At 43.3% G+C, this 1,047,325-nt stretch overlaps 15 protein-coding genes and 4 long non-coding RNA genes across 64 annotated transcripts; 10 read left to right on the top strand and 9 right to left on the bottom strand.

Annotated features, from left to right (window-relative positions):
* Positions 1-14,281: 14,281 nt before the first annotated feature.
* Positions 14,282-134,315, top strand: CACNA2D4 (calcium voltage-gated channel auxiliary subunit alpha2delta 4). The gene is made up of 39 exons (XM_040562681.1): positions 14,282-14,431; positions 19,151-19,232; positions 24,851-24,967; positions 26,439-26,498; positions 28,212-28,374; positions 30,546-30,677; positions 31,173-31,233; positions 31,838-31,988; positions 33,543-33,617; positions 34,783-34,872; positions 44,018-44,131; positions 45,185-45,263; positions 47,153-47,286; positions 49,918-49,995; positions 51,093-51,173; positions 53,292-53,366; positions 54,771-54,857; positions 58,175-58,246; positions 62,201-62,262; positions 62,901-62,968; positions 63,104-63,149; positions 64,629-64,726; positions 66,575-66,668; positions 67,541-67,636; positions 69,347-69,474; positions 72,410-72,490; positions 113,909-113,970; positions 115,083-115,097; positions 116,447-116,491; positions 117,370-117,432; positions 120,685-120,755; positions 121,444-121,519; positions 123,335-123,387; positions 124,417-124,472; positions 125,761-125,781; positions 130,262-130,379; positions 132,438-132,550; positions 132,985-133,067; positions 133,449-134,315. Exons 1-39 carry the CDS (start codon positions 14,325-14,327, stop codon positions 133,533-133,535), a joined length of 3,294 nt encoding a protein of 1,097 aa, XP_040418615.1. The 5' UTR covers positions 14,282-14,324; the 3' UTR covers positions 133,536-134,315.
* On the bottom strand, positions 90,228-109,653 carry LRTM2 (leucine rich repeats and transmembrane domains 2). 2 transcript variants are annotated; one of them, XM_040562657.1, is made up of 5 exons: positions 109,006-109,653; positions 98,642-98,772; positions 97,040-97,202; positions 92,780-93,370; positions 90,228-90,929 (listed from the first exon to the last, which is right to left on the bottom strand). In XM_040562657.1, exons 3-5 carry the CDS (start codon positions 97,104-97,106, stop codon positions 90,475-90,477), a joined length of 1,113 nt encoding a protein of 370 aa, XP_040418591.1. In that variant the 5' UTR covers positions 97,107-97,202; positions 98,642-98,772; positions 109,006-109,653; the 3' UTR covers positions 90,228-90,474. The 2 variants fall into 2 exon arrangements, with proteins under 2 accessions (XP_040418591.1, XP_040418599.1); XM_040562665.1 differs by lacking the exon at positions 98,642-98,772.
* A 3,488-nt stretch (positions 134,316-137,803) lies between the features above and the next one.
* On the bottom strand, positions 137,804-183,361 carry ADIPOR2 (adiponectin receptor 2). 8 transcript variants are annotated; one of them, XM_040562572.1, is made up of 8 exons: positions 183,296-183,357; positions 160,997-161,232; positions 147,505-147,624; positions 145,497-145,668; positions 144,672-144,858; positions 143,412-143,599; positions 142,000-142,193; positions 137,804-140,531 (listed from the first exon to the last, which is right to left on the bottom strand). In XM_040562572.1, the coding sequence occupies exons 2-8, from the start codon at positions 161,162-161,164 to the stop codon at positions 140,400-140,402; spliced, it is 1,161 nt and encodes a 386-aa protein (XP_040418506.1). In that variant the 5' UTR covers positions 161,165-161,232; positions 183,296-183,357; the 3' UTR covers positions 137,804-140,399. The 8 variants fall into 8 exon arrangements, with proteins under 8 accessions (XP_040418506.1, XP_040418533.1, XP_040418554.1 ...); XM_040562599.1 differs by lacking the exon at positions 183,296-183,357 and adding an exon at positions 183,029-183,160; XM_040562620.1 differs by lacking the exon at positions 183,296-183,357 and adding an exon at positions 182,287-182,337.
* An 8,664-nt stretch (positions 183,362-192,025) lies between these two features.
* On the bottom strand, positions 192,026-262,532 carry WNT5B (Wnt family member 5B). The gene is made up of 5 exons (XM_040562546.1): positions 262,512-262,532; positions 207,726-207,874; positions 206,832-207,079; positions 200,625-200,917; positions 192,026-192,594 (listed from the first exon to the last, which is right to left on the bottom strand). Exons 1-5 carry the CDS (start codon positions 262,515-262,517, stop codon positions 192,136-192,138), a joined length of 1,155 nt encoding a protein of 384 aa, XP_040418480.1. The 5' UTR covers positions 262,518-262,532; the 3' UTR covers positions 192,026-192,135.
* Positions 226,950-230,575, top strand: FBXL14 (F-box and leucine rich repeat protein 14). The gene has a single exon (XM_040562537.1). The coding sequence runs from the start codon at positions 227,006-227,008 to the stop codon at positions 228,206-228,208; it is 1,203 nt and encodes a 400-aa protein (XP_040418471.1). The 5' UTR covers positions 226,950-227,005; the 3' UTR covers positions 228,209-230,575.
* Positions 262,533-267,727: 5,195 nt separating the features above from the next.
* On the bottom strand, positions 267,728-273,280 carry LOC121072684. 2 transcript variants are annotated; one of them, XR_005821368.1, is made up of 3 exons: positions 272,958-273,280; positions 272,620-272,666; positions 267,728-272,009 (listed from the first exon to the last, which is right to left on the bottom strand). It is a non-coding gene; the product is annotated as an uncharacterized LOC121072684 (long non-coding RNA). The 2 variants fall into 2 exon arrangements; XR_005821367.1 differs by lacking the exon at positions 272,620-272,666.
* Positions 273,281-277,251: 3,971 nt separating this feature from the next.
* On the bottom strand, positions 277,252-584,327 carry ERC1 (ELKS/RAB6-interacting/CAST family member 1). 13 transcript variants are annotated; one of them, XM_040562338.1, is made up of 20 exons: positions 584,232-584,313; positions 573,755-574,588; positions 517,857-518,273; positions 503,647-503,721; positions 501,607-501,762; positions 499,737-499,820; positions 496,535-496,702; positions 488,058-488,225; positions 468,862-468,999; positions 467,380-467,520; positions 466,092-466,232; positions 452,615-452,808; positions 439,911-439,922; positions 422,487-422,622; positions 402,915-403,046; positions 388,540-388,700; positions 340,403-340,547; positions 312,880-312,981; positions 296,194-296,382; positions 277,252-284,285 (listed from the first exon to the last, which is right to left on the bottom strand). In XM_040562338.1, the coding sequence occupies exons 2-20, from the start codon at positions 574,421-574,423 to the stop codon at positions 284,148-284,150; spliced, it is 3,366 nt and encodes a 1,121-aa protein (XP_040418272.1). In that variant the 5' UTR covers positions 574,424-574,588; positions 584,232-584,313; the 3' UTR covers positions 277,252-284,147. The 13 variants fall into 13 exon arrangements, with proteins under 13 accessions (XP_040418272.1, XP_040418265.1, XP_040418281.1 ...); XM_040562331.1 differs by lacking the exon at positions 584,232-584,313 and adding an exon at positions 584,021-584,109 and having other exon boundaries at positions 499,728-499,820; XM_040562347.1 differs by lacking the exon at positions 584,232-584,313 and adding an exon at positions 584,021-584,109.
* LOC121072658 lies at positions 564,419-569,792 on the bottom strand. The gene is made up of 2 exons (XR_005821358.1): positions 569,463-569,792; positions 564,419-564,767 (listed from the first exon to the last, which is right to left on the bottom strand). It is a non-coding gene; the product is annotated as an uncharacterized LOC121072658 (long non-coding RNA).
* A 6-nt stretch (positions 584,328-584,333) lies between the features above and the next one.
* On the top strand, positions 584,334-602,812 carry RAD52 (RAD52 homolog, DNA repair protein). 3 transcript variants are annotated; one of them, XM_040562480.1, is made up of 13 exons: positions 584,334-584,463; positions 586,413-586,540; positions 589,826-589,914; positions 591,202-591,303; positions 591,861-591,954; positions 593,284-593,351; positions 593,635-593,753; positions 593,834-593,909; positions 596,814-597,010; positions 597,215-597,357; positions 597,983-598,063; positions 598,621-598,866; positions 599,161-602,812. In XM_040562480.1, exons 3-13 carry the CDS (start codon positions 589,828-589,830, stop codon positions 599,214-599,216), a joined length of 1,269 nt encoding a protein of 422 aa, XP_040418414.1. In that variant the 5' UTR covers positions 584,334-584,463; positions 586,413-586,540; positions 589,826-589,827; the 3' UTR covers positions 599,217-602,812. The 3 variants fall into 3 exon arrangements, with proteins under 3 accessions (XP_040418414.1, XP_040418408.1, XP_040418398.1); XM_040562474.1 differs by having other exon boundaries at positions 599,158-602,812; XM_040562464.1 differs by having other exon boundaries at positions 598,621-602,812.
* Positions 601,936-707,965, bottom strand: WNK1 (WNK lysine deficient protein kinase 1). 18 transcript variants are annotated; one of them, XM_040562188.1, is made up of 33 exons: positions 706,883-707,965; positions 674,054-674,226; positions 669,390-669,610; positions 667,237-667,394; positions 649,189-649,277; positions 647,588-647,807; positions 647,063-647,399; positions 645,794-645,981; positions 642,536-642,793; positions 640,354-640,782; positions 637,073-637,144; positions 636,349-636,498; positions 634,814-635,287; positions 633,503-633,784; positions 633,312-633,365; positions 632,730-632,821; positions 632,016-632,178; positions 631,336-631,452; positions 628,969-629,142; positions 628,127-628,178; positions 627,824-627,964; positions 626,041-627,467; positions 621,945-622,028; positions 618,204-618,290; positions 617,442-617,511; positions 615,880-615,959; positions 614,709-615,367; positions 613,585-613,787; positions 612,352-612,546; positions 611,008-611,100; positions 608,677-608,718; positions 605,318-605,505; positions 601,936-605,014 (listed from the first exon to the last, which is right to left on the bottom strand). In XM_040562188.1, the coding sequence occupies exons 1-33, from the start codon at positions 707,663-707,665 to the stop codon at positions 604,700-604,702; spliced, it is 8,070 nt and encodes a 2,689-aa protein (XP_040418122.1). In that variant the 5' UTR covers positions 707,666-707,965; the 3' UTR covers positions 601,936-604,699. The 18 variants fall into 18 exon arrangements, with proteins under 18 accessions (XP_040418122.1, XP_040418129.1, XP_040418149.1 ...); XM_040562195.1 differs by having other exon boundaries at positions 611,029-611,100; XM_040562215.1 differs by lacking the exon at positions 621,945-622,028.
* A 28,432-nt stretch (positions 707,966-736,397) lies between these two features.
* NINJ2 (ninjurin 2) lies at positions 736,398-783,535 on the top strand. 5 transcript variants are annotated; one of them, XM_040562502.1, is made up of 5 exons: positions 736,398-736,807; positions 768,657-768,746; positions 780,490-780,721; positions 781,455-781,639; positions 782,525-783,535. In XM_040562502.1, the coding sequence occupies exons 3-4, from the start codon at positions 780,511-780,513 to the stop codon at positions 781,616-781,618; spliced, it is 375 nt and encodes a 124-aa protein (XP_040418436.1). In that variant the 5' UTR covers positions 736,398-736,807; positions 768,657-768,746; positions 780,490-780,510; the 3' UTR covers positions 781,619-781,639; positions 782,525-783,535. The 5 variants fall into 5 exon arrangements, with proteins under 5 accessions (XP_040418436.1, XP_040418416.1, XP_040418451.1 ...); XM_040562482.1 differs by lacking the exon at positions 768,657-768,746 and having other exon boundaries at positions 736,405-736,807; positions 782,525-783,534; XM_040562517.1 differs by lacking the exons at positions 736,398-736,807; positions 768,657-768,746 and adding an exon at positions 778,294-778,479.
* Positions 783,536-785,131: 1,596 nt separating this feature from the next.
* Positions 785,132-845,522, bottom strand: B4GALNT3 (beta-1,4-N-acetyl-galactosaminyltransferase 3). Its single transcript, XM_040562176.1, has 20 exons — positions 845,366-845,522; positions 810,421-810,524; positions 809,674-809,751; positions 803,591-803,686; positions 802,989-803,079; positions 802,035-802,135; positions 801,610-801,677; positions 800,977-801,055; positions 800,456-800,522; positions 798,555-798,698; positions 798,032-798,141; positions 797,017-797,117; positions 795,649-795,725; positions 794,186-795,185; positions 792,309-792,607; positions 791,921-792,074; positions 791,119-791,191; positions 790,498-790,651; positions 789,852-789,978; positions 785,132-789,051 (listed from the first exon to the last, which is right to left on the bottom strand). Exons 1-20 carry the CDS (start codon positions 845,505-845,507, stop codon positions 788,943-788,945), a joined length of 3,174 nt encoding a protein of 1,057 aa, XP_040418110.1. The 5' UTR covers positions 845,508-845,522; the 3' UTR covers positions 785,132-788,942.
* A 127-nt stretch (positions 845,523-845,649) lies between these two features.
* LOC121072525 lies at positions 845,650-863,512 on the top strand. The gene is made up of 3 exons (XR_005821285.1): positions 845,650-846,111; positions 846,199-846,509; positions 863,330-863,512. It is a non-coding gene; the product is annotated as an uncharacterized LOC121072525 (long non-coding RNA).
* On the bottom strand, positions 851,292-865,097 carry CCDC77 (coiled-coil domain containing 77). Of its 2 annotated transcripts, XR_005821283.1 has the most exons (12): positions 864,853-865,096; positions 863,297-863,513; positions 861,860-862,002; positions 860,800-860,896; positions 859,410-859,476; positions 858,542-858,636; positions 857,098-857,246; positions 856,512-856,752; positions 855,507-855,632; positions 855,271-855,423; positions 853,189-853,468; positions 851,292-853,158 (listed from the first exon to the last, which is right to left on the bottom strand). XR_005821283.1 is itself a non-coding variant. In XM_040562142.1 (11 exons), the coding sequence occupies exons 1-11, from the start codon at positions 864,897-864,899 to the stop codon at positions 853,322-853,324; spliced, it is 1,482 nt and encodes a 493-aa protein (XP_040418076.1). In that variant the 5' UTR covers positions 864,900-865,097; the 3' UTR covers positions 851,292-853,321. The 2 variants fall into 2 exon arrangements, 1 of the variants encoding a protein (XP_040418076.1); XM_040562142.1 differs by having other exon boundaries at positions 851,292-853,468; positions 864,853-865,097.
* LOC121072524 lies at positions 865,056-866,973 on the top strand. Its single transcript, XR_005821284.1, has 3 exons — positions 865,056-865,354; positions 865,423-865,488; positions 865,895-866,973. It is a non-coding gene; the product is annotated as an uncharacterized LOC121072524 (long non-coding RNA).
* Positions 866,974-867,793: 820 nt separating this feature from the next.
* KDM5A (lysine demethylase 5A) lies at positions 867,794-916,848 on the top strand. The gene is made up of 28 exons (XM_040562132.1): positions 867,794-868,199; positions 870,010-870,087; positions 871,147-871,269; positions 872,131-872,301; positions 873,153-873,287; positions 878,734-878,839; positions 879,377-879,465; positions 882,455-882,613; positions 884,178-884,297; positions 885,426-885,584; positions 887,116-887,297; positions 888,917-889,079; positions 889,875-889,994; positions 891,182-891,376; positions 891,494-891,675; positions 891,941-892,065; positions 892,316-892,466; positions 896,545-896,662; positions 899,935-900,290; positions 900,806-900,944; positions 901,897-902,076; positions 902,361-902,522; positions 903,737-904,288; positions 905,081-905,224; positions 908,550-908,709; positions 909,013-909,233; positions 911,301-911,711; positions 913,782-916,848. Exons 1-28 carry the CDS (start codon positions 868,032-868,034, stop codon positions 913,992-913,994), a joined length of 5,082 nt encoding a protein of 1,693 aa, XP_040418066.1. The 5' UTR covers positions 867,794-868,031; the 3' UTR covers positions 913,995-916,848.
* Positions 916,849-927,377: 10,529 nt separating this feature from the next.
* Positions 927,378-954,474, top strand: LOC121072502 (sodium- and chloride-dependent GABA transporter 2). Its single transcript, XM_040562123.1, has 15 exons — positions 927,378-927,440; positions 928,555-928,770; positions 931,766-931,900; positions 933,047-933,187; positions 933,652-933,736; positions 936,440-936,572; positions 939,855-939,989; positions 947,830-947,933; positions 950,066-950,190; positions 950,652-950,764; positions 950,886-951,023; positions 952,024-952,126; positions 952,789-952,889; positions 953,298-953,468; positions 953,965-954,474. Exons 2-15 carry the CDS (start codon positions 928,560-928,562, stop codon positions 954,082-954,084), a joined length of 1,815 nt encoding a protein of 604 aa, XP_040418057.1. The 5' UTR covers positions 927,378-927,440; positions 928,555-928,559; the 3' UTR covers positions 954,085-954,474.
* Positions 954,475-960,725: 6,251 nt separating this feature from the next.
* On the top strand, positions 960,726-994,301 carry SLC6A12 (solute carrier family 6 member 12). The gene is made up of 15 exons (XM_040562109.1): positions 960,726-960,835; positions 968,820-969,016; positions 972,610-972,744; positions 973,576-973,716; positions 975,405-975,492; positions 976,374-976,506; positions 978,738-978,872; positions 980,378-980,481; positions 981,474-981,598; positions 982,017-982,129; positions 982,990-983,127; positions 984,397-984,499; positions 989,637-989,737; positions 990,809-990,979; positions 993,499-994,301. Exons 2-15 carry the CDS (start codon positions 968,824-968,826, stop codon positions 993,640-993,642), a joined length of 1,824 nt encoding a protein of 607 aa, XP_040418043.1. The 5' UTR covers positions 960,726-960,835; positions 968,820-968,823; the 3' UTR covers positions 993,643-994,301.
* A 20,274-nt stretch (positions 994,302-1,014,575) lies between these two features.
* Positions 1,014,576-1,035,583, top strand: LOC121064054 (sodium- and chloride-dependent GABA transporter 1-like). The gene is made up of 14 exons (XM_040545251.1): positions 1,014,576-1,014,813; positions 1,018,875-1,019,006; positions 1,019,665-1,019,765; positions 1,021,896-1,022,005; positions 1,022,356-1,022,488; positions 1,023,681-1,023,815; positions 1,024,457-1,024,560; positions 1,024,838-1,024,962; positions 1,026,024-1,026,136; positions 1,030,518-1,030,649; positions 1,031,373-1,031,475; positions 1,031,898-1,031,998; positions 1,032,786-1,032,953; positions 1,035,345-1,035,583. Exons 1-14 carry the CDS (start codon positions 1,014,576-1,014,578, stop codon positions 1,035,447-1,035,449), a joined length of 1,800 nt encoding a protein of 599 aa, XP_040401185.1. The 3' UTR covers positions 1,035,450-1,035,583.
* Positions 1,035,584-1,047,325: the final 11,742 nt, after the last annotated feature.

Genomic DNA, 1,047,325 nt, shown 5'->3' with positions numbered 1-1,047,325 from the left:
CAAATCTGCATCTTCAGAGGCATTTGGGAACTGGATTCATACCAGTGTGACCTTTATCACCTTTATACATTAATCCCAGTCTCAGCATCAAGGTTTTCAGTGTATTTCCACTTAACTACTGCCCACTTCCTTACAAAATTCCATACCTATTGAACTAGAGAGAGAAGATGAGGAGTAGAGAGTCAATGAAATGCTGGAACATAATCTCTAATTCTGTCGGTGTTTATCATGGAAATCCGTAATGTTCAGTGAAAGCATCCAAACCTTTCCTCAGGCCCTTCTCACAGAAAAATCAAATCCTTAATTTGATTTTTATTCATTAGCTCTCTATTGCTCCTCTCTCTTCTCTTCCTTGTTGTTGTTGCAAAGGGGATAATTAAAATTGCACAGCAAAATAATTTTTTTCCAGGAGCAGGATGCAGCTGAATAAGCAGGGTGCTCCGTCTCCTCTGACAGCCTATTTACGTTGTGTTGAGCTTTGAATTTCAGTCACAAGTGCAGTGGGTATTCTAGATATCTTTGTCCCTCTAGGATATTAAAACAATAGTTTAATATTTTAGCAAACTTGGAGAAATTTGCCACAGAAAAGACAAAAGAGATTTTTCAGCAAACATTTGAGGCTCTAATGTTGCAAATGTTATGAGAAGGCAGCAGCTTTACCCAGAGGGATTCCTGAAACCTAGAGAAAAGGCAAAATTCTAGTCATTGAAGTGAATAATACACTAAAAAATTGATTCTCAGTCAACATACAAATAACTTTACTGCTAATCCTGACTAAGGACTTTTAAGAGACTTGAGAGTGCCAGCCTTTTCCAAACTGTTATGGCTATCTCCAACAGGTTTGTTCTGACCTCTGGGCGTAAATCTGCATGGAGTGGAGTTGGGAGTACAGAAGGGAATTTGATATGTGCAAACAGGAGCAAAATGCAGTCCTGCAAGACACTGAAGAAACAAAGGCTGTAGTTTTATAAACACTTTAAGCTGGCAGTGCTGTTGAAGAGGCATCACATCCCAGCCACCCACTCTTGGCTGCTTACTCCTGCTCCCACACTGGTCTTTCCTTCCATTTTCCATTATTTTTCTCCTTTTTTGTTTTGATTAAGGCAGCTACGTGGTAGAATGTGTTGCAGCAGAATGAGTTGAGGTTAAGACTCCCTGTGTTCAGAGGTTGGTTTAAACATAGATGGATTTAGTGGGCAGCAGCACAGGCACCTGCACTGGTCTGAGGATGTGGGTGTGAGGCATGTGGATAAACGAGTGGGATCTGCAGGGAAGAAAGTGAGGCAGGAAGGTTGAGCTGCTCTGTTGCCTTAAACTGATTTGAATTTCTGTGAAACTGATCTAAACGCTGTTTGCCTCTTCATGTAGTACTCAGAAGATGCCACAAAGATCGAAACGTGACTTCTTGCGCCCTACCTTGGCTGTTTGTGGAAGTCCATGAAAGCATTTGCAGATACCTCCACAAAGGTTAAGTATTGTTTGTGAGCCTAAGCTCTCTAGGCTCTGCATAGAGGCAGTGCAAGGACAGGATCCTCTTGAGGGCAAGCCTGAGTACAAATCTAATTTAGCCAGGGAGATTAGATTGAGTGGGCTAAAGTTAGCCTCTGCAAGCACCTTCCACAGCACCACCACTGTCTTGTACTGAAACTACTGACAGCTGAGCCAGCCCCTACTTCTCCTCACAATACAGCAGCTTTTTGGGTGAATTTTCCCTTGTTATTTTTGTTGTTGTTGTTGTTTAATTTAATGGAGACTACCATCAAGCCTCAACAGACTGTTCAGATACAAATCTTCCTGGTATGGAAGTGAATGAGAAACGCAAGAAACAGATTGTTTTTGTGTGTATGGCCGAGAAAACTACTGAAACGAGCAGGAAATGAGCAGTGGTAACATACAGGGGGGAAGGGGAAAAAGTATATATATTTTAGGTCATTTTAAAGAACACGTTTTTGAGAAAAAGTGTGTCCTGTATATGATCACCTTTACATTTTAGCTCATGGAAAGAATTCTAGTTGTAAGTAATCTACATTCTTACTTTTAAAGCTGAGTAACACCATGAAGGCTTCCAAAGAATGAATTTAGAATAAGCATCTGGTATACACAATAGGAAGTCATTACATGGGTTTTGGGAGCAGCAACCTCAGTCACACATAATAAATAAATAATTGAAACTATTTGGGTCATGCATTGATTAAAATCCTTCTTATATTAGGGCACAAATTCTACAAAAAGCAAAGTAAGTTCTGAGTTCATGACAATGTGTGTGCACTAACAATATTTTCAATAGAGACAGGAAAAAAAACACCTCACATTGTGTGGTAGCTAACCAAAAGTCAAGCAATTGAAAGTATCACAATTTCCCTTACTATCAGTAAGATAGCAGCCTGCTTTCAAGCCCTGAGGGAACTAGGGGAAACGATGACAACGTCCTGCAGCTGCTACCCTGTACACGGCTGGATGCTAAACCTGTGGCTAGATCCTACATAATTATTAACTCTTCTCTTTCCCAGGTATCACCACCCTGCATTTTAGGCCCATCAGTTGAGTGCAGAGCTCCTGTGCTTTGGCTTGAACTCTGCTGGTGTGCATCTCTCTTACTGCAAATAGCTTTGGGTACGGCTATCAGTGCCGTATTTCTTCACCTGGTACCTGAAATCTACTTACAAAACCTACTGAAATAGAGATGGATACTATTATTATGTCACTTCAAAACCTACCCCGTGTGTTTTTCTCCAGCACTTGCCTGTAAACACGGCATGTAGCAGGCAGGCAGGATGGAACATGCAGGCTCTTGGCAGCACTCCCAGTGTAGGGCTACTCGGGCTGGGAGCAAAAGCTCTGCTTTCCTTCATTTTTACTGCTGCTTAGCTGTCTGGCTCACTGACGGTCTCCTTCTTTCCACTTAGAGCAGTAGCCCCAGACCTACCGCTTAGTAAAAGTGTCTGTGGTTCTCATTCCTCTAGAATTTTTATTATTTATTTGTTATGCCTGAGATCTCCCCTTGGGTTCTTACCAGGCAAATCCTGCACTCCCTGGCCTCTCCCACTGATGCAGCGAGCTGTCGCTGAGAGTTTGAAGAGAGTTTGAATTAGAGGATGAGTCAGGGTGTAGTATCATAGCCTAAGTCTGGAATCCCATGCTTAGTGCTTACTGTTTGGCAATAGAGGTAGCAGTTGCCACCTCTTTTCAGAGCTGTGTTTATATGCACAATTCACCGTTTGTTCCCACTGTCTTTTCCTCTTATGATAGCCTTTTCCCTTCCTGCTTCCACACCTGAGACACTAAGCTAATCCCTGGCTGCAGGGGGCTGTTAAATCCAGCAATCGAAAGTTCTTCAGTGTAAAGTCCCCTGAACCAGCCAGATGACCAAAGATGAAGAGAGTAAGCACTTACTTCTGAGCCATCAGCAGGCAGTCAAAGCAGAGCAGGCTTTGCAAAGAAGGGCACTTTGCAAGTGCTGCTGTGCATACCTTGAAGAAATCAGCTACCAAAATGAGAAGATTTCAGAGAGAAAACACCAGTTTAGGAGGTAATAGAAAGAGAAAAGTTGGGATTTCTTCTTGTCACACCACACACAACAACATGTTTCATTACACTGGTGCTTGGGGAGCAGGTCTCAGTACAGAGCTGGTGGGATGAGGAAGATTGGCAGGGTCAGGTACTGGATGGAGGGACACCAAAGTTGTGGTCAATATTTAACCCACAGTGGTCTGCTCATTTTCAGGAGGATGACAGAAGTGGTGATTTCATAATCCACTTAAACATCTTGGGATGAGAGCTCTTGGATGATTTTAAAGGATTTCTGTTTCTTATGTACATTTTGTTTGTCTTCAGCATTGCTCTAAGAGTGCTCTTCTAAAAATAGCCAGATGACACAAAGTGCTTTTTATACAAATTATCCTTGCAAAGAAGAGAGAAAGAAGTATTATCTCCACCTAAAATTGCGGTGATGAGTGGTTACAATGGATTTATGGTGGTCACAGAAGAAGTCAAGAGGCACAGCCAGAGACTCAGCTGCACACCACTGGGGGCTTGCTCCTTTCTGCATCCCATAATTGTTGTTTGTGACAAACAGAGATCTCTCAGTCCAGCCCAAACACCTCTCTTTCCCAGGAGCAGCTCTTCATGAGGGATCAGCAGGTTGTGTGGGCAGGGAAAGCTGGAAACAGCAAGGAACAGATAGAGGCAGCAGCACAGTAGCCAAAACTGAGCCCCAAGGCATGTGGGGGTTCAGGTGTTACATTTTCCCCTTCCCCTTCCCTGCAGCATCCCTCAGGCTGGGCAGGTTGTGCTGCTGAGGTGGCCTCCTGTAGGGCAGAACTGATGCAACCAGCAGGAGTGAACCAAGCAGCGACGGCGTTTCCACATGCAGTTCCTGCATTGATCAAAAAATGAATTACCGCTGCTCCGAGATGTACTCTCCCAGCTGCACGGCAGAGCCTGCGCCAGAGGCCACCCAGAGCAGGGCTCCCGTTGTCCTTCCCGGCCCACTGGCGTCAGCTCCTCGCTCGGCTCTTGTCTCGGAGCCTCCGCTGTGATTTGTGAGGTGCTGCTGCGCTTCCTCCCTGTAAATGTTTTTCTTCTGCCAAATGGCTGCAGCAGCGCGATGGGAGTCCTAAAGGCTTTCTGATGGCCTGCCAGAGGTGAGCGATTGCTGCTGGCATTCCAGAAAAGAGCAGGGTTAACAGAAAGTCCATTTTCAGGGGGAGAGGAAAAGCGAAAAGCATCCCCTCTGTCAGCTGCTCCCCTGCAAACACAACTTTGCCAGAACAGGTGGGACTGTCGGGCTGTCGAGATCTGTTGCTGACCCTTTCCTTGGCCAGCACAGCCTTCAGAGAAGCCTGGCAGCCCCATACAGCACTGGTCAGCAGTGCTGGAAACCCCTGTGAGTGACAAAATGTCCTCCCGGCTCCTGAAGACAGCATCCGTTCACCTTGTCTGCACAGAGCTGCGGCACAAAGACTGGCCTGGCTGCGTGCTCTCCAGCACAGTGTCTGTGTTCGTTTCCACAGCTTATTGGCCCTGAACAGCCATCTGCACAACCTGCAATTTTCTAGTGCTAATAACAATTTTCTACTTGGTTAGTGTGTGCAGCACCATACTAAACCCAGCTGATCGCTGTTGTCCCTGCCAAAAAGCAGGGAAAGGGCTCCGCGGCTACTCCACCCCATCAGCTTTCCTCACCGTCCTACACAATTAATCCCAGGGAATTCTTAGTTGCATCAACCTAAAATACTTCCTCTATTTCCATCTTATTCCGTACTGGATGCGTGAGGTTATTTTTTATGTTTTAGCCCGAACCTGAGCAGCAGTGTGTAGTACTTCAGAGCGCGCTGGCCTCCTCTCAGCGTTTTAGGAAGCATGTGAAAGCAGTGAGCTCTGTCCTGTGCTGAGCACCCTCGGCATATGTGTGTCAGCAAGAGGAGGAAGAGCAGCAGCCTGCCGCTTGCTGCTGGAGACATCCTCAGAGGGAAGGCTTTGGAAGTGAAGTGAATAACCTCCACGTTTTCTGTTGCTGCCTGGGCAAACAAGGAGAAAGCAGCTGCTGGCAGATGTGAAGCCAGACATTAGCACACGGAAAAAAAAAAAAAAAAAAAAAAAAAAAAAAAAAAAAAAACAGCACAACTCTGGAAAACCTCTAGATGACAAGTGAAAGTTTACGGCACTTTAAAGACAGGACAAAGCTGACCAGAAACTGAAGACTTGCAAATAGCAGGGTTTGGAGTTGCCCCTTGCTGAGTCCCAGGCACTGTGTCCATCTCAAGGGGGTGATGAGGGGCACCAGGGCTCCAGCTTTGGTGCTGACAGAGCCACTGCCAGCCTCAGCATTGCAGCTCCTGAACGTCCTGGGGCTTGCAGGCTTGGGGTATGAGCTGTGTAAGGGGAATGTGAGGTGTCCTGGTGAGGTGTCCAGGTGAGGTGTCCTGGGGGTCCCGGTTAGGTGCAGCAACTAGCACAGCTCTCACATACCCTGTGAGAGCCTCCTTGGGGACCTGCCCCTTCAGACCAGCAGTCACTGGTGTGCCCGGGCTGGCTCTGCTGGCTCCATCCATCATGGCTGTGGTCTTCATCCCTCGCAATGCTGTGCTTTGAAAATGGGCAAAGACCTTGTGGTCTAGTACCTCTTCAGGGCAGAAGTGCTCCATCACCATTACCGGTGGCAAGCTGTAACATCACACGTGTTTCACTGCTGCCTGCTATGACATTTTGGCCCTTACACAGACATGAAGTAGCTCAGTGGCTGTCAGAGCGTAATGCTGCACAGCGGAGTACAAGAGGAGACAGGAAATGCTTCTTCTTTCCAGTGGATTTATAGACCTGGCAAGCAGAGCAGACCTAGGTTTAAAGTGCAGCTAGGAAAGGGAATCACTCCAAACCAGGAACACCAATTAACTCCGTCATCACTCGGACAAATTAAGCTGGGGGTAGAGCTGCAGCAAGCAGCCATTGCTAACGAGATTTCAGCAGGGGTCTGCCTACTTGCTGCACATCAGATTTCCCATGCAGGAATCCCCAGGGCATGACTATGCCTGGCTTTGGTCTGAAAACTGGGAGCCTCTGGCTCAGAAAGATGTTAGCTTCAGCCTTCGTGCTGTGCTAACCAGAAGGCAGGCAGTTGGAGCGTGTCTTTAGGAAACAGCGAATGACTTTAGACAGACATCAAGGCTTGGAATAAGGATTTTCTTTTTTGTTCCTTATGCATGCATTATCTATTTATCGATAGCTCTGGTAAACCTAAAATCCATTTTTTGTCACGTGAAATGAATGCATTTCTCAAACTCATCTCAAGCGTGCTGCAGACTGCCCTGTCCCCAGTCCAACTAAACGGTTTGCCGCGTTGCCACTCTTTCTGTCGAGTGTCACATGTGCTGCCCAGCTGCCAACAACAGCAGGAAGAAGCGGAATAAGCGAAGCTGCTAGAAATTGATTGTTTCAGACATGGATTTTGCACGTTGTTACATGTTCTGGCAGGAGGAGAGAGGTGATTTGCTCTCGTAACATATGTGTCTGTGTCCTGGTGAGTCACTCTTCCTTCTTGCACATGTTTTCCTGCCTGCCCAGCACCGCTGTGGGCACAGACCTCAGTGGGGGTCCCATGCTGTCAGACAGTGCTCAAGGGGTTAAAAAAGCAACAAAAACTGCTAGCGAGGAGTGCACTGGGTTGCTTCCTCAGCTAATTTGAGCTCCTTGAAGGAAATCAGGGGAGGCATTTAATGATTCTTCTGCGCTCAGCGTGATTTGTATCTTCATCCTCTCAGGGCAGACTCGCAGCATTAAATCCTCTGGAGTGGAGGGGAAAATCTCTTTGAAAGACTCTCGCTGAGCGAGATGCTGTCAGGCAGTGAGGGAAGGAAGGGTGAGTGTGTGCTACGAGAGCTGGCAGGTGACTGAGCTAATTACGGGCTCGGAGGCAATTTAGGGTGACAGGAAGTGACTGGAGTTGTCACCGGGGGTTCAGAGAAGCCCCCGTCCCACGGGCTGAAGGCCATTCCCCCAGGTCATGTCAGCAGTCGTGAATCAGGGAAACACCTTCCACTCACTGCAGGGGAACAGCGGAGCAAAACGCAGGCTCCTTTGAAATGGTACTAATCCGATGCAGAAAGCTTCTCCCAGCCTTTCTCTTCCTCAAGACTGTCAGGATATTTTTAATAACAATTGATGGCTGCCTAAACTCACAAACATGTTTTCATTAATATTCATGAAAGAATGGACTGTTTTTATCTACACTTACATCAGTGTGTGGTAAAATGTATCCAAAGCCCAGCTTTTATCTTTAATCGCACCAAAACTTGATTGCCTGTGATTTTTATGGGGGAAAAAAAATAGTCCTGTTTTCAAAGGGAAAAAGCATGAAATGTTTTAATTTGTGACCTAGAATTTTGGCAAAGCTGCTCCCTTGTGTGAAATCAAAATGAAAGGAAAAAAAAAAAAAAAAAAGTAATCAAGCTTTTAAGATTTTTAATTGAGTTCTGAATATTCCAGCCATGCTGATGTACATTGTCTGCAATAGCTCCTGTCCGGACACTCAGTATCAGAAGCAAAAGAAAATAAATTAAAATTGCCAGAAAACTTTAAAAGATTAAAAAACAGTTAAAGGAGGCTTTCTTCATAGTCATTGCCCCTTATTTGTGCTATGGTCGCATGCTGCAGCTCTCTGGGGATCAGGCAAGGAAGCCGTATTTACTGTGCAAACCCACAGCCTCAGAGCCCGCTGTCATTATATGCTACACGGGGGGCAGCCCGCTCCTGTTTATTGATGCTATTTTCCCAGACAGGCTGGTGCTGATGCCCAAATTGCTACAGAGGTCTGCAGAGCCCTGCACCCAGCTCTGCTGCTCCGAGCCCAACCCGCTGCCATTGCTGGAGCAGGGACACCACTGCCCAGGGCTCCAGCTGACAACGCGGGCCAAATAAATCAGGGAGGGACACAAAACACGGTGGATTGCTAGCTGTGCCCACAGATCACCTGCTGAGTGAGGAGGCAGCCCCCAGCCCTGCAAGAGCACAGAGAATCAGTGAGCATCCTGCACTCCCAAAGCAGCCTGCAGCCGTTCTCATAAATCCTCATCAGGATTTCAGAAAATAGGTGAGGTGGTAACATCAGACCACAAGGGCAGGTAACTCATCTCTGCCCCCAACATCTGCTGACCCTGACAGGGACACAGGAAAGGAGAGGAAGGATCTTCCTTTCTTCTAGCCCAGCCAGCCTGGAGCAACCCTAATTTAGCCCAAACACCGCCATGCTGTTAACCTTGCAAAATCCCAAATCCTCATTGACACACTGAGTGGGGAGAAGGAGGTATTTGTAGCATGTCCTCTGAGCAGGGTCATTGCATCATGCATTTAATACAAAGGATTTGGCAACACGAAGGATGTTGTGAGACGCGCCCTGAGTCAAGTGTTTTTGCGGCTGTGGTGATTAGCAGATTAAGTGGCATCATTTGGTTAGCTGCTTGATGCACCGCAGTTCCTGGGGCTCCCCGGAAAGCGAAGCCTCCTCCCTCGAAAAAGCTGTTCTAGCGCAGTCGCTTTACCACGAGAGGCTTTAAACCCTTTTAAAATGGGGTTTCCCTTCCTCCTAATCAAGTTCTTTCAGGTCATGTGGATTCGAAATGGAGAAGATTAAGTTTAACCCTTTGGTAGAAGAGGGAGAAAGATAAAGCTGACTCACTATGGCTACCTTTGTGACAGGACCCTGGAAAGATGCTGTCTGCTCACAGCTCTTCCCAAACTGAGCATCTGCTTTCACTTAATACTTCTTTTTTTTTTTTTTTCCCCTTTTCCTTTCTTCTTCTTCCTTATTTTTTCTTGCCTTGCTCTGCCTTCAGAGATGGTGGGAGATGCTTCAGTGCTCCTTTTCTCCAGATTTCTCTCCCTTGGTGTCTCCCTGAGTGCCCTGAATGTCCCGCTGCTCTGAACACTGAGGCTGCACAGAGTTGTTTTTTTTGTTGTTGTTGTTGTTGTTTTAAATCTAGTTTCGTCTTGGGGTATTTAAACAAGTCTAAATTTAGAAAAGAGCTGTGGAAAAAAAAAAAAAAAAAAGGAAAAGGAAAAGTAACCAGCCAAAGGCATTAATTAATATGACACCTACATGGCTGCTTCTATAAACAACAGGGAGAGCATGCAGCCTGCTGATGAACAATCTCCAGGCAGATATTTACAGAGCAGCCGGGTGGAATGGAGGTCTAAAGGGCCGCGTTTGGCCAGACATCTGATGGTGCTCTGTAGGCCTGATGTTCATCCATTATTCGCTACTCCACGAAATGCAGAAAGTCAGGTACAATACCTGCCTGTACAGCCCCGGCGTTACACCAGGGGTGAATCTGTCCTGCTCTGCAAAGGGCTCAGTGAGGTATCAGTGCACCTGCTCTGTGGAGGGACATCAGGGTCCCCTTGTGACCACTGTCACTCGTCAGCCTGGTCTCCAACAGCAGAGGAACCCTTCCCTGCACCACATCAGAGGGTATTCAGCATCCCCCCTGCAGCCAGATGGTACTAAAAGCAGCTAGTTTAACCCAGAACACACCCGGGAGTGAGGGGGTTGCCATTTTCCCATCAAGAGCAGTGAGAAAGGGGCAGTCAGCAAGACGGCTCAGCCAGCACCACCCAGAGCTGCACAGCTTCCAGCTCTCCAGCTCCCAAACCGCCCAGGTAGGCCGCCAGCTGGGCAGACGCCAGAGCCCCACATCCACCACCCCACTGCGCTGACCTCCCCGGGGCTCAGCTGGCCCTGGCATGGTCTGGCCAAGAGGCAGGGCAGCACACAGAGGGGACGGGGATGGGGGCAGAGATGCTTCTCCAGATCCCAGCCTGGGGGCCTGCCTCAAGTCTGCAGCCCTTTTCGCCCACTGAATCCACACCTCCACAAACTCGGCTCACGAGTGCTAACCCTCCACAGCTCTGAAACCTGATCAGAAGAGATTTGCATGGCCAGCCAGTAAAACCACAAAAAAAAAAGTGCTTTTCCTCCACTGGCTCTGGCGAGGGCCCCCTCCTCCTGGCTGCTGATGGGACAGGCAGATCAGATTCTCTGCTACTGGCAAAACACCGCACGGCTGCTTTCCAAACCACTCCAAGGAACAGTTAAACCCACTCAGGCAGGCCAGAGACATCGTCCTCATATCTCACAAACAGGATACAGGCTTCAGCACAGCTGAGGGAGCAGTTTCACAAGCACAATTTTTGAGCAGGGTAGAAAGGAGCTTTTGTACACAGATACTTAGCTAAGGGGTCCTGCCATGAGACAGAGAGAGGCACGAGGTTATGATCTCAGATAAATGCATCTGCTGTGAACAAGATCACATAGTTTATTCCCATCAGTCCTTGTTTTAAGTTTTAGAAAATGAAAACAAACAATTATTATTAAGCAATGATGCTGCTTTATGTTCAGGATAATGATGGAGTAAAGACTTGCTTTGAGGCATGAGGTGGTGGCAAGCACGCAGCAAGATCCCAGTGTCTCCAGAATGAAAATCAACTCAGCACACACATCCTACACCCTCTTCCCTGTCCTAATATCTAGAAAAGGTCCCTGATGCTTGCTCCCTGTGGGCCCCAAGGGACTTCTGCAGAGTGCCCAGAGGATGGGGGCTCATCCCTGCCTCACCACATGGGCCACCTGGGAGGTGCACAGGGGAAAGAAGTGTCTGGTGACCAGCTCCTGTCAGACAAAGCTGGCAACACAAGCACCAGCACATGGGCTTCATGCCCAAGGAGGCTGAGACAGTGCCCCAGCTGCTCTTCATCTCCACGAAGCTGCATACTCTTCCCTTGTCTGTGTTCAGGGCTGCTGCCGTGTCCCCTGTTGCAGCTGACTTTCCAGCAGAGACACTTGGTGATACAAAATGTGCCCTGGCAACCTGTACTGCATGGATAGAGGTTGCCTCAAGAGGTAGTGCCATGCCTGGCAGTTTTTCTGGTCAGCTTTTTCTGGTGCTCCGTGTAGTTTCCCTTTCTTCATTTTACCCCGTTCTCCGTATATTTATCCTGCAGTAAGACTGCACTTCAATCTGCTCTGGCATTCCCAGTTTAGTGTCATCACATGAATGCATTAAACAAATGAGGGTTCCTGGTGTCTTTAATAAACTGTCCTCATGCACCGCTTACACCACAGTTTTGACCGTATTTGTTCTTTCGCTGGTCCTGACATTTGCCAGCACCTTCTCATAACAAGATAATCCAAACTGGGCTCAGTCAAATCAGAAATGAACAGAGCTGGTAAATCTTCCCTGTGCCTGTGAATACAGCACAAAATCACACTGGCACTTTTTATTGCCCTGTGGTTTTGCAAATTTAGCTCTAATTTTCTCTACTGTCTCACCCCATATCTCTTGCAACCTTCCTCAGATCCCCACACCTCGTTACATATTTGCTCTCATTCTTTTTCACAGGATTCATTTTCTTCCTTCCCAGGGTGACCCTGCCTTCGCTTATATCCTTCCTATGCTCCAGCTGTGCTCATGTTGCAGTGCCTGAGCTCTGCAGAAGCATCTCGACAGACACTAATCCCATTAAGGGCTCTCGGTCACCTGGTGTCTTCTAGCTTTCCGTGCTATTTTCATTTCACCTTCAAATCCCATTCCCTTGCAACTTTAGATCATTAAGGAGTTAAGTGAGATACATCCATTAACTGATATCCATTAAACGAGATCAATCCAAATAAAAGAATTTGGGTCTCCCACTTCAGCGTGTTGCTGCATCTCCTTGGTTTTCCAAACACAGAGCAGGGCTCTTGCCAGAACCCATCTGGATTAAACTGGGTCCCGGCTGCAAATAGCACAAAATGACTGGAAGGGTTAGCAAAAAGATGCTGCAAAAATCACTCAGAATAACTATTTGTTTAGCTCCTTGCAAAGTGGAGAGAAAATGCCATCTGAAATGTGGATTCTCCTGCCTTCAGATCTCTCTCTTTTTTTTTTTTTTTTTTTCCAGCATGTGAATTTTTATCATGTCCTCCCTGAAGTATCCAGACAAATATCCTGTTAGGCCTGGACTCTACCCCTCATTTTTAATCTTGGTAAATGAGAAATGAGACCTTGAGGGTTCGGTCTTCATAGCCCCTCCTAGAAAAAACTTCTTTTCTTTTCAAGATGTAGAGAGAGGAGAAAGAGAAGGAGGAGGAAGAGGAGGAGGAGAAGGCAAAGAAGCCTGGTCCTGTGGCCCCCAGTGCCAGCAGCATGATCACAGTCCAGGGAAGAGCAACCAGCTCCTTCCATTCTCACATGCCTTCACGCCCCTTGTCTGCAATGACTATTTATGGGAGGAAGATGTTTCTCCATCTTCAGGGTCCTCTTGGGTAGTCTGTGTCTGTGCTGGCCCCTGTTCACTGCAGGGCGCCCACAGCGCATTTTGGACATTTGAGAAATGCGTTGGTAAGATCCAGACCTGTCTGTCTATTACCTTCGTCTGCTAACGATGCCATTTGCTGTACAGCCACATGGTACCCTGAAGGCACTGTCTATAGAGTGTGAGTTTATGTGTGTAGAAAATGATTTTTTGTAGATTTTAAGGTCTAAAAGAGCCATTTCAGCCTTCCCATGTAACCCTTTGCACAGCACAGATTTAAGACCATCATCTGGAAATTTCAGCCCTTCGGGCCCACAATATGTGCTTGAACAAGATTGTAACTTAAAAGACACTCAGTCTGGAGTAGATTGCAATAAATGCAGAAAACATACTATCCTGGGGTGAGTCAGCCTTGTAATTATTTAATTGCTCACCCTGGGCTTTCAAGCCTCTACATCATACAATTTAACCTCGATTCCATGTATCACCATTTTATTCCCTTCTCTGTATTTTCTCTGCTACTTCTATTGTCCCATTTAATGTGTGGCACCAAAGCTGCACTCAGTAGCACATCTATAATAGGGGTCTTGGTTTTACTTCAGTAGTTTGACAGGCAGCTAACCCATTCAAGTTCTTACCAGAAACTTGACAATCTATTATGGCTTTGCATTTTATATAAAACAAACCATTTTTAAAGGTGCAAAAGGTGATTGGAAGATATTCTAACAAACGGGTGAAAACAGCCACCGGCTGTTCAACAGATCGCTCTCATCATTTATAATCTTTCCACTGCTGTATCTATAGTTATTTATAATTCATACTCCCCGTGATGATAATGAGCTTTTGAAGCGTGCCCCTCATCTGAGCGTGCACTTTGCTGCTCTCTGTTGTTCATCAAGTTCAGCCGTCGGCCTCCTTTAATTCATTGGTCCCCAGACACAGATCAGGGGATAGCAATCTCAATTGAGTGTTGCCCAAATGGAGAGGTTCGGCTATTAATAAATAATCGCTCACATTAGGAGGTGATTAATGGGCAGAGTCCTTCCTTGCTGCCCAATTCCTCTCACCTCTGCTGGCCTGAATGAGGCCTCCAGACACCATGAGATGACGAACCAGTCTTGGGTGTGTGTTGGACACTGCCAAGGTGCCCGAGCAGGGCACTCAGCACCCCGTTGCATGGGAAGGAGAGATCAAAGGTCGGGGGGGGCGTTCAGGAGTGTGGATGCAACCCCTTTAAACCAGGCCACCCTGACCTCCGGCTGGAGAAGCCGAGACCCGTCTTCAGGAATCAGAGTAATCCCGGGTGATTTTATCCCACTCCACTTCCCTAAATCTGCGGCTGCTGCTGCTCGGCCAGGGGATTAAGGGGCTGGCGGGGGATTACGTAGATGCTGCGGCTCCGGGCACGGAGCTGCCTCCTGGTGCGGCCATTCCTCAGGGTGCCGGGCCTGCAGCATGGCGGGGGCCACGCGGGGACCCCCCTGGGGTGGCAGGAAGAGCAGGGACCCCCCGTGTCCTGCTGGCTGGTCCCCTCACTGATGGTTGGCGCATGGAGGATGGGGCGCAGGGCCGTCCTGACGCTGCTGCTCTGCCTCTTCTGCCTCCTGCCCTTCACCCGGCCCCAGACCAAGATACCGCTGGAGACGTGAGTGCTTCCCTCGCATTTCGGCGTGGGGTGGGAGGGGGCTGGCATTTCCCCGAGGCATTGTGAAAGGTGGCAGTGATGACCCCTGGAGAGGACACGGGCACAGGAGCCATGGATTTGGTTCCCAGCTCCAGTGCTGACACCGAAGCCTCATTTTCCCTACTCGCCAAGCAGGCCAGTGACACCCATCTGCTTTAGATGAGCACTTGGACATCTTTTAATGCTCCACTTGCTGCATTGGGCGGTGGAAGGCAAAGTCAGAGCACAGGCACATTCACAAGCCCCCAGCCCAGGTAATTCGGCCATGGAGGCAAACACAGGCAGCCTCAGAACCTGAGCTGAGGGCTGCTCCCGCGGGTGCTGGCGTGCAGCCTGTGGGGACACAGCGCTGGCCAGGGTACGGCCTGGGGAGCCATAGGTGTGGCGTGTTAGGATGATGACCCTTCTCTTCAACCTTTGAGCCAGATTGTGCAGAGCAAGGTCTGCAGCTCTTTTTACTGTTATATATCACTGGTACTGATCCCTGTGCTAGCCTGCTGCGCTGGGGGCTGAAAAAAGCAAGGGTTCACGCGGCCTGCGTGATACACACTTGTATTTATTTGTGTGTTCTAATTCATGTCAGTGGATGCTAAAGGGGGAGGCTGAATAGAGGGCAGGGACTACGGCACCTTGTCTTGCCACTCTGCTCCACCTCAGTGCCCGCCACCAGGCTAGCAGGGCCCAGCAAGCTGAGCTTGTGGAAACCTCACCTTGTTAAGCTGATTTAGGCAAGTTAAATCCTGTAAGGATTAAAAACGTCAGCAAGGTGGTTGGTAAAAGTGCTTGGGGGGCATCTTCTCTAGGGCTGGGATGGGTTGGTCTGCACAGGGAAGGGGGATAGCGCAGGGAGGAGACAATGCTGCCATCGAGTTTCAGAAAGAGCTATGTCCTCTAGACCAACCCAAGTCCTCCGGAGCCAAAGTCAACACTTTGAGAAAGCATTTTATGTTCAAAAAGTACCAGTAAGACCCTTGCAGGTGTGCTCACCAACATGGCCCACATGATTACCAAGCGCTGCACCAAGGGTCTCTCAGGTCACTTTGCCACCACCTTCATTTTGGCTGCCCTTACCAAACCCTGCCTCAGCAAAATTCTTCTCATTTGGGTTTCGCAGAAGGGATGCCCAGGTTGTGCAGAGCGGTGCCCAACCCACCCCACACCTCCACCTCTCTGTGCACCCAGGGACGACGGCCTTCAAACTGCAGCAGTGTCCCTGTGCTCTTCAACGGGGCCTGGAGACAGGACCTTGAGATCCATATATTCCTCTCTCTCTTTGCTTCATAGAATAAAATCCAGCCTCTATTGTAGAATAAAATTAAAATACTACCTCAGCTGTAGAATAAAATTCAATCTCTAATAATTTCAGACTGTGGGGAAAAAAAAAAAAAAAAAAAAAGACTTTCTGTGCCCAGAGTAAATGCTGCATGGAAATACCTTCTGGCCTTGAAATCTGTGGCATTAAGAAGACAGCCTGTCCTTTCTGCTGTTTTTGCCACTGAATACAAGTGCAGGGATTACAGGCAGGCAATCTCTGACCAAATCCTTTTCTGATGTGTTTGGTTATAATGTGATAGCCCTTTGCTACTGAGAAAACAGTTGCGTCACTTTGCACAATCTGGAACTTACTCATGTAAAAGAATAAAGAATAAACAATGGAAAAAGAGCTTTTCTCCCCTGGTACTGAAACCAGACCAAGAGCTGAATTAATCCCTGGTGTTTCAAATCCACTCATGAATTTGACTGCAACACAAAAGTTGCCCTTTTCAAATGAAATTTCAGGAGAAGTGCACGTTGGCCAGAGGAGCAAAGGGAGTAAATCAGCAGAAAACAGACCTGCTTCATAGATTGCACAAGGACATTCTGAAGACATAAAACTAAAAGCTTTTAAGCACCATCTGAGTCTAATCGCTGTAAAGTGACACAAAGCTAACTCAGCCTCTTCTGCTCCTAAGTCACGCCTGGCTTTGTGGCACCGCACTCGGTTCATCAACAACTTCATTCATGTCTTTGCAAAGATCTCTTGGCTTTAACTCCAGGGGTGCAAAATTCTGCTGGGTCAATTGCCAGCAATGCTTCTGGGGTGCAAGTTCGCCATACAAATCACCTCCTCTTGTCTTCCAGACACCGCTTTTTTTATAAGCTGGCCATGGCATGGGCTTGCTTGCAGTCGTGAGGATGGTTTGGACTGGATGCTCAGCCTGTGCCTGCTGGGCACATCAGGAAATGCTGGTGGGAGAGGTGAACATCAGTGTGGTTTGGCCTCTTGAGGCTGCCCCAACCACCTCTATCCATTTGCTCCTGAGCTCATGGAGTCAGCGGAATTGTAGACTGACCTTTTCTCTCACTTATTTATGTTAAAAAAAAAAAAAAAAGTCACAAACAGGAGACACTGTTGAGTTGAATGCTCGGGCTAGCACTTAATGCTTTGGAGACTGGCTTAGACATTGTGCCAATCCTGAACTCTTCCTTTTTTTTCTTTCCCTTGAATTCTGCTGTTACCGCGTGTTTCAACATTCACGTGTTTAGGCTTCTTTTGACATAGCCTCAAAGGCTAAAACGCAACCCCCCCTTTCCTGTTTTTATGAAAGCTGAGAATCCCATGTAATTGCATGGCACCAGGACTTGACGACTTTACAGCCAAGCAGTTCTCTGAGCAGTGGGGCTTGGTTTTCCATGAAGCTGTGCCTTGTGCTTGGCTTCTCTACTGATTACTAATTGCTAAGCTCATATTGCAAAACTTTTGCCTCAATAACTGCGTCGTTCTGCTGCAGCTGCCCAACTACACCCACTAGTCAGAACCTAATATCTCTGAGTCTTCCACCCTGTGGAGTAGAAAAATTACTAGGGGTAGTAGGAAGAGGGTCACATGCATGGCCACAGATGCAGTACAAAACAAAAAAGGGCATGACCACATACCCCTGATTTTTTATTTTTAATTTTGAAAACAGGTAAAAATAAATCTCCCTGATAAAATTACTATCCCAAACTTCATGTTTAGGTTCTCTCTTTCTGCAGTAGAAGGTGAAGAGATCTGGAGAATATTAGTTAATATCAGCACAAAATATCTCATATATAAAAGCTGTAAAACCAGCTGCTGGTGGGGCATCAAGTTAATGTTGGCTCATACATCCTCAGGCAATAAGACAGTTACTACAACAGTCAGGAGAGCATCCCATGGGGTGTCTTTTTGTGTTATCCTCTTCTTTTTTTCTGGGTATGGTAGAATAAGTCTGATAAGCAGCAATAAATCCTGGTCTCCTACCAAATGCTTGTACTCCTTTTGCTCTAAGAATGAAATGAAGAGATAAAAGCTCTGGCTGTCAAAGTAAGATACATCCCACAATGTCCAAACGATGGAGTTGTACTTATTGGCTTTAGCTGGTGCTCGTTCACACTCAGCAGCTGGAAATGAACACCTTGTTGCCAATTAAGGAATAGTTACAAAGGGCACCTACTTGCATTGTGGTCCCTTTGTAGACAGTGAAGAGAAGGGCTATTAAGAGAAGCCTTACAGAGGCTCTAAATCTCAACCCATGGCTGCCCATCAACCTGCATTTGCAACTGAGGACCCTAAGCAGACAGACTTCCCTAGGCTAAGGCTAGCTGTTGTGGTTATTCCACCACTGCTGTGCTGGCTTTGCTCTGGAGCTCATCTTTATATCTGTGTATTATTCTGCCATAAAAATGGTGTGATGTGCTGGGCCATCAGGCCCTGGGGTTAAAGCCTGCTGGGAGCCAGGAGGCATCCACTTAGAGCCTTAGGTAAGACTCTGCAGCCCATAAATAAGTGGTGTTTTCTGGTAAGTGGAGAAGGCCATTTATTCCATTAAATAAATCTCTCCTAAGTGAATCCTTGCTGAAGGAACTGCATGTAGGTGGAACTGCCTAATGTGAATCATGTAACAGATTTCTGATGAAGTGCTCTGTCAATTATGAGAGCCATCTATTTTCATTTGGATGGCTGAGTGTTCAGGCTGCTCTTCAGCATCCTTATGTTCTCCATGTGGTATTGCTATCATCAGTTATTTACAGGATGGCACAAATGTGAGTAGTGTTTTACAATGAGGAGGTGCATAATCTCCTCTGGCATTATGAAGCTGTAGTATCTCCTCTGAGAGCAGTGAATTCATCTGGCTCGTTAGCCTCTGCCCCACACAGCTCTAGCAACTGAATCCAGGGCTGAGTCCTGACAACTTCCTTCAGCACTGATGCTTATTTCTGTTCAGCTGGCTTGACGTTTGGTGTCTGCCCCTTCATTCTAGGTTCTGCCTGTAATCAGAGAAGACAAGTGTCTCCAGAGAGCTATTTATTTTGCTTTACTTACAACAGAGGAGACCAGATGATATCTAAGACTAAATGTGCAACTTTAACACCTCTAAAGTTAAGTGAGACAGATTCCACTCTGAGTCAACAGGCAGTGGCCAAGACCAGCAGATCTCCCTGCTGCTACTTGCTGGCCAGTGTCTTAAGGCTGAATATTCAAGACCACCATCTCTTGCTTCTATTACTGCTTGTCTCACAAGCAGGTTGGAGAAAGTGTTATCATTCTCACTGTAGAGACTCAGAGAAATATGGGAAGCTTCATACTTAGGAAGATGGAATTGTCACTGTCTGAAGAAGTAAGCAGTCCTCTTGCCTTTGAATTATTAATACTGATTTTCCCTTTTTTCGTCTTTTTAGGGTGAAGTTTTGGGCGGATGCCTTTGGTGGGGAGCTGTACTCCATTGTGACCAAGTATTCAGGATCTCTCCTGCTGCAGAAGGTAGGCAATAGCTGTGAGGATTCCTCTGGCCTTGCTGCTTCTCCCCATGTAGCCTTCCAACCTAATTCCCTCCATAGAAAATCTGGGGTGGAGGAAGACAAGCACGCAGTTCTCTAGCTAACTTTTAAAACCACGTGGGTTCATATCCATGATAAGAGATGTCCCATAGCTATGCTGAACTGCAGAGAGGGTGATCTACTTCATGCCTTTCCTGACTTCACTAGCTATGGACAAATGCCACCCAAATTGTCCAATTGTTTAAATAAAAAAATAAATAAAAATATATATAAAAAACCACACCACCTTTTTAACAGTACTTGTCAAGTTTTCCCTGTGATCACTTCACTCCCTCTCATACTGGCCTTTCAGTCCTCCCTTCCTAACTGCACATCAGTCCCTCTCTGCCTGCTCATCACTCATCTGCTCGTCATCAACCCATGTCCCCTCCTCTATCTCTCCAGCTGATACTCTTGTTTATTTCTGCTTCCTCTTCTGTCTCCCTCCAGTGACTCATCAAGGCACTTTCCTCTCTTTGAATTGTCTTTAAAACTACCCTTTGGACAGGGTCTCTGAGGCACGTGTCCTGAAAAACACACTGCTGCGCTAAACTCCCAGGGCTGAGGGTTGCGACTCCAGGGACTTTAAATTTTCCTGTTTGCACCCATAGAGAATCTGCCCTGTAGCCTTTGATTCCTTAAGTCAGAGGTGAATGGCTGCTCCTCTTTTCATCTTTGTGATCTCCGCCCAAAGCTGCGGCAGGCTGTATTAATCAACAAAGACACCCAAATTAGGGTTATCTGATAGTCAGATATCTGTGCCTGGTGCTGGATCAGTATTTGCTGTCCAGCGAAGTCTGCAGATTCCAGATTTTTTTCTGGAAGGTGTCAGGGGTGCTACCTTATAGTGTGAAGAAACACTGCCATCACTGTCTTCTCCTTGCTGCTTCAATACAGCTAGCCTGCACTATTTCTGTGGGTACTGTTCTTAACAGATTAAGAGTTTGCATTCTTTAAGGTCCAAAAGTCAGTGGGGATGTGGAGAACAGGTTATAGCTTGAAAATGCTGGCATCATTGAAAGTTAATTGTGGAGGCCAAGGATGGCAGCCATGGCACAGAGAGGTGGGCGTTGAGATAGATAACTGTGCTGCACTGGCCCTCTGGAGATGTTGCACTGGGTCCTTTTACCTCCCTCTGACCACACTGCATGCTTTGTTTCTTGGGATCTTGATCTTTTTTGGAGGTAGGGGTTGCAGGAGGCCTGTAGAGGTTGGTACAGAACCACTAGGAGTGACAGTCATGGCAACCAGATCTTGGAGAAAAAAATATAATAATAATCATAACTATCAGCTTTTGGTGTAATTCACTGAAAGAGAAGAAAACTGATGAAAAAAGTCTGAATCTAGCCAAATCCAATCTAGCATTCCTCCTGAGGGGAGTTGAGGCAGAGCTATTTTTCCCTGGTGACCTGACAGATCTTTTGGCCTTATAAAATGACATGTGCCTGCCCTAGTCCAGGTTCCTTCTCGTAGATTTGAAGGTGTCTGAATTGCAAGAGCATATCTTGGGGCCTGGATGCAGCACAGACAAATAGTGGTGTCCAGAGGCTGTGCAAAGCACAGAGCGGGACAGTGTCACCCATGACTCAGAGGGAAAATGTCCTCCAGTGAGTCACTGTCACCACTTCCAGCAGGGGGGACAGATGAGCTTGATCCAGCCTAGCTCTGTCTACACTCCAGCAGAGTCATCTCCCAAATGCACATCCTGCCCTACGCTGGCCGAAGCAGTTCAGAGTGGTCAAGTTTACCTTTCACCCTTCAAGTCCCCCTCCTTAAGCTTTCATTTCCCCCTGTTTTCATGGGATAATGGAGAAGAGGGGAGGAACACTAGACACCCATGTCTTCAATCCTTCTACCAGCCTCAGCAAGCACTGAGTTGGACACCTCACAAATCAGCTTCTCAGACCAGGGACTGTCCTGAAGGGCTCCCTCTGAGCCCCTGACACCATTCTGCAGACTGACCTCTTACTAACAGGCAATTTTTTCCATGCCTCATGCTTCTCACAGATGAACTTTTGCAGACCCCAAATGTCTTAATGGAGATCACTGCCCTGGTGCACAGACTACAGACAAGTCCAGCCAGGGGAGCCAAATGCACCCTGGAAATTCAAATGGTTTTTCTCCCCAAATGCCTTTCTCATTTTTGGGCCATTGCCTCTTGCTCACATGAAATATTTCTTTGTGTGTTAGTATGTGCAGGCCAGCACAGGGGTGGGGAATGCAGTGCAGAGTGCCAGACAGCTCTTTCCTTGGGGCTTGTTTAAATCAATGGGTATTTTCTCTTTGAGAAAACACAAACAAACAGTACCTTTCAAATTTTACTTCATGTTTCCCTCGTGCCTGATAGGTATGAAGTAACTAGTTTATTGTTCTGAGAGTCGTAATTCCTCAGTTACCTGAATGTTTTGCATGTAAACCTTCTCTTAATTTAGCATAAATTTCCTGCTGTGGTTTACACAGTTTGTTTCGATTCCTATGGGGGTTTTGTGTTATTTTTTTTTTTCCTTCAGAAGAAACTAAATGTCACATTGCAAACCCAAACACTCAGTTTCCTGCCAGGTTTTATTGCTCACAGAGTCCTGGTGAGCCAGCAGCTGCCTTTGAATCTACAAGGGTGGGTTCTCACACTGGGCCAGGGAGTTTTGAGAAAGCCCCCCGGTGGCTCTCAGTCCCAAGCAGACAAGATATCAGCAAATTAAACCTCACAGAGGTAGCAAAAGCCTAAGAGTTGCTTTGACTTGATGGCTGAAGCATTTGTTGCATTCTCTTGACCACTGTGCAGCAGGGATCAAGACAAGCTTGTACACCTGTCTGGCATATCAGCCTGCCTTGCTGATCATGGATGTGTGCCAAAATGTTGGATGGGTTCTAGGACAGCAGAGGGCAACACAGCTGGAGTGAAGCAGAGCCTGAACCCGTGGCTTGTTAGGTCTGCTCACCTCTGTCCTGCTGCTGCTGTTGGCTGCCAGTCACCAAAGACCTGGGGCCACCAACTGCAGCCACACAAGGAGGTCCCCATGGTGGTTCTCCTCTTCTCCCCAGGGCTTGGCTTGACTCTGAGTGAAACAAACACCACTTGACCTCGGCGGGCCCCAAAGTTAATTTTTCCCCTGCTATGTTAATGATGTATTATAAATGTTTCTGAGAATTAACTCCTGCTTCCTTCTGAGGCTGAAGTGCCAATTGCTTTCCCTGGTGGATAGGGCTGAGAAAGGACAGTAGGGCTTTGCTCCAGCTGTGTAATTACTAGAAAGCACTACAAATAACTACATGGCAAAGAACAGACAAATAAGTACAGTCAAGACATTTTTCTGGGTAAAGATGAAAGGAATGTCTTTCACACTCTTAATATAGTTTCACTAGCAGTGAGTAATGCAACACTACATACTTCAATGGGCTTAATTTCATGGAGGTGGGAACGAGAAAATATATTTGGTGACATCTCAGTTCACAGATAAAACTTTGGATTCTGAATTCTGGATCTTCCGCTTTTAAATTGCCACCCCCACGGAAGGAGAAGCGTAATGAATTGTCCTCCTTCTTTTAAGGGAGTAAAGCGCTAGATGTATGTGAGAAGATCTGTTATTTCAGTTGCATGTTTGGTCCCTTCTTAACATCAGATCTCTTCAGCTGGTTCTCCCTAGCCTGTGGCTGATTCCCATACCATAAAATACAGTGATCTGATAACCAGAGCCCTAAACTTGGGCTGTGCTTGGTTGTCTACAAGCGCCAGTGTTGATGCTCACCATCTTTCTGCCATGGCATCTGGTGACAGTGCTGAAATAACAGGTATCCTGTTGCCTACCTCTAGGAACTCTTGCAATAAATACTCATTAATAGCAGGAGACTTTAGTGGCAGTAATACAGATACAAAATAGCTTGCTGGATCATCCGTAGGAAAAAAGCTCAAAGGGGATCTGAGCCCAAACCTGGTTTATCCCTCACAATAGCCAACTGAAATTTTGCAGGGAAAATTTCTTTTGCCACATTTTCCCAGCACTAGCTAGTTCCCAGGGCTGAGATGTGTATGATATTAGCAGGCTGTTCATGCTTGCTTGTGATTGCTTTTTCCTTGTTAACCTCTACTTGTCAATGTGTCAAAAGCACATTAAAAATAATTGAGGGGCAAGAGCTTTGCTTCTTTTAATTCAAGACATGACCCAAGGTAAATGATGGCAGGTCACTTTGTAAAGCGTGTAGTGGTGCAGCTTCCCCTTCACCAGCTCACCCAGGAGAGATTACTCTCCTCCCCCCGAGGAGGGCCCGATTAAAGCGTGGCATGGCAGGGATCACCTCCCTCCCAATGAAACCGTGACACGGAGCTAAGTGGGACAGGCACCAGCTGGGATGTGTGCTGCGGTCTCGTCATCAGCCAGGGCCCTCGCTCAGGGGGCTGTTGCACATCCATCTTTCAGCAGCGTGGTTGGGCTAACCTTTGTGCTCATCCTGACCTCTTCCTCCTCATCCCCTGCTGTCCCAGCTGCAGCAGAGGGGATGTGAGGCCTGGCATTTTTAATCCAGTAAAACCCTCGCTGTTAATCACACCAGGCAGAGCTAGCAGCTCTGCCATGCATGCTGCAGGCTGGATGCTGCTGCTATTTCTGTCTGACCTCCTCAGCCTGCCCCATCCTCAAGGCGTTCTTCACTTTGCTTCTCAGCTGCCTTCCCTGGTAGTCAACGAGATGCTTGAACAAAAGGAGCTCTGCATGCTCATCCTCAAGACATGCAAAGTCCTTCCCCCCACACTTCTAAATTGAAAAGTGCTGCTAAAGCCCCAGGCATCCCCTCACTCTTTTCACCTCCTCATTTTGTACCAGCACAAGAAGCGCAGCCCTGGCTGAGATTGCTGCTAATGCAACATGGAGATGGAGGGGATGTGTACGTACTGCAGAGAAGTGATGATGAGGGACCAGGGAAATCCAGTCATTTGCCTCTACCTTTCCACTGAACAGTTTCATTGCCGGGGAGACAAGGCTCTGTCTTTTTTTTTTTTTTTTTTTTTTTTAGTGTTATTCAAATAGTGTCCATTGCAGGTTTTTTGCCCCCTTCTTTCTGCTTATCCCTGTTAGCCTTAGGACTTTTTTGAAAAGAAGAAATAAAGATCATTGTATGCAGGCTTAGGGAAGTAAATTACAATTATCCAGTTTAGGAGTACTCTCAGGTTTTTTATGCCTACATTGTACAAAACATGGCCAGAAGAAACTGTTCGGTTCTGAAATTATCAGATCCAGGTCGTCCTCCGTATGGTGTCTTTCCCAGTGGAGACAGCATGAAGTAGCCATGCTCATAATTCCTAGGTACGCCACTTTTTCAAAAGCCACGAGCTCATAATTGGATCAGTTGCTTTTAATTAGAATGCTTCACGTTCTGGTCAATGATCTGCATGCTCCCAAATTACAGCGTATAAAGGAGGAAATGCAAGGATGGGAGAAGGTGGTAAATCAGGCTGGACCCTTCAAGGCACCTTTCTTTACCCATGACAATACCCAGCTTACAATAACAGTCTCACCCTCTCCTTATGGGCCTCCTGCTCAGCAGGATTTTCTGCTTTCCCTTGGGTAGAAGTACAAAGACGTGGAGCCGACTCTGAAGATCAAAGAGGTGGACGGCTTGGAGCTGGTGAAGAAGTTCTCGGAGCAGATGGAAAGCATGCTCCGCAGGAAGGTTGAAGCTGTTGAGGTACGACCACGGGGGCTGCGGGAAGGAAGTCCCCTCGTGGTGGCCCCACAGCAGTCACCCCCTCCTGCCTGCACCAGGAGTGTGTGGGCGCAGAGGTAGCACGAGGACTTCCTCGCCCAAGCAAGTGCCTGCTGGTGCAGCTGGCTCCTTCTGAGCTTTAAGTAGACACTGGTGGGAGGGCGTGGGCGTTCAGACAAGGGAATGCTGGCTTCTCCGTCAGTCCAGAGTAAGAAATAAGATAAAAACAAAGTCTAGGAATGAATATGAGGGAACAAACGCTCTTAGGAGAAAAGATGTTTAATTCTGTAGCTGTTTAAAGAGCGGGGGAAAACAAGCCTATTGCAAGTGGGAATAAAGTTCATCCTTGCCCTATGGCCATTGAAGACTGGTAGCTTGTTTCGGCTGTGTGTGTGGCTCAGGGGAAATTCCTGCAGCCCCTGAACACGATCTGCAAGGAAGGTGCTTGGATTTCCAGCTGCATACAGGGGGAAACACGGAGAAGGTGGCAAGTGGACTTAGGATGTTGCTGTGTTGGAGGCCAGAGCAGGTAATCATTACGGCCCCTCTTACTTCTTGCATCTAAGGATCTATCATATTCCCTTGTATTTACCCACTGTAAAAAGCCTATTTCTGTAGTCACAGAGCCTTGACTGTTTAAGGCATCTAATGTGGAAAAGCCATCCAGAAACACATCATTTAACTCTCAAAGTGAAATGTGGGCATATTTAGAGTCAGGGCTTTGGCCCATAACATTAAATTCACAGCCAGGCCTTTCCAGCGTTTGGATTGCCTTACCCTTTGTGAAGGAACAAAAAGTAGCTTTGCTGAGACCGTCACTAATTGTGCATGTGCATGTTTAGCTGGATTCCTCCCCAGTCTGTGCGAAGTGAGAATTGGTGCCCTGAAGTATCATACTGGAGAATACTAGTGCTTGTATTGGCACCCATAGATGGTAAAAGCTTATAATGGCCCTAGCATCGCTGAGCCCTCTATGAAATCAAGTCATGGTGTTTCAGTAACAAAAGCAGGCTGAGACTCCCACAAGGCGTTTTCCTTTGACAAGATACTGACATCAGGCTGGGTCTGGGATGCCTTTCCCATGGCTTTTTGGAAAGGCTCATGGAAAATGAGATATGTCTGTTGTTTGTCTAATTGGACATGTTTCTGTTTGTGTGTACATGTCCTGTGATGCCTGAGATTGCTTGGGACCTATTAGGGACTCCAGGGTAAGCAGGTGTTAATACACTCAGCCATAAATAGTTGTGAATATACCTTCCAAGTTGTAAAACTGTGGCACAGGATGACAGGTCAGCAGGAAAGGAAGTAGAAAAGAGGGTTTTTAGCCCCATGACTGTGTTGTAGTGAAGGGAGGTGGTCACGTCTTCTCACCATGTGAATTCCTGGTAGTGGTGAAAAAGTTTCTGGGGACTTCCCACAGCAACCCTCCTCTTTCTTTATCTGTTTGCATTAGCGATTGGTGGAAGCAGCAGAGGATGCAGATCTGAACCATGAGTACAACTCCTCACTGGAGGTAAGTTTATCCCTGTCAGTGACAAAATATGGCTCATATCCTCAGAGGGACCAGTCAAAAGACTGGCCTAGAAGCACCCTCTCACCTCTAATACTTGGCATAGCATGCTTAACCTCTGTCTAGGAGCCAGGGTAGGGGTTTCTTTGTCTTCAGGACATTCTGCTTGTCTAGAAACCAGTGCAACTCCCCTGGCAGATCCCAAGGCTAGCAACACCTAGGAGGTTAGTCCCTTTGGCTCAGGAATGGGAAGGATTTGGGAAGACACTGGGTTGCACGATGTTATTGGCGTTACCTTTATTGCACACCAGCATTGTTATTACATGACACATTAGTGCAAATTAGCTGGTGTCTCCTGAGTTACTTCCCTGGAGAATGAGCTAAAAATCAAGGGTGTATGAGCAATGAGGACGGTGCTGTTGCAAAGGCCATAATGTTACAAATACCCATAGCAAACCGTGAATCCCAGTGAGAAGAATTTCTCACCAGTTCCAATCATCTTTTCTCTACCCTGCAGACATGCGTGCATCAGGACTTCCTATTGGATGACAGTTCGGTGCTGTCCATGCAATTAAGATAATTGGCTCTCTCTTAATAACTGTTTGTGACTAAGCTAAGGGATTATTGCTTGTGAAGGAAATTGGAGTGAAAACTCTGATTAATGAAGTCCATTATCCATACTACAAACGCTCAGTGTGTAGCAGAAGTACAAGCTACCCCTCCAAGTACAGCTGTCAATGTTGGAAAAGGCAGGGAATGAAAATCCTTCTTGAAACCAAGCTACCTATCAGTTTTGCCTCGTTTACCTCTTTGTTTAAGAATCACATTATAGTCATACCACTTGGGTCAGCTGTGTTCACAGTAAGGGTTTTGTGTGAGTCAAGGCACATGGCCCTGTTCACACACCATTCACTCCCCTGAGTACTGTTACTGCTTGAATATCCTTAAATATACTTTCTCTCAGGTAAACTGAATAAAACACTTTAAAACTCAGCTGTTATCCGTACAGTGGTAGGTAAATCCTACCATCCATCCATAGGTGGTAAATCCCCACTGGGACTTCACAGGGGAGAACAGTGTTGTCTTTGAGCACTTTCTGCTCTGTCCTTTGCTCTGGATGTCCTCCTGTTGCTTGGAGTGACAGTGAGGGGATACCCCTGGCTGGACATGCGTCAGGATTTAACTCCAGTAAATGACAACAGTAGAGACAGGGCAACTAGAATCAGCATAGGCATGCCCTGTAGCAAACCTAGGAGACGGATACAACGAGAATCATAGAATATCCTGAGTTGGAAGGGACCCATAAGGATCATCAAGTCCAACTCCACCTCTCCAGCTAGAAATTCAAATAGTGCTGAGGGACCATGGGAGTCTGTCACTGTGTCCCTTTGCTCTTAGGTGGCTCTTCGGATGCTGGCTATGACCATGCCTGCAAGTAACATGGGTACCTGACTATAAGAAATTGGGCAGAAACCATCATTTGGGCAGCTTTACACTTTTCCTTTGGTAATGGCTATCATTTGTTGCTCATCTTGATCCTATTCAAAGCCCAAATTCTCCAGATGTCCCATTTTTATTGTTTAAAGTGTTCTTTTGTTTTTTGTGTTGTTGGTGTGTTTTGGTTTTTGTTTTTGTTTTTTTTTCCAGGTAATACTGATAATAATGTATGTTATTCTCTCTCATTGCCTTTCCCTTTCCCATTGTTTTCATCAACAGTTTGATTACTACAACTCCCTCCTGATTAATGAGAAGGATGAAAATGACAATTACGTGGAGCTTGGAGATGAATTCATTCTGGAGCCAAATGAGCATTTCAATAACCTGCTGGTGAACACAACATATAGTGATATCCAGCTCCCCACCAATGTCTACAACAAAGGTAATAGACCACTGGCCTTTACTTTCACACTGCTAATATGTTGCTGTGGAAACTACCAGGGAGTAATAACACCAAAATGAAGGATGGGAAGGATAAAAGACAACTGAGTGAAGGCGGGGGGGGGGGGGGGGGGCGGGGGGGAACATGCAGATCTGGAAATGTATTGTTTCAAGGCATGATCATGTCTGTGTTGCAGTCTATCACTGTGACAGGGCTTAGGTATAACTTGCTCTTGGGAGACCTCTAATGATGGACAGTCCTCTGTTTTAGGCAGGCAACATAGTCTGTTAGGGTCCATCCACTCAAACAAAGGAGCTGTGAAATGAACTGTGATGTGAATTTATTGGAAATTGCTATTCTGTATGAAGGGTCGGATCTATCAAGGTCTTTAGGTGTTAATGATAAAACTGATTTCAGCTGAGAAATAAACATTTGTGTTCTGAGGCCCTAACACCTCATGGGAACACTCTAAGCTCCAAGTGATTGTATTCACAAGGGGATGCAACTCACAACTGCTGCTGGGACACGACTGTTCTGGGATATCTTCTTATCTCAACAAGTCTTTGGCACTCTGGCAGCTGCAGGAGCCTGGGAGGCACTCACTTGTACACAGTCTGTCCTCTCCCCCTTGTACATTCACACTACTCCAGCCACATACCAGAAACTGACCCCTCTTTCAGCTGGTGGGCGCACTGCATAAGCTGCAGGTTGAGGCATCAGTTACAACTGCTCTAAGTTTACTGCTCTTTACTGCCAAAAAAAAAAAAACACGCTATTATTTGTTTCATAGATGGAGCTCATTTATAAGCCTCAGGACCAGACGGGGCAGGCGCTGTTGACTGATCTCACAACTGGTACATTATTTAGAGGGACAATAGAGGGAGCATTATTTCTTGCCAGATTTTAGATTAATTTTATCTGGTCTGAGAACCCCAGACACTAAAACCCTGTGCGCAACAGAGCTGGCTGTGGCTGAACGAGGTAGGCTGCTGCCTGCAGTGACACACAGAAAGGTGGCCAAATGGCTGCTGTCAGAGACAGCAGGGACGCAGTGCCCTGCTATCTGATTTCTTGTCTGTATGGCTAGACACAAACAGTCCAGCTGCTCTTGCTATGGCTGGAGGGCAAACAGGAGAGGGAGGAAGCAGCAGAGGCTGCGTATGTGCCAGGGCTCCTCCTGGGAGCAGGTCTGGCAGTGCAGGGCCATGGGAGCAGCAAGCTTTGCTCTCAGCAGCTCTTTTGGCTCCATTCCTGTGTGAGTTACTTTGGCCTCGTCGCTGGGGAGCCACAGTTCAGTTTTGCCCTTCCTTTGACCAAAACTGCATTTACTGAAGTGACTAAGCAGGAAGTGGTGGGTCAAAGCCCCATCCCGTTTGACATTAATACAGTTAATCCTGTGATGACCACTTTCCTATAATTCCCTTCTCTATTGCTGCTGCTGTTTTTGGCCCCCTGAGGCAATGAGTCAAAACAGACGCTGCATGTACACTGCCTCCTACAAGCTCATGCAAGTCTGCAGCTGTATATTGGTTTGGAAGAGACCGGGGCAAGGGAGGACAGCTCAAGCTTAGTGAAGGAGAGGGCAGACAGAGAAGAAACATGAGGAAAAAGAGGAGAAACAGAAACAGCATGTGAAGCCTAGGGCTCCTCTGTCTTTGGTAATTGCATCATGGGCACTAGCACACATTTAAGCACCATACAAAGGCCGTTCCACTTAGTGGTGCGTCAGGCAGCTGCCTTCCAGCAGCTCAGACCTCCCTGCATAGTGCACCAGCTGTACTCAGTGCTTGCTGGTCATCCTGAGTCTCTCAGAACCTTCTTCTACCTGGATGTAAGAGTATTGGGCATATTGATGTGTGACCAAACTGGGACCACCTGTAGCTACCAGGCATGATCTGCCCTCCGAGGTCTACTTGAACCATGCATTCAGTTCCCTCCACAGCTTCTTCTGGAAAGCTGCTGCTGAGGGGACAGGAGTCATTGTGAAGGGAGGCACTATGATGAAGGGATGCACCTTTGTGCAGGACAGGAGGAAACACCTCCACAGAAGGCTGTACTCCTACCTGGGCTTTCTTTGTTCCTGTTCCCCCCACCATCTTGGAGGGGTTTGGGGGGTGTCTTCCCCTCTTTTGCATTCTTTTTTGCCCATTTTCTCTCCTTTTCCCCCAAAGACCCTGACATCCTGAACGGCGTTTATATGTCAGAAGCCTTGAATCCTATTTTCGTGGACAACTTTGAAAGGGATCCCACACTGACCTGGCAGTACTTCGGCAGCTCCACAGGCTTCTTCAGGCTCTACCCGGGTAAGAGAGCAGCCATCAGCCTCGCTCCTTCAGCGCAAAGCAGGACGGGCTGAGCCGTGCCAAAGCCCAGCTTGGGAAGCCTGGGGATCTTCCACAGCTGCCGTGTGGCCTGGTGGCCCCTCTGTCAGATGGCTGAGGTCCTTAGCTCTGTGACCTGCCACGTGCTGTGGAAGGGAACATGGGGACGACTGAGCAGGGAACGTGAGGCACGTCCCTCTCTCTGCATTGGCCTCCTTATGCTCTCAGATGTCCTTAGGGAGAGAAAAAATTGGGGGAACTACAGAACGTTTATAGTAAGTTCAACTGCTCCCCAAACTCTACCAGATTATACTGAGACACCAGCCAGCACTGAGGTATATTCTTTAACAGAAATTGAATAAAGCTTGCTGAGAACTGTCAACAGCCATGCAGCTCTGTTTGTGCTTTGAATACATCAGCAGGGAGCCGATGCCTGTTTGTGCCTGTGCTGATTGCTCCCTTTGCTGCTCCCCTCAGGAATAAAGTGGCTACCAGATGAGAACGGGGTCATCTCCTTCGACTGCAGGAATCGCGGCTGGTAAGCATACTGGAGGGACGTGGCCAAAGCACCTGTCTGTCTTCCCCTCTCCCTCTTTTCCAAGGTGACACTTGCTGAGCTGCTAGCCAGCAGTCACTGCCTCAGGCTGCTCCTGTGACAGGAAAGGGGTACATAAGCAAAGGCAATACCCAGTTAGCGAACCTGCCTTGCCACCGGCCAGTGCCAGCTTTCCAAAAGGCATCTGATGTGCCACATGGAAAACACCACCCGTGCATCCTCCCCCTGTCCTATCCATCCAAATTCTGCAGCCAGAGGGATGAGGTTGTTCAAACAGAAATTCAGGGCTTTTGTTCAGTCTGTTCTGCACAGCTAAATGATGCGTTAACAATCGTCACTCTTGGCTGATCCTTGAAGCACGTCTGCAGCTGTCCCAGCTCTTGTCCATGTGGGAAAAGAGAGGCTGGGGCCAGCAGGAGAGGCAGGTGGGTGGGAAGGACCCCATCAAGTGCCCAGCTGGACCCTGTGGGACAGCTGTGCTCACAGCATGTGTTATGCTGGGGCTTGCATCATGTTACAGCAGTACACCCAGAGATCCTCCACTTCATACACTCACTGTGCTTCCTCACATTCCTCTTTTATAAAGGTACATCCAAGCAGCCACCTCTCCCAAGGACATCGTCATCATTGTGGACGTCAGTGGGAGCATGAAGGGCCTGCGGATGACCATTGCCAAACACACCATCATCACCATTTTAGATACTCTGGGGGAAAACGATTTTGTGAACATCATTGCAGTAAGTATGTCCTATTCCCAGTGCAGAGCTGTCTTCCTTGTGCGTCGTATTGATCCCTCAGTCCACTTAGCAAGCTGCAGGCATTACGGTGGCATGACAATGCATAATACCCATGTTGGATGGCGGATTAAAACCAATTACCCCTTGGAAGTCAGCTTTGTGTGGTCAGCAAGGTGACTGTCAAGTCATCTCACCCCCCTGTGGAAGGTGTCAGCTGCATCTTTTGGCTTGCTTAGGCATGTGACTGCAGCAGATAACGAAGTGCTATAGAGAGACACGAGATAACAGGGACCTGAGCCAATAAATTCACCTAGCAGAGAATACCAGAACACTGTGCTTGGATCCAGTAGGAGTGCAATCCTCAGGATAATATTTCCAGGTTAGAAAATCACTGCCATATGACTTTTTGTGCCCCAGCATCCTATAAGGCTGCAATCCAGTTCAGTCAGTCTGCAAAGGTCTTGGGTCAGGGTCTTGGTGTTACTCTGTCCCTTTTCTCAACCCTGCCAGGATGAGGATGGGTTGGTTGCCCATACAGAGCTAGTACCACTGACCACAGAAAGCAAAACTTTCCTGTGTGTATGCTGGCCTCCTTAAAACGAATTCTTGCACCACCTCTTTCTCAGGCCCTTCCATATAAGTTTGCAAGGGCACAATCACCAAGATACAAAGCTTATTTTTTCTTCGTAACTTCCCATTGTGTGAGATGGTCAGAAATTCTAGCGGTGACAGCTCTGGCTTCATATGTCTGGATGAATGGAGGAGTGAACTGGGTTGGCAGAGAAAGGAAGGGAAGTCATTAAGGAGTTGTAAATATGGTCTGTTTTAAAAAAAAAAAAAATCACAGAAAGATCAGGCAAGCAATATACACTCTGTTGTTACACCAAGAGCCTTCTGGCTTAGACATGTTATAGCCTGACCTAAGCTCCTATTGATCAGCTGAGCCTCGGTAACCATCAGTACCCTCTTAGCCCATGGCAAAACATGTTCATCTGAACCTTAGAGGAAAAGGTTTACAATGACATCTCTTACTTCGGGTACGTATGAGGCTGGAAGCATAGACACCACTGATTATCACAGGTCAGTGGATGTGGGGTAACTTTATATGTTATTATTCAGCTGTGTGCCAGAGGCATCCGATATCAGGCTACAAAACCATTTACAAGGTTCAGCTGATGACCAGGGATTCAAAGTCTCCAGAAGTCAAAAAATAAATAAACAAAAAATGTGCAAACAGTATAAGAAGCAAGGCTAGGGGCACAAGCTTGTAGAGTGTGGAGATTTCTGGAGTGTCTGAATGGAAAAAAATAATTTTGTATGTGTGGATATGCCCAAATAGAAGTCAGTAAATGCTATAATTAACACAATACTTAAACAAATATGGGATTTATCAAAAATATAATTTAATAAAATATAACTACAAACAATTCTAAAGGGAAACATTTATAAAAATCAATAACGCTTGATACTGTTCTTAACGTCCACCTAGGACATGAACCCACTTTGTGAATTTTCTCCTATTACAACACCTTTCTTTTCACTTTGTATTTGCAGTACAATGATTATGTTCATTTTATTGAACCCTGTTTTAAGGGTATCCTGGTGCAAGCAGACAGAGATAACAGAGAGGTGAGTAACAGGCTCCTGCTGATGTATATCCAGTCTGCTCCCTTAATGTGATAAATATGTGGGTTTAAGATGCTGCAACATGAAACTCTAGGGACAAGAAACAGCTGTCTCCTAGAGGTATGTGGGTCTGCATTTCAGAAACAAGCACCACCAGTTCAGTCGTGTGCTGGCTCCTTGGTTCATCTTTGGTTACACAAAGCTGTCATGACATAAGGGTTAGCTGGTGGCTATGTGCTGCATCATCACTGCTCGAGCACGAGTGGACTGGGCTCAGCGCACAGAGGGCAAAGGCTCTCCACCTTTGAAACCCTGCATCCTCAGCCTTCTCCCAATGAATGTCTTCTCAGCCCAGCCTGACCCTTCTCCAGGGTGTGTTTCCAGCAAACAGCCTCTGATTAGGGGGCTTTGCTGCTCTGGCCCAGCAGGGCTCAGCAGCTGCAGCCCAGAGGTGGTCAGCCTGCATCTGACTGCTCCACCACCCACTGGGCCAAACAGTATTTTTAGCTCTTCCTACTCTTTGTTTTTTTCTTCATTGTCATCTTTGTATTAATACCACAGAGGTAACACATCCCTCTGCATCTTCAAAACCCAGCTTTTTCTCCAAATTTTTCCCAGCCTAGCTCTGGGTCATGGAGCATGACTTCAGAGGATGACATCTCCTGCAGTGTTTCCCAGAGGATCCACAAACCTTTTGGACACTGTCTGTCTTGTGGAGTGTGCTCTCTCAGTGTTTTATTTGCAACCAGATCAAAGCCACTTATAATTTGAGTGCTTGTTTTCCTCTTTCCCCATCCTGTTGCTCTCACGTGCGCAAGAATATGCTTTGTTGGTTTTTGTTTGTTTGTTTGTTTGTTTGTTTTCCTGAAGGGGTGGAAAAGGGAAAGTCTGTTTTCTAATAGTTTTGTCCCTTGCGTGATATTTCATGGACCACTAATGGCTCACTGCCCACAGGCTGAGAAATGCAGTCCTGTGGCTGCGTGCAACACGATGGCACTGCCAAGAGAGCAGCCACTTGATCTTTCCCCATCTCCATCCATCGCAGTGCAGCAGATCAGTGCAGGATGGGCAGCCCATGTGTCGGGCTCTCCAGGTCACTCTTTTTTCCCCGCTCCAAGGACAATCCCTGCCTGCAGCTCACTGCTGCCTTTCTGTCTTCTCGCTACAGCACTTCAAGCAGCTGGTGGACGAATTGCAGGCAAAAGGAGTGGGGACGGTGAACAAGGCCCTGACGGAGTCATTCAAAATCCTGAGGGAGGTAAGAGGCTCGGTGCCAACACCCACATTGGGCACATGTGTCCCTGCCCACCCCTGCTTTCCCCCTTCTGGCTTAGCACAGCCACAGGAGGGACATCAGTGGTATTCATGGGTCTCAAACCTGTGGCAAGCAGTGTGCAAGAGTGACCAGGCGTCAAGGAGGTATTGGCTTGTGCACGATGCCCTGGAGCTGCTGAACCTGCCCAGGATGGCAGTGCTTCTGGGTGCAGGGACCCCATCAATGGGTGCCACTGTGGTGGTCCCATCTGGCCCCAAGCGATCAGCCTCTCCTCACCATCATTGCTGCATTGTGCCAGCTTGTCGTGGGCCAGGAGGATTTTGGCTGTGATAAGATTTGAAAATAATTAATTGCTGTATGTGAACAATTTCGACTGCTGCCTGGAGGTAGATATGTGACTTAACTCTGTTTCTGAAAGAATGTTAACAAAAAAGGTCTGAGAGTCGCTGGATGCCCCCACCTCCTCGATCACCCATCTGTAGTGGTGTAGGCGTAAAGATGTCCATGTCTTGGATGCTGGAAAAAATATGTGTGCGGTACGATGTTAGTGGCCATAATGATTGGGATGATGTTAGAGTTGCTGTAATAGAGGACTTGGCATCCTGGGAAAATTTCTCCACTTTCACTCATTTTACAGACTATAAGTTTAATTGACTATAGTGATGGTGTTCCAAATCCATACAAGGGCAAGCATGATCAGAGTTGAAGCCAGCAGTGGTGGTGGCTGAGCTGACTTGTCGGTGGTAACAGAAGCATAATGGATTTAATGGCAACCTGAGAAGAGTAATGTAGCATTGGCACTGCAGTCATAGGGTGGCAGCTTGCATAGCAGTAATGGTTTGACATCTTTGGGGGAAGATAATTGCTTAGATGACCACAGAATTTCTGCTAGATTAATCTAAATGTATCCTTGCATTTTATGGCACAATTCATTTTATCTTCAAAACCAAAGATGCAGAGCCAATGCGGGCCTGAGTAGTGTAAGTCAGAATATTAAAACAGTTGTTCCACCAGAGGAAAACTGGTTTCTTAATGTCTAACATGCCACTGGTTATGTAGAGTGACAAAAGATTAAAGAATTTTAATGCAGTTCAACTGCTGGCTCTCTCAACCAGCACAGCTGTGAAGATCTCAGTGGAGAAGGATGGAGCATAGCCCCAAAGGAAGCCCGCTTGCCTCAACTGAAATAGCAACTGGTACAGGCACTGGTCGGGTCCCAGTAATGAGGAGAATTCATGCCTCCTTCCTGGCCTGTATGGCTCACCCACTAGTGCAGGCAATCCTCAAGCCTGCAGAAGGCAGAACCATTACAAAACCCATCACAGTCTGAGCCAGGCGTGCCCCTGGGAAGTAAAAGGTACATACAAGGAAAGCTAAGACTGAGAAAAAACAGTCCTCTGCTGACATAAATAGCACAAAAATACGTCAGAGAGAGTCGTGTCCATGCAGCTCAGTGGATCAACACAATTCCATGGTGGTAACAGAGAAGAAACTCACTGGCAGGTAGAGAAGGATTTCCTCTCTATTCAGCATCAAAAATGCAGTCAACAATTTAGGTAGCCATCACTTATCTTGATCCTTGTTGATTCTTCCTCAGCTAATGAGGTCAAAATTTCTCTTAGACTGTACAGCACCCAAAGGTGATTAAAAACAAAACAAAACACCACCGTCTGATGTCTATTACTCAGAAAGTGAGGTGCTGCCTCTTGTTACGACTTGAATTAAAGTGACTAAAGAATTTGACACTGTCATGCAGGCAGGACTGCAGAAGCTCCTCAGCAAGCAGAGGGGTGCTGTTGCCCATTTTGTGGCAGCATGAATGTCCATGAAATAGGGGTTCAGATGAATTTGTTGTCAAAGAAAGATGTGAAACAGGGCTATGCATCTCCGCTGCCCAGTTTTCCTTTCTCAGTAACACTGGTTGCAGCCTTCTCACAGTGTGACAGAAGGGAGCTAATTCACTAGCATGGACCACGGCTGCCTCCTCTTAAGCAAACAGGGGGTTAAATCCACAGCCACAGAAGCCATCAGCTGGGAGCCCTGTCTTCAACCAGCTGTGGAAGAGCTGCACATGCAGCAGAAGGTCTGCAGGACCTCCTGCAGCCACTTTCAGCTTCATCCCAGGATTTCTGTCTCCCTTAATAACATTCAGAAGAGGCAGAGATCATGTCTCAGTGCACACACAGCAGCCCTAGAGGCAGTGTGCACCGAGGATGCCGGGGTGGAAGCACCCCTGCTGTCCTGCAGCATCCTTCACAAACTGTGAGTGTCCTAGTAAGGGCTCATCACAGAGGGCTGGGGGACCCCAGGCTATGCAAGTACCTCAGCTGGCCTCCTTGAGGCAGAAGAGCACCCTTTGCAAGTGCATGCATGCTTTAAGGACTCTCTGAAATCTTCTCCTAGAGCCTGTTAGATCCCTATCAGTAATAGGGGAGAAAAAGGGGTTGCATCAGTGTGTCCTGCAACAACCCCGTGATCCTGCTGCAGCCATGCAGGTAAGGCCCACGGCAGTGGGGCTGGAGGGCAGTGGGGAGAAGGAATCAGCCACCCCCTTCCCATCAGACAAAATTCACATTCTCAGCCTGTAATCGTAGCTGTTCCTCACAGACTGTCCTGTTGCTGTTCACGGGAGCGTACACAAGTGAATGAAAATTGCTACATCACACTGATGAAACAGGCTTTACTGATTACAAGAGACAACCAATAATAATATCTGTAATGAAAGTGACTGCAAAATTTCCCTGGTAATTTTCCTTAGTCCAATTGCTCGTAGAATTAATAGCCCAGCAGAGACCTATTCAGCGAGGTATGAGCAGCAGAAAGGAGCTGACGAAGAGCGCGACATCTCACTGTCTTTGTTTTCCTCCATTATGCTCCGGGATAGGCAGGGTGTATTTTCATCTCTGACGCAATCTGTGTGACAGCTCCAGGAGCACAGCTAGCCAGCTTCCCCTGCCTCTCTCTGCCATGCTCCGTAAGCCACTTGCACACTTTTTCAATTTAGTCACACACCGAGTAGTTTTGATGAAATATGCATCGCAGGGAAATGATGGCGATGAGCATACATTCACAAAGCACTTCCAAATTCTCGAGTGCCAAGTGCAGTCTTTCAAGATTTCTAGTTTATCAAGTTTTAGTCTATCTCGCTGCTGCCCTCTCTTCTTTGTTCCCCCATGCTGGGCACGTCTTGTCCTCTCACTCTTTTCTGGCAGGATTTATACCCCTTTGTTCTGGCCACTGCTCTGCTCCGCCTTTCCTCAAATGCTGTGCTCCCAACAGTACTGAGTGCTGCAGCTGAGAGCTATCAAGTGCTAAGCAGAGCAGAATAATTACTTTCCTTGTCTTACACTCCACAGTCTTCTTAATACAACATAAGACAACAGTTACCTCACCTCAGACACTGTCACATTGTTAATTCATGTCCAGCTGATCTGCCTCTGTGGTATTCCTCTCCAGCCAGTGCTCAGCCTCCTCTTCCTTATTTCAGCCTCTGATTATTCTTTCCAATGTAAACAAATTGTAAATATATTTTTATAGACATGCCATATATACACGTGTGTACACACATACCTATACAAACACATACCCCTAATTCTAGATGGGAGAGTCATTCATATATTCATTATATATGAACTTCTTAGGGTAAGGCAGTACAAAATCTGCAACTCTCATGGGTCCTTCTTTCTCATGGCCAACTCAGTAAGCAGATGATTTGAAAGCTGATGTTTTTCTGACCCTGTGGAGGAAAAGAAACCCCAGGTTTTGCTCTCTGAAACCACCATGGAATGATTTCTGCTCTCAACACCAGGTTGTTTTAATGGTACTTTGACTTGCTGCTGCACTCAGACGTGACATAAATTGTGAGGTTAATAATGACTAGGTCAATCCAAAATAGCTATAGGTGGAAAAAAAAAAAAGGTGAAACTGTTGACAAACTGGCTTTTGGTGAGATGTAAAGATTTGCATAACATGAGCAGAACTGATGTCACAGAAAGAATAAACCTGTCCGATGTAAGAAATCAAAGGAGTTTTTAGCCTCTTATGTTCAAACTGTGTGGGACATTCCCTCTGTGCATGCATGAGAGGACAGTCTTAGTCATTCTTCTAGCACTGCATAGATGCTCAATGAGAGTTTACCCATCTAGTTTATTCCCTTCTTGTAAAATGTACTTTCTGTTGATTTCTTGTTTTCCTTTGGGATCTCATAGAGTCCCAATCAAGTCCCAGCCCACAAGACAGGTAGTCCAGCAACACCTCCTGCCATTCTTTTCCCTTCCTGCTGAGCACAGATTATCTGAATGCTTTCAACTAACTTTCTTTAACCCTACTAGTTTGTGATCCTTCATGTAATCCTTTCTTTTCTCTGTTTCTCATCATTTCAGGCTGTACCCAGTCACTACAATATCGTCCTTTTGATGAGGAAGCATGGAGGCTGTAAAGCATCTCTGCCTGGCAGTTTCCCTGTGCTTTTTTATCATCTGCCAATGTGCCCTTTTTACCCACTTTATTGCTTTTTATCTGAATGTTTATAAGTCTTTTCTTGATTCCACTGACATCTTTCTGGATGTGGATTCTGCAGCATATCTATCAGGATATGGAAAGTGCAGAATTTCCTATATACCAGCTTATGCCATTTTGCCTAAAGTCATCTCTCATTTCTTCTTCAATGGTTTTCCATTTCTTTCTCTACTGCTAACTTTCTCATAGGGGGGATCTTTGTCTCTAAGTTTGAACTTCTCAAAATTCTGGAGGTAAGTCTGTGTGAATGAGGCAAAAGGAAATGGAGGGGGGCCACTCGGTCCTCTGGACAGATGTGTGCATCATCACTCAGTGTGTGAGTATCATAGAATCATAGAACAGCTTGGGTTGGAAGGGACCTTAAAGATCATCTAGTTCCAAGCCCCCTGCTGTGGGCAGGGGTGCCACCCACTAGATCAGGTTGCCCAAGGGCCTTATCCAACCTGGCCTTGAACACCTCCAGAGATGGAGCATCATCCACAGCTTCTCTGGGCAACGTGTTTCAGTGCCTCTCCACCCTCTGAGTGAAGAATTTCCTCCTAACCTCTAATTTAAATCTCCCCTCTTTTAGTTTGAAACCATTCCCCCTTGTCCTGTCATTATTTGCCTGAGCAAAAAGTTGCTCTCCATCTTTTTTATAAGCACCCTTTAAGGATTGAAAAGCTGCAATGAGGTCTCCCCAGAGCCTAGTCTTCTCCAGGCTGAACAACCCCAACTCCTCAGCCTATCTTCACAGGAGAGATGCACCAGCCCTCTGATTATCTTCGTGGCCTCCTCTGGACCCGCTCCAACAGCCCCACATCCTTCTTGTGCTGGGGACCCCAAACCTGTATGCAGTACTCCAAGTGGGGCCTCACAAGAGCAGAGCAGAGGGACACAATCACCTCCCTCCCCTGCTGGCCACCCCTCTGTTGGTGCAGCCCAGGACACAGTTGGCCTCCTGGGCTGCAAGCACACACTGCTGGCTCATGTTGAGCTTTTTGTCCACCAGAAGCCCAAGTCCTTCTCTGCAGGGCTGCTCCCAATGAGCTCTTTTCCCAGTCTGTACTCCCTGGTCCAGTTGCAGCATCTTGCACTTGGCTTTGTTGAACCTCATTAGGTTTATGTGGGCCCACTTCTCAAGCAGGTCCCTTTGGATGGCATCCCTTCCTTCTGGTGTATTGACTGCACCACTCAGCTTGGTATCACCTGCAGACTTGATGAGGCTGCTCTCAATCCCACTGTCAATGTTGTTGATAAAGATATTAAACGATACCAGTCCCAAGACAGACCCGAGGTACACCACTCATCACCAGCCTCCACCTGGACATCGAGCCATTGACCACCACTCTCTGGGTGCATCCTTCAAGCCAATTCCTTATCCACCGAATGGTCCACCCTTCAAATCCACCTCTTTCCAATTTGGAGATCAGGATGTCTTGTGGGACCGTGTCAAAGGCCTTACAGAAATCCAGGTAGATGACATCAGCTGGTCTTCCCTCGTTGACTGATGCAGTCACTCCATCATGGAAGGCCGCCAGATTGGTCAGGCAAGATTTGCCCTTGGTGAAGCCATGCTGACTGTCTCAGATCACCTCTTTGTCTTGCACGTGCCTTGACATTGCTTCCAGGAGGATCTGTTCCATGATCTTCCCAGGCACAGAGGTGAGGTTCACTGGTCTGTAGTTTCCCAGGTCCTCCTTTCTATCCTTTTTAAAAATGGGAGTGATGTTTCCCTTTTTCCAGTCATCAAAGACTTCACCTGACTGCCAGAACTTTTCAAATATGATGGAAAAAGGCTTGGCAACTCCATCAGCCCGTTCCCTCAGGACTCTGACAGGTACAGGATGCATATATGCCAGAGCTATGCTGACGTTTGTATCTCTCCACCGTTGCTTTTGCCAGGCTAAAACTGCAATGTAAATGACAATGAGCAAACCAGGGAGCACAAGAGACTATGACCCTGAATGAATTAGATCATGTCTGTTACTCCTGGCAACACGACTGAAGCTATACAGGAGAATACGCAGCTCCCTGCCTCCTCCGCCAACCGCAGCTCTAGCCCACACCTCTTCAGACATCTGGTCTGTGGGCATCTTGTTCCTCATCGTGCTCTTCTTTCATGCTCCTGAGACTTCAATCAGAGCAGAGAATTATTCTCAGAGCTTCATGTGAGTGCTGCCAGATCATTTGCTACAGCTGCAGCCAGCCACAAAAGGACCTAAAAATCAGGGATTACCTCTTGTTCATTTGTTTTCTCAATCTGTCTTTTTAATCTCTATTTCTATGACACTGATGATCTCATTTTCCCTGTTGAAAATATCATCTACTCCTGTAATTAGGAGATTGCTGGTTCTGATACAGCATCTAATTTCCAGTATCTCAGTATTATGAGATCTAAAGCAAGCTACATGAAGAGATGTCTTAAGTAGTTTGATAAAATGGTGGGTGACCTTAATTAAGCATTAACTTAATAATCACCTAAACAAAGCATGTTGTAGATTGCAACAGCCTGTTGTTTCTGTTATGAAAACAGCTGGTTTTGTAATTTCAAGGTTTGCGTATCTGTGATTTGAACCTCATTCTGACAGCACCTCCTGCACCACCATAACTCTACGCCTCTGTGATGGAAGCTCATGCTAGCTAGGCTGTCCTCTCTGCTAATCTGGACACAGCTGATATGTGCCCTGGAATAGCTCACCTGAGACTCCTTGTCATCTTCCTATCTGGTGGTCTGTAGCACAATCCCACGTGGCTGTCAACAGCTTTTCCCCTTTCCTTTGCGCCTAAGGACATCCTATGCTTGTTCCTGTTCCGCACCCCCAGCCTCTGCCTTGAATCTCCTTGCTGAGCAGGGGACACTTCTGCTCTGACCCCTCCTGGGGTACCAGCTACCCTGTAGCTGGCACTTTTTGTTTGTTTGTTTGTTTTGTTTTGTTTTCAATGGTACAAGGTATAGAAGCTTTCTGTACCACTGGAAATATCAGACTTTGGGGGCTATGTACAGAAAGACATGGAAATGACCACATTGCATCACTCTTTTCTCTCACAATCATCTGTCCTAACTCTGGTCAGTGATACAAATAATGGATTATACAACAGGGAAGGATGGGATCATACATGTGAACTAATACTGGGTGTACAGAAACTGTTGAATCCATAATCATTGGAGTAGAGTAACAAGTACTTCACTGACATTAAGTGTAATGTTGAAGAAGGCAGGACTGCTGACATAAATGGCAGTGGATGGGGACATTGTGGTGACATTAACACTGAACCTGGTATTTTATAAAGAGGAATAAACATAGAGGTAATGATAGGAGTGGTGAAATGACTGGGGAAATTTGGACTTGCAGTAGGCTTCCAGGTATCAGTGGTTATGATGTTGATCTGCAGATGAACCACAGTGCCATCCATGTTGGCAATCACACTTGCCTTCTGTCCTAACAGCATTACAAAACCAGATGAGATTTGTGAATTGAAACCTGAAACACCTAACAAGTCCCAGCTCACACCCTGCATGCTGTTCTGTCCAGTTCTTGCTTTCATTTTATGCAATTGGTCTTGCCACTTGAAAGCCTTTTGCTAATTTATAAGATACGTCTACGCTCTCCCCATAAAATTGCGGCAGTTTGATGTAAACCTAGTCACCCTTCAATTAGTCTCCCATATGCTCTCCATCTCATTCCCTTGCTCACGGAAACAGTGAGGCTCTGCGCAAGGGAAAGGAGCGCAGGCTGACACAGAGCTAGGAGCCACAACAAAGTCCTCACTTTTGTTCCTTGATGCCCTCTGCTACCTCCTCTGGTGGCTGCTAATTCAACACCTGTGCTGGTGCTGCATGAGGCTCTCAGATCTCCACAGCCAGTATACCCGAGGGCACGAGAGGCACAGGCTCTGAGTTTGGGAGCTGTAGATAAGCAGCAGCCAAAGGCTGTTTTTCCCAGCTAACCAGGCTGGTTCTGGCTTGCGCTTAAGAGCGCACTCAATCAACTTCCCCTTGCATCTTTGGAAACAGAGCACTGGTGTTTGCACCAGAGTCCTACCATACCTCTACCTTAAATGCCACTTATGCACAGATAACGTCCTCTCTTATTACAGCGTGTGGTCTTTCTGTCTGATACATTCATAACCTACTTCGGTGCTGATGGCAGCAGCCTTCTTTTTTCATGTTTTCCTGCTTTTCCCTGCTCTTTTTGACAGATTGATGGATTTACCCTGAAATAGAGTCTGATTCCCCCCTCCTCTCGCATTTTCTGCCATAAAAAATGACAGTTATTGCTGTCAAATCAGAATGGCAGTGTTTACGGTCAGTCTACAGCCATTTTGCATAAATGAATGTGACTGCACAAGCTGTGAGGCAGCAGGGAATCGAACCCTTCCTCCACAGCTCTTTTTTTCTTATTTTATTTTTGTAAAGCCTCCTGTGTCCACATGTGCTAGGAAGGGCTGTAGAAATAATAATAAAAAATAATATATGCAGCATCGAAACACTGTCCTTTTTCAAGCAGAGCTCTTTCTGAGCACAGTGTGAGACTTTCAAGATGAAATCAGGATCTGGCCCATCATGAATAAATGTGTTGCAGTGACACAGAAAGGGCCTGATAACTAATGCTCTTCCACTCTGCAGTTCAGAGACGCCGGTCAAGGAGGCTTGTGTAACCAAGCCATCATGCTGATCACAGACGGAGCCGTGGAGGATTATGAAGCTGTGTTTGAAAAGTACAACTGGCCAGATCGGAAGGTTTGTCTGGGAAGTGACAAATAGAAAGGGCGAGGAAAGATGCTACCCTGCTATGCTGGGAGTAGAAGAGGGTGAGCCAGGATGCTGGGCAGAGCTGAGCATCCAGCACCTGCATGCGTCCTGCTGTAAACAAAATAAAAAGCAGCCAGGCGGGAGCCTGCTGCGGTGATTTTAGTGGTGCTGGGATCACAAATGGGTATCTGTAGGGCAGGGCAGATTGTTTTTCATACGCATCATTTGCCACAGGTGTGGGCAAGCAAAGCGTTCTCCTGATAAGATTATAAAAACTGAACTGAGTATTTTAAAACAAAACCAAAGCACTTCTGCAAAGAATTTTAATCCCATCCAGGACTGTGTGTAATTGGTCCTGTCTGGGAAAGGTTTGGCTATTACCAGTCCTTATGGTGGGCAGGGGAATGCCACAGAATCTCTCAAGGTACCTTCCAGCCCTATTTGCTTTGAGGTCTGCAATTACATGCTTGTATTAACAGAGCAGACTGTGAAAGTGGGATAGACCGGGCTCATCCTAAGCCTTCCTGATTTATTTGTTTACTTCATCCTAGCTAACAGCAATGCACAAAGGGAGAGAAGCAACCTGCTGAAAGACCAGAGTGCACGCCCATTAGAGCTGTTTATTTCAGGATTCACTCCTTTGTTGTTGGTCAAACATGAGAAATGGTGAAGCTTGCTTTAAACGATTCACGTGGCCAGCTGTTCCCCTGGGTGAAGGATTTGTGTGAGCTATAAACCTCTCTGCATGTGGTTGCTGAGTGCCTGGCAGAGCTGCTATCATAAAATAAAACAGAATTTGCAGTTCTGGCTTATTATGCAGATGATCCTGGGTGCTACTTGGCTTTCCGAGCTTATTGTAATTGGAAATGAAGTTCCAGCCCAGAAAATGCAAAACAAATGGAGCAAGAAGCTTCCATCTCTGTGTGAAGGCAGAGCTCTTGCCCTGCACCACCAGTGCATGGCAGGGAGTCAAACCTCAGCCGCTAGGATTTGGTAGCACGTGACGGCCTGCTGAGGCTACCTTTGCATTCTTGTTCCCAGGTCCGGGTTTTTACTTACCTCATCGGACGGGAGGTCACTTTTGCCCCCAACGTGAAATGGATTGCCTGCAACAACAAAGGTGCAGTATTGGCATCAGCCCCAATCACTCGCGTCACGTGTGGACCGCAGCCACAGGGCCCTGGGCCCCTCCAAGGCTTCCCCACCATAACTGGGGCCCGTTTCTGCATAGCTTCCCTCAGCTGGAAGATGTCTTAGGGAAAAAGCAGGCCCTGCTAGTCTGCATGGAGTGTGCCTGTGTCCAACTAACACAAGTCCTTAGTGCTGAGCCACCACATTTTCCTGTCTTGGTGCCAAGGGACACTGTGACTGAGATCCATGCTGGCTGTAGTCCACCTAAGACCCTGTGCTTATTGTGTCCTGGTTGCTGGCTTTTGACAAGCTGTCTAAACCTCTGTCAGCAAGCCTGATGTCTTTTGGCTGAGATGTAAAACAAACATCTTTTTTAAGGGTTTTACAGCATTTTTCACAATGTCTGTGGGTTAACCCCTGTACCCCTGCCAAATTCTTTTTGTGCCAGTGGTTTCACCGAGGTACCAGGACAGCTTGTTAATCCTGCCCCAAAACCAATATCCTCTGTAGCTGGCATGAATGGGAAAGTCCATTCAGAGTAGGTGAATCATCCCTATGCATTTGGGGCCAGTTTAAAAGTCCAGTTAGCCCTATCGGAGTCCACAAGTGTGAAAGAAGAGGGGGATAAAAGAGTCTTCCCTGTTTGGGCATGACTTCGCCTTGGTGCTTCTGTAGATGGCCAGCGACCTGCAATGCTTCCTATGTCAGTATCCTTCTTCAACGGGGAAAGGCAAGGCAAGGCAAGGGAGACAGAAGTTGGGGGCTGATTAGCTAGGGATATCAGCTCTCTGTCTCAGCAGTGTCTCCAGCAGACTATGAAAGGCATTGGCGCATTTGCTACTGAAAATATTTGACAGACAAGAATTGCTGGCCTGTGTGTACATGAGCTGCGGATGTCCAAGGTTCATCTGTTAGTGCTATGAATCACATGTAACTTTTTTATTTTTTATTAGATGAAACAAGAACTTGGATTTCAGATAGCATATGCAGCTGTAACATTTGTGACAGGGATTTCATGGTGCTGTTGTTTCACCATAAAATGTGAGAATGGATTCTCCTTGAGAACAAAAAATATGCTCTTAGCACTTGAATTCTCACTTAGCAAACTTGATCTCCAAGGAAGGCTCACTGATTTTGGCTCTTCTGTTTCAACACATTTTATAGCTCTTGTAGTCCTCATTTTCAAGCACACAAAATGTTTCCACATCACAAGGCTTATCAAATCATGAGTCTTTTCACATGGCAGTGATTTCCTAGTGATAACATCATTTTTCCATATATCTGGCATACTCGGTGCTACAAGTGCAACCAATCAGATCCATCTGGTGAGAAGCAGGACAAGAGTCCTTGGGACATTGCATTGTTTTAACATTTCTTACCAGTTAAGCAGCTATTGTTGACTGCCTTTTGATAACTCGAAGACATTCTTCCATTGTACTCCTTGTTGTACGTTGGACTGTTAACTCCGGAAGAGAAGTTGGACAGGGTAAGCAGGCAGCCTGGTAGAATACTTTGCATATGTTTGGATTTTGGGACCACAGGCAGCCTGGTTAGTGGATATTTTTGCCTAAGACCTAAACCAGCCTTTTACATCTGTGTGTCATGATTGTGATTATATCGAGACTCTGGTCTTGAGCATTGGTCCAGTGTGCTGAGAAGAACAGAGACAGAGTTTCGAAACTCTAGATTTCCACAGAAAGTTGTATCCATAGAAAAGTGTGGATACAAAGCATATCAAGGCACTTTTTGTAGAGCAGACTAAACTGTCTGGGCAGATACAGGCTTTGGCACCCAATTTTCTGACTTTGTGTGGACACTTATTTATAAATATGGGAGATATATCAGAAGAGTGACTCACAGTTCTGTTTCTCCGTGAAGGCTACTACACTCAGATCTCCACGCTGGCAGACGTCCAGGAGAACGTGATGGAGTACCTGCACGTGCTCAGCCGTCCCATGGTCATCAACCATGACCATGACATTATTTGGACTGAGGCCTACATGGACAGTGCGGTAAGAACTGACAGCACAAGTCTTTAGTCAGCAAACAGGAGGGCCTATGAGCCAAACTGGCAAAGGTGTTAGGCATTCAGCTAGTATGTTAGGCACATAACTTAGTCCAGCTTCCCCTCTAAATGTCTTATGTGTGTCAGAACCTAAATGAAATCCTGAAATGTATGTAAAACCAGGAGCTGTTTGATTGATAGAAATTACTGGTCTCTGGCTGTGCTGAGACAGGCAATATTTATTTTCTGCTTGCTCCTGGAGTTGAGATGTATATGTAGACTCAGGTCTGGACCTGAAGTGACCCAGGAGCTCAGGACTAATCACACAGACACAGTATGACATAAGCAGTACTCCTGCGAAAGGAGGCTAACCTTCTAAAGGATTATTCACAGGAAAGACTATTTACAGCTCAGGATATGGGTCACAGAGATTTATGTCCCCCAGTCCAGTAGCTAACTGAACTGTGCCAGTCAGAAATACGGGTCTCAGTTTGTCACTCCCTCATTCCTTGGGCTAGCAAGACGCAAGGTCACCCAGGGCAGAGCCCCTGTGTAAAGGGCACATCTCGCTTCCTGGGAGGGAAACGGAACCAGGAAGTCAGGGCTCCCAATGCCCCTTGCCTGGCCTAAGGGAAGACTTCAGGCCTTAGGACCACAAACTGGTGCCATCGTGGTGTTATATTGCCAAGGCAGCTTTGAAATCCAAAGGAACAAGGGGAAGGACAAAGGAGATCATTACTGAAGGTGCTTTCCCCTGCACTTCCCCAGATAGAAGGTGCTCCTCAATCTCCATCTCCATCCCTTTTTACATTGCAGAAATGTATGCTGGCATCTTCACCACAGAGAGGTTTCCGCGTAATTGTGACAGAGCTGACCAGAAGTCAGGTTCCACTATTCCAGAAACAAACCTTGACACTTTGTATGCTTTCCTAGGGGGGGGTGGAAATATTTTCAGGAGACTCTGGTGGGAAGAGGCTGTCCCAAAACTCTGTGCTGTGGCTGACCATTGCAGCTGCAGTCATGGCACACTGGCTCTGTGAGGGTGATGTGAGGTTGCCTTCTGCTGCAGGGGTGGTCCCAAGCAAGAGGTGGAACTTGGTACCTGAGTGTGCTAAGCAAAACCTCCAGAAATGCTGCCAGCTACCCAGCAAGTTTACTCTAGTAGTAAACGTGCCATCCCTGGCACTGGTGTGGGGTGCCACACTTACCAAGGCAGCAGCAGGGATTTGTTTTTTGCGCTTTTTTTGCTGCATTTCTTCTTGGCTTGGCTTGCCATTCTCTTCCTCCACTCCAACCTCCCCATTTTTGTTTCATTCCTCCATTCATGTACTCATTCATCTGTTCATCCATGTCTCTCACTAGCTGCCACAGTCCGAGGAGGTAACTGCTCCCCTGTGTTTTGTGAGCGTGCCATTCCCCTTGTGCCAGTTGGTGTGTCGGTGCAAGCACTCACAGCCACAGCTGGCCTGTACATCTGGGGGCAGGGGGCTGCAGCTCTTGAGGAGCCCTCTTACACCAGCAAGAGGAGAGGCAATGCTGGATGTACTGGAGAGCTGTGCTGTGGGTCCAAAGTAGGGGTGTCCGTGTTGTGCAGTAGCTTAGATCACTGGATTTCTTCTTCTATGTGTCTGGCAAATGCTGGACACAGGTACTTGGTGTGTGTTAGCAAGAGTGTTGCTGTGAATGGGAATTTTCTACTTAGAAGCATCCAGACCAATAACTCAAGATACCAGGCTCAAATCTCCATCAGGCAACTGCACAGATCATTGGCTGGCTGCTTTATGGCTCCTAGCATGCACACTAGTGGAGACAGTAGGTCAGTTCTGGCCTCGCTACTTACTTGACCAAAGGAGAAATGGAAGGGAGATGCTACTGGCATTGAGGGAATAAGCCCTTTTTAGTGCTAGGCAGATCTGGGAGATTTCTGTGCATGTGTCTTGCCTGTTTTACCTCCTTTCTTGTGTGTTTTTAGAGCATCTGCAGTACTGGGAGCCTCTGCTACCCCAATGCATGTGCATGTCTTGTGTCTGCTGTAGAGACAGCTCACTGTGTTGTACCTGTTTGTATCATGATTTTGCCTCCGTCTTTCCTATGCTTAGATGCCTGAGTGACAAGTTTATATAAGCAGGCTGTGTGTGTATTTGTGCCCTCTAAATATTTGCCTGTGCTGTTTCTCATTCGTGCTATTCATGTGTCTGCAATATAGAATATGTTGTTTGTGATTTTGCTCATATTTGTGTTGTTTTTCTTCATTCTGTGCTCTATGTGTTGGTGGTTTTTACACTTGTTGCATAAGCGCCCATGTCTACACACCCATTACTGTCTCCTCCTCAAAACAGCTCTTTAATGTCTCCTGCTCATGGTGGGTATACATGGTGCCACCATTTCTACAGGTTCTCAACACATTTCACTGGCTTTCAGCCCATCCTCATCACCCCACATGAGCAAGCATCCATCCTACGAGCCTCTTGGATACAGAGTACTGAAAAGTGCTGCCATCTGTTTTCGGAGGGGCGTGGGAGGCGAGGAGGTGTCTGATTGTACCCAACATCTGGGCTCCCTGGGAATTCCAGCGCCTTTCATTCGGGTTATCTGTGGTATTGCACCTGCTAACACACGGCTCGTTGTTCTGTGGCAGCTCTTTGCATCTCAGGCTCAAAGTCTGTTGCTCATGACAACGGTGGCTATGCCAGTCTTCAGCAAGAAGAACGAGACGGTGAGTGCAACGTGGGCTTTGCTCTGCCTCCCGCCAGCAGAGGTGGAAGGCTGCAGCAGACCTTTGTGGGGTTTTAGAGCCAGCGCACCTCTGACAGACCGCCTGGCCATCAGGGACCATGGCAGACTTTGGACAGGATGTGCAGATGATAATTTGTCTGTTGAAATGATAGCCTGCCATTTCCTCTGAATGCTATTTCTTCCAAATACCGCTTAAATATGACACTTCTCCCTGTTTTTATCCCTTCCATTTTCAAACCCAGCCTAATTCACAGACCCATAAAGTTTCAGACTGGAAGCGATCATTACCTTGTCTGGTCTGTGCATTTTATTGCGGACCTCTACATTTCATATAGACAGTCCTTCATGAGCCCAATAACCTGTGTTTGGCAAAAGTGTCATTGAAGAAAGGCATCCAGCCTTGAGCTCTCCATTGTGGTTTCTCACTCCCTGTTAAAAACTGGTGTCCAAATTCCACTTCGAGTCTGTCTGGCTTCACTTTCCCATCATAATGACTTTCTCTGATGGATTAAAAACCCTGTAGCCCTTGGTATTTTCTCCCGGGAAGTATCTTCTGCACTTCAATAAAGTCAAACCTGTCTTTCTTTTGATAAGATAAAAAGGTTGAAAATTTTCGGTGTCTTTGATAAGGGCATTTTCTCTGGATTTTGAAACCATTTAGACAGTCTTCTCTGTACCATTTCTAGCTTCTCAGCATCATTTTAAAATGGCATCTGGTACCTCACCATTGCTGTATGAGGAATGAAGTCTTCATCTAGGTCCTGTGAGCAATTGCTTGCTAAATTTCTTTGCATGCTTGCCTTGTCCTTTTTGTTATTTACACACACTGAATGCAGATTTTTGCCCTCAAATCTTGTTGCCAGTCATTTTATATTACTTCTGAATCATTATCAAAAATGCAGACTAGTATTGGATAGAAATACTTCTCTCCATAAACAGTATGTTATTTGGCTTTGAATGAATGTACATAAACTTAAAGAGAACACAAGAAAGGTCAGTAGGAAGGTAACAGCCTGTGTTCAGGCAGAACACTACTGAAGTTTTGCTTCTGAAAATGGGTTTTCCTTTGTTTTCAAGAGATCTCACGGCATACTGCTGGGTGTGGTGGGCTCTGACGTGCCCCTGAGGGAGTTGTTAAAACTTGCTCCACGGTATAAGGTAAGACTGAAATAAGGCAATTTTATTTTACACTGCAAAGTCACTAGTCATTCTTCCATGGGCATGATTCTGAAAAATCATTCCTCTTCCTGTAGGAAGAAGTATGAGCATAAAGCAAGGGCAGTCAGATGTGGTGATGCATATAATACATGCAAAATCATTCACCACTAGAAACACTTAGGCTGCTTCAGAAACACAAGGACTGGATGATCCAGTGGATTCACAACTGGTCATAGAGTCTTTGCACCTTTGTGGTCACCAGCTTAGATCCTTCAGAGATGAGATGGATCTGATAGCCTGTCTCAGAAGAATTAATGTTTTATAGCCAGTTCCCAGTGGACAACAGCTGCCATACCAGCTGGCAAAAAATAAACAAGCTTCACTGTCAGCATTCTTGGCAGAAAAACTGAGGACTAAATTCATTTCAGAGACTGAACTGTTCTGCCTTGTCTGAAAGTCTTTTTCTCCACATCAGCGTGAAGACTTCTTGGCAGGACAGTGTACAGGAGGTTGGCTCTTACCCATTGATGTTGTACCTACGGAGTGTATTTGCCCTCCAGAATGTACTGTTACAGTTACTTCTAGCTCTCTAATCAATATATCTAAAAAAAAAAAAACAAAAAATGTCCATGTTCATCCATAGGAAAACACCCCAGAGATGCACTGTTTAGTTTGGTTTCTGCTGCGAATTGTGTGCAGTGACCTTTTGTTCAATCACTCTCCATACCAGGCGACATCAAGCACATCTGAGGATTGCCAAAGTTATCAGGCAGTTTGAGCCATCATTTCAAGTTTTCAGTTTCTCTTAAATAACTATTAAACAACAACTACCAGTTAGGCAGTTTTCCAAAATCTGATCACTAGAGACCTGCAGGACTGGAAGTGCTGTCAGAAGCTATGCATCTCTGCAGTGCTTCCAGATCTGGATGCAGGATTGGCAGACCGTTGGCATGTAGCTGCTGAAAATGGCCCTTCAGGCAACCCAGGAACCAAGAGCATCAGGGTGCAAGTGCTCAGCAGGCAAAAGCTAGCTGGTTTACGTTTGGGGGAGTCTTGTCTAGGAGCTTCCATTCTTATACATGTTTATTTTGTGTAAAATACTAATAATACCTTTTCATCTTCCTTCCCCCGTGTCACTCAAAAGCCATATGTCACAACAATCTTTCTTCTGAGCCAAGAAGGGACACTGTCCTTTCCTTCAAGTAGTGTCATGGAAGAAGAGAAAATTATTTGAAGGATTTATTTACATCAGAGGCAGGACATGACTTCCCAGAAGTTCTTTCAGTTCCAAACCGGTTCATAAACCTCATATTCTCAGCTTGAATCCTTTGGCATATGTGCTGCAAAGGACCAGCTCCAAAGCCCTTGAGAGCTCATACATTTATGATCACACTTATTGGGCTGGGAAATTTCATCTTTAATAGGCCAACAAGGAAGTTTGTCATAGTCCTGATCCAACGCCTTGGATTCACTCTGCCACGCTGAGCTGAGCTCTATGTGATTGCAAAAAAAAATGTTTTGTATAAAGTCCAGAGTTTTGATCTGGGATATGTGTGATAAGTAATTCATTCCCTCCAAAAAGGTGCAGGTGGACTGTGAAAGACTTACCTCTCTGCTTCCCTGTTGTTATCCCTCCAGGATTGACTCTATAGGAGTATAAAGTTGCTACGTTTTTTTGAAGATAGAAAACTTAGCCATTCTTGGTTTCCATGAGACACCTCATATTTTGGCAAGCACAGGCTATCTATGAGTTTTCAGCAACTCAGGCTTTAGCTGGAATTTGTATTATGTATGGGCTTGATCTGAGCAATTGCTCTCGTGGAAATTTCTTGCTGGTATTTGCTAGCAAGGCTGATCAGGCTCTAAGAGGGTGTCTTTCCCTGCTTGTGTGCAGAGACGGACTACCTGCCCATCCCTGTGTGCACCCAAGCACAGCCAGTCTTTTCTGAGCAGCCAGAAATGCAGGGTTAAAAGGGTTGGGATGGAGCCTATTTTCTGCTGGTCAATACCTTTAAAAAAGAAAATACTTCTGAATATTGACGGGGCCAGGGTATCAGCAGCACCCACTACACAGCGGTGTTTCTAGCTAAAGCAGAGCTAATTATTCTGTTTCTCCAGCTGGGTGTCCACGGATATGCCTTTCTGAACACCAACAACGGCTACATCCTTTCTCACCCAGACCTCCGTCCTCTGGTACGTATAGCTGTGGAGATCCTTGCTGACTTGGGAACACTGGCTTTTAGGGATGATCCTGATTTCTCATGTTTTATTGATATACGGGCCCTGGGAACATGAGGGACAGAGAAATCAATGTCACACCCATAGGTGCATATATGTATACATGTGTATGAAGCGGGAGGTAACCTGCCTGTCTTCTCTGTAAGAATGCGTGTGGGTGCTGTATTTCTGTGCACTTGCTGTACTCTGGGCACACATGTATGCTGCTGCTTGTGAGGCTCCACTGGAGAACCAAATCCCCTCACTCGGGCACATCTCCTACATGAAGATTCAGCATGGGTATCTCCCCAGTAATAGCTGCCCAGCAGCTGTAGTGTTTTTGGGGAATTTGAGGATAGCAAGGTGGAGTAACACAAATCCTGGTAACATGGGATGTCAGAAACAAGTTAGGGACCAGTGTGCTGCAAATACTTGAGGGTCAGAGTGGACACAAGGACGTTTCTCCTTCATGGTGCCACCTGGAACTCCAGACTGCACATATCTGCAAACACACTATGGGCTTTCTTACCCGGGCATGCAATACATTTTCTGTTTCACACACGTGTCTGTCTGCACAAATCTCCATGTGCACGGCTTATAGGTGTTAATGTAGTTACTGGCAAGAGGAATTGCCACCACAGGGCTTCGCACCAGCTGTCTTCATAAAGGCAGCTTTGCACAGAGACCTCAGACACGGGTAGTTACTTCACTATGTGAGGAGAAGGATCACATCATGTTGCCAGGATGAGGCAAAGCAAAGCTAGGCAAGGTCGTTGCTTTATCCTCCACCTGAAATTGGCCTCTCTTAGTCTACTTCGCACTTTTTTCTTCACCAGTAAGATTAGAGGGAAATAGCTCTCTTCCATCAGTTAACCTGAGGTGAAAAGCCTACTTTTTCGTCAGTGAAGCCAAAGCTTAATTCCCATCAGGAAAGATCTCCTGCTGGTATTATAGTGTTAATGGGATTACACTCTTAGCTGTGGGGAAAAAAAAAAAAATATTTCCTGGAGGTAAGCATAGTGTACTGATCTATTTAGCTGAATATTCTCGCAAACCAGGCTGTAGCTTTTACCTGCAAGTTCACCTGTGTTCCTGCTTGTCCCTTGCTCCTGGAACAACCTTTCCCGCTTGAACTCTCTCATCTTCACACCGCTCACATAAAGAAATATGTGGCACGGGACTGAGAAATTATCTGCACCCAAAAACTGCCTTCCAAGTCAGAGAATAAATGAGACTGAAAAATGCTTATTTTTCAAATTAGAAATTAATACTAAATTCTTAAAGGGTTAGTTTAAAAAGTTATCTAGCCACTTACTGGGGTGTTTTTTTCTCTTTTTCCTATTTTATCTTTTTTTTTTTTTTTTTTTAAATAAATGTCAGTATAAAGAAGGAAAGAAACTGAAGCCTAAGCCAAACTACAACAGCGTAGATCTCTCGGAAGTGGAATGGGAAGACCAGGACGAAATAGTGAGTATCAGAAAGTGAATTTAGGCTTTTGTAGCCCCTTCCTTCTATTACTAAGTGTGCCTTCATGGAATGAGGGGGAGGGAAGGGGCAATCCTGTTTTTTCTGTGCAGATCTGGCCCTGACTAAGAGAGACTGGTATTCTACAAGTGGACAAGACCGATGCTCACCTGCTTGCCTTCCTTCTCTGTACAAGTTTTCCTTCCCATGGAACAGGGAGAGAAAGTGCTGGCAGGAGGAAGGAAGCAGTCAGAGGATGCTCCAGGGAGCTGGTTTGTCTGTACCTGACCCACATGCTGGTGGTAGCAGATGCACCTCTGGACACAGCTTAACACAAAGCCAAAATAGCTCAGTAGTATGGAGGCATCCCATGATGTTGCCCATATGTGTAGTATGTGAGATACAGCTGAAACCACTCGACTAATGAGATCTGCAACAAGAAAGAAAGTGCAATTCCAAAGAGACTAAGCTTTGCAGTCATTTCTGATAATAGACAAAGAGCATAAGGAACTTAGACACTCAATAAAAGCAGTTTTCCAGGAAACACCTTATTGCACATCTTTGGAAGCACTGAAAACAATAGCTGACAAAGGGAAATGACTAGAAAATCCCCTTTTTACTCTCTCAAGCGAAACTATTAAAAAGTGGTAAGCAAGAAACAGTGTGTACCTCAACGACTGCATGTTGCAGTGTTTCAGAACTGGGTGCCCAGATACAACGAGAAGGCAGAGAGGTTCCTCTGTAGCTGGCTTTCTTTTACTCAGAAGAATTAGGAGAGAATAGCTACTTAAGATGCTAAGGTAAGAAAATAATTTGGAGTAAGATAGAATTAGCTGTGGGATGCATGCTTCTGGATTACAGGGGAGACCGCGGAGATAAAGGGATCTGATGCTATAGATATCACATAAACAGGTGGGACAAACGAAGTGCCCAGCAAGAAGATTACAGCAGCTACTGCCGCAAGCACAGGGCAAGCAGAAAAGGTCGTGCCAGCAGAACTCAGCAAGTGGAAGGGTGGCAGACTGAGAAAGAAAGCACAGCAGGACTGTGTGTGAGATGTGGAAAGTAAGACAAAAATATGAGATTTTACATGCAGTGGACTTGACAGGTTATCTATGGCTTTATCTGGGTTTACTAATGTCTTCTAGCAGCTCTGCCACTGAAGACACTTTTAGAGATACTCCTCTCTACAGTTTGCTATTTTACAACAATTTTTTTTTAAAAAGCATTGATACCTGAATGTATATATGATGCAGTGTAAGGTTTCTGCCCTTAGGCAATCAGAATAAAACTATCCAGAGTGAAATATATACATATATCAAAAGAGGCATACAAAAAAAAAGCCACTTTGTGTTCCTGTACTGCATCTTCCAGAAGAAAGAAAGGTTGCAGTCACTGATAGTGTGACTTCAGCAAGTTGAGAGTCTCTCAAGATACACCCACTGCAGCAGAAAGATGCCAACGTTTCAACACTCAGATTTGCAGCTATGGTATTAGATCAATGACAGACTCAACATCAGTTGCAGTATAATCTCAGCAACACTGATAACCAGCAAAATCAGACTGGAAAAATATGCCCAAGTGCTAATGATGTGTAATACAGCCAGCTGCTGAAAAGAAAAAGGGAGGGAACACGGCACTGTCTGCAAAATAGAAATTCATGTACAACAGTGCTATTTGCAGCTGGGCAGCAAGGAAGTTTGAGGTTGCTTTTAAAGTTACACAGGGTTATTCTCAGTGTGAGGGGAACAGGGGTTGCGGGGTCCTGCCCAGCAGTCTGGGAGCTGACACCTGAACAAGTTTCTTCAGCCTTGACAGAGCATCTGAAGAAGAAATTAGCTTGCAAGGAAGTTGGGACTGAGTGGCCAAACACCTAGATGTTATGAGAGCCCCCAGGTAAACCGTATGTCTGTGTTGGTTTGAAACCACACGAGTGGATGGGGAAAAGGAGTCAGCAGCAGACAACTCCTCCATCCAGACTTCGTTAGGCATTTGTCAAAGTGAAGGCCATCTGCTGCCAGCAGTGTCCAGCGTAATGAGGACTGAGCATTACAGGGACTCCCAGACACCAGGACTGTGGCTGATTGAGTTCTCCATGCAGGAGAAGCTGTCAAGGAAGAAGCAGCAAGCTTGGGCTGTGGCACTGATCTACAGACACTGTCACCTCAGCGCTGGGCACAGGCCTGGAGCTGGAGCTGAGGAGATCCAAAGAGATCTCATATCCACTGGTTTACTTCTCCACTGCCTCATGGGGCAAGGAAAGACAGCTGGCATTCGAGAAGATATGGACGAAACAGCAATAACCGAACTAAACCCAGAACCCAGAGAAATTGCTGCAGGCCGTCAGACCAGAACAGAGCATGCCGTGGCTTTGGCAGGAGGTCAAACTCTCTTAGCAAGAAAGGAGTTAAAGAACTAGTCAGTGTTTTGATTTCCAAGACATGGGCCTTGGAAAACACAAGCTTTATATTCTAGGTCTGTAAATAACCCACATCAAACAGCCATAAAAAATAGAGCTATGGCCTTGTAAAGCAACTGCAGTTGAGTCTGGCCAGCACCTGAATGGGAGCTTGTCTCTGGAAGTACGGAAGCAATTTGTGTGAATGAATAAGCTACTTCCCACCTTTTTTTTCTATCCAGGCTGAAGCAATAGGTTGATATGCTCTGGCAGGCTGGACCTGAAGTCAAACCCTCTCCACTTATGGAAAAATTCCCTGGCTCTTTCTTGCAAGAGGCTGGGAGTCACTGTGAAAACTACACTTTGCCTTTGGAACCTGAATTGAACGAAGTGGTCTTCTCACTGCCTCCCTGGCTATCACACAGCCTTGCTTTGCTGTGTTAAACAGCTGCTTTGCTGAACTCAGAAGTGGTGCTGAATGCAGCCTATAATTTATAAATCAGTTTTAAAAGATGCCAAAGAGCTTTGTACTCAGTCTGGGGGAGCCAGCGGGTTTCTCAGGTGTCTCTTCTTTCAGGCTCTCAGAGCACAGTGCTAATGACTTTCTGGCTGCCAAATGGTGAGGTCTGAAATGTGGACTGTCAATTTCATAGCTTCCAGGTCCTTTCCTTTAGCTCAAAAGACATATCAACAAGCTTTCAGTATAAGCCATTATTATTCCATGTTACTGATTGAACAAGGATCCTGACCACTGAGAACAGGTTTTCAGTTTAAAAGAAGCAAGAAAGAGCTGTGAAGAGAAAAAAAAAATGACAGCCACTCTTTCCTGTCACAGCCCCTGTATATTAATGTCAAGCAGCTCTATTAATTCCTGTCCTGCTCTGCCCAGAGATGCTAATGTTGATCTCGTTCACCTCTGCAGCTGAGAACTGCCATGATCAATGGGGAAACAGGCTACCTCTCCATGGATGTGAAGGTCCCTGTGGATAAAGGGGTAAGGAATTATCAGGCTTGGGTCACATGGAGGGATGGGAGGGGAAATGGATGCTGAAGAACCATGAAGGATGTGGTTTTAATGCTCAGCATTTCAGAGTGTGAGGATTTTATTGTTTCACCGCATATATAACACATGTGCTAAAGGCATAAAATAGAACGTCATTAGAAGTGCTCTGTATAACTACCGGCATTCCGTGTGTGCAAAGGTGCTGGAAATGTCTCACAGCTCCCTACTCTGTCCAGACAAAGCCAAAAAGCATGTTGTTCGTTGTTTATAGGGCTGTGAAGTGAATCTGAGATCTTCAAGAGTTTAGAGCAGGGGAAGACATGTTGAGCTGATCTAGACAGAAAGGTTTGGAGGCTTTTTTTTGTCTCCCTTTCCTTACCCAAAAGCACTCAAGAAAACTGTCCTTCACTCTGTCAGAATGATTTTCTTTATCCAAGTTCGGGATTAAGTTTCTATGCAAATATTTACAAGCATCTTATGAAAACTCCTAGTGAAATGGAGACTTCTGAAGGTTCCCTACCAGCTCTAATGTAGGGTTATACATCTTCCCTTGGAATCAGTGCAAAATGGACTTGTACATTTAGGTTCACTGGTACTTTTTCATTCGGGTTTATTTAATTCTCCCAAAGAGTTTGGCTTCCATCATTTCCTCTTAGGAAGTATTCCAGAGTCCTGCAAGTTTAACTGCCCAGAAGTCTTCCAAATTTGAGGAAAATTTTCCATCTTTTGTAGACAGGTTTTTTTCAGCCATGAGGCTGGCTGAGCTGCTCCCATGCTAAGCCACAGTCAGCACCAATTCCAATAAAGCAAGCACTCAGCCACTGTTGAGATTATGCTCTTTCCCAGTGAAGATACCCCTCTGTTTCCCCTGGATGGTTGTATTGCTAGACTTTAAATTATCTGTCTCTATTTTTGCTGTTTACAACTATTAAATGTCAATGGATTTGCCCTTCCCCAACATCTGCAATTGAAATACTTGCACACGTTTCAGTCCAATCAGTTCAGCAATTATTTCTATTCCCTCTGTCTCTTGTATCATTTCTTTTACACAAGTACCAGAGCTTCACTGAATTATTTGAGCACAGTTTCCCTGTTGCTCTGTAGAGAGCTTCTTTTCTCTGCAGTTGGTTATTTCTGAACAGGAAGCCCCAAACTTCATTTCTGCCGTCCCTTCAAATTTTTCTCCATCACACAGTTGACCCAGAATTACTGCCTATGTTTCACAGAATCACAGAATGGCTTGGTTGGAAGGGATCTTAAAGATCATCTAGTTCCGACCCTCCTTCACCTAGTTCCAACCCCCCATTTTCCATGTTTCTTACCTGTTTTTTAGGTTTCCATGTTTCTTAGCTATTTTTTCCAGTTGCCTTTTTTTTTTTTTTAACCTGAATCTCACTTCTTTTTGTCCCATCTTTCTAATTTTTAGAGCTGTTGGAACTTTTTCTCAGTATACAGAGAAACAGTGATTTATTTTATCTTACATATCACTGTACAAAATGGCTCCTAAGATACAGTCTGTCTGTTTCTCTCAATAGATCTTTTTCTCCTGATGCACCGTTGTTTACTGCTTCTTTCTGGTTTCAATACTGCAGTTGTTTCACTTCATATCTTATTTAAGCCCACATTAATTAAGTCTTTAGAATAAAATTTCATGAAAAGCTGTTTTAAGTGCTTTATATAAACCCAGATACATTTCATGTCCTTTATTCCCTTCATCCATTATCTTTGTTATTCTGTCAGAAAAGCAAGATCTATTCATTGTAAGTCTAGATTGCTTATTTCTCTAACTTAACCTCTTTTCTCACCTTTTCTCTGTGCACTCGCAATAACATACCTTCTGAGTCATCCAAAGATGGCTTTTTAGTTCAGTATTTTAGGGATATCTTTCTGTTCCCCTACCCAGGAAAAAAAAAGACAACAAAAAGTGGCCTTGGTAAGAGATATTACCTGTTTTATTCTGCAACTCTGCAAGCTTTATGAAGCATAATAGCAGACTGAAGCTGAGCAAGTCACAATTTTACTATTATCTGAATACATGCGGAGCAGGGACAAGAAGCGAAACTTAGCAATTCCCACTAGTACTGTGGTAGCTGATGAAGCAGAGCAGGAGCCGAAACAAAGAAATTGCTGACAGAGCCTGGAAACAGAGAGCATGAGGCAGTCAGCAGAGAGAAGGGCTGAGTGAAGCAGATAGGAATTATTCTGTCAGCCACTTAGAAGAAATTCCACAAGTTGATCTCAGGGAGGTATTGAGAGCAGAGTGAGATAGAGAAGGAAAAATAAAGTCCAAAGACAAAGGGCAGTCATTAGAGAAATCTGGTGGCAAAACCTGCTTTTGCTTTCAGCTAGGGGACAAATGGGTAGGCCTGTGGCAAACCAGTGATAAGACCATTAGTCAGGAGTGGCTGCCTAGAACAGCTGCAATACCAACACTTGACCTACATGTGTTCCCAGACCGCCGGTGCTGGTACTGAGCCACCCTGCGTGCCCATGTCCTCTTCTTCTCCCTCGCTCTGTGCTATGTGGCACAGTCCTGCCTGGCTGTCCTCAGCCCTCCTTGGCTCCAGGGTGCTCTGCTGCTCCCCCTTCCCATGGATGAGTGGCGATGCCTACAGCTGTCTTGGGGAGGCTGTGCATTTTCCCATCCTGCAGAAAGAGAGCTCTGCCTGCCTCCCACAAGCACCAGTGCTGAGTGGCTGCATGCACAGAAGAGGGGCAGTGTGTGCGGAGCAAAGGAAGAACAGAGCGAGCCCTGCTGAAGCCCTCCTTCTTCACCCTGCCTTCCCCCCCAGCAGATCACTCTGGAAACAAGGAAATGGAGGCTCAGTACCCCTTGTACCTTCCCCACAGCCACCAAAACAGCACCATGCCATATTGCTTGGGGGTGCCATGGCAATGCTGGTACATCTCAGCTGAGCAAAAGACTCAGCCCCTGCTGCTCCAGTTGTGTTGCAGTACACATTTGCCATGCAGGGAAAAAGAGCGTAGAGAAGGAGCTGAGCTGCCTGCCACCTTCTCACCAAACAATAACCCCATCTCCATCTCCCATCTGCCATGTGCACTAACTCGGAGCACACTGCGGAGCTGGTGCTGGCTTTGCCCTTTGTGCATCGTGCCTCTTCTGCAGCTGCACAGCTCAAGCAGGTTAGAGCAGGCATGGCTTTCCCCAGGGAACAGTGAGCTTTCTGTATTCACTCCGTCTCCCACACACATCCTCTCACCTCGTTTTCAGGCTGGGGCTGGGATTTTAAACATATTAGGGTTCATATACTGCCATAAGGGTTGAATAAAAATTTTCCAACAACTTTTCTCCTTTGGAAAAGATTTCCACTGAAATCAACACTTTCCTACAGGAAAAGGCCAGTCTGGCAAGCAGCTGAAGTTCTGAAGCAGCTTTCAAAAATCTGAAATGTCTTGAGTTGAAATGTCAGGCTGAAACAAATATTTTCATGTGAATCAAAATGTCTTGGATTTGAATCAGCACTTTTTTCATTTGAAAATGTAAATTGTTTCTTTCTTTTTTTTTTTTAACAAAATTGGAATATGTTAATGTTTTGTCCCCATTTGGCATGAAAGGAAGTGTCAGGAATCTCAGCATTTCCCACAGGAGTGGTGAGAGCTGTCCCCAGCTGCCCACTCATGCAGTGGGTAGGGTGTCCATCCTGCCTCTCCTCCCACCTACCTCTAGAGAAACGAAAGGCTTAACCGAAGACCTAGATGGAAAGACAGGGTGGCTGCATGGACCCTGAAAGTCACGAGTTGCTGAATATGCTGAATTCCACATATTCATTCCTGTCTCTGGACAGTCCTAGATGAGTGCAAAGTGTTGGTGATGATCACCCGCTTCTGCTTATCCCTGGGGATGTAGATCCCAGGTCGCCATCACTGCTATGGCCTTGATCTGTCAGACAGTCTCTCACTCTCTTATTCCTGCTCTCATTCCAGAAACGAGTTCTCTTCCTCACCAATGATTATTTCTTCACGGACATCAGTGGCACACCCTTCAGGTGAGCATGGGCTCACACGTCACCAATACAATGCATCTGAAGTCTGCCATCAGGGGTGGGAAAATGGTCTTTAAAATGGTCATAAAACATGACTCATGAGTAGAGCAGTGTGAATAACTGATTTCTTTGTTCCCATAATCATTAAAAAATTATTTATCTGAAGTTCAGAGTCCAAAAGCAACACCTTAGGTGAAGCACATCATTTCATTTCAGAGAAATGAGATATCTTCAGTTTTCATTTCCATTGAATGCTTGATATGCTGGTATTGGTTCTAAACAGAACATTATTGTAAACTGAAAATGCTAAAACATCGCATAAAAAAATCAAGCTAAACTTTTTTGTGTTTTTTTCCACATCCAAAATGTTTTGAAATTGTCATAGATTTGATACATGTTATTGTTGATTTGAACCTTACAACTTTGGCCAAAAATGTTGTCACCAAAAACATCTCACAGCTCTACAGACAGGTCCCTCCTGTGCTGCAATCAGATCTCACTTAATCCTCTTTCGATGATGTTCTTTTCTTTAATAGCTGTGGAGGGAATTAACATCTTTAAGGGTTGTCACTACAGTGTCGTGTTTTGGGATTACACCCCACCCTTGCTGACAAACCCTCTGTTTTCCCTCCTGCGTGCAGCCTGGGGGTTGTGCTGTCCAGGGGACACGGGGAGTACATTCTGCTGGGGAACACTTCTGTGGAGGAAGGTAGGTGAATCTGGAACAGCCCCACTGTCCCAAAGGTCAAGGTAGCTGCTCTGAAACTTACTGCTTTACTTCTTCACAGCCTGTATCTGTCTGTCTGCTACCTAATTTAATACTCAGTGTATTATCTGGTTTCAGGTTTGCACGACCTGCTCCAGCCAGACTTGTCTTTAGCGAATGAATGGTAAGTGGAGGAAATCTTGTCAAAGGCGCTGGACTTTGTCATGAGCTTTTGGCAAAGTTCCCAGCAGCTCTGCTCGAGTTCACCACCCTCAGTGGCCCAGAGGAAAAGCAGTGCTGTTCAGGGACTGCACCTGGAAAGAGCTGATGGCCTTAGGGTACGATAGTGGTACCTCCAGAACTCAGTTCCATCTCTTCCTTTGTGAGATCCCACCAAGGCCTGGGACATCCCCCGGTAGGAAACATCTCCTGAGATTTATTCTCAGTCTTCTGTACTCAAACTCATTTTGTTCTTCCTCGTGTTGCTCTGAATTGTGCTACAAAACCCACAGTATGTCAGACCTGTCAGTGAATTTTGTAGCAAGGTTAGAGAGACACTGAAACATGTTTTAAAATCCTAGCTTATTTTTGGTTGGCATTCCTCTGAACTGAGCCTAGACCTAATTTCTAGTGAACATGGGGGTGATTTATGACCGCTGTTTCAAGAGCATGCATAATTTATGGTTTTGCTTGGTTTGGATATGAAACAGGGGAAAGCATGGCACTTTCCATTTATTGCTGTGAGGTTTGGGATTTTCATGAACCCAACATTCAGTTACACTCAGGCCCATGAACCCAGCCTGTATCAAAGCCAAAATAACTATATTCAAGAAGCCCCACAGCCCTTCACACCTCTCATTACACTGTCAAGTTTCATAGGCAGAGCATTTGAGACACATGCAGTGACTTCTCCTTCTTCTACTCCTAACTTGGGGTGTCAGCTTACCACATTTTACATATTCATTACTCTTAGGCCTTGCTCATAAATCATTCCTTTCAGTCCCTTAATGAGATGTAATTCTCTCTCATAACCCCTTCCTCTCCCTTGTCCTGACAGTGAAGCAGTCAAAATTGAAGCAGGATTAGAAGACTGGTTTATTTTATCATACAGAGACCCACACTTGAAAAACGTTCTCCCATTTCTCCCCAAACTGTGTCCTACAGCTGTGTCCCCTTGGGAAAGTTTTTGCTGACACCGTATCATACTGCAAGCTCATTCCTCACCTCACATTGCTTCTCTGTCTCCTTTTTTCCACTCCCAAACCAATGTTACTCGCATTGCATGTGGCCCCCTGCTTTTCAGGTCTCTCCATCACGTTGTTATTGTGTAGAGATACACAGGTACACACACTACTCAGTGTATAATATAGATAACCTTGCAGAAAGGATTTGGGAATGCTAACTACGTTGCATTGTGAACTTAAGCTTGAGAACATACCAGCAGCCCTACTAAGTGCAGCAGTTAGATTAATTAATGTTTGGTTTTATTGGTAGGGCTTGACTTAGAGCCACATTCTAGGATTTGTGTGGCCATGGCATGCAGCAACAGCAAAACCTTTGCAGCCCAAGCTTTCTCACTGTATTTTTGTTTGCAGTTGTTATTGTCATGGAGCATTTGACTGTGATTCTTTTTGCCCTTTTGGGCTTCTTCTCCCCCCACCAGGATTTACTGCATCACGGACATCGATCCCGACCACCGGAAGCTCAGCCAGCTGGAGGCTGTGATCCGTTTCCTCACGGGAGAGGAACCTGACCTGGAATGTGAGTGCTGGCCATCAGAAGGGCCCTGCTGGGGTTTTCTGTAACCTCACGGGCGAGCGGGGACTGTGAGAAACTGATTGGTGTCAGACTGAGCTCCCGTGGCAACTGCTCCCACAGGCAGGGCTGAACTCAAGCCCAGCTTAATTCACAGGTGGAAATGAGCTGAGGATCCACTTCCTTGTCTCCAGCAGAGGATTTTTTTTTTCAATTTCAAAGCTGTCACATAACTTAACTTCACTGAAGGTCTCAGCACAGAAAATAGCGAAGGACAAAAGGCTTGAATGGGGTGTGGTGGGGGCTGCACACCATGCTTAAGACAGACCAACCAGCTGGGCTAGAGGATGGCAGGAGGAGGCAGAAAGCTGCCGTCACTATTCTGCTCCCCAGGGCCCCAGCTAGCATCCTCCGTGGGCTGTACTGTGCCGTGTAGACAGATGGATTCTTTCACAAAAAGGTTATTAATTCTGTTTTCCAAAGACAATCAGTAATTGATTTTTTTTTTTTTTTTGGGGGGGGGGGGGGAAATGCTACAGAATGATTATCCTCCCTACTCGCCCCTTGCAGCAGGTCCCGCTCTCCAGGTGAAGTGTAGGCATACAAGCAGCTGATGCAGCACCACTACAGAGCGGGACCTCTGTTGAGGGGCAGAGGTGGGCAGCTGTGCATGGGAACTCCCTGCAGGAATTTAGCTTTAGGATGTCCTTAGGTTCACCTCACCCTCCATGGCTTCAGCCTTCTTAGCTGTGCCAAGTGCTGAATCAAGATTTTGTGTATAATGCTTCAGAAACCTCTGACACAAGGATTTGGATCTCTTAAAACTAAAAACAAATGTAATCCGATAATTGCTTCTTTATTATACCATGTGAACAGACCACTCCTGGCTGAGTTTTGAAAAGGCTGAAAAGAGATGTAGCAGTTGAAGAAGACAGGAAGGAGAAAGAAAGTTTTGGAAGAGCTGACTAGGAGAACCATGCAGATTTTAAGGGCTGTGGAGGAAAAAGAAATATAATTAGGACACATCCTAGGCATACAGGGCCTGAGGAAGGAAAGATCTGCTGGTGACCTCTGGTTCTGAGTTCTGAATGATAGCAAGGATGGAGAAAGGGATCCTGCCAGCTGTGACAAATAAAGGCAAAAGGAAGTTGGGATTAGGTGATACCTGGGGCCTCAACCCAGAAACCAGGGCCAGAAACACTGAAACAGATGGGATGGCTCTGCCTAGACCAGCACTGAAAGGGCCTGCAACATGCATTAATCCCTATCTGCAGTATGACAGCCACTGCATTCTCACAGCATGAGACAAACGGAAACAGGGTGGTATAGAAATGAAGCAGGTTGAGTAAGGGGGATTTTTGAGTATGCCATTTAGCACAGGATGGTATCTCGAGAAAGGTAAACAGAGTAGAGGCCATCAAGAAGTCACTAGGGGCTTTGAAGAAAGCTCCTTGAGTGGAATGGGGTAGCTGGTATCCTCACTATGGCGCACCCAGAATAAAGGTCAAGGGAGGGATCTGAGGCAATGGCTATAGATAGACTGTTCAATCAAGAAGGCTGGAGCAAAAGTCTGATGAGTAACTTCATTTGAAAGCCTCTCATTTGCTGACACTTTCAAACCTAAGTCCTTCCACTAAGCTTACAGGGGAACCATTGTTGCGATCTTAGCTGTTACATCTCTTCCTCTGCTCTCCTCCATCCAGGATGGCAGGTCATGTTCTCGACCCTGCAAGGGGAGGTCTCTCTTTGTGCCATGTAGCCCCAGTGCCCTGGTCCAGGCAGATGCTCAGTATCTAAGACATCTAGTGGGACATATGTATTTCTCTCCTGATTCTTGTTCTCCTTCCTCCTTAGGTGATGAGGAGTTGGTCCAGGAAGTGCTGTTTGATGCCGTGGTCACTGCACCCATGGAAGCCTACTGGACAACACTAGCCCTCAATATGTCCATGTAAGTGTATGAGAAGCAAGTATGGGTAAAACACCACTGAAGCTGCATTTCCAGATGCTATGGGCTTACGTAACAGCTGAAAAAGTCCTGGATTCTTTCAAAGTATATAAGAAACTTCAGAAATAGATCAGAAGTCTGTTAGAAATAGCTAAATAGCTTTATGGATAGCTCAAAAAGTGTCTCTCAGGAGTGGACTCCAGCAGGTTGGGCCTCCTCAGGTAAGCCTTTAGTTTGGTGAGGGTTTTTTTTGGTAATAGAATATTAATGCCATCCATGTTTGAATTCCACTGGAGGTCAGCAGTGATTCGGTGAACAAAGATCTTCTTTCAGCAGACAACCTGCAACTTTCACAGATGTGTGTCTGTGGGAATCCTGTCCCTGTTTCAGTTACCAGTATCCCTACTACTAATGGAGCTTGAGCCAGGAGCAATCATGCTAGGACACCCAAATACCAGTGCACACACCCTTAAACAGCCAACACCAACACACACCTCTTACTTTAAGGTTGTGCCATACCACCACGCTGCAGCAGACTCTCTACCATGTAGCTCTCCCACCTGTGCCCTTAGTAACTCCAGCAAGGCACATCCAAATCAATCTACAGAGTCAGTCTGTTACCCTGCCCATCCTGTGCTTGCCTGAGACAGATATTCTCCCTGCAGTCCCTCTCCCTCGCTTCAGCCTACATGCAGGCAGCCTAGAGCAGGGCTAGCAGGAGGAGAACAGCTCACATCCTCCTTCCAAAAGAAAGCAATGAGCAAATTTCAAAGGTGTCAGTCTAGGCACAGGTCTAAGCCTAAGGTCCTCACTCAGGCAGAAGGATGGCTCTTCTAAGAACTGTTTGCTTCTGCTCATATATTTCTGTTCCACAGGGAGACAGAGGCAGGGGTCGAGATGGCATTTCTGGGCACTCGAGCTGGACTCATGAGGAGTGCCCTGTATGTGGGCTCTGAGAAACTTTCCAACAGGTAAGTCCCTAATCCACATTAAGGGATTTCTCTCAGTGTCTCTGAAGGGGCAGCATGAAATCACCACCAGGCTTAGCAATGTATTTGGGGATGCAGAAACAGAAAGGAAAGGAGCAAGACCTTGGTGGGATGGGTGCTGATTTATGCAGGCAGGGAAGGGGCCCTTTGTGTTGCTCTGGTCCTCTTGAATTTTTCCTGAAATACTGTCCCAAAGTGCATTAATTTCACTGTAAAATGAAGAACTTTGATTATGGCCCGAATTCAGTCAGCTAAGAGAGGAAATGTCCACAATTACTCTATATCCCCAGGACCATTTTGCAGTGTAAAGGCTCTGCACTCCAGTGCCCCAGCGACGTTCCAGCTTGGCTAGGTTTGATCTTTCTGTCTCACCTCCTCTCTCCCAGTTTTATTCTGTTCTGACTCTTACATTGCTCCCATCATAGTATCCCAGTGCCTTCCAGTGATGCATTAAGCGATGTGACTGACATCTGTCACATATGATTCATTCTCTTGTCCTCTCCCTAAAGGCATAAGTACATATTCAGAGGAGGTTTTTGACATGGAAAGGGCACAGTTTTCATTTTAGTTGAGTTTTGAACATGCAGGCTGGTCCAAGCTTCTGTAAAAAAGGACAGGCTGCAAAGGCACCACCAGCAGATGGAACAAAACAGGATGGTGGTGGTCCTCAGCTTTTTGGCAGGTGTTTCGCTGTCTCCCAGTTCTCCAAATACAAATTGCATATTCAAGGCAGAGAGCTCCATTGTGCCTGACGTGCACACCCTGACAGCCACAGTCTTCATGTTTCTGAGGAAGTCTTGGATAACTCAGCACAGTCAGGATCTGGTGACAAGGAAGAAAAAAACACGTGCTAAAGGAAGCTAATATGATGATTCCCTACCCCACACAGTGTTGTTCAGTGCTTTTGAATGGTTGCAGTCACTACATTTCAATGACAGATCCCTGCTTATCACAGGAGAGGCACTTTCGGAATCTCCTGAAAGGAAGGAACTGCATAAATGAGTAATTATTGTTATGTCGAAACATATAGCAAAAGGAGAGCCTGAAAACAAAGGGGGTGTGTCAGCCACGAAGGCTGCCCATGCCGGTAGCGTCTCCTTCTTCACCCCCAGCCCTGCCCGGTGCCCTCGCAGCATAACCCGTGGGTGCACCCCGGAGGAGAGAGCGACGGGGGGGGGGACACCTCTTCCCGTGCCTCGGGGCCCCCGGACGCCCTCCGCAGCCACCAAGCCCGGGGGCTGTGGGGCTCCCCGCGGGGGGCTGTGGGGCTCCCCGCGGGGCCCCGACCTCCCCTCGCCCGGCCTCGGGGCCGCCGTGGAGGCGGTGGCGGCGGCGGCGCCGCCGAGGGCCTCGGCCTGGGCAACAGCGGCACCTGGCGGGCAGCCGGCGGCGGAGCGGCGGCCGCGGTGGCCCCGGGGCGGCGGGGGTGCTAACAGAAAATGGCGGCTCAGGGGAGGGGGTTCTCCCTCGCTGTCAATTGCCTTCGGGGAGGCTGAGGCGCCCCAGCGGTTAGCAGCGGGAAACTTGGCTCCTGCCTCTGTGGGTTAGATGTGGCCCGGAGGTCTCCCAGCAGGGGAAGCGGCAGGTGCTGAGGTGCCTCCAGGGGGTGTCCAGCCCGGGGGGGCTGCCTGCAGCGTAGCCCCGAGGAGAGCTGCCCTGTGCAAAAAGCTGCTCTCTGCTTTCTTCTGGCAGGAAATTCCTGACTCGGAAGGACAAGGAGAGTATCTTCACCATGGACCACTTCCCTCTGTGGTATCGCCGGGCAGCTGAGCATCCCCCCGGGAGCTTCATCTACAGCATAGTTTCAGAAGATGATTCAGGTAACCTCAGCCTGAACACGAAAGGAGAGAAGAGAAAGTTTTTCATGTATAGCTTCCAATGCCACGCTTATCCCAATCCCTTTATTGCCACTCCTGCACAGTGGGAATTACTGAGGTCCAGCCTCATGGCATTTGGTATACCCTGCGTAAAGGCAGAGGGACAGAACCATCAGGCTCACAGTCAGGTCTGATGAGGAGTCAGCAGGGACTCAGGAAGAAGTGACTTTAGAGGATGTCATTTTTTTCCATCACTGCTTTCCATTACAGGAAAGGATGGGTTTGTTAGGGAAACAGGAGGAGTGTTTATCCGTAGTTTTCTCTTGGTGAGGGTGTCTCATTGGTGCCCTATGTTCTTTCCGTCACACTACTAAAATATGGCATTTCCTCCTTAGCAAAGGAGCTCAAACACAAGAGAAAAAGCAAAGATTGGCTTTTCAGTGTCTCTTGCTTAGGGTGTTGGTTCCTGTGAGCTTGCAGAGCCAGCCAGGACTTCCTCAAAGGCTGGAAGAGAGCAGAAGAGCCTAGAAAGAAAAAAAAATCAAAACAAGACCCTGTTGTGAGACTCCTACACAGAAGGCGAAATCCCCTCTGTGCCCTCCCTGGCCCCTAGCACTCAGTCTCTGTCACAGAGCTCCGCACTTTAGCTGGTAAAGCTTTTTGTGGCACAGTGGTGGGAGGCTGGTGGGTGGGAAAGCAAGTAGCAAAGAGAAAACCAGACTGGGAGGCTGGAGATGAACCAGGATGTAAAGAGAGAGGGATGGGAAGAGAAAGTACTTGAAACCTTCCACCAAAGCCTCTCTCTCTGCACAGCACCCTTACGTCTCCCTCAAATGGCAAGTGAAGAAAGAGGAGGAGGAGGAGGCATGGCAGGAGAGACCTTTTACTCCCCTGCACGCAACAGCATTTGCTCTTTGGAATACAGTTTAGAAAAACAGGCAGGAACACCCTGTGGGACTCCCTAGGATAGCTGTTATCCAGGCCCTAGTAGTCACTGCTGGCTAAACATTGGGATTGTGGCTTGATGTGGCTTTATTTGCAGTTGCAGGTAGTTTTGCATAGATAAAGGCAGAATAAAAGCTGCCTATGTTTTTTGTGTGGCATTGCTATTGGTCAGGAACTTCAATCAAGTCCAGGACCCCATTTGCCCGGAAACCCTCCAGGCACTGTATAAGAAGTAATGCCTGCCTCAGAAGACCTTATTCTCTAAAATGTACAGGAGATTATTAGTCTCTTTAGGTGTGAGCAGCTGGGCTTAGTGAGACTGATTCATGAGATCATACAAGATGGCTGTGAAGTGCCTGGAAATAATATTCAGTTCCTCTGAGCCACTGTGCTCCACTGTCAGAGCAGACACTGAGCCCTTCACTTGACATCCTTAGAAGCAGAGGTGCCTCACCTTTTAGTCAGAACAGGCCACCCAGTTTCTTAAGAAGTTCTTGCTGATTAGATGCCAAAGTACCCCTTCCATGCTTTCCGCATGAGCCAGTGTATGCCCATGGTGTGACAGGGGGGTTCATTGCTGATGCTCTTCTTGTCACATAAGAGGGAAGAGCCCAAAGACCTCGCTGCTGGTGAGGAGTCCAGCAGGGAATGGCTGCAGGTCATCAGAAAAATTTATCCAGAGTACCTCCATCCAGTGTCCAAAAGTCCCGGAGAGAAGACAACAGAAGGGAAAGCTCTGCAGTCCAGATGTGTCATGTGATGTTTGTTGTTTTTTTTGTGTGTGTGCTGGGTTTGTTTGTTCCTTTGTTTTTCTAAGGGACAATATGTGCATTTTGCTTATTTGTCCCATCCTAGGGGAGAGCAAGAAATTTGGGGTTCACCATAAAGGCAGGATCAGGCTCAAGACGTGAGCATAAGTTGGCTGGGTATTTGTTTCACAAGGGCTTTACTAGTTCTGACATCCTTGAGCAAGCTAATCTGGCTTCAGTCCAAAAAAAAAAGAAAAAAAGAGAGAGACTCCAGGCTAAACTGCAGTAGCCACTGAATCATGCTCAGGACATGCTGGGTACCAAAAAGAGTGATGACGGCAGAAGTGGAAAACAGTAACAAAATGCTGTAGCTCTGGGAGAGGAAAGAATCCCTGATCCATCCGTCTGAGCAAGAGTTTTCCATACAGCATGGAAGCAAGGAGTCAGTTGTAGGCTAAATTGATTGTGCTGACCTTCAAACTGTCCCCTGGCAGTTTCAAAAGAGGTGCTCCAGCTGAAGCTAATCTAATCACTTTCCATTTCTGTATTATTATTATTTAATGTAACATGGGCAATTGCAGGCTGAAACAACTGCACTAGCAAAGACAGCAAGTGGGGTTCAGTTGCTTAAATCTATCCAGTTGTGCTGTTTTAAATGCCTTGTTGGATCCGAAAGATCTGTGTGGGGCTGGCAAATGTGACACAGGACCTACAGGGACACTTGAAGCAGCAGCTAAATGATAAAAGGGATGCCCTTGGGCATAACAAAGTTTAGGTAGCTGAATCTATCCCAGAAGACTTTGTTTTTAAAATGGAATGCACTCTGGAAGTACCCGTGAGTATCGTGTCTGTCTCCAGTTTGTAGTGGTAGCCTGACTTGGGCAACAGAGCTGGGTATAAGCCTGGCCTTTGCTGTGCAAGGGTCAATGCCAGAATTCCCTGTCTTGCTTCTCTGCCTACAGAGCTTAGCTGGTGTGTGAAGCAAAGCAATCTTCCAGCCTAAGAGGAGTTCTACCTGCCCAAAACACAGGAGGCCAGTCCTCTATGTTTTATGCCAAGGATGCTACTTTCATTGTGAGAGAAACAAGTCTACTCATTAGCCTTTTAGGTTGCTTATTGGTTTGAAAGATGCAGTCCTCCAAATTCTTGGATCCTTCAGGGCTGAGGCATAAGTATGCACTGATCTGGATGTGAATCCTGCTGCATGTAAACTAACCAAGCCTGCTGGTTTTGTGTCTTGACAGAGGGAGGAGGCCTTCCAAAAGTGGTGACAGTGAGCACAGCAGTGGCTGTATCTGTGGATGGGAAGATGGGTATTGCTGCAGGTAGGAAATTCTGGTTTTTCTTTTATCTTGAATGAAATGGTAGCGTCTAATATTGAGAGTGGGAGTTGAGAGCTGTTAGATTGTCATTCAAAGAAGGTGATGGGAGCCACAATAGATTGTCATGTTGAAAAATAGGCAAAACAGAGAACAGTGGAAAAGGTACTAAATGGCTGACATGCCTTTGTAAGGGAAATGGGCTGTTTGAATGCAAGCTTTCCATCTTCAGCACCAGTGATTTCTGTGGATTGAGACTGCCTATTTCCCTGGAGCATGAGTTGGTTAAGAAGTCAATGCAGGTTTTGAACCACTTTCAGGATGCACTTTTGGTTTTGGAAGAACAGCATCTCTATTGTTTTCTCCACTGAAAAATAACTTTTGCTGGTGAAGTGGGTTTGCTGCTGGATTTCCAACTCGTACATACAGATTTCTAAACTTCTCTTTGCATCTGAGCTTTGAACCCTGTTTAACAGACCTTCACCAGACTCTGCATCTACTTTTGGAATACTCGTAGAGGACATTGTTTCCCTCAGAACCTCAAAGCTTTTGAAACTTTACCATTTTCTGTAGCAATTGCTTCAGGCTTTACAACAGTACAATAAACTCAGAAGTGAATCAGAGTACCCATTTAACAAAACAAAGCAACTTTAATCAATAGTGTTGGCTTCATACCCAAACTAAAATCACTGTGTAAGAGTACTGGTGTGAACAAAAATGTAGCTAAATGTGAGTGGATTTTGGTTTTTAGATGTGGAAACAGTAAGGGAATAGGTTGGCAGAACAGGTAATGGAGCAGTTATTAGCAGAAACATGCAGAGATGCAAAGCTACCTGTGAAGGAATGGTTGGTGTTAATGGAGTCCCATCCGGTGGAAGGAATGACTGCATACAGCAGATGCTGAACAACAACTTTGAATTTCCAGTTATGTGGGAATCTGTCTTTTAATTCTTAACGGTAAAATCATTTCCAGACTTTTCTTCTATACTGAGTAGCATTACAATAGATGTTCTCTAAAGAAAAATTGTGCAATGTTTATCTCAGCATGAGGTTATGCCAATTGCTAAAGAAATACCCAGTAGAGAGAAGGTCATATTGCAGATACCTTCATATCACAGAGTCAGCTGCTGCTTTTACCTAGGCTAGGTAGGACGCAATGGATGGTCTTCAATCTACTGTTCAGTTAAACTACAGCAATTTAACTTCATCTGATGAACCATTCTTTAATTTCCAGGCTTTCAATAAGTTCCAGTTGAGAGTGGTGCTACATATCACCTGGGGATGGAGAGAGTACTTACAAACTGAGGGAGTGGTGATATAAAATAGTGCTTTTAACTGCTATAACACCATTTCAAATCCAAACAGATTTATTGTGAAGTGAAGCCTGTCCGGAGACCCGTGTGAAATAGAAGAGGTTTCTGTACAGTTCATTTAAAGTAGGTGCTTGGGTCACAGAAACTGCCCCCAAAACTGATACTAGCTGGCACTGTTATGAGAACGAAATAGCATTGAAACTATGCAGCACTGGGGCATTTTTCTGGGCATTGATTTGGGAGGAGAAACAAACACTTTTTTAAAAAAATATCATTTTTCATGTTTCTTTTTTTTTCCTTTCCTGAGCTGTGAGTTAGGGCAGAGGCACACAAACAGTTGATTTGGCACCCAGCATAAATACAAGGAAGGAAACTTCTGTGTGGAAGAGCTGGAGCAAGAACAAGTGACAGGAGGAGCTGCCCCTGACGGAGCTATTTTTCTTCTGTCAGCAGCACTTTTCAAAACCCCTGTGGAGATTTCCACCCTCTCAGTTATGCTGAATGTGGAATAGACTCTGTGTGGACATGCTGTGAAGGGGCAGAATCCTCTGCTGTAGGAAGATGAGGGTGGGAAAAGCAGCAGAGGATAGGGAAAAATCCTGTGAAAACAGTGGTATTAAGGTAAAGTTTCTGTCATTTGTGGAAATTATATAGAACAAACCAGTTTGCTCACACGTAACCACAGAAGCTGAGAGAAATGAATTCTCAATTGCTTTCATTCCTTAGAGGTACCATGGCCCCTGTTGCTAGTCGGCATGCTAGGTGACCTGACCATAAGCATCTTCTGCTTATTTCCACACGTGGTACATTCAACTGGGTGTTCTCCATTCTCTGTTTCTTATGTGTTGATGAAAAATACTCATGTTTCATCCAAAGTATGGGCTGCATGACAACACTAAGAGAAGTAATTTCTCCCAAAGGGTCCAAAATCCTTCAAGGCCCCAGCTGTAGCCCCTCTTGACTTCAGTGGGAGTGGAAGGGTTTGCTGAGGTACATCCCATCTGCTAGATTGGGATGTACATTTACAACTTGGTTTTGGGGCATCAGGGAGCAAAGTGGTTCTGTATCTATATTACCATTTGCATTTTTTTAGTAGTGACTTTTTAGTAGTGACAAGGTTCATCATCTGAATCTTTCATAATACCAGTAGTCATTAAAAAAAATATTGTGTTCATGCTACCTATTGCAATACTATTTGATGTTGAGGGTAACAACTATGAGAGGAAGGATAAAGGCCTCTCTTCATCCCCCTCACACTAACATAATCATGGTGAGTAGCTAGGACCTGGTTCTAGGGGACTTTACCCACTGGTAGAGGCTGCAGCGCAAATGATGGTGGGCAGTGCTGCAATACCATCCTACCCCCATGCTGGGTACAGGAGAGAGGCAAAGGAAGGGGAGTGAATGGAGACACAGCAAGAGGCAATCAGAGCAGAATGGGATGCAGATTGTTATTATTATTGTTATTTGGATGGCATCAGCCCTCAGAGGGCATGATAATCGTGTTCATTTAGAGTCAGGATACTACCAGAAATCAGCTTGATTCCCAGCACAGGTTCCCAGGAAGCCAAATACCTGGATAGGCTTGCAGTTTCTGGATAAATGCTGTCACAGTTCTGTAAAGGGGGGACAGCAGAAGGCTTTTTAAGTGCCCCTATAAAAGTGTAATTTGTATGAACTGGCCTGTCATTCTGCCACTGATTGTTACTGTCAGTTGCTTGACTTGGTGGTGCTTGGGGGGAATTTGTAAGCACTCTGAAATGTTCGCTATGCATGCAGTGAAGAATTAAGCTCTAGGATTTACAGCTCTGCCCATGGGGAGGGGGCACCCCCCGTGCCCCTGCCAGGAGGACGCTGGTGACAGGGCCCCTTTCATTCTGGCAGCTGAATGGCAGTCCCCGGCCAAGGCGGAGAAAGGCAAGCTCCAAAAACCAAGCGGCCAGGAGGATGACATAGGCCTGGGCTCTGTCAGAGAGCAAGGGAGATGTCAGCTGGGATTAGAGAGCAGCCGGCCTGGAGGGCTGAGGGCAGCAATAGAGGGGGGGCACGGGGGCCTCCGTCATGGAGGCATGGCCCAGCCTAAGCCCCTGCAGCCGGGGCATCGTGCAGACTTTTGGAGGGTTGGAGGAACCCCCAGAGGACACCACGGAGCTGCTTGTGCATGCTGAGTTGGGGTGCTCGCAGAGCTGCTGGGACTTTGGGGAAGCCACGCAGGCAAATCTGATGCTATAGCTGTTACTTTGAGTTAATATTATCTACCTGCTATATTGTGCTTTGGCAGTTCAAAGCACTATGCAAACATTAAGTAATGCCTGGATGATTAATTATAATTAATTAGCAGGCAGCTATTCTCCTGGGATGTCAGTCCGGTGCCTTTCTCTAGCGCTAACTTCGTCGGAAATGAAAAATAAGGAATTGCAATGGCACTCTCCCCAAGCCAAGTCCTGCCCCAGATAGCACTGTCATCTGCTCCCTCCACTGAGTCAGTAGCCTGGGGCTTTATGGTCCTCAGGGGGTGCGCTGCAGAAATCACATGTAGTTGCTGACAGAAGCTTTTGGTGATTTAAGGCCCCAGTGAAACTGCTGGAATTTGCACGGGAGTTTAGCTGTCTCTTTGGGCAGGGTATGACGTCTCTTTTATTGCCTGACCTTCTCCCTGTTGGAGTTATGTGGTAGCTGGCTGGCTGCTGGTCAGACCAGGGACAGGTAGGGGGTTCTTTCTGGGAGGTTCCTTGCCACTGCTGCTGTGTCTCAGGGACAGGAGATGGCCGATACCAGCAAACCACGGGGCATGGCGTGCACAGGCTCCACCGTGCCTGATAAAACAGATAAGTCATCCAAACAGGCACTTGGGAGATCCAGGTTTATTTTATACAATACCACTCTCTTCTGTTTATATTCAAAGTTAATTTTACTTCTTATTTACAATGATTGTACCACACCGAAATTGTTACCCCATGATGACAGCAGTATATACAGATGTGTATGGGGAGAGCCTAAGACAAGCCCAAAGAAGGGTGAAAGAAGAGAAGTATCTTTCCTACTGTACAGATAGGGCTTGGGGACATTGAGTAAGGACAGTATTAAGGTCAGTATTTTCAGAAGAACTCTGTACTCACAGCAGGAGCAGATTTTCAAAAAAGCTTAGACTTTTTTTTCAGAAGTATTTGAAATCAGCCAATCTGAAAATGGATAATGGAAAGTAATTTTGCCATTAGACTGCTGGTTAAAATCCAGCCTTTGTCAGTCTGACGGAAGCTCCTCATTTGAAAACTGTTTACTGGCCAGCTTGACGTCTCTCCATCCTCTTCCTTGGTCCCCAGTTTTGGCTACCTGCTGTCTGTTACCAGCAAGCAGAGAGAAGAGATGCAGGTGTCTTTTTCAGCAGTTCTGTTGCTGTGGCATCTTTTCAAACTAATCTACACACAATTCTGTATTCCTACGGTTTTGTTGTTTGGGTGGATAAAACATTTCAACCTCCTCTTTATTCCTCTCCAGAAAGTGACAGTTGCACCTGTAAAAGCAATGTAAAATGCATGGAAATAAGCTGAAATAACATGAGCACCTTTTACACTGGAATAGTTGCATCCAAGCTAGAGAATTAAATTTATTTTACTACACTGGCTTGAAAGCCAGCATGATATTGCCTATACAAAATCTGAGAGCAGCTGATCTCTTGAGGGTGTGCTGCCATATACAGAAGGAACGCTGTCCCTCTTTTAATGCTGGATGTTGTGCCAACATCCTCCCAATGCAGGAACTTTGCAAGAAACTTCTGCAAGCTCCCAGGGCATCACCTGGGTGCCTTTATGGAAGGGGCATGATCTCCCCTGCATCCAGTGGTAGAATGGGTAGAAAGAAGGAAGACCTAGCTCATTTTCAGCCCGTTACCTGCTACTTCTGGTTGCTGCCTAATGTCATTCCCTCCTGGCAATCCCTGAAGCCCAAGCAGTTGCTCAGGCATCCCTTTGATCTAACAAACCAAGAGACATCTGAGGGGGCAGTACCTTGCAGCCCAGTCATAAAAAGTGTCAGAGGCACTCAGGCAGAAACACTCAGGTTTTTGGTACTACCAGCAGCCGTGCCTTCTCCACCTGTCAGGACATCCATCTGTAGGCTGTGAGTACACACTTGACTGGTCTAAGAGTTGATCCAGTCCTCTGCAGGCCAGGTTATGAACCTCACACAGTGCCACTGGTGTGCCAAAACAAGTCTCTCTCCATTCACACTACTTCCTTGCCTTTGTGCAAAGAGACCTGTAAGCAAAAAGGCTGGGGTCTCAATGTTCCTGGGGCAGACCCCAGCTACTCTATGAGCCAGACAAAAGTAAGGTGATTGCCTTATTTTTCATGGGAACTGTTCTTACAAAGTCAGCTTTTTGCCAAGGTTTGGAATCGGTGCTGGAACCACATAGTTCCCTGCTCAGAGCTAGTTATCTTCCAGCCAGATCAGTGAACAGGCAGAAAGAGAAGCATCTGCCTACAAAATTCCACATCTCCGCACATAAACAGTATACCAGTGGGGCCAAATATCTTTATTTTATCCTCAGAAGAATGCAAAAAATAGTAATGTGGGACATTTTCCATAGCATTCTGCCTACTCTGGCTGGGCATCCATCAGCAATTTCCTTTTCCTCTATGCTGTATATGTTCTCTGCATAGATTTTGAGATCTTCAGTGCAGGGATTGTGCCTCCCGGTGTGTGTGGACATTGCCTGTTGCCTTGGGAATAAGCCCTTCTGGGACATCCAGCCCTCAAACGTCCCCAGCTTTGGAGCCTGTTCCAGGCTGGAGCTCCAGCCCGGGAGCCTGTTCTTGCCTGTGTGTAGCAGAAATCTTCTAGCCTAAGGTTATCCATCACCCCCGCCTCTGTAGCTCCTCTGATTGCCATGGTTGTCACGCTTGAAGGGAAGAGAGCCCTTGACACTGACTCAGGAGAGGCTTGCATATAGCTGGATTTATAGATTGGCACCCGGTGCCTTCGCCGTGTTCCCTTTGCTTGCAAATTATTTGATATCATTTTAATTCTGAGCCGAATTAGAGCAGTGCGAGAGTTGCCATAGCAACCATTTCCTTGTGCCTTTTGGTCTGACTCATTGCAGACAATTACTCTCGCGCTCCAGGATTCACAGATGTGATAGGAGAAGAATCATGTGCTGGGTTTTCAACTTTTTTTTTTTTTTTTTTTTTGCTTTTAATTTCTTTCCCATCCTCTCGTGCATTAACTCCTACCTAGCCAGGATCATCAGGGACCTATATCTCTGCCCAGGGCCATGTGAGCCTGTGGGAGCATCTTGCACGTAGAATATGTGGAGATGCGCAATGTGCGAGGGAATTTGTGCATATGTGTGTGGTTTTGCATATGCAAACAGTTTCTCTGCAGCGTGTTGTGTGGTTGTTATACCTGTCTGCACATATAGCTATGAGCATGCACAGATGCTTATATTCATGGAGTGATTTGCATATATTCTTGCCTGTGGTGGGGCTATGTACTTGCACATGTTTTCTGCGTGTACACAGAGGTATGTACATCAGTAATCCATGTGGATGTGGAAGTGTACCTGGTGTGTAGTAGATGCAGGTGTGCAGAGATGGGTGGCAGCAGTCCGTCGGGTCATGGATGGGCCAGGGCCTCCCATTCAGAGCTGTGTGAAGATGCAGAGGCTACCAAGCAAGGGACGTTAACACCTCTGACCAAGCAGGGTGCAAACCGAAATCTCTGTGTGAGTGCAAGGCCAGGGCTTTGCCTCACTCACCCCTATCCCCCCACAACAACCCATGTCTGCACATCTAATGTGCTTGGAGTGAAGTGGTGTTACCCATGCAAGGATCATAGCTTTGGCACATTCATGACTTGATGCCATGAGCTGTGTTAGGGCCTGTAGTTCAGCAGAGGAGCACAGTTGTGTGAGAAGATGCTAAAAGGGTCACAGAAGCGGTCTGCGAATGTGGGGAATGAGGGTGGTAAATACAGCACAGCAGGTTATAGGAAATACTTTGTGAGGTGATTTGGCTTAATTTCAGCCAAGGCACAAGCAAACAAGCATTGTGGGTTGATAAACATGGAAACTTAGCAGGTCTGAGGCATTTCCAGTCTATTCCTAAGATGTATGACTTTTACCACCAAACTCAGCCTATTTCCTTCCTAAGTTCCTTTTCTGCTGTGCCACCCCCTTAAGGCACAAATCTCCCCATCACAAGGCTATGTAATGAGACTCCCGCTGCCAGGCCTTTTCCCTCATAAGACCTTTTTATTCCGTTTATCTCACTGGGATACAGAAGTCCCATTTTCAGGATCATAGGATACTTCAGGCTGGAAGGCACCTCAGGAGGTCTCTGGTCAACCTCCTGCTCAAAGCAGGGTCAACTAGGAGGCCAGACTGATTTGCTTAGGGCTTCATCGCAGGAATATTCCTGATAACATTCCCAAAAATATTCCTCGTTCCTCCCTAATGCAGTTACACTGCAGTCTCAGTCTGTAGAGAGGCTTTACTGGCAGCAATTCTCTTTTTCTCTGCCTGTCCTTGCCCCGTACAAGGGCTCACTAGGGGCGGTGGAGGTGCTGAATGCAGTGGGTACGGGCCCAGCATTGCGTGGTGTGGCCTGGAGGGTGTGAGAGGAAAGGAGAGAGTCTGCAGGAGAGCTTGGGTAGGAGCTCTTCTCTGGAGGCCCTGGGAAGGGCCTGGCCTTCCTGAGGCAGCAGGGAGGCAGAGGAGGGCGGTGGGGTGGGCAGGAGATAGGCCGGCTGTAGACAACCTCTCCCGGAGGGTGAGGAGGGGTGGTCTGCCCCTGGCTCCTGGCACTGCTACAACAGGCAGCAGTGCAATGTCTGGGGTGCGGGGAGGGAGCTGGCCTGCTTTCTGGGACACTGTGGAGCCCACGTCTCTGGGAAGAGTCAGCAAATGGCAGCGCTTGGTTCTGCTGCCCTCCATCTGTCTGCCACCACAGGCAACTGCTTAGGCGGCTTAAGCTGGCTCTGCAGAAGGGCCTGTGTGGAATGGAAAAAAGAAGAGACAGCAAAGAAAGCTGTGTCTAAGAGGTCGGGAAATGTAGGGATAAAGTGAAGATTGCTTACAAATCAAGCTGAGTTAGACCTTGCAAAGCAGATTAAAACAAACAGCAAAAGATTCTTCAGCTATTTAAAGAAAAAGAGAGTAAGAAGTGGGGCCGCTTCTGGGTGATCAAGGAGACTATAGATTGAGCCAAAACCCAAAAGGGCTCTGCACCCGAGTTGTTGATAAGGACAGCAGTATCGTCCTTGGGGAAAGAAGCAGTCTGACTGCTGGAAACAAGCCGCTCAAGCTGCTTAGTGCTCTCAGTGCTGGGGCCTGGATGCTCTCCCTCCCTGGTAGAACTGGCATATGGAAACACAGGCTTATAGCAAGGGTGATTTTTTTCAACTCTGTCCACAGTTGTGACTCCATGTCGGCTGGAAAAGTGAAAATTCAGCAGTCAGGATTAAGGAAGGGGGAGAAGTAAGTTTGTCAGTCTCAGACCTGTAAGTGTGACCTCTGTAATGTTTGTAGTGCTTGAGAGGAAATCTGGAAGGAAAGTGCAATTATTATCATGTGGTTAGGGGAAAAGGGAGTCAGGCAATATGTGTTCAACAATGCTAGCTCATGCCAGACTAACCCATTAGCTTCCTTTCAGATGATTGTTTTCCTGGAAGGCATAAGAAATTTTGAAGGTCTTATCTTTGTGTATCAGTAAGGCACTTGATATGGTGCCCCATAAGAAAGAATTTGTTAAACTAGAGAAGATAAGGAAAGGCAGAGGAGCTGTAAGGGACAGAGAGGTAGAATTGAGTCTGGAATGATGGCAACAGCAAGATCACCTGTCCATCTAGCACAAGATTACTTGTAGCACTCCCCCGTGTTCAGCCATGGTATTAGTCTTTGCCAGCATTAACCTGAGACCCTGACGCTAATAGGAGTAGGTAGTGAGGAAGTGTCCCAATGACTCAACACTAGAAGGCATTGCTAGTACAGGGAAGGACCAGGATATCATAGAGAAAGCCTTATTTGACCTTGGCAGGAGTACCAGAAACAGAATGAATTTCAGTAGTACGACAGACAAGGTCATATGCTTGAGAACTAGTATTAGAAATCCATGATCTGGGAACTCTCTAAGATCTGGCAGAGAGCACAGCAAGCAGGACTAGAGGCAGCCCTTGTCTTCTGGGAACTGCTGGGTCCATTTTGACAGGTCTCAGTAAGGATCCTCAGTTTAGGCTGTGTTTGCCCCCTGATACCCACAAAAAAAATTAGGGAACCTTTGCCTACCACAAGATCTGAGATCCTTGCCGAAAGGCAACCAGGCAGACTTGGTGGCTCCCAGCAGCTTTAGCCAGGGCTCAGCAATGTCCTGCTGTTCTCAACCCTGTTCATCACCAACCTTTGGCTCTCAAAAGTTCGTGTTCTGAGGATCTGTCTTCCAAATTGAGGATTTTTAAAAAAAAAACAAACAACTCTTCAGGAAAGAGTTGGTAAATATGTCCTTAGAAAGCTGAAAGGAAAAATGCTGAGAACTTTATTAGCTGATGGTAGGATGATGGCAAGTGATGGTGTGATGCAGTTGTGGAAGAAGGAAAGGTTATCCTAGAATGCACCTGGTGAGTTATTTCCAATGGGAAGTAACTCAAGTATTAGTGCTACTGCCCAAAGCCCTGTGAGACCTCTCTGGTTTGTGTTATAATTCGGCCAGAGGAGTACAGGCTCAGACAGGTACAGACAGAAGGAGAGGAAAGGGAAGCCTGTCGTCATGAGAGTGGCCTGTGACAGCCCAGCTTGTTTAACCAAGTGGAACCAGGGCTTCAGCAAATAGGCTTGCTGTAGTAAATGCATCCTGGAGGAAACATTTAAACTAAAGGGCACTGCTAGTATGAAAACAGTGTAGTATAGATAGGCCATGAAATTATTTAGGGTGGAAAACTCGAGGAGGGTTTCTAGCCATTAGGATAATATAGCTTTAGAACAGCTTTCCAGACAGAATCTGAGGTAAAAAGCCACATGGGTTTAATGTGAAGCTTGAAAAGTCTGTAAGAGGGTGATGGTGCTTATAATGGAGAGGTGAGACTACGTTAGCTTGCAGCCCCTTCTCTGTCACTGAAGACCAGCTGAAGTCCTTGGTCTCACCATTCAGCAACACAGACACAAGCAAGTATGCAAGCCACGGGACAGTCACTCGTGGTACTCCCCGTTCACCACAGCCCTCCCTTCAGGTACCAGGCTGGGCTTTTTTGCCATACAATTCACGTATTCCATGATTTTGATCATGATTGAATAAAAATACTCCTGCTAATGCAGCTGGAGGCCACAGCGCAGTGCCAGGAAGGCCGCAGGTTGGACGGGGCTGACCTAAAACCCTCCCTCAGCCTTTGACAGCGTGATGGCTTCTCTTGATTGATTTGGGTTTTGCAGGGTAAAGAGGAGGGAGCGGAGAAGCCCCAGCTTATGATAACAAGCCTTTAAAAAGCAGATGGGGATGTGGGGGTTGGCGTGTGTGTGGCAGCTGAGAAGTGACAGTTGAGGAGATCAGAGAAGGGTGAATCTGAAAAGCAGCTGGTCAGAGGCAGTCGCTGAAAGGGGATGATCAGTCACAAGAGAGTGAAAATCAGCGGGAGGGAGGAGGAGTAACCGGGGGATCAAAGACATTTGTGTCCAGTGGGAGAGATCTGAAAGGTATCATATGCGACCAGGAGTGAATGAGAAAGTGGGGACTGCTGGAGGGGGACCATAGGTTTAGATAAAAAGCTAGGTCTTCCTCTTGCCAAGAATCGTAGAAATCTGGAGAGTTTTGTGAATCTATGCTACAATAAAGGTGGTTACGAGTGGGATCAGAACCAGTTTACAATTAACCAGTTCCCTCAAAATGACTTACAGGGTTTTGCAGTAGCTTTTCCTTCTGCTGGCATCTTTAAAGTAGGAATAATGCTCACACAGCCTAGCAAGTGTGTTGTGAGACATGGCTGGTGGGTAGGTGTAGAGAAAGGTGATATTTACTATTGTGTGGCAATAGCTATGTATTATCTACAATACAGGTCACAGATTTTAATGGGTGAGGAGCGTACTTTTAAAAGGAGGAAAAATTGGAAACAGTGCAACACAGGGCTACGGTATTGTTCCAGAGCTGAGGAAGTGCTTTATAGTGAAAATGAACTTAATGAAAATCTGCTTATCCTACCAAAAAGAAGATTGGAAGGTGATTTGATTAGTGTATAAAGTACCTTCACAGGGAGAGGTGCTGGTTATAAACATATGTTTTTTAATCTACCAGAGAGAAGCATAACAAAAACCTATGACAGGAAACTGAAACCAAGCAGATTCAAGTGAGATATTCAGCATGAATGCTAACAATGAGCATGAGTAGTTACTGTAGTAAGGTACCAAAGGAAGAGGGCTTTATTTTTTCATCTCTTGAGTGTTTTCAAATCAAATGTAGATGCCTTTCTGGAAAATTCGACTTAGCTGCATGTAAACACACACTGTTGGACTTTATACAGGATAACTTCTCTATTTTCTGTTTCATAAGCTAAGCAAATTGAGCTCTTTAAGCCTTTCACAGCAAGGCATTTTCTGCCACCCTCAAATAACGTTTGTGGTTCTTTTCTGCACACTTTCCCAGTAGCGTGCAATACACAGAAGGTCAGACTGGATGATCTAAAGTCCCTTCTGGCCTTTATACTCTCTGAATCTCTGCCTCTGTGAACTCATACAATGTTTGCAAGCTCCCAGAGAGCTGCCAAAGGCAAGCACTATAGAAATGCAAAGCATTGTTGTTACTCTGGGTATTTCCCTTGAGCTTTATGCAGAGCTGGGTGAATATCTCAGTGTATCGTCTGTGCATTTTTTCTCAAATGAAATACCTACATTTGTCGCTCTTTCTGTGCCCTTTACATGTTGACTTTCTGCAGATGTTCTAGCAAACAAGTTTATTCCCAAGTTAGAGCACAGAAAAAACAAATGTTGAAGGGCCAGATCTCGACCTAGCGCCCCGAGCAAGGAGTTGCACGTTGTCCTGGCTCAGAAGCTCCGTGCAAGACAGGTTGTTATTCTTAGCATCACTCTTTGCTTTCTCCTTGGCTCCAGGTGCCCTGCAAGTGGCTTCTGCCTGGCAGCGTCACCGTGCCACCGTGGGAAGGAGAGGTCTATCCCTTTGGTTTCTTCTCTCTCACCTTCTAAAGGGAGAAAAGCTGAGAGGATGCTGCCTTGTCCCTGTCTTTCTAGGGCTGCTACTGTTGTGGGAAGCTCCCCAAAAATGACACAGGAAATTTTTTATTTACTTCAACTATGTTCTGTAACTCTAATCATCAGGGGATGCTTATCCTTTGTCTGCATTACACAGTGTTCTCCGAGGGAAAGCTTTTCGGTCTTCAGAAATCCCATGCTAGGACTTGCCCTTATCTAATCAGTGGATAGAAACTGACCCTCTGACCTGTGCTCCCAATCAGTGCTAGCAAGCGCTGTGCAAGCCTCCAGATCAAGCTGCCAATGATCAAGATACTGAGGAGGAATTCTATTTTATATATTTTCCATGTATTTTATATATGCATATACATAATTGCATGTTTATCTATATGAAATTATATGTGTGTGTGAGTAGATATGTATAGGGGGCAAATAGATTTGCCAAATGAAAGACAATCAAATTGCAGAAAATCATAGGCTGCTCCCAGATGATCTGTGAACCAAAAAAGCCTGGAGTCATCAGATGAGTATGTTGGCTTTGCCTTTTCAGCTCTACATTTCTGGTATTATATGAACTGCTTAGTGGTATCTGTGTGCGCTCCTGTACCTGCACGGTAAAATTAGATTAAACTATGCGTCATAGACACCATACTGTTAAACAACAGCGGTGATTCTCTCATGGCACATACCTTTTCAGCAGGAGAGATGCCTCAGCTGCTACCAGATGAGGAGTATCGGGGTTCTGTTCCCAGTTTCTCTCTGAAGATCAGGCTGAGCACAGCAATGTGACTGAATATAACAGCACGAATATGGTGGCACAAGGGTTTGCTTGCGGTGGGGTTTAACATCTTTTGTGACTCCACGTGCCTCAGGATGAGCTTTTTCTCGCAGGAATAGTATGTGATGAATTGTGTGTGGATAACACCGGGAGTGGACGAGTAGGGAATTTAAACATCTTAGCTGCGTGTGATAAACCTAGCTAGTGAACAGCTGGTGGAGAGACTCATTTAGCTCTAGGGGTGACAGCTTGTGTACTTGGGCGTGCAATAAGATTAGATAGAGATTTCCACTCATTTTAAAATAACCTTGCTCAGGAGGGTAAGAAATCTGGAGAGGTAGGAACCCATCACTCACTATTTGTTACAGCAAGTTTTATTGAACATTATGCTCTAATTAAAAAAATAATAAAAAAAAGCTTTTGGAATCAAATATGACCTGAATATAACTCCATTGGCTTCCGCATTCTTACACTAGGGATTAATTTGGCCCTTTCTACTTTTATGTAATGAGCTGATTGCCACAGTATCTTATCCTTGTTACACAATCGCCCTTGCCTGGCTGTGTCCCTGGAGCCGTGCCTGTGTGTTTCTAGATCCAGGGTCTCACCTTGACTGACTGCATATTCAGTCCTCCAGCCTCACCCTGACTACGGGCAGATGCTTGCCTGGCACTTACACACACATGCGAATGCTGTCAGTGTATGTGCATGTTCACTCTACGTTCAGGCACTATGTATAGGCAAGCATAGGCATATGGGGAAATTCAGAATTTTTTCATTTAGCTGGCTGTATCCCTGTGGTGTTTGCTTTAGCTGGGAGCAGGGGAGAGGGAAAGTTACTAGCAGAGATCTCATTTAAACAAGAAGGAGCATAGGAAAATACATTCTTTATTATTCTTCTGTAACAACAAGCCAGAAATATAATATACCTTTAAAAATGATCTGTCTCATGCCAAAGAAACCTCCATTCAGTCATTTTAGAAAATCTTGCTGCTCTTCCTCAAACAGTAACAAAAAGAAAAAGAAATTACAAGTGCCATCTGTTCCCTGCAAGAAATGTGCCTGCCTGTGCCACAGGTGGGTGTGTGGGGCCGGGGGGTGGCGGGGAGCAGAAGGGGTGTTTCTGGTGGGCTTGCCAGCCCCTAAGGGACACATGGCCCTGACCTGTTGGTTGGACCTGCCTGCTCCAGAAGACCGTTTCCTGAGGGCAGGTACCTCCTCTTGGCATCGGTATCCCTGCCTGTGGCAAAGGGTGGTTTTACTGGGGGTTCCCCCATGCCTAGCCATGCCTGCAGGGGCACTGGGAGCCCCTGTCCCACATGCCGGAGGGGAACCCGTTGCCTGGGCGTTCAGGGAGTGCTAGGGCTCGTTCTGTATCTGGCATCCTGCAGGAAACACTCATTTCTGCCCACGTCAGGCGTCGTGTTCCTGATGTGCATGCTGACAGGGTGACAGCTTCCCAGGTGTGCTAGGAAAGAGAGTAAGAGCCTGTTTGCCAGCAGTGGTACAAAAAGGGCATTTCCCCGTGAACCCTGTTACTCTGCTCTGCATGAAAGAGGACAGGTCCTTGTCCTTCCACTTGCTTTCCAGTGGGACTCCCCGTAGCAACCAGCCTTCATGTTTCTCAGCAACTCTTTTCTCCCCTTCCCTGTCTTATTCTTTCCTGGGTGGGTTTCTAAACATAGCAGTCCCTTGTCTAGGGTTGAGATGAATCCAGACTTTCTGCCTTAGAAATGAAAACAAATAGGAAAGGATGGGCGAGGTCGTCATCAGCCCCACAACACAAGATATAGAAAATATTATTAGCAACAAAGAAAAATTGGTCAGGACAGGAGGTCGTCACAGGGAAGGTGCAGATTCAGGAGGATTTCCCCCTTCCCCAACCCCTGCATTGTCCCCTGCCTCCCTCCTACTCATTTTACCTCTAGTCTATCTCCTTAAAAACAATCTCTCTCACTCTCTCTCTTGCTCACTCACACACACACACACACACACACACACATATAGATCCCATTGGTTTTGTGCAATGTTTCACCATTATTTGATGCAAGTAAAATATAGATCTATAAATATACCGCTCTGACTCAAGTCCCATTTCAAGTATGATTGCGGAGTCCAGTATGGTAAAGGGAGAAGTTCCCCTGAGAGGGAGGTTGTGGGGGGATTTGGATCCAGCAGGCAGTCTAGTCCCAGCTTGCTGGGAATGTGGAGCAGCAGTAACACACGTAAGGAGGCTGCAGTGCACCAGTTCTGCCCTTCAGAGCGGGCTATGGTTGCAGCAGATGGGATGGTTTGAGTGCCTATACAGTGCATGGGGGAAGAGTCCTTCCTCCTCACATCTTGCCAGCCCCCCTCCTCCTCCTCTTCCCCACAAGTGGTGTGCTGGGAGAGGGGGATGCGGTGTGTGCACGCACTCGTGGGTGGACTGCTTCTCCCAGCCCTTCTTCCAGGGCAGCCTGGTCTTCTGCTTCCTGAAGAACATCCTCCTCTGTCCCGTGCAGCCCTGCGTCAAATGGAAGTCACGCTAAAACAGTCCAGAGCATCCTGTCTCTTTGCCTCTGGTGGCCCTGGGAGGGCCATGAGGGATTTTACCAGGCCAGGCTTTGATTAAAGACTTGGCACGGCATGTCCATGGGTCAGTACAACAACCTGTCCGGGACCAGAAGGGGTGAGGAGCCAGCGTGTATCACTTCCACAGGGGTCCAGCAGCAGCGAGCAGGAGGGCCATGAGGTGTCCGAAGGCTTCGGGATCCAGCTGGAGCAGGAGGAAGAGGTGGCGTGCCCTGGCAGGGTCCACCTGCAGTGCCTGCTGGCCTCTGAGCACAGGTGACTCGCAAAGCACCCTGCAAAGCCGGGCTCGCTGCCAGCCTGTTTCCTGACGGCAAGCATCACACCATCCCCAGGCACCGCGGATGCACGACCTCCAGTGTCATCTTCCTAGCCCAGGAATACCCACTGTGACGGGTTAGAGCAGGTTACCATGGCAATGTGCGCTCTCCCCTGGAGACAGCATTTTATCCCACTTCCAGTGATACAAAATGAGTCCTTATGTTGGGTTCCTTTCATTTTTTCCCCTCTCACTTCTTTTTTTTTTTTTTTCCTTTCCTGTCAGGTTGAAAAGAGCTGAGACTAATAGGAGGCACTGCAGTCTGAGGGCTTTAAAATCTGTTTTGGGGAAAGTCACCCTGCATCACAGCATCAGTGTGCACAGTCATGTGCATGGGCACACTCGTGCAGCTGTGGATGGCAGTGAGCACAGCGGTGGTGAGGTGAGCGTATGTGGGCTGTGCTGCGTACCGTGTCAGCCCCATTGTGGGCTCTCTCACCTGTGCCACGCTGTGGTCCAGGTTTCAGCCTTCACTTCAAGACCCTCTAGAAGTCACCCCAGCTGCATTACCCTACTCTGTGCACCATGCTTGCCCCTCTGCCAGCAATGCTGGCTCTCAGGCTGTGTTTCTTCTTCTCCTGCCACCTCCCCCTGGGCCCACGCTACCCCTCAGCAGCGCTCACACTAGCTAGGCTGGTGAGCCATGTTCTCCTCTGTGTCTTTCCTGATGGCCTACATCTGCTGTGCCTATCAAACATTTCCAAATGGAGGCTTCATATCTTTACCTTCTCTTTTTATCGCAGAAAACATAAAAAAGATAACAAAAATGCCATTTTTTTCATGCTGTGTAGTCATTTCCACTGACTCATGCTCTAACCTTAATAACTCTGCCTCTCTCTGTCCTCTCCTGCCCATTTCCACTGGCTCTGCGCTATGGTGAGATGTTTGTGTTAGCTCCTCAGTGGCAGAGTTCATGTATTTCATCTGAAGCAGAAGGTACTGTGCAGTGTTATGATAAGAGTAAGGTACAGTGGCTAAATGTGTTCATGGTTGCATGCACAGGGCAGATCAGCATGTGCACATGTGGCTCTGCACGCACAGATGAGGTGTCTGGATGTGTGGAGCTGAGGCCGTGTGTGTGCATTAGGATCAGAATGAGTCAGGAAGCGTGTACAGGAGGATGGCTCTGTGTCTGTGCACCTGTAATGGATGATGTGGCCGCTGGCAGATTTGGAGTTGGCCAGGAGCAACAAGAGGGACGCTGTGCTCTCTGGCAGCGTGTTAGTGATGTACGTATCTCCACCTTTAAAAGTGCAAAGGAAAATCTCCCTCTGCCTGTTGTCACCCCCAAGGGACCTTCCCTCCCTTCCGATGTGCTCTTAGCCATACTGTGGGTAGCAAGTTACCATCACACAGCAGCAGTTACCCTAAACGATGAGGCATGGACACTTTTGGTGTCCTGCTCCTCACGCAAGCTTTCACAGAGTTGCTCTCTCTGTTTGCAGACAGCTCTTGGCAGGATACAGGACAACTCAAGACTGAAGCTGAGAGGATGACACAGGTTCCCAGAAGGTGCCAGCTGCCTCCACAGCAGGCATGTGAGGGAAGCTCTGTGCGAGAGCATGAGGCACAGCAAGCACTCGAGGTCTGACTCTACTTTATTTGTCTGGGCCCAAGGGTGAAAGGGCACAAAATGGGCCTGGGGCAGAGGAACAGAGATTAGAGTCAGGTGCCCTGACCCCCCAGAAGCATGTTGCACTGCTTGGGTGAGTGGAGCAATAGCACAGTCTGTCTTTTTGTCTGGGAAGATGTATTTTGGGAGGACCCCATGCTTGACTGCTCTCAGGTACCTTTGTTCATTGCTGTCCCTTCCTTCCTAGAAGAGTTTCATGCCACAGAAGAGATTTGTTTTTGCTCTTCATGTTCCCCCTCTGTGTCACCCATCAGCGGCTGCCTCTTCTTCAGCTCCCGGTGATACTTGGCCATGAGGGAGGCATAGATGCAACCGTAAGCAGCTGCCACCACCATCATGATGCAAACAATGCCACAAACCACCCCTGCGATGATCACAGTGCCAATAGCCCGGCGCACGCTCACAGGCCTATATCTCTGTTTCTGAGGGCATCCCACACTGGGCTCCACTTCTGGTTCTGGGCCTGATTTAGATTTGGAAGGAGTTGGGCTTCCTTTTGTGCAGGGTGGGCCAGTATTGTCCAGCACAGTAGAGCTGTTCTCATCATCCAGCTGTGAGCAGTAGTTAAACATCTCCATGGGCACCATTCGCATATCCTTCCCTTTCAGCTCCTTGGGCAGGGTACATGCCAGCTGGTCGATTTTCCCACCTGTCCCAACAGAGATAACAGGAGTGAACCAAGCTTCATCCTGATGCAGTGCTATGGTAAAGCATTTAAAGACAACAGAGCTAGATCCTCAGGTGAGAAAAGTTCCTATGACTCCATTCGTACCTGGCAAGGATTTGCTTTGCACAAGCCAGGCACAGCAGCATTACGATTTTCAAGTGGGGAACTGCTTTGTTATAGCCGTGGAGCCATAAATCCAGTGCCTCATGTGTGAATGCATTATTGAGTAAAAAGAGTATTCAGAGAGCTTCTCCCTCCCCCAAAAGGCAGCCATGACCTAGCACAGGGTGTTTCTAGAGTTCAGGCGTAAGAATGAAGTCAAGAAGTGCTGCAGACCTCCATGTGTTGCCAGATCCACAGTGCTTGTGAAAGGTGGAGGGAGGGAGGAATGGCTGCACTTCCATGCACCAGACAGAAAGAGCACGTGGTGTCCTTTAAAATGATTGTTTTGCCTGATTTAGAGACATTTTGCATGCCTTAGTCCTCCATTACTGGAATGGCTTGAACCATGGCAGCTGGCTGGGATGCTTCTACCTAGGTGGGACTTGACAGTAGAGCTCATGGTTCATGATACCTGTGTAGACGTCTTTCAGGCAAGACCTGAAAGCCCTCTGAAACCATCTATTAAGTCAGCCTAATGCTATTTACTGAATTACATAAGTGTCAGCAGAATCACTTTAGAAAAGGAGAAATTAAAGCAAAAAGGTAGGACCGAGCTCTATCTTCTCAAAATAACAACGGACACACAGCACCATCTTCTAACAACTAATCCACTCTCCCCCCGGTGGAAATAGTGACAGATGTTGAAACAAATGCTTGAGTGAGTTTGGGCAATTTCTTTTGAAAGGGGAAAAAAAATTAACTCTATGCTTTTTATGGATTGTGGGATATGAGAGTCAAAAAAACAAAAAAAAAGAGAAAAGTGGCACTCGTATGCTTGTTTGATTCTGCTCTCACACATGCATATTTCAGACTGCAGTCTAGCCATAGGCGTAGATAATCTCTTTTCAGCATGGCTGTGATCAGCAGGGATGTGACAGCTGACTGCTGCTATCCACATGATTTGAGACCCTTTCCTACTCATTGGTGCAGTGACGGACGGTCAGGCCTTCAATCGTCATTCCTGCAAAATGTGCTATTTTGCTTTGAGTTGCAGGTCCTGAAATTGTGTCAGTCCGTCAGAATTCCTGCACCATGATAGGTACCTTCCTAGCCTTCAGGGGAAAGCTGGAAATACAAACTTGTCAAAATATGCTTGTTTTGAAATAAGGATTTTATAGCCAGTCTGACCTAGGGACTGACTTGTTAATTTGAGTGTTTGGGTTTGCCAATATTAGTTGTAATATTTTCCCAAGTGGCACTGTTTCCTGTGGTCCTTTTGCTGAAAGCAAACGTGATGCTTTGCAGCCAAATCCAGCTTTTATTTCCCCCAGCGCAAGGAAGAGAACCGGACAGTTGTTTCCAAGCTTGAAAAACATTTCTTCTCTTTAGGCATAAAGGGTGAGGGGACCTTATACTTCTAAATTTTGAAGTTATTTGAGGAAAGTTCTTTCCCCTCAAAAAAAAAAAAATTAAAAAGAGTGGTCTTTGGGATTAGAAACAAAGCAAGGAGGCGGGGAGTCTGAGGCTGCAGAGGGCTTCTCGGGCCTGGCAGCGTTACTGTATGAAGTGCAGCAGCACTGCACTGTCTCTTAGCCTTATAGTACTGTCCTCCTCGGCTAGGGTCTGGAATTCAGGTCAGCCTGATCTGCTGGACGTGTCAGCCCGTGTTTCTTCCCTTTCCATGAACAACTAGCACTTGCCAGCTCCGCTCCCACTGCGTGAGCACCTACCTCGGTAGGAGAACCACTCCATCCAGTGCTTGAAGTCTCGGAGATTGCAGTCGCATTCCCAGGGGTTATCCCCAACTTGGAGCTGCTGCAGGCTGGTCAGTGGCTCAAAGGTCACCCTGTCCAGGCTCTGCAGGCGGTTCGACCTGAGGGAGAGGGAGCGGAGAGCGGGCAGGTCATCAAAGAGGCCCGAGGGTATCTGGGCCAAGCCGTTGATAGAGAGATCCAGCTGGCGCAGCAGGGCCGTGTGCTGTAGCAGGTCCTTGTCCAAGGCCCGGATGCTGTTGTTCCTCAGCTGCAGCTCCGTCAGGTTCCCCAGGTCGCTGAAGATGTTCTGAGGGAGCTGGTCCAAGAAGTTGTTGGATAGGTCTAGCCTCTGCAGGGCAGAGAGGTTGGAAAACACCGGTCCCGGCAGGATGCTGAGTTTGTTGTTGAGAAAGAGGAAGGTCCTGGTGTTTGGGGGGATGTCTGAGGGGATGGAGGAGAGGCCCAAGCCACTACAGTCCACTTCCAGGTTACCGCTGTTACACTTGCAGGAGGAAGGGCAAGCAAAGAAGGACTCTGCAGCACACAGCGACAGCCAGCAGCCAAGCACTGGTAGGTGAAAAGCAGGGGAGAGGGAGAGAGAGCGCACGTGTTAGAGCAGTGCTTTCCCATCCTCACCCATCACCTCTTTGCACACAGCTGTGGCTACAACATGACCCTCACAGGAGGACTCTTCGCCACAGTGCCCCGAGTGAAATAAGCTTCCTCACAGACAGATCCTTTTACTGCCAGCCTGCACCCTGAGAGCACAAGTTTCCTGTGAGCCTTTTTTTATGAGCAAGTAAATAAATATCCTCTTAGTTTCACATAGAGGTAAGGACAGTGTATCCCAGATGACTTTGCTGCCAGAGCTGGAGCGTTGGATCCTGTCAGAAGAGGATGGAGCAGAGAGCAGTGGGAGATGTCACCTCTGATAAAGGACAGCTACTTCTAAAAAGTCAGAGTCAAGAGACAAGTCACTAGTATGTGTTTAAGAAGCTCTATTATTTTTTTTAAGAAATAAACATGAATGAAAAACTTTTAAGAAAAATCAAAACTAAGCAACCAACATCTCAGTTTTAGTCCTGTGGCTTGGATCACAATCTTTGTAATGTCAAATTCAAGTCTAAGTTAGCCACTAAATCATTTGCTCTCCATATCTACAACATCTTATGTGGGTCTTGTGGCAAAAGACTTTTTTATTTTTTTATGAATTAGATTACATTACAAAGGTATGACCAAGAAAGCTATTAGGAAGTAACAATGAGATCCTAAGCCACCAAACACTTTGCACTTGCCATTGCTCTCAAAGTAGTTTCTGAGTCCCACAGCAGTAGCCCCACGACCATCTCTCTGCCCAAAATTACCCATAGCAAGGGAGAAATGATGAAAACATTGCAGGCTTGTAATTGAAGAAAGGGGTGTTTGGAAAAGGGTTAGCGTACATCCCCTTTCTCCTATAGTGCCTCAAATGTGAGGTCAGACAACCCACAAGACAGCATTTTTCAGAGCTGTTCTGGATCACCATTCCAGACATGGGTTCGGGTCCTGTGAGCAGTGTCAGGGCTCTAATTGTCAACCCTCCTTGGGAGCCAGCAGCTTTTAAAACTTTCCTTTCTGTGACAAGGAAACATCAGCAACAAGAAAGCAAGCTTTGTGCCTCCTGTCATTAGAGGAGTGGGAGTTCTGTTTAAGCAGACTATGTAAAACATTTGCATCCTTCATCCTAATTCCTTTTGTGGAATTGAGATTAATTGCTTCAATGTGGGAAGCAAATTCAGCTCCCTTGTGCTTTTTAAGATGACAAGTTTGAATATTTGACTAAAACTGAAGTAGGCTTGTCTCTGCTTCACGCCCTATCACTCCTCTTCAGAGAAGGCAGTCATTTGGTCTTGGTAATCTTTAGGGGTGAATCGTGGCTAAAATAGATGCATTTATTGTCTTGCTGTTCCTTCTTGGACTGGAAACTAGATTCCTCTGCCCTGCCTGCATTCCTGCTTTTTTTCCCCAAGAAACAATAAACAAGTGTTTCATTTCTTGACCCAAGGAGAATTCTGAAAAGACTGTCGTAGGAGAGAGGTGTAGGTGGAGACCCGTGTTGTGGAGAAGCTCTGGCTGGAACAGCTCTGCAGTTAGTCGTGGTTCTTCTCTCTTCCCTCATGCCACTGTCTCTGGAGTTTAGTCTGCCTCAAGACCTGTCATCCTATGTCAGTTCTTTTTGTGTTCCCAGTGATCCTTGTGAGAATTGGCAGATTTTTGGACTGGTAGCCTAAGGAGAGCTACACAGTTTGGATCCTGAGATATATGACTTTATTAAGGGCCAAGGGATAAGTGCTCAGAGAGAATGTCTCTGCCTTTTTTTTTTTTCATCCATCTTTCACAGTTCCTTCAAGAGATTTTTCTGGCCTACAGTTGAGATTTCAGGTGTACATCAGCCCAGGCCATGCCAATCTGTTCCTTAAATGATAATTATAGATCGTTGCAGTGAAATATAAGACAGATCCCTATCCTGGGCACCTCTGTGCTTTCTTGTCACGCAAAAGTTGGGGTTAACAGCAAAGATTTCCATGAAAGCAGATGATAGCCTGTGAACTGGTGCAGTGTAGGTACTGGCTGGCTGGGCGATATTTAATTCCATTCAGAATACATCACTCTCTTGTTGTAGGAAAAGAATTAAAAGAATGAGAGCTAGAGTGGGGAGGGGAGAGAGAGAGACATGAGTCACTCGAGTGACCCCATCTTTTCCTGGATGCTTAACAAAAGTACAGTATTAATAATAGATTGACAGCTGTGATGATGAGATAACACTTAGCTTCTTTGTTTACTGAGAAAGGCAAGAGCAGACTGTGTAATGCGATACAGGTGGCATTCTGTTCAGGGCTTATCTCTCAAAATACCTACCTGCCACTGGCCCCCGGCTGCGTGGCTGTGGGGTGCCACCAGTGGCGGGTAGGAACAAAGTCTCAGGCATCTGGCTGTGGTTATGTTCAGGAACTGGACTTAGGCCAAGTTTCTGCAGCCATAAAGGATGTGCCAAAAATTGTCTTGTTGTTACCCATATACTGCTCTGTGCTCTTGAAAATATTGTACTAAAATCACAGAGAGGAGAATGTTTGATTTTGTTTTAGGTCCCTGTGAGAGATGCATCCTCTGGAATATGAGCTGAGACCAAGAAATTCATTGCACTGGTGAGGATTCAGCTTTACAAGGAAGAGAGGGAAGCAATAGGCAGAACTTGAAGCTCTCTTCCAGCCCTGCAGAAGGATGAGTAGTGTCTGTTTTTGTGTTAGGAGAAGATGAAGTTACTTCGTGTGGTGTTTGGTGACTCTAGTAGGTGGCAGAAAGCTGATCCAGGAATATCAGATTAAGTCAGGACTCAATAGCATTCATTGTAAATAATTCATACAGCAGCCCAGTCTGTGAGGATGGATTACAGAAATGCCTGTTTTCTGGAGAAGGAAATAATTCACCCAGCTTCTTACAGTGGCAGCCCCAAATTTGATGGGATTGCAGGAAAAAGGGAAACCACAGGTCTGCTCAGCTGCCTGGCCATGCAGAAGTGATGTGCACTCTCCAAGTGCTCCCTTTCCCCTGCTGTAGTACCCAGGTGCTTCTCTGAAATGCAGGTACATCCCCTGAAGGCCCTTATCACCCTAGCAGTTCTGCTCTGCACTCAGGAATGCTGTAGCAGATGCCCTGGTCCACTGGGAAGAGGCTGAAGGTTTACAATGTAATTTGAAGCGTATCTTCTTAATTTACTCTTTGATTTTCACTACAAGTGGCAGTGCCTAGTAGGAGAATTCTGCATTTGCATCCTGTATTCCCTTCTAAAATCTGTCATGACTTCTTCTGCCATGGAGAGCTGGGAGCCTTGCTCAGCAGCCTACATGCAAAGCCCTAGCACAGAGAGGAGGCTGCAGCTTACGTGATGCCGATCTGAGAAACGCTCAGGGTAGATCTTTGTGCGGTGGTATCTGTCTCACTGTTTCTCACCTGTCAGGCCCACTGGAATTCAGAAGTAATCATCACTCACTGTCCCACTTTAAGCCCATCTTCAGCTTTAAAGTCTCGCTCTCCCTCCCAGCTAGCCTGGCCTCTAAAGGAATCAGGAATTAGTTCAAACATCTCCATTCTTAGCTGTCCCTCTCCCCTATTCTTAACCCTGGTGCGACCTATTTTCTTCCCACTCCCTTGACAAAGAGGATCATTGTACTTAGTACCCGAGTAGACGTTACTTACGGCAAGCCTCCTGCCACCTCATGAGGAACCTGCTCCTCCACCGGTGGCCGGCAGTTGCAGGCAGCATTGTTGTCTTCTCCAGCGTGTCTTCACATCCACCAGCCAGCCTGGCGCACGGCCCCACAGAGCGGAGGAGTGAACCTAGTAGCCTGCCTGCCTGGTCCTGGAGGGGAGAGCAGAGCAGAATGGGTGGGATCCAGTTCCCTGCCCACAGGATCCAGGGCTGGACTCGGTGCTCTCCTTTCCCCTCCGCAGCTAGCTTTGCCTTTAAGGCCTAATCTCCATTTGGGAGGAGAGCTGGAGGATGATGCAGGAGGCGCGGCATGATGAAGGCACAACACGAATTCACTTCTACCCTCGCAGTACGGAAGTAAGGCCTAATTCTCATATGTGCCGAAGAGACAAGCCTGTGCTTGAACAGCCTGCTGCGGTAGCTCGGTGAGCCTGATGCTCAAGGTCAGCCTGACGAGCGGCTGAGGTGACCCTGCCGGGGCTGCCATCTCCAGCTCGCTCCCTCTCGCTGCCACGCGGGCTGGTGCCACCTGTGCACCCCGCGCCCTGACGCACGCTCGGGCTCACGAGGTCTGGCTACCACCGGCTGCCAAGCCGCCTCTCCCCCCCCCGTATTTCCCACCAGCGCTCCCTCTCTGTTTCCAGGTAAAATGGATGTGGTGCCTAGAGCAGGGCTGAGCAGAGCACAGCTTCAGCTGGGGGATCTCGCACTGCAGCAACTGCAGGAGCTGAGGAGCGAGCGAGCCTCCGAGGAGAAGGGAGGACCTGGGGCGGGGGAGACTGAGTGGGAGTGTTGAAAAGAGAGGAATTACATCTTAATTAGAAAAAGGAAAAATGCTCAGTCTAATTAGAAACCCAAAGACCATAAACTCTCCCCTGACAATAAGTGACTGACAACAGGTCCCTCCTACCCTCCCGCTTCCCTTTTGGATACAGGCAGGCAGGAAAAGGGGAAACACCACAGACCCTCCTGACCCACGGGCACTCTCTGACATGCCACCCACCCTCACAGCAGCAGCTGGATGGACACGTTTCAACCAGGGCACAGAAATAAACCATCCTCCATCCCCTCTGAGGGGCTCTGGCAGCATCCGTAGCCATTATGTTAGATGGGCACTGCACTCCCACCGGGATGCTCTCCCCACACACGTGCCAGCTGCTCCCCTCCCCCAGGCTCCTGTGACTGATTTATTTGGTAAACTACCAGGAGATTTTTAAATTAGCATCTCGGTGAGACAGATGAGCAGGTTCGGTGCCTGGACTAGTACATTTTGCGAGGCTATTCAGATCATTTACCCAAATGCCAGTGCACCAGATAGATTCATGCCTCTCGCGGCACCAAATCCGATCCACCCCTCACGCACTGCAGCTCCCCGCTCCCAAAACTGAGCTGGGTGCCCTCCTGCAGCCCCTGCTGAAGGAGAAGCCTCAACAAATAGCTGTCCCCATTCAGTGCTTGTGCTCGCACAGGCTGCGAACGAGACTTCCAGCCTCCCCCGTACCGATGGCTCTGCCCTGAATGCCACCCTGAAGTCTCCTCTCTCCAGCTGCCGGTATCAACAAGGGCAAAGAAAAGCCGCGAGCACTTACCTGGAGGGGCTCTGCCCACTGCCACTTCCACCCGGCTCCCCGGGCACTGCACAGTTACTGCCTCTTCCTTCTCTCTCCCTGCGTGACTTTCACTGCCGGCAGCAGGCTTTCCGTGTGCTCTATTTAACTCCCTACAGCACAGGAATAAACGGCAGAGTTAAGCTGACAGCCACGGAGCCTTATCTGGCTGCTGGATAGCGGGAGTCGCTCACTTCCAAATCCTGTTGCCGAACCATCACGTCCTGGCTTTCAGCATCAGGGGCCGCCTGCCACGCTCTGTCTTTCCCTCTTCCCCACCTTCGCTCCATCTAACTTTGTCTGGGTTATAGATAGCTCTGTTCCTCGCGCTCTTGCCTTTTGGCTCTGTTTTGTAACACCCCATCTGTATCAGCTGGCTGAGCTCCAAGCAGGGGGGCTAAGCTTTTGAAAAAAATATATATATAAAAACAGCTTCCTTTGGGTGCTTCGTGACACCGCTTCCCTCTGCGATCCCCCCTCACTCAGCCCAGGCCCCCGCTCGGTCCCGGGGCTGGTGTTTTCCCCCCGCTTGCTGCTGCTCTGCGCGATTCTGCCACGCCATACCCAGGGGACCAAGGGCAGCACCCGCGTACCCAGGCACGAGGATGCTGAAGGAGTCAGGGTTTGTGCCCCTGCTCCCTTCTGCTCTGGCAGGCAGAGTCCAGCTCCCGCGCTCATCCCTGGTACCTCGCAGGCGCCTCTTCCTACGAAGCAGTGCCAGGGCTCAAGCACCGAGTGCAGGGTGGGAGGAACAGACGTGTATAAATAAGCCCTTTCCCTATGTTTAGAATTTATTACAGTGCATAGTGATTAACACCTGTTCAGGCTTTAATGCTGTCTCCTGCGCTGCAACATGCACAAAGATGGAGGCGCCTTGATAAGCCCATGATTATTTTAAAAGCGTGTCACACAAACACAGCGCTCCCTGCCCCACAGATAGCATCCACGCATTTGTGCACTCAAACACGCTTCTAAGGCTCAAAACCATGTAGCGTCATATACATATGCAGATAGGGTTGCTAATCTAGCTTACATTTACAAATACGTCTGCAGAGTTGGGCTAGCACACATGCTTTAGACTTTTGTGACCCATATTTATGGAGATCCATGTCTTGCACAGAACTGCCTGCTTCTCCAAGCTTAGCATATGCTCAGGTGGAAGGGCATTAGCGCTGGAATAGGTAGAGGTTCTGGAACGCTGAATTGAAAGGGCCAGCGAGCTTCTGCATTTTTACCTTGAAGTAGAAAGGTTTTCTCTAATTTGTCTTGAATTCTGACTTAATTAGCTGTTGTCAGGTGGTCCAAGAGATGCTTTCTGGTCTGCAGAGCACCAGCCAGATGCAAATGCAGCACTGGGAACCTCACAGCCCTTTGGCCAACCAGCACCTGCCCACAACCCAAAGCTTTCCAGAGCATCACCAAAGCTGCCTGGCTGCTTTCAGACTTAGAGCTGGGGACATTTCCAGCAGTGGGGACTGTGCCAGACCTAGGAGTGCCCCAGCCCAAGGGGAGAGGCACCATGCCATCCATTCTGAACTAGTGTGGGATTGATGTGTTTGGGAGCTTAATGCCAACATGCAGGGCTGGAGCTCCAAATGCTCTGAATTCTCCCAGGGGCTCTACAAACCCAGCGTTAATCTTTCTTCTGGGCTTATTGGATGGTTCCTTCTCCCTGGAACAACTTCTCAGCTGAATGCCCTATGATCTGTGGGACATGGAGTCCAGAGCTTTCTTCCACATGCTTGGAGTTGAATCTCTCTTCCAGATTCTGGAGAAATGAACAGAGTACCCCGTGGGGCTGGTGATGGCCTTTTCTTCTTGCCATTTGGTGTAGGACAGTAAAGCACAACTTTTTTAGTTTCAGCTCAGAGCAGCAGAATGAAATCATCCATTTCTTGCCGTTGGCTCCAGTGGCCAAAAATACTCTGAGCTGAAGTGCCACTTGGACATTTGGCCTGCTGTCAGACTTCTCAGAGGACTCTAATGAGGATTCCCCTAATTAGCTTAAACAGGGAACTTTACTGGGGGGGATGCTGGGAAGATTGTAATGACTCTACAGCACTTGCCAGGGCATAAAAGGTACAGCAGGAACTATCAGTGTCGTGTTCTTCCCTTCTCCCTGCCCAGACACCAGTAATGTTTGTGGTATCACTCTAAAGCCTTAGCTTTCGTAAGTAGGGTCCCAAGGAGCATGCTGAGAGGATGGGGAGGGTTTACTGTTTACTGCATCCACATACTGCTTTAGTAACACTTCCAAATTCTGTGACACCTTCTATCCAAAGCTTTCCATCTGCTTTACAAATGGCTTTTACCATGGTTGTAGGTGTTGCTGCTGTTATTTTGTATTTAATGACCCCCAGAAGTAAAGCTGCGGTGGTAGCCAGTAGTGCCTCTGCTCTAGGCAGGTGGACAAAATTATCCCATTTTCCCAGCAGGGACACTGGGGTATGGAGCCAGGTGACTGTCCCAGTGTGTCACTAGGATAAGCCACAGTCACAAGCAGGGCTCTGTCAGCAACCAGCCGGCAACCTCTGTCTCTGATTCTCCCTCCCAGTCCTTTGCACTAACGCTTGGATCACGGCTTGTGGATCAGACTCCTTTAACAGTCTGGCTTACTAGCATCGGCAGGGCATGTGGGTGACCTATATTATAAAAGGGTAGGTAACAGAGGCTGCAACAGATGCCAGTGATAAATTATGAGAGAGTACACGCAGACGTTCATCCCTCCCCCGTGCTCTCCCTGATGACTGATGGTAAAGTCCCTTTCCAGTGCTGAATTGCTCTAGCCTTTATCAGAAAACCGCCAGTGCAAGGGAGGGCATGGAGGACATTTAACGGAGATTATTCTTTTCCCCCCTTTTCTTGTTGCTTCTAGGATTCCTGTTTTATTGCCGTGGGAGGCAATATTATGGAGGGGGACAGCAGTACCCCAGAGCCCAGTGATTAAAGTATGTTGTTGTATGTCTGTTCTTCCATCAGTGCTCGGAGGGCAAGAGTCTGTACACAGAGGGAAGGGAGATGCATCAGCCATGTCATCTGATTACAGCAACTGGAAGTTTGTTAAGTAACTTGGCTGATGAATCCTAGCAGGGAGTTGTGCTCTTCTGCAGTACCACACAAGGGTTTAGATGGCGTGTAAAAGATATAAGCAGCACTGTAGAAACATACAGTGTGTGTCACTGCCCCAAGTGAGCCTGGAAGCTAAATAGCTGGGGGCTTCATTTCCAATGCTTGCTGATTTATTAACGCGTGTGTTCAGGATTATTAGTGTTGTGCTGTCACAATCAATGGAAAGCACATTTTAAATTCACACCAGAAACCCAGCTGCACAAGAAACGGTGCCATCTGACTTGCAGCGATCGATCACAGCAAAGCAAAACACCTCATACAGAAAGCTGTAAAGTACAAAGCATGCAAAACCCACTCAGTGTTGTAAGGGAATCTGCCACATTCCTGACTCGGTGTGAATAAACCTCACCCTATTCTCTGGGATGTGAAGGGGTCAAAAAAGCTTCTGATCTTTGAAATGACAATGTGTAAGCACCTCTAAAATGCAAATGTGGTTGGTGTTAAAAAAAAACATTCCCTCCCCAAACGCTGCCAAGAAAGGTCAACTTTATCCCCATTTCTTGTAGGGGTAAACTATGTTAGAGGTAAAAATGACTGCTGAATTTGGCTGTCTGAAATATCAGCTGCCCAGCCCTTGATACTTCATCGTGGGCTCACATCAGTTCCCAGCTCAAGATTTTCAAAGCTGCCAAGTGCAGTGCTTGCACAGAATCACATGAGCTTGAGAATGCTCTCCTATCCTGCAGAAATTTGTAAGGCTTAGCAAAGTTACACAAAATAAAGGAGTTTTGGCAGGGCTTCCCCAAAGCTGCCTGACTGGGCTGCACCGGAATCGGGAGAGGAGCCAGGTGTCTTGATTCCTCATCCCATACCTTAACCAGGAAACATTATTTGCATCCCCAGTCTCCCTGACCAACATACAATAACAAGACTGGGAAAGGTCAGAGGGGCTGGAAATCCCAAGGGCATCCGTCCTCCTGGAAGCCTCTGAGAAAGCACAGAGCATCCCAGGGGGTAGCACTGGTGGAAAAGACCCAGATTGCTGTGGAGAAGTGGGATTCCTTGGGAGGCTGTGGAAGCAGGTGGGGAGACCGGGATATCCAACGCGAGAGTGACAGGAAAGTCCCAGCACAGCGAGAGCGCGGCATATGGAGGAGGCCCAGAGCAGCAGCAGGAGGAGAGCTGAGGGGGCAGTTGACAGGAAGAAATCCAGCCATGTGTGTGCCAGCATCTTCTCTGAGTATTACTGAACGCGACAGACCACGTGCCTGCTTCCTTCAGCAAAACGGAGGCAGATGAGAAGGGAAGCGGGTGAGGGAGTGGGAGGGGGCCGCAGAGGAGAGACACGTGAGCTGGCTACCCAGTTTCCTCCTCTTTTTTTCTTCCATTTTTTTTTCTTTTTTTTTCTTTTTTTTGCCACAGAGTGATGTTTTTGTTCTTCTCACGCTGTTGGCAAAAATTGATAACCAAGTGAGATGTGGAGGGGGGTTCTGCATGAAGACTGAGATAACATTTTCTGATCCAGCCGGGAACAGTTGGCTGTGGGTGGTGGCTTGTCACCAGCTCTGCCAATTCTAATCCAGATCCCAGTTTTTCTCTCAGCTGCGAAGAGCCTTCTCTACAACTTTAATTTCCTACAGGGGTTAATCCCGTGGCCAGCAGTAGCTCAGACCCTTAATCCTTCCACACAGCCCTTGGCAGAAGTACTGCGGCCACTCCCAGCTCAGCACATCCGAGGGAGGCACAGTTCGGCTCCCGGTCCCTCTCCTACACCCCACGAGCGTCCTTCAGCTTGTAGGCATTTAAAATGCTGCTCCCCCCTTCCTGCCAAGCCTCCCCTGTGGCTGGGTGCTGGGTGGGTGGCGTACCCCAGGGACAGGCTGCGGGAGAGAAGGCGGCTCGGTGGGAGAATCCCAGCTCGGTGGTACTCATCTCCCTCCCCACCCCACACGCAGATCCTTTTCACACTTCTTAGTTGGGTGGTGCTCTGGAACCAAAATTAATCTCTTTCTTGTGTGGATTCTTTTTTTTTTCGGCTTGTGTTCAAGAAGAAGAGTATGGGCCCATGTTTGCGAAGGGTTCTCTGAGGGCTCAGGAATCTTGAGATGACCCAGTGCTCTCCTTGGATCCCTTATTAGGGTCAAAGGGTGCAGCAGATCCTAACAGGGAAGGTACCAGCCTGTCTGAGATGAGAGATACATTTACATGCTCAGAGTAGTAAATGGAGGTGCGCCAATTTAACAGCCAGATACGAAAATATAAGTTTCATTATCAAGTGCTGAGTAGCTCTCCATTCACAGTTGTGTCCTTGGAGAGACAGACATCTGTCAAACAGTACAGCCAAAGTGCCAAATCAGAGGTCTTCCAGATCAATGCCAAGACACCTGTTAAGTCTTATTTGGACCAAAGTGCTTCAAACATAGGGCTTTCTCCCTGTTCCTCCTAGATCCTACAGTCAAGTGAGGTTCTGCAAGCCTACGTGGTGCCATGCATGTGAAGTGTCCCACACCTATTTATCTGCTACCATTCCTGTATGCAGTAGCCCAGGAGCTGGTTTTGCCTTTTTTCATAGCCTGTCTTCTGAAATGTGTCAGGCCCCCAAGCACTAGCCTTCCTAGTGCTTGACTCTTGTTACTTTTGCTTCTGGGAGCTGATACAGTGCCTGGTGGAGAAGCCAACGTGATGCAGGATTGCTGCCACCTAAGCTGCTGAGCGAGAGCATCCCTCCCACTCTTCCTGACCCAGCACCTTGGCTGCCCATCCCTGGCTGCTGGTTCCTCAGAATCAGACCATCGGCTGCAAGGGTAGCAGCCTCCCACCTTGGCAGTTGGAGCAGGAGGGAGAGGAGGTAGAAAACACTGGGATGAGGGAAGTTCACTGCCATCTCACTCCACGAGCCTGTGCCCCTGGCGTGTTCACGGGGGCTGGGGTCATTTGTGCGTGTGCAGTGGTGGGGCAGAGCACGGGACGCCAGCAGTAAAAATCCTCTCTGCTCTTACCGTAAGGGGATCAGTGACCCAGCACACACACGGCTCCTGGCAAACCTCCCAAGGAAAGGCTGACTCTCATTGTTCACACATGATGCATTTATACTGAACTCTGAATGAGACCTTTCGCTGATTTCTTTTTCTGCCCTAGTGAGTTGCATAGATCTGTTTCACTTGATTGCCACTGTGGCCTGAGTACCATGGTGCTGCCTGTCAGAGAGAGCCGGGAGCTCCTCTCCCTCTACCCCATCATCCCCCATCACCTTCTCAGAGCATCCAAGAGGGGCATCCCTGAAAAGTCCATGCAATCTGCACAGGGTCCAGTCTGCTGCCTGCAGCTCCAAGGGTGCCTGAGGCTCGCTGGGACATGCTTACGCTCTGTACAAGCTGGGAACACTGCCCACAGCTCAACGAGATGTGGTGACAGCTATCACAGCCCAGAGCTCCAGCCAGGATCCTCAGATGCATCTGGGCCAGCACACACGTCACAGCCCCATGCTACAGGGCTTGCTGAGCCTGGGGAATGTCTTCAGATCTGAGGGGACTTTAGGTTTTCTGGGGGGTTGCAGCCGCAGAGGTGATACAGGCATGGCAACATTCACATCCCATCAAAATCACTGGTTGCAGAGCAGGGCCCACTGCAGACCCTCTGTCCTTACAGAGGCTCCTCTCCACAAAATCTCAGCAGCAGCAGCAGCACACCCTACTTTGGGGAGCACTCAGAGGCAGCACCCCTGCCTCCTCCGAGTGAGGAGGAGTGTGATACCAGGGCGTGACGTCAGGGTGGCAGCCTTCACCCACAGCCCGTCGTGGAGCTCAGACCTGTATGGCCCTGACGTAAATTTAGGTCTCATCCTTCCCGTGGTGGCTGTGAAGTGTCGCAATGTATAAATATCAGAAAGTATCTTGTTTTCCCATTCATAAAGAAGCAAGAAATTATTATTTTCATTTTTAAAAAGATGGCTACCTGAAAGAATATGCCACTAGGTTTGCAAGGGCAGGTACCTAAAAGTGAGGCAATACCTGCACAGCCTTAATTCATGCGTTACAGCAGAGCCTTTGCTTACCCGAGCAGGTACTGCTCAGGGCCCTGTGCCATCCTCAGAGCAAACGACACATGATACTCAGGCTAACAATGAAGATGTTGTAACAAACAAGGCTATTTTTATATGGTCAGCATAAGATACTAAACCACAGCATTGGCAGCTGGCCACAGTCTGTACATTCCTAATTTTGCGGGTGCCCAACACGAGACCCTAGGGGCCATTTTCCAGAACTGCTGAGTACTCACAGCTGTTTTCCAAAATGCTGGCAACCTAGCCAGTAAACTGGTACGGTCTGAAGGAATTAGTGGCACTGAGAGCCAAGAGGCCCCAAGCTCGAGTCCTGCACCTGCTGCTCCTTCACTGGCTGGCGAAGGGAGAAGTCTCTCTCCCCTTCAGCAGCGAGGAAAACAACCACCCTCTCTTGCCTCATCAGGAGCACAAATTCTCTATCATCTGTGAGGCAACTATAGCAGCAAATGTCTTCAGAACACCACAAGACGATGCACGCTGATGTATTGCCCGCGGGGCTGGGATGACAGGCAGTAAACAAATAGAAGAGGCACGCGCTTCAGTACCAAAAAAATAACAGCCCCCCTGCTTCACTCGCTGAGCACCGTGGATCTGGTGCCCTGAATGAGGCAGCCTCACGAAAATAAAGAGAGATCAAACCAGTCAGGACTGCAACCCAGCACAAGCGGCATGGTGCCCTGAATCCTGACATTTCCTAACTTTCAAGTGCTTGTTTTTTCAGTGGGAATAAAACCATATTTTACGTAAACCCACACCTCACAGGTAAAAGAAGCAACTTTCCCTTCGGTCTATCCAGCCTGCATTTGAAATGGTATAGAGAAAGAAATGCTACTTCTTGGTATTAGGGTCTCCGGAGCCACACAAAGCATTTTTGTGAGCCAGTAAAGCCACGGCAGGAATCAGGTATGCATTACGAAATGTTTTCATGCTGGAGAGCCTGCAGCAGGGACAGAAACAGCCCAGGGTGCTGACTCCAGCTCCTTCCCACTGTGAACTGGCGCACGTGTCGTGGTGCAGCACTCTGAGCGTTACCCAGCTGCCGGGAGCATCCGAGTATGGTCATCTGAATTACTGCTTGAGCCACCCAGGACTGGGACAGATGTCAAGCACTGTAAGCAGCTGCTTGTAACCAAACATGGCAAGTGAGGGAAGCTGCTTGGTCTCTCTTTTAAGTCAGCAACAGGCAAGTGTGGAAGAGTCACTGAAGACCTGCCCAGAAATACCCTGCCATGGGCTTGAGCCTTTCCCCAGCTGTCCCTTGCTCAGCTCCAGCCTCTGCCATTCTCTGAGAGAATACATTCAATTGCCTTCGTGACCCTGTGCTGCTGCTGAATCTCCCCTCCTTGCCATGCTGGGGGTCGCACTTCTGCCTCCAGCAGGCTCCTCTGCTTCTGGAGAGCTTAGAAAACCCTTCCTGTGTCAGGGTTAGAAAAGCCGTGGGATGGGCAGGGAGCTTGATGGAGATACCCAAGCTGTGAGTACACCTTGCTAGCATGTGGCATTTGCTTCGCTAGAGGCAAGGGTGAAGCTATGATCCGGTATAAAACTTACATAAGAGGGCTTCCCCCCTTTCTCCCTGCAAACCGCCCCTCTGCTGAGATTTGCCATAATTCCTCCGAGAGGACAAGTTGCACCAAGAGAGGCAGCACTGATGGCTGATGGGGAGACAACTCCCTCAAGCCTTTTGCTCATGTGGAATAATTCCCTTGAAAATGTTGTTTGCCCTGAGCGGTTAGAGGAAGATCCTCCCTCCGAAAAAGACCCAAGTGACAAAGCTCAGAAGAAAAATGGTCTGTGATCACGGCAAGGCACCCCCTCCTCACCGCTGCTAGAAACATCCCCTGCTTCGTGACAAGTCCCTCTGTGCCTCTCAGAGAGCCCCTGTCTTTCGGGGTTTCCTTCCTAGCATGGTGCGATAGCATGCTGGAGAGCAGCTGCCCCAGCTTCTGTCAAAACGAGGTCTTCGTTTCTCTCGCCATCCTTCACTGGCAGATCAGGCACCGGCGCAGAGCGATGCTGCGCCCTGCTACCTGCAGCTCGCAGCAGGGATGCGCTGGGGTTGGCACGTTCGGTCTACCTGATGATGCACATTGTGGTCCTGGGGCCTGGCTCCTCAGCCGTGACCTGGTTGTAGTGACAACACCAAGCATCCTCTCTGCCCGGCCCAGGAGAGGTCTGATTTTACACGTCTCTCTCAATTAGAATGAGATGCGGTGGCAGCAATGAGCTGGGCAGGCAGCGGGAGGAGGGGGGCAGGATGCCCCATGCAGTATGGATGTGTGCACGTGTCTGTGCACGCGTACATATGCAGGCACATACACACATCCTAACACTCGCATATATGCTCCCCGCCTCAGCTGAAATCCGTAGGAGGCTTCACGTCAGCTCCTTCGGGATGTATGCAGTTCTCCCTCTTTTCTCCCAGGCAGATCTGCCCTCTGTGGCAACATTGGGAAAGGCTGTGAAGTTTCCCTGTGCTGTATTTTCCCCCTTCCTCCTAAAAGTTCAGAAATCACACGCTCAGCCTGCGGGGATTCTGGAAACAGCTTGGGGACTTATTTTTGGCTCCACTTGTGATAGGGCATCCTTCGCTTCATGTCCTGTGGTGATGTCCGTGAGCTTTGTCTGTGAAATTGTACATGCATACACACACACAGGCACTCTCACACATATACACACCCCCTCATCCTGAAGCCTGTTTACTGAATGCTGGACCAGTCACCTATGCAGTTTTGGTCCTCATTCCCTTCTCCATTTTAGGTTGCTCTTACTGAGACAGCTGAGACCTAAATGATACTCAGCCAAGCCACCGCAGCTTGGGTGAGCGGCACCTCATGTGCTGGACCCACAGCACCAAGGGGGGACACAAAAAACAGGGCTCACCAGGACCTGCCCGGTACCTGGTGACCGCAGCACATCGTATGTAGCCCGCAGGCTGCACCCGAGCTGTCAGAGCCACGGCGAGGGATGCCGGTGCCATTCACAACTGGGAGAAGTTGCTTCCAGCTGCCCACCCTGAAACTGGACTGGAACCAGTACCGTCAGCCTCCGCGGCAGGACGGTCGCTCTGCCTCATCGGGGGGTTCGCTGCCCTTCAGCCTTGCACTGAGGACCTCGCGGTCCTCCCCAGGGAGGCTGCTGGTTCCCCGCGGGCAGCCCCCCTGCTCTCACTTGGGTTGGGGTGGAAACACGGCGGGGAGACGGCTCTACTTACCGTGCTCGGGCTGGGATGGACCCTCCTGTGAGACGGGCAGCTCTTCCAGTGAACCCTGTACAATCCCAAAGCCAAATCCAGCAGAAAGTCCCTCCGTCACCTGGCGAGCTCTCGGAGGACTCTAGTTGGCATGAGCTCGCTGGCTCGCTGGCCAGCCGGCCGGCCCACGCAGGGGGCCGAGGAGCTGCGTGCTTAGGTGGCGGCGTGGGCAAGGGGCCGTAATCCCCCGTAAATAATAAATAGGGGGAGAGGGGTGGCGAGCGAGAGGCGGGAGCGGCTGAGCGCAGGGCAGCGATGGCTGGGGGGACATCTGCGACGGCAGCGGTGCACGCACAGGAACGCGCACCCACGGTGCCGAGGCATCACCCCGCCAGGCGGGCAGGGTCCGATCCGGAGCGGCCAGGGGAAGGGGCTCGGGAGATCTTCATCTCTCTCACCCCATCCTGGGGAAGGAGCAGTCGCTTGCCTTCAGCCTCTCCATCTCCCTCCTTCCCCCCTTGCTCCCTTCCCTCTCCCGCTGAACGAGGGTCGAGGGGATCGAGGGGGGCGAGGAGGTGCTGGGGTGGGGGGAGCTGCCCCAGCCCCTCGCCAGGCAGCTTGGTCCTAGGCGCTGAGGCTGGAGAGGAGCCGCCGAGCCGGACTGCCTCCTCCCCGCCTCCCTCCTGATGCGATGGCTGATCACAATGAGCCCGGAGAGAAAGGCGGGCGAAGAGATGCGCCGCTGTGTCTGCCGCGTTTCCTATAGGGACGAGGAACCCTTCAGGGGAGAAAGCGTGGGGCTTGGGAGCGGGACCCCCTTCCCATCCGTGCTCCAGAGACGGAGCAGGAGGCAGGGCAGGTCACACGGGGACCTCACCCCACCGGGCTGGATGCACCCTGCCCCGGCTGCCGTAGCACCTCCGTGCGTGGATGGAGCACATCCCGGCCTCCGCTCCCCTGGGGATTCAGGGAGAACTTGAGGGATGCTGGCAGGGAGCAGGGAATAGTGGTAGTGAGGGGAACAGGTGAGAGAGGGGAGCGTTTACACCTGCGCTTTACTCCCCTGGGCTTGGTGAGCGGTGGGCAGAGCGTGCTCAGCCAGGATGTGCAGGGTGTCGCACGCTCTTTCCCCTCACCGCAGTGGCAGGGGCAACCCCTGCCCGCCGTGACACTGCCCGCTGGTGAAGGGGTGCAGGAGGGACCCCAGTGCAAGCCACTGCCTCTGCGAGGGAGGCGTCCCTGCTCTCCTTCAGGCTCCCACAGCCTGCCCTGACGAACTCAAACCCCTCGCTTGCCTTTCTCCTGCTTGCTGAGGACCTCGGTAGCTAACATTTGCAAGAATTACCACTTTGCTGAGCCACTTCAGCTGCCTCTTCTGCGTGGCTCAGTAGCATAGGCAGGCTGCCTCGGATTTCAGCTCTTTGTTATTTTTAATGTGTCTCAAAGTTATTTTTTAAGTAACATTTTCAGCGGGCTTCTTAGACTGAGAGGGGTAGCCCCACTGCTGGCTTGAGCAGGAAAATGGGAATATTTCAGAGACAGGGAGCAGGGAATGCAAACGACAAGTACCGGCGGGGTTGTGCTGCTGCTCTGGCACGTTCTTTCATTGGAACCGCAGTTTTTATTTAAACATCAGAGCGGCCACCGTGAAAACAGGTTTTGAATGGCAAGGTACATCTTGATAAGCAGGCCACAGGATGTAATCTTGCAACTCTTTGTTACGCCTTTGTGTGATGCGGCAGGCCAGAGAATTAAATCTTGAGAAAAGCTCCTTATGAGAACAGCATATGGATAATCAAAGAGACTAGCCAGGGAAGGCAGACAGAACGAGAGACAAGCAGAGGACGAGCTAATGAGGCAGACATGCTCAACGGAGGCATGAACAGGTGGAGGGGAAGGCTATTATCTCCGTGCTGAATGGCAGCGGGCGACGCCGGAGAAAGCCGGCTGCGGCAGTGCAGCGGGTGCCACTTGCTGGGAAGCCGTGCACGGGTCTGGGTAGCTTGTCTGCATGGTGTAGCAACAGATCTATATGCAAGGCACGCAGCATTGCTTGGCCTGGTGTTTTATTTCCTTGCTGGGGAAGTACGGTCGCACAGGTTATTTGCACATTAGTGGGAATAAAACAATTAGCCGTGGTCTCCTCGAGGACTTTATGGTTGTTGCTGTGCGGCACACTGGGGCCACTCATAATTTCATGGACCTTGGTCTCTCTTGCAGCACACACTTTGCCACGGGAGCAAAAAGGCCCATGAACAGTCAGTTGTACTTTGGAGGAGCTGAGGGGGATTATTCCAGTTTTCTCCCTTCTCATCTAAGCTGTGCAATCGTTCTTTTCCTCAAACTGAATCGTTGCTGTCCTCCTTTTTCCCCATCCTCACCAGAAGCCCAAAGGCACCCAACCATTTGTGACTAGCACCAGGAGGCTGCTCATGGCCTGTTTCTCCTGAGCTCATGTGTCTTCCTCAGGTCGACTGAATGCACGGAAGACTGTGAGTCCTTACCCCCTGAATGGCGAGGAGCCGTGGTGTCAGGCAGGAGCATGGGGCAATCCTTCTGCCACGGTTCCCTCTGACGGGTGTTGTCCAGGCAAACTTGACTGCAAGTCAGAACAGCCCCAAGATTTGCTTTCAAGGACCCCTTCAGACAGGGCAATGACACAAGGAGCATGGTGCTCGCAGCCTCCTGAGGAGCAGCCAGAACTGCACGCAGGACCGCTGCAAAGGAAGGAAAGGGCTGGTGCACAAGCCCTGCAGAGAGGTTAGAGCTGCAGAGATGGCATCCAAAGGACAAGGCTTGCTGGCGGGTGGCACAGAAGGGTTAGACGTGGCTGTGGGTGACGTGGATAGAGGAAGGAGAGAACTGGGGACTCTGCTTTCTATCCCTGCCACTGGCCACCAGTGCAAGCCCCAGCTACTCTCCCTTCTCGTGCTGCGGGCAGCTCTGCCCAAGTTAAGCAAATGCTACTCGTGCCTGCTGGGCAGAGGCAAGGACTGACAAGCAGGGGCTGAGATCCCTTTGAGGATCAATTTAATGATAGGTGTTCCCTCGGGCAAAAACATGAGCCACTCGGTTACTCTCTGCTTTGCAAGGTTAGTTATCTAGGTGTCAGCTCCTCTTCAGGTCTCATAAAAACTATATGGCCTGGGTAATGCTCAGTCCCACTGATGTGATCTGCTGTGATAACGGGAATAGCTCTTTCTTAAGATGTTGGAAAGGATAATGGTGAATTTATTTAAAGCTAAGTACCAAATCAGATGGTCTCAGCAGCATCAGCACCATTTGCCTTCTGTCATGGACTGCTGCTTTGTCTGTGAGAGCACCATGCCAAGCTGTGATAGCCTGTGATAGCCCCACTGGAGATGATGAATCTTCACCAGGGCTGGACTTTCTCCTTTCTTTAGGTTCCTGGAAACAGATACAGATGAATCTCAAGTGAGCGTTGTGTCTCGTCCAGTTTGTGCTCTGTGAGGCTTAGGGCAAGGCAGCAGTACAAAATAACTCCTTTCCCCCACTCACAGGCAGTCAGATCCATCCTACAGCAGGGAGGGCTGGATAAGAAACATGCCAGCGATTGGGATTTCATAAGACATGCCAGCGATGGGAATGTGACAGGAAGGACACCGACACCGGTACAAAAGGCAGGGCTGCTGTACCATGGCTGTGATCCCAGCTGGTGCCAGGCTCTCTGTGCGTGCGGCACGGAAGTACACCACTGCATACTTCGGTTTTAATTCACATCCATCTGAATGAGAGCATCAGATCAGACTGCTGACTTAAAAGCACCCACACAGTGTGTAGTGTGGTTCAGGTTTAAAAGCTCCTTAGCTAGCTTCCGTCCCCGCTTTGAAGCTAATTCAGAGGAAACCTGCAGCAACCAGCAACGCTTCACCCGCCCAGCATTGGTGGCTGTGAAAAAGAGCTCAAACCTCCCCTCTCTGTACTTCCTCTTCTCCCTCACTGCCACTGCATTTTCTATTTCGAGGTCCTGCTTGAGGCTGTAATTCCTGCAAAGCTCTTTGATTCAACTGGTTGACACGCAGCCCCGTTGTTCCCCATCACAGCACTGGGATGCGCACGACTGCACTGGTTATTATCTGTGCTTGTAGGCAACCGACCCAGGGAATAGCTGTGTTATTCGGCCAGGGAGACCCTGCACGGCTTCTGCTGGTGTGGAGCTGTGTCTTGCTTCAAGAACGCGATGCTGGGAATAGAAGAGAAATTAAGCTGAGAAATTAGGACACACTTCATTAAGAAACACATGCACTTTTTCTTAGAGGAGCGTGCATGAGGCTGGATGGGGTACCTGAGCAGTTCTAGCCTACGTGCTCCCATCAAGGGGCATTGATATTTTTGTGCTTTTGGGGTGGTTTAAAAGCAGCCTAAATCACTGCGGTCTCCCCTTGAGACAAGTGGGTTTTCGAATCCCTTCCTCACACTGCCCTACTTTTGTCTGATTGATACCGGGTTGGGTAGATGAGCCTGGGATGATCCGAAAAGTCAGTTCTGGCCGGACAAATCCACAAAATACAAAGATGAAAGCTCACATGCTCTCTCTTTTGTTGTGTGTTTTTTTGGGTTTGGGTTTTTTTTGGTAAATTTTTTTTGGGGGGAGGGTGCGGGGGTGTTGCTGTTGCTGTTAATGTGTTTGTAGCTCCGTAGTGTTCAGTGGGAGGGAGGTGTCAGCACCTTGGTACAGTCGGTGCCCGCTTCCTCCCTGCCTTGTCAAACCTCTGACTCTCACTTGGCAGCCTGACTCAGTGCTGGCCCGGCACTGCATTTGCACTCAGAAGCAGGTCGCAATCGCAGCTCCGTCCCATTACTTCGAGCAAATATTTACCCCTCCTTTCCTAACTTGTGTTTGTCTTTCTCTCTCTCTCTTGCACATTCCTCTGTTCATCCTCGCCCCTTTCATTTCCCGTAGCGGTGGGTGTGCAAATTAAGCTGGAGTTACTCCAACGCAAGTTTTGGATGGCCATGCAACAGGTAGGAGCACCAGCGATCACGCAGAGACAATTTAATGCTCTTTGTCAGCGAGGTTGATGCTACATTACATCATGTGTGGTGCCATTTTGGTGAGGGCTTTAGTGAAATTCATATTAAAAGATTTCTCAAGTAGATTAGCCGGAAGTCACACATTTCTCTAATCCTTCGATGGCACTAATACCGTGTGAGCTGTGAGTCTGCTCCACAAATGGTGTGTTGACAGTGTCAGCATCCTGGCCTGGCATTAGCTCCGCTGCATACGACGCATTTAATTGTGGAAATATGTTTGTGCTCGGTCAGCCTTTCAGAAACCTCATGGAAATCTGAAATTTTGGGCACATGGGGAAAAAAAAATCTACTGCCTTCTTTTATCATCTTGGTAATGGTAATGAAATGCTACTAGCTTGCCAAAATAAAAACGATTTGCTCCGGGGATAAACTTTCAGTGCTGTGCTAATTTTGAATGCTTGCTGGCCCACGAGAAGTGGAATAATTAAAGCAGCCCCCTGGTCTGAGAGGCAGGAAAGGTGAAACACTGCCCTGTTACCACCCGGGGGCTTTCCCGAGAGGTTTTGCTTTTGGGTGGGAGTAAGCACACAGCAGAAGCAGCTCTCAGCGGTCAGGAGAGGGAACTGCCAGCGGATGGGGGCTGTGCAGACAGGGGACCAGGAGGATGCTCGCAGGGGCAGAGCACGTGTGAGGAGCAGGGGCATCCAGCGTGGTGGCAGGAGGAGGCAGCCTGGCAGGAAGGAGGCAGAGGGACCTCACATAAACACCGCCTGTGCTAAAAGACTTCCTTTTTAGCTTAAATATAAAAATCCCCTGAGGGCCGTGCCCAGGCAGTTCTCACACAAACACACGCGCAGGCTTGTTTCAGGTGTTAATTGAAACTGGGGATGCTTATTACAGAAGCTGAAAGGAGGCTTGTGTGCCAAGTGCCTGTACACCGCGGTCCTGAGAGGTACTCGTATGAAAAAAATCCCTTGCCTGGCTTCCTAGGACGTGACCGCAGCCTGACGGGGGGTGACTAACAGATTTTCTTTCTTCTCTCCTGCTGCCACACGTACTGTGCCGTGCCACTCTGGATGTCAACGCTGCTGCCCCGTCCCCAGCCCAATGACACCGATGTAAGTAGGCACAAGCTGGGACAGGGGGCATCGTGGTGTGCCTCGCCACAGCTCTGCTTTGTGGTTGTGTGGTGTGTGTGCCAGCATGGTGCAGGCACTGTCCCTTGATTACATTCACTGGAGACAGCCCAAGCCTGCTGTAGCCTGTACATGTGACCCCCCCCAGGCAGTAATGCTGCCTCATTACGGCCATGTTTCTCTGCTCGCTGAAGAAATGATCCCAGTGGGGATGAAGTCCAGAGCCACCGCTATGCGTATGCCCAGGGAGACACAACCCAACACTGTTTTGTGGAGAGGCGGGGGAGAGGCTGTGCTTGCATCTGTGGGCAAAGGGATGTGTTTTAACATCATCCCTCGAGCCTCAAAGGGCAAGCTGGAGTGTGAGCGATACTGCAAACAGACTTGACCATCTTTGACCCTCCTTTGAAATCGAGCAGTGGGATGGAAACCTGAAAATACTGAGTTTGTTCTGCAAAACTTAAAGTGAGAAGCAAAGCCTAACTTAGAGTAATGGCTCTGTTGTGGTTTGAAATGGCAAATTCACCTCTTCATATTCAGAATCATCCAGAAGGGGGGCCGGGACTTCTGCATGAGGGTTTTGCAGAAAGAAAGGACATTTGTGGGAGAGCAGGCAGGCTGTGCCACACGTCAGCATCCTCCCCTGACCCTGGAAAACCTCTGGCAGGAAGGGGACCCCATGTACAGAAACGGCACCACCGTGTCAGCTTCCTTTCCTCAGCTGCCAGGGGAAATAGTATTGAGAAATAACACAAAGAGACAGACACACGCAGCCACCGCAAACCCAGAACAATTATGAAATCAATAAGCACCTGAAGGGCTTTGTTACTCACCACTTAACCCCTCGTGTCCCCACCCGCTTCAGTGTTGTGAAACAGATGTCAAATCCAGTACCCAAATCCTAAATGAAACAAATGGACGGTGCCTGGGGCTACACAAGCACCATTCACATCCTATTTTATCATTAGCTGTCCGGAGAATAAAGAAACCAACAGCAACAACAACAAAAAATCACCGCCTGAGAGTAATCCTGATCTAAAATACCATGCCATGTACTCAGACCAGATACTACCAGATGCTGAAATGTATGCTGTTTTCTTGCCAGTGCACAATAACTTCTGTTAGCACAGCCGGAGAGCTGGATGCTGCCCCCTTCCCAAGCACAGACACTGTGCACAGGCACTGACTGGCCGACCTGGGGCTGCTTCTTGTCTTGTTCAAGATGCCAGTGAATTTGCAGGGCTTTATGAGGTGCTTTTCCTTAGCAGTCCCAAGGGGGAGCGTGTAAGATGAGAGCATGCTGTGATTCAATTCCTGCTTTTTCTTTCCAGTGCAGTGCCTTGGATGGTGCCTGTCCACTGAGCTGTCAGGATGACGTAAGTTTCCCAGATGTCTTCTCCATATCTGTGATGGAATGACTGACCACCTGCTTGGTGGAGGTCTTTGTCTCCCCAGACATCAGGTGTTGCCCCTCATCTCTCAAAACGTTGCACTGCTAGGGTAGGACCTTGTGCTGTTGAGACAAACCTGCAGCTTAGGTCTTCCCCTAGAAGCGGTGTCAACTGTGAGATGTCAGCTGAGCCCAGCAGGGACGTGTGGACTCCAACCAGCGACTCTAAGGAGAGTCCATCTCTTCTAAGGCTGTCCCACCAGTGTTCTGGTCTGCCAAAGAGAGTGGCTGGCAGTTTGACACGTGTATTTACGCCACTGCTCTGTATGTCTCAGGCATAGTCAGGACACGAGATGCTGTGTCCTGGATGGTGCGATCCCCAGAGAATTATCCTCCTGTGTTCATCTAGGATCCTGATTTTTCCTTGTGAGGCCTGAAGATTTTCATCTAAATTCTGTGCCTCCTTTTCCTGCTCCAAAAAATATATAAATAAAAAATGATAACACCAGAGGTGAGGGTTATTTCATAAGTGTTTATAAAACTCTGAAATCTGAAGGTGGAAAATAGTTGATAACTTATTATTAAAGAGGGGTGCTCTCCAAATATCCTGTCACTGCCTGCAGGATGTCTCCCTAAATATGGTTTGCAGTTTGCTAGAGACCATCTCTGTCACAAACAGCTAAATACCTCAAAATGGAGGCAGAGAGGGAAAAATCAATGGTCCAAAGCCTGCGTTAGCTGAGTGATGGGGTGAGGCGTGGCAGTGCCGGGGCCGAGGCCCCGTGCTTCACCCTGCAGACAGCAGCGCACAGCAGAAGCCACCACTATGCCATCTCTGATGTCGCTTCTCTTTCATCTCCACAGGTTCTGAATTGCTTCCTCATTGATAATAATGGCTTTATACTCATTTCCAAAAGACCTGCAGAGGTAAGAGAGCATAGGAGAAGAAGGGGAGGGTGCTTTGCATGTGCCTGAATAACACACCAGAGCTGGTGAAAACCAGTGAAGTCCAATTGTGTGACAAAGGTGGCCAGAGTATGATGATACTCAGCTGTGTGGTGAGGGGACGCCTCCAGGCACGGTGACAGCATATCCTAGGTAAGGAAGGAGTTTGCGATGATAAGGAAGGAACTAGTCATACTATCTTTTTTATCAGAAGTGAGGAAATTAAAATCCGCTCCCTCACTGCAGATGCTACTGAAGATGATCTGAGGCAGCCCCAGGAGGCAAGCATGATCTGAAAGGGACAGGGAGCGAAGTGGCACTTCTGAGCCCCAGCGAAGATGAAACAGTCATTCTGCAGCAAAGGAAGCGGAGGGGATGGTAACAGTGAAATGCCAAAGGCAAAAGTGAAAATGGCATCATTTAAGCAAATTGGAAACAGGAGTACACCTAAAGAATTGGGGCATTTAGTGGACTCGTGGAGGTAAAATGAGTAAGGAAAATTACTCAGAATATTAATAAAAATATGAGCAACAGAAGTTGCTTCCTTTTTTCCTGCTGCCAGTGCGTCCATGAGCAGTTCTGGAGTGCTCAAGGGGTGCTGCTTTGTGATGAGACATCCTGTTCACCTTGGGCAAAATCAACAACACCGGTCACTGCATGGTTTAGCTATACTTTTCTGCTCTCTGGTAAATGCACCACAAACCTGTTCATTTCAAAGTAATGAAATTCCATGGATTTGGATGTCAAAAAGTGACATGTGAGAACAGTCTCATAAATTACAAAGCAGTATGTCAATGGCAATAATGAGCTTACAGAACAAATGGAAAATGAAGCATTTTGTTCCTAACGGAAGTGTGAATTTCAGTGAAATTGTGTAGTACTGGAGTTAACAAATACAGTGTGCATATTTCTAAAAGGCAGTACATCTGATTCTAGAAATTACCTACTTCAGGATGAAACAAACAAGTTGAAATGGTAATTAAAAATAAAATAATAAAACACCTGGTGGATTTGATTGGGACGAGCAGTGCAGCTTCTATAAAGGTAGAAAATCTGTCTTATCAGCTGTAGTTCTTTGAAAGTGTCGGCAAAAAATGATAACAGAGAATGAATGGCCTACTATATCTCAGTTTTTCAAAAAACCAGTAGCAAGGTCCCTCACAAGAGGCTATTCAAGAGGTTGTAGTTAAGAGTGGAACATGAAGTAGCATCATTGATCTCAAAGCAGCTGGGACAGAAAAGAAAGAAGAGGAATAAAACAGGATTTTTAGAATGAAAATCTGCGAGTCCCATAGTCTCACATCTGAATTTATCTTGGTTAGCATACCCATAACAGGCCGGCAAAAGAAACAAGTGAGACTGTGAATCCTGCAGACACTACACAATAAGTTCAGAGAGGCCAAAATGGGCACTGCTGAGGCTCACAAAACAAAGTGAATCTGCACCACGGTAGCAGCAAGGTGATACAGACGTATAAAGGGGGCAGGTAGCAAGGAATAACCAGTCTCTTTTCTGTCAGGATGGTGACCTGCCTGGCACAGTGAATATTTCAGTAAAGGTTCCTGGTCAACAACTTGTTGTGCCAAAAAAAAGCAAATAAAACTTGAAAAGTAAGGGAGGAAAATACTGCAAATATGTATTGGCTCCCTACTCTGGGAGGCCAGGTCCCGCTGTGTGTTCAGTATGGGTTAGTAGTCACTGTTTTGTCCACTGACTTCCATGGCATTTTCAAAGGTGCTTTACTGAGCCCTATCACGTGTCCATAGATAAAGGCAACTGCACCCTTTAGGTACCACAACTACTGTTCGTCCTCAGCATCGCCCTCCTGGGTTCTATTTTTCCTGCATCTTATGAAAAATGGGTTTTTCAAAAAGCTCAGCTCTGAAAGATCTGACAGGCAGAAACATGGCATTATAGTGGATTTGGGTAAATTACAAACATTATCCACATGCCCCTGAGATCAGACATTTGGGCAGGCACCAGCACTGTCATCTTCTCCAGCTGTTACCTCCCCTGACCTTGGAGAGTTCACCACTGCTTTTCTTCCCAAATGACTTCTTTATCTTGATCCAATTACTGATTTTATTTCCCAGTGGCACCACTAGTGTCCAGACTCTTAAACCCTGTAGGGAATTCGAGACAGCAGCAGCATTAAATCAGTAGCCTGTGTTCCATAGCCTTGAAAGCTGAATGATGCTGCATGGGGCTAATTGCCACTCCCTGCCTGCTGGGGACCCTTTGGGATGGGGAACTGGCTCCTGAAAAGCTTCAGGACTGCTGCCTTCTCCCTGGGGCATCTTACAGGGTTTTTCTACAAGCTCTGCTCTGGTGGGACTCCAGGGACAAGGGGCGGGGTGGCAGCTAGAAGACCAAGATCCCACCGAGCCGAGTGGAGGTTGTGGAAAATCAAGTGCTGACTTTGTCTGAGGGGTCAGAAAAGCTAGTGCTTGCTCAGATCCCTTCAGCTATGTCTGGGATGATTAAAATCCAAATGTTCAAAGGGGAGTTGGTGTTATGTACTGATTTATATAGTGGAATACCTTCTAAGGCCTGTTAGAAGAGGCTCCTAACCATGCCAGGCTACTGGTAGATGATTACCATATGATCTTAGGTAAACTTGCCTAATTTTTGTTCTTTGGTTTTGGGCTTTTTTTTAGTGGAAATGCCCCGCTCCAAAAAATGAAGTCCTCCGACATCTGCTAATGCATGCTAGATGACTGGGGACCTATCTGTGGAACAGTAAAACGTCCCCACAGACTGCATGGGTGGTTCTGTCACATATGGGAGCTATTTGCTGTGAACCAGGAAGAGACAGAGGGCAGCTCATATCTTAATTTTTATTATTCATGAGTATTTTATTTAATTGCTTGTAAACTAAGCAGTGGAGTTAGCAGATTCTGAGAAATTCTGTAATGGATTTGTCATAATTTAGTAATCAGGAAAGCCAGAACTCTCATTTGTTTGAAGAAGTCTCTAAAGCAGTGGTTCCTGGATCTAGGGTTGGGACTATATTTGAGGTTATTGACTCGAAAGACAAATGGGTCCAGAGGGCCACAGACTCCACTTTTAATCCAGGCATGTAAGTAGAATTTGGGGTGTGTATTAGGCCTCTAGACAGACTGGATCAGCTGGAGCAGGAGAGAAATTTTACTCTAGACTTGGAAATTTTACACCTGACAGCTTTTTTGTTTGTTTGCTTTTTTTTTTTTTCTTTTTCTTTTCTTGTGTTTGCAGACTGGAAAATTTCTTGGTGCAGTGGATGGCTCAGTAATGACCCAGCTGTTGAACATGGGCATGTTCAAGAAGTACGTGGGTGTCCCTGCTCTGTGCTTCTCCTTTCTCAGCTCGTGTGTGGGGCAGAGCATGTCAGGCTCCTTCTGTAAGCAGGGCAGGATGAGTGAGCGGACACATGTGGCTCTTACTTTGCATCCAGAGCGCCTTTAGCTGCCCCCCGTCTCCCCTGATGTGCTTGGCCATCATCACCCCACATCCTGTTTTTTTCCCACCTGGAAAGCCTTTCCAAGAGAGGCCGCCTGAGAGGCCTCCAGAGCTGCCATTGCAGTTGGCTGAGAACATTTCTCTCTCTCCTAAAATACCTCCGGTCACCCCACTCCACTCCCCCAGCGCATGTCAAAAGACAGTTCAGATTTTTGATGGCTTGAAATTAGGAACTAGAGGGACTTGAGGTAGATACAATTATAATTCTTCAGCTTCAGACCCTGCTTTACTCATGACCTGTAATTAGGGACATATTTCCTCCTGTACTTACCCAGTTACATTAATCCAAGGCCTGTATTTCTTGCTTTTCACAGTCCAGCCCTGGCCAAACAGCCAAGACACATTTAAGCAGGCCACTGCTTTAGTTCTTCCACACAGAATTTTTTTTGTACAATTGGGCCCAAGTAGGAAAAAGCAGTGCAGGCTGGCGTAGTTGCCCCATAGGTGGTTGCATTGCTCAATTTTGACTGCTTGCTTGTCTTGTTTTGATCCTAGGGTGACCATGTATGACTATCAAGCGATGTGTAAGATACCCTACCACCACCACAGCGGTGCCCGGCCGCTGCTCAGTGTACGTATCTCTCTGCACACAGCCTTCTCTGCTGTGACTGTCGGTGGAGACTTTCTTTTAGGACATCCCCAACACTGTGGTGTAGCATACTCCCCCCAAAAACTTCATAGCTGTTTGCCTTCAAATGCTGGGAAAGTCCAGACTCGTCTGAGGCAGGTTTCTGAGGCAGTGGTGGCCACTGACAGAGGTTTCCAATTTGGGTCTCTATTGGCGTGTAGGATCTTAATGAAAATTGGAAGGACCAGGGGGAGGACAGGAACCATACTATGCCAGGCTTCTTCTGCTATAAGCTGTGACACCAGCTAGCAGCTGAAATCAGCAGAAATACTTTCACAGGGCATGGTTTTTCTCAGCAGCCTGAGAGGGAGAGTTGACCTGAAAGTGAACAGAGCATCTGGGAGAAAGTTGTCATCCTCTGAGGGAAGCGTGAGTGGGCTGGGAGTAACAGAAAGAGGGGTCAAAGCTGCTGAGAAGAGCTGGTAGCCCAGAGAACAAACTGTCAGAGGGGAAGGCTTGCCAGCACCCAAACACAACCTCTCTTTATTCTGATACAAACTGATAATCTAATCCCACTCTACCTTCCTAACCTCACCTCAAGCAGGCAGACCTAAGTAATTAATCAAAACTCAGCTCAATTCAAACTAGTTAAAGTAACCCTGAACAGAGATCTGTTTCTTATTGTTACGATCATTTTTTTGTGTTGTGCTGAAAGCACATCTTATGGCATGACATCATCATTTTTTCTAGCAAAAGAATTTTCAAGCAAATATTCCTTTTCAATAATGTTTCACATTTTTTAACAATATGTCAGTTTTGGGAATGGCTATACTGAATCTGGATAGATAAAATAATGTGATATTAATTAAAATATTTGCTTGATCATATCCTTGAGAATTTTCGTTAAAAAAAAAAAAGTCAAAAAATATGAGCTACCAAAACCAGGTGAACAGGGAAGAGAATAAAAGGGTGAACCTCCAAACTTCACCTCTCTCCTCACCCTCTTAGCAAAATCTTCAAAAAGGAAGAAGTCCATTTTTACATATACATTGTTGAAAGGAAAAATCAGTCACATCCCCAACCATTTTACTATTTGCTGACTTATTTTGGTTGAAGATAAGCCAGTTAGCAGTAATTGAACATTCTCTTGTGACTGATGCATGTGTTTTGGGTTCGAGGACATGGTAGTGATTTGTGAGAGGGAGAGATGAAACTCAGCCATGGTTACCAAGAGAAGAACCAGCAGGATCCTCTGCTGAGTAACTGGCCCTGGGACTATGCTGGATTTCCAATTTGTAGGTGAAAAGAAGAAAAATGATAGAAGTCATGCCATCTTGAGGAAAAGCTGGATGAAAGCACAGTTAAGCATAATCGATCAATAGCAGATAACACTAACTCCTGGACAATGCTGTAGCTTGTCCCAGAAACACCACTTGCAATTGGAATATAAAAGCATCCTACACTGGTAGTGTCCCATTTAGCTGTATTTCTCTCCTGCTCTGAGCTCTCAAGGTCATCCATACTGGAGAGAACTCATCAAGCAATTACATCTTCAAAGTCCTTCACGCATTTGTCATAAACTCCCTGACCCTGACTGGGAGGGGTGAGAAAATATTATTAGCAGCAAGGCAGCTCCGCTGGCTTTTGATGTATTTTGAGCATTTTCCAGTGATGCCCAGACCTTGAATTTCCAGCCTGTCTTTAGGAGAGCTCTGAGTAGCAGAGGGAATTTGTCTGAAACGCGGGGTCCTGCCTAATAATTATAAAGTTTCTGACCAGGTCCTTATGGTGTTTCTCATTTCTTCTTTTGTTCTCCAGCCAATTTATGCCTTTCTAACTGCAGTGAAATGGCTGATAAGTGATTTCCTCATGTGAGTACAAAAAGATATGGGTATTTGGGAGGCTCAGACCAGCCGGGGTGAGAGCCGAGAAGGCCATGAGCAGAGGCCCCCACATAGGACATTGCTGTCAGCCTTTTTGTGACATTCAGCCCGGTGCCTTGCTCCCGGGAGGCAGAAAGCTATTACTATTCCCATTTCACAAACACAGAGGCAGAGGCCCTGAGCGGGTCTGGGACTTACCTGAAGTCACTCAGTACAAAGCAGCAGAGTCAGAAATAGGACTTGGGTCTCTGGAGGCCCCGTGCAGGTCCTCGATGCTGCGTCCTCCTCCCTGTCTCATTCGCCCACGGTATGTGAATCCTCCGCAGGGGCGAGGGCTGCCAGGAGGAAGCCAGGAAGCTCAGATCTGAGTGGCAGGCAAGGGAGAAGAGAGGGGAGGAGAGGGAATGCTTTGTATCGAGCTCTGGATTCAGGCTCACCTCAAACTGGGGGGGTGGGAATAAGAGTTAGAGCTCAAATTAGGACCAAGCTCAAATTGGGACCAAAGCTGCTTAGCTTGCTGGGCCCAGGCTGAAACCCTGACCCTGAGCATCTCAGCCTGAGAGGCTGAAAAGACCCAGATCCTGGGCCTTGAGCTTATTGGCACAGCATAATTCAGCGTGGTTTGCAGCTAGTGCCAGCTCCCTGCAAGCCGCCTGTGCCCACTCAGATGTGTCTACAACGACTGGATCCAGCTTCAGCCTCCAGGGCTGCCACGTTCATCCCTTCACTGGCGAGGTACCCAGACAGTGTGCCCTTCATGAAAAGCCCACTCAGTTATTCCATAATATAGATCCCATGATACGGAGACATACTGTGTCACGTTGAGCAACCAAAAACAAAAACAAACAAACAAAAAACAAACAAACTGGGAAAAAAATAATCTCAGGCTTCCACTGCCTGAAAATCCACAATAAACATTTTAGAGCTGATATTTGCCAGGCCACGGAGGCATCTCACTGCCACCTGCACCCTTCCAGGCTGCTGAAAAAGCATCCTCTGTTCTTGCTCTTTTGACAGTTTCCTTTTGGAGTTTAACATGAGTAGCTTCTGGCACTCAGACAACTTGGCAGACGGTGAGTACACGGGAGTCCAGCCACCCCTTAGCACGTGAGTGTCACAGCTGCTGGTGGCAGCAGAAACTGTATGGGGAAGCCGAACCTCGTGCAAGAAGCTGCCATCCCATCACATCTCTCTGTGGACACTGGAAGCCAGCTTCCAAGTCCCAACACCACCTGTCTCCCTCCCAACCCCATTTCAAGCTGCCCAAGCACCAGGGCCATCAGGGGGAAGCCTGTGCAGCTCAGAGTGTGCTTTCCTCAGCGTAACTGCGGTAACATGAGGAGGTTTTTCTTTCCGAGCACCCCACCCTGTGCGTCCATCAGCCGCAAAGCCCTTTGGTTGGAAAGACTTCCAGTCTTTCGTGATGATGGCCCGAGGGACAGGACAGAGCAGGGCTGGAGCAGCAGGCTCTGGAGAGCTAGCCAGAAAGCCTGTAAGGTTCAGCTGAGAACACCTTCCTTGCATCCTTTTCTTCAGCCATCCCACTGAGTTGTGCTGGATGGCTCAAAAAACACATTGAGGGCCTTTACTTTCCCACTGGACTCTCTCTGGAAGGCAGGAGGTGGTGGCACATGCTCCTACAGGCGAGGGACATCAATGGCCCTGAGGTGACTGTAAGGGACAGGTGAAGAGTGCACATCTGCGTAGCAGTGTAGACGCAATTATTGCTTCCTCACTAACTATTCAGCATTAATGGTACTTTGAGTGGGTGGACACAGAGGAACCTTCCCTGCTAACAGTGGGGTTGAGTCCTCTGCCTTAAGTTCTCCTGGTGTAACAGGGAACCGCTTGTTTTCAGAGAGCAAGAAGTCCTTGTAGTCAGAGAGCCAGCGCAGTGTCTGGGTGCTGTCCATCCTACTTACCTCCTCCAAAGAGGCTCTCCAGACATGGCACTAGAAGCTGCAGATCTCCTCTGTGTGGCCCTGGATGCTGCTTTAACTTGTATCAGGATGAAGGGAGTGTCCCCATGCAGAAATCAGTGAGGAAGAGATAGATGAGCAAGTACAGCTCTTCTATAGTGCAGGAGGGAGACAGACAGGCGTGGTGTTCCTGTAGAGAGCTGTTAAGGATGCTAGATGGCTGCAATTTGATTTGATTTTTGCTAGAGGAGATGTGAGGGAAAAGGGAGGGGGTTCTTGCTTCTACACTGCTCATCACCATTTCCTTTTGTGCTTTCCTCATCATTCTTGCATCACCTCCATGCCTGCTGCGTGCCAATCCATCTCTTCGCTGTGCTGCCATCATGTGAAACTGTCATGTGGCTCCATCTTCATTGTGTGTGTGTGCATACTGCTCCTCCAGCCAAGGCTGTCTTCCATCACTGTAAGTAGAACCACCATGTAGCCAAAAGAGGAGGGTCTAGCTAGAAATCCCAGGCTAGGAGTGACAATTTTCCACCTTTTGGACAGTGGGGAACTTGGAGAAGGGTGTCATGGTTGCATGGCAGTGCCTGGCTCTATTTCCCTGCACTGCAGGGAATCAGGAGGTGCTGTTGCTGGTTTAGTTCGCTGAGCTGGTGATGTTAAAGGTCTGTCACTGAGAGGCCAACACAAGAAGGGACACACCAGCCTCCTTAGTGACCGCAGGCCCAAACAAGACCATCACTTGTGGCTATAGCACAGATGGGCTGTTAGCCACCCTAACGTGGTTCTTCCTTCACTCTGGCTCCCTGCTGCCCCCATCTTTTCAGGCATTACACCAAAACCAAAAGCAACTTGTGCCTTCTTGCAGAAAAATCTGTTTGGGTCTTGTTGTCTTCAGATATTCAGAGGCAATTTAAGTCTTCTTTTCCACACCCCATGGCTTAGCCCCTCTGATGAATACCAGCCCAGCTCCAGGATAATGCAGAATTACTTTCAAGCAGTTTAACTGATAAGTATGTGCTGTAGCTCATAAATCCACTCTTGCAGGCAAGCTAGAAATCCCTCCAGACAGAGTCCAGACTGTGGCTGTGTTTGTATCTCACTGCTTCCATATCTAGCTCGTGTTCACTGGTTTGCTCTCTGCCCAGCAAGACGTATGTGTGAGACAGAGATAGAGAAATAGACAGTTGGAATGTGCCTTGCTGTGTGAAGAAGAGGAAGACGAGGAGAGTGTGGCTGTAGATGAAGAAACAAGGGTCCATGCGTGGGGGAGGGAGTGGCAGGGTGGAAGGAAACCATTGGGGCTGGAGGGAATGGGTTGCACGTGTTGTTAAGAACAGGCTGAAGATTTTTGCCAGGGATATTAACATTTTCTTGACTGCCTGCCAAGGCTGGCGAATGCAAAACGTATGGAGAGGAGACATTTTCTGGGAGAGAAACTAAGTATATGTTTATTTGAGGTTATGTACAGAGGAATTAACAGTTGGGGATCTAATGTTCACCCCTGCTGTGTGCACCTCCGGCTCTGCAGCACTGGTCCTATTTCTGCTTCCCAAATTCTCGTGCTTTCTGGAAATGTGAGGCTTGCCACTGGAGTATGGGCATGATTGATTCAGATTGCACTCCTCATGCAAATCTGCTTCTCAGAGATGGTGAGAAGACGTTTGCTGCCACAGATTTTTCACTGCTCTCAGCATCTCTTTCCCCTCTGTGGTTGTAAGGGCTTCTGCTTTTATGGACATCACCACAGATTTGAAGGCCTTTAATTAAGCCAGAAACACTTCCAGCCAAGGCACGCAGCCTAGAAAGGAATATTTCTAGAATTCTGGAGCTCAGAAAAGTTTCTTTCTGACTGCATGGTAAAGCGCACAGAGGATAGTCATATGAAATCTCCATTTTGTATTTGTCAGTGGCAGATTTTGTCTCATTCGTACCTGAGTAAATCCATTGACTCGGTGCAGATATTCATGATTTATGGTGGTGGGAAAGAGTTCACAATCTGGGCTGCACTGTGTGCAGCAAGGAGCAGCGGCTGCCTTTGCTACTCAGAAGGATTGGTTGCCAACTGTCTGACAAAGTCTTTCTGGAAGTGCAGATGGTAGCAATGACAGCCAGGAATTAACTCACACTTTGCTATAAAGTTTGCAATTTGTTATCAGCTTCTCAGACTGTTTACTAATCCCTGACCACCAGACTCTCAGAGCTGCTGATAAGGTTTTGATGTCCAGCCTGTGTGCACAGAGGCTCAGCCCCAGCGAGCTGCTGATGGTGTGCATGCTGCCGGGCTCCTCTGAGCTCCTGAATACTGCTGCAGCTGCATTGCCTCCAGGCAAATTAAGTGGCAGTGGGCTTAAGCATAATCTCTGTCTCAGGTTTTGTCTCCGTGCAGAAGTCAGGGATTTTAAAGTGGCTTATTTTCATTTAGCCTGTGCCAAGAAACTGATTTAAGATGGTCTGTGCAGGGGACGTGTGCCAGTTTAACCGCGTAGTGCATGTGATGAGGTTAACCCAGAGCCAGTCTAATTGCTGGCGTCTGTGAAAGGCTGCAGAGAAACGCAGCTCCTGTTAGGGACTCAGCCCACACTGCCGGGGGCTGAAGAGCCCCTACAGGGTCCAGCCCCAGTGCACTTCCCGTCTCTTACCTCCCTGGTCCTGTGCGGTAGCTGAAGCAGGGCTGGTGTAGGTTGGGCCTGTGAGCGGGGCTGGGCTTGCCGAGGCTCCAGATGTGCCCTGGTGGTTGGGCATCTTCTTCACTTGCCTTCTCATTAAGACCCCCCTTCTCAGGTCACCTTTGTGGTCATCACAGCTGTTCTTCTGAGAAAGAAACATCACAGCCTGCCTCAAAAGATGTCTGCTGCTGTGACAGCCCTGGTCAACACCACCATGAGAGTCCAGAGGTTGACACAGCGGGACCGTGATAGCTCATGGCTCAAGGACGGATGTGGGGTCCTGCCACACGCATGTCCCTAAGACGGGCTGTGCCCGTGGTAGTCTGGCTGCAGGTTACGGAGTTAAAGCATTGTTTTCCCACTAGTACAGCAAATTAAGGCTGAAGGAAAGGGCTCCCATCCCATTCTTCAACCGCCTTTAGTCCTTCAGGAACTTCGCTGGCCAGTTTATGGTCATCCAGTAGCTGCTCTGAGCTGGAGAGCACTGGTAGCTTTTGTCATCAGAGCATGAATGAAGGTAGTGTGAGGAGTGCTGAATCTTGATGCTGAAATCAAGCCCTCTGTGCTTTTGGATTGGTGAACAATGAACTAAAACATGGTGCTGAAAGGTGGTTCCTACAGCGCGAAAGGATTTAAATAGGAGGCTGCCTCGTGGGGGATGTTTTCAGAAAGGTCAGGAGATGAGCACAAGGCACAGCCACAGGGGCTCTGTGCTGCAGGGAGGTGTTTAAATCCCCTTCACATCCACCCGGGGAGGGCACTAGACGGGAGGCTGGGCTGCAGCCCCTGGCTTCTGATGAATGCCTTATGTCTCTGGATTGCCAAGGCAGAGAGAAGAACCAGGGAAAATCATCCTGCCTTTGTCTCTCACGTAGTCCCCATTGTGCAGACAGCGAGCTCCGTGGGGTGTGCCTTCCTCTTCCTGTGCACTTCAGCACTGTGAGGGGAGAGGCGTCCGTAGCGCTTGGTGAGGCCTTGACCTTACCCCTCAGGACCACGGACGCCCTCTCGATGCCTTCTTACCATACACTGACTGATCAAAACCTCTGTGGCTGCATTTTTCTACCAATATTCCCTGCAGCAGCTGCAAGGGACGAACTGGTGGTCCCCAGGTCAGGGGGGCTGCAGCCCCTGGGTCTGGGGGCCGTGAGGTGAGGCCTTTGTGCCCAGCGCCTGCAGCTGGTGTGGAAACAGTCCTCATGCTTCTTGTCTGCGCTGCAGCCGCTTCTCCCCTAGCAACAAAGCCTCACATTTCGATCGGAGACGTTCCCCTGTGTGCCACGGAGGCAGGAGCTGCCTTTGCTACCTCCGACTGCAGAAAATAATTGCCGGCTGGCCCGATCAAGCGAGGCAAGGAGGACTTTGCTGAACGCCTAGAAATGATGCCCTTGCTTCTCCAGGGAGGCTCAGCGAGGCAGTTCAGCTCACCCTCACCCCAAAATTAGTGTGGGAGCCCCACAGAGTGTGACTGGGGAGCAGCAAGGCAGTGGCTCTGCCTTGGCAGAGGATCCTTCCCTGCCACAGCCAGCCCCGCGCGCTCGCCAAGGCTCGGCCAGGCCCTCACAGCCACCTTCTGTTCCCCTGTGGGCGCATGCCAGCCCTGTCTGCTGGCAGTGTTTTCTTTTTAAAGATGCGACACGCTTTCAGCCCATCCGTTTGCCTGCCATGGGATCTCTCTGAAGCGTCAGAGGACTCCGAAAAGGTCGGAGGCTGACAGAGAAGTGGGAACGCGTGAGGTTGCATTAATTTGCAGACCTGTTTTAGACAGGCTGGCAGGCCTCACCGGCGAGAGGGGGCACCCTCATTGGTAGTGTCTGGGAAGGATTTTCCGTGTGCCCTCTGAACACAGGGCGTCCCCACCAGTGCAGATCTCCAAGCACAGGCACCGAGGACCAGCCTGTGCGTGGACCTGACGTGTACAAAAATACATGACCCAGTGCCAGCGCAGGCAGGAGGGACTCAGGAGGGACTCTGAAAGGCAGCAGGTGTGGTAGGCCCCCCCCCCCCCCAGCGGCCCCACACCCCGGTTTCTGCAGGGAGAAGGGATGGGGAGTAGCAGGAGCATTCCTCGCACAGCCTGGTTTTCCCACACCACCTAGTGGGAGCCAGCATCACTACAGCGCTCCGTGGTGCTGCTCCTTGCTCCTCTGAGCCCTGGTAAGCACCTGCCCCTGTTCGAGCCCCTCTGTCACCACTGCTAAAGTCCCGTGTCTCAGGGCAGATGTCCCCGTTATGGTCCTCTCACCCTGCCTGTTCTTGTCCCTGCCGCAGCTCACAAGCACAAGAAGCACGACACCCTGCAGCCCTGTGACACAGAGTACCCCGTCTTTGTGTACGAGCCGGCCATCAAGGAGACCAACGGGCTGATCGAGTGCGGAGATTGCCAAAAGTAAGAATTACAGCTTCCCTTTCATTCAGGCACCAGGCCACGCCGGCACCACAGCCCAAGAAGAGTCACCTGCTGCTGTGCCTCCCGTGTCCTGGGCTGGGGGCAGCACAAAGGGAGAACAACCACGTTACGGCTTCTCGATAGAGAAGGAAGAATTAAAGCCATCTGTTAATAAGCAGAGGTGGCTGCAGGAGGAGGGAGAGAGTGTTTAAAAAAAGAAAGTCTCTTTTCCATTCCGCAGATTTCAGAAAGGAGCTGTTTCTGTTTTTTCACGTTTCTGGCAAAAGTTTTCTCCTTAGAAAACTTTCCTTTTTGCAATGCTTTCAGCTTTCCTTTCCCCTTTTTATTTTCCCCCTTTTCTGTTTTTCTACAGAAAAAAAAGGAGGGATTAGGGGAAAAAAAGAAGTGTTAAACCAAAAGAAAGCAAAACAAGGGGAACCTTTTTTACTTTCCGTTTTCATTTTAAGAGAATGAGCAGTCAAAACTAACAGAAAAGTCATTGTGAAAAGAGGCCATTTTCAGCAGTTGCATAGCACCATCAGTAATCATGCGTGGAAGGGTGAAAGGAGGATGAAATTTCCACTGGTCCAGCTTTTCCTAACGTGCTGTTACGTAGACCCGCACAGAGGAGGCCAAACAGATCTGATTGGAATCCCTCATAAAGAAAAGCCTTACCTGCCTTGGGTCTTGGACCGACTGCCGGAAAGAATTAAAGGTCAAGAAAACAGCCTGTGCTAGTCAGCACTGCTTTATGAAAAATGGGCCTTGCTGTGCGTTGTCAGAGAGCAGAGAGCGGGTTTGGTGACAAAGGGAGCTGTGTCGGTGCTGTAACCTCTGGGAAGAGCCAGAGCAGTCGCCTGCCCCAGGCAGACCTGTTTGTGCCTTACACTGTCACTGCACAAACCAGCGGCTCACCTTGCCTTGCTGTGGGGCACAGGTCGGTGCCTTGCCCCAGCGGACACATGGCCTGATTCATATTCACCTCTAGTGAATACAAAGAGCCCTGGAAGCTAGAAGGAGAGGCTGGACAGTGAGCACCCAGGGAAACAGGGCAGTTCTCCAGAGTGGTTGGGGTGGTTAGGGCAGCCTCACAAACCTCTATGGCCACAGCCTGATCCAGAAGCCCTCTTCCTTGGCTGAGAGCAGGAACAGGAGAGACACAAATGAGTCATCAGGCAGGGGGTGACACAGGACAATGAGTGCGACCACGTGGCCACGGGCACAGCAGCCTCCTGTGTGCAGAGCCGCACCTGAGCTGCCCACTCACGCACACGTGCGTGCACACTCATGCACAAAGCTGCACACGTGGCCAAAACACGTGGCTGCCCTTCTGCCCTGCCCACAGGAGCCCTCCAGCTCCCACACAGCCTGCAGCCCCTCGTGCAGGCCCTCACATGGATGCCCTCGGGCAAATGCTTGCATCCAGGAACATCCTCGCCTGCACATGCCCATCACCAGGACTTTCTGTTTGTCTCATGGGGAGGGGAAGGGAAAGACAAACTGTTGGCTGCAAACTGAAGCTTTACAGGGAGACTAAGCACCAGGTAGCCAGTGCTGTCACGCAGGTGTAATGCGTGATGTTACTGAGCTCCTCCATTTGTCTCTCACTTAACATGAAATTTAGCAGAACTCTGCCCCCTGAGGATCACAGCGTGCACACAGCCTCACGTTCTGCACGCACATGTGTACATACACATTGGCCGGGCACTGGCACACCTCCACGTGAAGCCAGGCCTTCTCACACATGATCCTCTGAGACGTGCTGCCCCACTCCGGTGTGCCTGGGGAGGGCCTCTACAGGGTTTTGCTTGTTTTTTTGGTTGGTTGGGTTTTTGGTTCCGATTTTGGCTTTTCTGCTGTGCAGAGTTGTACTGAGCCAGCTGGGCGCTTCCTGAGGACAGGAAGGTGTGCACTGCTCCTCTCCTGCCTTCTGCTGATACCCCCTTCCAAGCTTCTCTGTTTCCTTTGGCCTTATTTGCTAGGGTGAACAGGGCCAGGCAATGCCAGGGCCATGCCGGGGAGGGCTGCGATTTCTCTGGTGCGCTCTTTTTTCCACAGGATGTTTGTGGCACAGCAGATTGCCAGCAGCAACCTGCTGCTCCTTGTCACAGATGCTGCTTGCGACTGCAACATCTTCCCACCTGTCCTGCTGGATGCGAAAGAAGTCAAATATATCCTTCTGCTTGCCCTGGGGCTCTGGGTTTGCTAGTGTGGAAAGCGTGTGGTAATTCCCACAGGGAAAGGGGTGGAGGGCATAGCCTGGCTTGTGGGCCAGCCAGGAGGCAGGGGAATGGAGCCAGTGTGAGGGAGAGGAGGCAACAGTCCTGCTGCTGGAGCCCAGCCTCCCACCACGGGGCAGCCCCCAGCTCCGTGCTATTTTGCCATTTGTAGCTGCCGGCCATTCCTTGCCTTTCTCTAGCACTTAGCGGCATCCCCAGCCCATGTACCTGCAGCACCGCAGCTGGGAGGTGGCTGCCCGGCCCCGGTCCTCCCCTGTCCCCAAAGCTGTCCATTTCCCCAGGGGAAATGCCCCAGGGCCCCATCTCTGTGTGCGGCACTCGTGCCCTTTCCTTCTCACCTGCCCGTGTCCTTAACTGCCCCGCACATAACGCCTCCGTGAAGTGCGACCGGATGCGCTCCCAGAAGCTGAGGCGGCGCCCGGACACGTGCCACGCGTTTCACCCCGAGGTGCGGCCACAGGGCATCGTGGCAGGCGGGAGAACACAGGGGCTGGGCTTCCCCCGACCCTGGGCACCGTGGCTGTGCACACACGTCCCCTCTTCCTGCATGCATTGTGCCTATTTTGTGCCCATCCCAAGATGCAGCCTGGTGGATCCCCAAGGGGCTTCCTCACAGGAGGACATCACACTAGTGACACCTGGGCAGGGCTTGAGCTCCAGCGGTGGTGGGCTTTTGGGTTTCCTCAAACCATCCCTCAGCACGCCTTCCTTCAGGCTGTGCTACATAGCTTCTGCAGCCCCTGCTCTCCCTCCCAAAAGCGAGGGGCACACTCCCACCATGCCACCATGGCAGCACGCACGCTGATACCTTGTCTTCTCTGTCCCCCAGGAAAACGCCCAGGACTGCGGCGGCGCTGCCAAGCTCTCCGTCTCTCTGACGCTGCTCCTCCTGCCCCTGGCACTGCTCCCGCGGTGACACTGCCCGTGGCAGGGACACGGCGAGGGACAGGGCTGTGGGAGGAAAGGAGACAGGGCCGCCTTTGGGGACGCCCTGTGTGACTCCCTCCAGCTCCAGGGACAGCAGGGGTGGCCAGCACGGCTCAGACACGTGTCGCACGTCCCCGTGGCCCTGCCTGTCTCATGGCCATGGTGGAGCAGTGTGCCCTGCGAGGCAGAGGGCTCTGCCGGGCAGCTCTTGCCTTAGGAGAGCAGGTGGGCAGGAGACCCTGGCTGCTGCTGCTCATAAGAGCTGCCAGGATTTTTGAGCACCCAGCTGTCGGGGCCAACATCTCCTGGTCTTGGGGTGTTCATCAACCAGGACCCCAGGCTCAGGACATGGCTCCAGCCCCGAGCTGCACTAACTGCACCCACAGTGGACCACAGGGGATGGCATGGCTGGCCTGGAGCTGCAGTTCTGCCGAGGGGAACACTGCACTCACAGCATCCAGATATATCTCCAGGCATGGGCTTGCCTTGAGAAAGGGGCTGTGTGTGACCTGCTGAAGCAGCAGGAGGTCCCCCCTGCCTGCTGGTTTCACGGCAGGAGCAGCTCGGGTATGGGCACTGTTCCCTCGGAGCAGCGCTGCCCTGCCTGGGGAGGCTGCCTGTGGTTGTCTGGGGGTGAGCAGCCCCTGCCCTGAGCCTGGCATTCCCGGCTGGGGGGGCACAGGCCGTTTGTCACAGAGCTTTATGAACAAGGGGTGGGGAGCACCCATTTTTCTTCTCTTTTTGTATGAGCTGCTCTGTACCACCTCATTAAAAAAAAAAAATAAAAAAAAATGTATTTTATATAGATACTGAAGTTTCATCACGTCAGGTTTGGTGCTAAATGCAGCCCTACATCCCAGGAACCCCTCTCCCTGCCAAACTTATGGGAATGAGGTGCAGGTGGAGGGAGCTGCATGGACAGGAACCCCCAGACGCACCCCCAGGTGTGCTGGGGCCATGGGACGCTGCCCCTCCTACCAGTGGCTCCTAGCAGTGGGTGGCTGGCTTTGCTTTCCCAGAGGCGGTGTCACAGCAAAGAAGAGAGGAGCGACTGCAGTACTGGGAGTGAATCAGGCTCTGGAGGGAGATTTGATTTCCATCCTGCAGCTCCAGTGACCTTATCAGAGTAAGACGCAGCCGAAGAAGATGAAGATGGCGCGGGAGGAGAAGGGGCTCTGTCAAACCCAAGTTGTTCAGAGCTCAGGCTCAGCTCCCCGCTGGCAGGACCAGCTACCCAGGGCTCGGTGCTGCTGCCCTTGGCGAGGGTGACCTCGCTGTCAGAAGGGATAACAGCCCCAGCTCCACACAGCTTAACGAATTTGTGTCAGCACACATTGCCCTGCCGTGGTTGATTTCAGGTGCATTAATCCACAGCAAACACGGTCCCATGAACAGAGCTGCGCTGGGAGGGTAAAGGTGTTAATCATACCCAGCTCGGTTTCTTCAGACAGTGCATGGGTTTTAACTGGAGGGAAGAGGACAGAGGTGAGAACCCCATCATTTCTTAAACTAATAACTAAGGGTGGAGGCTTGCCTTTAAGACCTGACCTTAAACCCAAGGCGGCACTGGGAGATGGGAGAAACGTCCCATCGAGTGCCCCCAGCCACATCTGGGTGCTGCCACCTGCCATGAGAGACGCTGTGAGCATCAGCACGCGCTCCCCACTTCGAGTCACGCTACCAAGCTCGTGACAGAGCGAAGGAGGTGACTGGACCTTCAGGTATGACCAGACACGGGTGACTTCATGCTACAGAAAATCATTTACATCAGCTGTTTGCAGCTGGGAGAGGGCAGAGAAGCAGCAGCTTTCCAGCAAGCTGGCCTGAGTCAGCTTGTATGTAGCAAGGGCCAGGCAGATCCCAGACTGGGGGCAGCGAGGGGCGGTATGTGCCAGAAGGGCAGGCGAAGGACCCATCTGACAGCCCTGCTCGGTTTTACACACACTGCTTAGGCCAGAGCCGCAGGATATTTTCCAGGATGCTTTTTCCAGGGGAGCCCAGCTCCAACCAGCTGCAAGGCAAAGCTCAAACGAGCACAGGTCCAGCATGGCTGGAGTCAAACACAAAAGGTACCTATAACAATTTGCCTCTGTCAGGGAAACACATCATTGCTCTGGGAACACAGCCAGGCATATGATTTTTCTCATCTCGTTTACAACTGGAGCAGTTCAGTTTTTACGCCAGCTGTGAGCAGCCTCTGTGCCCAGTTGTTATGTGCCAGCGCTGAAGCTGCTAAAAAATGAGATCAGCTTGAATCTCCAGGGCAAACACCTCCGGGCTCGGAAGCAGCAATAGCTCTGGTGTTCAAACATGAGCATTACAGGAGGGGAGAAAGGCAAAAGCGAAGTTCTGAGCTAGTTCTGGAATCACCAGAGTTAAGGCTGAGCAGGCGAAGTCCTCTTGTGTGCACACAGGAATGCCAGGGTAACTGCTCACTCACAAACAGCCCCCGTCCCCAAGGCCTCCCTTCCTGGGGTGAACAGGATGGTCCACACCGAGGAACCGGCCCCACAAGGCTGCCCAGATGATGCTGGGCAGAGGAGATCCTGCTGCGCCTTTCCTATCTGCCCTTTGCTGAAATACTCGAGGATGACCACACGTGGTGCTGTCGTGAGATCAAGGCTGGTATTCCTTCATCTGTAGCAATTCCAGTCTAGGGATCTCCTCCAAGGAGCTGATTTTTTTTTTTTTTTAAGGAACTTTATTCAAAGCACATCAGCTGGTGCTCAGCACTTCTGGAAATCAGCCTTGAGAACTGGGACTTGAGCACTAAAGACAAATATAGAAGTACTGACCAGCAGGAGAGATTGGCTCGAACAGATTGCTTGATGGCACACAGCAGGCATGGGAATAAAATAATAAAAGGAAAAAAAAAAATAACTTGGTTTTGCAGGGAAGCCTCTAACAGCTTCAGCTAAAACAAACTCAGCTCCTTCGTCCTGATCATGCATTTAACTTAATTTCCAGATCCTTTTAAAAAGTTAGGCAATGGCCTTAGATGTTCACCTTGATTGCAGGGCTTCAGTCCATGCTCAGGACAAGTTCACCCTTTGCAGTGAATGAAGCAAGTGATTCCAGGGAGAGGGCAACGCATGGCCACAACTACACACAGAAGAGGTAGGGCATAAAATTTAGGACTACCTATGCAACTTTTAAGTATTGTTCCAATTTTTGAAAACAAAATAAACCCAATTCATCCTCAAATGCGGTAGCTTTTTTTAGTGCAACTCATGTAATCTGATGCTGAAGTTCTCCATGCTCCTTGAATTTGCTTTTATATAAAAAATCTATCCTGAGATGTCAAGCTGACACAGGTTATTTACTGGAGCTGGCTCTCATACAAGCCTCTGCAAAACATGTATCTCGCATCAAGTAACTGATAAACAGCCCAGCTGTAGATGCCCAGACTCAGTGTGAACCACCACAAGAGGAGGATTAGGCATATCTTGTTGAGGCAGTTCGCAGATGTTTGCTGACAGCTGAGGAAGGGAGATGCAGGAGCACCAGGAGGAGCACGAGGCTCTGCTCCAGGCACAGGGCTGTTGGTCAGCCTCACTCCATCCCCAGCCAGACACAGCTCCTTCCCACATCTGCGTGCCAGGAGGAGACAATCAGTCCCTTACATGGGTACAGGCTGGGAGACATTTCCTCTGCACCACTAATTCCAGCCCAGCCTTCCAGGAGAGCTCTTCCCAAGCTCAACTGACCTAAAAGCCCACACCAACTGAAGTCACCAGCACCTGTCCTCCTCCCTACCCGCTCTTGTTCTTCTGTCCCTCCACCCACCCCCCCCCCAAATCTTCCTCCTCACAAGCTCTCAGGTGCTCACATGAGAAATGTTGCCCCAGGCTATTTCCCTTGGGAAGTTCATAATAGCTGTGTGCCAGGGGATATCTTATGACAAGCAGCTTGATGAAATGGTGGCACCAGGCACACCAAATAACACCTCCCTCCCCCGTGCCACTGCCAGTACTGTACTATAGCTGGCGACTCCAGAGAGCACAAAATGAGAGTCTAAACTAGAAAAAAATCATGCTTCTCTGCCAATTAGCACTGTAACTAAAAGGCAGCACGGTCCACGGACATCTTTGTCAGGCGTGATGGCACACAGCGAGCAGCAGTTCAGCACTATGTGAACACGCCCTTAGGCATCAGTTTGGTTTCTGGACTTCTACCTGTAAACAGTGGGAGGGCAGAAAGCCAGCACAACTCTTTCAAGCTTCACACAGAGCAAAGACAGACCCAAGCTAGACAATATTCCATTTGGTTCTTTTATTAGCGAAGTTAAGAATACAGCAAGTAATAAGATCCCATCTTACATGGAACCATCACCGGAGTCCCCAACCATCAAAACCCCAGAATGTGCTTCATTGCTTTCAACAGTAAGCAATTTTTAAAAAGAAATATACTGAACAAGGCCACTATTTAATGGGGAAGGAAAGAAGCTGTAGGTCCTAACTATTCTATGGCAATAACCTGCACACAGAGCAAGCAAGCCTCTGACTGCTGAGAGTAAGGCATTCAGGTGCCAACCTGGGAAGAGTTCTCAGCAAGAGCTACAGAAAAGTGCACAGCTAGGTTGCTTTTATTGGAACACACAAACTTCTTGAAGGGAGAGACTGACTGGGTTAAGAATAGCAGGTGGAGTACTGTGTTTCTGTAGTAGTTCTGTGCTGTGTAGGACCAGGTTACAATCACCCTTCAAGGAGTGAACGTGGGATGATCCAGGATGGAGACTGCCGCTTCTGCTGGTACTGTTACAGAGGTATCCCAAAGCGCCGTACGGACAGGTCTGATTCGGATATGCTTCCATACCGTGCTTCCCTCAGGCACCAGACTGCTTCCTGCCAGGAAACTCTACACCTTTGTCAGGGACGCCAGTGCTGCTAGCCCTTACATCCAGCTAATACTGCTCTTTATTTCATCTTAGTACCACACAGACCTGTGATAAGCTGTTTCTGGCCCTACCGGCATCCAGCGTAGTGATCCTACTGAGAACACGTCCCTCTAAGCTCACAGACTCTGCTGCAGCACCTCTTTCTGCAGCCGACCTTGCTCTCAGAGGCTTTACAACGACTCCAGTCGAGCGGTGAAGCCTTAATATCCACCAGTCAACTTTACGAAGGCATTCTGCTTCTATTTGACTCCATTAGGCAAAGTAACTCCCCGAAACACTCAGTAATACCCAGCATACTAGAAGATCTTCACAATCTACATTTTTTCCCCTTGAAGGACAAAAAAAATCAAATTTGTATTTTATTAAAAAAAAAAAAAAACCTTTTACCTCCCTTCTTTGTGAACTACAGCATTTTATGAGCTGTTTAACTCATCACGAGATGTAATTGCTCTGAATTTCCAACTAAACGCTCCAAGCAATACCTGTGCCATAACAAACAAAACGTTCAAGTTTCATCTTACAACTCCAAAGATTCTCCTTCAGTCTGGCTTCTGACTAGGCTCCAAAGATCAAGCTACATCAATTAAGCAAGAGAAGGGTATATACCTCCCCTTATACAGGAGGTGTGTCTGCTCCACAGCAATCCAACTGAACTCTTAGTTTCAGGTTTAAGAAATACCAGCAGTCCCATTGCTAAAGCACAGATGGGAAGCAGACCTAAGGAAAAAAAATGGTACTGCATTGGGCTGATTGTGGATTTTTCCTCCTAAGAAGAAAAACCTGCAAAAACTTCCTTGGCATATGGAGCCTGACACATGAGAAGGTAATGTGCTTGAGGTCTGCAGTAACTGTTAACTCCAAGCCTTGGAGCACACAGCTTCCTCTTTCCAGTCAATCTTAACCCCATCTCTGTTTCCCCTCACATGCTCAACTATCTTTTGACAAGTGCATTACCATCATTTGTTCAGACAAAATAGGGCAGGACTCAGACGGCAGCCATCTACTCAACAGGGGTCTTTGGGTATAGGCAGGCACTGATGGAGTCGGACCTTTTGCCATTTCACGTGCAGTTATCCCATCATGCTCCGATTCATATGATGAGAACCAAAACAACTTACTGTAAGATCCAAAACTATATTGGCCAAGCAAGCTTGGAAGGCAGTTGTCCCACACAGTTAAGCAGAGCATAGATGGATCTTTCAAGTTACTTGAGTAAAATTGGCTAACACTGTGACCCAAATGACAACGTGATTAATCCAGCCTTCACAACCCTTGTGTACATATACTGAGCCTACTCCAAGTGCTGGCCAGGACCCCACACTGCCCAGGGGCATGCCCAGGGCATGCTGGCAAAAACGCAGGGCCAACATGCTTCACTCCTGGGAATTTTACCTGGTCCTCCTGCAATCATTCATTTTGTGCAAAATTGAAACAGTGTGTGGTACTTGCATGTTGCATTCTTTACAAAAACCCTTTTCCCCCCACCCATTGTTTAAAACATTTATATAAATTTATTTAAACAGAAAGTTAGAAATCTTATTTACAATTTGCTTTTCTCCCAAAAGAGCATCTAAAATCAACTCCCAAACCCTCCAAGAGGATATAAATTTAACCTCAATTTTTTTTAAAAAAAAAAAAAGGAAACTGCTAAGCTATCCCTCCCCACTTCTACAAATAAATATGGCATTGAACAGAAGCCGATTTGGAAAGGGTCCTCTGTAGCTCAATCTGTAGATCCCAAGAATAAATTAGGGTTTCAGAATTTCCTGGTCTTCAAATTGATTCATTCCATTGCTTGAGGTATAGAATTTATCTTGATTAGTCAGAATCCCCATGAAGCTCCGTGCTCCATCAGCTGAAACTTGGATTCTTCTTAGGTATTCATTTCACTAGCCTGTATGCTTCAACCGCGCTTGCGGTGCTGTTTTGGTTATGACCTTGGGCTGAAGCCTAGTTTTACTGCATCCCCTCTTCTTCTGTGCAGCCTCCTCCGACCGTGAAACGGAACTCCTGGAGGTTCGAAACCCCATGGAAATGCACAAAAGCGCCAGCCACTACAAAGACGTGGAACAGCTGATGGGAGTGGAACTGTGGAAGACAAAACACTTGTGTTCAGCCAGGGTACTTTGAGTACTAGGGGCTACCCTGTCTCCAAAAAAGCCATACATTCAGCTGAAGTATACAGTAACACGTAGCAGTACCTCAAACCACAAGCTGCAGAAGTAAGCTGTGTGTTAAGCCCGTCCCTCTCCTACCATTAGCAAAAGGATCAAATTCTCCACACGCACATCCCCACACCCTTTTCCTTCAGTCATCTGAATCAGCTGATCAATCAACATATACACTACGTAAATGTTATAGCGTATCTTTGTTAAGGGACAGGAATAACTTCAAAGTTTTGGGCAAAAGTCTTAAAAATAATACTATTTTTTTTAATTAGCTCCTCAACAACACTGGTTGGTTGTTGATAAAAAGGGCTACCTCATACAGCTAACGCGTACAAACTCTGCTCTGGTCACAGGTATAAGTTTTACCAACTAGATTTTCAGAACATTATTTTACTTCTCTGCCACAAAGAAACAGAGCAGAAAAAAACGGTATTATGTGAAAACAGAAACAACCAGATGTTCTCAATGAATGCCCAGGATGCTATTGATTATAATACAGCAAAATGAAAACCATGAAGGGGCTACATGACAAAGCACAGCCTTGTTCTAGGGAAGCCATACCGATATGGATAATGCTCCAAAAATTTCCATAAACATGTATTTGTAGGCTCCATGGGAAGCTTGGAAAAGAGCTGGTGGTACACCAGTGCTCCTGGATCATATCTTACTATTGTAACAAGGTTTAGTTTGGCCATTTAAATTATACGTCACCGATGTTTACACCTAGCAAACTGGGGCCATGCAAAAGTTACTAACAACCCAGGCCTTACTCTCACTTCTAATCTTCTTTAAGGGCCTTAAACTATTTTAATGGAAGCACAATTACCTGACATCTCTTCCCAAAGGTCCGCCTCCCTCTCATCTCTACTCATGCTCCACTCAATTTTTTTCTTCGCATCTTTCCCAGAGATCTCTATGACAGTCTTCATGACCCTAGCCCTCCTCCCAAGTTTTACTCCCTACCCACTTGCCCACACCACCTTTCTTTCTTCTGGGCCAGAGATCCCTCCAAAGTTTTATCGGTTCTATCCAGTGTTTCCCCTGGCCTCACAAAACGAGAAGCCAGACATGGTGAAGATATGGAAGAAACAAAAAAGTTTGCAAAGTTTCTTAACCACCTATTAAAGCTATCTAGCACATGTGCTGGGCTGAACTTGTATAGCAGCAGTTAACTCAGACCAGCTAGCCTGTGATAACTCTACACGAGAGGCACTAGGTAAGCTGGGCTCAGAGCGCCCACAGTTGTTTGGCCCCTTAAGATCTGTATGTCTGGTGCAGTGGTTTAGTACTTGCAATAATAAAAAAACACCACTGATACAACATCCTCCAGCCTCAAGGGGAACCAGCTTTCACATTGGTCTCCTCATCCAGTCATTCCGTAGACTCACCCAGATGTCACACTTGCCAGGGAAGAATCTCTCCGGGATGCGGGCAGCATAGAGTGCAGCACCAGTGATGTACAGGCATGCCATGAGTGCCAGCCAGCCTATCTGCCCCATAGTGGCTGCTTTCAGGAGCCCCTCAGAGATGACAAAGTGCAGGGTGGGAATAACCCCACTAAGACCCAGACCTAGAAATACTCCTGGGAGGTAAAGAAAATGTGGGAGAGTCAGCTTTGAACACACTGGCAGTGAAGGGAGACAAAAAAAAGGCAGTGGAAGGAAAACTCAGTATTCGCCAAAGCAGAAGAAAGGTGACAACTCTTGAAGCTGGAGGTCCCTGAGGTAGCTTTAACAGAGGGAAGTTAAAGAACGCACAGATTTCTTTCATATACCAGAAGCTACTTAATTAAATGTTCCAGCAGATATTAAAATTTTTCATTTAATGATAGTGTCTGCCAGCTTTAACGTATATTACACCAGTTACACAGCTGGGACTGTAGAGGGCACTGAGACTACATGAATTATGTCACACTTTACCAAATCAAGAGCAGGACAACAAGGAGAAAACAAAGACATTATTTATCATATTCTGTGCAATGATCCCAGTAAACAGAAAAACATCGTATGAGCCTCGCCTGTCATATATGAGAATGTTGTTTACTCAGATTTCATCAGCAAGTATAGAAATCTTGGTGAAAAAAGGTTGGGAGGGGGAATAGGGGGGAAAATAATCATGACCCATCATCCACTGATTATTTTAAGTATAGAAGGCTGAACTCTCTGAAGGTACACCAACAGCTTGTCCAAGAAAACTGGATTTACTGACGCTCAGATTAAGCAACAAGAAATATTACTATTCAAACCAGCTGTATTCATATTGTATAACTGCCCATGACAGCTTTCTCTCACTCCCTACCCCAGAATAGGAAAACAAATTTGTTTTCATTCCTTCAATCCTGTGACAAGAAAAACTAGGCTTTTGGTCTTAAATAAGTATTTTACCTAGGCAAATCATTCAGATTAATAAAAATCATTGAATGATTTACTAGTGTGAGAGCTTGGTGTTAAAGAAAAAAAACAAATAGCAGAAGGAATATACACATACACACACCAAGCAGTCAACCATTTTTTGAGAGCAAAGTTGCAAGGTATAGCTAGAAATGTTTCGTACTACCTTTCTCACTGCGTGTGTTACTGTCCATTTCAGGAATGCACTTCCAGGACTCGCACCAGCCCTTATCTGTGCATCCAGCTGACTATAAGCAACACTGAAAAAACCCATCAAGTTCCCAATCAGAAAATACTATCTCTCTCTAAAATTAAGCTCTAAGTCTTCAGAAGACTGTTTTTTGAAGTGACAAGTAAAAAGCAAGGAAGGCAGGCAGACAAGAAGCAAAACAATTAACTTCAGGTCTTACCTGCCCTTACACCCCGGTACTGAGGGGTCGCAAACATGTCCCATTGTGAGACAATTATGGCTGCGATGCCCAGGACACAAATCACAATCAAGTAGATGAAGCAAGGCTGCGGGTTGCAGTAGAAGGAGTAATACAGCCATGGTACAAAGCTGCCCATTATGAGAAGTGCAATGCCAGAATAGTCCAGCCTAGAAGGAAACAAAAATCAGTTTGACAGGAAACGTAAGCCTTTCGAAGTTCCCGTACTAACACTCTTTCTAGCAGACCAACAGACAACTACTCACCACGAAAGCAAGTTTTTCTCACTAATGCAAACTAACTTCCTGACTGCAGCTCCTCCACCAGTGCCCTCCTACAGCAATGTATCATCTTGAGAGCACGTAAGGTCAGTTTTGAACAGTCATCAGAAATGTATACAGCAGCCTTTAGATCAAGGCCTTTTGAAGGAAACTCAAAATTTAAGCTTTGGGTGAGGAAAAAAAGCAGCACAAAGTGCTCTGAACACAAAGAAGGGCACAGTATGTTGTGAGAGCACAGCCAACACAAACTCTAAGAATCTGACAAGGGAGAGTTTGTTAGGCATCAGTTTAAGTGACCGCTGGGGAATAATGTCACAATTTTTCAACCAAGCTGTTTTTCTAGACACCAATGAACAAAGGAATTCCCACAGCCACTGCTTATTACCACACCCTGATAAAATGCTCATACAAGAGAAGATTGAGTTAATTCTCTAGTATGGGATTATAATTGCTGGGTTACTTTACAGGTGGTCCTGCAGATTACATAATCCCATGTTGAGTAATCTTAAGAGATATTTAGCAGCTAGTCAATAGACGAATGTGTAGTAAAACCAAAAGACCAAGATATCTTAATACATATCACAGCTGTCTTACATAAGAAAGTTTAAGATTCAGAGATACCCAGAATAATTGAAGTGACAAGCAGTGACAGTTGCATTAAAAATTCAAAGTCCTACAACTAAGCTCCGGGTGTATTACTTACAGCAGCAAGATGCATGTGCACACCTGCTGAACAGTAGAAAAGGAAACAGTTTTAAGACTAAAGAGACAGCATAAAAACCCCATGCTGAAACAAAGAATGATTAGAAGAAACTGCAGTGAATCTCTGCTCAATTCTGTTCCAAAATTTTCACAGCAGTCATGCAGTGAACCACTCCTACACTGGGGAGCCAGGCATAAATTCCAGTCCTGTTTTCCCAACTGTTTCCTATTTGGCTTGCTCTGTCCTCTAGGCACTTACTTGGAGAAGAGCCGGGAAACACCTTCTGAGTGGCAATAAACTGTGTGGAAGAGCCATGAGAAGGAGAGGCAGAGTATGGCTCCCAAGAAGAACAATCCAACAACCACTTTCTCCTGCACGGGTGCTACAAAGGACATGTTTGGCCGGAACATGTAGAATATTCCCAGACACAGGAAGAACACACATCCTGAAAAAACATAAGGCAGAAAGGTGTCAAGTTTGTGCATACCGAAAGCTTTTCTGTCAAAAATAATGACTTCAACAACAGGAGTGTGAAGCAGGGGAACTACATGACAACCAGTAGCACGCATGCAGAATAAAGTTCTTCCATACTTCAGTTGTACATTCCAACCACATCTGTCTCAAACTGAACCCATACAGACTTGCATGGACTATGTATTTTCATTCATTTTGCAAGATGCCTGACAACTAGTTGCACATTCTCAAACAATGAAAAAAATCTGCTGCAGAAAGAGAATGGTATAGTTTGAAGAAATCCTTTCCCTTCAAAGCTGTTTGCAAGCTGAAAACCACTCATACAAGCTGCAACTTAGGTGTGTTCTTGTGGCAAGGAGGATCTCAGTTAACACTTACACACTTGGAAATAAAGAACATCTACTGGTAATTTTTTAGTGATCAGGAAATTCCTTAATTATGGCATTCAGTACAATTGAATGCATTAACAAACCCCATCCAGCCTTGGTGGAAGAAAATAAGGAGAGGGACACCAAGCTGATTTAACAGGTTCCTAAAGGAATGATAATGCTGACCACCCCACACCCCCTTCTATCTTGCTCTCAAAGCATTAAGGCAAATTGAAAATACCTAGAAGATGTGTCCAGATGTTACCAGTCTCTGTATGTATTCTGAAGATACTCTTGAAACAAGCCCGGAAGGAAGGCATGGGTGGTCTGTGTCCATGCAAAAGGTAGTCGTTGTCCTTCAACCAGTCAGGTAGAACATCATGGGGAATGACTCTCCATCGGCCCTCCCATACCTAGAGGATAGGTTTTGATTAAATGCAGGAAACTGAGTTCAAATAAGGCATGGCAAAAGTCAGAAAACCCATATTAGTAGAAGTGTTAGAGTTAATGTAGGAATTCAATAAACTGAAAAGGGTTTGATGGGATGTCTCTGGGGAAAAGGCTTTACTCTTGAAACATAACGGTTAAGTCACACTTCCCTATTCAAAACAGTAAGTTGAGCTGCACCACCAGAAAGAGAAGCACTGCAGTACTTCAGGAAACAAATCTATTGGGCTTTTTTTTTTTTTTACTGCTAATGAAGGGAAAGCATTTAATTCATTTCCATGTTCAGTTATGAAGCAGATTTTCACATATCAACCTCTCCATTTAATTACAGAAGCCTACACCTAGCTCTCTCCAAAAAATAAATACAAGTGAAAACGTGTCCTGTGAACCACAAGACGACCTATGTATCTGCTAGCATTTGGGGGTAGTCTAGTAAAAAGGCTATCCATCAACACTAATATAGGACAGAACACACGAAGTGGCAAGAGCCTAGCAAGAAATGTCCAAACCCCTGTCCAAGTTGGAAAAAAAGTTCTCCCACACTCCCAGAACAAAGTGACAGGTGAGTTAGGGCAACAGATCCATGACTCTCAATTCCATCAGATTTCTTCTTTAAAGGAAGAGAGAATGTAAATGCACATGTCTATTCTTGTAGCTGGTAAGTGTGCATGGCTGTTAGCGCTGCTTCAGTGACTTAAGATACATGTAGTCTTCAGTCTGGCTTCAGAAGCAGCACCACCAAGCAGAGGGGTATCGGGGAAGTGCTTTATGTACCGGGGTTGTTTCTGCAGTGTTCGTTGGATTTGGCGTCTGGCTAGTAATACAGGTGCGGGCCTGAAGAATCCTGCAACACTAAGTTTAAAAAACTACATTCTTATTTCAGTTTCAACATCAAGAGCCTAGAGTTTTTAAATCCATTCTCCTCACTCCTTCACAAAAAGAAGACTAAAATACTTAGAATAACCATCCCAGTTAAAGACTAGGCGCTTAAATACATTCAGCAAGAAAAAAATAACTTTTACTTTATGAAACAAGGATTTCAATTGAGGTAGGAACAGCAGGAGGGAATTAATTTTACGCAATCCACCCTACAAAGCATCTAAAAAGGAAAAGGGATGCATAGCAGACAAAAACACACCACGAGTAATTTGGGTCCCTCTGTAAAAATATTAAAGTATTTCATAAAACCAGTAGGAATAAGTATATAAAGGGATAGCACCTCCTTTACCAAGAAAGGAGGTCCAGGGATTGATACAGACCACACCCCGTGGCTTTAAAAAGTAACAAAAATTGAGCCAAGGTCAGTAATTACAAAATCTACAATGGATTGACTTATATATAGTTTTAATACATCCTCATTTTCTATTCGAGTCAGGGACAAAGCTTATTCTACAATGGATGCAAATGGTACCAGGAAAGCAAAATATTTGCAAGTCTAAAGAAGCCTGGAAAAAAATGACCTTGTAAATGAAAGTGCCTTGAACCAGAAACAGTGGAAGCAGAAGGCTTTTATTCTGCTTTGCACTCACAGGTGTTTCTCAAGAGAGGCTCCTCAGTTGCATGATCAGCTTTAGAGTCTCTTTTATAATCCCTATTGCTCCATGCTTTACAATTTATTCATTCATGATAGACTGAGATCACGTGAAGTTGTAATGCTACTAGTTATAACAAGAGATGCCCATTCAGGGATGGTGTGTACCTGCTCTCTCACATTAGCAGTACTGTTGCTGCACGCATAGTCTGTTGTCCACTGGAAGTTCCTGAACAAGGAAGTTACCTTGGCAGTTTCCACATGCCCTTACCTTACACACGAATTCTTCCATTCTCTCCATAGCATGATGGGCTTGTAGAAGAGGTGACATACCCATAAATCCTTCTTCTTCTTGAGGTGACTCATCATTGTGGTTATTATCCTCAGAACTCTGGGGAGAAAAAAAAAGAAAAATGCTTTTGGGAAAACGAACAGAGAAAGGTGTTGTTTTCCATACAAAACTATGATTACTAAAGGTGTTGGCAAATAAAGAAGTTTTGTTTCCTTGTCCTCCACTGAGGAAGGAATTCAAAATAACCAGCCAAAAAAACAAGATTGCTTTTTCATATATCTGAAAACAACTCACATGCCTGATCCATTTTATACTGCTTTCTTCCAAACCTGGTGAAAGTATATGTTCCTCTAAGTTATGCTTCATTAAAGCCCAGATACGGAGCCTGAGGCTTGCCGTCTACCCACCCCTAGGGAAGGATTACTACCTATTTTATGTTTCAATGCTGCTACATCTGCCTTAATACCACTATAACATATCTGGCATTTTAAGACAATAAAAGCAAGGCAAGGAAAGGAATCCATTTACCTTGCTATAAATGCTTTTACTTCAATTTTTAATTTGAATCTGAAGATCGATTCTGTTTAACTGAAACTTCTGTTCAGCTCATAATCCAGCAAAGGACATTTACTCATTTGTCTGAAATTCAAGGTATTCTAGAAACTACTAAGCTACTTCCGCCAGTTAGGCAAAGGCAAGTTATCAAATAAATGCAATAACAGACATTGAAGTTTTAAGCAAAATTAAAGAGAAATACCCAACATCCGTATCACAGAACAGTTGAGGTTGAAGGGACCTCTGGAGATCATCTGATCCAACCCCCCTGCTCAAGCAGGGTCACCTAGCACACGTTGCACAGGATCATGCCCAGGTGGGTTTTGAGTACCTCCAGAAAATGAGGCTTCACAATCTCCCTGGGCAACCTGTGCCAGTGCTCTGTCGCCCTCACAGTAAAGAAGTTTTTCCTCATAATCAGAAGGACCTTCCTGTGTTTCAGTTTGTTTTCAGTTTGTGCCCACTGCCTCTTGTCCTGTTGCTCGGCTCCACTGAAAAGAGTCCAGCCCCATTCTCTTGACACCCTCCCTTCAAATATTTGCATACATTGGTAACATCCCCTCTCAGCCTTCTTTTTCTCCAAGCTAAACAGGCCCAGCTCTCTCAACCTTTCCTCCTAAGAGAGATGCTCCAGACTGCTAATCCTCTTCATAGTCCTCCACCAGACTCTCTCCAGGAGCTCCAGGTCTCTCTTGTACTGGGGAACACAGAGCTGGATGCAGGACTCCAGAGGTGGCCTCACCAGGGCTGAGTGGAGGGGGAGGACAACCCCTCTCAACCTGCTGGCAACACTCTTCCTAATGCACCCCAGGATACCATCAGCCTTCCTGCCCACAAGGGCACATCGATGGCTCATGGAATATCCCGAAGGCATACCAAGAGATTTGTGAAAACAAACAAAACCACCGAGCCTGGATAGTCAGTTGATACACGTTACTAATAACTATATAGGAAAGAGTGATTTAGTATAGTAATTTTCTACCCTACGTTGATTTATCACAACATCCGATGCACTACAGTTTTCTTTTTTTTTGGGTGGGGATGGAATAGTCCTACACTCTTGTTTGCTCATCAATGCTCACAGCCCATCAAAGATTCCATTCAACGCTCCAGCTTCCAAGGTAAACAAGAAAAGCCAGAAAAGAGAGAATGAGCCTTTTGTACACTTCAGGCTTGACGTAGAAAGCCACCACATCTTATGATCAAGCCAAAAAGGCCCCACAGCCCCTATGGAGACTGGCCTCTCCTATACCACAAGCTAAACACTTATTTTCCCTCCTATTCCCATATCAAGATAAACATTTCGTTATCAATAATGCAATCTAAAGTGACTGGGAATCTAGTATATAACCTCACACAACCAATGAATTATTACCAGTAACACTAAAGTCAGCATCCTGAGTTTTGAGTGAAGAGATCTTGGTGTGCATTTGTCACACATTACACTTAGAGTAAGGCATTCTTAACTATTTCCATCAAGCAAACTGAATAAGTCTCCTAAAATTTTATTTTTTTAATAAATAAGACTTCTTTAAATCTTCAGAAAGCTATCTAGAGTCTTCAATTTTCTCTCTCCCCCACCCCCAGAGGGAGGAATAACGTGCTATTACTTGCTCATATCCCCACCAGCATGGGGTATTGGGACACGAGCAACGCAGCAGCCATTGAAGCTTCATCTTTCAAAGAGGTCCCCTGAACACATCATTCTTAACACAGTTTTGTTTATCCAGAACACAGATCTCTACTACATAATATGTAGTGTACATCCTTTGTATGCTGTGTACGACTTCCTGTTTGTCCACATTAGAACAACTCAATTGACTAAATGAATCTTTGCACATAAAACCATGTCACTTTTACTGTCTATTTACCTTCATTTATCATTCCAGCCAATAACACCTCTGAGCAAGTCTGGACAATTTTATATCATATGATTCTTATCTTATACCAAATGATTGATATAAATATTGATCAGCTTTAGGCAAATCCTACAGCAGTATAAAGCAGCAGTAGATATACTCCCACTGCCTAGATTATCCCATTAATTCTAGTGAGAAAGCCATCAGGCAATATGGATGCAATTACATTTAATACCCTTCTAAAATAGGCACAAGTCCTGTTGGGCTAGATAGCGTATTATTAAAAAACAAATTTGGTTTCATTCTGACTCAAAGACGTATTTCCCACACTGCCAGTTCTACTGGCCTTCTCGGCTGATGGAGCTCTTCTGTTAGGGTTCTCAGTTTCAATATCATAAATAATTTACTCAAGGTCTGGATTAGATGTTCGTTATGATAACCTGTGTAATCTTACAAATCAAAGAAATCTTCATGTTCCAAGAAAATCCCTTATAGAAAAGGGAGACTGGTATCCACGGCCCAATGCACTTGATACAAGAAGCACTGGTATGGCTTCAGCTGCCCTAAAAGTCTCTCCCCCAGCACCACACACAATGACCAGCTGAAACGGAGTGATCAAGCTAGTAATCCTCAACTTACAAAACCGGGTGGACTAAAGGAAAAAAAGATCCATTCCCTTACTGAATCAAAGCCTGTATTCATTGCAGTCTGTCCAGTGACTCAAAGCCAAAAAAATGTTCATTTCCCCCTCTCCACATACTCACATTTCTAGAATGATGGGAAGGTTTAATTTGAACAGACTGTAAAGCTCGAAGAGCACAGCTATTTATGAACTAGTCCAAAATCTTTGCATTTTGGCAACATGCCTACAAACAAATCATTAGTGAGCTTTTTAGTGATAAAAAGAATTCATATCATATATATACAGTCCAGATTACTGCCAGAAAATGGAATTGATTTTACTATCTCCTTCCTGCCATTAAGCTGCAAAATTAGCATTCAAGGAAAAAGCTAAAGCTCAGCTTCTTAGTCCTTTTCTTGGTAAGGAAGAAAAATGAGGTCTGTTCTGGAACATCTGTCCTCTCTCAACTCCTTCCCCCCCATGTGCCATTAGGAAGAACAGCAAACTGCACTTTTTGGAAGCTGGAAATGTATAGTTGGAGCGCAACACCAACGCCAGTTTTCATCTGGAAATCTGAAGGAGTCTATTGACTTTTCATTCTTCAGACAGCAACTTAAGAAAACAATACGATTTCTCTGTTCAGAGGGCTTATTGTCCCGTTGGAAACCTTGCAACGAGCTCCTTTGTATCTTATGATTTCCATGTTTTCTCTCCTTTGGCTGACCGTATCAGAAATGCAAAAATAATTTTAGACCATATCAGAAATTCAAAAATACTTCTAGAACATAACATAAGCAAGCATATGCTTTAGGACCCATTTTCAACTACTACTAAATTCTGCCCACCGAATCACTATTTTAAAACTGGAGAAAACAATGGGCAAATAATTCCACTTGCCTGACACCTTACATTAAACAAGAACCCAGAACAAAAACTTTCTTAATGCAGTATGGTATAACCTGAAGCAAGTACTTGTAGAATCATTTTTGCCTTTGTACCTTCCAGGTTGTTGCTTAGGAGGATTTCTAGTTGGGTAACATTTCAGATGCTTTTTTGCATTGTCTAACTTAGTCAAAAGTTAAGAATGCTCTTAAAAGAAGCAAGCCTTTAAGTAAGTAATTCTGTGAAGTTTTTAGAGCATTTGGAAATATTTGATTTTGAAACAAAACCCCTCAATCTCTTGCAATGAGTAATTATCAGCTGTCATTCTTCTGCCACACATGCACGGCAATGCTTAGAATCAGTCTTTCACACAAATCTGAAATCATGGCTTCCGTATACTTATACTTGAGAGGGCCCAGACACTTACTTCTATGGAAATACTAAGCAATCCTTCCAATTTTAAACCGACCACCTTTGCAAATTCATAGTGTTAAACCTACCAACATTGTACAGATACCTAATGATACATAAATTATGTAACAGAAGTATAAATGCATCCTGAGCTGAATAAATTGAGCCAGAAAATAAACTAAAACTGAAGGATGAGTGACAATGGTTGGAAGAAAAAGGTTTTACTGATTTATCCATACGCGCTTTATTTTGGAAAGCTTTCCAGATTCTTTTTGTGATAGCAGTGATGGACAAGAAGGCAAAAGGAAGGTGGAAATTAGATTTGATTATACTGCTTTGTCCAGAAGCCGAGGCAGCACACTTCCAGAGACAGATCATCTTTTAAACAAGAATTTCAAAGTACTTTGCTAGGGATGGAAAAGGCTTAGTGCCAAAAACAAGACTTACAGCAGTGGAGCAAACAAGAGCAAGAAACCTCACTAAGAGCTCAAATGCACAGTGCCTACCCTGAAGTAAGTTTATTTTAACATCAAAATCTTATTCTTCTGTAGCACTAGCACAAAGTTGCTTGCTTGTTTTTTAAAAGAAGTTTACATTAAGGACAAGAATCTGTTGCCTGAACACCTTCCAAAAGGCGGTTCACATAGCCAAAGATCTTGTTACAGACAGAGAAACATAGTAAAACCTGCTCTGGTAAAATCAATATACTTCTTGTCTACTACAACAGCTTATCCTTCTCACACAGATTAACATTTTCTGTACTATCCCCTTCATAACTGTTACCAGATACTTTGTTTATTAATACACTCACTACAGGAAAGCCTGTCAGAAGTCAAGCTGCAATGGTAGAAGATTTCAGAAACCCCTTACCTACTTTTGAGAAAGTTGTGTTCTCCGGACTTCAAGTGGTAGAAGTATAGCTTACTGAGGTCTGTAGTTTCTTAACGTCAGTTTAAAGATTTACTGAAAGTTTGAGAATTTACATGTCTACTACCTCGCACAAGTGACAAGAAAGCTCTTATTCACCACTTTAGACTTAATTTTGCTAGAAAAACCTCAATCTGTTCATTAGAGTGTGCAAACTGAAACAAGTCAGACTTAAAGCAAGCAAAAAAGCTTATTCTATCAAAAGTGATGATCCCCCTCACCTCCATCTCCCATTACACTGCTTCTGGCACTCCTCCGACCCTTGGGTTGATTTGCTGATCCAATATTAATCTGGCAGAAATTGCTCACGTTTTTTCTAGGTGAGCTTCTCATTAGATAATTAAGTTGGTCCAGATAACCAAGAGATTTAAGGAGTTCAAGCTAGTGCAGCAACAACATTTTGCCAAGATCCACTACAGAATACCTTCTGTTGAATATATTCATGGCCATATTTCAGTTCAATACATATTAGTTGGATTCCAGATGATTTCCACTCCCTCCTGTACTGTTAACCAGTTTAGAAAGAAGCATAAAAACCTAGGTAAGCATGGATTACGGAACGTTAAACTAATAAACACTTCCACAGGCTGTTATACTCTCAAAACTTCCAGCAGCTTTTATGACTGCACTTTGAGAAAATTGATGGCTTTAATTGTTTTTTTGTTTGTTTATTAAGCAGCAATACTAATAATTGCAATACTAGTCACCAAGACCCTGGAAAGGGCTGGACTCTGCTGTGACAGGTTCCTCTTCAGAGAAAGTCACCCCTCAGCTACTTGAGGGCTGCACACATACCTTAATGTGCAGGTATTAAGGTCTGGAGCTAACGAAAACCCATGTCTCAAAGCTCAATTGTTTGTGATGCCAGTTCATTATCGAGATGTCACTGGTGCCCTGAAACTACTATCACAGGAATTTCCAAGGCACAATGCTGTCTGAATCTGTTTTAGAGTTCTTGTTGCTTCGTTCAACAGCTGATAGATGGTCCCCTGCACTCTTCTTGATCTGTGTCCAGCCAGAACCCTGCCTCAGTATGAACACACCGTTGTATCATGAGCAAGACAATTAAAAAAAAAGCAAACGTCTTGAGTAACACTCAGTCATGGGACATTATACAACTCAGTACTTGTATACAATTCTCTTCTTAAAATAAAGTTAGAAAACATACATTGCCTCATTTACAATACCACTGTTATCTCCTATATTAAACTGAAGTCACAAAGTCTAGACATGAACTTGGAGATCTCGCTCTTGTTTATCTTGATCTCATCAGATGAATGATTAATAGTGTTTAACATGACATCCAAGTCATTTAATGTTTCTTGGGGCAACATGCCAGATTCAGTAACTCGAGAGCATTGAGCATAATGGCCAAGATATGTTGAAGGCTATAATAAAAAAAAGCTATTTTTTTCTGATCGCAGCCCTGTAACATTTTTTTTCAGTTACCCAGACTGCTTTCTTCAGCAACTCCTGTGTGCCTGTCCTGCCAGCTGACATTTTACCAACTGGCCTTTTGAAAGGGGAAAGCAGTGATAGGCAGTGCCACGCAATTTCTCCTAAAAAAGCTGCTGCACATTTTTCAGAGTTTTGTCAGCTTATGTTCTTTGGATTATAAGTAATTAACTGGAAAAGCACAGCACTTTTCCCTGACTTCCCTTAGCTTTTGTACCTACCAGGTTATTCTAAAACTCCTTTGTCATTTAGAGTTTGCATCTCTCTTTATCTGGCAGGGTTGTAAACATCCACACACCAAAGTTTCCAAAAAGGCTAACCACCATCATCCTCTAAGCTGTTTTTTCTGTCACAGAACCAAAAAAAAAGTCATTCATTAGCTCTGTGCCAAAGACCCTTGCAGACTACTGGTCAAAATATTAAGTTGGAGGTTCCTGTAGTTTGGTATTTTTCCTTTGTGGGTCACCTTCCTATAAAAGCTACACTCCATTTAATATAGCACTTGGAAACAGTTTTATACAATTGGTCATGGGTGACTGCTTGCTGGCACCTATTAAAAACAAGCACCAACATTTAACACTTGTTTAGCAAACAGGACAAAGTCACGTTGGCTTCAGCGAGCACACCCTTATTCGAACTAGCTCCCTCATTAAATATCTTCAGGTGAATAGGATTTGTTGAATGCATAAGCTCTAGCAACTACTGATTTTATATCAACGCTCAGTACTTGACATGGACCAAAGACCTCAGTGCCCACACGTCCTCATCAGTATGCTTCACAAAAAAGCCTGCAAAAATTGCATCTACTGCAGAGGATTCTTGTGTGCCATTTTCTGCTCCTTTATCATGTTAATCCTGACAGCAGAAAAAAAAAAAACAAGTGTGCTGGGCTTACCAGGAAAAAAAACACGGGAAAAAAAAACAACTGAAAGTGTATTGCTGAACTTAACAGAAAAGTCAAGCAATTTAAAACACTTGTCAGGTTTTAAGATGCAGGTTTTAAGCCACCAGTACAATACTATTTTCTCTTCTATCACTCTGAAGGGCTGCCACTTCCCCCACTACTGCCCAAATCAGGCAGATACAATCTCCCTGAGAACAAAGGGAAAAACTGTGGAATCTAACCTTTGTCCAGGAAAGCAGCTCTACCACTGAATTATAAATAAAACCACTCCCTCCCTCCCTCTCCTAGTTTCAACACAGGACACAGCAAGCAATGGTTCCAATCCCAGCTGACAGGCAGCAAACTCAGCAGAGCACCAATACTCCCCCTCTCAAAGAGCTAAGGCTCCCCAGACTAGGAGGAGACAGTTGAACCCAGCTAGCATAACCTACTGCAACCTTCTCGGCAACTCACGAGAGTTTTCTAGAAGACAGGGCAGGCACACGGTCAAGGCTCTTTCCCGTGTTACCAGCCTTCTGGGCAGAAACCTGTCTACTCATGGTTGACTAAGTCAACATTTCTATTTTTTTTTTCCCCCTGCCGACATTGAAGCTCTAAAAGCCTGTTAATAAACCAGGCCCATTAGTAACTCTCAGTGAAAGATACATCAGCATCCAACCAATTCAAGCCTGTGGTGCCTGGAAACCACCTCCATAGATGCATCTCATGTCTTCACACTGTTCAAACAGGGATACTCGGAGATACTCCGCTCTGTATATCCAGAAGTGTTTTGCTGTACAAAAAAGGGCATATTTGTAGGGACAGATACTAGATTCAAGTACTTGCTTCAGCGACTAGCAGTCTGCGCAAAATATGCATTACTTCCAGTGCTTAGAACAGCAACTGAAGGAGAATTCAGACGTTAAGATCTTTTGACCTGAAATAAAATGCCAATTCACGTGCTTTCAAATAGCAGCATTCCTTCCCAAGAGCTGCAAAAATGGACGTATATGAGAAGTCAAAGAAATCTGCAGAATGAGAAGTTTTGAGTATGATCTGCTTTGAAAGGAACATTTTGGTAGGACCTCAAATTCTATTATGCCAGGCCTCTCCCATACACACTCAAAATACAATCTCTAACAACAAAACCTGTAGCACAATGCAGGAAGAAAGCAAAGGCAGAAGCAGCAGCCAAGTTTTTAATCACAACTCCAAGTAACAACAGTAAATGCTAGATGGAAAATAAAGTGGTTTCAAACTGAGCATACTTGCAAGCAAGTCTATAAAGGAAAAAAAAAGTTAAGACAGTCAGAATTTATGAATGTAAGTTCCAGAAAGACTACTCTTAAGACTAGCTTTGGCCTGCAAGACTATCTGAATCATTTTCACTCAACTAGCATCCACCATAAAGACAAGTTAACAATTCCATGAATATGCATGCATGGTTTTGTCACTAACCGAAACTATTTTTGTAGTCTATTTTCGTAGATAATACACTTCTTTAACAGAAAAGGCTCTGAGTAAGTTCTGCAATTCAAGTTAAACCCCCAACTTATTTGCTCACCTTCCAATTATTCTAAACCTTTTCTTTTATACCTGGAAAATCTGGTATATCCTTCTGTCTTCCTCCTTCACATCACTTCAGTCTTTACACCCTGGAAAGGCTCTTGTAGCCACATGCTGGTACCGTGAATTTGTCAGGGGTCAAACAAGTTCCACTTGAAGTCAAAACCCATGCTCCCTGAGAAGCAATACAGACGAGTATTTTCCCAAGTTTCTTCTGCCCATTTAGATGATTTGAGAGCTATGCATACCTCCTCCCAAACCCTTACTGTTTGTTATCAAACACTTCAGGGCATTGTGTCTCAACTTCAAGAGCACATTTCTGTGCTGCACAGCACAACTGCACAACACAGCCCAACTGCCTGGAAGGGAGCAACGTTCAGGAACGTGAAAGCCTGACGGACGGAATAAAGAAAGAGAAAATGGTTCTTCTGTTCACCTCCTGTCACTGACAGATTATAGTAGAAAAGAAGAAAGTCAAGCACAGGTTTCTAGGGCTGCATAAAGAGCCCATTCATCAGGTTATAAAAAGTCACCCATATTTGATTACATCAGCGTAACAAAGCCACAGTAAGAGGGATTTCTTTAGGAACTATCACTGCTGGAATTACGCAGGCAGTTGAGACACACTAGGAAAGGAGAAAGGATGCTGTCAGGAAGGCTAGGCAACCCAGCACGCGACAAGAGGGAAGCACCTGCTGAAAAATGCTTTAGTTGCACACATACACAGCACATGCAAAAAGTTTACATTGCTGAAAGGAAGAGAAGACTTATTGCAGCTTGCCTGATCCTCTTCTCACCACCAAATCCTTCACATTCAGATACAGTCACTATTTTTCAAAGGTACAGAGCATACACCACTCATCTGCACTATACTAATTGCATGTTTAAACAAGTTAGTGAGAAGTTTACCTCCCTTTCAAGTATCTGTTTCAAATAATAGATAATCTATGAACATATAAGCACTCTAGGAGAGAACAGAACTATGGATGAAGGAGACTAAGAGGTTCTTGTGTAAAGAATATTAATTTTATATGATCCACATCTTCTTGTAAGCATCACTATAAAACTGGCAGATTTACAGCACTGGTAAAAGGATGCAGCTGTTTTACCATTATTTTGGGTAGGCATGCTCAGTACAGTGATAAATCTTTGCTACATGTTCTCAGTGAATGCCACGATTTACAGGAAGCAGGATCTTTAGTACTATTTCAGTTCACAGCCACGCAGCCACCCAGGTACATCTGCCGGTACCAAGGCCTCAAGAAAAGCTTTTAAGACTATGTCAGAATTCGCAAGACCACCTATATTTTTTTCCATAAAGATGCTTCATTCTAAAGAAGACCAATATTTTGGACCATCAAAATTATAAAGAGACAGACACTGCAAGCCGTGGAGGAGGTAGAGAAGTAATTCTGCACAAAATACACGACATGCATCCATAAACCTCCTTTTCTAAGGAAAGACTACTAAAATAATTCATTAAAAGCAATTACTACCTCTTATGAGCTCAGATAGTTTCCTCCTACGAGTGGAGTACAAAGTGAATATGCAAGTAGGCAGAAGAAATGGAATCCTGTAGGAGAGTTTGTGGCGGATTTAACATAAATAACGGAGCTGCAGTGAAATAAATAGGCTAACAGGATCAACAGTTAGCATGCAAGCAACAGAAAAAAGGAAACAATATAATTTTAATCACAGGACAAAAATACAAGTATTTTACATTAGTGCCTCAAGCTTTATGCCCAGTAAATTTTAAGGAAATATCATAACGGTTAATATACACCTGCAAGGCAGTATTAAAGAAAGCCAGTATCATTAGCTTGTCATAAGTAGATACATTTAAAAGCCCAGTAAAATACAATGGATGTTCTGATGAATACGCTACATAGCTCTCATCCACTCTCCCTCAACAGCATAGGAATTCCTAGATTGCTGCAACCACATCGAAGCAGAAAGTATTTGGCAATTAAAATACTAACATATTGGGCACCACTTGAGTCCCTTTATAAGGCTGTATTTAGCTTATGTGCCTGTAACCCTTACGGGTTACTATTCCATCTAAAGCAGAGCAGTAACCTTACAGTTCTGTTCTCTAAACTAGAGCCTCTTTAAAACCAGAGGAAAATCATCTTTTTGAAGTCCTCTCTAAAAGAGTTTCACATAGGCAGAATGTACAGTAGAGTGGAAAAAGTAAATCCTAGCTTGTACATCAGTGCTTCTGAGTAACAGCTGTGTTGAACAACAGCTTTTGAAGACAGAGGAAGATACATAGCACAATGCATTTTCCAGATTTAGAACACTGCAGTATGTCACATAATAAAGGCCATTTGGCAAGCTAACATTGGTACATTTGACAGCAGAGAGTTTTGGGATGCTCCATCTGAAGCATCAAGTATACAGTTTTTTAAAAGGAAAAAAAAGTCTAAAAGACACCAGAGTTCTAAAAGCAAGAAGTCACAAAGAACAGGAATACAGCTTTAAGCTGAAAAAAAGTATATTTATATATATAAAAATAAAATTTAGGCCATACAGGGCAGAGAAAGTGTTGCAGTTCAAGACAGAACAGCCAGGTCCAAGACGCAAAAACAGATTTCTGTGGCATCATTTTAAGAGACTGGGAAAGAGGGAAGACAGCAAACAAGAAAGCTAAATATTCCTAGTGAACTAAAACAAAAGCAGCATATACTTTTGTCATAAGGACAAAATCATGCTAAGAATGCCTGAAAAAGTAGAGGAGAGAATGAAATTACTTCAACCATTTTACTTCAAATTCTAAAAAAAATGAATACTTACTCATTGAAACACTTTCTATTTAGCTAAGCAAATGTACTGAATGAATTGCAGACTGCACTTTTACATTTGTCTATTCCATCTCCAGGTAACTCATATTATTCAATCAGGAAAGTCAGAGATAAGAATGAAAACAGGCTTCACGAAGGATGATACCGAACACTTCGTAAGAGAAATGTACATCTGTTCAAGATACCTGCTAGCACAGCTCAACTTTTCCTTTCTAACCTTAGCAAATTCAACTACTAACACTTTGCATATTATACATTTTATGACTTTCCACATAATACAAAGAAAAAGACTGTTTATTTCCTTTTATCATGATACTGAGAATGGTCTGTAGAAGTTATTGCACTGCACAACCATTGACTCAGCTTCTTGGCCATGAATACCTGACTTTCATTACACAGACACCTTAAGTTCAATTCAGTAAGGGCTCTTAGACTACTAACGTTGAGAGAGCCTAATACAGACTTACCATGTCAACTAAACCATGATTGCGGTCCATGCACACAAACAGAATCTGTGGCAAATGCAATTACAGCAACAGCCCGACTATTCTGCCTTGAAGACTGTTACGTAGCATCAGCATGTTTTTGCTGCTGGCTAAACAACACACAGTTGCTGTAACTAAACCGATACTGTCAGCTCATTAAGCCACGATAAGTGTAATAGTAAGCCTAAGATGAATGCCTCTTCTACTTAACTGACCCGATATTCATCTGTATATATCCTGGGAGAAGCACTAATTACAGTTCTGAAACTCTCTAACCAGAAGGTACTTCTGTCCAACACTCGGACATTACGTTCCTACAACATTTAATTAAGCTGTGGAATGCCTTTCCACAGGATGCTGTGGCTGCTAAGATTTCCAAAGGCTCACGCACCGAAAATTCAAAAACGTTGCCACTGGCTCAGAAAATCTGCGAACATCCTATTGCTAAAAGTTGGGAGAGCGTCCTTGGGGAGTAACACTGCATGCTTCTCCATCCTTGTACTCTCCATAGAAGTCTGTTAATGGCTACTATCGGAGACAGGATAGTAAGCACTTTGGAGTTTTGGTCTAATCCAGTACAGTCATTCCTCCAACGAGATCGCTTGCAAGCAGATTTTTCTGCCCTAATCCCCAAGAGGATAGCAATTAGTCAAGGTTCAGATTATATTCAGCTAGAGTCAATATTATCTTCGCCTTTCACTTGCGATTAACTGGCAATTGCAGAACAAAAATCTGTTGATATAAGCAGCGTCTCATCAGAGAGCAAACTAATATGACCTCCGTTCTTTGAGGCAAGAGTAAGCAACACAAAGCTGCTAAACTTACACTTATGCCCAGGCTTGTCACCTAAATTCTCATGCGTTCAGCTGAGTATTTCTGGCATCCTTCTGGTTTTACTACAGTTATTTAACAGGCATAAAGTGGTTGTAAACTCTCTGTTCACAGTCCTGCAACTTAAAGCAATGAAGCACTTGTATCAAAACTCATTTATCTCAGCAAACCTAACGGACAGTCACATAACTTACATTTTCCTGGTCAGAAGACAAAGGTGGCTCCACTAAAAGAAGCCTCTGCTCAGAGCTGTCATCTTCAAAGGCTGCCTGGGTTGTTGTCGAGTCAGACATGTGTCCCTTTCTGAGCCGTAGAACCGGCTCTGGAGAACCAGCATTATCGAGTTCCGTTAGTTCATTCATGAGATGCTGGGAGCCGTCTCAAATATTCCGCCTCCTCTTGATTCGGTTCGGCTGATGATGTGTTGATGCTGAAAGACAAACAGTTCGTATAACTAAACTGAAGTTACAATGGAGATCATAAAAACTGGCTGGAAGAAGAGCATGCCGAAAAGCTGATAGACAGCTACGACGATTGCATTTACGTGTGCCCAAATCCCCACAAAACCATCTACCTAGACTTTTACGCTGCTATAAAGTGAATTCTCATCTTGTGACCACTAACACTTCAGTATCCTAACACAAATTAAGCACACCTTTGAAAGATGACAGAGTGAGCTCCAGAGATTCACAGTAAATTCACAAAAGCACAATAGTGTTTTTACAAATTATTTTTATTTTTACTAACTTGCAAACACTGGACTGTTGATACTATTTATAAATAAATTACTTGTCACAGGCATTCTAGAGCCATCAGCTTTTCGTGGCTATGAGACTCATTTCAAATCATCTGAGCTAGGTTTCACTAAAATCAGGACATTTAAGTACTGGTATAGCTGCGTGGTTGGTAGCAAGCAAGCAGAGCTCAAGGAACAACTAGCTATAGCCAGACTGAAAGGAGGGCAGTAGTACACACAGTGGATATGTTGTTCCCATTGCTTAAACTAACATGTTCACAGTTACTGCAAGGAGTGGGTCTGTACCTTTACCTGTACAAGGAATTACGCCAGAAAGCTTTAGACACCGTTCATCTCATCCCACCTATTGGAAACCGATAAATTCCCCCAGAAAACCACGACCCATACTATCTACTCAGAAAAAAACCCTATATTTTACATTTATAAAACCGCCAAAAGAATATGGGTTAAGTTTAACTCAAGGTGCCAAAGATTAATTAAAATTGCAGAAAATTACCTGATACCAGCCTGTTAATCTGAGCCCTTGTCTAAGGGTATTATTGGTTACCTATTTATCTGGTACATCACTGCACGGTAGTCACTTCAGCAGCCAGCCAAAAGTGACGCTGGCTGTCTTGAGAGGCACAGCAGCCAGGGCACTTTGCAATCAGAATGCCAGAAACCAGCAGGATGAGTTAGTGCTCCGCTGAGACTGCAGAGTCACTTTGAATCAGAAACTATTTGTTTTGTACTAATACTCACTTGGTATCATTCTATTATTGTAGCATTTAAGTACTTAGATGTGACTAACGTAACATTAAGATAACCCATCTAACAAGCTCTACCTTGCCAGAGTGCATAATTAGACTGGAATTTTGGCATTCAATAAAAGATGCTGAACTTTGTCAGAATGGAGAACAAATTAAAAAGATAAGCTGGGGGGTTGATACTGGCTGTCTTGTAGTAAAATGTCACCTCCAAAAAGCCAATAAACCAAGTACCCCCTTCCTCTAAGGGATCAATCTCATTTACATACGACCACGGCAAGATAATTCTCAGCTCTGTCAAACGTGCTATAGTTAATTTTGCTGTAGCACTTTGTAACCTTACATCCCTGCAGCCGCCTGGCAGTCTCCAGGGGAGAGAGCTGCTAATGAGCAGGTAACAGCCTGCAGAGCCGCAGCACAGCTCAGCTGTCGGAGGGCAGCAAACATGGCATGCTGCCTTCGTCACCCAGGAAGGGGAGCTCACAGGGTGCCAGCAGAGCAGATGGCGTGCCCACCTTTCTGCTAGCTCCGCTACAGGGTCTGTAACCTCCATCGGAGAGCTAACACCTAAAATGGTCACATCTGTTTGCTTGGTAAACTCGAGAGCCACGGGATTTCTCAACCCATGAGAATTAAGCCAAGGCTTTAACAATGTTATACAGGAAGCCCTACGAAGAATTTGAGCATGTGGATTTTAAGAACAAGAACAAATATTTAGCCAGCTACAGAACAACTGAAATCTTTTGTGAAGCTTCAAGCAGCCAATTCACAATTCTATTTTTATGGAAGAAACACGGGGACATCATCACACTGCAGTTTGCCAAAACTGATCTAGGGGAGAAAGAGAGAAGAGTATGCAATAAGAGCTACATTTTAAAAATGAAATTTACTGGGTAACTAAATTTAAAAGGTAAAAGATTAATTTCAGTACAGTACTCTGTACCACTGAAGCCATAGCTAAAGCAAAAAAGTGTACAAAAGCAAGTGGCCATCTGCAAACAAACGGGCACACGCACCCCTGTCTGAGTTCCACACAGCACTTCAAACAGGTAGGCCACAGCTGGTTTCAAACTATTCAATTTGCATTAGCCATTTAACCAGCAAGTTATACTAGTTTTTCCTTCTACCAGCTTTAAGCAACAGAGCCACCAGCGTGCTGCATTACCTGCTATATTGCCTAAGAGCATGTCCTTACTTTGCCTACACCTCTATGACATTGCGGGAGCAACGCTCAAAGCACACCTGTCAACACAGCAGGCTTAGCCACGCTTGGCCAACGTACTTATGAAAGGTTCTTCTAATACAAAACGATGCAAGAATGCCAAGAGACTGCTTAACTCAGGCCTTGACGACTTACTTAACCAGCACTTGCTGCCAAGCGATCACTAGGGTTAAAAATAAAAGATGCGTTTCACCTCCTGCCAGGGAGATTTGCATTCAGCAGGAGGGATGAACTCTAGAGCTTCATGTGAATAGAAGTCATCGTGTCTCGGCATTACAGTGGACTTGCTCAGTCCAATTAAGCTGCTTCCACATTGCCCTTGATGCAGTGTCGTTTCAGTGCTGCATATGCTTGGCCTTACTGGGTATGCAGGGCAAGCTACTCAAACAGTAGTCCAAACCCATCACTGCTAGTTTTTAGTCCCTTCAGAACTTGTACTACAAAAAACAAAAACAAGTACCTGAGTGCAACATGGAATTGCAAACAGAAGAGTGCTAACAGCCAAAAACTATTGGTTTACAGGTGAAGGAAGGCAAGCTGAGATTATGAACAAGAAAGGCATAAGCAGTCTTTAATTTCTGTTGGCGTTTCTATGACTCCATGGCTCAGTGAAGGGTTTGAATGCCTGGGATGACTTTTTCCTTAAGAAAAATAGGAAGTCTAAGCATGAAGTCTGAGTGGGGTCAGCAGCACCCAGCCAGAAAATGACAGGTAGAACACTGTGAATGAATGAAGGCAGCATGCTGTTCCATTCTGCCTCTCAGACTGGGCAGTTCATAAAAAGAAAATCGAAAAAAAAAAGACAAAACTATAGAATACTCAAGGTGTTGGAAGAGGTTGTTTTGTGTTTGAGATCTTAAGTCTCAAATATAAGGCCTTCAACTTTTTTGCAGCATGCAACAACTTAAAAATATTCATTAAAATTAGCTCCTATTTAAAAAGGAAGTTTAGCTCCTATTTAAAAAGGAAGTTGCCAGGTACAATTAAAACTACTTAATGACTGCATATATAATAAGCATGATATCAGCATCTAGATCAATTAGTGAGTTCCTGCTGCGTTTCAGATCAGCTGAGAAAAGCATCTACAGAGTTTGGTGTGTACATATATTACTTCCTTTAAAATATACAAGACTTCTAAAGGCAAAGTCAGCTTTTAGAAAGGACTTACGACTTTAATACTACCCTAAGCTCTAAAGCAAAACGCAGCACTCCACTAGTCCGTTGCCTCAGTACGCTGCTGCTGCCACCACCAAGCCATAATAGCCCAAGTGGTTATCACTCCCAGCTGCTCACTCCTCCCCAGCTCAAAAGAGGTCAACCCTACAGCGACAACAGTCAGCACCAGTTTCAGGCTGAAGACAGAAACTTGTCATCTTTCTGGAAACAAATTCAGAAGGCAAATCTATTGCAGCAGCTCACCGCAGTTGTGCAATGGCAGAGTCGTCAACATCCAGAGCTACAGAGCATATTGAGGACACTGCTTTACTCCTCAAGATGACAAGGAAAGAGTAGTTACACAAGCCTGAGTGCCACAGGATGATGATGCTGTTCTTTGTAAGCCCTTCCTGGATATTCCCAAGAGAAAAGCCTGTGACAGCTTACTAACCTTCCCCAAGATAAGTCATACAGCCCTTATAAGCTCCCATACTTCGCCTGGCACAAGGACTGGCTTTTTACCTAAGCTAAACACCACCACATGGTAGCAAGCGAACATTCTAAGGGCAGTTTTGTAGTTAAATGTTATCACAAGGAGTTACAGATCTCTTAAACAGTCCCCAGATGGTCACATTACCTCCCACTACCCAGGCAAAGCAACCTCTCCAACATGCAGCTCCTCCCAGCATGTTCCTCCTATAAACAGCACAGAAACCCCTTACAAGCCATTTCATTCTGTCTATAGCCAGTATTTGAAGGAAGAAAAATGTCATCTCTCTCCATTCCTCTCTCATTGATCAAGAGCCTGATAGAAGCCTTCCTGTTTGGGAAGGCGGTGACATCCACTCTATGTTCTTTCCTTGCTCATCCTCTTCCAGCCAACCCTTAGACTAGCATGAGCAACGTTTAATGAGCAACACAGGACTAATCTTCATAATATTAGTTCATTATCCCCAACAGAGCTTAGTTATTAAAAGAATGAAAGGTCACCATGAAATCTCAGGCTACACCGCTTCTCACAACATCAATTAATTTTTAAAGAAGGGCTTAAGTGCATGAAAAGTCTCATACAAGGTGCTATTTCAACTACAAACTTGGCCTCGCCTGCGTCCCTGTACCGTCACGGCTAGAAGAACATCGCTACTTGGTTAGCTACATCCACAGCAAACCATCTATGGGCTGACTAACCTTACAAATCCTGGATTGTTCAGTCTAGGCCCTGACAACAAAATAGGTCCAAGCCCACTTCCAGAACTGGTAGCACAGATACAAAAGGCAAAGTACTTCCAGTACAACCTATGGGCAGACTGTGCTAACAACACAGCTTACAAGGGGAACGGAGGGGATTTCTGCCTATAATATAGCTGATTCTGGCTATTTTAACTGCAATATGGTACACTAAATAAAACACAGTATAAATGCAGTATGTCAAGAAAGCTATAACCTGCTAGAGAGGTTCTGACAGGAGTAGCCCCTCCCAAAGGATACAGCAACACCAACAGCACTCAGTAGCATCACACAATGGCTTCAATTACTCTCAGGTGACACTGGCATCATCCTATCAGCCAAGTCATACAGCAGGTTCCCTCACTTCCCAGCACCAGCGCTCAGCTGGGTTTATCAACAGCGAACTGCTGGCATGTTTTTTGTTTAGGGTTGTAGGATTTTTCGGTTGGTTGTGCATGGGTTTTTCTTTTGGTGGAGGTGAAAGCACTCAATCTAGGAAAGGGGGAGAGGGAGAGGAAGTCAGAAAAGATCTGTCTCACATGAATTGCTGTTGTTGAGCTTCACCCATGTGTGTGGCCTAGCAAACCCACGCTGGGTCACTTACTAACTGTACGGGGTATCCACTGGTTGGCTGCTTTCTTTGTCATGGATAGAGCAAAGCAGAAGAGATACAAATTCCATACATTTTAAGCAGATTTGTGAATTGCCCCTTGGAAGACCGAGACTAGAAAGTTTACGAGCAGTAATATTGAAAGATCCGAGAGTATAACCTGAAATAAAGGACTTTTTTTAATTCCCATCCCTTCCTTTAAAAAAATAAAAAGCCTTTTGACGATGAGCCATGTCTTTTTCAATTAAGGAGTAAAGATCGGCAGCCTTCCAGATATTCTCCTGAAATACAGGGTTTAAAATAAACCAAACAAAGGCGCATATGAATGAGAGGAATGAAGAAAAATCACAGGAAACCTTGTTTTCTTAACGTACCCTGAAAGAAATGTAAGAATCAGGCTGTAAAAGTTCTTTGGGGGTCATCTTCAAAAGTGACGAACAATGAGGAGGCAATTCAACTCCTCTTCTCTTAGATGCAACTTCCCTAGATAAAGGGGCATCTACAACACAAAGATTAGACTCCCGCCGAGGGTCAGTGGCCAAAAAGCTGTCTTTGTGACTTGTAAACTGTCACTGGACACTGCAGCCTAAGCTATTTCACAGCAGGCTGCAGAGGCAAACAATCAAGCACATTCTGATGCATTTGGATCCAAAGAAAGGGAACAAGCCAAGAGCCTGCCTACGTTAACTAAACGCATCCATTTCAGCGGATCCTATTACAACCTTACAACGTTTGCCCAATTTGTACTGCAAATTGGGCCCCGGTTTTGTAACTGGGTTCAAGTGTTATGTCAGAGGTTGGCCCACCCCCAGCGCACAGGGTCCAGTTGTTACAGACAGGGATGGCTGCTGTAAATTTGACTCTTCAATAAACCAAAGCCAAGAAAATTGTCACAAAAGCTCCATAAAATGAGGAACAGAAGTTCAAGTTCTTTTCACATTGCATTCCACAAAAAGCCACAGCCCAGGCCTGGAAAAATCGCTTTTGGTTCATTTTCTGTTAAATGGTTTAGTTTCTCCAAGGGAAAAAACATTCAGTCTTTGTGCCCTTTTATGATTTTATTCTGAAGACATCTTACAAACACACACCAACTTGCTTCACAGTTGCCCACAGTAAAAAGATGCACTTGGTTTTCGTTAGTAACACTTTGGATCGCAGGCTGTCTACAGGTGGAAGACTGAAATTAGACACAACTTTTCATCTTCGGCAAAGATCTAGACTACAGCCTTTGAACTCCTGCATCACGGACACTCAATTCACAGAAAAGCTGTTGGGTGACTATGAAAAAAGTGTCTTTGGAGCAGGCACTAGAATCCACAGCTATAGTAGCAGTAAGCTTAAGTGACATTCATTTCTCCCCTCTACAGAGGGGATGTTGTTACATGAGAACGTAAATGGCCCAGATCAGCAGCAGCAATCCTGAGAGCAAACACTCCTCCACCCTGCCAGGTATAACGCTCTCCTCCCAGCACGCGTGGGTTTCAATCTCCAGAAATTGAACTGAGATCCTTCACAACTCGAGCAAACACTCTAACGCCTGGAGCAACTGTACAAAACCAAACACTACCACCTTGCTTTTACAAAGCAAGAGGAATACACGTGTTTCAGGCTGCACACTCCAAGCAGGACGCATTTAAGACCAGGCACCAAGGATGTTAAATCTGTGTTTTATAGGCAGCTGTCAGTCTGTAACTGATTAGGAAAACGCTACCTGTTGACCAAACCATTTAATTGTCATATACACACAAACCACAATCTTTACTATAACCTGTTGGCCAGCTGCACAGCAAACCAGACACTTGACCAAGGCTACCCATTTTAATATATTGGTCAGGACCTCAAAAGCTGATTTGCAAAATGCTGACCACCACTCTTCCCAGTTCTTGGAAGCAGCTGCTCTCCAGTTTTGCTGACCACCTCGATAGGCTTTCTCATGGTGTTGTGAGCTTGCTCATTGGTGTTTTGTTTTGAAGTTGACTGCTTTGGTCTACAAAACATGTTCGCATTCCTGGATTTTAAAAAAAATATGAAAAACCTTACTTATTTGCTTATGTTCAACAATGGCATTTCTTCAGCTGAAAACAGCACGTACTCATCACCCTTTAAAAATATAATGTAGTTTTGCAACAAGTAGAACAATGCTAAAAATCTGCTACTTTTCCACAGCAAAAATGTTAGAAGAACATTGCAGGAATAACCAGCCTCCTTACCCACAGAACCAAATCAGTCTAAGATCAAAAAAGCAGCACACCATTTTTTGCAGACACTTTCTTAACAACCAAGAACCCAAGAAAAAAAAATAGATCTACTGTAACTAGACTGCACCTAATTTGCATCAATTAGAAGCAGACTTAGTCAAATGGGCAAAGTTCTAGCCAAGACCAGGTGAAGTTACTCATTAATTATGTACCTTAATGTACTTAATGCAACAGACAGAACACAGCCTGTTTTCTGAGAAGATCATCACAGCTGAGAGTTAAGAAATAAGCTTTAGTGAACCTTCAGTACACTCTATTATCTAGTAGCACTCGTAAGATTATTACCAGGAAAGAAATGCAGGACATCATCTCAAATTTCGAAACAAGACCAGGGACACTAATATCCCAATACACCACTGATATAATTCAAAAGCAGAAAGGTTAAGTTAATCATTTATTACTTTCTACTGTCCTATAACTAAGGAGAGAGAGAGCAAAAGACCACAGTTTACTTATGATACTCCATGAGATTACTGCTAAAACTCTAAGAATCAAAATTATTATTTGAATATGTGCAAGGCCTTAAAGTAGAGATGGAGCTTGAACTCAAAACACATTGTCAGGATCTAAACTAATGCAGTCTCACAAAACCTCATCTTGCTGTGGTTTGTTTTACCATCTTGGCGTAAGAATTTTAGCTGGTATAACTGTATTCCCCATAGAGGTTTTTGCTAGTACAGCTGTGGTCTGCAGTCTAATCAGCAGAGCTACACTAATATAAATTTTAAGTTTGAAACCATGAACATGCTCTAAGCTAATTTTCAGGTAAGCAGGAAGCACTGGGGAGTAGGCACATTAGATGTGACGTAACATCACTTATTGATACATCGCGACAGCCATACGGGGCAGGAAAAAAAATCCAAGTCTCTTTCAACTCACAAAAGAAAAAGTGCTGCTGGTAAGCTGTGGTGATATGGAGTGCTTCATATCTATATACTGAAAAATACACGGTCCACACATCAGAGTAGGTAATTGCAAACCACCCTTTCACAGAGCTCCGTTACTTGTTTAGTAAGATGAATAACATTGCATGGATGACAATCAGCACCATTAAAGCAAAATAAAGAAAATTTTGTTCTGTCAAATCTACCTACAGTAGACACCTCCCTGTTGTCACTGAATCTGTATCTTCTGTTGTGAGGTTAAGAAAAAAAAATCTCAGAGGAAGTAGCTAGTATTTACAGTAATAAAAATGTATTACTTTAAAATAAAAATGAAATAAATTTCACATAAAACAGAAGTTGGAGTTAAGACAACCAGGCTGTCCTTGCTGCGGACAGAACATGGCATTACTGTAATTGCAACTCACAAAACTATTACCTGAAGCACCTCACGCTAAGTAACGAGGTCTATAAATCACAGTAAAGTGCTACGGGCCGCCCTCAGACCAACACCGGTCTTCACAAGGCAAGAGACAATGGAAAACAGACTGCCTCCATGACCCCTTACCAGGCCCCGACCGGGAGCCCTGTGGCACAGGAGGGCATGCAGTGCCCTGGCGGGATGTGTGAGCAATAGACAGCGGCCTGAGGACATCAGAAGGGGGGACGTGTGGCTGTGCAGCTTAGCCCTAAGCCTACCTGTCCTGCCTCATAGCTTCGTTTTACTTGGTGTAGCTGGGACAGCAAGTTCACTAACTGACTAAGGCTAGTACATGTTCCTTTTGCTCATCTTTGTGTGAAAAAACACAGTTTTTAACTGATAGCAGTAACAAGCAGTTATTGTCTGTAGAGTTATTTACACGGACGTACAGAAATGCTGGACAAGCACGACAGCAGAGGCTGTGAGCAGGACAGACAGGATGCGGTGTAGAGGAACACAGGCACAGGATAAGAGGGCACAGGCTTGCCACCGAAGACCCCCAGCTATAAACAACTCTCTAAAGGTCAGTTGAAAAAGGCAGACCTGAAGCTGCACAAAACCAACTTTAGGGGCTACAAAGAAACAGGAACTAACACACAGAAAGGGCACCATATACAGTAAATTTAGATGCAACTGAGAGACGCAGGCCAGTGAAGAAAAAGGTGTAAAACCATGGTAGCAAACATACAGAAAATAACCCCAAGTGGATCTTAGAGGTAGGAAGAAAAACAGGCAACGTCATAGTCCTCCCAGCAGAGGACTCCGTAAGCTGAAAACTTCGTGGTATCCTCTCCAGCAGCCCAGAGCTGCAGGCTCAGGGGAGCAGTGCAAGGGTGAGCATAACAGAGAAGTGGCAGAAACCAGAGAAGGAAAAAAAAAATAGCCACGTTTCCACATTTGACAACTTTTTCCTGTAGCTAAGTATTCTAACTTCACTATTCTTCCTTCTTTAAGAAATCTATCTAGACTAATGAATCTTAAGTCAGACTGTAAAGATTATTTCCATTAAACTACTAACAAATTCTTGGCTTTACGTACACACACACACGCAGCTTCCTCTTTGCCCATAAACAAGGATGTACCAATGAGGGTGGAGTCCTCCATTCCTTCTCCCATTTTGCAATTCTGCAGAGCATTAGTTGTCTTTAAAGCACTACAGGAGAACTACAATATAATAAAGTCCGAAAGAGCTCCAGGAAAAGCACCCAACTGGGCCATCTGAAACTGTAATACCCTACCCCCCAGAGGGAAATCCTTGTACCAGGGTGACCCAGGCAATGTTGTTTTGTACCAAAGGCCCTTCCACGCATTTGTGTATATTCCAATGACAGCACCTAAACACAAAAAACAGTGAGCTAAGCAGTCACTGACTATCTGCACTTTCTAATTTTAGAAAGAAGTTCTAGACGACACAGCAGACACCCAATTTCTTTAAGAAACCCTATGAAAAGGAAGGAAATGTGGCCAAGTTGACAAGCAAACAAGCTCTTAAGAATACGAAGGGTAGGAATTTGGGTTGATTTTCTGGACAAGGTCCAGAAAGGAGGAACACAAGCAGAGAGCAAGAACTGGGTCAGCAAACTACTGAATAGTTATTTGTCCTAGTTTTCCAATACCCACTGAAGGTACTCTTAATCTAGCCCAACTGCATCTGTTCGGGGTATTAATACACGTGGAACTATTCAGATAAACTGTTTTGGAAAGAGGTGCAAGTACTGGATACTGGCTCAACACCTAAAAGAGGGATCCCATTCCAGTATAAGCTTGGTATCTTTCCAAAAGAGAAATAAGCCATTTAATATAATTTTGATGCAAAGACTAACTACAGCATCCACAGCTGCGACTGAAAGGCAATACAGGCAGCCAGCCATCATCAATACCGAGAGAACACAGACCAAGCTTCTCACTAGAGGCTGAGTGCTACACAGAGGATCCAAACGCTAGTCAGCGTGCCAGAGACGTACATGGAAACCCAGCCAAGAACTCCATATAGGGGGGTCAGGTATGAAAAAGAAGATAAACACTGCCTCATCCACTTCTAAAGTCTCCAGGGATACTGTTAGGAAAGGTATGACGGGTTCTTATCATATCAACAGCATTGACAGTAGTTGTATGGATGCTTTCAGGGAAAAAGTAGGCACTGAGAGACGTGCAAATCCTAAGAGAGTCAGCAAACCACGTTGTGAATTTAGTAATATCAGAACAGAAGTAAAATCCTGGATGACAACCGACCTGCCCTGATGAACAGTCATGCTCTGACCCACATAGACAAGCAAGCAGTTGTAGCTAGGGAAACAGGAGTAAGAAGTGACACAAGCCTTGCACGTACGAAATACAAAATCTGAAATCTATTTTTATCATGTCCTAGCTAACCAGCAATAGTTCAAATGTTTTTGCATCACATTTTATACATTTGGTAAACACTTTGGGAGAGGACTTGCTTTGCAATAGCACGGAAAGTTTTATCTTAAAACCAGTGCTGACCACTCAAAAGCACAGTAAGATTGCAACACAGCATAAGCTTTCTCAATCTTCACGTCTACAACACCACCACACCATCCAAAACACCAAGTATTTTCTGTAGACAAGCAAAGGTCACAGAGTTAGCAGATGGCAACCTCAAACACAGAAAGCTGTTCTCGGTGCAGCAAATGGGTAAACCTTTGAAATCCTTGCTCCAGAATTGGATTCATCAGGAGACTGGTCAAATCCATCAAGGGGGTGTTAAGCACGTGAAGTCGCCACTAGCTCCAAAAGTCCCTCGATGTCAGTGCATGTTTTCTAAGCACTGTTTTTATACTCATGTTTAGAAGCAATTTTCTTTTTTTGGGAATGGGCATGCTTACTAAAACCTTAGAGCTCTCCCTGTGAAAGAACAGGAAGGGGCCTAATTTAAAACAAAAACCAAACAACAATAACAAAACCACCACCACACACAACAACAAAATAGGAAGAAATCAAATGATTACAAAACAGGAAATTAAAAACCCCACTGAAGAAAGGACGAGGGTCAAACAGGAAATTTCTCAGGGACACCAGGCAGAGCACCCTACCAATGCCAATAGCTCCCCAAAGGCATCCAAGGAACCAGTAGGCACTATCCTACGATGTTCCGGCCGGAGATGTTACGAGGACAAAGGAACAGAAAAACCCTATAGCTGCCAGAATCTCATTTGCCAAATTTCCTCCTTCACCCCTAAGTGGTCAGCTTGGCTGGGACCAGGAGGCGATCCTACGACTTGGCTGGGCTTCAGACACAAAAGGTATAAATGAAAAGGTTAGGGACAAAGCGCAGTCAAACCCTCAGTAAGAGGCAGGCTTGCCAGGACTTCTTACTGCAGCAGGGAGGTGCACCAAGTGAACCGTACCACAAACACACCCGTAGCACCACCCGCACACCACCACCAACTCATCTCCAGTGAAGGTGAGAACCTGCTGCGCACAAGCCAGCCCAAAGTTTCTTGTCTCCCCCCTGCAAGCAGGAGGTCTTGTCGCTTTGGGCATGGGTGGGACACGAGTGCAAGAAAACCAAGCAAGCAGAGCATGAGCTTGCCGAGATGTTTCTGCAGCACAGGTTAGAGGCAGGCTTAGGCTACATGCAAGCGGGTGGGAGGAGAGGCTCACAGTTGAGAAGCTTAAGCAGCAGCTCCGCAGGCAAGGTAGGATCCTGAGGCAGAGGGATTTCTGGTTTGACCCAGCCTGGCTTACATTATAGCTATTCTGGAACTCCAAGTTTCATTGGAATGACTCACCTTCTTCCAGAGACTCGAATCAAAACGCTCAACGTGCCCCGATTTTGATTCTTTTATGCAGATTAGACAGTCAGTCAGCTAATTGTGATTTTTAACTTCAATGAATAGTGTGCACACTGTCACTCAGCAATTTCATGTCACCGATTTCCATGGCCACTCGAAGTGAGAGCAAAGGTTTAAGGTAAAAGAAAACAAAAATACAAGAACTCAACACCCCACCAAGTATCTGACACATCGCTGCAGTTTCCCTCCTGAAATGGAAAAGAGTGGCTAATTCAAGACCTCTGACGGGTTTATACTCTCATACACATACCTAGCATTCACCTCTGCTACCAACTCCACATTACAAGCCAAGCTCGTTCTATTAGAAGTCACCTCGTTTCAGAACAGGTACACATTTCTTGCAAGCCTCAGTCCTGAGAAATACAACTTAAAACAATGAAACAAGAAGATCTGACACCTTTGGTGTGGGGTAACACACAGCAGTCATTTCAACCACTAAAACACACTTCCTCAAAACACGAGTGTAGCACCCAGTATTCCTAATCTCAAATTTGTTGCTGCTGTCTGACAAACAGCTGTGCTACCTATGAGGAAGCATAGATCAGTTTCTCTCACCTCAGATTTGTCACTGGCTCTTGGCCTTTGTATTCAAGCTGGGGTGGCTTAGTCAGAAATTCCTACAAGAAGGATGTGAAAGCAACATGAAGGCTGTCTCTCCAAGTTAGCTTAAACCTAAATAAGTTTACACTTAAGAAAAAATCCTTAGGTTGTGTGTGCTGCAGAGCAGCTATCAAACATTTACACTGGATAATGAAACACATGCATTCTGTTTACATTAAAATCCTTTCTTTTTTGTAGGCTTGCCAACCACAATAACAACTTTGACTTAAATAACATTGTCTGTAGTTACAGCTAAATAAGTATACATGCATCAGCACAAAACCAAGGAAAGCAAGAAATTTTTCACCATCTCAGATACAGCATTCTCCATAAAATGTTCAGTGTAACTATCATTTTATCCAAACTTTTCGCTAAACTAGTACTTGTTAAAACTGATTTATTACTGTCAATTACATTAAACCACACGTCAGCCTGTTTCAGGTCACAAAATGAGACAGAAAGGAGTTTTACCAAACCATATACAGCACTGCTTTTAGCACGCATGGGAGTTTGAAATCATAGCTTGGGAGAGATCTATGACAAATGCTGCAGCATGAAAACAGCGAGGAATGCACAAGGCTTTTCCTGTAATTCACTTCCATTCTTCTCTGCTTTGTCTGATGGCATGCTGTTAGAGCCTAAAAACATCACTAAATGAAGTCTGAGTTTATCTTAGCATCTTGTGTCACTGGAGTTGTAAAGCACACAGCACTCCCAAGCCAGCTTCAAACTGACAGTCATTGCGCTCCAGCAGAGGAGGGAATGTTTATGAGTTAATCCAACCTACTTCACCCATCCTTCACATCGTACACAGAACAGACAAGCTGGCCCAAACATTACACTTATTACAGTATGTTCAGTAAGTGCTGGTCCTACGCCTGCACAAAGTTTAATCCCCAGCAGCTTGTTTGAAGCCTTCACATCGCATGGCTTCCTTCAATATTTCACACGGAAAGCAGAATTGGTTTCACTACAGACCACTCGCCTCCTAGTGCAATCAACTCTCTAGACCACTTACGATACGATCCAAGGTCTTCAGCACGATCCAACCAGAAGTTCAGAGGCAGAGAGCGCTGGACAGTCACTGACGAGAGGCAGCTTTAGTGAACACATCCTGCATGTCAGCTTAGCGCCTGGGTGGCCAGCCACACCACGTGCTGACACAGCTCCTCTATTATCTGTCACATCCCCTGAAGAAGCAGCCTCACAAATGCAAGCAGCAGTAATGCATATCTTCTGCACCTTTCCTTTTTATGGCTGCCTAGAAATTAATTTTAAGTGCCAGTAATTTGCAATTACGCCATCACTGGTATGACTAAATGTCATTCTACAACAGGAATTACGCAGCTATGTTTTGGTCAACCCCAAATACCACCACTGTCACCTGTGACTTTGAGTGCTGTAACAATATGCTTCAGTGTTCATTTATAACAAAAGCATAGCTTAAATTACTACCTAATTCAGGAGTCCCTTTGGCTTGAAATGAGAAAGCATTCAATACATCCTGCTAGCTCAGACCAGCACCTACAAGAAGGGAGTACCGAGTTTGAAGGGAGTTTCAATCCCTCCGTAGAATAAAGCCTCCCAAAAGGTAGCTCTTTTAGTGCCACCTGAAATCTCACTACTGCACACACAGCACGGACTGCTAAAGGCACAGGAATGCGGAATTGTACCTTTTCAAGGATGACCTTAGCCTGCACAAAACATTCATATGAGTCTTGCAGGCACACAAGCCCTCAGGCACTTACATAATAATGAACTACTGAAACAGAGCCAAGACATTAGTTTTCAGAGGAAAACAGTCATGAGTTCTGTGATCATGCTTTGTTTTTCACAATGACTTTACTGTGATGTGTAACAAGGGGCTGCTTTGAACCGCTTAACCAGTACAGAAAAAGTCAGCTGGAAAGGGCCTACACTGAAGAATGAGAAACCAGCATCCTTCTGAGAGCGTCTTGTACCACCCGTCCCACAGCACTTCAAGACTCTGCTGCTCAAAATCCAAAGCAGACCTGGTTACTTACAGCCACGCAGGGCAGTACTTTTACATCAGCCCTGACCTTACCTGAGTTTTTTTAGGTTTGTTTTTCAGTATCACCTCAGGCAGTCTTGTGTCATCTCCTTTCCCCCACGCTGACCCGCACGCTGGAGTCCTTCCAAATCAGTTGACATAACTGGCATTTTCAACAGCATCACGCGCTGCTTAGATATTTTGGACAGAAACATTTCTGCAAGTGCTGTGAAACTTGGCCAGCCCCTCTTGCTCTCCGTCAAGGATCAGCTCAACCTGAAATTCTGAGTTTGCCTTTATGGCAGGGCACAGGGAACACCCTGCCTTTAAACTTCAGAGTATAGGACCAAGTCCAAATTAGAAGAGAGGCGTGTTTTTTTTTTTCTCTCAGTTATTTTAGCACTACATCTTTGCTTACTGAATCAACCATTACACCCTTCTGGTTACAAAAATCTAACGTTTAATTATCGATCTTCCCTCTTTATGGTCCCAGTTGATACAAGAACGCCAAGGCAGCTATGAAAAAAATCCTAATAAATATCTTACAAAATCAAATCTAAGCGACCCAGCAATTTCCTTCGCTGCATTAGTGAAGTCCACAAAAAGGAACAGATTTTTATAACCCATTCATTATTGAACTATTTCTATAACACTGCAGAATTACTATGGTTTCCATTTATTAAAAAGGTCACAGAGCAGGAAGTCAAAGAGCCGTTAATCTTCATGTCCATGCTTAAGTGCATGAGGACACAAGCCTTTTTCAGCATTTTCCTCTTAGCTCCGACCACATAAAGGTCAGAAAGCCACTATGTAAAGCTTTTGTTGACTTTGTTATGTTTTTCCTCAACTCTCAGCACATCCTCCTCGGAAAACAATCCATTTTGTTCCCCACTGAAGGTACAGCAGGCAGAAAGCCAACAGTTGGCACTTCATCACATAGCTACTTCAATGATAATTATGAATAGGCCCTTCTTTTTATTTCTACAGCCACATTCCGTTAAAAACTGCCTAAAAGATTAATACCGAGAACAGCACGATATTGCTGTTATCGACCTTGCAAAGCTATAATGTTGTTCTCCAGAATATATAAGGAGACATAAACAATCGCTTAAACGAAAGCGAATAAAACCACTGCTTGCAAAACACACTGTTCTGTCACATCCCCAAATGCCAGGAAGCACCAGGCTCCACCACCACTACCTTACCCCACAGCTCTAGCACTTGCCTACATAATACATGCCCACAAATTCCATCAGCTGAGGAGGATGAGACAAAGCATTAGAGGAGAGAGGTCGGGGGACACAGAGAGAAGAACATCCTTCTTCACTTTACGCAGACAAGGGCAACCAGTGGGTGTCACAGAGCAGCCCGCTAGGAAACACAGCGAGGTATTCTTCACAACAAGAGCATGCCTCAACTGCCTGCTGAGAGAAGCTGGAGTGTGCGTTCAGTGGCACTTCAGCTTAAGTCCTACTAGGTATCCACCTCCTTGATCCAAAAGCGAAATCACTTCCCCTGAAGGTACAAGCTTGCCAATGCTCTCAAGACTGCTAACTGGCATTGGCTGTACTGAACTCTGCATCGCGTGGCTTTTTAGAGCAGCTCCCACTGCAGACTGGGAGGCAGGTATCAGTACATCTAGTGGTGGCAGGAGTTTTATCACTCAGATGAAATCTAAGAAGCCAGAGGTGCATTCGCCCTCAGAAGACTGCTTTTACTGCCCGAGTTTGATTATTCCATTTTCATCACAAGTTCTCCATTTTTCAAAAACTTGGGAACAGCTTATAGACACGTTGGCTTGAGGTCCTGTTATGGCAATAGGTCCCAGAACAGTATCACCCACCAAGCAGTTTGTACGAGAAATCAAAGTTTACACAAGTACATCAAGAAAAAGTTTCATACAGCATGAAGGTTTGTGGTACGTTCCCTCCAAAAAGCTTGACTGTTTATTCAAATATCCATAAACATCCCATTTACTGAATCTCACACAGCAACATTTTGAGGAAATTGTACTCGTCAAGCACCAGGCATATCCACAAGCAAGGAGCTAGAACAGCAACCTCACCAGAGTGCCGTCATTGAAACGGAGAAGCCCACAAAAGACTCCCACCAGCAAAATGACCCTTAACTAAAAACTGCACCAGACCTGCTCAACGTATCCAGAGACCACCTAACTGAATCTATAGCATAAAAGCTGCTATCTTCTAGACCTAAACAGGGCAGCACAACTGACCTTGCCTTCAAACAATGAACAGCAGTCTCTGCAATCCCCTAATCAAATGGAACTGAACAGGCTGGGGAAAATAGCACTTAATTTCGTTAAGAGAGGGGGGTGAACTGAGTGAAAATGTATTAAAAACAGCTTTCACGTACTTGTAAGTCAATCTAACCGCGCCTTTGACTATATGCAAATGATCAGGGCTGCATTCAGCAAAACAACAATTCACATTGCAAAGACAACAACCGTAGGCAATGCTGTAACATTACAACACTTGTATCGAGCGTATGTTCAGCTTTCAACATCACATGAAGCACCATGAGCGCTAACTGCTTTGAGATAAAACCCTGCCAGGAAGGAGAGAGTAAGGAAGGGCAAAAAAAGGAAGTAGCCTTCCCCACAGCAGCACCCCGCGGAGGCTCGCTCGTAGGGTGCTTAGGTCTACCCCTCGAACGCTGCAATACCCACTTCAGGTATTCAGAACGGACTTCCAGCCCACTCTGCAAGTAAATTGTCTGCCGTCTTGCTTACTGCTATCTAAAGGTATCTGAGAGCTGATGATTACAGCACTGCCTATTCCAACACTTTCTTCCTGTTAATAGTGTCTATTTTCTGTTCTCACAAGAACTTAATTAGTCCTGTTCAGAGCAACAGCAGCTGGCACACCCCAGCAGACTCCATTGCATTTTCCCAGCTAATGAAATCCAGCTGAACCATGCTGCAAGTTTTCTACACTGACAATTACATGTCCTGTGAACCTTATTCCTACCTACACCTTTGAAGACATCTTTCTGCAAGCAAGCCTGCAGCAAGGAAGTCCTGAAGCAGCATGGCAGGAATACATTTCACGTAAGGCCAAAGAGAGCTGAGGCCAGGAAAAGAGACCCCCCTCCTCCACTAACAGGGCAGCAGAGGTCTGTGACACTGGAATACAAGAGTAATCGTGACTACATGTAACAAATCAAATATTAATTTATACCTGTCACCCCTACGACATATTTCATCTGCTCAAGAGATCTTTAATATGCACACACACTGAAAAGGCTACAAAATACTTCCTACCCTGACCACATCACGACTCAAACAGATGCCACTTAAAAAAAAAAAACAGCAAGGGACAGGTAGTTCCATACGGGGGTGAAAATTCAAAAGAAGTTATAACTGAAATCATATTAAACCAGATGACAAGCTGGTATTAAACATATATTTCCTCTTCCAATAGCAACCTCCTTGCTTCGAGTTATTTGCTACTTCTCCAACAAAGCACAGCGGTGTAAGCTGCGGTGTAAGCTCCTTCTCCAGGAGAGGCTGCCTGCTTATCGCCACCCCAACTGCCAGCCTGCGAAGGGGAGAGCAGCTGCTTGCATTCAAAGAGACTGTCACTGAGCCATGAAAGGAAACCTTGACATTTGTCTTCAAACTGGGCTAAGACGAGTATTTTTACATCAAAACAATCAGACAAACTTTCCAGAAAGCATACGTACTCACTGGGCAAGATGAAGTCCGGCTCGGGTTTACAATTACCTAATGGTACAAGTCTGAAGCTTATACGCCAAGCCATTGCCACACACAGAAGGTTATTTTTTTCAAAGTACTGCAACAGGAACTATGTGGAAATAACTTCTGCTTTTTATTATTTTACATCTTGACCTGCAGCATCCTACTTCTAAGAATAAGAAAAAAAAAAGTGTTCTGGAAGTCGGAACATACTCAAATAAACAAGCAGAAGTTAAAAATGTTTTCAGAAGCCTGTTTTCTGCAGAAGCAAAACTAGTGCTAACTTTGTCACCGGATTCCTGCTTTTTACAAACCAATTTCTTTGTTGGACTTCTCTTGACAAATGTATTACTTTAAAAAGCAAAGGCAGCCAGTCACTACGCTCCGTGCAACCAGTGAAACACAACGTCTTGCAGAAAGGATGGGCGCTTGTTAAAAACAAGATTTATCAGAAGATGATACAATTCAAAGTAATAGCCTTCCCTGTAAACTCTGTCCTAAGTACTTTTTTGCAATCACTACCATTATCTTGTGTAAGAACATCTTAAAATCTACCAACACTGTCTGCCAGAAAATTCACTGAATGACTCAGACACAGACACTTTCAGACCATAAATACTCAGAATTGCTATTTCCATTTCAGAACTACTGCTATTTAAGCATTTGAATTGACGATGGCATAACAGCATAATAATCCAACAACCGCCTGAAGTTTCCTTATCAAGATTTTCCTCATGCACAGACAACATCTCCACTGACGAAAGCAAGCCTGGTTTCTTTGCACAGCATCTCGGACAATACAGTTACACAACCAGAAACCTGTAAAACTTGCAAAATTTTAACTGCCTCACATTGAGCATCTTTGTACGGGAAAGCTTGACACAGCTCCTTGAACCTTCAACTGAAAGCATAAGATGGCAACAGAGATCCAAGCGTTAACATCACTGGCATTACACGCCCTGCCAATTCCCATTAATTTTCCTTCATGACAAATCAACAGAACTGCTCGCCTAGAGCGAGCACAGGCTTTTCAAAGCCCAGCCTTTCCATCCTGCATCCAGGAGTCAGGCTTCAAGTCTGAACCTCACCCACAGCTGCCCAAACCACGGCTCACAAGGCACTTGGGCAGACTTGCAGTGAGGCCACCAGTTCAACGGCATCGACACCACTCCATCGGTGCAAAGACAGGGGTGGGGAGAGCGCTTTGTTTGGCTCAGTTAAAGACCTGACAGAGTATAAGCTCCTATACTCGTCACATTTTACATTTGTTATTGAGAACATACGCATCATAAATAAAAATCTGTTGAAGGAATATTCACCATGAAAGGCTTTGTTAAGAACTACGCCAAAATATACTCTTTTCCTTCATGCTAGATTATGTTTTCATATCTGATACATACACAGAAAGCATGATTTTGAAAACTTGGGCAGAGTCTGGAAGCAGCTTTTAACTCTGCCATCACCAGCTCTGATTCAGTTTCTGCATTAGTGACTGTTCTCACAAGTTTTCACTATGAAGCTGCCAACAGCCTTATCCACAGGCTTTTTAACAATATTCAGTTGTCAGCTCAGACAAGGGAGTCGCTTCCATATAATCACCTAACGTTACACTTCCAGCACAACAACAAACTTCAAGTTGTCTGCTAACCCCCACTCGCAGTCCTCACACAGGATGAGGTGTCACGGTACAGCTGAAGTTTGCATACATAACAGGTTTCTCTGTGAAGCAAGAACCACAGCCTAACATCATCATAAATGGAACTGGCTGGTACCCCTACAGGAAAAGAAAAAAACAAACCCAAAATACGATCACTTCCCTTTCTGCATAAAGAATAACAGTTCCGAGCTGAAGATAAGAAAAGAAAACAGGCTGTGCTTTATGACCGCGCTGCACCCTAATTCCGTGACACAACACCTAGCTCTGTCAGTCACAAAGATATTTTCCTCTGCTGCAGCAGCTACCACCCAAATTTGAAGTAGTCTCGTTAAAAAAGACGGTGTCTCACTTCTGAAACGCCACAGAACGGCCCCTGGAAGCCGACGGATCTCACAACAGAACTCCAAAGAGGGGGGTGGTTGGGTGGCGCAGTTCTGCGACCTCCAGGAGAGGCGAGGAGCACAGCCAGCACACGGCCTGGAACTTAACACTCCCTGACATCAACTACAGCAAGGGAGGGAAAGCGAGAGTTTAAATTACACGTTGGGACCTCAACTCTTGGAAACCAGATTACACCCAGAACACATACCCAGAGGACCTGTCCGACTTTATAAAACCTGGCCTGTTTTAAGAAATAAACGAAATATTTATGGTCTATGAGACAGTTCAACCACCTGAAGAGCTTCCACGCAGCGCTAGGACTGAAAAGTATCTCTAGATAAGGAATATCTACAAGTTTTTCTGCTGTGTGACAGGTGCATGTTACCTTACGCTGAGTTACAATGCCCATATGTCAAAGATGTTGAAGTTTAATATTAAGGGTTTTCTCACACATACACCAACACAGCCACCCACTAAAGGCACTAAACCAACCGCCTAAGGTTTTAATTAGGAGTAAAACAGACACAAGAAGAAACCAACACGCCGCCCACGAAGCTCGCCACGAACAGCAGCTGTCCCATCTTATTGCCTCCCGGTTGCCTCCCATACCCTCCAACACCCTCGTTTGTCCCGAACACACTGGGGACGAGCGCCCCATCGCCTCCTGGAGCGAAAAAACTTGCGAAAAACTTTATTTAACCCGCTCTCACCCGGGATCCGCGCTCGGGCTGGCCTCTAGGGCTTATATCACTGCGCAGGCAGGGCGAGCCCCCCGCACCCCTACCGGGCCCGCAGCCCTCCCGCGGCCTCAGACCCGCCTCACCGAGCGGCCCCGGCCGGGGGGGGGACCGAGAAGGGACCGAAAGGGGACTGACGGGGGACTGAGGGAGACCGAGGGGGGACCGAGGGGGAACTGAGGGGGTCCCGGGGCCCAGCCACCGCCCCCCGGGCCCGTCCCGTGCCCCCCCGCCGCTCACCTGGCAACGGCCGGCGCCCGCCCGCGGCCCCCGCTGCCGCCGCCGCCCCCCGGCCCCGGCCCGGCCCCGGCCCCGGCCCCGCCGCCTCCTCCCGGCCCTACGGCGTCAGCATCGCACGAGGCCGCCACCGCCAATGCGGGACGCGCCCCGCGCGCCGGAAGGACCGGAGGGGGGGGGGGAGCTTGGACCGGCCGCGGGGCATGCCGGGGAATGTAGGCGCTCGGCGGAGGGGCGGCGGAGGGACGCGGCTCTGATTGGCGGCAGGGAGGCGGTGACGTCGCGGCGGGGTTTTGTCCGCCGCTCGCGCCGTTGCTATGGCAGGGCGGTTGGGGCGGTTGGGCGGGGCGGGGGGGCTGCCTCCTGTCACAGCTTCCTCGGCGGCTTTGCCACAGAAATCCCCCGGCCACGCAGCCCTTCCCCGTGGTGGGGCAGAAAGGGGCCTGCGATGGGTCCCACCAGGCGCTGAGAAAGTTAAAAGAGAGGCGTGGTGGGAGCGTTTCTGGGGCACCTTCCTCCAAGGGAGCCCAGGCTAGGTGTGGGTTCAGTGCTGAACAAGTGCCACCACGGCACCGTGTGCACCCACAGCCGTTAGCGCACCAACACACAACTAAACCTGATGCTGGTTTCTGGAGGCTTCTGGAAAGCCTGGCTGTTGTGGTGCCGCTGGCATGCCTGACACGGGGTGTCTTTGTTAGGTGATGGGAAGTATAGGCGGAATAGCAGGAAAACCCATGTTAAGGTAACTGCTTAGTTCTTGGGGAAAATAGTGGAAACCCTAAGCCTGAATGTTTTACATCCAGACTGGTCAAAACACTAGGGAAACGGCCTGCCAGAGGATGATCTTGCGTTGTCAAAGAGAACAATTGGATGATCTGGCAGGACTCCTCTAGCTCTAATTTCTGTGGCTTCACTTGCTTCAGTGATCCTCAGAGGCATGCTCCTATAAACTCCGATCCACACCCAGAAATTTAATCGCAAACAATTGAGTGTAAACAAGATAGTTAATGGAAGCAAAATTATCCCCATAAATTAGTATTTGAAACACTTTGGCCCCAAATGCCTTCCAACATAAAATAAATCGTCCATTCCTTAAAACCTTGTTTACAAAAACATGATTCCCTATTGCCTCCTTTAAAATATTTCCCAACTCACACATTCATTAAAATCTTGAGGGATTGTAAGTCATCTGGGCAGTTACTGAGCACCAAAATGGCACTATTGCATGTATTTAGAGTTTCTATCATCAATCAGAATGTATTTTGACAGCCCTAGGGCTGCACAACAGCAAGCAGCAGCTGCAGAGCCTGCTCCTGGCTCCACCCTTGCCTGTCAGATGAAGCATTTCCTGCCCCATGTTCATCTGTAAAATGGCGCTAATGATTTTAAAATATTTTGAGCTCCAGTGAATAAAAATCTATGTAAAAACTACATGTCATTTTCATCTGTCATTTCCTGTCAGCATAACTTAATGCGTACTCAGCCAGTTAAGAGGGAAATTGAGATAGGAACACTGCTTCATTAAATATTAAATAAACTGAATTAAAGTGGTTTATTCTGGTTCAAAAGCCTGTAAATCAAAAAGCAAAGCTGTGCTCTGCCATACAGGGCAAACTACTCGTTTGGAAAGACACATTTTTAAAAATTGAGTTATGCACTTCTTGGGCATTTATAGATAATTCCTAGAACTCACAGCATTAATATAAAATGTTCACCACCTTAATTCCTCCTCTGACTATTTTAGTCCTAACTACACAGTCTCGCACTTTGTGAAAGTTGGCAGGTCATTAGTTAACTCTGTTATTGTTCTTGAGCAAGAGGGAACAAATTTGCCTGTGGTAAATGAAACTCAGACTGGCCAGAATAACCACGGTGAATTGCAGAGCGGCTGCCGCTCTAAAACCCTCACCTAGGTGTTTTCTCAGCCGGAGAAAGGTACCGGCTATTTGGGCAGCTCCTGCAGGCTGTGAGCCAGGCAGGGGCTACGGTCAGCTCTAGCACAGTGCCTGTGACATTCAGTAAGTGACACTGGGTCCACCCCACCTCTGTTGCTTTGGTTTGGTTTTGCTTCTGTTTTCCCCTGAAAGGCATAACTGCGATGGGCCCTTGCATGGTGATGCCCCACCCTGCTCATCCTGCCCTGATCACGATGCTCCGGCAGTCATGCAGGAGACTGACACAACTATGTGGCACTCTAGGAACAGCCGAAGACAAATCGTGATTCAGAGTAAAACTGCCCTAGGGTGCGGAAGAGCCTGCACATTTTTTTTTTACAGGATATGCCTTATTTCTGCAAGCCTTTAAACTGCTTCATCTATTGGCAAACATATTTGAGAGGCTGCTGTCTGAATTCCCCAGGCGGGCTGCATCCGTGTGACACCGGCGTGGGGCAGCGCTAATGGGGACAACAAGGCCCAGGGTGGGGGGCAGGTGTCACAATCTCCCCATCCCCCAGTGAAGCTGTGCCTGCTCATTCTCTTTGCATTTCCTTACAACAATTAATTAGCTATCAGATCTTCCTTCCCCTCTCAAAGCACGAGGGCATGCTCATTGCATGCTGTGGCACTGTGCCGAAGGGTGGTGCTTGCTGCAGGAGCCAAGTTCAAAACAGCCAGCATGATGGCTGTTGGCAGCACCACGGGACCATCAGACCTGGATACCTTTGGGCACACAGCATGGAGAGGTAACTGTGACATTTTTGTGGCCAGCCTGAGTGTCATGCTTCTCCCTCCAGGTTAACAGGGCCCCTGAATCACCACTGGGCCATCTCAGGTGGGGTAGCCTGCTGTCTGAGCATGGTCTAAATCCAGCCCACCATTCCCAACCCATGCAAGGAGAACAATTTTAAAAATGAAATGCAAAGAAGAGACAGATGGATTCTGGCCCAAGTCATAAAATCCCTCAGTGAGGAGAGAAGCAAGAGTGGTGAAGCAGGAGTGAGGGTAAAAGAAGGTGGCAGCAGTGACGCCTTCCTAAAAAGTCCAAAGAGCCACTGTTGCAGCCAGTAATGGTACTCTACCAAGAAAAAAAAAAAAAAAAAAGAGAGAGAGAGAAAACTGATGTCTTAGAGGTTTCCCAGCGCCTTCCTAAGCACTGTTGAGACCTCCCAACATGTACTCTCTATTGGGAAGGAAAAATTAAAGCGGGTCTCTCTCTTAAATGTAAAAAACAAGCTCCTTAACATAAGCCTATCGGTGGTGTTCTTCCAAAATGAAGTTATAAAACCGTGGAAATAAATCAAAGAAAAAAAATGTGCTACGGGGATGCCTTGATGTAGGTGTGCCAGTGGGCAGCCCTGCTCTCTGCTGGTGCGGTACAGAACTGCTGGCATCACTAGCCCCAGGAGTACCTTCAGGTGAACCCCCGGGGTGCCCAAGGTGTCCAGGGCAGATGCCTCGCTGGCCAGGTCCAAGTGACTCTGGTATCACCAGCTGGAACTGCATCTGTGACAATTTGGCCTCCTATCACGTCACATCACATCAAAAGAGGGCTGCAGGCACTCTCTCACTGCGCTCCTTGAGGCTGAGGCAGCGCTCAGAGATCAGTACTTCACTGGGGAGCATTTCTTCTAGGGATGCTCGTGATGGAGAGACATGGCTGCAGAGTGTTACACCTGCTCGGAGGGAAAAAAAAAAAAAAAAAAAGGCCTAAAAAATTATTTTGGCTTTCCATTTTGCAAGGAAATTCTGACTCTTTGTAGAGGACAGGTGGCAAAGTCCAACTAGACAAACAGATCCTTTAAATCTTTTAGGTCTTATAGAAAGCTCAAATGCTCTGGAGAGGGCTGGTTTACCCTAGCACAGGGCAGTATCTACTACTCCATTTCATGGCTGCCCACCAGCATGGGGAAAAAATAGAGAAACAGCTTCTCCCATCTCACAGAGGCAGGAGAACTCCTGACCCTACTGTTTGTTCCCTTGTTCTTTCTTTGAGGAAATTCTATGAGTAGGTCGTGCCCTTTTGTATCCTAATGCAAAAATAGATTTCAACTGTCATTTAAACAGAGCTAAGAAAGAAGAGGGAATAGTAACAGCTTCAGGCGCTGCAGAAGATTGACAATGGGGAATTCGGCAGGAAGGCGTGAGCATACTGTGATCATTGTATTACGCTGTGGGCTTTTATTATTGTTATTTTGGGATTTACAACGGCTGATCATGATTCCTTTTGTCCCTTCTGGTATGTGTCCTGTTGGCCACAGAAATCTGTTTTGCTTATCTTTGAGGCTGGTTATATTTACACTTCAGAGCTGGTATGCTCACGAAACGGCCCCGTCCCTAATCCACCAGCTATCCGTGCTGGAGCTGGGACAGGCTACATGCTCAATGGTCTGTGCATCCATCAGTCTTTGTGCACGAGGCATAGGTGCCCACACGGCCCTGGCAAGGAGGGCACGGCCAGGATACACATCTGGACCAAGGAGGTTCATGCACCCCTGGGACCCATAGTTCTGATATAGCTAGAGTCTACCTTTGATGAGAAGTGTTCCCTTTGATGGGAACAATATTATGTTCACATCTGCCCCGTCTGTTACACGACAGGTCCTTCAGAGCCTGCCATTCGGTGAACTTTATTTCCTAGAATACCTTCTAGAAACTATTTAAGCTGAATGTAGTTAATGTAGTTAAACAAAAGCTAAACAAATGACAATGAATGCCCATATAGGCAGCTGGTTCTGGACAACCTTGTGACAGACACTTGAGAAATGCCCTTTAGCTGCTGGAAGGTATTTCCCAAGGCCTCCTTGGGATGTTCTGTGTATGTGTCAGCTGATGAAAATACTGTCTGTATTTCTGCAGCCACAGGTGATTAGGAACTGCTCCCACAGCGTAATTCAAACCTACTAGGCTTCTCCCCGGACAGGGTCAAGTGAGCAGAGAGAAACCCTTGCATGTTTGATTGTATGAGTGACCAAGATCTGCTTCGTTTGTGCTTTGTCAGGGCTATAAAGCTTGGGTCCATATAGGCAGCACGAGGTACACTTAAATGACACGTCTGGGTTCAACATTGCTGTTTCCTGATCTGCAAAGGCAGCAGTCTCTCTGTTCGACATCTTGGAGGCAAAGAATAGGAACTTCCAAACAATGCAAACAACCTCGACCCTAGTGGTGTTAAAAGGTGCATTTAAATTTTCTCACAGCCCTGCCATTACCTTTTTGCTATAATTACTATCAAATGAAAGTTTCCGTTTGTTCTGGGGTCAGCTATTGCTTAGCTTACCTTGCAGCAGAGTATACTAAGGCCTCATTCATTCACTTTATAACTTATATATTACTAACCAGTTGGAAAATGATGACAGATTTGCATCCTGTTCTGCTCCGTTTAGGAGCTGATGTGCACTGACTTGCAATAACCGTATATTTGCATAGTGCCTTTAACTCCAAAATATTTTAGTTTTACATGACTTACGGGTGGTCATTTCTATCAGCCTTGAAGTGCAGTGACTTCGGGGTTGGAATGTGGCAGTCAGTAACCAGCACACGCTATAAAATAGCATATTGTTCGAATGTCTTATCCATATGAAACTGCAAATAGAATTTAAGTAGACAGGTATTTGATTCAGAAACCAGGCTGCCTTCCTGAAGCCTTACTCTTACTACAGGACATTCAATAGCTGTAAATAAATAAGTCCTGATTTTTTTCACCTCTCTTTTGTGAAACTGTGCCTTTCCTCTCTGGGGGTCCCACTGAGCCCCCCAACAATCACCTCTGCACATCGACCTTCTGGGTGCCGCCGAGCCTCGTCGTCCAGGACTGACCGTATCACTTCACCGTGGAGACGTACTGACTGCCAGAGTTAGTGAGTGTATGGAGTAGGCCTTCAATTACCTTTATTCATCTGTATTTTTCAAAGAGTTTTACAGAAAAAGGAGGTGTTCCGCTCCTGTTTTTATATAGGAGGAGGCTGGAGACTAAAATGCAAATAAATTAAGTAACGTGTTGAAGATTACAGAGCAGGCAATTGGCAGAGCTCACAATCAAGCTTAGCTCCCCATCCCCACATCCCCCTACCGCTTTGTGTATCTAACAATACACAGCTTCAAACCCACCACTTTTTAACTTTCATGGTAAAGCAGCAGTTTTGCCAGTCTTCTCTTTGACTTTCTTTGGCTTTGCATCAAACCCAACTGGCCGTGCTCTGACTTATTTTATACTTACTGCCACCCTAAGGAGGTTCTCGGATGTGTGGGTGCCATACAAATCAAGGTTTAAGCTAGAGCATAGTGCAATCACATTTTTTGATACAAAACAGACAGAAAGTTGAGAAGACTGAAAGCTAGATCTTGTAAAAAAAAAATAAAAAAATAAAAATAAAGTGTGTGGGAGAGAGGAATTGATAGTCACTTCTCCTGTATTGATATAGCTCCTGTCCAGTAGGAGCTACTGGCTCCAGGCAGGCTGCAAGAGATCCAGAGTTCTGGGACAAATAGCCAAAATCATCTTTTTTTCTATCCAGACAAAATTTTAGGTGGAAAAAGAAGGACATGTCCAGGGACACCCCGATGAATAGCAGCCTTAACAATGCCAACTTTTCCGCTCCCAAAGTTGTTTACACCCACAAAATTAATTGTGGTGCCAAACTGCAAGGAGATTTGGGACTCCCTTAAACGTGTGGTCTTTATTGGGAAGGCCAAATGAAATCATTTTGAATTATTAGACACATTAACAATGCCTAAGGGTGCCATATACAAATAGCTGACACCTTTAAGGACTGATGCAATGAGGATGGACAAGAACATGAGGTGAGGGTGGTGGGAGGAAAGGTCCTTTTAGATGTATCCAAGGTAGAGCAAGTTTTATTACCGGGCTAGAAACGTATAGTATCCCAGGAGTGAATAGCTCACACATTTGATCTGATCTTGGGCTCAGTCCAGCTCCCACTGAAGTTTAATGGGAGTTGGATCAGGCCATTTCACTCACATTTTTTCCATGCATGGAAAACTATTTCCGTTACTTTGAATTACAATACCACTGGCTTTGGATTTTATATAATAAAATAAATCTAAGCCACTGTTTATATTCCAAGAAACTGCATTCTGGGATGCCAGCAAATATATTGCCTGTTGGAGTAAAAAAAATAAAATAAAAACTGGACACATTGGTTTAAAAAAACAACAGCTCCTAATTATTAAACATAATTTTTCTTCCTTGTGCTTTTCTGGAGTCCTCAAATATTTGAAGTATGAAAGGTACATATAAATTCTTCTCTGGTGGTTGAAATGGTGGAATCTGTAAAACTGCAATGCTTTATAAGAAACAGAGGTTTAATATAAAAATAATAATCTTCATGACTGCCTCTTTGCTTATTGGCATATTTTGTGCATTTTAAAATTTACAGTTAAAAAAAACCACCTTGGAATGTCAGTAAGAAAGAGGGTGTACATTAGCAAACTCTTGTATTTTTGGGACTGGCTTCTCTTGATTGTTCTCTGACTGCAAATGAACTCTGCAGATGCTGAGAGGCACAGGAAACGTCTTGTGCTAGGAACAGCATTTGTTCCCTGCTTTATGAATTGGATTCTGCTGAAATTCCAAAGTGGTAACACTGATTAGCAGGCTTTGGTGATGGCTTCTGCCCTACTATGATTTTATTATACCCTCACACTACCAACGAAAAGCACAGAAAAGACTCCCGTTGGCGGCCATATGCCCACGTTCTGGGAACATACTTAACTGCGGATAGTTTATACTGTGGAAGAGCATGGCCTCCAGACTCTGAAATACAAAGCAGCAAAATAAAAGACTCCCCAAAAGAATAAAACAAAAATACACATATACACAAGCAACAGAGGGAAAGGAATCTCATGGAGGGGTGTTTAATGTTAAAGAAAAACTATACATCTGGGACGGTGGTGAGGAGGATTTAACAGAACTGAACAAGGTGAGCACCGCATCCACTTCAAAGAGGAAGGACGGCAGCAGCACAAGGCGTGCTTATGCAGTCATGCGCGTGAAAAACTTTTGACCACTGAAAAAATACGAAGTATATTTCCTTCACAAATGTCCCTGGGCACCAGCAGCTTCTCCTCTACAATGACAAGTTAAGTTTCAGCATGGGATTAAAGGAGAAAATGTTCTCCCTCTTGTATATAGCCATGTAGACTGAGCTGGACAGATTTCCCCTTTGTCCAGGCGGCACCAAGGAGCTAGGGGATGGCTTCAGGTGGACTCCCAGGCTGTGCACCAGCCAGCCACAGATCACACCATCCTTCCTCACAGCAGCATGCAAACCTTCCACCACCACGTTGCTGGCTGTCCAGCGTCCAGGAATGGTTTACAAGACTCTGCATTTTAAGCTGTATTCTTGTGCATGAGCCTTGGCTAACTTTCCCTCTCATGTGACAAAGCCCTTTAGAGGATCAAGAATTGTTTCCAAAATCCCCAGTGGGTTTAGTGGGGCAGCAGGGCTTGAAACTCAGATTACCAGGTCTGCCATGCCTGGCTGTAATCTAAGATGTCCAGTAACAACACAAAATACTGAGATGTAATGCCCAGATAGCAGAGAGCACCCACCCTTCTCCTTCCTGCTGATTTTGTGTCTGTAATGAAATGGTGGCGGTATGTGTGTGTGTGCACATGTGTGTGCAGGGGGCGTTTCATTTGTCAGCACCTCCTTAGCCTCTTTGCCCCGCCTGAAGCCTCCAAGGGGAGATGCACTGAAAGACAAACTCCCCAGCAGAATGGGAGGGATGGCAAACCTGCCGGCCTGAGGGGGGAAATTTCAAAACCAAAATGTCTCTTAAATAAGCTTCTTTAATTATTATCATCATCTGTTTATTTATACAAATATAAAATATATCTATATAGATTTATATAATATAGATTTGTTGCTTTGGTGGCTCTTTTCATTTACAGACGTACTGGTCAACGATCTCTGTGCACTTTTTACACTTGACGTAACAGCACCAATGGAACTTGCAGTGGCAGCGCTCCACCTGGACGCTCTTGAACTGGTCGTAGCCCCGTCCGCAGCACATCAGCTCGCACCCATCCATGCCCTCCGAGGTCTTGTTGCACAGGCGGCCCTGAGTGCCCAGCGAGCCGGTGGTCTCGTTGCGCAGGCAATAGTCCGGGCTGGGGTCGACGTAGACCAGGTCCTCCTGCGTAGGCATGTTGAAGCGGTTGTTCACCAGCTCCAGTTTGCCCTTGCGACTGATCCGCATGGCGGCGGCGCTGTCGTACTTCTCCTTCAGCAGGTCGCCCACCTTGCGGAAGTCGGCCAGCTGCAGCCAGCAGGTCTTGAGGCTGCAGGAGCCTGACACGCCGTGGCACTTGCAGGCCACGTCCGCCAGCTTGTACACTGCCTGCGGGGAAAGGAGCGCGGTCAGGCAACGCTGCATTCATTCGCGCTACGCCGGCAGCTGGCATTCATTATAATGAATTCATCAGCACATTTTCATAACTGCTTTGATTATCCCCCCGTTTCTGTTGTTTCGCCCTTCAGAACAGACAAAAGTCTCCTCTTCCTCCTGCTGCGATCCCGTTCGCTAAATATTTCTGTGTGTGGTCACATTGCCTCTAACCAGAACTCCCCCACCCCACCTTTTCCTTTGGCAGATTGCTAGCTTGATGGCACGGCCAGGAACAGGAAAGCCCTATACTTGTGTTTCTGGAAATTCCCCACATCTCATGGACCACCACACTGCATGTTTTTCCCCTCATAGCTGATACAAGGGAACACCTGGGAACCTGTTCATTTCCCGTCAGCTAAAACAGGAACTGATGCTATCGCTCTAGAAATACATCTGCATCCTTTTGAAACAAATCCATGGAGCCTTTCCCCCTCTCTCTGCCGAGGATCTTTCCTCCTGCGGTTCCCAGAGGAGTCCTTGTTTTTCAAAGAGCAAGGAGCAGAGATGGTAGTGGAGGTGTGAGAGATGAACGCCTTCACACGGACACAGGGACACTCACAGCTCTTCAGTCCCTCTGCTTGAGGAGCAAGCCCTGGCTGCAAATCTGCGCCATCTCGTGTCCAGATACTCCACTACACTACAACCACCAGCGCTACACAGGAGGACATACAGTCCAAAAAGCAAACACAACCTTTCACTGCCGTCTTTTTCTGAGATACTTTAAGCTCCGTTTTCAGAGGTTTATGGGAGCTGTAGATGCATCATACCCCTGAAAAGGCAGCATCTCGTGCAGCAAGGCAGAAAACCAAAATTAACAAAGAGTCTCAAGAATTTAGGCCAGTGAGTGTTAAACCCTCAGTAGAGCAAGTATGCAACGTAAAGGAAAACAGTCCTTCCTCTCGCACTAGCTGGTAGGAGAGAGAGAAAATAAAAAAACATTTTAGAATAACAAAGCTCAAAACCTACGAAAACAAACTGAAGTGCAAGTCAGGTTTGTTCTTTCCATTAATTTCAGATACAGGTTCCACACTACAGACTATGTGAGATCCTGTCAGCACCAACAGGAACTTACAGAGTTTACAAAGTGAAGAGCTGGCATCCACATTCAATCAGAGCTACCAAGTGTTACAGCATTTGACTTCCAGAGCTCTTTACACTTTACGTATGAGGCTCACATCTGCTCTCCCATGGCCATCCTGCCTCTTGCACGTTTGCAGGGCAGCGCCTCTGCCAGATCCCACATGCCAAACAGAGCTATTTGGCATCGGCTGCAAAATTAGCGCCAGCTGTATCTGGGGTGGGGTGATCAAGAAACATGAGAAAAATAAGGATGTTTTGAAGGAGACGGCAATACACCTTCTAGCAGGCTTTCTGCTGAAAAAAAGCAGCCAAAGACAGAAGCTTCTTTTCTGTCTCACTCATTGACACCGAAGAAGGTTTCCCAGCTCTCTGCATTCACTTGCCAAGGAATGGGTGATTAAGGCAATCCTACAAACAAAACCTTCTGCGTATGACTGCATTCTGGACCAGCAGGGAGAGGTCAGAGTTCTCCTGAAACAACTGGTTGCTCCCGGTCTAACAAACACCTAGTGCTTTTGACAGCTAGTGAAGATTCAATTGGGCTTAATGGCTAAATCACATGGAGGCCAACCCAGCTCCCAAGGAAGTCAATGGGCTGAGTCCTTAAAACAGAGAAGCTTTAGTTCTGCTCCTTGGAGCTCAATTTACTGAGGCAATGCCTCACAGCACAGTGTAACAGCTACGGGCTGGGAGTTAAGCGCTCGCCTTGGACTGAACAGTAATTGCAGAGGACCAACCACGCCGTTACTTAAGGACTCCTGCTGTACTACCACCAGACAGAGCTACAGCTGAATTTCCCGAGGCCCAGACACTTACTATATCCTCGCTGCATTGCCAGCCTGCTCGTTATAAGCTTGTGTTAGCACTTTTCGGTTATGGTTCTGTCAAATCCCAGGCCACTCATGCCTCTCTTGCCCTTGCATATGTTTTTATAAAGTATTATGGTTCTTCCTAATCCTGGGCTTTGTTCCTTTAGAAAAACACTGCAACTTGATCCCTCTCAGCTAATGTCATGGGACTGAGTTCACTCTGGCTTGGCTTTAAGCAACTGATGCTCAAAACATCTGGCCCATGTGGGTAATAGCCGTGCAGGGGAACGCGAGCCCTACCAGTTATCACAGGTAAGCATGGTGCCGCTCAGCCCCCCACAGCTCCCACTATCAACGTCCCGCGGAGGTAACCGCAGCTTTACCCTCTAAATGGCTCTCCCCCTTGGCTGCCTGGATGGGGAGAAAGCGGAGGAAACCGGAGAACTCCTTTCTGACTGGGCGAGGGTCAAGGTAAAGAATAACAGACCCCACGTGTAGTTCTGAAGGCAGGGCCTGATCGATGGCCGTGCCACTTAAGCAGGTTGAAAATGCCTCTAATGGAAAGGCTTAAAGCCCTTTCCCATAAGCCCAAGTTCTCTTCCAATTCTTTTCTCGCAAGAATGGGAACGGGAAGAGAATTAATGGGGAATTCCTATGTGGTCAATTAGCCAGACCCCCTTCCAGGCTTTTCTGGCACTGGGCTGAGTGACTGATGACTGAGGCCTGCCATATGCTGACTGGGTAAATAGCGCGGAAGGACTGACCGCCACAGCCCGCCAGACAAGGGCAACAGATAAGGAACGCGGGGGAAAGAAGAGAGGGTAATGCAGCCCAACTGGAAAAAAAGAGACAGATGGAAGGAAAGAGCGTATTGAGATAACAGCCAAGGTAAATAAACAAGGGCAATAAAGCCAGGAGCACTACTACAAGGACTGCGACGTGGAGTGAAAGGGTGATGGGGTCAGGAGTGCCTGAAAGCTACAACGGCTCAGCTTCCTTCCCAGCCCTGTCGGCTCCTTCCAAGAAGCACTGAGAGCAGGGACAATCTTCTCTCCTGCCATCAAAGCTCCTCAGGGTTCAAGGAGAACCATCTCACCTAGATGAAACCGAGTGGGGGCACCTGCCAAAAATCAGAAGACATCATCAACTCAAACATTGGCCAAGAAGTCAGGGCAAGGCTGCATGAGGGACAGCAGCTGGCAGTCACTTAGCAAATGCTCACTGCTGTGTCTCCTTCCCTCACCCCTTTCTTGCAGCACCGGTTTCAGGAATATGGAGTTACACATGCATCTTCCTACTCCCAAAACCAGAATCTCAGAAGTGAAAACTTAACATTTAGGAATGTAGGACTAGACAGGGCCTTCTTGGTTACTAAGTACGATCTCTTGCTATTGTAGGCACCACTTCAAGTAACGTTTTCCTTAAAAGTATTGAGTGCCCTTTTAAAAGCAATTTGGTTTTCAGGCACCATTATTCTGATCACTGTTTCAATGATAAAGTATCTTTTTCTAATTCCCAGCCTAAATGTATTCACTTTATGCCCATTTGCCATTGAGCCAAATTGGCCTTTTGCTTAAAAAGTACTTTTCCTTCCCTACTATTTCTCTCACTAACATAGACATCAGTCACATCCTCTCTCAGCTTTCACTTTGCTAGGCTAAACATGGCAAGCTATTCTAGCCTGCTTTCTTAGGAAAAGATTCCTATCCCTTGGGTCAACCATAACAACCCTTTTCTAGTCTGAGGTCATTTTGCTTGGGAATATGAGAGCACACAATATTTTGGGGCCTTACGAGATCTTAATACAATGGCATTAATATTCCCCTATGTCTTTCAAAAAGACTTTCCCTAGTACATTCCAGGATATTTGCCACCTTACGAGCCACATTACATCTGCAGCTGGCTGCTGCATCCCACTCTTTTCTACTTATTTCCTAATGACTAAAAACGTTTTGCATACAAGACCTTGAAATGACGGTCTTAATGTTGTTTTATTGGATGTCACTAGGCGCTGTACAAAATTTAGATTCTCCTCTATATTCATAATACCTGCCACCTCTGCACCATCAGCAGCAAATTTCATCGGCCCATTCCAACTCTTGTGTCAAGGCCAAGAAACAAAAATATTAGGCATTGGCCTTCAAGCAAGTCCTTGAAGAATTCTGCTAATTAAGCTCTGTCAAGATCAATATGCATCCTTTCACACAACGTACTGACATCTTCCCTTAAACCAGTTTCTCATTCATGCCACAGTTGCTGTATTTTTCCTTATCTTTTCCAATTTAACCATGTGTTTCCACGTGGGAAATACATGAATTGTCTCACAGAAGTTCATCTAAACGAGACCTACTGGATCTGTTTTGCCTTTCAGGAAATCAGTGATGTTCTAAATGACCAAGTGATCAACCTTTGAGAAATTCTTGTCAGATTGTTTCCCTTTTTGCCTGAAATGTCCTTTCCCCCACGTCCTCCTGTAAACGCTGCCAAGGTCACACTGCCTGTGCTGCCAGGTGCCAGCTCTTTCAGAGCACCAGCGAAAAAAAATGGGCACTCCCTGTGACTTGGGGGCTTCAAGCTTCCTGATTTTTGCTTCCATCTTGGTGGCAATAATTTCAATTTCCCTTCACTGCCATGTCAACACATTTTTAAGAGACAAGAGCAAAGGCTGCCCTGTACTGGCCAAATATGATCCTGACCAGACAGCCCTGGAACCTGTAGCAATGCCATCTCAGAGCTGCCTCAGGCCAGGTCGATTCATATTCATCTCCTTTGCTGATCCCAGCATCTCCATTTCTCACTACCCCCAATTCCTCATCCACTCAATCCACCCCAAAGCCACTGTCCCACTTACTCCAGAGCCCTCCATTCTTCCAAACCTTTGCTGCCACCATTTGACTCCCACCTGAATCATTCAATCCAATCCTAAACACCTCTCTGTCAGCAGCCCCCTGCACAGTCCCACCCATCCCAGGTCTCCTGGCCCCAAACTTCAGTACTCGCTGCTCAGCTCCTCTTTCTCTACCTGTCTGAACACAGCAGCTGCCTCCTCAAGCCTTCCTCACCTCCACAGGATACCAGCATCATCAGCCATTGCCTGCCCCCAGAGCACCGTGCCTGGCTTTCCCCAAAAATACAGGCCCAGGGGGATTTACAAATCTACACCGCAACCATTGACTCCCCTAGGCAGGAGTGCTGAGGACAGAAGAAGACATCTCCGCTGTGCAGCAGACATATGGCACAAGCAACACCCCATTCTGCCTTGAAGCCCCAGGTAAAGCACTCCTTTACTTCAGGGACCATAACTACTCTGTCTTTAAACTCAGCCCCATTCTCAGTGAATAGCAGTCTCTTCTCTTCCCATCTTTTCCAATTCACTAAGTTAAAAAAAACTTTTGCTATTTCTGTTACTACCCTTTGCAAGGTCTGACTCAGCTTGCTTTTTACTGTTCTCACTTCATCTTTACGCTTCTTGAACTCTAAGACAGAGCGTTTTGTTATTTATTTGCTATCGGTTCTTTTTTTTCCCATTCTTAGTAAGCTCTCAGTCTATTCCTAATAGCTTCTCTGTGGTAGTTATTCATTCAGTGAGGTCTGGATATTCTTCCTACAAGCTTTTTCCTCTTGCTTGGCATGCAGAATTGTAATGGCTTTAGCATCTTTGACTTGAAAAAGTTCCAGACCTCCTCCACATTGAGCTCCTCTGCTGAGTTTACTAACCGGCTCCCTTAGTTTATCAGAGTTTGTTAATCCACAAGCTTAATTACACACTGGTTTATAGTTCCATTCAATTTAATCTAAAATGACTTCTGTTCACCTAATCTAAGGTTATTTTCTATGGCCATCTGTTCTCAGTGTCTACCAAAACCAACCTTGAAATAACATTGTCTTTTGCTGGGCCCTTAGGAAAGCTTTTGTTCAGGTCCTGCACGAACTGCAGACAAAGAAATCACCTTGAGGGTCTCGTCTGCAGAGCCCAGAGAAGCATGTGCACTGTAGCACTCCAAGCACAGCTTATTCAACTTTCTGCACTGTCGTAAAGGCAGGATAAAACTGGTTTTAGCTGCATCCCTAAAAAAGGACAAAGCTTTCTTCCATCTAAAACCATGCCATAGTTAGAAATCACAGCTCGGTTTCTTCCCCGTATAACAAGAATAACACGACATGGTGATGTTTTAGCCATGCTGCAGAGCAAGTATCTTCTAACTTGATCTTCTAATTAAGACGTTGCTACAGTTCAGCCGTCCATCAAACTATTGGTCATTTTCTGTCTGTGGTTCTCTCAAGGCCATGGGGCCAGCTGATAAAAATGCTGGTAACACATTCGCTTCCTATTTTACACAGGACTTGGATTTGTAGTAATCCAAGTTCATGACTCCAGATACACAAGATGTTCAAAGTATGTAATGTGGCGAAGAATATCCCATTTAGGCTACTGCTCCATGGAGGGACGGTCATCCTTTCTAAGCAAACGCTGACCCTCTGCCCTCCCAAGCCTAAATAAATAAATACATAAATACCCTAACCAAAAACCACTGAGTTCCAGAGCTTTCAAGTCCACCATTTTCCACCTCCTGCAAGTTTACCTCAGTTTGAGTTTGCAAAAGGAGTATGGAGTATGTGCAGAGCCTCAACCTGACACATCAATTCCACAATCAAAAACCAGAGCAAACATATTTGGTGGCAAAAGGAAGCTGAAATTATATGCAGAAAAGCAACACATGAATGGGAAAGGGGAAGATAATTCAGTAACAATTAGAAGTTTGAAAAGGCATAAAATTGCTAAGGAAACTAAGGATATTAGTTAAGAACATGTAAAAGAGCAAGGCTAAGTACGTCTAATAGGATTTTTTAATATGGATTAGAAACAAAATTAACTTTAGAAAAGCTTGCTACTAGAGAGGAATGGATAAAATTCTTAAACATTCTGTGGAGAAAGCAAAAACATTCAGGCATTTCTTCCTACATTTGGAAAGAAGCAGGGTTATAGAGTTGTACAGCATATGAATGATGCTACACCTTCCAGGCTATTAATCACCAAAGGAGGAATTGCATGAAAAGCAGATGCACAGACACTGAATGCATTACAAGGGGGCAACTTCACCTATGTTTACAGCATCAGTGAGACCAATACCAGAACTCGACAGGTAATTTTAGTACCTGAATTTTAAGGGATATGGGAACTGGAAAGGGTACGTTGAAGTGACGCAAAAATGATCTGATGACTGTTGAAAACATCTGCAAGTGAGAAACACTTAAGTTCTCAACTTAGTTTGTCAAAACAAGGAGTGGTGAATAAACCACAGTAGATAAATATTTCTAAGGAGAGGAGATTCTGTTTACTAAGGGGTTTTTCAATCTATCTGTAAAAGTCAGAAAACGAACCAACTGGAAGCTGATGCTGGATAAATTTAAATTACAATGATGCACAGTGTTGAAAGAGTGAGGGTGATTAATGACAGTAGCATACTGCAAAAGGAGGTGATGGATTCTCCATCTCTAGAGGTCTGCAGATCAAAACCATGCATCTTCTCAGAAAAGGTCTGTTGCCTTGGTGCAAATTATTTATTTTGCCCAATATCAAGTTGTCTAAGCAAGGTGTAAGTTTAAGAGACAGCCAGGCAGCTTGATTCAATGTTTGCTTCTGGCCTTATATTCCCCAAAATCTTAATGATGGCAGTAGAAAAAAACTCCACATGCCAACAGACTGTCCTCTTTACCATCACCCTGTCCTTTTGGCAGCTCTGGGAAGCACATTTCTGAGACTTAGACCTGGAAAGTGGGCTGTTAGAGCACCTGGTTTATTTAGTAAGGGCTTACAGGTCTGCACACGTGCCATCCAGTATCTCAGAAGACCCCAAACTCACTGGCTTTAGCTGTCAATGGAAGCCAGCCTTTAGAGCTGGAACATCATATTGTGCGTTGTCTGTGCTATCCGTAAAAATAGAGGAAATGAGACCATACACTGTTTCAAGGGAGTTACTGGGGCACGTCTGGACTGTCCCTCACCAAACCTCCAAGGAACGTGACATCCAGCTACCTCACAATCTCTGCATCTGCCCCTCAGAAACAGGGAAGGGTCAGCGTTCGTCTTACCCTGCGACCAGCCTCGTTGTTCTGCAAGTTCATCAGCATGCGCGCCTGCTCCTCTGAGCCTCTCACGTAGTTCTTCTCCCGCTCCTTGGCATCCACAAACTCCTTGGCGAAGCGGTACCCGTACTCCACGTTATCCCCGCAGCCGCCCCACAGCCAGTCTCGGGGCAAGTCCTTGGGCCGGGCAGTCCGGCTGCAGCCACAGCTGGAGAGCTCTCCTTCGCGGCAAGCCCGGCTGATGGCGTTCACCACCCCGGCAGCACTAACGGCGTAGGTGAAAGCAGTCTCTCGGCTACCTGCAAGAGGACGTGAGGAGGAAATTAATAACAGGCGAATCCCTTCTAGCAAACAAAACGCGCATTAAGATGCAACCAAGCAGGCTCAGGACAGTGGGAAGTGCTGTTCCCTGAGAAAGTGCATTAAAACTAACTGGGTGGCCAAGCACAGGAGAACCACCCTGATCTGGTAGAGGGGGAACTGCCGTAACACATCCCTCTTTTGTTTTCATTCCACAGTAACAGCCCCAGGCAATTGCCTGCCCAGTGCTGGCAGTTTGTGTGTGACCAAGATCAAAACCAAAACCAATTCTGACACACACCAGGGAAGGGGCTGAGATTCCTGATATGGCCTGGAGAAGTATCCTTGGGAAGAACATGTTCTCCATGAATTTTTAGGTGCTGCTCCTCAAAGGTTATTATTTTTTTTAATTTTATGTTTGTCCATTTAAGAGCCTTGGAAGCCCCAAGCCTTGCCCAAAAGAAACAGCACCACCATTGGCAAGGACTGCTCATCCTCTTTCCCTTTCCTGCCTCAGGTCAATCCTTCAGCATGCTCCGATTTTAACCCGGAGGAACCTCTCAAGCAACAAGAGGGTTATTCATTTGCTGAAAATACAACTGCTGCCACTGAACCTGCCAAAAATCGTCGAGAACAACTGGTAAGTTTGGAGCAGTGCAAGGGGAGCGTTCCCCGCCAGCCAGATACCTCTCTATAACTGTTTCAATCCAACTGGGACAAGTGCTTTTTATGGGCACCTCACCTTCAACTAGTTTCACTTGGGTTAAATATGTCCAGCTGAGACTTGATTCAAGATAAACTGAAGGAAACCATTTTTACACTAAAACACCAAGGCAGAGGCTCTCCCGACACCTACAGAACCGCAGTGCTGGAAGGAGTAAAACTTTCCCATGTAGCCAATAATAAATGAAAAGACTTTCCGCTTGCACATGTATGAGAGGCTGCCCTGCTTGGAGGCCAAGCCGAGCAGCTGGAGCGGGTCTCCTGCTCCGTTCCTGGTTCAGCCCCAGCCTGATCGGGGCACCAGCTTAGCCAAGAACACGGCACGAGGCCAAGCATGCAGCACAGTGCCCCGGTTGGAGAGGGGAGAGGCAATCCACACCTGCACTATCACCACATGCTGTAATAAATATCTAAACCAACACCTCCAGAGTCATCGTGTGCGTCACCACACTTGCAGGTGATAAAGGAAACAACTGCCAAAGCTTCACTGGAATAAGCAGCCCAATCCTGAAGAGCTACGAACACCAAATCCCAGCAAGAGGTGACCTTTGGATGCTCTTGAGCAAATTAGGCTGACTTCAGAGGGCAGATGCCCCAAGAACAGTTTGTCACCAGTGCTCAATGCCAGCTCCCCCAGCAGGACCCAGCTGATGCTTTTGGTATGCTCCTGCTCCAATTTGCATGTGCCAACAACCTGCAATTATTAGCAGCTTATCACCAGCTTAGCGGTAATGACCCAAGACGAAGGCAAGGCTGTGAATGGCATCCACCTTGCAGAACAACTTGTGGTTTATTTATTTTTCCCTAAATGAGGGCTGTATGCTAAGGGCTTCTGCCATGTGCACGAGGACTGATAAAATGCTAGGGGACACACGGCGTAGAAGGGAGGGCCTCACTAGCAGGTCATAAGGAAGAGGACTATGCCCCCAGAACCTTCCTGGTCCAAGAAGTAAAGAGGAGTGACTCCTAGTCAAGATAATTCAGCTCAGAGGGGACGTGTGGTCCTTCTGCAGCAACCAGTGTCGAGTTTTTGCACATTACATGCAGTGTTAAGGTAACACCCGATGTGCACTTTACCACTACCGGCCTGTGCCCATGTGGCGGGAGCCCTGTGGCTGTACCAGCCTTCATACTGACTTGACCTGAATCACACAGAGGAGCTCCCAGGGTTGCACTTTGTTCAGAGAGACTGCACGACTCCAGGTGCTTAGGATCCTCACAGCTTGCTTGCACTTCCTGTACCAGACGTGGAGGCTGGATCTGCACTTTCACTGCCCGTGCTTTAACCATCTCTGTGTTTCAGATGCAGCAGCACCACAACCCAGCCTGCAGTCCCTGGGTCTGCGTAAGGAGTTCAGGCTGGTGGTGGGAGAGGCTGAAACGAGCAGCAGTGGTTTTCCTTCCTCGCTGCACTCGAAGCGGAACAAACCACGGTGCTCCGCTGATGTACTTCTGGTTTGGGAGGCAGGATCGGATGTGTGTATGGAATCCCATGCTAATACAAAGCAAATTTGTAGCTGGCAACTGTGGGCTGATACATCCTAGCTTTCGGTTAGATCCCTCACTGTCTTGTCGCTGCTCTCCCACCACACATCCAGCCTTGAAAAAGTGTTAGGATGTTAGCTCATCTTCTCAAAACTCACCCCACTTCCACACCGCTACGCTGTCATCTCAGTGCTGTGTTTTTCCCTAACCTTGCGGTCACAGCGAAGGTCTCCTGTGCGGTGGGTGCCCTGGGGGGGGGGGTGATGCCCCGGGGGGGCTGCAGCCCTGGTGCTGCCAGGTGTGGGAGGCTGGCGGTGGGGCTGAGCGCGGGGCTCTGCTGCCCTCCTCCGCCTGCCGCCGGCCGGGCATCCACCCAGCCACTCGACCTTCCGGAGCTGGAAGAAGGAAAGGGGAGGAGGACTGACCCCAGAGAGGAGACCGAAGTGAAAGAGATAAAAATGTGTTGCTCTTTTTTTTCAATGGAAAAAACATAGTTTCAAATTATTATTTTTTTTAATTCCCTAAAGTTTTCCTGTCTGGAGGAAAAGTATTTCTCTTTGTTCTCATCTTTTAAGACTCCTTTTCTCCTTTTTGCATTTGAAAAGGCAGAAGAGATAAAAATCTGTGGCTCCAGAAAGGACTGGACTAACCTGGAAACCCCAGTCTTGCACTTAGGATTGTGCTGAAGGAAATTACAGGCTGTATATTCTCTTCTCCCCCAAGAAAATACTAACACTACCTTTTTGGATGCTCTGTCTTCTCCCACGTAAGCATAGAATTTAGGACTGTATCTGTATGTAACTTACAGATGTATATATACACACATACTCGGTCTAAAATCCGTATTGACAGGGCAAGAAGCAACTTCAGAAGGATAATTTTTGTACACCAGCAGGTATTGTTATTGAATAAGGCAGAGGGCATGTCCAAAAGCTAAGGGCAATTCTCACGATGATACAAACACTAGGAAATATCTGTTAAAAAGAAGCTGACTTCTGTGCTACAGATGCCCCTGCAAAATTTTTCTATCATTGGCCTGCCTCACCTCTATAAAACGCACAAAATGAAGGTGTAATGATTAAACACAGACCAAGCAGGTCTCCCGTTTCCGAGCTGAGCCAAGCTCTGTGAGGTGGAAAGGAAACGAATCACCTAGGTTTCTGAGAGAACACTCTCCCGAATTTCTCCCAGGCTTTGGACTTGGCCAGGGCAGGTTCTCCTCCCCTCCCATAATCTAGAGCAGCTCAAGAAATCACGTAACATATGCCATGCCTGCATCAGTGGGTGGGCAGCCTAAGGTTGTTGGCACACTACACACCTTCTGGGTCCTTATCTCCTTCCCCCCCCCCTTCACGTCTCTCTCGCATGCCTTTGCACTCTCGCAGATATTCTGGTCTCCAGACCCTTCTCGTGCCGCTGGCACAGCGTACAGCAAGAGGGCTGTGGTCCAGAACTGGGGCTTAGGGGTTGAAAACAAGAGACAGGCACACGGTGTGAATGAACCCAGGGAAGAATGACTTTATAGCTGACACGACCTGAGAGACTGAGAGGGTTTTTCTTCTCTAGCATGGAAAACGGACTTGCTGAAGTGATGACCAGTGCCCCATTACAAACTCAGAAAAAGTAAAACTGGGGGTGGCATCCCCCTTTGCAGCGACTTATCGCCGACTTACACAACAGTGGTGAATCTTCATAAGCCCTGTAACACTCCAGGCCACCTTTGGTGACAATTTTCTTGCACTAGAGAACAAACATCACCTTCTGAATGCGCTCTGACTGATCAAAGTAGGGGGTCTAGAGGAGCAAGATTGAAAAGTCCTTGCTAGGATAGGTTTTTGAACGGGGGCAACCACAGGCCATCGCCTCACAGACACCACCATCAGCAGATCCCTACCAGAGGTCCAACAGTACTCCTAACAGGCATGTACACACACAAGCCAAACAGCAGGACTACTGGACACAACCACCACATAACCACAACGCCTCTTTCCCCATCCAACCCCAAATCTACTCTCAATTTAAGCTAACGGCATCAAATTAGTTTTAAAAAGGAAGTATCATCTGTCTTCCAATATCCATGCTCTTCCCTTCTTCTCATACACCCGCTGATCCTTCCTGGCTGCTTTTCATCCTCCAGCTCTGATCTTTATTTTCCCTTCAGATCACACTTTTTTTTTTTTTTTTTTCCAGGTTTGGACTTAACCACTTGACCGAGCTGGGGCTGCAGGAAGGTACTTAAGAAGAGGATGAGGTTTGCTCTTTTCATGCATCCTTGTGGGGTCACTAGGATCTCTTTGGGAATCTGAATTGTGCCCCATTCTTTGGGATGTTAAGTTACATGGGAGGGAGGGAGGGACGCCAGAAGGGAGAGATGGAGGGGTATTTGCTGTCCTTTTCCTTTGGTGGCTGAAATTCCAGTGTTTGTACCCTGAAGCATGAGTTTTAACAGCCTGGGATTGCACAGAGCCTCATCTGGCCACCACCCTTGGTATCGGACAGCAAGAGATCAAGGATGCGCAGATGCCTTGGATGTGCGTCAGCAGCTGAAAGTATGTGTCAGGAAACAGCACTTCCCAAGGGAGCATCCCAGAGAGGCAGGGATTTGTTGGGGTGTGAGCTGGACAGATGGGCAGAAAGGGAGGAATTGAATGGCTCTGATGGGCTGGATTAGGGATTCTGAGAGACAGAGCAGCACGTGCAGAAAAGTCCCTGAAATTCTCCAGGATGATGCCACATAATTTCAGGAGTGAATGGAAGTGATCACAGGACTCAGTTACCCCAGTGCCCTATTGCCTTGACACCCCAGAGGCATTAAAGATGCATCTCCTGGTGTTCTGCTCCCCATGCAGCATTTTGAGAGTGAGGCCAAAAAGGTGTAAGCAACGCTGGGGGCAGCTGGGGCCGCAGGAGGTCTTTTTCCATCCCCTATTAAGTGTTTTCCCTGACCTTACAAATGAGGCATAGTGCTGGCCCTGGGTTCTTCATTGAGAGCTTTGTGGGTGGGAACAAAACCCCACCACACAAAGGCTGGTGCGTGTGCGTGTGTGTGTGTGTAAGCGGCTGTTTTAACACCTTTTCTTTATTGTCCTGGCTGTCGGACACATCAAACCGAGCCCGGATTTCTCAGTTTCTTGCCATCAGATGATTGCATTTCAAAAGGAGCCGGGACAATGCAGCTAGGTCACACCTCAATTCAAGTGCAGCAATGGCCTGTCAATGCGCCTCTTTTGGCCAGCAGGGCAGGAATTATAAAAATCCCTTCGGTTTACACAGAAAACAGAAGAAAAGGGAGGAGGGGGGAGATCCCAAGCCAGGGAGTCCATATTTCCCACATCTCAGGGCTGCATTCCCTGTCCAAGGGCACTCCAGATGCTGGGAACGATAACATGGGTCCATTGTTCCTGGCTCCAGCTTCTTCCCTCCCTACCTCTAAGCAAGCACACGGAACAAAAGCAGCCCCCTCGTCCTGACCTCCCCACGGCCCCCCCAGGGGAGATGCCCCCTGCCCCAGCTGCGGTTCAGGTGCGCTGCTGCCTCCACTCAGGTGCGGGCAGCACCAGAGGATGGAAAAGCTCATTAAAGGGAGTTTTAGGAGCAGTGCTAACAGGGCTTGGCTCCCAAACACACATTTGAAGGAAGGCAGAAAGCCACAGGGGGACACCCAGCGTGCCCCCACCACTGCTGCCCCACGCTGGGTGCTCCTACCTATCTTCATGACCCGCCCAAAGACGGAGGTGTTGTCCACTGTACTGCAGTTCCACCTGCGCTGCCGAAACTGGTACTGGCACTCCTTGATGGCGCTGCGGGCCCCCTCGCCGATGAACACCATGTGCTCCTGGTAGAGCTGGCACAGCTTGCGCTGCCCGGGGGAGAGCCCCGGCAGCTGGCTGCAGACGGGCTGAGCGCCGATGATGTACATCTCGGGCCTCTGGATGGGGTTCATGGCCAAAGACCTGCGAGGAGAGAAGAGCATCCAACAGGGGCTGCCGGGGGAGGCCCGAGCACCTTTCCCTGGCCTCGCTCCCGAAGGCCGGCCGCGTTTCGCCTCTCAGCTGCCTCCCTCCCTCTGTGCTCGGCCAGACACGAGCCCCTGCCAGGGCTCGGGCGGGAGGAACGGGGCTCCTTCGAAACCCGAATTTAACCACCCGGGATGGGGAGGGGGAGCAGAGGGAAAGCTCGGCTCTTTCTCCGCAGGAGGAGAAAGCGGGCTGCTGCTTCGTGCGGGACCGCCGATGGGCGATGCCTCCAGCACGGGGAGGTTCCCGCTGTTTAGGGGAAGGGGCTCCGCGGCCGCTTTTGGCAGCGGATCGGAAACCTTACCCAGCCTCTCCTTACGCCTCCCCCCTCACCCAGAGCCCCGCACAAAGCCCCCCTCGAAACTCCTGCGGGAGAGGGGCCGCGTCCCACCTCCCCAAAAACCAGGGAAGGGGCAGGAGAGGGAGGGGGGGACCTCGCAAGAAGCGAGCAGCAGCGAAAGAAGCCCGGGACGGAGCAAGCAGCCAACTTCCCCAGCGAAGCCCCCTCCCCGGACCGGTCCCCTCACCGGCCCCCAGCCCGGGACAAAGGCTTTTCGGGGCTGCCCGGCGCCCCAAAACTCACCACCAGGAGCTGGCGTCGGCCACCGGCGAGGTGCAGCTGCAGAGGAGCGCGGCGGCGAGCGCCAGCCTCGGCCCCGTCATGGTGGGCTGCGGGGGGCTCCGGCGGCTCTGGGGCAGCCCCCGCGGAGCCTGCCGCCGGGACGGGGCGCCCTGCGGAGGGAGAGGAGCCGAGGAGAAGCCCTGCAGCGGGCCCTGCTTGCGGCGGGGGCGCGGCGAGCACGGCCCCCTGCCGCCGGCGGCCGCCCCCCGGCCCGCCCCGCCGCCCCCTCCCCCGGCCGCGCCCCCGCGACGGCAGCCCCCGAGGAGCCGGGGACGTGCGGGGGGGCGGGAGATGTGTGGTGTTTGGGGTTATTTTTTTTTTTTGGGGGGGGGGGTGGGGTGGCCGGCTTTGATGTGCCTCCCCCCCCCCCCCGTGCCCTTCGGCGGCAGGTGTGCGGGGAGCCGTCGGGGCGCATCAAAGCGGCCCCGCCGCCTTTGTAATGCAGGGGGCGGCTCGGAAATGTCGCCCCCCTACACACACACACACACACACGGCGCCCCGAAGTGGCCTTCAAAAGCAGCCCACCCTCAGCCCTGCGCCCCCGGGCAGGGGGGGTCCGCAGCCGGGGGCTGGCAGCTCCACCTGATGGCTAAAGGGGCTGGGGAGGTGGGCGAGAGGAAGGCTTCAGAGGCTCCCCTCGCCCCGACGCCCCTCTCCACTCATCCCACTGGGGACCTCGAGGGACGCAGCTGCACCCACTCCATCCTCATGCGGCCTCCCCCCGCCGTGGTGACCCCACAGGCAGGCTGGACGCGGGGGTCCCCGGGGGTCCCCTCCTGCGTGGCCCGAGAGCGGCGAGCAGCGCCCAGCCCTTTCCTTCATTTCGCCTCATAAACACCGCCCGAGACGTGAATCACCAGACTCGGCAGCTCAGGCCGCCGAAGTATATTTTCTATCGAATTCCTCGCGCCCGCCACGGTGAAATCGCGGTGTTTGTTTGCAGCACGCTCCGCTGCCTGCCCCGTCCAGATGTGCTGTACCTGCAGCTGGTGGCCGCCTCACCTGGCAGGCAGATGTGCGGCCGCGAGCGCCAGAATGAGCCGCAGGACAAAAAAAGCCTTGTGTGACCCGCTGCCTCCACGGGAGGGGAGCTTTGCTGCTCGGGCACAGCAGGATCCACGTCTGAGGAAAACAGGGTGACTTTATTCACATCTTCGGTAGCCTCCCTCTCCCTCCTCCCACAGCCCTGAGCGTGACGGAGGGATGGCGAGGTGTGTGTGCGCATGGCCACGCATACGCGTTTGGGGTCTGTTTCTATAGGGAATAGGCAGAATGGAAAGTTTATCTCTGGGAGTCTGGGGAGGAAGGAAGTTGTGTATGGATGAATGGCTTTTCCATGACAAACAATGAGTCTGCACAGACATGGCGTGATGTCACCTAAAGAATTTCCAAGCCAGCGTCAGATACAGAAAATCTTTTTGCTGGCAGAGAAGAGCGCGTGCCACCTTTCCATTTCAACACAGCCAGAAGGAAGGATTAGGGTGAAAAACAAAACAAAACAAAACAACAGAAAAAGACCTCACTATCTCACACACATATACAAGGCACACACCATGTAAATAAATGACATGATGGGAGAGGCGTACCTCCGAGCTTCGCCCTCACCACATCTCCTCATGGGTACTGAGAAAGGAGTGAGGAGCAGCAAGGCGTCACGTGCCCCTGCCGGGCAGGAATGCCACATGGCACCTGCCGACGTGCTTCCCGATCCTCACGGAGCACAACATGGATGTGCCACCAGCTGCCGCGGTCAGCCCATGGCACCAAGGTGACATGGAACTAGAAACCCTTCCCTTCAGTAAAGCCTGTGAGATGCTCACGTGGAGCCTGGTCTAGAAACACAAGGCATTAAATAAATATCTCAGTTATTAATATTCACAGGCAGCTGATGATTAATGACAGCTAAACGCTGTGAATACTACTAGCAGTGCCCTGACCACCAACAAGCACAAGCAAGGCATGTTTCCGTCTTATCTTGAAACACGAGACACAAAAATTGCTGTACTGGATAAGATCACTTATCCAGCCAAGCTAATATCCTGTCAAAGGCGGCAACTGAAGGAGATGCTTCAGTGGAAAATGTCTGAAACTGAATTCCAGCTCAAGTCTGCCGCTGGCGAGAGTGGCTGTGGATTACGGAAGTGAGTCGTCTTCAAGGTCCTGGAAATAATTTCTTCACTGACTGTGTTTATGACTCCAGATAAAGTGGTAATAGCAGGTGAGGTGTTGTTGCAGGCGTTTTGCCTCAGCCGGCAACTTCCAAACCAAAACCAAAAGCTGAAAAGTATTCGGCTGGTGGTCTGAAGAATGCCACTGATCCCCCTACCTCACGGCTTTTTGTTTCTACCCGCCCTGCAAGCCTTTAAAATGAGATTTCGGTTTTATAAATAAAAGGCCTGAGTTACTTTTCAAGCCCCAAAGCAGGGCTGATTCAAACAGCTTTGGCAAGGGTGTTTGCCAAAGCAAGGCTGGGTGGGAGACGTCGGTGAAATTTTGCGCAGAAGAGGGCTGAGGGGCAGGGGGCTGCTGGAGGGCTGAGATGGAGGTCAGCGAGGTGCTGGCCAGGAGAGGGAGGTGATCCTCCATGACTGCCTGGGGTGCTGGGAGGGCCAGCAGGACTCGGGGGTTCAGGGGAAGGAGGCTACGACTCCAAAACCACCGGCTGCTATTACTTCTGCTGGAAAAGGCCTCATCCCACCCCTTCGGGGGGAGGTGGGGGGCTGGCACACTCAAAGGTGGTGGCGAACCCACTCTGCGTCTGGTGCTTGCACCCAGAGCACTGAGGATCATCAAACAGGGAGCTGTCACCCGCAGAGGGGACATGAACCTCAGCCCTCAGGATAAAGGTCTGATGATCCCCTCTCAGAGCAAGCAGCAGCGGCATCAAGCCTGCATCTCAGCAAAGCCTTGGCACCCTGCAGCATTCAAGCCCCTGCTGCCCTAGGCAACTGTCTCCTGTGCTGCCGAAAATTAGTGCCCCAGTTTTCAGAGGTGACAACCGTGTGTGAAGTTTGCACATCGAGTTTTGAAAGTCACGCTGACGCGGCTGGAGAACGATTGCCACTTTCCCAACGCGGTTCATGCCGCGTGCGCCGGAGCGAAGCTGCAAGGCTCCAGGAAAGAAGGGGAGGTCGTGTCCATGAGATCATTCCCAAAGATTTGGCAGACTGTGAAAAAGTTGAACCCTGGCTGGAAGACAGCCCCGATAAATTGGAAACGGAGAGTTATTCACGCAAACTCCTTGTCCTATACTTACTGTTTTTTAAACGTTTGGGATGTCCCCAAGTGCGACGCAGACCTTTACTGAGTGCCGTAAGGAGAGCTGAAGGAAAATGTAAGTCTCTTTCCATGCAACTTAAACGCTCACCATTTCTGCATCTGGTCCAGTTTCTCCCAGACTGGGGAGAACTGGACATGCATTCTTCCTGTTATGATCAAGAGCCTCTTTCAAGTTCCTGTTTATTTTTGCAACTTGACTGTGGTTCAATGCCTGTTTCTCATGCCTTGCAACATCCAGTGCATCCAGAAACATTTACTGCTCTCTCCCTCTAGACTGACATAAGGCACTTACTCAAGATGGGAAAAATATTCACTTAAGTAGAGTCTCCTCTACTTGAGGAGCCAGTAGAGATGCGTAGGGAACCATTCCCACGAAGGAGGGTTTACATGTGTCAGTCCCTGCCCTCTGTTTCCGTGCCGGGGACTCGCGCATTGACAGCACTGAGAGATGCACCGTACTGCCCTACCACACGCCTGCTTCTGGCAGCCAGGCTTGGTTTTAACCACAGTTCTTACTAAGACTTCAGGAATCTCATTAATGTCACACACCTGCCCATTCAGCTCAACCAGTTTTAGAGGGAGTGTAGATTTTTTTTTTTTAAATAAATCCCTTGAAGCTAAATTGCAGCCTTCACCCAGAAGCCCACACCATCTTTTATGCCCCATCCCACGCTTGTTTGGGATTGTGCTGCTCCCCTGCTGCTGACCCTTAGCACTGTGCCACCATGCTGATTTTTTCCACATTTCCTGACCTAAATGTGCTATTTCATTTGTATCACGATTATTACTAAAACCAGAAGTTAGAGTCACCTCCGCAGGCCCAGGCCCAGCTGGGGCGTTACAGGTGGTGTGATAAAACCTCCTCAAAGCATCCCAGCCCATCAGTCCTTCAGGCCTGCCTCTTTGTCTTGACATTGACTTGTCGCACACTGTCTGTCTCCGCTGGAAGGGCAGATTATTCCTGTCTGTGTCCCGCTTGTTTCTTTTGGTACTTATGAGCTCAGTTTTATCTTCTGATGTGCTCATGTGCTACCTTCTTCTGCATCTCATCACCTGTCACCCTTGCTGACAGATCCAGATTTCCTTTCACCGCTACCTTGCTCTTTCATTTTTCCATTCCTCCCCTGGCCAATGACATTCGGTCTCACTGCCACCGCGCCGTGTAGAGCACAAATGCCAAGATATACCTGCCAGTCTCAGCAGCCCCGGCGACAGCCGTCCCTGAAGGGCCGGACCAAGGAGAGCAAGAAGGGGGGAAGGCAGCAAGAAAAGCAGAAGTACTAAAAACAACAAAAGAGGCCAGATGTTAAATCTTTCTACCATTTGAAACCATATTTAAAAGGATGGTGATTCTACAAATAAAACAGCTTCTCATTAGCAAAATAGACAGAGCATATGTAAATCCTTATGAATGCTGCTGCTCACCCCACAATACTTCACACACCAGGCAACGAGCTCACCTGGAGCAAGACCATCACACCTGCTACAAAAAAGGGGCAAAATCCAAGGATAAGCTGGGACATGAATGTCCTGTCTCTCAAGGTGGTTCTGTACTCTTAGAGAGGCGAAGTCCCCATGCTGAGCCAGCCTGGCTGCTGGAGACCTGCACCCGGTGGTCCACAGGAAGGTGCAGGAGACTCAGCCACAACCTGTGGAGCACCCGCAGCAGCTGCCTGTGCTGAAGCAAGATCAGCTTCACTCTGCTGTAATACCTCGTGCCTGAGACTGGGTTTGGCCCAAATTTTGCCCTTTTTGTTCCCATGACTATTACAATCCCAGGGTGTATAGTGCTGCAGCCTTTGATCTCAAACCAAAACCTTTCTACTGTCATTTATTTACATGGATGAGCCTGTATGAAATTAGACAAGCTCCACTACACGTAGCCATAATCTTACAAATGCATGTATTTAAATAAAGTAGAGCAAGCATTATCTGATGGCTGTTCCATGGCTTATTTACCATGCACGCGATGTCACTGTTTACTTGCCAGACAGACACCCCATCTCAGCTCCTTAATTCGTACAAATATATAATTTCTCCTTCAGAGCTCCCCAGGCTCCTCGGAGCAGACCCAGGAGGCCAGGGTGAGGATGCCCAGGCAGGGTGAGGAAGCTCACACTGGTGCTCTCCAGCTCTGTAGGCTTCTAGGAATGAAGGAGTTCAACCTTTGAGGCAATCCAGCCAACAACACCTTCCACAAGTGTTCAATTTATGTGGATCATGAGCCATGATGGAAGAAGACATGAGGCAAGCAAAGAGAGAAAAGTGCATCCCTCCTTTATTTGTTTGTCAGGGGCCAGCTCGGGGAGCTGGTGATGGCTGCAGGATCTGCAAGAGAGCGGAGAGGTCTGGGCTCAGATTATGGTACCCACAAACAGGTATGTTGGTCCTTCTTGAAAGTCAGGCAGGACAACAGGACAAAGTTCTCCATCAGGATGAGCAACATAGCAGTGAATGGCAAGACAAGTCAAAGCCACCTCCCTGCAGAGGTTTCAGAACAGGCCAGGGGAAGGCGACAGCTGGGTGACTTTAAGTATTTTCCTCCTCACCCTGACCTTGCGAAGCACAGAGCACCCTTCACCCTCCCCAAGGCGGTGTGTAGCTCCCCCAGTCCCTCCCAAAAGGATCTATGTCTCTGCATCCCACAGGTCTGGACCTCATTTTTGCTCCGAGTATATTTTCCTTTTCAGTTTGTCCCACGCTCTGGAATAATTACATTAACTGGCAAAGGCAGTCGAGAATTTAAAACACAGATCAGCTGCTGCTGCAGTGGTTCTTAGCTGCCTGGGAGTGAAAGGCCAGGGGAAAACACAGTTACTGCTCGGCCCTGGACCTCAACATAGGTCACAGGGACCGGATCCATCCAACTTGGATCAACAGCCTCCTTTCAGCCCCTTTTATTAAATCGTTACCAGTAAAGCTTGATATACACCTTTCCAAAGGAAACAGTAAGCCATGGAATAAATTCTAATCAGATTTAATTTCTCTCTCCTTCCTATTCATCTTCAAAGATGTTCTTATAAAGTCCAGTCTAATGAGACTAATATTAATGATCAGCTCTTCCTCCACTCTAGAACTGCCAGGCACCATATATTAGACCCCACAGCACTAGCAGACACTATTTTTTCCCTTAGCTTATATGAGGGGCAAAAGAGGTGCAGGAAGGGCTGGCTAAGAGGTTCGAACCAGTCTGTCTGGTGCAGACTTATCTCCATTCAGCAAAGCTTTAAACCAGGCGCTTAGAGGTGAGCACACACCTACCCCTTCTGCTGAATCAGGGGCAACATTAAAATATACTTTCTTTTTCCATTCCTCAGACCACCAGATACTTCTGCCCTCAATTAAACATTGTTCCTGCTCAAGTGCAGTGCATTCAAAGCCACAAGTAATAAACAAAACATTTTGGGAATAATGTCCCAGTGAACTGAATCATCTACATAGTTATCGCTGTTTCCAAAACAAAGAAAAAAACATTTTCCAAGCATGCTTATTAAGTTTGAGTATTAAAAAAAAATGCAGAAAATGCTGAAACTATATACAAAGCACTATCTATATCAGAAGATTACACCAATTTAACCAATTTCAGAACGTATCTATCTTCTCTACATCACATTTCCACCCAGGGTATCCTGTTAATTCTGGATGCAACAGATTTAAGCTAAACCTGCTCAAACTGTCTCAGAAATAGACTAGACTGCATATACATTTGTATGGAAAAGATCATTTTATATCTCACCCTTAGTTTAGCACCAGTCACACATGTACAATTCTAACTGCAGGAAAAAAAAAAAGTGTTGTGTCTAAGACTGTTTCTAAAATACTATTGTAACATCATTACCTTCTTAAAGAAAGAGTTTGAAGATAAAAACGCTCAGCAAAATGTGCATTCATGCAAACTTAATCTGAAAGAGTTGTATCAGTACATCAATGTTGTGTAGGTTAGTTACCCTTTAAACTAAAAGCAAAGCCTTCAAAAGTAAGATCTGCACTGATTTAATTAAACTGTTGAGCTAAATCACTACTTTTTTTTTTTTTACTTTTTTTTTTTCCACTTTAAGTGGATATTAGGAACAAGGAGCTGTGCCTCTTTTTGGGAATACATTGTGTGATCCCATAATACAAGCTTTTTGAGCATCCTGAAAGCTGCTTGTTTTATGTGGGGTCCCTGTCTGCAATCTCACCATGCAAAAAAGCTGTGACTCCTTCTCCAATTTCCAGTCTGCATGTATTCACGGTCAGCTCACACCCATTTGTTCGTGTGCCAGCTCGTCCCTTCAAGCTCAGTACGCCAAGACTGAGGCTGCAGCCTGACAATATGGTCCTGCTGGCGGCATTACCGGGGCAATAAATACCTCTCTCCCACCTCCGGGAGTTCATCCCAGCCCTGTGCCGCAGGACACTGCTCTTCCAAGGAGATGGCATAAGCAGATAGAAGCAGATCTGCAGTTATATACACAGATCTACATCGGCACTAGTTCCAGGCTCCCGTCTGCCTGCCCCCGTTCCTGTACTGGTACTGATTTTCATCTGCCCCACAGTGAGCAAGGGCAGGGCATTAAAAAGGTTCAGAACTGAACTTACAGAAAGAAAACACTGTTTTTTACTTCATTTAATTGCCTTGGCTGGTTGACAGAGTGGGGCAGGAATGTGTGGCTGGGGGCCTGAACGGTGACAGTGCCACTGTCACCCGATGTAAACTCACATGGAGCCGTGCTGGCACTGCAAGGACAGTTGTATTTCTTGGCGGTTTGGGGATTGTGGCTCCAATCCCTGACCAATTTCACAGCACACAGCCAGGCTGAGGCACAACCGAGTGCCTTTGGAAAGGGCACTGCAGAGAGGCTGAGCACCAGCATCTTGGACGGGAGCTACTTAGCCCAATATTGCTACCAAAGCCCTTGTGGTATCTGTCCTAGGCCTGATGTGCAAGAACATGATAGTAAACACCACCAACAAAAAGTAATTAAATATAAATCTTAAAAAAATAGTAACAAAGCATTCAATTGGAAGGCGCTGCTGTAAAATCACCTACTTGGAACAGACGAGGTTTCCAGTGTAGCAACTAGCATTTGCTGCTTTGTAAATCCTTTCCTGAGCAAGAAAGAGAACAGAACTGGAAAAGTAACCAAAACCACTGGTGCACTTTACTCGAGTTTATTCCTTTTCAATGACTTTGAATTTGACTCAGTTTTCAAAGCATATTATATAGATATTTTAACTGCCAAAGCTATCCAAAAGCTTTCCAAAAAAAGCTATGTGTTTTTTTTTTTCTTTCTGCTTCTCTCCTCAGCATGAACTGCAATGTGACATTTTTGCTGCTGGTACAGACACTAGAGCAGAACCGGTCTTCTCCTCCCACAGCACTGCTGGCCCAGCAGGGCTATCAAAAGCAAAAACTTGCTTTGTATCAACAAAGAAGCCACCATGAGTTGCCACCAGGCTGGCTCTCCACCCATCCTGAGTGTTTCTGAGCACAGCGCTATGCTTTGCACATCCTGCACTCCACTGGTGGGGGCTTTATCCTCCCAAAAGCTCAGCTTCAAAATGAGGAATCCGATTTCAGAAGTGCCTGTGGAAAACTGAGCCTTCCCTTTCCTGCTTTTGACACAAAAAAAATGCCATAAACCACCAGAACCAAAACTCCAAGGGTTAAATCCTCTGGAAAACGTGGGTGCTTATCTAACACCTCACCTACTCAGAAAGTGCTGTGCAGGATGTACCCCGGCGAATTTGACCCTAGGCTGCTCTGAGCATCTAGTCCGCAGCACCCACATTTAGCAGTCCCTGACATCCTGAACTCCCAGTCACCCTTCCTGCAGCAGCTGTGGCTGGGCTGGAGAAGGACGCCCTGCCTGGATGGCTGTGATCCTGCAAACTTAAGAAAGGCACCTGGATCTTTCACTTGTACCACCAACTGGCTTTCCAACACAGTTTGCTATCAAGAGTTGAAGGAGGGCAGGACTGCTTCTTTCGATGCAATGTGGGTCGATGTCATCTGTGAATGACCACACCACTAGAGCGTCAGATGGCACGTGGCTGTCACCAGCTCTTGGGATCATACTGGTAGAAGGCAACAAGCTACTACTGAATGATTATCATTCACAGTGAAAATCCACGTGTTTACATGATTATGTGCCGATTTATCAGAGGGAAGGGGGGCCTTCCTTTGTCAGGGTCTTCAGAAGCAGACCAAGCTTGGAAGGAGGAGGCTGAAGTCCTCTCCCGCAGCCATCGGGCCGGGTCCCTTGGGACAGCCTGCCTCCCCTCCCGGTCACATCAAGGCTGCGTCACACCCGTACGCTAATGGTGCTTGTGACCGCCTAATGTGCGGCACTGAACTGGAAAGCAGTGGCATTTCCAGCAGGGAGCACGTACAGAGCCCACACTTTGGCACGAGCAGCCCTCACCGTGGTGGCTCCGTCTGGAGCTCGGCTGGGCTGGAGAGGTGGGGCCCAGGCCCTGAGTCTGGTGCCCACAGCACGGGGCCAGGTTGGGACCTCGTCCTCCCAGCTCTGCTGCTGACCTGCTCAGCCACCCCGTTTCGGTTCTAACTAACTGCAACTCCGAAATGTGCTCTCCTCATTGACCAAGGGGAGGTAGATTTCTTTCAGACCAGTATCGTGATATTGCCTGTGGATGCTGTGATACACTACAGGCTCTAGTAGCTTTAAAGATCCTTCAGCGACACCATGTAAACACAGTTATTATCGACCCCATATTCACAGAGACACCCCACGCAGAACTTTCCAAATGCAAGAGAACAGTCTATAGGCGACAGCTTTTTCCAACGAAAGGAATGTGCTTGCTCTTCCCTTCAAGCTAAAAGAAAAGCATGTACCCAACAGGGGAAATTAAGTGGGTTTAGGCCTTCCAATTGCCACTCAGAGAAAACTAAAACCACCTCTTTTATCCTACCATACAAAAGGACATTCACAGTACTGTAGGTGGAACGGCTTTCATCAGGAATGCAATCTTGCTTTTGTTGGACAAATACGATGTCCTTGCAGTGCGTTCTGCAAAAAAACGGAGCATTGGCAGAGAAGGTAAGGGCTGCTTGTCCTGCGGGTGAGGAGAGCACGCTGCATTGCACAGGAGGCTGATGTGATGTGTGTGCTGTCTTGTATGCTCGTTGGCAGGCGTGGGCCACAGAAAGCTGGTGAATGAGGACATATGCACCCACCCCTACAGTGGGCAGGGCGTAGGAGGAGAAAAGGAATTGCCTGAGTCTCTATATTGCAAGGAAAGCAAGAAATCCTATTAAGGATTTATGCTGTTGCAGCAAAATAACTTCCTCACTTCCAGCAGAAGCCAGCTTTCTGATTGTCTTTACTTCACTCGTGCTGACAGGGTGTAGTTCTTCGGTCAAGCTCAGTGCCGTGTTTGTACGGAGAGATTTATCACTATCAGATGGGCTACCAGCATCCCCAGCTCCTCTGCCACTGGCCCTGCTTTTCCAAAGAGCTCACAGCCTTTGAAATGGATTTCAATGGCTCTGAGTGAGTGGCCCTTATATTGCTAAACACTTATACATCGAAAGCAGAGTTATTTAGTATGTGAATGTGTCTGAAAATATAGTGATGTGCACGTTCACAAATATGTTCAAGAGAAAACATGCATGGGAGATGTTTGAAAAGAAATTTGTGTGTGGTGCATAGCAATTATAATATGTTTTCATTTACGCAGTGTCTCCTCCACGCACAAGGGAACAGAACAAAAAAAAAACCAACCCGCATATCCTTGCAAATAAAGGGAGAACTAGCATTTCATACAAAGGTTAAACAAAAAAATCTGTTTAATGTCACTTTGGGGATTAGAGGAACTGGAGTAAAACAAACATGCAGAACAAACTTTGAGGGGTTGCTTCAGGAAAAGCACGTGTGTGAGTGTGTGCCATCACATCTGCATATTCAATACGTCTTGCTGGGACAGCTAGGGGAAAATAGGAAGCTGGAAATTTTCAGTGTGGGAATTAGATGGAAGAATGTGAACCATTCGAAACAAAACACGGCGAGGCTGCCAGCTGACTTGCTAAAATGCCAGCGCTCTCTAGGATCCACTGAAACCCAGCAAAGGACCAGCCCTGCAGCTCGGTGCTGGGTCAGCAGCCAGCAGATCTGGGCTGGAGCCCTGGTCCTGCGAGGAGCAAAGCACGTGAAGCTGGGGCCTGGATTTCCAAAACCTGATCTCGTGCCTGTAATTCTGGGCACCTAACGCCAGGCAGCGCGAGCCCAAACACCCAGCACCCAAGCAGGCAGGTACGCACCTCCCATCCACGTGGAGATACCTTTGGGGCCTCCGTTTCACCGCAGATGCAACGGGACTGGCTCAGAGCAGCCAGAAACACAACGAAACTCAAGGTACTAAGCGCTTACATAGAGCTCCGAGCCTGCCAAACGAAAGGCACTGTGGATATGCAAAGGAGTATTATTTAGTTACCTGCTGCTTCCCACGTCCTGGCAACCATTGCCATTCTATAAATATTTTCACAGGTTTCAATATATCTAAAGATTTTTTTTTTGTTTATGTTTCCTGCTTCAGGGCATTAAGGAATAATCTTCAGACGAAAAGATTCCCTGTTCCAAGAGGAACGTAAAGAATACAGCCTGGGTTTGCTGGCAAAAAGCATGGAACAACAACACCAACAAGACTAGGAAAATAGTAGATCTCAGGGGTGAAATAGTGGAAAGAAAGCTGCTTTTCCACATAATTCAGTCCACTTGTATGCTGGAAAAAAAAAAGGACTAAAAGCAGTATTTCTAACTTGTGTTCTCCTGTGCACGCACTTTTTTTTTTTTTTTTAATGGGGAACCATCTGGATTAAGGAAAGTTGTGTTCTCACTGTATATGACAGAGTCTGGCTACACAGACGATTAATTAATACAGAATGAATATATGGTAGGCCAAGGATTCTGGTGTTTTTCTGAATGGTACAGAAACAAGTTGGAAGAACAGGTAAAAAACAACAGACTTCGTTTTACCCATTGATTTTCCACCTCCAACAACATGAACTCCATACGTGCCCCCCAACCTGCTCATGTCTCCCCTTAATTTCACCCCCACACTTTTGCAAAGACGATTTTCAAGATTTTTTGTCATGCACTGCTAGATAATGCATTTTGGTAATCGTAGTGGCTTGAATGAGGTTTTAGAGTGTCTGCACATACCCAGGGGTGGAAGCGAGAGTGAATGCAGGTTCTGAAAGGCACCTCCTTTTGCTACCACTTCTCTATGTATCTACTGGGGTTGCAGAAAAAAAAAAAAAAGACTTTCTGAAAATCAGGCAAATTTAGCACCAACAGTTTCTGCACTGTTACTTCTAGGAACATGATATTAAAGTAACTTTCCTTTGGCCAGGACTAATATGAATCCTTCATTCTGTATAAAACATTATTTTTCACCCTTCTCCTGCATTCCATACGAAATTTTATTTTGTAACTCTCACCTGCAGTTTCTCTTCTATGCGGGGCTGAAATTGTGACTCTGATTTTCACAGAATTTTTCCAAAACAGTACTACCCTATTTTTCAGTTTTCCTCCAAAACCTTACTTCAGAGCCAATGCTTGTAGGGCAGGTGACATAACTTTGTCCAATTCTAGTGAACTGCCAATTTTAGAAGACTATTTACTACCTGAAAATGTGCTGGTGGCCGCAGTCCAGAGAGGGAGGAGTTAACAGTTAAAATCAACACTGCAGTAATCCCTGGGTACAGAAATAACGTGTTTTAAGAACCGTACAGCTACAACCGTACCTTCCCCGGGCTGAGCTTACCTTCTTGTGAGGTTACCTCTAAGTCTGTCGCAAGAACATACATTACTCTTCCCTGGACCTTGCTCCCAGGTGCCCCTGGAGAGGGCCCAGCCCAGGTATCGATGCCTTCCCTTCCTTGGAGCTTTTGATGGGGGGAACCAGCTCCCAGCCTCCCTGATGGCCACATAACCCTTTCTTACAAGCTGGCTAGTGCTGCTGCCTCTGCCCTGGCTGTGTGCAAACCTGTTGCACCCACTTTTCTCCCATTTCTGCCAGCAGCCAGAGCATTTCCTCCGTCCCAGGCTACGTGTGCTGGATGTCAGCAGAGTCACACAGCACTCGGCCTTCTCTGCTGGGTTTTGGACAAAAGGGCTGTCAGGGGGAGGCTTCACAAGCGCGCTGCTGTAACAGGTACAGTGCAGCACATTGGATGTGCACGTCTGCGCTGTGGCTGCGGGGGCTGCCGGCTTAGCTCCAGTTGTAGAGGTCTCAGAGTTCAATCCCCAGGAATGGCTTACGAAAGCAAGTACTACCTGAAAGGCCTCTTTGTTTTTCTGCCACTGCTTTTAATAATAATGATCACATCGGATACTTTCTGCCATCTTGATCGTCTTTGGTACTGCTAATAAAAGGACGGCAAAGCCCAGCACTTGCAACAGCACCTAGTGCAAGGAACTGGAAGTGTTGAGGTTTGAGATTTTACATCCTGCCCTCCCAGAGCACTTTCCCTTTGATGATTTAACCGCCGTGTACTGAGGTGCGTAGCAGCTACTCAGGGTGTGACATGCGTGGCGGAGCTGTGGCCAGGGCCCCAGCCGCTTCCTCCAACCACCAGGCAGTCCTGTCACACGAGGGCAGATGAGACGTGCACGACAGGTACATGACATTCGAGTGCAACTGCCTGGACCATAATTATTTTGCTTCTTCAAGCAATCCTTTCATTTATACTTTAATGAAAAACTGGGAATATAATCCAGAAATCCCATGCTTTACATCCTCTGAGCGTTCCTCCCCATATGAGCACAGTTATATTCTTGTTGGCTACTGGCTGACAAGTAAAATCAAAACGTAAATAATAATAATAAAAAAAAAACTAATCCCATAGGCTCAAATTCACAGCTGGTGTGTGCACTAAGACAACTTTGAATTTTGCCCTGGCACCTAACCACATATTGACAGCACACTGTATTTTGGTGTAGCCATCCCCGACACCAGAAAATACATGGTAGAGCAGAATTACCCTGTGCAGGAGGAACCATGTAATCCTAAAACGCAGACTCATATAGCACCTCACCATATCAGAGACACGATAATTGTACAGTAAAAACATTGTTTTAAAATTGTTTTTAAGGAAAGCTTCATTATGACCCAAGCTTCACAAAAAAACCCTGCAATGCAAGCGGATCCTAATGCTACAAGTTCTACATAACCCCTTAACTAGTTACACTTTCTTTATCCCAAAGGGAATCCATTCACTAACAGCCCCATCCTGATTTATAAACGTGTGTATGAGTACAGTAATATATTTATATATACTTATGTATCTCAAATGTGCACATTACACGTGTTCTGCCTACATTTAAATGTGCAAGTCTTAATAGAGATCTTTGTCACGTAATTACTGGTTATATCACAGGAGAGTTCTAGGGGATCGTTTTTGCTTCACGTTCAAGAAAGGAAAGGAACCTCTAAGTCACCCCACCTACTTTTCTGACGCTTTGCTAAGTGCAGAAGGGCTCTGTAGCAGCAACCAGCCCGACTCGGTGTGTAACACTGACAGCAGCATGTTCTCTCCACAGCGACCTGGCACCCTCGTTTTGCTGAGCCAGAGTATCATGGTTTAGTTATCAGCAGTGCAAAAGGATGGGTTTGATCTTATCCTTGTAACAAAGCCATTTTCCAAATTAACTCTGAAGAAGTTCCACTAGATCAACTTTAACCCAGTTTAAGACAACGGGCTGTTCCAGGCTTAGTTGATTTTTGTGGACACACTTCAAATCTGAAGAAGTATTGGAAACCAACTTGTGAAGGACAACTGCAGCCACCTGGACATTTGACAGTGAACTGGTGACATTGGAACTTGAACCGGTCCCAAACCAGCGTCAGCTGAACTACTTGTTAAGCCAGGTACAAATTTTTTTTGGAAAGAAGAAATTTCCCCCCTGTACCTTGGGCTGTGGAGAAACTCTTTAAACTGAGAAGTAGTGTAGCGGTGGGCTGGACAAAAAGACTGAAAAACCCAGCGCTTGCCAGTCACAGGAAATTAGCTAACGGATTTTATCAGGCTACACCCCAAACAGCACAAGCCTGCAACTTCTGCAACAAAACGATAGAGGCTGAGGCCATCCATGCCTTGTTTTGTTTCAAGGATGGGAAGTAAAGCACCGCCATTTTAAATGACAGCCTAGATCTCCAAAGCCACCAGCATGAATAAAGGACACCTTGGGGCTCCTACTTGCCTTGAATCACCTTGGAGCTCCTACCTGCTAGCCCCGGAGAAGGGCTAGCAGACCCTGGGCCTTACTGTTTAAGCAGTTTTGTGCCATTTCTCTCCTGCAAACCCAGTGGCCAGCACTGATTGGTAAGGAAAAGCCAAATGCCACGAGATTCCTGTGAATAAATTCACAAGTTTTCCATTCTGTGGATGAAGTCGTAAAAATGCACAAAGCGTGTGGAATAGGGTGGCAGAAGAAAAAGAAGGAGAGAGAAGGAATATGTATTTGTTGTCTCTTAAATGATCAATTTGAGCTAGGTGCGGAACAGAAAAAAAAATGCCATCCTGCAAACTGGGAAGCAAAAGAAACAAGTAGAGAGACACTGAGATGGGAACTGCAGAAAGACCTGGCGGACGTTATCCCCAACCATGCAATCAAAGATAGGGGACAGACGATGGTGCAGCTTTATCGGCACCGATTGCTCCCAGTCATTGAAGCCACAAGTGAGTTACGCAGATCCTCCTGAACCAACGCCAAGGAAAACTGTCCAGCCTCCACTGAACACCGGTGTAATTGGGGAAAAAAAGAATGAAACATTTATCTGGCAAGTGCTTTCAAAAAGAGAAAGCGGCTGCTGGGAGCTGCTCAAGGGGCTGGAATGTCAGACATGGTTCCAGCGGGACAGATTAGCTGTCAGAGCGCGTATGAGGCAGGCAGAGATTTTTAATAAAATGCAGTTTATCACATGGTGGTTACCACCTCCTATTTGTACCATGAGATCACGATAAACATGGCACTTATTTCTTTACTCCTGGAAATGCAAAATCAACTGAACAATCATATGATAAATTGCCCCTTTTCATGTACTTTTACTTTTCTTTCTATGCTTCTGTTTCCAAACATCTGTCACTTAGAGAAAGAATACAAAAATCTACTAGAAAAATATTTTGTCTTCCTTCCCCCCCAAAAAATGTAGATTAGGATTAGGAATCCAAATTCCAGGGCAATTCCATTTAACACATAAATCTTAACTGCTCACAAGGAGGCACAGGCACTTGAAGTATAAAGTGAGAAAGGGAACTTCAGGGTCTCCAAAAAACGCGTCATCTATTTCTAACCCTTGCTGGTTACGCACAACAGGCACTTAAAGACACAACACAGTAAGATATAAAGAAAAAAGTACTTTGTGTTAACTTTTATGCCTTACAGTATGCCCTTCCCCGCTTCCCCCAAATGTGGTTTCAAAGTAAAAGGTTAAGAGATGGGAAATACAGCATTACCTCCATGGTAAGATTCTGTAACCAAATTCGGGATAATACGGTAAAAGACTTCATTAGCACTCTCTCGGAATGACTTGTATAACTTGCTTGTAGCTTTGCCAGTTATGAGTAATGCACCAATCACTGAGAGATACCAACACCACCTTTGTGCTGCTTTCTTTTCACATGTTGCTTGATCTCCACAGACTCATCCTTCTTGCAAGCAATCCCCATCTTCAGCTGAATGACTCTCCCCGTGTCAGCCCCACGCAGCCCATGAGGTGCAGCACATGCCGCACCTCTCGCCTGCTCCTCACTTTACCTAAATTTTCCCTTTTGGGATGCAAAAATTCCCTTTTAATGTTTGAGATTTACCGTCCTCCTGCTCAGCAATACTCACCTAATCATTTTCATATTAACCCCGTGGTTAACCACCACCCTTGACAGTGCAAAAATATATAAATAACACCACGAAGATAAATTCCTATCAGGTGATACCTGGTGCAGTGTCTGTGTGGAGCCGTGTCCCCGTGATCATTAAAACCAGACCTACACTTCGCTGGATCACCCAGGAGTACAAATTTGATCGGGATCAGGCCAAGGCACATGATCACACTTCTGCTGAACGAGCCAGAGCACACGATATGGAGCCAGTGCCAATTTTATGCTGGCTTTATGCCAGCTGCAGGGGTGCAGACGATACCTGATCTGGCTGGAGTTGTGTACAGCGATACCTGATCCGGCATAAAGTCTGCTAGTAAAATGTTAACCTGTCAAAAACTTTGTGAACTGACTTGAGCAGGCAGAGTGAATGAGTACCAGGTCAGCACTTCGCATCATGTGGCCAGAGTGTCTTTGAGCCAATACTCGGAGTTCTGCCGCTGGATCGCGTGCGTTGCCAAACCACAGCCTAATGTCAGTGGCGATGCTTATACGCACTGGGATCTCGCTGCCGGATCACGGCCTAGCCGTCCTTCAACTCTTGTGGCCTCCAACTTAAAGCAGAAAGGAAAGAAGGCAGAATGAAAACAAAGCAGTTAACCTCTAGGTGGTCAACAGAGTCTACTAATGTGGGATCTGTGTGAAGATGGAGCCGCAGGTGTTTCTGTGGCAGACAGATTTAGATGACGAGCATGTTCTTTCAGGTTAGTCAAAGTCTTGGTAGAGAAAACATGCTGGTAACTAGGGTGATTTGAGTATTTTGGTAATCCAAACATTATTAAAGATGCAACCTGCAGTGTTGAACAAATACAAACTTTATTTTTTTCTTTACTGTTCTTTGGCATGGAAGTTCTTTGGCATAGCACCGCTCCTCCTAATACTGTCCTTTAAAGCCTTACCCGGTCTGTAGCAGCACTTGACCCACATTTTACGCTCCTGTGGCGGTGCCCAGGGCCGGGCACACGGGGCTGCCACCACACGAGGCTACAGGTTCAGACACTTCTCCCCTGACACTGCTGCAACTCCCCGAAGTCGCCCCGTTTACGCGAGCCCTTCAACCGCTTCCAGCCGCAGCAGACCGTCACCCGACAGCCATTTTCGCAAGCTTTCCCATTTCCGCGGAGGCCGCAGCAGCCGGGCCACCAACCCTCCCCCCCCCCCCCCCAAGCTCCCCCGGTCCCCTCACAGCCACACGCCCCTGGGGGGCGGGGAGGGGGGGGGGGGGGCGCCTCCATTTTGTGCGCCGGGCGGCGCCGCAACGGTTAACGGCGGGGGGGGGCGCAGCGGCCGGGCCGCGCTGTTGCCAGGGCGACGGCTCGGAGTGTTCCGGACCGTACCATTGCGCAAGGGGCGCGGGGAGCGCCGGCTCCTCCTCCTCCTCCTCCTCCTCCTCCTCCTCCTCCCCCCTCCCTCCCGGCCGGAGCGCGGCGCCGGGGCCCAGCAGCGATCGGCGGAGCGCGGCGCGGCGCAGCGGAGCAGGCGGCGGCGGCGGCCGGGCCCGGAGCGGCGGAGTCGGTACCGGAGCGGCGGGGCGGGGCCGTGCCGGGCCGTGCCGAGCCGTGCCGCAGCCCAGCCTCTCTCCTCCTCTCCCCGCCTCGCTGCCTCCTCCGCGGGATGCGGGCGGCCCGGGGCCGCGGGCTGTGAGCGGCGGCAGCGCGGAGACAAAGGGAGGCGGCGGGGCTCGGCGGCCGGCGCCGGGGACGGAGCGCGGGGGCCCGCCCGCCGGGAGGCGGCACGATGCGGCACGGCGCGGCGCGGCGGCACCAGCAGCAGCAGCAGCAGCAGCGCGGCGGCAGCAGCGGCAGCAGCAGCGGCAGCAGCAGCGGCAGCGCGGCCCGCCCGGCGCGGCGGTAGAGGCGGCCGCAGCGCGCAGGGCCGGGCCGGGCCGCGCAGCAGCGTCTCCCGCGGGCCGGGCCGCGCCGCCCGGGCCGGCGATGTGAGGGCGGCGGCGGCGGCGAGGAGGAGGAGGAGGAGGAGAGCGGAGCGCAGCGGAAGGCGGGCGGGCCCCGAGCGGAAGCGGGCCGGGCCCGGCGGCGGAGCGCGGCGCCGGCGGGGGCGGCCGGGCGGGCGCGGGCGGGCGATGGAAACGCACATCTCGTGCCTGTTCCCCGAGCTGCTGGCCATGATCTTCGGGTACCTGGAGGTGCGCGACAAGGGCCGCGCGGCGCAGGTGTGCACGGCCTGGCGGGACGCCGCCTACCACCGCTCCGTGTGGCGGGGCGTGGAGGCCAAGCTGCACCTGCGCCGCGCCAACCCGTCGCTCTTCCCCAGCCTGGCGGCGCGGGGCATCCGGCGGGTGCAGATCCTGTCGCTGCGGCGCAGCCTGAGCTACGTGATCCAGGGCATGGCCGACATCGAGAGCCTCAACCTCAGCGGCTGCTACAACCTCACCGACAACGGGCTGGGCCACGCCTTCGTGGCGGAGATCAGCTCCCTGCGCTCGCTCAACCTGAGCCTCTGCAAGCAGATCACGGACAGCAGCCTGGGCCGCATCGCCCAGTACCTGAAGGGGCTGGAGGTGCTGGAGCTGGGGGGCTGCAGCAACATCACCAACACCGGGCTGCTCCTCATCGCCTGGGGGCTGCAGCGCCTCAAGAGCCTCAACCTGCGCTCCTGCCGGCACCTCTCCGACGTGGGCATCGGGCACCTGGCGGGCATGACGCGCAGCGCGGCCGAGGGCTGCCTGGGCCTGGAGCAGCTCACGCTGCAGGACTGCCAGAAGCTCAGCGACCTCTCGCTCAAGCACCTGGCCCGCGGGCTGGGCCGCCTCCGCCAGCTCAACCTCAGCTTCTGCGGCGGCATCTCGGACGCGGGGCTGCTGCACCTGTCGCACATGAGCAGCCTGCGCAGCCTCAACCTGCGCTCCTGCGACAACATCAGCGACACGGGCATCATGCACCTGGCCATGGGCAGCCTGCGGCTGTCCGGCCTCGACGTCTCCTTCTGCGACAAGGTGGGGGACCAGAGCCTGGCCTACATCGCACAGGGCCTGGACGGCCTGCGCTCCCTCTCCCTCTGCTCCTGCCACATCAGCGACGAGGGCATCAACCGCATGGTGCGACAGATGCACGGGCTCCGCACCCTCAACATCGGCCAGTGCGTCCGCATCACCGACAAGGGCCTGGAGCTCATCGCCGAACACCTCAGCCAGCTGACGGGCATCGATCTCTACGGCTGCACCCGCATCACCAAGCGGGGCTTGGAGCGCATCACCCAGCTGCCCTGCCTCAAGGTGCTCAACCTGGGACTTTGGGAAATGACTGAGAGCGAGAAGGTCAGGTGAGAGGAGGGGGGTGCCCCGAGACCTCCGTCTCCTCTGGAGGGACTCACGGACAGACTGACTGACTGACTGCTGCAATGGAGGAGAGAAAGAGAGAGAGGGGCACGCACAGAGCCATGCTACCCACGCACCCTGGCACTGGAGGGAGGAACACGGAGAAAGAGTATATGTCCTTGACCCTTCTCTGCTGCCTAACGACCCTTGCTCTGGAGGAGGAGGAAGGGGGGGCAGGAGGAAAGAGAGAGCACCCCTCCTTTTTCCAGGTCGTGCCTCCAGCTCCACAGTGGGGAAACAGAGCTCCCCCACCCCCACCCCCCAGCATCCTCTCCTACAGAAGAGGTAGAAGCCCACACTTATGCACTGGGGCTAGAGACACCCCTCTTTATCCCCACTCCCTGATTCCATCCCCTCGTGCACTAAGGATGGATAAAGATCGAGACCCTTGTTCTGCCATGTATTGAGAATAGCTTATTTTTGGTTTATGTAAAGGAGAGTGGGAATGGAGATGGGAACAAACAACAGCAGAAAAGGCTTCCTAGCTACACTAACGTACCCGGCCACCCAGTCGTCCTGCACTGGGCACAGACACGGCTTTTGCTTTTGGTTCTGTTTTATAAAAGGAAAAAAAAAAAGCTAAAATCCCCACAAAAAAAAACCAACAACCATTCCACCTCTGCGCTTGCCCCTCCCCCATCAACTGGGAATTGTGACAGAAATACTGCTCCCTAGGTACATTGATTTTTTTTTTTTTGGTCTGTTTTTAATCTCCAGTTCCGTGTTATTCTCTGCTGTGGGTGGATACAGTTTCCCACTACTCCAGTTCTCCACTGCACTGAGAATAGGGATAGCTACAACCTCTCCTTTTGTATGTTTCCATGTCATCCTGCACTGTGGTGAAAGGAGAAGCCTAGGCACTCTGTTCTTTCTCCCCATCTCTCTGTACTGGAGAGGAAGATACCATTTCCTCCTACTCCTGTTTCTGTAGGGACTGGACACAGACCCCGGTTCTCTTAGACCTTCCCATGTACTGGGGGACACTGAGAGTTACCGAGAGACTCGTCTTCCCTTTCATCATTCTCTCTCTCTTTCTCCCCTCCTTCTTCTTGGCAACAGGGATAGACATATCCAGCTACATATCCATTCCTCTTCTTCGACTGGGGGCGAGTGGGTGGAAGGGGTGGCTAGCTGCCCTCGGACCAGGGGACTTAAGGAAGAATCTCCAGCTTCATTTCTGCTTCATTTGAGATACTGTGACCTGTTTTTATTTTGAAATGCATAAAAAAAATTACTGCTACAAAAACAGCCTCTTACTCTCCCATCTATCCCTTGCTTATATCCTGTAACTGATCCCAGTTTTCCTCATTCATTCTCCTCTTTACAGTATTCGTTTTCTCACATGGTTTTATTTTTAAAGACATTTGAAGTTGCTGTTCTTGTGGATTTTTAAGTACATTTTTTTTCTGCTGAATATATTCTATATATATAAATATATATATGATGTCTGGCTACCTCGTTTTAATTTGTTACTTTTTTTTTCTCCTCAAAAACCCTGGAATTCTTACAGGAAAGAGATTTTGAGACTGAAACATTTTTGTGCCTAGACTGGAATAATGCCCCTTGGGTTTGTTCTTTTTCTCTCCCCCCCTTTTTTTTTTTAATTTTTGTTTGCTTTTAAGCTTACCCTGCTGTGTCCCACCCTCACATTCTGGTTGTGCCTCTCCGTCCCTCTTCACTGGGGATTGGGGACCCAAACTGTGCTTCTGCATTTTTTACTCTTCTAGCACAAACATGTAACGTGAGAATCCATGCTGAGGATTGGGCTACTGTTAACGGAAATGTGTAAAAATGCAAGTTGGTTTTAAAAAAAATTTATATATATAGATATATGCAAATATTTCCCCCTCCCCTCCCAAATCACCTACAAAAGGTCACTATGTGAGGCTTCCTGTTTGTGAGTGGAGAGAGGAGCAGAGCAGGCCTGCAGGCCCCGAGGCTGTAATGTGAAGGGGAGGAGACTGAAGTTCATCTGTCTTATCTCTGTTCTGTCAATAAAATGGAGCTGGTTCTTTAGATTTTTTTTTTATTATTATTATTATTTTAAAGAGGAAGAGTAAGTTTTTTTTGTTTTATTTTTTTTTAAGAAAAATATCTTGGCTTTTTTTTTTTCTTGTGTGTTCAAAATCTCAAATCCTCCACAGTAACAGGCCAGACCACGGAGTTAACGCAAACCCAGAGACCCCTATGGATTAATTGTACTGTTTGTGAATTTGTATAAAAATAACAAAGATCCTCTTAAAACATTTTATATTCTTACAGTAAAAGGTTAAACTGATATTTATATAATAAAAGAGGAAATATGAAGTATGTTTTTGAAAAAAAAAAGCCGTATCTGTGTTGTCTGTGCTTTTTGAAGAGGTATCGACCTGTCTTGGTTTCGGTAAGCGTGCTGTGCAGCTTGTGCAGAGGGGTTGGGGCTGCTCTCAGTTCAATGAGTGACCGCTGAGGGAAAGGAAGTGGAGAGTCTGGTCCCTCCTGTGCAGGATGTTGAGTAACATCATAATTAAAAGTTTCTAGGGAAGGGTTTTGGTAGGACCAGCGCTGTCTGCAGGAGCGTTCAGCATCTAGAGAGAAACCGAGTAGGACTGCTCGGTGTGAGGCGTCTGCTCCGTCTGAGGTCAGACAAGCTGCACGTGCTGAAGTTTGCTGTCAAGCGAATTAAATATTTTGTGGTAGGGGAAGCCTGACATTTGGAAGGGGGAGCAGAAGGACTAGGTTTGTTAATTCTTTAAAGCTCCAGGAAGATGGCAGAGGTTTTTTGTGCCTAAATTGAGGCCCACCCTCGCCATCCCCTGTGGAAGAGCCATCAATAAAAACACTTCCCAGCGATGACAATCACCTAAAACTGTGCTCTCACAAGCGCACGAGAACCTGGGAAATCTGAAATGGCTAGGTTGGTTTCCATTGCCCAAGCAAAGATGAAAGTAAAGAGAAAGTAAAGTGGGGATGTTAAAAGAAAAAAAAATCTAAGGTATCCTTTGTACTATACCATAATCTTTCTCTTTAATGTATGACTTTTAACCTGACAGGGTCCCTTTTAGACTTCCACGATGTGGGTTTTTTATTGTTGTTTGAGATGGAGCTTAAGCGGTGTTTATAGGGCATGAAACAAAGCTTTTCTCCCTCTGAGTCCTGCAGCAGGGCTTTCTCTCCCCCGCTGCCCCCTTCCTTTCTTAAAGGAGGAGTTGGGGTAGACAGAATGCGAAATGGTGGAAGAAGCTGGAGCCATTGTTCAGGAAAGTTAAAAGAGGAGCTGTCCTTGCTTGCTTGTTCAGTCATGCATACTGAATCTTGCCGTGTGAGGGTCCCTATGGAAAGGAGGAGGGTGATTCTTCCCCTCTTTTTAACATTCCTCTCCAGGCCTGGCTGTATTTAAGCTGCTTTCCTCTATGCCGAGGAGGGAGGGGGATGGTCTGAAGTTCCTGTACATTTGCATTTTAAGCACTTCCAGCACTGAGCAGGCCACTTTGTTCCCTCTGCGCTATCCCGCTCGCTCCGGCAGCCCGGGCGCATCGGGTGCTGCTCCAGGTGGGTCGGCCGCCCCACCAGAGGAGGTCCCCTGCGCCTCCAGGGCCGGCCTGGCCTCCATGCCAACCTCCTCGTCCGCAGACACTTTTGGCTGAGGCTGGACTATACGCACTTCTTTGTCTCCAGCTCTAGCCACCTCTCTCTCCCCTCGAGTGCCGGTGCCTCATTTCAAAGGGGAAAATCATTTCTTTTTAAGCGGGCCACAGCTGTGCACTGCCTCCTCCCCACCATGAGAAGGGCCGACACCTAGGCTATCTTGAGATTTGGGCTTTGGGGGGGATGTTGTTGTTGTTTCCCCCCCCCAACTTCCAAGCTTTCTGCTGGGAGTTCATCACAAAAGCTGCATTGTTCGCTGTAGGGAAAGCCACCACAATTGGATCTAATTGAGCCTGACACTATATCCATCTTCCTTCACTTGCAGGGAGGTGTGGGGTCTTTCTTTCCTGCGTTAAGAAAAAAAAAGTCTACAGTAACTTCTTGACTGAAAAAGAGGATGTACGAGCACTATAAACAACAGGAATTCAAGATCAGGTTCCCACTACCTCTGAAATTTAAATTCTAATAGGGGAAGTCAGCAGTTCTATCGAGGGATGGAGAATGATAGAGCTCTCACGACAGATCCCCTATATGGTTTGTTTCTGCTGGATTTGACTGAAAACGCTATCTCCTTATTAAGGACCATGTTCACATGGGTTGGATATCCGTGTCAAAAATGCCTAATAATTGAGTTCTGTAATCAGAAATAGGACAGTTTGTTTTTTTCCTTCCCTAAAAACAAAACAAACAAGAAACAACCAAACTTCCTTTCCCCACTTAAAAAAAAAAAGAAAAAAAAAAAAAAACAAACAGCCCAAAACATTGCCCACATGGCTCAGTATGCTATTTAAACGGAAGCCAAGCCTAAGGACACTGCTGAAACCGAAGCCTCCCTGAGGCCCCGCGCTGAGACACCACGGGCTGTTCCCACAGAAGGAGCAAGTGCTCCTCATGGACTGCCGTGCTCTGGTGCCCGGGAATGACACTTCCTTGGGCACAGATGCAGGCCTTACTGTCTGGCGAGGCCAGAGCTGGAAGAATGCATGTGTTTACTAGTGAAGAGAAGGGTTTCTTAAAATAAATAATCCATTGCCAACAACCATAGACCAATTACCATATGACTCCTCAGGGTAACAAGGAAACTTAATTCTCACTCTCCAGCCACTCTTGAAGTTTTGAACACGACTCAGTTGGCAACCGGGGTAGAAAGCCATAAAAACACTATTTGGAAGCGAGCTGGAAGTCTCCCGTCTGTGTCGCCGTGCTCACAGTGCCCCCACACTCCTCAGAGCCCCACCGGCTTTGCCCTGCCTGCCCCAACCCTTCAGCCCCTGCTGCGATGCTGAGCCCAGCGAAAGCGCTGCCAGCGCAGCCAGCCTCGCTGGTTGAGGCGGCCGGCCCTGCCCTGGAGCACCTACAGCTGTGCAAGCTGGGCGTTGAAACGGGGCCAGCCTGCTCCGAGCACCACGGCTCCAGCGAGCAGAGGAGCCACGCTTGCAAGGTGGTGGCAGGAAGTGGAGCAGGCGTGACATGGAGGGGAGATGGGCACAGGCTGGCAGCAGAGGATGCTGGCTCATGAGCTGCAGCGAAGCGCTGGTGTTCGTGGGGTCTCTGCTGCAGCAGCTGCGCCCCTGGCCAGAGCCTGTGGCTGGCTCCTCTCCTGTCCATCCTCCAAGGCCACATGTGGGGAGGGGGAGATGCGGAGGAAAAGGAGGCTCCACCTGGGTCCTACTGCCCTTGGACTAGCATATGGGAGGCCTGCGTGTGGAAGATTTATACGTTTTACGCCCTCCTGCCCCACACCACAGTTTCGGCTGAATCCATTTGTTGCGGTGATTCTGGGGTCCTTTGTTTCCCCGTTAATAAATCATAGGGGACTGGGGACAGGTGTAACGCAAACTGCCTGGGGTCTGTGCTAGGATGAGAGGTTGTCTCCATGCAAATATAGCTACTGAACCTGCCCTTGGACTGTCAGGGAAGAGTTAAACTGAGAGCTGGGTGATCGAGACACCCAAAGTTTTTGGAACCAAAGCTAGAAGTTCACAGAGGCTTCCATTAACAGCTCAAAGGTAAGCGTTCCCCGAGTCTGCCAGCATCTCTACATATGTGCATGGGTTGCTTCTAGCAAAGCAGACTCTTTGTCTTCTCTCTCTTGATCCTCTCTCTACCTTAAATCCCAGTATTTCAGCCAGCAGCAATTTAACAGCGCCTTCTGTGGAGAACAGATAATCGATAAACCCAACTGGGTGGCTCTGGCTGTGTTCGAGGACCCCTAAGGACATCAGCGAGGCACCATGCCAGAGCTGCTGGTCGGGTTGCATAATGCTCCCTGCTGCGGCCAGCCAGAAAGGCCGTCCCACTGAATTCCCCAGCCCTAAGCTGCACGAAATAAAGAGCTGGAGAGGGTTTGTCGGACTCCTATGCCAGAACTTAGATTCCAGCCACGTTTGGCAGTGACACAAGGGCTTCTCCCCCTCTTTAATTAAATCTACCAAATTCATTAGCTAAATGCCAGTCCAACTTGAAACAGCACTGCAAAGATTTCAGAAGATCTGAGTCCGATCTGTCCTTGCGACAGAACGATGAACGGAAATGGGATTTTCCTAAAAGACTTCCTCAAATCTTGGGTGTGTTTTGGAAGGGGTGTCAGAAGTTTAATATCAGGGACATGTGCTCCAAGCACGTATTTCCGTAAGAGGGTTTCTGAGACATAAACCAAGCTCCTGTTCTGCTATAGAAACGAAGGCGGTCAGATCTAGAAATGGCAATTCCTTGTCATTTTCCTCCCCTTGATTCTTGTGTCTCCAGGATTTGAAGATGAAACGATTCCCCCTGCCCCCTCCAAGCTTAAAAAATAAATAAACAAACAACAACAAAACCCTATAAATAAAATCTTTCTATCCGAGGTTCACCCTCTTCCTCCCCTTTTCCCCAAGCGCCCAAACTTTACAACCCCCAGGTAACTTAGGCGGTCTGGCAGGTTGGCACCAAAGGAATACAGACAGCACTACGAGGCCACACCGATCACAGCTATGTAGCCAGCGGCCTCTCTTCTTGTTCAGTGAACTAAAACGCCAAGCACTCAGCAGCAATAAAAACCTGCCATTATCTCCTTTCATGACAGCTACAGTTGCGCTCCCGGCGCCCCAGCTTCAGAGTAAAGCACATGCATCCTTCAGCGCTATAAATTCCCCCTGCCACATGTCAAAGGGAAGTCCCGTAAGGCTGCTCGTGCCACCGGGGAGCTGGCTTCCTCCTCTCCTCCGGGCTTGTGGCGGCGTCCGAGACGTGACGCCTGCTGCTCAGGAAAGCCCGCTCCGGCAAATCTTCGGCAATTTGCCCACGGCGCCCTACGTGCCACCGATCCCTAGGCGCGGTGGCAGCGATGGCGCCGCTCCCCTGGCAAACACCCAGTAAAGCAGATGGGATGAAACGATAATCCAGAAAACTAAAGGCAGCCCATGCTACAGACATGCTTTTCTCCAGAGCTTTGGGACAAGCCCCTCCAGGCCCTAGCCTCTTCTCAGATGCCCTGCCAGGTGGCCATGCGCTGTCCCCACCTCAGCACAACCCTCCCTGCGCAGCGAGCCCCTCAGCGCGGGGACACGCCGCGGACACCCGTGCCTCGGTCACCTGGGGCAGCCAGGCGGCCCTGGGGGGCTGCCCCCACCGAGGCAGCTCTCGGCCGGCTCAGGCAGCAGGGCAGGGCCCCAGCTCGGGGCTCAAACACGCCGCCGCCTCACGGCCACCCCCGGCCGCCACCGGCTGCAGGCGCGGCGCCGCCCCGCCAGGCGGCAGCATTGCCCGCCGAGTGCCGCCCTCCTCGGCCCGCCCGGCCGCCCCTCGGCTCGTGGCCGCGCAGGCGAGTCCCCGCGGCTCCCCGTGCCTCGCAGCTTAATTAATTAATTAACTAACTAGCACACGCTGGCGAAGCCGCTCCCCAGCGCGGGTGAGGTGCCAAGCGCGGACAAAGCCCGCGCGTGACCGCGGCAGGCTGAAGGTGTCAGGGACGCGTCGTCCCCTCTGAGGGGACGCCTGCCACCTGGGAGCCACCTGCGGCTCCCAACGGGCTGAGGGTGCCCGCTGGACAGCCCGGTAGCCGTGTGGGCATGACCGGTGCTGTGGGTGAGACGGCCGCCATCAGGGCGCCACTCTGCCACGAAACGGAGTTTGTCATCGTTGTCACCAACCCTTGATTTCCCTGGGGTTCATTCCAGCGAGAGCTGCGGCGTGCGCCTCCAGCAGATGAGGCTGCTGTGGGTTTACACCTTAAACCAAATGGGAAGCCGCAGCTCCTGTAGAGACAGCCGCCAGGTCAACCACCAGCACACCTTGCCCCTGTGTGAGTCCTGTGTGTCCGGGCCCGGGTTGGCTGCTGCTGGAAAAAAAAAACTAATTTCCACAGCAAAAGCCCCACCTGGTTCAGAACCAGCACCACCTCGCCCCATCCCAGCCAGGCTGGAGGCTCTGCCACAGCACAAGCCACCAGCGAGCCTCCTCACTGGCTCCAGGTCTAGTGTAGCACTGTCTAAAGCACCATCCAGGACAGTCTGCATCTCTTAACCTCTATAGCTTCACACTAAGAAAATTATGATTATTTTTATAAAGTGTGCAAGTATGGGAATACGAACAGATTAGGATCAAAATAATGGTTGGATTATTTTAGTTCAGTGCAGGGCTTGGTTATGTTGTTGGCAGTTGCTCAGTGGCTTACCTCCTTAGTGATTAAAGTATCAAGGGCTGTATGCACATGACCTTTTTAGGACCTAAACTGCTTTTTTTTTTTTCACCCTCCCACTTCTAACACTGCTGCTACAGGTAGAGTTATGGTGTCTTTTTCAGAAACAGCTGTAGCCAATAATTTACTAGAATTAGTAACTAGCTTCTTCATGGCTCACACCATGCACAGACATCAGAAAAGGAAGTATAGTCACTAATGGGGAAGGAGGGGTGGAAGCAACTTGAGTAAGGTAATGTCCCAAATCAGCGAGTGGCCAAACAACGTCTGGTGTCCACTCTCTGCCTCCAGTTCTGCTCGCTCCTGGCACTTGGAGAAGCAAAGCCTGAAATGAGCTTTCCAGCCTAACGTAGCCCTGGAGAGGGAGAATGAGGACAGAAAAACACTACGTGCACATGGCATGTGCATCTTTCTAATGTTCTCATAACAGGGTCTGCCACCCAGAGTCCCAGAAGTGCCGATGTATGAACGTAGGTTGTAGAAGAGCTCCCAGCAACAGGAACTACTCCAGCAAAATATCCCTCTCTTCAGATTCTTCAGCCATTGCAGCTTTTATTTCAGGCTCGGCTCACAAAACAAAGACAGAGCTGACAAGAAGCGGTGCCTTGACAGTCCTGAGGGCAGATGTCTAGTCACAACAACAGGTACAGCTCGGATTGCAGCGGTACCAGCTGCTCTATCTACATCTTCACCACAACTGTCTCTGCAGTGACTCAGAGGGACCACCCATGCAGATCAAAGGCACAGGCAGGACATGGTCCTTAAGGCTGCAAATGGTATTGCCCATCACGATTTTCCATCCCTAGGGGCACCTGTCCATTAGCACACTTGCACAGACCACACCAAAGACTGATCAAATGGCAGCAGCTTTTGGTTTAGAGACCTAGACCACACTGCGCGAGAACTTGCGTTTGGGCTGTTGGCTCCCTTCCCCTTGTCTCCGTCCATTTGGACGCGGCGTGCCGGGATGACATCTCCCTCACACACCTGCCAGGAGCTCAGACAGACAGGGGGAGGCTGCATGTGAGCGGCTGGGTGTAACTTCCACCCTGTCCCTAGTGCCAAAAACAAGCATGTTAAAGCTAATCTACCCCTGTCTCAGCTCAACTGCTTTTCTGTGACTAAGCCCCTTATAATGGTTTTACTAAAATCCCCTTTTGATGGAAAAAATCCCAGCTGGAAGTTTCGGGCAGCGGCACAATGTGCAAGTCTGCGTGTCCCTTTCCCCAGCTTCACAAAAGCCTCTAATCGAGTGGAAAATTTGCTGGAGGCCAGAGGTTTAGGCCTGCAATTATTTTTTAAGGGATTATCAGGAGAGAATGGGGGGACTTACGACCCTCCCTCTCTTTGTGTTTTGGTCTGTGCCGCTTTCAGACAGACTCAGCCAGAAACCAAACCACTGCAGCTGGATCCAGAGAAACCACCACCGCTCATATCAGCGGCAAGCCTCCTCCCAGTCCTACAGCCAGACCCCAGGCTCAGAGTCCTGCTCCTGCACTGTGCACCTAACAGAAATTCTTTTTCACAGAAGCAACACTGCACACAAAAAGTTTCTTTTTTTTTTTTTTTAAACAGCTCAAGGAAAAGCAACCGATTTCAGTTCTGCGAGCCTCGCTGAACTGAAAAAAACAAACAAACAAAAAGAAAAAAACAACAAAGAGCAGGCAGTGATATGGTCCTCCGGACAGGCTGTAAAGGCTAGGCGTTGGCTCTGCAAACCCATTATGCAGGAGGTCTTGCACAAGTTACTTAAGACAAGTTCCAAAAAAGACTTGGCACTGAAGATGCATGCACTGCAACACCCAGCCTTCCAGAGCCTTGTTCCAAGGGTGGGACCCAGGGTTTAGGGTCTTTGGTGCTTTCACAGCTGACACACAAGTCAGACACTTCAGAGGCTCCAAAACAACTTCTTGCTGGGCACTGAGCCACTTGTCAGCACACTCAGCGTGGGGCAGCCAGAGGAGAAGCGCTGCCGGCTCTCCTGCCTGAGGAGCAATGTACCTTCCCCGGTAGCTCTGAGCAAGTGCCTTCGCTCACACGTGATCCAAACCAATGCAATTAGGTGCTTCTCCTCTACTGTCAAATTGTTGCGCTCACACCTGTGTACAAACAAACAAAACAAACCCGGAGGAAGCAGCAGTGCGCCCTGCTTTTAAACAATAGCCTAAGGAAGCAGGAGACCTGCTTTAATTCCTTCCTCTGTCTGTGGCACTCCAAACCTACACCTCCCAGGGAAGGTACTAAGCACTGGCCCTCAGGCAAGGGCCAGGAGAAAGGGCCACTCTTTATCTTTCCCCTCTAAGCCACGTTGTGGTACAGATGGTCATTTGGGATTCGTGGCAAGAAGAGTACACAAGGAAAGGAATGGCTGCAGACCATGAACATTTACTCTCAGTCTGTCCTTGTGGAAACCTTTCTGGGTGTTGTGTAAGGCAGCTGTTGAGTGAAACAGAAGCAGGTTCTGATCCCTGAGCCTTCCAACCATTTGGTTGGTACATAAGATGTTTCAGTACAAAGCTGCAGCCGCCACTGTCTCAGATCTTATCACATCCATGTGTGCTAGGTGTGCTCTGAAAATGCCTGGGGAGGCTGAGGGGCCAGGGTGTTCTCCTCCTGGATCATGATCAGACCCAAGCAGTTTTGGGCAGGCACGTAAGTACAACACTCTCAGCACCCGAGGGGCGTTAAAATAAAAAACAGACAGACAAACAAACACAGAGGAAAAGTCAAATGAGGCATTTGTGGAATTTAGATGCCCCCAGGAGCTAGGTGGTGCCTAAGCTGGGGATTTTGATTTTGCAATTTTGAATACTGCCTAAATGTCATTTGTTTTGCCTTTCTATTTTTTTTTCTTGGATGAGGTCTCTCACCTCCCTCTTGTTCTCTCTATCCACACAGATACTGTTTTTGTGAAGAGTTTCAAGATGGTAAGATAAAGAAAAAGGCTAATGGCCTAGCATTTTCAAAATTGCTCATTAAGGCTGATGTGCTTCAAGATAGTCCATACGTGTCTAACTTTCAGAAGACAGATGAATCCACTCTTCAAGACAGCTTGACAGCTTCAACATCCAAAGATAAGGAATCCAGAATCACCAGTAGCTACTAGTATAGTATGTGACCTGTATGATTCAGTAGGGTTACTAGAAAAGTAAGGTCAGGTAAGGAATCAGCTCTGGTTGCATCTTCTTACCCCAATGAATTGAACGCCAGGCATAACGCCACAAGACAGCCATCTTCTACTACTCCCTAAAAAGTGAATCTTTCACCCAGCCTGCTGCTCTAAGCACCACAGGCAAGCCTTCCTCCTGGAGTTCCCAGTCTATTTATACACAGCCCGTTGTCCACAGATAACCTTGAAAAGCCCTCCTTACAGTGTCACTGACACACAGGGGACTTCCAGAGATCACTGTCCAACATCCTGCGCGGAGGCAGGATCAAGTATACTTGGATCATTCCTAAGAAAGTTTATCTCACCTGTTCCTGAAACTCTGCTGTCGAGGCACAGCCTGCAGCCCTCTACCTAACCACTTCCAGTTTCCTTCTAATAATTCTTCTCCAAGCCCACCTTAAGTCTTTCATTCTTCCTGCAGATTAAGCTCTATTTATTTATTTTTAAATGCTTTCCACAATTGACAACAGAAAAGACTTTACCACTCTTCTTCTGTTTAGGGAAGCCTCTTACGGTCTTGCACACTACTCCCTTCCCTTCTCAGCTGTCTGCTGATGCACTTCAAATGCAACATGCTTCACCTCTGTGCTGGGTCTGCCTTGCAAAGAGCCTAATTATTGTGTTACGTTACACAGGTAGATCTTTAGATATATGATAAACATGTCTGGAAACTATTACAGTCTTCCCAAATGTTTGTGGCATGCAAGACTTGAATCCAGAATCCCAACAATGTAAAGCGACTTCCTCACAGGGATGTTGCAAAGATTTCATATATTACTATATTATTATATAAAGATGTTATAAAGACACGTTTTGCCATTACAAATTGTTAAAGATTCCTACTACATGTTGGTAACTCTGTATTCCCCCTCCATCCCAGCATTCCTACTACCTTCTCTTACAGATTCCTGCAAGCCTTGCTCCTTTATCTTTCTTTTCGGTGATCTCTCACACCGCTCCCCACTAATCTAACTGCGGCGGTCTCCACAAGAATCACCAGAGACAGTATTTCTGTCCCCTGCCCAGGGGCTGCTAGTGGTTACGAGATGATGTGCTCAGTTCAGTAAAAACTGAAGATAACCAGCATGTCACATACAGCTGTTTAAAGTTCAAGGAACTTCTTTTCCTAGGGTAGCTCTATAACGTAAATGAATAGAGAAGACTGATGGGCCATGATGACTAAAACCACTGGAGTTGTACACAGCACCAAAACTGTCTTACCACGAGCATTACAGACTTTGAGCTTTACAGGCTCTTGCCGATTCTCTTACCATTATAGGATGTCCTGCAGTCCTAAAGAATTTTTTTCTCCCTTCCTTTCCAGCTCTCAGCAGCGAGGATGTGCTGACTATCACCATGCTCTAAGGAGGTACAGCACACAGACTGGTACCTGTTTGCTGCTTGTGCTATCACCACTATTTTCAAGACACAATTGCATCTCCAGTCTCATCGCTAGTGCAGCAGAACAGAGGTACTGGGCTACCATACAGTACAGTACATACCATACAGAAGTGTTGTTGCTTACCCAGGAACTTACAACTGCACGTCTTGAACTGTGTATTGCCCTCTCATGTAGCTATGGAATGCACTAGGCATCAGCAGCAGTGGAGTGAGGTAAGTGAAGGGGCTTATGGCTTGAATTTTTCAAAGTCTAAGTGTTCAGAGATGCTAGAGTGCCACAGGAGCGTCTGGTGACTTGCACCTCTGAGGAAAAATAAGACTGTAGATTCTGCTCCAAGCTCACTGCCTGACTCCAGGGAAGTCTTGCCACCTGGCTGCACCTCAGCTGCTTCGTGCATAGATTGAGAGTACCACCATGTATCTATGAGAACTGTAAAGTTAATCTATGGAAGTTCAAAAAAAGAAAAAAAATTACTTCAGATCTCTGCAAGGAAGCCATCAGAGACAACTCAAATATAATCACCGATATCCCCGTGCCCAGGACACAACTTCAGAAAGTTGTCAGAACCTCCCAACAACCCTAGAGGAGGTCCTGGGGCATGTTCATTTCTGTTCCCCTTCCACACCATTTCCCTGAAGAATGGTCCTTGTAGAAATAAGTATTTCAAAACACAGCTTGAGTGCTGTAACTGCAGACAAATTGTGTCAGACGGGGCTTCTGTGTTGAAAGAACTGTCTATATATTCAGCTGCGTATTGTTACAAACATTTGAAGAAGCTGCTTTACCCGAAAAGGAAGGACAAGTTCTTACTATTATGAAAACTGGGGGGCTTCCAGTGTTGCTAGTATGCCAGCAAGTGATCTGGGGCCAGAATAGATAATCACGGTAGAAATGATAGGAAAATCTCCAGGCATCTGAGGACCACCTACGCAACATCTGCACATGTCTCACAAACCAGGTGTTGCTCCCTGGAGCACATAATTTGGGCACGCATTCAGTGTGCCACTCCTACCACCTCCTGCCTCAGACAGGATGTCGCTCCCACCAGAACAATGTCACGCACTGCCTACAGCTACGTGCAAACCGAGGGGTGCTAACCCCAGCTCAGAGAAATCTGTCATTTACACAAGAATATGTTGTGTCAGTATAAAACTAGCCCACAGCTGGGAATCAGCAGGAACATATTTGAGGTATAACACTCACAGAGGAGGAACAGAAAGCTGCGTTGCCCACAACTGCCCAAAAGCAACCGTGGCAGTTCAAGTCAAAGACCTAAAGGAAGGCACGCAGCTGCGAGGGATCAGCCTCCACAAGAGACACAGATTTGTACTCCAGAAAACAGGCTGCAAAATACTAAATGCAAGCAGGAGTTTATCCCAGCGGCAAGCTTCACACTGCGTACAGACATGCTTTCTTTGCAAAGGCAAATGCATCATCTCCATGCATCCAGCATTCACTGCAGCCCTGTGGATCCCACCATGCTTCAAGGATGGGAGAATTTCTCTCCACCACACACCAGCTGTTCTCAGGAGCCAAGGCTGAAATCCAGGCAATAGTTCCCCACTCTTGTTAAAAACAAAACAAGAAAAAACAAAACCCAATTCCTACTCAGGAGCCTGCTTCCACCACAGAATGAAAAAAAAAAAAAGTGCTTACTTTTCTTCAGGAAGAGATTACATTTCTTGTATCAGATTGAAGGTGGTTGTGAAATGGGGTTCAGCACATGGATGTAGTTCTACAGGATTTTGTTTTAATAAATAAGCATAATTCTGAGGGAAACCTCTGTCAATACAGACCCTATGGAAAATATTGCTCCTGTAGACAGAAGAGAATAGTGCTGTTTGTGTATTCAGGCACTGTATACATGAAGATATTTCAGAGGCCTCTATACTTAGCCATTGTGGTTTTCATCTTTCCCAGGCCAGAGGTAGCTGTGTAAGCATATAGTCAGCATTGGCTAAACAAGTACTTTTAAAACCATACTATTATTACCAAGTTAGTTAGAGAAGGCTTTTTTTTTTTTTTTTTAAATGATTTCATCTTGAATTACAGATCTTACCAAAAAAAAGGGGAAGGGGGATGACACCAACAGCCTTCTAGCCCTTAAAACGAGCTGTGCTTTTTTTCAACATCTCTTTCCGTTTAACTGCAGCCAGACCACTTCAGGTCACGAGCTCATCTCACCAGGACGGCAGTGCTGGGTCTCGCCGATACTCCCAGGAAAACCCAGGGTCCCTCAGGAAGCAATGCTGGTGACTTAGTCAGTGTAACTCTTTCCTCTGAGTCAACACTGCCCCAGTGTTTCAGCATAATGCCAGAGGGCGCTGACCTGCTCGGCGTGTTGTCTTTCAGAGGAAATAAATGGGTGCCTGACCACACTTGCGGTTATTAAAGACAACATGTCGCTTTACACAAACATTGGCATTTGGCTACGTGACCGCTCCTATGTGCATAATTGCATTTCTGCCTCCCTCCACTTTCTGTCCCAAATTGTTTCAATGGCTGCTGTGTTTCACCCAGACCGAAAGGCACTTCAGCGGTTGGAGAAGCAGTTCCAACAGAGCACAGAACTAAGAACCTGAAATTTTATTGCAGACCCCACCTTTGGTTGGCCACATAACCTTGAACACATCCCTTCTACCTTGCCCTTCTACCTGGGTTTCCCCACTTATAAAACAGGCATTGTGAGAAGAATCTCTTCTGTTAAGTGTTTTGAGAGCTACTGATGGAAAACTCCATGTAAGAGAGATTAAGGATGAGTTATGCAAGATGGTACTGTTAATTAGGTACGTTTATTAAATATTCTGGGATTTTTTCCAGTAGAAAAGGCGTTAGGGAAAATAAGAGATTTCTAAAGACAGTAATGAAGTTTTCTGCATTTGATATAATTGTGACCTATGATCTTTGTATAATGCAAGAGTGTGCTGGATTACAGACCAGACTGGTATTACACCCTTTGATGTACAGGACTTCAGGGATGCCTGCACTACAAGGCAAGTAAGTACTCTAAAGGTGCTGAGCATTAGCAGCATTTTTGTCCACAGGCAACTCAGCTGCCTATAATTACCTGAAGAAAAATTCTTCCTCTTCTTCCCTAATCCCAGTGCCCCGATCACATACTACGTTTGCTCTGTGGACTAAATTTCAGAGCCACGTGACATTTACAACACACAGTCCTAAAAGCACATGAAAAATACACCTGGTTTGGGGATTTGGCACAAACTCAGCCCAGGTTCACTGAAAGGTTTGTGACCCTTCTGAGCACAGCTGGGACCAAGTTACAGTTTTGCATAATACCTTGTGGCTTGAACAGCAAGATCTGATCAAACTTGGAAGCTTTGACTGAGATGCACTTGGAGAGTTTGAGTTCAGTTCAGGCATAAACTTGGTTCAAAAACTCAGGGGCTGCAGACTGCACTGAATGGAGATCAGATGGAGTATCTGCAGTCACCTGCATTTCAAAAAGGGTCAGCCTGACGCTGGAGGTAGGGACTCCATAGCAGACCTGACCTCTACCAACAGTGAGACAGCCACGAGCATGCCAGTAGCCTAGTTCAAACCAGGATTCACTTCCTAATTAAGTCCTCCATCATTCCCACTACCCATGTGTTGATCTGCAACTTGGAGCAGCCTTCGAGCTGGCAAACTGGATTCCCTTCAGATCAAACTGAACTGGCAAACATGCTCAAGGAGGACACCGTCTCACACACCTCTTCCATACCCATGGGACCAGAACAGAGCCAGACCAAAACAGGAGCCCCTCACTCCACTGTGCTGCTGTGCAGTTGCCAGGTCTTTGGCACCAACCATTTCACTCTGCAGCCCTGCTCCCACTGGCCCACTCCACCTGGTAGCCTGGATGCACCCACCCAAAACTGGGGCTCAGATGCAGGAGAACCAGTGTGCAGAGGTACCCGATTGCTCAGGCTGTTTATCAGCACCCTCTGCTGGATGTTACAAAGCTTTCTTCCCTCCAGGCCAGCCATGCCAGCAGGCTACTTGGGCTAAACCAGCAAAAGGTCGGGGCGTGGAAGCAGGAGCCTACCCCGAGTGTCCCCCTGTACACAGTGCCCCGTGCAGCCGCACTGCGGGGACTACTCTGCACCGGTATATCTGCAGCAGTATAAGTCACTGTGCATCAGACACAGAGCCCAAAGACATAACAACAAAAAGGTAAACCCGGGGAGAGCCTTCGCTACCTGATTAAGTTGCTTACAGCTCGTTTCAGTCTGAATGAAACAGCTTGCTGACAAAAGGTGCTGATGGAACACCTGAAATGCATCATCCCCCAAGAGGAGGGGAACGCATAGGTTCTGCTGTCATCAAGTTTTCTGCTGCGCCTCAGACCTGCAGAGGTCACCTATCCCCTGCAGCACTGGGATGGATGACAGGCAAAAAGGTAGCGGAGCCAAGTGAGTTGGTGGTTTGACATGGTGGATAATTATCATCTCAAATCTATGGTCTGGGAAAAACAACATCCTCATGTGCTGCATATCAGCCTTCAGGTGATTAGAAACTTGTGGTCACCTCTGATTCCAGCCACATTTATAGTGACCGTTTGATGCAGAGATGCTCGGGAATGCAAGGCTCTGAACTAGCGTCCACTGTCAGACAAAGGAAGGTACAACACACGATGGAGCCAGTTAAACCAACTACAGCTGGAAGACTGTCCAGGAACAGGAAGCATGATACCTTCTGAAACAGCTAGAGTAAAATTCATAAACTGTAAGAGTCTTATCCATATAAACGTCTAATCCTTTCCGAATTCTACTAAATTCTTGCTCTCAATTATTTATGTGCTGCAAGAAAAAAGTAAGTTTCACCTATGTCAGATGTTTTGTTTCAACTGAAAACCTTGTACTACGTAAAAGTACACACAGGAATGCCTGGTTTACTTCTCTGTACTTTTAAGTTTATATACCTCTGTCATGTTGCTTTTTATTACCCTTCACTCTAACTACAGATGCATAATCTTTTCAGTCTCTCCACAGCTCTAAGCATTTTCATCACCTTTTTCTGCTAAATATTTGTAGCAGAGTGACCGGAAACGAACATATGATATTTTATTTTAAAACCAAAGGCCAGGCCAGCAGAGAATCACACGTCTTGCACCCACAGAGAGCCAGCACATCCCCATGCTCAGCAGCCTTCTAGTCGCCTAGAGCCAGGGGAGCGATGGAGGAAGCAACGCCTATTACATCAGACCCTTTCACGCTGCAAAATTCACGACTGCTGGAGAGGTTCTATACTCCAGCACCATGGCAGCCAATGTCAGCTGTGGTAATGCAAACGAAAAGGCATTAAACCCTGTTCCCCACTAGAGAACAAAGTCTCCCACTCATTCCTTCAAAAAATTTAAAGGTACTCATTTCTGAGGGACTTGTGGGGTGGGCAGATATGTTCACGGCGGTTCTCCAAAGATAGCTCAGAAATAACCTGGGAGGATCCCAGATGAAGGCTGGGTGTCTTCTTACATCTGTCTGGTTTGGGAGATGGAGTGTAAACAGTGGCACATTAGCTTAGATTAATTACAGACTGCCGGTATTTTCCTTTCATGTAGTGAACTCTGGGAACATAACACCGCTGATAATTAAATAGCGCCTTCCATCAAAAGGCTCCAAACCACCCAGCAAACCAGTCAAGCCGTTAAGGTAGGACTGCTGGAGCAGGACACACGAACACAGCACACCAGTTCAGGAAACAAACAAAAAAAAAATTGACTGAAGCTACAGAAGGAATTATTATATGTTTTGCATTACGTGCACCACAGCAAGACCTGGGCAGGATTAGCAGGAGTGCCAGGAGACCTTCATTGGTCGCACACAAAGTTTTATATCCCCTAAATAAGACTTTCTCCCATGACACAACACCCATTTTTTTTTTCCATTTTCCTGGAACACTGGTTCAGTACTGATGAAGGAAATATAAAATATCTCCTGCTCTGCCTTCTGCAGCTATAGGGTTTCTTTGCAGCTTTAGTAAACAGAATATGAGCAAAGCCCTGTTTTAGTTAAAGAGATGACAGCCCTCAGGTAAGTATGGGTGAGAAAATACAGAACAGGAGGTAGGTGACAACTGAGAAGAGCTCATAGCGGTGGGGTTAACCATCTGTCTTATCTCATTCCCTCCTTCCCCACACAAGAACTGCCTGTTGGTTACATGGGACTTCACACTGGGGTCACCACCACAGCCTGCCAGTGTGATGTAGGTACGTGGAGATGGATGACCAAACCTGCACCCTTCCCATGTGCCACATCCCAGGTGGGTTACCACCTCCCCTCTCCCTGTTCTTTTCCTCCTCTGTCCCTGCTCTTTCCAGCCCAAGACTGCTTTTCCTTCCTTCACCCCCCTCCTCATCCCCTGGCACTAAATGTCTGCAAACTGAGGAGAAGCTCATGCTTACTCCCACTGGCACAGCCGAATGAAATTGCTGCTTTAAAGCCAGACCGCTCCCAAAAACTGCAACCCCGACTTGTCAGATGTTCTTTCAAAGGCACGGAAACACAAGAGCCATGCAGAAGGCAAAGGGAGAGCCAGGCTGCCAGCATCTACCCCGCTGTTTTACATTCACACTCACAATGGGCAGTGGAACTGGCGGATAGGAGCAGATGTGAGTTTCTCCTGCCCACCACATCCTTTGGCACACCGGGACCATGCAGTTTGGGAACTCAAAATCTCCAGACTGGCTGCCCTTCGCAGGATGTTTCTTGCCCCTGTGGCAGCACTGATATACCAAAGCACCAACCAAAACCCTTCAGTGCTCCAAGAGCCACCCTCAGTCTCTCCTGCTGGAGCATCAGCAGATTTTCTGTCAGGACACAACACCCTGCCCTCGGAGCACAGCGTTATCTCTCTGTGTGCTCACACACCCTGCCCTCCACACAGGCATGCCAGCGGATTCAGCCGATGCTGCTGTCCACAGGCAGGATTCAGGGCAAAGCCACGGCTGCCTCTTCACAAACCAGACACCGAGGCCTTGGCCTGCCCACCGCTACTAGATAGCGGGTGCACACAGGCAGTTGTTGTCCTGAAGGGTTACAAGGGTAGGGAGAAGGGCTTAAGGGGGAAAGAGGGAAGGAGGCAAGCTTCATACAGGAGCAGTGCTTATTTCTGAAGGGTTAATTACACGTTATTATGGCTTAGTTAATAACCTGAGGTGGACTAGAGAGACGCAGACACCATCCAACCGGTACCTCCTCACCAAATAAACGTACCTCTCTGACACACTGCGCAGACAGGCTTACTTTCCACATAACCATTGAACAAAAACCATGAGTATTCAGCCCACACCACAGCCCGTGGTGCAGCAGGTGGAGCACACGGCCACAGGACAGCTGCTTGTGACTTCCCCCCGCCACCGCCAGGAAACCCTCTTCCCCCAGGCCTGCCATTCCCTGATACAGTAAGGCCTCAGAAGCCATGCAGATTTGAACAAAGCGCAAGAGATCTGAAGAGACATAAAGCTGTCAGATATCTACCATAATATCTGCTAGGACTGTTCATTTACCTACCTCCTTCCTAGGGAGCATTGGGCAGCCAAAAAAAGCAGGACAGATGCAGAACCTACAACAAAACCTGAAGAGAAATATTTCTCAACTGTTCTCCCAGCACTCCTCTGTTACAGAGAGGATAAACTACACCTGGGCAGGCTCGGGTGGTAGTGGTAATCCTCTGCCCTCCCTGCTGCTCACAGCCATTAGTGCCAGGTGAAGCCCATGAAGGAAAAGAGGCACTCCATCTTAGCAGAAGTCACAGAGCCAGGGACATACCCCAGAAATCCTAGCCCTCATCCTCACAACTGAATCCTCCCAGAGAAATCAGGAAGATTTTATTGTCATTAGCATGAAATGCACATCAGGGAGATGGGGTATCCCTCGCTGCAGGTCAGGACCCCAGCATGCTCGGTGCCCTACATAGGTAGAGCTGAATGGCCTTGGGCTTCAAAGCACAGCTCACACTGTAGGAATGTCCAGAGGCCCCAGTGTGCCAGGCACTATAAAGCACAAGACAAGAGTTACTTCATCATTATCCTGCTGGATAAATATAAAACCTTATACTGAACAGTCTACTTATCTCCTATTTTAGTAAGACAGCCGTATACAGACACTGACTTTCCTCTCATTTATAACAGCATAGGCAAGAGAGAGAAAAATATATACGTCAGCCAGAGATTGATTGCCATGTGTTACACATAACAGGCAGGAGCTCCTGGCTAGCTCTGGACAGACAGTGAGGGTTTCCACCTTCCTATTTGCCTGGGCAAGTCCCCAAGAGTCCCCAGCAGATTTGTGTCACCAGTGCTACGTTTGCCTTGCTGAGGGCAAATGCACCAAAGCTAGTTCAGGTGCTGGACCTGCACCTTGGTGTTTCCACACTCTGGAAGCATGGAAGAAAGACAAGCCAAAAGTCAGAACTAGAAATTGCAAATCTGAACCTTCTTTAGATGCCAAGTTGCATCTGTTCATCATGTATTTTCTTGTAGGTATGTATTTCTGACCCAACATCATCAAAAGCTCAAGACTTCACTTGTCGGTGTGCTGCCAGAGCTGGAGTCCTTCCTGATATATTTAGAGGGTTCAGCATTACACCAACTCCTCTACTCAATAAACTATGATATTTGAGCTATGATTTTTTTGTTTGTTTTAATGTGACCTATCCAAAGAAACTCTTGGATCTTAAATCTGGTTGCTGAACAAGAAAAATACGGTTGCTCCAATGTTATTTTGTTGCTGCAATTAGCGTGTTTTTTTATTTAGAGAGCTGGGTCTGTGTCTCTTTTTCAAGGACAAGCTCCTGATCGAGACTAAAATTCTGGGTGAGACAACTGACCAATGCATCTGACCCAAGGCTGAAAATAAAAGCTGGCTTCCCACCTTAGTTTCCAAGTAAACTCCACCAAATGACGCAGTGCCCCATACTGCATTTCACAGGCAGCGTGGATATATTTAGCGTGGGATGCCCCTCCCAAAGCGCAGCTTGGGGCACAACTGGCCGAGCAGAACCCAGGCAGGAAGAAAGGCAAATGAACTGCGCAAGCCATCCTCTGCACTCAGTAGCATGACTTTTGTTTATTTGCTTTGCTAAAACAAAATAAAACAACTTTGGAAGAGGCGTTTTATTTTCAGGTCAGGCAGCAAACCCAAGAAGTGTAATTAGGCCCTGGAAATTAGCAGTTGAATTTATTTGTGCGGTTGAACGTTCTTTGTGTTTCCCACAAGAAGAGAGAACACGGGACAAGACCACCATCTACACTTGCTTCTCAAGCTTGCTGCAGGAGAAAAGGGAGTAAGGACCACATGGGCGTCACAGAAGCAGCATGCTGGGACTCCCCTTTCATAGATGTGAAACCAAGGGACAATAAACCACTGTAACAGTGATATTTAGGTGCCTGAAGAAGCACACTGGTTGCTTTGGAACCTACAGAACTGTCTGAGGAAGATGGATTTCAGCGGTGTATAGCTGGCTAACTTGCAAGTGACTCTGCATTTCAGCAGACACCTCCCTGGAGAGATGCTTCTGGGGGTGACCACAGGGCTGTGGTGGTCTCTCCTTCTGTGGTCACAAAGACAGCTTAGCTCTAGGAAGCCCACTTTTGCCCTGAGGACCCCAAGAGGTGATCTCCTTGGGCAAATCAGGTAGCCACTAAAACATGTGAAGGTGGTCAGAGCGATAAAAGGCAGTGGCTACTCATAAGCATCCACCAACCACTGGGATTTGGCAACAACACGTTATATATGGTGACCCCCTCCAGCCCTATGAGCTATAGGGACAGCTCTTTGCCCTCTCAAGAAGGGCTCCCAGCTGCAGTGCAGTAGCCCATGGTGTCTTCTTGACTTCTACGCTGGTAAATCTCTTGGCCTCAAACTAATCTGACACCAAATCAGACAAAATCAGACACCAAAACCTTAGCTGTAAAGGACTTTCTTTTCAAATCAGGACAATAATCTATTATTACATATTAGAAATTAAACAAGAAATTAGGCCAAAACTTCACCCCAAGTTTGCGTAGACAGGAGAACCCAGTCAAGACCCTTACCCTGCAGCTTTCCCTAACATGGGTGGTTTTTCTGTAAGCCTTTGAGAACCTTTTTTTGTTTAAAGAGGGACTTTCAGTTCAGGGTTGGACTAAGCAGAGCGTGATTCATTAGGGAGACCTCAGTGCAAAACACAAAGCCATTTATCTTATTTTCTTCAGCCCCAGATGGGAGCTGGATAGGGCCAGGGAATGTTCATGGCCATGAAAAGTCTTAAATGTCTGAATGACACCACAAAGACAAAAAGATTTTTCAGAGTTGAACTGCTTCATCCTCTCCTGTGACAACTTAAGAGGTTGAGTAGAGTAGCTGTCTCCTAGATTTCCCAGTCTTTCTTTCCTTTCCCTTAAACAGTGCTCTGTTGGGGGCTCCTTCCCATGGCCTTCCTTCAGTCAACAATGGCTGAACATAGCTTTTTGCTCCTAGGACATGTTATCTCTGCCCCAGGCCAGCCTGCAAAGAAAGAAGACTGTTATTTAAAGAGGTTCAGAGAGGAACTGGGATGTGATCTTAATCACTGACCCTTGGGTATCCTAGAGCAAAGGACCACAATATGCTGAGACATGAATACCTGTCCTCTGGCAGGAAAAGTTGGGCACTCGCACTATACATGACAACGATCCAAGAGTTAACCAGGTTTAGAAATCCTTCCACATCGGTGTCCTGTTTCACAGTCGTGCAACTGAAGAGAGGAACAGTAGTTTGAAACACACAACTTGAGGAAACTTCTTTTTCTTCCCAGATTTTTAAGAAGCAGTACAAGTTTTTTTTCTCTAATTTGAGATAAACACTTGTTTATGAGAACTCTTGCAAGTAATTTTTTCCCATAGATTGTTTGTGTGCACACTGCTGAGACTTTCTGATAACTGAATACACCAGAAAAACAGACGTGGATTCCTATCCCAGAATGGATGAGTGCCATTCCTAGAATCAAATTTCAGATGCAAACATTTCAAGTTAAGATATCAAAAGTTAGGTCCCTTCAGTAACATTTGCTTTAGCATGTTAACGTGGTATCTATGAGCATTTCCGTTATTAAATTCCTCCGTTAAAATATTCTCAAAGGGCACGGAAGAGTCTTCAAACACAATCAAACACCCCTGTAAATACTGGCCAAGATCACAAGAAAAGTTTAAATGTTCACCTAGCTCATCATTGTTCCAGTGATGTAATGTTTGTAGCAGGCCCGCCAAGGCAATACACAGGGGAAGCTGCTGTGAGAACCGCTCTTTTCTCCTTCAGGAATACGTCTCCTGCTCGTTTAGACTAATTGATTTCACACACAGTTGTTTATGTGTGTGGCCTCCCCTGATTTTCTGAGCTCTCTTTGCTCCAAACAAAACAGCTTAGGGATGTAGATGGAGCCAATTGCATTTTGGAAGAGTGGAGATAACACCTCAAAGCCAAACAGAAAAAAAAAAAAACATTTCTTGGTTCAGAGGCTCTCTCTGGATTATGCTTTGAGGCAACTTTACAAAAGCATGCTTCTGAGGAACACCATAAAACTGCTTCAGAGACACAGCGCGCAGAGCCCCGCAGGGAAACGTTCCCCACAGTGGTGGGAAGGGGAAAAAGTAACTTCTGAGCAGAAAGATATATGGCAGCTTGCAAGATTGCAAACAATAGACAACCAAGAAGCTGTCTCAAATTTTAAAACATCCTGATTTCATAGAGCTCGTAGCTGCACTGAGAGAGCATCAGAGTCCTACTTTGTGCATGGATTGTGTATCAGGAAACTGCACTGATCTACCAAACACTGGTTAGAAAGGAAAATTTATCTTGGGCAAGAAATCTGGATATTAATTTGAAAGCACAAAACAGAGCAAGGAAGATTAACTGCCCTCAGCCTCTCCAGACCAGCCATGTGGACGCACTGCAGATTCAATCTGCAGTGAATTACAAGTCATCACACACAAAGTATTGAAGTAGCCAGCCAGCAAAACCAGTGGAAATACACTTTTGTGGATCTGGTCAGAGAATGGAATCTCTGTTCCCCAAGAAGGCCTGGGATTTCAACATTTGCCTTCATCCCAAAAAGAGATGAAAGGTCAAAATATTATAATATTTCATGCCATGAACAATTCCAAATGCTTTTGAATTGAAAATGCGGGGGAAAAACACAACACGTTATTGATAGAAACAAAACATTCAACATGAAACGTTGATCCAAAACAAGAGATTTCAGTGTGTTGACCTGAAATTTAAACTCTTGTTTCAGGTTTCAACTTAAATATCATTTTAAGTCTGAACGTCAATTGGAAACAGAAATCATTACGTTTTGAAACATCACTATGGAAAAACATGTTTTTCTTCTGGAAATTTTATTTTATACCAAAGCATGTTTTCTAATGAAAGTTTCTTTACTTTGCCTGCTCCATATTTGTTTGTGTTGCTGCCTGGGGACTGGGCATTTGCTCCATGCATATGGAGGTCCCAGTGGGCATATTCACTCTGGGGACACACCAGGAACCAGAGGTACCTCTCAGAAGCTCAGGAAATGGCACACCTTCATCCAGACTTGTTTAGGAACATTATACTCCAAAATATTACAGAGTAATTGCAGATTTTGATTTCAAGGAAAAGGTCCATGGTGTTGGATGGGCACTGGACAAACAGAAACCCACTTCTACACACAGACAATGGGTAGGGTCTGAGGATACTCCTAGATGCCCTACAGAGCTCCACTTCTTATTCAGCATACTGGATTACAGACCACTTTCCAATGGTCCGCACTGTGAAACTTTGGAAAGGAAAAGGCAAATGGGACTCCAGAAATTACCTCTAATCATTTGTTATTTATTTAATATTAATTCTTTGCATAGAAACACAAGGAAAAGCTCTAAAAATCCAGAACGTTTCTGATGTGTTCATTCTGTCTGAAGACATCTCTAAGCATGCATACAACCAACAGTGATTTCTGCCCCATGCAGAAATAATCAACCATTGTTTTCTGTGGAAATTGGGACAATAAGAGAAAGCAGTGTATCACCAACAGGGGGTTGTGAAGTTTGACCAGAAAGGCACCCACACCACTAATGTCTGCTGCTTCTGACAAATGGGATGATGGGCATGAACACCAAGTCTGTACTGCGTAAAAGCCACACAGAGAGTCAATTCACAGCAACCAGTCACAGACACAGGATTTCAAATTACGTGGGATCAAGACAGTCTGGAAGTGCAGCTAGAATGATGCAGAGGTGTATTGAGAGAAAGCACTACCAAGGAAAGAGTGAGAGGATCAAGTGATGAATTTAACACAGTTGGCAGTAAAAGCCAAAGGCTCCTGCCCACTTGGGCAGAGGAGCTGACAGGATAAGCAAGGCTCAGTTAGCAGGAGGTCGACAGTGCTCAGCACGGCAGCAGCATCTGCCTGAGACCAAACAGGGAATGGTGACTGCCTGAGACCAAACATGTGAAGGTGACTCTGTGGCTTTCAACATCAGACCAGCATCTGTTATGTTGATGGACCTTCTGGATGACAATCCATGACTTGGGAACGGGCACTGGCTCTGAGCTCTTGCAATCCCACAGGAATATATTCTCCTCCTGGGACTTCTCCATCCCTGGCCCAACTCCAGCATGCCCCGAAGGCAGGCATAAAAATGTCCTCTTGCACACAGGTTCAATGGATAACCCGAACAGGGGTTGGGGCCCACTGAAGATCACCACCTTTTACCAGGTGGGAGAATGAGTTACTAGACCGGCTGGGAAATAAGAGGATCATCTTCCCTGTTACATCATGGAGGTGCAGGAGCTTGTACAGGTGCCAGGCAACGGTGTTTATCCCTCCATCCTGTGATGGTGAGCGGCACCTTCAATTTGTCCATCTCAGGAAGGATTGCATGAACCACAAGGTTCACCAGCCCAGATCTCAAGAAGGTTTACCAAAAGTGGCAAGGAACTGACAGAGCCTTATCTCTAACACATTTAAAATACAATTCCTACTTTGGCCTTGTCCATAAGCCAAAGTTAGGCTTAACTAACAAACTAACTTTGTCTAAACATACATAACCACTTTCTTATTGCTCATAGCTGCATTTTATGCTCGACTTAAAGCGTCACCTAGCATCTATACTATGGCCTGGTCCAGAGTATCAAGTTTACCCCATAAAACTTCATTAGGTCATGAAGGAAGAAGAAAAAAAAGTCCCATGCCTCTCTACACCCCAGTTAACACCATTATTCTGACAGAGATCCCAGCAAGGCCACAGCAGGAGGTGTTGTTTCTCCCATGTCACCAGTGCTGGTGCTGCTCTGCTGTGGACGGGACCTAACAAAAGCAGTCAAACTCAGACAGAGGCTGATCGGAGTCTATTGTTCCATCTAGGCAGGTCTGACCTAAAATGGTGCTATTTTCTTAGAAAATACAGAAGTTTTACATGTCTTGTAGTAAAAAAAAAAAAAAAAAAGTGGCTATTATGTGCAGCGGGTTACGATGATGTTGGAGTGCAACTGTAGTTATGCAGAAACGCAGACTCGTAGATCATCTCAGCGTGATGTGGAGAAGACAGCCAGCTCTCGAGTCTTTCAGGATTGTGCAGACTCCTTGGAAAGCACCAGAGATGCTGAAAGAGCCCGAGCAGCTCCAGTAAAAACTGCACATAAACAGCGCTGCACTCACCGAGCTCACCCAGCTGAAAACTTTCTTGCCATTAATAAAGAATTATTAGAAGTTCATTTTGTCCTTTGGCAAAACTCCCAAACAGCTTGTTAAGAATGGGTGGAAATGGGGAATAGTTAGAAAAACAGAGGAGAAGTCATGACAGGCAATTGGTCATAATTCACGCGAGCACTAACGCGGCGCTACCTGCGTGGCGGGCAGCGAAGTCTCCGCAGGTGGAACAACAGCTGCAGTCACACACAGGGCTGCAGATGTCAGGGAGAAACCTGGTCTGTACGCACCCTGCGCTTGAACAGAAGCAACGCTCTGGTTCAAACCCTGAAGCCTCCACTACAGCAAGCAGGGTGATGGGGCTACCCCATGAATATCGCCTCGATGCACGACAGTAGGATTCCAGCTAGTTTTTTAGCATCCAGAGATGGGCAGAATCAACGGTGATGACGGTCACAGGATACTCAAACCCTCCCAATTGTGGCACAGAAATGATAATGGCAACTTCTTTACTAAACAAAACCCTGGCATTCTGCCAGCTCTGATATTTACAATAATTATAGCAAATCTGGACCACAGAATATAATCAGGAAACTTCTACACTGCTCAATCTGTAAAAAGCAAAACAAAACAAAACCACCTTAACACCTTCATTTTCTTTTGCACAGTATCAATTTTTTCTTACTACAGCCAACTCTGGAGTACTTAGGAACACCTCAGAGACTAGTGAACCTGACAGCCACAAAACAACGTTTTCCGAAAAACATTCTGTTAATGAAGACATATTTGGGCTCACATGTTTTTCTTGACATTCTTTGATGTGTAGCAAAGCTCAGAGAGGTTGTAACAGCTAAGCGAGGGATATTCTCAGTTTATTTGCTTTCAAACTGACTCGCACATAATAGAGGTGCTACAATGCTTTGGGACTCAGTGAAACAATGATGCTGAAACAGCCAAGAAACTGAACAGAGAACAATTGGAAGATAAATTTAGGGAGACCACTGAAATACCAGTATTGGTATGACTTTTGTTAACCCTCTGCCCTTAATGACTAAAATAAACCCCAAACACATGCTCCACCCAACCACATCCAATTGAGATCATCCACAGTCTCCACATCCAATTGAGATGGGAGAAGACTTAGAGAAAGCACATTATATCTCCCCAAATCCTTCAAATAAATTAAAACTTAAACTGTATATATATTAATATTATATATATATAAATATACATATATACATATACACACACAAAGATACAATGCTGTCTCCTTTTCTTTCCCACAGAGAAAAACTATCAAACCCTTCGTATGACCTACTGAAAGCCAAAGATTACACCCAGAACTCTTTTTTCAAGTCTCTGTATGCAACTGTGCCACAAGCTCTCTGACCATGAACTGCTGCTCACTCTGGGATGATTTACCCCACCTGTGTATCCCTGCTAGTCACCTAAAGAGTTATCTTATCTAATTTTGTTTTTCTTAAAGCCACTCTAGAACCCGAGACAAAGCTTTGCAAAACTGACTCGCCACTTTGAGCAATCAATCCCTGACTCCTTAAGCATGCCCAAGCATCAGAAACAGCTGAGCCTTGGAAAAAAAATCGGGACCTTTGACAGCATTTCAAGTCGGATACCCCAAATCACTAGTCACTGCTGGAAACCTTGGCCTTCAATACCTTTCTTCTAAATACAAGAGCATTAAACAGAAGGCCACCGGGTTAGCTCAAAGAGTGACAGAGGAGGCCAGGATTCAAACCATCTCTCTCATGTGGTAGACCACAGCATTAACTGCACGACAACCAGGCATGCCTGGAAAAGCAGAGATCAATTAGGGGTCTCTTGCAGGGTTATGCAGGACACTAATGGTCTGATCCTGCCGTTTTCATTTAGATGAATAAGGCTGCCAGGTCAGGCCATATTTACTGTACCAAGCTCTGAAACTCTACAGAAAGTTAATTCTGCCCAGCCTGACAGAAATAGGAACGCTTCCTCTCCTCGGCTTTGCCCTCTTGCCAGCTCCTTTGAAGCAGAGGTGCACATCAGTAGGTTCCCAAACAAACTGGGACCAACGCCAGCCCAGGGAAGCCCAGTTCTGTACCAAGCAAAATAAGGGAGATGCATCCACCAGGAAGGACTGAACAACCACCCGTCTCGGTCCCGATGGGGGCCAAAAGAGGCACTGTCGTTCTAGAGATGGCCACGGAGCCCTTCAGCATGCCGGGTCTCTGTTTGGGAACAACCACAGCTAGAATGAAAATGGCTGTGGGCGGCAATGGGACAAGGGGAGATTTCCCAAAGCCCACTGCAGCATCAACAGAGCAGGAAAAAGCATCTAGATATGACAGAGCAAGAGACCCTCCAGCCCCGAGGGCTCTGAGGTGCTTTCTGCACAGCCAGAATTAAAAATAAAACCAGGAGCGGGGAGGACTGGCTTGCCCAGGACCTCGAGAGAACCAGCGTCTGCTGGAGAGAGGGACTGAGCAGCAAACCGCCAGCCTGAGGCCGCCAGGAAACGCTGCAGCACGAGCCAGACCCACAGCTCAGCCACAAGAGAACAGGTCGGCTTAGGAGGGATGCAGCCGGCTGGGGAGTTAAATTTAGACAGGTAAACAGACCAAGGGGAAGAGGCAGGGTTCATCACACAGCTCCTACTGCCTGTCTTTGCCTGGCCCCAGGGAGGACACCCCAATAACCCTGCTGGGGGGCTGCAACCACAGACGGGGGCTCCTCCACATGGGCTGCCTGGACGTGCCAGTGTAGGAGCACTGCTGGCACGGATGCTGTTTCCGCAGGGAAGGTGGGCAGCCGTGCTGGGACGCGTGCACAATTGCAGCCTGAGCTGTGGAGCCACAGCCCCACAAGCTGGGTACCGACGGAGGAGAGCTGGGGCTGCACACACAGGGAAGGCACCAGAGAACACCCAAGGAGAAGCCAGGAGGCCACAGGGCTGGTGTAGTCATCCAGGTGCCAGAGCCCTGCCAAGCTACCTTTCTGAGGGAAAAAGGCATGACAGAAGAGGCTTGGCAATTGCTTGCGACACTTAATGAAAGAAGAAGGAGTTAAAGTCTTGCAAACTCAGCCAAATTTTAACTTGAGTCTTCCCGGCCTGGAGGGCTCGAGGGGATACACAGCACTGCCTTCCCCAGGCTGTCTGCAGCCTCGCTGCAAGCCATCAGGCTTCACGGCATGTTTTACAGCGTCCAAGGACAAGTGAAGGATCCCCACAGAAGGGCAGGCTGCGCCGTACAATGGTCTCAGCTTGCAAAGTGCTTCTGCGAAGAAAGGCTGCGTAATTACAAGGGACACGGGAGCATCCCTACTTTGCGAAGCAGCTGTGCTGCAAAGCGGCAATCTGCTTTCAATGACCCTGTTGCTCTACCTCCCTCACAGCGGAGGAAGATTTGCGTAAGCCTCGTTGATTTGCAAGCCAAGGCTTGGAAGGGGCAGCGGATCGCAGGGCCCGGTGCCGCCCGTGGCTCTGTACGTGTGTTTCATCCAGTTATCTCTGCAGCCAGCCCCACAACTCACACGCGAGTGAAGCGTGTTTTCCAAAGAGACGGTCGGTCCTTATCTGAGGGTTTTAAGAGCTGGAGAAGCTAACGCTTCCTTTGGTAGTTTGTTCCAATGGCTGATCACCCCGCTGTTAAAAACGTTGCCTACTGCTAACGCGAACGTATATTGCTTAAATGCCAGCAACATGCTGGTTTTGTGCTGTTCTCTTCTTGAATCGAAAGCGCTCTCCAAGTACCAGCTACCTCCCACCACTGAAAGCACCCAGGTATCGCACCAAGCCACCGCTCGGCTCTTTCTGAAACGCTTCCTAGGCCCATATTCCTTAAGTCTGCCATTAGAAAGGATTGTTTCCTGCCCAGGAACAATTCCCGTGACTCCCGTCTGCACTGCCTTCAACTTTAATGGACCTGCGTTCCTTTTTCCATCAAGCTAACACCCCTTTCTCTGTAAAAATGGAAGCAAATCATGGACTGTGCGGTCTTACATGACAACATGCCTTGGCTATCCGCATCCTGATTTTAAAAGTACTGTGCTTAAAAGTCTCTCTGAAACACTCATTGTGTGTGTGTCCAATTAATTTTGAAATGATGAAATGCTTTTCACTTGAACTTTGATCAGCCATTAGGAAAAAGATCTTATGAATAGAAACAATTTATATTCATTTAGATGAGCAATCATGCAGTCTTCAGAAAAGACTGGATTCCCTGCACGCCTTGAAACCCAAGCCCAACAACTTCAGGACAAAAGACTCGATATCTGAAGCAGTCCAGAAACACAGAGGCCCACTGGGCTAGAGAAAAGGACAAATAGCATTAAAGGTGACTGCACTGATTTATTTGTTGTGTAAATTTCACAACATTTGGTTGCTCGCTAAGAGCCCAAACTCCTGGAAACTTCAGTACACGAGAATTTCCATTTTTTCTTAAACAGTTATGTTTCTGGCCTTTGTAGAAAAAGCCTTGAAAAGACTTTTCAAGAGAGGTATGTCCTCTTGAAAAGGGGCATACCTTACTCCCTAAAAGCAATAAATCAAGAAAACCCAACTTTTCAGACCCAGCTCTTTCAAGACTTCAATTTTTTTTCAACTGCTCTCACGAGTTCTTGCAGACTGGGAGGGAAGGGGCTGAGAAAGAAGACTTCTTAGTGCTGGGATCCCACAGCAACAATTTCAGCTTCAACACGCCCCGAACAGAGGTGTGTTAGTTTTACGTACAATAGAGACAGAGGAAAGGACAAAAGGGCTGCTTAAAGCTACCAGGAGGAGAGGTGAAACATTCCCCAAGTCACCGAATGAGCTAGGGAGGGACTCGTTTCCAAAAAGGAGGAATCTCTCGCCGACACTCCTGGGCACAGAAACGCGAGTGAGGGATGGAGCCTGGGAGCACAGGAAATCCATGGCTGGGCCGCGGCCAGCTCTCCTGTCCAACTCTGCCTCCTACCCTCAGCTGGCAGTTGAGCCTCATGCTTTTCCCTTCATATACTTGGCTAATTTCTTTCAAGAAGGGAAAAAAGAGTGCTCGGGCTGGCTTTGCTGCCACACGTGGTAACTTATTCCATACGGCATACACTAGGAGTAAAAAAAATTCCACCTGAACTCCTTCAGCGCCCAAGCTTCACCTACAAATCCGTGTGCCCATGGATGGGACATTGGTTTAAGAGGAGTCTGTCCCTCGTGTGAAGAGGAGAATCCTCTTCTTTCTCTCTTGGGAAGAAGAGCGTGTACCAAATTTTGTTCTGCTTTTAAAACACGGTGCATGCGACACAAGACAGGAGCGCACCTGTGTGTTAAAACTGCCACCACGGGAAAAAGAGCTTGCTTCAGACCGCGTGCCGATGCGCCGTGGTGAATGTGGGAAGGAAGGGCAATGTGGGAAGGAAGGGCAACGCCAGGCTCAGGTGTGAGTGCTGGTGCCCCCCTGCAGACCGGAGGCCTGGGGAGAAGGATGGGGAAGACCCTCGTAACATGCACATACCAGATGGGGTAAAGGGCGCAGAACAGGCAGACACAAAGAAGATGAGTGTAAAGGAAGGAGATACCTGAGCCCAAATAAAGAGCACAGGGAAAGAGCACTTGATGTGTAGTCAGCAGAGGAGGCATTGGTGTAAAAAGGCAGTCCCCACGTGCTGGTGAAGTGTGGTAGAGCAGATTATGAGAAACGTGCAAACCACGAACGTGATGTGTGTGCACCAGTTTCTGGCTACGAAGAAAATGAAGCAAGAACACAGATGCTGGCACATGGGTGAGCAACAGCACTGCTCTGTCATGAAAAAAAGATGAACAGGTGAGTATGTGTGTGCAGAAAGCAGAGCAAGAGTGGCGATGAACACACGCTGGAGAGTGCATGCAGGAAAGCATTAAGAGGGAGGAAAAAGTTGGATAGAGAGACGGACAGGGATGCTCAACTGGTGGCAGAGGGAAAACACGAGGTAACAAAGCGTGTCACAGCACACGACAATATGTTTGGGGAAGTTCTTCTGCCGGTACCGCTAAGGGAAGTATTGCGCCATAATTCCCAGAAAATAAAAAAAAAAGAAAACAAGTTTCACGAAACACGATGTTTGTTACGGGTACAGCGGGGATGCTCACGCCCCGGTACCTTGGGACCAGGCAGGCCGTCGCTGCTCGCCTGTGTCTCTGGGTGCACGAGCACCTTCTGCCGTGCCAGCACCCGTGCGGGTGCCACACAGCAGGTTTGGGGCGAGACCGACAGCACGGGCAGGGGGCTCGGGGGCTCGCAGGGCAGCTGGTGCCCACCCCGGGGAGAGAGCGGACCCTCATCCGCCAGCAAGGTCCGTCTTACCGGGGCAGCATCTGCCTTGCCAGAGCCTCTCCTCTCACGTCAGAGGACCACCCGCCCTAGCACGGCCGCGGCTGCCACGCCGAGGAGCATCCCTCACGCCACAGCAGCCTCCCTCGCGCCAGGGCGAGGCCCGGAGCTCCCCCCACCGCCGCACCAGCCCCGTCCCACCACGGGAACCCCTCAGAGCTCCCCGAGCACCTTCTCCCGACCCTCCAGGCCGAGCCGAGGGGCTCCCGGAGCCCCACCAGCGCCCCCGACCCGCTCCCCGCTCTCCCCTCGGCGCCCCCCGACGGCCCCGTCCCCTTCACCGGGCGCTGCGCGGAGCCGCGGCGGGGGTCGCGGGGACCACCGTGCCGGGCCCTCCTCGGAGCCCCCCGCCGCCCCCCGCCGGCCGGCCGGGGCCGCCCCCTCCCTACCTGCATGTCCCCGGGCGGCGGCGGCAGGTGGGCACGGGGCTCGGCGCCCCCCGGACACCGCGAGGGGACGCACCTGCCCCGGGGGCCGCGGCCCCGCGCCGCGCTGAGCCCCCCGCCGGCGGCTGCGGGAGGGGAGCGGGGAAGGAAGGAAGGAAGGAGGCGGAGGTGGCGGTTTCGGGAAGGGCAGGCTCCCGGTGCTGGGCTGCCGCGGCTCCGAGGGCGCCTCCCGGCCGAAGTTGGCGGCGGCGCCGAGTGCCGGGCCCGGGAGGTGCCGGCGGATCCCGGGGGCTCCGGCCGCCTCCGCTCCGCCTCCCCCCCGCCCCGCGCCCGCCCCCCGCGCCCTGCTCCCGCCCCGCCGCCGGGAGGGGGCTCGCCGGGGCCGGCCCGGGGGGCTGCTGCCGTCGGGGGGCTCCGGAGGGGTCGTTGGAGGGGGGTCGCCAAAGGGAGAGGGGACGAGGGGAGGTGGCTCGCTGCTGCTGCTGCTGCTGCTGCTTCCCCGAGGGTCGGCGCGGGTGGGGAAGGGGGCGAGGAGGAGCCCGGGTGCTGGTGGAGAGGCCGCTGGAGGCAGGAGGAGAGCGGATTTCGGGGGGGTCTCGGTGGGGCTGGCTCCCCACCAGCGGGTTACACCACCGGGAATCGCGGCGGGGGCTCTGCCTCCCCCTGAGCCCGTAAAACTCGGTGGGTTCACAGCCGGGTCCTGCTCCCGCTTCTCCTGGAGGAGAGAAGCAGGGAGAAGCCGCAAGGGCACGGGCAGGATGGGTGCACACTGACACTGGTGGGGGAGAGCGGTGCCCAGCCCTCGGGACGGCCTGGGGAGCAGCACACGCACACGGGCAGGGTTTACGTGAGCTGGGTGGCAGCTCCGCAGCCGTGCACGGAGCCACCATTTGCACTTGTTGCATTGGGGTCCCCATCTCTGGTCCCCACGGCGTCTGCAACCCGAGGTCTGGAGCTGCGGGGCCTGGTGCAAAGTGTGAGGAGCAGCCAGCCCCCGCCTCGCTGCTCCTCCGCAGGCGTACAGAGGGACGGGTGTCGGGGGTACATCTGGGAGGCAGCTGGCCCACTGGAAATGCTCTAATTTGGGCCAGGCTGCAACAGTCAGTGCAGCTCGAGGCGCGTACCCATAGGTGAGCATCTCTTTGCAGCCAGCTCTGAGCATCCCTTGGTGTTCGGAGTGGAAACGCTGCGTGAGCGTGTTTAGAGGAGCAGGTGAGGGTTTGACTCCAGGATGCACGGTGCAACTAATTGAAGGCTCTCAGTGTCTTAATTTACAACCTGCTATTGCAGTGTTTCCCACCACGGTAGTCATTAGTGATACTTCCCTTTAATGTGAGCAGTGGATAGAGGAGGTACAGCTGGAGGTAAATAGCAACCTGGTGTTTGTGGTAGGAAATAAGGAACCATTGTCCCCAGCACTACGTAACCAGGAAGATAATAGTTGGTATAGCAAATACCAACTAATTAGAGGAGAAATGCCATCCCGAAATTGCAGCTGGCTGCAGGAAATTTTAGGTGCCAGCTTTTCTCCCTCCAAGGTAAAGCTGCTTTGTGATGCTTGTCTGCTGAGCTTTTAGCTTGCATGTTCGGGCTTTGCAGAGCAGGTGCAGGGTGCTCCTGCGGGGAACCAGCAAACACCAGGGTCCTCTTTTGGGCACCTGGAGGCACGAGGGGGAGCATCACGACACGGGGCTTGGTGACACACTGTCGAGTGATGTACTTTTCCGGTTTTGGCCTTACAAGGGACAGCTAGCCACAGTGGGTTAGCAGGCCTGAGCTCCTCATCGGCACCTTCTGGTACAAGGCCACGGGAATCCTGGGGCTGGCACTGCTTCACACCCAGAGATGCCTCAGGGTCACAAGTGGCAGAGGGGGAAGGCAGAGCTGCTGCAGGACCAGTGGCAGAGACGGACAGGCAGGACTGGATAGATGTGCTCCTTGAAACCTGCAGCTAGGAGCTATGTGGGTTATTCAGAAAGATCTTGATTTATTGCAAGACCATGCTGATTTCAGTCCAGTCCATGAGGAGAATGGGACTTCTTGCAGCTTTACTCCATCCTCACTGTCTCCACGCCTGCTTTGGTGGGACGAGAAGAGCAGGAGGGCACGTAGGCATGTGGCAGCCTGGTGGCGGTGCTGGGTGCCAGGAAGGGCAGCAGGGACAGCTGGGGGTGTGTGCCAAAAGCTGTGTGGCTCAAAAGCAGGCCCCTGGCTGGCTACGTGAAGGGCTGGAAGAGAGGAAAGAGGTCCCCAGCCAGCAGCAATGAGGTGTGTGGCCTGTCTTGGGGGGCTCAGAAAGGGGGGGGGGACCTGGCATCCCTCCCTGCCAGGGCTGAGGGCAAAAATCATGGATGAGTTGGTCACAGCTCCCTGTGGGGCTGGGTGAGGACAGCAGGTCACTTACTGCTTTACCTCACATTGTCTTCTCTGCTGAAATCACTCTGCTAATTTTATTTCCAGGAGAACAGATAGTTGTCTATTTTTCATCTGTTTTTCCCCAAAAGTCTTCTTTATCCTCCACAAAAACATGAACCCTTGAATATCTAATCATAGTTTATCCTAGGAGGATAGAAGAGGAAAGAGGCACTTGTTCCTGGCCAGAGCTGATCCTCACGAGGTACCGGGGGCAATAGCTGCCGGTAGGAGGGGCCCCTGTCTAGCCTCAGTTGCTGAAGATGTCGTCCAGATGTTCTCTGCAAGATGTCCTGATATGATTAAGCCTCACTGATTTAATAATGAGCTGTGTCCACAACTGGAGCTGGTTGCGGTTTGGACTTTATGACCAGAGTCTCAGATGTGACTAATATTGGTGGGAGACGGTGTCACAGCACGCCCAGGGAAGCTCTTACATCTGAGCATTTGCGAAAAGTACCTTAACCCACGCAGCTCCCTGGACACCACAAGTGCTGCTACGGCTCCAGTCACCCTCACAACACCCTTTCTCTTCTCCTACAGCAGTGGGTGTCGTGTCTCTCACCTGGCTGACCTCTGCTGTTGGTGAGCAGGAGGAGGGCAAGGAAGGTGCTGGAACAGCTTGAGATGTGGAAATCCTCAGCTCGGTTGGCAGAGGAGAAGAGTGATTTAAAATGCACGTAGGTCCCTCTCTGTTAATGGCACAGCCCTGCAGAATGAGTGCAATTCAGAAGCTGGAGACCTTATCACCAGAAAATAAGCAACATGGCTCCAACTTTCTTTTGATGTAGATGTAGTCTAGCATTTGTGGTGCTCATAAGCCCTTATCCCTTGGGAAGTTTCTTCTGTCCCTGTTGCCTCTGCACAACCAGCTTCCCCCCAGGCAGAAGGTCCCGTGTCCTCTCTGCAGGCAGGACAGAGTGGAGACCAAGCTGATGCCCATCCTGTGACACCTTCCAAGGAGTAGCTGCTTCTCCTTGCTATGCTTCTTTCATTGGGATGGACTGGACACTTTCTGCCCTTTAATTAACATTCGCCCCACTCTCCTGTGGTAGCATCAGTGGAAGCAGTAGGAGCAAGTCAAAGGAGGTGAATTTGTTCAGAGGAGCTGAACAAGTTTCCTGCAGTGAGATTTTTATGAGTCAAGGTGGAATTCATGGAATAGAAATCTGGAAACAGAAAAAAAAAAATATCTCCAGCTCCTGCCAAAGGAGGGCTTATTCCAGATGAGTTACCTGATCTGACCTGCCTCGCAGGTGTGAAAACCTTCATTGACCCACCCCATGTTCTCTACCTGCCCCTACAAACCCCGAAGAAAACCACCACCTTATTCCCAGCCACTGCCCTCATGGGAAGCAGCCAGTTTCCCGGAGGCATAAAGCTCACGACCTGAGAATTTGTGGCAGTCCACAAAAGGAAATATAGGCTAAACTTCTGAAACATTTCCTTATGTTGACGTCTTTCAAGCTGCGGAATCGTCCCCCCAGGGACACGTGGATGCTCTGGAGGCTCCTTGAGTCAGTGAGACAGGACCGGACAAGGCACAGGGGGACACATTGTTGGGAACGTTACTGCCCCCGTCCCTGGGAGAGACAATGAGGGGGGAGAGAGGAAATAAATTAGATGACTTGAATCATTTCCAGCTCTAATTGCTATGATCGTGCAGTAGTTTTCCCAGCCTCAAGTATAACATTAACCATCAAAGCACGATTTCACCCACGGTCAATTAAACCAGGATTCATCTGGCCTGACATCACCAAGTAAAATCCATCCTGGACTCAGGGACACACAGCTGAGAAGAGGTGGGAGCCGAACGGGGGCTCTGCAGGATGGACAGCAGCTGCTGCCTTCGGAGGTGGACGCTCAGCGTGCTCTTCCCCTCCACCAGCACAGGGCACAAAGGGTAATGCAGCAACTGCTGCAAATTTGCCTTTCCTCACCTCAGCAGTGTGATATTGAGGTCCTGGGGAGTCCTCCAACACACATCACGGTGCGCCCCTCAGGTGTCCACAATGTCTCTGAGCGTCCAAAGCTGCGTTTTGCAACGTCGAGCTCCACAGGCTGGAGGAGAAGTCAGGGCATCAGGGCTTTCTCCTACAGCTGCAGCCCTTCTCCTTTTGGCTCCTTTCTCTCCTTCCCCTGGTCCCTGGACGAAGGGGTGAACTGAGACGTTTATTAGGTCTTAAATACCTAGAAATCAAATAGTGAGACACCCTCTGCCAAACACAAGGATTTAAAGGATGCGGTCATAACCAGCTGGACCTGGCGGCTGCAGCGAAGGCCTGACTTGCCTGGCTCCACGTAACCCAGCAGCAAGGCTGGGGAGAGCACGCAGAGTTCATGCCTCCTCGTTTAGCGCTTTAATCATTAGACAGGCGCTCCCGACAGCGGGCTCCGTGGGCTCAGCAAGTTAAAGTGTAACTGCCCCCCTCGGCAGCTCCCGGCCAGGAGCCCTGGCTCGTGTGACCGCGGGCGCCAGCTCCCACTGCCTGCTCAGGCAGGGATGTGGGGCAGGCCCCAGCTGTGGGATGGCACACGGGGGGTGGCAGGTGCCCCCAGGGCCAGCATGGGGCACAGAGCCCATGCTGGGGGTCTGGGGCTACGTGGTTAGTAGAGGCGTGAGGCCATGGCCACGGCCATAGCCAGACAGTGAGGTAATCTGCCCCCGGCCCCCTCCTCTCAGACCAAGTCTCTCAGTCTCTTCTACTTGGCTTAGACCCCGAGGCGAAGAGTTGTGCATCCTTTCCAAAATTTTTATCGGCATGAATTATGACAACTCTGGATATTCTTGTTGTCTGTTCGAATGGCCAATCCCTTCCTCAAGTCTTACTTAATTCTTGGCCTCGGCTGCTTCCTGTGGTAACAAGCTCCGCAGCATAATTAAACGTGGTCTGTGACAGCAACCACACCAATGGCTTCAGCAGGGGCAGCAGTGCATGTGTGTGCACGTACACGTGTCCATGCACATGGGTGTGCACACATGCGTGTGCAGACCAGGGCATGCAGGAGGTGCAGGGGGAGCAAGCGTCACTTTGCCACAACAGCAGCAACCCCAGGGAGTGGCCACCCCACCAGGCCCTCCATCCAGATCAGTGCCACAATGCTGATGTCCCATGGATGTGGCAAGATGTCCCCAAACAGCTGAGCATTCACTGCCAGCTTGGGGGAAAGGACACGTGGGGCCCTGTCAGAGGCAACGGAGGGGCTCACATCAGCGGGTAGTGGCAGAGATTGGGGCTAACAGGGGCAGCCCCTTCTCCCTGCCCAGGCCCCAAGCCTCGTGTCACAGCTCATAGCAGCTGTACCCAGCCCTGGGTCTATCTATCCCTGGGTCTACCTATCATGGGTCTGATGCCCCATGGAGGTTTCCTTTCCTCAGAGACCTCCCCATTGCTTCAGCTGTGTGTATACAAGGTCGGCGGGCATCCTCATCCTCCCCTTCACCTTGCTGAGAGCCTCTCCACGCCACTGCTGGCGTGGGGTGATGCAAGCTGGCTTTTGGGGCAGGCAACACGCTCCTGGCTGGGCAGGTGACCAGGAATGTGCTGACAGAATCAAGCCAGGAGGGTGCGACTGGTGCCACTGGGGTGCTGGGGAAGCAGGCAGTGCCTGCTTGGGGTGGGAAGCATCACCGTGCGGGAGGGTAACATGGGGTGGTGGTGCAGGGGGTGGCTGCTAGAGACATGATGTGTCTCTCCTGGGTGCACAACTGCCCATGGGTAGAGCTCATGCAGCCTCAGGACAAGTGCTACTTAGAGCCAGCAAAACCACAGCACCCTTCCTGCTTTTATTTCTGGGTCCCACAAAGCCCTGAGATGAGCTGAAGAGCGTAAGCGAGGCTTGGGATGATCTCCATAGCTGCTGGTTTGGCTGCTTGCAAACCAAACAAATGACAATAAAGCTTTTTCGTGAAAATCATTGCATTCTGTTGGCTCCAGAGCGCCCTTTGATGACAAATGCCTTTGGTTAATAGTCTCACCTTCACAGCTCAGCCCAAGGGGAACATAAAGACAATTCTTAGACACAGTGGTTTTTAAACAAGTATGCATAGCATTGGTAATATTGGGCTTACACAAACATCAGCATTAAAGTTTCCTTGTCTATTTTGCGTGATATAACAACTGAAGCAGCAACGCAGCCACAAGATACAAGGAGAAGAAACCACGTGGCAGAAGATGGTTCTCTTCATAGGCACTCAGATGTTATGTTGACTATGGTCTGAGGTTCCAGGCACTAGACAAAGGGCTGCACACAGATACTGGTGCTCCCTGGCACATTTCAAGGGCTCAGTCAGAAAAATAGTGCTCATGGTGTATATTTATGCACTCAATGAACTAAAGACATAAGACAACAAGTTCCAGCTCAGATTGCAGTCATTTATGCTTGTAAGGGTAAAATTAAAGACAGAGTTGCCCCATGTAGTTTAATTGTTTTTGTGTTCTACATTTTCTCTGGTCAACTTCCTCAAGAAAGTCATGAATGAATTTGCAGCTTGAGGCACTGATCTTCCAGGATGCACAGAACACCTACTGGCTAACACAAGTCATGGCATCTGAAGTTGAGCCAAAATCACTAAATACTTCAACAGATCCTGGGACTGTAATTATATACACCTGCCAAAAGAGGAAAAAAAAGAAAATCTTGTGATTCATGCCCCAAAACATGATGCTTGCTCACATGCACAAGATCTTGTTTTCACTTGGGAGGCTTCTTGTTTGGTGGATTTGATTCTTGTTTCTGAGGCTTTCAAGTTCACAAGCTCCATTTTTCTTTGCCTCTCTCCAGCAATGAGAGCTGGAATTTTTCTTTAATTTTTTGGTACATGCAGATGGGGACGTTCTTTCCCTTGCAGGGCACTGGGGCTGTGTTTTGAAGAACCAAGCATCATGAAAGATCATCACATCACGTTCAACACTTTCAACTTTTGGCTGGTATATCATCCATTTTATAGAAGCATGAATAACCTGTACACAAAGACCTATAAAGAGTGAATGGGCTTTTGGGTAGTGCAGAGGGCCCAGATCCATCTCTGTTGATATTTAATGAATGTATAAAATTGGGCTGTAGGGGTGACTGCATCACTCATTTTCAGAGAGTTACAGGAACCTTTCCAAGCACGTGGAAGAGATACTCCAATGATCAGTCACCTTTTCATTGCCTGACTTGCAGATGGTATGTGTGCACAGAACCCTAGCAAAGGCAAGGAGGAAAAGTGACCTTCAAGTTCTTCTTCTGTTGATTTGCCCTCTATCCTCTTCAATTTCCTTGGCTCTTCCTTACTGAGAAGATGCTGGCAGTTAGTGGTGTCAGCATTTTGGTGAGGATGTGCTTTGAGACACCTGAGAGGCAGGAACCTGGTCATGCCTGGCTCTAAGCTGGGCACAAAGCAATTGCTGCTCCCCTTACTCTTCACACAGTGAGGTTCCCAGATGATCCCTTACAGCCTCGCTGCACAGTGCCAGGCTGCAACACGCCACGCAGCTCAAAGGTCTCCATCGCGTCTGAACTTGCTGAGATATCATCTTAAGATTGCACACGTAATGATGAGCACAAGCGATATTGTTGTGCTGAACAAGGTCTCTTACCAGAAAAACAAAAACAGGGAAAGTTGGCGTCATCGTCTCTAACCCCTGTCGCTACTCAGCTGTGAGCGAGTGCAAAGAAAAGCTCTGGGTCAGCATTAGCTGGGATGACTTTGCTGTGTGGATCTAAGACTGATTTCCCAATGAAGTCACGCTCCAGTCTGTCACCTCACACAAAGGAAGCCTCTGGGTCATCCGTGGTGATATTTGTCTGCAGCTCTGTAGATAGCTTTGATCTACTCTTCTGACAGATGGACATAAATAATTGTGCTGCCACTGTTGTTTTCAGGAGTCATCACTTCATGCACAATGGGATCAAATTAAAGCCTCCAACCGTAAGGGCGCGGATCAGCCTTTCACTGCCACCTTGAAGTCATTACGCCCCATTTGGGTCACTCACAGGCCAGGGAAGGTTGCAGGGGCTGATGTGGCACCAGGAGCTCCATGTCTGACACCGACTGCGTGGCAAAACACTCGGTCCTGCCACTGGTGCTCCTCTGCCTCTCCTGGGCTCACAGGCTGGGTGGTGAAGAGCTGTGGGTGTACAAACAGGTGGCAGGGGTCTGAAGGCACAGGGTTGGTGGCGGATGCGGATTCCCCGTGGAAGCTATGAACTTGTTGTGTTTTGCTGACAAGCCCCTGTTTTCTTGGGCTGACTCCAAGCTGCTGCACCCCAGTCCAGCAAGGGACCTGCTCTGGGCTCGAGGTGTTACTGCCAAACTAACACAGGAGGACCCTTTGGAAGGCACTGATAGGAAGTTTGTGGTGCACAACATCATCACCGTGATGGAGGACTTCAAAGGCCAGTTTCTTTTATGTCTGCTCAGAACAATGCCTCACACCTCTAAAATCATTGGAAAAAATAGGGGCCTTACAGCACTATGTAACTTAAAAAAGGTCACAGAAGAGTTTGCAGAAACCAGAGAGGGCTGAGCAGTTTGGTTCCTGTTTTCACTTCAACCACCAGCAGTACCATTTGCTGGGGGGCAGCAGCTCCTCCATTTGTCATGCCCATCCGATACCTTTGAAAGTAACCGGCAAACCCCTCCATTTTAAAATTCAAAACTGTTAGACTTAAGATAAAAAATAAGTGCTGTTTTCTGAGACACACCAAGAGCTGACAGTACTGAAGAGTTGGAAGCCACTGCCTTAGAGCATTTTGCTAGCCTGTCATCTGAGCAGACAATGCAAGCAGTTGAGTTACTGCCCCTTCACAAATTGCTGCAAGTTAGCTGAGCTTTAGTAATTGGCAGAATGCATGCTCTTACCCCAGTGCTAATCTAAGTCAAGTACGTCAGCCTGAACAGTAGCTGCCAGCTACCATTGTCCTCTCCTCACTTGCTGAGTAGCAGAAAGACCTTGCCACGGTCATATATCATTCTCAGTGGAGATTTGTTTGTCCATACAATCCTCTGTTGTAGGACCTACTCGTATACAGAGAATCAAGGTAACAGCATGACTTCCCGCTTATCCCGGTTCATTTTACATCTCTGGGAGCCCTGAGACTCTGCAAAAACACCAGCACTCACCGGTCACGCCAAACACAGTGAATAGGACATCTTGGGAACAGAGCCAAGCCCCACACAAGCCCATTAATATCTCTGTAGCATAATGCAGCTGAGGTGGCAGCAAAGTATTTAAAAAAACAAAACCAAAAAAAACCCCACCCCACTTAACAACAACAAAAAAGAAGAAGCTAAAGGAGGGCCAAGCAATCTCACTCCTGTCTTCAGTAAAAATTCCTGTCCTCTACTGAGCACTGAACTTTAATGAAGCCAGTCTTCTCTGGGTGTGCTCTGCCCAGGACAGGCAAAACCAGCCACTAACTGCACTCTCTGGCCAGAGCTTTGGATCAATCCCCACCCACAATAACCCAACACAATGCGATGTTTCCTAAGAGGAGAAGAGAGCAATGATTTTTACATTCTGGTAAAAATTGTGGTGTTTTCTGCTACAGCTGGAAGTGTCTACTATTAAATATCAAGCAACTGCTGATAACACTCAGGTTGCAGGCTGCCTGGTCCAGGTGGAGTGGCAGTTTTATTGTGCTTTCACATTTGATCTTATCCACAGTAAGCAATGCACAAAGCACCTTCCCTGTGAACAGCCAAGCATACCTTGGCTCCGGTGGGTGCCACAGATGGGTGCTGCTGAGCCCCAGTGCCTGTGAAAACAGCCTCACACAGCTGCTGCTTGGACTGGGAAAACATCCCTGAAGCTGAAGTGTGCTGCTTTACAGCACTCAAAGGTATCAGCACAACATACTCCTGATTTCAACGTAGCAATAATTCAAAGTAACCTTGGTAGCCACACTTTGCTTGCTCAAACTTTAATGATTATCACCACTAAAATACTAATAGAAACTATTAATGGTAAATTAATCCAAACCACAGTGGCTTGAATTGCAGACTGAAGTCAAACAAGGACCAAAAAATAAGATGCTGGAATCACTTACCTCCTTCTGCACTCCACACTCAGGCTTTAAGTCACACATGCATGTATTTCACGTGTCCTCCAAGTCATTAAACACCTGATAGAGCATACCACTGCTCCTACCGGCAGCAGTGTAGAAACAGATGCAAAAGTTTTTCCCTCCTGTAGGACAGTGGTCACTCCAGCAGGCAGAGCCTCACATATCTTATGCAGGATTCTGTAGGAAGATGGAGTAACCTGGAAAAGCCTGGCTGAGAAAGGCAATGGATTTAAAAGCCAGTAAGGAAAACTAGAGAAAGCACATCACTATCACCACACTAACATCAAATCAACTCTCCCTCTAAGTCTTTGCCTCCCTAGCAAGCCTCAAACAGCAGATCTGCTAGAGGAGGATTTCAGTTACCAGACCCATTGGAAACAGGTGGAGGCAATTCACTCTCAAAGACCCATCAGGTGGGGAGGTGCCCATGCGTGGAGGCAGAATCAGGGCTGCTCACAAGCACTGCTGAGTTGTGGAGGGCTTTGCAGCCTTGCACATCCCTGCTAGGTGTTTGGTGGAGAAGGGTCAGACACCTCTGCCAAGAGGAGGAGATAAGCACTGAAGCACAGTGAAGGCTTGAGCATGTGCAGGGGTATGGCTGAAGGGAATTAGATTGCATTTTTACACCTGCAAAACTAAGCTGAGACAAACACCCAAATAAGCGCTTGATATACATATCCCCCAAATAAAAAGATTTTTCTCATTGGCCTGAACAAAGGAACACAAGCACAGAGAGAAGAGATGATCCCAAATTTAGCTCTGGATCTGGATGATATATATGTGCTTGCTGTGCCAGACTAAATCTCCTGTTCCAGGCACTTGTGAGCTGTGGAATTTGAAGTCTGGGTCTTCCCAAATGTCAGGATCTGGTTCATTTTAGAGTCAAGTCAAAGCAGATTTGAGTTCACATCTCCTGAAAAGTATGGAAGGACTTTGAGGCAATTCCTTCTTTATAGGAACAGCCTACTTGGTGTCTAGGAGGTCACTGATGTGAGGGACAATTTACAGAATCAAAGCAGTGAGAGGCTTGCAATGCAGAACTGGTGGCCTTGGAAAAAAGCACAGATGACAGGAATGCTAGGGCTTATGTAATTACTGATTTGAAGAAATCATTGCATCCTGCACACTTAATGAAGGAAAGGTTCAGCAAGAGAACAGTTGTGTAAATACATCACTGAAAATTGCATCATGGACCCATCAAGCATGGAGTCATGTAGACTTTCTAATTTCCAGACCTTTGGCATTGCAAGCTTAGCATTCTTTAAACACGTTTTTCTGTATGCAGCCGTGTATATATATATATATATATATATATATATATACACACTATCATACAGATGTACACAGATACACAGAGATGCATGCAGACATGCACGTCAATGCATTGAGCTACAGATGACATGCTGTTTAAAGCTAAAAACAGTTTCTATGTGTTATATAACTGAGTTTAAGTGCGTTCATATACATTCCAAGACTTGTGGTTCTCCAAATGGTGCGCCGTTACAGAAAATGAAGGGTTTACTCAAGCTGAACAAAAATCCTTTTAGGAGGGGCTCTGGGCTAGGGCAGCAACCCTTCCTTTTTCCCAACGCAGAAAGAAACCGAGTGACTTAACTTGCCTTGTCACAAGGTTTGCGTTCATAGATGTTCCAGGAGCTGAATTCCCATGAAAAGAGCAACACGCAAAGGGGCTGTGGATCCTGGGCCTAAATATTTAACTTCTTGGTGACTCATCCAGAACAGTCCCAATGTTTGCAATTGTAACCCTTTGGTAAATGTGACTGGTCACGGATTTAAAAACACGTGGATTTAAAGCCCACACCCACAGAATCACTTGCTATAACCCTACTGCTACACCCTTCCTGGTCCTGACTGGCCCACACTGACATGACAGATCACCAGTACATTCAGGAATGGAGTCTACCAACAGAAGATATTTGGCTCTGTTTGCTTGACAAGGAATTGTTGTTCACAGTTATTTTTATTATATGCAGCTAAAATGTATCTGGTTTTCTGGAGCATGCTCCCTTTCTTCAGTTTGAGGGCCTTCAGAGACGGTTAAGGGAGGATTTTGGCCATTTGCTGAAAATTTCCAAACACCCTGAAGCCCAGTGAGAAGAGCAGCTACTTGATATCTCAAAGCCCTGCTCTAAAGGTCACTTGCCATATGCAGATCACCTCATTAGCGCAGGCAATTAGTTTGCAATTACTGTTTTGGGTAATCCTGCACACGCGCAGTCCAGCTGATGTGTCCCTACAGCATCAATCTGCAGCAGCAAAAAGCATCTACACAGCACAACTGCAGCTGACCCCATCGGAAACAGGAGATCCTAAATACATTGCTCTTCCCAGCTGCTCACTGCTGTGGCTTCAGCAGTTTCCCTGAGCAGTGTATATTTAGAAATGAGATGGGGCAAGTGTCACACTCGCCAGGAAGACGCATGCATGGGGATGTGAGAGGCCGGTCAGCAAGGAGGGGAGCCCTTCCTTCCCTGTAACCCACCTTTACAATGCCCACCAAGCAAGAGAGGAAAACATTGCAAACTTCTGTGTGTTTGATCACAGGGCTGACCATTTTCCGTCTTCACTGCAGCCTTGCCTGTTTTTTGTCACAGTGACAGCAGTCAACACGGACAATTTTATTCAGATGCCTCGTTGCGTTTTACTGCAGAATACATGAACTGTAACCTGATAACGCACAAAAGGGATTTGGCATCTTCGCTTTGTAGTGTGAACAAAGTTATTGTTACGGGCCATCCAAGATATGAGTCAGCCTGTGGGGATATGGTGGTGTGGCCCATGGAGCAGCCCGGGCCCTGCAAGTCCTGCCTTGGGCCTGCTCTCCGCTGCTGGTGGCACCACCCTCACCTTTTGCTTGTCCTCCTGCTGGATGGGAGGAGCCCCTCAGAAACAGCACCAGGAGCGCTTGCAGGCTTGCCAGCTCTCCCACTGTACAGCAATCGGTTAAATTTATGTGGCATGTGGTTTCATTCAGCTGATCTGGGCTCTGCTGTGAAAGCCAGGCACACCCTGGCCTGACTGGAATCGTGAACCCCCTTCCCAGCCAGACACTTAAGTGAACATTAAGCAGACTAGGCACCGAAAGGCCGATGGACTCTTCCTTTCAAAGCTCCTGAGACCCTTAATCCCCGTGTATCCTTTTTCCACACGCAGCTTTGTGCATTTGATTGAAGACCAAGTGATTGAGATCCAAGTAGCAGCGGGAAGGGACCCTGCAGGCACTGGGACCAGGACGCCTTTTCCTGTCACGTGCGAGGTCACTCTGATGGAAGGAGCAAGCTGGGACCTTAAGAGCCCCTTGAAATGATAAATGTAGTGTGAGCAGAAGGGACAAGGCCAGCAGAAAATCCCAGAGAACAATCTGCTGCATGGATAGACAAAAGGGGGAAGGAATGGAGAGGCTTTAAAAGAGAAATTAATTGGAAAGTGTCCTGACGTGGGGAAGTCTTGTCTCCCTGGGCTTTGGGATAGCTGCAGAGAATCTGGTGGAGTGTGTTTAAAATGGACATTGTTCTACCGCTGGGACCTGGTGTTGCAATGCTATTCTCTTTAGAACAGTTAAGAAATGCCAGAAAAATGAGATTTTACAGTGACATTACTCAGGCAATCTCCTGTGTCCTCAAAATGCAGCTGGAAGCTGGACACTGGGTTGAATTTGCTTCCTCCAGTGCTGCAGGGGCGCACGGGCCACCTCAGGTGACAAAGCTGCAACTCTCCAGTAGTGGCTGGTGCCATGGGGACAGGACCCACCTTCAGGTTTCTTGTGAAGCACGCTGCTGCATAAGACAGCCTTGCTGACCTTTGCACAGCAAGTCTTTCCAAGCACATTACTCCATACGACGTGATCCTGAAATTGGCTCAACGCTGGATGTACATCTGGGATTCAGTCACTCATTAGCAAAGTTGAAGTCACATTTATTTGGAAAACAGGCGAGAGACAAAGGGAACAGCTCACTTATCTCCACTTACCTGGCCCATGAGCTCCCAGGGTATTTGGGACACCCCTACGTTGATGCTTGCTCACATTTACCTTGCAGCAGCCCCACTATGCCCACCCACACCACCACGTGCAGGGGGGAGCCGAGCCCCCCAGCAGGGTTGCCCCAGATCTGGGGCAGCAGATCCGACCCTGAGCCTGCTCTCGAGGAACAGCCACGCAGCTGCCCAGACCTCTTGCATGCCCACCGATCCTTGCCGTGCAGGGAGGGTACCAAGCAAGATGCACCGAGATTCACTGAAATGAAGACATGGCACAGAATTTTTAAATAATTTTATAATTTCCTGATGAACTTAGTCTGTGAATAAAAAAAGAAGAAAAAATGAACAAAGTGTTTATATTATCAAGGCAAAGTTGAATATAACACATTTTCTTTGCAGTTTCATTATCCTGTCAGTAACATGACTCCAGCGATAAAACACATACAAGTTGAAGGCAGCGTGCACACTTGCATCACGGACATCAATGTCTCCCGCTGCTGTTATTTCAAAAAGGAATTCAAGTACACTAGATCCCATACCCAAAGCCTGTCTCCCCCTCCACTAAAGTGCAACACGTCTCTTCCAAAGCAAACGAGGGACACAAATCTGCAGACTGGATGGAGCATCCCACAGCTTTTTCAGTCCTTGGGGCAATCCTCCAGATTGTCTCCCCCCAAACACACACTTTGTGAACCAGAACCTGGTGTGTGGCCCTCATCATTTACTGTCTTGGAGGGAAACAGCAATGTACTATTGTAGTGGGCTTGGAGCGGCATGTTAGACTAGCACAGGAGTTATTCCCCTGTTCATGGTCCCATTTGATTCATCCTCCTTCAGACTCTGAGCAGATAAAGGCATTCGCCACCCAAACCTCCCCAGATATACTGTAACAAGCGTCTCAGAAAGGGCCACCACGTGCAGCCAGCTGCCCATGAGCAGGCACAGAGGATAGGGCACATCCCAAGCACTGCCAAATGAAATGCAAGGGGTGGCTGCGCTTCATGAGGACTGAGGCTTGGCCATGTCCATGCACAGCTGGCAAGGTGGGGGAGATTAAAGGAACGAGGCCTACTTGTAAAATTTGGCTTCAAGTTTGGATTTTAGATGATAACCACATTTCATAATAAAAGAGACTACACATGACTGATGAAGAGATCAATGTTTTTGTCAGTCCAAACGGAAAAAATAATGTTTTGAGCAATAAAACCAGACAAGCATTGAGAACCCAAGGCAGAAAAATCTACTTAAAAGCAAAATCAATTTACTTGACTTTCAGGATCCAAACTGGAAGTGCAAAGTGAGGACAAATAGCATATGATAATTAAATTTGAAAGAAAAAAAAAAAAAATTTAATGAAGTTCTTTACCTAGTATCATAGGCAAAGCAATTTGTGTTGGTTTTTTGTTTGTTTGTTTACATTACATGCCAGTTTATCCTCACATTGTTCCTTCTAGGTCTGAGGTAACCACAGCAGAAGGCAGCTGCTAGTCCTTTAATGTAACGTAAACTGCTGTGGATATTAAGTTATTACTGGACACAAGGAGATACAAGTCTGAAAATGGGCCTACACGCCACTCGTAACTATTCCAGCCAATCTGCACTTGCATGTGTCCCTGGCATTTACAGGTGCAATCCAGAAGACCGTGAAAATTTGGCCAAAGTGTCTGATCCATTTACATCAATGGTTCATATTTTAAGGGTCACCCGATGTAGGAGATTGTTACTAGAAAAGACTGATTTCCAAAATACTCCTTCATTCTGCCCATTTCTGTATTACACGTGTAGCATGTACAGTATAAAACTGGGAAAGCAGGAATTTACAATACAGGGTTCGTAACATTTTCGAAGAGGCCAAGCTCTCCTGGACCTCAAAAGCCTGCAAAAGGTCACTAATTATAATTATAAGCCCACAAATCCTTTTCCGTACAATCCTGAAAGGAGGAGTCAAGGCTTTGTTGCTTCTGTACTTGAATTCCTTTTGATGAAATTTATTTTTTATATATTTTTAAAACACATCTTTTTCGGTTCTACTACTATCTTTTTTAATCCGACAACAGACACACATTGTTGGTAACTGCCCCAGCCTTAGGACCACACAGACAATATCGACAAGCAGAAAACAAAACAGGAGAAAACACCCCTGAAAAAGTCAGGAGAGATACTGATGACAGGGTTACAGCACTCACCACACACACTGGAAAAAGTCAGGATTTCTGTGTTTATGCTTTTGACACTAAAAAGTTTCAAAACAGTTTTTCTTTTTCTTTTTCTTTTTCTTTTTCTTTTTTTTTTTTTAATAGTCAGTGGACACAGCCATTTTGTTCAGAAGGATTTGCTGATGTGTAAGGTTCCTCCCGTATACGTGGAAAAAACCAATTAAAAACATTATTTTGCTTAAAAATCCCCCCAGACACTCGTTTTCCTCACTGCGCTGACAAGACTGATTGGCGGGGCTGCTCTCGCCAGCGGTGGCCGCCCAGGCCGCCCTTCGCCTGACCCTTCCACCCCACCAGCTTCACTGGGGCAGTGTTAGTTATCCATTGCCTTCTGCTTCCTCCCCGATTCCCTGTTTCAGTGCAGACGTTGAGCTGAGTAGAGGCTTCCTTTAATGTCAGATGCCTTGATTGTACTATTTCCCTTTTTATTTCATTAGTGTCATTGAGAAATACATATGTTATTTTATGTAGTGAAATTTTTGCTTTACAATGGTATCAGCACACGGCTCTTCACATTCTTTGTAAAGAGCCCTTCAGTGGCATTGATTGGCAATTAGTACAGGAGTGGGGACTCAACCCTGTTAACCTTTTATCAGTTGCAGAAATTTCCCAACAAATTGAGCATTAGCAGCAGAATGGGTGGAACTAGAGGGCAAATGAAAATAGGTGCCCCTTTGGTTCAAAAAACAGGGTTATGTGTACAAGCTTATGACATTAATGCTCCCTTGTGCAAAATACTGAGAGCCACAAAGTACCAGCAAATCTGATAGAGAAGGTGTATTCCAGCAGTGCAACTGGAAACTGCAACAGTCTTGTGCATCGCATGACCTTCGCCTTCCATCCCCTGGACTTGGCAAAAATCGGGTACTCCAGAGAGAGTTTGGCATTTTCTAGAGGGATAGCTGGTTAAAGGCAGTCAAAATGAGAGAGAATACCAGAAGCTTAGAGTTTCACTTGGGAGCACTCCAGTCAATTCTTCTTCCAATCACAAATAGTGCTAATGTTCTCACACTGCAACTCTAGTGTTATAATGTCCTTTTAGTGTTTTAAATGAGGCTTGATTCAGAGGAAAATATGTACTTGGGCTCATGGATATCATCAACATCATGGTTGGGGTGTCAGCTTTTACACTGTACGTGGGCTTCTGGCTTGAGTTATTTTTTAGCCCAAACACAGCTAAAATTACCTATTTAATTTTCTACAGACAGCTTCTCAAGTCCTTACATCTCTGTTTGTCTACAAATGACAGCTTGTAAGAAAAAAAAAATCAAAGCAATCAGGACTTTCACAACTCCCACAGCAAACGGAAGTTCACAGAAGAGGAGAAGAACAAGCAAGTTTCCCCAGGCACACTGGGAACTGGACGGGGGCCCATGAAGCAGGAAGGGCCCCCGAATTTCCCAGAAGTGCTGCAGTGTAGGACTGTTGTGCTAGGAAACTGTCTGCATCTCCCTGGCTGCTGACACCTGGATAGCAGATTTTAAAGGAGCTGTGGAGGGTTAGGCAACTGGATGAACATCATGGTATATGCACACATATGGCCCTTCTGCATGTGCCTGATATGCAATTTTTTGATGGATTGCAATAACCAAATCCATTAATTACCCTAAGGCCAGCAGTGTGGCACTCCATACAAGCAAAAGGAAAAGCTTTCACTGGTCACGCTCAACAGTGACCAGCAGCATCTCCCAAATCCCATAGTTCCCCAAGCTATTCACTGTGACAAGATCTCTATCTACACAGGATCAGAGAGATTATCTGAAATAGTTCAATGGAGATCAAGTCGGATCAAGTCTGTTCCCAAATGAGATCTGCTCTCTCCCTGAAAGCACTTTACTGAGGTCTAAGATCAATGTTTAAGATGGTAAGTCTAGAAGCCCCAGAAGATAACAGTAGTTAACGAGAAAACTTACAAAGGCCCAATAATCCAGAAGGGAAGAACAGCAGGTGTGTGGCTTGCAGATAAAGACCAAATGGCCAGTGTGAAAACTAGCCAGGCTTGACAAATCCTTTCAGGGATGAAGCTGGGAGATGTGTAAACAGTGAGATTCACCTGGTTTCAGATGCATGGGTCCTAAACATGCTGTCACGACAGCAACATGCCTTTTGCTGAGGCACTTTCCAACCTAGAAACAGAGCCTCAGGCTGGCAGCTGAGTTAAGGATGCACAAGAACCAGCACTGAAATTGGGAGCTTTCCTGTGATGTACGGGCAACGCAGCAAACAAATGCAATTGAAATAACAGCCAGAAATGACCACCCCTTGCTCCCATCCCCTCCCCCTTTCCCTGCAGCAGAAACGCTATCAAGGAACATCTCAGTAAGAGGTTTACAAGCAGGAGTCATTTGAACCATCGATAAGGGAAATTCCACAGCTTCTCACAGAGGAAGGATTGTTTTACAGCAGGGAACCAGGGCAGCTGGAGATTTGACCATATAAGTTAATGAGATAGTCAGGAGTGGTGGTGGTGGTGTGATGATGTTAGGCTGATGGCCCTGATGGTTTTACAGGCAGCATTAAATTCCTGGAGTGAGTAATTAGGGGTGATGAAGAAAAAGCAAGAGGAAAGATTTCAAAACAACTGCTCCTATCAAAACGTGCTGACTCAAATAATAGGACCAAAGGGGTGGTTCTGGTATGAGGCATGGCTCAGTGGTATGTACAGTCACTGTCTACATACCTTCCGGTATTTCCCCCTTGCAAACATTCAGGTTCCCATTACTCTCCTGTTCCATGAGAAAAAAAAAAAAGCTTTGGGACACAGGCTGTTACTACACTGAGAACTAAAGCTACATGTCCCGATTTGCAAAGCGCTGGCAGTTCAAAACACGGAAAAGACATGAACCACCTCTTCTTTGGAGACTTAGATATTTCTTCCCAGCAGACACCATGGTTATGGATACATTGCTTCTTTAGAATCATTACAGCAGAATGAATTTGGGTGTGATTTATTTCAATATAATCTATAGGTATATAAGTTTTCAGTTTTGCCCAATTTTCAGTGGTTGAAAAGAAGACAGGGTACAGCTTCACTTATTCAAACTTTTGCTGGTCTCCTTTCTATTAGAAGCAATCAACCAGTCACTTCTAAGTATAAAAATATGGTGTGAAGCACCTACAGAGGAGCTGTGCCATAGATTTGAAAGACATAAGAAATGCAGTTTTTCTGAAAGGGTTTGAAACATTTTACTTAGCGTAGCAGTTTAGTGCTTAAGCTCAAAATAAAGTAAGTCATGGAATTAAACTGAGGGCTCTGAATGGGAGGTTTACTGAGAGAGATTATGAATGCTATAATCAGCTGATGTTTCTAAAACTTGGAAAATCTGTTAGAGTTACAGCAATGGCCACAGGAGTCAGAGGGTTCATAATTAGCTGGTGACTAGAAAGCCAAGATCTCATCCACTGCTGTGTTGATATTTGGTCTCCTTTCCCCCTCCCCTTGTTCTCTTAAGTAATATGAGAAAGCCCAAGGAGAATACCTCCTTTAAGGAGTACGCAGGGACTTGTTAAAGGGTTCTGTCCTGCAGATGCCCTCAGAAACACAACCACTGGCAACTAGGAGAGAAAACATGTCTCCCCTTTAATGCAGAGTCCAAGAATGAATGTGAAAGTCCTACCCATAAAACAGGATTCTGATTTGCTACCATAATGACAAATTGACCTACTATTTCAGGTCATATTACCTATCAGCAGGGGCTTGAATGAGTGTCAAAGATGGCTGAGAGCAAGAGTAAGGCCTCTCATATACATATAAGAATTGCACTGGTTTAGCTAAAGCCATGATTTTATACCTATCTACTCAGCGGGGTGCCAACCCCAACAGAGATGCTCCTCTTTATAAAAAGGGGTTATTGCTCTGAATTCAAACTCATTCCTTGTCAACCTAAGCTAAACCAAAATAAATTAAATTATAATTATAGTAAGAACTATGTTACCAATTTACCTAAATTAGTTTTAAAATTATACTTCTAAGCTAAATGATGCAATCTGCTCATGTACAAAATACCTGAAACTATCCTGATGGCAGCTAGTGTTCACAAACCTGTGGCCTGAAAAATTAGCAATGGTCAAACTATACAAGTTAAACCTGGGAGCTGACCTGTTGACCACACCTGCTTGAACGGAGAGAGCTCTCTATAAAATAAGAACTTAAGAGGTACAGACCTATGATGAGAAACTTCAGCTGAAAAAAAAAAAAACGAGAAGCCAACAGATGAAAACAGTTATCTGAAAATATGCCCCACTCAGCATTTCAGAGTCAAATCAGTGAACAATAAAAATCAAAGTTAAGTAAACAGAAAGTACCAGTATGCCTACCTTGTTTCCCAGCTGCTAGATGAAGTGACTAACAGGACCAAATAGGGAAACTTTCCTTTCCTCTCCTCTCTCTGTTATTTAAGAACATAAGAAGTATTGAGACAGGCAGTGAGACCTGAGCTAGCTAGCTGATACTGGCCAATTGTGAGCCATAAACAGAGCACACTCAGGTTTAGGTTTTAGCACTATGAAATTGAGGCTTTCAGCTTTTATGAAAAAAAAAAAAAGAAAAAAGAAGCAATAAATGAATGAAAGGCAAAGGCTACCCATGGAGAACTAGAGCTGCTTGCATTCAGTGGATCCCCTCTTCTTTGCTCAGGAGACTTGGAAGAGCTCTGCTTAGCTGCATCCAAAAGTCACAATACCATCAACAAAGTCAGTGGGGAATTGGATGCTAAAGTAGAAAGGCAGTGAGAAGCTGAACACAAGCATGATTGATTAATCACAGACTGGAAGAACCTAGAGAGCATGTAGTTTTTAGAGTTTGTTTTTTTTTTTTTTTTTTTGCTTTTGTTTTCCTTGTAAAAGGTGCACCAGAAGTTTCTATTCCATTTTCTGTCTTTCATACTCCTCTCATGGCTCCTTGGACTGACTGGGCTTGGCCACTGGTGTGCTGCTCCAGCGGGGCCAGCGGCCGAGGTCATGATGACTCCTCAAGTGCATTGACGACTTGCTCCAGGATGTCAGGGCAGTGATCCGCTATCTGCTGTAAGATGGCATTGGCAAACTCCTGCAGCTCTGCGCTTTCCTTCTCGCCCTTTTCTAACTCGTCACGAAGCTGCAAGAAACACACAGAGCCACGATCATTCTCTGCTATTAAACATGTTCACTGTATAACAAGTCCTGCCCAGCAGGCTCAGCTCTAAGCTAAAATGCCAGCTTTAGAAAGGCAGCTAGCAGAGTGCTCCACACTGGGCACTTCCAGGATTGATACCTTCCCTTGGTGACTCCATCATCAGCCTGCAGACACTGGGCAAGTTCTCCTCTCTTTATGTCACTTTTTCTAGTCTGCGGGACCAGATTTGTGACCTTCCCAGTAAAGGCCATGTCAACACGGGAAAAGTAAGTGACTTACCTACTCCCAAATAGATTGTTTTATGATAAATATTAGAAAACCTTCCTCTGCAGAATGTTTTTTTCTGAAAGCAACTGTATTCCACAAAAAATACAGTATTTTGCTAGTATATTAAATAGTTTGACTTTTATTCATGAATAACAGGATGCAATTACTTAGGAATTACTTCCTATATGACATCAGTAGAAATGTTACATAACTATATGAAATACACGCAGTGACAACCAGAATTCTAACTTGTCTGTGGAAATAATCACTTTCAGATACGGTGCTTCCTCACTCAGTCATAAGGTTACCATATAGAATTGTGTTGGAGCATACATATTTGTTGTTTACTAACTATAAACTTCCTATTGGATTATTCTTTGTTCAGAGTAGTTGGCTCAGAATGAGACATGAAACTTCAAAACTTTATCTTATTCACTCTTTGTATCATCTACAAACTGTTTGTCCAACAAATGGTGTTACAAACCACACCACACAACACACTGGAATTTATGTGAACATAGTTTTTAGCTCTGAATCTAATGGCACTGCCAGAATTAGGGGCCCGTAGCCTTAGCAAAGAGCAGGAAACATCTGCCTTCAGTAACCTGTTTATCTGACCAGCAATTGATAAAGCTCATGCTGGCCTGTGAACTGTGCAGAAGAATCCCAAGTAAGGCTGTAATTTGTGCAAGCATTAAGGGATTACTGTAGTCACAATGGTCTGAGGGTCTAACAGAACAAGGAGAAGCAGCGTCTCTTACTAGCCCAGATGATACTGTTAAACAGATTGGATAAGCTTTCAAGTATACAGCTTTTTCATATACCATATTGCAAAAAGCCTGCTCTGTTTTATCGGTGGTATTACTTCTTCTAATTCATTCTCTATAAATATAAGACAAGAATATTTGTAGCAGGTACATATACTTGGATTGGGCTCTGAAGTTCATTGCAAGCTTTTGCATTTAAAGATCTTTGTTGTTTTGAGCAGCTGTAGTGATTAGCTTATCAGGTTTTGAACTTTCCTTTAAATTTGATTTTTTGAGTTTATAATATTACCCTTCAGCCCTCTAACACTTCTTATTCTTAAGTTATTAATAGTTTTATTGGAACTCTACGGTGTTCATATGTGACACGGAAAGAATGTCACACTGGAATTTCTCATCTGTGAAGGGATACCTGCTCACCAGCTTATTTTGTACTTCTGTAACACTGATTGTTGTAGGTTTTAACAAGGAACAATGGTCAGGCAGCAGGACAACAGATCAGTTTACCTCAGTAACAGTGCAATGCAGGGGGAAAGGTTACATTTCTACAGCTAAAATTCTGTTCAGATAGATTTCTGCTTAGTGGTGGTATCAAGGAAAGATTGCTATGTTGTTACTGGAAGAAATACTGCCTATAACCAAATGGCCTAAGAATGACTATAGAATAAATACAAATGCTTTTTAGGGAAGCTATAGGATACACTTCTATAGACAAAAGTGAGAGAAAGGAAATTAAAAGGGCAGTCCAGCTCCACTACTCCCTTTACTAGGCAGGGTAGCATATAGTAAATTATTTGGGCTTTGCATGCTGAATGTTAGTTTAATGTGCTCTTATGTGCCTTGTTCCTACTGGCTGCCGTACTCACAGAACAGTTATATGAATCTGAGAGGGGCTTGTGCCAAGAATCACAATGCAAAAGCAACCCGATCCTGCTCCACAGAATGACATGAGCCGGGGAAGGGGGGAAACGAGCGGGAGGGGAGCACGCAGGGCTCTGTGAGGGCTCTCGGGGGAGCAGGGAGGGAATCCAGCAGGAACCCATCACGGCTCGGGAACGGCATGCTGTGGTTCTGCGATTAGCCTGGTTCCAGCAGCCTGGCAGAGTTATTAGTCGGAAACCTGCAATGGATGGCTAAGTCTAGGGGAGGTCCACTCAGCAAGCAGGATTGAAAGAGCTGGCACGGCCCGCCAGGAGCAGTGCTGCACGTGAGAAGCCAGGAGATGTGGTCTGAGGAGCTACGTCCCGAGTCTCTGGTTGCTCAGTCTAGTGAAACGCCAGTAGCTCACGTGGCCCCAGAAACAGCAGCCTACAAACCACCTACTGCTGGGAAATTCATGGGGCTGGTTTCAATATGAGACTCTGAGGCACGGCTTCCTTGGCTTCTGGGGCCAGAGCAAAAATTTCAGTGCCATTCATCAGAAGGTCGTGGAGGCTAGGGGAGACAGAGAGCAATGGGAGAAGAAGCAAATGATGTCATTCTCCTTTTCTTTATCCGTTTCCTTGCAGGAGCCTGTTCTGGGCTCTCGAGTCACCAGAGGAGGACCAGGAGAGGGCAGTGTTAGCAGGGAAAGCACAGCCCGGGCTCCCCATGGGCCATGCTCCACCACCTTCTGAGCAGAGATCTGTCCTCCAGGTACACCAGCCAAATCTTCCACGTAAGACTCCAAGAAAGGACAAAAAAATGTAAAACATCAACAGAACTTAAAAGTACCTCGGTGATATTAACCTTCAGAAGTGAAAGGAGGTTGGTGGGCAAGGGAGAATCCTGTTGGCTGTTGTCCTCAGCCAAGGAGTACGGCAAAGTCAGTGACTTGTCAGTTTCTTGCTGCACAATTCATTTATGTGAAAGTATGCATAATACGAATATTTCTTATAAAATCAAGAGAAGCCCAACAACTTAAGCCCACACCAAAGCTGAAATAAATCAAATGCAATCAAACAAAAGTAACAAACTTAACCAGATGAAGAAAATATTCTCAAAAAGTAAGTTTTGGGCCATCAAGAGGAGACTGCTCTGAATGCTGAAGGCAAGCAATAATGCTCTGTAAATCAGCATAGACAGAAAGTCTGTGCAGCTGTCTGGCAGATGTCTGTGATGCAACATCTTTGAAATAAATAGCAATGACAGCCTCGCATCAAGTTTGATAGCTTCAGAACCATGTAGGTTTAATAATGAGATTTCTACTTAAACAAAGTCATCTTAATTGACTGTGTGGCTGGTTACAGCATTTCTGTATCATCTATGTCATCTCTGTTTACATCATTCCTCCCAGAAACAGCTGTGACCAGCATACGTCACTCCTCATTCAGACAAGCTTCTTAATGGGGAACATCCGTGGTATAACTTGATTCACCTAGATGTTTGGCCGTCCAAAATTTAGAGAATTTCTTTAAAATTATTTCTATCAGCTCTTCTCCTGGTAACCTAGGTTTTCTTCTTGTGAATGCAAGTGTAAACAGTGCTATGCCATTTTTCTATGAAAATAAAGAAGTGTTAACCGTCTTCTTCAGTTGGCATTTTCAGCTCTGAATATGATAAGACTCATACAGTTGCCTCATAGAAATGACAAAAAAAGAGAAGGCCAGATATATTTGCCTAGTTGATGACAAGTAAAAATAGACGACTTGGAAAGAAAGGGAAAGCAAGGACTCCCAAAGTGCTTCATAGCATTTATGCTTTATCTAGGGACAGAAGAACAGAAGGGACCTTCTGTGTCTCAGGGGGATGTAAGCTTGCAGATAACCTGCAACAGATTCAGACACTTTTCACCACTGTTGCCTTCCTGGGTTTAGAGCAAGTCATGATAGGAATACTTTGCCATTTATAGTTAAACTTCACTAGTGAAAAAAAAATAAATAAATTCATCATGAAATTACCTTGCATTTGTACTTTTCTGGTTCAAGATATTCTGGAAGTTATTTAAAGATTAATTGTCATTCAGAGGGAAAATAAGTTCATAGTTAAGAAATATGATGCCATGATTCTACCCTTGTACTAGGTGAACCACAGGGCTGCTCCGCAGAGCCTCAGTGGCCTTTGCTTACCCTATCATGTATGCAAGGCAACATTAAGCTAAGAACCTTCTATATTTATTTATACAGAGGATATTCCCCCTGCAGCGCATTATTTTCCTCTCAGTAATTCTGCACAAACACGGATGAAAAAAAGGCAAATAAAAAAAAAAATGTATCTCACGCAGATGAATTCTGGCTATGGACATTAAAGCTGAAAGTAGGAAAGGAATTGCTTGTAGAGAGAAGCACAAAGGCAAATTAACTGCAGGGCTTCTATAAGGCTATAATGTTGGGATCTCTAATCACATTTTCCCCAAAGTTCAGATGATTTTGCATCAGACTATGGCTACTCCGAAAAATAGTTTTAGAGCTTAAAATAACAGAAGTAACCAACAAAAAGAAATTCAACTGATTTATCTTAGCCTTTGCTTTGTCTGAAAATAAGTTAAAAATAAGTTAAACTACAGTGTACCTCGGGCAAATGTCAACAGTTTTTGCATCTTCCCAAACACACCAGTCTAAATATGTATGTTTGGAGTAATGAGAGCCAATTATATACAGCCCTTTATTTCTCCACTTTATTAGACTTATAAAATGGCCCAAAGAATGGGTTAGGAATATAGAAATCCCAGTCTGCCAAACATTTTTTTCAAACGTATATCAAAAAGTTTTTTTTTTTTTCCTGATTTAGACCCTTAAATACTTTTTTCTCTATCCGGAAATGTTTTCTTTTATCTTTTATCAAAATATTTAAAAAAATATTCATTTAAAAATTAAAATGAGATTTCAAGATAAGCATTCTGGCTTGCCTTTTTAGAGTAATGCAAACTTTAAAAATATGCTTTAAATATATCTAAACACACTTGAATAGATTTCACCACCTATTTTGAGAAAAACACCCTTAAAAATTTGTTGAGGGCTTCTGAGGCATACATTTGAAAAACTTCGTACACACGATTTATCCTGCATTTCTGAGCATCTCTAAGCTTTGCAAATAGCAGAAATATTATTTCTTTGGTAGTTCATGAAATTTCAAAATGAATAAATGGGAAGAAGGAATGAAATAAGTATTTGTAAGTTATATGTTGCATTTGGCTGGAAAAGTTTGCCTGTGAATCCTGTCCTTGCAGGTAACAAAGAGTAATGTTTGCCTGTGTCACAGGGCTACCGGTGAGGGCAAGGCGCCACTGTGCTGCACATACCTGGTACAGGTGAACCCCACTGCCCTCATTTCTAACTACTCACAATTTGGCATCTTACTGGGATGGTGAAAAGCAGTTAGGCAGCAACTTCCCCTGGTCTCGGTTGTTAAACATTACCTTATATGTCAGCTTACTCTCGTGAAACAAGATGACTAGGCACCGCAATTAGTCTGTAATCCCTGCTTCATTCTGTACCTACACCTCGCCCCTTCCCTCCTCTGCTGGTGAATGGGGCTGCAGGGCTCCACTGGGACTCTGCGGAATTATTCAAGGCAGTGACTGATAGCAGCAATCACATGACAGGGAAACTCACCTATCTACACAACAAATCTGAAAAAAAAACCCTCTTTTAAGTCCTTACTTACAACTTTTAAAAGGTTAGAAGACAGGGTCGAGGGTCCAGTTATGGTTTTGTACCTTCCAAGTGCTAAACACAGAGGAGAGGATAAAGCAGCAGGTTGTTAAATGAAATTAAGTTACATGCCTCCATTTATTTTAGGATCAGAGCTTGAGCTCTTCCTACTCGTTTCACATTACTTATTTCTTTTTAAGAGGAAGTTCAGGACTTTGTTTATTAAGAAGTGATGGAGAATCCTGATAGCTCGGAAATTTCTGACAGATATTCCAAGAAAGAAAATTCTGTGGAATATTTTGTTTTTGTACAACCCAGTGAGGCCAACAAGCAACACAAGGACGCAGCTGCTCCTGCGTGTGATTACCTTCATTCATGAAGGACACCCCACAGACCTCCCCAGCTGTCCCTCTACGCAAGCAAACCACAACCCCTAGCGATGTCTCATGCCAGTGGAGGCTGCAGAAGAACTCCTTGAGGACCACAGCATCTGAGAGAGGCACAGAGTAGCGGAACCTGTTACTAATAACAAAACGCATGGAGAGGTGAGTTGTCCTTAAACAAATGCGGTAATAGCTCAGAGGTTGACACTCCATCTGCTTGTAGGAACTGCCTGAAATGAGACCACACAACATTTTAGGCACTTGCCCCACCGAACACTTGACCTTATCCTGAAAGCAATGTTTTTCTCTTTATATCTCTTTCCCAAGTATGAATAATTAGAGTTATTGACTGATAGTATATATCTTAATTAACATTAATTATACTAATTCCATGCACAAATAAAAACGGACACTATTATATCAGAATCAACTTATGGATAGTGTTTGTAATTTCAATCAGTGTTTAAGAATTATGACACTGATTCCAAGTTCTTATCCTCACCCAAAACATTAATTTAATATAAAGGCTCCAAATGCTACTTACTGTAATAATTTTAGAGAGTTCCCGTATCCATTATTTTCCCAGCTAACCTCAGCAAGTACATTTGCACTTAAAGCAGTATATAAATTGTTGCAATTATTACTTCTAATTTCTAACTGAGACCAGAAGTGGGCTGTTTAACTTTAACATACATTATGCATTCCCATAGGATTACAAATTAAAAATAAATGACATAAATCAGGTGGGGGAGATAACAAGCTAATGGAAGAGCAGTCCAAGAAGGAACACAGGATAAACTCTGAAGTAATGTAGTAACTTGGAATTACTCAATGCAAAACCACAGAGTAATTTCTTTACAGAAACTAAGTAAGTAATTTCTCATAGATGATACAGAAGTAGGAACGCAAGGGGACTCTGAACAAAGAAGTATACAGGAAGTTTATAAAATAGATATTTGTAATTTAGAGTTAAGTTTATCCCACTTACAATATTGTTTGTATAACAAAATGTGTGTTTAATACTTGAAAAATTCAGCAGGGATATATGCCATTTTAAAATTGATTTTTAAAGCTACGTATATGCAGTCTGGTGTCCTTCTGTACGAAAAGCTTAACATTAACTCTGATGAGAGTGAAATGTGAGTCACGTACAATGTAAATTATGCTGCTCCTTGGAACTAAGCCATGACTAGTTAGCTGATGCAGCAGGTTTTGACTGATGCAGTGAAGTCACATTATTACCTTTTTCCTTCCTCTATTTTGAGCAGCCGAGAAGAGAAATTCCCAGTTTCTCAGGAGAGGATTAGTAACTAGGAATCCCTAGACAGTCTGTGCTTTGGCTGAAGCTTGTACACGGGGAGGGGAGGTAATCTTGCTTCACTACAAGGGCTCTTCTGCGACAATGAAATTTTTCAAAAGTGCTTCCCTCTCTCAACTCATGGCCGAAGCTATGGTACAACACTGGATTAGTAGTGGTGTGAGACTGCCTTCCATCACAAGTGTCCCCCGAGAGAGCACCTCATGGAAATAAGCCTGCCCAGCTCCTACAGGCTGCTGTTGATGCCCAGATGACAATACAAATGGTGCTGGAAACACCTCTGGGGAAACAGGAAGAGGCCTATTGTGCAGAAAAAATGGTGCCTGGGGGTGGGCAGAAATAGCCAGGATGAATGAAGCCTGGACATGTCAGATGTGGCTGGGAAGAGACACTGATGGCTGGGAGCTAGGGAGCAAAATGCCACCCCCTACTACTTGCAGGGGTAAGAAAATTATTTTAATCAGACAGGTCCTTTTCTGATAACGTTTTTTTTTTTTTTCTTTTTTTTTTCTTTTTTTTTTTCTCAGAATGACCTTCAGCTGGATTTGAAGTGATGAGAAACATTTTTTATACTGGTTAAGCTACTGACGGAATAAATACTGTTGTCTATCTGATTGCTGTATTAGGTTGTCTTTTTAATTTCTCACACTGCTGCCTTCCAGCCACAGTGCAGCACAGCACCAACAACATATTTAAATGATGGTTTTCAGCAAGTTCCTGTTTCTTTTCCATTCTTCCCTTTCGTAAAGATAAGAAAAAAAACAAAAACTGAACTATAAATAAAAATGTGGAACATATCATTATGTTCTTAATGTCATTTCCTTTCATATAGGAACAAAATCCCTCACTTCAAGGCAACCATCTGAAATATGAAACGTAGCCGAAGTTCTACAGAGCCCAAGAATATTAACATAATGATATGTTTAGGGGAAAGTGAAAGAAAATATTATATTTAATCGAAATTGCTAGGATAATGCAATTATTTATAATGAATGAATGGAATTTTTATTTCTCAGTGTCAAGATTTGGAACATTCATCCTTCCTTCTGGTAACTCCAATTTTTTAATAAGAAAAGTTGAACAGGACATGAACTAGTCGAAGGAGGACAGTTCCAGCAACAGTGCTGGCTAAAATGTTTGGGTATATTGGGTCAGAACTGACTCAGAGTAATATTTTCCACCACATGAATAACTTAACGACATGGTTCGAAGCACCGTAGATTCCCTACTGCCCACAACTTAGTCTCATATACCCAGTTTAGATTAGTTTTTGTGATACCATATACTCATAAAATACTGCCTTCAGGACTTCATTAAAAGTGCACCAAAATTTTACTACAGTAATGCAGCTTTAGAAAATGTCTTTGAAAAAATGCCAACAAAGTTAATTCAAACAATTATATAGCATTCTGGTCCCAGATTTTGATTAAAATCAATTGAAGTCACTAAGGAATACAGTTGAACTCAATGGTATCATATAGAAACTATTATACATGAAAGGTACCAATTATCAATCAAACTTTGAGAATCCACAAAATTATTTATGTGGCAACATAATCCCCTTTGAACTACGGTGTTGATGCTGGCAGATGCTCTTCCAACAATGACTTGTACGTTAGTTTCCGTGGGTCACTGCATATGTGCTAGAAGAGTGAAAAGCTTCCATCTACTTCATACACTGGTTTTACCTACCAAAAGAAGCCACAGAAAACGCCTACTATTTGTACCCAGGTCTGCCCAGCAGGTATGAAAAATCTAAAGAGTACTGACTACGAAACTCATCAATCTAAAGAGTATTGACTATTGGAAAACAGCAGGACCAACCTTCACCAATAATAGTTGCTGGAGTGGGAAATCACATCTCTAAAAGCAACAGCATGAAAATGAATTCTCAGCTATTTGTCAAAAAAGAAAAAAAGGAAACTATATAATCTAATTGGTGAGAAGTGGATACATTGGCATCACTCTTAAGTGTCATTGGTTTTCAGTTAAATGTATCCTCCCTAACCATGGTAACACTTCTTAACATTCAAGAGGATTAATTTTTTCCCACTGAAGCTTGTGAAGCATTATCTACAGACGATCATATTAGAAGGGACAGGAGAGAATTTAATGCACTGGATTTGAAGTAATTTACAAAACTCATTAAAATTCCAAAGATGCAAAATGGGTATTCTGTCGTGGGCTTCTGCAAATCTGGAGAACTGACCCCTCCCTCCCATGGGAATACTTTAAACACAAAGGAAATTCTGCAGTTAGAAACAGAAAAGCTCCACAGACATAAATGAAAAATGTGTTTTGTAAATTGAAATATATTATTAGTTTGTATTTTCCAACTGAAGCTTGTTAAATGCAATCTAAGTGAGCATGGGAAAGCAGAAGAGACTGCTATATTTTATTTTAGCAAATATTAATGATGCATGGCAATCACAAATGGAATAGTAACTTTAAACAACTGAGGGGATAGTAATGCAGAATTAAGACAATAATGGGAGAGGACAGAAAAATCTAAGGACAACTTAGATCATTTCTTTTCTCACAATATACATTTGAATGCTTTCTTCACTGGGTAGCCCATAAATGTTGCTAGTAGACTAGCAAAGTTCAAATAACCTTTTATTAGACCAGGACACAGAACTGGAAAAAAACAGATGCTGTTTTGGGTAGACTGTTTATTCAGAAGGACTTGCCAAAGAAAGCCTTTTCCATTTTCTTCACCTATGCCTCTTGATTATAGAATCATAGAATGTCCCAAGTTGGAAGGGACCCACAAGGGTCATTGAGTCTAATTCCTAACAGACCTAATAGAAGACATCACCTAGTCACATCGGTCTTATATTCAAAGATCGTAACAGATCTAGATCGTAACAGACTAGCCAATTTCAGGTGTATCCAAACTTTGCCCACATACACCCTTTATTTTTGTTGTCAGAGATGGCCTCCCATACCAGTTTTATATTCATTGATTCATCTCAATCTGAAAGACATGCTGATTCAAAATCATGTGTCATGTTTTGATCTATAAAGTAGAAGCTGTAGCTCTTTAATATATGAGGATGGCATGCATTATACTGAAAACCTTTTAATCCTGGATCAGCGAGTACAGAATCCCAGAGACAAAAAAATGCTGACTTAGTGCATAGGGGATAGCAGGCTCTGCTGGGAAAAGGAATGTGCCAAGCCTATAGAGACAAATGTAGATATTGAATGAGGCACACAGCACATGTTGAATCAAGGAAATGAAGACAGGTAGAAAGACAGAGACCAACTGTCTTGTACCATCTAGGTCCTGTTACAGGACATATTTATCTCTAGAGGTCTGCTCTTCTTTCCGAATTGTTAGATGTGCTCCTGTTGGCTTCCTGTAATTTAATTTCCGAGCTGCTGTCTCAAACTTTTGAATAAAAATTCAGCCTTGAATTGAAGGAAACATGCTTAAACATCACAGAAGAAGAAAACCAGAGCTGAAGTGTTCAGGCTGGACTCAAGATAGTGTTCACTGACCTGCAAATCCCCTTTTAATTACATTGGCCTTGCACTATTTCATCTACATACTGGGTGTGGTGTGTATATATATATATATATATATACACATACGTATACACAGAAGTGAATAATTTAGTAAAAGAACTGGCATTACAATTCAAAGTCAGGGTCAAAAGGACAAAATTAGTCACATTTATTTCTGGTACAAACTTCTTATATTCATTTAACTAATGTGTTTGTAATATAGGAGTAAAATTAAAAATTAAAGTTTTGAAATAGGAAGGAATGAGAAAAAAGGGTTGTGGAGAATGATGGATTATAGTATGAAAACAAGAGATAAAAACTGCCAGTGAAGGGATTAAGGAAGGCAAGACATCACTAGAGTTGGGAGAAAGGGAGATTATTTCTGCAGCTGAATTATAGCTAGATTGACAGCCTCTGTAGAGGCTTCATCAGACAAGCTGTTATCAAACCCTTTCAGTTCTGTATTCCAAAACTCCTGGAAATACAGTGTTGGATTTCTGAAATCACTCTGTGTGTATGTGTGTGTGTGTTCACATGTGCATGGGTTTGTTGCACTTAGCACAATGGGTCCAAACCTCAATTCAGGTATCTGGGCAAGGTAGTAATACAAAAAAAAAACAGAAAAAAAAAGTATTGATAGAACATACTATTGCAGATGGCAACACTGCTTATATTTACGTAAAGTGTGTGACTCATAAAAAGGTGCCAATTAAAATATAAATGATTAATGTCCTTTAAAAAAGATTTAAGATCCCCATGACTATGTTAAGTTATAAAGTACAGCTAAAATCTGTTAACAGGTAAAACATGGCAAAAGTGGTATCTTGTGTTAGTGGGTTAGATTTCCCTTGTGTATAAATATGTCCTCAAACAGTGAAAAAAAGCAAATAAAATTCCACAATAAATAATAAAGGCAATAATTTCAAAAGGCATTGACTCCTTCCTCCAACTGAACGCTGGGTCTTTGCTACCTGTTTTCATGACTTAAGGAATGGTTTCACTTTTTGTTGTGGTGCATCACTAAGACCTACATCAACATTTCAGGCTTTTGTTCAGATCTTCAGACCACAAACTCACCTGCTCCTGGGTCATCTTCTGCAGCTCTTTCTCCCAAGCTGTCCGGTCATCATCCAGGTGGTAGGAAGCAGGTGGGGTGAGTCCACGCAGAATCAGGGGGTCACGGTCATGGCAGAGGGCTGTCAGATGTCCAATGTATAACTTCAACTTGCTGCGATTCTGATCGAGTTCTAAGAGGGGCTGAATTGTCTGAAATAAGAGAACAGAAATAGTCAAGAACTGTCTGAGACACAAGCAATGATGAAGGAAAAGATCAAGGACAAGGTTACATACTTGTTCAGCTTTATCCTGAAAGAAACCTGAACACTCTCCCTCCCCACAGTATTCCTATCATTTAGTCCCATAACCATCCAGCACTGAGTCAGAAAGAAATGAAGGACATCAGGAGCAGAGACAGATGACAGCCATCTTACTGATATATGAAATAATGATGATATGGGGTGAAAAACGAAACAGTATGAGTTAAATGGATTAAGTCTATTGATTATCCAGCAGCACTCAGTCAGCTATTTCAACTCCCTTCTTTAAAAAAAATATTTTTTTTGGATAAAAGGTACCTGTCAACAACAAAAGCAAGTGCAATTTAGATTCTACCTCATTTTACAAACAACCATTTCACTGTTACATAAGTATGCATTAAACATGTTCCAAAGAGTGACATTTCCAATGATGTCAAGTTGCTGGTTTCTAAGATGAACATCTCTCTACGGTAGAAACCGGAGAGATGTATCTTAACCAGAAAGTCTTCTATCAGTTTTGAAAAGGTGATGACTTTCAATTACTATTGCAAGCCAGATTCTATACAACAGACTAAAAAAATAAAATCAAAGAACTCTAATGAGTACTATTTTATTTCATTATACATTACCTAATCTGAATCTAAAATTAGTTGCTCATTGCAAACCCTGGAATCATCCAGTTCCCACAAAAATTATCAGAAGAGCCATTTTTCATTTGCTTTACCAAAAAATAGAGTTCAAGTGGATAAATATATATGTGGAAACCCTCACTATGTCCCCACCCAAACTGTTTCATATTGTTCTTTGTATTCATGGGCATATATTCCAAAGTGCAGTATACAAAGCTTTGGCTCTAAGGTTTGCAGCTGATCAAAAATTAAAGAAGAACCAGGCACTGTGCCTCCACTCCGTAAAATGAGGTGTTGAAGCTAAGAGCACTGATGCGCACCAGCTACGAGAGCTGGAAAGCCTTGCTACAGTGCTGGCAACTTGTCTTCGTGTTCCCAGGCAGGGGCTGCACCTGCTCTCTGCTAACAGGCTGGGGATATCTTTTCAGTAGGACACCTCTGACCCGGCTAATGAATAAGGAGTGAGATAATCTCTGAGTCAACAGAAACAGGGTGCTGGCACCACTTTCAACAAAGACCCTGGCTTCGAGCCCTTTTAATAAGCCTGTCAGGGCTCACTTATTTTGTTTCTAACACTGTTCTACATGGATTAATTTCTGTAGAGTGAGAGGATCTGAGAGCGGTGGCTAAGCAGCTAACTAATGTCAAACTCCTTGTCCCACAGAGAGCCAGCTGCGCTCGACAGCCAACATCAGAACATCAGGGTGGCGGCAGCGAAGACAAGCCAACGGCAGCCAGGCTGAAGGGACGGACAAGAAACCTGCAGAGAGAGTAAGCTCACGTGCCTTGTTATAAACCTTGCCACTGTGTGTGGCCTTGGGGCGACATCTGTTTACAGATATGTACATGTATAAAAATATGGTTTGGTGTATCAAGACTGCAAACTGCAGCAGGCCAGAATACTGCTCTCTTGTATAGGGCAGTAGGAAGGGATATTTTAGTAACATCAGCACAGTCACACTTCACTTCATCACCAAGTACAATGGTCTTTAACCAATTGCACCCATCAGCTTTGGTTGCTTGGTGAATTTACACTACCTATCCCAGTTTCTTATAATGTGGATCACGCGGATTATGATCTGAAAGCGCACTGCCTATTCAGGTGTAAAAAAACCCTGTGACATTTCTAATTTAACTGATGTCTTTCCTTACTATTCGGTTTCTCCACAGGGGGAAGAATGACAGAAGATCACACCCTGGAAAAATACTGTTTCATTAAAATGTGGAAAATAAGTCGTCAATGTCTAATAAAGCTGACCAATCAACACAGTAGGTGCCTTGTATTCTCTTTCAGGTAACACATTCTATCAAATATCCATCAGATGTGCAAATTTCACTCTGTAAAGACCTGGACTTGCCAACCTTCCTGACTGTTCTTTGTGATAAAGAGAAAGCAGAGCTGTCTGGCAAGTTGTGATGGAAGACTTTAATGTAAGAGTTGAATCTGATTGCTCGGGGATGTTCTTTCTGTACCCTTCCCCCTTACCTTGAGCAGCACGTTCCTCCCTTTCTGGAAATAGGCCAAATGAGGCGTGTGAAAGTTCTTAACTAGCAGCGCTCCCAAAGCTGTTCACAGAGCAATCATTTCTCTCACTTGGGATCCATTAAACCCTGCCAGTCAAGTAGGAAATGCCCTTCTATTTGCGTTCCTGCCATATCTACTCTGAATTAGACACTTAGCAAAAGGCACCATGCTTCCCACGCAGCAGAGCTGCCACTGCCTTATCTCAAGAGGGTGTAAGAGCACTTGCTAAGTGGAAAGGCAGGGCGGTACTGGATGCATAAACCACATCATGCTCCCATGTTCAGCTCAGAGCTGTAGAGCTTTCTAAGAAAACAAGGGGTAGACGGACCAAGCCCGGGAAATCTCTTCTAAAGCAGCCAATCTTCATTAGTCGCACTGATACGTTTGGACCATCCTCATCAAAGCATGGAATGAAGTCTGCTTAATGTATCACCTAGTTCTGAATACTGCAAATAGCCAGCTATGCATGAAAGTTCATTTCACTAACAAAAGCAGTCACTACAATGCTGAAGTGGAGACACAAAATGTCTAACAAATCTCTGATACAAAACCAAAGCATCTCTTCTACCAAGAGATACAGACATTTCGGAAGGTGTTTCAAAACAAACCCAACTTGGTAACAACATGCTCAGTCTTTTCTGAGATTTCATACACACAAAAAAACCTTTGAGCATGACAAATGGGAGTCTATTTGTAGCTCTGCAAGCCATTATGACAAAAACATGCTTTAGAATAAAATTAATACTGCTTCTTCAACTGTAGTTCTGCTGTTGCTGTACAACGGTCAGCTTAAATACAAGCAACTGTATTTAAAAGATTTTATGATAAAAGCCTGCATTTAAATTCATATATGCGCTGCATAGATAAGAAAAGGTACTTGTAACTGAATCTGGCTGGAAAGACTTATCTAAATGTTTAGTCACGTTTATTGTGAAAGATGAATACACCTTAGATACAGAGACTGTTGTGTCTAAAAGTTTGTCTGAACAGTGTCTAATGTAAATATGCAAAAACACGTAGGTAGTTATATGAGAAAGAAAGCCAGTGAATGGGTGGTATAAGTGCAGCAGTGTCGAACTGAGACAAATGCGATATTGACTATCCATAAATGTCTGCCGAGTAAAGTATGGTTTTAATCAACATGTAATAGGACTCAGTCACCACAACCACCGGCTTTAAATTACTGGTTCTCCAGGCAAAAGGACTAATGACCCAGTCACCTTTCTCCCTGCTAGAATTCCCTTCTTCTCCAAAGGAAGCAACCACTTTTCTTTGCCAGAACTAACTAATTAACTTTAGTTAGTTAATTTCAGAGAATATGTTTTAAATTTCTACTTTGCAATAAATCTGCAGCTCCCCATTTGGAGTGGAAGGAAGTCTTTTATGTGTCCAGTCTGTTTTTCCATTTGCATCAGTTGATCTAGAAAAGGTTAGTTGCCTACAGAACCTCCTTACCCCTCAGAATCATGCATATGGATCAACAGCCGTAATCTTTTTTCTTACAGAAACATACCTCTGAATCCTCTGGGCAAACAAAAAAGAAGAAAGTAACATCTTGACACAGCAGTGCTAATACAGAGTGCTATGCATACACTTGGCATCAGCACGACTGCTGTCATTAGCTTGCCTATGCTGCTTGCAACATAACGTTGCATGCGTTTGTATTCACTACAGAACGCAACAAGGCAGAGTAATGCAGATATGCGGTCTTCATTTTGCAACCAAATAATTCAGTAAACTTTTCTCCACTTACCGATAAATATTTGAGAGAATCTCTGAGGAACAGCTATATCAAGAAGAAAATGAAGAAAACAAAATGGAACTGATAAATAATCTCAGGGTCAAAGTAAATAAAGTGAGGTCAAAATATAACTAGATTTGCAAAAGTGTTTGAAAGAAGTGTGCACAGAAGGAATCAGGAAGTTTCCAAGGAACTAACTGGTTTGAGAAATGCTCTAGCTTGCTAGCCTGGTCTGTGGACCTTGACTGTACTTTGTAGATTCTGCAAAGGCACAAAACCAATGACAATGATGACACCTTCAAAACTTCAGACTGGATATAGTAAATAGGCTTCGAAAAGAATCAAGTTAAATCAGGTAGCCCTTTATCTCTTATCTAGCACATTTATCATGCAAGCACAGCAAATTATTTTCAGCTCCAGTTTTCAGACTTTGTTGCTTACAGATGCTGCCCAACAAAGCTTGCTTCCCAAACTACCATTACACAGAAGATGGGCTTGAAGTCTCAGTAAATAGAGACTTGATTTGTTGAAAAGAAATTATTCCAAGGAGGACCTGAAAAATCTAAAAAAAGATGGAACGGATCATAGTGGGCTCTCAGATGCCTAAAGAAAAAAAGTTTCCTGTATCTGGGTTTTGTTACAGATATCATCATAAAAGAAAATTTTGCCAATATAGCAAAATTTCTTGTATTGTGAGATGTGGAAATAAACTAAGAAACAGAATGATACAGTCTGGAAGAATTTGCATGGCAAATTGAATTATGCCTTTTCCCTGCTCAAACCATTTGTATTTGTTTGGCAACAAATGCAAGGGTTCAACTATGATCATCGTGCAACCATTGAATGCAGTGGAGTTTTATGAGGCATGAATTTGGCTCAGAAAGTGCAAAGCTTTCCCAAATTCAGAACAATTTATCACTGATGTCTTCCCTTCATTATTTTAAATGGAAACAGAAGAAAGTTCTCAAAAAGACTCTGCCTGACCTCAGTTCAGTTCAGCTCAGTTCACTGCTGTACAGAGATACTTGGTTTCTTCAAGAGACCACAATACAAAGGCTCAAGGACAGGCTCAGTTTTCTTTAGATTTGTTTTAGAGACAAAAATGGATTTAAATCTAACCTTCATCATTTTCTCCTCATAAAACAAAACAAAACAACATGCGTGAGGAGGTGAAAGAGATTCTGGCTATTTTGACAGAGCTGTCTTACTCAGTTCATTTCTGACAGCATCAATTAGGAAGTCATTTTTATAAAGCAAATTCTTTTTGAAATTTTTATACACCATGAACAAATCCCATGGATTAATGATTTCCAGAGTTCACTCTCTTCATCTTGGGAAAAATCCAGACCAGAAGAATAGAAAAAGCACAAAACAGGGAAAGTAGTTTTTTGGTAAGTTCTCTCATTTAAGTAAAATCTTTTTGCCATAATGTAGGTGAATCAAATAATTGCAGTGGGTTGGTAGGATTCCTAAAGCACTGAAAAAATAGTTCAAAAATATTTTTCTACATAACAAATCCAGAAGTGCTTTTACATGACACTGGCAACTTTTGCTTACATGGGCCATGGAGCAAAATTTTGTGGGGAACCATGTGCGGAATAGCAGGGACTACTACAGATCAGAACTGAAATACACTGGCAGGACTGTGTGAAGCTTATAATTGGCACATTGGGAAATACTAAAGTTCAGCAATGGGGTACTTCAGCAGAGCTGAAGGGTTTCCCTACATACGGCGACTCCAGCTTGAATTTTACCTGTTTCATCAGTCCCTTGCTTTCAAAAGCAAGAGCATTCACCGAAATCCTCACCTACTAAATATAACTAATTGCGCTATGCACACATGGCATCTTTTTCTTCTGTAACAGTCCGTATGTCTCTTTCCTAGTTGAGTCAAAGGAGAGAAATTTGTGACTTAATTGCAAGATGAGATCAGAACATGCAACTCAAATGTTGTATTTATTTGTCTAAGTTTTCTTTTGTTTTCAAAATCTCTTGGGAATCTATCAACTCATCAACTTAACTCTCCTAAAAACAGGTGGAACTAAGTAGAGTAAGGTCTACAGAGAATCTAACATCTTCCACTGCTTTTTAATATGTCAATATCCACTTAATTTGAGAATGTCATTCCTATAAGTTGTGATAGTTATCAGGTTAAAATTTTCAATAATAAAATCAATTACAGAAAGCTGTGAAACTGGGTAGTCAAACTTGGGATACTGAAAATTAGGATATCATCAAGAAAAAAAAAAGTATTCCTGTAGCAAATGAAAATGGTTCAACAAGCAAAGTGCTCACAGCTTGTACAATGACACTGTGGACTTAAAAAAGCATCCTCTTGATCAAACTTCTGAAGATGCAATTAAGGAAGTGAAAGTTTTGATTTCACAGAATACACTTTATTCAGATTCCTTCATCACAAGAATATTGTAACTTGAGAATAAGTAACAACAATCTGCTTATATTTTTAATCTGTTAAAATTTTCTAGCACTCATTCTTTTAATAAGAGTGAACATGAAAGCACGTATATTCCTTGCTATGCTGTAGCTTGTCTATTGCTTCTTCCTATTAGAAGAGATAAAAGGAAACAGCAGCTACAATGCTTTTGTTTGAAAGCCGAAAATTTTATCATATATACTGGGAGAATCTGTCCATGTGAATGCTTATGTATCAGGGACTGCATTCTTTCGTCTCCCTGCTGTCTGATACATTGTTAATGGAAAACAGAAGGCATTTCTTAAGTAGTCTACCAGAGAACACAATCAGTGCTCTTCCTGTTCAGATGAACTATAACCTCCCTGTTCACGGGTGATATGAATCTTCGTCTCGTCCCTCTCTAACACTGAGTCTTCATTCAGTTGTTTCAGCTCTATACCTGCTACATGACACTTTCAAAGCAAAGCCACATGAAGCCACAGTCTTCCTGGTTTGTCTGTCGTCAGGATTTCTTTGTGGAATTCTTTGCTCTCCATTCAAATGCAAATTTCTATTAATAAATATAAATACACACACATAAATATCTCTATAAATTCTTCTCTATAAGTTGTATTAAGCTAACAGATGTAGTTGGATTGCCTGTGGTGAGACTACTATGAGTTGGAACCTGGCATCTCTGTCAGTAATTACAAACTTCACCAGCCAGGAAAATACAGCGTCTAGATTGGCTACACGCCCTTATCAGTTTTTATTTTAGTCATATTTCTCTCAAGATTGTTTCCATAGTTAATAAATTGGAAAGCAGGTTTGGGCTTGATTCTTTGTCTACTCTAATGCTGTTCATCCTCTCCCATTTCTTTTCTCCTAACTTACAACTAAAAAGCATTGGCACACCCCGGCTGGCTGCAGCTACTCCACTTCTGTCTCTGTCCTGTCTATGAGTGCCAGAGCTCAACTTCACTCTCCTTTATGCTACCAACAGCATACTCACAGTGCGCAGAAGCTTCCTCCATGGTTGCACACCGGCATGTGGATGAAGGCTATAAGAAATCTAAATGACTAAGTAATTGGGAGATAGTACAGACTATCAAAAAAGTCTGTAAGTGACAACGCTCTCCTGGAAGTGGCCAGAAACAAATAAAAATGTTTGAGTATAGAATTCTTACTTGCTACAAAGAACAAGCTGTGAGTAGAAGAACATATTGAGCTGTAAATCAGAAAAGAAAATAAGACACAGACCTGGAATAATCTGATTTGGTAGATATGAATGATAGCCTCTTTGCAATTGTTTTGCTGAAAAGCTCAAATCACTACAAAAAGAAACCAGCCATCTGTTTTGAATGTTTTAGAATATAAGTATCTACTTGTGTTCTTCTTTGATCTGTAAGAATAATAGGAAGACAGTGATACAATCCAGTTACACCTCTGTTGTGAGTGCTTAATTCATCCCAGAACTGCAGATTACAAAATTCCATCTGGAAATCTTAGTCTTATCTTTCTGGGATCAGAAAGAAGACTAACAGTGTATCAAGATCAGTTCTTTTGTGCTGGTAGATAAAACATTCTTGGACAGAGAATATATTCTTCCAATATAAAATAGTTATTAAGATAGCAAAATAGTATAGCTAAAAAAACCAAGAACTGTTCCCAGAAACAGGGAAAGGACTGGGAGCAGAACTTAATGCCTTTTTAAAGATAGCATTCTTCTCAGGCTGGCCCATCCCAGTCTAACAATACTCTATTTACTGGCTAAAAGACTGCATGCCAGTACAGGAACAGAATAAGAGAGAAGGTGGAAAGGAATGGTTTCCAAACTGGGATGACAGAACATTAATCATATAACAAAATACTAAGGTTGATATCACTATCTCTTAAGTTGGTCACTCCAACGAAATGGTATTGTTACTTACACTGAAATAAGAAAGTCACTGCAAAAGGCTTTCCATTATTCAGTCATTACAGTCAAAATGCTTGAAAAGGCTTGAAAAGAATAGATAACTGTTTGATAGGTAAATCAAACATTTTGATTTTGAACTGTACTTCTTGAGTGAACAGCTGTCAGTCCATGCACCCTCCTCGTGCCTCCTTGCCTGAGCTTGATGGCAGAGAAGTCTTTCAGTTTCGTAATTAACAAAGACGCCTACATAAACAGGGCTCCAGAAAAGCAGGGATGGAAGGCAGGTCCTGTGATTAACCAGGACAACTGTATTCAAAGTGCTACCCTTGTAAGGATTAATTAGTTACATCATCTTATTGGAGTGCATTGCACCAGGGTTCTTACTGCTACAAGTTTAGCCCATCTGGAAAGTGGGAGTGAGGAGTCCTGACTGTTACAGTATGACAAAACAAATCTGGCATCTTATCTCTCAGTCAGGCCAAGCGATAACGTTTAAATAAAGTAAGATTATTTCATGTAGCCGCCCTCAAATTTTGCACAGTGAATGTCTCTAAGGCAAGGCACATTTTTTCACAGTGATTTTACACATATGAAAGAACTATAACAGATATTATACAGATACACCACACAATTAATTTGTAGATTTTTATGGAGGAAGAAATAACCCTTCGGAAAACAAAAGATGACAATGAAAAGGAAGAGAGCTGTCTAAAGAGTTTTGTTCAGTATGCTGGAATAGCAGCTCCTTGAAATATTTAACACATGGGTTATTTTCCATTTTTTTGTGAAGGAATAGGATCTTGGAAAGAAAAATAAAATTATTAATAAATCAAGTTGAACACAAATCTAACACAATTTTGGGAACAAATTCAAATGAGGTATCAGAATCACCATTATACCACTGTAACAACACGGTTTTAGGACATTGTGTAATAATATTACCTAGCACTTGTGTAGCACTTTTCCCAAGCAGAACTTACACTTCAAAAAACTTCAGCTCATTTTACGATTACAGAATTTGAGACAGAGAGAAAGAGAACAAGCGAGTGGTGGGAGACAATGCCAGGAAAGAATTTATCTTCTGAATCGTGGTCTAGTACCGTGTCCAGTAAAGTATATAGTAATATGAGTCAGGCATGAAAGTTTGATGTTTTTGACCATTCTGCATGATCTAACAACTAAAAAACCATACTGAAAATAAATTTATTTAAAAAGCATCCGCAGAGAAGCTTATTAGGTCACAGTGTAGTAAGTGACAATACTGAGAACCTAAAAGAATTGTGACAGTAGGATGAGCAGCCCTCTATATGCTGCAAGCATAAAATGTGCCTCATGTTGAGAGAAAGATCACATTTATGCAGTGAATGAATGTCCATGTGATCATCTGAAAATGGATCTCATCATGAATAAGATATATCCTTTGCTGAAGGAAATCAGTATATTTATTCAAGCACCAAAGAGTGCATGAAAAAAATGAGTATTCTTCTCAAGCTTCCCAAGTACAGGCACTTCTTCTTCTGCAGTGTTCTCAATGAGAAGTTCATGGGGTTTGGCAACTGTGGTAAGGGTTGCATTAAGTCCTGAGATGTCATATCCTATCTCCCTCAATATCATTACTTCTGTCCCTCTTACTCTACCGTCATAGTAGCCACAGCTCTTCAGACTACTGTCATCTGTCTCCTACTTCTGCCACCACCCTCTAAATCTGTTTGAATAGCTAGGTGTGCTGACTGACTAGGTGCCCATGCTTATGCATTTCCTTTCAGCTGTCAGATGAAAATAAATAAATACCCCCTCAAAAGGAAAGAAAAAGGAAATCATGAATGTTCATCTGGGGCATTCCTAAGGGTGAGAGAAAATTGCTCTGCAGACACCAGAAACATGGCTTACAAGCTTGAGCACTGAGTTGTTTTTTTGTCTACATCTGCTTGTATCAACTTCTCTGGGAGTATAACTGTTTCTATTGTTTTTACTTCAAGACTTTTTAATACCTTTATCCTAACAGCTGGAACACAGAAAGGTCATTCAAGCTACATTACCCTTGAATAGTCACAAATGTCTATTTAGTATAAGACTGTTTTTGGAAACAATTTATTCACAAGAGATGTCCTTTAGAATAATATAATCTAATGACGAGAAACTATACTTTAAAGAAATCAAACAATTCATTTCACAGAACCGCAGAATGGCCAAGGTTGGAAGGGACCTCTGATGATCATCTAGTCCAACCCCCCTGCTGAGCAGGATCACCTAGAGCACATTGCGCAGGATGGCATCCAGGCTGGTTTTGAATATCTCCAGAGAAGGAGACTCCACAACCTCTCTGGGCAATCTGTTCCGGTGCTGTCACCCTCACAGTAGGGAAGTGCCTTCTCATATTCAGCTGGAACCTCCTGTGCTTCAGTTTGTGCCCGTTGCCTCTCGTCCTGTTGCTGGGCACAACTGAAAAGAGACTGGCTCCATCCTCTTGACATACCCCCCTCAGATATTTATACACATTAATGAGGTCTCCCCTCAGTCTTCTCTTTTCCAGGCTGAACAGGCCCAGTTCTCTCAGCCTGTCCTTGTATAACAGGTGCTCCAGTCCTCTAACCATCTTAGCAGCCCTCCTCTGGACTTGCTCCAGTAGTTCCATGTCCCTCTTCTACTGGGGAGCCCATTAAACATATTGATGAATTTTTTTTTTTTAAATTTCAGTTCTTAAGTTTGGATGACTCTTGTCTACAGGAAAACCTTAAGCAAAGCCAATTACAAAATTAAAAATATAGCCTTTCCTACGCAATACACACGTAATCGATTGATGTCGCCATTATAATTTACACTTTTTGACAAGAAATCTATGAAATTTACTTTAGTTGACTGTTTTTCAGTTCTCAAAAACAATTTAAATATTTTCCTGTTATGTCACCATCTTCTTTCCACCACAGACATTAACTCTGAAATCTTAAAAAGATGTGTTAAATTATGCTAATGTCTTCAGGAGTCAACTAACAGTACTGACTGTTTCTGCGTTAAAATTTGTGAAACTCAAGTATTAGAAAAACGTCACAAAAAGAGGTCTTTTGTCTTGCAAAGTTGTTTTTTTTTTTTTTTTTACAGTAATAGTAATGTTCTAATATTTTCATCATCTTGAAAAATTTTATGTGCTCTAGTTCAATGCTAGCTCTTTGGCTATTCCGCTGTTACTTTAATAAGCATAAAATTAATTTTCAGATTTTGTTCCTGGAATTCAAGCACAGCAAAGCCAAATGTTCTGCTCCTTAGCAGGCATATCCGTGACTTCAGATTTTTTTGGCAATCATTATTAGAAAATGCTTCCACAGAATGAGTTCCAAAATTGTATGGTGATGGCATCTCTTGGGTTCCAACTCCTACTGCAAGCCAGAGCCATGGAATATGGGAAGAGGAATGCTATATAACGGCATGCACGCTCAAAAACACAGACATAGTATGTATAAATTATAAACTGGGATAAATGTCTCAGTTCTCAGAGTTTCACTTTTGCTCTTTCTGTATTCTTACTCTTAGCACTTTTAACTTATCCTTGCTTTTCCACGTGTCCTTCATTCTGATTGCCTTTCACTCTTCTGACAGCTTTTATGTTACCCTATATCCACAACAGCCATTGAACAAAATCAGTTCTCCTTTTTGATGTGCAGAGGTAACACAAGCAGATTTCTGAACCCTGCTCACACTTTCTCACATAGTAGATAGCATGGCTGTACTTAACAAGAAAATTAGATGAGTTGAGCAGCTTGAGAAATTTACGTATGGAAGCTCTGCTGCTTCTTTCCCACATATAGCATATACATGGCACATGTTTACAAGAATATACACGTGCATACATACATATCGTTAATATGTATTAGATACCATAAAGTTTAAATTCCTATTAATTTTGATAAAAGTAATAACTGATTAAGCCATTGGCCAGACCATTTTAGTATTTGAGAAAGACACAGGGGCACCCTCATGAGAAAGCACATTCAAATATGCTTGGATATAGAGAAGCATAGAGCTCCATCTGGGGAATAAAAGGAGTCATGAGAAATTCAGACAGCAAGGAAATGAGAGAATCTGTCCTATAGAAAAAGGCTGGTATTTACACTGAACTGTAAATTACCATTCTATGAAACTACAGGTAGGGCACATATGTTTAGAAGTAGTACTGCATTTCAGTGGAGCTGTATCTGACAGTGCTGTCATTTTTAGCATTAACATTTTCAGTCAATTCCAGAATTTGGAAGGGAAAAGGCCTTTTGTAATATATATATATATATATATATATATATATATATATATATAAAAATAATGTAGTTTGTTACTGTACATATTTTGGTGGATTCCATTATCTTCAGTATTGACCAGAGAAGATTGTATCTTCAGACCTAAAGGAATCTTACAAAAATAAAATTATCTCCAAGTCCTACGCTATTAGACACTTTTTGAAAGTCATTGTAACATATCCATTTCATTTAACACATGCAGATTAAGTACTTCATGGCTTAAAATCTTTTTTTTACAAAGGGAAGGAGCTGGAGTTTTTATTTGAATGTACGTGGAATATCATGATAAAAACATATACTTTGTTAGGAATAACAGGATTGGGAGGCATCAATCAACTATGCTTTTCTCCGTTGATGTATGCCAGACAGACTTGAGACTGACGTGTTTCTCAGATGAGATGCCTGTTAGGTGAGGATGCTGGCTGCCTCATTATTTTCACTAGGATATTCTGTAACATGCTTTCCTTGCTCTGCTGTCATAGCATTGAAGCTAAGGAAAATGCCTCAAGTACAAAGTAGAAGCATATACTGTATTTAATAGGTATGCGGAGCACCTACTCAGTAAACTAAGAAGTCATTCTCTTAGCACAGTTACGTTCATAGATGAATCAGTAGATGGGAGAAGAAAAGAGAAAGATCTTTCTATCAGTGTTCGTTATATAATCTTCATTTTTGCTCTGGAATGAAAATCAGAATAATCCCTACCTTCACAGCAAGTGTCTTCTTCCTTTTCATCATTTACTTACCTGATCATTCTTGTTTAATCGCCATGCCTCAGCAAAACTTTACAAGCATTCTCTCTAAAACCTTTAGCATCATATACTAACACATAACCATTGCAAGAGCAGTGATTCAAAAAGAACGCAAAATCAACAATGAGACTAAATTAATGAAGCATAGTTTTTTCACTAAGAGATTTTCTCAGTTCAAACCCCAAGGCATGAAATTCAAGTTTGACAATGCCACAGTTGGATTAAATTTTCAGATGGTTGACTTGAAAAGACATATCTGATCTATAGTCAGACAGACATATAACCCTGCAGTTAATTGAGCAAGTGTGAAGAGATGAGAGTAACTTGTTCTTTCTTTCTTTTTTCTTTTTATTTTTTACAAATCTGATATAAAGTAATAATTTCCACAGAATTTTTCAGAAGAGTTTTCTTACAAATAATTGATATGGAAAAATCAAATTCTGAGAAAAGCTACAAAGAAACTCAAGTGGAATATTTTTTCTTAAAAAATACATGAAAAAGTTCCATATAAATTTTTGAACTATTATCATCACATCTCAATCCTTTAAAATACTGTAACTACTTAAATAAATCTATTTTGCTTTAAAATTAATACTACAAGGCTCAAATTAATTCTATGCACTGTAGCCTTATAATCAATATCTGATCTTTGCAGCTCTGAATGAAGGCTCCTTGACAAGAAAGCGTGTTTTCTTCTTTGCTAGAAAATGGCTCTGTCCTGTGCACTGCCTTCTGTTCTGGAAATGTTTTTTTTTTTTTTTTTTTTTTTTTTTTGCAGAGACAATTTGACAGCAGAAAAGATGAAAGTATGCGGGCAGATACAGAAAAACAAAATGCAGTTTAAATGACAAAGAGCTACCAATTTCTTCCCCATTTTTTTGAGAGAATGGACGATATGGGAGGAAGAGGGGAAGCTTAAGGGGATGTTACTCTTTGCCTTCAAATTTACAGACAATTTATATTCTGAATCAGTATCAAGAATCATCTGTTCTGAGCTGATAAATATTTGTGAGTATTTAGGTCAGCCTGCATGGCAGCAATCTCAGCAGCAGATCTCAACATGCTTAAAACCTTTAGGAGGAACATTATCTGCAGGAGGAACATTATCTCTGAGCAAATTTTTTACCAACCAGAATCGAAAAAGCATACATAGATTTGGCTACAGTGCAAACTACTTTGAAAAAGATTCTTACTGAAAACATTTCCTCTGTGAAGTTAATGATAAATTATGAGAGACATTTCCTGTTCTCTCATATGCACTAAGAGTTTGCTTTGCATATAAACTCAATTACATGCCCGGGAAAGTTTTCCCCACAACATCATGAAACAACGACATGATTATTAGAAGAAGAAAATCGCAAATGACAAATAAACACACAAGAAACACCCACATGCAGAGACTATGCAAGCAAGGGAGAAGGGGTACGCCCTGGTTTCATAATGCACGCAGCAGCAAGATGGCAGAGTGACTGTTGGAAACTTTTCTAATGGCAAGAGAAGTTGATTCTCACCGTTCTGAACAAAATGGCTGAGCTAAGAGCATCTGACTGGTTATGCCCAAATACCCTCCTCCTCATCCTAGTGGTGCAGAGGTGACATTGGGAGAAAAGCCCCAGAGCAGCGTGGGAATGAAATAAAGAGTTGGTTAGTATTTAAAGCACATATGTAAGTACAAATAGTAGTAAAAAGTGTGATCTTAATTCCTTATGCAATATTCGAAGTTAGACTTTGAGGTACAGCTTGCTTTGCTTCCTTGTAGGCTTTGCTAACTTTTAAAATGCCCCTTTGCAAAAGGGAAAGTACAGTTGGACCCTCCTCCTGCCCTCTCCTCCCTGCTGCCCTCTCTTTGAGGCCTTTGCAAGAACTTCCTTAAATATTTAATCTTTTCATTTAATCTGTTAATGCTACACTGCATTCACTTGCAAGCATGTACTACAGTTACACCGTGGAAATGGCTTCATTTCACTCCACACTTGCAATGCAGAAACAACAGATATTCTAATATTTCATCTAAAACAAAGTTAGGAAAGCAATTTAATTTGTAGCCTTAACAATTGCACTTTCCTGAAGGAGCTAAAACCAACATTTTCCAAAAACATTTCAGGAAATTTAAAGACACTCAATTTGTAGTTCTTTCTTTATCATTTAGAGGAGGGTATTAAAACAAGATGCAGAAGGAAGTTGCTTTGAAAAAGAGAATTTTTCTGCTTTCCTTTGCACCCCTTACTATTTTCTGATACAGACATAAAGAGAAATATTTAATTATTTGTTTTTTTCAAGGTGAATATATATATATATTTTTCATCCCTCCATTTTCCTCATAACTGAGTACCTCACTCAATTTCTGTATTTCACAAGGTTGGTGCTTAAAGGTCTAGAATGAGATGCCTTCCTTCAGATCTCAACAATTTCTAGCTCAGCCAGAGGGCAAAGAGGAGTGCCAAACATTCCTTCATTTTGTCAAGGCAGTGATTAATGATCGCTAATATTTTAATTAAATTGGAATGGATGAGATTACAACATGGGATATGCAATTACGTTGGCATTCTCTGTGCTACCCAAGGGATAGGTAATCTTTCTGATAGTTATCAAACACACGGCTGTGCTTTGTAAATGACACAAGAGGCTCCTCACTGCCTTGGAGATGGTAAATTGATTTTCCTTCAGTTCATGGCCCATTGAGTTTGTGAGGGAGCAGTCTGTGCTCATTTGGCACAGAGGCCAGGATTTCCTCATGGGAAATGAAGGGAACTGCTCATATGCAATGCATAGATCAGAAAACTGATCCTGGAGCATGACTTCCTGCTACTGAAGACAAGAAACAGTCCTGGACACTCCACACATTCAAGCAGCAAACCTGAGTTACTAAAATCTGAATATGCTACACAGGACTCCAGTCTTGCATTTTAAGACAGTAGCATTTCTTTCTTCTCTTTCATTGTCTGCCCCCTCTTCTCCACCCACTTAATAACAGCTTGGTACCAGGAACTGTTTGTTCACATTTTGGGAGTTTTCAAGGAAGCCTGCACAACAGCAACATCAGTTTCTGTTTTATAACTGCACTGTGGAATGCTATTTTTGTTCCAAGGTACTGCAAGCATGTTGGGGAAAATTACATATGACTCAAAATAATCAGCCACCATAGTAAAATTACTTGTCAAGAGAAAAACAGAGACACTTTACCTGGTCTGGGGAGGGCTTGTGGTTGGTTTGGTTGGAATGGGATGAGGATTTGAGGTGGTCATCCTCATAGTTGTCAGCCATCAGCTTCATACGGTTCTGAGTCTATGCAAGAAACAGAAGAATTTCAGCCTAACGTAGTCATAGAGACTAAAGAGACCATAGGCTATTTAGGCTATTCTGTATATCCAAAATCCATACATGTAAAAAAAAATTCACACAAAACATTAGTAGGTATTACTATACGAATAGGAAACACATTCAAACTAGTTCACTGTGAGGCAAAGTTAGTTTTGCAATTAACTGTCTCATCTGACTTTTACCTACTAAACCTGGTGCTGTAGATGTGTGTACAAAGAAGCCAATTCCTTGTTAAAGAATCTTGGGATTAAGATTGAAACTCCAATTTGGAGAAAAAAACAATGAAAACATCAGTTGGATGTACTTAAGGAATTTAAAAAAAGAAGTCAGCTTAAAAAAAAAAAGGTAAACAAGGTGATAATAGTAGGAAAGTTGAATATTGATTATTAACTGAAAAAAAACATTTAATCTAAATATGCAACTCTGTTTTCAATTGATATACCAGACAGGACAAAAATCCTGAGATTACTCAGAAAAATCTGAACAATAAAAAAGCTTTCCTGTGAGGAAGTTAGAAAGTTAATAAATTAGTCTTTGGAAAGAAGAGGTGACGTAATAAAGATGTATAAAATTACGAACTGCATACAGTCAAGCAAAGAATTAACAAAATTTGAAATGAGTTTCTTTACTTTTCTTAGATTTTTTTCAACTTCACAGGAAATGTCAAGATTCAAAAGATATATATATATATTAATCACAAAATATAAAATACATATGGAATTATTGACTACTATATATATGGAAGATACATTTTGTATGAGTTTAAACACAAATGAAAATTCAAGGGGCACTTTCAGCTTGTACAAGGACAACTGACTGAGTACAAGGTTCTCCTGTTCTCCTTATTTCTAGGCAATACATTGTTTAAAAAGACAGGTAAAAATAAATTGAATACTACCTTAACATTACCACTCTAGTTAAGCAATTTCAATGAACATGAAAATACACTACATGGTTGTGTCTGCAAAGGAAAATGTTAGTGACATGAAGCCCTGTTAACATACAACTATCCTGAAGGGAGGTCCCCAGGTACCTACAAACACACACACAGAGCTCACAAGAACCATTCAGACAGAAATAACACTCTGCAAGCAGATTTCAAAAGACAGCTGGATCTTGGGTCTTGCAATGTGAACTGCTGCCTTCGTGTCAGCTGCTTCAGTTGAGGTTGTCTGGCTGCCACTGTCACTGGGCTCTCACATCTGGAGCAGACCCCAAATGGAAAGATGGCATTTCCCAGTTTATAACGTAGATGAAGCCCCACTTTGAGCTTTGTAAAATTCCAGTATTACAAAAAGCCAAAAAGGCTAGCCAGACCTGTGTTAGATATGATACATAGTAAATTATGTATGTGAATTATGTATAGCTAGACATATTAAAATCATCAAAGATTTACTAAAATTAAATGTCTTAAATGAAAGCTCAAAGCTCACTGTAAAAATGCCAGTTGTTGATTCAATCTCTTCATAACTGAATGAATTTCTCATGGAAAAGTATAACTTTAATGAGTCTCAAGGCTAGAGAATGTAGATTCTAATTGACTGTACTCAGATCATTATAGAGAAGGTCCAGGGCTTGAATCTGGATTTGATTTTATTTTGGATTAATTTAACAAAAACTAATAACAAACTGAGCTTAAGCAATAAGCAATTTAATCACACGAAATCTTTATATTGTTTGCTCTGTTTTGTCAAACAAGTTTTGAATTCCAAGTCTGACTCATCATTCATAAATCATTACTTGAAGTGTTCTACATTAATACTTAAACAACCAGTTTACTGTCAAGGTACATTCACTATATTTATTATTTTATTACATTTAAGACTGGATATTTAATAAGTTCTTCTCTGCAAGGAGACCTATTGATTTTAAATGATTTTACCTTTCTTTGGAATTTTTTCATTTTGATAATAACTTTTCACATGACTTTCAATGTGTATGTGAATGGATCTGTTAAGAAGCAGAAGTTTACCAGAAGACTGGTACAAAACATTAACTTTTGTGACAAAAGAAAATAGCTACTCCCAGACAGAGGCAGCATACTTTATGCTATTGCATGTAAAAAATACTGTCTTAGTGCCAATATAGGAATGAAAGAATATACAGATCTAATCATCTGAAGCACAGCATCTCTCACAGAAAATTCTGAAGTGGAATGTAAGAGGTTGCATACCCCTGACATTTAACTTCAAGTAGAATATCCCACTATTAATACTTAGCAGAAAGCATGACAATAGGCTGAAAGAACTGGGCAGGTTTAGCCTGAGAAAGAGGAGGCTTCCTTAATTATTTTGATAGGAGGAAAGCCACATTCTTCCTGGAGGGGACAGGACAAGAGACAGTGGATACAAATTAGAAAACAGAAGGTTCTAGTTAGAGATCAGGAAAAACCTTTTCATAACAAGTATTATCCAGCACTAGAACAGGCATCTCCATCCTTGCAGATTCTCAAAACTCAACCGGACAAGGCCTTGAGCAGTCTGCTCTGATCAGACATGCTTTGAGCAGGTGGTTGGACTAGACGGTATGCAAAGGTCTATTCCAACCTAAATTATGCTGTAATTCTTAGTATTTGGACTTTTCATTTTCAAATAATTATAGTTATCGAGGCTGGAGTTTTCAAAAGTGGAAAAAGCTCAGTTCCAAAATTCTTCCTCTTTGCACAAATATTTAGCTGCTTAGCTCCATTACAGCCCTTTGAATATTTAAGCCAGAACAATGTTTCCAACACCCCAATGATGACAAACATAAAGAATCAGTTCACCTAGAAGGAAGTTTTCTATGTTGCTCCTTTAATCCAACTTTAGCTTCCATTGTTTCTGCTGTTATTCTAAGAGAGCATGTGTCTGATACAAATGTCTTGTCAAGAAAACAACAAATTCAGTATTGTGATTTCCCTACAGGAACTAATTGACACATATATATCCTTGGAATGAGGCAAAAATTATGAAATGGAAGAAAAAAAGTTTATTTCCTGGTGTATACTACAAGTTATTTTCCAGCATTAAAGTTCTAAGCAGTGTTGCAGACATATTTCTAATATAACGTAACAATTTTCTAATTCTCTCTATGTCAGACATGGAAATAAAAAGCTTCTGATTTAGATTGAATGCTAACTGAAGAACTTCTAATTGGGAGATTTCAAAATAACTGGAAATACATGAACTGAATTTTCTCCTATTGCTTCTCTCCAGAAAAAAAAATGTTCACACGGATGGAAATTTCTAGAGTACTGGCATATGGCGGTTGTAATGATTTAAAAACAAACCATTTACTTTATTGTGGGGAACCACTCCAACATCCTGCAGTCCTAAAATGCGTGTCATTGTGCTATTATACAATCCTCTCCCACCTTATGAGGTTATGGCTCAGATCCCAGGGCAAACATTTCTACATCACTGTAAAAAATATGAACAACAAAGTGGTTTAACCACTGTGTCCTGTGAGAAAATAAATGAGCAATGCAGACAAATCAGTTGTGTCAGGAGAACTTTTGTCTAAAACCTACAGAGCTTGTAATCAGAACTAGTGATGATAAGAACTGGATGTCAGATCCAAATTTTGCTTAAAAAATATAATTTGCCATTACAGGTACCTTCTTCATGCATGTGAAGATGAAACACTAGACTGAAAAAAAAATACAAAACCCCACAAAACTCAGTAGGTTTCTTGATTTTTTCCAGAAGGTTTCTTTCTGTTTTGACAGAGTGGATTTCCTAAACTTATTCTTTGACCTCCAGTCACAAAACAAACAAAAACAAAAAAGCACCAAAACCCCAAACAACATCAAACACACACACACACACATGAAACACACCCTGTCAAAGCCTTAGATATCACTCTTCAGTCTCCCTGTAATCACTGCACAAAAGAACAGTCCCACAACCCTTTAGACTAGCATCAATCCTCAAAATTATTGAAGAACCAATGCACAATTTCAGGCTCCTAACTGAAAGCCAGATAGCTTGCCACGAGAGGTCTGCAGGCCACATACAGTGAACTTCAGGTCTAGGACATAACATGTGAAAAAAGCTTTCTCTAGTTATATATGACTATGCTAAAGAACATGCAGATCATGCCTGCCACCCCCTCACACTTCTTTTTTTCCCAGAACTTCTGCAGTCATTTTTTCACCTCCCTGATACACGTATCCTTAATGCCCTTCCTGTTCTAGTCATTACTTAACCTCGGCCCTTGTCCTATTCCTTGCTACAACAGGTGGTTATATTAAAAGAAAAAGCACCCTGAGAAAATATGAGATAAACTTGTTTTTAATCATAAATGTGAATGCTCAGCATTAACACTGCTTTTAAACGCGCTCTTTTCTTCTGTTGCTTCGTGGTTCTGCACTACACACTCACCGTTAACTGTATATTCCCCATACTTTTTCTGGTTATCATACAGTTTGTTTCTGCCTGACTATTATATTCAATAAATGTTTGGGTAAACAAGGAAATTACCATGGAGCAGAGTGGTTCTAATGCAGCCAACACCTGAAAGCTTTCATTCCAAACAGCACTTGTATAATATTTTAGCTGCCAAAACTGTAGCCATGGTGAATTTTGTTTAAGTATCATTATGTTCCTACTTCATGGATGTACTGCTTCAAGGCAAACTCACCTGCAGGTTCCTAAGAGTAAGCTGTTTTACGTTCACTGCAGGCTACACCAGTAGCATGTTTGTGCACCTGTGTCCTGAACACCAAATTAATAGATTTTATCACAGCTAAATTACTATAAGAGAAAAAAATAGACCTCAAGCTGATCAACAATGTAGGAAAGTCAGATTCATATCCTGCTGGTAAAACCCAGAGGAGTGCTGCCCAGGACTGACAAGCTCTCTATAGTGGAATTCCACACATAAATTTGAAAACTACAATTTTAACTTCAGACATTGTTTATATTTTAGAGAATATTTTTATTTGAAAGCTTGTACTACGTTATATGTTGCAATGAGAATACATAGCTTTCTTAAGCATTTCAGCGGGATAGCTAGTGTTCTGGTAACCACGACACTGGCAAGTTTTTGAAACCAAATTTTATTTGAAGGAACAGCATACTTCTGTATCTCTGCACAAGACCTCTAATAAACATCAGATACTAGCTCATAAGCTATGTATTACCTATATTAATTTAGGCAGTTTCATACATCGCATTAACTTACTCAAAGAGTTCTCCTCAAATCTGTTTCTCCACCATGGGACACTGTGGAAACCATGACATCAGTGACTGCTTCCTCATTTTTTGTAAAATACTTGAGTAATGTAATTCTGGCTTTGCTAACCAGTCTAAACAAGCTTTATTAATCCTTTAATGTAGAGTTTAAAAAAGCCCCACATTAAGTAAACATTAATATAATGACTGTACTTGTGACAAATGGATATGCGGTAGAGAGAGTGTGTCAGTGAGTTAAAGGAGTCATCCCATTTCTTTCATAGAATCATATGATTCAGCTCTCAGAGCTAGATGTTTCACTGAGAGCAAACACATATAACTGCAACAGTCTGAAAACTTTTTCTCTATTAATAACTTAGCAATATATATATATTTTTCTAGGTCATTAGCCAAATCCAGTAACTGAAAATCATGCTCCTGCAAAGACTTTCAGATAGTCCTTTTTTCCTTTCTGAGAACACGCACTGAGACATACTCTCTGCAAATACCCAACCATCTCCCTGCTGGAATCTGGCTGCCAGAAACAATGAGAACAAACTCTCTTCACCTGTCATTACAACGTGATGCTGTGCATAACTACCTTGGGCATAATATCCACCTTGAGCATGGGGTCTCTGAGAGACTGCATCAATTATTTTATTGAATGTGCCCTTTACATTCATAATATTTAATGGTCCAGGAGACATTTTCAGATTTGTGAAGATATGGTACATGCTGAATTGTCATTTTTATTTATAAAGTTTAAAAGACACATCATTAGTAAGGTTTGTCTTTCCTTTTGGCTATGTTTCATATCTGCAACTGAAATTGCACTATTAGCAGCAAACAAACACAATGTTCAGCTGAATACAAATGAAAAACCTTTTCATTACTGAAATTCTGTACATCCTGGAGTCTGTGTTTTAGCGACGGCGACAAAGAGCAAGTGCTCCATGCACCTGACGGGGGTTTTTCAAAGCCCACAGGATTTAACACAGATTCTACCTGAGATAAAGGCTTCTCCATCAACTATTGGCAATGTTACAACAATGTTACATTATAAAGTGAACGACTTTATCAGCTCAGTTAATTTCTCTATTTAGTTTTTTCATTTTTCTGTTCATCTCCCCACCTTCAAAAATTACAGACAACCTTCATTCTGGAGAATTCATATTCAACTTCATATTCAAACTTTGAACTAAACTAATGGAGATCATTTGGATATGAAGTTCTCTCTGACGCTTGACATATGCAGATATATGTGGATGGATTTAAAAAACAATCTTTGAACCGAAACCTTCCTTGTACAGGAATGTGTCTCTTGGAGTTTTAATAGTTCCCTAGGAGATGAACAAATAACCAACTACAGGTTTGCCTGCTGACAAAGTTTACTGAAGTCTATTGCTCTGGATCCTCTCTGGTATAGAGAAAACCAGTGGTACGACTGACAACCCAAATCAGACCTTGTGCTTAGGATGCATTATTGTGTTATATCCACATGAGCATTATTCCATCTGTTCTTTTAGCCCTCATGTACTCTCTTTAAGAGACACATCAAGCTGTGTTTAGGTCTGACTGAACAGTGGTAATATAACTGCTTCTCTCGTATTTGTTTCACAATGCCTGTAATCTACCAGACCCAGACTTAAAAGATAAAAAAACTTAAAGAGTAAAATAATAATAATAATAAAAAACTTCTCATCTCATGGCTAACTACTCAGGAGCAAAACATATTTTTGTTCTTTGGCATCTTTTCATTACATGTAAGGGTCTTTGGCAGAAAGATCAGTAAGGTGTGTTTTGCTATACCTTAAAGACATGTCAACAAGGACTGAAGTCTAAGACCGTTTACCATCATATTGTAAACCTAATTTATACAGACTGGGTGACTTTAAAGCAGGATCTAAAGGCCAAATGCCATTCTGTGACAATATCCCCAAAGAATACTGGATCCCTCATACTACACAGCCCCCCAAAATTATTTATTGAAATTGATCTGAAGACAGCAAGCAAACCAAATGAACTGCTGTTTTAATTCTTAGGACAAAATCAAAGAACTGGTTCTATTTACCTTCCAGCAGTGAGCATATACAACCTCTCCATTCTAGGTTTAAAGTAAGCAGCTATTTTTATGAGCCTGCTCTATGGTACTACCTATCAGGGCAAGTCTGATCTCAGCTCCACGCCAGAGCAGAAAAGAAGGTCCTTGCTGTGCCTTTCCTGCCAGAGAAAGTATGAGCTGTAGCCTCTGCTGCCACATGCCCTGAAAGCAAAAATCAACTCATTTATTTAAATCAGCTTAACAGCAACTGGTTGTTGCTAAATCACACTGCTACATTCATTCTCCATCTATTGTGTAGTCCTCATTACTTCTTTCATCAGTTAAGAACTGATTTCTTTTGCAGACAGCATGGTTACACTTGAAGAGCATAGGAGTCCACTCATTTTATGCTAGCTAATGAAATCTGCGTGCTTTGGATTTGTATTCTACGTCTTCTAAGCATGGCCTTCAACCCTATAATAATCTCTTTCTCCAGTACTCCTCCCCCATGCCGTCTCCAGGCAAGAGTCAGCTGGGACCAGTGTGAAAGTATGTATGTTCTGAATGCCCAGGCATATGCATATGCTATGGCCAAACAAAATACATCACGACGCAGTTCTTCTTGCCTTTCTCTGTGTGGGAGCACTACTTTAGACTTTTTTCTCTTCTACCCAGCTGTGGATGTTAATTAATTTCCTGTAAGTTTCACGATCTTTGAGACTTCTTTCCTTCCATCAAATTTGGTTGGAATAGTCGATAAATTCAAAAGCTACTTGGTGGGGACTACAGATCGGGTAAACAAATGGACAGTGCTGTCATTTAAACTCTGCTATGGAGTACATTAAGATAAAAGCTGGTCCAAGCTAGTATGTTTTGCTCAAGTTGTAAAAGTTTGTATGTACTCTCTATGTTCTGTAGTTTTCTGATGCTACTCTCCATGTCTTTTCTTTAAGACTCTGGGAGGCCAAATTGCTACAAATTCTCAAATGAAGAGCAGTGAGACTCATGTTTAGCTCATGTGTCTGCTGAATGTTTAATGTATACAGTTTATTCAGTCTCTTTAACTTACTTTGATGCACACCACTAAAGACAACTGACTTCAAGAAAAAAATGAAACGCTACTTCTATAGTAATGTGAAAGGAAATACCATTCTTTGTCATGGTCCTCATTACTCAAACTGTTGAAAACTGATTGTACTTCTCCTCCTGCTCATTTTCCCCCCTCTCGTAGTGTGTTTGTGGGCCCAAGCTAAAAATCCCATTTTACATTTTATCATCTGCGAGAAAAATAAGGTGAAGCACAATTTGCTTATACACAGAGCATAAGCATTTCTAACAACTGTTGGTGATACATGTATTTTACAAAGGAAAATGAAAAAAATAAAAAATAGTCTCATTATGCTAAGTAATTCCAAGATTAAAAAAAAAAAAGATTACTTTAAACTTGGGCAATTTAAGTAACAAGGTTAAGCACCAGAGATAGGTTTGTCTTACAAAATCTATAAATATCTGAAGGCAAAAACTCTAAATTACCTATATAGTACCCCACAGGACAGACAAATATTTCTATTACAAACTGTTTTTTTTTAATTTTTTATTTTACATAGATAATGGGGCTTTCTGTTTTATTATAACTTGAAATTTCTCCTTCCCTTTTCACTTTGGCTTATCTCCACATCCTGCTCATTTTACTCTCTTCTACCTTACTTCATCCCTCTTCCCTTCATTATTTTTTCTGTTTGGCTCTCCTTTCCAAAGTAAACCCACTTGCTTATCCTCAACTTAACACAGCTGCCTGTATAACCCCAAATGACTTACTCACTCTGCTTCTGTGTCATAGTCTTTCAAATAGTTTTTTTCAGAAAGTTTCTCAGTCCAGTGATACTTACTTACAAAAACTGATTGGCAAAATCCCACCTAGGGCTTTATATGGAAGATGCATCTATTGTAAAATCTTAAAACCTAAGTCATTATCATCTGCTTTGACAAAATCATTTGTAGGCCATCTGCTCAAGTATATATACTTACACCTTACCTTGTTGATGTCATTTAAAAGTTTTCAAATCTTTGACTATTGTGACTGCGTCTTTACAGTAAGTATAGTAAAAGTATTCAATTTTCCAGGTGCTTTTATTTTTTGAAGGTATATACTAGTGTTTTAACCACAGCTCTTTTAGCCTTACATATTTTCACTGTTATTTGACTCACCACTTCAATTGCATTTGCCTGCAGCTTCAAAGAGTTGTTAATAGCAAACCCCCTCTATGCAAGCTGTTCCTGGCAAAAAAAATAGTTATGTACAGATACGAATTCCTAGATTCTAAAGCGATGTGAGCTGCTCAGTATCATCTCAACACAGACTGTCTGTAACAGCCCAGAACCTAACTCTGGGTGTATACATGAATGTGTCTGTGTCTACATGATATAAACAGTGTTGATAGCAACATTTATGGAAAAAAAATCACAAACCTTTAAGACTATTTTGCATGTTCTGAAATTAAATTAAAAAGCTGTTGTGTATGAAAGACAGAAGAAGAAAAACAATGCTATTTTTTTTTTGCCTCACTTTCGTCTTTCAATCTAGGCAAAATTCCCCATATCATGGAGAGAAGAGTTGAAAGGGCATTTCCTTTGACAGCCAACAGGGCTTTGCTACCCTGATCTAAATTAATGCTAAGAATTCTCTTTGTATGGCCAATTATTAGGGCTGACATCCACGTAGAACAGCCCTGTCTCATAAGATTCATACAAACACACAGACATTACATTCCTGTCTGTCCGCACCATCTGTGCGTGTGGTCTGCAGACACAGAATTCCTGTCCATCTACACTGTCCCTGTGTTTGGTCCACAGAGGCAGAATTCCTGCCCAAGCACAAAGCAGCACATGTGCAATACAAGGTTGTGCAGACGACTCCTGTCCATCTGCCCTGCTATTGCATGCAGTATACAAGCAAGGGGAATCACAATAAATTAACAATTTTTTTCTTTTTTCCCCTGCAGAGGTTGGTTTTTAAGTCTGCATCAATGCTTAGATAATAGTACTAGCTGGAAAACTGGAGAAACAATCAGATTTTCTACTGCATTTGTGCCAAAATTATTCTTATTAAGGAAAAAGAAATTCATGGCACACAACATGTAGAAATATGCCAGTTTTGTCAGATAAGTTTACCTAAGGTGTCTGCATTTCATACATTACTCCTGCTACTGCCTTCTCTATTTCTAACCTGTTGTCTTTCTATGATTTACATTACATTATGCCATGAAATAGCAGTAGAGGCTCACCCACTGAGCACCATAAAGCACACTGTAAAGCTTAGAAAAATCTTAGAAAATTCCATCTCTGCTACAGAACCAACAAAAGGAAAAGGTCTGTGGAACAAGATGAAAAACTAGGCAGACCATACCTTTGCTGTTTCTTCCTTAATGATCATTTTAGTGCAAAGTCGTTAAACTTAGAGAGGTAATGGGAAAGCAGATAAGAGAGGAGAAAGAGAAATCTTTTCATCATCTGATAGCAATGAAAAGGATAGAGATGGACAATGAGGAAATACTCTTAGCTTGTGCTCCCCAGTATCCCCCAGTCTGTGGATCCTTCTTTTTCCAGTCCAGGAGCAGGCACTTGCCTGTCTCTTTGTGAGATACAGAAGAGATACAAAATGAAAATTTGTGCATATAAATATTTTCCTGCCAAAAAGAAGAAAAATATAGAACAAGAAGGTACAGTACTTATTACTTCCACAGAGCAAATAAACCCATGCAGTCTTCCAAGTTTAAACAACTTATGTATGCATGTTTTCTTAAGGATCTCTATATTGCTTTTATTTTTTTTTTTTCCCAACAACATTAATGTCAGCAGTTGGCAGCAGTTTGGGTTTCTAGCTGAAACAAAGGAGGTGAGGCCAAGGTTTTATCTACTAGAGTTTTGGAGACGGAGGGCACACTGGCGTGGTGTCAGAAATTACAGTTAAGTTTCAGCTTAACGTGAAAAAAGTGGGAAGATTCATTTCTTAAACTATTAAAAGGATCAAGTATGGTGTAACAGTGAAACCGAGTGTTTAAAAAATTAAGTTCCCTCCTTAGTAAAAATCCCACTGTAAAAACAAGAGATGCCCAGGTTGTTCAAATCCTATGAAGAACTTGGCACGGGTCAGCTGTGAGAGCTCCATTTATTTTTTGTTTATTCAACTACAGGAAATATTTGTATTCACTCTAGGAAAGACAGGAATTGGTGGTAAACAGAAAGGGAACAAAAGACTGAGTTCTGTGATTGTAAAGTTGTGATCAAACAAAGAGAACAATACCTCTAATAAAGCAGCTATCCCTTAACCGGGGCTGTATTGAAGATAAAAGACCATTACTTCCCCCAGGCACCAGTACCGATACTTAAGATCAGACTTAATATTCATTTGGAGACAAAAGCATTATGGAAGTTGAGAGACTAATATTCACTTATTGATAACCTAAAATTGTGTGACATGTTATTGCAAAGGTAAATTTACTCATATATGAAACTGAACATGCTTTAGTACCTCATTGATCTTATGTCCATATGATAAACGTGTGATTTGACCATGTAAATTCAGATAGCAATCTTCTGTTATCTGAGTTTGAGACTTATTTGCTTTTATGCACAATCTTTAAAAGCATTTCTTGGTACTGAAAAGACTCAAACCTTTGGTACTATGTTTTAAGGAAAAGAAAGGGCAGGAGAGAAGCCATTCGTTTACTTTGTGTTCAATAAATGTCCACTCAGAGATAGCAGAACACAAATGCCCTAACACAATCTGTCAAAATCACTACCTCGTATTTGACAGCATTGTCCACAGACCTGCATTCATGGCAGGAATGGGAAGCAGGATCTCCATCAGTATCAACTTTCTCATCCTTATCTTTCAGAGTTGGCAGCTGTTAACAGAATCTTCACAACTTCCCAAGTCAGAAAGGAGCAAAAAAGTCTCCATCCTCTCCTTACACACATTTACAAATGTCAAGTGGCAAAAACATGATGGCTAGGGAAAAAAATACATGCCTTTTCTTTGGTTATGAATATTTCTTCATCTCAGAGAGCAGGACATAGAGAACATACTGTACTTATGAAGGAATAAGAGTCGTGGATTTACTTAGCACCAAAACCTACTTGGATTCTTCAGAACGTAAGAGCATGAATTTAACAGAACTGAGGGGAGTCTGCAGCCATCAGCACCAGTCCATTTGCAGATGCTATCATAAGTAACTGATACCTAATTTCATAAACCTGTGACTGATTTTGATAAACCTGATATGCTATTCTACCAGTTTAGTATGCAAATTAGTGAAGGGTTAGAATCAAGAAACTAGATCTAATTGCCAGCATATATCTCAGTTTTCCAACTGCAATATGAAACTTCTATTTTATTCTGCACTATCTATTCACTAGCCCGAGATACAGTGTACTGGACTAGGCTCAGTTGGATTGATTCAGAAAGGGGAATTATTTTCAGAATTTCATGGAGCTTAATACAGTATATGATGAAAAACCTGTGGACAGAGATATTGCAGGGCATAAGCTGAAAAACATCCAAGACCGCTGTTCATCAACAGCTCACTATTTACTGAAGCTGAAGTACATTCTGTAGAGTTAAGACTTAATTTTCATTTAATTTGATGACGGGGATTATAATTCTCTATTGCCGGCTATGTATTTTTCCTTTTGCAAGCAAAAAACTCACTGATTTATTATGTTATTCCCCAGATAAAACCCCAAATATGCAACATATGCTATCTTATAGATCACTATTTTTCACTGCATATTTCTAGGCGCACAATTCTTTCCACCATTCCTCCTTCAAGTAAAGAACACAATTACTTGCATATTAATTTATACAACTGCTAATCTGCAACCTACTTGAAATCTACATCTTTTGTTTACCTCTATGAGACAAGCAGCCAACATGGATCTCTGACTTCCACCTTCTCCTTAAGTATTTTTGGAACACGTTGCATTATCTATCACCTCACCAGTTACAATTCTTATATGAATTAAAACCAGTACTAAAGCTGGTAAAACATTTTTGGCTTTCTGCCTCTACCTTTCTACCAGCTATCAATATGTGAATTTGATATCGGCTGTTCAATGGCATCTTTCACAGTAAACAGATTCAGAATCCCTTTGTAAGGAATATCCTCTGGAAAGTCAATGCAAGGCTTTTCTTCAAAGTCATTTTTGATTATTTGTCAATTCTTTAAAAATATTTGAAGAAATGGGGACTTCCATCACTTTTCCTGCAGTCTGATCCTTAATCATTTAATGCTACAGCCAGAAAGTTGTTATTTTTTTCCTTTCAGCTTACCTCCTCACAGTTTGTAAACTAATGATGTTTTACCTTACTTAGTAATGATTAGGACAAGTTTCCAGAATACAATTTTACAATACTCTGCTAGAAAACACCTGTAACAATGAACTAAATTTTGTAAAAACGTGTTATGTGAGCTATGCCTGTAGCAAAGATTCTGAAACTCTAAACTGATAGAAAGGCATCAGTAAACCCACTGAAGTGGGTTTCAGACAGTTGAAAGGCGAATTGCCATTTATTTAAGAGAGAACACTGAAGTGACACGTTCACTAGGCTTTTCATTCAAACAGAAGTAACCACAAGTAAAGTCTTGCTTTACAGCTTAAGTATGAAACTGTTCAATGTGTTGTGTCTTCCCTGTGCAATAATACCAATAAATGTAGGAACAGATAATCATAACATACCAAGTTGGCACATTTTGACTGGAGATGAAGTTAACAAGACATGTGTGTCTTCTAGACAATTGACGATGCCAGGTAAAACAGCTTAAACTAATAAGAATTATTATTATAGAAAAAGATACATAAATCAAGTAAATATTAAGGATGATCACATGGTCATCTTGGAAAATCACTGTATTTTTACTGCATTACAAGTCATTCTAAATTTTCCTTTATTAGAACTGAAATTGTAGTGTTAAATCCCTTTTTCTTCACACACAATATATTCCCGGGTTTGTTTTTATCAGGATGAGATCTGATCTCATCCTCTTTGTCATCAAAACTTCAGAGTTCAGTAAACAATGTGTCTAAATGACAAGACTTAAATGTAATCATAAACTCTCTGTTTTTCCGGTCAGCATTCAAACATCATCAATCCAAATACCAAAACTGTGATGCCAAACCAGCCCAGCCACAAGAACCAGTTGTTGGAAAGTCTCAAATATTTTATCCCTGAGGCACATCCTGCCACTGGACAACAAACAGGAAGTCATTGTGTATGGACCCTTCCCAACTACCACACAAGCTGTAACAGTCAAGCAAAAGAAGATGCACCCATAATTTTATTCCTTGAATTAAGGACTATTGGCAATCTCAAGCACTTCTAAACTGCTGGTTCTAAGCTTTTGTATCTATCTCATGAATTCATCAGCTAACAGAAAGACTGTCGGAAACTGAGGGTAGCTGTTTTCAACATAAAATTTACAGCACGGAAGTCTTATAAAAATTAATAAACACATGATCTGTTCCAACATCTTCTCTTTATTTAACCACAAAACAATGCCTATCTGATCAGTGGTTTGTGCCACGATAACTACAGAAAATCACCATGTAGTACAATTCCAATGTGAAATGACAATGGCTATATCTATACTGCACTAGTGTCCAGAAATAGTATTCACAGACTAAGGAATTACTATTTTTAGGTCCCAAACTAGGTTTCCGAGTAGAGTCTTCTGGAGCCACTGAGCACATCCATTGTTCTTAACTCATTATTACTACTCTCAAGCCAGTACTTCCCAGTGTGGGCTTGACAAGTATAACTGATGTCAAGAACCATCAGACTGGTTGCCACTTAATGGAGAAGGCAAATAAATGGGATGCAGTCTCTAAACTGCTAACCTAGATTTGTCCAGCAATCCTGATTTTCTAGCCAGGGACAACGATGCTTCAATAACTTAGAATGGGACTTTTTAATCCTTGAATGAGAGAGACTGTAAATGTGGCAGTGGATGCTGTCAACAATTATCCTATTAATTTATATTAATTTGTGCAAAGTTTTAGTGAATTAAAAAGCTGTAAAACTATAATATGAAAATCTTAATACATTCAATAAAACAGAGGAATATTTCTAATAGACTGAAAGAGATTTTTGAAAACTGAGATCAAAGATGGGAAATATCAGTCCATAGAGTATTTTTGTAATGTTACAAATGTCTGGAAAGAATGGGTAGCAAGCGCTGCTTTGTCATCCGAGTTCTGAAGCAATTTTAAAAACCTCAGTCCTTCAGTGAGGAAACGAACCTTGGCCTCCAAGCAAACCTACAGAACCACCATTGCAATGCCCTAAAAACTGCTGACTGAAGCCCTACTCAAGGCACAAGCAGAAAACAGGCATGGCTGTTTACAGCAGGGCCAACAGACAGTTTCTTTCTCTGGAACCATGAGGCCTGCTACAGCAAGGAACTTGCTTGAACATACATCATTATTTAGTAATACAAGAGGTAGAGTGTAAAGGTAAAAGGAGGAAGGAGAGGGGAATGAGTGTATATGTAATACCACAGGAAGATGAAATGCTGCCACAGAAGACTGCTGACACTGCACTGAATGCTGTTACTGTGCTAACAGATGATTAAAAATGATGGGAAAAAAGTCTGGAACACATGGCAAGGAGAAGGTAGTTTCTTTATGTTGTACTTCAAGGCTGTGTTCAAGGGCATGACAGAGCCTCGCCTTCTGTGTCTGCTTGGCTTTGTCAGGTTGCTCGGATCTGTTCCTGGCAGAAGTCTCTGCTTGACAGAAACAATTACTGAGGAGCAATGACTGGCAAAGCAAGCAGTTCCGTGACTGATAATCTGGGTGGATTACAGGCCTTCGACAAAAGCCATGATGCTTAACTTTGACAGGTGGCAATGTTTGATGAGAGCCAATTAGTGGATATACATTCACTTCAGCCAGAAGTCTCTTCTGTTTCTAGTCCAATAGCTTCCTGAATAGGAAGTGCACAAAATGCTTTCCCTAACTTCTGTCTGCTCACAGATATGCCAGCTACACCATCATAACCACTAAAACCATACTATAAAAACTATGTATTTCGGCATCTGTGTATATTAAAGACTGTAGATTCAAATTTCGTAAAGCTGCATTTGACTCTTCAGATCGTGGTGGTGGTAGACCATGAAAAAAAAAGATCACTTTGCCATGACTCTACATGCCCTACACTGTGTAAATGAGGTTGTAACAGCACTATTAAGGTACCAAGTCCACCACAAGTGGCAATATTTCTCAAAATGCTTCACTATTTCTTTAAAATTTCCTAGCAAAGTAATCTGTCCCTTGCTGTTTCAAACAGGTTACCACAACACTTGGAGAATACTAGCATACAAAGAATTCTGCCCAATACTTGCAGGAACCTTTGATGTGCAAGTCCCTTTCAAACTTTTCTGCCTGTTCTTAGCTTTCTTATCACACGGGTTTTCTTTCCCCATTTTTTCATCTGTTTCCACTCTTGCTAGTGCAAGCATGCAGATACTGCAGCAAAAAAGCTCAATAAAGGAAGATGAATCCAAGTTCCCTGATCTCATCACTTATTTCAAACATTTACTTTTGCCTTGTTTTCTCAGCTACGAAGTCACCACTACCACATTCAAAATAACTTAAAATACATCTTCCTATACTTCCTAAGTCCCCTTCTGACAGCGTCATGATTTGAGAGGTACCTCCATTCATTAAACTCAGTGAGCACTATTGCACCACCAAGAACTCTCAGATGCTCTTGGAGAACAATGGTAGTTCTGTCACAGAAACAGCTACATTTAGTCATTATCTGCTGGGATTGTATCCATATCACCTGAAGATGAAATTCTTTTTCTGCTAGGATAATCATTCATCAGACATGGTTTCAAATCAGTGCAGCTAAGGCAAAGCAAAGACTAACCGCATTACTTACAGAATCTGTATTATTTCATCAGCAGGGTGGTAATAAAAACCTACAGAAGTGTGGTAGTTCTGATACAACTCCATGGCAGTGAGAGAAAAAAGCTTGCCTGTCAGCTGCCTCTGACCCATTTTACATTCTCCTGTTACAAAGAGAAATCACTCTAACCAGTGGAACTTCACTTTGGAAAAGTTCACAGCAGAGAAGTGTCAAGTGTCAGTGTGCTGGGTTTCCAGGGAAACAAGCAACAGTAGAAAACGAGTATTTTCAGGGGGGAGAAGCTATTCTAGAATCTAAAATTCTTTCCTTTTCCTCATGATCCCACGAACCACATTTACTTGACAAACGAATCTTTGCAGTACCTTGGCCTCATAAGGAAAGTCAGCCAAAATCTTTGCAGGAAAGAAGCACAAAGTAGCACAGAGAAAACATCTTTGGGACTTGAAAGTCTAGATTAAATATGTATTAAATATTGCATAAATGCTGAATATTACAAGTCATCACCAAATAATTTCTCTCAGTTTATGGGAATGGTAAATAACAGCCCCTCAATTCATGTTGGACTACAGAGGAAGGAATGATTATGATAAGGAGACGGAAGCAGAACAGAACTACACATATCAAAGATTCCTCTGAATGGCAAGCAGACTTAGTACATAACCCATACTTTCAATAGCATGAGGTTTCTTATCTCCCTTCACTAAGATAGAAAGGGGCTTTTTCACAAAGTTGAGAGTAACTGAACAAGAGCGTATATGGGTAAACAGGAAAGGTGAGGTACCAGATGAAATGGAAGCGCTGAGGGACAAAAAGTAGACATTACTGACGTACATTAGAATGAAGAAGAAGCCAAAGACAATGGTCGATTTTCACTTTTGACAGAGTAGAAAGCTATCAAAAAAAAAAAAAAAGCCAAGAAGATCAGAATGCTCATGCCTTTCTCTGTCTATCTTCCCTAAAGACTGTACTCAGTTGACTAACAAAATTAATTTCAATACCCAGATATTATCATTTTAGGTCAGAAAAGAAGAAACAAGATGGTACTCAGAAAAATCAGATGTCTTCAAATTTACTAATCCTGATAAACTCTTTGCTACTATAGTATAATCTACTATAATGAAAGCTATTAATGGTTATTTTTGGGAACCTGTGGGGATTCGTGGGGTTTTGGAAGACTCTGTTAAGGTTTCTGACACTGTCTCACATGACACACTCACGAACAACTTCAGGCTAAGGAAAAGCCTCATTTTGAGTTTTGTCCAGTTTTGGATACCACACTTGGAGAAAGAAATAGACAAATTAAATGAAATCTGAGAAAGCACAACAGGAGGGATCAGATATCTAGAAAACATGACATACGAAAACTGGAAGAACTGAGACTGCCCAATTTAAAGAAAAACACAGAGGAGATACCATCATAAACCAAAAGGGCTGCTAAAAATAGCTAAGAAACAAGTCTTTTTTTTTCTTTCTTTCTTTCTTTCTTTCTTTCTTTCTTTCTTTCTTTCTTTCTATGCTCATACCAGATAGAAAAAAGTAGTAATGAGCTTAAATTGCAGTAAGGGAAATTACAGATCACAATGACATTATAATGATAAAGACAGATGAGCTATAGAAAAGACTTCTCAAGCTTGAAAGTCTCCACTAAGTATTTAAGAAGAGATTACAGGTATAATTGGTTCTGCTTTAAAATGAGATGAATTTTCTATGATTAAAATATAAAAGTGTGGGCACTAAACTGTTTAGGAAATTATACTCCAAAGTAGTTATCAACTGTTCACTAACAAAATGGATGAATAAATGACGTGTGTTACATGAAGCTCTGTCCTGAGCCCAGTACTATTCAGTATTTTTTCATTAACAACCTGTGTGATAGAAGAAACTGTTTATGAAATATGAAGGAAGAAGCTTAGGTGAGTGATTTTGCAAGCATGCTGAAGTACAGGACCAAAACTCAAAATGTTCTTAAAAGACTGTGAAACTGACTGCAGGCAGAGGGGATACTCAATAGAGGGGTTTCTCTATCTTTTCTCCACCCAGCTGAAAGCACTGACCTAGAGGATAAGGGGCAACGGCAACAAGTCCCTGCCTGGTGTGGCAGGCACGTCCCCTCATGGACTTCCCAACCTTCCCACATGCCCGTGCACAATAGGCATGAAACTTTGCAGGTTGATCTGAACGATATTGAGGAACACTGTACATCTGGCTTGGAGGTGACAAGGAAGTCACGTTGACCTGTGCCCTGCATTGAAACCATTCCCACCAAGAAAAAAAAGATGGGTCGTTGCCATGGGAGACTCCCTTCTGAAGGGATCAGAAGGCCCAATATGTAGTCTGGACCCACTTCACAGGGAGGTCTACTGCCTCCCTGGGGCCTGGATTAGGGACGTGAAGAGAATGCTTTCTGTGCTCATTCAGCCCTCAGACTATTATCCATTATTGATATTTCAGGTAGCTGGTGATGAAGCTTCAAGATGAAGTCTGAGGGCAATCAAAAGAGACTTCAGAGTGTTGAGACAACAAGTTAAGGGGTCAGGAACACAGGCGGTGTTTTCCTCTATCCCTCCAGTTGCAGGGACTGACGAGGTGAGGAACAGGAAGAGCCAGCAAATCAATATCTGGCTCCAAACCTGGTGTCACAGAAGAACTTTGGGGATTTTGACCATGGGTCATTTTACAAGACACCAGGCCTGCTGGCAATGGACAGGGTTCACCTGCCTCTAAGTGGGAAAAGGATCTTTGCTCAGGAGTTAGCAGGGCTCATTGACAGGGCTTTAAGCTAGATTTGAAGGGGGAAAGGGATAAAACCAAGCTTGACAGAGACAAGCCTGGGGGTGGTACAACAATGGTTATGGGATGGTGTGTTAGCAAGATACATCAGTCTGCCGCCCAGTTGAGGTAGGGGTTATATAGCCATGTGGCACCAAAGGCACAAGGGATCACAATCACAAAAATTTTAGAAACTCTTCAGAAGGGATAGGTTAGGAAGGAGAGGCAGTGGGGTAGCCCTTGTATGTTAGGGAGTGTTTGTATTGTCTTGAGATTAATAATGGCGATGACAGGGTTGAATGTTTATGGGTAAGACTTAGGGGGAAGGCCAATGGGGCAGATGTCCTGGTGGGCATCTGTTATAAACTGCCTAACCAGGCCAAAGAGGCAGATGAAATATTCTACAAACAGCTGGGAGAAGTCTTGCAATTGCTAGCCCTTGTTCTCGTGGGGGATTTCAACTTACCAGATGTCTGCTGGAAATACAACACAGCAGAGAGTCTAGGAGGTTTCTAGAGCATGTGGAAGATAACTTCCTGACACAGCTGGTGAGTGAGCCAAGTAGGGATGGTGCCCCGCTGGACCTCTTGCTCATAAATAGAGAAGAACTTGTGGATGATGTGAAGGTTGAAGGCCAACTTAGGCACAGTGATCATGAATTAACAGAGTTTTTGATTCTTGGAAAAGTAAGGAAAGGGGTTAGCAAAACTGCCACCCTGGACTTCTGGAGGGCAGACTTCAGCCTGTTAAGTAGACTGGTTGCCAGAGTCCCTTGGGAGGCAGTCCTGAAGGGCAAAGGTGTCCAGGAAGGGTGGACACTCTTCAAGAAAGAAATCCTAAAGACACAGGAGCAGGCCATTCCTACATGCTGAAAAATGAGCCAGCGCGGAAGAAGACTGGCCTGGCTGAAAAAAGAGCTGTGGCTAGAGCTCAGGAAGAAAAAGAGGGTTTATGACCTCTGGAAGAAGGGGCAGGCCACTCAGGAGGACTACAAAGATGTCATGAGGCTGTGCAGGGACAAAATTAGAAGGGCTAAAGCCCAACTTGAACTCAATCTGGCTACTGTTGTTAAAGTCAATTAAAAAATGTTTTTATAAACACATAAACAAGAAAAGGAAGACTAAGGAGAGTCTCCATCCTTTATTGGATGTGGGGGGAAACACACTGACAAGAGATGAGGAAAAGGATGAGGTACTTAATGACTTTTTTGCCTCAGTCTTTAGCATCAAGACCAGTTGTTCTCCACGTACTCTGTTCCCTGAGATGGCAGATAGGGATAGGGAGCAGAATGATGCCCTCATAATCAAAGAGGAAATGTTTAGTGACCTGCTCCTCCACTTAGATGTACACAAGTCTATGGGGCCAAATGGAAGGGGTACTGAGGGAGCTGGCAGAACTGCTCACCAAGCTGCTTTCCATCATTTATCAGCAGTCCTGGCTATCATGGGAGGTCCCAGTCAACTGGTGGCTAGCAAATGTGATGCCCATCTACAGGAAGGGCCAGAAGGAGGATCCCAGAAACTACAGGCCTGTCAGTCTGACCTTGGTGCTGGGGAAGCTCATGGAGCAGATTATCTTGAGCACGATCACACAACACTTACAGGACCACCCAGGTGATCAGGCCCAGTCAGCATGGGTTTATCGAAGGCAGGTCCTGCTTGACGAACCTGATCTCCCTTCTACGACAACGTGATGCGCTCAGTGGATGAGGGAGAGGCTGTGGATGTGGTCTAACTAGACTTCAGTAAGACTTTTGACACTGTTTCCCACGGCATTCTCCTAAAGAAGCTGGCTGCTCAAGGTTTAGATTGGTGTATGCTTTGTTGGATTAAAAACTGGCTGGGTGGCCAGAGTTGTGGTGAGTGGAGTTAAATCCAACTGGAGGCTGGTCACTAGTGGTGTCCCCCAGGGCTCAGTATCGGGGCGAGTTCTCTTCAATGATCTGGACGAGGGGATCGAGTACACACGTGGTAAGTTTGCAGATGACACCAAGTGCACGAGTGTTGATCTGCTCTAGGGTAGGAGGGCTCTGCAGAGGGATCTGGATAGATTGGACTGATGGGCCAAATGTATGAAGTTCAACAAGCATAAAGGCGTGGGGCACAACAACCCCATGCAATGCTACAGGCTAGGGAAAGAGTGGCTGAAAAGCTGTCTGGCGGAAAGGGACCTGAGGGCATTGGTCGACAGCCTTCTGAATATAAGCCAGCAGTGCACTCAGGTGGACAAGAAAGCCAACAGCATCTCTTGCTGATACAAGAAGGCTTGTATCAGAAATAGTGGGGCTAGCAAGACTAGGGAAATGATTGTCCCTCTGTACTTGGCTCTGGTGAGGCCGTACCTCAAATGCTGTGTTCAGTTTTGGGCCCCTCACTACAAGGAGGCCATCAAGGTGCTGGAGCATTTCCAAAGAAGGGCAACAAAGCCGGTGAAAGGTCTAGAGAACAAGTCTTATGAGGAGTGGCTAAGGGAGCTGGGGTTGTTTAGTTTGGAGAAAGAAGGCTCAGGGGATACCTTATTGTATTTTACAATTACCTTAAAGGAGGTTGTAGCAAGGTGGGGATCAGGCTCTTCTCCCAAGCACCAAGTGATGATGAGGGGAAATGGCCTCAAGTTGCACCAGGGGAGGTTTAGGTTGGATATTAGGAGAATTTTCTTTACTGAAAGGGTTGTGTGGCATTGGAACAGGCTGCCCAGGGAAGTGGTTGAGTCACCATCCCTGTAGGTCTTTAAGAAACACACAGATTTAGAACTTAGTAGCATGGCTTAGTGGTGGACTTCAGTACTAGGTTAAAGGTTGGACTAGACGATCTTAGAGGTCTTTTCCAACCTGAACGATTCTATGATTTGAAAATTATGTTAAGAAAAGGCAGTATAATACAAATGTACCCAGCAACCCAGTATGCACTGTAATCTGGAGTCACACCACTTAGAATGAAAATTTTGAGATCCCATCATCAGTAACACTGAATCAAGCTAGTTTCTGATAACTTCTGCAACAGTATATTAAAAAAGAATTGGGAATAATTGTGAAATATACATAACAGAATCACAGAATCATAGATGGTTTAGGTTGGAAGGGACCTAAAAAGTTATTTAAAAACAATTTAATTGAATAACACTCCAAGCTCAGAAAACAGACACTGATACAGTTCAGAACCTCCTAACAATTTCAACACTATTACTTAACAATTAAGGCATAGTAGTGCCTCGAGATGTCGGTGAAGCTGGGCCCCCACTGTGCTAGACACTGTATTAGACACTGCACAAACACAGAAAATGACGATCTTTGCTCCAAATAACTCTTTGTAGAAAACCCCAAACTTCTGAGACTCAAAGCCCACAGACAGGAAAACCTCAGCTCATTCATGTATGCCTTTCACTTAAAACTCAAATCTACAAGAGTAGGACTTCACACTGGTATAACAAATATATCTTGATTTTTAAAACTTAGCCTGACTAGAAGATGAATAAATGGCAAATAGGCTCTTTTCTAACAGATGAGTGGTAGATGTGCTGCCACAAAGCAGGCCAGAGTTTGTTGGGACTCTTTCAATTCCAGCATGACACACGTTGCAGGGACTTCTGTATGGCATATAATCTGAGCACACTGGCTGGCACTCGCCACACTACATCTGGACTTTGTTAGGAAACCTTCAGCTCTGTTTTCTTGCATCAGACCTGGCCCCCTCATGTGAAGCAGCCTCCCAACCACTCTTTCACTATGAGCTAGTCAAGGAGACAAAGTACTTTGGGAGGAAGTAAATTGGGACCACATTAGCTGGTGACCCTCGCCCTGCAATTGGCCTCCCTTTCCGATGATAGAGGAAATCCCTCATACAAACTGACAACCAATATGAAACAGGCAGCTCCATTTACTGGAAAGCCTGGTCAACGCTGAGTGCCTCATTAGGAAACGGTCTCTATATTGAGCCACATTCCTGCAATTCAGAGCCTAGAAACTCTAAATTAAAACAACATTGATGCCATATCCTCTTTCTGAAATGCCTCTCTTCATCCAAACTTTAACATACATACTTAAATAAATTAAAGACCCAAAATGTCTTTGGCAGTACTCCTTCCTTCTCTTTCACAGTAATACCCTTCCTGCACGAGTGGCTTGGAATGTGACAATGTTGAGAAGGGACAAAGGAGAATTAAAGCAAAGAATAACTGTGGAATCTTCCAGAGTCAGTATAACCTTTTCTTGATGAATGTGTGTGCCTTCACCTACAGTTTTAAGTAAGTAAAAATCACTTGAAATTGTGGGGCTGAAGAACTTGGACATAATTTTTTAAGATGTAAATTGAGGTATATCAATAGACAGTTCTTGTTTTAGGAAAGAATTGCATCTTTATACCCCCTAAGAAAGGTCAATTAACAGTGAGTCAGTCTACTAACAGCAGAAGCTATTGTAGCCACACAATGATTATCAGCACAAGCAATGAAAAGGTATAATCTGAACCCCATGCATAGACAATTTGATCCATTCACATTCATTATTGCAGGGTAGTCAGAAAAAACACTTTTCTAAAACGTTATCTCTCTCAGAGGCTTTTTACCAGTTTGCAGTTGGGTTCAGAAATAAGGTCTATGGTATGTACCACAGTATGTGTAACTCTTCACACAAACCACCTGCTTCCGATATTGCTCAGCACTTCTGTTTGTGTCCTACATACATGGAAACGGGAACCTCTTAGTCAACTGTGCCTACCAGCCAACTGAAAGAGCTGCTTTCCCACAACCAACTGTAAGCGTTTCCTAGAAATGGGATGGACTGAAATATAACATGATTATCAGGGAGGTCAACAGTTCTGAAATAGTATTAAAGACACAAGGAAGGAATTAGAAAGGTCAGAATTCCAGATCTGAATCTGAAGGGTTGAATGAACTTTTTAAGATCCAGAATTGATTTTCAAAGTCTTCCAGAAGATCCTGATTAACTAGGATCACTTGCCTTTCTCGAACAGATGTGTTTAATACATCTACAAATTTAAATGACTTTTCATTCACAATTTCTACTGGAAATTTAGGAATTTCTACTGATGAAGAAGCACAGCAAAATACAAGGCTGTTGACCTGTCTGACCTGCACTAACCAAAGAGGACCACAAGGGCCAAGTACACCGATAACTTGCAAAACGTGGAAAAATGAAATTCCCTTTGACTATAGCTGTAATGAGGATCATGGAAAATTTAATAGCGTCTCTTCTGCACCATCTCCTACTTCTAGAGCTGTTAAATTCTGTACAATTTGAGTTGGTGACCTCAATGCAGAAAAAGTACATATCAAAGCTGCTGGTATTGAACAAATAAATGTGATGTCATCCCCTACAACTTAGAGAGTTGGTAAGTTCTCTGTTGGTATAATTACTGTCCCATGATAAGTAACTTTGAAAAGCTTTTCTTTCAATAGTATTGAAGGTGGCACACACACAAAAGGATGAAAGATGATACTTACATCCTTAAGATGTAGGATAGATTCTAGGAAGCGTATGTCAAGTCTCTGTTAGGTCAAATAAATATCTCTCAGGTAGAGCTTAAATATAACACAGATTGTTTATCTATAAACATATATTCTACCTTAGGGACTGGGGACGGACTGGACTGTACCTTGCAGTACTTTTATCTGTGATTTTGTATTTGCTCTTATACTCCTTATATGTAATACTCTTATCAGGCATGTTTTGAGGAGATTACAATTTACAATTTGCTTTCTTCACAGTTCTTTTTAAGAGAAGGAACAATGACAAGTCTCTACAGCTGATGGCAGTTCTGGAACCAGAAGCTTCAAAGGCATTTGGATATTCCAACAAATTTTTTGAAAAAGTGCTACTGTTTCAAAACAGAGCATGTCAGCCCAGAATTGGTCTCACTTCATAGCAAGAACAATTTCAGGTTAATCTCTTGTGCATTTGAAGTTTATTTTGGAAATGAATTATCCCATGCCTATGCGCAAAAGCACTTAGAATGGGCATCCTTAAGGGAAATGTCTTTTCAGGAACAGTATATATTATGTGACTTACCATCACTGAAAACTAATAATGTGAACTACAGCAATACTAAAAATCAACTACGTGAAACCTAAGTCACTACAGATAACCACAACATTAATACATAGATTGCATACACACAATCTTCGGTAGAAAAAAAAATCCCTAAAGATCATTCTGTCTACCAGCCAAGGATAATCAGAAGGAAACTCAGAAGGACAAGTTGCATGAAGTAGCTAGCATTTAAACTCAGGACAAGAATTACTAATAAAAATTTCCAATTTCTCTTAGAACAAGTATTAACATATCCTAAGGCTATTACGTCTACCAACAATTAAATGAAGAAAATAAGTACTTTACATTGCTATGAACACTTCCGAATCCCATTCTAGTAGGAAGTCATTTGGATGACAAGTGAAAGTAATTGCAACTGTTGCTCAAAAGTAAATAAGTATACTGTATTTCCCGCTCATTTTAAAGCTGTTGTGAAACTATACAATTACTGTTGTAAAATTAAAATAATTGCCATCTTAAAAATACACAGCCAGTAACCTACTTGTGTTTCCTAAGGAAGAAGCAGAGAAATCCCTTATTACGTCAGAGACCTGGTTTTGTCTTACTGTTTTTGACCTCAACAGAAATCATCTGTTGATGAAATGCTGTGCATGATAAAACTTTTTGAAGATGGAATCAATGGTACTGAAGCAGTTGATACTGGACTGACAGCAGTATTACGTGTTCTTACAGGGAATGTGGCATGGCACTAACACAGAAGAATCCAACAAAAGTGCTGAAGTGAAAAATCTACACAGATCCTGGATCTCTTATTGTCAGGGTTGCCTTCTGCTTCCACAGTGTTTTATCAGAAATATATTTTTCACTTTGCATTTAATACTGAAACAAAATTTTATGGGCTTGAATAGAAACATACTTTTTCTGATTGTTATACTAACACAGAAAGGCCTTAGGAACAGGAGAAGGACAGAAATAGAAATGGACCTATCTCCCTACCCACATGGCGTCCCAGATTCCACTCAAGTAACCAGCATTCCTTTATGAGCTTCTGTCACAGACTAGAAACCACAATAGAGACCGTGTGGTGTAATACGGTTCAATTTGACCCTTATGGCAAGGACAAATTTCATCCATTTATGCTTCCTCCCTGACAAGGCAAATATAGAACACCAAAAGAAGTATCACTCAATTTCCCTGAGTCTCTGGAAGTTAAGAATAAATGTCTTTTTCATTCACAGTTTCCTACATACTGTAGCACGTGTACGACAGAAGCAGTGACACAAGGAAACCCCTCTGATCATGAAGACTGTTTAATTCCCACCATGTTTTAAAGTCTTCATGATCAGTAGCTAGTTTGAAATTGTTATTCATGTACTTTTTGTCCCAACAGACAAAGGGATTATATATTACTATTTCCATCAACCAAGATAATAACGTCACACCAAATTACTAACTGGTTTCTTTCCTCTCCCTCCTCTACCCACCTGCTGCTTGAGCTGTTGTACGAGGCGGTCTTTCTCTCGCTTGAGTGCAGCCACTTCGTCTTGGGTCTTCTTCTTGGAAGATGAAAGTTCTAGCAGAGCAATATTGGCATCTTTTTCACTAATGGCAGCAAGAAGGGCTTCCTGTCTGAAAAACACAGATACATGATTATCCTGCAAAACTAGGAGCGTTGAACAAAGAACCATAGACATACCATATACCACAGACATTGTAAGAGCGTGCAACTCTGCTGGGCAGAAATAAATGCGGTTGTTGTGGTTATGTCCATTGGTGGAGCAGGAAGTCAGACCCAGCTGCCTACCCCAAGATGGCAGTGCTTATAGGATAAGAAAAACATATAATAAAGTTATCATTCTGCATTTGGCTCCTAAATTTTTTAATAACAACCATTTATTGCTTCTTCAGATGAACATTTTCATTCTTTATAATGTTCTAAACATTTCCAGAATGGATTTTAAGAATGCACACAGAAATACTTGACTAATCGTAAGACTTCCGTGCTAAATTATTGTTAGGTTATGCTGTCTACTCATGCAGCTATTTTAGAAGGAAGGTGGCATGTGACAAGTTTACTGAAATCACTTGAACAATACAGTGTATTCCCACAAGCATACAATGACACAGACACTTTTGTGCTACATGACAGATGCTGAAATAGATGCCCTCAAGGATGCTTGATCTATTCTTTGACTTTTTTGTGAGTAACTAACATAGTGATGAGCTCTTCAGATGCATATCTGAAGAGAAAGGTAGGCCTGCTCTCATCACAAACTTTTTTCAGCTTTGCAAAAATGTTGTAAGCAAAAAAATTCTGCAGTAATATAAGAACTCAATATAGAAATACCTCATCACACTCCTCCCCAATTGCAAAAAATCTCTCACAAATACCCTTGCAGTTCAGAAACATTTGCAGATACTGGAAAGAGGGGAGATACAGATAATAACCCTGTCAATAAAACAGCAGTTCTCAAATGAACTCAAAGGATTGCTATATGTTAGGAAAACCAACTATTTCTGCCCTTTGACCTTAATTCTCACCTTTAGCTGCCGTGCTCAAGTCAGGATGTGCAACAGGACATAAAGGAAACTTTGACCTTATTCTCCAATAGGGGTGGCTTGTCCCCCCCTCTCATAACTTAAGTATTCACCTTGTGAAGAAGGGATAGAATAGAAATCCTTTCTAACCTATTGTGGACATTTGAAAGATGGCATCATGCAGGAGTGACGAAGAAAGAGGAACTTGGAATATTACAGATTTCCTACCTACCTTTTCTTTAAAAATTTAGTTGCAAATGGAGCTAAAGTAGTAAAGATCCCAAATTCCCAAACGATCCAAATTTTGACCTCATTATAAAAAAAAAAGCATATTAATGTTAATAATTTGAGGAAAATTTTTAAAGAATAACCAAAGGTGCTAAAATTATTCTGCTAATCATGTCAACAGCAATTATTATGCTAATAATATTGCATAAACAGTTGTTTATTAAAGATATAAGAAATGTTAAAGAAGCTTAGTGTAAACAATTAAGATTGATATTAATTATACCATTACATCCTTCTGTTGTCAAGATCTTTTTTTAATCAGTGTCACCATCACAATCTGGTGAATTAGGATAACAATGGCAAACTGTTGAGGGTAGTATTGACACTTAATCTGCTTTTTCTAATTCATCTATTATCAATCCTTAAGGAGACTAAGTCAGTTTTCTCATTTCCTTTCTGTATCCTCTTTCTAAACAACTTAATCTCACTGACAAAACAAAAATACTTGATGCAAAAAGTACTCATTTGGCTCCCTGTGAGGGAAGACATGACTGAGAAAATTTGAAAAGAATGGGACAAATGGACGCTGCTACCATTTAATATTGATGTCTTAAACATATATATCCAATATATATCCTTGGGACTTTGAAACTGATGGCTTAGAAAGGGAACCAACTGGTACTACTGGAATACAGAAATTTTTATGTTAGATGCTGAAAGCCTCACAATTTTTATGACCTTGCATGAAAAGATGCATCTTTTACTGCAGTGTGTCTGAGAATGGGGAGTGAAATAGTTCCATGAGCGAGTTCAGGGCTTAAATCAAGGGTATAGGGAGATGCATACCTAAATAAATAGGACATAATCAGATAGTTTGCATTGGCTGAAGCGAGCTTGATGAAGAATTTACTGTCCTGGATAAATACTAATCCCCCCTCCAAACTGTAAGAATAACAGCACATGTATTTGCTTCTTGACCTTGCTCTTCTAAAAAAGTCTGAACAACAGTTTTTCCTCTTTAAACACCCTCAACACATCATTTTAATAGAATGGGACCAAGCAGTGTCTACACATGCAGTTATGCTGACAGATCTGAGCAGACAGTAGCCTCTGAGAAGCTCAGGGTTACAACCCTTTAACCCAGCACAGCAGCAGCCAGCACAGCACTTTGAACCACAGATAAAAAAGAGTTATGTGAAAGGCATGTGCACTCCACAGCACCAGAGAAGAAGCCACTTCTCTTTGGGAGTTGTAGGCATGAGAAATCCCATTTAAAAAAACACTGTTATTTTTACAGGTGAAAAAAACTAAATACACAGCTTTCACTTGAAAGGTACGGAGTTTTGCTAAGACAATAGGTGAGTTGATGAGGTTCATTGATGAGAAAGTTCACGACTGCATTCACATCAATGACAGCTGGGAATGGAAGAAGAACTTTTTCTTATGGCTAACAGATTAAGTGAGAAGAGGATGATGGTCTATGACCTGGCTTCCTTCCGATCCCAGTTTGTGACCATGCTCTTACAAATATTTATACCAGTTAAAGCTGAAGACCTCTGCACAGGCAGAGCATAAAAAAAACACTGCTAAGATGTGATCTCTGTTTGTCCCCTCTGTTGCTTCAATGACTGCTAGTTTTGCTGAAGTTACCCATATGCAGATGTTTGCTGTTATAAGGATCTCAACTAAAGCCATATATACAGTACATATATATATATAAAAGCAAAACAAAACAAAACAAAACAAACAAACAAACAAAAAATACCATGCATTACAAGAAGAAAAAGTGTGTATATCAACAGAAAAAAATTTTCACTACCTGACAGAAGAATGGACATACACAATGGATTTCTGTGGCTGGAATTCATCTCTGGATTTATACAAGCATTTTTTGTACATACTCACAGAGTAAGCTTGCCTTAGGTGGACTACCAACACATCAGAAACTTGACAGATCCTGTTTAGAGGGTACCTAGATATTGCCTAGACTGTATGTAGAAAAAACAGCACCTTACAGAATCACAGAATCATCTAGGTTGGAAGAGACCTCCAAGATCAGCTAGTCCAACCTCTGACCTAACACTAACAAGTCCTCCACTAAACCATATCTGTAAGTTCAACATCTAAACATCCTTTTAAGACCTCCAGGGATGGTGACTCAACCACTTCCCTGGGCAGCCCATTCCAATGCCTAACAACCCTTTCGGTAAAGAAGTTCTTCCTAATATCCAACCTAAACCTCCCCTGCCGCAACTTTAGCCCATTCCCCCTCGTCCTGTCACCAGGCACGTGGGAGAATAGACCAACCCCTACCTCGCTACAGCCTCCTTTAAGGTACCTATAGAGAGTGATAAAGTCACCCCTGAGCCTCCTCTTCTCCAGGCTGAACAATCCCAGCTCCCTCAGCCGCTCCTCATAAGACTTGTTCTCCAGACCCCTCACCAGCTTTGTCGCCCTTCTCTGGACTCTCTCGAGCACCTCCATGTCCTTCTTGTAGTGAGGGGCCCAAAACTGAACACAGTACTCGAGGTGCAGCCTCACCAGAGACGAGTACAGGGGGACAATCACTTCCCTAGACCTACTGGACACACTGCTTCTTATACAAGCCAGGATGCTGTGGCCTTCTTGGCCACCTGAGCACGCTGCTGGCTCATATTCAGCCGACTACCAACCAATACTCCCAGGTCCTTCTCTGCCAGGCAGCTTTCCAACCACTCATCTCCCAGCCTGTAGCTCTGCTTGGGGTTGTTGCGCCCCAGGTGCAGGACCCGGCACTTGGCCTTATTGAACTTCATACAGTTGGCCTCAGCCCATCCATCCAGCCTATCCAGATCCTCCTGCAGAGCCTTCCTACTCTCGAGCAGATCGACACACGCACCTAACTTGGTGTCATCTGCAAACTTACTGAGGGTGCACTCGATCCCCTCATCCAGATCATCGATAAAGATATTAAAGAGGACTGGCCCCAGCACTGAGCCCTGGGGGACACCACTAGTGACCGGCCTCCAACCGGATTTGACTCCATTCACCACAACTCTTTGGGCCCGGCTATCCAGCCAGTTTTTAACCCAACGAAGCGTACACCAGTCCAAGCCATGAGCAGCCAGTTTCTTGAGGAGAATGTTGTGGGAAACGGTGTCAAAAGCCTTACTGAAGTCAAGGTAGACCACATCCACAGCCTTTCCCTCATCCACTAAACGTGTCACTTTGTCATAGAAGGAGATCAGGTTTGTCAGGCAGGATCTGCCTTTCATAAACCCATGCTGACTGGGCCTGATCGCCTGGTTGCCCTGCAAGTGCCACGTGATGACACTCAAGACAATCTGCTCCATGAGCTTCCCTGGCACTGAGGTCAAACTAACAGGCCTATAGTTCCCCGGGTCTACCCTCCAGCCCTTCTTGTAGATGGGTGTCACGTTTGCTAGCCGTCAGTCGACTGGGACCTCCCCTGATAGCCAGGACTGCCGATAAATGATGGAAAGCGGCTTGGCCAGCTCCTCTGCCAGTTCCCTCAGTACCCTCGGGTGGATCCCATCCGGCCCCATCGACTTGTGTACATTCAAGTGCTGTAGCAGGTTGCCAACCATTTCCTCGTGGATAGTGAGGGCCACATCCTGCTCCCCATCCCCTTCCACCAGCTAAAAATTAAATTAAATTAAATTGTTAAATTATTAAAAATATAAATTAAATTATGAAATTATTAAAATTAAATTAAATTATTCCTTGTACTTCACGACATGATACCATAAAGTCAGGCATTTTTAGATGTTTTAGAATATTTGAAAGATAATCCAAATACATTTATTCTGTGGAGAAATACAGATATTCTGGTGATCTAACAGAAATGAAGAGAAGAAGAAAGGAAAAGGTGCACATCAGAATCCCAGTTGCAGTGTCAAGATTATAGGTGTGGGAACAACTGATAATGGTTGCACTATTACTGCAACTTTGTTTCTGTTACTTTTTCTGTATGGAAAAGTATCCAGCTTTGGATGTCTGCCTGAAACATGAAAAATATCAATAGAATGAAGTGACAGAACATGATACACGACCTCTGCTTTTTCTGGCTATCGGTGTCCTGGGAAAGACAGACTGGTTCGGAGTTCTGGTAATTTTCACTTTCTTTAGAGTAATCTGTTTTGATTCTAAAGAAACACTTATTCTTTTAATAGTAAATCCACAATCCTTGCTGATGATTCAGGACCAGAGCCAAGAATATCTCTGTAACAGTATCTATGTAGCCATTACTCTGGTATGGAAATTTGAGGTGCCTCAAATAGCATATAATGCATACCTTCTGCAATCAAATCCTTTGTTGCTCATCTCTACTTAAATGAAAACTCCAAGACCAGGACAATGAGATATGAGAAGCGATCTGTTATCAATTTATTGCTGCATAATACTAATCACAATGGCTTAGAAAAAAGCATCCTACTATCCGAAACTTCAGTTCTGCATTGTGTGTGAAATGGGGTTGTTGGTCAAGAAGTGGTGAGAAAGTTGTTGTTTCTTTCTGAATCTTTTCTGGAACTGATGTAAGATGAAGTTTGAACCAAAATAGGAAAAATATCCTCTGATGTGATACATGTATTCTAGCTGTACTTTTTAATTCTACAAGCTAATTGGATAATCTTTAATAAGAGAGAAGTATAAATTTCACTGTCACCTCTGCTGAAAGGAGACATGTCTGTAATGGTGCACTACTGTGTTCAGCAGAACCTAGAATTGCTAAAATGCTTCCAGAAGCCAGGAAAGAACAAATATCACCAAGTAAAATAAAATTTTTGTGTCTGAAGAGCAATACTAATTTCTAGTAGTTTCCCTTCTCAAGTGCTGCTATCCCCACAGAGGCCAGAAGAACTTATGGTAAGATAGGTGAGGTTGTAAGAAGGAGAAAATGGGCTGCTGTGAGAAGGTTGTAGTAGCACATGAACAAACCTAGGTCAGAAGTGCTGGAGTCAGTAGTATAGGCTCAACTTCAGTTTAGGTAGCAGTCAGTGGTATAGCCTTTGCTTGGTCTGCAAAGTGTGTCTCTAGTTTACAACATTGCAAATGTCCTAAGAGGTAGGCAAAGCATGTACTTGCTGCAAAACCCAAGATGGCTGATCTTTTAAAATAACGTAGGTTAGGTCGGGTATTTCTGTGGCAACTGTAACTCAGCAGGGGGAACACCGCCTATAGGATGCAAGGAAATGGCCTCAAGTTGCACCAGTGGAGGTTTAGGTTGGATATGAGGAAGAATTTCTTAACAGAGAGGGTTGTGTCAGGCACTGGAAGGGGCTGCCCAGCGAAGTGGTGGAGTTCCCATCCCTGGAGGTATTTTAAGAGTTGTGTGGACATGGTGCTTAGGAACATGGTTTAGTGGTGGACTTGGTAGTGTTAGGTGAATGGTTGGACGTGGTGATCTTATGGGTCTTTTCCAACAGAAATGAGTGCATGATTCTATTTATCCCCCCATTTGGGCAGGTGCTGTAGCCTGTACCAAGGCTTTACTGCCACTCATAAGCAGTAAGGAGGCTTTAAAGTGGCCTAACTTAGTATTATCAGAACAAGAAAATCTAGTGAAAATAGAATTAGGCTGAAGCCGCCTTTCACTGAATGGTAATTATGATTGCTACAGACTGGAGTGGTACCAAGACAGATAAAATCAATTCTTAAGAGACAGTGGTGGATATATTCTGAAGCTCGATATGGCAATATAGCTGTCCTCTGGCATACTTCTGATTCACCCACCAGTCTCCCTTTTCTTAGCATTTCAGCTGGGACTGAGTTCTTACAGCTGATACCAAAGACAGTGATAATGAATGACTCCAACTCTAAGATATAGATGGATTCAGCGGACTGAAATATTTTATGGAAGGTGGTGAAGATTGCAGAGGTGAGAAGTCACTGAAAATTGCCATGACTGAATTTTTCTGATGGCAAATATTCTAAGCCTATGAAGCATTCCTGATGAGGTTGTCCTGTAGCATCTACTGGCTATCCTAATATTTTTGTCAAGACACAAAAAAGAACAGTATGCAAAGACACATCTCTTGAATGTAAATGTCTGTCTTTGGAAAGATAACAGGACAAGATGGCAACAGTTAAAATTTCATCTTGGTTTTCACTACAGGTCTTGAATCAAGGCAAAGCTTTAAGAACGTCCCTCAGCCACAGAAAGCATTTTATTTCTTTTTGGTGAAAGCTAAAAAAGAGAACAATGTACTATTATACAACTATGTATTACTAAGACTGTAGAAATAGAAGGCATTAAGCAAATCAGTATTTTCTAAACCACTCTGCAGCATAGAAGACAGGGCTTAAAGTTACGCAACACTTAAATTCAGATGCTGAGGAGTATTATTCTTAAAGACCACTTCAGCTGCAGTGACTTCAGTAAAAATGGCAGGTGCTAGCATCTTATATACCTGTTTACAGAGGCCCTAGAAAAAGACAAACGCAGCAGAGATGAGATTTCTCATATGGGCTTAGGTGAGGATAAATAAGTGATCTGCAGCTTGAGTGACCAGGTGTTTGAATGAGCCTGGAAAATGGCAAACTGCAGCTCATACAGATTTAGTTACCAAGAACCACAGCATATTTTTGCAAACAAGGACATGAGACTTTCTAACTACTCAGTAACGCTCAGCACTGCAGGACTAATATGCTGATAATGAGTTGTAGCAGGGTAAGCCAAAGAAGATTTAAAAAGGTTCATTGACGACATTGTAAGTGTTTTAACTACCAGAGTAGCCATGCTTGTTCTCTGGCGTACAAATAATAATCAAATCAAGATGTCTTTAAATGGTTCCCTATAGCACTTGGTTTCAGGAGACAATGCAGTCCTTCACAGCTATTTCCTAGTAAAGGAGAGGAATCCTTTTGGTAAAAACTATCAGAAAATGAACTTTATAAAGAGGTTTTAAACTACACAGCACAGTTCTGAGGATGTTAATATAGGAATAATTATTAGCTGTATAATTAGGAGGAATAACAGGCTGCAATCAACACTTAATGATGCTTCAAAGCATAAATATTTTAAATATTCATTAAAATAACGTTTACATATTTCAGGAAGAACACAAATTCTGTATATAAATGTTACAAACATATTATCTATATAATTTCAAATTATGAGATTCATTCCCATATGGAATATTTCTGAAAGTGCAAATGAAATAACTTAAAAGCAGTATTGAGATCAGCAGCAGCACTGATCTTAATGCCACTGAGGACTTGGGTTGATTATATGAAGTCTAGTTTCATTATACCTGCTCAGGCAGGTACAAGCTCTACAAGCTCACAGCAATCCAGTCACCTCCTTCAACGGAGACTGTTGCTCTTCTGTGAGGAATGACTGACTGACCTGCCAGGGTTCTCAACTTGGTATATTAGGATAAACTGTAATTATGCCTGGTATGCCTTTAATATGGAAGGTTTAGATGTAGAAAGGTTCTGCTATTTTATAAACTGTTTAGTCTCCAGCTGTACTGGCATCAGTCACCACAGAAGGAAAGAGCTACTAGTTGGACAGTACTTGCTTCAGTTGTGTGATTTTAGTTCACAGCATTTACTCAAAGCCTACAGAAAATGCTGATCGAACTTCTAATGTTTTTCTATCACAGATATTTGTAAGACTTAAAATGGCAAATCACCATTAAAATAAGAACTAAACTATTTGCATATGAATTAAAAACACCCCTCCCTTCGAAGTAACAACAACATAAAAAATTATCAAAGAGATTCTGATAAAATTTCCAGTTTTATGACAGACAGACATTTAGGCGGCAGCTTAGAACATAAAAGTGTTAGGACACAGTATTTAGTAATTTCATAAGTTTAGTAGAATAACACTGTCTGGTTGGGTGACATTTGATAAACTATTAAAAAGTAATTAATAATATAATACACAAAACAGCTGACCCAATGGGATGGTTATCCTAGCATTAATGCCATACTTTTCATAATAAACTGTGTCAACGCATCTGCAATGGTAGTTCTAAACTCAGCGTTGTTTTTTTCCCCACTTTTTGTCTGGTTACAGAATATCTTCAGAAAATTAAGAAACTTAGACTGCTCTGAACCACATAAAGAGAATGCCAGATTCTGACACTCTGAGCCTCTGGCAAGTGGAGCCCACCATCCTGCAACTCTGTTTACTGCACCTGCAGTACCTCTTAAGGAAGGAGGCAGCTCACACAGGATTCTAGACGCTAAAATTAGGTTCTTAAACAACTTGGAAAAATACAGACAGGCAGATTAGAGAACACCATTTTAATATACTAACAGACCAGTGCTTTACTTGAAAACAGCTGCCAAATGCTGCACCAGCTACAATTTCATCAGTATTTAAGATGCTGCCATACAAAACACACGAAGAAGGAGTACAAACCCCTAGTGAGTAAAATACTTATCTAAAAGAAACAGTAGCAACATCGTGCTGCAATAAGGTAGGAAAAATGCAATATACTACCTGTTCTTTTAATTACAGCTGGCAGTATTCAAACCTCAGGCTGGAATTAATTTGGGAAATTAATTTGGAAATGGCAAAAAAAATGCAATTAATTTGGGAAATTATTTTTCCAAACACAAACATACACCCTCACTCAAAGGGATAATATTATTTCTTCCATTCTTGTACTTCCTTTCTGAATCAACAAGTTACCTTTGTCTTGTGTGGACAGCATTTCAACAGTCTCTCAACCCCATGATCTAAATTTTCACAGCTGCCGTATTTACTCAAAGCCTACAGAAAACACTGATCAAGATTTTTCTGCTTTTCTATCACAGACATTTCAAACGTGATAGATTCAAATTTAAAATGTCATTTAAAATGTCTGTGATATAAAATAGCAAATTACAATTATAATAAGAACTGTATTCTGTAAGAAAGAATTCAGACAAACTGAGAAAAAAAATCAGGTCATTTGCCATCAGCAAATTGAAGCCTCCTGAATTTACACCTTTTCACTGTTCTCTTCAATGTCATCATATACAAGTGAACACAACTAGAAAACAAGAGATAAACATATACATTCTTTGTGAATAGAGATCTCTTCAGAATCTCTTCTCAGAATACATCTCTTGTGGTCACAAGAGATGCTCCTTTAACTTTCTATTGCATGAATACTGTGATAATAGCAAATGTTGCCTTTAGACACAGGTAGCATTATCACTTGTGCTGCACTTCTTAGAAAAATAGTTTGCTAATATCACATTTGGACTTTTCTATGCAATTTTTCTCTAACATCCTAACTGCTTAGAATCACAGAAGCATCGTAGTCGTGCTCACGTCTCAGCTCTGAGTACTCAGAATTTCAGTACAGCTCTTGACTGTGCCTGCCAATGGTTCCAGAAGAAATTCTAAGGTTTGTGCAGAGGGACTTTCCAATCAACTCCTAGTTTACTAAACTATTTTTATTGATTAATTCCTCCCGTGAGAGAGGGGCTGCTACACACAGCTGCTAGACTGACTGAGTATGAGCCTTACCTACTTGCCTCTGAAGAGCGGTGGATTCTGAAGATGGCACATTTTAGAATCCTGACATTTGATATTATAAGTGATTTGTCCCTATAAAGGGTAGTAGTGTTTTCTTTTTTTTTTTTTTTTTTTTTTTTTTTAAGATAACTATCCTTGTTTGACCAGCCTTCGGTGTAGAAACCAGAGAAGAGGCAGACATACTCACAAGGCTTCTGAGTTCCACAGAGCTGGCTTTTCTGAGAAGGAATTCCTTGCACTGTCTGTCTTTTTCTACAGTTTAACAGCAGTGCAAATAGAGCATAAATTAAGGCATAATTTCCATCCAGGCAATACAGTCCACCAGAATATGTACAACAGATTTTGAAAAATGACATTATAAGAAAGGCAGCTCTTGTTTCTTTCCTGTGACACAGTCAAGTACAGGTTGAGCTTTGGCTTAGCGTGTGGTTTCATAATCAGCTTAAGCTGACATAAGACAGGGCTCTTGTTGAAGAAGTTGTTTCTTTCCTCCCATTTTCAGGTTCCTGCTCCCTCCCTGGTGTCAGCACTAGTGACTGTGTATCCCTGAAACCTGTTGATCCAGTTAAAACTTCACCCTGACTAAATAGGAGAAACCAAAATCTGTCCACAGGTTCCTTATCCCTAAAGGAACTGGAGCTCAGGACACTGTTACAGCGTCAAACCTAGTACCCTCCAAACTTAAGAATAGAAGTGAATCATGGAATTCACATTGATTATAACACATCAAACAACTACACTTGCTAGGGTGAAAACAATTGTTCTTTAATTAATTTTGTCTGCGTGAATCACCCTCCAGGTGAAAGCTGGTAGAAAGAAATTTCAGCTGTGTCAATCAACAATGATTGCAATACTGCAGTCTTGGTGTGGTCTTTGATCCTGTGAAAAGATCAAGCCATGACTTACAACATAGTTGGATTAAGAAACTATCCAACCTATAGACTTGAATCAAAGATTTTAACTGATGGAGAATTCACCTCCTTGCTAAATGACTATCATGACTGTTATTTCTGGTTGGTGTAATTATCACTTATTTTTGTATCTGTCTTGTTTCCATAATTGATATACTCATTCCAATATGTCATCATGCCTTCTTTTCTTTATATTTTATCAGTCTGCTCACTGGAAACTAAGGTGAAGGCATTCATTTACTTTCAGTATGATATGTATACTGTTGCTAATCCCAGCCCTGTCCCCACTGCATTGTGAGTTCCACCTCTTTTCCTGATCTTTTTATTTCATACATGTGTCTTATTATTTAATTTCCTTTGGATAATATAATACAAGATTAGTTATGACAATTCTTACTTTATTCCTGTAATGTCTGCCTCCAAAAAACAACTCTCTTTCCTGGTTATTTTTTAAGGTGATATGCAGACTGCTGCATACTCCTAATTTTGTTTGGATGCAGATAGACAGTCAGTTAGGTTTGTAACTCTTCCTTACACTTTCTTCCCTTTGTTTGGGATGCAAAGACCTCAAAGTTTTGTTTGGACTTTTCATTTATAAATTCCCTGCTTCCTTTACACTCAAATCCTTGAGTTCCTCTGTTCAATTTACTTGCAAATATTCTTAATTTTTCAAGTATTTTGTACAGCTTTTAAAAATTTAAATATACGTATACTCAATTCATGGTCACTCCAGATGAAGTTGGTTTTGGTGATGATTTCCTCTCTAGCATCATCAACACTAATTACAATCCTGAAGTCTTAAAACAATGTTACTTCTTGGTGATCCAGTAAATATTTTGTCAAGAAGTGCAGCAATTTCTCTGATTTGTATCTTATAACTAAATGTCTGAGAAAAACACTTTTCTCCATTGTTATTTACCTCTACCACACCTCTATGCCTGAAGTAAATAGCAGGCTATCATCCACTCATTTTGTATAACTCCTTTTATGGTCCTGAAGTTAAGTCCTCATACTGTCACTTTTTTTTTCTTTTAAATTTCCTCAGAATCTCCTGTATCTTTAATGTATGCCTACCATTTCTAGCTTTCCTGAACAACTTCTACACACATTCTAGCTGCGCATATTATCCTATTATCCATTAATTGCCATTATCCTGGTGACAACTGGTTTCATTTTACATACCAGATGTGTAGAGCTACTTCTTTTTGTTGTTCTTTTACAAACAACTCAATTTTCCTCTGCTCTTCAACAAATTTTCTCTCTAGAGTTACAGACTGATTTCATTACTTACTGACTTTGACGACCAACCTGGATACATCTCTCCTAAATTCCTCCTCCTTCTTTGAGGGTTCTTTTGTATGCTTGTGCAAGCCTTTCTTCCAGAACCACTTTGTTTCATCTCTAAAAGATATATTTCCTCTAAGGTCAAACACAGCTTATGGGATTGTTTACATTACCTCTGCAAAGGATGTCTTAGCATTTGGTGATAGTAGCTACAGCAGCACTAATGCTGACATCTGTTCCATCCTAATCCTAACACTTACTACCTGTACTTCAGTCTTTTCTCATTGCTGCTGCTGCCCAGGGGATGGATTGAAAAGGGAGTATAAAAACTGCCAAGTGTCTGGATATGGCTAGGGATAGCAGCATCAGACAAAAAAGATGACGGAAGCAGTATCATTCAACACTGAGGCATCACTTTGCTTCCTGCTCCTGGTAGATTCAATGACTACTGTATTATTGCTAAAAAAAAAAAAAAAAAAAAAAAAAAAAAGTGTTTCTAAGCAAACAGAAGTTGTTGAAAGGTTCAAGGACAGGAATGGAGCAGTTGTCAGTGGTTATGGATAAAATTTGGATATGCTTAGTTTCGTAATTGCAACAGAAGAGGCCTGAGAAGTTTCATTTCCTTTCTTTTTCCAGACCAAGGTAGGTGCAGCTACCTGCAGACTCTCAGTGCAGAAGATTTGTTTGAATTGGCATTACAATATATTCTGATGAGTTCTGAAGATAAACAATTTTCCAGATGCTTACTCTAAAGCAGCTGGCATTCAACAGTACGTAGGAAGCATCCCACCCTCTTCTTCTCTGTTTTATCTCTATCCAGTCCCAATTCTGGGGAAGAATGAGAAGAAACTGGAGCTATATGCTGTAAAACAGTTTAAGAGACTGAGTATGCATGCTCTGCTCCAGAACAAGCGCTGTTAAGCCTGATCTAAACCATGAAAATAGACTCCTGACAACCCTTTATTATCAGATCCCTGCTCATCATGATATATGATGTTGTACAAAGCTTTTTTTTCATGTACAGATTTAAGGTTTTATAAACAAATTAATGAAGATCAATAATCTCAAAATAAGCTTTTATTGTCTACGTTTTATAATGAGAAACAAGTGCATAAAAATTAAGCAACATGTTGAACGTGACAGTAAGTCATTCATGTGTGAGGGAATTTGAAGAATAAACAAACAAACAAACAAACCACCACCATTTTAGCACATATTCCAGCTAGCAACACCTTTTCTATTGAACAGATTTGAAGTTGTATTTATCCTTTACTTTAAAATTACATGAAACACCCATGAAAATCACTTCATTGAAGAAACATTATCACATGTAAATGTACAGCTGGACCTCTAGTATCTTAGAAAAAGTAAAAAACTCAGATTTCAAGCATATGAAAGAGAAAGGAATATGATTACCTTAAAACAAACTTAAACCTGCTTGCTATCACAGAGTCCGTCTCTCAAGAAATCTTGTCTGCACTATGGATACCAGAAGGCATGGGAGCTTCCATTTTAATAAATTCTTGCTTGTTTTGATATAGATGCCCTTTAATTGGTTGGACTATTGCTAAGAAGTATAATTTGGCATCTACTTAGGTTTGAGATTTGTGGCTAGGTTAATTTCTTGCAATAAAAATTCTTGCTAAATTCCGAGTTAACTTCTATCTGCTTTACAGAAGAATTGAGCATATTTTCCAAGGCTGATTTCAGGATGAGAAGGTTAAGGCAGACATTTGAGCATGTTGCAAAGAAGAGGACTGCTTTCTAGGTTACAGCTTCTTCATTCTAATAGTATTATTTACAAAATATTAGACTTCTGTCTATTGTTTCCTTATAATGTCTAAACTATTTTAAATGATAAGATTAAGACAGACAAATTTGTTACAAGAATACACAATGGAGATTTACACTCAGCTGTATGGAGATTCACAGGGAAGAATGGCAGAAAATAACTGAGGCAGGGTGAATGTGGGTGATATGGACAACTTCTGATCCTGAGACTATCCTTAAGTGATGGGTATTTTGCATAACACTGGGGAAAAAAAATCTGAGCATTTTGTGAGGTATATGGATCAATGAATGTACAAAAAAGTATAAAGATGCTTTATGTAGAATAAATCTTTTAAAAACTGAGATGGAAAGACCACCAACACATCTAACACAGGTGTTACATTTTTAAAGCTAACAACTGCTAACTGCAGAACACATAAACAAGCATAGTCAATTGAAATAGAAACATGACTAAGTATTTAAAACAGAAATGGAGCTGAGAGTTAAGATATATTCTTCATGCCTATCACTGGTGATCTGACAAAGAGCACATCATCTAACCACCTCTGTAAATACACAATACAGTGACATCCTGAGCTGAAGAGAGTCAGGTTTTCTCTCTCTCTTATTTATTTATTGTTAGCGTTAAGGAAAAAGGGGATTACCAAAATCTTGCACACCTAAAGCTTGTTTTTTGCTAAGAGTACCATGACTGCACCATGATTTTCACTTCTTCACACAAGAAGCTGAAGGCGCTACACACGGTCACAACACTGAAGCAGTGAAGAAACGCCCGAGGAGCAAGAGGACCCCCCGATCGCCAAACCTCTCGCAGACACACAACACAGAGCTCTCGGGCAAGTCAAGTGAAACTGCCCGCTCCGAGCAAACTCACTTTATGGATTTATGGCAGCCTCTAGTTAAAGCCCATCTGGGTTGCACGGGGGGGCCGGGACGACCATGTGCTGGTTACATTTTTGCCATTCCTGCTGCGGTATGGCATGAATAAATCACAGGGCTGAGGTCAGAACAGCCAGCCCATAAAGTGATTCATGGACCCAGCAGCACATTCCCCTAGGACTATGTACTTTATTACAGTAAACCTCAGAACAAGATACAATTTCCTGTCTCAAGGAGCAGCCTTTAAATCAGGACACCTGGACAGCCCTGCAACCACTTAAAGAAACAATAGGCCTCAGCCCCACCGCTGCCTCTCACGCTGGCCTGCGCTTGCCCCCAGCCTGTTGCGTTCGACAGTAAATACCGCCTCTAGGAACAACCTCCTTCCGCAACAGATCACGGGGGGACAAGACTGCGGAGTAAACCTCCTGATACCATCCTGTTCTTCAGCCGTAGCTTCCCCACCCAAGAAATACAGGTTCTTCAGCTGTTACTTTTCTTTCCACTTGAGCTTTTAGTTCTCTTCTGCACTGTCAGAATTTGACCCAAAACGTTAAGGCAGCAAAGGAACTTGAAAGGTAATTCACTTGTTTCTCTATTAGTGAGCAGATCCTTCACCTACAGTATTTCTTAGTTGCAAGCTGAAGAACCTGCTGTGCAATTTCAGTTACAATATGGATGTTCTCCTTGCAGTCTAGGGCACTGATCTGACTTTTGGTTTTGGCACCTGGAAAGCAACCCAAGTGGTGACAGAGATTATGGTATTGTTAGACTTCTGAAAACTCACAGTTTCAGCTAAGAGTAATGTTGCCTCTTATGCCACAAGTTACATTTTCAGGAGAAAGAATAACAGAAAACTCATTTTAAGCCAAGAAACAAAGCACTGGGTATTTTCTGCTCTAATTATTCTGGGGAGCCCTGTTTCTTAACACTGAAATCCCATAGACCCGTTGGCTGCAGAGGAGCAAGCTGTCATTGACCTGCCTTATATTCTTGTAGTCCCTCGGACTTCTAGTGCCTTGGTTAGGCATATGCTGGATGTATTTTTGCTGTTCTCCTTAGAAACAACGTGAAAAATTGCAAATGGAGGTTTCCCATGTCCACACAAATTGTGGCTACTAAAGTTGAACAGAAGAAGAATTTGCTTTGCTCCTTCAAATCCATAATGGATCATATGAAAGAAAGTTTCACACAGGTATACTTGTTCAGCACACATCATTCAACGAGGAGCATGAATAAGAAAAGAGAAGGAAGCTTCCTTTCAAGCATTTCATGGCTATGGCCATTCTGTAGAATCACTCTGCAAATAGTGGAAGAGATCCTGATTATTTTCACCCTTCGAGTTTCTTTCAAATCTTAAAATTGTAAACATAACAAGGTAACATTTCCTGAGAAGCTGCCTCATGAAAAACAGCCAGGAACATAAAGCTTACATATACTGAAACACACCTAAAAGACTTGATGACTTGGAGAGAATGAGAATGTAAGAGAAAGTGATCGAGAAGAGAGAGTTTTAGGGAAATTTAGGGGAGAATTCAAACATAGGAAGTAAAGAATGCTATTGAAATGGTCAAAGTAAAAAAGAAAAAAAAAAATCAAAAATCTAGATAAGGAAAGAGGAAAAGAGAAGGATTGGTAAAGCAGATGTAAGTAATACTAAACCCATCAGATTTGTCCAGGACGGAACCCTCTCAAAGCTATTTGCTTCATGATTACTTTTCCTACAAGTGAAAACAGTTATGTAGAAAACTACTTCCACCACCTGCTTATTTTCTTTTATTCTACTTAAAGGATATCCTTCACTGTTGTAGATTGTTTCAGAGCTTACAGCAAGCAGAATCAAGGCTTATTCATAGATTTTATCCCATACGATTTCCTGTACAGAACAAATACTTACATCGTATTCAGTTACTCCCACTGAACCCAGTGACTTGCTCTGGAGGATAAGAAAATCTCAGAAAGACAACCACTTGTGACTGAAAGCCATGAAGAATTAACTGTTATTCCTCTGAGTTTGTCCCAGTCCCTAGTCATTGCCAGTGTCAAAAAGTCAGGTCTCTTGCTAATCCTATTTTTTCTGGCCTCATTTGCTAGATACTGATCCTTGTTTTGACTGTTTGCTGGAATAAACATAGTTTTAATATCATTATTATTTCCTTTCTAGACATTAGAGCTCTACAGTATATCATGATAACCAAGAACTTACCATAAAATAAAAGTAAAATTCATATTCTATTCCTAGTCATTAATCCTACTTTTATATAGCCAAATTTCTTTTGCAGCCAATATCACACTGCTTTTTTCCATAACATCCCAACATCTTTTCCAAGCCATTCCTCTCAAAACAGTGTATAATAGTCTCCATATTATTCCAATTTATATCCCTAGTATTCAGATGCACTTTGTGTAAATGCATTCACATTAAAAGAAGCAATTTAAATTGTTATACATGACTTTTTAATGTTAGGTAATGTTATGATGTTTTATTTATCATCTGCAGGTTCTACTGACTGTTATTTTACACTTATCTACAGCTCACTAATAAAATGATTATTAGCATCAAGACTAGTACCAATATTAAGGAAGCTCAAACATAAATACCTCTACTCAGTTTTAATTGTAAATGGTAAATACTGATAATGCTCACTTTAAGAATATTGTCTGTTCAAAACTAGAAATATGATGGTAGGAATTGGTCATTTAGAGAAGTCAAATTTAAGGCAAAAAAATATTTGTATTGAACAAGTGGTTTGTTTTCTTTTAAGCAAACTTTGGATATAATAAAGGAACATTACGTGTTTTTGGCATGACATCTTACACAAACCAAGTTGACTGATATTAATTATCTATTATTTCTTTACACTATAAGAATCCTTTATCAGATTATTCATTATTTTGCTCATAAATTGTAACAGTTAATCCAGTTAATCAACTTACAGCTAGTTAGTCATCCTGCCTCCTATTCTGCAACACTTCCACAACTTTAGCATTTCCTTAACTTCTAGAATTTCACCAGAATTCCAATATTTATTAAACTTTCAAGAAGCCAAAATTCCCTTCAGCCAATTCCTTTAAGTGTTCTTAGATACCAAAAATCTTGGCCTACCACCCCTAACACATGCATAACATCTTCAGCAGTTTCTTATATTGTAAATGAAGAGATATGGAATGCCATAGTGCTTTTCTAAGAAGAAAGGCAAAACATTTCTGTTCAATTCACGTGTGATCCAAAGAAATATGAAAAGATGTCTAAACAAGTCAAATAGTAATTTAGTCATATTACAAATACACAAAAGGGTTTAACTGAACTGAAGAAAAAACGGAACAAATTAACTTTGCTTTTCCAGTAATCTTAATCAGGCTGGCTGCTTTACTTTTACTTAACCAAACCCAGCAAAGTTTTATAATTAAACAGCTTTTTAACAGTTTGAATGCTGGCATTAAAAAAAAAAACAAAACAAAACTCCATCAGTTCTTCACCACAGCATATATGAATGATGAAACCAAAGACAACACTCCTCTTGCAAAGGGGGTGCATTAGGAAAAGTGTTGCCAGCAGGTTGAGGGAGATGATCCCGCCCCTCTATTCAGCCCTGGTGAGGCTTCACCTGGAGTACTGTGTCAAGTTCTAGGCTCCCAACTAAAAGAGGGACATAGAGCTCCTGCAACAAGTCCAGCATAGGGCTATGAAGATGATTAGGGGACTGGAGCATCTCTCATACGAGGAGAGGCTGAGAGAGCTGGGTCTGATTAGCTTGGAGAAGGGAAGACTGAGAGGGGATCTGATCAACATATACAAGTATCTGAAGAGAGGGTGTCAAGAGGATGGTGCCAGAATCTTTTCAGTGGTGCCCAGCGACAGGACGAGAGGCAACAGGCACAAACTGAAGCACAGGAAGTTCTGTCTGAATATGAGGAAAAACTTCTTTAATGTGAGGGTGACAGAGTTCTAGAACAGGTTGCCCAGACAGGTTGTGGAGTCTCCTTCTCTGGAGATACTCAAAACCCATCTGGACATGATCCTGGGCAACATGCTCTAGGTGATCCTGCTTGGCAGGGGGGTTGGACCAGATGACCTCCAGAGGTCCCTTCCAACCTCAACCATTCTTTGATTCTGTGATTCGATTGACTTAATTTAGTAAGGGCTGTATTAAGAGAAATGATTCCCTCTGCCTTCTAAATGGCTTTAAAAATCACTAAATACTACTGAAAAACTTCCATCATTACAGCTATCTACTTAAAAATACACATAAAATCAGAAAAAAAAAAGTTGCAAAGTGAAATTTGCAGAGGTTAAGAAATGTAATCATAACACTATCTACTTGTAGGTATGCTTTATACTTTTTATTTGTCTTTTATTAAATGAACATATATAGGTTTGACCAAAGAGCCTATATGGCATTTCATCTTGACAAGCTTATTTATCGTAACAGCAATATATTCAGTGACTGTGGCAGGAGAGCACCTTAAGCTGCTTAACAAAATCAGATGAAACAGAAATTAGCACTGGCATACTCCAAAGAATTTTCTAGCTAATCATTTGCAGCAAAGTTTTTAGCTGTGACATACAGAATGGCGTCCACGGTTGAGTGAAAAAGCAAGTTTTTATTTTTAGATTTTATCTAGAAAGGTATAATCCTATTTCTGAAAGTTCTGCCCGGTAATATTCTATTATCAACATGAGTTCAATGCATAACTAAGTCAAGAAGCAAAAGGAAATATAATTTATACTTTTTATTTCCTCACATGCCTTGCTTTTTTACTTACTTATGTGGTAAAGACAAAGTAATGGTAGCAAAGATTATGGTAATTAAGTAGAATAAATTGTAGAAGTGAGGAATCTCTCCTCCGTTCTCTCCATTTTACGGCAGCACTCTATATAACTTTCTATTCAAATGTAATTAATATCACATCTGTTTCTATCAAGACATTTGTTTTTGGTGTTTAGATCTGAGAGCTCAGTTGTGCAACAATAGTGTGCGCATCAGTGATACTGTGAAATGCTTAGAAACATGCCAAATTTACTAGATTTTTCCCGGTGGTATTTTTTAGGTTATAGCAAATACCAAGTGGACTCTTTTTTTTCCTCTGTTTTTTCTCTAGATGAGTGTGTCCTATGAAAGCTTTACCCGTGGTGTAGCTTGGTAACCAAAGTTTACCACAAGCCATAGCAAGGGGATTAACACGACTAGCTTTCATGTGGCTCCAGAGCTGTTACTGTGCTCCTCAGAGAGATCAGTGCCTTTTCGTCTCACTGCAAAGAGAACTGTGTGCTCAGGGGTCTATGAAAGACTCTCTTCCCCATCAGGACATTGACAGAGGCCACTGCATGTTCATAGCAGAGGTCACACTGAGGGGAGAAAAGCAAAAACAACCTGACTGGAACAGACACCTTCTTCACAGAAAAGTCAGTCATTCACGCTTTCAGTCTTGTACACCTCACTGCAAAAGATTTTGAAGTAGTTCACTTAAAAATAGAGCAAGGAGCCTGCTCTTGAAGCAGAAATAAAATACACACACTAAATATAACCTATTCCACCCTACTAGAAAACACTGCTTTGAGTAATGGCCCAAAAAACTCTCTGGGAAAAGGCATGTTTTAGAACAAGAAGGCTATCATGCTGTAGCAGTTTTAAAACATTAAAGTTAATGGCAGTTTTTCATTAATATGGCTAGTCAATATTATTTTGTTTAAATTAGCATTTCATAATCTTTTGATGTCTCGAGTTAGCTACCTAATTGTAGACATTTTCTTTTCCTTTTCCAATAGCAAAGACTACTGAAAAGAGCAAAAGAATGCGACCTATGGGAGAATTTGTAGTTCTTATTAAGCCCTCCAGAATGAGGAGTGTTGGAGCCATAAACCAAAGCAGTGGAGGAAGAAAATGAGAGTTGAGAAGAAATCACATGTTCTCCAAGAACAATGAGAATGGGTAGCGGAGGTCTGCCTGACCTCAGACAGGGCATTTCTTCCTCTCTCAAACAAAATGCTGTTTATGACCAATGAGCAATTCGACCATGAGAAACAAGATCAGACAATTTGCCTCCCCAAAGGTAGCAGACAAAAGCTGTGCTTATATCCACTGACACCTCTCTTTTTAATTTTCCATGCAATTGTATCACTAAAAGCTCTCATAGGTTCTGTGGAGTTTGCACAGTCAAAAAAAAAAAATCAAAATCAACAACATAAAATGAGTGGATCCAAATACTGCATGTGTATGATACCCACCCATACGCGTATCTGACGTTGAATAAACACACCTAAATGACATGGTAACTCTCCATAATTCTAAATAGCATTTTCTTAGAAAGTCTGAGAACTTTTCCAGAATCAGAATAGGTAAAGGAGGAATGTCCAGGCTACTCAGCAATTTTAGGAGGGGAGGGTGTGGGTAGAGAAGAAGGGGGTTTTTCAGTGCAATTTGGTTACAAAGCTTGTTTGCACAAGGCTGTGCTGGCCTCATGGTGACTATTCATAAGAGATCCCCAGAAGAGCTGTAAAGTCTGCCTATAGCCCAGGTGCTATAATTGCTGTCTGTCAAAACAGAGCTGTTTTCTCAGCAAACATTTCAGAATGCCCAATGCTAAGTTGATTAGTTTGGGGTTTTCTGGGGAGGAGTATAAGGATGATGATTGAGAGACAGAGTAAAACTGATGACTCGGAGACAAAACTTTGATTTCATTAAAACACTCCAGAGAGTGTTTAATTTCTCAGTTAAAAGAAAATTCCTGCCCTTTGAAGGGAAGGGAAGCAGGCAGTGAGAAGGAATTATTGCCAATAACATCCAATGTAAGAAACATGAATCAGTTCAAGAACCAAACAGATGGAGGTGCTATCAGTAATGAAAATGGCTTAGCTGCCCCTTGAGCATAGCGTTCATACAGTGAAACCATTCCCCGGCCACAGAGATGACTCCCTTTCAGCACACTCTGCATTCAGCACAAATAAATCTCCTTCTTGGGGAATTTCAGACTTTTCTTGCACACAACAGCTTTGAGAGCCTCCATCTTCACACTAAGCCTATTTTGAATCCAGCCTGTTACGTGTTTGTAATGGGGAGAGACAGATCTGGCTCCCTCAGGTGCTGGCAGCAATGCTGACCACACAGAGCCTATTCAAACCACATAATGAGATCATCTACAGGATTTTTAAACAGGCTGAGCCTGTGCAGGTTCCAGACACCTGAGTATGTGAACTCTATAAAAAAACACTTCTTGCACGAAGCCTCACGCAGAAATGTTCGGGGTGGGAGAGGGGGGATAGTAGGCGGAGTTGGCACTAGGGGAAAAGGAAGGAAATGAGGAGCATATAACGGAGTGAGACTTCAGGCATCTTTTGCAATTAAAGAAACTCTTTACAGGCCCTTAAAGTGGCAGAAGGCATTACTTGTGTGTTTAGGCTGTGACTTACAACTTCCTACCTGGATAGCATGCTTAAGAAAGGCAACACAGATATAAGTCACCTACAACCATAGTACCCTCTCACAAACTTCTTTAGAAAGGACTTGGTGAAGCAAGTTCATAATAGCTCTTCCTGTACATTATCTGCACTTCTGTATCTTCCATTAGAAACCATTGCTCCTGAACACCCACAGTATTAAAGCAACTTCATTTGTACTGCTCAGGTTACATCAATGTCAACGCTTACTTGAAGTCCCACGGTCTTCAGGGTTTGGAATTTTGCCATAAAAATTCACTCCAGACTGAAACGTGGCAAATTAGGGCTCAGCCCCTCCTCATTTCCCAGGCAGTTTCATACAAATTTTTTTTACAAAAAAGCCTCTGCAAACATTTAAGATATTTTTGTTTTTCTCAAACTAGAAATGTCTTCAATTATTATTATTATTATATTTGACAAATGTTAATTGTAAAGTCTCAACATGTATACTGAAAGTTTTAATTAAAAACAAACATCCTGTTAAATCCAGTGCAGCATATGTTCTTACTAGCGTGCACCTCGTTTTAGCAACAGTTGATACGTCTAATAACCATAGAGGGCATGAGAATGGGTGATTAGAAGAGTAGCGCAAGCAGTATAGGGAACAAGTAGTAACATTTTATGATTATTTAAAAAAAAAATATTGAAAGGGTAACTATGCTTAAGCATAGCAGTAATTTTAATAAATAATAAATAATGCAATGGAGTGATTAGAAAAAAAAATCTGAGATTTAATACTGATTAACTAATTTAATGATTTCTAACAACACCGTGTGAAAAACCAGACTAATATTATTACTGGACCTTTTCAAGCTCATGGTCATTCCCAGCACTCTGGGAAAGCACCTGTGAAGCAGACATCATGCCAAAGGTCTTCAGAAAGCTCTCTGGCCCACTTAAAAAGGCATTTTCTTGTTATCACTCTCAGCATTGCAATCAGGCCTGATTCTCAAATCAGGCTCTTGCTCCATGAGTAGAATTCACCACCCAGATTTAAGTGTACACGTTCCCCTGGCAGCTAAAGAGGAATGTCAGGCATCTCACGATGGGATTAATGACATGCAACAAAATGGTAAACACTTTAATCAACAGGAGAGAGATCTAGAACTTGTTTTGTTCCTAGTTTTAGGAATTAAAACTATTGTCATGAGAGGATCTATCTGTAAAAGATGGATCCACAGCCCACAAGTGCACCTGAGGAAACACACCTGAGACAGGCATTTGTGCACAACTGACTGGATCAACTTTTACAGCATATGCATAAGAACTGAATGATGACAGAGAAAGGACATGGCAGTGATCACTACAGTGACTATCTACACCAATCCATTTTATAGCACTGCCCAGGAACTGTCAAATTCAGTTATGGTCCCTCCTTAGTCTCGGAAAGCTCAAACCCGCACTGAAAGACAGGTGCTGGAGTAACCAGGTTATCAGTATTCTAGGATGTGACCTTTTTATGCAGAAGAAAATACAAAACTGGAATCTTTACTGACAATACTCAACAAAATTCCTCATTTCACATTAAGCTATTACAAATGGTATGTCAGGTTTTTTATTGTTTTGGTTGTGCATTTATGATTTTTATGCTCTTAAACAAGCTTGTGCCAGGCAAACAGAATGCCCTCTTAAAAATGTGTAGATGACAGGTTTGTATTTAAGAACAGTAAAAGAACATGTGGACTCCACAGAAATTCTGCAAAGCCTCCTTTGCACATCCAGCCAAAGGTGAAGTTTGAAAGTTAGGCCTCTGTACTCTGAAAACAACTGTATCAGATATAAAGAAACCAATAAAAGTTAGAGCCAATGCCAGTAAAAAGATGAAAGATCTGAAGAGTAGTCAAGTTGTTAGCCAGTGCAGTGGACCTCATAAATGCCAAAGAGCATTTTTGCAACATTCAACTATGAATGTATGAATCTGTAAGTTAATAGAAAAAAAATGGATGCACTTATAAATACAGAATTGTATTAGACAGATTCTAGCAGGTTTTTAAGAGCAGTAGTCTTACATGCTGATTTCCATTCTAGAATTTGTTTTCCTTCTTTTCCTTTCTTTCCTAACTTGCACACAAATATTTCTCCTTTTGAATCGAGGAATGACCACATCAATGACACTGATGACCACATCAATGACAATGAATCACTCCTTTTATATAAGGTTCCAAAATCTACCAAAAAAAAGGCGGGGGGGGGGGGGGGGGGGGGGGAGGCATCATTTGCAGTTGGATAATCAATGACAATACCAACATATCTGAAATTTCAAGTCTACAACTGATATCTGAGCTGGCAAAGGACCTTTGGACTACAGCTTTAACAGCACTGTCCCACCATGAAATACATTCATTTAATGCAGATTGTATGCTGATCAGATCAAGACCTTATATGACATGCTAAGAAGTTACAGTAATAATGATTTTTGTGGATGTTTCTCTCTCTCAAAAAAAAAAAAAGGACACTTCTTGTGGTTCTGTATTGGCATCCTTTGTCTAAATCACAGGTTATTGCATAAAAAGGAGGATCACATGAATGATCAAATTAATGTCTTATCAACTAAATGGCTGCCACTCACTTCAATTTTTCTGTGTATTTCTATTTTAGTAAGTTCACCAAGTTCAATGCATTGCCATTACAGACAACCATACCATATAATCACTTTAAAATGCAGTTCAATTTTCTCCTCAGTTCACTGCATCTATCTGAAGACTTCAAGAACTGTCATCAGTCTGCTGTCTAAGAGAACAGAATTCCAACTAGAACCAGAATGGGGCCCATGGCTTTAGCATGAGATTTTCTTAGGCTTGATGTAAAAGGTGGAGAGGTTTACAGTTCAGGATTACTCTACAGTTTATGATTAGAAAGGATGTTTCTACCAAAGTCATGTTACACCGCAAGTTGTGGTAGCATCATATATAAAAAGAGTAACAGGAGGAAGGAGATTTTTTCATATGAAGTTCCCTGAATAATCTAGATTAGTACGCCAGCAGAGAGAGAAATACTTTTAGAACTCTCAACTGGCATGTATATGGCAAGTCCTCCATATGCTCAACAGTGAAAATTACACAGCTCAAAATACTGTATGCAAGAAGCTGAAATACTACCTGCAGCACCACTTATTTTAAGTACTAAAATTGTATATATCCAGGATTGGGCTCCAGTCAATTCTGTAGCCATTCTAGTATCATGGATGTAAATTCTCATGTTCTTACACTTCAGCAGATGAAATGACCTCTGCGATAACCTTTTCCACTCTAAAGAGATTTTTAAAAAATATAACTCACATCGCTTTTTGCATACAAATAAACAGTAGCAAACAGGATACAGTGGGGAAAGTTCACCCTGCAAAAACTGAGATGTCTCATTGCTGCAGCCACAAGACAATAAAAGAGATTGGTTGAGATTTTTACAAGTTCTGACGGCCAATTCCACTACTGCTGGCTTGCTCATAGGATTTAAATATCTGCATCTCAAGTTTTATAACTTGCCTCCCTAAGGAATTACTAAGCTTTTTTCCAGAGTCTGTTTAGAAGGGAAACCATTCAGTTTGGAAAAGACAGGACTAATGCGCTTACTCTGGGGGCTCTGGTTTTGGCTTAGTCCGCTCTTATTCCCTGTCAGACACAACAAGAGTACACTTGATTGCTGGGAGTCAACAATTTTAATCCATAAAGTTCAAACACCAGGATGCCAAGGACCAGACTTCACTCACAAGCATTACCATGTCAGGCTCTTATTTCCTGAAATTAATGGAAAAATCTGAGGTAAAGTAAGATAAAGTTACAATAAGGAGGAATGCAATCAGTGATTGCAGTCGTAGCAAAAGGGAATCAGATATTTCCACTGTAGGGAAACCTAAAGCAAATATCACTTTTCGGCTGAAAAGAACCACTGTGTGATCAAATTGCTTGAAAACTATTTGGAGGCACTTCTGAAGAAGCACCAAATCTGCTTCCTCCAATCAATTCTTGCTTTTTTTTCCTTTTTTTTTTTTTTAATTAATTGACAGGGTAATTGAAGCAATCTCAAATCCAACTAAAAACTTAGATCTGATCCACTTTGACACTTGATAATATACAGAAGCACTGTACAGAAGAATGAGGCATTCTTAAGAGAAGCTGGATTAAAGCCATGTGACAAAAAAGATCTGCAGATTTTTAATGTTATCCCATACCTACCTACAGAAGAAATAGAATTCTGCTGCTTGTCTTTTCATGTAGAAAAAAATGATTTCCTTAGCATCTTCCTTGAATTATGCCACTGATTCCAAGTCCACTTGGCTCAAAGCTGTTTCCTTAATTTCAATACTTCCACAGATCTATTCCAGCTTTCCTATAATTTTGATCTTTTTCTATTTCTCTATTTCACATTATCTAGCAAGAACTTTTCTTTCAATGTGTAATACTATTACTTTGACTAGTACTCAGTTCCTGCTTCCTAAACAGACTAATCTTCCCTCATTGCCTGTATCTTCATTTCTCTTTCCATTTGTTATATTCCTCTTTAAATCTTTTTGGCATTCTTTATATTGACATTATCTAATCTGGGTGCCAAAAAGAGAAACACAATGTTTTACAATGATTTTTTTATACAATCTTCAAAATTCCCCAATGTTCTCCGTAATATTTTTATAATTGCCACCTCTCAGATTATGGTGACAATCACCATTATGCTTTTTTTCTTGGTTGTATTATTTTTTCCATTCTTAAGCAATCTACAATGTTGCATAGCATACATACATCTACTTGTGCAACTTCGTTCCAAAGCTTTATCTCAGCTTTCATCTTCATTGGCACAGTAACAGACATTTGCCATTAATATTGCTGTTACTATCAATTGAAAGATCTCATTTTGAATTTCTGGTATTTGAATTACATTTTTATTCCTAATACATTCAGTGATATAAGTCTGGATTCTAGTGGTACAAGTTAATAAAATGTTACTGCTTATGAGAATGTACGAACATGAGAAATGCCATAATGGGGCAGATGAATGATCCATTTACTACAATACTTTGTCTTTGAAAGCAGCAACTGAGATGCCGTTTAGGGAGAGCACTAATCATTTTCTGTGGTCTATTCACCTCATATTCTGTCAACATTGAGGATTACAGTATTAAGGATATTATAGGGCACATCCCTGTCTAATCTCATTCTAGTATCCACTTACAGACCTATTGTCCATGAATCTGTCTAAACCATGTTTGAACCTGCTGACACTTCCTCTACAGTGTTCTGTAGCCACAAAACTTCACTATCTGCTGCATAAAGAGGTGCTTTGACTGATTTTAAACCAAACTTTAGTTTCACTGAGTCAAGCCCAATTCTCTTGCAAAATTTGGTTTATAACAGTCTTGCACCAAGCTTATCTGTAGGTAAGCTTTCATGAGCTCCTGCCTGCTCTGCAATGGATCCACCACAGAACACAGCTAAGCGCATCAGGCAAGTTGGTGGCATCCCCATGATCTTACTCAAAACTTACTTTGTCTCAAAATTGAAAAAACAGTCTCTTTAGTCTCTCCTCATAATGCAACTTCTCCATTCCCTTCATTATTTTATCTGCCCTCTCTATACCTTCTCTAATGCACTGCATCCTCACCTAAATGTGAAGACCAGAAGTGTCACAATACTGAAAATGAAGTCACTGAAAATGAAGCAGCAAAGTGATATCATTGTCTTGTTCTTGATAACCTCGCCTCACAGTATGGAAGCTATATTCTTCTTTTCAGAGCAGGTCGTTGATATTCAGCTTGCAGATCAGCTATACACCTGAGACACACTGGTCAAATCACTGAAATTAATTTTGTTTATCCTTGATTTGCCTACAAACAATATAGGGATAATACATACCTTCTTAACTTCAGTAACTTGATTAATATTTGGAAAATACTTCAGGTAATTTTAATTGCTTTACTGAAAGAAAGCAATGCCGTATCTCAATTCCCACTAAGAGAACAGATTTCTGTAACCTCTGGAAAGAGAAATAGCTGGAAAAAAAAGCCCTTTCTTCTTATTGTTAATCTCCTGAAGGAAATTACATCATTTACCCTATAAAATCACTGTGAGATCTATGCAACCTTGGCTATACACCCATGCAAAATATATCTACGACATAAATACAACACAACAAGCATTACAGGCATCACTCATTCATAAAAGACACATAAAATAATCCCCCCAAAAAAGAAGGAATCTTAACAATTAGGATTAAAATCGACCTTGAATTATCATTGCAAATACACTGCATAGAAATGGCTGAAGTGCTTGAAAAGAGACACACACATTTCCTATAATTTTTAACAGCTATATGCTTGACCGAACAAAAACATCAGCTGTAGAATCTGATGTTTAAAACACCATAGGAAAATGTGAAGACAAAGTAGCTCTTTCTACTGACAACATTCTACTAAACTCCTAATGTGGAGCCTGATCCTTTTTAGCCATGTCACGCAACTTAACAATGCAAAATACAGCATGAAATGCAGGGTCAGCCCACAGGAAAGATCATCTGAGCTGAAAATAGAAAATGCTCATCTTCACCTCAGTCCTCTACTTATCAGAGAAGTGAAGCCTCCACACAAGTAGTCCTGTCCTCCTATACAACATCTGTGTCCTCTTGTCAACATCTGCAAGAATCAGAGCCCAAGGTGACGAATACCCTCTTCCCATTAAAAGCACATCCTTCTTCACTCAGAAAGTGGCACAGTACTACACCAGTAAGCACTGTTATACTGTCCTAACTTCCCCTATAAATACAAATTCAAAAAATAGTTTCTTGCTCTACTGAGTGTCCATGGAAAGGTGTTGGCAGTGGGAGGGCTGCAGGGGGAACCTCTGTGAGAAGAGGCCACGGGTTGCCTCTGTGCCAGACACAGCCAGCTCCTGCCTGCTCTGCAATGGATCCACCACAGGACACAGCTAAGCCCATCACGCAAGTTGGTGGCATCTCTATGAAAGGGCAAGGAATGCCAGACAGGCAGAGGAAAAGCAGAAAAATATATACCAGAAAGAGTGAGAAACAGCAGTGTGAACACCAAGGTCAGAGAAAAAGGAGGAAGAGGTGCTCCAGTTGCAAAAGCAGATACCTGCTGCAGCCTGTGAAGAACCCATGCTGGAGCAGATTTTTTTTCCAGAAGGACTGCTGCCCCTTGGGGAGAATTCATGCTGGAGCAGGGTAAAAGCGTGAGAGGGATGAAGGGGCAGAGAGCAGCTCTGCTGAGGGTACCCGCCACATCTCTCCCTGCACCACTCAGAGGTGGGTAGAGGAGTCTGGAGTGAGAGAGTCAACCCAAGTCAAGACTGATTTCCCCTTGACAGCAATTGGTAAGCAGTCTCCATCTCAACACATGAGCTTTCTCATCCTATTTTTCCTATTTTCACCCATGAAATATACTAAAAATTAGTGTTAAAAAAAAAAAAAGGAAGAAAAAAAGCTTCATTTCTAATATGATACTGAACATACAAGAATCAACTTTCCAGTCTTAGCAGTACACATTTCCCCCCCCCCAAATACACTTTTTTTGGCCAGCCAAAAGTAACAGTGATTTTGGCTCTACGCCATTAATATAATCAGTGATACCAAGAAACTTAATCATGATGACAGCAATGTCAATAAAGTCCTGGAAGAAGCCAAAGAAGTTTCTGTACAAACTTATTCAAAAGGAAACGTTCCCTAGACTAAATTGCTTCTCTTTAGCTGTACACATTTTCATGAAACATAACCTCATGCTATCCAGATGCTTTCTGTGGATGAGCAACCACCTTGTTTTCTGAGGACAATCTTCCCGAAGGAAAGAGACATTCACTAAACAATAGTGAGAAACTATGGCAGAAGAGAATGGTTACTGGGCAGGACCAGCAACTCTGACACACCCTTACTCCTGAGTACGCTTAACAGAAAATGAAAAAGGAGGAGGAGGAAAAAAAAAAAAAAAGGAGTGAATGAAAAATGATTTCTGGGCAGATAATTACTTGGTATTTTCTAACCCATAATCAAGTTTAAAAACAGTGTGCTCTGGTTTCCTTGAGAGAAAAAATATAGAAAGCTAAATATGAATGGACTGTGAAAGTTTGGCAATATTCATCAATATAAGTTCCTTCCTAAAGCATTAAGAAGTGTTTTTAACCAAGGCATGTCTGCTTTTCTACTTAATTTTTTGTTAGAATATATTGTTATCCTAATTCTCCTGAGAGTTAGAAGATATTACCTGTAGGCTAAAACCCCACAACACAGTGAAAACTGAAAGGGAGATTAGATAGGAGACAAAGCTGATCTCCCTTATGCCTGAATACTGCCTAGAAGAAACCTGGAGATGAATTTTTACTTTTTATGCAATGCCTCCAGTTTCCAGAGTGTTTCGCCCCCCCCCCAGACCTTGCACAGAGGAAGGTGAGGAAGTTAAGACTCACACACATAAATGGACCAACAGGACATCAGAGTCATTCTGAAGTGTGCACAAATGGGTTGTCTTCTATGGCAAACATTTCTATTTCGTATTTTATCTCCATGCTATGTAATTCCAGAATGAATGAGAAAATTTTAATTCTGTTCAGACAAGAATATTTGAACCCAGTGCTCCAACTTATTTTTGGGGAAATTTTCACAATACTGACCTGATCAAAACCAAAAACCAAAAACAAACAAACAAACAAAAAAACAACAAACAAAAAAACCAACCAACTCTTTTCTGTGACAGATTCAAGAATGCCATTTGACCACCTTTCATTCTGTTAGAAGAAAAAAAAAAAGATTTAAAGAAATAACATGGCCAGAGTTTATTAGCAACTCTACCCAGTACCACTGCTGGCTCTATTTGAGGGAGGCTCTTGAGAAAGAGTTGCAAGAGGTCAGACTAATTTTAGGGATTCATCAGTGGGCCATTTAAAAGCTAAATGGGGTAGCTTTTAAACAAATAAATTCCCTAAAAATCAAAAGAATGAGAAAACAGATATACTCACTTGTATATTAATTTGTTTGTAAACCATGAACTACAACAATTGCTTGCATAAAAAGTTATTCCTTCAGTACTGATGAAAGTTGTTAGAGCATTGACTTTACACCATATGAGATGCACTGGTACAGGTAACAAAGCAGTATAGTTCACCATTTAAGAAAGGACAGATCTAATCCGAAAGTGACTTGTTGCTTAGATGGCATAAGCAGGACTACTTGCTTCCCCATTTTTGCTAAAATTGGTAAATGTCTATGTGAACAGGGCTGATAAAGTAAGAATTTCTGGAATTCCTGAATTTCTTCCTGTGAAGGGGCATATACAGGAATCAAGTAAATTGTATGAAAATAGGTCTCAATCTAATTGCTAACAATAAAACAAGCAAGTGAGGTTCTTATAAGGTCTTTACATGTTTCCCTTTGCTCCCAACACCCCTCACACTCCAATCCCCTCCATTAGAGTTAACTTTTCTCAAGGTTGGAATTTGGGTACCTACAAAACATACCAAAGTAACTGACATACAGTATGATAAGTGCAAACATTGTCACAGTCATATAGACATACAGAGACAATTTGGGTCTGTGGAATTAGGAAAAGCATCTATATATATACTAATACAAGTCATATTTATAATAACAAAATTGAATTCAGTCTAAGGATTGTACAAATGATTGTGCTGAGTTAGCCTGTTTTGTTAGGGCCAGAAGGGGGGTAGGGAGAAAAAAAACACACCACCTTTTACCAAAAGAGTTAAAATGCTATAAAAAAGTCTGTGTATGCAGCCCAGGTCTTATAAGGAAATGTTCTTAAACATCTATTTCTTGAAACACAAGGTTTCAATCAACAGCCACTGGAGACTCTGGGGTCACGATCTTCCCTGTATGCAACCCCCTCAATGTTCTGCATAAAGGTCAGAGAGGTTTACCCTCTAAGCATGAATTTGCCTTCCAAACACTTTGACTATGGAATAAACAGTTTCTAACCCAGACTGCGAAACTCCTAGCATTGTTTTCTAAGAAAAATGCAAACCCCATACTAAGAGATTTCATATTCACTTTCTGTAGACTCTACAAAATAAAGGTCTGTAAAATCTTGAACCTTTATTAAGTCTGCCAGCAACAAGTTGAGAACACCGTATGTTACAAGGTCCACTGAGTGCATACACTGTATTCCTCAGTTATCTGAAAGTGCTTCTGACAACTTGATATGCTAATATATCCATATAATGAACGCTCATGCTTGCCATCAGCTGAACTTGTATCAAAAATGAAATATTGTGAGGTTACAGATAAGCTGGAATATGATCTGATGGAAGACGTAAGTTTGAAGAATAAGTCAGAGAAGTAACACTTTTTAGCACCCAAAACAGTGAATGAAAACGCAAAACAATGCCTTAAGGATGCATCTGCAAATCCTGATTTGAATACTTTAAGGATTAAAAATTAAGGTCAAGAAATTTCTAATAAAGCACCACAAGAAGTCCAAGCTAAAATGGAAGAATTATATCCTGAAGAACTTCATACAGTATTTTAAAGGAAGCTACATTTTATTTTGCATTTGATAAGCATTCCAGTCCTGTTTCCACCATTGCTTCCATTTGATTGGGCTGTCTGGTGCCTGAACCCTACAGAGCTGCCATGCTGCACATAACACGATATATATTTCTTTAGTATCCGCTGGTGATAAGTTACACTACTGAAATTCGTCCAGGAAAGTATACCTGTTAATTTTACTTTAGATGGATTCTATTAAAACGTGAAAATCTTGGCACGAACTGGGGTGAGACTTGCCCACTGTCTGGGTCCCTTTCCCACCCAGCCAACAGGGCAGACTTTTTAGTTCATTATCACCTCATCAGTGTTCCTGTCAGCTGCCAACAGTGAGAAAAGACTAAGCCACTCACTAATTCCTGGCCTTCCTGCCTCCACTGAAGGAGTAGTAAATCCAGAACATATGGATGCTCTTTAACCCCTCTCAATCCAGACACCTACTTTAATCAGTCTAATGAATCTGCTCAACTCAGAACAAAGATTGAGTGGCAGATGCACAATGATGGAGGGATCAACTTGTTGCAGCTCAGCTCCAGCACAGAAAGCACTACTCTATCTCCAATACACTACTGTTACAGGAGGAAGCTGGAGAAAGGCACCAGTCCAACTGGCTCAAGAGTAGGATAGACCTTCTAGAGAAGAGAGGAAACCAGCAGAGGAAGGGATTGTGAAAAATGAAAAGATCATTAAACATTAAGATCTCATCACGAGAAATCATGAATGAATGAAGACCAGGAAACATTCACTCAATGCAAGGGCAATTTCTTATTTGGTAACAAGTTGCACTTCAAGCAACTGAACAGCTTGCTGTCAGTCAGTACACAAGACACAAGAACAACCTTGACTTGTGTCATCTCAGACTTTTCTGAACACGGATTGCCATTTCAATGCAGTAAGCCAGAAGAAAAACAACTTCACAAAAATGGGAACATTTTTTGCCAGGTTCGTATGCTGAATTATACAGGGGAATTTAGTGAGTGTTGGGTACCATCATTATTTCTAGAAATACTCTTGATTAAAGACTATAAAGAACATCCTACCCCTATATCTTTGATAAGAAAATTCTGTCCCTTCTCTTACAATTTTGAATGTTCAATTATAAGCCATGCACTTACAAATTCTAGGCTACATCACCACAAGGTTTTAAATTTATGTATATAACCACAACATTAAAAGTTGTCAAATGAGGAATGTAAATCACAACAGTCCATTTATTCACTAACACAATGTGTTTAGTGCAAAACTTCATTCTAAGAGTGGCTTTCTATGTATAATTTGATAAAATTCATAATTTTGCTCCCTACCTTTAAAAGCCTTCAATAATGCTCACCCAAAGTTCCAGGATTAGAAGGCTCTTCTGGAAAAATCGAACAGTCAGCCTTGTGTGAGCAGGAGAAAGACTGTTTCAGCAATTGGCCAATTAAATTAGAACACAATCCCAGACTACCTTTAGGAAAACTACAAAGTATAGTAACTACAGAAAAAGATATCAAGTTTGGAGATATTAAGACATTTGGTATCACTCCAAGATGACCTCTTTTCGTGCTGAGAAGTTGTCTGACCAGACTGTACTCTTGTCCCTTAACTGATGTCAATAGGGATGGTGATAATTCAGTCATTTCTGGTGTGTGTTTTGGGATTCAGTTACCCAAATAATGGTATCTAATGCCGCATTAGCTGTCCTAGGATATGTAAGACATTCACAAGAGGCTGATAATGTGACACACAATATCTGGAAGACCTATGCCTTTCTGAAGTGGCACTTAGAGGTCCAGTGGGATATTCTAGTGCACCTGAAATGGCAATAGACACCGAAGTTCAGACAATGGATCTGCAGTACTGTTCTCCTTAAAACCAGTAATCAAGTTATCAACAGGTATCCCAGAGATATAAATTGGTTAAGAAAGGAGCTCATTTCTATCTTGTATGTACAGTGGTGGAAGTCTTGAAAAAATAATTCTTAGAGAGCAGGCACACTTAGGATGGTAGGCAGTGGTAGGCAGAAGACCAAGGTTCTGAAAGCCAACTAACCACAGAAGAGAAAGTGAAGACTTGAGGAAAAGAGAAGACAGGGAACAACACAGGTGTGCATCTTTTGGTGTCTGTCCTAATCAAAAAACCATCATTAATATTACCCTTTCAACAACACTTTAATAACTTTACTTTATTCACCTGCAATGGAATATAAACCATATTTATGGGAAAATACCCTCACTCCCTAGTAAATAAAATTTTATATTGGAGTGCAAATTGCCTTTTGGTACATAGTAAAATGTCTTCAGTGTGGTCTGGAGGTCACTCTGCTAAAGCAACCCAAACGGTTTTTTATGCCATTTAATTTTTCCATGCTGAGTTTTCCTTATCCATAAATAAGATAAATAATACTGACTTTTTTTCCAGAGGAGCATTTTGAGAATTAACATGGCACTTTTAAGATTTTCAGATGGAAATTGCTCTGTAATGTAAAGTAGCATAGTTAAGAACTGAATGCCATAGCATAAATTAAAATTATAGAAGGTTGCATATATATATATGTTAATAAATCTATTCCTAGAGGTATTTTAAGGTCACAAGGAGAGAAGATATACTATTCTATTTTGGTCACCAAACTCTTGTTCATTAAAAGTTTAGGTGTGTATTTCCAAGTCACATGATGCTGCCACCAGGAATGTGATTTTTTTTGTTGTTGTTGTTCCTTCAGTTAATATTTTTAAAAGACTTTTTCTAACACTTGTAGGATTTCCTTGGGAAAAGAGCAACAAAAAAGTTAGATTTTGTCCTTCACAATACATGTTCCAGATATATCCGTATATATAACGGAGATCAAAGTTTAACCAAAAATCTGTAACTGTTGGTCATGAGAAGTCAAATTCTCCATCTTTTCCAAGCAGGCATCTCCTGACAAACTTATGAGGCAAAAGTTCTGCTTATTAAGGTACAACGGCTTCAAAAATGACTTGACAGTGGGAACAAGGAGTAAAGCAACTCTGAAAGAAAAGTAGAGGGTTTTATTCCATGCCTCATTCTATAATCTGACAGTAATTGAATGGGTATTTCTATGCTGTAAACATGTTAAATAATCATTAAAGCATTCTAGCAAAATTATCAGAATCTCAGCAAATTAACTGTACTCATTTCTAAAATAAAAATGACACATACTCTACACAGGTCAAACAGAACAAGCTATACATGTGCATCACATATACTTGAGTTTCTGCACAAAGAAAAAGTAGAACAGCAATCGGGCTAAGCTCTATGTACACTAAGGAAAATGCATTTCATTATTAGGACTCATTGGTATGAATAAAGCATACCTTGCTCTACTTTTTACATATTCATTCCCTATTGCTTTTTTTTTTTTTATTAGTCAGTAAAACAAACAAACGAAATCAGAATGGAGATCTATTAAAAGATAATGCATCTCCCATGTATGGGAATAAAACTTTTTTGTTATTCATATCACTGAGACAAAAACCAGATCATCGCCCAGTGTAATTTCTGTCTCCCTAAAACTGTATCTTTATTAAAGGTCCACAAGTTCTGGTTCAGAAATAGGTAACAAAAGAAGAATTTCTTACACTTTGTTATATTTAAGTTACACTGAGAGCATATTTGCCCATAAAATGGAACAAGAAATGTAGCATTTGTATAAATAATACACTTGAGGTAATGGAGATGTAAACATACACATCACAAAGCCATCTGGTGCACAGTTTTCCCCAAATTTCGGCACAAAGAGTATAAAGAAATGTGTTGTCCACTAGGGTTTCTCTAGGCATCTTTTGTACTTTTCATCTTCCCACACTGAGGAAGTGATACTCCAGTGCTCCATGTTGTAAAGGAGGCAAAAGGTCCAGCAGTTAAGACCACTGGAGTGAAGCCTTGGTAAGAGGTTGCCTGAAGTGATTCTGCGTAGCTCGGTAGTTATTTGATTAACATTGACTCTAGCCCACAGGCTCCTTCTGTTTGGGCTAAATGCAATGCTGACACACTCTGCAGCTCAGCACCAAACACCCTTTCCATTCTTTAACAGTTTACTTGCATTTCTGTGTGCTGGTTTCTTTTGGCTCCAAAGACAGCTTCACCTGCAGGGTTTCGTTTTTCTGTTTGACACCTTGCTGTTGATTTTCCCTTATTGCACAAAAGAACTTGCTCCAGTGCCTCTTTCACAAATGCCTCTTTGTAGTAAATGAAAGCCTTAATGATCATATTTTGATTGTAGACTTGATTAATTTTGACTTTGTTTAATTTGCGACCTTTGCTGAGATCTTTAGGGCTGGGAATTAGAGAGCACACTGTACCACTGTACTTTGGACATTGCAGGTTTGCCAATTTGTTTCATGCCTCATTTGTCATAAAACCTATGAAATTGTAGTCCAAAGCCAGCTTCATATTTTTCAAGGCGAGGCAAAAATGTATTTGTTTTTGTTTTAAATTAACATCTCCTTGCTAAATTCATCTAGTTTTTCAAACTCAAGACCAAAGCCTCACTAACAATGAGAATATAGCAAGCAAGACAAATCTGAAGATCAACTTATCAAAAGAGAACAGCTTGCTTCTCCGCAATTACAGCACTAAAGTGGTAAGATAGGCATACTCAATTTTAGGTACAGGCATACAATAAAGAAAGAAAATAGGGATGTAGAAAGGATTTGCATGAGAACATGCTAGAAGAGAGAAATAAATGAGGATGCATACATCTTACTCGCACAACTTGTTCTATTAAACATTTGTCTCTTAAGTTATTTAAAAACATACAAACCTAATATCTTAAGATTTTAATTTCTGACATCACTGGAATTCTGTGGCCACATGATTCCTTCATGTGTGAAGGAATCACATCGTGTTTCTGGCTTCAGTTTACTTCTTTGAGAAACAACAACAAAATTTCTCTGTTTTTATGGAAAAGACGACTTTGATAAGCAAGATCCTTCAGTGAAAAGAACTAAACTGCACAGTATTATTATTAAAACTTGCATTATTGATATCTGTAGAAGATAATATGGCTAGCAGAAGTCATAACGACTTTCTCCAAATACCAGAAGATATCCTTGGCATTCTTTATAAGCTAACCAGGCTTAACCCTTTCACATCTCCAGCCTACTGAGGGCTTGAGAGGGAAAAAGAATTTTTAGCTATCTTTAACCAACAAACTGAATGATCTAAAAAAAAGGTGGTTTCCCTTACATGAAGAATATTCAAAATGGATTACATACAAGAGCAAAATTTCCCTTTAGAAGTTGAATCTGCAAACCTGAGCTGGTATTAATAGAGAGAACTGAGCCCTCAGCATGATAAGTAAAACAAGTTCATATATATAATATATATATTTTTACAAGAGACAATTTTGGTTCTTATAGACATTAACTCAGGGAAGTATATGATCTGTGCTAAAGAATCTGCAAGACAACACCCTCTCTATTCTGTTTCATCTCCATGAAAACATGCTCAACCATACCTAAGCTATTTGTGATAGGTTGGTGTCATCTGCGTGTAAAAACCTTCAGGGAACAATATTCTACACCCTACCCACACCCTGCTCTTCAGTTTAGTGAGATCATTTTGAATTCTCATCTTGTTCTCCAAAGTGCCTTAATACCCACATTGGCATTTTGGCAATATGTCTTTTGCCTTGTCAGCCACATCATTAATGCACATTTTGAACAGTAGGAGACTTGGAGGAGACCTTTAAGAAAATCAGGTAATACAGGTTTCCATTTTGACAATGAACTAATTGTTCTTTTCCAGCTACCTGCTTATTCACTTTATAGTAGCTTAATCAGGAATATAATCTCTACTTTGCTGATGAGACAGTTCTGAGAGATAATGACAGAAATCCTCCTGAGATCAAAACATATCACATCTACTGTATTACCAATGGCATATGGGAACACCTTGTTGATTTGTCATGATTTAGTCTCCACAAATTCAGGTCATCTGTTACTTAACACTTTACTGTTTTCTGAGTATTTACAAATAATATTTTTTATTTACTCCAACATATAGCTAGGAACTGAAGGTAGACTGATGAAATCCTTTGGCTGCTTAAAGCTACCTGCAGTTTCATAGCAGTATTGTTGGCCTCAGAGCTTTACTCATGAGATTAAACTAAATGTTCAAACTAGTTGGTTTCTAGATTATTTAGCAAATACTATTTTATCATTTAGTTCAACTTAGAATCACAGAGTCATTAAGGTTGGAAAAGACCTCCAAGATCATATAAAAAGCTTGATTCCTAGCTTACATAGTGGATATAAACTAGTGTGATCTTTTATTTTCCAATGCTTTCTTGACGTAAGTTTTAAAGAGATAGTCTGTAGGAAAGAGCTGTAAAGTGCCAGCAGACTGAAAAAGAAATACAGGTTTATGGAAAGCTATAGCATTATCTGTTTCGTGCTTGAGCAAGGGCTATAAAAAGGGATCTAGGGGACACCAAATACAACATTGTGTTGAATTTTTCAGTCTTCCCTACAATTCTGTATGTTCTAGTGCCTAGTACTAAGAAAGATAGTTCTCTCTCTCCTGTAATCTACATGAACTATAATGCTATATATTGGACTGAGAGAACTGAATTAAGCAATGACAACAGCACACCTTAAAAAAGATGCTTTTAGGGTACTTAGTGTCTTCTCTTAGGATTTCCAAACAAACAGTTCTGGTCAATTTTCCTTTTTTTAACTCCTCTTATGACAGTCCCTTGTGCTGCACACAAGACACCGCCAAACAAACCAACAAGCTCTCAAACCCTCTCACTATGAGGTTTTCTCAGCGATTCCTTAGACTTGCAGATGATGCTTTTTATTTTGCCTAAAGGTCTCAAAGATACTGTTTGAGAAGGGAGGAAAACAAAAAGATATACTGAATATTACTTATTGAATATTCACATACAGAGCAATTTCAAAGATTATAGGGGCTGCCAACAATTTGGTTCATTTCCCCATTTTTCTTATATGACTCCCATTTCTTCTCAGTTTGTCCTCTAGGACTGTAGGGAACCAATTATTTGCTTTAGAGGTTATTTCTGTAATTAAAGTAAATTGACCTGACTTCTCTTGAAAGAGGAATTTCTGGTCAACTACAGAAAATAACATGAAGTTAGTAAGCTTTGCCTTACCTACATCCCGCAAAGTTTCACTGCCATTTTAAAAACAATAAAAGAATGACTTACATATGCACAGTGGCCATATGAGCACATCTAACCTTTGAGATTTCCCTCCTTGTATTTTGAACTATGTTGACGATGTCCGGATGGGATTTACAATGGCTCAAAGCTACTATTGTTCACACTACATTAAATCTACAATATATGCAATGAGATACCATAATATTTTCACTTGGAACTTCTATTAACCCACAACTTGACTGTATTTAATGAAATATGTAGTGCTCACAGAGTTGATTTATATGCATCACTATTTACAGTGCGCGTTTATAAAAGAGTAAAAAGCACCCAGAGGAGCCCATGGTTCTTTCGACTTTAACAGAAAGTAAAAAGCGCCTGATTTGGTTTAGCTCAGTAACACCCCTGGAAGCCCCAGAATCTTATAGCTGGATTAGGAATGGCGACAGGAATCACTGATGCAGCTGAAACAGCTAGCATAGGAAATGTACTACTGCTACCAAACCTGCGCCAAAAAACACTCATGCATATTTTATTTTTAAAACAAAGACCATAGTCATATTTATGTTTGTTGTATATGTATATATCAAGTTTACAAAAACAATAAAAAGACATGCTGAAAACCAGGAAGTCCATTTCTGTCTGTGCTGTTCTAGAAATAATTGGAGTGGAGCATTCATACACCCAAAGGAAAATAACATAGATTCTCCTGAACAGATAAACCTTTACTTCTAAGAGAACTTCTGACTGTCTTTCATTACAGAAAGTGTATTTTAGAATATAGTAAGAGGAACAGTGCTTTTTTCCTGAAAAGGAACGCTGAATTATCTAGCAGAAGGTGGTATATTGGTGCTCTCAGAGCTATTTTACAAGCAATCTGCTTTATACATTAGTCAAAACAAATCTGTCACTGACTCCATTCTTCTACCAGTTTAACATTAGTTAAGCTGAGTGATTATATCTAGAAAAAGGGATTATTATTTTTATTCTTTTAGATAAGATGATCTGTACAATACGCAGGTTATGGTAAACACAAACTTTCCCCAAAGTAATGGCAGTTGGGCAATGAAGAACACAGGGCACTAATGACTTCCAGGACACTGTCTTGTGCTGCACCTGCTCTAGGTTTGCAATAATGAATTAGAAAACTGAGAAAAGACAGCAAGGGTGTTCATTCGCTAGTGCTAGGACTGTGCTAGCCTAAAATGTTATACATTTTAGTACTCTCTATGTATGCCAAAGATCTCTACTGATGAGATTTTTCATGCTAATTTCTATAAGAATACTGTAATCTGTTAGTAGAAGAAAAAAAAAAAATGAAACCTGTGCATTGTTAACACTAAGGCTATATGCTACGCTTTTTGCATTCTGTCTTGAAAGAGGTGTAATTTCATTGCACCATCTAGAAATTGCGTTCCAAGAACTACTCAAGGGATCACCTAGACTCAACCCAGACCCCGGAAAACATCCAGTAGAAAAAACACCTCCCGTGGAAAGGCATAGAAACAAGAGCACAGTGTAACTTACTTTTCAGGAAGTTAATGACTGGACCTCCTTTCCCCAACTCCTCCCTATAACATTAATAGTCATAGGAATTACTGAATGGAACAAACCTTTAACACCACCTGGTGTACTTTTCAGCAGTTGGTCCTGCTTCCAGGCCTGTCATGCCTCATTAAGATAGTACAGTACTTTCTCTATACAAGACTATTCTGGGGGACCATAGAATTCAAGATAAAATGAGATGGAGGTTTTATCATAAGACAGAATGGGACTGGGGCAAATAGTGCCAAGGTTTTAGTATCTGAGAAAACCACAGAAGAAAAAAATTTTCAAGGAAGGTGAAGAGTGAAAACAAACCAATTACAAAATACATACATAACTTCTCGATAGTTAAAGAAACGGAGGAAACCACAACAATCCAATTCTGTCTGTGCTCGTATGGGGCACCTTGTTTACATAGGCTTCACTAAAGGTGTCACTTCTTTTCTACTTTGCAGTTTATCCTTTCTGCTAAACTTTAAGATTTACATTTAATAGTTCTCTCACCCACGTGAATCATATGACCAAAGAGCTTTGTACTGGCGCCCATAAATGGGTTGAGCTTTTCTGTTTCTTTCCATGATTCAGGACATTCTACAGTCAGTTTCACTGAAAACCAAGTGGCAGGCTGCCTCTGATATTATCGCCTTACTGATATCTAAGGCTGCTTGAAGGCTCACTGACAGTGCAGCAGGACAGAAAGGATAACAGATGTCAAAACCTTACTTGCCAAAAGAGGAAAAGTGCATAAGAGATTGTTTTCTATCAAGCTTTCAGCTGAATGAAATAATTACAGCAGAACCCACCAAATGTCAAGGTAACCGAGATCTACTGTCATGTTTATGAAGAGCTTAATGGTTCACTATAGAGAGGAGAATTGTGAAAAAAAAAAAAAGAAAATACATTTTCTAGCCCTTCAGTAACCTTTATCCTTACAAGACACACAACATATCTACACATAGTGTTTCAGCTTTCCTGTTGGCTTCTGTGGGACTCATTTTGAGATTAACAGCAGTTCCAAGTTCAGTTTATTTCCAGTCATTCAATCTTAATGTCTCTATTTTCCAGTAATTAGAAATGGGCATTTTTTCACATTTCAGACTACTGCAACTTAAATGTCAAAATTTTACTGGGTAAGTATATCAAAATAAAATAAACACATTTTTTTATGCTCAGAAATTAAAAAGGACAAAACAATGGGAATGGGATAATTTTTGTGTTCATTTTCACTTTGTGTCCTCCTCCGAAATAGGCATTTTAATGAAAAAAAAAAATCTAAGCTTGGAGGGGAAAGAAGAGGCTGCTGCCATGCACTTGTTCAGCTTTGCCCCAAACAGTAAATCCTATGTACATGGAGTGCCCCCTGTGGGACTGGAGATTACTTAAAATCACAACAGTAATTACAGGAGGAGTGCCGGCACCATTGCTGCAATTGCCCATTGGCCTGATATACCAAGTGGCTCACAGACCTTACAGTCTAGTTCAACATGATGTAGAGTTTGAGCTTGCCGTAGAAAGCCATACCTTGCAAATGCAAGGTTAAGATATTACTAATTTGTAGCACACACGACAAATGTGAACACACTTCAAACTATAGAGACAACCGTTTATATACGTAGAACATACACGTACTTCCTTTCTTCCTTTGCAACTAGGAATCACTCTTCTCCTCCGGAGAACTGTCATTAGACCATAGGCATAAAGTAAGACTCTATAATGACTCAAACATTTCTTTGATTTCCAAAAGCACATTTTCCAGTGCGCTGACAAGCTATTGGATGGACACTGATACTTTTTTTTTTTTTCAGGTTCTGCTCATCATGGATATATATAGCATGAAAAAATTTTGTTTGTTGAGTCTGTTTGCTGCGTTTGAATTACTTCACACATCATTTTGAACCAGCAAAAATTACTTTTCTGGCAAATAAACTCTGTGCCAATTAATCAGTTGCTTTTGGACCACTTTCAATTTCAAACTCCTACTCATACCTCCAGACAATACTGCTTTATTGCTGAGAGGATGAACTTTTTAGAAGATAAACAATCGTGGCTTTTGCTGACTTCTTTTTCTTATCTAACAGCCAAAAAATGAAAGTGTGGACTTATCAACCATCTACCAAATATTTTAAGGAGACTTGCATGACATACAGGAAAACTGTAGCAGCGAGAAGGATGAACATAACACTGCCTAGGTTGGCATCTTGTTTTTAATAGTAGCCCTCGTGTAGCTCGCAGCAGGCCTTCCAACTCATGGATAAAATAAAAAACAAATGCAATAGACAGCTTAATTAAGCTACACAGCCCTGGTTCATTTCTGATCACCCCCTACACTCTCTACCAAGTTAAACACTATCTGGTGGAAAAATGGGATGCATTCACGTAATTAAATACTACCGTGGTAAATATTCAAAAGACCACTCGAATAAATTAATGAGTAGTTAAAACACATTTATGAGAGCTTGATTTTGAAACAAATTATGTTCTATTGTAACAATTCCTTTGTAATATCCTTGATTATTTTTAAAGAAAAAGAAAAGAAAATAGTAAATTATTCTTGGACAAGTAATACACTTTGTGATGTGTGCCAGCAAGATCAAGGATTCAACTCTGACACGCCAACTACATTACATAAGTCTGCATCACTTGAATTACAGAGCTCGCAAAGACTTCAATTAGCAAGAAAGGGCATAATTCAGGAAAGGGCTGTTGGACAATTTTCTAGGTCTAAAGGAACAGATTGAGAAATGCTCCAGCTGGGATTTATTGACCTTGAAGCAGATGACTTGGGAGAATCTTCTGGTCCTTCTGACCAAAACAAAAGGCCTGCCTAGACAAAAAAAAATAAAAATAAAAAAGTCTCTTCTCTACATGCAGACACAGTGTCTGTTCTCCTTCCCTATAAGTAGAGAGTCCACTGCTACAGTTTTGGCAATTGCATGAACTCGGCCCCAGATTAGAATGTTTGTGCTCGGTTATTTTCACACACTGCCAAAATTTGCTGACAACACCAGGAGAAAAAAAGGGAAAGGAAAACTGGTGATTTTCAACAGTTTATAACTCAGCTCAGCCTAAGCAGGTTTTTATGGGACAAAGAACAGAGATTTCTCTGTAGACAGCACTTTATTCCTGCCTAATTTAAAAGATTTGCTGTGAATGATGGAAACATTAGAACTTCTTAAAGAAAACATAACAAAACAAAAATCCTAGCAGTTCACTAACGTGTTTTTTTTTTACAGTAGATCATGTTTGTTGATATCAATAGAGAGACCATTATCTAGCTGTTTCATAATTATTTACAACAAAGATTTTTTTTTAAAAGAAAATAAAAATATTAGACTTAAAGGCAGAGGTGTTCAAAATACATAGTACTTCTTTAAGGAGATAAATTTCTTCCTTGGAATACTTCATATTTCTGCTGTTCTAATGCCACAGTAGTCACTAAAGAGTGTGAAACAATCTTCTCAGAGTTACAGAGTCAGTAGTAAACACAAGTTGTACTCTAAGAAATGTTATTTTAAATATATATATTATCACTAACATAATACCTAACAACTTCCTATCACAGCCCCAAGGTAGCTTTCTGGAGTAATCTTGCTGCTTTAACACCTTCTTTCAGTCCACATCTAGAATCTCCTAAAGCAGCATATCCTAAGCTATTTTTCTTGTATATTCCTCTCATTCTCCCCTACCTCATTAGTTGACTGTAGGGTCCAGGCTGTTAAACTTACACCTCTAACAAATTGCAAATTTAATCAGAGCTGCATTTGAGTATCTGAAACTTTTCCACTGAAGTGTGCCCTAAAACTTGGGCAACAATATTGCTTTATGGTAATCATGAAAAGTAGATGTACAGCAACTATTGTTTTCTGTTAAGGATATCAAAATCTGCTCAAATGCTTCACAAAACTGACTAATCATTCAGTTGCTGTTATTTTTTAATTGAGACAGTAGAAAACATTTTGTCAACATTATAAACTTCTGCAAAACTGGAAAACAGCTGAGAAGAGTACTTTTCAAAAGAGGCATAGACTGGGAAAATGTGGCAACAAAGAATATACTGAGGTTCCTGTATATAAATATAAGATATTTAATTGACTGGGAGTCCTCACTAGAGACTTGTTTGCAACAGAGCCTCTCAGTGAGCATGAGTTTTTGAAGTTTGAATGCGTTTGGCAGCTTTATAGAACTTTAAGACAGATCAGCTATGTCTAAAACATGTTTAGCTAGTTAACTATACAAATGTAATGTTTTTTCCATCTTTCCGTCCATGTGCTGACAGCATTACCATTCTCTCCAGTGTTCTTCTTCCTTCTGAGGTACAATGGATCTACCAGTTTATGCAGTTCCCAATACTAAATTTCAGTACAATAGCTTTCCAGCAATAACTTACTTAGCTAAGAGAGGTCATCATTTAAAAGAAGTGAGTAGTTATATTGAAAGTGCTAGAGCTACACAATTTGAAATACATTTCAGGATATACTATACAATACGTTTATATTTTAATGAGAAGGTTTGGCAGAGCAGTTTGGCAGAAGAAAGTACTGCCAAGTGATTGGATATGGGATATATCTCCAGTTGCTTTGGATTCCCACATCACCTTAAGAGCTATTCTTCCCATCCCCCAGTACACCAACTCTCAAGCCAGTCAAATTTATAGCTCAATAAAACTTTTTTATTAAAAATAAGAAGTGTGGCTTTTAAGTACTGCAGTCTTCCAATGTCCCTATGCCAGGTCTAGATCAGACTGTAGTAGTTGAATATGATGCAGAAGAAGCTTGGCCCACTTTGCAGAGCACTCCTAAGTTAGAGTTTCAAGATCTAAGCCACCTCTCTTTCCATTTTGTAACAGCTGTTTTTCTATCCAAGAAAAGAAAAGGAAAGAAAAGGGAAAAGGGAAAAGAAAAGAACAAAAGGAAAGAAAAAATGAAAGGAAAAAGGAAAGAAAAAAGGAAAAAAGAAAAAAAAGAAAAAAAGAAAACAAAAAAGAAAAAGAAAAGAAAAAAGAAAAAATGAAAAGAAAAAACAAAAGAAAAAAGAAAAGAAAAAAAAAGAAAAGAAAGAAGAAAAGAGGTTAGTATAGAAAAGCTAAATAAATAAATAATGGCTCACAAAAACCACAGTGGAGGAACCACTGCTGGTCCTGCCAATAAAAATGTTCCTTCTCTTTCAGGGCTGGCTAAACAACTGAAAGTCTTTCTAATGAACTGCTGGCAGCACTATCCATCATTGCACTAAATGGATTCATGTCTCCCTAAACTAACGATAACTATTCATCTATAATGCGCAGTCAGAAATTAGGAAGTATTTAAGCCTTAGAAGTCTAATTCCTCACTTTTCCCCGTCTCAAAGCTTGGTTTCATTCAGGTCTCCTTATGTAAAGATGACAAGAGAAGTCTGATAGAGAAATTCAGTCTCAGTTCAAGTACCAATGAATCATCCACATGAGTCTGAAAAACACTTTAGCAGACCAGACATCTGCAGTATCATTTCAGCATTGCAACTATCTGACATTATGTTTGTCTCGTCCCTCCTTCCTTTTTATCATTTGTTACACTGATTTGTGTCTTCCCTTTAAGTAGATCATAGGCCACTCTAGACAAGATGGCACATTCGTAAGACTTAAAATAATTGGATCCCAACAATTGTTTAGGAACATTGAAGATGCCATTGTGCAGATAATAGCTTTCTACTGCTAACGTTCAGAAGGAAGATGTGTTTTTGAGCCCCAACTGAAGTATGAAAGTAATGTAGATAATCCCTAGTCAGAAGTCACTTCTGAAGACTTGACTGATTATACAGATAGCTGCCTACAGAGGCATATTTGTACAATGGTTGTCTTTAGGTCACTGGGGATCAGAGAAGAATTCAGAAATATCAATAAAACATGCTTCCAAATAATGGTAAGAAACACTTACTTCATCTCCAGGACTTCCTCCAAATGTTTTCTTCTTTCCGCTCGTAGGTTGGTCAAATGGGTTTCCTTCTCAGCTAAAGACTGTTGAGTAGAGGACAATTTTGCTTTCATAGACTCCAGCTCCTGCTTAACCTTCTCCATGGCCATCATCAGCTCTTCTACCTAAAACATTTTTGAGGAAGGCAGGAAGAGAGAAAAATAGTACAACGTGATCAACTTGAACTTACTAAAGGTCAAAACTAAATCAGAGTCCGAGGTTACCAATGCATGTACACTGCATAATACTGTAGACCAGAAGAAGCATCATCTAGCACTGTTTAAACTACACCTACACTTGATGGAAGCAGCATTATATTCTGTGGCTTAATATGATCTGGTGACTGGAACGTTACCGTTACAATACCGTATTACACATCTTCAACTCTTCAATATTTCTATTTTAGAAAATGTACCACAAGGATAAATAGATGATCTATATGAATTAAGTTAGCTCAGAAAATCGCTAGGTATTAAATAGAACACATGAATAATATTCTGAAAATGTTCTCTGTAAGTAATCCCTAAAAAGAAGCTACGTAGGTACTTTAAGAATAAAGTTAAGAATGTTTCTTAAGTAGGGAGAGGACTGGGTTACCATGCAGATGTAAGTAAGGATACTTCCTCAAAATATCTGTTGAACAATGCTTATAACCACGTTTTGTAATTTAGCAACATAAATGACCTTCAAAGAGTTGCTGATAGCAGACTGGTAAAGAACAATGCTCTTATCTCCAGGTTATTACAAAATGGGAAAGGTTCACAATTATCATAATTTTAAGTTCTAGAATAGATACATTTACAGATGAATCTAGTTATATTTTGTTCTGTACTAGGAGTAGGTTTTGTCACAGCTACAGTTCATCACTTTAACATGTAAAACCACAATAAATGCTTAAGTATAGCTATATGTAGTATAAAAAAAACTGGATATTTTAACAATAATTTTATAGTAATGTTAGATGGCACAGAGATTTCTTTCACCAACATCATCCTTATAGATTTTATCTATCACAACCAATCACTCATAAATAATTTTATAATGTGCTTCAAATGTGAGAAACTTGGATGTTACTATTGCACATGATCAAACATTTGTATAAATTTAGTATGACATTACAGCATTGTATTGCATATCCCCATCCAATCAACTTGTGCTTCAACCTAGAAGTGAATTACTGAAATTATATTAAACTCAATTTCTACTTACATGTTTTTACAATGAGTTGGGAGCATCACTCACTATACAGGTACTAGAGGATGTAAGGTGTAGAATATACCACTGCTTGCTTTAATAAATCAAATACTCCAAAAGGCAGAGCTATTGGCTCAGGACAAGCGTCGATAATCATATAATCATCCTCAATCAATGATAAAGCAAAACACTGTGATTTAGAATTAGAATATTCATAAAATCTAGCATAGACATACATTGCTTGAGGCAAAATGCCTATCTACTTCTGCTAAACTGCAGCTGACAATAGAAATTCTTGTGCTCACCAAATTAAGAAAAATTTAAGAAATGTGATTATCAAAAACTATTCAAAATGTACAGCCAATACTTCATCCAGCAATCAGCAGACTGAAGGGGAATTTCAGTGATGCATAGTCAAAACTGGCTAGCATGCATAAAATAACCAAGTTTTCCTGTCTTGTTCATGTGCAAAACAATGACCAGAACCTCTGTCAATTTTTAAATAAACAAAGAGAAAGCTACATAGAAAGAAATGGGGAAAAGTTAGAAAAGAAAGTAAAGAAAAACTGCAGAAACAATCAATAGCAAAAGTACTTCTGGGAAGAAAACTGATACCTAGAAAGAGAAAAATAGCAACATGCTGGGCAAGTGAAGGTGTACTAGGGTATCAACTTCTACTTCCTATGGCTGGATCAGAATTATCTACATAAACATTTTCCTTTAAATCAAGGAGAGAAGAGGCATGGCATCCATAAAATCCTCTGCTTTTAACAAAAAGCAACCTCAAATAAACAAGTCCCCAGCCAACTGCAACAATCTAAAAGGTTTGTGTCAATCTGTCAGTTGCCAAGACAAAACAATCTTTGAAGCAACAACTTTTCCATAATGAAGTTTGAAAGATTTCTGCCATCTGTCATTCCATTCCCAGTCATCCAAATTTGTGATACTAACACCAAAGGATCCGTTTGCTTGATGCAGATCTGTAGCATAACAGCTCTGTGCTACTAAGACACAATGAGGCTGGAGGCCAATAGCTAGGGCAAGGCAGTCACTGCTGGGTGGCAAGATCAAACTCTGCAGCAAAGGCTTATATTAATTGGAGTACTGACTACTGTGGATATTATATTCTTTTTCTAATCACTCCATTTGGTAATTTTTTCATTCTAAGGTTTTATTCTATGTTTGTGAACGTTAACATAAAATTGATCTAATCATATATTGGGAATAGACAAACTGTGAGTAGCTTTCACGTGGCACCAACAACTTTGCTCACTGAACTGTCATTACCTTCCATTCTGTCTAGAAGACATCATTTGTCATGCTACTTACTAAGGACAAAATTCACTGAAGTAGTAATGTCTGTATTTACAATAAAGACTTCATTGTTTGAATTCATCAAGCTATAGATATTCCATGGCAGCATTTCCATTAAACTTATAGAAAAACAAAACTTTTTATGTGGCAAGTTATGAATCTTAGTGCAGATCTGTTTATATGTCCCTGTAAGCAGTCCTCTGAGAAATGATACAGAAATAGTCACTGGAAGCAACTTCCTTGCAATAGATGTCTAATTTAGCCTATACAAGAAACTTTAAATCTACCCTTGATTTTTTTCCCCTGAGAGCATCTAATTAAATAACAAAGAAAGTGTTTGCCAATAACCAGAGTTTTCTGAGACATGCTGTTGACGTTTTCAATTTAACGCAAGGTAAGCTTGTGCCCTCTGCCTAGAAAGTTTCTATTTCAGAATATGTAAAGAGCATACTCTCACTCCTCTTCTCTCTGTGCTCAAATGATAGTATAATGACATGAAAGAATCCATAGTTCAAATGTAAATGGGGTTTCAATCATGCAGATGGTCCAAGCTGTTACTCTTGTTATATTTCTTTCCTTATTCTTTTTCTTTTCCTTCTGATCAAGTATTTGAATACTTTTATGATCAAGTGAAGAAGACTTTTTTAATGAAAGGTCTCAAAGGGCATGACAAAAGGGACTTGACTATTAGACTAAGAACCATGCATACTCCTAAACTGGAGATATGGTACCTCAGATGCAGTGATACACGGGAAACTTACAGTTTAATGTCTAACTACTGAAAAAAAAAAAAAAAAGATACATTTTCATTTTTCTGACTTAAGAAAAAAATTGTATTTCTTCCAGTATAAATACAGGGACTGTGGATTATGGGATAGCTGTTTATGTTTATTAATGTATCTCAAAAGTTCCAGGCAGAACACAAAAAGATGGGATTTTAGAAAACAAAGATAAAAGTACCAGTAGGAACAATTTATTTTCAGTGAGCATTTTATAAATCAATCACTAGAGATCTTGTTTTCAAAACCACCTCAGGAAGCTAACTTACATATTTAAAATTATTGGCTTTCTGAACATAGGCCTTTCTTGGATAAACAATGGATTAGTATTACAAGACAAAATGTACTAGAAATCTGTACTTCTGTCCAAAATGAATTAGGCCACCAAAACAAAAGGTCTTGAAATTACAAGTCAGTAGTAAGAATACTACAAGTCCTGAAAAAAATAATTAACATTTCTCATGAAGTTCCACTCAGTGTCTCAGAGGACTCTCTCCAACTTTTTTTCAGATCCTGAGTTTTTAAGTTATTTTTCATTTCACTGTGTACATTAATGAAATGATAAAGGGACTGCAAATTTCTGCATTATCTTTTACTGAGCTGAACTGATTAGACTGCAGGACAGAGAGAAAAGAAAGAAACAGACACGCAAAGAAAGACAAAGACAAGAGTTCTGGCTCCATGTAAACTTGTTTGGATACCAGAAAATTTTCCCAGAACAGATGTTAAGACATGGAAAAAGCACAGGCCAGACTTGGGACTTGAGTATGTAATTTAACTGCCTCAAGTAACATATTACAGGGAGAATGCATTGAGTCTGACATAACCTGGATTGCCAGCAGGACCAGATGGTTTGCTTAAATCACGAGCTAATAAACCTTTACACAAAATAAGAAGGAAATGAATTATGGTTTCATCACAGCCCCATTTTTGTTAAAGCAGTAGGGTGGCTTTAGGTACTCCTAAAGACCATAACCAAGACACTTAACTAAATTCTTGGCTATTCTGAATTGAGGGAACAACTTCCAAATTCTTATAGCTATTGGGACAGCTGATGGGTATAGCTTTTTGAGAGCTAAAATATCAAGAGGAGAATGAGAGAAATAAGTAAGCAGTAAAAGGAGAAATCTTAGTTTTCGGTAAAATTAGAATGTTATTTCTGGTTTGTATATTAACGACAGCCATCAACTGAAAGACCTGTTGAAAGCTCTGCCACACTGGCAGCAGAGCACAATGGTACAGAGCAGAATGGCTCTGCCCCTACCACGTGCACAGCTCTGGCTCTGCATCAAGCCCCTCTTACTCACTACCACTGCAAGAACATGCGTATTCTGGAAGGTGTACAGAGAAAGGGGGCACAGCTACTGCCTTCTCTGTTATGCCAATGCTGTCACATTGTCACTAATCCTTTCGAAGCACATATGTGAGGTTAAGATGCTTTACCTCCGCTTTTATTCTGTAACTGTGAATACTGTAAGGATATCCTAAGGTGAACAGATGTTCATCATGTAAAGAGAATGTTCTTCCCTACACTGTACATGCTCCACTTGTTCTGCATGGTCATTGTTAACAAACACTACCATGAGATACTACACAGACAAGTGAAAAAAATTTTTTTGAACGTTGGAATTCCTTAGCTGAGATCCTGCCTAAAGAAACTGGGAAATAAACATAGCAGAATGTTGTGCAACAGTTACAGTGTTTCTGTATATCACATTTTCCTCCATCCTAGAGGATGCCAGATTTGCAGCACCCCTTTTGCCAAAGTCAACCGTGTCTAGTATTACAGGGCTGTGGCAGACTGCATGTACTTAGAAGAACATATGTTTTGTTTTGTTTTGTTTTGTTTTTTCACAATAAAGAGGGGAGTTGGTGTCAAAACTGAGAAACTGGCTGGTGGATTATCAGTTCTGAGACAAGGCAAGGTTTCTGATTATCTGTAATATATAGCAATAATTTTAGGGATAAACTATATATACAACATTTTTAGAGATGAACTGCATGTTTCTTTACATTAATGTGTAGCCTTCTTAAGTCTTTGAGTCGCTGATGACTCTAGGCAATGAAGGCTAATAGTCAGACTGACCAGAAGATATCTGACATTACAGAGTCACTCCTGTAGTACGCACAGAAACAGAAACACAGGAGTCTTTGTCAAGGAATATGTTACTTGAGTACCATCAGGAGTGATTTTTGCTCATATTCTGAGAGCCTTGTGCTCTTGGTATGAAAGAGAAGGAATCAAAGCTCACAGATGTTTGGAAAAGAGAAATGTCTCCTGAGCTTAGACATTAGGACTGAAGAAGTCACAGCTGTGTCCTGTTAGGATGTTTGGAGGTAGCTTTGACAGTTGTATCTCCTAAATGAGGGCTGTAAGCCATATAAATAAGCAATGGCCGGCTGCTTGGACAAGAGCTCTTGAGAAGGAAGCAATAATCCTCTCTGCTTAATACACACATAAAAAATGAGTCACACCAGGAAAAAAAAGTGAAAGACTGAATTCACATTTGTGTTAAGGACAGAAGCCTGTTGCAGTCTCCATCATCTGAAGACTATAATAGGTTAAAATTGTATTTTTACATTTTCCTGAGCTAGAACCTTTATCTGATGAAGTATATTCACTATGCTTTTTAACCCTTGCAACCATACCAAAGGAAGCTGACCAATTTTATTTTATGTGGATCTACAGTCATAGTAAACTGTCTTGTGTTTATCTTCGTGACTAGCAATGAAGTTCTCCAGTCCCTTGAGAACAGAGCAGCAATCACTACTTTGAAAGATAACAAACAATCTTGCCAAAAATTGGATTTAAAAATTGGATTTAAAAATTACTACATTACTACAATTTAAAAATCACTACAGCGGTAGACAAAGTAGAATTTAGCACACTTAGCACTTTCTGCAGAATTTTGCACATACAAATTTAGCACAATTTGTTAATCCAAACAACCTCTTCAGAAAAGTGGCTAATTCATGATACTGCAAGCACAGCTCTAAACAAAGACATCTTCAAAATAACTTGACCTTTCTTAGGGTACATCTGTGATTGCTGCTAAGGTAGTAGTAGTAATTGGGCCAAAGGAAGCCTTTCAGCTCAGACTTATTACCAAAGGATCTAAGCTCACAAGCAGTCTGCAAACCACACTGACTTTCATTTCGTTGCATTTTAGATAGTTCCATGTTAACTGGGGTATGTCACCATGGCAGACTGAAATTTAGACATACCCTAATAATATTCCAAGTAAATATTTAATGCTGTGCTACACAGCACAGATTGTCAATTTATATAGTTACAGATTGACTCTCCAAAGAGAAAAATTCTGGGATGATATATTAACTCACTACATGTAGTGAAAAATGGTATGCTAATTCACCATTCAACTTCAACACTCTTCCCAGAAGATGTTAAGGATCATGAACAGTTATTATGTGAAAGCACGTGCATTTACATGAAGGTTGAACATATGGCTAAAGTTTAACTGAAGAAGTACAGTCTCATTGGCAAGCTAAGGAAAGTTTCCACCTCTGCTAACTTGAGGAAGCAAATCTTTAGCATTGTAGTTAATAGAAAACAAAGATCAGAATCTAGTCACAGCAACTAAAAAGTAATCCCACTGTTCTGAGCCAGCTGAACTAAGGCTGAAATTCATTGAAGGCTTTGAAGGAATCTGATGATAAACAGCAGTACAGCAATGTCTGGAAGCTTTTGCGTCAATAGGAAATGTTTCAGAAAGAATCCTCAATTAAATTAACCTCAAATCTCTCTCTGTCATTCTTTTGTGTTTTTCTGTATAGGAGAATGGTCTAAAAATGAATACCATTTCTTTTCTTGCATTTAAGGTATTTTGGTGAAAAATCACTTGTCACAAAAAAGTGTTTTTCTAATTTATAAATTTAATATACAAGTCTTATGATTTTTTCTAATGCTTTAATCTACATATTATTGTATTAAATTGCAACCTTAGATGCAAGTGTAAGATCACAACTCGAAAATGGAAAATAAATTCCAACTGGAAAAGTTACAGGACTAGCTTTAAGCAAATATTAAAGCAAGTATTTGCTCCAGTCCTTACAATTCAAAGTGAGCTTTACTGTAAAAATCTGCACGACTTTCTCTTTCAAAGCAGACTTAAAGGCAACTCAAGACTTTGATTTTTTTTCTTGAGCCAGAGCAAATAAAATACTATGTAGAATTAGGCACTTGAGGAAATACCATATCAGGTAGAGAGGTTGCAAGATAGAGTTTTCTCTAGAATGCTTGGCTATATTAAAGGAGATAATTTGAGATCAATACTTGTCTATTAAAAATTAAAAAGGAATAAAAATCCAGTCAAAACCATTGTTAAGATACCTCTTTGCATCAAATTTCCATGAAACAGTTTCCATCAATATTTCTCATTTCATTAAAATTAAAAGCTGATTTATATGGAGAAATGCTCAATGTATATTTTGAACAGAAGCTAGCTATAATTTCAGTATCCCCAATTCTCTTAAAAGTAATCAAATTTTGCTCACTTTGCAACTGGGCAACAAGTTTAACAAAATTAAAAATTTGGGTTTTTTTTTTCCACTACAATGTTAGAAAAAGATTTCTGTCCCAAAGTCATCTTTGGTTATGATTTTCTATTTGTTATTATTTTCTGTTAATTCTTCTTCACTGAAGAAAAAAAATCTCTAAAGCCCCCCAAATAGGTATAGCTGAACACACCTATGACAAGAATAAAAACTGTATTCTGTTACACCTCCTAAAAAGTACATTACTGAAATCAGAAGGAATTCCATAATTTCCCTGACATACTGAATCACCCTTCCCGTGTATGCAGTGTGACTTGATACCAATCTGGATATTTTTAAAGGGAGAGGCTACACAATCCATTGAATTACTCTGGGAGGAGGAAGTAAGTTTAGGGAGAAGCGTCACTTCTAAAAATGACTGCCACCAGCTTCATTACCATGGACACAGTGCACCTTACATATCCAAAATACTTTCTCTAACCAAAGAAAAAGAATCAGACAAAAGAATGAAAACATTCTAGATCTTGAAAAACAATGGCAAGACTTCAGGCTAACCATTTTGTTAAAATGTTCTAAAAACCATTTCTATCAGTATAGGAAATTCAAACCTAACTTTTTAGTACAGATTTTAACTTAATATGAATTAAATACACATATGACTTTGTACGTGTATGTATATACATACTCTCACAAACCAGACTGAGTTTGGCAGACTGTTATAGAAAGGAGTTTTGCAGAAAATATTCAAGAGTTCAGCCAAATAGAGTGTAGACTGCTTAGAGAAATCAATGGGAAGCAATCAGACTCCAGCAGCTTGGATAACTGCCTTGATCTTCAATCACTTGATTTATCAAACTTCTCAATAAGAGATAGAGAAGAACAGCCAAAAACATTAGTTAAAAGCAAACTATCCAGCATCTGTTATAGAGGAGACAAGATACTGACATTTCTACTGTGCTCAGAAAACAGCTGTAGGTAAGTAGCTCGTGAGAAATTCCACTTTATATTTCCCACTTACAGAGACCTACAGGAAGTAACTAATGTGTGAGAATTTGGGCTGTGAAATAACTCCAACATTAAACATATTTTAGAAAATATTTTAGATCTATTCCAGTAACAGAATAGCACAGCAAAAAGGAGATATGTTTAAATTTATTTTGCATTTTTAGAAGATACTTGATTATAGTCAGTGCTGAATGTTAGGGTCCAATACATAATAATTATGTTGTAAATGTATTTTCTATTCTCCCAAGAAAAACAGTTAAAGCAGTATATGTTAGGAAGTTTAAACAGGATCAGAATGGTGGTCTGATGGCAAGTGCAAATGAGAGGTATCATCCAAAACTTGGGTAGACTTTTTGTATAGAAACTTATGGATACAACAGAAAAGGCTCTTGGAGGCTGAACTGTATATTCAAACTTCTGCACACCCTGTACTTACAATAGGGAAATCTTGATGAACAGGAGGTGGGGAAAAAGGAAAGAACTGTGAAGGAAGTTCTAGCTGACTGACTTATTAACCAATTCCATATTTATTTTTCTTAAGAAACAGATGCAAATTCGGAAGTGGGCACATATGATAGAGAATTTCAAGAGTCTTGTTATCAACATATTTTACACATCATATGTGCATGACTGAAGATTAAAACCTGCTGAAATAGCTTATAAAGACATTGGGAGGAACAAATTAGCGTAAGAAAGTACATTTAAACAATACATTACTATTACAATATTCAGTATTTTATTTCTTCTCAAAAGGCTAGGCAGAGAAACCTGCCATGTGCAGGATAAAAATAGACAGTGTATGACCATAGATAAAGCTATTTATAGCTGTAAGTTTATATACTTAACCTAAGTTAAAATTTCCCACTGAGAACTGTAACTTCAAAAAATGTTGATGAAAGGTGTCAAATCAGACTGCTAACTCAGCAATTTCAATTTAAGTAACTACTTAAGGAAGAAAGCAAAGAACAAGCAATGGCTAGTCTTTCATGTGTTTATTTGCCATAACCTTTTAGGGTACGGAGTTGGATGTTAGCTGACACTGTATAGAGTGAGATAGCACTTAAGCAGGATTTGATATTCATGAGAGAACAGAGTTACACTATTATCAGCAGAGATACTACTGAAAACTCTGAAACTATTGCTTTTCAAATTTGAAGGAAATAAAATAGGATAGAGGATAAAATGTGATGGTCAGGCAGTACACCATCACACTCTAGAAGTATCAGCCTACTGTAAAGGCCACAATAACAGCTTTTGGTAAAAACATTTTTGGCAATAACAGTAATACAATTTTGGTAAAAATAATACTAAGTAATTCCTGGCTCCATTTCTGTGTCCTGCTCCCACAATTCAATGCCTCCTCAGGTGTGCTTCTGTTCTGTGTGGGGATCCATGAATGAGATTAGCAAATCGGTCCGTGTGAAAAAACTCATTCAAAAATATAAGATAATTACTAATGAATTAGGTCATTCCTCCATTTCACAACATGGCCCCAGCAAGACTCAGGCTGGTAAAACTGAAGGGATGGTCACTGAAGCATGGGGATAAAAGTGAGCAAAGAGAGGGAGGGCGCAAGCATCTCAGATTAGTACAATTGCTAATTTCCTGTATTTGTGAACTATGCCCTCCAGTAATTATGGATCAAAATGCAAGTAATTGTAATATTGTGTTCCTTGAGCCAAGGACCTGACACTACCTATTATTGTCACTGAATTATAAAATCTGAACTTCTGTTTCACTTTATTGCACAAAAAAGCCTTATTTTTTCATGAAGAAACACACTCCAAGCATTGTTCTGGGAATGGTGCTGATTATCATTAACATGATAAATACGATAAATTCCTGCCTCCTACCGCAATCTTACGGAAACTATTCAAAAAAAATAAAAAAGAGGTGTCCATATACCCATATACTTTCAGACTTCAGCCTAATAGGTTGAACTAATGGGATCAGGCAGAGCCTATAGCTATAAGTAATTTACAGTAATATTTACATACAGGATTCAACACGTGAAGCAACAAAACCAGCTGAATATACTGGAAATAAAGAAGTTGTTGAAGAACTTTTAAACCTTCATATCTGCGAAGCTTTTGTCAGCTGGAGAAATCTGGCCAAATATGAACTGTGTGTTAACACACTTAACCCTAACCCTTCACACACATGGCCAGGATATTTTCAAACACTGGATTAAAAAGAGCAAGGTTTTAGTCTGAAATGGGTATCTAAGGACCATGAAATCCTGAGTAGCTTCACATGCGGTGTATTTCAAATCTGAAGCCTGTAAAATAGCAGGAAACCACATATCATAAGATGATGGAGGGTAGGATTACACAACACAGGACTACAAGAACAACATTAAATATTGGGGTAGAGGTACACACAGAAGAGATGTCCTCATACCTTGAACCACTTAAAGCCAAAATGGTTGACCCCATGCACTGATTCATTAAACAGCTTCAGACAGGCAGTGAAGTGGCAGAATGATAGAAAACAAGATAAACAGAAGAGAGGAAATAAAAAGCATGCAATTAAAAGCAAATTATAATCATTTTGGACGATATTAAAATTTCAAACACACACCATTCATATTTGGTCTAAGAATGTTTCTAACCTATTATTATCACTTGTAGAGGTCAAAAGATTAATATCCTACACAAAACAAAGCCTTGCCTTTGTAAAACTGTAAAGCTAAGAGTTTTTCACAATTCTACAAAAAAAAAAAAAAAAGAAAACCTCACCAGAACATAAAACAAAGAAAGCATTCTCTTAAGTTATTGAAGAAATGAAAAATATTTGAAGGAAAGTTCCTTCCTCACTTTTGAGGTGAAAAGTAGCCACTTGCCATCAATCTATTACTTGACTAATCAAGACCAAAACAAAATCCTATCGTTTTTTTTGCCCATCAGCTCTCCTGATGCTGACTGGAACAGGACACTGGTTACTTTTCCTTCGTGCTGCCTTGTTGGTCATGTTCTATAAAGTACAATGTGTCACAGCTGGTGGTTTAGTTCTTCTGCTGGAGTAAGACATAGCTGTCATAATCAGTGCTGGTATGGACTAGAGTTTTTCCTCTTCTGATCCCACTACTTTCAAGCCACCCTTCTCCTTCTTCCTCCTCACTTCCATCCTAACTACTACATCCAAATTCCTTTCCTGTTTACGATGCTATTGCCCACCATATTCCACCAATCTTTTCCCACAAATCTTACTTCTTTTGGCTCCCCTCCTGTCCTCACAGCCTCTCAGTGGTCCTCATGGCTTATCGACCCTCAAGCTGCACAGTTCCCTGCCTTGCCTCATCTTTCACATTGTAGACCCATTCAATCTATTTGCCAGTTGTCTTCCCTTTTCTCCAAGCTCTAACCATCTGACCTCATTGTTTGCCTCTCATCAGGCTTTGCTGGTGAATTCTTTGAAAAGTTTCCTTGCTGCCAAAACTGAAATTTGTGGATATTCCCTAAGCACTATTCTCTTTCTATATTTTAGTTTTAGGATGTCTCAAGTATAAATAAAATTTCACTTCTATAACAGTTTCCTGTTTTACTAACCCAGACTTATCTCTTCTCCACAATAAACCTGCTGCTAACAGCTCACAGTGGACAGACATCCATAAGGAGCTCATGCTAACAGGCTAAAAATGAGTCCCTCCTTTCCATCCCGTGACTCAAACGTTCCTCACTACTTCATTTCTTTTCATCTAGGACAGAACAGATTTCACATTTTTGTTAATCTCGATATCTTTGACTCAAACATCCTTGTACAAAGGTTATTTTGAAAAACTTGCAGAATTTCTTTTATGGAATATCTCTAATATCTGTTTTCCAATTGCCCTATATTGCTATAATTCTTTGGCTGGGTTTCTTTTGTGTCTGAATCTGCAAAAAATCTTGTGCAGATTGGGACAATTTGTGCAGTAAACTTGTCTGTAGCTTTTATTTGCATTAATCTTAGTAGCATGCTTCTTTGCTAGGGAATCAAATATAAGTTACTCATCATCTACAAACTGTACTTCACCCACCCTTCACTTTAAATACTGAGATACAAGCCAACATCATAATTATATTTTTGTAAATTTACAAGTTACATTTACCTTTGTAATTATTTCCCTAACTTCAGAAACTTCTAATACCTACAAAATCAGCCTACAATCTTCTTCAAATCTCTCTCTCATAAACTCACTAAACCTTATGCATCTTGTTTTGTGTCTATAGCATAGCCATCACAAAAGGTTGAACTCTACGTGGCTTCTGTGTGCCCAAAGAATACAATTATCAATGTCCTCTAACAAAGAAATTAAAACATTATGACATCCTAGGTAACAAATTGCATGCTATTTTGGTTAATTTGCATCTCAGCACAGAGACGGTTAATTTGCATCTCAACATAGTGAGATACATATTTTTCTTACAAGGAGATCTATTCTTTGATGTCCTGTTCACTACCAAGGTAACATTTCTATAACAATTAAAAAAAAAAAAAAAGTTTAGAAAGATGGCACTCTTCAAAGTGAACTCCATAAGGTTATCCAGAATCTTAGGATGTAGAAACCAGAATTATCCTCAATAATTCTATCAGCAAACAGTTGAGCTTAACTCTAGCCTGAAGTGAAAGAGTTGCTTCCTTCATGAAAACTTGGACTATTAACTAAAATACAAATATATTTGGAAAGCATGCGATATAAGAATACATGTTGAAAAAAAATTTTAAATGGTTTTAAAGTGCAGTTAGTCAGATCTTTTTAATTTAAATAACAAACAGAAAAAGTCATTGCAATGTAACTGACCAAATGCTCCTTGTTTGCTAATTATGGTCAAGTGAGGAACAGTGTAACTGTGGAAAAACACTGAAGAGGTTCACAAAACACACAGTAAGAATGTCAGGTTCAGCTTATTCTACTCAAAAGCTTTATCAAAATCTCACAGAAATTTTATTTACTACATATGGTGTGGTTTCTTAATGACTACTTATGGAGGTTAAAAATCTGACACATACATGACACTTTATCTAAGCAGTGGCACAGAATAAATTGATGCATAGAAATTTACACCTGCGGCTTCAACACACAAGTGTGTATTCTCTCTGTGTATTCTTTCCTTAAATCAAGAGAATTGTCTCTCTGTCTCTAGCTGTGCAACTGTAAATGATATGAGGCTGAAGTCCATACACATGACCATGCTAATAAAAATAAGCTTCTTCAAATATGCTCACTGAACAACACAGTGAGTGTAAACATCTTTACACATAGGAAGATAGACATGATGGGCAAGACTGGTCAGAAGAATTATTACAGAAAATAATATCTTAAAGCACAGGGTACCTTATATTTCTATTTTCAAGAAAATATTACCTATGAAAAACAAATCATCATGAATGCTTTGCAAACTTTATGGGTTCAGTTACCCTGTACTTGAACAGAGATAGCTGATCATCAAAGAAAACCATCTGTGTTTCACAGTAAAGCAGGGGAAACAGTACTTTACTGTCTGGTTAGTTTCCTAAGAGAACTACCGTTGGCTTTATGAGATTGCAGACCTGTTTCTCAGCATTGATCCTGGCTGACTCCTCTTGTGCTAGCACCATTTCCCGCTCTGCAGTTATCTGAACACTTTCTCTGAGTGCCTCTTCCAATTCTTCAATCCGATCATCCTTTTTACGTAGATTGTCCTGGAAAATGACGGGAGACTAGGTGAAGAAGACTTGTTTGGAATGACAGCCTTTTAATCAACCAAGTTTTATGCCAAGCAAAACGTTCTTCTCCCTACCAAGGCCCAACTGCAGGCAACTTATCTTCACACAAGGGAAAGAAAGATGAAGGAATGCAAGAATAGGAGGAAGATCACAGTAAAAAGAAGGAAAAAAGCTAGCAAAGCAGGTCCTCAACGCAAGAGTGTTTGCCCTCTGCATCAGACATACCAGTCTTGTCAGATCACGCAGTGTAGCTAAGCAAGGTTTGTTTGTAAATAAAGATTAGTATGGAGTTCCAAAGAAGGAGAGTAGCCAGAATTGGTGGGAAGGTAGCAGGCACGCAGAATTGCCCATTTGCTCACACATTCACCAGCAGGCATGGTACAAAGGGAAACATAGCACTGCAGTCTTGCAATTTGCCATTTCCAGATTCAGTGGGAGAAAAGCAAACATTAACCCAACGGAGTTTTCCATTGTTCACGTTAAGTCTTTAAGGAAGTTTTTCATTAATAATTCTCTAGGAAATATGAAAGGTTCATCTGGGAAGCTCACATTGGGAACCTCAGACACCCAAGTATTAAGACTGTCTTAAAATACATCCTTCAATTAAGAGCATCTTCACCGTTGCAGGTTCGGAAGTCCAACCCATGTACGAAGACCACTGAAGAAAACCATAACTCTCCTCAGAAAATTTACCGTTCAATTGGTTTATACACGCAAAATAACTTAGAAAAATGATGTACAAAATAAATGGCATTCTTATTTGTTTAGAAGACCCTCCTTATCTTAACATTGCTAAGAAAATAAATGTCTATCTCCTGCCTCTGCTGTAGTGGCTTGGACAAAAGATTGCAGAGCAGACTGTCCTGACAGATATATGTGAATGTCTTGGAGCGTGGCTGCTTAACAAATCCATCAGAAAGGAGCTGCTTGACAGAACATTTCTGCATTTCTCATCTTGCAGATCAGTTTAGATCATATGGTTCAGATCAGATATTAATGCATGTTTAAGTTAACACAAAGGTCTTTTAGACATCTCAGCAACGGAGGAGGAATGAAGTATTTTTCTCTTCGGTTTTTGCATTTCACTTTTTGCCAGATTTACCCCTTGGTTTTCTGTCCTTACAGAAATTTTCCACTCTCTCTGTGTTTCACACCATATAAAGAATAACGAAAAAAGACAACTAGCTTGGAAGAAATTGACTTTGCAACCTTCGTAACACTAAAAATAGTCATTGGAGTTTAAAGAATGAGCCTTATATCTTAATTGCTGCTTCCTAGAACTTTGGATACCAGGGATACTGTCATATGAACATCATTTCTGGCGGTCTCATGACTATCACTTTTGAAGACAGCCTTTCAGCTGAGATGAAATGCTTTGTATCAGACTAGTGCAAGACCCCTTGCACCCCTGCCCTTATGTAGAGGAAGGCTAGTATTCAACCACTAGCAAAGGCAGAATAATTTGTTACACTTTGCAGATGGACAAGCTTTCCGCTGTTGGTGTGATCCAAAGTGGATCACAGGGCAAGTAACTGCTGATTTCTAAAGAAACAAATGGAGAGACTTTCATTTCAAAAAATCAGAGTTGCAGAGCATGTTTTCATATTTTATTTTTTGAATCCTTCTGAAACACTGATAAAGTCTTCCAAAACTGCTTCATGGTTATGATTAGCCTAACTGAAGATTCAAAAAAGTTTACAAAACACTCAGCACAGAATACTAACTGTGCCAGACATGAAAACTATTTACTTGCCAATCTGCATTCCATGAGAAATATCAGCTGTACTTCTTGATGTATTATTCATGGACAGACAAGGAAGTGTGAAAGTGCATCTCTCCATTTCAAACAACTGAAGTGGGAATGGTTCATTTGAACAGCTGCATGTAAAATGGAAACTTTTAAAATAACATTGCAGAAAACAAACATTATAACGTGTACTGTGTGCCCACTTTTCTTCATTACAGGCAAACATTTAAGAGGATAATTTGACACAGTAGAGTGCTCTGTTCAGACAGATGAATCCTTTAGGGACAGGGGGAAGAGTAATTGATGGTACCAAAACTGTTCAAGACAGTACCGCACTACCTGCACCTGAAAAATCTGCAGTCACATATAATAACTTTTCCAAAAATAATATGTGAATTTTTACATATAGGTTCAAGATTTGCAAGTTAAAAAAAAAAAAAAAAAAGACAACAGTGTTAACTTAGAAAAAAATGCCCACAAGTGATCATTTTAAACTTCAGTTTAATATGAATTACCCATCCAGTAAGGTAAGTTTAGTTACAAAAGTTCACCTTCTGTCCCAGATAAACAAAAGAGCTCTGAGAGCTTATGTTTTTGGTGCCACAATGGGTCTACCCACCTTACAAAATGACATCCATGTCTGGGTGGAGCAGAAGATTGCTGCTTAGCCAGACACCAGAAGGACTCCAAAGTGCAGAATAATTTCAGGAGACTTTTAAATAATTATTTTGTTTCCAACTCTTTTTTTTTTTTTTCCATGATTAAATAATCAGTATTTGATATTTTTTATTTTTAATACAAGCTGCTGTTTCAAACCAAATAGAGAAAAAGTAAATAAGAGCAAACTAGCATTTGCCTTTTAATGTACCAGCAATGTTTTCCCAACTGTTTGGCTCTAAACTCTAAAACATGATAGGCTCATGTTAACCTTCAACCTGTGCTGTTGCTTTCCTCTTTTTAATTACATTAAATATTTTATCCTTATTGTTACAAGCATTAAAATTTGGAGAAAGAACTGGGCTAATCGCAATTACCATTACCTAGTAAGTTATATTGGGAGTTTTCTATGGAAATAGAAGATTTTGATTTTTAATTCTACAAATTGTTCTGGCAAACTCAAAAACAAAACAAAACAAACAAAAAAACACCCCACCCTACCAAACAGGAACAAAATAACAGTTTTAGAATGGAACAGAGATCAGAAACCTTTCAACATGAACAGGATACAAATACGCCCTATCCAGATGACGAGGTTGTGATAATAAAGGTTATAACTGCAGGAAAAAGATAACTGTCATCTCATGATTTTTCATATGCTGCTAAAGTAAGTAACCCCAATGGTGAAATGGATTGATCCTCTGAAGTAGAGGCTTAGAGTACAACTTGTGTTGCTTCATATATACAATAGAGTGTGACAAAGAGGGCAAGTTTACTTTAATAGGATTGCAGAATGATAGATCATAGCAATCTCATTTCATGAAGCTTATACATGTGACTACAAAGAAAGAAAAAAAGTGTTTCTTACCTGTAGACTACCTGGATTCTTCAAGATGTATTACCTACCCTACATCTCAGTGACTCTCCCTTAGCTCTGCTCCCAAGTTCCGTAAGTGTGAGAGGCCATGGCAGAGAGGGAATTAAAGCAGGACAGGGGAGATAGCTCTGCCTTTATGCTCATTGGTAACACCACAATGAAAATGAAAAACCCAGTCGACACTGTGGGATTGCCAAGAGTTCGGCTCCAATACACGTTTTTGCTACAAATTACTATGATCCTGTAGCTGATTTGTAAGCAAAACCCATTCCAATACATGTCCATCTTAAGGCCTGAAAGGAAAAGGAGGTGTGACTGACACACATTTCTGGGCTTTTTCTTTCACTTCAGGAAGGAAGTGGTAGGATGTTCAAGTGATGCATATTAAAAGAATGTATCAATTTAATCTTTCCTGCATTCATGTAATGTGTAATCTGACATGAAGCTTTGTGAAAATGCATGAAATAGGATGGAAGTTTTCACCAAGGCATTTAGGTTCAATGAAGTCTGAGGTATCCTGGCAAACTTCTTCATAATCGTGTCTTGAACTAGATTCACAGAAGTTTTTATTGCTTAATTTCACTCTTTGAATTGAAATTAAGATGGATTTCTCCAGTTAACTCTTGGGAAAGATAAGTTAACAGTTTGCGAAAGCAATGAACTGCTTCTTTTGACTGTTAAAAACATTTCTAGGACTAGCCAATCACCTAGTTAGGGCAAGACCATTCTCATATAAACCCATAATACGTGTAATCATGCACATTTTGCCTTTTGTGCTTTCATAGATGAGAAATGCAGAACACAGTACTGCAGTGCTGATTGCACTACCGCACTGCCAAACCCAGAAGGAAAGATGCTATGACAAAATCAGAAGGCTGAACTTCAGAATTTTGCAACTGATGAATACAAATCAATTTGTTAATGAATCTTTACTGTTCTCTTCTTTGAAAAATATTTGTAAAAACCTGCAGGCCTCTTTAAGAAGGTCCTGAAGCTTTAAGTGAACATACAATGCTGTAGTACCAAAAGATTGTATTACAGTCTCATTTGATTTCAGAAGCAAATAATCATAGTGACGTTAAAGCTCAAGTGGACATGGTGAATTTCCTTCATTTGGTTTCACATGTTGATAAACTACTTCTAGAAGTCTCTGAACAAGAAAAGCATGAAAAAATGTTGCTCACAAACGGAGAAATCTCTCTTACACTGATTAGAAAATATTTTGACTTAGTAGGTTTTCAAGCATGTATATATTGGGTAAATGTTGAAAGACAGAACACGGTGGTACATAATCTGAACGGTAGTTATCATAGAATAGAGCTCAAAAAGAGCACTTGGGGTCCTTGTGCAACTCATCCAAAGCAGGAGATGCCCACTGTGAATTGTTTCTTTCTCTGTATTCATTATCATTTGCTGAAGAATATGGCAATAAAAGAAAAAAAACATGCTGTCTTGAAGAGTGGAATAAAAGAAGACTTTGTAAATTCCTAAAGAGGGAAATATGTCTAGGGTAGTTTATAGCTTTGTTCTAAGATGTTCATGAACCACAAATAAACACAGACCCAATATTAGAGATTCTGAAAACAAAGTAGCAGAGATGCTGGTACTTTATATATTGCTGGACATGAGCAAACAGTGGAATTGACAGAATGGTAACTACAAGTCCTAATGCTAGTATCAGTGTTGCATACAGCTGCCTATCAAGTCCCTGTCTCTCACAAAGTGAGCCAAAAAGGGTTTATTTGGAAGTATAGCAACAGCATATATAGTTACTGTGAGTTTCTGAATGAAAGAAGTGAGAGCTGAAGAGAACTGCCAAGTAGGAGATACTCAACCAATGTTTCCATATCATTGGTGAGATCAGAGACTGAGATGCATGATGACCAATTCATTAGGACAACATACGTCAACAACTGAAAAATTATGTCTGCCAAATAAGACATGTGGATTAGAATTCAAGCCTGACAAGTTGCATAAATGCAGAAAAATAACTTAAGGAGACAAAAGAAGAAAAATTGCAGTAGAAGAATTTAATTCCACTAGGGGTTGAGAGGGAAGTGTGATGAAGCTAGCCACAGCTTTACAAACATGAGGGACAGCAGAAGGGGTTGAACACGTTCTCTTGAGAGTACCATAATAAAAAAAGAGAAGACGCATACATCCAGAACATGTGTGCACTTGCGGATCATCAGTTGCGGAAAGAACAAAAAATATATTTCTAGCAGAAAGAGAATATTGATGAAAAATTATTTCCAACAGACAAATGATAAGTATAATTGAATTAGTGAACTAAAATTATCTGTGAAAGGAAACCAACAGTTTGTGAGAAACGGCCTGTGATTTTTTGTTTTGAAAGAGAAAGGTAGTAGAAAAATGGAGTGGTGTTTGGACAACATTGTCCTTTGGGTATCACTGCTGCAGAGCAGGAGGACACGGACGAGTGATGCAGAACTATAAAAGATGCCGCTGGCAATATCTGCTCTTGTACATGGGATGACTGCACAATTTAAGTGTTACATGTACGGACAATCACTTGAAAGAAAATCATTAACTTCTGTGCTTAAGCATATTTTATAAAATGCACAATAATGAAAACAGACATATGTCTGTTCTACCCTGCACAAAGTCCTCATGACTGTCTACCTCATGGCTCTTAAGGAAGTCATCATGGCTACTAAGGAAAGAAAAAAATAAAAATATGTAGATAGTAAAATATGTCTGTAAGACATCATGACGAGTTTATGATGGGAAGCATATTGGGTGTCAAGATTACTTACGTAGAAGCTGACTGGTGTGTTGGGCATCTGTAAGAAAAGAAACACACCATGCTCTTCTCTCCATGTTAAGAAAATGAATATGGAACTAATTAATCTATTGGAAGTTATGTGCACTTATTTCTGTTCTTAAATATTTAGGTCACAAAGAAGCAGTAAAACAAATACAGAAGTGAGAATGCTACACAACGGTACTAGCACTAAAAGATACTGAAAGCAATAATTTTGAAGTATATCAAGATGTAAATAGTGTTCTGTATGTAACACATGTACAATTGTAAGGGCAAAACAAGCACACATTGTTCCTTACAACACATTCATGTGGAAGAAGAAAAAAAAAATCATTTAAAGCCAAGAAACATATCAGTGGTAAAGACACATCACAACAGGTAATACCCAGATCCATATATATTACTATTAATGGATCCACTTTAAATGAAAGGGAAACAAAAGGTAGGAAAAAAAGTTAATCAAAAGAAAGCTTTGTAAGGAAAAAAACTTAGTTAAGAGAAACTTCTCACATTGTCTGCTTCTTGAACACATATGAAGTGTTTAGCAAAACTCGTACCTATTGTTATTATTTCCTGAAAGGGGCTAGAAATGTTTCTGAGCACTATATGTGTCCACAAAATGTGTGAATGGTGCCAGCCATTCAGATTTTTTTTTCATCCAAGATATTTTATGTGCTCCCACTCACAGCTATGTTATTTTCAAAAAGCGTTTCCAGTATATATACAACAGTTTTGTTCAACATCAGCAGCAATCTGAAATACACAGAGCTTGTGGGTAACAGTAAGAAAGGATCTTATCAATATTAGTTTATTATCTAATAAATCAATATTAGTTTAATTATGTCCACCTTAAAGCTTTGTACTTCCAATATCTCTCTCTGAAACTGAAGTGGAATTCCATTGCAATCTAGATTATTTATACACTACTTGAAGGAGGATGGAGAGGAAGGAGAAGAAAAGGCCCAACAGACAGCATTACACAGAGAGGCCTAAAAGGGAAAGGCATAACAGATTAAATCTATGAGAAACCAGCAACTTCTCTTACTGATAGCTACCACGCTTTTGACACTTCTTTCCTGTTACTCCAAGTTTGGCATGCCTAACACAGTAATCAGACAGGTATGTTGATTTTGTATATGCACTTTTCATTAGTAACAACCTAGACAGACTAAAGAACCTCGCCAATACTAACAACCAGGTTTACCATTTAGCAGCTCGTGTAGGGTGCCAACAGCTTTAACATTTACTTCAGCTGTTGCAAATTACCACATTTGTATTTTTTAGAACCTACAGGGACTATGCTTCTTTATAACCATAGTGGGTCACTGCACTGATTATTGGAATGAGACCTGAGGCTGACAATACTGCTGTGAAAGTGTTCTGAAGTGAGCAAAAGCAATAGATTTCTCTTTCTCTCTCTTTTTTTTTTTTTTTTCTGTGAGAGGCTAATTGGGGAAATGCTATGTAAAAAGATTTCTTCTTCACACACAAATCAATACTATGACCCAAGGCACCTAAATTCGTATGAGATTACAGCAAAAAACAGTGACAGTTTTAACTAACCGCACTATTAATAAGAAGCTTGAACCCATAAGTTATTCCCTTGATATACCTCTATTCCTCTGAACTCTCCTTCACAACATCAGTCCTGTCATCATAATTGTACTAATATATCACAGTAGCTGTAAAACCTGCCTTTCTTTGCTCATTTTCAATTATTCAGCAGAAAAGAGCAGCGGAAGCAGCATGCTTGGACAGCCAGCTACAAGAGCATGTTTCTCTCTTTTCTCTTTTTCGTAGCTGAACTATATGACAAAAAATGCTAGTGATACACCACCACTGAGGAAATGTTTACCCAGCAGTTGATTCCACTGAATCTTTCTTGTTTTCTCAAGCTAGAAGGGAATTCTTGCAAGTTACCTCCTGTCTCATACATTCATTTTAGTCTCTGATACCCCTTTCTTGATTTTCATCAGAGTAGAATAGCTATTGTATTTGTGCTCTGACTGCAGAACTGTTTCCTTTAAAGCAGCCGTCAGTTCCTGGATAGGACTAACAGTCTAGTGAGATGCAAATGCTAACCACTATTCATTTTACTTAATGTAAAAAAGCTGTAATTACTTTCACCCCATGCAGGCCTTCTCCTACCTCCCCAGCTCCAAACAAGAGATGATCAATACCATTTCACATGTCAGAATTAAATCGTCAGTGGGTCTCACACCATGTGGGAACACAACACCCCAGCCTACCTGCAATCCCTCTGGATGCCAGATGCACCAAATTAAGTTAATTTCAAGGAAAAGATCTGTCTCAGTACATGCTGAATTCAGCTGCTAACCAAACATATATACTGATTTAGGGAAATATTTGCTTAAAATATTAAAAACTTATTTTTCTTCTCTCTTCTTCTTTACCAGTAACTGCACAGATCAGTTTTATCACATATGAAAATCTAAGGATACACTTGAAAACAGGAAATGAACATGTTTATGTATTAAAAAAAACGAATCTGTCATGTACTTTAACCTATTGTTTATTACACAGGCAGTTTTACACATAGCTAGTAACTCAACAATAATGATTAATACTGTTCCAAAATAAACAGTTTTTCAACTTTAAAATGACTTGGTAAAGCAAAGAGAAAAACTTAACAGCTCATTTAAAAATGAATTTCTCATGTTCTTTTCTGAGAAAATAGCAAATGATGACTTTTAGTTAAGTTTTGTTCTGCCTGCATCCTGGTCAAAGGTCATCTAAGTCAATGTGAATTATGCTACTAACCAGAAACCCTTTAAAGAATGCCTTTCAGCCTATAATCTTCAAGATAAAGTTAGGTATGACCTCATCCTGATATGGAATTCCAAGATGTTTCTTGCTCACTGGTACATCTTTCTGACTTGGATATAGTAACAGAATCTTTAAAAAAAGAATAGGCAAGAAAGACTGAAGAAGAACTAAATGACTTGGGTGCGTGGCAATAGTCAATTCACATGCAAGTATGGAACACTAAACCAGTTAGATACTGCAGATAAAAACACAATACTGAAAAAGATGAAAACTGGAATTTTAGATATTAACATAATCAGAAAATCATGAGTTGAAAATACTGAAATGAAGTCTTTGAAAAGCTTCTTGTTGGTATATTTTCATTGCTACACTCATAGTATGATTTGAACAGGCAACAGCAGCACAACATGCAGAAAAATTGCCACAGCAATTCAGTGGTATAAAAACCAAAAGGACAAGAAAGTGGAAATTCTTCACATTCTGAGATATTCTCCATTTTTTGTATGACATTTTTACTGTTTCTATAAAAGCCTGAAGTAGTTCAGAGGAAAGAGAAAAATAGTTATTATTTTTCTTTAGTCCTAAATATTCCAAAATTATCTTGTTCTCAGCCTGCAACGTTGCAAAAAACCTCCCTGGCTCCTGACTTCACTCATTTCTTTTCCACATTCAAGTGTTTAAATTTATTTAATATCTGTTTGAATAGAAGCTTGTTCTTATGTTGATAACTTTTCTCCTTTTCTTTAACTTTTCTAAATTCACTATATGCTTTTTGAGGTGGACGGCCCACATCATTACCCATTATTCAAGAGGTGAATGCACTGCTGATGTACTTAATGGCATACTGATATTTTCTGTTTTATCCTTTAGTACTTCTCAACGTGTTTTTTTTTAATAATTTTGCTAACCAATATTTTCATGAAAATATTTATTCTAATTACAAGATTGTTGTCAAATATTAACACAGCTAGATCAGAACCTGCCATTGTACACATATAATTAAGATTGTTTCTCCTGACATATATTAATACGTTCTCAAACTGAATTTCACTTGCCTATTTATTGATGACTTGTAATTATGAGATACTTGTGGAACTATACAGATTATCTTCTATATAAGTATCCAGAATAAATTAATGTAACTCAGAAATTTAGCCTCATTTTCAGAAAATGTTACATTTGCCATTTTGACCAGGTACATTATCTCAACATAAAGCAAGAACTGTACCATATAGATCTAGGACATTAAGACGTATGAACTTATGACGCAACAATTGTTTACAGTTTAAGAGCATTCAATGGTTCTTCAAAAGGAGGAAGAGAGAGGTACAAGCATGGTGATTGGCATAGAAAAGAAAGCTCTGCACGAGAAGGACATGGATGAGTGTTGTTGGGACACTGAATTCCATTAGCTTTTACTACCTCTCTTTTCATGCCTGGCTTTGGAAAACCATCTGACCTCAAGGACATCAAGCCTGAAGAATTAAAGCATCAGCAATAAAAGATATTGAGTTGCTGGAATGCATTTGGAGAAGAGCACTGAAGCTGTTGAAGGGACCAGAAAACAAGACTCAGGAGGAGTGGCTGAGGGAACTGGGGTTGCTCAGTCTGGAGAAGAGGAGGCTGAGGGGAGACCTCATCACTTTCTACAACTACCTGGTAATGAGGTGGGTGTTAGTATCCTTTTTCAGTTGACAAGTGATTTCAAGTTGTGTCAGGGGAGGTTTTGGTTGAATATCAGGAAGAACTTTTTCACAGAAAGGGTTGTTAGGCAACAGAAAAAGCTGCCCAGAGAAGTGGTGGAGTCGCCATTCCTGGAAGTATTTAAGAGATGTGTGGATGTGGAGCTTAGAGACATGCTTAGGTGGTGGACTTTGTAGTGTTAGGTTGATGGTTAGAATTGATAGGTCTTATCCAACCTAAATGATCTTATGAAATGATTCTGCGGGGAAAAAAACACAATGTCCTAAACTTAATTTGCTGGTAAATTTTAACTGAACAGACATTTTCTAGGATGTTAAGAAGATAATGCTTTAATCATCAGTAAAAGACTAAGTGATACAAACAGAGGTGTGGTTTTTTTCCCACCACCTGTATTCAGATCCCACTGTATCTCAAAATTCAATAGCCGAAAGGACTGACGCTAAGTATTTCACAGCCTTCTGTCAATTACAAATACATGACTTGCAGCCTAAGCCTCAATGCCAGATAATATTTGCACATCACACTAAGAGCAGTTGTTCATATACATATGAAGAGTGTGTAAAATTTCACTAAAGAGGAAAATTCAATAGGGAAAGTGCTCATTAAAGGCAGAATAGGCTTGTTTCTAGAAGGAAAACAGAGTATTTTAAGAATGACAGCAATTTGGGCACCTTGTTAAGCAAGGTTAAGGAATAATACTGAATTAGAATGAAATAAATCAGGTTTATTACTATGTGAAATCAATCAGAGGAAATGCCGAAGCATTTGTTGCCACAGGTATAGATCATATTAAAAAATAATCCATGTGTATCATTATGATTTTAAAATAAATTATGAACATTGTTTTTAGGTTCCCAGCATCACCCTATCCCCATTCCTTTTCTGTTGGTCAAACCAAGTAAAAGGCAGAATAGCAACTTTACTCAGCAATGAGACTATGAAATGAGTGGCAGCAATTGGACATGTCTATTCCCAGGCAGAAATGAGTTAGAAACAATTTTCAACACAGCAAGTAAAAAAAAAACGTCTAACAGAGAAAGAAAGAAAAAAAGAAAAAGAAAAAGAAAAAGAAAAGAAAGGGAAAATGCAAATTTATTGCCATTTCTCAGGCTCATGAAATAAAACACCAAAGTGAAAAGAGAGCTGTTTTTCCCCTTGAATGTACTCCTATTGTTTTGCTTAAATCTGGCCCTCAGTGTTTTCTGCTCTCAGGAGAGACCTCCTCGCAGGAACCACACCATGTTGTCAACAGTTACATTAATCTCTCTGACAGTTTTTAGGAAAGGAGTTTGAACTCAGATACTAATCTTGGAAAAAAAAAACCTTGCAAAAAACATCTAGTGGTTAAGGTTGCTGGCACACACTCAGCAGTCCAGTCTTCACAGTGCTTAGTTTCTGGCATATCATAAAGGGTACCAATGCTGCTCTTTGCCAAACAGGCAACAAGAGTACAAATAACAGGTTTCTTCTTCCACTGACACCTAATGTTTCTGCAGTAAGGACTGGGTGAAAGTGTGTCTGGAGAATAATATTCCTGATGGATCACAGAGAAATGTAAGGATGGAGGGAGTCCTCTTTCGTCTATGAAAAACTCTCAAGCCTTATAATAGCTTTCTCTCACTACAAATCTCAATTTGCAGTTAAGGAAACATTGGAATAATTGGGAGACTGCCTAATTCCAGTTGTAAGTAGTGACTTTCAGGACTTTTTTTCCAGCTGTCTGTTCAAAACTGCAGAGCATTTTTACATTATATAAGACGACAGAGTAACATGGTTCATCTTTTTTAAAGAAACGAAGGCAGTGTGTTACGTCTAGCCTGAACATAATAAACGTATGGTAAACTAAACTGTAAAGTGAAAACAAACAGAGCAGATGGTGAAGTGTCTGTCCAGGGAGACACTGATCCATTCTAAATGTCAAGTCTGTTCTCAGGCTTAGTTTCTGTAAACTTTACAGTAACAAGTACTCTGCAAGGAGTGCTCTCATCTGGTCAAATACAGAAGAAGGCAATTCCTTAACAATTCTTTAATGGCATAAACGTCTATTATAGAGAAATGACAGATTCTGTCTCTATAAGAACTGCCATAGCAATCTAAAAATAAGGCCATATATGTATTCCGATATTCAAAAATGTATATTAAATTTCAGTGGGAAGAAAAACATACATCTCCCTCCTTTAACACAAACAATTTTTATTGCAACAGAGAAATACATTCCTGAGACAATCATTTTTCTGTTCAAAAGTATATTATTTCAGTTGTTGCTTCAACATGCAACACTGCACACAACAGCAACAATAAGGTTATTCAGACCTTGTAAATATTCATCAGAAAAAAATGTTTTTCCTAGAACTTGACTAAAACTTGTCACCACAATTTGCTTATGGCTCACAGCTCACATTGTAAGAATGCTAAAACATCAAATCTCAGAAATACCAGAAAATTCAGAAATGGGATAGATAAATTTACACTTTTTAATGGTCACCCACACTACCATATACTCTGTTTGTATGCAGTTATTTGGAAATACAGATATCAGACTTCTGTATAGAAAACTGGGAGAACTAGTATTATAAACAGACCCAGATAAATACTCCTGAGGCTTAATGAGCATTACAGGTTGTCTTGATGAGCTTCCTTTTAGTAAATAAAGACCCACTGTCTTGCAAAGTCCTTCAAATCTGTGTGTAAAAGTCTAAGAGTTGAATAGTACTAATACTCCTAATAATGGGACCTCATCTGAGCAGATGCTGCAGAACTTGACTTCATTCCTTTTTGTTTATCAAGACATTTTTGCTACCTTCTCCTGTTTACCTTCTGACAATGTTAGCAAGTCTTCATGATCTTCCTTGAAATAAAGTTGTGCTTCATGACTTCAAAAGAGAAAATAGAATTTTCCCATTAAGCTAGAAGTTCATTTTTATGTGCACTACTGTTTTGATGCAATTGGAATCCAGGCATGCCTAATTATGAATTTTTAATTCCTGAAAAAGGCTAAAATTCAAAGTAATCCCCAAATAGAAACTTCCCCTCACATTAAGTCATGACAAGCTTAGCTAAAAGGTCATCATTTTTGGAACTTCTCCCAGACATCCAGGAAAGTTAGGAAAAGCTCTCTTGACAGAGGGAGTTATGACATGATAAGAACAAGACCTAGTTTTTCTCCAGGCATCTGCCAGGGTTAAATGTTTGCTTGTGTCTACAGCAACTGCAGTGTGCTGAAAATTACAACCCTACAAATAAGCAACGTTTGTGGAACGTTGTATTTTCTGTAACATATTGTAAAAGCTGATGGAAATTAAAATTACTACTGGAATGCTACATCACTAACAAAGCATGATGCATATTAAAGTGACTACTGCATATGCATATTCAGTTTTCTAATGCATAGCCAGCTGTCACAGAATGTGTCGGAAAAAGGGATGGAGGGTCAATTGATCCCCAAACTACTTACTGGCTACCATTACATAGCCCAAATCTAAAAGGGGAAATAATTTGCATACAGTCATCCATTAAGTTTTTTACGAGGCATGATTGTCCTTTAAATCCTGTATTTGTTCATATCTGCTGTGTTTTCATTAACAAAAGTTCTGTGTAATACCAGAAGCCAGACAATACAAATCCCATTCAGACTATGTGTGAACTTAGAATCACAGTTTTGCTTTATTATAAAGACTCAAAACAATGTTAAGTTCCATCCTTTGTGGTAAGCTATGGAATGATATAGTGACTAACAAGAAAAGTTAGACCTTCAAAAATGCCAATGAATTTCTTAAAAATTGAATTGCAAAGGGAATTCACATTCTCTCCATGCTTTATGTGCTAGGGGTTCTGTTCTAGAGGACAGAAGGATAACCTAGAATTGAATATACTATTTAATGAGATTAGAGCCACCTGAGTATGTGATAATGACACCTAGTCAGACCCAGGCAAGAATGACACCTTCAAAGCTGGGCAATACTGAGAACTATCCACTAACAGTGAATCCACTAAGGCCCAGACTTCTTTCTGAGAAGGCATCTAAAAAGTACTGGGGCAGGAATGGAAAGAGAAAGAACGTTTTGATCTGAGTAATTCACAAAGGTGGATCTGAGCTCAGTGAGAAAATACATGTCTGATAGGTCAGATTGTTTTCTGTAATAAAATCTGTAGATGCAAGATGGCACGAAAAATGGGTTTCTACCAGGCTGAAATTGAGTATCTGACAGTTTCATGGGCCTTAACATGTTGAGCTGTACTATCCAAGGGATAAAGAAAGTATACTCCACTTAGCTGGCAGGCTAGGTTGGAATTTGATATGTCAGCGGTCTATATGGAAGAGAAATTAGCCAGGAACTCAGCACTTGAAATTCACTTATCCTAGAAAAACATGTAACACCATTTTACCTAGCATAACCAATTTGCTTCAAAGCTGATGATACCTACTAAGTTATGGAGGAAATCTTGAACTTCAAGTTTGGAGAGCTTTTCTTTAAATCTGTTTAAACTGTTTCTTCAGTAGCTTTGTATATACTGTCCAAAAGCAAGTTCATTGATTAATTAGGGAAGCATGATCTCTCTTTACTAATAGTTGAAAGAAGACAAACCAATCTTATCCTTCATCATGCCATATTACCATCAACAGATCAGACTAAAACACTTCAGCTATCTACCCTCAAAATCTGATCACAGCGTGTCAGGATGAAGTTCTCCAGTAATTTAAGACCAAATGCATTGGGCTTCACTTGGGTTTTCAGAGTTTTGAATTCTCTACTGACTGTATGTACATGCTATGGTGCCTCATTACAAACAGTTCCTGATACGTAAAGAATTCAGAAGGTTCAATTGATGAGAAGGTAATTTGATTACCTTTCCATTTTATCCAGATAAAATCATAACTGAAAAAAAGGTTCCCCCAAAAAACTGTGAATCTGTTTAGACTGAAATTCAGTTCTTTCCACTATAAGGATATTTTTTCTTATTGAATACTCAATAGATAGAAAAATCATATAATCACAAGGAAAAAAACAACAGTGTATATTTGCCTCTTTGCATATAATTTGTGGATTAGGAACTATATATTAAATTATCCAAATGTGGGTGTGTAAAAAAAAGAAAATAATTACTAAATTTATGCAGTATTACAGTTGCGTATTAAAGCATCCAAATATATTTTACACAGCTTATGGATATGCAGTTTATCAGCAGCAATTTGCTGGATTGCTGGATAGTTGCTGCAATATAGATACAATAGTAGACAACTCCAGCCACAAAATATTCTGAAAATTCCTCCTGAAAACTCTGGAAGATGCTGGAGGAATGGGACATGAAAATACACATACTACCTTCCAAATATTAGTTTCAAGTTCCTATTCAAGTATCTCGAAATTTCAGCAAATGTTACCTCTCTACAAAAAGATAGCATATCACTTCCTTTTCACAATAGCCAAGCTTTAGTTTCTTGAAGCAAAAATTTTCTACACCAGCCCTTGAGCCTCTTTTTTTATCCTGTTTATAGACCAGACACTCGTTAACCTCTCAGATCCCTGGAGAATTGAGGTTTAAGGGAACCCAGGAGGAAAAGACAAATTTGGAAACCCATTTATCCAGCTCACTAGAATTGAGACATTATGGTTTTCATTCTTCCCCCACTCCCCAAAATACCAAATTTCCATCATCAGAGCTTTCTGAATAAACGAACATTTTGTTACTGGACTCAGGAAGAAAGAAACCACATGCCTGTTAGGGACAGAGACAGGAGGAGTGGACTATGTGCTTGGGAGTGTGTTTATTTGACTGGATTGCAGACAGTCAACCAAAGAACATGCAGATCATATATTTTTAAGCATTTCATAATGTCTTATTATTAATTCCAGCCAAAACCACCAAGACCAAAATTATCTGAAATTGGTGCTTGTGTGTCCTGACCCCAAAGCCAACAATGGTTGCATAAAAAAAATCTATGTTCCTCTCAGGTTTAATTTTTTGTAATCAATTAGAAGGCAGTGCCCTTTAGAGTCTTTAGAGAAGACAGGTCTCCATAACTAACAAATTGAAATGTGGTCCTGGGTAAATTTTACTTCCAGGAAACCAAAATGTTGAAATCCTTGAGAGAGGGAGGCTATAAGCAGAGGGCTCTTCTAAAGGAAGGAGTTTTTATTGAACCTGTCACTTGTCATTAAACACTCCATATTTTACCATAGCCTGATATTTTCATTAGAGCATACAGACCTTTTTCATCCATGAATGAAAGCATTCCCTTCAGCCTTATGTTGAATATGGGGAAAGACTCCTTAAAATTGAGCCCACCCAAATGGGACAATTAGGTTCACAAAAGCAGAAAAGGAACCAGCGAAGGTCAAGTAATATTAACACCGTGATAACTTATTCATTTTAATTTTGAGTACCACATGTTACTTCAATCTTAAGTTCTAATTTGCATTTGTTAACATCTATTTTTATCTCAGAAATACTTACATATGATTATAGAGAAAGCAGCAGAACTACTGAAGACACCAGTGCAGAATAAAACACAGCCTAAGCAAAGTGGAAAAAATGCATATTGCTGTATAGAAATATCTGATTGGAAAAACCTGAATGTAAAAGGGTAAAGATAATGAAATTACACACTTCGACATATTTGTTCTCAACTGTAGCTTCCCTGTTAGACCTCCAACCTGCAACAAAATAACACTAGAGAAAAAGAAAAAAAAAATCAAACTTGGCTTCCTCAAAAGAGACAATTGTTATGTGTCTAGTTTCTAGATTTAAGATGGTTATTCTGACATTGATATTAAAAAAGAGGAAATATTTACAGTAATTTTCTGCTAACTATGCTATTCCTGGTTTTATATCTATGATATCTCTACTACTAAAACACTTTGCAAGTAAAGAATTGGATAGTACATTCAAAAGACACGTGTACATTCTTAAACAACTCTGATACAAAGCAGTGTCGTTCATTAACATGACAATTTCTGAGTAAAAGCTGTATCACTGCTGTCACCAAAGCTATAAAATCTCACTGAAGTATCAGAAACATGTCTTAAAACTTAACTAATTTTAACAGGACTTAAAGTTACCAATAACCCGAATATCATTGTCTGTCCATTTCTATGTAATGTGTTTGTACAACTACACACATAACTTATTGTTCTAAAGAAGAGCAATTTTAATATGCTAACAGGAGCTGTGAGAGAACAAATTTCAGGCTTTTTTTCAATGCATTCCATTCATGTAACAGAAAGAAAAACGAAAAGGGAAAGAACAATGTTGGGGGAAAAAGCCAGTACAGAAAGCGTTGTGTTTTAGAAACTGGAAGTACTACATCAAAAAAAGAAAAAAAAAAAAAAAAGATCTTATGGAATAGTATCACCTGATAAATACAACATGCATATAGTTGAAAGACAGATGTCAAGTACTACTTTCCTTTTCAAACTTAAAATATAGATTTACACAAATACAGATTAGAAATCTAAACAAATATTAGATTATTTTTAGAAATTTTAAGACATTTCACTAATACAAGGACGATTGTGTTATTTCAATTTAAGCTGCCACATAACAAGAGCCTTGTGGATTGCCATAGCATTACAGCCACAAAACCCATTAGCAGATGTAGAAAACCCACATCCCAGCCTTTTATAAAAGTCTGTAGTTATGAAATCATTTTCATACACTTGGAACTTAACTATTTCAGTGCACTGCACATGTAGGACTTGAACTGAGGGGAAAAACCACAAAATGTTGCATCTGAGAGCATTCCACATGGACACGTTTCTGCGGTTCTTTCAGAAGTTCTTGAAGAGTTGAAACCTTCCCACTGGAATTTCACAGAACAGAGTAAAGAAGTATCTGTTTAAATTAAGGAGGGGATTTGTCTCTGCTAGTGAGCTCTTAGGATTTATTCTATGTCTTTAGCGTAGATGTAGTAAGAAACATAGCTGGTAACAAGAACCAGGATTTAATCTAGGATAACAAAGAAAATACCTATGAGAAGGCTTGCTCCCTAAGGAATTAGAAAACAATTTTAAAAGATCTTAAGGGCAGATTATGATTTCCATGTTTATTTTCACTTACCAATAAGAAAGTTGTTTTTGTAAATCCAAGAAATCACAGGCAAAATATTTATTATTTCTTGGCATCATGGGATCTTCATTTTATTTCATGGCAATAGTTTAACATTTCTACGAGAACACTTGAAAACTTAACTGTTTGATAAACCACCCAGAGCTGATATCAACATAGAGCAGACTGAAAAATATTTCACTTGGTTTCATACTGGTGACTTTAATATGCCTAGATATATTTGAGATAACCAGTTAATTCTGTGTGGCAGGAGCATGTTACGATTTCAAAAATAATGCAAACTGTCTAGTAACCATACTGAGAGTTCATGGAGTAGGGTTTCGTTGTCAAGCAAGGCTGAGTAAACACAGAAAACAAGGTCCTTCAGTTACCCCACAACAATTTCAATTTACTATAAAAATATTTACTTGGTTATCTTTCATTTGCTGAAGAATAGGCACCAATATAAGGTAATATCAGCTTGGAAAACACACAAAATAGCTAAAGAAAAATGCTATTAGAAGAGCAGTGAAGGAAGAAACATCACACCAAGCTCAACGTCAAAATGATCAAACTATTTCAATGATACACTTCATAACTGAGTTGACAGTTAGAAACCTTTTTTTCTTTTTCTGAAGATGGAGTAAGCTATGAAGAAAACGGAGAGGCTTCTTTCTTTGAAGTGCTCTGGGATAGATGTGTCCTTTTAAATAATGAATAACAAACTCGTACGTAACAGCTACGAAAATAGATCTGGGGGTGATGTAGCTAAGGCTGATTGTCCATACTACTATTATTCAATTCTTATGTTACCTGAAGCTGTTGGGAGCTGTCGTTAAGGTTATCCTCCCGTCTCCTGGCCTCCTCCAGCATCTGTGCACTCTTCTTCTTCTCTACTTGCTCTTTGTGCTTCAGATTTGCTACCTTCTTATTTTGATCTTTAACTTGCCTGTAAAAGAGAAGAGCATTCAGAATGCAGTCCAGCGTACGCTTCCAGTCAGGCCTAGCACTTGTGAGTTGTACTGACGAGAAGTGGTACCCTCAAACGTGGTGACTTTGTTTGCACACATTGTAAAAACCAAGTTTATCCTCAAGCGTTACCCTCAACTGTTAAGTCAACCTAAAGAACACTTCAATTTACTCACTACTATTAACTTAAATGTGGAAAGTTCTGCAACAAGAACCTTAAAATGATTATATAGTATATAACCTATTAATCAAAAGATGCATTTGTCTTCTTATGACTATGTGGTATGGGTTACACAGAAATCTTTTCTCTGTTCATACACACGTGCATATAAAAAAAATGCATGCATCTAATAGTCCATTTTGCTATGGCTACCACTGTATCTAATGTAAGGATAATAGGAGGATTGAAAGGAAAAAATACTGCAACATGATTTGAACATAGAAGAGTACCTACAAGATCTAGGCAGTCTGTTTCCAGAACTAAAGCTATCGATGTCTTTTCAAGCTCAAGTTCTACTTGTTTACTAAATATTTTGAGGAATTTCATATCCTTTCTTTTTACAGAAAGGATCAAGAAAGAGCAAGTAAGAGCAAACTATTTCAGAAAGCATAATTTCCTTTTCACTTGCATCTATGAATTATTTTTGATGATCCTGGCAACTACCATTGCCTGCAGACAGGGTTTGGCCTTTCTGGGCATTAAGACACATGGAGTATTGAATCTAATTACAGACCCTTTAATCTCAGCCTCCTGACCACAGGGAACTTAAGTTTAAACTTTTAGTCCAATCAAAACAAAACAGGCTAGCTTTGCTTCCTCAGCCCTTTTCTCCATAATTATATCTGGAGTTTGGATTTTGGAATAAAAGACAGATTCTTTGGTTGCAAGATTTCCCCAAAACATCATACAAGTAGTAGAGACAGCTCTTTAATTTACTGTTTAGAAAGCAGAATGATATACTAGCTTCCTATCTGGTATGTTATCCACACAGAGAAGGAAGAATGTTTCTTCTGTATTTCAGAATACTTTTAGAACAGATCACAAACAACTTTGCTTTAATATTTTCTCCAGAACTCATAACAACAGTATCATCGAGAACATATCTCCGCAATATATATATATATTCAAATTATGTGGCATATGGCTAGTCAGTGCTTTGAATTCTCACAGAAATGTAGGTTCAACACTGAGCTCTGCTTTTTGCAATGTAAGGCAACCGGAGATGGAAAAATTGCAAAGATAGCAAATTTTCCTTGGTGCTAAAAAAAACTTCTATTAGTGAGAAAAAGTGCTGACATCCTCCAGAGACTAAGAAAAAAGGAAACTCCTTTTCTGACGATGTTAAAGAATTATTGGCATACTTAACTACCTTTTCCAACAGTTACAGCTGATTTGAGTCAGAATGCTTTTTAAACACTACTAGTGTAATTGTTAAGTTGCTCTAACCCAGTGCTACACACTGGTAATGGGCGCACTGCCCAGTTTGAAAGCAGACTTGCTCAGTGATTAAACAACTTATTGGAAATATTATATTGGCACCAGCTCAGCTTGTACAATACACGGCTCTAGCTGTCCTATAAAATAAACAGAGAAAGTACAGCTAAGTTAACACAGAAAATGAAAATATGCAAGCCTGACACATTCAGATCCACATAAGGATTCTTATTCAACATCTAAATTAAAAGTAAGGGAAATAAGTATTTTTGATATACTTGCAAACCTGGATTCATCTGCTGTAAAAATGGTATTTGTTACTGTAATCTACTGGTTAGATAAGAGAAAACAATATTAATAAAGCTATAACCCTGATCAAAATACGTATAGGGAAGATCATCTCCTGCACAGTCCAAAAATGTCTTCAAACAAAATATGCACTTCAAAGAAAGGAGTAATTATAAGGATCTGTGCTATTATGTATACCTTCTCATGTCTGAACCAAAATTAATGTCTTCCTAACAATTAGGTAGATATTCCGAGACAAATTCAAGCTTTCCTAAAGCAGTTTAAAAGATGTAGTCTTGAAATTACCTAGTGCTTATAATACTCATAGTAATGTTTGTAATTGCCATATTCTTTGGAAATTTGAATTTATGTTCAGGATACAACTGTCACTCTGTTCCTTTTTCAAAAAGCAACAAAAAGTTGGGCACTGAATCTTTCAAATGATACACGTATCTACAGCTTTATCTCACTGCTGGGTAGTCGTAGCATTGCTAGACCAAAATTTTGGATAATGACATTTTTTGAGGTATGGCTCCTAAAAATATTTAGCACTCAAAAGAAAAAAAATCTTTTCCAATGCTTAGAATCTTTCTCCATTTTTGCAATATGTCTTGCCAAGTACTGGTAGAATGGAACCTATCAGAGAAAACAAAGTAGAATCAAAATCAGGCTTCTAATATGAAAACAAACAAACAAAACCACCACCAACAACAACAAAAACACAACATCCATGCTTTTCCTTTATGAAATTCTGAATTTCTAGCAATGAGGAATTGCTGTTATCCTAAACACCATGGGAAGTGAATTAAAATATTCAAAATAAACAATAAAAACTTTCAAATGAGAAGTTTCCACATTTTCGAAGACTTTTTATATGGGGAGAATAATTTAAGCAATGGAAAACCAATGGAGAATCAAATATTCCTGAAAAGTGGAAAGAAGACTGATCTAATTCACTTTACTACCTGCAAGTGCTTTGGAATATTTTTCATTCCTTTAAGATTCAATTCCAATAAGATTAATTGCTTTACAGACCCTATTATTTATTAAGGTTTTAATAAAATTAATTTATTCCATGCTAAATTGAATATTTTTGCATTTTAATACTAATCTCATCATCTTTTACTGTTATGCACACCAGCATATATAGCTGTTAATTCTTTCCTCGTATGGATTTTTCATGCTACATGTTAATGTACTGTACATTGTTATCATCTGGCTATCTTTTCTGGAGTAATTTCAGGTGTTCTTCTTGTGAAACAGAAGATGACAAAATATTAACTGAAAGTATGTGGAAGTTAATTTTGAATTTTCTAATTATGTTTTAATTTTGTCCTTCAGTTATATACCCAAACCACAACTGCTTTTATACTAATCCAAGTGTAAGTATATATTTACAATGCATTAAAACCACTACAGAAGCTTATCTTCAAAATGAAATGCATATACATACTGTATTTTGAATAACGAATGCATGTGTTAGGAAAAAATACACTGATTTCATGCACACCAAAAGATATTGCCTGTTTTATTCATCTTACTTAGGTTTTTGGAAAATATTTCTACGTTAAAAAGTAGACATACTGTCAGTCAGCCATGCCAGAAATACTGTGTTTAGCTAGAGCTTCATTGATGTAGCATTACCACCACCCACAGGAGAGTCCACAGTTGCTGCAGCTACTAATCCTGATGGACAGAGGAACTTCACTGGCTTTAAAGCACACTGTTTCTCAACATAATTAAACTGGTGCAGTATATATTTATATATATATATATATGTATATATATATATATAATCAACATTGCAAAAAATGTAAAATGTCTGTATGCAATGAATGAAGATCATAAGCACAGTGATATAGCTGAGGTGTGGGATTTTTTATTTGATTTTTTTTTCTCTGTGTATAGTTTTGGTGCACAAATAAAAATGTTCACGTTTTGGAAAGTATAATAGAAGGAAAGGAGGAACTATTCCCAAAAATGCTACTTAACATGGAATATAAGAAAAAAATATTTTCAAAAGGTATTGTTTTAGCTTTTAGTTGCTTAAAACTCACTTTACCTTATAAGTAGTTGATCACCTAACCACAGAGAAGAATGGCAGCATTTGGAAAGGTTAATTGCTTAACCTCAAGAAAAAGAAAATGATGAATGAAAGCTAAATAAGTGATGTAGGAAACAGGACTGACCACATCACATAGTCTCATCACCACAGCTGCACGTCTGATTGACAGTCAAAGCAAAGCTGCCAAAGCTCGAGCTCCCTATCTTACTTAATGAAAAAATAGAATCAGGGAAGTAACATACCGCTGAAGATCTATCTGAAAGCTAGTATGTCTGGACTTCTTTTAGAGCCTAAGCATTATCTGGGGCTGGTCCTTTGCTTCATAGGGCACTATCAACAATCCCAGCTTCTAAAGTAGTTATACTACTGTTAAAAAAGAGGTGCATTAACTTACGAAGTAAAGGAAACAATAATTTCATTACAGTTTTCAGACAGCTTGGTCTAATATTATTAACTCTATTCCACTTCGTGTCTGAGATAAAAGTCCAGACAACATACTTTCAATGAGCTGCTTTAGTTCAGACGCACAGCTGGCTAACTCCAGCATCCAATGACTTCTGCTTGTGAGTCTCCTTCAACAACCTCTCATCATTTTGTTGCACTGTTTCTTGCTGTTCCGTAACATTTATATAACAAGCTAACACATGCCAATGAAAATATTAACAGATCCTGAGAATTTAACTGGTCTGCTGTATGTGAGTCAAGAAGTCCCACAGTGGCTTTAAGAGATGGAGAGGGTGGACTTCATTTCCTGAAGCTAGGAAATTTTGGTTTTTAAAACAAAGTGAGTGTTCAGATCAGCACTGGAGGGGACAAGGGATGAACATCAGGAAGGCTATGGGAAACCAGCTTGCCCCAAATTTTCGCAACAGGGGCCTAACAATGTCTGAAACAGTAGGTAGGGAAGTCAAATACTAGATGAAGTTCTCAACTCTACACGGGTTGTCTTCCTTCCTCGAAGTTACGAATCATATGCATGGTATCAATGGATGCTTTCTGGTGTTCAGCAAGCTAGTCATCTCACCTCTGTCTCTAGCTTAAAAAAAATAAATAAAAAAAAAAAGAGCGAAGTTTTTTTTTCCAGAAACAGCTGATGGGAAGATAGGGAAAGTGAAGCACGTGGCATATAAATCTGGCACAAGTTAGAGAAACTCTGTACAATCAGAAACATGGTCTAAAACCCTTATATTGTTTAAAACCACCTTTAACAGAAATCCACTACCTGACACGCAAGCAATACATAAAGCTTATAGATAACACATTCCAAGAAGTGAGATAGCACAAGTTATTAATGGTATATGGTATGTTTCATGGGAAGATGTAAGCAAGTCCTAACCAGATCACTCTATCAGCCTGCAGTAGAGATAACAGCACCAACATGCTACCTTTGAACATTATTTCCCTGAGTAACTAAAGGCCTTCAAACTCAGGTCCAAGCTTCTCTGAGGTAAATGTGTCAACTGTCAAACACAACCAACCTTCCATATTTCTCCATACAATGCATAATTACAATATGCATTAATACATAATACATATTAATAAAACAATACAATATATATTACGTATTTAAGTTTGCTCTTCATCTTATTGTTCTAAGCTCTCTGACTCATTCTAGCAGAAAACTAAAAAATGTAATCAAAACTACACACACTAAATCTGAATGTTACAGGTGCTTCCACTGTGAAGTGTTATTTCTCAGTGATCTCTAGAGAACATACGTTTATAGAAACATGGAAATAATTTTCCTCATGAAATGATGTAGCATCAACAGTCAGTGAATTTAAAGAAAGGTATGTAATAAATACAAGAACAAATAGAGAAATTTTACTAAAGATGAGAAGCACATGTGTCTCCAATGCATACTCTAAGCACTATCAGGCTATTCTATTTCAGAGAAAATATATTTTTTCCTTTCAATCTCTTGATTGAACAAAAACATAGAATAAAGGAGGCTATTCTCCAGTCAGGAGGTAGCAGCCCAATTACACACAAACAGTGGTGAAGTGTTCTCTTAGTATTCTCAAAACAACTGGAAGAAAAGAAAAATGTGCTTTAATGAACTGGCTATAACTGAGGGATTAACAGCAGAGATTAACAGGAGATCTCTCATTTTAGTTCAACAAGTCCATAACAAATTAAAGAAACCATATGTCCACTTTTAGACAGGGTCAGATACAACATGCTAAAAAGAAGACTGAAGCAAAAAGCTTTAGCTAAGCATCTGTTGCACTACATGTTTTCATTCATCTGTACTTCCATCGTTGTAGATATAATCCGCAACAGCTAATCACACCACTCTTTTAAAACTAAAGTGCAGCTTCCCAACTATTTAAACTCTCAAAATCTACTTAGTAGGAAGTAAGTTTTGTGATGAAAATAACGAATACATACCATAATTTCATAACTGATGATAAATTTGAAATCGGGTTTCAGAGATTAAATGTCTAATCAATTGAACATCAAGTTCTATAACTACCTTTAACCTTAAACCTTGCATGCTTTAATTTTTATTGAAGTTAAGAGCTTAAAAAGTACAAACTCAGAGCGAACCCTAGAACAGAGCTGTAAAATAATGATAGGGGTACTCCTTTGTTAAGGGAAATACTAATGCTTTAAGACCTTATGACCTGTTATGACCTTAATATCAGTATTCAGTAGTTCAACAAATAAGTTTGTTTTGTTGTATTTTTTCTTCTGCTTTTGTTAATTGAGCAAACAGATGCAAAGCCAAAAATGACATTTGTAAAATGGTTGATGAGGCCTCAGTGTGGATTCCTTCTCCCTGCTACATGCTGAGTTAGTTGAATTTGGCCCTAGCAGTGTAGGAAGAACTCCCAAAGGTGCTGTTCTTTTTACCTTCAACTCCAAATCATGAGCCAACCACCCTGTGAACAGATCACACACAGCCAGTCACTCTCTGCTCAAGAGACCTGCACAATTTGGCTGAAAAAAGTATTTTCTAAACAGCAATAAAATCTTCCTTATGAATGGCATCTTATTGAGGTTTCAGAGGGTATTTTTATGATCTAAGATCACACACATCTCTTTTAACTGCAGTCCCACCAGCCAGAAAAGAAAACAAATCAAAACAGAGCAGTTGTTTTCTTTCATAAGAGTATGCAATCTTTTCATTCCTGCTAGAATAATACCTGATACATACAATAATAATAAAAAAAATGGAATGTAAAAATCAGCCATTGAAACAAAAACAAAAATTAAATATAACGTAGGGGGAATAAAATTCTAAAAGCAAAGCATTAAAAAACTATGCTAGAGTAGCTTATGTTTATTTTACATCATATATTAAACAAGCTATCAATAAGGAAAAGTCCTCTTCTAAAAGCTTTCATAAATGTGGGATAAGGGTTGTATATTATCCTGTTATTTTGAAATAGGTCACGTTAAAGAATCAAAATACATCTTATACTTTAAAGCTGACAGCTATTGAAAACATAGTTTACAATGAAAGATATTAAAACGAGCAGTTGTTAAGGACAAAAAAAGAAAGCAAAATGAATGTACCAATTCAGTGGAAGAGGATTTCTGATATCAAAGAAAAATAAGCATGAGAACATTCAGAATCTTGACTGTGTAGGGAAGAAAAAAGTTAATAATAGCTCCAAGGAAATGATGTGAGAACAGAGATGCTAGCAGGACCATTCTGAAAAAAAAATATAAAACGGTTTGTTTCAGGGCTAAAAGCCTGCTGATTTTTACTCTACTAGGATGCCCAAATAAAGATCACATTCTTTATCTGTTCTCCTTAAAGACAAAATTGTTTTCAAGAAGAATTTTCCAAGCAGACTCTCACTATAGATGTAAACGGATAGGTGTTCATCCTGCTGGCTACAAAGCAGCAGTACCAAATTTGATGCTTCTGGCAAGACCAAACTCTGCCATGCTCAGAGACCATACCGGGAAAAGTATGCAAAAATCATACAGTTGATTGCAAAGCAATGGCATCATGGCCATCAAATCGTATTTTGCTACAAGATCTTCATTAACATCAGAATCTGAGATGGGGAATATATAGCTCTATTTTTGGTATCCAGTGGGTGAGACCGATTTCTGGTATGGAATGCAGACTACAATGTCTCAGGACTGCATGTTTGGCATATTTCCTTCTGGTGCTTAGCAAAGAGATTTATTATTAAGAGGTAACTCCTCATATGAAATACATTCTGTAGCACTGGCTTTGACAGCTCACATCAGGTTAATATGAAGAGTGCCCACTGAGATCATTTGTTACAGACTTTTGATTGCTTAGAAAATGGGGAACAGCAGCACTATTTGTAACAGACACACCACATACAGGGCTCAATTGCCTGTCTAAATAGTGCATATGGCTTAGTTCTTGTTCCTCTGATATAGCTGTAATACTGTCTTCTCAGTCTGTAGCTGTAGGTCTCTGGAGTTCTGATAGGAGAACTTCATGAGCCAAGTGAATGCAATGAAGTTTGTGGAGAACTGAGCGAGTACAGAACCTGTGTTGCAAGCAACACTTGAGAGCATCTCTTAATCAGACGTTTCTCTTATAGTCTTGGTAATGTGTGTGCACAATGTTACTGGCTGTGCATTTCAGGACTTCCACCATTTCACAATAAGTGGATCTTCTGCAGAACAAGTACGTCCATGAGCCTTTTGAATAAATACATTCTTTTGGACATTATCTGCATGAGCATGGAAAAAAATGTGCTGAAGTGAGTCCACAGGCACAAGACACGCCACGTTCCAGATTCCAAAATATATCGTCACTGATATCCTTAGTGATCATGAAATTTGTTAATCAAGTTATCTCTAGTTTAGAGTATCTGCTGAGGAAGATAAATTCTTTATCTAGAAAATTATATTACTCCAGTGAACTATTTTTTATTCCGTGACCTTGAGACAAATGAGACAAAACGAAGATTTGAATTGATTGCATTTGATCACTTTACCAAGACAACTGCCTTGATGCAGACTGTCACTGAGTTACAAGCAGGTATGAATCATTTATGACTCCTTCAATGAATTAATCTTCCAAGTAATCAGGAAACACTTATAATCTTAGGAAAGATCAACAAACAGCCTTTACTGTCAAAAGAAATATTCCTAATAGGAATCTCATGTGTTTTCTATAAATTGTCTCTGTATATGAAGTTATATGGTGCAGGTTGAGAGTATAACCCGTGTTGAAAATCTGACAAAAAATTATTGAGGCTATGGTCAAAAGGGGATACAGAAAGACAACAGAAGAGTTCAATACCCTTTCTACTTCAAAATATTACTAAAAATTTCTTTATCTGTTATTCAAAAAGCATCCTCCACTATTCCAAGATGCAGAAGAAAATATGCTCCTTCACCTCTAGAAAATTCAAGAAATCAACTACAATTCCTTTAAAGGTTTTGGTGTTTTTTTGTTGTTGATAGCTTTCAGCTTGTGCAGGTAGGTATAAATAAGAATGTATTAGTGGACAGTCCTTTTAACCTAATTAAATTAAAAAGACATGACACTTTAATTGGAAAATCACTATCTCTTGGATTAGGGATGGCTTTTCCTTGATGATATTTTCAAAATAGTAAGAGATGTATTTCTGTCCAATTGAAAAAAAAATATATATATGGAAGATTATGTCTGTAACTGAAAACTATTAGCAATTCATAAGCACTCCTGAAACTGTTTCACGTCCTTCAAAGGAAATAAGACAAACATGCTGATTTGCCATGCTGATGGGATCTCAACTACAGCTAATTTTTAGTGAGGCCTTTTTTTTTTTTTTTTGCCTCAGCAGATGTTTATTCTGAGGAAAACAAACTTCAACTTGATAGCAGGAATGGTTCTGAGTTTGGGGATCTGCCGTTTCTTCAGAGACATAGAAAGGAAGCAAATAAAAAAATTGCATTCAATAAAAGTCTGAGGTACCCATAAGTGTAAGAGTGCTTTCTAATTTGTTAAGCAAGCAGGAGAATTATAAAACGTGAACTGGTGTTCTAGGCACTGTGTAAAACACTATTAGGTCCTGAATATGTGAATTAATTTCTGGAATGTAATTACAAATATTGTTTTTATATATTTGTTTGTTTGTTTTTAATAGTGTCTGCCATCACCCAAAGTTGCCCGGAAATAATTTTAGGGTACCAACCGCATCTCTACCAGTGCTACGAATAACAAAGAAATAACTGGAGAAACACCAACCACCTTGTTCCTGGACAAGAGAAGGATGTTCTTTCTTTGAGCTTTTTGCAGTGGAGAAGACATGGATAGTGAAGGATGAAGCAACGCTGTACATCGCATTGCAGAGCATAAATCACTGCCTATATCCCATCAGAAGAGTATGACTACACTAGGGACCCTAGGAGAGAAAGTGCTGCTGCATCTCATTTCCTTGGACAAGACTCTTCTAAGCAGTTCTAAGACAATTCATCGTGGGATCCTCTATGATTTGTTTAATGATATTAACAATAATGTGTCTACTGAAATATGTATTTCAGGTGTTGGCATCCAAACCAAGCACTCCTGACAAATTGAAACTAAGTTGCAAGGCCTTGCTTCTAAAACAGATCTTCAAATGTAGCATGGGAAATTTAACCAAAACAGACTGCTATCAAAAGCATCACATCACAACTTAGGAGAAAAATTAGAATAAATTGGGAATAGCACATACTTATTCATCCTATTTAACATTAACCAACAGAATAATGCTTTAAAACAATCCTCTAAATATTAGGAATTTGTTTACACTATAAGGTTTTTGCCCAAGTTACAATAATGTTTGAAGCTTTAAGCGTTAAATAATACAAAACAGACTCCTTCAGATACATTTCAGCTGTCATTTGTTCATGTGATCCAAGTATACCCACAAAAATCATGGAAGTAGGCAAAGGAAACAAACAATCAAATACTGACTGCTTTGACCCATCCCTTTGAGCACTTGCATATTCCATAGTAAATGTGAAATCTGTGCTGAAAGCAAGAGATATGAGAAAGGGAAGAAGGCATATCTTGAACTAAGAAGTAAAAAACAACAGTTACTTGCATCTTCTATGATCTAAAAAGATCTTCTATGCAAACTGCTGGAGAACAGGCAGCAAGCAATGCTAAAAGGAAAAACAAAAACCACCTTATCCTAATTAATGACATTATCATCCTTTAAAATATGTTATGTGAAATAATGAAGAAAAGTTTGCTTTTATATTCTTTATATATATTGCTACAAAGAGTTAGTACTGAAAATATTTCTTAGCTGTTTATTCAGATCTCTGTATAACATTGCCACCATGTTCTACCAGTAATATCAATGCAAAGTTACAGAATACAAACTCAAAAGTAAATTGAGGGTCTATATCTATGTAGTATTTGGTTACAAGAAAAAGCTATTAACGACATTACTGCTGGTATTTATTTGGTATGATTAGCTGAGGAATTCAAGTACATCCAGCATAACCAAGAATCCCACCAGCTGAAAATTCAGATTAAACAGTCATACTTTTTCTTTTTTAAACACTGCAGACTAAAGGAACTAAGGCTTTGTTTTTTGTTTTTTTTTTGGAATATTTTGAAATTTGTGTCTGTTGGCCCTTGCCATTTTACTGAACAACATGAAAAGAGTCTGGCTGTCTCCCCTGTACCTTCCCATTAGATAGCCAAAAGACCACAGCATGATGTCCCACAAGGCTTGAATATAGCCAGTTCTCTCTGCCTCATCTCATATGTCACATGCTCCAGCACTTAGTCAACCGTGACTGGCCTGCCGGCTGGACTCACTCTACTATCCCAATATCTTTCTTCTACTCAGAAGCCCCAAAACTCTTCCAGGTGCAGCCTCACAAGTACAAGGTAGAAGGAAACAATCACTTCTTTTGACCTGCTGGCTATGCTCATGGTAATATAGCCCAGTATGCATTTTGGCCTTCTTCATACCAATGTGATACCGTTGACTTGTTCAACTTGTCCTAAACCACACCTCAGTCCCTCCCTACAAACCGGCCTTCTCGTTGGTTGGTCCTCAGCATGTACAGATGCAGGGGCTACTCAACCCCAGATGCAGAACTTTGCACTCGCCTTTATTGAACTTCATGAGGTTTCTGCCAGCCCATTTCTCCAGCCTGTCAAGGTCTCCCTATAAAGCAGCCCTGCCCTCCAGCATATATTCCCTGTAACCACTCCCTGCCATTTGCTATCATCCTTGAAATTTTTGAGGACACAGAGTCTCATCATCCACATCATTAAAAAAACATTAAACAGTGCTGATTCCCCTCTGAGCCAGTAATCTCATCATTGAAGGCAATCAGGTTGGTCAGGCATGATTTACGCTTGTAAAACCATACTGCCAGCTCCCTATCACCTTCTTGTCCTTCAGCTGCTTGAACACGGCTTTCAGGAGGATCTGCTCCAAAAACTTCACAATGACTGAAGTGACACTGGCTAACCTGTAACTCCTGTAATTCTCTGGACCCTCCTTCTCATCCTTTCTGAAAATAGGTATGATGTTTGCCAGACATCAGAAACACTCCCTGACAGCCATGAGCTTCTGAAGATGATAGAAAGAGTCCTTGCAATGACGTCAGCTGGCTCCCTCAGCAGCCTTGTATGTATCTGATCTGATTCCATCAACCTGCATATTTCTAATTTGCTTAAATAGTCTGTAACTTGGTCTTCCACTTCTGTGGGCAAATCTTTACTCCTGCAGACTCTGCCTCTAGGCTCAAGGACTTGGAGATCTGAAAGCAGTGATTATCAGTAAAAATTGATGAAAAGTTACTGAACTTCTCATCTTCTTCAGTAACATTTTAAGAAGGTCTCCTGTCCAATTGAATTCTCTGTAACTTTAGTAGTGTTTTCTTGCTGTTATTGTTTTTTCTCTGAGTCCAGGATCTGCTAAACCTTTTGGTAGTCGGTAATGCAAACATTTGTACAAAGACTAATCTAAAACACAGATTCACTATCTGTCCATATACCTACCTACCTTTCAGAGCTATGACAGAAATAAAAGTCTAACCATTTTCAAGGATACATTTTTTTGCACAAAAGTAAGCCATTAAAGAAGAGAAATAACATTCAGATTTTATTCCTTTGACTAAATATGATGTGACACATATGGGTTAGTCAAAATGTTTAATGTTGCATGAAGTTTGAATGATAATTTCAGTTAATCTTCTGATGGTGACATGCTAGACAACCTATTAACTTTACAGTTAACATAAAGACATATTTTAAAATATATTCTAAATAAAGTCACATTTTGATTTTTCAAATAGTATGGTAGGAAGCTATCTTTTCTGTTATGGATATAAAAAAAAGAAAAAAGAAAATTGTGAGGGGCTGCTCTAACTGCATTTGACTCAGCTCCTCAAAATTCACAGCCTCCTGTTGGCATACAAACATCCCGCCAGTGCCATATGCAGCCACAGGTCTTTCTGTGCTCCCTCGATTCTAATTCCCGCAGGAAAGCTGCATGCTTCAGGAATACATGTACTGAAAACAAGTAATAACAACAAAAAAAAAACCCTAATTGGCTAATTAATTAGATTTCAACAGGTAATAGGAAAGAAACCAGATCATACAAGACTACAGAAAAGGGAGAATTCTGAGATGACATACAGCTGTGAATAACTGTACTTTGTTAAGATGCAGTGAAATGAGACAAGAAAAAAGGCCCTTTGTCAGAAAAGTGAGATTCCTCTTCGAATGGATGACGAAAATTCTGATAATCATTATTCCTAAAACAAATGCTAAAGACTATGACAGTAACGTGTTTTAATAAAAAACACAGTTCCATTTTGTGCTCTACACATTACTACCCAACCTTAACAGCCAACAAGTCTGACTCCTTCATTTTTTTGTTTCCCACTATCATCTTGTGAATGCTGTACTTCTTTTCCTCACTCAAAAGGAATGGAGAACTTCTACAAGTAAAGAGTACTTTTCTATGTAAAGAATTCCATAAAGCCATTACTGATTTAAGTAGAATTAAAGGAAAAATATGTGAAATTGAAAGCAACTATTAGAGGCCATTACATTTTAGAGACAACCAAGGAAATTTAAATGGAAACTCCTTTGAAAACAAAACTCTGCTGACCTAAAACTAACCACTGCTGATTCTACATGCTTGACATTTTTATCACTTCCTGCTGTGGTAAATGACCAGCATCATGGCAGAACAAAGACCAGAGTCTCCTGAAGGTAAGAAATTAAAGAGCCAGCCAAACTTCCAGTGAAATTGGTCCAGATTGCCCTGGCACTTTCTCAGAACACAGAAACACAGCTTTCTAGAGATACAGTATATGACACAGTTTATAAAGGTTATTTCCATAAGAACAAAAAAACTTTAGTACCATAGACAACTATTCATCTGTGTGCCTGTAATTAACTACTCCACATTTATGTTTTTTTTTTTTGCAGTTATTGAATAGTACCTGAATTTTCTGAATTTGCTTAACTTTCTATGAAATATTATCTATCATTTTCTTATAGAAGGATGCTATGCTTTAAATACTTCTTTGGTGGTTAGATACGTAGCAGAAATTTAGGACTCTGGAAAAAGGACTGAAACCATTCCTTCAGATTTAGTACTTTGTTTTTACTTTGATTTTATAAGGCTATAATATCCTTGAGTTGCTATATTGACATTTAATTTTACATGGACACTCATAACAGGCTTCTATCTGGATCCATGCCACCAGCCTGCACTTATCTAATCGCCAAACCACTCTGCTGTGTGGAAATAAGGTTTACAGTATTTTTTATTACTTCCTATTGCATAAAATTCTCTTTGGTACAGCAAAGAATCCAGAAAACTTCTGGATTTCTATATCTTGCTATCTTTTTCTATTTTATAGTAATAACATCTCAACTTTTATGAAATGTATCCATAAGTACATAAGCTTGAAAGTACTGTAGCACATGACTTCATGGTGTTTTTCTAATTTTTCCACTACTGGGGCTAATGACACCAGAATAGTTTTATTGGTTTTCTTTTCTCTGGAACTCAACATTACATAGTTCTTTAAGTAAAGCTCTCATCAACAGAGATGCTTAGCAAAAAATCCTTATGGAAAACTGAGTTAACACCCATGCCTTCTCAGTCTATTTTATTTACTACGAACCATTATGAAATCCACCCTAGACCCTTGGAATTTTAAACAGTAAGTACATGTCACAACAGCAATGATAACGTAGGTTAAATTATTGTTCTCGTTCACCAAGTTTATCAACAGGAGAGCTTAATAGATCAGACAATTCAGAAGTTTTGCACTGATTACAATAAGCAAAGCTGTTCTTGATGAGAACAGATATCATTTAAAAGTATTTCTTCCTGTTTCTAGAAAACAAACATACCTAATGTACTTTTGCACATATTCAGTTCTTTTACAGGAAGACACATTTGCTTTGATGTCCAAAAAAAATAAGTACTGTTACACCATTAGGAGAAAAAGAAGTTATGACTCCCATAGTAGCTTCCAGTGTAGAATGGAACTCCATGGAATAGAATCATAGAATCATGAGTAAGCTATATCTTCATATCTTGCAGCTAACAGTAATTAGGCAAACAATTAAATGCATAGGAAAGAAAAAGTTCTGCAACCCCTGTAATTTTCCTGTTGTCCTTAGAAGAGTATTTTCATTGTGTTTCTGGCCAGCAGGGATTTTGTTGTTCCAAGAGCAGGCACTCCAAATATTCCCTTACACTCCACATTTATTTTAACAAATACAGGAAAACCGCAGCAACTAGCCATCATAGCAATCAATTAAAAATATGTATCAATAATAAAACCACTAAGAAACTATGTGGACCAAATGGAGAATCTCTTCAACATCAGTCAGACAACTTTCCATCTCTCCAAAGATCCTAACACTTGGCCACCTCAAACTGCAGTCATATCTTCTCTAGACATATTTTATGTATTTTACAATATGTTCTGAATCAGAAAAAAAAAATCACCCAAACACCCTAAACCCCTCTCCTCTTCACCACAAATTCCAATATAGGTGCAGATTTGATAAAAGCCTATAGCCTATAGTATTGAAGCCGAAATATCTTTGACAGATGGCTTTTATAATATTTAGGACTCCATCAGCCAAACACAGCACATCAAACTCCATTCACAGGGGCAACCAGCAAACACAAACTACCCAATATAAGTACTACTCATGCAAGAAAAAACATGGTATCTATTTCAGATGAGAATGCTCACAGGGCAGAAAAGCTTCCTGGCAGTTCCGTTATCAGGGAACTGAAAAAAGAGGGTCATTCAAGGATGGTCCTCCTTTCAACAGAAAGTACAAGTATGCCAGTACAACACACTAAAAACAGAAGGTATTGATGGACAACAGCATGATTAACTTCCAATCTTTTTCCAGTTTGTGGGAGGAAGGAAAATATGCAGCCAAGGCCACAAGTGCAACATCTGTGCCAAACCAAGGTCAAAACACTGACAGTTTAAAGGCGTCAGCAGCATCACGCCATCGTGGGATTCCATTTACCACCACATTTTTCACAGTGTTAATCAGGAATAGAAAAGCCAGACATTGGTCAGTAACTCAGAACTTTAGGCTTTAAAGCAGAGGCTTTCTGGGCAAAGACGCTGCCTGAAACAATTGCAGTCATTCTCTCATCAAGAGTCATGGATGCTTTCAACCAAACAAACTTTATCAGCAACGACAAGAATCCAAAATGTTTTTTTTGAGTGTTTTAAAGGTAACTAGGGGTTATTAGGTCATGCATGCTCACTTACTGTATTACATAGGTCATAGAAGTTTGCTCCCAGCTATACCTCTATTGAAATTCTGAATCTATGTTTAATGACTGCTTTAAAACAAAGAAGTAAAAAAATTTCAGTCATGACTACAAGACTTCAAAACGTTGTCTCTTGATAGTTTTTTATTTTTTTTTAGTAGCTTATAAATTTGTTGAAGGCACAAAGTGATCTTGCTAATTTATGTATCACCCTTAATTTCATTCTGATAGCACAACGCACTGAATATGCAACAATTATAGTATCATAGTTTCTAAAATTTCAGTTTCTATTCTGAAACTGCACCAAAACTAGTTCTACAACAACACTACAAGATTTCAGACACAGATGCAATGGTAAAAATTCAACAGTTAAGGAAGCACACTGAATAGTATTTTAAAGCAACTAGTTTTGCAGTCAACAGCATGTATCACGGCTAAGAATATGGCTGAAGTTCAAGCTTTTTTTTTTCTTGACATGACAGATAAAACCATAGATATTTAAATTGTTTTACGATCTTCTCCCCCTTCTTCCCTGTGTACTACAACATTGATTTACAGTGGCTTTAATACAAATTTTTCCTTCAAGTACAGATTTCTTCTGAACATCTGCCCTATCCAACCCATCCTCCTACACAGACTTGACCAAATCTCTGATCTTTTATTTTGTGGATCATGCAAATTAATGTGCAATCTTCCGTGAGATCTCAATTTTACCTTAATAGACAATAGTGTTATAAAAACCCTTATTAAAAATGAATACTGACCTTGACGTGAGGCTGAAGGAAGCAGCAAATCCAGGAAGGAGAAGCGAAAGAAAAAGAGTTAGAGTTTGTGAAAACAGTGTCCAGAGATAAGACAGTTCAAGAATTCAGGACAAAACAAGCAGATCTAAATCAGGTAATGACACAAAGACACACAATCCTTCACAAACACAAAGAGCTGCGTGTTTTATAGACATCTAATAAAAAAAAAGAAAAAAGAAAAAAGAAGAAAAGGACACTTAGATTACACCATTTCACTCAGAGGCAACTTTCCGTAGACAAAATAGTCTGTAAGTCTATAATACACATATGAATTCTTGGAAAAAAGGAAAAAAAACAACTGTAGAAAACTTCGGATTTACATCACATCACTAGCAAGTTTCCTTCTTCCAGAATTCTTGCTAACTTTGCAAAAACATCAAAGTTGACTGTCTGAGACGAGCCCTAAGATGTTCCTTAATGCCATCTTCTTCCAGGGGCTTATTTTGTCTCCATAATCGAGAAACATTTATTTTTTTTTTTCCTGCTGATGACCCAGACTTGTCAAAAGGGAACAGAAGGTAAAAAAATACATAAAGTCTTCAAGTCCTGAAGACCTGTCAAAGCTAAAAGTTCATCTTTCTTAATGTTGACATTGAAGTCACCTTTCCAAAAGCAAAAAAGGAATCATCTGCCTCTTCCTACAGCGTTCTGTCTCAACTCTCCCACATACGGTGCAATCTAAAAACAATAATGATCAAACGGGCATATCTTTGACAGTTCTCTCCAACATTGTTCAATAGCAGGATTGGACAAACCAAAATGCTGGAGTTCTCTGTAAAACATGAGACCCCATAGGTTCATTATTGCTTCTTTTCATATATCTTCAATATCTTTTCATAGGCATCTGCTGTCAATTTCACTGATAACAGCAACGTAAGTCAACAAAGAGCCATAAATACAGATTATTTTATTTTGATTTTAAATTTTATTCTTTTTCTATCACCAAAAGAGAAAAAAAGTAAATCTCCTGCTGCCCAAAACATCAATTTGACTTCTACAGCACATGTTGTGCTTTGTTGATGGACAGATTTCTCTTTATAAAGGCCTAAAGGTAGGCTATTGTCTGGAGAAAATATTTCTATAGAACAGTCTAGTTGCTATATGCCTTATTACTCTGGCTATAAGGAACTATGTAAATGGAATTTAAAGTCCTTACCTCTGGCATAAATTTTACAATCAGCTATGTTGGATATTGAATTTGTACAAGCAGCAGTTTCAAAGTGAGTTTCAAAGTGTATTGTTGGTCTATAACAGACAAACTAGTGTAAAGATATATTTCTCAGGCTTTTAAATTCATATTCTTCATATGAGTTCTTCCAGGATTGCTGTTTTAAAGGCTGTGTTATTTGGGGACTTCAGGAAAGATGAGACTTGGAAAATGCCAAATACCACATACTCAGTGTTTGATCTTGAAGTAAGTCATAATGTTCCAAAAGCCTCAGTTAATTTATATAGAAAATGGTGCAACTGTAATTCTGACTAAAATCCAAGACTATGCTCTCTAAGCTGAACTATAGAACTATGTCTGGTCAATTACATTTATCAAAAGGGAACAGAAAAGTGAAAACAATGGCTTGGCTAGATGTGGGACTAAATAAGAAAGGAAAAAAGAGTTTCTCTCTTTTTATAGCTGTTATTGAATCCAGATTATGAAAGTTTAAGAATTCTCATTTGTGTTACAGGGACACTTTGTAGTTACTGCTTCCATTACGATGATATTATGATATTGTTTCTTCAAAATAACAGCAGAAAAAACTGTAGGATAAAATCCAGGATAGTTCTGCAGTATTTGAATGAACCGCAATGTTCTTTCAACTGGCATTAAAAGGTAGTATCTTTTGTTGGCATAAGATGAAGGCAAAACAGAATCTGAAAAGCTGTGCTGAGGTCACTTTCAATTTTCTCTACAGTACAGAAATATTATTTAGCCAGCTGTACAGGATTTGAATGGAGAATAATTATTGCTACATCTTCATTTTGCTATGGAATAAATTATTTCTTAGTAAGAAAAATGTATTTTGTGTTATCACTAGTCCCTTCTTCATGCTTTTACAAGGGTTCAAAATATTAAAAAAAAAATATGAAATAGGATTTTAGGATAATCGCAATATTTATCCAAACGAGGAATGTGTAAGTTGCCTTTGAAAGCACATTACAATTAGAAATAAATCTGGAACTGTGCTGGCACTCAAACTAACAATGAGGCAGACAGCTACAGTCGTCAGCAATATATTAGGAAAGTGAAGGGTGATCTGCAGCAGACCAGGGGAGCCCCCAGTGCAGGGGCCACATCAGTGAAATTGATCAGCACAGCACAGAAAGCGCCTGCCCCACGGAAGCAGCCCAAGCAAGCAGACCCAACACAGGGTGAAACACACTCATGACACGGCGAAGAAATACTTTTTGGTTTGCACTATTTCACTCTGAACAGGAACACACACTTGCAGCATTCCTTACAAGATCCAGCAGCAGCTCTTCAGCCCAGCCCCATTAATTGTGTACCCTGATGCAATTGTCACACCAGGAGACAATACATCAAATGGTAGTCTCAGAGAAATCCATTTTATTTTAAGATGCTAACTGATTAATCTTAAAGATACAGCCAATTTAAATACAATTTCTGGGCACAGACCAAAAGATGGTGAGGTGTGAATATTCAGTATTTTAATTAATGTATATATTTGAAAAGCTGTTTATCATGCTAGCTATAATTTTTTCCTCATGCTTGTATATAATAAAGAGTGGAACAGGTCTGCCACGTTAATCTCAGATGTACTTAGGGAGATGTTTATGTAATGATTTCTAGTCAACCTTTGAATTCTACTTGCTTGACAGTGAGTGATTGTGTACATTTACTACTTCGTATTTCCTTCAAAGTAATCTGACAGCGAAGAATACACGTGATTTTCCTTGTGTCAGTTGGAAGTAGAAAGGCCATTTATGCTTTACCACTTCTGAAACCTTTTCTTGGTAAAAAAAAGAATGATGGCTGGTCTTTTCCTTTCTTTTTAGCTGATATTTAGAGGGATGGAGAAGAGACACAAAGAGGTTTTTTTTGCACACACATGAGCACAAACATGAGCTTGGGTGTCCATGAAAAACCAACATTATTTCACTGGCATAGTGATGATTACTGGGTTTTCTTTTTGCTTTTACTGTGCTCCAAGACAACGTGAGGATTTATCACTTTTATCCTTACTGTGTCAGTTGTACAAAAAGGAATATATATATATATATATATATATATATATTTACTCTTTACATATTAGCATTGTGAGTATGGGTACCCTCAGATTGCTTAAAGATGTTGACATAAACAATGAAAGACAGCTTTTAAGGAGGCGTAGCCAAGGCAGGTAACAATGAAACACCGATACGCAAACTAGGTTCATTATTTACATAATTTTCTTTCTCCCCTGATTTTATAATTATTTTAATTATATCATAGTTCTTACACTTCACTGATCTACCAGTTGTGTTGGGAGATATTTGCTAAATAAAACCCATCACTGGTATAATGCAGGCATCATCAGATGACAACTCCTATATTCATTACAGTTAATAGATGTGGGCAGGAGAAGGAATGCTTGATAACAACCCTGACTTAATGATAAAAACAATCAGAACTTTAACACTACAGTAAAGCTGGCAGGAATAGAAGCTTTCTAAAAAGCTCACAATGGATGCTTCTCCCTCGTTACAAGTATTGCTCTAGCATAAGATCCTTCTTGGAGGACACAAGATGATTAGTCTGGGAAGACCAGATTAACCAATGCTTTCAGACTATTGCTGAATGCAATGGAGGATACAGCCTGCACACAGCTCTGTAGAGACGAATCACTGTTGAATAGTGTCATTCCTGCCTGCCTGAACATGGAATTTCATGCTTGAACACCAGATTAGGAGGTTCAGTGATGGGGTACCACAGCAAGCTCATTCAGCCACAGCCTGCACCAGCTCTGACTTCCTGACGTGCCAAGAGCTGGACTATTTGGGGTTCTATGGCTATGTGTGTTTTTTTTAAACAGCTGTTTCTGCAGTAACACAAAGTTTCAGTTTCCCACAAAACAAAGGAAAAGGGAGAGAATGGGAAATAAAGGACAGCTAAATAAAGAACAAATGAAAAAAGGCTATACTATTATAAGAAAAAGGTGAGGATGGATTGAGGAGTCACCATAAAATCATTACAAGGGCTTCTTTATCTGATCCTCTCTACAGATGGATTTACAGTTGCTGGCAATCTCTCTCATCTTTTCTTAGAAGTAGGTTTCAAAAGTGATTTCAGTGTTGATCTTAAAGCACCTTAACAAAGGTTGACTTTCCGAAGGCAGACACGTGCCTTCTAAAAATCAGAATAATTTCAAATGTCTAAACTTAAATACCAATGCGTAAAAGTGTTTGTGTCTTGTATTCTTATCTGTTTACAGCAGTTATGGTGCTGTAAAATCTATTATTTTTTCCCCTGTGAAACACCACGTGGGACTTCAGGCCTAATGTTCATTTTGTACAATTTAAAAACAAGACTGAAAAGAAAGGATTTCTTCATTTCCAAACTTGGAAATCATGAAAATCTTTACTTTTAATGTATTTGTGTGGTCATTGATGGAGCTGGACTAGTTATGGGCCTAATCACTCTTTACAAGACCTTGTTCTCAAGTGCATGTCAGGTATTAACAAATTCTGCTGAAATTTTCCATGAGAGGTGTCAGCCTCACCCTATTTTTTGGGGGGACAATTACAGCTGTGTCCTTTACACACCAAAGGCAGCATTCTTGTGGAAAAATGTGTTCATGTGGTTAAAGACCGTGTCACTTCACTGTGATATATCAGCTGCCAAAGGAGGTGAATTAATGTTACATGGCAATCTTCAATTTGGAATGTCTGAAATTTTGAGTGATTAAACTTAGAAACTTAATATTCACTTAATCTAGTGAAGGGAAGCAGATGAAAATCTTTAAATTTTGAAGGAGGTGAAGAAAAAGAGAGAAAAAAAAAGTATGCACATGCATGCACCTGAAAATATAATTAACAACAGAGAATTCTGCTTTGTATTCATACCATGCAACCATGATATAAAAATACTCAATTTGCCTTTATGATTTAAAATACCCAAATGGATTAAAGTGTTTTAAATTGATACTTAATTATTTCATTTTTTCCTATGCCCAAATAAGAGTTCACGTTATTTTTGGATGACTTTAATGAGCCTTCCCATATTATAATACAGAATTACAGATATACCATCTCTCAAGGTTAAATTTAACTGTGATGATTATGAGTTTATAAATACCTTTTTGTTCTTTGATTTGACATCATCCCTTTCACTTTAAATTCCTTATATGCCCTGATGCAGTTCTTGTTTATAAATTCTCTTTTTAAATTCTTTTGAAATGCACAGAAGCATCCAACTTGAAAACCCTGAACAACTATTGGAAGATACGAGAAGTGGTTTGAAAATATGTATTTCAACTTCAAATTGTTGACTTAAGATAAGCTTAGGGCACAATTTACTACTATAGTTTTCTTTATACTAATCTAAAAACGATAAATCTGATGAAACATGCAGTTAATTTCTCTCCTCCTCTACCTTCCACAGATGCAAACATACTGCCATCTTATAGACAGAGTAAGATACTTCCTTCTACTCTCCATGTTTTTCAGCATTCCTTCTGTATCACCCTATATTTTTGAACCTTTTGTTCTTTCTTGAGAAGAAATATTTAAGATGAGGAGTATCTTTTAGCTTCAAAAGAGCTATACGTATCAAAAGTTTGAAGGTTTCTTCTTGAACAAGGCATCCTTAAATTCCTTCTAGAAAAACTCACCAAAATCTCTCCCTTAAAAGTCATCATCTTCAGCTGTCCTTAATGGGACTGCTGGTACTCCAAAGGTGGGCACGGTCTTCTTTTGGTCCCCAGTCAAAGTCAAGTTTCCTTCAGAAAAGAAGTGGTAGTGCCCTATGGGCTTACAAGGACTACCTATCCAATACAGCGAGCATACCAAGTTAAAATCAGGTTAAAGTCTGTAACTGGTATCAGGACTTCCATACATACTCACTCACTGCTTACTTCTGAAGCAACATCTACATATGTATTTACTGCTGCCTCTTAAGTACATACTTTTTTTTTCCTCTGTACAGGACAGAAAACACAATAAAACTTAAGAATGAGGCAATACTGACCTCTATCAATGACACATTTTAGAGCACTTGAGTTTTAGCTGGTTAGCAGAACTGATAGCAGAGATTAGAACCAAAGGTAAAGTAAAACACAGCAGAAAATTAGACTAAAAAGTACCGGTTTCTACAGAGTTTAAATCAAGAATAGCAGCAACCCTGCTTTGGACTGTGGTCATAACCACCGTGGCAGGACTTGAACGCAGAGACTGTTAGAGCTTGTATTTGACATAACTAGTTCCTGTTTAATCTAAGAAAACAAGCGTAATTGCAGCAGCCCCAAACAGCAGCAGCAGCAGCAGCCAGCAGTGACATTCCACCCCGTACGGAACAGTAGCCTTACAGAGCACTCACTTTCCCAGGAAGTCCCACACAAACCCCCCTACGTGTTGCGGTGCAGGGACCGACACCTGGTAGGGAGGGTGCAATTTGCGGGAGGCGTGCTTTCTGAGAAAAGGCATAGTCAAAAAACCCCCACACGTACAAAACAAAACAACTCGTGGAACCAGGATGTGACAATATAAATGGAAAGAAAAAGCAAGGAAGGAAACAAGACACAAAATGAAAAGTTACAGAGAGACAGGAGATTATGGAATGGCAATACAAAAAGCAAACAGTTCATTAGAAAAAAAGTGAATAACCAGACAGCTACAAAACCTCTACAGCACCACAACTGGGACAAAACCAAAACTTTTAGGGCTGTTCACCCATAGAAGAAATGGAAATTTATGGCCCATCCCCCCCATAAAAAAAGCAAAATCCTGCTCACAGAGACTATAAATTAGTGAGTTTGTACTCTAAATCTGATGTTGATTCCAAAGTGTTTTTCAAAAGTTTGCATAGCATGCACCACATTTAATACATTATTTTTGGAAATCTTCCCTCCCATTCACAGTTGAAAAACAAAGTCCCCCACCCAGTAATTGCAACAGTTACTAAAGAGTGGAAGCATTTCCCCTTTTTTTTTTTTTTTTTAATCTGAACTAAAGGGAGTTTTGCAATCATTGAAAAGGTTTATAATGACAGTCTTCTGCTTTCCATTTCATCTTCCTCTCCTCCTACCTTTTCTCCTTCTGTTTCACTGTACATACCTCTCTAACAGGTGATTCATTTCTTCTCTTCTATGGACAAAACCATGTTATTATTTCTCTTCTCCTCCTAGTCCAGTTGTCACATATAACTAGCATAAGGAAAAACTCCAGGGAGAGACTGTCTCTTTTGAAAAATCCCATTTTCATTAGTACAGTTACTCTCTGAACGCGACTTATTTCTTCTCATGTTGCCCTACATAGCATAACAGTTCCTAACAGACACAGCTATATTCACTCTTGTTTGCTGACAAATGCTTCTGCAAGCATTGAAATTCTTATTTACACAGAAGAGTTTGAACAGCTGTAGAGGCATTAGAAGTCATGATTTCTAGCTTACTCTGCATGGACTGGTTTAGGAAGGACTCTTACAAGGCAACATTATCAATTCTTTTCCAGAAACCAAGACTGTAGCTCTGGAACTTCCTCATAACATGCCTGGACATATCTGTTTAGCATGAAAGAATAATTTATAAACAAACATGGTAAACACTTATATTATACATATATATATATATAAACAACTATATATTTAATAGGCATGTTAAAATCTCTGCTTTATGTAAAAACTCACAAGTAGAAAGCAAGCTTTCAGAGAATAGAGATGGGGGGGCAATTGGAAAGAACTAAGGCAAAATAGAAAACTCAGCAATTATTCAGAAGATGAGAATGTACTAGTCACTACAAAGTATCTGAAATCTTGATATTGTTTTCCCCATATTGTGACTATATTGCAGTTCCACCTGAAAAATCATTGTTATTTTGCTAATTCACCACACTAACAATAGGTACCTTGGGTCTCCAGATCTTGAGGACCCTTTCCATTCCCACTTACAGTGGTTAATCCTAATGGCTCAGGAGCAGTCTGTCCCCACGTGCCCAAAGACAAACCAGCGCGGAAGAAGACTGGCCTGGCTGAACAGAGAGTTGTGGCTTGAGTTTAGGAGAAAAAAGAGGGTTTATAATCTTTGGAAAAGAGGGCGGGCCACTCACAAGGACTATAAGGATGTTGCGAGGCTGTGCAGGGACAAAATTAGAAAGGCCAAAGCTTATCTGGAGTTCAATCTGGAGCTACTGCCGTTAAAGATAACAAAAAATGTTTTTATAAATACATCAACACAAAAAGGAGGACTAAGGAGAATCTCCATCCTTTACTGGATGCGGGGGGAAATTTAGTTACATGAGATGAAGAAGAGGCTGAGGTGCTTAATGCCTTCTTTGCCTCAGTCTTTAGCGGCAAAACCAGTTGTTCTCTGGATACCTGGTACCCTGAGCTGGTGGAAGGGGATGGGGAGCAGGATGTGGCCCTCACTATCCACGAGGAAATGGTTGGCAACCTGCTACAGCACTTGGATGTACGCAAGTCGATGGGGCCGGATGGGATCCACCCGAGGGTACTGAGGGAACTGGCAGAGGAGCTGGCCAAGCTGCTTTCCATCATTTATCGGCAGTCCTGGCTATCAGGGGAGGTCCCAGTCGACTGACGGCTAGCAAACGTGACACCCATCTACAAGAAGGGCTGGAGGGTAGACCCGGGGAACTATAGGCCTGTTAGTTTGACCTCAGTGCCAGGGAAGCTCATGGAGCAGATGGTCTTGAGTGTCATCACGCGGCACTTACAGGGCAACCAGGCGATCAGGCCCAGTCAGCATGGGTTTATGAAAGGCAGATCCTGCCTGACAAACCTGATCTCCTTCTATGACAAAGTGACTCGCTTAGTGGATGAGGGAAAGGCTGTGGATGTGGTCTACCTTGACTTCAGTAAGGCTTTTGACACCGTTTCCCACAACATACTCCTCAAGAAACTGGCTGCTCATGGCTTGGACTGGTGTACGCTTCGTAGGGTTAAAAACTGGCTGGATAGCCGGGCCCAAAGAGTTGTGGTGAATGGAGTCAAATCCAGCTGGAGGCCGGTCACTAGTGGTGTCCCCCAGGGCTCAGTGCTGGGGCCAGTCCTCTTTAATATCTTTATCGACGATCTGGTTGAGGGGATCGAGTGCACCCTCAGTAAGTTTGCAGATGACACCAAGTTAGGTGCGTGTGTTGATCTGCTCGAGAGTAGGAAGGCTCTGCAGGAGGATCTGGATAGGCTGGACGGATGGGCTGAGGCCAACTGTATGAAGTTCAATAAGGCCAAGTGCCGGGTCCTGCACCTGGGGCGCAACAACCCCAAGCAGAGCTACAGGCTGGGAGATGAGTGGTTGGAAAGCTGCCTGGCAGAGAAGGACCTGGGAGTATTGGTTGATAGTCGGCTGAATATGAGCCAGCAGCGTGCTCAGATGGCCAAGAAGGCCAACAGCATCCCGGCTTGTATAAGAAGCAGTGTGTCCAGCAGGTCTAGGGAAGTGATTGTCCCCCTGTACTCGTCTCTGGTGAGGCTGCACCTCGAGTACTGTGTTCAGTTTTGGGCCCCTCGCTACAAGAAGGACATGGAGGTGCTCGAGAGACTCCAGAGAAGGGCAACGAAGCTGGTGAGGGGTCTGGAGAACAAGTCTTATGAGGAGAGGCTGAGGGAGCTGGGATTGTTCAGCCTGGAGAAGAGGAGGCTCAGGGGTGACTTTATCACTCTCTATAGGTACCTTAAAGGAGGCTGTAGCGAGGTAGGGGTTGGTCTATTCTCCCACGTGCCTGGTGACAGGACGAGGGGGAATGGGCTAAAGTTGCGGCAGGGGAGGTTTAGGTTGGATATTAGGAAGAACTTCTTTACCGAAAGGGTTGTTAGGCATTGGAATGGGCTGCCCAGGGAAGTGGTTGAGTCACCATCCCTGGAGGACTTTAAAGGATGTTTAGATGTAGAGCTTAGTGATATGGTTTAGTGGAGGACTTGTTAGTTAGGTCAGAGGTTGGACTAGCTGATCTTGGAGGTCTCTTCCAACCTAGATGATTCTGTTATTCTGCTAAAGAACATGAATATTCCCAGATTTTTTTTTCCTTGATTTACATGGCTGCAGTAAGTCACATGATAACAAAAGCAGTCTCCTCTTTGACATAGCTGAAATACATGTTAAAATTACTAGAAGCAAAAGAAAAGAAATATTCTATCTCAGTACTGGCAGGAAAGAAAACAAGCTAAAAAGAGAAGAGGGCACTCAATTTTTTTTTTAATAATAGGAGAGATCAGTTGGTAAGAAGGAATGGATAGCACTGAATAGCCAAAGTATTCCACAAAGTTGTTATGGAATGATGTCCAGTCACTTTGGGGTTTTATGCTTTCATTGACATAGCATAAGTTTGGTTTGTGACTGGTAAGCAGCAAGAAACAACCACTGTAGCACAGAAAACTCAATAACTGCTTTGCTGATCTCTGGAATTTCATCTTTCAAAGAAAAAGGGCCTTTATAACTGTTTAATGACTGGGTGCCAGTGCTTTTATCTGTAAAAGAGAAAAAGGTCCGGCTTTGTTTATCTTCTTTGTTATCATTTTGTAGACTGTAAGCTATTTCGATTATAGGCTATTTATATGTATTCATTCAGTTTTTGACACTGAAAGTCCCAATCTGGACTGGAATTTCAGAATGCTAACATAATTAAAAAAAAATAAACAGTCGGACGTATTAAAAACATGCATAAGAAAATTCTCTTCCTGCCATTCCATTCTCCTCTAGGAATCAGGTTGTAAGGTATGATTAATATTTCCAACTCACTTTTCCTAGTCAGTAATTCCTTCTGCACACAGAAAGAATTAAAGCACTATGAACAGATTTCTTCCCCATACCTTAGTTCTTTTTGATGTTTGTTGCTCCTGACCCCCTCGTCAACTCGTAATAATGACATCGGGAATTCAGTGCCTGAGATAGACACCTGTAAGGGACTGAAAAATCCTGCAGAAAAACATGACTTAGAACTACTATTTAGCTTTCTTCAAGGCTATACTTAATGCACCTTCTCTACCAATCTATTGCCCAAATGCTCTGCTGAATACATGATGTATGGAATGGGCTGAAAGTTAAATTATTCAGAAAAAAGGGAAGATTGTTAGGAAGTTCATTATGTTCACTTTTGAGTGTTTGAACTTATACCACAGGTGTAAGAAGTAACAAAACAAGATGATCCTTACAACCACAAAGAGAGAAGAAACCTAGCTGACAAGCTGAACTGCTCTATTACTTTCAGGAAAATAAGAATGCATCCTACAGTGAAAGATAGAGTTGAGTAAAGCTATTCAGTCCAGTAGTTTCACTGCAGTACAAGCAAATTATTTGAAGTTAGTGGACTCAGAGGATCTTCTACCCACAGGATTTATCACTGAGATTTTCTTGCACAAGATGAAGGAAGAAAAATGAAGGCACACAGCAGATGCTGCAGAAGTTAAAGAGATATCTAGACCTTCCCGTTAATGCTTCCTCTGAACACAGTGAAAACAATCTCAGATCCCTAGGGTGGACTTTCTATTAGCGGAGCTTCTTAGAACAGAATTTTTCAAATCATTCAGAGGAGCCCATTATTTGACTATCATCAACTAAATGAAAATCATTATCGCCCTCGTGAAGTACCTGAAAAATCTTCTCCTTAATTTCTCTCACCTCTCGGACACTAAACGCAGAGCAGTTAAACAGCAATAGGATAAAAATTAGAAAGACTATTCTGGCACAAGGCAAATGCAAAGGGGAATAATCAAATTTCCATTTTGCTCTTCTAAGTAAGTGATTCTTTATCATGAATGGTAGAGTAAAAAAAAAAAAAAAAAAACCACAGGTATTTCTGCTTAGAAACTCTCTCTCGAACCATTAGAAGGTGAGAAAATAACAGAGAAGAGAATCTATTTCAGGTCATTCCCAAGATCTATTGGATTGTGATGCAGATGTCATGGAATCATAATACACTACCATTTTTGTTTGGGACTTTCAAGAGTAGAAAAAATATCTCGATATCCTGCCTCCAACACAAAGATGGAAAATGTTTTATTACATTTGGTTTGGACAAACACAGATCTATTCATTCAGCTTTACATTAGCCAAACTTTACCTGTGTCTCTATCATAACAAAGAGTTTCAATGCCATTTGTCAGAAGAAGGTAACCATCATGAGTTCTTAGAAGTCATTTTTCCTGTTTGATTTTTTTGGGAGGGAGAAACATACCCGAGGAATTTATTAAACAAAATGAATAAATTGTTCTCCAAATACACTACAGCGCTGGCAACTTTTCCTACCATCTCCACTCCCTGACAGCTCTATCTACCCCTCTAGTTCTATCTGTATGAGCTCTGCTTTTGAACAACTAGTTAAAGAAAGCACCCAGTAAGAGACTTTTTCAATACTAAAATTAAGTACTGAAGCAGAAAAATGCTAAAGAGACTTTCCCAAAATAGACACTCCAAGGTTTCTGAGACAAGAAAAATGGAATATGTTATCTCTACCTTTAGGCAGCTCTTTTGTGACTAGTAGCTTTATACCATTCTCACCTCTCCAGTTCTGCAATCTTCTTATCCTTATCATTCTTCTCATTTTCCATCTCTTTCAAGATTTCCAGAAGGCGATCCACTTCAGCTTGAGCCTTGCCAGATTCTTCCCGATACCGTGTTACCTCCCGTTCCAACTGCTGCATACGATCACTCAGCTCTGGACTGGCCCTCGCCTCAAGAGTTGCCTCATGAGCCTGTGAGAAAAAGGGTCAGGAAAAACACTTTACTCACACACATATTTTACAGATACTATAATGACTGCAAAACTATATCTACTTCAAAATGAGAAGATTAATTATTAAGGAGAAATGAGCATAGTGTGCATATACCACTTTAAGTATGGGAAAATACTCTCCAGGAAGAGAAAAGTTCGGAAATGTTTAAAAATTATACATATATAGTTTAAAAATTTTAAGTGATTTTTAACTGAAACAGAACTGACAAAAAAAAAGTAAAAATATGAAAAACATTAAATCTCTTTGAAAGGAAGGAAAAAGAAAATTCCTAAAATACACTTCTAAAACAGTGATATAACCATAGAATTAGATATCTGAGATATTTTTAAGCTGGATAATTTAGAAAACCAAATCACAGGTTAATAGCTTCCAATTAATAAATCTGTATGTGAAATTTCAGATAGATTTGCACAGACAGTGCTCTTGAACTGATGCCCTTGTTAGTTATCTCAGAAATATAGATTAATATGAATATGGCTACATAATGAAATTATCTTTGACTAGTTGTTTAGGAAGCGTGTTTTAAAATCAGGCTATGAGGACAAGAAGCATCAGAGGACTGAGGATAAAATGGCTCCAACTAAGACCCTTTTAATTAATTAATTAAATTATTTTAAGTGGCCTGATTTGTTGTAAAAATGGCTAATTTATTAGTAAAATCAATTCAATGGTTCCCACACATAGCAAAGACAAAGGAAAGGCAGTACTTATGCTTGAGTTTAAACCAGCAGACTGAGGACTATCTTTTCAGGGTCCTAAGGGTACTTGTCAGCTTGCATCAGGAGAGCTGGGCAAACCGTACCTTCCTAAGACATTCTCTCCCTCCCCCTACGTCTGTGGATCTTGAGCTGCTATTTGATATTAATCAAAGCTACTTCCGAACTGCTCAAATTTGCTTTAGTGAATAGCAGGTTTGGCGGAGCTATTCCACCAACCAAGACTGCCTGTGAACTCAAGGCCTTTCTTTTCCCTGGAACAAACCTACAACAGAACATAAAACTATTGACCTTTCCCCCTGTTGTGCAGCTTGGAAATTTATTTTACAAGCTGCAAATGTTCTGCTCCAAAGCACAGTAAGACTAGATCCAACAGGATAGGACTCTCTTACTTTTAAAGGCAACTGGACAGAACTGCAGCAAAATAAACCTCTGGGTTTAAGCTGCTGCTTCCCTAGAACCAACCAACAGCAAAGACACACTTGGAGAAAGCAGTTTAGTTATTCAGCAAAATGAGACTGAATGAAAATACCTATTCACTGACCTCAGCGTTTTAACCTTGGAATCTCCTGTTTTTAATTAAATCTGTTAAAGCCCACACCCTATTCTAGTGAAATTCTGCTGAATCTCAGAGCAGAGTGTTCCAGGACAGAAGCATGCCTCAATGCTGTTCTTTACTGGGAGTGTGAGATGGATCTGAGTTGCCCAAATACTGGAACACAGAATCACCTAGGTTGAAAGAGACCTCCAAGATCACCTAGTCCAACCTCTGACCTAACACTAACAAGTCCTCCACTAAACCATATCACTAAGCTCTACATCTAAACGTCCTTTAAAGACCTCCAGGGATGGTGACTCAACCACTTCCCCTGGGCAGCCCATTCCAATGCCTAACAACCCTTTCGGTAAAGTTGTTCTTCCTAATATCCAACCTAAACCTCCCCTGCCGCAACTTTAGCCCATTCCCCCTCATCCTATCACCAGGCACGTGGGAGAACAGACCAACCCCCACCTTGCTACAGCCTCCTTTAAGGTACCTATAGAAAGCGATAAGATCGCCCTCGAGCCTCCTCTTCTCCTGACTAAGCAATCCCAGCTCCCTCAGCTGCTCCTCATAAGACTTGTTCTCCAGACCCTTCATCAGCTTCATTGCCCTTCTTTGGAAAGGGCACACTCCAGCACCTCCATGTCCTTCCTGTAGTGAGGGGCCCAAAACTGAACACAGTACTCAAGGTGCGGTCTCACCAGAGCCGAGGAGTGCCAGAGCACTTCATGTTCCAGAGCCTTGGCCATGCAGCAGCCTGCCTGAGGGCCTATGCTAAACAGTTTTGGGTTTGTTTTATTTGAAGCAGGAGTTCCAGAAAACTGGATAACCTGCACAGTATTTTATCCTAGAACAAAATGCCTGACAACTACCAGGTCCCTGGGGCTGGGCTCTCTGCACATCTGCCCAACAACCACAGATCCTGGAAGAACAGAGCCCTTTCTGGAGGCCGTGTGTTTAGGCTCCCCACTTCTGAGAGACTTCCATGTCAAACCTCCCCACTCCTCTGTCACTGAGCTGTAAGTTTGAAAATCCTGCTTCTGAGCTGCTGAGCCAGCTCCAGATCCAAGTGCGTCCCTGGTGAGCCTGAGAACTTTGTGAAACCTTTTGGAGTTACAGCTGCCTACGTTTCCACATTCCTTACCGCCAAATAAGCGGTTTGAATTAGAGCGCACTTTCCAAGGGTTCATGAGGCAAGTGGAAGTCTAAATAACGTGTTGCCAACACAATGTTGAGGCTGGGAAGACCTTGCAGCAATGAGACAGACAAGTGCATCAGTTCCACTGAACAGCCGCAGGCATCAGGGAACGTACTTTGTTTTTGAAAGAGTATCGTTGAGTGTTCCTGAAATGTGTTATCAGAAGAAAATGCAAGAAATCTGAAATGTTTGATCTCATTTCCTTTTCAATTATACCTACATTTCAAACAAAAACTCCATCATTCTCTCCCACTTGCTGGTTTGCAGGAACTGGGAATACTGTTTTTGAGGAGTGTCTATAAATCTATTGGAGGCATCTATTTTTTCCTAAGAGACACTGTGTATAGAGTTAAGTCTGGTTTTTCACCAGAGGCACAGCCTGAATTCTTCTATACTGGATTTGGGTATGTTCCCAACATCTCAAATTGTTTGTTTTAACAAATACTCCTCCAGGTTCTTTAAAGTCATCCAAAATACATACTCAGACAGTCAAGAACGGTGTTGTTTCTTTTGTGTCTTTTTGTTGTTGTTGTTGTTTTGTTTTTGTTTTTAATAAAAAAGCAAAGCTAGGCTGTTAGCATGGATTACAGAGTTCTCTAATTCCAAAGAAGTTATAAGACCTAATGCAATTCTACAGTCAAGACAGTTCTGATTTATATTACTCCATGCTAATAAAAGCATCTCCACAACAACCCAAGAGACACTACTGAGAAGAGGAAATCAATTTTATTTTTTAGAAAATTAGCCAACAGCTCAGTGTGTCTGGTTCTTATAGAACGAAAGAGCTATTTACACGATATAAATTATTAGTTAAGACACGTAACACATGTTATTTGTATATAATGCACATAAGTATGGATACTTTCACCTAACACAAAGAGAATGTTATGTGATATGGTGTAAACTGGAGACCACTTCCTGAGCTGTGAATTACTGACTGAGTGACTTTGGTCCATTTTGTGGCTTATGTACAAAATACGTGTTACATGACCATATCTACAATCCTACTGGATTCATTTATTGTATAGGAGAGAAAACCAATGCATTTAGAGGTTTCCCACAAACTCACATCAAGATCTGAAACAGATGAAATTGGCTGCCTTCCCAGTGCAACATAGTGTGAAATAATTCAGCAGTGTATTAAAAAAAAAAAAAAGAAAAGTTGAACAGAAATAATGAATTCCTATATTCATAGTGGGAAAAAAAAATCTAAAATCATACACAAAAAACTTCCCCTGCCCACCAAAGGTACAAAAATTCCAAATACCATTTTCAAAACAGAATAGATATGTAAAGCGCCAAATGAACTAAAACAGTTTCTGCTGTATTAAGAGACCATAAAAAGTATGTATTGATAGGTCTGCTTTCAGGTCTGACTGAGGCTTGCTTGTAAATCTGCAGCCTCTTAATATAGTTACAAGCAAGTACGAAAATGTATAAATATATGACTAAAAAATAAATTGAAAAAACAACTTGCTTAGGGTGAAGGAAACACTGTACTTTCCTCTGACAAATGAGGTATACAACTGAAGGTGTGTCTACACAGGCCATTGAGTTTACCTGATTACAAGCTATTTAAAGCCTCTGTTACTATTACTGCTGGCCCTGTCATTAGCTCTTCAAATCTGATTCAGCATGGAGTCAAACAGGTGATTTCAACCTACTTTCGAGAGTGTTTTAAGCTTGCATGTTTCATTCTACATTAATCTGCATGAGAAACACACACCCAAATTTTAGCCAAAAAGCAGCACCTTCTTAAACTATGCTTTGATTAACAAAGCTCATCTGAGCAGTTTTCATCCCCTTCAGTGTAAATTTAATTCCAAATTCAAAGTGGTTCGGGACTGAGAACAGTTGATCTTAACACCCTGGATTTGCTCTCAAAGTTCTTAAGAGTGACTATAAACTAAGAGGTGGTTTAACAGCTTTCTGCTTTTCTGCTCCTAGCCATTATTTCCCATCTGGAATGTGGTAAGTGATGGGGCGAGCACTTCAGGTACCTACAGAATAAAAGAAAGAGTGATTGTTCCTCAAATAAACGTACTATAGCTTCTATTGCTTCCACAGAAAATCATTGGATAAAGCCAACTTCTGCATCTAGAGCAAAGATGAACAATGTTTCACAGAAATAACCACTATTTGCAGATGGAGAGGAGAAGAACGCAAAACACATTGAGAAGAATTTTGTAAGCTAGTATTTCTCATGCCAAAAAACTCTTTACTAAGAGGAAAGGTGATCTTACACAGCTTAAAGTATGTCAGAGGCAAGGAAGAAAACAATAGCACAGATCTAATTCAAAAGTTCTAAAATATAAGTAAAAATTCCAAACATTATGACTAAGATTCCAAATCAATATTCCTAAAAGGTTAGCTAAATCAAACAGCAAATAATTCACAGCACTTTCTACTTTTACCTATGAACAGAGACAGTAAATTCAGTTTAACATTTCACATACAAATGTTGCCAAGAACTTTTGGCCACAAAGTAGAAGTTCCCAAGAATATGAAATCCCTTTTTAATTCACCCTCATACCTCCAAGTGTGCCTCACGTCTCCTGAAAATAGTAAATGCATACACAAATACGAAAAAGTAACATTACTATTTATTGCAAAAGACAAGCACATATAATGATTTTTTTCCTATTGTGACGGCAGCAATTTAAATGATAAAACATTTGCACTGACTTCCACCATGCCTTTATTAGTTTCGACAAAATTATATATTTGAAAGCAACCCTTTAGCTTCAATGTTCTAAACAACGTACTGTGATGGTTTTTCAAAAGGGTTGTACTGGAAGTAAAAGGCTTAGTGAACTCTCTGATATACTCAGTACCAGAAAAAACTTTAGTCTGTCACAAGAGGTTGTTTTTTATCTTATTTTTAACAAATTCTTTTAAATCCTCTCCAGGAACTTTATGATCTTTATTAATGTGAATGTAAAACTTTGACACTTGAAAAGCAAGTATTTGGTTGGAATAATTTTATAAAGAACGCTGAAGGTCTAAATGAGAGGAAGATGTCTCAAGAGAACCCATTACTCTAAAAAAGAAAACGAGAATGGGAACTTGTATTTTTCTGAAGAGATCAGAAAGATACGAATTCACATAGTTGATACTAAACATTACCAATTTGCTGTCTTTGGAAATTCCACCAACACAAAAAGTATACAAGGAAAGAAAGGAAATATCCAAACTATGGTTGTCTTTGCAAGCATACTTCAGCATCCTTATGCATTCCTCTTCTGAATCAGGCTTCAGTGACATGACCAAAAGCTAGTATTTTAAGAAACAGTGCTTCATTCTATCTCTTCACGCACAGAAGAGATTTACTCAAAGAATCAGCAGATATTCAGTATTTGTGAGGATTTGGGGGGCTGGGAGGTTGATATTCAGTGTGTGGCTCTATGCCTTATTTACTCTGAAGTATACAAACCGAACTCTAAAAGAATGTATTTTCCCAGTTTTCTATCATGCGAATCATGACTGTAGGCTATTTGTTTGCAAACAGTAACTAACTTCACTTCATAACACCAGCATTATTATGAAGTTACCAGGATGTAAGGATGCACTATTATACCTACTGTGCAGGTAAAAGATTAAAAAAAATGCTAGGTATTTTTATTATTCACTTAATGCTTTCCTACTATTAGAAATATATATATATATATATATATATATATATATATATATATTTTCTAAATGGTAATCTTCTTTCTTATATACCTCTGGCTCATTCTCAGAATATTTTTCACACAATACTGAAGATTGCAAGAGGCTGGTAGACAACATTTTAGTTATGAAATACTATAACAACCACCTCGTAATCAAAAATTAGGAAGGCCACACAATGTTGCAACAGCCATTTCCTAGCTTTTGGATGTCTAATTTTTCAAAATTAATGTTATGTTCACAAGGCTTTTGGAAGGGGAGATAGAGTTGGTAAGTTTAATTTTTTAAGTATGATAAAATCACGTATGGGGGAAAAACACCCCCCTAAATATTATATAAGATGATGTTGATAATATCATCATCCATCAACAAGTCTTGTACTTTAAAAAACACCCCACAGCTTCTGCCAGTTCTCTAAAGGGAATGCATCACTTGTACCTTAGCTTCCTTATTGGTTATATCATAGGTGGGAATAAAACACAGTTTGTTCAAACATTTTATATTTTCTGACTTTAGAGTAATGGAGACATTCAGAAATCTTGCATTTTATTAAAGATTTCACAAAAAATATGCTCTCCTGGGCACAGATTTTCCTGCCTATTTGCAATAAGTACAATCCTTTTGTGCTATAATTCATTTCTCCAACCTTTTGTCAATGTTTATTTGGCCAGGTTCAAATTCCTCTTCTCCTACCCAGGCGGATTCCACTAATCTGCCAGGTGTCCCCATCTTTTTCCTTCCACTTTCTTCAGGTTTGGGGACACAACCCCTTCCCCACACCATGTCCTCCCTGAGTCCCAGGTTCAATACAATTTTCCTGGTAATGTTATCTACTCATTCCCTCAGCAAAATCCAATCTGTTTTTCTCTTCCCAGGGGCTAAATTCCAGTACTGGCTTCCAATCCTAGCAGATTATTTGTCCTGACCTGTTCGGCACAATGAGATGCTGCTTCTTGCTTCTGCTGTATTTGTATCAAGCAGTTGCTTGGAACCAGCAAGGTATTTATTGAAGAGTTTACTTAGCATTTACTGCTGCTTGCTCAAATGACCAGACATAGAAAGCATTATGGCAATGAAGAGAGAAAACAGTAAGTTCTTCCTTTCACTCCAGGCCAGTGTATAATCAATGCAGATATAATCCCTGGGAAGTTCTATCGCTAAGTCTGTATCTCTACTGAGCACGTGCAAATAGGCAATGCAATTAACTGTTAGCCAGTTTAGGTAGATTTAAACAGGGGCCTAATAAATACCTGTTATAAGGACCATATCCTTCCATAAGAAAAAACTACTGGTCTAAAAAAAGAAAGATTAAAAACCAATCTATTATATATTTTGTTTTTGAAAACACTGAACTGTTATGGCTGAGAGATTATTTCAAGAAGACACAATATCAAACAGTCTCACATTGAATCAAACAACAAATTTCAAATGACAGGTTTTACAAAATCATAAACAATTAATTATAGAATCTATTTAATAGGACGCATTAAACACATTTAGTAACAGATTATACCAATAGCCTAAGCTATAGCAGAAGAGGATGGCAAATTCCTTGGAAGTGAAGAAATGTATTAATTTAACAGAAAATTCCTGAGTGCCTGCTTTTCATACCTGAACGCACAATACCTTTGGGAAAAAATACTCTGTCCTGAAATGCTAAATAATGTAAAAGCCATATACACTAAACTTATATCCTTTAAGGATGTTACTCTAATCTGTGTGCACCAAATACCTTAGAATACTTATTAATGACTTTTTCTTTATGTGTAATAAAAATTTCAAAATGCAGCATAGTAGTTTTTATGCTCTAATCGACACTTGGTTGTTATTTCTGATAGTTCTAGCAACTACTTTACCCTGTTGCACATGCAACTCTTTTTCTAAATCTAGTCACATAAAGGCATTCTAGTGTCCCCTTTACTAAAATAATTTTTAATACAGAATGTCACAAAAACTGGGGAAAAAAAAAAGCCCTGAAAAAGCACTGGGAATTTTCTAACCTTCCAATAATTGTTGTCAGGATAGACAGCTACATTTACCCTGAATACTGTCAAAAGTAACACAGATCATGTTACAAAACTTTCTGAAGGCAGTAACACAGCCTTCAGAAAGTTTTGTAACATGATGTTTTATGCATGCATTCACAAAAGAAATCTCTGATGAAAAACACCTTGGATTACATAATTTGCAGCACCAAGATATTATTATACAAACACTCCTTGAAAGGAGTGCTCTTTGACATCAAACAGAAAGTTGGTGATACAATCCAAAAATAAACTGACATAATACCAGTGAGCTTATTAATGATCATATTTTTTATGGAATCTTTTACTTGCTTTATCTTAATTATTATTTCTAATGCGCTGCTGTACATGGTGTTTCAGAATACCTTCATACAATAAGCTTGATTTGCATGGAAATTCTTCAGCTTTCTTGGTCTGAAAATGCACAGGCAATGGAGATGAAAGAAAAGCTACAGGAGATCACTGGCAGCAAAGGGAAACAAAAACATTGGCACAACATTAAGTTGTCCAAGCAAAATGAATTTACTAACACAGCCAAAAAGTAAAAGCATCTTATAAGACTTTTCTGAACCTCACTAGTCAGATGTACCATTGCATTTGTTTGTATCCCACTACATTACCCATACCCACAACACTAAGTAATTCACCGATATATGCTGTGGTAGCCCAAATACGAAAGCACAGGTGAATACACATCCAACACACAAAAACTTAAATGGAGTTGACAATGGCCTTACAGCCATTACTAAACAGCTTTTGTAACAAGAAGAATATGGAAAGGTACCCTTGTTCTAAATTTGATCATGATTTCTTACTGTAAGACTTTTGTCCAGTCCTCAAATCGTTAATGTAGTCCAGTGTGTGATGACAGATGACAAACAGCATCAGAGCCCATATAAGACTAACCAAGCCAAATCTTGGGAAAAATACAATTTGGGTCAATACTTCATTTAGTCTGTTTTTCCTGTCTTTTGAAAGATATTACCCTCTTTAACTTGAGGGAAGAACACCACAGCAGGAAAAAATCCTACAAGTGAGCCTGTTGAATCTTGAGGTATTTTCCTGGCAGGGAATCACTGTTAACATTTCTCTTATGAAAAGTCCCCAGAGCAGCACCAAGGGGAAGTTTGTTAACATATGGTTTGGGACTCTTTCTTTTCTCTACTCTTGATCCCTTTCAAATGAGCAAAATATCTAGAGGGAGAGAAACTATTCACTGGCAACAAAGACCTGCTCATCTTTGCTGGAACGAATTCTAATATTAGTAGGTCTCTCCCAGACTAGAAAAACAAAATGAAACAAAGCATATTGGCTGGGAAAGATGAGAAAGAAAAGGCTAGGAAAAGAAGACATCCTGAAGACAACACAACTAGAAGAAAACTTTGTCACTAGAAAAATATTACCAACACACTTCACAGAAAAAAACATCTTAAAAAGAAACGCTTGGAGAGAACCCCCTATATTCGGTTTCCCTCTAATAATTCCATCTCAGCATAAAAGGAGACTAATGTATGACATCAAACCATGTAAACTCAACAGGGATTTATGGCTAGCTTTCAGCATGCAGAATGTCCCATAGTATCTCCTGGTGGTAGGTTGACAAGTGAGCACAGAAGCAATGGCAGTAGAATAATAAGAACATTTAGCACAGAGATTTGCATAAACATAATATTGTTATTAAAGAAAAAACACCACCACCAACAGCAACCCCCCCCCAAACAAGATGAAAAACACTGAAGTTCTATTTGCTACAAAATAGTCATTAGTAAGAAAAAGAAGAGTAATGGTAAGAACTAGACAGCTAGAATCAGAAATTGGACACTGCCTACATGGAAAGAAAAATAATATCAGCAACTTTTCAGCATCCCTACGCTGCACTTGGTTTATAATATTTAACTTTAGTATAATGTTAAATATCTTTTACAGACAAGGTGGAAGCTTGCACTTCTCATGATTTCTTAAAGGCTCACTTTTTAGAGATTAGCAAGATTTTTTTCCCAAGGACTGCCCAAATCTTATTTACTTCGTGGTTTAACAGTGCTCAAGTTCAATCTCTTTTGAACTTCTGAGGCTAATAAAGTTAACTGAAAGTACTCAAATTGTTCAGTAGAAATAAGAGGCAATGGAAACAACAGTGATATTAGACATATCTCTATTCATACTGTAAGGGAAAGAACTTAGAAGGAAAAGCTTCTTGTCATTTGCTGTTAAGAGCTACACAAGTGTCCTTCATTCATGTGTCTTATGCAAAAAAAAGGCACTATGTTATTGCAATAAAACTTAACATAATAAAATTCTTCTGGTCAATGTTAATTCAGTTTTAGACTGAATCTCTTGTGCAGCCATTAGTAGTAAGGTTAATTATGGCAGTTATTTGCAATGGTTAACAACGCAGATGTGTAAAACTGGTTTTTTATAAAAGTTTTAAATTGGAGCTGGATTATCTATCATATAATTGTTTCAAGGATGACAAGAAACTAATCCACCTTGAAAATGTCAAACTGCCTGAATAGCTAATGCACTTAAAGAGAGAAACCCTTTAAAAATATTTTTCTACTTTTCTGCAAATGACAAAAAGCATTGGCAAATTAAAAACAGCTGGGAAAAGATTATTAAAGAAATACCTAAACTTACTCGTAACTATAAAACATATTCAAGTGGTTAACAACTATATTTTCTGCTGTAACAAAGAGAAACAGTAACTTGATTCTAGAAAGCAAGGAGGATCAGTGGTAGAAGTGGGCTCTTTCATCCAACACGAGGAAAGCAAGATACAGTTAATTACATGAAAGCACACTGGGGTCCTGTAGCTGTAATTCCTTTCTAAGAAGCCAGACTAGAGTGACTTACTATCACCAAAAAATCTTTCCTTTGAATTTTCCCTTGAATCAGAAGGATGCAGTTGTTGAATCAGAAGGATAACAGAATATTTTTTAAAATTAACAAGATATTGATACTTTTGTCTCAGTAGGACTTCAGAGAGCATTTTAGGCACTCTGGAAATAATTGCCTGAATGTCCCAGTGATCAATAATGCCTGAAGTAGAGGAGATATCCAGAGTATTACAGAAGGGCTTTATACCGTATATAGGTAGTAGTACGTTATGTATTTTCTTGCTTGTACAACTGAAACTATCCTGACTAACTGAGATTGGGTATCTTTTCTTTGGACATGAGGATGAGAATGTACTTGTGTTTACAATATAATGAACGTATACTATTTTTCTCAGAACCAAATAAAGAATACAGTTATTTGTACCACAGCTGTCTTGCATAGTTAAGAGTGCTCTTTACATTTGAGCTATTTTCCTATTTTCAGCCTCAGGATAAAGATCACAGGAGAATAATTCATTCTCCTAATTATTTCCTGAAACAAAGAGAATAGCTTATAAAAAGATAGGGTCTTATGAACTGGCTCAGTGTCCTTATGTAACATTATTGGATACCAGTTATTAAGCACAATCTTCTCTAAAATAGAATGAGCAGAGGTAGGCCTGAAAGTATTATAATGTAGAACTGTCACTGCAGTGCAAAGTAAGTGCATGTTCATCTTCTAGGTAGCAGTGCTTCACCAGATTTTGCTCACCCTTCACAGGTGCTTGCTTATACTATAGAGATGCTTAGTGCATATAGTGAGAAAGTGATCTCTGGAGAAGCAGTGAAAAGCAGTACATTTAAGAATGCTCAATATAAAACCACATTCCCTAAATAATTGAATTTCCACAACTGTTTTTCCATTATCTAACTTTACTTGTTATATACTCTCCCAGTTCATACTATATTATTATTTAAGTAATTGTAACAACATTCTCCACTGCATGTGTGTATCTACAAACTATTACTATTATCCAGATGCTATAAGAACATCTGGCTAATCTTAGCTACAGTAATATATTCCTCAACTCGTTATCAGTAACACACTGACAAGGCGTGAAACTGCAATTCAAAAGGAAGGGTCCTTCAGGACTTCTGAAGCACTCACCCATTCTACGGTACATTGAAAACAACCTGTAAGACTGATCAAATGTGCACAACAACTATTTATTCTCGCTAACGTACTTTTCTGAACAATAGAACTATTTCTTGGGGGTAATAGAATTAAAAAGAAGGGAAAACATGAGTCTAGATATGTATATATGGAGTTTCACTCTCAGAATTCTTATGTGTGTTATTGTTGTGTCACCTTGCACTCACACAAAAGTACTGCTAAACAGCTCTTAATTGTTGCCTCAAAATTTAATCTCATATTCATCTGAAAAACTAGGACAGAGTTCCAGACTAGAGAGAGCACATGCACACCTCATTTTCCCAGCTAGGTATAAAGAAGTGACTAGGACTCCATAATCTAAAACTTAAATTTCTTTCAAATGTTGTATTTTGTATTGTTCTAATTTTATGAATAAAACCATTATCACTAGTTTGCTTACTGTGTTTTGTGCTTTTTTACTACCTACTCTTGTAAGTTAAAATCAAATTAATATTCCTCTAAAAAATGTAGTATATGGGCTACTCACATCTAAACTAAAGAATGCTTGAAAGATTCTATTCAAATAAATTAGCTTGCCTGTAATGGTGTCCTACTCTGCTAAACTGCATATCCCTGCTTATCAACTGCGACTGGCAATGAGATTAAAACAAAAGATTAGACACTTCACTGGTGATATTCTTTTCATTTGTTTTTACGCATTCCCATGTGCCAACCATGCAACTGTATTTATCACATTAACACCTACATGTGCTGATAATTTATAAGTGAAATGTTTGGCTGTTAAAATGTTAGCTGTTACACCAGTTTAATGGCACAATTGCTACTGGGAACTGTACTGAAGCAAACTATGTGTCTAACTTCTAGTACATGTTAAAATATACACAGTCAATAGCACTGTTGTTGCATGAAAATGAAGTCCAAAATTAGCACCAGTCTGAAAGTTACTTTCTGATAGGCTTAGCTTGCAATATTGTTTGCATGGACACAGCTCCAGAGTACTTGCTGAAAAGCAATTCACAAACCCAAAGTTTTCTGTGTAGGCTTGGACAGTTTGTCTAACACTTGATGTTTATTTTGCATATATAAATATGAAGTAAGATTACCTTCTTCAGTTGAGTTTCCATCTTCAAACATTCTTCCTTTTTCTGTTCCAATGCAATTTCCAGTGTCTTGAGCCTTGAATCTTTCTTCAGTCCCGATGAAGCTAAGGATGAAGCGTGTTCCTTCAGATCCAGTAACGAGGTCTAAAATAAAAGATGCAAAATAGCTATCAAGTAAATACTTTCTATGTGTAACAGCTAGGTTTTTTTTTTTTTTTTTTTTTTTTGTCTTCATTTTCTTCCTACCCCTTCACATGATGCTCAGGATCCAACTTAGAACAATATATTTTGTTGGGATTTCACTAGATGTTCACAGAGCTGACTTAAGACAGCTTGATTTAGTTCAGGTTCTTGGGATCAAAATGAAACATTGCTAAATTTGTTCCAAAATCATTTTTAAAGATGGAAGATTTTGCAAAGATTTTGCAAACTAGAACTAGTTCTTCAGTGAAAGTCATATGTAAGATAAAAATCTTTTAAATAAAACCATATTCAAAAGTCATATGTGTTTAGCAGATTTGGTCACTGTATCTAAACCTGAGTCTCCTCAAAGCTTTTTTTCCATAGAGCTGCTATGCGATGAAACTGATTTAAGCCACCCGTGTCCAGAAGAAATCTCAACTTCTTGCTTTCTGAACCATTTTTTGTGTTGTTTTTTTTTTTTCCTGTTAAATGTTGACTTCCCTGTAGCACCTCCTAGATGCGTTTTTTGTATCATTTTAATTTGATAGTTTTGAAATAATATTGTAAGTAGACTTGAATGTTATTATTCCAAGAAAGGAACAGAATACTTTGATATATCTCTGATATAATCAGGCTAACTTTTCTAGCTGGTTGGTTCATTAACAACAACTAACCTAGTTACCAAAACCAGACTCTTGTGAGTCAAAAGAACTAGTTATATTGTTGGCAAAAAGGCATAAACACTATCTACTATCTGTATGCTTTCTGTGCCCACAGCTTTGATCTGCCTCTGTCCTTCCTCTTCTATATTTAGCCAGGAACAAGCTTGTTCTCAGTTGTCTTTAAGCATTGCTCCAGTAAATGCTATCATTGACCATTGGACATTCGCTGGTATAATTAACTGCTGCTAATAATGGGACTGTGTGCTATCCATAAAAAGATCGTTCTGAAATGTTTATGATTTGAAAAATTTTCTAACGATGTATTTTTACTAGAAAAACTTGTTGAAGGACCTTTACTGTAAAGGAACAGTTTTCTTCATCTAAGATATAATATATACATATAGAACAAACAACTCAAATATAACAGATTCATTTTGCTGGTCAACCTCTTTCTCTGTGAGATCTCCTTGCAAAATGCCAACTTTCTCTTTAAGGTCCTTAATGTCTTTTTTGTAGTTGTCAATCTCTTCCTGTTTTTCCCGTTCATCTCTGTCACGTTGCTCCTTTAGGCGCTCAATGGTCCTTTCCTGACAAAAGAAAGAACTCTGTGAGGAAAATCCATCTTAGTCATTCAAATTCTGAGGCTTCTTATCACAACACTTTACATAACGTAGAGAATGATGAGTGTAGGATACTGCAATTTATTTTGATTTTGTATAACAGATCCTCAAGAAAGAGAAAATTTGTCTTGAAAAATCGATGGATTCATTGCTAAAAAACATCAGGCTTTTTGCACCTGAAAGTTCACATTACTGCTAAAGTGTAACAAAATTTATCTGCTTATGATTACTAAAATTACCCTAGACTAGAACATGTTACGTATTGCTTCTTTATTTAAGTCTTATTTTTGAAGCATACAGTTAAGCCTGTGGTCCTTCAGATAGGAAGGGTGTAGTGCCTGTGTGACATCAGGATCAATGTGTGGTAAGAAAGGCAATAAAACAACTTTGCTATATACCAGATACCAACAGAGCCTTGGTTATCCTGGAAGCTGAAGAGGTGCAAGCGAACTCCCCAGGCTCAGTCAAAGCTTTACCATAGCTTTACATTTACATTTATATAATCTGACAGGTGCTGTAACCCTGGTTCTCCAGGGATCAAGAAAAAATATACAGAAATTCTAAGAACCGCCCCACCAAAACAGAATAGACAAGGTTGTTCCCTCAGTCACTATCTCCTGAGAACTGGGCAAGCATACAAAAATACAGTGAGAATAAAAAAGCTGCAAATGAAGTGAGACTGAAATACAGCTACATCAGGATAGCTATGCATTTTGATTCAATACTTGGAACTAATTTCATATAGCTAAACTTTAAAAATAAAGTTATTATTAAAATATCTGAGGAATGAACATAAAATGAAATTAGATATTGGCCAGACTTTATAAAGAAAGAAGGAAAAAAGCAGATGAATGCACAGCTGCGATGTAGCGCATCCCACAAGAGCAACAAAGATGTACCATGCGAACAGAGGACAGCATGAGCAGGACCCAAGCATATAAGATGATATAAAGAACACATTTTTCTTTCACAAAAAAAAAATATGGTAAGTAGCTGATGACTAGAGAAATAGCTTGTGGCTCAGCTCTGTCCTCAAGCCTTACTCGTAGTACTACAATCACACTGCGTGTTGCTATACAGGACGGCAGCCCAGGCTGCCACTCAGAATATCCTACAGTGCCCTCTAGTGAGAGATGCACCTCAGCCGAAACATCACTCCTGATGCCTCAGCTGTCACCGACAGAAGACTTATATTACATAAAAGACTTCTTTTATGCAGAGCCCAACAAACACATAGTAAAACTGACCATAGAGAGGTTATTAGTAGAAGGACCTTTATTCACTAAGGGACTTAGGCGTCAAACTCACTTTTTCTGCAAGTGCTTCTTCCAGCGTGGTCAAGGCAGTATCAGTATTTGTGGTGTCCGCCTGCAAAGATTTCACTCGATCCTTTAAGCTGCTCATTTGCTTTTCCTTGTCTCTTAACTGTTCTTGAAGATTTTCAATCTTAAAGAAGAAAATTAAATGTTAAGAAAATAGTGATCAAAACCATCCAAATCATCCAAAAATATTACATTTTTAAAAATGCTTTTAAAACAAAGGAAGTAGGTGAGGGCATCATTTCTATAATCTTATGTGGAAACATCAAGCAATGCAATCAAAACCATCAAATATTAACAAAGAATCAGCAACTTTTTTGGAAACTGGGATAGAACTCAGGGCAAGAAAGTCTAAATATTTATCAAGGAAAATAAACTGAAATGAAGAAAGGGTATTATACCTAATTTCTGAGGACGTTGGGCACTGATTGAAGGATGTTTGAAGGAAACAATTAGGTTTGATATTAAGGAAAAGCTGTTGATGTAATAACATTATGAAAGGATAAAAGCTGAGAAAAACATTACTGAAGATATAAACAAAAAAAAAGGCTCTTAATTATTAAGAATCTGTTAAGTATTCTCCTAAGTATTTCCTTTGATACTGATGCATTCTCCACAATACTGGTACGCTGCTTTTTCATCTTACGAAGTGTTTTGCTATATGGTATACTAGCACGAGGCATCATTCTCTGAGTAGAAAATATATCATCCTTGTTTTCTTCAGATGTAGAATTCAATTGATTTATGAGATCTGAATATATCTTTTGACAGACCAAGAGGACCCAAAGGTAAACTCGTATTATACATACACATGCATCATAAAGAACAGACACATTAGCACATTATCATTGCCTGTCGAAAACAAATTTATCAGCAAAGGATTAAAGTGGGTATAGATTTTTCTTTCTGCTGTTATTGCTGACAGGTTCTTCTTGCATCAGCAAACATAAATCATACACTGGAGAATGACATGTGGCAAGTAAGGTGCCTATCTTCAAAACAATTGTAGCAGGATATTATTTGAAATCCATTTATACAATAAGACAACCCCAAGGACTATCTAGTCCATTATTTAGTAAACTTTTTGAAAGCATTACTAGCCTTTTTGCTTCACCTGTCTAACAACAGTTAGAAGCTCTTCAGTTACTGGAAATACATCAAATATCCCCACTTTTTACTGCTCTACCCTGGAAGAACTGAGACGTGATCTAAGAGCAAACAGGTATTTAAAGCCATCAACTACTACTTTGTTCTCTATTAAAATCACCTCTGGACCATTGTTTTGTGAAACAGTCTAGATCAGTAACGATATATTTAAAAGATTCTGCAAGAGGCTGAACATTTAGTCACAAAAAATGGTAACTTATTATACGTGGAAGCTAGGAGGAAGAAGGGAAGAACCACCTAATTCAGGGAAACCCTTGCTAAGGGTCTTCTGTAACTCAGGGCCACTGAAGAAATCTCCTGGTGTAAGATACTCCATACTGGGTTGGGTTTTTTAATTTTTCTTATGTAAGCACCTGTAAACTTATAATCCAGCTTTATACACAATTTATATATTACTGATAGCAGTAGAATAACATACATGTTTTGTCTTGTTTTTTCCCCCAGTTTTTAAGGAATGTACTAAAATTGGTTTTAGTTTATCTTCCTCATTGTTTTCTCTTAGAGGAAAAGTATTAGGCCTTCAAATTATGCTTAAAATTTTAAATTGAGCACAACAGAAATGACTTCATAAATTTTGAAGAGCACCAAAAAAGCATAACCTAGTAACATCTCATGTGACTTGGAAATAACTGAAAATTCCAACTTTTTAATGCACTCCTATCTATTATTTAATGCCCTAATAGCATATGCATGTAGCACACGGAGCCTGAGAGAGAAATCCAGCAGTTGTGAATGGAAGCCCTCATGGTGCCCACACATGCAGTTACCAACTAGGTAACATCCCTGAGAGTAGCCTATGTGGCTGCTTTCGACCTTTGGAGCTTTCAGTGTCGTCAGCTGTCTAGACAGACTGGCTGTTTAGACAGCCAGCCATGAAAATACACTACAAAGAAGCGTGAGCTATTCTTAGACTTGTGTTTACTTCTAGAGGCGAAACACTCCAGCAAAGGCACCAACTGGCCGGAGAGGGGAGAGTGCAAAGTGACTTTCTGCTGTGAGCAAACTGCACACAAGAGACAGCTAAATAATTCACAACCAGCTATGTTAAGATGCTTGCCTAGGCAGCACAACCATTTGCACAAGCACAACATGCATTTACATGTGTGACGAACACTATTTACTGTGATGAGAGTAAAATAAAGCTATGTAACAGTACTGTATATGACTAAAGCATCTTCCCATTACAACCGCACCCTGTCATATACATAAAAAAAAAGGTTATATGCAAAAAGGATGAACTTATCTTTTCTTTCTGTCTACATACATGCTTTGCGGTCTGGAGTAATGAATGTTTTCTTTATCCTTCAGGGAACAGCAGGTACAATAAACTGTTCCAAGTCACACTAATACCTAGGCAGTATCAAAAAATAAACAAACAAACAAAAAACTAAAACAAGAACACAAAAACAAACAACAACAAACAAAACAAAAACAACAGCAACAAAAAAAACAAAGCTACCTACAAATGTGCCTTTTGCAGAATGGGATAACTGATAGTTCCCAGCAAGGATGTGCCTTTCAACTACAGAAAACTGGCTCAACTCATGAGTCCAAATTTAAACACTTATACAACACCAGATGCAAAATTTCCTTTACAAAATCACAATGAACAATAACTGAATTTCTTTATTCCATTTTTCTCCCAAACCTGCACCACTGAAACAAATAATAGCTAAACTATAGGTTATCCAAAATTATATAATCAGAAGAAAAAAGCAACTAATATTCTACACTTAGCCTTTGTAGTCTGTTAATATAAATGACTTTGCTATTATGACTTTGCAAGTCGTCTGAGTTCCCTCACTGAAAAGAATATATGATGTACCTCATCTTTGTTTTATCATCCTCTTTTTCTATACAACAGGAAAAATGAAAAAGTAACACCAAACAAATTCTCAAATAATTGACAGAAATAAAGCAGATGACCAAAATAAGGTCTTTTTCCCCAAAGAAAGATGAAATAAAATGCAATGGAATCTCCAAGCCCTCTGGAATACAGAAAGGGACAAGAACTGAAGGAGCACTGTTTAGTCTTGAAACCGTAAGATGACAAATTTTCCCTGAAATGTTCTAGAAACCTAGGAAACATATATATTTATGTACAAACTTTCTAAATAGGAAAAAAATATATATACTATCATTAGATTATTAATCGTATTTACTCTTCATATGCATACTTATTTTGAAGGGTAAAGACAGGGATCTTCTAGAAGCTTAGAAACACTAAGCTTACTATAAAGGTATACATACATACACTGGAATGATCTGCTCTGCATAGCAATTTCTTCAACAATAATGATTTACTGAAATCTTTTTCTCCAACTTTACCTGGTGTCAGGCACTATTTTGTTTCAACCTGGATGATTTACTCCTAGTTCTGTGAAACCAATTATTTCACTTTCCAGTTCTGAAGCACAGGAGTAGAGGCAAGAGAAGTTGCCTCTGGCATGCTGTTCCAAAGGCAAGGAAACTTCTACTTTTTGCAAATAGCAGTCCTACTGAAAACCCCACGCAAACACAAAGAACAAAAAACACCTCAGGGAATTAAATTAGACATATCTAGTTTAAGACCCATAAAGACCATTAGATTCCCTAATTCCTCTAGTTACAGGTTATCAGTAGATCCTTTGTACTATGCTTCAGCCAAGAAAAACTTTTGTAGAACCACCATAAACCCTGAGGTGTGGATAAATACAACACTCAAGAAGCTGAATTCTACTATGCCAGTGACTTCCGCATCAGAATAAATACAGTGGGTTTGTGAATTGGTAATTCAATTTCTTTTTCTCTTGCTTCCTGTTACTGGAAAATATTTTTTTCCTCCTTCGAAATGTTTGTTTTTAATCAAAGATCAACAGCTTCCAACAGCTTCTTTCATGGACTGAAACATGATTTAACTGTATTTATGTTTCACTTCCAACTTTTAATTTTCTCTTTGCTATTTTGCTTGTCTTCTAAAAGGAACAAAATGATGAAAAAAGAAAAAAACAGTTTTAAGAGCCCTTTAAAAGTTAGATCATTCTTTTGCATATTCAAGGTCCTTTTCAATCTTGAGGAATTTCATTGCATATTCTGTTTGTAATTCCAATATCAAAATAACTAGCTATATCACTTACCTACAGACAAATCTTTCACCATACTTTTTTGTATAAACAGGGGAAAATGCTTATGTTCTGCACTTCCCCAACACAGCTCAGCAAAGAGATTGTTTTCATCAGTAATATTTCATCTTCATCTTAATGTACACTGAATATATAAAAGACAATCACTGTAACATAGGATAATATTCCTTGACTGTATTACAAGAGCAGATGTACATGAGAATACCTCAGGAGGCTGCTAAGCCTCCCACTTTTTTGATCCCAGGTTTCATCCAGTGCAAGCAGTACTGTAAAAAGGACCTAAATAACCAGGTGGGACAAGAAGTTTTCTATTCTATTCCTATGGCAGAGCTGCACAAATAAATAAAAACTTTATATAAGTTGTGAGTTTTCTGAACAATTCTTCCATGGTTTTATAACAGCACTATTGGCCATGTCAGCTTCAGCGTCATTGACTAGAATATGACGGAATCTCACCAATTATAGGCAGAGGTGAGTCTGTCCATGTCAGGAATAACAACATGGAGGAGGAAAAAAAGATAGTGTGGGAGACAGAGTTGGCAACTTAGCAAGTATGTGATGATAAAACAGCTACAATTCTTTCTGGTTGAAGAGATGTTGCTCCCTTCAATGGCAATGTAAGAATACAAACCCATTGCAAAAAGTTGATAGTCTGTAGTCATACTTTATTTTGCTACAATCCCACGATATCTGAGAAGCTGAGAAAGGTGGGGTTGCATCAGAATCAAGATGAGAATATAACAGTTACAACAGACAAGATCACATCATTGTATCTAACATATGCAAAAAAATGTTGCTTCAGAAGGGGTAAGGCATTTACACCAAAAAATTGAGAGGGAACTGAACTCATAAAATTTTGTTCCTAAAATGTGTTGGTCACCTTAAATCCCAAGAGACTGTTAAAGAAAAATTTACTATGAGTTTTATAAATATTACTATGCTTTTAAAGTAACTTTTGGAGACCAAAATGACAGCATATAAGCAAAAATTACTGGTCAGTTTTATAAGATTAAGCTCTAGTTTTATAGATGTCATACTAAAAATCTCATCATTATGATTGTCTTTCTGTTGTGGATGGAGACACAAAATTTGATCTTTTGTACGTGTATTGGCTCTGTTTCAACCTCCAATATAAGGTGTTGCTATTCAAATCCAGAGTGAAATAAGATATGTCATTTGTGAATATCATTTGTATCACCGAGTTGTATCATTTAGACTGAAAGTAATATTCTTGCTATTAATTTTTATAGTTAAATTTTGAAGACTAGCAACAATGTGCTACGCTGAGGTTTCAGGCATACCATGTCTTGTTCCAAGGGTGAGATTTTTAACCTGTTTTGAAGTTTAGTATAGATCAAAGAAATTTTTCTTTTTTTCACTAATGTTTTGGCAAACACAAGTGAGAGTTTCTTCCAAAGTTCATCCGCATTCAGTATGCTCTTTTTACTTTATGATTTAAGCAATGGATATAAATGCAGTTAAACTATTGTAAAGTAATACTCTTGTTCTTGAACAAGAATAAAAATGAACAAGCTAAAAATGATTCTGGAATACTTTGTATATCAGTTAATTGCATAAAATTTGTGAAGCATTAAGTCAATTAAAGACACTAAAAATGCAAGAAACCAGTGGTTGTCTCTCTCTCTTCAGTTTTCTCTAAAGATCAAATTCTGGACTACCGGTTAACACTTCAATGTAGAGATGGTGAAATGTTCAGTTAAGTGCTAAATCTGTTTGTTCAATTTACATTCCTCTTGCTACTCCTTGAAGACATGACTACTTTTTATTTTGCCTCACATGTGTTTTTTTTCTTTTTACCACTCTCCTACTTCAATGCTTACCTGGAACATCGCTCTCTTTGCAACATCATACCAGAATACCAATTCAAAATGCCCTGATGTTGCTGAAACTAGTATACTGAGATTCTGGGATGTACAATGGGATTCCTTAACACCTTGATCTGTACTGGCATAAGAAAGAAACAGGCTAAAAGGGATGGGGAGAGTATGGAGGAGGACACAACTGAAAAAGAATTTGAGATTGGGAAACTCCAGCACAGGGGTACATCACACACAGTACATTCTTATTGACTTCTACCCAGGTCCAGTTATAATTCAGAATAACTTCCATGGGTGGAAAAAAAAAAAAGGAAAAAAAAAGAACAAAACCAAAACAGTTGCTTTTTCAGAAGATTAAATCTTTTTGCCATTTTTACTCTCATGATCTCCAATCTGATGAAAATCCTTAGAAATTAGCATGATGATCTTACAGTATTTTGTTTTACACAAATAAAACATTTTGTAGCTATGCAGCTTAGAAAGCACAAAGAATTTATTATTGTGGTTTCTGTTTAAACAAACAAACAACAACGCCAAATAAATCTATGGACCACAAACAGGCACGTTGCTTCTGCTTCTAAAGGAAGAAATGGTTACGAAGTGAAAACAATGCCTAAAAAAGAAATTGGGGAACTGCTAATCAAATCAACATTTTATTCTTGACCTGACTTTGTATTCACATTTATGCAATAATACTGACTTGAGAAAAGAATAGTATGGAGAAAGAAGAGCTGCTATAACAAAGCCTGACTTAATAACTTGTATAGACAGTTAATTATTTTGTACCTGTGGCGAAGGAGTCACAAACAATTGACACTGATCCAAAAGACTATTCTCTTTTCAGTGTTGTTTTTTTTTTCCACACAAAGGTGCTTTGCTAGCATATTTGTATCTACCAGAAAAATAGTTCATCTCTGTTTACAAAAATAATCTCTGAGGACATTTCCATCCCTTTGTTTTCTCTTGTCCTCCTTTCCCTCACATACTTCATCACCCTCTGGTAGCTCCGGTTTGCTGACAGATCCCTGCAAAATTGAACTAATGAACTGTCGCCATAAGCTGAGTTACAATTATAGCATCTTCTGAATAGAAGAGAATTTTTCCTGTGCTATTGTATTCCCTATATCAAGCAGCATTTAAACCAGATGTTTCAGATCATACTCTCAGAATATAACTATTGTGTTTGCAGTCTTTCTGTCCTGCTAGTAAATAGATTGTGTTGGAAGGTTTGAAGGAAATTCAATCTTATTACCAAACTTTTCAGTTTCTGAAAACTTATGCTGAGAAGCATTTTCCTTATAAGCTTCTAAGGAGAATCTTGCAGAGTTCAAGTCAGAAAAAAAAAATAATAGAAGGAATAAAGACCTACAGACTGTAGACTGACTCTTGAGTTGGCAAATAACCTGAAATTCACATTTTCAAGGGAGCTAATTTACACATTCTTAAACATTGTCTCGGTTCCAAAGTATTTGCTTAGAAAAAATTACACATTAGCAATGAGTCACGTCCTTAGACAGCTGTAAAACAGTTAAATTTACTTAAGAAATTACTTCATTCTGAGGAGGCTTAATAATATCAATAGCCCAATCTACTCAGAAACAGTCTTTGTACTGTAAAAATCTTTCCATGGAGTGTTGGCCAATATAAGAGGGGTTTTTGAAGAGAGGGGCGCAGGAGGAGGCACTCTTTCTAACCCACAGATATTGGTTATATTGCAAAGCATACAGGTTTTAATATGAATGGACAATATTTAAAATGCAAATTAAATAATGAAAGTATAAAAGCTGATCATAAGAGATTTGTTTCAGCATTATCTGAGCCAAGTGGTTAATTACATAATCCAAAAAAACACATCTCTATCACTGTTTTATCTTAAAGCCTCACTTGCTGACCTCTTGTTTTTGCCAGTATTTATCAGCTAAGAACATGTATGCATTACCCACCAATATCAAGATTTCCAATTGGGTTGTTTGTTAAGACAATTCATTGTTTCCAACTTCAGGACAGTACTTTCATTCACCCATGTAATTTAATACAGAACAATGCTATCACAAATAGCAAAACAAATTCATTTAGACTCTGCTTCTCTTCTCCTAAAATGAAACACTAAGCTTATGTATTACTCATTTATTTCACATGTGATAAAATGTCACTTACACTGAGAACCATAATCAAAATCAGCTGGTAATTTATTTCACAATCTAATTATGAATGACATCTATTTTGTTGAAATCCTGGCCTAATCATGAAGAATAGCATCATGCTAATTTTCCTTTCAGCTGTGTCCTGACATTTTGAAGCAATGTCTGTGACTATGCTTTCTAAAGATTTCCTCCTAAGAGCCACCAAATACAAATACATTGGGGAGGAAAAAAAAAAAAACAACAAAAAACTGAACAACAACAAAACCACAACCATTTGGGGGATGTTTCCTCATTCCTGTACCAAGTTCCAGGAAGGATTTTGCTGATATATGTGCAGATTTGATTTAGGAAAGTTCCTTACAGAAAAAAAAATACAAATACTATAATTAGGAGAATTTTTATATTGATGGTATCCAAACATTCAAAATACGGAAAACCAAAACTATGTCACTGTGGAAGAGTCTCTCCCTTTCTTACAAAAGGCTGATAAATCAAGGAAAACTTGGAACCAGTAAATGTTAACATAGATCTTACATTCTGTTTTATAAGAAACAGAGTAAAACTAAGAAATTGTGACATTCCTTTTGGAGTAGTTCAAGCTTTACAAGGCTACATAATGCTTAAAAAACGTAAAGTGAAAAACTTAGTAAATTATGAATTAAACTTCTACACTTGAATAAACCCTAAGTGCAGTGTTTCATTGAGTATTATTGTCAAATACTCGTCATTCTATGGCAATTTGATCTCTCATACTCAGAAATACTGATGGTATTTTCTTGATGTGCTTTAGACTTTGATTTTGGTTCTACATAGAGTAAGGATACCGTAACTAGTGAAACACATCCACTTAGCAGTATAGTGCTACAAATCACATACTCATCACAGAAAAAAAAGGAATGGAGAGGCTTAACTTGCAACGGCACTGCAATAGCTAAGAATGGAAAATGGAGAGCAGAGAAGACAAACACTGAGGCAGACCAGTGGAAAGGATGGGAATATGGGGATTTAATGTTGACTAAAAGGAAATCCTCACAGCAAACTAAACTTCATTTTCATTTACATTATCATTAAGGATCACTCAAGCAATACAGCTCTATACCTTGAACGAAGATTTTAAATGAGATTTAGACAGTCAATTACATTGTCCAAATCACTGATTTATTAAAATGATCAAAGAAATACTGTAAGGTAAAACTGCCCTAAACCAGAGGGGAGAGCTCTGGAAAGGATAGATGTTTTTAATCCCATTGTAAAACATGCCCAAACCACTGTCATTATCCTGTTTCATTCTCCTTGAAAGGAAATACAATGATGAATAGGAAGTGAGGAGTAAGGTATTACTGTAAATACTAAACCCAAGAGTATGTATGTATATTTTGAGTATTTACCTATCATTGCTTTTACAGAATTACTTCAGAACACACAGTGACAGCTGATAAAAATATCAAACTCCCAAATAAAATTCTTTCATGGCCTGTGCTCCAAAGATGTATGAACCTAAGAACCCAATATATTAAACTAGTATCATCATTTGATCACATTGTTTTCCATTTTATACCACAGATTACTTTAGGCAAATCATCACTCTACCAAACCTAAAGGCTGGAAGAGTGGTTCTCTTTATGCAGAAGTTCTGCGTTTAAAACCATGCTCTACTCATCTTTGCTTGAAGGTATGTAAGCCCTTCATCATGCAGAAGGGCATCCTAATTATCAACGTCATGTTGTTCTAGGACAACGCAATCTTAGTTGCTCCTCGTGACACTGCTCCATAGTGACCACATAGTGGAATGAAGTTTTCTTAACCTTTGCTTAAGTGAAGTCACAAGCTTGAAAGCTATTCATATACTTGTGCCTTATGACAGTCCTAATAACTGTATACATATTGAACAGACACCCAACTTAGAAGATTACCTAGCCTAGTGGATTCAAAACCCACTCTTGAAACCAGGAAATATTGATTTATACTGAAAAATTACTTCTGCCTTGTTGTAGTGAAGATCATTAAGTTGGCTAGTTGTATCAGTAATGTCTGTTCCAGACGCAGCTCAGACAATCCCCTGAGGAGCAGAAAACGCCTGGACAGCAATTCAGCGGTGACCAAAGTGTTGGAAATTCTGAAGTCTTGCAACCCAGAGAGCAATGAAAAGCCGTGTGAGGAAGACTGATGTAAGCAACCTCAAAAAAGGCATACGCCCTTGCTTTTCCTGTCTCTTCAATCATAAGGAACTTTGTATTTGTCTAGCATGACAGGGAACACACCAACAAAGCTTATTAGCTTTATCTTGCCAGAAAAACTACACGTTTAATTTATAATGAAACCAAGAGGCCCCAAAGTTGGCTGTTTTCCCAGATCCCTTCAAGAAACCAGAATTTGTCAGTCCCACTACCTATGAGTAATGTTCTGTCTTGCCAATCAAGAGGTTATCTCAAGGCACAAGAAGGACGTAATATTAAAATGCTCCTCTTTGAGGGATACTCAAAAAAAATCCCTTCTGTATATGACAGATTTGCTGAATTGTGGTTTCAGTTTTTTGGAACATTGGAGCAGAGATAACACCAGAAACCCCACTGAGTTTTCTTGTAACATTGCTGGTGCTATCAATCTTATGTAACACTATTACAGCAATGCATATCAGTTGAAAACCCTACATTAGCCAGCTACAACAGCTGAACTACAGAACCAAAATCATTAACCCCACAGTCCTGTTTTCCTTCTCTCTTTGAAATTACCTATCTAAAAGGACAAGTGAATATTCATTATTAAAAAAAAAAAAAAAAAGGCAAGTACTCCAGTTACCAAAGGCAACAGGCAAGATTCTTTAATAACATCAGTATACGTCAAGAAAATGTTCTGTACATTACTATATCTCAAAATAAGAAATTGGCTTGCTATCTTTCACACACATCAGAACAGCACCTGATTTTTGAAAAGAGTATTATCATTCATCTGGGAATAGAGGTACATGTGTTACATACGATCCAGATGTTTTTATTTTTACCGTGGTATCACACGGTGCTCCAAGCAAAAGAGAGAGCATATATTAAAGAGAGGGTTATATAAAAATAAAGCAACATATGCTCCAATTACAAATTCTAATTTATAATATAACCAGACATAACATTTGTTGTGAATCCAGTGGGTTTCTCTAACATAGTTGCTGCATTGGCAACCATAACTGTACACTAAAAATTACTGGATAACATAAAATGTGTTTTGTTTAAAACTGGTTTTTCAAATTTAAATTTTTCTTTCTGCACTAGGTCAACATGCTCCATATAATTTACTAAACAATCTTCAAAGTGCACATGAGTAAATTCACTTACAGATTTCACTACACTGAAATTTAATAACAGTGAGTTTTATGCAACTTTCAGATTTATTTTTAAAATGTGCATTTAAAAAACACATTTTTTGAGTTATTTTTCCAAATCCATGCAGTATTTATTTGGAATTCTCCATCCATCCTACATTTTAGGTGACTAGTAATAATACTTATTTAGATTATAATGATAGTGTTTTTCTGAATGATTCCACAAGGCAGCGTAAAAAGAACAGATCACGTAATCCTTGTGGCCAACATATCAAACATCATGGCCACTGTTGGTAAATTACCATTGTTAATGCTTTTTAAGAATAACCAGCCATATCATTATTTTTTCTTACAAATTTCTTAGAAGTCATACATGTATAAGTTAATAGGTGGCAAATTGCTTGAATGATTACAGAGTTAGGTTGATCCTACTGCAGCTGCTACCCTTATGAACAGATAATTGCAAGGAAAACAGCAGTAAGTGCATGCACTCTAAGTTCATATATGAAAACCTAAATCTAACTAAATGAAGAGAGCATTATTTGGATAATTTTATATAAATATAATTCTATATAAATACTAACTGCCCTCTGATTCTTGAAAAAATTCCACGAGAAGCTTAAGTGCTCCAGAATAATTATGTGATATTCAAATATACTCTTTCTGGTATACTGTAGAATCAAAGAATGTTTTGTTCTAATTTACATGAAAAAAAGAAAACACCAAGAATAAAACTGATATATGTTGAGCCTGGAAACTGTATTCGGAAAGATTTTTGATGAGGCTACAGAAATAATATTCAAAAAGGAAACTGAATAGGCTCCAGGTTTCTCCCAGTCTCCTGCATGATAAAATCATGATCTGTACACTGATAAAACATGAACTAGATGCTAGTGACTTGAAGAGGGGATCCACAAGACTCCCAGATACAAAATTTATCTCTCAAGTAGAAGAGGAAACCAGACACCTGAGGGATTCTAGAAAGAACAGATATACTCTGCAGAGTGCAGTCTGCTATCTCCAGGATATAGTGCAGAATATCAGAGGCACTGCAGAAAGATACATCTGTGGAAACACTGAGGTAGGAACTTGGCCAATGTGCCTTCTGCCATCCCATTGGTTAGAAAGTCCTTTCTTACAAGACAAGTGTGTTTTGTTCACGAAGCTACTAACATCCATGCAATGTGATACAACATGGCCAGGTGCCAGAGTGTGCTAGAAGTTTATGTAGGTCTGGGAAGAGGGAGTAAGTAGCTGGACTTGATAATAACATACCAACAGAATCCTTCCACTAGAACTAAACCATGCTCAGATCATTAACACTTTTCCTAATCAAAATTCTTAGAGCAAGGAATGACAAGAAAAGGCACAAGACGTTAGGAGGAGCACTACCAGCAGGTCAAGGAAGGTGACACTTCCCTCTACATTAGCACTGGTAAGGCCATACATGGAGCACTGCATACGTGTCACCCAACTCAGCTGTGAAACATCTGTTCCTTTGGAAACCAAAACCCCTTAAAATGAGAATGCTGGAGTGCACCTCAAGCTACAACAAGACATCTGCCATGATTACAAAAAAAATAACAAACAAACAAACAAACAAACAAAAACCATCATGCCAGTTGAGCTGGGCTGCAATTGCTCAAAAGTCTGAGTGGATTCTCAGAGAAGCAGGAAGTGAAAGAATAAGGGTAAGGGATCTTATTTTCAAAGTGTTCATGGCTCACTGTGAAATGAAAGTAAATTGTGTGTTGCATCCTCATTTCCCATGTGGAAATTAAACAACTAATCCCCCTGAATAGTGAAAATTAAGAAAACCCACAGGATCATTATGCTGAATTGGAACTCACAGAATGAAGACTCTGCAGTTGCCTTAGTTGCTTTCACTGCTACTACAATATTCTATCTAGTGATACTTTGATAGACATCAAGGACAAAAGGCTTGTCTATTTTTTCCTATTATTACCCTAACAGAAGATAATCCCATCCCACATAGTAAAACACTTCTAAGAGGGTGTTCCTGAAAAGAAAAGTGACTATACCTCTTGGAAATTTCTAAAAGCCATACATTTCAAGTTTGCTGTGTTCAGTGATAACCAACCAGCCCGTAACAGAAAGGTTGGAATGAAGGAAAAAGGAGCAGCAAAGGTCTGATATCCCTTCGGGGACACGGAGGGACAGGTCCCCTCATGACCCTCCAGGACACATCTTTGAGGTCACGACAGCCAGTTTTTATAAACAAGCTGGCACAAGCCTGTGGGGACTCTACGTCCTCTTTGTGGTAGTTGAAATCTCTAAATTGGGTTTGGAACCAGTTCAGTGGCATGCATGGAGACATGGTGTAAAATGAGCGGAAGAATGGCTTTTTCTGACAGAAAAATATTTATGGAAATACGCCCAATCCCTGCTTATTAAGACACATTGTTCCTGAAGAAAAGTAACTATTTTATCAATCCTGTCTGAGCAGAGAACACATCAAATACTTTCATTCTGCCTCCCTGCAGAAGCTGGGCTGATTAGCAATCTAATATGATCTTGGAGCACTGTACAGTGCTCCTCCTTACATGCTCATAATTCAATCATGTAAAAAGCAGAGAATAAGCTTGCCCGCAGGTATATTACCTAGGCAAAAAATTATCCGGTCTTAAATGAGAGGCCATATGATTACTCACTCTGTAAACATACATCTTTGATGGGACATTCTTACTTTGTTCTTTTCTATAGAGAAAGCAAAACCTGAAACTCAGACACACGCTGCAGGTTTGAACAGGTCATCAAGTGAAGTGTTAGTAATACAGGATTTTTAAGCACTAAGTGTCATCTTAGAGAATCTGAAAGGCATATCTAAAATTCCACCCTACATTTTATTAATTCTTAGAAAATCATATATTCATTCATCTGATAACGAATGTGAAGGCCACACCAGGGAAGATGAAACTACAATAAACTGAGTTAAGGTTTGAAAATATAGTTCCTTCTCTATGTTCTCTTGTCTCTTCAGAGTTGCATCAGAAGAGATGCTTGAGGAGGTGAATCTACTTCATGGATGAGGGAATGGAAACAAAATTACCCTTAAAGTAAAAACACTGAACTTTAGAAGTTATGAATACTAAATCAACTCTGTTCTTGCAGTAACTATGACCAATACTGATTTTAAACAACAGAGTTATAAATTCAATTTGCAGTCCTTCTCTCCTGCTACACAATATTTCTTATCATTAAGCATAAATATTTGTTTTGATTTCTAAGCTTTTTGAAAAGTAGACAGAATTTATTTTCCTCTGGTGAAAGACAATGCTTCTTACTCAAAAGAGCAGGAGGAATGCACCTGGAGTCTTCCTGAATACTGGCTAAACAAGTAACATCACCATAGCCACAAAAAAATCTGTGTTCTTCCTCTACTTTATCACAGGTCAATTACGACACTATGTGTAGGGAGCCGCCAAAAAACACCCCTATGTTCAGACACTAGAACTTAATTTGCCTGCAGCTGCATTGCACAATGAAGGGAGTATTAACTACACTCCCAAAGACGAAACATGCCCCTCCACCAAGCAAAGGGTGAACAATTCACTGCTTTTATATATATATATATATATATGTATGTATATATATACATATATATATATATAATTTTTTTTCTTCATTGTAACTGTTACTTACCTTTTGTCGCAAATGATACTTCTCTAAAATGCTTTGATTAGAAAGCACTGACCTTTTTTTCCCCACTCCTCTCCATTCTGTTCTACCAGCACTGACAGACAGATGTGGCAGAGAGAATAATGAAGCACAACTTAATCTTTTTCAGGTTCAGACTTGCTCAGAATGCTCCTCATTTTATTTTCTGGAGTTTTCCCCTTATTTGGGTTTCTAACAACTGAAAATGAGATTTTATGCTAGATTTATTTTCAATGAATTAAAAAACAATAATCCTGAAGCTCTACAAAACAAAGATTTTTCGTGAAAATTTCAGACATAAAGACCATTTCTGTAATGTCCAAATTTCTAGCATTTCTACTGTTTCTCTTGTCTCAAGTAAAGATACTATCAACCACCTCCATTGTAGAAGCTTCCAGTTCTGGAAAGATTCCAGAACTGAAGATATGAAGCATGTGTTTTTCTCAGCAACCTGGAACATGTATTTTGGTACCTACTGGGTATCAGTAGTGATGCCCATTGTCATGTTAATTTTTCAGATTTTTGTTGCTCATAATCTTCTTCTGTGTCTTTTATTTGATCGTTAATCAGCCAGTAAACATTACTTTCTTCACCTGGATTTCAGAATGACCGAAAAGTATACTTTACTATATTAATATAAGCGGCGAACTAGAATGATACTAACAGTTCATAAAACAAACCAGGCAATGGCCTATGTCAACGAATCCAAACAGAGACTCAATATCAAAGGGTGTATTTAAAATAATTTTTGTCTCAACAATGGAAATTGCAGAAATTTAGCACAACGCAATTTTGAACACCATACCAAAGTATTTCATGTCAATGTCATCAGAATTGGTGATTACACATCTAAAACAGCCACAGAAAATATAAAAATTTAGAACAGAAGTCCAAATGCCCAGCATAGCCATACATCATTTGGCTATGCCTATATTATTAGTAGAGGTGACCTATGTAATCTTAAAAGAAAGTAAAATACTTTTCCTAAATTGATGATATATAAGTTAATGATTTTCCAATAAATATTTTTCTTTGAACATCTTTATGATTTTAGTATTTGATACAATTTAATTTTTTTACCTAGCATTAAAAATATGTTAGAGTTCAAAATCTAGTTCATGAGAGCACACACTTCAAAACTATCCTCGATCTGCGCATATGCTGAAGGAAAAACAGTTGGTAAATTCTGATTAAATAGTATCTATTAATCAAATACTTTATTTGGTTAAATTCCTTCAACATGCCAGTACCTGTACCCCATTCTTCCTCATAACTGCAAGTAGCAGTTTTATGCTGCTGCTGCTGTTTTCAGAAATCCACAGAAAAACATTTCTTAACATTATACAAGATGAACACTTTTTTGTACCACACATCTTTCATAGTCATTCACTGTATTCACTTAAAATGCCTACATACCGCTTAAATCATGTTGGTAAACTTAAAATAAGCATTTAATAACAGATAACTATGCCAGTAGAAAGATCTGCTGCTACCAGATCATCCAGATCTTCAATTAAAAACCTGATCTTTCTGAAATTACCAGTTTATAATCAGAGGGACAAATAAAAAAAACTACCGTCATTGTATGGATGTGAATGTTTAAAGGCTACACATTTTTTAAATGTAAATAAAATTCTGAACTGCCATTAGAAGATCTGAAAACACTTATATAAAGCATAAAAGAGGCTGTGCACTTCAATAAAAACGTACTTAAGAAATGCAAAAAGGTAAAAAAAAATAGAGGGTTTTTTCCTCTTTAAGAGGATAACATTCATATGAGAGGAGATACAAGCTTCTGAAGTTTCAGGCAGAGGGCTGACATAACTATCTGTAGAGTCAAAAAAAGGAGAGACATGTATCAGAACAAAATGAGATTTCAAAATTTTCTCTAGCACCTTAAAGTAACAGATTTTATGCAAGAAAGTGCAAAGCAGAATCTATAGAAATTCCCAACTTAGTCTTAGATTTCAGGTCTGAAGTAACAATTAAGAAATTCAGTTGAAAGTTTAAAGGACTGAATTTGTGCTCATTTACCTTGGACCATACAAACCAAAAATAAATTCCATATTGCATCACAAACCTCAGGTTCAAGGATTGTCACCTGAATTCTCCATAAAAATATTCTAGGTTTGCTAATAATAGATACTGAAAACAATACCCTTGGCTTTAAAAATCTAACAATTTAATAGTTTATGTTAAAGAAAATGATTCCAACAACTTGAAGGCTAAAGCAAATTCAAATCTGTGTGTGATTCTAGTTAGCAGCAGGAAAGAGATATTTTTCTATAGACAGGGTATATGTTTCTTTGTTTAAGAAGCTCATAGACAGGTTTTCAAAAACAGCTCAAATCACTTTTACAGTAATATTGTTCTTTGTTGAGCTATATAGGAAAACAAGAGCTCAAAAACTTCACATCTAAAAGTTTGGGACCTCACTTTCTTATCTGGAGAGATCAAGTACTTTTACATGAAATCAGCAGCAAACAAACCTCAAAATCAGGGTAGCCACATGAAGAGGCAAGATGAAACTGCCTTAATTGCTAGAGTGGTTTCAAGAAGTACAAGTACAGAAAACGAGCAAAAATAGAACCTTCAGCACTGCTTATGAATGAACCAATAGAAGATCATTCTATAGAGTTAAGTAGAACAAATGAGAAAAAAAAAAGCCAACAATGTAAGAGTAAATGAAAGTAAAATAACCTTGCTGACATTTAACATTTACAAAAATGTCTGATTCCCCGCTTCTTGGTTAAGCATTCTGCTGGGATCTCAATCAATGTTTGGAGTGTGCATGACCAATTTTGAAAACAAAGAGAAAGTACAGTACAAAAATTAGAAGTCTTTAAGTGTTCCACAAAGATGAAAAAGTCAAAAAGCGAGACCATGAAGACTGGGAATAAGGCTGTTCTAGAATTATTAATAACACATATATGGCTAAACTCCATGGCTGAACTTCCATTCCCACATGAATTTTGCTGTAATGGAACTGATCATTACCTAAACGTTCATGATTTATAGCTACATACTCAAAGAAAAGGCATTGTCCAGGCTTGAGAAATTAATCAATATTCTGAACTATTAAAATTACAAGAACTCCATAGAATTGCTAAAGGATCTAGAAAAAAAAAAAGCACATTCAGAGCCTAATACATACATAACAAGATCCAAGAACATCTTATGTACAAATGCAAACAGAGAAAAAATTATTCCATAAACTAATATCTATATATATACATATATATATATATACACGTATTCATTGCCCTAGGATTCAAAGTCCTTTAGGAAACCTCTCTAATTTCTGTGTCAGGGTCTACATTTTTTTTTACCCAGACCTCCCTAGTTTCAAAGACAAGGTCTACATTTTCTTATCCAGAAAGTTATGTAGGATAGTCTGAACTCTGATTATCCTTTTCTACAAGTTCCTGAGAAGAATTAAGCATGATATAACTGCATTTCTAATGAAAGTTATACCTACTGAATTCTTCTGAATTTTTCTCAGTAAATTACAGAGGAATAATCCTAATTTCTTCTACTGAGACAACCCTTCATTCATTTATTCACATACTGGTATCAGTCACACTGTAGCCAATGCTTCACATCAGTGCGGCTTTAAGGTGGTTGGTGTGAAAGGATTGATTTTCCATAAGACATGCCTCCTACAAATACTTCAGGCATTTTTTAACAGTGCAGTGGAACCAGAAGCAGCACCTGCACCCACTGAAAGGGAACATTTGCTTTGAAATTTTTTTCTTTTTTCTTCAAAACTTTAAATTGAAATTCATCATTCACCATCTTCTCATTAAGTGAACAGACTGAATCACTAACATCCAAAACGTAAATTCTAGTTCAGACGTCTTGACAAGCTTAGGAATGAGGCTGTGTCAAAGATGGGTATCTGACTTAGACGTCTACAATCTTACCTTCTTCTGAAGAACATTAACTTTGCGTTCCTTCACCTCTAGCATGTCCTTCAGGTCATGGATCTCTCCTGCTTGTGTCCCTTTCTCCTCTGCTATCTCCTGAATCTGCTTTGTCTTCTTATTTAACATAGTCTCCTTCTCTTCCAGACGTAAGCGTAATGCATCCACCTAGATTCAGACATGCAGAAACGGTTTGTTTAGCAATGAAGGAGAGAACTTTTAAAAAGATAAACTGCTCTTCCACAAGGAAGTGTGTGCTATCAAATTACAAATAGATAGGAGACAAAACACTGAAAAAATCACGTTTTAATCTCCAGTTATATGACATTAATGTTCCTTCTTGAAGTATCTCGAACCATACCTCAGACATAGCTCAGTCTTACAGGATACAAGTTAGGCATTTTTCCCCCTCAAAGTAGAAGCCAGAAGAATACATTTCTTCTAAGCTGCAGAGGTTCTCTCATGCGTAGGAAAATCAACCCTTTTATTTGAAAGATTACCAATGTTCAGAGATTTAAATGTTTACTGTTAGTACCAAATAGTCACTTCATATTCCAGGTTTTAATCAAAGTATTAGCTCAGCCTGGAGGTAATGAAAACACAGGTCTGCGTGGCCACTTCAGATCAAAACATCGGAAGAGGGTTACTTTACAAGGGCTAAGAATATTTAGTTTAAATAGTAATGAAGCAGTTTAAATATATTTTTTTCTGTAGGATGCAGCTTTGTATTGAAGATAAAATGGAACAAATGACATGCTACAGGATATTGTGAATGCAAATTGGACACACAAACATACTTAAGAGTCTCAATAAACTTAGAAACACTCTCTGAGAATTCTGTGGTACCCTCAAACTTCAAAACTGCACATTGAGAAGCTTTTGCTTTTCCTTCTACAGTTCTCTTGCACAAATGAAACACAGAGCTCACAAGACAAAAGAAATGGGAGAAGGAATCAGAGCTACCCGAATATAAATTTGATGAGAAAAAAAAGGTCACCACAGAGCACAGACTAATCTCAAACACCTTTGTAGAATACGAAATCCAACACCAGCAACCTGCTCAAGATAGCAAAAGAAACCCACTGACCCCTATCCACTCAGCATTCAGACAAAGCTCAAATCTGCCAGCTTGGCTGCTAATCTTATTTGACAGTATCAGATTTGGTTCCTGTTAGCTGAAGCCATTACAGGACATCAGTCACGCAGAGTAAACAGGGTGATTACCGAATTTCTTGGTCCTTCTGCACAGTGGAGACATGAAGTGAAAAGATGACAAGGACAACTCCAGCAAGGGAAAGAGTTTAGGTAGTTACTTGCTTATGACATTTTGAGCAACATTTAGTTTTAATGAGTTATTCTAATTCCACTTTATTTCAATTTGCTAATGGAAAAGTTGTCTCTAAGGCTCTATGTTTACAGTATGTTACGCCCACAAAAGCCGTTGTTGTTTCGTCTGATTCTTTTTACACAGAGCAACAAGTCCTTGCCAGAGGGGAAAAGAACTGCCCTGTTCTTTCCATCAGCACTGCAGTCCTGCTGCCACCTTGATGTCTGGAGCCCTCTCACTTACACATACATTATTAAAAGCACATTCCTAACCTCTCACCCAGCAAGCAGTGCATGGAGTATATTTTGTAGTGATATTACAGTAACAGGTACTACCCAAATGTGATATATGGAATTGACACTGTTTGTAATGAAAAGTTTAGCAGGTGGAGCAGACTTTGCCTTCTTTTAAGAAACAGATTCAGAGATTGATTAGGTATGTCCTTCTCTGCATATACCTAATAGTAAAACTAATTGTCATTTTCATTCATACTTGAAGGGAAACTGAAAATCTCTCTCACAAGCATATCTACATACCCTCAACATTTGTGTTACAAAATATTTGAGACACTCCAGATGTCTACAGCAAAGTATTACATGAACACAGAACATCTGCAAACAGAAATTTATCCACAGAAAGCTTTCAATTTTCTGATTGATTATCCTCTTTGAACTCTATATTAGCTTATGGTTTGGGGTAAATTGCATTCCTGGTTTTATTTGCGTGAGGTCCCTGCCTAGGAAACGACAGAAAACACTTTCAGGAATATTTTCAAAGGCTGGCAGGATACACAGTCATCACCTTAACACTTTTCCTGGCAGAACACTGCACTTGTTTATTCATGTCAACTCAGTTTATGTATGGCATCCTCCCACAGTGACAAGAATTGAGGTCTGTGGGAGTCAGGTGATGCCAACTTCAACAAAGTCAGCTTAAGATTTTCTCTGCACATGGAAACGACTAGGCAAACAGCTACTGAGGTGCTGACGCCCCTTCTCCTGACTTCTGTGTCCTGGATGGTGTTGTCTTAACCCAGACTTAACCCAACTGCTTTCACAGTAATAGTCTGCTATGTCTTTAATTATGCATGGCAAGTAAAATCTTACAGCACAGCTCAGGCAACTGCTAGTTCTTCGTAAAACAATGTGCTTGCTAACTTGGCCTGCACGTACCATCCAATTTTCCAAGAAGCTTTAGTAAAACAAGAACATTTCTGGCTGCCTTCAACACAATAGCCTTCCTAGACAGGCACCTCTTTTCAGCTGCGTACCATACATAAGATTTTTCAATTTCTTCCTTGTAAGAAACATGTACGAAAAACGGTGTTAGGAGCCACAGAATCACAGAATTTTCCTGTAGCAGTAAACAATACTCTGTGACTGTTCCTAATAGCCATATATAAAGCATGCAGAATTCTGAATTTCCAAGAAAAACTAGAACATTAGTAACTCCAATATTTACCAGAATTAACACAAGAAATTAAATAATATTTAAACTAAATTTATTCTTAAGCCTTTTTTTTTTTTTTAAATCTTGGGTTTTATAATTAGTCTTAACTTTAAGAAGCAAATAACCAATTTATAGCTTAGGGAAATCACTAAAATTTTCAAAAGTCCACAGAAATTTTCAGAAGTGACCAAGGAGCTTGAGACAACAGGACTTAGGTTCCACATATTTCTTCTTATTTTTCCCATCATCTCTAGCGTGCACCAGCAATCAGGCTATTATTGTGATGCTGGTGGTTTGCACTTGGGTTTATGAAGATGTCAATGATGCCTAGAAGAAAACATACTTTACTCTGTTCCTGAGACTGAGTGACTCTTCACATCTGACTGCCATGTGATCAAGCCATGGTTGAACCATTCATTTGGATCTGTGAACAAGGCCATGCTCCATTCAGTCACATCAGAAGGTAGAATCTCCCAAACATTTTATCTAAGGTCTGATTTCTTTCTAATGGCAAAATTCAAAATATTTATTCTCTGTTGTTCTTACTACACTATTGGCAGCAAAAGAAACAGATAGAGTATCAATCCTGAAATGTGTTAAGAGCTTGCTCTGACTTCTAACAAGAGCCAGCTACTTTATAAGGCAGATGTTGAAGTAATTCTCTCCTATCTATGTCAGCAGTCAGAATACAGAGATAATTGAGAAATGCACAAAGGAAGACATAAAAATATACTTGGTGTGTGAGGCGAAATGTTATTTTTATGCTGCCACGGATAATGCTATATAAAGTATCCAAATACCTGAAATGAAAAATGACACTTTAAAAAGGATCACTTTTGTGATATTCTACTATTCGGTTTGTTTGAAAGACAGTAAACACAAAATGAGTTCAGCTGTTTCCCTGAGAGCATGGTCAGGAGTTAAATCTTAAAAGCTATGTTTACTGACTGATTTTGCATACTGTGGCAGTTCGCAGGACTTGATTCTCAATTTTTGACATTGATTATCTTAATAATTAAATTACATTTGACTCTTCAACTTGCTATACCAATTGCAGCAACATCCATTCTGGCATGTAGAAGTGAATTCTTTATGAACATGCAGCTCCCAGTTATCTGGGCAACTAAGATGACATGAGTACCTCACAGAGCTGAGGTGCACACACTGGGCCGAGCCTGTATGGTACTTCCTAGGCCTCTAAGCTCAAGGCAGGACTGATGTACTTACTATTTTCAGGGCCTGCTCAGGTCAGAAAACAGTTCCAACTCTTCTTCCACAATCTCTAGTACATGGTATTAAATAAACACAGTGAACACAGTCTTGTGCACTGAGAAAGTTTGCAGGTGTCTGCATAGGTCTTAATGGGGCCTGTGCTAACAAGTCTTGCTGGAGACACCCAGCTCCCGTTCATACACACCTCATTAAATGCGATCCACTCTCTAAATGCCTCTGGTTTGGGAGAGTCTACTACTATAATTCCAAAATGCTGGTGAAAGCCCCAGTAAAGTAAGAACTACAGAGAGTTCTGCGTTCTATTAAGACACTCAGAGCAAATAACATATGTCCTGAGGACCAAATTCATTTTTCTATTGAATATAAATCTGAATTTACCATCTGGAATAGACCAAGTACAGTACCATGCCAGCATGGGCAGTATATAAATGGAAAGTTCTCACTGATTAATCTAACTTCCCATTGAAGTCACATACCTGCTAGCAATGAACTAAGCTAAAGGGCTCACTGGGACATAATACTAACTTTACATGGAAAAAAATCCAAAATAAATACTTACTTTTTGTTTTATTTACAAAAGGATTGTACACTTTTAGAGCTATTTTTAAAGGCTCCTTCAGAAAATGAAGAGTTAACCACAATATCCTCTCCACCCAATAGCCCTCAAGATAAACACCCCACAAATAGGACACTGTTCTTTGCAGTTCTAGCAATGGCAGGTGTCATATGCATTTTTGAGACATTTTACTAACATCTTTTCCTCATCTATCTGCAGTTTTCTTTAATAGAAGACTAACTGGCAAAGGCTCATGAAGGTATGCTCTTTTCCCTCAAAATGTTTACTTAAATACAAGCTTATAATATCTCTTCCCTGTAAGTATTTCTGCCAATATATGGCAGAGAATGTACCTCTCCTCATCCTCCTAATTTCCTCTAGGTGTCTAAAGAGAAGGTCTAGAGATATTTTAACACTGACTGCTGCTGTCAACAACTCAGTGAGGCCAAGCAGGATCTCATGCTCCTACCCTGCTGCTAGTGAAAATTATTTTATAGGAAGATACACTTTCAGAAGCAGTTGCATCACAGGATGCAACAAACATCTCAACAGTGTACTTTATCAATGTATTTCAATCTTATGCTTGAGGGGATCACTCCTGAAAACAGAAGAAAGGTAATGTGCATGATGATTTAATTGTCGAGCTTTTTGTCAAATACATCAGCAAGGATGAAAAAGATGTGATTATCTTTCAAAAAGTATAAATATCTTGAAATTACATAAAAATTCTCATGAACATAAATGGATAATTCTAAATATTCAACTTAACTCTGACACAAAGGAGTACTCTGATTAATCAACAGCACTTTTTATGTGTTCAATCCATGCCAGATTGCTACATTTTACTATGGAAAACACACTAGGCTGTATTTGAACTACTCTTCTAGAGAAGTGACATCATTCATAACTCCATAATCCATTTACGTCTGTCATAGAGGCATCATTCTAAAACACTACTGTTAATGTTTTAATTCCACAGCATCTGCTTACTGAAAGACAAGGACAGGAAGACAGATAGAAAATCATCCTTCACTGTTAGTGCAGTTATTTCAGTTAAGTTTCAGTTATGGTATCTGGAAGCAAAGTATGTGAATAACCTAAAAGCAGAGAGCAGAAAAACTCTCTTTTCAGGCACTTTTATTATTAAAGGTGTTCTCATGTTTCAGAGAAAGTGAGATTTGGTTTTGCATTCTAGTGCTATATGAGAAACCCATTTGGAAGAAACCAGTGATGAATACACATTATCAGTGATTATATAGTAATATAGCAAATTAGAGAACAGAACATAAGGATTTTCTACAGTAAAAAAGAAAAAAAAACCAAACAAACTACTGTGGCCTTCAGCTAAAATGACATCAAAATATTTTGAATAACTATCATGAGTGTCTATCAAGGGTATATAAAAACGTCTTTTTGTTTTTAAATAAGTTAAATTATGCACATTTTAGTTGAAGAAATACATTTACCTCCTGTAACAGCTGAAATAATGACAATCAATGTTAAGACATGAACTTCAATAAAATCTACCAAAGCCTTTTAACTTGTTAAAAGTTAATTCTTGCAGGAACTTCATGTCATGAGCAGAAAAGTAGTGCTTTTTACTATATAGAAGGAAGAAGTTAAATGTTTTTCTGGCTTTGCAAGTTTGCCACAATACCCAGTGATTTATTTGTAATACTTTCAAACATTATAATGGATCAAAACCTACTATTTATATTTTTAAATTGTTTGCTTACCTAATATCTACTTTCAATAATATTTTGAAAGGTAATTTCTATTCTTTTTTTTATTTATTTTTTTCCTAAATAAACATATACAAATCTAGGGTACATTCCTGACTAGCAAAAAAAATGAAGAAATTTAAAAAGAATTTTATGATTGTAAACTAACACATTTTCACAGTTATACCAACGAATACCAATGAACCTAGTTGCAAGTAATAATCTAAAAGTATCAATATAAGACAAAATAAAAACAAATGCAAAATTAAGGTTTCTAGCTTGTAGAATTAAACCACAACTAAAATGGTCATTTAAATTAACTCACTCTATTTCTATTGCCAACAGGAAACTAGGAAGGAAAGGTTTGTTGTTGTTGTCGTTGTTTTTTATGTAATACACTTAAAAAATCATAGAATCATAGAATATCCTGAGTTGGAAGGGACCCATAAGGATCATCTAGTCCAACTCTTGGCACTGCGCAGGTCTGCCCAAAGTTTAGACCATGTGACTAAGTGCACAGTCCAATCTCTTCTTAAATTCAGACAGGCTTGGTGCAGTGACTACTTCACTGGGGAGCCTGTTCCAGTATGCGACCACCCTCTCGGTGAAGAACCTCTTCCTGACGTCCAGCCTAAACTTCCCCCGCCTCAGCTTAACACCATTCCCGCGGGTCCTATCATTGGTGTTTACAGTGAACAGGTCACCTGCCTCTCCACTCCCCTTCGCGAGGAAGTTGTAGACTGCGATGAGGTCCCCCCTCAGCCTCCTCTTCTCCAGGCTGAACAGGCCCAGTTCAAAAAAAATAAACCAGAAAAGGTTTTGAGTGCATACTTTTCTCTTTTTGTTCCAGAGAACCTTAACAGCTCTCCGTCTGCTATCTCCTCGGTCAATCCAAGTTATTTACCTGTGTCAAGTTGTCTGTTAATAAAATCAAGTTTAAACACAGACCTTCATTTTCAACTTGTGCTTAAAATTTCAAATTGCTGCCTTTGTTTGACATGGAGATGATCTTTGTCGGGTCTCTTTGCATTTCTTTCCTTATGTCAGTTAAATTTAATACCTAAAGATATTCTCTTTCCTGTAAGACTTGCATTGCTTATTGATGTTATGTTATGACTTTTAAAGATGCTTTTGTTATGACTTTATAGATGTTACTTATGACTTTCACTGTCATATCTACAACAGTACTGTGTTAAAGGAACTACTATTTCTGCTCTTACATAAACCTGAGAACAATCAGAAAAGCCATCTTAGAACATCAAAGGACATTTGCTGCGTAACTTGATTTCTGCAGACAGCTAAGGCCATGCGCATCCATAGAGTTACTGAATGTGGCTAAAGGAAAGCTACATGAGGGTAAAAAGTTCAAATAAATTCTCTCACACTCTCGTATTATGAAATCTTTCTGCCACCATTAGCCACAAAATTTCTGCATGCCTATTTCCTAGCTCTTAGCTTTTTGCTATTATGCAGTTAACAACCCAAAGATTTTTTGATGCATGACCGCCATCTTTTGGACTTCTCCTATCACTACAATTTTCCATGCCAGTGGATTGAAATGTTGTCTTCACTCAACATGTTATGCTTGTTTTTCAAGAATGTCCAGTAGTGTATATATTATACTTATTGCTCATTTGATATTTGAATATGCAGTCATCTTACACAATATGGGAATTTATTAAGAATTTTTTATCAGTTTTGAAAATATTATTCCGTTATCTTTGAATATGCTTCGTAATGCGTGAAAGCCCGTATTTCAGGTATAAGCACAGGTTCACATGCAAGAGTTCCTGTACATGCTGATACTAGTAGTAAAGCCACAGGAAGTTGTATACTTCCTTTCTTTGATCTCTTTTAGCTATGAGATCACTGAAAATAAATCCCCCTAGCTCAGGCATTGCAACTTCCACTTTAGCTGTGCCTTGGAAGAATTATTGACTATATGTTAGAGGAGCATATTGTACAAGCGTACATTCATCCACAGGTACATATATGTTCACTTACACATACTTTCTTTACCATCAAAGCCCTGGCCAAGAGAACCCAAGCATGTAAGCAAAGAAACAATGTGCTCAAAACAAGCAGTATTGCATCATTATGGAATTGTATAACCTAAGCAAGAGGAAGAGAAATAATGCTCTTCATCTCTTGATCTGCAGAAAGTCATAAAGTACAGAACTGCCCATTTTACCTCTGTTTGCAGAATGGCAGCTCTTTGCTCTTTAGCTGTAAGAGACTCTTTCAGGACTTCAATATGCTGCTTGCTGTCAGAAAACTGATTTGTGAGGGTCTCCAGCTTTGTCTGCAAGGCTAGCAGCTCTGTGTCTTTGCGTGACAGCTCCTGTTTTACCTGACCGATCTGAAAAAGCAAAAAAAGATGGGTAAAGGAAAAAATAATGATAAATTTGTATCATTGCTTCAAAAATAGTGATAAATTCACATAAGTAACAACAAACAGTATTATACCCTAAACTTGTCTCAAATAATTTTAAAGCCTTCAGTTATCTTGAATGAAGAGCCAGCAAAAATTTGTGTCATGAGCAGATGGTACAAGGAGAAAGAGAGGAGAGCAATAATGTTTTTTTTAAGAGATGTTCTTTTTTAACAGAGTCAATCTATTCTTAGCCATCTTTCAAAGGACTGACCAAAACCAGTTACTTAGCAGGGATAAGATTTTAATGAAGATGAAGCAAAACTGTAACAGCAATGTACCCTTATTCTGTAGCATCAGAAAAGATGAGATAGCTACAGGTTTCTCTTTAGAAGCATGACATTTGCTTTCAAATGTCAAACCATTGAGCTTTTCTATCCTCTCTGCCCATCCATCAATCCAGCCTCGTGTTTACAAGGTATGTAAAGATACCTTTATTTTTCCCACTCTTTAGGAAACTAGGATTTCACTCTTCTAAAAGAAACACCTTTAAATTTAGGAAAGATGCTTAAAGCAGATGCAGATATACTTCAAAACAATGATCAGAGGGCTGGAGCACCTCTTCTATGAATAAATGCTGAGAGAGCCTGGACTGTTTAACCTGGAGAAGGGAAGGCTCCAGGGAGACCTCACTGCAGCCTTTCAATACTATAAGAAAGATGTAGGGAGATTTTTAGCTAGGGCCTGCAGTGACAATTTTAAAGTTAGAGAGGGAAGGTTTAGATTAGATATTGGGAAGAAATTCTTCCTTATCAGGGTGGTGAGGCACTGGCACAGGCTGCCCAGAGAAGCTGTGGCTGCCCCGTTCCTGGAGGTGTTCAAGGCCAGGTTGGATGGGCCTTTGGACAGGAAGGTATCCCTGCCCATGGCAAAGGGGGATGATCTTCTGGGAACCTTCCAACCCAAACTATTCTGTGATTCTGTTAAAACCATTTTCGAAACCACACGTTGCTGAGAGCAGTTTCCTACGTTTAATTTAGTGAATTAAATCAGTATGGAAATTTATATTTATTTTAACATATGTAGGTTGGATTATCATTTAAAAATATAAACAGTATGAAATTTTAACAGTAAAGCACTAAGATGAGATGAAATCTCATTTTAAGCACAATCACCATTCAGGGCAATTTTGATGTAAACTTGGAGAAAGAGTATGTGTTTTTAATTCAAGAGGATATGGAACTCTGAAGGTAGACTTTGTCCAAGTTTATAACCAACTTTCTGGTTTGTGAAATATGAATAAAATATTAATATATTACTCTTGCATATTATACAGTAGAGATGGGCATCTCTCTAAAAACTAAACAGTTTTCCCTTTTTTAACCTGAAAATTTTGTGATACTAAAAAAAAACATCCACCTCAAAAGTATTAATCTTCAACGCTTTAAAACAAAAATTAAAGGACATCATAGACTAAAGGAATTGTCCAGTTCATCTTCCGTTTTTGGGAATGTGTCAAGAACAAAAATAGATATAAGCTATAAATTGTATAAGCTATAAATTGAATTTTAAATCAAAATAAATGCAAGTACTACTAGAAATTACTGAAAGGCTTGGGTAAATGTGAATTTATCTTGACAACACTGTTTCAATAACGGACAATTCTTTAACAAAGAGTAATAAAATAGCAACAAAAGATTTCATCAAGGACTCCTGTATTCCAGTATGAAATGGCACATGGAAGAAGGGGAGAGGCAGAAGGAGGACATGTATCTCTTTAAAAAAAAAAAAAAGGACAAAAATTAAAAAGCAACCCCACAAACTCTGTCTTTAAGATGGAATTATGTGAAGGAATATGAAGAATTTAGTTTAGAGAACTATTAGATAGTTGATTGTTCGTTTAATTCAGACATTAATTGGTTGTTTTTTATACTTTTACTAAAGGCAAATATGTCCACAGAATGATTTCACCATCCATTTAAACAAGAGGATACAAAAGTATTGATGCTACCGGCACTACTTCTGCTGTCAGCTACTGACCAATACAACCAGTGGCACAGTGGAGCTAGGCACAGCAGAATAACTGGAACAATACAAACTATTTACTACTTGTTATGTTTCCTGCAGTATCTAAACAAAAAAGTCTCCTTAAAAACTTCAAATTACATGAACTTTTCAATTACTAGATAGCAAGAAATATAGCAAACCTTTCTCAACCTAGCTTAGTCTTTCTTTTTTAAAAGAAATTCTCTTTGGGGTAGGCCATCTTAGAAGAGATGCTTACCCTAAATACTTGTGTTTTGATGAATTGTTCTCATCTGAACAGAACCACATTCATTTACATTAAAGTTCTGAAGTAGCACCCCAAGGTAATTATATTTAGAAATCCCTGTTTCGGAGAAGTAAGCCCACACTGCAAATGCATTAAAGCTCTTTTGGAAGAATGCAGTGCAAAGGAAGTTAAAGTAGTAATGGGTTTTCCCATCTCCTTGATGGGACACTATGAACACTCAGCAAATGCACTACCTTCACAGCAAAGGAAGAGCCTAAGTTCATGCTGCTAATATGAAAAAAATCAGTTTTAAAAAGTGTTCAGCATCCAATTTCTGCCATTTTCTTGTGAAAGAATGTTAAGAGGGTTCAGCACATGATTTTGAAAAGTTATAAATTATTTTTATTCCACGAGGGAAAGCAAATCTCTTTGAAAGTCTGGCCCCAGAATGGGTGCTGAATGCTTTTGAAAATCTGTTTCAATAGAGAAAAATAACTTACTGATTAAATGAATCATACCATTAAAAAAACAAGCAATAGAACTAATATAAATGTTCAGTTGAAGAGTGATGTTATGGACACCAAAACCACGTGAATAAAATGCAGCTACAGGGCTGAGCAGGCTGTTAGTTCTATGGTTATATAAAGTTGTAAAGAAGGTAAGAGAAGAAAAGCTACCCCGAAAGCAAGAGAGCTAGAAAGCCCCAGTGCATGGCCACTGCACACAAAAAATAAATCTTACGGCAGAGACCTCGGCCTGGAGACCAGCCACTCTTTTTTTCAGGTCCTCCCCTTGAACCTCTTTGGCACTTAGCTCTTCCTTCAGTTGCTCTACCTGTCACGACATTGTTATGCTTTAAATATTTATCATTTGCCATCTTCTAGTTAGCCTGTTTCAAACAAGTAACTAAAAGTGACAAAGAACTGAACAGAAGGATCAACATTGGTCACTCATTTTCTCATCTATTCTTCATTAAGTCTTCTCAAAACAGAAGTTTTATGTCTCTGTGATTTCACATAGGCTGCCAGACAAATATTTGGTTATGAAATAAAGATGTATAGTTATGGTTATGTTTATATATGTCAAATATAGGGCACTTCACCCAACAGTTTTGAAACCGGAATTCATCAGGAAATCAGGACAGGAAAAGGGAGGTTTTGCAGTAAAGAGAAAAAAAGTTAATTATCAAGATACAGCCACAGATGACTGTACAATACAATATTGAAAGAAAACCTGAACAATTTTTGTGCGTTTAAAAAACAGAGCAGGATAGCAAGATATAAAGAATGGAGCTGGTTATGACTCATGAGTGAATAGTTACCAAAAGGGAACAAATTTTCTGCAGGAAAAGTAATGAGCAGACGCAGTAAACAGAATAGACCCAGAAATTAATCAAGTAGCTGAACAGACAGATCTGTAAGAACATGGAGAGGAGGAGGAAAAATAAAAGTGTTGCTAATAAGGGAAGAAGAAAGGAAGGAAAGAATAAAGAAACGAAAAAGAATAAGGAAATTTAAAAAAAGGATAGAAAGAAGAAAAGCATCTCCTCCATTCCTAATTTGGAAGGGGGTATCCTTCAGTTCCTAGAAGCAAAACAGTAGGATAAAGGAGGAAAGTATAAAAGAATAGATGTGGTTATCTTGAGGTAAATCAGTGAGCTGAAATGAGGGAACTGGAAGAAACATATACTTACTGTATGTTTCTTCTTTAGGGCAAGTAATAATTTTCCAAGAAACTTTCTCCAGCATTCTTTATATAAGACAAGTAACTTAAAGCATGATAAATGCAGTAGGTTAGAACTGTTCAGGACCTCGCAATTTTCAACCTCTGTTCCAGAGATTTGTGCACTGCTTTTAAGGAGTATGCACAAGTTACTAAGAAAAGCAGGACTGCTGACAATAAACCTAAATTTACCATGCAAGGGAGACTGAATCTTTATTAGAAGACATTAGGGTTCCCTACCTAAAAGACTGAGAAACATTTCTTTGAGAGAAACAAAGAAGCAATTGATATTTGTCTATAGTACAATTTTGGCTGTACACTGACATTGCAGTGTTCATCTTTATGTCTGAGGACCAACATATCTCACTGTTGTGTTTGTCCTGAGGCACAAATATTCCCAAGTGCATAAATTAATAGTGGCGTGACCACTGTTGTAGAATCTACCCATATTCTGACTCCACTACTAGAAGAAGAGCGTAATGGAAAGCTGTTATACTGACAGTTCATGTTCTTTTTAGCCTTTTTACATAATAAAACATAATTTATTCAACAGGTCACAAAAAGAAACACCCTTTTTTTTCCCTCTCAGTAGACTACATTTGAGAAGACTATAGACAAAATAAAACCTGAAACTATAATGGATTATCAGTGGTCTAAAGATAACCACAAAATACTTCTGAAATAAAAGAACTATCATAATGCTATTTTGAAATTTGTCTTTAAAATTATCTTAATTATTTTAAAGGTATTTTATTGGCTTAGGACAACATACAAATAAACTCTATTTGCCAGCACTTGAATGGGAACCCTGATCACAAGTACTTTCCTTAGCTAAGATTTATTCTATCTGTTTCTTAAGGCTCATTTTATCTTACTACCGTCACTGTTTTCTCAATACCTTATTTTTCATGAATTTGGAATGACTACGGTACACCTCCATTTGCTTCATTTCCTCTTCACGCTCCTCTGTACTCAGAGCTCCATTTGACTTCAACATCTGAATCTCTTCTTCCAAATCCCGGAGGCCACGCTCCATGGAAGAAATTTTTGAATCCTGAAAAGAAGAGACAGATAGGGACATACAGCTAGATGATTTGGTAATATACCTTAAAAGTAAAATATGAAATAATTTGTTGGACATGTACCCACCCTTGAAATCCTGTCCCCAAGTTTTTACAGAAACAAATCTATACCTCCTTGCATAGCATCTGCCTGAGTGCTCAAATACTCATTTTTCAATTTTTTTATACCTTTCAAGGCAAACAAGGATTTAGTACTGAAAGGAAACATGGCTAGGGGCTTGGACACACTATACATAAAATAAATAAAGGACTATGAAAAAAGGTTGCCTTGTAATGCTAAGCAAACATAAAACAGAGGAATTTAATTCTAATTGAATGAGCAGCGTAACATGGCTGCAAGAATGGGGAAAGAGAGAGAGAGAGAGAGAGAGAGAGAGAGAGAAGAAAAACAAAAGGTTTGTGTTAATAGTAATTTGTGCTGGGTCACAAATGGAGAACATAAAAAGCACCGTAAGCAAGGAAGAGGTGCAACAATCTTTTTTGTGTATATAAAGCAGGAAAGGATGTTCATGCATTCTGATTCATATACACAACATATAAAATATTTCCATCATTTAAAAATATACATCTGGAACAATGAGAAAGCCTATTTACCATTATCTTCATGGTTCTACAGAATGAACAGAGGTTTTCAGTTTACTTGATTTACTGTTTCTTTAGAAGTCTTATGTGTTAGGAACAGCAAAACCCGATTCATACAGCACACAGAGTTGCATGCACATTTTCTATTACATGCATATGCATTTATGAAATGCAATCCATTAGAGTAGCCTTTTTTTTTTTTTAAACTCAGGGTCTTCAAAATATTCTTTCCTGAAATACAAGATTTCAAACTACCCTCCATTCTTATATAGACCAATCCTTCATTTTTTTGTGTGTGATAATCAAAGCACAGCTGAATAAAAGCTTAAAAGACCTTCATATATATTTTTTTATTCATAAGATAACATTGTTCTAAAGGACCATTTTGAAGATGTAGTCTGATTCCCTGCTTAATTTTTGATGCTCAAGTTAAAATTGGGAAAGCAGACTTTTGCTACAAAAAATTACAGAGGTATCAAGGTAAAGTTCTCCATTGTAATTTGTAACAGTATCTTAATTTCAGCCCTCATATAATTTCCAAGAAATACCTGTGTTTCTCTTTTGATAATAAGACTGCTTATTGTTACCAGATGGTAAATTAGTTCTCATTGCTATGAACCATAAAAAATACTAATAAAAGAATGACAGTAAAAGAAAGGCTTTGAAAGCACAAAGATGGGAAATGACTACAGAAAACACTGAGATGGAATGGACTCAGTTGGAAGGGAAAAAAGGAAGGAAACCAAAATAATAAGGTTCGGACAAAGAAGGAGAGAGAAAGAGAGGAAAATTCATCCAGAAAAGCTGCATTTAAGACGGCATACAGGCATCTTTCTAGCTGTATGACCCATTCTTTAAGTGGATTTTGAGGTTGCAAATTGCTAATGTTGTTGACACATGGAAGGCGAAGCAATGACATTTCAAGGATTGATAGTGTAAAAAGAAAGTAAACCACATCATCACAAAGAACCACTAATACATCACACTCATCTTTGCAATACAATGGACTCTTAGTTAACTGAAAGAAATCTCTATATGCTCTTGTAGGCAGGCAGTAAGCAGTTTTCATTGTGTCATGAAGCAGTTATGTGTCTTCCTTGATCAGTAATATAAAATAAAATAAAAAATAAATATATTTCTTTTAAATTAAATTCTTAAATTAAATTCTGTAAGAAGACTTACAAAATAGTATGGTATTTGATGCAGTCGGTTTTCCTATGAAAACCTGTTTTACAAAGCATATGCTCTCCTACTGGCTATACACAACCATTTACCTTCATCTCAATAACAGTTTGCAGAGCCTTTGTCTTAGCTGAGTCAGGAGCATTTTCAAATCGTCGATGTATCTCCTGTGTCAGCAGAAAACAAAGCAAGAATTAGCCTAAAGGCATTTTGACCCATTTATCAAATACAAACAAAATTACTACAGCCTTCTCTTTCTAATTCATAGCATAATTCAACACTGCTTTCTGATGTTACCAGTTCCTGTATTTTGTTTTATGATCTCTCATATGAAAGAAAGGATACACAAATGTTCATTCAACAGAATCACCATCTCAGCTGAAAAGGCACAACAGTACTTACCATGTACTTACTCAAAATAAACTGCTAAAATGGCAGATGAATCCACTAAAAGAAAACTATGATCTACCTGGCAAGCTAATTTAAACGGATACTATTTTCATATGTAAGTGTCTACATCATTTATTTGACTAGATGCTTACTGAAAACAATAGTGCTGTGGTTTCTGTTTCAACAGGCTATAGGGTGCAGCTGTGTTGATAAGCCTTTTTCAAATTTTTTACTCCAGAGTAGCAATGCTTAATGATGTAGGATGAAAAACTTTCTCCACTGGGGCTAGAATGCAGCCAAAAGTACATGACTGACTATCACATTGCTCTAAAGATTGGAGTTTGCAAACAGGAGGATACAAATGTCCACGTGATATTTCTGTTGATACGAATTCACAGAGCCAGTATGCTTCAGAGAGCTCTCTATGAAATAAAATGACAGAAAGCAGAAATAGCTTGTTCTCCCATATATAGTAGGTAGATGTTTCAAACCAACAAATGGAAATACAAGAGTATTTCCAGAGAGAATACATATTCCACTTTTTCATTATTTGTGTTAAAATAATATTGTCCTTACAACAAACACTAATATTAAATGTAGGCACGTGAATACGTTTAGGATGTTAATATTATATGGCATGAAAGTACATTGGCGCCAAAGTTATGAACTGCAATATCAGTTAACCTAACAATCTGAGTACACACGCATAGTTTAGCCACCCATTCCCCTCAAGCCCCTAGAAGACAAATCCAAAAAGCCATCCACAAACTTGTATTTTCAATACAGATGGTGAAGGAAGAGAACATTTTATATGGTAGTCATACATGCAACTTGCTCCATACGATCAATTACTTGAATTAGAAAAGTAGAGTTGTACAGTGTTTTTAAAACACTGAAAACATTACCTATCTTTTAAGTTTCCAGAGTGGACACGGTAACTCTATTCATGTATTCATCAAACAGCATATCGTTGGAGAAGCATCCAGATACTTTACTGCTCTGGAATGGCAGTTCTGTAGTCTTTGATGAACTCCCAAATGCATTTACTATCTATTTGGTTGAAATGAACAGCACGGCTTGGAATGATCTATTGTGTAAGAGTACACAAACATTTGAATGAGAGTGACTTCTAACTATTCTTCAGCAGGGGCTCACATATCCCACATCCTCCACACCCTCTTTAGATTCTCAAAGTCTTTTCCTGTGATCCTCAGATTGAGAGGAACCAACAAGGTAAGACACACAGTGGCCTTTTTGTAAACGCACATGTAGCACACTGAGTGAGGTGGTATTTGAGAACACTCTTTGTAACACACACCCTATGTGCTATAACACCGAATTATTCTGTAACCTCTGCTCGACTATGAGAGCATCAACTGAAAATACACACATAAAACAACACTTCTCAAAGAATGACACAGCTTCTTTGAGAGAAAACTAGTAAAAACTGTCCACAGTTGAAGACACCCAAGTCACATGTTGTGGGCATTCTCAAATTCACATCCACTTAAAAAAAAAAAAAGTTATGGGGGAGGAGAAGAAAAGAGGGTTTGAGACCCTTAGATTTCAGGATTGAAAAGTTGCTTCTACTCAGGTTTGTTTCCTAGCATCAAAACATATGTATGGGGAAAAATAAATCATTCTGAAAATGATTCTTCACCATTATGAGCTTTGATAAATCAAAAAGGTGAAAAGTATCCTATTCAGAATAGCATGAACTTTCACTAAATGCAGAAAGTTATGTCCCCAGCTGTCCCTGTCACGTCAGGGATACAAGCATCCAAGGACTGTTATTGTAGAAGAAAATGAAAAAGCTTGATAATAGAAAAGAAAAACAAACAAATTCCTGTGAACTTGTGGAAACTGAGAAAATGAAAGATAAAGAGGTCAAAAATGAATATGTCAGAAATCTACTTTGAACAAAATATTGTTTTTATTTTAGTGGTGCATTTATGTACTAGATCATTTCCAGTTGTGCAGAGACGTGGTCTCTGACCTTAGACCATACAAGCAACCTACTACGGAAATGCAGTAGATGAAACACCCAGTATGAGAACAGCATGTCATTAAAGGGATGCTGGCACAACAGTGTCTGCTTTTGACATTGCACAGCATTTTCCCAAATAGAAAATTATTTTAAGCTTTTTCTTTAGAAAGGCTGTCTCTCCACTGTCTAAAACGATGCTTTGCACAACAGCAAACTAAGCGTCCTACTTCTATCATCTTAAATAGCTTCACTGTAATTTGGGTGAATTGTAACCTGCAGAAAGACAACACCTCCCACCTCTCAAGTGCATAGTAAGGACTTGATTTTGGCAACCTGCCTATGATTCTGACGAGTCTGAAAACAGGGCCACAGTCACACCGAACCTCCCTAGAACACAAACTTAAGTAGGGCTGCTGGAGGAACATCATGCAGAAACACCTTTCTTAACACTGAAATATAAGTTATGCACTTATCCATGTGGCAGAAAGGAGAGAGCTTAATATCTCTCTGACATATTCAGATTATATTGTGGACACACGCCACATAGAAGCTTGAAAATTAGTACTTTCATCTTCAAAACAGGACTCTGAACAATAATTAAAGTGCAGGGCCACATGTAGATATTAGGATCAGAAAAATACAAAACTAATCCTTTTTTCTCGTGACTTACCCATTCTGATCAAGTAATAAAACATCCTTCATTTCTTCTACCTTCATGCAGAAAAAACTTTCATATCTAACTGCTACTATTCCATAACAGATTGATAAGATTCAACATTGTCTAACCTTTGAATCAAACTTAAATTATAATAAGGGATGAATTTTCACTTCAGCATTTCATCACTACCAATTTTTAATTAAGAATAGTTATTTTCCTTTTCTTCAAACAAGATATAAACTAAAGGTTTGTGTCTTATTACCTTGCATCTGCCAAGTAGGTCTACAAGGTAGTACTGTATCCCTGTGAGAAATAATACCCTAACTTTCTATCTAGCATAATTACATAGAACAGCTGATCAAATGCACTAAGAACATTAAATATGTAAAGGATATCTGTGATAATGTAATTTTAATGCACCCTAAACTATCTGAAGGATGACAAATTCTAAATGTGTTTAGTTTTTTTTTTTCCTGACCAAGAAATGCATAAACAATTGGAAATTAGAGATTATAGTTTCAGAATTGAGGGAGTCCTTAATACTGAGCAGTATCAGCACTACATCTACAAAATATTAGCAACTTATACATATGCACATAATGATGAAGGGAGGAATTTATTCAGAACCTTTTCTTCCTAAACATCCTGGCCATATCATTCATTGCTACTCCCTCAGTTACTCCCACATCTGATTTTACAAGGAATTTGTCAGAAACATGAAAGTGCACTTTAAGTGATGACATTTTTAGGGAAGTAGGCTTCATGCTTAAAAATACAGCAACTTATCTTTCAGTGGTACCATGAGATAAGCACTTTCCAAATGCAGAAGAGGACACGCCTTCTATTTCCTGCAGAACCCACCTAATCAGACAGCATACATCTCATGGAGAATGAAGGAGAGAAATATTTGAAGTAGGTGCTCTTCCATGCATTGATTTGTTTTCAATAAAACAATGCCAAAAACTATGCAATGTGCAATTAAAAACACCACTGAAAACTCAGGAAAAAATAAAAAAAATCTTAACTAGCCTAACCATGCCTTTATATGGTCAAATACGATGTTCTGTGCAGCATGATCTTTGCATCATTCAGCAGACCGGATAGTTATCTAATGTTTGTTTTCATTCTCCAACATGTAGTCTAGGCCTTACTCAGAGAGCATTATCCTTGTACTTAAAGCTTAGTTTCCCAGATGGCTTCTGTCAATCTTTCACATCTAAATTTTTGAAAGAATTTAGCACCCTGGTTTCTATTATAATGAAATGCAAATATTATAAACCAAAAGAAAATTTCAGGAATGTAGTTCAGTATCAGCATAAACTATCATTGTTACTTTCAGAAGCTATTTAATGTACCAAACAGATCTATAATTGTGTAGAAGGGCAAATTGTACCTGACTAACCTGATTTTCCTCTACAATGAGATGACTGGCCTCATGGACAAGCAGTGAACAGTGGGTATGACATATCCTGAATTACTGGTGCCTTTGACATTGCCTCCAAACATCCATGTAGCCAAACTGGTGACACACAGACTAGATAAGTGGTTTATAAGGTAGGTGGAAAATTAGCTGGACCATCAGGCTCAAACTGTGTTTGGTGGACAGCAATATAACGTCCAATAGGTAGCTGCTTACTACTGCCAATCCTTGGAGTTTGATACTGTGGTTGATACTGTACAGTTCCTTTATTAAGGATCCGGGTTATGGGATAGATTGCACTCTGCAGGTTTCCAGAGCATACGTAATTTTGGGAAGACATGAACTAGAGTAGTATGCTCTTGCTGGAAGGAAAAATAGAAAAAAAGACAACTGTATCCTGGGCTGTATTAGCAACAGTATAGACGCCATGATGAGGGAAGCAGATATTTCACTCTATCTGGCTCTTGTGAGACCACTCCTGGAGTATCGGGCCCAACTTTGGCCTCCCCAGCATTAGGAAGACATTTAAAAGCTGAATAGAGTCCAACAGACAGCCATCAAGATGGATAGTACCTGGAACATACGATATAAGAGGAGAGGATGAGAGAACCAGGTTGGTTCAGCTGAAAAGAAAAGGCTTGGGGGTGAATCTTGTTGATGTCTAGAGATATCTAATCAGACACTGTAGGGAAGATGAAGACAAATTCTTCACAGAAGTGCACAGTGGAAGGATGAGAGTCAACAGCAAAAGATGTAACAGTAAATTTTGACTTACGATATGGAAAAAAATCTGTTAGGAGAGTAATCACATGCTGGAATAGGACTCAGAGAGGTTGTAGAATCCCCAACACTGGAGAGTCCCAAACTGAGCAGGAGGTTGCATGAAATGACTGTACTCTACAGAATACAATTATCTCTACTAATTGGGACCAGACAGTGACTGAGGAGTATCACAATTGTTTAGTTTCAAATTTTCTATGAGTATTTTTCAACAAGTCCTCAAGCCCAGTAATTTGACCTATATTTCAACAACACATAAAACTGAACTGAAAAAAGAATGTGCAATATGTAGTCCTCTATAATTTCTCTCTTTAGTATTCGAGTTTTGCAACTGAAAAAATACAGTTATAGAAGTTTGGAACCAATAATCATAGTAGTTTCTTCAGAAATTACTTCTGTATGTCTCATTTCCTGTATTTGTGAACACAATCAATGTAATTCCCTGAACAATAAATTATTCATATTAGTAATGAGCATAACTTTGAATCATGTGCTGGAAATTCAACACAAATCAATAATGGAGGGTGACAGTTGCTTTGAAGCTCAGATACTCCTAGCTAAAGAAATTCATCTTTATGTTTTGCAATTTGATGAATACATTCAGCCAGTGATTTCAAAATCCAACCAAGAACTCAGATACTAGCACACACAAAATTCCTTTACAAAGGTATCACTTAAAGTGAAAACTAGAACACAGCTTCCAGTTCATCTCAATGTTCAAATCAGCAGAAAATAAATGCAAAATCCTCTAAAACTTCAGCAGTAGATTAAAAGCAGGCGACAAAGATGAGAGAGACCAATTAAGACCATCCTACTAGTTTTTAGTAGTAAGTCATTGTGTTGAAGTCTGACTACAGAAGTATAAATTCAAAAGATAAAGAAAAGTTGGTTAAAAAATAAAATACTATTAATTTATAACTTTATTTACATATGTGCTATTCAATCTTTTCTTCTCTCCTATTTAAGGAGCAATAAACCTATATTTTCTACTTGTTTCTTAAATTAGCTTCCAAATTGTTAATGGTATTTTCAAATTTTACTTTTATACTTTCCTGTACTGTGACATTTCACACTTACAGAAACAAAGTTCCAGCAGTATCGGCTCTACTGAAGAAAGGTGTAGGATAACGTTAACACTTCTAAAGAAAGTATACCTGAAGCTGTCTTTTGTAAATAAAGACAATCCTGTAAAACATATTGACAAGCAAAACCCTTGAATATAATGAAATATCAACAGACATTAAAGCTTAATTATTTTACTTATAAGCCCCAGCCAGGTTTCTGCCCTTGGAATTGTTTCAGATGGTTTTAAAAATCTCACCTAAGGGAGTCAGAGGTGCTGAAGTGAACTATTAGAAATTTTGCTTTTTGTAAATAAAAAAAAAAAATACCTATTTGAAGTTTCAGTAGCTCATTCATATAGCAATAATTTATTTGAAATAAGTGTATAACACAGTAAATACAAAATTTAAATCTCTATAATTTTAGCCCTGTATGCTGAAAAAAGCATATGAATAAGCACATTGAAATTTTTGTGGATTGTTTCACATTGATGAGATGATAACTATTATACAGAGGGAAAAAAAAACAAAACTTCATGGATAGCTGTAGTTCTGCTTTTTTCTATTCACTTAATACCTGTCCATTATTAAATAATTACCTAAACTCCATAAAAATCAGAAATTTGCTATATAAGAATTGGAAAGTGTTTATGATTTCTTTGTAGTCTGGAAAGACATGAAACAAATAAGTAATTTTTAACCCTAATTTTTCAACCTATTTTTTGAGGTTGAAAACTAGTTCTGAGAAGAAATATCATGCAACCAACCCCTAAACCAAGGAAGAATGAAAATAATTACTTTAAAAATATTTAACCATCATTCTTTTATAAAGGTCACATAACACTTTCCAAACTATAACACGATCAAATAAAAGCATGCATCATTTGTTCTTTGTACATTTTGCTCTCAAGTTGCAATAGCCCAAATTCTTGACATTTGTTCTACAAAATTTCAATATGCTTGAAAACTAAAGAAATCCAGTGATTCTAACCAACACATGAACTATTTAAATTATCTTGATTTAAATAATTTCTCCCTGCCATCCTCAGCTAAAAAAATGAAGCAGCAACAGAACAAAGCAGGAACTTCATTTTTTAAATCATTAGAAAGGTGTCCTGTACTACAATGGTATGAGAGTTCCAGTTTCTGAACCAGGCTATATACTACTGCAAACCTCTCTCTAGAAGTGTGTCTTATTTATGTTGCAAAATCTTGGAATAGGACAAAAGCGTTCTTTGAGATAACTCTAATTGCTCTAATTAAAATTGCTAAATCCTTCTCTAAGCCTGGAGCAGAAAAGAGTAAGAATTTTAACACATGCATGGAAAAAGAACTTCTTTGCACAACTTGTCACAGTTAATTAAAATCTGCTCAGATAAGGCAAACAACCTTTCTTTTCACAGGGCATTTTAAAATGGCAAAATCACTGTTCAGCAGTCCTGAGATGGTACATTTACACAGCACAGCCTACCTACCCTTCTCATTGAGCTCTGTGCTCCTCCTGTTTAGCTGTCACTGCATCAAATTAGATAATTTAAAGCTAAGCCAGCTACATCTGTATTATAGCCTAGTGCGTCTGTTCTCTGCTGTGCCAGAAATATACTCTAAGTGGAGACACTGGAATTAGGGCTCACAGAAATGTTGTGTTACTTCCTATAATAAAGTAAGCACTGTTTGATTCGAGAAAGCTACAAATACGGATCAGTCCTTTTAATAATGCCATACTAGATTACCATAAAACAGTTCACAAAGTGGACGTTGTGGGATTGCCATTTCAATACAGTCTGAAGATGAAAAAAAATAATAGCTTTTTCTGCCATAACCTCTATCCTTAAGCCCATTTTAAATGGCTGCCTCTATGAATGATCCATTTCAGTGACTGCTTTACATACAAAAACCTTTACCTGCTAAATACTGCATCCCTATCTCCTTAATTTAGTTTTGCACTTGGTAGTATTAAAAATGCATCATTTGAATGGACCCAATTATTTAAAATAATCTAAACGTCATACAACTAAACCTGTAATTTACTAACAAACAGTTTTTGTGATGCAAAATGCAAAGCTACTGCTGGTTACTCTTTCCTTGTTCCATACCATGCTATTATGCAAACCTTGAATGTAGAACTGACACAGGAAGAAACCTTCTAGGAATATTGCCTCCATTCTCTTTTGGAATAGAAGGCGATAGCCAGCCATCCGTCCCAGAGCTGGATTCACAGTTTTCTTTCCTATATTTTTATGTCTAATTTTTGTCAATTAATTGAAATGGCTGTTTTCCTTCTTTATGATGAAATACATCACCACTCTGACTACTACATTGGCATCCCAATGAACGCCTCACCCCACTTTCAATGCCTGCTTGGCCTCAAAGTTTGCACCAATCACTCCCCTCTCCCAGGAGAACGCTAAGGCTACAAGATCACCATTTACCTTAAATGGAGAGTTGCCTCTGACCTCTTGTTGAAGGTGTTAACAACAGCCTCATACAATCTCTGCCACAACTCATTTGCAGGACTTACATATCCTTCACTGTAAGGACATGTTAGAACTTTCATGCAGGAAGAAGAACTTGCACTGTGCCTGACTTCTGTTGCACCTTTTCAGGAAAAACCAATGGTCAGAGCTATGTATGTTATCAGGACTCTCAATGCATGTTATATGAGGCACTATGGAATTAAAGGCTTCAGAAGAGTAACATATAGATACCACTGAGAACACTAGCCAATGAAAAGAGAACACATTTGGGAACTTCCCCTCATACATCCTGCTCAGTCCTTAGGATGGCAGACATCAAAGGCTATCCCTATCTGAGCGTAAGGAATGCAGTGATGTGTGAGTATATTCTGAGGACTCCAGTTAGTGCATGCTATAGCACTGCTGTGAGCAAAGATAGATTCGGTTGGTAGCATGTATGTGTCCGGTAACAACCCAGAGACAAACAGCTCATCATCACGTGAACCACTATTGGAAAGTCTGTCCTGATATCCCTTGTGGAGGAATATGAAAATGGGACAACACCGCTGTAGTCTACTGTATCTGACAATAACACACACTGAGCAGCCTATTTTTGTTCCCCCTGGGTAGAAACAATGCAGATGGTCTTGTTTTTATCCTTTCTTCTATGCAGATGGGAAATTTGGCCCAGTTTTTTTTTTTTTTTTCCAAAAACTCTCAAGAAGTTACTCTTTATTGACTGTGACACTATTAGTGTATAATCACAGGTCTTTGTTCAGGTAAATATATTCCTAAAGATAGATAGTAATGAATAATTCAAAAGAGAAAGGATTAACCAAGTTGGTGTAATTGTGTTGGGCTGTCCTTATGAAATGTACTTTGACCGTAGTACTCCTAGTCTCTAGAACATCAGATGTGGACACAATCACACAATATTCTTCCATAAATTGCACTGATATTTGGTGTATCTATTACTCTGTGTAGTGGAGAAAAAGCATATTTCTACTCAGTGCATTTAGCATTTTGGGAGGAGTGGGAAGGATGTCAAAAAGAGCACAGCAAGCTTCGTTATCTTTAGAGCTATGTGCTGTCACTGCCATCGCTGATCATTCCGCAGCAGGTGAGTTTGGAACAATGAAGTGGCAGTTAACGTCAGTCAGGAGCTATTCTGAAAGTTGTAGCTCCAGCTGCTGGATTTCATCAAGTATTTCTTGCTGGTATGATAATAATCTTGTTTCTGAAAGTTAGGTCTAAAATACCAACAGCAATATGAATAATTTTCACTAAGACTTGAGGGGTCCTCAAAATAGCAACATCTTTTTATAAGCTATGAAGCTTAAGCTTGTTTTCTAGGGAAGAGGAATGTGATGCAATCACACTGTCATCTGCTGAAGTCACTGCATCCAGATGTTCAATAAGACATTTAATTTTTCATTATTTTGTGTTCATGAGCGACTGCCCTCTGTATCAGCGAGTTGCCAAATACAACCTACATTATGCTTGATACAGGATCTTTCCTTTGGATATGTAAGGAGAGATTGCTTGAGCTTCATGGTATTCAGGACAACATTCGGAAAAAAATTCAAGAGAGTCAAACTGATAACAGAGATACCTCACACTATTTGAAGGAAAATCCGTTTCATAGGCTGGATACGGTAAACTGAGACAGTTCTCTGGGAGATTGTGAAAGACATAAAATATCTTTTACATGAGGAACAACTAAGTAGCAAATGACTTCAGCCTGCAAAAAGAAAGAACTTGAAAGGGACATGACAAAAATCTAAACTCACAACTGGCACAGAGAATCCCAGTAGTGATCACCTGTACACTGTCTTCCAGTGCAAGAACAAGGAGCCATCAATGAAGCTACTGGGAGACAGGTTCAAACCCCAAAGAAAAGAGAGCAGAACTACAGAACCACTTACAAGATGATGCCACAGCTGCAAAAGTCTACATGGGCTGAGTAAGACACTGACGCCGTACTTGGATGGCAGATCCATGGAGGATACTTAGCTGACAAATCACAAGAAGTTCAGTTTGGAAAATGGGAGAGTGTTACAGAAAAGTAACGTGTTTGCCCTGTTCTCACCTATTCCAAGGTGTCTGTGTATGGTCACTATTTGAAACAGAATACTGTTTCAATAAAGTGATCCTTAGCCAGGACCACTACAGCTATTCTTTAGTTACGTTCTTAGCTCAGACTTGTGGTTCTGTTAAGAATTTCTTTTCCTTTGGAAATCAGTGCAATCCTTTCTTCAATCACAGTAATAGCAGTAGCTGAAGAAATCAATTAATACGTATTTACTTTTGAAGGTCAGACTGCTGGCCGCTGCACCATCTGAGAGACCATCTGATGACCTTGAGTCACAACATCACCATCTGAATTACACGTAAGCTTCAAAGTTGGAAAATAGAGGGATACCTTTTCCTCCAGAATGCAGACATTTATTATTATTCCTAGTATTTTTTTAACCAAAAGTATAATACACATGTAACTCAGAAATAGTACCTGTGAATTCTGACACCTCAGAACTTGCTTTGGCTAAGATGGTCAAAACTGCTACTGAAGTTTTCCTCAGCTTTTCTTATGTGTTAGAACATAAAGTATCCACAATGACCTCCCAGCTCTTGCATATCCCTTTGGGATATTACTGTTTCTTTTAACAGCAGTATTTAAAGAAGAGTTTAGCATACCTTTCCTGATACTGGAAACACCAGTTAAAGAACAATCAAGAAAGTAGATGGCTTTCTTCAAGACAGCTCAGAAACTGCATAGTTAGTATTTGGGGTATCAAAAGGCTAAAATAACTTACAGATTTGGAAATACAGATAAACATTCAGATAATGGAAGATTAGGTGAAGAAAGTGATGCAAATAGACCTAGGAAGATCTGCACACAGACCACTTCCAATTGTGGGATGGTGACATTAACTATGAACCAGATCTCGCAGAACACAGCAGCATGGTGCCCAAGAACTCTTCAAGTTTACTAGCTTGAGTCTACGAGCTTGAGGTAGTAAACTTGCTTCAGAGGTAGTCACCTAACAGTTCGGCAACATACCCTAATTTTCCCCAGCCTTCTGGACCCCCACACATGAGACTCATTGTCATGGTTTTGGTTGAGACAGAGTTAATTTTCTTTGTAGAGGCTTTTATGATGCTGTTTTGGATTTTCGATGGAAATAGTTTTGATAACACACCAATGGTTTTAGTTGTTGCATAACGGCCCTTACACCAAGTCAAGCACTTTTCAGCTTCTCGTGCTGCCTGCCAGTAAGGAGGCTACGGGTGCACCAGGAGCTGGGAGTGGATACAGCCAGAACAGCTGGCCCAAGCTCACCGAAGGAATGTCCCATACCACATGGCATCATGCTCAGAAATAAAAGCTGGGGGAAAGAAGAAGGAAGGGGGGGATGTTCAGGGTGATGGCATTTTTCCCAAGAAACCATTATGCGTGCTGAGCCCTGCTTTCCTAGAAGTGGCTGAACTCCTGCTTGCTGATGGGAAGCAGAGAATGAATTCCTTGGTTTGCTTTGCTTGCATGCATGGCTTTTGCTTTACCCAGTAAACACTCTTTATCCCAGCCCATGAGTTCTCACACTTTTACCTTTCCTGTTCTCTCCCCCATCCCACCTGGGGAGAGTGAGCAAGTGGCTGGGTGGTACTCAGCTGCCTGTTGGCATTAAATCACAGCTCTCGTGCAGACAAGCCTGAGTTGTCAGCATAGTCTAGCTTGGAGCTCAAGAATAACACATGGGTGCTAATAAACCCTTCTTGACAAGGCCCAGTTCAATATGGAAATAGCTTGGCATCTCTTACGTAGCACCATGTCTCTGAGGCTCCTAGGGTGCTCAGCTTCAAGGCTGGATTCTGCACCATATCAACAGCTTGAGCTTCAAGTTACAGAATTCCCAGCTTATCCTTCTCAGTGCATTAGAAATGGGTTGGCAGTAAAGAGTAATTAAAGTATGTTAGATAAATGGCATTTGCACTTAGAAAATCAATGTCATCTCTACCTTCTCCAGGAAATCATTTACCATAAACATTAAGATTTAAATAATTGATGATTTCCAGACATGTGTGAATGAAGAGAGAATTCTTATCTTTCAACATCTACCCATTATTGAGCAGAAACAAAAGAAACCGCATTCCTAAAAAAAATTACACAGCTCCTGCCAGCTTTTCATTTACGTTGCCGGACTTACAGCAGAAACAAATAGAAGCCATTTGGGGCTCTTCCTGAAATAGATACAAGAATTGGAACAGAATTATCATTGGTCGCTAAATAAAGGAAAAACTGTAGTGTAGAAACTCTGGAATCATATTATCTTCACTCCAGACACTCAAGAGATTACTGCTCTAAAAAAACTAAATCTGGCCTAAATCTGACTCAGAAATGCAATGGGGTCTTGCTTTCTTATATAAATACTTATTACAAGAGCACAAGTACAATGGGTCGGGCCATGGAAAACATATAAATAAGAGATATTAGGAAGTATTTATTTGCTCACAACACTCATTTCAAAAACCTTTTTGCAAGACCTTGCTTCCCCGCCTTCTTAGAGAGGGGGGTTAGATCTTGTGTATATGTCAGGCTTTCAAAAAAAAAATGCTGAACCACAAAACAGATATGCAATGTACAAAACAAGTCATAGATTTACATGCACACATTATACATACATCTATAGCTATCAATTCATGCATTCAATCTAGAGATGTATATTAAATAATCTTTACAGAAAATCGTATAATTAGTGAATACGTGCCTGTGTAGATACATAACACACACTGAGTTACTAGCCTTTCAGAAGTCAGTATTAGAATGCTTTAGAAGGCTGGTTGACTACAAGTGGAAAATGCACTTAACGTCAAGGAATTTAATGACACTGGCTGCATCACACCTTATTTATTTTCCTTTATTTTTCTAAGATACTCATATTATCGGTATCCTAAATTTTACTGTAATTAGTTTGGGATAGTTAGTAGTGAAGAACGCCTGTCATCATACTACCCTACTACTGTGCGATACAGACGTAATAGCGTGTTTTCTTTTCTGTTTTAAGAGAGGTGGGGGAAGGGGTTGCAACATTTTCAGCAGTGTCCCTTTAAGTAATTTTTTTTTGGCTGTGCATCCAGGGCAGCTAATAGTTTTATCAAATACCCTTCACAGCAAGACGACTGTTTCCATGGAAACCGTAGAGCAATCATCCATTACTCCTGCAAAGATTTCTCTCAGCTCTCTCCTAAATACAGGTAGCTACTTTCACTGAAGCTAAAATTGAATGGAAGAATACATTTTACAGTCCATGTGTCAATTCACTTCCAGAGTTTCACATGGGGGCAATGGGGAAAGTGGGGCCTAAGGCACAAACCACAGGAAATCACACACAAGGAAGTTTTAAGACAGGGACAAATTCTGTTGTCTGCAATGTAAAATACAGCTTATAGACAGGATGTAAAATTCTTTCCTTACAGATGTGAAATGGAAAGGAGAGGAGATTGAGAACTAGAGATGAAGACCGGAGATGAACCCAGAGCTTGATCACTTACCTCTCTCAGCATGTTGTTTTCTTTTTCCTTCTGTTCGAGAAGGCTCTCCAAGTGGTGTACATGCATCTCTGCTTCAGCCAACCGTCTTGTTCGCTCATGATCTTCCTCAGTGGCTTTTGCTGACAGACCTTTACTCTGCAGCATCTCCAGCAGCTTTTTGATGGACTCATCACGTGCATTTAAGGTCTGTTTCTGTGTCTCAATACGCAGTTCCATCTCTTCTAAGGTTTTACGTAGCAGGAAGAGTTCCTTGGCCTGGCGTTCATGCTCTGCATGAAGTCTTTGGAAGTTCTCCTCTGTCAGCTCTGCCACAAAGGGCTCACTGGTTCTAGTGCTGCTGTCCTGCTGAAACAGTTGGTTCAGGTCCCGCTGGATCCGCAGTTCATCTTGGAGAGCCTGGATAGTCATCTGCATATGCTGAAAGAATAAACAAACAAAATCAGAGGATTCCCTCCACTGGAGAAATAAAAAGAACAATATGAACCACTTCAGTCTTCCTCAACTACCAAGAAAGAGGAAACTTCAACACTGACAGAACAATATTGTTTTTTGAAAGCAGAATTTAAGAGAAGAAACTAGGTTTTCTATAGTACTTTCAAGTCCCTTCTTTTATGCATGGTAGAAGTTGTTTAACACTAGAAATCTTCCTGAGTGATACTCCCAATTCCACCAACCTGAGTGAGTCACCATTTCAAATCCAAAAATGTTGGTAGGCGAAATCTGAGAGCTTTGAATATTCTTTTTCCAAGTATTAGTCTATGCTACAGAAGAATTCTGCATAAGAAGTCCTAGATGAAAATTACTCTCTTGGCAAAGCAAAGGGACACATGTCTATAAGAATATATGTACTATTTAATAAAATGTAATCAGCCACGGAGGCTCCCCTAGGTCTTCAGTAGTGACACTAAGTACAGATCTCAGTTGACTTACAGATGAGGCTTTATCATGTCAAAAAGAAATACAACTACAGAAAAATGGATATATGCTGACTGGGGTGCATACAATTTTATGCATGAGGATCTTAGTAGAGAACAGAGACTGCTGCCTTACAGATAAGAATGTGCAGTCAATCCAATGATCAGCAGTAATTTGTGGTTGTGCAAAACAATAAATCCTATCTCAATGACTACGAATACAGTGAGATAATATAAGTGCGATAAAATAGGAGAAGCACAGTTTGCCTGGGAAAAAGTCTTTACTTCATATATAGATAAACATTTGTGTTCCTCTCTGTAAGACAGAAGTATTAAGACAATAAGAGGGAAGTACTAACATGCTGAACAAAGGTCTGATACCAGGGATGAGATACCCACTGAGTGATATATCTCTACTCGCTTCTTGAGAGTGGCAGATGTGCTCACAATTTAGTCTGAATGTAAACAAGTCAGATGGCTTGTTCTCTGGGGTCTACTTTTGTATTACAGAAATCAACATCTGCAATACAGTTATTTCCAGTGTTCACCAGGACTAAAGAATAAGTTAGTATTATAAACTGTTATCAGACTTGATGCAGGAAACACACTGTTAAGGTCTGTAATGTGAAGACGGTGCCTATTTCGTATGTTTGACATAAATTCAAGTAGCTCATTTCACTCAAACATTTGTGAAAGAGAAGATGTAAAAAGATTTAGGTTGAAATATTACTTCAAAAATGTATTTATCGCAATTACTATAAAGAATTCCTAAAGGATATTCAAAAACTGTCTGGACACAGTCCTGAGCAACCTGCTCTAGGTGGCCCTGCTTGACCAAGGGTGTTGGACCAGATGACCTCCAGAGGTCTCTTCCACCCTCAGCTATTTTGTAATTTTATGATACTATGAAAATACAATAGCTAGATATATGTACTGCAAATACTATATTCTCTCTTTAACACGTTTTAGATTTAACAGTCAGATTGGTTGTATGGAATGATGCATAAAGGCAGTCAAATCCCATTTTCTTTACAAAGGTCAAAACTCCAGAAGAAGTACTTCTTTTGTGTTCTGGCCTATAAGAGGACAGTTCGGTTCTCTTAAGTGGTTGTCACTGAAAACTGGGCTGAAAACCAGCCACAGCAACACAGAGTCTTTCCAGCCAGATCTCCGATGCAGCTGATGGAGTGACTACACCAGTGCTGATCCTGGCACAATATAGGGTTGGGAATGTGCAGCCAAGGAGCTGGTAGAGACAAAAGTGGAACTATCCTTTATGTTATCAACATAAACTGAAATCAGCTTAAATGTGTAGCTTCATGACTGATTTAAGGTGCTATAATTGCCTTTTCTTCTATTTCAATAACACAATAGTTGGCAGTTAGTCATGCTATTAATCTAAAAAAATAGGTCATAGAATCTGTGTGATAACTTGGCACAGATTTATTAGGTTAGGGGATAATTAATTACTCTTCTTAAATGTAGATTGCATTTATATATTGGTAGGCACTCAGATTTATTTTCAAGTTGACATTCAATAGTACAAGAGAAGAATAGAAACATCTCAAGGGAATCAGTTTGGATTTGGAAACCTTCTTAGCCAACACTTTTTTTTTTTTTTTTTTAAATGCAGATTTCCATTTTCATTCTTTGTCATTCCTCCAAACCACAGCCAGAGTAAGAATGTCAGAAAACCTCTAAGCTTTCAACCTGAGGCACTACTACAAGTGTGCCAGCGTGCAGGTAGACAATCAAAGCTACTACAATCTGTTCAATTAACATACAGTGATCGAGCTGTAAGAAAAAATCTACCGTGCTCATGAAAAGGTTTGCCTCATCTGTACCTATATAACATGAATAAAACCAGTAGAACTTACCAGCAGAAGCAAGAAAATATCCTTAAATTTCCTTAAACTTAAAACTAAATTACCTAACTAGATACAACTTTACAATTCCACAGGAGTTGATTCCATTTGTAAATATGGCTTTGAGAAGCCCTACTTATGCAGAGCCCAGCTGTGTGTTGTTCTTCCAGCTAACAAGCTCCCACATGCTTCCACCTGCCTCTCCACATACTGCCTCCTCAGCATTTCCTTTCTCCCAAGCAAAAGAGCTTCTTCTGAGCAACCACATCATCTACTAAATGAAATGACTTCCTCTACTCAGTGTTGTCTCGGAATCAAACTTCGGTTATTTATAAACATCAATGGACTAAACCACCACAACCAAATTCCTGCATTCGAATTTTAATCATTTGATCTGCTGCGAATCTCATTTCGGGTTACATAGGCAAATGTTGCGTCTCATAGACCCACAGAAATTATCTCCCCCAAAGCTGGGAAAGACCCTATTATAACTTCTGGGCCAAAGAAGCAAAATCTGTCATACAATTCAGAAACAGGATGTGAAATAAAATTTAAATCCAATGACAAATGGCACATAAGGGAATCCATCAGTTTTAAGCAAGGAAAGAACTGGTCAGCAACTGCAATGAATGCAGTTTCCCAGGGAAAATTAAGAGCTATGGAAGAGAGGAGGGGTTAACCCTGATCACTCTTCTCCAAGCTGCTCAGCTGAAAAACTTCATTATGTGCAAAGGAGCTAGAAAACAAGCCACAGAATATTGTTCTATGCTTTAGACACCCACTCCTTTCCAACATGAAAGAGGTATGCAAAATGGGTTCTTTGCTCTGCTTTCCAACAAATTTTTATGATTTTCAGAATAATGAAACATTATTTAACCAACTTTTATTAGTTGGCATCATAAATAAACCAGTTTTTCAGTTATCATAGCTCTCCTTCCACATCATTTCAAAGAAAACGTCCTTTTCCCTCTGAAGGAGCAGACAAGTCTTATCAGCTTCTCATCCATTTCTTAGACTTCACTTTTAAATCAGTGACTATCCCAGAACGGCAAAATCTTTTCCATGTTCATATAATATTAGCCACCGATGTTAATTGGATTTCTAGGACCCTCAATCTGACTTAAAAAATACTGCTGAAATTATCTCAACTAGGAATAGACAAGTAAAAATACCTTTAATCCCACTGAGCTTGGTTACATCCTATTCTGCTGGGTAAAGTACCAATCTCACTCCTCCATAGTTTAATAAAGATAACGTAGTTAAAGTCAAAGCAATTATATTCGACCTGTACGTTGCTTGAAGCTTATTGCTCTTATTTCAGACCTTGAGGATTCCCTGTTTTTTCCAGTAATGAAAGTTGGTTTTTAAGCATCACTACAAATTATAACTACATCTGCAAATTACAAAGATATTTTTGGGAGCATATCTCCCTAGTAAGGGTATTTCTGGTTATGCCTAAAGTACTTCTGTCTTTGCAGTACTAAGCCCCTTTTGGCCCAATTCAAATGTAAACACCCAAGGTGCAAACAACCTCTTACCAGCTGTTCCTCTGCCTACGTTACCTCCATAGGGCAACTTAAAAGTTTGTTAATGGGGCTCTACACAAGGGCAAGGGCTGCCTTTCATCTGCAGCACAAAATTTACATCTGCAAGCAGAAGAACATGATTCAATCTCCTACTCTGCCTAACAGGATTCAAATTCACATGTCCCTCACCTTGGCAGATTGGTTACTTGAGTTTCCAACCTACAGTATGAATACAGTCAATGATACAGAAGTTCCTTGTATTCGGTTCACAAAAAATCCCTGTTGTTGTGGGCTTAGGGTAATGCAACACCACCCCTTGCTGTACTGGTGAGTTTGGGAACCTTGCTGCAGGCTGCTCTTTTCATCTCTCCCCATCGAAGCTTTTCTATTTTGCATGAAATATTTAAAGAATCTGTAAGCCTGATGGAAATTACCGGAGAGCATAGTTTCGTATTCTATTTGGTTGCACACACAAACACAGAAAGACCTGAAGAGCAATTCTTCCAATTAATTTAAATGTTTATCATCTTACCATTCCAAAGGCAGTGGAAGAAGTGGATTTTAACATCCTGAGACTGAAAAGGGAATTTAGTCAATACTTTACAGCCAAGATCTCCATTTTAACCCTTAGATCAAAAAGGAGGCAAGCATTGCTACCAGCATGATTTTGAGAGAAAGAATTAAATTGTGCTACACTTCTAAAAGAAAGAATTCATACTCATACTGGCAAGACAGAGCTTGACCTACCAAGCTAAGGTGTTTAAGATTCCAATAAGCAGTTGTGTGTTTGTTTTTAATTGCCTTGTTTAGGTTATTCGCACTGCAGATACTGTCTTTGTAACTACCTTAATACGATGCATAACTCGTCCCATCCTTTATTCAAGAAGGCTGAATGCCTAAATTAGAACTGTGGGATCTGCAATAGAGGCAAGGCACCTAGGCTTTGAACACTTCTGTAGTTAAGTTCTCTTTAATCTTCTGGATTTAAATTCTAAGTAGGTTAAGCACAGAAATCACAATTTTTAGAATACCAAGAAAAAAAAATCAGTATGTTCTGGGGATACCTGTCAACAATCAGGAAAGAGGAAGCTAAGAACCTACCCTTTCCCAGCAACAAGGAAAAACATGACATGCAGTTATACAACACTGTGTCACAGAAATCCGTCACAGTGGGGTGGGAAGCATTTTTACATTCTGCAGAACTCATATATATATATATATATATATATATACACACACACACACACACATATATATATATATATATGTGTGTGTGTGTGTGTGTGTGTATATATGTACATCCTCTTACACTGGGAGAACACTGAGGCCTCTCATGTTCATGAGCAAGGGAATATGGGGTGGTGGCAAGGAAGGGGAGGAAAGAGGTCCCACTAAGATACATGTGCAGTTTTAGTAGAGTTTCAGCCTAGGAGACAACTATTCAAGCTCTTGTTCACCATCTTCATGCATTCCAAACATACATGTTTGGTCAGCAGACAATAAGCTGGTTTGGGGTGGATCTCTAACAAGGAATTCTTACAGAAAGGACTGAGAGATTCTACTTTGTATAAATATCTGACTAGTGACTGGCTTAGAAATTTGAGCCTACATCTCTCAAATCAAAAGTGCCATAAAGGGAAGCTGAATCTCAGCTCAAGGTCTTTGAATTAGACAAGATGCCCCTTACAATCTCTCACACTGCAGCGTGCATCCCTGAGTAAGTCTATTTCCTGCTGAAGGGTTGATCTCATCTCACTCTTTTCTAATTTTTAATCAGAAGTTCCACTGCAGAGGGAAGAAATCTTTTCCTAACAAAAGTTTTGCTGATATTTGCAGATTCAATAAATTTTCTCATTAACATTATTGACAAACTTAGCTACTGAAAATTTCCTGATTACTTCTACTGTAAAACCACAATGCCAAGACATCCTGTACTAAAAGACAGCTTTACGATGTACATGTATTTGGCAGTTTTCTGTGAATCTGCTCAGTGATCAAGCTGTTCTTCATGTAGAAAACAGTAAGTGCTTGGAAAGACATTGGACAAGTTTGCATTTGTTGTATCACATATTTCTGGGTACAACCCAGGGATGAAGGAAAAAAAAAAAGAAAGAGACAGATCTAATGTGCTAATAGACCAAAAAACAGGTTTCTGAATATGCCAGTTTATAGGTAATCTCTTTTATTCAGCCACCTCTTTTTATAGTTGGGGGTGAAAAAAAAAAAAAAAAAAAAGACAAACTTAATGCCAGGAAAGCCCTTCAAAGTCTGAAATAGATACACTTGGAGTACCTACCAAAAACAGCCTTATTTTTATCTTTAGGTCAACGTGACTACATTGCTACTACTCTAAAAATACAGAAACAGTAATTACAGTATGTTTTATGTCCAAAGGACAATTCAGTAAGGTCTACCTTCAAATGTGGAGTAACAGCAAATGACAGAACCTACAGGAGTCCGTGAATGTGCTTTTCTTGCCAGTAAATCTGCATGCACAATCACAAAGTTTTGTATTATGACAATTCCTTTAGTGTTCTTCACAATGAAGGCATTTCAAACTTCAGTAAGAGGATGAACTCCATTAAGCTCAAAAGCGATCCCATGCCAAATGCTAGAATAGAGTTTGGTCACTATGGGAAATCACTCTCTCCCATTCTCAAAGAGTTAATGTTTTGGCAGCCTTTCTGGGAAATAGGTTCTGCTGAATGTACAGTAGAAGCAAAGGCCTGGCTATCTGAGGGAGTCCCTGCTGACATTCAGCTGCAGCCCACGCAAAGAAACTGAAAAAAGGGCTAATGTCAGGTGTCCAGCAGGGCTGGGATGAAACAGAACTTGCCAGTTCCAGAAATGCTACATATTCCCTTGTAAAATGGATCAGGGGCTTCAAAACCCTTATTTGAATGGAAATGAATGGATGATTTTTATAATGTTTAGCTCTGATAGAAAATACAGCTATGACTGTAATAGGATTTAAGTTGTGAGAGCCAAAGAAATAGACTTGTATGTTAAAGACAAACATACATTGCATTACCTCTGAAACAGCAGAAGGGCAAGATAATAAAAAAATGTTATAAAGAGCTTAAATTGTCAGCAATACATTTTTCAGCTGAACTAGACTGACACAAAGTAACTCACTTGGTTTAAGGGGGCAGTGTGCAGCGTCCTCCCGTCTGTACAAAAACAAACGAAAAACCCCTACATGCACACATGCAAAACAGCAGAAATGAATTTAAACTTCAAAAGTAAGCAGACCAGAAACAACTGGTAAACTTGTAGCCACAGAAGAACCAAAACTGCAATTCATTAGCTTCATACTAAGTGTACAGGTAGATGGCATCAAAACAGCTGCAAGGTAAAACAATAAATACAGTATACCAGTTATTCAGTGGCAAATGCTCACATGAAAAATATTCATCTACCATAAATATAAAGCAGCTTATCTGGCAAAGGAAAAAAGTAAGCTATTTGTATTTTCAAGGAGTAAAACAAGTATACGGGAAGTTTCTATAGAATACCTGATACACTAAAAAGCATAACTTATTTTGAAGAAATTTGTGCACATACTTTTTTTTTTTTTTTTTTTTGAGATTGTTTTCTCACCTGCTGTAAGAAACTTGTTAGTCCAGACCACAAAATTCGAGATCCAACATCTGCGGAAATATATTATGATTGCCACATAGGAACTAAACACATTGTTAAAGAGTAATTGATCTGTAAAAATAGCATTGATTTGTGACAGCACAAACATGGTTACACCTGGTTTAGATGACAGACATGACCATCATCTATCTACTTCAGCTTCAGAAGATGGGATTTCTAAACTCTGACAGAACCATCACTAAAGACAAAGTGTCAGTGCAAAAGCGTAAGAGACTTCATTAACAACACAGTGTTACTCTGTGTTGATGATGGAGATTCCAATGAGCCATCATTGTACAAATTTCTTGATCCATCCCTAGTAATAAATCATGATGTTAGGCTTTTCACAATATCTTATTTCATGGGGAACGGGAGAAAAAAAGATCACTTCAATGTATTATAGACAACAGCAGAATTTCCATTTGATTTTTTTCTAGGTATGCCAATATGTTCTCTATAGTCACAGGTACAAACCTTGTGATCATGATCAAGAGATATCTGCAAAGCCGAAGTTACACTGCTGCAAGCATCATCCTGAGAAAGTGATTACTTTTTCTGACTAATAAGCATCAGCAACATACTAGCTAAAAACTTCCAGGTTCTGAAGATGAGTTCAGTTCTTGACTGAATGGGAGTAAAAGCCAAATATTTATTGTGAGAATCATAAACCCGCAGAAGAAAATATAAGTCCAGCTATCAAGTCCTTGGTTTACAAGATTCTGCCCAAGTCTAGTTTCAGAAGTCTACAATCCTGGGCACGGGAGAGGGGAACTGGGTGGGTAACTATCTACTTTCTCATGTGCTTCTACACAGAAATTGACTGCAGAAACCAGGAACATAAGATGTAGTTCCCCTGTATGAACATAAGCTCTATCCCCTTCCTGCATATGCCTTACCAACACATAGGGCTACCAAAAAAAACAGCACTGAAGAGTGAAAATGGGTACAGGAAAAAAAATAATGTATTTTTTCCTTTTCAGAAGTGTGCTTTTAAATGCATTTTAATACAGAAAGTCTTTAACAACATGTCTCTGTACTATCACAAACTATATTTTTCACCATGCAATACCAAGAAAAAGTAGATTCAAGGATTAGGGGATAACAATTGTCTGGTTAAGACAATTCCTAGTTGAGTTGTCTCAAACATTTATTTCTGCCACTTTATCACTGCCCAGAACCTCAGAAGATTCTGATGATGACAGTCTTAATCCCTTGTCCCCCAAGTGGAAAAGAAAGCTCATCCCATTCTGGGTTGTGATTTCTGTATTCTTCTGTATCAGGGAAGGGAAAAGGAGATGATAAGAAAGAGTAAACAGCATAACAAACACACCAGGAAGCTCAGCAGCTAAGGTGCTCTGGTGAACAAATAAGAGACATGTATTAAATATGTCAGATACTATCGAGAAAATCCCTGCCCAGGATATATTTACATGTATTTGTTCGCATTGCTAGGATTGAGGCATCTAAAGCAAATAACTAATGAAGGTAAAGAGAGCGCCCTATCTATCTACTTCAGCTTTTTTAAGCTGCAGTTTTGCTGTAAAAAAGGATCGATAGTAGGTAAGCCAAGCAAACGACCAATACTGCTAAAATTAGTGTGTCGGGACTTATTATTGCCTTATCTAGCAGAGTGGGTGCACAGAAACACTGTTTCTCAGGGCCAGAAATCATCTTTGATGGACAATAAAAATAAACCTGTCATCATATGGACTGATAGAAAACATAAGGAAGTAAACCACATTGATTTCATCTTGTCCTGTATACTACCTTCAAAGTTGCTGAAAGAGAATACCTGAGGAAAACCATAAGAGGGTGAATATATAGTAATAGTATAGTAATTCTTTTCTAGTATACTCTCCCAGCATCTGTAGCTGAGGGATTTCTTAAATCTGAGATGATATATTTGTGACAAAGCAATAATAAAAATAAAATATAAACAATATGAACTAGCTCTATCCCTACACTGATTTTCACCAGGAGAAAGACTGGAAAATCAAAAATGGTCTACCAAGAAGCTACCTTGATGGTATACCAATGTTTGCACAGCAGAATGAAAAATCAATTCAGTCAAATGTAAACATGTTCAATTATTTAAACAAATTTTTTATGAATTAACTGTCATTTGACAAAAAAAATGACATTCTACAAATGAGCAACACTGACAATTTCTGTACTGATTTTAACCTCATTTAATTTCCCGTGAGACTATCCAAATTGGGTTAGTACTACACTACTTAAATACCATCTTTTATTTATATACAGATACAAGCTTTGATTATTTGCTTCTGTGCTGACAAAGAAGCAAAGCCCTTATGTATATGCAGTTTTATTCATTACAGAATCACAGAATGGTTGAGTTCGGAAGGGACCTCTGGGTCCATCTGGTCCAATCCCTGCTCAAGCAGGGCCACCCAGAACAGGTTGCCTGAGACCACCTCCAGGTGACTTTGGAAGGTCTCCAAGGAGGAGACTCCACAGCCTCTCTGGGCAACCTGTGCCAGCTCTCTGTCACCTGCACAGCACAGAAGGGCTGCCTGGTGTTCAGAGGGAACCTCCTGTGTTCCAGTTTGTGCCCACTGCCTCTTGTCCCAGCACCAGGCACCACTGAAAGGAGCCTGGCTCCATCCTCTTTGCACACTCCCTTCGGCTATTTACGGACAGTGATAAGATTGCCCCTTAGCCTCCTTTCTCACTGCAGGAAGGTAATTCACTACAATTTCTGTCTCCTTTATTTGGCAAGCACCAACTTCCTTTGTAACAAATTGTGTTGATAAAACGGGTCTTAACGTAAGAGGTTTCTGGAGGAGTTAAAAAAAAAAACAAACACACAAACATCAGACTGATCCATGCTCAGGCCAGCCATTATAGATCTTATAGAACTCCATCTTATGGTGTTTTGCATGGCTATGCAACACACTAGAACTCAATTTCATCCACAGTATAGATTACTTCTAAATGTTGCATGAACTGAATAGGTGGAACAGGTGTTTAAGTGCCACATACAGATTTTGTGAACCCCTCAGCCCATGGAAGTAGTTAGAAATGATAATGGTACTTGAGAGAAGAAGAATATTAATATTTACATATGTAGAAGTGCCTAATATTTTCAAATTAATAGCTTCTATATGAAACATGACTCATTTTGCTAATAGGAGCTCTTCTGCAAAAACATATTCTTATTAGCCAACTCTATTAGGGAGGTCAGCAAATACATCTTTCCATTAGCTGATGCAAGGAATCAATCCAAGATAAAAGGTGCTCTGCTACGGAACCTTTGATCTCATATTCAGTATTTTCCAGGATATGCGCACACATCAACCCTGAGCTCTAAAAAGGAAAAACAGCTGATCATTGATAATGAAAGAATAATATATAAAAAACAAATGCAAGGAAAGCAGTCAACTGCTTTATCCACATCAATTCCCATGCCATCTCCCACCCAAATTTAAAACGTTTTATACTAGGTGGTTTGGAGTGACTACAATATAAATATCAATACACATTTGCATGAACCAACATGAATATGATCAAAATATTTTGAATAACTTCTATGGCATGCATAAACCCTATTCCTCTCTAGGGTTTTATACCTCTAAAGGTATAAAATATGGAGTAGCCCTGATCTTCAAAGCTTTTTGAATATTTCAAGCTTATGATTCCTGTGGACTGATGCACCAATCACAGGGTAGGCTGTAACCAATACATTGATTTCAAAGAATTAGTTTTAATATCAAACAGTAAGCTTTTCAGCTTCTGCTTACCCACACACAGCAAAGTACTGTAAGCAACTTACTGCAGGCGAATACAATACTTAGTTCTTCCTGCCAGTCTGGAACACAGCATAGTGGCACCTACAGTTGTAAGTAATACTGGAAGATCTCATGAGCTATCTGATGCTCACAGACTATAATTAGTGACCACAACAGTATTTTTTTCCAAACTTGTGGCATTTTGGTGGTTTAGGAAATACTCTCTCCAGAATGACAGGATTAAGGAGTTTTCAGACTATAGCAGGTTAATAAAAAGCATTGCTGTCCAGAAATTGAGTTACTGAGATGAGATTGCAAGAGCCCACTACCCAGTTGAAGAAATGAAAGATTTGCTAGCCCCACCAGACCAAATCATAAAACTTGGACAGAAGCTCACCAGCACTCTGAAAGCACTGAAATTTGTTGTTTTTAAAGAAGTTTTCTTGAGAAAGAAAAGCATCAAATGATATGGCCACAAATATGACTACATGCAGAACTTGATCCTTTGATCCTGTAAAATAATAGGACATGTGACATCCAGGATCTCATAAAAAACAAATGGCTGGTACTGTGCTGAAACTACGACACATGAAAAGTTTTTGCCAAGGGAGTCTTTGCAGTGTTCAACCAAGACAGGGACAGAACCAACAGCACAGAAGAGCTGTTGCCTCTCGGCTGCTCAGCCTGCATGCAGAATGAGGTTTTGCCAGCCTGCTCACATCCTACCCTGGGTCAAGCAGTTTGCAGCGACTGGGTGCAAATTCATTCCATGGCCAGGAGCTGGAATTGGGAGCTGGAAGCAAGAAAAGCATAGGAGATGGACAATAGGAATTAGGACATTGGCTGCTTATAATTTTCCTTGTTCTGATTAGACGGTAGTGTTGCAAGGGAAAAGTCAGCTTATGGAGCTGACTTTTAAGTACAGAGTGCTGAGACACTGTGTGGCCAACACACCATCCCACTGCTTCACAAGAAGATAGGACCAATTTGGTTACATCATGGTAATACTTCCATTCTTGCTTTACTTGCTCATAGTTTCTCCAATACGCATCCTTAACTGCTTTCTATCCAATACATAACTGTAAGCATTGCATCTTCTCACATTTACAATCCTGTCAATTCTTCTGCAAGTTTCCTGAAAAAGCATCTGTGTGTGTTTTGCTTGTTTTAAGCCACAATATGAAATAATTGAAGACTTCCACCCTCAACTGGCCCAAATTCAAAAGGCCTAAAATAATATGAAACAAGAACATTGCCCAGGTGCATCATCAGTCACTACAGAGACTATCATTTTTACACTGCTACATAAAAAAAAAAGAAAGAAAAACACCTTTAGTCCCTTAGTCATTCTCCCTTCTCAAAGCAGGAAGTATGGGCTTTTTCTTTTTTTTTTTCCTTTTTTTTTTTTCTTTTTTTGAGTTATCAATGCACCAGTCAGCCACAATGGCAGCAATCACTTGATGTCTATCCTGCAAGATTAGGGCTTGAAGTTCTCGCAACAAAATCACTTCCTTGCCACATGGAATATATGAATCCATTCCATCCTCATAGTTTTTCTCATTTTCTTCCAAATGCATGAAGGAAAAAAGTAGAAATTCATTATTTGTGACAGAACTTACAATAAAAAGCAATAAGCAGTGGGCCTCAATTAAACCTTTTCAAACCTGTTGCTTTTTGATACTATACATGTTATCTTCTCAGCTCTCAGCCACAAAATATTGGCTACATTCACAAATAAGGGACTTGAACATGTTTATTCCGGGTATGTCAAGTCTCTTATGCTGAGTGTAGTTTTGGGAAGACAGGCAAATGAAATGTGTTACTGGAATTTCGGGATAAATTTAGAATATGGCTGCAGTAATCATTGTCCCTGTGAAAGAACATTAAAAAAACACTGATCCCAATGCTCTAGCACTTACCCTCCTGCTGAAATGACAGGAGCGCCTTTGAGGGCAAAGCAGAGTGCAGCACATTGCACTACGTTATAAAGGAACATTCTGTGACCTATAAGAGGTAACACAACATCCCTTTGATTGAGTTCAAGCAATAAGCTCCTGTGCAAAAAACATGCGGTTCAACCACGCCAAGTGCAAGGTGCTGCACCTGGACTGAGGCATTCAAACTCCTGCTAGAAGTACCATGACAGTGGTAGATGCTTGGCTCACATGCTGCTTTGGAAACACAATCAAGGATTTTCATTATGAAACTCTTTACTGGATCTTTTCATCTGTGGTGAAAATAGCAACACAGAAAAGTTTTCCATTTAGAAGAGTCGTTCTTCCCTGTAGACATCTTCCTAGCACTCAAGCCATGAGGTGCAGTAAGTTGGGTTCTCAGTAAGCATCAGAAATGCATCTTATCAAAATGCGAATTGGACAAGCTAAAAGGAACATCTGCAATAGGACGGACAACAAGAATGACTTTTGTCAGTGGAAAGCTTTACTACCATCCTGTCTAACCTTGCATATCACTCAAGGAATCAAGGGAACAGATAGAAGCACAAAAACGAGATCTGGGTTCACCATAATAAACATTAAACTACCAAACACTGAGAACAGTCTTGCATTTCCCATCAAAATGGATAGTTGGTGTAGACTGTGTCCGTAAAATCATTTAGGGTAAAAATTGCTCTCCAAATGAATATTGGCTCTTAATACATTTTTCAGGAACTATGTATTCATGAATCATTACTACATGGTCATTCATGCAGTATATGTCATGCTGTTAGGCTTCTTGCAGAGCAATGACTGAAGTCACTTGCTTCTTAATATACCAGACTGAGAACACAATTGTTCAAGATCTGTAAAAATAGATATAAAATAGATAGAAATCTAGCTTTTTGGGTCTGGTTCAAATGCATTTATGCAAATTATCTTGTAACCAAGTGTTCTGCATTTAGAAATGATTCAGAGAAGCATCTTCATCTGTTGATACATCTCTATGAACGACTGTCAAGACAGAAAGGAGAATGGAATTCCCTGCTGTGAGTTTGAGGTGTCAATCCACCAACTTAAGCAAGAGTTTAAGCAAGGCACAAGCATCTGAACAAAGATACTAATCTCAGAGTCTGTTAATTCAGAACTATGAAGAAGAAGACTAGAAAGGGCTGGTAACAATGAGAATCTCATAACCTCATTTATCTAGTGTTACACATCTAGCTTCAGGGAGACAGAACAAGGTGGCTTCTGATGTCTAGCATTCTTGTCTGTTGGGTTTGTCCTAGGACATAGAAAGAATTAGGGAATGGATTTCCTCTAAGCCACCTCACTGCAAGATTGAAGGGCCAGTGCTAAGACTTATTTACAGTTTAAGGTACACTTCAGAATAACTGACTGAACTTTCCCTGAGAAATAAATATCCCCCCTCCTTCCCAGCCCCACACACTCTCTTGGCTTTACAGAAAGTACTCATTAGTCACGAAATAGAGCAAAAGTAAAATGCAGCAGTGTTTAATTCCTTTTTTTTTCTTTCACTAAGAAAAAACAGATGCCTAGACGAGCTTTACAAGACAGAAGACTTGTACATCTAATTAACACAGAAACCTGGAACATATTACTAAGGAACCACTCCACATTCCTGAACTTTATAGTCCTTTCATTCCTTTTAGATTCCATCTAACATTAACATATGTTTTACAATGCTCCTGCTGGTAGCACTGCTTGGAGATGCCCTTGATATGGAGACGAGCAGATGAGCCACAAACTCAGGACTGAAACGAAGTGTCCTGAATTCTTGAAGACGCACGCACATTTCTCCCCTCTAATTAGACCCTCAAACACCCTAGTCCAGTCGAACAAACCTCAATTTCCATTAATGCAGCTGGAGCACAAACATGTAATTTCCAATAACTATTTTTAACTAATGAGTACAACCAGATACGTACCTAAGCTTTCAGGGCCATTTGGTTTTGGTGTTAGGGCAAAACTGGGTTTTGCATTGTTTTGTTTTGCTTTTTTTAAGAGACTTTTTTTTATAAACTGCTTACAAACACACTGTTCTTGGAGAACAAGATATGAGAGAACAACCTTCTGTTTCCTTTATGCTCTTTGCTACTAAAAGTAGACAGCCATTTGTCATCTTGCTCTGCCACCAGATTAATTGACTGCTGTTTATATTGTATCCCTCCAAACAAAATTTTGAGGGATAAAAATCCACCTAAACTGGTAACTGCGTAATAGCTAGCATCAATAACAAAATCCAATAGACAGCAAGGCTGGAAGCTAATCTATGCAGTTTTACAATTACCTTCTGGTCAGAGCCTAGTTATTATGTTCAGGCAGGCATGCGGTGGTTCTACCCTGCTGGGCAGCTGAACACCACAACCACTCTCTCACCCCCCCACCCAACCCAAAAGGAAAAATGGGAGAAAATACAATGTAAATGGCTCAAGGGTTGAGATAAGGACAGGAAGATCACTCACCACTGTCACGGGCAAAACAGACTCAGCATAGGGAGATTAATATGATTTACTGCCTATCACTAGCACTTTACTCACCTCAATTTCCAGACTAACAGGGCCTAATATTGTTTTAGAGGAGGCAGTGCTGATTTTAGAAAATCTCAACACTTTGGTGTCTAGGTAGAAGACCCCAGAAACTGATTCTCTGAAACACAGAAACTACACACTAGTCCAGCAAATAGAAAGCAGAAAAGCATCGTGCCCCAACAACTGCACCTGTATCTGGCTACACACACAAAATTCCTACAATTCTATTTTCCTAACATTTACTTCAACGTAGCTGATTTTCACAAAAGAACATCTTTTATGCCTATAATTTAAATTTCATAGCTTTTATATCATAGTCATACCATTCTTTTTGACTCACCTACCATGCTATATCACAAAATAAAAGCCATTTTTGAAGTTCAACATTCAACTGCAGGCATGGTTTGAGGTTTTTTTGGTCACACTTGGTAATTTATTTGATTTTTTTTCTATTTTTGTTTTCCTGAGAAAAATCTCATTAGATATTCTGACATAAAACTTTCAATAAATGTAAAAGGATACTGGGTACCACAATATGCCTTTTTAAAAATAAAACACTATTATTTGATTAGGTTTACAATTAAAGGACATAACAGCTTCTCTTGGTTAACTTACTATGATCAATTCAAGAAAAAAAATCAGCATCAATTTAACCTGAAAATAGGTGACTAATTTAAGTGATAGGAGTTGAAAAAATAACCATTTATTGTGGCTTGAAATTGTATATTATGCAGAATATGTGACAAAAGTGCTATTTTTAAAAATCCCTACTTCAGCTAGAGAAGAGTGACTTAGATCCTTAAAACACAGAAACCGTCAAAAGAACAGAATATATATATTTGGGGAATGAAACCATACAAATGTAACATTTCTTTAGTCAATATATAAAACATACAAATTAAACATCTCTGGAGAACACGCAAGCAAATGATGCAAACAAACTTCTATCAGTCAGAAGTCATGATCACTTTACCATCATTGCTTTTCCTGAACCTACATCATCAATTCTTCAGGCAGCAACTGTCATTTTGATGCCTGTGCTTGTACATCAAGTGGAACAATGCAACACCAACTGTTACACACAATCACAATACAAACAGTAAATCAATGTGTTAAAGGAAAAAAGGACCTAGAGCAATAAATAATGAATGAATAACGGCTTTCACAAAAACATTACAGCTCTCGTGGTCTAAAGACCAGAGCACAAGACTTATATAGAGAGGCAGTAACTCCACCAGCTGATAAACCAAAACCAGCTCTCACAACACTAGTCCTGTTTAAGGCTTTGCTGTTTTTGTATTAAATATTTGCAACTATATACAAGCAAATAGAAAACCTTGATTATGTACTATAAGAACGTTTTATCTAAATTATGATTTTTAGAATCGAATATTGCACATTACATTCTTCCTATGCCATACTCACCGTTAAGTCATCACTATCCTACAGTTCTCTAACTCATGAAAACTTGTTACATTAATAAGGAGGGGATATTATAGAGTGAGTTTATCTACAACTACCAGCCAGAACTTTTCTCTACTGAAACTGAGGAACATTACCCAGACCAAAATTTCTCAATTTCTTCTTAACCTAAAAGTGGCTGGTTTTGTCCCTTCCCCACTTACAAAAAAACAAACAAACAAAAATGAATTTTGTGTCCAAAAATTTGGTCTTCTCTCAGCTACATCAGTCAGTATAAAAAACTGTTACATATTGGAAAATTCTTTCCTATGAGGGTGGTGAGGCACTGGAGCAGGTTGCCCAGAGAAGCTGTGGACGCCCCATCCCTGGAGGTGTTCAAGGCCAGGCTGGATGGGGCTTTGGGCAGCCTAGGCTGGTGGGAGGTGTCCCTGTCCATAGCAGGAGGTTGGAACTGGATGATCTTTAAAGTCCCTTCCAACCCATACCGCTCTGTGATTTTATGATTCTCTAAAAGCATTATATAGGGATAATAACTTAGCTCTTCCTTGCACCTGATTTTAACACCCCACCAGAAAAAGGCGAAGGTATTGCTACACAGATAATCAGGGTATCTTACTGTAGCCCAAAAAAAGGAGAAAGTTCTACTACAGTAAGATGGACTTGAGTAGCGCAACTTTATGACAATGTCTAGCATCTATTTTAAAGTAAATATGGTAGCTCAAGCCTGTAGCAAATATGGTTTCCAAGTTTTCTTCTGAAAAATAAAGAATTTCTGTGAAAAAAATACGTGTATTAATGATGTAATAGTTAAGTAACAGGCATAATGGCACCTAGACACTAAATATACCTTCATTTTTATGGAAGACTATCAGATAGCCTTACTGGGACATCTGACAACATATTTTGAGGAAGACTTTAACCCTTAACATTTATTTGCATCATTTTCCTTGTAACAGAAGTATCCATGACTCACTGTTGACACCATCCCATGGCAGGACACAACAACCTTCCTGTGCTTCTCAGCACTGTGACTGGCGATGATTCACCAGTAACTCACTCAGGCCAAGATTTCCTGTGATGCAGACTTCTGTGTGCACCAGTTCTTCAGTAGCCTTGCTTATTCTCAGTTTAACATCCACAGCAAGGTAATAAAGATGATGCCACGTACCTTGCCTCTATTATATAAAAGCACCTCTATTTATTCATCCCAAACAAAACCTTTGGTTACATTCTAAAATTAAACGCAAGTCAAATATTCAAAAATACTAAGAGAATTATGGATTTTTTTTTTGTCTTCAGAACAGTTTGTATTAAAGACCAAGTTCAAAAGATAATCACTTGTCTTAGCCAACTGCATTTAAGGTTTTCCATGAGAAATTTCAAGAAGATTCAATCTTTTGTTGGTTTGTCTGTTCTCAAGATGTTTTCAGCAATAGGAAAATAAAATGAACAATAAGGCACTAAAAATAAACAACTATATTGCTACAGTGTCTTAAATGTAAAAGTATTCTTGATAGGTGATTTTAGGAGCAAAAAGATATAATTATCCTAAACTACTCTGACTGAAAAAATCCATTTATTTCTTAGGAAAGAATAACACAAGAACCTTGATTTCCAACAGTTCTCCTGCAGCCAATAGATGGTTATTATGTATGTTAATTTTACGTTATGGAAAATTAATGGATAGCAGCTAAGTAATGAAACCAGAGCTGAACTATTGATCCATTTACTGAATCCATTTATACACTTTCATAACTGAGTTCAAAAGGTAGTGCTAAAATTTATGGAGAAAGCTTTTCCTTTCCTAAGAACATATGAATAATAAAACTAGAAATAACTTTGAAATAAAACTGTTTTCTACAAATTATAATAGAAGAAAAATCATTGGTAAAGAATGATTATGCATTTCAGAAATTAAAATTTAAAAGGTAAACAATTTCAAGGATGCTTTTAACAGACATGTGAGACTTCTGAGCAGTTGTCTCAAACAAGAAGAGGTACTCCATTATCCTCATTTCCTCTATCAAACTTTAAGAAACAACATCCTTCATAGATGCTCTTCAGCCTCATAATATATTTTAGAAGCATTTGTAACGTAAGCTCATTGTCCATGTATAAGTATTCCTCAGTGGCAAGACCAGCTGTAACTTAAACGAACAAAAAAGTACAGAAATAGCCAAATGTTCAGAAGCTAGTATTCTTGATTTAAGTAACAAAATCAACTCTAGAAAGTATAGATAAAGCTCCTTAAACAATGAAAGGATTTTCTTACAGGAAGTACCAAAACAAGTTCTTATGCTGTTCTAGAAAGGATGGAAACTGTATTTCCAACAAGCTTGTCTCTCTTCTCCAGGAGCCTGACTTTACTTTAAAATCCACCAAAAATATTAGCCTCATACTAGATTTTCCCAATACTGGTTGGTATAGAAGCTTCCCTGAAGAAATCTTCTCAGCCTGAGACCCTGCCACCCAAGCACGGGAGACTTTACTAACTCTTCTTCTACTTACAGCAAGACTAGCAACTATCAATGTGGTCAGTAAGAACAAAGACAGACAGGTCATTTGCTTCCACCTATTTACAGAAGAATGATCGAAGAAGACTGCTGATAGGCAGTTCCAGAGAAGGAGGGACATCATAATTCTCAAACCTGAACCCCCATTTATGTGTCTGATGAGTATAATAAAGAAACAATGAGTTAAAAGTTCCTCTACTTCATTCTCGTTTTTTTTTTTTTTCAGAGAAGAAGTAAAGGCTAAATTCCTTGCTGCTCCTTGCCAGGATAACTGCATGAATATTAACTTTTTTATTGAATAGCTATGCATTTACTAGTGAGAACATTCTTATGCTTCTTGCCAACACAGCTCTGCATATAAATTTTAAGCGATGACTGATCACCATTAACAATTTTTTGTACCAAAGCATTGTCTAATGCACTCAAGACAGAGACTGTTAGCCCTAACAGTACCTCGTTAGTACACACCCAGTCCCTCCATTTCCATGACATGTTTTACAAATGAAACCCCCATGTCTCCCTGCCACCAGTTTCTCCTCAAACACAAGGATACCCTATTTTAAAAAGTTACCTTAAAAATAAGGTAAGGGCTCCATGGAAGCAGGTAAGACATACAGAATGTTAACATAAATACAGACTTTCAAATAATCTCCATTTGTAATGTTCCTTCTCTCTTTGAATGATAGTCTACACGTCATCCCACTACTGATGATCATGCAGTACCTGCATATTGAATGGATTATCAGAGAACTCAAGGACTGTAGCTAGTTAAAGCTTTTTTGTTCTCTAGACCCCTCAGTTAGTGGCATGCTTAACTAATGTATGCAGAGAAGCCCAGTTGCAGCTCTGCAGGTCTCCCAAAGGATGGGTTCTTGAGTTTGCTGGCCACAGAAATAGCTTGTCCCCAAACTAGTATTTTCCCCTCTGCTGTTACAACATATCCACAAACAGTGGTTCTGAAAAACAGACTATGAGAAGAAACTGTCAAAATCAGATTCTGTCCATCAGGGAAGCAACAACAACAAAAACATACTTTCAGAAATGCTAAGTTCTATATAACTATGATGATGAAGTCCTTTACAAGGTAGCCTCTGTAATGTTGTCACCCATAAGGATGAACGGATTATTTTGAAAACAGGCAAAGGACAATACTCCACAAAAATTGCAGCTCAAACCACATGGGCTAAAGCCTCCACAGATGTACAAAGCTCAACTGTATCCTGAAAGAACAAGGCAGCGGAAAAGAGAGAATCAGTTCTCACATGCCTGAATTTCTGCAGTCCTGCCTGCTGAGATAACAGCTATTAAGAAATCCACTGCTGTGGACAGATAGAGAGGAAGACAATAACCACATATGGTTAGCCTAACGTTAATACTTGTTTCCTGTTCTGTTGTGGGTTTGTGTTACTGACTTGTGGTATTCACAAACAAGTAGCACAAGAAGACTTTCTTTAGAAGAAAAATATCAAAGGTTACTCCAAGACTATTGTTATTTCATAGCTGAATTCCATCTGGATGGTAATCAAGAGTCAGTAATCAGCTACATTCATTTAGGACATTTTAGATATTTGTATCAAATGTGTTCATTTCTGAATACATTGAATACAAACATAAATTTCTGGGCATGGAGACATTTACCAGGTGCTAAATCTCCAAAATAAATGTTGGGAGGAGTACCTCTTACTGAGTCAGTCAGTTGATCAACCAATCCAGGACAAGAGACAACATCTGGTCTAAAAGTGAAATGAAAAGAGGAAAATGAATGGTGCTTATTTTAGTCAGACAAGTAGAACTTCCTCGGAAGTTGTAAATAAATTTCTAAAGGAAAGAATGTGCAAGGAAAAAAAAAATCAAGCTGTCTGGACAGCACATAAAACTTCAAGAAAGCGATTATAAAAAGCAAATGCTATACCAAGATGAGTTTCCCTTCAGTGTATGCAAATAGAGGCATCAGGTAAGCAGAGAAACTATCCAGAAAGGCTCGTCTCACAGCGAGGTAGGTAGAGGTATTCAGTGCAGGAGCTGGATGTCCTTTGAAGGAGGTGTGGGGTGGAAGAACTTTGAGATTCAACTTTGGCATAAATAAATTAAGAAGCTTTCTCTTCCATTTCTGTGTTGCTCTTTTATAAGCCATTTGTAATGGTGTACTTTCATGTTTATTCACAGTGTTTATTAACTGTTAACCAAGCATATTTGAATGGTGTCTTCAAGATAGTTAAGTTACAGGACTTTTATAACTCCATGGCTGCAAGAAATTCGTAAACAGACCATTATTTTAAGTAGCGTTCAGCCTTTATCACACTGCTCTGAGACCCAAGCAATGACAATGCACTCTCAGAGAACATGAATGGACTAAGTTGAGAGCTGGAAGAAACATCTTCCTGTGAGCAGTAGTAACAGCAAAGGCTCTCCAGCATGGAACGAAGCACTGAAGAACTTATCTAGAGACCAAAATTTTTTGAAAGCTCTTAAGATTGCAACATTCTTTCATTCATGTGCAAAGATGCTGTCCTAAAACAGTTTTCAAAATTACTTGGATGAAGCTAACAGATCCACGTTCTTGAGACCTATTTTAAAACGATACAGAGAAGTACTTTCAGAACAACAACGGACAGGCCCAGAAACCCAAAAAAACCTTACCACATCACATTCCTACTAATATGTGTATGCTTTCCTGTCATTCATAAAGATTCAAGAAAGGAGCCTCTCTGCAATTCTGAAGCAATCCTACTAAAATCTTGAGTAAACATACCATGTGATGCAGATTTTCCACCTTTGGCCAGATTCCCTGCACTGCAAGTTCATGAAAAGGAACTTGCTTTTATGAACATCATTCAAGACATCAGCATGAATATATGGAAGTTCCAAATCCATGAGTACCCCAGAAAAGCCAGTACAGCTGAAATCACATTAGACACAACCTGTGTTACCTTCTGCAACACTGTGGGGCTTGCAGAAGGAGAGAGACATTAGCTGATCAGACCCACAGAACAGAAATAAACTCAAGACAATCCTGGAAGAAAAATCAAGATTATTCTCCTGGAATTGAAAGAGGCTGATCTCAGGTCTTCCCTAGTTAGCAAATGGAAAAAAATATCACCCAGTGAAAGGCATTCTGAATGCCTCAGTCGTGATGTATCACTTAAAATGTCTCATTGTACAACTAGGATAACGACTGTTCCCTGCAAGCAGATTGCCAACTGCTAGTCCCCATTTTAGATATATGAGAAGCTAGTGAACCAAAGCCCAAAAACGTTGTAAGAGGGGGAACTGGAAATTATAATTTACTGAAAATGTTTTAGCCATCACCTGCAAATTATGTTTTATGACAGAGAGAAACGTCTGGCATGTTTCCCACACTCCTTGTATCTTAAGAATATTTATGCAAGAGAAGTATCTTTAGCAGACCAACAGTCCCATGTAATATAACTTGACCTAGCAGGAGGTTTAATTGCCTATTTCCCTGACACCAGTTAAAAATAGTACCCTTCATACAACGTGATTCAGACTGTGTGGATGGGAGGGGTCCCTGAAAAGGGAGGGTGAAAAAGAAGCCGGATGTTATATGCATGACTCTCAGTATCCAGCAAACAGGGATCCAAAATAAAGGCATTTCAGCCAGACACATGACTAACCAAAAGTGACTACCGATGGTGGACAGAGATTGAGGCAAAATGAATCATATGCTTTTCAATGAACACACAAAATATGCCAATGAGAGAACACAAACTGAGTATGTGGCTGAGCTATAACTCGTAGCCTGTACATAAAGATCACGAAAGATGACATTTAGATACACTGCAATATCTGCCCAACATTTAAGAGGCTAAAGTAGGAGACAAAGTTGGCTTCTCTATGCAGTCAGCTGCATATCAGTATCTGCCCCATCTAGAACTAGAACTGCCTCACAAGACCAAGCCCTCAGTAAGCGCTTATATATGAGGAGCTTTCACAGCAGGGGAATCTTCCAGGAGTGCTTTGAGTTGATCCCATTGCAAATAAGTACAAACAGTCTGAAGAGCTTCATGTTTTACAGTCCTACACAGGATAATGTTAGAAGAGCATGTTCCTCCTCCATTCTTAACACATCTCGTCCCTTACAGTCCATACTGTCAGACTTGCAAACCTAGTGAACTCCCTGTAATCTCACCACTGCAACAAAATAATTCAAGGACACGTGAAAAAAGAAAATGTGCTTCAATGCCAGGATTTAATCACACTGATCCACTCAAGACCATATGGAAGCAAGAATATCCCACAGGGAAAAAGCCAGTTTCCACATGGTCAGCTTGTCTGGTGAGGCACACGGTTTAGAGGACAGGTGCAGAGTATTTGTCAGAGCAGCATTCAGGGGCAGAGGGCAGATTTCTGCACAGACTTTGAGGTAACTAGAATGCACTAACCACTTGCTACAAAAGATCCACAAGAACTGAAAACACACATGACAAGGGATACAGACATCCCCCTAAGCCCTGGGCACACAAGAAAGATGGTCTTTATCATTTAATAAAGCCATAAACTCAAGTAGGAATAACCTGACACAGAACACTAAGCGATTCTTTGACTCACCTCTTAGACTTGCTCCTGTACAGGAAGAGATATGAAAGATTTCAAAGACTGATGGATGAAGCAGCGAGCTCACCACCCAAAGAATCAAGAACAGAAGTGGAGAAGGCTCAGTGGTTTGTGACCAGTGGCCCAGCAACCAAACAACGGAAACTATAAACTCATGCCAGTGCCCGTCTCCTTTACGGATGATATTTAGTACAAGAGTTGCACAGCAGCAAACAGCCTGGCATTAGGAACATGGCTGTTGAGAAAGAGAATTTCTTTCTCTAGCTTATGAGATTCCAGGAATAGAACTGCACTGCTGGTAAACCTGGTATTTACTCTCTTGGCCTGTGCCTCCAGGCAGAAAATGTAGAGGTCTATGGCCAGGAAGTCTTTTAGTATATTTTCAACACCTGTATCAGTTCACTTAAGATGACTGGAGGAAAAGATGTTAGAAGGTAGTAGAAGACTCCAATGAAATAGGCATGGTTTTGTGAAAGGAAAACCCCAGTGCTTTAGAGCAGAGGATAGTCTAGAAGTAGAAGGCAGATCACATGCAACTGGAGGCCATTATTTGGCAAAAGTAGCAGCTTTGTACTTTCTATTATCCTCCCTCTACATCACTCATAAATGAAGCTGATTCTTTCAGGATGGAAGGGATCTTCGCTCGATGCCACAGGTCTTGGGAACAAGACTATATGGAGACACCATTAAAGGACTAACTTCATGCTAGACTTGCCAATTGTGGTCTACAGATTGGAGGAGAAATCAGAGTTGAATGGTTATGTAGACCTCAAACATTCAAGATCATTCTGGTTCAAGGCCAAAGCTGATGGATGTGTCCTGCAAATAACTACGTAGTGTCCCCTCCTTTCCATGAAAGGTATTAGACTTGATGCCTTTGTAAAACAAAAGTTTTCTCAGGGATATGGTCCTCCAAGAAAAAAAGAAGTATTTGTAAAGCAAAGAGAAAAAATGACTTAGACTCTACTTTCATGCCTTTTACCTGTTTCTATGTGATGCCAGCTGTTGGTCAGCCCTGTGCCGCTAAAGATACCGTGTCAACTGCTAGCAATATTTCTTTTATACCTTACAGATACATAGAAATGTTGATCAGAGTCTAATTCACCTCCCACTTAAAGCAAGGTTAGTAGCAACACTAGATCAGGTCAGCTCCTCTCAAATATTTACCATCATTAATAGGTTGTGCCATAAAAACATGAATTAGAAACTTCATGTATATATCAAGCAATCATTGACATATGCCAATAGATTTTTCCTTTTAGCTTGTTTAAATAGAAAATAATTTGTACAGCATTTGTGCATAATCAGTCAAAAATATCAGCCTGGCTCATATACACAAGCAGTATTTCAAGCTAGAATTCCAAATCCTGTATATGTGCTACATGTATATATATAATAACACTGAGCACAGTTTATATCTGTTCAATAATAACTTTTCAACGTCACCATAAAAAACTTAAGCTCTATCCTACAGACCTGTATTACAAAAGCATATAGCATAGCACAACTGCCTCTGTCTTAGAAAAGCTCGAATTCTCAGAGATCATCAAGAGTATTAAAGTAGCAAAACTTTACAGTACTGAGTTTTCAGACTCAATTACTTTCCTGCCTTGGTATTTTTCACAATTTAGTTTGATTAAAACTAAACCAAGGCAAGAAAAGGCAGTGAAGATAATACATGCATCAGTGTTCATAAATCCCTACAACAGGGCTAAGTCCAATTCTTCCCCCTCAAAAAAAGAAAAAAAAAAAGTCTATAAAGATTTACGCCTTCAAGACCACAATAATGCTGCACTTTTCACCAAAGATCAATAATACCACATCTTTCAATGCACCATCTCCTGCTTTTGTAAAAGCCTCTGCACTCCCTCAGGCAACCTCATTTCCTTTTCTACTTATCTGTTTGGAACACTAGCCAACTTCTATGCAATGGAAAACAGAAACCAGCTTAGCAAAAGATAGGTTTAACCAACCTAACAGGCAACAGCTGGAATGGAAAAAAAAAAAAAAAAAAAAAAAAGGAAAAGAAAAAAGACTTTAGTTTACTAGAATAATGGCTAGCAATGTTGGGATTTGTAGAAATGTATTGGCACATAAACCAATACAGTGCAAAATGAAAGTTATAAAAGCTTCAATATATCAAGACTTAAAACACTCTAAAAGACATCAGAAAGGATCTTTGCTTTCCTTCCATTAACATTTAAGGTTTCTTGTTACAGATTAATGTAATGTGTTGAAGACCTTGCTGCTCCCTCCCTCTCCTCATAAATTTTCTTCAAGAAGTGTTTTCAGACAGCGAGTGAACAAATTATGTTTGTATTGTGGCACAGTAGATCAACTTGAAGGGAATCTAGCAGGCCAGGCTGTACACAGCTATTTTTACAATAGCTATTTAGAAGAGCTTACTTCAAATTATCAGCTTTTTAAAAACTCTGGCAGCCCAGACTAAAAGTACAAATGCAATGAAACTGGTCTCAAGTCAGCTGCTTACTAATCAAGGGTCAAGAGTCTCTCTGCATAAATCCCATCAGGAGCAAGTTAATTAGTAAGCAGTGAGCAATTAAAAACACATACAAAATACCGTTCCATCCTGAGAAGGGTCTGACTCCACCATCACTGCGACCCTGAGGACACTGTTTTTTCAGAGTTCAGAACATTTCTCTTGTGAGACACTTTGTACCTTTGGAAGCTGATATATCCACTGATTGCAAATTTGTAGCAGTCATGGCTATTAGTAATGCCATATAGATAGAGCATTTGGGACTGCTTCCTTAGTCTTTTTAGTATCTATTGCTTTGCGTACATGCCCCTTCAAGAAGTTCTTTTACTCTTCAACTGTTTCTCATATACAAGAATAAACAAAATTCACATATATATGTGAATAAAAATATGTGGATAAAAGATACCATTAGAGAACTTTTATTTCTACGAAAATGATGTTCCAGAGCATGTTATATTTCCAGTCCTTCGATTAGACAGGTATTTTTTCTGAGTCAAGACAGAAACTGAACACCTTAACTTCTCCTAACCTCACCCCTGAGGTATGAAGCTTCATTTCTTCCACAGCTTATGCAAAAGAAGTAGCAGTTAAAAGAAATATTCAATTTTTTCCACCAACAGAAATGACAAGAAGACTTTTTTGGGACTCATTTGCTTGTGAGCACTAACTTCATATTACTGCCTGCGGTATTTTTGAGTCAAGCTGATTCTGTGAGATTAAGTACTTGGCTGACAGGATTTTTTACTTTAATTTAAAAAAATAAAAAAAAAAACCTCATAGTTTAAATTTTAACCTCAGCAAACTAGCCTGAATTCCATAAGCTGCATACTCCTACAAACACAAAAAAGGACATTACCATTTTCTTTGCACATAGACCTTCTGAAATGTACAGTTATTGAGGCTGCCCGGCATTGCAGGTGCTAGCTAAAGAGCCTACCACTCAGACTACCACTTCAGTGGTAAACAAGGAAAATGCCTGTACATAGAAAAAAAAAAGAAAAAAAAAAGCAGAACAAACATTAATTTGTTCATGAATTCAAAATGCCCTTCATAGCCAAATCACACAAACTCAGTGGAGACCACATGCCCTGAAGATCTCATTCAAAAGCCGCACAACTCAATGCACATCTCCTTTTCTCTTCTGCTCCCTTACAGGGTTAGAGATACACATCGGGATAGGAAGGAAAGCTTTAGGTTTATCTCCAACTTACCAAACTAAGAAGGTAACAGCTAAAAACTTCATATGTTTTCTTTAATATTTAGTTCTGTAATAGGAATTGAAGTGTAATATCACTAATTGGACTGTATTTTAAAATTCACAAGCACATTCTAAAACTCCAATAAACCAAAGATGTATCTAGCACGTGAAATCTAGGCCTCAGTGTAAACAGTCATATTTACCTACATATCCATTATTTTCTGCTGTTTTTGTTAATTACTGCCATTGACAAGCATGTCCCTTGTAATTTTCTACCACGTTAGCAGAGGAAAGATGAGACAAAAAAAAACATCGACTTTTAGGTCACTCAGCCATGTTCACCAGGCAAAAGTATTGGAACGAACACTAAAAAGTTAAAATAATGCAGTTAGACCTCTGAAACACCAGTATGACATAATAGTTTGTCAGTGGGTACCTACATTTATCCAGACCTGACAAGCACCCTGATTCATCCATATCTGTGGAACATTATTCGATTACGTTGTTATAAACTTACATTCTACCACTCTACATTGAGTTTCTCCCTGAGAAAGATATGTTTAAAGACAAAAAAGTCTCTGCTAAAATTCAAATCAAGCTTTAGCATGCAGCACTATTTTACAGCACTGAAATGTAATTTCAGAGGCTGAAAATTTCCTAGCTGAAAGAGGCACTCCTTTCCAATTAAACACTTGCATCAGTCTAAGAGATCAACCTGTTCTCTAGACTGTATTGAACAAATACCCTTAGAAAAGCCTCTGCTCAGGCTATGTAGTACTGAAAAAAAATACTGTGGCTTTGTGAATTAGTAAACAATAGCAGTTTGAAGCTCACACATTTACTTTTTCTGCTGCTTTGAGTACAAATTCCCGTATGTTACCTCCTTGAGTTTGAAGGTTTTATACAATAAATCATGTCAATAATTTTTCATTACTGATAAAACCTAATATTGAAGATTTTTAACTTTTAAGTCTTGAGCAGCAAAACTCATACCTAAAGAAATACAGAATTAATAAGTCAGCGGGAGGTAGACATGTATATCCACAAAGTTGTCTGAGATTGACTTCCTTAGAGGTATCTGAAGAGTATTCCAGATATAACAGAGCAGAGAATATCCTTTTAGCCACATATTTTAAATTATTATTTTGAAAGTTGCAAAATGTTTACTAAACCAGAAAATGGCACCATTATTTCTTTAAGCGCTTATATATATGCCACCAAGGTGATTAAACGAGGTACCATAAGTTCTCCGTATATTTGAGACTTAAAATAATACCTGAAAATTATTTACTAGATAAGTTATTCTTCTTATAATATATTTTTAAAGATTTAGAACAATATTCACTAGTATATTGCTTATTTTCAGGATAGTCAAATTCTACACAAGATTTTTTTTCCTTTTTAAACCACAGAGGTCTCTAAATTCAAACCACAAAGCTACATAGTCTAGCTAAATAAAGCATATAACAATATCTTATTTACACTGATAAACCATCAAAAATGAAAGTAATTGCAATAAAGCTACTATTACTCTAGAATATAACATCTAGATCACAAGATACTGTAGAGCAGTTTCTCAGTACTGAAGTGCCAGTTATTTCTCCAACCCCTATCAAAGGCACGACTTTGCTCAGTTACTGACTGGTCAATTAAGAGCTAACAAAAGTATTATTTGTGGATACTATTAATTTGTCAACTAGATTCTGCAACAGCTTCTCAGATATTTCTCTGCTTCTATACAAGGTCAATAAAATTACAAAAGGTGTGGAGAAGGTGTGTCGAGAATGAGAAAAACTATTCATTTGTTTTTTGCAGTAAGAGAAATAAATATCGTATAAAATTGTTAGCCAGTAGGTTACAAAACATACCCAATGGGATGAAATAAGTACTGTGGTACACATTGTCACATGATATCAGAAATTTACACAAGTTCATTCATGACAACCAGTAACAGCAATATTTACCTAAGCACAAAATACACAAAATGAAGATAAAATGGGTAGACTTTTTAAGCTACTTATAAACATTTCTTTCTATGGCTAAAGGAGACTCAAGAACTATAAGCTACATAAGTGATAAGAAAACAGTAATTTCTAAGATAAAATAACTGCAGTATCCAGATCTGCTAACCCAGTTATCTAAGGTGTATGTGTATGCATATATATATAAATAAATATATATATGTAAAGTTTATAAAGTTCCTAATGAGTCACCAAATGTTTACCAGCACATTAGAGGAAAAAGACTAATAATGACAGTAGTTAAATGCATATTCATGTTGGAATATGGCTATTATACTAAAATCAGCTATTGAAGACATTAACACAAAAAGAATAATAATACCATTTGTTAAATCAGTAGCCAATTAATTACTTTCTTACAGAAGCATCAAAGGATTCATTAAGCATGAACATGAAAGGTACAGAGAAATCCAGATCTGGCTTAACGTGATTTATTTCCCTATTATTTTGTTCACTTAAAAAAAAAAAATCCATTAAATTACTAACAAATTATTTAGTAGTTTGTTTTTCAGGGCAGGGAGGGTTTAGGCTGCTTTTCAGAGACCAATTCATTATTCTTTATACATGTCCAAATTCCGCCTTTTCATATTTGCTTGATTATAGCACCTTATTCCATGATTTACTCACCGTGATATTGTTTGCAGCAAAACCACTCCTATGTAGCCTTAGTCAGGCAGACAAAAAGCACCAATAGTCTTTTAGAAACAGAACCCAAGAGTTCAGCCACTAAAGAATTCTTCAAAAAGGCATTAAATTGAGGAAGCAATCCAGACTTACACAGAACTGCAAGAACGCTGAAGGCAGCATTAGCTTCTAATGAGGAAGTACTTATCACCGGTTATTCGTAATATTTAGCCCAGCACTCCCTTTTCCACATTCCTGGGATGTTATGGGCTAGCCAGCAATACACGCAGCTCTGATCACAACTGCAGTGTGTGCAGGTGTCAAGGCGCTGGCAGCAGGGGGGCCGCAGGTGGGAAGGAGGCCGGAGGCTGCCCTGTGCCCAATGCAGTCGGTTACAGTGGCTCTGAGGTGGACCCACTGCAGGGCACAGCTGAGCCCATCAGCCAAATGCAGCAGGCACCTTGGTGAAACCGTATGTAAGAAAGGGCAGAAAATGCCACATGGAGAGAGAAGGTAGAGAACAATAGAAGAAGTGACAGAATAGCCAGGTCAGAGGAGGAGCTCCTTGTTGGAGCAGGTACACCCTAAAGAGACTGAAGCCCATGGAGAACCCATACTGGGACACATGAAAAGGGTGGGAAGGAAGGAGCAGCAGAGAGAAACTGCTCTGTCCTGGCCCCAACCCCTGACTGCCCCCTGCCTTGCTGAAAGCATTGAGTATAGTCTGAGGTGGCAACAAGCAGGGCAGAGAGGTGACTGGGGTAGTGAATTGGAGACCAGAAGGGGGGGAGGAGAGGTGTCTGGAGTGAAGCTGAGCCTGGGAAAGGAAGTCAGATGTCTTTCCCCAAGTACTTTAATGTTTGCCTTTTTTTGTTCCCCAGTAATTAAATATTTATGTTAATTTGCAACAAATTAAGTTAAATTCCCCACGTCGAGTCTGTTTTACCAGTGACAGTGATTGGTTAGTAATTTCCCTGTCTTTATTTCAACCCACAAGCTTTATTGCTCCTTGTCTCCCTATTTTCTCCCTGTCCCACTGGAGCGAGGGACCAAGAAGGCAGTTGTGTGGGTGCCTGGCTGCTAGCCAGAGCCAACCCACCACAGCAGCATTATAACAAGGTAATGCTAAAATGCCACAGCAACGCTACACCATTTCAACCGAGTTCTACATCTCTGAAACTTACTATCCTTAAAATCACGTTACTTGATTACCAAACGTATAGCCACCAAAGATCAACTTTACTTCAGTTGGGAAACAGTACCAGATAATGGTCATACTTGTGCTCGTTTTCTGAGAAATCTTTGTTTCCCTGAACCATGACTCCAAAAAGAGGCCTAAAGATTTAAATTCCAATTTCTTCACAGTTAACACAGCATAAGCTGCAGAGAAAAGATATGCACGTGGTAAAGTGCGTATGACAAACATCGCCAAAAAACGTTCAAGACATTAGTGAACAAATCTGTCTAAACTGACTAGTTAGAGTAAATAATGAACAGCAATCAGGCAGCTCTCTATTTCCACTGGTTTGGCATAAGCATGAACCTGCAACAAAAACACAAAATCTACATCAAAAACACAACATTTCTAAATTTCTTTAATAGTTTTATGATTTGTGAAGTCAGAAACTATAACTAAAAAAGCCAGAGCAAAATTCTACCAAACTGAAGGGGCACCTGCTTAGCATCTACACACAAAGCATTATCGACATAAGGATGATTTTAACTTCTACATAATCCAAAGAATTGGATTATTAACATTGTTGTTAATATTGTATTATAAATATTAATTAATATTGTAATTATTAATATTGTAATTGTTAATATTGTATTATAAATATTGTTGTTTACTAGTCTTTACTAGTGGTCTGTGTGTACAGTCACACTGTGGGTATCCATACATCACTAAAACTGAAGATCGAAAGTTTTATCAGATAGTGCCTTGAAAGTGAGCACCCACATTCTGAGAGTACAGATATGTAGAACCATAAAGTAATATGGGCTGAAAGGGACACGTGAAGTTTATCTAATCCAATGTCCTGCTCAAAGCAGGGCAATGAAATCCATTTGCACAGCAGCTTGCCCAATCAAGCTTTGAATGTCTCCAAGATCAGAGATGCTGGTTAGCCTCTTAAAGTGTTTAATTACTGTAATGGTGAAAACTGCTGTTCCTTTTCTGCTGCACACCTCTGAGAAGTCTGCCTCCATCATCTTCACACTTTCCCATTGGGTAGCTGAAGACCACAAAAAGATGCCCGGAGCCTTATTTTCTCCAGACTGAGCAAATTCAGTTCTTTCAGGCTCTCATACGCCCTACAGTTCCCTAATCATTTTGGCTACCTGGTTGAGTCGCTCCAGAACACCACATTCTTTGCTGTAGTGCGAAGCAGAAAACTGGATATAGTACTCCAGATGTGGTCTCAAGTGCTGAATAGAAGCAGTAATTGCTTCCCTGAACCAGCTGACCATACTCTTGCTAATACAAAACAGCATACAGCTGGCCTTCTTCACCACAAGGGCACACTACTGCTCTACATTCACTTTGACGTCCACCCGGACCCACAGGCCCCTCATCAGGACTTTGTAGCCAGTCAGCCCCAGATCATCTGAGTGGACGGGGTTTTTCCCATTCCACATGCAGTACTTTGCACTCACCTTTATGAAACTTTGTAAGGTTTCTGCCATTCCATTTTTCCAGCCTTATGAGGTCCCTCCAAGTAGCATTGCTGACCTTTGATATAGCAACTGCTCCCCATAATGTGGCATCTGCAAATATGCAGAAAGTACACTCCCATCCTATTACCCAGGTCATTGATACAGACACTGAACAATACTGACCCAAGAATACTGCTAGTAACCAGACATCAGTCAGATTTTGTGTTGTTGCTGACCACCCTTTGAGCCTGGCAGCCCAGCCATGGAAGCACACTCATTTGGTGTGTATTTTGCCAATTCGGCAATAAACATGCTATGGGAGACCATGTCAAAGGCCTTGCTTAAGTGCAGGTAAACATCCACTGCATTCCCTTCACATGTTGGGCCCGTCACCTCAGAGAACATCATTAGGTTAGTCAGCCAAGAATTGCCCTTCGTAAAACTATGCAGACTGCTCCCAGTCAACTTTTTGTCCTTCACACGCTCGTGTGTGGCTTCCAAGAGGATCTACTATGTAACCTTTCCAGAGACTGAGATTATGCTAAATGACCTGCAGTTCACTGTATCCTCTTTCTTTTCCGCATTGAAGGTGGGCATGGTGTTCGCCTTTTCCATTATCAGATAGTGCCAGTTAACCTCCTTGTTAATTTCAAGGTGAAAAAAAAGCGATAGCAAGATAGGATAGAGTTGGATATGATACATGTATGCAAATAAGATATCGATATTTAGTAAGCAGTATAGGGAACAACAGACCATATACTCTTCAGTTCCAAATCTCAGAATTTTAAGGACCTCAACCAAGACAAAAGGGAAACCAAGGCATACATACAGCATCCACTTACAGATGAATGAATCTCTCCAACTTTGCATGAAGCATTCACTCACACTGATTAAACAAGTACCAACGTCAAAGTACTCACGTGTATGAGTTTTTTCATGTGGCACTGACCCTTTCATGTAGAACGATCCACATCGGATGAGGCACTCAGAAGTCTTGGCAGACAGATGGCTGACAAATACAATGTCGGATACACTAGTTCTGATACTGATTCTCTCCAGAGGGAAGATGGGGATTCTACACTTTATTTGTTGATATAAAATGTGGTGGCAGTGGCGGGCAGTGGTGTCTTTATCTAACATCATAGAGGTGTACATATAGCCATAGTCAAGAACAAACGGGAGTGGGGGGATGACACACAACATGACAACAACTTTCAAATCCCACCCCATCTCTTGAAAGAGATCGCTGGGGGTGGGTGACTGAAGGGTCTGGAACTACACAGTAAGTTCAGATACTTACAAATATGCTGTCTCTCTTGCTCACATTCTTTACAGAAGTGGTCTCGTTCTTTTTTTTTTTCTTTTTCTTTTTTTTTTTTTTGAAACAGAAGTCTATTTCCCAAACAGGGATATTAAGTGGGAAAAAAAAAAAAAAAAAAAAAAAAAAACAGAGAAGAGTTATGTTTCTTGGATACACTAAACACCCACTTTGATACAGAAAAGTTAGAAGTCTAGGCATTTCCACCATTAGAATCTCTAGCATTGAAAATGAAGCTCTCTGCAGAAAACAGTAAAGATACCCTCAGTGTCCATAATGGTATGACCTCAGTGCTGTAGGGAAGGGAGAAAATAGGCTCTTCTAAACAGATTCACTACACTGAACTGTTGAGAAGATCTCAGACAAATATTTAAGCAGGTGCAGACAAGCATGGGCAATATACAGAACAGGTGAGATTGCAACAGTGTGTTTGTACTTTGGTGCTAAAGGTACATGAATATCAACAATGCAAAACTGAGCTATCACTTGAACAAATTAAAGACTATGAATGCAAGAGGAATTCAGAAGTGCTAGAACAATAAAACTTGTATGAACAAGCTGAGTAAAGGAACTGAAACTGCTTACCTACAAACCAATTTCATAAAACACAGTGGAACTACGAAGGGAAAAATCCAAAAGGAACAAGCCAGACAGAGATGAAAACATACAATTGCTTTAATGATGAGACATGCTAAACAGATTTTAGACTTTTAAAACAAATGCATGTTTTACACATAATATGCATACATATGCACACACATATATAAACATATTTAATAGAAAATAAACAGAAAATGTCTTGATATATCCAAAAGACATATTTTGAGTCAGTCTCACAAAGGAAATTAAGTAGAGAATGCCTTTAAAGTCTGAAAATAAAAAAGAAGGGGAGAGGAGAAAAAAAAAAAAAGTTGCAGGACTGATGTCCTGATCAATACACCAAGATTCCCAGATCTAAATGAATGCTAGAGCTGGGAAGAAGATATCCATATAAATGAGTGAAGGTCAAGTAAGTGACCAAAGATCTTTCACAGCATAAAACCAGGGAAGGTATAATACTTGCAAGGTACTTACGCAAAGTAACATTTTTACAAGACAGTCATCATAAAGAAACTGAATCAATAGGCACTTGAAATTAGTGGTGAAAGATGCAAAAATCAGATTGATTGTTGAATATCTATTTTATAAACTTGAGAAGTGTTTCTGACAGCATGAATACACTGTGCAGCAGCTGAGAGGGACAGGAGTAAGAAATGCAAGAAAAACAGCCCTGCAGACCCCAAGGTCAGTGCAGAAGGAGGGTAGGAAATGCTCCAGGCACTGGAGCTGAAGTTCCCCTGCAGACTGCGGAGAGGACCATGCTGGAGCAGACATCCATGCCACGGCCTATAGATACATCCTGAATGAAGATGCAGCTCGCAGACAGCCCACACATTAGCAGGCTTCTGGCAGGAACTGTGGCCCATGGAGAGGAGCCCACGCTGGAGCAGGTTGTCTGGTAGGAACTGCAGCCTGCGTGGGACCCATGCTGGAGCAGCCTGTTCCTGAAGGACTGTACTTCATGGGAAGGACCCAAGCTGGAGCAATGTACATAGGACTGTAACCTGTGGGAGGGAATCCATACTGGAGCAGGGGAAAAGTGTGAGGAGGAAGAAGTGGTGGTGATGAAGCGTTATGTACTGATCGCAGCCTCCCTTCCCTACCTCCCTGCACCACTTGGCGGGGACAAGAATAAGAGTCAGGAAGGAAGGAATTCGAGCCTGGAAAGAAGGTGTGGGTAGGGGGAAGGCATTTTTTAGTGCTGTCTGTTTCACACCATCCTACTCTATTTTTAATTGGCAATAAATCAAATTAATTTTCCCCAAGCCATCTCTGTTTTACCCATGACAGTAACTGGTGAGTGATCTCCCTGTCCTTACCTCAACCCACAAGCTTTCATCTTATTTTCTCCCCCATACTGCTGAGAAGGGGGAATGCCAGAACAGCTTGACAAGCCAGCCCACCACAAGAGGTGATGAAGAAGGAGCTCCTTTCGCTATCCTTGTTCTGGCAGGACCAGGATGAAATAAGATGACTGGTTAGAAAATAAAGCAGAGGGAGACTCAGCATGGTTTATGCCAATTGCTACAAGTTAAACACAGTTTGTATCTTCCATGACACCCACACACTGCAAAACATGACAAAGACGAAGGTGACAGAAACTGGAATGGAAAGGTTGTTAAATAAGAAAGACAAAACTCACTGAAAATAACTGAGGAAAATAGATCATCTAGACTAGAGTAAATTTAAAGGCTAATCACTGATGCTGGACAAGCTGTTAGCTTATGTATTATATACATTCAGCTTATGTATTTATATACATTCAGGGGTGCTGAGAAAGACTTCTAACATCTAGAAAGAAATTGTAGTGATAACTGCTAAATCAGTTTACGACAAAAACCAACAAAGTTAAAATTTAGATTTTTAACAAAACGTAATTTTTTAGCACATTAAATTTACACCTGATATAAAAAGTTTTTAAAAATTCAGGTCTTTAACATTTAAAATCTGAACAAAGACACACATTTAATAAATTGGCTAAACTGATAGCGAATGAAGAATTACTAAGGGTAAATCAAAATAACATGGCTAACTGTACTCTGAAAAATTAATCTGTAAGGCTGTCCTAGGGAAAACCCTCAGGAGACTTGGGAGGCAAGGCAAGGCTACTGAAAAAGCTAACACGAAGATGGTCTGACCTGAATTGAAATTGAACAGTGAGCCAGAGGCAGAGCAGCTACGGAACTGCCATGCAGACTGAACACTCTTCTTGAAGTTTAAAAAAAAAAATAATGTGACAGCATAAAGCTCACCACAAATTGTCATACAGATATGCCTCCATGTTGATTAATATTTTAAAAGTACCATCACCATCTGTACCATGAGAATAACTTCCTCCCTCACAGACATATTTAAAAAATAAATGATTGTCACGAGCATTTGTTCAGTGCTTTGAAACACATGAGTTTTGTGCATAGGTGTTAACACTAAAATCATAAAGAATCTGAGAAACAAATGCATCTAGTGAAGGTATTATCCAACGTTTATAAAATAAATCTGCAACAGAAGCAAAGCCAATGAAAAGCTGGGAGACAAAACAAATCAAAGCGATCTATGTCCTGAACCCAGGATTTGGAAAGATAACAGTTACACTTCTACAAATAACCTCGGATTGTAGGAATACTGTCAAATGTAAGACCTGAAGGTCAATCTGGATCTAATGCACCTGGACTAAGACTCCTCCCTGGAAAGCCTGCATGATCAGTGAAGAAAATGAACACAGCGATAGCAACAGTCCAATAGCAATCATCATACCTGACATGCTTTCATTTTACCTCTAACAAAAGTATGGATGCCCTTGACTGTCAGGACAGAAGAGAGCACTCCAGTTGCTGACATGGAGAGTCTGTAGCAACCTTGTAAGCCTGGGCAGCTGATACTCTCAGCACCAGTATGTCCAGCAAGAACACATCAGTAATACTGGAAACAAAAGCAGGCAGGTTCCAGTCTCATCAGTACCGATATACTCAATACATTTTGGGGATGCAACGCTTTGGCTGTCTGAAAGTCCACCTAGTACTATTATATTTTACGGAATGTTCTTCCAGCTAAACTGATATGGGAAGTTTAATCACTGTGGAAGAACAAGAGATTTATAAAGGCTATATAAAGGTTACTATAAAGGCTTAGACAACCATAAAACTTAGATCACAGTAATAATTGCCCCAGAGACTGAGGATAATACCTTCTTTCACTGAACATTTTACAGACTTTTTTCTATCGTCTCATGAAGGTGAACCTAGCACTGCTAGATGGGAGCCGTACACTTCCTTTTCAGACCCAACCTAGGTCTATTCAGAAATTAAAAGGAAAGATGTCTTTTCAAAATAATCACAATTTTTGTACCCACTTAGAAAAAGACTTCCAGAAAATCATAATCATGTAACGGCCTGGGTTGGAAGGGACCTTAAAGATTATCTAGTTCCAACCCCACTACCATGGGCAGGGATGCCACCCACTAGCCTCAAATACCCCACATGCCCCAAGCCCCATCCAGCCTGGCCCTGAACACCTCCAGGGATGGGGCAGCCACAGCTTCTCCGGGCAACTTGTGCTAGTGCCTCACCACCTCATTGTGAAGAAATGTATTTTCTGTATGTGTTTACATTTATTCTTTAACTAATGATGCTGGTGACTGTTAGTATGCTTACTGGAAGGCATAACTGAAACAGAATAAGGAGAGTTTTCAAAGCCTGTCAATTTAGCGTACAAACAATTACACACAACTTGATACTGTATTTGTATCTTACTCTTTCCATACCTTTCTGAAACAAGATGAGTACAGGAAGTCATCTTCATTTCTGATTTAGACTAGAAACGTAAGCACACATAATACACTATACCAATCAGTGTTTCAAAGAAAAATTATGACAGGATAATCCCGGTTGGAAAGGACAGCAGGACGTCATCTAGTTTAACCTCAGGTTCAAGGCAGGATCAGCTATGAGATTACAACAAGTTTCTCAGGACTTTATCCAGTCAGGTCTTGAAAACCACCAAGGTTTTTCTCATATCTGATCAGAACTTTTATGCCCATTGTTTCTCGCTCTTCCAGCACGCAACACTGCGAAGAGCTTGGTTCCACCTCCTCAATAACCTCCTAGTACAGACTGCTATTAGGTCCAAAGACCTTCTCCAGGGTAAGCAAGGCCCATTTCCTCAGCTTCTTCCCACAAGGCCTGTACTTCAGCCCACTACCCAGCTTAGTACCCCTCCAAGGAACTCACTAATTTGTATCTTCTTTGGATAGGGCAGCCCAAATCTGGATACAATATTCTACACATGGTTTCACAAGTGCTAAGCTGAAGGAGACAATGACTTCATCTGTTCGTAATAGCCTCCTCCTCCACTGCCAGGGCACACTCCTGGCTCACACTCAACTTGCTGTCCACCAGGCCCCCCAGATCCTTTTCTGCAGAGCTGCTTCCCACGCAGCCCATCCCCATCCTCTGTTTCTGCAGGGGGCCTTCTTCCCACTCGTTGCTGAATCTCTAAAACTCCAGCCTGCTCATTCCTGCAGATTAGGTCTCTCTGACCAGCAGCTTTGCCCTAGAACATATCAACTAGTCCACCCTGCTTGGTGTCATCGGCAATCTTAATGAAAGTTGACCGTGTCACTTTCATCCAGGTCATTGATAAAGATGTTAATCAGGACTCAACTCATTACAAGAAACGGAGTAGATGTTAACTCATTAATCACTACCCAGGGTCTGAACATGCAAACAGCTTTTTACCCATGTGTCTGGCCAACCACTTTGACCATAGCATTCTAATCAGTTATGACAATATTGTGGGAGACTGTGATGAAAGCCTTGCTAAAGGCAGTATAAATGATACCCAGTTCCTTATTCCACAAATTCAGCCATTTTATCAGAGAAGGTAGTGAGGTCAGGCATTATTTACTCTTGGTAAATTCATGCTGACTGTTCCCTTCTTGTCTTTCACTTGTGCTGAAGTGTTTTCCAAAAGGACTCATCCCGCAGAATTCCCAGGGACTTGAAGTGAGGCACACCAGCCTGTGATCCCATGCCTTATCTTCATGAACCTAGAAGTGCCTTATCCCATGACCTAGACCGAAGACCAGATAACATCTACACTTCCCCAGTTGTTTGAGACCCCTTTGCAATTTCCATAGTCTTTTAAAGATGAGAGGAATAAGCCTTCCACTGGCATCAGCCAGCAATCTCAGCACCCTCAGTTTCATCCCATGATCGCACACGGATCAAGTTCTTCCAAGTAATCCCTGACTCAATGCTCATTCAATTCACTGCTGGTAGGTCTCCTTGAACCCAGGCTCTCATCAAAAAGGCCTGGTAGATCTTCTAGAGTACCTCAGCAGACTTGCATAGCACAGAAAGATGCAACATTTTGTTCAGATGTGTTATCTCTCTATTTGCATGCTGTGGGAGAATGTAGGAAGCCAAGTGGGAAGGTTGAAGAGATTGAGTAATCGATCTACGGGCTCAAGACTAGACTGCATTTCACGTTAAGAGTTCTTGAATAAATGTCTCAGTTCCACATCCAGGAGTTCAGAAAAGAATTCTTCATTCCTTTCCTCCATACTTGCTCAAGAATAGTAATTTTTCAGAAACTGAAGCATATTTTTACTCAGTTTATAAAATTGAAAGGAAAATTCTATTGTGATCTCCTGCTTCTGTCCATATGCTGTCTGGAAACAGATATTTTGAGTAGGAAATAAGTGAGATTTATTTTGTTCTAGAGTTTATTACAAAACATGTTTTACAGTAATAAAAACATCATAATAGTTCTAAGGCTATATCTCAAATTTATTTCTTTCAGCCTTGTTGTTTAAGGAACAAATTCAGATGAAAAGGAACCCTTTTTTCCAAATCACTCCAACCAGAACAGTTCCCTGACACTCACTTCATCTGAAGCTATATAAAACCAGTACAACCAAGAGGGGACTGCCATGCCAAGTTACATAAGGTTAATGACAGTGGAAACAGAGCACTTTAAAAAGCAAATTCCATCCAAGAACTACATTAAAAATATGTGCCAAGTTCAGGACTTCCTATTAATTGGATGGCTTCATATTGAGCTAATTCTGCTTTATTCTACATATGTTGAATGTGTTCTCACATTATTATAATACCAACTGTTCTTCATTTGGTACAGAGACTGAATGGTGCTAATTAGGGGACTAAAATTGTATTGATTGTAACCACTGGGATTATCCACAGCATGTGGTAATTAAAGATCCATCAAGAACAAGCAGAAAACTTAGATCAGTGGGAAAATATAATTAAGGCAACAGCTATTTTTTCCTTTTGTGTGTGTGTGTGTTTTGTTTTGTTGTGTTTTTTTTTCCCAGAGAGTTCTTGTCAGGTGTCAATCATCAAATTGGTCAAACATTTCCCTACAATTTATGACACTCACACTCTTCTGTTGGAGACCTGACTAATGGCCATTCAGAAAATGTACAAATCATAGTCAATATAAAATGTGCCTTGAACATGAGGTATTATAAAATCTCCATGATAAAAAGGGCTCTTCTTGTTTCCATGCAGGCCATTTAGATGTGTAGCTTGGATACACATGGGTGTGCACCTTAGGGCGTAATCTGTTGCACAAAAAAATCAACTTGTGCAATTTAAATGATTCCAGTATCAAAAGTGATGTAAGAGCAATTGCGCTACTCATCTCCTAACAGCTAGCCCAACGCTGAAGGGAGAAAAGAAAGGACACGTATTTAAAAAACAAGAAAACAGCCCCAAAGACCACAAATCAAGAGATAAAGTTCTTTGGAAAGAAAAAAAAACCATCAGTTTTAGCTATCAAGTATTGCATATGAGGCTGCAGCTAATAATTACTATTTACTTCATTTAGCAGTACATCTCTCATGCCTTGTGCTTAATGTTTTCCATAGGTTTCCTCTTCTCATGACTTAACGTTGTACTGCTTAATATCACCTTTCAACGATGAAAAAAATGATGTGACAGACATTAATTCAGAACATGTTAAGAACAGGTTAGAAAGGAAGAAGCTTCCTACTGGAAATTTAATCAGCTTGACAGTAATAACAGTTTCGTAACCTGAAGAAATACTAATACAGCATTGCTCATTACTTGTACTTCTGGTTTACGACTTACCATACAAGGGAACACACAGTATAAGTTACACCTGGCAGAACCTCAACCAGTTACTTTAGGATTAATAAAGACCATAAGCCACCAAATTCAAGTAGTCACGTGCTACCTTTTTAATTATGAAATATCTCACTACCTATTCTGATTTCCATTGGTTAAATTAACAAAAAATATCTATCTGAAGGGGACATTAAGGGCAGAAATATTGTCCATAAAATAAGAATTTTCACTTTAAAAAAAAAAATCCCCTCTTGGAATGAAGAAGCGGTGAAAATATAAAAATATTAGAGTGAATATGACCCATTTTTCTGGAATAAATGTTATTTCTGCATTTTTGTAGTCTGCTATTCATGAAACACTCACTGTCTGATCAGATATGAAGTCCAAAAAAATTGCAGTGTTCAGCAGCAAAATCTCATCTCATTCTTTCAACTACACACAAGTCTGTATTGCACAGTGACCCATCCTGTTATTGATACACTACTAAAAATTGATACCTCCCCTTACATGATTAACAAAATTAACTGTTACAGTTGCTCAATTACAGAGAAATACATGTTAACTCTGCAGGACAGATAAAGATCAACACATTCAAGAAAAGGTAGGAAAGAAAATATGTCCTGCTTCAAACCTTAGCTAAGGATATGGTAGAGCTCCTATGAATACATATCTGAAGAGATCACAACACTTAATATATCCAATTACCTTATGAAGAAGGAGGCAATTTTGCTTTCTGATGGTTAGCACTGAGGACAAAAATTCTCCAATATCTCAAACTACAGCAACCACTAACTGCATGATTTTGAATAATCACATTATATCTAACCCAATTTAATGGTTTGGAAACATTTTACAATATGCATTCACTGACAGAAATAACACTTATCTTCCTGAGTGCTGAAATACTTAACTTCATCAGTATTTAAGTTCCTTTGAAGGTTCAAGCATTAGAAATTATACAAATGTGACTATATCCACAACAGCCTTTTATTTTGCAGCAGTGGCACTGTCTGAAAGATCCTCAGATAGTCCCTACTTGTCACGTGTTGATTGGCTTCACACAACAGGTTTGGTGCGCATGAACTAAGTATGTAACAAAGGAAACTAAAGTAGCAGCTCTGCTTGAGATGCATACCAAATGCATCCCAATCCCTAATGGAGAAACGAAGTGAACTATGAATCACCCCTTTGGATAGCATAAAATCACACGTGCAGTAGGTTTAACAGCCAAACTGCACGCAGCGTACATGAAGAGGTCCTAGCACCAACAACTGTTTATCTATAATCGGGTGTTAAGGTGTTACTGCACCAAATAACTTGCTAACACATTCAACCAGTGAAGTACAGACCTACTTTTTCCAGACCAGCCTTCAAAGACTGTCTAGCATTCAGCACTTCACAAGGAAACATTAACATCTGTATTAACTGTAGAGGGAAGTGAATTAATGATTTCTTCCACAGGTTCCCAGTTTTTCAGATTAAAGAAGTCTGACATGAAACACTATAAATGGTTAATTAACAAAAAAAAGTGATGCTAAATATGAATTCATGATGATTCTCACAAAGAAAAGAGACAGACCTCAGACCTCTTAAAGGCAGACAGATTTGAGCTGATTCAGCCAAATGGAAAGAAGAAGAATCATTTCTGAATAACTATACGCTAAATTGATTCCACTTTGGGAAAACAAAGCATGCAGTTTTAAAAGGCTAGCCTTGAATGCATTCCCAGCTTTAGCAAAAAGTAAAAGCTTTTGCTAGATAGAAATGCTCACTTGGAACTTTCCTTAAATAGCAAACGTTAGATTTTGAATCTTTTTTCTAGGGGGATGGGAGATAGAATGTAATGACAGTACAACCATCAAATTCATTCAACCGCTACATTCAAATGTTACATGTGAGGTGCAAAGTCCAATTTTAAAGTCAAATTGTGAAGATATTTAGTGATTTAAAACCATAATGCACAAAAAAAGCCAGGTTTTGTAAGAGTAATGTTTTATAAGCCATTGGAGCTGGAAATAATCGTGGAACTGCTAGTAGGATCTCACTAGCATGTTACACAATTGCAAAAAGCAGACACCTCTGATATTACATACAAACCATCACCTGAGCACACAGCAGTACCCACATTCACTTCAACTCTTGGTCAAATATGTGCACAGAACTTGAATCATGGCCAAAGCACACTTATTAAAATTTTTCTTAGCGTCAAAACCATCTGCTAGTTCAAACCAGCATGAATTTGTTGTTAAGAAAAGTTTGGATCAACTCATTTTATTGCAAAATAGGGGTTAGGGTGTTGTTGTTTTTTTTCCCTCCAAAACACAGCACTGAAGATAATTCCGTTCCTTGGAACCTTCCACACAATGAATGAGACCAGAGTAAGTCCAAACGCTCTCTGCAAAGAGGATTACAAAATGGTTGAGTGTTTCATTTTTCTTCTCTCACAAGAAATGCTTTTGATTGCACATATATAGAATAATATTTGCTTTCTAATATGAAAGTATATCTATGCTTCCTTAGAAAGTTCCCTCCTTTGAGTAACTAGGCTTAGGGATCTATTAAAATGGTTACACATTAACAGGCTCACAACCATATGGCCAAACTTGACCCATCAGATACCAGCTGAAGGAGAAAGCCTTAAAAATTGTCCTCCAAATCAAAGCATAATAATAATAATAATAATAATTTGATTTTACTCAACTGGCCAATAAAGACTGAGAAATTTCACAATCCTCAAAAATAAGCAGATCCTGTGGGTTCCCATTAATACATTAATCTGGATAGCGTTAACCTCCAGAAACATCTACATCCATTGATTTTAACGCATACAAAAGAAAGTTTTCAGATATGCACATGTATTTGTTACCCTGATGTAGAACACACAAAGATTGCCATGCTTGGTCAAGTTAAAGAATTATCTAGATTTTTTACTTATGCCCTCTCCCAGAGTTGTTCTCTCCTTCTTCATCAGGATCACTGAGCAGAACTATCAGAAAAGCACTGAAGTCTTGATTTTATGCTCTAATCTATTACTGTGCTCTACATGGTAAACACAGCGAAGTTTCTTAAACTCAACGGGGACAAATAATGAGTCACTGTACAGTATGATTCTCCACATTTAGTCAAATGAAGGAGATAAGCCAGTTGCTTCCTAACACTCCGGTGCAGGGCATAGCATTTTCTAATAATTACCTAATTAAAAGCTTTTACTATAATGCTGTTCTTATTTGCTCCCACTTCCTTTTTCTAGGATTCTTCTGGGGTTTATCATTTCAGTTAATCCTAATCCTTTCGTCATCCTCTGCATGGATTTGTTTCTACTATCCAGCAAACACTGAAACCACTTGCCAAAACCACTTTAAGGAACTTCATATATACATTTCTAGTCAATGTAAAAGCCAGACCCATAGTTAAGTCTTACTATGAACTGAGGGATTTCTTGTGGATCAGATAAAAAACTGTGTCCCACAAGGCTTCCATAAAACAAACCTTAGCCTTAAAAGAGAAAGGAGCGAATCATGATCTATACCTACAATGCAAATAAAACCCCCCTTTCTCTTCTGTATAAAAGGAAAACAAATCCAAGTCCCCTTCCATTTGTGTGCATAAGATGCACCTTCTGGCTCTTGAAAAGGAGGAAAAATACTTTCATTTTGTACCCTACTTGCAAGAAATTATTCAGTTTCAGCATTATATAGAAACCTTCAACCATAAAATCTAGCTCCCCACAGGGAAGCTGAAAGGATCTAGCCTAGGTTGCAGAAGTATGACCTCTCTTAAAGACAATGTCTGTCATCAATCTACTGCTTCTTTAGATCCGTTCTAAGGCATGAATTGATTACAGAACATCGGCATCATCTACAAATAAAACTTTATTTTCATAGCACGTTGGAGTTTCTTAGCTCTGTTACTTCTGACACTTCTAACATTTCCAGTAAAAGCTTAAGTAAAGTTCCAGTAAAGCTTTGGCACAATGCTCCAAATCCTTTAGCAAATCAAGCATTTAGTATTTAACACTTCAACTTCTCAAAAAAGATGTAGTCAGAAGAATAAACCTCATGGAGGCTTATAACTAAGACTGCATGCTGGAACAGGCCATGTGGATATCTTGTCTCACTGGTGAGGAAAGCTCTGTTTTTCTCTAGTTGCTTTTGTTGCTTCATGGTTTATTTCTGTTCATCTGAGAACTGATATCCAGTTATACTGTAGAAGACATAATTAATTAGGCCAATGGTAATATATATAATTACATATATAATTATGCTTATATATGTAATATATACACACACATATATATGCTTTGTTTTCTCATAGTGACAAGGGTGATCTGCTATGGGACATGGTTACCTTCAGTATCAGGACTTGTTAAGCCAAGATGAGCACATGAGGACATTACAGGTCCTCACAGACAACATGCTACTACACAAACGTTTGTTTTAAAAGCTTTTCTCTCCCCTCAGTCAGAAATAAGCATCTGCAATTTGGGGCACAATTCCACTGGGAAAAAACAAACAAACAAACAAACAAAAACAGACCATTACTCAAGACTCCTGTAAAGGAAAAGGGTACATAAGGCTCACTGTACCACAATAGAGAATGTAGGACTTGCTTCCCAGTACCCTCCTCGCTCCCATCTTAAATGCCAGGAGCAATCAGCTATTGAAGAATCAGAACCTGTACACAGTACCTGAAGAAAAAAAGATTTTCACCTCTGAATGGTGGCAGTTCAGGTGCTGCCTTGGCTTAATGGCCAGGAAAAAGCGACCAAAGCGATCAGAAGAAATACATGACCCCTTATTCTTTGGAATCCATACCTGCACCTAACTAGAGGACCATCTCAAAAGTCAACAAGTAGCTAGTATCTGACAAGGATCAAAACCCCATAAACTTAATGTCAGTCACTGCTTCCTCATGTAGAAATCTGTGAGGGAATCCATGTAGAAATCTTGTGTCTGTGAAATGCTTAGATGGCAAAGGAGTATTTAGTGAAGTGCCTACTCCTTGATAGTGCTGCTCTTAAGAACATGAAGTATTTATTGGCCAGGAAAAAAACAACCATATTTAGCTTTGATACAGATACCAATGAGACTTAGTTAACCTTGAACTACCGTTCATTACTTGCTTGTTTTTTCCAAACCTTAGACCGTCTCCCTGCTTCTCTCCTCAGCCAAATGGGGTAGGGATGCAAGGGGTAAAAATAGAAGGCAAGAAGCAGTAAAGGGCTGCCCTGTAGAAGAAATGGATAGCAACACACTATAGAACCTCAAAACAATGCAGGTACACAGCAGAAGATGTTAACAAAGCACTGTCTTAGAAAAATAAAATTTATTGTAACTTCTCTGCTTATTTGCAAAGCATTGAAGAAGATCTTTCTGTTGGACAGCTGACCTCCATCCCTTTCTCCCTCCCTCAAGAAAAAGCATGTTTTTCTTGTATTATGCATGAGACCAGAAAAGTCTTCACCCCTATGAACTAGTCTTACCTTGCATGCTTGCAATGGACTGCCTGAGATCACTGGGAAACTATATATTGCTTTTAAATCGCTTTTGATGTTGTGGAATCAAATCCTGGAAGAATCTAAATGCCTCTGAACAGTTTCTCACCCTTGCTGACTTACAGTATTTATTTTCCAAGACACTGACAAGAATCATTAGATCTTAAAAGCAATCCACACAGGAGATGCAGGCAGCATAAAACAGCAAGGACTCTACCATTTCCCTTTGTTTCAAAAGGATTGACCAGCAGTCCCTACTCAGAAAAAAGCGAAAGAAGACCAATGTGCACACATTTAAGCCATTTAAAAACAATAGGAAATAGTAATGTAATAGTAAAAACTTTTTTAAAAGCTTATATATAAGCAAGTAGGAATTTTTAGCACAACCATCAAAAACTTAGGTTTACCAATGATAGTATATTACTTAGCATTCCAGTTTACAAATGAAGTTGCTGAAAATAAACTGAAGAAGCCAATCACATGGTATTTATTCCAGTAGCTGTTATACACTGCTAGAAGTTGAACTTCTCTAATTTCTGATGCAACAATCACTGGAAGAACTCTTAATAGGTGTTCTGTGCCAGTATTTTGGTATCTGATTAAGCTAATTTTAATTAGCACACGTGCAATAGGAAGAGTATTTTATGCTTTTAATTTATTTATTTTAAAAGAATCCAGTCTCTTCCAAGGGTGAATCCATAAAATGACTTTCTTAATGGAGTTCAACTGAAAAAATTCAATTCTCATTAAAATTCTTCAAGTATTGATCTAGATATTGCTAATGAATCTTTCCATATATTCTTTCTTTTCTTTATGATTTAAATGTAAACACCAACTCTGCAGTTGCAAATGATTATTTATACTGGTGTGCTTCAGCTTCTGTCAATCAGGGCAAAAGTTTTTGGTGTTTAATCCAAAGCTTGAAAAGAAATACTATCATTCCCTTAGGATAAATAAAGGAAAACAAACTAAGTATTCTTTGGAAGTAAATGTGACCATACAGGACAACACAACAGGGCATGACTGAGTTGCAAAGCTGTTAATGCACAGAGAAACTACTTCCACTTTGCAGTCTAAGGTACTATTGCAACCACTAGGCAGGTCAATCAGATTAACTCACATCAACACAGAATGATACTAACCATACTTTTCTTTGGATTTTGTTCACTACAAAAGGTGACTATGGTCTTTCCAAGAGGGCCAAATATAAATCTCCAAATACTGTCTAAAGACAGTTATGTGTATCTTGTGGGTTATGAAACTAATTTTGGCTGAAAAGACTTTCTTTTCAAGGTGTAAATTATCTTCAGGAAAAAAAACTGAGGTACAGTTATGACCCTCTGCATCCAGAATTCTTGCCTTTCTTCATTAGATTATGCCAAAATAATACAGAAAAAAAAATACAAAGTACTATCAATGTACGAAAAAACAAATCTGTAGTACAAAATAGCTATGCATACCTGCTGACGTGCCATTGTAATTTGATTTTTGTCAAGAAGCTCAAATCACCAGAGATTACTACTACCTTTGATAACTTATCCAACACAGTAATTGCTTTCTGAGTACAGAAATATCACTTCTAAACTCTTTTGCTCTCTAGCTTTTATCCGAGACTATCATATATAGAGAAATGTATTTACCCTAAATACATAAAGCTTCTGTCTTACCAATGGCTCAAGCATTACATAGACAGTTAACAAGATCTCAGGTACGTACTGTGCTTAAAAAAAAGTATTCCTTCCAACTATGAGCTTAGGGATGGTGGCCCACTCTACTGTGGGCCACCTTCAAGTCTATAAGACTTTCTAAAATCACCAGATTGGGGGGAAAAAAAGAAAAAAAGCTGCTCAATTTCAATTTTTGGCCTGGAAGGCATACATGAAGACTGGCATATGTATAATCGGTAGCGCTTCAACCCTTTTTCCATGGACTGGCAGTTCCATCAGAAGTGCTCCTCTCCTTTCTACTTAAATCAATACCACACAGAAAAAGACAGACACATGAGAATACTAGATTTAGTATTAGAAAGCTCTAAGAGCAGTATAAGACCTCTACTAAAATGAACAGTAACGTAGGAATCTCTCTGCACTACTGCTATCAGCTCTCACTGTTCAGCTGCTCACCGAGTGACTAGCAGGAAGCTCGATCTGTTCCAAACCTGAGCCTGACACAGTTTCAAGATACATACCACATACTTTAGATAAAGAACGAACACTTTAGGGGAAAAAAATTAAGGGAAAACAACCCCAATACCAGAATTAAGATAATGGCAAAAAAAAGCCAACAATTTCTAGAGAAATCTAGTAATTCATACATGACTTTTCAAAAATATACATACTGAATGGTGGAACAATATGCCCCAACCCCAGTTAGGGAGCTGAACAGCCTCACTACACAGCAGACAAAGAATTTTAAATAGCAGAGTAATCAAGTAATCCCTCTGCTAGCTTAACTGCAAAAAGCACAGGTAAACTACTAAAGAAGTTCAACTGATGCCACCCACTTTATTAAAAGCTGCTTTTAAGTTGGTAGTGTTCCCCTTGTTTTTTTTAATTAATCAAGTAGGGACCAGCTGTTCAGCCTATGCTAAAGTTAAAAGCAACTCAAAGATGGTTTTAGCTTATTAAGAAACATGGGAGAATCAAAGGGAACTTTGATAAGCACAAAATGTCTTATTTTTCTTCCCTGATAGAACTGCAAAGAAGCAGAACACAGAAGAGCCATCTCTTAGTATATTAAGTGACAATTTCTGAAGGCGCTACACAGTGCTGCAACTTCATAAATGCTTCATATTAAGCACTCTTCAGGAGATAGCTTTGAGTTACTCTAAAAGAGAATTAAGTTATAATGTCACGTTTCAACTGAGGAAAGACAGAGGGAACCTCAAAGCTAGCAGTGTTCTAGAGAAATGACAGATCTGTCATTGCCAAAATTATTTAAGTGTGATGTTGTGGGATACAGATAATGACTTTAAGCAATGGCTATGGAACTGCATATGGCACAATTAAAGATCCATAAAGGGAGAAAATCTGGCTTTCTATCAACTAATAACCAACTCAAGAATGGTACTAGTATTAGAAAGATACAGTATTAGGACAAACAAATCAAAACTTTTTAAATATATAACTAAACAAAACAAAAAGTAAAATCAGTGGAGAGGGAGAATGAATCTGATTTTACTCTTTAGAAGTTCAGCCAGTCTGACAACAGCAGCACCCAAAGCACCTAAGAAACTAACTTACGGATGACTGTGTTAAACAGTGAGATGCCCATTCTACGCAGCTGTTAAATGGAGACCACTTCTGACTGTGAGGATGTGATCACAAAAATCTGGGGAAGACTGCTGGAGAACACCAGCCACACTTTTCCATCTCAATAAAGTAGAATATTCTGTAACTGCTTACCCCAAGTCAGGTGAAATTCCTTTCAGACATATTTTCTTGGTTAAACTCTCTCACTCTGACATCCAAGGCCTCTAACCACAAAAAGACCACAAAAATACATCAAAGCAGAAAGATGTTTTCAGCCGTACCGCACTATTTCAGCCAAAACATAACTCAGACCTCAAACGGATCAGACAATGTGGTTAATTTCAATGCAGGGTGCTAGACATCAAGTTCACACTGCACTAGTTATTTTTAAGGACAATGACCTTGGTATATACAAGTTTCAACTGAAAGGAGTTCCTTTTTTCTCTCTAGTTCCACGTAGTCCATCACGGTCCGGTTTTTAGGGAAGTTATCACAGTGCCAAAAAACCCTCTGTTTTTCCTTCACTGTTCTGGTTTATAATGAAGAGATTTTCAGGTAACCTTTAAACCACACTCACACTAAAAGAAAAGAAAAAAAAAACTACTTTTCAACTCAGAAATATACTTCCTACGAAATCATGCTGAGGAGAGCAACACCATGCCAAAAACAAGCTCCTGTTTATTGGCTCCATCAGTTCCTCCCTGGATATGCATGTGTTTGTTAACCTTTGAGAAATCATCTGGACTCTGCTTCTGGCTTCTTGTAAAGTGTAGCTGGATAACTAACCCACACCAGACTGCAAACTACTGTATTTTTCCAAGAACCTGCTAACTCCAGGAATATTTTCCATTTTAAGTTCTGAGCTCCTCAAAATGAGATGACAATGACATTCCCCATTTACCAAAAGAAAGTACTTTGTCTCTTCAAGATCAGTAACAAAGGATGAAAATGAAGTTCAGCATATGCTATGCTCCACAGCTGTTAATATTTGCTCAGAGTAGCTGATGAATACAGCTGTGCTGCCTCACAGCTGAAAACACCTCAACCAAGCAAGGCTTAAGCAGTCTCAAACCAAGTGAGGGCTACATGGATGCACATGCATTACATTTTCAATATTATATCTAAGTTAGCCCTGCTAAGTAACATACTCTTTAATCTCCCTGTTAGTTTTTTCAGGAGTTCTGTTCCAATAATCACCATTTATTTGCACATGTTCACAAGAAATAGGAAAGAAAACTCAAAGACACCAATGCATGTTTCACGGGAGACTGAGGTAGCAATTAACCAAAGCTCATGTTTTCACATTTTTAATTTCCAGGACTAAAAGACAACAAAGTCTTTCAAAGTTGAGGTGACAAGAACAGTAGTAAAAAAATCCAATCAGAGACAATCAAGTGTGCAGAGAGGAGTAAAGAGCCAAGATCACAGCAAAGAGATTGCGATGACTATCAGATAATGGCATGAGTCAGCCAGCATCCTGGCTCTGTGAGTCAAGGCAGTTTTTAAACAATGCATTTGTCCTTAGCTAAACTTAATATACCACACAAGTCCTGCTCATGCAAAAAGGCTTTATGGAAAGGGATGTGCTGAAATACTGGTATAGAGATCTAAAATAATAGTTCCTGCAAGTACACTGAAAGATAATATAGCAGGAATATATTAAACTTGTTTGGGGGAGCGTAGAGGGTGGTAATGAACAGATTTCTCAGGTCCCCAACAGATCAGAGAAATCCCTTGTTCAGTGTCTAAACAGACAAGTCTGTTTAATTACAGTAAATCCTATTAAACTGATCTTCCTTATAAAGGCTGAAGTGACCAATTCCAACAGGCTATAGAAGACATAATGAATTCAGAGTTTAATTAGGACACACTGTTAGCTAACTATAACCTATTAATTAGCATTCTTAGTTTTTACAGCTCATTGCAATAATACCCTTTTACTTTTAAATTGCACCCTTCTCTTTTTGGACCAAAGTTATACAATTCTACCAGTGTGGTAGTAATTATAGTGATTGCCTAGAGAACAGCGGCCTGGAAATATCTGTAAATGTTTAATTAGGGGATAAAGGAAAGAAAAAAAAACCCTCAGATAGCGAAATCAGTGTTCTCCAATGTAAACATATTCAGTAACCACTTAATCCATTCTAAACCAAACATTCATTTTTCTTGCCAGATTTTCCAAGCATTCTCAGGTGTCAAAACTGATTTGATAAAAATGTTGTCACTTTCAAAGACGTTCTCTTCAGCATGAAAACAGAACTTTAAAACCATGAAAAGGGAATTTGGGGCTTTAAATACCCACCTGCAGCTGAAATACAAGCAGCACCAGAAAGCTGAGTGTTTTCATGTTTTTTTTCATGTTTTCATTATACAGATGCACCAGCATCCTGGTTTTGGCTGGGATAGAGTTAATTTTCTTTATAGTAGCTGGTATGGTGCTGTGTTTGGATTTAGGATGAGAATAATGTTGATAACACATGGGTGTTTTAGCTGTTGCAGAGCAGCGCTTACATCAAGCCAAGGACTTCTCAGCTTCTCATGCTGCCCTGCCAGCAAGGAGATTGGGGATGCAGCAGGAGCTGGGGGGGGAGGCAGCCAGGACAGCTGACCCCAGCTGGCCAAAGGGATGTCCTGTGCCACGTGGCATCATGATCAGCAGTAGAACTGGGAAGAATTGGCTGGGGGGACTGCTGTTGCTCAGGGACTGGCTGGGCATCAGTTGGCTGGTGTTGAACAAATGCATTTTGCGTCACTTTTTTGTTGCTGTTGTTTCTTTTCTTTGTGTGTTTGTTGGTTTGTTTTGTGTTTTTCTTTTTTCTCTTTTTTTTTTTTTTTGCTTTCTTCTTAAACTGTCCATCTCAACGCACAAGTTCTCACACTTTCACCCTTTTCAATTCTTCCCCCATCCCACTGGAGGGGGGAGTGAGCAAACATCTGTTTGGCACTTAACTACTTACCAGTTTAAACCACAACAACCAGTATAACTGAAATCTTCACTGGGCTACTCCTAAGAAAATACTTCTGTAAGAAAATTATTTAACTTTAGGTTTTCTCCAACAAGACACAAAAATGAATAGAAAATATCACACATATTAACAAATACCACGCTGTGGTACTATCATTCAGTAAGAATAGTTATAACTGCATAAATTCATTAAATTGTTTCATGCTAACTCAGAAAAAGCAACTTACTATATTCAATTAAGTTTTTTAAAAAGTGAAGAGTCGAGAGAGTTTCAGTGCAGCAGATTATCACTAACCAAAATGAATCTACTATTTAAGTCACAGGTCACCTGAAAGTATAGTGTAACATGTCAAGTACTACCAGTACTATTTTTTTCCTCCAGCACTTTCCTTCTCCCTTTCATCTTCCCAAGCAAAACCAAAAAAAGCACTGCCTAAAATAGTAAATATACCTAAACAGCTCCAAAAGCATGACCATGCTTGAATTACAGAGGCCATTTCATTAAACCTTCTTGGATACTTTAAAAACTTTAAAAAAAGGGAAAGTAATTTTTCCATGGCGAGGGCTGACATGCATTTCAGGGAAACTTTCAGAACTGGACACCGGGCCTGTTTTCCATGAGGGTGGTGAGGTTTCTTACTGTTTGGCCACAGACAACTAAACAGGAGTATACCAGTAGCTACTTCAGGATTAAGCTAGCAAAAAGGTCTAGATGAGAAAACCAAAAAAACTTACTGTACACAGAGTCGACTACAAAGAGACCTCAATTTTAACCAACATCTCGGGTTTATTTTAATCTAGAGATGCTTGTAAGACAGACAAGACAAAAGACGCCCAAGATTCTCTGTTCTTCTGCCTATTCTCTAACTAGCCAGACCACTACAAAAAAGAAACTGTAGAGTACTTTATGACAGTTGCATAACAAGATATGCACTGCTTATGACAAAAGATGAACAGGTATTAAACAGTATTACTTAAATGTAGCCAAGAATGCAGTTTATGTATTTGTGAAAGCTGTGGGACTGTAGGTTTTAACTAGAGATCTAAATTAAGACCAGTGTCATGTGAAGTTTGTTTTACTGGCAGTATGTCAACATTCAGCACCATTCCGTTGCATTTGGGGTCAGCAGTTAGTACATTCTGCCTCTCAGAGAATGCTTCATGAGGTAAGCACTACAGAAATGATTATGAGCAGGTTAAATTACTTCCAAAGGGAAAGCGAGTGGTTAGCATCAAACCCAGAAAAGAAGATGATAAACAAAGAAAAAACACAAGCAGCAGAAACGAGCACTGAAGAGGAAGCTTGCAAGTCTGACAAGAAACATTTAAAAAGAGGCTTGCAACTTGAAAACATTTTAATCATACCAATTGCCTGGGAGAAGCACCAAAATAATTTAGCTGTCTGTGTGACATGCAAGCTTATTAAACTCATTTAAATCATGCTACTGCACTAACACAACAGTGACATTAGATAACAAACCTGGTTTTCTTCTTGCAAAACTCTATACTGTTCCTTCCAAATGGTGATTTTTGAAGCTTCATCTTTCCTCAGAGCTCTCTCTTTTTTTAGCTCAGGACTCCAGAAGGTCTTGATACTGTTCATGGAAGAACTCAGCTTGCTCTCTTTCACCTCCACATCCTTGCGAAGCAGATCATTTTCCCTTAATACTTCTTTGAGTTGTGTCTGCAGATCCATTATGGTGTTATCCCTGGCCTGGCGCAGTGAGTGAGGCACGGTGGATGCCATACTCACTGGAGGGAGATGGTGCTCTCCAAATGCAATAGTATCGCTGGCAACTCCACTACTGGCAATGTTAGGGCTGCTACCCATTGCAGTCATCCTAACACCATAAGGCAGCCGCCCCCCAGATCGGCCCAAAGTCATGGTGCTTTTCGGGGTGTCTGCACCCACATTCTCATGGTCACTTAGATACATAGGGCCAGATGTAGCATAGGCAGCGTTTAAGGACTGGATATTTTCCATAGAAAGGGTTTTCCCACTGCCGCCCCCAGTACTACTCCCAGAACTGCCTCCTGTGCTGTTGGTTCGACGATGGCCCAAGCGTGGTGACCGTGGCAGCCTTGGTGAACGCCCTGGGCTCTGGTTGCTTGCCTCAACCTTGCCAACTGACCGAGCACTTCCATACATGATTAAGCTAGTGGTGTGAGGCAGTTAGACAGGCATAAATCTGGGATGAGAGAAGTCCTACGAAGTTCTTCAGTGGTTTTAAGTCAGCTTAAGGCCAATCACAACTTATAAAAGATCCATTTGTCCATCTTTGGAGTCACATGCTCACGATGTTCAGGACCATATCTGTGCCAAGAAAAAGAACATATTAAAGATCCAGTTTATCAGAAAATATTTCATCCCATGTTAGAATAAGAGCATATTCTACTACCACTGTATTCCTCCAGCATCCTTTTAATTCCCACCAGCAATAAAAGTGATCTTTTATTTCAACCCTAACAGTTGAACTCAAAAAGGAACTTCTATTCTTGTTTTTCTGTTGTCATGTTATAAAGGTAAAGAGAATGAAAACCTCATCAGTTTTCAAGCCATAATTTTGTTGATCATGATCTGAACTCTACAAATGTTGAGTAACTTTTTTTCCCCACTGTTTCTAACTCACCCTTATCCTTTACCTGTTACTTTTCTAAGTAAAAGAGACTTAACCAAAATTTAAACCTCGTTCAGTTGTATTTTTTCTTTCAAGCGCTGCTAGCTCCTGTAGGACAGTTTCTAAATCTAGCGCGTACCTACACTGAAAAATCGTTCCAATCTCTTACTTGTTCTCTAAACAAGACTTAAACCTTTGTTCAGGTTAAATAAATATTTTAATCAAAATATACTTCTCATTTATCAGCTCTGATTAATTCTATTAAATGCTATCATTCCAACAGCAGGGACCTCTCCAAAAATAGAACAGTACGACAACACCATGCTGCATTTCCCCCTCCCTGTTATTTTAAATATGGATATACAGCAAAATTCCTTATTTTATGCATATTTTGCCATTCTGTAAGTGTGCTAGCAAGTACCTCTTTGGCACAGGCACTGGGCTGACATCACAGGTAGTCAAGATCTATCACAAGGGCAAGAAACAGGGATGAAATCTACTCTCATGACTGAGCTACAGCACTGTAGGACTATTCCCACCACTACCCAGTTCCCACTTTTTTTTTTTAATTTATTTTTCCAGTAAAAACTATTTCAAGTCACTGTTGGGCTCAACTAAAATCAAAAATAAAACAAGACTGAAAGATTTCTGGTCTGATCTCTCCCCATTTGATGAAAGATGACCTAGTGGTGTCCAAAGTCACCATATATATTGTAACATCTCTCCTTTCACACTGGCTTTCATCCAGCCTCACCTTCTGCTAGGAAGTTCGGTTTGCCAGATATTAGGAATCAATCAATATTTGCAGCTCCTATTGCTGAGGGCATGTTTGTGTGTTGGGCAAGCAGACAAAATATTACAGTTAAGAGAAGAGTACACTTACAAAAAAATGTAGAACTTGGGGAGTGTGAGGGGAAGGTAGAGGAGGGTTGAAAACATTAAAAAATATTTGAAAAGTACTGGATGAGGGTAGAAAACAAGGGGGAGGTAGAAGTCTGATGAAGAAAAGACACATGATTCTTGCTCTCAGAAAAGAGTCACTACAGGAACACAATGCAAGAAACTGTTTAAACATGGAGTTTTAAATCACAAAACAAGATCAGAGTAGAACAGCTCCATTTACACGCTATTTCATGGAAAATACAACAGCATGAGTAATTTCACAAAGCTTATTGTGTAGCTGCTAGTGTGCTTCATGAGCAGTGCTCAAGAAGTTCAAGTGCTCACTTTTTTTTTTTTTTTTTTTTTTTAAATAAGTGACAACCATAGCTACTCTGCTCAGTCTAGCAACAACATTGCTATGGAGCATTTTAAGCACACACATTTTAAGCATATGTAAAGTAAAAGAGGCCATGGAAAGATAGCCAGTGGCACTAATAATTGAAGTTATTTGTTTTTTAAAAACAAGTTACAGATAGGAAGTTTCTTATACTTCAGCCAGGTATCCTTATGCAAAACGGTACAGAAATACAAACTACGAAACAGTGCCGACTTTGTTACACTGGAGTAGCTTCAATAATCAAGACACTGTGCCCCAGATCTGGAAAGAAAACACTTTTTCCAAACAGAAAAGCTAGTTCAGACTAATCTCAGTGTTTGAGACATCTAAATGCTAAAAATGCTGCAATAGCAACCACTGAGCACTCAAAACAAGTTAGATATTTCTTTGACGCTACAGAAATTACGTTCATCTGAGAGCTTGTCTTTATAAGGATTCTCACAAAAATTAATCCACTGTCCTTCATTTGCTAGAAACTCACCACTGTAAATCACTGTGAACTCATCCACTTAAACAGCTTTAAATGTTTCTGCCCAAACCAAAAATGTTTCATTTCATAAGTTTTAGCTAAAGCACTCTCCCCTCCAAAAACATGAAGTTTAAATGTTGCTACCAGTACGTTACTGAGGCATGCAGAAGCATCACCGAGTAAGTGCTTAACAACACGCAAGAAGCATGCAAAAAAATTTTAGAGCATTTCTAAGGAGTTAATCACCCCCAAAAAGGGAAAAGGGGAAAAAAAAAAAGTTTAAACTCATGGAATTACTCTCTTTACTTTAGGTAATATTTTGTCAAACTATTCATAGCTTTTGAATGAATGAAAGCGACTAGTGTCCTTGGCAGGAAAGTCACTACCCACGCAGTTGAACGGAGCTGGTCGCACACAAGGCACGGTTCCACGGTGATGTTCCGACACAGCAGGCAGCAGATTAATCCTCTTCCAGCACAGCTGAAAACACCAGTTCTATACTAGCTCATCTCCTACCCCTTTTTCACAGGCAGGCATCCTCTCTATTAGTCCAAAAATAATAACAACAAATTAAGGAATTCAATCTATGAATAGCAACTGCTAGAATTTGCTACTGACTTAGAACATCATCAGATGTACAGACAGGACTCAGAGTGGGCACATGTGACACTCAGAGAAAGACATCAATTCCGTACATTACAGGGCACTCACATTTCAAAACAAACAAACAAACAAAAATAACCAACCAAAAAAAGGTCTTTGAAAACAAGAAAATCTAACCCACCACTACTTCTCTCGGAGTAAGAACTTTCATTATATAATTCTTAGACTTGAAATTTGTGACTATTCCAAATACTAACTAAATACACCTTTCCAATCATGTTCCAGTATTTTCACTAACACAGAAACTTGTCGTGGTTCAGGAAAAAAAAAATCACATTACAAGATAAATCATCTCAATTCCTCTTTTTAGATTTATTTTTTTTCTAGTAGCATTCATCACTGGCCATTTCATTTTACTGCTATTAGGAATCCAGAAGCAGAAGTAGTTAACAGAAATCACACTAGCAAGAACATCTCTCACCCTGGAAACAGCAAAGTGAAGGAAATGACAGAAATGCCTCCTCTCATTTGCAATAGCAATTGATCAGGAAGAAGAAAGTTATAGATGTCTTCCAGTAATACAAGCATGGAAGACTTCAGAAAGCACCATAACCAGAAAAGTTAGTTTTTCAATATTCTGACCCACACTAGCATTTTATTAGGAGTCTCAGAAGTAGGGCCTCTGATCTTTCATGAATCCAAGATGCAGCACTTTCTTTTTTCCTCTGTGACTCGAAGTTTACTTGCAGATAGATCATCCCTTAACCTTACAGGGTGGTCAAAACCACAAGGAACATTGTTGAACTGTGACATGAATGCTTTGTAAATTCCCCTGTTGGTTTTAAAAATTTTCAGTCTTTTCTGTCAATACAGGAAGCCTCACCTATGATTAAAAAGCAAGATTATGAGCTGAAAGCATTTAAAAAAATAATAATAAAACGCTGAGGTCAGTGCTAAACCATTTTTCCCCTCAAGGTACGATGCATACTTTCACAGCTACGAAACAAAACTCTTTTGTTCACTCTTCATTCAGTGAACAAAAGCTTCCAAAGGGTATCATATCTGCAAGCTAATTAAAAATAATCCTTAAAAAATTAACATCAGTCAAGCCAAAAACACCATACAGGTATCTAGAGATCGGCATAGCAGCTTTGCCAGTACAGAGACATGCAATCAACCTGCTTTAGGTATTAGTTGTAAATGCCATCTTGTGATCATGAACGAGATGAACACCAAGAATGGTAAAAAAAAAAAAAAAAAAAAAAAAAGCGTATAGTCTGACAAACATTTAAACGTACTACAGTGTAACTCATGGCAACTAAAATGAATCAATTTCATTAACAGAGCCCAGTTATGCCCAGTGAAAAGCAACAGAGGATCGAGTCTCCTTCAAAACAGCAAAGCAGCTACTACTCCAAGAAGTCTCTCAATATCCAGAGCCATGCATCAGTACAAGTGGTTACCTACCTACTGCCCCAGAAGCCAGCATGCTGAAAGAGAAGGCAAACCGAATCTGCACAGCTTCACGGAAATGTATGTGTACGGCAGTTACAAAGTGAGGGAAGGCATGAACAGGTACGCTAGTCTTGTGAAAAGATGTAGTGGTTTTCAACTAAAGGGCTTATTCAGGCATTCTAGAAGTGTAAGAATTTCTGGAGGGACCAGATTAATATCAGCTTCAGGATAAAGAACCCAACAAAATGAGACGCATTTACCAACACTGTCACACTCAGCCCCTATTTCTAGCATCGGATGTGAACCAATGGCTCGGAAAGCAGACATTCCTGGCTACACCTATCAGAAAACCTCTGTTAATGGTGCTTCAGTTTTGTCAATCTCCAGAGAATCTTTCTTATAAATATATAAAGCCTCTCACGCTCCTTCCCAACTCCCAGATCTCCAGGAAAAACAGTAATAACACAGTAACTACTTTTAGGTAAGGAAGCAAACCAAACACAGAAAAATGTATTGCAGAAGTGTAGGAATATCCCTGCTTACATTCACTAAAACAAAAAGACTTTAAGGATAACCTTTGCAGCCTTCAGTAGGTAATGCTTCCTCAGAACTGGTTTGCTGCAGTTTCCATTCAGGACTGCCACAAGCTGATGGACAAAAGCACGTACAGAGCTAGCTCTGTAAGAGCATCACTGCCCGATACTTAGGAACCAACAGTGAATGAGGCAGGAAAACCCATCTTACAGCACAGTGATGCCTCCTATGTCTCCCATCAGTCACATACTCAGCTTCCAGAAGAATGAGCTTGCCTGTTCATTCCCTGTTTGCAGAAGGAGAGCTTTGTATGTCAGTTCTACTACAGCAACAAAGAAGTCAGCCTTTCCAAGGGTGGTCGGAATCTGACAATGTAGTGAGGCAGACACACTGGACTTCATTAACAAAGGTATCAATTTTTCACATTTAATACCCTCACAGTTAATCAAGATATGCAGTAGGACCTGCACTTTCCTGTTACTTTCTGGTGTGCGCCCCAAATTACAAAAGCCGGGGTATGCACTTTTTATAAAGAATGAAGATAAATGATATTTATCTTCCAGTTTGACTTCTAGGCTTGGAAGTTATTAGGTTTATCTGTCCTTTAGGTTTGACTTTTAGATTTGCAAAGTAAGAAAGCTTGCCAGTTTTCATAGCAAATTAGTGACTACTACACAGTAAAAGGGCAGAAGAAAGTTATCTTGGAAATTGTTTGCAAGCCAGCCAATGCTGGATACAAGGCACTGAACCCGTGGAATTCAGGGTTGTTTATCCATGTCAAAATACTTTTATCCTCGCAGCCTTGACTGCAAGAAAGCAAGGGAGATTAACAAAACTAAGACAGAAGGACGACAGAAAAGTTACTCTTCATATTACAATTGATTCTCATTCCTGGATGTGTATGAATAGATGCCAAAGCACCAACATCTGTTTATGTCCAAGCCTTTTTAGTGTGTTGTGTTTTTTTTTTTTTGAGTTCACCTACTTGAACATCTGCTGAGTTGACTGAAAGTCATGGTGCCCTTATTCTGCTTCAATGAACATAAGAAAATGTAAATTGATGTGTTCTCCCTCGCATATGCAGACAGAGAAATCTTCCTAAAAAAAAAGAATCTCAAAAATCACTGAGAACGTGGCTTTGACATTTTGAAAATCATGTTCTGTAAAAGGCAGGCATCCATGAACTCCGACCCTAACATTCTAAGGAAAATCCCAGCAGTCACACATTAAAGGCGTGTTTTGTTGCTAAACCTAACTGACACTCCTGTTACACATTTTCTGAATTGGGAAGGTTAGCATAAATGGTACGCATGCACTTTAAATCAACGCATAACATGGAAACATCTTGATTATCTGTCCTTTGTAGATACTGTTCTGTTTCCCATTCTTCTCTTCCACGCTTTCAAGGTATTACATCCAGAACACACCGAATACAAACCAGAACAATTCACTGGCTTGCTAGTGAAGTTCTGCCTCCTAAGCATACATTTCCTTTCATGAGATCTACTTGCTCCGCAAGAAGGACATGACTAGGACGACAGAACATGCCCTACTTTACAGCAGCTTCTCTGCAAAAGCAATTCCAATTGATATCAGGTTTTGCTGCTTATAATTCCAATTATTATTGGAAATGATAAAGGCACAAAGGGTACGTTTTCGCCATCACAGCCTCATTCCTTTACATCTTCCTTCCTAAAAACTGAGAGCACAAAAAGAAAAAGCTCACTATTATTACAAAGATGCACATATTTCAGCTACAGCTTCGTTCACTCCTATTTACATACTCTGTGATACACCACTTGCTTATAAGCATTTTTTCTTACAGCTCTTGAGGTCAGCCTCAACTAGTGAGGGAACACAAGGTACGCCTGATATTTCTAAAGGCCTTATCTTATTTTTCAGACTAAGGTGGTTCTGCTCACAACAAACTAAGAGTTAACCTGTCACTACATTTGCTTGCACAAGCAAATTCCTCCCCCTTGTCAGGTAGCTGTGCACCAGTAAAAATTTTTCTGTCTTCCACAGGAGAGCGGGGCAGATAGTTCTTAAGACTATCTGGACACCACACTTAAAGGTTTCACAGGTACGGCAGAAGTCTTGGACACTGTTCAAGCACCTATTCGCTCCTTCAGTTTTGTCTTTCACTAGCGGCATCAAACTTGTTACAAGGTGATTGGCACATGGTGCAGATACCATCACACACCGTGAATCGGCCTCAGTTGCGGGTTCTTGTCTGGGTTCACCAGAGATTGGACCCGATGGTCCCTCCCAGCCCTACCTTCTTAACACTGATATGCTTTGACAGGTCCACAGGCACATCGGGATTTGTGCTGGGCAATGAATGGGAGCTAAGTCCCTAAATTTAAAGTAAGTATGAGACAAAACCAACAAAATTTGGTATGCTTTTTTTTTTTTTAAAAAAAAAAAAAAAGACACTAAGACAAGAAGCAACAGAAGTCAGAGCGTGCATGTAAACTTACTAGTGATGAAACAGCCCCAATTAAAATAATTCTCACTCTTCGATTACCTAGGAGGTTAGAGACCTGTAGACATGGATTTGCTGTGTACAGCTGAAGAGGTTGTAGCCTAATTTTCAGTGTACCGTCAATAAATACTGTGCACTTGTAGTGCACATGGCTGTTTCTCTTTTTCCTCCAAGGTGGCACGCAACTAACAGCCAACTTCCCAGTACTGAAATCAGCAAGAAACAACCCTGAAAGTGATAGAGATGCTTTGAAAACCCAGAAGTACCTAGAAGCACTGCTGAATCTGCATAGACAGCTAGCCTAGGCTCTCCACAGGTAACATCAGCGCAAAGCGTGCTCCTTCTACAGAATTAGAACCACAGAATGGGACCTTAAAGACCATCTGGTTCCAACCCCCTGCCACGGGCAGGGACACCACCCACTAGATCAGGTTGACCAAGGCCCCATCCATCCTGGCCTTGAACACCTCCAGGGATGGGGCAGCCACAGCTTCTCTGGATCTCTCTCTTAACATCTCTAGATGTTTCTCTTCGGAAACATCACTTTTCTTAAATCAACACTGGATTTTCTAGGCTCTCTTGGTCTATTGCTGCTATACAACAGCCCACGGGGTGACACAGTTACTCCAGCTTAAGTAGATGCCAACTGATAGACGACTCCTCACCTGAGTGCTCATACTGCAGGGTGGCCAGCAAGGATCACAAACATTAATAATTCTAGCAACTGGTTTGATTATTTGAACAGCTGCATCCATGCATCCATAAAGTTCTGGGCATACCATGCTCAGATAAAACAAGCTAAACCTGGTGAACCTACCTACAATTTTCAAAAGCCTTATCCAAGGAAGGATAACAGGGAGGGGTGAGGGGAATAACAGTGGAAGAGTATCCCGCTGCACAAAATAAGGAGTAATAGCAAGGAACTCATGCACTGGTTACGATCGCATGGTCAAATATTTCTATTCATACAGCAACACAGAAGACTGCTATCAGGACCTGAAAAAGTGGCAGACTCAGGAAAAAAAAGTTTCTTTCATGACTAACATTGCAATTTAGTAAAAAGGTACAGGCCACGTACCTGCTTTTGTGCCAATGAGGCATTAACTGGATGGTAGAGATGAGACAAAATGTGGACAAAATTTCATAAAAGGTCAAGCTCAAAAACCCCAATGCTAAGACTTAGGAAAAATACGAAGCCTTCATATAGCCCACATAACACAAACCCAAAGAGAAGGAAAACTGCTAACATCCTTGGAGTGACCTGATTACAGCAAAATTGGCATGATGGACAATGTGGAGAAAGTTCAAATTATATCAAATATCACGACAGACTCAGGTTTTACCCAGCAGATCTGCAACTTTTTCTAGTTGAAGCCCTTCTTATGGATAGGATAAGATAGATAAGAACCAACAATTGCGTTATTAACTCTGCTCATGCTAGCATGGGCAAGGTGGTGATTTTTCTCTTCTAGCCTTGCTTGATACGCTGTAAGGGTGCTGACTCATATGTGACCCCAAACTGGGGCACGCATCTGAGCTTCTGCAGTTTTCAACCCAAAATACCCATGCGTGCTTTACAGGGATATGTCAGGCTGCAGTAACTCAGGAGGAGACGTATGTTCAGCCACCTACTGCTACAGATGCAGCGCTCTCTGGGAGAAAAGGAGGGCAAGGCAGAGGGTGGAGGTTACCGCTTCAAGTCATCCTAGCTGGCCATTTCCTAAGAATCAGAGCTGTGCAGTCAAACTAGACAACTGTTTCTGGGCACAACCTGTTGGGTTTGAGGCAACACATTATTCACCCGACCTCCACCGACGTGTCCCCAAAAGGGGTCCGGATAAGATGCAGAATATTCGCTGCCCTTCCCACCCATTCTGTTTCGGTGCCCCCGCTCCCCGTGCTCTCGGGGCTCCACACGCCGCCTCCCCACCTCCGCGGCCGCTCCTTGACACCTTTCCCCGTCTCCAGCCCCCCCCGGTTCCGCGGGGCTCTCGCTCGGCGCACGCCCGCCGGGGCGAGCTGCCCGCCCTGCCGCAGGGCTGCCGGCGGAACGAGCCGCGCGGGCGGCACCGGGGGCTGGCGGCACGGCCGAGACGGATGCGGCGGCTCCCGGCAGATGCCGGGACAAAGCCCGGTGCCCGCTGACACCCCCCGGGCGGGGCCGGACGGACGCACGGACACACGGACCGGAGCGGCGGGCGGTGACAGCGTGCGGGGCCCGGCAGGGGCGAGGCCCCGCTCCCCGCTCCCCCCCCGCCGCCTTCTCCCGGCCCTGGCGGTCTCCCCGCCGCCCCCGGACCCACCTGAGCGGCGGCTCCCCGGCCGCCAGGCCCCGCCGCAGCCCCGGCACGGCCCTGCCCGGCGGCTGCCCGCGGCTACCGGCTCCCGCAGGCCCCGCCCCGCCGCTGGCTCCCCCCAGCGGCCGGTAAGGAGCGGCGGCGGCGGCGGCGGCGGCGGCGGCGGCGGCGCCCCCTCCCTCCCCTGCGGCCCCCGGCCCCCAGCGGGGCCCCTCACCTGCGCGGCGGCTGCCGCGGCACCGGCACCGGCAGCGGGCGGCGGCGTCGCCGTCACCCCGGCGCCCCCCGGCGCGAGCCCCGCGCGACCCGCCCCCTGGCGGCCGCCCCGGCGCTGCGTCAGCTCCCGCGGGCGGTTTGGCTCCTCCGCCGCACCGTAGCGGCCCTCCCGCCTCGGCGCCTCTTCCTGCGCGGGGCGGCGGCGGCGGCGGCGGCGGCCGGGCCCGGCACAGGTACGGCGCGCGAGGCGCCCGCGGGAGGGGCGGGGAGGGGCGCGCGCGCGGGCAGGGCTGGCCCGGCCCGCCCCGCCGCATCCTCCACAGGGCTCACGCGTTTTCTGTTCTGGTTGGAATCAATTTCGCGTGTAGCAGTTGTGTTTGGCGGAACTAGAGGCTTTCCTCAGTCACAGTCACGTAGGGTGTGCTTCCCCGCTGCTGAGAGGAGTTTAAAAGCCTCTCCTCGCTTTTCCTTGGGATGGCCGAAGTGGCTTGTACGTAAATGATGCGATCATGAATCAATCTGACGTACGTGTAGAAAGAAGTAGCCACATAAATCATTTATTCTTAGGTATTTGAGAAATATTTTTGCCAGACCTTTTCTCCAGAACAGGCTCCTTTCTTTTCATAGAATCATAAAGATGTAAAACACCTCCAAGATCATCTGGCCCAACCATCCCCCTACCACCAATGTCACCCACTAACCCATGTCCCCAAGCACCACGTCCAACCTTTCCCTGAACGCCCCCAGGGACGGTGACCCCGCCACCTCCCTGGGCAACCCGTTCCAATGCCTGGCTGCTCTTTCTGAGAATAAATGTCTCCTCATTTCCAACCTGAACCTCCCCTGGCGCAACTTGGGGCCATTCCCTCTAGTCCTATCACTAGTTATCTGCAAGAAGAGGCCGACCCCCAGCTCCCCACACCTTCCTTTCAGGTAGCTGTAGGGAGCAATGAGGTCTCCCCTGGGCCTCCTCCAGACTGCACAACCCCAGCTCCTTCAGCCGGTCCTCACAGGACTTGTGTTCCAGGCCCTTCACCAGCTTCGTAGCCCTTCTCTGGACACGCTCCAGCACCTCGATGTCTTTCTTGTAGTGAGGGGCCCAAAGCTGACACAGCACTTGAGGTGCGGCCTCACCAGAGCAGAGTACAGGGGGACGATCACCTCCCTGGTCCTGCTGGCTACACTACTGATACAAGCCAGGATGCCGTTGGCCTTCTTGGCCACCTGGGCACACTGCCGGCTCATCTGTCTTTACAAACGTGAAATGAGCTGTTCAGGAGCGAATTGTTCACTTTTTGTAACTGTAAGGTGTTCAAGTTTCATGCCTGGAAAAAAGCTTGTATGCCAAACAAATTGTTTCTGTTTTCCTTAAGTTCTGCATATCGTCATAATAAGAGATTGCCTCTTATTGTAAACCTAGCTTATCATTTGTTGTTATAGGAGATTTTTTTCTTTATAGTTTCATTAAAAGATTCTTTGTGAGAGAGTGCCAGGTAATTCATCTGATGAAACATCTTCTATACAAAATTATATAGTAATGCAAATAAAGCGAGAAGTGACATGAGATACATGTATTCTTAGAAAGCAAATATATGTCAAATTTAGAATGTTTTGGAATGGTCTGTGCTGGTATTGATGTATTTTTAAGCAATAAAACTTTGTGGATCCTTTGCAGGCAAAAGTGACAATGGGGCACAATTTTAAAACAGTGAACAAAGTCATGTAGGAGAGAAGTAATTTATACCTAACATGACTATTAAGAATGCGTTTGGAGGAGTAACCAGCAAAACCAGAAAAATATGCAGTCTCAAGCACAGCAACACATACATTAAACTAATCCATTTGTATTGGAAGTGGGTTTGTAATTGGAGGGGAGGTAGGGTCCTATAACTACTTTCAGTGGATGTATTGATGTTCACAAAGGCTGTCATAACAGGAAACTCACCATAATGGGGAGATAATTTTCTTATCCTGTGTTCCAGAAATGCAGGAATTTACTGGATAGGCTTCATTTCAGATATTGGATGGTTTTGAATATTCTTAAAGAGAAGCACTCCCTCACAAATTTACCAAGTTTCTATGCTTAAGCTGGATAAAGGTTATAAAAATCTTTAAGTGGTGCTCGTTACAGCATTAATAAGTTAAAAGTGTAACCTGAATTAGTGTGTTCTGGTTTGTGCAGGCAGGGTGTCATCGTCCCAAACATACCAGAAGTAAACCCAGTCCTGTCTGATAAACCTGAGGGTTAAAGGGATTTGCTTTTGAAGCCACACCCACAGATTCCACTGAATTAACTGGGACTGCTTGAAGGTATGTCAAATCTGAAACGTGTGTAACTGAGGAGAAATTGTTAACATTGTGTTCCTATGCCTTGAAAGCAAATACATTTTAACTACTACAGACAGCACAAACTTTCTGTGTTACATGTTTTCATTCTCTTTTTGGAGTGCTTTTACTGTAGAACATAGCCTAGATCAACAGCAATGAGAGGCATTGATAGGGTATAGGCAAGCATCAGAGGCCAACACTCAGATTTTTCTCAGCAGCTGCTCTGTTCACTACCCCCATACAAACCAATACACACTTTAGAGTGCTGTAGAAAATTAATATTTCATATCTGGTTTCCCCAAACAGCCTTTTTTTTGATTGAATACCTAATTTGTTGAAATTTTAAGCTTTCATTACTGACACTTAAAAAGCAATGTTAAACACAATAAGCTGTTAAGATTCTTTGCCTGTTCTAGTCTACCATGGCAGTGTTCTGAAGCACAGTGCAACGCCTGTAGTCTTGTGTGTGTTTTTCTCAGTGATAAGAAAACTTTCTGAGAACATTACCAGTTAAAATGAAAACAATTCCCCGTAAATAACTAATAATGGTCACAGTCATAAATGTAATAAATGATAATTCCTAGGTATCTCTAAACTATCCTCTAAATCATCCTCCATATATGAGGATATAAGAATATATGAACCTGAATTTTTAGTATTTAGACTTTTTAGTATTTAAAGGCAGTTTGAAAATATGGCTTTTTAGCACTGGTTTATGCATCAGGAAATCTCCTACCACTGCCCTAGAGGGTGTTTGAGGCTCTTTTGTTCTCTAGTCAATAGCTTATCGTTATTATCTACTTCAGTATTTTAATTTTTCATGTGAGTTAAAACACACGGGGAGAAGCGGAGAAAGGAAACAACATTCTGCTGAGGAGTGGAAATCTTGCCTTCCCTAGTTCCTGGTTCCGGTGTCGAGGGAGATTTATAATTCCATTTGCAGAATTAACATTTCTTTCTTCTGAACTCCTGCTCAAATAATTTTGAAATTGAAGTCCTGTCACTTTGAAATGCTCTGAGAATTGCTTGGAGACTTAGGGCCTTGCTGTGCTGCGTTTCACCGGATTGAAAAAAGAAATCACATTGCTCCAATAGAATGTTTGGCTTAAACAAGATTCACAGCTGAAGCAAACTGTTGGTACAAGCAAAGCCTGAAACTAAACCAGCATCAGATGTCTCATTCACACAAGCTGTACAGTAAATCATAACTTGAATACAAACCACTGACATGTTTAAACTGTTTATTGCAAAGACGTGTATTGCTAGAATTTTCTACTGCAATCGATCCATTAGATTAAAGCCATATGATGTGATGCTATTTTTAGTGGAATTCTGTGTTTCCTCATTCTCATTCAAAATCAAACCCCATACCTTATTCAGAGTTTTTTTAAAGCTGTATCTCTTTATAGAATTTAGACTGACAATGGTGCAAACCTGATAAAAACTTAAAGGGTTTAATATTGATTTCAGTTAAAGCAGTTTTACTTCAAACTGCCACCCACCTGCTGTGTGTGTGTAGATTTGTGGCAAACTGCTAACAGGGCTGTGTAGGCAAATGCACACATTTCTTGCATTGCTTTTTCTCCCACAGGCTTTATACTGATTAGGATCTGATTTAGGCTGCCTGGAGTGAAAAAAATATACAGTATTGTTCAAACTTTGATTTCCTCCACCACTCACTCCCTCACCTATTTTTTTCTCTCTCTAAATGTCTCCCTGCAATGGATGCAGTGGACTCTGCTTAAAAAGGGGAATAGCCTACCTAAATCACGAGTATATCTCCTGGTAATATGAATTTCTATACGTTCTCTTCCAAAACCAAATATGCTTACCACAAATTGCAGCTAACTTTTGATTGCAACATATTTAACTGTATAAGCACTATGCAATTACACAACTGTGTGACAGAAGATAAATAACTATAGCCAACCAAAATTAAGGAAAATTTTAGCTACACCTAGTATAATATTGGTATTCACACTTGCCAAGGAAATGGCTACTATCCTTTTTTCTGAAAATTGCTTTGAAGTTCTTCCTAAAAATTTGGATTCCTTGTTTAGAGATCAGAAAAACAACTTGTTTGAAAAAGTGCTGAACGTGAAGTACAGTAGCAAAACATAGTATTTGTTAGGCTCCTACTGACTGTCAGATATCACTATCTGTTGAGGATTTTAAACTTTCTCCAACTGTTTTGATATCCCATCTGTCCTGTATGTAGATCGACTTGCCTTATATTTGTGTTGTATATAGAAGTCTTATATAGACTGATAGACTAAAGTCAACTGTACTCAGCATTTGTGCAAATACAATACAAGATAGCCTCTGTGGGCTCATACCGAAGTGTTGCTGCAGCTCCTTTGTGCTCCTGTTGTATAAGCTCTCAGCACCACTTCTCCAGCAGCACTGTGAAGTGGAAGCCCAGTTACCACTCGGCAATTGTTGGATACTGACTTGGAAAAGGGTGCCATCTACTGAATTATCAGCACAGCTTCTTAAAACAGGTTCTGTACAGCTTCTGTATGATTTTCAACTCTATGCGATTTATGTGATACCGTCATAACCCAAGACAATTATAGTCAAAACAATAATCTAAAATGAAGATGAACAAATCAGGGTATGGACAAGTACTATTTTAGAAAGTTCCTTCCGCTTTTTATCGAAGTATTGGTGAATATTGAAAGCAACGTAGGAAGACAGTGCTGAAGGATGCGAAAGAGCGAGACGTTTTGGTTTTCCTTACCTAGAATGGTACAATGCATTCACGCCTATCTAAAAGGAAAATATATACGTATGTTACCAGTTTCATATTTAGAATAATGACTCAAAACATTTTGTTGGTGTTGTTCTAGTCTGATCTTATACAAGATCCAGATGCTGTGGAATTTTTATTTATTTATTTTACCAGCAAGAATAATTTATTTGTTCTTTAAATAAAATAATCATTTAATTCAATTCAAGCTCACCCTCATTGTTTTTAATGAATGAAGGACCAGAACAGCACCTCTGCTTCCCAGATGAAGCTAGCTATTTCTACCTGCATAGTATAACATATTTAAGAAGAGTTTTAACTGTTACAAAACATCACAAGACAAATTTCTAATTGGTCCTGCAGAAGTTCCATGGAGTGAGAATTACAATATTAATGTCTAATATATTGCAGTGGACTCGACACTTGCTGGGCATTGGACTTCAACACCTTTTTGACACGTCTTCTTATGGACTGTTGATCCTGTTATTTTCAGTGTTTGTATTTTCTTTTATCTTCAGGGATGCCTGAAAGTCAAGGGAAAGACAGCGAAAGCCACATCAGCAGCAGCAGTTCCAGCACTAGCAATTCAGTTGCTCGCTTTGGACAGGTCAGTTCCTTTGTCCCGAGAGGGAATTGGAAGTTCTGTGCTTGCACTTCTGGAAATCTGCTCTGCATATTTCCTCCTTTTAAAGTTGGATACTGTGCCATAAAATGGCTCATTTTATTCTCTTGTATTGGAGATGGCTTGGCTCATGTTTACACACATTCTCAGTACTGGTTCAGAAAAGTAAACCGCTTTCATTCACCTACTTAAAAGAAATAAATTGGGGAAAAATGTACAATAATCAGTTTTCCTTTTTGGCAGCGAATTCCCTTCCCCACGATAGGCATTTATACATAGTTGCTTAACGTGCACATATATTCTCCATTTTTCCTTACATCTTTTGGTAACAAGTTCACATTCTAGTACCAGAAAAAGACCAAGTTATTCCCTTAAGTTTAAACAGAACCAAAGATAAATGCGTGAGGTTTGGCAGGCACTAGAACTACATGGTGCACACACTGTCAAATACTGTTCTACTGAGTGATGAGGCAGCCAATATGTGAATACACAATACTTATGATACAGGTGGTGAAATCTTTGTTCTGTCCCACATCATAACGTAGCAGCACAAGCTTTATCATGCTTGAATCCTTAAACATGCAATTAGGCCTCTCTAACCTTTGCAGAATGTAAATTGTATTTCTAGTAACACATGCAGCAAGTTACAACACTCTGGGCTTCCTGATGATACCAGTGGTGCTGGAGTTATCCAGAGGACCGTCACTGCACTAGGGGAATATGCTGAACACTACTTAATACATTTCTAGTTTGACTGGTTGCCTGAGCTGCTGTCCTCTCTGCCTTTGATGGAATATGGCGATAGAGTAAGGTTAAACGTTGGTTTTGTTGGAGTTTTTAAACATACTTTTCCTGTGAAGAATTATATTTTATTTTTGAAAGGTATGTACAAACATATACTTGTATGCTTATGTTAGGCAGCCATGACTAGGACTATGACCACGTTAAGATTTCAATAGGACACTAACAGACCTGTCTCATTTAAGTTCTTCTAATGTAAGTGATGCTTATGAAAAATGGAAAAAAATGCTACAGTTTAATAATTAGTGCTTGTATACATGTGACCTCAAGAATAAGGAAAAAAAAAAAAACAATATAATGCACAAGTGTATACACACACCCCAACTTGTCGGTTACACCCTGATTCTAAAAATGGATCATACGCCTCTTGAAAGAACAGTATTTGGAAAAATGGAATTAAGAATTGAAATGAGGAGAAGAGGGGGAGCTAATATGGAGGGAGTGAGAAATTTTGTCTTTGTTTCCATCAAGTGTCAATATACAGCAAATGAGTATCAAGCTATCCAGCATGCTCTTCGTCAGAAACTGGGTCCAGAATATATCAGCAGTCGACAAGCTGGAGGAGGACAAAAGGTATGAATAAACTTGCACAGATATTTCAACTCACATTTTTTCCAGGAGAACTACTGTAAAAATAATAAATAAATAAATAAAACGTTTTTGAAGTTAATTTCCCACTGGTAGCGCTATATGCAAATATGAAAGCAAAATCAGGATAGCATAAACTCTGGCTTTAACTTAGCCAAAGGTCCTTATACGCTTTAGGAAAAGCCACTTTTCAGTGCTTCATCCTTTAAAAGGGAATATTTGTCTACTTGTGGAACGTTAAGGTTTTTCCCAGAACTGGAATATATGAATCATTATATGACGTTAGGTGCATTTTTACCTCTTTAGCATCTGCTACCTCTATTTCCATTAATTCAGTTCTGTTTTCAGTCAATTCCCCCCACCACAGCTGTTATCAGGAGAAGGTGAACTTAATCTGGACCATCATTCACATTATCCTAAATTTAGCTCCGTTTCTTCAGTGTAAGACAATCTGTAATCTCTTTTTAAAATAAATCATGTATATATATGTGTGCATATGTATATATATGTATGTATACATACATATATGCCTTTCTTTTCAGGTCTGCTACATTGAGGGTCACAAGGTAATCAGTCTGGCCAATGAGATGTTTGGCTTCAATGGCTGGGCTCATTCAGTCACTCAACAGAATGTTGGTAAGTACCTCTTTAGGATTAAAAAAAAAAAAAAAACTGTCTTCTTGTTTCACTATGAAGCCCTGAAGGAGAAGTCTTTCAGATAAGGACAAGAGTATCTATCCAAGGACATGGCCACTTCAAAGAGGGGGGATATATATTTTTTGGTATGTATTTTAAGTGTTAGAACCTGGCAAAAGGCATGTGGAATTTTCAGGTGTCTTAGCACCGAAAATTTAATTATAATGTAGGTTTTCTTTTCTATTTAGCTCTTGCACAGGAATATGTCGAATTAATTATTCTAAGGGTGTTTATTAGCTATTCTAATCAAGTTTTGTGATCTCTGTGGGAACAGCCAGTCAAGAGTTATGACAATTAAACCATTTGTTTTAACACCCAGCAGCCCTGAGCCTACTGTCATTCTGACCTGTAATTTTTACATTCTAAAAAGTATCTCTGAGTTAATATTCCCCTAATCTTTAGGGTCCTTTTTTTTTTTCCCCCATACCGATTCCTCTTCTAGCAAATATTTTTGTAGTAGAAAGTTTTGGAAAAACACTTTCTAGGAAATGATCTTTGGATGTTCTTAAAGCTTAAGCTTCCCCTGTCCTGAAAGTTGAAATAGTGGCTTCTAGAGAAGCATTGTCCTTGCAGATCTGCTATGCTTAGATCCAAGTCAAGCTGTTGAAGTAGCTCAACCCAGCTGAGTAAATGTACATCTTTGCTTCTCTGCCCCACGCACAGCCACCCCATCCCCACCCCACCGCATCACACCCCCCACACTTTCAGGAATATTTCATACATGTGGCTGGTAGATTGTAGACATAAAACAAGTTATTTCATGGTTTTTCACCTAGTATGTACCACCTTTTTTTCCCCCTTTTCAGTCAAGAAAAGACTGATGTCATTCAAACTTTTTTTTCCCAAAATTATCCTATAACAAGTCATGCCTTAGCAGTTAAGAGACAGAAGATTGTTATACTTGTTTATAAACCCACGTATCAAAAAATGATTGCACCTCTGGCAAGTTTACAAAACAATTGATCAAGTGGACCAGATGAGTGCAGAAGTTTATACACACAATAGCAGGGTGCAAGTATATGGCAGGTCTAGACGCTGATAACCAGAAAACATCATATAACATACTCAGAGCATATATTCAAGTTATCATTCTCAGCCCACAGTTAATATCTTGTAAATCATGCTCCATTTGGTAGAAGACACTGTATCTCAGGCCCGTTCAGCAAGTATGCTGCAGGTTTACAAATATCCTGAAGAAATGCAATAAGATCTACATGTGAATCAGAAGTCTTTTCTATTATTTAGGATGTTACATTTTTTTCCCCTCAGACTTTGTTGACCTCAACAATGGCAGGTTCTATGTGGGGGTCTGTGCATTTGTGAAAGTTCAGCTTAAGGTAAGTGGACTTTTTGTTCGCTCTGTCTGTAGCTGAGCAATTGCTTAAGGCTGGGAAAGAAAGTTCATGCATAGGTCAGGCTGTAGTTCTCAAGAGTATTGCGCTATACCAGAGAATATAGTGGCGTCTAAAACATTGACCTTGCTATAGAACATCCAGCTAAGAGTGAATAATCAGGCTTAGGAAAGCACAGCATCTAATGAGAAGTGATAGATGTGCAGAATCTCCCTTAAACTTAGTTGTTTGTTGTGTGTGTGTGTATTTTTTTTAAATCTTACTGCAGGATGGGTCATACCATGAAGATGTAGGTTATGGAGTCAGTGAAGGCCTTAAGTCTAAGGCCTTGTCCTTAGAAAAGGCAAGAAAGGAGGCAGTAACAGATGGACTGAAGAGGGCGCTCAAGTAAGTACTTGCACATTTGCAGAAGGGAATTGAGAGTTACCTACTGTTTTCGGTGACAATTAATTGTCTTTGTTTCTCAGGTGCTTTGGGAATGCTCTTGGGAACTGCATCCTAGACAAAGACTACCTACGAGCTGTGAATAAACTTCCACGTCAGGTGCAGTACATGGTCTTTTACAGCAGGGACTGTTAGATATTGATTGTTCCTGATCATTCATGTAAAGAGGAATTTAAACAATAACATAAATGCATCTTATTCCTGAATATTTCCTGCTATGAGATCCACAGCATTTTTGTGCTATTTTGATTGCATGAACTCTTTTACTGATTTCTTTCCTAGCATTTTACCAGAACTACTCCAAAGTTTAACCATTTGCATTAGGCAAGCTTCCTGTGGTGTGGAAACAGTATTCTACTCAAGATCATATGTGACGTTTAGTGCCATGTTGTTTAAGTCTCTCTTTAGTGCCAGTAATGCATACAGTTATGTCTGTGTTCATAATAGGTTAAATGCTACATCAGCAATTGTTCACTGTTTAAACTAGCTTTTTCTAGGTGTCATCTCCTACACATGCTGCAGTTGCTAAGCCCATTTAAGCTTTGTCAGTTGCACCAACTCATTTCATCACTCTCATCCAGTCACTTGTGCTTAAACGTTCATCAGCAGTGATACTACTGTCATTCACAGATGTGTCACAAATGAAATTAAAATCCTTGGGAGAGTAGCGTCTGTCAAGGCAGTGTGCATTGTATTTTGCCCTGTATAAGACAAGAGGCAAAACTGTTCCTTGTTTGTTCTCATTGACAGTGGTAGTACAATCTGATTTCTTACTTGAAATTTTAAAATCAAGATTTATATGACATATTCCTCTCATTGCTGGACTTTTTCAGGAATCAAAAAAAGGATAGAAGTTGACTTCATACAGTGACACGATTGGCAGTTGCTGGAAGAGGTGATAAGAGGTTGTAGGCAAAAAATAGCCAGACAGTACATCTATTATCTGCATGACCTACCCTAAAACAGATAAAGCTCCTGTGTGCATTTCTGCAAAATCAGGACTATTTCATTTAGTCCTGAAGTCTCTCAAGGTGACAGCCTGTATGTCAACCAGTGATCAGCAGGAAGAACTGTTCTCTACATTTTAGTGAGTTCTGGCAGAAAATAAGGAGTTTTTCCATGAGGAAGACTTCATCCTTCAGATAAAGTTACTTAAAATTAAGCAAAATCCATACAGTAGCAATATCAATATGTGTGCTGATGGTTGTCTTGTCCTTTCACTAATCGTTATTCAAACCTCTGCAAAGCTCTAATGCACATCACCACCTAGATAGAAACTATACTCAGCATGGCCATTGCAAAAAAAGTTTAGTGTGCCTGTATTTTAGCTGTCAGAGGTCTGTTCATTGTTCTGTTTAGAATAGTTAACAAGTAGTTATTTTGGGAACAAAATTTTTGTACTGTGGTCTCAAGCAAAGTTAGTTTCAAAAGGTGATTTCAACTTTCAATGTAATCCAGTTGGGTCCTTCCCAAAAGAACACTGCAAAATACTAGATGCATTTATGTTACAAAGGCGGAGCCTAAACCTTTAGACTGGATCCTAAAAAATTGTGGCTGTTGCCAGTTGCTTCAAAGTCTTACCACAGAAAAGCAAAAGAGGTAATTGTATTTTGTTCTTGTGATACATTAGCAGCACACAAGTGTCCCTGCAAATATCCTCTGCTTGGCTTCAAAATGTGTTGGTACCCGAAAGTTGCAACTGAATGATGAAAGCTGGGTGCATTAGACTTGGCTGCTGGAGAATAAAGAATAGTGTTAGGAAAATATACATTCTAACTTGCTTTAAACGCCTCAATAGTATATACTACTTAGCAAATGGTGCTTCTTTAATATAAGAATAGTTAGTTTGTACAGCTGATGGGTACATGCCGTTACTTTCCCTGCCATCACTATGGTTCTGAACAATACGGGTCTTTCTGAACAGTAATAAGCCACGTTACTTCTTGCTTTGCTTTTCAGGCTCCTTGCTTACCTTTAGGTTTCAGTTTGCAAGGAAGGAGCTGCAGTTACTCTACCCTCTGAAGTACTAGGTCAAACAGTGAACCTTCCGAGGTAACCAACACCATGGAGAAATGCCTCTTTTGGAGGTCTCTGGCCCAGAGAGAGGAAAAAAAATGTATTGTACATTCCGTCAATGACAACAGTACTGTAAGCCCGTTCTTTCAGAGTTATCACAAAGTGTGCTTTGGCATAACGTAGCAGCCGGTATTAGTATTAAAGGTGCCCTGGCTGTTAATTAACATTAATCTTGTTACCTCCTGATGTGTACCAGCTGGGGGCAGTAGGCCCCTAGGCAGTAACCTACCTTGCACATTGAGGAACAAGTAAGCCTTTTACCACTGCTGATCCATGGAGCTGCATAGGAAGGTTACCTTCATCATAACGGGATCTACTAAACTCTGCTGGTCAGCCTGGAGCTCTAATATGGCTCTGTCTAGCTAACTTAGGCTGTAGGAACTGATCCAAATTAAAGATGAAACAGATTTCTGTTTTGCCAGGGTCATTTTCTATTAGTGGCGTTGCCACAAACTTGTAAAATCACAGAGACAAACCATTTTGTCTTTAATAGAAACAGAGTACCATACCTTCCCCAGTGACCACATGCTCACAGAGCTATGCAAGTATCTGCCATTGTCCTTTAATACACATGTGAAAACAGAACTGGCAAAACTAACAGATGCCAACAGACTTGTGAGACTGAGGAGCTACAAAGTTCTTCTTCTATTCTCAGACGCAGCAAGCACAATATGGGGAGACATGAGATATCTGCCCTGAAGCACTCAACTATTAAACTGACACAAAGTTGCATGAATTTAGTGATAAACTACATCAGCGATGTATTAAAAATGCATTTTGGTTTCCTGTCTTACTGCTCCAGTTAGGGCAAACAAAATAAGATTTCCTAACAGAATATATAGAAAAATATATAGAAAAAGCCTGTGCATATTTCATTGAGTTGATGACAGAAATTTCTGAACATATTTTCTTTTTTTTCTTTTGTAGATACCCCCTGAGTTAGATTTGGTGAAAGCTAAAAGACAGGACTACGAGCCTGAAATTGAGAAAGCAAGATACAACAGCTGTTTGGAAAGGCAGAACACAGGATGGAGAGAGCACCGTGAGATGGCATCTACTTGTAAACCTAGTCACACAGAGGCTTCTGTAGTGACGGAAGATGAGAAACAGCCAAACAGTTCCAGGTGAGACCACTACTATGCATTTATTTTACAAGATATGTTACAAGTTACTGTTCCCTTTAAAACATGGGGATGGCCCAAAGTAGAAGATGCCATAAAATACCAGTTTAGTGGATTTTGCTTGCTGTTATTTCTTTATACAACTTTCTTCATAAAAGATAGTTGCTGAAATCCTATTTTAACTGATTTTGTGCTTACTTGGGGTAGGGGCAGAAATTCAGATTCCTTAGCTATTGAGTGTGATGCCACTTACCAGCGGAAATTGCGCCAAAAGCAGCTACAGCAACAGTTCCGGGAACAGATGGAGAAGAGATGTCAGGTTACAGAAGTCACTCCTAGCAGCAAACAGGGTAAGATGTGGCATTAAAAATTGACGGTTTTAATGATAGCTACTGGCAGGCACACATTATTCTTAGCACAGGAGCCTGACCAGTTTCTTTTGCTTCTGTACTCTACTATCACACGCCTTTGAGACCAAAGGAAAGAGGATCATCATACTCGTTTCCCCACATTCTCAAAGTAACAGGAATGTCACCTCCAAAACTGCATAATAAAAACTGTAACCCTACAACCACTCTAAAGCTTCATGTAGCACAGCCATTGACACCTGTACCATTAACATGCTGCATCAGAGCTGAAGCTGCAGCACTTCATTGAGACTGGCAAACAAACCTTGCATTAACCACTAATAAGTTGGTCCTCACTCATGGGGAAGTCTGGACAGCTGTGTTGTAAGCAGGAACTTGGGGGCAGGGTAAAACAGGCTAAAAAACATCTTACAGTGGTGCAATTGCTCTTACTAGTCATCATCAGCATCTCGCCATTCCACATACTGCTTCCAAAATGTAAGCAGTTGTGGGAAAAGAGGGTACCTGACGGCAGCTGGTGATGATCATTTCAGACTTACGCTCTGTTAAGGATGAACAAGAGTTCTTCTGTACTTCTAGCTTTAATCTTTGTGTTACCTCTGTCCAGCAACAGCCCATCCTCCTGTAAAACAGGACACTCCAGCAGCAGTACAACAGGAACTAGCAATAGAAGAAGATTTCTTTGCAGGTCAGCCAAAAATAATTAATGTTAATTAATTGTTATTGTTAAATCATGTTAAATCATTAACATTTATATTAACTCTTCGAAGTAGCATAAAGGTAAAAGTTGTGAAGAGGCTGGAATAATAGAAATGTGAGTCTAATCCTGAGAGTTTAGCGGTAATAACCTTGCTTGAATAGCAGGGAAATGATATTAAAGTGTACAAAAGATGAGATGCCCATCACTACAAGGGGTTTCACACCATGCCTTTCAGTAGAGCATGGTTATACACATTTGGTAAAACCTTTTCTTCAAGCAATGTTGCACAGAAACAGAACATCTGCAGGGGCTGGGAGGAAAGTGTCTTTGCGTAACATAACTGGCTATTTGAGTTGCATACCACAGTGTGTGGACATTGCTGAAGTTCAGAGCACAGGGGGTAGTACTGTTCTCTGGTTGTGCACTGACATTTCACTTTTCTAGTGGCCACCACCCACTACAGGAGAGTGGGCTGGTCCTGCAGTTATTGTTCCTGTAATACCATACTGTCACCTGTGGTTTCATCATCTTTTCATTCATTCTAGATGATCCTGAACTTTGGGACATTCCCTTGGAGACCACTGATCTTAACAAGATAATGGGTCACAAAATGGCAGGCCCATTAGCTGGACACCAGACACCAAAAACACCCTGTGGACGTCATCAAATGATTACTCGTAACAGGACCCCTCAGAGAATGAATTATCACAAACCTCCTGCGAGACCTGCACAATTGCCGCCATCTGCTACTCGCATGAGCAACAGCCACGGTGCCAACCAGCATACACCAGGTACGTGCTATAATGAAATGACCACGTTCTTTCTGTCTTACAAACAGCTCCTGACTTTGAAAGCATTGCTAGATTGCTTTGAACACACTAGTTAAATTATTAATCTGGAGAGGGAGAAACATCCCTCTTTTCTCGGACCTGGCTGCGGACTGCTGTGATAGTGGGCTAGGACAACTATTTTTTCCACCCAACTATCCTCTGAAGGAAGAGCTAAATAATGACTCACTGAGCACTTACAGAAGCAGAGAAAAGCTTTAAGAAACTTCGATTTCTCACTGTCTCCCTGTTTAGCAGAGCCCAGCCCTCACAGAAGTCAAAGCTTGAAGAAAAGGAGGCTAGAACCTACATAGGACACCTGGTGGTACTGTTACCTACATACTGGGTTACATCAGAAGACTGCAGCTGGCTGTTCAAAGTACGTGAGGAAGACTAATCTATTAATAGATTGTCCTGTATGTTATGATGAAGCCACACAGAAGAGTCTAATACAACCAGCAAGAACTTCACGTGTTTTTGGGTTGTTACATATTTCAGATTTTTTCTATGAACAAGTAATCATTTGTGCTTCTGCAGCATTGACTTATGGCTCTATTACAAGCTGGAGTTACAAGTAATTTGCCTGAAATTGTAACACAAGTAATCCTTAAAATGAGTTGCCATTCATCATTTCTTTCTTCCTCAGTGTTGCGTTTCAGCATACAGGAATGGTTTTTCAATAAAATAAGGGGATGGGTTACGGTCACATGAATGCATACACACTGTGCTCTCCTGGTCCATGTGGCTGTTTGCAGCTGTGGCAGTGCCTGCCTCCCGTGTGGAGCCCAGCTGTTTGCCCTGGGGCTGCACAGACGTGTCAGAAGCATTGCCCTTACCCTGACACAGCTCTGCCTCAGATTCTTCCTCAGTCGGACCCGATTCCTATCCAGCAGCAGCAGCGCAGCACCTTTGTTCACCTGTGCCAGGGCAGGAGCGTGCTGGGATTGCTGCTGAGGAGTACACAAAGCATCTCAGGCTGTTCCTTTGGATTCTTTGTAAAATGAAGGGGAGCTGCAGGTTTTTTTGATGTTTTAAATAAGCTTATAGTCATATCTTTAACACAAAAATAAACATGAAATTTGGAGAAAAACCATACTCGTTGCTCTTCATGCCTCATTATTATTCAAACAATTACAACTCATTTCCTGTTTAACATGCTCAAAGACACTAATGTGTTCTGACCAGGTGCGAGCAGGAAGCTAGAGACACCACTGCGCACAGCATTTGCTTTAACAGGGGGCAAAGGTTCCAGTGGGTTTTAAACAGTGGAAAGCAGCAGATATTCCTTCAAATAAGGTGAAAGAAAAGATTTTAGGCAGTGTTTAAGAACCACTCCCATGTCCAGGGTGAGAAGCCCTGCTCTGGAAAGGGAGCAGTTCTGCTGGGCAGCTACCTGGGCCCTTCCTCGTGTGGCAAAGCGGCTCAGCTGTAGCTCCTGCTGCCCAGGGGAGGAACCTGGCAGCACCACGGCAGTGTTCAAGCTGGCACCTGCGCTGGCAGCACTCTCCCTGGCAGGTGGCAGTTTGAGCTCCCCACGTGTCGACGCTGGTTCTGCATTACCTGAGGCCCAGAGGCAAGAGGCAATGATGATACAGCATGGCTGGAAGTTTGAGCTGAACCAGGAAAATTTACAAACTTTGGTTAGTCCAATGCCAAAACTGATGTCAGACTTGAAACAGGACCTCATTCCTGTGCTTTGCCATTCCTGGTTTATCTGGATGCGCCTCTTAAAGCAGTCTGTTACATTTGAGGCAGTAAGCATTTATTCCTGTTCCTCCTACTTCACCTTCGCCACTTTTCCTTTTTCCTTAAGTAAACTATTATCCACTTAATTCCCAAACAGGACAAAGAACAAGCATTGATTTAACTATGGAAATACAAGACAAGTTACAGTTAAATGTAATGTATTATACTTAGAAAATAGTTTCAGATTTCACCAATACTGGTTTCTCTCCAACTCAGGGCTGAGGCTCAGGAAAGAAATACATACCACATGTTTGAGTCATGCACCCACTGTTGAAATAAGATACCTGTAAGGAAGGGAATGCACAGACATACAGCATTACTGTATTCAACAAAGCCTCCCTCTCCAAACTTTTACAAGAGAAAAACCTAGAAGTCTAAAACCATTTCATCAGCTTTCTTGACTCCAGAACAGTGCAATTGCAGATATGTGTCTGCTAAGAGGAATCACTACAATATACCTCATGGATTGGTCCTTTTTTTTTAAAAAAAAAAAAAAAAAAGCAGTAAAGTTTATACTTGGAGCTTTTTCTTTAAGAACTTGAGCAGCATGACTCGTAACAGAAGCCTTTCTTAAAATGGAAAGAAATGCAGCAGTAATTAGTGTTTAGAAATGTCAAATAATTTCTGCAAGTTACAGCTGCTTGAGAATGACTCTGTAAAGTGGTTCTCCTCTTATACTGTGTACCAGTAGAGTCGCAAATTTGGAGATGGAATTCAGATTAGATCTAGACTAAAGTTAGCCCCCAGCACCACAGGTGCTGCTCCCTTCCACCCAAGAGGAGAGTGATGGGCCCAGCAGAAGGGACTGTTCTCTGCCAGGGCAGGGGCTTCCCCAGCCCTTTTAGCACCCCCGCTCCAGCTTCATTGCCAAAAAGGAAGCACAGAACCGCGGCTGGTTACACTTTACCTGTGTTGCAGGCTGGGAGAGCAGCCAAGTTCCCAAGTGGCCTAGCTGAGTGTGTTTCAGTAACTGCATGACAGTTTCGGCCATGAGCACTCCCCTACTGCTCTGGGCATTATCCTGCATACCTTCTCCCTCCCTCTTCCTTAACCTCTTGGACTCCTCCTCTCTGAAAGACTCATTCTATGAATTGCTCTTTGTAGTACCTTGTTTCAGAGAATTTTATTAGAAGGTCCAAGGCTCATTGATCACTGGTTTTGAGAAGTTAAGGGTCTCCTTGAAATGGGTTTCTTGTACTTTCCTGCAATAAACTGGATAACAGTTAAACCACTCCTGAAGCAGGAAGGAAAGGTTGGAACCTGCTGTTCAACAAGAAAACCCACGGCTCAACAAAAGCAGGTTTGGTTTATTTCAATGACTTCGTTCGATATTCTACAAAGGTAACAAATGGCAGCACAAAGCGCAATCATACAAGAAGCGCAGTGCCTGGGTTTAGTGCAAAATATACAACTAACTACTACGGCCAGGGAAGCCCAAAGTTTCAATTCTTTTTATTTTTTTATTTTTTTATTTTTTTTACAGTGTACATTGTTAAATAATGTAAAGAAAACGCTTGTAATTCAGAAACAGATTTTATGTGGAAAAAGATACTCAAAGTGTAATATTAAACAAAATAATTTAACAGTTCAGTAGCATTAGTTTATTCCTCTAGACTTCAGTTATTCATCCACAGGAGGGGAAGGGGGAATCAATGGTAAATAAAACCAGTTCTTGCATAACATGAAGTGAAAACGACCTCAAACTTATTAGATCAAAATTAAATAACCACGTGCTGCATTCAGCTGATTACTTCCCCTGTCATGAATATTCCCCTTGTTTCATTACTGCCGCAGGTTTGCAAAACTGCTCCTTTTCCTCGAGCACACCTCTCCCCTTACACTGGGTGTATTCAGGAAACTTCTCTGCATCCCGTCAGACCAAAGAGCAGAGGTTTTCTGTTCAACTTCAGCAGCAGGAACCCCTGTTTTCTGTCCCCCTTTCCACCACACTCACACCGTGAGCCTTGAGCCTCCTCCCCTGTAGCTCCAGTCTGCACTTTAGTTACAAAGAATAAACCCCCAAATCTAAGGAACTCAGAGCCCAGCCTCCTTGCCACTGGCTTTCACCCCCAGGCATTCCTCTCCACCTTGTACATGCCCTTGCTGCCAAAACTGCTTAAAAAAAAAAAGAAGTGACAGGAAAGGAATGGACCTTGCGTGTTTGTAAAAATAAAAGCGAGAACATCCACAGACAGAAAAACTCCCTATTAAGGCTCCACGGGGGAACAGCACTCAGGGAAAAAAAAAAAAAAAATCAGGCAAGTAACATCTCCTTGATGCACCACCTTCCAGGATACCAGTGAGCTACTCCCAAGTACCAGGAAGCAGTACTCTGATCCTTCACAGCTTTTTGCAGCACTACATAAATACTGGCTGGTATTATTTTTACTTTGAAGAGGAAACCAGTATTTTTAAATATGAAAAGGGAAAATGAACAAAGCAGAAGGTACAGTACAGTTACTAAGAGGTGACAGTTAGCTACAGTCCTGGTACCAGCTTGAAATTTGTTAGAGTGAACAAAATCATAAATCCTCCAAAATAAGACTGAGGAAACTTCTTGATGCCGGCTGTTTCAAGTGCATCCATTGCCGGCAATGGACATTGCACCAGGACAGTTTATTCCTGGCTTAAATGGATTAAAAAAAAAAAAAAAGTAAGAAAAGCAATCCCAGCAGACAAGCCCATGCCAACGAGCAATGGCACCTCTCCCTCAAACCACATCCTGACCAAACATCTTCACCACTTCACAGGTGGAGTCAAACTGCATCTTAAATTGGACCTTTCCCAAAGACACACCTTCTCCCCATCCTCTCCATTTCTGATCCAGACCTCCTGCCTCTGTAGGCAATACTGGTTAGTCTCAATTTAGCGTCACCTGCAACCCTCCATCCCACCCCCACCTGGCCCTCATCACAGCAGCAACTTCAGATCACCCACTCGGACAAGTTTCCCCAACACGCAGCACCTTGTTCCAATCCACTGCCTCAGTGACTTCGCCCTCCACGCACTTACTCTAAACAGCAACGGTATCGCTAAGAAAACTGCAATGTCCTGGTCACTAGGTACAAGTAATCCATCCATCCTTCTCTGAACTTGCCCTCCGTCCACCTTGGGGTCTGCTGGGAAGACAATGCTAACTGCAGAAGCAATAGAAGTCCAAGGCACTAAAATATCCAGCAAGCATACTGGGAGAACAGACAAGTATTCAAGTACATTAATTTATACAATTTTACATTCACATTTATTTATCTAATACAATGAAAATACAAAGGAAAAAGTTAAAGTGTCTCCAATAAGTATAAGGATATAGCTAGCTTTTTTTCCCATTTTTTCTTTTTAACTTTTTTAACCCTCTATATTCCACTCATTTTTAAACTACTGTTGTCCAACAACATTTATATATCACAGTGTTTCCACATCAAAACTGATGGTAAGTACATGTCCGCAGGGAACTTTTAAAATTTTTAAACAATTTAAATTGCTCTAATGCTGCAGTCAAAGCTGTTAATATCTTACTTAAAGCAGTAATGACCTATCAAGCACGGGCTGCACTGCAAGTCCATTCATGTGCCCCACCATTCTGGAGCCAAATACAATTGACTGGGGAGAGGGAGAGGAGGGGGATTTGGACAGCTTTTCTCCTGGTCTTGGATCTTCAGGGAGAGAAGAGAAGTGTGCTAAAGCCTCATGCTAGGATTCAACTCTCCCATCTCAACACGCGTGGATTCAGCCTCAAACCAGAGAGAAATTTTAGAGCAAGACTGCGTTAACTGACCCCATAACTTATCTTCACAGCTCTTGCTCCACACAAGAGCAGGACCCCTCAAGTCAAAAGAACTGTCCCATCGTAAGGATGCTGATCATCCTCCTCCCCCTTGTAAGCGTGTGGGGAAACCCCCTTTACATAGTTAACAGCAATGGTTGGAAAAGAGAAAATCATTCCCAGTCTGGCAAGCCACCAGTTCATTGCAGCACTAGGAGCTGATACAGGGCCCCATCTCCCTCCCCATGTCCTGTCCCGAGGTCTAGCCAGCACGGTGTCCGAGCGCGGCTAAGTGGTCCGCAGGTTGGAGCCTGGAGGGTTGCTGATAGATTTCTGCAAACTGCTGATGTTGAAGCTTTGCAAAGATGCGGCACCTACAGGCTGGAACTGGCCAAGTGGCTGCTGTGCTGGACCACCCGTCCCACTCCACGGAGCGGTGAAAGACGCTGCCGGATAACCATACTGCTGCGGAGGGCACATGGCCTTTGTGAAGGGACCTAAAGAGGTAGCTGATGCTGCAGAGATGGGCGTAGCACCCAGGGAAGATGTCATAGAGATACAGAGCTGACCTGGAGCCGAGAATTTTCTTGCCATTCCAGGGCCCTGAAAGAAAAATCAACCCTCAAGTTATACAACTGCTTAAAATCCACAGGCTATCCCCTTAGCCCACGGGCTCTTCCAAATGGATGTTCACAAGGATGCACTATGGCCTTACTCTTCAGTTATTCCCCTTCCCTTCCATAGCATGTAATATAATGCTGCACGTAAAAGATATACCCAACATCTTTAAGGCACAGTTGTCCAGGTTATGTGGCAACCATACTCTGCCTGCTGTTTGACACACTAATGAGACAGCAATGACAGTTGACAGTTTCTTCCTATAAACGTTTGTGGGTTAAATCTTACCTCATAGTTGCTATGCCCTTTGCCAACTTTCTTGCCAGACAGGTTCATGGCATCTCGGGCCCAGTTATCTACCAGCTTGTGCAGGTCATCTGTGAAAGTCCCTTTTCGGCTAGAGGCAATAGCAGTAGGCTGAGACTGGGGTGCTTGGCTGTTCACTGTAGCCCCGACTGTGTTAGTGCTACTGGTCCCTAAAAGTACAAGAAACAGGAGTCAAAACTCAGGTTAAAGATCATCTTCCTCTAGTAAATGTAATAATTGTGGCAGTGGTACAACAGCAGAGAGCCAGTTAAAATGCCATGCAGATCAAGTCTACATTTCAATTCCAAGACATGCTGAAGTAGGAACTACAAGGACTCCTACAGGCACATCTATTTCATGGATATGCTTGCTTTTCAAGAAGTGCTGCAAGTAGTCATCTTAAGAGGGAATGGTAGCAGCCTCTAGGTCTTTGCAGAAGAAAAAGGAGATTAGATTTCGGCACCAAATGACAAAAATCACATCATTCTCTCATCCTATACCTTTTAATTAGCAGCAACCACTATCAGCACAAGTCAACGCCACCTTGGAGGACAATACTGGATGCTGAACAAGGAGCAGTACAATCAGCATAGCCAGCTGCTCTGTAGAAAATTATCTCCACTACGTAAAATGAAGAGGAAAAATTCACCCAGATTACATAAAAAAGCCACAGTGAGAAACAGCAACTGTTGTTTCCAATAGCTGCCATAGTTATGTTCTTGAGAATAACCAGATGGGACTATCTTCATCCACCAAAGAGCCAGGATCAGCATGGGAAGCCTGCACTGCATTAAATTTCGCTTTTTGTCTCTGAAGGCATTTTTTTGCCATTATGTTCACATTTCCTATGTCAGAAGAACAAGCATTTCGGATGCAAATGACTAATGCAGCTTAAAGAAGGCAGAAACGAGAATAGTTCCTTGTCCCTGCTTTGAAAAGTTTTTCTGTTCACTGGGCTGACCGCAAGAACACAAAGAAAAACCTTCACAGAAATACCAGGGCTTGGTTCTGCTAGAAAGCTTGCTGAACAGCAGCCTGTAGAAAACATCGCAAAGCTTTGTTTTGGATAGCCTCCCTGCCCTACCCCTCTCTTGTAAACAAGAAACTTCACTCAAGTTTGAGCTTTTCAAAGGCAGCTACCAAAACAGTAATCAAAGCTGTATACCATCAAGGAAGCTTTCTGAATTCCTAGTGGTACTGCAAAGTGTCTTCACTTACAGATGTGGAAATGATGGTTAACCACTAGGCCTATTGTTGTGGGTTTTTTTGTTTTGTTTTTGTTTTCTGAAGGACACAGTAAAGGCAGAACAAATCCAGATTTCTCAAATCCATTTAGTGCAAAACCAGTTAAAGCACCAAAAATAAGCATCCTGCCATTGCAGTGCTAAACCCTGCACTCACTGCGAGCACACACCCTCACCTGCATGGTGTTGGTTCTCAAAGCTCCTCAAACCCTTCTACTGGCTTGCTCTGAACACTGCAACTGGGAAGTCTAGGAAAACTTGAGCGTGTGGCAGAATTTCTGAAGCAAACCGGTCAAAAGCAGAGCATGAAAAGCCCCAGCAATGAAAATCACCTCTGTATTGTAAGGGCCAAATGACAGTCCCTGTCTCCCGCCTGACAGCTAATTCACCTCCACCTGGCCACCAGCCTCATTCCTCGCAACCACAGTATCAAAGAGAGAACTGGCTCCAAACCCCTGCAGGAATGCTTCACATTAAGGAGTGAATCAGGAAGGTGACATACTTACTACGCAGGACAATTAAGCAAAGTGTTACTGCCTCTAGTGGTGCTGAAGAGGGAAAGATACGCATCCCACCCACCAGTTCCAACTCGAGCATGGAAGTGGCTCCCCGTGCGGGCGCTCACGGGTACAGGCAGGCAGACACATGCAACAGTACCCGCGGGAAGGAAAGCATCAGGTTCCCTGACCAGGGTGTGCAGCTGCAGCTCAGATGAACAGTAACAGAAACTCACTGTAAGGTGGCAAGGAAAAGTCTACAGTAAAATAACGAGAACCTGAAGCATGCAGCGCACAGACAGTGCTCAGAATACAATTATTTAATCAGAACTATGACGTGAAAGGTGAAATTAAAGACAAAACAAGCAAAACCAACAAAGAGGTACTCAAGAGGAGGCATCAAAACCAGTAACAACCACATTCCACCATGAGGGTTCATGCAGAGCTTGACACACTCACTCTCATACTCTTCATGATGGCCAATATCTGGTTTTGGTATCTCACATTTCTGCTCTGATCAGTAAGCATACATCTTATAATCTAGGCCCTAAGCTGAGGAGCTTCCTCAGGCCACAGAAAGAATAGAATTATTCAAGGAATATAATACAATGCATTCATCTGAAAATGTGAAAAGTCTTTTAGGAAATCTCAAGTGTTTTGGAATTGATTGGTTTCGGGTTTGGTTCAGGGTTTACAGCAGGTGGGAAAGGTGAGAGGCAATGAGAGCCTTGTCTACAAAATGATTTTGTTTCGGAGCTCCAGCCCCAGGTCGCAATCTGAAGCAGACCAGCCTATACTATTAGAGGCAAGCTATTAAATTACTGGAGCTCCCACAGTAACAATTTAAAAACTGCCCTCTCAGGAATTTCACGTTTTAGCTCTGATGTATTCACCACCTACCCAAGCTGCCATCCAGAAGAGTTTGAAGTGTTTCAATTTGTAGCATTCAATGGGAAGAACCCCCCGCATTCCTGCTTGGTCACAGCAGCCGTCCCCAGTTCTGCTCTGAGGTGAGTGATCTGAAGTGAAAAGGCTTCTCCCTCTCCAGCCTGCTACCTACAATGCCTTTATTCAGCTCTTTTTTTTTTTTTTTTTAAATCTCCCCATAAGCCAACAGTGAAAAGGCACCTTCAAAATCTTAAATGGCACAACCACACCCAGGCTTTTCTAAGCATCTTACTTTTAGACACAGACTGGAGATCTGGGTCTGATGGCTCACTCTTACTCTTAAAATGTTGAAGGAGTCTCTGCAATTGGAGGTGGCAGAACCCATCAGAGAGGTAAACAAACCAGCTGCTCAAAGGTACGGTTTTAGCACGTCACAGTGAGCTGCTGACCCTGATGCTCGATTCACTGTCGTTAGCAGTGAGCAAAGAACTCCACAGTGAAGGTGAGGTTCTGCCTGCCTCCACCTTTCTGCAGAAGTAATAGCCACGCTGTATAAATATGCTAACAACAGAGTAGACATCAGAGGGCACAACAGAGACAGACAGATGCTGTGCTGGAGACAGAGTCAGGGAGGTAAGGCTTCAGTGACCAGAAAAAGCCAATGAACAGCTTTACAATCAGGAACTGGAGATAACAGAAATAAGATAATTACTACAGAGCTGGTTGCAAGGACAGACTTTTTTCACCATCTTCCCTGAAGCACAAAGAGAGAGTCATTTGTTAAAGATAAGAGAAACAGCAAGAAATGTTTAGTATCAGCAAACAGTACAAAGAGCTTGGGGAGAAACAGAGGACGTAGCACAGCACGGCTCTTGAAGTTACTACTGGGACATTCTAGGAAAAAATCCAAAGACTGGTCTGACAGTTTCATCAGCTGTACTTTCAGAGAAAGAAATGGTTCAGCCTCCTGCCTTTATTCTTCAGAATTCCCAAAATAGTGAAGAATGGCAGGAAGCATTATTGTTATCACAAAAGGAAAAACAAGTTCATCTTCCATTTTTTTCAGGACGTAGAAAGCACTTCACAGCTCTCAAGCTCGACCGTATCACAAAACGAGAAGAATTTGATAGGCCAAGTGCTTTCATAGTTTGTCACCCTATTTTCCCAAGTCTTCCCAGCTCCGTGGAACAGTTCAGACTTTCCCTGCCAAGCTGTACCGCTCTGTTTCTCCAGCTGCACAGTTAAAAGTATCAATTACCACACTGTTTCCTCAACACTGCTGATTTTAACCCAGCATCTTTTCCAGTTGTCACTCTCCACAACAGTCTGCAATAGCATTTCAAGGACAAGACTCCGGGAAGCAAGCAACTTGTAACAAGCTGGGAGCCAGGCCAAGCTGTGCCATGCCTTCACAAGTATTACCTGCTTTTACAGGACAGCTACAAAACGCTTTTCAAAAGGAATCCATTTCCCTTAGCACCAGTCCCACAAGCAAGGGATATACATGTCAAAGCACTCTTATAGCCAGATGATGTGCAATTTGCAGCAAGCCAAGGCCTCGTAGGAATATGACGCTCATATGACACTAACTGATAGTCAGTTCACTGTCAAGTCCAGAAGCGGAATGGTCATTCTTTATACTCCCTACCCCAAAAAGGATAGGCCAGCCAAGAGAATTTTAAAAAGCTAGCTTTGGTAAGCATTTCACTCCTTCTAAGAAAGGAGCCATAAGTCTTTGGATTGCAGATGTTAGTTGCACATCTGCACAGTAACATACCTAAAATCCAATGAAGTTGGCTAGAGGTATAATTGCAAAACTTGGCAGCCAGCAAAAATTCTCCCCTCCCTCTGACTCACTCCTGTCTCAGAGGACTGGGTTGGTTGCATTGCAGCTGTCTCTGCAGAAGGCCAGGTCTAATTCCTGCACACGGTTCTCTGGCTGCCAACTGCAGCGAGACAGATGCTACAGATGCGTGGTACTGTCATGCAGTGCAGCAACTGAAGGTCTCTGTACAGCACTTAAAGCTTTCTCACACCAAGTCATTCCAGAGGGTGGGAAATAAATGTCAGAGCATTCAAAAGGTCTGGTCTGCAGAAGCAGCATGGGAGATGTCACAGCACTCCCCATCAAAAGCATCACATCAGCAGCCTCAGCTCAAGCATGTCATTACTTCAGAAAATCACATCAGAAGTTTGAGGCTCTTGTTTTAATCTGGCCTAAGGTAAGCACAAGTGAAAGGATTTTGAAAAAAGCTGCAAGGTAACTTGTGAGGGCTGACAGGATGTCTGACGATGGCTATTTCCCCACCTTTACTGCTATTTGTGTCATATTTAGTCTGTCTCCAATTCACAGTAAGAACTTCTAAATCTGGGGCTCATCTGAGTGTGCCTGGAAGTATCCTATAAATATTTTTTAAACCCTCAACACTTCAATCTTTAGCTATCCATCCGCTAATGAACACAAGAAGTCACTGCTAACTGCCTACAGGTGGCATCAATGCTCTGCACTGTAATCAGCACTAGTGCTGACAGCATGCAAAAACACCGGGTAAGCATACTACTGGAGGAAGACAACACAGCCCTCCTGCTATCAGTTACAATAGTGCCCAACAAAGGAACAACTTGGAAAACAAACCTTCCTCTGTGTCCCACTAGAAAGAGTACTTCCCCTCCAAGTCTTATGTCAGCTAATATATGCTGAAACGTAATTACTAAGCAGGCCAGAATAAAAGGCCCAGGCACTCACATATTGCAAGCTAACCCTGATTTCTGTTATCTCACTGAACTGCCCAGAAAAGTTTCCGCCAAAAGCTTGGAGAAATCAGTGTTTGTTATTATGGGTTTAACAAGAGAACACCTGACATGAGAACCCAAACTTCTAAAGGTGCGCTAAGAGCGAAGAGCAGCTCAGCTGTGCCATGGAATGGGAGGGAATACAAGGTGGCAGATGAGAATGGGCTGCATGAAACAGATCCAGGCAGCAGAAGAAAACAAAAAGACAAAACAAAAAAACAGACAAGGAAGGAGTAAAGGTGTTACACACAAAGAGCCAAGCAGGGCGTACTCAGAAATCGGGTCCTCCTGCCACCAGGCTTGAACGTCACTCTCTCAGACGCACAGTTAAACTTCGCACAGCCTGTGAGAAAACAAAAACGGGAAGAACAGAGGAAGGAGAGGAGAAGAGACAGAACACCACTACAAGATGTTAGCAACTTGAGGTTGGAAGGGTGAAATGCATTAACATGGCACACAAGAATAAGCCTCAAAAGAGTGGACCAAAGAGTACGCAGACAACATACGAGTGAAGAGACTTGCCTTCAACAGCTGCAGACATTAGGCCAAGTTTGCTGGGTTAATCTCCAGTACATAACCTAACAATAGGGTTTCAATCAATAGGAAAGCCAAATGCCAGCAAACGTATCTAACTGTAAAAGATACTGTACAACTCTGGATGTAGGGAGATGAAAGTAGCTCCAAAATACTTGAAACAGTTCATTAAAAAAAATCTCTAGAGAAAATTCTTCCAAAAAGTCCATTTCTGTTTTCCATTTGTACTTCTCCAATTTCAACAAAAAGTCATTTGATTTGATGCATTCAATCAGTCTACAGTAAAGTTTTTCAATAAGATAATACAGCAGAAAAACCGGAAGCAACTACGTTCACAGAAGTAAAAGAATCCCCTTAATGAGTGGCAAGGAGAAAAAAAACCTTCCCAAATATATCAGTGAGAAATGATTTGATAACATACTAACTAATTATAAGCAATTCTCAACTTGAGTAAAATTAATTTATTATTCCTACGCCATTCCATACTCCTACACTCTTATCCAGCGTATCTCTAACCCATAATGCAAAATATGGGCCTTTTTTTTTCCTTTTATTGCTAAAAACATTATTAACAGAAACAGCCAAAGCCGTTAAATCCAAAAACACTAAGTCTTCTGAAGTTTCCTACCGTTTCAATTATCTCTTAACACCAAAGCTGTTCTGCCCCTTCCTCAGTCTCACTTCACATTTGCACACACCTCCCCCCCGCACCTTCTCATCTGTCTCCTCATCCTTCCAGCCAACACTTTTTCCCCCAGGTCAGAAGAATATTGCTTGCTGCCATCACACTGCATTCTTTTGTGTCCTTCTTAGTGTTTTCATTAGGGTAGATGGGGCCATATGCTATCTATTTACTACTTCAACAATCTCAACATGCTTCACTTACGTGAGAAGCCTGAAATCTAGTTGCAAAAAAAGTCGTTATCAGTGTCCATGCATAGGGGTTAAATTCCCTATCTACTTTACAATGTGTATTAAATACCAAGTGTCATCAAGCTGACCATTCTTTCACCAGCAGCAAAGGTGCAAGACTTGATGCTAAGTCCATTTAAAGTCTTACCTTGGCCTGGTGCAGAAAGGCTTGGTACCGAAAGGGCACCATCACTTGTAAAGGCAGAGTAGAGATTTTCGCTAGAAGGTGAAGGTTTGAGGGGCTGTAACAAATGGTTCTGTCCGGTCTCTGGCACACTACCAGGAGGATGAAGAGTTTGCTGTGGGGGTAAGACTGATGGTGCACTCTGAGCTGATAGATTGCCTATAGGAAGAAAAAAGGCAAAACACATTGAATATTTCATTTTCTAAGCTTTTGTCATCATTTCCAAGGGAGAGAAAAAAAAATAGAACAGAGGGAAGTACGAGTGAGCTATTTTGTTAGTAATGCAGGAAGAAATGCAGGGCCAGGTTGCAGGGGGGAAGGATATTGCCCTCTGGACAAGCATGACATTCCCAGAGGGAGAGAAAGAGAGGTGCAGAGGAGGGACTACAGCAGTTCCTAAGAAAGTAGTAAGGCTAGAATAATTTTATGTACTTTAGTCTTAAGGGAACTCAGTGTTAACTCACTGTCACGTGCTCACACAGAGCTCCTCTATCACATAACAAAACAGAAGTGAGCCCACAGTGTGACTGGATACAGACCCTGCTGCATGACATGGGGCCGGCCCTCCAATGATGTTTACTCAATGCTACAGGATTTGAGGGACATATACAATTACACAGCAAGGATCTGACAACCACATCAATCAGTCACGGAACTATTTTCCAATTTATTATAAATACTGTTTTAATGAGAAAGGAAGCCTTGACAATTGAAACTTTCAATTTGGTAAGTATAAAGAATTGTGACTGGGGATAAGTGAAGAGACCAGTCCCACTCTCCAAAATCATTTTCAGGAGAAAATAACAACAGTTCATGAAAAAAAAATCCCCGGTACACTAAATTTACACTAATTTACACTTTTCACTCCGGATAGGAGGGATTCCCAGTCCTCTTAGCCGGAGCCATATCACTAATATAAAAAAAAAAATTCTCAATTTTATAACTGCTCTTACAAAACTACATGATATACTTTCTGTATGTTTCAGTAGACTGCAAAAGCCACAAGCAAGACTATCAACTAGCAAAAGCAATTTAAGACTTCATAGTCCAGACAGTAGAGGAATTTGGGGGGGGGGGGGGGGGGGGGGGGGAAGGAGAGACAGGAGAGAAGGAGGTGGAAGAATCACATCCACCTGAAAGTGACAGATAGCACCATGTCAGTACTATCTTATCTAGAAAAAATGTAGAAAGCCTTACCTGATAGTTGAGGGCTCTTATTTCCCTGGGAACTGCTACGGCTGGACTTGCTGCCTTTTCCTTTAGTGGGTCGTCTTCTCCTTCCTGAAAGGGGTGCAGCTGGGGGAATAATTACTGCAGGCGGGACCTTTCCTAATTTTGTGTACAGTGATTCAATCTCCTGCTTCTGGCGACTCTGCAGCTCCTGGATCTCTTTAAGGTGCCTAACAAGTTACAAAAGAGTATGACTTTAAAAAAAAAAAAGTATGTACGCATGTGTGCATACAATCCTTCCCAGCTTGTTTGGTCAAACTTCCATTAACATTCAAGAACAGAGGAAATAAATCCCTTCCACAAATAACCACTGAATGCATACAGCAGAAGGCCTGTCTTTTTCCATTGTGCTTTAACACTGACTACAGTTCCAATACAAAGTTCCCAGTGCTGTATCATAAAACCAGAATAAACAGATGTACAAACAAGAACATACAGCTAACATAGAAGATCAAACCATACATCATAAATGTTACAGGAATAGTTAGATGACTCATTTTATGAGACACATGGCCTTGGAGGCCATACATTTGTATTGCACCATTCTTTTCAGATCAGAGCAGTTGCCAGCCGTCCTAAAAAGCCAGCTTTCAATATAAATTAGGAGGTCATAATCCCTGACTTCTGAGGTTTTTTTCTAAGTCAACAGGGATTATTCACGAAAAGGGGAACAAATACCATAAATGCATATTAGAAATGCTGAGTTGTGTGTCATTTTCAAGTGACACCAATATTTCTACTAACTACTGAATTTCAGTCCTATGCAAAAACTTCCATACATCTGCACAGATTTATCCAGTGTGGCAATCAATCTATATATAACACGTGCAACAAGATTACAGGTTATAATATTAAGTATAGCAAGTGTGTATACCCATTGTTTGGAATCATAACGTATTAGTTCCTGCTAAAGGATTTTACTTTCCATATAAACACCAACAATGGGACCTGATGCTTAGCAAAGGTCTAGTGTTTTAAAGAAGTCTACCTTTTTTCTTTGTGAAAAGTAGAGTCCAGAGGAAATGAAAAGATATTCATATTAAGCATCTGCTACACATTTCATGCACACACAAGACAAAAGGAAGCCTTACTTCTCCCGTAATCGACGGAGTTCCAATTTCAAGTCTTCATCTTCAATATCCGACTCGTTGTCACTGCTCATGTAGGAAGAATTGAACGAGTTGCTAAGGCTCTGAACAGGGAGGCTGATCTTTGACCCCATGGGCTGGAGAGAGTCTGGGCTCCCTGAGCCGTCATCCACATCCTTAGCCATTCCACTCAAGAAGGCAGCCTCCAGCTCAGAGGATGGACCATTCAAATGTGGGGACTGCCTTGACTCCAACTCTTTCTTAGGAGCTGCAGCCGAAGAAGCAACTTGTTCCAAGTCCACGGAGAGAGGAAGAGTCATTGGCTCTCTCTCTGCACAGGTGACCTCATCCTGAGTCTTTGACACTGAAAAGCGCCCCACTTGATCTGTTGTTGTTGTTACCTGAAAGCGTCCAACCTTTGTAGGCTGACCAACATCTACTGGCAACTGCAGCCCAGGAACTGGCTGAGAAATAACATCTACCACATCCACAGAAGAGTCAATGACAGCCTCACTTTTCCGACTGCCAGCCTGCTTTACCAGTGTACTCTCTGGACTACTGCCAGAAAGAGGCGAAGAATCAGAGGAGGTGGTTTCAAATTGCACCGGCTTAGTTTCAGGTTTGTCACTCTCTTTTAGCACATCATCCACTGCCACAGATACCTAGAACAGAAATGCAATCACACAGATCTTCTTAGTTCTTCCTCAACATGATGCTCTTATTTACCTCAAATACTAAAAATCATATGGGGGGAAAATAACTAGTTTCCCTGGAACGCCACAAAGCAAGCTTCTTCCCTCCAAGTAACACGGTGCCACACAAAACAGCAGTTCTAGACAGGCTTGATGATTAACTCCCAGAAAATCCCAATAGATTCAGAGGGGACTTGCATCACAATCAGGACTTCCTTCACATAAAGACCAAGGCCAACAGATACGCAGTTAATCCCTGACACAATCAAATGCTGGATTCACAAACTAGACCTTGTATAATCTAGTGCAATCCCTGCCGTAAATGAGAACAGTGTCTGCACAAAACCCTTCGATCACAAGCTCAGTATAGGTATTTTCTCCTGATCAGAAAGCCTTCAAAGAGGCACACTGAGCTGGCACTAGGCAGTAACTGCTCAGTGAGGATTCCGTATCAACAACTACATCAGTTTACCATCTCCCACCTGAAATCGTCCCATCTTAAGAACACCAGCTCCTGCTGCAGCAGCCATACCACTGCTCTCTCCACCACACGATGCTGAAGCTAAGAAAAAGGAGAATGGGATTGAGAAGAAAATTAGCAACAAGTTATTCACACACCAACATTTCAAACTCAACTGTCAGCTGAGTATTTATGTCATGCTTTTGGATTCATGGAACCTGATCTCTTTTCTCAGCTTTGCTCTATAGAATTTTAAAATTGCATTTTGATATTAAGTATTTTTCTGTGAAGTTTCCCTGTGCAGTACACTTGTCAAAAGTGCACTTCTTGATTGTAGTAAAAAAGCATACTGATTTCTAAAAAGGACGTGAAGTAGCCAAAGACTCAAGAACAACTGAAATTTATATAAGAACGAACTTAATTTTAGTTCGGTACCCACAGTGACTACCTAAATTTCAAATGCTGGCGACAGTTTCTTAATAGAAAAATGGTATGTTAAAGAAATGCTATAAACAACATTTACTCAAAGCAGTCTGAAGTCTGCAGAGCTGGATCCTTATATGTTGGCTCCTAATTTTATTGTTGTTTGCACTGGCAGTATAAGGTTACAAAGAAGCTGAGAAATAGCATTCTATATTTAATTCTATTGGACAGCTTGCTGTGTTTATTCAGCAACTTCCCAGTTCGTTTACTTTTACCACCTAAACTTCACCAGGCAAAAAACACTCATTTTCTAGCAGTAGTATGACTTCTATGGTATCATTACCTACCGACATACTATAATGGGACTATTTACTATTGTTTTTATTAGCTTTTGAAGGTTTGTCATTGAACATGAGGCACATGCAATTTGAATATTATTTACTAAATTAATCAGAAGTAATGTTAGTATCACATTAGCGGTTTCTTTTTTAAAAAATGAAGTGTTTTTTTTTTTTTTTAATTAGGATGAGTAGGAGAATACTGATTGGAAAGCCTCAGGCTACTTTTGCAGTTTGGGTTGTTTGATTCTACCCCCTAACTCCATCCCCAACAATAAAAGTCATTTAGATTTGAAAGTCATTGATCATTCAGTATTCAACTGTTGATCATCTATCTAGTCATCCTTCAGTTGTTCTAAAGCAGCCAGAAGAATCTTTTTTGTTACTGTTTCTTTAATTTCTAGTTAACACCAATTTCTCTAACTAAATAGAAATGAAAGAGTAATTAGGAGGAGATATCCTACATACAGAACAGCATGACAACACAGAAGTTCTTACTGTTACTGCAGAGAATACAACGAGACAGAAAGCAGTGCCTTCAAATCCTGAAGCTGTACCTCAGAAGCATACTGGACATTCTTTGCAAGTCTTAATTTATTATTTTGGTCAGCTTCAAATACTGAATAATTTATTATAATATGCATGCATCATTCCCCTCTCTTGATCTACAGTGGAAAATTTCAGTTTAGTTACTAAAAACTAATACAATTCTTAAGGAAATGTCATCGTATGACAGCTATATCCTTTCAAATTGCTAGTCTGTTCGATTTTGTATTATATCTCTGTACTAAGAAACCACCTGAAATAACAAAGGCTGTCTTACCTTCTTTCAGAGACTGTGTTGCTGTGGACACCAGCCCGGTAACCGTTGTAGATGCCACTGAGGGCACAGACTGCAAGTTCAAGGGGGAAAATAAAAATAAACTTATGAGAATCACAGTTTGAGTGAACCCTCAGCAAATCCACCATATTGCATATTACTGAATCTTTTAGTTCCATCAGGGCTAAAGAATGACCCATGACAGGACTAATGCAAGATCTTTTAATCTCCAAAACAAGCAACACCAGCAACAGATTTTGCATGCCTTACAACCCAAGACTGTCAGCAGTACCTCCCTTTTTACTCTGCAGAAGTAATGCATAAGTAGCCACTTGGAGATCATAATGTTAATCACTATCATTATTTTCTATCAAACTTCTACTATAGTCATGAGCATTTAGATCCACACGTTTAACAGCCCTCCCAAATTTACACTGACATAGCACATACTGCTTGTTTAACACCCTCTTTCCCCTTATCCCGTAGTCACTTCCCCTTCTAGTTCAGTGATATTAATGACTTTGCCAAAAAGCTGTTAAGAACTAACACCAAAACCAGCCTCAAGAAATACAGTATCTATCGTAACGTACAGGTTTTCCCTATTTTGTTTGACTCAATCTTGCAAGCTGAAAGATGACTCTTCATTTTTATTTTTAAAAGTCTATGGACTAGTATAATGATATTAAAGGCAGTGATCTAAGTGCATCAACTTGAGAAAACACTGACGTTACTCAAGACTATTAACTGCTACCATTGCAAACGTACACAGGCAGGAGCAGATGTCACTGGAACCGTCTCTGGACTAAGGGTTCTTCTCAGCTTAGCATCCAGATCTTCCAGTGGCTGCTGGGACTGATGAGAGAGGAAAAAGTAAATAGGTGTCCCAGCTCAAGAGAAAAATATGTCACATTTCAGAAAACAGCCATATTTAATATTAAAATTTAAAGTAGTCAGTACAGCTTCCATATTTCTATCATGTTCTCTTCCTGTATGCTCACATTTCACATGTATAGCACAGTAAGACTGGGAACAATTTAAGCAATACGTTTGGTAAAAATAGAAAAAGAAGTGTTAACAGGAACTTCTGTTTTTCCTGAAGATAGCTGTTTGCATTCCTCCCTTAAGAATTGTGTAAAGATGCTGTAATCAAAGTACTTAACAGATAGGTGGGCTAATTTAATTCAGTAATACTGTAAAAATGACATTTTGTCTGAAATACTGTACAGTTCTCTTCACTCGTGCTTACAGGAAGAGATTTGCTTCAAGTAAACAAATGAGGAGCTGAGATATCAGAACAATCGGGAAATAAAGATTTCGTTATGAAATAATAGTAGCAAAATAAAGCTTGAAAGATTATTCTAAATACACCTTAAAAAGGCTCCTTTTATTCCTTATTAAGGAATTATTCCTTATGAAGGAATAAAAAGAACAGGTATTTAAGACTGAGGAACAAACTGTCCTAAACTGGTCTTGGGATGACACACATTTGAACTGCAAATTAGGAATCTGGTACTAAGGAAAAAAAAAATTGTGTAATGAGCTATTGACAGAATCAGTACGGAAGGCACGCCTGTCTATTCCAAGACAAGTCGGTAATTTTCCAGACAGTTATTGTGTGACAGCAGCAAATGCTCTTAGTCAACTAGATTTGATCCAGTAAGTCTTCTCCAATTCCGTCTCACACTCCTAGACAGGCTTTAGAGTTCAAATGAGAGGTGAAATTAGGTAAACTGTTTGCAAAGGACAAGCAAGAGATCTCTATTTGTACCTTTCTTACCATAGATCCTACCAGAAAGACCTATGACAAACCTGAGGAAGCCTTTTGGAGCAGTCCTGTGGTTTGAGTCACTAAAGTGGCTACAACTGCTTTGAATTTGGGCAGAAGGATTACTAAGATACCCAGTTCCAAGAGACTACCAAAAAAAAGCACTGTGAACTTAATGTGACTTATTTTAACCAACTGCTTTCAGATCCATTTGCTACCATTGCTTGTGGTAAGAACACCTGTGAATTATCACCAAATTGGCATCTCCTCTTCAGCAAAATCGTACTTTAAAAAGAACTGTCTGAAAGGCACATAAAAAGCTTCTGCCTCCAGCAGCTAGAGGGAAAAAAAAAGTTGCTTGCTAACACCACCACCTCATAGCTTTACATAAGATGACCGGCTTCTTGCTCAGTTGGAGGCAGAAGATACCCATGCCTAATTACTCACATTCTGGTTGCTAGTAAGAATTACATAAAACGAAATATAGTAGCAGTCTCCTTTCTGTGACAGGTTTTGAGAGCAATGCATTCTCTTTCATAGTTTTCTTACATACAGAGAACAAGTATTTGCCTTCTTACACTGCATAATTCTCTCCAAGCAGTGGACTGATCCTCATTGCTTTCAAAACATTGAAACGTACTTTTTGAAGAAAAAAAAAAAGACAACCAAAAAAGACAACCAAAAAGTAACTCTGGACATGAAAGCCATCTGCAAGGACTCATTGATTTGCATTTGCTCCATCAGGAGGACTGAGAAGGTGATAGAGCAAGAAAAGATAGGGTGAGATGCCAACTTTCAGCATTTTGTAATTTAGGCCTTCTAGACTGTTCCCATTCTAAACTCTAGGACATACTCCATGCAAACTTGTCTGAGAGATTCCTGGGATCACAAAATAATGACATTTATTGGGAGAACTGAAGAAACTATTGAATAAAGACAGCTGCTGCACAGACAGCACCGGAGGAAAAAAATGGAAAACAGAGAGGGACAATTAATGTCACAGCCAACAAAAAAACACACGAAAGCAGCTAACACCCTGCTGCTCGACTCTATTCATGCCCTTGGAACCAGGGAATACCATATTTCTCACATTTCAAAGATAGAAATGAAAATCCAATTCAAATGGTATCTTTGAAGATCAGAATCCTAATACATATAATTCTGTTTTTACAGTTTTAGTTACAGAGTGAGTCATGATAGCTCATTAACCAAAGTTGCTTTAACAGTTTAAATTATTTACAATTTTCTTAAACTATTCCTTTGTATGACAGTCAATTTAAACCCTTTCAGATAGAGGTTCTCACAGACTATTGTAAATCCCAAAAAAAGAACAGCTTGCAAAGAACTAAAACAACCTTTACAGTTCATTTTAAATTCACTTCCATAGGTGAAACTTGAATTCAAGAGCTCTACTTCAAGAGATGGGAGGGAGATTGTTACTAGAGCGTCAAGGAGCAGGACTTTATCAAGGTTAGCTCACAGTCTGCACTAAAATTCAGTGGTCAAGAAGATAAAAGAAATCAGGCCATGATGCTCATAAGTACTGTACAAGTTTTCATACTGTAGTTATTTAATTGGAAATACAAATTTAAAATTATTTTTTAAAAAATTAAAATTATAGTTAAGACTTAAAAATAATTCCTTTCTATGAAAGGGCAGATTCCAGTTCAAGTGTAGCTTTTGGACATGTATTCAAGGACTATTCTCTGCGATCCAAAGCCACAGATGGAAGAGGTAAATACTATAAAAAGTATACATACATAGGTAGTGCTAGATTTACAACAAAATTACTTTGAGCCTTAAGCAGGCACCACTAGGTACACACTTGAATGAAATATCAATCAAATAAAAATTGAATTTAAAAATAGGATCATAATTCTCAAGTTGAGTACAGTTCTATAAAAAGCTGTCTGTTTATTCAGTCTTCTTTCTTTCAGAAGTAGCATATTGCCATCTCTTGATCTCATGGGTTTTGTCTGGTTATTTTTTCAGCTTTTCTTTGTATATTGAAGTGTATTCTTCCCATGTGACATTTCCTTGCACAGCATTTAGAAGCTCCATAAAACAATTTTGTCTTAATTTTTTTTCATCTAGTTTTTCCTTTTTTAAAGAAAAGTGAAGACATTTCATCCTTGAGATCTTGACTTGACCACCTGTCCAATTCAGATATAAAACACCCAAGCTAACTGTTGCATACAAGGACAGAAACTGAACAAGGTTAAGCCACTGTTACATTTCAGCTCTTGTTTAGGGTCTAGAGCTTCACAGACCTTTTACAAATCTGAAAACCTATTGAAGTAAGAGTCTAGTAATAACTGCAAAAAAATAAAAAATAAAACCAGGATTTCTCAAACCCAGTAATTTTGTTTTTTCAATAACATTTATTTACAGCATATAGCTCTTTAGGGAAGCATCTTTTCATTGTAAGAAGAAAAGTTCAGGTTTATGCACGCACTCACCTGTGTTACATTTAAAAAAACTCTAAGGATCAGGTTAAAACACTAAATAACTCTGAGCCTGATTCATTGTTTCTGTACTTCAGACACTGGGTACAGCATCCCAAAGGGAGAGCTGTATCTCCAGTGCTGAAGCAACTGGCCACTGCTCCATTTACACAAAAGGGGTTACTCAGTCAAAAGAACAGAAAAACAGACATTAATAACATGCAATGGAGAGTTTAATCGAAACATGCTCTTTGAAAGAAAAAGAGGCAGATAAAAATCTGCTGAGTCGTGTAGCACCTGAGTTAGTGAAGGTCCCGGAAAAGGTGGCAGCGGCTCACTGGACGGAGTGCCAGCTGGAAGTTCAGAGCCTACTGGTAGCACCTATGATGAAGAGGAAACGCGAGTCCATCAGACACGAACAACAGGAGGATCAGACACCACGTTACAGTCAGTTGTGCTATATGACAGAGGCCTCTACATTTTTTCTGTGGAGACTTCCTTCCTGGAAAGTTAGCGTCGAATCCTTGGGGAGTTTTGTGACAGTTGAAGTGTGTGTGTCAGGGGTGGGAGGGTTGTCTGGTTTTGTTGTTTTAATTCAGGCTGCCTTTGACTGGCCACAATTACCAGTTTAAGCAAGTTGCTCTGCCCAGGAGCAGAGCATCTTGGCAACTTTATTTTCAAGTCTGTGAGAAATGCTACAACAATATTTCTTCATAAATAAAGCCTCTTGGAAACTTTTTTGAAGGGGTGCAGGAATGCACTCAACCTCCTCACAAAAGATCTATTTTAATGGCCCACTAACAACACCAAGCCATGTGCTGCTGGCAACCTGGTCCAAGCAATGACTTGAACAGAAACTGTCACGCTTGAGGATGTCTCCACTTGTTGAAAGCATATTTGAAAGCTTCTTACACCAGTCTCCTGATCCATTACTGGTCTTGAACCTGAGGATGTTGATCACCCACAGATGACGAGTAGGCCATGCAACTGAATAAGGGGAAGTCATCCAGGTTACATGGAAGGGGTTAGAGAGGCTGGAAAGGTTAGAATGAGGGACCAAAGCCTCCCAGCAAGGTCGGAGAGCACATTCCAGTTAGTTATTTCCATTGTTAGGGAAGTGAGAAGTCCTAGGAATTAAGCGATCCATTACACAATTTGCAATTCTTATTCTCAGCTGTGAAGGTTTGACCATGACTCTGAAGTTTCAGAAACACAGGATAGCCTTATGAGTTACAGTGCTGGTCAGCCAGATTCCCTTCTGTGACAGCAAACACTGCTGGGTATGTGTAATCAGCCCAAAGTCTGCTCTGGTCCTCAGCAAACAGAACCAGTTCTCGCCTGCAGTCATGTTACCACAGCTTAACTAATGGTTCAGATTGCAGAAATAACTGACCAGTGAAGATACCTGCCATAATTATTTATCCTTCCCCAAATGTTGGGGTAGGAACTAAGCTAAGTTGTATTACCTCAGCTTGTGTGTGTGCTACGAACATACACATGGGCATTACTGTTTCTGATGCATGTTCACTTGTTCAGCTGTGGTAAATTAATCATTTTGTTTATAAATAAAAGGCAAAACATACTTTAAATACATTCATTAGACAAGTCAAAACATATTTACCGTGCAGGTTAACAGGTTGACCATAAACAAAATTAAATACCCCCCTTCCTCGACAGTCTAGTAAACCCCAGATAACTAAAGCATTAAGCTCCTTAAAAACAACTCAAAGTGAAACTAAAGTTAAGTTTTGAAAAAAACACAAAGTAATTTAGAAGTGAAAGACTCAGAAAGGATAGTTTTCCTAGAAAAGACATCAAAAACCTCAAATATTTATTACAATTAAATCCAAGCATTTTTAATTACAGGTTTGCAGTTAGCAGGTTTCTAACTGTTCCAAGCTATTCCTGAACCAGTAACTAGGTTTTACAGTTTTCTAATCTTTCTTTAATTCTCAGCTTCATTTCAATATAAATGCCTCTGTATCTAGATTTCTTCCCTAACTTCCTTGGCAAATATTCCTGCTCCTCCATAGCAGAAATTTTCTACCTTGCATTTGAACACAATCTAAAAGGGAAAGAAGTGCCCCACGGGGCAATAACACAATTTTGCTTAAAAAAATAACTGCTGAGTCCAAGTTGGTGAATCATTTACAATTCAAGGCAAGTGTTACACGGACATGACCTCCACTAGGTAAGAGGAAAAGATGACATTTCTAATATCTGCTGGGGTTCAGGAAAAAAACAGACGAGTCTCCAGAGTCTTAGCTCCATTCATTCAGTGTCCCCTTTTACATCTCCATATCTTACTTCTCCATTAACTTTACTCCAGTGTGGTCTTGTTAAAGGTGGATTTAGAGGTCAACATGTAACCCATGGGATATCTGTAGATTTATACTCTCAGTAGCATCAGTATGGTTTACTTAATCTTCAAGGAAGAAAACCCAAGGTAGGGAAATAGAATATGAATGCGGCTGAGAGTAGCATAGCAGAACCAATCAAATAGAAAGGGATTCCTAGAAAACTGTAACAACTAAAATAAGGAGAAATCTTGGAGAGGCTGGTGAAATTCTCAAAGGTTATTGCTATAGCAGCTATAAAATTCCCTCAGGTCTCACAAACTTTGCATGTTAGTCTACTAACACACTATTATGACTAGCTGAAACCTCCTCATCCCATATAAAATTGATGAAATTATTTCACCAATTCTGTTCAGTGATCACATCTGGTTTCGTCTTAGAAAAATATCCATCTCCACACAGGAATGGTACCTTATTCATACCCCATCTGTCCCTTCACTTTTGTAAAAACAGCTGGGAAAGTAATAACGTCAGTCTGGTTGGCAAGGCACAGGGAGGAGTTCTGCTCCCTACCTCACCCTAGAAACTTAATTTATTTATCATAGGGCAAGGCAAGAAGCCTTAAGTTTGTTTTCTGTTGCCTTGCTCCCCTGAACAGAGCATTCAAGATTCCCCAAGGGGGAAGCATTAATGATTCTACCGCTAGCAGAAAAATACAGCAGCATCAGTGCTTTACAGCCTGGGAAAGAAGCCTCCAAGGACTTGGATGTGCTTCTAAGAGAAGCACAGAAACATAGAAAGGAAAAAAAAAAAAAAGAACATTTTGGTTATGAAATCAGTGTTCAAAATAAGAGATAAATAAACTTAGATTTTAAAGTCCCAAGGAAGTACTGGCTCAAATACTAAAGAAAGAAGCATTTTCTACATCTGCTACATACACAATCACAGAGGAAGTGGGAGGAAGCTGTATTAGTAAGAGTACAAGGGAAATACTGTTAATAAATGGAGATGGTAGGAGCATTAACTCAATTACAATGCCTTGAACATTAACCAGCTTCAGGTCATTTGGACAACTTAATAATATGCTTTAACTTTTGGTTAGCCCTGAAATGGTCAGGCAGTTGGACTCAATGATCTCTGCAGGTCTCTTCTAACTGAACTATCCTATTCTAGTAACAAGGGTGGCTAAAGACAACAAAGTGTTGGTGAGTGGGGAAGAATGGTACAGAAACAAAAAGATGTGCGCATTAAGGTTTTTCTTTTGTTAAAAACCTGAATGTTTCTTCAAGCACTTGCATTTAAGGTTTGAAAAGAAAAGGGCTAACAATGGTTTAAAATACTGAAATGCACTGGCAACAATTCATAAGAAAATAGCCAGCATAATTTCACATACCTACACTTCTGGTTACTGAGCCAAGTAACAACTTCAATGACATCTCAAGTTGTTACTATACAATGTAGCTCAACACTTTATGAAACAGCGTTTGCACAGCACAATTCAGAAAAAAAAAAATGCTGTTTATGTTTTCAGATACTCTCATCTCTCCTAAATTTTTCAGAATACTGTTTTCACAAATCTAGCATTTGGAAGAGACTATCCAGGCACTATGTAAGGAACAGAGGACAAAAAAAAAAAAAGCACTGTCAGGTTCATCCTTGCTTTCAAGGATCAGGCTAATGATAAGAAGCAAAGCTAAGCAATCACAACTACTTTGTGAAACATAAAACCTTCCTGACTCATTTTACTGATTATGGATAAAATATAAACCTATTTAAAGCAAGCCTCTCAAATGTCTACTTGGAAAAAGATAAACAAAAAACCACACGCTTCATGGTGCTTCACTCTTCATGGTTAGGAGTGAAAAAAATGAACAGTGACATTTGATAGCTCAGACACAATATAGAATTGGACATTTGTTTCAGCATGGACAGAAGAAAACACCTCTTGGGACAAATAAAACAAGATAAAATTTTCCTTCTGATCTTATAACCAAAGACATACTTGTCTAAAATACTTTGCTGGAAAAAAGAGATTCTGTTCAAAAAGGCTGTTTTCTACAATACTTGAATATTCACACAAACGCTGCATTTCTTACCGGTACCCTGCTAAGAGGGGGCTTTGAAGGAGAGGTGCCTGGTTTCACTACTGCTGTTGCAATGCTGCTTGGTGCCGCAATATAGCTGACCGGGGTGATCACTTGCCCAGGGGTGGCAACTGGTGTCAGCACTGGCAAGCCAGTTGGTCCAAGAGGCAAACTGCTTGGAGGTATACAAGTGCTAACGGACGTCAGGGGTTTAGTTGGTGCAACAGCGGTGGTTGGTATCCCAGGAATAACAGTAGTTTCCATTATCAGCGATGTCTCCAGAGATACTGATGGATGTGCTGTTCCCACGTTACTGTGTTCACTGAAGAGAGACCGTAGCTTTTCTTCCAGGGTCTTTATATCGTCAATACCAGGTGCTTTAGACTGAGCATCAGCATCGGCCTCCATACAGTGAACATGAGGTTGGTTGGGTAACGGAGCCGGTTGAGGCTGGCTGTGTATCAATGTTTGCTGTACTGCAGGCAAGTTAGTGACTGGCTGTGGTAAGACACCAGGCAAGGGAACCTGGGGCAACATAGATGGTGCACCTGGAATCTGGGGCAGGACAGGTGTTGATGTAATTGCTGATGGGATGAGTAAGGGATGTATCACTGGCTGAGTGACGGAACCACATACGCTTGTTGCTACAGAGGATGATAAAGGTGCAGAGACTGGAAGAGATAAGCCAGCTGCACTGCAGAGCTGTGATTTATCTACGGACTGCCCACTCTCAGGTAGTGATTGTGGAGCACTTACAACTGTTGTTTCTGCCAGGCTGGAGACAGAGCCACTAGTACTAAGCTGAGGAAGCTGCAAAGCCACATTCTGAGCCAGAGACAGGGCAACAGATGTCTGTGGTGCTGCTATACTACTTACAATTTGAGGAGCAGACTGAGATGTCACAGCTGGTGCAATGACACCAAGACCAGTGACACCAGCAACCTGGGTAGCTGGCAGTGCCAAAGAAGCCGGTGTGCTGATGCTGGGGACAATGTCTCCAGTTACTGGCTGAGCAGGCTGGGATGTGACAGTTAAGGAGAAAGATGCAGGGGCGCTTACACTGGAAGCCACACCACCGGACTGCTGTCCAGATTGTGAGGCTGGAGGAGGGGAAACAGAGCTTGGCACACTTGCACTTGGCGCAACTCCAGCAGCTGCACTTTCTGAAGGCAAAGTAACAGAACCTGGAAGAGAAACACCTGTGCTAGAGGGAACAGATATTGAAGCAGCAGCTACAGATGTGGGAGGTGCACCACTGCCTGCCATGGTAGAAAGCGCAGGTGGAAATGGTGGTATTGTTTGATTGAACACTGGAGGAGCTGTACTAGGTCCTTCTGTCATTTGAGCATGCCCCATCTCAGAGAAAGCTTGCTGCAAGCTCAGTGATGATGCAGAGTGGGAGAGATTCATTCCAGGACCATGTAGTGGAGATGCAGCAACTGAACGAAAAGAAAAATATCAACACTGTAATGAATTTTCCTGGTTGGATTGTTTCCTATTGCTAGACTAAGACCAAATTTACCTCTCTGCATAAATCAAAAAATATATATATAAATCCAGGAACAAATTATAACCACAGAATTCAGGTTTCAGAGTCTTGCAGAGAGCCCATCAACATTTTTTCCTGCAAGAATCCTGCATATCATCATCCAGATTATAACCACTCCTTACCAGCACAGTCATTTCCCTACTTCCAAGCACTTTAAGTGCTTAGGAGCTTGTCTGTTTACTTAACTAACTTCAGTTTTGAAGAACGTGTCTTAGCCTTCAGATTTTAAGAGTTCAGATAACTTACCCATATCCGGAGTTTCTTTTCCTCCAGGAATAGCAGAAGTGAAAAATCCCTGTTCTTTTAACCGACTCTCAGGGACAGGGCTGACAATAAACCGTCTTCCTGCAGAATGGACAACCTGGGTAAAGGAGCTAGGAGGAACCCCTAAACAGAAAGAAGTTGGATATTCAGTGATACAGAGCTGTAACAAAATACATAACCTGCAATATGGAATGTGAACTCCATCATACAAAATAAAAACCTGGCTGCACCCATCCGCTGAAACAGAAAAAGGTAACTGTTGAAAAAAAATCACAAAAGACTTACCTATTCTTTGTGGCATGGAAGATGTAGGATCTGGCTGTTTGAACTCTAATTTCTGTAAAGTAAGATAAAATTTAAAGTTCTATTCTGAAACAGAAACCCACAAGATAGTTCTTAAAATGCTAGCTTACTGAAATGTGGGCATTTAAGGTATGCAGTGCCATGGACCCAAGCACCATTACCAGACCAGTAGAATTTTGCCTAGACAAATGTCATTTATAGTGCTTTATAACTTCTTGGTTTAGTGACTGTCAATGTAACAAATTGATCTAAGCATATTTTTTATAACAGGCAGTCCAGCCTATTTCCTTAAACATTCCATAGTTAAATAATTAAATAAATGGACGTTTCAAAGTAGTTCTAGAAATAAGGCAAAGATTCAGGAAATGTCACCCCTTATGATTCCCAACAACCAGCTTCAATACCAGTGCTCTCTAATTGACCCATCCAGTCTCTTAGTAGCTCACTGACCACAGAGGGCCTGACTCCAAGCTCTCAGTGTTTATGGAGCAGCAGAAGGCTGGGGATTTTAGTGCCCTGTCCTACAACAACCTCAAACCCAAGAAGCCTCAGCATTTAAGATTGTCTGCCTAGTGGTCTACTTGGAAATTCAGCACCTTCAGAAATGTTAGAACATGTCAAAAAACAATGGTTTAAGTTATTTATCTTTCTAAATAAATTTTAGGCTTTCATCCTGATCTGAAGCTCTGGTATCTTTTCATTTCATTTTTAAGCTTTGATATTTCCCATGAAAGGATGTTTCAGTTCTAACTAGCTCTACTCTCAAAACCATACCACCCAAAACCAAAAACATGAATAGCTAAGGTAATCCATCTTTTACATACCTGCGACCCTGGAAAGAAGCCATCATCTTTTGTCCTCATACTCTCCAAACCCTGATCACCTTCTGGCTCCACACTTACATCCTCACTCAGCATTTCATCTGCTTTCTCAATAATCTCTCGCACCTGTTCTACAAATGAGTCTCTCTCAGTTGCTAAAATAAACTCATTCTGCACCTGTAAAGACAGCAGAAGAGCAATATTTTTTATTTATCACAAATTATTTCAAAACTATGTATTGAACATTGAGTGACCATAATTTAACTTTCAGTGTTACTGTTTGTCCTCCCTTCACCATTCTTATGCACAAGGTAAAGTTGATGACATCCTGGAGAGAAACAATTGCTTCTCATCATCTCCAGCACTGAAATATTTGCTCTGGTTTTCTCTTTGCTGTGGAACAACATTCAATCTCTTTTTCTACCTGTCACCTCAATCTTTCCTTAACACAGTTAAATTGAAAATTAGCAACCTAATTTTACTGCCACATTTAAAGAAAGATATATTTAAAAAAAGAAATTTCTATATTGCAAGATGGATTCTGTCCTACTTTATTTCCATTCTGTACTGAACTTCTACTCTACTGAGGTTGCACATCACATCACTAGCTCCTGAAAGTCTGACTGCAGTACATAAACACAATTATGTTTCCTATTTGGTGAGAGGAAGCGCGTTCAACCTATCAAGTTTCAACACACTGTACAGCTTTATAAAAATAAATACTGCTGCTTATGTTGGAGTAAACGAGGTTAAACAAGTACACTTTGCATTTAGACAGAAATTCTTAGTTTGTTAGTCTGACCCATGAGAAAATTCTGTGTCCTGAAATAATGCACAATAACAGCTTCACAGCATCAGTTACTCTACGAAACGTAAGTAAAGCTGTCAGTCACAGTATCTCTGTGTGGAAAGAGAGAGAAAGTACCTTAGAGGTAAAGCATGAGGCACTGTTCTCAACAGGTTTCTGGGATGCTGGTTCAGAAACCCAAGAAACAAGCATTATGTGCTTGTATTAGCCTTTGCAATGCAGAATACTTACTAATTAAAAAAACCTTCAGTACTTTAAGTAAAGTAGTGCCAGATACCTATGAGGTATGTGGAATAGACCTAATAATCCGACTAAAATGAATATTGAAAAGTCTTATAACTGAAAGTTTCCTCAATATTCAACAAGAAAGTGATGAGCACAAAATTCTAGATAAGGTCATGTACTTTCAATGACGTGACTGTGCTTTGGAAACACAGTTCACTTGTTTTGTTTGCACTCATCAACTGTCTGCTCTTTAATCAAACATACTACTTTATTCCTCCATAGGATTAATTTAGATATAATACAATGTAAGATCTGTAACGCCTGCATATTTCTTGACACTTAATATCATGTAACTGACTTGTTTACACTGTCAATACACGTACATAGGCAAGAACCAACTTCCTCTTTCTTGGAAAGGCTTTCTCCTGAGCCTCTAATTTGGTTCCTTCTGAAAAAGTAGGAACCCAGCACAGACCACCTATTATTATTCTGCCACCTTTCTGTACCAAATGATGAATACCACACAAGTGTCCAAGAAGCTGGGGAAAAGATACTGCTTTTTGTGTTACGTCCCGCTCCAACCCACTTCTCCACTCCATTTCAGTAATACTAAAGTGATCTCAGTTTCATTCAGATTGTGCCAGCACAGGAATATAAATTTCAATTAAAATAATTGTGGGAGGCTCTATTCCACACTACAAGGTACTTGCATTTAAACATGTCCTATATATATGTGTTTAAATGATAAGTTCTTTTCTATGTTTGACCAGTATCTGCTGAATGAGAGGCTTATTTGTTTACTTTGAGATACAATGGCTAGCTTAGTCAAAAGCAGCAGTCATTACTAACTTTCAGAAATGAGAAAAAAAAATTGATTCTCACTCCTTAAAGGACAGAATCTTGATGTTTCTGTTAAGAACAGCAAAAACTCAAAGCTTAAGCAAAAGTTTTAAAGATTTAGCAATGTTTTGGCCTTAGAAAAGCAAACAATTTATTTAGCTTTGTGGTGTTTTCAAAAAGTTGTCTGCAGTTTTTCCGAAAATTAGACTGTAAAAAAAATTAAAGCAGATATACTCGGTAAAAACTGAAATTTTAGGGTAAAAAAAAAAGTGACTCAAATGTTCACATGAACTAAGCATGCAGTATTAACTGTCAATTTCATACTCTACTCTGTGCCCACAGTCTCTAGCTGTACTTACAAACCAATAAAGTGAGCACAGGAAAAAGAGGAAGCAGGCTATGCTACATGGAAAGAAGCAAGTGAGAAAATAAGACTGCTTATATTATTACTGTGATTAAGACTGGACTCAATCTTTTATTTCTGAGACGTATCTTACCATAATCGAAGCTATTTCTTCAGGGTTGTCACCATCCAAATCGAATTTGAAAGTAACCATTTTCCGATTATGTGTCTCTAGCTGGCATTCCACTACCCGATCACCTTTATTTGAAACCTAAAGTAAAGAAATTATGAAAAGCATGAGAATATAAGGCTTGAGTTTTAAAGCCCATGGAGACAAACCAAAAGTACTGCTTTAAGATGAACACATTCTCTTTTTCTAGACTAATAAATGGTGCGATTTACTGCACTATTTTCCTGAGGATCTACCAATTACTCAAACATCCAAGGTTACCTTGTCCATACTTCTCTAGAACTCCTGATGCTCCCTTGTTCCTTTCTAGCTTACACGTCACTGGCCTAGCTTTACTAATAAGATTAAAGCAAATATTCAGGAATAGTCTGTGGAATCACTAGTGGCTATGCAAGCTGATTTTGCCATCTGCAATGCTCCCAAAAGCTCTTAATTATGACTTTTGGAATACTGACTCCAGAAGCAGAAGAAATACAGCGGATAGCTTGTGTGCTTAGAGGTGGCAGTGGGGGAACAGCAACATACCAAACAAGCACACAGAAGACACACATTCCTCAGAAGAAAAGCAACTTTTGAAGTTCAAAAACGGGCATCAACATTACCAAACTGTCACTTAAGTTAAAAATGAAAACCACAACACTCACATTTAGAATTCTCAGTTTTGGCCTAGCAGTCTTCTCATGTCGAGAGCGACTGCGGACAGACCTCCGCATATGACGCTTGGTAGTCCTCCCTTCGTGCCTCCCACTAGAAGCAGGAACATTCTCATTGCCATCACTCATTCCTGAAGCAACATCAGAATGTGCACTAAAAAAAGCAACTTTGTATTAGTACCCATACACTCCATAGCTGCAACAACAATACGGTTTACCCTGCCAGATGATACCCTCCTCAGGATAGCAGTGGCTGCCTGTTAATCACAGAGCAGGGGAGAAGAATTCTGTCAACCAATAAAGCTGCTTGAATAGTAATTATAAGAGTAATTACTTATGTATTTCTTGTAAGCTGAGCTGTACAAGTACATCTTCCAAATATGTTTTCAAGCTGTTTGAATTTTAAATTCAGTTTAAGTGCCAAAAGGACAGAAAAACGTCCCTTACAGTCAATACAAAAGATTAGAAGTCACTGCACATGAACCTCTTCACTCCCTTCATCGTCTGCTGTAAAGCAAACCTTTCTTCAACTCTCATAAGCCTATTTTTCCCCTAGGAAGCTTATTCCCTCCTGTCCTCAGAGAACACCCCTACTGAAAAAGAAATATTCCTTGGTGAAAAAGAGGTACCTAAAGATATTTCTTCCTTGGGTAACCTGTCACATGAAGTTGAAATTCAATACGGTGAAAAGAAATCCATGCTTACCTATCCATAGAGGAAGCCAAAGGAGTAGACTGAGCAGGCTGTGTTGATGGCAGAGACTCTGAAGGAGCAGTCTGTGAGACTCCTTGAGTGCCCTATGGAGAGAAACCTGTATCAAGAACTCCAAAGAACCCCCATCCTTTTGATGTCACCCATTAGTCTTTAATTTTTCCTCCCAAATCAGTTATAAAGCTAAAAGCACTGCCTTTTTAGAACTTCAAACAGCTGGCATCTAGAAAGCTCTAATTTACAAAAAGATTGGAGAGCAAACTGCAGTGAAGCAAATTATCATCCTGGGGAGGAGTGGGGGAAGGGCAGAAGATCAGCCATCCTTTCTACTGCTACGTGTCACTAGTTTGCCATGCAGCCATAGTCTTACTAACAGAATGTGCAAAAGGCAAGCCAATGCAGAACTCAAAGACGATTCAAATTCTCCCTAGCATCATCAATGCTGCAGGGAACGGGCATAACGAGAGGATCTCAAAGGCTATCAGTTGCAGTTTCTCATTGATATGGCAAAATATTCTACGGTACTAGCAAGAAGTGAAGTGTTAACAGGTTTTTGCCTGTAGGAGGCACACTCACTTCCCAACAGAACAGCCAGTGGCAACAAGGTCCCCACATTGGCATGACATTCTGCTGTAAGAAAAAGGTTATTTGAAACATTAATTTCCATCTGAAGACAAGCATGGAAGGGATTAGTTCCCCACACACATACACTGTACCATAATTTAAACACCCTAAATGTATTGTTACATTGTATTCAACATAATTACCTCCACAACTGCCTGCTGTGAAGAGGCGGACGAGGCCTGTTGCGCTAAACTCACTGTAGGCTGGGGCACTTGAACCTGTCCTCCTAGGTTGCCCATAGGAACTAAAACATTTTGCTCCACATACGGCTGCACAACAGGGGCAAGATAGCCTGGCTGAGCCATTACATCTGTGGGTAAGGGAGGGGACAGTACAGCAGAAGGAATGCTAACAGAAGCCACAGCAGAGGAAGGTGCAACACTTGAGTCTCCTGGGTACTGAGGCGGCAGCCGAGATGGAAAGCCCTGCAATAGAAATGAAGGAGTCAAGTTAGTGAATATCAGAGCTAATTAGGAAAAAAAAAAAAAAAGTATCAGTTTCAGGGGCATCTTCTAACTTTCCTTTCTGTACTTATTCAAGTACTTCCAAAGACCATCTTTCCAGAGAAGCAGAGCAGCTGCTCAAATAGCCAAAGCTTAGCTTACAAGTCACCATGCTTCAACAAGCAAATTCCCACCCAAAATTTCAAGTCTTGGTCAAAACAATCTTCATATCCCAATTCTCTCCAGTTGCCTATGTGACTTAATATTTTAAGATCTGAGACTTGAAATTAGTTTGAAGAATTTTTAGTGTGAACTGCTTAGACCATGTTATGCAACTGCTGCTGATTCTCAAGACTAACAGTAGCTCTATACAACTTTGTTCTAAAAGAACAATCATGCCAAGTCACAATTTTTGTCACTATTCATATTGCCATTTTTACAATGATTGCACGAAGTAGATTGAAGCAGTCCTTGCCGACCAGTCTAGCACTTCACGATTAGCATCAGGTACTTACTTTGTATTCAAGATCCATGTCTCCTGACTTATTTCTAGAAAATCAGTGTTGACCCCTCCCCACCTCCCTTCCCCTTCCCAGACTTGGTATGAAATACTGACATTGCTGAATATGCTGCCACAGATTCTCTTTCCAAAACACGACTCCTATATTTAAATCACAATGTTTTGGGTCTCTTTTTTTATTCAAGTTGGCAGATCTCTTGGATATCCTCCTTTACACAGTTGTTGTCCAAAGTCCTGCACTATGTTTGTCATTTTAGACAAATTCCATTGCCAAATGTAAAAAAAAAAAAACTCAAAACACTAGGGTGTTAGAGGACACTTTTTCCTCTTTAAAAATGTCCTTGACCACACAACAGAATTCATCTTTGTGGCTCAGTGGCTCTCTTATGAGAAGTGAGTTGGCCAAGGCACACAGTTCTGATCTGGCACCTTAGAGCAGGTGAATGTGGAGGGCAGGGGTGGGGAAGAGCTCTGCTGGCTTGCAACAATACCTGGTAAAGAGCATCTCCAGCAGGAAGTGAAGCTTCAGCAGCTTGTCCAATGCTGACTGGCAATCCCACGGACTGGACAGCCGGCTGTAGGAGCTGCGGGAGAACCTGGCTGGGCAACTGAGCCACAGGCTGCATCAGTGTGGGAAGCTGGCTAGGGACAACAGTTGATCCTACAGGGATAGCAGTTGCCGCAGCAGATGTTGCCAGTGTGAGCAGTGGCTGATTCATGCCACCTGGCATTGAAATGGGCAGCGACTGGAAACCCGGCTGAGCCACTGACACATGAGGAGCTGCTATGGGCAACTGAGAGACTGAGAACTGGGGAACCATGGAAGTTGGCAAGGGCTGTCCCATGGGTAGAAAGTGAGAGCCAACAGGGACTGATGGGGCAACTGATGGTTGAGGGAGAGAAGGTGCTGCAACAGGTAATTGAGGCTCGCCTTGGATGATCGACACTGGTTGGGAAACAGGAAGCTGGGGAGGTAAAGAAAATAGAGATAGATTTTTTTGTTTTTTAAGCAGGGTTGCAGAAAGCAGAATTTTTATGCATTAGTCAAAGAAAGAATTATTCAAGTTACAGCACTCTGTTAAAGTGGGTGGGGAGCACAGTTGGCAGAGTGGCTGGGAAGTTGTCTGGAGTTCCAAAAGGTCCTCACTTCGCAACACTTCCCCTGAAGAACTCCACAAGCTCTTGAAACAGACACCCACAGAGGGTGAAAGAGCAACATTAGAATACCCTGAAGCACTGACTTGTGCATAAACAGAATCCAATTCCCCTCAACTCTGTCCCCAGAGCCAAGCCTGTCCTCTTACAGGAAAGAAGCACAAATCTTTCAACAAATCTCTTAGCTTTGGGTATGGGGACTAAAGCAATGGAGAATGAAAAGCCACTGTGCCAGCATTCAGAGAATGGCAGTGGATATGTCAATTAAAGCCAGCAAATGATGCAACTTGAGAGACAGTTTAGATGAACAAGCAACAAAACAATAATTTTAAAAACAAAATCAAGGCTCACATGTTCAAGATAGAGATATGAGCCAAAATGAAGTAATACTCAGTAACAGAAGCTTCTTGACCAGGGAGTAAAGGAGAAGAGCTGAGTAAGAGAGATGACAAGAGTGGAGAAGGCAGTCCTTATGGTTCACTACCTAAATATGTGAACATGTGTTTTACACACACAATGGTGCAGAAGATGTACATTCTATGGGAAGCAGAGAAATGACAAGTTCCTGAAAATGCATTCATAGTACTCCATTCATCAATATGCCTCATGATATTTTTGACAGTTTAAAGACCTTTGAGCATGGAAGTGCTATCCCTCCCTCAAACAAATTATTCATGACTGCCATGTGTGAAAGAAAGTTTCCAATACATATTTTCCAGCCAAACCAACAGTTGTAGTATACCAAGAACACTGCTGTCTGGATGAATGTTTTGGAACTATTAAGAGAAGACGATAAAAGTGAAAGTAGCTGCATATTTAATTTGCCAGCTGTGAAGAGAGATCTTCTGCTAGAAAGAAAAATACTGCTTACCTGTGTCCCAGCTGCTGCCTGAGGCATTGGCATAACCTGTGAAGTTTGAGTTTGAGAGACAGTTTGTGGGGGAGTGGCACCAGTAGAAACTGATGGCTGCTGTGGTAAGTATTGTCCAGGTTGCTGAGAAGAGGCTGGCTGCTGTGCATTCTGTAGCAGGGAAGAGAGGCAGAAGCTATTCTTAACGGCCAAAAAAGGAAGATTTAAAATTATATCTATTTAAATTTCAACTTTTATTCCCTGCTAAGTGACCTTAAGGGTTCTTCTGAACATACTGAGTGAATTAAACTTTAACATTTCTTAGTATTACTAATAAAATTCCATTATCAGCACCAAATCTTGCAACAGGATTTTTGTTTCAGTGAAAACAAGAATGCAGATTCTATAAAGGGAAAGAGACAATTAAGAAGATACTATTTCAAGTTGGAAGAACTCATCAGAATGAGGTCTTGTCTAGACAGTCCATTGCAAATCCTGATGTGCCCTTCCTTGCATGGCACCTCCACTGCAAGCTTAGTTAGGAGTTGGGGAAGACAGACATATGAGAAGAAGCATTAACATGATTCTAAAAACAAATTTCAAAAAGTAAACAAAATTAGAGGATTCTTCTTTTCTTGTCCAAAACTATGAGTTGAAGAGTAGACAGGGAAAGGCTGCTCCTTAAGGAGTCATCAAGTTCCTACACTGAAAACGTTTTAATTCCAGGTTTAGAAACCCATCATACCTGCTGAGCGTGTTGGGTAGGCTGAGAAGGTACCGATGCACTACTTGAAGTTGACTGGCCTTGCACTTGTGTCTGGAGGGGAAAAAAAGAATCAGCTTAAAAAAACATATGGTTTCTGCAGCAGGCAGTTAAAATCATTTCTGCCTGGAATGATCTGGTTGTAGTAGGTTTCTAGCTGTTCTTTCTGGACAAGTAGTTCATTTGGCCAAATTCCACTATGAAAACCAGAACAAAGTAGTGCCATCTGGAAAAGTACCAAACTCCATTTTAAGTCTTCCAAGACAACAAAGTCTTTGCAACCCAGATGCCCCTCGATATGAGACAGATCAGCCTACCATCTTCTTCCTCCACTGATGATGTGTTAAGATCAGGATGCCGTGGTAGGTATGCTAACTGGAAATAGAGGCATTAAAGTTTACCTTCTCCTGTGTTCTGAACACAGTTGCAGGGGAGGGGATAAAAGAAGGCTAGAAGAAAAAACTGTTTAAAAAAAAAATCAAAGATGTACGGACTTCTAGACCAATAACAAAGTACTCAATACATGTATGTGTCATTTGTTCTTTTTGAGAAGCATGTCAAAATCCAAGTCAAAAGTCATTTCCAGACTCACTACCAGCCAAGAATTAGATTTGGAAGAATCTGGAGGTCCACGTTCTAGCTAAGACAGAATTTTGAATGAATAAGCAACAACAAAAAATGGCTGAGTGGCATACAAATGAATGTGAAAGATGCAGAGGAAAATGGAATGAATTTTCACCATTGTTTTTGTGAGTGACCTTTTTGATCAGATTCTGGAGACAATTAGAGACCTCCAGATAAGTTCCCTAAGCACGCACCACTTTGGTGAACTGCCTTTGTAAGAAACATCTGTTGCATAGGTATATCAGGAATATCTACTAAAATGTCTTAATCCTCTGAATATTCAGCTTGCAGAAGCTTATTGGGAAAAAAGTTTATTAAAAATACATTATTTTAATTATAAAAACTTTGGGAAGAGATGGCTGCCATTGAAAAGAGCCATTTTTTTTTCTTTGCAGTTTTAGAAGCTTTTTGAGGCCCTTATTGGCTATAATATAAATATATTCTAGAACCCATTGCAATAATATCTGTTTGTATTGACTCAGTTTGTGTCTTTAGATTCTGATCTTTTAATGAATTAGATAAGAGCTCCTGGAACTTATATTCTGTAAAACAATCTGGATTCCTTATTATGTTTTCCAGGTGTATTTTTAATCTTCTGAAGTTTAGCAAGTTGTTTATGGAGAAACAATCCCAAAGTAATTTCAAACTCCTTGCACAGAAGCTTCAATCCACAGATTCTCCTACGCACAGAAGTTACTATCTATTACACTAGTGATTAAGCTGTTTCAGCTTTAACAAAACACCTTTGTATCCCATACAGAAAGGCTTAAGTACTTAGCTCTAGATCTTACCACAATAAACCAGAAACATTCTCCTCTTTCATCTAGAGGAATCACAAAACTGATAATACTGCAATAACTGAAATGTCAGAGTCCTCAATTCCAGGAACAACGGAAGGAACAAGAGAGAAGCTTACTTAAAGTAAATCTTCCCTTTTCACCAAAAAAAAGAATAATCTTGTGAAAAGTTTCAGAATAGAAGCACAGACACAATACACATACTCCTCACATCCATGGTGTACAAACACATTACTGAAGGATATTACACTCACTACTGCAAGGACATTTACCATATATTGATAAAACACACACCTCCAGCTAAGCTTCAGGTCTCAAATTTTGCTTTTTCAAAAGGACACCACATTCTAGGCTTATAAGGCAGCAAAACCTACATTAACAGTCATTTGTACCACTAGTTTACTACTCTGCTTGTTTCCTTTCTTTAATGATCCTGGAAGTGCACTTCCAAATCCATGTACATGTAATATATACTGCACTCCATTCCGTTTTCTCCCCACTTCCTTCCCCCAAGCCTAGGAAAAACTTTCACAGCTTTCAACAGTCAGTAAGTTAACCCTTTTCATGCTGTTGTCCACTGAAATATTATTCATACAAATGCTCAACTTCAAATAACACATTCTCATCAAAAGCTGAAGAGCAGGAACAAAATACAAAGCAAATTTTACTATCAGTACTGATTCAAACTGCATGGAAGATGCATTTCATTAAACCCATTGGTTAACAGCCAGTTTGGTACTACAGCTCTCTCTTTCCAAAACAGTAACTAGAACAAAAAACACTCACCACTCATTACCCTTAACACAAAAGCCCTACCAATACTTCACCCGAAGCTGAACACGGACTGAGAGGTTGCTGATGCCTCATTATTTAATTGCAACCTGTTCAGCTAAAGAAATCCTAGTACACCACTGACGTCTTGTAAAGTCACCCCCACGAATGCTAAGAATTAGAACCACATGGAGCAAGTGTAAGAGCATGGCTCCCCTTTAAGTGCAAAGTATGATTTATAAAAAGCAAAGAAATTCTGGAAGGGTTTGCTCCTGTAACCTGAGGATAGAGTGCAGGTGGTCCTGATGAAAGCGAGGTGGACAAGGCCTGCTGAGTCGAGGCTCCCTGTTGGAAGCAGATGAAGAGCTGCGACTCTTGCAATACCTTCTGAGGCAGCTGAACAATGGGCAATGAGAAGTCTGAACCAAAAGCAGAAGATGAGCCCCCTGTAGGGGGAGGAGACTGGAAATCGCCAGTGTCAGAGGAAGTCATCTGTGAGGAATCACTGGAGTACTCTGGGCTTCCTTCTGGCCAGCTCCGCCTGGCAGAGCCCCCTCCGGGACCTGCTAACTCAGGACCAAGATAGTTATACTGCTCCTCTGTCACAGGCTGAAGCCGACCATGCAACCCTATGCCTTGAGTGGATTCCTCTTGACTGGTCTCCATAGAGCCCCGGCGACTTCGGTAGACCCGTTGGGTTAAAATCGCCCCGTCTGCTGGAGCAGAACTCGGTGTGTGCACATGGAACTCAAAGACACAGCTCGTTCTGCCATCACCGCTGTGCGAGAGCACAGCTGGGGCAGAGTGCGGAACAAATACCTGATGGAACGTCATCTGAGCAGGATCTGCACTCAGAGGAGCTGAAACACTGGATAATGGAGAAAGGGGACTCATCCCAGAATCCAGCCTCAGGTTCTGAACGTGTCTTGCCAGGAATGCTTGCCCCGATTGATAGTCAAACCCAGAGCTTTGTGGAGGACCACCCTGCACATGCTTTGACTCAGGGACCTGCTTCAAATGTTGTTCAGTCACGTGAGAGTTATAAGCTACTTGATCATACTGCTCCGATACCTGTGATGGATAGTGCATGCCCACCAAATATACAGCTTCTGGATGCATTCTGTAGTGAGCATCCTCTGGAGGCGTTGGTCCAGATCTATAGTCACTGTGTACAGGAGCTGGCTCAAACACAGGATTAACTTGCACATGCAGAGGCTCTCCAGCGACTCTATGAGCTGTTGTGCCCAGCATAACCAATGCCTCTGGTGTCCAATTGGTGGGACTACCACCAGGTGGAACTAAACTCTGGCCAGTCTTCAGCAATGGCTGGAAGTGGCAAGTTTGGGCTTCCAAAAATGAAGTGCTCTTGCGCCGCTGAGCAACTGCCACCTTCGGCGGGCAGACAGGTGGTGGTGAGAAAGACACCGGCCGTTCATGAACGGTTGGGAAAAATATCTGTGAATCTGGGAACGTTGGTGTTCCCCCACGCGGATGCTGAGGCTGTATTGACATGAACAAGACAAGTAATTCATACATTAAAAGTGAAGCACATTAACATGCACAGTTCACGAGGCAGTTCTGTGAAGTAACTTTATAGAATGGCTATTCAATTCATGGTCAAAAACATACAATACTTAGGAAACTTAGATGAGTTGTAAATATCCATTAAATACATCCATGGCAGGCATAGCTACAAATGGAAACATTTGCTTGTGTTAAAGCTGCTTTTCCAGTCCAACTCCAATCATCCACTAAAAGAAGCTAGCTTTGCTCATGACAATGGAATGAGATTTATTGTCGTGGGCTATCCGTTGTGGTCATTGCTTGAAATCCAATATAACTCCTGACATTGCTGCCATATGGGCATATAAAAATTCAGAGTTTGATAGCAGCAACAGTGCAGAGCCTCTAGTTTGCATTTAGAAGATAAAGATGATGTGAAATCTTAGTATTATCTAATGTAAAAAACACAGTGCTAGTGTCCTGTCAGTAGTGTTCTCTGTATGATATCCAGAGAGCTAAAGACAGACCTTTTATGAGATAAGATTGAACCATTCCAGCCTACAGCCGAAAAAACAAAAAAAAAATCCACTATAAAACTGCATGATCTTTGGATTCTACCAAATTCAAACATCCCTTTTGATCACTTTGATCCATTTGCATCAGACTTTTTCACATAAGAAATCATCATTGAAACAAACCAACTTTTTCCTGGACAATAAGACATTCACAGGTTTAATAACAGCAAAGTCCTCAAGCAATTCCACTCCATATGATGTGCTATTACAGATTAGACTTATGTTAGTCAACACAGTATAGGGAAAATTTCATTGGAGAGAGTTCTATATAAGAACACTAAACAATTTAGCAATGCTGCCTGTTTTCATCTTTGCCTACAGTATACTGAGAGAAGGTATTACCAACCCTAAAGGAAAAAAAATTGTTAAAATCAGCAGCAAATATATCATCTTTAATACAGGTGCTACTTAAAACTTTTTCAAATTGCCGTTTCCACATTGTTCTGTTTCTTTTCCCCTCCCATCTTACAGAAAAGCAGCAGCAAATTTCCATATTGACCAATACTAACGAGACAGTCCCTACTCCTGTACTCTTGAAGAATTCTTCCTACACTTTGAAAATTAGTTCCATATACTTCAATTACAAACAAAAGTTTTCCAGAGCTTATTTTATGTAAATTAAAGCCCCAAACTGAAAACAGACTACCTCCTATCCTGCAAGCTATATTGCATCTGACCTTTTGGAATACATGGGGGTATGTATGGCTTCTTTCCATCAAGCACCAGCCAAAGTGTCAACTCCAATTAAAACTTAAAGAAAAGTCCTCAAAAGTATTAATACTCTGAACTTCTACTATCACTACACTACCTCAGCAAACCAAAGCTTCTAGAACAACCAGCCACAGCAACTAAGCTTTAAAAGCTGGTTTGTGCAAGGCTTAATTAACATTGAATGCCTAAGAACTAGTCTTCCCCTTACCTTCCGTGGTACAACTGAATAATTTCCATTTATTTTTACTATCCTATCCTAAAATACAAAATAAAATGTTATCAGTGTTTGACTATTTAAGTGTACCACTTCTCAAGAAAACAAAAACAAAACAATAATCTAGCAGCACAGTAATTAGGAATGAAAAATTAACTTTTCATTTTTTCATTTTAAAAATGCCCGAAGCCTAGGATGTATTTAATGATAACTTATCTTACTGTGCCAGGAGGCAAATGGTAACACATACAGGACTGACAGAGAGGGAGGGCAGGCTGGAGCGTCGATGCTTGCGTGGAGAGGCAGAGTGCATGGGCAGGACACTTTCCAGGGCTTTAGAAAGCTTTTCTGCAAAGGTTTCTTCAGGGACAGTCCGAAGGTAGAAAGGAGAAAGAGGTGCAGACAGCGCTGGTGGTGGGGTGCAAGGAGCACTGAGAGGGATGCAGGACATAGAGGGAAGAGCAGGAAGGTGGGGGACACAAACTGACATGCTACGACCACGTTGAGGCTAAAGGAGGGAAACAAAAGTTAAGAATTGAACGCTTAAAAAAATAAAAACAAAACTAGCAAAAACTCTAATGAGATAGAAAAGAAATGCAGACACACAATGATAGGCCCAATACTGACTACTATGTGTGCAAAAAGATATGAGAATGCTGAATGAATGCCAACATACACCAGGAACAGGATATGCACCCCTAGGAGGACTCAAATTTGCCTTAGGTTAGTGAACAATGAGGAAAGTTCCCTAGCACCCTTACATGAGGCATGTGGAAGGCAGAAAAGAAAAGAGAATGTTTTCTCTGGGGCTATCAGTGTGGTCCATACTGTGTATTCACTCCATTTGGGAGTCTGACAAATAAAAAAGCCCTAAGTTACTGATGAGCTTTCGTTTATTCTTAGTTTAGCGAGTGGATGTGTGTTTGTACTTATCACCTCACCAGTCTCCCTGCTTGGGCACCTCCCTGAATTAAGTGAACTGTTTACAGTTGGCTCTTTATTAACTAAAATGTTACCATAAAAACTTTAACATCACATATTCTACAGCAAGAGTTGTGGAAGAAGTTGTTTTAATATGTGGAAAATTTAGGAAAAATTAGTCTTAGACTAGTGTTTTCCAGACAGTGGGCCAATAAAGTCACCAAGATTTTGTAATATTGCCACAATCCAGAAGGCCATAGGGTCAAAATCCAACCAAACTGGAAGAATCAGAATTAGACTTTTGTCTATTTGTTTGTGTGTGTTTTTTTTTTAGGGTGAGTGGAAAGGTTATGTTTTAAAGAGACAGCCTTCAACTGCAAGATTTCCTTCTCTAATTATATGTGCTCCTCCTATGGATGTAATTTCTTAAGATAATTCAAATCAAATACAGAACTCCAAGAAAAAAAAAGTCAAGATCTCTAGTGGAGATCTGATTTTAAGTATTTCTGATACAAGAAATCTTGCTAGACTGCTCAAGATTTTGGAACAGAGGCATACAGGACCTCAAAGGATTAAATATTTTACCCTTAATCTTCACCTGTTCCAAGTCAGTACTAGTTATACATGTAATTCCTGACTAATTTATCTAGCCTGTTCAGAAACCTCTACAGTGATGGTGTCTACAGTACGTCTTTGCTGGTTAGAAAAAAACCTTTTCCAAACAATAATTCCTTGCTCCTATTTAAGCTTTTGTTGTTGTTGTTGTATTTGACAACAGTGTTGTGATCTGATTAGCCTCTTCTTGTGTTATGGAAGAGCTTTCTTATGGAGAGCTTTCTCTCTCCTCAAGCTCATCTTCCATAGACTCAACTCAACTCTTTCAGTCTTCTCACATAAACCCTGTTTTGCATATTCCTAGTTGTGTTTTTTTTGTCACTCTCCTCTGAATTCTCTCCCAATTTACCCTCAACTTTCTTCATCAGGCAGGGTGTCCAGAATAGACTTACCAAAGGCCAAGAGCAACAGAACTACTTCACATAACATGATGTTTGCCTTTTTCACAACAGCATGATGTTTTTGACCATGTCCAGCTTGTGGTCCAATATAATCCCTGACTTTTTTTTTTTTTTGGCAGAATTGCTGCCTAGTTGGTTGTTGCTCATCCTGTACTTGTGTAGCAGATTATTCCTGTTTAGGCATGAACCTTGCTCTTGTCCTGATTGAACTGCATTCTATTTCTTTTTAGGATCATTTCTCCAGTTGTCAATATCATTTTGACTTGTCATCCTGTCTTCCCAACAAACTGTTAGTAGTTCTTGCAGTGTTCTATTCCGTTCTGTCAACCTTCTGGTACCGCGGTCGTCACCATAGAGCATGAGCACATTTTAGGAGTGAACTAAGCAGCTTGACTTTACATCTGTTATGTGCTTGTTTTCCCATCCCTCTCAAAAGATTATGGTCTTTCAAGCTGGAAGCTAGCCATCCCAAGGCAGTGAAATGGCTTCTGGTCCAAGATATGCTCGCACACCAAAATATGTCTTATCCAGAGCAAGAGCTTATTTAGAGGGCTTGAAAACTCATTTGCTCAGGGACTAGCAGTACCACACAGCTTCAGGCTCTGACTGAAACCAGGATGTTTTCCAAAAACGTATGAACACCAATGATTCTGTAATCGAGTCCGCAAGCACAAGTACCAAAAAAGTGAGGACCCTCAAGTCTAAGGTATTGCATCATCTCCCTGCATGGTATTACCACATAATAACAAAATGTCACTGCCTCAGGTTTTGATTCTTTTAAAAAAAAAAAAAAGACAAGGGAACCACTGAAGACAATGTAACAGTAGCAGAAGTTCTACTCCAGAGTTGGAATAGACTTCTGCATGGTCTCATACTCTTACCTAAAACATACCAAGGGAAAAACATACCAAAATAAAAGGGCAACACAAATGAACATAGTAGGAAAAGTATTTGTGCCCAGTGCAGACTTTCCAGGGTAAAGGAATATGCATGGCAACTGATGAGCAAATCAACGCAAGCTAGAAATAAAATTGGGAACAAGGGCGTGGGGTCTTTTCAGTCTGGAGTTCTCACATGCAGCATTCTATAACAGTTAAAAAGATCTTACCTTCAGAATCTGTAATCAAAGTCTCACAGAACATACATAGTAATTTCATATTTAAACAGCAGCTCAAATTGTTCTAGCCCCTCCTTCAAATCAAAGTAACAGCTTAACTTTAACCCCGGTAACTTCATATACACACAAAACACCTTCTCAAGTGAGATTTAGTGCTTATTTTCAGTCTTGTACTAGGAATGTTATTTACATCCATTAAAATCTCTACCCCAAAGCTTTTTTTTTTTTAAAAAAAAAGCTTTAAAGACAAATATACCCTTGTATTTTATTTAACTAGACTCGGTCACCTTATAAAAACAGGCCATTAACTGCTCCCATACAAAATTTGTATTGCATGCAAAACAAAACATACATGGAAGACTGCCTGACAGACTTTCCTCTCACCTTTAAAAAGAAGGAAGAAACCACAACCAAATATTTCCATGCATTTGTGATACTGTAAGTTCTGGCTTACCACTGCAGGTGGCTGATATCCTCCATGCTGTTGTGACTGCACTTGGCCAGCTGAAGCTGCATACCCCTGGACTGCAGCTGTTGAGATTGGCTGGTCATGTTGGGAACCATAAGACACAGTCTGTTGACTGCTCACACAAGATTCAGTATAAACAGATGACCCTTGGCCACTGTCAACTGTCCCGTCAGCTGCAGAAATTAAAGACAAAAATCTGCGTTTCAATAACTGCAGTCTTGTTTCATAACTTGAACGTATTATAATAGAATACTAGATTGCATTTGTTTCATGTCACATAGACTTTATAAGCATTTTACCTCTGCTAAAATTTATGTTGGTAGAAAAACTGAGTTTTTTTTCCTTTCTCAATATAGTAACTCCTTACCAGTATGCCTTCCCCTAACCTCTGAAAAAATCAGTAATTTCAGGAGTTCTTTGGAAAGATACTTAAAAGTAAATTATGCTCCCTATTAAACACTGAACGAGAAATAAAAATTTAAATTCCATTTGTCATGAATGATCTTTCAGTTTTGTTTTATTACTTTTACTTATTTTTATATAGAAGTATAAAACAGGTTGGTTGTGCTGGCTGGTAGATGCACCTGAAGTAGGTATAATAGAGAACTTAAAATCTCTACTTCCTTAGGGCAGATAGCAATTTGATAATTTCACCGCTCTAATATGGAACTTATCTAATATCATTATTCAGGTAGTTATTCAAATGTTGGGATGCCAGACAACACTCCCAACTTTTCCTCATCTTTAGTATGTTCATCTTTAGTATGTAGAACAGGAAATGAAACTTTTCCAGAAACTAAGTTCTGATCTGAACTGCTTGCAACAATCTAATTATCACCTTAAACAAAAGTTAGTGACAATTCGTAGAAGTTTTTCTAATACTTCTAACTGCATTAGTGCAAAAGTATGCAACCTTCTGCATGACAAGAATATATTGTCCCTGCAGGAGGGCACCAAGAACTAGAACATGCGTTCATACTTCAGGTGCCTGAGTTTGCTTAGTTTATTAACTTATAACAAAGGAAAATTATTTTGTGTTAAGACTGAACTGCAAATTACACAGTTGACTTGGCTCAGCTAAGGCACATGAATGCATCTTCTTTTGGTGTGCGTTCCATTGGCCTTATTTTCTTCAGCAGACAGCAACATCTTAAGATAATTAGTGCTATATCCACCAGAAGTTCAAGACTCTCTAATGGTGGGGGAAATAGTGTAAGTGCAAGAGTTCCTAAATAAATCAACTGACACACTTACAAAGAATGGATATACTGGGTTGCTGGAACTGAAGTTGTTGGTGTTGATCAGCTTCTGGTTCTTCAGGCTCCACTTGTGTAGAAACTGATGCTGAAGTAGTGGGGACAGGAGTAGTACCACTGACAGATACAGGATGCTTTGACCCTGCATGGGAAGCACTTGAGGGTTGCTGTTGCTCCAGCTGCTGCTTCTGACTACCTTCTTCCTGAAGCTTCCTCTCCTGTTCTTCTCGCACCAACTGACGCTGTTCTCGCTTTCGCTTAATCAAAGATACCCTGTCCTTGATAGCTTTCGCCATTGTCTTGTGATCCCCTTCACAGACATAGCCAGATTCCACCTGAAGGAGGATATATTCACAGAATTCAGACTGTCATAGACAGCCACTGTTGCGGTACTACAACATAAGCTATCACTCTCTTGCACTAACTTCTCAGTCACAAACTTCTGAAGTAGTTTTATTTCTAGACATTAACAGTAAATGCAGAGGCTGATCCTTCAATGTTTTGTAAGACCACCACCACTTACCATTTCCTGTGCTACATCCTCTGGGACATCTCTCTCCAAGTCAAAGGAAAACTCTATTGCCTCATTATCTTTATATTTGCCCTTAAGTTTTTTGATGTCTTCAATTCGCAGCCAGAGTTTAATGGCAATTTTTTCTCCATCGTCTTCCTCTGCTAGTTCTACCCGTACTCCAGTCTCTTCTTGGAAGAAAGCATGATTCAAAAGGTCCTTAATAGCATATCTAGCATATTGGGAAAGAATGTAGAAAGCACACAGTTAATAGGTTTTCATAAATTATTAAGGAACGTCCTTGCCTGGTGATCTGCTAAATTTGTCTACATTTCATGCTTCCTCCCATTAATCCTCCCATTAATTTGACAGCTTACCATTCAGATTTCTATATAAAATCATGATGGAGAAATACAGTACAGATGCAGTAAAGCTATACATTGGTCAACAGAAATGCCCACAGATTTTACATCAACAGAACTGAATAGGCTATGTATTAATTAAAGAAGAAACAGTTTGGTTTTACTGAAGGTTAAGATCTAACACAACCCATAGTCCCCAAATCAGATCAGTAATAATGAAATATATATTTCAGTCTATTTCATGATATTGTCAGAAGTCTCATCTAGCTAATTCAATGAGAATTAGCTAAGCACCACATGATTTCTTTCACATTCTGTACTATCTTGAACCACTTCGACTTGTATCATTTGGCACAAATACCTTTGTCCAGAAGGTACCAAAGGTCAATTATGTTCTTATATACATAGCGTAACAGCAGTAGTCAAAAAGCTAATTGTTTAAGCTAAATGGCAAGGAAGAAGTGACATGCAGCCACAAAATTAACTCAGAATGGAAAAAAGACGTAATTATTTCAAACAGCTTTTAAGCTGTTGTTTTATGAATAGAAATTAAAAATACACAGCAAAACCATCAGATGTAAAACTTCAAGAACAAATAGAATGAAATTAATCTATCTCCATAAACTGACAAAACAGGCTCCAAACAGGATAGTGGGAAGCTATAGATGGACAGAACGCTGAAGCATTCTTAAACTCAACACCCAGTAAGCAATAACTATGTAAATGCAGAAAGTGAAACAAAACCCACAAATAAGCCATTAGAGCAGCTACAGGTTTTCTGTAATGGTATAAGCTAATCACTTCAAGTAGATGTCATCTTGCAGAAAATTTGAATGAAAATGAGCAGGAAGAACTTATAAAATAAAGAGCCCTCAAAATAATCAGCCATAAATGTCTACAGAATCAAAGGGACAACAAAAAACAGGACTATGGAATGAGGAACCAACCAAATAAAACCATTATTACCTGGTAAAGTGGAAAGACTGTCATACACTATTTTACTGATGAGGTCAAAGCTTTAAAGGATCAGTAGAATTTGAGTAAAATGACTTGGATGGTTACTATAGCTTTTGCACTTTTCCTGGCATTAAGGCTGTAAAGCAAGTGTTAAATAAGAAGCTGCGAGAGAATAGATCCTGCAGAAGTAATAATAGCTTCCTAACTTTCATCAGACCCCAACAACTAACTGTATCTGGTATTATCACAGTTACAGAGTCAACAGTAATACCTCTATCTAGAAAGAAAACTTACCTTTCGCCTTTGTTTTGCCGAATGCACCCCTCAATAATCTCCTTCACTTCAGGGATTGCTACTTTATCAAAGCTGGCTGGCTTGACACCCTGGAACATACAAGTAACAACAAAAGAACTGAAAGGCCCACTTGATTTAACTTTCAATTGTGCAAAAGTTCACATACAAACCAACTATTTTTATTCAATAGGTAACTGGCCCAAATTGCCCACTAGTGGAAATTACCAAGAAATCTGCCCCCAATCTTACTGTTCATCTATTTGCTAGTGAGTTTTTCAAACATGGATTTTTTTCCCCATTTCTTAATTAGACCTCCATTACACTAGGTATTGGCAGTTAGGTGCCAAGTTATGTTAAGCATACCATTTAGTTTCTACAGAAGGCATGATGGTTAGAGAAGAATAAACATACTAGACTGGGAATGGAAATGTTTCCTACATAACGCTAATGCACGAACCCACATGATTAACTTAACAGTCTTCAAAGGATTCTGCTGCTTCCCAGAATGTTTCCAACATGCCATTATATGAACTAATTTTGGCAGAGTGATTTTAGGGGAAAAACATTAGCCCAGAATGATCTGACTGAATCATTAAATAACTTGGTCAGTGTTTAAAAAATAAAAAAAGACTTTCTTGTACCTTAGCTCTTCCTAGATCTACTAATCTCCAACCGTACTCTTTTATGATTACTGCTGAGTTCAGGAAAGTTAACAGTATGCACCTTTCCAATTGCTCTTCAACAACACATGACAATTCTTTCTCCAATACATGTTAAAGCCATTGGGGGGGGGACAGAGGGAAACAAAATTTAACTTCAGTCAACTACTCATTTCAGTCAAGTAAATAAACCGTAAGATATGCTCAGTTGGGTATTCTGCAAGCACTGCAGGCACAGAAAGCCAAACTCCATCATTTAATCATGTCCAAAAGCTCTATTTCAGGAGGTCAGTTGTCCAACACAGCAAAATTTGGCACTCAATTTTACCTGATTCAGCCTTTAGCTTCAAATACTGTATTTTAGGACACAAGAGAGGATGGAGCCATCTTGTTTAAATGCTGTTATCTGAAGTGCCCAAACTTTCAAACCAAACAATCCTGAAATCAGTATAACTTGGCACACAATACTACATGTTACGAGCCTTCAGTTACTACCTACCACCTACACGGGACACATCTGACCCTGTGTCACTGGCGAATTGCAACTCAACAAGCTAAAAACCACAGAGTGTAAAGTACAGATACACATGAAGCAGTAATACAAGCAGCATGATCTGTGTCCTAACAAGGAAGTATTTATCTCAGCATACCATTAGATACCCCTCTCACCATTCTTCTATTGTCAGTAGCGAGGAAGCCTTGAAATGGAAAGGGTCAAGTCTCTGAACCACAGCCTTTGCAACTGCAGACCATCACATTTAAGGGAACATGGACTTAATATGACAGTAATTTTAATCTACATTCAGATACTGTTTTTCTTAGTAATTTTCATCTACATTCAGATACCATTTTTCTTGGCCAAGCATTGCGCTACACTGAATTCAATATGCTCACTACCTAAGATACACTCTACCACACTCTTCCAGGAGAGGGCATAGTGAACTTTAACAGATGCAAATGCAAGACTGGAGGTGCACAAGCACCCAGTCAGTCCTTCACTGAACAGTAGCATTTGCCATGATGTTGTACAAAGGTGTTGTGATCACATCTGGAATTTAAAAGAAAGGACAAGAACTACAGAAAGACGCAGATCTTTCACTTAAAAACTTCCTGTTAGAACAGCATTCTGGATTTTCTATTTCTTTGCTCTAAGATTTGCTCCTACGAAACTTTAGCAATTGAGATTCATAGAACTGATGAGTATATTGTGACAAGAGTAAGCCCTGAAACACAGCCTGTCAGTGAACATTAAATTAATTCTTAAAAGTTTCAGTGAACATCAAACTTTTGAAGATCAGTGCCTCAGCTGGTAAGACACCAGAGCAAAGATTGCCCGAGCAAATTTTAATACTGTAACCAGGTCACATCATAAGTCTCCAGCTACATGTCACAGAGCAATGCACTCTAAGAGATTCATAAAACTTGGTTTTGCATTTACTACTTGCATCAAGTTCCCATTGCATTTGTCTCTGCTCATACAGCAATGATGAGTCACAGAGACATCCACCTTTAACCATGGCCAAGTTTAAAATGGTCCCAGCTGCTCACGTTCATATGTGTACAAGATAGATCTTTCTACATAGAATAAAATGCTCACCAACATGCACATATAGGCAGGCATAGTCTGTGCAATAGTTATTTGTGTGCTTGTTGAATAGATTTATATCTAAATTTGCCAGAGAAGTCACCTAAAATTTACCACATTCAATACTTCTAAATAGCCCAAGTTCCAGCCATACCAGCAGCCCACATGTATGTTCATTTATACTGTGGCAGTAAAAGGAAGGTGTCAGATCTGTGACATGATCTCATGTCAGAAAAACTGAAAACTAAGATGAATACAAGACAACTGGTACAACAACATTATTAACTTAAAGAAACCAGAATGTGAGCCTTCCTGTTGCCCATTTGACTACAAGCTCTGCTCTTGCACGATGCCAGGGGGAAAAAAAATAAAATCTGTGATTCAGTCTGATACTATGTGTATCTCTATTCTGAAAGAAGTTAAATACTTGTGCAAAGTGTTTGGGACCTTCCATAAAGGCCATTTTGGATTATTCCTTTTTGTGAGTTCCAAAACAGTAGTTCAGTTAAGAAGAAAACCCCTCCAAGACTCTTCCACCACACCTTCCACATTCCTAACTGTTACTCAGAAAATCTGGGAGACCTTCAGACTAGGGCCTAAAACCAATACAGGACTAGGTATTCAAGCACCTTTCTTAGCTTCTTCCACAAAATTGCTGAACTCTAGTGCTGGCCAAGCATCCCTTATGTTAAAGTTTAGGCTGTTTAAGTAGCATCAGCCTTAAAAAAAAATTCCCCTCCAAGTGTTGCAAATGTCAAACTACTTCACAACGCAAGACAGAAGATAGTATTAATGATAATCAATACATCAACCCAGAGATGCTTTTACAGCTTCATCACACCATCACAGAGAAACCAAAGGGGAGCCCTGCAATTCAAATAACCTTGATGTGTCCTTAAAAGCTCAGGAGCTGGGCAGCCAAGCATACTTTCATTAGATTCCAAACACAAAGGCGCTGAAGTACATACTAAGCAACTCAGTGTTCCTGGTTTCAACACTTCACACTTACTGCAAGACTGTCATGTTCTTACACACTTCTCATTCTCTCCCCAGTCTCCAAACTGCTTAGAAAAAACACACAATCCAATTTTTTTTTAATCTATTTATTCCATTAATCAGAGCTAAATACCCAAATCCTACTAGCTTTTTTTTGTCTTAATAATTTGCTAAGGAAATGAAAGGAAGAGCTCTTGCAAAGGAAAATAAAAGTGTAGGTAGGTATAACAGGCACACATGAAATCATAAACATTTTCCCAAGCTATTATCTACAACAGCATAAACTGGCACTGGTACTGAAGGCAGCAGTCTCCTGTTCTCCATTGCTCTTTTCCACACCCACGTCATTTCCCCCCCTCTTGCTGGCACAAACCTTTATACAGCTGCATAACAAACCAGATCACTGCATTTATCAGACTTGAAACAAACTCAGCCAGGTTCACTACATTGTGGCACAAACTCTGAGGCTTACAAAAGGAGCACTAGGGCTATAGCTAACAAGGGCAGAATCGCTTCCCTTGAAAGCAGTGCAAACTTTGAGTAAACTCACTAATTTTTACATTTTGAAAAGCCATCCAAAACTTTAAAATATGGGCACATACGTAAAGTAGCACAAGGTACAACTGATGCAAAGCTGGGTATTTACTAACACTTATCTTAGTCTTCATTTTAAGCACAGGAAATTTCACGTTTCACTTAACTTAGATATGATAAATTTTGTGATTTTATCAGATTTTAATCAGGTAAAAAAATTGAATTCCAAAATTGTAACATCCACATTTGTATAGTTATATGATCCACTAAAAGCAAGATCTGTAACTATTAAAAATTCCGTATTTTCAAAATATTTTAAACACAAGAACTCCTCTTCACAATTTTTGCCTAGAAACATGGTATTTTGCATCAGTGCTCACCAAATAACTGAATCAGTGGTTTAACATCTCATTGCAATTCAAAAGATACTGAAAATATCATAAGAGAAGATACAATCAGTGCTGTATAACTTATTATACAAAAAAAAGAAAAAGCATCATGTGACCTCAGCAATCCTAATTTAAAAAAAAAAAGATGAAAAATAGCAACACAGCTTGGAAATAGCAGGAGCAACAAGTGTTCTAGCTTTGCTGTTCAGGATTTTAATGTACATTAGGAAGTTGCAGAAAAAGTATCATCGAGTTTAAAAGCTGAGGAACCATTCCATGCAAAACAGTTCAGACTTGTTGAGAATTCTGATTCACCACCCCCCCAAATCCTTTACTGCAGCTACACACAATTATTCTGGAGTTGACACTCTCACCTACCTCTTTAGTGCAATCCTTGTGAGAACAGCAACAACAGTGGGAATTAACAATTACAAATACGGGACAGATCTCTCTTTTTGTAAAATCCATCAGGAAAAGAGATGCACACACCAAAGAGTTAGCTGGGTGTTAATTTCCGATGGGAATCCGTTCGGCTGTGGACTTAACGCACAGCGGAGGGAAAGCAGACATCAAAGTTAGAAGGAAGCATTGTTTTCTGTTTGATACCCTTTGTACTTTTCCAAGTCCAGTACATGAGGCTGCAGAGATTCAAGCTCAATATCTGCTTTTGCCACTCAAATTCTGAATAGAAAGAATGAGTATAAGCAAGAGGTAAGCTTGTCCTTTCCTGCCTGCCCAGCTAGCTGCAAGGAGGAGGAAGAGGAGGCAGCACAGGGAGCCTTTACTTCCTGCATGTCCCCGCCTCCCCGGCTGGCTGCTCTCCTATTCTCCACCCAAGTTTTCTGCCATAGTTTACGGCTGCAGGAGGAACATCACCCAGCTCCACGCTGGCTTTGGCAGACGTACACTTCTGAACTGAAGGGAACGGATCAGTCAGTATGTTGCTCTGACCCGAGGTTGCTGGCACTAATTTTTCGCTAGAAGGGAAGGCAACTGCTGTTTCTCCTCTTCTTTCCACAGAGCTACATAAGTACACTTACAGCTGATAACTTCAATTTAATCCCAGAAGAACAAAAACTTGCACTAGGATAACACAGTATAGCCCGTCTCCCTCTTCCCTAACAATTACGTTTGCTACCATTGCTACCATCATCTGCTTTTCTTTTACTAGGTGCTTAACGTAAGGGAATAGGTATTTAAGGAGATTCTCAAACTGCTGGACAAATTTAGAAGGCTGTGTTGTTGCTTCTTTTATATCACGTGCATGAATATAATCTGGAGTTATATTTCCCAACGCCTCTTGCTCTGTTCCAAACCCAACATGAAGTCTGTTGTTTTTTTCTTCCCCTGGTATCTAGTTTCAAACAGCTATTGCAGAGCTTGCTTTCTAATAAAATGAGTTGTTCACAGCTTCCAGGCTTTTTTTGGAAGGACAATAGCAGCAATGGTAAGAAAGCTCACATACACAGCTTTAAAGTGCGAAGTGAACAAACACATTTTGATAGCTAGTGAGGATAATTTAAAATTGAACGTAATAACAGCTTATCAAGAGCACTTCTCAACCCACAAAACAGCAGACTTAGTTCCCCAAGTATACCAAAGTTATACCAATATTGTTATACCACACAACACCAATGTTGCAAAGCAACACCTTTTCATCCTTCACTGGGCATTTTAGAAATCCCCTCCACCAACTGCAGTGAAATGTTAGAGATATCAAGGGAAAAGAGGTCCTAAAAGATACTGCTATGTTGAGTGGCCTTCCAACTGCTTAGCTAGACTCTTACACCCTCACATCAACTAACTATTAACTATCACCTCAGTTTTAACGGTCCTTACTGCTATCTTCAATAAAGCACATCAGAATTTCACTTGCCAGTGTTTATAATTTGTTTGTCATTGTTACAGTGGCACTCAAACCCAATGACAGCAGGTTTTGTACAGTCAAAGCCAACCTACTTCCCAGGATCAGCACCTAACATTCAACACATTAAGGCTGCACTTTTCTGGGGTGCACCACATGAGATGTGAAGAATATTTGAAGTGTTTCAGCTTTTAATATGCACACAGTGTACCTGTCCCAGTCTAACCACAATGTTTGCTTGGCTCTTTGCAAAACTACTTTAACTGCAGAGCTTGAGAGGAATTCTACCGTAACTGATTAATCTTCTCAAACAAAATGTTCAAACTCTGCAGTCCAGAGGCTAATAGAATCAGCAGCAAAGTCAAATCTCAAAAACAAAGTAATTAAAAGTCTCTATATTTTCTTTTTAGCCAAGTTGTTACCATGCTAGTTTAAGCCAGATCCAGGCTGCCACAACCCATTAATTCAAGGAAACTTGACAGAGCATATGATTCCAGTGGAAAACAAGCCAAGGATCCTACCTCCTTCCCATAGTCTCACAGAAGCCCTCAGGCAACGGTATATATGGCATTTAAATTGCTTTACCGTATGATCTTCTAAAGGTCACCACTGGCTATTAGTTACTCACCCAGCCCTCAAAACCTACAAGTTTAACTATTTCACCCCCTTTTCCACATCTAATCCCTCATCCCAATACTGTTCTATCATCTAGAAACAATCTTTCAGACTTCTTTCCTTATCTCACACAGAGTACATCTATATCATAATTCTCATCCCAGTTCAACTGAATACCTGCCTATCTATTATGAAAAGACCTCACTCAGCATTTAGTCAGTTCAGAAGAGATACAGGTTGCCTACAGAAGCTGCATTTTATTGTCCTTGTTAAAAAGAACAAGATACAGTAGAGTTCAGAAAAAATTAAAATGATGCAGCACATTTAGCAGAAGTGAAAATTGAGCTTCTCTGATTTCAGTATTTCTATAGTAATTAATTCTGGACAATTGATAATTCTGTCAGGAATGAAATCAGTAAATCCTGCAGAATAAGCTCTGCACAAGATCAGTATCCTAACAGAGTAAACAGTAGTACTGCAGTACAAGCAATAGAAGCAGATGAAGGCTTTCAATGAGCTAGTCAGCTCACAAGCCTCTACTTAGACCATTGTCTTGGACAGTTTTGCCCTGTTCTGAAGAAAAGCAATGACTGCACATTTTGAACCTGATACCTTTTGAACTTGCCTAATCTACCACCAGCCAGACCAGAATTCCCCTCAACTATTTAAGAAAGCTCTACACCACTGAAATAGCTCAACCAGTGTCTTCAGTCTGCAGAAGCTGGAGATGCAACATTCACCCCCCTCTCCCCTCATCATACTGGCATGCAAGTAATCTAAGTCCCATGATTCTTAAATTTCTCCAAATCAGCAGTCTTCAAACTTGCAACAGATAACCGTGTATGTCCAGATTTCACACTCAGTTATGAAGACAGTGGAGGCAATGCAGTATTTATACAGGCCTGCTTGCCACAACCTGACTGATCAGTTTGGAAACTATTTTCTCTTCAGTGTACCATGTACTCTCAAACAATTTGAGATGTTAGTAAAAACAAAAGGCTAGTCATATACTTAATAGTAAAAACATCCCATGCATACATGATTGAAGTTGTTATATGCCAAGATACATTTGCAATATAACCATTCTACCCATACTAACTGTTTATTCTTTGAGTTGTGAAGTTGCTTCAGAGAAGTATCTAGTTATTTGTATGAGAATCTTTGGTAAAAAGAATAAATCCATGTTCCTTGTCTGACTAGCTATCACATCTTGCTGTCATCTCCACATCCATATTCTACAACTGATCTCCAAGCCCACAAGCTGCAGGACAATTACACTGCCTGCTCATCCAACTGCTTTGCCAGCACCTCAATACTGTATGTTTTACTCAAAGCCAGAGAATTTAGTGTTCAAAGCCTTACAACTCCACGTACTTAAAATCCATCCCATCAGCAAATCTAATTTAAGAAGCTGAACTAGCACTAGTCTTAACTCTTTAGAGAAATCATTGGTTGTTTTCTTTCCCAGCACTCCCAAGTAAAAGGCTGTAACAATGTAAAAAACACGGTATTTGTGGTAATATTGAATTGTCATTTATACTATGCTAGATATACATCATACCTTACAATTACCACATTGACTAGTTACCTAGCCCAGCACACAAGGGTTTTTAGGTTTTTTAGACATGCAAGTTCTCACAACAGAACCTCCAGGTAAGTAAGAACATCAACCTGTTTCAAAAGTCTTAAGAATCTGAATCCCTTATGACTGACTAGTTGAATGGATAGTTTTAGGTAAGAAGTAGATGAACTAATCACAGCACCTCTCGTAACTGCAGCAACCCTCTCCAATGAATAGAAGAAATCACACAATCTCTAGAATAGGAAATTTAGTAATCAAAAGGCAGAACACAATTTCTTCATGTATAGCTGTCAAACCATTATGATATAGCTGCATGTAATGGTGGAAAGGGCCTTGTTTAGAAACACACATGATAAGGATAGAAGTTCTTCCAAAACGACAGTGACTGCACAAGCAGACTGGGAACTAACTTGGCAGTTTTTATTCTTCCACAGGAGTATAAAGGTAAGATCAGCTTAATTTATTACACAGTTGTTAAACTTGACACTTAGAAGCAGGAGTACTGCCTTTGTTATCTGAACAAGAACATGCAGTGGTGCACATCGTGAGCTAGCTAAATGAGCCGTCGTTTTGCTGGGATTTTAGCTTGGAAACGGCTTTCAAAAAAAATGGGGGCATGCCTAGACACGCATCTCAGTGCTATAAATATAGAAATGCCACAGTGACACAATATCAAAAACAAAAATGTCTTTCTTCTATTTTCAGTATGGAAAATATATTTTTGAAAAATCATGTTATATTAGTTGCATTCTCTGCTTTAATTAGCTATCATTCTGACAGAAGAACATCATGTAGCACTCATCTTAGAATTTAAGTACAGCAATAATAATTCTAAAGCCACAGATAAGGTCCAGTGGACTTGGAATTGAATTAAAAAGAACAATCCAACATTGAATCTTTTCCATGGGGCATAAAAACATATTCACTGCCAGAACTACCGCTTAGAAGATAACTACTAAAAGGCCTAGGATAATGTTGCAAACTCCAAAAATAGTGCACAATTCAGACAATGCACCAAAAGTCACTATCTCACTATCCCTTTTATTTTCTGACTTATTAGAATAGGAGCGAGGGACTTCTATTTGCGTACCAAAAGATTCAGTTTCAGAGGAGGGTCCTAAGAAGTATCCCTGCTACTCGGAGAATTATGATGGTAATAGGTGGTAAGGTAGAATCATCTGAAAGGTATTTACCTTCAAAAGTCACAAGCTCAGTGTTAGGAAGCCGCAAAACACCTTCACTATAGAGAAAAGCAAGACTCTTTTTTCCCTTTAGCATAAAAACATTACGCACAATAAGCAATGGAGTTTCTCATACACACTTTCAAGCTTGGTGTTTCTCTCATCAAAAACAGTGTAGGCAGGAAGACTAGGGAAGAGATCATCCCCTTGTACACAGAACTGGTGAGGCTCCACCTTGAATAGTATGTTCAGTCTTGGCCCCTCACTACAAGAAGGATAGTGAGTTGCTCGAGCACGTACAGAGAAGAGCACTGAAGCTGGTGAAGGGAGCAGAGAAATGGCTGAGCCCCCCAGAATTGGGGCTGTTCAGTCTGGAGAAGAGGAGACTGAGGGGAGACCTCATTGCTCTCTACATCTACCTGAAAGGAGGCTGTAACAAGGAGGGTGTCTGTCTCTCTTCACAGGTGAGAAGTGATAGGATGCAAGGAAATGGTCTCAAGTTGCACCAGGGAAGATTTGAAGTGTACATAGGAAGAATTTCTTCACAGAGAGGGTGGTCAGGCATTGGAATAGGCTGCCCAGAGAAGTGGAGGCATCACCATCACTGGAGGTATTCGAGATGTGAATGTGGCACTTAGGGGTGTGTTTTAGTGATGGGACAGTGGGTCAGGTTGATAGCTGGACTTGATGATCTTTAAGGTCTTTTCCAACCTAGACGATTCTATGATTCTCTACTTTTGAGAATAAACTAACGGCAAATTTTCATTCAATTTTGGTAGCTTTCACTGTTCTAATATGGGAACAAAACAAAGCATTCAGATAGGCATATATGCTCACATGTTATTGCCTGTTTTGGGAACAGCTCGGAGTAATTTGTAGAGACCTATATAGGGTTTTCATACAATTTTAGTGGAGTTCTGGCCTATGAATCACATAACATCTCAAAATAACTTTTTTTTTTTAAACTCATTGCCCCTGTGAGCTTCTGCAAGACTAAAACTTTCCTGAAGTCAACCCATTTCTACCCAAGTGCAACTACAGCAGCACCGTTGTTAGGACAAGAAATAGCAGCCCATTCGTTGTTAATGTCAGTACTTTTGACTAGTGCTGACAAAAAAATATCAAGCTATCAGTCTCCCCATGGAAATCCTTAGTGTGCGACTTCGGTGATTCATTAATGGTTCTCCTAACACTGCAAAGCCAGGCATTTTCAAACACTGACTACTTCTCTGTTCTTAAGAAAAGAGTCACCTTCCCATCTTTCGTTAAATTAAATTAACCACAGTTAATGTAAGAGCTATATAAATGTCTGTACAGGATAATATTAGATAGTAGCATCACAATTTAACAAGGCCAGATCCTTTAGAGATATTGAAGTGTGTTGGTTTTGTGGTGGTTGTGTTTTTTTTATATATACACATTGTTTACTCAATATACCATGGGCTAATGTAGGCTTATAAAAACACATTTAAGAAGTCTGCAATATAACCAAATTTTTGAATTTCACATCGAAAAAATGTATTAGATCTTGATTTTCTGCACCTCAGCTCACATCCTCCCCCCATTTTAGTTCCTGATCATTTTAAAATCATACACAATTTAAAATTAAGACAGATCCCAAGCTCAACAGTGATCAAAGTAAGAAAAATTCCCTTTCACTTCAACTAAATTCTTTTTTAAATACAATATTGACATAACAGTGTTAGCTGTAATCTAGAAGCTTTTGATGCTGAATAGTACAAATGCCTCTTAAGACGAACTCATAAAAGTGATCTACTTTTAGAAAGGAATTCAGTTGAATGAGTCTTTTTCCTTCCAACTTCAGATATATAACCTAGCTTTGTAAACTGTGTAGCATGTTACATTGCAGTGTTCTAGCTGTTTCCTGTTGTTTCTTACTTAGATCATTGTTATTTCTCTAAAAAGAGGGACTTAACTAAGACAAAACTTAAGATATTAATGCTTTGAGACCTAGTATTCCTATTTTGTCCCCCTTCCATTTTTAAGGTTATGTATTTCTGAACTGATGACTCAGTGACTGTACTTTCACTCAGGAAGATTCCACATTCTTAAAGAAATGCGGTTTAAAATGCTTGCAACAGAGCTGAATGGCTACAAAATACAAGCAGCAGAAGCTTACATACTCTTTAATCATAGAATCATATCACAGATGTTGATGCATCTCTGTTGATACAGCCCAGGATGCAGTTGGCCTCCTGGGCCGCAAGCACGCACTGCAGGCTCATGTTGAGCTTTTGATCCACCAGAACCCCCAAGTCCTTCTCTGCAGGGCTGCTCTCAGTGAGTTCCTCTCCCTACCTGTCCTCTTGTACAGGTTGTCCTGACCCAGGTGCAGCACCTTGCACTTGGCCTTGTGAACCTCATTAAGCTCACATGGGCCCACTTTTCTAGCTTGTCCAAGTCCTTTTGGATGCACCCCTTCCTTCTGTTGTATCAACTGCACCACTCAGCTTGGTGTCCTCTGCAGACTTGCTGAGGGTGTACTTGATCCCACTGTCTATGTTGTTGATAAAGATACTGAACAGTACTGGTCCCAAGATGGACGCCTGAAGGGCGCCACTAGTCACTGGCCTCCAACTGGACATAGAGACACTGACTGCAGGTCTCTCTCTGGCTGTGGCCATCCAGCCACATTTAATTCATTATTTAATTCATTTAGTGTGATACTGAGGAATTACACCTGGTGTGCTTTTTTTTTTTTTTTCTCCTATTTGATACTTAAGTGCCTGAATTTTCTTCTTTCAGTCAACACAATTACAATAATTTTCTCTTTCTTACTATGTTTCCTGTGCTTGGTTGGAGGCTCAGGGATTTTCAGTATGTGCTTTAACAAAAGACTACTTGCTTTATTAGAGGGTTCCCTTTCCCTGCTTTTCCAACATTCCTTACCAATGCTTATTCCCACTTGAAAACTTGGTAGGAAGAGTGTCTCTATGTATATGAATGAGGCCAAGAAACTAAGTTATTCAAGGTAAAGGAACAGAGCTTTATGTACACTTAACAAATCTCAAATTGCTTCTAGAATGTAAAATAGGATATTCATCAATATTCATTAGACAAGTAAAACTAATCACCAGTCTAAAGGTTAAGCATTTATATTTGCTGCCTCAGATGTCTTAAGGAAACAAAAAAGAAGACAGAGGTAGGATGACTTACCCATTTCATCTCTAAGGAAAATAAAGAATTTAGTTGATTAAGTTAGGCAATTATGATGTCTAACTTTTAAGTCACTAAAGAATAAATTAATTTAATCTCAACTGACCAAGCTGCAGCACTTCATAAGTGACTGGTTTCTAGCCAAGAGAATGACCTTCACTCTAACCAGTAAGCTTCAGTTCCCACAAGCTAGGGAAATTACAGCTTTTTAAACCAGTTAGACACTGCCTGGTCTGGTTACTCATTATGTACCTTGTTCCCTCAGGCCTTTTTTAAGCTCTGTACAACAGAGATGAAAAAAAGCTGTGCCCATTCTGTGGAACATTTCAGTACAGAACATTTTGTGTTTTACTTTGTTTTCTTAAGTCAAAATGCAAAATGTTTTTTTCTCCTCATCCTAAGGCTCAGAAGGCAGATATTTGTTTAGAGAAGAGACTGGACTTTTGATGAAGGCAAGGACAAGTCTAAAACTTCACTTTGTCCAAGTAAGTGTGAAGAAAATTAAGTATAGAGAACAAGACTATCAGGAAAATTTAAAAGGTAAGTTTATATAACGGGAGGGGGCAAAAAAAATGTTCTGCTCACACTCATGTTAGATGATCAGTACATTTAAAACCGAGGATGGTCTTAACTTTTTTTGGAATTAACATGTTTGGATTTATGTTAGTGACAGTCATACAAGAACGAGATGAATCTGCATAATAAACCCCATTAACTGTCATTTTACTCATCCCGGGACTAGTCAATCATCTAGAAAATTTGACTTAGATATACAAGTATTAGAGATGGAGCAACCAGTACCTCTATGCACTTAGAAAAATAATCTCTGTGCTACAAAAAGAAAGCTTGCAGGAAACAGAGAATAGAAGTAACCAAGGTCTGTACCGCATCTGTGAGTAGAGAGCAAATGTAAGCCTAAAAAAAAACAACAAAAAAAAACAAACTAGCTTTTCAAGCAACTGCATGGGTTACATGTCACACCAGAGGCTGAGACAAAGCAGCTGAACCTATGCAGTTATGCCTTCACTGCGTTGCTTCCCAAACAGACTAAATTAAGAAATCATACTTAAGATGTCTGTTCTATAAATATCCGTTTTCACTTAAATACACGTATAGCCCGTTTCAAATATATTCTTGTGACAAAATAATTGAAATATGCATGAAACAGGTCAAAGAAAGAATACCAGTTGAGAGGAACGGTGTCAGACATGAAAATCTTCCCAAATTTTACCAAGATCTTATTTCACTTTTTTTTTTGTATAAATAATTACGTGACAATTAAGTACCATTATCACATTTTGTATTGAACTGCCTGTACTGCTTGATACGGTTCAGACTTGCAAAAAAAAGGTGGGGGGCACTGCATAACCTAGTACTGCATCATACAGTTTGACACAGCTGTGACTGCACAACTGGGCAGGGGCAAAAAAAATCACAGGAGCAGACAACACTACCTTAATGGGTAGCTTTAATTAATAGGTAGCTTACTTTCCAATTAAAGGCTTAGGTGTGTTTTTTCTGAGGTCATGTAGACAGCAATAAGTGCCCACTGGGTGCATTCAGTCCCAGCTGAAGAGACTTACTGATTAAACCACAGATTTTTTTTTTAATAAGATAAAAATCCCAGAAATAGTAACTTCTTTAAGTACTAACTACTCATTTATTTAGAGCCATTTCCAAAGAACAGTAGAGGATAGCTTCAAAGAGGAATATATGCTTTTTGTGGAGACAGAATTGTAACATCATGTTCTGATGAAAATAGAGGGAGGCTAGACTCTTATACCTGAGCGAGAATACATGCAGGTATTTTCTATTCTAAAGAAACTGCTAGTGATAAGGTCTGGACTGAATGTGGTAGAGCGTGCAAATACAACCAGAGGTAAATACTTTGTGTTAAACTCTCCCTGACTGCTTTACCAGAACTGTAAAACAACGTAACACCTTGGCCCCTATAACTTGCAGACAGTTGTGTTCGTTGTTTTTTTTTTTAAACTGGGCTTTTACTCAGATTCTTCTACTAAAAGAAGAATTCTTCTAAACAAAGTCAAGCCAGAAAACCAGTTTAACAATTGTTTTCCATGCCAGGGAAAATTCAGGAACTTCACCCCAGCACTCCTTTATTAAGGAAAAATAGGAATTTCTCAATGAGCACATAGACAAGATAGACATCCTGCAAAATGACAGACTTGTGCAGCACTGCTGTTGTACACGATGCAAAGCAACAATAATCAGCTGGGCCAATAAGTCTCATCACAAAGACAAACTTCAGCCTTTAGATTTGATATCTACGTCTCTGCTTACCTAACTACATTACTTCATCAGAAAACTGCTTCCAGAAAAAAAAAAAAAAAAGAGAAGACCCTGAACAGAAGAGGTAGAACACCCATATATTCTGAGCAATCTTGGCAAATGCCTCAAGCCAATGCTGCAGTATCACGCATCAGCTAGAGCCATCCTAATCACAAAAGGAATAAGGTCAGAAAGCAACGCAGCTGAAGGCCATCCTAGAAGAGAGATCAACGTACAGACAAAACAGGAGAGAAGAATGTAAGCTGGTAGTACCAAGTCCAGAGCTGACAGGACACCATAGACATTAAGACACCCTTTATAGGTTTCTCTCCTAAGCAATAGCTAGTGTCTAAGCTAACACAGCAACTGTGCTTTTTACCAAGGCCAACAGTTCCTGCAAAAGGGTAGAGGGAAATCAAACAATTTAAATACTTATCTCCTGCACTCAGTGGTTGTACGTTTTGATCTTATTGCCTTTGGAGTTTCAGTGTTTATGACCTTTTTATGATCTTTTTTCATGATCTTTCAATGACAAACTGACATCACCATCTTTCCCTCTGGTCTTTGTGTATGCATCTAGGTAAAATAATCCTTCCATTTAAGGCACAAACAGAACTACAGCTCCTACCTCGACAGTCCTAAACATTCCTAGAAAAGCAGCAAACTAGAGGTTTGAATTGGACGTGCTAACCATCTACCACAAACCACAATCACCTTCTAACCTAAGTTAAAAGGAAATGTTTTGGTAAGTACCTTTGAATGCATTCCTACAGGAAGTTTTCCCAATCCCTTCTGTTATTGATGGTTCACACACTGTCCTTCTAAGTGCTGAATTTCTCTGCTGATTCACCCCTCAACCACAACTACAGATACTGGCAAAATTCCTGAAGTATCCTTCAAAATGCGAGTAAGAAAATCTTATTTTCTTCTACAATGAGCAGAGGACAAGGGTAGAAAACTGTACGGCTCTTTTCACATTGGTAAAAAATACAAAGAGTATTTTATTTCGCTTTCATAACATGCTTGTGCTGCCCGTGTTATGGAAGGACCACTGAATTCTCCATTGTCATTTAAGACAGGTTTATGCTTCATTTCTAGATAATATCATTGTTTCTTCATTGAAAGTATTCCTTGAACGCTAATTCAAGTGTTTGTTTTGGATTTTGTTCTTTTTGTTTGTTTTAAAATAGACTGCTTTGTGACTGTAATGCAAAGAACAACAAACCCAAAGACACCAAGATACACAGCCTTTCATTCTCTGCCTAGAAGCAGAGAAATGTACATTTCATTTTATTTTCTTGTCCTTTACTCTTTCTGAAATCAAGTAAATCTTTTCTTTCATATAAAAATGCATTTTAGAGATATCAAGCAGTAGATGAAACAGCAGGAAATAAAATCAATGAAATTCAATCTGTGAACCACCAACAGCAGAGAAGAGTAAAAAATGTATTAGGACAGACCAAAAAATTACCATTCAATGTTTCTCGTCCACTTAGAAGTTCAACAGTCAACCAAAAACAGTGGGGAGAAAGAAGTATCAAGTTTGTCATAGGTACAAGAAAGAAGCGGTAAGTAGAAATCCAGAAAGTCTCTATATAAATGTGTCTGCTACAAACCCCTACAAGACTTTCCAATTGCTAAGTACTTCACAGACCAGGGAAATGACAGACCTGGGGACTTCCAAGCCTGGGACTGTCCCAAAAGCTGATTACTCTCACCATAGCCCAGTCCCTAGCACACTTTAAGGAATGGAAGAGCAGCTGCATCAGATACCTGTTTGATATAAAGTACCCATCCATACTGAAATTATGTTTCTTTGGCTCTGGTCAATATACAAACCTCAGCATACTAGAAGATACCACTAAAACTGTTTTGCTAAGCTACTTTGTTTTCTTTCACTGATCCAGATAGCTTACACGTCAGAACATGCACAGTTAACCACTACATTTTACCCGTGTTCCTCTTGATTTAGAAGATTACAGTTAAGTTCACCAACATACCAAAAAATATACATATATATATAAATAAAACATACTCTAACACCTGTTCAAAAAAAACACCTATTTTTTCTCTTCCTCCTCCTGTGCCTCTCCCACATTCCCCTTCAAGCAAGAAATCACGTTTTATTTCACCAAGCCTTCCTTCAGAATTTATTGCTTCTACCATGAAGGCCCTTTCTCCCCGTCTGCAGTCAGCAATTATATCTGCCTTTTATACTGTGAGGTATCAGGAATAAGCATTTTTCCAGACCTCAGCAAGTCATTTGTTATTAAATCCTAAACTTCTCAAAGATAATACACACCAAAAGATTAACAGGAGTAACTCTTTCCTCAATTTGTAGACTAGTGAAAGTCATTTTCTCCCTCTGTATGTGTGCACAGATATTCTGAAAAAAACAGTGCAAGTTCTCGCTTCTCCAAATGGCCACCTCACTATGTTCTTTCTGAATGCTTAGATAAGGCGGCTAAATGTATGCAGTTAGTTTTACTATGCTGCTGTACTTCTCGTGGTACTGTTTTAGAGACCAGCTGTAGTAAATCAGCTACAACCACTCTCAGAATTTCTAACATTAGTCTGCTTTGTATGTTCAAGGTCCGTGGGTTCTACTTAGTCTAGTCAAATGGGAAAAATTCAGCTCTTGATCACCTTTTCACCATTACTTGGTTTCATTAGTAACACTACTACCATATTTACCAGCGCTTTTCAGAGTGAAATATCTTACTGCTATTGATTAAGTATTTCCACTGCATAATTATGAGAAGTGCACCTGACACAGTAGCTAAGAGCCATCTGGTATTCAGTAAACTTAAAATCATTGTAAGTAACAATTTATGATTTGTCTTGGCAGGCTGCTACAGTAAAGTGCTCTGAATTTGTGAACCAGCTTTATTTTAGAGAACAAAGTTGCCAACTGATTTTCAGGACTGAAATACTACCCCCAACCCTTCAGTGGCTTAGAAAATAATGTTATTCTAATGTGTTTTCTTGTTGTTGTTGTTGCTGGGTATTTGTTGTCATTGTCGTTAAATCCCAAGCTATACCTTCTAATATACTGAAGGAGTATCAACACATGCAAAATTTTATTTCCATTCACATACTTTACAGGCTTCTGATCAACCATTTGTACTCCCTTGCTAGCTGCCATAGCTTTAGAATCAGTAGCGGGGAGGAACTTACGCTGGTCACTCGACGGTAGATCTGCGCAGCATTTTGGCACTCAGAATAAGGATACTCAGACGTTGCCATCTCTAGCATACACATCCCAAAAGCATATACATCAACGGATTCATCATATTTCTCCTCATACATCTCAGGGGCCATGAACTCTGGGGTACCTTAAATTAAAAGAACGATTCAGACTCTAAATGTCTCAAAGCGAGCAGAGGCTGCTGGCGTTACTCACCGCAGGAGGAAGCAGTTGGGCAGACCTGTGAGACAAGAGAAAGTGGAGGCAAAAAGAAGAGGGAGGAAACCCTTAGTCACTCTGTTCCATCAACATACTTTGTGAGTCTTCCATTGCAAGGTCTTTATGGAATAAGAATGGCATGAAAGGGCTGATGTAATTCTCGTTTTATGCATGTTAGTGTAAGAATCAAAACAGACTGGATCAGGCATCAAATGGAGGGAAGGGGGATAGAAGAGGGGAAAACAGTCAGACTAGCCATAGGCTGCAAACCAAATACTAAGGAGAGTTAAGACACTTACCTTTTCTCCCTGTAAAAAAGGAGGCACATTAAACCTGTTTTCAAGAATTACCTGACTGCCCTCTGCTGCAAAAAAAGTAGTACTGGTAGGAGCCCACAGCTAGTCTCTGACCTAGTGCTCTCCACCTATTTTTTTTCAGGCAGAATAGTTCAGGGAAGGCCTTGCAATGAAAAACTCTGTCGTTAAAACTTAATTCTTCATGAAAAAGGATAAAAAGTAATTTTCTGCAAAGGCCACTCACCAGAGCCCTCTTCTTCATATACTTACCTTCCCACCTGCAGTATATTTATAGGCCTACTGCAGATACAGGCATTAGTGAGGAACATCCTACAGTCAAAAATACTTAGAAATACAGAGAGATTGAGTTACAGGCATAGAGCGTGAGATTCAACAAGTCCCATTTAAAGAGTTTGAAGAAAATTTTTGCTCAAGGAAGCATCACTGCACCCTCTTTGCAGTCCAAAGGATTGCATTGCATGATCAGATTTACTTTAAGCCAGAGATGCAAGTTTGCTTGTTGTAAATTTAAGCACAGAAGTATTTCCTGCAGACACCAGATTCAAGACAGTTTACAAATCATTCAACAACCACTTTGCTCCTTTTCACCACATGAAATCAGAAAAGAGAATGCAGTTGTAGCTACTTATCCAAAGGCTAGCTATTAACAGCAAGATACAAAGCTGTAATTTTCTAATGATAAGAGTATGTTTAAGAAAATCATTTTTTTTGGTATTGGATATTTTTCATTCCTACTAATACTATGACCTGGTTAAGAAGCAGGAAATATTTCAGTGACTCCTTGCAAAATAGTTTACAGGTATACATCATTGATCCCATCTGGGAATCTAGAACAGGACTGTTGAGTAATATTGCATTTTAGCAAGCTTAAATACTAGGAATAAAAGCAACTTAATTCCCTGCAGCCTACTCACCCAACTACAAGAACAAAGCTGATAAAACCAATTCTTTGAAGAATTCACAGGAAAGGTCATCCTAGTTCTATCAGCCCAATAGTTTATTTCTCAAAAAAAGGTCATTAGGGGATACTTAAGAACAAACCAAGTACAGGACTACACTTCCCCAGTGCACCCCCTTCCACAGTCTGGGGACTTCCTGAGTAAGACATTATACCACAATTTGCAATATTTTTATTTTTTTGATACATCTTAGTTTTTTATGACTCACAAAATGTAAGAGATTTAATATTAACACCTGGTGACAATCAAAAATATTAGTCATACAAATTAATGCTAGACTAAATATCAATGTTGTTTGGTCACCAAAATCCATTTGGACATTTCTTGAAGAGGCATACTAAAGGTGAGATTTATAGTTAAGAGAGGTTTTATCAACGGCGTTGCATGAAATTGTTGGGCAAGGCAGTAAATCTATACTGAAATCCTTAATGTTAACATAAAAAAAAAAAAATCAAGAACGCAACCAGCATTTCAACATGTAATATCATCAGGAACAGCAAATGATCTCAACAGACGGGAAACCCAGCCTGCACATCTTCAGGCTTTGACCATGTACCTTTGAAACCATATTTTTAAGGAAAGCTCTTAAGATTTAAGTTCCCAAGTATGTAGACTGGCTCGCCAGCCTTCAAAACAGTAGAGGCTTACCTATCACACTTTTGGCAAAAGAAGCTCGCTTCAGGGTTGCTAGACCAAGGTCTCCAATCTTGACTGATCCAGTGGGGCCAGTAATGAAGATGTTGTCACATTTTAAGTCTCTATGAATAATGGGAGGAGTGCGTGTGTGTAGAAATTGTAAGCCTTTCAGTATCTGACGGCACCAGCTTCGTAGTACTTTGATTTTCATCACTTTAAACCTTTTCAAATACCTAGTGAAAAATAATAGTACATTAAACAGGTTCCAACGTCAATCCATTGTCTTTCAAAATCAAGTTCTGCTACCAAGTAGCAGATTACGCTGTACCATTTGATGCTCTGAAGTGAAAAAGCAGTAATTAGAGAGATTCAGAAATTGCAGCTTCACCTTCTATTTTAAAAACTACCAATGCATTTCACAGTTTGAAGAGCTGAAGATGCACCCCCCCCAAAACATAATCTGACATATTGAGAATTTCTACCCAATTCCTTCTAACCAGGAGACTACAGTGCTGAAAGATAAAAGCAAAATACTTTATATATAGCTAATAATTCCTCTGCATACAAAGTCAATCTTAAGATAATTAGACATTTAGTTTGCTAAATCTCAAGGCACTGCTTCCCCAACAAAGAGTTAAAAACTTCTGTATTACACCTCCCTCATCTACTTATTTAAGAAGATTATTTCCCCCTACTTTTCATCCCGTAACCACTTACCACTTAACCACTATAAATAGTTATAACCTTCTCCTTGATGAAACAGGGGGCAGGGGCAGTGGAGCCAAAGATGCTAACAAAGAACAAGTACTGAGCTGTTGCAAACTGCGTAAGAACTATGAAGTCATTATAGCTCAGTTATCAATATTAGTCCAAACTTTTTGATCAAGGACTCCAGATTACACTTTAAATCTACTTCAAATTTACTTGCTGAGTGGCTAAACAAATCAGAAATTCTCAGAGATCACCTCCCTGGTGTTACCCCACACGAGATGTGATCACCTGAATCTGACCAGTTGCTATTTCAAAACTATGGACAGATATGAACATGAGAAAAAATCTTTTAAAATGTTATGCCAAAGAATTGATGGGAAAGAGTTTGTACATAATGTCAGCATACCTTAACTGTTCTAACAGCCTTAACTGTTCTAACATTGCTGCTTTCTAAAATCCATGTCAGAAGAGTCAAAAAATCTTTTCCAATCCTTGTGACAGAAGAGTGTGATCTTATCCTACTCCTTGACTTCAACAAATCAGAGATGCCACACAGTGAATAACCTATGACAGTATTCAAGTGTTTTCCAGCTGTGTATTCTCACTATGCCTCTCCAGGTAGAAGAGTTTAAAGTGAAGAGTTCTTTTCTTTCTCCTTTTTAAAAAGTACGGGCTGAAATACATTTAGAGAAGGAGCTGCTGAAATAGTATGCTGCATACAGCAATAACTTTATTCTTATGTAGCCAATGTTACTCAGTTAAGTCTGACCAGTTTTACACTGCCACATGACTGGTGGTAAATTCCATGACCAGGATGGAATTCAGCAGATATATTCTTAAAACCAAGTCAGGTTCAATTATTCTGTGGCAGTGTTCAGTCTCTTCTGCCTATCCACTTAATCAGGAGCATAAATCTTGATAAAATTACTTGAATCAATGCCAACATAAAAATTCGATATATAAATCCCTTTTACTTTAACTTCTCTGGTTCAAAGGGAGATCTGGAAAGCAAGTTGCGAGCAATAATTCTGCTGTGAAAACAGAACTGTAAAAGCAATCAGGACCTTGTTCCAGAAGGAATCTCAAAACAGAATGTAAAGACAGACAGGAAAAAGCCAAGCCAAGGAAGGAGACAAGCTGAAGGAGGTCCTGGATCACATCAGCTACCACTTGAATTCTTGCTATTGACACAATCCTCATTCATCTCTCTTGAGCCTGTTCCAAAGATCACATGGTAGGGGCACTTCAGTTCAGCATCTGGAATCCCTAATTACATTCTTGGTTTCAAATATGCTAGCCTACTGCCAGCTTCTCACTGTTAAAGGACCTGGGTCCAACCATCACCCAGCATCCTGCAGTGTTGCTATAATTTTTCCATAACACTGTCATGAACTAAGGCTCATGTCACTTAAGGCAGAAAGCATTTCAAAATGGAAATGTATAAATACTTAAAAGTACACGGACAGCCATATTAGCCAGTATGTTTTCAATTTTCCTAACATCATATGGTAAGTCACGTTAGGAGAGACCTCGGGAGGTCTCTGGTCTAAGCTCCCTTTCCATGCAGGGTCAGCGCGAAGTCAACCAGGTTAATTTGGGTTATATCCAGTCAGGTCTTGAGAGTCTCCAAGGATGGAGGCCGCACAGCCTCTTGGGGCAACCTACTCCACAGCCTTACTGTCCTCAGTGTAAAGGATTTTCTCCTTATACCCAGTCTGAACCTCTCCTGTTTCAAAGTATGCCTGCTGTCTCTAATCCTCCCGCCATGCACTAAGGGAAAGAGCCTCTGACTTCTTCAGAGGCACTGGAAGACTGCTTCTATGTCTCCCCCAAAGGCTCCCCATCTTCAGGCTGAAGATGCCCAGTTTTCTCAGCCCTCCTCACACAGTACGTACTCCATCCCCTGACCATCTTGGTGACCCTCAACTGAACTTGCTCTTACTTAATGTCATTCTTGGCTATTTTACAGTGTAGTAGTCCATTAAAGACAGGTATTTGATCTGAGCACAGAACAATCCTAATAGTTAACTACAATGAACAGAGAAAAACAAGAACTAGAGTTTGGCTGTCTCAATCTTTTCTTTTTTTTAAAGCAGGAAGGCTCGTGACCTATCACAGCATCTCATCTCCAGGAGCTAGAGGAAACCCTACTAAGTTAGCAGAAATAGTTACGAAGGCATGTACCCTATCAGATAATTAACACTTTCTTTTTAAGTAGATCAGAAGCACATACTACAGTGTCCTCAGGAAACAAGAGTAGAGGTTGAGACTTAAGTCTGTTCATTAGTTTTTTTAAACAAAGTGGTAACGATGGCTATGTCCCGAGTCTCAAAATAAGGTATCACTTACATGAAAAGCAGATAATACAGACATACTGAAAATATATGGAAGTTATACTTAGTCAAATTTCATACGCTAAAACAAGTGCGCAGTACAAAACCAGGAATATGACACAGGTAAGTGAAATACTCAATGATATTAAATTTGGTGTTTCAGAAATTTCTCATACAATTTACCTGTCAGGTCTTAAGTGAAGTGGACGAGAATAAACTAAAATATAACAAAGTACACAATGGTGAAAAAAATGAAAGTCTACAGTTTAAAAGATAGCAATTAAAAAGAAAAATTGTTTTTTCCGGATAAAATAAAAAGACATTCATTATTCAGAGTACAAAATAATCCCAAGGCCAGCAAATCTAAAGTATTTCTTCCCATCAAAACATTATCTTATGGCTGTCTGTTATTACTGTCTTATGTTGCTCATGCTACTACACAACAAGATAATCCAAACATTACATTTGTGAGGGAAAGAACAGGGTAAGAAAGGGAGAAAAGAAAGTTACATCCAACACTACATACACTACCATGAAAATAGATAACTGTAAATAGAAGCACCTGTACAGAACTGTAAAACCTTTATACTGCTTTAAGTACAGGACATAGAGCAATTGATCTATTGCTTTATCTGAAATACTTTAAACAACCTTTAGAAAAACAAAAGCCATTCCCAAACATATGGATAAAGAAAAAGCTGTAACATCTTTAAACCTCCAGCACTATTTCAAGAGACAAACACTTCCATATAGTTACAGTCCAGACTCCCAAGAGCATTTTTTCCTGCTTTAAGCATGTCCGTTTGCGGCTATCAATAAGCATCGCAAAAAAAAAAAAAAAAAAAGTTCACAGGCTATTTTAACCAAATAGACTGCAAATTGTTTCCAGCTCCTACAGTCTGCTCACATATTTAGGATCTGAATGCCTCTCCAAGACTTAAACGGGCACCACATTAAGACAATGACCCACAATACATGAATTTCAAATCCTGGCAATTTTAATTCCAGTAGATTTATGACAACTGGATGCTTCTGAACAAGCTCACATCTCTGCAAGATCGTACAGTGCAAGACAAAGGCATGATTTCTGTTTAACTCCCTCCAAGCTTTACACACCACTAGAGGGCCCTCACAGCAGTTTGATTTGCTGGTGTCTAACTCTGACTTAAAAGACAGATCTAGCTTCACTCAACTACTTCACATGGCAAAATTGCAAATACTTTCAGGTTTTTCTCAGGTACTACTTCATGAAGTTTCAACTAAATAAAAAGGGTGTTTTGGGTTTTGTTTCTTTTTACATCCAAAGCCTCACGCCAAATAGAAGTCAGCTTGACAGGAAAGGGAAAAGGTCTGAAAAGTAAAAATAGAGCATTCTCTTTATGAGACCACAAAATCTTAGAGTTCTGCATGTGCTTACTAGGATATCACAAGGAAGAATCTGACAATTTTGCTAACCTAAAGAATAATCCATTGTACCCTACAGTACTAAGACTCTTCTTAAACAAGAATTTCCCTACAGAAGTTCAGTTCCCGCTAAAAGGGCTTTGTTCTTATCTATTCTGAATTATCATCTAGTGCTCTAATTTTGTGCTAATGTTTATCATATGCTTTGACACGGCTGAATTTACTTACGTTTTCAACGTTCCAGATGTCATGAGTTCTGTCACGAGAACAATACATTTTTTTCCTTTGACTGTAGACTCCCAGGAATCATAGAACCTGACAATATTGGGATGCTGAAGCCCTTTTAGCATCCCAGCTTCCTCTTTAAATCTTTGTCGCTCTGACTTGGACAGTTTCCGATCCTAATGAAAAAGAAAAGAAAGCTTTGCTTTATTGCTTAGAAAAGCAACAATCTGAAGAACAATTATGTACAAGCAATGAACAAGCATCAGCATCTTTTAAATGCCATTTTGCTCGCAGTTACCCTTAAATACTTTATTTAGAAGACATTCTATTATTGCTTGTTTAAATCATAATTTTCCTTACAGTCTGATTGCTCTCAGAGGTAAGACTAGGGAGGCTGGGAATTTTCTCCTCTTCCTGTTTCCCTCCCACACTCCAAAGAGGTTGTCTGACTTGAGGTAGAAGGGGAACATAACGTCCTAAAACATTCAAGTATTCAAGGACAGGCAAAACAGGATCATTTGAGGCACATTTCACAGATTTATATATATAAGTTATTCCTTTGTGTATAGAATCCAGACCACTGGTAACAGACTGTATTAACTCTCCATGAAGAGTAGTGCAACAAACCTAACATATGGGATGCACTTACAGTAGACAAATGGATTTGGGTTAGATTTTCGTAGATTAAAAGTATGACCTCATGATTGAGCAAGTTTCCTGTAATCTAGCATCAAGGAAAACAAGGACATAATTCACATTAGAGAGACAGCAAGCTTTTGGCCAGAGACGAACCATGAAAAAGCATTCCTGGACAATATTACTGTATGATCTACCAACAAATGGCTATCCAATATCTTCAGGAGTCTGACCAGCTATTTCCAGAACAAGTTGCAAGTCTCAAAAGGAGGAGAAAAAGCCTCCTTACATCTTTCAGTTTTGTCAGTTTACCAATGCATAGTCACACCAGTCAGCCTGATCAACTGACATGAATTGGATCCACATGCAGTATTCAAAACATCTCAGAATACGCTTTAAGACAAGAATTTTACAATCAGCATTTCTACCGGTTATTTACGAATAACTAGTGACCTTTGTCAAATCTGGGCAATAATTTTAAGTCACTCCATTTCAGATTTCCTTTTCAATTAGAAGGCAGTATAAGCATGCAGGGTTTACTCATACTGCTCACAACCTTCTGTTGTCCACCAGGCTGTAATTCCTTTTCCTTTGTTAACAGTTAATGTGTTTTCTCAATACGATTCAGCCATATTAATATCTAAACCATCTTCTAGTCACTTAAATTATCAACATTTTCTAAGAGGCCCACAGAGTATCTTTGGGCATGGACAGCCTACTTTATTTCCAGATGAAGCTCCAGTTTTCAGGAGTGTAAGAGTCTTCCAGGTGAAAGTTTGACAATAGGTTTGCAATTACTTCAGAGATCAGTAGCTTATGAGTGCTTATAACTGTCAATCACATATATTTGTGTTGTTTTTTTTTTTTTAGGAAGATGCCAAATTCATGTCACAAATTTAATTACTAGGTATCAGGAGTTTTCAATCCTGAAACTATTTTTCTCTGCAGAAATTAGCGCTACCACTTCCCCTCTGCAGAAATTAGCACTACCACTTCCCCTCGCTCCTAAAGAAAGCATCCTTGCGCACGCATAAGTTTTGCTAGATCGTGTTTGCAGAAACACTAAGCAAATACCTAAATATTCACATCTGATGAGATTGTGTTGTGGTTTTTTGTGTGTTTTTTTTTTTTCTTAATATGGAAGGAATGCTTCTGTTTGAGCTGCCTTATACTGCTAATAGTTTTCCTTTCTTTACAATAAGCAGCAGCACAAATTCTGCCCAAGACCAATTTAATCCCGACTGTTACAAGCAGCTGTGATGCAGAAAAGCAATGAGCTGCTACAGGTACTTCAATCAACAGATCATATGCACATGCCTTAAGAAACTCAATACTTAAAACAGAACATAAAATTACAATAAAATAATAATTTTTGCAAGGGAAATGAAGCAAAGCATTCTCAGCCTCTGCACTTTATCCATATACTTCATTTTAAAACCAGTGTATAGCTGTTAAGACTAATTACTATTTATAAATTATTAAAAAAAGGCTGCAACAATTACTTTTTTATATTACTTAATTTTAGCTATATAATATGAATACTCGCATTTATGTTTGTCCAAAAACTAGACTGTAGATGTACATTTGCATAAGTTTCCTTTATTTTGTGCATTTTTGTGCATGTTACCTACCTCAAACATTACTAACCAATTTTAGCCCACACTTGACATTAAGTTCTCATCTAAACCTGCGTAAGCCTGATCTCCCTTAAGGGCCTCATTCTGTCTTCCCTAGCACTGTACTACTGGCCCCAAATAGAAACTAACAAGTGCTAATCACTCTTATCAATGAACAGACTCCTAATGGGCACGCATATTTTGAGTCATTTCTCTTTCTGGTCACATTAATGGTAGCGCCGTGTTCCTGCAAACATATCTGTGACGTTTAAAGCAGACACTCAACACTTCAATGCTGGCATTAATAGAAGAAAAAAAATCCAGACAACGACAATATACTAATTCAACACTTCTTTGAAAGTCATAGTGCCCTAATGAACTCAGACAAGTCGGGACACAAACACAGGCAAACAAACACAAATCCCACCCAGAGCAAACAGCTATGTTTTTGCAACCAAGGGAACATCACACCTTTCAGTAGTGCACTGCAACAGCAAAAGTTAACACTAAACAGAGCTGTAAGAAAAGGACAGAGAGGCCACCTGTTTCATAAGACTAGCAATGCATACTGCCTTTAACTACTCTCGTTTCCTTGGATCTTACACTCATCCATGACACGTATTTCTATTTCTTTCCCTAAAGGAACAGCTAGGTAGCAGAAAACAGTGAATGCACCTGAAAAAGCAAGAAAACTAGCAATCAAGAAAATACTAGACCTCGTGTACAATTATACCAACAAAATTAATCTGTACACACAGACTGGTGGTTATACTTGCACAAACTACCTTCCAATGCAAGCTGCAAATAGTTAGCGTACAGGCTAGAGCAAAAGGAAGGCAGTGGGGCAAGGGTGGCTGTTGCACATCTCCACCTCTAACAAAACAGTAAAAAGCATCATTGTGTATCATTTAAAGCAAGCTATTACCTTTGATTAAATTGTATTAAAGGTGAATCAAATAAGATCTATATCCTCCGCACTCTTTTTCCCTGCAGCTTGAGGTCTAAATAGTTTTATAGAAAGATCATAGCAGCATCTATTTGCTGCTTCCATCCAGAAGCAAAAACAGATTTCACAATTTGACATTTCAGTATCACAAAGCATAAGATTGGGTAAACAGTTTTAATGTTTTAACTTACATTTTTATTTTTAATAGTCAGAAACAAAACAAAAAAGGCATAAGATGCTTTTCTTAAGTCTAAGAAATAAATTTATAAAGAAGAAACCACTTTAAGAACAGCTAATAATATATGGCTTGATATTCTATCCTTCAAAGACCAATTTGTTTTGGAATTTCAACTAAAAATAAAAAAAAATGGACACCCTCCCTCCTCCCTCAGTCATTCCTTTTTTACCATATAATGAAGCAACCCCAGGCAGACAAGACAAACTCCTAAGCCTAGACATTAGCAAATCACATTCTCGCATCTCAGTTATAGCATGTGCTGAGCCGATATAGCACAAATATTTAAAAATATACAAGCTGTCAAACTCGAGGAGAGCTTGCTTCCTAAAATGGACTTAACTATCCTATAAATTGGGCAGCATTGTTCTTCCTGAACCGATAGCTTCCCCAAAGGACTCAAGTGCCACATCCCAATCACTGGGCTGCCCTTCGAACAAACTGAAACAGATGCATCAAGCCCACTCTGTTCATTTCATTCATTCCTTTCCACCTACATTAAATTGTTTTGACAAGCCAGGACAAACAGCAAGGCTTCCCAGCACGTGACCCACGGCTCTGCAGTGCCAGGGGCCTGAATAGAGAGAGGCACTAAGTGAAACAATTGTTTGGCTCAATACCATTCAATAACCTTTCCTCGGCAGTTTTCATTTATCCACGTACTTCCGTCTGACTTCTTTTGGTCAGGAAACAGCTATCAGAGGTACTTACATTATTCTACATACGACAGGAATCTTGGCCATTTGTGATAAACCAGGTATTTCATCTGGAGGAGCGTGACTTAGAACTGTTACTACCTGCTTTCTATCCCTGTGCCTAGGTACCTTACATAAATGAAGAGGAAGAGAGAAAAACAGACACAGAACTAAACACTCCCCCACATAGATTAGCTGGTTTGCCAAGCCACAGAAAGTGAGGCACATCAGCAAAAGTTCTCTATATTCCCTCAGTGACTTTTTTCAGCCAAAGCTCAATATCTGTTCAGCATCCTTCTGAACGACGAAAGGAAATACATTTCTGACACCTAAATTAATCTTAAATTTCAGCGGGGTTGCTCATATACCAACTTCCTTCAGAACTTCCCAGCATTGTCGCAGAAACAGGGTGAGAAGAAAGGGCACCTACCTGCACAGCACACCATGCCACACAGCATGCCTCAGCCACCTGAAGCTGCCTTCGGGAGGCACCATGCTCCACTCCGGCCAGCCGACCCTGCTCTGCTCACAGCAAGCTCAAGTAAGGGTCTCGCCCTCTGTCTTGCCCCAACATCCATTTTTGCTGACACTGAAGAGTACTGAAGTGGCCTGAGCTAGATCATAGGACAATTCAGCGATTCAAAAGAAAAATGTTTCAACACACTAATACGGTAGGCAGTCGACGTCCAGAACTGTGGGTCAAATACTGAGTTTCAGAAGTCAGTGAAAGCAACTGTACCTGTTACGTAAACTATGAGCAAACATACTCTGTATTACAGAAAGAACTGACACGCTCAGTGGGCCTTAAATGGACACAGGTAAGCACTAAAGACACACCACGCTGCTCTCCAGCACATGGGCACAAGAGATCAAGCAAGCGGACAACAAGAGAAATACTCCACATGGCAGCAACTAGATCTACTCTCTGCTCATGCTAGACATCTTAAAAGTTAATTGTACTCTGCTAAGGAACTCAAAGAGCTGCTCCCTCTTCCACAGTATGAGGAAGATACCCAACAGAGGAAAAAGACCGAGCACTTTACCTACTACAGACAGGTTTTGCTAGCTTTCTGCACGTCATGCCACTAGATCCAGAAATTCTGCATTGTTACATTGCTCGCACAGGTAGTGGGCTTTGGTTGGTTTGGGGTTTTGTATGGTTTTTTTTAAAACTACTCTAGAGCAGCACTGTCTAGATTTTATCTAGGAGAGATGTGCTAGAAAACACCAGGCAAATTAGTAGGAAATTCTTCAAGTGATGTGCTCTGACAATGTACAGTCATGTCAGCTTTCAAAGCATTGTCGAATTACAGATAAACTGAATCACAACCAAGGTGAAATATCCAGCTCTGCTGAAGTCACACCAAGCGGCATTTTGTCAAGCTTTCCAAATGTCTGAAATTTGGGGGGAAGTTACTGCGGCTCCTAGCCTATTATTCAAAGGAAGAAGTAGTATACAGAACAGACAAACGTTCTTCTGTGTGCATTTGTGCAGCATATGAGAAAGGCTTTGCAAGCCTTTTAGGCAAGGTTAATGAGGGGTCATCAGAGGAGAAGCTAGCAAGACAGTGCTCTGATATTCAGTGCTGTTAATGGAACCAAGGCTTTGTAGGCTGCAGTGTTCTCATCCTGAAAAAATCTAGCAGTTAAAGAGGAAAAATGAGTACAGTGACCATTAAGCTAGATTAACAAAATATCAACAAAGAATGCGCTGAGCTTAAAAATCATCCAGCGGTATGCAGTTCCTACCTAGAAATGGAATTCTGACTGCACAAGAACTGCATCTACTTTTCTGTGTCAACACAAACCACTTTAGACTTTCTAACGTTAAAAGACTAGGTAGAATATAAGAAAGAAAAAGGAAGGGGGGGAAATACTGTTTAAAATGCATCTCTGTACAGCAACAGACATGAAAATGGATTAAGGATCTCCACATATCCTTCCACCAATATACCTTTCTACAAACCTCTGAACACAAAAAACAGATTAAATGCAAAAAGCATCTGCTGTTGTAAAAGTATGCAAGAGGGGTTTTTTTTGTTGTTTGGCATACAGTTTCTCAAATGTTCAGAGCATTTGAGCACCCTGTTTGGAAGCATAATTGTATAATATGATGCTTATAGAGTTACATAAATCTTTAGCTAACCACAGAGTTAGGAATCAGGTCTGCAAACCATTCGCTGTTCAGGCAACTCCTGCTTCTTTGTACAGCTCTCCTACCTCCAAATAGTCCAGCCTTTCACAGGCAAGCCTCTGCCACGTAACATAGCAGGGGTTGCTTCCAAAATTTGAGTTTGATAATAATTTGGGGGCTCTGAGCACATAGGGGAAGACCATTAGCTGCCAAGGTTGTCAGCTGCAGAATAAAGCATTCAGAAAAGCAATATATTAAAACTGTGGCTACTGAGGACAATGAGTGCCACATTTGGATACCCCAACACAGTATACAAGAAGTCACTCTATCAAGAATTGCCAGAACACAGCTCTCAAGTGCTTCCAGACTGCACTCCACACACGTGGAATACTTTATTAAAAACAGACTGTCTTATTATACACACTGGTTGTTCTTTAGATAAATCAAATGTTATTTCTGCCAAAAATTATAAATACCTTGGCCAAAAGATAAGCTAAGAAAGAAAAAAAAAGCTACTTGCCAAAACCAGACAAAATTAAGAAAAGAGTCAGGCTTCCTTTCCACAAAGCAACATCTAAAATTCTTTTAGACTTCAGAAGGCTAGGCATCTCCCAGACATAAAACTCCTTAGGTGTCCCTCCAGCAGCCCGGGCCATTCATCCCCAGAAACAGCTCTGCAAAGATTTCTGGAAAGGTTTTTGAAAGAAAGGGTTTGCTTGCTACTTCAGTGTTGCTTCCTTGTCCACACTTAGAGAAATTAGAAATCAAGATCAATCTCTGCTTGCATGAAGTCACGTGGCTTGCTGGAAGGGAAGAATACTTTCTTCTTGATATTAGGCTGCAAGTCCCAAAACAAAGACTTGTAATGGCAGAAAAGCAGGCAGTCATATCAATACAGAAGGATTAGTTAATAAGTACGTAAACCTGAGGAATTCAGTACTCCTATATTCTGGATGCTAACAACCAGCAATTTTCAGTTTCTTTCCTCCTCATCTTAATTTGAAGACTGAAGACAAAGTTCCTGGGATGGGCTGCAGAATGAAAGGCAACTCCAAGTTAACACTTGCTGTAAGTACCATTTCATGTCCCTGCTTGGCAAGCCTCCACAAGGAGGTTCAACTTTATATAAGCTACAGACAGTTTTAGTGAGCAAGCAAATAATCCTAACACTAAAATATAATGTACATATTTAACACAGCTGAAAGGAGGATGGTTAAAACAGTTATCTACTACACCTTTTAAACTTCATGATTAGGGGTAAATAATTTTATGTAGACTCCCTACTCAAGTAAGGCATCCAAAAAATGCTGTAAGTTTCAGGCAAGTACACAAGTCATCATCCTAAGTGAAAGGACAGGGGATTACTCACAGTAAGTTGTATGGTTTCCCGGTGAAAAGAAGGTAACGTATAGGTTATCATCTGCATTTTCATTTCTAGCATTTCAATGCACAAATCAGAATAGCACAGCAGACTTCCTCTTACCATGACCAGAGAGAAGCAATACAGCGAAGATGTGCAAGTTTAGTGCTGCTACCCAAAGGTCAGAATTCAAGAACCTGTACACGTTATCTTGACAGAGATGATGCTTGGGTAAACTGATTGGGGGTGGAAGAAGAGGAGGCAAATGCAACTCAATAATCAAAAAGGGAGCAGACAAACCTTCATCAGTCAAAATTTAGACAAACTTCTCGTGAGAGTTTAACTGTTCTGGTGATTGGATGGAGAAAGTAGGTCAGTAAAAAAAAAACTCTGGGCTTTCCTTGTTTATTTGTATTTCTGAGGTGATTACTGATTCAGGACTTGAGTCAATAGGGTTCCTCCATTCATAAAAAAACACACCACACAAGGAAACAAATAACACAAACACACATAAAATTGGCAAAAAGTGGACCACACAGGTCAGAAGCAGTCTGCAACATGGAGGTACTTCCATGTATCTTTGCACAACTGGCCTTTTCTGCTAACACACTGAATACGAAAATGTACGACTTGGAGGGGAGCTTCCAATTCTCTCTTGGAAGAGAATTATTTTTCCTGTTGTCTAAGCTTCATAGCAACAAATCCTATAAAAATCCGAAGCTAGATTTGAAATAGTTTGGTGATTTACTGAAAGCACTGGTAACTTTTTACTTTGTACTGAAAGACAGAATGAAGGCTGTTGTATTGTTGGTTTTTTTTTTAATGTTTGTGTCAGAACTAGCAATATTATGCACACAAAAAAAATATTGCTGTCACTAAAAGGATTTAGTCTGAAGTCACACATTTTTGAAAGAGGTGATGTTGAAGCTTCAGAAGATAAGAAATACAACTTCATCTTAACATTAAAGAGGGAGTATCCACAACCGAAGCCTACATATATGATTGAAAGATACTAGCACTGCTCCCCATTTTTCCTGCAACTGCTTGTTAGTTTTGATGAAGCTATGATTCATCAGCATGGGGGAAGCAGGGAGAACACCACCAATAGTTATATTCCTCTGTTGTGGTCTTTTCCCACTTTCATATATGCAGCACCCATGCCAGCAGGAACAGAAGCAGCATCTAAGACACCTGGTGGCAGCAATGTCATAGACTTGACCTATGCTTGAAGAGCCATCCTCACTGAGACACTCCTGATAACAAGGCATTAATACGGACCTATGTGCTTGTTGGTACCAAGTTCTAGCATTGTTAAACACAACTGACCTGTAACTAGTCACAACTATAAGCTTCTTCCAAGTCTTCAGCTAGAAAAAAGAAAGTTGGCTTTCACAAAGACACTCAAGAACAGGTCTAGTTCTAATACAGCTATTGCTGTACAGGAAGCAGTCAGTACAGGAATAACTGCATCACGCAAAAACAAAGAGCTTAAACAAAGGAACGCTGCATCAGAGCTGATCTCACTGACTCAGGTAGATATGAAGTCATTCTGCCTCACTTCCTCACACTGAACAAACAGCAGAAGTGGAATCAGAAGATAAGGAGCATGTAAATGCAACGTGCATCAGGAAAACAGCAGCAGAAAAACTTTTGCCCCTCTGCAGGGCAGCAGCAGTTTGTAACATTTCCTCTTTATGTAAGGTGACAAAAAAATTGCAACACTACCCCCAGAGTTTATCTTTTCAGACAGCAGCACTGGGAGGAATTTTTATTTCCAGCAGTGCCAAAGATGGTACACCAGTGCGCTTCGATACCACGCTCACTGGAGACAGACGGAAGCAAGCACGCTGCTTAAAGACTGGGACAACTGGATACATCCCAGGTCTCTCCAGAAAAGACACTGACAGAGAAAAGAACCTATACAGCTCCAAAAGAGCTAGAACAGGGCTGGCTGACAGGCTTCCAAGATATGGACACTGTCTGATTTCTGAGCTTTCTACTTCAATTTTAAGAAACATGGGCATGACCAGGCAGTAAAGCACCTAGCTTTTCCCAGGAAAAATAAAAATAAAAATAAAAATCACACCACCTGTGAGGTTGCTCCAGAACTGCCCCGTGTGTAAATATACATTAATACAAGTCTATGTTACTCCTCTCCCCTCTTTATCTTGCCAGCCTTAATGTTTACAGGCAAAGTAAGTAGGCTGGGTTGATGAACTGATCCAAGAACCAAATTCTACTTTTGCAGAAAATAATGACTACAACAAATCAATATACTGCCTAATCCCACAATTTCCTTCAGGAAATCCCAATTATTTCATTTGCACTCTTCACAGTGCAACATACAGCTATGACAGCTACACAGTAGCTTCAGAAAACTTATATTCATACTTTATCAAGTCTATTACGTATTTTTCCTTTGCTCTCTTCACAACCAATAGGAGAGAAAAATAAAACAGCAGATATGAAACCTACAGCTTTGGCATGACCTCCTCTGGAATCTCTCAGGTCATTGAAAATGTGGTCTAAAAATGGCAAGCAACTGTTTAGGCTTCAGTCATTTCTATTCTAGGGTTTCTCTAGGCAGCATTTGTGTTTCCTTACACAGAAGTCTGGGAAAAAAAATGCTGAAAGTTTTAGTTAATTTGTTCAGCCTCAAAGGATGAACATAAGGGACAGTAATCAAAATGCTGTGCTACACAGAAATAATCAGTACTAGAACAGAGAATTCTATTTTCACTTTAACATTTCTATTTGATCCATGGAAGATAAAGGGGTAAGTTTGCTATCTGATATCAGCTCACAATAAGGCTTATGTCTAATATATATAGCTTATTAAAGAGTTGAAGTGCTAGCTGAACTGAATTCTTGATGAGCTATTAACAAGCTGGACCGTCTTATCACTTGGCTCAGATGGCTCATTAAAACTTTTGGAGCTCATGTCAATTCTCATTTTGTGCTGAAATGATTGCTTTGTTAGAGAGAGGGAAGTTACATTCAATCACCTCAGTTTAGTTTTACTGGGAAAACCCAACTCTCCATTTAGGGGGCGACAATACTGCAAGAAAAAAAGCCTCCTCCGTAACCCATTCTGTTTACCTTATTCATCTATTAACTCACAGTACCAAAAGAGCAACTGTCACTATTTTCATTTCACGTATTTCTGTATGACCGTAAGAATCCTTTATGAGTAGGCAAAAGCCTAGAACAGTAGGGTGAACCCTTAACCAGTTCCAATAGAGGCCAATCAATTTACAGAGTCGAAAACATACTACAATTCTTCATCCTAAGTATTTCACAAAACTACTGGACAATGGGAAGGGTTATCTATCTCCCTTTTTCTGTATGGTGACAAGCTGCACTGATACGCTGGTTGGAAATGATACAGAAGTGTAAAGATGGCTCCCAAGACCTATAAGCGATACTTAAAACTACAAAAGATGAGCAAAGATGGACACACACACAAACTAGTAACATTCCTGTGCCACTGACTAGTTCCCTTACAAAAATCCCAGCATAAAACCAGAAGTGACAGACTTAACCTGGCTCAAGCATTTAAGTTTTCCCTACGGGCCTGCCCATGTTCTTCCAGTTGTAAAATTAACTCACATCAGCCAACAATACACATTAGCTTCAAGTTTATATACAACATAGGTACATATCCTGCATATGCAGCCTAATTATATCTTCCCAGCTTTGCTGCTTCTTCTGCAAATGCATCCAAAGTGAGTACTTCAATTACTTTACAAAACTGGGGATTATCAGTTATGACATATCAGGATGACACATGAAGTATAGGCCAAGTACTGGCAGTCAGCAGAAAATCCTTACATAATAGGTAGAAAACTCCATGACAGAGATCTTTCTTTCATTATTAGATCTCTATTTCAGTGTTCCTCCTAGGTTCATCAACAACTCCCCCCAAGTAAGGCAGATGAAATCATAAAGGGATCTCGTGTAGGGAAAGGTTAAAGAATTCCACCAATGGAGAGTTTTATGAGGTGACCAAAATTTGCATTCTAGATGAGGTCTTAGAAACAAGTTGGTTACGTGCTAGTATCAGTGCTAGCATGCCACAAATATCAAAGTCCTAAAATGAACTGGAGGAGCATTATCTTTTAATAAAAATAATGAAAATGCAACAATAATGTAGTCTTCCTATGATCTACCTTAATGCCCATCTTCCTCTCAACCTACTCATAAAAGAAAGCAGTAGTAAGTCTTCCATGGATACCTAGCAGGAAGACTTAGGAAATCATGTTCTTCCATCACTCACATGTTTACTAGACTCTTGTGATGATACCATATGCATGAGACACCTGTGTTTACAACTGACAATCAATATCAAATATAAATTTAAATGTATCAAATATAAATTTAAAAATATGCACATCACCTTTCATAGAGGAAGGAAAATGAGCGACGTTGAGCCAGGAGGAAGAAAACACTCAAAAGTTTAACAGTGGGAAAGTGGTAGGAAGAAAAACTACAAATACTAGTGGAGTCAAGCATACTAAGTATCCAGAAGCATAGCTGGCTTTACAGTGCAACTCTGAATAACTTTATGAGTTAAAATACAAAAGAAAACAATGTAATTGAAATGCAGCTGGACAGAGCAGTCAGCTTGTATCCTCTAAAGCAACTCAAGATACAATACATAGAAACAGTGAGCAAAACAATAAATCAAGGATAATAATATGCATGCCTTGGACATAGAAGGACTAAAATAAGTTGAAAAAACTTAAGAGTTGGATTAACCTCCAGGAAAAGGCTTCAACAACTAAAATGTGGTATTGTAAGAGTTGAGATGAAAGATTAACGACAGAGTAACCTCCAAGGTGATTCAAGGCAGACAGCTAGGGAAAAATACTAGAGGAAGTTTAGGATGAATACTCTGAATTCTTCTTAGCATTTGGAGAATATATATGGTACTACCGCCATTGGCAGGGCTATTCTGTATTGAACTAAGGCTTTCTCTGAAGAACGCTACTGGGAACATCCCGCATCGCTAGAAGGTCAAACATGACCTAAAAGACCTCAGATACTCACCGCAACCTAATGTATGAATCAGCTATTCAAATTTTCACAGCTTACCCAAAAAGTCTGTTTGTCATTATATCGTGCTTTAGCTAAATACTGTCCTTGGTCTGGTGCCATCCTTTCAATTGTTTGAACAGCAACACTGAACGAATGCCAAAGTAAAACTGTAAGATCTGTGGATACCATGGTCCAAAGGGTCTACCTTAAATAGAGCATCACAACCTGTAAAAATGTTTCCTTGTTTTCAACGTACCTCCTCTTTTGTCACACTGAAGCGTGAACTCTACCTGCAGTTCAACATTAATTGTGGTTGTGAACTGAAGAGCATCATCCCCCAAAGAGTTAAAGCTTTACTCTTTCCATACACTGAAATATCTGATGTTCTGCACGTCATACACCAAAGTATTAACTTCAGTTAACACTGAAAAGGTTCCCTTAGCCAGAAAGTTATCTGGAAACATTTTTAGCACCATGGCTCCATCTAAAAGACATTCCTGTGTTCAGTAAGTCTGCATACACAAGAAGCCACAGAAGTAGGAATTCAAATAGAAGTGGTTTGTCAGAAAAGCTGCACAAGTGTTCTGGTACTGCATCCCTTGCTCCAGTGGCAATAACTACATTTCTGTGGGTAAGAGAAGTTAAGTGGATTTGAGGCATCCCGTATTTCTGTTTAAATTAAATTCCTTGCTCTATTTCACCACCCCTTGCAACATCCCAAGAAGGCAATTTTAATGAAGCTACAGAGTGTCATAGAGACACTAGACACTCAGAGCTGGTTTTAGTCTCAAGTCTACCAGTTACTACTTTATCAAGTACACAGGCTTACTCTTGCTAGAAAGGATCATCCTTCCCCACTCTTGAGACAACCAAGGCTACCCAAGAACATTTTTTATCACAGGCAGAAACAGGATCTGGATGGATCTCAGGATAGGTATCTTATAGAGCAGCTATATTAACTTCCAGAATAAAGGCCTTCTGTCCAACTACGGGGCAACGGGATGCGAGTAAAAGCAAGAAGAAATCCACATAAGCAACAGTCTAGGAGTGCCCCAGAATCAGGTCCTGTTGCCATTCCCTCATTTTCAATTAACTCAGAAATAACCCAAATGCCAAGATGAAGTTTCTAATCAAAACTGCTGGTGTTTGAATGCTTAATATCTAGAGATACTAATGAAAACCTCACCAATCCTTTCTGAAGCAATTTCAGGTAGGTTTGTATTTTTTCTTCCACGAGATGCCACAACAATATAAAAACTTCTGCACAGGATGGCTCTGATCCAAATAGAGACCTTAGTACTTCCGATGGACACCTGTGTGAAACAGTCCCTTGGGGATCCAATTTTAAGACTGCTTTTGCTAGGGGATCAAAAGTGGAAGCATCATAGATTTACCTCCTCAAAAGACCATAAAGCTCTTGAGAAGACAACTGTCTCGTTGCCACCACAGCACTTCTGTGCTTAGAGCTTCACATCTCAGTGCACTACATAACACTTCATACTAATTAATACTAATTACTTAGAGCTTGGGCCACCAAACTGAATCCTTCCAGAAGGGACATAGAGGAAAGAAAAGTGTCTGCTTCTAGTTTTCTCTGATTACCAAAACACAAGGGCCAGGCACAAGCACCTGCTGCAGCAGCACCTCAGAAATATGGGAAATAGACTTCAATAGCCAACAACATTAGAGTACAGAGTAGCAAGTTTTAAAACTCAAAATTTATGGTAACCGCACCAGCATCAATACTTAACAGCCTGTAATTGTGAAAGAAGAACAAGACCAACAGGCTGCCCAGTAAGCAGGAGCTGGACAGATTAATCACAGTCAAGAGTTAGCCCTACCTTCAAAGTTGTTAGCAGGCTGAAAAATTTATGAACAGGCTTCTTCAGAATTAGTTGCAACATATCTGTCCACCAGAAACAGACATTCCCCCTTGTGATTTCACTTTGCAAGTAATAAAATCCAGACTTCGCTGCAAACAAAGGGCTGCAGTTCCACCCCTGCTTGCTCTTGCCCTGAGCACTTTGGCTACAGAGGCTGCTAGTTTTTTGATGCTATTTTAATCTCTTCTGTGCTTCCAACACATATTGAATCTCTCAAACTTTCTTGCGACTTGCCATTTTAAAGCATGCTTTCTCAGACAGACCCAGTGCCAGCGTTATCTTCAGCTGAAGGTCTGCATAACCAATCGGTTTGGATCTCCATCCGCACAGCAAATTAACGTACAGTGCAAACCAAATCAAGATAGCCCGAGCACTTTCAGCTAAAATGCTGACTCAGTCCAAACGACTCCATTTCAGAATTAGTCACACATATAAGGCTGTAAGGTAGAAACTGAAATTTCTGTGCCACTATGAGCTCTTATCTCAACTGATTTCACAACACTTACACCTAAATAAGGACTTCACAAGAAATCTACTGGCAGTGATCACCTTTGTAAAAATTGGACACTTTTCTCCAAAATTCATGTTTTTCCAAAAAATAAACAGTGGAAAAAGATGGTATTGTAAGAGCGGGGTGAAACCTTAAGACGGTAGAAGAGACAATGGCTGCAAGCATCCAGAATTACGTAAAAGATGGAAGGGACCAATTTCCAGCTAATCCAAGGGATAACTGTCTCTTCCTACTGCAAGCTCCTGCCAACCCTTCCTCCCAAAGCACCTTCAAGTTTCTACTTCCCAGGAGGGGCAAACAGCATTAGACATAGCACAGACCTGACTCTGAGCTAATTAAAAAAGCATTTCCATACAGCGTGCTAGATTCTAAACACTAGAACAAAACTAAAAGTAGGCAAGTACTACTCTGATTGTAGCTATGTTTAGACTGTTTAGATTTCTTGCACTTGTTTCATTTACATACATTTCTTTCAGACTATTTTTCCTCTGCGCAATCATGACAACTATCGTTACACAAGAATCAAAACATCTCTACAACCCTGCAGCCTGTATAGCAACAGTGCTTGCTAGCGGCCCTACTTCACTTAAACCCTGAGTATCTAGTCCAGCTTGATGTGAAAAATCCAAAAGGTATTTAAAAGGCCAAACTGCAAACATATCAACTCCTGTATTTTACAAAATATATTAGATTGAAAGGATAAAGATTCTAATTGCCAAATGCAGTAAAAACATATTATCCAATAACATCTTTCTCTCAGGCTTGTGGGAAAGCAGATGGATTTTAACAAGAGCATTTGCTTTTAAAATAAAAATTGCTTTGCAAGATCTGTATTTCCTATAATGAAAGCTATTTGAGCAGTATATTTTCACAGATGTTTGCATCAGACCGCCTACAACATGCCAGGCCCACAGCTAGCTCTCCATCATTGGAACTAAGCTGCAAAGACTGCTGCTTCTGCAGAAATAGAGGCTGCTGTTCCACAGAAGATTTTCTACTTGGAAACTTCAATCCTTATTCCTCAGAGAAACTTATGTACTGATGGGGTATGCCTTTCCTGAGGATATCAAACTTTAATAGCTTAAACATCTGCAACAGAAACACGGGAACTGAATTATATCATACAGCCTACCTTGTATTTCCCATGCTGAGTTTGGCTTGTGCATGCTATATAAAAATAATTACACCATGTGCATTGGCTTTATGATTTACAAATATACGTGGAACAAACTCCTTCAGATGGCATCATAGACACTACCACATACCACTGGCAGACTATAACACGGATCAAGAGTTTGGAGTTTAAAAAGATAACAGAGGTTCCAGATAAGTCTCATATCAAAAATGCCACCTATTTTGAAGCTTTTTTATCTCAAGCATATTTATTTGGAAATACTTCTTCAGCACAAAGGCAACTCACCTGTCTCAACACTGCTTTTAGGTTCCCGCTTGACAACTCTGAAGTACAAAAGCTCAAGAAGGCATTGGATGCAACAGAGTACGCACTTCTCTGAAGCACCTGCACCACCTTGGCTGAAGCTTCTGAAACAAGCTTGAAACAGACACTCAGCTTGAAAACCCACAGCCCAAGTGGCTGAGGTATGCCAGTTGGGAAACAAAGCAGGATCTTATGACAGGAATCAAACTTAAGTGGTGCTACCTAATGTATTATTCCCATGTGTGCTGGTAAAAAATTGAACAGGAGATAACCATTATGTAAATACAGAGCATTAGCAACGCGTTTCTTCCAAAGTCAGCTGGAAAGTTATGTATTTGTGCTACAGAGCTGACTTCTCAATCTGCTCGACTGTACAGTCCAGAAAGTGCAGTAACTAGGGAGTTCAAAAAGCAGCTTCTAACACTGGATGAGAGACCTGTATTCATACTGTCAGAGGAAAAAAGACCTGATTGACATTCACGTTAAGCACATGCATCACACGCAGTGCACTAACTGAGAGCATTACAGCAAGCATGCTCAACTGATTTCTCAGTTCTGGGCTCTCACACAGAGACTCTTTTCATTTCACTGCAGCCTGGGTTCAAACCAAACAGTTTTACGGCATTAGAAAAAATATTTCAGTAGTATTTCTAATGATTGAAGAGGATAAAGCTCATCTGGAAAGAGATGCATGTTGTCCTTATATAAGATCAGAAACTCTACTGAAGGAATCCAGCCCATCATGAACATGAAAGATTGTGCATGACTCATGAACGTGAAACATTATGCAAGCAATGTGTAATGGTAATGCAAAGAGTTTCAACTATATACAGCTTAATAATCATTTCAACCATTATTTTAAGAATTGTCACAGTCTCTTGCTCTGAACATTCAAACACTAAATCATTGTGGTGGGAGTTTTGCCAGCAAGGTCCAGAGGAGCTGCACAAGCATGCACCACATCTCTTCATGCCGCTCCATCTGAAGAACTCCCCCAAACTACTCCTCTGTTGCAGCTTCTGTTCAAGACCCAGAAAAGACAGACAGGCAACAGCTATCCTTGCAATTTCCAGGAGCACGCATTGATGAGTCCCAGACTCTCAAACTGTAAACCTGACACTAAACTAGAAGATGGCTGTTCAGATGAGACTCCAGTCAAAGGTTTGCTTGTGCTCTGATACCAGAGCAAGAACACCATTAAATGTGTTTTTTTCAGCCATATATCAGAACGTGACATTGTAGACAACTTAGCAGTTTTTAAAAAGTCAGAGAACAGTAAGAACTGAAGTCCATCGAGATTCTGAAGCAAGGAAGTTGCAGACTTGTTTAAATATATCCATCTTGTAGTATACCCATAAACACCATCCATATGACAGAGAAAAGCACGCTGTTTCCATCATCTAGACCAGCCATGAAGATTCAAACAACAGACGTTTTCACTGAAGGACAGCTGCAATTCAAAGGCCAGAAAATTCTCATTAAAGGAGTCTAGAACAGCTTCAGCCTCCTTAGCTCCCGTTAGATCTCCCAAACCTCTCGAGCTGCAAATCATCTGTTTCATACTGGCTGCAAGGGCTTCTGTCCCACAGACACTGCATTAGGGAGCTCTACGAGCCACAAGAAAACCATTTCTGAAAACGCAACATGAATGCAAGAAAAAGCTAGATCTGTGCAGACAAAGCAACTCAACCAGACAAGGGTTTGGGCTGGTTGTCATTGGATGGGTTTTGTTGTTGTTGTTTTGTTTGTGGCCTGTGAAGTCTAGGAGCTCGCATTTATTGTTCCATTTTATAAAAGGGTTGACCATGGATATTCAGAATGCCTTAAATACCCCTTAGAAATTGTAAGCTTTTTAAAGCAACAAGCACAACCCCTCTGGAGGTCTAAGCAGCAGGTAGTTCAACCAATACCTGGCTGATTTCCATGCTTTTAGCATAAGTCTGTAGTTATTGCATGTTTTTGTTTTACTTCTAATTCCGTTTCCTTCCTATACACTGCAGTATTCATTAGTCAAGAACTAAGATCTCACTTTACAGAAATTTGCTGCAGAGAAGCTATTCTAAGTTAATGGCCATGCCCATTCTCTCATTAAAGTGTTTTTTCAGTCATGTACTTAGCACTCAAGTTTTTTATGGCACTTTGTTTCACATTATGCTCAGTAGCCCATGCAACACATTGCATTTTGCAAACACATAGCCAATGGCCATTGGCAGACTTCCATCTCCCCTTTCTCAATATTATTGGAATTAATCAAGGCTCATTTACACGCGGATAGCAGCAAAACCCTCCGCAATCTGCAAAGTTAACCCCCTTAATTATCAGCATCAAGTAGATTTATTATCAATCTTGTTGCTCTTGATTCATCGTTAGCTAGGATCGCATCAAGTATCTCAGGTGTTTCCACTAGAAATCCAGATTGAAACACAGACTGAGGACTATCCAATGGCCAAACGACCGCTGGACAGTAGTCTGGATAAATGTTTTAACCTAATAAAACTACAAAAGGAAAGGAGGCAATTAGAAGGTTTCAGAGCAATCCTTTTAGGAATAGCACCAGTAAAACCCAGCAACAGTGGCTGAACCATCACCATCAGTATAAGATTTGCTTATACTCTAGGAAAAAAAAAAATAAAACTTCACCTGAAAAAGAAATTCAAACTTAAATGCTCCAACTTCATTTCTTTTTCTTTCAATGAGTCTAGAGCTAAGATCATTCCTAAGAGATTCATAGTACAGCTTTATGTACTTCAAGTTGGAGTAATGCTTTCAGCCCTCTAAACTAACAATTTGGTCACCAGCTTGTGATCCCAGTGACTCCTGATAAACTCACAGCTGTTGGATTGAGTATTTATACATGAAACAACTGACGTATTTCCATCTGGTCTTCATGACAAGAGGATGACTATATAGAACAGCAAATCACTACCGCTTCCAAACAAAACTCAGGGAAGAGGAAAGGGAAACTGCTGAGCTGGACTGCCCTTGACCCACGGCACAAACAGACAACTCAGCTGTCACTTATGTTTTGGTCATCTGAGAAGCAGCAGAAAGTGTATCTGAAATGAGACACCCTATCCAACTGAAGCTCATGTTAGTCCACGGGTTTTTCCCTCCCCCCCCCCTTCCTAGAAAGAGATTTGGCTGGAGGAGGGGGAAGGGAGAAGGCAAGAGTAAAAAGCAAATTCCCAAGAGAACTGTATGCACATTTCCATAAGACTGATTTACCAGCTGGAAAAGTCTATTTGGAAGAAGGCAGCTCCGGGAGTTAAAATTTAAATGCAGGTTTTTAACTCTGCTCATCGGTCTTTTACATATGGTAGCCCAAACTCAGACATAGGTATAAAATCTACTTCATCCCGGGTTGAAAAGGAAGGAAAAAAAATCCATGTTTTGCCAGACAGTATCCAGAGACCACAGAACAACACAGGAAGGCCAAAGCTAGGAAATAAAGCAAAAGTGTCATTGGCAATGACCGATACAGTGTTTTGTTTGGAGGGCAGAGGAGTGGTGGGGAGGAATTAGAATACTTCCTGAACAGGTAAGCAGCAAGAACAATTACCATTCCCGCACACAGGAACAAGAAAAAAAAGATGCCATTTCCGTGCGTATTATTGCCAGAGAAGATAAGGAAAGAAGTCAGAGGGAAAGTGGAAAATACCTTTGTACATCGTCAACTCGTTCTTTCCATTCTAAATTCCAATGCGAACTTCCTCAGATTTCATACTCCTTAAGTGACAAAATGTACTTAAAACATCACCGTGCTTACAGCCTGCAGTTTTTAACGGCACTCACCCAAACCTACCCAGTTAATGTCTACCAGTTGAGTCATTATGCAGTAATTATCAGTGATTTTATATCGCAGTTACGCCCCTTCACATTTTACAAGTTTACCCAAACCATGTGGTTTGTTGCAAAAAGTCACCAAGATCAGAAGTTGAGCAACATATACTCTTGGATGTGATACAAGAGCAAAATCACAGAACATGAGCATAACTTGGGAATTCAGAATTGTCTTATAAGCTGCCACAGTAGAAGCCACAACTGTTTTTTGACAGAGGTCAAACCACCAAAGAACTTTAGTGAAGCAAACCTTCAGTTAAACAATTCAGTACACCAACCAGCAATCTGCAATAATAGTCAAATAATGGAGGCTACCACAAAAAGAATTTGGGGCGCTATTCTGCTGATGTTGAAAGTACAAGTATCTGTTTTAGCAGAGTGGATTCTGGCATACTCCCTTTGTTTACCCCTTCCTAATCTAAAGCTACTTGAGCTATTTTTTTCATAGAACTGGACCATTTCTTTACTTCACCATTTCTGAGAATTACCGTTTCACTTGTGTTAACGTTCACACATGAAAACAGGACTGAGTTCTTACAGATTCTTTTGGACCCGTTTATCAGCAATCTAAAATTCAAAACACTACCACCATGGTCTAAAAACTAAGAATGCTTTGCTTTCTCTGGAAAAAAAAAAAAAAAAACAACAATAATTTCACAGCGTGGGTTTATCCAACAGAAATCATTTATAATGTTGGTACGTTATCAGCTTCCCCACATCTCTACACTTGGTGCTGCAATACAAAACTGCACTTTTTTCTCAGTCTTCTTCATGTTAATACTTTACTGCTCTTCATCTATAGACCTTAGCAGACAGATCCAGAAAGCCTTCTGGAACAGCTAGTCGTTCACCACTAGCCAAGCCACAGGTGCTGTTTTGGGATAGATCTCTCCAAATCCAAAAATGGCCTTCGAACATCTAAACTATGATCACAAAGTTTTACCTTGGAGACAAAATCTGCAGGCTAATAATGTATTACAAAATACTAAAAAAAACAAAGAGCAACAAACTTTTCATCTGTACTGACTGCTGCCATTATACAGCTCAGTCCGAATACACGTATAAAACGACTTTACATGCCCATGCAATTAACACAGATACTTAATTCACAAATCTGTAAAAACTGAGAAACTGAGGCATGTTGAAATAGGTGACTTATTAAAGTGTTATTAATTTAATAACACAAAAGGAGGTATTTTGGCAAAATAAATCCACAAGTATTACATTAAGACTACTTTCATGAAGTAGCCATTCACAGCAATGGCAATTTTCAGAATCAATTCACTGTTTTAAACTTGTGTAGTCGTAAAGCTTTACAACTCATGCCACGTACAACCCAAGAAACAAAAGTTTTTGCTATGCCCCACCTATCTTGCAAAAGTCTCTTCAATTCTCAAAGTTCTGTAGAAGAAACCACTTAAGTCAACCATAATGACAGATTTAAGCACCTCCAACACCAATGAATCATGGTTCAATTCTACCTAATTTTCTGAGATTTACACAAATTTGAGAAGTAAGATTTCTTACTCGGTGAGAAGAAAAACTTTTTTGAATCCTAGTTGCAAAATATATGCAAGAAAACTGGCTTTCTCATTTGAAATAGACAAACACTATCACATACATTTACAAATATACGTCCACCTAACTGGTCCACGTAGTCCTGTCCAGTTGCATTGATATGCTGTAATTTGTGCTGCATTATGCTTTTTTTTACCCTTACCATATACACACACTTCCACAAACCCTATATCCCATATGATGCATCCATACAGACACCCTAAAATCTCCAAGGACAGCAACTATAAGGAAAATGACCAGTCTGTCAACAAAATGAAAGTAGAAGTGAAAAGTGTATGACAGAGCTGCATTAGTACAACCTGACTACAGGAAGTTTTGGTTACAGGCGCACTACCTGAATAAATCGAGAAGTTAATTTTGGACATGATTGTTTTCATTACTCATACCCAGATAAAAGGGACAAAGTACTTGAACATTCTTAAATACCTGAATAATACCATAAAGCAACTGGAAAGATTTCCTCTCTTATACAGACAGAAAAAACGTAGTCCATAAACAACCAGATGCTTGCTAATTATTTGTTCTGTACATGAAATTTACTTCAGCCATGAATGTAACTCAGACCAGAATTCCCTGGGATCTTTTCCCTTTCTGCAAGCACAAAATGACTGCAACTGCAGGCTGAAATTCCTTCTTCTTCCCCCTCAGATTTCTCGCAATTTTATTTAGTTGCCACTACCCCGAGAAGTGCTGAACGTTCAAGCATGTAGTCTACAAAACCAAAAGGGCCACAAAGGAAACAAATACATGTTTTCCTAGAAGAATACCTCTTAAAAGCAGTTATTTTTAGGCAGATCTTCAGATATAGACCACACACAATCTATTAATATACTACAGTATTTAAGCCTTCAGCAGCAACCCAGAGCTTCTTCTCTCCCCCTGTCCCGTTTTTGGTCCCAAGAGTAAATACTGAACCTCTAAGATATGTTAAGGCTTGGGTAATGAGAACAGCAAAGGAAACCCTACCACCACCTGAACCGGCTCACAGTTGCCATCAAGAGGCAACAAAAATCAAATTCAAGTACGGCGTCAGATTTTTTTTCCCATGTGCTGACAACCTGCATTTCTGCTTTTCAGCTGCTTATCTGCAGACAAAAGCTCAAGCTGCTTGCAAAGGAAGTACAGAAAACCACAGAAGAAACATGCTAACAGTGTACTTAAAGTCTTCTATCAGACATTTTTGCAGGTTCTCCATTTTCAGCACACTGTTCCTAGCAAACCTAACAACTCACTAACCCTAAAGCAAGATAAACACAAATAAAGACCATGCCCTCACAGGACATTCTACATACTGCCTGTCTCTACTGGTCTATGTCCAGAGATGACAACATAAAAATAAATCAATCTTCTCAGACAATCTTTCTTACTCTAAGATCATTGTCTGAACAGACTGCTTTCTAAGAACCCTCCAATTCAAATTTAGTCTCACCTACCATAACTTTTCCTTAGGGAACACTCAAAGGCTCGGAGTCCATATCGGCTATAGGATAACGGAGCACACAAAGTTACCGCCTTGCATTTTTATATAGATACACAACTTATATTTCCTGAATGAAAGTACAGTGTAAGCAGCTGAATAATGAAAGATGCAAACCAAAAATAGTTTCATGTTGGAAAATAACTGTAAGAATAAGATGAAGCAGATTTGAGAAACAGACATAACATTTCGCAGTATTTCAGCAAAACCTGCTAACAGTTCAGAAATTGCCATTAACAGATGCGTATTACATAAGTGTATACAGATTTGCAGATCCTTAAGATAATCAGCCTGGATTGCTGAAGCTCTTAATAGCAATATTTCTGGGTTATTGTTTGTATGTCATTAGTCTTCGCCAGGATAGAAGCTGTTTTCATAGCAGTCAAATGCATTCATACTGGGGTCATAAACTTGCCAGCAACAGTCAGCAAAGCAGAAACACATCACATGGTTACTCGGAGGAAAACGTCCAAGAAAACTGGGTAACACCACCAGCTGGACAGACATAAGCCATCATGAGACTCTATCAACCAGCCAAAACCAGATAAAACATACATAATTGTTGGTATCACTTTGTACTATCTTCCATTTAGCCAAGCATCCCTACGTAGTTGTTTTAAACTTACCCTAGTTACATGGAGATCAGTATTCCTATTCTTTTCACGGTCTTCTAAATGGTGGTAATAACCCTCAGTCACTTAAATGAGGTGGTTTTTTTTGTTTTTTTTTTTTCCATCTGTAGTTGCTTGCTTTCTCTCGCTAGCCCCGAATCTGCTATCAGAACCCACCATCTTCAGCCACTGATGCCACGAAGTTAGGAATAGCTGAAACCATGCAGATAAAATAGACGATCCGGGAGAGCTAAACAGAAACAACTAAGCTTGTATAAGGAGTCTAACAAAGCTTGTTTTCCATACCATCTGCTGTCCTAAAAAAAACACCACAGTGCAGTAGTTGGCCATCAAAAGCTTCTATCCACGACCTCTTATAAAGAAGGGCAACAGGATCCAAACCATTCTGGAAGATGGCTCAGAACACAGCATCCACACCACAAGTTATCAGTTGTCAAAGTCTCCCCTTTGATTTAAATCTTACTGGTAACATGCTCGGAGGAATCCTGCCAACCACTGCAGAAATGAGAAGACTTGAAAACCACCATACTGATCTCGTCCTGAAAGCAGATACTTCAGAGAACTGCTGCTCAGACTATTACAAATCATAGACCGGATGATTTCAGTACCACATTCTTGGGCACGCTGAGTACAAAAAGAAATGGCATGCTACATTAAAACACCCAGCCAGGTCCAGGGTCACTGACATCGCTTGAGAACTCATAGGTATTTTGTCTAAAGCACAGATGGCCATCAAGCACAGGCATGCTTTTTGCAAGATTTCTACATTCTGAGCAAGTATGCAGGTAGCAGTCCCGAAGATTCTGCTTAGACCTAAAGTGATAAATCTAAAGGTTGTAAGTTTCTCTGCCTGAGTGATTTAGAAGGCGTTATCCTTGTGAAAAGTGCTTATCACTTTAGGTGAGCAATTCTTAAACAGAATCTCGAAGACAAAGAAAACCCCAACACAAGTACAATTTCTACCAAGCTGCAATTTCCTTTGCAAAAAAATAAGTATGTTAAATTGCCCATGATTCAGGCAAAGTAAAATGCAGTGCTGCTGGGAATTACCCAGGCAAATCTGGAAGCGCTTTAGAACAATCTGGATATGCGTAATGCATGTGTCATCACCAGGTGAAAATGACAACTGAAACGAAGTTCAGAAGTATGCTTAAAAAATGACTCTGAATTCTTCTGGTCACTGTATTCCATCCCATTTTGTTCTGAATTATTAGAAAAAAATATTTAACATCTGTGATGATCTTGTTGTAAGAATCACCTTTTAGGGTAAGAGGAGAGCACCACACGACCTAGAACATTATTAACACACAGTTTATCCTTTGTAAATTGGAGTTCAGGAGCAGCCTGTAGGTTGTGCCCATAAAACAAGAAGTGAGCAAACTCCCTTTCTCAAAGACGACCTCAAGTGCCTATTGCCTGAGGCCACAGATTCAATCCTCATCACCTCTCCACCTCTCCTGCTTTCCCAAAGGGAATAATGAGGGAACTTTTTAGAATTTGCAACCAAACCCACACATTACATTTCTAAGTTTTTTGAAAATTCCTAAACATGCTGAGGAAACTACAGGTAAAGTAGAAAGAGGACGCCTGTACTATCTTGACCAGAGACATCTGAACCCCATTTAAGTTTCGGTACAGAATCTAAACTGTTCTCAAAAGCATCTAGACGAAAGTCTCGGGGACTGCAAGCAGCCTACACAACACTTACAAGTGCCGGTATAAGTTGAGTCTCATTGGTTAGGACAAGAATTTTCACACCTTATTTGAAGAGACTTTCAGATGCCCCAGATTAGGTAAAAGCCCTCAAAAAAAAAAAAGCCCAAGAAATCAATTTTCAAGCAGCACAATAAATCCTGCTATTTAGAATAGGAATTGTGTATTAAACACACTGCAAGAATGTTCTTCCAGACATTGTACATGCACATCATGATCAAGTTAAAACCATGGAATCGTTATTTAAAGTTTAAGAGTCAAGAATAGTAACTCAGTACCATCTGCTATTAAAAAAACACATGCTCTGCCAAGAGAAAGTCTTATGCCCAGCTGCAAACTTGCATGGCATTTATTATTTCTCTTAAAGCCCAAACATTACAACCATTATGTCTGCATTTCCATTTTTCAAAAGTTTATAGTCATCCAGATCAAGACAAGCTTAAAAACGTGAACCTGAAGAGTGGAACGGAAAAGTACTCGACTTTTATTTCAACTCAATTGTGATTCAGGAGAAACAGTTAGTAATCTCTGAAAAGTTGCTAGTCTTTACAGGATGTGAAAGTTTCTGAAGATGTGCATGACAGGAAGCATCACGGCTGCCCCTGCTTAGCACAGGCTTTGTCACATCCAGCATGGAGAAGCTGGGTAACAGCTGGAGCTGTGCTGTTTAACAAGCTGCTGGTATGAAACAAAACAACAAAATAAGAAAGAGGACATGTGGCCCTGAGGGAAGTTACTAACCAAGAAGTACTGAAGCTACACTGCACCAGGCACTGCATCCATGGAGACAACCAGGTCTGTTACTGCTTGTTTTATTTATTACTCTGCTAGACAGCTCTCAAAGGACCCTACACAGGATGTCTCCAGAGAGCTTTAGCAGGTTCCCTCCCCCCTTTCAAAGATGGATTGTGGTCCCAATATTTTCCCTTTAGACCTCAAAAAATTAGCTACAGAACCAAGTTTTTATTTTAAGCCACAGCAGCCCAAAACAAATCTCATTTAAGAGCATTAGTTCCACAGCTCTCCAAGACACATGAACTGACAAACATGATGTTTCCACAAGAAACACTGCATTTTCAGAACGTACACAGCTGATTGTAGTTATTGTCTTGCAACCAGCCAGTTATAAATTGAACCACAGCCATCCCTAAAAGTGATATCCCTTTGAGGTAAGATTATTTTCCTAAGTAGAGGTCTCCTAACAGCTGCAGCTCCAGAATGTACTTTAAAGCTCCCTTCTCTCTTTCAGGGTCACCTTTGTAAAGTCTGAAGGAGTCTGTCCACTGTTTATATTTCTGCAGGTAATTAGTCTGGCTCCTTTCCCATGTCATTTATCAACTTGTCAATTGTATCAATTACAGCACAAACACTCAGGAATATGGCTGGTTTTGTTCTTCAGCTAAAGGAGGAGTTTTCAAATCTGAGACCTGAAGCCAGTAAGTACCAGTAACTTGTTCTGCCACAAAACAGGGAAAAGCAGCTGAAAATAAATTTAGACTTGATTGCAGAAGACTTCAAACTCTCTACATGTGCAGACTTAAAGAAATCCAGTGTAACCTGAAAATCATAGTTTTGCAGTTTTTGCTTTCAGTGGTTTGGACTTTATTAGCTCCTCTGTGCTTAGCTCTACAGAGCCCCAATGACATTCACAGGAGTTATCACGTACCTTCGTTTATGAATATTTACAACAATCACACATCTAACACAAGTAGTAATGAACAGGATACATTACAATGACTGTAACAGAAGCATATAACAGTTATGCTCACAGACCACTGGAGTATTTTAAACACTGATTAGAAGTACAGGGTAGGCACAGGAGTCACAATACTGGATTAGATTCAAGTTTGAACTGTTTCAGTAACAGTTTTATAAAACATAAAATATTCAGAGTTAAAACAGTTACAATTGTCAAGGAACACACATGTATTTCAGGCTGTTGACTATTCCTCCACAACAAGCAGAATGTAATCATTTTCTAGTAGCATGTTAACAATCAGATGACTTCCAGGTCCACGCTTCTCAGCTTCCTCTCACTGCACAGAGGTTTTGATCTCGTTTTCCATTTTGTTTTAATGCAGCTATATGTGCATCACAGCTAGCATCTCTGCACTCAGGCTGGCCAGTGAGCAATATGCAACCAGCTTAAAAAAAAAGACTACAGGATACCACAGTTATGTGATACAAGACCTTTTTTGGTTGTCAAACATGCAGCTTCTGAAACATTCCCAGCTCAGCCAGTTGAGAAAGCAAAGAGATTTTTTTAAGAATTATACTTTGACTTCAGTAGGCTGATACTTATCATGGTGAGCCTGCAGTCAAGAGGAGCCTCCTGAACATAGAGGCTATATTCTATCATTGTCTGCGCAAGTAGAACTCAGTACTAAGTATAGCTGTAACTAAGAAATAAAAACAGGTAGAATTAAAACTAAAGTGTCACTAAAAGTGAAGATGTACCTCATATCTAAGCAACTTCCTGTATTTTGAGCTTAACTTTTGCACATTGTTACAGTCAAAAAAAAATCTGACATATGGAAATATTATTCAGCAACTCACTACTTCCTGCAATAAAGAGTGACGACCAGCTGCATTATCATTCCTACCAGACTGCACTACAGAATCTCACAGTTCACATTCAGTTATGTTTGTTCTCAACTGTTTTTCATAGCTATTGCCTATGGAAAACTCCACTGGTAAGCCAGAAGCATTTCATACACGATGCCTGATCTGTAATTTACAGTCTGCAACAGAATTGTGCTTCTTGTACCCTACACCAGCTTATTACCCAGAAGATTCATAACTAAAGGAAACCAAATTCACATTCAGCTTCCCTTCAAAGCGTAACTAGCACAACACAACTTCTTGTACCATTCACCTTTCAAACTCACTGCCTAACTTCAGCAGCTCTGCCTTGCCTAAGGCAGACAGCACTCAGCCTCCTTTCTACCCCCAGCAGCTCAGGCACCCAGCATTAAGCACAGCAACCTGACGAATGCTGCACTGATGACAGAGTAAGAATGGCAGAGACATCAGCAAGAAGATGTATTTCCTCTCGAGGAAGGGAAGGCTGGTCAGTCACCAGTTACAGTTCGTGAATACAAGGGACAGGAGTGATACAGCACTTACCAGACAAGCAGTGCAGTTCTTCTACGCACGCAGTTTACCAGCAATGTGTTTTCAACTAATGTAAATACCATTCTAGGAGCAATTTCTAGATCATGCTTCCTTTAAAAGAAAACACTATCCAAATGAAAGAAGGTAAGACTTCAAATCCCTGACAAATACAGTTCAAAAAAGAGCTCAATTTTCCTTCTGTACTTGAAGAGTTACGTATTTGATTGACAGAACCCAGGGCAGTAATTCTGCACAAAATTTTGCAGTCCAGCAAGTGACTGGACCGGCCTGTATTGCTCTGTAAACCAGAGGTTAAGTGACCATCTTTAGTTTAAAACTGACAAACTGAAACAGAGACTCAGAGAATAACACATTACCCCTAAGATTTGACTTTTACAGTCAGCTACGTGACTACCACCTTTGGCACAAGCCTACTACTTAACACAGATAATACAACAAGAAGATGCAGCACATTTTAGCCACATTACCTGAGCTGTATAGAGGTGTAAGAAGACTCGCTACTCAGAAGTGTAACTTCTTAAAGACTGAACAGCAACACGATTGTACAGGAAGAGATTTTAAATTAAATGGGAACAGTGGCAGTAACCACTTTTGCTGGCTTCTGCCTACTTAAAGACCATTAAAGCAGTAATCTTAACTACTACTTGACTAAATTTATGAGATGTGCTAATGACAACAGTAGGAGGCACACTTGACTCAGAATAACTAGAGCCAAGATGAACATATACAATGGGAATAAAAGTATGTTAATTCAGTGTGAGCCTTCAAAATTTCCTTGCAGCAACTGAAGCTGAGCACTGGCCCTAAGCAGTGCCTGCTGAGCTCTTCACAGCTCTGCCATGCTCCACTACATGCAGGGCTGTATTTCAAATTTAAATACCTGCATCCAATATTTAAACTAGGTTCAGCTACAATCTGCTAATACAGACAGCTAAATTTAAACTAGGATTGTCCATCAGTCACACCTTCCTTAGAATTTTGTTAGACATCTATGAGCAACCTTGAAATACTTAATTCCTTCAAATCAAGCCTTCCCATCTTCCTCAGATGGAAGAAAATTAAGCCTTGGCCAGGATCCCCCATGCTGAAGACACTAACACAGTAAAGCTAACCCCAGCAGTTCATTCTCTCCTATTTCCACCACAATTCAGTACACCAAGCATAAGGGGCGTTACAGGCCACTGAAAAGCCTGCTTGTGGATATGGAGCAATACACTCCAAAGAATCATCACCAACTTGGGAACCTGAGCTGCATTTGATAAACAGCACCAGTTACATTGTCCATCATTATAAAGTCACTCTGCCAGAGACCATTACAAACTGTTCCATGCTGTCCTTGATCCACAAGGTTCCTACTGTAAGATTTGCTCCAATATTTAAGCACTAATTTACCTGAACTGAAAGCAGCTGGCATATTCCTTCCTTTCAAACAGCAGAGAACCTAAAGAAACTGACGCATTCAAGGTGTACTAGAAAAGCCTGAAAAGAACATGCTTCCAGAGAACTGTGATACACCTTTATCAACTTTGGGCAAGCCCAGAGATGGACAACTCAACCTGCGTAATCCTGCCAAGCAGCCTTATCCTGGCAGAGCTACAGTCGTAGCATCGAAGGCTCTGGAGAGGTGGGACACCTTGGATGCCTATGCTTGCAAGCATAAACACTGGTAAGAAAAGATGCTTTATTGGCAAAGAACACATTTCAAGGCAATTAAAAATAAGCACAAGTAAGTTATGGCTGCTATAACATAGCATGGAAGAGTCATCTGAAGAAAGTCATTCATGTTTCCAACATAAAATAAATAGGCTTGGAAGGTTCACCCATCCTTGAGCCATGGCATTCTGGAAAACCAGTATGACATTTAAGTTTGTCTATCTTTGTGAAACTAGATTTTATTTTGATACAAGTCATGCATAAGGCATTTCACCACCCTGTCAACAGTTATTGTTTTCCTAGATAAAAAGAAGAGGATGTACCCATCACACCAACAACTCCCAGGTTCCTCCTTTTATTTCTAGATGCAAACAATAACGCAGGACTTTACCTTAAAAATATTCTACTAACTGTACAGTCTAGTTCCTATAGCAAACACTTTAACAGCTATAAAACTTATATTCATGTTTCAAAGAGGCATTTTGTATGCAGTCTCCTTATGAGAGGAAAGCTACAGCCTTCAAAGTAACTTAACCCAGAAGGTACTCTAATATACTTAGCCTCCAAGCGAAACACCAAACATCTCCCCCCTACAAACATTTTCATTCGAGCTTTCTGCAGTCTCACTATCATTTAAATTATTCAATTCTTCAATCATCTGAAAGCTCAGCAACACACTCTTTAAAAACAAACTTCTTTATTAAGTTACTTCAAAGAAGGTGCTTCTTTAGACAACGTTTGCATAGTACTGAAGATGACTAGGACACTTCAGAGGTAATGTTAGTTGAAAGCGACCGATGTCAAGCTGACATTAGTTTCTGATCAGTAAGTACACTGTAAAGACGAAAACAGATCCAGGGGTTAAAGTCACAGAACTCCAGAACTGCAAAGATTATGATTTCAAATAAAAGTCGTATCATTTTGGTGGATTACTAGTCTCCTCTCAGTTCAAACTGCATATGAAAAGCTTTAGCAGAGCCCAGCACTTTTATTCAAAATTAATGCTCAAAAGACCACCACAGCAAGAACATAACTAGCATGTAGGAAGAGTGCATGCTGAAGGGTCTCAAAGAAAACTGAAGTTTATTCTACACTTACTGACTGTGGAAGTAAGGGCAGTAATATTAATAGTCAACCAAGGTACTGCTGGAATGCTTGAGCAATCATCCAAAAGCAAATATCAATACAAATTGAGAGATCTTTTAATAAATTGTCAGTTTCAGTGGAACAGATACAGAATTGCTTTCAAAGGTAACAAAGTTTTGGCCTAGTACTGCACTTCACCCCACTGAGCTATCTGCTTAGAGCCTCCTCAAAACCTCCTGGGATTTTGACCCAATGCTCTTTTGTCTGCCCTAAATTGCATGAGAACACACACAATAATAAAGCCATATTACATGAGTCTCCCTACAGATTGTGCTGAAGCAACCCTAAAAACAAGCGCTATCCTTTTAATTTAACACTGAGGCATTGAAAGCTAAATACTGCACCAAGTATTTGTTCCTGGTACTCCAGCTCTTCCCACTTCTTTTAAGGTTGTTGCACAGCAACCTGCCTCTCAGTTACACAAGCTCTGACTCGCATGAAATAAGGGTGTTCTTGTCATCGTTAGACTGGGCTTCTGCAGAATGCTGGCTCTGCTCTGGCTAGAAACTTGGTAGAAGAACAGTTTCTTACTCAGTTTAATCCACTCATTTGCAAACGTTAAACTTAAGGTTTTGCAAAGCTTCAGAAAAGAGACTATTTTCCTCCTTGTACCTGTATCGAGTAAGAACCCGACATCTTAGAATGAAACAGTAACTGCAAAACTAAACCTGATGAACTACATGACTGTGTATATTCTAAGGTTACCTCCTACAAGGATCCACTGCCACAGACACATGAAATATCTGTGAAATTTACACGTTAATATTTTTCTAAGAAAAGCACCTAAACAAATTGTGAAAAATTAATTCTAGCTCAAGTTGACGTTCCTTTACATTGCAACAGACACATTTTTCTTCTGCCTCCCTGAAGCCATGTGCAAGTATTTCTACAATCCTCCAAGTTTTCTTTTGTAGGTGTAAAATATAATTGTTTCTTTTAACATCTTGCAATGTATTTTCTGAAGATAAAAAGCTAAACAAATTATTCAGACTTCAAGGAAAGACTGCATCACCTTTCTTCCACAGGAGCAGCTCAGCTGAGGTCTGCAGCTCCCCATCTAAATAAAGCAGACCTCAAAATCAATGGATTTTGTCGTTGTCAAGCATGCAGCTGAGTACCTCAGAGATGGAGCGTGCTTTGGCAATCTGCGATTTTTATTTACGTTACCTGTAGCTCGCACCAGGCGACTTCCACAGTGGTGTCTGTATCCAGTCCTTTATACACGGTCTTGAAAGAGCCTCTTCCGATCTCGATGTCAAACTTGAGGAAGCGGCCGTCGGGGGAGATGCCCACCGCCTTGGTCTCCAGCTCCTCGATGTCCTCCTGCTGCGTCCTCCGCTCCTCGAACTCCCGGCTGGCAGCCGAGGCGCTGCCGGCGGCGCTGCTCGGGGGCAGCGCGGCGGCCTCGTCCTCCTCCTCTTTGGGCAGCAGCGGGGCGGCATCCTTGGCGGCGGGGGGCTCCTGAGCGCACTGTCCTTCCGGGGGGAGCGGGGCAGGCGGCGGCGGCTGCTGCAGCAGCAGCAGCGAGGGGGCCTGGGCGGCGCCGGCGGCGATGCCGGAGGTCCGGCCGGCACACTCGGGGGGAGACACCGATGGAGCGGCGCTGCCTACCGACACGGGGGCCGAGGGCGCCGCGGGCTGCAGGCTGGGCAGCTCCAAGGCCGTGGCGTTGGAGTCGCAGATGACGCTCCGGCGGAAGAAGCGGTGCTCGGTGGCGGCCGCCCCTCGGCTGTCCTTGTCCATGGTGTGGCGGCGCCGCCGGTACTCCTCGCTCCGGCCTCCGCTCCCCGCTCCGCCGCTCGCTCCGCCGGCGCCGGGTGCTCCGTGCTCGGCGGCGCCCAGCTTCTCCCCGACGGAGCTGTCCGAGCTGGAGCCGTTCTTGGGCGGCGGCGGCGGCGGCGCCAGGAAGCGGGGGGCCGGGGGGCCGCTCTCCGCGGCGCCCCCCGACATGGCGGCCGGGCGAGGCGGGGGCACGAAGGGGGGGGGCGAGGGGCAGAGGCCGCTCAGCGAGCGGCGGGCGCGCCGGGCCGCCGCCGCGGGAGCTGCGAGAGAGGAGGAGGGTCCCGGGGGCTCCTCACGGCGGGGCTGGGAGGCGGCTGCTGGCGGGGCTGCGCCGGCGGGGTGCGTCCCCGCTCAGCGCCTGCATCCATCCTGCGGCGGGGCGCCGGGCAGCGGGGCCGACATGGAGCACCGCGAGCGGGGCCGGGACCGAGGGAGGCAGCGAGGGAGGGACGGAGGGAGAGGGGGGGAAAAACCCCGAGCCGCGGCGCCGGGGCTCAGCCCCGCCTCGCAGCGGCGCCCATGGCGGCCGCGGCCTCCGCCCGCCGCTCGGCGGCCACCGCCCGCGCCAGGCCGCGCTCCCCCAACGGCGGCGGCCTCGCGGGGAGCCCGGAACCCCTCCCGGTCCTCCCGGTCCTGCTGCCGCCGCCGCCGCCCCCCGCCCGCAGCCGCCCTCACCGGAGGCCGCCCAGCCGCCGCAGGTGAGCCGAGTCCCGGCGGGGCGGGGAGGCGGGCACGCAGCGCAGCGGAGCCGCCCCGGGGCCGTCTGGGCGCTAAATGGCGCCGGGCGCCCGAAACCGACACACGGCGGGGGGGGCGGGGAGGGGGGAGCGCCGCACAACACGCCCCCTTCCGCGCCCGCTACTGCGCATGCGCGCCCACCCCCCGCCACGCTCCGCCGGGGTAGCGGAGCGTCCGCTCTGGCCGCCCCGCCCGCCGGGTGCTCGGGGAGTTGGCGGCGCCCGCCGTGCGCGGAGCTTCATGGGAGGTGTAGTTTTTTTTTTGGGGGGGGGGGGGCTGCGCCTGTAAGGCCGCAAAGGAGGTTTTGGGGAAACCCCTTTCTCCACAGGGGGAAGGAGGGTGATGTGGGGCGGGGGGGAGCGGCCCCCGGCTCTCCCTCCTTCACGCGGGGACAGCACTCACCCGCTGGGTGGGAGCGGGCGGTGGTACCACCACAGAGCAGATGCTACAGGAATGGGGAAGGCGGCCAGCCACGGGCGCCACAGAACCCATGTTGCAACCCTTGGGAGCGTGAGGTGTTCGTCTTCACACTGCCTCCCTGCCTCACTGCTTCAAAATTTCGAGCAAAGACAACCCCTTAGGTGCACACACCATGTATGCACGAGGTAGTCTATTTTTGGCCCTTTTTTAATCTCAGTTTACATCATCCGCACATGCATCAATTGGCCAGGTAACCTAAAATGCAAATAACCAGCATGTAAACCGCGCTTGCAATTGTCTGAAAGAGTCAGCGTTTGCAGACTTTGCCCTGAAAATGATCATTACCCTACCACAGTTTGAGTCAAGGCTTTGGCAGCTATAGCGGCATAAAGGATGTACAACAGTCAGAAGAGCAGGAAGAGCCCACGTGAACGCTGACACAAATCAGGAACTGTCAGGTTAAAAAAGCATGGGTACACACGAGTCATCTACTTATTTATATCATGTTCCGCTTTCATAGTAATGTACCAAAACCAAGCACTTTCCTTCTTACGAGAACAGCCATTTGAAGACACTGGGAATGTACTGAAGGAGGCGTGAATGACTTGGTACCATGCCTTTTAGGCGACTATAATTAAAAAATACGTCAAGAAATAAAATGTTAGGAAATCTCCCTATGAAAATAATATGTTCCCAGGAGACACCCTGGCACTTCAAATACCTTTAAAAAAAAAAAAGTTACTTTTAAAACAGCAGTTTAGAGGAAGTTGTGCATTGTGTTGCTGATGTGAGGCCTGAACTCATTCTGCACAGCACAACACAAACGGCCCCTACAGAGCCCCGCAAGCCCCCAGTCACAAAATACCAACCGAAGCAATTCTCATATGCTTGTACTTCTCACCTAAAAAATGCAGTACTCCACGCTAATTGGAAGATTGTTGTTTTCTCTCTATCAGCTACTCTTTGTAACAGGAAACAAAATAATGATACAGTCTTCACGAAGGGGACAAAACGTACTTTGTTGTACAACTCTTCAGCAAAGACTTCTGCACTGTGTAAGCATTCTAGAGCTTGCCTTCACTGCAAAAGTTGATCTGAGTCGGTATATTCTTCGTGCTCCAGTAGAACTGCGTTGGCACAAGTGAGTAGATACTCTCCAGAACAAAGCTGAACTAAACAGCATGATTTGATTAGCAGCAAAGAGTGACCGGATCAAAACTGATTAACTCATAACTCAATCTGCTTTATCTTCACTGCCCTGTCAGTTCCAGCAATTGACCATTAACATCTTTAATACCAAGCAGGGTTTGGGTTCACTCAGCACTTGCCTACAGGTATTTGTGCATCTCTTCGTCACGGAATGAAGATTCATTTGTAGTGTCAGCAGGCATATCCATGCTAGCTTTGTACTATTAAGGGCAGTGGGGCATGGTAGCGGGACTCCAGCAAGGGTTTGCAGCCAAGGCCCCATTATCCACCCTGGTCTATGCCACCCTATCCTCACTGCTGTTGTTGCCTTCTGGAGCTACATTCAAGCAGAGGTCTGCTTTCCTCCCCTGCCTGCTGCGTTTTTGCAAACACTTTGGGTGGGATAAGTAGCAAACTCAAGAGTAGACAGCAGACCTCACTCCAGCCCGATGCCTGTTGTAACTTAATGAGCATATACCTAAAATAACACAGTGATAAATCATGCCTTGTGGTGTAAGCCTACAGCTTTCTTCGGTGAATTCCACTTGCAGTATCAGTCATCTTCGGCAGGCAGCTCCCAGGCCTGCACCCAGCCACGTACCTACCATATGATCCACTGCAAAAGGTGCTTGGGCTGCAGCTGGGGAACCACCTCCCTGCGGTCTACACGAATGGTTTAAATGCGACCTTGCGTGCAGCCCCTCTCTTACCCAACTGCTTTTCACCCATTGTTCTTAAATGTATTTTCTCTTAGTTAATTAAGCAAAATCTTTGTAGAAGAGACCTTAAGCCCTGGAGTGCATAGCCACAGGGGGCCTGAGGCAGCCTCCTACTAGAAAATTGTGGTAATTATGCAAAAAAGCACCTCCCCAGTGTCTGATCCAACACATTCCTTAGTGCTCTTGAAATTCAGTAAGGTTAGTCGTCTGGGCACAACGTGTTCAGTGAGGTCCCTAACACCCAGCTCTTCTCACTGGCTCCTCTTCTGGGCAGAGATGGGTATAGCAGTCACCCCTGGGCAAAAATAAAAAAATAAAAAATAAAAAAATGGTTGAGCAGCTGACCTGGAGGTGGGAATGATGTATTTTGCCTTCTTTGACTCACAAAACGAAGTGGAATGATTTTGGCAACTACGTTTTATGTGGGTGTTGTTTTAATTTTATCAACCTAAAAAAAGATGAATATAATAAAGAGCGCGGGGTTCCTTGCCCTTCAATTTTATTTTGTCTTTTTTAGTCTGTAAAAATGTGTTTAGGCTAAATGGAAAATTTCAGTATTGCAGCAAGATTTAATAAAGCATTAAGTAAATTCTATTTGTATTCTATGTTTAGAAACAAGTAATTAAAATAGTTTTAATGCCAGAGGTCCTCAGCCAATTAAAAATGACCTTTTCTCCTGTTGCTGTAAGAAAAATACACTGAAATAAGGAGTCTGACTGTACTTGAGAAATTACAGGCAAAGAGACTTAAAAGATCTTTTGATTGAATCCAAAGGGCTGACACTTGACATAGTAAAAATATCCTTCTTCTATCAAGCCTCTTTTAGTTACAGTCATCATGCTTAGATCAGTAATAGTTTAAAATATTACTTTGAATGAAGTGTGATTTTGAAGTTGACTGAATCAGAAACTTTTTTTTTCTGTTTTACTTTCTACAGTGAAATTTCATTCACCGTTAGCATTCCTGACCTGCCCATGTGACAAAGTATTAATGTGAAACAGCTATTCTCTATTTTCTCTTATGCAATGCATTATGCAATACAGAAGGCTATGCCATAATTTTGATGCATGTGATTTTATTCTAGAACCTAAGTGCTTTTCAAAGAAAACTGTTCATGTCAGTTTTATTGCAGATTACAATGTTGCAGCTACAGTGCCATATAACAATAGTGACAAGCCAAATTTTTCGAGCAGTTTCTTCTTTTTTCTTGATGCTTCTCGAATCTAGGCATATGCCACAGTGTTCATTCGTGCTTCCTGATGCTGGAAGTTAGTGAAACGAAGTGTTTCAGGACTCCATGTTTGAGAAATCAGAGTATTTAACTTTCCAGATAATCTGGTTTGTTTTGTTTTCCCCCAGAAAAGCCAATTTTAATTGGAAACATTCTAAAACCTTACATTTCTTTTATTCTTTTATCTTTAATGAAATTTTGTACTTTCAAGTAGCTCTGGAAGTCAGGTCATTGATTATGAAATCATTCATTCTGAACTTTGGAAACATCTCCCTGATCCTTGGGTAGATTTAATTCTTCAGACTCTGTAATAGGTGATTCATCAGATGATGTTGGATGGTGAGTCCTGCCAAAACCTCTGAACGTGGGTAGTCTCTCAACAAGCAGAGAAGATGGGAACTGGAAAAAGAACAAGAATTACCAGTCTCATAAGGCTCAGAAATATATGTCTCTCCTGAACTTTCCTGGTCTGCAGTCTGCTACTTCTGCAGCAAAGACAAGGACATGCCAGGACCAAGACACCTGGGCAGAGTGAGCTCTAACTAAAGGACCAGTGAAAGAGGCAGCCGGACTGCATAAGAAAGACTCAAGTCAGAGAAGTTGATTTTATGTGATGTTTCTTATGCTTGAGAAAATGTTGACAGCCCTGCCATAAGCCTGGTGTGGAGCATGTTTTTATTTATCAGACGGAAACCTGCATTTTCCTTTCACACCCCTCATCCTAGCTACTAGAATAGAAAGCATAACTCTTTTTATAACCTTTCTTTCACCATTCTCTTGATCTACATTAACAAATATATTTCAGCCACGTGAAAGTAAATCAGTCAGAGAAACAGTAGAAGGATACATTGCTGGTTTGTTATCTGTGTTTTTTAGTGACCAAAGTACAGATTTCAGTTACATTAGTAACCATTTTTAGTCTGGAGCTCATTGTAGCCTGTGCTGCAGTCTCCCTGTTGTTTATATCTTATCAACTATTGTATATTTTATTAGCATATCTATTTGTCTATGTATGCTCCCTAAACATAATCCCTTCAGATAAAGTCAAACAACAGGAACATGATAAAAGGACATTAAAAAAGCCTCAAACACTGAGTTTTACCAGAGGTGATACTCAGTTATTATACATGCGCTATTTCAAACTGTATCAAGCCGTAATGGGAGGTGCTGTGGCCAAATTTAATGTCATCCATACTGGGGGCAGTGGAAAATGTCTGCGCATTTCATTCTTTATGTCATCATTGTGGCTATTCTTGCAAACTTTCTTTACATAAATGTTTGTGGAGTAGCCTAATAGTGAGTAAGTGTTGTGGAAGCGTGGCCATTTGCTGAAATCAGCATTGTGTTCTCCTTTTTTCTGTCTGTAGTGATGGCTCAGGATGTCTCATTTATCTTTTTCTCTCTGAAGCTTTAGGGAATTCTGTGCTTCACAGCAGTGTCATAACACATCTAAAGCAAGCACGGAAGCAGGGGCACTGCTTTAATGAAGAGGAGCTGTTTGATGAAGGTAAGCGGAGGAAAGTGTGAAAAAGATGATGATGCTGTGTTTGTGACTGAATCTGCCCATGATGCTGTGGAGTGGCCAACCTGCCTTGCTTGCTGTTTGCCAGCCACAAGCTGATGAAAATCAACCGCTCACCCAGCAGGCCTGATCCTGTTCCTCTCTACAACAAAGTACAAAAATCAAACACTACTCATCTCAGTCGAGGGAAGAGCAGGCTCATAGTCTAGCGTAAAGAATTTCTTCATGTCTTTCAAAAGAATACTCTGGGCCGAATGCAAAGCATGACCTGTTTCTGTCCTATTTAACCCAGAAGCTCCAGCACTGTAAGGTGCTCAGCATTTCTGAAAGATGTCAAACATTCCTGAAGGATAATGACTGCCCTCCAGCGCCACTGATGGCAGGGAACAAGAAGCACTCGGTGCCTCACAGTGGAGCTCAGCACCCTGCAGAATTGAGCCTTGGCTAAGGAAGAAGTCCTACAGAAAAAAAAAGGAACGTGATGATTTGAGTGAAGAGACCAATATACACCTGGAGTAAACTCCTCAGATGACTTCTCTCCTTGCAAAACAGCAGTGTGTTGTGCACATGGCAGCACTCTGCACAGCCCTTACCACTTGCAGACTTACTTGGCTTGTTCCTCTTGCATGCTCTTGGGATCAGGAGTGAAGGCACAGACCTGAAACGTAATGCTGGCAATCTTCAGCTGATGCATGGCCTACTGCAGCTTTTTGTCAGTAGCGAGGGTGGTTATTGGTAATACACCATGCTGGTATTAAATGTGACTTACAACAAAGCCCCTTACCTGTTTGAACTCTGCTACACGTGTAAAGTTTTCACGCTCTTGTAGTTTCAGTGGTGTAATTACATTCTAATGAAAAAATATCCAGTGTAAACAAGCACTTGGGGACCACTGCCAGATGACACAGGTCAGAGAAGCTCTCATGTTGCTCAAATCTGTGTCCAAGGCTGGGCAGAGAATCAGGGAGCTGCAGCTGACTCGCAGACAGTGATGGATCTTTTGCTGTACTTGATCTTAGTGACATGCTCCAAGGAATCTACCTGGTGTTTATCAGAGGTCTTGTGAGGCTGATGGGTGTCTTAAAGCTCCAGGTGAGAATCCCACTGGAGAGGATATTTGGGTGGATTTGAAAACCAATATAAACTAGAGAAGTTCTCAGTTTCCTTTGCATCCATGTGATACTACCTTAATACAGACAGCCCTGACAGAACTGTCACAAATTGCTGATGGATGACTCCATCACGAAACACCAGCCTCTCCAAACTAGTGATGTATACAAGAACTCAACAAGTAACCTCAGATGGAGCAGAACTGAAGTCCACAGTCTGACCGTCTTTGAGATGTGACACATTTTTAGAAGTGTTTAATGTACATATATATGACATCTATATTTCAAAGTTTTTCTCTCAGAAACAACTCGTTCAATTCATCTGCGTCTGATATCAACACAGTGGTTCTGCTGTTTCAGTCCTGAAACCTCAGCCTTTAAAAATATTTTTATTTCATATTTTTTCTTTGAAAACAACTCCTCCTCTCATACATCCCTCCACAAACTATTTACTGCCACCAATAGGTAGAATGCAAAGGTTTTGCATTGTGGGAATAAAAACCAACATCACAGTGAAGACCAGACTATGCCTATAGTAAGGGCAATGTTTTTCTGCTCTGATAACTCCTCAACTGCCTTAGGTAGACAGGACAAAGCCTCAGGAAACAGGTATCTTTAGATACAGCCATGGCTTCAAAACTTTCATCTACACAAAGATTAAGTAGGCAGATTGTCCAGAGAAGGGTCTGTATAAAGGGCAAATTATTAAAGCTTTCTGATGAGTCAGGCTCATTTCCTCTAGTTGGTGCCACCCTGCCTGGGATGCAGGGCTTAACTACTCCTAGTGCCTCCAACGGAACCATGAGTTGTTTATTCCCAGCACCTTCTCCCCCCATCGTTACCCCCTCCACTGTGTCTGGAGACAGGATACGAATCTGCAAACACTTCAGCTGGGAAACAGTACTTAGTCCTATGAACAGTCCCATTGACAGTTTACATTGCAAACAACAGCAAGTGTCTGAAGGATCAGGTTCCCAGTGATTATGTGATTACAGGGACAGCCATTAAGATTCAAAACAATGCAGGTCATGAAAATGCAAATCATTCTGATCTCTCCTAAAGTACAAAAAATCTCCAAATCAAACATCAGTACCTAAAATTAGATCCACAATCAAGTGACAGAAATTACACAACATTCATTACAAGGTTTGCCAGGATTTTCAAGCAGAAGGAAATATAGATCCACACATTAGGACTCCTAATATCACAGTAAGTAAATTACTTTTTAAAAACATCTTGCATTACAGGGAATATGTAATCTCAGGGGAACCAAACAGTCTCTGAGCAGCTTACACTTTTGGCTGTGGCCCAAGATACCATGAGGCAGAAATCACACAAATGTCTCAGTTTGTGTAAATTCTGCGCTCAGCATCTGCAGGAGCTTTCTTCTTAACTGTAAAAATTTCCTAGTTGATGCTTTGTTTCGTTGCCCAAAATTCAAACATGATATATGTTGTTGGACACATAAGAAGAATAATGGTTATTCCTCGAACATGATTTTTTGTCCCCTACTGTACCATGTATGTAACATACCTCACATGAGGTATCGTGTATTGACAGTCAGTTCTAACACAAAACCATCAAAAAGGAGGACAACTCAATGCTGTGAAGATTTCTTCTTAATGAAGCTATCATTTACATCCTTCAAGGGCTTAAAGCTCTGTTAAAAATGTAGGTAATTTTACCATACAATTATTCTTGAGGACTTGACATGTGATTTTTTGGGCATTATAGCAGTCTATAAATATTTAAAGCATAAAACCACAGAGAGGGTTCATGTAATACAAGAAAGTAATATTAGAACTACCACAGTGAACTGTGGAATGGAAAAATGGAAAAGTTTGAATATGTTTGAATGTGGAATAAGCTCGCAGTAAGACAGAGCTGATACTGCTTTACTTGTCATTATTTTGGTGGCAATCCCAAAACAGCATTCAAAATCTTCTGAGTTAAAACATGTAAAATAAGAGACACATTGGAACATGAAACTGATTATTTGTGCAAACTGCTGCAAACTGAATCCATCACCCTGGTTTTAAGAGTAATGAGTTCAGCACTGTCAGTAAGTGGTATAGTTACAAATATTTGCTTAAAACAGCAACAACAACAAAACACATCAGTTTACACTCTGAATATGGACACTTTCTTGATCATCCACCCCTCCTGTTTCAAAGCCGAGATGTACACCCTCTTTAGCACCTGTAAAACTGGTAGCACCTGTATACCATGCCAACGTATTAAGCTGTTCATATCATTTTATCAGTGTTGCTGAGGTCTTTGTGCAGGAGAGAGAAGTAACCACCACTATGGCATGGTTTCTGATCTGCTTGTTACCAGCTCAGCTCACTCAGCTGGCTGGTTCGGAGTTTTTAAAAATGCCAGCTGACAATGATATGCTCTAAATGTTGGAGTAAGCAATTGCATAACATATATTTAGCTTAGTGTCTAGATTCCTTTTTATTTCAAGTTTGCTTGTTAAGAATAAAATATTAAGAGGAGAGGAGAGGAGAGGAGAGGAGAGGAGAGGAGAGGAGAGGAGAGCAGAGCAGAGCAGAGCAGAGCAGAGAAGAGAAGAGAAGAGAAGAGAAGAGAGAAGAAGAGAAGAGAGAAGAAGAGAAGAGAGAAGCTGACCATAGACAGACAAGCAGCATTTATCTAAATCTATACTACACAATGCAGGCTCTGCTTGTGCAAGGGACACTCTTAGGCCAGACACATGATGTTGGGAATGCTAGAATCCCAACTATTTTTCATTTGATTCTCTATAAACCCTCCTGAAATAAACCAGAAATTATTATATATGGGAATTTTTCTTGTTAAATGCTCTTTTACCACTCAGAAATTTACTATGTGGATTTTGAGAACATTATACTTGCTTGAGGTCTGTAGATGTCCCATATCCCTAGACAGTTTCCTCCCACCAAACTGGCTCTTGTAACTCCAGGATTTTGAGAAGACCAACATAAAGACCTCCAGAGAGAGGTTCAGTATTCTAGGTGCTATGAATTAAGGAGGATGATGAGATAATGAGGCAGTAAGTGAAAAAGAAAAAGAAAAAGAAAAAGAAAAAGAAAAAGAAAAAGAAAAAAAAAAAAAAAAAAAAAAAAAAAAAAAAAAAAAAAAAAAAAAAAAAAAAAAAAAAGAAAAAAAAAAAAAAAAAAAAAAAAAAAAAAAAAAAAAAAAAAAAAAAAAAAAAAAAAAAAAAAAAAAAGAAAAAGAAAAAGAAAAAGAAAAAAAGAAAAAGAAAAAGAAAAAGAAAGAAAAAAAAGAAAAAGTGTTATTGAAACCCTCACAAAAGCTTCTGTATTTTTTTCTATTTAGAGAATGTGGTGAATAAACATCACTATCTTAATAATGGTTTTGACACTACATGGTAGATGAGATTTCTATCACAACAGTAGATTGCTGAAGGCAGATCACTGAACACTTATGTGAGAAAGGAACACGAAGAGCTTAGCTGAGCATAAGTAACCCACATTTTCTCCAGCAGTGTCAGCTTAGTAGTTTCCAGTCTAAAAACTATGCCTTTTTGTTCTTCACACTTGCCAGTGTGAGGTTGCCCTACTAACACATTCAACCTTGTCCCTTCTCTGTGCTCCTCAAGTAGATCACATCTTTGGATGGTTGAGACACATGCTACCTCTCTGTTAGCCATCTATGGATTGTTTTTCTACCTGGATTCCAGATTGCACAATGGGTACAATTACTGCTTACCTAATGTTTATTACAAAATCTGTGACAGCATTTTTTCCTCACTGCTCTGCAAGAGGAAATAGCATTTTATTTGAAATGCTGTGCTGAGTGTCAACATGAGAGGTGTTTTAAAAGAGCTGGGAAGTATGCTGTCAGGAAAATGTTTTCAGGCCTACCTTCCTCCCACATCCAACTGTGTTGAAATAATCAAATGTTATAACATTCGTACTTGGGAAGAGGATGACTAACAGCAGCTAATTACGGCTCAATCTGTTGCCCTCAGCAGCTATTGGTCTGAATCACACCTGTTGGCATGGAGGGGCACAGTGTGCAGTGTGGTGCTCTGGAGGCAACTTAATTTTCAGGGGCTTCTTGGGAGACAGTGACTGGGATGAGGACTCCACATGTTAAGAACCCTACAACAGAGGTGGCTAATACTGTATATGATACAGCAGAAGGCCCAATCGCCCTGCCTCTGAGCCTCTGCAGGCCAGCCATATCCTGCTGGGGACCCTGGGCTAGCCCATGCTGTACTGCGTGGAAAGGAGAAGGTGGTTACTAATTTCTTCCTGCTTCACCCCCCTGCAGCTCAGGCTGAACCTAGCTCAGTGGTACTGGATATTAGATCCTGCTTTCCTCCCCAGTTTGCTGCTGCAGTAGCAAAGAGTTGGCAGAGGGCCTTCTGTATCATATTTGATCTGTTGACACATGCAGCAGTGCTGGACTCTAACACTGTAGGAGTTTCCGTCTGGAGAAATATGGTAGCCCTTCCTGCCTCCTCATTCCACTCCCTACGGAAAACCTCCCTCTTGTTTTCCCAAATTCTGGGCCAAATAAAATATACCAAAATAACACTGGAGACAGAGAAGGAATCTCTTGCCTCAAACTTGGCCTTGGAGCAACACATGCAACCGTGACTCGTCTCACAAGTGAAGTCAGGCGGATGGAAGCCAGGCAGGGTTTCATCAGCGGGGACTGCAGGTTCACCCTGGCTGCTATGCAAACAGATAACCCCCTTGTTTGTGGTGGCCAGAATGACCACTTTTGTCTGTTTTCATGCTAGGCTGAGTTCATGAGAGTTCACACATTATACACTTCAGCTGGCTAACTTAAAACTTTCTAGGAAAGAAAGGGCCAGTAGGTCTTGAACCATGGTGGCGTAGCTGCCTGCTGGCCAATGTGTGGTGACATTTCACCATTGCACACAGAAGAGGCAGGAAAGTGATACTTTTATCAGTGTTAGAGATTCTGCCTCACCCTCAAAGCTTTTTATTGCTTTAAGGGCGTTCTCCTGAGTAATCACATAATTCTGCTGCACTTGAATAATGTATTCAACATCTGACATGAGCCAGAGGCTGGATATCTATAGCATTACCCACCCCTCACAAAGCAACCATTATTATCCTGTCTATGCAGAGCACAGCTCTCTTCTAGGAAGTCTCTTGCATGTGGGGCAGCAAGGCCCCACACAGAGTTACTACAGAGCATCCTTTTTAACTTACTGCTCCCCAGTATCATTCCAGGCCCGAACCGTTACATCGTCTCACCATCAGAGGCTGGGATTTGGCTCAGAGCTGGTGATGTAGTACAGTATTGTTCTTTACTTAGCAGTAAGATAAGCATTATCATCAAGATTCTGTCATCACCGTCCAGCCTGGGACACCTTTAATGCATCATTCTCCTGCACAGTTACATTAATGGTGCAGTCCCTTTAGGAGAGTCAGAGGCAGGTTTCTCTAAAATGCGGCTTTTCTGTCAATTTCTGCTAGGATGTGTGAGATGTGTGTTTGAAAAGCATATTAGTAAGTAAAACCATATTTAATTTACCTTGTCTTATATGGATTTTCATCTCTGTGTGCAATAATTGTCAAGACAATATGTCCAATGATAATGAATGACCACGTACCGTGTGCTGTAACTTCAGCTCTTTTTAGAGAGTTTTAATCTCTTCCTGATTTCCATCTGCCTCCTGTTCTAATGAAGGCCATATGGCTCTTCAGAGCCACCTATGTGCTAGCTAGATGGGATGTGAATGTTTGAAATACCACTGTTCTTCTGAGGAAATTTCCATTCCAGGTATGAGCTGGCAAGTATGGGTTTACTGACTAGTAGCAGACATTTCTTGAATTCATGAAATTAAAAGTCGGTGAAAAGGGATCATCACCATAGTCTCACTGGACACCCTATTTAACTTGAGCTGTTCTGTGGGAGAACCTTTTCTCCCACATGACATCCCTAACCAGTGAAACCACATTGGAACTGTAGAGGTGTTCAGTATCTAAACAAAGTCCTGAAGATGCCATTCTGCAATTTATCTCCATCCCTTGGTGAGTGATATTGTGTTGGCTACTACAGGCAACAAACTAATTTACACCAGGTGAAGTTCTCAGCCTCCATTTTCTCCTCCTTTCTCTTACTTTCCTCATCTGGTATTGGCCTTACTGTTTTCAGGAGATTGAAGTTGCTTGTAAAAATGTATATATGAAATTTGTGTTCTGAGGAAGAAGTTTTCCCAGATGGTTTAACAGCCTTTCAGTGGTAGCATTGTTTGGCAGATGTCCAGGAAAGAATTTTGTGTCACTAGCTAGGTTTTCATACTTGATTCTGTTGTGCTCCCACCTTTATATGGAAACACTCAAGTGCCAATCACAAGACCCTTACTTGTGGATCTGGCCGTTACAGCAACCACCATGTCAATTCAGGAAGAGTGCTCTGTTTATCTACAGAGACATCAAGTTGACAATTGCATGAATGTTCATGTGATCATTGGTCAAGAAACAAGAAGAGTACTGTTAAAAATAAATAAATAAATAATAAAATGTGTAGGGAATCCAGCACTAGTCCACATTTCCTGCTACACAAGCCCTTTTTCACTTACCTAACTTCCTCCCATGTGAACTCCATGTTTCCTCACCTAATTCCTGACAAACAGCTTTGGCTTTCCTATTCTATGCCCCTCATTCTTTAGATTTTTCTTATAGATGTTATGGCTGAGATTTTTCACTTTTTGCTCCTTTTTAATCACACTCTCTCGCTCTTGCACTCAGCTCCTCCTGGTCAACCAGTTCTCCACCTCTGCCCACATTTCCGTCCTGCCATCCCACCTCGTGTGTCATCACCACCTGCCCTCTCCTTTGAGCCTGCAGAGCCTCTGTCAGTGGAGGCCTTTAAGAACAGGTTCAACTCACACTTACCAGAAATAGCATAAGTACAGTTCATTCTGCCTTCAGGCAGGAAACCAATTAAAGGACTTACGGAGGCCCCTTCCAGACCTGCATCTTTCTCATTCTATTATCCTTCGCATTAGTGGGAGAGCAGTAATGGAGCCATACTTCTTGGCACAAGAGTTCCCAAGTGATTGTTATCTTGGACTCTTGGGCTTGCAGCTGGAGCTCCCCTTTCAGCTGCCTGCAGGCTGCAGCTAGTGCCAGCGCTCACGCTTGCCATTTAAGCTTCTCTGATGACTTAAACACCCGACCTTCTTCTCTCCGCACAGTTATCGAATTACTTTCATTTTCAGTCATTCTACATTTTCCAAGCACAATGTCCATAGGTACTTCTCTTATTTTAACAGGGGTCTTTCCCTGGAACTTCCGTGTTAGTCATCAGCGATTCCCTCCCACTCTTATTTCAGGCCTTTTGAGGCAACCATCGCTTGTGTGCACTGAAACCATGCAGCCCCCGCAGAGATCAGTTGGACTGCGGATATGTAATTGAGAAGTTTCATTCTTTTTGTTGTGTTGTGTGGTTTTCTTCTCATTTTCATGCCATTCTGCTGATATTTGTCTTTGCCTTTTCTGGTAATTCTGCAGGTAACCTGGGCAGCCCACAGCATTCCGCAACACATCCTGCAGCCATCTTGACTGTAACTACTCTTCCCATCAGCAGCCAAATTTGCTGTCAGGTAGGCAAAGAGAACACCCCATCCAAGCAATCCAGCCCTTCCAAAATTATTAATTTTTTCTTGCATTAAGTTCCTTGGTAAATAGGTTTATAAAGAGTAAAAAATGGCTTTACTACATGTAGAAAGATTTCAGAATAAATACCACAGTATAGCCATCCAGCTGCAAATTGCTGTTATCTCTTCAGAACAATTAGCCTATTATACATCCTCTTCAAACCTGATCCCATCCCATAACCTTGGAGCCCAAAGTATAAAGCCATCCATTAACTTCCTTATACTTTGGATCAGCCCGCAAAAACAGCTTACTGTTCCAGGATCCTTCGCAATAGGGTTGCTCATTATCAGCCCTCAGCTATTGTGCTAACTGTTCCACACTGAGTACAAAAAGCAGCAAAAGGGTTTGCCTGTGGTTTTCTATTATTTTGAGCACTCTGGACTGAACTTACATCAATATTGTTATTGGTGTACTTAAAATAATAGCCAAAAGAATAGATGACTGGAAAAAGGTGAGGTGGTTTGGGGAGGAGGAGGAAATGCCAATGCTTGCTGGAAAAACAATTTATTTTTTTAAAAACAGCATTTCACTCAGGCAGGTTTTATGACAAGCACCACTGACTTCCATGGAATTGCTCCTAATTTGTAGTAGAACTCAGAAAAGAGTAGAAATTTTAAAGAGGTAGAAAAAAGTTGAAGCATATAAAAATTGAAAAAAAAAAAAAAAAGGATCTCTGAAGCAATCAGAAGTTTCCAGAACCATCACACAGAGTCCAAAGCTCATGAGGTTTTTGAGCTTGTGCAGTCCTCTGAAGTAAAGCCATGCAGCTCACTGGGGAGAGAGCTCACAAAAGGCATTTTCAAAATCAGAAGTCTGACTGCCGTATGGTTTCCTTAGAAAATCAGGGTTGTCCCTGTGCTGTTAGTTAGTGTTTATTCACAACGGAGTACAACATGATGGGTATTAGTGGGTCATAATAATTCATTCCTTTGATTTTTGCCTATTCCATAACACTACTTCTGGCTAATCTTCAGTCTAAGAGGGAATCTGTGAGTGTAAAATATGATCTTTTTTTCCTTCTTCTTCTTTTAGTTGTGCTCTATTTTATTTTTTTACATTCTTTTTCTGTGGTTCATTTCTCTAACTGTTTTTATTATTCATTTGATCACTGTTATGATGGAATACAGGAGCACATCAGATGGTCAGGTACACTTAGTCAGAGGTAAAAAACAAAAAAAACAAAACTGAGACCAAAATCCTGTGATGTGAACGGATTTTCTCTTTTTTCCCCGTCACTTCCAAAGAAAAGCTAGTTGTTGTCACAGTTCCACACAGGAGACAGCTCGCAGCAGGCTGCCCACACCACGAGGGTCCTCCTCCATGTCCCAGTGCTGCTGGCAGTACCACCACTCTCTGGGTCCCCTTCACGTCTGCTTTAGGGCAATTGGAAGGCAAAAGGCAACTTCCTCTTTGGGGTGGGGGCTGGCAGAAGGACACACCATCCTTCTCCCCTGGGTGTTGCTCCTAGCAAGGCTTGCTGGCCCTCTGGGAAGCTGGTGGAGCAGCTGGTCCAGCTCTGTAATGAAAAATGCACAGGTGCCAGGAATTCGCCCGAGGGTACGGGTCCCAGATGAGAAATGCAAATTAGGAGGAGTAGATGCTGCTTCAGTCAGGGATGGATGGAGAGACCTGTCCAACACAAAGACAGGCCTTCCCCTAGGGTATCCGGCGCTTCTGCTGCGGCTGAAGGAAGATAGGGATTTTTCTTATTTGATGGAAAATCCACTTTCCTTTGATTTATTGTGGGGAAAAAAAAGGCAAAAAAAAAGCTTAAAATGAGATGCTTTCAGGCAAGTGCTTATGCTGTTCATTATCATAGGCTGGCAGGAGGCAAGACGGGCCTGTGATGGTAAAGAATTGTGCCTTTCCTCTATCAGCCGCACTTCATTCAAACTGCTTGTAAAGCTATTCCACTTTCTTTCCTCCTATTTCTCCTTACCGACTGAGGGATGCACACTGCCAGCAGCCCCCGGTGAGGAGGGAATACATCTGGTTGTGGTGTTTGGAATAGGAGAACAGGTACTGAAGGCTCAGTCTCAGTCTGCACAGGTGACCAGGATATAAATACCAGTTTCTAAGTAGGGTGTTTTCATTCAGGGCTGATGCTGTCTGACAGGAAAAAATCTAAACCTGTTCTCAAGTAAGCAGAACAGCACCTGAAACAGAAATTTTAATGTTGTGTGTAAATCAGGATGAAGTTTGATACTTAAAAATAGTGGATTTTGGAAGTCCTGTTTCAGGCATCTATAAGCAAGATGGTTACTTTACCATGCTAACTCATTATCTCCCAAACACTTTGTGTTTGCTGTGGATCGTATATTTGGTAAGACTGTGATTTTCCTTTGTCTGTTGAGGTCTTGGTGCCCTTGTAACTCCTACATGATGGGCAGTCACAGATGCCTGACATAATCAGGTATCATGGCCAGTATTTCCACAAAACTGGTGATGTTTGTGAGAAATGCTTTTGTTATCATATTTCTTGGCTTCTACAGTCCAATCTTATTTTTTTTTTGTCAAAAGCAAACAAACAAAAAACAAACAAACTACAAGTACCCTTCAAGTTCAGGGCATGTAAAAAAAAAAAAAATCCTTTGGGAGTAATTTTTTTCTAGCATAGTGATAGATTTCACTAGGGAAAAAAATGTTTATTCCAAAGTAAACTGTTAGCATTCTAGGTCATTTTTATAGGTTTCTATCTATTATAATCTAATCACAACTATTTTTAGCACACCAGTGAAAAATAACATTAGACGGCGCTGATCTCCATAAGACAATTTGAGGCTCCCAGTCGAGTTTCTGCTGGGGAAGCATATCATAAAAAGCACCATCACAAATTTGCACCTTTGTTGCAGAGGCTGGCAGGCAGATCAAGGACTTAGAGGGCCTGCCATCTGAAGTCGCTTCAGCAGGAAGATGTACTGTCAGGGATCAGAACGGAGGGGGCTTTTGTTCTGCTGCTGGGGTAAGTGTTTGTAGATAAAAGGAGGATGCTGTGCCTGGGCCATCAACCTGACAGTTTTCAAGACATGAAATTCACTTAGAAGTAAGCATGGGATGGTGGGCTGGAAAATAAAATGCATGTATTTTTACTTCACTTACTACCTTAAGTAGCATCCCGTTCACCTTATAAATGAATACTGATGCTTAGTTACCTCCTGGAATGGAGGATTCACAGCATCGTGATTAAACATCTGAAATTGCACAAGCATGGTAGCAGAAGTTTCGGGGCTACATTATAGTCACTGGGGATGTTTCCATTACCTTCATTATGTTTCAGTCAAGTCCTCAAGATGCCCAGAGTGCAAACATTTGGCCACCTGTCACAGATCCATATTTATAGACCCATCACCCTGGCAGACCTTTATAAACATGAATACAGGTACAATGTCATCTCTTATTCCTTGAGCAGCCCCTTCAGATCCCAGATGACATATATGGGGTAAGACGCTGAAAAGGGGAAAATTTTTAAAGCCTCAGTTCATCTTGTGCTGTGGCTAGAGAGGCAATTTTAGTTTTTGAATGTCTTTGATATCTTTTACATATGCAATAGAAAAAGCTTTTTAGATGTACTTTCTTTTGTGTCTCTGAAAAACAAAAAGAGTATGAAAAGAAAGAGAAGAAAGGATGCCTTACAATAAGACTTCAGCTTCTCTTGTTCAATTCTCAACACTCCTGGAATTCTCACTTTACCCATCATCCGTAGCCCACCTATACTCCTGCCAAGGAGTGACTTACACATATTATATACCCCATCCAAAGATCTCCAAGCACCTAGTGAAATTCAGCAGCTGATTATTTATCATATACACAAAGAACATTTTGCTCACTACTGCAATTCAGCCACATCTAGGATGGAAGACTGTTTAAGGCAGAAAGCAAGTATTATTTGAAGCATATAGTGGCAAATACCATGTTGTCAGTGAAACGAAGGGGGATTTTAGACAGAAATGAATTAATTGCACATCAAGGATGTTACCAGGATAAGAGAGATTTACATTTTGATAAAGTCCAGAAAGTGATACAGGATTTTAACTGACACAACTAGTTAAGTCCATGGTTTTACTTCTGAGCTGCAAGCTGCCACCTTGCAAACCACTCTTCCCGCTAATCAACATGCTGGAAATTGGCTCAGAGGAAAGTACTGCCAACACAGTTTTCTAATATTTTTTCAGAGAAGGGCGACTAACTGCACCTATATTTTGAGTGTCTCACAAGACGAGCTTGTGCCTGGAGAAGCAGACACAATAAATGACCACCCTGATACAATCCCACCCATAGGTCTCTGCCACAAGGTCTCTGCTTTCTGCCAGAGGATCTGAGTCATTTGTGGATCCCTGGGAAGCAAGGCTGGTGTCAAGGATAGCACCTTTTCCCCCTCTCTTCTATCTTGGCAGGCCCCTGCTTCACAGCTCAACCAGGATGGACGTGCTGTCACTTGGAAATACCAATGCTTTTGTTCATGCACATGCAAGGAGGGGTTGTGTCTTGTTCCTCTGGCTTCATTTGAATGCAGTTTAGTGGGTGCAGCAAAAAGTGGATACTCACTCAAGTAGAGATTCTGGCTTCATCTGTACCAGTGCTAATTTGAGGTAAATTTCTGACATCAAGTGATCAACTCCAAATATACTGCAGTATACATGAAAGCAAAATGTGGCCTTAAAGTACTAAATTTACTGTTGCTGCCTGTGTGACTGTCAGTGCTATAAGAAACATTTCAAAACATTTATCATCCCCAAAGACTAATTAAAGGTAAGCAATGCTTTAGCAACATCTCACCCTTACAAACTGAAAATTAATTTCTGACGGGATACATGGCAGAATATCACTGTTGTTGCTCTCTGGTTGTTGTCGGTTGATTGGTTTTTCCATTCATTCTTTTCCCTTACCTGCAGCGGGGTCTTCAGTGACAACAGTGAACAACTTACCTCAAGATGGGAGAAAATTCCCTGCAACTTCCATAATCAGCAAAGGTGCCTCAGATCTTTTAAGCAGATGACTTTGTGAGTAGCTAGCTATAGCTTGGCTATTGCAGTCAGATCCCAGCTTCAAGCACAAAATATTACAGGTGATCACACACACAGCTGTGGCCTCCCTGTTCACACAGGGCTTGGCTGTGCAGGTTGAAGAGCAGATGGGTGTTCAGTCCTATTACTCATCCATCTAAAGCTCAGCATTTTGCTTAATGCTTTGCTGTTTAAGATTGGAGTGGTCAGCACTCTGCAGATTTGAACCTGCTCTTCCTACCACATCAAAGGGTACTGGGGCAGATATGGATCTCCCACCAGTTATAACTGGTATAAACTATGTGATAACAGATATGAACTGTGTTATTTAACTGGTAACTCACTAGGTGAGTTATGCCCCACTTAGTCTGTAGTGAAAGAGCAACAAAACCCATAATGGTTTGGAACCAGTAAATAATATGACTGAAACACTAGAAAAGTGATTGGAAAGCCAGAATTAGTATACAATCTGTGGCCAGCGTTGTATATTTAAGCATCAGTTATTACACAAGCTAATGCTGAGCTTAGCACAATGATCCTGATAAGGAGCTACTGTAACAAAACTCCTTATACTAGGAAGGATTATAACTTGCTGTAATCAGAAACAGCCCTGAAGAAATAAATGCAGTTATGCTGGTGTAAAAGCTCAGTATTAAGACTACAGGGCAAAAGAAAATCATGCTTTGTTTAGTGAATCCCTGCAATCTATTTTTTTTTCTGGATTCCCTCATCTCACAAGCGCATCTGGTGTTTTAGGAACATTGTATTCAACAGTGGTAAAAGGACACTAGGGCCAAGAATAACAAATGAAAAATGAAAACACTGGGGCCTCATGCTGATCTCATATGGGTGTAAATCAGAGGGATTCCAGCAAAGCCTTTGGAACCACACCAATTAAATACTTGTGTCTGATTCAGAGTGAAAACTGTAGAGACTAGTGATTTTCATCACGACTCACACTCAGGCCTGAAATTCTCCCATTCCACCAGGAAACGTTACTGCAAAAAGGCCTCTTAAAGGGCTGCTCACAAATATCACAAATGCCGTGGAAGTGATAAAGCTAAAGCAAAAATATTTCAGTAGCTCTTGTGTCTGCACCTCGTAATGTAAAATACCTTTAAACCAGATTAAGCATAAGCTTTTGATTAGCAATTTGCAGCCCAAAAAGGGCGTTTGTCAGCAAATAAATACATATTTTGCACCTAATTACTGAATCAGTATATGGTTGCTCTTGAATCCTTTAAAGCCAGAGAAAAGTCTTTCCCCTGACTTCAGGGTGGGTTGGATGGCTCTCCAAACACAGTCTTCAGTAACATGACCTTCTGAATAATATACATTATTGAGCTTTGTATTTGGGGTCTTGACCTGAGGCATTGTCTTAATGGCAGCACTTGGAACACGTGGCAATTTAACTAAATAGACTGTCTTTAAAGTGTCAACAGGTCTCAGCTGTTGTTGATAAAACTGTTTGAAGACAGCAGACATTAAAACCTCTTCATCCCCCATTTGTGGGGGGGGGGGGGCGGATTCTAGGAGGGAGGAACAATGTGATTATAAATGTCTGTACAAAAATAATCTGAGACTGGAAATTCTATTTTCCCCCAGAACCCAGCAGCAAGAAAGCAAAAGGACATTCAAGACACAGATATGATAGCAGCATTAAGTTTCCTAATCCCACTTTACACTGTAAAAATCGATTATTTTACCTTGTTGCAATATACTTCCCAGGGATAAATCGTGTCAAATCAAAACCATTATAAAAACGTGGGTCTTCCCAGACACAGGATGCCAAACACTCAGTATGTTTTGTGCAATTGCCAGGTGCTGCTGTTTTAATTCAGTCCCATTGTACCTGTATTTTTACCTCCCTAAATAACTCCCTTCCTCCATCCTGTTTCAAAAGTCAGTGGAATCTCCCCCTCCCCTGCTCTGTCCCTTCAAGGCTGCCTTAAAGCTCGCTGTAGACAAGAGGACTTTTTGTGGATTTAAGGGGGCTTTGTAGGAGGCCTTGGCTTTAGCTATCCTCCACATGTTTTGCTCTTAAAACAGCTCTTTGCAAATTATGGCTTTCATTATCTTGCAGTCTTCGCTTTTGGAGTTGTCTACAGTTCTTCAGTACCCGGAGGCAAAGCAGCTCAGTGCTCCAGTTCCCACTGTACAAAATCTCTCCCTATTTTGCTCTGCTGTCCTCTAGGTGCTTTGCTACCTGAGGATGCCCTTTTAACGTCCCTTTTGCTGGGAGTCAGCATGCTGCTTGCTCTGTAAACAGAGGAATAACCTACTTAGGCTTGCCCCTTGTTTGACTTTGTATTCAATGAACATCAAGCCAAACAGCAGCTCAAATACCTGACCTTAGAGACTGAAGTTCAGTAAGAAACACTAAGATCTTGAGACAGAGGGTTTCATATTACTGACTCCTGTGCCTTTCATTGATTAGGGGTTTTACAACTGATAGTGGGTTTCAAGGTTTATTTGGAAACTCTGTCATGAGGGCAGGGGTGGGGAAGGGAGAGAGCAAGCAAGACTGAGGGTTTCTTTTATAGTTAGTGTGTGGTGTTAAAATGGGAATAAGCAAGGATGGCAGAAGGGAATGCCTTTAACAAGCCATTTCCTGACCTACCCCCAACTTGTCCTTAGGTCAGTTCTCTGTGGGGTCATGGGGTGGAGGGCTGGACGCTGGAGGGAGGGAGGCAGGCTACAAGACAGGGAATCTGAGAGGGGTTCATTGTAGAGGATTGGTTCACTTTCTGCAGAGCATATTTAGCTCCAGCTGAAGCAAATGGGAGCAATCTGAATATTCTGAATTAGTACGTATGAGTAAGCCACTGCTGGGTTTGAGTTTCAAATTCTCAGCCCTTGGGAAAATGGCATAGAGGTGAAATGCTGTTGCCACACAGGGCACTTTGCAGCATTTGTTCACAGAGTGCAAAATGTGCTGATGGCAAGCTCTGCTGCCAGGGCCAGATTCGGGAAAGACTCATTTCAAACAGAGAGGAACACCGGGAAGGGTACTAATATGGAAAGGGGCAAGAAGGGCGAGCATCCTTAGTTTGCCCATTTCCCAAGAGACGTGTTCAGAGAAGAATTCCAGAAGAAAAGCAAAGGAGCATGTACGAGGGAGTTTTAATTAGCTGAACTTTCCAAACTTTACCCTGGAAAATGGCCTCAAAGCTGCCAGGTCCAGCAAGGCTAGGAAACACTGCTGAGGCCCACATGCACAAGTCACATATGGACCAAGGCCATAAGCGCTGAAGTCAGTAGAAAGATCCACAGGGAAATTTAGATAGGAGCGAGTTTTAGGTTCAGAAGTTTCACAGAGGATGTTAAAGTAATCACTGGAGGACTCAGAAAAAAAGAATTTATTATGACTCCAAAAGACCATGCAATGTTAGCAATGCTCATGTAACAGGGGTGTGTGCCTCTGCGTGCGCGCACACACACACACGTACGTGCCTCCTGACCCACTGTTGTTGAAGTTTCAGGTATCCATCTGTCCTGAACTAATGAGATGAAAAGAGAGCGTGAAGCAACCTGTAATTTCTGCAGGCTGCTGCTGAGGTGCAGCAGAGAAGGGGTGTAGACTGGAATGCACATAACCCCTTCCTAACCTTTCACGCCTTCCTCTGTAGGAGATAAGGACTGACATGGGATTTCTTTGTCCACCTGAGTTCCCAAAGAGCTCAAGGAAATGCCAGTGAGGCTGTAGCTTGACTTGGCTCCCTGTTTTTGGAATGGTACCTTCTCCTGCCAGGCCTGTGGTTAATTAATGTTCTTAACTCACCTTTGCAGTGGCAGGTGTTTGACTAAGGAAGATAAACACCAACAGTTCAGCACCCAGGAAACAGTGCTTAGACTTCAAGAACCTCTCTCTGAATGGGACATGGTTTCATCATTCCAAAGCAAGTCTGGGCTGCTAGGGTTTCTGGGAATTATCAGTAGCTTCTTAGCTATATGACCTTCAGCTGGTGGTCAGGAGGTGACCTTGGGCTCCCTACAGCCTGCTCTAATTTTAATCTATTCTCACTTTCTGATTGTGGCTCACCACAACATTTAAAAAATGTGAAGATTGTGCTAGAAGAATCTTTCTTGTCTAGCATCTGTCCTGGCTGTCTAGCTGGAAGTGGTGATTTTCTTTCAAGGACAGACAGAAAATTTGCTCTTAGTCAAACCCCACAAAAATTACAGTCTGTGCCCCAGACTCCTATTATCAGTCCAAATCCACAGAAGATTATTCTGCTATTATTTCTCTCACTTGCACCCCTATGACCATTTTCACCTGTGCTGAATGAATGCAGACTGCCAACAGGTCAAACCTCTCCAATTATTCAATTGAAAAGAGTTCGGAGAGCAACAAGAGTGCTCAGAGGTCTATGAAATATAACCTATGAGGAAACTGCAAAGGAATTTTTGTTTTCTTAAATATAGAGAAGACTGAACAGAGACATGATAACAGTCCTCAAAAATGTAAACGACTTCACTAAAGAGGAAGGAAATAATCTCTTCTCTCCCACGTGGAGAGGATAAGAGTAACAATCTAAAATTGCAGCAAGGATTTATTTTTATTTTTTTATTTTTTTTTTTTTTTTGATTAGGTATTAGCAAAACCATTTCTAGCTGTAAGGGTGGTGATATAGAAGCACTGGGATAGGACACCTTGGAAATCTCCACAGCTGGAATGATTTTGGAGCAGGCTGGGGCAACATCTGTGCTAATGGGACATGTACTGATCAGAGATCCTGATCAGAGATCAGGTCACTGATCTACTGGTACAGGAAAAGGAATCTGTGACTGCTTAAAATCCCTTCTAGCCTTGCTTTCATATAATTTAGTGATTCATTGGATAAGTATACATCCATTTGTCACCCTTTGGGAGAATTTTAGAAATATGCTTGCATCTTTGTGTTCTTAGTTTCTGGAGCCTTAAAATTATTCCTCTTCCAACTATGCTCTGTGGTTCTCTCTTGCTAAAGGTGAAACTAGTCCTGCCAGCCGGGAGCTAGAACCCTACCATTCATTGAAAGACAATGGGACTATTGCTCCTAAATAAATTGCAAAAAATATGGTCCTTTTGGCCAAACAGTTGCTTGCCTTCACTTTTGCGGTGGCATGCACGACAGCATTGCTGAGTTGTGATTTTCAGAGATGACCACCAGTGAAACACAGGAAATGGGATTTGGGCCAACAATGGTTAACAGGCTCAGTCTCTGGCTGCCACTGGCAACCACATCGGGTAGTTCTCTTGGTAGGCTGAGCAAACCCCATCTCCAGACTGGTTCGGTTGCTCGTCCTTGCTGCTCGCACTGGCTGGCTTCTCCAACATCTGCACTTTGACAGCTGAGAACCTTCCTCTAATTTCTAACCTTGCACCTTTTCTTGGCCAGTTTCTTAATTAGTTCCTGTGCTAATACTGTGTTTCCACTTCCTTGGTGTTTTCCAGTTTAGTGGATTTGTAGATGACATCAGTATCCCTCTTGTTTTTTATTCTGTTAAGCTAAATAAACCAAGCTTTTTTCATATCCTCTCAGAGACTCAGTTGAATGCACCCATAACAGAACAGTAGCACGCTCCTTTTCTGATATAATGAAGAGGTGGCCCAAAATTGTATGGTGGAGAAAAGGTGTCTCAGAAACAAAACACAACCACTTTTATAACACAAAATCAAGGCCTGTGAAGGGTTAAGAAGTGAAGTTGTGCTGTTATTTGCTCTGTTAGAAATGTAGTTGTCCTACAGAAACTCTTGTGGTCTCGGTTATGGTTCCCTCTTGAGCACCACAAGAAATCTGAGAGTTGTGGGGAGGAGTAATTCTTGCATCCATCTTTGCACAGCACGGCCTACTTTCTGCTGCTGGCAGTCTCTGCTGGCCAGAGCTGAGGCCTGAGAATTGCAGCTCTTCTTCCCACGCCCCCTTTGCAGAGGCCAGCCCCACTGGTGGCACCAGCACTGCAACGCTGTGGTTACACATTCAACAGCAATGCTGCTTGAACCGGCTCATCCCCACCCATCTCCACTCCCAGCTGCTTTTTCCATTTCCCGCTGGGCACCCTTCTACTGCCAGCATAAGTGTTTGTGCACTTATGTGCAGAACCAGGTCAGGGATTTGATCCCAGCCAAAAAAATAGCCTGGCAATTTTTATTTATTTATTTATTTATTTTCCCCAGCTGGAATAAGTTCTTCTGTCTGGTTTCTTGGGTGGCTGCGCAAGATCTTTGGCTGGCATATGGGAGGGAAGAGGACGGGGGTGGAAATAAGCAACTTTGCCATGCGTGCTCCTCCCAAGTGAACGCGGCTCTTCCACATAGCCTCCCCTCCACTCTCAGCTAGCGTGGGCTGATCTTGCAAGGGAAATCATGTACTTGCTCTTTGTCATGCCCCAAGAACTCCCCACCCTCCTTTCAAGGAACGCTGCTCTTTCCCCATCCATCTGTAGTACATATTGCCAAAAAAGACTCTCTAACCAAATCAACATCCATTAAAACAGCTGGGTTTTGGAGGTCTCCCACTTATCTCATTTAATAAAAACAGTCTGGAAGAGTCACTGAGCGTAAATCTCGTGAGTGGTGCTACTCACATCACACAATCCCTTTTAGAAGTTGTGCTGCATTTTCTACGCCTTTGTCCTTGGACCATTGTAATAGTGCATTATGGCATCATAACAATTACTAGAAGGACAGTTTGAAAAGTTTAGCTCTTTGTCATCAGATTTAGCAACAAGTAAATCTTAGTTATATCAGTGTTCATTGAGGCATCCTTTCTTGGTAAGCTATTACAATTCAAGTTAAAATAAACCCACTTCATTCTTTTCTTTCATTTTCCAGTTCTGAGCTTTGCTATTGGTGACATACACAAAAAATTTCCAAGAAAAATGTTATTGTTTGAAGTTTTCTCATTCTAATGTGTTTGGCTCCAGACAGTCCAAGGGAGGTTGATACAGCCATTATTGCTAACATGCTTTGCAGAAAAACTCTTTCATGCTGTCTTGGGAGAGCAAATTGGGAACCTAGTTTGACTGAAGTGAAGGACACAAGGATTACTATAAAGTTTGACTGATTTCTGTAGGTATTCTGAGGACATAGTGCAAGACTATTACTCTTTGCAATACTTCTTTGGAGAGTAAGGAAAAAAACCCTATCATAGCATTTAGATACAGTGCTAAGAAAAACTGGTTATAAAAGGGCTTATTGTTATAGATCATGCAGTCTTGTCTGAAGATAGTTCACTAGTGATATTTGTCTATCTACCAAATAAAGTGGCAGATACTTCATTCCTGTCTGCCTACCAGAAGCTATTTTGGACTTGTTTTTATGCTTATGACATGTGGGGATTCAGAAACTTTGGCCAGACTTCATGGGTCATTCATTGGAGATTTGTCCACAAAGAACCTGCACAACATGAACTGCTTTTGATTCCCAGGAATGGCCTCAACAAACACAGTATATGCAGTATAAATTATCTATTAATAACCAAGACATATTTATAAATAGAGCAACCATAGATTTTTTTTTGGTTGTTTTTTTTTTTTTTTTTTTTTTTTTTTGCATAGACTACCCTAAGAAAAGTATTTTGAAACAGGTAACTTTCTATATTAACGTCTCTGCAATAGTGTACTTTCAGGGAGTTGTTTTTTAACATACAGACTCCCATCAGCACAGCAAGTCAATGGCAGCAGATGCCTGCATTTCGGTTTAAGTGCTCCTTAAAAAAAATAAAAAATAAAATTAAAAAGTCATCAGTTGCTGAAAAGTAGCAATGAGTAGCCTAACATAACATTCAAACAATCACCTAACTGACAGCAAGCCACAGGGATCTTAATTTTCATTCAAGAGTAGAAGCCATGAAGGTGGCTTTCATTGTGATTATAGAGTCAGCCTCACCTAAACTTCCGTAAGCAGGGCATATCTTTTAAATGAACCAAAATCTTTTTGTCTCATTCTCTTTCAGAAGACGACAATAAATCTGAAAACTGACTGTTATAAAAACAAAAGAAAGCAAGAATACAGAAGCCAGTTGCTGTAGCTTCTGTTATACATTTTAGAAGGGAAGTAGTTGGTTTATAGAGTGCATGTCTAGGTGTTGGACAGGGGCCCAGATTTGGTCCAAACGACAATTCTGCCTTATGTTTTCAGCAGAAGAGTTATTGCTTTATCCCTTACTGTAAGTCAGAATTGCCAGGGATGTGGAACCTCCATATGGCCCAAAGGGCCTGAGGGGAAAAGGATCTGAACTATTAACTGCTCCCCAGTGAAAGAAATCTTGACCCACTGCACGTAGACATGTCATGGAGCAAAAGAGCTTTTGACAGTAGCAAAAACCTTTCTCCATAGGAACTGTGTGGGTACGCTCCTTTCCTTGCCCCCGATAAGCCTGTGGCTGGGTCAGCTCCCAGCTGGTTGATGTTAGCCCAAGGAGAGGCCAGAGGTGAGGGGTGAGCTGGGCAAGGCTGCAGCATCCCTAACCAAGGTGGGCTTAAGCTGCTGTGGAGCCACAGCCTAAGGGTCAAAAGAGCTGTGTCCTAGTCCTGCTTTTCTGTATGGCGTTGGCCACTTACTGGACATATCTCACCTCTTCATCTCATAGATGTGTAAGGAAGAAAAAAAAGCTGGTAGAGAGGAATTCAGGCAGAGTAAGTTCATCAGCACTTTGCAGTGAACTTGCAGTACTAAGCACTTGGTATTATCACTGCAAACCTAGGCCTTTGCTGGGAAGCATCAGTGTGACAGGATCGTCTACTGACAGAGTTGTCAGCACTTTTTATAAAGCTGGAGTACTAGGACATGCATTTGGTTAAACTGTTTAAACAGATTATATTACTTACCATACATTTTCCATGCTACTGTAACTGCAGAAATTGTCCTTCAAAAAGCCAGACGAACCTACCTGATCTGCAGGCAGTACAGAGTAGCGGAGTTCCTCTGAAACCTAGAGAATTGCACTGATTTTTCTGCCTGAGGTTTTCACTTAATACTTATTTTCCTATACTATGGCTCGATTCTGGCTGTATATATTTCCATTCTAGTGTCATTTGTAGTTGTTTTTAACTTCAGCGAAAAGCAGGATTTCATTCCAGCTGAGACCAGCCATATCAAATTCAAGCTGGAAAAAGTGTTGGGAAAGGGAAAGGAAGGGCATTTTGGCTGCGGAGAAAAATGAGAAGAAGTGACTACAAACAGAGTGAAGTGGAAATTTCATCTCAGCTGTAACAATATCTTTGCTGCAGCAGCAGCAGCTAGCTGGCACAACTTTCTGGACCTAATCTCTTTACCTGTTAGTTTTTCATCTGTACTCTCTGCTGCTTGCTGGTGAGGGAGGTCGAGCTGGGTATCGCTGCCGTGGCCGCACAGCCCATGCCAGGAATCTCTTGGTACACTGTCTGCATCACCGCATCCCAGCCCAAGTGAGCTCATGAGGCTCAGCTGGACTCTGAGAGGTAGCGCAGACACGTAACGAACACAACTGTCATGGAAAGTCTAAGAGGGACGCTTGTTCCACGCGCTGCCTGGACAATGAAGAATCGGCGTGCCACCCCCTCTCTCGGCCCCCAGCCGATGCCAAGGCGGGCAGCCGGCCGCCAGCAGATGAATAGCAGGTCTGTTCCAGCAGCTGCGCGTCCTGGTCCAGCGAGGAGAGAGGCTGCGGGAGCGCAGAGTGCCCCGCTCCTTGCGTGGTCCACCGAGGAAGAGACCTGGGGGCAGCAGGATGGCCTCAGAAGGGGAGAGCATCAACCTTCAAGTGAGTCCATCTTGGGGAAATACCCGGGGGAGGGAGAAGTGGGAGGGAAGATCCCCGCTTTGGGGGAAATATCCATCCCTCCTACCACTTGCTCCTCAGCTTTCACAGCTAATTTCACTTGAAAACACATTGCTGCTTTTTTCCTCTGCTTTCCTTTGAAGAAAAGCCAGTGGCAGGATCTCTGCCCCTTTTCTGGCAGGAGCTATTACGAACCTTTTTCCAAAAGAGTCGGGGAAAGAAGTTGGGGATATTACTAAGAAGGGCTGCTTTTTGGGGGAATGAGAGGCAGCAGGGGCAGAAATTAAGAGTTCAGCTCTCAGAAGGAGGCAGCACATACTTTACAAGCTGCAAAAATCTGAGCCGTTCCTCATCTTACAAAGCCTTTCTCTGTTTGGCAGAAAGTGCTCCTGATCTGGAGAGGAGGAGAAGAAGTAAATACAGAAAATGCTGAGGGAGCGCAGAGGCCAGGGTTTCCTACGTGGGGTTTATAGAAAACAAAACTTCTTGATAAAGCTCTTTCAGTTCTCTGTGTTCCTCTTCTGGGTGTTTGTGTTTTTTAAGAAGGGTGTTTCTTGTGCTCAGCATGTGTTTTAGGAAAGGGCAACTGCCCAAGGCTTTGGAAAAAGAGACTGTTAGAGATGAAATGGAATCAAAACCCCAGATCACAAACACCTGTCAAACATCAGAAGTTCAAGTCCAGATTTGCACTTCAGCCAACTCCAGGGAAGGGGAGACCATGAAGCATTGCCTGGGTCACAGCTTCCAGCCCTGGGAAGGTCAGCAGCAGTGTCCAAATTCTGCAGCTGATTTTTCTGTCTGTAATGGTCTTAGCAGCCCTCAGACTTGAAAGTGGGGAAGTCTGTCTCAATTTTTAACTCTTTGGCCCACGTCAAAGAAGCCATAATGTAAGATTAGAACCCTTGGGAATAATTACATTATCCTAGTGCTAGATAAGTGGTCTAGAAAGAAGGACCAAAGATCCCCAATCCTGCAGAAAATAAGGCTCACCTCCCCTAAGATACAAGGTGCAGAGCAGTTTTTTAAGACCTTGTAACAGTTAAGTTCAGATAAGAGATACCATAACTAAGGAAAATATACAGGTGGCTTTGACAATTGTTGAAAATATATTCTATGTAGCACTCAGAAAGAGAGACGTTAGGCTTTCCTAGAACTAGGTAAAAAGGGAAAAATATAGAAATCAGTAACCCAGAAACCGGGAACAGAGGGCACAAGAAAAAAAAAAGGGCTAAATAAAAAGTCAAACTAACTCCTTGGATACTAAATATTTCTGCACAATGGAAAATTTCAGGTCTATATTGGATTTTTATCCCAGGTTTTATAGATGAAAAAAATCAGCTTCACAGATTAAAATGCTCATAAACTATGGAAAAATCAGGACCTGAGATTTTTCTGCAGTCACACTTTTCTCTTTCAACCCATTTTGACATTAAATGAAGAGCCAAAAGTGATCCTTGGAACCTTCAGCCAAAAGTAGTCTTTATAATGCTCAGAAAAGGTTAGTAAGCCCAAAAGGTCAATGTTCCCTTGAGTTACAACATTGAAAAGAGCATACAGACCTGTTTCTAGAACAGAAAGATGCAGAGTGTTTCTATCTACCTCTAAACAGGTTCCCAGAAGAAAAATCACGCTACTGAGATTTTCTCTATAACAATTTACAGGGATTTCATGAAGCCACCAGAAAGTACAAAATGTATACAAAGGCACACAGATTCCTGCATTCTTATGACCAGAAAATATGCAGGGTTGGAAGGGGAGGGAAAGAGCACTGCATAGAGCTGTACAGCTGAGACAAGCAGAGGGTCCTGGCATGACATGACTCAAGAAGTGTGGGATGAGGGGATTGATGGAGGGGGGTGGGGAAGAAGTCTTTCAGTAGAAAGTACATTTAAAAGCCTCTGCTGAGTCCCTGCTCTGAGCACGGACTGCAGAGCAGGTGTTTTCCTGGAAGTTTCCAGCTGTGGGTTTACGAGGAGCTGGTGGGAACGTGTGCTGCACACTCAGGAGCGGTGACGTGTGACTTGCTTCTCCTCAGCTCCTGGCTGGAGTGGCAGGAACAGTTATGAATGTTAACTGTGATACAATACAGAAATAGGAATTTTTATTTATAGGGTCCCAGAACAGTTGCACCATAACTACTAGCATTTCTTACACAAGATTCGCATAGCCGGGCTTGAAAGGTAATGAGACAATAAAAATCATATGAGCCTCTAGCACAGGGGAGAGATAGGAGATCAAGATTTAAGACATTTCTAAGGATGACTGATCAGTCACCCACTTTTTTGCTCATCCTAAAAGAGCAGAACAAGAGCTGACTCAGCAAAATTGAAAGTCTCCCTAACAGGAGGCACTCCTTCACCCAGCATGTTGTCAGCCTGTGGAATTTGCCATCTCCTGGAGCAGGTCAGAAAGACAAATATTGGAGCAACATTGAGAAGAGGTCAGGAAAATGTTATGACCAGTAACAATATTTACAGTTATGCAAGTGAGAAAAGGTACTTTCAAATCCCATAATCCAATGGCAGGATAAAAATAAAAACCCTTTTCAGCTCCCTACAGGCAATAGCACAGTTGCTGACCAGACTGCAAGTGGTATCTTGCAGTAGAGAGCACTAGAGCAGATGTATGCCAACTGACCAGAAGTGAGACCTAGAACAGTTTTTTACAAGCAAGAGGTATTTCCCATTAATCCACTTGCTCCCTCACAAAATTTTTCTTGTTCAGTGTGTTTCAAAGAAGTCTCTTTTCCAGTTTTGGCTTCTAGGAAGACTAACAGAACCTCAAATTGCACAGAGAGACGCTAAATGGAAATGAGGCTGAAAGGAAAAAAGAGCCACAAGGCTGTACAGCATCCTCACCAGATCTATGCTAGCCAGCCAAGTGCTAAGACAAAGCTTAAATTAAAATATTTTAATTGGAAAGATTAGCTTACCTGTTAAAAGGTAAAACTTTAACACAAATTAATTTGAATAATGGATTTTTCTTACCAGATATTTCTATTTGTGGCTTCCAAGCAAAAGTTTCATCTTCCCCTATTTAACATCTGCCATTGACAAGAAACTGAGCAGGCAGACCAATAATGTGATGAAATAGAGTATATCCCAAGACAGCTGGGATCAGAAAAACATGTTTGGGAGAGAAACAAAGGAAACAACATACAAAGTCCTATCACCAATTCCTTTTTGCTTCAGGAAACAAAGGCTTACAAATCAAGATAGTAGTGCAGCCTTGATAGTCACACTCTGGCTGATTTATCTGCACTTCTTTATGCTATTACTCCCCCTGACTCTCATCCCCTCCCCTTGCATAGAGATTTGCAGGGGGAGTGAGAGAGCCATACAGGGCTGTTCTTTTCAGCAGCAAAAGACCCATTAAATCTGTTTAGCTGTGTACCTCAGCTGCTGCAGTTCATGATTTGGCATCTTAACACAACCCTGTTTCATTGGTGATTTAAAGTAATGTACCAGACTTTGAATGGGAGCAACTGAGATGACATCCGTTCTACCACTCCCACCACAGTGGCAGAAACCAGGAGAAAGTCTGTGGGCAGCTGAAGTCAGTAACACTCACACATTATTGCCACAGCTTAGGTTTGTCAAAGCCCCAGATGAACACTGCAAAATGAGGCAAAGATTAGGGTTGAATCTAAATGGATCCAGAATTTTATTAGGTTTGCGTTTTCATATTTGCTAATTCATGAATGAGTGTTATGCTCTGTGTAAATGGGTGTTTAAAGGATGTGCATCGGATGAATGCCATCCACATTCATATTGCAAAAGAGACTATGTAGTGTATGTTGCTTCTTTCTTTTTATAGTTTCTTACTCCTTGGTTTAAAAAAATTTCTCATCCTCTGGGATGAGAAACAGAAATAATACATCACCATTTAGGGAATCATTCATACATCAAAAGTAAAAAGAGTAAACAGATAAAATAATCACTCTGGAGAACAGACCCTATGCTAAAATTTTTGGCTGAAGCTCTTTGGTGAATGCTTTGAATGCTATGTACATCTGCAGGAATAAAGACAGGTTTATAAGCAACTTGCAAGGGAAAAAAAGGTTTTAAATCATTGGATAAATTACTTCCAGTGCTCAGGTTTTGACCAGGTCAGCAGCAGGAAAATCTATCTGCAGACAGATAGAGTTAGCTGTAGGCCTAACGGGAGGGACTTTTCTAAAACGCCCACAAAACAAATGGAAAGTCCCACTTACCGCTGTAAATCCCATCTCCCACATCCCACTTTTGGTCTAGGCCTGATGAGTGAGTGCAGTGAGTGTGTTAGACTTTTGGTTTTGCATTTTTTTTCATGGCTTTAGCTTGTGCCTTGAGGCTGTGACGTGCTTACAAGTTCTTGGCTTGGGCACTTATCTGCCTGCTTCTGCAGCAACAGCCAGCTTGTGCTTTCTAGTGCTGTAGGACCTTTACCCTCGTTTAGCAATTTCCTAGAATGATGGCAATATAACATCACCAGCCAAGCAGTGTCCCTGCCCCAGTGGACTTCAGTAGTGTTATTTGGGTTCTGGGACAATCTGTGTGATTTGTGTTTGTATAACACCAGTCTGCAATGAGAGAGAGAGAAAAAAAAATCTTTCAGAAAGAAAATCTCAAATGCTTCAAAAATAATTATTACTGTGACATACATCATTGTAGTGCATGCAACTCAGCCACCAAGAGTTTGGGGAACTTACTCACCATGTTTTTAACAAAACTAATCCAGTTATTACAGCCCCCCTGGCATGATCCCACTCCCCACTGCCAGGGTGCACTCCACCTCCTGTGCCATTCATTTGACCATGGTAAAGCTGATTCAGGGAGCTAAACTCAGAGAAAACTCATCACTCTTTGTCAGGGTTTCTGGTCTGCTGTGCTGAACTGGTTCCTGACAGGATCAGACAAGGGCCAACACCCAGGAGAGGTAGGTCTGTGTGGCCAGGAGAGCATGGGGAGGTAGCAGGTTCTCTCCTTCCAGCAGAAGCTGCCTCTCACTTCAGATCAATCAGTTGAAGGTCCAAGTCTGGGTGTAGCCAGCGGTAGGAGCAGGGAAGGTCCAAATGGTAGCAATGATTGCTTTCACTAGTGCACATCACTCAGATTGCAAGATTTCAGATTGCTGCTTGAGACTAAAGCCTTTCTAGGGCTAGCTAGAGGTTAAGGTGAAGAATCACCAAGCGCTAGTCAGTCGACAGGAAGATATGAAATATGCTATCACACTTAGGAGTGAGAATGATCCTGTGCTCTTCTCCCTCAGACCTGCAAAGTCTGTGTAGCATTACCTGTGCTGATTCCAGAGACTTGTAACTCTGACACTAGCAGACAGACAGCATGATGACAGGACGCTGAGAAGAAGGAGACTTTTTCTTAAGCCTGGGTAATGGGTCCTTTGTTCTCCAGCCAGATGTGGCATTTCTCCTCTACCCTGTACATTCCTCCCACCAGCTCTAACTGGTCCCAGACTTCCAACTTAGAGAGAACATTCATTTGTGCCCTTCCCAGACAAGGGGATTTTCTCATCTTTAGCAACTGAACCCCACATTTCAGGGTATATGGGGAAAATGAGGCACGTGGAGTTGATCAGATCCTTGGAGTTATCTCACAGAAATCAGTGGCTTTACACACTGGAGGCTGATGTCCCCTGGCACTCCACCTTGCTGAGGGGTGGTAAAAGGCAAGTACCAATGTCTTAGTGAGAGAGGGAGTCTGATCCTATGCTGGCAAACCATGTCCACAGTGAAATTCTGCGTGTGAAGGTAAAGAAGGGCAAGGGATGTTGATAGAAAGCTCATCAAGTAGTGAATTAGCCTGACTGACATATCACTCATTAAATCTGTTCTCACTGACGGCATGCAGAGGCCTCCTGTAGAAGAGTATGAGGGACTCTTGCTAGAAAGGGTTCTTACACTGGGTTTAGGGCTAGAATAGGAATCTGATAGCACTGCAGCAGAAAGAAAAGGCAATGATGTGCTATTAGAATAGCAATTTCCTCTGATGTATCTAAAACATTGCCTGCCAGGACTTGGTGAGAACCTACCTGCAGTTGCACATAGGTCCACAGCAATGCTACATGCCAAAGCACCTCTTGGGAGACAAATTCATCTTTGACATATCTCCTCTGAAGCCAGGAGAGGCTCACAGGAAGAGATCTAAGTTCTTTATGTCTGTTGTGGCAAGAATTTCAGAGTAACCCAGCTTAACTGGGAAACCCAGTTTAACTTATATCATAGTCTTTGCTAGGGTTGTTGAACACTCATGCTGCCTCAGGCCCATACTGAGGTCCCACTGTGCTCTTTGGTGACAGTCCTTGCTCAGAAACGTTTCAGCAGTGGCCAGTGAATAAGAAAACAGGGCACAAAGTAAGGAGACGGAAGAAAAATGTTACCTGCCTGTACTGCCTGCTGTTGGACAGGGGTACTGCCACTTCCCTGAGGTAAGGGGAGAGGACCACGGAGGTCGGTGGCTACAAAAGCATAATCATTATAACAGACTTCTGTGCCTACTCTATAAATCTCCTACAACTGAAGCAGGGTAGTGGAGAGGAAGCAGGCCTGGGAGGCATGGGTCTTCCTGGGGGGTGGGAAGGACATGAAGCAGTTCAGGGGGCAACAAGATGGCGCCTGCGCAGTGCCAAAGGCTGAGGGGACACTCGGAGCTTTGTGTGGTGGTGGCCCCCTGCTCTGCCAAGAGAGGCAGTGAGCCATTGCTGCTGCACCCCATGTAGAGGACAAGGTCAGCTGGCAGCTGTACTAAACCAGCCCAGGACAGCCCTTTTCCACCTCCTGTGCATCAGGACCCCTTCCCCCTCATCCTGCAACCTTCCCCTCAGCAGCAGTCTTTAACAGCCCCATCTCTTGCCCTTTACCAGTTTTACACACTGAGATACAGACAAGTGTCTCACACACTTGCACATCACAGATTTGAGGGCACAGGGCGTGGGTTTTATTTAGTGAGTATTCATGAGCCTGGTTATGGTCATGGTAACATACACTTCTCCTGGCTGGCCAATGTCAAACTCTTCCACTAAGCCATCTTTGAGTGTGGGAGTCCTTTACAATGTGAAGCACCTGCTAAACTATGGATAAATTGATTTTTGTGTCTTTTATCAAAAAGTTGCCTCCTGTGGCTTCATTCCATCCCATGCCTGAGAGCTGAACCATACCTCTGCTACTCTGTTCACCTCCATCTGACAAGCAGGTACAGTTCCACCACTCATTTAGCCAGTAAAAATTGAAGCCTTCAGCCCAAGCTACCATTTCTCAGCCCTTCCTGAAAAATACATATTCATTTGTCATGTCTCTCTTCTGAGAGCCAGCAACAGGTTATGCTCCATGCATACAATAACCCCCACAAAAAAAAAAAAAAAAAAAAAAAAGTGTGAACTTCTCTGAGTATGAAAGGACATGTGGGCATTTTCACTGCCATTTCCCCATCCCTGGCTTGTGAGTCAAATGTTTATAAAACTCTCTCCGAGAAAAGGGAGTACAAGAAAGGAGCTCCATGAAACTTAACACTACTGTAATCTGGATCGCCCCAGGTATGTAAACATGCAACAGAAACTTCTGAATTGTACACCAGAATGATGGAATAGCCCCAGTGCAGATGCTGCAAGATTCACATCACCAGTTACCATACATCTTGACACACACCTTTGAAGCAGGCAAATTATAATTCCTTGTCAAATTACATGAATCAGCTGTGTGATTCTATAATTATAGCTGTGAAAACCTTTATACTCGGGATCTTAGAACTTTCTATCCAAAATAACCCTTAGGGAAGAAATTTCTCATGAAGCTTCTTGGGTCAAGGTTCAGCGAGTGCTGGAAATTCTGGGGGAAACCTATCAGCTACTTTAGAGAAATGAGAACAAGAAAACGAGATGTTGTGTTGTTTTGTGGATTGTTTGGGCTCTTTTCTTTTTCTTTAGGTTTTTAATTTTTGTGAATATTTATGCATATTTGCAGGACTCTTCTCTTTGTAGCCACACAAGTCAAAGTAGTATTTTTGGGGAAACGAAAAAATCCCCAAACTCACCACAAACCTTAGTTATGTGAGAAAAATAACTGCCCCTACCATTCTGAAAAGAGTCAAAAGGCAACCAACCATTCTTTTGTAACCTATGTTTTTCTGAAGGAATGTTTCTATAGAAAATAAATACACTGAAATAATACGTACACAGGATTTTTGTGAGAACCAAGTTCTGTTGTCCTTAGTTCTCCAAGCATTTTGTAAATATCAGTGGATTTAATTTCACAGTCCCTACATGAAGAAAGAAGTGCTTTCCTGCTTATTTTGCAGATGGGTAAGTCAAGGCAGAGGCAGTTAAATGACCACTGATATATCCAAGAACATACAAGCAGAAAATGACAGAAGCAGGAAGGAATACCAGATCATCTCTGACTGAATACATGAATTGCCATGCAGCAGTGTGGTCTGTGGTTCTGTCTGTACTTTTCACCAACTAAAGTCTTAACCTCCACTTTTCCTTTTTTTTAAAAAAGAAATTGTTAAAAGATTGTTGTATTTAGTCATCGGAGAGCACTCTGTTACTCCACACAATGTAAAGTAAAACATTAATTGAAGAATTGAAGCAAACACAATTCCTACCCTGCTGAATGTAACTTTAACATCAATTGGAAACAAATTTTGTTGACAAGCTTTCAAAAGTACAGGCACACAGCTGTGTTTGCACCTCTTTCTTGGTGGAGCTAGAGTCATGTTCAACCATGTTGGTGTAGGAAGCAAACCCCAAAGCCAAAGTGAAGCAAGCTAAATTAAATTAAACATAAATTCTGACTCAGAATGATCACACATGCTCTTGATGCCTCTATTCTACTTTAAGTTTGCACCCTTTTTTAGCTGATTCAAGATTAAATGTTCCTCCACATCCCTGTGTGACTTCAGGCTGCGTCTACATATTTTTGCTGACTGGAGCTGAAGCACTGACTGTGGGGAGGTTCATCCTCACCACCACCACCAAAGCAACTGCTCAAAGTAATCATTCTATCAAGACTGTCTGGGCTAGGAAACTTCCATTACTGAGTTTCTAAGCTAACCCAGATCATTGTGAAAGAGCTTGTTTAGGGAATGCGCAATTATGTCTTCTTCCAAGGAAGAATTAAGTCCCCTGTCTTCACGAGTCTGGACAGAGACAGAAATGGCAGCTCCTTTAGACAGGCCCTCATCCATCATATTGCAATGGAATAATTGTTCCCTTTCTTGGATTTTTCTTGGCTGGTCATCTTAGCAGAAGATCTAGTTCTTCTGGGATGATTTGGGAAGATCATAAGATTTATAATCTGGGTTCTTTCTATCTTAGAAGTAAAGAATAAGGAAAATAGATACAAACAGAAATACAACCCAAACCATTCCTGCATAACACCAGTGCTTGTTTTTCCTTATCTTTAGCCCACGGTGATACCTTGACTGGCAATCTACACTGATCAGAGAGACGTCCAGCAAAGAATTAATATGCCACAAGAAAATATAATAGGCTGCTGTTTTCCTCTCTTTTAATAGAAACAGATTTGAACTCCATTTTCATCTTCATGTGCTAGATTCTTGGGAGCTGATTCTGGACCAAATCCTTAGCCAGTCCCCATTTTTGGCATGTGGCTGTGAAAAAGTTGCCCAAGGGAGTTGTGTCAAAGGGCTTTTACTTTGCTCTTAATGGCTCCACGTAGGGTCTGAAGGAATCTGAAGTGCTCACGAAATGTGGTTTCCCCTCTGGTGTTTGCTGTTCAGCTTGCTCAGCAGCTCAGTCGTTTAAAACCATTGTGAGTGGATTTAGCACTTGTGAAATAATGCTGGCCTATTCAGATCCAGAGAGGGATGGGCAAAATCCACCAGCACAATAGAAGCCCCTCTTCCCTCCTCCTCAGATGAGAAGCAAGGGTGCAACAGAGTTCAAGGGAGAAAACTACTCATACCCAGGTGCAGCTACACAGATCCTGGGGGAAAGAGATATGGGCCTAACAAAATAAAAATATTAACACATGTTCAGAGGAGGTAAAAACCTCTGCATCACAGAAAAACAAACAAACAAACAAAATCCTTACGTATAGAAAGCAAATCATGAAGGAGAGAAAAAAAATTAGGGATAAGGTGAGTCTTATCCCTGATTAAAGGCCTGTCCCCTCCTCCTGCCCTGCAGCCAGGAGAGCAGACCCAGAAGAGAGCTCCAGTGGGGTGTGGTGCTTGGCAGCACAGCAGGAAAAGCTGGAGCTCGTCTTGGTTTGAGTTGCTTTGGTTGTGCAAGGATATTGATTTTCTTCTTTTGTGCCTGTGATTTAAGAAAGGCCAGAATCCCGCAAAGCTCACAACTTGGTATGGTCTTGAGAAGAAAGAAGGAAAATCAGCAAAGAGCTCAGAGACCTATTACCTTCCTAGGGACACATGTAAAAATTCAGCCAAAGCTAAGAGTCCACAAATGGCAGATTATGCATGCCAGTAAGCAAAATGGGGTGAATAGACAGAGAGGACTGAGAGTCATGAAAGTCTGTCCCCAGAAATCGGAGAAGATGGAGCCCTCCGCTTCTTCCTAGTCTGAGCTACTAAGTATAGCAAGAGGCATGTTTCATCTCTGAGCCATCTAACGCACAACTGTTCTGCTGAGATCATGAAAAAAAAAAAAGAAAAAGATAACTAGTGTCATCTCTGATGTGGACAGCGTTGCAGGCATGCTGTAGATCTGTATCTGTATGCAGAGATTTGAACTCAGGACCAGGCTCAGACAGGCAACTCCAGAGCAGATGGCAACAATGCTTGGTGGCTACTAATTAGGTTAGATTTTGGTGAGTGATGTGGAGCTGAGCAGTCCTCTGATTCATTTCCAGCCCCCTCTGTGCTACCTCCAGCCACAAGCCTCCAAGCACAACTCTGAGTTACTGAGCTGGGTCAGTCTCAGGGCAGACACTTTTTGGGCCATGAAGAGATGGCAGTTCTCGAGGAACCCCAGGTGGGGAACAGGCTTGGGATCCGGACACAGGCCAGCAAGGTGGTGGTGCACTCAGGTGTTTACAGCCAGGGTGGGGCAGGGGTTGAGCCCAGTGGGTCGTGTTAAAGCACTTCCTCTTGCCTCACTTGCACAATGTACAAACAGGGACATTATCTCTCCTGTGGGAGCAACTGACTCAGATGCTTGGCCAGCTGCAGGGAAAGGTGCCTCCATAGCTGCCAACAGCAAAGAGTAGTTTAAAAAAAATAAATCCATCACTTTGTGGCTCCAAATGATAACAAAACAGCCCTCTTTTTTTTTTTTTTTTGTGCGATCCAAAAACATTTTTTTTCTTCCTTTGCTCTCCTCCCTGTTTTTTCCAATCTAAGAGCCCAATCTGTCTGTTTTTGGTGTGCCTAACATAGGTTTTTGGACACCACCCCCCCATTTTTTTTATTTTACATATTATCAAATGATGTATGAAAAGTAAAGTTCAGCCAACTAAACCTCAAGGGAGTTATGCAAGAGCAAGTAGCACTGATATGTATTTTCAGCTTTACCATGAGCCCTGTACAATTAGCCATGTATGTCCATAGACTTCATACATCTGTTTATGAAGTACATTGTGGGTGCATTGTGCTGCAGATCTGGCTGGAGCAGTTTGAGAGGATGCTGTTTCCCAATGGCATGCTGCTATCCTTCAATCAGAAGACAATGCCTCTAGCCCCATTCTCCTCACCCCCTCTGAGAAATAAGGGGACAGCAACTAGCTGAGTAACTGCTCTGGCTATATCAGCCGTTTCCACATGCATACTGTATCAGTGCCCAGCACACGATGAGGCGCTTCTTCGTTTGTTATCATCTGCCCAGTGGGCGTAATTGTAAGGCAGATTCAGCAGAAACAAGAGCAACGCTTGTGGGAAGTTTGTCTGAGGACTAGCAAAATACAGAGACTAAGAGAAGGCTGTGATTTACTGATCACAATCTCTGTATGGGAGGATCTATGTCCTTTGAAGGGCTGCTTGTCCTCCTGGTGCATTGTGAAGGGCAGGTAGGCCTCTGTGAATCCTCTTGGCTGCATTATAGATAATATCCCATGGGCCCAAAACTGTGGGAATATTGTATCTGTTACCAAGCAGCACTGGGTCTGCCTTTTGCCCAAGGCACCTGTATTACACACACAGTCAACGCTAACATGTTGATACCTGCGAGCAGAGGGAAATTCACATTCTGTGCTTAAATGCCGCAGGAGCTGAGGTGTTAGGATGTGTGAAATTAAGGTAGGGAGGGCAGGGAAGGAGAGGAAAGGCTTCGCAACTACAGACAATGTAATAGGTGTAGCTGAATGAAGGCCTTCAAGATAGAAGAGGTATCCTTTGAGGCAGCCTTTCTTCAGAAGGTAGATTACGAGGTAAAACTTTTTCAAAAGGCCCAATGAAAACAAGAATATTTGGTGCCAGGGTCAAGAGCTGAGAAGAACAATTGTAATGATTTCCCTAAATATTTATCTTCCTGTCAGGTAAATATAGATTAAGAGTCCCTGGTCATGATAATCATATTAACAGTTGGAGAGGAGTTTCTTTTGCCCATCTTCTCTGGTCACCTCATCATCAGCATCAAAACGGGTATCAGGATGCTCAGACAGGACATAAACTGTGAATAAGCATAAAGGGGCAAACTTGCATTTATTTTCAGTTTTGCAGAGAAACTGACTGTTAAAAGCGCACAGAAAGGCACTACAAAACACCCTCAGCTAAAGCTGATCTGCTGCAATGACAGTGAGCTCTGCTGCAGGAGGCAGTAACCAGAAAAGGAAGAGTGTGATCAAAATTGAATGAACTTTGTGCTAGATGTGTGCAAATGTTAAAGCACAGGACTAAAACTGGGAACTAGTATGAGCTGCCTCTCTGAGCCCATATCAATTAATGACAACTACAACAACCATGGCACTCCAAAGTACAAGGATCCAGTGCCTAGTCCATCCTGTATGGTCCTTTCTTTTTTCCTTCTTCTCCCTACCCTTAATTCTCCTCAACTCTTTGATCCCTCCTCAAACATCCAGGAGTCCATTTGGGCACAGCTTTATGGCTGCACTCTTATAAGAATCCAGCTGCAGTACAAAATACAGACTGAGTGAATCCAAATGAAGTCCGGGGCATTTGTTCCATATCAGTGGTTCCCACTTATTTTGTCCCTCAGCCATCTTGAAGTGAGAAACGACAGGATAAACACCAGAAGCAGTAACAAAAGAGTCATAAGAAACTTGCAGTTCATGCAAATTTTGTTTCCCACTCTAGGGACTTATGAGGGTGTTTTGTGGTTGAATGAGAGTGCTTTTCAGAATACAACTATATTTGCAGAATTTGGGAATTAAATTATCAGAGAAAGGGTTATTCTGCTTTAATCTCCTCCCATTCCTATTCTGGCCCAGAGGCTTTTGTTCCCCAATATAATCTCCTAGGAAGCCCTCATTTGCTACACCCCTTCCCAAAGGTCTCTCAAAGCAACATCCACCCAGGAGATCTCTGAAAAACACAATTGTCACTAAGGGGATTTGGGCCTCTTTAATTTCTGCCATGCTGTACTTTAGCTCCTCATTATAAAGTTAGCTCTTTAAGGTTCTTTGTCTCTGCAGGGTTGAAAGTTGCTGACTGAATGTCTGGGTCCAATTTTCCACCATTTTTCCTTTAACCGGCCATTCACAGCTAAGCAAAATGTTTGTATAATGCTATAAGATCCTTCACGTTAAACTTATTTAACTTTTTGAACCTGTTTTGCAAGGAGTTCATGAAAAAAAAAAAAAGCACAAATGAATAATAAGTCACCAGAAAAAAAAATGCTAGCCTAATCTTTTAGTATAGAGCCTGAACTGTGGGTTGTTTTTTTGTTGTTGTTTTTGCTTTTTGACTTTTTTTTTCCTCTCTTTTCATGGAGAGAAGAGGACTGACATTGTTTTAATCTGAGAATTTAATTCCCAGGGACAGTGTATGAGAAAACAGCAGTAATACACAGAACACCCAGGAACAGTTGTTGAAAGTTTCTCAGGGTGTTACTTTTGGCAGGACATCAGGTTCCAATAAAAAACACTGAAAACACTAGACTAACAACAACAACAACAACAATAATATTTTACCACAGATCAAGTGTATTTTATCTGAGGGTCACAAAAGGCTTCTGGAAACAGCAAATGAGCTCCTTCAGGAGGTGTAAATGAAATTAATGCTCTGTGGATGTTTTCATAGGTTCACTTCTGTAGAAGACAGGCTATTTTGTGCAAAGTGTTGGAGGGTGCAGAAAGAAAAGAGTTAACATGTATAGCCAAGCGTGAAGCATTCTTTGTAGTGAACTTGCATAGATATAGTAACCTATTTTTTAATGTTTTCAGTAAATCAACTGCTGAAATTCCACATACACAACCTGAGCACCTGTCCACAAACCAGGTAACCAAGGGTTACACTGTGCAAATACGCAAAGTACTGGGTGAATTCATGCACATCTATTTGACTCTAATGTGAAACTCTATATGTTATGCTTGCAATTCCTGCTTGGCACCTTTTGTATGTTTTCTGGGACCAGTTTGAGACTTAAAAAATATAAAAATATGCACACACAAGTACATGAAAAGTTAGGGACTAGAAGTAAAAGTTCAGCATAGATCACTTGCAAACTGCTAGAAGCTTTGGATCCAAACCCACACTTTGCAGTATTAGGCTGTCTCTTCTAGGGAACCATTCCATGGTGGAGCTGCTTTTCACAAAATAAAAGATGCTGCTTCACTCTGGGCTACTGGTGAATCTCAGCCTGTACTTCGTATGTGATACTGTGAAGATGTTGCTGGTGTTGTTATGCTGGCAAAACTCCCAGTGGAAGAACAGCTTTTACCAACCAAAGGAGTTGTTCATCAGTTTCGACAAAGAGAAGATATCGTGACATAAGCAGTCCAGAAAATACATTGCATCATTGACAGCTTTTATAGCTTAACTTGATTGCTTATGACTTTTTAGCACAAACACACAATCAAATATCGCTGCACAGACCTTACCTAGGTTACTGTAAGAGGAGAGTGCATATTGAGATAAATGACACCTTTCCTTAGGGTCTCAGTGTGTATTTTCCATGAAAATTACTTCTTGCTCTTTGTAGTCATTTTTATGGTCACCACTGCCCTTATTTCCCGGCCCAGCACTCTCACCAGACAGCAAAAGCTGTTGAGAAGTCACTGGTGGTGTCCCTAACACACAGAAACACGAAAGTTGTAGTCACTGTTTACACGAAGGAAATTATGTGAAACAAGTCATGCTTCCTTTATGTCATAATGTTAACAACAGTAGCAATGAAGGTTTTGTTATGACACCCCCAGTCCAAGGTAATGACTAACAGACAGAAATTTGCATATCAGGATGATATAACAGCCTGCTGCTCCCCAAAAGGGGAGGTCCTGCTCTTCTTCAGCCCAGAACCCCTTGCTCCCTCCTTACCTCCTGCTCCCAGAGACACATCTCACCTTGCTTTTGTGTGGCGTTTGACAGACCTTTCCATCAAATTATTCAGCGTATTAAAGTTGGACTAAATGTTTTTTTTTTGTTTTGTTTTGTTAAATTAGCTTGGCTTAATGAGCTAATTTGTCTCAGAACAGGGTCTTATGAAAAACAGAGTGTAGAAGAGCACAAGGCCCATAGCAGGAACATTTGCTTTGGACTCTGAGATCAGCATAGCTACAAGGTGCAACCCCCAGAGTTTTGCAGAAAATGCTTTCTTGCTGGTAGAATCATCAAATCATTCAGGTTGGAAAAAGACCTCTAAGATCATCTAGTCCAACCTTTAACCTAGTACTAAAGTCTACCACATGCTACCAGGTTCTATAGAATCACTATGGTAGTTTCACCACCTTATCACAGTGGTAGTTTCACTTCTATATAGATGACCGTAGCTGCTTTCTGGGAGAATTTGTTCATGCCAGAAAGGGGACTAGCAGAATAACTGATATAATTCAGAAGCTACAAATATAGCTACAAATGGACGCCTCAAGCTGTACCATGCAATCCCACGAAAGAATGAAGAAAGGCAATTAGAGCTGATGACACGTGACTGGAATAGCCTTTATGAGTTGAACATACCATGATGGCAAGACATCACAGCCACTAGGACCTGCGTAATGCTTTACTCACTATCAGATATACCCACGTCTTCTCTGTGGATTGAAACAGTATCTATGACTATATGACTAAACTAAAGCATACAGAAGCACACCAGCCATCAGAGTTCACTGCAAAATTCTGACCGTTTTCTGTCTGGTTTTGCTTGCTCTAGACCTGGAGGGCACCTTGTCAGAATCCTTAAATAAGCTTCAGTGCTAACCCACTTGAGTGTTTTCACCTCCCGACAAATGCATGTGTGCTTGTTCCTTTCAGCACTCAGTTGCTGCACAGAGGTGACAGAAGATGTGGATGTGTAACTGCTATCCTTGGACATGGGTTAAAAGTTTATGAATTTGTCACAGCAGCTGTATTTGGAAGCTAAGTTCTGAAAAAACAAACTGTTCTCATCTGTCCAAAGTTTGGTTTTGAACAGCTCCATAGTTATGGTCAGAGATTAGAAAGATTTTTGTGGTGTTAAAAGAATGGTTTGGAATTTCTTGTCCAGCCCTCTGCCCTCAAAACTTCGGAGATGACTCACTGGCACTCACCTCCATTCGTTACTGAGCTAAAACTTATTTTCTCGGTTTCATTTAAAGTTCCAGTCTGTGCCCTTTCAGAAGCAGAGCCTGTTCCAATATGAAAGAACAGTGTTGGAAGTGCAACTCAGAATTCAAGTTTTCAAAAGCACTCATGTTAAATTCCGGCTGAGCTAACATGCACGTATGCACAGAGGCATTTGCACATATAAATCATGGTTTGCTTACATCTGGCACACGCAAAGAGCATACTGCTTGGCACACTGTTTAAATGTACCTCAGCTACTGGACTGCATTCAGGTCTGCAGATGATTTTGAAAAAGTTTCTTTCTAGACAGGAGACACTATGCCTTACTGAGTATTTAGTCGATATTTGTATGGAACGAAGGTGGTTGCTGGTGCTCGCCATTTCCTCATGAAGTTTCTGCAGCCTTGCATCCATGGGATTATTGAGATAGGTGCTTTTCACTCCTGTGAAGTAGAAGAGCTGTCTCCATATCCCATGTGTTTTTTACCCTGCACAAGTTAGAAGCAGCATTTACCAGCAGTCATACTTCTGAAGCTAACTGCAGAGCTTGACCAAGCCCCAATTCCAAGTAAAACTATCTAAAGGAGCAAGTAGCTACACCAACGTACCCAGATTAAGTAGTTTACTGCAGTCTCACAGAAACTGCTCACCATTTTGCTTGCATGTTGAGCCCCAACTACAGAAGGCCAGAAAAGTCCAAGCTAAAAATATCAAACTGGTGCCATACCCAGATTGCTTTTACCACTTTGTACCAGGTTAAGTGCACGTCAAGTGAATTTTCCAGAGTGGTTTGTGAAAACCCGTTAGCCAGTAAAACATTGATCGCAACTCTTTAAACTACTTTTTTTCTTTTTCCCCGGCAAGTGGGTCAGGTTCCTTTTGTATCCTAAATCTTAGCTTTTGAGAAAGGAGTATTTCTGTTACTCTTAACCTGGAAATTTACAATCTGCTCAGAACCGCTTTTGAGTTATGCAAGTCCAGATCTGTACTTCTTTCATAATTGTCTGCCATGGTAACAAACAGGGCAGTGCCACGTCTGGTCCCTCAAGCTCTGTACTCATGCCAAAGATAACCAGTTATACTAGCATAATTAATTTTGATGCATTAACAACCCAACAGTTTTTGTCTTCACTGGCCAGCATATTTGCCAGAAAGATTCAGCAAATGTAATTTTAAAAAAGTTCTTTCCTCTGCTGAAAGGGAGAGCAGTCTCTGAGTTTAAAGAACAGGTGAGGGATGCTCATTTAAGGATTAATCATCACTTTATAACTCCTGCAAAACGTACACTCCAGGCTCTAATTTAGTTATACACATTATCTGTGGCTTGCTAATTAAGAACAACATGAGTATTAACCTTTTTTCTTTTAGGTCATTAAATTGCTGATTTAAAACTCCACTCAGTGTGAGAAGTAGTTCTGAATATCTGAAGTGTGAAATAGCAATGACATTAGCATCTTCAGCCAAACCCACAGATGCTGGAAAGAAAGACATTTACATTTAATACCTCAACCTGTAACCTGGAGGACATCTGGAACTCCTCAAAACCAGCCACTGCTCTATGAAAGTGGGACTCCTCTCCTGTGGTGCAAAGCGGATTCACCACTTAATGCTATTTGTTGTTGTGAGCTTTAGCCTGAATTTCTCCTATACTTTGATAGTGCTTCTGAGTGGTTGGGATCATGGAAAGGTAGCTCATTTAGAATGACTAAGGCAACATTTCTTCTGATCACATATTACTAAGAAAGATGTGATTAACTTCATCTTCAGTACTGTGTAAAAAATTTTGACTTTCCCTATTTCTTTGAGCCTGGATTTGATAGCAGTTTTGAATAACAAAATTTGATGTCCACTCTGGTTCAGTTGCATAAATAGCTTTGACTTTTCTTCCAAAACTTTCAGTTTGTTCAATTCCTTTATGCTACCAGGACTTGGTAATAACTTTGTAGCTGCAGAATTGCTTTCTTAAAAATAAAAGGATTATAAACCAACGAGATCACATGCTGGACCAAATCAGAGTTCTCAATAATACACAGCACCATGGACGAGGATATGAGTAAGAGGAGATGAATGATAACCCTGGAGGTACTGGCAGAATGCAGCGTATGCACAGGAGCACAACAAGAGCAAGGGCAGGGCTGGAGACAGATGTTAGGTAAATTAGACACACGCAACCACGTCTCCATCACGCGGGGAAGCACGTGACCCTTCTCCTCTTGACTTTGATGAAGGGATGAAATACATAGATAGTTAAATCACTTTGGCTGCAACATCTGCAACACACAGTGGAGGTTCGCACTGGACCAGTCTGCTCTTACAGTTTCCTCAGCGTCAAGACATGATTGCAAGTAGACTGAAAACTCCTTCTAAAGATGACTGTGGTATATAGGGGCTTGGGGTCAAATGGTGGTGGGGCAGCATCTACTTCTGTTACTTGGACTTTCACACATCTGCAAGGCACACACATTGCTTAGACCCATACTGCATTGACAGAGACAATATGGGAGTCTTTGGAATAGAAGGGAGTGAATGGAACGAAAACCATTTGTCCTGGACACCACTGCTAGATGGCATTGTGACCTTACTGCTTTCTTTGTAAGGGATACTGGATTCCCAAAGGAAAGTAATTACCAGAAAGGTCCTTTCTGTGCATTTTCCAGGTACCTTAAATCCTTTTTGTCATACAGAGTTGTCACTTCCACAGCACTGTGATTTCTCAGTCAGTTCAAGGATATATTCCAGAGTATAGACTTGCAAGCTTTCCAGAAACACCAGGTAGTCCAAATGGGGCTGCTTGCTCATTTAACTGTCAAATATACAGCTGAGGCAAGCAGTGCTTTCTCTGCTTTCCTCTCCATTCTAGGTGCACTCCAAGGGACTAAATGCAGTTTTAAAGGTGCAATAGCATTTATGGTCTGCCTGTAGCAAGCAGTAGCCATCCCTTACCCTAGCTGGAAAAGCTCAGATCCACTGCAGTGATTCTGCTAAGATTCCAATGACCTGACTGTTCACAGGCACAGGGTATTTTTGATAACAAGCCCTTAATTCTTCATCCTGTAGGCCCAGCTGGTCCACAGAGGCTGACATCATTTGACCACATACTGTAAGATACTAACCACTTGAACTTTTGCCAGAGTAAAACTTGATAGCTGAGCACTGATCAAGATCTCTTTTGGAATCAGCATCAACTATATATGGTACTATTCATCAGTGGCGTGCATTCAATGTCTTTATGGAATTGGCCAATAGTCTTCTTTTTTTTTCCTCCTATGGATACATTTGCCAAGATGAAAAAATCTGAAAAAACGTAAACAATTTCCAATGTGTTTCCAACTGCTGAACTATGTTTTCTGAACCACATTGTTGAGTAGTGATATAAACTTCATGAATACTCTCTTGGGCTGCTATTCAAACAGTGATTCTCCATTTTCTTTTCCGATTATGATCTGTAAATCACTGAACATTAACGTTAACGAATGGGGCTATACACAATCCGGGTTCATTACAAAGCAAGCACATTCCTCTCTCCAGGTTTAGAAATCTAGCCTGAAACAATTTTGACTGTTTTGGAATGAAGAATACTCTAGAAACAAAAACTGTCCATCTTTCCAAATATGTGCTGGTGTTGCTATTGCCAGTTTGACTCAACTGTGACATATACATATTTCACAGGAAAGTTTTTTTTTTTTTTTTTTTTTCCCCTCCAAGCAACTCAGTGTTCTCTAAGTTCTGTAAGAACTGATGATGAAATACTGAACAAGGTTTGTTAACATTTACTTGGGGCATTATAACAGCCTGGCCAGAAGTTTTAGTCAAAAAAATCATGATACAGAATCATTTTCTATTGGAAAAATAGAGTTTTCATAAAACTCTCAAAAGTTGTGTTGATTCAACCAAATTTGTGAAAGTTTTCCACCTAAATGTTTCACAATGAAGCATTTTATCTTTTCTTCTTGAAATGGCTATTTTGGATTTGATTGTCCTGGTATTTTATGTTACAAAGCATTTAAAATATTGTTGAGATTCATTAGAACATTTTCTCTTAACATAATATATATATTTCATTTATAAAGTTCTTTTCTCCCCTTAGACTTTTCTTTCCCAGACAATTTTGAAATGCTTAGCCATCATTCCTGATCAGAACAAAATAAACTGAATGTAACCAAGTAATCAGTGCATATTACGCACTCTTTTCTGGGTCTGAGCCACGCAGGACCTGGATGAGTTACAGCTTTCTGCAGAAAAGCTAGGCTCTTCAGCTCAGGCTGCAGGGACCCCCACGCTCAGCTTTGGATCTTGTCTAGTTAAAGATTTTGGTGTCGGTGCTGGCTATTGCAGCAGTTATCTATACTCACTGGATTCGGTAATCCTAGTGCAGTAAAGCCCACCGACTGTGTGGTCTTACTAAATACGGAGCAAATTCCAAACTCTGTAGCAAGATATCTTTGTAGCTTTGACAAATACTTTATACTAATAATACACTGATTATTAAAATAGGAGAGTTCAGGTTTTGAGTGTGGCATGGAGAACTGAGATTTTCTGCAAGATGTATGTTTCCTTTTCTTGATCTTGGAAATAGGATGAGCAGAAAGCTGTCAGTTTTCTACTATGCATTTATTGATTATGTATCTACTGGGTAAAATTCAAGCTTTCTCCAGCTGAATACAACAATCTTAACTACACTGCGAGAAAGTCAGTTATGGTTGTTAGGGCATGTAATTCAGGTTGTTGCAGGCAAACCCTGGAAAGAGTTGGAAACTTACCAGCCAAAACCAGCTAGTGCTCATGCTGTTCCAGCATATACCAAGAATCAACCTCTTTCTAACCCGTTCTCAAAAGGCTAACCTGTTCATGCATTGTCTCAGAGAGCTGGGACGTAGAAGAGTGAAGAAGAGGAATATTTGGTTCAGGATTTAACTCAGTAGCTACGTCTCTGACTGCTGTCTTCTTACATTACTTCCAAATATGCAGACATCTCTGTAGATGTTTGCAATCTACAGTTCAGAAGCCCAGGATTAGCTGCAGCATAGCAGCCAGAGAGATTTTATATGCTAAAGTCTGCCCTCCAAAAAAAGATGTCCCACCACATGTAATGGTATGCTGTGGGCTCCTCAGTAACTATTCAGATCTTCATAATTCATCACTATCTTCAAATTATCAAGAAATTATTACGTGCATGGAGCCACACACACAGCCCTCTGGCGCTCCTGGTTATTCATACACTTGAAAGATCCTGCAGAAGGCCACACACTGCTGAGACCAAGAGCTGGACAAAACACCTTCACGTGCTGTTCTGTGTTGCATGGTGTCAACGTAATCATTACAGGGAAAGTCAAAACAGGAAGAGCCTTCAGATGATTCAAGAGCCTGCCAGCTTGTCATGCAACTGCAGTAGTATTAGTACAGCTTCACAGTCTTTCTCAAGAGGTTTTAGGCCTTGCATAACCCTACTGACCACCCACCTACGGCTTTTGGATTTCATTAAAATCTTGGTGAATCTATTACATAAAAGAAACTTTTGATGTCAGGACATGACCAGATCTGAATGATACACTGCCTTCACTGTATTTAACTCTGCAGTTCATTGTCTCTTCAAGTCATGCTAGATTGTTCATAGAGAGGAAAATAAAATATACAAATATACTGGAGAGATTTTAGAATGTGTGCATTCTGGCAGGAAGCTAGGCAAAAGCAGGTGAGAAGTCACTACAGGGGAAGTACAGTTTTTTTGTGTTTTTTTTTTTTTAAATAATCCAGTACTAGCAGACATACTTCACCATCATCACGTGGCAAGGTTCTTATGAGCACCCCTGTTTTTAGAATCTCAAACTCCCACTTTTTGGGGTCAATATCCAGACCCCACAGAGCTGTTTGAACAAAGCCTGTTACACAGATTACTTGGTTAAATTAAATACTTGACTAAGTTTTGACTATACCCCCATTGTAATAGATTGATAGAATAACCACTATATTAGCACTAAAGCTGAGTGAAGTTTGCCAGTGTACAGAAATGCATTTCAAAAATTCAGGAAGAGCAACAGATACTCACGAGTCTTTAGGGATCATTAAATTATGCGGGGTCGCCTTCTGTGTAAGGCCGATGCTATATTAATTTTCTTCTTCTGCACTGAATCCAGTAACTGGTATTTGGCTAGAGCATAAAAGGTGCCACATCTTCATTTGAAGGTTTCAAGAGGTGGAGATTTTACCCTGTCTCTTGGCAAGTTACCTTACTGTCTTCATTTGTAACTTAAACTTATCTAGATTCAGCTTCCTGCTATAGGTTTTTGTTATGCTTCCTCCAGCAATAATACACAGTTGCTTTAGGGTAGATTCTGCTACTTAATAAGTCAGAATCAAGCCTTTTTTAAGGTGGACAGCTGGATCTCTTTCAGTTTCCTATTTGAAGGCTTTTTTTTTTTTTTTTTGTAGTATTTTCATAATTTGTATGGCTCTTTTCCTGTGCACTGCCAGATTTTCTGGATTTCTCAGCTACTAGAAAGCTTATTTCCCAAGTTATTCTGGGATTAGACTATTGAATTTTACAAACACAGCTCTGCTTCTGTCATGACTGTAGAGCTGCTATGCCCCACATCAAGCTCCTGTTCAGCTCTATTTTCATTAGGACCCTTAAATCCGTTTCAGGATTATTGCCTTCCATTTGTGTAGTTCTTAATGCTCATAAACTGTACTTCATTTGTATTGTACCTAGCCATTAAAAAAAGACCAGATTATAGTTACTGATTATAACTGATTATAGTTACCTTTATCTACTATTTTATGTCAAATCACTGCAAACTTGCCTGACAAAACTATCTGGCATATGACCATGTTGATTAGAGTCAAGACTTAACCATATTGGATAAACTTAGGCTAGTTTCACCTTGTGACACACAAAGTTAAATGATCTGCTCTTACTTTTGCTATCTCTACAAATAAAATCTACATATTTTTTTTAAAAAATTTACTCCGTACATACTCCCTTAGCCATATGCATAGCCTCATGGCCTGCCTGCCTTTCATCACAGGCTACCTCTCATATATTCTGTTCTGCAGGCTTGCAAGTGTCTTTTGTACCTCTGTTTTAAGCCAGCTTTGGTCTCCAGAAATGACACAGGCAAAGAGACTGAACTCTCTCAGCAGCAGTCAACAGGTTGACCCTAGCTTGGATGGTTCCAGCTCTAACGCTCAACATCTATGCCAAATCCAGCTAGAGCACAAACTAATCCCAGGCACCAGACCATGCTACAGGAGCTAGTAAAGGGCTGTAAAGGACAATACATCTGCTCAAGCAGGATAGCATATAAAGCAATGGATGTTTCCAAATAATATTTTCTGAAATAAAGTCAAAAAAAAAAACAAAAAAACAAGCCTCACATTATACTAGGCACAATACAGTATATCCTTTTTCCTTCTTTACAAGCTGAATACCATATCAAACTTTCACACGATTTGCCTCTACTATCAAACAAGCTGGATCACAATTACCCAGGTTATCTTGCCCTACAATTGAGTTAACTCTCCTGTAGACTCGAAGTTCCTTAGTGCACAAACACTTATGACAAGCTAGCAAGAGAAGGACACTCATCTCACAAAACTCTCTTCTGCATAACTGGTGCTATCTAGGCATGCCTTTTTTTTTTTTTTTTTTTTTTTTTTTAATTCTTTGTGGTTGCTGTTTAACATCTTTCTTAGTTACTTGGGAGGGTTGGAAAGTACTTCTGCATTCCCAGGAGGCATGATTACATCATCTGGCTTGTTTCTAAACACAAAAGAGAACTACCAAATATTTCTGCCTTTCCTGTATCGTTAAGACTTTCACCATCTTCTGCTAGCAAGCAGGCTATGTATTTTTGGGAATTATTTTATTTCTGTTATCCTTTAAAATGCCTTACTGTCCTTAGGCTGAGATAGAGGTTTCATTTATTTATTTTTTTTGCTCCTGCTCAAGTCTCTACACTTTATGTTTCCCCAGTCTCTAATTTACATAATTGTTGCCTCCTTCCTCTTTCTCCTCTTCCCCATCTATTTGATATATTTTTTAATAGCTGCCTTCACTTCCTCACTTAGGAAGGTGCTTCTAACCAAAGCAGTCCTTACTCACGATTATGAAACTGTTGTTTTTAGTAAACTTTTCTAGAATAATTTCCACCTTCCATTCACATTTTCCTGTCCAAATCAGTCCAAGTTTCTCTTCCCAGTCACTTTCTTTCATCATTTTCCTGGTTGCTTTGAGAAATAAGCCATTCAAAAACACTGAAAACTTGGCTATACAGAGAACTAGTAGACAGAACAGAAATTAAATCTTGTGTCTTTGCTAGAATTTGGGCAGGTTTGAATACTACGCATGATGAAAGACTCTTGGTTTAACATCTCAACAAGAAAAAAGGAGATTATTTTCAATGTCCTTTCAGAATGTGCTGGGGTTCAGTTCTTGTTCTAATTTAGTTTAAGTACTTAGCCATTAGCAGGAGTTGCTAGGCTTGCCCTGGCAGTCTCTTTTCTGGGAATTAACCAACTCTACTCAGCTCGAAAATTATTGGAAATCTGTTAGGCATTATTACTGGAGAAATGAAAAGTTACAGGGAAAATTAGATTACAAAGACTAGAAGTTCAAAGATGCAATAAAATACTGAGTACTTAATAAAGAACAAGCTTCTGAAATATGGTTAACAGTAATGATGATTAGATTGTGCTCTTAGTGAACTGTGTTAGATTGACAAGTCCCAGGGGAAAACACTAAAGCATGACATCAGTTTACCAGATTTTTTTTAAGTACATTGGTGAAGAAAACAAAACATGTAGCATATCCAGAAAACTAAGAACAGATGAACATAGTTGACTAGTTCATGCTTTTCCTTCCTGTTAAACGCTGCTGTTTGAGAAGTATAGGGAAGCAAAGAACAAGCGTTCCTAATGATACTGTAGAAGTTTACCAGGACTGAAATAGCTAATGGTTGTGAGATTAGGGTCTTGTTCACTACTGAAAACTGATGTAGCTAATATAAAGCCTACGAACTTTACCCAGCTAATACTTAGTATACTTTTTTTTTTTTTTAATTTGAGAATAACTGTGATAACACACAGGAGTATTTACCCATGTATATACAGAGCTCCCAAATAGCTTTTCTGTTCTTCACTTAATTCAAACCTACTGCAATAGCTGGAAGAGAGACTATTGTTCCCAATTTTTCCCCCCTAATAGACATTATACAAACTTTGCTACAACATCATAGCTACTTACTTGATTTTAGTACTGCTATTCATGAAGAAAATAGAATAAAACAGGAAGCTGGTATGAATGGCTGTCAGCAGGAAATATTTAAGTACATGTTGAGGGGAAATCAGGGCTTTGGTGTATGCACAGATCAGGGATCTGTCGGAAGGAAAACGACAATCCTCATTCTTAAGAAAAGACTGATTCATCCCAGGCATGTCTGCAGTTATAATATTACTTCAGGCAATATAACTGCTGCGAGGGCTGAGTTTTGTATTTTATATAGAGTGTTACATGGACAGTAATTCCTTTGGAGGAATTAAAAAAAAGTGGATATTTCCCCACCACCACCAAGGCAGCCACCTTGTATTACCTCATTTTTATGTTTATGATCTCGGATAAGAAAAAGATTCAGGAATTTCTGACTTCAATTTTTGCCAGCTAAGTAGACCAGTAACTTAAAGATTACATTACACTTTTCAGACTAAACTAAAACCCATAGTGTCCTATCTCCACTGAAGTCAACTTAGTCATCTTAAGAGCATGATGTTGAAATAACTGAGGAAAAAGTTGCACTGTTATGATGAAACTGAGAAAGTTTTTATCAAAAAAAATGGTTTAACTGGGGCAGAGAATGAAGCTAGCTACTAAATATTTTACTACAGAAAAAGATCTGGAACATATACAATTTGGTGCAGCAACGTGTTCATCTCCTATGCTATTGACAATTCTCTTTAAAAAAAACAGGTCACTGTTTTAAGAAATATTTGTAAGGAGTATATGTAGAGATAATACATTGCAGCTTGAAAGCAGTGTGCTTTTTAATGGTATCATTATTTCACATACTATGTAGATTGTTTTTCAACTTAGAAGATTTGTCAAATTGAGTGGCTGTACTTAGCCTTATGTTTATATTTCTCTATAGTTGAATGCTGAATTAGAGCCATCATTCCCTGTAACACACTGTTGCTTGGCTTTTTTTTTTTTCCCATTGTTGCTTTACATGTTTCTTCAAGTCATGGGAAATTTTACGTGGGATATAAATGGGATATAAACTTTTTTTGGTGTGTTACTCCACCCTGCTTCTGGGAAAGGCTCTTCTGGAAAAAAACAAGAACAGGTAACGCAGATGACTATATAACACTTGTTCTATACCTAGACTAATATAGATTTATCCTTACTTAACCTTCAGTATCCATCTTTAAAACATACCTTTAAAACCTCTAAGGAAAAAAACAACACTCTGATGGTGGTCATACATTGCAACAGGTTGCTCAGAGAGGTTTTGGGCAGTCCATCCATTTAATACTTTAGTGATATAACCTTCAGCAACCTAATGTAACTTCACAGTTGGCCTAGCTTTGAGCAGAGGTTTGGACCAAATGGCCTCCAAAGGCCCTTTCTGTCTTAAGTTATTACCTCTTACATATGAAAATAAGCAAATATTTCTTAAAGTGGGGAAAAGAGAATACTTAGGAAGCAAAAGGAGACATTTTAAAGTGGTCTTTGTTCAATATGCACATCCTTACACAAGTGTTTCTGTCAGGACCATTTGCTTCTCCAATAGTGATGTTGAAAGACAACAATTGGCTTTAGTAACAGGAGCAAGAGCATATCATACTTTGATTTGAGTCCTGTTGGCAAAGGTGAGGTGGTGCACTCTCACTCTGGTGGTGACTGGAGTGCATCCGGAGCTTGGCAAAGTCAAGACTAACAGCAGAAGTGCAATGAGAGCTCATGTGGAAGGCAATGCTGATGGGCACTGATGCTGAAAGCGTCAAATATGCATGCTGTTGCTTTGAGTTCTTCCATAAGACTGGCCACAGAGGCATCTTTCCCCTTGACAGAAATGTTGTTCTTCAGTGTGTGAAATAATTATGAGATGAATATGAATTGAGAGTGCACTTCTTCTTGACCTACTTCCCAGGCAGGGAAGCAGAGCTCAATGTCCTCCTGTTTAGAAAGGTGAAGTTCTCTCTCCACGTTCCCTAGGCTCCACATAAGCCTCTACTGTCTGGTACCAACCACATGGCTAATTACCATATCTAGTATGCAGTTTCTTCTAATGGTTTCCTTCCATCTCATGTCAACACCCAGGCTGACTAACCAAACTGGTTTCTTCAGAGAGAAGTGTACCTGTTTACCCCATCAATAAACGCACTTTTTAACTGTGAAGGTAAACATCCAGAATGATAGCGTGAGCTGTCTTTGAGAAAGCAGCAGATCATCCTGAAGTGCTCCAGGACTGCGTGTATGCAAGTCCTGCCTTGTTAAGCGAATAGACCCTTCTTTGCTCACAAGGTTTCACGATGCATCTTTTTACTTCTCCACAAAATCAACTACATGTTCCATTAGTGCTGGGAGTCTGGCTGGGGCCCCAAGCCTTCATGTACGAGTCCCACAGCAGCTCTCCAACACCCACACCAGCCAAGGGCTTAGAACAGGGCAGTAATGCCTCTTCTCTGAAGAACTCCTTGCACGAGGAACACAAGCTCCAGAACTGGTGCTTTTGATATACAGATCTTCCTGTCCCTTCAGATGTATGTGGCTCTCATTCTGGTGAATAAAAAAACAGAGGATGCCCCAGCACAGCTCTTTCTGGTGTTTCCTGGTGTTTCAAAGCCTCTGACTGTGCGGGCAGACTTTGCTGGGTTTGGTCTCGGGAGCGTTTGGGTTGACAGACAATTACTGCTGCCCATCTCCTCCTCCTGCAGAGTCACTCAACAGTTCTTGCATCAAAACTAACTTTGAAAAGGGAGAAGTTGCTGGGACTTCCTAATCTGGATAAGCTTCCCACAAAATAAAGAGTGTATTAAAATAAAATACCTGTTTGCCAATATACTCAGTTTATGATTTTCCAGGTAAATGTCATAGCTGACAGTTTGCTGTAGCTGGGTATTACTGCATCCCAGTTGTGAGAGCAAACACTGAGGGTATAAGAGAAAAGAAAGCTGAGCAACACAGCAGACAACATGCTGTGGGGATTCCTAAATTAGCACCTAGCCAAGTCTGTCCAGCCCCACATACCAATTTGGACCGGAAGCAGCAGAAAGCAGGGTTTGCTAAATGATTGCTCAGTTAATCCATAACCTGAATAACCACCCACAGATAAGTGAGAGCTGATGGTGTGTAAATTGCCAGAATGTGACCTCGATTCCAACCTCACAGGCAGCAGAGCAAATCAGAAGTCTGCAAGTCACAGAGAAGAAAATTGTGCCAGGGAAGAGTCTGAACGTGGGTCCCATCCCCCCTGCCCCGTATATGACACTGGAGATCATACCTTTTGCTGCAAGCTTCACCCAGGATGAATTGTGAATCAGTGTACATGAATCACCTGCCAAACCCTCGAGTACGTCAGTGATAAGATAATGCAAGATTCAAAAGTTCAAGTACCGTATGAGCAGCTGGAGTGGAGCTGACAGCACAGCTAGAGACAGGGACCATTCCTGAAGTTCCTCCTGGACACTATTTGCATTTTTCTTCTCACTTTCCACACTGAGATATGAGTTCTCTCAGCTTGACAGCAATGACAATTTCTTTCGGTTTTGAGCATCCATAGTTGCTGCTTTAATCTTAGACATCACTAAACTTCCCATAACTACCAGATTTGTCCAGAGACTGAGTTAAAGTTCTAGTTTTGCCCAATTCCAGTCTTGTTCCATCCAGCCCCCATACTGAGGGGACACTCATCCCCCAGATGACAGTTCTGTTGTAAGCATGGATATTTAACAGGGAATCTCTGATGAGATTTATTCACAATAAAATGTTTCAAATACATTGCTTTGGCTGTGAAAGCAGGAACAACTTCAGCTGAATTGGGTTCTGATTTTCTTAATTTCTACAGCCTAATTAAATGCACCTTATCTAATTACTTATACTAGGGAAGATTGCCTCAAATACACATAAACCCCATCTGACTTGCAGAAGTGCTCAGTATATGCCAAATTCAAAGCCAATAGAAACTATTAATCAGTGCCCTTGGACAGAAAACCATGCTCCAGCACTGCCCAAGGAGTGCCTGCTCCTGTTTCCCCCAGGGAGGTCAGTGGAAGCTTTCTTCCCCACAGCTTTCAATACAAGCACAGCTGGCCATCAAGACAGGTACATGTCAGACAGGTCTTTCTCTGAAGCTAGCTGCAGCCAAAAGACCATTCCACAGCCATTTGCTTAAATGTTGCTTTGGCTTTCTTGATGCAAAGCACTTTGCAACACTCTAGATATATCAGCATAATGAATCTCGGAGTTTCTAGTAGTCACTTGAAAGAAGGTGGATGAAAATAAAGACCTCAGACAGTATAATTTTCAGATATCAGCATTTTGCTATCCTGTTGCCTGGAACAGCTACCTAAGCCATGTATTGTGGCTGAGAATTTCCCACCGGTTATACCAGAAGTTCCAACCCTGTTAGGCTCATTAAAAGGAATAGCACTTAGCTGAATGGATAGGAGAGACCACTATTAATTTTGAAGTGGAGGAATTATAAGTCAGTTTTTGCTTCCATTAGCCTGAGCCAGAATGCTAGACCAGATGGGCAACAGCAATAAGGTCTGGTGTGCTGGGATTGACCCATACAGGACATCTTGGCAGGTACCTGCAAACTGATCTTCCTCCCCATGCGTGCCTGTCCATAGAACACTCTCACAAGCACAATTTCAGCCACATGAGCTTTCTCAGCAGCCTGTGAAGGCCAGCACATTTCTATTCAGTCATCTAGAAAGCCCTCCCTGCTTTTGGAAGCATAAAACCCCATTCTCTGGGATGCTTAAACAGTCTGTTTTGAGATACCGTTCCCTTTATTTTCCTGTCTCAAATTTTTGTTTACTATATGTTGGGGTAAAAAGTAACGGGGTATGTTCCTGCTCTTGCTGGATTTGAGACAGGTAGACATTCACCATTTAAAACCATGTGGGAACGCTTGCTTCAGAATAGGATTGTTCTGAATCATTGCTTTGGAAACTAAAAACAGCCTAACTAAGTCTATGATTGCTTGCAGTCTGCACAAGAGTTGCACAGGATTTTGGTCAAGGACAGTTTTATTTCTAAAACACTATCTAATCTGACCTTTAGTATTGTATTTACCTAAAACTGAACAGCAACAGCTGTATGAAGAACTGGGCCCAAGACATAATACTTCTCCAAGTCTACTGCAGCTTCCTTTCTGTGCTGCAGGGAAGAGAAACTTAAGACTCCGGAAGGTTGCTATTGAAAAATTATAGCATTTAGTATTAAAGGAGGACAGGCAGTTTTACCCGAAGAGAAATATTATTGGGAGAACGTGTTTCAGTTAGGTGGTTAATATTCAATATTTAAAAAAAAAAAAAACACACAATTGAAGGCTACAGAAACCATTAAAAAAATAAATCAATTTTAATGAAAGCCAGTTTTACATGCATGACCATCTAATGAAGTAGCACTTTTTTTTTTTTTTACAGAGCACCCTTCCTGAGCTTTGTTGTACACATTACTCACTACAATGTTCCAGGCTCTTGTGTATTATTTTAATGCAACAGAAAAAGCACAAAATGAATTCTAAAATTGATGATTGATAGAGGGGAGAAAGAGAGAGAGAAACTCTACAGTTGCTACATATTTATTTTTCTGTGGATTCCTCTGGCACTGTATCTTAAATGAGTTACATGAGGCATCTTTGAAGCCCAAATGATTAGGGCTTTCTTGAATTCCTTGCCCTTAGACTCCAATTCCTACATTGCAGCTGGTCAAAGAAGTTTCCAGGTTATACAGTGATATTTTGCAATACCTCCTCACCTAGAGCTCTATCTAGATAGCATATAACCCATTTTAGTCATCATTGTATCCAAATTCATAATGCACTGGAAAAAAAATGCGAGCATTGGGTAACTGATGGCACTGCAGAAATTCTTGCTACCATTTTAGCGATGTAGCAACCCTTCACATTTACAAATGAGCACCACCTGCTGGTTATCTCGGTTCTCGTCTAATCCGTCTCCTGCCACCCTCTTCCCAGTAAGTGCTGAAGTCAGATCCCAGCTTTTAGGAAGACCTGCTGGTGGAAAAGGGGCTGGCTGCTGTGACACGGGACCTAGAGATTTCAAAGGTGAGCTTCTGAACTCCTCAAGGCCATGCACGGCAGGAAGCAGCTGTGATGGCAAAGCTGGAGCAGAGGGGGACAAAAATCCCCCTCCTCACCACGCTCACTCCCTGCTCAGTCTCAGAGGCCTACACTGAACAGCTCACACGTGAAAAGCAAAAGACAGAGGTCACTTCCTTTTCCGCCCAGTTCCTGAGTGCCTTAATCCATATTATCAAGGTCTTTCCTCATTCCCCTCACCCTGACTTCCCTTTAAACACATGACTTTGCCTTGCTCACGCCAGCACTTGATGGTTGTCATCCAAGATGTTGAGTTTCTTGTGTCAGTCGTGCCAGTGTCCTGGTGATCACCCAAGTAGTTTACCATTATCTACTTAATGCAGTTTGCCAAGTAGAACAGCCATGTTACCTAATATTATTAAAAAACCTGATCCTGGCACTCAGTTTTGCCACTTTGTTTGATCTTACTTCAAGGGGGATGCCTTCAGAGCCACACTGATGGAGAATAATTTAATTCAATGTTGTGAAGTTAGGCTGAATGGCCAAAGATAAGCGTTTTATTGTTTAACTTCTGATGAACTCAATGGAAGTTGGATAGGAAAGTCCCAGTACCATTTTTCAGAAGGGGGAGAAGTTACTGGCTGCTGGCTGTTTCAGTTCTGATCTCTGCCCAGCTGAAATTCCCAATTTATGTACAGTATTACCAACATACCAATGGCCATTTTTACAGCACACTATATCACTGCCCTGACTTTAGCATGGCTAGCTTTTACAGCACCATTAAGCTGCACTGAAGGATGGAAAGAAAAAGAAAAACAACCCCATCCTATGAATCTTTCTGTCAACATAGCAAGCTATAAACCCAAACAACAGGATGACCCCACCCTTGAAATCACTCCAGGAAGAGAAGGGTAAGCCAAACTTAATATTTCTAATTAAGGAAAATCATCCACTCTATTACCACCTTAAATCCCCTCCCTGGACTTTACTTTTGTCCTAAGCCATAGAGCTGGCCCAGCTCTCAAATTATTAACAATACAGTCAAAGCTTCCCAACTCAGATGCCTCAAGTTGGTAAACCCATATAAAACAAAGTGATATCAGAAGCACTAATCTCAGATTTTCCTCCTGGGCACCCAGGGGTTGGTAAGGATGATGTGTTGGGTCTTTCCTTTGTTCCTCACAAAGGAAGGGCTCCCAGGGTGACCTGGTTAGCTGTGTCCCCACATCCTAGTTCCCAGTGCCCTCTAGTGATAACGCCTTGCCCAGGAATGCCAGGTTCTCCACGAGAAGCGAGCCTTTGAAGGGGCTTAATTATAGGGCTTAGACCCTCTGCACAACATTGAGATCCTACTGGATTTGTGTAGTTTATGAAAATCCATGCCAAGAAAGGATTTTAAAGCTGCTCTTGTAATCTTTTGCCTGCCTTCTGCCCCTTCACCTTCTCTCATTGCCAGGGTCAGCCTACTAAGGAGCTGCCTCCAGGGCCCTGCATGGGGATATCCCACAGGGCCTGGCACTGCTGCCTTTCTGCAAGGACACCCGTCCTGTGGGTAGATGGGTCTGCACAGGGCCTTCCGCCCCCCCCCCCCCCGAATAAAGTTCCAAATTGTTCATTAATTGTAGCAGATGGCACAACCGCTTGGCTCGGTTGCTTCCAATTCACCGCACAGAGACTGTAAGTTGCGTACTCCAGTAAGAAGGGCATGTCTGGGACACTTCTCCACTTGGGGAAGGCGTGGGAGAAGAGCTGCCTGTTTGCCCTCTTCCTGCTCTTGTTCCCTCAGCCACTGGAAGGCTCTAGAAGAGGGGAAGACACCTAGAGCATGCTCCACAGGGCTATGCAGGGAGAAGAGGGTGAGCAACTCAGCAGGATGTGGGGAGAAGGCTTTCCCAGGGACTTAGTGAAGAACATCAGGTTTACACACACCAGGAAGTCCGTGGAAATTGCTGGGAGAGAAACCAAGACTGAAGGAATAGACTCACCTGAAAAGGCACTTTGTTTTAAACATTAATGTGTCTCACCCAACAATTCCTCTAATTACAGGATTACCTGTTTTTAGCTTAATAGACTGTTCTCATAATTCCAGCTTTACAGACTTGAGGCTTTTGATGCCTTTTGATGCAAGGCCATTCCACTTCAGGGTTCTGTCTGCTTCAGGTTTCCGCCACACATGGCCAGAGTACAGGTTTTGGCATAAAACTCACCTTGACCCCATCTGGATTTTCCTGGTGGTTCAGATTCACATAACTTTTCCTAACACCTACGGATAATAATCACACGTGTACAGCCTCTGCACAAGCTAACTGTCAAATCCATCATAAAGTTTAACTTAAGAACACTTAAAATCTCTGATAGAGTTAGGATAATAGGCTCTGACTGAGAGCAGTCAGACTCACAGAGTGCCCACAGGGAGACCAGAGCTCCATTGTGTTAGTTACTGTACATATGTGGAAGAGCAAGTATTTTCTCGTACTGAAAAGCTCTTAACATGAGATGTGAAACAGCATTATTTTTACTGAGAATCCAAGACAGATATTATACAACAGCTGAGGGCCAGGGTGAGGCCTCATGAGCTCCTGGAACTGACTTGGCTCACACGATCCTGTTTCTCTCCATTTTAGCAACAGCAGCATTGAAACCCTCTAGAATGCAGCTAAGTGACTCGCCACAATCAATCCAAGAACAAGAGCAATAGCCTCAGCTGGAGAACAACCAAGCCACAAGCAGAAATGCTAACGCACTGGCCCCACACAAAACAACACTATACACAAAGCAAACAAGCATGGCAGTTCTTCAGCCAGGCTTGGAGATATAAGCCATGGATGTGCTCCACAGTACGCAGAGGTGCTCCCACTCACACCACAGAGCACCCTTCAAGCACAGCACCCTGTGCCTGCCCCAGGTCACCCCCAGCCCTGGCGAGGCAGCAGCAGCCCTCCTTGGCACAGCAGGCTCTCAAGCAAGGGGCAGCCCTGCCTGCCAGGGTTTAATGGAAGGGTGTTAACACTAATTGAAGCCAAACAGCCACAGCCATGCATCACTCTGCATTTTCTTATGTTAAAAAGCAACAGCCATTGGGTAGAACACCCCTAATGTGTTTAAAAGTCTTCCCGGAGACAGATGATGTTGTTTCTACATGTGACATTCCCAAGCAGCCTAGCACAGACTTGAGATGCTGCTCTGCATACTTCACTGCCCATTGCTGACTACAAGCATCTTTCCCTGTAACCCAGCTACTGGCTCACGAGTTTCCACATTCACTACCTAGTTTGGCCAGCCCTGAAAGAAAACAAAACAAAACACATAAAAGCAATTAGGATTAAGGGCTTATGAATGCTTAGATTGGCAGCAGCACCTTTATTTTTCCCCTTCCTCCTGATGGCACGAGGCCTCAGTTGGCATACAACTGAGCGTGCCTGTTCTGAACAAAAATCAGTAGATTTAACCCTTTTAGATCAAGAGATTGGTTCTATTTCCTGGCAGAGAAAGAAGCTAAGCCTGGCAGAATGTGAAGAAAAAACAGTACACACCCAGGTGAGATGAAATCAGCAGGATATGTTTGGAGCTGCTGGTGCAATAGCAGACAGACACAGACCCACAGGACAAAGCTGTTGTGAGTGTTAGCACGTGAAACTGGAAAAATGCATTGCAGATAAACTTACAAATAATGGAGGGACAAAAACCCCTGAGTTGCACTATTTATGGATTTCATCAGCTCTGCCTCTCTTGAAACCCTCAGTTGGATTCTCCCCTCTTTCCAGCCAGACTGTCACAGCTCCTCTTCTCTGGGGAGCCCTGACTACTCAGAGGGAGACCAGGGGCATGTACCTATCAAAACCTGCAGATGAACCTGAACTCCAGAGTGGCTTAAAGGGAGGTTTGTCTGCAAAAACACTAAGTAAAGCTCTCTGAGAATATGAAAATCACCTAGTTTCAAACACTTCACTGGCTTACCTGATGAATTCAGCCCATGTGTATTATATACCAAAACAGGCACGTATCAGGCTTCTACAGTAAACCATAGCCATTTCTCTCCCTGGACATGACCTGTGTGAACATTCTCATTATTTTATAGACAGGGAAATGAAGATCCAGGGAGAGCATGTAAAATGACCTAAGCCACATAGCAAAGGACAACGCACAAGTTAACCTTGGGCTTCCTCACATGGAAGCCAGCATCAGCCCAGGGCAGCTCTGCATTCAGAGCTGCAGGTCACTGCGTCAACAGACCACAAAGGATCCTTGTTATGTGCTTGTCCCATCCTAGGAGTTTTACCTGAGGCATCTGCTACCAACCATAGTCAGAGGGGAGCTAGCACTTCGATCTGACCCTGCACAGCTGTTTCCATCTTCCCACAGTTTTAGAAATCAACCTGACCCTCAGCAGTGGATGCAGACACCCTTAGACTTGAAAGAAGTTCTGATTTAGGACCTTGCTCTAGGAATGTTTCGAATTACGATGATCGATATAAACTTATTTGCTCTTTGGATCTGGCTGCAGCCTGAGATCAGAACCAGCTTTTCTTAATATTTTGTGCCATAAGCCATCCAGCTTGGGGATTCATCTTAGCATGTTTAGCTTTGTAAGCACAATGCAGTGGTTACTGTTGTGCCTCCCGGCTGCTCTTCCATTTTTTATAAACTCATTTTCTCTGCTAACCTACTTTTATTTTTTTTCTCCCCCCATAAAGCTGTTTTTAGTCTCCACTTCCTTTTTTCTCCCCACCCCCCAAATCACCAGGATCAATCTGCTCTGGGTGCTAAACACAAGTGACTTGAACAGGCTCCAGCATCTATATCCTGGCTTTGGAAATAATTGCTCCTGCTAATCCTTTCAAGTGCACTCCCAGCTCTGTACATTCAAAGAGGTGTCCCCCCCCACCACACACCCACACCCAATCGCTTCTGTTCAGCAGCCAGGGATCACACATCAGCACATCCTAGCTGTTGAGGCCAAGAAATACATGTGCCCCCAAGCCCGCTAATTGCTCCTGAGCTGTAGATGAAGGCTCCTCCACCAGTGTCATTGCCCTTCCTGCCTCTTCCTCAGTCCAGCCTACCTGGAAAAGAAACACTGCCTTCTATTCCAGCTCAGCTCTGCAGCCTGCCAGTCATTTCCTGGATCCCTTCAATTCAGTATCATAAATACACTTAACGAGGGGGTTTAATATAGATTTGGTAAGACAGTTATTTGTGCAATACATAATTTATGCTGCCCTGTAGCATGGGAAGCCATGCGCAGCATCCGAGAGCGAACAGATTCAAGGAACTTGCCATAGAGCAGCGCAGCGTGCCAAGGGGAGGCAGGGCAGGGCAAAAAAGGAGAAGCAACCTGAGTGAAGGAAAAAAGAGCTGGGCAAAGTGTGGAAGGAAGGCAAGGAGAGAGGCACAGGGTGAGAAAACAATGGAGAAGGAGAGAATTGAGGAAGAAGATGAGAGAAGACAGCAGGAGGAGGAGAGAAGGATGCAGATGGGGGCAAAGCAGGTCCTGCAGGATGAGCGAGAGATGAGCAGAGCTGGGGAGAGGGAGAAGGGGAGCACGGAGCACGCATGCCTGATGCGACAAGCAGGTCTCTGCAGGCTGCGAGTGCTGCAGCCAGCCGGGAAGCAGAGCCAGCTGCCATGTCAGCCGCAGGGCAAGGGCGAGGAGAGGCTCTGCTGCCTCCTGACTCGCCCCGCTCCTCGCCTCCGCTGCCAGGGGACCTTACCGCTCACTTCCAGTCCTTTAGCTCCATGCAGTATTAGGTTTCGCTGCTAGCCTCCTGCACAGCCTCATTTCTGAGCCACAGCGAGAACACGAGGCCAGCCTTTCAGCTGGGTAAATCCAGGAGGCTCTGCTGACAGTCTCATGCCGCTGCACGTTCATCCCTTTACCCGTATTAGCGTCCCACCTAGAGACACAGTGGCTCAAGGGTGAGGTCCCAGCGCTGTAGCTGCTGCACTGTGATGACACCTCTGCCCAAAAGAGCTCACTGGGCTTGCACATGGGTGTGAGATGAGATACAGAAGGTGGGTAAAGCAAGTGGAGAGTGGGAGTTCAACAAGACTGGAGAACATGAATGGTGCTTAGCATGCAAAGAGGATCTGTGCTGGCCATTTGCCTAGGTTTCCACTTCTGAAGAGGCCCTGGCCCTCTGCACTGGAAGCCACTTTTTGGTTGAAGAAAGCTCATCCAAACCACTGGGGTCAGTTTTACAATGAGCAGTGACCTGTCACAGAAATGTGGGGACACATCAGAGAAAGATCAGAAAGGTCTTGATCAGAACCACTCCCATACAGGGGTAGAGCCTGAGATACAAGGAAAGCATCCCTGACTTATTTTCTGGGGTTCATCCGATCTGAATTGAAGGCAACACAACCATTTGGCTCTGGATAGGACCCCCAGCGAGCAGAACAGATGGCTATATTAAAAACAAAAAAACCCTAAGCACAACTGGACTAGCTGACATACTCTGCAGAGGCCAAGGAGGGGGACTGGCCCTGAACACTCAGCTTTTGTTTTGCCTGCAGCAGCCATGGCAGGGTTTGCTGTAACTTTTGCTTGTGGAACACAGCCAGGGTGCTTGCTGCCAGGCTAAATAGGAGATAACCAGGCTTCATCTCATGGGAAGACTGCAAGACAGTTTGTATTGACCAGAGTGCTCTCTGCGTGTCCCCCCTCTACAGACAGACGTGAAGAGGTACAACCTGCTGGGGGGCAGGAGTCTGGTCATCTCTGCTGCTCCCCATGCTGCCACCAACACTGCCAAGTGCCCAGACGTGACACGTATGTCAGAAATATTAAGATTGGCTCCATTCATCCCTAGTGAAGTGACTGGGAGCTGCAGTAACTGAGTTCCCCTGGAAAAGCAGAGAAGCTAATAACTGTGCACTCAGAAGCATTGACCGAGAGCAGGGCTTTCCATCTCTGCCTCCTGCATGCAGAAGGGGAACAGCGCTCCTCTCCTACCTTGCAAAATGATGAGTTTCTGTATGCTTTAACCTTCAGCAGCTGATGTTTACAAAGTACTTCTACAGCTGCCAACTGGCAAATACTGTGGAAAAACACCCCGGGTTTTCCCTGGTGCCTGATGCCCGGTGCGTGCCTGTGTGTGCTCGCCTGTGTGCGGGCGGCTGTTTATCAGCTGCCATCCCCGCAGTGCGAGCCTCTGCACCTACCCCTCTGCGTGCAGGGCCTGCCTTCACGCCTCTGTTTGCTTTGGCACCCTCCAGCATTTCCCTTGGAAATGATGGCCAGTAATATAGCTGCTCCTCTGACATCCCCCTCTGCCAGAGCGCTCCCATGAAGACGATTATCATCTGCATACTTCTCAATCTCACGCTATCCCACTGTCTCTTTCAGCCTCTCCTCCCCTGAGGAGAGGGTCACAAAACCCACAAAGCCCACAGGTTTTGCAATTAGATCTGCTCTGTGTTCCCCCCTCCTTCCCCTCAAAAAAAAAAAAAAAAGCAACCATAGGTTTTGCAGAACTTTTCCAAACAGCTTTAAGAATGTTTCAGCTCCTCACCCCCCGCAGCAAACCTGCGAGCTTCGGAAAAAAATATGTAGATGAACCTTCTCCAAAGGTTTTCATAATAAGGTAGCTATTTCTTGAAGGAGAAAAAAATTAAAAGGAAAAGAATTTCCTTGAAAACTAATTTCAGTGGAAAGTTTTCAGGTAGATTTAGTTAGCAAAGCAGGGCCGGGCAGCTGTGTAGGCCAGCATGCCCTCTGGTGCCAGAGCAAGGCTTCACAGGCCCTGCTGTCTGACAGCTCCATGTAGCTAAACCAGAGATCACATGCAAAAAGTGGGAGGCCCCACACAATTGTGGTGATATTCTGCTCCTCCTTTATCACAGAATCATCTAGGTTGGAAGAGACCTCCAAGATCACCTAGTCCAACCTCTGACCTAACACTAACAAGACCTCCACTAAACCATATCACTAAGGGCTACATCTAAACGTCTCTTAAAGACCTCCAGGGACGGCGACTCAACCACTTCCCTGGGCAGCCCATTCCAGTGCCTAACAACCCTTTCGGTAAAGAAGTTCTTCCTAATATCCAACCTAAACCTCCCCTGGCACAACTTTAGCCCATTCCCCCTCGTCCTGTCACCAGGCATGTGGGAGAATAGACCAACCCCTACCTTGCTACAGCCTCTTTTAAGGTACCTATAGAGAGTGATAAAGTCACCCCTGAGCCTCCTCTTCTCCAGGCTGAACAATCCCAGCTCCCTCAGCCGCTCCTCATAAGACTTGTTCTCCAGACCCCTCACCAGCTTCATCGCCCTTCTCTGGAGTCTCTCGAGCACCTCCATGTCCTTCTTGTAGCAAGGGGCCCCAAACTGAACATTATACACCATTTCCTAAAATAAAATAAAAGTAGAAGCTAAATATTAGCGCACACATGCGTGTAGGGGAGTGCTTGGAGTAAAAGTAGAGCCTGTTATAAAACATCGCTGGGTGCCTCACTCAGCCCCCTTAGAGATCTGTGTGGCTGTGCCACATTTACACGAGAGAAAGCAAAAAGATGATTTGCCTGAGGTCAGACTGAGGCTTGCCCAGTCTCTATAGGGGAATACAGCTGTCTCATACAGAAAGCCAAGACATCCAGAAGATACTGCAGCAATCCCCACTCTCAGAAGGGAACACTTTCAACGTGACTAGAAAGACACCAGCTCTACCCTGATGACCTAAGTCACATTAATAAGCCTTCAGGTATGTCCTGTGGCTTGCCTTAGGTCTCTGCTTGCCAAAAGGGAATCACAATCTCCCCAGTGATCCCATATAACCCCCTGCAGCTCCCTGGGCAATCCTGCTGTGGGAAACACAAGCTGCTCATGAATCAGCTCCTGGACCACAGCCATCAGAGGACTGAACTTTTAGGCAAAGCAAGAGCAGCATCGGTCCCATTTCGAGAGCTTTGCACACACAGCAGAAGCCCAGAAATAAAACAAGAGAGTCAGTCACAGCTTTCTTACCCATATGGCACAGATGCAGTGGTTAGCTGGTGCCAGCTACGGCACTGGCACCCTGTCAATGCCATCCTTCCACAGCAATCGAAACACCAGGTCTCTGAAGACTGCTGCTCTACTTAAGCCTCGTGTTATCAGAGGCTCCAGGTCTGCATTTGTGGCTGCTGGGCCAGACAGAGTACTCTGTAAGGGAGGAATCCATAGAGGAGCTGGATTGCTCTAACTTTAGCTGCGATCAATAGGACTTCTGCAGTATAAGCACTTCTGTAGACTGGTTGATTGCTTAGCTGCCTTCACATTAGCATGGTGCCCAGCTTTCACCATCCAGTAACCTTTTGGCCACCTTTGTTGATCTACCAAGCCAGGGCAGACAGAACCTCAAAACAGGAATCATGGTTTTTTTTTTTTTTTTTTTTTTTTTTTTTTTTTTAAAACTGCTCAGTGCAAGGATTTCCCAGATCCAGCAGCTCCACATGGGAGAGCAGCAACTTTTCCTGCCTGCAGTATCATCTCCCAAACAGGGGTGCATGCCATTGTGCTCACTCATGTGAGAAAAGAGCATGTGAAAACTATTTTCGTTGCCTGTTCATCTGTGACGGAGCTCAGCACACTGCAACTCTGCTCCAGTTCTCGCTACAGGTAAAGGAGCTGGCAGCTCAAGAGGAGGAAGAGATTTTATTCAAGAAGAACTGACTTGCCTTATTTATCTCCACATAAGCTACTGGGAACAGATGTCTCAGCCTCCTTGTGCCAGTCACTTGTTTGACAGAAGCTTTGTCCGGTTTGTACGAGTCCTTGTTCTGCCATCCTTAACTCATCGTTACAGAGATAAATTGTCAATGCCCAGCATTGTAGCGCTGCTGAGCAGAAGGCAAACTTCAGAGATGAGAAGGAAAACACGCTAAAAGGGACCAAATCTCAAACCTGGCACTACTGGGTGTGAGCGTCACTCTGCTGTGACAGGCTCACGTGCTTTTAAGCCAGCTGAGAGCAGGTCATACCTAAATCTAGAATTTTAAGACACATTCCCATGGTCAGACCTTTTGCTGGCCTCCTTTCCCTAGACATGGTACCTCTTTTCTATTGCCCCAGACATCAGACAGTGCTGTTAAGAAGCCCTGAACAACCCCCCTCCCCCCCACTGCCTTAGAGTTTTTACAGGCTCCCCACTCTTCTACTTTTATCTCCTTCCAACATCCTTTACCTTCTGCTTTCCACAGCAAGAAATACAGGCTCTGCAAAAGAGCCTCTTAACCACATTTGCTTCAGGATTAGAAACCACAAGAATTAAATGCTTGAAACTATCAAAAAAGAAAAAAATCCCCAAAAGCACATTCCTACCCTCAAAGCTGGCCCCTTCATAAGTGACCACATTCATCAGTCATTCAAACAGGACACAGCCCTTCCTGCACATCTTTCCTCACACAAGGGCAATGTCTGGCACAGCCACAACCCCCCTCTGAAACCTGGTCCCCATTGCAATGACAAACATGCACAAGGCTCTCCCAGGTTTGCTTGTTCTGCTCAGCACAGGGACGCACAAGGAAACCGGAGACAGCAGCATAGAGCACTATGCATCATTTTTCTCTAGTGCTCTGCCTAGAGGAAAAGATTACATTTTGTGCTTTATCAGAGACAAATGGACCAAAGGAGCGCTCACCACTTGACAAAGGCACAGCCCTACTTCTAGTACACGCCTGGAGACATCTCTTCTGCCACTCTCAACAAAAGAGGCCCCTCAGAACCACACCTGTCCCTTTTCTACAGATTTATAGGGTCGTCCATCAGACAGCGCTGAGGGCAAAGCTGCCAGCCCTCACTAACAGCTGACAGGAGGCTGATTATCCAGAGTTGAAGCCTGTCTGCTATGTTGGCACATTGTTTTCTTTCTTTTTGACAAAGATCATAGCTTGCTGCAGATATATTCAAACCTTTTGTTATTGTTGCCTTTTTTTTTTTTGTGTGTGTGTGTCAGCTGATGACACTGAGTGAGCTGAAAGCACTTGTCTCCTCCATCTCGTTGTCCTTTAATCATCTGGGGCAAGGCAGCTGACGGAGGAACTCACTTAAGGATGATAGAGAAAAGGTAGATGGCTAAAAGCAGCCAAATGACCTACACCTTGTAATTAGGTTAAAAGCAACCAGATGACCTACCCCTTGTAAATACCTGTTTCTCTCCACTGACAAAAACCATGCCTGAATGGTTGGTTCAGGTTAGGTGTGATGAATCCCACCCCTTGTCTCCAAGCATTTTGGTGCCTGACATTTCGAAGAAATAGTGCTTGTGGTTTCAGAAACGGACAAAAAAACATGGATTGTCACATATGCTCTAGTATTTTGTTTAAGCTAGTAGCCAGCAACAAGCGTTCACAGAAGATCCAAAGCCCAGCCACTGACAGCCCTTTGAACAGCCGACTGAAAAAGAAGACCTCTCTTTAAGCCCCCTGAAGTTTGAGGCTTGTCTGTGCCCCGAAGGAAGAGAATTTAATACTGCTTGTAAAATCCCTGTCTCTGGGTCATCTACACTATTTTATCTCTGGACAAGCTTGTTTTCCACACAAATTCCCAGTGTTTTTCTAACCTTGCTGAGCTCTTGATCACTGCAAGTGTTTTGTGCCTATTAACACCACAAGATGACTGCAAGAGAAAGTTGGGTGCTCTCACCAGGTTTAAAGCATGAAGCTTTAACTCTTTCCCAGGCTTTCTAGATAAACCACATGGCAAGGCAGAATAGAGGGTCCTGTCGGCTTAGGAATTGTACCAGTTCATGTGGTTTCTCTTGCCTCCCCAGGGCACAAATCCTCACCTCCGGATGAGCGGCCCGATGAACATCAACCACTATGCGACGAAGAAGAGCGTGGCAGAGAGCATGCTGGATGTGGCACTGTTCATGGCGAACGTGACACAGCTCAAAGCAGTGCTGGAGCAGGGGGCTTCCTTCCAGTACTACATCACCCTCATCGTGCTCATCAGCATCTCCCTCTTCTTCCAGGTGGTGATCGGGATTCTCCTCATCATCAGCGGTAAGGTGGCTGTCGAGATGTGTATGCCCTTGCACGGTGCTGCTGGCAAAGGGGTCGGAGGGAGAAGCCCCTTTCCCCAACCATTCATTCATTATCTCTTCATTATCCTCACCTTTAACCAATGCCACAGTTCTCCTACTGCCATATAGACAGTATATTAAAACCAGTGTTTCAGGCAGGCTTGCCCAGTGCTCCATCTGACATGGGAGTTCCAGCATTTGAGTCTCAAACACATGCCCACTATTAAAAGTGAGCAGAACACCACCTTTTCCTGTATATCCTACGTGCTTTCTTATATGGGATACGGGATCTGAGGCCACAGAAAGTCCTGAGGCCCAGCCACAGCAGGGTGTTTCCAGCCTTGTCCCCTGTGTCACCCAGCCTTACCTTGGCACGTCCCACAGCCATGCAGTGGGTGTCATATGGCACGTGCCTGGCCAGCATGCAGCAGTGACTCGGCTGCTTTGGGTTGGCCATTGTAGGGCCATGGCACCCACATGGCAAAAAGAGATGCGTGACATAAAAGGCAGATGGTTTTCCCCTGCTCTGTCCTCCTACCTTGTCATAGGGAAGGCTGTGCCCACTGTAAAGCTCCTGGGACTATTCCCCCAGCAATGTGGCTGCTGTGTCCAGGGCCACCATGGACATTTGCCAGGCAGGGAAGGCTTGCAGGGGCTGGGGGACTTGGAGTCAAGACACAAATCACGTTTTGTTTTTGCACTGAATCACACAGCTCGCCTGAACCTGAATGACGTAGCAAAGCAACCCCGCCTGAATATACTCAACAATGCTGCCACAGCTCTCATCTTCATCACAGTCATCATCAACATCTTCATCACAGCCTTTGGGGTGCAGAAGACAGGCCTCTACCCTACCAGGAATTTTCGACCTTATTAAGTCAAGGGGCAATGGAGCCAGGTAAGAAAGGGGTGAGTCCCCATCGCTGCCAGCCCCTGGAGGGGCTCTCAGCCTCAGAAAGCATCATTGAAAGGTGGATAAGCAGAAGGCAATGCTGCACGGACACACAAAGCCTTTCCAGGGGCATGCTGTTGTCCTGCGGGCACCCAGGGTCATTGAACAATTTCCTTGTTCAATGGGAGAAGGAGGATTTCCTTGCTTGGTCTGTAAAGCAAGAACACCAAACATCCTGACTGATGGGGTTTCAGAAGACTGCGGATCTCGTGCTAGATACCGATAGCAGTTGTGATCCGGAGCTAAATTTGGGAAAGAAAACCGGGCTCATTCTGGGAGGTATCTGAAGATGCAGCATTATCTGAGTAGAAAAAAGAGAAGGTGCTTGGGAAGCAGTGGGGAAAGGGGCTCTTCACCCTGGCTGGTGTGGTTTGGTGGGGGCCATTTTAAGAAGCTAACTCTTATTTTCAGTAGAGAGCCTTGTGAATAAGAGTCCAACCAAACACTTGGGTTCAGAAGTCAGGTCAGATGAGGGAATGGCGTCTTCTTAGGTCAAAAGTCCTTTAAGTCAAGAAGCAAAGTTCAAACCTCTTGCTCACTTGCGTAGACACAGGTTAGAAGGAATAAACTGGGGCAACAGCCAGCAAGAAGGCTTGATAGACACATGACACGATGAGGGAGGAAGCATTTCGGACTCACCGTGAAGGCCAAAATCCTCCATAAAACACCGCTGGCTTGGGGCCTAGCGGGGTGGGAGCGCTGAGGAGCTGCAGCCCCCATGCACAGCGGTGGCTGTGGCGCCGAATGACCCACTCCGTCCTGCCTGTGCCCCTGCCTGTGTGGCATGGAGAGGCCTGCCCCGACCTTACAGCGTTTCTGTCTGTCCTGCAGGACCTGAGCCATGTGCCTGGTGGTGGAAGATCTCCTCTGTATTTGCACCACTTCAGCAGGACCCCGTCAATGAATGCAGAGAACTGGGTTAAACTTTCCAAACTTGTATGCGTTTCCTGGCATGGCAGCCCCTTGCTGTGATGCTCGTGCAGTTCTGCAGGGGTGACAACTTCCACCGCCATCTGAAACTAGAGCAAACTTTGCAGCGATTTCTAGAGAAAGCTGCAGAAACAGCAGCAGGTACACAATTTCAAAGCGTACTTCTGTAAATCTCATCTCTTATTTTAGCTGCCTGCTTCACGTATCCAGTATCGGCTCATTGTGTAGAGAAGACTGGACAATTTACTTTGTAGGATAAATAAACATAAAATGTCCAGCTTTTTGGCTCAGGCATAATTTGCTATATTTAAAGCAGTGCTGTCTAATAGTTTACCTCCCAAATGTAGAAATGGATTTCTCAAACTAAAAAAAAAAGGTTCTCATGGGAGGATAGGAAAGTGTGGGTATGTCAACATGGCTAAAAAGAGTTCAACTATTTTCCTAGTCATTTAAAAATAAAATTAAATGAGAAACAGTTATGAAAACAATCATACATTTCCAGTATTGGGAAAATAACAATGACAGAAAATAGATATCATGATCTGATGTCACTGCCAGGGACCCATCAGGAATGCTGTCTGAGCAGCCTGACAATAGGTAGGAGAAAAACATTATACTTAATGAGACATCCTAGGCTAATTGCCACGATGGGAAACGACAAATGAATAGTGTATTACTTTATAAATAAATCACCATAATTTAAGGTTTTATTACTAACATATTTTTTAAATATCTAATCTTCACATTAACAATATTGGGAACTCTCTTGTACTGCAACATTTTTCCTTACAAAATTTTGAATTACTGATTTTTTAGATTTTATTGAAAGAGTAAAAATGTTGGATCCTAAATTTTATAATTACATAATCATGCTAAAATGAATATTTTAGTAGCCTGGCATAAACCTGTTTAAATAATGATATGCTTTTCTGATTATTAAATGATTTTTTTCCTTCGTATGGCAGAATCAATCTGGCTATTTCATTTTGCATAATCTTACCACCACTGGGAAAGAAATGACATGGAAATTTCTACGTATTAGTCTTCAGGAGCTACTAGGAGTGACTGACATTTTTAAAAATAGTATATGATATTTAAAGATATGGGCAGATTCCATTTATACTCCATATCTGAGTTCAAAGAACAAAATTTCTGTTTAGAGGTGGCTCTTCTTTTGCAGGGAGATCATGAGCAACCTTGCCAACAACAGCACCTGGGTAAGGCTGCGGGCAGCACCAGGTTGTGGCTGCAAATCACAGGGGCTATTTTGCAGCTGCAGGGCAGTTGCGTAGAAAGTGCAGGTGGCAAAGAACAATTACGTTATTTTCCAGAATTGTAATTAGCAAAGTTGAGCGCTGTCCTGGGCTGTTCTGTGCATCAGGTAAAGACTCGCCCTCCACTTTGTCCCGGGGATGACAGGTCTGGGGTGGCAGGGAGTTTGCTGCCTGTCTTGGTCCTCAGTCGCTGCTGACACCAACAGCAAATGGGGGTGGATGTACCTGAGATGCCTCTGTTACCCTGCTCTCCTCCAGAGAGAGCCTTCACTGTAGAGGCAGAAATGCTAGATTCAGACAGTGGAAAACCATCAGCTAAGGGCTTGCAGCCACTGCTGGCCAGCTGGGTTGATGAAAGGGTGAAAAATGGTGCGCCCTGTCTGCAGATCCCAAATCCTGTGAGTCACTGCTTCACAGAGCAGGAGGCAAAGCAATTAGCATTGATGAGTGAATGCAACAAAAAGAAAGGTTCATCTGGGAAAGATGCAGCAAGGGGAAATTCATTACCAGACCTTTAACTTCAACATCACCATCTCAGAGAGCTGCCAAGTCAGGTACAGCGGTGAGCGAGGCTGGCCCGCGTGGAGAGGGATTCCCGATAGCTGGCAGAGGGGAGCAGACGACCGGCAGTGTGCTGGAACGCTTCTCCCGTCACCTTGAATTACCGTTTCCCATTTTAATGGGATCAGAGTCATTAGCAACCTTGGCTGCCTTTTTCCTTCTCTCTGTCTGACCCCTGTTTGTGCCAAGCTTTTTATACCCAAAGGAGGCAGAGCTGAAGTGAAGAGGGTATGAATTTTAATCCAAGTAAGCAGTTGCCATTAAAGAGCTGGCTGCCCATTGGCATAGGTGGTGCCAAGCACCCAGCTTGGGTCTGGACTCACCTGCAGCCTTCTGGAGGAATTGTCCCCTGCTTGCAGGAGAGACAACTTCATTCTCCGCATCATTGTCCACAGCATTGCTGCTTTGCTGGGGCACGCGTTTGTCCCATGTTTCTGCCCTGCTCCATGGGATAAGGAGACAAGACAGGAGAAAATCTGTTTTGTTACCATCCCCTTCTCTAGGGCACCCTGCCTCAAGGGGTCTACGAGAGGTCTTGCTCCTGGCCAACCTCGCTTGCAGCATCTCATTGCCTACAGCCTCAGCTCCAAGAGGCCAGAGGAGCAACATCTGGTTCCTAACCTCTGCTGTGTGATGATGTGGGTGTGCAAGAAACACGCAGACAGAACTGAGCTCTTGTAGGAAGACAATGTATTTATAAAATGTGGGGGAGAACCAGTACATCCCCCCAGTTCTAACAGAGAGGTGGCCCAGGGGTCGTCTTGAAGGCACAGAGCCACTTTAAGGCAGATAATTCCAAGGTACAGTCCAGATTTTTAACACAAGGCATTGGTATCTAAAAAGTGAACAACATCAGACATTTTTAGGCAATGAAAAGAGGCGAGATGTTCACACCAGGCAAACATTAAAGACAAAACAAGTCACATTACTGTTTTCACACAATGCATTTCTCAGTCCTTCTTGGTTTCCGTTGCTGAACCACAAAACAAACCTCAGGCCCAAACACACTGGGGAATGAAAGAGTCCTGATGGTGGAGCTGGCGCCTGTGGGCAGAGCCACCTTGCAGTGCAGCCCGCCCTCAGGAGCCCCATGTCCCCAGCCCGGCCACATCCTGCTGCAGGGAAAGCCTGTTCCTGCAGCGTGGCCCACCATTTCCCCAGCCGTTCCCAACCGGGGACCTACCGCAGCAGCTCCCTCCCTGCCTGTGCACCTGGTATGAAGGAAATGGTGTGCAACCCATTTCCTCCTGCCTCCGAGACAGGACGTGGCCAGGATGCACACGCAGGCCAGGAATGCAGGGTAAACTTCACCGCAAACTCAGGCACAGCTTCCTCACGATTCCCTGCGACAGGAACGAGGCTGACTCCTGGGGGAGGTCAGCTTCCCTGCTTTGGCGAAGCCAGGCTCCCAGTAGCACTGTGGGAGCTGTGCCGATCCCCAGGGTGAGCCCTCTGCAGCAGCAGAAGGGAGCCCACTCTTCATAACTCTGTTTAGAGGGGAGGAAAAAGCTGCAGGTTGTTTAGGAAGAGGGGCAGCAGCCTGGCACTGCTTGCCCAAGATTTTCTGCTGGCTGGCAAGCCAGCGAGCATGTAGCCCGTCCTCTGCTTGCAACCCTGAGCACTCTCTGAGCTTGTGGGCTGGAAGATGGCTTCTGGCTCCATGGGCTCTCTCCAAGCTCCTCCATGGGGGCTGCCAACTAGTACCAATTAGTATTAATTGTGTTTACCACCGCATTGCTCAAATACCAACGAAGAATGCCCATTGTGCTAAGAACAGAAGAACAGTTGTGATGGCAGTTTTTACAGTGGGGACACCAGCCCCTAGGAAACTGGACCGAACCCCAGTAAGTCCTTCCATGTCCACCAAGGAGTCCCTACGAGGTAAGCAGCTCTGCTTGCTCCTGGTCTGGGTTACAGGCGTGCAGGATGGAGCAGTCACCTGGCCAGCTAAAGCGTGCGGACGAAATCCTATAATTCCGCTGGCAGTGCTGGAGCAAGGGTTGCACCCTACTTTCTAATCCACTCTTTGCTGGTTATCCTCCCTGGTGAGGAAGAGGAGTTACTCATTATCATATGTATTATATATATTACCTTCCCTGCACCTGACATCAGGGTTACCACCAAATCCACCATCTCCCCATCTGCAAAACAGGCACAACACCGTTCTCTGCTTCACGGGGCCAAGCTGCTAACGCCTGGCTGCGTCCCCGCTGCTCGACCCCTCTGCCAGCCTCTCCCCATGCCGCAGGAGCTGCCTGACAGAGCCAGCCCGGACAAGCTGCAAGCACAGCCTCAGCATCTGGAGAATATCTCACTTGCGTGCTCATGAGGTTGTGCCTGTGTCTGCGAGTGAAGCGCAGGCTCCGACACGAAAGCACGACCGACAATGCGTGTTCCAGGCAGAAACAGAGCTTATTGCAACACTACATCCCCGGGCTCTGGCCTCCTAAACTCACATAATGCATTTAAAAAAAAAAAGTTGACAGTTGTCAGCCTCTTCGCCCTCCACCCAAGGGTAGCATTTCGTTCCTTACTGTCTCCATAGGAAGAGTACTTTCCCTCATTAAAAAGACTGCTCTGGCTTGGGCAGAAGGCTGAGGCTGTCTCTTTTTAGATACTCAGCATCTATATTCTGGCAAAGGCTCCATGGGCTGAGAGACAGAGCAGTCTCTCGCATACTTCTCACCATAGCTGCACACTGAGGCTTCCTTAAATCGGGTTGACTCCATCAGTCCCAAAGCCCAGACCGAGGCAACCAGATGATTTGACAAGATTTACATCTCACGTGCCAGGACTTGCATGTTCAGTTTTCTACTGCAATAGTGGAACCTGATGGGCTCGCCAAGCACCATAGAATTAATAACAAATGAATACCAATTCCGAATTGGCATCCACTCCATCAGTCTGAACGCAAACAACTCTAGTACCATGTCAGCATCGCTTGTATGCTGCATACCTCCACTGCTCACTTTTCAACAGCTCCCTGCAGAGCTGGGAGCCATCAGCAGCATCCTATGTCACACTCCCTGCTGAAGTGTGAGATCAGTAGCAGCCTTTTCAGCATTGTACAGGGACCTTAAAGCTGCAGTGCAGAGCGCTGACTGTGCTGCTGTGGATCTTTGGATTTCTGCAGTCTTGTAAAATGGTTTTAGGGGTAAAAATCTTGCCTTGCATTAGTGGGAGTTTTAGGGGCTGAGAATTCGCTCTAGTATCAGGCTGGCTCTTCCCACAGCTCTTTTATTGTGCCAGCATGGGTCTGCCCATCGTTTTATTCACTCAACCCTCTTCTGCCCTCACTGTTCCTTGCACCCAGTGCAAGTGCCAAGGCCTGAGGCCACCTCCCCTGTATCAGGCCAGAGCTGCCAGGGCTGTTCCAGAAGTGAAGCACCAACAGCTGTGCCAGTTCTTCCACCAATGCAAACAAGTCTGCTCTTTAGATAAAAGCCAAACTATGATAAGACCTCACTCTGAGGCCATAACTTATTAAATTAACCTTTAGATGCTGCATAAATGTACAGGATTTAGAGAGCAGAATAATCTGTCTCCTCTTTTTCTAACAAAATCACAATATCTCAATAAAATATTGCCACTTCTCCCTGCTAGGGTTTCCCTGATATTGTAAGGACAAACACGCATGTCTGTCAGATAAGGTTGCAAAATTCCTCCTGAGATGCCCTCCTAGCGTCTCTGTATAACCCTCCACTATCCTCAGGCAGTGGATCAATAATTCAGGGAGAGTTGAAACATCAACCCCTGCCACCTTGCTCAGCTGCAGGCAAATGTGTCTCTCATGGGAACTGTACTTGGGTCTCAATCCACAGCCCATAATTTACTGAATGAGCACGGTTTCTCATAATGATTGAAGTGAAAAGCACAGAGAAATGTCTAAGCACCAGCAGCCTAAAGTGCTTATCAACTCCTCCTCATCCAGATCTTTCTGGGGTCAGCACACGGGCATGTGGACACAATACAGTTCAGAGAACAGATTTTGGTCCCCTGTCCAAAAGTATGGATACCAGAGAGCTGGGGCAGGGGTTGAGAGGGAAGGAGAGGTTTTTTTTCCATTTTTTTTTCTTCCCTTTTTTCTTCAAGTATTGAAAGAAAAACTGCGTTCCTTTATATAAACCATTCTGGGCTTAGCCGAGATCTTTGTTTGTTTGCTTTGCACCACGCAAGACTCGACAGGAAATATGGCACCTCTCCCGCTGTGCCATCCACCAGACTGCACGGCAGGGAACACGACTACTTCACTGGGCGACAGCTTCCCCACACGGCTTCCCAGTGAGATGCGGATCCCATGTTTTGGATGCAGTGGCTCCCAAGAGAAGCTCCTCTAGCCTGACCGTCCCTTCTTCAGCTGGGCCGTCCCGTCGGAGGGCTCTGGGGGCAGAGGGAGAGTTTGTGCGCTTGGCTGTGTGCCTCGATAAAGTGCACGCCGGGGCGAGACGGTGGACGGTGCTGCCGGGCAGCTTTGGTGTTGAAGGCTACAATGTCTTCAGCTGGCGCCGGTTCCACATGCCCCGCTTCGAGTGGAACCAGTGGAAAAAGTTTCTCAGGGAGAGGCGCTCCACTTCCAGCCCAGCCTGCAAGATCCTGGCAGAAAGGAGAAGGGTAAATGTAGGGAAATCTTGATGACAATGATACCAGGGGGCTTAGGCACGGGACATCTCCTTTAAGCAGTCCTGTTGTCAACACACCACGACCAAGCTCAAGAGTCCAGGAGAGCTCAGGGTATCTCCTATCCACAATCAGGCATCTAATGACACTTGCTGAGTGTTTATAGACCCCTGAGAGCAGGACTGGTTGGGAACAGGCCAGCTGCATGTGCCAGGTGAGGAGGAAATCCCATCAATCCAAGATGGGATTGCTTAGGATGTTAGACTTTTCCTCAGTGAGCTGACAGAAAAGACACGAGAGGCCCCAAAACCTACAAACCCTGAGGCCTATGATTTGTACAGCACAGGCCCCACATCATAAACTTCTCAGAGACCGTAACCCTACCTCGTGATCCTAAAATGTCTCTCTGACAATTGTTCTTATGGGTGATTGCTATATGTAGTTTGGAAAGTTTGAGGGACCCAAACTGTGCACTGCACTGATTCAAGAAGACAAAGTCTCCATGACCACCAGTGCCCAATCTGCCCATGGCCAACCAGCAGTGTGACTGGAAGACATCGGGAAACAGCTCCTCTCTTATCAGTGGCTGTATTTTGGGTACACTTACATACTGGTTTTGAGGTCAGGACTTCCTCAAAGACTCTCCCTCACTGCCCAAGCTGATGGTTGCATTCACCACCTCCATCTCCTCAGATCCCCACTCCCTGGTCATTGTTCTTCTGTAATCTAACATGTCTCCCCTCCTGAGCACAAGACTGATGACAATGAATACTTACCTGTCCAGGAGTTCCCAGTCTTCTCCTCCCCAGCGGTCCCGAAACTCTTTCGTGTTCATCCCTCCGATCTTGTCCAGGTCAGACTTGTATATGCCTAGAAGACCAAACCCATTCACCTCCCAGTAGCCTGAGGACAGCACAAAAGAGGCACAGGCATGTTGGTGCTTTGAACCATCAATGACTCAAGAGTAATTTGCTTTTGTGGGGGCTCAGGATGACCACCTCTGTCTAAGGGAAATCCTATGCCCAGACGATCTATGTCACTTTCCTCCCCCTGACTTGGGTTGCTTTTCCTCACCCCTGGGCTAGCAGCTGTCCTCAAGAGGGCAGGCTTCGCCCTCTAAGACAGAAATTGATGGAAAGGAGTAAAAGAGGGGCTTTGAGGTACTCAAATCCACTGAGAGCTCTAAGAGATGACCAGGAGAAATATCATATAAAGGACTCTTTTGGCTCTGGTCTCAAATGTCAAGTACCCAACACAGTTAAACACCATCCTCTGCCTGATGCACTCTCACCTGGTGGCGCTGGTGGTACCTTAAGCTCCAGACTGTGATAGCAACAGAGGACCAAGTCTAGAGGTTGCAGGCACCCTCCTCCTTTCCCCATTCCCCGAGGTCTAAGCACAAGGGGCTCTGCTCCCTCTTACCATCAGGCCACTGTGGGGACGTGCCACAGTGCAGCCTCATGACCATGGGTGCGAAGGCCATCTTGCCTTCCACGCAGTGCTTCCGGACCGAATCGATGATGCCGGCTGGGAAGTGGATGTGGAGGTCGCAGAGGAAAATGATGCTGTGCGGATCCTGGAACCAACCACGTCAGTTAGGAAATAATAGGGTGACTTTAAGTGAGGCTTTCTTGAGGGACAGGAAGACAGAGATATGGGAGTCAGCTGAAGAGGCACTCATTGCTAGATCAGAAACTGAAATCCTAGGGGCTGGCAGAACTGCCACTGGCTGGCTGTTCAACAGTAGTTATGAGATTCTACAACTATGATCTGGCAAAGCCAATATCATGAAGCTGCTACTGATGATTTCCCTCCTGTCTCGTGGTCTGAGCAGGTGGGCCAAGTACCTCATGGGCCCCAGGGACTGGTCTGCTCAGATGAAGGGGCGAGGTCCTTGCTCCAGAGAGACCGGAAACACACTATGTTTGATCTGTTCTGTTGGGCTATTCCCTAAAAACCAGCATGTTCGGTATGAAAGGCAAGAGGTAGTGCAGAACACGTACCAGAAACCCTCCTATCCACCTGACAGCTCCCCAGGCTTACCGTCACGAGGTCTATCCCTGCCTGCAGCCCAGCAGAACGTTCGAAATTCCCCGTCAGCTTCAAGTACCTATAGCTGGGGGTCAGACAGGAAAGAGAAGTTCAGCGTCTGCAGGTTCATAAGCACAGAAAGCACCCCTAGCAGCAGTACACCATGGGTGTCATGCTGAGGAGCTGTCCCTCACCCCTGTGCACCCTCAGGAGGAGGACAGCCTTTGTGCAAGCATGCAAGCTCAGCACTACCCCAGCTCCCAGTGTGCCCTGAGGGTCTTTCTCACGTATCCAGCAAGGATAGGGCAGTCCTTAGCAAAAGTCCTGCCAGCTCTATTTCTGTTGTACCTCTGGGACCCCCTAGCACTGGAAAGGGCCAACCAAGGCTGTTTCAGGTCAGAATACAATAAACCATAGAGCTATTCCAGCAAGAGGAGTCCCTGGAAGTCTCCACGCTCATTTCTTACAGCTTTCTTGTCTTCTCTGGCTTCCCTCTCCCCCATCACTGTACAACTTGCTCTCTGTCCTCTCTTGCACACTTGAACAAAACCCTGGAGAAAAGAGATGTACCTGGATGGATGACTGCAACAGGTATTGCCTTAGAGTTTTATAACACTATTATAGCAGCATACACGTAAGCACATTATAACAACAATATAGCATGTACACATGCAAGGATATCATCTTCCAGTTTCCAGCTGCAGGAGGCTGTGGACGATTGACCAGAGACAAAGATTGACAGAGATTTGCAGATGTGCTGCATTTGCAGGAATATACTTGTGAGTAGTTTTATGTGACCAGCCAGCACTCTCACCTGTGCAAGCTAGACCTTTTCAGAGCCTTCTCTACATCCATGTCATCGCTGCTGTAATCCGTGATGATGACGTTGAAGTAAGGATCCTTAGTGACTCGGAACAGCTCTTCCATGTCAGAGATGAACTGCAGCACCCAACGTGCCTGGTTTTTCACTGGTTGTATTGCAAGAAGGGAAGAATCGAAGGAAAACTGATTTCAAAGATGGCATGGCTTTCAACAAGCAAGGCTTCTTGCCTCAAGCCCTACTAACATTGCAGGGATGCTGAAATAGGTCCAGGCTGAAAACTTGGACCAAAGAGACCAGAAATTGGTATGGGCTCTTTCCCAAGGTGTGACAGGGATTTTCTCTGAGCCTTTTAAGTCCCATGAGGGTAGGTTCCCCTTACCTGGCACCACGAAGTGAACCACGGCACGGTGGTTCCAGGAAAAGCCTTGGGGCCAGCACAACTCTGGCTCTTTCACCACAGCCATCAGGTGCCGCCGGCGACCCCACGCCAGGTTCCTCATGTTTCTCTCTTCCTGCTCATCACCGCCAATGCCCTGCCAGCCCCGTGCAAAGATGTACTCGGAGAAGCGGACAAGACGCTCTCCCTGCTCCAGCAGCTCCAGCTCCAGCAGGTAGCGGCTTCCCCGCATGCGGTCCTGGCGTTTCTCCACATTCACAATCCGCTGCAGCTGGAACTGCCTGCAGGAGACACGGCCAGGGTGAGCACGTCCCCTGTACACCAGCCCCTCTCCCATCTACGCCTTGCTTGGCTCATTTGGCTCTGCCAGGCTCTTTCCTCCTGGGTTAGCACAACCCTTTTTGTCCCCAGCTTCCCCCCCTTCACTGCACCACTTCAGAAGTCCCATGGGAAGGCTTAGCACCTGTTTCCTAAATCCACAAGCATGTGGGATTAGACCCGGGATCCTGGCCAAGAGAAAATAGTTGGCAAAGGAAATGAAATAAAAGGTGACACAGAAAATAACAAACGTGTCTGAATGATTGTAGGGCTGGTAAATAGAGAGTGTATTCAACACCTCTTTTAAAGATCTTGGCACAGGAAGTATGGCTGGGTTGGTGAAATTGGCTGATGACAGCTTATCAGCCAATAACAAGGACTAAGGCTGAGCAATCCTACAGTAAAGACTGGGATGAGCTGTAGATCCAGAATGGCCAAAATGGAATGAAATGCCAAATCATGTCCTTTTAGATAATAACAAGAATTTCTGCTGTAAAATGGATGCTCGTCAGTTAAAAATGCTAAGGAAACCTTGAGAGTACCTATCATTTACACCATGACTGTGACTAACCTGGCTCTGAAAAAAACAAACACAATTGTAAGGGGTAGCATGAGGGCTACTTCCAGCAGGGATTAAGAACTAATAACTGCATTCTATAAAAAATCCAGATTATTGGCCATTTATGGCCAGGCAAACTAACCCAAACTGAAACAAGCATGGAAAAGGATAGATAAGAAGATCGTGGAAATAGAGGCCAGCTCATCAGAAGGGCTGAGGAAAGCTGGACGCTTATAGAGGCTCATAGGAGATACGTTTGTCTGCTAGAAACGCAATCAAAATGATAAGTCTCAGCAAGAAGAACCTTATCAGGGCAATGTAAATACAGAATACCAGAGAAAGCTGATCTCTAGTGGGTCACCAGAGCAGTGAGAAGCTGGGACATCTTCCCAAATCAGTGCTAGGATCTAGAAATCTAACTACTTCTAAGATGGAGGTACATATGTTCAGATAAAGGGTAAGATACTTGGTTGTTTCTGAGGTCAGTGTACTGATCCACAATATCTGACTGCTCCCTTCTGGTTCTGTGCCCTAAATGGTGCTGGATTCACAAACTGAGGGGTGACGGGCATTAAACCACATTCATAAGGAGCCCCAGTCCTATTTCATATCAGCAGGGTTTCTTAACCTTCAGTTGGTAAAACGCTCCTATGCGCTCTCAGTGCTTACACTGTGCAAGGAGGAAGCCAGCAAAGGGTCAGTGATGCCAGCTGGACTGAAATCTTTCACATGTACGGCCACCAGCTTTTGGAGGGTGATATTCAGCCCCCAGACATGATCTGATGTCCAATAATTCTGATTTTTCAGCTCAAAGAGGTGTTTAAAGCCCAGTTTTTTACATAGAATCCTTGCCTTAAGTTTTATTTTCCAAATCTAGTTTATCTTCCGATTCATTCTAGCTGCTCACATCACAGGTATTCCCTGCACAGCGTGGTACACAAGCTCCAGGACACTGTCCCTTGGCTTTCACACTGTGCCTTACCCTTTATTCCTTTGGTTGAGCTTCTTGAGGAAGACACGTGCGACTTCCAGGGCCTCCCTCTCTTTGAGCAGCAGGTTTCCTGACGTGTTGCACTTCAAGTCAATCCAGTCGGTGCGCAGCACATGGAAGTCCAGGTTGCTTGTGCTGAAGGTCTGCTCCCAGTTCACCACTTGGTCAAACACTGGTACGTAATTGAAACCCTCCGGATCCTCCTCCTCTGGCTCCCCATCCACCTCTTCCTCTTCTGCTGCCCTCTCCACAGGCCCTGATTTGCCCTTTGCCAGAGATGCCACCTGTGCCCCTCTCTCACCCATGCCCTTGCCACCGGCCATCTTCTGCTCAGCCACGTAGGCCTCCACTTGGTTCAGCCATTGTGCCAGCCGTGCCGGTTCCTTGCTGGGGCCAGCAGTGGCCACAGGGTGCCTGCCAGCTTCGCCTGGGCCGCCTCTCCCGGCTTGCATGGTGCCTGCAGGCTGCAGCCTGTCCTCTGCAGCGCTGAGGTCTCCTGGAGGTCTCAGCCCTTTGGGAATCCTGACCCCTGAGTCCTTGGTGTTGCTGAGAGGCTGCTCCCTTTGCGACCTGCTCCTAGAAGGTGGGTTAGGCTTTTTAGCAGGTGCTCTGCCCTGGACAACCCTGGCATGCTGTGGAGGGCTCTTGGAGTTGTCTTTGATGCCAGCTTTTAAGTGGGATCTCTTCATCGCTGGGTTCCTTTCTGGGCCAGCCCGGCTGAGGCTTTGGTTGGCAGGGGCCAGTGGTGTTGTCTTGACACCAGACCTTTTCATCCCTCTCCTCTGAGGTGCCTCTCCTGTGTCACCCACTGAGAGGAGCCGCCGACGCTCCCGGAGGGAATAGTCTTCATAGACATGGTCGCTGCCCACCACGCTGCTGGGAGTGGTGCCTGTCGGCTCTGCTTGCCACGTGCCAGGGGGTGCTGGGGGGCCAGTGCTCTCCGCGTCCTGCTCCCCATACTGGAGGTCGTCCAGGTTCCCCTCCTGGAAGCCTGCAGGAGTAATCGCAGTTACACCTCTGGCATCCTCCTTCCGCTTCCCAACCCCACACCCAGCGGTGTTGCCGAAGGCTGGGGAGATGTCTGGCTTAGCCTTCAGCTAAAGGTCTGGCCACAGCTTTGCAGGGCAGGTGTAAGCACAGGCTGCCACACTGCACATTTGTCTCTCTCGTTTCTGCCCACATTTTTGCTGGAATTGTTCCTCAGCTATACTGCAGGCCTGAGAGCTAGTCACCATGTGGTCCTCTAGAGCCCACTGCTTGGTGACCTCCCAGTCTGCCCTTAAGAGAAGTGAATGTGACAGCAAAAATCTCCTCCCACCCACAGCGCTCTACCAGGGAAGGGGTGTGACTTCTTTGGCATGGAAAATCAACAGCTTCCTTCAGCTGGAGGATCACACACATGGAGCGACAGATAAAAGGATCCTCCTGGCTTTGACGCTAGGGCCGGCCCCTACCTGGCTGCTCTGTCTTTTCTCCAGAGTCCAGGCTCTTCTCTAGCCGGTCCATTTTCATGTACTTGTAGAATCCAAATCTGCAAAGGAAAGGACAAAACACCAGTCTGATCAAAGTTATTTTGCCCTCTCCGAATAAATTCTAGCCACTGCTACAGAGGAGATGGCCAATTACTCTGATCACATCTACCCATCATCTCTAGACTCTCCTTTTGCAGCAAGTCATAGGCTATTATCATCACCATCTTTCAGATCTTGGGGCAATCAGATCTTACTCTGTATTGTCAAAGAAATCAGCCTTCCTTGATCATCATCCCAGTTTTTAAGATGTTTTCTTGAGTGCTGCTCCATGTGCACAGGAGGAAATTCCAACATAAGTACACTGAAACACTACTTTAGCCTCCCTTAAATTGCTCCTTAAAGCTCACTTACAATGTAGTACTCACAAGCCTAAGTCACTGTGCTGCAAAAGTGGCTCAGGCAGGTAACTGCAATGATCTCCCTCTCTCTTTTCTCATACCACTGTCTTTGTGCTGTCCCATCGTGTGCCTGTGCTTTAAGCTTTTGGGAGGGGTTTTCCTCCTTCGATTGTTTCCATATGTGCTTGATGCCAAGCAAGATGGGCCCATGCTTCCCAAATGCTGTTATAATACAAATGGTTTGTCAAAGCAAAAAATTTGGGTGGCACCTTCCAGCCCACAGCAGCCACCTTCTCCATTCTCCACAATAGACCCCAGTTTCCTCCCAAACCTACAATACAATCTATCTTCCCAGCCCACAAAACAGACCTGTGGGAAGGAAGATGATCCTGAGCACAAGGAGGCCTCCACCAGCTGTCTTGCTGGAAAAGCAACTCTTTATTCTACAGACAATTCCTCCTGAAAGCAGGGGAATCCTCACACAAGGTATTTCCCTGTGGCTGGGGAACATGCAAGTGGTGGTTCCCTCACAGAGCCATCACTGGAGCTGCACCTTGGTGAGGATGAGCTCCATGCTTCTATCCCTCCAGAGCATGGTTTGGCTTCAACACAAACAGTGACAGCCATCAGGAGGCTCCAGCTGCTGGCATGCAAAGTTTGCTGGCAAATACATTCCCTGATGTATTGGAACAAATATGCTCTGACCCAGCTTCCTGGTTAATAGAGCAAGAAAAGGAGCAGCCGTTTCCCTTTGAGACCTAAACATAATTTCACTTAAAGGAAGCACTGGCCACCCAAAGAAACTATAAGTGCTTTAATGTTTTGCAGGATTTCAGTGATCTTCAAGTTGAGTTCTAAAGAGCTGAATATGAAATTCCACCTTAATTCTAGCCTTCAAACTGTCTCCTCCCTCCCTGCTAGGAAATGCTGCCTCCCCTTTGCAGCATCCTACCTTTCCAAGTAATAGGGGTTTTCCTGATAGAAGCATTTGTTGTCTTTCTCCATATGGCTCAGGCGGCTGTAATCATTTGGGTAAACAAAGGATAAATGAACCTGGGAAGAAGGGAAGAAAGATAAAGCAAAACCCCCGTCAATATATCATTCATAAGATGACCCAGACAAGGTTGCAAGGTGCCCAGCCCTTTTGAGAGGGAGCAGGCACTGCTCACTGTTTGCCTCTCAAAGGCACCCAGTAGCAAGCTGTGAGAAGGGGCGATGGAAAAGGAAAACAGCAGGAAGAGTGCTGGGATGTGTGCATGGGTGTGCTGTTTTCTCTCTCAGCATCTGCATGTTCATCTCTGCATCTGTGTGTTGAAGTCCTGTAACACAGCAAGAACTAGCTAGGACAGTCCTACTGAGGAGATGCAAGGGGACACAGGAGCCCAGAAAGTGTGTGGGGACACCTCCAGGCAAGGCTGAGGAAGCCATGGATGCAAGTCCCACAGGGAGCATAGGCTTCAACCGGCATCCAGGAAGGATGAACCACACTGGTGACCTGTCCCCAGCCCAGCTGGCTCCACCAGAGCTCCATCAGAGTCTGCTTTGCTATGAAGGGGATTAATCCCCATTGTGCTGCATGCCCCACGGATCTGAGCCCCAGCTCTTTTCCAGTTTGAAACCTGTCAGGGGACTTGGTCCATGCACACCACAGTTCACCCCAAAGAGTGTAAAATCCTCAGCCATTATGAGCCTCCATGTGAAGGCAAGCTCAGTGCTTTGGCTTGAGGTCTGAAGGGCTCTGTAGGACACACACACTTGTACCCCAGTGAGACCAGTGAGCAGCACGTAGCACCCATCTCCCTTCTCTTGCCGTTGCCCTCTGGCACATACTGGGATGCTGCAGACCTGAACAGCAGATGGTCAAATCTGCCCAGGAGCTTCGGATGGGTGGCCCATGATTAATAGGGTCTCTCTCCTTCCTTTTTGCATCCCCTTGGGCAAATACCAGCTCAAAGAATAAAACTTACAAACTGGAGGCCCTGGTAGCGCTGCAGAGGAAACCCATTCACCAGGTAGCTGGGCTTGTACGGGCAGTCTGGCAGGGCTCGGCGCAGGCGAGACTTGCTGAGCAGAGGCACTGAGGTGAAGAAACAGGTTGGCAAGCGTTGCTGGAGGAACCCTGCTACAACTGATGCATGAGCCTAGGTATTTCTGGGCCTGCTTTCTATTTACCCATGTGAAATGCTATCAGATACATAAAGCGAACCAGCTAGTACAGTTCATCTATTCACACTGCTCTACAGCACTTACACTGAAATATGCTTGTCGACATTGTGTGAGCCGGACTCTTAAAAAAAGAGGAGATGGGTTTACTCTGTGCTTTGTCTCCTACAATGGAGGATGTTGCACGCTCCCCCTCTCTTCTGCGCTGGGGAGAAAAAGGGGTGGCCTTTGACAGCCACAGCTTGGGAGGACAGCCTTTGTCAGCTGTTCTCCTGCACATGCTGGGGCAGGCTGCAGCTCCCTCCTCAACCCCTCTGCAAGCCTTACCTTTGTAAAGAGTGTCCCGGGGGTCAGGCTTCAACATGTCAGCGGGGTGTGCCTTGCCGCCCGCGCTGTCGGCAGGCCGGCTCGTGTGGCTGGCCAGCGTCTGCGGGATGTGCCCGACCTCATCCATCTTTAACAGCGTCTCGTCTAGAAACCAGAGAGAGAGAACGGAAGGGGGAGGAAGGGCTAACTCATCCCCTGTCTCCAACAGCACCCTTCCCCAGCGTCAGCCCTTTCCCAGTGGTATTGCACCACAGCAATGCCCAAATGGCGCTGACTGGGAGCTTCATCGCTCCTTGTGGGAGGGAAAGGCTTTGACTGGGAAAGCTGGAAGTGCAGAAGCTGTGGGGTGGGAACACAGCTATCCACTGACAGCAAATAAACACAGTGATGTGAGAGGACATGCCAGCAGCGGTGTGCTGCAGGCACCCCAGGCTGACAGGAATTACTGGACACATCTGAATTACTGGCATTGAATTCCGTTTAAAAGCAGACAAAAAAGTTGAATGGGAGGAGAAACCTGAGAAAAGGGAAGCTTCTCCTCTGCTGGAAAAGGAGCTAGACCCTGGGGTAAGGCCTTCAGTGGCTGAGGAGGCTGGTGCTCCAGCAGGGGAATGGATGCCCACAGTAAGCCAGGAGCAATGGGAAGCTTAAACTCAGGCCTGGGCATTGGTTATGTTTTTTCTTGAGTGCTGCTGCCAAAGGATTACATATCTCCTCTGATCTGGCTCTGAAATGAGCAGAACTGAATAAATATCTTAGAAGGAAAGACAACATGCTGCCAAGGGCACTGGGGTTACTGTCAGCAACTTTTGGGTAGAGAACAACACAGGAACCCCAGATAATGTGTGATACAGCCAAAGTCTGGGGTGGAAGAGGGAGACACTGTATGGGCAGAAGGTACCAGATAAAGATAAGACTGAGACTGGAGCACTGTGCCAGCCATGAAAGGATCTTGTGGGCTGTGAGCCACCTCTTCTACAGGGAATTAATAAGCAGAAAAGAACAGAAGAAAAAAGAAAGGGAACAGAAGACATGACTGAAGACCTAGTCCTTGCCAAATGGTAGGTTACAAAAATGCAGCAGCAGGCTGTAATCTAAGACACTGCAAACAGACGTCTGGATTACATCAGGGAGTCTCCCATAGGCAAAAGTGTTAGCATAGGAAAAAAAACACCACCACAGAAATGTTGGAAGGCAACAGTGGTAGATATGGAAAGGGGGAATGTTGGCAGGGGAAAGTGATGCTGACAAAGCTAGATAAGGGAAGGCAGGACTGAGGAGCTCCTTAACTGATAAAGGCATCACTTGATGTGCTAAAAAGGGTTTTTAAAACAGGAGGGACTGGGCTGATGTTCTTGCTGCAATCCAGCAGAAACTTGAAAAGACCTGAAGGGGGCACAGAAAAAAGCTGCAACGTCTGATACCACTAGACGTATCCCATTGTGTCCCAGATCCTCAGTGAAATCTGCTGAAAGTGCACCAGCAGCCCCCTCACCCTAGCCATGTCCAGCTAGCTGCCAGAGCAACCCCATCGCTCCCATGTTGTGGGCTCCATGTTCTCCTAGCTTTCTGCACAACAGGCAGGCAACCTCCACCCTGTGATACCCTCTCTCACACCTCAGTTTCCTTCAACCTTGCAGACTCTCTTCTCTTTCCTTCCTTCCTGACTCTAGATTTCTCTAAAATAATGTTCCAATCCTTCTTCCAATTCTCCTGTATTTAATAACGAGTCACATGCTCACGTCCAGAGTTCTCTCTCCTAACTTGTCTCCACTTCTTTCTTGTAGTGATCTATATACATGGTATTTGGCTGGCTATACTGTGATTCACAGTGAAACACTGATGATAAGTTTTGGAAGAATGGGGAGGTGCTCAAGGAGACCTGTGGTGAAGATACTTACTAGCAAAAAGGGAGAGGTATTGGGAGTCAATGACTTTGAACTTCACATCTGGGTCATTCAGTCTCCACTGGAACAGAGAAACACATTGAAACAAGGTGTTTATACATTTAGCCAAGCCTAGACAAAAGGAATAAGCACCAGTTTTGTTTTGTTTTGTTTTTCCACCAGATGGGCTCACAGCTTTCTCCTTCTTACTATGACAACCTACCCAACAGCAAAAGACTGGCAATGAGCTGAGATCCCCCAGGACTCGTTCAAAGCAGGAAAGGACAAAGAGTTGCAATAGAGACCAGAGAGAGAGCAAAACCATCCCAAACAAACAGAGAAAATGGTCCTGACACAGCCACGATTATCCCACATAGAAGTAGGTAAGGACTCTGGAACGGATTAAATACATCTCCCGCAAAGAGGAGCTGGGGCCTGAGAAGGAAGGAAATCATTACAAACTTTATTCCCAAGCTCTGAGGGGACGAATACACCATTGCCATTTGCATACAGCATGGCCGTTTTCATAGACTCACTGCTACTTCCACATGGTCTGTTCCTTTGTCATCCTGCTTGTGCAGCACCTCAAAGTAGTACCTGCCCGCAGCTGACAACCTGTGAAGAACAACATGTCTGTCACCAACAGCATTAAGGAACATTTCTTAGCTTGTCAGCAGACAATGAGCGGAGAGCAACCACGCCCACGAAACAATCTAATTCTCAGGGTGAGCAGGGATAGGGCTGCCAAGAAAATCCAGATGCCGACAGCTAGATAGGTAACTTCCCTTGTGCACCTGGAGGACTTCAGACCCTTCTCAGGTAACTCTGAATAACTCCCTTTCTGTCTCATCTGCTGGGTTTTGGCTTCTGGGAAACCTGGCCAGTTCCAAGGCAGGAAGCTTAGGGTACAGTTCATAAAAAGAAGTCTGAATTTGCTGATGGCTGCTACCTCTAGGGAAGAAAAGTTCCGTGTTGCCTTTCTGCAGTGAATCAGCAAAGCAACTGGCACAGGTATGGAAGTGTCACTTCAGCTTTGGCGATATCCCAGAGCATTTCCTTTTTCCACATTGCTAAATTCTTCAGAACAAGTCTGTGTTGTTTTCCCCTTTCCTTGTGATTTCCTGGCCATGTGCAAAGGTGGCTGGGAGTGAGGGACTCTGCTCACTCACCTCACCACCTTTGACTGCTGGCTCCGAAATTTTCCAAACTCCCCTGGTGCTGTCCACTCCTTCCCTGTCTGTGAAGAGACAGAAAACGCTGTAATTAAGAGGAATTTCTTCCCTGGTTACTGTGATGGAGCAATAAATAGGGAAAATTGAGCTGCTCCTCCTGGTAAATAGTCTGTGAGATCCACAACCTGTGAACAGATTTCAGGTCTGTAATCATGAACCTGGGGCTGCCAGCTGCAGTGCCAACATGTAACTGGCTTAGGTTACGTCGCGACCTATTTGTCTGGCAACTGTGGCAGTGGTTCCTGTAGCAGGGCAGGAAAAGAAATTTGGCTAGTTCAAGGTAGCATGTAAGACAGGAAGGCATCCATCACCACAGAAACATTCAAGCCTTTATGGAAGAAGCCATGCAGCGTGCACAGTACCTTGCCTACGCTGGCCAGCAGCTGGAGACCAGAGGTCTTTTCATCTGGACTCAACCAGAACTCAGCGTTGTCATCCGCAGCAATGGCAAACTGAAACTCCCCTGTCAAGAGACAGAGGGAGTAAGCAGGGCTCTGGGGTAAGGGCTTGTACACAGAATGGAATATGCTCCTCTAAAATGCTCTCTTTACCCTTTTTTTTCTGGTGATACCAGACTTAGCCTTTGGACATTAACCTCTCCTCTTTTGACCTTTCTGAATTCTCTAGCTCTGCTGTGATTAAAAACCAAACATCACTTACAGGTGCAGCTGGTTCCCTGTCCCTCCTGCATTGGCTTCACCTGACACCTAACCTGGAAAGCTAAGAAGTCTATGCAAGGTCACCCTTGTTTTTGTTCCCAGAGCAAATGTTTTGTGTGAAAAGCCACGTCTGAATGGAGGAATGTGCACGTGGAGCCATGAAGGGAGACAGAGATGTTTGTGTCTGGCTGTGCTGGCCAGGCTACAGGGATGGCAGTCGAGGGCCATAGGACCAGGAGAAAGGGGCGAGTGTTAGCGTGCTGCTCTGGGCAGAAGCACGTAGCTGGGTGACACAGATGTCAGATGGTGTCAGACAGTACTCATGCACCCGGGGAGCAGTAGGAACATGAACAATGTCACGTACAGTCCTGTGCATGTGAGGGAGGGAAGAAAAGCTTACAGGCCACTCGCGCCTACGTACACGTCATGGGGCTGTGCATTCACAACAGCATTGTTTTTTATCTATCACTTCCAATCTGTTTTCTTATGTGCTACTCCTTTCCACCCTACAATGGAGGCAGACGTGCTTCATCCACGCCAGGGCCACAGCCAGCTGGGCTGCCTACGTGAGGGGCCTCACACTCAGTGGGTGAGGGCACCCCTGTGCAGCACCAAGAAGGGACACAAGCAGCAGCACAGTAACCTCAGGGCCCTCACCATCAGTGAAAGGATGCAGGTAGCCAAATATCCGGAGACCGTAGTTGGTCCATTTTGGGGACACTGCCAGTTTCTTCACTGTAGTTCGTGTCTGAAATGGAAGGTGAAAAAAAAATAATTAGATGTGATAGGAACAAGAGGGGAGTGAAATGGTGGGGGACAAAAAACGTGCAATAGGTGGGCGGAGGGAAGTATGAGGTTTCTTTTGGAAGGAGGAAGGGGGATGGTGTGTGATGGATGCAATGGGAAAGAGCAGGTGAGATGAGAGTGGAACTGGTGCTGCTCAGGAGAGGGAAGAGCTGCATGGGGGATGCCAGAGAGATGCTGGCAATGGGACCTGGCATTCATCAGCCACTTGGAGGGAGAGCACCGAATGCAGGGCTCTTCCATGCTGTGTCCAAGGTCTGGCAGGCCAGTAGGGGCAAAACGAGCCTCCTTCCCAAGGGTCGCTGAACCCCTGTGAAAGCTTCTTGCTTCCCCAGGAGTGGTAAGAAAGAAGGTGATGGAGAGGGACTGGGACAAGACGCAAAGGGAGCGATGGTGATCGAGATAGGAAGCAGAGCTGGGAACCGTTGGACAGAGGCTGCTGGGGTCTTACTCACGTGGGGGTAGAGGGGGAAGTGGAGGTTCTTCCTGAGCTGCTCGGTGGAACTGCCGCACCAGTCCTCGAACACGTGCAGATTGGCCTGGCCCTGGAACTGGGGGGCAGAAGCAGGGCACCACGAATTGCTGTGTCCCCATCCCCCTGCATCCCCCCCACCTCCCTCCCCTGCCCTGCCGACCTCAGCCCCTGCCCCAGCACTGGAGAGCTTGTGAGAGAGAAGAAAGATGCTGCTGCTGCTGCTGTGTCTAAGCAGCTGCGGGTTTGGGGCCAGGCCAGGTGACAGTCTGAACAGCTCCAGGGAGCTGCGACGACGCTAGGGAGAGCTCAGTTAAATGGCTGGGGCTCACTTCATTTGGAGCCATCACAGAGGTGTTAAAGCAGAGACCAGTGCTATGAGGTCTGGGATATGTTGTGGCATGGCAGCAGCCATAATGATCCAAGCAGGGAGACTCTAGGGTCTTACGTCCTCCACGAAGGTATTCTGGGCTCCCCCACCATTTCAGGGCTGTTTTCCTGACCCATGGAAGAACGGACACCCTCAGGAGGGGAGATGGCAGATCTCCTCGAAGTCTGTCTGTGAGGTGAAGCTCAGGGAGGACAGTGGGGAAAAGCAACTGCTCTGGCAGACGGAGGTATTAGCAGGGTAAGGAGCAAGAGCACATGGACAGCGTGGCCTCTGCGTGCCCACAGAGACACAGAAATGCTGAGGAGAGCAGGGGTTCAGACAGCAGAGGAGGGTGTGCAGGGGTGGCTGTCCCCGCTACCCCACCAGCCCCATGGGGAGAGGCTTTCTGTGCCTGACAGAGACCTGCAGTACAGCTCTGCTGGGAAAAGCCTGGTGGCTGCTGTGGGATTGCAGATGCGTGCTCCTCGAGGAATAGGCTTTATTTTGTCACAGCCATCCATAAAGGAAGGGCTGGCTGCCTCCCAGGACAGCCCAGGCTCTCTGTGTGCAACCAGTGGAGCGGGATGCTGAAACCTTCCTTGCAGAGTTGGCATCTGAAAGCGGAGAATAAATAAGCTGGAAACTGTACAGGCAACCTTAGATGGGGAAATGCTGAAGAAAGGAATAGGTTGCCTTGGGACTGGGGAGGTTTTGCACAGCTGTCTTGCCTATATAAGGAGCTACAGAGCCCAGCCAAGGCTCTGCGAGCAGGGCTTGGAAACATCTGAATAGCACCCAAATGTCTACAGATGGCAGCAAATTTCTAGTTTTGGTCAGGGAAGTCTCTCGAGCAGGGCTGCAACAGTGTGGTGGAGGAGGATCTAGCCCCTCTGTGCACTTCTGGCAGAGAAGCCATTTCACGGAGTTATTTTTCCCAGGATAGCAGGTTGGGGTTTCGTTTTGTAATAAACTGGGGCTTGAAGGAAGGACGTGGAGCAGACTTGGCCCGGCCCCAGCTTATGCAGTAATGCTCTTTGCGAGCTGTGGGCTTTAGTCATGCACGTGAAAATCATCTCTGCGTGCCAGGCAAAACACATTCATAACCACTGCTGCTCTCGAGTGGTCTCTTGTCAGCCTGCTCTCGCTGGTGTCTGCACTGCCGGGGCTTGGCTGATGTCTGGATGTCCCTTTTGTTCCCCACTGCCCTCTGCTTTCCTCCTCTGCTGACATCCCTCAGCCCACACTCTGCCTGTCGGGCAAGAGAAAAAGCAGAGAGACAAAGCAGATGTAATTTCCCCAAGTGATGCTGCACAGAATGAGAGAGGAACTGCACAGAAGGCTCGGGGCAATGGCTGTAGCCAAGAGAAACTTGGGGCTCTGCAGGGAGCTGCGATACAAATCAATCACTGCAGGCGTGACACCAAGTTGGAACCTAATTGCTGGTCACTCCCATGCACCTTGGCGACATCCAGGTTCATACCCAAGGGTCTTACACTGTTTTCTCCCCCAAATCAAATAAAAATTGCTATTTCTTGTGGAACATACACTGAGGTGAACAAACTGGGCTCCCACCGCTAGTCACTGCCAGTAATCGAGTCCTGCAGCAGTCGCTCTGTTGCTATCCACAAGAGATGCTGTTTTTTCTTCTGAGAGAACTGTTTGCACACTGCAGATAGCAGCCTCAGATCTCTATCAAATGCAGCACAACACTCCCACACCGTGGACAGGCTGGTGCTGCACTGCCTTCCTGGCAAAGACACCCGGGAGATGCTCCCGAGACTCAGGGCTGTAAGGGAGCTAAGCTAGCTTTGGAAAGGGGTTGTTCAAACACCAAAGCAGATCTGTACGAGGGAATTCCCAAAAGAGTGCCCAGACCTGCTCCTTCACAGGGGAAGATTGGACCAGTCCCATCCTAATGCAATACTTTACTGTAGAGTTTTGGCAGTGGGCAGCCTAGTAAAAGGTAAGGCAGACACCCCTGTGCTAAGCGCTCTGTCAGTGCTGTAACAGATTTCTAGCCTGACATCCCCACCTCCAATGTCTTTACAAGACACCTACAAGGACTTTCTAGCAGGAACTAATGTGATTGCTTTGCTTTCCTGTACTCGCAACAATTAGAAATAATTAACCGGTAAATAATAAGCATTTCTTGCATGTATATAATCATAGAATGTTTCGGGTTGGAAGGGACCTTAAAGATCACTTAGTTCCAACCCCTGCCAGGGGCAGGGATGTAGTTTCAGTCTTTTCTAAATCATTTTTTTTCTCCTGCGCTGCAGCAGCCTACTTTCCTCTGCTTCCTCTGAAGGGGAAAAGAAGAATGTTATTGACAGATATGTGCTGGCTGCCCCAAACGCTGCTCTGGAAGTGAAAACTGAGCTACGCTTTAATTTTAGGCCCCCAAGAGTCATGAGTGCAGCAGCTGTTTTGAAACTCTATCACCTCTGTCCCTCCAGCTCGCCTCATGGCTGCCCAGTGCAGGCAGCTGAGAAATTCCTCTGTTTGCTATTTGGGTCCCCTCTGGAACACGCAGAAAATAATCTGCTTGGGGTGTTTGTTGCAGATTGCAGCAATAAATGACACCGTCATTCACAATCCATGCACAGAGCTCCTGAGAAACGTTGATGGACTTTTTCTGAGTTTGATTTCCCAGCTTGCATCTAATTTTCAAAGGGTTTGAAAGTTACGACCTGGTAAATAACAAGTTAAGTTGTCCTTCTCCCCTCAAAAGCATCTGCTTTGGAAATTTTGGGTAGACTTGCTTGGCCAGCACCAAGAATAGAAGCCCAGGGGCTGGGCCATAAACGGGAGCTGGCATTACGCGGTCTGTGCTTTCCCATCCAGAGGCTCCTCCTGCCACTCGGGTTCCTCCCTTCCAACCCCACCTCCTGGTCGCTTATCTCCACCCTGTTAACACAGCAGTGTTGCAAGAACCCAGCTGGGATCCAAAACGGCCATGGGTCATGCACCAAGGGCACTGTTGGCACAGCGCACGTGCACCACGAGCACGCCCCCGGGAGCTGTTCTTCCCCAAGAGGTCTGGACAGGGCAATGCCCTCCTGAGCACAGTGTCATGGGCACGGAGCAAGTAGCGCCAGGAGCCCCAGGGAAGGAGCAGAGGCTGGTGCCGTGGCAGGCAGCAAAGCTGGGAGGGTTGCAGCAGCAATGACATGCTGGGACAGGATGGAGAAGAGAGGTCTTTCCTAATTTAATCCTGGCCAGCCTTGGCATCTCAGAGGCAAATCAGCCGCGTGCAACCCCAGGAGTGCGCAGCGCCGGGGATGATAAATGCGGCACGGAGAGGGCCCAAGCCAGGGAAGAAAGGCGACGTTGTGCTGCGAACCCAAATTCCCAAAGCTGAGTTCATAAGCCTCTTCTGTCTGTGCAGGGCAGCCGCTGTCCCTCCTCCTGCCCAGGCCAGCTCCCCCAGCTGGGGGACGTTCAGCAGCGAGCAGCTGGACTCTGCTGCAAGCTCTGCAGCCACTTGTGGGAATCCGTCAAGATAAGGCAGCAACAGAGACCCCCTGTCCCTCCCAGCCCTGACACCTGATGGTTGTGAGCAGCCGAGGGAGGGACGTGGGCAGCGACAGCTTTGTCTTTCAGTCCTGTAAGGAAAGGATGCTGCCCCTTAGGAAAGGTGTTGGGGGAGGAGGATGCCCTGGGACAATGCTTTGGCTTCGTTAAGCACTGGTGCTATTGAGGCTAACTGGGAGCATTTCTGAAAATTTCCCTATCCCTACAGTGGTACAAAAAAATGGTGACATCCGTGGTCCCACGGTGCAGGTTTGCCCTGGTGATGGCTGCGGGGATAGGTATCATGCACTGGCACCTCGAGGAGCCCGGGAGCAAGACTGAACCCTGCTTTCCCCCACATGAGCATATAACATTTTTAGGCGTTTCCTACATGTACATGTCCCCACCACATTATCCAAATCTGAAGATTCAAAGCACCCATTTCATCTCCTGACACCAAAAGAGGAAAACTGAAACCTGTCCTTCTTTGGTCATGCTGGCTGTCAGCGCTCTCTGCAACCCTGTTAATTATTCATGTTTGTCAAGAACATACCTCTGTTCAAACGAAGCCCAGCTCCATGACCTGTGGGAGGCAAACCGCCTGCCCTCACCCCAGGAACCAGGATGCAATTAAGTGCTTAGAGATGCTGCTGGGAGGGCACAATGGGATCATAGACCCCAGGTAATTAATTTGGGCAGAGTTACAGGAAAACTTAATCCCCGGATCAGAAGAAATTTCATCTGGCGGTTAGGCAGACAGCTCCACACAGAGCCATGTCTGTGGATCCCTCTCCACCTCATGCAGCTGGCACCAGTAAATTCCTGGCCTCTATGTGCAGGCAGGGAGGGAGTGGAGCAAGGCCAACCAAACCCACTCCCCAGCCTGGTGCCTGTACGCCCTGGGACTCAAAAGTCTTCTTGCAGCGTCCCTGCTGCACACCACCTGACACAGGGCACAGCTGGGGACGCAGGCACCCACAAATCCCCAAATCAGTCATGTGTGCTTTGCTTCCCAGCCTGAAGCAACAGCCCTCTACCTGGCAGGGCTCTCCTCCCCAACAGGGAGCAGTGTGGGACCAGGCAGGAGGCACCTTCGCAGGCACATCCCACCCCAAGTCCTGCCCCTTCCCCTGGGGCAGAGCACCAAGCTGGCACCCAGGCCTGCTGCCTGGTGCTAAGCAGGGAGCAAAGCACACTGCTGTGCACAGCACCCACCTTCTCCCAAGCCATGCTGCTCACCCCACTGGCTGCATTTCTAACCCAGTAATGGCTCATTGCACACCACAGCTGGCAGATTTCAAGGCTAACAGGCTTTTGAGAAATCACCAGGAGGTGGAAATCAGAGCCAACAGGCAAAGCCTGTGAGAAGCTATGGGGATGCCAAGCTGAGCCTGTAGCACCCGGTGCTGTGGGATGAGGGAGCAGTAAATGCACCGTGTCAGCCCTGTGTGCTGCAGCAGCCTTGGCCCCGAGTGAGCTCTCCGTGGGCCACTTGTCCGGGAGGCAGCACCTTCTAATTGGTGCCGGTCTCTAATCACCTCGAGGAATTTAGGGAGCTGACTCCATTAGCCAAATGCCCCCTGGCTGGTGTCCCTCTCATTATCGTCAGGCTGCATTGCTCCCTTATCTGAAGAGGAATGGCAAGATAAGGGGACAGCAGAGGAAAGAATAAATGAGGCGTGAAAGAAACAAAGGGAACATTTGCCCCAGTCTTCAAGGGTCACCAGAGAAGGTCTCCGTTCATCAGAAGTGTCAGTGAAGTGGAGAGACCTCTGTGTACAGTGAGCAGGGGTTGGGTAACAAGCAAATGCCAGAATATGAGCGTAGCATAGCCTCTGCGTGCCACAGTCATGTGTTTGCTTATTGAATACTTGGTCCTGTGCACTCCCAGATCTGAATAAACCTCACCTTTTGGGGACAGCAGACTGCCTGCTCTCATGGAATTATGGGCAGGTGCTTGATGCCTTGATGGCTGGGAAAGACACCTAATTATCAGGAATCTGGACACTCCTGTCTTTCCAGATGATTACTTGGGTCTGTAAGTGTCATTAAGCCAGGAGGGAGCGAAAGGGAATGGACTGTTAGCGAAGCAAATGCATTTCCAGGCAGAGGTCCCTCCCTTCCCATCCCACAGGTCTCTAACTACAGCTCCCTTGTGCAAAAGGCTGGAGAAAAGCACAAACCTCTGGCATCCATGGGACAGGGTTGTCCACAGCTGCATAATTCGACTTATTCCTCCCACCTCTTTGATGCTCCTGGTTCTGAAATACAAGTAGAGGAAAATCAAAGTAACCTGACAAGTGACCAGGTATTGACACCTACACAAGAGGGCCTGAGTCTGTTTGCAAGAACATGTGAGAAAAGAAGCAAGTTCCCATAATTGTTCCAAAGAAGAGGCTGGCTATTGGAGACACAGAGGAGTGGAAATGCTCCTTGGCTTTCTTGACACCAACTTTCCAGAGTGAGCCGTTGAAGGGAAGGAATATCAGCACTTCATAATGGCTGCTAGCACAGAGCTAAAACTTAGGTCGTTATCACTTTTTTTTTGTTTTGTTTTGTTTTGTTTTTGCCCAACCTCATTTCAAAGGGTCCAAGCAATAGTTCTTCCAACACTTCCTTCAGACAACAGCAACAAGATGTACTTCGCTGGAGTACTACAACCTCTCTCCTGACCTTTCATTTCTGCTTCCATCTCTTCCTGTGCCACATACCCAGCCAGCTTCACATCACCACTGCAGCTGAGTATGTCTAAAATAACTCAATTGACTACAGTGGAGTCTTTGTACACCCGCACTGCTGTGAGTCAGCTCAGATTTTGCTCTCTGGCATGCTCTCTTTTCTTCATGTAGAGAGAGCTGTCTCGTGGGGCCAACATGAGAAAGGAAGGCTTTTCCTCCCAAATGTTCAGAAGACATCCCGAGTCTCCTCACCTGGTGTCCCATCTTCTGACGATAGTAAAATGGGAGGCTTGGGTCCCCACCCGGTACGTTTGTGCCTGCCAGAGCCTTAGCCAGTTCCCTCCAGTTTTCATATCCTGCACAGAGGAAACAAAGAGATGTCAGAGTACAGGCTAAGAAAAGAAGCTGCAGCAGTAACCAGAATAAAGTGGTTGGTCTCTCTTGGGAATGAGAGACCTCCAACACTCTTGAATCACCCAGAAGAGACCAGAAGTTCATGTGACAATGAGTTGGCAGACCGACACAGAGAGAAAAAGAAATCACCTTTGTCTTCCTCAAAAGCTTTTCCCTTGTTCTTATTAATTTGTTGTATTAAAGATTTGTCATAGTTCTAAAACGTATTTCAGAGATTTTATTAATCATCACAGGACTGGGAACCTCTTTGTAGATCCTTCAGATAATCCCACTGGTCAAACTAAAGATGGCCAATTGTTTAAACTAAGAATCCCGAAGAAAAATAAGACAATAACCAGATTCCTAATTAGTTCAACCATCAAAAGAATATTATTCTGATTATGCAGCTTTTTGAACAATAAAATTTATCAATCTTCTTTTCTTGAAGGAAATACTGAATGACCACAAAGACCAAACCTGATAGGACATTCACCTGTAACACCTAAAGTACTAGCACTGATGCATCACTATTTAAGTGAAGTCAGCTTTATTACCCTCCCAGTCTACTTGAGACAGGATCTGGTTTTTGGATCCTTCTGCAACTCTTGGCCTCCTTGCTCTCCCGAGGGACAAAGATGAACAGATGCAGTATGTATAACCTTGCAGCTCTCCATAATCACCATCCATACCACTAACAGATGGTGCTGGTGAGCACAGCTCGTGCCTCCCAGCAGTGTTACGGTGGCTCACGCCGTGTGGTTTTTGGAGCTACTAAACATTTTGGCATCGAGTCAGCAACTGACCAACCTGCCAGCAGTTCAGCGCTGTGCCCACACCACATGATAGCTTAACTGTGAAGAGCACAAGTGCCCAAACCTCCACCAGCACTTGCTTCTCCCAGGCTGGTAGCAGAGCAGCTCAAAATCCACATACCGTAGAGCAGAGCAGGGTGCATTTATAAGTGACATGATTTAGATCAGCTCAGTTGAGACCAAGGAAAACCCAAAACAACCCCAGGAACTAGAGGTCACGAATAACCCCTTGACAGCTTCCCCGCCCCAGCTGTGTTAAGCAATTGGCCTATTATTGCACCTACAAACAGAGTTGCAAAACACTGGTAGCTTGTTCCTGAAGCTGGGTGCTGCAGTGTCTGACAGAGGTGAGTAGAAAGCAAAGATGTTGATCCTGCCCCCTATGTTGTGTGGAAAAAAATGCGACAGTTAATGAAAAGAAAGTGCAAGAATTGTGGAAAATGTGAAAGTAAGTAGTCAGAGATGCCACTGAAGAGACAAGGCTCAGAGGCAACTCAAGCGCCCTGCTCTTCTGGCACGAGCGTTGGCTTAGATGTGTGGTTTTCGTTCAGGCCCTGTTAGATGCTGTTTAGCCACAAATTTCTGATCTAGGTCTTCCCGCCAGCAGATTCTGAACTTACAGGGTTAGTCAAAGACGAAACATACGAATATCAATTTTGATCTTCCGCATAAGGATTTTCAGTCAAACAGTCTGGGAGTCTGGGTGAGTAATCTACTGATTAATGCAGCTAAGCATATCTCATGCTTCAGAGATTGCCTGTCATGGGAAAGGAGGAGATTTCTATGTCTCCACATAAAATAGTACGTGAGAGCTTCCACCTCGTTCAGAGTAACGAGGCAGAAACCACTGTTTCCAAATGTCCTGCAGTTGGACGTACAGTCCCACTTGCAATGGGGCTGGAACAGTCTTTAGAGCTGACATAAACTTCAGTGCTCACTGCTTCAAAGGCTCATTTTACTCTTGGGAGACAGGGGCACACGTTCTTCAGAGGAGAGAGCCAGAAGAGTGGGCTTGGCTAGATCAGACAGGAAATAAATAAAACTGGAAAAAAAAAAAAACAACATGAATAAAACAGTGAGTTCACTGTTGGAGACTCATTGAGGGAAAAAGACACCTAGAGAAGCAGTTCTTTCTTTTTTGCAGAGGGGAGAGATTATTTAATTTTGTTTTTAAATGCAGAACTTCGCTGATCTGTGGAATAAGCTCAACGTGAAATGCCAGGAATCGGCCTCAGCTGGAAACAGGATGCTGGCCACCACAGCCTGCCTTTTGGGCTGGTCCTCCACAGTGAGTCCTGGGCTTGTCTGCGCTCGAGCTCCTACGCACGACTGGCAAGGAGCCCACCTCGGAGCAAACACAGAAACTTGGTTGGATACGAGTGCCAACAGCTGACATTTCTCTGGCCCTTGGAAAAGAGAAGGAAGGGGGGCAATTCTCTGTGTTGTACAAATATTTACCTAATGCTTACATCAGCCAAACGCAGAAGAGACAAAACAGCTAGAAATTAATCTGGAGGTAGCGTTTTCCTTGCTGGGTAATTTGTACTTTGGCAGGCTAATGCCCCGACGTGGTAGGAAATGAATTTCAGAAAATAATACGATAAATGCTCCCCTTAGAGAAAGTTCCTGGTGCTACAGCTCTTCACTGAAAGGTTGTCTTTTCCACCTGGGGATTTCCATGGAGTATCCCTGGAGGTGAACCTGGCTTTCCTTGCTAGGAGGAGGGAGGGAATGATAGAAAGTAGGAGACGAGACAAAGGTCCTTCAGCATCCTGCAACCAGAAGACCTGCTGAGGCCAACTGCTGCCTGAGGGAACAGAGATGGTCTTCTCCCCAGCACGGGATTCAAGACATTGCCTGGCAAGTATTCTCCTGAGAGTCAGAGAGCTGAGCCCCATGGCTACATCCACTGCTCTGTCTCAAAAGCACCAGACCAAGGCTGTCTACAACAGGCTCAGCCCAACCTCGAGCTCTCCATGACCACCACACAGCAGCCTGGCTGCTGGCACCCTTTCTTGACGGCTACTTGAAGTCAACAAGAGTATGTCTGGAAAAAAGCAGTAGGCAGGGACTAAAATGCCTCAGCAAACGTTTAGGTATTACTAAGAGGGAATGCCAGGACTATCAGCTTTAATGGTTTTGCTCCAGCCTCTCTGCAAAACTGGTTCTGGTTAGGATAGGAAAAGGCAAAAAAAACATAAAAGCAGGAAAATCAAAGGCTTAGGAGAGCCTGTCCAGTGTCCAGGTGAAGATGTTGGGCCAGACTCTATTGCTGTTAGTCCATCAGACAGATGCACCAGCCAGCCCCTGGCTTTTCTCTGTTCTGGGCATTTAGCTCCCATCACTTCCTGAAGCATGCTGTTGTTTTTCAAAGCTACTTTTTCACACCAAAAGCCTCCCAGGAAAGCAACCCTGTTGCACTGATGCAGGTGCCGCTTGCCAGAAGGGCTGGCCACCCCCCTGCCTCCTCAGCATCAGGGCCAGCCTCCCTGGATTTGTATGATTTCACACCAAGAGGGACCCCAGGAGCAATGAGATGTTCTCAGAGGCACTGTGGAAGGGCAGAAGGGCGGGCATGTTCATGGCAGTGATGGGGGCTTTGTGCAGAGCTCACCCAAGCTGCAGTTTTTATCCTCACTCCATGATCTGGCGTATGGCTGAGGTTACTGAGCCCTCACTGCTAGAGGGAAGCCACTACTGACAGCCCAGTCACCCACCAATCTCTCCCTTTGCCCACAGAAGCTACTGCTCATAACCTAGCTGGTGGCCATCACAACCTTTAAGAGCTCAGCTAAGGAGGAATACAAAGCCAGAGCTATCATTTGCTATAATGCCACTGGAAAATGCCAACTGCCTGCTATCTGGTGAGAAGGTAAGGGGTAGCACAAATACATCAAGAGGAAGTAAGGCAAAGATATTTCTTGCCCTGGGTCGAGGCCCAAGGGCCTGTCTGCCTCTTCTCAGCTATGCCTTTTTCTGCACTTAGGCTAAAAGCCAGCGAAGAGAGCTGCAGGAACAGCAAATGGTGATGGGAGATGTCATCCAACAGCTATGACGGCCAGAACAATGCGCTTGAAGCCTGTCTCAAAAGAAAAATATAATTAAAAATAAATAAATACATAAAAAAGCAGAAACCCTCAGCCAGAGATAAAAGCACCCAGGGAGCTACCAGCCTTGGGGCAGGAGCGTGACCAGGGCTGCTCAGTCTGTTCAGAGATTAGATCCGTCCAGCCGCCAACATGCCTCTGGCCCCAGCCAGCACCTGATGTTTCAATCAGCCCGTGAGGGTACCTGGCTTTGTGAAAGGAGGGGAGGGAACCCCTGACCCTCTCAGGTGATCAGCTTTCCCTCCGAAGGTTGAGATTTGAGTACTCTGCTGTTGCTACTGCTGCTGACATAGCTGCAAATGCTACCAACGCCCAGATGCTCGCCAGCCCTTTTGTAGCCAGGCTGAACGCTTTCGCTCGGCAGCCTCGGGAAGCAGCAGGTCCACAGGGTGGATTGCTTAGGAAGCTTTTTCCTTCTGATCTGACACCATCCTCCTCCTCTGATGCTATAGGTACAGGGCAAGAAGAAATCGGCAGGATCTTGTTCTTCATTACTGCCACTCTCCAGCAACCCCCCAGCATGGCATGACATTTTAACTCTGTCTTTGGTGATCTTATTTCTCCTCTCCCCTTCTGGCTGGATTTTTTCAACTTGCTCTCATCCCAAGGAATGTCATTGTGGTTAGAGGTCTTTCTCAGTGTTATTCCTGGCTGAACAGGCAGGCAGGGGCAGTGCCCAATACCCCCAAATATTACCATTACGTGCCTTGAACACATAGTAGTCCAAAACATATTGGGGAAGTTGTCTGAATGTGACACAGGAGCTCAACTTGGAGCTATTTGCAGTCTCTCACACGCAAATACATCAAGCCTCCTGCCTTGAACACAAACCTCACCTCCACATCCTGCCTCGGTCGCTCTCATTCAGCCTACAGCCCGCTCACAAACGCAGCGCGCTGCGAGTGCTTTCACCCTGCTGCCTGAGGCCAGGTGTCACAGGCCGTGAGGCTGCAGCTTCTGGCCTGGGAGATCCTGGGGACAAGCTGCCACGCCATGCTGTATGTCCCAGGCAGCATGGTCTCACGGCTGCAGCCCGATAGCAGCCAGCTCCTGGTCACCTGGCCGAGGCAGAGCTGCATCACGCTCTAGGGAAGCAATGCCAACCTCCTGGCCTACCGCACACACGTCTGCGGTCCCCAGACACCAAGGGTACAAAGCATGAAGATGAGGTGTAAACTGACCTCTTGAAACAGAAACATGTGGGAAGGATGAAGTGAAAAAACACAGCCGATGGTTTCTGGCCACGGGGTTAAGCGAAGGTTAGGGCAGGTCATGAATCAAGGGCAGGGAGGCAAAGAAACTATTAAAAGAAAAAAAATCATTCAAGCGTACAGCTTGATCAAGAGAGATTCTCTCTGGTTACTTATTTAAGTCAATAAAAGCCATAGGCAGTGAACTCCTTGCCTTCAGATCAAGATCAGAACAGCACTCCTGGAGTTAAAAGAAGTTAGGAAACCAGTTGTCGCAGAGGGAGCCCGTCAAACCTTCCCATTTCTGGTTATCACAGAACTCCACAAAATACAATTGCTGACCTCCTTCAGGCATAAATCACAAGTCGGAGGCAGCTTGTGCAGACAGGAATTACTTCATTCTTCCTCCAGTTAGATCTCTTACTCACTGCTTTGTGAAGGTGCATGGCTTTGCTGCCCATCAGTTTGCAAATTCTGACATCACGCTGCGGAGCATCAGAAGTACATGGGGTATGACTAAGGAAAAGGCAGAGTGCTACACACAAGAAGAGAGAGGAAAAACGAGCAGATGTAACAGCCCAGGGCACTCATGCAGTCTTACCTGCAGACTCACGTGTCAGGTAACACCTGCTGCTGATGCCTTCTAGTTATAGGAGGAGTATTTCATACAGGAAGGAGGGAACTGATAGGCAGTGGCTGGGGCACTAACTTGTTTTGTGGAAGATAAAATTCAAATCTTGCCTCTGCCACTAAAATTTTCCATTGCTCGAGTTAAATCATGGGATATTCCTGTGCCGCAAGATTATCTAGCAAATATTGCTTACCCCCTGTGAGTTCAGCAGAAATACACACATGGAGATGCAATGCTGGATTTGAGTCAGATAGTCTCTGTCGTCACTGCTAGTTGCGCTACCCTTCAAAATTATGGGACCAAGCTCCTAAATTAGCTCCAGAAATGCCCTAGTTGCAACCTAGCGTATGTTAGAATAAACTGACTCCAACCACTGCTTATCTGCATTTGCCATGCTGAAGGCAGGGAGGTTCAGGAGCCAGCTCTGGTGATAAATGGCCCTTTTGTCCCCGGGACGGCTACAACCAGCAAATGGACAAGGTGCCCAGCCATGGGGGCACAGGTTCAGCTGCACAGCAGTAATCCCTGGCCTGGGGTGACAGCCCCAGTAGCCTGAGCAATGTAGAGGAGTCCTCTCCTGCCCATCCTCACCTCTCTGACCATGCAACTTAGTCCCTCCTCACCTTCCTCTCTTCTGTCTCTGCAAAGTCGCACTAAGGAGCCATGAAGGATTAGATCTGGGGAGGGGGAGAGATGGAGGAGGGTATTTTGAATTTCAGGGAAAGAAGGTGAAATGGACCCAACTAAGGCATGAGAAGAAGAGCATCCACTGCCATTTTTAGGAACATATGATGAAGGCTATGATTTTGGCACTGCTAACCTCCACAACAACGGGGCAAGAAATCCTTTCTACTCTGCTTCTCTTTGGCAGTAATCCACGGGTCATCTTAACCACTCAAAACACAGGCAGACACTTTCAGATAATAAAATATTTGTTATCAACATTATACCCATAACAGCCGTGCAATTAAAGTCATAAACTGCTGGCAAGTTCAGAGCACGTGGCAGTTGTCTTGCTGCTACAGCGCGCTTGGCCCCGAGAGGTCATGCTGCACAGGCTGACTCCGTGTATGCCTCCTTGTAAGACCCAGCTGTCAAAAGCAAGCAGTCTCTCACTTTTTACATTGTTTGTGCATCGTGTACTGCAACAGATTTTTCAAAACAGCCACAGTTCATGTCAAAAAGAGCAGCTTCCAGTCACACGGAGATTAAAGGCATTTGAGTAATTCACATTACAGTATTGCAATTACGGAGCCAGGCTTTCGCCAGTCATTGTCTTTAAAACATGGGATTTGCATCAAAAACATCTACTGACAGAGATCAAGATGTTTGGCTTGCTTGAACTACAACACTTGCAGTGCTTGTAAAAACTGGCAGGTTGACAGAAGGGCATAAAATCAGGCGTTTGCATATAAGTCTAAATTTTTATTTTTATCTTAAGATCTTATTATTATGAGATTATTAATTATTATTATAAGATCTTATTATTTTGATCTTAAGATCAAAATCATTTTCTACTTTGTGGACTCCATTTCTTGCCTTTTTTTTTTTTTTAAGGGTAACATCTGACTTTATTTTTGGAACAAAAATACCTTTAATCTTGGAACATCTACATGGGTTTCTACCAATTCACTGCCAGTGACCACATCCTCAGCTGCTGATTCACACTCTGCAGCTCTACATACAGTCTGCCTTCTTTTACAAACAAAAAAAATAAAAATTAAAAAAATCCCTCTCTGGCCCTCGGGGTGACTGGCATGAAAAGCAGATGTTCCACCTGGTTACGATCAGTGCAAATGGTGTTCCTGGCCCTCTCCCCTTCGTCTGCAGGCATCGGTGAGGCCATGCCCTTAGAGACACCAGAGGCAACAAAGGCTCGTTTTGCTGTGGTAACAAGTTAATTAAAGCTAACGTTTGTCTCCATATATCACCAGCTCAGTGGGGCAAATCATAGGCACTTCACCCAGAGACACAACTGGGAGGCTTCCTACCCACTTTTATTCACATGTACAGCATTGTCGTTAGCAGCAGTAAGAACTCCTTGCAAAAAGGAGCACGTTTCTGAATGCTTTCAGCCATCAGCTGATCTGTAGTTTTGATGCTCCTGATACACGAATAAACGCAACGGAAGCAACATATGTATGAGGCTTCTCTCCCCTGAGCACTGGGAGGTACCTGCAAAAATAAATAAAGAAAATGGCAATTCTATACTCAGCAGTCTTTGCCATCTGGTTTTCTTTTTGTAACATAATTGTGCCCAGGAAAGTTCAGCAAGTCATTCACATAGCTTTCAGAAAGCTTTGAGTACATTTTTCTCAACTGATCCAAACACCGCAGCACACTAACACTGCTCAAAGAGCTTTCCAAGGACTTTTTAATATAGGAGCTGTCTAGGATGTGAAGCTGAATGCCAACTGTGCCTTTGAATCAACCTTTCTTATTTCTTCACAGAATATAGCTAACCCATTATTTCTTCTATCTTGGACGAGGATTTTCACAATGACTCAACAGCTTGCCGCCGCTTCCATGTAGATGCAGCATTCCCAAAATATCTGCTTGCAGCTTGATTTTCAGTCAAGGTCTGTGGATCTTTGTGCTGTAGAAAATGTCTTCCACTACTGCCATGAAAAAAATAATATATATATATATATTTCTCTATTGCCATTTATATTTGCCATTTTACTCAAAACCACTGTTGCCATTTTCTTCTCCTGAATTCATCTCGAAGGCAGTAATCCACTCCAGCTCAAATGTATCGCTTCTGTGGTCTCTGTGGCCAATGTTATTGTCCTACGCAGCCTGGTTCAGAGGTGACTGCCTCCAGTCACCTTTGGGACAAGGCACAAGAATAAAGGAAAAGAGGAATACAGACAAAGAACAAGCTGGACAAACATCTACCAGGAACGGTGCAGGTAGGGTTGACCTGACTTTAAGAAAAGGAAGCGAGCTCAAGAGACACTCTTGAAGGCCACTCCAGAAATATGATTTATTTGTGATTATGATTTATGATTTGTTTAAATTATTTGGATTTACCTATGTTATTGAGGGGAACAGAATGACTTGTCTTCCCAGTGCTCTGCATGGGGACACCCTGCCCTGACACCAAACAAAGCTCTGAAGGCAAAGGGACACCTAAATGTGGGACAATACAACATTTACCTGACAGCTACGCTAAGTAGGAAACAAAAGCAGGCATACCGATGAATATCAAATGCAGAGAAATATAACACTATGTCCAAACCAGACACCACTTTGTGTTGGGGAAAGGGAGAGATCTGCACCTCTAGCCCATGAGAGCAGGGCAACCTGTAACAATAAGGGGAACTAGGAACACAGCTGACGTGGAGCACAAAACGCTTCTCCCATGACTCAGAAAAGCCTGCTATGAACATCGCAGCACAGAGACTGGGTCACTGGTGCTCAAGTACGCTCCAGGCTCATTGCAGCCGCTCACAGGAGGAGAGCTCAACTCCCAGTACTGAGCCATCAGCAGGTCAGCAAGCATCCCATCAGACAAAACAGGAACAACTCTACAGAAAAGTTATTAAATGGGAAAAAGCAAGAATAGAGTTAGAAGATCAGGAAACAGTACAAAGTGAGACTTTTTTTTCTGCAGTAAGGACTAGTTTTATCCTCATATTAACAGAAAGCAAGTCATCTAAATAACAAAGAGGATTGATGGCACAGTGGTTGAGATATACTTTGGTACTCATTTCCAGGCACACCAGAACAGAGACTATCTGCAGCTTGAATTTTGAGTCAACTGAAGTCCTTCTTCTAATGTTAATGGGTTTTAAACAAGGCTCTAGGACTACTCCAAAAATTTCAGGAACTTGGATACAATCCCTGTGGGCAAGCTTACTTCCTCGATTCCAGTTCAAACCTCAAAACTACAGCTTCTGTTTTAGCTTTGCACATGGTCAAGTGCCGTTTAAAATGGCAGCAAAAAGCAACCAGAATTTCAGGATAATCTTCAGGAATGTCTGAAATTCCTCATCAGAGGTGGAGAACACCAAATCCAAGCCCAAAGCTTCATTTGGCTTAAACCCTAAACGCCAGCTTTCATCTCTCTTTGTGAAGGATGTGTGTCCATGCCCCTGAACCCACCACCAGCCCTGCTTAGCAAAGGAGCTAAATTTGTAAGACTGTCCTCTCCCCTCTGAGTCATCAAATTCCGACTGCTAGCCAGAGCAGACAAACATGCAAGACGGACTAATGATTTGATGTGTTACGGGAAATCCTAAATATCTATGTGCTATGTCTTAAAAAACCTATTAAGCCTCTGAGTGCTAAGGGGCGTACTCAGGCTCCTCCGGGACACAGGCTCATAAATCCCGTGGACGAAGCAAGCTGCCAGCCCTCCCTCCGGGCAAAGACTCAGCACGAAATGGGAAAGGCCTCAGGGCACAGACACTTACTTCTTCGCCACCTTCATTTACCCAACAGGGGTTGCCAAGGGGAAGAATCACGGTTGCGTACAGTCTCTTTACAGAGCTCCTACCCAGTCATGCAACAAATCCAAACCACCAACTTCTGAAATACCGTTCCTCCTCTTCCTAGGCTAAATCCCACACCGGTGTCAAACCAGCCTGTGCAACAACACGCTTGATGAAAATCATGAGGAAAGCGGGAACCAGGAGGCGTTCAGAGAGATGCTCGGTGCCCCAGCAAGAACAAACCTGGAGCCATCCACAAGCTGGGACATGGCTGAAGCTTTCGGAGTACAGGCTGCAGGGCCCCTGCTCTCCACAACAGGCCCCTGAGGCCATCAGGTGGTCCTGAGGGCTTCCAGGAGGTGATCTTTCTCCCGGAGGGGATGGCTGGGTTAGGCACCTTGGGGCGGGGGCCGCCCGCATTACAGAGCTATCCCGTTTCAGTGGAATGTTTAACCAGGCTACAGCTCTACCAGAGTAATAAAATTGCCCTGCCAGCTGCTTAAGGTGGCTTGCAAGGACCGAGCGCAAAGTCACAGCTTTCTTTCAAAGGGGTTGGAAATTTCCATAGGACAAGGAAGAGGGGTTCCTACTGCCCTGTCCTAGTCCAGCGAGTACCTGATGAACTTAAGGACAACCAAAGCCGTAACGACTATCCAGTCTGCCTCTTGTGCAACGCAGCACAGGAAATTCACACAGTAATTCCTGCGCTAGCTCCAGAATAAATATCCAATGAAAACATGGACTGACGTTGGTTATTTACACACTGACCTGAGATTTCATCCAAACTCTGTTCTCAGTCCCTTCATTAAGTTTTACTGACCTTTTCCACAGGCTCTTGGTACGATTCCTACTGAGCTCCACTGACTCTGGTCAACTCCATTCCAGGATGGTATGAGTGTACCACCTTATACAACTTAACCACATATATGAAAATACCCATTTCTAATGTGTTCTGCCAAGCTGAAGGGGAGTGAAAGCAGCTGGCCTCTTTACTGCATTTAGCGAAAGGACCAGTTGTTAAATCATCCATCCTTTGTGTGCTGCTGACCCTACTAGCTCACAGAGCTCCAGGTTATGCACTGCTGGGACAGCATGGGACCTCAGCTCCAGTGCCCTGAAAAACTGCAATATGGTTTATATGCTATATACTGTTTGATGTGAAAGTTCCTAATGCTGTATCTCCTGGGATGGAGATGAGGACTGTGTGTGCATCTGACTTTTTGGTCTCCACAAAGAGCCCAGGGCAGTCTGTTTTTGATTTGTCTTTACATCCACTTTTTCCACTTGCTAATAGAGAAACACAGAATTGCTGAGGTTGGAAGGCACCTCTGGAAGTCACCTAGACCAAACCCCTGCCCACAGCAGTCACCTACAGCAGGTTGCTCAGGGCCACTTCTAGTCAGGTGTTGAATAGCTCCAAGGGCAGAGACTTCCAAACCTCCTTGGGCAACCTATTCCAGTGCCTGTCTACTCTTACAAGAAAACCGTTTTTTCTCTGTTTAAACAGAAATTATTCTGTTTGGTTTGTACCCATTGCTTCGCCTTTTCACTAGAAAATTATTTTTTCACTGAGCAGAGTCTGTCTCATTATTCCTTACTCCCTCCTGTCAGGTATTTGTACACACAGATAAGATCTCTCTGAGCCTTCTCTTCTCTGCACTGAACAGCCCCATCTCTCTCGGACACTCCTTGTGTGAGAGGCTCCATTTCTGTAATCACTTTTATGGTCCTTAGCAGGCCTCACTTTAGCACGTCTGGGTCTCTCATCTGGGGAGCCCAGAACTGGACAGAGGGCTCCAAATGTGTCTCACCAGGACTGAGCAGAGGGGAAGGATCATCTTCCTCAGCCAGACCTAATGAAGCCCAGGAGGCTGTTGGCCTTTGCTGTAAGGGCACATCACTGACTCACAATCAACTTGGTGTCCACTGGCAACCCACCGTCCTTTCCTGCTCTAGCTGGTTAGTCCCTAGCCTGTACGGGGGCATAGGGTTATTATTCTCAGGGAGGAAGAACTTTGCATGTCCCTTTGTTGAATTGCAGAAGGTACCTGCCAGCCCATTTCGCCAGCCTGTTGCAGTCCCTCTGGATGGCAGCACAAGCATCTGGTGTATGTACCATTTCCCCTGGTTTTATATGAACAAATTTGCTGAAGGTGCATTTTGTCTTATTGTCCAGGTCACTAATGAAGATGTTAAACAATATTTGCCCCACTGTCACTCCCTGGTGCACACAAGTGATTGGCTTCCACCCGCATTTTGTACCACTTCACATTTGTGTTCTTCCAGTCCTCATGGACCTCTGCCAGTCATGACAAACTTTCAGTGATGATCTAGAGGGGCCTTGCAGTGACACAGGCCAACTTTGTCAGCACTCGTGGGTGCAACACATCAGGTCCCAGGGACTTGTGTCTGTCCAGTCAGCTTAAATGTTTCCTAACCTGATCCTCCTCCACCAAGGGTAGATCTTCCTTGTGGTCTTTCCCTCTGGCCTTAGGGGCTTGGCATTCCTGAAAGCCAGTTTTACCACGCTCACATTTTCCCTTGTCTTCTTTTTTGATACTGATATACCTGTAGAAGTTGTTCGTGTTGCCCTTCACATCTTCCTCCAGATTCAGATGTGCTTTGGCTCTCCCAAACCCATCCCTGCACACTCAGACAGCTGAACTGACCCTGCTACCACTTCTGGTACACTTCCTTTTTATGTTTGAGCTTAGTCAGACACATCCATCCATGAAGACCTTCTGCCACCATTGCTTCCCTTCCTGCATGTTGGGATGGACCCTTCTTGAGTTTGGAGGAGGTGATCCTTGAAAAAACACCCAGTTCTCCTGGATCCCCTGCTCCCCAGAACTATTTCCCATGCAAATCTTTAAGACAGGTTCCTACGCATGGCAGTCTGCTCTCCTGAAGTCCAAGGCTATGATCCTGCTCTTTGCGCTGTTCCAAGATAACTCTGACCTGTTCGCCACAAGGCAAAAAGCATCTGTGAAAGCAGTTTTAAACCAGTCAGTCATCTCAATACATTGATAACTGAACTCCAAAAGTTTACTGTGTAACTGCTTTTGCAAGTTCTGCCCCTAAATACCTGGAAAGTAGAAGTCCCAGTGTACTGGGATTTGAGCCAAGCCACCCATGTGCCTTTTTAAAGACTGTCCTAAAATGGCCATACAATTAACTACTTCAGAGTTTCCAAAATCACTGTGAACCTTTCTCTGCCTTTCTGTGCTCACAAATACTCCATCACCTCATTAGAAATCCACCTTATCCACAGCAAGTTTCAGATCTGTGATCAGGAGTCTTTGTGATACGGAAAAATGAGAATAGCAGGACAAAAGAGAATAGATCAAATGATACAAGGAATAATGAAAGGTCTTGCAAGCTAAGTTTAGTACTTACGTTCTCTCTGTATTTATGAGATCCTGATTTTTCATTCAAATAAAGCAACCGCAGAATAATATCCACATCAGCATTTCACAGGATTTAGAAAACTTGGAGCAGAATGTAAATCCTGTTTGCTGCAGGATATTAGGGCTTTGTCTATTTTATTTTGTAATACACACAACTGCCACTGTTAGACACACTGTTCCACTTGGATGATTAATGCCAAAATGATGCAATTAGATTCTAAGCAGCCTATTGTCTGGGAGCTTATCCATCCACCTGAAACCTCCCTGTTGTGATGCAACACACTAAACAGGTAAACTGGGAAACTAAAACAAAATTGTTCACTTCTGTCAGGTTCATTTTACTGCTGTGCCTGGATCTCAGCGACACGTAAGCCAGGAGGACGATCTGGCTTATTACGTGAAATGAAGTTGGCACAAGTTCTGAACGGCCCAACAAGTCACTCTTAAGCCTTCATTCTTTTGGCTGACACCATGAATGTATATCACACACATAATTTTTACCTGCTTTAAGGTGTACCTCACTGACTGTCCCAGTGCCCGACCACCCTCTGGGTGCAGAACCTTTCCCTAACCCCCAGCCTGACCCTCCCCTGTCCCAGCCCCATGCCATTCCCTCGGGTCCTGTCGCTGTCCCCAGAGAGCAGAGCTCAGCACCCGCCCCTCCGCTCCCCTCGTGAGGGAGCTGCAGGCCGCCATGAGGCCTCCCCTCAGCCTGCTCTGCTCTGGGCTGAACAAACCAAGAGACCTCAGCCGCTCCTCATACGTCTTGCCCTCTAGACCCTTCACAATCTTCATAGCTTTCCTTTTCAAGGCTTCATCACCTCGCTTTCCAAAACACCAAAAATAGCAAGGATGAAGAGGCCACCAGAGGGTCTGTGCACTCAGGTTCACATGGACTTGTTATAGAACTGCTACTGGTCCTATGAGAAACATCGAGCCCCTGGGCACTCTGATCTTCATTAGAAATAAAAAACAAAAAACTTTCTAGTGAAACAAAACAGTTTTCATCTAGGAATCTCTGAAGCTAGCAAAGTCTCACTGGATTTAACTTCAAATGCTTATAACTTCGCATAATTGGGAAATGTCAGAGTAATGTTTTTATGCATCTTCATACACGATCAAAAGCGTGGTTGACAGAAAACCAGGTGAGACACACAGCATGCCCCAGACCCTTAGAGAAATCCAGTTGCTAAAGCATTCTGCTGCTGTAAGTGACCCTTGTGTAGGGATGCCCTTTATGAACATCTCTAACTATTTTGCACCATCTCATATGAAAGAAGAGTTTAATTAGTAACTTTATCCCTGTTCCAGATGTTAAGGAACAGTTACAAGAAGCATGGAGAGCATGCATAATTTTCCACTGAACTTTACAGAAATTTTTAGGATGCTTCTAAATTTGAGTCCTGTACTTAACCCTAGAAGCTTCTAAAGGTCTTCTCCATAAAGACAGAGTCTGCTTGTGCTAGCAATGTAGTAGGGATTCTGCAGAGCTAAGCTCTCATGCAGCTACACCTGAAATGACAGGAAAAACAACCCAGACAAAACACTATCCGAAAATTATTAGGACAGGAAAGAGATCACAGAAGAGGAAAAAAAATATGTTTTTTTTTTTTCTAACAACTCTGCAATAACGAGGTGACTATCCATCTTCTCCTGTCCCTTCATAGTTGGCTCCCCATACTTTTTATTTGATTTCTTCTCCCCTGTCATTCCCTTGCACTCTTAGATACTTCCAGCCTCTCATATTTTTGAGGTAGCACTCAAATGCTCCGAGTGATCCTCTTGAGACTCCTTCAAGTCCTCTCATGTTTCCCCGAGAGCTCTGTCTCCTCTTTCATCAACTGCTTGCAAGTCCTGTCCTGGTCTTACAGCACTGGAAAGAAATGCAATTCGATAGCATTAATAAAAGATAGCTAGTTCCCCCTCTCCCTTTCATCTCCTCTTTTCTCGCCGCAAGCAATTTGCCTGCCGAGAGGCAATGAGTGAGTGCCTGCCTGGGCTGGCGCTGCCATGTCGAGCTCTGGGACCCACTCCAGGCCAGGTTGCCATCTGAGCAGGGTGGCGAGCAAGTCAAGATGTTGCTCCCCTCGGCTGCCCCAGCCTCTTTCCAGCACCTCAGGAGGAGAAGACCCGACAGGATCAACTTGGATCAACCCTGGAGACAGGGGAGCCTTCCTGACACTCCTTGGCATTGCCTGGGGAAGCTACGTTATGGTGGCACACCAGAGACTCCCACCCAACCAAGCACCCCTATCTCCCCACCCAGCCCAGCATCCCTCTGGGGACATCTCCACTGAGAGGGCTTCCCCAGCAGCCTCCCACACAATCACAGCTCAAGGCACCTCCAGTTTTTGTTTAGAGGCCACAGACAGCCCATGCCCCTTCAAGAGCCCCTGAGAAACCAAACACCACTCCCTGGTCCTTTCCTGCTCAGTGCCCAAGGCTCTTCTCAGAAAAACCCATCAGATTTTGTGACTCATACCTCACACACAGGTAAAGCTAAGAAAACAGACGATGACTAGATAGAGAAAAGAATAATTAGCTGTCATATGAGAAAAATTTGTAAGAGATTCTTCCCTCCCAGGACTTTCCCATCTAAGACGTGAGAAAATCACCAATTACAATCTCCCAGCAGACTCCCAGAGCTGCAGCAAGGGTTGGGTGTGATGGACACTAAGCAGCCCTGCCGTCTATTGGCCTGCTGCAGGGGCAAGGGGGAACCGTTCGCACTTATGTCCTTACGGTGTAGGGTAACATTTGTTACAGCAAAATCCTTTCCCCTTCCTGATCTGACAGGGGTAGCACCAAACTCGAATGGACTGGTGGGAGCAGGACTCAGTACTTGTGAACCTGAGACGGATATTAAAATCCTAGTGAAACCCTGATGTCTTCAACACCACGAGCATGAGAGGAGCTGCAGTGGAGTGCACTTGCTCAGCAACCTGATGTGCCTGCTTTAATCAGACCCCTTGAGACACCAAAACACAATTACAGCTGAAGAGGTGACACAGGACAGCATCTCAGTATCCCACATTTTATCTCTTTTAGTAGCTTGCTCCAGTTTTTAAATCAAAAGGAAGGTTTCTGACTTACCGTGCTGTAAACTGCCAGCTGAAAAAACAAGCAAGGTTATTTTTTGCTCTTTAAAAAAAACAAAAACAAAAAAAACAGGGATCTTGCCCAATGGTCAAAGCTGCCCAGCAGCTTGTGTATACAGCTGTATACAATTTGTATGGGGCTGTACAGCTACAGGAGCACAAGGAACAGAGTAAAACCAATTTGCCACAGACAGTTACATTATAAAGATTTTCTTCACCGCTCATCTTCCCAGCAATTATAGTAGCTTTCTCCCAGTTTTCTCAGCAATTGAACCACCCTGGAAGAATCAACCCCAACATACTTTCAACCCATGCTTTTGTTTACTTAAAGAAGGCCAATTTTTAATTCACTTCTTAAGAGAACTCAAACCAGGGCTGGATCATCAAAGAGCTAGCCTTAGCCAAACCAGGAGGAAAAGAAAAAAAGCAATGCCCATGTAATGAACTGTTGCTAAACAACATCAAATACATTTGAGGAGAGTTTGATCTGCTCCTGGAAGTTCCACAAACACACACAGAAAGTGAACTAAATATGTTATTTGTTGCCATTTCTTCACTCAGCTCAAAGAGCTTCTGCCAGAAATACAGTTACTGTGCATGGAAGAAAAACCACAGAGGCCCGCCTAGGGCTACTCAGCACACAGATGTGGTCCAAACTTACTGAATTTTGCTGGTTTCAATTAGGGACCAGAGCTGGTGCTTTAACCCTGTGCTACAAAACTCCCCTCTGAAAACGCATAGCGTCTGCACAGTACCTCACTGTGCATGAAATAAAAGCCTTGCATAGGAATTTAGTAATTAGCAGATCAGATCAGACCATTGGTTCATCCCATCAGATAATCTCACTTTGACCAGTGGCCAACATCTAATGTTTAAAAGGCAGAAGGGAAACAACCTTCAGAAGTACCTTTAGCTGTATTACTTTACGGAAGAGAAAAAAAAAGTCCTCATGACCTATGCAAACAGGCAGCTTATGCCCTGCAGCACAAATTCTGATTACTCTTCTCTTACCACGCGTAGTTGCAAATGTTATTATTAGTCATAAAATTATCCAACCCTTTAAAAAAATCCATCCACACCATTTGCATCATTGGCTCCCGTAGCACTGAATTAACGATGCTGAAATTACCCTGCGCGTACATGATAGAGGTTATTTTATAAATAACGCTTTTTAATTTAAGGGAGTAACGCCCTTATGCTATGGGGCAGAAGGCAACCAAGAGACTGATTTCATTTTTAGAGCTACTTTGAATTCTGCTGTAGGACTGCCTTTAACTCTTTTTTCCTCATGGCAAAAGAATTGAAAAAAATCTTATGTTCTCCTGTCACAAGGAAGCCTCTGCTGCCTCAGCCACCTTTGTCATTCCTCCCCCGTGGTCCTTTCCAGCCCTGGGCCCTCACCCGACTTAAGTTTCAATCAGCGCAGGCAGATCTGTTGCTCAGCCAATTTTTACCATGCAGCATTAATGAATAACTCTGGGGTCACTCACCATCCCCTAGTGCCCCCTGCGTGACAACATTTGAGAGGTTTGTTTGGACTTTTCAGGTCCAAGTAAACGCTGTCTGGTGTCACAGTCTCCTCTCCAGACAACGCTGGTAACTTGGAGGGATCTAGTTATTCAGACTGAGGATGCACTGGTTTGACCATAACACATCTCACACTGACCTGACTTTAATTAGCTCATTGTGGCCTGGTTTTGACCTCAGAAACACCGTGGTCAATCTGGAACAACTTCCCTCAGAGGCACAGTTTTGAGAGCAGAGTTTGGGCCTTGCCTTGATATTCAGACCTCCTCTGTACTCCTGTGAGGATGGCACAGCAAGCAGCTGTGAAAGAAGCTCAGGCCAAAACCAGACTGCCAGGGCCCAGCTTTCAAACCTTGGTGCCCAAAGCCCAGCAAGTTGAACCATGCCAAGTGGGGCACTTGTTGCAGCCAGCACCTGGCTGCGGCATCCTACGCTCCCCTTCCATACAGACTCCTGGGGATGAGATTGGCTTGTCTAATGCCCAGATCCATGTCTGTAACCAGAGAAAACCCAGGGGAAACCACGGCATTTCAGACCGGCTTGACGACAGCGCAGGTTGCTTGGCTGCTACCATGTCCTCGTGTACCATATATAGCCTGGCTGCGGTAAGGGCCTGCTGAAGGCCTGGAAACTACACGAGGTTCTTGGAAGCAGCCGATGGCGTCTGGCCACTCATATAGGAAATACACTTGTACAAACACACTTGCAGACAGTTCCTCATCAGCTCCCCATCCCAAAAGGGTGCCAGAGGTTAGTTCATCCACCCCAGGGACAGTGTTGACCTGCTGTCTTTGACTACCCCCATCCAGCTGCCCCCGTCCTAGTCTTTTCCATTACCCACTCATCCTGACTCTCTGGGGTTGTTTCCTTGGATACTTATTTGTGTCCCTAATCCTAGCTCTTACTCTAGCTGTTTGCCATTGAACCCAAGCCTCCCCGTGTCTTGTGGAGCAAGATGCTGACCAAGCATGGCAGCCTTCTTTTCAGTGCCTTCCCCATCAACGCTGCTAGCAATTTCACTTGTTTGAGATCTCTATCACCTCTATCTTTTTCCACCCAAACTACACTGCTCCAACATCATCTTACTAATGGTCTCATTCAAAATTAACCAGCACTGAAATGCTCCTGTGTGAGAAAAATCTCAATAATTTTCTTCTTAGTTTCTCACATTTTGCATGGTGGATGCACATGATTCTCTCAGGTCCCACGGTGTGTGCTGGCAGCCAAGTGTAGGCTGGGGGAAGGAAAGGGCTCCATACTGCTTTACTGGCCCCCTCCCCTTCACACAAGGCACTGAAGAATCAACTGCAGCAAGCAGCATCTTGCTCCACTTGAGCTCAACAGGACTTTTGCCACTAATGTCCAGGAGAAAACTATTTGGCTTATACCATTTTGCTGAAGGATATGCACAAGTGCCAGGAAATGCATATTTATCACGGTGTGTGATGGATCCCTGTTCAGCTATAAGCCCTTCTCACACCACACTTTCTGCTAAACAGTGCTAACCAATTTAGCCCATGTCTATATTGAGTCCTTGACTACCCGGTTTCTCACTCCACCATTGACAGATCCCCAAGCAAAGCGCTTGGGATTGCTGCCCAAGTCCCTGCAGACCTCTGTCCAGCAGCGATGTGGCACAGGTAATGATTTGCACAGGCCAGGTACGTGGCAGGGTATAGAATCATAGAATATCCCGAGTTGGAAGGGACCCATAAGGATCATCGAGACCAACTCCTGGGTACCTCAGGGCTACTGCTGCTTACTGGCATGGGCAGCCTGAGGCAGCACGAGGAGTTTTCCAGGCACTGCTCCCAAGGCAAAGCAGCCCATGCCACCTGATAGACCCAGCACCTGCCCTCAGAGTGAGTAGGTGGATAAAAGCAATCGTTTGTGTGTAGCCAGGAGGAAGCGTCCTACACTGTGGCTCTGCATGATTGCTGTTTTTGACAGGAGTAGCTCAACTCCACGTGCAGCCAGCCTGGAAGCCAGATCCATCCAGGGTGGGTTGGGTGGGAAGAGAGGCAGAACCAAACTGGGGACTGGACAAGAGCAGGTGACAGCAGTCTTTCCTCACACTTCTGGGTCATTAGGAGATTAAGAGATAAATGTGGCCCCTAGAGACACAGCAGCCACTCACACTGCACCTGCCTGGATTCTCCCACCTCCACACCCTGCTGCCATCTGTCCTCAGCCAGCATCACCCACTTCACTGTTAGCTCCCTTGGCCATGATCCTTCAGCTTCATCTCTGCAGCACTTCCCTGATGTACCATATTGAATGGCAGAGAGGATTTGACATTGTGCTTTTGATTCACAAGCACCCCTGCTTCTTTTCATCATGGATTTCTAAAGCTAAATTTCTTAGTGTAGGGCCAAGAAGATCCATGGGCTAGACCTGGGAGATGGCAGAGAGATGGTCCACAGCACCCCAGTCTTGGAAGCCAGCGCAGCCTTTCCTGGTGAGCAGAGAGACAGCATGTGATGCCTGACACCAGCTCCCCGTACAGACCCCCACATCAAAGCCTTCCTGATGGAGAGCTATTGAGTCTGGCCCTAACAGACTATGCCTGGACAGGACATCTGGCAAATGCCCCAGAGCATGTGGGCTTTCAAGGAGACCCTCTGACTCCCTGCATGAGCTCCCTTAGACGTGGAAAAGGCAGACCTGGCCCTCTCACATGCATCAGCAAGGCAGAAGGACACAATCCAGTTTTGAAGTTCCTCTTAGAAAAACGTGTGAATGCGTTACAAGGTTGAAATCTTCAGATCCCCACAGACTGCCTTGGTGCTGTTTGTGTGCTACCTTGACCTTTTAAGCTCAAGGAAGTGACCAGACATCTAGTAATACGTGTTATCTTGGCTATGGGAACACAAGATTCTCAGACTAAGAAGGATTTCTCAGAATTTTAGACTTAAAAACAAAAACAAAGCAACATCAACAACAAAAATTTATTTTCACCTTGGTGAACTACAAGTGACAACCCTTTGCTGCAGGATCTCTGCTTCCTCAGATATAATGGCTTCTTTGTGTTTCCTTTATGAAGGTGCTCAGCACCTCCAGGTACCTGCATACCTGCCAGCACTGGAAAACTACAGAAACATCCAGAGAGAGGAACAGGAAGATCTTGTAAATTTGATTAAGTAAAAATGAGATTAAGAAAGCCTCTGCAAAAACAACATAGGAACAGGATACTAAAATGAATACAGGTATGCTCCTCTGGTTAATTACAGGTTCTAAATATACATATGTCTCGGGATATAGTTCTGGGTCTGAAGAGGTGTACACATTCAACTCAGTTGCTTTCCTAGTAGTAGCCAGGTTCATAATTCAATGCAGAAAGCCCCAAGATGTGAAAAGCAAGGACTGCAGCAAGCCCAGATGAGGAAAAGCTGCACCAAGTAGCTGGTGGGGGCACAAAGAAATCATCAGTAACTGTAGAGTGCCGATGTGTTGTCTGCATCCCACTGCGCTCTCCTTTGGGAGAAAGATGCTCCCTCTCCCAGCTCCACTGCTCCAGCCCACGTGGCTGATTGCAACTGAAACACACCGCAGTGCATCGGCAGGCTGCATTGTGCATGGTGGGAAAGGGAAGGCCGAGAGGGAGAGTGCAGAGGAGGAGGATGGGGTAGGTGTGCAACAGCAGAGGGGACTGCTTGGCATAGGGATGTGGTGGCAGAGCAACGGTGGGGAGGCTGCTGTTCTCCACTGCGCTGCATGAACCAAGTCAGCGCACCTCTGGTGTGGGATGGGGTTAGAACTTGAAATGGAAACACACGATCGCAACCCTAGAAAGGAAAATTACAAGAGCCCTGGCCACAGCATGCCTTATTTATTCCAGGATCTGACCTAGCACCTTCATGGCCATTTCTCTCCACCTTAAGGAAAGCAAGAAGGGAAAAACATTGTAAGAGAGCAAGCTGTGCAGGGGGGAGCTTGGCAGCAGACAGCAAGGCTTTCAAGGTTGTGCAAACAGGCAGGGAAACACCAGAAGAGCAGTACATAGTTGAGGTCAGTGACTTGGCAGGTACACGTGTGCTCAGGGGGGACAGGCACGTATGCAGAGGGGTGAGTATGTGGAGAGCACCTCTGTGCGCCCCGAGAGCACCGGGAAACGTGCAGCTGTGGGTGGGCAGCCTCGGAGATGAAGGGATGGATGGATGGAAGTACAGATGGAGGGACATTCTGCAGGAAGAAGAGCAGCACATGGCCATGGGTGTGCATCTGTAGCTGTGCAGGTGGGGATGGTGGGAGGTGAGGTGTGGTAGCATATAGGAGCGAGCTTGTGCTGCAAGTACTGACATGCTGGGGTTACCTGGAACTGCCGACTTCCTCTGGGCAGGCAGCAGGCACAGAAATTACAGCTTGCATCTGTGATGTGCCTACATATATACAACACTTCCCTAGGACACTTACATGGGGGACAGCAGCACCTATTAGAAAAACATCACCTACTGCAGTCTCTCACCTCTGATGCTTTCAATGCATGGGTATTCTACACAGAGCAGACCCTAGGGTGAGAGGGTAACCAAGAGAGACCCGTGCTGAAAATGGACAGACAGCAGAGGAAAAGCTCATTGACAGTGACCGAAACCACTCGCTCCTCCTGTTGCCCACAGCCTGTGTCACTCGCGGTGTCTTAACACAGCACCCAAGTCTGTGATCCCATAAATCCCAACCTGGGCTTTAACATCAACCCTAGCATCAAAATATTAGGGTAGAGCGTGATAAAGAGTCTCACACCTTGGCTCTATACAAAGGAAACTGCCACAGCCAACGAGCCTATTATGCAGGACAGACGCATAGTAAAGCTGGCCTGGAAGACATGCCTCAGGTCTATAAATCAACACACCAGGCATCATCAGCAGGGAGTTTAATAGGATAAGCACACTGCTTGGCTGCTAAAACCCTCACCTCACCTCACCTTCAACCCATGGCCACCTCAGGCTTGGAGGGAGGCGGAAAAGGCTGCGACCAGTTCATTATGGAGCAGCTCCACGCAAGCCACCTTGGGTCAACCAACCTCATGTGAAGTTGTCCAGGCACTAGCCCAGCTGTCTGCCATCCAATTCCCTGGCCGCCCAAAACAGGACAAAGCGGAGTACACGTGCTGCAGTTCTTCTGTCGGGAAATACTACTTCTTAACCTGGAGCAAACAGGTTTGGTTAGGTGTGCTCAGCAAACAGGAGGAGCACGGGTGCCTTTGGAGCACAGCACAGTGTCATGACAGAGCCTTGTAAATATCTCCGCATGCGATGCAAAATTAGGTTAGGCATCTGCTTTCTTGGGAGACTCGGCTGCTGGTTTCTGTGCTCCAGGCTGACTTGGCGGTACTTGGAACGTGGCAAAACCCGCTGTGTGGAAAATACTGCATGTGGAGATGGCTTGAGAACCTGAGCGTGCACACCTGCAGAGTAGTGATGCAACCATTTCTTTACAAAGCTATGGATCCAGACAGTGCTATCACACGTATTAAAAAAAATATCTGGAAGCACCATTCTCCCCGCCCCTCTGTCAGCAAACAATGACTATGAGCAAGGAGGTCCCCTTCGTTGTTTCCAGCAAGCATAGGAAAAAGCCACTTGTCCATCACAGAGCAGCCTTCAGCTGGGAAAAGACAAGAGAGCTGAAGTGACGTGACTGGCTCACACCCTGTCCCCAGCAGTGCCCGTGCCCACAGGATTACTCCAACCTCAGCCCTTCTGTGCTCCCTCCTCCTCCTCAACCCCAGGGCCACAGAGGAGCCACCAGGAGTGGGGTGTCTGTGCGGGGAAGCAATCTTGTGCCAGAGGAGTTGCCAGATCTATGTGAGAAGGGAAAGAGGAGGATATAGCCTCCTCCCCCAGCCTCCCAGCCAAGTCTCCAGCTGGTGATGCCTTCTTCACCATGCTGGGTTTTGGGCAAATCCTTACCAGCCAAAACAGCTGACTGAGCTGGTCTCGACACAGCGCAATTCATCTTGCAGCTGTCCCAGCCCGTATATTTCACCTTTCTTTACCCATGCTAAAAATACCTCCATGGCCTTCACACAGATGCTCCTCATTCCACCTCTGGCAGGGAAAAAGGGAAGCCAGGGACCCACAGGACAGTTTAACATCCCTCGCTTCACCAGAAGGAGACACACAGCGTGGTGCTCGCAGAAGGCAGGCACCTGTCCTTGACATGGGAGCAGGGACAGACGCTGCCGGCACTGCTCCCCTCTGGCTCCCAGGGCTCTCCCCTTCCTTACACCTCGCTCAGCGGAGACCTGGCAGAGGGCTGGCACATCTTCTGTGCACACCTCCAGACAGCTGGAGAGGCCACCTGACAAGTTAGCTGGTTGAATGCATAAGGCACAGCTGGTGCAGCCATCCAGGCAGCTCTTGTTTCTCCACTGTTTGTAGGAAAAGGGGAATTTCATCTGCCTTTCAACAGAAAGGGTCAGCAGGCAGACCATGAACATGCCTTCCTAGGTTTTTACTTCTTGCAGCAGCTGGCCTGGGTTTCCCCACGAGCAATGCCTACCAGCATCCCTTTAGCTCCTTGCCATTGAGGTGCTGTGGAAAGGGAGTTCCCTGAGGACGGGACCTTCCCAGGGCACACTGAGCAGTCCCTGTATCTCCACCACAAGACCTGGCTCTGCTCTGCTCCACCACTTGCATCCTAGCACCCAACCCATTGCTGAAAATAAAAACAACAACAAAAAAAAAAACCAACACTTTGATTCAAATGTAGATTATGTTTGTTCTGGACTTTATTTGCGTGTCAGGGGTGCTTGTTCTGTTCCACCACACACTTATGGATCAAGTCCCCATCTCTGCTGCATCTTTCCACCCATTTCTTGGCCTGGGCTGTGCAATTCAGGTGAGTGCAATGAACAGGAAATGTCAAAGGTGGGAACCTCTGAGGTGAGACACGCCTGGGGCAGCCAAGCCAGCTGGATCATACCAGCAGGGCTGGCTGGGTCCAGCATAATGGTCCATAGTGAAATAGTGTGTTTTCCCCTTGCACTGAACTCAACGGGAGCCCAATTAATGCTTTTCCTTCAAGGAGATAAAGTACATCAAAAGGATAAGTGACCGCTGTCATTGGCATCGCAGCTGCCGTGCACAGCCTCAGCTGCCAGCAGCATCCCCATTCCCCCAAACTGGGGCCGTATCCACCAGACCACAGCCTCCCCGGCGCCTGTGGGGAGACCGGGGACAGAACAAGTGCTCATTTAGGGTGGGCACTACTGGGGGCAGCAAATTCCTCGGCAGCTCCTTCTGGCGGGGCGGGAGCAGCGAACACCCGCTGGTTTTGTTCCAGCGGCCGAGCCCCACATCTGCCCCGAGAACCTCTCCCTGAGCAGGGCGACGTCTGCGGCTCCGCAGACATCCAGGAGCAGAAACTGGCCTCCCCGCCCGTTCACGTGATACTCAAAGGGAGGCCGAGAAGGAAAGAGAGCTCTGAGAACAGGGATTTCCTACCATGCCCCAAGGCTGCCTGACTCTCCCCATCACTTCACCATCCCCCCGCGGGGCACCCCGCGCACTGAGGCACCCAAAAAGCCAGCAGCACATCGCGTGCTCCACGGGGGTGGGATTCAGGGCCGCTTTCCTCTGCCCCTTGCCAGCCCCGCCTGGGTCAGACGCTGCGTTTGGCAAGAGCAGCGCTCCCTGCTAATTTTAGCCCCCGGCTCTCCACCCAGGCAGCTCGAGGGCTGTGGAAAGCCGGGCAGCACCGAGGTGAGGGCTGGGAGATGCTGCCTTCAAACAGCCCGCACGCCACCAGCTAAATATAAGCCTGTGGTGGGCGGGGGGGCCGGAGCTGGTCCCTCCCCATCAGCCGGGACAGAGCAAGGCCACATCACAGCTCCCCCGGGACCTGCTGCCAGGGGCTGCTCGCTGCCCTGGGGGATCGTCAGCGATTTGGGCTGCAAATCCCAAATCCCTGATAGGATCCCATGTGTCACACATATTTAGAGTTTCTGGATTAAATGTTACCTGACTACAGACTATTGAAAAGGACAACCATCTTTTTTTTTTTTTTTTTTTTTCCACCAGAAAAAAAGGGATTTTATCTCCCTTGTAAACAAAGAGGGACACGTGAAAGATTCCTGGCTGGGCTAGCGAATCGTTTTTCTGCAAATAAAAAGCTGGCAAAGTGCTGAGCGTTTGCAAGATCCAGGAAGAAACAGGTAACCACGCTCTGCAAGCCATGCGGAGCGGCTGCAGCGCCAAGCACCATGCTCGATACAGGGAAACCAGAGGTCTTGGCAGACACCACTGCAGCAAAAAGCCATGGTGGTACCAATTTTCAGGGCACCAAACGCCCCTGTGACACCAAATATGTTCTTAACTATCTCAGCAGAGTTGCTTACAGTCCCCATCAGCTTCTGTAATAATCACCCCTGCATTTTCCTCCACTCTTTTTAAAACCCAGAGTCAGTGGTTTACTCTGTGTCCTCCAGCTCCTTCCTGCATCTCCTCTTTTCAATCTCTACACCCAATACCTTCCAGACTCTGCTCCACTAAAACCCCAAATATTTAGATTTAGACTTACTTCTGATTTCAACTTCAGTTCTTTCTGCCTCACAAGTCTGGGGTGGCCAATGGCTTTTTCTGACCACCCTGCTCCAACACTCATCTCACTGTGCCCCATTTCAGGCTTCTCCTTACTTTGCCAAATAATCCCTGCTGCTTCTTTCCTTCTTTACTCTTCTTCCAGTTTTCTTTTCTTTCTTCATCTGCATGAGCTGCAAGACATATCGAAACACTTCTTTCTCTTTCTCAACATGCCTATGTGAGACATCCACTTAAAATAGAGTTACAAGAGCCAGGTGAAAACAATTTACAAGGAACTGTGGCACATTCAGAGAAATTTTAGGTGCTGAGCACAGCAAAAGGCAGCAGCAGCAGTACTAGCATCGTTAGGGCTTCTTCAGAGTTGCGGTAGGGATGAGGACGAGGACTCAGCGGGAGGGGAAGGCGCACAAAAGGAGAAGGATTTATCAGCGCACGGTCGCACAGGTGAGCAGCATCGTGCCAGCTACAGAGGATCGTCGGGTGTTTGGAAAGCCAAATGAAATTCAGGTCTGGTGACAGCAGTCTCAGCTCCGCTGCTGGAGCAGGCGAACGACACGGACAAGTGAATGCACACAAAGGGCTGCAGCTGGTAACCGCAGCGGGGAAGAAAACACCATTACCAAGGTTACAACCTGTCAGAGCCTGGTGTCACAAAGCATGTCTCAGCCCTGCAGAGGCAGGGGACCAAAACAACAGAGACAGATTTGGAATACGTCTATCAGAGGATAAATAAGCTCCTGGAATAGCCCAGTGCAGAGCAGTATGACTGTCCTTCAGCTCGCATGCCCAAAAACACCTCTTCCCTCTCCAAGGAAGTGGCTGCAAAAGAGGTGGATTGGGAACTGCCCTGGGAATCCGCAACGGAGCTGGAGCAGCCCAGAAAGGCAGAAAGGGGCAATGGAGCAAACCCTCCGCAGGGCTGTTTGTTTATGTAGGCCCTGAAGAATTACACACCTTTATAAAGGTGAGCAACTTCTTACTCAGGAGAACAGTGATAGGACAAAGGGGAATGGTTTTAAACGAAAGGAGGGGAGATTTAGATTAGACATAAGGAGGAAATTCTTCCCTCAGAGGGCAGTGAGGCACTGGCCCAGGCTGCCCAGAGAAGCTGTGGCTGCCCCATCCCTGGAGGTGCTCAAGGCCAGGCTGGATGGGGCTTTGGGCAGCCTGGGCTGGTGGGAGGTGTCACTGCCCACAGCAGGGGGGTGGGACTGGGTGGGCTTTGAGGTCCCTTCCAACCCAAACCCTTCTGTGACTCTATGACAAAAAGAACTTTGTCTACAAGGGGAGAAGAGAACAATGGCTGATACTAAACAATTTCTGATGCTTAAGGTGCTCACAGAGTGGTCTGGCCAACAACTTGGGGGCAAACCAAGCATGAACTTGGCAAAAACTTTTTCCACAGACTGCCATTTGGGCTGTGTTTGGCCCTGAAACTCTTCCTAGGACCCAGGTGAACTTAGACCCACATGGGTATTTGCCCTGTGTGCAATCCTAGAGGGGCATGACCTGAGACTCTGGAAGAGCTGGACCTGCTGGCTTGAAGCAAGAGAGTCTGCATAACCTAAGTGGTAAAAAAAAAAAAAAAAAAAAAGAATAATTGAAGATGAATTGAAAGGAAAAATTATAAATGCTTGAGAAAATGGTCTGCTGAGCTAAAGCATCCTATAGGTACAGGGCTTAAGTTTCAATCAAGAAACTGAAAACTAAACGAAGAGGACTTAATATTTTGAGAATAAGCACCAATTCAGTGATCCAGAGATCCACATCGGTTGCTTTTGCAGTACAAGCCCACTGTGCAAACTGACTGAAAGCCCGAGGGCAAGACAGCGACTGCAGACACTTGCTAGCGCAAGCAATGGAGATACAGCAGCGCATTATGCGATGGTCTGCCTTGACTGAAAACAAATTAAAACCTCTCAACTGGCCTGCTTACATCAAACCACAGGCTGCAGCAGCCAGTGCTGATGCTGGGGGCGAGTTGCTGCAGCAGGTCATGGAGCCTGCTGGTGTGTGGCGGGACAGGCAGGATATTCTCAGGATAAACGCTGTGGCATGGTCTAGATGGGGTTAATAGCACCCAGACACGACTCCTGCAGTTTTACAGAAAACAACATTATTTAATGTAAATAAAGCTAATTTAGGAAGTGAAGCGTTTACAAGGAGGGCTGGAGATGGCTTAACCAGGTTCATACAAACAGCAGGGCTGAGGAAGCCGCTGGAGCTGCCAGCACCACGTACACAGGCCAAGCCAAACAGCCCGCACTAATGGCAGGGAAATAAGTGGCTCCTTGAAGCAAGGCAGAAGCCGATTTATTTAAAATTGAAAAATAAATAAAAAATCATATATCACAGATGCAGATTATTCTCACTTCAAGAGAGCTCTAGTAGGCAATTCTGCAGGCTAACAGGTGATAATACACACCAAATATTTTTACTGGTAAATGGGATATAACAGTACCTGGCGACGAACTACTTTTAACATGCATGAATCTATACAACTTCAGTGAAAAACAGGCTTCCATATAACCTGACTAGTTCCTGATACCTACAGTCCAGCAGGCTACTGGCAAAGAAAGTTAAAAGTAGACAGCGTGCCTGTTATGGCAAACCTTGCAGTTAAGTCTCTGATCTGTGTTTAGTTTTACATTACCGAGTAGCCCTGGCTGTCAGTTGCTCATATTTTGCTCAACTGGAAACGAAAGTCACGAACATTTAGACTGTCTGAAGTGAAGGTCACTGGGGACTTGTAGATGAGATGGAAACCAGGCAGCAAGAAAACGAGCCACGTATGAGGCAAAGGCTTGGGACACCCGTTGCATCTGCCATGGAAAACAGTGACACGGAGAGGCAAGAATAGCACAAGGTGCAGTACTTCAGCCATATAAATGTACCAGATGGGCCTATGCTATAGAGAAACATAGGACAGATTCTCCAGATTGTAGAAAGAAAGGAGGAAAGAAGCCACGTTGACCCTCTTTCCCTCAGAATAAATGAATAAGTCTCAGACGGGACACAGCCTCACAATGCTGGAATACCGAAGCCTTAGGAAATGATAAAAGCAGAATTACCAAACAGGTGAGAGTGGCACTGACGCTTCAGGGAGACTCACAGCCCTACCCGGCAATTTTTGGATTGTCTGAAGCGATCCCACATTTTACAGACTAACTGAATCGTGTTGCCCAGCGTAGTGAATTTAAATCCTTTATTATTCGGACATGGATCCTTGTTCTGAGGCGTCTCTGGAGAGAGCTCATTTACTTAACAGCAACGCTCCCCCAGATATAACCCCAGCACCCCAAAGTGCAGGGGACTCTCCCCAAACCATACCAAAGCCTTGTGCTGCACTGGCACGGGGGAGGTTTCTCAGGCCGACAGTGGTGCAGGGGAGCTCTGACCAAGACCAGTAGACAGACCTGGTTTCCTTCGCCCTTCTGCCGTACATACCTGCACTTTGGATGCTGCTTGTATTTTTATTTTTTATTTTTTTAAGCTCCCAGAAATCATTCAGAAATGAGCTTGGAAGCAGAACAAGAGATGAGCTCAGACTGCAAAGACCCAAAGCTGGAGATGTATTTTGGCTCGGCTGATTAAAGGCACCGACTACGAACGTCTCAGATCATAAAAAGCAGAAGTATGTGAGGACCAGGTTCACACCTGTTCCGACCCAAGGCATTACGTGGGTCTTTCCTTAGATCTCACACCACATGAAATGAGACAGCGCATTTCCTCTTCTGGAAAGCCCTTCTCAGCTGTTACTGCAAGCCTGAAAAATAGCAATTGAATTGGGAAGTGGCTGGAAAAGGGAATTCTTCCTCCACGTCTGCCTCAACTTGCAGGTGAGCGACGTAAGGCAGAGCCTTTGTTTGGCTGTGCCAGATAGCCCGATGCCAACCACACGCAGAAATGCATCTCCAGAAGACAATATGACTCCTCTGCCAAGCCCACAGCACGGGGAGATGCTGAGCAGGGCGCAGCTCCGCGGTATCCGAGCCATCCCCATCCAGCCTGGCTCAAGGAGGGAGAAGGTGTGGTGCGGGAGCGCACGCTGCGCTGGCACACGTCCGCGCCAACCTGTCACAGATGACGTGTGCGCACACAGGGATGGCACAAGGGTTTCTTTCTGGTGATGATATATCATCTGTCTGGCCCCAGAATGTCCCCGCACCGTCTGCAGATGGCGGGACAGGTTCCCGGAGAGCAAACGCTCGCGGCTCTCGTTGGGCACACGGGGAGCCAGGCGCTCGGCGCCGCGCCAGAAGGAGGTTACGTGTGAGTCAAATCCCAGCCTGACTCCGAGTCAAGGGGTGGAAAAAGCCAGGTTCACAAACTACCGGCAGCACTTCTGACCACCCTCCCGGGGGACTGAACCGATCACCTTGAAGTGAATCTCAGCACCCCTCGGAGCAATTACCCATGCCAAAGAGCGATCCTGTGCACGCAGGGGCAAGTAGCGTGCGTGCGGACGACTGCAACATCCAGCTGAGTGCGTGAGTGAACCTGGGGGTCTGAGTGCACACATCCTCGTGCGCGGGTGCCTGGGCAGTGAGGTTACAGAGGGCAGTCGATGCTCTGTGCTGAATGAACAGCTTCAGCTTTCCACCAGCTCCCCTCCTCACGCAAGGGCACGCGTCTGCCCGTCCGCGCCAGGGCTCGGCCAGGTTTTAAGCAACTCATGCTGCTTTGTAACAAGCTGGAGATCCAAGAGCCACTTGTCAGAAGCCCAGATAGGAAGATAACACACTCCCAGCGTTCCTTACACACAGCGCAGAAATGCGGAGGAACAGGGGTGGGTTGGAACAGCCAGAAGGAGCGGCTTAAAGCAGGGCCCCCTCGAGTCCCTTCTCCCACAGGCTGCACCTCCAAGCAATTTAATCTAATCCTGCACACCCTGCTCTTGCCTGGCTCAGTGTCACTCACACCTGCAACAAAGGAAATCAGTGCAAGCGATTTAGAAGCTCCCCAGATACCATGGGCTTTGCAGCAGGAAAAAAACCCAAACCAGTCTGCAGAGCAATGGCTGGGAGTGACCTCACCTCTAAGCCTGTTCAGCGCTTGAGATTCACTTTTATGATGTTGACACAAGGTTTTAAAGCACAGGGGGATTGCTGCACATCCTCCCTACTAGCCAGCACGGCTCCCTGGCACCAGCTACCTCAGAGCCAACTCCTCCTGCCTGGGGAAGGCGAGGAGCAGAAAACCAGAGGTAGCAGAGGAGGTCCCCGATGCACCAGCTTCATCCAAGCATCGGCCTCGTTGGTGCTTTCTCCCTCTCCAACTCCTTGTTCAGCTAAAAAAATATAAATATAAATAAACTTTCCTGCCTCCAGCACTCACTTGCAGGAGCAAAGCTTGCTGTGTGGCAACTAGCAAAGAGGAGAAAACACTCCTGCTGGAGAGCCCACTCCAAAAAGGGTAGCGCCTGTCGGCAGCACGCAGGCTGCCTGCAGCTCCCAGGTTTCTTGGCAGGGAAGCAGTGCCCTGTCTGTTACAACTTGTTTTGGATGACAACAAGCCACATTTCAGGGGAGGAGAGTTGTGCCCATCTTCGACTCACATCAGCCTGCTTGTTTTTCCTCCCTCAGCTGTAAACATGTTTGTTTAGGATTCCTATGAATACCTACTGGGCAGCAGACCAGCCAAATAGTCTCAATTAAAAAAAAATAATAAAGAAAGAAAGAAAAAGAAATATGCAAGCCTCACAACAACAGAAGCACCCTCCTGCCCATGAGGCACAAGTCCTGCCAGTCAGGCTTCCAGGGAACAGCATGTAGGAATACCTTCATGCAATCACGTTGCAAGGAAAAATGATTTTTTTTTTCATTTTGTACCAGCCTGACCGCTCATTTCAGCAGCGCCTCCCTAGGAAAGGTGTGTCACTTGTTTCACTCACTTTCACCCACCCCTGCCCAGTCCATCCCAAGCCTCCCCAACAGCCAGGGAAGGACCCGAATCAACCCAGGGGCTGCACGAGCACGAACCCTGCAGCTCTGCCGGTCCCTCAGCCCTTGAATTTGAGGTGACAGCAAAAGGAACCTCCCGGCGACAGCCTCTTCCAGCACGTGGTGATACAGCACCACAGAAGCCGTTGGGTACCAGTTATTAGAGCACGTTCTGCGAGGCCCTTTATTCTCTTGCAGCCAAAGTTATCTGCGTGCTGAACCTCGTTGCACAGTGGAGTTGCACATACATGAAGGGAGGGCAGCCAGGGACACGGTTTCTGAGCACGGCTTACTCTAACGTCTGCTGGGCCACTTGGGATTTGCTTCCCCTGCCCCACAGCGACCTGGTGGGGGAGAGGAGCAAAATGCTGGGGAGGAATGGCCGTGCCTGAAGAAAGTAAAAACACACTTGCCGTTCCTTTCACAGGCTATCCAGCAGTGCTTTTGTGGGAGGTGAGAAGAAAGCTCAGTTGCAGACACAGGAGATGGAAACAGATCTCCTTTAGCTCCCTTCCAAGCCCAACAGCTTTCTGTCCCCAGAGGAAGGAGCTTCTTAGTCTTATGCCTGGAAAAATTACCAAGTAAACAGCCTTTGTATTCTATCAGCAGTAAGTGGGGAGGCTGTTTCATCAGATGAGTGGAGACAGCAGCCCTTGGTTGGTCCCCAGCTGTGACTTACCGTGGGGTTCCCACCTGGGACTCAAGAAGGAAAACAATGCAGAAACAAGAAGGAAAAAGCATTCATTGCTCTGAGAATCACCCCCTCCAATGCCAGCTCTGTGGGATCTCCGGAAGGAGCCACCACGTGGAGCCACAAACGCAGCCACCCCAGTCCCAAGAGAAGAAAGCACTACTTAGCTTAACAGCCAAAAGAAATCAAATGCTATTTGTTTTTCATTCCAACTTTTGATTTCTCTTAAAACAGGCTTTTGGAGGTATGGGGTAAGAGGAAGGGTGGGGAGGGTTACAGCTTAACCCCCCTGCTGCTGGCAGTTTCCAGGACACTCCCCAGGAGCCCAGGATGCCAAATGCCCGGGGCAGAGCATCAGCTCCTGGTGTGCTCAGGCTCTCTCGTGCCATGGAGCCGCCTGCCCGAGGGCTTCACCCTGCCAGGCTCGCCAGCAGCCCCTGCGTGTGGCCACCAGCGACGTCTCTGGTGGGTTTGGGAGCGTCTGGAGCTTTTATTCAATTGAACTTCAATGCGGTGCGATCGTCTGCCCCGCCTTCTGTTTTAGTTGGTAGGGACCACAGCCGTGTCACTGTTTCCAGTCTCAGCCTTGAAACTGGACGATTTTTATAACAACGATGTAAAAATAACTCCTGCCTGAAAGCAGGGAGGAAGAATCCAGTTCACAGTACAACTTGCTTGCTCGTGTGCATCCCTTCTGCCCGGTTCTCCCATTCCCTCTCTCTGTCTGCAGCAGCACGCACCTGTCTCAGCCCCTTTCCCCCCATAACCACTGCTTAAATACCCCACAGCAGCTTGCCTTCTGCCCTGCTGCACCACAGAAGTCCTCTACGTGCTTTTAAAGTTTTCTCTAGGGATTTCTGGGGGGCATTGGCCGACTGGTGTACAGCAGGGGGCTCGGGGCCACATCACACAAAAGACGTAACATGGAGCAGACTCTGTTCTCTCCTCTCTGTCCCGGCCAAAGAAGTCAGATCCCTGGCACTGTTGGACCAATAAACGCATGCTTTCAACTTCAAGATCAAGATCCAGCTGAAGTTGTGATCCCGTGGAGGACTCTGTGAGCAGACAGACACTGGGGGAGCTCCTTGCCCAGCCGCAGCCTGAAGTTTTCGGACCACGACCCAGCTCCCAGGGGATCCAGGAGCAGGGGCTGTGCCACGCGTGTGCTCACCAGCAGTGACACGGACCCGAGGCACCGCTGCCACACGCACCGCTGCCACTCCCCGACATTATTTCGGACCCCCCCCCCGCCCCCCCCCCCCCCCCCCAAAAAAAGACTTCCAGAAGCCCACGGGCTGTCCAAAACCGCCTCGGAGCCGCAGCCGAGCAGCACGGCAGCCCCAGCCCCAGCTCGCTCCCGGGGCACAGAGCCCGGCCCCGCGCCCCCCGAACCCCCTGCCCGCCCCCCGGGGTAACTCACTGCGGTCCGGGGGCGCCCCTCCGCCGGGGGCGGCCACCAGCTCCAGGTAGGCGGCCCAGAGCCCCAGCGCCAGCGCGCCCAGGGCCAGCAGCAGCCGCAGCAGCAGCCGCCGCCGCAGCCGCGCCAGCAGCCGGCCCCGCATGGCGCCGCTCAGGGCGCCGGGCCCCCGCCGCCACGGGCCATGCTCCCCTCGCCTCGCCTCGGCCCGGCCCCGCTCCTCGTCCGCGGGGCGGGCCCAGGTGCGGGGCGGCGCCGCGGCCCCGTGGGGGCAGCTCCCGGGCGGGCTCGGGCTCGGGCTCTGCCGCCGCCGCCGCCGCCGCCCCCCGCACCTGGGCCCGCCCGCCCGGGGCAGGCCCGGCCCCGCGGGGAGCCCTCGGTGGTCGGGCCTCTGGTGCCCCGAGCCCGCTTCCGAAGCGAGCTCCGCACCCCTCGGCTCCGTTCACACCGCAAAGCGGGCTGCCAGGGCGGGAGCCGGGCTCCTGCTGGGTGAGGCTGAAGTGGGAGAGGCCCGCTGGGACATCGGCACCCCCGGGGCTCCGCTCCCGCACGGCCTTCCCCCTGCCACAGACCACACTGGGCAACCACCACGAGGAGAAAACCTGGGGCCGGAGGTCAGCCGCCGGGGTGATACGCCGAAAAGCATGTCCCCAGTGTCCAGGCAGCACCTAGAGAGCCTGCGGTCACCCGTCCTGCCCTGGGATGGACAGGCGGATGATAGGTTTCCTTCTTCTGAGCATCCCACAAAGGTTACAGTTATCTCCCTCCAGCTCCCCGTTGGAAATATTTCCGTTCGTTTCAGGAAAAGCCACCCAGAGTTTTATATCTCATTGCAGAGGCAGAAATGATGTGACCCTTCTTAAGACAGAAACAAACCCTGTGGTGCCGGAGGCAGCTGATCAGCTCTGCCCTGGGGCTTCCCCACCTCCCTGAGGACTAGGTCCGGTCTGAAACTTTCGAGGACACAATACTTGCATTCCTGGATGCTGCAGACGCATGTGGCCCTGCTCCAAGTCTGAATTTGCCAACACACAGCACTACTTCCTCAGCGCTGCTTGCACGCAGCCACCCTCAGCACCAAGACAACAAAAACACCTCAGAGCTGTGCACCAGTTCAGTCACCGCGAGGCAGAAATCTCATATGAAGGTATGGCAGTCTCTGTTGACTTTTTTTTTTCCAGGCACGAGAGATAAAACAAGCTTTTCATATTTGTTCAAGAAGAAAATACTACAAAAAATATGTAGTAAATACTCATCTAAATTAAACTTCATTATTTGAAGAATGAGAATTGAATGATGTGTTCTGAACAGAAAATTGTCTGCATTTCTTCAATGAACAATCTTAAACTAGAATAATGACAACTACACTGTTGAAACTGTTGCATATTAAAATAAGCAAGCACATTTTTTTCTCTTGTGAACACGCTACTACAATGGAGGGGAATGGAAAGGAAATTATGGAGTAACAAAAGTATTGTTGACTTGTAAAAAAAAAAAAACTTTCATGATAGAGCCACGCTGTAACAAAGAGGCAAAAGTTGTCTCTGGAGTAATTGCTTAGGGAAACAAAGGTGGTGTTAGTGTCTGTCACAACAATACTGAGGAACTGAATGAATCTGGATGTAATATAATGAGGAATCTGAATAGCCTTACACTGTACTTAAATTATTTTGGACTACTTATTCATTACAGAAAGCACTGATACCCAGGGGGTAAGATCACCACTTTCAGCAATGTTTTAAAAATACCTCACGTAAATGTTTTTATCCTCAGTCTGCTCGAGTGTCCCAAGGCACACAGACTGTGTCTGCAGACCTCCACGTCTCTCATCCAAGTGACCATCCCTAAACATCAGACAGATTGCTGCCTGCTGCGGGATGTAGCTACTCTACCCTACCCTGAGTGCCCTCTTCAAAGAGGGTATTCAAGCTGATGATTTGCCAGATGAGCCAACTGGAGCATTTTTTTGCTTTGTTTGGGGTTTTGTTTGTTTTCTATTTTGGTTAAGTTTCCTCATGATAAAAGCAGCCTTTGATATGAGTGCTGCACTTAACGACGGCATCTTCTGTTCCTCTCTGGCTACATCTCTGTGCATCCCTGCCTCTTTCTGTTATGCTTGTGCTTCTAGTTATCTAACAACTGTTTCTCTGTTCTGTAAATTACTTTTAGCTTTGTGCCAACATCCTTCCTCTGTAGACTCCCCAAAGGTTCAATTATCTGCCTCTTGCTTCTTCCCTTTTCTTCTTCTTGTGTAATTTTCATCTTAACACTAATTACCAGCTCCACACCAAATACACCCAACTGTCCCTAGCTGCCACTAACCCTGGCGACTCCATAGCCTTCTTCCTGACCTTAACCATGCTCTCAAGCACAAGCAACGACTTCATCTCAACATTAATTGAAATGCCTTAAAGGCAGAAGTGCTTCTAACAGGAAAAGGCAGTCTCCAAAAATACCGTTGCCCATTCTTTCCCTTTTTGGCTCCTCAGGACTGGATTCTAAAAAGCGTTTATGTTGGAGCTATCCCCGTACCAATCCAGTTATGCTTCCAACACTCGTATGACCGACCTGAGCCTGCCATACAGGTGGCCGCCCAGTTGATGGCTTCCTCAGTTCAGACTGACAGCAGCATCATTGTCTTGCTACAACTTGGGTCGAAAATCTCATTCACGCTCCCATCTTTTCACAGCATAACTCTTTTTTCATAGGTCTTGAGCCCTAGCTGTCCAGACAAAATTACACTGCAATGACCTGTCCTTCCTTCTCAGCTGTAAAGAGGTCACATTTTCCCATGAACTTCACCTGATACCTCTAGGAGCGCCTCCTTACTGCAGGTCCTGCCCTGGGAACGGGCAGGAATTGCCTTCTGCACTTCCAAACTCCCCCTCAATATTCACAGCACATTTACACTTCCAGAAAAAAAAAAAAAAAAAAAGAAAAAGTTTTTAACTAGTTCAAGATGAGAGCTTTCAAAACACCTTTCAGGATATAGTTGTTTACCACAATGAAAGATATATCTAAATCTTTGATCTTTTTCAAAATCCATCTCTTTTTGAATCTGACTAAAATCTTGCCTGAACTTCCCCCTTCCCCTTCCTAAAAGCAGCAGTACTTGCTTTATATTTTAAGTGATTGTGTTCATCATGCTTACGTTTCAAGTAATTTTATTAGGGATACCACTGAACACAAAGCTGAACAGCTTTGCCTGTGACGACACTGACCAGACTTTTATCCACCCAAGCTCGCATTGAAGGAAAAAATGTTTAACTGGGCAGTGTAGGAGTGACTCTCTACTGAGATAAATGTTTACAGTGAAAGTAAGTCAATTTGATCCCTAAATCAATACAGGTGAATTCAGCACATCCTGGATATGTTTCACCAGGGTAGATCCAGGTTTTTTATTAATTCATATTGAACCCATTTCAACAATGAAACCCTTCATGCCTGCATAGTTTAGCGTTTTCTTGCTTTGACATTGAAACACTACTACTACGTAGAAAGCCTCTCTGGACTTTCTGAATAGAAACAGGTAACGCATTTTTTCACAGTTGTAATTTGTCCACAATCCAAAAGCACTGCAATTTGTAAAGCATGCAATTTGGTCAGTATAAGTGAATACTCAATCCCATTGAGGGCTCTGTTTATAAAGTTGTGTATGGAGCTTGAAAGGCAGCCACGCTGACTCATATTCAAAGACACCCATTCTCCAAACAGTTCATTTAGAGCTGCATGGGCAGTATCAGAAGTCCACCCCACCATTCTCAAATACTACGACATGCCAGAAGTGCTTCCCTCCAGCAAGTTAAATTCCAGTTACTTCTGACGGCACGTTTCAAAGAAAAAACCCTAAACAATCGATGATGCAACTTAAGAACTGAAACAGTCCATTCTTTACACTGTGCCTAAATCCTATGAATACAGCAGTCCAAAGGAATCATTGCACTTTCACCTCTCACGCCTTCTGAATCTGAATATGTTTTGGTATGCAATTCCAGTCCACATGCTAAAGATTTACTGCTAAAGCTAGACTTACAAGTTTAGGAATAGCTTTTTAGGGGGGTTAAAGGGGATATGTCTTACAACTCAAAGCAATTTAGGAATATAAAAGCGAAATGTTGCAAAAAGTAAGGAAATCTTAAAATGTCCCTTGTATACAAACAAGCTATTATACCACTTTGAATGGGGACAAAGTGACATCTTTATTAGGCTTTTGAGCAGGCATGAATACATTCCGGTGTAACGGAATTAGATGCATTTGTGAGCTGTAATTAAAAGTCTGAAAGACATAGCTTTCCATGAATATGTATAGATCTAACAAAGTACACAGGGATGTTGCCTCTAGCTAGTCTCAAAAAAATGTGTCTCATTATTTATCAAAGAATTACTTCCTGGCCTACATACACAGACAATTCCATTTTACGCTGTCCAGAGAGTCTCCGCACTGGCAAAATGTGTGCATTTCTGAACAGACACTTTTGCAAGCAATTTAAGTACAGCTACTGCATACAAGCATCTGTTCCTATTAGTTAGATCCATTCTAATAGCTGTCAGAACTGTTGTTACAGTTAATTTGCCTAAGCACGGTCACAGCTTCAATTCATTTTGGAATTGTTGCAAGTCGTGGTATAGGGAAAACATGAGGTTTTGTGCTGTGTTTCCCCCTCTTGTGTAACCTTGCTGTGTAGTTTGAGCTGACACAGTATACATTCCTCCTTCTATTAAGCAGCTGCACGAGTGCCAGAAATCTCCTACCAATATTGCCTATGAAAAAAATCATAGGTTTAAAGGTAAAAGGGACCATTAAATAACTTCCTGTCATTTCACGTCATATTTTATTAAGTTCTAACGTGTCGAGCCTAGTAACTTATTAAAACAAGCTATCTTTTCCAGAGGTGCAATCATTTTTTTTTGATTTTAAGATAAGTAGGAAATGTTCTCTCTGCTAACAGTTTGTTATAATGAGGGAAAAAAAACTATTTCTGATTAAAAATGTATGCTTTTTTTTGTTGTGTTTTTTTTTTTTTAGGCTCCAGGTTTGGGCTACTGGTTTCTGCTCGGCCTCTTTTTGTTTGTGTTGTCACAATACGTGTATATTAATAATACATGTGTGTTAATCAGTTCTAATGTAATACACCATGAGCTCTTGCACAACCTTTTCTCCTCTGCTGAATCATCTGTAGTTCTGCGCCTTGCCCAATATTTCAACATCCTTTCTGAAATGCATGCATTCCTTCCTTGCCTAAATAATGCTATACAATTAGTTTTCCCTTACTCCTCACGTTTCCCCTACACAAGAAACCATTTACCATCCTGTTGCACAATAAGAACGTTTATCCAATTCCAACCTTTAATCCTTGCCAGTCTCTGTATTCCAAGAATCAGCCATTTTAGAGAGATGTCACCAATTCCTTGTACCTACGTATATAACATGGCATTTAGTTGTGTTGAAATGACACAAGTCACAAATTATTAACTTCAGTTAGCAAAAAAGAATCTCAGTCTTTAAAATGAATGACTTTTTTGTTTGTTTTCTTGACAATTGTGGAAGAAAATTGACTAATATGGGTCTTGGAACCTTTTTCAGGAAACCTTTAGGAAATGCCAATAGTGCCTTACAGACATCTTAAGGGCAGTTGTCAGTGGCAGAAAGCAGTTGACTTTTTAAAGCAATTCTTGGCTCGAAGGTCCCCGTTTGTTTTGGCAACATGAAAGCAGCATTTCACATGATCACGTGATACCACAGAAAAAGCACGTACAATACCTTGCACTTCCTGCCCTCGGACATATATTCAACCTTCCAAATAAAATGGATTTACAGATCAGCACTACCGTAATTTCCTCCCCTCCTCTAATAGAAAGAGTTCATAACCTAATGACAAATGAAGAATAAAGTTCAAGATGCACTTTGATGTGGAAGCACCAGCAGATATATTGGGAATGTCACCATTTTATTCTGTTCAGTCTTGCAAGTTACAAGAAACAACAGTAAAGAAGACAGGAAATTAAACATTTACATCCTTCTTCCCCCAATACTTCCTCCCAGTCTTACAAATGTGAATGTCCAAGCCTACAGCCTTTGTCCAGACACACTTTGTGGTTTTCAGCTGAGGAAAATCAAATTTCAACAGCAACTTCTAGCTTGGAAAAGTTGAAAATAAACAGAAAACCATTTATTTCTACCAGTTCAAGAGACTTTTTTGCTAGCTTCCCATCAGCTGAATTTAAGGAGTGAGACTAAACGATGGATTGCAGTTTGATCATTTTCCTCAGCTGTCCACATAGCATCAGCACCTAAGCTGTTCATCAATCCATCTCTGAACCATTTAGCATTTTCAGCTAAACTTGTCAGTGACAACACTTTCAAACAGCCTCTTGTAGTAGCAGTTGAATATCTAGGTACAGATTGTCAGCTACCCACACTGAAATCTGTGATGAATCTGACTTCAAGAATACATGTGCACAATGAAAGCCAAAGAACAGGACCATAAGGGACAGCAGGCTTTTCACAGAGAGGTTACACGACTGAAACAAGCCCTGACTTTTCAAAGAAATTTCCCCACTGCATTGTTTTAGCTGGTATTATAAAAACAGTTTTTCCCCAAATCTTCACAGCACAAGAACTGCTGTATATAAACCTCTCCCAAACACTGCATCAGGATTTCCATTGTCTCTACCACATCCAAAAGAAACTGCTTGTTATTGCACACCAAGTACTTCTCAAATTGGAAGGAACTGCTGGTACCCTATAGGTATATACTTCAGAAAATTTTTCTGCTTCCATCACACTTAACAAGTTAGGAAATGTACATTAGGAAATGAAGGCACTGAAATCACTTTTCCAACACAGATGTGCTCTCCAAGGTGGGTAAGATTTGCTGATGCTACAGTAAAAATATGAATACCCCACGTTTATAAAACTGGACTGAAGCCCCATTGCAGCCCTTTTCACAATTTCATCTGTTTTCAAGAACAGCATTGTCCTGATGTCTAATATGAAGATAATCACTACATAGCTAGAGTTATATTTATCATGTAGCAACTAGGCACTGGCTCTTCCACCCCAGTTTCAGTTACAGTTCAGTGACAGCTGTAGCAAAAGCTGACCATGACCTGTTGGTACACGGCCATGGTATAATTTAAAGCTACAAAGGTAGATAATACCATGGTTAAGGAAGATACGAGATGCTTTTTATTATGAGCTTCCTCTGTGTGTTAAGATAAACTGGGAGAAAGGGGACAGGAAGATGACATTTGATAGTGTAGTATTTCCCTCCCCTTCAGACATTCAAAGCAAGAGTAGAGGTTGCTTGTTCTTGCAGATGAGTTCTAAAAACGGTTACTTTTTCCCAACATATTAAAATCAGTCAGGTTTGTCCCAGCTAGGCTAGAAATGAACAAAGGGAAGACATTTTAAAATAGTTGTGATGTCAAGGGTAGAGTCAAATGTAATGCACTTTAGCACGTACTTTCTACACAAGGTCTTTTTCGAGGAAAATTTCCAGTCACATGCTGAATTGCCTAGGCACCATAACAGTAACCATTTAAACCATTTAAAAGTTCCTTCTCACACAGGGTAAGGTGAACCAAGCAAATTGGATTTTGAACTAGATCCTTCAATGATCATTAATAATACATCTGGTTTGTCATCTGCTCCAAATAAAGTTTAAGAACAGTATACATAGCTCCCTACACTACAGATACAAAGGCAAAAAGTCATAAGCATATTCCTAAAATACCAGTCATCTGGTACTTTCTATATCAGTCTTATCAGGTGCCATCTCAGCTGAAAGAGCAACCTAATTTGGCTCACGTACCACTGGAGCAACCTAATTTGGCTCACGTACCACTGATGGATGTTACGACACTAACTGCAGATTTCCTCAAGCCTTCTGTCACTGGATGCCATTAAACAGGCAACGTCCCCTTTCTCAAACTGTGATGGCAGCTAAAACCTCAGCTTCAGCAGACCCGCAGTTCATTCTCTAAGCCATAGATTTTTGCTTTTAAGTTTTTTAGTTCTCCTTGAATTTTACGGGTTAGCCTGTTTCCTTGACGGACCTCACGTAGAACTGCAAGATCCTGGTCTGGCCCAATACTCAGAGTCACCTGAAAAGGAACAGAGAAACAGATTAATACAAACAACATTGTACAGAGTACAGTTTAGAGAGTACAGTGAGTCTACCAGAAAGAGAACTCTAAAGGAGACGCTTTGTAGCTAGCAAAGATGATGCTTAAGCTAACATCACTGGGCTAGTGCATATCACCAACAGAAAAGTATTCCAGAACCAAAAAAAAAAATAACAGATAAAGCTTTCATACATAGGTTGTTATAGTATTGGTGAGAAAGAAATCTAACGGAATATTATCAAGTTTACCCATAACCTTTTGGGTTATTTTTACTTCCTGTATTATCTGGAGAGCCACAAAAAGAGGTGAGTTAAAATACTTATCAACTTTTATATGGCTCTAAGTTTCTCTTCTGATAGGAAGACAGTTTATCATCTTTTGCTGTTAGAACTAGAAGTGGTCTATCTTCTGTGGCCAACCCACTGCCTTCTGAACCACATACGATCCAAGAGCACTTCAAGTACAATTCCTAATCTCAGGCCAGGTCATATAGTTGATACTGAGCTGATCAGAGGCTGCCAGGTAATCATAGTTCCTGATAGCAAACTAGCAAGGGCTGCCATTTCCTGTCACCCTGAAATTGGATAGTGTGCTAGCCCAGTCACATTCAACATTCACAGCAGCACAGACTTGGAAGCTGCTCTCAAAGCCCTTTTCTCTTGATCCCTTAGGGTGTCTCATTGTCATTATGTAGCTCTTGGTCAGAGTTTAATATACCATTCAAGAAATGTAGTCATCTATAGTTATTCTGACTTAAGTAGTAAAAAGGATTTAAGTATCACAGAGGAGACTTCTAACAAGCATTTTATTCTTCTGCCCTCTTGTGGCTGAAAGCGTAAAGAAATTAAGAATACGATTAAGAAGGCACCCATAGTAACAAAATATACAGCTCTGCAGTAAAGATATCATAGGCAATTCTTCTCCCATCCACATATGGTTGAAGTTTAGTCCTTAAAGAACAAAGTTAAACCCAGAGCCAAACAACAAAAAAAATCCAAGCCTTTAGAGAAGACAAATGTATTAATCTAAATGAACTGAGCTGTGTGCCAAAAACACAGAAAACAAGCAAATCTGTGGCACTGCCAAATAGATGACTGAAAGAGTCAGTTGCACAAAAGCAATGCCTAGTGATCCTCTCAAGCATATATTAGATAAATATCACGTTGTAAACTCCAGAAAACATCAAGGCTGTGGCTTAAGGCCCGTCTAAGCTGTTCTGATGTTCACCTGCACATCTAGAAGATGCATCTTATTTCAAAGTTACACAGCTTCAGCTTCAAGCCATTGTTTCTGCTGTGATTTTTGCAGTTACAAATGAGACATTTAAAAAGGAATAACAGAATATTCACAATACTTAAGTCAGCATTCTACCTCTTACTGGAACAAAACCTAACGCAATGGCCCCCAGGGAAAAAAAAAAATCAACATATTCTTTGCAGAATATTCTTCTACAACAGACTACTGTCCTGCCTTGGAATTTTGAGACAGCTAAGTCAACTAGAGGTATCAGATAACTTTCAGAGCTGTAGTAAAAAGATATCGCTAATGTATAAACAGGACAGTCCCCAGACAAACTTGATGCTTGACTGATTAACAATGACAAACCGTTTTTGCTGAATAAAATATATAAGAGGGCAAACTTTATCAAGCATTAGTATCTAAATGACCATTTAGGAAAGTAATTATTTTCCGTAACTCTAGGGAAATTTTGCATTTAAATACTGAGACTACACCTCTATTGGGTAAGCCCATAATGATCTGCTTCAGCAACGAGTTGTTACCTTAAAAAGCTGCTTCTCTACATCTTTCAGCTTCTGCCGAAGCTGTTTAATGTCATTCTTAAAGCCTTCCACTTCCATGTTACGACGTTTTTCCAAAGCCTCATATCGCTGAGTCATCAGCTTCAGGCGCTTCCCCATCTTTTCTGAGCGTTCCTATGGAGATGAAAACTCAGTGGGGTAGTAGAATAGAGGCTGAAAGATCATCACATAGCTAGCCGATGATTACAACTAATTACCTTAAAGAGTTCTCTGCCAACATCTCCCTCCTCACGAATCCTAGCCAGCTCACTTTCCAGGGTGATACACTGCTCTCTGTACATGTTTGAGAGCCGCTGCTCCTGCATCAGTTGCTCTTGCATTGACTAAGATGCAGAAGGAACAGAAAGAATTAACTCTAAAGCCAGTGCTCATGACATTTCCCCTGCTCTGGAAAAACAAGTGTGACAGATGGACAGTAAGATAAGCAAATAACAATAACTGAAGCCAAAGTTAATGAAATAACTAGGTAAGGACCCCTCCCACAATATTCTAGAGCCCCTTCCATCACCAACACATCTTAATTAGGTGATCAGTTCTGCATGACAGTTCAAAGAACTCTCTCCTCTTCCCCTTAAAAATAATATCCAGCAATAGCATCGTAGTTCCTGTTTTCTCAGCTGCTTGCCCAGTACTGCACTTCAGAACAATCTGCATTCAGTGGTAGATGAAAACAATTTCCTATTGTCTGTTTACTTTCTAAGTCCTTATTGCTTATTTACCCGCTTCAGATCTTCTCACTGGAAGCGTATTAGAAGTGGAAGAAATCCTGACTACTGCAGAAGAGCTACGGGACACCAATTGAAAGGAGTTTATTCTCCCCTGACAACAGGGAGGAACAGACACTACATTCTAAGTCCATTAACTGGAAGCTTTTATACTTAAACAAGGGCACGTGCAACAAGCAGGTTAAGAACTGTTGGCCCATATATTATGTGATTTGCACTGGGCATAAGAGAAACCAATAGTGAAACACTACCATAAATATTAGCTATACCTTTTACCTGAAATTTAAAAACAACACTGCAGCAGGAGAGTTGTGTTGTTGTTGTTTTTAAAAAAACACATTAGTGCCAGCAACAATGCAACTGACAGTAAACGTGTACAGCTTGGCAACAACTAGCTACTGCCTATCTTGTCAAGATCCAGATGCTTGCAGTTTTCCAAAGACTGTTAGAGAGCCTCTCCCTAGGACAAAAAATTACCTTTATTTCTCTACTGTGGAGTTTCCAAGCTTCATGAACTGTTTGAGGCATCTTCTTGGTATCTCTCTGCTTCTTCTCTCTTTCTGGCTCCCTGCTGATAAGCTGATCTGGATCGTTGTCAAGTTTCCTCAACAGACTGTCTTTCTCTGCCATCCATGCTTTCTCATTGGCTCGGGCATCAAACTTGAGCTGGAGAAAGTCACGGGTACTCTCATGTAAGAGATTTTGAGTCTTATGGAGTCTGTAAAAAGGGATCCCAGTGGAGTTAATTCACTTCTTTCCTAGTTCCTACCCTAATTTCCTCAGTCTTCATTGCAAGTTGGAAGAAACATAGAACTTTGGTATAGGTATTTTCCTAATACATTTAGTTCATCTAATGGAAGGAGTGATGTTCTTTCTATGTGAAACAGTATTTTTGATATACTGACTACCCTATCTCCTTCCACATACTGTCAAGCAGATGGCTGCATAATTTGCTTTTCTGCCTGCTGCACCAAGCAACATACTGAAAGCCAACATATTTTTGTTGTTCCTCCTCTTCTCATCTCATGACTACGTTACATCATGGTTATTCTCTCACACTCACTTATCTGTTAAAGTTTTAATCTTGTCCTGGTCCCTCTGATGCTGGACCTGGGCTTCCTCCATATGAATCCGCCTGTCCTCTAGTAACGCCTCAAGCTGTTCCTTGGATAATCGCGTCTGTTCTTCTAGCTGAGCTTGCAGGGCCTCCACCTGAATAGGCATGCAGAGACATTACTGAGTAAGTTCTCACAGCAGGCCTGCTCCTGTCCTTGCAAGTCCCTTTTAAATCCCAGAATTCATGTCAAAGACTCTACCCAACAATAATTTCTAGAGTTCTAAATTCTCAATTATTGTTTTCATTTTATCATCGATTTACTCAAATAACTAAAACATTTAAAAAAATATTCATGCCACAAACAAGACAGGTATAATATACAGCAGAAAAAGATAGAAACAACAGACAACAGAAGCAACAGATAGAAGATTATGGAAAGATTTAAACTGCACACAGGATGTGACAAATCCTGTGGAATATGCAAGCAGACTTTTCTCCCTCTGCTATCAACTTCCAATGGAATGGTGATAATTAAACACGAATTCCAGGAAGGCAGCAACTCCATGTATCTTGAAGAAAAGGAATTGCTCAGCTAGAATGAAGCATTAAATGTACATGAGATGAGTGAAGGAGACAGAAGCAGTCTTGACCTGGGTCAGGGAGACAAATTGGAACAAGTACTTAAAAAATGTACATATGCTCTGTTGTAAGGCACTATTTGAAAAAAAAAAAAAAGACATGAATTTAGATTGCTTATTTTATGACAATTTTCTACGATGTTTTTACTCCAGAATAAATGTTATTATGACAGCCAACTGCCCACTAGGTCAGTCACTACTGTTCTTGAATTAAAATCTTAATCTGCTCTACAAGTTTGCTGTTTGCTTTTCTTGACTCATCCTTCCTCATGCTTTACATGTATCTTCTGCTATCTTCCCCAGTTCATGATTCTGTACATTTTATCCTTCATTCTGTCATGCTGTCTATACTATCTTTCACTGAAGTCTAGCACAGGGAACTTTTTTCGCTGCACTAGTGCATTTTATTGTGGATAACTAATTCCATCTCAGACCCATTCCTTTTGTCATACTTCCATGAAATACCCAAACCTGCAGATTTTCTGTGGATTTAATGTAAATTGATAGCCTATCAAGGAAATTATGAGAGTTAACATCAGTTACAAACTCTGTACTTAAAGGCACCGTATTCAAGTGGGCTTTACTGGAATATATTCTTACGTAAAGCTTCCAGAATCAGACCCAAGTTCTTAAACCTAAGCCATTCACCACAAAGAAACAGCTACGTAAACTGATAGAAAGTGGGAATCATTACTAAGATGTGGGACTAATAAATTGGTAGAATCTGTATCTTATGTAGGCAGACAGCAGATTTGTCTAACAATTTCCTGGATAGACAGAAAATATATCCTTCAGTTTGTGAAAGATTTTACCTGAAGTAGGAGTGTTTGGTTGTCCCTCTGATACCTCTCAGGACTTTCTGGTTTCTCTCCTTTTGCTGCTCGTTTTGAAGTGCTCCTCTTGGTGCCTATTTGCAGAAATCAATGAGAAGTGGAAAAGTGTACTCCAGTCTAAGTGCAGTACCTTTCCAAACACGGCGTACTGTATGCACTGGATGGCCTACAAGAACAGGAAAAAAATAGCAACTGCGACAGTCGCAAAGACTTCCAGAGGGCTACCTGGATGAAAAAAGTTTCAGAGCTTATGGTTCATATACCTTTATCCCACCCTATCACACCTCAATATTTAGGCAACCTACCTACTGATTTTCTTGGCATATTTAGAAAGTGAACTTAACACATTTTCTTAAGTAAAGGATGAATAGGCAGATAACACAGCTGCACAAGCATCAAATCTGAAGTGAGTTTTGAGCTTGTTAGCTAATCTCAGTCAATTTGGAAAAGCTAGTTCTTTCAAAAGAGAAAATCCTTATGTAGACATACAGACCCAAACTACTGTCTATACTAAAGGCAGGCAGAACAACACATCTTGGAATGGCTTTGGCTAAGACTGCCCATCTAGTTCATACCTTCATAGGTCCAGAACAGCCATTCCACAGTCATACCAGTTGCTTCTTTAGCTGAGCAGATCAAGGACATGAGACTCAGTTCAGGTTATTTTAAAAGATTTTGAAGGGAAGCCTAGAGTACTGAATGCATAAGGATGCATTACTGAATGCATGGATATGTTTAGGGAACTTAATGGAAGCATACCAAAGTACTCAAATAATTACTTTGATAAACTGGACAAACACACAAGTATCAAGAGCTGAGCTTCTGTTAGACCCTCTTGGTACGGTACCTGTTCTAGAAGCATCATATCCTTCATGTGGATCTCTGGATTTACCTGGCCTCTGCAGAACAGTAACCTATAGAAACAAGATTAGATATCTCAACGTCTGACTTCCCTAAAGTTGCAATAATCAAGAACAAATCTTAAAGATGAAAACCGGGTATCCAAGAGAACAGCATTACCTTACTTCTGTCACAAGAAAAGGAAGATATTCACAAGTTTAATGTACATATTGAAAAAAGTTGCCTTTGTAATGGCTAAGTTTTGCCATTTCTGCCTCTTTTTTCCCCCCAAAAAACAACTGGAAAGTAATCCTGCCATTGATGGCTTCATTAAGATGAAAAACAGCACCCTCAACAGGAGAAAGAGCATTTGGGGACAGATGAGAAGAGAGAAGGTGAAGATGAAAACTGTTATTTCCTTCTTTCATATTCTTTCTCTTAGCAGTCCAAAGAAACATGAAGCTTGATTTATCAGCACATTCACTGAAGCTACTAAACAAGCCTGGGATAAATACTAATACAGCTACTGAAACAAACTAACTGTTGAACTGAAATCCACTTAAAAACAGAAGGCCATGAAGGAGCAGGTTATAACCCCAATGCTTATATCATGGCAGATACTATATAATATGCCTAATTTTAGCGCTACTCTGTATTACGGAATTTTAAAGCTTCTGCAAGATTTTTGCACTGCTTGAGCAGTGCAGAGCAACTAGAGGATGCAGAGTCCAGCCTTTTTCCTACACCTCACTCCATGAGAAATCCTTATATTCCATCATACTCTCTGTATATTTGAATCATGTGACTTTCTTGACAAGTAGGTTCAGATACACCGTTCTTCATACGAACTGCCATTTAATCAGTTTGACATTATTTCTTTATTTCTGAAATATGCAACACAATATTGACTAGAGGGGATGGCTCTTCTGCAGTCTCCTGCACAGGAATTTGCAACAGCCATCTCAACATTGCTTTACCCTTTACTGAGATCCTAACTGCTACCTTGCAGTGGTGCTCTGAGATAGCTGATCTTCACACTGCATACCAGGTGATTTTCTGCACTTCCTTTTTTTCTTTTGTCTTTGTAGTCCTCTCTCCAGCTTCTCAATGACCATTAGCCACCTGGCTTCAGACTCCTGACATTTAGGAGGCTGATCTGTGGGTGTTCAGAAGGGAGCTGATGCTAACAAGACCTACCTTCAGTATGCTTGTTCCCATTTAATATCTCAGCAGCTATACTAAATCCTGGTGTTGTTATAGAGATACAGATCTCTCCCACTTTGGGCTTATTTAGCAACTTTTGACCTGTGGGACACATCTGGTCTGTGGTCAGCCTCTCATGTACAGATCTTCATATTGCAATTAAAAGCACAGTTCTGTAGAAAAAATGAACTTGCCTTATGTGGCGGCTCCTTGTGAAAATATGTAACTTCTCCTTTGTCTGTTCCCACTAAAGCCAGGAGGTGCTGAATTTTTTTCCTATCCTCCAGTTCCCTAGAATTCAAAGAAAGGTATCAGTGCATTACTATTTTTAAATACATCAAGACGTTGTGACACAGTCTTTCTAGTTTACTCATTAATGTCTCCAAGTTTTCCAAACTGTTCAGCTCTTGAGAACACTTCTTTAAAAAGGAACTCCCAAAGACATTACTGAAGTGGCATATCTACAAAGGAAAATACCAATTCTGTTGGCATTGGGAAGCGTTCTTCTTTCCAAACATAGCAATACTAGGCTGATAACACATGGTAGTAAAGAATTTGCATTCCGGAGTTATGAACTACCTAAAAACCTTGCAGATACTTCATTCAACAGATTGTAAACACATCGTTTTTTAAAGCAAACTAGATTAAGTGCTGTATCACACTTCTGTCACACTCTTGAGAAGTGCCACAGCACATCAACACATTTTTTGACTTAAGTTCTTAAAACTTTAACAGAAAACTTGGTATCATCTACACAAGTTCTTAAGAAGCTTGGAAACTCCTTTGCCACTGGCAGCCAGTCCAGTACAGCAGCATATACTTCAGTTCAACAGCTACATGGCATTAGAACGGAGTGGCTGCCAACGTGATCCCAGCAAGTAAGGAATACTATTTGTTTTCATCTGTGTTTTCTACTTGAGTTTACATGTTTTTAGCACTGAGGGAAGACATTGTGCCAGGCAGGTGCAAGGTCTACTTAAATCAAAACCTCCACTGGCAACTTGATTCAAACATGTTCATATGTTCAACTTCTACTCTTTTTTTCCCTGCTACTGGAAGAGGAGTTGTAAGTGGAAACACATTTAGTAGCCTGACAGATTGTATTCCACCTTCAAGACTGGTATGATTTCATAGAAGCCCTCCTTGGGAAGCGTGGCCTAACTGCTTCTCTGAAGACTCCGGATCTGGGTGAAAACTAGAACATAATGCATGCACACGCTACTGCCAGTGACCCAGTCCGCAATCCAGACACACCTGATTTTCAGCCGGTTGTTCTCTGAGTAAAGGCGGAGGACATGTTCCCTCTCCTGGAAGAGGTAGACTTGCATGTCACTCAAAGCCTTTTGCAACTCTGCAATTTCCTCTTCTCGCTGACGTACTTCCCACTGCAGTTTGTGCTACGTAAAGAGAATGAGGTACTTGAAATGATGCAGTGCACTGGGTAACCCTTAGAAAGTACAAACTGCTTGTGCCAGACCCTGAGCCTGTAACTGGAAGGTAACAACTGTCAGTTTGAGTGACTTATTGAGCTCTTACAAAATTTGACCAGATGAGGGCAGTATTGGAAAATTTTTAAATAGGTTTCAATAGGGAGCTAACAGTCCCTGTTATCATCGTCAGTATCCAACACCAGTAAAAAGGCTCATGCTAAGCGCCTCCAATTTCCAATGGTTGCACTTCTGCACTGGCAGCCAGAGTGGTGCAGGTAAGAGGAGTCTGACTTCAACAAAAACCTAACAAAACCTATAAAATAGTACTTATTCTTAAAAGCAGTTACTGAAGAATAAACACTGATTTGTATGGCTTAGCAGTAGGAAATTTGTCTAGTTACTGTGTTTCATTAATGTTTGTCTACCTGGTGTGGAAAGCTAACAAGCCCTACAGAAGACTGTTCCCGTAGGACAGAAGGCACTATTTTGGGACTTCGGACCTCTTTTTCTTAGATGTTGAATTAAAGAAGTTTGGATGTCTGAAGGCTTTCAGGCTGCTTCAAGCATGGCCAGTAGGTGAGGAAGCACCTCAGTGGTCATTCTGCTCCCAAAAGGTCATTCAGAATTACAAAGATGCCAGCTAGAGAGATGTATGCTGTAAAGGAATATTAGAACACAAATTAAAGATAGCCTCTAAGATTTTTTTTCCTCTTTAAATAGAAACATTTTTAAGTTTTTGAATTTCTTTTAAATTTCCACTTATTCACTGTGTAGTGTGTAGTACTACTGCTACATATAGCCTATGGCCAAGCTCATGAATTCTGTTGCAATAAATACTAATTGTATCTGTATATCAAAGCTCATTAAATTTGCACAAAAGTGCACTCATTCCTCACATTTAAGAAGCAAGGAAATTAAACAGGATGTCATCTGAACTGAATATCTAAACTCAGGCTTCAATTTAAAAATAAAAAGAACAGGAACAACCAGTATGAAGATACAAGCAAGCTATAATAAATTAAGAATAGAAGAATATCATACAAGCATGTTTCCCTTTGCTTTGACAGAGGGCAGACAGCTAGATTTTGAAATCAAAGCCTGAGATCTACTTACTTCTTTCTAGCTCAGTCCTACCCTATTACTGGTAAACCTTAAGACCAGGTGTGCTGAGCTCTGAAATGAAGACAAATATTAACTCTTTGCTAGTCAAGGAGGTTTGTGTAACAATACACAGCCTATCAAAAAAAGATCTTTTCCTAACCTGCTCATCGTATGTTTCTTTGTATCTCTCCAGCCTTTTTACCAAATCCTCATGCTCCTCGTCAAAGTCAGCAATCTTCTTGCGGTAGTATTCCAGCAGCTCCCGGGAAGGGCGGAGGAAGGCCAGGCGCTCATTGATGGATGGGAGAGGAGTAGAGTCCTCCTGGCTCTGAGGCTGAGAACTCGCATGTCTGGATGAGACATGGGGGGTTGCCAGCCTGGACAGAAACATTTTCTAATGACATGTAAGCTTCAGATAATAAAATAAACCATTTAAAAAAAAAAGTTAAAACGTGAGATTTTTGCTTTTAACACAGACTCAGTTTTAAACATTAGCTTGTCTGTGCTCCAGGCATTAACGGGAAATCACTGCATTTCGGAGGACCAAAATCTTCAACATAGAACAGCTGGCAGGCTTACTATGCTGCGGAGATGGGGAACCTTACGGAAAAGGGAGAAGAACAAAAACGTTAGGGCAAGAAAGTCTGATGGGTTATTTGGGGAGGGTAAACTTGAAAGGCAGAAGAGGCAAGAAAAAGAGGAGGGAGAGGAGAGAGCAAAGATCGCAAAGTCTTTTGCTTTGGCATTAGAAGCAGCAGGCACTATAGGATAAAGAGAAAGACGATCTGTAATAGTTTCTCTGATAACCAGAGAGAAAAACAATTTCTAAAGAAACACTTCTGATTAAAGAGAACAATTTAAGGTTAGCTGATGCACAAGCCCTCATAACTGAAGACGTAGGTCTAGGAGTCTACATGCTTTCCTTTTTGGTGTTATCCACAGTTTGTCCACCCTAGACAGTGAAATGGAAAATCCCAAATTACTGAATTTGATGCTGAGGTAGTAGCAAGAGACTGTGTTGCTATTACATAAATCACATTAAGAATATGTATGTGTAACTACATATTTTAAGCAACATTGACTGCATTCAGACATTTAACATGCTCAAATAAGCACCGCATTTGCATATCTAGAGCTGCACGATTCAAAATTCTCTTGAGAAGCATTTAGTTATGTTGATCTGACACATATTGTTTTACGATACCATCACTAACAGAATTAAAGCTAAATAGCCTCTTTAGAAAAGATATATTTAATGTCGTAAGAGCTCTCTCCAGAACCTGAATCTGGAGCCTGAACTTTGATCAGAGGGATCTGGCGGGTGACAGAGGCAGTGGTGACCCTTACCTACTGCTCATCAGGGCTTACAGCAGAGCCCAGAAATCCATGGAAACTTTACACGTGCCAAGCTCCTTAATTCCTGTCATTGTAAGGAAGTGATAATTAAAAGCATTTATCTTATGTAGGAACTTCCCCAACAGCTGTGTGGAAAAAAGAAGACGGAAAACAGACACGCTTGAAAAATAACAGCAACAAGGGAAAACAGGTGAATACTTTATTACTGGAGCAAAGGACAGCAGAAGTAGGCAGGCACAAGAATAATAAAGCACAGCAGCGCAGGAACGGACAAAGCAGCGCCTCGCTTAAGGTAAAGCCCGGCTACGCGACACGAAGGGAAAAGGCGGGCGGCAGGGCCCGAGGTAGCGGCCCCTCTACCTTGCGGAGCGCGGGGACGTGCCGGCGGAGCGGTCCGCGGCGCTCATGGCGGCCCCGAGGCAGGGCACGCTGAGGGGACCGGCCGAGAGCCACCACCGCCACCCCCACGCGGCCCCAACGGCCGCCTTAACCGCCGCCAACCTCCCTCCGCCGCTTGAACGGCCAGCCACGCACCGCCCCCTCCAATCACGGGCAGCCTTCCACGCGGCGCCGGCCCCCTTCACCAATCAGCGCTCGCGACACGGACGGCCCACGCCGGGGCCTCTGGGAGTTGTAGTGCGGCGGGGCGAGGCGGGGCAACCCGCGTCGTGACGCCTGCCTGAGGGGAAGGGCAGCGGGCACGGAGGAGTCGCAGGGGTCGCTGGTTCAGCCGGGCTCTCAATTCGGACCTGTGGTTTTTTAGATCATCCAGGTGCTTTTTAGCCCCATCCTTCCCCTGTGTATCTCGCCATAGCCAGCAGTGCTTCTTACAGTTTATGCAATGCAGCGTTTCCTAAGCTAGGTACCACGTCTGCTAGGGAAAACCATGCACATTAATAAGATGGCATTTATTTATTTATTTATTTATAGGCTTACAAAGCTATGAAGTTCTATTTCAAGTTTTCACAGTTATTTCCAGGAAGCTACATTTTGCAGGTGAGAAGAATCCTTACGTTTCAGTGAACACGCAATACACACAGGTGATGGTTGATAATTTTCTGGGCGAAGTCCAGAACACAGTACGTTATTATCCTTGGTTAGACGAGCTGCTTTCTCCACTTCATATAAAGCAGTTGGAAATACACTATAAGAGGTTTAAGTCTCCTCCCAGCAGGGGAGTGCTAAACAGTTCCAGATGACCAAGAAGAACAAAGATTGACTTGGGGTCCGCAATGTCCAATGTTTCAGAGGCTAACAATACCCAAACTGGAGAAAGTAACCGAGAAAACATAATATTTGATCTCAAAAAGGAAATTTGCAGAACTGATAAAATTTAAAAAAAAGAAAAAAGAAAAAGCATCCCTTACATGTTATTTAGAACTTTTAATCTTTTTAGTCTCAGGGAAACCTGGGAAACCTGCACTCTTCCCTGCGGTGCCTTCCAAAACTCTCCGCTAACCAAAACACATAAATGAAACAGCCTTGAACAGCCGAGAAGGAAATCAACACGGGACTAGTTCTCAAAACAAAAGTTTTGCATGGATAAGGATTTACCTTCTAGCATGGAGTTTTCCCCCCATCCTATTCCTGGCTAAATCGTTGCTTATCTCAGAAATCAGGTATGCTAGTGATTCAGCTCTTGGGAATAGTAACTATACACATACATTCCCTCAGGAGAATCTGGTACAGCTCATCAGAAAAACAGATACTACCAAAAAATAAAAAATAAAAAAATTGGCAGGAGTATGTAGAAATACTGTTTCTAGATACTGGTGAGGCAACATCTGCACTCCACATGCTTTTGGAGTCATAAAAATACCGGGCATCCATGTCAAGAACCCCTTGCAAAAATATGTAAGGCTTTGCAACAACACAATACCCACTGGTAAACTCACTCAATGTTTTATAATATCAGTTTGCTGTTACCTATAACTTTTGTCAAAACTAACCATTTGCATTCAAGCCATTTGTTTCCCATATGCAAAATGTGGGCAACAGCTCTTCAATCTAGCAGGGAAATGATGGAGATAAATGTATTTGTCTGTGTGAAGCACATATTGTGAGCCTCACGGTAACAGGGGGAGGAAATTGCATGTTCTGAGACTGAAACTGTATACCAGGATCAAGGCTGTGACAAAGCAATAAACAATCAGTTGAGATGTGAGGTATGGTGAATGCTGAGATCAGGGTTCTGGTTAAAAAAAAAAAAAAAAAGAGAACAAACACTATGCAATTCTTTTTTTTTTTTAAGACTATGTGATAATAGGTAAGTAAAAGTATGCAAGTCCTAAGTTGTGAGTGCTTTACTTTGGAAGGAAAACGTTCTGCATGGGGTGAGAGTGCAGAGTGCCTGCACGTAACATGGAGGTTGGGGGTTGGTTGGGGACTTCTTCACGCAGCCTTGCCATTTAGAATCATAAAATCATTAAGGTTGGAAAAGCCCTCCAAGATCATCTGGCCCAACCATCCCCCTACCACCAATGTCACCCACTAACCCATGTCCCCAAGCACCACGTCCAACCTTCCCTTGAACACCCCCAGGGACGGTGACTCCACCACCTCCCTGGGCAACCCGTTCCAATGCCTGGCTGCTCTTTCTGAGAATACATGTCTCCTCATTTCCAACCTAAATTTATCACCGACCAGGCTTGCGGGATCTTAATTAAAAAGCACCAAGAGATGCTGTGGGCTGGTAGAGCTGCCAACGGACACGTGTGTGTTGTAGATATGGACACACGTATGTGTTATGCATGTGGACATACATACATGTGTTATGCATACGGACGTACATATGTGTTAGCACTGGGAAATTTAAGTTCGGGGCTGCCCAAAGCAGGGGCAGCCAGGAGCCCCCTGAGGCCCCAACATGGCGGCGGCTCCCTCCCGCCTCAGGGCGCCCCCCTCCCCCACGCGCCCCCTCCCCCACCGGCCGCCGTGGGGGGCGTGGCCTGCGGGCGGGGGGCGTGGCCTGCGCGCGGGGGGCGTGTCCCGGGCCGTTCCCTGACGTCGTGCTCAGACAATGGGCCGAGCCGGCCCCTCGGCACCGGAAGCGGATGGCCCCGCTCCCCTCACGCATTCCTCCGCGGCGGAAGCGGCGGCGGCCCGCTCCCTCCCTCCCCCTCCCCCCGCTCCGCTCCCCGCAGCCGGCGGCGGGCCGGGCGCTCCCCTCCCCCTCTCGCCCCGTCCGGGAGGCGGCCGAGCCCCGGGCGCTGAGGGGCGGGCGCGGCGGAGGGACTACTTTTCCGCTCGGAAGCCAACGCTCCCCCTCCTTCCGGGGGGGAGAGCCGATGCCCAACGCGTAACTTCCGGCGGGCTGGAAGGCGACCGAGAGGGGCTGCGGCGGGGGGAGGCGGCCCCGGGGGACGGGGCCACGACGCCGTTCGCCGCCGCGCGGCAGGAGCCGCCCCCCCGCCCCGCCTCTCCTGCCCCGCAGCCCGGGGATGCGCCCCGGCCCGCTGCCCAGCCCCTGAGGGCCGCCCCCCGCCGGCCCCATCCCCAGTCAGCGGCGCCTTCCTCTGCCCCCCCAGCCCTCAGCGGCCATGTCGGGGCTCGGCGGCGGGTCGCGCTACGCCGCCGAGTTCGTGCCCCCCCCCGAGTGCCCCGTGTTCGAGCCCAGCTGGGAGGAGTTCAGCGACCCCCTCGGCTTCATCGGCCGCATCCGCGGCCTGGCCGAGAAAACCGGCATCTGCAAGATCCGGCCCCCCAAGGTACCGCCCGCAGGGCGCGGGGCAGGGCGGGGGGCGCCTCGGCCGCAGCCCGGGGCCGCTTGTGGGCCCCTCGGGCCGCTCCCCCTCGCGGGGCTTCGTGCGTCGCCTTCCGCAGGCCTCGGTGTCCCTGCCAAGGAGCCTGTGCGGTGCTTGGCCGCCCAGCTGCGTCTGTAGGTTGCTTTGGAGCAGGTAGGACTGGAGGGCATGGCGGTGCCCGGGGCTCGATGCTCCGCTCCCTTTAAAAGACAAAAAAGGCTGCAGCGGTGCTGGGGGAGAAATGAGGCGTTTGCTCTGGGAGGAGCAGGAGGGTATTTCATGTAAATGGGTCGTTGTTTATAAACACAGGCTTCAAGCTGTTAATGGAAGTGCGGCCAGCCCGATTATGCGCAGGATTTGCATGTCTCTGCTTGGTAGCGTAGAAGGTAGAAGTTTGATATCTCCACTGCGTCGATGCACAAACCATTATTTTATGGTGACTTGCCCTGCAAGCCAGTAAAGTGTTTAGACAAGACCATCAGGCAATGCGGGAGAGGGCGGTCAGAGCGCTTCATAATTGAAGTACGAATAACCCTTAAATATAGCTATAAAGTAGGAGATTGGGAACAGCAAAAGAGAGAGAAAAAGAATGCTGGAAGAAAGAGCCAAGAACAGCTGAGATATGGGAGCTGCTGATTAAATTTCATGATCCTTCCTCTCCTGCCTTCTCCATGTTGCTGGAACCTGTTCAGTTGGTTTGATGACATGGTGAAAACTTGACCTCCAAGTCAAGTTTAGAAAGGGGCTGCCCCTTCTAAAATAAGCAGAATGGCTTAGGTTGAGAGGCCAAAAGAAACCGAGCCAGATGCTGTTCATTGAGAATAACTGGAACTTTCCTAGCTGCTGAACGCAGTCGTGCTTCTTCCCCGTGATTGCCTAGCTGTTTGCACTGCAGCGTTTTGCTGGATGCGTGCGTCGGGTTGATTTGCGACCTGTAATAAGGACTACATCAGACACTGTTTACCATCCTCGCTGATTTGTTATTCTTTTCCATTATTTGAAGCTGTAAATGTTTTACAGTTGTACTTGTGGCCTTTATATTCCGCAGTAGTGCAAATAATACATACTTAGCGTGGCTTGTCCATCTGGATTGTTGTGTCCTTCCTCTTGTTGTATTTACTGCCTGGTGGGCTATCACTATATTTTAAGCTTTCTTAAAAGGTACTAAAGAGCTGAATTATACTTGTTCTGATGTCATAGCACAGTTTTGAGAGATGGGGCTGGGAGGCACATGCGATTGAACCAACGACTGATGGTTCCGAAAGGCATTATTTAAGATAGCATTTCTGTTAAAGCGTTGGACTCCTGGCTGGTAGTTATTATCTCTATTGAAATATGACCGGAGACAAACAGGAAAAAAGTTAGATGCCTAATAATGTGCTTTATTTGGTGTTTGCTGCTGTTGGCAGTGAGAATTTTGCATTGTGCAGGAAATATAGAACTTTATTTCTTTTAAGTAAATAAACGCCAACGAGTGACAGGATCTCTCTCATACGTGAGCTCAGTATGAGGTGGGACATACTGACATGCTTTAAGTCTTATTTTCTTTTTTATTTTTAACTTTGTGAGGATCTCTTCCCACAGTATTTTTGTTAGATGAAAGAACAATATTTTAAAGGCATGATAATGGCATAAAAGTAGAAAACGATATTACAAATTGTAATGAAACTCATTTACTAGTAGGAGCTTGTTTATTCAAGTTATTACTAGGGCTGATGTGCATTTTTTGGCGAAGTTTCTTGAAGCATTGAAACGTCCTTCTGTCTCTCTTCAGGACTGGCAGCCTCCATTTGCCTGTGAAGTACAAAGTTTTCGTTTCACTCCACGAATTCAGCGCCTGAATGAACTGGAGGTGAGCTTTTCCACTGTTGATACAATTTTGTGTTTGCACTGAAAGCTGTAGGTCTCTTTGCTTGAGATTTGCGTCTTGGCAGGTTTCTGGATGGAGAGACTTTAGAAACCCATAGACCACATCAATGTTTATACTTGGCAGTGGCAGACTTCATATAAAATAACTCTCCATGGCTTTGAGAAATGTCTGGTTTTTATTTTATTACCCAAAATAACCACAAGAGTCTTTCACATTCAACTGCAAATGTCTCGAATGTCAATTACCATTTTGTGTAGTAAGAGCAGCCAGTGTCTCGCCTTCAGTGCTCCACAGGCAATGTTTTATTTATTTTTCTTAAAATATTTACTGCTGTTCTGAAGCCTCTGGCATATATTCAACCTTATATTCAACTATCGTGATAATGCCTCTTAAGCATTAAAATTAACTGCTTTGTTTTTATAGGTCTAGTTATGCTTGGTTAATTTTACATTTCAGAAATGTACGGGAGCTTTTTTGAAAACAGTGTGAGTCCCGTTCTGTCCTGGTTTTCCTTTTCCCTACAGCATTTCTCAAAGCCTTGCTCTGTTCATACACCAAAACGTCACGTATCATTTGGCTTGTAAATGGGTCTCCTTATGGAAAGTGATTTGAGTACTCCAAAAATACTCAAGGGAGGAGGTCCTTCTGCATGGTGAAGGCATACAGAAAAGCTGTTTCTAACCCCCCTTACCTTCATAGGTTTTATTAATTGCTCTTATGTTGCTCCCTGGAATGCCGATCTTTTTTTTTTTTTTTTTTTTTGGTTTCAGAATGAGAAATTGTTAGGTAGGAATTTGGCTTATAGGATCTTAAATGCAGAGAGCAAGAATATATGTAAACACTTTATGTTTATAAAGGTCTTTCATCTTACTAATATTTTTATTTCTACCTTTTTTTTTTACCTATGAAATACTTGACTTGCCAAGTTGTACTTTGAAAATGAAAACACTATAAAAACTTACCATGTGTTTTCCCAGGACTGTAAGGTATCGTCATGCTTGTTTTGGGACATATGCATTTGTCTTCTGTTATTGATTGCAGGCAATGACAAGAGTGAAGCTGGACTTCTTGGATCAGTTAGCAAAATTTTGGGAACTTCAAGGGTCCAATTTAAAAATCCCTGTGGTGGAGAGAAAAATACTGGATCTCTATGGTCTGAGCAAGGTGAGCAAGCAATTGCTGGATGTGGTCAGACAGACTTTGTTTTTCATTCTAGCTTGAGAAGCCAAGTAACAGGGAGGGCTTGTTTTACAGCATTAATCTCAATATGGAGATTAAATCTCATTGCGGGGCGGGGGGAACATAGTGAAAGAAACTTCATAAATTGCAAGGTTGTGGCAGATGTGTCAAGCATATTTACATCAGCTGTCTTCAGTTGGATTGTATACAGCACGTATCTGCCTTGAACTGTAGTGCTTGAACATCCTGGTGTATGTCTGCCCTTTGCCTTTGTCCTCTTTTATGTATGGCGGAGCTGCAGGAGTTTGAGGTGGTCTCTGAGCTGGTAGTGGTGTACTTGCATACAGTTCAGCTCCTGACTTAGCAATTCTGCAATGAATTATAGTTGGTCCCTCCTGTCACCCAGTAGAGATTTTCCATGTGACGTAAACGTGCATCTTAGAGAGTTTATACTGTTAACTTCTGGAACAGTTGTTTTAATCTGTTTCCAGTACAGTCTATGCTTAAGGCTGGCTAAAAAAAATTATATGGCTATAGTTATGTCTGATATGTTGTTTCTCCAGATTTGCACACAAATAAAAAGCCTTTGCTGGAGGCGGCCATTGCCCTGGCAAAATATATGTACTGTTATAAACTTGCCTGCTAAAGAAGGACCGTTAATATAAATAGGCAGATTTCTTTAGCAACGTGAGGAATTAAAATGTGGAAGTTCTAGCATTTCTATGCTAAAGCATCAGTTTCCATTCCCCTGTCAAGACTTCTTCCTCTTTGGTAAGTAGAAATGTAAAGATCCAAATAGGTGTTTAGAGCAGCTCAAAGCCCTTAACATTTTTTTGTGTGTTTCAGATTGTTGCCAGCAAAGGAGGCTTTGAAGTAGTCACTAAAGAGAAGAAATGGTCTAAAGTGGCAAGTCGGCTTGGCTACCTGCCAGGAAAAGGCACTGGGTCGTTACTAAAGTCTCATTATGAACGGATCCTGTACCCCTATGAGCTCTTCCAGTCTGGCGTCAGCCTTATGGTGAGACACTTCTTTTCCAGAATGTAAAGATGGGATCCAAACTGCCCCTAGAATGCTGCTTGTTACTGCACACGGAAGTAGAACGTGGTCTACGTTTTTAGAAGCTGCAGCTATGTAGACAGACATATAGCTGCCCTCATGCTTACTTGTGACAGAATAGTGCTAGAAGTTGTAACGTGACCCTGTGTGGTTATTTGCTGGTTGCAATTTCTTTTTAAGACTGAAGCCAGCCCCACTGAGAAGGAAAATAGGGCGGAAGATGATGACTGATTGGAAAGCTGTCTTTACCTCTCTTGATAAGCTGGTGGCTGAGATTCAAAAAATCATAGAATGGTTTGGGTTGGAAGGGACTTAAAGACTGTCCAGTCACACCCCCTCCGCCATGGGGCACTTCACGCTAGACCAGGTTGCCCAAAGCTGTGTCCAGCCTGGCCTTGAACACTTCCAGGGATGACGCAGCCACAGCTTCTCTGGGCAGCCTGTTCCAGTGCCTCACCACCTTTACTATAAAGAATTTCTTCCTTCTCTTCTAAATCTCCCCTGTTTTAAAATCATTACACCTTGTCACCTTGTCCTTAGTACTACACTCCCCGATAGTCTCACCGTCTTTCTTGTAGGCCCCTTTAAGTACTGGAAGTCTACCTCCCTGGAGCCTAGTCTTCCCTGGGCTAAGCAAACAGCAACTTTTTCAGCCTTTCTTCATAAAAGAAGGGTGTCTGGACTAATTGCCCCTTGTGTGATGTGATTTCACAGATTGGCCTGTTTCTTGGCAAAGAGAATTGGTTCACAGTGGAATGATCAGCACTGACTGCTCAATCAACCTGGTGTCCTTTTGTGCTCTGATCCTCTAGGGCATCCAAAAGCCAAACTTGGACCTTAAGGAAAAAGTCGAGGCTGAGGACCTCAGCTCAGATGCCCAGGCTTCCCCAAAGCAAGGCTCAAGAATGAACGTTGTGCTGAAGAGAACCAGGCGTGTCAAGTCCCAGGTACCCATGTTGCTTGGCTCTTACAGACAGAATGCTTATTCCTTGCACCAGCGAAGCAGCACTGGAAGTGCATCAACAGGTTGTCTGCCCGTGGGAGCCTGCCCAAAAGTGCCGTGAGGAAGCAGTCTTCACTTAATAAAAATCCAGTGGAAGATGTGTCTCTGAGGCTTGGTTTACTTATGGTAGATGCGGTGTTTATGGAAAAACATCTAAAAGATGCTTTTTGCTTAGTTACAAGTAGCCTATGTACCTTGGTAGTGCGCGTGCAAATGAAGCAGATAAAAAGCTATTTATGAAATGATGTTGAAGCTTATGCTTGCGCAAAGTTTGACACTTTTTTATTGTTTTCTTAATATGTCCTTTAGCTACCTGACTGTAATTGTGTGTACGTAAGTCTTTGTTAATTGTGGAAATTAACAATGTGATACTTGGGACTAACCATTTTTGTGAAGAAATGAAACGGGTGGGAGGGTGGATGTTCAGTGATGGCATGCAAATTCCACAGGCTTTCTACTGAGAGTTGGTTTCTCTTCATCTGCATTACCAGTATTACAGGAACATCTGTTAATCCACTAGGTGATGATAAATCCTGGGAATACCCCCCTATGTCTCAATTCTGATGGAATGACTGCCGCTTTAAATGCCACATCTCTGGAAGCAGTCTTGGAGGCTTATCCTGACAGCTCCATTCCTTCTATTGCACTATTTAAAGCAGGCCTTCACCTTTTCACAAAGACTGCTGTTGCAGGCAGCATCCTAAGCTTTTTCAGATCAGCTCTAGTGGCTCCCTGCTGGCCAGCTGGTGGAACATGGGTGAAAGGTAGATTTATAGGTAACATTCTTAGTACTTGCTTCATGCTGTTCTAGACTTGGTTTAAACACCATGATGTTTTGTCAAATGCTGTTTTTACAAATTTATTTTTTCTTGTTACTGAGATTTTTGAGTGTCCTTTATAAACTTTCATGTTTTTCTCTGACATCATGACTGACTCAGCCTAAATTGTCCCTTTTAGCCTGTTCCCTCTACTAACCGACACTGACTCAACATTATTTATTGCAAACATAAAACAGTGCATCACACAAGCAGTCCCAGGCTGTGATCTTACCAGATCTCTCCAATCATGTATTGTTAGCGAGCTGTCCAGAAAAACAGAATGGTGCAGGAGCTGCAGCAGCCATTCATTAGGTGGAATTTGGCTTTGGATTTGACCCAATCTCCTAGCATAATACCATGTAGGAGGAAAGAGGTCACACTGGCATAAAAGCGTTATGATGTTATTAATGTCCTGTGGGATCTTTTCTCCTGCTGATTTTAGTATAATAATGATACCTCTCATTTGTCATTGGAAAAATCATTCTGGGGTGATCCTGGTCCAGCATAGCTACTTCATTTCACTTAAAGGTGCTGCATTTCAGAAGTGAGAGAGGATTTTTACTTGGATGATCTGCAAAAAGTCAGCATATATATATATATATATATATATATATATATATATATATATTTAAATGCCTTTTAAAAGGCCATCAGCCACATTATCATTTAAGCATTACAGTTACCAAAATAGGTAGAATGAGTTCTTAAGTACAGGAAAAACTCAACCTACTCACGTAGCTTCCAACACAATCAAGAAATACTTCTTTGGCTATGTACAAATATGTAAAATCAACTCTGGAACTGTATTTAGAAATAGAAATTTGTCCTCAGTAGCCCCAAATGGTAGAGGCGTAGATATCTGGGGAACAATTAGAAACTGTTCGAGATTTCAGTGTAACTCACTGTAGACAGTGCTCTGTATGTTGTTTGAAGTGCATACCTGGAATTTTACCAGAGATTATTTAAATATTCTTCAGGGCACAGACTAAAAACAATGTTAAAAAAAAAAAACACAAAACGAAAAAACAACCTGCTAAATAAATGCCATTTTATTCTAGCTCAGGAATCTTAGCGATTGTGTAATATGCGGGGTAGTCCACTGCCTGGCTGGGTAGTGGTCATGGCTGACTACACTGAATACTGCATCTCAGAAGACTTTCCAAGATCTAACAGTATTTTCCAAAGATGCTCTGCATCTTTTTGCACATGAAATGGAAACGAGTAAGAAAGCATAATCATGGAATCATGGAATATCCCAAGTTGGAAGGGACCCGTAAGGATCATCGAGTCCAACTCCTGGCATCACACAGGTCTACCCAAAATTTTAGACCATGTGACTAAGTGCACAGTCCAATCTCTTCTTAAATTCAGACAGGCTTGGTGCAGTGACTACTTCACTGGGGAACCTGGTCCAGTGTGCAGCCACCCTCTCAGTGAAGAACCTCTTCCTGCTGTCTAGCCTAAATCTCCTCTGCCTCAGCTTGACACCATTCCCGTGGGTCCTATCGCTATATAAATATCACTTTAATAATAATCACTTTAATAATAATATCACTTTATATTACTATAAAGGTAGTAATTGGAGATTACTGAAATAAACAGAGATCTTCAGTAGTAGGAGGAGATGGCAGATTTTAGAAAACCACATTTTTTATCTTTTTTTAAGTAAAAAATGAAAGAAAATAGGGAATGACAATTCTCCTATGTGAAAGGAGGAGTTTTATTTCCAAAAAGAAAGAGGACAATTTAGTTATGAGACATTCTGTTCAAAAATAAATGGAACACTTCATTCTCGTTCTTCTGAAGAAAGCTATTAAATAAAATGTGGAGAAGGGCAACTGAAATACTTACGAAAGGCTTGTGAAGATACAAACAACAAAAACAAGAAGGATGATTCAGATTGGGAAAGTGGAGTATCCTTAAAGATAAATTAAATTTAAGGGAATCTTATGGGGAAAAAATCTGCACAAGTTATCTTTTAGGATGTATTTTAACTGACAAGGGATTTGTCTAATGAGATTACATCATGATGAGTTCTGGTAAGGAAATGCTGTGCTGGAAGAAAAAGATAATCAAGTGCTGTCTGGTCAAAGATGATCAATTTTGATAAATAATAAGGATATTAATATCCAAGTAAGTTTGGGAAAGACTAAAAACAATTGTGGATGGTTTTAGAATAACAAATAATAAAGTGAAATTTCATTTTTTTTAATTAGAGATTTATCTGATGGCAATAATTTAGTAAAACAAAAGAACTCTGGGAGATGCTGACAAATGGGGAAAGCACACACATATTTGAATTCTTGTTTGCAACTATTCTCATCATGTTACATGATTTGCCCTTATACAAGAAAAGCCTTTGGGTAGTGTTTCTGTTGAGAAAGTAAAAGAAAGATATCTTCATCAAGCATCCTTCAGGAAAAAGAATTTAAATTTAATCAAGTTAATTTTGCTTTTCGTTGTACAAAAAAACTAATGCAAGAACATGAAGTTTTGTACTATTAATAGTGAAAAGATGGCAAGGAATGCAGGATATCTCTTTTCATGTATTCACAGTTTTGAGTTGGGTGTTCCTATACTATCATGAAGGATACCACGGAAAGACTCCTCACTAAGCCTTGTGAATGCTTTTGGTTTTCACAACTTACACTATCAATAGCCTTGCAGTATTTGTAAGGTTATACAGGAATCTGTTTTTTTTTTTTTTAAATCTGCTTACATTTTAATATATAATCTTTTTTTTTAACAGTACAGCTTTTTTTTGGCCTGAGCATGGAAAACTAAGTGGATTATATCCACTTAGTTTTAGTGGAATTGAAATGGAATGGTGTTATGAAAATATTATTTAGGCAACACGGTTTTAATCAAAGCTATGAAACTAAAGAGGATGGTTGTACATTAGTGATTCGCTTTTAGTAAATATGATAGTCGAATTATTTTTTGGGCGTCATTGAGAAACTTACCTTAGGTCACAATAGCAGGAGGGAAATTTTGGAGATTATTAGTAAATGTTGCTGAAGTGGTGGAAAATCATACTGTGATGACATGTGTGATGTGGGTTGATTCGGTCAAGTTCTATTCATTGAGAAAACGGACAAAATATGAACAAATTTCAAATGGGAGCTGTGAAGTCTCTAGGTTGTAGGCTTTTCCATACAGCAAAAATAAGTCTGTGTTTACTCATGACTTGTTAGCCAAATATTGAAGAGTTTATGAGGTAAAATTTGCTAGTTGGGGTGCAATCTCAGAGTGGACTTAACAAACAAATAATAAAAAAATAATATATATCTAAATGGAAATTAATAGCAATGTTGAATTCATAAATATTCAAAAGTAGAATATTGGCGATAATAACTTAGGAAAGATTGAATACGCAATTCAGTGGGAACAGGGCCTCTAAATATCGCTAAAATTCCCCTGGGTAATAACGACTAGGAGAAGAGATTTCTTTGAGTGTGTTCTGGCAACAGAAAAAAAGCAACTGGTTAAATGGAAATGGATCTACGTCCAGCTTTGCTAAAAGTACATTCGAATTTCTTATTTTAAGCACTTTCTGGGAGAGGTCTTTTTGGTTGTTTTGATTGAAAACTGTGAATGTTTGTCTCCCCAAGGGAGCTTATTTCATATGGGACAAATCAGGTCTTAATTCTGTGGAGAATAACAGACAAAATAACATGAGTAAGTTATGTGAAGATAGCCACTTTAGAATTAGACACCGGTCTTCTAAATTGGTAGACTTGCTGAGATCTTTTAGGATCAGTTAATTTCAGGAGGAAGATTGTGAATGGTGACAATTTAGTGGCCTTTATCAGTGTTAGAAAGGGTTTTCAACATGCAAGGCGACAACATAAATGCAAATACCAAGGTGATTGCCTTGTAGATAAAACCAGAAAATTGAGGTTCTTTGTGCTGCTAGGTTAGCAGATGTGATGTGGGAGAATGAGATTGATTGTTAATGGGGGACAGGAATAAGTTTGCTTGAACGGAATGCTTCAGGAAGCAATGGGACTGCAGGTCTGCGGAGGTGTGTCATCTAACTTAATAGGTCTTTTCATCTTTGATTTTGAGGTTGCAAATGTACAACGAGTAGCTGTGATCTCAGTTATAGCTTGCCATCATGAGTAAACCCAGGAAATAGATCGGAACTCAGTTCCGTTTGTCTATTCAAGGAAGTATATAAAAGCTCTTGTTGAAACATGATTTGTGTTCCCTTCAAAGCAGTTCATGGTATCATGGTAGTTTTGGAAAATAATGCTGTGGCATTCTTAATTATTTTTTTGATAAATGTCAAACGTAGTTCTTTTGTTTGCTGTATTGATGACTTTCTGTGGTTAGCCTGATGCTAAGTGGGAAATTATTTGGAAAGCAGGGATAAAAATGCTGTCTTTTACTCCATTTGCATTCACTCGTTGGCTTTAGGAAAAGAAAATCATGTCTTTTCATGCTTCTGTTGCCTTTTGTTTGAAGAGCTGATGTTGGGTATTATGAGATTGAAAAATAAGCAAATGACGAGGAGAGCTGGAGGAGAAGTATTGTTAGTTTGTGCTGATGTGGTCTTATTTTTATTTTTAGGCGGAGGCAGGAGAGATGAGTAGAAATACTGAACTCAAGAAGCTGCAGATCTTTGGAGCTGGACCCAAGATGATGGGACTGGCATTGGGAGCAAAGGATAAAGAAGGTAATTAAATATTGGGCTCATTGCTTTGTAAAGTAGTAAGGCTATTAAATCTTTCTGCATGTCTCCAGAGACAACATTAAGAAATAAGCAAATCATTGTAACTGGAAAAAAAAGCCAAGTATTTTAGAGTTTAATTCATGAGAAAGATTTACAGGGTGCTTCATGTAACTTGGCAAAGTTTCATCTCTTTATGTACTACATAGTAACCATAACAATTAAGCAGCTGTTGCATGAACTGAATGAAAGGGAAAACAGGATTTGATGACTCTGAAACTGATCCCACCAGCTAAGTGCACAAATTATGAGTGTAATTCACTCTGTTTTGTGAGGCAATTGGGATGAACCGTGAGGGTAAGCAAAATACATTTTCCTAATCCCTGTTTATGTGGTTAGGTTACAGCAAGGCATTTTGTCTTTCTGTGGACCATCAGGTAGTTTCTGATATGAAAGGCAGGGCACCCAACTGGACACCTGTGGGGTTTTTTTGCAAGTTGTGTCATGTGATATTAATAACATTTAACTTTATTTTACATAAAGATGAGGTGACACGAAGACGCAAGGGAACCAGATCAGAAGCATTTGGAATGCAGATGAGGCAACGCAAAGGAACTCTTTCTGTCAACTTTGTAAGTTTGATTCTATTACTGTGGTTTCAGATAATAAAAAATTCCATGATTTACTGTTTTTTTTCCCCTGAAAATCCCTCACATACAAATAAGTGGATGGACACTGCCACAGGTGATACTGCTAGCGTGAGAAAAATGAACAATATTTTGGAAGATAATTTATGCGTAGGTTTTAATCTTCCAGACAGGAAGGGTGTTACAACATGAAGGTACTTGCTGATTACAGGTTTGAGGACTTCCTTTGCCGTGCACTTCTTGCATGTCTTCAGCAGCTCGATTTCAAATTGAGCTCCCCATTGTGGAGCAATAATACAACTTATCTTCCATTAAATGTGTGTGATGCACTCCAGTATTTCAGTATTTTGATATTAGCATTTTTAGCTGTTTTTATCTTCTCTTTGCTGTTTTGAGTTTAAACTAGTCATTATATAAGTTGGTGCAGGAAGAAATTAGGAGAGAACCCAAGGGGAAAAATGAAATGTTAAGCTCTCTGATGTTTGACCACGGAAAAGTAGTGTATTGCTGTTCTTAATATTTTTAGTAGCACATTACTTTTCAATTTTAGTGTAATAATTTAGCATGTGCACACAACAGTGAATGAAGACGTGCTTTTAATGTCTTAAGAAATAGACTCATTCACTAAGAATTTAGCTGTTTTTTTTCTCAGCCCAAGAACCCTTACAAAAGTTTATTTTAAGTTAGACCATGGAAGGCCAAGGCAGCCAAAAGCCTCCAGTAATCATATTTTTATATGTGAAAATGCCTCCTGGGGAAGAAAATGTGGGAGAAGTTGGACACTTAAAGAGATCATTGTGCCATTGTAGCTACGTTAGAGTTTGTGACTTGAATTTTCTTTTAAATTGTGTTACTACTGAGTAGATGGTATTCCTAGGCAGTGTAAGTATTGCAACCATTTTGTTAAAGTATGCTTTCATTTAAAAATACTTTGTCCGGCATCTTCTTTTGTATAGAAGACTATATTTGTATACTTTCTGTTTATTCCTGTCTAAAAGAGAAAATGAAAATACTGTAGCAACAGAACTGCTATTTTGGAACTGAATTCCTCTAACTAGAGTCTTCTGAAATACTGTGACTTAGTCCCATTTGGTTCCATGCCTTTTTTTTTTTTTAATGCTATGAGAGATCTTCAAGGAAAGCAGTTTTGAAGTGCAAAGGTGATATGTTAGCCTTATATAACTTGTCTGAAAAATACTGTGCTGCAGTTTTGTTTATACTTCTCTCTCATTCATTTATGCTTTTGTGAGAGGCAATGAAATAATATATACCTTTTTTCTTTTTATCCTCCCCTCTCCCCTTCTGAAATCTATAATCATATATATCATTATAGTCTTACTGTTTTTTAATTACATGGCTAGGAGGCTTACTTGTGGTTACTGTGTGACCACAGATCTGCAATTTGTGAATACGTATTTCAAGGCAGTCTTTGTGTTTGACAAATCATCACTTGGGTTGACAAGAAATTAGGTAAGTTCATATGAATTTTGAGGGAAGAAGGTATTATCAGCAACAGGTAACTAGTAAGTATCATAGAATAGACTCTTATTATAACTGCCATTTTAATGCATTTTTAGTTTTGGGATGAGAACCTGGAAGCGTTTGATAGGTTGCTAAGGTACCCTTTTTCCCTTTTATATACTTGCAAGAAAAGTAACTAGTTATTTGTTAACTCGTTTAAGGTAGATATGATCTTCCATATTTAAGTGGTCTTTTTCGGTCTTAAAAAGGGGAAAATGCTGGGTTTCTTGATAGACCTGCATTATTTTCTAAAATTGTTTCTTAAGATAGTTATTAAGCAATCTTCCCCTAGAGAAGTTTATTATTGCACAGCTAGGAAGTTGCGTACTTAACTAGGCTGGCATAACTCAGATGGGGTTGATTTCATGTGTTTGACATAACTGTGTGAGTTTAATGAACTGAAAAGCACACGTTTTTATGACAGCCTGACCAGAAAGAAAAAACAACAAATCCCTCCTAGCCCCCCCCCCCCAAACTAAACCCACCACTTCTGGAGGATTTTTAGCTATGTGAGGAAAACATATAGAACCTGAGTTGCTCAGTGACTGTGAGTGAAGTAGTAGTAGAATTTGGAACAAGTGTTATTTGTAAAGTTCATATTGTTATTAAATGTTTATATGGAAGATATTTTTTTAGTTGTATAATACACAATTTCTTCATTTAGATTACATCACAGATCTTTGGTTCTGTATTAAATGTTTAAATTAAAAGTCCTTTGGACAGTACATGAAGCAGTAGCAGAGAAAATTTGAAACCTGATGATGTCCCTGAGACACATCTCCCAATCAGTGTTGTTCTTGTTGAGAGGCAGTCTTGGACAGACCCATGCAATTTTTTTTTTCTCTGTTGTGTTAGGTTTAACACTTCTGTCATTTGGAATTTATATACTCTATTTTGGGAAAAAAAGAAAGGATTTTGTACCTTTACATCAGTTTCCTCCCCTTTCCCTTGGAATTTAATTTAAATTTGTAGGTCAGTTTTTTTGTCATCATTTCTAGTCCATTGTGAACATAATCACTGCTCTGTTGCAACTGATGGTGTGTATGTTTCTGAAATAGCATGTGATTGAAGAATATCTCCAAAAATTATCTGTAGTGATTTCCCTTTGAATTGTTTTCAGTGCTTGAAGCTCAAAGAGAGGGAGAGCATAGAGTTCTAAAAACTGTAGCCTACTGTTTTGCCTTGGAATAACAAATGAGATGCTATTCTGAGTTACCTAGAAAACAATTACCCAACTGAACTGAATAGTTATTTCCAGCAGTTATTTGCAGTTATTTCCCTCCACCCTGACTGAAGCACAGTCAATCGTTATTGGTGCTTCTCAACAACCAGAGAAGGTTGCGTTGATGTTTATATTGAACTTCAGGATTACATCCTTTCTTTGCTAGGAGAAGGAAGGCAGGTTCTGGGTGAAGAAACTTTTATAACAACTTTTTTTTTTTTCTCTACGCAGGTTGACTTGTATGTTTGCTTGTTCTGTGGCAGAGGAAATAATGAAGACAAACTGCTACTATGCGATGGATGTGATGACAGCTATCACACTTTTTGCTTGATTCCTCCTTTACCTGATGTACCGAAAGGTGATTGGAGGTGTCCAAAGTGTGTTGCAGAGGTATGGTTGAAGAACTACTTGAGCTTGTTATGTATGGTTGTGGTTCAGAAAAGATCAGAAGAGCTGCAGTTCAGCTCTCATTGTTGTTCCATCTGAGTAGGAGCTGTGGTTTTGTTTGGAACTTTGTCAAGATACGAACTGTGAATCTCCAGCTGTTCTTGGCTGATGAGCTTTAAGGAGAGAGAAATATTCCTTCCAGAGCCTGGGTATAACTTTTGTTTATGACACTGCCATGTGAAAGTTAAAACTCTAGCCTTTATATTTTAAGAGTTGAAACTCAATTTGATGAGCTGGTAGCAGGGAATTAAGTGAGAATTAGGGTTGTGATAGGTGTTTAAGCACAGTGATGAAAGGTTTTCTAAGCAACAAAGTAATCAAAGCATGTGATTTGGGCATAGCGGGGAGCTTTGATTATTGAGAAGTCATTATCACATTGTTCAGAATAGCTTGTTGCAGAAAGTGAAAGAACTAATTTAAAAACTAGCTATTTTAGATTTGGTTTAGACTCAGAAAGCAGCTGTTAAGGCTCCAAAAGTGGAAGCTAGTTTGAATTTCATTGCTCAAAAAATACCACGTTCAAAGTGATGATCGATCACCAGCCTAAAGGCAGCAAACATCAGTTTATTGGCTTGATATTTGCCATAAGAAAACAAATTTTGCAAGATCAGGATATAGGTAGGTGTAGAATTCAGATGAAAAAAGCTTGCTATTTCTAAAGCTGTAATTTTGTCACTGGCTTTAACTTTTTTAAAAAAGACCATGTTTCTAGACCATGTTTTTTCCAGAAAGGGGCAGTAACGCATGCTCACTTATTTATATACTCATTTCCCCAAAGAAAAAGAAACTACTGATCTTGAATTCCTCTTCAGTCTGGTTTCATTATGACTAAAGACTATTAAGTCACTAAGTTTTGTGTCATGTTTGTGCTCAAATATGTCTTGTATATATAAACATTGTGTGAAAAAGGCATTGTAGAAATGGATGGGAACAGTAGCAGAAACGTAAGTTGGTCTTTTTGGACTCTTGGCATGATTATAGGACAGCGGAAGATTTGAAGATTTTGTCAGATGGACTTTGTGTTATTAGATGTTACTAGTCAACTGCTTTGGTACGTGTTGCATTGTTTTGATTTTCTTCTTCCTCCTTCATACTTCCATTGTGCTAAATCAGTTGATGTTACGCTATGTTAAGACTGAAACACTGGCAGGATGACTTCCTGTGCAGCTATTCTGCAGGTACTTGAATCCGGTGTAAATTCAGTAAATTCTTCTTGTGCACTGTCACGCTCTGCTGCTAACAGAACAGATGATGACACGTAGCTTGGACAGGCAAGCAGAAGTGTATAGTGTTGGGGTTTACCATGTTACACTAGCTTCCATACAATTAATTCTGCTCCGTTTCCATTGAGGTAGGACTTCCTCAGCTAAGAAAAGCATTCAAAACTGATAGCTTATTGTGTTTGGTAAGGACTCAGATGGACACTAGTGTGTTTTAGAGAAAAACAAAAAGTGTGACTGTGTATCATAATCTGCAGGGAACAATACTTTCATGTTCTATTTCTTAGGAATGCAACAAACCCCGTGAGGCCTTTGGATTTGAACAAGCTGTCAGGGAGTATACTCTCCAGAGCTTTGGTGAAATGGCTGATAACTTCAAGTCTGATTATTTCAACATGCCAGTCCACGTGAGTTTCGACTTTTGTTGTCATTCCTTCTAGGGTAAAAAGAAAAGATGTTTCAGCTGATCCTGAATTTCTGCTGAGGCATCTTAGGTTTGTATAAAGAGGCACAATAAGCTTCAAACATGTAAACAAATGATTTAACTTTCTGGCATCTGGTCTTGCTTCAACTTCATTTCACCCCTCTCCTGTGATGGATATATAGCTTTATTGCTTGTAGGGCTGTACTCCATTTAAGTTTTTTCCGTTTTTGATTATTTAAACCAAGTATAGGACTGCTCTAGTTTGTCATAGGGGTCTTTCTCCCACCCTTTCTATGGCTTTTGTCTTGGTTTGGTTTATTCAGAGGATTGTTTTTCTCCCTGTTACAGTCTTTCCTTGCAAACAAGTCAATAAATAGACTGAGTCTGTCAATCTTTTGTGGGTTGTGGTTTGTGTGTTGTTCTGCACCTCAGCAGCATTTCCAAAACTGGCACATCTGTTTTGGCACACCTTCGTTATTCCACTGTCATACATACTGCATGAAACACCAAGCTACTTCTTCTCGGCGTTCTTTGGTAATTTATGGGTGGTGTTGTCAAAGCTTCCAGCTTTTAAGGACTTTGATTTATTGTATGGCTTTGGGACACTGTAAAATAAGCTTTGTTCCTTATTTTGTTCTAACAAGCTTCATAACTAAATGCTTATAAATAGGGGTTGTAATGAGATATATGAAGACTGCACTCTTGAACACCTTTATCTGAATTTTCTTGCTGTTATTCAGAGGTTTTGGTTGTTATCCTCTGAAACAGTTTGGAATGTGCACGCTATTTATTGTTTGATGCTTGGCTTCTGCTGGTTGTCTCCTCCCTTTTTGTCCATCAAGAATTAACCTTTTTTTAGCTGCACTTCTGGTAACATCATCTTTTTTGTTCATTCCATCCCTCATGATGTGGCATTCTCTTTCTATTTCATTGCAGCTGCTACTAAGGAATACAAACCAAACTGTATGACACTGAAGAGTGGAGGGGTGAGGGGGAGTGTCCTTGGTATTCGGAGATACGTGGGGGATTCATAACAGCGTATTGCTTAAATGATAGCCTTTAGGTTGGATCTTGTCTGCACATACCCTAACTTTTTTTTTTTTTCATTCAGATGGTTCCCACTGAGCTTGTGGAAAAGGAATTCTGGAGATTGGTGAGCAGCATAGAAGAAGATGTCATTGTAGAATATGGAGCTGATATATCATCCAAGGACTTTGGAAGTGGCTTTCCAGTGAAGGATGGCCGACGAAAGTTGATGCCAGAGGAAGAGGTGAGAAACAGGAGATGCAAACCAACCCCATTCCTTGCCCTGCATAAGATTTCACAATAAGAATACAAGTCTGGAATCAATGTGGTTTTTATCATGAAAATAAATAAACTCTTGCTTACGCTTGACATTCTTTTTGAGCAGGGTATTAATCTGACAGTTTAGGTTCTTTTCCAGATCAGGTTGGTGATAGCTAGGCTGTTTGTCATGATTGAAGTCACACCTGTTTTATATCATTTAACAACTTGCATATCTTTGCCTGTATTATGGTATATCCAAGTGTAAGGAAACTGATAAGATTTTCCTTTCTTGTTCTGAAGAGTTATCTACTGAAACATAATTCTAACCTCCTTAGGAGGTTCATAATAAATAAAACAGGCTAATCAGATTTAGCTTGTTTTTCTGGCTGTGCATACTGTACGAATGAAAAAAATGTAGTTGTAGCATCCTATTATGGAAAATAAGATAAAGAACATCTGGTAAGTATATTACCTACTTTTCATGAGACCTTACTGTAGCATATCAATTTTATGGCTGCTTATATGTTTGAATTCTTACAAAATGAGATTAAGGGTGTGTTTTCATGATTACACAGCACCCAAATCAATTCATTCCAATCCCTGGAAAAGGTAATCCTGCTCACTGTTGTCTTCCACCCATGTCTGCACCTTCCTACCTGCACCTTTGGCAGTGCAGTGATTTTGTAACTGCTTGGTGAGTCAGAAATGCTTGTTGATCTATTTGTATGAACGTAGTAATTAAAAAAAAAAACTTTCTAGCCAGATCATTGGACTCACTGCTTTATCTTTAGTGTCAGTGCGAAGGAAACAACAGTAACATGTGGCTGAGGTGAGGGTGGGACCATTCCTTTCAGCAACTATAGGATATGCTTAAGCTGACTGAACGTGTGCTAACAGCTTTTGGTAAGGTTGAAAGAAGAATGGTAGCGGCAGTCTGAATTTTCATTTTTTTGTACAGACTTGAGCACATTTTGAAGTAAAGGTGGCATTGCTTAACTGGTGGTGCTGATTTCTGTGAAATAAGTGTAGGAATTTCTTCTCTTGAGAACTTGCTGAAATAATTTATGAAGATCAAGATAAACTGCAGCATAGTAAAGCAGGTCTCTCAAAAGCTGCAGTAATACCATGAGTTTCATTGTGGTATTTACAATTATAAGTTATCCTGTTTTATTGAAGACTTCTATCTTTTGCTTTTCTGGTAGTGTTGTTGGTATTTTTTTTCCTTCAGAAATGCATGAAACTTGGGGGGAGGGATCAAAGTTTAAGTAGATGAGCATTGATTCAAAGAATAAGGCCAGTCCTAGTATTTCAACATACATAGCCCATAGTCTGATTAAATGCCGACTAAAGAGTTTAAGAGGAAGTATTTCCTAGTTCAGGTGCTTCATTGTTGGAGAATACTGTGCAGTGTCTGCTATAGAAATGGATAAGCTGATCTTTCTTAGTACTTCTCTTTTCTAGAGTTGTTATGGACATCTGATTTGTTGAGAATTTTCTCCTTTTCTTTCTTGCAGGATTATGCACTTTCTGGTTGGAACTTGAATAACATGCCAATTCTGGAACAATCAGTCCTTGCTCATATCAATGCCGACATCTCTGGCATGAAGGTACCTTGGCTGTATGTAGGGATGTGCTTCTCCTCATTTTGCTGGCATATTGAAGACCACTGGAGCTATTCCATCAACTACCTGCATTGGTATGGGTCCTCCTTTGCACATCTATCTTGCACTTCCTTGTTTGCTTTTAGTGAATTTGTTTTTTTAGTTGAAAATACCTATGCTTCCTGATGACTTTTAAACCAAAAGCTATACACAATGAGCAGTCCATATTCTTAAACGAAAAGGAGAACACACGTACTGTTTTAAGCGATTTGATATTTTTCATGATCTGATTAAGTATTCTTTTGTTGCTAACAATCTAGTATCACTGCAAAATCATGGTTTAGAGGCTAACATCTTTTCTAAGAAAGCTTTTGGTTTTGAACTGATGTGGAGTTCACTGGTGTGGAATATGGTGTGGAATTTCGACAGATTAACTCCTTGCATTGCAGTCTTCCCAGTTTATCAGGGGAGTAGGACGAGGGGAGGCTGTAGGAAGCACCCCTTCAGAAAGGAAGGTTTGTTGTACATCTGGTAAGGATAAGTTGATAGCCTTTAGACTGTGACTGCACGTTTCTGGAGAACTGTTTGCTAGTAAGATCTGATCCACAGGTTGAGGAAGAGGATTCGGTTTGTTTAGAGTTCAGTTATTGTCCTCATAGCATGCTGTTAACTGGATCAGTATGTGAGGAGTTTGTGTCAGCTGGTGAGTTCCAGCAGCCCAGCCAGATACAGAGCAGTACATACTTACGGGGGCTTGCTAGCTATGTCCGACCAGCAGATGTCACTGAAGCCTGTAGGAACCAAAGAAAATGCTACACCATTCCCTGTCTAACTTTTTGGAGGGTTGGTGATAATAAGGTTATTAATATAGTTAGATAGCAAATACTATGTAAATTGATTCGGATATTTCAGCAGATATTACTTGTACTTCTTAATAAAACAAAATTAATAAAACCCCAAAATTTCGATACTTTAGATTCTAGATCATTACAGCTTATTTCGCTTAACGCAGGACTGGAAAGACTAGAATGATATGTTCTCAAGTAATTCTGTTTAGTTTTGGCCCTGTGTGTCCTTTCTTCTCTCATACTTAAGTAACCCATTTTATTAAGTATCTTCTGTCTTAAGGGTCCAGTGAACCACTGTTTTTTTAGTAACTGGTTATGTATATTAGAGGGATTGATTATACTTCATCACACTGGTATTTTGTTCATTCCACTTTGTATATGTGGTATACTTTGCCATTGGTTTCAGACTTAAGACTTCTTCAAAACTAATTGAGAGAATGAAGTAATACAATGATCTTTTTTTTCCTATTAAACAGTGGCTGTAATGGCCAAGATTTTGCTTGATGAATTTTCTTTCTGCTTCCTAAAGGAAAAGGATTGCCCATTTTATCCCTTTAGAGCATGGTAAATGGCAATATCTTCCTTCTTAGGTTTGTCATGGCAAATCTGCTGTCAGGCGTGTTGAGAATTGTGTTGTAGAGTAATTGTTTTTTCAGGTGAAAATGATACACAATGAAGGTCGTTTTTGATTAAAGATGATTTTGTGCCTATATGTAAAATATTTGGTTTTGATTAAAGATGATTTTGTGCCTACATGTAAAATATTTGGTTAGTGTGCACAGTGGTGTTAAAAGTACACTTTGCAATTGGGTGGCATCATTGCTTTTCTGTAAGTAACATGTTGATTATTGTGGTTATTTTACTAGGGGAGAGCCAAAGACATGGTATGGTGTGCCCTCTCATGCAGCAGAGCAACTGGAGGATGTGATGAAGGAGTTAGCTCCTGAGCTATTTGAATCCCAGCCTGATCTCCTGCATCAGCTGGTCACTATCATGAACCCCAACGTACTGATGGAACATGGTGTACCAGTGAGTAGAACACGAGCATTTTATCCACTCACTTTGTCATTCTGTGCCAAATTTCTGTAACAATTGTTTGACGTAACTCTGAAGAATTTTTGTAGTGGACGTTTACATCTCCAATTCATTAGTTATGGAGTGGTTTTAAACTACATTTTCTAGAATCCTTCTCTATCATCCCCATGAAATTTTAAACATCTCACATGAGAAGAGCGTGCCAAACTTCTTACAGAAAATATCTCATAGAACAAGAGTACATTGTGTTGCATGTCATTTTTATTGAAAATAACTCCTGCTATAGCAGCACATTTGTCTGTGAATTGGTTTTAATATTTTTTTGACAGTGAAATATTTATGTTTTATAAAAATCTCAGCTTTACAAACGGTTTTGACCAAACATTATTGACAGCAGACCTTTAAGCAGCAGTCACTATCATTTGCTTTTTTGTTAAGATAAATTTCTTCTCTGGCAAATACTGTAGAAAAGCAAACCATAAACTCTTTCCAAAAGCTTTTGCACTTTGTGGTCTGATGGATTAAATAATGATAGAGAAACATCCCTTTTGGGATTCATAAAGAGGGTTTTAAACTGTTGACTTAGATATCTAGCTTTTTTTTAGTAAGGCTATGAACTGAGGATTCACATCAAGAAGACAGAACCAACCCTTAACGCTTAAGAGGTAGCTATTTTGCCTGTGGTGGTTCATAGGTAAAGAAAGTGTTGTTCAAGCACCGCATAATAATGTCTTAACCTCTGTTACAAGTTTCTTTTTATTTTTTCCCTTTTATCCTCGCTTGTATTAGGTATACAGGACCAATCAGTGCGCTGGCGAGTTTGTTGTGACCTTTCCTCGTGCCTATCACTCTGGGTTTAACCAGGGATACAACTTTGCTGAAGCTGTGAACTTCTGCACTGCTGACTGGGTCTGTTCTTTTGTATTTGTTTCATATGACTCTGCTAGGTGACCTTTTGCAAAGGGAGTGTTAGTAGCTTTTATGCTACACAGTATGTTTTATGTTTATAGTTCCTGGTACAACAGTGGGACTGATGTTAATTTACATTACAGAAAATGATTTTGAGCACATAATTTTAAACAGCTTCAAACTGAAGCTTCTGGATTTGGTCTTCCTTTTCAACTATTGATTTCACAGTACCTTTGTACCTTTAGTTAGTATTTCTGTAATGCGTCTTTCTGGATTTCATATAGATTAATGTACTGTATTGAATATCTGTTGTCATTTGCATGTTGGAGGTAGCAATGTAACTGTCTTTTGCTCTCCTTTTGAGCCAGCTCATTGCATCTTTTAATTATATTAGTCCATGTTCTGATAGCCATGGCACAGCAGAGCATAGCTTATGTGGATTCTTTTTCAGTAAGCTGTCAGTAGTGTGTCCTATCACTATCCAGGGTTTACGGTTGGAAGATAAGATCACATCTGTAGTTTATTTATCTCCAACTTCTGTTTTAATACATTTAAATAGGACTCCTAGTTGTTAACCAGACATGTTTATTCATTCATCAGAGAAATCGTCTGCAGGATTGTCAGTGGTCCCTTTTTCTATGCTCATGAAGTGGTCCGTGTATAGCCCCTAGGAAAACTTAAAAACTGACACGAGGCATGTGGAATTTCTTTTGTTTATGCAAAATGTAACCCAGAAATCTGTAGCAAATTCATCTAGTATTTAGGTATTTTTTTTGCTTTAAAGGCCACAAAATGAGTGATACCAGTTTCGGTTAACTTTTAGTCCAAGCATAGTAATTTCCAGAGGGCAGTGTATTTCACCTTAGCAGAGACTGGGTGACTTCTTTATGGTTCCAGTTTCTGTCCACTGAAAGTAAAAAGAGCTTAGGACAGCTCTTAAATGTGTGTCTGTAAGTTAGGTTATGGCAGATGCCTGCCTGCCCCCTAACATGCCAATGGATATCTTCTTTATCCTCATCTGTGATAGGATTTAATGCTTTTGTAGTTGTCTCTGTCACGAAAGGTACAATGGTATTTCTGAGTCTCAGTCTTTCCCAGGTTTTGTGAAAGGAAAGAAAGTAAGGGGTAAGAGATGGTCTTGAAATGTCTTTTCCCAAAATGAGAGGCATGGTTTCTGTTTTTTGTAGCTTCCAATTGGACGTCAGTGTGTGAGTCATTACCGAAGGCTAGGACGTCATTGTGTTTTCTCCCATGAAGAGCTGATCTTCAAGATGGCTGCAGATCCAGAGTGCTTGGATGTTGGGCTGGCTGCCATGGTCTGCAAGGAGATGACATTAATGATAGAGGAAGAAACACGCTTAAGGGAGTCTGTTGTACAGATGGTGAGTAATAAAAGGCAACTCTTTCACTTCGCTTGCAAAAGGAATTTTGCTCCCCCCTTCCCTTCCTGTCTTGCCTGGATTAGAGTTTGTAGCAAGTGTCTTATTTTTTTTTGTTAGGGAGTGTTGATGTCTGAAGAAGAGGTGTTTGAACTTGTTCCAGATGATGAGCGTCAGTGCACAGCTTGCAGAACCACGTGCTTCTTGTCAGCTCTTACGTGTTCTTGTAATCCTGAGCGTCTGGTGTGCCTATACCATCCATCTGATTTATGTCCGTGTCCCATGCAGAAGAAGTGTTTAAGGTATTCAAGCGTGTTTTTTTTTTAAACTTTTCTTCCAGATCCAGTAGTGTGCTGGAGTCCAGTGACCAAATATAACATTTGGCGATGCTTTTCTTCCTTTAATTGAAGAGTTTTTTATCCTCTTTGCTTGATTCTTGCATTCAAGGCAGAGGGTAGTTTACGTTTGTGTTTCTGGCCTTGTAGCTGGGAGAACTCAATATAAGCAATATCATGGGTTTTGTATGTTCACTAATACTCTTGCTTGATTTTCTTTCTTCATCTCCAGGTACCGGTACCCACTGGAAGACCTTCCTTCTTTGCTGTATGGAGTGAAAGTTAGAGCACAGTCTTATGACACTTGGGTCAGTAGAGTTACAGAAGCTCTGTCTGCCAACCTCAACCACAAGAAAGGTCAGACTTCTGTTGTTCATTGCGGGAGTTTCAGGACATCCCACTTTCTTTTCCCGTGTTCTCATTTTAATGAGAGAAAACACTGTGTATTGTTTAGTAGAAAAAAGAAATGAGCTAAACTGAGAGTGTAATACCACTCATCAGTGTGTATTTCAAATTGAACTAGCCTGTTGGAGCGTTGATTGAAGGCTTTGGAAGCGATCTAAAATGTCTTTTGTTTCTGCATACAAACTATACGCTATTATTACAGATGTAATTGAGTTGAGAGTGATGTTGGAAGATGCTGAAGACAGAAAATACCCAGAAAACGATCTTTTCCGCAAGCTGAGAGATGCAGTGAAAGAAGCAGAGACCTGTGCTTCAGTAGCACAGTTGCTTCTGAGCAAAAAGCAAAAACACAGGTAGGACAGGCTTTTCCTTAAAGTTTCTAAAGTTGTTATTTGGTTGGACTTGAAAATGTAAGAGCCCTGAATTTCTCACTTCCTACCAACTTCTTTTGGTGTTTGCCCGTAGTGCTCATTGACAGGTTGGGGAGACAGATATAGTGACACAAAGGGCCAAAAAGCTCTTGGAGTATGTCAAACGTACTGTTTTCACCTGACCTATGTACTGAAATGTGAAATCCTTCGGAAACATTGTTTGATCACTGATAAGGTATTTTTCTGAATGTGTGGGGACCTGTAGGGAAAGACAAACGGAGGAAAGAAGTATGAAAAGTAAGTCTTGACATCAATGTTTAAATTTTTGGCAGTGTGACAAAGTATGTAGCTTAAATGAAGAATGGGTTTATAAAACTGCTTTAGGAAAGAAAATCTGTTAAAACATTGGATTGCAAAGCCAAGTACATGAAAACTGGGAAATAATTGTGGTTGGTGAGGTAAGCTTCTGGTGTAGCATTTGTCAAATATTTATAATTTTGCCAGCTGTTCACAAGTAAATTGTAGAATGCTTTGTGCTGCTGGTAGAACTACTGGGAGATGAAGAGGACACATCTTGCCATCGTTGACTGGGAGAATGAGGTCTTGGGGAGCAGAGAAATGCAGAGAGCAAAAACAGAGTCTGTAGTTTGAACCAGTTGCTAGTTGGCAAGGACCATGGTGGGCACTGATGTGTGGCTGAAAAATAGCAGCTTGCCTTGGTGACTTCTGGCAGCTTAGTTCTTTGTATTGCCTGCCTTGCTATGGCCTATTGAGTGTTACTCTGTTCCCTGACGCTACCTCAGCAATCTGCTGGATGTGTCCTCTTGTTCTGCTGTCAGTAAGCCTTCATCAGTGTGTTCTTCCTTCTCTTGTATACTTTCTGTGCATGGAGTAAAAGTCCCGTAGTAAGGAATTCAGTCAGGTAACCACCTTTCTTGTGCCAACAGTTGTATGATAAACTTTTAACTTGGATTTCCTATGTTGAATATAAGAGTTGACTCTGTATTTTTGCATGCATAGTTTTTGGTGTAAAACTTAAGGTTTATTTAAGGGAGGGAGGTGAAAAGTAAGTACCTTGCTAATTATAATAGCCAGCTTTGCTACACAGGACCTAATGCATCATCATTGCTTCAATTCGAAAACTGAAATCTTAGAGTTATGCCACAGGCCCAATTACATCAGGTATTATACCTTGAAAACTCTTCTTTGGAATAGAGAAACATTTTTGCTGAATCTGAGCAGGGAAAAGAAAGCCCGTGTTTGTTTTTTATTGCTCGTAGGATCCTGCTAGCACAAAGGTATGGTCACTTAGAACTCTGGTCTGGGTGGAGGAAGCAGTGCTACAGCTGTTGTATTGCCCTGTTCCTAGTAAACTTCAATTATTTTGGTAGTTCCAAGATGTTTCTGATCTATTGCTGCTGCTTCCTCCTCCAGCTGTTGGAGTATGTCAGCCTTCTCTCCACAGACGTGCCTCCAGTTAATTGGTGAATTTCCAGGGCTTTTGCAACAAGTAGATACGTTAGAAAGAACCAACGTTTTTCAGTGGTGTATCTGAACTAAAATGAATCCCAAGGGTCAAGAGAAGACTTTTATAGCCTAAGGGTGGTTGTATGCTAAATTGCAATATGATACAAAACTGAGGTTTGAGAATTTTTCCAAAGCAAAGATTTTGAATCCTCCTTAAACAGTGTTGGGAAGTTTAAATACAGAGGTTGCCTTTAGCTTGTTCTTTAACATTTATGTTCATATTTAATACACTGAGATGGGTCACATTTACACAAAGGATAAGGTTATAAACAAATTAAAAATGAGTGTTGAAACTGAACTACTTGGCAGGGAATAAAGCAGCAATAAATTCATGATCCAGATGTAGCTAACAATGTAGCATCTGATGGTATATAAAACAGAAAAATAGGTGACAGAGAACAGTGGCGATGGGTTCTATACCCCCATACTTTTTCTCTCCCCTAATGCTGAAAGTTGTGAGTTTTCACAGGCAGGGGTAGTTGTATCTTTTTGTGCAGCGTGCAGTGCTGTGGCAGTCCATGCCTGGACTAGGGACAGAGCACCAGGGTGCTGTGAAAGGAGAGCAAGCCCTACTGCTGGTGTCTCTTGGAGCTCTGCACTCCATTCACTGTCACACAAGAGTACTGGTGGCACAGCAGGTCCAGTGCAGCTCCCCCTCCTTCTCACTGTCTGTCAGAGCAAGTCAAAGCCTGCAGTATTTTTTTCCTCTCTGAGACTTAGATAGCATAATTATATGTGATGATTCATCTAAATTTTATATTTAAGTCCACGGGTTGAAAGACTGAATGTTATTTTTCTTTAATGTAATAAAATGTAGATTGCTTAGCAGGGAACAGCTCTTCAGTGTTTAAAATCTGTCCTGCTAGCAAGACTGTTGTGCCTGCCAGTGATAATTTATACCAAGTGTTTAATTTGTGCAGTGTCACAACTCTGCTGCATTCATTTGGTTTGTGATATTTGCTTCAAGTGATACTTGATGGAAGTGTCTTTGCAGGACATGTTCTACTCCATAGCAGTCTTTTCCTGTTGCAAGGCCAGTTTCATCAGTTCTCTGGCAACAAGTGAGACAGCTTTAGAAAATAAGACTTCTTTTCAGAGCTTATTGCTGTTACATACCCGAGAATTCTTGTCAGTGCCTGTCATGGCAGTCAACTGCTTGAGCAAGTACATACCCCACGTGGATCTTTGAAATAGCTCTGGCCCTCAAGCTGACTACAAGGGAGGATCATTACTGAAATTAGTTCCTTGGAAATGTCTTGCTGCTATCAACTTAGAGACAGGGAATCAGTGTTACTTCTTTTTCCCTTATTTTTTGGCCCATACGGTTGCCTACATACCATTGTCAGCATTTTTGCATGTCTCTTGCTCAAAATCTGAATTGATGAGAAAGATTCTGCAGAAGTTGTGGCACCATCACCACTGATGATATTTAACTCCATGCCTTTCACTTCCAGAATTTTTTTTTTACAGTTCCCAGATTTCTTAACCATAACCTCAACCAGTATCCTTATGGGTAGATACATCCCTTGCTAGAGGTGCCCAGGACTTGAATTCTGAAGGTGTTCCATTTCATGTATCAAGTGTTCTGAGACTTCTTCCATTTCAGTTTTTTTTGGAACAGGTTTCTATGCTTGAGTGGTGGGTTTCTTTAGGTTTTGTTTTTTACTATATTCTCTCTTATGTGACACAGAGACCATTATGAAAAAAAAAACACCTTTGCTTTCATCTGGAGGGGTTTTGAATGTGCCTTCCAGTGCCTTGAAGATGTGTAGGTCTTGTGCTTCAGAGCAGTCTTGTTCTTCATTTCTGTTTTCATCAATTCCTGACTTTGTCCTTACTATCTGCATCTGACAAACCTTAGTAATTTTTGGAGGGGTTCCTCCTTTTCTTTCCCTTTCTGTTTCCTCACATTTGAGGCATCTTGAATTACTTTATATTTGAAGCACTTGGGACTTTATATAGTTCATGTAGCTGCATAATAGGTTTGTGTAGTTTGTTCAGTGTTTTTTCCCTTACTTATTTAAACCAGTGGTATTTTGTGTCTAATTCATTGGCTTACAGGAGGAGAGAAAGCAATTCTACCTGCCATTTACTTGCCCTGGTTATCATATGAAGCTGTGACCAGTATTTTACCAAAAACAGTTTGGGATTTTTGTTCTAATCAGAGTTAAGTAGTTCTGAGGAGAACAAACAAAACCAAAAAACAAACACAAACCACCCACCCAAATTCTATTCATGCTGCTTTTTGGGGCTATGTTCTTTTACTTATTTGGAACAAACCCAATTTGAAAGTCATCTAGACACTCCTACTTCAAAGAATAGGGTGAACTCTCTTGAAGATGGTTAGAGGAATTACATTAAATCTAGTTTTTAAGATATTGGAATTCTTGGGAAGGCTTTTTTTGAGTTTTAAAGTGACGATTTTTTTTGTAATTTCTCAGTAATCTTGATAGATTTCTGTCAATGGGAGTAAATCCAGGGATCATTGTCCTGTCTCTTATGTAATACTGTTTAAATTTGTCCATTCACACAGCAGACAGAGCCAAGACAGTGGAAGGACACGGACCAAGCTGACGATGGAGGAGCTGAAGGCATTTGTGCAGCAATTGTTTAGCTTACCCTGTGTTATCAGCCAGGCCCGACAAGTAAAGGTAAGTTTGCATCTCTTCCGTGGTTATACTGTAAGTGTGATGTGCCATGTGCTTTGTTCAGTTTTTTGTTGTTGTTGGTGGTGGTTTTTTTTTTTTTTAAACAGATAACATTGCCTGCTGTAAAGGACAAAAGCCTTTTCTTTAAGGATTAGTCCTGCACTGACAGAGATGGATTGAATGGGGTGTTTCATAGCAAGTAGCTGCTTTGTAGTGATATCTGTGAAAAAGTAAAATACTCTGGATACATTTAGCCTGCCTTATTGGGTAGTCTTAGCGTTGTCATTGAAGTTGTGCTGATGACATGTTGCCATCTGGCCATGATGGAATGGCAATGTGTATTTCCTGCTCATCTGCAAGCCTATCTCTAAGTGGGCACCAGTGGTGTTTGTACTATGCTAGCACGCTCGTGTAGTCCTAACAGCGTAGTATGTAGGGTTCGGTTTGGTTGCCTAAGCCTGGATATCTAGTGCCCTGTGAGTGGCTCTAAGCTATTTCATCTGGCCTCCATTGCCATTCTGGAAGAATACCATAGATCTTGTGTGGCAATCTCAAACAGGGGTATTGCATGGTGGCCAGCACTTAGGCAACTGAAACAAAGCATTTTATGTGAACATACACTTTCAAGGTGCCTGTTGCAGTGGACACAGTCAGATTTGATGGTCTTAGAGGTAAACCAAGATAAAAATCCAAGAAAAAAACAAGATCCCTTCCACCTGTCACTGTCCAAGCAGCCCAATTTTATCTCAGTCAGCCAGCATCTTTAATGCTGTCTATAGTAGCGGAATTTCCTATTAAATCATATCCTTCGTATGTTCTGAAGGTTATCCTGGTGTGCTCCTTTATGGGAGCAGGGAGGCAGTAGTACATTGGCAATTCTTCACATCAAATCCTTCTCAGCCTTTGCTTTTCAGGTTATAGCCCACTTAATCTGTATGCGTGGCCTGCATTTCTTGTCCTTCGTATATATCTGTGCACCTGTCGTTGAGTGAATCTAGACTAATAAGTGATCCAGATCATACTGATACCCCTGGCTGCCATTATCATTTACCACTCTGGCAGTTTTTATCACAGCAAGTGTTTTCAGCAGCAGTCTTAATTTGTTTCTATATCAGCGATGAAATGTTAAATACTGTTTGGCCTACTAACCAACCTCTAGAAAAAACCCTTCAAGAAACATCCTTAAATAGTTTTTTCATCTTGATAAACAGTTCTTGATGCATGTCAACCATTTATTAACTCACATGATCTCTGTTGATACAGTTTTAAGAAGAATGTTTTAAAGTGCTAAATTTAGGCCCTAAAATTCTAAATATTAGCATTTCTGCAGCTACTTCTACATAACCAAGTATCTAGTTTAAAAGATAATTGAGTTAGTCTTGTTTGAAAATATTTGTTTTTCTGTCGAAGTGCTTACTAGCGTTGGTTAAGACCTTCTTCATCCACGATTCTTTGATACTGATATAATGGAGAGACTTAATATTGGACTTTTCTTGTCTTGATGATATTGGTGGTGGTGTTGCTGAAAACAGGTACTGTCAGTAAGCTCTGTAGGACTGCAGGATTCCGATTATCCAGGCCTGTTGACTCTAATCTTTGTCCTTCAAAGACGTTTCTGAATGTTTCCCAGCAGTTAATTGAGTGGAAGGTATATGATAGGAAGATCTTAGGCATTTCTTTCCAAATACAAAGCAAAATACAAAAAATGCATTTTCTTGTCTGCCTTGTGAAATTTTATAATCTCTTAATGGACCTGTAAGATTGTTAAGAGGCATTTGATTCTAATGTATTTAAAACCCACTTCTAATTAAGACATAATCCATAGATGACAGAGTTGAGGGCATCTTTATACTCTTTGCCAGTTTTCTGATTGTCACTTATTATATAGCAGTTTCATGCTGTTGCATCCTTTTTCTGGGTGGCTTATTAAGGCTTTTTATCCAGTTTTTAAACTCTTAACAGTTTTAAATTTATAGCTTTGTCTAAATATTTTGTCCCAGCTGGTTTCTCTATAGAGCTGTTGGGTTTTTTTGAGTGTTATGGAACTAGTTTTGTTGAAGTACTTTGTGCATGTGCGTGTCCTTGAAGCTTCAACAGTCACTAGCTAGTAAAATAGATAAATATTATCATTTTGCTGGTTAAAAATCATAGTCTTAGTTTTTGAATGAAGTCAGATAATGATCATTTATGCCTAAGCACTTGCTAACTTTGAGCATGGCATTTGAATGCAATTATCCATGATAATGAATTGCAAAATAATTATCATGTTGGATGATGAGTATTTTCTAACACAAAAGCCATTATAATTATTAGACTGTAATAATTTACTGTTGTCACTATGGAACATTCAGCATATGTTCCCTACATCAAAATCCTTATGATGTGGGTCTTGTTCTTTTTTTCTAAATGTCTTCTGGTTTCCAGACAGTCGTGAAAAGCAGCATCAGACAAAAAGGGCAATAAGCTAAGGGATAGGAAATGCAGGTTTTGCTCTTCATTCTGCTGCTGAACTGCCATCAGTAATATCTTTCCCTAAGATTCTCAGGAGTGAATCAATTGAGTGTACTGGTTGAATGTCCTTGAATAACTCTCCCACAGAGATACTTTCCTGTCAGTTTGCTTTCTTTGATTTTTTCATTGAAGTTCCAAAACATGAGGATGTGGACAACTGCAGCAGTGCAGTTGGATTTCTGTGAAGTTCTCCTTTCATTAGAGGGTGTTTGCATTTTCATATCTTTCCTTTATAAGCTAAAACCCTGATGTGTTTATGTAGTGGGCATACTTTTAAAACCCGACCATTGTTCTTTTAATGATATTTTGGTTTTTATGTCCTTGTATGATTCCAGCTTGTTCTTTTTCCTCATCGTGTTGTGTTTTGTTGTGTGTTACCGTCATTAGTGTAATGCCTCCAACACTAAATTGAAAGGATGAGACGTTTGCAGAAGTCCCTCCTCAACCCACTATTTTAAAATTAACATTGACTGGGCAGTCCATAATATTCTGTTTTGTTGGGATCCGTAGTTAGTTGCAGCCATACTATTTTAGGTGCAGAGTTTGATGTAACCGATATGCATAGTGTATGAAATGTTAGGCCAAATGTGTTTAGATGGTCTCTGACTTATGTCAGACTTGGTGGCTGTTCACTTTGTTTGTAGAAGCTTTGACTGATTATATAATGATCCCATACAAATTCACAGCTGACCGATCCTGCAGTCAACTCTCTGTTCTGATTCTGTTTTTTTTTCCTAATCGCTCTTTACTGTATGTTACTCCAGAATCTGCTTGATGATGTGGAAGAATTTCATGAGCGTGCCCAAGAAGCTATGATGGATGAGATCCCAGACTCTTCCAAGCTGCAAGAGTTGATAGACATGGGCTCTGGCCTTTATGTAGAACTTCCTGAACTGCCAAGACTGAAGCAGGAACTGCAGCAGGCACGGTGGCTGGATGAGGTGAGGTCCACCCTCTTGGATCCCCAGAGGGTCACCCTAGATGTGATGAAGAAGCTGATTGACTCAGGTGTGGGCTTGGCACCACACCATGCTGTAGAGAAAGCCATGGCTGAGCTGCAGGAGCTGCTTACAGTCTCAGAGAGGTGGGAGGAGAAGGCCAAGGTCTGCCTGCAGGCCAGGTGAGTGTTCCTTTGCAAACTGTTCTTACAGTTCACACACTGCAGGGATTCTCAGCCTCTTTTGAGGAGTGTGGTGAAAAGTAGGGGCTTTGAAGCTGCAGTATATTACTTTGATTGCTCAAAAGTTGGAATTCAGGTTGTTAATGAGTTGCAGAAGAGTTGACTCCCTGTTGTATTGTACAGTGGCCGGAGGGTGTGAGTGTTGCTGCTGTTTTTGCTGTTTACCCCTCTACCCCCAAATGAAAAAGAAAACCACACCACTGAGTATGCTACACAACAGTTTCCTCAATGTTAAGGAGTTCTGATGCTGTGCCCTTTTGAACTTGATTGTGCGAAGTCCATCAGCTTTCTGACCTGTGCTGTTACTTGGCAGCCAGTAGCACCCTCCCAGAATAGAGCCATGGTATCCTACACTGCAGTGTAGTGATGAAATTGCATCGCCAGCCTGTCAAATTTATGGCTTTAGTTGACTGGCATTTTGAGAGAAGGCTGGAATCGGGTTTTTCTTACTCTAGACCACGCCAAAGTATGATGGCTCTGGAGGGGATCGTGAATGAAGCAAAGAACATCCCTGCTTACCTGCCCAATGTGCTGGCACTGAAAGAAGCCCTGCAGCGGGCTAGAGACTGGACAGCCAAAGTGGAGGCCATTCAGGTAGGGGTTACAGCAGGGACTGGAATCTTCTGCTTGCATCCTTTTATTTAGACACGCTCTTTATTCCTAGCCCCTTTACCCACAAACGTGACCTGAAGGGAAACCTTGCTATAGCTGTTAAATGTGCTTACCATAGATGGTGTGCTTGAATTTCTTTTCTTCTTTTTGTGCTGCTGTTTCCCCGTTGGCTATCCAATTTCTATTTCCTTTTCTTTTGTGTGTTTCATGGGGGATGTAAAAGCTGACAATTTTGTTATGATACAAATGTAACTCTAGAGGGGCCTTATTTATTATTGAAACTGTTCTACACGCTGTCACTGGAAATACTCAGCTGCAGTGGAGGATATTCTGCTTAAAGGTTTTCGGTTTTGGAGTTGGCTATGGAAATGTTTTTATTCTTCTCCCCTAAATGTGTTTAATAAATTTTTGTGGTGTAAGATTTAATGGCACCGATGGCAATTTTCTGTCTTGAAATAGGTGAAGTTATGGCATCATTAGTTCAGCAGAACACTCCACTTTTCTGTTGTCCTACCCAGATAACTTGGTCCAAAAGAGACACGGTTTCTGTGATATTCCTATATATTAATCTCTGGACTGCAACTGTTATTCTTGTATCAGGTATTCATTGGGAGCTGAAGCAAGAATCCCAACTGACTTCACGTCAGCCCCTCAGATATTTAATTTATCTTGCTGTGGAGCAGATAGGATTTAAGACTGCCATCTAGAAATGAAATGTCTTACTCCCTAAGCCAGCTGGCCATGTCAGAACGGATGTTAAAATAGAAACTGTGTGAGATGGAGTTTTTAAAGTAACAGTAAGATCGAAACCCCACTCTCCTTTCCATTCTGTTCTTATTTTCGTCAGTGACTAAAATAGCGTATGGCTTGAAATTAAACCGGCCACTGATAAAATGGTAGAATCCTTGGCTTAGGGAATTTTCTTTTACCCCAGAATGGGAGCAACTATGCCTACCTGGAGCAACTAGAGAACTTGTCTGCCAAAGGCCGCCCGATACCAGTGCGCCTGGATGCCTTGCCACAGCTGGAGTCACAGGTAGCTGCTGCACGGGCTTGGAGGGAGCGCACAGGAAGGACCTTCCTGAAGAAGAACTCAAGCTACAGTCTGTTACAGGTAAGCAACAGACAGCTCAGTGTCGGACTTCAGAAATGGATCTTGATGATGGTCCCCTGCAGTCTGAAGGGTTCAATTACAGTAGATTCCATCTCCTTTTGCTAATAGAGTATAATAATAAGCTTCAGCTGTACTCAGGTGAAAATGGAAAAGGCAAGAAGTCTGTGTTTGGTTGGTCTTGTTTTATGTGTAGACAACCTCAAATGTTATGTTCCTTTTGAAGGAGCGCATTAAAACTGTTTCTTGGGACTAACTGACAGCGTAAGTTTTCTTGGTGGTTGCAGGTTCTGAGCCCTCGGACTGATATTGGCGTTTATGGGAGCAGTAAGAATAGGCGGAAGAGGGCAAAGGAGTTGATGGAGAAGGAAAAGGAGAAAGATCTTGACCTGGAATCCCTAAGTGAACTGGAGGATGGGCTGGAGGAGGCCAGGGACACTGCAGCTGTGGTAAGGAGCAATGAAAGGTAGCGTCTCCAGATACCTGGGTTTAACTTGTCTCTAATCTGTGTAGAAATCTTACGGAAAAACTGATAAATGAACCTTGCTGAAACAAACATCTCATAGTATGTATGGCACAATAATATAGTTCAGCTTTAATTGCAGCGAAAGTAGAGGGAAGCATAGTTCAGAGTGTAAGTGCAGGTGTGTAATATGAATCTGGCTACGTGGATGGCTTACATGCTCTTGGTTAAAAATGCGTGGCTGTTCATCAAATATTACTAATATTATTTTGACAGGATTTCAATGCATACAGAATGAGCTGTATCTACCTTAAGCAATATCAACACTTATTTGGTTAGTTTTACGCAGTATGCCAAATCGAAGTAAATTCCATTTCAGGTTGTTTTGGCAGTCGTCTCTTTGATTATTAAGATTGACATTAGTGGTTTACTGACATGAGTTAAAAAATTAAAAAGTCAATTCTAAATTTGCTGACCACAGACAGTACCCGCCTTACTGTAGAAAGTCTTTTTACTTCAACATTGTCCTTCCCTATTCCTGTGTAAAAAATGTCAAGCAGTTTGTAAGCACTTGGTTCTAGAAACTGCGTGGAGAAGAATGTTACATTTAATTCCTCCTTGTTGGGAGGATATTGATGCCCCTTATCACAAGATTTTGCTGTCATCTGTCTGCCCTTCCTCCATGAACAAAGAAAACGCGTGCAAGCTCATTAATGTGGCTTATTCACAGTCAATTTTACCTTAGTATTCTTCATTATAGTTACTTAAATGGAGATGCTGAGGAAATGCAAGTTACTTCATGAAGATCTGTGGTCACTCAGAAGCTCCTACTGCTGCCAGCATTAAAACTGTTCTCAGCTGCATAGTCTTCACAGGCAAATAAATGGAACAGATTTCTTGTAGTCAGAATCTGTTCTTCTGGTGTTCTTATGACAGATTTAATTATGAACTTCAGAAACTTTCTGGATACAGCGAATGTTATCTAATGTTTATGTAGTATCTGTCAGAAGGATTCACGGGCGTAGTGGGTAATGGAGGAGGTATTTTAACAAGAGTTTTAACTAGATCACAAAATTCCAAAATTTTGTGCTAGTTTAACTAAGAAGATCTCTTGGTATGGCTTTTTTATTTTTTCTGTGTTGCTAATAAAACGTGATCTCCTAGCTGTGAAGGTCATGACCTGCTTTTGTCTTTGGACAGGTGGCTGTATTCAAGGAGCGGGAACAGAAGGAGATTGAAGCCATGCATGCTCTCAGGGCAGCTAACCTGGCCAAGATGACTATGGTGGATCGTATCGAAGAAGTCAAATTCTGTATCTGTCGCAAAACAGCTAGTGGATTCATGCTGCAGTGCGAGCTATGCAAAGACTGGTTTCATAGTGGCTGTGTGCCCCTTCCCAAAACAAGTTCTCAGAAGAAGGGCTCTAGTTGGCAGGCCAAAGAAGTGAAGTTTTTGTGTCCACTTTGTATGCGTTCTCGAAGGCCGCGACTTGAGACAATACTGTCTCTGCTGGTGTCCCTGCAGAAGCTGCCTGTACGGCTGCCAGAAGGGGAGGCACTGCAGTGCTTGACAGAACGTGCCATGAGTTGGCAGGACCGAGCACGACAGGCTTTGGCCACTGATGAGTTGTCGTCTGCCTTGGCTAAGCTTTCTGTGCTCAGCCAGCGAATGGTGGAGCAGGCAGCACGGGAGAAAACAGAGAAAATAATCAGTGCAGAGCTACAGAAAGCAGCAGCCAACCCAGACCTGCAGGTAGGGATGTGAATATCTTGCTGTTTACCATGCTAGTCCTTCTTCAGTGTGTTAAAATCCTTTATCCTTATTAGAGAAGCTTGGAGGAGAGGAGAGAGCAGTTAGTCTGAGAATTAGACATACTCTAGTTCAGTACTTGGGTTGTGGTTAGCTTGTTAGCAGTCTGTTACAGGCTTTGCCACCAGCAGGTCTGTTACTTTGAACTCATTGTCACAGGCAATTGTTGAAGGTGTTTGCAAGGAACAGCAGTTCATATGTAACACCCAGCTTGTGGCCTGAAGATCGGTGAAGTAGTGGCTACTTCGGTTTCCAAAATTCCATTTTCTTCTGACAGAATCAAAGGTGTCCATAATTATAATTTCTAATGGATTCCATTCTTGGAATTTCGTTACCTTGTTTGGAAGTTTCAGTGAGTACTATAGGGAATCACCGGTGAGTTTTACAGTTGGCTTATTCATCTTTGAGACCAGTAATCAGTTGTACAAAATAAATTTGTACAACTACAGGGTGGTATAATTTGGTGGCACTGAACAACAGTAGCTAGATCTTTGTCTTCAGTATTACTCTAAAACACGGAAATAAAGTCTGAAAGAATCGATTTCCTTGGATATTTCCCAATCTTTCTCCACATCTTGCTGTGAGTGGGCTTTTCGTTCACTGTTCAGGCAGTTGTCCTCAGGCCAAAAGAACCACTGTTTTCTTAGTGACTATGATTTCAACTTCTTTTTTTTTTTTTTACAGATTTTTCTGGAAGCTTTATTGTTTCATTCTCATATTCCATTTTTCACTTAGGGACACTTAACTAGTTTCCAGCAGTCAGCCTTTAACAGAGTGATAGGGAGTGTGTCCTCATCCCCACGGCAGACTTTGGATTATGATGATGAAGAGACAGACTCCGATGAAGACATCAGGGAGACATATGGCTATGACATAAAGGTAAGTAATCCAGTGTGGCTTGTCTGCATGGAGTTAGCTCAGAACACCTGTTTTCTATGAATTGAATTTGTACCAGAATATCTTAAAGCTATTCTTAAGTACATTCTGCCCTGGCTTCTGTTGCAGAAGAGGTACTTCTTGGTTTTATCTGGATGTCTTAGTTCTGGCATATTAGGAAAGTTTTGTAGTGTTTTCTTTCAGAATTCCCAAATGTCTTGTGATTAAGTTTCAAAAGGTTCTTCTTAGTGCTAAGGAAAAAAACTATGCTTCTCAAGGGATTTGTTTTTATAATACCGTTGAGGTTGAACATTGTCTTTATGCCTTTTTCAGAGACATTATGAATCATAAATATGAATAAGTGTCTATAGGGAGAGCTTTATCAGTTTTCACTATAGCAAAAAAATAGTCTTTGAAAACTTCATGCTGTGTAAGAAGTTTCCTGATGTCAGAGCTTCTTTTCACATTTTCATACCTTTCTTTTCATTCAACTCACATAGAAAAGGAGATATACCTATTCCGTTTCATATGTGTGGGAATATTCAGGACTTGATCTGCATCATATTGTAAAACTAGTTTAGTTCAGAAATCATAGCAGTAGTTAGATTTTTAAAGTATTTAGCTAGAGAAGAACAGTCATAAGAAAAGGCAGTTGTGGAGATGGCCAAGTGTTTTCAGTGTGATGTATTTCATTTCAGAACTTCTGAAATGTCCTTTTGTTATGTGTGGAAACAAAAGCAACGTCACTGTTTCTTTATGTGCAGGGATTTCTTCTTAGTGATAGTGTCATTTCTAATTTAAAAGATGCTAGCTTAATAGTCAGTGTGGTCATGGAAGTACTTCTAAGGCAGATTTTTCAGCTTTCTAGAGTGACAGCAAATTTTTCAGCTATGATCTGCCTCAGTGTCCTGTTTTTAGTATTTTGTCTCTAAGTAGCTTGATGCAATTACATGCATTTGTCTTCTTGGCATTTCACAATGGACAGTAAGAGTGCACTGTAACTGGGTGCTACAACTTTTAATTAGATTAGTTCTTTTTTAATAAAACTGCTAACGGTTCCTTGCATTGGAAGTAATAATAAGGTATTTCTGAAAGATGTGGCACATTCTGAGGCTGCGATAAAAGAAAGCGTATGTCAAGAAAGATGGCATATGCTTATTAGGATCTGAAGGTTTTGCAGGAGTGTAATTTAATTTCTGTTCAATGTATTCTGTTATGACTCCAAAATCCATTTGGGTTTGGATGTCCATCACTATATATAATTGTAAAAACCTGAAGTAAAAGTATAGCGAAACAAAGCAGGAAGGGACCAGAAATGTCTTTTGTTAGGTCAAGTAATGTGATTGGAAGAGAAGACAACCACAGGCAATCACATTCTTCATTTCTAAACAAGATGCAGCAGAGTTCAAAGGAAATAGCAAAGTTGCTCAGAATTTAATTGTCTTTATACTGTTGACTTTCAAAATTTTTTTTTCCAGTTTATGGTCTCTAAATGTTTTCAACTGGAGTGATGTGTTTAAAAAATAATGTTTATAGATTATGATGCATTGTGTGTGAATATGTTGTTAATTTACTGTGGACCCCATAGAAGTAATCCTTGGTTTCCTAAGGGTCCATGGACTATAGTTCTACACCTCTGTCTCTGACATCTCAGGTACAACAGTGGTTACAAAAACAAGCATGAAAAGGCCTATTTGGTTATATTGTGTTTCTTCTAATTAAAACATGATTCTAGCCAACGAGTACTTTGTTATGAGTGCAATAGCTAGACTTGTTTTAAAATTTATTCCAAATAGACTGATTCAGTGGTCAAATTGACTGTAACTTTCCCTCACCTTTAATTGCCTTCATTTTTGTGTTGCCTATAGCCACCAAATATTTATTTATTTATTTATTTATTTATTTATTTCCCTGTTGACTCTGCACTTTCTTTAACCTGTTATAATATAACCAGAAGAAGATCCAGGCGGGGACATGACCTTTACTATGTAGGGAGAATTATCTTTTATTCATTCTGAATATATATATTCTACTTTTTCATCTGGGCAATATAAATCTGAATTTCCCACTTCCAGTTCTGAAATCAGTAGTGTGTACGTCACTTCCTTTTAAACATGTGACTGAAACCCAGAGAGAGATTACCATTCTTAAACTCCCTTTTTATGTCATGAAATGACAGGGTCTGTGTGCAATTTCCTGAGTTGTCCATTTTGGACTCACATAGCTAATCTTCACATAGATAGTGTCAATAACTCCTCTACAGCCTTTTGATTCTTTTAAGTCAGCTCCTTGGTTTTTGTTGTTTTCTGAAAGATTTGAGTACTACACGGCACGCTGAATATGTTTAACCTGTTGGCCGGTTTTATCACAGATGTAGTAGGGTAGGTAAGTTCTGGAAAGTGCTGTGAAGATAGATAGCTTGTTGAGGAGATTATCCTTATTAATCTCACCTCCAGGGGTGAGGAAGAATTGAATACTAGTAGACATCAGGGTATCTACTCAAATGGACTTTTCTTCTCTAGATTGTCTGTCTAATATAATACAAAGCCAAAACAAAGCTTTTTCCATTTTTAAGACTTTCCTAATCTCTCTTCTGTTCATGGATCCACCTGCTGCATGTAAGGCATTTGTTATATTTGTCTGTGTAATGCATTTAAGAAGTCAAGCAGCCGTCCTATACAGTGCATTGAGCACAAGCCAATGCCATCATTATTCTGTTCCTGAAAATATTCACAACAGTCTTAAGTATTACAGCCCTCTTCCTTTAGGCGTTTGTATCTTAAAATAGTTCAAAATAGCCTAAAAATTCTGATTCCAAGGCAACATTTTATTTTATTGTCATTTTGTGGCCATCTGTCTGTTGATGCTGAGTTCCTGTGCTGGATCACACTCTGTTTTTAATTCACCTGTAGGATCTTCAATCATTTCTTTCTACAGCAGTCATTATTTACTCTGCATACCTGTGCCAGTCTTTATGGTCTGACAGTCAAATTCTTCAAACAAAATTATATAGGCTAAGTGTAAGACTGTCATTATGCTGACTTCTGAAGACCTTACGTGAGGGACTGCTTAGTGAGGAAATTTGGCCAGTGTTTCTCACACACTGGCTATAAATCTGAATTCACCTGTCTCCACAGTTGCTACATTCTTCCACTGTTCAAGTAGGGGTGTAACTTTTACCTTTTTCTGATGGTCTTGGTGTCTATGGTGGAGGTGCTTCCAAGAAGGGGTTTGGGAACAGCAGGACTGGTTGGTCTTAGTAGAATTTACTTGAAAATAAGTATTTGCTAGATCCAGATATGTCATGTTTTCTGTGGGTCTTTTTCAGGACAATGCCAGTGTAAAATCTTCTAGCAGCTTGGAGCCCAATTTGTTTTGTGATGAGGAAATCCCTATTAAATCAGAGGAAGTGGTGACACACATGTGGACTGCACCTTCGTTTTGTGCCGAACATGCATATTCATCTGCTTCTAAAAGCTGCTCTCAAGGTATTTGCTTTTCTATTCGTTGATATAAAATAGAACAGACAGCTGGGATGAGCAGTCAGTGAAGAGGGGAACTGCTCTGTTACCTCTGCTAGTTGAGGAGGATATGCTGCCTGTAAGAATGATACAGTAGAGGAACATTGCAGTTCTGTTTCCTGATGTCTGATATACAGACCTATGTCAACATATTTTTTTTTCTTCTGGAATTGTCTCCCTTCTTAATAACTTGTTGTATGAAGTGTATTGTTTCCTTTTTGTTTTCATCTCTTCCTTTTATCCTCATGAAACTTGCCTCCTATCTGAAAGGTTCTAGCACTCCAAGAAAGCAGCCTCGGAAGAGTCCACTGGTACCTCGCAGTCTGGAGCCCCCTGTGTTGGAGCTGTCACCTGGAGCAAAGGCTCAGCTGGAAGATCTAATGATGGTAGGAGATCTACTAGAGGTATCACTGGATGAGACTCAGCACATTTGGCGAATTTTACAGGCTACTCATCCACCCTCTGAGGACAGGTTCCTTCATGTAATGGAGGTACGAACTTGGAGGAATATCTTGGCATAGGGGGAAAAAAAGCAAAACGCTTTTGGATATAATCTTGGATGTTTGAGTGCTTATCTACTTGACACGTTTGGGTTATAGCCAGGGAGTAGGAGATTCCAGAAAATAACAGAATAACAGACCTAGAAATTGAGTCCTTGATCACTCGTGCTGTGTAGCACTGTCCTCCACAATTAACAATATTTAGAACACTTTTTTTCAGACAGGCAATTCCAAATGCAAACTTTATTCTAGAAAAGCTAATGAAATGCTGCTCTTGATAATGCTTGGAGTCAGAACCGATCTGCCAAAGAGCTGCAAGAAATACTTAAAGATAGACAGCTTATATAATATTTGTGTGTTGCCAAGCTTTTGTTGTTACTGAGCAAAGAACGTTGTTTTTAATAAAACATGGTTTGGTAATATAAGTAAAAAGATTCTGGTTCTCCCCAGAATAGCACAGACACTGCATTTTTTTCTTAATATTCTGTGAAGATGTGCTGACCTCTTTGCTCTGCTGACAGCGAACGAGGCAGGTGTATGTGCTGATTCTAAGGTCTAGTCCAAATTACTTATGCTTCGTTCATGCAGTGGCTAAATGCTTTGTGGAAATGAGGGATGTGTGTTAGAAGAGAAAGTAAAATCTTGCCTTGAAGCTATATTGGAATCCATCCTTCATCATCTGTCAGCTGAAGATAGGGGTCAGTTTGACCGTGTGTAGTTATGGAGTGTGTGATTGCTTTTTGAGTTACTAAACAGCGCAGGAAATACACTGCTTGACCTTCTGGTAGTGTACAGTAACATCAGATGGAAGGTTACATTCTGTGAACACTGAGGTTACGCTGGGATTCTGATCAGCTGTCTTTTTTTCTGTGCCATCCAACACAGTGGGTAAGTCAAGATGTTGCCAAGCTGCCACAAGATAGGCCAGTAGTACAAAGCAGAGCCTGCCTCCAAAGAAGTACCGCATTGCCCTGTTTTGACCTAAGTACTTCACTTCATAAGCTTAATGCTCTTTTAATGTAATGGTTTTGGCATGGGATTTTTTTTGAAGAACAATTTGAATGCCAGCAAGTAGCACTTTATGAATAGCATACCGCAGTGTTGTATTAATAGTTAAGAACAGCTTTGTGGCAGGGGATAGGGTTCAACATTTTCTGGTTAACCCCTGTGAATACCCGTTTGGCCAGAACAACTCATATTGAATTGAATACCTTTTACGTCTATTCATATGTAAGATAGGTAGAGTTCTGCAAAATAACCTTCAGAGGATTTGGTTTAGGGTGGTGTATTTTAAGTAATGTACAGTAAACAGATCCTGTCTTTACTGGTTTATAGTATGTCCTTAATCTATGAATATTATTACAGTTAATGTAAATAGCTGGACTAACTAAAATCAAGTGAGGCTTGTTTGTACAAAGGAGCTATACATGCAAATCTTGCTGATATAAATAGGACTTGTCACTGTGGATGCAGTGACAGTTTGCCAATTTTAAATGCTATTTCTGATCAGAATCTGCTACTTAAGAGCTGTTAATGGCACCAGGATTTTTATAGTGTGTATCAGTTTGGGAGCTATTCAAATAATGGATCTGTTACATCCTTCTCTTGCTTGAGTTGATAATACATTTTAAGAATTCAGCAATTGTTCCTTCTTAATCTCCAGAATAGCAATTGCTTTCTCTCAAAAATAATAAACAAGACAGACCTAGGATGAAAAATAGGCAAGAACATCTAACAAATGGTTAATCTTCTCAACTTTTATTGAAAATCAATATGAGAAGGGAGTTGTGGTTACTGCCTATTTTGTCTCCTTACTCTTGCTGATATTTTACTTTTTCCACTGGAGATTTTAAATTCATTATACTTTGACCACTGAGGGTTTCCTAGTACGGTGAAAATAAAGTTGACCCGTTTTTGTTTAGAATTTGTAACAGTATGTTGTTGAGTAAGTTTCTTCCACCATATCAAGGTAATAGTGGAATAAGCACATCTCGAACAAAGTTTATGGAAATTTGTGTTTGGAAAAAAATAAATCTCTTCTCACCCTTTTCTCTGAAGGATGACAGCATGGATGAGAAACCGCTGAAGATGAGAGGGAGAGACTCTTCTGAGAGGAAGCGGAAACGAAAGCTGGAGAGAGCAGAACAGTTTTTTGGAGATATGAAGCAAAAATCTAAAGAGCTGAAAAAACTAGAAAAACCCAAGAAAAAGAAGCTAAAACTGACCATGGATAAGACAAAGGAGCTGAACAAGCTGGCAAAGAAACTAGCTAAGGAAGAAGAGCGAAAGAAGAAACGAGAGAAGGCAGTTGTGGCAAAGGTGGAACTAACAAAGGAGAGCACAGAGAAGAAAAGAGAGAAGAAGGTTCTAGATATTCCTTCTAAGTATGACTGGTCAGGAGCTGAGGAGTCGGATGATGAGAACGCTGTATGTGCTGCACAAAACTGCCAGAGGCCCTGCAAGGACAAAGTGAGTTTTTTGCTTAGTTCTGTCCCAGGCAATTTCATGCAAAGACAAAAACCTCAGTGCATTTTAATAATTAGGCTGAACAGCATGAGCAACAAAAACAGTGTTACCTGAAATGTGAGAGTATTGAGTAGCATTTGGGTAGGTACATAAATGTAAATAAAACTTTGCAAACCTATCTCATTCTCTTTAGCTACTTTAAAACATTTGATGATGAAAAATTAGCATCTGGGAAGAAGCGCTCTGTCTTGGTTTGGAAGTTTAACCTCTGCAAACTGGGCTCTGTATTGTTATTTGCTGGTAATGTGAAACATGCGTTGTCTGATTCAAAGAATTCGTTCTGTGCCTCAGCAAGAAATGAGCAGTACGGTAATTGAAGTACATTTCCTGTATTTCTTGCATACTGACTGTGAACAGTAGTGCTGCAGGATGAGGGATCTACAAACTGCTGTGCTTCAGTTTTCTTGGGAGATGAATTATCAGTGATTTTAGACCTGATCGGATTATGACAAAAAAAAAACCAAAACACCTTGATCTGCCTCTCTATAGCAGTGCCTGTCCTGATTGTCAGCTTTTAACATGCACTAATTGATGATCAAACTTCACAAAATATTTTTATTTTTTCTTTTCTCTAAAAACGATCAAAAACCCTACTCCCAATAACTGTGGGATTTACCTTAAACAGCACTGGCTTGCGCAGGAGAGTAGGATCAAATATAAATATCAAAAACTTGGTCTTTTTTGCAGAGTTGAAATGTGGAATTCAAGTGTTCAGATAAGTGTTAGAAGACCATTTCTGAAGTCTTTATCTTAAGCCAAAGTTAGAAATTAGACTGGAAGATAAATTGCTCATAAGATGATAAAATCTTTATACAACTGTTCTCTTTACAGATAATTTGGGTTATGGTACCACATTTTAAAAAGAATCGAGATTACAAGAGGCAGGAGAGTTCCTTTCAGTTCACCTTATAAAGAGGGTCATACTAGATTCATCAAATTTCCATAAATGAAACTGGATAATATCCTTAGTTATATAATCAAAGCTTTCCATAAAGTTGGATGTGTTTTTGCACATTCAGTAAGTGAATGCAGTACAAGTGCAAAATGGTAGATAGGGAAATGTAATGACTGAAGCTGCAGCTGCTGTTCTCTGTTCCTAGTCACTTTAAAAACATGTTCAGGAATAGTTTTCCTACAAACTAAATTTTAGATATGTTGCCAGTACTGTTGTTTTTCTAATATATTTTCATTTTCACTTTGCCCTGTAAGGCAAAAGCAGAACTATAGCAGTAACAATCTTTGTAGCTGTAACGGTACATTAAAGAATCCGTATTTGTTATCCTGCAGGTCTCAGTTTCTGCTCCCTGATTCAAATTAACATGCACTTTTTTACTTGGACAATTACAGAAATTTAGAAATGCATCTTAATTTTTTTCCTTCTTAAAGGTTAATTTACTTTTTATGCCTTTTCCTGATTGTTCTACAGAAAATTCAACCCAGATTGAAATATTTTAGCTTAAATTTTCTGTGGCTTTAGAGTTACAGTTATGTATTTTGGGCATTCAGAGGCTTGCTGTATGCCCATAGTGTGCAGCTAGTGGAATGATAATAAAGTTGCTAAAGTCAAGTGGCTTTTTTGTAGCCAACAGCAGTAATCAAGTCCCTTTGTCTTCTGTAATTTTGAAGTTGCAAAAGCCACCACTTGACAGTGCAGTCTAAGGGAATATATGCAAGTTAGCATGCGTATTTGTAGGATTTCACTTACACTGAACTCCTTGAGTATGCTCCTACCTAAATGTGTTCTGGTGGACCTGTCTTTCATTTTAGGGCAGCTGAGTGTCCTCTCCCTCATTAGTAGGAGTCTTGTAGCTGTGGTGGACTAAGGATGCAATAGGGACAAGGTTTGTTGGAAGAGTATTGCTTCCTAAACTGAAGCAGCTTGTTAAAACAAACTCTGTAGGACATCAATTTGTGCCAAACTCCGTTGGTGTTCTGAGTATATCAGGTGGGTTTAATAGAAGATATTTTCTTCATAGAGCCCGTGCCTAATGTTGCTGATACAATCTCTTGCAGGTGGACTGGGTGCAGTGTGATGGTGGCTGCGATGAGTGGTTTCATCAAGTTTGCGTTGGTGTCTCTCCAGAAATGGCTGAGAACGAGGATTACATCTGTATAAACTGTGCAAAGAAACCGATGCAGGGACCAAGTAGCCCTGCTCATGCACCACCTCCTCCTTTCTTATTGAGCTACAAACTACCAATGGAAGATCTTAAGGAGACAAGTTAGCAACTACTCGATGGCTGGAACTTGCTGGGAAATGGACCACTGAAACCCCTACAGAAAGAGAGGGTTTGAAGCTAATGTAGCCACTGAGCTTCTCTTCCAAGGATGTACAGACCTGCAGCAGAGTTGGTCCCTTCCTTACAGCTGGCTTCCTTCATTCAGTGGGGACGTCAAGGCACAGTGGTACCGACTCATCTATGCAGACACCGCCTCATTAGGAGCTCCAGCCAGTGTTTTGACTTGAGTATTTCCATCTTTGAGAGTGGCTGCTGCTTTTAAAGACTGAGCAAACCCGAGGCTGTTAGATTAGACGCTTCAGGGTGTTAGAAGTACATGTTGGCAGCGGAGCTGGCCTGGAATTGGTGGGCTCAGGCTGGAGCTTTTAGCCCAACCAGGTTGCCCAAAGGAGGTGACTTTGGAAGTTATCTTTTGCCTCCCCATGCCAACCCACTGAGAAGGGCAATGTCTTAGGAGAGTTAAGGTGCCTCCGTATCCAGGCGGCTAACACTACACTATAAGGATGGGAGCAAGTGGATGAATTACTTTTAATTTCTGTTTAGTAGCTAAAGGGCAGAGGAGCTCACGATCTCAGAAATCAGCAAAGGTTCTGTTTACCAAAAAGAAACCCAACTCTACTCCACTAGCAAATGTTTTTCCTTAGTGGGGAACAGCTGATCTTCCTGTCCTGTGGAGGGCCAGAAAAAAAATTGATGAAGATGTCTAGCTAGACCAGAGCTTGCGAAAAGCAGAGCGCTTCCCTTTCCCCAGGGGTGCCCTCTCCTGTTCTAGGCTTTGCTTAGAGTTCTGCATTCCTGCGCGTTAACGTTGCCTCACGCAGGATGGAGCTGGCAAGGAGGTACAGCACCCAGGGCACCAGCTTCTGTGATCTGTACCAGGGACGGGAAGGAAAGAAGACAGCCCACTTACCTCAGAGGTTACACTGACATGTGCTTCTGTGAAAAGTTTCACTCACAACTATTTCCAGTATCACCAGGCTACGGGCATGGCCTCAAGCGATACCAGCAAGCAGTCTGCAGATACTGTTCGCAGTGCAAATCCCCCTCCCTGCTGGCTTTGCTGGAAGTGTACCAGTGTACAATCAGCAGCAGTTCTTGTCTGAAGTTTCCCCTGGCTTTGCCAGAGGACCAGAGGGCTTGGGGTCATCCTGGGTGACAGTTGTTTTAGTAAATCCATTTTTAAAGAAGGACTTGTTTTTACTTTTTTCTAAATGTCTCAGACTACTGACTTGTTCTATAAATAGATTATTTTTCTTTGATTTTTTTATACTTACCACTGTTAACCAGCAGCACAGACAGAGGTTCACAAAGCAAAAACCTGCCCGTGGGCTTGGGTTTTTTTACTCCATTCCTTCCTTGTAGTACAAGGAATTAGCAGTTACCTTCCCCATTCTAGCCTGACCAGCTGCCTGTGTTTAAATAGGTAAATACATTTCATGTGCTACCTTTGTGTTTGGGTTTGTTCCTATTAGTGGGGCATCTGGGCCTTAATGACTCCAGTCAGTGCTGGCTTTGTGTATGTGAATGTCTGAAGCCAGCCACTGGGCTGTCTTGTCCCCCCCTCCACTCGCTCCCTATTGTGTTTCCATTCTTCTGCAGTTCTAGGAGTGTTGTAAGTAGTGTCCAGTCTTACTAGGAGCTGGATTGGGATTTAAAAAAAAAAACATTGACAAAAACAAAAGTGTTCTGTCTTGACTGTTCTGTGTCCCTTCTCTTGTTCTCTGATATTTGGAAGTTTATTTACCTGGCAGAATTGTCCACCCCTCCAGAAAAATTCAGCTCAGGTAGATGAACTTTATTGGTTTGTTTTATTTGTGCCTGCTACCTGGGAAGAGGAAGTTGTACAAGAGAAAAGAACTAGGACGAAGGGCAGAAGATGCAGGATCTTGGGAGATTTTTGAGTGCAAATTGGGCACAGACTTCTAATTCCTGTTCCTTAAAGACTAAAACGGTATTAAAAGCAAGCTGTGGTTAAGCATGTGGCTGAGCAGGCACCGTAGAAGACTTAAGAGTATTATTTGTTTACTTATTTATGAAGGAGTATATGCCATAGCTAGACGTACCCTCTTTTTTGCCTCCAGTTATGTTTTTTCTTCTCATTGTACGTTTAGTTTTGGTAACCTGGTTGAAACAGATGTTATTTTCCTTCAGGCTTTAAGTGATGGTACTACATAAATGTTTCCCTATATGGAGTGGATAGACTCTCTGTCACAGATGTTTAATCGTTCCAGAAGTAGACTAGCACAAGATTTCATAAAGAATCCCAGTGTTCTGTATTCTTTCATGACTCCTAGAATTCGTGACACAACAGGGAAAATACCGTCAGCATATCCTGTTAACCGTTGAGCATATCCTCTTAACCATTATTACGTTCTCTGTCGTGATAAAAGTCCTTGTTATATGTAATTTACCATCAACTGGAAAGAGATCTTCTAGTAAATACGAATTGAATATTCCTGTTTCTCTGAGTAGAAGGTGCGGTCACAACCAGAAGGAAACAAACAGCTATACGATGCAGTGGTCAATCATTCTGCTTGTAGCGGGCATAGAAAACAGTAAACAGGAGAAATGTGCAAGTAATGTGCAAATAGTCACATTCTTAGTAGCTGTTTTTCATGTAATCGTATTAGGAGGCTCTTTTTGTCTTTTTCTTAAACTTTCAAAAGGAGGTTGCCACACTTTCTCAGTTAGAGATCTCCCATCTGCTTTCGGGTAAGGTGTTCATAAACTGAAGACCATTTATTAGCTTTACATCTTACTGTTTAAATGTTTATTTTTAAAAGCATAATTCCGCTCGAAGGATTGCTGATAGTATAAACTTTTGAATAAATGTTGACTTTTGGAAAAATCTGTAGAAATGTAGTTAGTGGTTTAAAAAAACTTGAAGTTTCAGCTGTGATGTTGTCTCTAGACCTTAGGGTTTTGAATTTTTGTAAAAACATGCAAAGAAGCAAACCAAAGTTAAGCTAAGGAAATTATTTTCTTAAATGTCTGCTACAGCTGTAGGAAAAAAATCTCTCATGCTTTGGAGATGAAATTTCAGTATATACAAAATCTTAGCTCTCGTGTATCTAGAACAGTACATGACTTAATACTATATTCTGCAAAGGATATTAACCACTGTTCATGTTGTTTCTCTTGTGTCTGACACAAAAGGTCAAAGAAATGACTGGAGGTGTTGTGAGGAAGAAAAAATGGACTTGAGTTGTGTATCTTATCCAAACCATGTGGTTTGTATCTTTTCAGGAAGAAGCGCCTGGACTGGGGTGGCTTTACTTGCATAGAGATAAACGTCACTCCTGAGCTTCAGTACCATTACTTTTAGGATTTATGCTTTTTACAGAGTTTCTGTACCTGAATATGTATGTAGCCTGGACTACTTGATAATGAGAGCTTAAGGTAAAATTGATGATGCTATGAAAACTAACTTGAGTTATTAGAATACCGTGTCTCACACAGCACAAGATAGCAGAAACAGATGTCTGTGTCTTCTGTTAGCCACACTGTGAAGTTTGCATTCATATTTTCTGTTTTTAGAATCACTGAATAGTTTAGGCTGGGGAGACTTCAGAAGGTCATCTGGGTGAACCTCCTGATCAGAGCAGGGCTGATTTTCACAGCAGGTTGCATTTTTCAAGGCTGTGTCCAATTAAGTTTTATGTATTTCAAGGGATGGACATTTGACAGTCTCTGACTTCCTGATCCAATTTTGCAGCATCTTTGATGTGAATTTTTTTTCTAATGTTCAATCACATTCACTTGCTGTAGCTTTCCTATTGCTTCTTCTAATTTTTCTTTTGAGAAAAATCTGCCTCTTTTCAATAACTATCCAGTACGTATTTGAAGACTAAAGATCTTGCAGCCTTGATCTCCAGGATGAAGAAACCCAGCTCACCCTCCCTTGAGCCATGTCACATGTTAGTTTTCTAACAATTTTGTTGGTCCTTTGCTGCACTCAGGTTTGCTATCACCTGTTTTTGTACTGAGGAGACCAAAACTGGACACAGTACTCCAGATCTAGTTTACAAGTGTTGAATACGGGAGGAAAAATCACTTCCTTTAACCTGCTGGCTGTGCTCTTCCTGTGAAGCGTGGCATGGGATTGGTCTTCGTGGCTGCAAGGGTGCACACTGCTGACTCCTATTCAGTGTGTCCACCGTTACCCCCAGGTCCTTTGGTTTATTGTTTCTCAGGTACAGACCTGATGAACTTATTTTTTTTCTGTCAGCCTGTCACTCCAGCCAGTTGAGATCCAACTGAATGGACTTTCCTCCCATGTTTCAGATTTTCTTGCTCCCTTCCTCCCCTCATCATTCAATTTGGTGTCATCTGTACTCTATCCCATCACTCAGGTGAGTAAGACATAAAACAGTATTGCTTCCACTACCAACCCCCAGGTATTCCACTTTGGTTTGCCGCCGTCTAGATACCAAACCGTTGGCTACTAGTCACAGCAGAGCACCCATTTTTTCACCCACCTTGTAGATTCTTCATCCATAAGCGTTTGCTTCCATTGTAAGACAGGGTAAACAAACACTGCTCTCCTATTTTCCCCAGGGCCCTTCAGAGAAGGAAAACAGATTGGGCTAATAGTATACTGGTCACCTTATCCTTCGTGGGCGTGGATGTGACTTTAAGGAGGATTTGCTCCATAATCTTCCCAGGAACTGGAGCAAAGCTAGCTGCCCTGCATCCTTCTCACATTCCCTCCTCTTCATTGAATACGGGCATGATGTGCAGAAGGGTTTGTCAAAATCCATCAGAAAAATGATCCTCTGTACAGACATTTCCTGGGCTCTTCATTCATCACCGTGGCATGTAAGATGAGAAGGAAATGAACATACTGGAGTTGCAGTTTGTAAGATGCACAGAAACCTTTAAATGGCAGAGCTGAGTTGCTGCATCAAGTGCTGCTCATACCTAAACTGTGTGGGCTGGTAAGCAGTTACGTCAGCCCCACATATCCAGACACAGTTCCAAGCTGGTTTGGTTGAGGTCAATGTTACTGATGCATAGCCCTTTACTACACAGATCTTTACACTGAGAAAGGCATAACATGAATGAGAATGAATGAGGACAACTAATCTTTGCTCTAGGAGAAAAGATGAAACCTACTGCTTTGTTCATTCAGCAGTAGGCTGTGAACTAGGCAGCTGCCCAAGGATAGCTATCACCTTTATTTTGTGTTGTCCTAATAACAGTTATTAGCAGATTTGTAGCAAAGTAAAGCCAAAACAATGTGGATATTCAGCAGTTGCTTACCAGACATGCCTTGCTGTCATTCTAGGTCCATTGTATGTCTTTGGAAAAATGGTGACTGGCTGAGAACACCCTAGGCACCAATGGTCGTTTCGTACTCTGGAAATGAAAGATTTTTAAAGGGTGGAAGAAGTTTCTTAAAATCATTCCCTCTGAAATCATTTCTTGCCTCTGTAAGAAGTTGAGAACTATGGGCTTGCTAAGAGCAGGATTTGAGGCTTTGTCCCATTAGATGCAAATGAGAAGCAGGGAACTCCAGCTGCAATCACTAAGAATGTGTTAGGTCAGCCTGCCTGAACCAAACAGGAACTGTGCTTGGAGCGCCAATAGTCATCAGGGAGATGCAATAAATTCAGCCCTTATCGAAATTCTAGCCATGCTGGCTTTGGAGGGGTGATAAATGCGTAGGACAGCTGGAAAGTGCACAGCAAGAGATTTAGAGCATTGAGCCTTAGGTAATGAGATGTCTTGGTACAAATGAATGCTAAGTTGCAAGGTAAAGGCATTGAAAGTCGCAAGGCTTTGTAAAAAAGCAGAAATATTTGTAAGGAGACATGCTCTGAATGCATTCAAAACAAAAGCCTTGCTGCTGTGAATAGTTTTAATCCTAGATGGGGCATAATGTCTAAATCGGAGGTTTTTCAGAAGCCGATTTTTGGCAGTTAGTATATCCCCCCTTACACCTCCACAAAAAAAAAAAAAAAAAAAAAAAAAAAAAGGAAAAATCCATTAAAGCCAAGTGCCTGAGTAACTGCTGTGGGTATTAGGATCTGAGGAGAGCAGCTGTCCCTGAGACAGCCGATCATGTTAGCCAGCCCAGCATCAGCTTTTAATGGGTTGGTGACATGCCAGCAGATCAAGCTGCTGTGTCGGTTCACCAAGTTGCTGCAGACCCTGCTCAGTCCTGGAGCAGCTCGGTTGCCTGCCAGGCACCGGGTGCAGTGCTCTCCTCCCTGGAGGAGGTGGGCATTTGCTGCTGCTGTTGCACGGTAATAGCAACGGAGCCTCCGCAAATCCAAATGATGAATTTGAGAAACAGCCCAGATTTTGGGGAGACGTGAAGCAAGTACCACAATATTTACTTCTGTCAACTGACAGTTCAGCTTTTCCCTTTATACAGCTGGAAATTTAGTTAGCTGACTCTTAACATGTGTCCCTGCAATGGCATTATCAGAGCAAAACACTGTAGAGATCGATATCTAGGTGTTATCAGTGTATTGATAGCATTGCATCCCATTATTTCCGTGCCAACTTTCCTGATAGTCTCTTGCGCAGGGAAGAGGCAGGAGATAGATGCTGTAACTTTGTCTAGAAGCATTATTGGGAGAGAAAATGGATGTGCACCAGTGCCTGAGAATCACTAGCACCACGTAGCAGCACCCCTGCCTCTTGCTGATGAACCCTACGGGTGAGCACATGGTACTTCGGCTCTTCACCTCTTGCTAGAAGGTTGCAAAACATTATCCGTGTTCCTATCCTGACTGGTAGGGTTTAAAGACAGCTGGGATGCTTGTTTCCTGGGCATTACCTCACACCACAGTCTTTTCTGTAGTTTTTAGCCAAGGATAGCAGATAGCCCTGGCCAGCCTTTTTTGCAATTACTGCTGTAGGAAAGGAGACCACAGAGTAGCTTGCCAGAGGGAAAAGAGTCTTTGCCACAAGGGGCAGATTCTGGTCTCGGGACAGACTTCCCCAGAAATGGGAATGACTGGGGACAGACTTCCCTGGTAATGAACACACACGGAGAGCCTACTGATGGCAAAGGAGGGAAGAACCTAAACAAAATCTGGCACTGATGCCCTGATCCCAGGGAACGTAGGTGCAGAAGAAAGGGGATTGTGGTTTTCAGAAGAAATTAAGGGATTTAGGAGAGTTCTCCCTATGTTTATTGTGCTTTAAGTAGTAAACATGCAATCAAGTGCTTTAAAAGGATCCTGCACGGTTTCTGGACATGCATGTGTGCACAGGGAATCAGAGACAGGAGCACCGATTTCCCCTGGCTTCTGGTAGGAACACGCTTGGAATGGTCTGCTTAGACCTTGCACCCCAGGATTTAGGGGTGTTAGTCAACTAGAAAATACATAAATAAATAATGAAGAGACTACCTGGCAGCAGAAAAGTTCCTAACTTGGAGCATTTTTTTTTTCTCTTACTGAGTAAAAGGCAATTTCAGGAAGCCAGCAGGTCAGATTCCCATTTGGAAGCAATTCCTTCACATGCTTTCTGCTTTCTTCCCTCAGGCCTTCCCATTACGCCCCGAGAAATCCCAAGGGAGGTGAGGCCAAAGGAAATAGGGCTGGATTCCCTTTGCAGGCGAGCTGTGCTCCTCCCCAGCTGCTTTCCCTCCCTGGTGGGGAAGAGCTAACCCCTAGCCGCTGGTTAGGGTGTAAATCCACAGCTCCTGCTCTAGCAGTAGCGTGTGTGCTGACACTGCTACGCAGCTTGAGCTTTGCTTTAGGAAGCTTGCAGGGAAAATATTATCAAAAACCAGCCTTTCTTTTCCCCGTGGGTCCCAATTACAGTAAATACCAAGATTCAAGGTTTGGTTGGCTCCAAATTTTTAATTATTTCCCCCATCTGGGCATATCACCATGGATGCTTGCATCTTTTTCTCTGATGGCCGTGCAAACTGCATGTCTGGCCTGGGCCTGACCTAACGAAACCCGTTTCCTGCACTCATCAGACGAGCGATGAGCAGTACCTGGACAAACGCCCTGCATGCAGGGGCCAGGAAATGTCTGCCATCAGGAGTGCAGCGGTGCTTGGAGCATGCCTGGCTGAAGGAGTTATAACCTGTGATGGGAAAACCTGTCATAAGTGTGGATTTCTCTCTGTGTCCTCTTCGTGCAGCCCCTGCAGGTTTTGTATCGTATGGGCTTCAGTATTTGAATTCATGCTGGCAATAGAGTAACGTGACTTGGAGTCTTATTGAGGAGGGAGAAGCAGTGAAGCAAGGGAGCAACAGCACCCCTTTTGTAGGTTTTGAAGAAGGCTGCTCCCAAGAAGCTGCCCGCTCCATGCAGCACGTGGCTTTGCTAAAAGCTCATCTCTGTGCCTTGTGCCTGGGTACCAGCCCTCTGCTCCACTGCTCTTCCTCCACCTGGCTGGAAGGATTACCTTTCACAGAACCATAAAATGGCTCGGGCTGGAAGGGACCTTAAAATCATCTGGTTCCAACCCCTGCCATGGGCAGGGATGCCACCTGCTAGATTCAGGCATCAGCTGGGTCTCACCTGGAGCTCAGATTTTTCATATCTGGCGCTCATCAATTGAGGAACAAGGCTGTCTTAAACGATCAAAACTTGAAAATGACTTTTTACTTAAATTTTTGAGGAAGAAATGCCAAAGTCTGGAGGAAAAGAACATGAGACTTGGTGCTTTGATATGTCACAACTGGCCACCAGAGCAGTAATGACTCGCGGACAGGAGGTCCTAATACAAAGCTTGCTTCAGGTAGACTCTATCCCTCTGCCAAGATGTCTAAAAGTGCTGGATTTTTCTCATATATGCCTCAAAGCCTCACCAAATACTGAACTAGCTCAGTAGATGACTGACAGGAAGCACATTTGCAATAGGTGAGCTCCGATTTTCTGTCTGCAGCGGTACTCTGTGCTCCATGCCTCCACGTACTGCAATGCAGAGGCCTCAGCAGGTTAGAGGAGACAGAGGCCCTTTGGGCTGGCAGCACCTGCAGGAGCAGGCAAGAGGCTCAAGCCCCTTCTGAGCGGCAGCAGCACCCTGTGGGAACGCTCTGCACAGCCTTGCAGGGCTGCCCTGCCCAGGAGGCGCTTTGGGACTGAGCTCTGGGCGCCCAGCATGGTGCTGCTCCACGCACAGCCCTCCTGTGCTGGCCTGGGAGCTCGGCCTGGCTCTCCTCCTGCTGAGGTTGAGGCTGCTCAGGGTGTTTTGAAGAGGTAATGCCTCCTGGCAGCACAGAGACCTTCACAAAATTGACTGTCTTTGATTTTTGGAGGCTGGGAAAGCTGGATGAGAGCTTTATTTCCTACTGACCTCTTTGCAATGCCAAGTTTTTCGCTTTGTCATCTCTTGCTTAGAAAACTGACTTCTGAGAATCTTTTTAAAACTTAGTCTCATGTGGACAAAATGAGACAGGCCATTGGATTTTCTCCCAGAATGGAAACTTTGCATTCTGAGTAGTTACTGGCCCTGTACATCTCTTGAATTAAAAAATATACATATTTTTAAAAGTCTATAAATAAGTGTGGAGAGATGATGTGTGAACATTGCTCAAGCCTTGCCTATTTAAAACCAGGTTATAGGTTTTCTGTGAAAGAATCAGTTAAGCAGGTATGACCATGTCTCACCTCTGATAAAAGCTTTCCCTTTTCCCCTCAGAGCATCCATCTTCCAGGCAGACAGAGAGCAGGGGCATCTAAAAATCCCAGCCCTGTCAATGGCTTTGATTTCATTCTTACTGCAGTCTGTCAAATTGAGAACCTTCACCTCAGAGGAGTAAGGCACGCAGAGGAGAGTCCATCGTCCCCAGACCAACACCCAGCTTCTCTACACCCTGAACCATGCTGTCCATAATCTGCTGGTCTTCCATCTCACTTCTGGGCCACTTGCACAATACTGCTATCATTAGGCTGAAATTATGATTTCCTTTGGCGTATGGTTCTTGATGTGACAATGCCCTCTAATTAGCTCTCTGGCTGCAACAGCCAACCGCTGAGTTTTATTTTCCCATGCAAGCTACCCATTTCCACACCGGGAGGTAGATGACTGGTCTTCAGGAGGGCCGTGGTTCCTACCACCTCCCTGATCCGAGCTCAGGCTCTGCTCCTGCAGCCGCTCTGTGGGTGTCTGCTCGGGCTGCCCAGCCTCTGGCAAGCTGCAAGAGACGAGCCCCGCGGAGCTGTTGGTAGCTGCTGGAGGTGGCAGCAAGGTAGGAAATGCCAGAACGAACGAAGACTCCAGCCTCTGAAGTCTTTGCTTGCTACTCAGCTGTTGCTTATATTACATGTTATATTACAAGCATATATACAGTGCTGTTCTGCCCTCGGGCTGCTCCCTGGGCTCTGCCCCTTTATCTCCTGTCCGCAGAGCCACCTATCTCACACCGTCAACAACCTGGGCATGGAGCCTCCGCCGCCCCGCAGGCGCCCGGCATGGACACAGGTTTTCTTGCCTCGGGACCATGATCGTGTGGGTTGTTATTTGAAAGCAAGTATCCTCTGGGGAGGCTGCGTTTGTCTGGGGCTGGCCAAATGGCTGCGGTAGTGTTTTCCCTCACCAAGGGACCCACAGGCTCTTTGTGATGACTTTTGGCTTCTGCCGTGGCTATTCCAAACTACACGTGCCTTTTTTTGAAGCCAGCTGAAGCAGGAATCAATCCTTTGTGCTTATTTCGGCTTCTTTCTCCGCAGTATCAGCCTCTACTTATCCCCGTCCTGCACGTAATTGTGAGAGCTGGGCTTTCTATACGGCCATTTCCACTTAAGCCTAATAACGTTTTCAGGCTGAAGAGGCCGGTGGCCCAGTGGTTATCAGATAGAGGAAAGGCATCATATTTGCTCTGGCCTTTGGTTCCCAGATAACACAACGGCAAATCGTGTTCCTGGAAGCAGGGGGGTGGCTCACGAGATTACGGGGCCTGGGGCCGCTTTGCCCCGCGTGGAGGGAAAGCAGAAGGGGAGGTGGGGCTGGGGGCCCCCGCTTTGGGAGCTCGGCTCGTGCATGGAGCCAGCAGCTCCTGCACCTCGCGGATGCCTGGGAGCAGTGGGGGCTCCCCTGATGGTCCTTTGGTGGGCTAGGGGCTGGGAGCCATTTCCCTCTCCTCTTGTCCCCTCATCAGTGCCCGGAGCTCCGCCGGCTGCAGAAATGCATGCACCTCAGCTAGGCTGGTCCCCTCCTCAAAGGTTCACTTCATTCCCTATCTCTTATTTGTTTCTAGCAAATCTATTTCCTAAGCTTTTAATGCTGCTTGTCCTAGTTCTTCCACTTTTGGCTTAGATATCTGTATGGGTGCAGAATCTCAGACAGCTAGATTGATTTCATCCTTTGCATTTTTCCCTTTGGATTTTCATCGCCTCTGACAGCCTGATTAAAGTCCCTCCCAGTTTCTCTGCCTTCTGCAATTTTAAAAATGTGTATTGAACTCATCTTTTTCTGTAGTCTTAAATGATCCTTTGTGATATGTGTTGGTCCTCTTCTCATCTTTGGTAAAAAGATAAAATTATTTTGTAAGCTCTCAGCTCTCTCAAGTAACATCTCCCACAACCATATAGACTTTTTCTTGTTTCTCTGCAGAAAACTTGTAAAGGGATATTTTACTTAAATTCACTTTATTCAGGATATTCTGGCTTTCTTTTACACTTGTAGATTTAACACTTCTCCTGGCTGCTTATGTTTCTGCTGAATACTTGTTTTCATTTTAAACTTATTGTTGCCTTCAGCACAGTCCTATCTGACCAGGCAGAAGTTAAATAGTTTCTTACTGATTACACCGTTTCCTATCATAGTCCATTAGTGCCTGCTAATTAGTTTGTTTTCTATTTAAATTGTTGATAAGAATATTGTCAGTGGTGCACTGTAGTTATCACTATTATCCAGGGATATTTGTGCAGTGATGCTGATGCCTACAAGAGTTTTGAGAAATGTTTCCTTATTCACTTTCCTCTCTTTTTATGCAAATCTGTTGCACAAGGCAAGGCATTATTTGGCCTTGCTTTCATTTTTAAATCCACGTAGACTTACCCTTGCTGTTTAACAACTATGCTATTGACTGGCAGATGGCTTCCCTCCATGGATGTTCTCCCATCCTCTCCCTCCAGCATTAACTCCCCTCTGCAGTGTTTTCCCCATTTTCCAGCAACCTCTGGGTTGAGGACGAGAGCTGGTTCTTATTTGGACCATCTGCTTAAATCGCTGCAGCAGCAGAGTCCTGTGTGAATTTGCCTGGTCGCTTTCTGAGTGCTGGCCTGTGGCAATGGCCATGGGTACTGCATTTAATCCGTTATGCAGTGTGCGTGTGTGCTTGTGTGGAGAGGTATTTGCTTTCATTTTAAATCTGAATTTCATCTGATGCTGTACGTTGCTGCACTATGAGATGTAGTGAATGTATTCATCTTCTCTGCCATTTCCTTGTTTCCTAGACCCCCGTTGCCTCCCTCTATATCTCATCCTTCTCTCCCCACGATGAGGAGTTGTAGTGACGTGATCACCCCTTGGCTGAATCCAGTCCTGTTCCTTGTTCCCTTTCCCTGTTTCTTCCCGTGGGAAGTCCATCACGGTATGGATGTGGGCCCACCATAGATTAACACGGGTGGTGTGGCTGCACTATTTTCATCCTCTCCTTGCCCTAATAACTCTACACGCTGCCTACAGCTCAGGCTCTGCTGCTGCTTTGCAGGCCTGACTCTGAACCCAAAAACATGATTTTTTTTTTCTCTCTTGCCCCAGAGATATTCAGCAGCAGATGTAATAAAAATATTTTAAAGCCTTGTCTCACTTATATCCTTGGACCATCACAGCTGTAACATGCCTTCTGTGAACAAAATCCAGCTCTGTTTGCCTTATTTATGGCCCCCAAGCACGGCCGGCCGTAATGCCTTCAGATAACGACCGGCAGCGGTACCAAGACCTCCTTCCTGCTGATGTTGCAGCCCTGTGCGCCACCGGGGCTGGTTTTTATCCTTCTGCGTGGTTTTCCAGCTGCTGCTTGACTGTGGCTGCTGGGGCGATGAGCGGTGTGGACACTGCCCTTTGCCCACATCCCCTTCTCTCTGGAGAGACCCTGCAGTGGGATGACCCCGTTAAATGGGGTTTCAGCTCTTACCTCAGCCATGCCCCTGGTTTTGGCTCCCTTGGGTGCTCCCGCGCTTCCGTGGCCAGCGATGGGGAGCGGCACGGCCACGTGCGACCATGCAGGAGCCAAAAAGCCACCGGCCGGCAGGGAGGGCGAGGGACGGGCGGCCCCAGCAAGAGCTGCTCGCATGCAGGGGGAAAGAGCCCCTTCGCACTGGCCATGAAATCAGTCATGTGTAGGTTTTTGTCCGGCCCTGGGGGGTGGGGGAAGGAATGTGGGTTGGGCGAAGTCTAGGATTACACCACGGCTGAATTTTTTCCCTTTCCACGCTTTATATCGCCAGCACCTTTCGGTCCTGCCTTCGCCTCTCCCGCCAGCTCGCGCCCCGCCAGCCCCGTCCGCCAGGTAACCACGCGCTCCCACCCGCCCCCCGCACCCACCCGTGGGCCCGCGCTGGATGAGAGGTCACCGCGCGCTTTCTGCTCGTTTAATCATTTTCCAGCACCGACGGTTCCTCCCGATCCTTCCAAGCGGCTGCTGTCAAACTCCTGCCAGTGCTTCTTGCTCCTCTCCACCTCCCCAAGGGCTTTACAGGGGGCTATGCAGGGGCAGGGAGGGGGGGGGAGAGGGTCAAAGTGCTGCTTTGCCTGTTTTTCTTTTTTTTTTTCCCCTCCCCGGATGGGGGAAGAGTGTCATTTGCTGCCGGTGCCTTTTCCTGCTCTCCTGGCGACAGCGTGAATGAATGGTCAAAGTTTCCCACGTTAGGCTGAGCTTGACGGGCTGCCCTGGCAAGCACCACGCAGAGGAAGGTTCCCTCCGTGGCCTGAGGGTCTTCAGCAGTCCCAGCTTTGGGATGGGGCTTTGCTGGGAACCACAGCTCTTGCCCTTTGCCCCCGGGGCTCTGAAGGCAAGAGGGCATCCTGCCCGCGAAGAACAGGCCCAAACACCCCCAGCCTCCTAAATGGCAGCCACAGAGATGGGAAGGTTGCTACTAACAGCTGCCACCACTGAAAGCAAAAGCTTCTTTCCCTCCTATTTCAGTTTGTCCACTTTCCATATCTAAGACTTTTGTGTCTTTTCTGGCTTTCACTATTCGGTCTGTAAAACCATACCTTAGTAAACAGCAACAGGTGAGAGAATTCCTTATAAAACCTCTCTTTATGTATTTAATCCCTCTCTCACCCCACTCCAGCCCCAACTCTCTTTCCCAGTGTGTGCTGCAGTGGGAGCTTCTGTAGAAGGATGTGCTTCCAGAAGCAGGAGTGTTTTGAGATGGGTCAATTAAAAATAATGAAACTGGGAATGGCTTTTAAGGACTGGCTTTGGACTGCACAGTCAAAGCTCACACGTGCCCTTGGTGCCTTTCCTCCAGCAGGAATCATTACAAGCAACAAGCCAGTAAGGGTTTGGCACGTGGGTGTCTGTGCGTGTCCTCTCCCCTCTCTTGCCTTCCATAGCTCGGGTTTTAGCTTTGTTGCATGGCTTGTTGTGAACATAACAAAGGAAACTCCTCCTGAAGGTGGAATGGATTACAGAGTCCCTGGCACCGTTAGCAATGGCGAAACGGTGCCTGCGCAGCCTGGTGTGGAAAAGGAGAAGGAAGAGGAGGAGAACCAGACCCTGGAGCGAGGGCAGTGGAACAACAAGCTGGAGTACGTCCTGTCGGTGGCTGGGGAGATCATCGGCCTGGGAAACGTCTGGCGCTTCCCCTACCTCTGCTACAAGAACGGCGGAGGTGAGTGCAGCCCTGGTGCCACCAGCATCCCTCCTGTGACATCCCTGCCCAGCCCCAGTGCCCGAGTCATAAGACTCACCCCAGGCACATTTTCCCAGAGGAGTAGCACTGGGATCCCCAGCAGGGAGATGAGGCACACGGATGGATGTGCTGGAGGCAGAGTAGGAGCAGGGCATTGATGTTACTTGTGCGTGGTGCACGGATGCTGCTCAGGCTCCCTGCTCAGCAGTGATCCCTGACCGATGCCACCCAGGCTGCCCATGGCTTTTACAGGGGGTTGTGCCTGCTTTTAGCTAAAGGCAGCCTTTTAGGAGAGAAAAATGAAAGCCCAAAGTTTTTCTCAAGCTTGGTTTGACGGCAGGTGGGGAGGGAGCTGCTCTCCCCATTTGGTGATTAATTGCTAATTGGGCTCTCCAGAAGGGCAGGGCTGGGGGAAGCGGCACTTGGCTGGGAGCTGGTGGGCACTGGGGACCAGGGCTGAAATCCCCTGGTGTTAGCTGGGGGCAGTCTCATGGGCCTCACTAAACTGCTTTCATCCCAGTGGCATAAAAGAGGATTAGCCGCTGTTTAGCTACTTTCACGCTGTGCTTTGCCTGGTGCTTGTTTCGTTTCACCAGGTGCTTGGGAATTTCATTCCCTTTCGAAAGGCAGGGCTTTTCTTGCTCCCCTTCCCACGGGGAAGGTTTCTTGTCTGCATGTGAGCAGTGCCTGTTCCCCCCTGCAGTGCTCCTGGGTGCTGTCCCCCGTCAGGCAGCACATCCTGGGACCCTGCCCTGGCCCCCCCTGCCCGCAGAGCCCCTCTGGTGGCTGGGGGAGAGCTTACGGAGTGTTTGGGGTGGCTTGGACAGAAAAGTGGTTTCTCAGCCTTTTTTTCCCCCCTCAAAATGGGCCTGAAGCAAAGCCCCGTGAAGTGGCAGAGGCAACGAGGAGTTTGAAGTCTCGGGCAAAGTTTTCATCCCGTGAGGCAGGGGAAGGAAGATGCACAAGACTCGGGCGCAGAGGGCAGCGGCTCTTGGGGCAGGGCGGTGAAGCGAGGCCAGGCAGCAGCAGGGGCTCTCCCCTGCCTCCAGAGCCCAGCCCCGTCCTGGCTGCTTCTGGCACCAAATCCCTCCTAGCGCATCGAGATTGATTTTAAAAGTCGCCAGGTTTTTAAAACCTGGTTTTGTTCTGTACTCCTTGGGGAAGGCTGGTCTAGCCGCTTGCTTCTCTGGTGCTTAAATAAAAGTGAGGGGCCTTTATTTAATTTCCAGTTTCAGGTCAGCTGTGGCCAGTCTGTCACCATTTGCTCCTGTGCCGGTGTTACAGTGCAGCTCCCATTGACTTTTGCTGAAGTGTTTGCAGGCAGTGGTGATAACTCCCCTCAGCTTGTGCTTTGCTTGGCTAAATGAGGCAGGCTCTCCACAAAAAAGAGAACTGCAAAATCTGAGTTACGTAAATAGGGGCAGCCTGTCACTTTTTCTTTTTTGAGGGATATTTCCATATAGCAAAGAAATAGTCTTACATGTTTAGTACTCAGTGTGCAATACCGAGGTCCTGTATAGTGCTGGGAAAAAAAAAAAAAAAAAGCAAACAGCTAAAAAATGTTCTTTTCACTCTCATTTGCTCTTGCTTTCGCCTCCCATGACAGGGTCAGGTCTTCCCTGGGCAGGCTGGCCCGGCCGATTGGGAAATACTGGGGAAGCCTGTCTGGTGGTGCGGCTGCTGGCGCCGCAGGGGAAGGGGAAGGGGCTGGGGTGACATGCAGCACACCTCCGACGGACATTGGGGTTCCTGCCACAATGTCCCACCACATCCCTCTGGGAAAAAGGCACAGCTTTTATGGTCACACAGCAACACACAGGATGGGAACTGAGGGGATTGTGTCGATACAGCCGCTCCCCCTGTCCTCGGCCTCAGCTAATTTCTATTTACTGGCTGGGATGTGGGCAGGCGCTTGCTATTTCCCAATGGCTGCCAGGTGTCAGCATCCTGCCCTTCGGCCACTCTGCCCAGAGGCAGCTGCCACGAAGCGCTCCCTGTGCATGTTTTTGGACACTTTTTTTGCAGAAGGGGAGGGCTGTCGCCCTGTTTCCCACTGGGATGAGCATGGGGTGGGACTTCTGCCTGGCCCCAAGGAGCTTTCTCCCCACTCATCCATACCAGCCAAGCTTTATACTGAAATCTCTTGTTTTTGAGTTTACTTCTGCCCCAGAATTGTTATTCCTCCTGCACCCCCACCAACCTGATCCAAGAGCAAGTTAACATCTCATTGGCATTGGAAAAGGACTATGGGAGGGAAAGGCAGGGCTTGAGCAACTTCAATGGGGTGTTAATGAAGCTGGGAGCATCAAGCAGCTTGTGGGGATGTCCCTCAGGCTGTAGGGTGAAAGCTGTTACTGCATTGAACGCTAGTCCTGGAGTAACCAAACGTCTGATGCATTTTTTCCCTCCCTGCCTGGTTTCATGACAGGTCTTGACCAGGAACGCAGCCCCAGTTGCTGGTACAAGGGAAATACATTTCTGCAATACTTCATTTTCCTTTGTATGTTTGCTGCTTTTTGGCGAGCCATCCCAGGGCGGGTGAAAATATTACTCTACACGTATCCTCAGTGCTTCGGTGTTGTCATGCATAGACGCTCAGAATAATCAATGTGAAAGGAATTGCCAACTTGTTTAAAAATCATAATGGTTTTACATCAGAGTATTCTCCTTTATTTGTGTACAGCTACTGAGAACTTGTTTTACTCTTTCTGTACAAAAAAACAGGCCTAGAAGATTTCCTTTCGCACCTTCTTTCCCAAATACAGCGTTTCTCAGGCAATCACATCATTCTGGGAGATGAAACTTGAGGAAAATCCTTTTTTCCATGCCCTTCCCACTCTCTGCAGACCATGTCCCTCCCGTGCCACCCCCATGGAGTCCCCCAGAGGAACCCACTCAGGGCCATACTGGATATGTCCTGAACCCAGCCACCTGACAGGCCTTATTTCTCTTGTATTCTGCTTGAATCTGCCAGGTGCCTTCTTCATCCCCTACCTCATCTTCCTCTTCACCTGCGGGATCCCTGTCTTCTTCCTGGAGACGGCGCTGGGGCAGTACACCAGCCAGGGAGGGGTGACGGCCTGGCGCAGGATTTGTCCCCTCTTTGAAGGTGAGTGGGGTGAGACTGTGGGGACCCTGGGGACCTGTGGGGGCTCTGTGCTCATCCTCTGCCCATCCCTGTGAATCCCAGCCCTTCCCAAAATTAAGCTGGAAAAGTTGAACCCAGCTTCCTTCTTCACATTGGGCTCTGGCTGAGAGCTTTGCACCTAATAAAAATTCCTCCAAGATCTAATGATGAAAATGCTTCTGGCAGTTATGCAGAACCTAAAATATACTGTTATCTTTCTAAGTTGATGCTATGTCATTTTCCTGAGTTTGTGGAGGGCTTAAAACCTTAGTGGTGAAAGGTGTTAGCTGTCATTAACTGTCAGATCCACTTCTACCACTATTTCAGCACAATCATCCACTCTCTTTCCATGTCAGGAAATGATTTCCATGAAAATTTCCAGGAAAATTTCCATGTCTTTTCCATGTCCAAGTCACTTTCCATGATTTCTCGGGACTGAAAAGTCCCAGTTGCCTCCGTCCCCTGTACCAAAACCTTTAGATACTCCTCTGGCACCTTTCAGAGAGGGTGCACAAACGGCAAAAAGGGAAGAGGAATAACGAACAAAAGAAAAACTGAATGTTGGTAGAAGAGGTGCTATTCAGCAGGTGGAGCACTGTCATATGCTTCTGCCACTTTGGGTGGCTTTCCAACCACAAGCTGCCTTTCCCCTGTCCAGACTCCCTCCTTTTCCTGTCCTTTCACCACTTGGCCTTCCCGAGTGCTTCAGACAGACTGCCCAAGGCCTGGAGATGCCGGGCGGGTTCAGTTCCCTACATGGCTGGCCAGGCGACACTTCCCTCAGTTCCCTGTGGGGCTGCACGTCTTGTAGGTTAAGGCCCCAGGAGCCGCCCACCAGCCAGTGTTTTCAGGTATTCATCCCACCTCAGCTGCTCTCCAAGCCCATCTGCTGGTGCAGGTTGGGTTAAAGTGCCTGCATGGACGGTGGGATCTGGGGAGGGACTGACACCTCAGGTGGCTGACGTGCTCGTGTTCCTCCAGCAGCACAGTCACCATGCAGAGCAGAGATGAAGCTCTGAGTGGGCGCAGTGGGGGACAGGCCAGGGGGCCAGGTGCTGACCCCTTGGTGAAGCCCTGTCCCGTCCCTCAACATGTGGTTCACCTGCCTTTGGGGCCTCCCTTCCGCAGGAATTGGCTACGCCTCGCAGGTCATCGTTGTGCTTCTGAACTTCTACTACATCGTTGTGCTGGCCTGGGCCCTGTTCTATCTCTTCAGCTCGTTCACCATCGACCTCCCCTGGGGCAGCTGCAACCACGAGTGGAACACAGGTGGGTGTGGAGGTCCTGCTGCTCTCCTGGGTCCAGGCAAAGGGACTGCTGAACCCATGAAACCCCAGCTTGGGTCGCACCGCTGCCTGTAGGGGTGGGGAACCCCCAGTGACCATAGTCCTGCTGGTGCTTTTGGGGAAGAAGCTGCAGCCACCGAGGGTGTCTTCCTCCTTGGCAGTGATGAAAAGTCCCATCACCCTGTGCTGTGCATTAGCTATAAACCCAGGGATGGCTTACCATGCCTGCTGGAAGGAAAAATTAAATGTCATCTTCTTAATTGTCCTAGGTTTCTTGCCAGCCTTGCCCTGGAGGGGACTCCTTTGGTGCATCTTTGGGACTGTACAAAATTTGTCTCTGAGTCAATGTCAATGGGTGTTGACACTGTGGATGGAAAGGGAGCGGTTTTCTCCGGTTCTCCAGTCACTGCTACTCACGCCCCCTCTCTCCCCGGGCCTCTCCCGCAGGGAACTGCATGGAGCTCCAGAGGGCGAACTCGACCCTCAACGTGACCAGCGAAAACGCCACCTCGCCGGTCATCGAGTTCTGGGAGTAAGTAGAGGACGGCCTGTATCCCTCTTTCCTCCGAGACATGCCTTCTCTGGGCAATGAACCAACCATGGTGGTGGTTCCTATTAATACATGCTGGTCAGAAGAGGCCGCAAGAGAGCACACTGGGCAGGTCAGGGCAAAGGCTCTCAGGGGAGCTCCGTCAGTCAAGGGTGACACCGCTGGGCTTGTGTGGTTGTCTGGGGCTGTGCTGGCATGCCTCAGCCAGCTGACTTGTCCTTCCCTTATGCCTTATTGCTATCCCCTGGACTTTTTGGGCTTCTCATTCTCACAGGCCTTGGTGATGGCCAGCTGACTCTATACAAAACCTTGGTTCACTGTTGCTTTACTTCCTCTGGTCCTTGAAATTTCTTCTTCTCCCTTATTCCTCCTCTGTTTGTGCTGCTTCTCTCTCTGCTTCTTCCCATGTTCCTCAATTCCACACGTGAACTCCCTTGTACAGTTGTTTCCCCCTGCAGTGTAGGTGAATTGGCTGTATGTTCCTCATCCCCAAACCGTGGATCAGACTTACCCAGGGTGCAAACCTCATTAAAATTAGTCCCTCCCTCAGGATATGGTGACCTTTGCCCTATGGCTTGGGTATGGTTTATGTATCTGCTGGATTATCCACTGCTCTCGTTCTGTCTAGAGCACTCTGTGTATGCAGCCCTTGACCTGCCTGGTGGCTACGTCCAGTGTAACCATGCTCAGGACACAAGAACATTTCTGTGAGTGTGGTGCGATCTGTGGTGATCCACCATGCAGCAGCTCTCTGTTGGGTCTTTGTCTGTATGCTTTGGAAGCTTTAGAGTGTTCACCTGTTGAAGAGGAAGCCTTAAAGCCCTGTGAAGTATTGCAGGAACCCATGCTGGTGATGCAGCAGGTGATCTCTTTCCTTTGAATCTGCGCTCCTGTGTGGTACCAGCATGTTCCCAGGAGGCTGTGTCATCATGGATGGTGACTTTTGTATGCAGACTAGACTTCATATTAAAAATAGAAAAAGAGGTGATGTTTTTACTTCACTGACTAATATGATAGCTATACTGAGGGGAGAAGCTCACCAAAATCAAACTTGAGTGCTGGGTTCGGCTCACATCATGGTGATATTTGCTCCTTCCTTTTCATTGTCTTCTTCCTTTGTGCATTGGTTAGCCCAAAGTACAGAATAGCTTGATTTCTGGCACAAAGACGTAGGCCTGCAGGCTTGCGATCTCTGATGATGCTCAGCATCTCCTGGGAGAATGGGCGCAGCCCAGCTCTGAGTCCTGGCTGACAGACCAAGAAGGCAGCCTCTGCTGCCACCACAAATTTCCCTTGTGAGCTGAGGCTGGCAGAGGGCTCTGCACACCGCGGCACCCCTGGGGCAGCACAGGGCAAAGCTCTGTTCTTGCATCTGCCTGTGAGCAGTGATCATTAAAGGCTGGAAGGCGCTGGGTACATACACTGCTCCTAATGAGCTTATGGTAATTCCTTCCATAGATGGGATTTTTCTTTTCTCCTACAGTGCACTTTTATTTTTTCTTCTAACCTGCTCGCATGCAGTTAGATGCTGGCCTGCCTCAGACTGCTCCTCCTGAGGCTGGCAGCTGGAAAAGTCGGTGTTCAGTGAACATCCCTGTGTTACTGGAGAACCAGCACACAGGACTGGAAATTTCCACTGCCTGTCCCTTTTGATGCAGTGTCTGTTCCTGCCCTCCCTGGGCAGGGGCGGAGGAGGCAAGAGTTTCCCTGAGAAGCACTGACCTGCCACTGGGGTGATGGCATGCTTCTGGCTGCGGTACAGTGCCCGGTTAGTTATGGTCTGTTAGCATCCTTCCCCCAACGGTTACATAGTCCACGTGCTTAGAAGCAGGGAAAGAGCAAGATAACAACAAAATACTCAGAGGAACAACATGATTTCTTGTGATCCCCTTCTTACCCTCTCAATCCATCTTAGACTGTGGTTCTCCAGAAATGTAGCCTTTATTTTGGGATAATTGCAGTCTTTTGCAGCAGAGCGGGCTTGTGAGTATGCTCCACGCAGTGCTGCTGGGGCTCCAGGGCAGTGCATGTCCCTCTCTGCCTGTCTCAGAATCAGGGCTCGGGACTGCACCGTGGTATCACTCTCAGATAAATCAGTGGTCTCTTCTGACTGTGCATGCTGATTGTTGTGGTCCTGGCTGGGTCTCTGTCATGGCATGGGATGCTCTGCTGCTGTGGGGCTTGAGGTGATATATGTAGTTGCTCCTAAAGACAGCAGAAGGGTGCTATGGAGAAGGGGTTCGAGAGCTTTTCTTCTTGGGTGGTCCTGATCAATTCTGCATGGTAAGTGCAATGCATCATCCACCCTGAGAGCATGTCAGAAAGTCAGGTGGACACAAAAGGAGGCCCAGGTGGAGCTTGTGAATGCAAGAGGGACAAGACAGACCAAGGGGTGTAGGGGGAAGGCAGAAGAAATGTCTAGCCCAACAGGCCAGTGTGACAACAAGTGCAGAAGCAGGTTTCCATCCATGACCCAGCAGGCTGGTGGTACTGCTGTAGAAGTCTACGTGTGGGGTGCTGTTTGACACCTCTGAGGCTTGCAGCTAAGAGATGGGTCTTGTGTGTAAAACATCCCTTCTCCCCTGAGCTGTCAGGTGCTCTGGTGGTGTGATGAGACGTGGTGTTGGGAACACTGGTGGCCATCTCCAGTGACACTTGGGTGCTGTTTTCCTTCCCTCTGTGCAGGAGGAGAGTGCTGAAGATTTCTGATGGCATCCAGCACCTGGGCAACCTGCGCTGGGAGCTGGCTCTGTGTCTGCTGCTGGCGTGGGTCATCTGCTACTTCTGCATCTGGAAAGGGGTCAAGTCCACAGGCAAGGTGAGTGCTTGGCTCACATCGAGCCTCTTCCCTTGATCACAGCTGGAGTGTTTGATCCACCTGCCTCTTGTGTGTTCAGGCAGGCCCTGGAAATCCCTTTCTGAGACAGCAGGACCCTGCAGTGCTCACCTTGTAGCACCAGGCTCTGTGCTAGAAAGGATAGGAGTGCTAGACAGAGGTGGGAAGCTTCTCAGAGCATTACCTTCCAAGATTACCTTCCACCTGGTCCCTCTCCATCTAAGGCCCAGGAGGCCTTGCTGTCTTTCTGCATAGTGGGTGGCTGGGTGGCTGCATGTTCTCTTCCCTCCTGCCACAGCATGAACAAGCAGTGTGGTTTCTGCCTCTGCTGGCAGGTTCAGCTGGAAAATCTTTAAATTCATTAGATAGTTACGAAGGTAACACTGGTGATCTCAAAGCCGTTTCTGCCTCAGCATCATGGGGATCTTCTTTTTGTCTTTTTGTTGGTCCCAACTCTTGCTATACTTGCTCATATTCCCCAGCAAAAGAGTCTCCTTTTTCTACTCACACTGGTCACCACAGAGATATTTCTCCAAATTCTCCTAGGAAGGGTTGATGTGACGATAGAGCTCCATCTTAAGCTGCCCCATCTGTCTCCTCCCTCTGTTGCAGTGCGGGCCACTGTCATTTGCACTGACACCATTACTTAGTTTCTACTACTGCCTCCTGACCCATTCCCAGCCAGCAAGAACAGATGGAAGTGAAAAGGTTTAGTATGTTATCTAAATGGTGTCTTCTCAGTGTGCTTCAAACAACATGGCTTGTGTGATGGGATCTAAATTGTTGCTGCATCCATTTCCATCAAGTTGATGGCATGGATGTTAGCAGTTTCTCCTACTTCCAGAATGGTCTGGAATTATGAAACATGAAGGGGAAATCAAGCAGCTTGCAGAGATGATGTTTTCTGGTTTCCATGGAGTAAAATTAGAAGAAAAGAGCAACTGCTTGCTGTGGTGGCCTAGTAAAAGAAAGCAGAGGCAGTATAATAACAGCAAATATGATACTAAGATACAGCAAACATAGTGTGGGAAGTGCTGAGAACAAATTCAATTTATTTTAGATACAAGTTCTCTGTAAAATGCAAACACTTCTTAGCAAAAAGGACTAACGATGATGAGATTTTACCACCTGGAAAACAGAACCCTTCTTCCAGTGGAGAAACACTGCGCATTGGTGCATCAGCCCCTGAACTGAAATCGCCCTGGACAGAGCAGTTCTGCAGCGGTTTGCATCCTTGGATGCAGGGACTGCCTGTCCCCAGGGAGCGCTCGCAGATGCAGGAGGTTGTCACAGATGGGATCACTTTGCCGAGGCATGTGGATCAGGTTCAAATAAAACCCTGGATGTTGTTGACCAGCATGTGACAGAATGATCACACTGATCTCGGCAAGGTTCCTAGTGATGTAGTTAGTGCTAACAATGCCCGAGAAATAAAAAGATTGGGTCTGAGCCAAGCATTGAGTAATGTCTCATTGGATCCAGATGTTTGTGTTGTTAGATAGAAGTTTGGCACTCTCCATCCAAGAAAACCTTCTCCAAATTCAGGCTGCTGGTCTCAGTTCAGATGTGAGTGGCTGTTGAGAGAAAAGCTTAACACGCGAGTTCTTGCAGGCACACAGGGCATTACCAAGATCTGAACCGTGTACCAGAGAACAACCAGGTTGTGTACAGAGCCCCTAAAACTGTTGTGTTTTAGAGATCCATCTGAGAATGTGCAACCTGCCATCCTGGAGGAATATGCACTAAGGTTCAAAGTCAATGGGTTGTCTTTAAGGTTTTTGTTTTTAATCTTGCTTTCTCAAGCTGAGAAAGTTTAGACTTTCATCCTGCCATACCCCAAAGCAATAATTTGGTTTTGTGGCAAGTACAGGGATGACTGTTAAACTCTCCGGACCTGTAGATTTGATTAACTGTCACTGAGAAGCTCTAAATCAGAGTCTTCTTGAAACTTTGAGACTGAAATGAATAATGGCATTTGCTGGTGTTGAAGGATGATGTCCCTGGGCTCCTTCAATGTCCAGGATGCAGATTCAGAGGGACAGGGATGGAGCTGCTAACACAGATGCCTCAGACAGTCATGAGCTCCAGCAAGGAGGTGTTTTTCACTTCTATCTGTGGCATTCCCCAAGACTGCTGTGATATATGGAGCAAGACACATGAAATGCACGGAGATACTGGGACTGTCGGCTGAGGTGATAACCTAGTAGTTTGTTTTTTCAAGGGTGGGATCTCTCAAATCCTTCTGTCCTTCCACGTCGCAAAACTGAATCACAGTCTGTATCTCAGCTTAGACCCATTGCAATGTCAGGTGCTTTGGATGCTTCACTCAGATGGAGTATATCAGGGTGGGTCTAGAAGAAATCTCTTTTTGATTCACTACTTGGATCCATAAGGATTATCCAGGGAAGAGAAGAAGTGGTCGTGTTGTCCAGGCAAATCATCCTCCCATTGCTGGCAATACCTCTTCTGCTGCAGAAACTGCTGTAGCAGTGACAGAGGCTGCCACCACCACTAAGGGATGGTGGGCTTTAGGTGGATTTGGAAACAGCTTGTTCTAGATGGATGGGCAGGCATGAGAAACAGATCATTTCACAGCATCACATATTGCAGCTCCTCTAGAGATGTGCTTTAGCTCTTTGGTGCGTAACTGCCAAAGCTGAGAAAAGAGCTGTTGGGTAGCATTAAGGCGAAGGCAAAACCTTGCTCTGCACAACCACACAGGAAAAACCTGAAGGAGCAGCGTTTCTTTACTGTCCCAGTGTGATACAACGAACTGAACAAGTGTTTGCACGGTGGTCAATAAGTCTTGAAGGTGTGGTGGCCATGCAGAGGCATTAAAAACACTACCCAAATTGCTGGTGAGGCTACATCAGCCCTCAGCTTTGGTTTTAACTGTGTGGGAAACAGACCACAATGCGGTGCCTGAGTAGTCCTGAAAACACCTCAGTTGTCCCCAAATGGGAGGTTACGTTTATGTTCTCTGCGTGTGACTCAGCCCTGTACTTGGGGTGGGGATGTGCAGGTCCTTTGCTGATGCACACAGGTATTGCTGCTGCCTTCAGTGGGGCTGCTCTGATGACAGGCTGCTGATAGCCTAGCTCATGCTCTGTATCTCTCCTAGGACTAGAAAGGTTTTCTCTGGCTCCAGACGCACCATGCCATGACCCAGGTTTCCTGGACACACATAAAAATACATTTCTTCCCACTCCAGGCTAAAGCAAGGTGCTTGGTGCGCTCATACCTGTCCTCTCGTCCTCCTCCCAGGTGGTGTATTTCACGGCCACGTTCCCATACCTCATGTTGGTGGTTCTGCTGATCCGGGGAGTCACCCTGCCTGGGGCATCCCAGGGAATCCTCTTTTACCTTTATCCAGACCTCAGTCGCCTCGGGGACCCCCAGGTAAGGACCGTGGGGAGACAAATGGCTGAGCTGTGCTTGCATGGATGCCTGTGGCTGTCCTCTTCACCTCTTTTTCCTTTTCATAGAATCATAGAATCAATCATTAAGGTTGGAAAAGACCTCCAAGATCATCAGGTCCAACCACCAATGTCACCCATTAACCCATGTCCCCAAGCACCACGTCCAACCTTTCCTTGAACACTCCCAGTGATGGTGACTCCACCACTTCCCTGGGCAACCTGTTCCGACGCCTAACCAACGCCTTCCCACTCTCTTTCTTCCAGTTTTTTCTGTCTGTCTCCTCTTTCACCCTCCTGGGCGTAAGGCAGAGCTGTGATATGGGTAGATACTGGGGAGTCCCCATGCTCTCTCACCCTCAGCTTTCACCTCTCCCCTTCCTGTATTTTCTAGCCTGAGCTGGGTCTGAACTACCCAGGGGCATGGGCAGAGGTGGCAGATTAACCCCTCCGTGAGAGCAGTTCCAGCTGAACCCCCCATTTCTTGAGGAGACCCCTGTGCTACTGCAGCACTGCAGCACGTGGGGAGGAGGAGGAAGAGGAGGAGGATGGCTCTGTGCACCCCTGGGACCTGGCTGCCCTCCTTGCCTCCCCGTCCCCATCGAGAAATTCCTGCCTGCAGAAACAGAGGGTCGGCACCCGACCGCTGCTGTTAATCTCTTTGGGACAAGTTCTTCCATGTTAAATCCTGGATCCAGCTGAGCTGCTGTACCAGTCTTTGTGCGAAGGTGTTTCCAAAGGAGATTAAAGGGTGCCTGCCTGGAAAATAGGCCAGCAAAACCCCTCGTAACCCTGTTAACCCTTCCTGCTCTAGCCCCGCTGCTGCCTTTGGTGTTAACTTTGCAAGCAGGGGCGGCTCCAGCTGATGAGAGGAGCGAGGGTCCCTGGGGTGGGGGTGATGGTGTGCCAGGGCTGCTGGGGACCCCTGGCCTTGCTGGTGCCACTGGTGCGGTGTGGCTCCGGGTGATCCGGTTTGACTTAGGGCTTCCCATCTGGGGAGCTAAGCGCGAGTTTCCGGTTTGCAGCTGGAGGTGGTCTGGTTTGTGTCATTTGTGCAGCGCTCAGAGTTCCTGCTCAGCTTTCTGGAAGTCGCTCTATGGTCAGCTGTGTGCCTAAGCAGTGGCTGAAAAGCTTAATTTTGCAGTGCTGGCTTCTCTCGTGCTGTCTCCCCTTGCCCGTGGGGAGGAGGTGGGTAGGATAGCTCTCCCTCCCTGGGAAGGTGCAGCATGGTTGGAAGGGGCTTTTCCAAAACACCCAGGAGCATGAGGACAGGCCTGTGGTAGCACTGTGTGTGGCTCCCTTTGTGTTGTTGCAGTGTGAGGGCCTTCTGCACCGAGATGCCATTTTCGAATGGCGCTCCCCAGCTTATGCAAAGCCCTGTGGTCTTTGTGCCTGCATCCCCAAGGGGACAGCACCGAACCCCTCCAGGCAGGGCATGGTATGCTGCTGCTCGCTGAGTCCTGTGAGCTCTGTCCCAATTACAGCCTGACCTTTGGAAGCACGGCTTCCTTCCAGCCTGGAAAACGCCACTGCACGGGTGGATGTGCTTTGACCCTTCTGCGCACGAGCTCTGCTCCCCCCTCCCCGACACACCACAGACGCCATCATTCTCTGACAAATGCTTTGCTTTTGGGGAAGAAAAGGTGGAATCAGTAGCATTGGTTGCCTTCCTACAGTGTGCTTTAGCTATCTTACCAAGCCAGGTAGCACAGCTTGCGGTTTCTCCTTTGTTCTCCCATTGGAGAGGGAAGGTAAGGGTTAGTGCCCCGTGTGTGCACGGCCGTGCCCCTGCCTGCCGTGCAAGGACAGCACGAGCCCTGCCAGCCGGCTGGGCCAAGTCGATTATAATTGATTTGCGCTCACAAGGCAGCAGGCTGTGATTGTTTACCCGCAGTCCGGCGCTGCCTGGAAAAATGCAAGGTTCTGCAGTTCCTGGGAAGGGATGCTGGAGATTTGAAATAAAAATAAAAATAATCAAAATAGCCTCTTCCATTTGAGCCTTGTGACAAGGAGTCTTAAGGGGAGCTTTACATGAAGGGCAAACGATACACAAGGGGACAAAAGGGTAACTGCTTAAAAGTATATGAAAACATACGTCAAAAGAGGGGATGAATTATTTAGCAGATTCTACTAGGGGAGAAGCAGCTGAGATGTGATTAAGTGTCCCTGTGTGGAAATCATTGCTTATCACCTGCCCAATGACCTTGGACCAAAGTGTGAAATCCTGTGCATGAGACCTGGTTGATAATGGTCTCTTCTGGCCATAAAGTCTGTAATTCCCTAAATCTTCCCGCACCTTCATCTTCCCAATTTATAAAATGTTCATAATTAAAATATCAGATGCAAAATATTTGATGTATAGGAAGACCAGACTATACGGAGAACCTGCTAACCAGAAGTTTTGCATAATAGAATCCAATTCTGCTCCCATACAAGCAGATAACAGCAAAACCACCAGAGAGAAAATTGATTTTGAACTATATGCCCCAAAATTAAAATTCCCCCCCCCCCCCCAAAATAAAGCAACCTCATATATATATATAAAAGTTGCATAATATTTAGTATTTTTATATTAGTATGCTAGCCAATTACTAAGCCCAAATCTTTTTCCCCCTCCTTGACTGCATTTTTGGAGCTCCAGAAGCTTCCTACGTTTTTCATAGTTCAGGCTGCGGTTTAACAGAAAGGGGGTCTTGAGGTTTTTCACCACTTCCACATTTGCTCACTCTGCCCTTCACAATGATCTTTCTGGCAATTTTATCAATTGTTTATTTCAGTAAGATAACACTGGGGATTTCCTGATGTGATTATGGAGGGAGATGCACAGTGTGATCTACTAGCAGGAGGCTGAAATGAGAGGAATTCAGACTAAAAATATGCGTTAAGTGTGAGAAACTTGTCATTGGAGCAGCTTTTCTCCAGTGCTGGCAGGCTGTCCATCATTCGATGCTTTTGTACCATGACCAGACACCATTGTAATGGACAAGCTTGAGGAGAGAGCTGATGGGCTTGGTGCAGAAAGTACCAGCAGTGTGCTTGGGTTTGCTTGAAAGAGAAGAAACATAATGGTCTCTTTTCGCTCTGGTATCAGTCATTTTTAACTAAATTTCATTAGGTTTGGTGAGTGAGAATGAAGGAGTAAAACTCAGCAGCCTCTGAGCATCTCCCTCTCTGCACAAACAGCAAGTGCTTCTCAGAACATGCCCAGGACCTCCCACTCTTGTTTTCTCCTGAAACTTCCAGAAAACACGCTGTCTTGCTGCGTGTGCTTGTGCTTTACCCTGTGAGCTTCAGAAAGCCTTTGTGTAGTGGCAGAGCTCTCTATAAAGAGACACTTCTCCTGTGGCCCCTGGGGCTGGGAGGCAGCGGCAGGGCCAAGGACTGCTTGATCATGGGCCCCCCAGCCAAGGGAAGGGGTCAGAGCCCCCAAACCCCTTCCAATTCAGGCCCCTCCTGCTGTCGCTCCACTGCCAACAAGAGCCGCTGCTTCCCAGCAAGAGGGAAAGGCGACTGTGGGCCTGCTAAATATTATTTGTTCCCCTTATTTGTTTCTTTTCCCAGCAAGCCTTTAACTCAGTTCTGCACACCCGTGCCGTGCTGCTGCCAGCCCCCCGTGTCCCCTTTCTGAAGGCAACGTGTTTGTCTTTGGGCAGAACCATAAAGCCTGGGGGCCAGGAGCATCCCTCGCCCTTTTGCACACCCCCGGGGTGGGCAGCTGTGCTTTTGGGGATGAACCAGAACCTGTTTGTTTTCTTGCAGTGTTTAAAGGAAGCCCAGCAGTGGGGGAGCTCACCTGGGTGTAAAATGTCAGTTGTCAGGGGGGTGCAGGAGGTCGGTGTGGGCTGGTGAGGTATCGTGGGGACCCTGAGTGCACACGTGCCAGTCCTGAATGAAGGAGGAAGGCAATAATCTGGGAATTGTGACCTGGGCATCCTGAAGTGAAACCCTGGGAATCCTACAGCAGTGGGGAACTGAGCTGGAGGAGGGGATCCTATTTCTGTATGCAGCAAGAGCCCACGGAGGCTTTTGCTGAGTTGAAGGCTGGACACATCTCACAATTTCAGCAGGCGATTGAGGGGGCAGCTCCACAAACCTTCCTCTTTGCTACAGCTCTGGCCTCTGTGTCCTTGCCATGCCTGCCACCCTTGCACAGTCCCCTCTGCTGCCTGTGCAGGCAGGGAATGGCCTACTTCAGAAATAACCAGGGATCTGGGTTTTTCTTCCTCACCTGGTTGCTGTGCCTAAGGAGGGATGGGAGAGGTGAAGGAGGTGGCCAGTTAACCCCGCACAGCCCTCAAACGAAGTGCTCACTGTGCTGCAGGTGAAGGCTTGCCTGGCTTTTGCCCTGTGTGTGCTCCGTGCTGAGTCCTCTCTGCTGGCCGGTGGGGGCAGCTTGGCATTTCTCAGCACAGCACCTGCGCTTGATGTATGACATAGGCACACTGGGGTTCAGCAGTATTTTGTTCTGAAATGGTCTGTGTTATTATCTGTAAGTGCTTTGAGGTCTTCCCAAGGAAGGATCTGTTTCAGTACAGGGGGCTATTAAATTCTAGCACATATAATAAAGCGAATATTGCTGAGAAAATTAAGGGAGGAAGGAAAATGTCCTCTGATAGGCCATAACTATCTTGGATAACTGCAGATCAGGTGTGAAGACTTTGGTTAAAAACAGAGAGTAGGAGGTTATTACAGACTGGAGTAAACAACATGTTCAAGGAAATTGAATTATGAATTAAATAAACTGGATGGCTTAGAAAACTGCAGACAACAATCACATCAAAATACCCAGGCCGCCAATGTGCTGGTGAAATCTGAACAACAGGGTGAACTTCACCAGTTTCTTTGGGAGCGGCGGTCAGAGAACAGCAGCAAGGTTTTCTGCAGGGGAAAGGGAGAGCCCTCTGTGACCCCATCAAACCCCTTTAGTCAGAGTGGAAATATTGAAATAATGAGAGGCTGTTGATCATCAGTGTGGGAGGAAGAGGGGGGGTCCTGGAAGGACTGAAAAGAACGTTTCTCTGAGTCACAGCAGGGAGGGGAATGAGCACAGGCAGCAGCTTGGGGAGGGCAGATTTGGGCTGTAGTTTCCAGGGGTGGCTGCTGTGTATAGCCCCCGTGAGACTGCAGGGCTGGGGGGAGAGCTGTGCTTCTCACGAGGGGCTTGAGGAGGAGGCTGGACGAGAGGTGGGCTGGGGACTCTTCCGACCCCAGGTCCTGGGTTGTGCTGCTCGGCTCCATCACAGGTGGGTCAGGAGCACCCATGGCATCAGTCCTGGTGGAGTATGTCAGCCCTCAAGTAATTTAGGAACTGCCAAGGGACTGGAAAAGAGGGAAAGGTGGCTGGTCTTTGGCCCAAGAGCCTCAGTAGCCTCTTAAAATAGGAAATAACACTGCATACAGCCTAAGCTGGTGTTCACGGTTATGCTAAGTAGGACCATAAGCTCCACAAGCCACATTTAGCTTTATTTACACTGATTCACATGCTGCCTTGCTTCAGATGGGAACATGTGCTGAGGCAGGTCTTGCAATCCCCACAGATATCCCTTTGGATATGCACCCCGGGGGTGTTGTGTTGGAAAGATCAGGCAACGGAGCAGGAGCCTGCAGACTCCATGCTGGTCTCTGCTGCACATCAGGGGCATTGATGGATGTAGAAACAAGCCACTTTGTGAGCCACAGAGCTAATGAAGCTTGGTGTCTTGGTATTTGACTTCTACCATGTCTGGTAAAGCACTATTTCTTTTCCTGCCCTTGGGATGTTTCTCATGTCTCTTGCTTGTGTGATTTGTCTGATATGTAACACTGTCTGACTGTTCCTCCCTGTAGATTCCCTCTCAGAGGGGACACTGAGTCTTTCTTGTTCCCTGGTTGTTGTGAAATTCATAGGTAGCTGGTATCTTTGAGGTTTCTGTCCACTGTTAAATCTGTTTGAAACTGGGCAACTGGGTCCAATGTTATAGCAAGGGTGCCATTTGATGGCAAAAGTCTTGTTACCTCAACAAATGGAACTAAAAGGGCTTCAAAAAACACAAGAGAGGGGGATTCAAGTTAGAATTTGATGAAAAAAAAACACAGAGCTCTAGCAAGGAACAGCAAAATAAATTAAAAAACAAAAAAACAAAAAAAACAAAAAAACAAGCCTAATAAAACTTTCCACCCTGTCCTGTGAAAAGATGCTTAAACTATTGATGCAAAGGTGTCAGCTGGGCCAGCCCACATCAGTGTCTTGCTGTGCCCCAAAAGCAGCAGAAAAGCAAAGGCCATGCCCTGGCTGCCCACAAGCACAATGATTCTTTAGGAATTATTTGTAAAAACAAAACAGAACAAAAAGGCCCTGTTTTTTCCAATGTTTCTGCAATGCAATAATGAGCTATCACTTTGGTCTCTAAACCTGCCTCCCTATTCCATCCCTCTAAAACAAGTAAAATTCATTGAGGTCAACGACTTTTTCGAAATCCTCGTGCCCAGAACTAGCTGTTCCCATCCAACCTCATCGTCTATCTCTTCCCATTCTACAAATCAAAGACGTGATCTGACTCCCTGTGACTGACGAGAAGAAGGTAGGGCTGAATGTTAGCCAAGCTGCTTGCAGGACAGCCGGGGAAAGCGGCTTCACCAGCGTGCCCTAGCTGGTGGTGTTGCTGGCTCATGCAGCACTGGGCTGACCGTTGCCCCTCAGGACAGGAAGCCGTTGTTGGCAAGGTACAGGTGTTACTCTGAGTCACCGAAACCATTGCAGTGCTTTCTGTTGGTTTCTGTTCTCCTCAGAAGACATCTTGGGTCAGGGCCCTGAGCAGGGCGGGTGTTTGTCTGAGGACTCACCAGCACTGTTCCACTTGGAGACTCTTCGCATTGAACTTGTCCCATTAACAACTTCCTTCTGCTTTCCTTTCCTGACTACCTTCCCTTTTGTCTCTAGAAGGTGGCTGCACTTCAGCATTGATTGAATGATTGCTTTATCTCTATTTTATAAACCCTCTAGGAAGAAAGATGTTAGACAGTAGAGGAGTTAATTAATAATCTTTGTCATTGCTTCATTCCTCACTGTTGGCTCCTGCTTTTGCTGTTCTCTGCAGAAGACATTGGCTGTGGCTGCAGCAGTGACTGCACACAGCTAGGCTTTCAAATCAAATTTGGCATTGACAAATGTTAGCCTCTGAGCACCGGGACATGCTCTTGACAGAGAGATCGAAGTGGAGTTCAGAGGGGCTTCATGGCACTAACATCATTCTTGTATTTTCTTTTAGGAGCTGTCCTGGGCAAACAACTCTGTTTATTTCTTATACTCCCCTCCTCTTTGATTAATTCGCTTTAATATTTTGGAGCCTTTAATGTTAGGTCTTGGAGCAAAGGGCCACCATCAGCATGTACCTGTGCCACCCATTGGAGACCTTGCCTGCCCAAATCACATCCCCTTTCTCTGCTGGCAGAAAGGGCTCCTTCAGCTCTCCTGGATAGCATTCACCCAGTCTCTCGCTGCCAGGAGACTCTGGATAATCACAGTTTTCTGCAGATTTGTCTGAGGAAGACAGAGATGACAATGAAGAGCTGTATGTGCCGTGGGTTTGCAAGGCTCTGGCTGCATCCCTTCCCCTTGGCACACTTATCACCCCCAGGGTGCTTCATGGAGCACGGTAACTCTTGGCACTGTGTAGCCTGTTCCTAGCAAAGGCTTGTCCAAATGCTGGGTATTGCTGACTACCCGAGCGCTGATCTTTCTGCTGCTTATGGTTGCCCCTGGGGCTCTGCCTCCTCCCATCGGTGCAGCGTCTGTGCTCTGTGCTGGCCTTGTCTTCTTACCTGTGTTTGCATCTCCCTTGCAGGTCTGGATGGATGCAGGTACTCAAATCTTCTTTTCGTATGCAATTTGTCTGGGATGCCTGACAGCTCTGGGCAGCTATAACAAATACCATAACAACTGCTACAGGTAACTGGAGCACGGCTCTGCTGCCTTGAGCCTTCCCTTCCCTCAACATCAGTGCAAATAGGCCGGTGAGCTGCTGGAGGCTACTGGCCTTTTGAAGTGTCATGCTTTCCATTTCTACTCAAGGCATAAGGAAACTCTTTCCATGTGTTTTTTCCTCAAATCCCATTCTCTGTGCTTTGTACCCAAGGGGAATGTCAAGAACTTTCTGTCTGTGTCACAGATAACAAATTCCATCTTCCACACCATATAAAAACCATCAAAGCCAGATCCTCCTCACTGGCTTTGTGACCCCACACCTCGATGTCCCCTATTTACATGGGTGCTGAAGGGGAAGCAGAGCTGTCAGATCAAATGGCTCTAGACTGGAGTCCTTTCACCTTGCAATTTATCCTCCCGAGGTTCATTTGGACCTAGTGTCTTGTACAGTTATCAGTGCTTTGAGTGCCTACATGCTATCTGTGGTCTGTAAATAAACCTGCAGGTGTGACTCCTATTTCTCATGTGCTCTGCCCATGCTGAATCAGACTTTCAAGTTGAAGTGGTCAGGTGAAAATAAGCTCATTTTGCTCAGATGTATCCAGCAACTGGAGCCACATCTCCAGAGGCAAAAAGCTAGTGTGAGGGGAAGAGCCCAGAAAACCTACCTGCCTCCCTTCTCACCCTTTCTCATGCTGACCATGTTGCTCTTGGTACTGGGTTCTCCCCACACCTTTTAAATTCAAATTTGTTGTCATTGCTGTGGAAGGTCCTGGCAAACCACCATGTGGTCCTAGCTTGGCATCTTTCTCTTCACCTTAGAAGTTAACACCTGCTGTAGGGAGGTGTTAACCCACCCTCTCCAGCAGCTGGGCTGGGACCTCTCTTCCTTTTCGTGTCCCTTCTATCAGGTGCAGTTCTCAGAGAGAAAGCTGTGGGAAGAGAAAAGAGAACAGATTGACTCTGGCCTGCTGCATGTCCTTGGTCATTATCTGTGTGCATCTCCAGTCTGGTTATGTGACATGGAGGGGCTGCTGAGCAGTAAAGTTGTAAGGATTTTTACAAAGAGGTCATCTCCAAGATGGCACCAAAAAGCATGGGCTGTTTCTCATTCTCTGGGATGATAAGGGACACCATCAAATCTCCCCAGCTTCCTTTAGGGTGAAAATCTGGGGGACTCCTTTTCACTCTGGCCATTTCCCACGTCTCACTCCCCAGCATGGTGCCCCTTCCCACCTGCCAGGTGACTGGAGAACATCTTCCAGCCCATGCTTTTCCAAGCAGGCAATGACCTCATACATACATTTGGGAAAAAGAGGGAAGGAACACTAGGAAGGAAGAAAAAACATTTGAAATAAATGCAAGTTAGTTTAAAATGGTGTTAGGTGATGGGCAGTCCTTGACCATGCAAAGTGCTGTGGTTTGGGAGGAATAATCTGAGCTACATGTGTGGTGTGGGGGTTCTGTGTGAACTCTGCTTTATCTCCAGAAATGTTTGCAGACCGTGACTAGCTCTAGTTCATGTGCAGGGAGGAGCATGAAGCCCCCCAAATGCTAAAGATCTAAAGACTGGTAGAGAAAATTACACTGGATTTGCAGAGTAGCATTTAACAGAGTCAGAGTAGGCCATGAAATGCCAGAAGGGTGCGTTCAGTTTAGTTCAGACTATTTTGGAAAGACGCTGCAAATGTTAGCGTTGTCCCCAGGGCTGCCGCCACGGGAGGCCTGGGGAGACTGGAGCATAAAAAAGAATTGGATAGATAAGCAATGTTTAGTTTAACAAGTAGATGGATGGGAATGAGATGAAACAGAGACAAAAGGGAATAGATCAGAGAACATAAATTGGATGGCTCTGTTCATCTTTTTCTTATAATGCGAGGACCAGGAGATATCTAGTAGTGCTGAGAGCCCAGAACATTGTAACTGGTCTGAGAAATCTATTAAGAAAAAATAAATGCCCCCCTCTCAGACAGAAATAATCTCTGGCACTCTCCCCCACAGGAGGGATCAGAAGAGAGAGAGGGAAAAAAAAATTAGGCGTTTAGATGTGTAGCAAGTCTATCTTATGGGTCAGTGGCCAGGGTGGGACAGCGGGGGCTGCCGTGGGGTGTGGGTCACACCTGGACCTCTGGCTGATGCTGTGCCCCCTCCTCCAGGGACTGTGTGGCCCTCTGCTTCCTCAACAGCGGCACCAGCTTCGTGGCTGGCTTTGCCATCTTCTCCATCCTGGGCTTCATGGCGGGGGAGCAGGGTGTGCCCATCGCCGAGGTGGCCGAGTCAGGTGAGTGCGGGCCGTGGTGGGGTGTTGGGGTCACAGGGGGGCTGCTGGTTGTCCCCTGGGCCAGGTACTCTCCCCAGTCTGAGCGGTGTTGCACTGCAAGTCCCCATCTTAGTGGGCAGCTCTGCTCTGTGCCTCCAAAAGCCACGGAGAAACAGATGCCCACTCATGAGACATTACGATGCAATGGCCTTTTCTTGAGGTCAGTGTCTCTCCCGTAGGGCTGAGGTGCCTGCATGGCTTGTGCTGGGCTCAGAGGCCTGCATGGCTCCCAGCCCTCACAGCAGTGATGTGGCCGTGGCTTGCTGTGCCTCCGTTCCCTCCCTCCCCTCAGGACCTCCTCTGCCCCATGAGGAGCCTGGGTTTCCCGCATGGCTCTTGGCCGTGTGGGCCTGCACCAGCCGTGCCATGTCGTGCTGTGCCGTGCCGTGCTGCTGCCTGCTCTGAAGCCCTTCTCCCCGCAGGGCCTGGCCTGGCATTCATCGCCTACCCTCGGGCTGTGGTCATGCTGCCCTTCTCCCCGCTCTGGGCCTGCTTCTTCTTCCTGATGGTTGTTTTGCTGGGACTGGACAGCCAGGTAAAGGTGCAGGGCCACTGTCCCTTCAAGATGGGATTGAACTTGGCCAGTGGAAGTGCAGGGGGTGCTGGGGAGGAGGTTTGGGATGGGCTGACAGAGGTGGGATCTCTGCTCTTTGCAGTTCGTCTGCGTGGAGAGCCTCGTCACAGCTCTTGTTGACATGTATCCTACCATCTTCCGCAAGAAGAACCGCCGGGAGACCCTCATCCTGCTGGTCTCCGTCCTCTCCTACCTGGTCGGGCTGGTGATGCTCACCGAGGTATTTTGGGCTCAGACCACCCACATGGTGCTCACTGGGTCTGAGGGGGCCTGCAGGGTGGTGGGGTCCATGCTGGGGCCACGTGCTCACTGGTGAGCCCCATCCTGCTGCCCAGTGCCTGGGGGAGGCTGCCCTGCCCCGCCCTGCCCTTCCCCACGGCGTTCGCATTTTTGCTTCCAGCCCTCAGCCCTTGTGCCACTCACAGCCCTGACAGCTCTCCTGCCAGGACTGATAATTGGAGCTCTGGACAGCCAATATTTTGGTTACAGTTTTATCTCTATATGAGCCAAACCTTTACCGCTCTAGCCTGTTGCATGGTTCTGGGAGAGCTTTTGTCCTTCTCTTTCCTCCTGTACAGACCTAGGTGGAAAATGGATGGAAAATCTAGTGAGACTGAGCATGTCTCATATCTATTACACTGTTTTTCTGTATATTCCCCTTGTGATTATTTGCCTCTGAGTTAAAACTGTTCTGCTCTAAAACCTTTGAGTCCTCCTGGCAGTCTGTGTGTCTTGGGGTTTGTGCTGCCACGATGCCCTTTACAATTTGCATCTTTTGTGTTCAAAGGACAGCTTTTTCAAAATTACACTAAAATAACGTTTCACCTGCAGCTTTGTGCCTGGACAAACCTGCAGGCCCAATTTGTAGACTGGTTTGTGGCATTGGGTGGTGAAACACCTGTCTTGTCCTAAAATACCCCCACCGTCTCTGACAGTCACTTCCCCTCCCCTCTCCTGCCCTGCTCTGGGCTGAAGGGTTGCAGAGGCTCCTGGCAGCAGGGGGCCTCCGAGGGCTGCCACATCTCCATCAGGCCTTGAGTAGAAGGGATGTGGCCTTTGCTGTTGGCTCAACCTGTGCCCCAGTTAGAGGGAGGTGCCCGCAGCTCTGGGGAAGATGCTGAGTTCGTTTCCTGCTCTGGCTGGAGCTCTTGGCCTGTGCCTGACTCCTTTCCCCTCTCTCCCTCCCCACCTCGCCTCGCTGCCTGCTTGGCCCTTCCCAGGGTGGGATGTATGTCTTCCAGCTCTTTGATTACTATGCTGCCAGTGGCATGTGCCTGCTCTTTGTGGCCATCTTCGAGACTCTCTGCATCGCCTGGGTCTATGGTGAGTATGAACCAGGAGGGTCCCCAGATCTGCTCTCTCAATCTGCTTTCCCCATCCTCAACGTGCCGGTCCATAACTCCTCTTGGCAAGTGCTTCGCAGTGCAAGGCAGCCCTCTAAACAAGTGCTTTGGTGCCCATGGACTCAGCTGGTGGGGGCTTCCTCACAGCAAAGCCCTGGGGGATCTGCTTGGCAGATATCCCCAGCGTGTTCCTACGTGCCCCTGCTTTTGAGGCCCTCCTTCCTTGGGGATGTGGAGCTGGTTGTGAAGTGATTTCCCAGCCTGTGCATACAGGCATCTGAGGTCCCCCAGCATTTTTGAGAGACCTCTCTCAGCCTTGATATTCACAAGAGATGGATAAAACCTGGGTTCAGGTCATAGCCTGGGGTCATGTCCTTGCACGGGAGATGCCAGCTGAGGGGCTGGCCCTGGTGACCCATCGATTTGATCTGGGGTCCAGGACATGGACTGAAGTTGGCCACACTCCTCCTTGTAGAGCTCCCCAGCAGTGTTTTTGGCTATGCTGAGGTTACTGCCTCATCTTCTGGGGAGCTCCCAAATGGTGGTGAAGCAGGGCCCCCACTCGCCATCTTCCCTGGGACACACAGACCCTGCTGTCCTTGTTCCCTGGTAGCAGTGAGGCATCCTTCCCTTCTTCTACAGGTGCTGAGCGTTTCTACAATAACATTGAAGACATGATCGGCTACCGGCCATGGCCCATCATCAAATACTGCTGGCTTTTCATCACTCCAGCAGTTTGCATGGTGAGAGCCCACGGGAAGAAGAGGTGTGGGGAGGGAGGTGGGCAGAGCTGGGTGTCTCTGAGATATACATCCGTATATATGGAAGGGTGTGCATGTGTGTAGAGGGTTATGTAGCCTGTTGTTCTGCACGTGTTTGTGACATTTGGGGTCAGGTGTGGGCCTAAGCAATGGGGAGAAGGGCCCAGCTGAACAGTGACAGAGGTGTCTACTGCTGGGGTGAGCTCCTTCGTGCTGTGCATGGGGACTGCCGTAGCAAAGCTGTTTTGACTGGTGTCTCCTCTGTTTCTGTCCCAGGGAGCTCTTTGTTACCATAAAACTCTGTGCAGGTGTGGAGTCACCAGGAAGACATATTTTCACTAACAGTTGATTTTCTTGCACTTTTTCTCTTGGTTTCTTCCACCCTGCCAGGCAACCTTCTTGTTTTCTCTGATCAAGTACACCCCTCTGACCTACAACAAGAAGTACGTGTACCCGTGGTGGGGGGACACCCTAGGCTGGCTGTTGGCCCTATCCTCCATGGTGTGCATCCCTCTCTGGATCGTCTACAAGCTCTCCACCATCAAAGGCTCCTTCAGAGAGGTGAGGCTGATGCTCTGGGATCAGGGCTGTGCTGCTGTCTTGAAGTCCAGCCTTGCAAAGGAGTTTTTTGTGTGCTGCCGGTTAATTAGTAAGGAGCCTAGAATAAATCAATTGAATGAGTTCATTGCTACAGTGAAACTGTTGGTTTTATTGAGTTCTGCCTGGCTGCAGGGCTGTTCCAAGTTGGCTGTTGCCTCTTGGTGTCCTTAGTTTATTGCTTTTGTCTCTCTGCAAACACCATTAGGAATAAACTCATTAGGTGGTGAGGACAAAGATGGTCTCCAATGCCTCAACTCAATTTGGAGGCTGCCGTTGACTGCAACCAGGAGTCTTGCTCCAAGAAAACTCCCAATCCTGCCTGTTCTCTGCCTCCCACAAGTGCTCGGGAATGGGTTGTGATAGCTGGCTGAATGAATGATACCCATGACTGGAAGGGGAGGGACCAGGTCACCTTTTGCCCTTGTGGCCTTATTCAATGCCTGCCTTTGCCTTCCAGAGGCTCCGCCAGCTCACCTGCCCACTTGAGGACTTGCCTTCCAGGCCGACCACGGGACTGCCCCTTCCCTCCACCAGATCTGGCCTCCTGACGCTGACAGAGCTGGAATCTCACTGCTAGGACCTGTGCAGCTCTCCCTCCCTCCCCCCAGGACGGTTTCTATGCAGCCTTAACTACCTGTTGGAAAACACAAGGATTCTTCACTCACTGAGGAGAGAGGGATTTCTGGGTTGTGCTCCCTTCCCTGGAAGATTTGAAGGGCTGAGGGAGAGGCTGCCATGGAGATGGTCTGTGTGGAGTTAGCAATGCACCTTAATCCTCTCCCTAGAGAGGGCTCTGAAGGGGCAGATCAAGCACCGGTGTTCCTGAGCATCCCCAGCCTTCTGGTGGGCAGAAAGGAAGGACTGATCATGGGGTGGAGAGTGCCAGAGAGTCTCAAAGCTGTGGCTCTGGTCTGGACTTTGGGAGCTTCTCCATTAATTCCATTAAATCCTTGTCTTTCCCCTCTAGATACACTCTGTCTCAGTTTTGTCTGGCCTGCATCCATTGCTGCAGCATGTCTGGTGGGGTATTAGTGCAGCTGTGCTGGCGTCCTGGTCTGCATCTCTGTTGCACTGGCACGTTTGTACAGCAGCATGGCCAGAGAAGAGGAAGCTTGGTTAGGGTAGGAGGGAAAACGGGGAACATTGATTAGGAGTCCTCTGTAAGCAGGATGTTTGGGGTTCTTAGATGAAGAGTGTGATGCCACCTTCTGCTGGAGCCTCTGCCAGCTCCCAGCCAAAAGAGTCATCTGGCTGGTGAGTCACTGGGCTATTCCTGGGGTCTGAGAGAGGTGTGTGGGCTGGCATTTCTTCATGCAAGTGAAGGATCACGGGAAACTGTCCCTGGTATCTGCAGGTCTAAGCAATTTTTGTGCTGACTGGCTTTGGGGTGCTCTACAGCCAGTTATTTTGTTTTTCCTACGTATGGAAAAAGGGCTGCATGGCTGAGACAGGATCTGTATGTTATGTCAACCCTGCCACTAACAGGGCCCCTCATTTCCACACTATTTATGTTTTTAAAAAAAACAAACAAACAAACCCACAATGCATCAAAGAGCTCTTGTTTTAAATGGTGTAGCCTCAGCATCTGAGGAGGGCAGCCAGAGGACACATAGCCCTGGGAAGCTGGATAACTCTCGGGTAACCCTGAGGAAGCCGGAGCCTAGGAAGAGCTGGGTGAGTGATCAGAGCCCGTCTTTCCAAAGGATCCATGGACACTGGTGGGCACCGCAGTATGGCCCAGTCTTCTGGAGCTGCGTGGAGCACCCAGCACGGTGGAGATGAATTAAAACAATCCACGCAATTAGCCACCAGGTGGCCCCAGGACTTCACCTACTGCTGGCAGCGGAGCAGAGAGGTGCCAGGCTCGGGTCCCTCCTCGGGCTGGCTGGTGGCAGCGGGCGAGGTGGCCGGGTCTCCACACCACCCACTCCTTGCTGCAAGGAGCTGCAGAGGAGGAGACGCTCCAGCTCCCTGACTGATGGGGCTGGGGCCATGGGGCACTTGGGCAAGCACGAGGTGTAGGTGATGTATGGGTTTCTGCAGGAAAGGGTGCAGGAAGGGTTGGAGAAGACCCTTTCCTTTGGCACAGTGTCAGCTCTTGCCTTCCACACACAGCCAACACATAGTTGTATGTGGGAAGTAGCGCTGATTCCTGTGCTCCACGGGGTTTCTTCCCTGCCCTTCTGCAAAGATGACAATTGACCACAGCCCGGAATTGGCAAAAACCCCAAATCTGTCTGAGAGACCAGTCTCTAAAGCAGATCAGGAGATCCTCTGAGCCGGGTGGCTCTCGGGCTCCTCTTGCTTGGTTGGTGGCAGGCAGTTAACCAGCTGTAGGACCAAGGAGGGATTTTCCCTGGGCCATGATGATGGGGACACTTGGGTCCCTGCTGCCTGTTGACATTTTCCAAGCTGATGCTCTGCAGTCAGCTCCCTCCCACAGGGACCACGCTCCTCCCAGTTGTGGCACAGACAGCTTTAGCCTCCTGAGGACCTACAGGTTGGCGCTCATCTGTGAGCTGAGGGTAGGAGATAGTTTAGAAACCGAGGAAAAGGCCCTTTTGGAAGAGACCTGCAGTGTGATAGGGGATGGAGCCACTCCACTTGCATACAGTACTGACTGGTAGAAATTACTTGTAGAAATGAATGAATGGAGTTTAATGCAGAAGATATTTTTTTCTGTTGGCTTTCTGTGTGAATCATATTAGAAGCTCCAGCAACAGATATTTTTATACGTGTCATTCTAATTTCAAACAAAATTATGCTTTCATTTCCCAGTAACATCCATAAGAGGTTTGTCCCACTGGGAAAGTAAATTAAACCTAACATAAAATTGTCCGCAGCTCTCTCCAGAATATGGCTGAGGTAGAAAGCCTGCTCATCTGCTTTTAGGCAGAGTGGGAGTCTGCTGAAAGGCTTGTGACTTGCTTTGTTTCAAAATAATTTGGTGTCCAATGAATTGGGCATGTGGTTTATTGATCTGGTTATGTATGAGCCAGGAAACCTCCGAAGCCTGTGTTCCTAAATGACCTAATTGCTGTAAAGCTTTGGATGAGCTAGGCAGGTCAGATAAGCAAGAAAACCAAAGGTTTTGTTGGATATTCTTATTTGTGATAGGACTTTAGGATGAAATATTGGAACCCGTGATGCCTGGCTTGAAATACGACTCAGTACATTCTACATTACTCATTGAGCAGACTGATGGATTAAATCTGAAATGAGTACACTTGAAACCTCCAGATATGGTATTTTTCACAGCACTTTTTTTAAAGACTCCGTGGTTAGATCACAGCAGTACCTACCATTCACCAATCTATGGTGCCTGGAATTTTGGTGAAACTTGGAATATGGTGATTTTAGAATATAGTGATTTTTTTTTTTTTTTGTGATTTGGAATATAGTGAAATAAGTTTATATTGCATTCAAGATCAGCTCAGTACTCATCCACTTGCAGTCTGTGGCATGTGCCCTTGCTCAGCATCTCCCCAGATGGAAAAGGTATGATGTCTCTTTAGACAGGAGATGTAAATCTTTGAAATTTCGCCCCAGCCTTCAGAATCCAAAATCTGCATCGTAGCCTGAAAAGTCAGTCCATAAGTTTCAGGAATATAGGAATGAGCTTAAAGACCTATTTTATTTTTCATGGTGTTTTTTCTTCTTCTTCTCTCTCTCTCTCTCTTTTTTTTTTTTTCCTTTTAGTTTCAAATGAGAAAATACACTGAAATAAAGGAGTCCCTGAGATTCTGCCTGGGGTCATTAGTGCTTGGAAAGACTGCCAGGGTCCATCTGGCCATGCTTTTCCCACTGTGGTGCTTGTATCAGTGGTGCCTGGGGAAGAGTTTCAGCCCCCTGATCAAGTTAAGAGGTAGTGGTGACGCTGCTGTCCTCCATGGACCACGATGCATCTGATCCTGTGGGAAGCAGCCTGAACCTTAGGTCTCCCCAGGTGTTCAAATGGATGCCCTGAGGGATCCTTATCCATTAGCCATTGGCACTACATATGGCAGTTTTTCTGTGGCTACTGAAGAATCATGCAGTGTGAATCATATTGCATGTTCAGGTGACAAGGAAGGTGGATGCGTGGGGTGAAGACAGGGTATGGTATGCACACGGAGAGAGCAGAGTAAGATTAACATCTTAATATGGGAAATACTTAATCCTGTGAAGTAGACATCCCCAGATAATCTGCTAAATGTGGCCTACAGACCAGTGCAAATGAGCCTATCCCCCGGAGCAGGGTGCTTGGCTGAGCCCTTGTCTGTTAATGTGGTTAGCAGCCTGCCGTGTGGGGATCGGCACGGCGCAGATAAGGCAAGTGCATGGCGGGAGCACGAAGGAGCACTAGGGAAGCTGTTGCCTCTGAGATATTAGCAGCGACTCGGTTGCCCCCTTTCTCCACCTGACCTGTCCAGAGTTACATGCCGTCCTCTGTCTCCACAGCCCAACCACGTCCTTCACATCCTTGTGACAATCTGAGGTGTTTGCTGTCACAGCGTGCGCCCTGCACTGACAGGTTTGGCTGCCCTGAGGAGGCAGGGAGGACAAGCAGGAGCAAGTGTGAGCAAACACTCAGAGAGGCTGCTAGACCATGGATGTCACCCTCGCATCTCTAATCCTCTCCACTTCTGTTGCCAACACCGAGCTCCTGAGCCATTTGCCCTTGCCTTGTCCTCTCCCATGGCATGGGTGCTGTGGAATAAGGAGATGTCTCTCCCTTCACATGCTTCCAAAGGCCTTCCAAAACCCTTCTCCCAAGCCCTTGGGAAAGGCCATGGATGGTGGGTGGCACCGAGGAAGGCACAGCGGGGCCCTGTGCTGGAGCGGTGCTGTGGCTGCCGAGCCCATTATGGTTCTGTAGGGCCTCATTAGCACTCATTACTTTGGTTATGTTCGCTTGCGATTAGTTACGCTGGAATTGTTGTAGGAAGTTGCAGGCTTACTTAAGCAGAAATTAACCATAAACATAAAAAATAAATTATAAGAATGCCTAGGGGAAACTCCTCTAAAAATACAGCATTCAGCCAGCAAGGCGAATTCCTGATTAAACAAGCAGCTGCTCTCTGTCCACGGGGGAGACGGCATTTCTTCAGTTTCATTAGCAAAGGTGCCAAAAGGTTGGATCATTGTGGATGAGCAAGGACAGTAGTGGCTTCTCTGGCTGGAGGCTCAGCGAGGTGGAAGCCAAGTCTGCACCACGCTTTGTCCTCAAAGGGCAAGAGAAGAAGGGAGGTGAGGGTGCACTGCCAGCCGGCAGGCAGTGAGCAGGGTGGGAAGGAGGAGACCTTTGCTGGGGTGCAGGATGTGTCCTCTGCCCTTGACCATGGTGGAGGAGGAAGATGTGACCTGGAGAGACCCATTTGCTGTGCCAGCTGCCTTCCTTGGAGGTCCCAGGTGTGGAGACCTGTCACAGCAGTGCAGCCCAGACTACCTGGCTGGGGCTGGGGCTGCCAGCAAACACGGCAACAAGTGGCCAGGGAGCCTGTCACCCTTCCCTTGTCCTCTTCTGGGCTTGTATCCCCACAGCCGAGCTGGTCAGAAGGTGATTTCTGCTCTTTGATCTGGGCTGTGACACCAGGGCAAGTCCTCAAGTGGAGGCTGCCATGGCGGGATGTGGTTGCCCCACATCCATATCAGGGTTTAAAAACATGGTGAATTATAGCCTAGGGGGAAACTCCAAGTGTTTGTAACTTCTGGTACTCTCTGGGATGAGAAGTAGAAATAGCAGCCTTTTTTTTTTTTTTTTTTTTTTTCTGATTAAGAATGATTTTCACCCATTGATGGATAACATTTTCATTTAGGTTGGCTTTCTTCTTCTTCTTTTGCCTGAATGCCGCAGGTCATTCCCATCTACAGCTTGCAAAAAGCTGCGATGTTCTTGTGAAATATGTCAGAGTGATAAATCAGGTTTTCAGGTCAGCTCTGCTTACCTAGGCTTATCTCGATCCCCTCTTCATATCAGGATAACCTCTCCCACCCCTCTTCCCAGCTGCCCTGGCTGCCACCAGTGCTCTGCGGGAGGAGGGGCAGTGGCACTGTCCTTCATCAATAGGGACCAGGGCAGTCCCAATCCACTCAAGCAGCCCAAGTGGAAGGTGGAAACCAGGGCTTTGAAACATGGCATGTCTGGAAAGTTTAGCCCCAGAGACAGGGACATGCCATCTTTCTTCATCTTCATGTGAGGCTTCAGGAAGAGGCTCCACATATCCCAGCAGAACCGTGGCCTCAGGGCTGGGCCTAGGATGGCTCCAAGCCCCCATCCCTGGGGACATCCCCCGGTGCTTGCCCTGAGCCCTCCTCATGCTCCCCAGCAGCAGGGGCTCAGAGACCGGAGCAGAAGGGGAGGTTTTTCCCTCACAGCCCCCAGTGTGGGGCTGGGCCCTTTGTCCCAAGGATCCTGCCAGGCACGAGGGTGGCTCCCATAGTGCTTCCTGCATGTCTCTGGCACGTTATGTCCCTGGGGCAATCCAGCATTGCTCCAATACGATGTGATTCACTGACTTTTGGCACCTAGGGAGGGTTTTGTTGAGAGACAAGATGACAAACAACCTCTGCGGAAAAGGCAGGCATGTAAACCTACTGCCTTCACCTCCATGGTGGCGAGGGCTGCTGTCAGCTCTCAGGTGACCAGAGGATATTCATCTGGTGAGTGCTGACACTGGTGAGAAGACTGGATCATGTGGTGGACACGTCCTATCTTCGATCCCGCATGCTGCTCCGATTTGACCGTGTGGGTACACGAGAAAGTCAATAGGAATTTGGCAGGCACGTTTGCAGGCAAACCAACAGACAAAACAGCAGCCGCCATTAAAAAACTTACCGAGCTGAACTGCCCTGAGAAAAGCAGCAAACCCAGAGTGCCTGCTGCTGGCATTGCTCACGAGAAGCACTGAGATGGATGCCGAGCCGGGGTCCTGCCACAGGGTCTGCTGGGGCACCGCACCCTGCCTCTCCAAGGCCCCAGAGCCACCCGCTGGTGGCTGCAGCTGATCTTTGCGAACCTGGGGCCTTTGCCCTGCCCGACCACGGCCGCTTTCTATTCTTGCTTTCCTGTCAGGGCCGCAGTTCAAGGTCTGGAGAGGCGTATGTGGTAAGGGAGCTGGGGAGAAAGTTCTCCCTCCCCGATGCACCTCCCTTGCTACCGCCCTGCCACCCACCTGCGAGCAGGGTGACAGCGTGCTGGGGGAGCTGGTGGAAGGGGAGGGACGGGAGGAGGAGAGAGGGGAGTCTGTGCCTTAACTCTTGCTGTATCTCTTTGGCTCCCGGTGGATTCCCTGCCTGGACTCCGGTGGGACAGGACGGGCTTGCCCGGCAGAACTTGCCAGGTGCAGGTGAGCTGGGCATTTGCTCGCAGAGCAGGTCTGGTGGCTGTGCACACCTTGTCGGCAGTGCCAGTGTCTTTGGTCCTCCCACAGGCAGCTGCTGTGTGCTGGCTGCCTGCTGTGTGCTAGGGAGTGGGCCAGCAACCCTGCCGGGGGAGAGCTGCCAGTGCCACGCAAAGGGAGAGAGGGCTGGAGGATGGTGAGAAATAATCAACTTGGAACAGCCCAGGGGAGAGGCTGATCCTTAATGGCTCCTGTAGGACAAAACAGGCAGCAGTGCCGCCGGGGGCTGCCAAGAAGCTGTGGAGCATGGGGATGCCTGAAGGATGGGCAAGTGGCACTGGAGGCTGCAGCAGAGCAAGAGGAGTCCTAAGACAGGTTGAGAAGAGAGGGGAGCAGACAGAGATGGGGATGGAGGGCAGCGATGGCTAGGTGGTGGTAAATATGGGAGGAAAGGTGCTAGGGCAAGCAGGAGGCAGAGGTGCCCTCTCCCCCCATGCTGCCCTGCAGAGATGCTGGCCCTGTGCTGGCACATGGATTTGGGGCTGCGGTTCCAGGAGGTGTGTTCAGTAGTGTGCTGCTTGTTCTTCCTGCTCAGGGTGTCCCCACATCTGTTCCTGGTTAGAGGTGAAGAAAGGGAGGGCATGGAGAAGGCACAGTCTGTGCATGTGCTAAACTCTGGGCATCTGAGGGTGCGTTTGTGAACAAACCCAGGCAGATCGCAAGGGGGTTTCATAATGCCTGATCTACATCTCCTTAAATCAACAGTGCTTTTAAAGTAATCACAGCTAATCAGGGCTTTCATCCAATGTCATTGGAAATGTTATTGCCCCACTTCTTCCTCTTTGACAGCCGCTGATATGAGAGGCTGAACCTTGGACCTGACCTCTGCAGCTCTGCAAGAGCCCAGCATTGCTGGACTCATGGGCGCAGATACGGTCCTTGTTAAGGGCTGGCTAACGAACCCCGTGCCTTCTCCCTACCTGCCAGTGCTCCTGGGCAGGGCACCAAGCCCACAGGAAAGGTGTGGTGCCCTGCAGTGGAGAGCACGCACATCTCCTCTTGCAGGCATAGGATGCAGTGGCACAGGGTGGGTGGGATGCACGTGCACATGCACTGCTGCAGGCACTGCAGGCAGGGGTGCACAGAGCCCTTACAGTCATAGACAGCAACCTCCTCTCTGCCTGCCCTGATTTTGTGTGTTGTGTCTGTCCTGTGTCTACCCAGGGTCTGCAAGGCTCAGATTTTAGGTGCTGCAGAGGTTAGGGTTTTCATGCACACCTGCATGCTCCCTGAATTTTGCAGCCCCAGTGAGGTGGCTGCAGGGCTCCATTTCCACTGCCCAGGACTCTGTCCTGTCCCCATGGTGTCCCCCCAGCCTGCACAACAGTCACTGCTGCCCCCTGCCCTGGGTTGCATGGGCAACCTGCATGCCCCCTGCCCTGGGTTGCATACTATGGGGTCTTGTGCTACAGGGCAGTGGGGATGGCCAAGGTATAAGCTGAGCAAAGGTCTCAGGTGTATTTGATTCAGTGTGAAGGCAGAGAATGGTTTCTGAACATGTTTACATCCTATTTATGGACTTCATCGGTTAGTCTTGAGTTTTTTCTAGGCTAAGTACAAAACAACCTCTATATCTGTCCTCTACAGCAGGGTCAGTGAACCATGGACACAGGAGACTGAGCCAGCAGGGAGAACAACAGCCTATGCTGCTTTTAGCAAGGGATGGGATGCTGGCAACAGGAAGGTCCAGCCTCTGCTAGGTGCTTGGCAGGCTCTCCTGCTCTGGTAACAGAGGGCTGGGCAGGAGCCATTTTGTCCCTCCCGAGCTGGGGCTGTGTGCTGTGAAGGACGATGCTCGTACTCCTTGCAGCTTGCATCACAGATGTACGTGTTTTTAGCATACCCGCAGTCGCTCCTTATCTCACTCTTGCTGGTGTCAGTAAGCAGCAAACTCACCAACTGCAGGAGCGTGGCCCTGGCTTCACATTGGAGGAAAAGCAAGCAGGGTCTGATCCTCGTGGCAGCCTCCCGTGCCCCGTGAACCTTGCTGAACAGATGCTTTGAGAATGCCCTGTAGCCCACGCAACCTGCAAGTTAATTAAAAGGTGTAAAGAAGTCAGCTAGCTTTCAACAGCTCAAAAAGGAAGGCATTTTAATTTCGACTGCTGTCCTGGAGCTGACCAGTTTTTCTCTTGCTACACCTTTCCTTGCCCTTCTTCTTGCAGCTGCAGTGAGCAGCGCTCCAGCAGTGTTTGGGTTTGGCAGCAGCTGTCCCTATTCATGTCGCTGCTCTCGGACTGTCTGGGAGGCACTTACTCCTACTGCTACTATTTCCCTGTCCAGCTTGCAGATATGACCTACTCCAGCGGCAGCCCTCTTGCACTAATCCAGCTGGGTTTGTTCCCTCAGCTGTGCCCTGGCTCTGCTGCTCCTCACAGAGCCCTGACTTTCTGTCCCTGCTCCCTCCTCCTGCCATCTAAATGCAATGCAGGCTTTCGGCTGCTGACCAACTGCCAGCTCATATCGTGCAACCAGTGAATTTTCTGCGTCCTCCTGCTCCTCCTTGTGTAACACAACCTAGCCTTCCTTCTTTCTGATTCCTCCCTCCCCACCTCAGACTGCAGTTTCTGCGCTTGGCTGCTGCTTATTCCACAACAAACCCAAGAAGCACAAATGTAATGCAGCTGTCTGCAGCGTCGCCTGCAATTCCTCCTCCTGTAGCTCAGGCAACACCTGTGAGTGTCCAAAGGTGCTTTAAGTTGTGTTTCATCTGGTAAGCATTATCTAGTGCTTTTTAAGGATGTCTCAATTGCTGTTTCATTGTTTGCACATAAGATCTTCCTCCTCTCATTTGCCTTGAGATAAAACAGCAGAAGAGGTCAAACAGAGGATGTTAGCTTCCCAGTGGTAGGAACTCCTGCGTGATGGCACTAGGCTTGTGGGAAGAAAAGCTTCAGGAGAATCTCTGGTAGTTTCTTCCTCCTGTGACAAAAACCCAAGCAGCTTCTTTCTCTTGTTCCTCGTCTCATATGAGCAGCCATCAATAAGCCCTTCTTGCCCTGGGAGTGGTTGAGGTACCACCACATTTTGCTTTCAAAGGACACTTTCATTCTTCTCTTTTTCCAATTCCTGCCTCCTCCCCTTAATGATAATCCTGCACCATGCTTTTGGCACGTTGGACTGAACAGGTGAGCATCCACAGTGCTCCAGGTGTGTCCTTGGCCTTGCTTGCCTTGGGTGGCCATACCTGATGGATCCCGTGGTGGTAGGTGCAGGATGACATGGCCCTAAACTCGTGGTCATGGAGACACAGGGATACCTCCGTCAGATACTGAGGAAGGGACTTGTTTACGACTGCCTGCATGCTGCCTGCCCTCTTTTTAGTGCCTAGGGGGATCCAGGTGGGTTCTTATTTTTGCAGCATTAAATCTTGTGGAGAAAAAATTGGGCCGCCTGCATGCACCATGCCTGTTTCTCTGGGTGGAAGGGAAGCCCTCTCTCCTCCTTGGGAAGAGGACAGGTCATGTCTGCCAGGGGTACTCCAGACCTGGAAAAGGGCCCCTCAAAACACCAAGGGATGAAAATAAAGCAGGGCACCTCTGAAAGAGATTGGTGAGGTCTGAGAGAGCTGAGGACAGAAGATGGAGGTAGTGGCTGAATGGGTCCAGGAGAGGGACAGGACAGCATCTTAGCCATGGGAAGAGCTTTATAGCAGAGGAAACAATAGGCTGAGAATGAAGGAGCCAGAGGATTTTTCTCCAAACTTTGGTGAAGGGAGAGCAGAAAAATTGCAGGCAGGCAGTGAGAGACAAAGTTTTTTCTCCAAACTTGTGTATTAAGAACAAGAGAATCTAAAGGGAGATGAAAATGTCTGCGTGTTGGGGAGGATGTAACACAGCTGGTGGCTGGGCTGCTGTGGGAGATTCAGATTGTTCCTAGCTGGAAACAAGAAGTTATTTGAGTCTCCATCTGGCCTGAGAACATATAGGGCAGGAGCACAGTAGGAGCAGACATTCAGGAAAAGAGGCAGGAGGTGTGTGAATAGGCTTTCTCATCGAAACAGCGGGCAATGCAGAGGAGGGAGATAATGGAGAGGTGTGATGGTGTGTCTTGCTTTGCCTGGGAAGGGAGAAGCTGGAGCTCATGCCACAAAGGGCCCAAATTTTAGGCACTGGTTTAATCTACCACCTGTACACTGTTTAAAATGGTCCCTGTTTAAAATAGGAACAATTCACGAGCACAGAATCTCCCTCGCTGGTCTATGTTTTCCCAGCCTTGTTCTCCAGTACAGTGCCTGAGCTTCTGTACTTCATGTTGGCCTGTTGTGGAGCCAGGGGCTGGGCACAGAGTCCCAGCCCTGCTCCAGACATCCCGAGGCTGGTGGCAGGGCTGAGGCTATGGTCTAGCACCCGGGGCACTCGCTGCCTGGAACGGGTGAGAGGAGGTCTGTCTGTGATCTCCCCCTGCCCCGTGTGAGACAGGCCTAACACAAAAACAGGAAAAACACAAATATTAGCAGAAATAAATAGTCTGGCTCTTGGATCCTCCTTGCATTAAAAGAATAAAAGCAGAGAATTAGCTAAGTCCTCTCCTGTCAGCTTCTCATGACATCCTCAATAAGCCCAGACTTAAGCACCATTGTGCTTGATAATGTGCCCTGGACTGCAGCAAATTGGAACGTGCCAAGGACTGTGACAGATCAAACACGTTTCATTAAGTACGAGTTATTTTTTCTCTCCCATTTGACAGTGCGTGGAGCTCTGCTCCTCTCAAAGACGAGGAGGCTGTGCTGCAGCATCTGAATGAACTGATTAGCCAGCTGGCAGGCCTTGCAACAGGCAGGTGGCGTGGAGAGAGGCCTTGCCTGGCTTGCAGGGGCTGAGAAAAGACTGGCAGCAGGACCTGGTGCTTCCACCTCCCCATCCAGCCCAGCAGGAAAGCTAACTGGAGGGGGCAAAGTTGGGGCCGAGAGCACCGCCATGCTGGTGAGCCTAGTTGATGCCTTGCGAGCTCCGCACCAGGCAGCATTTGGTGTACACGCCTTGAGGTCTGGGTTACACCAAGCTCTTTAAATGTGGGGCTAGAGGTCAGAGGACTAATCCAGCATCCCACTCCAGTGCAGATCCACATGTGCTGTAGTACTTGGTGAGCTTGGGGCATTGCAGGCCATACCTGTAGATAGGCGCTTTCTGGCATATAGAGCATAAAGGGCTGGGGAAAGAAGGGAGGTTGCTCCCTTAGTGCCTTGGTGCATCTGCATTTGGCACTGAAAGTGGTGGTGCCCACAATAGTAGTGCCCTATATATAAGCCTTTATTGGAAATAACTCTAAAAAAATTATTTCAGATTTAACAGAGTAAAAGAATCTTTCTGTTTCTTTTTTAGAACATGCACCTTTATAGCCAGGAAAATGGTTTTCGTTGACCCCTGACTGCCTTCCTCCATGCTTTATGTTCCCCTGCTCTTGCCGCAGCTCCCCTTACTGAAGGCAATGTTAATGCTTTGCATGAGATTCAGCCACCTGTGTTCAGAGCCCATGGAAACATGCTGCTGATGTCAAAGGGAATAGGATGGGGTTATCAGCACTAAGGCAGACGGGGGGAACAAAGTCCTGGGCACTTAGAGAGCAATTGCTGTATTGCAGTGTGAGGTCTGGTTTCCTTTCTTTGCTTGAATGACAGGCAGGAAGCACACCTTCTGCCAAAAGCTGCTTGCTTTGCTGTGAAGATTTACTGAAAGTGGTCTTTTCATGTGCAAGTGTCTTTCTCTGCCCCAGGGCCTGATATATCCAGAGGGTTAGCATTTAGAAAATCATTTCATTTGCACTGAGCAACTTAGAGACACAAATGAGACACACCGATAACGATGCTGTCTTGTGTGGAGCAAGTGCAAACGTGGCCTCCTTGCCCTATTGAACGCTGCACCAAAGCAAATGCCGTGGTGTCTGTATGCTGCTGGGCCAGCCTGTTGGTAAGACCATATGTATCGTTGCTGCCTGTTGCCTCAGGCTCTCTGGCAGTCCTTACTGCACATGAGCTGCCTCACATAGTATCTAGCCCCAAGTGAAAAAAATGAAGAGTATGCATAAGGAGGGAGAGAATGGTGTCCTGGTCCTATCTGAAGGTGCAAAAGGTTGTTGGATAGGTTTGGAGGTCCTATAAGGTGGAGGAAGTCAAGCATGGTGAGCTATTGCTCGTTCAGTCCCTGGGCTGAGCTACCTCTAGACCCATGTCTGGACTTCTCCTGGGGGGGGAGCTAACTGCAGTGGTCCCGAGGAGACCCAGGGGCAGAGGAAGGGTTAATCAGTGTGAGTGACGCAGATTCTTGTCCCTGCTGCTCCCTGGTAATGGGGATGTCCCCTTAGGATGCACAGAGGAAACAATAGATGTGCTATTAAAATACCTATCAAACCAACAGCAAGCTAATGTGAAGAGACAAAGCCCTGGTTTCCTTGCACTCGCAGCTGATGGCAATGCAAGCCTTTAACAGGGATGTTACTGCTTTGGAGAGATTTATTTCCAGTGTAGCTTCCTGATCCCAACATGGGAACATCTATCCCTTCTGACACCAGTCAGCCCTTCAAAGGCTAACTTCTGGTCGGCGATGCCACCACCCAGAGGTAGCTACAGTTCGGAGTTCCCTGGCACTGTTCATCATCTACCCTGTTTGTGCTAGGTCTTTGCTTTCCAGCTGGACTCTCACGTGCATCCTTACATCAAGTAGTTCATTAGAGCAAGCTTTTGAGGGGTATTCTTTTAGCTAAGTCAAAGGGAGCTTCCTGTCTTTACACTTCAGCTTCATCTGATCAACGTAAAATGTTGTGAACAAGAAGTTTCGGTCTGGCCTGAGTGAATTTTGGCTAGATTTAGATTGACTAGCCAATTAAAAGGACTCTTTATGTGATACAAAATTATCTCTTGCAACTAGCAACTACTAACTTGCTTAGTTAGGATGACGTGAAGCATAATTCGTGGTTCAGTGTAGGCTGGAGAATGTCTTCCTTGTGCACAGGAAGCACCTCACAGGTCCAGCCACATTCAGTGTGCCTCCTCAGACAGAGGATTTGCTCTGTGTTTCCACATCTGGGCTTTTCCCTACTAACCTTTTCATTGCAGGAACTGAGCTTGTCTAACCTTAGTACATCCTTGCCCAGACCAGAAGCACCTCACAAGTATGAGGGCCTTTTTGCTAATCTCAGGGGCATTATTTCCTTTTTTTGCAGGACTGAGCAAAGAGGTGGAGGTTTGTTGCTCATGCCTCTTACCGAAAGGAGCCTAGGTCATATAAGTGCGTGTGCGTTTTGCTCAGGTGGCAGGCTGCATTGTCATGTAATGTGGTGGCCGAGGGACTGAAGACAGCACTTCTGGCAATGTCCTGAAATAAGATGATAGGGCACCCATTCTTTGTCAGGCTATGCTTCCTTACCATTCCTATCCTGCCCTTTGAAGTTACTCCAGGAGCAAGTTTAGAGGCAGTTGCTGTGTAACATACACGGGGAAGGGAAACCCCTTCTGCCCCTGTGCCCTTCATCAGTTACAGCTCCCTTCTTCTTCATCAGAGCTGCTGTTTCCAAAGCCACAGCCAAGTTTCCAGCAGCAGTGGAGATGCAGAGCACTGGGGTCAGGGTGCGAAGGGGCAGATGGAGGTACACTGAGGCTGATGGGCTGGGAAGGATGAGGACCGGGGCTGTGGGGCAGAAGGCTGAATTCAGGAGTAAGTCTGGTGAAGGGGTGATGCGGGTGGGTCCATCTCACCTGACCAGAGACCTTTCCCCTGTCCCTTCAACACAGGATTTTTGTCCCACTGATGTAACCCAAGGAAAATACTTCTGGCTGATGCTAAATCAGCCATTTTCCAAAGGATGTGGGGAACCCCACGGTGATAACAGGGACAGATCCATTGTGGTTGCTGGTCCCCTCCCTCTTCCTCCCACCAATGTGTCCCACAGCAGCTCCCTGCATCCCGTGCTCTATTTCTCTTTTGTCCCACAGAGCCATGACAAGAGCTGCAGCTAAGGAGGCAGGGCCCAATGGGGCCGTTGCAGCTCCCGAAGAGATAAAAAAGGAGCAAATGGAAGAGCGAGGCCAGTGGAGCAGCAAAATGGAGTTTGTGCTGTCTGTGGCCGGGGAGATCATTGGTCTGGGCAACGTGTGGAGGTTCCCCTACCTCTGCTACAAGAACGGCGGTGGTAAGTTTGCAGCATGCATCAGTTGTCCTCATTCTGTGGGCACTGCAAGACACACTCGTGTCTGGATCTATTTCTCCTACACATTGCGTGCCCCCATATGCAATCCCTTAGTGTCTCCTCCAGCAAGTTGGCTCCTGCCAAAGCCAGGAGCTGAGCGGCACTGGGAGATGAATCCAGCTCCCCAGTGGGTGCTGGCTCTCAAAGCATCTCTCCCAGGTTTGGATGACAAATTGGTCTTTTAGGAGGGGAGCCCTCCCAGTAACTCTTGAAGGCTCTTGGGCATTTAGAGACAGATTTTCTTCTGAAATGACCAGGAAGGTGTGAGGGTTCAGAAAGCCAGCAGCAACCTCCTTCTACATCAGTCCATTTCCCACTCTGTCAGTCACCCCCACCTCTCTCAGGCCCTTGCTATGGAGGAAGAAAGGCTCTGATGGTGCTGGTATACTTGCCAAAGCCTGGTACTGCCTTCCTGGCACCTGTGAGCCTGTTTCCCTCTCCAGGGCACTTATCTCCCACCAGCTCCTCTCACAGTGCTGGTTGCCCTCTGGTTTTAAGGAAACAGTGTTTTATTGTGTCAGTACAACTCAGTTGGCTCCAGAAGCCAGACAACCACAGCTGAAGGGAAGGATTTTCGCAGAGGATGGGAAGAAGAAGGACACTAATGCCTCTTCCCGAGGAGCAGTTCTCCCAGCTGTCAAACCACAGCAGGGAAATTTGTCCCCAGGAAGAATCTGTTCCTCTTCCCTTTTGTTCCTTGTGTCACTGCCCCTTTCATAATAACAATGCAATAAAATCATTGTGTGATTAAACATTATTTTTTCTCATAACAATAAAATGTAACTGGGAAGTAGGAAGGGAATAACTGACCATCACTAACTTTTCTTAGCATGTTCCCCCTGCCTTAAGCATCTTTTCCCTGCAGGCCATGTCACAAAGGCCTTTCTTCCCCAAGGTGCTGTGAGCCGTCACCAGTGGATTACTGATTCAGCTGTTGTTCAGCCCAAGACTACCAAATTCCTGTCCCCTGTGCTGTTACTGGAGTTTTTCCAAATCAAGCTGAAGTCAATACAATGTCTCCTCTGAGCCAAATGGGGGTTGGATAAGAAGGTGGTTTAAGAAAATGAAAATAGTTTTTACTTGAACCTGGCACGTTTTTTAGCAGATGCTCCAGTCTCCTTCTCTGAGGGTTTGATGACAGGCACTGCAGGCAACAAAAGCAAGTCGGAATGGCACAGGAGAATAAATACTGGTGTTGCACCTCATTGAACAGCCCATTCTGCAGTGATGCCTTGAGAGAAAATTCATGTCTTTTGTATACAGAAGGCTTCCTGGGCTCAGATGATATCTTTGCATAGTGTGTGCCTATGGTATCTGGTTCGGTAGTCCTTGCAACTTCTCTGTTAATTAGTGTGGAAAGGCTATTTTGTTCATATTAGATGTCCATTGAATATATATATATATATTTAAATTAAACTACTCTGGAATATCTAATGCTGAGATTCAGAGGTCATCAAGGCTAGGTTTGGGAAAGATTAGGATGGAAGAGTCTTTCGCTCCCAACTCACACACTTCCATTGCAGAAAATAGAAGGTACATTTCTCTCTCTGATGCTCCAGAGAACTAGTTGGCCAACAAACTAGTATGGGATGATACACAGTCTTTCCCATGCCACTAAAAGATATTCTTACCATTGGTAAAGTCCTTGAAGTTGTTGCAAAAAAAGACATTTGCTATCTATAAGAGCTCCACCACTCCCAAACTGGAGAATGGTCTCCTGTCACCTTTCTCCACCTTCAGGTGCAGTGAAACAGTTATAAAGCTGTAAAGACAGATGCCATAAAAACAGTTGTGCTACCTTTCGGAAAGCAACCGAGTGTCTGGTTTCATTTTCAAGTTTCATCTAACTGCTCTGCATTCTGAAGTCGTTGTAAACTTGTAAGGAAAGAGGGCCTATTTCTGGGGGCCCCTCTCAGGGCTGATTCTCCTCCAGTGGAGCAGCAAGCTGGGGAAGAGATTGAAACAGGAGTTTCAGATGGTAACAACCCTGGGAAGGCTAAGGGAGACAAGACGATAGAGGTGTGAGAAGACCCTCATTGCTCAGAGACTAAAGTGGATCAGGCTCTGAGACACAGTGTCCGAGGAGAGGGTCTGGGACCTGCTAAAGGGCTCGTCCGTGTGCAGGATAATGAAGCTGTGCTGTAGATTTGGCATGCAGATGCCTTGTAACATTGCAGGAGCAGCTGCCTCTGGTCTATCACAGGCAGTTCCCGCTCCCTGCTCTGCAAACCTGGATGGAAGCTGTGAACCGGCCTCCCTGCCTCCAGCCCCAGGTCCCCTGCAGCTAAGGCACAGCTGTGTTTAGGGGAAATCTGGATGTTGCTTGTTATTGTAACATTGCTGGCTTAAAAACAAGAGGAAATGTTCCTAATTGCTAATTATCCTTCATGGGAAGGAATTTCAGCATGAATGGCTGTGCTGGCAGGGGGGGAGTGGGCCTGGGGACAAAGCCTGGTCCTGCTGAGGAACGGGCCCTCATCTCTGCTGCCCACACCAGCGCTGCTCCCCAGGCACTGGGGGTGGGAGAACGATGGGGAGAAAGTCTGAGAGATGACAGAAGGGAGGAAAGCAGAGAAACTGAGATCTTAGGAGCAGTGTTGAGCAGAACAACAAAAGTACTGGTGGCAGCAGAACCAAAAAGTAGAGGAAAAAGGAAAAAGAAAAGTTCATATGGCTGAGCATGGCATAATAATAATAATAATAATAATAATTATTATTATTAATTATTATTTTACTATCATTTTATTATTATTTTATACTTATTATTATAGTTTGTCTTTTTTTGCTGCATTGATTTTGTTGGCTTTTGTTTCTGCAAAAACAACTGCTCTCTCCCCCCCTCTGTTACATCAAGAGTTAATCTGAGGGTCATTTCAGGCTGATTTCTCTTGAGCTGTTTCTCTATATTTTAATGAAAAATTGAAGAGAGAAGTTAAACTTTTTCATTTTGAAAATGATGGAAGGATGCTCTTTAGCCATCCCCCTACTTCCATCCTTTCAGTTCAAACTACTTGTCAAATTTGATGTGAAATTTGTCTCAAGCAAATCTATACCCCAGCAAATTTATTATTTACCAAGAAATGTCACCATCCTCCAGGTTTGTATCCTCTGGGCAAGTGGGAGTTTTGCTGTGACTCCCAGGACAGGCATAACTAATGTGGTTATGTGAAACGAGGGCTCCTTGTGCTTTACCTGGCTCCTGCTGAAAGCCACCAGGAGGTGGGGGAGTGACAACAGGGACAACTTCTCCAGTGTGGTCTTTTCTCTTCCCCTCACCCGGCTACTCCTTACCCCTGGGCTCTGGCCAAGACCAAACACAAAAATACTGTGGTAGCACAAGACAGGTCAGGCATGTATTTTTCCAAGAAATGAGGGAGTTAGAGACCTTGCTGTTTTGCACGGGCCACACAGTTAGTTCAGAGAAATATTCGTGTTTATCTAGATGACTCCAACTGTGGCCACAGGTACCTGGCAAGGGGTGGTGGTGGTAAGGTTTTAAAGAGGTTCCTGAGGCAGCATCTCACCCATCTTTGCAGGAGCCTTCCTCATCCCCTACCTCATCTTCCTCTTCACCTGTGGGATCCCCCTGTTCCTCCTGGAGACAGCGCTGGGGCAGTACACCAGCCAGGGAGGGGTCACTGCCTGGAGGAAGATCTGTCCCATCTTTGAAGGTGAGTCAAATTACTGGAATTGCTGGCAGCACTTTCTGGCAGGTAGTGACTCAGAGCCTCTTTTGGAAATCTTATTCTGGTTCTTCTTCTTCTTCTTCTTCTCCTTCTTCTTCTTTTCTTTTTTTCCTTTTCTTTTTCTTTTTTTCTTTTTTAATTTATTTTCCCCTCCCATCCTCTCTCTACCAGCCTCATTTTCTCTCCTGGTGCCTGCTGTGTGTGCAGAGGCAGCAATACCACAACTCCTGTAGGTGACTAAGGGTAAGCGATGCTGGCTCAGTGCTGACAACCAGCTTTAAACAGATGAATTTGGGCTTTCTGACCCAATGAATTTTCTGGTGTCCCAGTGAGTGACAGGCCTAAGCAGGACCCAAGGCTGGAGCTCAGCAGTATCTGCACTTTTGCCCCAGCTCCACACTTAGTACCTCATGGCGTACATCAGCAGTGAGAACCCTTTTTCCCAGAGTCTTTCCAGAAGGAAGAAACTCACCTGCATTTCCTCTCTTTCAAGGCTACAGCTGATTTTCTTGCAGGAGAGGCAGTGTAACGCAGTGACACATTAGTGTCAGAAAAATATTTTCTTGACAGTGAAAGGTTTTCTCTCTCTGTTCCACCATAGAGCTGTCTTAGAGATACCAACAACGTTTCCTGCCTTCATGCACAGTGATAAAATCCTTTCCCTTTCCCAGAGGTAGGTCTCATCCTATTCTCTAGTGACCCATCTGGTTGGTGTTGCACCCTTCTTACCACAGCACGGACTAAGTCTTTTCTGGGGCTAAGATTAACACGTAGCTGGTTGGCATCTTTCTCAAAAGCCTTTGCTTTCCTTCACAGGACTTGGATATTCCGCACAAGTCATTGAGTCCTATCTGAACATCTACTATATCATCATCCTGTCCTGGGCACTCTTCTACCTGTTCAGCTCCTTCACCGCAGTGCTGCCATGGGCCAGCTGCAATAACCCCTGGAACTCAGGTACACTTTCCTCTGGGTGGCTTCTGGTGGGAGCAGGTGGAAACTTGCCTTTCAAGCTGACTCTCCTTCCCAATTCCCCCAAATTATCTGGATTTTATAGAAAATGTTTTTTATTTGTCTAAAAAACATTTTAACTGCAGATGAATGTCTTGGTTCCTGGCATAGTTTTGTAGTTGTAATATGGGTGTCACAGAGAGGTGTCCAGAGGTCTCTTGAGGTGCTCTGTGGCCAGGGACTCCTGTGAAGGCAGCCGTCGTCATTCACCATGGGCAGGTGCCAGGAGGAGTGAGAGGTCTGGCCCTGTGGTTAGCAGTAGGGGACAAAACTGTTTCTGCATGGAGATATTTTGGTCATTGAGCTTTCACTGAAAAATCCACATTTTCTTGAAAGCGAGAGAGGTGAGTCAGGAGAGTTTTTAAGCCAATCTAGTGTCCTCCTCGTAACCCAAGAGCATTTCATTAGCTTTGGCACAACAATTTATCTCACAATTCCCTTATGCTACCCTGCTACTTCAGAGCTACTGGAGCAGCTGCTGTCATGTACTAAACTGTTTTCCTTTGCACGCTCAGCTTTTGGCTGAATCAGTCCAGGCCCTCATGGAGGATTTGCCAGTACAAGTCTCTCAGTGCAGGAACCAGGAAAACAAAACTCTTAAGGCACTCTTCTTCTGGCCTAACCTCATTGTGTTGGCCAGGGGTCTCATTTTCTCATGTCCACAGTTCACAAAACTGTGACCACCAGTGAAGACGTGGCTTTGGTTTTGTTCAAGGCACTCGAGCTGTGAAGATGGGGTAGATGTGAGTCAACCTTCATGGATCAGATGCCCTGACAGGCCTTTTTTTTTTTTACCAAGTTGAACAGGTTGTTTTGTTTTCAGTGCAAAGCCAAGCTGGAAAGGGCTTTGGCAGCAGTTTAGTTCCCTCCCTTTTTCTCTGGGCTGTGATGATTCATTTCTGTGGTGTGTTAAACTTCCCCGCCCTATGGGCCATTTACTCACAGCTTCCTCTGCCCTACATCCCAGCAGAGGTAAGCAGCCTTGTAAATAGTGGATCTGATTCCTTCAGCTCTCCCAGCATGGCTTTGTTTGTGAGGAAACCACAGATGTTCGCTTCACGTGCAGAAGCTTCCCAGCCAGAGCTGGGCTTCTTCTGTTTTCCTGTGGATTATCTTTTGCTTGCCAAATGCATGATGAGGTGCATTTCTTGGATGCATGGCATGTCCTCTGTTTTTAGCAGTTTTACACTAAATGACAGGGTTGGGGGTGGGCTAGCGGGACATGAAGGCAGCTGTGGTGTGTGTGTGAACATATATCTGTATGTGTGCATAGCAGGTGATGTGTAGCTCGGGAGGAGAATGGGATTTTGTATCTTGGCTACTTATAGCGGCTATCCCACAATAATCTACATTTTGCAGCCATCTGTTTTCCCTTTGGCTAGGAATTGCTCTCCCCTTTCCCTCTCTCCTTCCTCTCTCTGGCTACTCCTGGACTGGAACTTGCAGCTGGGGAGAGCCAGTCCTTTATGAGATGCTTAATGAGATACAAGGGTTTAATGAGATGTTCAATAGCATGGAGTGATGAGTCTGTGTGCAGTCAGCATGAGGGTTAGGGTACAGAGGGGAAGGAGCATCCCTCACGGAGGAGCCTTGGAGAATTTCTCTGGCTCATTGGCTTCCTTTTCTTTTGGTAGATCTCTGTGTGGACTTTCTGAATAAATCCAGCTTGGACAACAGGACCATGCCTGCGAACGCCACCTCCCCAGTGGTTGAGTTTTGGGAGTATGTGATCACTTTCCCTCGATTCAGGCTCCACTCTCATCCAAAGGCTGAAGCTGCAGGAATACCCCAGGGTGGGGGGGTTCCCGTAAGGCCAAGTGAGATGCCATGTGTCAGACCCAGGGATGTGTCAGACCTGGGGAGCACAATGCGTGGAGCTGCCATGGAGATCATCACAGATCACCGGGGCACGAGGATTAGATGCACCCCAGAGGCTGCTTGCACTGAGCAGCATACATGCACGCATTCTGGTGTTGAGGTGCCCAGGTGAAAAAGAAACCCCAAAAGAGGATGAGGACTTGCTTTAAGGGTGTGCTTGTGTTGGGTGCTGCAGGCTGTCCTTGGCAGGCAAGCACGAGAGGCCAGAGCAGACTGAACAGTGAAACACAAAGGGACAGAACTGCCATTTCACTTCTGACCATGTCTTGTTTGGTGCCAAAGAGAAGAGGTCCATCAAGCTGCTCAGGGAGGTTTGACTATGGGCCTGGAAGCCATAAAACACCTCTGAATGCAATAAAACACCTCTGAAAGAGGTGTCGTGCATCAGGCCAGACAGTGTCCCAGAGGGGCTCCTTGCTGCATCCCAGAGAGGCTGAAATGGCCACAGGAACCATGCTGCTGCTTCTCACTGAATGGAAGAAGGTCTCATAAGGGAGGGGGTGCCAGAGGCTCAGCCTCAACAGGGATTTTTAAATCTATGGCTCTTACAGTGCCTCTAAGAGGGGTGAGTGCCCTTAGTCCTTTGCAGCCAGCACAGGGCACAGAGAAGGTGAGGTGTTGTGGACAGTTTAAGTCTCTTGGTGGGGGTAATGTGGCAGAGGTCTGTATGGATTAATGGGATCTGGGGTGTTAATGTTTCTCTCCCTGTCCCCGGACACCGGCAGGAAGCGAGTCCTGGGGCTCACGGATGGTATTCACAAACTGGGCACTGTGCGCTGGGAGCTGGCTCTGTGTCTCCTGCTGGCGTGGATCATCTGCTACTTCTGCATCTGGAAAGGGGTCAAGTCCACAGGCAAAGTAGGAACAGAGACTGTCCTCCTGGTCCATAAGCCTCCTTGTACCCATCTTACGTTTCTTTCCCAATCTCTTTTCCCTTTTCATGAAGTAGAGGCAGGTGACAGCACCAAGGTCAAACCTAAAATCTGATGGGGCCACGCTAATTTATATTGGTTGTAATTGACCTGTAAGAGGAAGAAAAAAAGAGTGGGTCAAGCAGGGAGGGAAGAACAGTGGTTGGAACTGATCAGGTTGGAACTGATGGGAACCTGAGGTCACCTTGGCCCTTCCAGATACCCACAGTGACCAATGGACACTCCACAAGTGCCCATGGGAACAATCCACTCACCAGTGTGTTGTCCCTCATTTTTGACTAGATCTTCTTCAGTGTTAATCTTCCTGTCCCTGGCAATAATTAAACACTTAAGCAAAATAGACAAGCTTCTGCCTGTAACCATCTCAGTGAATAGATCGTGAACCTCTCCTGCTTCTTTATCCTGCAAAATACTTGGGGTGGGAGGGATGTCTTTGTGCTCTCCGTTTATTCTGCCTGGCTCTGTGGGGTTTGGCTCAGCAGGTCACTTTGTGCATATTGCTGGTGAGGCTGGAGCCAGCGCTCCCTGCTGATGTTGATCTCATAGGTCAGGTGAACTGGTTGTCCCTCTGGGGTGGATGAGCGTGGGGTGCCTTGGGGTGGGTGTTAGGGATGCTGCTATGGCCTCAACTTGTTCAGGACCTCCTTCCATCCTGGAGATGCGATGAGATGAGAAAGGAAACAGTGAGTGCAGACAGTAGCTGTAATGCTTTTCCTGGGACTACAGGGGATTTTCCCATCACAAGTTTTGGGATACAGGACCTACTTTTTACTAGCCAGATGTTACGGACATGATGCAGTAACACAGGGGGGGGTTCTTCTGTCCTGAGACATGCCACAGGCCAGACAGGCCAGTTGTCTCCTCTGCAGGTAGTCATATTGAGATTTGCAGGGGGCACTGTCAAAAAATTCAGCTCCTTTCTTCTTTTTCCTCACTGACAACGTAGCAGGATAGGCAGTAGGGAGGTACCAGAAGCTCTGAGTATGTGCATAATTTTGTTCACCGGTTGCAGAGTAAACAGGATGCTGTGCTTGACTGACAGGCTGCACTGATCTGATTACCCTTCCAGACCCTTGTGTTTGTGCTTCTGTGATTTAAGGAGTCTAAGCCTAAAGAAGCAATGGTGACCTCTGGAAAATAATTTCGTTCAACTGCATGAAGGCTCATTTTCATTACAAGCCTTTTCCTTTTATGCATTTTGCCCACCTTTGTACTTTTTCCATGTTTCCTTTCCTTATGCGTCCAGCTGATGTGTATATATGTCCCGCAGAAGTGATTTCTGAAGGTAGATTTTCATATTTGTGCCAAAAGTGCTCATATTCTACTTCAGTAAGGGAACAGTAAAAGTGGCACGTACTGTGACTTATTTGACCAATTATCATTAAGCAGCAACAACTTCGTTTTCGACCCCTCACTATGAATCCATAGAGTAAACAAGACTGCGTATTACTTGGATGAATTTTAGTAATGAATACATGTTAGGAAGTTGCAGCTTGCTCGTGGATATTTTGCAAACAAACAAACAAAAATGTCAAGCTAGTCAATGGATTAGAGATGATTAATTCTAATTTAATATTTGTTTACATCACACGCAAGAAGACGTGAAAAGAGAGCTTTACATGAACAATGGTCCATGTCTCCTCATAAGGCTTTGAGGTTCTTGATGCCCCTATTTTTTACTTGTGAGCTCAGAAGAGATGAGGGAACCACATGAGCATCCTCTGGAAATGAGGTGTCTCAAACTGGGCACCAAAATTTGCTATTTAATTTGTAAAGCCCTTGCTGGGAATGGGATCATTTTAATAACTCCTCATTAAAACTCCGTGACAGGAAGAGACCTAGGTTTCTTTTGCAGCTCTAGAAAGATGAAGAGAACAGCTTGAGAGCAGGGAAATGATGATGGCTGGAAAGAGAAAATAGCAAGAGCAACCAGTGGCACAGCCTTGGGTGAGGAACAAAATGCAGATTAACTAAGCCACTGCTGAGATCTAACCTTGATTAATCCCTTCCCTTCCCCACGACTACTTTAGCAGAAGCAGCTATGGCCGACGGCAGAGCCAAGGCTGGTTTGTAGGGTGGGGGCTGCAGATGAGAGGAGCTGATGCCTGCCCCCCGTCCCCGCTGACCCTCTCCCCTGTGGTTTCCCCACGTCCACAGGTCGTGTACTTCACCGCCACCTTCCCGTACGTGATGCTCATCATCCTGCTGGTGCGGGGAGTCACGCTGCCGGGCGCCGCTGAGGGGATCATCTTCTACCTGAAGCCGGACATCTCCAGGCTGGCAGACCCGCAGGTGGGTGGGCGCAGGCCCTTGGGGCTGCTGCTGCGTGAGGATCTGGCTATCTTCCCTGACAGGGGACCTTCAAACCTCCGTAAGGAGCCGAGAGGGGTCCGTTCCCCGTGCAGCACAGCCTTTCTGCTCGTGCGCACAGCACGCGGGCATATAGTAGGTTGTTTCCACTCATGGGCTCAGCGAAAGCAGCACCGTGCATGAAATATTCAGCGCGGAGCAGATGGTCCTGCTGGTTCTTAAACACAAATAATTAGGGAAAGGTGGGGTGAAAACAATTTACCACTTTTCATTTCTTCTGGTCCTTTTAGAGCATTGTTTGGCTAGGACAGGGCGCTCCTGAGACCAACTGCATGCTGACAGTACACGCTGGAGCTGGGCAGTGGGTTCGCTTCCCCTGTCCCGGGCGGGCAGCACCTTGGGGGCTGCAGGACCCCCTTCTCAGGAGCCCCTGGTGTATTCTCTCTGCCTCAGCAGGCTGCTTTCCATTCCCAATGGGCTCAGCAGTGCCCCACAGGCTGCCTGTGCCATCCCAGGGAGGTGTCAATGTGGCCCCCCCGCCCTCGAGAAGAGCACTTAAACGCTGCCGCTGCTAATTATTCCACCACCAAATTTTCTCATGGAGGCTGCCAAGCAATATGCTTAGCCCACAGCCTCAGCTTACCTCCCGCATCTTCCCAGATGGCCGAAGCCCCAACTGCTCCCAAACCAGCTGCCAAACACACTGTCTTCCCCCAAATGGCTTTCAGATGCAATTATGTGTTGTCAATACAAAATCTGCAGTGCGCTGAGCGCGAGAGCCAGCTGAACATAAATGGCATTTTAATATCAAAATAAATAACAGCGGGGCGATATGGGCTGAATGTGTTTTATTCATGACCAGAGCTTATTCAGTGAAAACCTCCCTATCTTTTAAAAGCTAACCAAAGCTGACATGGTCTTTCTAGGCTGCTGCAAGGCAGTGCAGCAGGGCGGAGGGATGCTGCTGCTGATTTTAGGCGGAGTGTGAAGTTTGGGTGTAAAACAGGATGTGTGCATGTGCCCATGCCTACAGGGCTCCCATGTATGTGTGTATCTGCTAGAGATTCATGAGGATTTAAGTGCAAGTGCCCAGGCTGGGATTTTCTGAAGGCTGCCAAATTGCAGCTGCCTGCCTGTTTGCAGCTGGAGGCTGCTTAGAGGGAAAAGAGAGCAAGGGGGAGCGCACAGACAAACAAAGAGGTGGGCTGTTTTCCTTCCTGCCTGTTACCTTGCAGCTCAGGCAGGGCCAGGTTCACCCTGCAATGCACCAGGACAGCAAGGGACCCTCCACAGGGGAGAGGGCTGGAGCAGAGGTGAATGAGCCCACTCAGCTCTTCCCATGCAATGCCAGGGCAAAGGAGAACCTGGGTCTATGGCACCCAAAAACTGTTTGTTCTGCCCTGATGGAGGGGTTGTTACCAGACAGGGCACAGCCACTTGCTTATTTTGTTGCCAGGTCTGGAGACCACTGCCCTTTTCTCTTCCAGGTCTGGATGGATGCAGGCACTCAGATCCTCTTCTCCTATGCCATTTGCCAGGGGTGCCTCACAGCTCTGGGCAGCTACAACAAATATACCAACAACTGCTACAGGTAAGAGGAGCCTGGGCTCCTGGCAGCCTTCTGGAAATTTGCTGCCCCTTAGGAAGGCTCCGTCCACAGGGGAGACCTTGGGTCGTGCTCCTTTGCATGAGGAGGTGCTCAGAGTTTGGAAGCTGCAGGCAACACAGCATAGGGATGGAGAGGGGCTATGGGAACACACAAACTCCAGAAAATTGTTTTAGAAGTGCTCTCTTGCATGAGTCAGGTTGGAAATAGGAGGGATTGGAGGAGGAGGAATGGAAATGGAAAATGTGTCCAGCCACCTTGGAGACACCACGGGCTATTTTGACAGGGTGAGCGAACGGAAAGTTGCGTGGCCAGCTCTGCTGTCACTTGCTAGGCAGAGGAGATGGTATAAAGATGACGGTTGTTGGGCCCCCTGTTCCCCAGTGCTTTACTAACAGCAGGGTAATGTACTACCGGTGGCATTTTGATCCTATCAAGGAGATTAATCAAGTCTGTCTGGCCTCCTCCTTGCCCTTGGATTGTTTTCTCCATGGCCTGACATGAAGCTCAGTGAAGCCATCAGGACCATTTCTGACACATCCCCAGAGCCCCAAGGAGCTGGAGCTTTGCTATTCCTTCAAGTATTGCTCCGGCATGGATGGAAAATTTAACGGTACTCTGAGACATCAATCACCTCTCCTCTTCATCCCTTCCCAAATAGGTGCTGCTGTGGCTGCTGGGCAGGCAATTATTACTTCCCCACAGCTCCTCAAAATGTATCTGTCACCAATGGAGCGGTGCGCTGACACCTTCCTCTAGTATCTTAGGCGCCTTGCACAGTCATCTTAGCTCTGTGTGGCTCTCCAGCCCAAATGTGCTGGGCGCCTGCATTGCCCCATTGCAGCTGAGGCTGGCTTTGGGGGGAGCTGACATTTCTCGGTCCATGCTGTCTGTCCGGGGAAGCTGAGTACAGAAGTGACCCCGGGTGGACCTGCTGTGCAGAGGGGAACGATGCTCTCTCTGGTCTCCTCCCACAGGGACTGCTTCATGCTCTGCTTCCTGAACAGTGCCACCAGCTTCGTGGCTGGCTTTGCCATTTTCTCTGTGCTGGGCTTCATGGCTCGAGAGCAGGGTGTGCCCATTGCAGAAGTGGCTGAATCAGGTGGGTTTTGCCAGGAGACTTCAGAACCTGAGGAGGGTAGGGGGGGCTTTCTTGAAGTGAAATCCAGGATGTTACCTACATCCTTTATTGCTGTGAGTGTCTGCCGTGAGGTCTGCAGGACTGGTGCTCCTGGATGTGGCTTCCAGATGGAGCTGTCCCACACTCCCTAGTGTCACCACCTCTCCCTGCTGGGGTGACCAAACCATTGCCCTGTTTCCTGAAAGCCACCGTGCTTCTGGCCACTACTCTGCCAGGCCAGCATTTGGCATCTCATGCCCATGACATGGCTGCTGGGTGGTACATGTGGGCAGGGGGATGTAGGAAGACGAACTGTGAAGCAGGATGGTAACTCACGTTCTGTGCTCGTGGCAGGTGGTGGCATGGGGGAGCTCATGGTCATGCTGCTGTCTGTTGACAGGTCCTGGGCTGGCTTTCATAGCATACCCCACAGCAGTAACAATGATGCCTGTGTCTCAGCTCTGGTCCTGCCTCTTCTTCCTCATGTTGATCTTCTTGGGACTGGACAGCCAGGTACAGCAAACAGCCCCTCCTTCTCTAACTCCCAGGTACCTGTCACCACTCTGAGCGCTCCTGACACCCAAGGAAAAGGATGAGGTGTATGTGCTTTGCTAATATCTCAGGTACATTCCCCACACTGTTCACAGCACTTCCACGCTGTGGGTGCTCAGAGCCATGGCCAGTGGGTACATGTGGTGGCATCCTTCTCCTCAAAGGAGAGGTTGTCCCAGCTATTTACCCAGCTGCAAAGGGGAGTGGTGCTGTTTTCCACTGGCTGCATCTCACCAGAGCAATCCCCTGTGTGCTCTCCTCAGCACTGGTCCCATCTCTTACCTTCCTGTACCCCTGGTAGTGCAGGAGGAAAACTTGGTGGAGCCATGTGCAGTCTTTCTGTGCTGATTTGAGGGGTCAGGGGGGTGTCCCAGCATGGCTGCCAGGCAGAGTACTCTGCTCAGGCTCCACTTCGCAGCACCTCAACCCTTGAACATGGAGGAAGAGGTCTCACACCTCCATTTCTCATTTGTCCCCTGGGTCAAGGTCCCCTTCTGCATCACCTCACTTATGGCTCTGCTTCATGCTGGCCAAGCCATGTTGGCAGCGGCTGATGTTCCACCCCATGGGTGACATGTGTCACAGGACCAAGGGATGCTGCCACTGCCACCAGCCCTGCTGTGTGATGGGTGGGTTTGATGCCAGGGCTGAGCTGTGGCCCCACAGTCACCTGGCTCTCTTGAGCTTCACAGTGGCAAGGGGAGCTCCCTTCTGCCCCAGTCCTCCCTGGTGCCATCTCAGATGCTTCCTCACCCTGCTTAAGGACTGCATCTGCATGTGCTTGGGGAAGGAGAGACTTTCTGACCTGCCTTCTCCTGCAGTTCGTCTGTGTGGAAAGCATGGTGACAGCTCTTATTGACATGTTCCCGACCGTGTTTCGGAAGAAGGGGCGTCGGGAGCTGCTGATCCTAGCCATCGCGGTCATTTGCTACCTGCTGGGCCTACTGCTGGTCACTGAGGTAAGAAAGGTGGAGCTGGGCTACAACCAAGCACCATAAACCATGCTAGACTGCTTTGGAGGAGCACTTAGAGGCAGCAGGCTTGTCTTTGATGCTGTTATTTATTCTTAATTTCTAATGCATTAGCTGGTGTCTCTCCCAGCGAGTGCTGTGGCTGTGTGATGCTCCTACACTGATATAAAGCCACAGAACCGAGCCTGTCACAGCAACAGTCCTGCATCCCCACGAGGCTGCCTGACGCACAGCCCTGTGTAAATATCAGCTTGCTAAAATGAGCTGAGCTGTTCACATGTAGAGGCTGATCAGCAAGCATTTGCTGGCTACTTTCCACAAGGAACAGGGCAGCAGGAGGGAAGGATGGGGTAATGGATGCATCACCCTCTTCCCTGGGCCAGGGGAGAGCCTGTCATCCCTGGACCAGAGGCAGCAGAGTCGTCTTGATGCAGTGTTGATGCTATGCACGTGGTGCTTGTCCACAAAGTGTGGTGCTGTGCTGTGCGTGCATACCACACGCGTGGGCATGGGGCTCAGCCCTCCTCCGCGCTGTCCCCACCTGCTGTGTGGTGACAGCTAATTCCTGCTAAGCCTCTTAGCCACTGCTGAGTGATCCTCCAGCAGGATCCTGGCTCAGGATTTGCTGAAGGCAGCTCCCACTGTGATCAAGAGAGCTTTGACTGTGAAGCTGGGTTCAGGGATCCCATGGTTTTTGTGTGCCCCCTCTCACCAAAGTGCCTACGCCCATCACTGCAGGACATCACCCCACATCTGGTGGGATGAAGGGTTAACTCTTCTACTGCTCTGACGGTGTCTGGAGTCCTTCAGCACTGTTGGAAAGCATCCGCTCGACTTCTAACAGAGCGGCTTTCTCTTTGAGAAAACACATGAAAATACGAGGGAGGAGTCCACCGAGCTGCCTCAGAGGTAGCCGACGGCAACTGAGAAGGCTCAGCCCATAGGTAGGGGCAGCAGGGGAGGGGTGTGCTTCTGTCATCATGCTGCTTGGACCATGAGCAATGCATAAAGATAGATACAGATAAAATATCTGAATATCCTAATCCTCCAGATCCCAATATCTTAGGTGCAGAGATTTGCACTGCCACATAGTATTTTGAAACGATGCTGGTCACTTGCTATGTGGTTAATAAACAAACAAAACAAAACAAGCAAACGAACAAACCAAACCAAAATGAAACAAAAACAACAAAATGGTTCCCACTCCTGTGGGCACAGAAACCTGACACGACTCCCTCTACTCTCCCTTTTTCGCAGGGTGGGATGTATATCTTCCAGCTCTTTGATTACTATGCTGCCAGTGGCACGTGCCTGCTCTTTGTGGCCATTTTTGAAGTCATCTGTGTAGGATGGGTGTACGGTAAGTGGAAGACAAAAGCCTGTGTTGCTCCATCTCAAGGAAGGACTGGGAGTGAAGAAGTGGAGGTGGATGGAAAAGATCCATCCACTCCCTTAGGGGGCTAAGAAATGCTGCAATGACCCTCTTTCATTTCTGGTTTCCAGTGTGTTTCCTTACAACATTTTTTAACTGCTTCACATTTAGAGTAGGAATTTTCCATCTCTGAAGCTTCCTCATCTTGTGTATCTTTTCTTCTCTTCCCAGCTCTCCTTTGAGTTAGAAAATCACTTGCAGAGGAGTGACTGCTGCTCTCCAGTCTCTGTCTCAGTCTCCCTGTCCTGTGCCTTTGGTCTAGTCCTGCCAGTTCATTTCACACAAAGTGCTGGTGTGCAGACTTGCTATGCGTCGCATCTGCGATGATATATGTTTCTTGTTTGCACGGGCTGTGATGGCATTCATAGAAGTGTGTGGGACTTGGCTCTCAGGGAGTACTGTAACTAGACCATGCAGGAGCAGGATTAGGCTGAGCTCCATGAACTATCAGAAGGAAACCAACTGCTCGTCAGAGTGTGCAGTGAGAAGAGCATCCCATGTTATCCTAAAGGAGATCTCTGCCCTGCTGAGCAGTGCCTCAGCACACAGGCTGCAGTTCACCTCCCTGAAGCACGTGTTGAGGCTGGTAGTTTCCAACCGAAGGATGTAGTCGTGTATGATGTGGAACAGCTGCTTCCTCTTCTTCGCTTCATGGAGCTACAGGAGCTCAGCACCTGGAAGGATCGTGCAAAGTGATAGTAGGTGCCAGATTAGACCATGTTGCAACATCCCCCAAACCCCCACCAGGCAGTGTGTCTGTCCTAACCTAAGGAAAATTCTGCAGGCACAAGCATCATACTGTATCTCTTCTGACGGCCAGAAGTGTGTGCTTAGGAAAGAGTATAGTAGTAGGGTGTGTTGGAAATGATTCTTTCTGGAAATATTCTTCCAGCTTCTACCAGCTACTGTCTCAGGGATTTCTAGAGCCAGAAGTAAAATCTTTCTATTTATTTCACTTCTGTGATTTTTTCTAGTTGGGTCAGACAAGCATTTATCACCCACAAAACCCCATAGCAAGGAGCTCTATGGCTTGGTGTGTTGTTGCACGAGGAGTCACTAACTTTTGCTTGTTTTGAACCTGCCACCTGCTAATTTTATTTGGTGCCACCTAGGTCTTACTTTAGAAGAGACAGTGAACAGTCAGTCCCTCTTTGCCCTCTTCGCCACTTGGAGTTTTACGGAGGTTGCAGAGGCCATAGCTCAGTAGCTGATGAAGGGGTTCTTGGTTCTCCAAACACTTTATGTACAGCAATAGCCAATTTCTTGTCTGGATGGGCTCCCCTTTAACTGAAATGCGAGCAGGTCCAGCCGCTTGTGCTTGACCTCCCAGGGATGCAAGAAAGGCAGGTCTGTAGGAGAGATTTATTCCAGTGAGATGTCCTACAGGGGAAGCTCACCTGAGAGCTTGCAGTGCCAGATCCCGGCCAGGTTTAAATTTAGAGTCAACTTCTACACATCCCCCATGGGATTTCCAGGGAGAAGTAGACATTCCTGTCCATGCACGACAGGGCTCCACTATCAGCACACTGAGTTACATTAAACTTACAGTTTGTGCATCCTGCTGCCCTGCTCCTCATGGAAAGTAGCCATTACACAGGCCTGGTTCTGGGCTGAAACATACTCAGCGGGCTGAGGTGGGCCATCTTCGTGGAAAAGATGTGCCTAGTGCCAGCTACTGCTTTTTTCCCAGCCTCAGACTTGGCAGGACCGAGCCTCTTGCTTACACTGTGAAGAATTACAGCATTTTTGCTAACACAAATACGCGCTCTGAGTTTCCCCTCTCCCAGCACATACGCCAGCCACCCACCGCTTGGCAGCTTCCCTCTGCTGCCAGGCAGATGCTCTTGCTCAGATCCGAGGCTTTCCTCACGTATCGCCCTCTGCCCCTGCAAGGATCTCAGGCATCCCACCTGCAGGGAGATGCTGGAGGTGGTTTGATTTCTCCCCCACACCTCTGTCCCTCCTGTTTTGGGAGACCCAGCCCTCATACAAGCAAACACACCTTTTGCACACTGGGGTTTGCAGCACGATGCCACGGAAACGTGACGTGAGGAGGACGTTTTCCAGGCAGTCACAGTGTGCATATTAGGATCAGCTGTTGCAGGAGAAAAAGGGAGGGCCTCCATCGCTGCAAGAGAGCCGGGGCTGAAACCGCCAGGACTGTTTACAAAGCTAGAGCAAACTGAGGCCAGCAGGTACCTGTGTGCCCTGCTGGCATAAATCTTTCCCTGACTCTCTTACATACGTGCAGTGTGGCTACCAACAGCAGCAGGCTCCTCCTGGCTGGATCCTGCCCGTCAGGCTTGCACTCGCTGGGTGTGCTCTATCCTCTCAGGTGCACCTGCTACAGGCAACCTTACGTGCTTATTTACGGACAGCAAGGGCTCCTTAAAAGCACCTGGTACCCAAAGGGTGTGTTGTCCCTGCAGTGCCCCAACACCTCTGTTGCTGGCATTTTGCACGGGTTTGGTGCAGGGGTGTGCGCTGCAGGTTTGGGACAGCAAGGGAGCAGATACAAACTTAGCTTTGTGGTATGGAGCCAAGGATGTCACCTATTGACTTCCTGTGGATGAAATTCAATACACATGAATGCAAATAAATGCAGCTTTGGATAAAAGATTTAAAAGGGAGGACTTTTTTGTGTGTTCCAAACTAAAAATTTGAACAGATTGTATTGAGATATATTTCCCAGAATATATACACCATTTCTGGGTGTGGAAGAAAAAAAAAATCTTAGTCTCTTTCAGTTTGGGTATCACTTGCAGTTGTTATAAGCTACTTAAAAATGAGAAGGGTTCCACAAGGACAAAATACAAGGATATAAGCAATTCTACAGTTGGGTTAATATGAAATTTATTCCAATGAATTTATGTAGCAAAATAAAATGAGTTGCCAGGAAAGACTGCAGCATCTTTGAAAGCACACAGGATTGGTCAGCACAGGAGAAGTGATACCAGTGTGCACAGACAACTGCCCTGAGCCTGCACAGCAACTCCCTTGTCTTGGGATAATGGGGATAACAGCAAACATCTTTGTTCAATCCAACAGCAGTCTCTCTGAGGAGGTTTAAGGCTTTCCCCTCAGGAGCTTTATCTAATTCTGCTCATGCACTGGGAAGGAAGGGGAACTGCACATGTCCTCCAGCTTATAGTTTGCTCAAAAAGCCAATGCTGAGCAATTGAACTGATGACTTCTTAAGCTTGATTACTTCTTCATGTGCTTGTGAAATGCAGAACATATAAAACCTCCTGTTCATATACTCTCTGAGGCCATTCTTGTCAGGGCCCTTTGTCTTTCACCACTTCACCTCCTGACTGCCACAGTGGCCGTGGAAACCCAGGACCTGATGGCTATACTACAGGGAATAGGGATAAGGACGGGTGGAGGCATGCAGCAGCTAACAGTGTAAGGCTTGTGTTATTTCCTTGGTTGAGGATGGATGTCTGTTGTGTCTTTCTTTTGGTCTGACACCTTTGTGTTTCCTGGATCACTATGTCTCTTTCACTAGATCCAAATCTGCAGTGAAGCTGACTTCAGCCACCAGCGTAAATGAATTTATCCATCGTGTCTCTGACATCACGGTGTGTTTCTGTGGAAACACTGTATGGTATAAGAGACTGCACTGTGCTCAGATTGTAAACTGCAAGTCATATCATTTATCATGCTCTTCTCTTTTCCACCCCGTGGAAGATTTTGGCTTTTTGGCAGAACACGTGTTTATACCATCTCCCTTTCATCCCCAATATATTTTCAGAAATGCTATCTGACACCTCATGGGATTTACCGCTTGGAAGTTTTAGGGTTCTGTTCTCTGATGTAGGCTGTGCTCCCACACGAGTCTGCGCGTCCCCTGATATGCCACAGCTTGTTTTTGCTCGAGGCTACTTGTTAACTTGCCAACTCAAGATGGGAGCCATGAGGTATTCGAAGAACCTGTTCCTCCCCATCCTAAGTACTTCAAAAGGCTGGTTTTAAGAGAGCTTTCCTGCAAACATTAGTCATGGGATACAGAAAATTACACAAAGAATTACAGAAGAGAAAGCATACATAATGTGCTTTTGTAGAACTCACATAAAGGAATCGTAATACTGGGGCTTAATTCTAGGACAGAAAGCCCAAAATAAAACCTACCAAACCCTAAGCACTTGCAGGTGTGGTAAGTCCACTAGGCATATTTTGCCCAGCCTTCTGCTGTCAAGATGCAAAGAAGCATGGTCTCACCACACTTGTATGTGGGAACTGTGGCACGGCCATGAGTTCAAAATGGGGGGAACAACCCTAAAGGCAGAAGACTTCTTTATCAGCGAAGCACTGTGATAAAATGCAAGATAAATGTTATTTCATCCCAGAGGTACTTAATTGGTAACCCTTTCTCTGGAGAGGTTAGTTCCAGTATTTTGTCTAATATCATTACCCTATTTAATGAGGCAGTCTCATGTAGTACCTCTAGTAGTTAGGAAGATGTTAGGGCATCTTATAGAAGACTTTTTTGATTCTTCTTTCTTTTGAATCTCTTTTTGGCCAACATAAGGCTCTTACCCCTTGAAGACATCCTAGAGCCTACTACAAGGTCTGCTGAAGTCCATTTGCATTGTTTTGTTTCCTCTGTATACTATTGCATACATTTTCAATTTATGCTTTGGGTTGGGAAGAGTTAACGGACAGGTTCTTGTCAGTTGAAGAACTTTTAGATGATCTTTAGAGGTATATCCCTCTTTGGCGCATCATAAAGTTCAGTTGGGTGCAGATTATTATGGACAATGTAATCTAGTGAGTGAAGCTAAAGAGAGAAAGAAGAGATCAGACATCCACAGTGTAACTCAAAGCTTTCCAAAAAGTTATGGCTGAAGTTAAAAACTTCCATCTGCATTTAGCCACAGATGGGCTTTCTGAATGTCAGCAAAGCTTGTCACCTGTTATTTCACTAGGATAGCTATGTGTTTTGCCAGGAAGAGATATTGAGGACAGAGAAGGTTGGGATCTGAAGTGAGTAGTGATCGAAGGGAAGAGCAATGATCTCACCTCCTCACCTCTGACTTTGTCTCTGTGCTGGCCGGTGGTGAAGGAGCCAACCGCTTCTACGACAACATTGAGGACATGATTGGTTTCCGGCCATGGCCCTTGATCAAGATATGCTGGCTGGTGATCACCCCGGGCCTGTGCTTGGTGAGTATGTTCAATTACAACAACATCTCGTATTATTCTGGGTCCCTGCATTCTCTGTTTGATTTGTTTTCAAGGCGCTGCTGTAATTTTATCAAACCACTATGGAGAAGCACAAGTTTATCCATAGCTGAGGTGGCAACTTGTTTCCTTTGTAAAGCTTTATCTTTTGCTCGGAAAATTAACTAAGCCTGAAGAGCCATTTGTTTACTGCAAAGGCAAAAGAAAATGCACACTCAAAGTTTGAAGAGGTTTGGTCAAATTGCTTTTGAATAAAAAACTGGTGAGTATTACCCTGTTCTGAAATACTCACTTCAGCCTGTGTTCCTGTGACCTCCAATGGCTCAGAAATATGTTTTTATGGCCATTTGCTTTCCATGTTATTAAATATCTTTGAAAACTTCTGTGACAACTGTGTTTAAAATCAAGAAAACCCTAAGTCAGGCAAGTTCTTGACTCTTTAGATTTTATGTCCAGTCTTGCTCCACAGATGTTTACATGTTTTCTGAGGCAAATTCTGCTCCCGTGCCTGATCTTTTGAGCCGTTTTCTTTGGCCTCAGTAGGAACATAGACAGGACCTATAGCTACAGTTTACGAAATATTTCTAGTCTCCTGTCCTTGGACTCCACTAGTTGAATATTGGGGGAATCTTCAAAGCAAGCCTGATCCAGCCCAAATAATCTGAGAGCTCTGAGGCTAGAGACCCCCAAGAGGTATAAATCTGGGCCTGCATAGTACTTCTGTAGAGCTTCTGAGGGGGACAACAACAATTCCTGACCTTGATATGACTAAATTGTTGTCTTAGTGTCATGGACTCTCAGAGCTGCTACCAGATTTGCATAGGGTGTAGACGGGGAGCCTGAAGGCTTTGCACTACTGTGAAGCCTGGACCTGGCTGTGAGATGACCCCATGTGCAGTCAGCAGGCACCAAGCCCTGCAGCTAGCAATATCTGTGCTAGGTCATGTGAGGCAGCACACTCACTGCCACCTGGCTGGCACTTGCAGGGTGACCAGACTGCCATCTGGCTCTGTTCCCTGTCCCCTGGCTATGTCTGTGTTCTCTGCTCCTCAGGCTGTCTTCCTGTTCTCCCTGATCAAGTACACACCCTTGAAGTACAACAACACCTACGTGTACCCAACCTGGGGCTACGTGCTGGGCTGGATGATGGCACTCTCCTCCATGGTCTGCATTCCTCTCTATGCCATCTTCATCCTCCTGAGAACCAAGGGACCTCTGAAGCAGGTACTGAGATGGTGGTCGCTGGGTGAATTGCTGTTGCTTCCCCATGACGGCTCATGGGAAGGGCACCAGGGAAGATGCACTTAGCACATTTCTCCTCTGAGAAGGCAAGGGGGCGTGAAGGTGGCTTTTCCCCAGAATATCCTACATCTATTGCTAGCAGCTTGTGGGGCTTGGAGGTTCTCAGCACAGCTTCCAGCACAGCTTCCATCATCAAATGTCCAGTCTTCCATGAGACACAGTGCCACCACACATTGTGCAATGCGTACACACAGGCAGAACATCTCTAATGCTGGCTCCACTGACCAACGGAGGACCCCCTCAGTGTGGGCTATCTGAGGCCACAAGATGATTGGTTTGGCTTATTTTTCAGGTGGTCCTGCTAGCCATGTGAGTAAAGATGGCATAACACCATCTCCTCTTCCTTTACGGACTCACACTAGTGCACACCTGGTACAAAACCAGGATCTGTTTTGCCTTTACTTCTTGGCCCTTACCCTGCTCCCTTTTTAGTGCTGTGTGAGGGCTGTGTTATTTTCTCTGAAGAAATTGCACATGGACAGATTCGTAGAGGTCTACCGTATGCCATGGCCAAGCCTGCCTTCTTTCACTGTAGACCCCTTGGCCTCATCTTAGGAAGACTCTCTAGAAAGTCATGGCAGAGCTGGCTAATGCCTGTCTCAGGCTCAGACGAAGATGCAAAGAAATGCCCAGATGGGGACAGTGGTGATGAAAGTCTTCAGTGAAACAGTAAGAGGGGCAGAAACCACACAGGCAGGGAGGTAGAGGAGGAGTACAATGCTATTAAATAGTTCCCTTTTAGCTGCCTAAATAATATGCCTTTGGCCAAAGGCACGAAGAGGAGTTGCCCATGCAATCCCTTGATAAAGTGGCCTAATGGAAGATGAATTATAATTTCTCTTCACTACTGAACACAGATTTAAGGAAAGACACCTCAACCCTTCTACTTCCATATCTATTTCTATTTGGAAATTTACACCTCTCAGTGAGAGACACTGCAGGTGAGTCTCATGGCAAGTTGCTGTAGCACAGTTTGCTCCAAGCTCAGATCTGGAGTCCGGTCTCTTACAGCCCTCTCCCGTGCTCCGGGCCACGTAGCAGTACTGCATCTTTCCTGTCCCATGGCCAGTCTGAAGAGTAGGACTGGGTGACACCATGTCTGTGTCCTGCAGCTCAGAAGTTTCTGTATGAGGATGTGGAGCTGTCTGTGAAGTAATTGCCCAAATGTCCCGCTTGCTAAATAGGTAATATTTCTCACCTGTTGCAAAGTGCTTTGAGCCTTTGGGCTGAAATGCTGCTGTAAGTGGCGCTAATGCTTATTTTACAGCACATCCAAGGAATTGATTTGGCCAATTTCAGACTGAGGGTTTTTCTATTTGCCCTGGTTTGAATTATATTAGCTGTAATTTCTAGGGACTTCTCAGTTATATTATTACGAAGAAACTTTTGAGGATGTGCTTGAGGCATGCAGGAAGGAATCGGCTGCCAAGCTCGGGCTGATTCAGGGGAGAATCAAAGCCAACCGTGTGACACCTCCCAGAATATTTGCTCCTGTTTTGTAAACAAGTTATCTCAAAATATACCTGTTCCATTTTTCCAGTCACACCCCACAAATGTATTGAATTAATTTCCCGATACAGCTGCTTCCAGGTACAGTGCCTTTTAACTGAATATTGCAAACCTTTCACTGAAAGCAAGCATTTAATTGGTAATTATGATCAGTTGCTGCAACAAACCGATTCCTCTTGTTACACTTGACTAATCAAGAAACACAAATGTTGTTTCTTAATATGTCTGATTAAGACAGCTCAAGTCCCAAGCACTGAAAACTTGCAATGAGCTGCTGATAGAGTAGCTCCAGGCCAAGGCTGGTTTCATAAATCATGGGGCAAATACTTCTGAATAAATGACTGAAATCCTGAATCCTGGCAGGCACTTCACAGTGAGCAGAAGCACTGAAATTAATCAAATGGGTCATGGATGAGTTGCCTGCTCTGCTTTTGATGTGCTTTGCAAGGAAGGAGAGTACTGTGGCCTGAACAGCTCATGAAGGGACAAGTAGCTGTGGCTGTGGGTACTCAGCAGCGACATGATATCCCTGCCCCCACCAAACTCAATGGGAAGCAGGGTTACTTGGTATAGGGAAACAATATTGGGATTTACTCTTTTTTTTTTTTTTTCTTTTTCTTTTTTTCATGTGGCCATAGAAAATGTCTGTGGGGTAATAACCAGCATCTTTCTGCCAACAAGTACATCTGTGAGGAGCCCTGTATGTCAGGTTGTCAGTCCACAGCAAGGGTTTGAGCCCAGGAGTGGAATACTTTTTGCTGCAATCAGCTAAAGAATGCCTTCCCTCCTTCCTCTCCCTTCCACGGACGTGCAGCAGGAGAGGAGCAGGCGCATCAGCTCTCCAGATGCCTTTGCCCCCAGCAGTGGTTGTGGATCACTGTTTGGTGTCAGTTTGTTTATCAGCTCAATTAACAGAGAATTGCCCTCCACAGCGGCTCGTGCAGCTGATTTCCCCGGCGGAGGACCTGCCGCAGGTGAAGAAGCACACGGCGGGCCTGTCCGAACCAGAGCGCAAGGAGCAGTCCCCTCCAGTCCGGGAGGTGCTCAGCATCACAGAGAGAGAAACGCACTTCTGAGGCACTGGGGATGTCGTCTTCATTCTTCGGATTGATTCGCTCTCTCCTTCCTGAAGTGGTTTCTTTTCTCTCCTGGGCTCTTCCCTTCTCTCCTTCACGTCTGAGACACCGGGGACATCTCTCCTTCCAGCTTCAGGACACCCCACGGACAACTCTCCCTGCCGGAAGCGGGGCAAGGAGCAACATGCTTTTGTCAGAGGTGTCCTCCAGTACTGACACTGTCCGAGGGGGAAATAAATGTAAAAAAAGCAATATATTAACAAAAAAAAAAGGAAAGAAAAAAAAAGGGCAGTGATTTTGGGAGGAGGAAAGGAAACCACAGTGGTGAGAGAGAGCAGAGAATAAAGGCATGCAGGAGCAAAGTTAGGGATGCAAAGGCAAAAAACGATGGGGCGTTAGCACAGGAAATAAGTGAGTGGGCTCAGAAGTACATAAGCGTGAGGATGACAAAGGAAAGTGTATTGCTAGGTCACCTACATACGAGGGAGAGGGAACCAGTAATGTATCACAGGCAATGATGAAAGGAGGCTGCAGTGTGAGCAGTTACAGCTTTGTCTCTTGCTGAAAGGGACGAGTGACAGGGCAGTGGATGCAACCACAGTTACTGGTGATGGATCTCATGGCAAGCACACAGTGGAAAGGGGGTGAGGGATAGCTATCCAGGGGATGTGCTCTCAGTCAAACCCACATGGCCCAGTGAACATGCACCTGAGAGTGAAACAGCTGAGTCTTAGACGGTTCTCCCAGAAAAATCATGGAGCGAAGGCAAAGTCCCAGAGCAGTTTGGTTAAAAATGAGCTGCAGCACAACAGAGAGAAATGAGACCCCAGGGACTGCACGCCCACAAATTTAACTACACTGCTGGGGCATCTTATAGAGGAATTAATGAAGGAGTTGATGGGCCTGATTCTGCACTGCAGAGCAGCTTTGGGGCGAGGGTGGGAGAAGGATTGTGCTGCCTCGGCTCTGCTGGTGACCACTCAGGGGAGAAGGCAGGCAAAATTGGGCACAACAATCATAAGCTCAGGCAAGATAAAGGGATAATTAATAAATAAATGGGTTCATTGACAGCAGATTGTGTTGAATTAAGGGTGTCTCATTGCACGCATGGTTGTGAATGGGAGATATTTCACAGGGATGCAGTGTTTGGTGTGGTGCCACGCAGCCCTGTCCCGTAGATGCTGGGACATGTGTGGCCCTAATGTTTGGTTCCAAAGCCTACCTGAATGCCTATCAGGATTTCACGGTTAAAACCAGAGGAAAAGGCAGCAGCAGGATCTCCCTGGGAGCCTTACTGTAATCCAGGGCACGCACGGTGGTGTGGGGCTGCCTTGCAATAGTGCCATATCGCACCTTGCAGGAGAATTGCCATTAAAGAGAATCACGGGTGCCACAGGCTCCTTTCCCTTGTTCCACCTTCCAAGTAATTGCTTGTCCCCATGCTGTGTGGAGATAAACTGCCAGCACTAAAAGTAAGTGGGAAAATCAGGCCTCATCTGTGCCGCGCAGTACCTTTTCCAATTGCTATGGGAACCTTATCTTTTGCACTCTTCTGTGAGTTTAACTGGTGAATTAGCATAGGGCAATTTTTTTCCCATTTAATTTCCTTTCCTATAAAAAACTAAAAATCGTTGGTGAAATGAACGCTGAAAGTCAAGTATCAAATTTTTTACCTCTCTAGGATGTTATCATTTGATTGGAGAAGATTTGCTGTAGAAGGTAGAGATAGCTGGCAAACCTCTTCCTTGTTCACTACAAAGGACTGCAGCACCACATAAGGCACCATTTACTTTATTTTATTTTTTAAGAGCTAAATGTCACATTGCTGTAATAGTCCTGGGAAGAGCTTAAAATCCACAGGCTTGCAGCCATGCCCCATGGTAAGCGTTTTGATGTTTTCCTCCTCCCTTCCAGCAGTGCTGCTCACAATTTGGTGGGGTGAGCCACCCTGCAGCAGGTCCCTACCTGCAGCTGGAGCAAAAGCTGGAGGTCGCCACCATTGCAAGCCCAAGGCACGTGGTGGTGCCATGGGGGCCCAGCCTGATCATCTGGCAAAGCCACCAGCCCCATGGGTCTTGAGGGTGCTTGCCCTCCATCCACCACCCAACAGGAGGGCTGTTCACGGGGGTCTGGTTTTGGTGGTAACCACCATGTCAGTATTGGTCTTGAGGAAGATATCAGCCTTCTCTTCTTTAAGCAACATAAATTTAAGTAGCAGGACTGGGTCTTGCCACCCAGATTCAGTCTTAGGTATTAACACGGGCCTCTTGTATGACCCTTGGTAGGACGTTCAACCCTTTGGCTCCTGTTGCCATGCCTTTAAGGTGGAAGACAGTGTCTTGCTGCCAGGTGGTGGAGATGTGTTCACTTTTCCTGAGGTAGCCTGATAATACTGCAATAATCCTAGATAGAAACTAATCACTGTGGTGGTTTTACTCAGGTGGGCAGCTGAGCTCCACCACAACTGCTCTCTCACTCCCTCTCCTCAAAGAGGAATGGGGAGAAAATACAATGAAAAGGGCTCAAGGGTTGAGATAAGGACGAGGAGATCGCACAGTAATTATCGTGACGGGCAAAACAGACTCAGCATAGGGAGATAGTAAGATTTATTGCTTATTACTAACAAGCTAGAGAAGTGAGAAACAAAGGAAAGAAATCAAAAGCACCTTCCCCCCCATCCGCCCTCTTTCACCTCCTCCCCCCGAGCGGTGCAGGGGAACAGAGGAATGGGGGCTATGGTCAGTCTATAGCGCTGCTTCGCCGCCGCTCCTTCTCGATCACTCTCATCCCCTGTGCTGTGGGGTCCCTCCCACGGGATGCAGTCCTTGCCAAACTGATCCGGCGTGGGCTGCCCACAGGCAGCAGCTATTCAAGAACTGCTCCAGATATGGGTCCGTACCACAGGGTCCATCCCTCAGGAGCAAACTGCTCCAACCGGGGTCCCCCACAGGCAGCAGCTCCTGCCAGGTCACCTGCTCCTGCGTGCTCTCCTCTCCACGGGCTACAGGTCTGGCCCAGAATCTGCTCCGGCAGGGGTCTTCCACAGGCTGCAGCGTCTGTCAGTGCAGGTCCACCTGCTCCACCGTGGTCTCCTCCACGGGCTGCAGCGTGGAATCCTGCTCCACCGTGGTACTCCATGGGCTGCAGGGGGACAGCCTGCTTCACCATGGTCCTCACCACAGGCCGCAGGGGACTTCTGCTCTGGTGCCTGGAGCACCTCTCCCCCTCCTTCTTCACTGACCTTGGCACCTGCAAGGCTGTTCCTCACTCCTCTCACTCTCCCAGCTGCTGTGTGGCGCAGCGTTTGTTTTTTTTCCCCCATCTTAAATATGCTCTCGCAGAGGCGCAAAACAACATCACTTATTGGCTCGGCTCTGGACAGCAGTGGGGCCCCCTGCTACCAGAACCTTTCCACGTAAACCCACTGCACCAGTTCAGACCTGAAACCGTGCAGTATACAACTGCTCACCTGAAAAGGAAGAGTTTATTCAGATTGGATACAGTTACATAACACACTTGGAAGTATAACCCATTCCAGACTGGAATTCTGTCAGTTCTAAACTGGACTAACTATTATCACAGAAGCTGCAAAATACAGCTCAAAAGAAACTTCCTTCGCTAGTACGGCCCTCAGACTATTGTCCTCTTTCGTTGTTTCAGGTAGGCCGTGATGAAATAGGAAGAACTCCTCTAAGGACTATGAAGAAGGACTTCAGAGCCTTGGGGAGACTGGTCAAGGGTTCGGGAGCACAAGTCATGTTCTCCTCTATCCCTCCAGTTACAGGAAATAATGAGGGACTGGACATGATGAGCCAGCGGGTTAATAATTGTCTCCGAGCCTGGTGTAACCGGCAGGGTTTTGTTTTTTTTTTTGACCTTGAGTCGATTTACATGAGACCAAGCCTGCTGACAACAGACAGGAATGGGTCTTTCCACTGGCAGGAAAGGGTTTTAGGATGGGAGTTGGCAGGGTTCATTGATAGAGCTTTAAACTAGGTATGGAGGGGGGTGGGGGTGCAACCAGGAACACTATAAAGGAGCCTGAAGTAACATGCCAGTTCTTGCGGGTGAGGAGTGTGCTAGCAAGACCTTGCAGTCTTTTGTCTTGGTGAAGGATGAGGATGACATAACATTTATCAGGAAGGACACAAGGGTTGGTGAGAGGTTGGTTACTATGGAGACACCTGAGTATGGTCAAGAGGGTATTAGGGCTTCTCCCTCCCAAAAGGTGGCCCAGCTGAGGTACATTTACACTAATGCACGCAGTATGGGTAACAAACAGGAGGAGCTGGAGGCCACCATGCTAGTAGGAAACTATGATGTAGTTGCCATCACGGAAACCTGGTGGGATGATTCCCATGACTGGAGCTTGGCTGTTGATGGCTACAAACTGTTCAGAAGGGATAGGTGAGGAAGGAGGGGAGGAGGTGTTGCCCTCTATGTTAGGAAGTGGATGGATTGTGAAGAGCTGTGCCTGAGAAACAGCCATGACCAGCTTGAGAGCTTGTGGGTGAAAATCAAGGATTGATCTGGTAAAGGACATCTAGTGGTTGGGGTCTGCTACAGGGCCACCTGATTGGGGGAGTCTGTTGATGAGGTCTTCTTGCTTCAGCTGCAAGAACTGTCACACTCACAAGCTCTTGTCCTGATGGGGGATTTCAACCACCCGTATATCTGCATGGAGATTCCTGGAGTCTGTTGAGGATAACTTCCTGGACCAGGTAATAGACGGACCAACCCGAGGTGAAGCCTTACTAGACCTGGTGCTCACCAATGTGGAAGAGAGCATTAGAGAGGGTAAGATTGGAGGCCGCATGGGCTGTAGCGACCATGTCCTGGTGGAGTTTGTGATCTTGAGGAATATGGGTCTGGCAAAAAGCAGAGTCAGGACCCTGAACTTCAGGAGAGCAAACTTTGTGCTGCTCAAAGAATTACTGGCTGGGATCCCCTGGAAAACTGTCCTTAAGGACATAGGAACAGAACAGAGCTGGCAGCTCTTTAAGGACACCCTTCTGAGAGTGCAAGAGCTCAGAGGAACAGGTTGCCCAGAGAGTTTGTGGATGCCCCATCCCTGGAAGCATTCAAGGCCAGGCTGGATGTGGCTCTGGGCAGCCTGCTCTAGTGGTTAGCAACCCTGCCCAGAGCAGGGGGATTGAAACTAGATGATCTTTAAGGTCATTTTCAACCCAGGCCATTCTAGGATCTGTGTTATATGCAACATTGTTACTATCAAAAAAAAAGGCTTTATGTATAAGAAGTTATATGGTTTCAGGACTGCTAATAACATGCTTTAGGAGAACTCCCCAAGACAAATGTAAAACTGGAAAAAAAAGTAGTGAAGAAACAAAGGGAGGAAAGACATCAGCAGATTAAAGCAAAAGTCAGTATGTATCAACACGGAGGTTTAAAGCTCTGCAAGATTTAATGCAAGTCAGTTCCATTCCTCCTGCTACAAGGGACTCCAGACCACATTTTCTTCTGTCTAACTCATAGGAGGCAGCATGTCTAAATCAGAGATACTGCTTTAAAGTGTTTTATGGCAACCTCCCCACCAGGTTCCTTTTCAGGTTGCTTTGATTTCCACCATGACTTTACCTTCAAAGGTACTTCACAGCACACCAGCCAATTGCTCATGTGCCTGTCCCCAGCCTAGTTAAGGTTGCAGCTCTTGCTCTGACATGTGTTTTTTGTTATCATCTTCCTAAGCAACCCGAGGAAAGAGTACTCAATTCATGTGCAACCCAACATGAATATGTGTATATAAGACTACAAAGTGATGAAGTCCATGTTTTGAAAGGAATAATTTTGCAAAGATCCTGGATTCAGAGTTTAAGAATGTTTTTGTAAATAAATGTGCTTGTAATGAGGAAAAAAGCACAGAAGGTGGAATACATGCAAATGTGCCTTGGCATATGATTAGAAAAATTGTTTTGTGTCTATTCTATTACATAGCACTGATAGACAGACACCGACAGTCCAGCGCAGAGCCACAAGGATGATTAAGGGAGTGGAGCATCTTCCTTACGAGGAAAGGCTGAGGGAGCTGTGTCTCTTTAGCTTGGAGAAGAAGAGACTGAGGGGTGACCTTATTAATGTTTATAAATATGTCAAGGGCAAGTGTCAGGAGGACAGAGTCAGGCTCTTCTCGGTGACATCCAATGATAGGACAAGGGGCAATGGGTGCAAGCTGGAACATAGGAGGTTCCTCTTAAATATGAGACAAAATTTTTTTTACAGTGAGGGTGACAGAGCACTGGAACAGGCTCCCTGGGGTGGGTTGTGGAGTCTCCTTCTCTGGAGACTTTACAAACCCACCTGGACACATTCCTGTGTGACATGATTTAGGTGTTCCTGCTCCAGCAGGAGGATTGGACTAGATGATCTTTCAAGGTCCCTTCCAATCCCTAATATTCTGTGATTCTGTAATTCGTAGTCTCTGAGAATGGCACCTTTCCCGGAGCAATTCCTCCTTCTCAGACCGTCCGTTGCTCTTACAGTTCCTTGCCTTTGCCCTTGGTGGTGGTATCTTCAGAAAGTCTCTGGTTCTTAGGGACACTTAGGCTGCACTTGCAGGAGGCCACATGCCTTGGGTGCACAGCAGCAAGGGCAGGGGAAGAAGGAGGTCTGCATTCACACATGTATAGGGAGCATCTGGTCACCTTGCTGTTCTTTGCTTTATAAGGCTGCATTTGTTTACAAACACCTCACCTCTTACTAATTAGCTAAATAGGGTTTGAACAGGGCAAGGGGGAAGTAATGATAAAGGAGAAGAAAATAATATAAGATTTCAGAAAGTAAGGATTAAGACTTGAGACCTGAGAGGCTGAGGAGATGTGTATATGCTGCTATCCAGTTCCCTCCACAGGGCATTGAGTCAAAGACTTTATTATTGAACCTCATGCTGGGGCCAAGGAAAAAGAAGAATCATTTCTAACAATGCTTGGGGGGTTGGATTTTTTTTTTCTCCTTTTGTTTTTAAACCCAGAACAAGCCCTGCCTCCTCGGCTGCTCCTGGGACATGATCCTGGTCTGTTTTGCATGCCTGACCCACAGCAGTCTTTGCACAGGAGGACGCATAATTTCACAGCTGTCTGTTCTGGTTTGTCAGGCCTGCACATGGAAAGCTATATGGAGAGGAATTAGGGGTTCCCAGGGAGAAATGCTTTCAGTGTCTGTGCAAAGCCAATCGTGGGTGACTCAGCCCTGTCGTGCTTTTGGTGACTTGGCAGACCATGCTGAGAAATGCAGTCTCTTGATTTAATTCCCCTTTTCTAATAGGCTGTAGAACGATTTCCCACCCAGGCTAGGTTATGGCCAAGACAGGGAATGTCTCCCCATTGCAGTCTAGGATGGTTCTGGATCGGAGGAGTGCTCACTCTCATTCCTTTTTTTGCCAGTAGACACTAGATTTATCCAAAATATTCTTTATCGAGTGTGAGGCCTTTGTTGTGCCACGGTGTGGGTAACAGTCTCTGGAGATGGGTGAGTGATGACAGGTAGTCTGGTGCCTCTCACAAGCTCATATTTCAGCAGTCGATGAAACGAGATTCTTTTTCTCAGGGAGAATAAACCCACTCTGAAACAAAAAGCAGCTTGTCACTTCCCCACGTCCTGGAGAAGGGCCATCACCACCTCGTCCAGCGTGAGCCTCCCTCCCACACACAGGCTTCTCCAGCTTTGTAGTGGGGATGCCCTGGGAGCTGGAGCCGGGTGTTTCTCAGACAGCATCTCTGGAACCACAGGGCTCTGTGCTGGGACACAGGCACAGCAGCTTACATCAGAAACCCCAGGTTAAGCTCTCAAGGATGGCAGGGGGCACTGGCAATGGGAAATGGGCCGGCGCTGTTGTTAATCCTATAACTTTGGGGAAAACTTGCCCAGACAGTCTTATTTTTTGGTGTTACACTTTTGGATGAGGCACAGTCTGGGATGGTGGCTCCCATTGGCACCGGTGTGATGCGATGTTGGTCACATCGCGGGCAGGACAGCGGTGGAGTCTGTCCTGCTGCCAGCACCGGGCTGGCTGCTCTTCCAGGGCTCAGCTTTAAACCTGCTGCCCAGATAAAGAGTAAGACATGGGATAAGTGAAACTGCAGCCTGGGGACAGCCCTTGGTTGTCCTGCCCCTGAAACCTCCTTGTCCAGGAGCAGCAGTAAAAGGACTCAGCATTTAGAATTTATTTGGTGCATAAAGTTTTACATAACTTATCTGTATGACCCAAAGGACCCCTCACCCCAGCCTCTTTGGAGTTCAAGATGGGGAGTGTTCCAGTTCATTTGGGGGTGGGAGAGCTCAGTCCCACTTTGCTGCTTGCCTGGACTCTGTGCAGTTGGAGCTGGGCTTTACTTGTAATGGGCAGGGGGTGCCTGCTCCAAACGCTTCTCCTCTCCCGTTCATCTTGTACATCCCTTTTATGGACCCAGGCAGAGGTGTCAGCAGCACCTTCAGATTGTTCTGGCCAGAGTCCCTTGGACAGACTGACGTACGTATGGCCCATCGAGTGACGGCAAAACAATTTCCTGACGTCCAATTCTATTGATAGGAGCAAGTCCCCCGAGGGGGTGAAATACAATTGCTGCGAACAAGGGCTTGCTTTGTGTGTGTGCATTATGTGGGCAAGCAAATCTGGAGATGCTTTCCTTAACCCAGACCTGCTCTGCTCCCTTTCTCCTGCTTGCACTTATGCCAGCATCACCCTGCACATGGGTGCACATGCCGACCTTTCCCATGCTGCAGTAAATGAGATTTCATCTGCATGCCACTTCACACAAGAGATGGGCCTTGGCTTTTCCCATATTGAAAACTCTCCTGGTCTTTTATCCCCTCCTTACTCACTGACATTTTGCTCAGATGACCCATCATGGAAGGTCTCACCCTGTAAAGAGAAACAGAAGCTTCTCCCATGGATATTTCAATACCCTTCTCTTAAAATGTTGAGTGGTTTTTTTTTTTTTTTTTTTTTTTTTTTGATGACGGATTTTTGTGGGCCATTTATGAGCCATGAATGTGTTATCTACAAATCCTACACACCCTGAATGCTCTTCCTCTGCTCCTTCACATGCTTCAGCCCTGTCTCCGCCATTCCCTCAGCCCACACGTGTGACCTGCCACTGGCTATGGACCTTCTTCTGCCATCTCCCCTCCCAGGTGCTCCACAACCAGGTTTCTTCTTGCAGGAGAGCATTTCTGTACGGTTGTACTGGGAAGTGACAGGAGCTCTACCAGTATAACTGTATTTATGCTGATTTAAAACATCTATCTTGGAGCGCTTTTTTCAGCATAAGCCTCTTAATAAAGAGGGTAAAAAAAATATACACTCTCCTGGCAGAGCTATGCCAATGATGTAACCAGACCTAAGGATGCATTTACTTTAAAGTTAGGGTGGTTTAACACAGGATATGATTTCAGTTAAATCTTCTAAGTATGTGTGGACAATTCTATTTATGTTCCGTTCATACTGATTTTAATTTGTATTAAGTCCATCATGATCAAGCTTAAGCTAAGTTGAAGACAGGTTACTTTTCACACTGCTTTTGGATGGATTTAGAAGCACTAGAGCTAAACCATCACAATCCCTCATGAGCACGGTTTCACTGATAGAAAGATGTTCATGTATTTTAACTACATTAATTAAATCAGCCTACAGACACAGGCGTACTTGCATCAACATGACTATGCCCACCTAAATGATTTTTAAACTGCAATAATCCTGCTTGCCAAGTGGGCTGCTCTGGTTTAATTTAGCCTAGCTGGTTTTGATTTAGACAGGCAACTCTGGTTAATTACACAAAGACAAGGCCTGAGAGAGCTCCCTGCTCTTTCTGCCTGTGGATAGGTACCACAGTCTTACCAGAAGTCCTCTCCCTACAGAAATCCTGCAGCTGGTGTCTGTCCTAGCTCTTGCTCCTGCTTCCTGGGGCCTGGTGCCCCTTGCCATCATGCTGGCCAAGTGGAGCACATCACAGATACTGGAAACCTGGGTCTTGCACTGTGCTTTAGCAGTTAACAGAGCCATAGGCACGTTACCCCTCATGAAGCAGTGTGTTTCTCTTCTCTCAGAAACTTCCTTATGTACAGACGTTTATTTCTATCAAATGGAAAAATTGGTCACATACCTATGTCCCCTGCTGAAACAAACTGGATGTGAAAACTCTTCATTCAAAGGAATAATAGGGAAAATGCCACTGTGACCTTTTTGAATAAATGGATTTCCTGCTAATGACCTAGTATCCCCCCTCCCCCCATAACACATCTCGGGACCTGTCAGGTTGATCTTCTTCATTTTGTGCTGCAGGATGCTTGGTCCTCCAGGTCTCACCTGCTATCTGAAATCTCAGTGGTTATAAATCTTTAGCAGAGGAAGTTTTTCTCCCAGGTGTTTCTTGACCAAATGAATTAAGGCAGTATGCACAGGAGAAACAAGAAAAAACACTGAGCTTAAAAGAATCTGTCTGTTTCACAGCTGATGAACTCTTACTTGCGGTATCTCCAGCTGACATTATCTCACTAGTTCCCTGTGTCTCCATAGTATTTGAGGGGGAAAAACAATTTGGTGAGTCCAGAAAAAAATGTCCTCCAACCTAATTTATTTTCCTTTTGCAGGTCACCCTTAACCTCCACCAGGGTGGAAATTCCTTCTCTTTTCTTGTACTTATTTTCATTTTTTTTCCTTACTGTATTTCTTTGTGGTTTTTGGTTCTTCCACCATGTCCTGCTTTGTTTCTGCTGCTGGCAATGGAAATGATTTAAAAATGCCTGTTTTGAAACAGGTGATTTCCAAATGAAATTGCTCCCCAGGGCTCCTAGCAGCTGCAGGGGCAACTGCCATAAATGTAGTTTTAAGACCAGTGGGTGAAGGCAGTTGTAAATAACAGTGCTAGCTGTGTCAAGTATTGAACAGGTTTCCGTGGGAAGGATTTCCAAGAAGCTGTGTGTCCCGGGAGGCAGCCTGTGAAGAACTATCGATGTCTGAGGCAATCAGATATCCTATGCCACAGGACTGACTGGTCACAGCTCGACAGGGAGAAACCACACAAGGTGCCTGAGATCAGGGGGAGCCCAGGTCCCCGAAGCTTTCCTGGGGAGAAGAGGTGCCAGGAGTCAGACCAGTGCTGAGCACTGAGCCTCCTCAGGGGGGAAAGGAAGGACTGGAAGCAAGCGTGGCCACAGCACAGGCTGGCAGGATCCCTGAGAGGGCCATGCTTCAGAGTGAGCCCCAAAAAGCAATGCCTGCCAGACCTGCCGTGCTGGCCAGCGTCGCTTCCCTTGGAGCGGGTGGGCTGCTGGCATCAGCCAGAGCCAGGCAGCCTAACAGCTCGTAGCAGCTCTTTTCAGTGAATGCAGCCCTCTTCCTCTTTGCAAATTATCCTCGAGTGATTATACCTCTGCTTATTTTACAATTATTGTGCTAATGATTTTTGCAAATGAATTTTAAACCAAGAGATGGCTAGCCTGATTATTTGGCTGCTTTTACTGCTGTCATTGCATCCAATATCTGTTATTCAGAAAACACTCTTTGCACTTGTATTTACTCACCCAGATTATACGGTGGGGTTGGGCTCTTTCTCTGGATAGCTCCCAAGCCACCAAAAGCTTTGGAGGTGGCAGCCCAAACGCTTCAAATGCAAATACTCAAGCCAGCAAGTATTTGTCTGAGTATCTGCCAAACTCCCATTTTCTGTGAACATGCTGGCGAATCAAAATTTAGTCTCATGAATGTTTATGGACAACAACCAAGAGAACAGCTCCAAATCCCATCGTTCCAAGCAAATTCTGCTTCTCTTCTACGGCATGTTCCCAAATTCATCTGGGCTCACCAGTCCGTGTCTACTTCTAGCCAAGTATGAAATATCTCCAGCCTCTCTTCTTTTCTTGATCCCATTTCCCTTTCTTTTGGGAAAGAAAGGGGTTGCTTGTGTCAGACTGAAATTCACGCTCCCCCGTGTCTTTGACACTGACTGCCTGCTTCTGCCTCTAACTTGGACAACTAACCTTTTGCAGATAATGTGTTGCTTTCAAACTCATTTTTTATCCCTTCAGTGGAAATGGCTGCTTTGCGGCCTGTTTTTTCTCCAAGCCAGCAGTGCATGGGGTGGGGAGATGGTTTATTGTGTTTCCAGGGAAAGGACTGCGTGACTTTGCCTACGGCACCTGGTGGTTGCAGATGGGCCACCACTGTTCTCAGGTGGTCCTCAGCTGGGGCTGTGTGGGAAGCCCTAAAAGCACCTATCGACTGCTGTTTCCCTGCTGCAGTCCCAGACCTCAGGTCTCTGTCCACCCTGCAAGGCTGCTATGGTCTCTCTCTGCTTTTATTTTAGAAGGTGTCACATCAGCAATGGGGCTTGAAGAGACTGAAGACCAAGAAGGAACAGCAATGGACAGGCTAATGCGAGGCCTGGAGGTAGGTAGTGCTATCTGTCTCTGTAGCTGGATTTTCATTCCTTTTTGCAAGTGAAGGCTAGGGGCTTTGCTACTGGCTCCCCACTGAATGCCATTTGCAGGTAAGTGCTCTAATTTGGTTTGTTCAGCCGAAGTAAATCCAACCTGGTAACACCCTGTTATATTCAGAAATCTCTTTCCCAGCCTGGGCCTCATGAGTGCTGCAAAGCAAGCTCAGGCCACAGCTGAGCCTCCTGTCACGACCAGCACCCTCATTACTGTGCCCACACATCGCCCAGGAGATGGGGGGCCTGCACCTCCTTGAGCCCCGCTTTCACCAGGGGCTGCGAAGAAACGCTCTGAAAGGCTGAGAGCCTGGGTCACAGGGGCCAAAACACCCCATCCTCCCTAATGGTTTTTGGCACCAGGCCCTTGGCCAGAGCTCCTACCCATGCCCTTGGAGCCTCGTCTTTCCCAGCACCCTGTGTTTTTCCAGTGGCTCCGGGTCCCCCCCGGCCGCGACATGCCTGGTGTTGATTTGACTGGACGTGAGCGCAAAGCTCATTAAGGGCTCATCAATACAGGCGATGAGGAGCTGTGAGGGGCGAGGCTGATAGCTCCCCTCTGCGTGCAGCAGCGGGTCACTACGTGCCTCCCTGGGCTGGTGTCTTCTGGAGTGGCTCCGCGAGGACCCGCTGGGCATCCTGAGGTAGGTGGGAGAGCAGGACCTGGATGTGGGGATGGGAGCGTGGGGACTGGGGAAGGGACTATGGCCATGCACCAGTGTCCCTGGGGAAGGGCGGCTGCAGGCACTGAGCTCTGCTCCATACACCTTGGGTTGGATGTGGGGCTGAGGGAGCACTGCCTGGAGGAAGAGAAAGCCACAGCCTGCCCACCAGGGGCTCCCCAGTTGGCTGGCGACCATGGCTCTGCCAGTGTCTGGTGGACATCTCCAGCACATTTAATTTTGGTTCTCCTTGCTGTGTTTCCATCCCTTCAAGAGAAGCTCTACCATAGTTTGGGATGCAAAGGAGAATGAAAATAAAACTGAAGACAGGTAGCTGCACTTGTTTTCTTCTTGAGAAACTTAATGGCCACAAGGAAAAAATGACCAATGAATGTCCTTACACTGGGAAAGACCTCCCGTGGTGCTATGTCCTGGGGATACAGCAAGTGACCACCGTGCCTGGCCCCTGCAGTCCTTGGCTGTGGAGGAATCCCTGGCATCTCCTCATGCAATAAAGGCTGAGCCTGGCCCCAGAGGTTCGGGACCTGCACCCCACTACAGCCAGCCGAGGCATGCAATGACAGCCTTTCCTTCCCCAACCTTATCTCCTGGTATCACAAGCCCTGGGGGAAGAGCTGCTCATTCTGCACTACTTTACAGCACTTAGCACAAGATGCAGGGAGAGGAGAAGGAAGCTCTGAGTATTAAAGCAATAGGAACTATAATGCCCAGCCAGTTGCAGGCTGATCCTAGACAGCAGGGGATGATGGCCTTGCTGGGTTTGTGAGCACGTTTTCTGGGTGGCTTCCAGGAAAAATGCAGTCAAAGGGCTGCCAGCTAGCAATCCTCATGTGTGGCTCCTGCAGAGAGGGCTACCTCTACCATTCTCTGTTTTCCAGCCCCAAAAAGCACATGAATAAACTGAGCATCACAGCAGCCTCGGGGCTCTGGGCCATGATTATCTCTCTGTTTTCATGGGGAAGGAGAACAAAGAGTTTGGCATCTGAAAGTGGGACACAGATTTCCTCTTCAGCTTGGCTGTGCTGCAGCAGGAGAAGGCTGCTCTCCTCTTTGTGGGGAGGCTCTGGTCTTTCTCAGAGCTGAGTGCCCAAGTGATGCTGGACGGTTTCACAGGGGCTACGTTTTGAAAGATCCTGGCCCATCCTGTCTGGATGGGTCTCTTGGAAACTTGATGCAGTGCTTGGTGGCTGCTGCTTCTCCTCCTCCCACCCTTGCCTATCTCCCCTCCGTGCTCTCAGATGAGTGCTGTAGCGAAGGCTTTTGGGGCAGAGCAGGGTTTTTACCTGCTCGCCTTACTCCATGAGCAGTGGGTGCTGTCCTCATCCCTGCCTTTATGGACAGGCCATGCCCCACCTGGGAGTTTCCCAGCTGGTGGGGACACGCAGTGGCCAGACCTTTACTCCTCAGCCGCACAAGGGGAGGACAGATTGCTCCCCTGCCACGCTGGGGATGGGGGGCGCAGGCTCTGGTCACCCTCACATGTTTCTGCTCTTTGTGTTTCCTTGTCATTTCTTTCTTTTTTATTCAACTTTTCATTATTAAATTGTGACAATGAAGTCCAGGGTGACCTTTTCAAGTGAAGGTCAATACTTCCAGTTGAAAGACTGATTTCACCCAGAGCTCTGCTCAGTGACTTCATTAAAAAAGAAAAAATAAATAAATAAAAGAAGGAAAACCAAAAAATAATATCAAGCTCAATCCACCAAATAACCACTGACATTACCTGAAATGTCTCTGGAGATTTATGAAATCCAGTTCTACGCATATGAAGTTATTATTTTCCCCCTCATGCACAGGACAGCAATGCCTTTCACACAGCAGGTGTGACTCCTGGTGAGATGGAGAAACACCTCTCTGAAGGCTGTGGTCCCACTGAGAGCACTGCTGCAGCTCAGGTTCTGAGCTAAAATCATTGCTCAGAGGCACGGTTTGGGCTGAGGGAGGGGACACAGGGAGCTATGGCTGCTGTGACACCACAGCCCCTCTCTGAGAGAGGGAGGGGGCAGCTGGGGGCAGCAGTGGTGGTGCTTGGGCACGGTGCTTGGCTGTACAGAGATGGGAACGGCAGGTGTGAGACCATGACAGTGCCTGCTTCTCTCTGCATGAAGTCCTTTGTCCCTCTGCCTCATTACAGGTGCCTTACCTGACCCCCCACACCACCCCATCCCGGGCACCCCTGGGCTGTCCCCGCAGCCTTTTCTCATAGAAGCACCCGTTTGAGTCGCTTTCCTCTCTCCAGCCCCTCGTTCTCAACAGATATCTGATGTCTTTGAGAGCTGCACTCCCTTTTCAAATACAGGTGAAACTTGAGAGTGAGCTCAAAAAGTGACTGGGGTTGGGAACAGACAGACAGATCTTTTTTAGAAAGAAATGTGGGCTAAAAATGTCTAAATTGCTCCAAGCAGAGGAAAAAAAAAAAAAGTAGCAAAACTGTATAAACTTCCAGTTTTGTTAAATTGGCATCCCAGTGTGCCAGCTTGCACTATGTAAGAAAAGGAAAACGCTTCTTAATTTAATCAGCACATTTTAAATGGGCAGAAACGGGCCTTTAATCTTTTTAATGCCGTAGCTTCGCTGAGGCGGATGGAAGCAGGGATGCCTTTAAGCCACTTGTCTGTCTTTCCCAATCTGGAAGCCAGTGGGGACTGGAGGAGCTGCTTGTTGCCTGCTTGGAGGCTGCCGCTGTGGTTGTGAGACATGGCCTGGCCTCGGCTGTGGCCACCCGGGTTGGGTCTGGGTGGTCTGCAGGAGCTGAGAGGTCCCCACGACGTCCAGCCATGCCATGCCCACGAGGCATGCCCACAAGGTCCTGCCACAGCCATGGGGCAGACCTGGACTTCAATAGCCCAAATCTTGTGCAGGAGGGTGGGAAAGAGGCGTGGAGGTGCAGAACCAGCCGGCAGCTTTTTCAACCTTTTTTAGAAGCAGCAGGCATTGCCAAGTCAGGAGACATGATACCGAGCAGGGGACGTTTTGGAGAACAGTACCAGACACCTTCCCTGCATGTCCTGCCTGCAGGCTCAGGGGCAGACCTGGGTCCTCAGAGGGATTTTTTCCAGTCCTGCCAGGGTTTTTGAATATCTCCTAAACCATGCAGCATGATGACAGCACCCTCCCTTCTCCTTCCTGTCAGATCATTTTTGCAGATCATTTTTCCTACCCCAAATCCCCAAGTTCCTGTGTGATTGCAGCTTTCACATTTACACTCCCCAAATCAGTGTTGTTTTGATTCTGTTCTCTTTTTAAAGATGCTTGTCATGCAAATAGTGTTTTTGCTCATAAACCTCACCATCACCTAACATAAACAGCCTGACAATCTTGCTGTGTGTATTTTGGCCAAACCCAGTTGCAAAACCTTCACTGCACTAGCTCTTGGCACTCACCCAGCCATGGACTGGTGTTTGACCCCAAAGCCCTGTAGATCTGATGTGCAGATACGTCCCTGTGCCCCAGGAGCAGTTCAGTCACGCCAGAGCTTTCAGAGATGCAGGAAGCCCAAGCATATGCTGCTGCTGCAGCCAGACGAAAATCAGCACAGAGCCTGCCGTGGCCTGATCAGCTGGTCACGGCTGCAAACAAGAAGCAAGAGCCTTGGGGCTACTTGGCTGTCATTAAAATGGTGTGGATGGAAGGAAAAGTCTAATTGACTGAACAACAGCCTGTGCTGTGTAATTAAACTAATTGTGGCTCTACCTGCATGGGTCAGAAGTGATTTGTGTGGCTGTTATGGCCCTGACAAATAAGAAGTGGGGAGGTGTGAAAGCATTCTTTTTTATACACGTTTCCACAAGTAGTTATGCTATTTCATTTCAGGCAATTTTATGCCCTTGAAATTTTGGTTTCTATCAAATTTGAGGAGACCGTTAATATTTCACACCGAAGCAGGGGAAAGCAGAAAGGTCACCGTTGTTAGCAGTTTCAGGCTGCAGCATTCCAAGCAGAGGTAATATATTTTCATGGCTATTTTCTTATTCTCGGTGAAACTCCTCAAAAACGAGGTAAAGGACTGTTTCCAGAAGGCGTTGCAGCCTGGCTCTGCACCCGCTGGAGACCATGCTGTTGTTCCTATTGACCTGACCAGCAGAACACCAGGCCTTCTGTAGGACTCTGAGACTCAGGTCACTGCTTTGCTGCCAGGGATTTATGACCCCAGCTTTTAATGATTGTTTTGAAAGCCTTAGCTTTGGTTTATGATGTGTTTGGAAGAAGCTGAATGAGAAACCTGCTGCAGTGTCATGTTTTGACCTCAGACTCTTTGACCTTGTTTTCAAGGCCTTGCTGAGCACAGACCACCTCCAGCTGGTAACTCTGCTCTTATTGATTATCATTCTCAGTCCTTCGGGCTTTTTGCTGTGCCCAAAGCACTGTGTGCTTTTCAGAACAAATAATGTGACATGACAGAGAGCCGCTGCACCCACTCTGTTTTCTCCAGGCTCTCAGCACAGGGCAGAGGCTTGTACTTGTGCTGAGGAGACCACATAGCCAAGCAGAGGGGCTGGTGTATCTTGTCCTGGTAGGACCAATTCTCTGCTGTGTGAGCTCATGTCCCAACACAAGAGTCAAAGACTGCACCTGGGAGCAACCAATACCTGGATTTTTCCTGCTCAGAGGTGCATGTATGCATGGGTTGGACATCGCATGGCCAGGCTGCAGGACACATGTGGACCCTGCCACCATGGCTGTGGGGCAGATCTCAGGGGACACCACAGCTCTGCAGGGCATCAGACTGCTCTTCTCAGAGCCCTCTCAGTCCTGAACAAGGTTGCTTTTTAAGACTTCTGTTCTTTATTTGAGTACCAATGGTTGGTGAGATTCTGAGACACCTGAGAGCAGATACATGGGAACTGGAGAGATGGTCATCCACAGCCTGGAGGCTTTCTGGAGCTTTCTCAAGAGAGGTTATATGTCTTATTGGTCATACCCCTCAATGAGTATCACCTGTGTGCTGTGGAGAGGGAAGGGTGGAAAAGGACACATCCCAAGGCTAAATGTCTCTCTGATGGATGTCTCTCTGACAGATCTCTCTCTGACGGACGAAAAATCTATCAGACTTGATTAAATCTTAAAACGCAGGTGCAAAACCTAGCTCAGGAAGCTGGATACACTATGAGAGACACCATCTCAAACTTGTTGTGTTTCTATACTCTTTACCTAATTATCCATCACTATTAGAGACAGGACAGTAGGTAAGATGGACTGTCAGTGGGTCCATTTCACTGTTTTTCTGCTAGGTCTCTTGGCTATGGAGAAACATCCATAAATCTAGTTAAAGTCTGGCAGAATTTATTCTTTCAGAGCTGTTGATGAAGGAACTCACTTCTCAGATTAGAAGAAACTGCCAGTATGGTCTGCTGCCCCTCTAACATCCTAACCCCAAGCATATGAAGTATGGATCTAGTTACAGTATTGCTCCAGCACTGTGGCAGCAAGAACAGAGGGAAACAGCACAGGAAGAGCAGGATATAAGATATATATATATTAGACATATATATATATGTTAACAACTTACCTACTTTTTTTTTTTGTCTCAGGAAATAAAAAGAAAAAAAAGGAAAAGAAAAAAAAGAGAGTCAAAATGGCTTCTGCTGAGCCTAATTTGTTATGTCTCCAGGCATAGCTAATTATCCTGACTTAGCCCAGCTCTGAATTCTTCCCAGGGGTTTTGGTGCTATTTCTTCTGTTTTGATTTATAAATTGTCTTTATTTTACCTTCCTCCTACACGCTCTGTATAATCTTTGTGCTCCCTGCCTCACTGAGGAGACAGGAGTTGGTGTGACAGTGCTATCACAAAGTGTAGGATGGAAAGAGGATCCATTAACTGAAGCCTTTGTGTCGGGTGTCCAGAAATGCTTTCTTCTGGTATCTGCGTCATGGGCTATTTGAAACTGTCTCTTCTCCCCAGGAGGTTTCTGTGTGCTGTCATTTACTGCTGGGCTTACCTGCCACCATCTTCGGGCTAAAGGAGTTGTGTGGCTCTGGGTTGGCTTTGAAGCTCAGAGGGCTTTGGTTTACAGCCTTTATTCTGCAGCAAGGAGTATTCTGGCTTCTCTGTTGACGTAGCAGAATAAATTATAGTTATTTTCTGGCTCAGCCATTCTCTTTGCAATTGGCAGTTTTTCTAACCTCTGTGACAAATTCTGTGGAGGAAGGAAATCCATCTGGTGTAGTCGCAGGGCGTCACTTGTAGTGAGCAGGATCCAATGCTGCTGTTCAGCCTGGCTGGGAGGGTGTCTGTTTAGAAAGCTTTAGAAACACCTGTTAGTGAGTACTCACAAGTATCCTGTGGGGCAAATGGGCACTCTTTGCTTACTAGATGAGACTGGCAAGAATAAGTAGCTCAAGTAAGGCCAGCTTTGACTACTAGACTATGCCACCTCTTCATAGTATGGTTTTGTTTCCTGATATACCCACTTGACATTTACTTCTGATCTGTGTATCTGGCAAGGTTTTTGTCAACAGATTTTTTTGGGAGATTGTAGCACTGGCTACCATGATGGCCCCTGTTGGAGGCTTATACTCACTTTTACGGAAAATGGCCTGGGCGAGAGCCAAGGCCATGCTGGCCCCAGGCCCCATCTTCTGCTCTGGCCAAGGGCAGATGCTGAGGGGAAAGGAAACAACCAGGAGAAGTACAGAGCAGTGCTTCCCTGGAAGAGCCCCTCAGCCTCCAATAGCTTGTAGCTCAGGGATTTCCCGAACTGAGGTGGTAGCTCCTCAGTTCTGGTGAAAATCCTGGTGGATTCTACTCATGAGCATCGCCTGATCATCATCTGGTGAGTGCAACATCACATGTGTCAGGGAGTAGAAGGAGGCACCGAACAGACCAGGGATTTCCTTGCCAGGTATTGCAGTGATCATGGCTGAGTCACTGCCACCTTGTGCAGCCCAAAATAGATCCCTCTGCCATGCTCCAAGGAGCTGGGGAGTGTGTAGGTGCTGCAAAGGCTGCTCTCTCCCTCAGCTGGGCATCTCTGCCTTGTCTGGGCCTCATAAACCCACATGGCTTCTGACCTGGCGTGTAGGCCCTGGGCCCTGCTTGGACACCCTATTAGGGTGCACAGCACAGCTCCAAGGGCCTGCTTAGATGCCTTCAGGGGTACTTCCACAAAGTACTCATGAAAATCCGTCTTTTAGGGCAATGAGTAGCAAAGCAGCACGTGTCCATAGTGGAGGTGCTGTTGCAAAGCTACGTGGTTACAGCCACGCATGGATGGCTGGGCCACACCATCTCAGGTGTCTCTGTGTACTCAGGTTTGGGTCCTGGCCATGAGGGATGTGGTACTTCTGGTGTGCCCTTCTGTCCACTGTCTCATGGACATGCCAAATATACTTCTCTGCCTGGACTGCACTGTGGTGGGTCACCTGCAGGCAGCTCACACTGCTGGGGTGTCACCACATGCACACTGGTCCCAGAGCTTTTCACAGAGCAAGCGTTGGGATGAGGAAGAGATGAGAGGCAAGGGGTTTGCTATATGCTGATAACAACCGGGTTTGAGTCCGTTGTTAGCAGTCTGTGTGACCATGGCTCCTCAGTAGAGCAAAATTTCCCTCCTGGTTACCTCTGGTGAAAGCAGGGAGGCATGGGGAGGCTGCCCTGATGTGCATGAGTCAACCCCATGGGTCCACCTCAGCCCTGTGAGGCTCTCCCCTGAGCATGACACACTAACACTGGGTAACTTCTTTCTTCACTTTTTCATCAGGAGATTTGCCCAGCACTTCCCGTTTCATCTGAGCTTGGCCAGGACCAAGGCTGCCCTTTCTGCTCCTCCAGCCCCTGAGCAAAAGCAGCTGTACATCTGAGTCACCATGGGCAAGATGGACAACACCTCCGTGGAGCTGAGCTCTCCCTCCGAGGTGAAGCAGGCAGCCCTGGAGGAGTCAGAGCCCATTGCCCCTGAAGCCTTGAGCACCAAGAAGAAGAAGGATATCCCAGACAGGGGCTCCTGGAAGGGGAGATTTGACTTCTTGCTGTCCTGCGTGGGCTATGCCATCGGGCTGGGCAATGTCTGGCGCTTCCCCTATCTCTGCGGCAAGAACGGAGGAGGTGAGAGAAACGCACAGCGTCTGCGCTCACCTCTGAGCAGCCTTGCCCCCTGGATGGGCTCTGGCTTGGTATGGGTCTGTACAAGTGGCTGGTGGGCAGATGGAAACAGCAATGGGTTAGAAATCAAGAGAGATGGGAGGTCATCTCCCTCCCCAGCTACAGACTTTCTCCATGACCTGGATCAAGTCATTAAACACATCCTTGTGTCTCAGCTTGCCTCTGTAAAATGGTGCTGTATCTTCAACCTCAGCATGGCGATGCTTTTGTGGGGGGGAATATGTGCTGCTTTGACATCAATAGAGCAGACAACCTTTTCTCCTCCTCCCCCATGCCCATCTCTCTCAGTGTTTTTGCCTATTAGTAAAATAACCTTCCCTTCCTCCTTAACATGCTGCTCACCTCCTTGAGCCATTCCTCAGACTTCTCCACAAGTCTGAACTCCTCCGCCTCACCTTTCAGGCTGCACATATAATTATATCATCACATTAGCCTTCCCATGTTGGTGTTTGCTTCCTTCTTAGCTCTTTGTTGCCCAGAGTCCTCATCCCCAGGGTCACGTTTGTCCATGCTGCTCTGAGGGTCTCCTTTTCTCATTTATCTTCTCCTCACCTTTTTCCTTCTCTTTTTGCCTCAAATTTTATTTTCAAAACCTGCTTCATCCCCGATTCTCATGAATTCTCATGTCTCCAGCCCACCCCTGCTGTCCCTGGCATAGGGGGTGTAGGTGGACCTCCTCCTTCCCCCCTGGGAACCTGCAGTGGTCTTTCCGTGTAACTCTGTGGCTTTTAGGGGAATCATGGCCCTTTCTCTGAAGCCTGTGGAGTGAGTCCCAGTGGGACACCAGGCAGTTATCCATTTTGACAAGGTGATTTTGATGTGTCATTTTGCAGGGAGGCACAAGTGAGTGGCTGAGCTGAATGAGGTTTGTGGGCATCATCCAGGTCTGTGCAGGGGAGCCATGGTGCAGGTTTCCCGTGTTTATCCACCCATGCTCTGGCACCAGGCTGTGGTGCCCACCCTCATACAAAGCTTCCCAGTCTTTGCCCTGTGATAGCTGCATGATCCCAAACACACCGTATCTATGCTGCCCCTCTCTTCACATTTAAAGGTTGGGATGGTGATACCTATAATTAGGTGAGAGGTTTCTCTGAGCTAAAATCAATCCAATTTATAAAGCCGTCTGAGATCCTAAGAGGGATGGTGCAGCAGAGGTGTGGACTGCTGTAATTAGTGCCAGCAATGGCAGGTGGGGTAACCACTGACCTGGCAGCTGCAGGCATGCTGAGGGACCAGCCATTTGCCAGCAAAAACACTGCGCAGGTGAAATGGGGGAATTGGTACCTCTGCTCTCATGCCTTGCCTCGCCTGCTGGGTTGTGCAGCTGGTGGCAGCCTGTGCTGCTTGTTCCTCCAGCTCCATCCCGGTCTGGCTGTGCCCACAGCTGGCAACAAGGAGCAGTGAGCGGCTGATGCCTGGAAGAGGCAGAAGTGACGCACACAGGCATCACCGGTCCCTGGCGGTGAACAGTGAGGAAAGGTCACGCTGCATCTGATGGCAAGCCAGTGGGCAGCGCAGGCAGAGGGCAGGATGCTAATTGTAGCATCCTGCATGTGTGCTGTGCGCGGCGCGGGCTGCTTCCATCGCACACAGGACAATTGGACTGGATGGAAATATTGTCACCTTACTGCTGTCACGTTGTATCAGCTCGTGGCTGATTTGCTCTGCATTGTAGATGGGCATGTAGTTAGGGGATATTCACTCTGGGTATGGCAGCCCCATACAAGCCCCATCCACTGCATGGAGCAGGCTTCATCCAGAGAGATGCCCGGGCTCCCTGCTGGCTCTGCGCGCAGATGGATGAGCCCAGCGATGACTAATGCTCAGCTCCATGCAGTCCTTCTGATGTCAAAAGGATTTTACCGGACTCTAAATTGACTCTAAATGTGGCTCAGTAGGTACTAAAAATTGTCTATGAGATCCTGAGCTTGAATAACTTGAGAGAGGAACGTTTCTTTAAAATAAGCATCACGAACTTCTCATTTACACTTTGAGATGCCAAGAAAAGGCACATAACAGCTTGTAATGCTCAACTGATTCGTGGGCAGTGTTCACTGGCTTAAAGATTAATTGTTATTCCTTGCTGTATGGCATTAGGAGATGGAGACTGCAGATAGATGTGGGGCTGCATGGTGAGGCACAGGCATGCAGATTTTAGGTAATAATTCCCAGACTGATTTAACCTCTGGCTGTACAGCCCCTGGGGGTGTTATCAGTGCCTGCTGGGGAACCTGGCCCTGCAGAGTAGCACTGTTGCCAACAGCCCTCAGTTCAAGTCTGCAGTTTGGCTTGAATATTTTCCCCAATTCTAGATTTTTTTGATTTTTTTGGGTCAAGCCAGGATAACTGACCTGGGTCCAAAAGTTTGTCTGTTTTTGTTTGTTTGTTTGTTTTGTTGGTTTGGTTTGGTTTATTTTCTCTCTCAGTAGTCTAATAAAACTTTTTACAAACCTTCCTGGCCTGCCGCAGATGAAAAATGCAGGACCAGGCAGTGGCCAAATTTCATTAGCTACTTGCACAGAAGTGAGCCAGACACTGTGTCCACCGCTAAGCTCAGTCCCCAAGCTCTACAATGGCACCAAGGCAGCATCCATGGCCTCTGGCTTCTTGCAGAGCTCCTGGGGCTGGACCTGTCCCACGGGTAGGATGCTGTGTGGGAAGCGCTCCTCCTGCTGCCATGCTCAGAGCTGTTGGCTCCTCCTCGCCAGGCTGCTGTCGGAGCTGAGAGCCTGTACTTGCATGCCAGCTTGCAGTTCAGGCTGACGGACAGAGAGCTGCTGGCCTGCAGCGTTTCCTCCCCACCACTTGCTGCCAGCTCTGCTTGCACGGTGGCCCCTGCTGAGTCCCATGCCGGGTGCTGGCACCCGCCTCTCCCAGCTGGGCTCAGCTCCCCGCTTGGCATGCAGGCATCCTCAGCTGGGTGCCCCCAGGCCAGCGGCCACAACAGCCTCACTGCTTCGCCGCTCTCGGAGAGCAGCTGAGGGAGCCCGGCTCTGCCAGGCACAAGCTGGGCTGCAGCTCTGCAGGTGGCTCTGCTGGCTGGCTCCGTGTTTGCTCTCCTGATAACACCTGCAGAAGAAGACATGGGCTGACAGCTCAGCCCTCCAGCTGGTGCAGACATCAGTGCCACCCTGGACACAGCCAGCTGCTGCTGTGCATAGTGTCCCCCTCTCTATATCCCACTGGTATCTTCTGCAAGACTTTGTCCTCCTCAGGGACAATAGTACGCTCCAGCACATGCACAAGGAAGCTGGAAAGTGAGCTTTGTGCCAAATCCTAGAAGTCAAGATGACCTGCACATGTACAGCCTTCAAATCGCATGGCGAAGCTCACCTATTGTATTTGCTCTTCTAATATTGGGGTGCAAGTAATATCTCTGCTGAATGGCTGCACTGCCTCCCTTCTAGTGACAAGAGGATTTCCAAAAGGATTCACAGAGAGGAATAATGTTTTCACCAGTGACTTCAAGGGTAAAACCTAGGGGAAGGGTGGCGAGGTATACAGGGCTGATAGAAGAGCAAATACAGGCTTAGCCATAGTTTCCTTAAAAGACTGAAACAGCTGCAAACAAAGAAAATGGTGGTCAACACCAGATATTCCTGTGCCCTTTTCCCCAAGGTGGAGAATTGTGTCACTGCAGGTAAGACAGGAAACACCCACAAGAACAAGTTACCAATGTCAGTACCTGGGCATTTGGGTTCACTGTCACTTTGGGCTTGGCAGCACCCAAGAATCTATCAACTAAGTGAGACTGGTGTCACACGGCTATGATGTAGTATATATATATATATATATGAGATACATATACCCATAGTGGTATGACTACATAAGGGGAAGGCTCTCAGTGCTCTCAGTGGGAGACTTTCCAAACTTACCAACACCAGCTGTTGCCTCTGAGCAAGTCTGCTCATCATCGTGTGGGTGCTGCTGGAGAAACAGCAGCTGGAGACATTTACTTCTTGGTAAAATGGGGAGACACATGATAACACTTCTCCTTCTTTCAGGGGCCTTCCTCATTCCCTATTTCCTGACGCTGGTGTTTGCTGGGATTCCCCTCTTCCTGCTGGAAACTGCTCTTGGCCAGTATACCTCTGTGGGTGGACTGGGGGTCTGGAAATTAGCACCCATGTTTAAAGGTACTGTGCTGTAAGTTTGTGGAGGTGGTGGCATGTAGCTACAGAAAAAAGTCCTCTAATGGTACCAGGAAGTAAACCCCTGGGGAGCTGGGGTGGGATGCCAGGTCAGCAGAGTTTTTTCCATCTATATTTATCAGGCTGTCCTTGACCATGAAGCCTGGAGTTGCTAACATCACCGTGCAGTTAAGCAGTCCTGTGTGGTGACAGAGCTGTTCCAGAGCAACAAGGACTTGATGCAGGGGCTCTGGCTGCAGAAGACCTGCCCCTAGCCTCCCCATGTGGGCTCACCTTGTTTGCCTGGGAAGGCTGTAGATAGAGTTTGTGGACCTGCTGCCACATCTGGAGTCACAGCCTTCTGGAAACAAATGATGATTTAGAAATGCCTTGGACATGGGAAGGAGAGATTCTGCTGGGGAAGTGACCAGATCTTGTTTTTGTGGAGCTCTGTCCCTAAAGTATCTGTAGCAAACTGAAATTTTCACCCAATGGAAATGAGTGAGTGAGAAATGTGAGGGAATAAGCCTCCCTTGCTGACCAGTTCACTTGAAGGCACTGTGTATGTTTTTTCTGGCTCTGCCACAAAGCTTGTTGTGGTGCCCAGGAGCTCAGATGGGCACCAGAGACCTGGATTGATGCTGCTCTCTGCCTTCTTTCCTAGGAGTGGGGCTGGCAGCTGTGGTTCTCTCCTTCTGGCTGAACATCTACTACATTGTCATCATCGCCTGGTCTCTCTACTATCTCTTCAATTCTTTCACTGCGGTGAGTCACAGGCATTTCTGTGGTGTGGTGTTGGCTGTGCAGTCCTTACTCCCTGCTGTGTAGGGAAGAGTTGTTCATGCCATGAAACACACCTTGTGTGTTTTAAAACCCACCTCGTGTCTCTGTTGTACGTCTGGAGCTGTGTGAAGCCAAGAGCTGCACATTCCCCAGCTGTGTGTTGTTACAACATGTTCTCATTACATGGGATTTATCTAAGGTCCTGACCTTAATTAGTCCTCATTTACACTTCTCTTGATAAATGATATCCCCAGAATTTCTTCCGCTTGGAACATGATTCAGAAAGCATTTAGATATCAGGTTGTGACTATCCCTTAACAGGTACTTCAGCATTGCGGTATATAATGGTCTCCTCTCCTGCAGCAGGATATTTTACCATGCGAGATTTCCATGTGAACACCCCATGTTAATTTCTTGGTAGCTGGGTGATTTCTTTTGGCCCAGCAGCTGAGAAGAGCACCCTTAGCTCTCTGAGCAACCTGCAGCGTTAAAGACATCAACTCTATGGTTCAAATGGGATGACTTTCATTTAAATATAAGCCTGAACTGCTGTTACAAAGGTTGTACAACCACTTGCACTGTTTGTTTGATCAAAAGATTTCACGTCTGTTAACACTTCAGCTAAAATGTTCTGTCTGGCATGCCCAGCTGCACTTATACCGCCTTTACTCACTGTAGGCTGCTGGGTCCTGAACAAAATATTCAGCAGTGGATGACTAGTACACCCTCAAGGGATTCCCAAATGAACAAAAGGCTGGGCAGGGTGCATCTTAGGATGTGTCCTTGGCTTGTTGAGGTGTCACAGACCTGGCTGGTGACAGTGTCAGTGTCTCCACAGGCAGCTCCAGGTGTCTGCTTTCACCTGAGATGCTTCCCAACATGCCAATCAAAAAGCTAGGCTGATGCATGACCCCTGCCCCTCCTAAATTTGACTAGGAGTATTTGGAAGCTGAACAAGGAACCCAGCTTGCCTTGTGCAGCTTCTGTCCTCTGAGATCCAGAGGAAATAGAGCAGCAAAAAAGTCTCCCTGCCTACCCCTCCTGGAAGAGCTGTGCCGCATCTCTGTCATGCAAACCACTTGGTTGAAGGGCTGCTGTGTGGCTCTGCTTACAGGCACTGGTGCAACAAAACACTTGAAACACAGATAATATTTTTTAATGGGGTCTGCATTCACGGATGGATAGGAATGGACACAAACATATTCCCAAAGGCTTTGTTGAGCTGGAGCCCGAGGCCTAATCAACAAAGGGAAATCATCCAGAGTAGTCCTTCTGCAGCCATCTACGTGCTGTGGACGTGCCTGCTCTGCACTGGGGAAATGAGACTGCTGCACGTGGGGATGTGTCTGAGCTGCTCAAGCTGGGCTCCCTTAGCCATGGCACTACGTGGCAAGGGCACGCTGCCCTGTGTGCTCATACAGCCCGTGATGCTGCAGCTCCAGAGCTGATTGCATTCAACCTGCAACGGTGTGCTGCCGTCACGCTGCTGCCCATGGTGTAAACATATCCCAAGAACCTCTCTGCACTGCTTAAAATCAGGGGAGGGGACAGCACGAAATAACTACCGTGCTTCACGTTTACTCCCGAGCTTATGCTGCAACGGTTTATTCACACAGACAAGCCCTTAGCCCCCAGTTCTCAATGCCATGTTGCTTTTTACACATTGGAGCCTGGTATAAATAGGAGATAAGGAACAAAACAGAGTTTATCCTTTGTGCAGTAAATTCCAACCTCTTGTTGTGTGAAAATAGCCAAAAGCTGTAGTGATTATAAACACAATATCCGCTGGTAGCTATTTTAATTAGTAGCTATTAATTACCAACAGTTAATTGGAAATTGCTTCCTATCCAGGGAATTGCTGCATTTTATTAGAGCTATGACATTGCCTTAATCATGTCTTGATATTGTTTCCTGGAAAAGCCTGCATCACACTTCATTGTTATTCTGGAAAAGCATTTAACGCCTTTGGCTGCAAGGATCCTGCCCATCCAGATGAACCACCTGTCCTCTTTGCAAAAATAAAATAATAATAATAATGGGTTTGCAGTTTAAAAGAAGGCAGTTTTCACTCCTTGCCGGAGATGTGGTGCTAACTACATGCATGCTCCCCAGGACCTGCCGTGGCAGAGCTGCGGGAATGCCTGGAACACCGAACGCTGCTTCTCCAACTACTCCCTGGAGGACACCACCAACCTCACCAGTGCCGTCACCGAGTTCTGGGAGTATGTCCACAGCTGCCTACACCAGGTTTCTCCCCCACCGTGGCCGTCCTGCCAGCTGGGGCTGCTGCCCTCCCTGTCAAGTCCTGGCCTTGGAAAGCCAGCTACTGGCTGGGATGGGCATGGGTGTGGGGTGTGATGTGTAGTCAGATAAATAGGAAGGGTAACGGCCTCTCTGCATCTGTTCTCCTTCCATTAGCCCCTCATGATGAGCCTTGGGTTCCCCTAGGGTTTTGCAGGCTCTTGTGCATGCCTGCACCTGGCCCTTCTCTCTCTAGCCACCTCTGGGATCTCCCACCCCTCTGTCCTCAAGGGTTGGGCCTCCCTTTAACGCAATCTCCTCCCTCCCCTAGGAGGAACATGCACCAGATGTCTGGGGGCCTGGGGGAGCCCGGCTCCATCCGCTGGCCCCTGGCCGGCACGCTGGCCCTGGCCTGGCTGCTGGTCTACTTCTCCATCTGGAAGGGCGTGGAGTGGACAGGCAAGGTACGTGTGGTTTGGCACTGTCGAAATGTCCTCCAGCCTCGATTTAGTCTGCGTGCCTATAACTACGGTTACGGTGTTTCAAGGCAGAATCACAGTAGATGCTATTAAATTCTTGACATTTACCTTACACGGTTGTAAAAAATTGCTACTGTGTTCCTGGTAACTTTCAGTCTAAGCACAGAGAATAACTGTTCCCTGCAAAGTCACGGGTCTGAGCGCTCAGTCTCTCTGAAGGTTTTGGGAAGAGATTTTTCAGAGATGACTTATGCTACCCACCTCAGGACAGTTCAAGAAGGTGAGGTCTATTCTGGGCTCCCCCTTCTGAAAATTGGGGTCTCTTAAAATGCTGTGGGCTGAAAAACACTCACTGCCTGGATTGAAAATTTCTCTGCTGCCCTTTAGTTATTGGTGGGAGACTTACAGATGAGAAGCATATGGTTATTCACTGAGTAGCATTTCAGCCCAGCACAGCAGAGAGGTAATTGCTTAGTTTAGTGAAACGGTGATGCTGAGATACTGAGGTGTGTTATTTAGAGCACAGCGTGTTGTAAAGGGACAGCATTATGGAAGGAATAATCTAGAGGGAAGATCAGAAAGAAGCACTTCAGAGGTAGGTCACCTCAACTGTTGACTCCTGTGGGGGTTCTTGGATGGGGTTTTGCTACGCAGCCGCAGCAGAGCCCCACTGACTGCTGTTGCGTGTTGAGGGACGGCACGTGCTTGTGATTCTCTGAAACATTGCTGAAAAGAAAGCCAAGATGGCTAATGTTTCTTGATGCGTTGGACTAGAGGAACACAGGCTTTAGCTCTGCAAAATAAGGATGCAATGACTTAAAGGGATTACTTCTGTGAACTAAATTTATCCCTCTGCAATTCCCTTGTCTTTGGGCAATCCATCCAGAATTTCGCCTGCTACTTTTGCGATTAATGTGTCCTTGCATGTCATTGGCAGAGAGGAACAGCCAGAAATGTTACTTACATGGGAGCGGGAGATGGAAAACACAAGGAAGCTGTTGGCCAGTCTCTTTCCTGGGGGCTGTGCAGGCTGCTCTCCCTGCGATCACAGGCTCAGCCAAGAGTGGCAATGCATGGGGACCCTGTCCCTCCTCAGAGTGGGACACAGTGGCCACAAAGTCACCATGGGTAGGAAGAGGAATGGCTGATGACCTCTCTCCCACTGTGTCTCCCACAGGTGGTGTATTTCTCAGCCACCTACCCCTACTTCATGCTCTTCATCCTCTTCTTCCGGGGAGTCACGCTGCCAGGGGCCAAGGAGGGTATCCTCTTCTACCTCACACCTGACTTCAGAAAGCTCTCTGACTCCGAGGTTGGTAGCCTGGCTGTACGTAACCTGTTGGGAGCTCTGACATCCAAGCTATCTTCCTGTTAGTGTTCCCTGGGATCTTCCCTTGAATAATTTAAGAAGGAATTGAAAATGAAACAGAATAGCTGCCCCATTAAAGTTGTCACAACCCTCACAATTTGAGGCAAAACTCAGGTCCTTAATGGGTGGAAAATGAGTGCAGCAGATGTTTTGTAATTAAGTGATATTTAAGTGAGAAATTACCACAACAAAGGAGCCTCCCCTCTGCACCGGGAGTGCCTCATTTCCCTGATCACCTTGGGCTGGTGATTTGGCCCTGCTCTGGTGTTCCCAGGGAGAGGATGATGTGGTGGCACTAGTGTTGGGAGCTCAGGAGCAACACAAACACAACAGGGAACAGAACAGCAATTCTTGGAAGTGTTAGATGGCGAAGTGATGGTGTGCTGGATGGCTGAGTCACCAACTCTGCGGTCTGGATCCGGCCCCCTCAGTGGCCCCGTGTGGAGCTGCCTGCAGCGTGGAGGCCAGCCCCTGAGGGAGGGAACGATGGGCTGTGTTACCCAGAGGTTGGGTGGTGGTGGGCCTCACCCACCCAGCTGGCCACACGGTGCAGGACAGGCTCAAAGCTGGCTCTTTCTCCACAGGTCTGGATGGATGCGGCCACACAGATCTTCTTCTCCTACGGCCTGGGGCTGGGGTCCCTAATCGCACTGGGGAGCTACAACACTTTCCATAACAACGTCTACAGGTCTGTTGGGTTCTCCTGCATCCCCGTGTGGAGGGCGCAGCAAAGCGTTGCAGCCACCATCCCACAGCCCCTCTGCCCCGAGTGTTTGTGGGCGTGGAGGGGTCACAGCGAGTCTGGGTGCCCGACCTCTGATATCCCCCTGTGTCACCATGCAGCTGAGGGGCACGCTGCCATCTCCCTAGGGGGAAGGTTTAGTCTTCCATTTGCCCACCCTTTGATTCTTGACTCTTTGGTAGGGTCTTGCAGCTGGTTTCTTCTCTTACTTTCTCTTTTGCAGAGACTCTATTATTGTCTGCTGTATAAACTCCACAACAAGCATATTTGCTGGATTTGTTATTTTCTCTATCGTTGGCTTCATGTCGCACATCACGAAGAAGTCCATCTCAGAACTGGCCTCCTCAGGTAAGCAGTCACAGCAGTGCTGCCAATAAGGCTCAGACTGTGTTTTCATCCCTACTCCTCCAACATCCCCTATTCAGGCTTGTATTTCTCTACTTTGATACTCAGGGGTTGTCCCTGAGTTAAAATGGAGAAGAATCAGATCTTAATATTTTCCTGTGAAACCTTTCTGCACTGTGTATGTACAGAGTACCAGAGCTTTTTCTGTCATTGGTGTAATGGCATCACTTTTACTGGTGTAACCAATACCACTTCAAACACAGGATGCTCCTGTCTTGTCCACAAGCCAAGTGTGCAACCCTCTTTGCATGCCCATCCACCAAGATGGGTCCAAGGCACCTGTGGCTGCCATTTATTGCACACCAATTCCTGCTGCCAGGGGCATCCCTGTCTGCTTTTAATGTTCACCTGCTTTCAGTGGTGAAGTTTTATATGCTTTTGCTACAGTAAAATATTTAGGCTGCTTGCTTTCTGAAACCTTCCTTGGAGAATAGATGGCTCCTCACACATTGCCTGTGTTCTCAGCAGATGTGATCAAAACTTGGAGTCCCTTTTCCATGCGAAATTTAAAAATTGTAACCTCAGAATATTTTTTTAACCTAGATGGGACTCCGTCTTTTTGCCCAAAGACATATTTTGAAATTGCTGTTTTCCCAGAGAAAACTTTAATCTCAAGCAACAGCATTTTGTGATGGGAGGGAAAAAAAAAAAAAAAAGGATATCAGGAAAGTTACATCCAGCTCTGAATTTCATTCTTTTTTTTTTTTTTTTTTCCTAGCAAAGTACTCCAGCTCTATTTGGTAGCAGTGATTTGATGACTTTCTTTCTGGCAGGAGAAGAAAAGGCAAAGCATTTCTTCAGTCATTGATGCCTCCCCATCCCACCGCTGTTCACCCCACAGGGTTGGTGTGTCACGGGTGAAGGCTCATGTTGTTCTAGCTCCTGTCTTAAATTTCTGCACTTCCCAACTGCCATCACTGACTCTCCCTCACTGTTGCTTGTCACTCAGACTTTCCACCAAATGCATTATAAACATGGACTCACCTTTCTTTTCGCTGCCACAGGCCCCGGACTGGCTTTCCTTGCCTACCCACAAGTGGTCACACAGCTACCCCTGTCCCCACTCTGGTCCATCCTCTTCTTCTCTATGTTGATGATGCTGGGCCTGGACAGTCAGGTGAGACAACCCAGGGACAAAGTGGGGTGAGATACAGAGATATTTTTGGACATGATGGTGGTTTTTAATTCTGCACCTTGGGTCAGTGATGAGTAGGGTCTTTTCTTAGACTCAGCTACATGAAACAAAACCTCCCGTGTGCTCATCACCCCTGCACTCTTTCCCTAACATGGTCATACACACTGCAAGCGTGGTGGTATCTGACCTTCCAGCGCACCAGTCATGGTCCTGCTGCCGTTTAAAAACACAATAGTGACCAGCAGAACCAGCTAGCCTTATGAGATGATCACCACTTCCCTGTAGGAGTATCTTTGGAAAGCTGTTCTCCATTCAGAATGGGTTTTGGCCCTAGAGAAGTGTTGGTGCTGCTGTTTGGGCACAGTGTGTCCCGGTCTTGCCAGGTGGCCTGACAGGGAAAGGAAAATAACGGAAATCAGTATTAACTGTTTCATTTTGTGTCCACACAATAACAGTTTGTGGTGGTTGCCATTCTTGGTATTTTTTGAGAAGCTAATTTTGTGTGCTTTGGATTTCCTTACTGTATCATGGAGCACAGTGACCAAACTATCTCTGGTGAGGCAATGCCAAGAAAATGCCACTACTTTGGCTTACTGGCGTGAGCTAGGGTAGAAAGTCCCCAACTTTTCCGCTCCTAGGAGCTGGCAGGAGCATCTCTGTGCGACATGTACCAGTCTCTGGCCAGACTGCAACACTCTGTTGTGTCATCGGCAGGTTGCACTGAGAAAAGCAGTGATGTGGTGTTTGAAGCAGGGCTCCCCCGTGGTGATGGGGGTTCGGTGCAGGATTTTAGCACTGTTGTTGATAACAAGTGTAGTCCTGTTAATTACAAGGTGGAGTGTTGTGCTGCTTGAGCTCTCTCACCAGCTTTGTAGTGAGCAGGCTCCTGGCAGAGGAAGGGAGCCGTGCCTTGGGAAAGGCTCCCCAGACAAAACAGCATGGGCTCTCTGTTTTTTTTTTTTTTTTTAACAAGTGATGATACTTTTTTTTTTTTTCTTTCTGTTAATTCAGCATAAAAGTAGCTACCCAGTGAAGTAACCCCTTTGGGGTGGGAAGTGCACTAAAACCAAAGGCTCCTTCAGAAGCGTGTGTTTGGTCTGTCACATCCTCTCCTGTGCCTGCATGGTCTTTCCTTGCAGTGGAAACTACTGGCACAAAATGGATGCTCTCCCAGATTACATGTAGCCTTCATAAACCCGAGTCTAGTTCAGAATCAGACATATTCCTGAAATGTCATAACTGGTTTCCAAGAAAATCTGATCAGCCAGACCTGGTTGTCAATTATGACACACTCCCATAAACACATCATGAAGCTCACAGCTGCATGACCACAGACATTATTGGCAAATAATTTCAAATAATGACTAAATGTTCCAAAAGAAGCTCCATTTACAGAAAAAAAAATAAATTGCTCTCCATGGATTATTCACTCAGCTCTAGTAAATAGTTCGAGACATGACAATAAGCCCTCAAAGCACAGTGTGGAATTTATTTGCTGCATTTGCTTCTCAAATACCACTTGAAATTCTCCAAGTCCCCTCTGCCAGCCAGTCTCAGAGGGCAGGCAGTCTGTGGGGGGCTATCGCTGCCTGGAGGAGGAGCAGGGGGGGAGGAAGCATCAAACAGAAAACAGGCTTTTAAAAAAGCGCAGATAAATAGATGGGGAGAAGCTTTCTGTGTGCATGCAGGAGCTCTGAGTCAATCAAACGCGCGATTTACAGAGCGGCAGCCTGTGAATCTAAAACAAATAACATGCATGGGCTTCAACAAGGGCTGCAATCGCACATGCGTTTTGAAGCATCCATTAAAAAATAAAAAAAGGGGTGGAGGTGTGCCCGTGCCCACGATCTCAGCAGAGAGCCTTCTGCAGATGCTGCCCAGCTCCAGCCACCTCCTTGCTGTCATGATCCTCTCCTCCGTGGCGCGATGAGCGGAGCAGTGACCTACATCGGGGCACATGCACCTCCCAGCCGTGCCCCCAGTTGCTGCTCGTGGTCCTGGTCCTTCATGTTCACTCTGCTTCTGATCTACCCCGGCTTCAGCTCTCTTGTATAATATGTTAATGCTTTCTTTTAACCTACCGATTTCCAGGTCAGGCATTTTCTCCCCAAGGGAGCTAGCAAGCCTTGTGACTGCAAGCCCACGTCTGTCCCATGTGAGGCTGCCTCTTGCAGGTTATCCGTGAGGATTTGCTGCTGAGAGCAGCCAGACCCATGCTCAGGGCTCCCCGCTGCACATCTGGCAGCTGTGGTTAAGCCACCCCCAGGCCCTGGTCCTGGCTGGGTCAGGGGGTTCCTTCTGGTTGGCGTGGCCGAGGGGCTAGCAAGCCCCTGGCACCGTGGGAGGATGGGGGAGAGGCTGCCAAGCCCAGGTCACTGGACCCAGCAGCTTGGGTAGTGAATAAGCACCAAGAGGGGAAAAAGAGCAAAAGAGAGGTGATTGGGAATACGATCTTTAGGAGAAAAACAATATCATGGAGAGAAGCATGAAGAAGAACAGAACGGGCTAAAAATTGTGGCTAGAGACAGTGAATAAAATGGAGCTTTTTGGAAAGCAGACTGGTGTGTGCTTGCACACGTGTATGTGCGTGTATCCACCTGCCTGCACAAGTGCACACATAGGGTGAAGTAAGGAAGTCCAGGAGGCACAACAATGACCAGACACTCATCACTCCTGGAAGCAGGGTGCTTTCCCTCAGGTGCCTATTCATCCTGGCTGCATGTCTGGGGTTAAGTGTGTGGGCTGGGAATTTTGGACAGGGAAGCAAGGTCTGGAATTTGAGCCTGCTCCAGCCCCAGTGGCTGCATCACCTCCCAAGCCTGAGGCAATGAGGTGGAGAGGCAATTTTCAGTGAACGGTATGAAGGTCACTGCCTCTTTTATGGCTAGAAAAAAAAGGCATACCACCATTTGGTTCCCCATTTTGTCTAGCTAGCTGGACACCCATGACATCCACCCTCTCCCCCTCGTCCCAGCCTCTCTGCCTTGCCTGGTGCCAGGCTGCCCAGCGCTGGCCATGCAGCCACGTGGAAGGAATAGCTTTCGACAGGGTTGTTTTTGTCATGCTGGCGCTTCACACCATGGTGCCAGCTCAGTCCTGACTCTTCCAGACAGCGAGCTGGGTGGGATGGGGATGCAGAGCTCGCTGTCGATGAGTATAAAGGCAGCTCAACCCCTGCCCAAACAGCAAAGGATGCTTTAATAGCACTCTTGTCCAACATAAAAGGCTTAGTTCATTATAAATTTGAGTCAAAGCAATAGAGCTTGGGCTCTCTGGGATGCAGCCTTCCACACTACACCGTGTACAGATAAAACCCTGGGCAGAAACATTGCTCTTTGCCTCGCTCTGTGCCCCAGAACCGACAGGACGTGAGCTCTTCCACCGTCCCTGCCCAGCAGCAGGCATGACTCAGACACCCAGCTTTTCTTCCACGGATTTTTCCAGCGCTATGCTGCTCTTTTTAGGCTGTGCATCTCTACCCCTACCTCCACTGATTTTTCTTTTATTTTTTCTTCTTGTCTCCCTGTTCAGATCTAAATCTATAAATGCCCTCACATTCTAGAGCGCCCTCCCAGAGACAGAGAAGTCCCTGACACCCAAGAGCAATGAAAGATCTGTCATTGTCACTGGCTTATGCACTTACTGAGGGTGACCAGGGGAATGGTCTCATAAGCTTCCCAGTATTTTTGCTACAGGTGTGATGTGCTCTCTGAGAGCTGTGTGTTACCAGTGGTTTCTGGGAGTGAGACGTAGAAGTGACTCCCACAATTTAACAAGGAATAGGAGGGAAGGATGCACTGCCCATATACAAACTGCCCTCGTGCCATGGGACAGGAAGGTCACACTCATGGGGACTTCTTTATGTGTCACGGTGCAGGCAGCATTAGCACGCTGTGCCTGGTACAGCACCACACGAGTGCCTCCAGCTCTAGAAAGACCGTGTGCTGTGAGGACGGTCTTTTAAAGTACTGTGTGCTTGAAAAGTGAGATAAAGCCAGCAGCAGACAGGCACACTGCTGCGACGGACAGCCCGGCAGCTCGGGGAGCGGGGCACTGGTGGGTGGCCCTCAAGAAGTCGGGGAGGAAAGAGGAAGCTTTCCATGGGTGGCAGAAGGTGGAGATATATCTCAGCTAATTTTTGGCATTTAAGCTCAGTCCTTTTAATTCCCTCTATGTTCAGTGAAGGGAGAGAGGCACTTTCAGAAGATGATGAAAATCAACATTGTGCAGAGCCTTCTTTTCTAGTGTCTGGAGATGACACTAAAGGAAACGAGGCTCTCAGCATTGAGGCTAAATGGAGGTGGGGGTGGTGTCAGGTTCAGATACTCACAGACAAGTCCTTGGTGTATATCTTTTGCCACAGTTCTGCACCGTGGAGGGGTTCATTACAGCCCTGATGGATGAATATCCTCACGTCCTGAGAGCCAGGAAGAAGGTCTTCATTGCGATAGTCTGTTTCATCTCTTACCTCATTGGATTCTCCAACATCACCCAGGTACAGACAGCTTGTACCTCTGCTCCTGGCACTTCTCCAGGCACCTTTGCATATCACAGTAGCATCAAAAGCTTGGGGAGAAGTGACTGTAATCATGGGGGCCATCCTAGTGCTGAACAAATGGGCCTATCATCACAGCCACGTCTCAGGTGACTTAGGATGCCTCTGTCATTGTCACCACCATCCTGGGGCCTGGTTTGTTCTTTTGCTGTTTGCAATAAGGGCTCAGGCCAGAAAAGCCCAAATTGAAGGAACGCTTGGTGCAAAGGGTTAAGATAACGTGAACCAGTCTCTTGGGGCCCTGAACCTCTGGCTCTGAAGCCAAGGTTCACGTGTGTGGACGTCAGGGCTGCGTGGTCTTCAGACCACTTGTGGAGCTCTGCAGGTTTGTGAGGAGGCAAAGCAGCAAAGCTCCTGGGAGGGGCAAGCAGATTAAATTAAGTGGCTCCATCTAAACCAGAGAAAAATAAGAAAGCCTAGTGAGTCGCTGCTTTTCTCCTCACCATTGGCCATGCCAGAACAAGCTGGCTAATTGTCTGCAGGAGCACATTGGTTTTTCTTCTGGGAACCTGATTTCAGTGGAAACACTGAAGTGCTCGCTCTGCTGTCCAAGGAAATTAACATTAAAGCCAGCAGTTTAAACAGTAGCAATCCAAGCAGCTGGCTGATATTGTCAAGCATAATCTATAACCAAGCTCCTTGACCCTGGCTTTGTCTCCTCAGGGTGGCATTTATGTCTTCAAGCTCTTTGATTACTACTCAGCCAGTGGCATGTGTCTTCTCTTTCTTGTCTTCTTTGAGACCATCTCAATTTCTTGGTGTTATGGTAAGCACAAAAGACCTTATTTCTTTCTTGTCTCCACGGGCACAGTGAGATTTTTCTAAAGCGTCCGACGGTGAAGCCAATGAAAGATTTGCAACTGAAAATAGCTCAGGCAGATAACTCCAGAAAATCAGGAGTAGGAGGCTGTCATCTCACTTCTCCAGGCCACCACAAAGACCTCTGCACAAACTGGCATATGCCTAGGGTCCTGCCCTCTGGTACCTCCCGAGGACACCAGGACCATCAAAGCTGCTAAGCTGAATCTGTGTTTGTGTCCCCGTCTCCTGACTCCTCCAGATAATGATTCCCATGCCACAGCATTGTCACCCTCTCACTGTGGCTGGCCTTTGCTCTGTCATGAGAAGAGGTGATGACTGTGGCACTGAGAATGGATGGTTTTCTCCAACAGACGTTTCTTCCTGCAGGTGTGAACAGATTTTACACGAACATCGAAGAAATGATTGGCTACAAACCTTGCATCTGGTGGAAGATCTGCTGGGCCTTCTTCACTCCTCTTGTATGCCTGGTAAGAACAGAAGGAACCTATCTGCAGGAGTGGATCCAGACGGGCCTCTTAGTTTGGATGGGCCATAGGGGAAACACTGTGTTCTCAAGGTCTGTCCATAACTTCAAGGTGCTTGGTAGGCTTATCTGAGATGGGCGAAGTAATACAAGACCCTCTTTCACCCTGCCTGCTGGAAATCATGCATAAGAAAAGATCCAGAGTGATTGTTTTAATCTAAATTATGCTATCAGTTCTTTCTGAGATGCCAAGAGAAAAGCAAATAATTTACTGTTTTTAGAAGCTGTTATTGGTACTGGAGAAGGTTCTCGGCTGCTGCAGCTTCTTGCCTCAGTGCCTAATAGGCTTGTCAGAGTAAAAGACACCAGCAAATACAGTATAGCTGATTGTAGAGCAATCTTGCCTTTGCTGGTTCCCACATTTCCAGCAGGAGTAGTACAAGGAATGCCATGAGAAGGCCAGTGACAGGGAGCTGAAGGCTCCTGAGGCCAGTTAGTAACCAAGCTCCTGACTCGGTTAGGAACTGCTTAGAGGGGGCACAGCTTATCTGAGCAGTCTGGTGGAGAAGAAAACCAGGGTTATTCCAGTTCTAGCATTTCACATAGGATAATCAGGGGAGAAATGATATAAAATTAAGAGATGATGGGCTGAAAGCATCTAAAATAGTTTAAGGAGCTACTGGATTTCTGTAATACCTCTGTGAGCTAAGAGGATGACAAAGGAAAAAAATGAACGGATGGCCTCTGATTTTGCACACCCTCACCTGCGATGGCTGATGCTCTTTTCCTAGGGTGTGTTCTTCTTCAGCGTGGTGGAAATGACCCCTCTGACACTGGGAAAATACGTCTATCCTGCGTGGGGGCAAGGCATTGGCTGGCTCATGGCCCTGTCCTCCATGGTGCTGATTCCAGGATACATGCTGTACTGTTTCTTCACCTCAACAGGGACTCTCCGGCAGGTATGAATGGCTTCACCTCTCCTCTTCTGCTTTCTGCTTAGAGTTAAGCCTCCTGCTGAACCAATCAGAGGAGAGCCAAGCAGAGACTGCTCTGACAAAGTCCGTTTTGCCAGAGTTTTTAGTTGGGTGCCACAGGAGCCCTGCACGTTTCCTCCTCCAGGAAGGCTCAGGTCAGCCCCAAGGCACGGACCAGCCTCTGGCTACGTGGGCTGGCTGGAGAGGAGTTCCCAGCACAGCTGGGCACTGGAGCCCTGGAGGAGATTGGAAAAAAAATAAAAACCCTTGAAATTTAGTAACCCAGAGAAATCCCAGTTCCCGACAGTCCCTGGCTAAGAGCAAGTCTACCTTGCACTTCTCGGCAGAGAAATCAACATCCTCCAAGCACAGAGCTTGAAATAACTCAGGGCTAAGACCTGCTAGTACGGAGACATACAGCAATCTTTTGATATGTGCTTTGCAAATGGCAGTCAGTGAATGAGGGGGATAAGAAGCAAGGCAGAATTTTATGCAGGAACTAAAATACCTGCAACTCTTTAATCTTGTTTAAAACTTCTTTGTGTGTGTGTGTGATTTGAGCAAGGTTTTATACAGCAGTGAATCATGAGTCTCTGTATGTCCTACCTAGTGATTGCTGTTAAGATCTCAATTACAGTGTTGATGCTCAGTCTTGAGAGCACCGTGCACCACATCCCCGGCTCAGTGCACAAGAAGTCACTGCAGGGGTGCTGCTGATTTACGACTTCCACAGCTCAGCTGCAACAGCCAGCAGATGCCACCTAAACCACTTGAGTTTACTTCGTGGATGATGTATCTTGAATAATGTTTAATTTGGAAATGTTTTGGCTGGATTCACTGGGCTGAGGTCAGCCTCAGGTTCCCTACCTCTGAGGTCAGGTTGCAGGTGGATTTTGACTCTTCTTCCTCCCAGCTCTCTGGATGGGCTCTGGTACAGGATGGGTGGGTTTGATGTCTCAGATCTGCTTTCCATTTCTGGTCTCTCATCTGAGGCCATTTTTTGGTTCTTGCCATTGATCTTGAGGCCAGCATTGAGGTTCCCACAGGACTCAAGCCACTCAGGTGATTTTGGGTCGATGCAATTCCAATAGCAGATCCTTTCTCAGATATTTAGAGGGCTCCTTACCACCTTGTAATAGGAGCTGAAAAGGGGGAAAAAGGGAAGTGTGCAGATACAGATATTGTTTCAATCCCGTTCCCAGATGGGATGGGGATAGCACGTCTTGGTGTCTGGGGGAGCCCACGCCGAGCTGTGTCCCCCCAGAAGTAGCGCCACTCCTTCTGACTGAGGGCTTGTGCTCCCCAGTGCCCATAGATCCAGCAATAAGCAGCAGATGGCAGCAGGAAGAAAGCAGGCTTTTGTGTGCGTGCGTGCGAGTGTGTGTGTCAGAGAGACGGAGAGAATTTTTGGCCTCTTATATGCACAGATCCTGGATTAGTTTGTAATAGAACTGAAGCTGGAGGGAAATTAGATGCCAATGCTGAATAAAGTGGTTATGACAGACAGGGAAGATTACAAGTCATTTTGATCCTACCGAGCATGAATGCGAGGGGGGAAAAAAAAGACCATGAATGGCAGAAGCAGCTCAGTGAACATGTCAGGGACTTCACCCAGCAACAGCCTCTTCAGCTGTGCTGGAGAGTAGGAGCTTGTTTCCCTTTGCTGGAAAGAGCCTCTTCCTGACTTAGTGAAGCCTATTCAGGTCAGGCTCAATCCTCCTCTGCCTTCTCTTTTGCAATTTGAAGCATCAGCCCCTCCCTGACAGGCAAAAGTGATTCATTTGCTTTCATCACTCCTGATGCTCAGTCCACACGCCTCCAGTAATGGCTTGCCCCTCCATATCTTCCTGGGTTCTTGCTTCTTTTTACCTTGCTCTACAGTTTTCATTTGATCAGTTTTAGGGTGACGGGAATCACTGCTGGTGCTGAGGTTTGTGCAGGGGGACGAGTCTGATCTACATCAGAGGCATGGACCGTGACCTTGTCAGCATGCTGCAGCTAGTTAATAATGCTCCGTAATAAACCCTAGCTGTAAAAAATAGGGGAACTCGGAAAATGGGTCTGCTCTGAAGTCTGTGACATTACAGCTCTCTCCTGTTCCTGCTTGCAGCTGGTACTGCCTGGTAGCAGTGTGCCCGTGTTATAAAGGTGCTCCCTGCATTTCAGGTAAAAGCAGGCGCTGCTGTGCTCTGCACAGCACCAAAGCAAGGGCAGCTTGCAGTGGGTGGCTGAGCGGTGCTGCAGGAGCAACCCCTGCCATGTGCACCGTCCCCTTGTGCTGTCACCGGGGCCACCACAAGGGTGGTGATGGGCGTCCCAGCCCTCAGCTGCTGCCATGTCAGCATCTGATGAGCTCTCTCCACTTGTTCCCGGCAGCGTTTGCAGCAGATGACGCAGCCCCAGCCCGAGGCGCAGGTGCAGGAGAACGGCCTCCAGCCGAAGATGTCCTTGAACGGGAGGGTCTCGGATGCCACCGTCTAGGAGGAGAGCTGGAGCTCCTCGCCCTGCCCCGTAGCTGCCCGTGCCACACCATCCCTCCAGATCCTCCAGCACAGCTCGCTGTCCCCGGCTCTCTGGTGGCTTTCCAGGAGGAGAAAGGACCTGGCGGAGGAGCCCCCTCGCATCTCTTCCCCCCTTCCTGGCTGACCACAGCTCTGTGCGAGGTGCCACCAGGGCACTGTGCGGTGACCGTCCTCATCGTGCAACGTCCTGGCATGGGCTCTCAGAGGGGAGCATCCCGTGCCCAAGGCTCCCTCCTCCTGGAGAGAGGTGAAGCTTCTAGAGAGCTTAGACTGGTCGTTCACCACTTCTCTCCTCTCCATCTTCCCTTTTCATGTGATCCCACACTGAGTGTCCCGTAGCACACAGCTGTGTTGTCGCCCTGGAAAGCCACCAGGTTACAATCCCAGATGGTTATCAAGTGATGTAGCATAAAACAACACTAGGAAATGCATTGTTGGAGGGGACATAGCAGGACAACCAATTCCAGTGAGGAGCCCAGCGTGCTAATAGCTATAGGAAACCACCCCAAAACTGGAGAAGGACATCAGGAGAGGACGTGCTGCTCACGGGTGTTGTATTTCAGTCCTGCACGTCTCTAGGTGTTGCTGCCCCATGAGCCAGAGCTGAGCACAGAGGCAGCCTTTCTCTCCTGGAGTGCCCCGCTCTTTGAAGCTGCTTGCAGTGGCCACCCCCCGACCCTAAAATGCAGTTAAGAGGGCTCTTTGCTGGGTGTTTTTCCTGTTTCCTATGCTGACCATGTTCTGCTCTGTGTGGAGGCCAGTGGTCTGCTGGGCTGTGGGGAGACCTTTTGGCATGGTGCGGATCTGCCCCAAGGCTGGGACAGGGCGATTCCTGCCAAGCACCCTCCTTGGCTATGTCCCCGGGTGGGAGGCAGCAAGACGCAGGGTAGTGCCCACGGGTAGCGTGGCTTCTACCTGTTTTGGGAGGTGGCAGCACCGAAACCCCAGGCTGTGGAAGACGAGAGCTCCTGGTAGGATGCAGCGAGCAGTAGGCTCCCCCCGTGGAGCGGTGCTGACTTCCCTTGGGGAGCGCCTGCACAGGCAGCACACACAGCACCGGGCTGGGACCTGCCGTAGGTGCTGTAACACCTCAGAGCTCTGGCTCCCTGGGCAAGGCGGTGTGAGCAGCACGCTGAGTGCACAGCCCTCATCAGGCCTTGGGGGTGTTTTTTGCAGCCTCCAGCACCACAAGCTGAGACCAGGCCCCATCCCACATCTCATCATTAGGATATTTGTGTCAAAAAAATCACAGCTGATGGATAGACACCAGGGAGCTCTGGGTGTACACATTGGGTCTCATAAAGCTGAAAGCCAAAAACTAAGCATTCATAGTTCAGCACAATTAATCTCAGGTAGTTACAGAAATGTCATCTTTCCTTGTCCTGTGATTTCAGGCACTTATGTATCTGAAATTTTCTATTCCACTTTCACCTATCTTTATAAACTGGGTGATGAAGGAAACCACAGTCTTCTCAAATCCTTTGAGAGGGGCATTTGCGTTGAGAACAGACACTGCTGTCTCATCTTTGCAGTTATGTCCTTTACTAGAAACCTGCTTTTGCTTGTGCATCCTGGTCACTCCCTGCCCTTAAACGCAGACTGAGAGCTTCAAACATGGGTAATGGGCAGAAGAGTCAATGCTTGGGCAAGACCCTAACACTGTGAAAGACCTCAGCTGTACAAGGGCTGTACATCCAGGCTGGCATGGAAGGAAGGGCCCAGAGAACAAGGTCCCTTCCCAGCTCCTCTCAAGCCCCCTCCTTCCACCCTTACAACTGTTCTCTGCTCACCCCTTGCTCAGCCGCTCACCGTGAGCCCAGTTCCCACTGAACACTGGAGCTCGGGACCCCTGGAGGAGTTCAGCTTTTTACAACAGGATCCAGTCCCTAAGCACCCATATGCGCCCCAATAGCAAAACTTATAAATCTCAGCTGTCTTCTCGTGCTCTTTGGACCAGAATGAGTGAAATATTATTTCTTGGTATTGCTAGAAGAGGGTCCTCAAACCCTGCTCCACCAGTTCCTGCAGAGCTCTGCTTGCTCTGAAAGGCTTTGTGGCCTTTCCTGGTTTTGCCCTATTTCACTTCCACCATGAATGTTCGGATCTGCAAAGTCTGGCATTTGTAGCCATGCAGGGAGGAATTTGTCCTTAGTCGAGCTCTGCCTTAGTGGCTGATACGCTTCTGCAGCATTTCCAGCCCCTCTCCTCCCATAGTGCCAGAACAGCCTTCCCACCTCCACCGCACTCCCCTCTCCTGCCCGGTGACAAGGCAGGGATGGGGCCGGCCCCATCAGCTCACCCCACGCCCCAGTGGCCAGTCCCCAGTAAGGGCTGCTCCGTGCCATCCACCAGCAGCTACTGGTGGCCACCTCCCTGCTCCTTCTGCCCCCAGCAGGTCCTGGGGCAGATCCTGCTCCTTTGGTCCTGCTCCCACCCGCAGCTCTCCTGCCTCTCCTCTGCCCCGCGGCTCCCCAGCACCTGCCGGTGCCTCCCGCTCGCCGCAGGCGGCCGCTTACCATAATCTGCCGTGAAACCTCTTAATTTTAAGGAGCTATTTAGGGAGCTGTGCTCAAATCCCTTCAAAATCCTCTTTTTCCTGAGGGCTGTGAGAAATAAAAATGAATGCCGTTGCCCCCACCCTCTGCCGTAGCAGCAGGAGCTGAGGGGTGATGCAAAAGGCAGGTTGGCTCCGATGCTGCTCAAGTACCACGTACCCCAGAGACATGGGCACAATGCTCTCCCCTGGGATGGGGGAGCTCTTCCTGCTGCCGTTCTCCCAGATGTGCCCCAACAGCTGGCAGCCGGTTGTGCAAAACTGTGTGTAACGTGCACAGTGTGACACGGGTGCCCTGTGGCACTGCAAGGCTTCGGCTAGCTGGCCAACGTGTAGCTTGTGGTCTCTCTGCTTCTCCATTAAATAATGCGTTGGGTGCAGCCGTGCTGTGCAGGGAAAAACGAGGTCATTCTGGACGAGCAACCTTTCTGCATCTTTGAAGTGGTGCCTGTGGTCAGAGGCACAGGCAGCCTGAGACATCCACATCAGACCTGCTCAGAGCCGCAGGGTGGTGGGGACACGGTCACCCTGGGCTCTCAGGCTTGGTTCACCCCCTTCAGAGCTACCCCGCGGCTGGTGCCTGTCCCCGCCATGCCCCTAGGGGAGCCCTGGGACAGAGGTAGAAAGGGGGCAGGGGGCAGGGTGTGGCATCGCAGCACCCCCATTGCAGCACTGGCCATGGCAGCACGCCGAGGGCAGTGCTGGCTCCAGCCCAGCCCCTGTCCATCATCCCCACGGTGCCATCAGCTGAGAAGTATCCGTGTCTGGAGACACTCAGGAGAGGTTAGTGCTCCCGCACCGATACCTGTCGGCTGTGACACTGATGGAGATGTCTCCTGACAGCCCGGCCTGCTGCCAAGAAAGCGGCACCAGCCTCACCGGGGCCTCAGGGACCAACCCCAGACACTGTGCTCGCTGCCAGCCAGCCATGGGGCAAAACCACAGCACCTCAGGGGTGGCATCTGTCCCTGCTGTGGCCCCTGGGGACCAACAGCCCTCGTCCCCGCTGTCACAGCCTGGGGCATGTCACCACGATGTCCCCGGCCCTGTCCCCGGGTCGCCACCTGCCCAGACTGCAGCACCAACACTTTGATGTGTTCTTGAAGCATTTTTTGTCCTGCAGGAGGGAGAGAAAGAGAGCTGACATCTCTGTCCCCTAACTGCGCTTGCTGTCAATGAAGGGATTAGGAATTATAATCCACGATTTGCATTTTAAAGCAGCTTTTCGGCTTTGCATGGGGAACTTCAGCCTGATGCTGCTGGGGAGCTCGGTGGCAGAGCCCCAGCCACGGCAGCACGGACCCTGCGGCAGCATCCCTGGGGCTCCCCATGGCAGGAGCTGCTCCTGGGATGCCAAGTGCCAAAATGCACCAACCCCAAGCATCCTGTGGGCCCTGGGTGGCTGCTGCCCCACACCTCCAGCATCCTCTGCCCTTGTGAGGCACTGTGTGCTTCCTTTCCTCGCGCTTTTCCCCCTGCTCCTTCCTTGCACTGCGTTTGTGGCAGACCTGCGTGAAATGTTAGCGTGCTGCTGGGCTCTTTTTCTCTCGGCGTCTCTGCTGCCTTTCCCTCTGCTAATTACTAGAGCAGTGCCTCTTCTAGGGCAAGCTGACAGATGGCCTGGGGTTTATCTTTGAACAAGCTATTTAATAAGAGCTCCTGCTTTTCCCTTGCACATTTCTTTCCTGGCCACATGTCCTGAGCTGCTGGACGGGGTGTCCTTTCCACTGGGGATGCCAGAAGATGTGATGGCCAAGGTCAGATCCCAGGGGATGTTTTCTTTTTCTTTCCCTTTTAAAGGGAAGATAATCCTGCCTGGGCCCATGTGGCCCTCACTGAGCAAGGCTCTCCCCCTGCAAAAAGACAGAGGTGAGAAGTGTCTGAAACGCCGGGGCAGATCCTAACTGCACAGAAAGCTGATGCGAGTGCTGAAACCAGCACACTGCCTGCTCACCCTGGCAGAAGTCTGGCTGGCAGGGACCAACCTCTGCTCCTGCTCGCACTGCCGTCACCTGCACGGCCCCACCTGTGCCCCCCTGTGCCATCACTGCTGGGAGAAGCCATGGTGGCAGCAGTGTTTTCAATAAGACTTTCTCTGTGCTTGGTTCTCCTAAAGAGTGGGAAGGGAAACTCAGACGCGGTGATTCCCTACACTCGGGAGAGCTCTGCCCTATTTTCTCCTCCCCTTATTTCCCCCAGCCCAGGAAGCTGCAGAGGCTTTGGTAGCTTTTTGTCTTTCACTTGGATGGTTACAGCTGCTGCAGGATCAGGTCGCTCCTAGTCCTGCCAGAGCTGCTTGTCCTGGTGGGGATGAAGCCCTGCCCGTGGCACCCAGCTAGCTGCTGCCGCAGCCCGGCTGGCAGCCCCGCGTTGGCACGGCCGCCTCTGCCAGGCTGAGCTGCCCGGGGCTTTGCTGGAGCCAGCACAGAGGTGTCTGCTCAGAATATATGGATCTGTAATTCCCTGCAGGGAACACATTGTCCTCCTCCTCCTCCTCCTGTGCTGCCCAACGACTCCGCTCCGAGCGTTTTATGGAAGATAAGAAACCGCTCGTTTCAAGAAGCCGGCGAGGGAGGAAGGGGGAGGCAGCGGTGGGACGAGCAGCGCGGGGGCGAGCGGCTCTGCAGCCATGGCGGGGACACGGCAGTGTGCGGGGAGAGCATCCCCGCACCGCGGGCTGCACAGCCCACGGAGCAGCATCCGTGCAGGTGCCGGCTTGTGGTGGGGTGTGGGAGGAGGCTGCTCTCTTCTCTCCGAATTAGCAGGGGAAATGTCTGAGATGAGCGCAGTGGGCAACCAGCGCAGGGAAAGCCTCACATGGTGGGCGTGCAGCTGGGCAGGAGGAGAAGAGGGGCCATTACGCCTCTTGCTGGCACTGCAGCCTTGGCCCTACAGTCCTGTGGAGGAAAATTCTTCCCTCTCCCCTTTCATTCCCTTTTTCGTTTTGCAACGAACTTGTAGCTGTTTGTGAGGATCTACCCTTCTTGAGCAGGAAGGCCCAGGGACACAGGACTCTTGTTTTCAGGAAGTCACCAACATCTGCGCCATGCTGCCAGACCGCAAGGCTGGAGCATGGATGTTGCACAAAATAAGACCCTACTCTACATATTTGAGAATAAGCCCGGCTCATGGATTGTATGCATTAAGGCAAAAAAACACAACTCCTCATCCAGTTTGTAACCTCAGTTGCAGTCATTAGCTATAGGAAAGATGCTTCAAGACCACCCAAGTGTTTGGGCTTGTGGTAACCCTGCCACCAGCACGCTGCTCCCTCAGGGCTCCACTATTTGTGTTGGCTTGGGATGAGCATCTCACTCCGAGAACAACGCCTGCAAGGCAGAAGCCAGCGGGATGTGTAGTGCTGAGTTCAGTGGCGACTCTCCTGCATCTTGCACGATGGGTGTGGGCAGGACCCAGTTACAGCAAAGCACGTGAGGGATGTGCTTAACTTAAAGTCCATCTTAAAAGTTTCCGAGAAAATTGCATCTCAGACTTCTCTGCAGAAAAGCCTGGCATATTTTGATCAGCTCTGAATGTACAGTCGGTATGTTATTGTGCATTATGTAGACTGTATAGATATTACAGTGTACAGATGCAATACGACAGTTGTGGTATATGCTTCAGGGGCTGTAACTCTTTGTATTGGCACTACCTATACGTGCCTACACTGTATCCATCATAAAAGGACCTGCCATCTTCTTAATAACAGTTAGTGTATGCACATCAGAGCAAGGTAGGAGTATATCACATATAGACAATCTGTTTTTATTGCTTTCATCTTTACAGCCAGGTGTGTGATCTAAACATCAGGCAGAAACTTCTCCAGATAAACTCCTGCTACAAAACATCTTAGAAAATGGATGTGTTTGGGATGGACTGATATATATCCGTGGCACACAAAAACATAAACGGAAGCCTCTGAATCCCTGGGAAATTTCCTGTCTGTGTCCCAGAGGGATTTCTGTCCTCCCAAGTGTTTCACCGTGGGCCTGGGGCTCTAAGGGATTCTTTGAAGCCAGCAAAGAATTTGCAGCCTACAGACTGTTTCTTCAGCAGGTGCAGCCTGACCCCTGCCTGTGTTGGACTCCCATCTGCAAGAATGTAGGCTGCCTCCCCCCAGCCTTCGCAGAGGAGAGCTTGCTTTGTGTGCACGTGTTTGTCTCTGATCATGTCTCTCTTCTTTGCACACAACTTTACAAAGGTCGGTTTCATTAACCTTGGGGTTATGCTTTGTGTAAATATGCATGTATATCTGATTTGCATGGGAAATGTCATTTTCCTTACGTGTCCCCCATCCAAATGTTAATCAAGCCTGAGCCTACTTAACTTAGGAAATGTGCTGTGATGGTAACTGCAGCCAGCACAGCTGTCCCGCTCAGACAGCGGATGGCTGCATGTGCCTGACATTTTTGTATGGGCATGTTCAGCCGCATGGATAGTAGAGGCGCCTACATGTTATCTGCCATATAGTCTTATATGCTGGCAGATGGTGTGTGCATTAACATACAGTGTGTGCCGATGTCTCTGGGTGCATGAGTTTCTCTGCGGCCAGCTGGCGTACAACACATGCATTGGCACATGTGGCATGTGAAGTTGCTCTCCTCGCCGCAGCCTGCTCGCACAGCAGCACATGCCTTGCACGGGTGCAGAGCTGCACCAGTGTGGGCAAGAGAGGTTGGGGCTGGCTCTGCTGCATGCCAGCAAGGTGTAAAGAAAGGTGCTGCAGCATGGAAGGGCTTTGCCTTCCCCCTGTCCTGTTTTCCTCTGCGCTGTAGTCATAAGCATTATACCTACGGACAACAGGCTTGCTCTAGGGTTGAATTTCACATTGAGTTGCCTTCCCTTGGACAAGTTTATTTCATCCTGATTTCCTCTTGATCTGTTCCTCAGAGAGCCTGAGCACTGAGCTGGCTCCTGCTGCAGTTGATGGGAAATCAGCAGTCTTGGCAGAGGGCTGCCCCCGAGGCCAGCAGGAAGCCACGATGCTCAGCACGCCTTGGGAGCACAGCCTTGGTGTGTCGCCCGTGCGCCTGCGCACACCGACGGAGCCCAGGGACACAGGAGGGGGGCTGAGGCAAAGAAGACATTAGCGCACAAGTGACATATCTCAATATAATTTCTAAAACTCTATTAATTGAACAGATAAAATACTTCTGATCTATTTTCGTTGTTTTGTTACAAAATATTCGCCATTTGGACTCTTAGCTAGGTGTGACCACACCACTTTCCCCGAAGGAAGCTTTTCTTGGTGATATTTACAGCAGAAAACAGGTACAGACAGACAGGTGCTTTCAACAGCCTACACACAGGTAACACTTCTGTTGTTAACTTTTTTTTTTTTAAAAAAGACACATTCAGATGGGATTGTGACTAGTGCTGAAGAGCTGGGTGACTTCAAAGCTGCTGTCCCAGGCATGGCTGTGAAAGAGCAAGCAGGACAAGGACAGCTCTAGCTCACGAAACACTGCCGGCAGTCCCTGGAGCCTACACTAGCACAGTGAGGCGGCTGGTGGAGCGGGAGATGGGGGAGCTTGCTCAGCAACTCTCATTTCAAAGCAGAGACTCTCCCAAGCAGCAGATTTCTTGATTTAGGGCTCAGATTAGTTTTGGAAACCTCACAAATAGTTGCAGGTTAAGCCTTCTGAAAAACATACAGAAAAAAACTCAAACTCTTGCAGGTCAGGGGCCCTCAAATACTTGCAAAACTGGTGGTGCTTTTTTGTGAAGAAGACTGAGTATCGACAAAATTCTACTTGTGGACCATACCCACAACTTCCATCTACAAGGAGGTGAGAAACACAAACAGTGCTTTGAAGGTCTTGCAGAAAGCACTAACTGTTGCTACTAGAGTAGCCCAGTCTTCAACATTAGAAGTACTACAGCAGTGGACAAACACTGCATTAAGCCCAGCTTGTTTGCAGTAAGCTTGATCCTCCTGTCAAACTTTTTCATCCCTTTGTAAGTGGTATAAACTAATCGATTTCACTGGACCTCCACCAGCATGAGCAAGAGAGAACCTGGACAGAGTCTGAAGGTCTGTGTACCACAGCTCTGCAGACCGCAGTAACACCTTGCCTTCTCCATCTTCCAGCAGAGCCACCTTCTTGTTTGGCCACTGAGCACCAGAAACTTACTGCAGAATGCTCTTAATTGGGTTTCTCTTTTCTCCTCCCCTCCTTTTCTTAATACAGAAGGATATGAATTCAGCAGCAAACAGCCACAGGTTCTTTAGAGTTGATCTGATCTCTGCCACAGCTCTTCCTGCCTGATCCCACTGCCTGAAGGATTGTGCTAGGTTCATGATCGGAATCACTGCTGTCCAGAGCTGGTGATGTTTCTGTGGTCTGGTCCCTCCAGGAGAGCTGCGGTATACATTTAGTCCCTCATCCAATTGTCACTGATACGATCTTTCTAGCCTGCTCCCTGCCAATGATTAGTTTTGTGTGCAAGGGTGTCTACTCACAGTACTACAGCTATACCAAGCCCGTGTCTTCACTTGCATGTGGGAGGGTTGTGGGAGCAGACAACACAGTAGATCAGATGAGATGTAGACGTGCTTTAAAGTGCTTGTCATCCTTCTAGACCAACCTTCAAAGGAAAAAAAAAAATCCACATTTTGAAGTGAAGTCCGAAGGGCTCAGCTACACAGCAGAATTTAGAGCAACCTGTTCCACTAGACCCTGGAATAAAGTGGTTTGGTATCTCTCCGGCCAACTCCAATGGAAGATGCTGCGTTCAGCAGGCTAGAAGATGGCAAGGGTTATCTATGTTTGCTTCTCTGTCCAAAGCTCAAGGCCAGTGTTAGCCTTTGCAAGGTCAGGCAAGGGGAGCCAACTTGCCCTGAGAGATTGTTGTGCCTCAGGTATTTTGGCACTTCAGGTAATTCGCTTCCATCCTTCACCCAGCGTTATGGAGTCTCACGGAAGGTTCCTTGCTTCTTTTTTACATTCTTCTTTGCTTTCCCAATCAATTATTAAAGCAGCTCTATTAAACCTCTCTGGTAGGAACTTCATAGACATTGTTATAAATACTTCATCCCCAAAAATTATTTCATCAAGTACCTTAAAGTTTTTGTTGTTGTCACTTCGTGTTAAATGTCAAGTAAAACCTAACTTATTTATTTTAACACACACACGCACACAGACCCTCTGTGGCTCCCTGCACTCTGGGAAAAGATAAACAAGCAAGTTCTGCCACCGCTCTCAGGCAAGGAAGCGACTGCTGAGGAGGAAGGGCAGTGTTGGTGCCTCTCGGGTACCCGCCTTTTACCTCAGCAGGGAGCATAACATGGAGCCACACACCACACTGACCAGAGAGGGGCAGGTGCCACACATAGGATTTCCCAGGGAGCTGCAGGCAGGTGGGATGAGATCGCAGCTGCCGTGCCATGGCGTGGTGCCACCTCGGACGGATCCAGCAGCAGATCGGGCCAGCCATGTCTCACGGCTCGCTGCAGGGTGAGGGGCTGAGCCCTAGCTGGGGCCACGGGCCTGTGGAGCGGGCAAGGACCTCTCCTGAGGCTGGCTCTGGAACACCGGGCACCCTCATCGCCCCTGGGGACAGGGTAGGAGAAAGCTTCTCTGGTCTGGAGGGAGACTGGGCTTCTACTCAGGGTTTTGTTACATTTTTTTTTCTGTCTTCTGCTTCCACAGGCCTCCCTGAGGCTATGCCTTTTGGTTTGTGGTCAGTACCTCTGCTACTGCATGTAGAAGCAGCAGCCTGTTATCTGGCTCCAGACAGCAAAGGAAACAACTAAGACAACTAAGACCTGTTGGCACATCTGGGTATGAGGGTCAGGCTCAGAAACCAGCAGACCCAGAGATGAGCAGGCTCCTGCCCTGGAGGGCTGGCCAAGCACAGGGGCGCCTTCACCTCAGCCCCTGCCTGCTTCCCTGACCCCACCTGGGCGTATGCCCAGGTCAAATAAATAAACTCTTTCATCTGACTGTTTCAGCAGAGCCAGTGGACATCCAAAGAGCACTGAGCGGGGCCAGAGCCTGATGCACTGCGTTTTTTGTCACTGGCAATAGCCCCAGCGGTGATTATCCTGGAGCAATACTGCTGTGCAGCTTTTTCCACACAAAGTAAAAAAAATATTTCCTGCATCTGTCTTCACTGTCCCCCTTTCCCTCACATTTTGCACATCCACACCACTGCCAACAATCCTTACCTCTCCTCACCCGATGGCTGTGTCATCAGCACCCGGTGCTCATGCCTCAGCCTCGCACAGGAAGGAAGAGCATTTCTTTCTTTCCCTCTTACAATAAAAATGAAGGCCCTAAAAGGCGCTCTGTCCTATTTTAAAATCCTAAAGTTGATCTTCTTAAGCATCGAAGGGAGATACAGTGAGTGAGCGAGACCAAAGCCTTTAAGCTAATTAATACCTTCCCTTCCCTACTGCTCGAAAATACTTCTTTTCTTCTAAAAATATAGCCATAGCTCATTTTTAATGCTGTCTGCCTTCACATCAATGTCCCCAATAAAGAAGAGGAGCTGAGCTGTCATCTCTATCTCAGAATCTTATCCTCCCCTCACTTTGAAGCTGAGACAGGGAGGAAGAGAGGAGAAAAGGCCTTGGCGCACAGCTTTCCTAGGGGAAGGGCTGATGGAGGAAAAAGCATAGCCAGCTGGGAGATACAGATGGGAGCTTACGTCGGTGGTCTTCAAAAAGCCCCTCCCCTCTAGCACAAGGGGGAAGAGCCCAAGTGAAGGGATCATCCACCCCAGAAGGTGAATATAACACTTAGCTTTGCTTTCAAAATATAAAAGAGCAGGTGGGAAGGAAACACAAAGCCAGCTAGAAGGAGAAAAGCAGAGGTGTGCCTGTTTCATGCTAGAGAAGACAACCTTTGTGTGTGTGTATACTGAGGTGGGAGGGCACCTCTTGGTGCCATCTCTTTGGAAAAGTGCTCATCCATCCCAGGAAGATCCCTGGGCTTAATCTCTCATTTCTGCTCCCTCACAACTGCTTGGTGTTTCCTTTAGTAAGCATGCGCCGTACATACTCTACCATACAGGTGTATTTACACGTGATGAGGTCTGCTAGGTCTCAGCAGAGGTCTCTGGTACAATGCTCCAATATAACAGAAACAGTTTTCATGTTCAGAGTGAGGCGATCTTTGTCTTGTACTGCAGCTTAGGACAGTCTCTCCTCCTCTCGAGCTCTCTGTCACTTGTGCGCTCCCTCGCTTGGAACCGGCTGCTGCAAGGAGATAATATCTGAAAAGCGATGAAGAGGATGCATGGCAAGTGGTACAAGTTCTCAGCTCCAGCTTAGCAGG

The sequence above is a fragment of the Cygnus olor genome, chromosome 1 (genome assembly GCF_009769625.2).
Source record: "Cygnus olor isolate bCygOlo1 chromosome 1, bCygOlo1.pri.v2, whole genome shotgun sequence".
Taxonomy (NCBI): Eukaryota; Metazoa; Chordata; class Aves; order Anseriformes; family Anatidae; genus Cygnus; species Cygnus olor.
Note: the sequence above shows the minus strand (reverse complement) of the source record. Positions and strands in the feature narration are given on the sequence as shown.

What these genes read in the sequence shown, in the direction of transcription:
- WNT5B (XM_040562546.1), bottom strand. An exon ending in TGGGCGGGTCATGAAGATAG is followed by an intron (nt 200,918 to 206,831) that starts GTAGGAGCACCC and finishes GTCCTCTTGCAG; the next exon opens with GTAGCCGAGAGACTGCTTTC. An exon ending in ACAACGAGGCTGGTCGCAGG is followed by an intron (nt 192,595 to 200,624) that starts GTAAGACGAACG and finishes CTTTCCCCGCAG; the next exon opens with GCAGTGTACAAGCTGGCGGA.
- LOC121064054 (XM_040545251.1), top strand. Translation starts at nt 1,014,576, where the DNA reads ATGGGCAAGATGGACAACACCTCCGTGGAGCTGAGCTCTCCCTCCGAG. An exon ending in CTCAGAACTGGCCTCCTCAG is followed by an intron (nt 1,024,963 to 1,026,023) that starts GTAAGCAGTCAC and finishes TCGCTGCCACAG; the next exon opens with GCCCCGGACTGGCTTTCCTT. An exon ending in TGCTGGGCCTGGACAGTCAG is followed by an intron (nt 1,026,137 to 1,030,517) that starts GTGAGACAACCC and finishes CTTTTGCCACAG; the next exon opens with TTCTGCACCGTGGAGGGGTT.
- LOC121072502 (XM_040562123.1), top strand. Translation starts at nt 928,560, where the DNA reads ATGGATTACAGAGTCCCTGGCACCGTTAGCAATGGCGAAACGGTGCCT. An exon ending in CCGGTCATCGAGTTCTGGGA is followed by an intron (nt 933,737 to 936,439) that starts GTAAGTAGAGGA and finishes CCCTCTGTGCAG; the next exon opens with GAGGAGAGTGCTGAAGATTT. An exon ending in TCACTCCAGCAGTTTGCATG is followed by an intron (nt 952,890 to 953,297) that starts GTGAGAGCCCAC and finishes CCACCCTGCCAG; the next exon opens with GCAACCTTCTTGTTTTCTCT.
- WNK1 (XM_040562188.1), bottom strand. Translation starts at nt 707,665, where the DNA reads ATGTCGGGGGGCGCCGCGGAGAGCGGCCCCCCGGCCCCCCGCTTCCTG. An exon ending in ACTGGCTGTTCTGTTGGGAA is followed by an intron (nt 632,822 to 633,311) that starts GTGAGTGTGCCT and finishes TTCTCTCCATAG; the next exon opens with GGCACTCAAGGAGTCTCACA. An exon ending in AAGGGCATAGCAACTATGAG is followed by an intron (nt 605,015 to 605,317) that starts GTAAGATTTAAC and finishes TTTTTCTTTCAG; the next exon opens with GGCCCTGGAATGGCAAGAAA.
- CACNA2D4 (XM_040562681.1), top strand. Translation starts at nt 14,325, where the DNA reads ATGGTTGGCGCATGGAGGATGGGGCGCAGGGCCGTCCTGACGCTGCTG. An exon ending in ACCAAGATACCGCTGGAGAC is followed by an intron (nt 14,432 to 19,150) that starts GTGAGTGCTTCC and finishes TCGTCTTTTTAG; the next exon opens with GGTGAAGTTTTGGGCGGATG. An exon ending in TTTCCAAAAGACCTGCAGAG is followed by an intron (nt 117,433 to 120,684) that starts GTAAGAGAGCAT and finishes TTGTGTTTGCAG; the next exon opens with ACTGGAAAATTTCTTGGTGC.
- LRTM2 (XM_040562657.1), bottom strand. Translation starts at nt 97,106, where the DNA reads ATGCTGCCTGCAACTGCCGGCCACCGGTGGAGGAGCAGGTTCCTCATG. An exon ending in GAGGTGGCAGGAGGCTTGCC is followed by an intron (nt 93,371 to 97,039) that starts GTAAGTAACGTC and finishes TTCACCTACCAG; the next exon opens with TGCTTGGCTGCTGGCTGTCG. An exon ending in GGAGTGGTTCTCCTACCGAG is followed by an intron (nt 90,930 to 92,779) that starts GTAGGTGCTCAC and finishes CTGTTGGGACAG; the next exon opens with GTGGGAAAATCGACCAGCTG.
- FBXL14 (XM_040562537.1), top strand. Translation starts at nt 227,006, where the DNA reads ATGGAAACGCACATCTCGTGCCTGTTCCCCGAGCTGCTGGCCATGATC.
- RAD52 (XM_040562464.1), top strand. Translation starts at nt 589,828, where the DNA reads ATGCCTGAAAGTCAAGGGAAAGACAGCGAAAGCCACATCAGCAGCAGC. An exon ending in GGACTGAAGAGGGCGCTCAA is followed by an intron (nt 593,754 to 593,833) that starts GTAAGTACTTGC and finishes TTTGTTTCTCAG; the next exon opens with GTGCTTTGGGAATGCTCTTG. An exon ending in TGAATAAACTTCCACGTCAG is followed by an intron (nt 593,910 to 596,813) that starts GTGCAGTACATG and finishes TTTCTTTTGTAG; the next exon opens with ATACCCCCTGAGTTAGATTT.
- SLC6A12 (XM_040562109.1), top strand. Translation starts at nt 968,824, where the DNA reads ATGACAAGAGCTGCAGCTAAGGAGGCAGGGCCCAATGGGGCCGTTGCA. An exon ending in CAATAACCCCTGGAACTCAG is followed by an intron (nt 973,717 to 975,404) that starts GTACACTTTCCT and finishes TTCTTTTGGTAG; the next exon opens with ATCTCTGTGTGGACTTTCTG. An exon ending in TCACCCCGGGCCTGTGCTTG is followed by an intron (nt 989,738 to 990,808) that starts GTGAGTATGTTC and finishes TCTGCTCCTCAG; the next exon opens with GCTGTCTTCCTGTTCTCCCT.
- ERC1 (XM_040562331.1), bottom strand. Translation starts at nt 574,423, where the DNA reads ATGTATGGAAGTGCTCGGTCAGTTGGCAAGGTTGAGGCAAGCAACCAG. An exon ending in ACAGCTCCCAACAGCTTCAG is followed by an intron (nt 403,047 to 422,486) that starts GTAACATAAGAA and finishes GTCATTTTCCAG; the next exon opens with GACAATCTACGTAAAAAGGA. An exon ending in GGATCAATGCTGAGAAACAG is followed by an intron (nt 388,701 to 402,914) that starts GTCTGCAATCTC and finishes AAAATGTTTTAG; the next exon opens with GTAGAAGAGCTGATGATGGC.
- B4GALNT3 (XM_040562176.1), bottom strand. Translation starts at nt 845,507, where the DNA reads ATGCGGGGCCGGCTGCTGGCGCGGCTGCGGCGGCGGCTGCTGCTGCGG. An exon ending in AACCCCTATTACTTGGAAAG is followed by an intron (nt 795,726 to 797,016) that starts GTAGGATGCTGC and finishes TTTCCTTTGCAG; the next exon opens with ATTTGGATTCTACAAGTACA. An exon ending in GTCCCCACAGTGGCCTGATG is followed by an intron (nt 789,979 to 790,497) that starts GTAAGAGGGAGC and finishes TGCTGTCCTCAG; the next exon opens with GCTACTGGGAGGTGAATGGG.
- NINJ2 (XM_040562482.1), top strand. Translation starts at nt 736,775, where the DNA reads ATGGCCTCAGAAGGGGAGAGCATCAACCTTCAA. An exon ending in GGGAGAGCATCAACCTTCAA is followed by an intron (nt 736,808 to 780,489) that starts GTGAGTCCATCT and finishes TTGCCTCCCCAG; the next exon opens with GGCACAAATCCTCACCTCCG. An exon ending in GATTCTCCTCATCATCAGCG is followed by an intron (nt 780,722 to 781,454) that starts GTAAGGTGGCTG and finishes TGAATCACACAG; the next exon opens with CTCGCCTGAACCTGAATGAC.
- ADIPOR2 (XM_040562572.1), bottom strand. Translation starts at nt 161,164, where the DNA reads ATGAATGAACTAACGGAACTCGATAATGCTGGTTCTCCAGAGCCGGTT. An exon ending in TGGAAGAATTCGTGTGTAAG is followed by an intron (nt 145,669 to 147,504) that starts GTAAGGGCATGT and finishes CCTATCCTCTAG; the next exon opens with GTATGGGAGGGCCGATGGAG. An exon ending in CATCTGGACACATCTTCTAG is followed by an intron (nt 144,859 to 145,496) that starts GTATTTTCAATT and finishes ATGTTTTTTCAG; the next exon opens with GATGTGTGTTCTTCCTGTGT.
- KDM5A (XM_040562132.1), top strand. Translation starts at nt 868,032, where the DNA reads ATGTCGGGGCTCGGCGGCGGGTCGCGCTACGCCGCCGAGTTCGTGCCC. An exon ending in GAACTCTTTCTGTCAACTTT is followed by an intron (nt 879,466 to 882,454) that starts GTAAGTTTGATT and finishes TTCTCTACGCAG; the next exon opens with GTTGACTTGTATGTTTGCTT. An exon ending in TCCATCAACTACCTGCATTG is followed by an intron (nt 887,298 to 888,916) that starts GTATGGGTCCTC and finishes TTATTTTACTAG; the next exon opens with GGGAGAGCCAAAGACATGGT.
- CCDC77 (XM_040562142.1), bottom strand. Translation starts at nt 864,899, where the DNA reads ATGAGCGCCGCGGACCGCTCCGCCGGCACGTCCCCGCGCTCCGCAAG. An exon ending in ACGTCCCCGCGCTCCGCAAG is followed by an intron (nt 863,514 to 864,852) that starts GTAGAGGGGCCG and finishes GTTTCTGTCCAG; the next exon opens with GCTGGCAACCCCCCATGTCT. An exon ending in ATTAAAACTTTAACAGATAA is followed by an intron (nt 856,753 to 857,097) that starts GTGAGTGTGAGA and finishes CCCTTTTTACAG; the next exon opens with ACTCCATAAGACTCAAAATC.